The sequence below is a fragment of the Aythya ferina genome, assembly GCF_964211825.1.
Source record: "Aythya ferina genome assembly, chromosome: 2".
In the NCBI taxonomy this organism is placed as follows: domain Eukaryota; kingdom Metazoa; phylum Chordata; class Aves; order Anseriformes; family Anatidae; genus Aythya; species Aythya ferina.
In genome coordinates this window covers 70,722,597-71,876,029 of record NC_140297.1, presented here as the reverse complement: position 1 = coordinate 71,876,029, position 1,153,433 = coordinate 70,722,597, and the positions used below count along the sequence as shown (strand labels likewise).

The window sequence follows — 1,153,433 nt, the reverse complement described above, 5'->3', positions numbered from 1 at the left end:
AATGCCAAATATCCAAGACAGGAATTTGGCCTTGTCTAAATGTGGGATTTTGACTGTGAGTGCTTTCATTCAGAATGAGGTTGCCCTATTTCTAAATAATGCACTTTTAAAATCTATGTTATTTCACAATTGAGCACTGTTATTCTAAAATTATAGCACTCATGAAGACCTAAACTACCATAACTGTAAGCATAATATATGAGCCATTTTGTTATTTTGGTTCCACTTAATCATGTAGGCAGATCCTTATATTCGTGTAAAACTGGTTATTTCAGCTTATTTTGTAACTGTGAATTTCCCTGCTGCCCTATTTTCTCTCTCAGAAGATGGGTTCTTTGTATGAGAACTGAGCTGATTGGTGGAAAACCAAGGACAGACAAACGATAGCCCTATGCACTGTCCAAATCTATTTCTGATCAAAACAGAGTTAGGGTACAGGCTAACTAGATGTGTGCTAACTCATCCTTAAAATAAAGAATCCATTTTTTCAAAGCCCCATGAAACTAGCCCTGATGAGACTAGAAATACACTGATTTTCTACTGTTCTTCCAACCTTGTACTATGTCCCTGTTCAATTTGAAAGCACTTCTTTTTTTACAGAATACCAATCCAACTCAAAATTCATAGGATGAGAGACCATTACAGAAGGCAATATACACATTACTAAAGCTTTAGGAGGGAATGTCAAAATCATAATAACAATAAATTAACTCACATGGCTGTTACTGAATTCAACATTCCAAGTGCTAAGCAGGACAATGTATCATTTTCCACAAGCTATTTCCTTGCCTAGCCACTGAATTAAAAAGAGCTACTCAGTCTTTGGCTCCCAGAAATAATATGACAAATAAAAATGGATAGCTTAAAAGATAAATTATATTGAAGTCAAGCAAAGCAAATGCTCAGGTGTTCCCACTAGACACTTATAGCCAAATATTGTATATAAAGTTGATCTCCAATAATATTTAGTTGTTGTTATCCCAAATATAGGCATTCAGAGTCTTCACATAGATGCCTCTTTACCAGGAGGCATATAAAATATACAGGTGCCCAAGTTTTCATCGGTGATATTTACTATGTGGCTAAATGAATGAAATTGGGAAGCTTGATGCCTGACCACTGTATTTCTCAAGTAAGGTATTCCCACCCTTGGCTTGCATCCAAAATCCAGTCCAGAAAACAACTTGATTACAGACATGTTGGATTGGGCCATGTGGGAAGCATGGCTGGAGAGCTCTCATCACTCTCTCTATAGCTAAAGGATTCAACAAAAATACGGAAAATACAACTCCTTTTATTCATTCCTCTGTCTTTTGAATGGATATTTCACCCCTTCCAGAGTCACGTTTTAACTTCAGGTATAGTTTGCTTTCCTGAGTGAAGGCATTCAACTTCCGTTTGTTCTATACTTTTCCAGTGTGCACAAAATATTTGCAAAATATTTGTCAAAACTGAGAGAGAGCAGGGAAGGAGAAGAAATATGAAAACTGATGTGATAATATAGCTCAGTAGTGAGCTCTCTCACCTAAGTAAAGAGAGTCCTGAATCCCAGTCCCTGCTCTCATGATTACTTAATATGGGATACTTAAAATTTCATTGACACAGGCACTGAGGCCTCTTCTCTCTTAGCCGAGTGCCTGGAATGCAAGGTAATAAAGTATTGCTCTCTCTTTTGCCTAATGAATATTTAATTATTCCCAGTGAAGTAAAGCAGCTTCAACAAGAGGAATTATGGTTCTTTTTCTATGCTCTAACTAACCACTGAGCTATTGGTTAAAACTGAGCTTCTACCTATCCCTCTGATTAGTATATGTGAGCCCAGCCATGCATTCAAGGCAGTAAACACCAAGAGAAAGAGAGTTTCTTGCTATATCCTGACAGTAAGCATCCAGGTCCTTCAGAGAACTTAGTCTCCATACTCTTACTGATGCTGTTGTTGTTGTCGACATTGTTGGTTTCCTGCTCAGAGTGTTCTGTGTCTTTGAGCCCTGAAGTGTAGGCATCTCACTCAGGGCTGGGGTATGACATCTGTGAGTCAGCTACAAGAACATTCAGTGTGGGGCTGCCCCTGTCCTTCAGGGAACTAGCTCATAATTTCCACTCACCCTCAAACAAAACAGACAGGAAATACGAGGGCCATGTGCATGCAGAGTAGGCAGTGTTAAATGGGAAAATACAACTGGGGAGGAAACAACCATAGGACCAATTGCTTGGGTTAATTTCCTTACTTCTGTCCCTTAGTGCCTGAAAATCCACGTAATCTTCTCAGTCAGATGGTTGTTTTGCTGAGACAGAGGTGTTCCCAAGTAGGGCAGCTCTTACACGTGCAGACACTGTGTTGCCTTCCGATCTGCCCAGTGCTCATTAGTCTCCTGTAGGCCCCAGCTGGTGCCCTTTGAGACCTGTATCCAGCTTACAGACATACTGAATTGCTCTCAGCTAGTGTGGGTCTGTCATACAACCAATATGAAGATCAGCGACCCTGCAAAGTGTCCTTTGCAATAACTACAGATAGGGTCTGGCTCACAGAGCTGAAACCAACACGAGTGGACTCAGCAAGAGACATCTTGGGATCACCTGTTCATTTGGGGAGGAATGGGATTTTGAAATCAGACATTGTCTCCTTAAAGAGAAGAACTGCATTGTGAAGAAAAAAAAAAAAAAAGAAAAAAAAAAAAAAAAAGGCATCAGATTTGTGTATTTTTCAGGAAAACCAAAAACATCTGCACCTGAACCTAAACAGTAATCTTCAAATTATTCAGGGACCAACAACCAGCTAAAAGACAGCTGGCTGAAAGAAGGCACTTTACCCAGAGGATACCCACCAATTTTCAGCATTCTCTGATGTCAACTTGACACAGGTCTTTCATAAATGGCTGACTTCCAAGTGTGATAGTTTGGCAAGAAACATGTCTCTGGGAGTGAAATCAGTGTGGAAAAACTGCAGAAGATTGAAACACTGACTTGGCTGACAACATGGGCTCAGGCCACTGAGCCATGAACTGCAGACAGGGCAGACTCCTAGCCCCCTAACTCTTCAATAGTATCTGTTCTTAAATATGTTTTATCAAGTTTAGTATACTAGTCTGTTGTCATACAATATAATTTCTGTATTTATTTCACTGCTGAACTGTGTGTGAAAAGATGTTAACTTATTTTATTTCTGTTCAGTTAGTACTCAGTACTGCTGACATGAAGGTCACCAGATACAGACGTTGTAGGTGACATCTGCAGATTTGATCCAATGGATAGGTTTATTTATCCATTAGTTCAAAGCTTTATTTCTAACTCATTGTTCTGAGAAAAGATGTTTCCCAGACCTTGAGGCACTGGTAGGACCTCAGTATAATTGGAATATATTCTATTGTACTCTTATTCTCTCTTTGCTCTTTATTCTTGACCTTAGTTTACAGATGGTGTTTGATAGGGTGTTTATTAAATTATCAAAACGAAGGAACTGGGGTTTTTAAGTTTCGTGGTTTTTGTTTGTTTGTTTGTTTGTTTTTGTTTTTTGTTTTTTGTGTTTTTTTTTGTTTTGTTTTGTTTTTTGTTTTTTGATGCTTTACATGGTATAGGTAAATAGCAGTTAAAGGATTGGACTTGACTCAGTGGTTCATGATTAAGTCTCTGCCTCTTTCACACATTCTCTGATTCACAAGTAACTCACTTTCATGCTGTGATTTCCTCCTCTGGTAAGATGGAAATAATAATAGACAGAGGAAAAGCAAAACTATCCAATTATGCTGTTATTCTTCAGGATGAGGTTTGCCTTTAACTGTGTACTTGCATAGTTCGTTGCAGAATGGGACCCCGATTGCTACAGTAAGTAATAATTTTAAGCTGTAGGTTTTTTTATTTTCCACCATTGGCATGATTCACTGTGAGACTTACAAATTTACTATTTATTCTATGCTGCTTGGATAAAGAGCACTGTAATTACAGAGCAGCAAAATTTTCATGCCACTTAATTGATAAGGCTACAAATACTCAGCAACAAGTGAGGAATACATTTGCATTACAGTTATTAATATGCAGCACTAATGATAACAATACTGCAGAATACCTTACATTTATATAACATCCTTCATCGCAAAGGGAATGAAGTTCCCAAGTGACACACAAAACAGAAACAGAAATGTTTCCCACCACAACTTAAGTAAAAAAAATACTAGTATGAAAGGAAAGAGCAATCAGAAGGAAAGTTTGAAATAAACAAAACAGAAGAGTTATCCATTTCTGTAGGTAAGTATTTTGTACTTGTGAAATAGTACCCCAAAAGAGCTTTGGTGAGTTACTCTAGCTCAATGACCAGTAGAAAAAGCTCCATAACTCTCAAGGGAAAGATTGCTGATGCTATAAATATGAAAGTGCATTTCACACTGGGTGTAATAAGTAGATAGTGATATCGTGTCCTATACCTTAAAGCATGAGTTGAAACAGCTAAGCATACATTGTAAATTCTAGAGTAGAGAAGTATGACATAAAGAGCCCCAAATGAGATGGATATGCCCAAACATGAGGCCTGCCACAGAAGATGCACATAATCTGCAGAAAGGATAGTAGAAAAATAGCTAAGAAATCACAAGATATTTTAAAAAGTTAACACAAATCAGTTTGAATTAAACATGCATATTTAATTACCATTGAGGTAACCATTATTTCTAAACTTCCAAGAAATATAGGTTCACGAGAGATCAGTGCTCTAACTAGCTTCTAAGCTAGTTAGTACACTCTGTGAAATTGTTATGCATTTTTCAAGGCTACAAGTATTTATTCTAAACAGAACTTTTTGTATGTTCAAGATCTAATCTTATTAGTTGTTCTAATATATTTCCTGCATAGTTGTTGAGTACTCCCAAATGAGCTGTAAGTGCCCGTGACATTTAGAATACAGTACTTATCCTCTTTGGCATTAGCTGTGTGAAGAGTTTCCTTAACAAGTGCACAGCCTACAAATCACAAAAAGTAATGTCTCGATTCTTCTCACAGCTGGCAAGGTCTCAGCTGGACTACAGTGTCCACCTCTGGGCTTTGCTCTTTGAGGAAGAAATTGACTACTCAGGGTAGCCCAGAAAACAGCAGTGAGAAGGACTGTAAGTCAAGCAAACAAGTTCAATAAGCCAAGACTATCTTTGTATACCCTAAAGGAGAGAAGACTTTTTGAGAGAAGGGAATACATTGTTCTCCCAGTACATGAAGACAAGACTTCTTGTGTGACAAGAAGCAATGGACTTAAACTGCAGGAAGAAAAACTCAGGTTAGCTGCTATGAAAAACTTGCATAAAACAGAGGTATTGATGGTCTGGAACAGATTTTCCTCAGGAGCTGCTAGCATCCCTATCACTGAAGGCTTTAATACAGGTTAAACAAACAACCTATCAAAACCACAAAAATGTGGTAGATGTTGATGATGTCTGGAACTTGATGAGCATACACTTTGCTTTCTGGCCTTTTATTCTCAGTTGACTTTTGGTTTAGATTACCTATTCAAAGATGTTGAAAGAATTTTCTTTAAGCTCTCTAAAGTAGTTCAAGTTTGGACAAAGGCCAGCTGTAGAAAGTGGCTAGGACAAAGTAATATCTTTTTGTAAAAGACACAAACCAGATAAAGTGGCCATGGACTCCAAAGTACGACATGCATTACCACAAATACTTTAATTAGACGGATAAAACTGTACCGCAGAATTATACAGCACATTAATATCATTGGATAAAACTGTACCACAGAATTATACAGCACATTAATATCATTGCATTTCCTACTTAGAAATGTATGATGTCGCCTCAATGCATGATGAGCATCTCTGGTGTGCAGCAAAGCTGCTGGAACAGCTTTTTGAAGTTGTAGCATGACAGGCTTTTGGCAACTGCTTGGAACAAAGCTGCTCTGATGGTTGTTTGATTAAGCAAATCTGCTGTGGTAAATGTCTGAAGCCAAGCTGTTTCTGCAGCTGTTTGAGCCAGAGCTAGTCCCGCAGTTTTTGAAGAAAGAAGGCATTTGTAAAGAATGAAGGAGAGAAAAGGAACAGAAGGGAAGGGAGAAAGAAAGGTGTTTTTTGTTTTTTGTTTTTTGTTTTTTTTTTTTTTTTTTTAATATCAACATAAAGCATTAAAAACAGAAGTATGTTTGTTTTCAAACAGCTTTGTAAAACAAAACTATAATGCCATCTTGGGGTTTTGGTGATACTGGCAATTATATATATAATATGCAGGATTGCTAAGGCTCTGTATGTATGTATAAAACATATCAAAATATAAGGTTGAAGAATGTCATTAAAGGTGCAAAGTCAAGCAATTTAAAGGCAGGAAGTGCCAAAAATCAGGTTGTCTCCAAACTTTACTCATCTTCCATGTACTAATGCTTTTAGTTGCATATCCACATAGAATTTTTTTGCCAAGATCCCAGCCTCTGTCAGCACACAGGGGTGACAAGTAGCTTTTGAATGTCTTTTTTTTTTTTTTTTTTTTTCTTCAGTATGAGTCCTTCTACCTTGTTTATTTCACAGTATTCAAAATATACGCTGACAACAGAATGATTAGCTTCCTCTTGATCTTTTCAGTGGTTCTCATCACTGTACTCTCTGAGTGCTTCACACTTACAAATATGTTTACTTTTATGACACCTCTAGCAGTTAAAGTGATAAAGCTACTCCTGCTATTTGCAGAGAGAAGGTTAAAACTATCCTGTAATTTGGTTTGCTCAGTTCAGGTGACTGATCTTGACCCTTAATATAGCAATTTATTTATAAACATTGGAATTCCTGTTGACTTTTCAAATGTGCAACCATTCGGTAAGTCAGGTCATAGGAACTCGGGTGAGGCACAATCCAGGAAAAAATAAGAGGAGCTACATAAGAGAAGCTTCTAGTGTAGATGACTTGTTGGACATTACACAGGGAAATCTTGGAAGACAAGAAAGTGCATGTTGTCATTGTAAAATAAGTGAGACAGATAAGTAATCATGCAATTAAGAAACATTTCCACCAAAACACAAAGGAGACAATATGCAGTCTGCATGACTATAGCTTTAGTTCTTCCATTTTCTAACTTCTGAACACTTGTTTTTGAGTCTTAAAAATGTTCCATCATACTTTTTTAAAAGTAGGTAAATTTCACTATTTTGATCCAACCTAGGGAAAATAAATAAATCTCTGATGTAGCAGTTGTCACACTTCAAAGTTATGTGCACACTTTATCAATGGATTAGGAAAATGTAGGTGTCCCACATAGCTTTCTGACATTTAAACTAACAGAATAATTAGAAGTAATATTTTTTCTCTTCTGTGTGGACACAACAATATGATAATACGTTCTGATGGATGTTTTCCAACCTGTGTTTTGTCAGTGGTCAGATTGTTACAGTTAGTTAAAGCTCTTGGGCCCCACTACAAGGTCCAGATTGAATGCATATCCTCTGGACACAGACATTTGTATTTATTCCTGCAAAGCACAACAACTTCTGTCTCTACTGGTCACTGCCTCAGTCTTATTTTCTCCTTAACCTCACTCTTAATTCGAGCTCCACTGTCATTGCTCAGCATGTCTTAGTTCTTTCCACTCATTCCTTTCCTTTCTAGCTTTGAATCTGTTCTGTCTCTTCTGACCCCTTCTCCTTCTCCACCATAGATTTCTCTGTAGACTGACTTTCATCAACAATTCCTCACCTAGTCTGAGTGGATCCTTCAGTCTTTCTCACAATTGCCAGCATTTCAGCATCTATTCTTAATTTAGTTTTTCTTTCTTGCTGGCTACGAATCTCTTCATCTCCTTTTCCATGTGCAGATTACTGCCTCCATCACCATTGTTTTCCCAGTTCCCTCTTCTCTCTCTCTCTCTCTCTCTGCATCCTGGTATCTCAGTTCCTGTCTGCTCCTCATCTCCAGGCAGATCAGCTTTTTGCAGACTCTGCTTTTTAAATAGTGCAGCTTCCTCCTTCTCACTTCCTGTTAGGAGTAGGTGGGAGAAATAGAGCTTCTGCGCTCAGTCTTGGACTGCAGCCCAGTATGACGTAGGGCTTTAGTTGCAAGGAAAATCCTGCTCAGCCTCAGTCTGGAACACATTCTGTAATTACAGAATCTTTGAGAAATGCAACTACAGACACCTGAGACTTGTCTACTGAGCATGTGTGAACTGCTTTTTTTTTTCTTTTTTTTTTTTTCCCCAAAGGATTAGAACTTAGCCAAATATGACAAATTTTCTTAAGAGATGGAGAGAAGCACATATCTGAAATAAAGGCAAGCCTCTGCCAAATTTTAATCCCATTCCACAAGTCACAGTAGCCCTGTTATTCCCTCACTCTCCCAGCCCCTAGCGCCCCCCCCCAAAAAAACAAACAAACAAACAAACAAAAAAAAAAAAAACAAAAAACCAAAAAAACAGCGAACCCTGGTTTTTTTTTGGTTGTTGTTTCATTTTTGTTTTGTTTTGTTTTTAATAAAGAAAATGATGTATTTTCCCTTAGCCTTGATTTTAGAAATGGCTGAGTTATTTGTTTCCAGAAAAAACAAATTCAGCCTCAGGCAGATGCTCAGTGTGGAAAATTTCAGTGCAAATAATTAAACTTTGGCAAAGTTACAAATAACTGAAAACAGAGTCTCATAATGGGAAGAGCTGGACAACCTTGCTAGGCATGTGTGCATCCAGGCCTGTCTATGATATAATGTACATTAAAATTTGGAGCAAAGATTCTTCTCATGGTCATCAAAGAAAAACTGATCTCGTGGCTTTGCTGTCATCACAGTTTCAGGTTTTAATACCAAAACTGATGGAGGGTGCTTTGAAAGTTTTGTTTTCATTATAAGGAGGTTATTTTATTTATGATGAAATAGCTGCATTTATTGCCATATGGATCAGTCCAGCCAGAGATTCTGAATCAGGTCTCACAAAATCAAGAGAGTGATTCAGAATTTATGAGGTTGAAAGAGCACTGGGGAAAAGTGGTGAGTTCTCTTCCAGTTTCTGAGCTTTGGGGGTGTTTTTCTAATATAATCAAGCCCAGTTCTGTAATTGCAAAGGCAAGAAACCTTCATTTCCATATTATCTGTACTGCCTTGTGAAGTTAAGCCAGGAGCAGAGACTTTAAGATAAATACCAAATATACTAGTCATTGTCAGGATATTGGGCTCATAGACCAATAATGCTATTGATAGTGCCTTTTTCATATGATTTATTATGCACTAAGAGGCTCGATACTGAGTGTTCAGCTGATGCATTGCCTCTGCTTGTCAAGATGCAGCAAGTCTTTTGTGTATTTGAGCCCTGTTTTCCTCTTGAAAATAATTGGGTTTGAATTCTGTATTTTTCATACTGATTTTAAAAAAATTAAGACAATTGTAATGCATACTGAATACTACTTGGCAATGAAGGAAGTATATTGAAGACTCAGCACAGGGCTAAAAAAAAGCACTTGGAATATGTCTTTATCTGAAGGAAACCTGAAGCAACACTTGAGCTTCTCTTCTTTGGCAGTAACAGTATATCAGTGGCTGGTACCAAGAGGGATTCAAACCCAGACAGACTGTAAAAGCTCCAAGAGTTACTGATGATTTTTATATGGAAGCTTTTTCAAGGTAGTGATTGTAGGGAAGGTTGACTTGGTTCACAAGCAGATGTTTAAAGATCCAAACAGATGCAACTAAATCACCAAGTACCAAGCATTGTATAGTAATTGCATAAATATTTGAAGCTTTCAAGTACCAAGAGAGCAAAGATTGTTTACTAATGTAGAGGAACCTATAACTAGAACAAGCAGATTTAAATTAAATGAGATACTACTAGATTAAGGACAACATTTCACTGACTGTGAGATTCACAAAGATGACTAGGAATCCAGCAGATATTTGGCTTCTTCAAACTTCTAGGGCTAAGCTGAAGAAAGCAGTGTACAGAGCAGTTGCAGAGAGGTGACTGAACTGAACCTGCTTTGATGTCTAATTATGAAAATTTTGTTACTGAAATCCAGAAGATGTACTCTTTCTCTTCCTTTACAGCGCTTAGTTAAGATAGATATGTACTGCCTGTGGCTTTGTCCTGACACATTGAGACTGAGATGAGGTTAACTAGGTAGGAAAAAACTCTAAGGGAATGGGGTGACAGAAGTTGTATAACTGAATAATTATGAGTCTCACTACATTAACTCCTGAATATTTGGATTATAGTACCAAGAATTTCATCATCTACAGTGGGACAGAAGGTGACAGCTCCTCAGATGAGATGCACCTTGCTTAACTTCAGTTGTCTGAAACAGACAGCTGCATCTGAGCTAATCACGTTACATTCCCTTTACTCTTAAGGGAAAGAGATAAGCATCTTGTGGAGCACAATCCATTCCACCTGAAGTAGTCGCCCAAAATAAGGAGAAGCAATGACACTGGAGGTGAATATTTCTTGCTGTTTCCTGTAACGGATGTCTGGGTTGAGTAACTAACACGGGATGAGATAGGTGAAATGGTTTCCTCCTTTTTGTCCAGGGTAGACACCACTACAGGTTTCTTTGTCACATATAAACTAGACTGCTGAGAAGGTTTGTGATGACTGGAACAACACTAGACAGGCAGTTTGGAGCTTCTGCAAAATGCTGTTGTTCAGAAAGAGGTGGGACATTGAAGGCTCCTGACACAGCTTTTCTAAATTCTGTCCTAATTTGAAGTGTGCTTCTTGTTCCAACGCAAAGTTCCAATGCTTATTTTTAAATCCGTTAAGTGTTTAGGCCTTGCTGTAGCTGGGTCCTGCTGCTGACTTAAAATTAAGACCCCCCGTCCCCACCCTGACACTTGCTCTTCTCAGCTGTCTGCCACAGGTAAGGCTGTGCTGGCCCTGTCCTCTGCCTCATGGTCCACTGCTTTCATTTATGCCTCTAGAGATGGATGCCCACTCTCCTTAAACCAGATTGCACCGTCCTCCCAGATTAGCCTAAGGGTGAGTGTCCGTACTGTCTCTACAAGACTCCATTGACAGCAGCTGCCAGAAAGCATGGTCTTGCTCTACTCTTCTGTCCCCCAGCTGTTATCAGGTTTAAGTCACACAACCTCAGTGTGACCTGATGCAGCTGACTGACCCACAGAGGAACTCATTCTTTACTTTCAGGGTTAGTTTTCCACTGGTTCAGCCAGTTGAACTGACTCATTTTGCAGCTACACAGTCATTAGGTATGACATGCAGGAAGCAGAGGGAGTACACAGCCACAGACTGACAGGGGTAAAGGACCCACCCCTTCCATGGCATCTCTGCATCACCTTAGCTGCAGTGTAAAATGCAAATGACTTTAGTATGGACTGTTCCACAAGGCAATTATTACATGGTGTGAACAGTGACTTATAAAGTATATAATTTTTTATTGGTTTCTAGTTAATCAGGTTTGGTTTTGCCATTCTGTGAATGTGTTTACATTGTTAAAGAAAGCCTTGAAAACCTGATACCACTTGAGGATAGAAGATTCAGTTTAATATCTTTAAAACCTCTCTAGATACCCAAGTGATGGGTCTCTCTTACAGCTCAGCTACTGGGTTGTTTCATGATGTAGCAGTTGAATAGTAAGTTTTTGGTTTTGTTAGTTTGTTTTTGTTTTCAAATAAGAGTAAAAAAACACAGGATAATGGTTCTCATGTGGGTTGTAGCACAGCCCTTGCCATGCTGGGCAAGTTCCCAAGCAGTAACCAGATTCAGAGTGACTACTGGAACTTTCCTTGCAGTTTCAGTTGCATGTTGCTCTTTAACTTCCTGTTCTGAAATAGCAGGAATGTTGCTCTCAGCATCTAAACATTTATTGCTTCCTTCCACAGCAGCAAGCGCAATTCACTGGCAGGCCTCAAAGTATGGAACTTACTCCTGAAACTGATAGCACCTCAGTAGGTGAAGGGCTTTTAATGATTGCACCCATAATGCAAACCCTTTTGGTTACAGGAAACATGTTAATGCAATTTACTATTATCTTTCACAGCAGGAGTTCCCCTCAGGGAAAGACTGATGTTTATTGTGATACTTGGATTTCATGAGGTGCCTTCAGAAAAGTGAATTATTAGAGATCGGAAAGATGTTAAAATCTTCAAACCACACAGTGAGCAAATTGACCATGACTGGCAATTACCTGAAAGTGCATCTCTTCTTGAGATTCCTACTCCATGTAGGATTTTCTGAATTTTTAAAATGATTTTCAATTTACTTCCTGGCAGCAATCTCCGAAAATCAGAGTACTTCAGACATCTCAGCATTAAGCACTCAGAATCACTACTCACTTTTGAAAGCTTTGGTCGTATGTTAATATTGCACATATAAGTGGAAATGAAATGGGTCCGCACAGATTTGCTGCATTCTGCTGCCACATCATTGTCCCAATGCCAGAACAGCCAGCCACAAATTGATTCCACTAGCACTGGAGGAAGTATTATGTATGAAAAAGGAAATTATGTCTAAAGTTTGTGAAAGAGCCTTAACTCAGGATTTCCTGTACTTTTAGTTTTTGTGTTATTTAGGAATGAGAGTCAGCAACCTTAACACCATCTTAATGCGATTTTGTGTGTGTGTGCTGGAATTTCCCTTGGTTTTTTGGAATGTAAGTGAAATGAACACATGGACCCAGCTGAAATGCAGTTGAAGAAAGATTTTTATTTAAGTAAATACTGTCAATTGTAAATGTTTACATTTTTACTCATAGAGGAGAGATGAATAATACATTTGTATGCCAAACGCATCCTTCTCTACCAGCCAACAAGGAGTTCAAGCTTTCTGGCATCATTTACAGAGGAAAAAGAGCAGGGGAATTTCCTCTAAGAAACCTCTTTGGTCTAGTCCACCACCAGTTTCTATAGAGACAGTATTCTCAAAAAATCATCCTCATTTATAGCTATAAATAACTCCCACAGTTCAGTGCAAAAGTAGAGCATGGCCACACAACTTACTGGGCACAAGTTGGCCAATATTTTGGAGAAATGGAGACCCAAGGTAGATCAAAAGTTTGTGTGCAATTATCAGTGAGAATTTATATCAAAGAGATGGAAAAGACATACAGAAGCAGCCTGTTAGTGACACCATTTCATTCTGGGAAGATTGTATCTGTTGCTGACATCTCAGGGAAGAATATTACTGCAATGTGACTGGGGAGTTACACGCTGCACATTAATGGAAAGACTAGTAATACCTTTACCTGTCTTCTCACCCTGGTAATACAGCCCCTGCATAGACTAACTGTCCCATGCTTGTGATTATATTGTTTTTGAGCTCTGCAAAATCATTCACGTATTTTTCTTTGTAATGGCCAAGTAAGAAAAGAATTATCTCTGCCTTGCTGATGGGGAAACAAGTCCCAAAGCAATAAAGAGCTCGATTTTTAAGGTACTTTGACACTTTGTTTAGAAGCTTAAAACTGTTCAGATACTTAAAGATGCAAGAAAGCTGCGTGAGTGCTTCCCAGTGCTCCATCTGTGTCAAAGTGCAGCCTCTGAGCAGAGCATCCCCTTCTCCCCATCCTGTGCCTTGGTTTCCATGGGAAGGCAGTCTGCACACAAGACTGAGAGCCTTGGGGTGCATTGCTCTGCAGTCTAGACATGGCCATAGGCACCTAGACAGGATTTCTGAAAACACCAGGTGCCTAATTCCTATTGTTCTCTATGGCAAACAGGCCCTTAAGTGCCTCTGGAAATCCTACTGACTACTTAACTGCATTCTTTAACAATTCTGCCTCTAAGTGACTGCTCAAGATCACAGAAGTAGCCTGTGGCTACCACACTAACCACTGGGATATTCTTTCTTCTGTGCCAATAAAGATTCGCGAGAATGAACTAAATTGATGCAAGTTCCCAGCAGGAGTAGACATTTTTCCTGACGGGGCAGAAATGAGTTGAGAACCCTCTGTCAGGAGTGATTTGGGCTTCAGGCAAAACTTAGGTACCAGGGAATGTTTCCAAACGAGGGAATTCGGTGAGTTTATAAACCAGGCTCTGTAATACTGTCCTGTCCTGTAAATCCTGACTGGTGTTAAATATGTTTTGTGTTGGTTTCACCACAGCAAAATGCTTTCAATTGCTTTGCATACCCACAGTAAAATACTTTCATCGACAAATGCATTACTGTAAATGAAAAGTTATGGGGGAAATGCAAATGCTTAATTGAGGCAATATACATTCTATACGCATTCTTTATAGTACACATCATCAATGTATGTATATGGATAAGCCTGCAGTTTGTAAGTTTTAAATGTATTAAACTAAGGTTAGTTGTGAACAGCAAATAAAAAAATAAAAACAAAACAAAGCAAAACAAAACAAAACATTTTTATAAACCTAAAAAATAAATCATTTGATCTACTTTTTTTTTTTTTTTTTTTTTTTTCCCTAGGCATAGACAATTAGAAATTCTGATCAGCTTCCATCAGGAAGCTCTGAGTAAAGAGAAGTTTACATCTTGAGATGAATAGAAACATCTCTTCTGCCTGGAGTTCCACAACACATTGACAGTTCATGATTTCTGGGAGATCAGAAATCTTTACCTAGATTTCAGGAAATACAGATCACATCCAGGAAGTTTAAGATGCTGAGGTGATATCTGAAATAGATCTTATTATTCTATTAACTTGGTGTATCAGGACTCAGGCAGGAGTGACCATAGGGCAACCATCAGTGTAGCAAAGAGATACCCAAAGTAGAGTTAAACCAGCTGGTTTAAATATGACAATGGTTTTGGCATATAGCACTACAGAGCACTACATAGCGCTGCAGGTAAATTCACATCACTTCTTGGCAGGCAAAATTAGCCTTCATGAACTCCATGCTGCTACAGTTTTTTTGTTTCTGACACTCAGTGTATCTTCTTTACAACTTTATGCTTAATTACAAACTTCAGACATTCTGGAGTGCTGAAATACAACTTCCGTATCGTGCTTTGTAGCCTGAAAAGGTTCCTTTGTTCTGTGTGCGAGTTATGTTTTTATGGGGCACTTAATGTTCATATGTTCCTCTGCAGTACAGTGTGGCTGTCTTGGATGCTGCTTCACTTAGACAGTCATAGTCTTCAGCTACAAAAATAGCTATGACTGAAATGGCTGCTTTCCTTACTAAATTGAAAACAAAATATTATTGGTACATTAGTACACAAATATTGAAGATGACACTGCTTGAAAAGCAAAATATCTGGATTAGTGTTTTTGCGATAATATAACAACTGCCTTTGTGAATGGTAGGAGCCGTGTTTCCTACAGATTTGTGTATCATGTTAGGGTTCTCAGGCATTTAAGAAGGTGTGACCTATAATTACCTAAGGGTGAAGTAATCCTGTTTCTCCCCCACGAGTGGATTCTGGACAGGGATGTAGTAATGGCTGAACTCATGTTCTATTCTTTCACTCAGCAAGAGTTTTGTTTTTTTCTGATTTCCTGTTTTCATGAAAAGAAGGTCTTCATTTCTGTGAGATCACCCTTCTGATATCTTTGTTTGAAATTAATAATCAGATTCAAAATTTACATGGAGAGGAAGAGATAGATACACACATATAAACATGAACCTCTTTCCTTAAGAAACCAGGATAAAAATAGTAATGAACCCCAGAACTGTTAAAGTCTGGTTCATTCAAGGCAGCAAATGACTGCCATCACTATGATATACAAGTCAAAGCTAAGCATTAACTAATGCAGCATAATCTGCGTGTCTAATATGTCAATGCCTGAAGTGTTTCACACGGAAATATTTATACCAATATTGAAAATATTAATTTAGTTTTCCTGTAGAAGAATCTTTATCATTTTCAGCTGTTCTCATCAGTTTAAATATTAGCTAGAATTCAGTGGCTTTTTAATTACGTCTCTGCAATTGTGATTACTTTATGCTTAACTGTGGGAGGTCTTTCATCCTCATTTGTTCTTTTCTTTCAATTTCTAAGAAATGTCTTTCCATTAATAGCATTCCCAGCTTTCCGTTCACAAAAGAATCACTTCTCGAATTGATATTGACACATCTACTGGGTAACATCTCTCCCAGAATAGGCTGGGATCTAATCATCTGCCTGAGTTGTGAACCTGAGTGAGAAGCGGCAGAGGTACTGCCTTACCACTCCGGCCATTTCCCCTGCCATCCCACCTTGCTCCAGAGGCAGCTGCCCTGGAAGAGAGCACTGAGGCAGGACACAGGGTTGTGCCAGCTCACTTGGCTTAATCAGGGCTAAAGTTTGGCACGTGTCGAAATACTGGCATCCAATGGGGTCAGTGAAGGTACAGGCACACTCCTCTCTGACATAGCACCTTTGGGTGCAATAATTTCTAGCACAAGAAGTGGCGCGGATAGGTAGGAAAGGACACTAGATCACCTACTCTGTCAAAGCCTATAGCAAGCAGTAATGGTATAACTTTTCACCTCATCTCCTGGATTTCCAATATTCTTTCTTTTATAATAGACAGAGCCTCTGTTTGTTTGTTTGTTTGGTTGGTTGGTTTTGTTTTTGTTTTGTTGTGTTCGTTTTTTTTTAAATAGACAGAGCCTAGTCTTTATCTGTGGCCTGTTCTTTTATGGGCCACGGAGGACTCATATTGAAACAGGAATTCCTAGGACAGCCAAGTCAAATTAACTAAAGGTACATCAATGAACATAAATTAAACTGTACAAAACCCATGTGTGGATAATCTCTGGCAGATTTTATTTTAAGTGGATTTAAAATAAAATTCAACATCAAACTGACTCGATCTAATAGATCCTCGTTCACACCCTTTTGCCCCTCCCTTGTGCTAGCCCTGGCACTTGTGAGACGTGCACTGAACTAATCCCACTCACTAATCCAGAAAAAAAAAAAAAAAAAAGAAAAAAAAACAACACCAAAGCAGCAAATGATATTTTTTTCCTAAGGCTACTGAGCTGCATCAGCCCAGCACAAGGGAGGCAGCATGATGAGATGGCTGGAAGCAGGGGCCAGGGAGCTGGACTGCCCTTTTCAGCAGCAGTGAACCCTTAGGTTCGCCCAGTTATATTATTTTATTCTTTGATCTGTGGCACTGTGAGAGAGATTTAGTAGGCAGAGGGAAAGGAAAGACTGATAAACCAACAGATAGTTGAACAGCAGACACAAACAAGGATTTGTTTGTATTTGCATCTCCAAATTGGACTTGCATGTGCATTCTCTCAAGTCTGCTAGGGTTTGTGCTCATCTGTCCTTCAAGGGAGAGATCTATAAGGGTCTGCATTTCTTAGTTGGCCAAATATTTTTATAAACTTTGTAGGAACTTAATATCTGCCAAAACATATCTGTCCCTCTGCAAAACTTGATTGAAATAGATCCTCTAAGTTATTACAGAACCCTCGTAGACAAGAAGCTCTTGTCTGCACATAGACAGACAGACAGTGCAATAGCATAGGATATACTTTCTTAGAAAAAGAAGTTAAAAAGAAGTAAAAGTGCCACATTGTTAATGCTTCTTTTTTATGGGAAGTTTTAAAAAAAATCAAAATGTCAAAATGGGAAAAGAAAAAATATTTCTATTTTATAAATCATTATTTAAAAAACATTGTCCAACCTAATAAAACTACAATCCAATGTATATTTTACACCCTTACGGATCTCAGAGCCTCACAGAGTGCACTAACACATAATTTACCCATACATTAAGTGTAAGGAAAAGAAATATTTCATAAAGCGCATACCTTTTCAGGCAAGCAGCTTAGTAAAGACAACCTGAGATTAGAGATACTATTCCACCAAGGACCTGTCACCATATGGGTTGTAATTCTAATTTACAGCTGCAATAGCACACCCTGCATGAGCCTCACTTGATTCAATAACATTCTATTATTTCTAAGAGCTGCACAGTGAACCTTTATCAATCTCCCAATACTAAATATATCAAGATGTGACAATCACTCCTTTCCTTATGGATTAAATAACAATTTGAGATGTCATATTTGGATGTAGTGAGCAATATGCCTGCTGCCAACCATTGACAGCAAACCACAGTAGTTAATTTGACTCTATGGAACATTTGAAAGCAGGCGAGCTTGAAGCATGAGCGTAAAACATGCTTGAGGTTTCACTTACACATTTCTGCAAATTGATCATATATACTTATTAATATTTCAAGTTATTTTTATTTAAAAGTATCTTCACACACGGTGAAACAGAACAGAAAGGGATGCTTAGAGATCCTCTCGTTAATGAATTACCCTCAATTGAAATTCCTCTCACAAATATCCTTACACAGAGGAAATATTTTTCCCCTCATAAACTTTACTCCCATTAGAGAACATTTTATATGTTGACTGCAAAATAGAAGGAGATTCTCAAAGCCTCACAAGCCTTTTCCTGATTAAGGTAAACAGTGTAATTACCTATCTAAATTGTTAGTGTGCTTCAGTAGACTGAGTGACAGTTCTCACTCTTAACAGACTATTTCACCTGTCCACCCGGCCTAGATCACGTGCTATGCTTCAAATTCTTTATAAGCAGAAGCCCAGTCATTTAAATGCAAATTATCTCTGCCCATAAATTAGGAAAGAATCTCTGAGTTTCTTTCCAAAATTCTACATTTATATGCCTAGAAGTTGGGGTTCTTTTAGAGATCCTTCCTTCCTGGGTGTTTTTCTGAGGACCTCTAAGCACAATCAGAAAGCTGGTATCAGCTCCAGACTTCGGGTTTCATCAAAGTAGGACACAGTTAGTGGGGAATTGCATGTATTGCCTGAGGCTAGATGGGAAATGGATGAGAGCTATAAGGCCCGCTGCTTGGCAGAAATAACTCAAGGATGTGAAGTGTAGGCTGCTCTCTACCAGAGAATGTCAGGGGAAAAAAAAAAAAAAAGTAATTAAAAAAAAAATACAATCCTATAGGCATAGGTTGTTTTGGCAGAAGGGGTGGATATACAGAAGCCAGTGGAAAGATGACCTTCGCTCATGCTGACAAAACCTTCCCTGGCTCCTCTCGTGTCTAATTGATTTGCCTTCCTCCAGATGCCCCGCTGTTTAGAGTGGCCAAGCCTCACGTTTCTCCACAATCACAACAAAAAAGGCAGCACTGGCTTAAGCTGTACCAGTTCTCCACTGGAGGCTAGTGTGCTCAGAACAAAGTCAGCAAGAGGGAATGGATTTGCATGTCTGAGCCAATTCTCTACAAAACCTGGTGCAGGGTTGGTAACTTCGAGGAGTGAGGCTGAACAGAGAGCTGGGGGCAGTAATTTCTTACACTGTAAAAGCAAAAACTAGATTTGCCAGAGCTTGTCTGACCATGCCCTAACTCCCCTTTTTGAAGTGCACAGCTAACCTAAGAAAAGCCAGCACTGCCCATTAAAAAAAAAAAAGTCTTTGAAGATACCTTTAAAAACTAAGCCAGGTTGATTATACGATTACATATTTGTGTGAGAAAATAGCTGATTTCATCTCTAAAATTACAGGGGTATCTCAACTGTAAATAGTTCTGCATATCAGAAACAAATGTTCATTTGGAAAAAAAAAATAGCCTGCAAACTGCTAAGAGAACTGGTAATGGGAATTAGATCCTTTGGATTATAGGTCACTGACTGAAATTCATCATAAGGCAGTAATTGGAGCCCTGAGGAACTTCAGTTGATCTGATGGCTCTCTATAACCCAGTATGAAATAAGCTAGTCACTCCAATTCTGATACTAAGAGGTAGATATAACCAGTACCAGATTTTTTCCTTCAGCCCCAAATAAACAAAACAGTGCCAGCTGCTATTGTGGTGAGAAGCAAAATACTATATTTCTCATCTGAACATTTTCTTTTGTTCTTTGTGGAAGCCTGTTCATGGAATCAGATGAAAAGATGTCATTGGTACTGCACAGAAAGTTCTTGTTCTGTGGATGAATAATTCTATTTCCAATGTTGTTAATCCACTGCCTTTCAGAAACATTAAATTAAGTTTCAATTAAATATGTCTGAAGTCATTTGACTGTTTATCTTTTTGTTTTCTACTCTGTTAAACCACTCTACCTATGAGAAATGCATAGAAGGAAAAAATCACAGTGACAAATTCTATTATGAATTACTGGAGAACCATTGTGCAGTAGTGTAAACAATGTTTTGGTACATCTATTGTTATTTTGGTCTTTTTATAGAAGTTTTTTTGATATTTTTTCAGCTTCCTGACACTATAAATAGGCAACCTTTTTCAAAATCTCTCAAAAGTAGTAGTGTTCTCTACGTAAATGTTAATCAGCTTATGCAATGTATCATCCTCATGTCCCTTTAATGAGATTAAGCTCTCCTTGCTGAGTGCAAGATTTCCTGAAGTGCTCTATTCTTCTTGCTGTTTTTTTATCAGAGGAAGACTCCACCCCTCCCATGTCAGGTATTTTCAAACATGTAAAAAAGATAACCCCTGCCCTGACAGAAAAATTCCCTTTACCTGCTCTCTAACATTGCAGGGCAGGGTTCACAGTACATCTTGAAGCAGTGCAGTGATGACTGTTGCCATAATGGGGAAGATCCCTTCCTGGCCTTCCACTCTTCTTTCAGGACCATGACTGACAGTACATGTTTGTAAACTAAGACACAAATGTTAAGTAATATGGGTGTCCTTGCCCTTTTTGACACATCTCAGGCTGTGGTTGACTGTGCAATGTGTTTCTTTGGGCCACTGAGACATATTTAGGAGCCCCTATCTACTTCTCAGCTGCACCACCATCACTGTTCCTGGAGGTACAAGGTGACAGTCCTGGAATTTATATTCAGGTTAAAAAGAGCCTTCTTTGCTTCTCCAGTATTTTTTTACCAGGTGGTGTAACATAGCTCCACCAGGAGTGGTATCAACACAATGTGTTGTGGCACATGGTTGCAGGGAGAAGTAAGGGATGCTTCAGCTGTTGCAGTAGCTGAAAAAAAGGTCAAGTCCCCTGATATTACCCCTTAATATTGTCTGTCTGCAAAACAGAATACAGTATCTAGTCCTCAGACTTCAGCTCACTGAGTCTTTGGGTAAAACTGGCACTTAGATGTGACAATTTTTTGAGTATAAAAGAAAGAATAAATGTATGATGAAACAAATCAATAGTAACTCCACACTGCATGCATGTATGCTAAGTCTGCACACACACATACATATACATACAGAGAGCAGTCTAATTCTTACACATTAGCTGTACTTTACTGATCACTTTGAAGGACTGATGCAAGCAAGACTTCACACTCTACAGCTTCCTAGTGCCCTTGGGTGTCTTATAGCAGGAATAGGGAAAAGGAACATGGAGAAAATGTTGCTTCTTTGTCTCCCCTGAAGCCAGCTTTAGGCACAAGCAAAATAGTCTGTTCCCAAAGGCTGCAGCCTTGGCTTCACTACCTATTTTGCCTTTGGAAAGCTGAGCTCTCTGCTGTTGCTGAGAAAACTGGGATGTCCAGGAAGCAGGTAGTGTGGTGACCTCTGCCCACAGCAACAGATCTCTCTATCTCCCTCCCCATCTTTAGGCTTGCTGCTTCCACTGCTGCCTCTTGGTAGGATTTCCTCCTCATGCCCCAGCCTGCCTGCCTCCCTCCTCTCCTCAGCTGGGTGTAGCAGAGCTGAATGTTCTTTGCCTCTAAACCATTCCTTTCTAAGTTAATTCTTTCTAGCTACTTTAGTCCAGGAAAGGCAGTGATGAAAGCTGCTTACACCCTTTGTCTAAGTAACGCTTAGCATTCTGAGACCATTTCTTGGAAGCTGATGACATGCAAGCATGTCTCTGCATATGGAAAAAATAAGATTTGCAAAAAATCTCACCCTCATGTCTTCTTTAATGCACAGAAATTTGACACGCATAAGCACTTTCCTCCTTTTTCACAGGTAATGCAGTACTTTGTATTGGAGCAAGGAAGGCACTGGGGCTTGAACTAAAGCTCTAAAGCACTTTGCTGTGTCATCTATCTTCATTGTCCCTTCTGCAAGCCACAGAAACAGACACGCCCGGTCTGGGAACCAAAACCACCTAGCAACAGTAGCCTGCACGAGGGCTAGAAATGCTCTGCCATTTCATTTATCTTCTCCGTCCCTCCTGGCAACAGGAGAGACAGCAGCTGAAGGCACACCCCATCCGGAAATCAGAGACACCCAGCACTGGACTCTGAGTAACAGCCTGAAAAAAAGCCATCCCATCCATCTCCTGCTTCCTGTCTGCAGCACTGCACCTGGCACAGGAATCAGTTAGGTAAACAAATGCCATCACAGCTCTGAAAAATGATGTCAGCTCCCCATGCTGATGAGAAATGCAGTCAGCCTCTTCATACCACAGTGCAGTTTGTGCTTCCCACTACCACGTGAGCCAAGCCTGTTAGCTACAACCTCGTCTCACTGCAAGCACATGCCTGTGCAAATACACCCCATTCGCAGAGTGTCAAAAATCAAGACTGGATGCAATCCTGACATTGGTACCTGAAGACAAGGTAACAGACATGTCATCATGAAGTTTTGGTGGGAGAAGAGAAATGTATTCTCCTCAGACTTCCTATTAAAAGCATCTTGGTCTACTCAGGCATATCAGCAGGTACAAGGTCTAACCACCTGTCACTTCATTTATTATCAGAATGTGCAAACTGGGAGGATGCAGCTTCTAGAAATTCTCACAGAGGAAATACAGATTTTTATTGCACGAGATCTTTCTCGTGCAATAAAAGCAAAGTCTTGGGCTCATCTAGAGAGTGTACTAAAGTGTAGATTAAAGGTGTAACTTCACTTTTCCAGACAGTGAATAGAAGTCAATGGATTTCATTCTTAGGTTCCTCACTTCACCAAGACTAATATTTGGAATAGGAGATGAACTCTGTTATGAATACAGGGATAGGTTTCAATCATGTTATTTAGAATAACTACTGTCTTAGCCTACAGCTCCACTCATTTCACAGACAGTAGTTCTGGGTTTGTTTTATTTCAGAAATTATTTATTTTTATTTAGTTTGCTGTTTAATAAACTTATGTGTTGGTAGCTTCAGAAAATTTATTTTGGCTTTATTTTTACTGTTCATTTTAATTTTCCTTTCCTATATTTGTATATTTCTCTAACCTAGTGTTAGACTATGAAAATAAATCACTGTATATTTTTACTGTGTGCTTATTAGAGCCCTTTTGCCTTGAGCTGATCGCGTTATGTAATGCATAAACGAAGGAAGAGGACATAAAATCAGACAGACAGCACTGCTATTTTCCAATATTTAAGATAGCAAACCCTCTTCAGTTCCAATGGTCTGCAAGCACTAAAACCAAGAATTAATTTGGTGACAGTGAAAACACAATTCATTTTATCATGTACTGAAAAGATCTACCAGTCTACATTGTGTAACTTGCCGATAGGGATCAGAGGTTGTCCATCACACCATCTGCCTTTCATTCAGCAGGCTTCCAATTTCCTACAGACAGTCGAACAGCTGGGAACAAGCCAGCCTGGAGGCGCAGAGCTGGGTGCTGTCAGCATATTGCTGGCATTGTAGCTCAGGGCATTGCACATTCTTTCCCAGAAGTCTTGTTGAAGTGCTCTTGAATAGGAGTGGTGAAAGGTCATGAGTAAAAGGAGTAGTTGTAGGTCTGCCAGGAATGATCAAAGCCATCTTAAAGTATAACTCTTCATCCCTGTGAGGTCTCGCAGCCAGGTCTGCAAAACCTCCTCCCTAATCAATGGCATCGAAAGCAGCAAACATGTTGAGTATTATTAGCATGATGATTCTGACTGAATTAATGACAATGGTGGAAAAGCCCTTGTGTGGCTCCCATTACATTAAGATGCTCATTAGAGCATCTAATGGAATAACAAAAAGATTTGTCAAAAATTGCCTTTTCAAGTTTCTTTTATCAATACTGGCAAACAAAACAGTTTCTCACAAAGGCATTTTTAATTTAATTCCAAAACCATTTTGGAAACATAATAGTTCATTAGAGTTTACAAGACTTGAAAGCTTTTGATAAATCTTTCCAAGAATCTTAATTAGAAATGCTTAGAAAACTGCAAAATGTGAAATAGGTCCATTTCAAATGTTTCCAGTTTGAGAACAGAAATGTTTTCAAATTTCTGATAAAAGCAGGTTTCCAGCTTCTGATAAATTCAAATATTGATGTAAAGTTTGGTCTCCAAGAACGGCCCTGTTCTATGACTGGGCATTTTGCTGACATTTTATCCTTGGGTCAGTGCTTCCATTGTTGCTGCAGCTTAGACAACTGGAAATTGGAAATCCATTCGTCATGTTAAGTTGCTTACTAGAATAAAAATACAAGGAAGCTACTATAGCCAGTCTTTCCATCTTCCCACTGAAAGCGAGCTCATTGATTTCTCCATGGAAGTGAATGCCAAAGAAGAGCATTATCCAGTGGATGGGATACAAAGTTAGAAGTGAAACTACATGTCTTCTCATGCATGCCGTTAGCTAAGTATTTGGCAAGTATAACGTGTCCATTCCTCATTGAGCCTGCCTTCAAAAACTTCACAATATCAATATACAGAGCAGTGCTTGGAATACCTGAACACATATGCGAAGACGTTGCAAAGTGTTCCTTTGCCTAATGAAATAATGCTTATATGGCTGAGATGTCATTCATTCTACACTTAGTTTCTTACTCAATCTGCAACTTTAAATTTGACTGAGGTGAAGAACATTTGTAATTATTAAGTTACGGAAATTTCCTGAAAATTGTCAAACAGAGAGATCCAAACTGGCACTGCCGTTCTCTCCTCACTGCCCCTTCAGGGAAGTGCTGCAGTGTAACCTCAAGCATTACTTGTTCTGTTTGTCCTTCCTACCACACAACTGTTGTGTACATCAGAGCGAATCTATCTACATGTATGGAGCTGCAACTCGGTCACTGAATATTCTGTTTCTTCTCACCTTGTAAAGGCATGTAGCAGGATGCCGTGGATACTATAGGATGAAGGAAGAACTCAGAGGAGTCATGTAAGGAAGCTGGGGTTTCTGTCTCTGTTTGTGAAAGCAGATGTAGGATGCATCTGCATAATAGACCAGGCTTCACTGGTTCCTCTGCTCGTGGAATAGTTTATTAGTAGTAATCAGTCATGATCTATCAATAGCTTTAAATTCAAAATCAATTTCTGTATGTTCCCTTGCTCTTATATTGTACAACTTTGTGAAAGCCTTCATGCAGAAGTCATGTCGTCTTCAAAAATGCGTTTGCATTTAATCTTTCCTAGTTCATGTTTGTAGTAGAGCATTCGCTTCAGTTATCACATTTCAACCAAGCAGGCAGTAACCTCCATTTCAAGGGTGGCAATTCATTAAATTACATAGTTCTATTACTTAATATAGTCAGGCTTACCCTGAGAAAAAAAGCAGTGTTTTAGGGACAACCTGCCAAGAAAGTGACTCCAATTTAAATTAAGGTAATGCAACATTTGTGTAAATACTAGTTTAATCTCCTGCTATTTTGTTTTATTTTAAACCACTTGGGACTGGTGTACACCTGACTGAAATAAAGTGTCTCTGTAGTAGCTTGCACCCAATTAAATTGGTTTTAAACTGACTTGAGCTAAGCAGTGAAGCATTTTGGTGCATACAAATATATAGGATTTTCTAGCAAGTTAGCTAGAAGGACAAAATACCTTACCTAAAGTTGTCCCTCTTGAAAATGAAAAGCAAATTAACTTCAAAGGAGTTACTTGCTAATCTTTAAACATGAAATGTGTTACATAAGAGATACAATGCTAAAGAAACAAATTATGTCTCAGTTTGGGTGCTAATTCTGAAGGTGAGGGGAGAGGGGTAATGACGTTATTTTAGTAGTGATATGTGAGATTTTCTTAATTGTCTTTATTTCCATCCTATTTTTTTTTAATTCCCTATTGCAGTTTTTTTCAACCTTTTATATTTCATAACAATAGCTTAAACATTTTACATGCAATTTTTTGCTGTTGGAAATAATTTAAAAATGCTCTGAAAATACACTAAAAGCATAGCAGACAAAAACATCAAGATGGAAGCACATTTCTTTATATTTCAGCATGAATCCAAACAATAAATTTTAACACTAGAGACATTTCAACTACATCTTCATCTGATGACAGTGAAATAATATCTCAATTACTTTCTCTGCAAAAGAAATCTTCTACGTTGTGTCATAATGCAATAGTAATTGAGTTTAGCAATTGTGATATTGCTATTTCATTTTTTTTAATAAATTTATTTTTGTAAGCTAGTGAATATTCAGTACCATGCCAGTCATAAATGAACCAACCTTCCTTCCTTCCTTCCTTCCTTCCTTCCTTCCTTCCTTCCTTCCTTCCTTCCTTCCCTTCTTTCTCTTTTTCTATTTTTCTTTCTCTCTTACTCTCTGTCTTTCTCTCTTTCTCTCTTTTTCTTTCTCTCTCTCTCTCTCTCTTTTCTGTTCTTCTCATATCACTTGTTGCAATGTATCCTTTCATAGCTATGTAGAAATTTCTGTGGTTCTATGTCAGTCAGTCAACTTTTCCCTTGGAATTTACATTGTATGTTTTGTATTTTTTTTCTCATCACCTCACAACATGAATGAAACGGCTATTTTCACAATAGCTTTGTGATTTAAAGAATCTAATTGTTAGGTTGCATTAGGAATGAAGATCTACAGTTGAGGTCATCTGCAGACCATGGCAGACCTGGCCAAAATGAAGGTGAATGGAACCTAAATCGTTCTCATTGCGGGCTAGTCCCTTAACTCAGAAACACATGCCCCTATGCAAAATCTTTCTTCAAATCCCACATCTCAGTTTCCAGCAAAAGAGTAGTCCAGAAATATCATCCATGTCCTCATCAGCAGAGATACAAAAATATTTTTTTCTTGCTAAAGCTTTATCTGTTCATCCCTTACCCTCTTAATAGCCAAGAGTTGAACACCTGCAGATTAACTTGCAGTAAAAGTTCTCCATTTCTGATAATATTTAGCCTCTTATTATTTGCCTTGATGTCTCTGTCTATTGGCATTTCATCTTGTAATTGTCTTCTACTACCTCTCTCCTATGTCTTTCACCAAATAATTAATATTTCATTCCCCTAATACTTGTTTTTAGGTTGGTTTTCTAAGGTTGCTAGCCATATGCAATATCATCATAATCCTCATTTTTCTCCACCCTTTCTCCCTCTAGTAAGTTTAGAAATCATAGAAGTCAATCATTTTTGACAGTGTGTGTATGCACAGCTTAGAGCTCACCACCACATTTCTTCTGCATGCCAGACTGGTGACTTAGTACTCACAGAAGTGTTATGTATAGGGAACAGTGTAGGACAAATGAAAAGTATTGCTGGGGCTTTGTGGGATGTAGTGCTTTCTCAGTGGGAGTGTAAAGTAAGGGAGAAGTTTCTCTTAGGTTATTGGATTATTTAGAAGTATTTTGTAGAAAAAATACTCATATAGTTACATAATGAAAATACATATACATGTATATAATAAACACATATCACAATTGAAATATATTTTCCATGTATTGGTGGTGATCTCCCAGTATGAACAGGTGATATAAAGCAAACTGGTAAATCAATAGACAATAAGATAAAGCAAATTTTTGCTATTAGGATGACCCTGTTTTTTACAGTGTTATTTACCAGAACACAAGTCAGCCTAGCCTCTTTGGATCCTTTGATGATATGGACCAGTAATGCATTATGAGAATTTTATTTGGCATTCTTGACTAAATAAAAAGAAGACAGCACAGGAGTTTACAAAGGAATTTAAGTGCTGAAAATTTGGTGCTAAAATTCTGAAGTGCAGTGGCTCTGCCCTGTCTCATTTTGCTTCTGTTTGCACAGGTACAGTGACAACTAAGAGAGAGAATGGATTGAGCAAATACAGAAGATAACTTTTCAAACTCTATAGCAAGATTTGACAGAACCTATCTGCAAGAGTTTTGTTACACCATCTGACCTAGTAATATTTGTCCTCCTGTTGCTAACCCAGTTACTTGCAGTTGTGAATATGTCTATGGGACACAGCTTAGTGCTATGCACAGTTATTTATCTAGATCCACTCAAATGGTGGCAATGTGGTTTAATGAGAGCAATGCACAGGGAACTCAAAGTAACAATGTAAAAACAAAGTACAAAGTAAAAATAAAAATATATAGATATACCCCAACCAGTAGAGAGGAAATTATAAAGGCAGCTTGAATATCCTTTCTACCATGTTACAGATTTGTTATTATTTCTAGAATGTGAAATTTACAAAGAAAAAGAGTTAGGAAATTCTAAGGTTGATTTTAAGTGACTTAACTGAGATTTTTCTAAGAGTGTAGCTGTGGCAATCAAAGATACAGGTGGACTAAAGATGCCAAGGGTTTGGGCATTCTGGAGAGTTTCAGCTTCATCCTGCCAAAATAATATCATACAATGTGCCTATCAGAATAATGTGGTCCTCATCTGAATGGGGCTGAATAGATTGGCTACAGGTGTCATCTGATACAAGTGAAAACTGGATGGACCGATCCAATTCATCATTAGCTTTGGTCTGGATGATCTCCTCAGTTAAGAATGATTTCTTCAGCCCTCAGCTAATAGAGACAAGGAAGGCTTCAGTCAAGTTTTAACAGAGATTCCCGCTCTTGTTTACAAACTTGATACTTACTGTAGGAGTAAGAGGAAGATGTATCTGAGGTTTATATCCAAGAATAGCATTGACCCATCCAAGACCAAAACTTTTAATGCATTGATAGCATGTCAAGGCTTGACACTGTGTTCATACAATACCTAAAAACTTAGGAGTGCAAATATTGATAGATGGGGTAGTTTAGGATACCCTTATGAATTCCCACCCTCCAAAAATACAGATGTGAGAAAGTAAACTAGCTGAATGGTTTTTCTGTTTCAAAACTGTTTTCTTAGGCAACTACAACTATGTATAAAGTAATATTATTAAAACTGAGCAATAACTGCTATGGTTTAGCTGCATTGATAATACCATATTACAAGTGTTCTGAAAACCTGTTTTTATCAATGAAAGGAGAAAAAAGAGCATGCATGTTTTGAACCCTTCTACCAATGTGTTCAGACACTTCTGCTGCACCTTCTCTTTTTTACATTTCTTCTTTCCAGGGATTTTTTTTTTTCTTCACAGTTCTTCCATAGATCTCCTGGTTGCTTGTTGTTACCTTTTTATCTAGCTGTGGATGTGTTCATTTTATGTCTACCTAACAACCTGCACCAGAAGTATGTTTCTGTTTCCCATAAATATTTGAGGTGTATCAGTATCAGAATTATCGTGACATTAAGTAAAACAGTTTTTAGAAAAACAGATTAGGGATCTTATTTTCCTTAGGGTTTAGTATATGTTGAAATGTATAATATTATTTCCAAGGTTTTGTGTTTTAGCTAAAAAGAAAAATAATTTCAAACATACTACTTTTCTCTTTGCTCTTGCTTTCTTTTCTATTTGGCTTTTCAGTAGGCTTTTGGCTTTTTCCTTTTTTTCTTTTTAATGTATATATTAAGTTCTCCTTTATTTTTCACTTATATGTGGACTTTGACACGCTATAATTAATAGAAAAGTATGTATACTTCAGGGCTTTGCCAGAAATCAGGAGACAAATCAAAAGAGATTTATTTACTTTTTTGTACCATGCGTATGTTTCCTAACTGGCCGATAAGATTTTGGAAACCTGAGGATCTCTTGTGAGACAAATAATGTAATTGAGGAGTCTCTCTCTGCTTATTCCCAGCACAAGATTAATGAATGGCAAAGATTTCTTATGTTTATTCTTTCAACTTAGTCACAGAATTCTAAATTTATAACACAAACAGCATATACTCCAGTAGCTTTTGGCTTCACAGAAAGCATGGTCAGAAACAAAGCTGAAGTAGGTGCACAGTAAATATTCAGTTCCAAGCCATAAAAAAAAAAAAAAAAAAAAAAAAAACATGCTGCTTTCCAGTTCTGGTTCTCCAGCCCAGATGAGCACAAAGGAATGTGGGTGGAACTCGCCCTTCTGCCAAGGCTATTACCTAAGCCCTATTTTGATTGGGATTTAAGTGGTGCACAGGCCTTGCGCTGCACAGGATGGAAATGGAAAATCACAGAGGCCTCTGTAGACCTTCCCTCAAGCCAGGCGGTGGGACAGCATGTGGTTTTTTTCCATGGCTGTGAAGCAAAGCCGCCTCTGTCACAGAACGCTGGTCAGTGGTCAGGGGACTGCTTCGTACCCCTGCGGCCATAAGATTGGAGGGAATGGTGCAACCATGTCTTGCTTCTTCCTATCTGATTGGCGCAGAGAGGGACTCTAAGAAAAGGAAATCCCAGGTTTGCTTTTTCTCAGCAGTTGTAGCCTAAAAAGGTGTGTCTGTGTTTTAATATAATTCTTAATGAATGCCAGAAACTGGTTAATGCTACTTTGCAAAAGATTAAAAAGGGAATGTCTGAAGGGGATAATGTAAGCATGGGAGGATTATATTTTAATAAAATTAATCCCACCTATAAAGGAGGACTGTAACAGTGTCCATCTGGACAAATCCAATTTTACCGTCTGAGAAGCAGCATTAAATTTGCTCAATGCGTTTCGTTAAGAGAAAGTGGAAAACCAGTAAAATCCTTCTCTTGTTAGGTGAAAGAAAAGACTTGGAGAGACTAACTGCAAAATGCCTCCAATTTGCTGAAAAAAAAATGGAAAAGAACAAAAAAAAAAAAAAAAGAAAAAAAAAGAGAGAGAGAGAGATCTTAAATCCCAAGGTTTTCAACAAAAGCTGAAACACAACATCCTTAGGCCAAGGCAGGCCGAGGTAGGCCTATCACATCACCCTAAGGCAGACTATTTATCTCAGAAACCAGAGATGAACTGAGAGAAGCAGGGAGGAATGGGTAGAGTGGACCCCCTTGTCATGCATATCCTCTAGAAAACTAGTAAAAACCTGGTGAAAACCCACTGCTTAAGTAGCTGGTCAAAAGCCTGAAGCTCCTTGATTCCACCACAACAGAAAAATACTCTCATCCAAACAGCTCATTACACACAGAGAGAGTTTAGTGCATTCTCCCTGGCTCCAGAATAGATGCTGAGGAAGAAAATAGTTCTGTCTCATGCACTCTTCTCTTTTTTTTTTTTTTTTTTTAATACAAGGAAATGTTGGTTCTTGCCAAGAAAAAAGGTTAGTCAGCTGAAAACGAAGTTCTCCCGGCTGCGCCCTCACATGTTGCTGCTTGTGCTGCTGAAGCACCTGTGCTCCGAGACACCAGAACCTTCCAGAGAGAAGCGGCCATTGCCTCCCCACCCTTTCCCTGCCTCCAGGGTGAGACCCACAGAGCCCCTCACACACTTCTGCTGCCGGTGAGCTCTTCAAGGCAAATGAGTTATGTACGGCTGCCAAAAAGGTCAACGTGCATGAGAAACAGGGCCCATGGATCTGTATTGCAGGGCCTTGCTGTCTGCCAAAGACATTAGGATCTGGTTCTGGAAGGGTCTGGAGGTGTAAAGCCCACAGCTTGGCAAGAGGAGATCTAAGATGTCTGAATGGAGCCACTTTGCATCAGCCTACTGTGCAGATTGAGCAGAGCCCCTCGTTTCGGTAAAGCCAGAGTCTGCCCAGAGAGCAAATGACATCGCTGGAGCAGTAAGAGGCACTCAGTGTGGGTCTTAGATGTTGCTGAGTCTTGTGTTACAGTTGTAGATGACTGTTCTTGTGCCAGTGAGGAAGAGGTAACTGGTAAGTATGTCACTTGCCGAAACATATATAGGTATTATATGCTAAAACCTGTAACAGAACCTTCAGCCTACTGAATGACAACGTTGTCCCAAGGGCGTGCCAATATACCATCTCTCCCTGGCAGAAGAGATGTTAGCTCTGTGCGATGAGGATAATGAAATTCATGAGGAGGAAATTCCTTTGACACAACTGGCTAACCATAACTTGGTAGCCTAATGGCTCCCATTGTGCCGTCCCTCAAAACTGAGACTAACATTTTTATGTCTTTAAAAAAAAAAAATTGTCATGCAGGAAAAAATCCCTTGGCTCCAATACTTTTATTCAGGAGTCGCGTCTTCCACATGGGTAATGAAGCTGAGAATGAGTAAGAGCTAAGATAAATAAATCTGGCTTCAGCCAGTGGTAAGCAGCGACTTTGCATCCTGTTCTATCATTGACTATATACAGTTCTGCTTTAGAGATTACAACTATTTCTCTTCTTATACTAAATTAAAAAAAAAAAAAAAAAAAAAAAAAAAGAGGACTGACTATCCAACTGTTCCTCTTACAATGGGAAATACATAATTCTGCGTCCCTTGCATCTGTTTTTGAATAATCTAACAATTAGCAGGACTGTTTAAGGTAAACACATGTCCTTCAGAGATTAACTGCAGTGATAGACCTGTTTCATCAAAATGGATTAAGCACTGAAAGATTAAGTCCAGAGTCATGTGCTTCCATCTCTGATTTTCCCTTCTGATATTCCTTCACATGTAGTAATATGGTGGCTCTTCTAAGAGCATTGGATAGCTTTATCTCTTCATTCTTGCTGGCTTTGCCATGGAGCATAGCTAACATTTGCCTCAGCTTTTCCCCCTACGTGACTGTTAAGGTCTTTAGCTGAATGTTAGCATCTGAGTTGAAGAACAGCTTCCAAACCATGTGGATTGGGTGATAAGATTGATGACATACTTTGAGACCAATTAGTGGAAAAGACTGATAATATATGCATTCATGAAAGACTGTTACTTGAACCTAATCTTACATATTAAAGGAGAGCTCTTATTCTAGCAAGCAAAATTGAGTTGGTTATTAATAATGCAAGGATGGTTACTGAGGGAAATACTTAGCTCATATGAGTGAATCTTATTAGGACAGACTGGAAAAGCAAAATTCAAATGGGATAAGTGCAGCTTAGTGCTTCTGCTTGAAGCATTACTGTTGCAAACAGAAATCTCCCAGATTTATACTTGTGTTTTCTTTTATTTGCCTGTGGCCACACCACTTAGGTCTGAGATCACATCAGCTCGTATAATGTAAGCAGAGTCAAGCTGGGATAGTACTACTGTAAGAATAGCAAGGAACAATGCTTCTGCTTTTCCTGAGTGGCAGCTTTTCTCCTATGGCAACACTGACCCTATGGATTACTCTGAAAGCAGTGGTGCTGAGCTGCAGGTGATGCCAAATAAGAAAGAATTCCTAATTATGTCTTATTATTGAAAATCCCAAGATGGCTTTTTTTCCTGGTAGACACTGACCTTGGATAAACAGATGAGAGTCTGATAATATAGTTACTTCTGTACAAAGGAAGAGATTATGTCCTTGTGCCCCCCAGGGGACATAGAGCAGAAGATGCAGCCTTGCAAGAGAAGGCACAAATTTTTACATTCAGGGCTATGTGGCAAAAACTAAGCAAGGGCCTCAGGAGAAACACCTCTGAATGAAAGCAAACAAAACAAGTGGATAAATGTTTCAGACAGAAATCAAAGTAAGCAGCACAATAACCAGTCACATCTGGGGTCCCTATTTCCTTGTCAGCATTGAAAACAGTGTTTCATTTCATGGCCTTTTATACTAGGACCTGTGCCTGCATTCTTTCAGTATGTTCAAAGATATGGATATGTCTTCTTATGCTTTAGTCAACATTATGTTGTCTTCTAAAAGTACGATGCACAGATGATTTTGAAAGTATTTTTAATGTGGTTGCTTAAACCAACTCACATTATTCTATACTGATCTGATGTAGTTAAGTTTCAAATTCAAACCATGCCTGTCTAAAAGTTTTATCCTATATTTGTAAAACATTGATTTAATCTATACAGCAGTAGCCTTAAATCCTGTAGGCACTGGTAGATGTGAAGGACATTTCAGATGAAAGGGGTAGATGTACTAAATTACAAGCCAAAAAAAATCAAACCCAGAGTGGTCTGCCCCAACTATTTTCCTTGTCAGACTATGGGCAACAGATACTTTACTGTAGTTATGCACCAATATGTTCTCCATAACATATTTTGCATGTAAAATATGACACACAATTCTGGGGAAAAAGTATTGAGTTGCTAGAATAATTTAGAACAAATTTTTATAGTGCCTACATAAAAAGATATAAAAAGCAGATTGAGCCTACAAAATTACTTATTATCTCTTCTGTCCAATCTACCTCTAAAAACAAATAAACTGCTTCACAGAGTATTATCAATTGAAAGCTATTTGTTTTTCATCTAATATAATGTAATTTAAAGTACAAAATGCAATTTTAAATTTAAAGTTAAGGATGAAAGGTTAAATATATCTGAGGTTCAAAAATATTTTAAAATATACCTGTCTAGAGTTTGTCTGGATTTTTTAAATGACCATTAAACTTCTGTATCCCATTTGTGACACCTTAAAACAGCTTCAATTTTCAAACAGCCAATGCCTCCTGCTTTCTGGATACATAGTCCCTTCAAGCAGATAGAAACTTCAAAAAAGTGAGTGAAAATCCAGTTTATAGTTCCCATATCTCTCCCTTACATTCAGATTCTCAGGATTAATACTCTGAAAACCTTTTAACCAGTAAGGAACTACCCCATGAGGTTTATCATTCACAAAGCCAGACCATATGCTACTCTGGGAAAGAAGTATTTCTAGCTAGCTTGTGGAAGAATAGACAACTTAGACTGAAAAGAAAGGACACTCTAATGTCAAGTGTAAAGACAGATATCCCTTTAAGAGTGATACATACAGGTTTTATCCAAAAAAAAAAAAAAAAAATAGGTCATTTATAGTGATATAGAGATAAACTGTAACAGAATTTGATCTCGCTCTTGCTAGTATAATACAGAAATAATACCACTGAAATCATTAGGGTTACTCTGCTTTTATAGATACAGAATTCTGCCCTGTCACAAAGTATGTTTCTTTTTGCTCTTTGTTCAGTCTGAAAGATGGTAATTGGTATTGAGATCTTTACCTTTAAAGGTGATAGGATTAAATAGTAAGAACATTAAAATACTAAGCAACAGTGAAGGATTCAGTTTGTCTTCATCTTTCTGGCAGTGAAGAGTCCAGAATTAAGTGCTCTGAGGGTCACTTGAACAGCATAATAACCTAAGTAGACTAGAACTTGCCAATTTTTTAGACGAAAAATACTTCCCATTTCAGTAATGTCTCAATAGTCTCTGTATATGTAACCCAAATTCCAATAACTTATTTTAATTCTTTTCAGAATTTTGTTTCATGAGTAAGTTAACAGAAGGTAAGCTTAGAGTGAGAACCTTATGATAGTGAAAACGGACATTGTATGTCATTATTGTATATATATCATATATCATAAAGCAATGTAGCTTACCTCTATTTCATTGTAGCATAGGCAACCTCATGTTTACTACATAGTCCAAATGTGCACCCTGGCAGTTAACATGCAGTAACAGAAACACTTTAAGTTTGTACCCGTGCTTCTTCTGTAGTAACTTGCACACGGGACTGTACTTTGCACTACAGCCTCCTTGCTAATTTCTTGTACATTCTTTAGCAAATAGTCCTCATATAAACATGTGAGGAAGTCAATATTTCTAATTCCTTTCTCATTTCATTTCTCTTTCCCTCAATGCTGATTTGTATACTATATATTTTTTCTCCAAGACATCAGCGTAGGTGTTAAATGACCTAGGAGAAGTAGTAGTCTTTTGCTTTGTTTTTATAAATACAAAATTCAGCAGTCTTGGTTTCTTGGGCTCATGTTAACCAAGTTCTTATGTGTTCTAACTCCTTCATGTTACTTCTTTTCACCTCCTTAAGGTTGTTGGACCAGTGGTGTACCCACATGGTATTTTTCAGGTGCACAGGCCTCACAAACCTCTACGTTAGACTGGAAGGTATATAGCACTGTAAGCCTAGCACTAAGCCCGGTTTGGTATATCATACTGTTCAGTAGGGCATTTTAGATCAAACGTGGAATTGCAGTAAGCACAGCTACACATCTAGCTCATAGCTGTTTAGCTCAGGCTGTTGGCAAGACTTGTGCAGACTTATCCCAACAGGATTAAGAGCAGGATGTTCCTTTAGGTGAGTATCAATTCAGTGAGCATGTTTTCATCTTCAATCAGTTCTCTAAGTTGAAAATCTAACCCAATTTGCATTCACATTGTTGAATCTAAATCCAAGATTCCAAGCTAGTCCCCTAGCTCAGGCCCCAAATTTGCCAAATCTTAAAAGGCCATTCAGTGAGATAAGTTAGGATCAAGATTGCAAATAATAAGTACATGTCTTTTGGGAATGTAATTTGGGGAATGGGTAGAAATAAAACATCTTTGACTTATTTTCCCTCCATACCAGCTTCCTGTATCAGCTGAGTGGCAGTTCCGTCTTCTGATTCCAGGGCCTTGCCTCCCCAGGCAAGATGGGGGAACATCTCATGCACAAATGCAGTTTTCCCTCTCCTCATGCTTCTTCGCAGTATCATCCTAGCAAAGTGTACACTTAATACTGCTCAGCTGCCAGAAAGAGTAGGAATTGAATAAAGGAAAAGTTCATGTAGCTCTGGAGCTCTCCATCTCTTTCTATTGTAAAATAAATTCCCCAATGCCAGCTGGCTAGTTGTGCCTAATAGTTGATCTAATCCCTTCTGCCTTACAGAAAGGAAAAAAAAAAAAAAACATTTCAGGCAAGCTCCCATATCACCTTAGTGGGATCATGGAAACTACTGCTGCCTCTGTCCTCACCTTCCCTTGTCTTTCTCCCCTGCAGAGACCAATGGCAGACATGACCAGTGTTCAATAGACTGGCTGTGCCAGAAGGCTGACCTTAAACCCTAGTTTAAAATACAGTGCAAACATCGTTGGCCAGGAGTAAAACAGAATACTAAAATCACCTTCACATCCATCATCTGGAAACATTCTCTGGGTAGCTAATTAAAAATCCATTTCCTAGACTCTGAGGAATATCAACCTGTTTGATTCTCAGATATGAAAATATTAAAAGTTAAATATATAGCAGATAAATAATCAGGTCACAATTCTTTATACAATATTCTCCCTGTCATGGAAAAAGTATGTAATTTAAATTTGTCAAGAGCTTGGAAACTGTGGAACAAAGACCTGAAACTGAAATACCTTCTTTCAGACATTGTTCTCACTACACAAACAAAGTCTACAGCAGAAGAGGCCTCTCTGGAGGAATCGCAGTCTGCTGTTCAGCTGTGAAATGATCAAGTGAAAGTATTCCTCCTCTACTTAGTACATGACTTACCCATTGGCTACATGGTTTTTAATTAGGTTATTTGTTTGTCTTCATTTGTATATCTTCCAGAAGAAAGTGACATTAACAATTTCATAATGTTACCTTAAATAACCTGTGTTCTTTAAAAATATTTTGCTTTTATATTCATCTAGCTTTTAAAGCCCTGGCTTTTTTCCCCTTTCCAAAATTTCTCCTATTCATGTACAACTCAGTTTTCCTTTAACTGACTTAAAATTATCCTTAAATGCAAAGGGTGAGTTTTAAGACACTCTGAAGTGTATGATCAAAGGGAAATGAGAAAATGTCTTTTCAAGATCTTTTTGAGTGTGGTAGAAGTTTCCTCCTCCTCATTCATATAGAGGAAGAAGCAGATTGCATGGAGCTGCCAATTTAAAGAGGTGGGAGATGGGTCAGTACATGTAGAATGGGGAATACAGAGGATATGTCTACATCAGCAAGAGAAATAGACATGTAGAGTGAAAGGGTTAGAGCTGAGAACCCAGTATCCATGCTGTACACATTTCAGGGTTTATAGCTTATGATGTAAACAGGACAACATAGCTCTGATGTTTCTGTACTCATTTCTGCAGTCTTTTTCATTCCTCTCATTGTTTTTTAGGTATAACTGCTAGAAGGACCTGCCTAGACGTGCTGTGCAAAAGATGCTGAGGGCAGCTTCTTCATTATCAGGTAGGGTGTGTTCACTATCCTTTCTGCAGAGTCCCATGCTTGTAATAACTTCATCGGTCTGAAATTTAGGAATAAAAAGACCTTTTATTTTGTTGCTCTGAGCAGAAGTTTGAGGAGGACCAAAAACTGATGAACAGGGTAGGTTTGCTGTTCAGTTTCTATGTCTAGAATAATGCAACAGGAAGACCTAATGAGATAGACCTGATGATATCTTCTATTTATAATGCAGACATTTGGACCATCTCCGAAAAACATCACTTTGACAACTGGACTCCATATATTTTAAAATGTAAGGAAAATTAAAAATACATCCAATGTTTTCAGTTATTTTTACTAGTTCTAGTAAACATTTACAAGTCTGTGCTTTGTGACATGTTGTTAGCACTTTTGCCACATAATTTCTCCTGTTTGGAGAGGTTCTGATGCTTGTTTTTGATATGCCTCAGCAACCTTACTGATTTTCAAAACAATAAGAAAATAGCACAATAATCAAGATAATACAAGGTATCCTATGTCTTTGCTGCATTTGACATGTATTATGCTTTTGTGAGTGATACCAAATCTCCTGCAGTATCACCTTGAATGGAAGAAAGAAAGCAAAAGGATAATCAATCAAAGCTTGATTCAGAAAGTCATGTGTTTTACAGATTTTTTTCAGTCTAAGAGCAGTTGAAATTGAACATGGAGCAATAAAAACAGAAGTTGTTATATAAACTACAAATTTCCAGAAACTATTTGACAGGATCATGATGAATCATTCTGAAACATACCTAAATATTCAATATGTCAAAAAAAAATTAATGAGTCTTCATACAGGACTTAGTCTAAGGTATGATCAAGGTGAGAACATGTTAAAATGTTTAATGTGGACTGTGTTGAATAGGAAAGTGTTCTTTCATATTTTCTGTAAGCATTGTTTATTCATTCATTATGAAAAAAAAATGTCTTGCTGTAACACATGCATTGCCTAGTTCAGCAACAGTACATTAGGAGAGTTAGATTTTGCTGACAACATGGTTTGTCTAGGTGATATCTCAATTAGCATCCAAGTAGACTGAAGAACTACTCAGCATCAAGATGACTGGGTTAAAAAACAATTATGAAAAACACCTAGAAAGAATTTCAGCAGTTCCAAATCAAGTATTATCTTAAAAGGCAGAGGAACAAAAGAAGTATTTCAGTTTGCATATCTGCTCTGGGCAGCAACCCAAGAATATGAGCATGGTTGTACTGGGTCTGTGTAGCCCAGTATCCTGTTTCGGATGGCTGCCAAGCGGGGGTGGAGGTACTAGGCTCAAAGCTATGAGTTTTTCTGCAGCAGATTTTCTGACTGTCTTGCAGAGTCTTGGGTTTATGTCCTACACTTGACATCAGAATTTAACAGACATAACCCCTCCTGCTGGTGGCAATTCTTCAGGTACACACCAAAGGCAGTGATCAAAAGCAGATTTCGGTGGAAGAGTGCAAAAATAGAAAAAACATATAATGATACTTTTTCAAATGCTCTCCCAGTAGTCAGCAATTTGAGGAAACATCTGAGAGACAACATGACTGTGGAGGCTCTCACATTCCCCTTGTAAAATCAGCATAGCTCGGGGCACATTTCAAGTGCCTGTACACAAATGCATACATCCTGAAATTAAACAAGAGCTAGAAGTCCATGTAGTTGTAAATCTGTGACCTCACTGGAATTAGAGACATGATGGTACAGCTCACATGACAGGAGTGCTGCAGTGAATGGATACAGGCTTTTGAAGAAAAACAGCCTGAGAAGGCAAGGATAAGGGTTTGCACTCTATGCAAAGGAGTGGCTAGAAAGCATGGAGCTTTGCTTTGGAACAGGTGAAGTGGCACCACCTGAGACCTTATGGCTAAGAACCAGAGCACAGGCTGACAGAGGTGGTATTCTGGTAAGCATGTGCTACAGACTGCCTGATCAAGAAGACATAGACGAAGCTTTCATTAGACGGTCAGAAGCTTTACAGTTGTACAGCCAGATACTCATTGGTACTCAACCACCCAAATATCTGCTGCATGGACAACAGGGCTGGGAGACAAGCAACCTAGGTGGTTTCTGGAACATGTCAATGAAAATTTCTTGACACAGTTTATAAGGAAGCTGTTTAGAGAAGATGGTCGGCTAGACCTCATTCTTACTAGGAAGTCACCAGTGTAAAGGTCAAGGGCAGTCTTAGATGCAGTGACCATGAGATCATGGAGTTAAAAGTCTTGAGACAAAATAGACAAACAGTAGGATCACAACTCTGGACTTCAGAAGAGCAAGTTTTGGGTTATTCAGGGATTTGCTCAGTAGAATCACACTGGAGATTGCCCTAGAGGCCAATATACAATACAATAAAGATGTACAAAGAAGGAAAGCTACCCAGAAAGACTATAGAAGCATTTCTTGAGTACAGAGTAAAGAATGTGGAAAACTAAAGCTCGTCTGAAATTGAAACTAGTGAGAGATGTGAAGGACAAGAACAACTTTAGCAGCAAAAGGAATGCTGGAGAAATTTTGGGCCTGGTGCTCGGTGCAGATGGGGACCTAGTGATAAAGGATACGGAAGAGGCTGAGATACTGTTTTTGTTTTTGTTTTTGTTTGCCATTGTTTTCACTGTCTAGGTCTCCTCTCTAGCTGCCTGGTTCCCACTACCTACTAGCTGAGCCAGTGAAAACGCAGAGGAAATTACAATTAAGGAGCGCTTAAATCAGCCGAGCATATAGAAGTCCACTGTACCAGATTAGGAGCATCTAAGAGTACTGAGAAAAGGCAAACATCTTACCCACCTTTAATAAGGGCAAACAGTACAGGGAAGTACAGATTGGTCAGCCTCACTCCAATCCCTCAGAAGGTCAAGGAGCAAATCCTCTTGAGAGCTATTTCCAGCCACAGAAAGGAGAAGGTGGTAACTGGGAACAACCAGAATGTGTTTACCAAGGACAGATCGTGTCTAACCAACTGATTTTCTATGATGAGACATCTAGCTGTGTTTGCAATGTAAGAGCAGTACATAGAAATGGTCACAGAAATGGTCACAGAATTTCTAGGTTGGAAGAGACCTCAAGATCATCGAGTCCAACCTCTACCTAATGCTAACAATCCCCACTAAACCATATCCCTAAGCTCTAAGTCTAAACGTCTTTTGAAGACTTCCAGGGATGGTGACTCCACAACTTCCCTGGGCAGCCTGTTCCAGTGTCCAACAACTCTTTCGGTAAAGAAGTTCTTCCTAACATCCAACCTAAAACTCCCCTGGCTCAACTTAAGCCCATTCCCCCTCGTCCTGTCACCAGGCACGTGGGAGAACAGACCAACCCCCACCTCGCTACAGCCTTCTTTAAGGTATCTGTAGAGAGCAATAAGGTCGCCCCTGAGCCTCCTCTTCTCCAGGCTGAACAAGCCCAGCTCCCTCAGCCGCTCCTCGTAAGACTTGTTCTCCAGGCCCCTCACCAGCTTCGTCACCCTTCTCTGGACATATTGCACACCTTGACTTTAGCATGCCTTTGACATGGTCTCCCATAATATTCATACAGGCAAATGAGTAAGATATGGACTGGCTAAGTGCATGATAGGGTGGATAGAAAATTGGGTGGGCTGTGTGGCTTGAGGAGCAGTGATCAGAGGTAAGAAGTCCAGCAGGCAGCCATTTACTAGTGATTGTCCACGGAGATCAACACCAGTAGCAATACCACTCAACATGTTTATTAGCAACCTCGGTGAGAGAGTGCACTCAGTGAGTTTGCAGATGAAACCAAAATATGGGGGGGTGAATAAGATACCTGCCTCCTGTGTATTTTTGTTGCTAGATAAGCTAGAAAAATGGGTTGTCAGGAACCTCATGAAGTTCAATGAAGGCAAACACAAGAGTTGAATAACACCGTGCAGCTGTACAGGCTGGGGGTCAATTAGTGAGAAAGCTGTTGAAATGGCAAACAAGGACCAGCTGCTTCCTAAAGGATGGGGAGATGAACACAGCAAGGGAGAAAGGGGCATCCCCATCCAGGACCCTGTTCCACAGTCTCTGTACAAGGCAGGAGGGCAGGCACACAGACGGCATCTGGATTTTGCCAAAAATCCAGATAATCACACTACTTTCTGGTGATAACCCAGGTCTGAAGTCTAGCAGGGAACTCAGACTGCAGGTCAGGCCCAAGACAACAGGGTTCTTTGGCCAGGCACAGACATAGCTGTGATACAGATGGAGACCAGTTTACCTACAAAATAGCTCAGGCAGGGACTCTCATCTTGGAATTTCAAAAGCAGCAACAGACATGGCATGAAACTTGGGAAATTCTCACTCAATATAGGAAAAAGAGCTCTTGCTATGAAGGTGGACAGACACTGGTGATGCCCAAAGAGATTGTGGAATCTCCACCTCGGAGGCATGTGGGACCTGGCCAAACAAAGTCCTGGAAAAGCTGTTTCACCTGGGCCTACTTTGAGCGCAGGGTTGGACTAGGTGTCCCCTTCCAACCTACGTGACTCTGTTTCTAATTTGCAATTTAGGGACACACTGAGCCCAAGGTACTTTCTTATGTAAACAGTAATCCTTGCTGTTTCATAGCTTTGTGGCTTAACTGCATGCTTTGTGAAGAACCACTTCCTCTTCCTTGGTTTGAGTCTGCCACCTTCATTTACTGCCCTCGAATGTTTGTATCAGAAGAGACTGTGAACAATTAATAGTTTCTTACCTTCTCCATGACAGTCAGAATTTTATAAGACTGACTTTTCCTCCTTAAACATCTTTTCCAGGATGAAGAGTGCTAACCTATCTATGTGCTGCTTGCATAGAAGCTGTTCACATGTTCTTTTAGCTCATATCTAAAATTTTTCCAGCTTTATGTTTCTGTTTTTGGTATGTGCTATTGGTGGAAGCGGTTGACATGTCCTCACACAATATCTAAGATACAAGTTCAACATGGATGAACACAGTGTTCTTTGTTGTATTCTCTAGTACTTCCCTAATCATTCCTAGTATTTGATTTACTTTTTTCACTTACTAAACATTGAGCTAAAATATCCATACATAAAAAAAAAAAAAAAAAAAAAAGACACAAAATCATAAATTTAAAAATGTTATCATCTTTACTGACAAGTTTAAACAAGATCTGGGTATCAAACACCTAGAGCTTAAGGAACTATCTACCAGTTTCCAGCTAAAAACTTATTCCACCATATATTCCATGCATGTGTTAAAGCTGGAAAAAAAAAAAAAGAAAAGAAAAAAAACCACAACCACCAGTGTCTAAGCCCCTTCCTATCCAAATACCTGAAAAACTTGCTAGCTATATGCCAACTTTCATTAGAAAGTCTAGCAGATCCATCTTTCAAAAGTTATCCAGAAAATAGAAATTTTAGAGGCACATTTTAAGAATGAGGCCAAACCATGTGCTGCAGCATAGCTGTCACTGGACAGCTGGAGGCAGCTGGAGGAACACACACACACACAATAAATAAATAAAAAAATAAATGGAAAAAATCCTGCAAATATTACTCATTTATAGCATCTATCAATGCCTAGTACATGTGAAGATCAATCCAGAATACTTAATGGTGGTTTTATGAACATTTAATGGTGGTTTTATGAACGTTTGGTGATTACTACTTTTACAGGAAATATTCAAAATCCAACTGGTGACACAGCAAGCATTACTGTGATAGTAAGGTAACTTACAGAGCAGCCAGTGAAACCACTCTTTAAGTTTTGTTATGATCAGGTCCTATGCTAATCTCATGGTTTTATAATCTAAGACTCCATTGCTGCAGGTGGTCATTCCTGCAGGTAGTCTGCTGTGTATGCATATGTTAAATTCCAACTGCATCAGGGAAGTATAACAAATAGAAAGGAGATGTGTTTTAAGGTATATAGCAATGTCACCTGGTTACTCTGCTCAGATATTTAGAGAACTTGATAACTCAGCAACAGCTGATTTTTGTTGCTGTTGTTGTGTTTTGTTGTGTTTTGTTGTGTTCTGTTGTTGTTGTTTTGCTTTGTTTTAAATGACTTAATACTTCTGATTTTAAAATAGAATAAAATGGCTTGGGTTGGAAGGGACCTTAAAGATCATCTAGCTCCAACCCCCCTGCCATGGGCAGGGGTGCCACCCACCAGATCAGGTTGCCCAGGGCCTCATTCAACCTGACCTTGAACAACTCCAGAGTGTGGCATCTGCAGCTTCTCTGGGCAACCTGTTAGTGGAAACTGTTTATGTTATACCTATTTATGGAAGCAAATATCAAAATAGGGATTTGAGTGAACAGAATCGGCCACTTTGGCTTCCCCAGCTTTAAAAAAAAAATAAAAATGTTCATGGATGACAATTAATGGGTTAGATACCCTCTCTTGATTTGCTATTGGCTAACAATCAGGGCTTATAGTTAGTGAAGTGTTATAAACATGATCGACTGCTTATTTTTTTTTAAAATAAACAAGAGCTACCAAGAAAAAATTATCTGCCTCCTTCATAAGTACATCTGTATTTAAGACAGCTACCTGCTGTACTTAAAAACAAACAAACAAAAAAAATGGATATGATTACTTATTTTAATATTACTACAAATCATTTGCATTGTTTTTGCCTTTGTAGTGGCTAGGCAGTGCCCAGTTTCCCAACATGATTGCAGGCACAATCCACATAATGTTCCCTCCTGCTGTGCTATTCTGTTCATTTAGGAGGAAGTAGTAGTAGAATTTGTAAAATGGAAGGGAAAAAAAAAAGTCATATTAGAAAACTAACCGCTTCACGTACCAATGAAGCCAAAAGGAGAATCGACATGAAGGTGTTCACAGTTTAACACCCACAATCCAACAGAGATCAAGTCTTCACAAGGTTCTTTAAAATCTTGAGGTCCATAGACAAACCAATTAAAACAGGATTGTCAGAAGAGTCTGGTCTAACAGTTTTTAGAACTTGTCATATTTCGTAATATAAATGAAAACAACTTACAGAAAACATCTTTTCTTTTTTTTTAAATAATTTTCTTGGGGGTTACAAACTTTCTTGACAAAGATAGTATGATAACACATTGAGATTTCTACAGTGAATTTAACTTAGTCTTGTATGGCACTCTCATTAGAGTACTTTGATCTCAAAACAAAAAATCAAAGAAGAGTACATTAAGTAGATTAAACCACGATGAATGATACGTAGTCATAAATGGTGAGATGTCACCCTAATGTGGAAGTCACTTGTGTATTCATCAAGGAGTTACACTGAGCCCCACAATGATCAATATTTGTGATAATGATCACAAATATAATAACAAATCACACAAAAAAAATCACAATAATTGTGATAATAATCACAAATATCACTGAAGAAAATACAAAATCTTTCTCATAATATAAAATCTTTCTCATAAGACTCATTATCTGCTTCCTCCATCCATGCTGCATGATATCTTCAGTGGAAAGCTCTGTGAACAGTCTGACTTCCTGTACTACAAATTTATTTTCTCCCTTTCAATTTTGCTGTCTTCAAATTAAACAACTCTACTTCTTCAGATTGACAGACGTACTCTAGCTGCTTTCTTTTTACCTGCAGCTTACTTCTTACGCCTTCCTTCAGTACTTTTTTCACTTGTATCTTTGTGACAGAAGCCACTGATTTAATTCCAGAGAAAAATTACGAACTATGATGTAATCTTTTCCATAATTTGGCTAACCTGTCCTTCCTCTACTTCAACTACATCTTCTTCATGCTAAGATTTCTAGTCTGATGACTTTCTCTGACTTCATTAGTGACTCCCTTGCAGATCAGGAGGTGTTCTTATCCACTCATATTACTTGCCTGCTTTTTTCATCACTTCTCCATTTTCTTGACCTTTCCTTTCCTAATAAAATTGTTTTATTTTCTCCCAAGTTAAAAAAAAAATAATAATAATCCAATCTTTTCCCCTTCCTTCCACTCTCTAAGATCATGCTGTCCACAATTGCTGCCAGGAGTCTCATGCTCTGATTCCAACTTCCTTTCAGTGCATCTGACCTCTCAGAACCTTTCAGTTCACCTTGTAATTCCGTCAGAGTTACAGTCAGTATTACCATATTGACCTACATCTGCTTAAGACTCAAAATCAGTGCCCTCTCCTTGCCATCCATGCTTGTCTCTTGCCCTTAACACAATAGCCATAATCTTCTGTTGAATTATTTTCCTTCTTTAGCTTCAGTGACTTCAATGACTCCTTTTGGAGTTCTCTTACGGATCACTCCATTACTATGTATTTTCAAGGATCATCTGCCTTCATAGATAACTGCATGAAGTTCTGACTTTTTTTTTTCTTTCTGCCTTTGTTTCAGTAGTTTCACCCACAAGCTAAAGTTTAACTACCATTTCCATGTGGAGATACAAAATTAATACCTCTACTTCATTGGCTTGTCTCTCAACTTCAGCATGCTCTCTTAGCTATCAGCTCAAATGCATTGTAACTAAAGCATGTCACCGCCTTCTCTATTCACAAGTTAGTCCTTACAACTTCCCTCTTTTAGAACTGCTGTGAATAACGTGATTGCCAGGGTTGTCATGCATGCAGGTGATACAGGAAGCTTTTTAGGTTGAAACATCAGATTAAGTTTCCATCTTACATATTGTTTCTGGAGTTTGTAGATAGCCTCAAAATTATAACTCTTTTACAAGTGTTCATAATCTTTATATTCAAACACTACAACTTTTTTTTTCTTCTGCTCTAAAGAAAAACAATATTCATACCATCACTGCACAGACCATTTTTTTTAGATTTCTTTTCTTTTTGAATGTCTCCACTGATTCCTTCTTTGCTATCACATCAAGAATACCTTCCTTGTTTTAAAGAAGATCTTGCAGGCATATTCCCACTTTTCAAGACATTTTCATTAATTCTCAGTATGTCAGCTCCTGTCTAGAACTGAACAATTATTCCAACCTTTTCTTCCATATCTCTTAAATAAAATGACCTACATGAGGGTTGGTTTGTTGTTTTTGTTTGTTTGTTTGTTTTTTGGAGTTTTCTTATATTGAATAATAGATTTGAAAGGAATTCCCTGCAAATGATCACCACAGCAGTGCTAGTGGGTGTGGGATACTTGGTGCTGCTGAGGGGTCCTTGGTGCTGCCACAGAGGAAATGGTAATGGTTAATACATAAAACATGAATTTTTAACCTGCAAAATCAAGATCAGATATATAGCATCACTGAATCACACAACACAGGCTGGAATTAACCACCAGTTGTCTGTAGTGCAGCTCTGTGCTCAAAGCAGGCCCAGGTGAAACAGCTTTTCCAGGACTTTGTTTGGCCAGGTCCCACATGCCTCCGAGGTGGAGATTCCACAATCTCTTTGGGCATCACCAGTGTCTGTCCACCTTCATAGCAAGAATTCTTTTTCCTATATCGAGTGAGAATTTCCCAAGTTTCATGCCATGTCTGTTGCCTCTTATCCTTACACTGTGCAACTCCAAGAAGAGTGTAGAGTCACCTTCTGTACAACCTTCAGTAAGGTAATTGTACACAGCAATAAACTGTTAATCTTCTCTTCTTCGAAATAAATCTGGAGGCTGAGTGGCTAAAGTGGGAGACCATTTTCTGGAATGAATGACTAGGAAGAGGACATAGGAGTCATAACAACTAAGTAAATATAAGCTTCCCATGTGATGTTTCAGGTATGCAGGCAAATACCAGTCTTTGATGCAGAAGCAAGTGAGCATCGGAGTCTGGTGAAAGGCTATAATGAAATCTAATGTTTGAAGTTGATACTAGATACATGCTGGTTGGAAAGTATGTCTTTTTAAAAATTATTTTTATTCTTAACTGACTGAAAATTAACAGCAAATTAGAAGGACGTGTTTCATTCTTTGGCACTTGTGGTCTGAGTTAGGTATCTTTCAACATGTCTCAAAGAGATGTTAAGATGTTGGTGATACTGCAGAATTATATGGTTTAGCTTGTGTTATACAGAGTCAAAGATTAGGTCATTGGAATACTCATGTATTCCTTATAACATTTGCCACGTAACATTTTGAAGAAAGGAAGATAGGACCTTGAAGTGTATGTAAAAGCAGTAGATGATTCCCTACTATTCCTGTTCCAGGCTTTTACAGTAGTGAAATTATTCAGTCAATATTATACATAATATACAACTTCAAGTAACTTATTCATTAGTTCCTTTCTGGTCAATGTTTTTGTGTAAAAGTAATTCTAATAGTAGAGGGACTGGTCCTCATGATTTCATACATACTGTCCAGATTTTAACATAATGTAGAAAAATTGCAATTGCTTGTCGAAGATGCACTAAATACACTCCAAGTTACTCCTCTCATATTATTAAGTACCCTTATTTTTAGTGACGTTTCAAGGAAGTTTCCTGATTGGGTTTGATTTTAATGTGAATTTCAATATATTTTAAAATAAACCAGTCTCTTTATTGACTTTCTTTCTTGATATGTTATCTCATACCCACATGTCACAGATAGCTCAGTGTCACCAAAATGAATCTAATTAATCTTCTTTGCAGCTTCTTTGGCATGCTAAGTTTAAGAAAAATAAATAAAAACATGCAGAGTAGAGTACTGTTGTCTGTCCTAACTGACCAAAGCTTCCATGTCTGTCTGTGTAAACACAACAAAATCTGTTTTGTTTTCCATATACTCTCTGTTTCATGAGTCTCTCTTATTGTCCAACCTATGGCGGACTGCTGCTTCATCATTAACTGACAGACCTTTTGTGGCATATGGAGAGCTACAGGGAGAATATGAAAGTTGCATGGAATACAAGCATGTACTCAGAAACTGAACAGAGAAAACAATTTGGTTGATTTTTTGCCAATCATAAATCTTGCCTTTCTATATGTCATCATCCCATCAAAATATTCTGACACAGGTTCTGTGCTCCAGAAAGTCCCCTTTAGCACTAAGTGATTGATTTAGCTTTTCAGAGGATAACAAGAATTAATGTTTCTCCTATTGCCTTAACACGCACCAGATTCTGTCAAAATCCCACCTTTAATAATGAGACCCTAATTCTTCAGCAGGGTTTATGATCAATCTCACTTAATTCTACAATAAGTGCTTTTATATCTGAGCTAGTTATACTGCTACCACTCTAGAAATGAAGGAAGGAAGGAAGGAAGGAAGGAAGGAAGGAAGGAAGGAAGGAAGGAAGGAAGGAAGGAAGGAAGGAAGGAAGGAAGGAAGGAAGGAAGGAAGGAAGGAAGGAAGGAAGGAAGGAAGGAAGGAAGGAAGGAAGGAAGGAAGGAAGGAAGGAAGGAAATGAACTTTTAGAAAATAATTAATTTGACCTATTTTAGATACATGCTTTATGCTTAAGTAAATCACATCTAGGAGTGTTATTTTCTCTCCCATTCAATATAAAAGAAGTCTAGACAAAAAGCTCAAAAACAGACACTTGACATCTACTTCTATTCAGACAAATCGTAATTCTGATTCCATTTTTATTTTTACAGAGAGATCAGTGATAAAACTCTTAACTCTCTCACACTAACGTATTAGCCCCAAGCACAGTCTAGTGGTACAATTGACAATATGTTACTATTCTACAATGTTTTTGACTTATCAATACATGGAATAATAATGCATCCCTGGCAGACCAAAGTTTAGACATCTCTGTGTCATCATTTTTTGAGACAAGTGCATCATCTGTGTTGGATAGGCTTCAGATGTACAGAATAGTTAAAAAAAAAAAACAAAAAAAACACATAGATATTGAAGTTAATATTCACAGAAGTTAGTCCCATACATTGCACACATTCAGGTCTTTAGTTGAAGCTCTTGAAGGCAACTGGAATCATCACCATCATTTGATATCCTTACAAAAACTCATTTTAAAGAATTCAAAATTAACTGGAGGGGATTGAAAATATAAAGGGCTAAAGCAAACAGGGTAAGGACTTTTATTATTTGTCTTGCAAAACATCTGTGAAAGCAGCAAGGCTTCTAGTTATGGATACTTCTATGCTATTTTTATTTTTAAAAATTACCAACATCAACACAGCTGGAATAATATGCCAATGCGACACCCACAAAAAGATTAGAAGACGCTGTGTTAGGAAGCAATATATTGCTGTCTTTCTGATTCCTGTAAGGGTGGGATTCATCTCACTAATATCATTCATGTAAAAGCCAGACTCTACCTAAGTTGTCAAGGCTCCCTCTATAGTCAACAGGGAGAGACTGGCACTTCTCAAGAATAATTAATTGAAATGCAGATTAAATGTCTGAAGGCACTGACTGAGCCCTTACTGAAGTTCCTAGATCTATCCCTTGATTGTAAGGGAGACCTATGTGACTAGCTCAGAGTTAATACCTAACTTTTAGATAACTAAAATGAGATGAAGTCAAGCCAGATCATTTTTTTTCTTATTTGTGTAGTAATTGTTACTTGTAATGGCTACCAGGCCCTGGCCAAAGATAAATATGATGAAAACATTTTGGTAATAATTCAGAGATAAGATTACAATGACCATCTGGATGTTACGGAAATCTTCACAGACTTAGGGAAATCTTCATAGACAAACCATTCACCACATTTATTGTAGGAAATGTAAATGAAATGTAACTGAGTTGCCTGAAAAATATCCTGAGTTAATTTCTATGTGGCAGAAAATTGAGACTATAATTTTTTTATTTTTTTTTTCATGAATCTCAAATCCTGTTTTCAGAAGAAAAAAATACTTTGGGAATTTTTGAAGCATTTTCTGTTATCTTTAGCTAAAGATCCTATCTAAAATATTAGGGAATTATAAAAGAATAGCTCGTGATTTTTTTAGTGCATTTTTAATAAGTAACTTTCCCATTGCTTGTTAGTTAGACCTTTCTCAAAGGAGCCTTACTCCACAAGCATGCAACATGGTATTAAAATCTATTAAATGTCTGATAAGACAGGTTCCTCAGAACACACCTACCTTTGATCCAATGCACTGTTACAACACTGGTCTAATAGTCAGATTAGAATGGAAGAACTATTTGCAGCTCTGACGTTGGCTCTCTATGACTTTGTATAAGTCACAATTCTGCAAAGTCAGAGAAAATGACTAAGCCAGGCTAGGAGGGAGGAGGCTCCTATCCACTTTAAAAAGGACAGTCTCCACTCCCTCTGGGAAGTGAAAAGACTGAGAAAAAGATTCAAACTCCACAATGAGTCTAGTTCTCAGTAAAATTGCATTCCCCCTACTTAAAGATTGAAATTGTACAAACACATTTTATCTACCAGCACTAATGAAATGGCACACCCATGACCCATTAGCTTTTTTTACAACTGTATTTCAGTTCATCTCTATAATTATTTGTGATGTCAGTGCTTGTGATTTTATAACTGGCATTAGAAATCAACATGTTCCAGTGAATAGATCAGAATTCTCCAAAGGATGTGCAGAGAATTTTATTATGTGTAGGATAATTACATACTTTGTAACTGAAAAATAATTTATTTCAACAATGAGCTTGGCAGCTGACTACAAGGCTGATTCTCTAGGGAAGGTTCTTACACCTGCACAAAATCCCTGTGCTGTTAATGGGGCTTCATGTGTTATCAAGAATCAACCTACCAGATGAGCTTGCAAAATTAGAGCTTTAAAACAGTCATTTTTAAAGCTCAGTGACCTCAAGCAGGCTGCCTACAAGTAGATCATAAGAAACAAGCTCTGTTTAATCAATGAAGTCTACTGACTGCCAAGTTCTCATCCTACTTCTCTCCTTTTCTCCTGTAGTCAATAGAGTACTGACCACTACAAAGAATATCCTCCTAATTAATTTCTAGACTCGGTCCTTACCAGACTCGTTAGGAACTGTTAACTGGTGTGTGCCCAAGAGCCATGTGGACTAACACATATTCCAAGGGGCAAAGTCTCTTAGCTATACATTTAGAAATAGAGGCATTACACTATTTCCACAATGGAAGTCCATTGAGGGGACTTGTGACAGACAGCAAAGGTGCTGCTGCTAGTCAGATATGTTTTCTAGACATAAGATAGCATCACTGGAATAGTCTAAGAAAGTGAAAGAATGTCATTCACATGGTTGCTGTAGTCTGCTAAGACTGAGCATCCATCTGAAGACAGGTACTTTTCTTCATATATGAAAGATAGTTAGTATCAGAAGAATATTAGAATAAAATGGATACTGGAATAAAATGGTGCTGTAGTTACAGACCTGAGTGTGTATCTAATTGTTGTGTGCCAAGCAACAAAGACTATTACATTACTCCCCAGGAAAACAAGAATGTGAGGGATCATCTCAGTGGGGGTCATCCTATCAGAGAAGAAGTAGAAAGTTTCTCCCTTCCCCTATTTTCATGTCACATCATGTTATAGGGTATATCTGTGCAATATATTTGCAGTCAGGTAGATGACCTTTGCACTCTGTGGAACTATAGATACTCTTTGTCTCCTTGCTTCTGGAATAAGTGGTTATGGGATCAAGAAATGCTTTAATGTTGTGCTAAGGAAATGAGTTTTCAGCTCCAAAATGAGAGGGCTGAGGTCCCATTGTGGATAAGACTGAGCATATAAGAGAGTGGTTGAAATGGCACGAGATACAAATGATGCTCATTTTCAAAATACCTCAAATTATAACTACACAAATTACGTACTTACCTATTATTATTGTCCCTAATAAGCATATATAACAAAGGTGAATTGTGGTGATTACCTGCATCTGTTACTTTCTCTGTTGCAGTATTACAGTTATAATTTACTGGGGATACAGACAAAGTCAAAAAATTGAGATGTTTTGATCAAGACACTCTAAAAACACCGTTCCTTAAAAATACATATGTGACATCAGTGTCATAATTTTTATTTTTTTTTATCTTGATCCAAATTTTAATGCTGAGCCTCCTCATGGATGGTTTTAAATCCATCCACAGGACTCCAAATTGAATAGGAAAATGAGAGGGGAGTCAAAACCAGGTGATGACCTAAATAAAATAATTTGTAAATACACAACAGGTGTAGAGACCAGTTATGAGCCAAAGTGTTTGCAGACAGGCTTATACTGGAATAAATATGTGGCTTACAGTAACATGCTGAAGCCATCAAACCAAATAGCACTTGGATAGTGTGAATTTGAGTCTAGCCATTTTAAAGTTTTTATGTGTGTTGTTTGCATTCTACAGGAGCTCCTCCAGGAACATTTGCCCTGAAAGCAATGATTCAGGTTTAAGAGCCAATATTTCAAAATGCTTTACAATCAGTGTGCATACCCAGATTATTCTAAAAATTGATGTGCCTAGGGAAGGAAAGAATTAAAAGTGCAAGTTTAAGATAATTTCTTTCACTTGTCTCTCTGCTCAAATGAACTTATTTTTATAATCAGGATGCTTTATTTATATACCTAAATGCATTGTCTTGAAAACAATATGAAATGCTAGGGACTGAAGCAAAATTAGCTGTAAAAACTTTGAACATTTGATTATGGCACTTCCAATATCCAATGCCTACAGTACATCTTTCAGATTTGCATGTGTTCTGACACAAGGCATTCCTCAGGTGTAGCTCTCCTCAGGAAAGAGCTGATTTTATTATTGAGAGTGCTTTAAATTCCATGTTGGTAGTGAAACTGTTTAGAAAACTGATAGACTTTGAAGGAGGGAAGGTGAATACACACCAGGGTGAACAGGTTGTCTCAGCCCCCAAGAACTAATGTGAAAATCTTTATTCATTTCCATTGACATTCATTTAATTCAATGCATTGCCTATTGGTATGTATGAGCTATTTTGTATTTACTCCAAAGGGGCTGAGGTCCCTTTCTCAGCTACTATCCATTTGAAATCAAGTAAAGAATCTAGGTCTCTCCCATACAGTCCTCTTACTGCAAATGATTCGGAGTTGTTTGTCTCATAGCCTATTAGTTACTGTGTTCTTTCCTGTAGTCCCTCTTCAGCTTTACTGTACAAACCTTTCTCATGGTGGCCAAACCAGCTTAAAGTGCTTTTATCCGCCCCTGCCCTGGGCAATTTGTTCCTGCTTTTGCATAGGAGTTAGATGCCCAGTTCACTTGTGCTAATATGACTTTCTGTGAGGCTGTGTTATAATCTGGACCAGAAACATGGTCTGAAGTTTAAAAAGAATCTGTGGTATTTTACCTTAATTCAAGTTTCTGGCAACACGAAGAGTTGAAATATGATTGGAGATCTGAGCAGCAGAACTTGAAGTGATGGTGTGCTGGCAAGTAAGTCTTCCAGACCTGGAAAACTACACATTTCACCTTTTCTCAATTAGATGTATGCATGTAGGCCTCTTTTCTTCTTCATTCCTCAGCTCTGTAGTTACTACATTGCAATAAAATAGGTATATATTTTAAAGTACAAGAATCTTGACTGGCATCGTGTAAATAACATCAGTATAGCCTATGAACAAGTAAAACTAATGTTGTGGAATCCACTCTTTATTGGGGTAGCTCTCCTGAACCAATTGCTCAGATAGACAAGTTAACACACAAAAAATCCTATGCAATCAGAAAGATAAACCTGTCTGATTAGAATGCTGGTGTCTCAGATGGCCTCGGTTACAAACCTAACAATGCACTATCTAGCAGGAAGCTTCCTTGTGACACCCCTCAAGTAAATCCCAGGTACAAATCCTCATTGACAACACTACTAAAAAGAATGGAAAATGATTGCCACAAAGCTTAGCTACTAAACTGCAGCCTGAACAGCGTTTCTTTATAACCTTACCGAATGCAAGATGTACCTATACTTAAAGTTGCTGAAAAATGATAGTAGAAAAAAAAAAAAAAAAAAAAAAAAAAAGCCCATAAATTTGGATTTATACCAAAAAAATACAGGATTGAAGTTGATGCTAGGGAATCACTGGCAGCAAAGAAGGGATTGTTTTCCTACTATGAGCATTTCTATGTGCAGGGAAATACAATATATACCACAACAAGAAGCAGTACATTTAGAAGAAATTGAATTTAGGTTTTCCTATAACTTTGGGCAAAACTATGCCAAGAAGCTTTGGAGGGTAAGTTACACAAAGCTATGAAACAGAAGAGTATTAGTACAGATAGAGTCTTTATCATATTTAGCTAGCAACTGTCTCTAGGTTTTTCCAAAGAATGACATTTGGCCTAATAATTACTGAGTGAATTTTCCATGGAAGGGTAGCAACCTTGCCAAATTTTAAGTCTTTGCTCAAAATTACTGGAATGTTAGACCTGGTTAGTTTTATTCTAACACAGAGGAAAAGAAACCACAACATAATTTTTTTCAGAAGAAATTTCCCACAGAAACACGAACTGAAACAGACCTTTTGGAAAAGGGTAAGTCCGGATTTGAATCTAGATGGATTTTATGTTTTTTGAAGTAAAAGACAAGTGGGGAAAAAAAAATGGAGCATGTCATGCCACTACTGTGGCAGCCTACAGCAAAGATGACATTTTAAAATTTACTTTCTATAACTTGAGATGTGCATTAAACTGTGCAGAAATTCTTTCATGAGCAAGGGGAGTACTAAGGAAGCTTGCTTCTCTATGAGTTTTGGTCCTTCATTCCTAAAAATTCACACCATAGTAACATGACTTTCTCTCAGCAGTAATATGATTGGATTACCTACCTTGCTGCTGACTTCCACTACATTTTAGGGAGCTCGGAGAACTCTGTCCTTCTGTAAAATTTGTCTAAAATTATTTAACAGGTTTATAAGTCATTAGAGAAACTCTAATAGAAAATATCACATAAGCTATAATTTATCAGGCTACCAAAAATAAACACCCTTTTGTTTCCCAAGTAAGAAGTTTCCTTTTGAGAGTGAGTGTTATGTTACATGTCTATATAGCAAGTAAAAACATAACTAATTGGCGTAATAGGTAATTTTCGCCTGTAAAGACAAACACAATAATCAGGTAATCTCAAGTCAACAAGATCTGAAGAAGCCAGGATGGTTTTTAAGAAACCATCTCAGATGAAATGCAGTAAATGACAGTCTGTGTATTCTCAGCTATGGAAATATAAATAAGTTAGCCTTTAAATCATTGTGACAAACAACTATACAACATTTCCAAAAATAAAACCACAAAACACCATTATTAGTGACTAAAGGAATGTTTCCCTCTCACCATTATAGTAACAAGTTTAGATGAATATGAACAAGCTTTTTTTAAAAAACTCATTGGAAAAATATATAATGTATCATGTATTATTTTCCCAGTTTTATTCAGAGGGACCTAACAAATAGATTACCAGTTATTAAATTATGCCTTTTTTTTTTTTTAATGCATTTTTTTAAATTGTTGTGATCCTACTTAAAATACTATTTTTTTTTTTTTTGAGAAGCTCGTAATTATTTAATGATGTGGATGAAGGTCTTAAAATTTGGCAACTAAATAGCATCTGTATCAGGGATGAACCTTTTGTAATCTCCCTGATGAACTGTCACAATGATGTCTTTAATGAAACCCATTCTTTGCACATGCTCTGCAGTGCTTGGTCATAATTTGACAGCCGCAGTCTCTTACGAATTTTTCCACACTCATGTGCTGAGCTGGAAAATCCCTGCCACTACTCCAGGTTGCTGTAGAGCACTGTAGGAGCAGGTAACAGAGTTAAACCCAGAAAGACCATTCTTTGTGTTCTCAGTGTTTTTATACTGCCAGATCAGTACTAAGGAAAGAATTCATATGAAACATAGAAAAAAATAAATGTCTGAAATGCAATATGTAGCAAAAGCTTGGAAATATATTGCTTGGGAACTTGGGTAGGCTTTGGGGACCAGGGAACAGGTTTTTCTTATTGGCAAATTGAGAAAAGGAAATCGGCTTCAGGAAAGGGAGATTTGAAACAAAAATAGCGAGGGAATAGGAAGGCTGAAATAGAACAGAAAGTAGAAGGAGATCCTGAGACTATCTACATAAAGAAACTGGACCAATAATTCTGGTTTGAAGGATGAAAGGCTGGGAGATGGCAAGGAAGCAGACAAAAAGCTGGTAGAAATTGGGGAAAAAAAAAAAAAGCTGGTAGAAAGTGGGACTGGGGGAAGAGACAGATTTTGTGTATGTTCGAAGAGAGTTGAACAGAAAAGGGTGTGGGGAGCAAGAGCAGCCTGGGAATGGCTAAGCACACTCACCAGGGCAGGAAACTGGTTGTGAGCCACAGCCAAAAACTGATTAGAACAGGAGCTGGGGAGTGGGGAGGCTGGAGTTGCAAGAAGAATTGTGGAACTGAAGACATATATTAGCTGACAACAAGTCAACAATGGTGTCTCCTAAGATTATAATGGTGTCATCCTAAGATTATAAAGAAAACAAAGACCTGAAAGACAGATTTGAATGGATGGGGACAGTAAACAGCCAGCCATGTTGAATAGAGAAAAAAACTCTGCCTAGCAGAGCACACCCTGGCAGTGCTTAGACCTGACCCCATGTTTCTTGACTCTTAACATTCTTCTGTGTCGGCAAGTACTCATGAAAATCACTAACATGCAGGCATCTCATTATGTGGCTTTATACTTGGCTTAAGTGGATTTAAGACCACACTGCCACTGAAAAGGATCAACATGTGTTCTCTGGTTGTCTTTTCTTGCTTCAGCACTGACGATTTTGGTCCCGCAATAAGAGTTGATGCAGTTCACAGATCTAACCAGGCACTAGATAGTATTTTGCAGAGGTAGTTTTCAGTAAGATCAGCAAGGTGGTCTGATTTATGGCATTGCTACATGATTACTCATACTAACAAAAGTTAATATGGTGGAAGTTGCAGCAGAGACAGATGGGAATGCAGGGAACACCGCCAGTCCCAATTTTTTTTGACTGTCTGGTCCTAGATCTACTTACACCAACCCTGAAATGGTGCCCTCTTTCCCTGCTACTTGTCAACGATATGGAGATGGATAGCTTACTAGTACTAGCTGCTACATACTAACTGAAGTGGCAGCCATCTCCTTTCAATAACTAAAAATTTCAACCCTGATAGTTGTCAATAGTACTGCAATCTGTATGATGCTGTACAAACAGATCTTGGAGTTTTGTTTGCTTGTTTAATTCTCTAGAAAACCAAAAATGGAAAGATCTGTGTTAAATAAGCATTCTGAAATGAAGAAACACTACCATTAATGTTGCCTTTTAGAAAAAAAAATGTCATTGTATAACTAAAGACAGTATCATAATGCCTATAAAAGTATACAATTAAGGCAACTAAGAGTTCTTGACTTAGCAAACTTTCATAATGTTCTTTTAACATTTTCTGTGCATGTGAAGTAGTATACAAGCTGTTTTGAGTCTCTGCTTAAATATATTAGAAAATCTAAGAAAAGGGAGAGTCATAGGTGTTTTGTATGTATAAGCAGGACAACTAAAGGTACCATAGCTGAAAGAGAGTGAAAAGGCACTTACATCATACAGTTTTCCTGTAATAAAACTAAATACAGCAAGGATTCTTGAATATTCCCTTGGGGTTGCTTATTGGCACCTGCAAAGCTAAAAGAACTCTTTGTATTGTATTCATTATAATGTCTCAGTACCACTAAGAATAATGCAATAGTACTTTCTTTTTCACTCTGAGGGAGAAGGGGAAAAGTCAGTACTAACCAGCTTATTTAAATAACTCTAAATATTAATTACCTGAAATTCCACGCACCGAGTTCCTGTAGCTGTGCTTAGAATTTGTATGAATTCTATAAATGTGTTTTTGTTGTTGTTGTTGTTGTTTGTTTGTTTAATAGTTGACTAGAGAAAATGCCTAATACGTGCAAAAGATGATTCCAAGTAACAATCACTCTGCTTTTATAGGCAGTGGGCTTTGCTTTAGTAATTTATATCAAAATCAACAAACTCAGGAAGGAAAGATATCCTTTGTACAGGCATGTCTGCTTGGAGAGTTTGTACTTGCATAAAGCGAATTTGATTGGAGCAAAATGGCAGCTGCATTTGCAGAGCTGACTTCTCTGCGAATTATCTTATCAGGCTGGTAGCATTGGTTGAACTGACCTGATTTCACAAAGAAGCCTGAGAGGTGATGGTACTACTATCTTGTTGGTCACAGCCTGGGTCACATTAGAAAACTGGACCAGCTAGTTGCAAAAATAACTGGATCAGTTGCAAAAGCTGGTTGCAAAAACAAGCTGGTCCCGGCATAAGTGATTTTCTTTAGGTCGACTGGAACAGTCTACAAGAGACACCTTCCCTTTGTTACCCTTGATATCACCAAAGCCAAGCAGATTGATGAGTAGGATGATTTCTATTTGAACCTGCAAAATTTTGATGGAATGACTTTGAGCTTTTTGTCTGATTTGTTTTTCCCACTTTACTCCCAATAAAAGATAGTCGTATTCATATTCTCCAAGGATCTTGCAAATGGCAAGAAGTAGTTTATAGGGATAACTATGGATTAGTTTCAATTTCTAGAGCCAAAAATCAGCTGGATGAACTGGAGGTAGGAGACCTTAGGCCTTAGTGAAATTTCATTCATAAGACAGAACAATGACATTGATTCCAGTAGAAAAGGCATACCTTTGCACATTGTCAGGATTGTGGGTTAGCATCCCTTTCTATCAGAGCATTGTGCTAGTGCGCTAATTGAGGAAGATACTCATTTTGCTGTGGTTTTGACACCAATATATATATGATTTATATAATTTATATAATAGGTATAGGCTTAATATGCTTGTTTTGTGTCAGTCTACACATTAGAGGATCACTGCAATGGAATGTGTATCGATCAAAAGAAGACCCTATATGTTGTTATTACAGAAACCTAAAACAAAAACACAATTTTGTGGAAGTTGCAAAGTGCTTTGGACAGAATTGGACTTACTTGTAGATTGGGAAGAGAGTACTTAACACCAGTCTACACGGGTTGTCAGCATTACTTTATGCCCACTGCAATGGTTTTAGAAGATGGTTTCTACCACTAGAGTAGTTGCTCCAAGATAGTGTTTCCACTTAATTAGAAAGGAAAGCAAACAAACAAACAAACAAAACCACTTTGCTTTGACACATTTGAAAGGCTTGTTGAGCTCCACTCCAGGAGCACATTCTGTGGGTACTGCTCTTTCCCAGAATCAGTTAGCAAAGACTCCGGTTGAAGGTATCAGAAAAAATTGTACATTTTTTGTTTTGTTTTGTTTTGTTTTTTTTGCCAAGTGTCATTATTTTCTGTGAATGAATTGCATTATCTGTTTTGAATGTGTCACCAAACATGTCTTGCATGTCTACACACTTGTAGATTATGTCTAAGAAGAAAAGAAAGATCAACAGAAAATCTCTAAAGAGCAAATTTGACATTATTGACACTTTGAAAACCAGAAATGCCAAGGTTCTTTGGCATAAGTCAGCAGTAGCTTGGTAGTGTGGACACTGCTGTGAATCTCTACTACATGTTTCTCAAGCCACCCTATAGAGAGCAAAAATATAAAAAATCCAGTGTGAAAAGAGCCTTAGTAATGATTTATACCAGAATGGATTTGAAAAGGATTTTTCAACTATGAATTCTTCAGTTAGGTTTGAAACAGATATGTTCTCTAACCTACATGCAGTTACAAAACTAAATTAAAATATGCTTTCTGAGCAAAAACATCTCCTGTGGTAGCAGAAGGGGCTTACATGGTATTGTTGGTGAATCCTGACATGTAACCCAGAATTTAATGGACTGCATTCCTATGATCAAAATAATGATCACCACCTATTTAAGATAGGAGGTCTAAATTGAATAAGAAGAAAGTATCTGAACTTGTATCCCCCAAATTGCAGTTGGAAAAAAAAAAAAAAAAAAAGAGAGAGATTTGTTCTGTGTAGAATCAAAAAATTGGAATTTCACTTAGGAGTGAAAAGATAAGTGAAGTTCATGCTATTTAAAGGAGACTCAACAGCCAGTTGTGAAAGGCAGGAAATAAAAATATTGCCTTAAGTAGCTGATGAGGTCCTCAAGATTTAGAAGTGCCTGAAAACTATTCATAATGAGATTTGACAGGGACTGTCAATGAATGGAAGCCAAAGTTCACCAATCTTAGTCTTTTTTTAACTCTGTACTTACTACTGTCAACAGGTAAGGAAACAATACCTGAAAAAATGTAGGGATCCATTCACTTGTTCCTGCATGCAGGAGAAAAGAAGAAGCCTAAGTCTAGATTAGTCTTTATTTCACAAATGGCAGGAATTCAGGATTGGTACCAAAGAAGACAAGGTTAGAAAGAAATATAAAAATAAACACCCCAAGAAATTACAAGAATTATTCATTAAGCAGAGTTGCTGATCTTCCAGATTTTATATGTTAGTTGAGTGCTTAGGAATAAATCTCATTGTTACTTGATTATCATTCACAGTAAACCAAAGCTTTTAACCTCCTATCAACCTTTACCTTGGTGGACACTTAACAGCCAGAACTAGAAATTCCCTTGAAGAATAGGATTATCTCGTCTCTTCAGGGGTAGGGTTTGTTTTCAGAAACAACATCCATGTGAAGACTTTTTATTTTTGTTTTTATTTCCCAAGAACATTTATAATTGTCTAATGAGATTTAAATAGAAATTGGATTTCTTCAGGAAGCCTGAATCAGCAGAGCGTTAGTTTACATGTTGAAGACTATTTATAGTGGAGGGGAAAGTATGTGTATGTGCATAGGTGTCTCGCTTTAAAGTTTATGTTCTGATGAAAACAAAAATTCTTTTCTTTAAAATACTAAAATATGAAAACAAATTCTTACATTAGGCAGCTCTTCAAAACCCAAGGATGTTAGCAGATATGCAAAAACTCTTTTAAATATTTTTCATTTTGCCAGGAATAGCAGAGAGGCTGGATGTTAATCTTCACCTTTATAAATTCCCTTTATTCCCTGAGATTCCAAGTTAGCTGACCTGTTTGAAAATTCTCCTCAACCAGCTGGACAGAAAATAAACCTGCTTAAAACCAACTTACTTTGTTCACTGCTACATTTTCATCATTACGAATGCAATTGTCTTTCACGTTACTGAAGAAAATACCCATGATGAAAGCTAGCAAAAGCTTCTGTGGAACAGAATAAATAAGAAAGTGGAAAGAGAAGTTTGAAACTATACATATCTTCAAAAACTATTGCATTATTTAATCTCTGTTAAGGACATAGTTACAGCTATTCTCCTCTTTAACTTTCTGTAAGTAAACTAGAATATTTCCTGATGTCACATTTCATGCTAAAACCAAGCACATATTTTAACAGACCTTAGAATACCAGATAAATCTAAAATCATTGGAACCAATTCTGTTTCATTCATGTGCCTCTGTTTATTTTATTTTTGCCAGATATTGTTTTCTTCTTACACAATGTAATAGGAATGTGACTGTGACAAATGTGGGTGTGCCTTTGAATAATTTTTCAAGCTGTATTTAGATCTGTCCTTAATATGATGTTTCTGTACTATATACAAGGCACCGAACACATTTGACTTTCACGTTTTGAGGTACATTATCACTTCCCAGTTCTGTCAGGTGACAGACACATGCGTCTAAACACCTGGGTTAACCTTCTGTGGATGAGAGTATTCCCCAAATGAAGTTCTTCGTTCATTGATATCCCCACTGGTTTTCAAACTCACTCGTGCAAATCAGGTTATTTGACCTGAAATACTCTTTCAAAGTTGATCGTGTCAGTTGTTAGAAGTTGCCTGTCCTTGGGGTGTGGGGGGGAGAGAATTGTGAGAAGCTATTTGATGACTATCAGCATGACTATGTTATTCCTGCCTAACCCTATGAAGTGGATTAGTTCCAGCTGGACCTTAACCAAAATTAAATAAAATATGCGCTTAGGCTCTTTGGTGTTTCTAAAATCCCCTTGTCTCTCATGCTTTATTCCAACTACTAAATAAAGGTGCCTTCTTTTAAGGGAGCAGTTTGTCAATATCAAAAGAAAAACAGGTGTCTGAAACCAGTCAGATCTGCAGGATGATAGGCATTAGTACATACAAGATAGTGCTTGCCTCCTGACTAAAAATAAAAAAAGAACAAGATTGCATACAAACACAAGCCCAGGATCAGACAAGTCAGGAGCCAGAGGTGAAGCCAGTCCTGTAACACTGAAAATGCCATGTCAGGTTTCTGGTAAAAGATAATAGCGATTCCACTGTCTGCTCTTAAACTTACAACTCTGAAAAAAACAACAAACAAACAACAACAACAACAACAAAAAATAATAATAAAAAAAACACGGACCATCTTACCATCTTTTGAGTTTATTACCCCTTGGATACAATGCATTCTTCACCCAAGAATGAATACTTTCCTTTAGTAAAATTATGTTTGCTGACATTTAGAAACTGCTTTATAAAACCCTTGAAAGTCAATGAGAGTTTTATCACCTGACTTATGGAGTTTGTCCTTAAAACATTTTAAAAAAAAAAATCTACTTCCTTTTACTATATGAAACTTAGCAATTATTTTCCTTGGTACTTTTCAAGTATACACAAGAACAACCAACACAAAGAATAGGATCTGGAGCAGGCCCTGAGCCCTCAGCTTCTCCTGTTTCATGCAGAAGAAGAAAAGTTTCTTCTGTGATACCATCTCCAGTTTCCTTGAAGTGTTCCACATGAAAGATTCTTTAAATATAGACAGGAAGATGAACAGTCCCTGTTCTCTTCTCTGGACTTAGATACTTTTAATAGAAATACAACCAATTTGTGATACTTGTCGTAATATGTTTTTGATGGTTGACATGTTTTTTTCCTTGTCGTTCTGCAGAGCTTTGTGTAAGAAGTGTATTCCCTTGGGAGGGGCCAGTGTTCCAGGCTTTGAAGTTGTAGAAAATCCTTTATTGCACTTTAAAGCTGCTTCCATATGCAGAAATAATTTTCAGTAGTTCTGTGGTCTTTTACAGGTATTAAGTCTTTGTCTTGCCTGAACCTTAAATTAGTTCATTCAAGTTAATTAGAGTGGCCTCTGTAGGTACAAATGACAGAGACAACAATTACTGTACTCTTTTTCAGATTTTCAAACCTACACTTCAAGTAGTTCCTCTCCAATATATGTATTATATTGAAAGCACGTAACACTACAAAGTGATATATAAAGATGTTACCTTCTGCACTCACTTGGGATGACCCATATAAAACTAACTCATAACTATGCTATTTGTGAGTAATGGAATCATCCCATCTTTATTTTATAAAAATCTTTATACTATGTAGTATTTATGCATGCCTGTGCTGATCTGAGATTGTATCTTTGGGGAGTGCGTTACATGCTATGTTATACTGTTTTTATTATAGGCAATACATATAGCAACGCCTACAGTTAATGTTGCTTGACACTTTCTGGAATAAGACACTTTTATGTTGTTATCTTTGCTAAATTTAAGCCATTTGGATTACAGTTTTTCAAGTTGGATACATGCCTCTTGACAAATTCTTTAAAGGAATATTTCACCTAAAAAGATTCAGCTTGGAGCTTTTTGTTTTCCCCAGAACAATATTCATCATAAGTATGTTCTTCTTTGTATAGCTTTTGTAGCTTCTCCTTATTGGGTTGTGCCAACAATACAGCTTGATAACTGCTTGACTCCTTGAGGAAGTACTCACTGGAGTGTCCTCATATCTCCTTTGTTCACTCGTTTTACTTACTGCTTCATAGTGATCTAAGGGTAAAACACAAAAAGGTAGATACAGGGAATGGTTAATGGCAAGAGTTCCTTCCAGACTACAGATGTGATCAGTTGTGGAATTTCAGTTAGTACAATGTGACATAAATACACAAACATGGTTGACATTTAATTAGTTTCTCAGTCTGATTAGACATGGCTTTGGACTTTATTCTTTTTTTTAAAGAAAAATGAGTATTATGCTGCAACACAAAAGTTATTAATGACAAAATAAAAAATATGGCATGTGCCTGTGTTAATGCTTGACCTTCCAGAAGAAAAGTCATTCCCATTGCATTGTATAAAGACATAGATAGAAATGTATCCATGCTTTGCCAATCCACAGTTTCCTTGTGTGAAGACAATGAACACAGCTCAAGATGATATACATGTAGAGGCTTGATGCCAAAACCAAATGTTTACTAGTGTATTACCCTTGTTTATTGACAGCAAAACTTGAAAAATGATACCGGAAGATCCCCAGCTACCAGCTGCTACTAATTAACAGAGCAAATCCAGTAGAACTCAACATATCCTAACACAGGCAAACTTCTGGAACTAGGCCTTTTGTTCCAATGCCACCAATCTAAACAACAAGGCTCCTGACTGCATGCACCAACCTTTTTTAGTGAGGGCTACCTGAAAAGAGGGAAATTTCATGAGTCTGCAAGTTCAGATTTATTAGTTCTCAGCTGCAAAACCTCCATCTGTAAATCGACCTAAGAAGAGAAGTCAAGTTGAATTAAGCTTCCATGTTAAAAGATCATATTGTCATAGTCTATCCCTAGGAAATATAATAAATTTTATATCCAGTGGCAATGCTGAAGAAGTCTCAAGAAACCATAGCAATAGTTTTGATCTCTAGTATCACCATGATTGTTGCAAAAGGTTATTAACTCATCTATGAACCACCAGTCAGATCAGTAAACCCTCTGGACAACTTCAACAACAGATAAGGAACAAAATGAAGGGCATTCAGACAACTTCCTCTTCTACTTCGTCACAATTTTACGACGCTATATGCTGGCAGGGCCATACTTCCCCCAAAAAGGAACTCTTCAGGAACCACCTCCAAGAAACTTCATTAATTCTCCCACTAAAGATTCCTTACCTTTTGCAGCTCTTCCTTTATGGACAACAACATTGTTTTAGTTCAGACTATATTGAATTCACAGTCAAATTTCTAGTCTAATGCCGAATCAAGTCAAACACTTTACTTTCCCCTCCCTATGTTGAATGGTAGTTTGCCTATTTATTTTTATTTTTTTGAAAGAATGGTGTTTCGAACTCCAATCCTAACTGATTGGAATAATATTCTTATATATTAATACAATTTTGGTGAGATATACTGGTAGAACTAGGCTACGTTACAGTGGAACAGATAAGTCTACTTCATGATGATTACACAAAGTATAAATTTAATCTGCTGTCTAGAAATCCTTGCCCTAGGCAGTCAAGGGAAATGAAGTAGTAGGTCATTTCTAGACCTATATTCCCAGTACTGGGTGGAAGGCAAAGAACCAGACCTACATGTAAGAAGCCAACCATGTGGCTGTTTATTTCTTCATCATCTTCTTCAGACAATATTTTGCATTTCTGTGAGCTGGAGGAAAGAAAGGATTACAATCTGTGCCATTCTCTCACAAACTCTAGTTGAAACATCACAACACTACTTCATATGTTGAGATTACCGTGTTAAATTAGTCTTCTGGACACAGAAAAATACTGTGTTAAATCTTGAAACTGAAACAAACAAACCAACAAACCCATAGATCTTTGACCCCTTTCAGATCTGCAAAAACTGTTAGATCAGAAAGTTCATAATTTTTATTCCTAATGATGCCTTACTATTGCTCTAGGACAGAGCTTTCCTCTGCATTTTCCAGTTTTCCTTTTTTTCAATTACTTAAGAAAAAGGAAAAAAAAAAATGGTCAAGTCAAGCTTTTGACTTTTCCTTTCTGTTAGGAAAAAAACAATGTTTGTTAATCTTTCTAGAATTATCAAAAGGAATACCCTTTTCTTTCTCAATATCTAAACATGCCCTTGCCACAGAGAACAGCTAATATTTTGTCACTTGGACTAAGATTCTTTTCTCTTGTCAACACTGGTTATAGGATTTTGAAAATGCTTGATATGTCATGCTGAGAAAAAATCTTGAAGATTTTTAAGTTTTGGAAAAATCAACTTGTAAATGTCATACTCATAACCTGGGGAAAAAAAAGAAAAAAAAAAAAAAAAAGTTCTTTATGAACATATATCAATGTATCCTGCATGAGCTATATTGGAATATCTACCTCTTAAAGATCTGTAGGGTTCTTTGTATTCACTATGAAAGCACGTAATTTCAGCTGCCTATACTCTCCACATATCAGTGACTTTAAAACTGTATTTAGACATGAGAAGGAAAATTAGAGATTCTAGATGAAAGGAAAGAAAGACTAGCTTTCAGAAACAGAACCCACTTTTACATCAGTTCTCAACCTACTTCTTTCTTAGTTTATGGCGTCTCCTTTCAAACATTTAAGAGGACTTTCCCTAATTTAATTTTCAGGTAATGCAGTCTTCATAATGATCATTACTTTGACTATGAGAATAAGCAAACTGTTATGGCTGATCAGCCACTTAAAGAGTTCTGTAAAGATAAAATCATCCTTCAGCTTCATTCCATGCTTCCATCCCAACACAACCACTAAGGTAGGATTTTGTTTCCTGAATTGTTTTGTAAACCGGTTCTCATCCTTGCCAAGGCAAGGGAAGCTACATTACAGTGGTAAGATTGCGCCAGTTTGAATAGGACCAAGGCATTCAACAAAGTAGCTAAAACTCCGATGTGGATGTCAACATCTAGGCTCTGCTGGTGACCAATGGGGTGAGCTGCAAGGGAGAACAATGTGATTGCACAGGATGTTTTTTCTTTTCTGTTTCCAGTTTGGGGCTTTACAGATAAACTTTTTTAAAGTTAGGTAATACCTGTACACATTCGCTGTCTGTGTGCATGCTCACTATCCAGTCAGCTTCTCACATCACCATTTCTATGGAGCTTTTGCCTCATTCATGGCACCTTCTACGAATAAATCAGGGATGTGTGGCAGACAGATTTGCCAGGGATGTAAACAAAGTAATCAGATTTCCATTACTATTGACTGCATGGCTCCCATAGTCAGGGCTAGTTCTGTCCCTGTGCAGTGATGGAAGCTGTTGTATTTCAGATTCCAGTGTCATGTGCTGAAAAACTAGAAAGGCTGGTAGTGAAAGAGGTAGGAGAAGGCAGGAAGAGAAACACAGGTTCAATAGATAAAAGATGCATTTTGTCCCTTGAGATTATAATTTAGTCCTACTTCTGTCACGGAGCTTTAATTTGATACTAAGCAAGTCATTTTTAAAGCATAATGGCCAAGGATGTCTTTTCTATATATCTTCAATATATAGAGAATATATAGAGAATTCAATATATAGAGATTCAATTCAAGATGTTGGGCAGACAGATGGAGTTGCAGAAGTATTTACACCTGCAACTCGTATAAATAAAAATGCTACTTTTAACGTATTTTAACGTACTACATATAGAGGAGGTGAAATGGCCTCAAGTTGCACCAGAGGAGGGTTAGCTTGGATATTAGGAGGTTTCATTACTGAAGGGGTTGTGAGGCATTGGAACAGGTTGCCCAGGGAAGTGGTTGAGTCACCACCCCTGGAGGTCTTCAAGAAACATGCAGATGAAGAACTTAGTAGCATGGTTTAGTGGTGGACTTGTCAGTACTAGGTTAAATGTTGGACTAGATGATCTCAGAGGTCTTTGCCTACCTGAATGATTCTATGATTCTGTGGCTCTATGATATTATCGTAGGTACTTAAATCTAGGCCTTTTTAATGGAGCAGCAGATATCTCTGACAATTTTGACTTTAATTTCTTGTCTCAGTTCTACATGGGTAGATTATGGATTACAATACAAGTTCAATTCATGGGTAGATTGTGAAGAAAAATTATTGTTTGTTAACAAAAATTATTGAAGTCCACAAGAAAACAGTGGAGCATCTGCTAACATTTTTGAAAGCAAGAATCTGGTGAAATAAACTATGCCCTTTTGTATAAAGAACTAGATATGATGATAAGAAAATGTACAAAAATTACCAGTAATCTATTACTGTAAGTAATGATTACCACTGTTTTCTTCAGTTATTTACATATGATTATGTTACTGTCCTAATCTAATCCAAGAGTCAATGTTTTTCAGATCAATGCAAATCATGTTTTAGTAGTTGAGAGAATAAGGAGACTCCATCTTCTAGACTTTCACTTTAAGAGTCTTGTTTAACAGCCATTCCTTTAGGTGATTCCATTTTTCACAACATGTCACGGAACAAAAAAAACATCTTTCTGACTGAAACCACCTCTGTTTAAGCCACCCCTACAACAAAACGGGAAACATAATCCCCAGCTTTGTGTTGAAATTATAGATACAGATTTCAGTAAAAGTGGTTTGTTGTTGTTATTTTACCTATCATTTGTAATTGTTTATTTTAACTTAAATATCCCAAGACACTTAGAAGACAAGAGAATGAGACAGAGATGGGGAAAGGAAGAGGGATAGAAATTTCAAGAGACTATCAGAGTACAAGGATGAACCATATCCTAGGAGTTAAGATGAGGGCAAATAGGAATAGGATCAAAATATAAAGTGAAAATATTAGGGGCAAATGGATATTATATACTACATACCTAATCTTTCAACGTTGTTTGGCTAACATGGAGTTTTAAATCATCCAGTTGTCTTAGATGAAAAAGACAAGATCATACAAATGTGAGTAGGATTCATCTTACCTTTCTTAGGCAGTTGAAGGATAGGTATCATACTTTCAATCAGCAAAAATTCAGCCAACATAGTCAATCAAATTTAAAGTGCAATTCATCTGGCCAGACATAGGCAGCTATCTAAGATGAGACGAAGCATGCCCTGAATTCCATTGACTATGCTGACTAGCTTTTCAGTGACTGTGAAAAAGTAGCATGGGATGAGAGAGATGTGGACATACTGGAAAATGTCCAATGGAGGGCCACCAGAAAGATCAAGGGATTGGAGCACCTCTCCTATAAGGAGAGGCTGAGACAGTTGGGACTGTTCAGTGTGGAGAACAGGAGGCTCAAGGAGGATCTTATCAGTGTGTATAAATACCTGAAAGGAGGATGCAATGAGATGGAGCCAGGCTCTTTTCAGTGGTGCCCAGTACCAGGACAAGAGGCACAAACCAGAACACAAGAAATTCCATATGAACATCAGGAAGCACTTCTGTACCGTGTGGGTGATGGAACAGGTTTTCCAGAGTGGTCGTGGAGTCTCCCTCTTTAGAGATCTTCAAAAGCCATCTCGATGTGGTCCTGGGCAACCTGCTCTAAGGTGGCCCTGTTTGAGCAGGAGGTTGGACCAGATGGCCTCTACAGGTCCCTTCCAACCCTAAACATTCTGTAATACTGTGATTCCATGATATAATTTGATCAGAAGTTAATATCTATAGCGTAGACCATCACATTTGACCTTATCAGTCACATCTTTTGAAATCCTTCAGGTAATCACTGACTACATCTCAACTACTAAATGCTTTATTTCCAAGTTCTACTCCCAAATATATATTAAAAACAAAAACAACAACAACAACAAACTTAAAATGACCGATCAAAACAGTTACTGATACTCACCTTAATGTCAAGAGTTATGATCTTGTGGATAAATGTCTGCATATCACATATGGCTGAGATGCCTTGGTCAGAGCAGATTCTGGAAGTGTAGACTCATTGCCATCTAATACAGACCTCTATGATATTTTCACTAATGCCAACTTTTAGGCAGCTATGGTCTAACACCATAACTATCTCAAATTCAGCCATTCCACCATCAATGAAGATCTTTATAGACATTTCAGTGGCACATGGTGATATTGAAATGGAGTTGACCTTTTTAAATTAATGTGATTCCATGATCTGCACCTTGTCCATAAATTTAAACATTCTTCACTCTGCTAAATGAAAGAACGATTGTCCCGACATTCGCCAAGACTGCCACTACAGGCAGTTGTCTTCTTCAAACTGGAAGCACTGTATGCTAAAACTTGTGCATTTTTCACATTGTCTGATTCTTTCCAAGACTGGGTTAACCAAGGCTGTTTCACTCACCTCTAAGAAGACACCCTGCTACTCTCAGATTTCAAACAGGCCTGGCTTTTCACTTTTCCTAGACTGCTCAGTAACTGTATTCCATACAACCTCTTTACTAGACACATCGGTATGCCACATTAATAAAGCCATTTACAAAGTTGCTGTAAAGTTTCATTTTAACAACAAAGATTGTTCAATAGAAAAGGCAGATAAAAAAGATACATCCTGCCTCAGTGAGGAAAGTGTGAAACACTTTAAAAAAATTAGAAGGAAATGCTGATCTAGACAACACACACAACATTTAGACAACTCAATTTTTTCTAGAAAGAGCAAGAAGAGATCAAGCTATCGTGAAACTTAATGTAACAAAACCCAAATGCAAAACCTTGACACCAGTCACAAAACTTGGTACCTCTCAGATGCTTGAACCACAGCAGTATCACGTGGTATTTTTGAACAGTATGGCTGATTCACCTGAGAAGTCTTACAAAGCAACAAGGACAAAAGGTTAGAATAGGCAGCAAAGAAGAATTAATGGCACTGCAAGCAATGAATACGTGTAAAAGAAGAACGTCCTTCAATGAAGATGAAATGTGGAGGGTGGTTGAAACATTTAAAATTAGTAATAACTCTGAGCCTTTTGTTGTTTCCATGAAGTACTAAAAATAGAGCAGTACTGATGAACTGTATTTCTTTTTAGTCATCCAGAAGAACAAAACGCCTAGGATCTGTTTGACTACAACGTTAAAACAGAAAAGAGGGGGCAAGAAAAGAAGAACTTCCTGTGTTCTATGCTTATGCCTTGCAAGCAAAGCAGCATCTTCAGCAACCATTGCTGCCAACCCTTTGCCAAAACATGACTACAGAATACTTTAAAAGGTTGTCCTTCAAAAGATGGCTACAACGATGGTATGCTGTGTACAGCTCAAAAAGGATTCAGACCACAGCCCAGAAACTGAGTGAATGCTCACCTCAGGGTCAAGAGGAAGGCAGTCACAGAGATCCTAGACCTCAACCATGTCCATTTCTTACACAGGCCCAGACTTGGGTCGACAATCCTGTCACTGAACAATTTACAATACCTAGGTTAAGCCCGGCTCTTGAAGACCTCAAGAAATGGTTTAAAGACAAATCAGTTCTAAACTCTTCATGGGCTAGTTAGGAAATTACACAAGTATTGAAGGTGGCAGACATTTTGTCTATGGAAATGGTGTCCATCTGGCTGTCCAGTGCCAGATTTTCAGTCATCTAGAGGAAGAACGTTGGCCTGGAGGAAGTGATCTTTTGGTCACGATGGATGGGTAAACCGCATCTCCAAAAGGAATTTCCAGTCCTTTCTGTATAAATCATCCAAATCCCGTAAGTAGATCGGCATTTTCTGAATGGATGCCTCCTGGACAGTGGTCCCAAACTCGTTTATCAAAGTAGAACACTGAGGGGTGTCTTCGTTTTTGAGAAATGCTTTTGCAAGTCTTTGGCCAAAAAAAAAAATAAATAAAAAAAATAGAAGCAAGAGGTAACTTGATCAAAAATTTGTTGAGTCAGTGTGTGGGTTGACTACACGCGTGTGATGAACTCCGCTTTAACTTGCGCTGCTCTGCGGCAGGGTGCAGCTCCCTGCTGCGGGATGAGACACTCACCTGGACGGGTGGCTCGGCGTGACCCCGTGTGGCACGGGCACGGGCACGGGCACGGGCACGGAGGAGGAGGAAGAGGAGGAGGAGGAGGAAGCAGGGCGGCGGGGTGCCGCGTGCGTGTGCGTGTGCCCCCCACCAGCCCGCGCCCGTCCCGCGGGCGGCCCCGAGCCCCGGCTGGGCAGACAATGGGAGATCAAAGCGGGGGGAGGCGGAGGAGGAGGAGGAGGAGGAGGAGGAGGAGGAGGAGGAGGAGGATGGTGCCGGGCGGGCGGCGAGGCGGAGCGGCGGCGTTGCGGCGCTCTCTCTGCGCTCGATTAGTGTTCCTGGGGAGGGAGCGAGCGGGCCGGGCCGGGGAACGGAGGGCTTGAGGGGGGGGGGGGGAAGGAGGAGGCGGGAGCGCGCGCGCGCGCGCCCGGGGCGCCGCCGCGTGCGCGCGCGCGTGAGCGAGCGCGCGCCCGCGGGAGGTGGCGGAGCGAGGGAGGGGAGGAGAGGGGAGGAGAGGGGAGGGGAGGGGGGGTGTGGGGGGGGAGTAGAGCGCGAGGGCGCGCTCGCGATCGGGGCGCGAGCCGCGTTGCGCAGCTGCGGTGCGCGCAGCCCCGCCGCCAGCAGCAGCGGCAGCGGCAGCGGCAGCTCAGCGGCATTCAGCGAGCGGGGCTGCGGGGTGCGCTGGAGAGAGACGCGCGGGGCGGAGGAGGAGGAGGAGGAGGAGGAGGAGGAGGAGGGGGAGGAGGAAGAAGAAGAAGAAGAAGAAAAAGAAGAAGAAGAAGAAAGAGAAGAGAGGAGCAGCAGCAGCAGCAGGAGGAGGAGGAGGAGGAGGAGGAGGGAGACGGAGGAGACGGGGGGGGAGGAGGAGGCCACACGGCCACCAACTGAAACAAAGTCTCCGCGAGCCCGCACCCAACTCCACCTTGTGAGGCTCCCCAGCATGGCTTCCGAGGAACTCTACGAGGTAACAGCCCCCCCGCCGCCGGCCCCGGCCCCGCCGGCCACCCCGCCGCACCCCGCCCCGCCCGCGGCTCGCCTCGCCCCGTGTCACCCCCGCCGGCAGGGCCCCGGCCCGGCTGCCCCCGGCGGGAGGACGGAAGGAGGGCAGGAGCCCGAGCGCTGCCGCCCGTGGCCTGCGCGGCCCCCCCCGGTGCCCTCCGGTCCCCTCCGGACCCCGCCGGTGCCCCCCCGCTCCCCCCGGTGCCCGGCAGCAGCGCTGACAGCCGCCGCCGCTCGGCCCCGGGGCGAGCGCGCCAGAGCGGCGTGCAAAGAGGCGTGCAAAGAGGCGTGCAAAAAGCCGAGTTAGCGCCCGGGTCCGGAACCGGGCTGCGTGTGTGCGTGTGCGTGTGTGTAAAGGGAGAGGGAAAAGCGGGGGGGGGGGGGGGTGTTGGTGCGCTGCTCGCTGCCGGCGCCGTCCCCGCAGCGAAGTGCTGTGCCACCATCCTGCGCGCCGCGATGCGAAACGCCAGGAGCGCGACCTGCCCCGCGCCACAGCGCCGGGCACGGCTGCCCGAGGAGCCGGGGGGGCTCCCGAGCTGGGGCTCCCGCACGCCGGGCGGCCGCGGGGCAGGCTGGCAGCAGGGGAAGGGGCTTCGGGGTGGCGGCGGGGGGTGCGGTGACAGCCCAACTTCGAATTTCCTGTCCTGTGTGTGGCAATTCTCACATCCTTGCCCTTAATTGAAAGGCATCATGGTCCTCTTGGATTTAACTTCCTTGTTTTTATTTTGACGAGAAGTCATCCCTGGGAGTGCAAAGCGGCGGCCGTTTCGGAGCCTGTCTTGTCTTTTGGGTAAATGGGGTAGTCACCCCAAGCCACAAAGGTGTTTATCGCATGGTTAGCAGGCAGCCAGTCCGCGATTTATAAAAAAAAATAATAATAATATTTATATCTAGAGGCTGGAATGCTAAGGTCAAAGGAGACAGGCGGCCTTCAGGACACTTGGCAGAAGGAGGCGCCTTGCTGTGCGCGCTGCTGGTGCGCAGGTGTCTCCTCAGAGTGGCATTACACCCGTGGGCGAACAGACCTGTGTAAGCCAGGGAAGGGTACCCCGTGTGGGCTTATGTCTGAAGCAAGTTGAAGGCTGAGCAGAGGTGCTGAACTGATGGATGAGAGGACCGAAGGCCTGTGTTCCCAAGGCAGATAAATCACGGTTAATTGCTTTGGCAAGTTTCCCCCATCCTCATAGCGTGGCTTAAGCCAGTCTTGAAGGGATGATCCCTGGAAGTGGCTGAGAAACGTAGGGACCGCTCTGTGTAGGAAAGAATTGCCCAAAACTTGCTTTGACTTCAGGAAAAGTTCTGTCGGGTTTGAAGAGTTGGGCCCGTAGACCGTGCTGTGGCCAGTGCTTGCGTGTTGCGTGTTTCTGGATTTGTTCAATGACCAACAATGGGACGTCATTTTCGATAGGCATGAGAATGACAAGAAAAGTTCTGCTTGCTGGATGTTGGGCTGAAGTTAAACAGTGAGCAGCCTTTATTAATCTGTTTGTTCGTCTTACGCTGTGTTCCCAATGTTGACTTGTATGAAAGGCTCAGTAGGCTGTTGACCATGGTCATCCTCACTAGGAAGGCTACGCATCGTATTCGTTGGGCAAAAGTGCGTCTCTCAAAATGCTTGCAATCATAGACTGCTTTTTTTTTTTTTTTTTTTACTTTTAAAACCAGTCACTTTCGTTCATTGTGTAAGTGCAAAGTTTACTTGAAGTGCCAAAATTGTTAATGCTTTTGGACTCAGATGTGGTCAAACTGTTGCATGTGTTTGTTTTTTTCTAAGTTGCTGTTATTGTTTGACAAGTTTTGTCTTTTGATGCAATTTACAGAGCCGTGCCTGAAAAATCAGAAATCATAAATAATTTAAATGTAGTGAATACTAATTTGGGAGGTATATAACTTCAAGTTGAACTGAAACGTTGAATATTGGATAATTTAAATTCTCCGTGAACTACCACGTTATTGACCATTTTGTGGATATTTCATTGTAACTAACGCAATACAGTATTTTTTCAGTCTGGTGATTGAAGTCCAGTGCAATTTGCTATATATCCATTTTTCCTTCTGAATCTTCGTCTTGTGTCTTGAATGAAAAAAGTGTAAAATCTATTTGAGATTGTTAGGCTGAGTATGAATGCTAACTGCTCCTGCTGATAGGTGCCATGGTTCTTCCAAAATACAAATGAGAAATCCGCTTATAAGCAATACAAATGAAGGTAAGTTCCTTTTTTAACAAAAAATTCTTTGTGGATTCGGTTGTGTATGGGATGATTTTTACTCTAGATATAAACTTGGGAGAGAGGGAGCCCAACTATAGGCCGATGATTGGGAATTCAAAGATAGAAACCTTGAAATATGCTAACAGGCTGAAAGGGTGACTTTGTTGGGCTGGCTGTATCCTTCATGTCATTTGTTCCTCTGCTTTCTCAGAGTTGTTTTAATGATGACCAGCGCTTTTTTTTTTTTTTTTTTTTTTTTTTTTTTGAGGGGGGAGTTGATTTGAAGAAAATGTGAAGCATTTATAGAAAAGCATTGAAGAGGCTATCTTTTCTAGATGGAAAATGAAAGACAGTAATCTTGCCAACCTCAATGGGTGAGGCAAGGAGCATAGTTTTTCTGTTTGTTAGTTTGAGTCTTCAAGTGACAACATGTCAGTGAGGTGGACAGACTTGGAAAAATTGGTCAACAAGGCAGGTAAAGGAAAATATAAGTAAAAGTGCCATCTTTTTTTTTTTTTTTTTCTTCCCAAATTTGTTTCAATAGGCGCGTTTTACACCATCTTTCTTCATCCATGTCTGCTGCCTTCTGCATTGCTGTAGCTTTTGAGAAGTTCTGTGTTCCAGCAAGTACTAGGGCTACTTTCTTTTATGTTGTGACAAGTTTGCTTTACTTTATGGGCTTGTTCCCCGCCCACTGCAAGACTGTTGCTTGTTCTCGTCGTCTCCAGTGGAGTAGTTGTAAGTGTGGTGCCATACTGCCACGTAGATGGTTCATTTGGAAAGCAGCTGTGGTTGCTGCCTCCGCAGTCACATCACTTGACCTCCTCTGGCAGACCCTTGCTGTCATGTCTGGGATTAAAGTCAGCCTAAATCGAGATTGCTGTGACAAATTCATTTGATGAAATGTAGAAATGATCCTATAAAGGTACTTCCCTGGACAACTGCATAATCTGACAGGTCAAAAGTACCAAAGGCAGTACTAAAGCTGTGCTCAGTTTGGCAGGGTCTCTATCTTCTAAATTTCAGTAACTGCTGTACTAACTGCAGTGGAAATGTAGTGAAATTCTCTGCCTGTTGGAGATTTTATCTAATCAAACGACCAAGTGTTTCCATCTTTCCTCTAGGTATAACTGTTACAGTTGATGGTTTACGTGACCCACTGGATCAATACATTTGAGTAACTGTAGTTAGACCCGGGCTGTGATTGCTACTCAGATTAAAACATTCCTACTGGGGTTTACCAGGAAGTAAGCAGAGCGATTTGTCTGAACCTCGCCAAGTGCAAGTGTGCGTTGGTGTCTTTTCTTCACTGTGTATTTCACCTTGGCATTGCTCATAAACCTAGTATTTTAAAGTGACTTAACCAGTTTCCATTAAAATATTAAAAGCTGACATATTTAAAGTCCTGTAGTCCAAAATTATATGTTTATTTATGTTTTATAGATTAGAAAATGTCTTTTTTTAAATCCTTCATGTGTCTTGCAAAATACATGCACTTTTTTTTTTTTATCCTAAAGTCTGTTGTTTTCAAGGTGATATTTCACTTCAGATGATGATTTGTTATTTTTGTTTTTATTTTTAGAACTAAAGCCTTTGACATTAAATTTTACAGATATAGTGAAACTACAAACTGAAACCAATTTCAGAAGCACCTGACTGAAGTTCTGTGGTCTTGTATTAGTCTATATGTCAAGTTGGATCACCTAATATGTAAGCCCCAAAGACATGTATTCTATGAAAATTTAAACTTCGTGTATCCAACAGTGGTCTCAAGTTCAAAAAAATAAAAATAAAAATGCTTCTGATGCCATGGGCTCTTCTTCAACTACTGTGCTAATTTCTGAAATGGTAGAACATAGAAAACTGGAGGAGAAATGCTGTCACTTAGTTGAAAACTGGATCTTGCATGGAAATATCAATTTAAAAGTAAAGTTTGTGTCACAGTCCTAGTTATATTGTAGCAATCACATCTTTATCATGTTTTGTGAGCTTTTACCAGGAAGTTTAAAGATCTCTTTCACTCAAGTTAGCTGAAAGGTAAAATCCACTATCTGCTGTATGCAACTTGGAATGCATTGTAGTTTTTGGTAGCTATTTGACGAAAAACTGATAGCAACATAAAACCGATAATACCCATTTGGGCAGTAGCAATTGTTTCCCCACTGAAACGGGTTGTTTTTATTCAATCTGTCTCACAGAAATTTTAAAGTATCTTGGGATATCTCTTTTGTTTCTTTTTTTTTTTTTACTGTGAAAATTCCTAAGATGTTGCCCAAATATCAATGACATTTCTTCATGAAAGGGGGTCTTACAGTCATTGTGCTGTAATGGCTGGATCTTTCTGGTTTTAGTTTGACAACAAATTGAACGAATATTACTGCTTATTTCAGAAGAGGTGAAAGACTGAGAGAGATTTGCTTGACTAGGCCAAGTGCAAGGTCCTGCACCTGGGTCAGGGCGATCCCAAACATGAGTACAGACTGGGGGATGAACGGATTGAGAGCAGCCCTGAGGACTTGTGGATATTGGTGTAAGAAAAATTGGACATGAGGCGGCAACATGCGCTTGCAGCCCAGAAGGCTAACCATATTCTGGGCTGCACCAAAAGCTGCGAGGGAGGTGATTGTGGCCCTCCACCACGCTGCTCTTATGAGACCCCACCTGGAGCCCTGCACTCAGCTCTGGGGCTGCCAGCACAAGGACATGGACCTGTTGGAACAGGTCCAGAGGAGGGTCATGAGGATGATCAAGGGGCTGGAGCACCTCTCCTGTGGAGACAGGCTGAGGGAGATGGGGTTGTTCAGCCTGCAGAAGAGGAGACTCTGGGGAGACCTTACAGTGGCCTTCCTGTACCTGCGTGGGGCCTACAGGAAAGCTGGGGATGGACTCTGTGTCAGGGAGGGCAGTGAAAGGACAAGGGGAAATGGCTTTAAAGTAAAACAGGAGATTTACACTAGACATTAGGAAGAAATTCTTCACTGTGAGGGTGGTGAGGCACTGGCACAGGTTGCCCAGAGAAGCTGTGGATGCCCCATCCCTGGAGGTGTTCAAGGCCAGGCCAGATGGGGCCTTGGGCAGCCTGGTGTGGTGGGAAGTGTCCCTGCCCACGGCGGGGAGGTTGGAACTGGATAGGCTTTAAAGTCCCTTCCAACCCAAACTTCTCTATGATTCTTCAAGAAGAGTGGAAGCTGTACATCTAACTTAAAATAGATTTTAGGATTAGCTGTTGGTCCCCCTTTGGTGACTTTCCCTTTTTAAAAATGGAGAGCTAATGGAAGAGCACCTTAGGAATGGCACCACCACATTTAGTGCAAGAAACGTGATGCTTTTCCACATCCCTTGCCACATTGTCTTTCACCAGTTTGAGATATTTCTTATCTTCTGTCCCAGAGCTCTAGACAGAACCCAGGAGGCCTCGGTGCCCCCTCTTCTGCTGCTGCCTAGAAACTGCCTCAGCCCCCACTCTTTCAGCGTGTCCTGCTCTCTGCTGTGATACTGGCCTAGCAAGAATCTAGTAACTGCTCCTGAAGTCCAAACAGCCAAAGGAGTTAAATTCTGATTGTGTCCTCTGTAGGATTGCAAGTGAATCACAGAAAAGGAGATGGTTAACAGTTTTTTAATGTACAAAACTGCTTTGTACGAGCATGTATATGTAATGTGCATGTATATTATGAAAACAGATAGAGATATATTTTTTTGCTTTGACTTACCCATGTCTGTCAGGGAGGGAGAGGGAGGAGAGGAAGAGAGCAGGGGGAGAGATGCTTCCTCCACAAAGGATACGAGGTTCTGATAATTCTTACCTTCACAGTCTCTCCCTTGCAACAGACTGCGATTTTATTTCTTGAGGTTTTTGGGTCAATCAAAGATGTTGGCTAATGCATTGCCACTCACACGTAGAGTTACAGAGTAATTACTTCCACCTTACAAGTCTGTACTATCAGAGAAGCTTGCTCCCACTATTCCTACTTTCAGTACCTCTTGAATGAGGATAAATTGTTGGACACACTGAACTTAACAATACATGCCACAGCCTCTTGTTCTTCGGGAAGCTTGATACAGCTGGAACAGCATCGGTGATGCAGTATCCCCCTTTGACTTCTCACTAGGTGCAGCTTCATTTATTCCTGACCACTGTGGCATGACTGACCTGTGCCAAAGCCATGGAAGAAACAAGTTACGAACTGTTATGGTTTCATCTCTCTCTCATAAATTCTCTGTGCTTGCAAAGATTGTACTTCATACAAAGCATTGACAACCAGAATGACTTTTTAAATATGTCATAACTGGATGTGCAGATGTGTTAGATAGAACTGATATGCAGGCCAGTAATGCCACTCATAATGTACTATAACGAACTCCAAATCTGGTGTCACTGGGTAATGTATTGTTTTTGGATATCTGCTGAAAGAGTGAGCTCTACAGACTGTATTTGTAAGGTGAAAGGGAATATGTAAGTCCTGTTAACTTCTTCTGTGCCTTTGAGGTTTTGGATGGATGTTGCGATGAGGTATGTGATGACCTTAATTTGTCAATAAATACAGGATTGTTGGGTTTTTGTTCATCTTTGAGTTGGACATTTGTAATTTTCATATTAAGTGTACAGTGTGCTTTCTCTGACAACATATTGTTAGTCTAGAAAATATCTTAAGAATGAGAGCTCTGTATTTTTCATTATCAAATATATTATCCAAAGTCATAACATGTCCCCAAGCAGAGCTTTTATTTTTCCAATTTTTGATGGGCTTTCAATATTTACAAACAAGAATATTATGCTCTTTGAAATATTTTCTTTGAACTTCCCTCCATACTACTTAGAGGAAAAGAAAATTAACATTTTACGGGTTCCGTACAGTATAAAGGCAAGAATATTTACTGTTTTAATAAACATCCTCAGAAGATTTCCGTGTGTCCCTTAACAGTGACCTGCTGTAGATCTTTTGCAAGGAATCTACAAACATGTATGAATACATAGATGGATGTTAGAAAAAAATTTAACCATAGATTTTCATTTTTGTAATGATTTTAAAGCCACTTTGCTAGCATTAAAATGTGAAGTAAAGTAACTATTAGATAAATAGTTGAAAGATACTTAGTAATTTTACTGAATAGTGAAACAAAGTAATTACCATAACTGGGTTTTGGATTTTGTGATAGATTTTGTGATTCTTCAGTGAGGTTGCACAGTTTATAATCGCACTGCATAAAATAAATTAGTACAACTCTGATCAAATCTTGCTTCTAGGCCATTTTATTTTATTTTATTTTATTTTATTTTATTTTATTTTATTTTATTTTATTCTGTGGAGAAAGATAAAGTAAATGTTTTAAGTGGCCTAACCACATTTATAGTTGTGCTTCTCCAACTCTTCTGCCCCCACAGTTTCTGAAAGTTTCACAGCTTTTCTGTAAATTAAGACTTATGTTCAGTCTTTGCTGATTGTCATAATAGCATCTGAAAAATCAAACCCTGTTTTTCAGAGTACGTTGGATAGATACAGAAGGAAGGAAAAATCTTTCTTCCTTTCAGACTGGGATTTTCATTTTGCAAGTGCTAATGCATACCTCTGTAAGAATTTCTATTTGCTGTAAAGCACTAGTTTACAAAAATTTGTTTGTTTCAAGGAATAATAAAAAAATGGTTTTAGTCTAAAGCCATTGGATATACATTTTACAGATACGCAAGTGGGAAAACCATTGAGGTACATTTTTAAGTCAGTTGAAATATATACAACTTCAAAATACTTCTCTGACACTGTGTTGTGTTGGATGTTGTATTTAGTAGATACTCAAAAGTCGGTATTTTTTGAAGTTCTTTCCATAAAACAGTTATCTGATGAAACATCATCTGCATATTGACAACACTTGAATGTAGAAATATTAAGGGTTCAAAACAATTCAAAGTACCTTCAGGAAAATTAGCTGGATTATACTTTGGCTAGTTGCTATGTAATAGTTATGCTTGATTTTAGCACCTGATTTTCCCCAGTTGCATGTATAAAATATAGCGTGTGCCAGCACAGTGTGACTCTTCAGTCATATTTTACTGGCCAGGTCATGTACAAGGTTAAAACTAACAGACCTGGAATTGTGTCTTGAAGAAATAATGAGATTGTAAAACTATATGCATTGTCACAAAAGATCTGCCCAGTTCAGCATCCTATCGCTGGTCAGTAATGTCCATCTGTCAGTAACGCTAGAGGGGAAAAATGGGAAATGTAGCACAGCAGTAATCACTGGGAGCTTTTGTGGTTCATTTTGCTGGGGCCAAGAGAGATTTTAGCAGTGGCTTTAAAACTTGGGCAATGTAACCCAAGCCTTCCAGGTGTTGATGCCTGCTGGAGGGCGGCTGACACAGGCTCCAGCAAGGACAGGCACACCCGTAGGAAGAGCGATGCCTCACACATCTGTAATTTCTGTTGGTATTGGTAGGGCATGATGTGAGTGGGAATACAGCATGATTGCCAGATCTCTCGCTCTGTGTGTTGAGCTAAACTTTTGCTGCTTCCTCTCAGGATGTTTCTAAACACACTCTGATATGTCATTCAAATGGTAGAGTTTAAGGCATTTGTACAAGTCTTCTCTTAGTCAAAACCGCTAAAAGATCGCTGTTACTAAACATGGTTTTAACTTGAACCTAAGTTTTCAAGGAGAGGTTGTTATCATATATGTATATGATCAAACAAAACAGAAGCATCAGCTCCAGATAAAATCTAAAATTATCAACATTGTACACTCTAGATAGCCGCAAAGTTTGTGGTGGAGACTTGGTATACTAAAGGACTAAATATACTAAATATACTAAAAGACAAAATAAGGACTGGCTAACTGCTTTGTGTGGGTAGACTCCTAGTTGAGAAAAGTTAGAGAGAGGAATATGGCCACAGAATAAAACAAATCGTAATAGCAAACTCCAGGAATTAATCTCACTATTTGAAATTAATACCATTTAATACCATTTTGTAAGTGGGAAAATTGGGAAGATGGGTGGATAACATTTCCTTAAAGAGGAAAAATCAGTTTGTTTGTTTAGCTATGTAGGCTTTTTGCCATGCAGTAACACTATGTGGTAGCTCTGAGATGGCTCCTCATGGTTTCAGGGCTGAGATATGCTTGTTTGGGTCACAGATAAGGACCTGAAGTAATCTTTGATTATTAACAGGGCTTTCTAAGAACAAAGAAACACAAAGAAAGAAGAAGTGATGGTGTTTTCATCACACGGAGAATCTTGAGCTTTTGTTCTCAGTGTACTTATCTGCGGAATTACCTCATAAACATAGTTGCTGTCAGAGAATGTGTTTAAAGCCAATGCTACAGTCAGTTGTGTGCGTATTTCTAGCTAAACGATTTCTAATGCTTTCTGAAGGTGACACTGCAGATTGTCTTCCTCTGGAAGACTGGGCTTCCATAGAAACAACTACCTACTGTCTTTCGCAGCTGAAGAAATAACTAGATGTGCAAACATTCCCAAGGGCAATGGAAGTTTTAAATTAGTGCAGTTTTAGAGGAGTCAATCAATTTTCACTTATGATACAGTAAGGTCAGAAGATTCAAAGTTAAAATTTAAACTCGGCATACACTGGGTTGTTTATAGTGTGTGTAAGTATCTAGAGAAGGTTAAAGCCCAACTTAGAAAGTTCTTTTCAAATTTCTTCTTTTCTTTGTCTGGTTCATGTGCTTAGTGTTATGCACTTCTTGTTTTGGTTTGATTATACAAAAGGCTGTGTGTTGAGCAGGAGACGAAAGGACATTTGATATCTATTTTGCTTTAGTTGAAAAGAAACATACATGAGACAATGTAAAAGACAAGTCTAGTGCTAGTTTAATATCATGATTTTTGAGAGGCATAGCTTCCAGAGAATCGAAGCTGGATAAGCTGTATTTTTACCCAGGTCATTGCTGATCATCAAGGGACGGTGATCAATAACAACAAAGGATTTTGGTGCCGATGGCAAATAAAGTAGCTTCCTGTTTCGAAAGGTCCATAAACGTTTCAGATTCTATTTCACTCAAGTTAGAGGCATCTCTCTCAGATCAGGGTAGCTGCTTAATTGATTTGTTTTTCCTTTCTACCACATTATACTCATCAAATCTCCAGAGGTTTGTGCTTATTTATTTAAATTGCCCAAGAATAAAATATTACGTTCTGAATTAGATAGAAATAATTTTCTTTAGGGATGCTTCTTTGCGGTGTAACATTGTAAGACTGTCAAAACGTGGAAGACAGTATACACCCATCTTAATTCTATGCAAACAGTGCCATGCTTCTCTACTTTCTTATCAGTGAAGGTTGAATAGTCGGGCTGTTTGTCTTTTATTGGATTTATTATTATTAGAAATGCTTATTGAGGTACATCATTATTAAAACACCTAATTTTTCCAACCAATTACTTACAGGTGGAATGCTGAATAAGCATGTTGAGTGAAGTGTGTGTTTTGGAGATTGTCTCTGATGCCATCAGTGACAAAACATGGATTTAATGAGAAGATAGGATGAGTCTGTCCCATGGATGCTAGGGCTTGACCCACATCTAGTGATAGATGAAACATGTTACTGTTACTCGCCTATTCTTAAGTTATTTTGCTATGATCAACCAGATGAAACTGTTCTATTCTAGCTTTCTTACTTTTAGATACTTGTGAAAAGCAATGAATGACGCACAGTTGTCAGTTAAGTTACAGTTAAAATAGTGTGAGATAAAATTTCTTTTCAGTGTAAATGAAGATAATTGTTAATCATTTACTGTTATTGGTCTGTAAAGTGTGGAGTTCCAGTCTTTATTGCTGAGTGTTATTTGAACACTTTCAATATTAATTGAATTATTCAACATTAAAGTTGTTACTCAAGTAATTACAACCTAGTTTATTCTAAAGAATGTAATCCTCTGCAGTTGGACATATATATTTCTAATCAAAGCTAATAGATGTAACAAAACGGAGTCATTGCATGCATAAAAAAATAATTTCTTTTATTATGTCATTATTATTGTCAAGTAAAAAAATGTCCTTTGGCTTCTTTGCTTGTTCTTGATGGACATTTTTATAAATATTGGGAATTAATAACATTCATTATTCTAACTTTATATATATATATATGTGTGTCTGTGTGTTTTTATTCTTTCCATTAGTAAAAAAATATTTTATTTGGCCCTTTTTTAATTTTCTTCTGTGCTATTATATATGTTTAAGAAACTTGAATTGAGGTGTGATTAATTTTGGGAAAGGGATTTTAGATGTTTATATGCTAAATAAAAAAATTATACCGAGACATAGTAAGTCACAAGAAGGGGAAGAAGAAAGTCACGACTGGCCTGCAGAACCATGTGATAACTCTGTGTTCTGCTTTTAACAAAGCAAATGTCCCATTTTCATTGCTTTGTCCCTTTTGTCAAATCTTAGAGCTCCACCTTCCCAGCCTCTTTGCTGTACCTGTCTCTCTCATTTTCAGTCAAACCACCAGAAAAAGCTTTTACCATGTGACTTATTCAGAAAAGGACGATTTCAGAGTAGAATCAGTTCCCTATTGATTGTAAAGTAAAGATGATTTTTGTTTTTCTGAGCAAGAAGCTGGAACTTTTCTATGGAGTGGAAGAAAGGCATATCATATCCTACTAGAACTTCCTTATCATTTGTAGAAGTTGGCAAACAGGTAGGCAGGGGCTGTGGGGAGAAAATGTGGGATCTCATCGTTAGGACACCTGAGTGCTGTCTTGAAAAATGCCATTCTTCCTTCCCTTCTGTCATGGTTAGTCTAGCACTGAGCAAATCACTCAGCCTGAGTATTTCAGAGATGGTTGCTAATCATTTGCTCATCTCTCTGACAAAGTTTGAATCCCAGAGCCAAAATATAAGCAGAATGGAATAGCAGAATGTCTCACCCCCCTCCCCCCCCCCAGCCTCCCAAAGTAAATATTGTCACAACATCTTAGAATAAAGCAGAGCAATCTAACTGAGTCTTATAGAAGGAAGCAATGTTACAAGTACTATACACAGATAAAGCTGTCTCTCTTTTATGTCTTTTTTTTATTTCCTTTTTTTTTTTTTTGGGGGGGGGGGGTGCGTGTGTGTGCGCGCTAACTGCTGAGTGAGGTATTTAGCTAGCATGTAATGTCATCTTTGATATCCTTTGTAATCAGTGATAAGAGTCATCCAGAAGGCCATTTAGACCATTCAAATAAATTCCTCTAGAAGGTCACCAGAACAGAAACTTTATCCCCTTTCTCTACAGAGAGGTTTAGAAAGGTTAGTCTGGTTAATTTAGTCATTCTGTTAAATATGCTTAAATTGTGACCCCCTAAGCAGTGATCTTTTTTCCCTCCCTACGGTCTTTTGAACCTAATGCAGGATAATACCCAACTTTTCTTTCATTGCAGGCCTTCCCATGGGACTGTAAACTGTGTTAGTAGGTGAATGTTGTTAAGGGATTGTGCTGTTGAAGCATATAAAGGGTTTAGGCACAGCACTGAGCTGCCATGGCGTAAATTAAGTTCTTTTTTTATCTGAGTGACAGTTAATCTGAGTGATGGATCAAGTTACATTTTTAAACCATAATTGTTGTATTTTGCTTTGTTTCAGCTTAAATCTCAGAAGGGTTTGGGGTGGTAGTGTGTTATAATTGACTTCAGGAGCTCCTTCCTCAGACCATTCAGCTGTTTCTTCCATTGAGCCACAACAGCAGCTTGGCCACATGCTAGGAGGATTAAAAAGCTGACCTTGCATAATAAATGACAAACAAGAACCCTAGCTCCAAAAATATTTGTTTGGTTGAATCCATTCCTCCGTGCGGTTCAGTGCATTGCTGTACACGTATTTGCCAGTATGACAAAGCAGGTGTCGAAGGTTGAGCTCTACAGCCAGCAAGTAATGTACACAGAAATGCCCTGAGACTAGAGGAAGAAATTTGCCCATTCTGATAGCACTTGTGTTGGTTTTCCTCTCTTTCCTTTAATGTTTCCTTGTTTGTCATAATGCTTAAAAGTCAGTTTTAAAGCATACTAAATATTAAGGAAGGAGACTAATTATTCCTTGTCTGGTTCCAGCTTGCAGTCTGAGTGCTCAGTTCTCTATGGCTTAAGCAAATCTCAGTGCTGCAGGCTTTGCTTTGCACTACTGCCTCTTTCTCTGGCAAGCCACCCATTCTTGCCCCCTTCCTTTGCACTGACACTGATTTGTGTCACTGGATCAGGAGAACACCACTGAAGGCAGCCTACCTAACTGAAAGCTGTCCGCTTCTTTCAGTTTTCTGCCTTCTCTCTGACTGACTCAGGCTGAAGCCAAAGAAATGCCATTTCAAGTAAAGGAGCAGGAATACATGGCATGGTTGAAGGGAGATGTGTGGGGAGGGAGGGTTGCAGCAGTGACTTGGATCAGTTGAAAAAAGAATCCGTCAAATGGCACGTGTGATTTTCAGCTGGGTCAAGTCACTGGACTGACTTGCGGTGCGGTTGTGCAGCTTCTTGCCCTTGAGTTGTGTTGGCTCTAGAGGAGGGTCAGTGTCCCTGGACAGCACCTTAAGGTCAGGGAGCTGTGTGCAGGGATGGGGCGACCAGCGTGAGAAAGATGCTGTGCGGACTGACAAGGCGATCGTCTTCAGAGTAAAGGACAAAGCTGTTCTGCGCCGTATAGTTTTAGTGGCCAGTTAAACTCCCACTTTGATTGGCAAATGGAAAATTCATACTTGCAACAATTTGCAATGCCAGTTAATTCTCACTCCTGCATGACTATTACTTATTATTAACATTTTCCAGAATTTTACACTAGCATAGCAGTTGCAACATTTGATGAAAGTCTTCATTGTTTTTAGAGTGCAATAAGTAATAAAAGTCCTGCAGCCATGTAAGGTTGTTTTTTACCTCTCCACCCTGACTGTACTATAATTTTGCTGAGGTGCTGTTATGCAAACCAAATCTGAAGCTGTAGGTGGCATACAAGCATAATTAAGAGTATCATTTGCTTTTAAGTATTTTAGTTTTACACTGGCTGGGCAGTGGGCAGGCACTGGGATGGGACAGGCTGTCTGTTAGTAGCTGAGCTCACTTTAGGCTTTATTTCATTTAAAATGCTGACACTAACAAAGATTGTTTTTTAGCCTCTCCAACGGAATTGAAGTTCCAAGTATAAGTACTGTCAATATCTTCTGAGTAGAAAAACTTTTGCTTTAATGACTTTTGGTTTCGGTTTCACACGCAGGAACAAATTATATTCATTTTGAATGTGTTTATGTGAGGGTGGGAAGACTGATAAGGAAAGTAAGCCATGTTGCTCTTTAACTCCTTCCAATATATAAATAAAAACTGGTAGGAAAGAATAATATCAACTAATACTAAGGACTAGAAGGCTAGTGCTCTATTATTGAAGCATTTTGTAACTTAGTGAGAGTTTATAAAGCAGCCAAGTAGTTTAAGTGCCCCAGATCCAGTCTTCTCAGTTCTGTGTGTGTGTATAGACCCTATAGTTTGGTTATATTAAGTAAAAATATTCTGACAATTATTTTAGTGTAGCTAATAATTAATTAAGAAATGTACTATTTCTTAATTTTAAATATGATAATAAAAAGACTAGATTATGCATTCAGCATTTTAAAGACAATTTTATTAAAAGGAATTTATGTACGTACTACAAATCTAGTCAGCATTTGTATGCAATTTGAAAACATCATAAAATAAATTGATTAAAATGTTTGTTATTTCAGAGGTGTAGCACACAAAAAATAAGATCATGTGAATGTATATTCAGATGACTCCCTGTTTTAACAGGTGCACTTAGCAATAAGTTTAAAACCTATACTTTGGTTTTAAACCAGAACAAGTTAATGTCATTGCCAACCACTGGCATTGATCCTTCATTTAAATAAATAAATAAATAAATAAATATGTAAAAAAAATGAAAGTACAGAACAAGACTACACTCAGTTAAAAAAAAAAATGCTGTTGATCACCATCTGGAAACTTAATCCAATATATTCAAATTTATTTACTTGCCATCAAAGTGTAGAAAAAACACCCAAACATTTTAGGCTAGTTATGTGAAAATTACCAAGGCCAACAGACCTTTACTGTGCCAGCTTTTACTGAGTGCCACACTTTTATATCAAGAGTAGGATCAAATTATAAAGTTAGGCTATTCTTATTGCCCCTTCCGCTTTTTCCTCCGTGGTTCAATTCTCACATTGTATCTAACAGCCAATGTGTCCTGGGAGCTGTTTTTTGTTTGTTTGTTTGTTTTTATATATACCCAGAAAGCAAGGATCAAGCCATTGGATACTATATCTAATTATTTGCAAGATAAAAACAACAAAATGGTTTCTTAAGAAAGTTGCCTCAGAAAGTTCATTAGGTCCTGAACTTTCTTTTTATAGAGATAACGGCAAGTGTTCCTGGGATTCATAACAGCCAGTGTTTTTCTTATCTGTTGTTTTAGGCAAGGTTTGAAAGTCGTCACTGATCCTTTGGTGGTTTTTTTTTTGTTTTGTTTTGTTTTGTTTTTCAGTCTTTCCAAATTACAATTTGAATCAAAGGTATCCTAACTAAAAAGGACCATGGGCACAAGAAAGAATCGTGATTATTTTCTTAATGAATAATAACCCACTTCTGTACTGTGTGAATATTTGTGAAATATGTTAGGGTGATTTGTGCTATTGCTAAAGTAACATCAGCACATATATAATCATAGAATCACAGAATGGTTTGGGTTGAAAGGGACCTTAAAGCCCCTGGTTCCACTCCCTCTGCCACAGGCAGAGACCTCCCACCAGACCAGGTTGCCCAAGGCCCCATCCAGCCTTGAACACCTCCAGGGATGGGGCATCCACAGCTTCTCTGGGCAACCTGTGCCAGTGCCTCACCACCCTCACGGTGAAGAATTTCTTCCTAATGTCTAGTGTAAATCTCCCGTTTTACTTTAAAGCCGTTCCCCTTCATCCAGTTCCTACCCTCCCTGACACAGGGTCTCTCCCCAGCTTTTCTGTAGGCCCCATGTAGGTACGGGAAGGCCGATATAAGGTCTCCCTAGAGCCTTCTCTTCTCCAGAATGAACAACCTGAACTCCCTCAGCCTGTCTCCATAGGAGAGGTGCTCCAGCCCCTTGATCATCCTCGTGGCCCTCCTCTGGACTTGCTGTAATAGGTGCATGTCCTTCCTATGACAGAGCAGAAAAGCAGTAGTGGAGGTATCGTTTGATTAGAAATAACTGATGATGCAGAAATGAAATAAATACTCTTTACTGAATCAGTACTCTGTGAAGTAACCTGTTTTAACATTTTGATTTGGAGCACTTACATCAAAGAGGAATCTTTCTTTAAATGTCTACATACACTGAAAATATGCATTGTTATTTCAGAGCCCTTATATTAGGTGATCATATAAAACCTTACTGGAATTTCTAATGTCTGTAAGTCATTCATCATACTTTCCTGAGACTAAGAAATTGTTTTCTGTTCAATTTTACTTTTCTTACAAAAATTAAATAAGATAAAAGATCTTAGCTTTCACCAAGACAATCAGCACTGACAGTTTTCATTGCATATTTAAATCAGTTCTATCCCACACAGGCCTTGCCAATAAAATGTGCTTACTTTTTCCAAAAGGATGATTTCCGAAAAATAATTTAGAGATTTTACTGAAAATATAACAAAATCAATTTTGTCTGAAAGTTACATTATTAAAAAAAAAATAAAAAGTTACCCAGCAGGTTTATAGTTCTAACAGTGAAAATTCATTACAGATAGGCACGAAATTATCATGGCATAGTAAGGCAGGGGTGAAGATTCAAATATTCAGGTGAATGAAGACAGAGAAAATGCAGGGAACAATAGTGATTATTAGCTGTCACAAAGAAGAGAATAATTGTAAGAGATTATATAGACAATAATAACAAACCTTCTGTAAATGGGGTTAAAGACAATATGAAAATTTTCTTTTTAATTGAGAGAAAAAAAAAAGTGTTAGTAATGACATTGGCCTACTAGGTAAGGATAATAATAGCAAAGAAGACAGAAATAATGCAGAAATATTCAGTAATTCTTTACAAATGCTGCTTTAAGTCCAACACTGTTGTTCTTTGGCCAACATGTGGATGTTGTGTACATAGTTTACAATGATTTACAAAAAAAAAAAAAAAAAAAAGGAATATATTTTGTTGTTGTTACTCTTAGCAGTGAAGATTTTCATATGTACAAAATTATCCACCTGAAGACATCTAAGGTATTGGGTTTTGTATTTTGTTTTTCTTTAATTTTAATTGTTGTAGAGGTGTAAATGAGATCGGAAAGGACAGGATGCAACATAAATACTGGACTGGATTAGCTGATAATGATCAGAGGAAGAACTGCAGAAAGCCTGAGATGAGAGCTGGTTAGCAGAAAATTAAAGAAAGACAGCAGAGTCAGTGCTTGCCCAACTAAATAGGTCTGCATCTATTTCTTCATGGTGAAGCTGAAAGTTTGGTTGACAAAGACATTCATGCAGATACAGTAATATTGTGAGGTATTCAGATTTTCAAAACCTATCTCTTTGCTAAGTCAACATGGCCCATATTAAATATATTTTGAACTGGTTAACTGACAGATCATAAAGCAGTAATAAATGGAGGACACTCATGTTAGATTTTATAGAGATTTTTCACAGCCCATTGCTTTGAGGACTTGGATAATGATCTGGAGGAAAATAGAATATAATCTCTGGTAAAATACATACATGCAAAAATTGATGGATTAATAACTGTGAAGGATGGTCTCTAGTTAGTTAACAGAGATCATTTCAACATATGTTAATATAGCCAAATGTATCTGTCTAGACAGTAAGATCATGAATTTAGTTGGAGAGTAGTATTTTGGAAAATACTAATTCTTCACAGATAACAATACTGTAGCTAAAATGCACTGTACAGTGCCTTGGTATCGATATAGGGATTTCACGATGAGTGAGGTGTGCTTTTATTTTGCTGTGAGGTAATGTTAGAAAGCTATATCCTGTTTGAGGCTGAGATGCAAAAACACCCTTGATAAGCTTAAAAAGATTCAGAAAAAATACATCAAGGACAATTAAAAACCTCAAAAGAAGTAAGTGAACAAATCCTGAAGTACTTAGTAAAAGCCTAGAGCTGAGTCTATTAAGTTTGCAAATGCAAGTTTAGGAGGTGACTGATGGCCTGTCCTGTAAGTACCTATATGGGGCAAAGATTTCAGAAGGAGCCATTCTTTCAGTGTAGTAGACAATGGTAATTAGAAAATACAGTGGCTGAAATCTGGATTAAGGTGTATTTCTTCTACAAATATAATAAACTTTAAACTGAAGGCGGTTATATATCAGAAGAGTTTATTTAAGGATGTTCTGGAAATGCCAGTGACAAAAAGCTGTGGATCTTTCCAAAAAGATGTCTCTAGTTCAAGCAGAATATGATTGTCTGCTACAGGAATACACTGAGCGAAATTCTGTGTTGTACAGGAAGGCAAACTAAATGATCATAACTCAGTAAAATCTGTGAGTTTGGATAATACACAGGTTACCTACCAAATCTGGCAAAGTTGTTTTCAGCATCAAATGTGCCCTGTACTCAGTTGTAATGTCTGTCCCTGTATTTTAGAAGGTATGGCTGAAAAAAGAAGGAAAAGCAGGGCTGAGGAAAGTGAGGAGAGTGTACTATAAAGATCAATTTACATTATATTTTATATATACTGGTGAATTAAGTGTGAGATTTATTAAATCAAAATACATAAAAATCCCAGCAATATATACTTCTTCTACCTACCATTATGAAGGATTTCTACATGATAATGGTGTGAATTAGCAACCGTCTGGGAACAATACCCTGCTATTTGTTAAAGGAGAGGACAATAAAGTTCTTCTAGACAGGAAAGAATCTACATTGTTAACAGATGACCTGAAAGTTCAGCTCATTGAAAAGGCAAATATTTTGACCAGGAGAATAATTCTTCCTGTGGAGCAGTATGAGTTGCAGTGCTTAAGCTGTACAGCTATTTTTAACCGTGTCACAGCTATTGAGCTTAGTCTTCAATTTACTTCATAAACAATGTAAAAAAGACTAAATAGATCTTTCTCCTTGATGAACATAGAGGTGAATATGTCAGAAACCTTTTAGGTTGCAGTTTTTGTTTCTTTTGTGTAATTTCTGTAATTTTGTAACAGTTCACATATGGATTTTTGTCTCTTGTTCACACTATCTGCCACGTTCTGTTTTGTTAAACTCCAGAAATATTGCATCAGAGTAACCGAGGGCAAAATCTGGACTTGTACATGGAATGAAGGCTGTTACGATCAAGGAATAAAACATTAAGTCTCTATATAATCCTATTTTCCTTGGGTGGCACAGCTATGGTTTTCCAGAATTTTGTTCTTGAACACTTCTGTGGCTTAAAATGCAGTTTTAAAGTAGAATTGAGTTCAATGTGTAGCTTTTCAGCTTGTCTAGATTCTTTCAGATATTTCACTTGAGCATCTAGAGCATCTAAAATCTTTAACAGAAAATCTTTAATCTGATTTACTGAATTCTGTATTTGATATTTTTAAGTATCTCTAACTTGGAATGATAAGTTTTGTTTTGTTTTGTTTTTCTCTGTTTTGGATAGTAGTTTTGCTTACTTTAGTGCTTTCTAAGACTAAAGTTATGCCTGAATTATGTTTTGCACATTAAGATTCTTCCATTCACAAGATTTGTTGATAATACAGTTAAGATCTTACTGAAAAATATTCGGAGGGATGAAATGCTGTTTTCAGGATCTGCATTTATCATAGTTTTAATATAGCTCAGTTTTCAAAGATGGTATGATGGAAAATTTGTTTTAACCTTAAAATTGTGCATCATTTAGTAAACAGGCATATATGTATGTCTATGTAGTTCTTTGTTGCAGTCTCTGAATGTTGCTTTGTGATTGCCTTCTGAGAGTGTGTATTGTTTATATAAGTTCTGTATGATCTATTTGGACCATGCCATAAAGTTTATGCTTACTCTGTGTGTGTACGTAGGTGTGTAATGCATCCTTTGGGAAGAAAATAAGCCTCTTACCTCTTTAATTACCATGCTCTTCCTTGTAATGTGGTTTTAGCTTTTCACCCGTTTCAGGAAAGCATGACCTAAATAGGAGAGACTGCGAACTGCACATAGTGCAAAGCTCTGTGAATTTGGTTTCCTTTCCACTGTTGAAATTAGTGAGTATAGTCACTGTGTGTTTCTAAATGGTGAAATTTGGTCGGGCCCAATCTTTTCATTCTCTCCACCACTTCACTGTGCCCATGTTAATGCATATGTGGAAAAATGGAAGGAAGGTATGATGTACTAAATGTCATGGTAACTTGCTTGGCTGTTCAGGAACAGATTAAGAACAGACTGGGGTACCTTTGAATATTATTCATGGAAATGAACTAGAAAGCATAGCCAAGCATACAGAATATTTTTAATATTCTTTGTCAGGTTACATTTTGGTATCTTACTGTAATTTTAAAAATAATTTGTTTGACACTTTTAGAAAGCTTATATTAATGCACTTGAAACTATATTCACACTGCTCTCTGATACAGATAACTTGCAATGTTTATATGTTACTACACACACACATAAAAAGATATTTCAAATTCAGTTCCCACCAAATTATGAGATAGTTATTTTGCTTGTGTGACAAACACATGTACATATAAACAAACCACATTTAGATTAGCCCCTTGTTCATATATACTTGAAAAATCTGATAAAACTCTTGCACCCTTGGAAGGAGGAGCTTTCTAGGGCAAAGGCTGTGTCTGAGCATCTTTTTTTTTTCCTTTTTTTTTTTTTTTTTCTTTAGAGATTTTATACCACCTTGTAAAAAGACTGTTATTTACATCACAAATTTAAACACTCTAGATTGAGGAAATGCCAGACTTACGGTTGCCTGTGAGTTCTTAATTCTCTTTCTTTGTGTCTAATTTTTGCACAGAGTAGATCAGAGGTCCTGCAGTCAGGGAAGAAAACTGCTTGCAGTTGCAATTAAAAGAGAACTAGAAGGTGCACAGCAAATCGACCCTTTCTGATGAATAAAGTAGAAAGCAGTGCTTTCCCCCTTGGTGCTCCCAGGCAGGAAGCATAAGCTATCAGCAAAAAACGTGTTAGTGGCGTGTTTAGCTTCTCCTGTTTGTCCTTATTCTCAGCCACTAGAGATTCCCAGATACGGCAAATGCAAAGTGTGTTGATAACCTGCCTTCCCACCGCCTCCTCATCTGGGTGTTCCCTCTGCCAATGCTGGTGCTCATAGCATTTGACAGAGTCAATTTAGGTAGCTCAGGCATCTGAAAATTCTTCTCCTCCTCTCTCCACCCCACCCCACTTTTTTCTTTTTCTTTTTTTTTTTTTTTTTCCTCCCTTCTTTTGCCTAGTGGTTTGAAGCTGGATTTGTTCCAGGAGCAAGTTCAGTTTAAATTTGGGCAACCCCAGAAGGACTGCTTTAAGCAGCTGGGGAAGAGCATCCTTAGACTGTTCAATCTGCTGAGTTTCAGAGCTCACTGGCAGTTTTGGAGGTGATATAACTTCTCAAAAAGATGGCCATTATTAGGTAGCTTTAAATAGAGTATTATTTCACTACTAGCTCCCCAATAGTGGAATGTCTTTAAAGTAGCATACAAAATTATATTAAAGGTATAATAACTTCGTAGTTGAAATACTAGCATTGTTGTGTTTCTAGGTGTAAGCATCTTGAATGAATTAGGTCATTAAAAACTTGAGTTACATCTACTTAAACAAAAAGGTAAAGTCCAATTGCTAGATCTGGAAGTTAAAAAACAAACTTTATGGAATTTTATATGCTAAGACTGCCTGTTGCCTTCTTACAAAAGAGAGCAGGGTCAAAACTTGGTTTTCTTCTAGAATTTGCTTGTTATTCTTTGTTCAATAATTTTCTTAACTTGGAATGTAGATAAGGAGTTGATGTTTTTTGTCAATGTTTTTTGTCCTTTGGAAAATGAGAAAAATGCAGGAGTAGGGGGAGTACCTAATGAGCTTTTCTCTGTTCCCATTATCATCATTACAAACCTTGTATCCAGTCGTATAGATAATGAGTTGGTAGTTGTTTCCATACCAACAGACCTGTCACTCATAATAATGATTTTATTTTTCTTTGACTGTCTGCACAGATTCCAGTTAGTCTGCTTGACTCCATGTGCAGGGCATCAATCTTCTGGGTAGTAAGGCCCGGTGGGATCTTGCCTGCTTCTATTCATTGCCCCCCTGCCTTTCCCACCTTTCCCCACCTGAGCTTAAGAGTACCTGTTTTTAAAAGATCAACAAATTTCCTCTCTGTATAGCATATCTTCCTGTCTCTTACCTGGTTTAATAAAGCAACCCACCTACTATATAGAGTTACAATCCTGTAGTTATGCTCTGGAAGAACAAGTCCACTCCGCACCATTCATCAGTGCCCTCTACCTAGTGTTACTTCTCTCTGGTCTGCTAGCTGAGCTACTCGTGGGAGCTCTCCCTAATCCAATCCGGTCAAATTGAACCATGTTAGGAAAGATATGTTATTTAAATTGCTTAAGCTGATCTAGCTTATTTTGACTGACATGTTTAGGTTGCTCTTATGTGTGCAGCTCAGCCAGAAGATTTAAGAAGTGGTAACTGTCAGCAGGATGTGATGATAAGCTGGGGGCATGGGTGGCAAAGAGCAGATCTTTCCCAGGTATGGCTGAACTGGTTGAGGTATTCTTGTGTACAGCCTGAGATTTGGGATCCTGAATTTCTTAGTGGAGTACTCTTAAGTCTGTTGGTTCATTGAAAAAGAAAAAAACTGCCTCATACCAGTCCCTCTCTGAGTGCTCCTGTTTGCCACAGCTTCACCCGGCACCACCTAGGGTATATTGGCCAAGAGGCTTTGATTGTCCACTTTTGAACAACTCCTGCCAGCATTATTTCATAGTTGAACTAAAGTGCAGGTCTCCCTCTGGTGCCTACTTTGTAAAAGCACAAGATTTTATAATTGGGCTGAGCAATTGAAAATCAACTGTATGAAAAGAGAAAGGTCTCTTTGTTGTCCCAGTAATAACAGTTCTGAGAGTGCTGACAGTAACATTAGACAGTAGACTACTTTTTTTCTCAAGTTACATAGTGCTAATCTGTGCATAAATTCAGAACTGTGTATTCACTGTCAGCTGCAGCAGTGCTTGTCCTCCACACCTCTTCTAACAGAAAAATCTTCTGTTTAGGAGGTATATTTCTTAGTAGATATATGGAAATGTGACAGAAGGGTTTTGCCACTTTCTTACCTATTCCACTTCTTTACTAATTCCTTTTAGCTGTTCATTTTGGAAATTACTTGACTACTGGTTGGTCTTATATAACTGGAAGAGTTTTCTGCTTTGGTGCATTTCAGGGTGTCATGATCAGGATCTAATATAAAGCCCTTTCCCCAATGGTGGAAAAGCTTAAACATGAAACATTGATAGGAGCACACCACCACACATCTTCCCAACAAAATGCTATAAACTGATGCCATCCCCAAGGGAGGAATTTTTCATTTGAATCATCTTCTACCCCAGGGCTTCTGACCTCTTTAGAGAACCCAGCTTTTTAAACAGCCCTATAGTTCATAGCTATCTGTGTGTGGTGTTTTGTTGTTTTTTGTTTTGTTTTGTTTTGTTTTTTCCATATTCCCAAGAGCACAAATTTCAAATGTTTCTCCAAAATATCCTGGTTATGCCAAACATCAAAAAACTGCATGCATTTGGGGATTGTTACCTTTTGGTTGTACCTTTCTGACTTTGAGAATACCTTGACAGCTTCTGATAACAGCAGGCAGTTCTCATACAACCCCAAATGATGTGTGTGACTCAGTCCTGCATGCAGGTATTTCCACAAATAAGTCTGTTTTATAAATGCTCTGAACGGTTGTTTAGAAATACAGTTTTAGAGGAATATTGGTCAATGTTTCAGACACAAGCTTTTCTCATCCTTTGTTGTGAACCAACACATTCAAAAATATCCCTGGTACGAGTAACAGAGCAGCAAAAAAGCCTGATTTGGACTGCCCCAGCATGAGCAAGGTTGGGTTGATTTTTAGGAATGACAAACTGATGGCACCTCCCCTCAGTTTTGCCTACTTGATGTGCTCTTACAAAACAGCAGTCTGAACCTGCATTTGAAGGCAGCCTCGGGGCATCTCTGTGGATGATGTCCAGCACAAAAATGAGCTCCACTGAGGTACAGAAAGCCTGTCTATGGGGATACAAGCTGCTGGCCTTTAAGAGAAGCCACAAGGTCTTTTGACTGCATTTGTGCTTTACCAGTCTTTGGAAAACTGCGGAGGAAAATGATCATCATGGTCTTTTGGGGATGGGGGTGGTGTTGGCCTTTATTCTTCTTCTATTTCTCTACCCCCTTGAGGTAAAACTTGTTTCCCCATTGGAGTGTTAGGTTGTAGTTAGGCAGTACTGCAGCAGGAGTGATGTGTGGGGACGAGACATTTGGTTTTTGTTGTTGTTGTTTTCCAGTGGGCTCTCTGCATTTTGCTGGCTCATCTGTTTTTATAGCTGAATGTTAACCAGGTCCAGAAATTCAGCTAAAATGTAAATATTATCCTCATCTGCTTCTTAGCAGAATTAGTACCCTGAATGGGTACAATATGCAGCTGCTCAGCAACTATGCCAGCACAATAGTGGGGGAGTGGAAGAGAACATGAAGAACAATGTGGCGTTTAAATTTTCATAAAGATTCTTGAAAGGAAGGAAGCAAGGATGAGCAGGTAGCAAGTCACCAATTGGGTAATACTTTCCTGCAAGTTGCCATTAAATGGCTTCTGTTCATTTCAGTGAAATGAATTCTCGGCTTGAACATCTGTCTGTAACCAGTCTTTGTGTTGTCCTCTTCCCATATTTTTCTAACACTTTCATAGGAAACAAAGCAAAGTGTTGAAGAAGCTCTTTCATGCTCTTATTCGGCTTTCAAAAGAAATAAATAGGGCTCTAAATGCTTTGTAATTGTGGTGCTGTCCAAGGCAGGTCAGTGACCTCATCTAAGAGCAAATCTTAGTAGCCGATTACTTTTTCAGTGCTAGCATTTAGTACCTCCTTAAATTCTGCCCTTGAGTTTAGACATCATCGCAAAGAAAGGCAATCTAGGTCCCAGTGGTAACAGATGTCTGTGGAGAGGTGGTGAAAGATTGCTTGCAAGAGTCTCCTGTTTTTTCAGCGATATAAAAAATTGTTTTGTCCTGGAGGCTCAGTCAGATGCTTTACAAGGCTTCTGAATCTTACTCCTCCATTTCCTTCCCAAGGAAACTGCCTTTCTTTGTGTAATTGTTTTGTCTTTAACAATTTGTTTGCTTACAATCTTCTGAAGTATCTTTGAATCAGAGAAACCTTAAAAATATGGAGTTCTCAAAATGCACTCGGTGCTGCGAAAGAATATTGCTCAAAAGGGCTTGCCATTTTTCCTCACTGTGATCTTCGTTGCAAAATAAAGGAGGCACTAAAGATTAATGGAAGCTACCCAGATCTCTGTCAGCACCAGATTATGGGAAAATTCGGTTAAATATATTTCGGAGTCTACCTGTTCACACATGCACAACGTTGCACTACATTCGTAAGCTGGGAATCGCGGTAAGGATTGTACTGCAAGGCGAGTTAACATAAAGCAATGTTTTCCAGTAAGCCCAGACATTAGACTGGCTGCTAGAGGGAGGAGGTGTTCAGAAGAGTTTAATGCACTTCCATAAAGATACCCCCACAATTTCCAACTGCTTTTCTTTGGCTAAACAATGTCTTTCTGGAAGACAGTTCTTAAGTAAGGTGGTACTTTCAGTGCTATCTAGTTCCACTTTAGGAATAATTCTTGTTTAGACTGAGTTAAAAACTAGGTGGTGGCGTAGTACTATTTCTCAAAATAGCCTTTTTCCTCATTTAATTTGTTTAGAATTAATTCCTTCTGCACATATCTTGAACAATTGAGTTTTGGATTGACTTCAGTGGAGTTTGAGTGTTACTTGTAGTGTGAGCATATCTACTAGAGCACGATCTTCACTGGGGCTTAAGAGCATCCTAGCCCCTCTTTGAGACATGACTGAGTTTAGCCAGGTGCTAGCATCTGGTTTCGCAAATCAGGGTACTTCTGAGCATCAGTCTTAGCTATGCTTCCAGTACTGTAGCCCTGCAATATAATAATTAAAGTATTAATTCATAGCATGCTTCCTCCTTTTCCATTTGGCCATTTTACTCCCATCTTCTACTCCAAGTCACTTTCAAATTTGTTTTTGCATACAGTGCTGAAAACACCTTGTCTTTCTGATGAAAATACCATTGTACAGTATTTTTTACATGCAACCTTTGTATTCTTTGTTCTAACCTAATCCTCACTTTCTTTTTACTTGGCTTACTGCACAGTGTTGCTTCTTCCCTTCTGCTCAAATCATTGCTCTCAAACATTATTTCTATATACTCATATTAAAAAAATATCATCTACTCTGCCATGTTGAGAACTGAACACAGGGAAGGATGGTGAGTTGTGTTTCAAATGATGCTCTGTCTCAGGATGTACTGTTTCATTATTCCCTTCTCCTCTTGTCTTCCCTACTGTTCTCCTTCCTTTTCTTAATGTATTTTAAGATTTTGTAGATCAACTATGTAACTAAGCACTTAGCAGCAAGATTTCAAGTTGTTTGGCAGGTGCCAAGCTGAGCATTTTTTATTTTTCTTTTTTTTAAGAATTCCTCTGGTATCAGAGTAAGATCTGGTTTTGCCGATTTTGATTCATTAGTGGTTGTTGGCAGTCAAATATCTCGTAAACTGTGTCAGTGTGATTCAGCCACACCACTAAACGTAATATCTGGTGGTTAGAAGTGAATATATTTACCTTTGACCTTTGCTCTCACATTAATCTCCATTGTACCTGTGTCTAACACTAAGGAGAGTGTTTTGGAAACTGTTCAGAATAAAGCAAATGCTGGTGCCTTGCTAAGTAGTAGCATATTAATTTGTTTTCTAAAAGAACACAAAGTCAATCCTGCAACTTTTACTTGTGTGGGAAATGCGTACTGAAACAAACAGACCTGAGACTGAAATATTTTTTTCAAAGAATTTTAAGATATATTCAAAGAATTGTTTGTTTATTTTTTCATGTCTGAAATACATATATAGAGAGATTGTTAAGATAGAAGCAGTTACAGAGATCTACATATATTGGACACACTCCATCAGAACATGCGAAAGGCAGCGTATTGATTCCCAAGTCTGAAAATGGCTATCCGAGTGAATCCACACATACTGTACTTGGGGCTCCTCATGTTCCTTAACATACTTCCTTAATTAGGCTGTTCATTTCCTAGATTTAAATAACTGTCCCCAGCTGTTGTGCGTTAGCAGATCCCCACTGCTGGTCTAAAAAAAGTTGGCTGAAACTTTTTTTAAATTTAGAATTTGGTCTGAGTTTAATTTAGCCAGTGTTTACTACTATAACTTCTTGTTCTTCTCTTTCTCTAGAGAGAGAATTTGGCAGTGAAGTAATAACGTGTAACATATACAGTAACACTTAAGTAACAGGAAGAAAGCTGAATCTGAGGAATTAAAAAAAAAATCTCTTTTCACGATAGAACAAGGAAGTGACAGTATTCTACTAGATAAGCAATTAAGATGCAGATTATTGTAAAATTGTGAATATGTGATGACGTGGCTAGGTGTATTTCTAAATAAGTAATTAAATTTATTAAAAATCATACTTCATATTATACATCATTTAAAGGCTGAACTTTCTATAACTTACTAAGCTACAGAAAATTATAGAAAAGTATAAAAGACTGTATTTTTGCTGCTGGAGAATTACATCAGTGAATCAGTCACTAGCTGAGCTTAAGTAAACTTGAGCTTAATAATTAATTAATAATCCATTCCTGCTAGCAAATGTTTTTATAAAAGCAGAGAGATAATTTCTTTGTTTTAGCTTATTCAGCTGTCTCAATTAATTTATTACAAGCTAAGAAAGCATTTTGGACTTCAGAATTCAATGTCATCTATTCCTGTCTAAATAATAGGTATGAGTTAAGATATTTTACTTCTAAAATCTTGATTTATACATTGTACAGTATATTGAACTAAAATATTCAGGAAAGTAAGTTTTGTACACTGTAGCTGAATTTTAATTTACATCCAAACAAAAGAAACACATAGGTTATAAACAAAATCCTAGATTTTAGTATTTAATACAGTTTCCTTAATTCCTTTAGAATTAAGAATGATTTATCTCTCAGCTGAATAAAAAAAAAAAAAAATCAAGTAAACATTTTCACACCTTTTTCATCACACTAATAAATCTGAGTGATGTGTTGACCTGTTTGGCAAAATCTACCAAGTTTGGTTAAAAGATAGTTTTTATCATTCTGATTTAACAATACCAATCAATGAAAATGGGCCTTCCATTAAAATGGAAGATTCAGGCAAGTAGAAAACCTTGTTTTAAATCAGGATTCAAGTCTGTGGTGGTTTTCATTGTTTGTGTTTTTATTTTGTTTGTTTGTTTGTGTTCCCCGGTGAGTCCATTCTACTGCTCCCATGCCTTCACATTTTTTCTCTGTTGATACAGCACCTATCTGGTAGAACAGACATACCCTGAAGGAAGAACAGGGCAAGTTGAATCATAAAGGATTTATTCCCAAAATGTAATGAAGGAGAGAAACAGAACAGGACACTGTTTCTTTGGAAGCTGCAGAAGTGGTTGAGGAGAATAAGTGAAAAGACGATTGAACAGAGAAAGCAACTCTCACTGAATTGATCTGATTCATTTCCATTTTGGGGTAGAGGCAGTTAAAAAGGGCAGGAAAGAAAGTGGTAACAAATCTGAGTTAAAATAAATTTCACTAGTAGCCAAGAAAAGGATAGAGTGGGAAAAAGAAATTTAAAAAAGCAAATTGAGCAATACCTCTGTTTTAGCCCACTTGTAATACCTGAAATATTCTTGTATTTTCTTCTTTAAATTTGGCTTTTTTAACCACCGTGTGTGGTGGTTAGTCTTTTTTTCTGATAGCTAATGTTTGGGGGAAAAAACAAAACAAAGCAAAAAACACAACACTCATTCAGATGATTTGAGAAAGCAAGGATGGAGTTAACTACCCAGCAAAGATCAGGATGATTCATGCGTCAGGAGACTCCAGGTTTGAAAAGGTCCTCGATTACTGGGGGCTGAACCAGTGTATCCGAACAGTAGGAGATGCAGATTCGAGGTGCATTTTCATTGCAGTTTTTAAGCTGACTGACTGCAGACTGCTTGCAGTTTCTCTTTCGAGCCATCTCAAACTACGGTTTCCTGCCTTGCACGAGTGCTGCTGGATCTCATGTTGGGTTCAGAGGCCTGGTGAGTTTTCGACTGAGTGGTGGGACAGAGAATTCTCTCTGAGGTCAGATGAACTGGACTAAGGGAAGGGTTGAGGACAACTCGGGGTGAGAAGAGTGATGCTGTGGCATGAGTTATTGTCGTGAATCTTCCCTTAGAGGAAATCCAGAAAATGGCTAGGTGTTTTGATGAAATGACCTCTCTAAGGTTTTGCTGAGTGGGTAGGAATATTGTGGTACATAAGAGTTCAGTTCATCTTCAGTAGGCTCGGCTAGTAGGGAACACTTGATTGTGGGGGAGAAAAGGAAAGATAACAGGCTGTAAGAAAGAAGATATATAACGTGATAGTGGGACAAAATGTTTGATGATCGACTACAAGAAGTCTTTAGATATTTTGGCAACTGCACAAGTGTGGTCATGATTGATTAGCACTGAGTGGTGGCATTTCTGCTTGTAGTCATTGGGTTTGTCAAATCATATAAAGAAAGAGTTTGCAGTTCCAGGGAAGAGCTGGACCTAGCTATCCTTTCTGAGGATAGCTATCCTTTCTGAGGGTAGCTAGGTTTCTTATCTCTATTTTGTTTTTGTCATCTAATTGTTGTCAAAGTTCTAGTTTGAGGTAATTCAAAAAGCCTTCCTGCTTTCAGCCGATGCCTGCTGTCAGCTGATAGAAAAGAGAAAGAATACAAGAAAAAATTACCCAGATATTCCCCATAATTACTAGATTTCTATTGAGTAAGGGATGGGGAAGAGTAAAACAATGCCTGTTTCAGTCATCATAGAATATCCCTAGTTGGAAGGACACGGGGATTATTGAATCCAAACCATGGGTCCGAGAGCATTGTCCAAACACTTCTTGAACTGCAGCAAGCTCAGTGCCGTGACTGCTACCCTGGAGAGCCTGTCCCAGTGCCCAACCACCCTCTTGGTGAAGAACCTTTTCCTAACACCCAGCCTGACCCTCCCCTGTCCCAGCTGCATGCCGTTCCCTTGGATCCTATCACTCGTCACCAGACAGCAAGGATCAGCACCTGACACTCTGCTCCCTTCATAAGGAAGTTTGTTATTTACCTGTGAGCATCTGTAGACCTTCGTTCTATTCCAGCATACACAGCTAAAATTAATTGCATTGGCATAAGTTAGCACCACTGCCACAAAAAGCAGAAAAGTCCTCTTCCTGTAACTGGCTGCTCCTTCCTGCCCCCATATATAGCAAGGTTTTTGGCCAATACTGCTGAAAAATGATACCAGAATCAAATTTAAGTTGAAAATGTTATGTTGTTGTTTTTTTCTTTGCTGGGACATCCTTGAGCTGGATCTGTTTCCCAAGATTGTTCATTGTGTAGCGCAAAAAATGTGCTAAAGTTGTAAGAAGAGGACTATTAGCACATGGTCAAATAGCAGGGATTGCTTGTCCTAGGTGCTGGTGCCCATGCTGAAAGAAGAGTACCTTGTATTTTTTAGTCACAACTATATCAGTTATTCCTGAGTTGTTGAACATTTTTGTACAAATATTTTCAGTTGTTTTAAATTTGAACTCAAGGCTCTGGCATTATCATTTGTCTCTGACACTGGCATCCTAGCTATTTGACTGCCTGAATATCACCTTGCTGTAGGGCATGGAAATTCTCACAAACAGAATTTGTTTGGGCTTGGGGCAGGGAAGAGAACAACAGAAGATGTGGGAAGTAAAATGGAGTGAACTTTTTGACAATAGAAGGGTGTTGGTTGGCTAGTTGTGTGTGTTTTTTTTTTTCTCCTTGTGAATGTTGATCTGATTTTTTTAATACTTCAACATCAATTTTGCTACTGTGGCATAGCAACTTACAAATACTGTGGCATGGCATCTTAGGGGTAGTTTAGGAACCTCAGTATGTTATTTATCCAAATGAACCAGGATCTTTGGTCAAGTTATTTCTCCCAGAATACACGGAGAGTTGTGTTTCTCTTGTGCTTTATACAAGGATAGGGAGGAGAGATGCCTGTATAGTATGAGCTATTTCGTATCTTCCGAGGAAGGGCTTGATATGCTCTAAAAAAGAGTGAGGGCCCTGGGGGTTGGAGAAGAGGCCATCATGTCAACTCTTATAGGAAAACGAAGTTAAGTAGGTTTTGAATGACATTAAAGCAAAGTGCATTGAGCTTTAAATAACATGTTGAGATATTCCAACTGAGATCAGACAAAAGAATGAAAAAAGTTCCTAATGTTTTTGTTGTTGTTCACTGGGGGAAAATAAAACTTTCAGAAGAAGTGAAATTTCCAGTGGAAACATTGATTTAATGAAAACTGCCCTACTGAGAAGAAAATGTGTCATTTGAAATATTCCTGACAACATTTAAATCTTGTAGGTAGTTACCTTTGTGTTGGTTATACTTTCAGAACTACCTCTGTAATAGTGACTCAGAAGTTGTCACTGGTCTGAATTAAATAGAACATAAAGGCTACTAGTCCAGTTCATGCTCTTGATTTGCTGGTTGTCTTGGCATTTCCATAAAGATTCATACCCTGTTGTAAATGAAATATTAGTCCTCACCTTTCTACTTCTTCAAAGTACTGAATGGCTGTTGATGTAAGAGGAGTCTATTGGACAAAGGTTCACCTAAGTAGTGTCATGTCTTGAAATAATGGTAGTGAATGAGTAAAGAATAATGAGACAACACAGAGTGATTCTTCCTTTCACATACCCTTTTCCTAACAGTAATTAGGAAACAATAATTTAAGAGTTTCCTGAGCTAGAATTTGCATTCAGTAATTAGTAATCTATCGTGGATTTATTGTTCATAAATTTGCCTAATCCTTCCAAGGTGCAATGTTATATGCTCTATAACTTGGTTTTATTTAAAAATGATACAGCGTGTTCTTGTTTTTAATTTTTTCACCAGGTCAGTCCCCTGCTTTTTTTTTTTTTTTCTTTTTTTCTTTATAATATTACGGGAAATACAGGAAATAGATCCTGTTCGTTTTCTTATTCATCGTTTCAAATACCTCTAAATCTCATTCATTTCTTTCCCAGACTGAAGTGTCAGTCAGTCTAGTTTTTTCTTCTTTGGAAACAATTACCATTATGACCATTCTTGTCATTTGTGATCGTGTAGTCTTAAGGGGGGGGAGGGGAGAGGGAGAGAGAGAGAACTGCACATGATATGTAGTCTTTAGGTATATACCATGCAGTGCTTGAGGAGCTCAAGTAAACTTCAAGATGTCCATTAATTATGTTTTGGAGATTTCCACTTTGAACTCTGGGGAGTCAGCTTTTTTTCCAAAGTTTTCATGTTTGTGATGAGTTGATAAAACAAGAAGGACCTGATGGCATGGGGAGGTATCAAAAAGATGGTGCTTTAGACATTTAAGGGGGGGTGGGAGGGAGGAGGTAGTCATGGAGAGGTGGTGCTGGGGAGGGCTAAAATAGTTGGAGAAAAAAAAAGATGAGACAAAAGCGAACTCAGAAGGTCACCTGTACTCATAAAGATCTAGATAGAGACTTTGAGAAGCAAAGCCTATTTCAGCACAGAATTCAGTTTTACACATAATGTGGCTCAACATAGCAATCCTGGCAAATATGAGTTCAAAAAGAAGCCCCTCAGAGTACAGGGCTGTTCCAGGAAGTTAGATTGCATAGCTGTTTGTCTTTTCTGTCTACATCCACCCATAAAAAGCCATGCTCACACATGAGCGTTTCTGTCCCATATACACAAAGTTTATTAAACTTAAAAAAACATTCAGCAGAACCTTAATTTCTGCAGTTAGTTTAGGAAAGCCTTGAAGGATTTTCCATTAATTCCAGTTATTCCCGTTTTCACTCTTTAGAACTGGTTTCAAGATCCTTGGTTAAATTTAAGTTGCTGTGTTTATCTTTCTATTTATATTACCATTACATAGTATAAAGTAAATCCTCTCCACCAGTACTCACCAACAGTTAAGTGTTTTCAATTAACATATGATTGAAATAACAAATAATACCAGAAAATAGGCTTCCATGATTTCCGTCTTATTTCTCCTGATTTTACGTAAACATGGTTGCAGCTTTTAATAGTTTTTATTGGCTTGCCTTTTTTTTTTTTCAAGTGAAAACCTTTTCCACTTTGTTAGAACAATTTCCCTAATTTTTGACAGTATTTTGAATTGTTTCCTTCCCTTCTTACATAAATATGTATATTACTTTCCTTCAAATTGTAGTCTATTTGTGACTGTTAGACCCAAGTATTAATTAAGTCTATTTGATAATGTGAGTAGACTATCCATCATATTATCAAAATACAACTCCCTATCCAAATTTATGGTCTCATCTAAAAAAAATGGTAGTAAACACTCCATTGTAAACGTAAGCTGCCTTGGAGGAAAAAAAAAAAAAAAAAAAGAAAAAAAAACTCTAAAGAAAAAGGAAACACTGGTGAATCTGATTTCTTTTATTTTTTTTTCAGGGGAGGAATGGTGATGTAGACTGCAAACTGGATACCTTGATCTAGACAGGCTACTGGCACTTGGAAAGCTGTGAAGGTGTAAGAGTCAATCTGCACAACTTTATGCAGCAATGTTTTAGGATGTAAGGAGGTAGATTGAAACAGTTATGTTAAAGTTAATGGAGGAAGAAGGGTTACATTTCTTCTAATACACATTTTACATTTTAACAAAAGAGCTGTCACTCATGTCTGGTTAAACTCAAAAAAAAAAAATAAAGTGGGTGGTGGTGGTGCAAAATATATGTGTGCACTAGCAGTAGTTCATCTGTGGAAGTTTATCTTTTTCATATCTTGTGACAGAATTGTAGGCAGGAAAAAATATTCTGTAAGAAGTAAAGGTAGTGTTAGCAAAATGTCTCTAAGGTGCATCACAGAGATGCGTATAAAATCCTTTAGAAGGACTAAACCATTTTTTCCCCATATTTCCTTTTGAAATGATACTTGCTGTATATGTATAATGGGAACTGAAATGAAATTTCACATTTATTAGTAAACTTATCCTTTAGGATTAAAGATGATTCTGTTTCTCTTCTCTTTCTCCTTGCTCTAGTGAGACGTCACAGAGTTCTGGAAGTATCAGTAAGAATCAATTAATTCAGAAATTGGCATTTGAATATCACTTTTTTAAAAATGCTTGACTTAAATGATCTTCTAGTTTCAAAGCAGTCATGCATTGTTTGTATTTTAGCAGAGAACTCTGAATGAATATTTCAATCTGGCCCTTGAATAATTATTTGTAAATGTGAGATGCTAAGTTAAAATAACAATATAGTTACAGAACAAAACTAAAAACTTCTTTGTAACCTTTTTGTGTTTATGCAGAGTACTTATGTATGTTCCTGAGAAAAGTGCTGGTTTTCTTCCAAATTTTATTTTCTACAGTGGGATAGTTTCATTTCTACTTACCCTCTGGTTTAGTTGTTAGAAAGCAAGACCTCTTCAAACATGCAGTGCAGTTAGGTAAGGAATACATGGAAGAAGAGACCAAGTCCTAATCCTTTGTTTTGACACCATGTTGTACTTGTTACTGTGTAAAGATTCATGTCATAAAACAAAGGATTAAAGACTTCAGGCAGAAAAGCTTTTGAAGGAGGTAGACTTTTCAAAAACATGATAATGTTCTTTACCATTAACAGAGCCAGGTTGTTCCTGATTCAATAGAATATGAAAAAAAGGCGTTTGTTGTCATGGATTATAATTATGAGAACATAAGAACTTTTTCTTAAGATCTAGTCTGTTAAGGGGTAGATGTGGGAAATTAATGGCATGCATTTTTTTTTAAATGCATTTTAAAAGAAAATAACTTTTTAAAATAATAATAATAAAAAAGTTATTACTAAAGAGTACTTTACTTTTTTGTATCTTTAAAGATCAAAAAAAATCTTTCTCACATGAACGGTATGACTAATTTCTCTTAGTTAAGTGGGAAACAGCCTTAAAGTCAATGCCCCAAATAATCTGGGAGTATATCTGTTCTCAAGTAGCATGATCTGGTATACGCAGGCTTATGAGTTAGATGACAAAGTACGGCAGCATGGACACAGTTTCCTGGAAATCCCTTTAAAAACTCATTAGTACTTTGGATTACATCTAAACTCATGCATTTGTTTGGGAGATCTAATTCTGTTCTGTGTAGTGCTACTGTAATGGTAACAATATCAATTCATTTAGGCTAATATTTGAGTAACTCTAGAGAGAAGACTAAGTTCTGTTCTGATTAGCACTTCACTGTGCTAAGGTATTTAAAATGCTGTCAAAAACTATCACAAAAGACCTTTAATATGCAAACATCCTTTTTTAAAGGTATGTTTTAACATGTATTCAAGTTAGCCACTAGCTATTTTGAATAGTAAAGTGATACTGGACACTACCAACAGATGACTAAACTCATTATCAGCAACTGAAAGGTGAAAATATCTATTTATAAAGAAAATTTTGAGATCAAAAGATTTTCCAAAATGTTACTATTTATAGAAACAGATTAGCTCATTTTGCAAGGAGTTCACAGCATAAAATGTTTGGATGGAATATAGTTATACAGTAATAATGGTAGGAATTGAGACAAATGTGTAGGGAGAAAGCAAATCTCATCTGTCTTTCCAGTAAAAAATGAAAGAACCGGAATTATGCTTCTGTATTTCAAAGTTATTGTAACTATACCATGGCAAAATAAGTATAATGCTGTATTCGCGGAAGTGGTTGACTTGCTGTTAAATTAATTATTTCTATTTTATACAGACAGGGATTACCAAGTTTAGAAGTTTAGCAGACCAACAAGCTAAATCTTGCCTAAGCATTCCCTGAATTTGAGTACTTGTTTATGCAATGAAACCGACAGGAATTACTTCTGCAGAAAAAGTGTTTTGTGAGTTAGTAACTATTACGGTAGGGTAACTCCCCGCTGTTGATGGGTATGATGACTGTTTCTCAGCATAGGCAATCTGTAAATAACATTTATGTTGAAAAATGAAGATTTTTTTTTATGTATTTTTTTCCATTTTTGTGGCATTAGTTTGGATATATTTTTTTCCGCTGCAGAAAGGCAAAAAGTGCTAAGGTGTTAAATATTTTAAAAGAGTTCTTAAGTGAAAAAGCATTCATACTTACAATGCATATTTAAACTCACTTCAGATATGAAAAATCGTAGTGAAAGGGAAAACAGATACCAGTTTGTATCATATACTTAATTTTTACTCTCCAAACACCCATTACTGAATTCCTCTAATTCGTAATCAGAGATGAGACAGCCATTTCTTCTCTTTAGCCTATACAGTATTAAAAAAATGATTTGAGATGTTTGTGATATACACATAACTAAGGGAAAAACAAAGGTTTAGGATTAACTTTAAATATTTTCTATATAATAAAAAGCCTGTTTGCAAACAGTCACTGTAACACAAACAGTTGCATGGATAAAGGTGAAAACAGTGATTTTTATTTTTTTAAATAGGCATAGCATTATTTTTCACAGTACTTCATCTCAGTGTGGAAACTAGAGAAATTAATAAGAGTTTAATATGCTGTTACAGTGTAAAATGATGAAGAAAATAATCCTCAAGGCATTATTTGGAGAGCAAACTATGATGTGTGATTAGGTAAAGCACCGAAAAATAGCAGTATCAGATTCAGACAGAGACAAAAACAGGGAAAGAAATAAAAAGTAACTGAGACTTAAGGAGATGGCATGAGAGTAGAGAGAAACATTAACTTCTTTCTTTTTTCTTTTTTTTCCCCTCCAAGAACTACTCTTTTAAACAGATCGAGTTTATTTTAGAAGCGAGTAAAATGGGTGAGTGTGGAGGCATCAAAAGCCAATATAGTATCGGTACTTGGTGGAAAATATACCAAAATATCTTCTTCCTCTGCAACACAGCACATAGTAGTTAACTTGCAACTATTTTTGTTGTAATAGCAGAAAACTGTCAGATCGTTTTTATGTGACATCTCAGAGAGGGAGTGGGGAGGAATTTGAATGTAAGTAGAGAAGGAGTTTTTTTGCTAGAAGCTAACTCTTGATTTCTGAGACTGGACTTTGCAAGTTGTAGTGCCTTGTCATTTCTGGCTGAATGAAGATTTTAGCCATGGTTCAGGTTAGGAGAAGGCTCAGGCTTTCCACAGACTTTAAAGAGCATTGGCAAAATCTCCAGAACAAATAGTTCATGTTTCCTTAATATCTGTATAGTGACCTTTAAAAGGCAGAGTTTTAATGCGTTTTATCAAGAGTACAATGGTTACTTTATGCTAGGACCAATTTTGAGACAGTGTTCTCTGGACAAAATATATGGGCAAGAAGAAATGTTTTGAGTGACAATAACTTTATTACCTGTTTCTGGAAGCTAAATGTATTTTTGCTTCTCTTACTTCAGTTGAGAGAAATAAAAGATTCTTCAGAAGGAGGTCTTTATATCTATATTACTTCAGAAATTCTTGTTAATCATGTAATAGAGAAGTTGTGTCTACTCAGCTTTATTTTTCTTATTATTGAACACTTGAATTGTTGGAAAATGAGCAGAACACAAGCTGCTGTTGCTTGAGCTGTCATTATCCAAGCCCAAAGCACTTTTCCTGCGATGTGTGTTGTTGCCAAAGCATGAGGAAATTTGAGATGGGACAGCATGTTTAATTAACCAATGTCAGAATAATCAGTTTAATTTCTACTGCCTATTATTTTTTTTGCTTGCATATATTAACCAACAGTGGGTAGAATTGGTAAATAATGGAGCTTAAAACAGTGCATATTGTCAAAACCTTATAGGCATCAGTCCTTCTGATTCAAGACCTGCAATGGATTACTTTGAATGAGTAGTGATATGATGTTAAAGAGTATGCATTGTGCCTAAAGCATTAGATACATTTCAGGAAAATCATAATTATTAGATATATGATTCCATATAAATAAAGCTAACAGGAGGTGTGTGTGTGTTAAAAACAGTGATGTAATGTATGTCAGTTTCGTATCAGATTGACTTGTTTGAAGGATAAAAAGCTGAGGCTTAAGAATCCCTTACAGTTATAAATACAAGTGAAATAAGAGTCATTTGAACACATACCTTATTGAAAAGCTTGAACTACTAATGTGCTATGTGCAAGTTTAGTAAGAAGTTAATTATGTGCCTAAGATCATGAACTTAATTAATGTACACATTGTAAGAACATTTAAAAACGTCTTGTTGCAAATAAACATTAAGACCTTGTAGGCTGGAAGAATCTTTGCCAAGCAGAGTTACCAGCAATCCCACAGCTTTATTGGTATCCCATGGGTAGAGGGGATACTGTTCCAGAAGACAATGGAAATGAGAGAGTGGAACTGTAGAAGTTGCAGTGGTATTAAACAAGAATTTAGGTTTAGACCAGAAGCTGGGCAGATATGGAGGGAGCTAAGACCTTAAATAGAGAAATGTCTTTTTCCAACTGATAGTCCATGCAAAAATAGATCATCCACTAATAAATCCCACAGAGAAACAGAATGTAAGAACTAAGGCAGCTGTGCAGCACTGAGGTTGATTAATTAGGGGAAATTTCCGTATCACTGTCTTTTCTAGATGGGATTAGATCAAGTATTAAGAAAAGTCGTATTACAGGCAGATGGACTGGGGAACTGTGCTCATAGAGTGCATTCACCCAGGAGATGCTGGAATTGAAGCAAGGAATACAGAAGAAGCCAGTAAAGAATGTTGATCTTAAATATTGATCTTAAATATGTTGATCTTAAATATGACCTGGAATTGTTTAATGTGTTTTTCTGTATTTGAAAACAAAAATGCAGTTATGATCTTGTATCCAGATGCTTGAATTATGTCTTGCCGAAATAAACTTTTGCTCCTTGTTTATCATTAATTTTACAAGGCAAAGCTGAGGAAAGTCTGGTGGTGCAAGTAAGGTATGTGAGTATTATGTGTTATCAAATCCAGTGATTCCAAGGAAAGCTGTCTCTAGACATCTTTATTTCACATAACCACCTTAGGACCTCTAAGAACAATAATTAAATAATAATAAAATGAAGAAGCAGTACCAAAAAGAGCCCCACTGAGTAAGGGTTCTACAGTAGCAGACTCCTTGATCTCCCTTCTGCAGGCAGTAGGCTGCTGAAAAGTCCCATTTGGTGTATAAAAGTATTATTGTAGAATTAAGGATTTGATAAAATCAAATACAGCATACCAAGTTCCCTCTTAACTATCCTATGTTGTTTCTTTTTTTTCCTTATTCTTTTTCCTTGCTATAGTTCCCACTGCTGAAGTTTACTTAGCCGTGACAAAGCATTCTCTATCATTTGGAGACCATTTGTGCTGTGACCTATTATCTCCTTAAGACACCCTATTTAGATAAAATATTTTGAATCCTTGTCAGTCATTTGCCCTTATAGAGTCTTTCTAACTGAGTACTGTTGAAGATTCCGTTTCTCCTGCTTTGAAAGCAAATGTCTGCTGTCTTGATGCTTAATGATGATGAATTCTTCATCTGCTACTCTCTATTATTCTAGCTGCAGGATAAAGTGACAATATTTCTATTGGCATTATCCTTTAAGTAAATAGCAGTCAAGCTGTTGAAGCTCTTACTGTGAGGTAGCTTGAGTTTATTACTATGCTTTTCCAAATTATCACATCCCAAAACGTAATCATCTTTCAGTGAAAGAGGTTTGCAGATTTTTTTCTTCTTGTCAGAGTTGCCAGTAACGTATATACACTTCAGTTGTCTGTATTCTTGAGGGGAAAATAATATTGGCTGTGCCAAGTTTGAGACTGTCACATTTAATGGCTGTAGTGGGGAGATACCAGCAGCAGAATTTGACTAGTCTAGATAGAGTTTTTACCTCTGGGGAAAAAAAGGACGTAGGATTTGCTTCCTGTATCATAGCTATTACTAATGATTTGGAGATGAGAAGAACATCTTTCAGAATTCTGTGTGCGGATGATGCTGAGATCTTCTGGTAACTAGTGATGAGAAGATTATTGATAACTTCATGAGAAAAACAAAATAATGGTTATGAAATAGCCCTGACTGTCCAGAATGCTTATTTTAAATCAAATCCTAGTAGTTTTTAATAGTTTCTTCTGATTAGGGCATTGCCATTTGAGAAGATAGGCCTATTTTAAGCTATTTGCTCTCATTTGAAAAGGAAGGAAACAGTGTATGTTTGGCAAGAATACATTGTTGCAGGAGATTTCTTAATATTATTATTATTATTATTTGTATCCAGTACTGGGTATATATTAACAACTTGTCTTATGTTTCTTTCTGCTTTTGTACAAAACAGGAAATTTGCATCACTTTGTAAGTAAAAGAACAGTGATGAAAATTGAGTTGAAACGTAAGAGTTTTCTAACCATTTCTACAGTAACTGGATAACTAATTTAGGCAGGTAGTTGATGATAGTTCTGCAGTAGGATTTAACTTGCACCATAGACACTTGCTGTGATAATTTCTATGTAAGTTTTAACTGGAAAGATCTGTGATGTTAACATTTTAACATCAATTATTAGTGGTGATTTGTCAGGAAGTAAATCTCAGGCAAGCTGCTTCTCCAGTAACTTCTTTCTCTAAAGCAAAGCAAACTCCTCCCCACCCATTTCTCATGTACTCTATGGAAAATGCTTCCTAAGATCTTTTTTCTGACCATAAACTGTATTTTTGAATAGATTGTAAAGGAGTCACATGTACAGTGATCGGTGATCCTCAGTTTGTTGAATGCAAAGGCATAAAACTTCATAATGTGCAGCCTGGGCATAGCACGTGTCATGACCATGATTCTCTGAAACCATTTGTGTTGGTGAGAATGTAGCAATTGTTTTGTTTCTTGTGTGTATTACCAATAGGCATCCATAATCTTTACAAAGATGATGGTAAATTATGAGCTTGACCAGGATGCTTGTATTCTTATAGGCAGCTTGATGAGAAATTTATGCAGCAGGTGAACTAAAACTTTAATTATGACCCATAGGGCAGAATAACAATAGAGTGTTGCAGATAGTTGAAGCTGGCTCTTGCATGACTTGTGTCCAGGAATCCCAAAAGAATGGACAGCCCTTGATCCAAGTGAAGTTTGGAAAAAGGAAAAATCTCAGTGTTTGTATTAACACAGTTATTTATTTTTTAGAAAAAAGGTTGGTAATACAGAGTTGTTTCTGTTGCAGTGCCAGTACAAAGGACCACAGGAGTCATATTAGCCCTTTGCCTGATGCTTGTTTGTATGTCTAGAACTTGACTGCACAAAGTGCTTCCTCAAAAGGCAGCTGGGGAAATGAGGCTCTAAGACCTGCCCAGCACTGAATTGCAAGCACAATGGCTGCAGATTGTAAAGCATTGGTCCTGTGTAAACTCATCCTGCTGGTCCTGACTACCAGAAGACAATCTTGTGTGTTAACTCTGTGTTGGCAGGCCTCATCTCTCATCTCAGAACTCTCATAAAAGTCACATATGAGCTTAATCATTTTCTGTAGCTAATTTGACAGGAAGGCAATAGTCAGCCCACATCTGATCTGTATTGATTTTGTACACCTCTGGCTTCCAGAACAATATATATGTAATACAGATGGCACTATAGCCAGGGATTCCTGTACTGTATGGACACTCCAGCTAGTCGTGCCATAACGAGGCAGCAGCTCAGTGTACAACAGTTCATCGACTGCTAATCCAATCACTCTGTTCTGCTAATCAAATCAGTCAGCTTGAGGGGTATGTTGCAGCAGGGTAGCATTCGCTCCCAGATTAAGGCAAATTGTGTAAGTTGGAGCTGCAATGAGGATGAACTCTAGGATGTATATGGTATTTTAGGATAATTTTTTAATGGTGTCAGTTTGAATTTAAATCATACAATACCATGTGTGATTTTGGTGTTCTGAGCATACGTTTGTTAAACTGTTTGTAAAATTCATCTGCTGGTACTGCAGTGAGTAGTACTCAGAACTGGTGTTAAGTCATAGCATTGGAAATAATGTATTTTCTAATTAAATGTACATTAAAGATTTTAGTTCTCATTTTGCAGACCTTTGGGTGTATTTTGACTTCCTTATCAAACTAGTTTTTGTATAACTATTTTCCCCAAACTGGTTCCTCCTTTCACTATAAGCAGAATTTGGCACTTTACTCTTTTCAGCTGTTGTGTGCTGCTATATATTAGTTGCTTTTTAAAAAAACTGTAGAATGCATTTATCTTACTTACAATAAGAAGTACTTGAAAACTGTTTATCACTGACTTCTGGTAGATTTTACTAAATGGAGGGTATAATCATTCATAAACATTGCTGATGGCTTATGGATGATCATTTAGATCCCATTTTCTAAATTAACCAAGTGTGGCCATTCACGTGTAGCACATGTAAGTGTGCAAAACTTGCACATGTTCTAGCTTCAGTCACTCAATTGAAGAATATCTATATCGGTATTTTGGCTTAATAGGAAACCAGTAGAGTGAAAGAGTTGGTACTGTCGCCCCCCTACCTCTATGCATTATGCTGTGCAGCAATTTTCTTTTGGACTAGATTTAATTGAGCCTCTCAGGATCAAATATCCATGCCACAACATGTGTTGAAACTGATCAGTTTCAACTTACTGGTTATTTATTTGGACCCATATTCTCCTGTAGTGGCTGAAGCATGTTTTTTGTAGTGGAAGCACCATTTTCAGTTTATGTTTCTCCAGAAAGAACCCACATCACATACATGAAACCATTGCACAGTAAGTGGGAATAGTGGGGAGTGGAAAAGGATTTGCTTCTCAATTGCACTTTTGCTCTGAACCAAACATAGCCTTAAGCTAACAGAACAAGGTTGTCTTCTATATTTTACAGGCAACAGACTATGAAGTCAAATAGATTCTATTCTGTTTACTTTTAAGTTAATTTTGTCTGACACAAATGTGAGGACAGAGAGAAACACCATGGGAATGGAAAATGGATTTATGATAAACAAGGCAATACTCCTTGAATATTTACTTGCCTACTTATATGTTTATTTTGCTCATTCTGTTTATTTTTTTCCTCTTCACTGGGAACAGCTGTACCTTTACTTTAATCTCTTCAAATCTTCCATTAAATTAAAATATGATTTTTTAAAAATTTATACATAAACATATGCATGCACAGTATGCCTTATGTAGAGTTTACAAACATGCCCAAATTACAGTGCTTTGGACAGAGAACATCCTTTTGGATTTCATCCTTAATTTGATTGAGCTGAACTGAAGACCTTTCATCCTGGATTAAGGTTGTATAGAATAAACCATAGAACATCCCAAGTTGGAAGGAACCCACAACAATCATTGAGTCCAACTCATGCATGTTTTATTTCTGACTGTAGCAGAATGAAGAGGTTACTGTACCCATCCCGCTAATAGGTGTTTATTGTCCTCTGCAGTCCTCTTAGATGTGTCAGAAGTATGGCGTATGTGGCTGCTCTCCAAACCTGTTATTTCAGGGTGCCTACATTAGCTCAGGTATTCTTAATATCTAAACCAGGTCACTTTGACAGAGCTACATTAGGGAACAATTACACAAGAAGTTATGCGGGCTGACAGATGGGGAGGAGCTGTTGCCTCTGAGCATGGGACAGGGAGGAGCAGTTGCAGGTGGGCTATAAGTGTGATCATTTTCACCTGGCACAGCTGCAGCCAGACACAGTTTTGACTGTGACCTTATCTTATTCTTATCTGTTTCATTTGAAAGTGTAAATGCTGTATATTCTATTAATAAAAGCAATTAAAATCAAAGTATTTGCTTCTTCAAAGAGCGAGAAAGCAAACACTAACCAATTCTCACCACATTTGTGGAAGGAAGGGAAATTTACCATCTTGCAGATGGGAAGTCTCAAATACAATTATTGTATGTAGGACTGTAATTTGCATATTCCAGTGTTGGTTTATACGTCTGAGCAGTATGTTAATTTTTCTGACAGTTTTTCTTCTGGCTGAGTTTTGAGTGTCATTGACCAGTACCACATGTGGAGAAAGCAATAGCTTAGCATGTTAAAATAAACTGGGAAATGTTATCTTTTGCCACCCAGATAGTTTGCCTGATAACTTTCCTTCATATTCATTTTATCTTTCCTTTTTGTATCATTTTCCTTTTTATTCTTCCACAACACTTGAAAACTAGATGTTAACAGCACATCCTGGCAGCATGGAACCTTTTAACAACTAAAAATAAATATTACCCTGTGGCAGAAGGCATTGGATGCTGTAGATATGGTAGCTGGCAAGAAGTAGTTGTCACCAGCATTTCTGGCATGATCTTGGCCTAGGATGTGATCTTGCTCTTACCTTGGTGCTTTGCAGTACTCTGCCAGTTTTTAACTCTCTGAACATCACCCATCATAGGATCAGAAAAGCACCAGCTCAGCTCTGTAACAACAGGGGGGAGAAGCTATACTGCATGTTTTGATGTTACCTAGTCCATCAGTTTAGTTGTATCATCAAACTGCACCTTAACTGGAAGAAGGAACATAGACATCTTGTTTTTCTATTTTCCTGCCCCACTCAGTTATATTGTTCTTCATTTTATTATTTGAATGTGAGTTATTAGCATCTTCTAAAATAAGACCTTGAGGTGTTTTGCATTGTATTTCATGTCACATCACCACTGCATAATGAAGTAGAAATGTATAACTTGGCCAAGCCTTCTTTTCTATTAGCAAAAGAAGTACAAGCTTGTAGTCCCTGTTTTAGCTCTGAAATTGAGTTTAAATGTTCCTTTTCTATTGTGACCCCATGTCACTGTCCTGGTTTCAGTTAGAACAGGGTTAATCTTCTTCCTAGTAGCTGGTAGGGTGCTATGTTTTGGCTTAGGATGAGAAGAGTGCTGATAACATGCTGATGTTTTAATTGTTGCAGAGCAGTGCTTACACCAAGCCAAGGACGTTTCAGCTTCTCACTCTGTCCTGCCAGTGGGCAGGCTGGGGGTGCAGCAAGTGCTGGGAGGGGACAGACCCAGGACAGCTGACCCAAACTGGCCAAAGGGGTATTCCATACCATCCAACGTCATGCTGAACAATATATAGGGGTGGCTAGCCGGGGGAGAGAGGGTTGGGCTGGCTGCTCGGAGTTAGGCTGGACATTGGTCAGCAGGTGGTGAGCAGTTGCATTGTGCATCACTTGTTTCGTACACGTTATTAGTAGTACTATTATCATCATTATTGTTATTGTCATTATTGTTATTATTATTTTCCTGTCTTAATAAACTGTCTTTATCTCAACTCACAGGCTTCACTTTCCTGTTTCTCTCCCCCAACCCAGAGAGGGAGGGGAGAGGGTGAGTGTGGTGTTTAGCTGCAGGCCGGGTTAAACCACAACAGTCACCTTATTCAATGACCCTGTGTACATTGTGGAAGCATTCCAATCTTCTCTCTCCAAATCTGGATGAGAAACACTTTTGTAGCTGTTCTTATCAGCAAGAGGTCCTAGCACAGTTAGACTAATTAAGTGGAGGCAATTCAGAAAGTCCTTCACTAAATCTCTGAAGGCACGTGATAAATTGTGTGTTGCAGGTTAATTGATGTTTTTTTTTTGTTTGTTTGTTTGTTTTGCATTGTAAATAAAACAGATATAAGATGTCTTCAGGAAGAATTAAACAGTGTTAGAGAAAAACTTTGAATCAAAAAGAGCAATGTCAAAATAGGTTTTGATGCAGAGTTGGACAATACAGCTTAATATAAGTTTCCTGTATGTGTTCCCGTTTGCTCTATAAATCATCAGGTTAGTAATGGATTTTTGCATCTCCTGTTCTAGAGTTCATCTGTTATCTCTGCAAGGTGTCTGTTTTTTTTGGAAGAGAAGAATGGCTTCCTACTTTAAAGGGGCATGTCCTTAATGAGTGGCCTTTCAACATCTAAAGATATTAGTAGAAGTTTGTGCCCAGTAATCAATGTAGTTTGTTATGAAGATTTCCTGATAGGAAAAAAAAAAAAAACTTGTTAGTAGCAGAGATCTTTCTCTGAGAATCATATTTTTAAATTTTACTCTAAAAGGTCAAGAGAAGGAGAAATGATATGCAAAACTAATGCAGGAACTAATTTTTTGATGACATGATATCAGGCTTCTGATTCATGAGTTAGTTTTTATGTTTTAGTTTAATATTTCTGACTTACTACTGAATATCTTTACTTCATGTCTAATAATTTATTTTTTTAAATGAAGGCTTATTTTTCCATTATGGCTTTATTATTTGAGATAGCATTTTAGTTAAGATGTTAAATATAGTGTCATAGAAAAATAATAGTTTCAATACTGTGGGGTTTTTAAGTCCAGTGACTGGACTAAAAAGTGCAATAACCAGCATAAAAACTGTTTTAATATTTTTAAATATTAAAATATTTAATATTTGGACAATTTTTATTGTATTGCACTTTAAAATGTACTGAATTGCCAATACCATACAACCGAATAACAAAGTAAAACTGGGACTAGTCTGACAGTTTGTGTTTCTTTTATTTGTAGTGGATTTTTTGTTTGATTTTCTAGACCTTAAAAAACAGAATGATGCAACATCCTAATTACAAGACAGCATAGTACAAGGATACATCAAGTTCTAGGATGTATAGTTAGTTTGCTACTGAGGTTGTAATAATAGTAATCAGTAACAGTAATCATTTAACTTTGCTGTTGAAAACAATGCTGTACATTATGATAACATGCAACACAAAAATTCAAAGCTGAGGTGCACTCTTCAGGGAAACTGTTGTAAATGATAATGTGATTCAGCAATGGCATATATACCTGTATTTTCCTTCAGTCCTTCCAAATTATTTTGTAGATCCTCCGTTCTTTTTAATGCCACTCCAGTAAGTGTTACTAGTCTTCAGAGGTTATCCTAAGTATGTGTGATTCTTGCTTATGTGCATGGTCTTAGTTCATGAGTGGCTAAGCAGCAGGGCTAGGAGTTAAATTAATAAGCAGTAGTTTCATCCCATTTCATGTTCCCCACTATTTTTTCCACCTTTTTTTTTTTTTTTAACCTAATAACCAAAAGGGAGATAAAGATGGGGAAGAAAGCTGTATTGGTTCCGTAACTGAATTGAAGTGGGTTGGAGGATTTACCAGAAGGAGCAGCCTTTTCTGAAAAAGGGGAATTGTGAGACTAACCTTACACTTGCATCTTTTCTCTTTTCTTCTTTTTTTTTTTTTTTTTTTTTTTTTTCTTCTGTGAAAGAATTCAGTTTCTGAGGTGCTGCATGACTGGCAGTAGTTTTGGTACAAGGCATGAGGCTCTGTTTCTGCAGCTGCTGCTGTCTGCCCTGTCGTGCTTTACTCCAGTGCCTGAATTCCTCTAGCCTGTGGCTCCCACATGCAGTTATAGCATGTGCATGCTTAATACTTGTGACATAAATACCATCTCTATTTGCAGATAAGTGAGGCATGGTAATTGGTTCAAGTATGTGTATCAAAGACTCTGGCCAAAACAAGTTCTCTGTTTTCAGAAGACAAAGCAAACTCTAAAAATTCTTGCGTATTTGCTCCAATTTCTGAGCTGTACCATATTGTCCCTGGTAACTAAAGGATATCTCACCATAAGTAAAAGATTCTCACATATGCCTTATGCTAAGTAAGCAAATTATTTAAACAATACTAAACTGATACTTTTTTAAGGTAAACAAACTGTTTTTGCAGTATATTTGAACATGGTCTCTATATTCAGAGAAGCATTGATTAAGATGTTGAAGCTGGTATTGAAACTTAGCTGGGGCCAGTGCCGATCGTTAATATATGTTTATTCAGGTTCTTGTGCATACCAAATGCGTGTTGAAGAATAACTTTGGTATTTTAGAACATCTTGTATTAGACAAAAATAACAATCTGAAGTTTAAAGAAGGGTGTTTTCAGTCAGTAATGAAAGACTATGAGATACAGAGCTACAATACAGAAGTACAGAACTGCAACATTAATTTTAAATCCATCTACACTTAAAAAAGAATTGTTTGCATGAAAGTTGCTCACTTGACTTGCATATCTGCCCATATCTAATGTTTAATTTTCATTTTCAACAGGTAGAGAGAATTGTTGACAAGAGGAAAAACAAGAAGGGAAAAACAGAATATTTGGTGCGATGGAAAGGATACGACAGTGAAGATGATACCTGGGAGCCAGAACAGCACCTTGTTAATTGTGAGGAATATATACATGAATTTAACAGACGTCACAATGAAAAGCAGAAAGAAAGCACATTAACCAGGACAAACAGGACCTCTCCAAATAATGCCAGAAAACAAATTTCTAGATCTACCAATAGTTCTTTTTCAAAGACATCCACTAAATCTTTAGTTATGGGTAAAGACCATGAGTCAAAAAATAATCAACTCTTTACTGCCACCCAGAAGTTCCGGAAAAACAATTCACCATCTCTTTCTGGAAGGAAAAATATGGACCTTGCAAAATCAGGTATTAAAATTCTAGTGCCCAAAAGTCCAATTAAGAGCCGGACAACTGTTGATGGCTTCCAGAATGAAAGCCCTGATAAAATGGACCACATAGACCAGGATCAAGAAGACTCTGTAGCACCAGAAGTAGCAGCAGAAAAACCAGTGGGAGCGTTATTAGGACCTGGTGCAGAGCGTGCCAGGATGGGGAGCAGACCAAGGATACATCCATTAGTGCCACAATTGCCAGTGCCAGTAACAGCCACAATTGCATCAGCATTAACAATAAATGGAAAAGGTAAGTGTGCAAGTTGGTCTTTTTTATGTAGATTTTTCATTTGACTGATCTTTTGAGCTGTTCAGATGTAAACAAATTATCCACTCTGTTTCAGCCATGTTAAATCAAGTCTGGAGAACTTCACAACTTTATTTTTACATAACTGTATGACTATAAAGCCATTTTGAATTTTACCAGCCTTTGCTTTCCTCACAGAGATTCATTGATATTTGTGTTTTCAAAATCACCATAAGATACATCTGTGTTTGCTTTGACATCGTGTGGTACACATATTCAGTGTACCATTTTAAGAGATAGCATCATTGCTTTAAGTTTCTTTAAATATGTCAGACTCAATTTTGTTATGAACATTAGAAGCATACATTAAGTTCTATTAAGATTAAGTTCTATTAAGATTAAGTTCTATTTTGGTGAGAATTTGAGCCAGTTGTGCAGATACATATGCCTTCTGTCTGGATTGAATTCTGTCTTCGTTATATTTTATCAATATTTTGTTGTTTATACCTCATTTCATATTGAGATATTATTTAGATTTAATGTCTGACATGGTAATATCTCAGTAGATTTATAGTACAAGTTGAATAAACTGTACATTTTTAACACCAAATAAACCCGAAGTGTTTTTGTGTGTGGGGAAAAGCTGTTCATTCCCCACACCCTGCTGAGAGACTGGATTAAGACAGTCATTGTGCTGATGTCCCGAACTTTTATTCTTCCATGATGGACCTAGGCTGTTGTTGTAAGCATGCTTCCGAAGCTAAATTTTCAAGTATAACGTTCTCTTCAAATAAAGGGTAAAATCTGCAAGTATTCTTTTGATGACAACTTACTGGAAAAAAAAATATTGAAACCCAAGGACTGGGCCTGCAAGAAAACATGTTTAGAGACAAGCTATAGGCATAAAAATATGTTAAAGACTTTGTGAGAGTTTGTGTTGCATGCCCCATTATTGCTTACATACAGATTTTGGGGGTGGGGGAGGGAAAGCTGCTGATGCAGGAGAGGTTGAAAAGCAGTGGATAAGGGAGGAATGCTCTTCTGGAGCTGTGGTGTCAGGTCATGGACCAACCCATTTTGCTGCAGTTGAACTAGGTAACCATGGTAATGAACACACTGATGCCAGGAATATCTCGTCCTTTGCATGGGCTAAAGAAGGAATGTAAATCTCAGAGGATGTAAACAAAGCTGGAGGGGAAAATGCAAGAGGTGCATGCCAGTATGCAAGTTTTCTGAGTAGGTGAGGCAGATGAGTGTGTTCACACATGTGATGGTTTCATGATAATTAATGCACATTTTGTAGTATGATGGTGTTCCTAGTGAAATGGCTGATAAGCACTGTCTCCAGCATCCTGGATTTTCCTCATGGCGTTCACAGACACAAGCAAAAAACAACATAAAAAACTTACTGGGTAGGTCAATAACCACAAATGATTACATCACTCCCAGCAACCTTTCACTCTGGTAATACTGGTATCACAAAGGCCTGTTATAGGGCATCAAGTGGAAGCGGAAAGGCCTGCACAGGAACGATAGTGACATATAAGATATTAGCTGAGGTACATTAATGCATTTCACTGAGGTGTTACAGGTCCCTCAACTGTCACCACCTCCTTCAGCTTTTCTGAGGCATTTGTCTGACCATCTAATATTGAAAACTCTGCTTGGGATAGTGGGAATATGAGATTTTTCTTACACTTACATTTTTGCAAGACCTTAAGGCATAGGTCAAAAAAGGGGGAACCAAGGAGATAGCCACAATACATGGTAGCACAAAAATATGCAGTATATTTGTCTTCTATCTGTTTCTGGAGGTATATTAGTTCAAGTACATTATCTTAGGCTTTCCTTCTCTGACCATACTGCCCCCAAGCTGAGGTGTGCAGTTTGCTGTGACACAGAACCAAATGTCCTAATTTATTATGGTTTTGTGGGTACTTACGCTTATCTACAACTTTTGGGGAGTAACATCCAAATCGAGCAGTAACTTTCTGATTACAAATGTGGAAGCAAGTTACAAAAGAAGAATATTTTGCAGACCATGGTTATATCTGACACTAGGCTCTTTTCCTAGCATTTTAGGATTTCTGTGACCGATATCTTTTTCACAGAAGCCCAGGGTCCTACTCAGCCATTCCACAACATGTGGGTGGACCTCTGCTTAGAGGGAAGCCCAGAGGGGCCGCCCCATCTACTAGAACTAGCCTGACCTTGGAGCTTCCTGCACTGACACATTCTTCATCTCTTTGTTAAAGGTGCACTTTTTGCTGTTTTTATTTTTAACGTCACACTGCTATTCATTAAAAGGTGGTAAATAGACGCCCTCCTTCCTCCCCTGCACAGGGTTCTGGCGGTTCAGAATCCTGCTTCATCCCTTACTCAGGACATTCCTCCTGCCTTGAATGGACACCTCATCACATTTTCAGCACTGTCAACACCTCAGTAACCATGCTTCACAAGAACCGATCACTGTGCAGAAACTTCTTCAAATTTGTACCCTCAACACTAGCTCTACATATGCACCAGATCTGACATATTAATAATACGGATGATAGATCTGGCATTTGAAGCACTCATTCCAAACATCCCACCTCCTCCACGTACACCTTCTGTTAATTTTAAGAGTTCCAGCTTCCACATGGAGGATGCTGTCAGGAAGACAAAAGCATGTTTTGAAAAATAACTTTGTACTTGAGCTGGTTTAGGAAATTTTTATCAAAACATTTCTGTTGGAAAATCCCAGTTAGTCAAAATAGAAATCATTAATTGGAAGGTGTAATTTTGAAGCATTCTAGAAAAATACAAATTACATTTCAAATCTATTTTAGACAACTTTTATGATCATACCTGTTTTCACTGTTGATTTTTTTTAAAAAGCAATTTTGGAAAAAACATTTAAAATTTTAATATGAAAGCAGTGGTCTGAATTTGGGGATTATTGTTATGAATGCTTGTGAAACTCTTCACAATTTAGTCAGTTCTTTGTGTGTTTTTCCCCAGCCTCAATTTATTCTTATTTTTTAATCATAAGAGTACAAACAAGAAAAAAACTTGTATACACAGGAAAATCCCAATTTTATTACTGGAATTACTAGGAAATGTTAGTATTGTTGTAGCACCTAGTTATGCTTTTCACATGACCAACTGCTATGATGTAGTTCTTGTTCCGAAGAACAGTCTCTGAAAAGGCAACCAGCAAATATTTACACAAATATGCAGGGGTGCCAGGGGAATGAAATAACTGTAGTGTTTGCTCTGGGAGTTGGTGGTTTCAGCACACTAAAATCTAGCTGCTGTCTGAAGTATATATTTTAACAAACCAAATTATTGTATTGAATATTTATATTTTAAAGGCTTGGCCTTGAAAACAAAGTCAATGGTGTAGTAAAGTACATGCAAGTCTAAGAAGGGTGATATATGGAAGAAGTGGGAATTGTTCATTAACGAACATTGCTGTGGCGATCAACAGCTGTTACTAAAAGTTAATTGAAGTAATTCTTAAAGGGATCAGTGAAACAGAAAAACAACACCAAAAAACTGAAATGTTGTGGAAAAACATTTAGTGGTGCCTACAAGCAATAAGTATTATTCAAAACTAGGCAAGACAGAAAATGGCCTCCTATTTGACAGTAGGTTTTGATACATTTCAAGTTTTTGATAGCTTCCTTCCTTCATCAAAATTGAATTAAAAAAAATCTTAGACACAATTTTTAGACACAGTACACTCCAGGGAATTTCCGTTGAATAGAGTACACAAGATCTGAAACTCTAAAGACAATCTGTGAGTTACACAAGGCTAGAGAGTTGTCTTGGAGTTTTAGAAAGGACTAAACCACTGGATAGTTTGTTCACCCTCTGTGAAATTTTACCATAAACCAGGCCAATTCCCTTGCTTTGGAAATTGTAACTGCCTTGCTATGTGTTTGTTGTTTTTTTTTTTTTTTCCTCTGGATCACCCTACAGTCACTAAGGTTTTTATTCAGCTAACAATGTCCAATATGTGGATGTAATTGAGAATCAATGCAACACAGAGAGAGATTTTGGACAGAAGAGCCTGCAAAACTTAAAGTATAAAATGAGTGCGAAAAGCCCGTCTAGCTGCATATGTTGGTATAATTAGGATAAGGTAGGCTGGTGGCTGGTATGTGGGAAAAGAAGAAATACAAGAAATGCAGTGAATTACTTGCACCACCAGTGTGCACAGTAGCGTTAGCATCTCCCTCCTTGCACATACTAAACCAGATGAATAACTTGCAGGTGCAGTAGGCTGTCTGACAATGCAATGATAGGAGTATATCAGCCTATGAGTAATGAAGGTGTCTGCTGATTTTTCAGTTGGGTGATGGTGCTGTTCTTATCTTGAAACAATAGAATTAGCTCAGAAAGAAAAGCCAGACCTCTTGAAAGATTGATTGAACTCAAGTTCTGTTTATCTGTTCTCTCCCTTCTCCAAGACAATTTATGGGATTAAAACCCACAGATTTGGAAAACCAAAAATCCATTCTTAACAGCATGCAAAATAGCACCCATTCTTTGGTTGTCTTGGTCTCTACAGGAACCAAGCAGGTGTAGAAGCACATATGGAGCTGATTAGAACTAGGGAGAAAGGTGATGTTGAAGTAATGCCAAGCTGATCTGAAAGGCGTTCAACCCTCCCTGTTTCTTAGGATGAGGAGATCTCACCCAGTTCCTTCCCACATTTTCCCAGTTACTTTCTCCCCTCTCCCTGTATGTGCCTGGGTAGTTGGTATTACATGAGGAGCCTCTTGAGCAGGCTGCTGGAAGCAGCACAGCTAATTAGGCCACCCTCAAGAGGCTCAAGAGCATCACAGCTGACAAAGGTGTGTAAGGGGTGAACCAAGGTATTTGTCCTTGTGAACCATGAACGATGCATATAGTACCCTTCCATAAAGCAAAAGAAAGCTGTCATTGCTGTGGGAATCAGAGCAAATGGTACAATTAGAGGAAAGTTGGAGTGATGTATTGCAGTTTTTCAGATTCCTTTTTATCATTCTGGAAAGATAGAAGCTGCTCTGAGTGCTCCTTCTATTTGTTTTTGTTTCATCTTGGTAGTAAAACATAATTCCAAAAAAAGACTTGAGACAGGAACTTCCTTTTTCAGTGTGTTTGTAGATTGCACTTGGATGGTGGCATGATCTCTACTGAGTGATCTGGAAAGCAACCAAGTATTTTATTAGTGGAAACAAAAGCCAATGAAATGGGTTAAAATCCTATGTAAAGCCTGCCTAACTTCTGAAATTACTAGTTCAACCTCTTTGTTGAATGCAGCAGAGTGTAATTTTATCTTTTCTATTGTGTATGCATTGTGCAAATCATTAATTCAGAGTAAAACAATTTCCATTTAGTCAACCTTAGAGACAACTTTGGTTTTTTTTCTTCAGAAGTTGCATTTCATTTAGAATCTGCTTTTGAAGAGTTCACATTATTACTTCAATTATGCACTAGACTGCAACATTTTAACCTACTACCAAATTTTCCATCTGTATTACTGCATTTTCAGTTTCTTCAGCTTCTCTACTCAACTAAAATAATATTCCAAATTGTTAATGATTTCTTGTTTATCTGTTATTTTCTGGTTTAATATAAATGCAAAAGTTTTACATAATATGGTAGACTGGACAGTCCATATTATGTGTAAAATTGATCTGTTATCCCAAATTGTTCTGTTTTTTTTGTACACCTCTTCCATCACTTGTGCAGTTTCTGTTATGTTGTACAGAATACCGTTACTTTAGGTGGTGCTTCAGGATCGAGAACTTCCTGTGAAAATCTTTTGTCTTGCATCAACATATTAACCATAATGACAAAGTAGGATTTAAGTGCAGGGCTTGCTTGAGGCTTAAGGCTGTTTTTCAGTGAACAGAAGGTATGAATGACCAGTTTCTTGCTTTTTCTGCCTTTCTGACCTCTTCCACTTCTTTGAACAGAAATGCCAGTTTTGTCCATTTGAAGACTGATGGTGTCGACTTTTGATACAGCTGAACTGCTATAAAGGGTGTCTCTTGATAAGAGTGGTTCCATTGCTTTCCCTCACTTCCCCAACCCCAGGTTACATTATGGCCTAACTAACTGCTCCTTCAAGGACAGACTCATTTATATCAGCATTCTGGAAGTGACAGCAGGGAAGAGGGTACATCTCTGGAGACAGAGACAGGCAGACACCCACACATGGGGATACAGATGCACATTCTGTCCCTGAAAAACCTTTAATGGGAACTCTGGGTATAATATATATGTGTGTATGTCTTTCTATGTATATGTATATATACATATATATAAAGGGAAATAAATTTCTCAAAAAATAAGCATTTTGGAAATAAAATCCTCAGCCTCAGTTGATAGAAAAGTTCCTGTTATTTTCACCAAAAGTTATTACATCTACAGGGCCAATGGGAAACGTCATGCTGTTAGCTGTGCTTTTTTTCGAGTGTTCCATCAATTTACACTGACTGAGGGCCTGGGGTCTAAATCTCTCTTGACCACTCAGAAGGGGTAATGATCATTAATGATCAGCCATGACGTCCTCCTACAGTACTTGTATCAATATGAGACAAAAGTAATTTCTGAGGGCACATTTGTCATACCTGTTATGGCAATGCTTGAAAAGCTTGGGAAAGATGAAGCAGAGTGAGCACAGGCTCTGTTTGTAAGGCTCACTTTCAACCTACTTTACTTATGTTGATGCAGAGAAAATGCAGTGAAGATCAGACTTGAATGATAGAACAGAAGTATTGAACTAGATTTGTTTTCTTCTACATTGTCAAAATTAGGCAATGTAAGAACAGCTTTTGATAATACAGCAAAAATGGGAAGTGCAATCAGAAATATTCTTATGGTGTCTTTTGTGGTTTTGTGTCTGACATAGTAACCAACTCTTTTTTGTCTCTCGCTGTTTCAACTTTTAAAGAAGTTATATCTCCCATCTTTCTTAAGACTGTGAAGTAGATTGAATATAACTTCCCTGAGGAAACTGCCAATATGAATCTGTGTTCTGTTGACAAGAAGATTATTCTTTTTATGTTGATACAAAGATCCATAAAAGCTGAGCAAAAATAATCTTAGCATGGTTCAGGGAAGATTTGTCTACATCACATTATCTACTTAAAAGGGGAAAGCATGAGCATACAGGTAAATTTTCAGTCAACAAGAAGTCCTTATAGGGAAGCTGTTATAGGTGGGAAAACATAGCATAAAACTATTAAATAAACTGTTTCATTTTTTCCATTGATCCTTGTAAAAGATAGCAAATTGTTAGATTCAAAAAAATGCAAAATCAAGACTTTCTTTCTTTTCGTGTTTTTTGTTTGGTTGGTTGGTTGGTTGATTTTCTTTACTTTTTTTTGTTGGTGGTGGTGGTGGTAGTGGTTTTGTTATCTGCTTGATTAACAGCTGGTAACAGCCTTGCATTTTACAGTTATTGCAAATATACTTTGTTGTTTTTTAAGTGAGACCTAATGAAATAGCCAGATCCTATATTGTCTTGGGATGCCTCTATGTAAGTCGTTTTACTCAAACTGGTTTAATCATGATCCAAAACTACTGCCACTGTTATTTATAACAACAAAGTAGTATTCTCTTAAATAAGAGAAAATAAATTCAGAAGCTGTACATTTGTGAAACTGTATGCAGTTTTTCAAATCAAACATAAAAATGTTTAAATTATCTGCTGTACTTGCCATTTATACTGTAAACATATTAAAGAACACACACTAAAATGCATTAGGCCACAAGTTATTAAACAGTTAATTCTCCTCTAGTAATTGTTTCCTTAATTTTTCAGTATTAGATTGCATAAAAATAAGGTGTTGTTTTAAGAAATATTTTTAATTTAAAATGGTTTAAAGCTTATTATATTTTAAACGCCTTTAAGAAACAAAGACAAGTATAAACACTTTTGCTTTCAACTAGAATATTCTATGTTTGAACATATTTGAAAACTGGAAAGTTCTAAGATTTAACTTGGGAAAAAAAGAGAAAGAGAGTATTAGTCTATAGTATTAAGAGTTCTCTGAACGTCTCTGTAAAACAGGGGATGAAGAAATACAGATTGTAATTTATCTTCTTTGAAAGTATTCCTTGAAAGAGACAACTAAAGAAAGTAAGTAGTTATGCTTCAAAAGGCTGCTAAGAAACTGTTACTAACAGGAAGATGGAAAGCAGAGGAGACTTAATAGCTCATTTTAGTTGTGTCAGAAGCTTAGCAGTGGGATGTCATAAGAAGGCTCCATAATAGGATCTGTGCTTATTTATATTTATTAGAGATCTTAAAAAAATGCAGTGGTCAGCAAAGGTACAAAAACTTTCAGAGAAACACATAGTTATTAAGATACAAGAAAATAGAAACTTCAGAGGGACATATTTACAGCTGGAACATTAGCAATGTGATGAACAGCAGGGAGATAACTGGTACCAATCATTTTCCTTGTTGGCTCCTAAATAGAGTTTATAGCCTGAGTACAGATAAGAATGTTTAAATGCTGCGGAGGACAACTCCAAGAAGGCTTGGATTAATATTGGGCTAGAGAAGCTCTCAAGGTTTCTCACACATTTGTCATTACTCTTCAGTCAAGCTTGGTGTGTAACAAATCTGTGAATGATATGTATTGGCTGATATAGTGTCTTCCGTGCGTTAATTGCCATATTGTTTTTAAGATGGGCTCGGATGAGGGAGAGGGAGTTGAAAAACTGTCTAGCTGTCTTCTCAGGCTAGTTCCACGTAAGAGGTTTCAAAGTGGATTTGCAAAGTATATACAGTTGGAGAATCTAGGACAAGCCGTTGGTGAAAGCTTGGTACAACAGGAACAAAGAGCATATTAATATGCATCTGAAGGGAATACTGAAAATGTTGCATCTAATTATTTTAGAGAAGAATTAAATTAGAGATGTGATGAAATAATTACTGATGTAGTTGGAAATTTCTGCTCAGGAATGAATGACTAAGACATGGGGATATCTAAAGAAATTGAAAGGTGTAAAGTTCAAAATAGAAGGATATGTTTTGATAAAGTTTCCATTTAGATAAGAGCAACAGGAATAAGCTCTGTTTACAGGAAAGGTATTATGTTAGAGAAAATGTAAGTCCTCTTGCCATAAAAGGAAGGAAATTTTCTGTGACATACCTGAAAGTTGTAATAGAGGGATTTTTATACCTCATTCTACATTGCTAGCCATTAGTAATTACAAAATAATTAACTCAACTTTTATTTATGAAATTACTTTTGTACTGTACAAACATTTAGAGATTCTATTCGTTTTCCTCTTAAGATATTAGGAGAGGTTCCTACTGAGGTCCTTACAGGGAAGAACCTCTAGCAGTGCTAACTCTGTGGAATTCAGAGGTAGGTGTTTGTATGTCCACAGGTAGCAATGTGGACTACTTTCTTGGTTATCCTTTTCTCATTTCTATTCCAGGTTTGTCTCTCTTCTATGTCAACAAGCACACCCACATCCCAAACCATTTTGCACATCAAATCAGTAGCTAGTAGCTAGAGAATGTCCTATTGTTATTACTGGGGGTTAGCGTGCAGATTTTAAGAGTACTTCTGGAAGCGTTTAGGTTCTGTGGATTCACAGAGAGCTTTTAGCAATTGTGCTTGAGTGGCATATAAATAATATATATTTAAGTCGTAAGATGCAGTTTAGTTTGTGGTGTTTTGTTTGTGTTTTTTTGGAGGGTTGTTTGGCTGGTTGGTTGGTTTTGGAAGTTGGAAGTTGAAAGCATCATCCGTCATATCTGTCGTAAATTGAAAGCCTTGTCTTGTTTCTAACAAATTCCAGAGGACAAGCTGTGAACTGGGACACTGCCCTTTCTCTACTCCAGATCCACATCCTTTCCATCCTTTAAAGGATTCCATCATTTAAAAAGTTCCATCCATATTCATATTCATACATTAAAAAATGCTTAGAAAACTGTATAAAACAATTATCTTGAAAAAATAACCCAACCACAAAATGTAGATGTTTCAGTAAACAATACAGATTTTCATTCATCCTTTTTGGTTTTGGGACAGTCATCTCAAAAAACCCTCAAGTGTAAACAGATTTGTTTTGTTGTGTTCCCCCCTCATCCCTTGGTTTTCTGGACAGATTTCAATGTCAGTGGGCACTTTTTAGAAATACAGGAATGAGTTGAAACCAACTATAAATGCAAAGCTAATTCTTATTTTACGAGACATTAAACTGTATTGACATGGATAATTTAAAATTAATTTTCAGCATAAGGAAAGGATATCCTGATAGGGTTTCTCTTAAAGTTGATGATTGTGTAAAGATGTGTATGTGGCAGTGCAAAGATAGGTTTTACTTCTTACAAGAGTACAAGTAGGAAAAAATAATGGGTATTTCAAACAAAGTACTGTGTGTTTTGTGATTTTTTGTTTTGTTTTGTTTTCATTTCTGAATACAAAGGATGACTGATTATCCTATGTTCTTTAGTTTAGAGAATCATCTATTTTTACTTCGTGTGCATGTGTAAGCAATTAGCTTGAAAACCTGTTTTAAATATTTAAAAGTTTATACAAAACACAAGTTACATCTTTGATTAGCAATATTGAAAGATAGTGAGTTCTTTTGTTTTCTTCTTTCTTTGCTTTGTACATTGACAATGCTTTATGTTCTGTCAGCTTTAGTGGTTCCTGTATAGTGAGCTAAGTCAAGGGAGTGTGTGTTGTTTTCTGTTTTGTTTTTTTTTTCTTTTTTGTTGAAATGACCTTTCTAATCACGAGCAATGAACAGCAAAAATAAAACAAAAATATTTTTTAAAGAGTGAAAAGATAAATTTAGACATACTGCTTATCTCATGTCCTTGTAGGAAGTGGGAAGTTTTCCATTAAATATCTATCTATCTATATATATACACATATATATGCTTATAAACAAATGAAATATAGTTCTTATAATTGAATATGATATATTTGCAGAATCTTTTTTTGTTTGCTTTTTAAAGACAGAGAATTCTTATTAAAAAAAATAATTGGATTTAGTCCCTGATTGTTTATATTTCTTTGCTTCCCATTTTTTAATTCCTGCTATGAAGTCTGATATTGAATTAATTTATATATTTATTTAGATTGTGGCAGGTGAAATTTAGGCTCCAATGAAATTAATGGATCCCTCTAGTTTCTTTACAGGTTAAGTGTAATATTTGTTCAGTGCCTATCTGAAGAAGCTATTACTATACTATTGTGTATTACGAATTACAGACCCAGTAGGGTAATGTAATACAAATAGGCCATATGCATCCATATGTTCGGGTTAAAGGCACGGAGGGGAAATACTAGATAAAATTTCTTTCCTGATAAACTTGTATAAAAGTCATTCAGTCAGTCTGTAGTTGACCTGGCATTAGTATCTGTATACAGTTTGTATAATTTTGTCTTAATAGTTTAGTATTTAGCCAGCACAAGGAAAAGCTATGCTATGTTCCTTCAACATCTTACTAAAACTTGATGATCAAATTCTCAGATGTTTCATGTGTGGTGGTGGTGGTTTAGGGGGGAGAGATACTTAAATATTCACCTGTGTTCCTGTTATGAGTATTGCATATAGTTCTTTGGATGAGCCTTAAACACACCAAAAAGAAAAATCCATTATAGTAAGTCATTTTTAAATAATTTTAATTACACTTAGACTACTTATTTTTCTCTCTACAACACTTTTCCGGTTGTATGCACTAATTGGTTTCTCTGACTTCTCACTGAGACATGCTATAATCCCAGCACATTTGCTCACACAATTTACCTGCTATTCCCAGGAAGGAGGGACCTGCACAGGGGCTGGTTTGGCAGCACTGTTTTGGGGTCAGGAAGGCCCTTCAGAAGGCTGTTGAAGTCTTTGGATGAAAACTTAGGTACTCCAGCATCCCTGGGAATCCTCAGAAGTCAAGGAGGATTTGTGTTTGTTGTACAAGGATACTTATGCAATCATTGTATGTTTTGACAGTGCTTGTTTATAAGTCAGTACCTTTCGTGGCATGTGTCCAGTATTCACAGATACTTCTTCGAGCCTGCAGAATTGTGTTACTGCTTTACTTAGAAGGAGTAGGAACTTTTTGTAGGGGCTGAGGTTAGGTTGGTAAATTGGTTTGGTGTTTTTACGTTTAGATTTTGCAGAAAACTGCAGAAATTGCTATGAGATCCTAGAAGTGCTTTGCCCAGTGCTTGTTGTGCCTCAAATCAGTCTTGTTTACCTCAGTCAGACACGGTGAAATGGCCGTTCTGATCAAGTGAACAAATTAAATACCATACTGTTGCAATGATAAAGGTTTCAATGCTCGGTATTTAGTGAATTTGTGTGAAATGAGTTCATACATTCAAAAAATATGGTGTAATAAGATGACAAATTAAGAAGAAAACTATACAATTGAAATCTTGTTCACATTTTATCTGCCTTCATGGAAAGCAACTTTTATCTAGGGTCAGCTAGTGTAAAGCCCATCAAAGGAAGTGATGCAAATGGGAGTGCATTTTATTTCTCTCTTAATAGTGGAGCAAAGCCTTCCTTCAATTCTGAATTTTCATAATAACAGAGAATTGTAAGCAGTTTGTACAGGGATCCCAACTGTCTTTTGTTCTCAGTGAGCAACTAAAAGACTAAAGCCAAAATGTGACTATTTTGATTTCAATATTTTTCAGTTGTAGGAGATGAGGTGGTTTTTTTTGTTCGTTCGTTTGTTTGTTTGTTTTTAAATACAGCACTGAAAAGGACAGCATCATTATTCCAGTTGCCTGAAATAATTTTCTCATTTATTACATTCTTATATGTGCTGCCAAGTTGCTTAGTGTGCTGTGTCCACTTTTTCCCCCTACAAACAATAACAGGTTAATCTCTGAAAAGCTAGGAAAGCTCTGACCAGGCAGGTAAGTTGGTTTTACTACTAACCTCCAAGGAGGAGCCCCAGACCCCCAAACTCTTCATTTTCTTTTTATCATTTTGTTATTATTTTAATTCAGAGTTCCTTTTTTGGGAAAAAAGGTAGGAGAGGTGCAAAGATGTCTGAATAGCTCTTGCTTACCAGTTAGTCTTCTTGGTTTTCCCTAGTGCAAAGCTGCTAGCTGGCTGGACTTCTAGCTTGCTTGTTACTTGTGGGAGAGCCAGACCAAGGGGGAAGATTTAGGCTTGGCAGCTGCCTTCTGTGGAGTTATTAGAATTTAGGATTCTGAGTCATCACCTCAGCTATACGTTCCCAAAAGGAGAAAGAGAACATGAAATCAGACTGTCTGGCAGTGCTTGGAAATAGTCTGGGCATCTACTTGAACAGGAAAAATTAAACAGGAAAAATCTACACAATTATGAAAAACTGAAGCATCATTTTTGATCAGCAGCCTCCAATGCTATTTGCATACCTGTTAAGGCTTTTCAGCATTCCTGATGTTGCATAGAGAGGAAAAATAATTATGCAGGCTAATCTTGTCAAAGGCACTTTGAGTCAGGCAAAATCAGCTAAATAATAATGGTCTCAGACTCTTCTAAAAATAAGAGTTACACATTTTAACAAAATCAAAGTTTCTTTCTCTTCAAAGCGTGTTTAGGCATGGCTCCTAGTGTATGTACTGCATTGTACTGTTGTGTGGTAGATGAACCTTGGTGTATCAACACACACACAATATATTATGATTCTTCCCTGTTAAAAGGAAACGTGTTTTTCTATTAAAGGTGGCACTCAGCAGTGTAAGAGGTGTGGAGTAGGAAGGATATAGAGAGGGGAATATTTGATAATATTTAGCTTCCTTTTAAATTATGTCTTTTCTGTATGTAGTGATGATTTCCTTTGACATGATCGCCTTCTATAAGTCTTGGTCATGGTTGCTTAGACTTCACAGTGAATAGAGATTAATTGTCATGGCTCAGGAGGAATTGCATAAAACACAATATGGAAGCTATCTGCAATAGCATACAGAATCATACAATTCAGTGATTGCATGACAGTATTGCTAATATGATAGGATGTTTTGCTTCCATTTCTATTTGTATAAATACAAAAAGTTGTGTTAGACACTTTTGACTAACCATAGGTCATGGTTGTTCATCAGCACAGAGACTACGATTGCTGATTGTTCTTTTTTTCTTCTACAGTTGGAATTCTTTAATTTTTTTTTAAATATAACATTTAAGTCGAAACACTCTGAGGTTGTCTAGTCTGCGCTCCAGTGTATTACAAGTCATTACATTTCAACTCTTATTGCTATATCCTGAGTTAGTTTGAGTTAGCCTAGGGTATTACCAGACTCTGGAGACTAAATTTTTGTTTGTCATTTAATGCTGAATAGCAGGGAGTTGATTAGAAAAAATATGCTCAGATGAAAATACTTGTTTTGTGTGTCATGTTCTGCATAACATCTTGAGAAAATGTCATCTGCTTCTGAATAAATAAATAAACGGGATTCCTATTAAAAGAGCTTGCTTGCAGAAAAGCAGCTTATGTTTCAGCCATGTACACATAGCCTAGCCCTGGTAGTGTGCCCTCCAAACGCTTCCTTCTGGCAACCTCCGCTCTTCTCACCAAGATCCATGCAGATTGTTCTGCCTCCCTGAATGTCTGAGTATGCTGACAATGTAAAAATGTGCAGGCTGGTTATTAAAATGGCTGTTGAGGTCATGCTGTTAAAGGGCTGTGTTTCAGTGTTCGCAATTTCTACCTTCAGTGTTCTTTTCAGCTGAGGAAGAGAATAGAGGTGGGCTCAGATGATCCCCTGCTAAACTTCTGCAGCAAAATCTGTGGACTTTCTGCTGCACATAAAAGTCGATTTGGCATAAGCAGCTTTATGAGTACTAGAGATGTATGGAGTTGTTTTGTTGTTGTTTTGTTTTTAAAATACATGAAAAATGGTTGGGGGTGTTTTGTTTTCTTGTGGTATTTTTGTGTTTTGGTTTGGTTTTGCTGCAATTGCCTATGCGTATATGCAGAGACATTTTTAAATTTTACATGTGTCAAGCTAGACTGTAGCCTGGAACAACTCTTGTAGGAGCTCCAGGCCAGGGAGATGCAGTGTGAATAGATTTAAAGATAGAAGAAATCACAAACACATGCTGTATTTTTGCTTGCATCAACTAGGCTCTGGAAATTCTGCAAAACTAAAGAAAATATTTTAGGCTTCAAATTATTGGAAGCTGGTTTCAGGAATATCCTCAACTTCCCTATGCTGAACACTCGCAACGGTGGGAAAGGCCCTGACAAAAAGAAAGGACTTTTTTTTAAAAAAGCATCTAGGTTATTTTTCCTGTTACTGAAGTGTCTTCCCTAAGTTCATTCTATCTGTTGAATGCAGCTTCTTCAAAATCTTCTGTTTACGTGAGGGGAAGAAGAAATCCAGCCGCAGGTTCCTGTTAGGTGACCCAGCTATGCTTTTCCCTTCATTTAGCACTACAGTTAAACATTAAGTAGAAGTGCTTCTGAGCCAGTTTGAACAATGGCTTTTTTTCCTTCTACCTGTTCCACTTTGTGGTTTTGGCTGCTTATTTCTGTCCATATTCTTAATTCATGCGAGCTCCTTAAAGGGAACAAGGAGGGGCTGGGCATAGGAGGGGCTGTAAACTGGCCCTACTGTTTACAGAGGCATAACCTCAATGTTTTTTGAAAAGACTTTTCATTTGTTCTTTCTCCACTAAAAACATCTGGTAAAGTGGTGGAGAGTGGTAAAAAAAAAAGCTGGTTTCTTTGTTGGGCAAAGGCCCTTACACTTCGTATCTTTACAAAGACCATAGATGCAGAGATAATGCTGGGGTCTACTAATTAATAATCCCTTAGATGCTTCTTCTAACTCCTGCACAGGATACCGATCTGCTCCCTCTTTCATAGACGCATGTAGTAACACCAAGCAGTATCTTCAAATGCAGGCAGTATGTAATCCATGAACATAATAACCTTTGAACAGAGTTTTACACCAGTGGAAAGAATGCTTCATATCTTAACGAAGCTAAGACAGTCTTTTCAATAACGATTTCCGCATGCCATCCACACTCTTCTCATTGGCAGCTTTATCTCTGTGGGTGAAGAGAATGGAAGTAACTGATGTGAAACTTTGCTTCAGCCAAGAATTTTATAAGTCAGATGCAGCAAAATATGGGTCACTGGTAAATAAGATGTTCTGGAACTACCTGATGAGGAAAGAAGTCTTTTGATGCATTAGGCTAATGTGATAGCAGGTCACAGAAAGAAGCTAAGCAAATTTTAAAAGGCAGTATTCAATGGACAAATATGTCCCTGTTTTTTACTCAGCTCTGTAATAGGATTAATACTCAAGATTGAGCAGATAGGAAGAAAAAAAAAAAAAAAAAAAAAAAAAAGTAATCCAGTCTTCTGCTCAAAGTTCTGTATTTTGTTTTGCTTCTTAGCAAACACTCAGACACCCTCTTAAAGGTTGCTCAGGGCTTGTTTAGAGTATCTCTGAGGCATGCTTGTTCCCAATCTTGACAACCTGATTATGACCTGTTCTTTTTAACCTAACATCTAATCAGAATTTCCCTGGTTACAACTTGTTTCCATTGCCCCTCATCCTCTAATGTGCACCTCCAAGACGAATGTGGTTCATCCTCTGTACAGCCATGTGTTAGGTAGTTAGACATGAGTAAGGTCATCAGCCCTCATTCAGTGCTTCTTTCCAACGTGTCATGCCATCCCACAAAGACCGCAGGAACCAGCATTGGAATGGTTTTTGCTTTTGCTTGTTCACCTTTGGCTTCCAAAGTCTGATTTGGGTCGGGGAGAAGAGGCGATTTCTTAGATCTGAGAATCTCCCATCTGCTTCATCAAACTGTCAAATTAAGCTTGTAAACTGTGTTCAGATCTTGGTTTTATTCAATATTGGTCACTGTTTGAGTCATTTGATTATTTCGACATGTAGCCTTACAGTCTTTGCTACAAATTTGGAGAATTTGAGAGATCAATAGAGCTCCTCAAGTGGATACTGTTACCAGATGTGAATTCGATGGCATGTGTTAGGGAGTCAGTTTGAATCTCTCGCAAAGTTAAGGTCCCCACTGGCTCTGTCTTTAGTGGTATGGATTTCTACCAACAGCTTCAAACTAGCAAGACGGTATGTGTTTATAGTAAGCCTGTTAGTCAAGCACTTTCTTCTCCATTTAGCAATACCTAGCATCTCAGGCCTTAGAGCTGTGTAGAACAATGTGTCACTGAGGCAATAAATTTTGGCCTTTGCTCATGTTACGATAGCACTGAAACCAGGACTATGCATGTGGAGAGCAGATTATTTTAAATCTCATGGGTGTTATTAGAACTGCAGGTTGGACTAAAGGAGATGTTGATCAATTTAGTCTATTGTTGAACTGAGGCAGAATAGAGCATGTGTTTGTTTTCTCCAGCAGGAATTGTATAATCTGTTCTTAAAATATTTCCACAATGGGGATTAAACAATCTCTACTTCAGCTTTTATACTGCTTTTATTAGAAAAACCCTTTTCCATTGCTTTCCCCAATAATTTTTAATTGCTTCAGGCTAAACTGATACTATTCAGTAGCATTTCTTCCAATGAACAATTCATATTTGAATTTCACCTGCTGTAGAACAGCTGTCAAAGCTCTATAGGTACTTCTTTCTACCAGACTAAAAATACACCATTTCTTATCATTGTTGGTCAACTGTGGACTGTCAAAGGGATTTCTCTTCAGCTATGGTGCCCAAAACTGGATTGTTTCAGCAGATACTGACACTGGCACTTGACAGAATGTATTATCTCTTTCCATATGTAAAGTTTCCTTACCACAATGCCTCAGAATTGAGCTTTGCCCTTCTTTTTACATCTCACTGTTAACTGGTATACACTTCATAATTGATTATAACCCAATAAGCTTCTCTGTGTTCTGTTGCTTAGTCTGTAAAACCACATTTTTTTAATGCACGTTCTATTTTTCTTTCTAATAAAGTAATTTTTTTTTCTTTTTAAGCTGTCTTCCAGACTCAGCATAATATTTTAGAAACTTGATTCTTCACTTCTGAAACCTTGCAATCCTTTCAGTTTGATGTAATCTGTGGATTTCATAAGTTCACTTTCTCTTACATTATCCAAGTCTTGAATAAAAAAAATATTGATTAAAGTTGGGCCTAAGGCAGACCTTTGTACTTGAGAAGTATCTTTAGTTTGATAGTGTATAAATAATAATGTTTCCACTTTTATTTTTTCAACCATTCTTTTACCTTGCTTCTCTTACTTCCCTATTGTTATTACCCTTAGACAATTTCTTATCTTGTCATACCACAAAAACCAAAAGCATCTACTCCATCTTTTTTCTTTTATTTATTTTTTCCCATATCACTATGTCATTTACCTGATTTCAGAGAACCTGTAGAGGTTGGCTGTGGGTGTGGAGTGGTTGTTTTTTTGTTTGTGATCGTGGTGGATTTTGTTGGTTTTTGGGAGGTTGAGGGGGAAGAGTGTTATTTCAGAACTAGGTGGTAGGGAACAAAAGCAAAAATTTTACCAAACAAATGACAGCAATGGTCTAAATATGTTTACAGGTGGAAATGTATTTCTTAGCTACTTTTTTTCTTTTTTTCAGCAGCCCACCTCACCTGTGCTTATAACCACTGCCCCAGTAATCCTAATGATGTCAGTAGCGTACCCTTTTTCCATTTGTCTAGTCCAGCAGCTGTGACTACCTTCAGAGATGTCTTAACATTGTTTTGCCGTCACTCAAACTTCAGGGTGCTACTGTCACCCACTTGACTTTCTAGGTTGTGCAGACCTCCAGGTTTTTTCTTTATGAAGCTAAAAAGGAGTTAAAGCAGGTCACACAGTTCACAGTGAACTGTTTGCATCTACTGCACCAATACACCTGGCTTATATTTTCTACTATAGGAAGAAAATGCATTTCTTCCTCCCCCCAAGATTGCTAGATTGTGTGTTTTCTTTTTTCTTTATAGCTAGCAACAGTAAGGCCTGCTGTTTCACTGACTCAGTGCAGCACTGGGCAATGCTCACTGTCCTACCTTCTGTGGCAAGGAGTAGTGCTCTTGGGCTCAAGTTGTGGCCCCTTCTCTACGGGGCATCTTTGCATGTCCAGTGAGTGGGCTGTGTTTGTTGGCAGCCCCTGAACTGCTACATGTAAGGTTTGTCCATCGTGCTATCAAGCATTAACCTCGGCTGCTGTAATTTATGACTGCCTTGTATTTTCATTGGCTTTTATAGATCAAAGTGTGTGCTGCTCCTGAATCAGTTACAAATCTGAAATGTTTTGCCTATCAGATTTTAAAGATCACTCAGGAGATTATCAGCCTGAGTATATTTGTAGATGTTGTCTTTAGAACATATTGCTCAGTCAGTCAGATCAGATGATGTTTGCATATATTTGTAACACACAGCAAATACCCTTCTTCCTCTTTTTTTTTTTTTTTTTTTTTTTCTCCACACCTTTTACTTTATTTTAGTTTGGTTTAGTTTGGTTTACTTTATTTTATTTTTGGAGTAGTGGACTTTATTGGTTTGATTTCCTTTTGGTAACATTAACCACATGTTTTGACCAAGGAGCTGTGTAATTATAGTTATTTTTAGTATTGATTTTGGAGGAGTGATTTGCAGTGCATCTCTTCCATGGGAATAATTTCCAGTGTTTATAGTGCACTGGCTCTTCCATTGCACAGTGACTTGCATTTTTGATAGTTGACACTGCTGAATCAGCTGCACTTTTTGTTTCAATTTAGCTGCAGACTTTCAAAAAGGTTATGCACAACTTGTTTGAATATATATAGAGAGAGATATAATGCTTGGTCCTGCTCACATCACAGTCAGATTTCTTTATTTTCCCATATATTTCCCACTCTTTAGGCTGTGACTTTGTAAGTAAAAATGAGCAGTCTCTTATGTATTGTATTTCTTTCAGGTGGTGATCACTCTCCTTTTTTTTAAAAAAAAAAAAAAAATAGTGCCAGAGTTATTTAGTCTCCTTTCTCTGTGAAGGTAAATGATTTATAAATCACTTAGACTCAAGTACATGAATCAGTAGCCTCATTACTGGGCTTCAGCTCATTTAAATTAAGGGTTGTGATTCAGAGGTTAGGGGAAAGTACTCATCTCAAAATATCCTATAAATCTACATAATACTAGAATAGGTACTGAACGGATGATTTTCAGCATTTATTTCATTTTACCACTCTTGAAATAAAACAAGAAAGTCAGCATCCAGTTCCGTATTATTTGATAACTGTACAGAACCACGGAAATTTTTATGCTCAAACAAAATACCTGTTCAGAATTTAAAAAATAAATAAATAAAAGCATAATGGGCAAAATCATTAATTATAAATAGGCAGAGCTTCAGTTAATTGAATTTCTGCTAAGAACTTTTCCTGTCGGTGCTCTGGCTTCCTGTTGCAGACTTAAAGAAACAACATGGGTATCCTAAAAACCCTCCTGGTCTTTCTGTCCTACAGACAGACATGCTTTTCACTTTAAGATTGTTACAATGATTTTTGGATGACTGTTTAGTGCCATAATCAGTGGAGCATTGCATTGAGACTTTCTTAAAAACCTTTGACTCTTCCTGGTTATATTACATATCATAGAAAGTGGCAAATCTAGCCAGTGCTGGTTTTTGTTTGCAAGGTAAATGTGACCTCAAACTTTCAAAGAACTGACTTCATAGGGTCACCACTCAGAAGGATTAAAATATCTTGTGGTGAAATTCAGTGGCAAATTATATGTGTTTAAGAAAAATAATCAGTAATTCTTGCCTTATAAGTTTTATTTTCCACCATTCCACATTTTCTCAGGTACCTCTACTGGTTTGAGACAGCAGCCTGTATTTGGTCTCATTCTGAGAGCCAAGAGTCATAAAAACTACCAATGGTCTCAAGAAAGGCGGTTGTTATGGTGAATACAGACATTTCTGGAAAAGGGTGAAGAATACAAATAAAGACCAAAGGATTTCAAATGTTTGTGCAACAGTTTGGTAAATAAAAATGCACATCTCCAAATTTAAATACAGCCTGCAGCTTATAGGTTATAACAGAATGTTTATAATGATCTATGTGGTTCTGTAAGAGGTGACATTTTGCCAGAAAAGGCGAATTACCTTCAAGAGCAATATACCTTTCTACGGGATGGTGGTTTCTGTAGTCTGGAAAGTTCAGAATTTAGAGTGATAGTTTTGATACCAGAGAGTGACAGGAAAGGTTTCTTTGCTCACTCTGCAGGTAAGAAAATTGTCTTAGTTTACAGGCTGACCAGAACTACTAAATTTAGGGCTTTTTGTGGTTGCATAAAACTGCAGTTTTGCACTTGCTTTTGCCAGTGGCAAATCATTTCTTCTATGTGAAGACCGTAGCAGGATGGCTTCCTTTTAGTACACCTGTGAGGGAAGATGCATAATATAATTCTTAAATGATATTTTTCTTGGGGAAAGTCTTTGTATATTTGACAGTGTAATTTGCAGGGATGTGCACAGAGCACTAAAAGTGTGATTCAGATGATGCAGAAAATGAATTTCAGTGTGTTTAACATTAAGTATGTGTTAGTGTTAATAGTCCCTTACAACTCCCAACACTGATTCCCAATTCTGTAATCCCACCTGTGTTTCAGAGACTTTTGTAAATTCATGGATCAACATAGCAAATGTGGAGCATATCCAAACTGGCTTGGACTTTGTGGTCTATAAGTAATAAATAATAATTGAGGGGGGAGAGAAGAGAAGTTACTACATATGAGTTGGTTAAATTCCTCTTCAAGCCACATTCTTTGGTTATAGTTAGCGTAATAGGCTTTTGCCCACAAAATGCACTGGTCAGGCTCTAGGATCAGGTTTTTTTTCATTTTTGTTTAAGTTATGGAGAATTCAAATTTCATTGCCTGATTCTGATGCTTTGAATTAATAACACGATTAAATCTAAGAGGTAATAATCTCCATATCTCTACCTTCTATTTAAGACTGTACAGAGTTTGATAGTTTTTTTATTTTAATGTTTGCATGTTATTAAAGCTCAGGATAATAAGATCCCCTGAGATGGCATCTGTAAGTACATGGAAAATCCCTGCTTCCCTACTATTCTGCTGTCTGGTTATGCCAGAGAACCAGGCTGTCAATATGAAATCATTAAGATAATTCTTTAGGCTGGTAGGAAGCACTGCAAAAGTATCAGGTTAATCTAAATCCTTAAATTTTACAAAGACTTATGTTTGGTGAAGAGCAATTTAATTCCTGAGCATTAAGGGTTCTTGCTGTCTCTTCTATTTCTTTTAGTCTTCTCATGGTAATGATATGTGGCCTACGAGATGTAGCATGTTTCAAAAGGGCAAAAAGAGGTTCTAACTGTTATTGTTGGGGAAAGTTTTCAACTCATGCATCTCATCAATGCTTTTCATGACACATCTGAAAAGACATTTTGGACCTAGTTTCAGCATGTAAATAAATAATACAGATTGGTCCAGCTGAGAACTAAAGCTGTATTGTTTGCATTAAAGAATGTAACTTAGTAATTTTCTGGTAATGTGCAATAATACATTAGTAATTGTACAAATCCCAAGGTTTATTTTTTTGACTTAAAATAAGGAAAACAAAGGGCATAGCACCCTTTCACTATTTACAGGGGGTTTGCCCATTTCCAGTATGAGCACTCATTAAAGTCACTGGCAGGTGTTAGATTTTCTCATAATTAAAGTGAAGTTGGTGTAATTCTGTTAGTTATTTGCTTTATAATCATTTGGATAGTTTACCATATTAGCTCTCTTTGCATGAAAGATCTAATACGTCTTTGAAGCTCTACTTTGTGCTTTAATAAGAAACTGCATTTCACTTTTGAAGAAATGTGGGTATGTTTTGGGAACTTTATTTTTTTCTTCTAAAGTCAGTATATTCTTTTACAGTTGAGGCTGGTACTGTGATACTCTCATATGCTATTGCTGCTCAGATCAAAAAACCCTTATCTGATAGCTCAACGCTAAGTTCAGATTTATACATTTTATATCTCCGTATGTTATCTTCCTTTTTTTCTGTCCTTTTGGTTTAGTTTTTCAATATAATCTCTGTTTTTCAGTACTAATAGACCTCTCAGGTTTTTGTTTGCTTCTTTTTTGTTCTCACTGTGTAACAGTTTTTCAGTTGCTGTGAGGTGAAAAGGTACAAGCAGCAGCAGCAGGGTAGAAATGAAACCTGCAGAAAGCATGTTGCTCTTTTTTATTTCTAGCTTACTTGAAATGATTTAAACAACAAAAATCTGTAAAACAACAAGGAACATTTAATGAATGCCACAGGTTTCAGTGCATAAAAAAATCAGTGAAGTACCTCTTGTTTTGGAAGTTCATTCCCTAAATCTACCTAAGTTTCCTGAACAGAAGATACTTGGGCTTTATCTGATTATTGCTGTTATACAGCCCCCTTTTTTTTGCCAGTTAATTTTAGTGCAAAGTCCTGCAAATGTATCCTTACTTTAATTCTTTGGTCTTCAGTCTTTAAAATGTTTAGATATCTCTAGGTTGTCAGTATTTGTGGTTGCTTTGGAGATTATATTTGTTTTTACCTCTTTGTTGCAAATGTTCTTAGATTTTAACTTGTGAAACAGGTTAACAGCTAAAAGACAAATAGTTTAAATTATGGAGGCAATTTATTTTCTTTATGTCTCTCTCTCAAAACATTGTACAGTTTTATAAACCAGAGGAATTCCATAGACAAACATTCTGGTTGACCAAATCTGTTTGCCTGAAATATCCACAGTTTTGTGGATTAATTTCATTCCAGTTATTACAAGCACTGCAGAGGTAATAGTTCATCTGTTATTCTCCACTGCTGTAGTGGTTAGGAGTGTCATAATGGTGATGATGCCTTAACATTCATGTTCTTGGTCTCTCATCTCCACTGGTTAGGTTTGGCTAGCATGTTCCTAGTCATGCTGTACTTTTTTGCTCTAAAGCTCATGTTTGTGTTTATGTACTGCTCTTAAATATTCTTTTTGAAATTATTTTGTTTATTGATTGATGCCAGGTGAAACTTCAGCACTTGGAACTTGCAATAAGGACATGGATAATTGCTCTGATGACTGATTTTCATAATCTCTCAGGTGTGGTCTAAATGCACATATACAGAGAAATGTCCATGTGCTTCTGATTGTTTACACAAAATTATATTTTACTTGCTGTTTTATAGCAATACTTACTAATATGTACTTTGCCATATTTTGTAAGAGAAAATAGGTCTTAATGTGGTCACATTGTTAAATATTAACCAAGAAGTGTGTCTTTGCCAAGTGATAACAAAAGCATTTTTTGAAATATAGGTTAGAGATAAAATTAAATAAGCCAATGTTAGATTATTTTAATGAAGTTTAATGCTAAAATCCACATGGTTAAAGAATCAATTACACTGGTAAAAAATGACAAAAAAAAAAAAAAGTTGATTTTCTTGAATCATAAATGCAGCTCTGCTAAGCAGATGAGAAGGAAGAACTTCCAGTGCTGATTGACCTCTTTTACTATGACAGACAAAGGAACGTCCTTTCCAGGAAGAAAATTAGTTATTAAAAAAAAAAAAAAAAAGTTTACAGAGTTTTTAGTGTGTGTATATATTCACACAGACTAAATTTCAGTGGGCAGACATATTTAATGGATAAATTCCATTGAAAATGTTACATGGTGTGTGTCATATTTGTGGGGGTTGGAATTACTTTAAGGCATTTTACTTGCACTATTTAAGCTTTGGGACAGTGATGAAACTTTGGCTTGCGCTTTTAGCCTCTTGGGAGAAGGAGGAGCAAAAGCTTTGGCATCTTCACCTGTTATGGAAGTTTAAGCATAGTGTCTTCATCAAGAAATTTGATCTGCAGAGGAAAAAGTTAATAGCAGAAAGTTTTGTAGTGAATATTGGGTTTACATCAGAGGGAATTATATGAAAGAAATGTATGGGATGTCTAGAATTCTCTTAAGACATGAGTGCAATAGGTTGCTCAGAGGTTTGCTTTCCAAATATCTCAACAGTGGAAGTAGGGGAGCAAACATCTGCCACTTACACAAACCTTTGTGCAATGATTTCCAATTTAACAGAGCTTTGCTCTTCGTGTCAGAGATGTGCCTTTTGCTAACTTAAGACTTTTGTTTTTTTTGGGGGGGAGGGGGTATGTTTTTGAGAGGAGTATTTTTGTAACTTGCTCCTTTTGTGCTGGGAGGGTGTGAGGGCTGTGCCTGAGCAGGCCAGGTGGGGAAGGGGCTGCTCACCAGATCACAACCAGCTGTGGCTGTGTCTGCTGGAACGCAGCTGAGGGCTCCTCCTGCTGAAACTCTTTCCTCCCTCCCTTTCCTCTTGACAAATTTCATCAGCTTTTGCTATCTTTCTGCAGCTAACACTTTGCTTCACTGTGAGGGGATGACTCTCTGCTCTTGCCATGTCCTTTCCACGTCTGCGTGGCAGGGAGCCTGCCTTCTGCTGGACAGCCCTAGGGCAGTGGCTGGCCCAAAGTACAGCCGGTGTGGAGATCCCTCCTGCAACTCATTCAGTTCCTGAATGCTGGTTTGGCTTGCAAGGACCTTTCCCTGGCAAAGCATTGCTCAGTTTATTGCACTGCAGAAGGTCATCCCAGGGAATGAGTCGTACAGTAGGCCATAAACTCCCTTGGGCAGTCCAAAAGGTATTGCACAAAATATATCCAATAATAGCACCCATATTTAATTTAGATAGTATTTTGGTTTGTGTTGAAACCAAGGAGATTAGCAGTTTCCCCTGATGAATGAGTGGTCATGCTCCTTACCCTTGGAGGAAAGGGAATTGTCAGTTCTAATCTGATCATTTAGAAGTTTCCTCTTACCACAGGCTATTTCTCTCATCATTATTTTGTGACTTTTATAAGGTTATCGTTTATTGTAACCAGTCACAGAGTCTAGTCTACTGTATTTAGAAGTATTTTACAAATAACACATAAAATGAGAGCAATTTTCACCTCAGTGAGGTCACTGCAGAAATGGTGGGCTCAGAGTGGAGAATGCAATCCGTAGGGACATTCTTACAAAAACGTTATGTAGCATAAGACTCCAAATTTTGTGGCAGAGTTACAGATACATAATAGATCTGTGGTTGTGGCTTTGCAGACAAATACTCGAGGCATGTCCACAGAAGAGGATTTTTTTCCCTCCAGGGTTCATTCAAGGACAGGCAGAGAGTTTCCCATCCAGCCTGAAAGCAGCAGTTAGCTGAGAATCCAATTGTTCGAGGGTTTGCTAATCCGCATGTGATACCATCAGTCCAGGTAGCTTTTCTTTGTCCAGCTTGTTGAAAAGTAACTGCCGTGTAGGTCAAGACAAAAAGGCGGAGTCTCTAGATAATGTGGTCATGTATGCATCACAGGAAGTAGGGCTGGAAGAGACCTTTGTCATCTAAATCTATCTTCCCCCTGGACTGCTCTGCAGATGCTGTTATTGATTTAATCAAATGGCTAACACATGCAGGAGAATGGGCACTTGGAAACAGCTGTGGCTCTGTGGTTAAAGAATGGACCAGCAAGAGGCCAGTAGCTTTTATCTCACTAAGCATAGATGAAAGGAAGGAGCAAAGAACTGTGAAATGGAGGTAGGTTCTCTCTGAGGCTCATCTGGTGGAGCAAAAGGTGTTTTAGTTAGTGCTATAAATCCGAATGCCGCTTGCTTTTGTAGATGTGCTTAAGACATCAGAAGTTGTGACAGAGCCAGCTAGTCAAGGGTGCAGGGAAACAGTTTTAGTGAGGGAAATTTTCAGTGAAAATGATGTTTAGTGAAAATAATTTGTCTCTGGAGATGCATCGCTTTTTGTAGAACTGTGTTTGCTTGTGATGACTGCAAATGGGGGGGGGGGGATTGGTTTTGCTTTGAAATTTTGTTTGAATTTGTTGTTAAAGTGTTTAGTTGCATCAGAATAGTAAAAAACACTTCTCAGACCTCTGATAATGTAGAATTGGGACACAGGGCAGTGCTCATATGCTATTTTATGTGGTTATACACTCACTATTTTGCATATGGGTACAGGTTATTTGTCTGGCTGTGTAATGTGCCTGCACAGGGAAGCCAGCACCATTTTGCTTGTGATCCTGTGTGAGACAAAATCTCTGTGTTTTATAGTAGTATCCTGACTGAGGGGACTGTGGACCTGAGGCTTGGGGTGGACTGGTTGTTCTCTGGTGCTTTTGGAAGGAAAGTAACTGTGAGAAGTTGTTATTTCCAATTGCCTTCTGACCACTGAGATGTAATATTTTTAAGCTGCCAGAACAGTGCAATCATTGTCAGACCCTATTGGAAGAGTGACCTTGAAACAGTCTGAATTCAAGCTATTGGTTTCTCTTCACCATGTAAAGGAAACATCCTTCTAATCTTAGAATTTAAGGTTAAATCACTTCTGGCTTTCAGCTATACATATGTGGGACTGAAGTTATGATTAATTTTATATCAGTCTTGAGGATATAGCATTGGGTTTATTCTGCTTTACGTTTAGCCTCCCTGAAGGAGAATTCACTGAGCTAGATGCTGTATTAGTGTCTGCAAACTCTGTTATGTTTCTTATTTTTTCTTTCCTACACTCAACATGAATAATATGCATTCAGGATCATAGATCAAAAGAAATAAATACTAACTATTCATAGTAATAAGTGCTATAATTACTTTACTCTTGAATGGATAGGCAACTTTTTTTTTAACAATAGAGATTGTAGCAAAAGCGAGTTTAGAAAAGAGAAGAAAAAAATCCTATTTGCAAATGAGTTTGATATATTAAATACACATCTGACTTTGTTTAGAAGCAACATTTTTATTTTAGTTCAGAGCAGTTTAAAGAATGTTATACAGAAGGAGTAAATCTGAAAACAAAAGAAGAATCTGTTTAGTCTTTTTTGTTGTGTTTCCATTTCACCCTCTTGAGCTAAAATCCACTCCTACTCTTGATTGTTTCCTATTTAATGGTGGTCATCACATTTATTTTCCATTAAATCAGGATGAAGATTATATGTTACAGGGTATGCCTATAAACCAGATAAAAAGGAAAGAGAAAAGTGTTTTTATTAATTGTTTTGTTGTTGTTGTTCAGACAGACAAAAAGAAAGGGAAAAGGGTTCTTTCAGAGTGTGAGGCACAGCAAAAGACTTGTCTTAGGAACGAGGGGCTCTGGGAAAACCAGTGTGGCACTGTGCGAGTCTCTTTGAAACCAGGACCGTGTCATGGGCTGGTAATGATGGGCAGCATGTCAGGGCGCGTAGAAGGAATATCTTCTGACATGAAGACTGCAATTTACTGCAGCTGTTAGTTTGGGGGGGGGGGGAAATCCAGTTTTCCCAGCATCTTTAGAGGCTCTGTCAGTTCCACTGTTTTCTGCATCCTCTAAAGTCAGCAACTAAACAATCCCAAACTGGCTTTTTGAGTATGTTAATATAATTCTCAGAGATGTCAGACCATTCTCTTTACAACCCTTTCCAAAGTAATTATATGATTAAGTAATAGGAATATTTTCCTAACGATAAGCTGCTGAAATGAAACAGTTCAGGACCTTCTACCCTTCATCTAAATTCAGCTGTGCTTAGAGGAGCATTTGGAGAGTCTGCTTTATGAAGCCACTTTGAGCATTTGTCTCCTTTCCTCTTTCATCCAATTTGCTCTAGAATTTATTATTGGCAAAACTCATGCTGTAGAGACAGTCCTGGACCTAGTAGGCAATGAAATCCATGTTTGTGAAGAGGAAGCAATGAATGGTCATGCTTCTCTGACTGTCCTGGTTCATGCTTTACTCCACTGCAGATTGTGGCGCTCTCAGCAGATGCATGGCTTTACCTCCGATCTCATCATTAGCTCGTGACTCAGCAGGACGTCTTGTCCACTTCTAATGTTGTTTCCTTCTCTATGACAACTTTTGTTGTTTCCTTGCTCTCTGGCAAAACATAAATAAACTACAAATTGTTGTCATCAATGAGATGTGCTATATTTCTCTACCAGATATCTGCTGCAATTTTCTCATGATTTTTCTGTTTGGAAATGTTTGAAGTGCTTTCATGACTGGCTGTTTTCCACAGTATCAATAAATCAGTCCACAGATCCATTCTAAATGATAATTCACCTTATGCTTGCAGAAGTAATTAATAGTCTCGGTTTTTGTTGTAGACATGTGATTGAAATATTAGCAGTTTACATTCACAACAGGTGTTTTTTTTAATGCTCTAAACTGTAGAGCATGAAAGAGTTATGTCGCACTACAATGACTACTACTATTCCCTACTGATTTCAGTTCTGCCATTTTGCTGTGCAGACAGATCAGTGGTTCACTGAAGTTTTTCAATAAACTCAATCTCATAATTAAATGGTTTGCATGAGAAAATACCTACCCTTTTCTAGAGTTGTTTCTGCCAGTCAGTATATATATTTTTTTAAACCTGGAGATAAATGAGTTGCTGTTCTCTAGATGTGCTTCTCAAGCTTTTTTTTCAGTTATCCCATCATCTCTTTCCTTCTCCCCCTTCCCTCCTGTCCTGCTTGGTCAGCAGTAATGCTCAGGCAGCCTGATGAGGCAGCTGAAGGAACTGACCAAGCTGAAACCCAGTGCACCCTGCAAAAATGTTTGGCTCGTTCCTGTTATTAAAATAATTTTTGTCAGGGTGTTGTTGTTTTTGGCATATCTTCATTTGTTTATGTCAGTTTATTACTCATTTCTTGGTACTTAGTCATACGTTGATATTTCTTTACAAATAATGAGCCCACAGTAGGAAAACACTAGTACATTTTCCTGGATGTTATGCTGTAATTGAACTAAGTTTAATGTTCTTTGTAAGTTTGGCTTGGTATTCGTTTTCGGCTTTATGACTAGGAGATGGGAGAGTAAAGTTAAGTGGGGCAAAAATATTGATGAGGGTAAGTCTGTTTTAAACAGAAATTCTGTTTACCTTGGGGAGCCTTCAAGGAATTGTTCAGCAAACGTATCAGGGAGGGGAGAAGGTATTTGGGAGCCCTGATGTGCTATTTTTGGGTTGGATATAAATACCCACAAAAAATGACTTCTTTCCAGTCTGGTGGGCCCTATACAGGTAAGAGACAGAAATGTGAAGGGAAACAAATCTTAATTTTAATTCTGTGTAAACTAGATCAATATTTAGATACTGGTGAATAATTCTGAATTAAGAGGGAAGAGCATTTTCCATGGGGTTATGATGAGACTCATGGAGGATCCTTGGCTTGTTTTCCTGAGCATGCCAGCTAAACTGTGTGTTAGTCTGCTGGCAAGAGCACTCTAGCCCATGGACAGACGTTGAGCAGATGTATTTCTTTCCCTTTGGAATAGGGAAGAACTTGGAGAATGCTTTCAGGGTGTTGGCCTAGCTTGAGCCAGAATATGATCGTGTTCCTTCTTGCTCTTAGTCTCTTACCTGTTTCAAAACAAACAAAAAACTTAAAGAAATAAACAAACAAAAAAAAACACACCACATATATTATTTTGGAAATTTCAGCAAGTGTATCATTTTGTTTAAGAATTAATGAAAAAGTAAATGGTCCCACTGCAGCATTTTTGTTAATTATAATGAGTTGAGAGAACACCTTCAAGATAAATTCCTTTGAGATCCTGACAGTATTTTAACTGAGCTGTTGGGGGAAATCTCTGCTACTGTAGTATTTTCTATGATCTAGCTATATTTGAACACTTATCTACAGTAGTAATTAAAAATATTGATGCTATTCATAAATCCTCAATATGGTGATGAGTAGATAACAGAATAGAAACCTACATGCAACATCTTCGCTTCAGAGTTAACTAGTGACCTTATAGCAACATATTCTGAAATCAACTGGAGGTGCAAAGTTCCACACAACCCTGAATATCAAACTCCTGATGACAGACACTGTTGCCAGTCTTATCACACAATAGCCCTGAAATCTGAGTTGTTATTAGAAAAACAGAATTGAGTAATAACTTTCACTTTTTGGCATCAATAGAAACTTTCATGTTTTAGGATCTTATAAAAATAATCTTATATAGGTTTGTGTTATTTTTTAAAAAAACTTTTCAATGTATTTCCAACTTGATAATCACTAAGAATAATTGCATACAGCTTCAGTGTTGAGCAAAATCATGTTGCTGTGTTGATATTATTCTAAAATCGTGAAATTTACATTAAATTAAGTATACATGTTAGGGAAGCTTCTGATGCATGTTTAGTAATGGTATGAAATCACAAAATATTGGTAAAATATATGGCAAGTAATGAGTGAACTGTTGGAAGAAGATAAAATTTCTCTACAGTATCCAGTATGGCTCTCCTGAGTATTGCTTTGGATTCCCAGTAGGTTTTAATCAGAAGGGAATTTTTAAAACATGACTTAATGAGAACAGTCTTGTAACAGAAGTAAACTTCAGAAGTTTAGGGCTGTTTGGTCTGGGCTAGTTGGTGTTGGTGGTGTTGTTTCTGTTGCCTTTTTTTTTTTTTCCTTTTTTTTTTTTTTTTTAGTTTGTTTGGTTTTAGTTTTAGGATTTTTTTTAAACTTTCTGAAACTATATCAATACAAATTTTATTACTTGAGGTACCTTCCAAGTTTCCCGGTCTTTAAGCAAGCAAGTCTCAGTGGTGTTTCACTTACTATGATACATTTCCCATCTAGGCTATCACATTTATGTTTTTCTTTTTATACTATAAGTCAGCAATCTTGCCATGTTCAAGCTCTTTAGTCTGTCACTTGTTATATGTAAAATATAGTCATTATAAATCCTTTCTGGTTTTTTTTGGCATGCTGATTTCCCCACTAATATTTTAATTCACTTTGTAACTTGCACTCCATTTCACTCTTATTTTTGGTCTGATTCTCCTCTCTCTTGTTTTTTTATTTATCACTGGAAAAATGATTTGTGTTTAGCATCTTTAACTATTAAAACTTTAGAGTTTTACTTTGCATATCTAATACCGTTCTTTATCTGTTTTAGCATCTCCCTGTATTCTTCCCAGTGTTCTTTACTTCCTATTTTCTTGTAAGTATAGCATATTCTATTTTTCCCCTCAGTTCCTATTGACCTGTTTAACCATGTGGAGTTAACTGAAGCTACATCTCACCCCTGAAGAAAATAATTCAATTACAGTATACGTTTAGTTCAATTTATTTACCTTCTCCTTATGAGTGAGGTGTCGTGGTATTGTCTAAAAAAGTATTTAATGCAATATCTTTTTACATAACAAACTTATCTAAAATTGCACAGCGTTCATCTTAATAGAAATTAAAGTACAATTCTATTTGACAATACCGTCTTATTTCTGTTTTATTTATTCTGTTTTGTTTAGTGGTCAGAATCTGACTTGAGCAGGTGGGTCCCTAGCAGATTTCAGGAAACAATCAGTAGTATAATTCAGCTACCATTTTGTCTCATCTATGGCATGTTTTAGGTGGTTTCCAATTTCAAATTTTGTTGAAAATTGGGGTGAAAATTGTACTAGTCCCACCATTTTTTGTGTACACGATCCTTGTTTTTCTTATTAGTAATGCTTCTGTCTTTTATGTACTGACTTCCTCTGATATTTTGGACTTCTTTGTGTATTCTTAATGGGTTGTTTCCAAAGGCAAGATTCACTGCTTAAGGCTATATGTAAAGATATGTTCAGAGCCCCATTACCCATGAACCTCTTCTGAGTAAATGTAACTCCGAACACAGCTTTATGAAATTCCTACCGAACATCTGAGGCTCCATCACTGCACTTTGGAACTGCAACCATTCCCAAGCCCAAAATTCAAATGGAGGTTTCCATGACCCCATTATCTCAAGCTGTCACTTTGTGGACCCAACTCTTTCCAGGCACTCGCAGTGATCATGTTCAAAAATGTACAATTTGACTCTTGAACTGCGATCACACCAGCGTGACTCCTGTGAAAAGATGTGCTCCTACCTCCATTTGCAATCATCAGATAAACTTACTTTGCCATTGCCAGCTACACAACCTAGAAAATTCTTTCAGAGGCTGCTGCACACTTCAGTTGAAAGAATCAGATATGATAGGCTTAGTTCTTAGTTTTCTGCGGCAAAGGCATTATGGTCCCCAACTAAGCTTCCCGTTTTCAGTACAGTTGATAATAGTTGCTAGGTCCTACTCTAAGATAGATCTTAACTGGTTTATCTCTTTTAAACTTGTTCTGAAATTGGTCCTAAACCACATCGGGTTTTGTGTTTAGTTTTTTTTTTGTCGTTGTTTGTTTGTTTTTACTCTGCCACATCTAAAACTTCCTAAATTCTTGAATTTTTTCTTCAAGATTTCAGCCTCCTAATATTAGTCTTTGTAATATCTTAGGGAATGTGGTTTCGTATTGGTGCTGCTGAAGCCAAATGTTCCACTTATTGCTTCCTTAGCTGTCTGTTCTGACTAGCAATAGTATCAATATTCTTATTTGTACTTTGTTCTAGGTGCATATAATTTCTGGGAAAAACAAAACACAAAAACAACCACACACACACACAAACTAATTTATAAAAGCAGATTTTTACAAAGGAAAGTAGCTTTTGGGACCATCTGTAACTGTTTTAAGCCTGACTTCTATACAGACTTGCTCTTTAGCCCGAGGGAAGCCACTTAGCAGCTCTGCACCATATTTTTGAAAGCCTAAGCAATTAAAGACAAGCTGATTTCTTTCGTCAGCAATATGAAGAGAACACACCCAAACGCTACCCATGCATCATGCAGTATAAAGGCAGCTCAGTGCCTTCAGTTCTTCCCAGCTACTGGCTGAGATTGGGGCGCTGCATTTTCTGTTTGCTGCTTTCAGATGTAGTTATTGCCTTGTGGTTTACTCTTGGCATGTTTTATTTATTTTATTTGCTTATTTACCTCTATATTCTCCATTTCAATATTTGATGTAAATATATTCTTTTTATGGGCATTTTCCCCAAATACATGGCAGTGTTCAAGACTTTTGCTATCTCTGCAAATCCCAGAACCTGGAGAAGCACCCCATTTGTACTGGGGTTGAGTTACAGGGCAAGATGATGTGGGGACCTATATGTCCTCTTTTCTAGTAGTTGCCTGCCTACTTGAGAGAGGATATTGCTGAAGTTTTCTTCATACAAAGCATCTGTTCCAAGTCTTCTACTGTCAGCCTGCTACTGTTAAATTTAGGACTTTCTCTTCCTTTTCTTCTTGTTTTATTTTAATAGGGGAAGTATGAAGAATTCTAGATATTCTCCAAGTGTTCTCCACTGCAGACATGTCCTCACACACACTGATCTTAGCTGGTATTGCCAAAAACAAACAGGAGAGATGATATCTAACTTGAGAGCAGAGGGTGTATTTACTCTTCTCCATCCCATCTTAACTTATTTAAGCTGTTTGGAATTTACTCCTCTCCAACAATAAAAAAGGACAGATTTGGCAAGATACTGTTCTGAATCACTTTTTCAGTTCAGTGCATTGGACTACCCAGCACCTGTTGCATCCTTTCATCATCCAGTTTGTCGTGTGGGTTTATTTTCCCAGGATACTGGGAAAACTGGGGGAGAGATTTGCCTCCAGAGTAATTTGTGAATGCCTCTTTAGATGTGGTGTTCATAGCTGTTCTGTGCTTTACCTAAATGCAGGATCTTTCACAGATCTTGGCTCAAATCCTTGATTCTTCCGTAGAGATTACTTTCCTCTGTTGAGTACCTCAGATTCAAAAGTATGAGCCTGTTTGGCATGTACATTTCTGAATGCATATTCATTCATCAGACAGCTAGAGCTGTGTTGCATATCACCAAGACCTCTGATCTTTCCACCCATACTTTCCTCCATTTCCCCCCCTCCCCCAGGTCAATGCCCAGCTCTGTTGCTTTTTGCTCTTCAACCCTTCAGGCAGCAGAAGTGCTACAGGCACTCTTGCTTAACCACATGACTCAGGACTAAACAGCCAGCACGGAAACACTTAGTTTTTGTTTGTTTGTTTGTTTGTTTGTTTTTCTATGTACTCAAAAGATTCAAGTGAAGACTCCTGCTTTGTGCTTTCCCCTCCCACCCCAGCCAGATATTTCTGTCGAGGTCAGCTATTTCTGATGAGGGGTACTGCTGCAGAACAGACTGCCACCCAGCAACGCGATGTGCTGAAGACTACCCTGGTTGAAGGTATTGCTGGCCATGTTGCACAGCGTGTGCAGCTGCGTACTGGGAGGTGGCCTTTGTGCATCAAGCTAGTACAGCTTCAGGTCACCTGTTCACTGACACTTCTTAATGAACTTCTTGGTGACCATCCCACAGGAGGTCAAGACATCTGCTGTTAATGACAGATGTCAGGCAGTGGCTGCAAAGATGTCTGTACCTTCTTGGGATAGATCTGTAAAAACAGAGAGAACTTTTTGCAGCTGGGATGTTTACTGCAGCTATTCTGAGCAGTAAAAATCAGAGTTTCTTGTAGAGCTCAATATGTACACATCAGCCTCCCGAACCTCCGAAAGTCCTCTGTCCCTGTTTGCCTTGTACTTTGCTCCATCTGAATGCCAAACATTTCTGTGGACGGTTGTGAATGGAGTTCTTGCAAAGTCTGGTATTTCAAGCCGCATCTGTGTGATAAGAACGAAATGTGAATACTTATTGACATGTTGTTTTCAAAAAAAAAAAAAAAATTATTTTGCCACCTATTTAATTTTTTGTAAAAAGTTAGAGAAAATGTTTTAGGAAGTTGGAAGTTTCGGTAATTCTTACAAGAATTATGTCACTTGTACAGGGTATGTACAAGTTCATGTCTATACAGGAAAGTGCCTGGGATTTCTTCTACCAGTATCTATTTTAGGCTAGCCTTACATTAGGACACTCTTATTCCACATGAAGAGAGCCTTTTTTTAGATCACTTTGGGAATTGGATTAAATTGCAATGAAGTGCTCTTAATATAGAATGTGTTCACCTCAGGAGTTAGTGTGAAATAGCTGGGTATACTTCACGTTTAAACCTTAGCCTATTTTGTGGTAGCTTTCCTCTGTAGATGAGCCCCAAGAGATGTCCTTACTTAACTCTCAAATTTGAGAGCATTTCAAATGAATGCTCTGGTATCATAACCTGCAGCTCTGAGAATATCGAGGGACGAGATAGGAGAGGGCTCTTCTTATGACATGTTCCCAGTATTAAGTGGCCTCAAAAAGGAGTCAGTAACCTGGGGAAGGTTTTTATCATTTGTATTTATTTGTAAGGAAAAGAAATACAAATAACTCTTTGCTTCCCTCATCAAATGCCTTGGTGCATGCTACTGTGAAATATGGCTGGGATTTCTTGATTGGAATGATAGCAGAGCATCTTGGGCTTTTTTTTTTTTTTTCCTCTCCTTTCAAACATCTTAAATACCATCTGAAACGATGGGAATTGTCATATGCACTTTTTTTCCCGTTTATCAGTAGTATTTTGACTACATTCAATGGAAGGAAATTCACTCCAAAGCGAGTCTAAAACAGAAGTGGAAAGGGGGAAGAGAGCAATTCTAATTTGTCTAGATGCCAAGATAAGGGAGAAAAACAATGTGTTGAGTGTTAGCTTATATATTTCAGATGAAACAATAAGGATGGAAATGGGTTTGAAAAGCCTGTTCAGTTGTTAGGAGGGTTTTGTTGGTTTTTTTCCTGCAACGTAAGACAGCAAGTGGAAAGTTTACTTAATTAATGCCTTATGCATAAAAATACATAGCTCCTTCTCAGAGGTAGCAAAATTTGATCAGACTTTTTAATAGCTTTGTTACCAAATTACATTAATAACGTTTTGCCTGTTGTTTTTTACATGCATAGTCCTAGCAGATGTCAAGGCTAATATATTGTTGCTCACATCTTTTTAAAAGTATGTAAACATTGTTATGATCACTTGTATGTCTTAAAGTGTCCAAAGAAAATTTGAGGTGGAAGAAATGTTTCTACCAGTTTTCTCTCATGCTTGCTCACTTTCAGCAGTAGAGTGTTATGTTATTAGTTGCATTTTGGGGGTTGGAATTACAAGTTTCTATTTACCTGTGAGGTTATACTATGAGGAGGAAAGACATTCAAAACCAAAAATAATTGCATAGTCTATAACCTATTAAAGTGAAATGTGACCACCAATGCTACCATCTTCCAAACAGCGTCATTGTAAACATATTTGATTGATGCTCTAAGTAACAGAAGATAGAGAGAAAACTATCTACAGAAGGAAAATATGGCTGCTGTAGATCATATTGCTCTAAATGTGACGTGGCAGCCAAGACCACGTCACAAAACATTAAAAGTTTTTTAACCCCACACATTGGTGTGGGGTTAAAAAACTTTTAATCAAAAAGGGAACTACTACCTGTGTGTGTTTGTATGTGTTTCTCATCTCATGTTAACTTTGTCCACAAAAAATGGTGTCTCGTAAGAAATGTAGGTTAACAGGTTTCAAAGTGATACTTGAAACCCATGCAAAATACAGGAAAAAGAGTAGGGATTAAGGGCTTTTTAGAAGTTGAAGACAGACACTGACAATAAAGCCTGGTAGCCACTGAAGGATTGTTTCTCTCTACTGCTAACTTATAGTTACCTGTTGCAGATGCTTCACAAGAATCACCACAGTAATTCACCAAGTAGGCTGTGCCTAAAACATGCAATCTTCATGTATGGACAGCTGACAAATTTGCAGAAACCTGAGGTGGCTGAGGAATATGTGATTCCTTATGTAATTACTTCCCTACAACAGAATCAAGAAGTGGCTAAATTTATTTGAAAAGATAAAGTGACTGCACATCCCCACTTCTCCCCCCAACACCATGAGTTTGAGGAGGTTTCAGCCCCGGTGGCAGGGGATGGCAGTGACCAGCAGCCCATCATTTGACCAGGTCCCACTGTTTCCCCTCCCGGTCATGTCTGAGGCTGCCTGTTCTAATGCTGGGGTTGTGCAGAGTAGTGTTGGTAAAAACGGCTGGTTTGTGCACTGCGTCAGTGTAACGCTGTCTCCTGGAAGGATTTATGTGAAGTGAACCTTTCCTTTGTAAGTGACAGACACCTTCTGAACACTTTTTCAGAAGCATGGTACAAAACAGTATTTTAGGTGAAAGGCACAACAAATTGAGTTATTTTCTTCTTACAAATATTTGGAGGATGCTGCAACTGTTACTTGATGCCAAAATGTAAATGCTGCGAATATATATAATTGGTCAAAAAAATTAAAAAATGGTACAGGTATAGAGTAGCTCTTTGGAGCACATACGGTTTTGATAGTTTTTTAGAACTCGTTTTGAATTTCTATAATCTGTGCCAATACACTGCAAATATTTCCTTTGTAATTGCTGAAGCAGAGGTGGAAAAATTACTGGAAGCTGTTGTTTATTAAGTTCGCATTGCAGTATCACTGTCTGGGGTTAGAGTCTCATGTGAAATACTTGATGTACTGCAGGGTTAAAACTGTGAAAGCTTAGCAGTATTTACAGTTACAGTTTGCTAGTACCTATGAATGTGTGACAAGAAACCACTGCTTGTGGGCAAAAAGGGAACACGAGGCAACCTGTGCTGGACAACTGATATGAAGTCTGGTCATTTGTACATATGGGGAGTACAAAACAGTGCAAGTATAGAAAGGACATTATTTGTTGGCATAAAATGCAACTTCCAGCACTGTTTTTTGTGTGTTTTTGTTTTTAAAATCAGTTTTGCTGATCTTACTTTTCCCTCTCCCATACTTGAGTTGAAATCAGTTAAAATTACAGTATTATTTTTGCAGTTAACAGTTCAAGAAATTATTGTTGCTGGTGTTAGTTCATTTGCTGATTCAGTGGGTGCTTCTTATTAACCATTTTGTTACTTAGATTAGGAGAGGAAGTGGTTGGTGCATTACTGTACAGGAAAGGTGTGAAGGTCCCTGAAGCTCACTAAGATCGCTGTAGACACATCTCAAAATACTGAGTGATTGCATGATTAAAATGAGAGATTACTTGCTGTGCAGATGCATCCCAAGTAATGAGGGGGGCCAAAACAGAATTCCGTACAAAAACTCTGCCTCTACCAAAACATAAAACTAATGGCTGGTTCTTGACTACGTGGCACTGCTCCGGAAAAGGTCCTTGGATTTGTTTTGGGTGTTTTCCTACAAACATTTTCTCAGTGCTAGCTTAAAATAAAATAAAGTAGAAATTATCTTAGAAAAGGACTGAAGACAAAAGAGGAGGCTTGAATATGTTGCATTATACAATCCCCATCTTGAACATTGTGTGCCAATTTGTTTCAAGATTTAGCAGAAGAGAAAAAGGTGTACAGAGGAAAAGGGCCTTGGAATGACTTCTGGAAGAAGAGAGGGTAAGTGGATAGAGATTGATCAGTTTGGAGAAGGGATGTGCTCACAGGATGAAGGAATTAAAAAAAAAAAAAAAAAAAAAAAAAAAAAAAAAACAAAACTTGCAGAACTTACTGCCAGAACTCCTTTTGAAAGACAAAACTGGAGTGGCTTCAAAAGTAAATTGGACAGTTTCATGGGAGGTGAGACTTTGAATTAATGGCTTTGGGTGCACCCTATGACTGTGGACATAAAAATTTTAGGAATCTGTAAATTTGCAGTGGCTGGAGTTGAGGAAAATAGTTGGCATTGTTCACACCTCCCATCTTTCTATGCTCATTCCTCAGGCATCTGAAATAGCACTGTGTCAGGCTATGTGAACTAAACCAAACTTCTCAAGAATTTGTGAGACAGTAACAGTAATGCATTTTGATTGTTACCCCCTTCATATTTTGGGGAGATGGCTTTTATCTGTGTTATTGTTGTCTTCTGCCAGTGGGATGGGGTGACACCGTAGCTGTTTTCCCCTTTTTCAGCTCCTATATTTTGTGTATTTCTTCCTTTTGGCTAAGATCAGTTTTTTATCTGTTACCCGTAGCCTCACCCGCCCACCTTTTTCTTCTAAGAGTGCTGCATGAAAATGGTGACTGTTACCAGGTTTTGATCAACAGCCACAAAACCCGAGTACTGCTAATTTAATTTTGCATCTGTATGCTGAAGGTTTAAGCACCAGTACTATGTCTTCACCTTTAAGATGATCACATTGTGTTGATTATTTTTGTAACTATGAGCTTCTTATTTTTTAAACAAACATTGTTCTGCATTAGTTGATGATATCCAGGATAAATTGCTTTCTTTCAAGCTTTTTTTTTTTTTTTTTTTTTTTTAAGGGGAGGGTCATGGTGCTTTGTTTGTCTTTGATTTGCTATCTTCTACAAAAACATTAAAATGGAGAACTTCTTTTTGTTTTGTTATGAAATACACATTATAAAATTATAAAATATAGTTCTAATTAACTTGAAAATAAGTAACCCCAATGCAAAATTATCACCTGTGGAAATATATGGAAATACATTTACTTCTCTGTGGTATGTTTTTTATTTTCATCCACGTTTGCTGCAACACATGCCCAAGACTGCCCGGTGATGTAACCCTTCCCTGTTTATATTTATCATGAAGCTCTGCTTTACATCCCTGGGTTGTTTCTTCACTTTCAAGGACTGGATGCCAAAGAAACAGCCCCCTACACTTCAAGGTGTAGATCATCACGAACATACAATGCTAGTAACAAATACTGATGACTTTGTTTTAACTCTGGGGATGCCATGCTCTAACTCGTAAGAGCTGGCTAAATCTCCCTGTGCAGAAGTGCTGTTTCTAAAGCAGACAGGCTTTTGGTTTCGGTCTAATTGTCCTAAAAGTGTGTTTACAAGATGAGATGGAGGAGACTTCTTCCACTGCCTTGCAGCTGTCCCTTGTTTGTGGTTGGAAACTAACTATTGACAAGTGTGGATAAAATTTATATAAAAAAGCTAAAATGTCTCTTGCCAATTCAATAAGCATGAGAAGTGTGGTGTTTACATTTTGGTCCATCTTGCCAAACGTTTTGCCTCTCAGGAAGCATATAACCATTGCCTGTTAAAACTCAAAAGTAATTTTCTGCTATTTGAGTCTGTCTTTAGCTGGGTGAGTTGTGCGCAAAGATCTACTCAAAGTTCTTATGCAAGTTTATTAGCTTGGCTTTTTTTTGGTGGTGGTGGTTTGCCTTTTTTTTGGCTTAGTCTAGTCTATTGTGCTCTCTGGGTTCTCCACTTTTTTCATGACGGCTAGGACAGAAGCAAGAAGATCTTATATCAAAGTTTAGAAATTAGATGATATTTCAGTTGTATTAATATAATGCTCATATGGAAAAACAAACCGTTGTGGATAGTGATGCGATTTCATCTCAGTTTCCTAAAGAAACGTGGGGCAGCAGTGTTGTTCCTGCAAATTCCCTTTGAAGGGAATCCTTTTAAAGGGGTGTAATCCATACAGTGTAGCTTATAAGGGTAAGGTATCTAAAGCATCCCTCATCAATTTTACATTTGGTCTGCATTAATTTATTATTTTTTTTATTCTGCTGAAATTAAAAAAGGCAATTTGATAAGACGTGAAAATTCAGGAATAAACATGAATCTTCTGTGATATTATAAAATATTTTTTTTTTCTGTTTCCTTTTGTTCACATCTATTCTCTCTAAGGATGATTGCAAGCTGAATTCAGCTTCTTACTCCTTTCACTTTAAACAATTGAAAAATCTTAATTGTCTATCCTTACAAAAAGTGTTGTGGTAAGAGAATTAAATTACTCATATGACAAAAAAGATTTCAAAAAGTAAAATAAAACCTTATTTCATAGCTTCTTTGGCAGGCAACCTACCTAATTAATTAGAACAATCACAATCAGGTGTATTTATTTAGGAACTTCTAAAATTAAAACTTATAGTTGAAAGCATTTTCTGTAATACAGATAGAAAAATGTACAGTGTTCTAAAGTTTAATTTCAGTAGTCTTAAGATTATATATCCCACTTCATACGGGTAAAATTAAGCAACTTTTGAATATAGTCAAAATGTGGAGACTCAAATTATTTAGGTGAGTCTTTTAACACCTTCACTGGTCCAACAAGTGGTTCAAGTATCTTGTAGAAACAAAAAAAATAAAGAGGTAATTATAGTATCACATATTAGAATGTTCCAAATCTATCTTCTTCAGAAAGTTAATGAAGAATGAAGCAAAATCCACCAGTGACATGTAAATAGGTGGCTAATTAAATGTGTTTTAACTCTGCTTTTTAAAAGACATTTTATGCATGATGTTCTGGAATATCTATGAGATAAGGACTGAAGGTATCCAGAAGATTTTAACGTAGACTTAGGCTTCTGTTTTCAGCAAAAGACTTTCAAACCTCCTGTATCTTGGCCTGTGATGCATTTTTCCAACATTTTTAATTCCATTCCTCATGCACACTCGATTACTTTGATCTGACAAACTTTATGGATAGTTTACATTAAAAGTTTAACATACAGATGGATAATAGATCCAAGATGTTCTCTTACTTTCTCTTATGAATGCTAATTTTTTGATATTATGTCTCTAATGTGGATTATAGAAAAACCTGTCCCTTCTGTGTTATGAAGAATGGCCTGTTTACTTGCATTCCTTCAAATTCTGTCTATTTAAGTTACTGGGAAAAGGACCAGAAAGACATAATGCTCTATCCTCTATTTGCCAGTTTTAATAGCAAAATTGTTTAGACTTGAGAAATATCTCATTGTCTATGAATCCATTAAAATATCCATCACTGCATGGGTTTTGATTCCTTCCCAAAGCAATATAGTCTTTATTTTTGTCTTCCTTTAAAGACTACCATGCTTTATATGATCTTGTCAATCAAGATCTTTATCTGACTTGCTGCAGGTGTCATTTTCTTCCATTCATTATTTTTTGTGGTTTTTGAAACAAAAGACATTTGCTTTCTTTTTGTGATCTTGATGCTGTCGGACCACTTAAAAATGTTGGAAAATGAATAAGTAGAGCATTAGTACATTGTGTGATTTTTTTAATTTTTTTTTTTTTTTAAACAAGTAGAAACCTACTGAAGCGTGTTGGTATTAGGAACATTTAGGAAACTTTTCCCTCCTTTCTAAAAGGAAATTTATTTCTTGGTCTGCTTTGCTTCTTTTCTCACAAACATACAATTCATTTGCCTAGATCCCTTTACCACTTTACTTTTGCTCTGTGCACTGTGTATATTTCTGTAATGTTGCATTGACTTCCATGGGAGTTTCATATTTATGTGTGTTCTTAATAATGACTAGCATGTTTTCATGCTAATAGGGATCTTGGAACTGCTGAACTAATTAAGATGTTATTAATGGAAGGTTACTGTTTAAACTATTTTACAGGTACATCCACCTTTATGGAAGCATTAGCAGCCAATGGTACAACCAACATACAGACTTCTGTAACAGGAGTGACAGCCAGCAAACGGAGGTTTATTGATGACAGGAGAGATCAACCTTTTGATAAAAGGCTACGTTTCAGTGTGCGACAAACGGAGAGCGCATACCGGTACAGAGACATTGTTGTTAGGAAACAAGATGGATTCACACACATTTTGCTATCAACAAAATCATCGGAAAATAATTCACTAAATCCAGAGGTCAGAACAATTCTGATTTTGGGGGGTAAGGGTACAGGAAGAATTATAAATCTCTTATTTGCCTTATTTGTACCATTTATTCAGGTACGAGCGTATGCAAAATGGCACTTAGATTTTTTGTTTGTAAGATATTATACATCCAACTGAATTCTAGTATAATTCTGATGAATTTATTTAGCTACGTTATCTGAATATTTTGATGGATTGTCTTATTTTATAATAAGTGTGGCAATTTGTCAAGTGTAACTTGAAACAAACTTTAGCCTGAATTAAGTTTCTTTTTTTCTGAACTGGTTGCATATGCCATCTGCTGTCCAAATTACAGAAATGCTGAATGAATTCTGTAGTTACAGATAACATCTAATAGATCTTTTCTTAATGTTTTCGTTATCTTACCATAATTACATGGTAAGCTTCTAATGTAATGTAATTCCAAAATGTAAAGCTTCTAATACTGGTGGGGTTTTTTGGTTTGGGGTGGTTTTTTTTGGTCACTTGGTTTTTGTTTTGTTTCTGTTTTACTTTCTAATATTTGAATAACGAAAAGAAATTAACTTTTCTAATATCGTGGTTGAATGGATCCTGAGGAAAATTAAGGATGTAGAAGACTGAGATCTCTCATGGTGGAGGGGAAAGAACAGTATGCTACTTTTTAATGATATAATGAAAGGATTCTAATGATTTTTTGATTTTTCAGGTAATGAAGGAAGTCCAAAGTGCACTGAACACAGCAGCTGCAGATGACAGTAAACTCGTGCTGTTTAGTGCAGTTGGTAGCATTTTCTGCTGTGGTCTTGATTTTATTTATTTTATACGACGCTTAACAGATGATAGAAAAAAGGAAAGCACTAAGATGGCAGAAGCTATTAGGTATGTAAAGCTATCTTCAATCATCTGAATAGGTATTTTTCATTGTGTAGTCTGGCTTGCTTTATCTTTTCTATTTCAAAAGTCTCTAATTCAACAAGACCTCAGATGTTCACCTGCTATGTGATAAGTGTGCAGCACTTCTTCATGCTCCCTGGCCATTTCTATTTGGGTTGTCATTTCATGCATCACTATTTATACCATTAAAATTTTACTATGAAAACTGGCATTATGATAATATTTCTCCAGTTGAAACCAATTTTAAAAGACTTAAACAGCCATGGAGTTTCTGGAAAACTAATTTAACACACAAGACAAAAGATGTGCACTGAACGAGTAAAGATACAGTGCCTACAGAGCAGTGAAATGATGGATATTTCACAGAATTAGACTAATAGTAGTGAACATCATCCCAGTGCTAGGTTCCAAACCTAATGTTTAAATAAAATGAGCTGAGCTACTACGAACTAGAAGAATGTTTACAGAAGAAATGTATGGATAAGTACAAGGAAGCAGATTATAATTTGAACACTCTGCTTTTGAAGGCTTGAGATCTTGGAATAGCTCTTGCACGTTTCCAGAATACTAACACTCCTTCAGAGACCTACGTTCAGTAGTTACCAATATGTCTCTGAACTTTAAAATTATGAGTAAATCCTTTTTTTTTTTTTTTTAAGTAAGAACCCTACATTCAGCATCTAAAACTAAAATGAAAATTCACCTGTCGTTCAGAGCACAGGATTGCTTCACAGGTGCTGACTCAACTGTATGATGTACAATGTATTCTATACAGACCTCAGAATTTAAGAGTCATGTACTTGCACTAAACATGTACAATTTTATCATTATATGTGATAGCTGCTAGCTAAGAAATGTCAGCATCTTTCTTTTGAAGTGCTGAAATTCTCCCATCCATGTTTCATGTCTGTATTTTTACTAAGAATATCTCAAAGATATTTAGTGTTTCAGAGCAGAGAAACACTTAAGTATCCATACAGGCACAGGAATATACCACAAATGCTTCTGTATCAAGGAAGGAAACTCCATAACCTCACTGGTAATCTGTGCCTGTGCTCAGTCACACTGCCAGTAAAGAAGTGTTCCCTGATGGTTGGATGGTACCTCCTGTGTTTTAGTTCATACCCATGGCTTCTTGTCCTGGTGCTGAGCACCACTGAGAATAGTCTGGCTCTGTCCTCTTTGCACCCTCCCTTCAGGTGTTTGTACATATCAATAAGATCCACCCCACCGCAAGCCTTCTCTTCTCCAGGCTCAACAGTCCCAGCTCTCAGCCTTTCCTCATAGATTTGCTGCAGTCCCTTAATCAGATTTGTGGCCCTCCGTTGGACCCTGTCATGTATACTCACATCTCTCTTTTACTGGGGAGCACAGAACAGAGCACAATATCCCAGTGCTGAGCAAGGGGGATGGATCACCTCCCTTGACCTGCTGGTGAAGTTCCTCCTCACGCAGCACATGATACCATTAGCCTCCTTTGCCACAAGGCAAGTGCTCGACCTGGTGTCCACCAGGGCCACCAGGTCCTTTCCTGCCAGGCTGCTTTTCTTCTGGTTGCCCCCCAGTATACACCAGTGCCTGGGGCTGTTTCTCAGGTGTAGGACTTGGCACTTCCAAGACGGGAGAGGCTCCCGTCAGCCCATTTCTCCAGCCTGTAGAGGTTCCTCTGGATGGCAGCATAACATTTTAGCATACCAGCTGCTCCTCCCAGTTTTTTGTCGTCAACAAAATTGCTGAGGTTATGCTAAACCCACTGTCCAGATCATGAATGAAGATGCTGAACGGACTGGACTAAGTACGCACTCCCAGGATACACCACTGGTAACTGACCTCCAAGCAGACTTTGTTCCACTGATCACCACCTGCTGGGCCCAGTCATTCAGCCAGTTTCCAGTCCACCTCACCATCTGCTCATTGAGTCCATACTCCATCAGCTTCCTTATGAGGGTTTTATGGAGGCACCAATGAAAGCCTTTCTGAGGTCTAGGTAGACAACATGCACTGCTCTTCCCAAGTCATGTCAGGGCAGGCTATTATCAGGTTGGTTTTGAAAATGATATTACTGCAGAGATGAATTACTACTGAGTTCTCAAGGACTGCCATATTTTGCTTTTAATATGAGTGCATGTTTGTTTTTTTTCCTCTTCAGGAATTTTGTGAATACTTTTATTCAGTTTAAGAAACCTATTATTGTAGCAGTAAATGGCCCAGCCATTGGACTTGGAGCATCTATATTGCCTCTGTGTGATGTGGTTTGGGCTAATGAGAAGGCTTGGTTTCAGACACCGTACACTACTTTTGGACAAAGTCCAGATGGATGTTCATCCCTTACATTCCCCCGGATAATGGGCCTGGCTTCTGTAAGTAGCTTGCAGGGTAGGGGACGACAGCCTCACAATGCCATTGTGAAAATTTATCCAGAGTGATTTCAAGACCTTTTAACCTTTGCTGTGCTGTCTTTTATTTTTCTTTCTCTCCTGAGAATCTTTCATGAGAAACCAGTACTTACTCAGCTCCATGCTGTTACAACTTAGTTTACAAGTGAGTGCACAAACCAGAAGGCGTGGGACCTAATCCCACGTCCTGGGCCCCCTTCAGCCCTGACAGTGGAAGAAGGGGAAGATGCATGCCTGGATACTTGTTCCCTGCTGGTGCCTTGTGAGGCCCAGCCACCAGTGTCCTGCACTCAGTACAGCATCAAGGAGCGCAGCAGAGAGCGGGCTGGTTTGCACTTACATAGCAGGCCCTGTACCGCCAGCTATCAGCAGTCTCGTGCTAGTTTGCAAAATAGTCAGTTCAGCTTTCATGCACCCATTATGCTCAAGAAGTTGTGTTGAACTTCCCTTCTTTGTAGACCTCTTCTGATACTTAACATGAGCATGTTATGCAGGTAATGCTCAGTCCAAATCATCCTTGTGATTTGTTTTAGTTTTGTACTCTGTATTTACAGTAATTCTGGGTTGAAGTAACTGGTTATGCTTTGCATTGTTGCTGAAGCTATAAGCCACGTGTTATTTAAGTTTCTCTTTTTTCTCACTTTCCAATTAGATGAAAGAATTAAATGTAACAAAAAAGCTATTTAAAAATCTCTTACCTACATTATTTTAATGTTGTTTACTATTTTTATGCTGCATTCCTTGAAAGCTGAGACCTACATCCCATTCTAATTGAAACTGAATAGTAACAGTATGAAACAAGTGCTTGCAGCTATGTGTTTGTTCCTAAATAATAGTTTATAATAAAATCCAGTTTTTCCCTATAGGCATTTATTGATTTAAAAATACGATTTTGATATATTAAAAGCATCAGTTTGAACAGATCTTAAAACTAATTGTGTGATGTCTAGATTTAGTATAGAAGACAAGGTAATTGAAGAAGGTAATTGAAACAGATTAATAGTTGTAAGAGTGTCTTTAATATCTTAGTGTGCTACAAACTACTGATTGTTCCTTTCCCTTTTTATTTGGCCATCCATCCATTCATTCATCCATTCATCCATCCGTTCCATCCATCCCTGTCCTTTAGAGATTTGTGGTTGTTACTTTTGCTTTCTTCAGAATTTGTATGAAAACACAAGAAGCTCTTCCCTAGCATACTCTTTCATGCGCCTTTGTGAGTGCTCTCATTGTTAAAGACTTATATGTAAAGCTTCCAGTGCTACCTATAAATGTGTTAGAGAAAGTCCCATGCTTTAAGTCAGTTTCAGTGTGTTCTTCTTATAAGCAGCAACTATGTAGAAATGTTCAGTGGCAAGCTTGTTGGAAATACCTTTCCTGACTGAGTCGATCTTGGTTGTTGAGCAGTCTGTCATGGAGCTTTTTTTTTCACAGAACATGTTTGACATAAAGTTCATTACTGCGGGAAATTTAAAGCCCAGACCTCAGGATTCAAAACTGACTCTATACTGGGAATACCAGGAATCTCAGAAGGATTCTTAAACTTTGCTTTTGAGTTCTGAAAGTAATCTATAATAGAGATTGTGCAGGCTGTTTTGGGAGCTGTGTTAATGCGTATGTGCTGTGGAGCTCTTGCTGTGTGTTTTTTTTTTTTTTTGTTTGTTTGTTTTGTTTTGTTTTGTGGTTTTTTTTTTTTTTTTTTTTTTGTTTTTTGTTTTTTTTGGTCTTGGCCATAAAGCACAGGAGCTGTGTGATCAAGTTTCACATGCTGGGTTTTTGTGTCAGTCTTTAGCATGCGTGGCAGTATGACTTAAGCTTTTCTGTCAGTCATGAGGGATTCACGTTTCCTAGTGTGTATAGTTTACATCAGAGCCAGGATCTTGAGCACTGTAGAGACCAGCTGCTTCTCAACTGTAGTGGGAGCATGGGAGAGCTGAGGTGCTCCGTGGCAGCAAGGGCCTGTGGGCTTGCATGGGAGGTTGCACATGAACCTCAAGGCACTTGCTGTAAAAGAGGGAAACTGAGACCAGTGGGTGTCCTAGTGAAGCATGAGGATTTCACAGTGGAAGGAGAAAGACAAACTAAATAGAAAATAAGAGTTGGTAATGAGAATGTGATATTAATTATTTTTATCATCTTCATTTCTGTTGCTGTATTATATTTCTTGGAAAGTAAGCAACAAATGTGTTAAATCTCACCACAGATAGTCATCTAATCATGCCCTCTAAAACTTGTTTAGTAGTGGGTCTCCGGCATACGCTGTATGTAGATCAAAAGTGAAACATTCCCCTTCAAAATCTGTCAGCTGAAAACACTAATGAGAGTGCTCATTTCATGTAAGGTTTTCTGCTAACGCTGCATTACAGCTTGCAGAAATCAGATAACTGCACCACTAGTGTTTGTTGTTTTCACATTCAGGAGAAATGAGTCTTAGGAAAAAAAAAAAAGGTTTTATAGTATTAATTTTTTTAACCTCATTACCAAAGATGCTTGTGAAGAAAATATAACTCACCAGCGAACTTAAAATTTCTGAGTTTCCTAACCCCCAATAGATTGACTTCATGTTTTGATCATCAATACCAAGCATCTTTTGAAATTATTTTGGATTTTTTTCTCAATTTCCGTACGAAAATCTATTCTTATTTTTCAGTCTAACTTGTATAGATCACTGATCTTTGGCTAGTGTTTCAAGTCAGTATCGTTCATAAATAATTTGGAAAAGTAGAAGACATAGTTGTGATACTTCTGTTTGCTGGAACCTTTCAGAGAAAGTATAACTACAGGGATATATAACTTATGCCTTTGGTTTGACTTTTAAATAATAATAATAACTGGGAATCACAATTCTCCATATTAAGTTATGGAAGATGTAATAAATGTTACTTTTAAAAATTCTAAAAAAACAACCTCTTTATACAAGCCTCTAATGGACTAGGAGTCAGTAACCAAACTGCCACTAGAATGCAGGTTTTGTATTTCATTACAAAGGGGCACGTAATAGGACAGCTGAGTGCTTAGATTTCTCTAACAGCCTCATTCCCCATATTCCAAGTGTCCACTGATAGCTTTATCATATTTTCAATGTAAATCAGTCATTTAAAAAAACAGTAAAACTGATTTTTCAAGGTTGACAATTGCTCTGAGTTTTTAATCCTTCACTGGCTCTTCCTGTGCAAATGCCAAGGCAAACAAAAAGTTTAGGTGTTTATGTAATGTCAAAAAAGGTAGAATTAAAGCATAAGCATAAATGGTTGCAGGGTGATATTTTAACAGGGAAGCTGTTAAATAGTGAAGAGTGTGATTGCAAATCAAAACAATTTACAGACCTAGAGATAACTGCATACAATGTATTACTCTATTCCATACCTTTTATTAATGCTTTTAAACTGTGTGTAAGGTCTTAAATAGGTGGGTGGGTTTTTTCTTTTTTCTTTTTTTTTGGTTGGTTGGTTTTGGTTTTTAGTAAGGCTGCTATTTAGAAAGAATTTTAGTTCACTATTGAACTTCTAAATAAATGGGAATATTTTCAATGAATTTGAACAGAAATTGGATTATATCCTGTTCACTTAAGTGGGTTTTGTACGTTGAACTCTAAGATGTGCCAGCTATTTCAAATGCTGCATCATAAATGAAATACTATGGTGCTGGAGACATTTGAGATGCGCTCAAAATAAACCGTATAATTAGACTTCAAAAATATTCATTATTGAAAGAAAAAAAAAAAAGCTGCAAAATATTTAACTTTGTGTTCCTTCCAAGACTGTCGGTTCCCAGGAGGTCTACTACCAAAACTGGCTTATCTCTCTAACTTACAGATAATGTAGACTTTTTAGGAAGGATTTAGTTGCTACAACTAAAAGGCAAGCGACTTCAGTATCACTTTACAGGACTGCCAGGCATTGTAACATATTCTTACATATATAGTTAATCAACTCTGAAATACTCCAAGAAAGCTGGAGCTTATCAACACTCATGACTAGGAAATGACAAAAGATGTTTACGCTTTTCATGCCTAATCACAGGCGTCTGTATTTTTATAACTATTGAAGTAGTATAGTCAACAGCATTGACCAGATCATCTGTAGGCAAGTCTTTATCTTTAATAATTAAAAGTTGGAAGAGCCATAATCGAAGTACTTCAAAAATAGTGCAGGCATTTTCCTTATTTGTTTTGAGCATTTTTCTTTTAAAGAGTTTTGTCTCATTACATTTCATACCAGAAGTAACTTTTTATCCCTTCAGGCCAATGAAATGTTGTTCAGTGGGAGGAAGTTGACTGCGCAGGAAGCTTGTGCCAAAGGACTCGTCTCTCAAGTGTTTTGGCCAGGAACATTCACACAAGAAGTAATGGTTCGAATTAAGGAACTTGTTGCATGTAATTCAGTTGTAAGTACCCTTTATTTTCTAACAATAAGGCTTTTTATAATTAGATAAATTAAAATTAATCTATTATTAGACTTATATCATCATGTTCTCCTTAAAAAAAAGTTTCATGACATGAGGACCACATTTTAGAAATATTAATGCCTTTTAACATTTGAACATATCTTGTTTTGTGTTTTTTTTGTTTTTTTTTAAAAGGTATCTGACTTCTCTTTATCATATGTGTTAATATATTGTGGTTAAGAACATAACATTGGACTCCTTAAAAATATACTTTGTGTTTAATTTAAGTATAAATGGTATGGCATATAAATCCAGCTTACCCTAATTAACATAAAGAAACAGTTGCCCTGAGAACTGAATAGAAATGGTATCTTGAGTTGTGATTTAAATTAATAAGGAAATTGGTAACTTAAAGAAATATTTGTAAACATAGAAAAATGCAGCCTTTGTCATTAGGCTGAACTTACAGTTTTACCAATGATGCATAGGCATTCATGGTTTTGTGTGCTAATGGCAGTTGCATGACAGCTGGAACTACCAAAATTTGATGCTTTTTTATGGGAAGAGAAAGTACAAATCAACTGTTCTGTGCATTAGAAATGCTAGACTTTGAAACAGAATAATAGTCTTCTAAGTGAAGAAGCAAACTTAAGACTATTTTTTTTGGTCTATTTTAGATACTATTATTTAAGCGTCAATGTATGCCTGGTTATTAGAGCAGTTTTGGTTACTAGTTTTATAGTTGGCCTTCACCAAAGTGGAGTTGGCGTTTTCTCTAGTTACCAATATAAAACCACGTATATGTATGCGTATTTATGGTTATTATTTTCATAATGGCTTGTATTTTTGTGCTTTATTAAGTTGTGTTGGTATAAGGTAAAGGAAACTGTGTATGACTGAGCAAGAATCCATAGGGTTATAGTATATGAAAAGATTGATAAGTGATAAAAGATTAAATTTCAGGCTTTGTAAAAAAAAAAAAAAAAAAAAAAAACTGTGAGCACACAAGTTGCTCTGTTCTCCTGTAATACCGAACAAACTCTCTTCTCTATTCACCTAGGTACTTGAAGAATCCAAAGCTTTAGTACGTAATATCATGAAGGTGGACTTAGAACAAGCAAATGAAAAGGAGTGTGAAGTTTTGAAGAAAATCTGGGGCTCAGCACAAGGGATGGACTCAATGTTAAAATACCTGCAGAGGAAAATTGATGAGTTCTGATGAGATGCCCATTGACACTGGAATTGTATTTCTTGGACATCAGGGCAAACAGCATATGCCCATTTAAAATCCTATATAAACTCACCCCTTGCTCAGCTTGGGAACAGCAGTGGAACTTCCCCCACCTTTTATTGTCAAGGGGTTTAAAAGTACTGTATCACTTAAATTTGAACAAAACTCCTTTCTCCCTGATTGTTACATGTATATATGCACATACATAATGTGTGTGCATATATATATATAAACTTTTTATATATAAGTATATATATATATAATGTGTGAGAGTGTGTATGTAGACACACACACACAAGAAGCTAAAAAATGATAGAGTGCACTACCAAACATCTCTTTAAAGGCTATAGTTTTTGTTATCTTTGGCTAGTACTGTATCAAATAGAGAATGGATTAAAAAGTGAATGGTGTTGCATTTATTTTCTGTGTGGCAGGGAAGTCTGGAATAACGCTTTTCTTTTTTCATTAGAATACAGAACTGAAACGGGTATTAGCCAGCCCTTACTTTCACTGCCCAACAAATCAGCTCAGATGTAAAGCATTGTCTCAGAAGAAGGTTGACATACCTCAACTAATGGAACACTCTAAATTTTTTCAGAATTGAACTCCAGAAAGATTAAATCACAAAAATCCCCCAAAAGAGAGTGTGCTCAGGATTAATGCTAAGAAAACACTCTGTGCTTTTTTTCTGGGGGGAGGTATAGAGGGGTGGGAAGAAGGTGGCAGGAATACATTTAATTCTTACCCAGACAGCATGAAGAAACCACTGTCTCTTGGGGAAGGGGAATGAGGGGAAGTGGAGGGGGAAGGAAAAAAAGACAAAAAAAGCTTGTTTTGCAGTATTAGTGAATCACTGAATATCTATGTATGAATATCCTAAGTTATAAGTTAGTTTAGTGTTTTTTTTAATAGCCTCTGTTTTTTCTTTCTTTTTTTTTTTTTAATAACTACATAAGTGCTTATGTTGCTGGGTGAGAATACTACTTTATATACTTTTTTTCCTATTTGCTGGTTTAATTGATGTATTACACCAAAAATGCATTTTATGTTCATAAATTTTAGGTTCACTTAGAATATATTATTTAATAAGTTAAAATTCTTTTGGCACACTATTAAGTAAAAAAAAAACTTTAAAAAAAACTACCTTATATTAGATGTTTAATGTTCTTTGTCTATGCTTTTTTATTATTTTAAATATACACTATATACAGTATGGTGTAAAAGAGTGCCCTGTGTAAATAGACCTATTTTGCATTCCTTTCAGGAGTGGTTATTGATTCCTGACTGCAGATATCTATTATTACTTGGGTATCTGTGCTTGCAATCTTAATGAATGTATTATGAAGAATGAAAAAGAAATCAAACCTTATTTTTGTACAGTTTTGAAGTTTTTAACTTGGAACTGACCCACCTCCCCTTCCCAGTGGAGAGCTGTACAGTGTGTAAATCTGCCTTTACCTTGGATTGGTACAGTATTTTTGCATCTGTGGGACCTACTTTTTTGTTCTAGTAGTTTAAACTATATATAAACTGTACAATCTGTAAAGTTTTTATAGAATAAATATTCAGCTGTGAAAACTGGTTAAATAAAACTAATATTTCTTAACACATTTTAAATGCGGTTCTTATATAGTTGTATTTTTCAAAGACAGTTCTGATTTTAAAGAAAGAGATGCATAAATGTTGCAAATTAGAGACTTCAATATTAAGGTTTTAATCTGTCAAATGTATATAAGCTCTTAACAGTTTCCATTGAAATGTTGAAAATTAATTTGTTTTAAACTATATAGATATTTTCTCTTAGATAAGGTTGATAGGAAGACAACATTCAGTAAGTCATTTGATTCTTAATTTTTTTGTTACAGTTTGCAAAAAAAATTACTGAATACTCTTTTCATATCTCTTAAGAATGTATCATTTTCGCAACAATTCTGTGGTAAAGCAAGTGAGGATTCCCTACCTGAATTTGATTATATTGAAAGGGAGAAAGAAAGATACATTACACAAAGTTCTGTAATGTTAAACCGTTTTGAGTTTGACTCAAGTTGTTATTCACATCCCTTTTCTGGCAGCTTGAAGAAGAATTTGGGTATAGATTGCATCTATTTCAGCTTGAGGATTATGTATGCTATTCTTAACCATGAATAAATTTCACTGAAACAGCCAGCTAGATCTGGAAATATTTAGAAGAATTATATCAGTTGAACATGTAGGCAATTCAAATGAAAAAAATAATTCCATTTGCTTCATTTTGTGTTGTTACTTTCAGTCAGGCTGTTACTATGACTCAATTTGCATATTAAGCTGTGAATAAACGAGAAAAAGTCCTTACTTCAGACCAATTTGTATAGTCATTGCCACAGCTGCATAGCTGTGTCACTGTGCAATTGCCCTACCTTTATATTAGAACCAGTAACTAACTTTACACTATTAAAAATATGCTGTCATTCATTAATGACATACTTTTGTATATATCAGACTATAGAGATATCATTTCTATAGGAAAGTTCTGTCCAGTTCTCTTAGGTACAGGTCAGGAAATATCCTCAGTGTGCAATTGTTACTGATATGCACAACGTACCTGTGGAGGTTCTGAGGATGTTTTCATTTAAGATCAGAAGCATTCAGCAGAAATAGTAAATCTTAGTAATACCTTGCTAAGGCATTTGTACTGAAGAGGTCATATAGGGAGTAAACAGGGTAGTTTTTTTATTTTAGTGTCTCTAAGATGAATATGTGGAAGCAATGTAAACTGAACATCTTACCCAACAGGAGAGGCCCATCCAGCAAGGTAGGCATCAGGTACTGAAGTAAAATGCAGCGTACCTGTTTTTCACATTCCCCTCACATCTGAATTGCTGCACTATCAATCCACAAGAGATACCTCCAATAATTGCAGGTATGTGAATCTTCCATGGCTGACTCTTCTTACAGGGCTTGAATTCTATTAATGATGATTTTTGAAGAGTTTACAGATTTCCAAACACTTCAGGGAAAAAAAAAAAAAAAGCACTTGTGAGGAAAAGTGGCAACACTGTGAAGATTTTCTATCAAATATCTAATAAGTAACACAGAACTTTAATTTTAGCTGCTGTCAAAAAAAAAAAAGTCCTCCAACCCACACAACTGAGGACCATATATTTGAATGGAACAACATTAAGGCTAGTTTAGTTTTCAGAAAACCATAACAGAATAAAAGACAGCAAAATGATGGCCTTCTAATAGCAATCAATCAATCATGAGATCATATAAAGTGACTCAAGACCTTTTAAAATTAGTGTTTTCAGTGCTTTTCTTCACAGAAGTCAGGTCTTTGTTTAGCCTGTTTCGCTGCTGATGCTTGTATTGTTCTACACAAGCTTGCAATACTGCACAGGTAAATCAGCCTGAAGAATCAGATTTAGCTTCTGATCCTTAAATGCAGCTGCAGCCACAAGGGATTTACTGGGCCCAAGGACAAGGGTGGAAAGACTGCTGAAACCAGCATTACCTTCTAAGGCACTTTGGAGTTGCAACTTCACAAAAGCAGTTGCACTTTAAGATGCCTTTTCTATGCTGATTCTGGTACTGAGGTACTGGGGTGTGAACAACTTGTTCTAGGAAATTTTGGAGCCTCACAGGTTGTCGGACCCAGGTGCTAAGAACATAGAAATGATATCTTTCTGAATGTCTGAGAGAACTTCCATATGGTGTTTTTGTGTTTTTTTTTTGTTGTTGTTTTTTTACACCCTTCAGGCACAAAGACAAATCACAAAACCTGCTTGGGTGTCAGACATCTAGCCAATGGCTAGTAGAATTTGGAAAGATGGTACTGGAATAGGAACTTGAGTTAGCTTTAACCTGGCTCAGTCTTGACCCCTAAGGCTCCTGTCAAGACTGTCTGCTACTGTAAGTGCTTTACTGTATTACACAATCTGCTCTGTAAGGAATTCAGAATTCACTAGAGACAAGTGAGAAAGCAACTATCAGTGTTGGTGCTGAAATATCAAAGTATGACAGGAACCTTAATAGTACAGTCTAGGAATCTCTCTGGGACATTCTAGTTCTCCCGAAGTAGGTACTATCACAGGCAGTAGAAGCAGCAAAGGGTTAAGTACTGGCAATTGAACTGGGCAGGCCTTTGTGTATGCTTACTGCACAAAAAGTTCCATTACAATCAAATTTATTTTTGGAATTAAATAAAGTTACTTTTCTCCTGGTCAGGAAACAGTACCAGAAAGACATGATTTGAATGTACTTGGAACTGTAGGAAAGCCACCTGCCACACCTTCTCTTGATTTGTTACTTTGGGGAAAACAGAAACTACAGCAAGGTTTTAGCTCTAGATAAGTTAACCTACAACAAAAGGTATTTGGGGCTAATTTCAAAAGCTGAACTTACCTCGAGGTCTTTTCTTTGTTCCACGTTACTCATTTGCCTAAGGCCTGGATTTCAAGCAGTTTCCTTCAAGAAGTCCTTCACTGGATTGCTGATGTTGCTAAAGGGTACTTCTCTGTGCTCCAGAAACCGCACCATTATTGTTCTGAAAAAAAAGCAGAAGAATTTAATCACCTTTTTAGGTGAGATCCTTTTGTTGAAGCTAGGCTTACTTGAAAGCAATTGAAAAAGGTGTTGAAATACATCAGTGCAAAAGCAAGCAGTTATAGCTCCATTATTTCATACTTTATCCAAACAGTGGGGAAAAATAGGACTGCAGACATCTAGGGAACAGGGCCATAAACAAAACATTTCTGGCTGAGTGGATGGGACAGATGCTCTTCAATGAATCGAGCCAATAATCTACCTGGCTTGTTGGTGGGAAGTTGAAATACTTCATGTTCATCTGGGCTTTGACAAGTACACCTTGGATGAGAGTAGGAGGAAGGTGATATCTCTCAACTCAATTAGAGTTAGCCTTATGAATTTCCATGCTAAGGAACTGCCAGCAGCTGTCAACACTCAGGCAGTCTTACAGTGCTATATCAGAGGCTGAGTTGGCAATGTTAGATCACGCAGCATGAGTGCTGTTACACTGAAGACTGCACACAGGTAAATTTTCCTTTCCAAAGGAAGCTGTAGCCATCAGGATGAGAGCCCCTGTATGGCATAAGATCACCATGTCATATACCTGTTCTGAAGAGCTGCTCACATTTCTCTAGAGAATACTTCAGTTACAGGTCTCTGCATTTTTTTTTTCTTACTCTTGAGGAACATGACTGGTGGATTGTCATACACCAGACTTTCAAACACAAGCAGGGAAATAAAGAAAAAGAAAAAGAATAACATTGTGAGGCATTACCAGGATGTAGAGCAGTTTGACATGTAAAGATTCTGAAGTGCAATACAAAATGAGGTGATGGTGACAGAGTCCTGTTGGTTCTCCTTAGCCCTCCTGCACAGGGAAAAATAAAACAAATAGGGGAAACTGGTAACCACCAAGACAGAGCAGGGAAGTATTTAAAACAGCAGCATGAAGAAATAAAGGAATAGCAGTTATACTTTCTTAAGTCCTAATGTTAGAGGAGAGAAAGGCCAGGTGAACATTTACCTGTTCAATCCATCAGTGTAGAGTACGTTATCAGTACCTACAGCTAAACTCATGCAGACAAGCCTCACATTTGCAGTCCCTGGTCCTTCAACCACCCTCATATCTGCTTGAGGGATAACAGAGAAAAGAGAAGGCTCCAAGGGGTGAATTCATCAATGTATAGCAATACCTGAATGGAGGGTATCCAGAAGATGAAGCCAGGCTCTTTTCAGTGGTGTCCTGTGACAGGGCAAGAGGCTGTAAGCACAAACATAGGAGGGTCCATCTGAACATCAGGGAATGCTTTTTCCAATGTCAGGTTGACTGAGCAGTGACCCAGGTTGCCTGGAGAGAGTTGAGGTCTTCAGAAGCCTCCTGGACAACCAGCTCCAGGTGGCCCTGCTTGGGCAGGGGAGTTGGACCAAATGACCTCCAGAGGTCTCTTCCAGCTTCAACTGTTCTGTGTTTCTGTGGGGAAAACAAAACTAAAATAAACTTGTATTTATTTTCCAATGATACAAACATCATCCACAAATGATCTTTATGGCTAGAGCTGAAGGATCATCAGGCTCTGCAACACTACATGCTTTAATCTTTTAAGAACCCAACATCTTGTGCTCAAAGGTACCAAATCACCCAGAACAGAGCTGAACACAGAGTGACTTGTGTGTTTTGGATAAGAAGGGGATCATCTTTTACTCTAGTAAAAAGCCTAAAGAAAAAGTCTTATTTGTTTCTTCAAGGATAAACAGGATTGAAATACTTAAACAAAACAAATACACATGCCTTTTATAATACCTGAAGAATTGCTTTAACCTCAGCAGCTTCTAAAAATTTTGCCTTTTTCTTCCCTGAGGTCTGCCTTAATCAATCAAGCTGCAATGCTTCTGGCAGTTATACTGAAATGCAGCCACACTGGCTACTGAAGAAGACAGTAAAATATGTTAAATTGGACCTAACAGCTCACACAATCTGCTGTGTATATCCTCTGGATATAACTTACCAAACACACTATAGAAAGACAATATAACACTGCAAGGTGAGAAGTCAATTAACAATGCTATAATAAAACAGTATTTCCTAAATGCTTCTTTCTGAGACTCATTCATTATGACCCTATACTTCCATCTCCAGCAAAATGTCATGATCGTTAGACAAAGCCCTGAATATAAATACTCTTCAAAGTCTTGCTTAGCATCCCTGCCTCTTCCTTATCAATTAATATTTCACCGAATTCACAGTACCATCCTTCTCAGTGGGAGCAGGCACTCACACACCTCAGCATCGCTCCAGCCATGTGCTAAGCCAACTGGCCACTGCCAGTAGCAACTTCTGTGAAATGCAGATGCTGCTCCTCACACTTCTAATGTATTTGAAATTCACTTACCTTATCAGGTTGGATGGGAATCTTTAGTCAAACACTATTATTTAAAAAACATAATAAAAAAAAATTGTTAAGCCAGGAATAACTAAAACACACACATCTGCAGAAACCGTGCTTGCGCTCCATGATGTAAAAATGACAAAATAAGTAAGTTTTCTTTCCACGTTGGTTTCAGTAAGGTCTGCTGTGGCACAGGACTGCTATGTCATAGAAGCACACTATGTTCAAATGTCACAAGGCACACGTCCACATTTTTTTCCTTCCTTCTCTCCAGCCCTCTCACTGGGCTCTACACTCAGAAAGAGCAGCGGGAATTAGAGCTAGAAATGTGGCAAGTCCTGAACATAAGTTCTGAAATAATTTTTTGATTCTAAATAGCAGTTAACAAAATTAACAAGAATGTCATGCTGGGAGCTTCTGAACGAGACAAGCACTTGAATCAAGAGGATCAAAATAAGACAAAATAAGAAAGCAAAGGAAAGCAACCATGTCCACAAGAGGTTTGTTTTTGTTTTTGCTTGCTTTGTAGGCCTCGTGACCAGTCATGTCAAAATAGGAGTCTGCAGACTGAACGTTGTGATCTCAAGAGCTGAGCTGTAACATCCCCAGAAGCAGCTGTAAAGTCAGCATTGCACCGCATCTAAGAATAACTGAAGTCACACTTTCATTTTGGAGTGTTTATGAAGGAATTACACATTCCTTTATGCTGACACAGAAAATCCAATTCTAGATATAGATTAAGTATGTCCATACATCCAGGGGAAGACAAAAGTCAGGTTTTGACATCAATTTCTATGAAGCAAAGCAAATTTCATTGCTGAACTTTCAAAAATAAACAAGCAAATAATACCGCAGTCCATAACATTATACATATATAATGTAACAAATAAGCCATATAAAAAATTTCCAGAAGTTCCCCAAGACAGGTTGATTAGCTGAGGAAGAAAGAGAAAAAAAAAAGTAATAATAATTTTGCCAATTTCTAGGAAAAGACAAACAGAGAACTTTAGGTTCAGAGACCTTAGAAGTCCTCAGCAGAGTTTTGTACTCCAAGAAATTGGCTTGAACCCAGGAAGTGCCCTGAAGGAAAATTTCTGGCCAGTAATTCCCAATAACTTGACATCCCACCATGATTTCCCTGTCTCTGACATTCCTGGTGCTCCTTTAAGTTCTTGCCAATGAAGAGGAACTGTGCTTGAGAAGAGCTTCAGTGCTAATGGCAAGGATCTACAGCACACTCTCTGGAAATGTGTTATTGCTGAAGACACAGTACCCAGTAGTACAAGGCACAAGCAAGGTAAGTGTTGGATTTGCTCAGACCACTGCCTCATCACAAACTGGAACTCTTTACACGGACAATGGAGAATAAGAACACATCCAGAATGTACAAAAAATAAATAAATAAAAAGTAATGCACAAAAAGAGAGGTAGTTCCCTTGCAAGAATGACAACTGAGAATAAGGCTCTTTTACACCTGTTTCTCCTATAAGTACAACAGGAGCTCTACTCAAAACACGGCATGAAGGTGTCTGTGCACAGTGCCTCGAATGCTGCCATACTTGACACTGCAAATCACTGATGATAAACCATCAAGAGTACAACTTTGCTACAGACTTGATGACTTTCCCCACTAAACACACTATCACCAGCTCGCAGGCTTTCTCATTAAGGCAGCCACAACCCCAGCTCATAGCAGCAACATGAAACTGCCCCTTCCAACATGTTCTCCCTGATAACTAACGCCCAGCTGCTTCACGTCTTTGTCTAGCGAAAACAGCCAACCAAGGCACACACATGGGAGGAGGTGGAGTCTTCTAAGAACCCGACAGAAGCACTGATATAACACTGCATTATCCTAAGGGCCTTCCAACTTCACCGTACTTGCAGCCCAAAAGCTGCTGGGTAGCCAGCACCTGGTACTAGTTCTTTCTTTTCGGTTTGTGGTTTGATAAGGGACACAGAAAATTACTTCAACACATGCACGAAACCACTGCTGGAATTGCCACAGAAATGGGTGTGGAGGACATAATAGAGGACAAGGCAAATGCCAAAGCACCTCAGCCTGTGAGAAAGATTCAGAGATTGTGTAAAACCATAAAAAACCTGAAGGCTGTGGGTCTCCTGCAGCAAGACCTGGCTTTCTTGCCTGGGGCCAGCAGGGATTCAGCCCCCAGAAGCGAGGCCGTTGCTCGCTGCTCCCTCTGTGGAAGGACTGCATTTGTCAGGGCTGGATAGCCCGTAACTGCGTCTCCGTGGGAACCCCTAAGGGGGAAACCAGGGTCTCCTCAGAACTGACAGGAAAATTTAAGACTTCCTTGAAGAAGAAAAGGAGCAAGGCACAAGAAATCCAAGGCAAGAAGTGGAACTATTCCTAGCAATCATGATAATTGCAGTTTTGTAAGTTAGGCTGGCTGGGTGCCCAGAATGGGTAAACAACCCTGAACCAGTTTAACTGACAAGTGTATTACAGCTTGCATGGCTCTGACACAAGGCAAAATGACCTCCAACTTTTCCAAAATCTTAGCTACAGATTTTCTCCCCATGTTTTTGTTGTGTTTTTTTTGTTTGTTTGTTTGTTTTTTTTTCCCTCTAATTGTGTAATTTAATAAACCTAGAACTGCTCTAGGATAGCAAAGTTTGGTATTTCCAACAGTAAGCATGAGGTTTAGACACAGCTATCAGTAAAAGCAAATGGGAAATAAATTTTGCTTAGATCTAAGTTTTAAAAATCCTTATTTTAAATATATTTCTAACACATAAACAGCTGTTGTACATACACAATGCATAACATGTAGTATTCACTTGTATATGCTGCATGGACAATTTACCCAATAAGTTTACAAGGTTTTCCCCATTGTAAGAGTTTTAGCCATGTTTTTTCCTTTATTTTTGTTGTCGTTGTTTTACAACTCACCCAAATACTTTTGTATGAAGACAACTTTAAACTCAATTTTATCCCTGTGTTACAATGACCCAGTATTATCCCAGCAGAATTTCTGAATTCAATGCTTCTGAAGATCAGAAGCATTCACAAAATTGCAATGGAGGGCCTGTTGGCACAGCTTCAGGAGCTTTACTTAAAGGTCCAAGATTATGTGCGAGGGAGAAACTTTCACAAGCAGTTTTAAGAACTCTGAAGGTAGATATCAGGCATGCTTTACTTGAAGTCCTGTGTTGTAAACAAACATTTATTTATTTTTTAAACAGAAGATGGAAGATTGCAATTATTTCAATTTTTGGTCTGCACAGGCTTTTCATGCCTACAACGATTTCATCTGAATGCCAGTGTTCTTTCTACAGCTGGAACTATACATCCCCTCATCAAATAACACCAATATGGAAAGACAAAATTATTATAAAAAAAAAAAAAAAAAAAGTGGTGTCTCTCAAGTTTACTGAGGGAAGAGGCAAAAACCTTATGAAACAGGAGACCCTGAAAGGCTGTGCACTATATCCTTCCCCGGCTTTCCAATTAGCACTGTATCCAGATACATGCTTAACATCCTTCAGCCCTCTTTGCTGTGTTGCCATTATCCCCCAGTAACCCCGAGGCAGAACTTGACAAAAGCTCAGAAGAGCTCCTAGAAATAACGTGTAAAACCATTTGCCACCTGAAGGGGTCAGTCGGAACTGACTGGAACGCAGGAGAGCTGGAAACCTGGTACCCTTCTAGCTTGACCTGCCTGGAGCTGGTTACCACGCTGCATTTCTTCAAAACCCCAAATCTTGTGGTGTTTAGGCTCCTAAACTCCTATTCACACATACACAAAGTAGAACATGAGCATTGTTGGCCACAAGCTGCTGAAAATTGTACTACCTAACTTCAATAGGTTCATCTTTCTTAATGATAATTTTTTAATCACGAGACAAAAAACAGTCCCTTCGATCCATTTTTGTTTCTCCTTGGGCCTTTTTAATTTGCTAGCTTCTCAGGCCTTGATTCCAGCTTCCCATAAATTCAGAATCACATAAATCACATTTTTTGCATCACAATTTGCATCTTTTCTAATAAAAAGAAGGCCTAATTCTCTCCTAGCATTATGTCTTTGAGCATTCTTCCTTAGTGTCCTGTGGAGCTGCATCCGATTCACAGCAGAGTACAAAAATGACTGGAGCATAGCAAATCTTTTGGTTGCCTTCATTCAGACCCCATAGTTTCTTTTGCTGTTATCTATCTTTCCCACAAATTCCACTTGATGCCTACTAACAAAATGCACAGCACGCTAGCTCTAGACTTGCTGCTTATGCTACTCTTGACGCTTTTCTTTTCCCCAACCCCCTACCATCACAGTACTTTATTTATTCTTCTGACTTCTGCCAAACACTGAAGTCATAGCTTGAATCTTCAGTTTACTCAGGTCTCTAGCTCTTTTCCTTATTCTATAGCTGCCTTCTCCTTTTCCTTATACACATTATCATGTCCGAGTAACTGTATTTTTCATACCTGTATTACATAATGGACAACTGTAGTTTATTTTCTTTATCCCCCTTCTCACTAAAACCTGGCAGCTCACAACGCTCAGTCCATCTGCATTTGCACATCTTCTGGGAAAATCCGGAGTTCACTGTAACACAGGGGTTAAGAAATATGAAGCTTATTTTGGCTCTGCTGTGATTCCGACTCCTAGCAGCCAACTTGCCTCTTTCAAAATGTCATTTTTCAACAAAACCCATGGGCTCTAAGACTTTAATTCATCCCCAAACTACATGCAGATGAGCAGGCTCCAGCCAGCTCTCACTTGCCATGAAGCCAACATGCTAATACAGCTCCATCTTTGCTTTCAAAAACCTCATGACAGGCTAATTAATTTAATAGTCCAGACTTCTCTTTGGCTGGTTTCAATTCCCTTCCCAGAAAGCTTCCCCCAGCTCTTTACAATACCTTGAAACTGTTTTTCACTATCTCAAACAATTATTGTTCTTGACAGTTGGTCTCAGAATTTTCCATGTACCAACCTTTTCCATCACCATGGCAAGCCAGATGCTTTGGGAAGAAAAGAAGGAAAAACAAGGCATGACAGATCCCTTTTGTACTTTGCCCAAAATCTCCAAAAAATGTTAAATATGACATTATTCAGCTGGCAATAACACACTCAGAACAGCTACAGGGACACAAAGCAACAGGCTACGTGTCTAACCATGGGGCAACGACAAACTTTCTGAAGCTTGTTTAAGAACAACCAAACAAACTTGAAAGCACTGGCTTGGATGAACCAAACTGAAGTGCGTTTCTCTCTACCCTTCCTTTTCTAGCAACAGCAAAATCTTTTGTGCAACTTCACCACTTTTGAGTGTGTTGTTTGTTGTGTGTTTTTTTTTTTTCTTCAAAAGAAGATTGGAAACACTGTAAGGTGGAAAGCAGAGATGGACTCTGCACATTACTAGAGTGCTGGACACAATGCTGGTAGTATACCATGTGCCTTTCACATTCAGTATCAAAAATGGTTAGGGTTTCAGTGAAGTTCTCAGAATTTGCACTACTCCCTCTTTCTTATTCACAAATAGTGAATCCTTCACTGAGAACATCTAGGAAATTTATGCAGGAGGGTTTAGACATCAGGAATCAAGTTTATTCCTCATAGGAAAACTGACTGTAGTAACTTCCAAACTACAGATGTGGCGAAACATCTTCTGGAGTTAAATTAGACAGAAAAAAAAAAAAAAAAACAAAATCAAAAAACCAAAACAACAACAAAAAACACACTGTGAAATCAAAAGAACAAAAGTCCAGAACAAGGCAGCTACCTATTTCTACTTCTAAATGGAAACAAAATTATTCAAAAAATCTGACTCAATAACCCCTACCCAGGGGCACACAGAACACCTTTGAGCAGAGGAGAGGACACAGCTCCAGTGGCCAGCATCACCAGATGATTTAGGCAAAAGACATACCATCCTCAAATGTACTTATTTATAAGGCAGAGTATTGTAGAGTATTGTAGTTAATTTACAGTAAGTGCCTTTCCTGGGCATTTTCTTGCCATAGTACCACAAGAAACCAAGAGTGCTTATTACAGTGGTGTCCAGCCTCTTCATTTTTGCACAGATCCTGGTATTTGTAGGTCTTCTTTTAGGGAAGTATCTCCTCTTCTTGTTTGACTGGGAATGGAATATATCTAAACATATGTAGAAGTATTTGGCACAGTAAGCTATTGTTTCATTAAGAAAAGTACAAATAACCACTTGATTTTTACCAAATTCAGCACACTGTGGAAGAACATGGGAAATCTCAATCTGCTCTGAAATCAACCTTCTTAACACATGCTGACCTCTTCTGTCCATTTGACTCTTACTGAGTTCACAAAAAGAAGTACAGAAGAAATACTCAAAAAAATACTCAACTTAGTACTGTAAAATACTCAACTAAAATACTGTAACTTTTTCTCAATCACTAAGATCTCCCTTCAAGACAAATTTTATGTTTAATCTCAGTCCAAGACCAGTTTCTAAGGTCTTCTATTTCTTTCCTTTATCCACTTTTGCTTTTTTTTTTTTTAATGGAAATGAATTGAGAGGGAAGAAGGGCACCACAGACATTTTAGAGCAGTAATTGTATGAGCTTGCACACTTCAGCCTTTTTAAGAACCTGAGGTGCTTTTACCTTGCTCTCATCGTTTACACGGACAAGCACTTAAAACACTTTGGACAAAATCTGTTTCATAAAGCAATTTCTATGCTATTGAAAAAGCCTCAAACATCTGCCCTGTGTTACCACTGCAGTTATTCATTACTGAAATTTGTTTCTGAATCGTATTTTTTGAGTATTCCAGAAAATATCAGGTATTCCCGAAATGACTGTTCTCCAAGGAAAAAGAAAGAAAGAAAGAAACAAACAAACAGAAGCACCACCTTCTTGGAGGTATACTATTTGCAAACTAAACTGTGAGTTGCCAGTGCTGAGAGCTTCGAATGACAGTTGTCAGATTGCTCTTCCAGAAGAAAGGCCAGACATCCACAGTTTATATTCCCTGGAAGCAAGTCCTCCTTGCGTATCTACATAGGCTGTGGCAACTGCTGGCCAAGGGCAGAGTAAGCGGGCCACTGAGCAGGCCCTGTGCCCGCAGCAAAGCCTGTCTCCCCAGCTGACTTCTCAGTTTCAGCACTGTAAACAGTTTTAGAAATGATGCCAGTAAATCCAGGAGCACTTGAACTTTCTGAATCAACCCACCAACCCACGCTGGTGTAAGGAAAAGAAAGAAATAGCTGCTTCAGACTACAAAGTACCAAAGCAGTCCTGAATGCAACAGACCTACCTTCTGACAGGTGGAAAGACCTGTTCTTCACAGCTCCTCTTCATAGAGGTCATCAGCATATAGTGCACTTGATCAGGCCATGCATCAAAGGACCAGAGAGAACAGCCTCCAGATCTAAAGAAGTCTCATATGCAGTTGAAACTTAACAGCAATTCCACTTTCAGCCCCCAGGTAAGAAAAGTCGGTGTAGGTTGTCATTTACAAAAGCAGTGAATCTATAGGATAAAAATTGGCTTTTCCATCCAGTCTACCAACATCAGTGAAAAGTTCTGCACAGAGCATGTGTGCTTTCTTACATGGAAGTGTCATGGCTATGCTCCAAGCTCCTAGTTCCACAGGAGCTATATAGGGAGGTTCCCACAGCCAACAATACCTCGGGGACTTGAAAGGAAGCTACAGGAATGCTTCGCTATTTAAAAACGCATTCATTTCTGTTCAGGGGAAGGGAAGACATAGAGGAGAAAGGTTCCCATACAAAGTAATGTAAGTGAGGTTGGGCTGAAGGTCCTTTTGAAGCCATATCTTACATAGCTTCTTGAAAGCATGCTCAGTCCCCGCTGAATCTTGCCCCTCTAAATCTTCACACAGGCACGGAGCTTTGAGTTCACTCTCATTTAATTTGGCATAGTGTGTAAATATTTTGAGCATTGCTTGGGGAATAGCAAAGGGAACCTGGCAGGAAGAAGCTGAGAAAAAGAAAATTAAAAATAAAGTCCTTTTGAGAAACCAGGGAACTAAATAAGCATCCTACTGATTCTGCAAAGTTCAAGGACCTCTATCAACAGGGATCAAAACCTAAAGCCTGTGTATTATCCCCAGAATAAAGCATTGGCTGCTTCCCACCAAATGCATCAATTTCTGTCTAGATCACATAGAAATGACATGCTTGTAATGGGAGCCATAATTAGTAGTGTTTCCACAAAACAATACATGGGAATTTAGCCATGTCTCTCTGCTCGTTTTACAGGGAAGTCCTACAGCTAAAAATCTCAGCCTTCCTCTTGGGGAGAAGAGAACAATGAATCTTGCTGCAGAATGACATATTCCAGGCAATTAATTACAAGAGCTTCAGCCCTCAAAGCCACACTCTGAGCATGACTGGAACATAAATAGATTAGCAACTGCTAAGGATTGCTTTTCTCCTGATTTGGAAAGAATGTTCCCACTTTGCTTTTGTAGCCTTCAATGATGCACAACCATTCTTTAAATAAGAAAAGCCATTTCACATTTTTATAAATATACCAAATGCTTCATGTTACCCTTAGTTACCCTTCATCTCTCTATTCTCTTCAATGTTGCCACCTAAATGGAGCCAGATTTTCCAGCACACCGCAGTCTTGCCTTAAGCAGAATAAAACCTATGCCGCTTCCTTCACTTACATCATCCCCCAGACAGGTAAAGACAGGACTTGTTTCACCCTGGAGTCCTGGTCAAAGCCACCGCTCTCCGATCAGCAGTCTTCAGAGGGAGAAAGACATGGCCAGAGCTGATCAGACATTCTGAGGTGAATTCTGTGAATGCTGCATGCACCTGTAGCTCTCGCAAAGTGCTTTACAAAGCAAGTAGCATCGCTCTGTTTGTTGCATTGAATGGGAAGCTGTCAGAGCAGTACAGAACTGCAGAATTATTTGTAGAAGGTCACTCCCCCCCAAAAAAAAAAATAAAATAAAAAAATCCACCACCACCAGAACTCCTATTTCCATCAGAGCAGACTGAGCTAAACTGCAGAATGAGATAACCTGAAGGTGCACCACAGTCCTTCACACTTTATAGCAGCTGCTTTTTCTGCATCTCCTTTCTAAGCACCTGAGTAAATGAGCTCTGTGGGGCTAGGAATCCTGTTGACGGCTGTTAATGCCATTGGGAAACAAACTGCCTACAAAAAGGCATCACAATGCTCAGCACCGCTTTTGAAGATCTAACTACAGCTACAACCACTTGATAAAACTCAGACCCTTTGCAGCCTCTATAACCCTACTGGTGTACAATGCAGAAAACTTAAGATTATTGGGATCCAGTGAACCTAGACATCCAGCTTAGATATTAACAACAATAATATTAACATCGATGCTCATCTTCATTTGATAGTGGGTGGGGAGAATAAGTGTTTAGCTCTCTGCTAGACAAAACAGCATACACTACCGCTTAGGATATTCTTCAAGTGAAAAAAATATATCCATATTCTATTAACTAAAGCCAACTAACTTGTTGCAATACAGCCAACTAAAAGAAATTTGGCATAGCCATCTCAACACACTCTCTGGAAAGTTCAAAACTGTGCAAATCACTTCAGCTCCCCCTTTTTGCTCCTGTATATGGCTGCATTAAAAGTTTTAAGCAGTGCTGAGAGTAAACTTCCAAGGATGGATCAGAAGCCATATTTTGCTCTGCCAGAAGAGACGATCTACAAAGAATTGCCTTGGTTTGTAGTAGATACTTAAGAAACTGTTAATATTCAGAAGGTGGACGTTTAATACCCCATGAATTGGATTAGTCTCCGTTTTTACTCTTTAAGCTCTATCCCAAGAATAAAAATGACTGAAACAGTTCAAACATGTTCCGGTATAGCCAGCACATAAGGACATACCAAAGACAGAAACAATGCACGTATTAATATTTAATTAACAGCACCATAGGAACTACGATCTAGTAGCTAGAGTACTAGATTGGCTATAATGAGTCTTCGCTCTAACCCCAGATCAGCCACTGACTTGCTATTACCTTCCATAACAGGGAAAGGAAATACTCCTCTAAGCCTTCCTTTTTGCTTTTCGTGAGTGTTTGTGTGTGTAGCAGGGACTCACTCTACACGTACAGAACTCCACAGTGGCTCTGCAGTACTGGGCAAAGAGTCCTACTGCAGATTGCAATTAACCGTAATAGCAGCATCTTCCAAGCTACCTCAAGACTGTTTTAGATCTTTGGTATTTCCAAACCACTCTTAGAAGCTTTACAGATAAACCAAAAGGCAGCCTGTGGAAAAAAATAACAACAAAAAAAAATCCAACAAAAACATTATAACACTCAATTTCTATGCAATCGTCAGGCTGATGACATGAATGTGTTTCCTGTGTTTTGTTTTGTTTTTTCCCCAAGAATCCAACTGTACATCTTGGCTAGCTTCTCCAAAATGGGTATTTCTCATCAAACCAGAGCAAGACGCAGCTAAGACAAAGCTAAAGCTCCTCCTTCCATTAAGCCCCGTTTCCTCCCTTTCAAGCAGCCTTAGATTAGCATTCATTTTTGTCTCTCCAACATTACCCAGAACTAAGCTGTGCCAAATCTTGCTGCATTCTTTCTACAACCACAGCATCTTTAGTATTGCTTTGGATAGTCCAAGTTCTTTTTCCTCATCCTTACGTCTAACTTTTTAGATTTTCCCATATTAATACTAACAATATTAATATTTCCTCAAACTAAACAGCGCTACCGAAGTTAACTCCTATTCCTGCCATTGTCAATCACAGACAGCTTTGTTTCTCCAGACAGGTTCCTGACTCGGTCACCATTTGCAAAACAAAAAGGTAAATATATTCCATTTAGATTGATTTTGCATAACACATTATCCAGCTGCCTCAGCTTTTATATCCCCTTTGTCAGCATTAATGTTTGTTCTCTATTTGTTCTGCACCCACCAATTTCTAAATATGCATAAGCACTTGCTCAAACGTGGGGCTGGAGAGAAGCGAGTGATCTTTGTGGTCTGTTCCCAGCTTGCTGCATTATCATCCATTAATCTCAATAAAACTCTTTCCTTCCATCAGCCAAGAGGACTGGCACGGCTCCGTAGAAGGCTGAGGTTAAAGCAGAGCAGTGGTTCCCAAACTCTATAGGAGCGCCTTATCACTGTCCACATACCAGGAAACAAAAACCTCTACCCCTCATGCAACCAGCTTGCCCCAGGCTTGTCTCTGGATCAAGTATTTGGCTCTCCTTCCCTATGCTAGATAAAACACTCCCCAGAGGCCAAACTTCTTAGTAAGCACTCAGCCCTTTGATCTCAGAAGCAGCTGGCGGCACAGCTGCTCCCCATTACTTTTGCAGCTCTCAGGAACCCTTTGGATTTTCCTCATCCTCCCTCACAGCCAGGCACAAAGGGCAAGCACACCACCAGCAGCCACCTTTCGTTCTCATGAAAAACTTGAGCTGCTGCCTCGCCTCACGTACCCAGCCCAATTCTTTCTTGAATTACTGCCCAACCGGCCCAGCCCCAGCTCTTCCCCCGTAAGCAGTTCCTCAAGCATGTGAGCAATGCCTTTCTTCAGCAGGTCTCATCCATGCTTGGGAGTTTGCTGGGGAAGACAGGCTGCCCTCTGCACAGCACTTTGTCTGTGCTACAGGCTGTAGGGAACAAGGTGCTGCCTCCTGTCCCCCACCTCCAGAAAACCTTCCCTCAATTCACAGCGGGTGGCAGATGGAAAAATGCCAGTTCCACCCAGTGGAGTCTCTCCTTTGCAGCTACAAAGCCCAGCAAGTGCAGGACCAATTACCTCCTGAGAAGGCACACCACAAAACCTTCCCGGGGAAACAAGGATCTGGTTAACAACGTGTGATCTCACAGAGTAGACAACTGCAGTGACTGAGCACAGCAGGGTGCTTTCACTGATACTCCACCAGCCAAAAGGAAACAAAAGCTAGGAACCAACTCAGCATCCCAAGTAAGCTGTAGGATTCAGAGAGAGTATTTTAATCCCTTCCCTGGCTGGCAAATTCATTTGAAACAACCACAGTAGATGACTAGGGACTGCATGAAGCAGCATTAACAAATGACTCTCTGCCTGCACCACCAAGCTTTGAGAAGTGCTTTTAGGTTGTTGCCTATATAGATAGGCCACAAGATACATTGGCCAAGCTGAGATTTCCCAGGATATCTGTAAAAGATTAACCTTAGTACTCACATGCTGATGAAAGCTGATAGAGCTGAAAGACCTGCTTCTGAGCTCGCTTTCCAGAATCATCTCAGTGAGGCTGCCACAGCCCACCCACCAGTGCTTCTGCAGCAGCTGCCTAATCAGCTATACCAACACGCTCTGTAACCAGGTGCCTCTTGGAAAAATCACTTCACCTGGTCCTACTGCTGTCCTTTTAGAGCCAAGGCCAGAAGCTGCTGTGCTCCTGTTGGCTCCTTAGAAAGCACACAAGTAAGACCTCATGCCTTTCTCTTAGTTAAGAAGGGAAACTAGCCCACTGCTACAAGGCTCTCGGTTCTGGAAGGCAGAACTCTTTTGTGAGAGGGGAAGTGTGTGTGGTGTGTGTATAAAAAGTTAGTTTTCTTAGAATCTGCCAGAAAAATGAGAACTTTCAATGGAACAGCTACAAATGGTTTCCATCAACCAACTTTTCACAAAGTTTTTAGATTTTTATAGAACTTTTGCTGCAGGTGTTACTTCCAGGAAAGTCCAAACTCTCAAAAGACCTTCTGATCAAGAGGAAAAAGGAAGACACTTCTGCTTACTAGTCTCTTTGTGAGAGTTGAAATATAGCACAATCCCTGAACAGAGACTTTCAAAAATAAACTTTAGCCAACAACTGATACTATCTGCACCCATGCATAGCAATGAAACAGTAACATTTGAACCAGACATGTTAAATATTTACCAGTCAAATGTAAAGCCAAGAATTTCCCCAGATTCATCCTCCATTCGTGATCATGTGCCTGAGTCTCTGTCTGGACATGTGACAAAGTGTTACTTTTGCTCTAGGTAAGCCATTAGAAACATCTCATGAAAGGTTAATTTTGAAAAACAATGACTTATAAAAGTGTTACAGTTAAAGTAAATAGTAAAGTTGTTACAGTCATGTGTTTGCAAAATGTGCAACAAAAACTGAGCAAAAGAGTCTATGATTGGTGGAGGTATATGACTTATTACACAGTAAATCATCCAGGATGATTCTCTTCACAGAAGAGAAGCAATAAATAAGTAAAATGAAAGCTCAAAAATGTTTTCCGAGGGCTTTCTGCGCCACTCATCCTGACAGGTCTTTACTTTCTCCTCTACAGCTATGCCCTAACTTCCACTATCAACCTCCCACTGCATTAAGTGAACAAATTCCATTCTAGACCTGTATTGGTACTTTAGCTCACTCCATAAAACAAACACATCCACCAAAAAAAAACAAACCACCAACATCCAGACTTTAATGGACTTCAACAGGAGTTCAACTTGATTCTTTAGAGCTATGCTCTTAGCTTTACTGCTTATTATAACAAAAGCAGTTTTCACATCAGCTGCATTGTTTGAGTTTCCATAGTGTTCTTCCCAGAAATGTGTTCCTGCAATAATATGATAGTGAAGCCTTAGCTCCTCTATAGGCTGCCCTGTAAGCAAGAATCACAAGCTACTTTTAAAAGTAGAGATTTGTTGAGGTTTGGGCTTCTGAGTGCGTGTGGGCAGGTCAATAATAAAAGCAGCGAGAAGTCTTCTGCATCACTATTGACACTGCTCCTCACTTCTCTTCCCTCTTCCAACTTGTGGAGAACACTTCTCCCTCTTTTTATTTATTTATTTATTTTTGGCCTGCATGTAGGCTGAAATATCTTAAACATGAATTCAAAGTTTTTAGAGATCTTTAATGTAAGGAAAGAAAACATTAAATCCATAAATGAGCTTTTCTCCCAAATATGTAACAATCTTCAAATCCCAAAATGACACCTGGATAAGAGGAAATCACCTACAGTCAAAGTCAGAGAACTTACAACTTTTCATTTTCTTAAAGCTAGAATTGTGAAGTCTTTCAGAAAACACTGTATGACAGTGAAGAAACAAATATCCTTTCCTTCCATTGTAGGTCATGCTTTAAGGGCTATAAATAACAGATTAACACATAAAACTTCTTAAAACCTGGCTTGTTATCTAATTAGTTTATAAAAACTATCTTACTAGATTTCTATACAGTACCATCGGATTATTAGAATGCTTTTCCTGCAGACAGAGCTTTACGGAGGACAATCGTCATGAGTTCCTACAGCCATCTGAAGCCAGTAGTCCAGATTTCTAAAAACAACAAAGTTGTACAAGTTCTCTCCTCCTTTGTGAAAACCATGTTCATTTTCTCTCCAGGAAACAGGACTGTCTGCAAAGCCATGCACAGTTAAGGTCAGCCAGTGTGCCAGTTTTGGTTCACTGAAATAGGAGCTGCAAGGAAGAAAACAAGGTTATCAATAATTATAATGGAATGGCCAGCATGGTCAAGTATACAATATAAAGTAAAAAATCAAAGATGCAGGCACTTTAGTGAACATTTGCCATTAGCAATTAACAAAAAAAACCCTGCTTTATAAAATAATAAGTAAATTCAAGAAGAAAATATTACATAGGGAGCTTCCAGAATTCACTCTGTAGCACTAATACAGGCAGACATCACATGGATCCATGATACGCTAGTATCATGTAGTTTGGTATTTAACTAGAACCACATCTACCCTGTTCATCAATATTCAGTGCCCTACGTTGTTACTACACTTGATTAAAAAAAAAAAAAATCATTATAAGGTAATTTACTGTAATGCCATAACAACCTTGAAGTAACTTGAAATACTCTTTCCAGTATCATAAAGGGATTTCAATCTTATTTTCCATCGGTAGTTAAAAATGCTAAATCAGGCATATTTGAGGGCACCTGATGTTCATAAGCAGAGAAAATTTGAAAAATGTAGGAGCTCAGTGCAGTCACTGTTTAGAAATTAAGATAAAAAGCACAGTCATTACTAGGATACAGAGCAACCATTCTCAAATTTGTATGTATCAAAAATAATCCAATTTACTGCTTTTTTATACTGACATTAAGCTTCCTGCCCATTTCCTAATTCAAGTCTTCATTTTGCACATTTTATTTACTTCCAGTAGTGCTACTGAAAATAAGTATTTGAAGCTGATTTCAAAAACTAAAAAATTTTAGAGTACACATTTTTTTTGATGTACTGCTGTGAACCCTTACCACAGCTGCTCCAACAACTGAATTATCTTATCAGGAATTATAAAGCCTGTAATTGTGCACAAAAAAGCTTGGTCCACTGTTGTGTTTGGCTGAGGACAGCAATAGGTTGATATGAAGCTAGAAGATTTGTTGTCTCTGAAAAAAAACAAACACAAAACAATGGAAATAAGCAAACTTTAAAATTTCCACAGAAAGACTTAGTAACAAAAATTTGTACCCAACAAGTAGTATCTACATGTATGTATGTCATCTAAATTAACATCCAAGCAACTAATGGCCACGCAACTCCCAAGATTCATGGGTACCTCCAAAATCACAAAAGTTACTCAAGAAGTATAACCATTTAAGTGCATAACAGCCATCCCACTTGCAGAAACGTGCCTTTCTTAATTCTTACTTAACTCTTCCTTAAAATAAATCGTGGTTTTCCTTACTTAACATGTATTTAAAGATGAAATAAATTCAAGTACTTACAAGTTAACTTGATTCAGGACAGCACCTAGCCATTCAAACAGTTCTTCTGTACTGCAGGACTCTTCTGGCTTTCCTTCTAATTCATTACTTTGCAATGCTGGACACTGCAAGTCTCTTAATGTGCTGAATGTTATTTTTGGCTTCAGGGCTCGTATTTGGTTTTTGGGAAAGTATGACATCAATGTTGATCCCTCTGCACCTTAACAACACAACACCACAAGGAGCGCTTACAAAACTACCAAACAAAAGGAGCACAGAATTCATGAAACATTTGTATGTGTGTATAAGAAAAGGCAGCGTGCGGTGTTAAACTGCAACTGAAACTGCTTACATGCTGTTATCTTTTGCAAAAGCCATCTTTGGCTTCCATGTCTTCTTGGAAATGAGAATTAGTGCAAGATCCAGCACTTCAGTACAGCTCAGTTAAGTTACTACTTACCTAGCAAATGAAGAAATAGAACTGCCAATAGAAAACCTGAGCAAAATTAACTGACCAAGTAATGAAATTAACTCAGTAGAAAGAGGAATTCAGAGCATTCCTGAAAAAGAAAGCATGAAAGGAAAGCTACTTGCATGTTATCTGCTCCCCAAGACCTGCAAATATATTCACACTGTAAATACACCCACACCTATATATCTGAGGCCAAGGAACATTTTGCCTTACAAGTGTCCATACATTCCCTCCCTGCTCACATGCAGGTATCTGCTGCCCTGTAAGAGTGATATATACATTACACCATTAAGTCACCTCCAGGTCAGCATCTCTAGAAATTCCTCAGGCACGAGAGGGAGAATACATATGGTAAATGTACACGAAGATAATGCATCTCAAAACCATTTAACCGGAACTTGGCTCAAATGAACTCTGGCAGCATTTCTTCCACAAGCACAGAGCATCTGGAGGGATCCCTGCGTGTAAGAAAGCATCCCAGAGGCAGCACGGCATCTGGAAGCTAGAGCAGCTCTGATGGGGTGAATTGGGAAGTTCTCAAGAATACCTTGCAAAAAGCTATAGTATTGTATAAATTCTCCTGGAATATCCCTTTACAACTACAAAAAAAATCCCTTTTCAATGATATGAACGGCACTTATTCTTCTACCTAGCATGTTAAGGTAAGTAAATCTTTCAGTTTTCTCAGCTGAGGACAAGACCATGTAAGAATTGTTCCCAGAGGCTTTAACCCATCAGTAAAAACAAGGTATCTGATGTTCTAGGTGTGATGGGAAACCTAATCTATGAGCTGTAAAGATTTAGAGAAAAATTCTTGATTTACAACAAATTGAGAATTCATCTTCAGATGCGGTGTATTTGGAAGGTAAACTCATCCCAGAGAAATATCAGAATTAACCATCGAGATAAGAAGCTCTCCCACCTACCTGGCTGAGGTGTCTGCCATCCCAATGGCAGACACTGAAAAAGTGGGCAGTTGACTAGTTTAAGAACTGATTTATCACTGATAGAAGAGAAATTCTAGGACTGTCTGAGAGACAAGGACTTTGAAGGGGAAAGGGTAATGAAAACAAAATGTATGGCATATCTCACTTTACTAGGATCAGAGAATAAAATAAAAAAAGTGAGAAGTTTTCAAATGCAGTAAGACTGCAACAGTTAGATGTACCTTGATGAACTTTATGGGAAAGGATCTGTTTCTTCAGCTCTAGTGATTGATTTAAACCAGATGAAGTCCTAAAAACCTTACATAAACTTGGAAATTAGCATCTCGCAAATCAAGAGATATTAACCAATCTTCTTCTTGAAGCAGTAAGATAACTAGCGTGAAATCAATTCTCCTGAATTTAAAGTTCCAGGTAATATTCAGTTTTCAAAATGTGACATTGTGTTCTCTAGTAAACAAGAAATAGTACCTTACTCATGGGAAGTCTGAAGTCCAGAATAGCATTTAAATACCACTGGAAAGCCACGTATGAACAGAGGAAATCCAAGCACAAGGTACAGATAACTGCAGAACAAAATATTCATGGCTCACTATCAAAAGTTCTGGACTGCTGCAACTCCGTTAGCCATTATCTAACCCACCAAGGGCAATCACTTGGAGGAGGAAGGCTAACCTGACCCTTTTTAATCATCCTGCAAAAGAAGACTGTCCAAGTGCAGAAAGGCACTTTGACAAAGACAGGCAGCTACTGAACTCGTGTTAATTTATAAAAAAAAAAATTGTTTGGAATGCTTTAAAACAAACAATCCTCATGCAGTCTGTACTTTCCATAAGCATTCGTTAGACTGCTCAAAGGACGTATTATATTGCCTGAGAAGTCTTAGTCAAACAAGAATTTATACATTTTAAATGTCCACTCCAAGTGGGATCCTCAGTGACAGTCTTAACTTCAGGAAATCTCGAAGGCTACAGCCAAGACTCCAACAGAGCAATTCATCTAGCTACAGCGTAGCTTTCTGTGTCAACAACAACCAGGCACATTATCAAAGTTCTCTTGGAGTTTAGTGAATTTCAGCCAATAAACATTTAAAATGTCATACAAATTACAGCAGTAGAACAGAGAAGAAAAGATTGTTTTGATTGCCATTAAAGACACGAGACACTCCACATTCCCTTTTTCTGTTCCTCTTGGTGCCAGCACCAGGAAATAGAAAAAATGGGTATGAAAACTGAAAACCCTGGTTTTGGAAAGTGACACGAACGTTCACAGGCCTGCAGCAGTGCTGGCCATAGCAAGAAACATCAGTTACCAGCAGGAAGGCTGCAGGCACTATACTCATGAAGGACAAAGATCTTCCCAAGAAAATACATCTCTTTTCCCTTTCCAGCAGAATCCACACAGTGCCTCATGTCTATTAATAACATCTTTGAAGGTTTTATTTTTGTCAGTACTCAGGAAGAGTCTTTCAGATGTTACAAGCTCAAAAATTCCTGCTCAAAAAGACATTCTGATTTAACTCCATATTCATGAAGTGATTAACCTGACTAGTTTTTTGGCCATAAGAAACTGACAAAAAGGAATGCTATTCTTCCTGAATGCTGCTACAACTGGCAGCAATAAACGTAAAAAACATACTGGCCCTGAAGTCATTTTGCTCTCTGTCCAGGGTCAATAAATCTAAACAAGCTGACCCTGAGGATCTGCCACCTGAGCTAGATTTATGTCACCGTTTATGGTAGCAGGAGACTTCACCGTGACATCTTCCTGAAGATGACAAAGGCAGAAGTTGCAAGCTTTAAACAACTTCTGTATGACAAGCAAGGAAGAATACTTGTAACACATTTAGTACTTAAAAAGGAGGAGGGGAATGTGAAAGACTATCAAGTGAAACACGGGACAGTGCTGAAGGAGCTTGAAAGCAGTTTTAGTTTCTTACAGTAACTTTCAGATTTAGTCTTCAAGAGTCAGGCAAGACTAAGAATGTAAAGAGCAGATTGGAAAGGATCTCTCTTAACATCTCCTCCTGCTACTGTGGAGACTTTAGTAACTCTGAGCAGAAACACACTAAAAGCTACACAGCTCTGATAGGTCAAGCTTCTTTTTTTTTTTTTTTTTGTAGTATGAGCCCCTGCGTTTTTTGTTAATGCTGCAGAAGTGCTACATATCCTTAGACACGGCCTGTTCTGAGGTAATATAAGCAAACAGAGGACTTTGGAAAAAGACCCTCAGAGGAACTGCAAGACTTAAATCCTTGAAGTAAAATTAATGTAATCAGAAACCGGTAGATAAATGGACACTGGAATTACGATGATTTGAGACAGTAAAATTTCTTATAACAAACTCTCGCTCTGCTCCACTCTCAACAAAGTGTTGAGAATAACACTTCGAGAATAAAGAATAAATCATTTTAAGAATAAAATGATGTAATACCAGACTGTGTGTGTATCAGTGTGTGCAGCATGTGATGGAAACGGGGACTTTTGAACACGTTCCATAACCACTACTGAAACTCACAGTTCCCCACCTCAAGTACTACACCAAGTATGTAACCTGTGCGTACTAATAATGTTTACATAGGTCACAGTTTTATAAAGTAGGAGCAAAACTATCAAAGAGGCAAAATCAGGCCAGAAATCCTGGACAACAGGGAGACAAAGAAATGAAGTAACTAATGTATAACTCCTAAGAATCACTGCTAGATTCCTGAATTGATCTGCTGTGTAAGAAGTTGCACAAACACAACCAAACCAAACAAATAATAAAATCACACCCAAACATAATGTAATCTAACTTTGCACTCCACTAAAAATGCATTTGGACAATACTAGAAAAGAACAATAAGCCACAAACATTTGGACTTCAAGGCAATTAAATTTTACTTTTACATTTAATTCTTATTACCTGTATTATACCAAGCCATTAGGAAGTCAAATTCTAAAGGTTTCTTTTCTTTCAAGGCCCAAAGCACCCTCTTATGTTTCTTGCCATCAGGGTGAAAGTCGGAATCAGTCAAGTCAATAGTTATAACTGCAAAAATGTACAAAAGACATTTTTACTCATTTGACTGACTTTAATGATAACAATGAGTTAACAATTAAATAAACACAGAGAACAAAAAGAATTAAACTACCTTTTCACATGGTACAGCATCTTTACAAAGCATTTGACTATGCAAATATGACTCCCCGTTATATAAATTAATATTCTCCTCCTGCCAGCCTTGTTTTGATATAATTTGAAACTGCTTTCTAGTGACTGCAGTGACAGATTCATTTGTAATGGCAGTGACAAAGTCCCAAAACAGTGTCTTTAAAAATATTTTAGTAACTAGGCAAGCTATGAATAAAATAAAAATAAAATAAAATAAAAATAAAATAAAATTTCTAGCATTAAAAGCCACGTGTACGGCAATGACACAATTACAAATCTTTTTTTCTAGATAAACTTGTCCCAGACTGAAGTTTCACTTTTCATACAGAAATTTCATCATACATTTTACCTGACAAATTGAATGGTAAAATGATGCTCAATTTTCCAAAATTCTTACTGTAGGTACTAAAGTTCCCTCTTCAAAAGTTAATCTATATCCACTAGCACAAATTTTAATATATTTGACATAGCACAGTAGATATTTAAATTATTATTTAAAAATCATACTAAGTATGTTTCCTCTGCATCTGTTGTAGAATTAAAACTTTGAGTACCATAAAGATTACAATTTTAATTGTGTCAGACAATATAATTCTCCCTTTCAAGCAAGTAGTCTTGCATGAGTCTCCAATGTTTTTGTGTGTGTGCGTGTGTGTGTGTGCGCGTGTGTGCATGCGTGGAGCATGCAAGTTGTCAGACCTACTTTAATTAGGTTAGTATTTTGTTTCAAATCAGAATGCATAGACACTCCACAAAGTATACAAAAATTCTTGAATCCTATATCACCCCAATATAAAAATTTCATCAAAACTGCAAAAATTATAAGTTTTATAGAATACCCACAATATCTCACATTTGTTTCCTTACAGCTGCTTTATTTTGAAAAGCTGTTTTTTCTCTTCATGCAACCCTTTCATCTGCATCTGGAAAAATACCATGTAGACAACAACCAACTATAAGGAAAAGTAAGTTTTGGACTACTGGTTTAACATCCTAACAAGGTGCTTCTCAGACCAATCTGAAATAAGCATTGTCAACTATAAATTATACTTACTATATCTCATTGCTTTTTTGCCAGAATACCGAGAAGGGCGACCTTGCAGTCCAAGTTCCTCATAAGTATCTTTATCCACTGACAGAATTAGTTTTCCTGTAACAAAAAAACTCACAATATAAATTATCTTCTATTTAGTTCCCTTTAAAGTCTTCTGAGCACCATGTACTTTATACAATGTTAACTTTGGATCACTAGGTATTACCAGTGTACTCCAGACTCCTTAGTTTCAGTTAAATTGATCACCAGATTAACCCTTAAAAAATACATTTAAATTCAATTGTTCTTTCTTATCATACAGGTCTTATGTACTAGGATGAGAAAAGTGCAACATGATTCCTGAGACAGGCATAATTTGTCTTTTTTTTTTTAAACTGTACTACCTAAATGTTTTCCTCAGTCTTTCCTCTACTTGTCCCCTAACATTTGCCGTGTCACTGGTTGAACACTACACTAGGACGCAATTTTGTAAAGATTCATGCGTGCACTGCTCAGTTGAACACAGAAAAGCAGTACCTCCTGCTCCTGTGGAACTACGTACATGGAGTAAAATATGCTTAATAGTGACGAGCAGATATGCTCTGGAACAACTCCACTTCCTGGTTCATAAGCCAAATCTGGCAGCTGCCAGTTGGTACAGAATTTCACACAACAGATATCGCTACCACAGTATTTAGACTCTAATGCATGTAACAGCATAATATAGAATATAAACAAGTAAGGCTGTTGCTGAAGATTTCAGATGGCGATATCACCAGAAACTGTGATGCTATCTCTGCATTAATTGTGCATCACTTATAATAACTGCACCATGTACTGTGCAGACTCAATCTCTATCAAGTATCTACTTTGCTAGGACTGTGTTAATAATATACATCAAATAATTCTTCCTCTGAAGAATCTGAATTTACTTCTGCTCTGATAGGCACTGACTCTATCATCTTAGGCTAGAGAGCAGACAATCCAATTTGTTTTTCAACTGTGCTTGATATACCCTGAAACGTGAAGACACATCTGAATCCTACAACAGTTACATTATTTTCACAACAATTACATTATTTTCTTTGTATGTAAAGTCCCATTTAAGAAGTGTTTTGTCATAAAACTGTGACGGAAATGGAACAGAGACTTTTAACACATTAGACACTTCTCAAATAATGAACACAATGTTTTAAAGAGTGTTCCTAAGCAGTGCTAATAACTTTTCTTTTCTACTTATTTCTTTTTTTGGTACAAACTGTGTCTTTAAGACTAGTAGGAAACAAAAATTTGTAATGCAGTGTATTCACAAAAAGAATCCTCAGTAGCAACTGGTATGTCAGAGGAAGTACTGACAATCTAATACTATAAATAAGTTATGCTGATTTTCTAAAAATTGTTTTACCTAAAGGAAAGTTAACAACACGAATCAAAAAAGTTAAAATTAAATATTTTATCAATTCAAGCATACTTCTAATAAAGTAGACTAACATGGTAGGCACATTTTCTAGTTTACATAATTCCAAATGGAAACAAAACAAAACCAACGCTGAAGACCACAATCAAAATGTGTATCTTATTAAAAAGAAAACAAAACATACCAGTTGGTAGCAGAGCTGCAGTATTATCTTGATCAATTTTTGTATTATAGGTAAGTGCATAGCATGAACCTTTAATAGTAAAGCAGAAAACCATGAGATTATACCATTTCTGAAGAAAGATAACAGGAAAAACATCAAGATAATTAAGCATGTCAAATATATTTGGAGTCATTCTCAACTCTCATTTTTTATCAGGTACCTTTCCTCCACCATCTCAAGTGAAATGCTGTTGGTTTTTTTTTGTTATTATTTTTTTTTTTATAAACTTTAGACCGGCATTGTTTTAAAGAATTTGTAATAGAGATAACGTCAGTAATATGCCCCAGTATGGATGCACTTTATTTGCACATGCAACCAAAGAAACTTTTATCCTGAAATATTGACGTTATTAATTCACATTAAAAAAGGTGGAAGATGCTCACATTATTCAATATATTGTGTGTCAGATACTGCCACAAAATTTGGTTTAAATATTCCAGATTAAATATCTGTTTTAAACGTGCTTCTCAAAATACACAGTCAGATCCTGTGAAGTTGATACACTAATGTCATACCGCTTCCATAAAACTAGTGGCAGAAAAAACATTAATGAGACTAAAGTAAACGTGACTAAGAAAAAAAGCCCCACGTTTAGCAAGTAATATACATGAATTTCTTGTTTTCCTCTTTCTCTGACATGTTATCTTCTCCCCTTTCTTTATTCTTTAAAGCTTTTTGCCTCCCTGGCAATCATCTCAAGAGTATAATATTTATCAGGAGCCAGACAAACGGGCCCCACTAGATGAAAACAGCCCACATGGAGTATGTAAAAACAAGCTGGCTGGGCACAGGCTGCATCTTTTCAATCTTTCTTTGCATCCTCTTTGCTCTTACTACATCAAGATGAACCACCACAAGCTCATCAGCCAAAAGAAAAAAGAAAAGCAGCAAGCCTGGTTTTCATCTTGGAAAATAGGCACAGGCTTTGCCAGCAGTGGAACACTGCTCTGTGGTGAAATATGAAGGAACCAGAAAGACAGAAGGGAGACGATTTCTGCAGGAATTTGCATTAAAATGAAGAGCAGAAGATGAGAGGTGAGATTACACGTAGAAGCCCTCTTGATAGCTGGCTTGCAGAATTAAGATGGAATAAGGAAAAACGAAGAAGAAGCAATCATAACTGTTTGGGACCCATCAGCTGTAAACAAATATAGACACCACAAAGTGGAAAAAAAAATGAGAAAGAAATGCATGGAGAGTTTTCTTACTACTTTTTCTTTCCTTCATTTAAAACACATACCAGAATAAATAGCAGTAAATAAATTTTAGCGTTTTATGAAAACATAAACATTACTGTGTCTGTTATGTTCCAATTACCTCCTTACCTTTCTTCACAAAAGAATCGATGAATTCATGAGCAACCAATTCATGAACCGATAAATTCTTCACCAGATAGTACACTCCAAAGTCTGCAACGGTGCTTTTCAGCACTTCAGGTAGTATACCACACTCAGGGATCAACACAGATACCTGTTAGGAACATAACTGGAATGTAAATCACATCCTAAACCACACTCAGGGGGAAAACCAAGAAATACAAAAGAAAATCTTTCTTTTTCAAAGAGATCAGTACATTACGCCAAAATGAGATGAAAAAGTAATTTCAGACTACTGTCTTTAAAATGAATTTGCACAAAGTCTCAGTGTACAGCTGATACTTTTTTTTTTTTTTTTATATTACATGCTACACAACAGCATTTGATGTGTTGTGCAAAAGCATGACTTCACACGGCGTGCTTTAACCAAAGTCATTATAAATTTGGCTTGAATTTGCACTGGAACATTTCCTTTGGCCTTTGCTGCAGGAAACGATTATAAGCAGGAACACAGGCTAAGCATTTATGTCATCTCAATGGGTAAGTGAAGCTCTCAGTACAACAAACTAGCTTTTGGAAAACACGTTTTCTTTTGTGGGCTATTTTGGAGGCGAGCAGAGCGGGCAGACCCCTCGAACGAAACTGGGGAGATGGGCTGAGGATGGCCATGGAAGCCGTAAGGGACGCGTTAGGGCAGGTTTATCCCTGGGAGGAGGAAATTAATGTCCCGAGGTGCCTGGTGCAGCCCGGGTTCCTTGCCGAACTCGGTGTCACTCCTGTGACAACCCGCACAGGGCCACAGCGCGCCCAACGGCCGCCCCCTCAGCGCCCAACGGCCGCCAACGGCCACGCGCGCGGCGGCGGCAGCGGGGGGCAGCACCCATTGGCTCGCGACCCACTCCCCCCCCCGGCACTCACGCGGCAGTTGTAGGCGTGGTCCCGCACGTGCGCCGCGTGGCGCGAGCGCGGGTGGCGCGCGTGGCCCTTCTCGCACACCAGCAGGTGCCGCGGCGCCTGCTGCACGCGCCGCAGGGGCGCCGACATCCTCCGCCGGCCGCCGCGCGCGCGCCGCCGCCCGGCCCGCCAATGGGGGCGCGGCCCGCCGCTCGCGTCACCGGTCGCCGGGCGGCAGGGGGGAAGCGGGGCGGTGAGGTCACTTCCGTGCAGAGCCGGGCCGCCGCCCGCCGGGGCGAGGAGGGCAGCGGGGCGCTGTGCGCATGCGCTCAAGCGGGGCATGAAGCGTGGCCCGCAGGGCGGGCGCCATCTTGCAGTGCCCGCCCCTACGTAGCGCCGTGGAGGCATTGGGGTTGGGAGAGCCCTCCCCGGTCACCTGGTCCAACCACTCCCCTAACACCAGTGCCACACGCTACACCGTGTTCCTAAGCACCACGTCCAACCTCTCCTTGAACGCCCCCAAGGACAGTGATGCCACCACCTCCCTGGGCAGTCCCAGCGCCTGACTGCTTCCTGAGCAGAAATGTCTCCTCATTGCCAACCTAAATATTCCCTCGCTCAACTAATCTCAATAGAATTGGTCAGGTTGGAAAATACCTCTCAGGTCATCACGTCCAACTGTTAACCTAGCACTGCCAAGTCTACCACTAAGCCATGTCCCTAAGCACCACATCTAATGTGCCTTTTCAGTATTTCCAGGGATGGTAAAATGAGTTTTCTGACCTCGATATGGGGCTTTGTGCTGAAAAAGGAGGGTTTCAACTCACAGAATCACAGACTTTCTAGGTTGGAAGAGACCTCAAGATCATCGAGTCCAACCTCTGACCTAACACTAACCAGTCCTCCACTAAACCATATCCCTAAGCTCTACATCTAATCGTCTTTTAAAGACTTCCAGGGATGGTGACTCCACCACTTCCCTGGGCAGCCCATTCCAATGCCTAACAACCCTTTCAGTAAAGAAGTTCTTCCTAACATCCAACCTAAAACTCCCCTGGCGCAACTTCAGCCCATTCCCCCTCGTCCTGTCACCAGGCACGTGGGAGAACAGACCAACCCCCACCTCGCTACAGCCTCCTTTAAGGTACTTATCAAGAGCGATAAGGTCACCCCTGAGCCTCCTCTTCTCCAGGCTGAACAAGCCCAGCTCCCTCAGCCGCTCCTCGTAGGACTTGTTCTCCAGGCCCCTCACCAGCTTCGTCGCCCTTCTCTGGACTCTTTCGAGCACCTCGATGTCCTTCTTGTAGCAAGGGGCCCAAAACTGAACACAGTACTCGAGGTGCGGCCTCACCAGAGCTGAGTACAGGGGGACGATCACCTCCCTAGCCCTGCTGGTCACACCGTTCCTGATACAAGCCAGGATGCCGTTGGCCTTCTTGGCCACCTGAGCGCACTGCTGGCTCATATTCAGCCGACTATCCACCATCACTCCCAGGTCCTTCTCTGCCTGGCAGCTCTCCAACCACTCATCTCCCAGCCTGTAGCTCTGCTTGGGGTTATTGCGCCCCAGGTGCAGGACCCGGCACTTGGCCTTGTTAAACTTCATGCAGTTGACCTCAGCCATCGGTGCAGCCTATCCAGATCCTCCTGCAGAGCCTTCCTACCCTTGAGCAGATCGACACACGCACCTAGCTTGGTGTCATCTGCAAACTTACTGAGGGTGCACTCGATGCCCTCGTCCAAATCATTGATGAAGATGTTAAAGAGGACTGGCCCCAGCACCGAGCCCTGGGGAACGCCACTAGTGACTGGCCTCCAACTGGACTTGGCTCCATTCACCACGACTCTTTGGGCCCGGCTATCCAGCCAGTTTCTAACCCAACGAAGCGTGCGCCAGTCCAAGCCAAGAGCAGCCAGTTTCTTGAGGAGAATGCTGTGGGAGACGGTGTCAAAAGCCTTGCTGAAGTCAAGGTAGACCACATCCACAACCTTTCCCTCGTCCACCCAGCGCGTCACTTTGTCATAGAAGGAGATCAGGTTCGTCAAGCAGGACCTGCCTTTCATAAACCCATGCTGACTGGGCCTGATCGCCTGCTTGCCCTGCAAGCGCTGCGTGACTTTGGGCTCTCAAAATGGAGGCTTGAACCCTCAGTTTTCAGTCCAAATCATTCTAAGTCTTGAGGATCTGGACCCCAAACAAGGCCACTCAACCCCCTTCCAAGTGGCATGACCTGAACTCAGGGGTCATAGAACCATAGGATATCCCGAGTTGGAAGGGACCCATAAGGATCATCAAGTCCAACTCCTGGTACCACACAGGTCTGCCCAAAATTTTAGACCATGTGACTAAGTGCACAGTCCAATAGCTTTCTAAATTCAGACAGGCTTGGTGCAGTAACTACGTCCCTGGGGAGCCTGTTCCAGTGTTCAACCACCTTCTCGGTGAAGAACCTCTTCCTGATGTCCAGCCTAAACTTCCCCTGCCTCAGTTTAACACCATTCCCGTGGGTCCTATCACTGTTGGTTACAGAGAATAGGTCACCTGCCTCTCCACTCCCCCTCTCAAGGAAGTTGTAGACTGCGATGAGGTCCCCCCTCAGCCTCCTCTTCTCCAGGCTGAACAGGCCCAGTGACCTCAGCCGCTGCTCATACGTCTTCCCCTCTAGGCCCTTCACCATCTTTGTATCTCTCCTCTGGACACTCTCCAACAGTTTCATGTCTTTTTTGTACTGTGGTGCCCAGAACTGCACACAGTACTCGAGGTGAGGCCGCACCAGCGCAGAGTAGAGCGGGACAATCACCTCCCTTGACCGACTAGCGATGCCGTGCTTGATGCGCCCCAGGATATGGTTGGCCCTTCTGGCTGCCAGGGCTCGCTGCTGGCTCATATTCAACTTGCTGTCTACCATGACCCCCAGATCCCTCTCTGCAGGGCTGCTCTCCAGCATCTTGTCACCCAGTCTGTACATATAGCCAGGGTTGCCCTGTCCCAGGTGCAGGACCCGGCACTTGCTCTTGTTAAACTTCATGCGGTTGGTGATCGCCCAGCTCTCCAGTCTGTCCAGATCTCTCTGCAAGGCCTTTACGCCCTCATCAGAGTCCATAACTCCAAGTTTGGTGTCGTCAACAAATTTGCTCAGAACACTTTCTAGTCCTATACTCAAATCATTTATAAAGACATTGAAGAAGACTGGCCCTAAAATGGAGCCTTGAGAGACCCCACTGGTGACCATCCACCAGCCTGATGTGGCCCCATTTACCACAACCCTTTGAGCCCTGCCCATCAGCCAATTGCTCACCCATTGTATGATGTTTTTGTTAAGTTGTATGCTGGACACTTTGTCCAGTAGGATCCTATGGGAAACCGTGTCAAAAGCCGTGCTGAAGTCCAAAAAGATCACATCAGCTGGTTTCCATTGATCAACTAGATGGGTGATTTTGTCATAAAAGGAAATCAAATTTGTTAGGCAGGACCTACCCCTCATGAACCCATGTTGGCTGGGACCAATGACTGCATTGTCCCCCAGGTGTGCCTCAATAACTTAAAGAATGATCTTCTTCATAATTTTACCAGGCACTGACGTGAGACTGACAGGCCTGTAATTGCTAGGGTCTTCTTTCTTACCCTTCTTGAAAATTGGCACAACATTTGCCAGCTTCCTGTCTACTGAGACCTCTCCAGATTCCCAGGATCATTGAAAAAAAATTGAGAGAGATCCTGTGATGACGTCAGCCAGCTCTCCGAGCACCCTGGGATGAATCCCATCTGGACCCATGGCCTTGTATGGATCCAGGCAGAGCAGCAAATCCCGCACGTGTTCAGGTCAGTTGGGAGTTTATCATTCCCACCGTCATGGTCCTCCAGCTCAGGGCACCCTGGATCCCAAATCCCATCATCAGTGTTAAAGACAGGGGCGAAGAAGACATTAAACGTCTCTGCTTTGCCTGTGTCATTGTCTGTGAGGAGACCTTCCCCATCAAGTAGCAGACCTATGTTTCTTTTTGGTTCTCCTTTTTCTGGTCACATATCTAAAAAAACCTTTTTTATTGTCTCTCACAGACGTGGCCAGCTTCAACTCTAGATGGGCTTTGGCTTTTTAAACCATCAAACTCCTATAATTTTACTAGTTCACCAGCCACACATCTTGGTGGTTTGATACAATACCTCAAGCACTCTTATTCTTCGTGTCCAGGCTTTGTTTCTGGTGGAAACTGCACTTTTCAGGTGTTCTGTTTCTGTTTAGGTCTCTGTGATATTGCTGATCAATAACTCTACTGTGAGAAGGCTGGTTTTTGCAAGCTCCGTGTTACAGAACTGCACTTGGCTGATGGCAGGAGGGATGCTCCTGAAGTTACCAGTTCAGTGCTTTTGGCTCGTGAGACTGACTCAGACCCACTTGTTTGCAGGTACGTGCTTTCCGGGTGCTTGCACACAAAAGTAACATCAAGACATTGCTCCTCTGAACTCGTTGACTTCTGTCCTCTGGCTTGTGAGACTCAGGTATACATCAGGTCACTGCCCGATTAACATTGGTTGAGGAGTTCTGAATTCTGCACTTACATCATGTGTATAAATTGGTTTATTAGGAACCAAGAATGTCTGTGTAATCACAGTAGTCTCCTAATTTAAAGCGTGCAAAAATTAATGGGAAAAGCACTACTTGATGGATGTCAGTTATTACCATACCCGCAGGCAGAAGCCTCTGTGAGCAAACAAGCATTACACTCTGATGATCAGAAAGCCTGTTCTGCTAAAGGGGTGAAAAGTTCAAGTCTCTGATCAATAAGCCCAGCCAGCCAGAGAGGAAATTCAGCTATATTCAAGGCAGCCTGTGGAGCTGTGTTTGTTTTGGTGGTTTCTTTCTTTCTTTTCTTTTTTCTCCCTTTTCTTTCTTTTTCTTCCTTTTCTTTGTTCTCCATTTTCTTTTTTTTTTTTCTTTCTTCCTTTTTCTCTCTCTTTCTTTCTTTCTTTCTTTCTTTCTTTCTTTCTTTCTTTCTTTCTTTCTTTCTTTCTCTCTCTCTCTCTCTCTCTCTCTCTTTCTCTTTCTCTTTCTGAGCTTCTCTATGCTAGTACGATTAATACTTTCTGCTAGGGATACAAATGGATAGGGAAAGAAATGTGAAAAAATATGTTGGGTAAAGGGCAAGAGAGTCAAGATTCATGGCTGCATATTCAACAGAGTTAAGTCAGCGTTTGGGGGATTTTGGCAGGCGTGTACTTCACTGCAGTTCAATGGAGCATTGAAGGATTTACATCGCTGTTCAACTAGTTCGGTTCATGTATCAAGCAATTAATTTTAACCCACCCTTACTTTTTAATGTTGCTTGTCCTACTATAGGGTATGTGTGTTATATAGAACCCTCTGAAGACACTGAGCTATGTTAAAAAACAAAACAAAACAAAACAAAAAAGCATTTAGCAGTCCAGTAGTCTGTACTATAACATACAGAATTTTCCTGTCATTAAATAATGGGCTCTATATACACAGTGTAATTGTTGGTAAATGCTGACATTTTTATAGTGATTATTACAGTTTTGTAGGCAATTAAGTGTATAGTTTCTATATATTGTTTTTTTTTTTTAAAAAAAAAAAAAAGACATAATTTAAATTACTCAGTCCTTGTAAAACCGTCACAATTTTCCCAGGGACTTCAAACCAGTGACAGGTTGATGCAGCTTTACTGCAACTTAGTTTCTGCATGCTTAAAGAGAGTTACAGGCTGTAGTCTAGAGGAAAGAAACGCCTGGAGGCAAACTGTGGTAATAGCCTAGAGTAGGAAAGGATTTCTAAGATACTTCCCGGAACTGGGGAAAAATCAATTTTTTTTATAAAATGACTGAGTTTGGAAATAAAAGCCTGATCTTCACACTGTGTACAGTATCTCTATTTGCAAAGTCCAGGTACTTCTTTCATGTATTTTTTCACTGTTGAATAGCAATCTTAACCCATTCTTTCTGTTGGATTTTCTGTGATTAACATGATTAAAATACCTAGACTTTCATAAAATAAAATTTTAACAAGTATTTGTCACATTTGTATTTTGAATTTGGTTTGTGTCTTTAAGATTAAACAAATTATTTTTGAGTCAGCAGTTTCTCTTTCCTAAATATTGTTGACTGCAGAAGAGAAGGAAGGAAGGAAGGAAGCTGTCTTAACCATTTAACCTTGGCTATTGCAATTAGTACTTTGCAAAACAGAAGCAAACATATACCAATGGTGCCTTGTTTATCTGAAATTATAATAAAGTGTGAACAACCGAAAACAACATTTCACTTGATAAGTGTCAACTATATATATATATATTTATTTTTTTTTTTTATTGAGAGAAGTGGAAATATGGTGAAGATATTGATAGTTAGCTTTATATCCTGTTTTTACACACTCTGGTCCAAATGCGGTGATGGATTGTAGATATAATCCCACTCAGACTTGTTTTTCCAGGAGATTACAAACAAAGCTTCTGCCAAACTGCTCCCCAAAGCTGCTTTTCAGGCCAGGAAGAATAGTGAATGACAGATAGCTCTGGACCAAGCTGCTGGTTTTTTTTTTGTTTTTTTTTTTTTTAAAAAAAATCTGTTTCTTTTATTGTTAAAAAACCTCTGTAATCTGGGAAATTTGCTCATCCTTGTCATATTAGAATGGAGCAGGAATGGTTTTGATCTTCAAACAGGCTTCACCTCTGCTTGCCTTTTAAGCACCAGGTTTTGGCTTGGCCGTGCATGGTGATGGGGAATTTTCTGGCACTTTCTGTCTTCCTTTAAGCAGATCCCCTGTTGTCACATTATGACTGTTACGAGGCACCCTTACAAGATGCCGTGGCTACACCATGGTGTTCGAGGAGGAGTCAGGACTGTGTTTCTCTGTTCACATTTCTAGCAGAGAGCAGTGAACTGGTTACTGCCATTCCCCTGGTTGCTCCCTTATTTTGGGAGGAATGTCCTGGAAATGCTTCCACATCCAGCTAAACACTCAGCTAAACCTTTCACTGGCAATAAATACATGTTCCTTTCCTTGTCCCATAATGAGACAAGGAGTCACTGCTGCCTTTTCCTTTGCTAAATTCTCCTTCCCCAACCCTGTAGGTACCAGACACCTTTTTTCTCAGACTGTCAATTAACAGGATCACAGGATTTTTTTTAACAGTATTTTTTAAAACAACGACAACAAAAGGCTATGTTGAAATTGAATAATGTAGGGTATATTTTCTTTTAAGATCAATGCAGGATAATTCCTTTGTGTTGCAGTTAATGAAGCTTCTGGTCTGCTCCAAGGAGAGGATTTGCCATTCCCAGCAATAAATCATTACTTCGTGGACCTGTTATTGTGTACTCCTTTGTATGTTGATGCATGTTGTTAATAAACATTCTGGTTGCAAGACCAGTGGAATTTTCCCCCGTTTCTCTTACATCCTCAAATCACAAAAGGCCCGGTGCTGCCCTTCACGCTGCTGCGATGTGTGTAGCTGTTTTTCAGTGCTTGGACCGAGGACGGGCAGCAAAGCTTGGCCCTGCACAGTAACTTCAATCACCCTTTTTCACTGCAACATCGAAATCATGCGGTTGCCTATTTCAAGCAAAGAGCAGCTGAAAATGGTGCCAGCAGAGGAAGAAAGCCACGGGGAGAGGAGGAGACTGTCTTCTCAGCCAGCTGGAAGCCTTTTTCTCCAGGGCTGGAAGGCAAGCTTTCCTGAGCAATCCAGCCTGTACACAGGTATTCAAAAGCACTTGCCAAAATGCCTGCCTGAAGGCCTGATTTCTTTCTTTAGTGTTAGCTACAAAGTCAAGCAACCAAAACTGTGTAGTAATTTAAAATAACCTAAGATTAAAATAAGCTACATGTTCCCAGCTAGTAGCCATACTTTCAGGAGGATCTCAGGATTCAGGGACCAAGGCAGTATTCTCAGAAGTGAAGCTTAAATTGTAAATAGTACATTTCATTTATCTGAGCAAGATTCAAAATAGAATCTAGAAATAGACTAAAATAGTTATTCTGGATAAACTAGTTAAGAATGATTTTTTTTTTTTTCACAAAAACCCATTTCAACACACTTATTTTAGAGTAAATCATCTTTTTCTCATTTCAGTTAATTCACATTATTAGGATTAAGGATGTTACATACCGAGTTGTTCTGAAATGTGTGTTTTGTTATAGTTGCAATTACAGACATAAACTTCAGTAGCCTGCCATATTATAAATTTCTTTCAAAGACATGACATAATGTTTCAGATAATTTTCACATTAAATCTTTAACAAATATTATTCTGTATTAGCAGGCTGTCCTTATCGTTCTGCTTCAGATATATTTTTATTGCTCAGAATATTTTGTAGACTGCTCCTGTAATGCCAAAGCATTATTTATACATTGGGATTTAGGTGCCAAAGCATGGTATTTTCACAAGCTGCACTGTAGACAACATGTACATTCCTATGTCATTTGGAAAATATTTTTTTAAATCTCACACTGAGACTTAACTGTGGATTCAGGCTTTCAAGTTTAGCTTTGTAAGTTTTATATGTAAACTCTTTGCAAAATTCTTGACATCAGTGTTCAAAGAATCCCATAAACACCTGTTAATTGTGCCTATTATATTAATAGTCTTTGAAACCTTTCTCCCCAGTCACCTGGAAGCTCCATTGTGAGAAATAAGCTTCATGGAGGCTATGAAGAGAAGGGTGAGGAAGCACATTAAGCCTTGCTACTTTCATGTAAATATCTGCAAGGTATTTATATCACTAAAAATATTCCTATCCCCACCCTCCAATTGTGCTTGACAGCAACTACTATTAAAGTGGATCATAGGATCAATGGAAGCAAGCTTTTTTCAGGAACTACTGATGAAGGGAAACTGTCTCTTCTTTTTCTCTTGCTCTTCTCTGGGATGTTCAGACTCTCATTTACTTTTTTTTTTTTTTTTTACTTTTTTTTTTTTTTTTCAGAATGACTTTAAGGCCTTTCTGTTTATATATATATACATATTTATATATTTTGAATAAAACAATAAAAACGCCACTTTGAAAGACCAATTGTCTTGTCTATGTGAATTTTGGTTTGAATTCAAATTCTGGTGAACTTAAAGCAATTACATTTCCTCTGTTTCCTATTTCCTGGGGCAACTGTGCAATTCCCTCCATTAGTTTTTCATGGGTAAAGTGTTTGAGAACAAAATTGGATAAAAACTTTGCTGCTACAGATCAGCTCTTTACCTGAGATCTGAGAGCTTCTGCATCATTTGGTACACAAACCATTTACAGCAAACCAGATGCTAATTGCCATGATGGGAGGAAAAATTCTTTAGAGCCTTCATCTTTATATTCTGCCTGCTAGTAGTTTGCATCTGGATGAACGTCTTGCCAGTATTGCTGCTACTGCTTCTGGCCAAATGTGTTAGGGAACAGGCAAGCCTTTGTATGTCTGGAAGTTTTAGATGAAAAATCCAGGCAAGAAACTGCGCCATTCATTCAACCAATGAAGCAGCAAAAATCACATCAGTGTGAAGATTTAGCATCTCAAAAAAAGCTTTTGAACTTCACTGGCTGCTTGGAGGATTATTGGTGTTTGCAGAACATACAGCAAGGTCACCACTTTGCTGCATTTACCCACTGCACTTATATGTCAAAAATAAATCGGCTTGCATCTTGTTGCAGTTCAGTGCCGATACTTGATGGGTCTTCCTGTTCCGTAATATGAATCAAGAAATGACAACTATGTGGATTTGGTCATAAACCATAATGGAAGCACACCCACTGAACATATGTCAGGAAGGACATGGAGTTTTACATAGAGGCATTAGTTTTCAAATTTGAAAGGAAGACAGGTTTCACAGTAAAATAAAAACTCTCTGCATTTGGCCAAGATCACAGAATCACAGAATCACAGAATTTCCTAGGTTGGAAGAGACCTCAAGGTCATCGAGTCCAACCTCCAACCTAACGCTAACAGCCCTCCACTAAACCATATCCCTAAGCTCTACATCTAAACGTCTTTTGAAGACTTCCAGGGATGGTGACTCCACCACTTCCCTGGGCAGCCTGTTCCAGTGCCTCACAACCCTTTCAGTGAAGAAGTTCTTCCTAACATCTAACCTAAAACTCCCCTGGCTCAACTTAAACCCATTCCCCCTCGTCCTGTCACCAGGCACGTGGGAGAACAGGCCAACCCCCACCTCGCTACAGCCTCCCTTGAGGTACCTAAAAAGAGCGATAAGGTCGCCCCTGAGCCTCCTCTTCTCCAGGCTGAACAAGCCCAGCTCCCTCAGCCGCTCCTCGTAGGACTTGTTCTCCAGGCCCCTCACCAGCTTCGTCGCCCTTCTCTGCACCCGCTCAAGCACCTCGATGTCCTTCTTGTAGCGAGGGGCCCAAAACTGAACACAGTACTCGAGGTGCGGCCTCACCAGAGCTGAGTACAGGGGGACGATCACCTCCCTAGCCCTGCTGGTCACGCTGTTCCTAATACAAGCCAGGATGCCGTTGGCCTTCTTGGCCACCTGAGCACACTGCTGGCTCATATTCAGCCGACTATCCACCATCACTCCCAGGTCCTTCTCTGCCTGGCAGCTCTCCAACCATTCCTCTCCCAGTCTGTAGCTCTGCTTGGGGTTATTGCGCCCCAGGTGCAGGACCCGGCACTTGGCCTTGTTGAACTTCATGCAGTTGACCTCAGCCCATCGGTGCAGCCTATCCAGATCCTCCTGCAGAGCTTTCCTACCCTCAAGCAGATCGACACACGCACCTAACTTGGTGTCATCTGCGAACTTACTGAGGGTGCACTCGATGCCCTCGTCCAGATCATCGATGAAGATATTAAAGAGGACCGGCCCCAGCACCGAGCCCTGGGGGACGCCACTAGTGACTGGCCTCCAACTGGACTTGGCTCCATTCACCATGACTCTTTGGGCCCGGCTATCCAGCCAGTTTCTAACCCAACGAAGCGTGCGCCAGTCCAAGCCAAGAGCAGCCAGAAAGATAAATCTTTTGTTCTTGGATTTAGAAGAACAGGGATTGTATTGAGAAATAGATGCATGCTTCTTGTAGGAGGAGTAAGAAATGCCATTTTTTTCTTCATTTGGAGGGATAGGTAGAAAATGGCATATAAAGTTACATGAAAATAAGTAGAATCTTTCTGACAATGGCTAAAAAAGGAAAACTCTGCAGGAGAGAAAAATACTCTTGAAAAAAGCTTTTGAAAAAGAAAGCCTAGAAGTAATTTGACTTAATCACTGAATCCATTCAATATTCAAAGTGAAAACGAATCTGCTGCCCTTAAAGTTTTACTCAGTTCATTCATTCAGTCTCCCTCTTTGGTTATTAAGCTGATTCTCTCTGTGACTCCAATCTGATTACTACATCACTCCACAAGATAATTAAGGGCTCCAAATTTTGGTTCCTTAAGATTAACCTGGCTACTCTTGATCTAGTTGAGTTATCCTTAGGTCTGAAAGTAAGAAAGAAAGTTTGAAAGTATTTGGGTGGGACTGCTTATATCATTAGGAAATGATATGCGAGGGAGACAGCTATGGGAATCAATTAATAATTGAGACTCTACAGGCTATGATTTACTTAAAAGATTCACAGTTATATTCTGAATACTTTTACAGTAGTGTAAGCTTGGAATTACTTCCTTAACCTTGGCTAAGCTATGCATGGTATGAGTGACACTGACCCATTGGTGTTGTGAAGAGGATAAGGTAGAACAGTAAAAAAACTTTCTTTTCACCTTAATTGTGCTCATGCATATCCATTGTTTGGAAGGGAAACAGAGCAGAGTGTAAACAGCAACACTTCCTATTCAAGAACATCTCTGACTTGAACACCAAGTGTCTTCTTTCAATTGAATTGTTTCTGAACTCCTTACTGTGCAGCTGCTTCTTGAAATATTTTCTGAATATTGAAAATATACTGAATACTAATACTGAAGTAACTTGAGTCCTTCTACTTCAAGTAAAAAGATAAACAATTCAATTTTGGCACCCTGAGGTTGCATTTACAATCTATCATACTCAAATTGTAGACACTAGATATGAGGTATTGAATCACTGAAGTAGCTGCCTTTAAATGCCTCACCAGTTTGGGAGTGAAAAACAATGAGAGACATGTGGGATTCATCTTTTTGTTTTAGTTGGATATGAAAATGGAGGCGCAAGCAGAGTTACAGCAGATTAGTTGTGCAGACACCAGCAAAGGAAACATATTTAGCTAAGCTTATTCTTAAATATTTACTGTATGGTAATGTGAACTGTCTATTATCTACAGATGGCTCAAAAATGACAACTGCCCTGAACTACGCCAAGCCTGCACTGGGAACAAGGAGCCTAAAACAATTTTATTAAGGTGGAATCTCAATTCATGTAGATATGAATTGTGATAGTATTTGTGGTAAGGTTCAATATACTTACTTTAATTTACTTACTTATTTACATGAGTAAGGATGTTCTCTGCAGTATGCACTATGGAGAATCCCATGAGGAAATCCAATCGCATCTCCAGAGCAGGACTGGAATACTGTTCAATAAGTAACGCCTACAGCCACACATTGAGCAATGTAGAGAAAAACAACGACAACAGCATTGAGTAGCTGTCTATCTTGTGTGCTTAATGTGAGAGTCCTGAGGGAAAAATGCATAGGAATACATAATTAAAGACTGTAACCTAAACAATACGCACCAAAACACCGCATTAAGGCTACAGAGGCAATGTCACTTTGGGCAGCTTTTAGCATATGGGTGCTCACATCTGTTTTCTCAACATACTTTTTACATAGATTTTTGTGGGTAATTAATAATAAGCTCTGCTTTACTCTTTAGAAAAAAAAAAAAAAAAAAAAAGGTAACAGTGCACTGATTTGAGGAAATAACACATATTTCATAATTGAAATGCAGGCACTAAAAAGAGTAGACAAAGTGTGTTTTACTCACTGGAGTTTGCAGGAGAAGTTTTATTTATATCTCTGTTTATGGCTGCTGTTGTTTGTCCTTTGGCTAGGATACTGGGACTGGTCTTGAAATTGCCACTGAAATTGTTACCTCTTTAATAAACAGTAACAGACATGAGTTTGTACAAAACAGTAGGCATAGAACTTCTGTAGTTAGATCTGGTGTGATTTAGCTAATTAGTATTATATTTTATAATGTTTATAACATTTTACAATATCAGCTTGGGGGTGTATACCTGCCAATTCTGTAAAGCACTGACTTCACTGAAATTACCAGTGTTGTATCTACACAAACATTTACAATTAAATACTTGCTAAAATAATTTCTAGACTTTGGTCAAATTATTTTACTATGACCATTTGCACCACTCCCGTTTGTTCAGCATTTTTTTGCAAATATCCAGTGCAGGCACTGGTAAGCCTAATATTTATTTTTTCTAAACCGTTCTGTGCATCCAGGTTCTTCTACCGTGTGTGTCAATACATTCAAGAAGGTATGACTTTCACAGCTCAAGGTGATAAAGTATAATGGAGGCAGGGAGGCAGAAAGCAGCTTCCTAAAATGTAGTCATTTTCTTACATTAAAAAATGATTAAAGCATCTGATTTGGTTTTCAGAACAAAATATTGCAAATCTATTATATATAGAACAGTTCAAGATTCTTTGAAGAAAGGAAATACAGCATCTTTTCCAAACAAATCACAGTTTGTTCACTGAAGAAAGTTTATTTCTTATAAAAACAACCCGTGAAAAGTTTGTTGCTTTAATTTGAGAAACAGGAACAATGTTTTAATATAACTGCTAACCTTCCAGAATCTTTTGTGTGACAGGTTCATCTGTGATCCTGACTTCACATTCACACTCCTCCTCCTTCATCCTCTGGCTAATGATTACTGCCTTCTCTTCCTCCCACCCCTGGGCTGCAGCAGGTTACCTCTTGAAGTGTGCTAACATACTCTTGTATTTTTGTTTGACGGCCTGTTTCCATTCTAGATTAGTACATGACAGGGTCATATGTGCATTGTATTAAAAGGTATCAGCTCTGTTTTGCTTCAAACAGAAGCAGTTTCTGATTTTAAAGCGTTTTCTGATTTTAAAATGTTAGAAAATGCTGGCTTAGTTTGCAGGAGAGATGATCTTTCATATGCTACTTCAATTTTTCATTTTGTTGCTGGATAGGAATGCATTTGCAATCAAATGAAGTTTAAAAGCAATTACAATCAACCACACCACTAGATGGAGCTTCTTTTCTGCCTTTCCTCCTAAAGATGCTTAAATTAGGACTGAATTCATAGTATGTAGGACCTATTCTATTTATAGTCAATGAAATATAAAGCTTTTTTTTTTTTTTTTTTTTTTTTTTTTTACTTCTGGTGATGCAGGATTGAGCATGCCTCCATTCATATATGGCTATGTCAGTGACTTTTATTTGAATACTCTTAATGATAGCCATTAATGCCAATCCTTTGCTTTTGCAGCATTAGGCAGTAGCACTCAGTCCTAGATTTCTTGTTCATGAACATGAGTTTTGAGGTGCAGGCTTACTTGCTAGAACAGCATGTTGATAGTAAAACAGCACATATTTCTCCTGTTTCTTTCCTACTGTTAAAACTATTAATATTCTTTAGAAATGCAAATCTCTTTGTTCAGACCACTACATAAGCTATTTCATTCACTGAAATTCAACTGTTTTTTTGTTTTTGTCTTTTAGCAGTACTGTGTGTACTGTGTTACAGATAGCCAGCTGCAGATACTATAGAGTACAGATACTGTACATCAACTGCATAACTGTATATGTACATCAACTGAAATAATCCTTTCTTAAGTCACAAGAATCAGTATAAACAACTGCAATAAAAATTCTCTCTTGCAGGACCTTCTATCAGGTACCTACCTGTTTTGCTGTCTTCTAACATACCTTAGCAATTCAGAACAAACTCTAATTGTGGCAGTCCTGGGGAACCTAAAAGAGTCAGGGTTGAATTTACTCCTTTTCCTGCAGTTTGGAAAACTACGCATTCAAGCAAACTATTTTTAACACAGCATTTATACATCAAGGTTATGACTTAAAGCCTACTGACGCGTTTTAAGACAAGTGAGAGAAATAACTGACGTACTACTTACCCAGTTGCGACTGCTGTGCTGAAAAGGTTGCCCTGCATTTGCTAGGAGTTACTAGAACGTGCTATATTGCACAACTCTATTTTCCCAAAAGACAGAGGTATCTGAGCTGATGAGGTCAGGTTAACATTCGCTTTTAAAAAAGCCAAGTCCAACATGACTGTGAAGCACGTCAGAGGCTTCACCAGCTGACGTGGCAAAGGCCCCTCTGACCAGCTGACCAACTCTGTTGTCCAAGAAGTGTCCAAATGAGTTCATGCCACTATTGATTTTGAGCGAGCTACCTTCTTGCTTATGACAAACACAAAAACACAAAACAGAAAACATCTGGGTGTAAGTTCATTTCACTTTCCATTTTCATGTCCTATTTCCAATGAGCAAAAATCTAATGTCTTAGAGAGGAAAAAAAAAAAAGTAAAAAAATCTAAGGTGTTGGACATTTAATGGTTCGTGGCTAGTGACTCAAAAAATGGTTTAGAGATGCATTGCTTCATCAGTTATGCATTATATGCTATCTAGAAGCTCATTTTGGAGTGTATTTCAAGCATTTGGAATTCTGGGGTGTCCTCAGTCAGGAAGTAAACATGTCTTCTGTCTGAGTAAGTTTCCTTACAGAGTTTTAAGGAGATTTTCGTTTTCAGTTTTCCAGAGGCAGACTGCTAGGTGGCAGAGCAGGAGCAAAATCCAGTAACTTAAGACAGATGGCAAGAAAAAAATAGGATTATTTTAATAGCCCAGCAACAGTTTTGGGGGTAGAATGCCCTTTATACTTGGCATAAGATGGAGCTCCATTCTTACTAAAGTCCAGTGCAGTACGATGGCATAATCATAGAATCACAGAATCATTCAGTTTGGAAAAGACCTCTAGGATCATCTACTCCAACCTTTAACCTAGTAATGTTTGTCCTGCTCTGTTGTTTTAAGGTAACTTCTTTTAAGTTTGGGAAGAATGCCATGAACCTTTTGTTCCCCTTAGGTTATCCTTATTAACCCTGGGGCATCTAGAGGAGACAGCAGAGCTCTCTTCTGTGTGGCAGTTCTAGCTGCTTGCTTTTACTGTTTCACAGGTTCTGGTGTTGCCTTGATGTCTAACTTTGAGCAACTGCTGCATAGGGTCTGGAGGCCAGAAACAAATTAAATTCTTCATATGTCCTTGTAAGTAGATAGCCTGTATGTCTTCTGTCAGACTTTTGCTCCAGCAGAAAGCTTTATCTGCACAATTTCCTTTGTCTCTGTTTCTAGCCAACACACTAGTCATCATGATCAGCATGGGGCCTCCCATGAGGTTTCCCACCCACCGCCTCCTCCTGAAACGACTTTGTGAACAGTTTGTTGTCACTAATGACCAAGTTTTAAAAAATCTTTGATACCAAAAACAGATCAGCGAGGAGCCAGGGCAGCTTCTGCAGGAGCTGGGCCACCACGCGGCTCTGTGTCTGAACTCCACATTTCTGTGTAAGCTCTGGACCAGCGCTGTGTATCAAGACATGCAATATAGGGTCAACATCGGGCACTGGGGCTGTTCCCCTCCTTTAACTGCAGCCAAGCAAGAGATGAGGGGGACACCCACCATGAGGCCATCCCACCACCCTCCAGCTGCAGCCAGCCCCTCACAACTCACCCCCCCAACACCCTCGATCCCCTTCTTCACCTCACAGGGACAGGCCCGGGCCTGTAATTACATTACAGTGATAATGTACAGCAATAATGTATGGTGGAATTTGATCCACATTATATTTTTTCCTAGATTGATACGCAAAAAATATACATAAACACATAAACACATTTGGGAAGCTGAAACCATTTTTCCAAGTGACTATCTGAACTTTGCCTTTTCAAATACTCTCTCTTTGGGTTAATTTGTTGAAATGCAGTAACTGTCTGTATTAGGATGGTAGCTTGTACACAGGAGGGTATTTTTTTTTTTTATCATAACATGATTTATTGCTTAAACATCTGACAACCATGACTTACGATTTTCAGGGTACCATGTCAATATATAAAAGTTGACATAAACATCTTACAAATCACAGGTTACTACCTTTACACCTCTTAGAACCACAAGAACCAAATCTGAAATCTTAGGGAATGTAAAATTTTTGTTCAATACGGTGTTTTTTTTTTTTTCACATTGTTTGTTAAAGCATTTTAAATCTTTTCCATGCAATTTCTGCAAAGTAGAAAGTCAAAAAATATTGATGAATCATTCTGTGCCATTGCTATATACTTGGTTATCACAAAGAATGAGCTCAATGTTTATACCACATGCAGAGGAAGAAATCTTGGAGCGATTGAAATCGATTACAAAACTCCAACTTCAGAAAGGTTATTTCACCCAAATGAAGGGACCTTCCTTGGCCTATTGCTAAATAGTTATTAGTAATTAAAAAGGATATTCCACATCATTGTGGGAAACACAGTTCAGGAAAAATGTATTTCTGTATATTTTAAGCAATCTCCACTTCCCATAAGGAATGTCAGCTTCAAGTCTTTTTAGAGAAGACAGAATACAAAGAACAGAATAGTTCAGCTGGAAGGGACCTACAGAGAGCCCTGGGGAGGTAGCACTGCTGGTGACCAGCCAGGTGCAGCCCCATTCACCGCAACCCTTTGAGCTCTACTGCCAAGCCAGTTCATCACCCAGTGTGGTGTGATCTGGTTTGTCTCACAGCTGGACAGTTTGTCCAAGAGGATGCTGTGAGGGACAGTATCAAAGGCCTTACCAAAATCCAGAAAGATATGGCAGACATCTCTAAAAGAGATTGCCTGAAAGGCTCAGAGCTCTGAAGGATTTTGTTTGCTGAGTATCCTGCAGAAAAATTAGGATCTTGGATTTAAATCTTTGGGTTTAAGATTTGGAAACTAAAATGATCACTTACAGATATTTGTTTCCATTTCAGTACTTCTTCCATTACAGACCTAATCCATGCATTTCTGGAGTACAGCTGCTTGGTTTTCCTGCATAAGGAAGAAAATTAGGTCTAATAATCTACTTCTGAATAATTTCCAGTCAGGTTTTATAGACCCACTGAGTCTTTCAGTCAGTGATCATACTCACAAACATAGTAAACTGAATCCTAACCTTATTAAAAATACAGAGAAACTCAAATTTCCCATGGGCTAGGGAGCACTTAAAAAAATAATAATAATTGAGGAGACTATTAATATCCTCCCTGCCATTTTTGTACAACCATATCAGCTGCTACAACTTGGATGAAGAATGTGTTTTTTGAAATGAATAAGATAGTTCAGAACCAATTTTGCTAGAATTTGAGAGAAAAAAAAAAAAAGTATTAATTTCATGTATGAACTGTGATAATCCCTGCATATTTGAAAATCCCTGTAAATATAGTTAAATATTTCTTAGTAGTTATTAGTCATTCAAGTTGTCTGATAAGCTACAGGAGATTTTCTTAAGTAAGACTTGAGTGGGGACTTGAAGAGATATGGCCTATTTGAACTGGCTACATTCTACATGGTAGAGTACTTTCCATCTGGACTAACAGGAAAATCTTCTAGTTTTGGGTTTGAAGGTTGAAGCTAATATTAAAAGTGCATGAAAAGAAATGATGAAAAGCATTTGAATGGACTCCTGGATTAAACTGTGTGGCTGAGTTGCATGAACAGAATCCTCCCATTACTTGACTCTGGGTGTCTGCAAACAAATACTTTTATGTTCATTTTGTGTCCAAATGATGACTATTGATCCAAAGAGCTCGACCAATTTATTAAATTGCACATCAAATAGAGCTCCATCCCAAAGCAGCAAACAAAAATCTTTGATCTAACAAGTCCTGAGAAATATATAACCATGCAATTGCAGTCAGAATTGAGAAAGCAATACCATGAATCACTTACCACTGATTTGTGCATCCCTATTTTTCTCATGTCACTCTGTAGCCATCTTAGGATCAAAATGCTCCTGCAGGATATGTGTATTGAATGCAGGATGGGGATTAGAGGGATAGGGTAAGGAGATGGGAAATAAGAAGGGAGGAGAAGAAAGAAGGTACATGTACAATGTTAATCCTGTGTGTCATATGATACCGTAAACATAACTGGCAATACCCCAGGGAATGCAAAAAGCCTCCTGACTGTGACTCTGCTGACTTTTACCAGGAAATCCCTCCACTTTTATCTTAACATTTTCTTTAGTAACAAATGCAGTAAATAGTACTTGGTAGTCTGAAGCTCTGGTTGCCCCATCCTTTTAAGAGAATCCATTTTGAAATATTTCAGAGACAACACCAAATACCTCCTTAAATAAATGTCCACCATCACATCACTTCAATGTTGTGTAAAGAAATGCCTGTTGTAAAGATTTATCTGATTTCAAGTTACACTCATTTTCAGAATACTAGCAAATGATTACAATAAAAAGAATGAACTTCTCTTTGTATGCTGCTGCCTCATGTAGACTCTTTTCATGTAATATGGATTCCTGTTGTCCTAACTGCTTTTTCAAATTTTTGCATACAGTAACCCTTTTTGCAGATCTGTCTCCCAGATTTATGGAGTATATAAAAAATGTGTATCACTTCCTACAACATTACTTATTTTTTATCAATATTTAGATTAAGTTTCTCATTTTGCAGTCCGTTATTTTGCTTACACCTTTCACATTCCTCTTCAATTTCTATTAGTCCAAATGGTTTTGCATTATCAGCAAATGGCACATTTTTCCCCTTTGCTGCTTAAAACACTTGTTAATTGGTTTGGCAAGCTGAGAAAGCATGCTTTAGTGGAATAAACACCACATGAGGAAGTAAGTGCTGGCTTCTTAATTTCTGTTTTCTTCATTCTAACATAGGTATTACTTTGAGAAAGTAAAGTAGTCGCACTGTATTTTATCTTAAGATTTTTGAAGACATTTTAAGTACTAAGCACTATTAACCATGTTATGTATTCATCTTTCTTCATTTCAGCTTGGTAATTTTAGTTGTCACAAACCTAGAACAGGTAGGCCATGAGCTCTTATTTCGGGGCACAGGTAAGCAAGGGCCTGCATTGCAACCTGTTTTGGTCAAAGTGAATGTTAACAGGACGGTGACACAGCACTGCCATTTATTGTTCTGCCTCATTGAAGCTTTCTTGTAACATGTTGCAGACCTCAGCTCTGTGGTTTACTTCCATTAAAATGAGGGTGGCTAGTTTAAAGAGCTTAAGTGGTGGCACACTGTTCACTTGGACCGGGCTAGGTAAGGGACTGCTCCTCTGAATAGTTCAGCTGACAGCCTGGTGAACATGGCAACTTAAAGCAGAGTGTTGGTGATGAGCAGTTGACGGCAAAATGGTATTAGTAATGTTTTCCATTAGCACAGCTGGTGCCAAAGAGAATGTTTGTCCTTCATTCCTGTTCCTACAATGCTCTAAAATGAACTGCTAACAAATGTGGAGTGCAGTGCCAGAAGCTACAGGAGTCAAACGATTTGGCACTACTAAATAACTGTTGGCTGCTCAAATTTTCACTCGAGGTGCAGGACGAGTATCATCACAGCACTATCTCCTAAGGAAACTGCTCAGTAATGCTTCTGCTGCTCTGACATTCATTCCTCTGTGAGATCCAGACTGCACACTGAGTCAGGCAGCACTCACGTTGGTAGGATGCATTTTGGCAACCAAACGTATACCAAAAATAAAACAAACTATGCAAAATAAACAAACAAATAAAAACCAAACTAAAATATGAACAACAACAACAACAAAAAAAGATAAATCCATAGTGGGAGTGCATTGCTTCAGCTAGTACAGTGTTATTTGCATATGCTTTTTAGTGTCTTTTCCCTCAGAATGAAGGGAAGTTTAAGAGTGAAGTATTTTTGCAATCATCCATGCAAATCATCCACAGACAATAGCAATGGCATGCACAAAGAATGAAATTAAATTTGGAAAAATTCTCAGATATGGGTCTCACGATCGTAATAAAAGTGTCTTGTTAGGAGGATACCGTTTACTACACATTACCCTCAGAAAATAAACCTGTGGCAGAATTCCACTTCTTTGTTTAAAAGGTAAAATTTGTGTTTTGTTTTTCCTCCTGGATAAGTTTTGTTGTTGTTGTTGTCAGCTTGGAAGTTCAAAGACATTCTGACATTCAAGTCAGGGTGCACGTGCACATGTGCCTCAAGAGGCTTTGGACTTTATTTTCCACAGGTGGAGAACTGCGGGCAACAAACGTGGGGGGAGAAAAAGCAGCCAGCAAGATTTGCTCAAAAAATAATAACGTTAAAAATGGATGCATTTGGTGTTCCATTTACAGGGCTTCAGGTCTTAAAGGCATTTGGTGTTGCATTTACCTGCCTTTGGGGTTTTGTCCTAGAATCCAACTCTCAAAGTTTCCCCCAGCAGTCAGGATGGGTGGAAACTGATCTAAACGTAAAAGCTGGTGTGTGTGTGTGTGTGTCTTACAAGCTCTCCACTGCAGGAGATGGACATTTTACCATTAGTACAAAGCATGGGGCCTGCTTCGTGCACTGCTTATGCTATCTCCCCGCAGCCTCCTGCCTCTGTGGGAGCCGGGCTCTGGCTCCGAGGTGATGCCATCGTGGTGCAAGGGTTTGTCCTGCTTAACCCTGGCCCTCTGGGTTTCTTCTTCGGGCCTCCTCTGGTGCTGCCGCGCGATGGATGGAAGCCTAAATGGTAACAGCAACACAGCAGCAGTAACAGCCCCAGGAAGAGCTGTTCTCCCCCCTCTCCAGACCCCATAAAACTCCCGGCGGCGTTGCTCGCGGCTCTCTGCCCCTCGCTGTGGAAACCGCGGCCCCCGGCGGTGGGGGGACGCCGTGCCCGCCCCCCGGCCGCCGCTCACGCCTCGCATTTCCTCCCTGTTCACTCCGGGAGAGGAGAGGGGAGGGGAAGGGAGGGGAGGGGAGGGCAGGGAGCCCGGCAGGGCCCGCCCCCGCCCGCAGCTCCGCCGCAGCCCTCCGGGGTGGCTCCGGGCCCGCCGGGGGACGCGCCCCCCACCCGGGGCCGGCGGCGGGGGCGCCGGATAAAGCGGTGCCGGCCCCCGACGGGACGGGACGGGACGGGACGGGACGGGACGGGCAGGGCCCGGGGGGGGCCATGGCGAGCCCCTTGCAGCCGCAGCAGGAGCTGACGGCCCCCGGCGAGCAGCGGCTGCTCTGGGGGAGCGGCGCGGCGGGGGCGAAGCGGCAGCCGTCGGGGGAGCGGGCGGAGGGGCTGCTGCTGCTGGAGCTGCGCCGCTGCCCACGGCCGCCGGCCCCCGGCGCGGAGCGGGAGGAAGAGGAGGATGAGGAAGACGAGGAGGAGGAGGAGGACGAGGAGGAGGAGGGGGAGGAGGCGGCGGCCGGCGCGGGCTGCTGCCCCAAGTGCAAGAAGCGGGTGCAGTTCGCCGACTCGCTGGGGCTGAGCCTGGCCAGCGTCAAGCACTTCAGCGACGCCGAGGAGCCGCGGGTGCCGCCCGCCGCCCTGTCCCGCCTGCAGAGGCCGCACGTCGAGCCGCCGGAGCCCGGAGCGGCCGCGGGGCTCCCCTGCGGCGGCGGGGCCCTGCTGCTGGAGCCCGACTCCGACTTCCCCGACGGCGGGGCGCCCTCGGCCGAGCGGCTGCGGCGGCAGCGGGTGTGCCTGGAGCGGCTCTGCCGGCCCGCCTCGGCCGCCGGCGTGCGGGGCACGGTGCAGGTGCTGCCGAGCGGCGGCCCCGCCGAGGTGACGGTGCGATACACCTTCAACGAGTGGCTCTCCTTCATGGACGCCCCCGCGGAGCCCCTGCCCGCCGCCTCCACCACCAGCACCACCGCCACCAGCACCGCCGCCCCCGCCGTCGAGGCGCCGGCCGAGCGCTACGGCTTCACCCTGTGCGTGCCGCCGAGCCCGGGGGAGGGCTCGGCCCTGCACTTCGCTGTCCGCTACCGCAGCCAGCAGGGCGAGTACTGGGACAACAACCAGGGCCGCAACTACACGCTGCGGTGGTGCCGCCGCGACCCCGACGGCGGCCCCGGCACTGACGGGACGGGGCGGGGGGGGGGCACCTGAGGTGGAACCGGGGCCGCCGTGGCTCGCGGGGTCGTTTTTTATCACGTTTTGGAGGATGTGAGGGGACTGAGTGGCGTGTGGTTTGGTGCTGGTCTTGGAGAGGTGTTATTTTCTTTCTTTTTTTTTTTTTTTTTTTCCTCGACGTCGTTTTCTGAGGCTTCGATTCGGGCTTCACCGCACCTGCCTGCTCGCTGGAGCGCCCGAGTGACAGGAGCCTTAACGCAGCGCCCTGCTTCCCCTGCTCGCACGGCCCTTCCAGAGCCGCGTTGGGCCTCACCTCTTTGGCATTATTTTTCCAATCCAGCGGTCCCCACCAGCGAGGGCCCCTGATAACTTCAGTGCCTGCCCCACCTTGGCCGTGCCCCCAGCCTCAGAGCTGGGTGCGGGTCAGGGCTGCCCTGGCTTTTGTCACTCAGCGGGCTCTGATAGTGCTCACAGCCTTCCCCAGGCTTGGGTGCGGATCCCTGCGTGCGCCTGGCTAATAGCAGCCAACGGGGACTGCTGCAAAAGTGTTTTTGCTTAAAATAGGCCGCTCGCTGCTTCTCACACAACTGACGGGCCTAAAAACGGGGCAAGGGAGGAGTTAAAAGTGTTTGCAGATAATGAGTCTGTCAGGAGAACTTTGATAACAACACCGCTGAGTAATGTAAAGTAAAAGATGGTGCCTGTCTCACACACATTTCTGTATTTTCATATTTGGGGAGCAGTGACTGAATTGGATGACCTTCTCACTGAGGAGTGACAATGTGATACGGAGAGGGTATCCTCACTAATGAATGAAAGCAAATGCTTTAGTTCAACTCTCCTTATGTTACATTTTGCACTGCATTTCTCAAGTATTTTTAATTTATTCAGCTTATTTTGCTGTGCCTTTTCTAGTATTTGTATGTTGTTGGGAAGGGGGCTTGTGTGCACCGCAGCGCTGGACACTTACCTGATTTCCTCTTCACTCTTGCATTGCAAGCCCGGAGGTGGACTGCCACTGGTGTCCCAAGCCCTGAAACTAAGTAAAACGTACCAATGCAGATGGGTTTGTATGAATAAAAACTTGTAAAAAAGCTTCTAAAAAGCCCACTGATATAGATCTTTTTTCTGTATCTTCGGCCAGCAGGATGTAACCAGATAGTTCGCAGCTCCCCAGCCTGGTCGTGCCCAGGCCCTAACGCGCTGCAAGTTGCAGCTCCTGCAGTGGGGACGGAGCTGTTGGGGCACCTTACATTGACCACGAAGTCTCACCATAACCGTGAACGCTGGCAGCTGACAGGCAGCGTTTGGGACGGGGGTCCTGCCAGAGCCATGCAGCATACTCTCCGAACAGGCGTCTTGTGAGAGCTGTCCTGGGAGGAAGCTTTGCTAGCACAGATGGACAACAAGAAGGTTTTGGTAGAGATTTTTTTATGGCTCCTCTGCAGCTTGACTTACCTTACTTTGACAATAATTTTTTGATGGAAGAAAAAGTAGATATTATCAGGATGCAGAAAAAGCTTTGACCTTTGGATGTGTATTCTTTAGCAAGGCCTTCAGTGATTATCCTCATTTTTAAAACAGAACATGCTGTGAGTTTTCTCAGATCTTCATTTCCTCTGAAGATACAAAACATTTTAAAGCCCATTCTATGTGCCTTAGAAAAATTTGCACCTCTATAAAATTCCCCCTACTTATACAATAGGTGCTCAGATGACCTGCCCTCTCAGTGAGCTGGCACAGAATCAGAGGTGGTGGAAGCAGCAGAAATTATGTGAAAGAGAGGGAACTTCAGCCTGCAGTCCCTGCAGTTTTGCTAACACGTGCTGCTTCTGGAAACACAGCCTGCCCTTCCCCTCCTTGAAGAAAACATACATAAACCGTAGATTATGGCATGAGTACAGCCGAATATAAAGGGGTGTTTAATTCCTCCAGAAGCCATCTTGGTAGTAGAGCCGTACCTGTATCTGTGCTCAGTATCATTGCTTTAAAAATGCACAAAGTAGAAGCTCTGTGCATGCAAACAGCAGCTCTTACTGCTGCTTTCCAAGTTCCATGTAAACTCTCTCCAAAAGTATGGAAGTTATTTAAGGAAGAATAGACAACTCTGTTACTGCTGTACAGAAGTTTGTTTTAGAATAGTGCATTATCAGATTACAGGGTTTTGCATGGAATAATATGCTGTGAATTAGCCTTTCTTCAGATAGTTTTATCAATGAAATAATGTGCTTTTAAGCTGACATGTGTTGGTAATGGTATTAAGACAGATTCTTCATTTAAGTACAATGTAATACTTTGAACTTCTGGGGCCCATTCCTTTTTCTGTGTTTTGTTTATTAATTGCTTCAGAGAAGAAGGAAATTTCACCAAAAAAGGGCGGGCTGAAGGGCTCTCTCCTTAAACAGGATTTAAACGAGTAGCCATATTCTGATTTCTGTATCTGGGCAGAGGTAGATGGAAGAATTATAGCTAGTTGCAGTTATTTATAGCGGGTAGAAACATTCTCTGTTGTACACAGTACACTTCTGTACTTTTAAGATTTTATATAAGCAGAGATTTCCAAAGCAGGTTTCAAAGACCACTTGCACACAGTTCTCTGTATTTTCATTGATGAAGTTACTGGGGGCTATGGAAATGCAAGGCTTTACCAAAGATTACATTGGGCATTGTGTAAAAATCAGAAGTAGAACATGTATGTACTGAATGCTAGCAACCCTTAATAACCAAATACAGGGCTGCTGCTCGATGTTGTAGGTCAAGATACATAGCATATAACTTTATTCTCAAAGAAATAGATTCAAATTGAATTAGTTCTAATTCTATAAAATGAAAAAGCCCGACAGAGTAAAATGCGAAGAGAAACACATTTTCTGTTTGGTTGCATTACTGTTCGTGGAATATTTTATAGAGATTCAGTGCATAGCTTCTGGAGCATGTACTCACAAACACCCTCCCTACCCCAACTTAAGAAATAACAAAGATAAAGATTTGTTAGCACTCTTGGAAGAACTCCAGCTCTACAGATTTTCAGTTTATGCAGATTTATCTTTTCTTTATCTTTTTTTTTTTTTTTTTTTTTTTTTTCCCCATGCCCTTAAGGGCATAACAGAGAGATAGACGTCAAAGGATTTTATAAGTATGAATAAACCCCAAAAGTTTAAAACAATTGAACCTCTATATTGGGTAACTGTGAAGGACATCAAAGTTAAAAGTCCTTTAAGCATTTCTTTGCAGTTTATAATAACGTTTAAATTAAGATTGAAATGATTTCAGAAAAGGACCGTGGAGTTAAATTTACTTTGGCATCATGAAGAACTACAAACTTACATGCAAACTACTTGTGTCTAATTTAAAGCTGGGGCTTTCAGTCAGAACTTGAAAAGTCTGGCTTCTGCTCCCATTGACTTCCTGGGATCTGGATTCAGCCCAAAGTATTGCACGAAGGTAGGGGAAATGATGGAGGTTTAATTGTCTGTTCTGTTCAGACACTTGTGTTTTAGGGTTAGCATAACATGGCACTGTGATGAATGTTCATCTGTCAGAGTTCAAAATCTGTTCTCTGGGCTTGGCAGTAATTAAATCACCTTAATTGTTTTTTATGACTCTATTAAAGAGAGGGAAAATTACTTGCCTTGGATTAGCATATTTCCAAAGACTGGTATAAATATTTATGTGGTGTACTCTTTCAGTAGAAAGCCTGAGCATTCTTCACAGGTCTCCATAGTTCTCTCCCTCCGAACATAGAAGAACAGTCATCTGAATGCACGTCTTGCCATCACTTCCCATTGCCCCTGCAAGGCTTCAGTAGTTAGTGGGCTTAAACCGCAAAAAAGGAAAGAAGTTTAGAAAGAAGCAGCTCTTACAACACACTGATGGTAGTTAATTCTCTGTGTAAACGGCAGAATTCTTTGAAGAAGCATACGTCTGTGAAAGGGGTTTGAGAGTTCCTGTCCTTTTTTTATCACGAAATTGTAGAAAATGCACAGGACTAGAGAAATTACTGGTTTCTCTCTCTTTTTTTTTTTTTTCCTTTTTCTGCTTCCACATTAAGGGTTTGTGCACATACTTTCTTTCTAAAATACTGAAAAAAGATAAAGCAAGAATATAAACTTTTGTTAAAAGAACTACACACATTCACTTTTTTTTTTTTTTTTTAATAAATGTTATCAAGCAAAACATTCCTACAGTATGAAATAATGTTGCCCATGCTAAGAACCAGGGAACGAAGCAATCAGTGTAATCATGACTTCAGTGATGCCAGGATTTCACTGTAAATTATTATGGAAAACTGCGGAAAACAGCCAACACATAACTCCTCATGGCTCTATTTACGTATATATGTGTATACGGTCCTTACTGGACACCTAGAGAGACACACTTACAGTGCATTACAGAAAATAAGTTGAGGGGCTGATGTTTCTCTGTAAAATTATTTTTTCTTTAACCTGTTGATATTAGAAGGTAAAAGTAACACTTTTAATGCTTGGAAACTTGGTGAAGTTTCATACAGAAATCTCTTTCTACATGTTAGTAGTAAGTTAAAATCCTTGGCCTATTTCATCATCAGATGTGAAGTGTTCACATGCTGCTCTCCTGGGTGGCTTTACTTCAGAAGAACTTTCTTGCTGATATATCTACGCATGTTGAAACTGAGCTTTCAAGTGCAGTAAAATCTAGTGAGAAATTGTAACACAACAGGCATGCCTCTCCTTTAAACAGCTATTAATGTTGAATGAAGTATTCTTTTTGCCTTTTGGAGAGCTGTTTCCAGGTTTATATTGTAAAATACATCACAAACCAGTATATGTAGATAGTCAAATTTTGGCACACACTACTGAGGTAAATAGCTTGCTAAACTGTTGAGATCACAGACAGATTAAAGTTTCAGTATAACACAAAAGCAAGTTTTTTTTTTTTTTTTTTTTTTTTTAAAGCATTGCAGCTTTAATAGATATTTATTGAGCTGCCTGCCTTCTATTATAAAGAAAAAGGATATTCCTTTTATAACAGTTAACACTCTACATAAATCATGGGATCATTCCTTTGTGTTCGATCTATTCCCGTTGTTTACACTGCTTTGACAACATCCAGTAAAACTACTGACAGAGTGCCAAGACAGAGATTTAATGAGTACTGCAACGTAAACTCTGCTGCTGGAGCAGGGAAGGTGCAGCAGTTAAGGGCACAGAAACTACGAGGTTGGGCCAAAGTGCCATCTCCCCAGCACGCTGCCTCCACCAGTGACAGTGTGAGTAAGCCAAACAAAGAGTAAGGATAGGGCAAGTGCATGTGAACGTGAAACTGGAGGTGTCCCAGCCTACAACTATTTCTGCTCTGTGCTTCCTAAGCCAGGTGAGGTTTCTGAGTATTTTCCTTTCATAGCTTATAGGATTTCAACAGTAAAGCATTGGTAAGCTGTTTTTACACAGAGCTGGGTACGTTATGACCAAAAAAAAAAAAAAAAAAAAAAGACATAAAAGACATTAGGAAAAGGCAAAATAATATTTCTAGTTATCTTCCAATCCCATACAGCTGACAGGCCGATAACTAACACTAATGGGGAGTGCACTACATGCGTGTTAGTGAGAAAAGGAAACACATCTGGCCCAAACAGGGAATAGACATCTAAAATGCAGTGATTATGTGGGATTTGGGGAGTATACCATTTAGGTGTACTAATACCTTTGCATTTGTGTTTACAAGTTGGATAGTATTATGGAGGTTTTGGGTCCTTCGCAGCAGAAATTTCTCAAGTTACTTCTAGTAAGTGATATATAAATACTGTATGGTAAGCTGACGGTTAATTTGGAATAAGAACTAAATTTTCCTTGACTGAGTAAGCGAACTGTCTTAACCTCTGCACTACAGATTGGGGAAAGAGGGAAGTACAGAATCTGGATCTCATTTTAATTTTTCTTGATGGATTTCTGTAGAATGTATCCTGAAGACTACCAGTGCTCCTTTACAGGTACTGATAGCTAAGGGAGAACCTGAGCGGTAACCTTGAGACAAAAAAGCAGGAACAGATGGCACAAATTAGGAGCACAGCAGTGTTTTATCTACCCTTAAAACTTAACAAAATAATTTTCAGGCTTTAACATAGAAATAATCTCCTTCATACTTTTAAGGCAATTAATAAGAAACTTCATATTCACATGACTGCATGCCTGTATGACAACATGTAACATCTACAGCTGTATTATTAGCAGAAACTGAACAAAAAAGATCTTCGATAGGTACTAGTATTTTGAAAGAAATGACCATGCATGTAAAAGGACTCTATTTGCCCCCCCCCCCTCTTTTTTTTTAACATACCTTGAAAACTGAGATTTAAAAAGTAAAAACGTTACAGATGCAATCATTCCTCTTCATACATTAGGACTACACTGTTTGCAAGGATGTTTATTTTGTTTCCTAGCACACACTCTCCGATCCTGATTTGGTACGTAATGCTGCCAGTAACGAAGCTGTTTTAAAGAAAGATTTTGCACGTATTGTGGATGGCCAAGTTTCTTAGAGCGTAAAACTGGCATTGCTTCCAAGCCTGTGTTCTCTAAACGTGTAAGATGTTATTACATTTATTCGAGTTCACTGGAAGCTTAAATAATAACCTTTCCTCTCCTACACTTCCACCCATTAACTTAAGTGCACTGAATTTTCCAGTTATGAAGTTCTCATTTTAGAATGAGAATCTAACATATTTTGCTTATCAAAATAATTAAATTCCATTTTAATAAAAAATGGATATACTGTACTTTTTTTTTTTTAAAGTGAGAATTTGTAGTCTCAGGTCGTCATAGTATCTTATTCTGTACGCTATATAGTTAATGGAATGCATTACTATACATTTCTACATAACTACAAAATTATAAAGGATACTTTAAATGGCTGTGAGGACCGGGAGTTTGCTCTAAGATACTTTGTCTATCCTCTGCATGAGTAATATTGTCATAGCACGGGCAATGCAAAACAGTAGAAGGTCTAAACAAAGATGAATTTGGGGAAGCAAGAAAAGTAAAAGGTTTTTAGATGAATTTGGGGAAGCAAGAAAAGTAAAAGTTTTTTAAAGGCCACGGTGTCATGGAACTAGTTTTGAGTTTCTGCTTCTGTGTAAAATGACAACAACCACAACAACAAAGAAACCCCGTGGAAGTGCTATTAAAAAGCTTTGTACTGGTTATTTTTTCTTCAAGTTTCTAATAGAAAACAAATATAAGCCCAGCAGTGACTTGAACAGAACCCATATAAAATATAGCTTTTTTTTTTTTTTTTTTAAAAATGTATTTTCTTAAAAGTGTTGATTAATCTACAGATTTAAAAAGAAGCAATAAAAAGCTATCCTGAGTGTTCCACTTCTGATAGGTAAAAGCTTACTTCCAATTCCTGATCTAGAGCACTCGAGTTATTTTCATAAGTAGGTGTTTTTTTTTTCTACTGAATCCAGGAATTTTGTTAGAAAGGGAAATCTTGCATGAAGTGATTTGGTACTTTCTGCTAATAGCTTTACCTCAAAAAAAAAAAAAAAAAAAAAGAAAAGGAGTCAGTGGTGAAAATATATTTTAGAGCTCTCAAGCTGCAAGTCTTACATTCTGTCATATACAATACTACCTATTCCTTGTTGCAGCTAAGGTGAGACACATTGTTAACTCTTGTTAACTCATTGTTAACTCTCAAACTGAAGAAACAAGTGAAACTTATGTCAACTCCTGAAATATCAAGGAATGTTCTTGCTCTGTTCATACCATACGGTTTTAATATTTAAAATGAACTATGTATTTAGTGATTTAATTCAGATGCTGTACATTTTTAAATGAAATAGGATAAGTAAGAATTTACTCTTAGTAACTGAATGAAGGGTTTTAAATCTAACATATCTTTCGTACAAAATGAGAGAAAAGGTCAGCAGCAGGAGAACGTATCTGGTTACAGGTAGTTTAATGAACTTTTATTGCCAAATTAGCACAGGAACTATTTTATCACATGGGACATACAAGCAAACAGATTTCAAGACTACCTTACATGCTATTGTAAATCACAGCAATACATTTTAGAATGTGTGAAACATAAGAAAATAGTACTTTGGTTGCCAAAAACTGAGTCTCTCAGACATTTCTTCTGCTGAACAGAAAAGCTCAGACATGCAGTGATGTTATGCATCTGTATGTGGCACTGTAAGATGCTGAAGATGGTCCAGTGTTGCTTCAGGATCAGTCTTCTCATAGCTATGTGTTTCCTGGACTCTCGATAACCAATTTCTGCGTGGAATACAGTTGGCCAATAGTAACCTGAAATCAAATCAAAATATTAGAAAAAAAGGAAAGTAAACATATATAATTTTAATTTAAACTTCACAAAGGAGATTAAAAACTAACCATGAAGTGAGTAGCCCATGTATTATGCTTTTTCATAATGACATTTTCCTATAAGCATTTTTTCTAAATAATATTTTTCATCACCCTAGGCCTTAAGAAAAATAATGAATATGGAAAATAGCTGCATATATAAGATCTTGAAATAATGATGTTGAGGGATACTGCTCAAAGGCACACATTAACATTAGAAGTCATTACAGAAGAAACGCGTACAGCCTCCATGTTCAGAAAAATGAAAAGAAGGATAAAAAAAAAAAAAAAAAAAAAAAAGATATTATCAGCAGGTATTTCTGATTACGCCTTTGGGTGGAGAGCCTAGATATAAATTGCATGGTAGGGTCCTGTTTTCCAGCTCATTTGGAACCCCAATTTCGTTGCCTCACAAATGGTGAAAAGTTACCTGTACAGTTAATTCAGCAGGAACATTTTACACATGCTGGGACTGACCACAAGAGGTTATTCACACTTCATGTATTTGTGTTTTCCAGTGAGATGAGGAAATGAAAAATAACAAAAATGCAACACTGATGTTGTTTTGATTCCTCCTGTCCTTTTCTAGCCTGCATCGTGACATTGGTAAACTGTAGCTGGCAACAACAGCAGTCACACACAGCTCTTTGCTCAGCAGTTGAGATATGGAAGGAAGAAGTTTCATGCAAGTAGGCTAACGTAAGGAGAAGACAACATTTATTTTAAAAGTATAAAATTTGGAGTTGAATTTTTAATACTGATTATGCCATTTTTTGCCCCTAACTCTCTCCCCAAGGCCTGGGTACACAGCAGCTCTGTGTCCTTTTCACTGAAAATGTTATATTTAATTAAGGAAGTAGGACAAAAAAGGCAGGTGCTTAATTACATGAAGCAGAATATATGTAGCAGAACTTAATACTACACTAACTTTACTTTCTCTCAAAATAGAAAAAATACTGAAATATTTTTTTCAGCATTTTTCATTTCCTATGTTTGAGGGGAAAAAATCCTGGCAGCTCTTAAATTTTCTCATATATGCCCACGCTCACATAAATGTAGATAATATTGCCTTTTAGGAAATGAGCTATTTAATCTTGATTAACAGCCTTGTCTGAAACATGTAACACATTGATTTTAATCTTGAAATATTCATTAGGAGGGAGCACGTATCAGCCATTCTTAAAGGAACAGCAGCTCTCCTTGCCAGCAAATATTCCACTCTTCAGGCACTCGGAGCTAAGTCGGTAACAGCATACGAGCAATTCTGATTATTTCTGAAATTCCTTATGCAGTATGCTGCATAGTGAGCATTTAAAACAAAGGCCACACGTAACTGTGTCATGTGTTACCGAAAGAAATTTTAAGCTGTCACCAAGCGTCACCAAACAGAACTCGCTGCTTCGGGGCTACACGGCAGGCTATATATACTTCACTTGCTGCCTTACCACAAACCATGCTGTAGTGCTTGATTTTTGTCCTCTGTGTGTTTTGGACCCCAAAGAATCTTTACACCTTTCCCACACAGCGCAGCAAGTTTAAAGGGAGGCTCAGGGAGATTACAGAAATGCTGAAACCTGAATTGCCTTTTTTTCTCCACCCACCAGGGAGAGGGATGAGGCTGAGTACGTGACTTCTCAGTCAGTCACACTCAGCCAGGGCACGTGGCTTTGTAGGAGAAAGATGAAAGCTGCTGTTTTTTCTCTGCTCGTGCCAAGAGGCGGTGTTATCTACCGCTGTACCCCTTGACTTGAACACAATAAAGTCACAGATGTGTGTGTTGAGCTGTTTCCTTAACAAACCACAGGTTTGCACACATTTCAGAGTGTACAGCCAGTAAAGCTGTGCCCTTCTGTCTTTGCTAGTCTGCTGCAGCTGACATGCTCTATTGCCTCACTTCCATAACATTTTAAGCTGAACTTTGAAACTTAAGTTTTTTCTTTTTTTAAACTGCTGGCCTCAAATTTCTTAAATTATGATCAAGCTTTTTGCTGTTTCCCATGCACTTCAGACAAAACAAATACATGTTCCATTTATAGCTGTTGAAAAATTCGCGTCTATAAACATCAACTGCATCAGCAGAAAGACGGCAGCAGTATTGACACACGGACATTCATTAACTCTCTGAATCGAAATAACATTCCAAGCACGCCCTCGCGGAAGTTAAGTCTAAAGGAAGCTTTCAACCAGCAAGCATCACCAGGATCATTCTCCCAAAGCTTCTAAAGAGTTAAGTAGCTATCAGTGTTCTTACTTCACCATGCATGCGCATTTAGTTTATACACAGCATGCCATTTACTCTTCTGGCAGATGGCTGGAAGCCAGCACAGAGGTCAGTGTCACAGCATTTTCATTAATCACAGGAAACTGTTGTGGAAAAAGGGTCTAGCATTTGCTCGGCAACCTTGCTGCCCATAATTTTATTTACCTCTGTAAGGTAATGGTGCAATTTGATTCCGCAGGAAAGAATGCACGATAAAGAACCACTCTGTCATCAGGGAGAGACAATCAATAGAAGTATAAAGCTGCTTTTCAGATCTTACTGAATGACTTCTATGTCAGGATGAGTCTGTACTTGATGATTCAATTCTGTCTGCAGAATTCTCTACTTTAAAAATAAGCACGACGCATCCAGGTCTCAAAACCTGACAATTTATCCTTGTTTAAAGTTTTAGTATTATTCTATACAGTCCTTTTTTCTCTTGTGGATGTGAGAAAGTTAATCTTGCCTTCCACCTGAACTCAGGACAAGCCATGTTTTCAGAAGGAAATTTGTCAGCGGACGTTAAGCGAGGCAACAAATGGGGAAAAAGAAGTTACTGAACAGTCAGCACTGATTCATCCTGTAGCACAGCTGTTCTCTGCTTCTTATTTGGTGTTTGCGCATTCACTTACAAACAAGTGCTTTCCCTTGCTTGTGGCTGGCAGCAGGGACCCCAGGAAGAAACTAAACTATTTCATGCCATCTTCCATGGCCAGCTCTGCCACACCGCTACATCGGGTCTGAACCCCAGAGGCTGCCCTCCTGTCTGACAAAGCCAGGGGCTTAGATATTGCAGACCCACTGCCACCGCTTGCTATGTACCGATGGGATCTTCTTCAGCTTTTAAAGGTATGTGTCACATCTGGTGGCACGAAGATTTTAGTTTGCTGCTCAGAGCTGAGCAAGAAGGGACTGCTTAATATTTTTGCAGCTCTGAAAACAAGGTGACCAGGTTTTAATTTTTTTTTTTTTTCTGATTTGCCTCAGTCCTGTTAGAGGGCATGGTTCTGCTCTGAAAAGTACGGTGGCATCTTTCCTTGACAGCTCTGTCTATATTCAAAATGTCTGTCCACTTTAATAGCCAGTACCACATTTTGTCCTCCTTAGGGCAAAAGTGGCCAGGTGCCTATTTTTTCCCCATGTAATTGACAGAAACGTAACTGAGTGGTAAATAAACTGTGAGTACTAACAAATCCTGCTGAGCCAGCAGAACAAGATATTTCTTGTCATTGTCCCCAAACTACTCATCGTTATCTTCCTGCCAAACCTAACAGCCTCCCAACCACTAGCTAGCTGCTTGCGTCAGCTGTCACTGACAAATTTCAAACAGAAAGCCCTAAAACCACTCAGGGAATTTGCTACGGAGCAGATCTGAGCAAGGGTAACATCCAACAGGAAGAGGCAGCGTACAGCCATGGTGTACAGCCATGCGGGGGGCTCTGAAGAAGGATGGCCACAGCATCAGGAAACAAATTCAGAGTCAAAACAAGAAATCTGGTTTCTAATCTCTTAGTAGGACTGACACCTAAGAACGGAAAACACCAATTTAGGTCTCAAACCTTGACAGCATCTTAGCACCTTGCACAGCTGGATGTTGACATACCTTGACCGAGTTTCCCAGCACGCAGAAAACATCATCCTCCTAATTGCAATCACGTACGCTTTCATGTAAATTAATGCAATATGACTACAGACACTTACAATGGTATTTTTTACCGTCCCTTTCTAAGCAAAATCAACATAAGATTTGTATGGGAAGCAAACAGAGTGCTCAGTGGAGCAAAAGATAAAGTATTTTCTCCTAATGATGTTTTGGATGTTTGTTAATCTCTCTGCTTGCAGCATAATTGAGTTCCAAATCTCCCCATAGAAACTTTATTTTCTATTGTGTGTTAGTTTAAACCAACTGTTAATCAAGTGATGAGACGGTGCCCAGAGAAACTACCCTTGCATGCTTCCCATGTGGTTTGCCTTCTCTGTCCCTTCTATGCATCACCCCATTTGTAAAAACAAACAAAAAAATTAACAGGATTTATTTAATAACTCTCCCTCATTAAAAAAGTTTCTGAAGTAATCTCTCAGGAGCAATATTCTGCCCACAAAGGCAAACCAGCCCCAGGTTTTCACACCCTTTATTTTGCGTGATAGACAAAAGCAGGAGCAGCCTAACAGGAGATGGCAATAACACTCTTGCTCTGCGTAGAATCGTGTTATTGGTAAAGACAAGGTCTGAACACGTGAAAGTGCCACCACAGCATAGGAATGTGAAAACATCATAAGCAAGCAATTCCTTTAGCTCTCAATTATTTAAAAATCAATTTCCTGAGAGAGTCATTATGGAAGCAGTAAAAAAACATTTATTATTATTTTTTAAAGAAACGTAGATGATAACTAAAGTTAATGTACCACAGATGGCTTTGCATATTAAACACATTTATATATATATATATATATATATATATATATATATAGGCTATTTCATATATGTGTACATACACACGCACACACGCACATGTATAAAACAATCTCCACATAAACATAGCAATCTTCTCTCTTTTGTTTCACATTTGCTTGTAGGGAAAAAATAGTTCCTTTACTACAGCCAGGAATCACACCAGCATTTTCATGGTTATTAGGGAAAGAAAGTCCTGTTTAATGTACCTATATCATGTACACACATGTTAAATCAGCTTGGTTCATCTTGTTGCACCTGAGAAGTTGACAGATTTATCTTACAGGCACACTGATGAACCTCAGCAAGGAAGAAAAGCCACTGACGACTCCACTGTCATACCACATATACTGCTGGTGATCCTGGCCTCTAACACCATACGAAGAACTCGTCCTTTCCTGTTTTCTTGCAGCACAATTATAAAATGTGTATTAAGTGAATACTGACAAGAACAGAAATGTATGAGAATAATGATTATTTGTAAAAGCCAGCCAGTGTTGTAAGTTGTTTACCTACTATCTTATCTGTTGGACAGTGTCTACCAATTTGCAATCCTATTGCAAATGTTAGTAAGTGGATATTATTATAATTACAAAGAATTCTCTTTTTTTTTTTCCATGCCTGAAATCAGATGTTATGCACAACACGCTTTATCATAAATATTTTCCATATTAACTAAAGACATTTTAATGGCTTTTATATAAATATAGACAGTAATTTCTGATGACTTTGTAATGCAATAATAAATACACCAATGTGGCTCATAGTAATTAAACCCAAATAGCAAACCTAAACCTCATCAATAACTGTTCAGTGCTTTACCAAATCTTTGTGTTGATGTTAAATGCTGTAGCAGCAGACTTATTTATTTTTGCTTAGGAAAGAGTGATGAAAAAACTGCATTTGGCTCCTTAAAGACAGTTTAAACACAGGTTCTTTACAGCTCAGTTCTTCTGAGCTGGAATCAGTATAGAATAAATTAGATGATGTTGGAGACATTTCTTTTCATTTTCAGTCACTCCACTTGTTCCAGGAATGGGAAAGAAAGCGAAAGGAAGCATGGTGCTAAGAAGTTAGAGATGTTGTATATTCTACTTTTGCCTGTGTTTTACAAGTGCTGTTTTCTTTGTTCCTTTGAGCCAAAACATCTTCTACAGCCAGTGCTACATGAAGCTTTTGAAAAGGCACGAAAATAACTACAATTTGTTCAATTTTCAATAAAGAAGGCGTGAAGTAAACTATCTAACAGGCAAGAATTTCTCTGGAAGTTATTTCTCTTCATATTGATAAATTAGATTAATAGATAAATAGATTGTGCTAGAACCATAAGCACAATTGGCAGGATTTTATTCAGCCCATCACACATAATATTTATTTAGTACTTTTATTAATCTGTTCTTGGGGTCCCCCTAAAGAGATACTTTTCAGCAGAGAATCACATCTAATCCAGCAGTGATTAACACAAAATACTGTGGGCATACGTACATATGTACACAGAAGCGTATGATGAACTGCAGTTGCAAGGTACTCTTCTTTTTAGATGCTATTTCTTACTAAAAGAGGATTTATTATTATTATTTTTTTAATATAAATTACACAGACCTGCTACTATCCTTACAAGACAAAGTGGACATGACAGACATGGCCTTTGCTCCAAATAGCTACACACTTAATATAGCTTGAAATAACAAGTAAGGGTCCTAAACAGAAAGGAAAACACTGGAATGACAAGTAGGCAAGATCATGTGCTCCTTCAGTAAAGTCACACTGTTTCACTTCTCTTATTTCCTCCAAGCCTCTTGGCCTGCAGGAAAAGTGAAGGTGACAGGCAAAATGCCATCTTAAAAGCACGTGGGGCAATACCACAGGTGGCAGGAGCAGTGGCCAGCTGCAAAGGGGTAAGAAAAGGGGGAAGAGGCATCCCTCTACTGCTGCAAAGGTGACCCTCTATGGATTGCAGAGTGGGTCACAGGAGTGCAAGCAGCAACTGAGCTGGGCCTGAAACAGCCAGGTGCAAGTTTGAGATGACATGCACCCAAGGAAGAAACAGATCTGCATGCTGACCTGGAGATAGCTTGCTGACCCTGAAAGATCTCTGCTTGCTTTCCACGTACTGGCAATCGCTGGGCACACACCTCTCCTCTTCCTATTTGTTGCCTGCTATCATGCTTCAGCATCTTGCCTTATCTCTCTTGTTTATATATGAAACCTCCACCTCCACAGAGAAGATCAAACTCTTCAGAAAGCTAAGTGCAGAAGCAGCAGCTTTTCTAGAGTCAGTCCCATGTGGGTAAGGGGAAGGAAACTTAATATAGCCTGAGCTCTTCTGAACATAGCATGCAGAACAGAAAAATCACTTGGCTAAGATACTGAGCATGGCAAGACAAGGTATACAAAACATTGGTACTTGAAAATACAGAGAGCTAGGCAAAGACCTGGATAACACCGAGTGTGGTGTAACAGGTACTCTGGTAATGCTGACACATTTGGTATGGAAACGCTCAAGCCATACACAGAGAATCCTTTGTTTTATAGCAGCTGCTTAAGCAAAATTAACCAAAGTCAGTGGGAGTGCCTGCCGTACTTTTCTGACTACTATCATACAACAGCCACTTTATCAAAATACATATTTTGCACTATATCCAGTAAAATACTGTATTTTGTTAATGGCCTTTGAGTCGCAAGAATGTTTAAAAAAATACATTTTTATCTCCCATTGGTGCTTTATTTTGGGAGGTGAAAGACGCAGTAAAGCTGCTGAATTTTTACATGAATGTGTATCAGCCACAGTTTAATTATTTGCTGCTTATTATTATCATACATGTCTGCTTCAAGACTCCATATTGTCCTCGCTTAACTTGTTAGTGCTGGTTACAGGATGGCACCAGGTACACTGCATTTTGTAAAGCTGACAGATGCTTTAGTACCTTTTCAAAGTCTTTCAACATTTTGAAAAAAAAAAAAAAAAAGAAAAAGTCAATCCTATACCTTATACACTTTCCCAAGACCTAAGGCACATAAAACCCCTTTTTCTGCCCTTCAAGAAAACTAAAGCTTTGATAAAACCAAGAACTAAACTCATTTTTACAAAACAAACAACTTACTTGAATATTCCCACATCTTGCTCTGCACTGATGATACCTTACACGTACCTCAGACATAACTACTGAGCTTATCTGTGTGCACATTCAAACAATATAATTAAACTTGAAAGAGCTGAATTTATCTTTAGAAATTATATTCCTATTTCCAAGATAAATTTTCTGTTGGATGCTTTGGATTTAATCTCTATCTTCACACAGAAAGTAGCACCTCATCTATTTAAATATTTACTTGTCAAGTCCCTATTGCTGAGGCTAATCCAGCACTTAGCTGATCTGTAAATGTATTAGAAAAGGAATAAGAGCTTTTATTTTTCTGCATTAACACGACTTCCTTTTTTGGCAAAATTCTAACATATTACTAAACTACAGTCATCTGTTCCTGACAGAATCACAAAGATAATTTCCTTGTTTATCTGACTCTCTTTGATGGAAGATATCCAAAGTTTTTTTTTTTTTTTTTTTTTTTTTTTTTTTTTTCTTGTTCAGCTGTCATTTGCATTTTAGTACCTCCAAATTCAAATCCCACACCTGAATGTGACCTGCACTTCAAAGAGGTTTTTTTTTTTTTTTTTTTTTTTTTTTTAATGGAAGAGTTACAATGGAAGCTGTATAAAGCACACAACTTCCTGGCTTCCATAACCTCAGGGGACCAGAAGTGGTCCCTCTAGCTCTTGGGAATCAACGACTTCAGCGTTTGGAAATTCAGCTGGAAAAAGCATTGTCAGGACCATCTCAACTCTTCAACTCCCTGAGCAGGGAACAGATGAGAAGTACGTTGATATTTTAGGGCTAAGGATGGATTTGCCAAATTTCAGCTGAGGTTTGTGACTGTGTGTTACCACTTTATAAAGACTGTAGCATGGACAACCTGAGACAAATTCTCAGGTTTGGTTCAGTTTCCAAACACCTGAGACAAAAAAATGCCATTAGGCAGCCTCACCAGAGGCTGTAGTTGCAAAGTGAGGGAACTACTCCATCACTCCAGAAGATGCTGCAGGTGAAGGTGTGGAGACTGCAGTCCTCCTGCACCTTTCACCACCCAACACCAGGCATACCCGGGGCAGGAGTCACCCTCCCTGCCTCCAGTGCGGAGGTGAACACCTCTCAGCACCACACAGGGCTGGAGCCAAGCCCTCAGGCTTGAGCAGGCTCAGAATTTGGCCAGTGTCCTCTCATCAAATCACTCTTCAGTCGGCAAGCTCGCATGCAACTTGCTTGTTGAATGTGTCCCGTACACAAACGAGTTAATTTCCCACTGCTCCTCAGCCCAGCCCTTTTCACAAACATTAAAAAGAATTAACGAGGGAGAAAATAATTATTTGCAAACCCTCCAGCTCTTGAGCAGAAGATATCTATGTTTGTGTGGATAAAGGGCGTATCTTACATTTACTTGTTTAATTGGAATAAACTACAGCGGCACTATTTTATTTATTTATTTTTTGGCTAAGATAAATTACTGCGTTTAGCACAGCTGGTAAAAGCTAATTCTGTACACACAGTTCTTTTCACTAGTGTGGGTGGCAAAACATTTTCAGCAACTGGCTTAATTAGTTCTTCCTTCTTTGCAATAGCACAGGACACTTAACAGGAAAAAAATAAAAAGATTTAATAGAATACGTGGTATAAAATAATCATGTTTGCTCTTCTGGTTTTGCCAGATCTCCCTTACTCAGTGTCACGCCATGCAGAGGCTCGCCCTGGTATTTCTCAGCAGCAATAACAATTAGCAGTGAGAGGCTAGCGGTTATGCCAAATATAGCCCGGGAACAACCTCTCCTCTTCTGCACAGGACACATTCGAGCATTCCTCAAACAAAACGAGCTGGCCAAAAGCAAGCAGCACAGCAATGGGAGCGCCACGGAGGGCTTTCCCCTCTGCAGAGCTGCCATACGGCCTGTGGGTGGATTACTGGGGAACGACTGGGAAGCCCGCACTGCGAAGGAGACGAGCTGCCGAGCACAACCTTCCCGACAGGGATCATTTGTATGACAGAGCCCAAGGTGGGTGCCAAGCACAATCATTTCAGCTTCACTGCTCCCAGCGTATGGCACGCCAGCCGACAGCCACGACCCAGAAGAAGCCTGAACACCCCCAGCACAGGCACAGACCCCTCCATCCATCCCCTATCAGCTGGAGAAGCGCCGGGGGGGCTCTTCCAACAGCACAGACATGGAGCGCCTACGTCCCACAGCTGCCAGCAAGATACAGCCCCCCCGAGATAATAACTGGGGCTGGCAAGATACGTTTGACCTCCCGAATGCCAGAGGGAGAGAAGGGAAAAGGCCAGAAAGGGCAGAGGCATCTGTATTTACCTTCATTATATGCCATTTAGGAAGCAGCCAGGACTATTTTTTCTGGCTGTTTTGTCTAGAATGACTCTGGAGCTACACTACAGCGAGTAACAAACCCATTTAAAAACCAGTCCAAAGAATTACAAGCCATTAGAAATATTTCTCCTTGTCCTCACTAGATTGAAGAAAGGCAGGAGTATGAAACATTTCTCTTATGAAAAACTGAATGTGGAGGGGGAAAGCCAAATTAAAACTGAAGGACTGTTTTAGTAAGACAAAATAACCAATTAGTGAGGAAAACTCTGAAGATATCTTCAAGAAAAGCAAGTAATCAAACTACAGATAACATTGTTTTCCCATATTTGCTGTTCCTATTTTTTTTTTTCAGGGGATTATTTTTACATATGCCTATTCATTTCTTTTGGCAGCAAGCAGAAGATGATGGAGGGCTACTCCATAGATAGCATCAGGCAGACTGATTAGGAACAAAAACCCATCAAAACTTCTTGTAACTGCTGACAGCTCATTTATGAGCAGTCTGATACTGAGAAAATTTTCTAATACATACCTCTCTATAAAAGCTGTTAGAAAGTCTATGAAGCTTTGGTCCTTGGAAGTTTGTTGCTAAACTTTGAAAAGATTGTTCAAAAACACTTCAGGAAAAAAACAAAACAAAACAAAACAAAGCAATGAAACAATAACAGACAATTAAGGGGGAATACGTTGAATTTAGAATTTTGTCAGTGGAAAATTCCATCCGAAATAATTTCTGACATGACACTTCTCATTTTTTCTATCTTGACAGGTTACATATTTCTTAGTATTCATGTCTGTATGAAAACATTGAACCAAAAGGGGAAACTAACTGACTAGACAGAAAAAGCTACTATGAGGGATATAGATAGGAAGCTGAGATCCCTTCAGTGCCTTGAAGTACTAATCATCTCAGAGCTACTTTTAACAAAAGGAGAGTAAGATTAACTGGCAAGAGATTAGAAATGATTATTTAATATATGCAATGCATTTTGTTCTTTAAAATACACACATTACAAAAAAAAAAACTTGTTCATTCTGTGCCAGATTATTTATTTTGCCATTTTAAAATACCATATAAACCTTATGAGTAGAAAAGAACCCCCCTTTGGGGGAAAAACACAGGAAAGTGAGCCAGTAGATGGCATTGTGGCACTTCAAAAGACATTTCAGATAATCCCACTTAAAAAAATGCAAGCCTAAATCCCACTTAAAAAAATGCAAGCCTAAGTACTGTGTTTAACCACTTACTGCTTAACCAATGTAGTATCTTGTTCCTGCTCAATGCTACACATGCTCAACTGAATAAACAAAACCACACTATGTAGCTGCACTGTCATATTAGCTCTGAAACAAATCTCCTCTGCTCTGGTTCCCAAATCCAATTAGCTCCGTATGCTAGAGTTACAATCCCAGATTTGAAAAGATGATCCTTATTTGATGGCTAATGCCCCATGAGCCATGGCCATCAAGGGGATACCAGAAAGGATGCTTTTAGTTGACAAGTATTTTCTAAAAGGCAGTCACATACAAGATCTTACACATCAATGCAGATGATATCACACAAAAATCCACTGCAGAAAAATTATTTTTAGGGCATAATATCCTTCCGGAGTATCTTAAGAACACTCCCATTTTCTTTCAATTAAACTGGTGATATGCTCTCACAGCTATGGAGGAGAAGACTGTGGCATTAAGGACCTCACTTTCTTGTGTATCGCACCAATTTTCCGATCTGCTAAAACCACAACAAAATTGAAACCATCTTGAAGCACTAGATGTACAGAAAAAAACTCAGCAATTTACTTTAAGACTTATACGACACACAGAAAACCTCATTTCAACTTGTTGTTAGCAGTTTGTCTGCTCACTACTTTATGGACAAATCTGCTTTCTCTGGACCTGCTCTTAGCAGGGCTTGGGCTAGAGACCTCTGCAGGCCACTTCCAATCTTACATATGGATGCCTGAGGCTTACGTACACATGTCCCTCCTGAGAATTCATGTTTAAGACAAGGTCTGGTTTCACCGTGGTATTTGACTTGTATCCTTGTATAATAACAAGAAGAATTCAAGACAGTGTAACCAAATCTGCCTAGCTTAGGGCCTCTAACTTAATTCAATAGCGTTCTGCAAGTGACAAATTTTCAGACTTCCTCCATGTCCCTTCCAGACTAAATTAAAGCAGTCTAGTTTTCCTGAAGGAGAATTTCCCCTTCAACTCTGCATTTTCTGATCGGCTAATATATGAATTATAAAACAATCAAGCAATGGAAACCTCATCGACAAATTAAAAGAACAACTCAAATATTTTTGACAATTTAGTGTGTATGTACAGACCCATCAGGCTCATTTGACCAAAGCAATTTTTGTATGTGGAAATCCCCCTCTTTGAAATTTAAGTAGCTTTTAAAAACACAGAAGAATATGAGAAAAATCCCTCTGTGAAGCTAGTATTACTGTGAATGTTTAAATAGTATACATTAATGAATCCCTCCTTTCCCGAACAGAGGGGTCAGGTTGGACTGGAGCACCCACCCGGGAGGGCAGTGTGACAGTTCTTTCCTCTCACCATCACAGACAGAAGTGGTCCCATCTGTAGAGGCAGACAGCAAACGTTGCAATTCCCAAAGCACTTTGAAGAGGAAAGAATGGCGGAGAAGGGAATGTAAGCACTGCTGTCCTGGGTGGGTTCAGAGCTTTTTCCAGTATGTTGTCCCCAACACTGGTCATCAGCAGGTCCTCTGAGAGAGGCAGCACGAACATGACAAGTATACATTTATCTTTCTTCTGGAATGCCTCCCCTGCTTCCAGCGACCACAACTTCTTGACAACTTCCTGTCCACGTAGCTGCATTCATACCATCCTGATAAAAGGCTCGATTAATTTGTCTCACCCGTGTTTGAACCCATCCACATGCTGGCCTCCTCAGCATGCTGTGGCAATGAGTTCTAGGATATAAACTGTGCACTTCTGTTGAACTCTCAAACTTGAAGGCTACTCATTTTGCCGTAGAACTTGTAATAGTGTCACTCTATTTTTACTTTCTTCATGCTGCTCAGCAAGATTATCCTCTTGGGAGAGCTTTCAAGGTTCCTCACGGAGGTACCTTCCTTTATGCACAACTACCCAGGAAGGACGACAGCAGCCTATGGAAGGGCTATTCAACCAGCTAACACATGTGTGGCCAGGAGCAGTGAAAGCAGGACTAATGAGTGGCATCAATCCCAGACAAGCTGCAAGAGCACCTTGACATCTGCAACCAATCTGACAGTAAAAACTGGTTCATCTAGGGAAAGGCTACCTGAATGACTGCTCTTACTATTATCAATGCACATCTTGCAGGATTGTTGGGAAAGCAAAAGAAAGTCCTCATGACAATGGAGGGAAAAGTGCACTGAGGCCCACCTCTTCTCAAAAGCAAACACAACAGCACTAGCTACTTCGCTGCCAGGGATTGGTCTGCAGAAGGGACTCCCTAAGAACAGAGCACAACAAAGTTTAGGAGTGATGTTCAGAGTGTCCAGCTGCGCCTACTTACCTCAGTCTGGTTCAGAAAGTCGCTTGTGCCAGGGTGGACCCTTGGAATAAATAAAGCATGACCTTGCACGGTGACCCCCAGTGTTTGGTGGCTAACAGGAAAAGGAAAGCATTCTTCCCCTCTCTTATTAATGATATATATTTGGTCTTGTATCCTGTGAAGCTCAGGGCTGGGGATTGCCGTAAAACCAGTAGGAAGATGATACTGGGTCACCTGATGGTTTTGAGTTCCAGAAAGTTCATTTCTACCTTAAAATTAGTACACACCTGTCTGGCCTGGACCTAAATGTGACTTGAAGAGGACACTACTAGGTGTTACTGAGAAAAGAAACTTAGTTCTTTTCCTGTGTTCGTCAGTTATCCCTTGCTGTGAGAGATCTTGATGAGGAAGGCAGTCTGACTCTTTTGAGAAAGACAGTTTTTTGCCAGCAAGTCCTGTCTGTTTTGCCCTTGCAATTGGATCTATGGAAACTGATTTCCTCCCAACCACATCGAGTGCTTGACCTTTTTGCCCTTTGGCATACTTTACTTGTAAGCATCAAGTCTTCTTGTATGGCCACCACTTCAACAGCATTAGAGTTGGAGCACGTGTGAAAGCACTCATACTCTGATCATGTCATGTGGTTTTCTCAACCCATTCAGCAGCTCATGGTGTAATGGCCAGACCCTGCCAACCAATTCCAGCTCTGTCCAGTACTGGTTTTAGAGAATTTTAGCTAACCCCAAAAGATAAGACTATTTTTTTAAGATGTCTGTTGCTTCAAAATTCACATTGTGAACAATCTGTATAAATTACTGTTGAAAAATCTTAAATTAGCTTGGTGCTGATTCACCAAAGGTGAGGCCATTGTTTAATCTAGCACCAGAGGGGATTTTCTGAGACAATGTAAAAATGGTAACAACTGTGGTTGTGCCACAGGCTTTCACTGCTCTTCCAGGCCAAAATTATAGTCAGAACAAAAATATCTGCCCTTACTTGCACAGATGCTGGGAAAATTTGTGGTACAATTCACATTAAAGCTGTCTGTACAATTTTCCCCTACTGTTCCCACCACTTGCAGGGCTGGTAACTATTTGTGAAACAACAGCTTCCTAACCCATACCCAGCAACAACCACACAACATCTGTACCATGCGTAGAGCTCAGTCTTATGGTTCCCTGAGGTTGGAGGCTCCCCACTGACAGCATCTGTCCAGAAGGAAACGCAGATGGCCATCTTCTCTGGACTTTTCTGCCCACCTGACCTAGTGCTCTTTACACCAGTCACTTGGGCAGATTTAAGGCAGGTTGACAAAACCCCTTGGGTAAATTAAAGAGTTAATTATGTGACAATACTTCTTGGTCCTAAACACTGGATTAATTGTTGGGGATCTGTTTATAGTTTCATTGTAAGACCAAATCATCAGAAAATGTATTACCCTCAGGATACTACATTTGCTAATTCGCCGTATAATTCTAAGGTTAATTGACAAATTCTTGACATTCCTAAAATCAGTTCGACAGATTTTCCAGGCACTCCAACACTGCCTACAGCAATTCTAAGCCAGATACAATAATATCTACTGCCCACAAATAAAAAGAAAAAGCTCTCAGCTCAGCAAGAATTATGGTTCTTGAAAAAATAAAATAATAAAGAATCCTACAAGTTGGTGCATAGGATCTTCTGTACAAATCGGCATTTAAAGACTAATGTTTCTCACCTTGCTGCAAGCTCACAATCCAATCAATAGACACATTCATATATATCAACAAGGAAAAAAAATACAAATAACAGCCAGAAGTAGAGGATGCTTAACCCTAGGATGCCTTCCAATTAGGAATTTCTTTAAACTGCAAGCATCCAAGTCAAATTTAACTAATAAGTTAAAATTTTATTATTTTGATTTTTGAGCATTTACATTCTCACCTCTGTAAACTCATTCTTTAACTGCATACTCAGTTATAGACAACTTCTTTCAAGCGGTATTTCACTTCATTTCCCCAAGCCTGGTAGGGTTTTATGGTTACACTGTCTGCATTTCTGCTGGCAATAACTTCTGAAGCTGCCATCTCACTTTTACAACAGAGTAAAGATATTAAGTTCTCACAAGTTCCTAAAGATACTAGGAACTACCTACATGAGAAACCCAAATTAATAGCTTCTCTGGAGGAAAGGTAACAGCGTCAAGTGCAGTTCTTTCTGGTTAGGCATCAGAGAATCAGTTTGGAAGAGAGAGGTTGTAAAATGCTTCAGCTACAGTGTAAGCTAACACAAGACCTCTTAAGGTCTCGTAAGAGAATCATGATAACTGAGCCATGAGACCCAACAACATGGACAAGCAGATTTCATAAACTGAAATGTTCACAGTCTCTTTTTAAACTTCAGACCCTTGTGCAGTGACTGTGTACTTCCTCCCCACCCCCCATTACTGGCCCCCGCTTTCAAGTGCCAGCTAATATCACCTTCTGCTCGACACAGGACAAGATCCACACATGACAGCCTCAAACAGAGGTCACTCATCCCCTGCAAAGTCCTCTTGTAGATTGTCCCATGTTCTGAAGCATGGTAAACACCCACCCTTCTCCCTAAGTTTCGATACAAGCTCTTCAGCATCTGTAAATAGGAAGCACCCAGCACAGGAGCTGAACTTGCAGTGTTGGTGTTACAGGACATAAGACTGATTTCTTTCAGTCACAGAGGAAAATGTTAAGTTGTTAAAGGACATTGTAAGAGATGGAATAAAACTACAGCCTGCCTGAGTAATTATGCAAGTGTTAGAAAACTCCATGTGCCAACCGAGGAAGTTGCTCTTACAAACAAGAATGATAAATACCATATTTGCATCAAAAGATATTTTTCCTTTCAACTTCCAACTAGACAATAACAACTTACAATACCATTTGAGGGAGAAGCTTTCTCAGGAAATACACTGGAAACTCATTTATTGTTTTCTGTAGCTCAAATGATCCTTGACACAGTTCCTCTCCAGATCTTTCTGCCTGCTGCCCACCCAACGCTGACACTTTGGTTCTACGAGGAAACCAAGTCTCCTTTCGGCACCAAGGGCATGAGGAACTACATAGCAACTCTTTAAGCAGTGGTCTAGCTAAAAAAAAAAAAAAGCATAGAGTCTGAGCAGATACATTATTTGCCTTGGTCCAAGTCAGATTACTGAGTGTTATACTTCAAACCTGAGAAGTGAATGCATTTATTTTGAGTATTTCTCTTCTTCTACTCTCCCTTACAGAAACATGCAGCCTCTTTACATGATGCAGGCTGAAGTAACCCTGCTGAAGAGGCATCACTTGTATGTAAGGGAGCTTGAGCAGTTTATTCATGCAAGAAACCTGTTTTCTCTGAGGATGGGGGGAACCAGTCCAGAAGGAAGCTCTGACAGGGAACACTAGGTCCTTGAGCAGGGGGTCCTAAAGCAAAAATCAGTCAAACGTGTAGAATAAAATGGTGCACTACAGTGTCTAGTGTCCCAGTTTCATGGTATGGGAATCGGGGGAACAAAGTCATCCTGAGGTGACTGCACTTCGTCACTTACAGGCCTGTTCGGCAACACCCACTGACAAGGCCAGAAGCCAGCAGCAGCAGCAGCGTGCCACAGTGAATGCAAACAAATAAAACAAGGCAAGGCTCAGTGTCAGACAAGAAGAAACCATCTTTTGAGGGGTAAAATTATACTGGCAAAGACTGATGTAAAATGAAGATGATCCATTATTTTCATAAGTGGCAGGAACTTTCTGTCTATTCCAAAATAAAGTAAGGCCCTTTGAAATCGGATACCACTTATCACTAAGTTAAATGCTAGGAAGGAAAATACTATAGATGAGCACCCAGAACATTAACACACTGCACTTCCTTTTACATCCAAATGGCCATCTTTCTGCTGTTAAAAAGTTGATGTTCTCAGCATTTAGACTGTTTTGCTTTTGCTGTGAAAAATATAAGAGGGAAGGTCCGCGGCCTTTTGGACTCTGTGCCAATAATGCCAGTCAATACTAGCACGTAAGTTTTTAACGATTCACTATACCGTTTGATTATCCGCTCCTCAAAACCACCTTAATTAGCAGAAATATTGATTTTACACTGTTCAAGCCTAACAAGCTTAAGAAATACGAGCTGAAAAAAACTAGTACTGAATAATAATAATAAAATAATAAACTGATATAGTAATAAAATTGTAACAAAAAGAAAGCATCTTTCTGGATATAAACTGAGTTGCAGTGGGTAACATTTTAAGTCATTTTAGTTTGCATCCTGCTGAGGCTATCATTTATACAGTGCTGCCTTGCCAAGCAAGTCACCAAGTGCTCCTTGAGACGACATGGTTGCACTGCTGTCACACTGTACTGTCTGGTTCAAAATATTCTCCCTGAAGTATAATAGAGTCACAGCACAAAGCAAATGGTGCCAAAGGTCTAGCTGACAATCTTTTTTTTTTTTTTTTTTTTATCAAGGAGAAAAGCCACTTGGTCCAAACCCAGATTTTAAAAAGAATGACAGAAAGTTAGTGTTAATTCATTCAGCAATTTTCTTTTTCCTCACACATTTTTATCTATTAAAACAAACATTCTCCTTCTCTCTGCAAGAAATTCTGAGCACCTTTTCAGTCTTCAAAACCATAGCGTATTTGAAGTAAACGGACACGTTTTAAAATAGAAAAAAGAAGTCTTCATAACTAACTCAACTAGATAGACTTTGAAGTCTGAAGGGACAAGTGAGTAAGTCAGCCTCTCCTTCAGTTTTAAGCATTGCCAGTGATTCCCGAGATAAACTTTTGACAATTTTTGCTATAGCACTTTCACTTTTTCAAATACTCCATTTGCACAAATGTAGTTGAAATAAAACAGCATCCTTCTTCCATAATAAAAGATTAAATGCTTTCATTATATGCCCAGAAAGATGATTTACTTGAAGAACCTCGTCATTTCCTATGTCTTAATAATAAATAAGAGACACCTTCCCCCCTTTTCTTTAAAGGGCCAACCTACAGTAGGACGGTACTCACAGACAAGGAGGGTGCAAACAGTTTTTAAGTAAAAAGAACACATTTTAATCCATTCTTCCCTGACAGTAAATGTATCTTTCAGAAAAGATAAAAAGCATGTCTTAGCCTTATGCAAAGAGCCAAAGTAAATAACTAAATCCTGGCTAATATTTGACAGTTGCTGCCTTATGGAAACACAGAGGTTTGCAAGGATAGCAGCAGAATGATTAAACTGTAAAACAGTATGTCAGCTGTTGAAGAGATTAAAAACCAACAGTCTGTATAACAGCAACAAGAACAAAGACGAACAGGGGAACAGCAAGTGGTGGTGGTGGCATCTGCAACACCAGAAGTGTGTGTCTGAAACATGCCTGAGTTCTTACTTCAGCTTCTAAGTGAGTATCACTGCTAAGGTTGAGCCCATTTAACAAATTCTGCCTCAACTTGAGCTTGGCATCTGACCAGTTGGAGTTATATACAGAATGTAACACAAGCAGGACTTCAGAACAGCACCTCAGGCCAGAGCGTACACCAACACATTTCCTTCCTGTTTGCAAGGACCAAGGCTCCAGATTTGGATTAGAAAAATGCATCACAGTCAGAAACAACTGGTGGAACAGGCCATGGAAGGTATTAAAACCCTCTCGTGGATGTATACGTGAAAAACATGGTCTAATTTCTAAGGAAATTTTCTTATTGCTGCCAGAGCTCATTCAGTTCTACCTATGTTAGAAAAGCTGTTCTAGCTCCTAACACAAAAAGTATACCAGCAGTTCACCCCCAGTTTAAGTACCACCCACGCTAAATGACAATTCATGAAAAACTGTACAGAATGTCAGCATCAGTCAAGAGCCAATACTCTTTGAGCTAATACACCCTGTTATCAACAACAGGCAGCTGAGAGAATGGCAGCTCATTTTTGGATTCCAGGCTAGACTGGGTACAACTGCAATCACCCTGTGGGCTTCACAGGAACAGTGGTTAGCGACTTGTTGCAAGCACATAATGATGTAACAGCTCATGCTTTCAACAAGCTATTTCAAAGTTTTTCTTTTTTTCACATTTTTTTTTTGTCTTTAGCTATGCTCTCATTTTCCTTTCACTGACTTTACTGAGAAGATTAATGATGAAAATGAGATCTTTTGGAACTTGCTTCTGTATACGAATTGTACCTTCAGAGTTCATCTAGGCAATGGAGTCACTAAGGCTACTTAAAAAGCTCCTAATTGCTGTATTTCAATGGATGCAGTGTGTTGCTTGAACTGATCTTCACCTAATTACCAGTAAAACGTTTACTTATGTTCCTTAATTAGTAGAATTTACCAACACATTCAGGTAAAGCCAGACACCTAGATGCATGGGCTTAATGAGGTGGCAAATAATGCAAACAGAAATAAAGTATTACCTGTTTAAAAACTATCAGGTAAATAGATTTGTATAAAGCAGAGGTATAGGTCATACTCAATACAATTTTAACAACTGAAATGGACTTGGTGCTTATTCCTACCTGTTACTATAGCCTCCAGTTCTCACTTTTTAGTGTTCTGTACCAGCTTCAGCACTGCAAACTTGTAATCTGAAATGTATATTTATTTATGTGACTGCACATTTCATTGTAGGTACTTCAAATCATTTTGCCAAATGGATCTGTTAAATTTCACAAGTTTTCTGTGATGTAATGCAGTATACTAACTTTCCAGCAGTCAGGTCCACTTGACATTGAGAAGAATGTTGTCAGCATTCGCAAGCTACTTTCAGTTTCTGCTGATCAAATGCATGTTACTGTCTCTGAGTCAGGATACACAGGGCAAACTGATACAATTTGAGAAAAGTGAACCAGAGGATCCAAAGAGCACACAAACAAAGGTGAAATGTTACTAATTTGTCTAAAATATTAATTACCAAGTGTAACTCCTGTCCATACAAATTTTTCTGTTGAAATAAGTTCATGGTCAAAAGGAAGCAAGAGAACAAGGTAGAGGTTAATTTCTAACATGTATGATGATTTACAATCAATCAAGGACAGTGATTTGGTTCCCTTGTCATTGTCCTGTTATTGAGAATTGTAAAGCGGCAGGCATATATTTAGGGGATCTTTTAAGAATGCCAGCAAGAAGCTTCCTAAACGGTATTTTCTTGCAACCACAGAACAACTTAGAAATGTTTTCTTGTAGTTAACTATGACTGCAATAACAAACACAAAGGTCTTGCAAAAACAAACACCAAGTAAAAATTGCTGTTGGAGTCTGCAGGAAGGACAATGCTTAGATGTGGACGTTACAGGCACAATGTCCTGGCAGATCACATCTACCCATGAAAGAGGTTAAAACATGCAAAACAAAACTAACATCTTCAGATGTCTCAAGACTTGAAGCATGGACCCTGAGTTACACACCTACACTAGCAGTTAGGACTTCCCAAATTCTGAAAATTTCAAGTTTCTGTAGAAGACAAGACGCTGTGGAAGAACAATGGCAGAGACTGTGCACATAAAGGGAAATGATCTAACTCACCAAGTTCTCCAAACTGCAACTATTAGAGGATAATATCTGGTGGACATCAAGTGGGGAAATTAATGCATTTGGTATGAGAAATCTCTGGCCTCTCAAAGCACACATTGTTCCAAATACCATCATCACAGGTGAGCAGGTAGGTGTCTAATGACTAGATTATCTTGCATGCTCAAGTTCTTAGGCATGAGACCAATGGTTCACAAACAATTCAGAGGCCAAGTAGAACTTTTGTTACTATTTACCATAAAAATCAAAATCTGCTTCTCTCAGTCATAACGTACTGATACAACCATTCGGCAGTCTCTCAGGTACCAGCTGACTGCCACAGAAGTGAACACAAGTGCGTTACTTTCCCTACAGCCTCTGGTGTTCAGGTGTGGTCAGGCCAACAGGCAGTGGAAGAAACCCCTGCTGCCTCCCTCCATGGTTCTTGTAGTGCCAGCTCACTGCATGGAGCAAGAAACTTTGGGTATCAGGAAAAACACGCTGGAGGACAAGAACACATGGAATGTTTCATACTTCTGGTTTACTGAATCCCTTTGTGATTTGCTGTTACCCAGCACCAATCCAAATTGTAATGAAGTTGACATACAGCTATTCAGCCATAAAATCAAAACTGACGACATGAAAACATATACTAAAGACACAGGTGTGGAAATGAAAGGAAAACTGTAACTGGTCTACACTGACTGGCAATACACCTCCTTGCTCCCAACCTCCTTGTGGTGAATGATATTCAATCTCACTCTCTTCAGCAAACCATTACTTAATATATCACTTTTAACTGTTATGTTTTGTATGTCAAATGCATGACAAATGTTGGTGGCCTGAAATCTAGAAGCACTTTATTATGTTAAATGAAACAAAATAAAGTCCACCCTGCAAAATACTAGTATTTTATACCGAACATATTAAAAATAATTTCACATCGATAAATACAATAATCTTCTTAACCTTTAAAAACAACATTTCCTACTAAATGATCATAAAACCATTTGTTAGTGCCTGTTGTGGTTTACTTATAATTGCTACAACGTAGGCGTCCTTGTACCACCGACAGGAAAAAATACAAGTTCCGCAAGCTAGAGCAGAAGAAAAGAAAATGTAGGGGTTCTCACTCCATTAGGTCCCCTCACCTTACTGACTTTTCTCTACGGCCATAAAATGGTTGCTGCGGAAAGTACAGACACCTGTATATATGTTGTTCTCACGCTGCTCACAACCTAAATCATAGAACATTATCACCTATTTACTTTAAGTTCTTACATATTTTAATTAACTAACTGCAAGCAGGTTACTTCAACACACAACTCAAATTCTCTGTGCTATTTTCCTGGTGCATTTTCTAAATAAACATACAATGTCCTGGGTGTCCTGGAAAGGATAAGTAAAGAATAAGCAAATAGCTTGCCTTCATTTTTTAAATTAATTAATAAAAATAAAATAAAATTCTCAAATTAGAACAGAACTTAGGCAGGTCTGAACTGACATTTTCTGCAGCAGAAATATTGCCTAAGCCCTTTCAGAACTTGCTTGCATGCCAGAGAAAATATTTTCATTTCCTTGAACTTGCTAGGCAACTCACCAACGTGAAGTATATGGTAAAAATCCTCTCTAGCAATATCAAGCCTGGAATATTTATTAAAAACATTTGCAATCCATGAAAACAAATACTAATTCTGCACATATTCAAACTATGAACTCCACTTTGTGTATTAAATAGCACAACAGAACCTCATCTAAAACAGATTTTCATATTGGAGGGGAAGAGGTGGTGGTGAGTGGGCGCTCTTCTACACATTATTGCTTAGATTTGACCTTCTGAGCCACCCCTGACTAAAATTAGCAGGTTTCATTTTGAGCTTGTTTGGAGGCACACTGCGCTATGTTCCAGTGCTCTACAGCGGAACTAGCAGTAGGATTTAGAAGCGTTCTGTGGTGTTTTCTTAAGAGAATATAAAGGGACATAAGTTAGCACAGACACTGCTGTACCATCTATACCTTTCTCTGATATACCTAGCATTGTGCAGGCTTACATGATTACACCTTTCCACCTCCACCACCAAAAATTATATTTGTATACCACTGCAGCCTCTAAATAATAGAAATATCAGTGTAGACGAGGGTCCGTTATTATGTTTGTATGTGGGACAGCTTATATAAAAATAAATTACATTCAAGGTCCCACTTCTTTTGTATAACTAGTCAATTTAGAAAAAAAAATTGTTCTTGCATATGATTCTTTAAATCTCTCAAGGTCACATCTTGTTCTTCTCTGACTCTACGGTTGCCTCTGTTCTGATAAGTGAAGGGAACAGAGCTGCATGTTATATGACTGAACAAAGAACTGTTATCCAGTTTCACAACATGGTTGAATGTAACGTTCAATTGTATTTATTTAAGCAAGAAACCTTTCTGAAAAGGACTGTATTCATAATGACTGCTGTTGCGTTAGTTTGTTGATAGGGAATTCTACCCATTCTTGAGAGAGACTTAAATGTGAGGACTTCTACAATACATAAAAGCAGAAGCAAAATTTTTTAGTGTAACAATGGAAGGCAGCATGAAACATGCCTGCCCTTTGGAGTCTGATTTCTGTGATTTTGAGTGCTGAGCCTCCGTATTATATACAAAGTTGATAACAAAATAGCTGTTACTGCCTTCATGGTAAAAGCCTGGCTCTTGCAAAGACAGAACACTTCCTTATGTGGGTTGCTATTTGCTGGGATCTGATCCACATTTCAGTGGAAATCCACCTCTGCAAAAGTGTTCTGAGTTTTATTCTTGTTCTTGAAAGGATTAAAGAGGAAATGTACACAGACAGACTGGTTTTTGAACACTTGACATTTTTGACCAAGAGTTACAGCAAACAGGAAAGAAACAAAGGACAAACTCACAGTCACCATCTTAATACCACACAAGAAGAAAGGTTAGACAGAAAGATCAAGCACCTTGCATCTCTAAAAATGATCTACTGGAGTCCAGGGTCATCTTATAGCTTCACAAGCTTTTCCAGAAAAGCAAAACCAAAAATAAAACAATACAACAATGACAAAAACAAAACAAACAAACAAACAAAAACAATAAAAAACACTGACCAAAACCCAAACCAGGACCAACCCAAACAGAAAGAATACCAACCAACCACTCTCCACTGACCCCATCTTCTTTTATAATGGCACCCAACCATCAGGCTGCAAACACTGTGCAAACAGAAAAATAACAATGCTTTTCATATTGCTTTTTACTGCCCTTTGAGCTGAAACTGTCCTGGACTAAAAAAAAAAAAAAAAAAAGGTGAAAAGGGAGAGGAAGAAACGTGTGAAGAAAAATGGCATTCAATAACGCACTTTCTTGCTAGCCAATTTCTGTCAACTTCTGTAAATAAAGCACAGAAATAGCTTGTCCATTTTGGGGTTTCACAGGAGAAAGCAAAGACTGAGTAACAAGCAAGAATCTATCAGATAAGTATCAGAAAGCGAGGACTAGGCGATCCAGGTTGGATTAGAATTAGGACAGGCAGGACAGGCCGTCACAAGAGGCTATTTTCACAACCAGGAGCTAGCAGAACATACTTAGAAAGACAGAACTAGAACATCGGGAGTAGAAAAACTTATTGATGTAATATCAGGACTTAAAAAGCTTCCGATAGAAGGCTAAGAATTGACACACACAAGGTCACAAAGACAAGGGAGAAAAATACTGCAGGAACTGTAATACCGTCTCTGGGCAACTGGATGGCATTCGTTGCTTCATCGTTAAGAAGCAGTTTTCTTGGGTGAAGGTTGTTTGATTTTTCTTTACCATTTCTTTGCCCCTTGAAATATTCTGCAAGTATCCACTGGAATATTTCCCCCTTAGTTATCTGAACAACAGTTTGTGAAGAGTTAAGAGTATCTACAGAAAAAGATCACGAGAAAAATGAAACACACCTAAATGTTATTGGAAGAAGTACAGAGAAATCTCAGATTCTCTGGAAGTATGACATTATCAACCATCACTGACTGCTCATAGTTCTGTTTACACATCTCTCCAGCTATGAAGACGACACACAGCTTGCTGGAGCCCAAGAAGCTTCAGAGAACAGGGCATATGTTACATGGGTGGCCCTACACTTGGTCCTACAAACCTCCACAACTAAAGAGCTGACAGACACACGCTGCATATACAGCACTGAGCAAAGATTCAAACAGAGTTCAGCAGCATCCCCTAGCAAAATTCAGAAGTGCTGGGGGTTTACTGGCCTTGGTTGTGACTAGATGTAATTGTTGGTGGCATGGCATGAGTCACATCTGAGCTGCTTGCGGCTGCTGTGGAGTTCAAAACGACGGGCTCTCCACCCCTTCTCCTCAGAAAGCGTATGGCTCAGTCTATGGTGTTTACAGCATGAATTGGCTTTAAAAAGTGCTTTTTTCTTGTTTTGACTATCCAGGAAATGTGAACACTGCTAGTGAAATGAGATGAAATGACAGAAAACAAACTATTTACTTCCAGGTGGACAGCTGCATGAAACTTTCACTTGTGGATACAGAAGTGCAGATAGTGAAGAGAGGGAATAGAGACATACGTACTTGGCAAACCCACAACTGAATCCATATAAAAACTACAGGTATCATCTTAAGCTCTTCACTTACCACATAATTCTCTTATCTAGAACAAAATTAAAATAAATAAAAAAAAGAGTTGCTGGACAATAGTGCACAGAATCTGTTAGAATCCGACACTCCCAAAATAGCAGTGTTCCAGTTACTGATTGCCAGTGCATACCCATTTAACCTCAGCTTCACTCCTGCACAAAACTAAGCAACTTAAAACACTGAAGCACCTCCCATGGATTTGCTGTTTAAGATTTAAAACCATTGATTTTCAACTGCAGCATAGTTGTTTAACTCAGGGGAAAAAAGTTGGTACTAGTTTGAAGCTTGTACTAGTTAACAAGAAGGAATCTAATTCCCCAGGATGATCTGATTTATTTATTTTTTTAATCTCTTGTAAGGGCAACAATTAAAAAAAAAAAAAAAAAACAACTCTGCAAGGACAACAATAATAGGAATTACTTCACACTGGAGGATGAGTACACATTTCTGAAAGATGAGTGAGTATCTGTAAAAGTCTCGTCACAAGAAAGTGCATTCCAACACAGCAGACACTGCAAAGTGTGCGTGTAAGGCATAAAGGGCAAACTGGCAATGACACTTCCCCAAACCCTGTAAAAATACCAGAAATTTGCCACTTGCTGAGATAAATGACAGCAACTGAAACAGATGACAGGGCTTTTCAGGTACAACCATTTTCAAATTCTGATGCTCCTCTCTCAACACACTCCTTATTTAAAATTCCTGAGGAAGAATCAACAAGCAAGGGTCCTCTGGAGCAATGAAAATATTCAGAAATTCTCTTCCAGATTTAGGCTGCTTTTACTACCACAAAACCTCCTCTCAGACTCCTAAGATTACTCAAGAAAATTGTCTGCTCACAGTTTCGTTCATTAAGAAAAGACTGAAATTCAGTCCAAATACGAGTAAGCCTTTGACTCAATCTCAGCATGTATTTTACGCAAGGCCTATACAGTGGCACTAACATACAACATTTTTTCAGGAACTCTTATTTTTTTTTCTCCTAGTATGTATTTTATAAAACAAACACACAATGCATTCATCCAAACTGAAAAAAAAACAACCACCGCCCTTCTGTCCTATGAGGTATGAGGGGTAGTCTTGGCTTGGTTTATATCTAGTTACCAAGATCTCATCACACGTTCGCTGGTTCTGAAACCAGCCAGATATAATATATAAATGGAGCTGTGTGCTGCCAAGAATCCGAAGCACTGATCATGGACAAAAATAACAGCAGTACAGCTTAGTAGGAAAAGCATGTAGGGAGACAGCATTTTATAGGACAAATAAGAACAGTTAATGGTGGTGTTTAAGCCCTTTTAAACCTTTAATTCACAGCTCTGCTTGTTTGTTATTATAAAGAATGTACTTTTCAGGAAAGATATTCCATAAACTTAATGGGGGAAATGCTAGAAGTTAAATTCCTTTCACGCTGAATCCATTAGCAAAATTCCCATTTGCTTTAAGTGGGATCAAACTCTGTTTACAGTTTAGAGTTATTTGGTTGCATGATGTTTGGATTAAGTTTGAGATATACAAGGGATTAAAAAAGAAAGAATGCCAACTGTTTTGTCTATCTTATATTTTCTAGAAATAGAGACTGCTTCAGCTCATGACAAACGGTCTGCTTCACCAAGTTCAGAAGTAGCCACATAGCCAGAAAAAAAAATTTAATTGCAGTGACTCAATTTAATTGGACATTTTCAGATGCACAAACTTACCTATTCACATCTGTTTACCTCCCTGCTATTGAAGAACTAGAAAATACACTTATAAAACAAACAGAAACCACCAAACTGTACTAATAAAAAGGGGGTTTTAAGAGCAAGACAGAGCTTTGTAAATGGTAGATGAATCAATAAGACTGCAGTTCTTCATGGAGACTAAAAATCAATAAACAACCCTGTATTATTCCAGTGATGCTTGTAAAGGGTTTTGTTAGCATTCCAGAGAAGGTGTGATTACAGCGCTGATCACTGCTGTGCAACTCTGTCACACAACGCAATAAAGCCATGCTTTCTAACTCTGCAGCCAAAGAGGCCGAGAGATTTTGCTTCTTGTTTCTTACAGTAATGTAAGAAGCATTCAGCATCCACAATGAAACAGCAGCAAATCATGCATTCTGTGCTCTAAAAACAGCCTGGAGGGCAGTGCTGTACAACATGGAGTCCTCCTAAGTTCTGCAGAAAGTTTCAAATGCTCACCCACTACAGAAGGTTGCTGTTAGCTGGTTGTGTACTACAGCTTGTCTTGGTAAGTTGATCTGTTTTACCATATAACCATTCTCATCTTGATTTATTGTTACCATTATATCAACGTGCTACTTTTGTGATAATTCCTTAAGACTGATAAGACTGAATTTCAGAAGCAGTGGACAGAAAACAACAGCCCTGCTGCTGCTTGCTTACTGTGCTGAGATGGCAAAAGTAAAAAAGAAGCCACTGAAAGAATCTGCATCTTCTTTACTGTTGATAAATCCATTTCACGACTGCAGAGAAACACGTCTGCACTGGGCAATGGTTCCACTTAAAAACAAAAATAGAAGAAGAGAAATCATTGTTTTAAAGCACATTACAGAAACATAACTCCCCAAGTGAGTCTGATGCATTAAAAACACCTCTTTAACCACTGTCTAATGATTTCTGCAGACATGAAATGGAATATTTTACTACTATTTACAGCCATCTGTGCTGCTTTTTCTTTCAGTTCAGGTTTGCCAAAACCGTAATGAAATTCTCTGTGCTTTATACCATCACACACTTCTTAGTATCAATACACCAATTAAACATATCACTGGTGTCACAGATACTAACTGCTGAACTCTCGCATCGACAGAAGCACAATTTTGTTCCACATATAGCTAGAACCTTCTAATTACTAAGCCATCCTCCTTATCTACTTTAAAGTTTATCTCAATAGCGAAGGGAATGCAGAACGAAACTTGCCTCAAAGTCCTAACATGATGCAAGGATTCAGAAGATCTTCACCTATCTTCTTGTTCTACCACAGGCTTTTGTGACTGCGGACAAGCCATTCTGAGTGCATTTCTTCATTTTTTTGGGCTTTGCTCCACATTGTGAGCCAGTGTCTCAGCATGCATGGACTGGATTCAGCTCAGACTAAACCATCCGAGAGATCTTCTCCAGAACCACATCAAAGGTGCTCTAGCAGTAAGTAAGCATTAAGCTGTTTGGACTAGACAGGAGCTAGTCGACAGTAAAATGAAACTAACAACAACAGCAAGAACAAAATCACAGAAATGAACAAACAACAACAAAAACCAAAGTCCCCAAATATACATGTACATAATGCTGATGCCAGGTTCTTGAGACAAAGTATTTTGTTTTATTAATCTGTTCCTATACATCTTCTCTAGGGGATTAATGTGGACATTGTCTCAATTTTCTCAGCCTCCCGGACAGATCCATCTTTGGAGATGGTGATATTTAGGATACAGGGATGGAGACCACGCCTATATGGTGGCAATGTACCAACTTCAGTGGGTCCTTCCATTGCCACCCACTGTTCCTTATTGTTATGATCAGTATTTTCATGGCCACAAGGTGAAGAAGATAACTTTCTAACAAAGATTATCATACTTCTCCACAACAACAAAACAAGCCACTTTTCAGCTGGGTCAGCGTTGTTGATCTAGGTCACTATTTTGACTTCACAAACTGAGACACTATTACAAAAAGGGGGAAGAGTTACTTATTTTGACACTTAAACATGTTAACCAAACTATGGCCTGAAGCACAGACATAAGAAGGCAACAAAACCATCTAAAACAGACAGGAAAGTGACACATTATATTTACAATATTTAAACTATTTGCAATGTAGATTAATTACTAGCATAAAGAGAAGGGGTGTGATAGACAACCTGCAAAGTCAGAGTGAACAGTAACAGATCAAACAGCAGTAAATCAGAAAGATTCATAAAGCCTTGTAGGGGTTTCTCTTTGGAATGGGTCCATGTGATTGAAAGTTATTATTCTCTGTTCATCTGTAGCCTGCTGTCAACTCTTGTCCTACATAGTGATAAGCTGGTAATTCTCCCTCTCTTCACTGCATTCCTTAGCAGTTGAGCAAAATGAATACCAAGCAAACTAAATAAGGGAAAAGTTGAAAAGCAAACATATTTATCCAGGTAACTAATACTGGATGAGGTAGTGCACCCAAATTTATTTGCATATATAACTAGAGAAAAGCTGCTGTGAACTGACAAGTCTAAAGAAGGCTAACTCAGAGGTAGCAGTAATGTGATTGTATTTAGCATTTACAAGTTTTTCACTGCAGTAAAAAGAAGATTACTTAAAATACTTGAAGATACGTATGGAGAATACGTATCTTTTCCATGCTGTACCTTAAAAGAACAGCGAACTTCAAGCAAGCTCTTCAGTCCTCACTGCAGACCAGGTTTCACTACCCCCTGCTATTTTAAAGTCAAAGTAGCTTTTTAAAAATTTCTGGCTTTTACAACTGCAAAATATTTTCTTGTCACCTACACATCAAGATTTTTCATGTTTTATCCCAAACATGCAGTGTTTATGTGATCTGAATTAAAATTACAAAAAAAGAAAAAAGGAACAACTTATAGTGAGTGAAATGTGGATAGTAGGGAAAGAAAACTAGGGAGGAAGTCAAGTATAAAAAATGGAAGAAGAAAACTGGGTTCAAAAATTGTCCATTATAGCAAGGAAATATACATCTCTATTAAGTGACATGGTCAAAAATTGTAACTTTATCTGTAATTACTCAATTAAATCAAGACAAATGTCTTAATATCTCAGCCTTCTAGAAGTTCTTACTCAATGCAGAGAAATTAGACAAAAGCAATAACCTTAGGTTCAGTAGACTATGATCAAAGGTAACATTCAGCTACTGGCTTGCAGGGGCAGATTAAAAAGAAATTTCACAAAGTATTCCCATACCTATACTAATATCATCGATAAAAAAGACATTTTGGCAGCACCTACCAATAAATGAACTGAAGCTGGTGATATGTATTTGACATGCAATGTTCTTTCTTATTATGCTGTGAGCTTGCTGAGAATGGTCAGCACGAGAGGAAAATCTGAGTGATGCAAGAAAGGGATCCAGTGATTTAATCTGTGGCATCACTTAATTCAAGTTTGTCCTGGCAGAATTATTACTCACAAACATTGGGGACCACTTGCCTGTTGTCTTTGAATCCTCAGAAGCAAGGGAAAGTTGTCCCTCCTTGTGCAGTTTCTGTAGTAGTGCAATCTAAACGTGTGCTCTCCCTCTCTTGCGTGAGTCTCTGCCATGACACGCCTGTACCCAGTTGATGCACTGGTCTAGGGGCTGCTTAGAAATCTGCACTGGGAAACCAACCTCCTGTTTTTCTGAAGTGGAGCTGCTTATACTAGCACTGCTGCAGAAAGAGCTTTTCACACCTTTCCAGTTGCATCTTCCAGAAGATAAGGGATGCTATTCCCAACCTGTTAAAAATCAGTGGCTGCCATTTGACACACGATTTATCCAGACAGCCAGGCTATCACCATCACTCAAAAGCAGCACTTGTGTCACTTTATGCATTTTCTTCTCCCTACCCTGCTCTTTCTGACACCAACATCTGTACAGCTGTTTGGTGAACTGACTGGGAGAGTGGCCAGGCTAACCACCACCACCCCTCAGGTTCCTGCCTACAGAGGTTGCTTCCCTAGCCAGCCTGATCCCACTTCCCACGTGCTACACAAAATACTAGTACCTGCACAAGGGACCAGGCAGGCTTTTCTCCAGCTACAGGCTGACAGCTGCAGTCTATCTCCAAGAAATTCTTCTTTGGTTTAAAATACATATTCTGCATTTTCTTCCCTGAGCCGTTCAGAGACTTGGCTTAATCCTCCATCACAGGCACACCTCAGCAAGGTGTCTAATTGATGTCTCTCAAGTGTTCCAGTTTCTGCTTAAGTGCCAGCAAAATTCTTTGGAATACCTCAGTATCAAAGGTGCTACACAAGATCTCATTTTTAATTGGATACAAACTGCACGAAGAAAATATTCACCCAAAGCAACGGTTTTAGGCTATCGAAAAGCAATTAAAGCAACAGCTACAGTAAAGAGTAAGTTACTTCTAATACAGAAAAGTGCTTTCTAAGGAAAAAAAAAGGCAGCAGTTCTATGCAAACTATAGCCAGCATGTTTTGCAAATACAGATAAAGAAAACAAAATTTGTGACCTTGGTGACCGCTGTTCGTTTGGCAGTTGCAGGAATATTTTTTTATTTTCCAATATACTGAGTACTAGTTTATATCACATACATTTTTTGGAAGAGCAATGTTCTATGCCTGTCTTCAGTGAGGAAAGCACTATTGTATAACAACATTAGATCCTTGCTGTGCATTTTTGTAGGGGTTTCTTCAGATCGCTACAGGCCATTAACCTTTCACTTCAGGTAAGTAATGAACAATGACTTTTGCAACAAAAGGAAATCAGCTGTGTTACCAATGACAACTCCACTTTTAAATACATGCACCAACCCCCTGTGCATACCCTTATTATTTATTTATTTTTCAAAATCAATTCCGGTATGAAATAAGAAAGGTTCCCTTTGGCTTCACCTTGAGCTGATAATGAAAAAACCCTCTGTGAGGCCTGCTCCAAGGAAGTCTTCTTTAATAGCACTGATTAAAAATAAAATGAAGTTTGTACTTCGGAAACAAGATGTATTGCTTCCTGCTCTCTTTCACCAGGATATCTTGTAACTGGACCAGTGCTAATTGGACACTTTGGCCAAACAATTTAATTTTAAAGTGGGAAAAAAAAAAAAGGATTTAAATTTCCCTTGGTTTCCAACTGAGCCAATGTCACTGGACAACACCAAAATGCTGAACTGTGAAATCAACACAAGATCCTAATTACACCAGGGGAAAGCACAGGAAAACCCTGGTGGCATCTGTCTTCCCCATCTCATTTATGTACCAGATTAACATACATCTTCAAGCAGAACCACAGAAGTGTTTCTTAAACACTTCTGGTGTTTCTTCTGCTCTGATTTAATGGGTCTTACACAACTTTAGGATGTGCAGAATAGGCACGTTGCTGACACCAGGGCATATCGTTTACAGAGGAGGTGGTAAAAGCTGACAGAGTCAGGACAGCAAGCTAGAAGAAATAAGCACACAATTAAAAAGGAGGCTTCTTCTTAGGCAGACACTAATTGGGAAAGACTTGCATCTCTTTGTTTTTTGGTTATACATCATGGTGGTCAAAACCACATAAATACCAGGGAGCTGAAAATCTTAAGCAGCTGCGGAAATGCAGTAACAACAAAAACACAATACTTATTTTTCCTTTCCCACCCTGCTTTATTCTGTCCATTAATTCACTCTTAACCCCTGTGCCCTTAAGGCTTCTCTTCCTTTCATCATTTCTCCTATTAGCAGGGCTTTCTCCTCTCCAAAAGCAGCAGACGTGAGCTACTTCCTTTTAATGCCTCTTTCCAAAACCAACTTCTTCCACAAAGTGGGCACGCAAGAGCTCATCTCAGCAGAACACAAGAGCCTGTGAGAGGTGCTGGAGAACAAAGGAGAGCCAAAGAAGAATCTACCTTGCATCTTTTAATGCTTGCTTTCTCTTTGTGTTCTGTCTATGGCAAAACCACTAAAAAGAGCGCACTGAAAAACTGCATCCTACTACTTCTTTCCTTTAATTCCATACATTGGTATTTGTAATCAGATTTTGTTTATGAAATCTAAGATAGATTTTATTCTGTCTATAAATTCTGTTAATAAGATGATATATTTTTTTCTTTTTTTCAAAACACTTGTAATATTCTTGAGGCAACAATATGCAGTTGCATAATGCCTTGATGCATTTTATTAAGTTTTATTCATACTTCCTTAATATTCTGCATGCAGAAACTAGAATCAGGAGAACGGCTGATGGGCTGTACTTCAAAATTCTGTGTTGCCTCAAATACTAGCTCAGTAAAGACTTTAAATAAAATCATAATTAAAAGCCTCAAGAGAACAGAGAGACTGCTATTCAATTTGTTATGGAAAGACATACTCAGGAGAGATTTCTGATTCTAGCAGAATAAAATCCTTAAGTCTAGAAAGAGACTTTTTTTTTTTTTTCCTGGAAGAATATATGCAATGCCAACATCTAAAACAATGTTACAAAGCATAACCAAAGGCATATAAGATGTCTTGACATTTATCTGCTGAATTAGACAGGGCCTACAGCACATTTCGTATTTTTAGAACTTCTGCCATGTGCATATAATTAATTAAACTTCAATCAATCACTTCTAAATACTGAAAGAAACAGTTCCACACTGTACCTCTGGATTACACATTAATCATTGGTTTGAAAGATCATTTAATTGCAATGAGAATTAAATATATCACAGTATTTCCCCAAATTTTTGTGCATTCTCCCCAGAATTTTCTGCCATGCTCTGCCTTTGTATGAGCCCTCTTTTGCCTCCTAATATATAGGGAAGGTCTGCCTATAAAATAAAATATGAATAAAGCTTTCTGCAGTTCAGGCTGCCTGGTAACTACACATGTATGCATTGGCTACTCCCCCTCCCTACCTTCTCCAATGTGGTTTGCAGGAGAAGTTTGTAGAAGCATAATAACATCCAAATATTTGCATAGGCAAGATTTTGAAGATTCCTCCAATTTCTTTCTTCTGTATGCCCAGTTCATCATCTTTCAACCCAGTATGAAGATGCTGATTGTGCTGCCTGCCCTTAGCTGTAACAGCAGCTTTCAAATATCATGACTTCCCCCAAAAGTTTAAACATTGAGATGCCATGCATGTCAGAGTAAATTTTCAAGAATGGAAGACCCAAAAGAGACCTAGCAAGAGACCTACAAATGAGACCTACAAAAGAGACCTACAAATGGCAGGCTTCAGCACCATACTCTCAGCAGATTAAAGCAAAATAAATCTAGTGCAATAGGTATATTAGTTATTCCTGCTGCTTACCTACGTATTTGGAAAAGAAAGCATCCTGCCTACTTTTTGCTTAATTAAAAAAAGTAGAAGTCACCTACAAAAATAACAGCATCAAGTAGGGTTTCACATACACACTGTCTGGTAACTATTAGACTGAGCCTTTCTCTTAGACTAATTCCTTGGTCCTTAGAGGGGTGTTTCCAGTCTGAAACCATGAAGTACTTACAGAGCAATGACAAAGTGCTGTTAGACAAGGGATTTCATTTGCTCAAGGTGTTTTGGTTGGATTGTGCAGCTGTAATCTCCTGACATAACACTCTGTTTCTTAAAAGCTACAATTCACTGCTCCAGCAGTGGCTATGCCAACATGATGACTATTAGTCATCACATTTGGTACCCAGCGCCAGGACAAGAGGCCACGGGCACAGACTGACACACAGGAGGCTCTGTCTAGACACCAGGCAACACTTCTGTGCTCTGCAGGTGATGGAGCACTGGCACAGCTTGCCCTGAGAGTTTGTGGCCTCCTCCTTGGAGATCTTCAAAAGCCACCTGGATGTGGTTATGCTGCTTATGGCTTCTTACCACGCCAAGCCAGATCTCCAAACTTGCTCCCGTTCAAGTTTGAAACACATTTTATTTCAGCCTGCTCAAAACATTTTGCACCACTTGGTAACAGCTCCACTACAGCTCTCCCTTTTGCCTCATCCATTAACAGGTATTTTCTCAGTATCACTAAGTGTTAATACAACCTACAGCAGAAGGCAAAGCTGACTTCAAATCAGCACATATGGATTAATTGAGCTACTAGGTTTTTGTTTGTAATAGTGAAGAGAATGGGGTAGACTACAAGTTCTTATTGAAAAATGCTGTTTGATTCCAGGCACACCCTTTAAAGTAAAAGGTCACCATTTAGCAAGTTACTACACAGAGTGGAAGTTCTCTATGTAAAACTGAGACCTTAAAGCAGTAGATGCAGGCCTAGCAATCTGCAAAGGGAAACACAAATGCTCTTGCAGTACTACAAAAAAAAAAAAAAAAAAAAAAGTAATAATGCACACGCACAACAGCCAACTGCAAAAGGTACAAGTGTTTGTGTGAAAAAAGAGATCCGATTTCTATTAGGGTGCCTGGGCATATACACGGTGAGGGCAGATACTGCTACATGCCTGTGGTTTAGTAACTGTAAATTGTATGCACACTTATTAAAAGCTAGCTAATAGCTGGTGTTGCCAGTGCACAGCAATGAACAGGAGGCTGGTGAAGGAACACATAACTCAATGGTGTTCAAAACACCTTCCACCCAAAAGGTGATGCCCTGGGTCTCATTTAGGAATAGCTACATGGATGCAGCCTATGTGACAGTTATTCTACAGATAACAAATACAATAATTCTCTATTACACAAGCATCATCTCAAGGTCAGCAAACATTTGTTAGGAATCACTGAGAGAACTGTAACCTGTGTTATTTTCTGACTCTTCCTTATTACTTTATGTAATAAGGAATACTTATATGTATATATATAATCAAACAGCTTTCAGAAGAGGTGTGCAGATCTAGCTAACTTTCTTGTGTACGGGAACAAACAGCTATTATTTCTGTGCACACAAGGAACATTACTGTTCTTCTTGGCAGAAGTGCAAAAATAGAGTCAAAGTCATCTTTCAGGGAATTGCCTAATGCAAAGGAGGCACCCTTCAAACCCAGTTTTTAGAAAACAAAGACATGGTTGTGATTACTTTCCTCATGTGGAAAGAATGACAGACTCTTCTTCACGTTCTCCTCTATGTATTTATTTTGGAAAATTACTTTTTTTCCACTTCAGCTTTCAATGGCTTCCTGTGCAACAAATGGTGGGCTGTGGGGAAAGAAGCTTTACTACAGATGAAGAGCCTCAGCCAGCTTCCCCCTGCCATGCCTCGCTGTATTTACAGCCACGCCTGATGTTACTGAGTCCTGACCAAACACAAGGTACCTGCAGAAATGTTGCTGGTTCAGAATTCTTCACCCGCAGTGAGGCAGCCTGCTACGCCCTCTTACACCCACTTCACACACACACAATGCCTGGTGACTGACTGGTGACCAAGCAAGATACAGCAGGGTAGTGGCAAACTCCTGTTATAGTTTTTATTCTGGGTTTGGGATTTTTTTTATTTTTTTAATTTTTAAAAAGCAAGATATTAATAAACCAAAGGGTGCTCCCCTGAGAGAAAAAGCACTCATATGCAGTGTGATTACTCACTTGAATCAACCATAACGCTACAACAAGTCCTTCCCTAACTGAGAAGTCACCTATACTACAAGGCACCTGAGCATCATGACTGAGAGGAGTTTCTGCGCAGCATTAAGAAGGTGTGACTGAGAATAAAAAGCAAAGCGATGAAATTCCGAAGCCCTTTTTGGTGCTGAGCACTGGCAAAATGCTGCAACTTCAAGGAACATCACTCTTCCACCCAAATACCAGATTGCAAAGGTATGAATGATGTTTCCTCACTAGGTGATCAGCTTAAAAGATTGTGGAGTAAGGACACAATCACAGGTTTATGTGACTGAGCAACAAAAGTGACATAAAATGTTTGAAGTCCCCCTAGCAAGCACTGTGTGAAGGCAGGCATGGGAGTGTAACTAGTATTGTATATAAAGGAAGTTACTCTCTTCTTCCTTCCCATCAAAAGCAGCCATCTTCTGCTCTACTGCAGGTACCTAGTGCAACAGAGATTCAGGAAATTAAATGTAACTGCAGAAATGCAGCACTGACCATTATTTCTGCTGAACAGATTATCCCCCCTACAGTGCTATAAGGCAGCACAGACCATAAACGCTTGCTGGAAACTCAGGACAGAGCAACACTGATGAATAAGGGGTTACCTTACCAGTTCTACTACCTATTGCCATTATCAGCATGTTACTTTACGTTTAACTATCAAACAAGATTAAAAGCTAAAAAACGTTTAAGCGGAAAACTGAAGATATAAATAAGCAAAGAAGAAAGCAAAACCAAACAAAGAATTAGACGCACAACATGGCTGAAGACCTTAAGTCTGTAACAAGTATATAAAGTTTTTACTTTTTCACCTTCTGATGGTGAAGATAATGAATTATTTTTTAGAATGCAAAAGCCCTTGAGAAATACATTTATATGGCTGAAGTCTAAAAACAAACCAAAACCTATTCTCAGAACAAATCATATGTGCACAGTTATTAATTCCACTAATAATTCCAGTAAGACTGTAAAACAAGTCACCTCTCAAAACATCTGAAAGAATTATTCACTCATTATGCAAAATGCATGACACTTGGCTTTTTGGATAAACTTAAAGAGATGCAAAATGCTTCCAAGTTCCATCTACCTATAAATAATTTCCGTGTTTTTAAAAACATGCATCAGTAACAACATTTCATAGCACTAACATTTATTTTCTTAGTTGAGATGACTACCTGAAATAACCAGATTTTTTTTGTCCTTTGAAGAGAAGACCGGTTTCACAACATGACTGAAATGCCTCCTACAGGAACAGAGGAATGAGGGTGGGCTACAAACCTATCAAACACTGTTAAAACAATGTTTTTCTTTTCAAGAACATGTCCTACATGTGTTTGCATAGTAGCCTGAGGAATTAGCTTATATAGAAGAGGGATCTTGAACAGCATCTGTAGAACAAGTTTGCTATGTGTGGCACTGTCCACAGACAGCCTCCTGGTGCTGTGGAGGTTTGATTCCTGTGGTCTCTGAACATGGAACCAACACGTCCTGTGGATGCTTCAGCCATTCCCAGCAATCAGCCAGCTGATCTTGTCTCTTACAAGAAGCAGAAGAAAGACTCATGCTGGTACCTTAGGGAGCAGGGGAAGAAGTCATCAGGCCACAAGCTGTAACACCAGGGAGGGACTTCTGGAAGAGGATCATGTTTTGAGCTGTTGGCAGAGAAGTGACCTGTGAAATAAAAAACTGGAGCAAGACACTGCAGCTGTAATAGGGTAGACTAAGAATTTGTGCACTGATGGTGCAACTCGTTGCACCAATGCTAAGTCCAAGAGGACTGGCTGACAGAAGCTTGAAGTGCTGTATCTCCTACGGAGACACTCAGCACCAGCTGGCAAGAACAGAGAAGGAGAACATTGCTAACAGATGAAAGAAAGGAACCAGACCCAGCAGTGTTTGTGGTCCTACTCATAAAAGCAGAAGTGACCTGGAATACAGCCAAGGCCTTGAGTTTCCTTCTTAGAATGGACTTGGCTTGGATAAGATCTCAACTTGCCTCAAGGCTTACAAGCTTCAGAAGGCAACTTGCAGGGCCGTGAATTCTCAAAGTCCAGAAAAGAAAACACGTTCTTGGGATCAGTCTCACCACACCAAGAGTCACAATAGCACAGGAGAATACAAGGTCACTTAAGAAACACCAGCCCTACCATCTTTGTAACCAACATGAACACGTCCAAGAACGAGTCTGCAGGAGGTACCTCTGCAAGGTAGCAGTATTTGGAGCAGAGACATAATGTCAGATATGTAGTGGAAGCATGGAGTGCAGAATTACTTCTCGACTCCAAGGAATAGCTGAAAAGGAATAGAAAACAAATGAATACAGGAGCCCTCCTGCCCCCCAAACTGCAGCTCAAGACCAGGGCACTTAAGAGGAACTGCAGAGACATAAAAATTTTGCTTTATATCAACCACATCTGTTTATTATCATAGTGACCAACAGGACGTTGCTGTGGCCTATTTCCCATGGATGACTGTGCTTTTAATAGCACATATGACAGAATATCTAGAATGCCAGGTTTTGTAGTGACTGTAACAAACGTTTTATGTAAAAACCGAGGAGTAAAAAATAGTTGTCTAAAATGCCTATAATTCTACTAATGTTTGCAAATACCCATACATCAGAGAATATATTAGTGAGAAAGCTTCAAGCTTGGAGTGAAAGAACACTGACAAGAGGAAATAAATCCAAAAAGATGTCTGCTTGCTTTTCTTTCTTACACTGCTCTGGATGTACACATTTTTAGACCTTAGAGCTTTGTTTAGTTATTTTGTGCAGTGGATTGGAATTGTTTTTGTGTGCATGTGAGAGTATGAACACATGGCAAAATTCAGTAGCTGCACAAATAAGTTAATAGGTCTTTTAAACTACTTTGCTTTTCCTCAGCTTCCGTTGTTTCTACTCCTTGTTCCTTAAAACGCAATACTAAACCATTAAGCAATTCTGTATCTGCTCCAAAAAAACATGTGACTGATGAGAAGAACGACACATAATGGTATGCCCAAGAAGCCCCTTGCAGGGTAATATACTTCATCCTTCATACCAGGAAAAAATATTGTTATAGTGACAACAGCACTTTCAAGCAATGGTAGACCCTCAGAGTGGAAATTCTGGGATGCCATTACTGTATTCGTGACCTGTTTGAGGGCTGCAAAGATCTGCTGTTTTTTACCTCCCCCAAGTGGTCAAGAGAGTTTTAAATCTGCCTCGGAGGAGCAGCTTCCTCTCTAGAGCATCTTCTACAGAGTCAGATGAAAAGGCTAGTGGCGGACTAGAAAAAATGTAAAGCTAAACAAAAAAATGTCATTGAGAGGGTAGAAAGCCCAGGAAATGCTCAGCCTCAGAAGTAACACATTTAATTCACATATCCCCATATAACCCCTAAATTTGATTCCTGACTTCCAACGTACAACTGACCAACAATGTGAAATAGCACCCATGTTTGACAGTTTACAAGTGGGTTTAATCACCTTGGTACAGATTTACTACTAATTTATAATCCAATTTGTCTTTGAAATAACTAATATTTCAAGTACCTGACATCAGAGGTAGCTGAACCAGTATAATCTCATTGCAATTAATAGCCTCAAACCATTCAGTTGCAATCTATCACCACTCAAACAGCACTGATTACAATTACATTCCACTTCTCTTTAACATCTCCTGTAAACTTTAGTAAGTAAGCAACTATTCTTCACCCTTTCAGTTACATGTATTTGTCTAAAAATGGTATGGAAAAGTGTATAGAGAAAGAAGAGGAAAACCTTACTGTTACTTCAGCTATACTCTAAATCTGTTACAAACATTAATGTGGCTGTAGGCCAGTTTAGACAGGATATAAATGACTGTCCTCCAGTTTGTTCTTTCCTTCAGTCATTAAAGTTTACTTAATATTCATGAAAAATATCTCAGATTCCTGGAAGCTGAAATCCTCTCTTTATTCACAATACAATTATACCTCTGGCTGTATCATAAATTACCTACATTCTCAGAACAACATACTTACTATAAACTTAGTCTGGAGGTCCAATCCTAGATATGAAAGAATAAATTTGTTTTTATACCTAATAATTATTTAAAATGTTTTTCTGTTTATTTAAGTTATAAAGAGTATTCTTTGTACACGGTTGTCAGAGCTTTCTAGGACCACTGAGAAATCTTTCAGTCACTGAAAAATTTGAAACAGGGAATTTCCACTGGTGTTTCTGCTTTGTACTCACACACAGTGAATTTCCCTAGAGAGATATATACAATTTCATGATTGATCTTCCCAAAGAAAGGTCTAGCTGGAGGCAGCTGGCTTTGGCCGGGAAAAAACAGTCACCAAACAGGCATCTTTCTCATTATGACAGGCAAGGGTGGCTTTGGAAATGATATTAAAACTATTTTCTTGCCTTGTCAAAGCTGTCCCTGTGACTGGGATGAAACGTACACAGCTTTCCACAAACTGAAGTTCAAAAGTATGTCTCAACTTCTACTTCCATTGGAAAAAAAAAAAAAAAAAAAAAAAAACAGAAAAAAACAAGCACAATTTTGTGTAAACAAGTTATGAATTATAACTTTGGCTTTAGTTGTAATCTGATGGATCTACTACTGTTTCATGCCCACTTTACCTTTGACTTTTTATCGTTAAGTACTGGATTGTACGATAGCTAAACTGATGAGTTGTTTTAGTCAGACTCCTGTTCTCATCCTGTAGAACTTCTTAGAAGATTTCACCATTCCCATTCACTATTTACATGTTGATTGAAATTTTCCAGCATTTATCTATCCCAAAGCAGTATTTTCTCCCAGGAACTATGTGCAAGATCCTTCCTAGATCCAATAGGGAATACATTAAAGCAAGACACAAAGAAAAATATCCTTCTGATTAAAAAGGAAATATTTTAAGTATTTTGATCTGAAGAAATTAGACTAAAACACATATGCTTAAAACCTGAAATTTAAACTGGATAGAAATCTCTGCTAACTACTACTTAAATGTTACTTTCTACACCAAAAATTATCTGTAGCATGATACAGATTAGTATCAGATACAGATAGTAGTTGTAGTTAGGAATGAACAATGGAAATTACATGCATTACAAGTATATACCATAATCAAATTAAGCACTGCTTTTCCCCCGGCATACTTTACATACATGTACAAAGATTTTGCTCGCTAAACAGTATTGGCATTTAGAACCTGTTTCTGTAACTTGAAAAATATGCCAGGTTACTCCTACTCAAGTTCCCTAGCTTTTTGTGCATCTATTCAAGAATGTTATCCTTAGTTCATTGCTATAGTTGTTTTAAAGTCTCTTTATAACCTCCTCCTGTGCAAGAGGACAGAGTCCATCAGTAAAAGAACAAAACCAAAATCAAAGTCCTAGCACACTACCATTAAGAGTAGGTTTTAGTTCTGTAAACTGGATGAAGTCACTGCTGATGCTCGTTAATACAGTAGTAAAAATAGTATTGGCAATAACAACTCAGGATAGGCTTGAAATCTTTGCAATTCTAAGTCTCCCTGGCCTTCAGCCTTACGAAAAACTAGCAATGCTGGAAAAAGAAAAACCAGCAATACAAAAGAGAACTATCACTGGATCTCACTTTGTTCACACTGATTAATAGCTGCCCTTTGTGTTTGTCCTTTTGTGTATAAGATACGTTTTATAAGAAAGACCTAATTCTTAGCCAGGTACATTCATGCCTCAGTATGCATTCTACAAGGGGACTTGATACCCACCATACAACAAATACTGTGCCATGGAATTGGCTGCACAAACGGTAAGAAGGGTAAGTGGCTTTTTAATATTATTATATTGCACATTTTTACCACATAAATTTTACAACGTATCTGTGTACTGACTGTGTGTAACTGAAAAGCTGGGCAATATAATAAAGAAAAATGCCACTTACCTGACTTCCCATAACATGGTCTACAAGAATTCAGGACTGTCTCTCACTAGTATGCTAAACATAGGGATGTCATAGTACAGCAAAGAGTCAGCCTTTTGACAACGAAGGATGTCATGTAGCCTAAGGAAAAAAAATTACAAAGGATTTTTGCTTCTCTAAAGAAAAAAACTAGACTGACAGGTTTGTGGAACATGCATCACACAGGATGAACTGAGACGGCTTCTGTGAAATTGTTCACAGTTCAGCTATGCTATTTTCTTCTGTTAAACCAATCCTCTATTTAAGTTTTCCTTTTAATGAAACAGAAAAAGGGATGTTTGTCTCTCCACATACCACTTCTATATTCTTTCAAAGAGATCCACTATTTTTTCTGAAATTCTTATCCTAAACATGATTTTTTCTGTTGCTAAAGATACTTCTAATACATGCACCACTTTCTAAATAGCTTTGTACCACTGTCTGGAGGATGGAATAAGGGTAGGAAAATTGGAGGAATTTCAAAGCCAGACATAGAAAATTTCTTCAAATAACTTTTTCTAAAGCCATAATTTACTGCAGCTTTATAGTACTGTTTAAGTGTTCAATAAGATTCATACAGTAAGAATAAAATCAAAAACCAACAACAAACAAAATCCAACAGCAAACTTATTTAGAAAATGCACCAGGCCTGAAGGTATCTTGGTACACTATAAGTAAAGATTAATGAAAACATGACTTACAAAGTGCAGAACAAAAAACAAATAAACAAAACTAAAAAGCCCTACCCAATTCCAGAAGACTGTTACAGTGTGCTATAAATAAAGTTTAGGCATTAAATTTAGTTTAAAAATATCATTCACCCTTTATATACAAACAATATCAAGAGATACCTTGAAATACCGATAAATGGAATATCTATGAGCACTCTAAGATACTCTTAGTGCAATGAACACAATATTACCGGGAAAAAGCAGGCTCAATTTCCTGCAAGAGGTGTAACATAGTTCATCTGTGTTCAGTAATAAGGCTAGACAGATGCCTAATGCCCAAATCTAGAGCATCATTTGATAAGGTGTAAAGAAATCTCTGGTACAGAACATTTCATGGAGGCAAAGTCCAGCCACCTTCTGACTGAGGTCAGCTGAAAGCAAGCTTTACACCTGAAGTCAATAAGAAAATGATTAACATTTCTAGCTTCACACATTGGTGATTTTAAGATACTGTGGTTTCTTCCAATGTAGTATGGGTTACAATGCTCTATTTTTCTGCTTCCCAATAACTCCATTCACATAAATACACTTCTACCATGTAAAAGTTACTTTTTCAGGGTAACTGACAGCAATACATTTTCCTGTGATGTTACATATTCTTCCAGTTAACACTTCTCCACTTTTGCATGAAGTGCAGTTTTGATTTTGCAAAGATATGTGTCAGTGCAGTAACAAAGGCCAGACTTTTGGTTCATATACAATTACGCACAAATTCACATCAGAATTGAGAATAAAAAATTCCTCAGTATTAAGCAATCAATCACAAAAACCCATCGTGCTTCTAATGTCTGGTCAAAATTTTTCTGCATTTGCTACTTTTAAAGGAGAACCAGGAAATTCATTACCTATACTCACAAGTTCATGTGGAATAATTTGCTATGTGTCTATAGTTTATTATGGTTTCCAGCCCCAAAAGCTAACTTGAAGCAGAGGAATGACAAAGTCAACTTGAATTTCTTCACAGATTATACAGGATCTAAACCAACCCTCTTTAGGACCCTTGAAAAAAAAATCAAAACCTGCATGAACTTTAAATCCAACTACTGCAGACTCTCTAAAGCAAACCTGAAAAGCCTAAAAGACATTTTCTAAAAGAAAAATATATTCACAGCACCCAACACCAAAAAGAGTCTTCATATTATGCCAGTGTTAAAACACCTGTCATATACACAACTGGAGAATTACCTGTTTTAGAAATGGAGAAGCCAAGACAACAGGTAAAGACAAAATGGTTGAACAATGTTCTACATCATGGCAAAACCATAAGTTAAACGTATTATTGTAAATCGCTGTTTCTTGAGACTAAATACTTGTTTATCCTGCATCCTTTTCAAGTATCTTGGGTATTCTAAAAAGAACATGTGTAAGTATACACCACACTCCCACTCAGCTACAAGGCAAAGGGATGATACTAATTTTACACTTGCAAAATTCTATTAATACTACTGAAATGTTTTCTTTCATCTCAGGAGAAACCTTCTTTCTAGTGTAATTTTCTTCACGTTCCTTCTTTAGCCATGGAATTGCTCTCCATACATCCTGCTGTTGGTGAGTATCATTTAGTAAAGGTTACTGTGGAAATATCTATAGATCAGTAGAAATTTCTGTTACAAGAGTATGGTCCTTACATGTGGGTTTTAATCTTTCAAATAAAAAGACTATGTCAGCAACTATTTTTACCACGGGGAAAAATCTGATATTGCTTATTAAGAGACATGTTACAACAGCACCTTTTTGTTGCCTTATTGTAAGTGCTCAAAGACAGCTTTGAAAAAAATAGGTTCCCATGAGAAAGGACTACACAGCAGACACAACTCTCTTACAACACCTTTGAAAATTCCGCAGAGAAAAATAAAAGAACAAAAAAACCCAAAAAAAAACAGCAGTAATAATTTGCCAAGATTTTATAGAAAAAAACAAAACAAAACAAAACAAAACAACAAACACAAACTACTGAAAGGAACAAGAAAATCATACCTACCATTTAGATAGAAAAGATCACCTGAACCCTCCATAATACTACTACCAAAAAGAAATCGTCTCTAAATACAACAGCGCTATTCAGTATTTTAGCTGCACAGTTCTAGGTCACAATGAGGCTGCAAGGTGGTGGTGCCAGGAATGGGGATTTCCCTCTTCCCTCTGAAGTGCTCACTGTGGGAACCAGAAGATCATCTCACAGATCGTCAAGGAAGAGCAGTCCACCTGCAAAATGCAAGCTGGTACTAACAGCCTTTCCAAAAGTGTGTGGTACAGGACTTCTGTATCCCATGCCTAAGGCATAGGATGTACAGATCCTTGCTGATTGCAAGTTCTGAGTAACTCCGTGGCTCCTTCTTCCCTCCGGTGGAGCGCTGGAGGTAGCAGGTGCAGAACAAGGGACACAGGCAGGGAAGCAGAAACTGAGGGTCCATAAACTTGGAACTAGTTTGCTGCCTATTTCAGTAGTCTTCTTTCTGCTAACACACTGTAAGCCCCTTGGCTTTTACTTCAGCCAGTAACAAATGGTAGAAACGAGCCAAAATAACTCTGTTATTACCTACAACACAGAAAGGCTGCATGCTAACAATTAAATGTTCATAGAACCCAAAATTTCTGTGCATTTATGCAATTACTACACCAGTAATGAAATGCTCAACCCTAAATATATAATAACACAATTCAGACAATTTTTTTAGAAGTGATTTTTCCACCTCTGCTATCCTCAAATCTCCTTATGCTCTCACAACTACAGATAAATACTGAGAGTGAATTTTCAAACAGACTCCCAAGCCTGAATCTCAGCTCAAAACCCAGTGGAAATGTTTTGCAATAAACGTGTTTCTAAAAATGGCCCAATACGTCAGAATAGCACAGCACAGATTTAGAAGGAGTGTGAGTTTTTCCTCAATGCGATACTGAAAACAGCATTTCAGCATGATTTTAAACACAGCCTCGTAAGTGTGATAATAGGGAAGAGAACTATTAATACAAAAACGTCATCAGCTCCTTCTCCTCCTCTCAGGTTTTCAGGCTCTTGCAGCACATTGTTGCCTTACTTGATCCAAAACCAATACAAACATGACCTGCAGACACCAGCTGGCAGAGCAGACCATTGGATCAAGGTAGATATGGCTTCGTATTGCAGAACTCATGACCCTCTGCCTCTTAGAGGTCTTCTTTTGACTATAAGCTCTTCTTTTACTACTTTTCCCCTTTGAAGATTTGACTTGAAGGATAATAAGGCTTAATTAAGGTTTAAAATCATTTGGAGGCGGATGATCGCACAGAGCAGAGAGGACAGCACAGCACAGAGCAAAATAAGGATAGACTACACAGACAGGAACAGAATTGCAAGAGCAATTCCAATGGAGGCAAAGTCTCTGTTCTGTATCCACAGTCATCTTCATACTGAGTGCCGAGTGCAGGAAACGCATGTGAAATGTTTAGTTTTGTTTGCATTTTACCTTTTGATGGATCCTGGGATGAACAAGCATGCCAGAAAAGCAGAGGTAAAAACCCAGTTGATCATATGATAGATACCAGGTCTTGACAGTTTACCCACACCCACCCCAAACCCTAGCATTTCCAAATCAGAAATATCTGCACTTGAGTCTTTTAATTATAGGATTATTTCCAGAACTCCTCTCTTAAATGGCTCCTAGTGATATAGAATTTAAAATGTCCCCCTCAGTGTGATTTCTACCAATTGCCCTGCTTGTCCAATATTAAACAACAACAGCAACAAAAAAAAACAACAAGAAAAATCCACAAACATAGAAATCTGAAATCCACCATTGTAACTATAAAGAAACGGTACTGAAAGACATGTCATGTGCTAAAATTAGGAAATCAAGCTCTTAATTATTCCAAAAGTTACAGGTGGTGCTGGTAAATATTTCATGCTTTTTACTGCAAAAAAGAAAAAAAAACACACACACACACAAAACAAAACAAAAAACACATTCTGATCTCCAGGGTTCAGAACATGAATCTGTTCAACACCACTCTCATGAGACTGAGCACGGAAGAGAGGAAAATTTGCAAATACATGTAACAATATCCCATGTTAAAATGCCAGGTTGAAACACCAAGTCTTCGCAGGAACATTCTGAAATCTACTCTTTATGCAAGGACAAGAGATGGAACTTTGCAATGAGGGACATACTGACTAGAAATCAAAAACAAACTAAATTTCTATATACTTAAAAAAAAATAAACAACCCCCCCAGATGTTAACTTCAGTGTGCTTCCTTAACTATTACATCCATATCTCATATTACACACTTTGATGTGTGATTGTAAAATGTACTGTAAAATTGTTACATGGAATTGAAATTTGTTGCAAGAATGGATGAGGTTTTAAAATGCTGTATCTAGGCTAATAAAGCAAGTGCTAAATATATGCTATTTGACAGATGTAAAAGCAGACTGTTTCACAAATGCTGTTACAATTTGTACAGCACTTTAGAAACTTCAGGCTAACAGCAACACATACATGTAAATCGCCAGGAACTGGCAAGAACACTAGGTTTTATTTTTGCTTGTTTACCCAAATCCTTTAAAGAGACTCACCAAACCACTGCTGAGATCCACAGGAGAAACAAGGAAAAGGTGATTCCATCCATGAGACCTTTTCTCTAAATATCTCAAGCCAGATTATTAGTGTAGTTGAAAAAAAACACAAGCAAACCAAAAAACACAAGTCATGCTACACATAGGGCTGTCTGATTATTCATTCATGTTTCTACAGTAAATATACAACATATGGATTCTAAAAGACTTTTCTTTACGACAAAGAAAAGTTCAGTAAACAAGTTTCAGATCCTACCATTGTGTGATCTAGATTCTGATCTTTTTAAAGCACACACTAACTACTATAGTAGGCGCTCTTACACACAGATGCTTCATTATTTAATTTACAAAGCAGCACTTCTGATCATGTGTCACAATGATTCAGAACAATCTCAGAAACTGCAAGTTCAAACCACAGCAGGATTCTGAATCAGGTTTCTTTAAGTGTTTCGGAACAGTAACATCATTTAATCTCAGGAACACACTGCTCTGGCGTAGCTGTGTTGTATCTCTGGTGCCAGGAAAGAGTTCCCTCAGACAGCAGCAGGAAATACAAATTAAAATGCATATGTCATAAATAAAAAGCAAGGGGCTGCCATTGATGAGGAGTCCACATGCCTGCATGTTGGGTAGAAGCTCCACAAACTCCACATATGGCAGAAATGACAGTTTTCAGCACTGAAGTTCATGGAAAGCAAGCTGGTGCTATGGTATACATCCTAACAGCACAACACGATGCATGGCTAGGAGTAGACAGCATGAGCAATTAAAAAAAGAAATAAATTAGAAAAGATGAGCAATAAAAACATGGGTGAAGTGTTATGACTGTAGATCATCATCTGCTGTTTAGCTACTAATGCAGACTTTTCAGAACTGGAATCACTTTTATAAAACATCTCTCATTACTTCTCATTTCCAATCAAATGGATGTGGACAACAGGACGTGTCCAACTGTACATATACAATCTCTTAGCCAAGTATGCAAATAAGCAGCTGATTCCAGTAATTTTCTTCTACAGCCAGACACTGGCTTGTTTGACAGCAATGGATGCCATGAGCAGTGAACTGTGAATGCCTCCATGTGGTTGGAAGTGCAAAAAAAAATACTCGGTGCACGACACTTTAAGTTAGACATTCTGGGTCCCAGGGGAAGACCAAGAGCAAGAGGAAGATGGTGGGACAGGGGCCCTAAATGGCTACAAGAAAGCAGACGTGGATGCCAGGCATCAGCTCTGACCAGGCTGGTCCTTTGAAACTGCTAAGGTCTGAGCTAGTGGTTACACTGAGGTAGGAGAACAAATTATGTTGATGTATTATTACATCTGCTGCACTGACCAAGGCTCTCAGTTGTGCAGAATTATGCAGAGAACCACGATCACAGCACTCTGTATTTGCATTTATTTACAGTGCTGATCTACTCACAATACAGACAACAGTCGCAGATTTACCAGCAGCACACTAAGCATAAATTTGTGTTTTGTACAAGAAATAACACATTAACAATTCTGTTCTGAAAGTCATGTTGCGTAAGAAGATCTGGTATTAATTTACAAGGGTAGGACCCCAAATACACATGCCTTATTGTGATGAACTGCAATTTGTCAATTATTTATGAAACACAGGCTAGTGGGTACTCTGTGTCTCTCCCCACATGCCTAAGAGAGGATCCTTTAGTTGTACACCTATTCCATAACCCTAAAAGCACCAAGCCAAAATGAATGGAGCCCTGCATGTTTAGGGATACCAACTTTAAGAACACCAAGGGTGAATTTAATGCACAAAAGGCTGGATCAGAATTAAGGGCTGGATATAAAAGCCTCCAGTTATTCTGCAGTATGTCAGGCTATGCTTTTATTTCCTTTGCTGGAGAGACTGAGGAAAGCATTACTGTAAAAACATTTTAAAATGAGAAGCAAATGGCATTTAAAACAGCTTCATTTCCTACTTAGAGTAGACTCAAGAGCAAGGGGAGCAAGCATGTAGGAAGGAGAGTGCTTGAAGAAAGAAAGAAAGAAAAGCACAGTAACTGGCACTTCTCTGCAATAATATTATCAGCCTGCTGAGAGCAATTACAATAGCACAGACAGCCCTTGCTTTATTGTGACCTTATTGAATTAAATCTGAGGAAAAAAACTCTGAAATTCAGCAGGGAATTTCTTAGAAAATTTTAATGCCAACTTAAATTTGATCCAAAGGCCTCAATATTAAAGGTCATATCCATTACAGTACAGTGGGAAACCGTGGATCTCTCTGTTCCTATGTTCCACCCTTTCTTAGTTTTGTTTTCTTTTCTAAGAGGAGGTCAGAGATTCTCCTTCTCTCAGTTGTACAGCACTCTGTATCAGAGGTACAAGACTATTTACATTTTAAAAAAGCATTAGCCAGCAAATCAAATAAAAAACCCTCTTATCTTACTTTAAATGAAAAGCTGAACACAAAACCACAAATCAAACAGCAATGATTAAACTAATGCACTCTACAGTCTGATTTTACCACCTTTTGTGGATGTATACAACATACAATTTGATCTTAATTCAATTATCTGCCACAGTACTTCCAGATCAACTATCATCATGACGGGAGGCAGGTATCAAGTGACCACTGACTTTCACTGAATGGTAAAATCTGTGATTTTATTTTATTTTTTTTTAAATCAAATTCTTAATTCTTGATCACATCAAACCTTTGAAATAGGGAGTGCATTCCCAAAAGCCTGATCAGCTGAGCCTTCAGGGTTCCTTGTTTGTACATCAGCAAGCACAACGGTGACAATGGTTATGGAGTGCCCCTGCAAGCCCCATCAATCCCCTACTCGCAGCTTTCAGCTTTACAGCAGGAGATGCACATGCTAAGCACCAGTGAGAAACACAGCACACTGTACAGCATACATGGCACTGCTCATGAATTCCTTTCTGCAGGAGCTATTGCTCCCAGATTTGCAGGATATCTACATGAAGTTACTCTGCTTTTTAGCTAAAGAGTTAGGAAAGAACTCGAAACATATATGGTTTGTACTTTTTCAAAAAGATTAAAAAAAATCTACTTTTACACTATTTTTTTTCCAAATATGAAAGTGTATGAGAGAAAAAAAGCTCAAGGTCCTGAATGCTTATGTAATTGCTTTTGAGCTTTCATTGCTGTGACTTCCAGTGCAACCTGAGCTCCTAAATGTGAGAAGGCAAGTCTGAATCCTTGTTATCACTCTGCTCAGGTACTCTCTGAACAAAAGAGCGATTGGTTCTTTTCAGCCTAGGAATATTCATGATGGAATTATATTCCTTACAGTTCTTACTTTCTCAGTAGCCTCAGTATTCACTTAATGTAGGATGTCTGATGAAAGGAAAAAGGTTAAAAGACAAGTTTCCCATACCAGGGTCACCTAGGTTTCAGAATGTATCCCATCTGATGATCTGGCAGTGACAATTTCAGCATTCCCCAAATGTACTGGGGAACCTGGCAGTTGAACTAGTGTAACCTACCATCCAGTCTTGGTTGGCATTTGTGGAGGACAGTGAATAAAAATAATCTTTTCTGAACTTAATTCATACGAGATTTTAGATTCTTCATGCCAAACTACATTTCATGTGTGTCCCAAGGACATTACCAGGTTTGAAACCAACAAGGCAAATTCAGTTTGAATGCCACCACTTCTTAAACCACAGACATCCTTTCACCTGTCAGTATGTTGATCCAAACTTACCCTTCTACACTTAGATGCAAACTACCCCTAGCTCAGAACTTCTGCAGCAGTGTCCAAGCAAACGTGCCCTATCAGCCATACACCAGGATGACCGCTTTTGAAACTAAATATAAGTTACTCAAACACTCTACTACAAAGCTCTCTGCAAATGTATCAAAATGCCACGCTAAAGAAAGCATTGATGGTTTTGTCTTCTGAATTACTTTACCCTTCACAAAGAGATTGATTACACATCCTTGCTTTAATCTGATTTGATTTGCTAACCACTGTAATTTTGTTCCTCAGACAATTGTGTCTTAGTCCAAAAAAAAAGAGGGAGAGACTTAATTACTTTTAACATTTGCAAACGGCCAACAAAATGGCTGCTACGCTAGAGAAAAAAAAATAGCATTTTGTCTTCTCATACAACAGCTAGCCTTGATGTTACAGTACAGACATCTTAGTTTTGTAATACACTGTATTACATTTTGTATTACAAATTTATTTTATTTTATTAAAAAAAAAAAAAGGATTTTATCAGTAAGAAGAGGTTACAAACTATAAAAATAGAAATTTCAATTGTGACACCGGGTAGGATGGCATCAGGCTTCATAAGTGTTAACTCACCTGTTTGGCTGCCATTTTTGTCTCATAAAAGTTCAAAGAGGTGAAATAAAAACTATCAATCTACCAATAATAGTTTTCAAATAACAGCAGCTTACTCGAAATACAGAGAAATAATTATTTTAGGGTACTTAAGCTACTATGTGAGGGACCAAGGAATTGGAGTGGAGAACAATGAAGGCTGGAGGAAAGGAGTACAGTTAAATTGCTCAAGTGAAAGGAACTTCACTATCTGCATCAAGATTTGAGTGTTTAAATTGGTCCTTAAATTTCCTAGGACTGAGATCCTGGTGAATTTTTTTATTCACCCTTTTCTCACCACACTTGCTAAAAGGAGAGTTGGTATCATCAGGTATATAAATATTCTTTTCTTACTCTTTCCACAGATTAAAGATGCTAGTCATGCTCCTTTTCCTCTTTTTCAATTGACCTGTTGTTCCTTCCTAAAGCATGCATTTATCTTCCTAATCTCATTTTCAACTTAAGCAAATGGTGTATCTGACTCTATGGAAAATCCCACTTAATTCTACAGCATTTCAGATAACAATTCGTTTAGTCAACAGTTCCTTCTACGAGTAGCACTGTAAAATTCAGCCCTATACAAGAAGCTATTAAAATAATTAATTTTATATAATATTTGAGTATAACAACATTAATTAATTTTATCTTAATTGTTGTACATGTATGTGTGTTTACTTGAAAAACTGCATTTCACCTATAAGACCTAAATTAAAAAGACAAGAAAATTACAAAACACAAATAGCTGCTTCCTTGCTTCTCTGCTTCCCTACCATGTCACACTGTGTAGAGTCAGTGGCTCTTCTTAAACTGCCTCAGCAATTAAGTCTTTCTTCGCTGTTCATTAGACAAGGTTTTTAATTCTCAATTTGTCTTTGGTGTGTCCCATCAAACATGGTCAGATTGACACAAACAGTGTGGTCAGCATCCTGCCAGCTTTCTGTCTCAGCTGTCTCTCATTATCTTCCAGTTTACTGCTATTTGGATGTAATGGTAACAGGAAAAAAATAAAAAAATAGAGTGAGGTGGATGGTAAAGGGCTATCTACTGAGTCAGACAATATTGTAAAATTTGGAATACCAAGCTTTAACTCCTGCTGTAAGCATTCTTAGGGAACCCGGGCAAATAATTTGGGTCCCAATGCACCAAAGTCCTCAAGTTTATGCTTAAATTTAAATAGAAATTGCCTGCCTCATTTTTACCTCAATACCTTTAAGGGCAAGCATGTGGTGAAATGCATAGCTAAAAGCAGGTGTCTTGATCTCCAAGAGCTTGCTGCTCCTTCTGTAGAGCAGGGGTAGCACCAGTCCTTGTCCTTTGCCTTGCTTGTGCAGCTGGGAATAGAGAAACAGTCCCAGCCCTGACAAGGTCCTTGCAAGACAAATGTGCAAGTATTGCCACACTCACAAAAATGTTAACAATAGTAAAAGCTGTTTGAAAAGACTCTTTTTTTTCCCAAACCCATAAAGTATAACATGTATGTGGTAAAGGTATTTTTCTGTCATTTTAATGGGTTAGTTTTTCAGTATTACTTTACAGCATGTGACTTTGCATATAATTTTTTTCTCTTCTTCCCCCTTGAGAATACATACAAATCATTTAAAAGCAATTTACAACATGTCAAACTGCTTAAGGAGACTCTTAAAAAAACCTAATGTATGAAGTTAACCACTGGCATGATTTATTATTGAAGTTCCACTGTTATAACTTGACAATTAAGAAATATTGATAAATGTAAACACATTATTGATGTCAATTAAAAAGCACAAGATTGATTAACCTCCCAGAGGTATACTGGCTCAGGCTGTTAGAGAGTAATCACCCTCAGCAAGTATTCACTACTGACAAATGTGCACAGAAATTAGACTGCTGTGAGACAAAAAGTACTTTCAATTAAAATTAAGATCATCTGAACACATAACCAAAGCATCGGGTCAACAACAAAATAACACCACCAGAAATACAAGCAAGATACGAATTAATATGAAAGGCTAAGTGATTAGGTCACATAATGCTCTCATTAATCATGCACTGATGAAAATATGGTTAAAAATTACTGAAGGAACTGCTCAGCAAGTGAATTATACTCATGAAAGAGAAAGAAAGGCTATGAACGTATAATTTAGCCACTACACTGCAATATTCATAACTGCCCTGCTGAGGGACAAGACCTTGCTTACAGGATAAACATCAGATCCCAGTTTAAAGTATATATTTATGTACATCCTAGAGGTGACCAAACTATAATGGTGAACTTGAAACTCTACTTAGCAATGGTTCAATTTCTGCAGAGCAAACAGATGTTCAGGTAGTACATACTTTAGAGGGGGGAAGCATACACCTGGCATACCCCAGAAAGGAAAAAAAAAAACAGGAATCAGTCAGTTTGTAATTTAAACGTGCCTGGAAGAATTTGGCCTCTTTTTTTTTTTTTTTTTTCCTTTATTCTTTTTACTTGCTTACAGAATTAATGTACTGGCATAATGCCTGTCACCACAGTGAAGGGCACTGCAGCTATAGCTTTTAATGACAAGAGAAAAAATAAAACACCAAAAAAGACCTCCAACACCAAACATGCTCACCTCAGAAAGCAGAGCTAAAGACAGCAGCAATGCACCAGTACCAAGGAGACTGCGTAAACAGTAATTAAACTCCTCACTACACTCTTGTCTAGAAAATAGACTTCACTTAAACTTCCAAGGGCTTGACCAGACATACTGATAGCAAAGTCTGGCCACTTCCCTCCCGAAAGTTTGACCTCCATCACAACTTCATGGATCAGACATGTTCCATTCAAATACAAGCAGCTACAAAGGCATTAGACAGGATCTGAATTAATGCACAAAATGTAAAATTGAAACACATCCATGATAAAGCTTTTTTTATTTGAAAGAGCTTTGTGTGAAGGCCACACGTGTTTATGTTTATTGCCAAAATAAAGTGAGATCACTCTGGACCTACGTGGCTGCAAAATTCAGTCAAATGGTACTTGTGACAGATCCCGTGTTGGGTGCTAAACTAAAACACAGGGGTATTCAACAGACCCCACACAGGACCACTGGTATATGAAGACACAGCAGACACAAAGGACAACTGCTGATCATTATTATTTTAAATATTAACTTTTTTTTCCCCAGATTTTCATTAACTTACAGTTAACATTGGTAGGATTTATAAACTGGTTTCATTTTGACAAGCAATTTTAAAATACAGAAACAACTGTCAGCTTAGCTACTGGTACAACGGAACAGCTTCAGGGTCAAAAGCAACAGAAGCATGACGATAACAAAATGGGTCGGCATAAAGGACGACTGAAGGCAGGATTGTGGAGCAAACAGGACAAACAGAGTTTTTTTTTAAAGCCTGGTGTTATGCTGAGAACGAAGATGAGAAACTGTTTAGACTGAACAAATTATCTATGGAAGAAGCAAATTAAGGTATCCAATTTAAAGTGGCAGGGGAAGATTTTACATATTGTATTTTCAACTTGCTGTAGGGGGACTTGTGTCCATCTGAGAAGTCAGGAAAGAACGCAAGTAGCTTAAATAGAAACTAAAATGCTGCTTCTTCCCTTGAAAAGCTATAAAGAGAAAACCTGTAATTCTAATATGCTGAGAGACTGATGACTGAGCATGTTGGGAGAAAATGTCATTACGAAAACATAAAAACCCAGCATTGTGTCCACGTTTACAAGATCAAGTGACTTGTAGGTCAACGAGGTCGTCAATACCATCCTAAATTGCAGACTGAAGCTCAGGGGCAGCAGAACACAGTCCTGGGGATCTGAGGCACCAAAGTTGCCAGAACCTGTCCTGTACTTGCTTAGTTCTGATGCCATTGAGCCTGGCCCTGCCTCTTCAATAAGCAGTACAAAACTGGGATGAAAAGTTTTCTCAGCAAGGAATGAGAAATAAAAGAACAAATTAATAAGCAATAAAATCTGTGGGAGAACAAAATTAAGATCACTGCTGTAATAAAAGCACCGTTCTCTCTCTCTCTCTCTTTTTTTTTTTTTTTCTTTCTTCCCTGGAAGTCCTCAAAACAGCAATCCCTTTCATTTCCTCAGGGTCTAGCTCTACTTAAAACTGGTTTACCCCCATTATACCACCACAGATCAGCAGAAAGATCTATCATCTGAAATGCAAGTAATTTACAGTACACATGCAAGGCATTTACAAGATAGTATGTTTCATAAATAACACACCAAATACAGCCACACATCTCTTTCCTATTCAGTAAAAAAGAGAGCTTCCACAGATATTCTCTGCAGCAGACTGGCACCTCCAGGAAACCACGTAGCAAGAAAGGGAAAGTAAGTTGCTCTGAGCTGAGTGTATTTTCACAGAATCACAGAAATGAAGGGGTTGGAAGGGACCTCGAGAGATCATTGTGTCCAAACCCCCTGCCAAAGCAGGTTCCCTATAGCAGGGTGCCCAGATAGGCATCCAGATGGGCCTTGAATATCTCCAGAGGAGACTTCACAACCTCCCTGGGCAGCCTGTGCCATTGCTACGTCACCCTCACCATGAAGAAGTTCTTCTGCATATTGGTGTGGAACTTCCTGAGCTCCGTTTTGTGGCCAGTGCTTTCAATGCTATAAAGTCATCTTCACAGCTCCCGGGGCTGGCACCAGTGCATTCAGAATGGCAGACCCAACAACACCACAGTCATATTACAAACATGGCAGAAGTCACCTGAGTTTGGGAGGCTCAGATGGGTGGCACTTATTTCTACCTTTCCTCTCGGCAACGTTTTGTATTTATATTAAGACACACGTGTATTTGCTATTATTTGCCTTGTTTGGAAGAGGCCCACGTGAAGTTTTGTAGCAACAATCATCCTTGTGAGCTGTATTCATTTACGTACCAGACAGGAGCCTTAAGACTTGAACACAGGAAAGCAGAAAGTGTGAAGGGACGAGTAGTAGATGAACACATTTCCCTGAAAACAAGATTTTTTTCTCCATGTGTCTGAGGCTTTCTTCAGCACACGCTGGCTCATTTGGTGCTGCTGCCTCTTTCAAGGAGCTCCAACCAGCCAGGCCGGAGCAGCTTGCTCTTTTCCATGGGGAAGCTTACACCTAGCACTGATCTGATCAGATGCGACACACTGCCAAGCCAAATTGCTCACTATAGAAAGTCAGTCCTCCTCCTGTCCTTCAGACAGCCCTCCTCTATGTGTAACACCAGATGCTCAGAGCTCTGGATGCCTTATATAACCACTTATTATTTATGATAAGGCCCCGACCTCTCTGGATTAGCAACTAAATATAACGGAAATAATAGAAGCTCTTTAAAATACTTCATCTGTCATACAAGCAGCTGTTAACACTCAGGTCGTGTTTTTTTTTTTTTTTTTTTTCTTCCTTTACTTTTTTTTTCTTTTCTTTTTTTTTAAAAAAGGTTGTTGTGTATGTCAAATGCTGTGTTGTATGGCAAGCATTCCTGTTACATCTTTTGGAGCAGGGAGACTCTTAGAGCTTCAGGCTAACTCCCAACTGCCCCCGCCTGCAGCCTAAAGGTTACTTTCAATGCAGGACCTACTTCGGTATTTAATATTGCAGGCAGAAGCTGCCACTTGCAATTTAATCAGTGGGGCAAACAGCAAATCATTTGTGAAAATGCTGTCTTGTTCTCCATCAGGAGAGTTAAATGAAAGCCTGGAGAGTAACACTGCTCTGGAGACTCACACAGGTGTAACCTGGAGAGCAACTCCACCTGAAGATGGTGAGATGTCTGCTGTACTTCCTGCACGTTCAGTTGCTAGAAATTAAGCTGGTATGACAGCTCTGGGCTTGTGGCATCTGTTACAGTACTGCTCATCTCCAACACTATCCCCCATGACAAGATGAAAAAGCTACTTGGAAAGGTCAGCTGAAGGAGATCTCACTACCACCACGTCCCATGAAGGGACAAGTGCTGATTCACCTGTGCTTCAGTTCAAATTTACCAACCCTTTTTCAAGTGACTCCTGTTTCAGTTTTCTTCTTGTTCCTTCTCACGTTCCTCCCCCCCAAAAAAACCCTGTATGTATAATTACTGGACATAAGATGTATTTACTCTCATACTGGAATACAAAAGTAGTGTAGCTCTGAATTTTATGCTTCAATTTTAATTTCAGCCTCATTATACTAAACGCTAGCTATCATCCATCCCTAAATCTCCCTCATTTGCATCTACATCTCTTTCCAAGTAAAGAGCACTGAAACTTAGCGTATGTTAAAGATTTCTGTTTTTCTTCAAAGCATGTCCTTCTATGTAGGTTACAGTTATAAAAGAAATATATAAACTTATATTTCTTGAGTTATGTTCTTAGATCGTCTAGAGAGTAAGTGCAACTTGGATAAATCAAATAGGATCTAAATGACTGGGAGGGAGTGTTAAAAAATCACCACTTCAAGAACTTTGAAATCAAAACCAAACCCAGCCCACAGAACAACTCCCCTAATGCCACCTCTCCTCCAAATTAGCTAATTCAATTTCAGTATTTGGCTTCGCCAACAAGATTCCAGCATAATTTTAGAAAATGCACACAGGGAGCCAATCAAGAGAGAACTCCTCTGCCAAATCAATTAAAAACTGACTACTGGCATTACAACAGACTAGGAGATGCAAGAAAAGTGAAAAAAGTTTCATTCCAAACATTTTCATTGTAGCTAAATTCTAGGTGGCATTGCCAGTTTTTACAAGCGTATGGATGCTTGATTACCTCCAAAATCTAATTCTATACAGTTATTTGATCAAACTGTTTTGATAGGATTGTGGGCCATTGTTTTTTCATGTTGTTCACCTCCTGATCTTCTTCTGCAAGTGAGGCATTTAAAAATTCTTCCCTGCTTCTACCCTTGCTTTAACAGAGTAAATTCTTGAGAGGTAGGAATAGTTCTCTCTGTGTAATTTTGGCTTTATCCTGGTTTGAAAGTATAGGTGTGCAACTGTAACAGCTATAAATATGACACTTCCAAGGAAACAGTGCTTAGGTAGGAACTGAGAGTCAATAAACTTTAGTACAAAAATAGGTATTTGCCATTGAGAATCTGAAAATTAAGAAGAAATATATATATGTTTTCAAGGAACTTTTAAAGAAAAACTGTAAATGAATCTGATTTTAACACCCCTTCCAGTGACAAACTTGTTATAAGGAAACCATCTTAGAGCTCCAACATAACAGGACGCCAGCAGGAGGAAAACGTAAGTGACTTGCCAACATCGTACACATTGGTGAACAGCAACGTGGGTGTCGCACACTGTACTCACGGGGTTCAAAGAGCTTTTCCAGCTATTCCTTCATCTTTACCTCTAAACTGCTGCTAACGTAATCAAATGTTATAAAGTATTTCAAAACTTTCTTACGTATACAGAAAATAAAGTTGGAAATGATTTGTAGCCTGCCAGTAGAACTCCTACTAAGAATTTTCTGCTTCTAAGGAGAAGAACCCTCTAAGAATAAGAACCTTCTGATATGGTTATCCAGCCTACAGTGCTGTGCTGCATTGGACACAGGCATCTTCAGGTACACATAATTATTTCATAAAAGTTGGAATTGACTATCTCAAAGAACTTCCCAGTGTTCCAGCCGTGCAAATTAGTACTGGTCTCCTGCATGCCTAATGGTGTGCTTTCAATCCAGAAATTCATACACTATGGTAATTAAGCACTTTACCTGCTATTCCTGAAAATCAATCACAGGATTACTAGAACTGAACTTTTAAAAACAATGGGAGTGTTTGCTGATAAAGCTAGAAAGCGTGAGCAATAAAAATCAAAGCACACGCAGTAAACAAAGTACTTCTATCCGTTCTTACCATAACCATAATAGAAATTATTTGTCCTGCTAAAACTATTTTGATCAACTGAAATATGATTGCTTATGCTGTGGCTGTATTATTACCAGTTTATACTAAGTGCTGTATTTGTACATTCTCAGTATAATTTCCACTTCCATTCAATAGTTACTTTCATCTATGATAATACTAAAATGAGATAATGCCAATAAATGGCTCAAGAAGATGCAGTACTTGGCTATGCACACCTGCACTGGCAACATGGCTTGTTTAAAAGCATATTTCAAAGGAACTATTCAACTGTCCTTATTTCAAACAAATTTCAAAACAAATCCATACTAATCATATTTACTAGAGGTGGAAAATATGGAGAAACACGAGAGTATGAGACCAAAAATCTCATACTAATTGTGATATAGTCTTTTACCAAGGCATAGTCATGAAGCATTTCATTAAAACAATATTAAAAGTTCTGTTAATAAGAGACTGCAAGCATAATAACATACTTACAACATGCTGCAAACATGAAAAATGTTGCAAGTGCTCAATATTTATTGTTATCAGTGCCTTTTTAATAGTTTTTATACTTCAAAACCACATTCCTTCACTCTTTTTCGTATCTGAAGGGAACCGCAAAGAGAAGGTAAGCCTGAAAGAGAACAACGCAAGTTTATGATGAATTTCGTCCATCTCTGCTTTTAGAACATGCCTATGACCAGTCAGATACAAAGGAAGCAGATCTTCATGTCTTGACCGTCTAATGCTTCACAACATCTTGTCTCCCTGCTGAAGATTTGTGTAAAGCATGATTCACGTTGGTCTGGATTAGTTAAAGGGACAAAGGCTGTGGAATGACAAATACGTTACACTGAAGAGTACTCTGCAGCTATGTGATCTCAAAAATGGTACAATTGATATGCAAGCCTTCAGAGCTGGCAGGGAGTCCAGCATAACCCTTCTTAGCTAGACAAGATGACCAGTGGCTTCCATCTGCAATCTGAACTGAGGAAAAAGTATTGTGGAGGAAGGCAGAAGAATGAAATGCCCTATATATTAAAAAAAGACATTTAATCAGAGCACACAGGTCTAATACAGCTTTAGAATTTCCCTTTTATATTTTCAAACCAACTTGAGATACAGTATGCCACAGAGAAAACTAACAAATACTTTAAAACACACAGTATTACCATATCTTCATAGTGGCTTATATAAACCTTGAATCTCAACAACAGCAGTAACATTTCAGGGCTAATTCTCTTACCACTCATACAGCGATGGAAATTCACAAACAACATCATACTGCATGGCCAGAACTGGCTGTTGTGATCATCTTCTTTCTTAAGGACCTCAAAGAATTCTCCTGAAAACTTTTTAAAACTTTTAACTTCAAACTACTGTGTGACAATGCATTTCTCAGTGCCCTTCTTGAAAGGGAAGATGCTATAAATTGTGCTGTTTACACAGTGAACACACACACTCAGACACAAAATCTTCAGAAACTGTGTCGAGAAAAGAATCAGAATCGTTCCTTTCTTTAGCCATCCTATTTTTAAATCAAAACCAATAACAAGCAGAGGAGGACTAAGTTGAAGATGAATGTTCCTCTATGCTTTTCAGCTTTATAAAGCTACTTTTATAACATTCAAACAAATAGTACAGTGACTGACATGAACAAAATGACAGTAATCTGTCACCATTTCACATTTCCCACTAGGCTGATTCAAATACTTATTTATGAACCTTACACTTCAATGGTCACTTTGATGACTAAACCATAAATTAGAATGTAAAGTGAATATAAATTTGATTTTAGAGTAACAATAAATTGTCAGTGAAGTGGGATGTTATTTAATTTTTATTGACACACTATGAAAAAGTCAGCAACACCAAGATGTGCTACATCATAATAAACCCCAAACTTAGCAAAAAATGCACGCTAGAACTCATGTTTGTTTCCATGCTTCTGCCTTTAAAAATAAAAACACTTAATATTACGCTGGTTAGTTTTAAATATAAGCTCTTAATAATGTCAGATGACTTCATTACTTGTGTTTTCAATTAAACAAAGAGCAAGAATGATTTTTTCCCTACAGAGCATGATAAAATTTGACTGCAAACACATTAATATAAATTTAGACTCTAAGGTTTATTATAGTTCTAAGGAAAAGCTTACTTTTAAGCTAGAGGGCTGTTATTTTTCCAGTATTTACCTCTTTCTGTACAACTGAACTGGAGATGACACTGACACCTAATAGAAATTTTGCAAAGAACAGTTCTCCATTTACTAGGAAAACTTTGCTAGGGGGTAGTGATGGGTGAGGGCATGACTCAGCAAAAATAAATCTGTGTTACCAAAGCATCGGGAAGTCTTCCAGGAACTCATGTCTCAAAACAATATCTTGGCAAACTCATTTTCTTTTATCAGATCTTTTTTCGTTAAATGTTCCACTGCCTACTATATCATTATTTTGAATCCCACAAATACATGCATAATAGAAGCACACCTTTCCAAAACTGCATGCAGCATGATTATGCTTTGAAATTGGAAAACTTCTGTAAGTGTGACACATATGAAATAAATCAATGTAAATTGCACTTTTTTAGCAGTGTTAAAACAGGGAAGTGGTGTCAGAATCTCTTTAATATTCCTTACTTTTCGAGTTTGATTTCCTAAAAACTTACATTGAATGATACTAAAATGTGATCCAATTTAAAACCTACTTCAGTAGATGTATTTTGCATGTGGGAGAAACCTCTTAATTGTTGAGAGTTAAAGCAACAACAATCAAAACCTTGTGGCTTTAGCAGTAACAGGTTATTCTGCATTATCCTGGTTATGTCCTAGTGACAAAGACACCCTTCAAAGAACAAACACAGAGAAAGACAGGCACTTAATGCTGTTTGCTTGACAAAAGTTTATAAGATACTTAACGTGTGTGCAATATGTTTGTACCAAACTCTAGAGTTTTAAATGTGTGTAAAAGGAGATTATCATATTCAGAAAATTCAAGTGGAACTTGAATAAAAGGGAACTAGAATCCTACATGTCCTTTCTGTTTCTGAATATCTTCCTGGTTGAAAAATAAATGCCTACTTATAAAACATTTTAAAGCAAGAATTATGTATGACATTACTGAATGGAATGTGGCTTTCCATGACTTCTCCCAGTCTTAAATTGAAAAGATTTATTTATAAAATTGGCCATTACTATAAAGTAGCAAAACGAAAAAGAAAAAAGTAGCAGCAGATTAAAATTGTTCAACTGATAATGAAAAACGCATAACAAAAGATTCAAGACATGATGGGGAAAGCGTCCTCCCATCAAGACTCTTGTTTTAGAGAATTGGTATCTTTTTTCAGTGTCTACAATAACAAGGTAGTCCCTGTATTCACAGGACTCATTGAGAAGAGAGAAGTTTCATTTTAAAATCTGTCCTGGACCTATTATGGGTTAGATGAATCAAAAGAACCATGTTTTCTCAAAAAAAAAAAAAAAAGACTGAAAGCTTTTATTTTAGGAAGACTTATCCAGCAAACTGACCTTTTGAGAGTCAAATGCTAGCTGTATGAAGCTGGGGTATCCCAAACACTAACGTAATATCAATCAGGGTCATCATTTCAGCATCCCAGGTAGGTATCAATATTTCCTACCTATTTCAAGTGCTTTGATACCTTGATATTGAATTCTTTTCAGAAAGAGGAAGCACTTGTTATTAAAAAAGGTTGCACCAAGTAAGTCCTACTTAAATTTATTTATGGTTTAAAGTACCACTTCAGTCATCTATTTCACAGCAAAATAGTTATTATGATAGCCTCATTAATGCTCTTCTGAGTTATCAAAGATACGTTTACATTTTTACTCACATCCATCACAGGTCAATTTTCTGACATGATGACTGTTTCTATATTACAATCCAGAACAGATTTTTTTGTAGTATTTTATTTTACCAACAAATTGTTACTTTTTTTGATGCAGATTTCTGCAAGTGGCAGAATTGGACCCCATTCATTCTTATCTTCCGCCACCTTTCTTCTTCATTATTTTGTCCAGTCTCTAATACTTCTCTGCATAACAGACCTGCATAAATTGCCTCTCCAAGAAAGACTTCAATAACAAGAGCTGAAAAATGCTACTTGTCACATACAGGTATGAGAAAAGAGAAACAAACAAACAGAAAAAAACCCTTGGCATTTAAATACACTTGCACTGAGTTAATCCAATCATAATTGCTTCCTTGAGAAACATTTTTTAAATACAAGATTAGCATCTGTTTGGGTTTAAAAAAAAAAAAAGATAGCAAAGCTATGGGAGCACAAAACAACACCTGGTCCTGAAAAAAAGAAATTCTAAAGAAATAATTTAATTTACACCATAATTTTAATACTTTCTTGTTGAATCAAAGGGCCCAGCTTCTTGTTGAAGTAAGAATCTAGCTAAGTGACCTGCTGGTTGTAAAAAGCACCATGTTAAAACAGCCATTGGAGGACCAGGTGCTTAAGGAATATTCATTTTGTATTTAATAGAAATACTACTGAGCTCTGACCAGTATCAGTAAGTGCAGACTTGGCATGGAGACACAGCTGAGGCATTACAAGTGCCCATAGAGAGTTCAGGACTAGAAGCTTTCTTTGTTTATATTTCCAGTGGTCACTGTAGATAGAGTGTTTTTACAAGAAGTAAAAAAAACATCTAAAGTTTCATAAAGTGTAGTTTGTATCTAAATATAGTACGCACTAGAAGGAACAGAGATGCTACAAATGCTACTGAGCCCACATCAGAGAGATCACATCAGTGACTCAACTTTTTCTGAAGAAAAACTTATCACCCTGCTTGGACACACATTTAGCCAGCATTTCATTAATTTACTGTAGGATTTTCTTGTTCTGCTATTGTTCTAGAAATGTATCTGCAGCTGGAGAAATACAACCACAGAAGACAAGACTATTTGCAGTGGTTGTCACTGCCACTTTTCCAAAACTATGATGGAAGGAAGAAGGAACGGGGAAAGGAAATCTAATATACATGAGGTAGCGCAAACAACTTCAAGGGAAAATGAGGGCAGTGCAGAGAAACAGAGTGAAGAGACAGACAGAGGTAGTAAAATAAACAACAGAAATGGTAACAGAAGATCATATAAACTTTTGATAGCAAGGCCTTTTCAGGCTGCTAAAATGAGCATCCCTAAATCCCCTGTTAAAAGCATGATGGATAAATGAATGTTTCCCATCTTCTCAAACTGAGACATAAGAACTACTGCTCATCCAGAGATATTTTGAGCAAGGATTTAATTTTTCCATCTGTAATGGCATAAGCCAGTAGACCGATGAATATACAACTCTTAGCTAAAATAAGAAAAACAAACATACCTGCCGATGAATAATCTCTAGGTTTGCTTTTGCTTTATTCACTAGTTCTTCTATTTTTTCAGAATCCGTTATATTCTTGTTTTCTCTGAAGGCATCTCTTATCCTTCTGATGGCATATGTTCTAAACATAAACAATAAAAAGACAGGTTCATAAATGTGCCACAGTTTATGACATTTCAATATTCTTTAAAACATATATATATATTTTAAATACATCTACACACACGCACACTTCACTAGTTTTTTTTTTCTCTCTCTCTCTTTTTTTTTGATGTATATATTTATTTTTATTCAGGGTCTTGTCTTGCCTGAGTTGAAACACTGACCAGATTTTTTTAAATTAAAAAAGCCATTTTACTTAAAGTTGTTGGAAAACTTCATACTTCACGTATCAGTCAAGTCTTTATAGCTCTGCTTGTTATTACTGTAAACATACTGTTGGATTCCCAGTCTGGATACTATAAAGCTCAAGAACATAAAAACAAAACAAAAAAAACACAACCAGCTCCCAAAGGACTGTGTGTCAGTGTGACTATTTTTATTCCCACTATCCTAGAGGTCACTGGTCTCAATGCTAACAATAAACACATTATACATACGAACGAGTTCCGACTTTCCACTGGAAGACTAATGGACCAGCCACACCAAAAATGGCTCTTCCTGTCACCCATTTTTTCTGACAAAGCATATTGCACCTTTCAGTCCAACACCTCATCCATTTCCCCACTCATAAGCAGTAATAAGTAGGATCTCTGTAGTCATCTCTGAAACTCTCCCCTTTCTTTCAAAGCCAATAAGAACCTTTATGCAGTCTGCAATGCATTGCTTAATAAAAAATAGGGCCCATTTCAATATTAAAATGCAATTTTCAGAGTGAGCAGGACATGCTTTTATTACACACTTGTTAGGAGGATGGAAGGAGAAATGGAAGTATGCTGACCCTGCCCAGCTATCCTGGTAATGTTCTACTTCTCTATCACATCAGTACCAGTTTTACTGCAGAAGGTAAAACCCCACACGTGGCTCTGGAAGGAAAGGCTGCTGCAACCACCACAAATAGTATAGTATTTCAACAGCTGTTTCCAATCTTTCATGAAAGTGAAACACAAGACACAAAATTTTCTGAAACGGGATCATGAACCCACCCAACTATGATGAAAAGTGAAAATACTGGTACAGGGGACAGGGGAGGGGAGAGGAAGACTATGCAGGACCCCCAGCCAGTGTCACTCCACACCATTAGATGGTGCTATCCAGCTCCTTATGCCGGATCCACCAGCCAAGAGGCCTTGTTTTCTCTTTGAGCTCATAAATAATACATTTCAATCACAGGAATCGGGATGGTTATGGAGTCCCACCCTGCTGCCACACACCAGCAGATGGTGCGCGCTTTTAATTAGGGCCTGTTCACCTATAATGTGACACTGGGGTGTGCGAGTGAGCGAGCGTGTGCTTGTATGTGTGAAGTTAATAGAATGTATTAAATATGGAAGCTCATTCTCATCTGCAGCTGGTGTCCTAGCAAGATTTGAAGGGGAAGCTGCTTTCTTCTAGAAAAAAATAAAATATATATATATAAAAAAATCAACCCCCCCACAAACCCAAATAATTAAGATAGACTGTAATTTTGTTGCTTGATAATTAATGGATTTCAAATCATCGCCTATATATATGTAGGATTAAACTGTGCAGAAACATGTTTTCTGCAACAAAGGAAGGGTTGCCAAAAGATACACAGTCCTAATATAATTATTTTTTTTAGCTTAACGAAAAACAACAACAACAAAACAACAATAAAATGGTAAGCATCCATTATTGGGTACAAGTCTTCCAAAATGCAATACAAATGAGTACACTACCTAAAAAAAAAAAAAAAAAAAAAAAAAAGGGGGGGGAAAGGGGGCCTAAAGCAAATGCTTGTTCAGTATAACACCTACAGACTGTTTTTTCTGTTCTGTACATATGGTGCATTAATTGTTTCATTTTCTCCTTCCTCCTCTCGTTACACCCAACAGTTACTCAGAAAGAAAAGATATGTGCTTAAAAACTGGTTAACTGGTTTGATGTTTTCTGTCTATAGTCAGAAAGTATGTTGCATTTTTTTCCTCTTATAGTTTCTTTAAAACTTTATAAACATTAATACCCAAATGAAGCTATTTTACATAGGCTTAAAAGCATAACCTTAATTCTACAGCTAAATCATTGTATCTCCAGTATATTCTAAACACGCTTCAAAGAATAGCTCTGTATCGTGGCACTACACTAAGGTTACACTGAGATTCAAATTGCTGCTTAAGGAAGAGCTGAACTCAGAGCTCAAACGTGATACTATACTTGGCTGCAAAGCATCCTTTCCTCTCCACTGAAGGGTGCCAGGAGAACAGCTCCAGCTTTCCAACACTCAAAAGTCTTTGAACATTATGTAATAAGTCAAGATATAAACAAATTTACTTTGTTCATTAAACAAAACAACAACAAAACTACAAAAACTAAACAAATAAACCACACAACTTTTTATAGGCTCAAATTGGGAGCAATCTCAGTTCCACATCTTAACACTCTCTACACTTCAAGAGCTGAGTGAGCACCAAAATCTAGCACTAACATATGGCTGCAAGCCCATGAACGATAGAGCTCTTTTGAAATAGAGCAGCATGTGTAGCAACATGCTGTAAGGACACACATGGTATGAAAAGAACCTGTTCATTTAGACACACGATCTGTTTTTGATAGAAGAACCACTCCGAAGATCTTCTGGGTGATGAAGAGAGACTGATCAGCTGACCAACTGCCCTTATGTTGGGTATTTTCAGTTCAATAAGCATAAACACGAAAAATCAATTGTGTACCATTTGAAGGTGCAGCTCGAAATGTCAGTGGTAGAGAATACATGGCTATCCTCACAAATCCTTACAGAATCAACCTAAAAGGAGTACTGTCTGAAGACAGAGAAAGACGAAAAGTGCATTGGCAAGTGGAGTGGTTGCTGCTACTCCCAGATGGGCATTTACCCGAAATGACACAAAGAAACCGAGGGCATACCTCAGTGCAACTAGTTTCATTTGATGTAAGAAAACAAGAGATGCTGCAGTTCTGCCACCCTCCCCACCAGGCAGAAACCCCCCTTCTGCCACATCATGACTCCAGCCAGCCTGGTACCTGACCCCGTGGTGAGCCAGTCCAGCTTGGTGCACTGACAGAAATCCTACCTACAGAGGGAGAACCGCTTATTTGTCTTTTTTTTCCCCCACACCAGTGAGTTCAGTTGGCTCTGTACAGGAGTGGACAAGATCTGAGGAGGAGGAAACGAAGCAGTACTGATTTAGATGGGTGCAGCGCGTGACAGATGCCACTCCAAGAGAAGCTGAGCAAGGCAGGTAAGTTAAGTTTGTATCTTTGGGAAAGTTCTGAAAAAATGCAAGAGTTCTCATTAAGAAACATCATTACAAATGAAATTTGTAACGCATTTCACAATCTACTGTTTTTCTCACCATTCTTTGGAATGTGATACGCTTTTTGTGATTCATGGGCATCCATTACACAATTAACTCCCAATTAAATCAAAAGTATGTAATCAATGGGCAACAGATTCAGTGCAATGGCTTCAGACCAAAGCTGCTGCAGGTGGATACAAGGTAACAGATGTTCTTAAGTACAAAATAAAAGGAGTGGTTGGGGCTTAATGCAAGAGCAAGGCCAAATCATTAAGACAAACTCAAAGGGAATGGGGACTAGCTGCTCATGTTAAGAGACAACAATGGCCCCAAATAATAGTAAAAACCAGAGGTATGGTTAAAAAAGTATTTTTCCTAATACTCAGTCATTTAGCTCTACCTTCTGAGAGTCTGTCTTTCTCTTTCCCTGAAGCACACTTGAAAGCCTAACATGAGTCCTCATAAAAATGACGCCTGCAAGAAGAGAATGAAATCACAACATAGGTACTTCAGAAAATAATTGCTGCTTGGGAATATATTTTTATTTCAAAAATGTTTGCTTATCTGATGTCTGACTAGAAAATAAAATAAAAAATTAAATATGTCAGTCTCCTTTTCAAGTGTTCGCTCTTGCATCTTTGTACTCTGCTAAAGTGGAGTGCAAGAAAAAAAAAAAAAAGCTGAAATACTGTGCAGGCATACTTGCTTCGTACTATGAAGCACTGTATCTTCAAAATAAAACTGGCCATATACCGTTTGTCTCAGCAGCACTTCGCATTTACCAGTATCACAACATGCTAAAGGTTTAAGTCATCTTTCAAGGATAGCTTTACAAACATGTTGACACTTCTTCTTTGTGACTGTGAACAAATACAATCTATTAATGGATCACATCGCAGTTACAGGCAACGTACAGTTAAACATAATGGCTTTACAAATTGTTCATCATTGAGCATTTATGCAAATACAGAAGGGGAAGATTGTGACACACAACCTGTGCACACAAGACAGACATTGCAGGGGAAGCGTCTGTTGGGTTAGAACATTCAAGACTTTAAAAAAAGGTATAAGCTAATAAGGAAAAATGCATTTTCATTTAAGTTGTATTTAATCAATTAAGGGGAGAGATCAATACTTAATCTCTGGGAAGCCCACTGTAGTTAATAATTCTGAAATAAAGTATATGATGCTTTTACTTCAGTATGCAATGTGCAGAAGTGAGATACTGATATACAATATAAAAATATACCAAGTGAGGGACCCTTCTTGTAAAAGGTAGTTATTTCCTTTTGATAACTATATTTTCTTACTACCTCTCCTTTCAATCTTGGAACATCTATTAATTTAAGGCAACAATAACATGTATTCTCAGAACTTCCCATTGTTACTAACAAAACGTGCACCAGAATTGATTGGCCTAACTGAATTTTCAGAATTACATGTAATTTAAAAATTGAAAGATTTTAGAATTTAAAAAATGCAGAAAATTAGTACCTTAAACTTTTATTACTATTAGTGAGGATTGTCTCCATTACAGCATTAGTTCCGAGGGAAAGATTATTTCCATACAGATATGGAAATATGTATGTATAATGTATCTATCTGCATTTTCTGTAAAGGTCTCATTAAAAGTCACCAATAACGGTCATGCAAAAGCCGCATGCAATTACCTCTTAATAACAAAAAAAGAAACATTTGATGACGGAAGTGTGTTTGAGAGTGAGAGGCAAGAAAACTCAACTTGGACCAATAAAGACAATAAATTCTTCCCTAAGCCTTTATATTCCATAAAGAAGTAGTTGTGACTTGCCTAATTAAATGCAGGAACAAGAGCACGGTATGGATGCAATGCTTTTAATCAGCAAGGTGTTCCTCAAACTCCATCGCTAGACTTTTTTTCAGCACTGCCACCTCAGTGGCACAGTAAGAAAAACACCTGCCTGTTCTGTCAAATAAAAGCAAAGCTTGGAATCAGGTCTTGCTTGGGGGAAGCAAATGGGCAGTAGCTGGAGAGTAGGATTGGACGACAGGAAAATAAACAGAAAAAAAATCCTTTGGTTAAAGTGCTAGAAAACTTAGTACCAAAAAAAAAAAATCTTTCTAGCATAGACTGTTGATTAATCTGATATTATTTAATTTAATCTTTGAATTGATCAGAAATTGTGATTTGTTTCCTAGACAAAGTTTTCCCCAAAAATGTAGAATGAAACCTGCAAGCTGTTACTTGGTTTCTCTGCTCATATACAAAATATGAGTTGCAATCAAATTGCCAAGAAATATGTCAGGAAAAGAACAGCACTAGCTACACTTTATGAGAGAAGATTACCCAAAAAGAACAGAGGAAGGGGATAAAAATAAGGAAACTATGCCCTTCTGCCATAGGGGGAATGGTATAGTGAATCATTATAGGTAATAATAATAGAAAAGCTACTATTTACTCTTTCTCCCTACTACAGAATTAAGTTCGGCATTTCAGCAACCTATTTTTCAAAGGTTGAGGTATTGAACATACATAGATGACAAGGCATTTGCTGATGAACATTAGAAAATACATTTGAGACCTGGTGACTGTGACTGAGTATATATGACATCCTATATAATCAGATATAAAGATTTGCTAACAACTTCCTTCTAAAGCAGATCTTGTTAGTTTGTGTCCCATATCTCAGAACTCGTTCCAATAAAAATTCCAACCTTTTCAGTGCAAGCTGCCCTTGATGAGAAAGACAAAAAACTTGCAATATACATGTCTATTTCAAAAGTTTCATTTTCTTTAATTAATCTAAAAACTGAAAGTGCCTCCACATTTTTACATATAGACTTGCAGCTCTTTTTGGGAAAAAGCATTTATTTCTTCCAACTATCCTTGCAGAAGTTAGTGCTTGTAATCGTTTCAGCAATGACAACACGGATTACTGCCCAATTGGCAGGATCACAGAGTCATTCAGGTCAGAAAGGATCTAGGGAGGCCTCTAGTCCTGCCTCAGTCTGAAAGCAGGGTCAGTAATGGGATCGGGCCAGGTCACTCAGTGCTTTGCCCAGTCAGGTCCTGAAAACTAGGAGGGCAACTGGACCACCTCTATGGGCAACCTGCATGCTTGCTTCAATGTCCTTGGAAAAGCTCTACCTTCAGCCAGTTTGGAAACCTGGCTCCCTCAGCCTCTCCTCACTGGGGCCGCTGCTTCTGCTCCCAAACATCTTGGTGGCTTCTGCTGAATTTACTTTAGGTTATCAATATCTTTCCTGGGGGTGGCCAGACTGGATGCAGTATTCCAGATGTGGTCTTACAAGCACTGAGTAGAGGGGGATGACCACCTCCCTCTATTTGCTGGCTGTGCAACTGCTGATACAGCCCCGGGTGGTCTTGGCCTTCCTTGCTTCCACTGCTGGCTCATGCCCAGTTTGCTGGCGTCCTCAGCCCCTTTTCAGCAGCCTGTCCCAGCATGTTCTGTTGCTGTGCTGCTCCTTCCCAGGTAAAGGACATCGCGCTTGTCCTCACTGGGTTTCATGAAGTTGCTCTTGGCCTATTCCTTCAGCCTTCCTCGGTTACCCCGGATGGCAGTCCTACTTGACTGCATTAACTGGTTTCCCAATTTAGCGTCATCTGGAAGCTGTACGAGAATGCACTGTTACTTCCTCTGGGTGTAAAGATGTGAAACAGGATGAATCCCAGGGCTGACGCCTGAAAAAACATATTTACTACCAGCCTCCTGCAGAGCACGTACCATTAACTACCACCTTATAAGCCCCAGCACTCAACAAGTCTTAAAATAGTGTGGTTGTCCACCTATCCAGACCCTAATATCCTAGCTTATACACAAGAATATTGAGCGAGACAGCTCTGAAAAGCCTTCCTAAAGTAGAGATAAATGATATCCGCTGCTCTCCCCTTGTTCTCAAATTCAGGTATTTTATCATAGGAGACAATAGAGTTGGTCAGGTGTGATTTACCCTCAGTGCTCAAACATCTTCATGTCCCCAGAATACTACCGGTGCTTTTCACAGAAAACTACAGCTATTCCTGCAGTTCTTTGAAACATACATTTTTGTTGCCATACTTCTAAAAATAAAAACAGGTTTTGGGTTAATTCTAAGCGTAAAGAATTTCTGCAGAAGGGAGTGCTTTTCATAAGGTCAGGGTTAAAAGAAAAAAGGAAAGATGCCCAAATGAAAGAGTTCTTTTAATCTTAATTGGAGTTGTAAGTGCAGTGTTATATTTCAGAAGAGGTTAAAAAAGGGGGGTTACCAGTGAAGGACCCCATCGAACAAGTTGTTCAGTTAACGAGGCACCAGGCAAGGATGTGCTGCAGGAACCAGAAACAGAATTTGCCACAGATGAAAAGTGTCCTGATGGCCTCAAATGACAAACAGCTCTCTGCTACGCTTTCACCGCCCAAGACCCTGGCAACTGCTCACCAGGACACCAGGGTAGCTTTGCAGTTCAATTACCAGGTGGGGAATGCCTTGAAACCACAAGTTCAAATCCTGACAAGACGGATTTCTCTCTTCCTCCTTTTGAGGCAGATGTATACCATTCCATTTGTTGTGCTACTATTTCTGAACAGCTCTTAATAAAGGACTAGCCTGCTGTGAATCACCATTACAAATTCCATTATATTTTCCCAGAAATACTGGAGTTTTAGTTCAGTGCTGTCACCAAAATTTCTCTCTTCACCACCGGCCAGGGATTGCCTTTCATTCTATGAAGAGAAGTCGTTCAGTCTCTGACACAGGTACCCTGAAGACAGCCAGCCATACTGCAGGTCTTGGCAACACAAACTGTTCATTTAGAAACCAACTGGGTGCTGAGCAGCCTTGCTGGCTAGAAGCATTTCCCACTTGTCAGTACAAAGCAAATTGCCTTTGATGAAGTAGTAGTGCTTTTTTTTTTTTTTCTTTCTTTTTTTTTTTTTTTTTCTTCCCCTACTAAGAAGCAAGGCATAAAGCCCTGGCATATTCCACCTTCTTGGACTGCAGCGGGTTTGGCCTGGATTGAGACTTTGGCCAGTGACACCCCCAGTTGTGCAGTGTCTCATCCAACCTGGCCTAGAGCACTTCTAGGGATGGGGCATCCACAGCTTCTCTGGGCAACCTGTGCTAGCGCCTCACTGCCCTCAGAGTGAAGAATTTCTTCCTTATATCTAATCTAGATCTATCCTCTTTAAGACCATTGCCCCTTGTCCTATCATTATCTACCCAACTGAAGAGTCCTTCTCCATCCTTTCCATAACCCCACTTTAAGTATTAAAAGGCTGCAATGAGGTCTCCCCAGAGACCGCCCTTCTTCAGGTTGAACAGCCCCAGCTCTCTCAGCCTTTCTTCACAAGAGAGGTGCTTCAGCTTTCCAATCATCTTCATGGACCTCCCCTGGGCTTGCTTTTAACAAACTGTGTAGTGGGTTTACGTGTCAAGGTTTTGGTAGCAGGGGGCCATAGGGGTGGCTTCTGTGAGAAGAATCCAGAAGCTGCCCCATGTTAGGTAAGGGCCCCACTGCTGACCAGAGCCAAGCCAATAAGTGATGTTGTTTGCACCTCTGTGAGAGCATATTTAAGACAGGGAAGAAAAAAAAAAACAACACTGCACTACACAGCAGCTGGGAGAGTGCGTGGAGTCAGAAACAACCTTGCAGGTGCCAAGATCAGTGTAGAAGGAGGGGGAGAGGTGCTCCAGGCGCCGGAGCAGAAGTCCCCTGAGGCCTGTGGTGAGGACCATGGTGAAGCAGGATGTCCCCCTGCAGCCCATGGAGTACCACGGTGGAGCAGGGTTCCACGCTGCAGCCCGTGGAGGAGACCACGGTGGAGCAGGTGGCCCTGCACCGACGGAGGCTGCCGCCTGTGGAAGACCCCTGCCGGAGCAGATTCCGGGCCGGACCTGTAGCCCGTGGAGAGGAGCCCACGCAGGAGCAAGTGACCTGGCAGGAGCTGCTGCCCGTAGGAGAGCCAGGTTGGAGCAGTTTTCTCCTGAGGGATGGACCCCGTGGTACGGACCCGTATCTGGAGCAGTTCTGGAAGAGCTGCCGGCGTGGGCTTCCCACAGGCAGATCAGTTCACCAAGGACTGCATCCCGTGGGAGGGACCCCACAGCACAGGGAATGAGAGTGATTGAGAAGGAGTGGCAGAGAAGCGCTGTAGACTGACCATAACCTCCATTCCCCCATTCCCCTGCACTGCTCAGGGGGAGGAGGTGGAGGAGGATGGGTAGGGAGAAGGCATTTTTTGTTTCTTTCCTTTGTTTCTCACTTCTCTAGCTTGTTAGTAACAGGCAATAAATCTTGCTATCTCCCTACTCTGAATCTGTTTTGCCTGTTATGATAACTGTTGAGAGATCTCCTCATCCTTATCTCAAACCTCGAGCCCCTTTGTCGTATCTTTCTCCCCCTTTCCCTCTGAGGAAGGGGAGTGAGAGAGCGGTTGTGGTGGAGCTTGGCTGCCCACCCAAGTAAAACCACCACACAACTCTATGCCCTTCTTGTGCTGGGGGCCCCAGATCTGGATGCTGCACTCAGTTCATCCTCATGTCTGGGACTACCCTGACCCAGGTGCAGCACCTTACCCACTTTTCTAGCTTGCCCAGGTTCCTTTGGATGGCATGCCTTTGTTCTCTTGCATTGACTGCAACACTCAGCTTGGTGTCATCTGCAAACTTGTTGAGGGTGCACTCAATCCCATCATCTATGTCACTGATGAAGATATTGAATCATATTGAAATTAGACACAATTCAGTGATCTCACAACAAAGGAAACAGTATACCACAAATACCCTTTATTAAACAATCCGCATGAAGTAACAGACACCCTGTTCTGTCTGCTTACAAATAACAGACTAAAAATTACAGGATTTAGAAGATTACCATTATTATCCAAACTTTATCCTCTCATACACCTCTATCACCTCTACAGCTGATCCAAAAATCTTTGTTTCTTAAATCTCAGTCAACAGTGACAACCATCCCCCACTGGACCTGCCATCACCATATGGCTCAGTGACCTTCCCTCATTTATAGCAAAGCGTTGCATGTTTAGCTTAACAAATTTGCAACATCACTTTTGACAATAATGACGGATATTTGAAATTACAATGTAATACTAAGCAGCATAGAAAATTCTAATATATGCAAAGCTCATTAGTCATATCTAAGACCTAAAAAAATTAATCAATTTGGAATGCATAATAAAATCACTGTCCCACTTTTTGCCTACAGAGTACTGAATATTATTTTTAGACATTTGGAATGTGAATATAGTGCCTTTGAACAATAAAAAAATGTTTTAGGTAGCTCGGACAAACTACTGTGATTATGTTTTCAGAGGTTAAAAAAAAAAAAAAAAAATCAAATGCAGACTGTTTTATACACCATGAATGCTACCTAAGGCACAGCAAGACAAGAACTGGATTTTATCTTTCTGTATTTTCTTCTGTTTAATTAGTTACAGTCTATGAAAGTCTCCACAAGTCTCACAGATGGTAACACTAGCAGAAAGGAAGGGAGGGCTGAAAACCCTAACCTCCACCAGTAGCAGAATACTAACCCAGAAGTGGAATGGGTACCAACTCTGGGTGGTATTTCATGCCCACAAGAAATCATATGTAGCTTCTTACACGATAATAGAGCAGAAGGAACCACAGTTGAACAGAAGCAAGATTTGAAGGGAAAAGAAAATTCTGGTTGCTAAAGCTGAGCAACTAGCTCACTCGCAGGCCATGTCAGATACACAGATTTGAGTTTTTGAGACAGGCACAGCCAATTTTCATCCACATAAATTAGCTAGCATCTCTGTGCTTTCTGCACTGTGTGGCTCTCCACTGCTTGTACCTCTAAGATGCTACTGCCAGAAACAGACACTGAAAAAGCCAGACCCCCCTTGCAGGCTGGTTATGCGACAGCTATGCTCAGAGGTACTGGCCTTCACCGCAAAATGGTATAATGATGGTCAGCTAAAACATACCTGACACCTTTCAGTGAACAAACATCCATCTTCTCAGGGCATATATATATGTATATATATATATAAATAGAAGATCACATACATCTTTCTGGAGTCCAGAGGTAACATGAATCAAACTAATACTAAATCTAAGTGAAACTATACAATGCTCTTGGAAAGCTACTGCACACCAAAGAATAAGAAGACTACACCTATTTTCCTGTTATTTTTCCTATGATTACTCTAAAACACAAGGTAAGACTGCAGATCTGCCAGTTACGAAGATGAGGATGGCCGTGGCTCCCAGCCAAAATGTTTCTTCTGGACTAAGTATGGCCTCCACCTCCAAAATTTTGGTGCACTGGCTCACACTCACAAAACTGTTGATGCCAGCATAGAGCAATACTTTGATCTGACAAGACAATAAAAATATAACCTAGTATCAGACAGAAAAACGAGATGAAATTTAAAACTTTAGATATGCCAGTTCAGTGAACAGAAGTCATTCGGTTAACTTGCTGGCATATCTTCTGTGCACTGAGGCAGTTTAATCTTACCACCATAACAGAAAGAGAGACTAGAGATGTCCAGGAAGAAGAGAAACATGTACATGTTATTGTCTTTTAATATAGTCAAGCTCAACTACATGAAGTCCAGATGTTACAATTTAAAGGTGAAGATAAAGCCTAGGGAAAGGCCAGTATTTTATTTATTTATTTTTTTTAAAGAGTTTTCCACTCGACTTGTTAATGTTCTCTTTTAGAAGCTTATACTATGAACTGGGAAAAAAAATCAGCTTGTTCTACTGAATAAGTTCAGACTAATTCATCCATATATCATTAAACATTCTGCATTTCAAGCCAATATTGTGTTACAAAAAAAAAAAAAAAAAAAAAAAGGAAAAAAAAGCCAGATAGCACTTACTAGCTAAGTAAAAGTCACAAGAAAATACAGATTCAGTCATATGAGTGATGGTAGCACTTTTTTGTCCTTTATTTACAAATAAGAAGCAGCCACACAGCAAATAAAGACTCCTTTCAGTCCCATAGGCACACGGCTGTAAGGAGAAATTCCTCTCAGATAACAATTACTCTAAAAGTGGAATTAACCTTGGGCTTAAAAATCAGTAACTCATGAGTACTGGCTAAGGCTACCACAAGAGATATTAAGAGAGGAAAAGATACATGATGAGTGGTCTATTTATCATAATAATGTTTTCAGTATAACATCTTACGAGTAGGGCAGATTACCTTTCCTCTGACACACGACACGACCTTCCATTTCTTAGGGTAGCAGAAAGGTTTCCAATCTCAGAACAAATTATCCACAGAAGCTGCTGAAGCACTGGGTCCCTAGTTAATGGCAGCAATAACTCGCACTGATAGAGAATTTCTCCTTCAAGGATTCCAACAAATTGTTGGAAAAAACAACAATCAAGCCTCAAAATCTATATAGGTTAGTATGTACAATTGCTAGTTCCCAGAACGAGGAATTACAATATAGAACGCTTATATGCCTAAAAATGCAAAAATACTACCAGAAATACTACATTAAAAATTTAGTAAGAAATACACTCAGTAGCTCTGGAAATTGGGAAACCTATTTGGAGGTCTATTTCTGTGCTACACAAAATACATTTCTTCTTCCTGTTTTGTAAACAAAACACTTAAACATTTATTCCCATATTGTAAATTAAGTCAGAGAAAAAGCATTACTAGTGAGACATCTAATTTTCTTCGGGTAGTGCTAAAATTATTTAAATCAATCAATAAACATTCATCCCTTCAAAACCAGTTTACACACCAAGATCATTCTTCTGAAAAACTATTCGCTGATTTATTGAACTAGAAAAATGCTGTGATATTTTAAATGAGTCCGAGGTGTTTCCTGGAACTTCATAACAGGTTAGTACCAAGGCACTTCCATCAGACATCCAAAACATTGCACAAGCTGCCGTACCTCCTAGAACCTTATAGCTTGAGCTCTCTTTTGAGAAAGAGCTCTCATTTGAGCTGTACTGACTTAAAAATGTTTTCCTAAAAAGGAAGCATTCTGATGTTGTTTAAATAAATAAAAGCATTGATTACAAAGAGGATGGCACACGCTGATGTATGAAGAGATTGTTTCTCAGAGAATTCCATTGATGATTCAACCCAAAACTTATGAAGTTTGATGGTTTGTACCCAGCCCCTTCCACAGAGATCTGCTGTTCTTAACTGCAATTAACAGCGCAAATGAAAGATAGCTTCTGAAACCTCTGCCACATTTCTCATGCTGCTCTTCCAACACGGTTTGCAGAAGTGTTATAGCTGCACATTCACTGAACACGTAACTCTCGCCAGTGGCTATCCACAAGCTGACTGATAAACTGGTCACATCCTCCTCTCTTGCTCACTTAAGGGACAGAGCTCAAACCATCCTTTCTCTAAGAATGTAATCTAAACCAACGTGAATGCATCAATTTTTTGAAGATGCTCTCCAGCATTTAAAAACCAACACTATATACATGTATAATCCTTGTTAAGTATCTGCCAGTTATGTTGATAGTCTGCATAATTTATCCAATATAAAGGGTGATGGAACTATTAAGCAAAATTAAAATGGGTAAGCTTTAAATAGAAAATTAACCAGCCAAGGCAAATGTCTTTTTTTTTTTTTTTTAATTTATTATTTTTTAATAAAGGTTGCATAAGATTTTATTTATTTTATTTTTTTAAGGGAGATACATCAGTTACAATACCAAAAACCAGGCAGGGTCCTGAGGAGAAATCCCTACTCTGTGCATTACATCATGGGGTTATTCTCCCTGTAGTTTGTAGGCTCATCGGGATGTATTTTTCATTTCCCTTTTTCAGGTCTTTTCAGCAGAGTTTGTTTACCACTATTTGTATTTCCTAGTATTCACCCCTTCCATGTTCTCCAGTCCCTACAGAAGTTGCCTGTTAGTTTCAATCACCATCTCTTTTGAGGCTTTAGTCAGAAGACCTCAACCTACGGTCTGGCTTCTTTTCCATAGACCAAAAAAAAAATGCAAGCTGCTACTCTCCCTCCCCCCCACCCCTCTTTACCCACATTGTCAACTTAAAACAGAAATGAATACTTTTTCTATTCCCACAGAAGAGACTAGCGTAACATGTAATTTATTTGTTTGACACATGGAAAACAGAGAAAATTGCTAAGTGAGGCACCTAGAGCTCTGATTTCTATACAGCGCTGAAAGCAAGCACATACTGACAGTGTATTAGTGTTCTTACTTAAAAAGTAATTTAATAGATTTAACTTAAATTAGTAGTCAGTTTAAATAGCCAGTTTGCCACCAGACTGCCACTAACAAATGGCTTGAGTACTACATCATTATACTTAAATAATCATGTATTATTTAAGTAATTAAAAAAAAAGAACCCAACCAACAAGAACTTGAAAAATGGCAAAGATATTTCAACTCCTCCTCGCTAGAGCTCTTTAAGCTACAGAATTCATGTTATTGCATAGACAGCTGACCTTCACCATGCCCCCAGAGTTCATATCCAGTAAATTTATAACAGCGGGTGAGGTTATTGAACTAACAGGAGAGGTACTATTAGCCACTTGGCAAAACCATTCCCATGTAAGATATTCGCACAACGCTGGTTTGGAGGAAAAAGACAAGATCTGAGTGCAGAAAATAGACTAGACACCGCAGACCTAGAGAATGGCGAGTATGTAATCAAAGCTGACTGAAAGCAGTCACAACCTTTAGTATATAGACAAGTCACATCTAAAACAAACAAACAAAAACAAAACAAAAAAGGAAAAGTAGACACATTCTAGAGACACAAATCTGCTGAAAACATTTTTGGGAAACTAACAGCTCAGTTCTGCATTGAAAAAAAAATAATTATAAAGATAGAGGCCTTGTAAAAGGAAAGTTCCCTGGGAAAGGCCTTCCATTTTCGTAATCTGTATGAGTTTAAGATGGTTTATTAAAGCTCTCCCTCAACGTGATCGAGGGCACCCAGCTCTGAAATTGACTAAAAGCCTGTCGATGTTCAAAAAGATATCTTACAATGTGATTACTAAGAGGAAGATTGGAAAAACAGCATTGCATCCCTGTGTCGATAAGTAACAATATGTTTCCGAAACATGTTTACAAATGAGCATTTATGATGTTTACTGTTTTTTGAGTAAGACCAAATCTAGTGTACTGTTCATGATATATTTAAATGCACTGCTGAATTATGGCCTACAGTCAAGTAACACCCAGGCTCTTAAGAGACCTGTGTCCACATTTCTTCTTATGCAGATGATGAACAGATGATGAACATACACCTGCCTATGACTGCAACTAAGCATTGTGATATTCTGGATGCTTGCTGGAGAAATAAATAGTATCAGTGAAGAAATACTACCAGGCAACAACACCATGTGTCCTGCAAGCAAATACTAATTAGAAGGAATCGCATGCTGTGCATGAGAAAGATGGTGATAACTTTATGACAACCTCAGAAGACACAGTGAATTATTCTCACAGGAATTTAAGGCCCAAATAAACTCACAGATTGAAGCTGAATTGTATAGGCTTCAATACCCTAATGAATTAGTGATTATTGGCAATACGTACTTTGGAAGTGATTACAGCTTCAGGGAAAGCTTTTTTTTTTTTTTTTTTTTTTTTTTAAACGAAAGGTACTTTTCTCTGGCAGCTGAAATGAGATAATCTTACTTTTATATGAGCAAACAACCCAGAAACAGGTATTGAATGGATCTAAACCAGGACATGCCAGACAAGCAGACTCAGAAGGGGTGTCAAGACTTGGCAATGAAGTCTGTGGAGACTCTTGACTGCTCTGACTGTTGTCACATTCAGAATCTGGCCAGACATTTTGAAACTCCAGATGATTTGATGTTCAGCTGCATTTATTTAAATACTGCTTTGGTGAAGTAGATACAAAAACATAGTTAGTTCTGCCAAATTATAAATCAACATTTTCTCAATTTAAGTTAAACATCTGTTCATCTAAATGCTACTGAGCTCAAGAAAGAAGAACACTGCAATTTGATAGAAATGAACTTGTTATAAGACTTAACACAACCATCTTGGTTCCTGGTTCCATCACTGTCTTCTGCAATGGCTTTATTTATTGCTGTAAATAGGATTTTTTGAAGAACAGTTACTGGTATGGAACAGAAGTGATTTCTTGACCTCTTGATACTAATACCCACATAAATGCACGTACACACACACAAGCTTTATTTACTCTGTGCGTAGGTTCTTTTTTGCTAGAAGAATTAAATGTGATCCAATCAATTACAACTAGTTAAAGAAAAGTTAGAAAAATATATCTAAGCAACAGCTTTTTCCAAGACTTTGTAACAAACATGATGTTAAAGAAAGTCAAGTCATTAGTACTAAAAGTCTCTGGCTGAATATCTGGTCTTGCTGGTCAGCACGTTCATAGCACAAGACCTACATATTTTCCAGAGGAATACTTAAGAGATTTTATTTAATACGCATTTTGTTATGGAATATGGAATCCGAACACAACTGAATGCTTTCACTGTTATCATACTGAATGCTCAGATTTAAGTTGCATCCTGAGAAAAACATTAGAATTTCATATAAAGAAGAGGTAAAGCGGAACAGAATAAAAAGGATAAAAACATACAAGGGAAAAAAAAAGCAGTTTTTCCCTAATGCCATAACTAGCCAGAAGAATATTGTCAGAATGATTTGTGACATCATCTTTCATCAGAAAGGACTATAACATCAAGAAGAGTCCCAAAAAATACTCTTCATTAAGGATGTCCTCCTGGAGAGGTCTGCATAGAACAGTCACAAAATGACTGACCCAAATATTCAAACATGTTAAAAAAAATAAGATTTTGATTTCTTTTCATGCCTGTCTTTCTGGGAAAAACAAACAATCGTGTACAATCTAGAGGTTGCACTTTTGTGGTTAGTAAAACCAGAAACCATGGGAAGAGCTTTATCAGAGATGTTCAGACAGTTATGAGTTGCTATAGCAGTGGTTCTGATCACCCGCAGTGTCCTTTTTTTTGCAAAGTCACTCTGATTTTTTTTATTTTATTTTTAATCCAGAACTCTGATCTGAAGAATACTTGAAATAATAACTTGTGCCTTGTGTGTCTTGAATAAGTCTGAATGTTACAAGGCCAGCGGCTTCTCATTGTGGGCAGCATAAGGAAGGATAGTCAGGAGCTCAATGTTAAAGCCTCACCCAAGAGCAAGAAAAGGAGGTGGTGAGCTAGGACAGTACTTCAGTACTTAAGAGCTATTACTACATTGCAAAGTGATTTCATTTACCAGAACTCATATGCACACATCTATTGGCATGAATCATTACCAGAGACAGTAATTTTTCCATCGCTCTCATTAGTTCCCAAACAAATTCTACTGGTGATTAAATCTTACATAAAAAGAAAAATGTCTCTGTTCTACTGTGCTACATAAGGAATGTAAATAATGTCTTGGATAACAACTACATCAGATTTACTCAATTTGTGTGCCTTTACTAAAATAACAAAGTCCATTAATTTTTTGAGGAAGACTCCACTCATTTGTTTTCCAACTATAAAACTTCAAATTTTTAAGAGCTCTGGATGCCATTTATGTGCTCCAAACTCTTCCTTGCATGTTATTAGTATTTAAAACTCTCTTCTGGGGGAACAAAGTTACAATAAGATTACAATGAAATCACATCAGAATTGATCTGTAGCTATCCTTTATTGTTTTGAAGAACATAATTTTACAGAGCCCAAGTGAACGTGTTTGGAAAGTGACAATTATCATACTCCTTTTAAATCCAGGAAAGCAACTCAAAATGAATGCAACCAACTGTACTGGGTCTGGCTGGAATGTTAACTTTCCCGGCAGCAGCCCATACAGTGCCGTACTCTGCACTTGTAGCTGGAACAGCAGTGTTATCACACCAGTGTTGTGGCTACTGCTGAGCAGCAGTGGCACAGCATTGGGCCTTTCTCTAACCCTCCTAGGGGGTGGGCAAAAAGTGAGGAGAGAAACATCACTAGGGCAGCTGACCTAAACCAATCAAAGGGATATTCCATACCATGTGGTGTCACACTCAGCAAGAAAAGGTGGAAACAGGAAGAAGAGGGGAGGGGTGGGCTCTCGTTGAGAAGACGTCGGTCCTCCTCTCGAACACCCGCTGCGTGCGTTGAGGCCTTGCTTCAAGGACGTGGTCAATCATCGCTCATTTGTGGGAAGTAGAGAGTAATTTCTTTCCTCTGCACTTCCATATAGCTTTCATTTATTTTGTTTGTTTGTTTTCCTCCCTTTTTCCCCTTTCCCTTTTATTTCCCCTTAGTTAAATTGTTTAGTTCATGGTAGTCTTTATTTAATTATTATAATTATTTCCCTTTAATTAAATTATCCTTATCTCAACCCGTGAGTTGTTCTTTGCTTTACTTCTCCCCCTCCTCATCTAAAGGAGGGGGAGTGAGAGAGCGGTTGTGGGGTTTAGCTGCCCAGCACGGTAAAACCACCACACCAACAATTCTGATGGAATGATTTACTACCGGGGAAGTTACTATCAAAAATCAAAACATTTTGCAAAATTGTTTCCATTTGGTTTAAAATTCCATTTCAGAGAAGAATGGTACCTAATGGTTATGTTTTGACATTTTTGGAACAGAATGTTTTAGCTGTTTTTCCGAAATATTTTATATATAGAATACTTAAGTTAAACTGAAATACCTAGTACTGTCAGACCCAAACTCTGACAATTTGAAATCATGTCTGCATTTATGCCTCTAGAATTTCTTCCTAAGTGCTTGCATTTCCATGTTTTACTTCAATTCAGAGTGCTATCTTCTTAGTCCTTTCCACAACTCCAATCCTAAAAGTACCACCTTGCAATACTGACGCCTCTAGTCAAAGATATATTGTTTCTGACAGAACAAAGCAGTATATATAAGAGGCCCTCAAATAACATTATTGCAAAAGATCTGCACAATTAACACTGAATAAATGTCCAAAATTTAACTATGCAGAGAAGACGACAATATTAATAGGGCCAACCACAAATACGTGTCAGGAACAAATTGTTTTTATAGAACACTGTTTGTCTGTGATTTTGGGTCACAAAGCTGCCAAGCCAAAACAAGTATGGGGAACAGCATGTGCCAGAAATGCCCCTGCACCATGGGCTAAGAGATACCACAGCTGCTTGCAGCCCTGACTTTTTTTTTCCCCAAAAATACTTTTTCAGGGATAGCCACATACTCATCACAAGGGAAACTAACTGAAAAAATCCTGAAGTTTATTATCACTTGGAACACAGCCAGCAATTACACAGCCAAGGAAAAAAACAGATGCTGTAAGGCTGCATGTCAGTCATCTTACTCTTACAAAGAAGTCGGACAGCTCTTCTGGACAGAACTGACAGTTTTAATTTCTCTGGGTTTCTTATCTCAGTTACAGACTACCACTTAGGACAGAATACAGTATTTTCTACAGCATGGTATGTCTCTGTTTTGTTATGATTGTTTTGGATTTTGTTAATTTAAAAAACAAACATCAGCACCATTCAGTCTTTTTTTCCCCTCCCCAATACACAGTGATGTGATACCCAGAGCTGACAATCTGCTAGCAGATCTCATCAATCACAAACATCATTAGGAGAAGCAGCAAGAAAAACGCGTATCCAGCTTGGGTAACTGTCACATGGAAAATCTTAACACTGTTGCTAAATTAGCTGAGAAAGAAAGGTGTGAAAGAACCAATGACCAGATTCCACATCCCATAAGCAAAGCAAGACTCTCATTAAAGTGCCCGAATAAGGTATGGTGGGAGAGGAGGAAGAGAAAGAATACCATTTTGGAAATGAGTTTATTTATTTATTTATTTACATTGTATTTGATATGAATTATATTGTCAAACAACTGCTCAGACAGAAGCCAAGCCAAAGCAGAGAGTTCCGGCAGGAAGAGCTTCCTCCGGTCACCCTCTTTCCAAAGGTCCCATATACTCAACTAAATTGCATCATGTAAGAAACTATCTAGATCCTATAAGGAAGAAGGAAATCAAGGAACAACTGTGATGTACTTATCGTATATTTATGCTCCATCAAAAAGTCCATTTTATTCTAATTGACACAAGGTATTAAGGGGCTGGATGCAGCGCCTGTGCCCAGCTGGCAGCGGGAGAAGAAGAAAAGGTTGCATTAATTCTCTAGCAACTCAAACACCTCTTAACACTACAGGCACCAACACAACAAGTTTGTAAGGAAACAAAAAACAAAAAAACAGACAAACAACAAAAAAACACACGTGGAGGATAGATTAAAAACAAGGCAGAAAGATGAAATGGGATTTAATAAGACACAAAACAGCTTTTAATGACACTTTTAAAAATTAAAGACCTGGAATTCCATCTGGGAGATGAGAAGATGAACATGATTAGAATTGTTCTGCATATCTTATGTTAAATTTACGGTCAAGCAGTTCCCTATAGCAAAGTTTCACATCTTCTCCACTGCCTAATATCTAAGAATCGTATCACACAGAGTATAGAAAAATTAAAACAGTAGTATATTGACATACTACTTATTATGTCCCAGTTCCTTACCTTAGCCCAACAAGTTGATCAGCACACTCAGTATCTGAGTAAGACTTTAACTTGGCTAGCAGTTAAAAAGAAGACTCAAAACATAAAAGACAATAGTTAAACAGCAACAGAAACAACCAGAAATGGTGCATCAGTAAACCAGACCCTTGTCCAACGACAGCCCTTTTTTTTTTTTTTTTTAAATCCAAAGACCTGATCAATCTTTACATAACAGCAGCTGGCTCTCAAGATTCTACCTACTTTCACTTTCCTGTTTGCAAAAAACAATTAATTACTGCATACACAGGAATGATTGTCAGCTGAAATATTTTTCTAAATATAGATCAGTATACATATATATATATACACACATATATATCTATAGATATATCTATATATACCTATATCTATCTATATATATATATTTAACCTTAGGTCAGTAAGTTACCACCTCTACACATACAGTATATCTGGACATCCAGGCCAAACTTAATGACAGTGAACATGAATAAGAGACTATTTTCCTACCCACCTAGACTCACTGTCACTAATAAAAAGAGTAAGCACTTTGTTTATGGTAAATTGAGATATTAAACCTACTGCAAAAACACAGGAATCAAACATTTTTTGGAAGAACAGCTTTAATGCCAAATGACTAAAACCACCTTAAGAACAATGCTCTGCCCTACATAGTAGAAGCCCTGGATTTTCACTTCCAGAACTTTAATTCAAAATAAGAAGAAAAAAGCCACGTTTATCACAAGCAACTTCTGAGATTTTTAAAATTAAGATTTTTTACATTGATAAAATCCATTGTAAAAAATAACAAAAAAATAATTTACTTTTAAAAACAAATCTATTCAATATTACTTCTGAAGTTATGGCCTTGTATTAAAAGCTCAGCTTACAATAGTCTATTTTTAAAGAAGGTAAAGTAGCACTTCGGTGTCAGATATGCTGTCAGAAATTTTAAAGTTAAACCACTGCAAACTTGAAGAGCAATCAGTAAAGTATCACTTGATGGAAAACAAAGTTTGTTGAAGTGCTAAGCACTTTCTGAAAAAGATTAAATCAAAATCCCATCACCAGCTATATCACTGAAAGCAGGAAAAGAAACCGACACTGGAAAAAAAAAAGCATAACTTATTTTGCTTATTGGTGTTCTTAGGGTGGCAGAGATTTGAAAAAAAAATCAGATTTACTAGTTGCAAAACCTTGAAGGACACGGCTCAGATGGAACTGGGTGCATTTAATTCACTTGTTTCCAATGCAAATGCTGTTTTGACCTATTTCTTTCCCTGGTTCTTCTATATTCTGGGTAGTTTTATTAATCAGGTAATATTGCACATTCTAACAGAAAAATCAAATTCCATTAAAATGTGATTTATATGGACAAGAAAAAGACTAGAAAAAATACAATATCCACCAGTTAACAGAACATAATGGGCAACAAATATATGATAAACCATACAACACCTTAAACAAACAAATTATTTGCAAAAAGTTTCTGCAAACGGATTTGAAGCTTGTGACACTGCTCATGATTACAAGAAATTAAAAAGTGAGAAAGGAGACCAGCAGGAAGAGAGTAACATGATGTTTCTCAGAAGTTGGTAGTCAGTATTGTTCTTCATAGGCCAAGGAAGACTGAGGACCAGAAAATCATAGTGTTCATTAGCTGGAATCTCTGGAGCTCGTCTAACTCCTACCTGAAGTAGGTCTACCCCCAGCAAGGCCAGGTCAGCCATGGTGCAGTTTTATTAAAACTGTCACAAAAACTTTAAAAAATGGAAACGTCAAAATCTCTCTGGGTGACCTGCTCCAGTCCTGCACTACCCTGTCACTCAATTCCAATGAGTTTTGACCACTGAGTGTCAGCCACATTATACAAACAAAAAAATTCAAAGTTCAGGTTATTCACATTGGCTATCAAATGTTTTATCAGTTTTTACAGGTTCATAAATCCTTTTGTTTTCCATACCAAAAAGAGATATAACATAAAGCTGTTATATAAGTTGCAAATGCAATTTTTTTAGAAAAAAAATTAGAAATTACAACCTTAATTGAATTAAATTAAGATTGTAATCTAACATGTTACAAACCATCAGGGGATCTACTTTTTGTCAACCATGCAGAGAAGACAGTACACTCATTAAAAAAACACCTTTTTTGACTCAAATCTTAACATCTTCCACCTTCATGTATTGATTTTCCACCAGTACAAATCACACTTCCTTCTTCAGACCATCTGCATAGGTAATGGGGCAGAATGGCAGACAAGAAATTACTTACTGTCTACTAAATCCTCCTCTGCTGTTAAAACCTGGCCAGCACACCTGGGCTGTGGAACACTCCATAATGTTTAGTGCTGGACTCCAGAGACAATCCTGAGTGCTATTATTCTAAAGATGGTCAGTGGTGACCACAGCTACTTTTAAGATCTTAATGCTATTTTTCACATTTACAGCAGTAAAAGTTCTGTTGGGGTGCCAGTAGAAAATTTGCTATTAGAAGGTAACATCTAGAACAGAAAATTTACACAACAAAAATATTCAATTTTACATCACAATCTACATGTACACTTCAGAGAAAAAGCATAGGAAGCAAATAAGGAGCCAATAACCAGCAGATCATCCTCCAGATGTACACTTATAAATACGCACTGTTTGCAACCGTGCTCTGAAATTCTCCAGCTGAAGTCATGAATCAATAGGATTCATCTTCAGTATGTCCTACCTTGGTACAAGTCGGTTCTTTACAAAGTCACTAAGTTTACTCCAGGGTATGGCAATATCATGTTACAGCAGCCCCAAGGACACAGCAGAACTGCTTATCAGAAAAGAAGCTCACAGGCTGTCCGTTTTAGCTGTGGGCGCGGCATAAAAACCAAGGCAGAAGGGTTGTTGTGGTCCCAGCAGATCCCTAGGTGTAATAGCTGCTGCCAATTGGTTCCCACTAGAAACTGCTGCTGAGTTTAGCGCTCACAAACACGTATGCACACCAAGACTTTATGCATTTGCCAATTTTATAGTATCTAAGGACAAGGCCATACAAAACTAAGCAAGATCTTTTCTTAAGAAAAGTGAAAGCTTACACTGTGATATAGCACCAAAAGATAGCAGATACCCAAGGTAAATGCATACCTTCTGATTTCAGTGCTGTAAAATCTGTTGTTAGTATAAAAACACTCACCGGTATGTTTGCTGTTGTGTGATAGGCGGCCTGGTCTTTGAGCTGTAAGCCAAAATTTCCACACAGCTGAGCCCCCCTCAAGTGCATATCTCATTTCTGGGGAACCTTGGTGGGGGTGTGGACTCTGGATGTAGTTTACACAGAAGAGATGACAACAGCTTCTTATATCCCTTGCTTTCCATAAGAAAGGAGCAGGATAGAAGCAGCCCACATATGGCGTGAGGCTGGTGCCACCACTTGCTGCTGGCCTGCTTCCTCCCAGCACTGCAGGGCCAGCTTTCTCGCTGACGGCCCCCAGCACAAACACATTGCTGGAGGAAACACTGTGGCCCAGACAAGCAACTACACACAACAGCTCACCAACCACACCTCTCACAGCCTCAAGCCATCCCCAATACATGTGATCCTCTTGCTACCATCCAGAATAACAGCAAGCTGGGATCCTTGAGACAGCAAGGGGAAGTTTTGATAGCTGGGGAACTAAAGGAGAGGAACATGATGCACACATGCACAGCTGCAAGGAGTCAGCAATAAAGGCTTCTGCACTCCAGTTGGGGTCTGGCCCTGCAGCCTTTCCTCTCAGGGCACTTTCTTGCACTTAAAATTTGGGGAATAGTTATTCGTTGAATAGTACAGACCCTGCCATTATGTGAGTTCAAAGGCTTCTGCTTCCAGCTCCATGGTTCTTGCCAGGCTGGAGGTGATTCACAACAAAGGTAGCTCACATGTCTCTGCGGTTCAGCGGAGCGGCAAAGTGAATCTGCTGCCAGTAGGTAATGTAATCATGACCGTACTGATGGGGAGCAGCCCCTGTGAATGCTGTGGGTACCCAAATATGACCAGGCACCCAAATGCGACTAGGCCTGTACCTGTAGCACACAAGTCGATGTACCCTTGGCCAAATACTGCTGCTTAGGGTTCACAGCTAACCACAGAAAGCAGACACCCACTCCATACAGCAACCTGCGTGGCTGGGCGAGCGCACCTTACAGCGTGCTCCACACATTGAGCTCGACCTCGGGCACAGCGGGCTTAGGCAGCGAGCCCAGCCCGGGCAGGGCTGCAGCTGGCCCAGGGCAGGACCCTGCGGGGCAGCAGCTCCTGCAGCCTGCCACCTCCACCGGGCACGGGGCAGCCCCCCCTCGCCTGCTCCAAGCCCCCCAAGCTCAGGACGTGCGCGCAGCGCCGGGCTGCCCCTTCCTCCTCCTCCTCTTCCTCCCCACCCCGCTGATTTCCACCCCCGATCCCCTCTCCAGGGTCGCAGGGACGGGCACCTGTAGTTGTATCCGCCGAAGCGCTGGCTCTCCCGCAGCAGGGCCCGGTAGAGCCGCAGCACCTGGGCCCGGCTGGCCGCTGCCATGTTGCCGACAGCGGGCGGCTCCTCCCGCCCGGGCCGCCTGTCCCCGCCCGCAGCGCACGGGGCCGCGCCGCTTCTCGGAGACGCCTCCCAGCCGCCCGCGGCGGCCGGGCAGGGGCAGGGGCAGGGCGGCGGCGCAAGGCGCGGCGGGGCGGTGAGTGGCGGCGGGGGCCTTGCCGCGGACACGGCCGCCAGACCTGGGCCCGAGTGGGGCCCAAAGCCTGGGCAGCCCGCGCCGGGCGGCATTTGGCGGCGGGCGGGCGGGCGGAGCTGGGGGGGGTGCTCGCGGGTCTGTGCTGTGGCCCTGTGGAGGGGGGGAAGGTGCAGCGTGGGGCTGGGATCGCTGTGGGGCCTGGAAATAAACAGCAGCTGGCGGGCACTCGGGAGGTTTGACGCGAACAGCAGGAAACGCTGCGTTACTGTGCTCTGGCACAGGTGCCCAGAGCAGCTGTGGGGTCGCCCTCCCTGCAGACCTGCAAAAGCCACAGCCGTGCTGGGGGGCTGTGGGTGTGGAGCATTCCTCCTCCAGTATCCCCTTTCAAGTGGAATGAAACCATACCTAACGCTTCATCTGTATCGCTACAGCTCAGATACTGGTTAAATTAACCTCCCTCAGAAGCTCTCACCGTTTTAACCAGGGTTTCCCCCCCCCCCTCAGCACTTTCATTTTCAAGATGAAGCCTCCTCCGTTTACCATTTCTCGTAATTTCTCCATAGCCATGAGAAATGACCACACCGGTTTTATTGGTGAGTTTAACACACAGGCCCACGTGTCTTAAAACTGGCCTTGAAGGGGCAGTACCCAGGCAGCAGCCCATACACACAGTGCCTCAGTATTGTATGGTCCACAGACCAACAGGTTACCCCAACAACTTAACGAGTAGGTTATATTTGTGGTGTTCTGTAGGAACACCTATCTGTTCTGTATGTTCTAAACACACGTATAGGTTCTATAGAACATATAGGTTCTATATAGGTGTTTATTTGGTAAATCTTAGACTTTATTTTCCACTGTTGTGAGGCTGGGGCTCTTGTTCTACTTAACCACCTCCTTTGTTGTGTATGCTTGAGGCATCCCAGTCCTGTTGTTGCTGGGAACCACATGCATAGCATCCTTTTCTGCTGAGAGTTTTGCCCCTGCAGAAGAAATTTGACTTTGTAACTTAGATGTCTGTTGCCCCAGCTGTATTGATAATATCAGTAATATGGTTTCTGTGATTACATGTTCTTACTTTCTTTGCAGTGTGTTTTGTACATACAGCGTTTATATATATATGTATATATATATATATTCTACATGTGTCTCTGGCAAAAGTGCTTAAATTGTTGCTGTGGATTGAACCCATGTTTTGTTGTATACATGTTTGAGTATTATTGTTTGTGCCAGTTGTATATCAGATGCAGTTGCATGGAACTAAAGTACTTCTTAAATAATAGAGATATCAGTGGAGCTTCGCAAACTCATCCTTGCATGCATGCTTACGTGGTTGCTATATTTTAAAAGCCCTTTTAGGCTGTTGGAAACTGAGATTTTCCGTACATACCAAATTTCTTGGATGTTCATTTTATCATAAACCAAATCTAGAAATTTTATAGGAAAAGTTGCATTTTTATAGAAAAATGCAAGCCAGGGAGGTGCTGTGATAGGCGTAATGTTTTTGAGGCCTTCCTCAGAAGTCTCCTCTCGTCTCCCGTTTCTGTCTTAAACTTTATTTAATGTCAGGAGATAAGAACAATTTTTAAGCCAGAACTTCTCTTTACGCAGTCAAACTAGTGCTGTTGACTGGAAAAAATTATTTTAATGTGTGTTTTCCTATTGCTTTTTCTTGTAAGCTATAGATTATGTCCTCAGAAGTCCCGTCGTTCTGTAGCAAGTGGGCATTACCTCTGCTATGACTGAAGTCTGTAATTTTAATATGATGGGTTGCATGTTCCTGCTTGCCTTATGTTTAGGTGCATTACTGCAAGCCTGCAGAGAATTTCAAGCACAGACTCAGCCCAAATAACCACTGTTGTGTCCTGTGACATCACATTGGAGCCTATGTATGGTGAAGCTGAAGAGATGGCTTTCTTAAACTGTCTACTCCTGTCTAATGGGAATCCATACTTTAATTTAGTTTAGACATCAAGTCAGGACCAGTCACCAGTCAAGGCATGGGAAGATGTTTTTCTTTAATTCTCCTCCTCCCTTTTTTAAAAAAACACCTCTGGTTTAAAACTCAGTGCTGTTTTATTTTTACCATTTATGGGGATGGGAGAAGAGATTTATTTTTTAATTGCAGGCGTGCATATCATTGAAGGGGGTTGGTCAGTGTTCATTTGTACAGAAATCTTTACTTCTGGCATTTGGTCTGAGGGAGGAAAATGGCCTGTGCTTTTCCTTTCTGCATCTCTTGTGATAAATAAGCGATTTGAGAATGATGAGTAGTATTGATATTTGGAATAGTTACTAACATTTTGAATTTGTAGCTGCTTAAAAGAAAAAGAAGGGGAATTTGGATGACATACCTGAAGAGACCGTGGACTGGTGTGAAAGGAAACAGCTGTTATATTCTTCAGTACATATTGGATGTTCTATTGTACATTGCCAAATTGCTCCTTGCGGTACACTATCTCAGCTTTATGACATGGCACTCAACACTTTAAGAGAACATGTGCTTTCCTGTTATGCTGCTGTTCATGTTGATTATTTTTCTTTTGGGGTCAGAATGATAATTGATTGTTGTGATATTATCATCTCTTAATTATTATTTTCCAGTTTGTGAAAACTTGTTAACTTTTCCCTGCTGCTGTGGTGCTTTCTCTCTCTCTCTCTCTCTCTCTCCTTTCCCGCAGTTAGTGTTGATGGACAGTGAGATCCTATCCGTCCTAGAGTAGATCCTTTAAAACAAGGGTGGTAAATCAAGGGAAGTTTTGGATTTCACTCACAAACGTAATGAATTACAATTTAACCATTCCCAATAGTGAGCAAAATTTCCACAGTATCAAAAGGAAGCCTTGAGTGTAACTATGCTTTTTTTCTTTAAAAAATATATATATATATATATATATTTATTTGATTGTCTTATAGGACAGGACATAAGAGGAAATTTTTAATCAGGAGGAGAAACTTCTGTGTTTCAAATTCATCCCTGCTCCTGAGTTATTTGTGCATCTTGGAAAACTCTACTTAAGATTTCAGAGGGAAGAAAAAGCAGGAGGAAACTCCTTTGTCATTTTTTATGTTACCCCATTTCTTTCTGAACTGAATTGCAGAATGTTTTGTAAAGTAAGACTTTAAGAATAGCAATAATAATTAAAAAAAAAAAAAAGCAAACATAACACACCAAAAAGAAAAAAGCACACCTGAATTCAGCAGTTGGTTTTCTGAAGTAATACTTACTCAAATCAAGAAATTCCTGTTTTATCATTGCTCTTAAATCTGTGCTAGTTCCTGATTGCTAGTGCTGCAGGTATTGGACTGGAGGGAACAGCAAATTCAGTTTTTGTTTTTTGACCTTAGTTTTAATTCTGTAATTTCCTGTGGCTATGTGCAGCACCAGAGTGTTTCATGGCCATTGTATTGCCTGCTAATTGTGTATCACGTTAAGCAGCTGGACAGTGCAGTTCAGCAATCATCAGATAACATCTGGATCAATGATGTGCTGTGTTGACATACACTGTTTATTTTGAAAGATGTTGATAGCAAACATGTGTCTATGAAATACGTTGAAATTCTTGAATAAAAAATGCTGTAGCAGTCCAAAGTTAAAAAGATAATTTTGTTACAGGAATAGGCCAAAGAATAAGTAATAGGGGATTAATATTACTAATAATGTTCAAATAATTCTCTATGTAATAGCTACATAAGATGCATGTGACACATCTGACCTTAATGCTGATGAAATCCAAGGTATTTTTCTGGACCAGGAGCCAAGGAGTGAAAGTATTTCCAGTGTGGTCATTTGCTATACTGAAATTTTACTGAGAAATTTAATCATGGGAAGAGCGAAGGACAGGCTTTATTTATTAAGCGTTGTCATCCATGGCCTCATCAATTCACAAGTGCTTTCTCTGCTGTGCTTTCCAGTTTCATCTTGTCGAGACTTAAATAACTTCCTTTTCCATGGGAAAAATAATCTACTTCATATCATGTCTTGCTGTTAAGTAATGTTTTCTGCTTCTTAGCCTAAGCCACCCTCTTACCTAAGTTCATCCTGCTATTTCAGCTATGCCTCTTGGGGTCACTGTGTGTAATTCCTCTCCTCTCTTATTTACACCATCATCGTACTGTCCACAGCTGTCATCTAGCCAGGCTAACTTATGTAGTTATTTTGATTATTTTTCTTCTTTCTACGTAGATCCTGCATTTTTTAGCTCAGAAATCAAGCTTAGCTAGAAAACAAGGACTGATACTTTGTTTAAGAGTAACTGATAATCTCTCTGTAGCCAACTCCCTTGTATATTTTTTGCTGATTTGTGGTTTGCAGTTGATGGGCTGGTTATAGAGGGTGCTGCCAGCCTTTTTATTAAGGACTATGATTGCATCTGAGACATCTTGCTAGAGCAAAGTTTGTCCTTCTCTTGAAATAAACTCTCTTGAGTTTATTTCTTATTGTATGTGTGATTTGTATCATATATGATTTTTTTAATGCAAATACGTGTACAAGCAGCACGCAGTCATGTGGTGGTCGTAAAGGTGAAGGTCAAGCTATTCATCCCTGATTTTCAGTGCTGCAACATTGCTTCATTCACATCAGGCACTGTTCTGCAGGATTCTCTCTCTTTTTTTTCCCAATTACCCAGACTCACATTCCAGGTATGGGAAACCAAAGGCCACCTGTAGCTTGTGTGCATCCTGGTTCTTCCCTTGTTCCTGCATTGTGGGCATGGCCCATGATACAGGGGCTAGCTCCACCCAAGTCATGGGCTATTGCTTAAGTCCTCCCTGAATTTCCACTTCACTAAGTGTTTCCTAATGAATACTTGTTTAGTGGTGATTTCCTGGAAGCAATTCCTAAAGCAAAGTATCAAAAGGAGATATCTCATTGCTATCAGCTAGAGTGGAGCTGCTGTAGGAAGAGTTATTATCCAAGGTAAAACAAAAGCGGGGAGTGTTGTATAATGTGTGGAAAGCATGTAACTGGGGAAAGATGTGACCTCTGCAAAAGGTACATGTGGGACACTAATATTTTGAATTTTTACTGAAGGAAGGTTAAAACAAAACAGTGGTTTACAATACATCTGTAAAGCAGTAAGGATGAGGTAGGTTGTAAGTAATTTGCCTGTTTTAATTTTCTGACTGTGGTGAGGAGAGGGGAGATGTGGCTTTCCATTTGTGAGGTGTTTCCCTTTTATATGATGCCGTGCATCTATGTGACATCTTGCTCTGTTAGCTTTGACTTCTGGTCCAGAAAAAAGTTTAAATATGAAAAAAAAAAAAAGCAAATCTAAAGAGAGTATTTCTGATGTGGGAAGGAGTCATAGTTATGGAGTAACGTTTTCATTGAAATGAGGAAAATAATAGACCTGTGTTAGAGCACTGTAGTAATGGTGGTCTTTAAGGTAATACTTTAATTTTGCATGATCCTTCGCATTTTTGATCTTTTATTCTCTGTCAATATCAAGTTTTTGTCCCTGGAGCTCTGGCTAGCATTCATAATAGTGCATTAAGAACATGTTTATCAATATCTCATGCTTCAGATGCATTTATAAGATAAGATAAATTGTCAATATCTCCTACGTGCCTTCACACTTCTAGACAGAATTTTCTTCTAATTTTATTCCTGTTCCAGTTCTTCATATCTGGGCTGATTGTGTCAAAATTTACCTTTCAGCCTGTCTCTGAAGAGAAGGAATGAAGCACTAACAGGCAAAGGAAGCAGGGCTGCAAAAATATTATCTCCAGTTGCTGGTAAGTGCTTACAAATACATTTAGTATTCTGAATCTGTTTTTGACACCCGCATTGTCAACCTTTTTCGTTAATAACAAGTTTTGAGTCTTTGTTTAAAATAGTAACAATAAAAATATATTCATCAGCAACTGTTAAAGACCTTGCTACATATCTAACATAGATTTCATTAAAACGTATATCTAACGTACAGATTTAATGGGTTTCCTTACTCCCAATACCAAGACAAAGAAAATGATGAGATTCAAGATACAAAGATAGGCAATAATAATATTCTAAAGGACAAGTTATATATTTGCATTGGAGTCCATTTCTTTGAGTATGGTTCCTTTGAAAGCTGTCCAACTATACAGGCAGTAAGTTTCTGTTCAGTGTGAGAACAGCCAATACACTGTCCTTTCTTTACAGACCATTTATAGTTGATCCAAGTTGGAATCCAGCAAGGATGAGGGGAGAGTGAGCTCAGTGAGCTTAGATGAGAAGTAATAGTTACAGCCTTACAAAATCTCACCATTAACTTTCCAATGTTATTTTCTTCTCCTGGACATAGAACAGGTTAAAAGGAGAGTGTGTCTGTGTATCTTCATAAAGTTCTGTGTCTTAGCTCAAACTGGGGATGAGCATGGATTTAGGTGGGGTTGCAGACTGATGAAATGTAGCTACCAGCTTTCCCGTAGGGGTAGGTTTAATGTTTTACAGAAAAGCAGCAATGGGGAAGGAGTAGTTTGAAGTACATTTCTGGCAAGTTTTATGGAAAGCTCACGTGTCTGGAGTCCTGCATTTAAATATCTGCTTGTTCTAGAAGTTTTGGGATTAGCTTTTTCAAGCATGTCTCATAACCTAGGATCAGTTTTGTTGTTTTTTTCCTGGTGCTATACATACTTTCCATCAATTTTTTTGCAGGTGAGTTACGTGGTTAACTTTCACCTTTTTTGAAAGTAATTCCTGGTGAAGTGTGTGTTATTAAAGCTGAAAAAGCAGATAAACGGGGCAGATTGTCGGGGTTCTTGCAGAGTTTTACTTGTGCTTCTTTAAAAAAAAAAAAAAAAAAAGTGTATGATTTGAAAATTGGTTTGACATAATCTTTTTGTTTTCTCAGTTATTTTTTCTATAACATAACTTTTCTTCTTTTGCAACACTGATTCCAACTTTGATTTTATTATACTAACTGCTTTCAGGGTGAAAAACTATATAGTGCATTATTCCAGCACCTCCTTTGGGAAGTTAATGTTCTAAAATGGACAGATACAACATAGCACATACAAAATATTCACCTACTGAAGAAGTAATTAAATGTCATCTCTCTATAAAGGTTTGTTGGACATTGAAAAGCTAGTTGTCTTTTATGTTGGCACACCAGCTTTGTCAAGCTTTATGGAAGAAAGTTGTTCCAAGCAGAGTGATGTTGAGTGATAAAGTAAATGATTGAGTGGGGATTTACATAGGTTATGGCATCTTATGTTTTATGTAACATAATTGGTTAGCTGCTTTTTCTGTTTTTCATCCTCTTTCCCTCCTTGCACAGACTGTTTTGTATTCCCCCATCCCTCACCCTGCAATTTATTTTATTCTAATACCGCCATGCTTCATTGTTTTCTTGTGATAGATTTTAATTTAACGTTCATTCTACAAACAAATTCTGCTGGATATACGAAGACTTGAACTCTCAGTGGAAAAACCATGCTTGTTGTATTTTTTTAAAATTTAATTTTAATAAATACTATTCGAAAGACCTCGCAGGTTCTACTGACTCGTACTTCTCACCTGTTATTAAGAGTTCATTTGACCACAGTGTCCCCTGACTGCTCTCATTTCAAACGTGGAGTGACAGAGCCTGCTAGATGTGTGGAACTTCGCATGTTATAAGCTGCAATTTTACAAATGGTTTTGAAGAAAAAATAAGAGACTGTTATATTTTAACTTCTTGATTTTCTTAGTATGCAATGGATGTGACATTAACTTAAGATTATTTTGTCATTTATCACCTTGACCTATAATAACACCTTGTTCTTCATTACTAGTAGAAATTTGATTCTTTCATGTTGTTTTCTCTCTTTTCTGCAATTTGTATAGCTTCTTCCACCCAGCCAGTATGTATATCTTGGTTCAAAAATGCAAGATGAGAGGATATTGCCTTTGTTTTCTGAAGAGTAGACGTGGAAATACTTCCATGGACCATAGTTTGTGATATGTATCCTGAGCTCTGTGTTTTCTTTTCAGTAAGGCTTATTTTCAAATGCCTGGTGTCACAGAAGGGTTCTCTGATGTAATTACGATATATAGCTTTCTCAAGGCCTTTCAAGCAAAGGTTTTCTTTCAATCTCTGTGCTGTGCTTTGTCTAGAGTAAGCATATCAACATTAGCCAGCGTTACAGGATATGTTACCTGGTAACGCTAAATTACCGTTCATGCTCAAGCATGATGCTGCTTGGGAGCCCATTGTGCATATTGGTGCTGTGTGCATATTCTATTTTCCAGCATTAGTGATAGACAAGTAAGTTAGCGATGCTGGTCTTGTTCTTTCTATTGCAATACTCTCACACTTTTTTTTTTTTTTCTTTGTCTTGTGGTAGCAGGAATGGATGGAGACAAAATTTAAACCTGTTCTTATGACACTTCCTTTGCTTTGCTTGCTACAGAATATTTTGGAACTAGTTCTCTAACAACTTACAGGAGGTGTCCACACCTTTTGAACGTTGTAACGTCAGTAGTGTTCAGACATGATCAAATGTAGTGTTACATAGTAGGTATGCCTGAATACATATGAAATGTCATTGACTAAATTAATCCTAGCTGTAAACTTTAACAGAACCAGAGCACAGTTGTATCAGGAAATAAGAACAGATTTAAGCAAATTCATCCTAAAACTTGTCTGGTATTTATTTGAGTAGGCAGAATTTTTAATTGAGGGATTTTATTTTAAAATTTCTGAAAGTATTTCTTGGCAGCACTGTCTATAATTCAGTATCACTTGTTGCAGTTAAAGCATTTTTAAAGAAAAAGACTGTTTTTTACCCTTAGACTTTCAACATATTTAATACATTTCTTTATATATATAGAGAAAATATTTCGTAATATAAGTAGAATATTTACAAATTGTGTATTCTCTGGTTATGAATGCATAGGGGTTAACAAAAGACAGGAAACTCAAAGTAAAATTTTAAATCTTGTTAATGAAGGTTGGCTAGGCAGTTAATTCATGCAAGTCTTCTTGAATATGCTTGTTTTTAGGAAAGCAAAGTAAGTCTTTCATCTTGCAGGCCAGCAATGTTTTGGAAGACTGATGAGGCAGAACAGAGTCTTGATAAAGACATGGGATTTTGAAGAAATAATTATCTGTCCACCTGTGGATTAAATTTTATTGCTAGGATCAAGGAAATAACAGCAGAGTAGTTAAAATAATATATAGAGAGTAAATAAGGTTACTAAAAAGACCAGAGTAAAGGAAGCAAGGCTGAAAATGCTCAGCACTGCAGCCTTATGTGGTTTTTATTTTATCTTATGAAATTTGTATTGCTGTGAGACCAACTGTACTGAGACATATACTGTGGCTGCATGAGACTTGCTGACAGAGCTGTTCAACTTATTTGGGAATCCTGCTGTTCATGTACATCCAGCATTTTGTTTAGTTGAAATGGCTTGGAATGAACTGCCATCTAGAAACCTATGTGGTAGGCTGCTTTCCCCCACCCCCCCTCCAACTCCTGCCAGGTTAGTTGCTTTTTTCTGTACATTTTTTTTCTGTCTTACTAATATCTACAACCCATGTGATTTGTTATGGAATATTAATGATGGCACAGTGTTTCTAAACAGATTCCATAACACAGTATTTATTTGCAATTCCAACCTAAGACTTCGGATTAACGGTTCTTGTGAAATGAAGGGGACTTCTGCTTCTAAACCCTATTAGCAGCGAGGGAACACAACAGACTAAATCACTGACATGTTAGTGGAAGAACAAAAAAATCTTCTGATTGTTTTCTTATTTGCTCAGTCAACAGAAAAGAGCTTCAGAAATGAGGAATCATGCTAAAACAATAAAGGCTTTTGCATTATGTAAAGCAAAAATGTCAGTAAGTAGAATTTACTTCTCAGTACAACCTGCAGGACCCCTTTATGTGTATCAGAGATAATGGGCCCTTAAGGACAGTGAGCCCGTAGCAATGTTTTAAAGTAGAAAAAAGTCTCTCAAATGTTTTCAAAAGCAACATTAGTGCCTGGGTGAATTTATAGGAAGCTTTTTTTACTCATACCTTAATCTATAATACAGCCCATGTTATTCTGCACATATGTCTATATTCACTCAAGAGTTGAGGTTAGAACCATTTAGTATTTTTTAGAGCAGGAAGGATGTAAAGTGGCTGACTGGGTGGCATTGCGTATGCAATTTTTATTGAAACTGTGTCTGAATACCATTTTTCATTTAAGCTTGTGTCCCTATGTAAATGGAATGTGAAGTTTCAGATACAGACACCATTTCGCCTGTCAAAAGCTGACAGCTTCAGTTTTCATTTAAGTTACTCTTGATTCTTGAACAGGGAAGAATATTTTTTATTATTTGATTTCCTATGCAATGCCCACTAGATTTAAGACATTGTTTATGTAATGTCTAGTAGCACTGATGCATATATTGAATTCTCAAATGGAGATTTTACTCCTGGCCAGCTCTGCCTTAAGTCAATGAGAACCTTCATGCTGATCTGAACAGAGATTTGCTGAAACCCTGAGTACCAAGGGACTGAATTAAACATCTGTGTAGCACTGGGAGATGAGTTTTGAGGTGATGAAATTAAATGACTTCATTTTTAATATGGTCACCTAGTGAAAAATAGTATGTGAAAAAGCATTGTTATCCAGAACTGAATCAAAGGTTATTCAGATAGGTTGCATATATGTGTATAGTAATGCCCACTTGGCTGAAGTGGTCCAACAGTCATAACATTGCATTAGAAATTTAATTAGAAATAGGCAGTTATTTGATCCGAATGTACGCTCTTTTTCTTTGACTTTAAATGACTACAGATTGTCATTCTCTTAATCTTAGGAAGCCTTATAGACTTAGTGCTCTATTTCAAGTGCATTGGACTGACATTTCCCATGCTCGGATTCTGCGATATATTACTGCAGTGGTGAACAATGTGGTACATAAATAAATTTATAATGAGCGTAAACCTGTCTGTGAAAGATCTAGTTGAAATCTTTTAGAACTATTGATGTAACAATAATAGTCTGTTTTCCCTCAAAACCGGGAGTAGCCTCTAATACAGCTTTATGAAAAAGATTATTTAATTGTATGTAACATAGTCAACTACCAAATAATTCACTTAAAATTCAGCTCTGAGGGAAGATACAATATCTGTAGACTCATGGAGTCCTCTTCACTTTCACACTGTCAGAGTGCTTTTGATAAAGAAGAAAGAGGATGGAGTAGCAGCTAGCTGCCTGGAACTGATCCACAGCTCATTGAATTAAATGGGATTTTTTTTCACTAGCTTTGATCATCCTTGGATTGAACCTGTATGCATATGATCTAATTAGAAGCAAGCTTGGGGAAATGCTGGTATGTTGGCTTTTCCAGTGTCTTGCCTACTGAGATGGTATAAAACAATGTATTTGTATATCTATGATATGGCAAGTGTGGAAATACTGATGGTGGCTTTCCTCACGCTGGACCTCGATATGAAAGCTAGACATTTTACTGTTATAGTTTGAGTTTGCCTGAGAGGAAATAGTTTTTTAATGTCAAATGTTTAGTTGTGCAGTAACATCTTTACATCATGCCTCATGTTGAGGGTATCACTTATCATGCTGTCCTTTTGTTTGTTTAAATCATGTAAAGTGGTACAGCTTCTTGCTGGGAGGCACCTTTACGTTTTACGCAAGTTTCAGGGTTAACCAGAGGAAACCTCTCTGTGTAAAGCCAAGTTTATGTCAGGTTTGTAGGCCAAGCCATTGCTCAGTCATAGTTGAAGATGGCTAAATGTTCTTCCTTAGCCATCTACCAGATTTCTATCATGATATTTTGTGCTGTGTTGCACCTTGTCATGTCCGCTGTCCCTATGCCTTTGCTGCAGCAGTTCCTGAAGTTAAGATACTGTTTGTTGCAAGGCAAGGTGTTGGGAACTGGTTGTGTGTATTTACACTGAACGTGGAGATTCCGCATGGATCAGTCTTGTATTTGCTTTGCAAATATTGGCAGATACTACTGTGAGTCTGAATGATTTACAGTCTAAGGGTTTATGAAAGCTAGCAGGCTTTCTACGTGTTAGTAGTGTAAGTAGGAAGAGCAGGTATTAATACCAAGGTAGAAAGTGGAGTGTTAGCTTGTATCCTTTCTCAATTTAGCAGTAGTGTAACTAGTCATGAATCTGTCACTTGGATTTACTTGCATTTCCCATAGTTTACACCCAGTTCACAGCCTGATAAATGGGGATTCTCTGATGTTATAGCTGTATACATATCATGGAAATGAGCCTAAAAAATGAGGTCTACATCAGTCAGAAAATACTTAAAGGAGCCCCAGATTTTTTCACAGGGGCATTTAAGAATTACTGAAGCAACATTAAGTAGTATGCCAGCAAGATACTGGGATTTTATGTGGTTCTTGCGGCTTTACAAGAAAAAGAGCTTATGTACTGTCTGCAACAGGGCATATGCCACTTTTGAGGTAGACATTGCCTTCATAAATAAGCATAACATGCTCAGACCACGCTGATAAGTGAATGTGTACCCTAAAATCATTGTAGATGATATAAAAATATGTGTGCTTTAGGGAATGATCCAGACCTGGGAGAAGGAATGGAATAGGTGATCTAATGTTACTTTTTTGTGTCTAGCTGATGACTGATGAGCTCGTATTGCTAATTCTGCATTTGTGTTTGAGAAGAGACCTAGGTAAGCCTTTATCTCAAAAAATTGATAACTTTTTTTAGAAGGAGAACTTCATTTCTACAGTACAAATCTAAGAAATAGTAGAGAAGTCACGTATTTTTGTTCTCCTGTTGTGGTGTCACGTGGGAACAAGAGCATGGAAAAATATTGTTTAATAAATTAGGAAGCAAGGTATCTATATCTTGCTTGTTATATCTTTAAACATTACAGGTAAATGATCAGGATATTGTTGTACATGTTGGGAAAACTTCAGTTTCAGGTTCTGTCAAAAACCTACTGTTTGACTGCTGAAAGATTTTTGAAGATGTAATTAGAGAGTAGTTTTCTACTTTTTAGGATTTGGTTTCTTGTGTTTGAATACGTCAGTTGACTTCTCTGTCTCTTTCAAAGTTTAGTGTTCCTGTATAGTTTACTGTTTCAAAAAACTATCATCGTTGCTGTCAAATCTCCCAACACTTCAAAAAAGAGCATCTTTGGAAAGCAGTGACTTGCATACATCTGCCCAGGATCACCCACAGAGAAGCATGCAGTTTATGTGCTGCACAGCCACTCTGTGCGTATATGGATTGACTATGAAGCATCTCTAGTAAACCCTCGCTGGCTCAGGTATAATTCAGTGGCAGCTTGTTTCAGATTTCTGGATGTTGATGTGTTCACACTTAAACGTGTTGCAGCCCAGTGAAAGCAGTGAGTATCCTGGATGAATGATATCTGAGGAAGTGAAATAGATGGTACGTGAGTGTGATCTGCCCCCAGAGTGGCAGGTTGGCTGTGCGTTCTTTAGCAATGAGAATAGACTGAAGCTGTGTCATTTCTGAGAACACGAGTGATACTTTCACTTACACTGTGGCTGGGTGCTTTGTTTTGCAGTCATTTTTGAAGACACTATTGGGTTGAGTTTAATGTTATTCTTAAAAATTAAAGTTTTAAAATGCGGATTCCAAAGGAAGTGAAGGCTGCAAGACGGTATGTGTACATCTGCTGTCAGTCCTTTTTCCGCTTCTCAGTTAAATTTCACAAGGGGTATCCAAATTTCAAAAGACAAGTTACATGTGTAGGTTGAGGAAAAAAAGGCTGAATAAAGGACAGCACCTCTATTAACATTTCAGATAAAGCAGAGGTAATGGGGTGAATTTGTTCCTTATCACTGAAACTGCAAAAAAGCTTTGCCTCCAGACCCAGAAGACATAAAGTTTTGCTGGTTCTGCTGCTTGCAAAAAAAGCTTACTCTAAGCTACTGAGGGTGAATTATCTTCTGTTGGCTGACACATGGTACATAAATGGAAAAGAGAATAGTGCTGTCTGAAGTATTTTTAAGGAACTGAGAAGGCATGCTTTCTGAAAAACAACATGTAAGCTTCTGTTTAGAAGAATAGTGTATGTCCATAGGCTTGAAACAGAAGACATAGTTTCTATGAAATCACAACATTTGCTAATGATCTCCAAGACTGGGAAAAGTAAATGTAAGCTGTTAGAGTGCTGTAGAGGGAGAAGGCTGCTTAAACAACAAACCTTACACTGACATGTCTACGTCTTTTAAAGCTGTCAGTGTGTTGCCATCATCTGGAAAAGGACAATATAGCTTGTCATAAATGTAACAACTTTCCTCCTCAAATGAACGTCGCTGTGGGTGATACATGAGACATTAAATTAATTATTTTTTTAATGAAAGCTGTTCTCATTTTGTGGTTTTAAATTCCTTGCTACAATTAAATTCTGAAGTAGAAATATTCTAGGTATTTGGAAAATAAACCCAAAACTAAGAAATGTAGCTTTGCAAATAGAAGTCCATAAAATCCATTCATCTATACTTTTTATTTTTCATTTTTATTTTTATTTTTTTTATAATTCTGGTGGTTTGGTTTACTGTAGGAGTCACAGTTTATTCTTCCAGCATATATTTATATATGTTTTTTCCTCAGTTCTGTGGATAAGCAGCTCTTCAGAGGGCAAATTCTACCATCTTCACCTTGTAGAGTTGCGAAGTCCATCAGTATGTTACGTTGATAGCTAGACAGAAAGAAAAGGTAGGGCATTTGTAGTATATCGAGCACTTCAAGAAAGGCATAGACAAGGAAGTTAGTAGAATCAGGTTTGTAAGACCTGAGAAGTGAATGTGTAAATGTGAGATTTCTCTTTGTGTGACTTGTCAAGATACTTGTGTAGCTTTCATTCTTTCCCAAGTTAGGCATGTATAGTCTTGGGAAATATGCATTAAGTATAGGTTTGGTTTTGTGTGTTAGCGAGCGAACTCTTTGGGGAGCGCATTACATTCCAAACAGATGTGATTACGCTGCCCAGAGGAAATGTGGAAACTCATCCCTGAAGGCATTCAAACCCAACTGGATGAGCTTTAGCAGCCTCCATTAAATGGATGTGCTTTGGACAGTGTATTGCATTAGGCTACCGCTGGGGGTGTTTTCTGAACCTACATGTAAATTGTTCTATGATTCTCTAATTCTGTGACTTACAGAAGTGAAGCTTGTACATGTATCCAGTTCTAAAGGAGTCAGGTCCTCAGGACTGTTACCTTTAGGAGAAGTTAAGTCCTGTCTTTTCTAAGCCCAGCTCTGACTGTCTGTATCTTGCTGTCATTAGGCTTTGCTTTCCTGGTGGGCAGTTTTGCACTGCAGAAGACTGTAACCATCATGAGAAGTTAAGATGTGGGAGATAGCCCCTTATCAGAACAGATGCGTTAATTCTCTGGAGGACTTAAAACTGAGATTTTGAACAAGTTTTTGTATGTTGAGAGCAACAGGGACAACGAGGAGAATTTCAGTTGCAACACTATTGGGCTGTTTGTATCTGGATCATGCTTTTGAGAATTCAACATACCTTTTTTTCCCATTCCAGGGGAAAATACTGCAGGTCCAAAAGGTGATGGAGAAAGATAGCTCACCGTATTTTCTGTATTCCTTTCCCATTGCTTCTACTGAAGGATTTTGGAGCAGTAACACTATCCCAATGTATGCTTGGACAGTTTGTACTACAGTGAAGCAGCCAATTTGATTGCTTGAGCACCATAGTACAAAAAAAAAATTTAAAACAATCTTCCATGTAACTTGTAATGGTTTGACGAAAAAGAATGCATTTTCCTTGTGTATACACACAGGAACACCCCACTGCAACTAAACAGCCTGCCTTTAGGAGATAATGCCTTAGGTGGGCATGGTCAAGTGAGGATCTGAACCTAGGTGACCTTGCTCTGTTACTAGAAATATTCAAAGCAATATGATTTTTTTTTTTTTAAAGGCTAGTAATTTAAAATTGAATTCCATTGCTTGAAATACGAGGTGTTTTATAAAAAATAAGATGACAAAGTAGTGGTATATTTACTGACTCTCCTTCAAGATGCTGTTCTGCCAAGCCTACTAGGTAATATATTTACATTCTGAAATGGTGTTGTATTTTATTTCACTCTTAAATATAATACTGTGGAGTACATAAGATTTGCAGCTGTCAAACAGTATCTGCTCAGAGCATCACTGATGATGTTTAATAAAGATCTCATCACCAGCTGCAATACAAATTTTGTGGAAAACCATAGAGATATTTCCTACCAATGATTGATAATAGGCTTCCCTTCTGATGGCCTGCCCAGCCAGAACCTTTTTATATTTATAAGCTGTGATTTGAATTTGGAACTGGACTCTCTAGCTTTTACCCTCACAGGAAGCCACAGCATTAACAGAGATATGTGAACCATTCTTTCTGTAGAAAGCTGTTTATGGTAATTCTTGAGGGAAGAGGCCCGTGTTGTCTGATGATCCTGGACACAAATAAACTACAACCTGGGGAACGTGCAGCAGCACTAATGACTGCTATGATCTGTGGATTTTCTAGTCATCATCATTATCTCTTCTTATGAAAGGTAGTAAATAATTTTTAATTTAATTGAAATTTGATTGTAAATATCCAGGTACAAAGGCTCTGTCTGGACTGACCATTGCAGCTCTGGACGCTTCCTGCCATTTCTTGGTAGCAACAGGGTGTCTTGCAAGTGGCATAAAAACCTGAAAACCTCCTTTTCTTGGTTTCTCTAGATGTTACAGAAACAGATACTAGGTTGAGAAGTGAATATTTATGTTCATGCCTTTGTTCTCTTTTTGATTGGTGCAAGGAAAAAAAATAGGCATTTTCTCAATGAAAAGATGAGTGTGCCAGGATGAATTTAGCTCAACAGAGGAATGAAGAACCTTTACTACAATGAGCAACTTTACCCAGATGACTTATTTGCTGAAAATAATTAAGGTTATCTGGATAGCTAAAAACTTTCATCTACTATGCGCCAGAAGGAGCATCTGGTTTGTTTTGCTAATTTGTTTGCTTTGCTCATAGAAGTTTCTTTATTTGCCAATCCAGCCAGGAAATCCAGCATAATTATTTAAACAAAACTCTCCCTAGCATGCTATGATAAGGCCAAATAATTATATAGATCCATACACTTAGAGTGGATGCTCAAAACAGCTTAAAAACAATGATTCATCTGACTTGAGTTGTTTTCTGGACAGAGAACAGAGTTTACCTGTCCAATATTAGGCTGGTTGGACTTTGCCATCATTAGGAGTGTTGTCATAGACTAATTTTTCTGAGGTAGAGTGGAAACTGAAATTACCAGTGCCAGCATCAGCAAAGATATAATGCATTTAATTTGTTCTTCAGATGTGGCTAAAATAATTCCACTTCAGATGTCCATTCTCTTAGGAAGAAATCTTTTTAAGCAGGTAAATTTGTACTTCTAAAGCTATTAGCCACACAGCGCCTATGTTTGTGAGTAGAAATAAGCCTACATAAGCTTATTGAAAGAATTAAATGTCACACAATAAAATTGAGTTTTTGTAGTTACCATGCCATTGATTCTCAACTGTATAAGTTATCTTTACGAGAAAGCAATGCCTTTTTCAAACTACTGGTCCTTCAGGCTTTGTTTCAGATATTTAAGTTGTAATGGATTCATGTGGTTGCTGTACTTCTGTGAAATGATGCTTTCCAGAAGTATAACTGTTATGGTTGGGCTAGTTAATAAGTTCTTTATTTTCAGGGAGGCAGGTGCCAACAATTATGGAATCTGGTAACCTGGATGGAAAGGGATTAAAAACTGCTTTTGCCTCGTGATGAACAGCTACTGAATAATTCTGGGTACATTTGGGAAACAGATCTGTTGAACAAAGCAGTAACAATTTATGGTCACTATGTAGAGTGAAATTTCATCTTCCTAATATGTTGAAGTCTGAACCTGCTTCCACTGAGAGAAATAGAACTGTTACTTCCATGAAAGGTTTTTCAAGCCCAAACTCTAAAACGCTGGAATATTTTCAGGCCTGGGCAGGGAAATTCTTACTAGCTAGCTGTATTTAACAAATGTGAATGTAAAACAAATTAGAAAGCTAAAATACAGTTTAAAATTAAGACCTGGAGAATTACATTAAGTTTTGTTGCTGTCATGTACACTGCTTTTTGAAGAAAATGCTGAATCTTTGAGACTTTTCTTGGGCAGGTTTTTAGCCAAGTGAAATCTTTCTGAAGGTTGTAGTTTAGGAATATATCCGCTTAGGTGATTACAATTTCTGCCGAAGTAAATTAAGAGCATTATGCACACTAGAGGCAGGATGCCCTGCCCTGGGATGAGTCCTGTCCTCATAAGATCGTTGTAATACAGTATTAAATTGTTTCAATGGACTGTAACTAGAGGTCACTGATACCAGTTACGGGTGTGCTTTTTTTCTTTTTACAGTATGAACAATTTAATGCTTGGTAAAATGAGAAAATACATCTTTAAATAATTTTGCGGTTGGACTGTTCTCAAAGTTATGAGAAGTCTTGCACAGCACATGCAAAGCCCTGTCCAAGGCCTTTTAGAAATAAGAAATTATTTGGCTGTGTGCACTAGCTACCTCTGTTCTTTCCTGTAGTGTGGGCAAGATCCGTCTCCCACAGCAATGTACTGTACTCATATCATACTGAAACACAAATGATTAAAAATAAGATACAGTAAACCAAAGGAGTGGAGAGGTGTTTTGCTACTAATGTATTGGATGATTAACTTTATAATAACTTTAACTATTCTCCTGATGCATTTTTACAGTCAGCATTAAACATTAAGGATGCTTGTTTTACATGAAAGTTCTTAATGATGCAGGCTTTGCTCCAAATGTTTCAAATATATTTATTTAAAACAAACAAGCAAACAAAACCACATCTGTTTTTATTGGACTAGAAGGGGGATGCCGTGTAACCTGTAAAATCTGTAACCTGACCTCAGGAGTGTATTGGCTGTAGTGTAAGTCTCTTTCATTTGGATTTAAACAGAATTTTATGTTTGGCATTGTATTTGACAATTGTCACTTTTAAACCAGGTTATTTCAAAAGGTGGGGGGCAATTCATGCATGAAAGAAATAACATTAGCCTTTTTTTGTTGTCGTTACATGATTGTGGGTTGATGCTAAAACAGGAAATACAAAACAGTGGAAATAATTTGTATGTTTAGCCACCCTTTAATGCTGGCTACAGTGTTGTCTTCTGTGCTTCAGCTGGAAGAGCCAAATTTTGCAATTTGATTAAGGTGCTTGACGCTTAAAGAACTAAGTGTCACACTTCAGTCCCAGGGATAGTCAGACTCCTTGTTGCTCTTGCTGAGATACAAAATTTCGAATGCAACCATGTTTAAAAGAATACATGCAATCAAAATAACTTTAATATGAAGAAATAGGTATCCTGAGTATTAAATTAATCATGATTATTAAATTAAACAGACAAATACACTTTCAGTGGTACATAACTTTTCTGTTGCACCCAGTGCAATATCTTTTTGCTTCATTTGTGTGGGTGGTTTTTAAACATGCTGTTGGGAAGTTCTTAAAAATCTGTTCTAATAACTACTGAGGCAACATTGGCCTTCGTACACATGGGCTTTTTACAGAACTCTGTCATGCATAGGCATATCTTTGCTCAGATTTTGTGTTTTGTATTTTGTCAAAAATGATTTTTGTTGTATCCTCCTTTCTCTTCATACATGTTTATGTAAGCATATTTTTGCTGTATGGAAGTCAAAAGTTACCGCCAGACATTTATGCACAAGTATTAATGTAAAGGAAACTGAAGTGATATAACAGCTTTGGATTTCAAAGACAGTTGTGAATGTGTAGAGGTCTGCCTTGTTTGGGTAACTGTGTGGACCCAGATAGTGATTGAATTGCTTTTATTGAGGTGGTATAATTGATGATGTCAAACAAAACAGTTGTTTTTTTTCATCTGCATATGCCATATATAAAAAATAAATATAGCTCTGAATCAAAAGGTCATCTTGAAGATTTCTCAGTCTTGGGAAGTTTGGATTTCTGTTCCAAATCCTAATGCCTTCATTCATTGTTCTAGTAAAAATGATACCTCGCAGCTGATAAAGGTTAGTGCTAATAAAGAGCCATTTTACTTTCAAACTCACAAAGTCAAACAAACCGGTATGCTTTGTTTTCTTTTTCATTCTGTTTCTCTGTGTAGTGGTACTTTGAGAGACTTGAGTATTGCTCATTGCACTGTCTGCCAGCTCTAACCTCCTTTCTCATCCACATTTAGAGTTAACTTTAATGCTGGTACCCGTAACCATTCACTGGGGCCAGCAGAGGAGGTAAACTGAGCTTATACTCTTGTTCTTATACTTCTTTGTGGAAGGAGAGGCTTTCAGATACTGTCATCTCCCCAGGAACAGAAACTTTTTGAACTCTGAACTGCCCCTCCTGCTTAGGGCTTTGTCATCTGTCCATTGAGTTGCCCAGCAACATAAAGGCATTTTGAAGGCAGTGATGATTATAGTGCTTCTGCTTATTTGAGAGGAAGTCATTGGACCTTTCTGTTGCCATGAATTCTTAAAGCTACTGACTTGCCATGTGCTTCCAAGGGTCACCTTAAAGAATTATTTTGTTCGGGGCAAGTAGTTGTAAGACATGTAAGGGACAAATATTTTAAACAAACAGGTCTGCTGAAAGCATGCAAGTAGTGCTGAGGGAATTGTGTTCTTTTATATATTTTTTTTCTAGTGAAGGATATTTATTAGCGTGAGCAGATGGGCACTGCTCATTTTTGGCATTCATCGATAAGCCTGCTACCTCTCCAGGTGGCTCAACAAAAAAATAATGCTATGGCACTGCTCCCATTTTATTTTTATTCCTCTCAGACTAGTTAGTCACCTGTCTCTGTTCCCCTCATTTAGAGCCATCTGCTGGATTTTTTTTTACTTCTGTTTTTGGTTGTTCTCCATTCTAAATTCACCAAGGAATCTCCAATAGGATCTGATGCGAAGTCTTTGCATGTTTGCCTGGCATTGGACAAATATCTTCTGTCCTCTCTTTAGCCAGCTTGTGAGTTTAATTTTCAGCAGCCTGTCCTTATGAATTAATGCATGTAACATCAAATTGTTCTTGTACTTAGTGGACTATTGTACCACTTTTCATTATTAATGTGGCAGTTTTCTTATGTTTAATGTTGAAATATTAAAATAATTAAGTACAAGTGAGAATCCACCATCTTGCAGAGGATCATCTAGATTGAAAAGATCTTCAAAGTCACCAAGTCCAATCAACTGGACCTCCTGAGTCACACCTCTAAACCATGTCTCTTAGTACTTACATGTCTACACGTCTTTTCCATACCTCCAGGGATGGGGACTCCACCATTCCCTGGGCAGCCCATTCCAATGCTTGACCACCCTCTCAGTGAAGAAATTCTCCCTCACATCCCACCTAAACCTCCCCTGGCATAACTTGAGACCATTTCTTTGCATCCTGTGTCACCTGAGAAAAGAGACTGACATCCTCCTCACTGCAGCCTCCTTTCAGGTAGCTGTAGAGAGCCTATTTTTTCCAAACTAGACCTCAATTCTCTGTGTACTCAATATCCTTCTGGCAGTGAGGGGCCCAACACTGAACACAGTACTTGAAGTGCGGCCTCACCAGTGCTGCATATGAGAGGACAATCACCAGCCTGGTCCTGCTGGCCACACTACTTCCGATACAGGCCAGGATGCTGTTGGCCTTTTTGGGCACCTGGGCACACTGCTGGCTCATGTTCAGCTGGCTGTCAACCAGTATCCACAGGTCCTTTTCTGGCAGGCAACTTCCCAGCCACTCCTCCCCAAGCCTATATTGCCGCGTCGGGTAGTTATGACTCAAGAGCAGGACCCAGCAGAGAAGAAGAGTAGAGATTTTTTTGCACACAAGTGTTTGAAACACAAACTTTATCTACATCATAATACATTTTATTTCTTACTTGAAAAAACAAGATTAAGAATGTGCTTGTAAAATGGAAAACCTCTTATTGCAATGTGTGAGACTATGTAGACTCTGTTAGAGCTGACTGTAGAGGACTAACCAACACCTTTCTCAGTATTGTAAGCAAGTCTGTCTGTAGTAGACCAGTAGCTTCTGTTCCACACTTACTCATTTTTCGTGTTGGGGCCAGATCAGCGTTTGAGAGCTCTGTTTCCCTATGCATTCCTATTCCTTCCTCCTTTCAAACTCATCCTTGTTCTCACTCCTTGGTGGGTGAAGCTGCTTCTGTGTATCCATGAGTAGGCAGAGCAGGTGGGAAGTCTCCAGCACTCTCCCATGCAGAGGCTGTTGGCAGATCCTGCTGAAATCAGTGGGTCTGCTCACGCGGCGAGGAGCTGTTGTCTGGTGTGTGCAAACCTGCTTTGGTGAAAGAGTTGAATTCACTTGGTACCACTAAGCAGCTTCAGCAAGAGCTTGGCTTCCCTATCTGTTTGGAGCACCAGCAGTATCTGCGTTTTAGTATATATAAATTGGGCCATGTTCCTAGGTTTATATTTGTGATTGCATTTTTTTTTTGTCTAATATGTTAATAAAGTTGTTACAGGAAACACTAGAAGAAAAGTGTCATTAACTTGAACAGAATGTGAAATGTTTCTGCACATCTTGTGTGGCCACAGGTATAGGAAAAATTGAGACATTTGATCATACCGAACTCAGTTACTTGTTTGTTACTTCTTAGTTATTAAGATTTTTGTGTCATGTTGCACTTAAGGTTTGGGAGCACTGATATTCCTAATCTTGCTGCCTAGTGGTAGTGCTATAAAGAATATGTGTAATATTTGTATAAATAAAGAATATGTGTAATATTTTAGTTTCAGTTCCAATTCCCCTGTCTTGATTATGTTTACTGGAGAACAGCAGAAATGTTTTTTATCTTTTTTTCTTGCAAATGTCTAGAGTATCTTTTCCACCTTTCCTTTCTACACACTGTACTATCAGCACATCTTTTTGCAGCTCCTACTCCCAGCTGCTTCTATTGAGCTTGCATCAGATTACTGTGACTCTGCATATTTCCAGATCTTTCTCATTTCTTGGTTTACCTCTGCCCTTCTTTTCCCCTCCTATTAATTGTATGATTTCCTTCTACCCTGTACCTCCTACCCTTCCTTACCCTGTTGATATATGTAGCTCTTGAAAGAGTTTCTCTTGCCACCACCTGTCTGTTCAAGGAAATGTATGAAAACTCTGTTATCCTCATCATGGTTACTGAATTATTGTCTTATTACCTATCCTTATGTCTAATCTTGCTTTGCTGTTTTAATAGATAGCCATTGTCAGCGATACAGAAAGACTCAAGATAAATGATAGATTTTAGGAGGTAAAGAATGAAATTCTACAAATCTTTTTGGTGGCGGTGGTAGTGTTTGGTTTTATATTTTACTTTATTTTTCTGAGTGGTAGTATAATATCTATCCTGGGATTTATACTCATAATAGATTATCGTAATCAGTTCAATCAGCAGTGGCTCAATACAACTGAGATCTGATGTAAACCACAGTGTAATACCTACTGGGTAAACAAGAGTGAAATTTATAGATGTTTACTAATATTTTCATTTTTTATAGAGTTCTTCATGTGCTCTTGCAACTTTTCTGCAGACCAGTTTGCCTCTGGTGAATGACATGTTTTATCCATGGCTTTGAACTCCTAGTGACTGATTTTTTTTTCTCTATAAAATTATTCTGTTTGGTGACTTTGCATTTCTGTGATATTGAGCTTTAAACTACAGGAAACAGACTGAAGTGACAATGGCAGTCGTTTGTCATTTGTGATGGAGAACCATGTCAACACAGTTGAATTTAGTTTGACCTCAATGATTTTTCCCCTCCAAACGTCAGTACAAAAAAGATCTTGATGTCTTCAGAAGGGATTTCTATACAAAAGGGAGTCAGTGAGTATCTGGATTTTAACACTGATGATCTGGATGAGTAAGCAGTGATATATATTCCATCTGTGTCAGGCAGAACTGCTTGAGGGAGACCTGTGTGTTTTCATCACTGGAATTCAAACTGTTTTTATTTCACTAGTTTAAGTCCCCCATCTCAAGTCCAACATGTACTGCTGATACAGGAAGGTGGCTTTCCACTGACCTCTGAAACGAGACACCAATATAGTCACAGTATGAATCAGTAAAGAACATTAAGATTTTTGTGGAAAAAAAAAAACACAGCTAAATGAGTTTTACAGCTGATGAACACTTGTGCTCCTCATCCTACTGCATTTCTCACAGTTGATTTTCTATTCCAACTTAAACATGTGGAGAAACCTGGTTAGCAGATATAAAATAGGCCTTATTTTGAAAGAAGATTGGCCTCCAGGGTGGTTACAAATAACATGTGCGTTTTAAACCACAGCACGCGTGGCCTAATGCGTCTAATGCAAGGCATATCTAATGAATTATTGCATTAAATCAAGGCTGATAATAGTGAGGAATACCTACAGTCATTTATTTAAAAATTAAAAAATTTTTAAAAAAAGTGTAATAAAACAATACAGTGAAAGTGTAAGAGTTCACCAAAATGCTGAGTGAGCATTTTTAAGAGGGCGTTTTTTTGGGTAAAGCTTACTCATTTGCCTCAATTGAGGCAAATTTGCAAGAGATTCTGTCAGTTCTCTTGCTGCTGTTACACATCTTTATTTATGTTTAAAGTGTTCGTCTTCACTGCTAATGTTCTACTTGGTGCTTTTTTAAGTGGTTGGGCTCAGTCCTACTGTCAGTTAAACCAGCACAGCTACATGAAACATCTGACCCATAGGTCATTGTTCTGTCTCTTACTCTTATAAAGGACTGAGATACTGAAATTATGATCTACAGAAGAAGTGCTGCATGGTAGAGAGGGGATGGCATGCTAATGTGGGAGATCTTTTAATAAAACTTGCATCTTTTTTCAGGAGAGATGAAAATAATAATTAAAAACAAAACAAAACAACCGCCAGATGACTACTTAAGGAAGGTCATCTGAAGGGGGGAGGTAAGTAGGGAGAACCTTCAGTTCTATAGCTCCTTAAAATAAGTGTTTTTGTTTTTAATATCAAATAACATTGCTAAGTTCAGCCATTACTGATATGAAAATAAGGAGTGTTGTATTGTTTAGATCGTCAATGTGAGTGGGACAGTCAGAGGGATTTCATCTATTCTGTTCAATAATATATGGCCAGGGCAGGGCACATCTTTCAGAGAGATATTCAGCTTCAATTTAAAGACCTAAAGTAATGGAAATTAAATCAGATATGTTCACAGGTAATTTCAAAGAAAAAGAGAAATCGGATAATAGAGTTCCTCAGTCAGCTAGAGAAGAACATAAATGAGTATCGGCTCTTACAAACAAATCATATGTATTTGTGTGTGTGCATGTGCACACATGTATACATACACATGCATACAAATGGCACTTACACGAGTGATTATCCCCTGCATCAAATTTGTTACCGACTCCTAGATTGTATCTATCCTAAATCAAGGCATGTGGATAAACCGTTAGGGAACTATTCTGTCCCGTCCTTGCTCCCTCCCCCAGCTCTACCCAACTGGTGCTCTTCCTTTCCAGATACGTCCTTTGGCTCACAGTGTGTGTGTCTGGGGCTTTTCGCATCTTTTCTTCTTTCCTCACAGTTGTTGAAATTGACCAGAGTGCTTCCATATATTCCAACCAGGATTACAAATCATACATGCTTCATCTGCAAGAAAAGTAAACAATTTAATTGTGCTTCCTATTGTCAGGGCTTGCTCTTTAGTTCATGCGTGGTAAAGGTACTTGCATTAACCACTGCTAGTTTCAAGCCATGATTTATTTTTTTATTATTTGGAACAGTCTTCATGTTGGTAGTTGCAGTTGCCAACCACCTTTGTTACTGTTTGTTTAACCTTCAAGGCCCGGTTTCAAGAAAGTATTACAGCCTTACAAACTTACAAGTGTTTGGAAATTTAAAAATTAAAAATAATTTTAAAAATAATTAACTTCAAGACTTTGCATTTGCTTTCTGGGCTTGGGAAATTACTAATTTACATTTCTGTGTTTCTTCTTGTATGCTTACAAAATTAAAATAAAAGGAAAATTCAGTTTCTGCTTCATCATCCCCTTTCAAAAGCTGAAGGCTTTATGTAGAAAGCCAAGAGATACGAGATGCTCTATAAAAATTCAATAATGAGAGAGAAGGAATTCACAGAGACCTCTGCTTTAATTTTTGACTTTGTTTTCAGAACTGGGAGGAGGGCCAATTTTCCTATCGCTAACCTATAATCATTTGGCTTTTTAAAATATTATAAGAAAAGTATCTTCAGTGGAAGACAATTATTTTTCTTTTTTTTTTTTTTTCTTCAAATACCACAATGAAACAAGTTCCTCTTCCTTTCTAAGCATAAACAAACAACCAAATGAAAAAAAAAAAAGCTGATTTTTCCTTTTCTTTCTCAGTTTTTTAAATCTGTTTTATTCCAGTGTGTTAGCACTTGTTGTCCCTTCTGAAACTTTACAAGCTCTTTGAAGTAGTTAGTACAAGTTACACATGCGCACAGCTGCTTAAACCTGTGAATTAGGATAGGAGACACTTCTATTAAAGTTTATGGTGTGTAGATAAAGGCTGGTGAGATTTTCAATTAACTTGAAGGATTAAAGCATTACAGCTATTGTTCCTGCCGTGTGTGAGGTGAGGAAATTGTAACCTGCTCATTAGATACGGGTAGCATTTAAACAGGAAAACTCATTCTGTTTTCTTAATACTTCTGAAATGAGATTACTGTCTGCTTGTGGATTTTTAATAGGTTCCTAAATAAAAGGAAGAACAATTATTAAGCAGAATCAGCATGCAGGCTACTGCAATAAATAGAGATAAGTATCATGACGCTGGAAAGTGGATGTAACAAAATAATACTTATTCTGGTTGATCATGCATGTGGTATGCATTTCAGGTTAATCCGAGGCCCCCCAAAAAACAGAAGTATTAAGTCTTTGGATACTATGGGATCACAGGGCACTTGCCCTGTGAAAAAATGGAAAAAAATCTCGTATTTAGTTTACAGAAGGAACACTTTGGTTCTTGAGGACACTTGCTATTCTGCTTTGATCTGCTGAAGAAGGTAGAGGTGTTTAGTTTCACGCATTAAGGAACCATTGGAAAGTATAAATGCTTTTCTGGGTTACTGTCAGATCAAACAGTGGAAAAGACTAGAGGAGCGGGAAAAGACTTTGCCATAAATAGATATAAAAGACTTAAAGGCTGTGGTCAGAGAAGGTAGGATGTTTACAAAGAATAGAAGAAGTGTTGTGGAGGAGAGTGAGCTCACATATGCCTATGGCTATATACAAGCTTGTTGTTTTGAGAGGGAAGAAAAGGGATTATTGAGCATTTGGATTGAAAGGCTGAAAAGAATGAAACATGGGGAAGTTTTAGAACTAAATACAGCTTTGGAACATTGGCAAAATAGGGGAAAAGAATATAAAAACACAGTTAAGTAGGGCATTGGAAAAATGGGTAATAGATATATAGGGCAGATAGAGTAGGTTAAAAAGAAGGTAAAGTAGAAAGTGTTTCACATGCTTCAGGAATTTTGGGGGAAGTTAATGAAGACTTTTCCTCTCCTTTTCAAATGGTGTTGCCTCCATCATGCCACCCTGCACTGTCTGTGAACACCCTCTAGGTGGTGTTGGGGGATACAGGCATTTTGAGTTTCTCCTAACTATGACTTAGGATAGATGCAATTTTTATTTTTTTTTATATAATGTTATTTTTGACGAAGTGTTGGCATAATTGTAGGTGGTGTTCGAGCCAGTGTGTAGATTTAAACACTTAGATGAGGAAATCAAATACAGTCATGAAGAAAACGGTCTGTTATCCTTTATTTAAAGCATATACTGTAGCATGTTACTCCACAAGGAGTTGTGAGCATAAAACAGAGTATTTCTATGGAACCCATCTCTGATGGGGATTACGTAGGTTTTGACTTTGCTTTTCTTTGGGTTGCGTGCCTGTGTTTCCCAAAGGCAGGATGTGCTTTCAGAGCTCCACAGTTTCCTTTTCTTAGCACAACTAAAAGTTATTGCATGTTCTTTCTGGTAGAGTAGAATGAACAGAGTCCTTCAGAGATTTTTTTAAATTTCTTTCTGTGATGGGCAAGTAGTTGCACCTGTTCTGTTGTTTGAAACAACAATACAATCTATTGCTCACAAATATCTGCTGGCAGAAATGAAGTGCCATTGCAAGAATATTTTTGGTTTGCCGTGTGTAAGAATGGAATTCATTGCTACTGTTTTGCTCTTCTCTACGTTTGTCTTTGAAAACAAAAGTCCTAAAATATTTTTATAAATACTGGAAGGACAGACTTTGAGTAGCCATCCTTTCCCTTGAAAATTGCAAAATATTTTAAAATGCTCTGCAGCATTTTAAAAACATGCGGCATTGCCTCTTTAATCATTATTGTGTAGTGAGGGCACGCTGATTTGTGTTCTGTGGAGCGTATTAAACATTCTGTTGTTGCACAGGCTTAAAGTTAACCATGCAGTATTACAAATAATGGCAACAAAAAGAGATTGTACCCTGATTATCTCATCATTAGTGCCATATTTTCAAAGAAAGTGAACAATTTATAAGATAGTACACAAGCTGCCATTTAAGCTGTTAGTGAATCTTGAGTGGAACGCAACATCTTGTGCTTATGAGGCCGCATGCTATGAGAAAAAGCACACGACACTGCCAACCTCTTACAAGTGTTCCCTTTAGAAAAATGAAATGAGAATTTAGTTTTTCCAGTCCCCATGAGTCCTAATGTCAGAGTAAAAAAACCAAGCTTCAACTGCAATTGCATCATCCCACCCTGTGCCACCACTAGCTGAGAAGTCCTGCAGGACTTACATTATGACTGACTGTAGTTTCCAGATGGTTTTCAATAATCTTTCCTATGTATGTCTGTTTTTTAGTGTACTATACTCCATCCTCGGTGAAGGAGTGCAATAAATGGCGATACAATACCTTTGCTCGCACAAATCTAACCTTGGTTTGATGGGTACAGGTATACATGAAGAATCATAGAGTTTGGACGGGACCTCTGGAGTTTGTCTAGATCTCAAAGCAGAGTTGACTACAGCAGGTTGCTTGGGTTGTTGTCCTAGTTAGATTTTGAATATCTCCAAGAATGGAGAATCTGCAGTCTGTGCCAGTGCTTGACCACCATATTTTTTTTTCCATAAGGCTTAAATGGAATTCCTTGTATTCTAGTTTGTGCCCATCGTCTCTTCTCTGATTGCTGAATACCACTGAGGGCTCCAACTTATTTACATCTTCCCATCAGGTATTTATGCACATCAATAAGATCCCCTTGGAGGCTGAACATGCCCAACTCTCTCAGCCTCTCCTCATATGTGAGATACTGCAGTCTGTTAATCATCTTTGTGGCCCTTTGCTGGCCTTCAATGCCAAGCCCGTAGATGGACACTACTCCTGGTGTGTGTGGTCTTACTAGTACTGAATTGAGGGGAAGGATCTCTTCCTTTGACCTACTGCCAACCATCTTCCTAATGCCATCCAGGGTGCTATTGGCCTTCTTTGCTGCAAGAGCGTATTACTGACTTACAGCCAAATTGTTTGCCATCAGGATCCCCAGGTTCTTTTCTGCAAAATTGCTTTCCAGCTCTTCAGACCCCAGTACATAATGATGCATGGCATTGTTTCTCCACAGGTGCAAGATTTTGCTCGTTTCTTCATTGAACTTTGAGGGTCTTGTCAGCCCATTTTTCCAGCCTGTTGTCATCCATCTGAATGACAGCACATTCATCTGGTGTATCACTACGCTTTCCAGTTTTGTACCTGTGCACTTTCTGAGGGTGCACTCTATCCATGAGGGTGCATTGACCTCTGGGCCGCTCTACTGGTGACTGGCCTCCGTCTGGACTTTTGTGTAGGTGATTGCAACACTTTTAGCTTGGTTGTTCAGCCAGTTTTCAAACCACCTCGCTGCCCTCATTTCTAGCCTGTACTTCATCTGTTTGTTTATGAGGATGTTACAGAAGACAGTGTCAAAAGCCTTACTGTAGTCAAGATGAAACAGATCTACTGCTTTCTTCTCACCCACCAAGCCAGTAGTATCTTTGATTTGAGTATCTTTTATTTCTCCTTCATAAATCCATGCTAATTGCTCCTAATTCACCTCCTTGTCCTTCACTTGTGTTGGAGATGGTTTCCAAGATCTACCGCCTTCCGAAGGTTCGAGGTGAAGCTGAGTGGCTTGTAGTTCCCCAGGTCCTTGTTCTTGACCTTCTTTAAGATAGAAGTTTTCTGCCACATCTGTCTTCAGCTAAACTTATCTGAATAAGACCTTTAGGTTACAGTTGCCTTTTTTGATGTAATTTGCCTATTATTTTTGTAAAGACACATTTAATTTAGACACTTCAAATACAATAATGCCATTCATTGGATTTAGCTTTACTATATGTTGATCAAATCTTCACCTTAAAGTGGGGTGCAGGTTAAATTAGTACTGAATATAAATAAGGCAGTATGCTAAAAGAAGTGTAATATATCGTGTCATTTTTTTCCTCCCTTCCACTTCATTAGCTGGAAGGAGCTCAGGTTAATTGAGAGTGGGAACTCTATTCCAGACTACCACCTTTAGAGAATAATCAGTTTTTCCTGAGAACATCATGAGGAGATTGTTAGGGAAGGCACTCATAAGTGCCTGCCTTTGATGCACATGAGAAATCATTTATGTGAGCTAGCAGCTCCCTACCCATCAGTGTGAAACTTAGCAACATTCATTTCGCTCATGGAAGGGGAAGCTTGCAGATCAGTGGGAGCAAAACAGGACACCAGTCAACTGAACTGATTTAAGTCGTAATTAAAAATAGATTCTTTTAAATGAATAGGCAATCTTGTGTACTTTTTGTTATTTTCTTGAAAATGTCTGGTTCCCACTGGTTGGCAAAAACTGAAATAAATTGTTTGGTAAATAGCTGTAGTCTGTTATGCTAAGTTAGCATTAATTTTGCTCAACATAAGGCTATATTATATTAAGCTATATTAAGCAGTTACAGAACCTAACACAAATTTAATCAGTTTCTTAATATTTATACATTTTTATTTTATAAAATAATGCTTGTTACATTTCTTATTTATCAGCTAATGGTCAATTTTCATTTTGTGGCATGTACAATTGCATTTGGATGGAAATTTGAAATTGTTTAAAAATACAGAAACCTAATGTTATACACTTTTTCCTGCAAAGCATATTATACAGTTGAAACTAATGGAGTAGACTAAACAAAGGCAGTATCTTTAGTGAATGGAGCAGATTGTTTTGTGTATTACAGCCTTCTAGCTTATTTAATTAATGTATATCATCTTGAGAAGGAAATGTACATGTGCTTTTGGTCTGACAAAGACTTTATGATTTTCTTCTGAAAATTTTGTGCATGCAATACAGTGGCATATGATTTTTGAAACGGCAAAAAAGGTGTTTGTATTAGTTTCATTTTTTATTTTTTTTTTTGAGTTACTGTGATCTGTTTTATTATAGTTAAGTATTCCTAGTTGTTAGTGTGTGCTTGTTCTACTGTGCCAGTAGTTGGTGTCCCCTGGCTTTGCTTTGTTGACAGATTTAAGAATTTAGGGCACAAAATGTTTTTAGGATCATCTTTATTTTGCCAAAATAGAAGAAAAAGCACGAAAAAGCTTTCTATGAAATGTCTCTCTTATTTTCACTCATTTCTCTTTGGTTGTGTGTTGTTTGAGTTGAGGACTCTGTGTATGTACAGAGCTTAGAACAGTAAGCTTCAATCCAGGCTTTGATCCAGACTTCTTCCATTCCAATAATATTAATTATTTGCTCTATGTGAACTAAGGAACATACATTTCTTAACATGCCTCAGACAAATATTTAATTAATTCTGTCTTGGACAAATACACCTCAAAGCTTTTTTTGCCTGAGAAAATTTAAGATCTGAAAAAAATTACCCTTTCCCTGTGTTCTCAAGCTACTGATGCAGATATTCAGCACCGGGTGAAGAGAGAGCCCTTGCACCTTCCCAAACACAGTCTGGCATCCCCACATTTCCCAGCCCGTGGTGTGGGGCTGCTCCAGTCCTGCAGCCAGTCCCACAGTGTGCAGCACCCACAAGAGGGAGAAGGGCCAAGGAACCCCATGGCAGCATGCTTGGGGGCTAGATGCGGCCAGTACTCCAAGGCTGTTTCCAGAGGACAGATCTGGGTCTTTTTTGGTGTTTCTGTGAGATTAGGACTACCTGAGGTGAAGGCAGGCTTCGTGGTCCTGGGCAGCCTGCTCTGAGTGGTCCTGCTTGAACAGGGGATTGGACCAGATAAGCTCCAGAGGTCCCTTCTCACCTCAACCCTTCTGTGATTCCCAGCAGCTCTCAAGTAAGGAAACACCTCTGTGGTTTGGGCTTGTGATGCCTGGGCCAGCAGGTATCTCCTCTTAGGTCTGAGGGTCTCATCCCCATCTGCTGTGGACATATGCCAGGAAAAAGGCTGCAGGTTTGTCTCTTCCCTTTGCGTTAGGAGAAAACAAAGGCAAATTTCGTATTTCACACCACCTCAGATGCAGACCTTTGCAGTAGGTCTCCTTCCTAGGACATATTGCATGCAGTCAAACCCCAAGATGACTTCCTGACTGTCAGGAGGAACCCGTCTTGACTGAAGCAAATGGTTGCTGTGAGTGTTGCAGCCTGATTGTCTTCAGTGCTGTTTTACTGGCGTATTCTGATGGTGAATTAGGTCTAGCATATGTAGGGACAAATAAAGAATGGAATAAAGTATACATGTAAGTATATGACTGTATATGACTCTATGAATCTACCTCAGGATGTGCAGTGTCTAAAAGGTTAATATCATATGTAATAGTTAATGTAAGTGCTGGCAGCTTACGTGCTGAAGTGGCTTTTAAGAAATAGCTGTATATGTACTTACCTTGCTGACTGTCAAAATCTGATTTACATATGTTGGTGAAATTACCAAGTGAGTAAAAATGAGATATTGGAAGAGGCAAAATCCTTGGTATTTGGTTTTTGTTGTGGGAACTCTTTGATCTTTAAATCAGTTTAACAGCAGTACGTAATACCATTTGCTAAAACAGAGTATATATTTCATGCTTATGTTTAGGGAGTCTGGCCCATCAAGGATGCCTTAAACTATAGGGTTCCCCAGCCCTGTTTTGCTGTTGCAGTAGCCACAGCATCTTGCAGCCCTGTACATGTGTGCAGGCAGAAGTTTTGTATTATGCTGGGGGTGCTAGTGGTCTGCTTTCAAGTGGCTTGCTGTGATTTGAAAATCCATTTCTCAAATGGGTACTCTCAACATTGCAACTCAGTGTTCAAAAAAATACATTATTACACCTTTGTTATCTAGAGCTTTAATTCAGAATGTAATGAAACAGCTGGACAATTGTTAGTTGCTGGAAAGGGGAAGAGGATTCTGCGGTTACTAAACTTTCCCCTTCTGTATGTAGGCACCCCCTTTACCCAAACCTGTGAAGTCTGTAATTTCTGAAGTTATTTTTTTGTCAGCAAAAAATAATTTTGTTGTTCCCCAAGTTGGAAAAATCATCTTCCTTGTGAGATACTTTCTGAATAACTCTGTGTGTGTGTTTATGTGCACGTATAGGAACCTCTTGGCATTCATGAGGAATGCTCTGGGGAGGATGAGGACTCGTTTCAAGAATGAGGACTGACTTTGCAGAGTGATACTTAGAAATTTTTCTGCCATGTGTCTTACTACATTATGTAGGGCCTATATTTGCTTTGTTTCCACAACAATCAGAAAGTCTTTGGCTTTGCTGAATACTTTTATTAAGCCATTACTAGATACTTTTTTAGAACTTCTTGTCTTGTACTGCACATTCAATGCTGATGATACTGATATAATGAAATCTGACGTGCAGGAAGAACGGAGCTAATTAAATAAACAGATGCCATTCAGATGGTAAAAGACTGTTCTAAACTAAAAGACTGTTCTAAAAGTACTTGAAAAGGGAAATTAACATTTTTATTGAACAAGTACTTATTCATCTTTTAATGTAAATTGTTATTATTCTGTAGTGCTACTGCTGCTTCATCATCTGTTACTGGATCTTTCTAGGGCCAAATCTTTTCAGTCTCAGTAGTGCTGCTGAAGTTAATATCAACTGTTCTGCACAGTTTCTGTACACAAATAATGGAGAAAATGAGTCTGATCACTTTCTCTTCATTTTCTCCATATATTTGTCCATATTGTACTGAAATTTACTTGGTAAAAGGATTGGCAATAGAAAACTTTTCATCAAACTTTGAACTATTGAATTGACTTAGGTTGTTTTTATAGGAATTCACCAGGCAGATGTCCAGAATGAATCTGTATGTCACATAAGGTAAAAAAAATATACAGGGTGATTTCTTCTTTCAAGAAACCATTCCTTTGCATTAGGTTCATTCCACAAGGTGGCAAATTTAATTTGGGAGTATCCATTGCTTACGTTGCAAAGGAAACGAAGAACGCTCAGGATTTTATGGAGCGTACCTTTAAAAAAGAGAAATGGTTTAGGAGATTGTCACCTTCTATTTTATTTTATTTTATTTTACCTCTTTTATATACAAATCTGCTAAAAGTATACTTCATTTTACATTAATGTAGTCATGGGTTGGAATTCAGAGAGGAAAACAATTTTTCCCATTTTCTGCAAACACAATTTTAGATACTTTGAGCATTGACAATGATTTTTGCAAGCTGTTATCTTCATAACGTGCAGAGAAAATAAAGGGCTTCCCTTACATTTTATCACAATTTTAAGTATATTTTACATTAAAATTAGTAGATTGTGTCCCACTGCCTTTGCTATTGCTAGGAAACTCTCGCTTTGCAGCCAATCCACATTGTTTAAGTTGTCAAGCAACATGACATTTGAACACGTGAATGACTTAATTTTCACTGGGCTATGCACATGCTTACCGCCCCATAAAAAAGGATTCAAAGAAGCATGGAGGTTCAGATAGCACTTGGATGGCTTCAAGTTTGTGCTTATGCTCAAATTCCATGCATGGAATCATGCATGAGAGTCTAGTCAAAAGTCCCATAATTAAAAGGCAATTAGAAGACTGTGAGATAACTTTGGGCAGGTCTTATGTTTTTGGGGGTTTCAGTAAGTTTGAAAAATGTACCACTGAAGCCTAATTTTTTCTCACGTGCAAAATTAGCTTTATTCAACTTTATGTTGGTACCCTCTGCAAGCCCAGAGAAGGGCCTTCTGCAATGAAATGCTGAGCAGAGTTTAGTTTATGATTTCAACAGAGAGAGTGAAAAATCAAGCAGACTCTCAGCTGATGCCAAGAAAGACTTGGCAGGGAAGGAAGGAATTGGTTGATTAACAAATGGAAATTCAAGGAGAGTTAAGACCCCATGTGACCTGTGAGCAAATGCCCCAAGTGTTACATATATGGGACAATGCAGTTTAACATCTTTAATGTAAATATCCCCACATGTCTATGCTCTTTTTAATTGTAGCATCAATCAAATTCAGATATTTGAAATTTAAGTCAGTGATGGCTTATGTTGTAAGGTATAAAAAAAAGTTTGTTTTTTTTTTTTTGTGCTAGTGTGTATGAATTTAACTGGTGTTGCTTGTGAGTCACAACTGGTAATCTTAAAATGATGTCAGTAAGATTTTTATGCTATACACTCGCTATGATGTTTGATATACACTACACCAAAAATGTTTTACAGAAAAGAAGTTTGTTTACTAACTGTTTAGAGGGTTTTACATTTTTATTGTAGATAACTTTCATTTCCCTTATCTGTAAATCTAGGCTTTAGTTGTTCATTGCTGTATGCAGTCCAGAAAGGGAGGTATTTTAGTATACTTTCAAGAAGCCTGTAAGAAGTACATGTAGTAAAATTCAGTACCTAAACAAAGTGCTCCTAAGATTTAGTACCTGAAAACTATAGGAAATAAAAACATGCTCAGTAGCAAATGAAAGCAAATATTTCCCATATTAAAAATATGTAACGATTTGTAGAATCATGCGATAGGTTTGTAAAACAGGTTCATGATTTATAAGGTAGCATTGTCTGTCCTTCTTCAAAAGTCAGAATAGTTCCCAGAGAAAAGGCAGAATTTCTGTGTAAAAGCATGAAAATTGGGAGTGGCTGGCTGGGCAGGCTATTTACGTAAGATGATTAATTTATACCTGTGAGGGATGCAGTTCATTTGAAGTAATTTAAACATTTAAGAGGATTTTGAAATATGATTGGTTTCCAAGAGTCATAGCCTAAATACTCTGTCATATAAAGATGTTCTAGAAAGATGGATGAACAGGACTTTCAGAAACTCATGTGGTACAAAACATGGAATGCTAGTGGTCTCACATGATGGAAAATTCACATATTCACTTCAGATCTGTATTTGGACAGGAAATGAATTTAAAAACATCTAGAGTGTTATCAGTTCTTGTATTTTCTCTGCCTTGCGTCTTTAAAGTGGGTTTCTTAAATTACCCAAAATATGTAATCCAAGCCAACTGAGCATTAATAAGGTTTTAAGAATAAATTAATAAAACTAATATAGGAGTTACTCTGAGGCTTAAACATGGTATAAAACATATTCTTCCAACCTAAATATTGCCTAATTCTTGTTCATTATTTCTTTTTGTCAGACTAGAAGTTGCATACCTGTGAGTAACCACTTTGCTGTGAGGCAGACGCACAAGTGTGGCCTTATGAACTGCACCTCAGGACTACAGAACTGCCATTAGGTCAGTAAGGGTAGGAAGAACTGCAGATGTGATTTTTCCCTTATTACAATAGGTGGACAGTTCCAGCTGTCAGATCCCTGGGGACAGTATGTTTCTGTTGTGCTAAGCCTGTGATTAGCATGCTGTGCCAGATGCCCCTTCTTTTCCTTCCCAGGGAATTGTACCCAGGTTTCCTACAGAGAGTGTCCACAGACTCTTCTGGTGGGCTGTCTTGTGGGACTGGGTGACACAAGGTTGTAAATATGTTTGAATTGGCTAGCAGAGTTTTGTAGTTTCCACTTTTTTTTTTTTTTTTCCATCCCAAGTGAAGGCTGTATACCCAAAAAGCATTAAATCCAGAGTTTGTATTCTGGACTACTGAAAAAACATCCCCCTAGGAGTCTTGTGCACACACCTTACGTTTACTAGAAGCAGAACAACACAGGATGAGTTTGTTCTGGCTTGAGGAGACTTGCCACTAGTAACAATGGTTTCAAATGGAAGCTTTTTGGAGAAGAATGAGATTTTTTTTTATATATATGCTTTTTTATTGTACTTTCTTGAGTATATTGGGAACCTGCCTGACGTAGATAGATACATTAGAATCTAAAAAGGATGACATGCTGTAAGAAACAAGAATATGGCCTGGGGAATTTTCTTTAGCAGCCAAGAAGCAGTCTGCTTGCCAAGTGACTCCTTTTGTATCCTTGTGTATGCGATTTTAAAATAAAATGGTCTACTTAACAGAACTGATAGAGGGAAGGAGAGAGAGTCTTCCATTCTGGAAGGGTTTGCGTTGGATCCCCTTTGTCTGATACTTATATTTCTGATGGAAAGATCAATGGGAAGTCTATGAAGAGAAGAGGAAAAACATGTTGGAAGGCATAATGGAAAAACTTTTGGTAGGGTTTTGCTTACATTCTGGCTTCCACTGACCTGGCTTCATTCAGGGAAGGGGTTTGTGAACAGCTATGTATTTCTTCATCAGGTCTGTCTTGGAGCTTTCTTTCTCATGGAATGCTTTATGCAATCAGGAGATATTTTGCATGATGGGTGTTTTAAAATTTCTTCTGTATTTTGTTTGTTCTTTGAAAAAATATGTGATTTTAAGCTGCTTTGTAAGAGGACCTGTCCGTTTACTTTCAAATCTAAGCTTAGTTTTCCTACTGGTGTGTTCTTTCTATAATCACTGAAGAGTGCAATGCTCTAAAACACCCTCTGTTGAGTGCTGTTTGCTGACTGGCTACTTCAGGCTCTAAATGTTACTACCCTCCTCCTTTTTTTTTTTTTTTTGTGACAAAATGAGTCTATTTGAAACAGCCTTTTTCAGAGAAACAAATATGTTATTCTATTTTTTTATGTTGCCTTGATCCTTCCCACTCTCGTTGCTGAGTAACTAAATTAATACTTTTACTCATAATATAGTAGATTCTGTGACTACAATTTTCAGTGCACCCTGAAAATTCCTCTTCACTGGGAGCACTGTATGGTTTGTAGCGCAGTAAGAAGAGTTCCAATTTCAGAATTGAATTTTTATTTTTTTCAGTTGTCCTGTTTAAAGTTTTTCTTCAGATGACTTTCTTTGTATATCTTGGAAACACATGAAAATGTTAAGAACATTGGCACATGCTGTGTATCTGATATCTTGCACGACTTTTTCTTGGTTATGAACATTTTGCAACAAAAGGCAGGTGTTACTCCAGTGACAGATCTTAGAATATGAAAAACATATATATATTTTTGCTAAGAAACGTAGGACACAGAAAGACAATTACTTTTTTTTTTTTTTTCCCCTCTGCTTTTGCCAGTGCTCACTTTTATTAACCTTTTTTTACCATGAAATAAAACAACAGTGACAGAAGAATGTGAATCACTGGGGTGTGCATATCAGAAGTCACTAGTTAGGAGCCAGTGTTCATACTTTATAGCAATGGACAGAAGTGAAAGCCCAGTGAATATAACTTCGGATTCTTTCTTGCATGTCTGTTTGAACGTGCTTAGGGTGTTAGAGTAACAAAACAGAATAAAACTTTTTGCTTTAAGAAAGGGGAAATATTTTATTTTCAATTTCTTCAAGCAATAAAGTTGCAGACATCTTACAGATTCACATTGTGCTTAATGTTTAATCTTGCTGTAGTCAAGAGTCAAGCCAAGATAAAATGTCAGTAAAGAACGGAAAAACACTGGCACATAAGACAGAGACAACAGCGAGGTCATTGTTTGTTTCAGTGTTATCCATTAAAATGTTCAATCTTTAATATTGTATTGAATTTAAGTCTCCTTATTCTCAAAAAAGAGATTAAAGAGAAAGCAGTAGAAGTTCCTCAAGAACACGAGCAAAGGGAATGATGACTTCTGTATGAGAGATTAAAAAAAAAAAAAAAGGTGTTTTCAGTGTGTCCAACTGCAGTTTGAGAAGTGGAGTAAAAATAGTATTTTGTTAGCCCTGTGTGTTTTTCACTGACATCTTGAGTGTCTCTCCATTTATTTCAGAGGAAATTTCTATGTAGACAGCCGAAAATTCTTAACACGTGGGGTGAAGTTATGAATGGAAACGCCTAATACAAATGGATTTTTCTGCCTGTCCTGAACCATGGAACAAGATCAGGGGACTGATGGAAATGCAACCGTAATGCATCTTTAGTAAATCAAATATCATTGTTGCGGCACCCAATTATCAAGCAGTGTTTATCTGAGTGACCACTGCAGCTTGTCTACAGCTCTATTTCCTTTTGTATAAAAAAACTGCTAATAGATTTTGTTGTAATAGGAAGGGAACATTGTTGTGTTGAGTTTTGTTTACTGGTAGTACACAGCTAGCTGCGACAGTCAAACTTTTTAATTGGTGTGGTTATTTGTACTCTTGCCAGTTAATCTGCGAACAGGAGTACCAGTGAGTGGAATAAAATGTGGAAAATAATGCTGTGTTTTATATAACACCTGCCATACTCTAGAATGTTAAAACATTTAGTAAATAAATGCTGAGATAGATAAAATATGACAGTGACTACAAGCAGATACATCACCTGCTAAGCAATTTAACTGGCATAAAGCCATAAGCACCATTAAAATTGCTACTGAAAGAAAGATTTGGCTAGACCTCTAAGGGATGACATGCTATTATGTCTTTCATTAAGAAAAAAACCCCACAACATAGAAATTACAAAATAACAAACGAAAACAAGACTGAAAAGACCTAAGATACTGTCTATTCTATTCTTTGGCCCCCAGATTTTATACCTGTATTTTAGCACAGGTATCTAGAAATATGTATGAAATAATAAAACAAAAGTGGGGGCTGCACAAACCCTCTCTTAACACAGTTCACTCCATTTGTAGAAAGTCTTTTCCTAGTAACTTTTACTGTTTTTTCTGACTTCGTTTTAGGTACATTGCTGCTTTTTCTAGCCAGCACACAGTGTACAACTTTCCTTCTGATTCAATTATGATGAAATTGCCTCAGTTTCTTCTTCAATCCAGATAGTCTCAGTACATTCATTCTTTCTACATAGTTCATCCTTTTAGAGACTTGATAATTTCTGCTACTGTCTTCATGTGTTTTTTTAGTTGCTTCACATGTATTTTTTCTTTAATAAATATTGAGCCAAAAATTCGTTTCTGTATTCCTTACCATTGCTCAACAGAAGGACGGGAATGCTTTCTGTGTTACGAAGTGTATGCTCCTGTTTTATATTCCTTTTTTTTTTTTTTTTTTTTTTTTTTTTTTTTTTTTTCCCCTCCCTCTTAATTCATGCATTTAACTTGTTTTCAGCTTGTGGTCTAGTATACCCCTTACCCTCTTCTGAAGTACCTGTCATCTAGCCACTTATTTGCTGTGCCTGAGGTATGCAGCTGATTATCTGCTGAAGTGCAGAAACTTGCACTTGGCCCTACTGAATTGTTCTGTTATTTTTCTGACTACTTCTCTAGTTTGTTGGGATGATTTTGAATTCTAGCCTGTTGTTCAGAATAGCTGCAGTGTCAGCTCTTGATGATTTGCAAAGTTAAGCATCTTCTCTGTTCAGTTATATAGGTTGCTAATGAAAATACTGCCTGAAACTAGACCACGTTCAGGTTCTTGCAAAAAGCCACGCAGTGCATCTTTTCACTTTTGATAGTGAGCTCTTAACGATTTTGGGTGGTCCTTAAATCAACAAAGTTTGCCTCCGTTCTGTAGTTATCTGGCATAAAACAGGCATACCTGCTCATAACAAAGAATGCCTGAGGGAGTTGTGTGCCTTTCCTTCCGTAATACAAGCTGGAAAGCATAAAAGGGGAATTGGGAGTCTCCTGATTTCACTGGCCTGTGTATTCACCGTATTCTCCGTGGGGTAGAATAAAATTTGAAATTTTTAATGAGATCTGATGAAGTAGGAGAAATGGGACTAGTTACTCCTTTGTGCAAAGTGGGACTTTACTGTTTATAAATGATTTCATAGCACAAAAAGAAAAGATAATGTGCACCTTAGTAACTCCATGGTAGTCGGATGGCCGTATCTGGGTTTTCTGTGGCATTTTTAATAACTTTGATAGTCAAGGTGATACTTTCTCAGCTTGGATTTCTGCAATTAGTGGGTACTTGTAAGTGCAGGTTGCAGTTGCTGGAGAAGAGACAGATGTGAAAGCTGAGTTGTGGGAGAGTCTTTTTTATGTAGACCCTACATTCCCCCTTTCCTGTGGTGTAATACTGTGTGTTTTTACAAAATACACCTTTAAAATGTATTCAGTATTTGTATCTATAGAAGGAAATAGTCATGAGTTCAATCTTATGTTATGAAAGCATTGTGGCATACTGAAAACTACATATAATTCAGTGTTGTTTTTTGTTTTGTTTTGTTTTTTTTTTGGTGGAAAGGGTCAACTACAGCAGCATGACTATAATGAGATGTAAAGTCATCAATACTCTTATGGCCAGTATTTTACTGGTGTTGTCTTGTTTCTATTCCACAGACAAACAAACAATGATAAGTATGAATCCAAGTCTGCTAATAATTATGCTAATTGCCCACAGGTTGCTAATAACAGGCTTGGGACTTGTGAGAGAGATTACAAAAGTTAGGATAACAGATGCACTGACTGCACTGAATTTGATGCTGGTGGAACTTAAACTGAGTAAAATGCGGATACCGTTAGTATGAAGATTAACGTGGTAATTACATGAACAGTTGAATGCAGGACAATCATACGGGCGTGTAATGTTACTTACACAAAATACTTCTGCGTGTACCTGGTATGTCAGAGGGCCACATTCTAAAGTTCTCAATAGATAGGTTTGAGTTCAGGCCTTAAACTGCAAATTCCTGCCATGTGAAGTATGTCTAGTGTAGGATTCAAGTGCTACATGTGATTTTATAGTAATCTTTGTAAAGCTTACATAGGGATGAATTAGGTGCTACCCTTCTGCAAAGTGGTGAATTTCAGCCTTTAGTGAGAGTATTCATCATTTTCAGGTCTATCTGGAGATATCCTTTTATTGTTTATTTCTCAATTTACAGCAAACTTAGCAAAAGTGCAGCAAAAAAGGTGAAAAGACAATTGAATTTTAGATTTTTTTCCGACTGGTGAAACATTTTGTTTTATTCACTCTACTTAGTATCAAATATTAGAGCAGAGAAGTGGTTTGAAAGTATAAAAGAGAAGAAACAGTAAAGAGCTTTCCCTAGTTTGTTTATTGGTTGTGAGAAGAAGCTGGCTTTAAGACATAAAGGGAAAAAAATAACCTTTTTCTTTCTACCAAAAAAAGTCTTATTGAGTGCTTTATATTATTATTATTATTTATTTATTATAAATTCATGTAGTGCTAAAGAAAACTGAATGCCCACAACAGGTCTGCACTAGTAATAATGCAGGAAGCCACCTTTCCCCTGCTTCTGTAATTAAATAGCATCAGCCTGGAAGCAAGAGGTTGTTCTTTTTTTTATTATTTTTTATTATTTCTGTCTGACTGTATGATACGTGATCTTTTCATGTAATTATGAGCAGAAGAGCTGATTGTAATGTATTTTATATGTGATTTTCAATACTGTGATTGAAGGCCATATCATTGGATGTAGCTCTTCTTTTACGGATGTTGAAATGTTACCATCATCCCTTGATTGCTTTCTTCTCCTTTGAGCTGTGTTTCTGGTAGCTCTGTAGTAAGAAGTTAATGAGAATTGAATAGACAGACTTCAGTTTCATTCTGCTTGAATTCTGTTCTTCACGTTTTGTTGGTAAACACTGCTATGCAGTAAACTCACCCAATATTTTATTCAAATAACTTGCCTCGAAAAGGGCTATTTTTTCATTTTCATACTGTTTCTCTTCAGCTTTGTTAAAGAAAATTTAAACATTCCTATTCAGTCGATTGATCCTTATTTAGCAAAACTTCCCTCTGTGGTGTCAAGAAATGAACAAAACAATGAAAGCCATCAGCAACTGCAATCCAATTATTCTACTTTGCCTCCCAGCAGATGACAGAAAGAAGAATTGGAAAAGGAGAGTTTTCAGTCCAGGTGCCAATGTGTTTATTGGAATGGCAGAAAATAAGATGCCATAAAAGTCCAGGATAGTCACTTTAACTTTAAAAATTCAAAAAATTTAATTGTGAGTGTTTTCATCCTTGCCTTAGTTACATGATGGATTTTATGGGAATATTTCCCACTAAAGTTCAATTGTTTTACCATGCCTAAATAAATGTCAAAGGCAGCAATTGGGCATGCAGCTTTTTATGGCAAGGTGACAGAAAATGGTCATTGTTATCAATAAATAGATAAAAAACAAACAAACAAACAAACAAAACCCTATGCCAAGTAATTTAGCTTGAATAATAAAGGATCTGGTCATTTAGGGAACGATTTCCAGCTCTCCATCTCTTAAACTATTCACTAAAGTAATGCTTTTAGCTTCAAGTAAGTAATTTTTTTTAGAAAAGCAGTGTACAGTGTCTACAGTCTGGCTTAGCTGAGACCCCAAAACACAATCTTATAAATATTTGGACTCCCAGATGGTATGAGGTAAGAACACAGCAGAGTCCTGTAATCACTGTGTGGTGGTTTTACCGTGCTGGGCAGCTAAACCCCACAACCGCTCTCTCACTCCCCCTCCTTTAGATAAGGAGGGGGAGAAGTAAAGCAAAGAACAACTCACGGGTTGAGATAAGGATAATTTAATTAAAGGGAAATAATTATAATAATTAAATAAAGACTACCATGAACTAAACAATTTAACTAAGGGGAAATAAAAGGGAAAGGGGAAAAAGGGAGGAAAACAAACAAACAAAATAAATGAAAGCTATATGGAAGTGCAGAGGAAAGAAATTACTCTCTACTTCCCACAAATGAGCGATGATTGACCACGTCCTTGAAGCAAGGCCTCAACGCACGCAGCCGGTGTTCGAGAGGAGGACCCACATTTTCCCAACGAGAGCCCACCCCTCCCCTCTTCTTCCTGTTTCCACCTTTTCTTGCTGAGTGTGACACCACATGGTATGGAATATCCCTTTGATTGGTTTAGGTCAGCTGCCCTAGTGATGTTTCTCTCCTCACTTTTTGCCCACCCCCTAAGAGGGTTAGAGAAAGGCCCAATGCTGTGCCACTGCTGCTCAGCAGTAGACACAACACTGGTGTGATAACACTGCTGTTCCAGCTACAAGTACAGAGTATGGCACTGAATGGGCTGCTGCCGGGAAAGTTAACATTCCAGCCAGACCCAGTACACACTGTTAGGACTATTGTTATTTAAATTGGCATGCAGAGTAAGGCTCTACTCTCTGTGATCCACATTGTAGAATGTTTTCTTGAAGATACACCAAAAATATTTTAATGGAAATGATTTTCAATTACTGTATTTTTTTGATACTGAAAAAATGCTAGTACACATTATAAATATGTGGCTGACCCAGTTTGATCCTCTGGAGATACTGATTATATTTTCTTTTGCTCAGTGAGACCTGATTGCCCTTATTCACGTTTCATAGCAGTTAATTATAGCAATAGTTCTTTTTTTTTTTTTTTTTTTTTTTTTTTTTTTTTTTTTACATATTTAAGGGAGAGGGATTCTTGCTAGTCTGTCTACCTCATGATTTACCTTTCTTTGGTCTTCTCGCATCCCGTGTAGTTGACTAACCTCAGCAAATCGCCTTTTCTTACTTTCTTGCACATTGAGAGACCTGCATATTGAGCCTTCCCATTCAATTACAGTTTAGTTTTATAGCATCCTGTAGTGCTTTTAAATCCTGGTGTGGATTTGCTTTTACTCTGCCCTTTGGTAATAGGAAAAATTATAATTTAGAATTTATTTAGAACTAATACGCGATGTCTCTCACTGGTGATCTCACTTTTCTTTCCAATTGTCTGTGCACCATGCACCAAAATTCTCCTTTCTACATGCCTGTAATCTTAACCTTTCTTACATACCCTTCCTGGCTTCAGGAGCTGCTACCACTTTTTGAGTCAGAGCAAATGCATTGCTCTTTGCTGTATCATGGCATTGGTTAGGTTTGCTTTGTGGACTTTGTGTGAGCTCTGCTGAACACTTGAGCCTCAGTTCTGAAAAATACTTCAGCAAATACAAACTGCTGTGTCAGGTCAGGACCTGAATTCCTTGGCCCCAGCAGAACCAAGTCCTAAGGCTGATGACCTGTTGCTTTTAGTTAGGTTTTCACTGGTAAAGATGACTTAAAGTTTCTTAACTTAATTTCCTGCCTTGAACCTTGGTATGTGTGGTGCTCATTAGAATCTCAGGTGATTCTGTCAATTCTCACAATTGGAAAAGTAAAGCTGAGTTAAGCTATTTTTAAAAACTGTAGATTCATGTCACTAGCCAAGATTCAGTTGCTTTGAATATATCATACTGTCTTAGGAGGATGAAGGGAAGGGTGTGCACCCAAGGAACGGATATGGTAAGACTGCTGTGGTGAGCATGAAGAAGCGTGGCTTGGGGCTGGAGGAGAGGAAAACCTGCACATCATCAGCCCTTCAGCAGTTATAATTACATATATATACTATACATGTGTGTATATATATATAAATATAAATATATATATATATACACACACACACAATACATATATATACAATTATATAGTTATTATTACGGTAACATTAAGGCCAATGAAGTTTTCAAGACAAAATACAGAACAGTGACTGAATTTCCTTCTCAGGGAATTTACGTTTGAGCCCCCAAAACTTGCATGTATGGAGAGGGGGTAGTTTCAACAGTAATAGCCCAGTATTTCTGAACTGTTCAGCATGATTTCTTACAGGCAATTTTGGCAAACTGCTTTAAAATCATTTTGATTTTATTCACAGCAGCCGCTGTACTTGTCAAATTGTTGATAGAATGATACTGCAAACAAAAAAATTCTGAACATGGAGAAAAATAACAATATAATTAAAACCATTTGGAAAGGAAAAATAAGTGAAAAGCAACATGTTGAATTACAGTGCTTTTGAATTGAGAGCTGCAGCACTAATAGGCATAAATAATACAGTATTTTTCCCATGAGAATCTAGCAGGGCTTAATTGGCTAAATGTTGAAAAGCATTTTGTGATCCTGCGTGGAGATACTCTGTGTAAGAGTAGAGTGCTTCTTAATGAAAGTCTAAATGCTGTTGAACAACACTGTTTCATATGTGTGTAAGTACATCCAACTGGTGACAATGGTGATAAAACCTATGGGTAACATTACTGAACATGTTTAAAATCTAGTAAACTGATCAATGTAAGCTGAATATGGCTATTTTGGTCAATCAAACATACATGAATAATTTATTTGCCAATAGGACCACCTTCTTCTTTAGTAAAAATTGTGTATTATTTTTTGATATGATGCCTCTTTGCTCTTCAAATTTGCTTACACTAAAAATTAAAAAATACTCTTTTTGAAATTAAACCTTCAAATTTATGACATAAAAAGAACTGTATAAAATTGGTATATACCTGTCCCTAAACATACGCTTATGTAAAATTATGTCAACATTTGTGAATAAGTACACAATGTGGGAACAAATAGTAGGATCATTGAGTCTGACTGAGTCTTTTTTTTTTTTTTTTTTTTTTTGCAAGTTTCCCTCATGGAGAAATAGCATTTGGAAACTGCTGGGGATGATTTACTTCTTAGGTCTTTTCTGGGGGTATAGATTTTAAAATCTGATTTGTCATAATGGGTACAATTTTTCTTCTGTATTACTTCATTATAATTTGTAAGAAAATCTCAGTGTTTTTTTATTTATTTATTTATTTATTTTTATTTCTCTTCACTTGTGGGATTATATGTTTTGCACTTGTTCATGTGAATTTTCTATATTTGAGCAGCTTATGTCATGACAGCATCTTTTTTAAAGTAAGTTACTTTATTTGCAGAAAACATCACTAGATTTTCTTGGGGAAATTGAGACTTGAAAACTTGGATTCTATATCCTAGAGTGGGTCATGGTCCTTCTTAGAAATCAGTACTTGCTATTAATAGTTCTGAGCCTGATGAATTCTTATCTTTAAATTCTCACATTCATCCATTTACTGTTTTCTTCCAAAGCTTGTGAGTGAGGGTGAAAGTATTTTGTTTGTTTGTTTGTTTGTTTTTTAAATTCCTTTTGACCACGTAGATTTTACTGCCCTAGCTTGAAATCTGAATGCTTGTCTGTCTGTGTTGTTGCCAATCTTTCTTGCATAATATTCCTGACAAATGGCTTACTTATTAATATTTCAGCACTGTTCCTACCAACCTCAGATAAGTGGTACGCCCCAGGCAGGGAAATGCAGTTCCTTCCTTAGGAGCCTTCTAATCTTCTTCTGAAATGCTTTGTCAGAAACTGTGACAGATAAATGAAGATGGTACAATTGTACAGTTCAAACTAGCGGTGACTTCTTTGTACATGTGTGATCATACATTTACTAACTGGGAGGTATTGCGCTGCTGTGAAATCTCTGCTGCAAACGTTTACATTTTCTCTTCTCCATCTATACTGAAATCTGTGAGACTTATTGATTCTGAAGTAAAATCCATAGAGGAATTTGTCTCTATCTTTCTCTTTTGATTGGCTGTTGAAATATACATAGTTCTGGTAAATGCTTTGTCGGTTCACAGAGCTTCATTATTTCTTAAATAGACCAAGGAGCAATACTGCCGCTGAGTTGGAGTTTGAGCTGACATCAAGTTCACATCATAGCTAGGGCTGAGATATGGATCTCTGGTGATACTTTGATATTTTTGCTCAGGATGACAGCAAATATGTGAAATTGATCTATTTAGAGCTTGGTAAGACAGAAAGCTGCTATGTCAGAAAAGAACTCCCCCTCGCTCTCTCCCACCATTTAGGGATGAAACATGGTGCAGGAAAGGCTAGTTTGATTTAGAAGCTGATTACATGCATACTGAAACCCAGAAATAACTCCATTTTAAAATATTCATTTTATTTATTATTTAATATTTTAATTATTCATTCTGTTAAACTATAGCATGATGTCAAGGATAATTACTGTGCTGGACATCTGGAGATCTATGGCGAGTCATGGATTTTTCCAATTTTTCTCAAAAACAAAAGGAGAAGGAGGGAATCAGAGTAATACTGGGAGATAGCAGATAAAGCTGAAGATTTATTTTAGTTTGTGGAACAACTGAGTGTTTCATGCTCAGCCTGCTTCTCTGACACGACACATCTAAGTCATTTGGTTTCTTAGAATTGCATAGGTTGGGTTCGTTTCTTAGGTTTCCTTTTTTCACTGTGCCATATGAAGTGTCTGAAACATATTTATTTAGTTAAAAGTAGCCCATTGGGTAGCCTGTGTGTTGAATCTGATACATAAACATTGCCGTATTTCTTTCTGCCTTTTCCCTGAAGAAGGCTGGCATTCATTATTTGATCAGTGAACGATGCCTCTTGAGCTGAAGGATATCTACTTTGCCTACCACTGGTGTTTCTAGAGAGCTGAGCTTCTACTGCCAGGACAGTGCGGCACTTCTCTGGAGCAGGGACTGCTGCTTTCCAGCTGGCCCATCAGGAGGATCCAGCAATTCTGGTTGCTGTGGTTGAATAATTTTACCTTAAATTGTAAAGATAAAGCATATATCTATAGCTTTATGCTCTTCTGCAGAATATGGCAATGTGCGTCTTCATCCCATAGATATTAGTGATGTACGGCAATGCTCATATAGGTGACTTACTGTAAGTGCAAAGCAGCGCAGAAGTTTAGGAGGTTCTGCTGCTTTAGGAGTGGCGTGTGCGTTACTTTTATCACCTCCCATGCTGTGGAGTTGCTGTTTTCTAGTCCGATGCTTTGCATTACTGTGATGGAATCGTTAATGCTTAAAATGAATTACTTATTCCTCCTCTACTGTCCTTTGTGCTGTTACCAAGCTGTGCATGTCCCATTCTTGGTATTTAATAACTGACTTAAAATATATATATATATATATATATATATATATATTATTCCCTCTTCCTGTTTTCCTGTTGAGGCAGGATGAGGTCTTTATGATCCTGAATGTCCAAATGGTGTAGATAATCAGTCAGAACCAAGAAAATAAACCACTGTATAGAAGTAATGCTAATATCTCATTTCTAACTAAATTACTTTTTACTCATATAATACTCTACAGGAGTAAAATTCTTCAGAACATATACATGTATAGAAAAATAAAGATACTCAAGTTGCACTTGTTGAAGGAAAAAAAAGGCAGAAGAGATAGAGGTAATCTTGACTGCAGTGAGGATCTTATGGGTACTTAATTGTCTGACAGTTATATAAAATATGTTGTCTAATGAAGAGAGCTAGCTGGCAGCATTTTCAGGGTGCTGGAAAGAGAGTATTCCCAGACAAAGGTAGTGTTTTTTCAGATTGTTTCCTTCAAACAGTGTGTGTATTTAAAAGCAGACTAATTTGAAAATAGTTAAGAATGATTGCTGTATTGCTTTTTGGCAATCTATCTTGTAATGCATTGAAAATACACATATCCTTTGTACATCCTTAATAATTATAGTGTAATGTAATTAATATGTAGTGTAATTACAGTGTAATGTAATACTTATTATTGCATCCTTCTTACATAAGGACTTTCCCTTAAAGTATCAAATTGACTATTAACCTTTTTGCCTAACTGTGTAGGAAAGGAAGAGCACAAGTATAGGAGGTCAGATCAAGGCTGTTTAATTTTCAGTAGCTTTTTGTGCACCTTAGTCCTAGCACCTGATGGAAATATTATACCAAAGGGCTTAACTGGCATTTCTTCAGTAAAGAACAAACACTGTTTTAGTCTGTGAAAAAGAATCAAAAAATAGTGCAGGTATAAATAAAAGAAAATTATATACTGTTTCTGAGGAGGGAGGACTGACTTTCCTTATTTTAATCTGCTTTCACATATACATACATACATATATATATATATATATATATCAAACCATTATTTTGTGTCAATAGTTATTTTTTCTTCTGGCCTATTATAACAAAAATAATGTGGTTGGACTGTTCACTTTAAAGTTCTAAATTTCACATTTTAGAATTTGGTGTCTTTCCATCTATTAGAACCAGAAGTCTCAATTTATTTGCCTCGGATCTTTCAATGCTAATTGTGCTGAGTACTTTTCTCTTTTAAAAAAAATATATGCTCTCTGAATAATTCAGCAATTTGATGTGACTGATTAGCTTGCTGATCACTAATTCCTTTGTATGGATATTCTACTTCTGCCTGCTTAAATTTAATTCACTACAGGATGTCTGGAAACCTTGTATGTCAATCCTTGAAAGTTTTGTTCCAGCTAGGCAGCACAGCTAGAGTTCACAAATGTTTTGAAACACGTGCTACCTGTTTAGAATAATCTCTCTGGAAGTATTATTCTTCTTATAGGTGGGAAACTTATGGATAAGCCTGGCCAGTCAGGTTCAGCTGGGTGATACCATGTGTTGGGGAAGCTGTAGGGTTTGCAGCAACCTTTGGTGGGCAGAAGAGGAAACTGAAATTTGTTGCAGTGTCATGTGTACTCAAGATGATGAAGAAACACTTCAAAACTGGTGCTTTCCTAGTGGTCCTTGCAGAAGTGTGTTCCCTTCTCCAAAGATATGCTACCTAAAGATATGCTAGCTAACTGTGCCTATCTTAGACTGTCCTGCAGTCTTAAGGAATGGTGAAGGTGGTTGAAGGTATGCCTCAGGCCTTCTGTGCTTGTCTTCAGGTGCTCACACATGTAAAACAGGCCACAAAATAGTGGCATTTATTGAGACAATAGGCATCTTCTGGATCAGTAAAAAAAGGTAGGTGGTTGTTAATACCTTTTATTTCATATTTAAGAAGGTCTTACATGTAACATTGAGAGGAAAACATGGTCATGTCTTATCTCAGAATTTTTTTTTTTAACTTTCTCCCAATATTGCAAATGTCATAATGTTGCTGAAGGCATCATCATGATTAAGGCATAACTGTTAGCGAGCAGGCAGCAAGCCAGCCTATAACATGTTTTTGTTTTGGTTAAGAAAAAAAAAAACAAAACAAAAAATTAGATATTCTGTATCTTCCTTGGAGCTTGTGAACGGATTATTAACTATATGAACTCTAAATAAGTGAAAAAATTGAGAGCCAAATATCGTAAGGCTATGTTAGCTTGCCTCTTGCCTGGTACTTTGTAGTGTATGCAATATTTTGTTTCATTGTATGTTTAGTTATCATCAGTGACATCTGAAAATATTCTGCACTTGGAAGGTTAGGTTCTAAATGGATTCATTCAGAATTGTCTTCAAGGCTATTTCAGAGGTTTTTGTATATAATATATAAATTCAGCATACTTGATAAGAGGGAAAGTTTGTTCTGGTGTGCAACAACGTATCTGTGTTTTTAAAAATGTGTTTGAAAAAAAAATCCAAGCTTATTATTGGTATTGCAAAGGAAATAATTTCTGTTATATCCCATGCAATGTAGATATGGCCATGGCAATACAATTATATTTGCTGCTGTATGCCTACATAGTTTTCAAAACTAAAATTCAATGCTTAGCTAAATTGCTAAGCAGACTGGTAAATGTCCAATTTTAGCAGCCTAGCATATGTTTATAATTTTTGTCTTAACATATGCTATGTTGGTTGAACTCCCCTCCCCACACATACGGTAGATAAAAGCTGTCACATCACAAAATGGTGGCAGCCCAACTTTTCTAACATTTTCCATGGCACTTCAGACTCTTGCATTAATTAGCTATTCCTGGATAGGAGACAGACTCTCATCTTTGTAGAATTTTGGTTTCAAACCCATCATGTGCTTCAGTTTATGTATGCGGTAGCCCATCTGTATTTCTGCAGCCATAAACAGTAAAAAAAATAAAAATGCTCACACACACACAAAAAAAAAACAACAAACAAACAAAAAAACACAACAGGGCATGCCACAAAGTGGTCAATGAGCGTGAGGATGCTCTGTGTTCACAGGTATAAATACCTAGCAAGTGGCACTGAAACCAGGCTGTTTGGTTTATTGTTGGGCTATGCTTTCCTCAAGCAAGAGCGTTCTCTATCTTCCACTTTTCTTGGAGAAGAGATGATGGAATAAAACAATTCTGGTGCACAGGCCTTTTTCTTTTCCCTGTGAGCTGCTAGTCTACCCCTCTTTTTTCCTCCTTACAGAGGCAGGCGTAAGGGGGAATTTTGCTGAGTGTATGATTCTTTCCTAAAACTCATTGGAGTGGAGGGGGCTTGTGACAAATACTAGAGCATCAGTGACAATGCTGTCCTAATCCTTGCTGCATGTGACAAGGAAGCCTGGATTTAGATACGAAAGACATTCCTAACATTTCAGCAGTATGATCCCTTACCTCATCCAACTGCCTTTTGAACATGCTCCAAAATCATGATGTTTTCTGGTACTTTGTTCAGCCGTTGCCCTACCGCTAAGCTTGGACCATCAGAGCACAACATGCAGTGTAGGCCTCAGCAAAGATCCTAGCTGCAGCCGCTGTTTGAGACATCTTGGCATGGAGGTAGAGGGGCAGGGCCATGGCCTTCACCACACAGTCATGTCTGTGTGGTGCAATGGTTGGGCACTCAGGACTGTGGCAGTGGCAGAGGCAAGGTAAGGAGCTGTGTGGCAGGAGATGGTGGGCCTGGCAGTTGCACGTCTGTCTGCAGCGCTTTGAGATGCCCCTCTGGGGGCTGCCTTCCAAAAATCCACCTCAGCTCCCAGCCCTGAGTCAGAGCCACCGCCAGCCCAGAGCACATAACCCACTGGGTTGCTGGTGTTGCCTTGCTGTCTGTGGATTGCAGATGCCAGTGGTGCTCGTTTAATGTTTATTTCCTCTTTCTGTATTTGTTTTTGTCTACAGGACTGTTGTCATTTAGCAGGGTATGGTGATGAGCTGGCTAGCAGTTTTCACTGTGGAATTCAGGTTTTGTCGACCTGCACAGAAATTAGTTCTGTCTTACTGCCAAATAATAAGCACAGTGGAAATGAAGAAAGAAAAGGATAAACTTAAATTGCGCTTTTTTCACACCTTTAGCTAGAAGTCTATAAAATATAGTTGCCTATTTATTACAATAAGCATAAGTAATTAACATATTTAATATCGATTATTTATTGTTAGCAGAAAGGTAAAGAGACCATTTATTTTCCAATGTGGATCTCCATCCTAGTAATTTTTTTATCGTTATCTGAATTTTTCTTCTATGATGTAAAGGGTGCAAGCACGCTCTTCTTCCTGCCTTCTCAGACATTGGCTAACTCAGTAACTCATTAACTACATTAACTAACGTTGGGTTAGCCTTTTTTTTTTTTTTTTTTTTTTTACTACTGCTCAGAGTATATTTTCTTTAGATTAGAATAGTAATGCAGGTAGTAAGGCAATTAAACTATTTCAAGCACAAGTATAATGTTAGGATAAATAGTCTGACATCATTTAATCTGTTCTTGCCCCTGCCCCCATACAAGTTTATGAAGACTATATATATCACATGGTCTGAAAAATCAGCATTTCTAAAGTATCAGAGACTGAATAGCAGATGTCTATCTTAAAAATCATGAGTCTTAAAATGAAAAATAAACAATCGTCCCTTTTATTTTTTTCCAGAACTTTTTTTTTTTTTCCCAATGAAGCTATAATCATCATCAGAACTGTTTATATGAAAGTTAAATTTCTCATATGGTTGTCTGATTCTCAAAGAAATGGCATTTAGGAAAGCAGCAAACATCACGAGATTCATGATAAAATCACGAGAGTTTTTCATATATTACAGTTATGTATAAGTTTTGAATTGAATTTTTTAGACAAATAAATGTATGGGCAGATGGTGATATTTACTTAGGGAAGCTGAATTCATTATCTGACTAGAACTGGATATTTCAAGCAGCTGTTTGAAAATGAGAACTCGGTTTCCATGAAGAAGAACGTATGTTTGGGGAAAATGGAGCATCTTTCTTCAAAATTTAATGCTGTCCCTCACTTAATCTATGTCAGAGGGCTTTGTGTTATGTGTGTGTGTGTGAATTCATCTGTGGAAGAATCTTAACAAAATTGGCCAAGATCTAATTTGATGAAATAGTTCTTCAAGCTATAAAAAAAAAAAAACAACAAACCAACAACTGAGCAGTCCTTCTTAAAAGTTCCAAAAATAGTTAAGTGTTTTAGCTGTTCTTTTATCTTAGACCCTCTTTCTCTCCTTTTTCTATAAATCTTTTTTTCCTTTAGACAACATAGTCAGTAACCTTACTATGCCCTGCCAAATATAATTTCTGTCTACCCAACTTGTCTTTATTTTTATTTAGTGAGATACAATTGTTTGTATCTCACTAAAAATAAAAAATAAATCTATAGTGAACATTCAAACATAAGCCAGAGGAAAAGAGACCAGGTATGCACAGATCCATTACCTTTTAAAGATCTGTTTTTTTCTAAAATCTGTCTATTCTATTCTCCTGTGTGTGTGTGTATATATATATACATATATATATATATTTTTTTTTTTTTATTTTTTTTGCACATTTCTGTTATGTTTCTTTGGAAGGTTAGCCAGATACTGTAGTGCTGTTGTAAAGATGGTAACCTATCCGAAATTCTTTCACCCAAGAACCTGTCACTCAACTTCTGATGCCCGTTTTCCCGTTCTGTAATAAGCAATTTGTAATGTTTAAGTATTTTACTGGAATCTATGCCAGTATTTACAAAGCCAAACTCTTGATTTTTCAAGTGCTTTTACATTATCAGAATGGGCTTATGTGTTTTAGAGTGCCTGAAGGTGTTGTGATCCTCAAAACTCCTTGTTTATGGAATTATCTTCAAGAACTACAAAGTAGTCCATGTGCATGCATGAAGCAGAGTTTGTTTCTAAACAGGGTGGATGTGTAAAGAGGGCCCTTTGACAGACACGTCCTGCAGAAACTTATAACTTCATTCACCTTCCTGATAATTGTCAAGCCTTCCTCTGGTGCAGTGGTATAACCAGAAAAACTAAGTATTCTGGAAGCATTTGGAAAAGGGGTTTTCTGATCACCCTAAAACATTATTTCTGACAACATGGAGTCTTTCTTGTGAACCTCGTGCAGTGCTTGTCTGTGAACTTATTATGCTGTTTCCGTGTAAATACATGCCTTGGCCGTGTAAATATACAATTTGGCCATCGTTTTTCTCATTGTGGCTCAGTGGTTTGAATGGTTAGACTGTTTTTGTTTGACATTAAGTAGAAAATAGTGGTGGTATAGTGCGCGCCACATGCATTTGGTTTGTGTGGAATTCCTTCCACAGGGTCTGCTAATGCTGGAAGACAATACAACAATATGTTAATGCCTGGATTTTATTATAAACATGTCCCTGACTGATGAAGGGCATTGCTAAATTTATGAGCTTCTCATATGTCGTGTTCTGTTATTGCCTCATATTTTAACTGGATAAAAAAATGTTTTAAATATGATGCTTCCTCAGCTGCAAAGAGTTGCAATATTTGGAATGGGCCTGAGACCAGGTCTAGAGATGTTAATACTGATACAGTTATGCAGAAGACTGTTAAGTGAACAAGCAAGCTGAATTTTGATCACACGGATATTCCCCCTCCAAAGTCAAAACAGCGGTCTGTGACAGGTGTCATGTTAATTAAACAGACATTTGGATTTCACGTATCTGTGGGATGCTAGCAATTTCTGCAGTGAGATTGCAGATGCAAACTTTCAATTTTTTTTCTTTTTTCTTTTTTTTCCTCCAGGTTATAAGGGAGTTTGCAATGGCAATGCTCTGGAAATTCATGAGAGTAGCTAGGTATTCTAAAACAGCTTTACAACCGAAAGTGAGAGGAATTCCGGTCCATTCAAGGCATTTTTCTTCTTCCAAGTCTGTACCTTCAGATTTTGCTGCCAGCACAACCTGCTTAAATACTGTGGAACTGCTTGGTAAATCTTATCCCCAGGATGACTACAGCAATGTCACAGAGAAGATTCTTTCTAAAGTGGGGAAGAACTTGCATAACAAAAAGCACCACCCTTTGTGGCTAATCAAGGAGCAGGTGAAGGACCACTTCTACAAGCAATATACAGGACGCCGTGGGACTCCACTCTTTTCTGTCTATGATGGTCTTTCTCCAGTGGTTACAGTACAGCAGAATTTTGATAGTTTACTTATACCACAAAACCATGCCAGCAGAAAGAAAGAGGATAACTATTACTTGAATCGTGATCACATGCTAAGAGCACACACATCAGCTCACCAGTGGGACTTGATACACTCCGGCCTAGATGCCTTTCTGGCTGTGGGAGATGTCTACCGCCGTGATACAATTGATAACACCCACTATCCGGTCTTTCATCAGATGGAAGGAGTTCGGCTTTTCTCCTGTCATGAGGTAGGAATTCCTTAGCTGAGGTGAAAGAGGTTTGGGTAAGTTGATCTTATTTGCTATTAGCAAGTGCATGCATGTAAATGAGTTACCACACAGGTGTTATGCAGTACATTGATAAAGATCAAGTAATTGGTTATGGATAAATACAGGTGAAAAATGTGGAATTTGAAAACACCTGTAAAATTCCCTAGAAAAGTCTGGAAAAAATGAATGATGAATACCTTGAAAGCTAGCAAAATAAAGCGGTATCTGAAAGAAAATGGTTAGCTCATCTGTAGAGATCAATTCTCATTGTATCGCAAGTCCCTTCTAGTGAAGTCATTTTACCACAAACTTTGTCGTATTAGTACTTGAAAGACTCATGGGTATGAACTGTTTCAGAATCCAGAGTGCAGTTTTTACTTTGTCATCTTTTTCCTTTAATAGCTCTAAGCTTCTGTAAATGAGTATCTCTTAATGAATTGTTCTATCCTTTACTTCATCCTAAAAACCATATTGCAGGATTGATCTGTTGCAGCTGTCAGTTACAGCTGTGCAATACATACAGTGTAAACTCATGAGTCCAAAAGACATAAGGTAAACAGTGCTAGGTAGATGTCCAAGACTTCTGAGTGCATATATTTTGTTGGTACAGCTTGCATGTTCTGCAAATGCTTGGGTGCCATTAAATATTCTTGCTGTATCATGGATTAGTGTTATGTATAAGCCAGTTTGTTTTCCAAACAGTAATTGATTTGTATAATTTGTGTATGCTTGTAGCAATACTGCCAAATTCACATTTATATAACTAAAACTAGCTTATTCTAATAATACTGGGATGTAGACTGTTCTTAATGTAGTTGCCAATGGGTGACAGGAGCTTGGCAGGGAAGCCTGCTGGCTTTGGATGCCTGAGGGAAAACTATGGAAATCGCACTGCACTGCTTTCTCACTGGTGGGAAAGGTTCATGCTGTCTGCACTGGTGCTTCCCACCCCACACTGCCGCTTCATTTTCCACTCTGAAAGCATAATACCTGCTTCTGAAGATGTTCTGTGAGTGATATGGTATCAAATACAGCTTGTAGCCACTTTTTTGGTAACCTGGAAAGGGAAGTTTGCAGATTTATCCAAAATTGATTTGTTTGCTGTTCTTTCACACGGGCTTGTTTGTGTGCATACAGAAGGGTATATGCAAGAGAAAAATGGATAACATTATAAAAATGCCATATTTAATACTTTAAGTGCATCCAAATTTTTTGCTTGAGCACAAGTTCAGACATCCATGCACAAAGGCTTATCTGCCATAAAATAGTCACATCTACACTCTTACAGGATGGACTTTTGAATTTAGGTGGGACTGAAATTATTGTTAAAGAATATGTTTCTGAAGAAATTTTGGACTTCATGACAGAGTATTTCTTTCTTCTGTGCAAATTTAATAACAAGAATAATAGGATTTAGTCAGTGGGAAGAAATTTACAGAAATGTTTACTGACATCATCTGTCAAGAAATACAGGATGTATAACAATCTGATTCATTTCATTACAGGTTGCTTCTTTATCTCTTCCCCCTCTCCTTACCCCCTACAAGAATGATTGAGTTGTTATTGGATAATGTTAATAGCTGATGAATTTAAAGTTAGCTATGTGCTAACTAAAACTGGAAAACGTGTCTGTCTCTCTCGAGAGTGAAAGTCCTGTCAACTTTCTAAGCTGATGAACACAGACTAGTGGTATGGTGCACAGCATGTAAATTTTTGTTTGTTGGACAACATGCACAAATTCTAAACCTGTGGATGATCTAAAACATCCCTTTCAGCTTCAGTTGCAGATGGAATACTGATAGACTTGCAATATGTAAAACTTCTTGCAGACATCATCACAAGAGCCTTGTAGAAAAAATTGAATGTAATTGTGAAATTTCACTGAAGATTTTGTGTTTTATATTCTAGTTGCCTGCTCAAAATAACTGACAAGTTTAAATAATTCTAGGAGTAACTGAGCAGAAAAATGATTAAATGAAGATAATACTACATGAAAGAAATATTTTTATATTAATTTATTTAAACCCATGTTTAAGTTATGACCCACTGAACAGAAGTGTGTGAATGTCAGGGCCTGTTACATTCATCTCAGACTTTTCTTTCATAACCACACCATGGTCTCTGGTGAGGAAATTTTCCTAGTACAATGGATAAGAAGGTATACAGCGAAAGGGAAAAACAAACAAACAAACAAAAAACTGCTAGCCCTTGGCTACAAGCTGTAGATTAGTTTAATTTTATATGCTATAGTTAATTTACTGTTCTTTTTTTTTTTTTTTTTTTAATACTTGTCTCTTTCTCAACGAAAGTGATCGCAGAATTGGAGTTGGGGCTTGGTGGTCAACAAACCTCAAAACCCAGAATGATTTTCTAGGAACTTGAATTTTGAACTATGTTTTGTGTTTTATAGCAATTAGGTTTTATTAAATACATTCCTTTGGAGATGGCAGACTTGCCTGGAACTACCCCTAGGCATGCATTTACTGTTGAACACAGTAGTGTTGGTATGTTTTTGTTTCTTGTTTGTTTGCTTGAGCACACATAGGCTATTTTCTCAACTTCAGGAGGTTTGGAGAAGTTTCCTTGTGTTCAGCTGTTTCAATACTTCACACTAATCTTATACAGGCCCTCACTAGAGAAAGCAATTTGTACCAAATATTTAGCATGTAAAAATAGTTGCAAAAAAAATAACCAATGGAACAAAAAAGCAAATGCTGTTCTTTTTTATATATTCCTTTACTATTTTCTAATTGTATGAAGATGGGGATCAGTATTTCCTACTGATAATGGCAATTGGGTTAAAGCTTTCTGTGTCTGGGTAAGTAATGGCAGGCTTTATTTGGAAACAGTCAAGCTAAAGCAGGCCTCTGCAAACAGTTTAAAAGTTCAGGCTGGTATATCCCACATAGCTCAGACTGTATGTCATGTGGAACATGTGGAACAAGGTAGATAAAGCTGCAATTTGCTAGGTCCTGCATTTTGGCCACCTAACCTTACCCATAAAAGTGATCTAGAAGAAAGCTGGAGAGGGACTCTATCATGGAGTGTAGCCAGGGAACAAGGAATAATGGCTTTGAACAAATGTAGGGGAGATTTAGATTAGATGTGACGTGAGGGAAAAATTCTTCACTCAGAGCACAAAGCGCACATGGGAATTAGGGCTGAAGATGCACCTTGCTTCTGTTCTTTTCCATAAAAAATAGAATGAAATTACCTAAAAACACGTGTTAAAAATAAACTCAGGGCACAGGATGGGAGGTGCAGGACAGTCTCTGTGGCCGAGGGGCAGCCTTTCTCTCTGGCAAGCCAAATGGCCCAGGGGAGCCAGCCCCAGAAAAGGGGCCCTCAGCCCCCCCAGCCCTCCTCCTTGTCCACATGAGGGCATCTTCCAGGCTGCTCCCAGCACAGCCACCTTTGGCCATGCATGGGCCACTCCATCAGAGGCTTGCTGAGGTCACCACAGTGGCCACCACTGCTCGTGGGCCCTATAAAACAGGTCCCCTGCAGCTGGCCCACCACTCGCTGAGCATCTCGGCCCTCTGACTGCCAGCTTGTGTGGCAGGAAGGAGAGCAGGAGAGCGAGGCGAGCGGCAGGCCTCTTGGTGTGCGAGGACGGCGATGCCGTCCGGTGAAGGAAGCACCAAGAGGGAACGCTCCTGACTGGAAGGAAGGGTGTTGTGGGCGGAGGGATAGCACCAGTGGCACAAGAGACACCAGTGCCCAAGGGACCTCTGGCGCCCAGCCCACAGACACATACAGGCAGTATCATTGGCACCGCAGTGATATGGGGAACAGGCCGGCCCCTCAAACACCCAGCAACAGGGGGCCTGGGCCTCGCCATAGGAGCAATGGTGATGTGGAGCGAGGGCAGGAGCATCAGACAGAGAGCTGCAGGGAGCCGAGGCATGCCCATAGTCCAGGACACAGTGTGGGACCCAGTAATGGCCGTAAACCAGATGGCACCGTCAGACCCATGCATGAAAATCAAGCCAACAGTGGCATGGGACTGAGGCATGGGACTGGATGGTCCCCTGGTCCAGCACCCTGGCCTGAGAACATTCTGGATGGAAGGCATCCCGTGTGGGCAGTCCCAGGCACGGACTGGCTTGTCCTTCTGCCAAACACTGTGGAGCCCATGGAGCTGGGTGCACAAGAAGAGGTGGAGGAACCAATGGAGGTGGATCCACCTCGGCCAGAACAGAGCTGGGACTACTGAGGCATGTCTTTGTGCTCTGCCATCCGAGAGTACCAGCAGCATGGCAGGAGTGCCCAGCGAGCCCCTACTCGTTGCTCAGGCTCCATTGCAAGCATTAACTTGGAGCCAACAAACACCATGGACATCCTGCAGGCTTACCTGCAAGATGTCCCGGCAATAAACAATTCTTGCCAATTCTTACTGGTTGTGTGAGTGCCTTTTTTTTTTTTTTTTTTTTTTTTTTTTTTAGTGATGGTGGCAGGGAATGGGCTAAAGTTGCGCCAGGGGACGTTTATGTTGGATATTAAGAAGAACTTCTTTACCAAAAGAGTTGTTAGGCATTGGAATGGGCTGCCCAGGGAAGCGGTTGAGTCACCATCCCTGGAGGTCCTTAAAAGATGTTTAGATGTAGAGCTTAGTGATGTGGTTTAGTGGAGGACTGGTTAGTGGTAGGTCAGAAGTTGGGCTAGGTGATCTTGGAGGTCTTTTCCAACCGAGGTGATTCTGTGAATTTGCCATTTCACCTCAGTTTGGGAGTGGAAAAAAAATCAGTCCTCTGCTGAAATTTTAGGTAGGATAAGGAAGATGTAGAAGTGTCTCTCCTTTACAAATACAAATTCTGTAGTCAAGGCTGGGTGAAAACTTTTGTCCTTTGAAACCTTTGCTATAATTTTTCATACTGTCAAAGTTAAAATTCCAGAAATAAGAGCTGGAAAAACAAATCATGGGTAGAAGTTTGGAATTTTAGAGTTCTCCTCTGTGATCTCCTTATCTAATTGCTTCTTTGGCTGTACAGTTTTCATGATGGTTGTTTGGCTGTTTTTTTAAGACAGAAGTAATGTGTAATTGGAAGATGGGCAGGTAGCTGATGCTTTTTGCAGCTTTGCATGATTTCAAGTATTAGAGAAATTCCTATTTTCCAAGCAAACTCATTGCTAAAAATAGAAGTTATTAAGGCTGATTTTTTCCATAAACTTTTAAAAAATGTCCTCTGGCTATTATTAAGGAACCTCTCAGAATTTATTCGGTCTTTTTTTTCCGTATATTTAAAAATATTTTCCATAATTATTACATGAATGTTGGTGTATAAGATCTAATATAAACAGCTAAAACTAGTGCAAAATTTAGCTTCCCAAATAAGCTTCAAAATTCTGGATGTAAAATAAACTGTTCTTTTAAAACATTACATCCAAATGGTATTTCTTTTGTATTCTCTTCCTGCAGCATGCCGACATGCCTTTTATCCTTCTGAAGGACACACATATTTTCCTCCTTCTATGGTATATGGGTTTTTTCTTTTTTCTTCCTTTTTTTTTTTTTAATAAGTAAATAATATTTTTTAAAATAAATAAACACTTTGGATTTGCAATATCTATACTGTTGTAGTCAGATTTGAACTCTAGCAAACTTTCTTGGACAGACTAGAAATGAAATTACTTCTGTGCTATGCAGTAGTCTTTGCTGCAGTCCTTTACTTTATCAGTTTGTAGGAAGAAAAAAAATCTCAAAATACACTCTCAAAGACACTTCATGCCTGTTGGCCACCAGAGGGAGCCAATATAAACCCAATGGCAATCGCAAAACATTTTTCAATTGTGAACAAATATTGTTTACACATTGGAAGGAGACTTCATAAAGTATTTTATAGTCTGTATTGAATTATACATAAATTTTAAGGGGAACAGATGTGAAAACATAGGAATTTCTCCTCTAATTTAGTAACCTCATTCCAATGGAGCCCAATATCTGATTGTTCAGATAGGGAAATGGTTCTCTCATCAGGCTTGTTTGTGCTAACATCTGAAAACTATAAATAGACTGGGAAGAAGAAGTAGAGCTACATATTTATTTTTCATTGAAATGTTTTTGGATGAAATGCCAACTTTTTTGCTGCAATGGAAAAAAATGTAAATCTTCTGCTAAGAAGCAAGGGCAGCCTGTGCATTACTACTAATTTTTGGCATTCTGTATCATTGCAAAAAAAATCCAAATGTTCCTGTATTGTGAGTTTGTATCATGTATATCCTGAAGTGTTAAGACTCTTGTCCTAGGTGGTAGAAATGTTTCTCTGTTTCATATAATTTTTTTCTCCTTTACTAGTCTTTTTGTACTTGTGTACCTCAGCCATGTTCTTCATGTCCTAAAAAAAAACTGTTCCTTTTTTTTTTTTTTTTTTTTTTTTTTTGCTTTGGGGTAGGTATGAACACCTGAGTGACCGACCTCTTTATTTCCTCTATTATTTATTTATTTACTTTAATCAGTGCATACCATGCTAGGTTTTCATTGTCATGACTGACATGACAGTGCCATTGAATTTGACTTCTCCAGAGTCCTGTATGTTACTGCACCTTTGGACACTGTGCTTCTGTTCTGATGTTGTATCAAATGAAAGCTCCTTTTCTTCTGTCATTCTTTTCTCCTGATGTGCAAGGGAATTCGAATAAATATATTGTGTTCCAGGGATCAGCCCATTATACGAGGTGATTTGGAGCATTTACAGTCCATGCAAGAATGTTTGTGTGGAAACTATTTTATTCCTCCATGTATATGAGAGTCATAGCAACAGTGGCACCGAGGAACGAGTAATTAAAAAAGACTTTAACCGGCCCAGGAAAGACATGGATCCTACCCCTCTGCACCCTGTGGCAGGGAGAGGCTTTTCCAAGGGGTGATACAAGGCCCAGCTGAAGTCGGTTGTGGACATCCCCCTTTCTGTGTATTTCTTCTGATTTGGGTGATGCTCCTCAGTGTGTGACGAGTCGGTGACTGTCACCAGATGGCATGGAGGCGGGTTGGTTTATCAGTCACTTTGATGGAGGGCATTTGCCTCCTGTCGCATGAATCAGAGGGAATTTGGCATTTGTGGCTGCTTCAGGATAATAGTATTAAAGTGGAGATCCATTCACCTCTTTTCTGTAGGTGGTAATCGTAGAAACAGATTTTACTTTAGGATGGGCGTCTCCCAGCTGTCACCCTACAGGATTCTGTGCTTGTGCCATCTCTAGCACTGTGTGCCAGTAGTTGCTGGGCATACGTCCTAAACACATTTAGACATGGGCAGTTGTGCAAGCTGCATGCATTGGGTTATGGAGCTGGGGTTCTCACCAACGTGTGTCACATCAAGCTTCAGGTGCTGCCGCTGCCTCCAGGATGGTGTTTGAGATTGATGGTGAGCCCTGCATCACTCCCAAGGAGCCTGAGAGGTGATCCTCCTCCTCAGGACATAGAGGGGTAGGGGCATCTGTTCTAAATCTTCCATGTTACTTAAAAATAGAGCAGCGTTACTTTGCTGGAATATTGTGATGTGAATTTATTCCTGAAGCTGAAATTTGGCCGAGTAGCATGGATAAAGGGCCTGGCTGGAACTGGCTTTACTCTTGCAGATGTCTTTACAAGTTGTGAACAGTATTTTCCATGTATCATACGGTATTTTCCATGTTGTAGTCTGTAAATTGTTCCATAATAAGTAGAGTTTCAGATTACAAGGATACAGATAATATTGTTATTTTATTTGAAAATTTTATGGCAAATGGCATCAGAACTTCTGTGAGATGTTCACAGTGGTCGATGGCCTAGGAAGTTTGGAAGCCACCACTATATCTTTAATTATATATATAAAAAAAAATTATATAAAGTATTTCTTACTTGGACTTTGTTTCTCATCCAGCTAAAAAAATATTGCAGTGTGCTTCAGAATAAATAATTCAATGCAATTCTAAAATTCTGCAGGAATCGCTACAAGTGTGTTTAGGAAACCTAGTGTACTTAAAAATAGAGGAATTCTGATTCCCACAGGAACAGAAATATAAATCCTATTATATATATATGCCTCATTGTAACTGATATCTGTAGAGCAGCATTGCTTTTTCTTTGTTGTTCTAAAATATCAGTATGGTTTTCCATTAAACACAGCAATGATTTGTTTTTTTCAGAAACACTTTGATTAGGTTAAAAATCAAAACAAGCAGAAAAAGGCCTTTCTTCACTGTAATTGGAGGACCGAAAACTGAAGAATCCAGAAATTAAGGTGACTGCTCCGCAGGCTTGTTGCTTGAAATGATCTTCACCATTTTGTAACAAAACGAATGCTTATTGGTATGTAGTAAAAACCATCCTGTTGTGCAGCCATGGCCTGTGTATCTTTTTGGCACTTGAAACTGCCTGGGCTGAAGTGCAGACTTACAAGTTTCATCATCTTGGAGGCTGATTGGGGCTGGCATTAAGTTTTCTTTTTGATGAGACATCATCAAATGGCGTCATCTTCATCATTCCTAATCCATCAGTTGAGTGTTACAGCACATTAAAGATGTAGTGGAAATGTTTTGCTCTTTGTAAGTGAATTTAGAGTGCAGCTGTTTGTTTATTTATAGAGATGTTCATTGGGGCAGTGAGTCAAAATGTATTAGATGTGGCAAGGACGAGTGCTGCCACATGCAGACTCCCCTTGTGTAGAGTGGATCTTCAGTGCTGGTTTGTTTGTGAGGGTAAGTACATGAGCATTACGTATTCATTATCTTAATAATTGTGTATGCATGACTGACAAGCATAATAGATGACAACTTTGTGGAAAAACAGGATATAGTGTAGACTGTCCTGATCAGAAACCTAATATAAATGCCAGCCTCCTGTGAAGAGAAACTTAATCTTGCCCTCAACATTAAATGTACGTAGAATGAAGCAGTGTGAGATTTAAAGTCTGTCAAGTGATTGAAGAAATGCTGGGGTCTATGTTGAAACCATGTGTGTGGCTTCTGTTCTCCATGCCATGCTGAGAAATACAATGAAGTGCTTTTAAAGGAGCATAGCTCCATTTTTCTTTGTCCAATTAGAAACTAGTATTTTCTGGGCACTACATGTTACCAAATTTGACTGTATTCTTAGTGTGAGCTGTCCTGATGTGAGGACAGGGTAAAGTTCATGCCAGATGGTAAGGTCACTTCAATTCCTTTCTGCCTTTGTAATGCAGTATCATTCAGATACGCTGATAAATTGCAAGTAACTATTAAATATTTTTTGACTTCTGCATGATGACACAATACTCATTTTTTGGAGTGCATTTACTTAAAGAACAACTTGACTCTACAATAGATAGAAGCATAGGTACTTACCACATGGTTACATGAAATTTCTCTTCTATTAGTAATAATAATCAATCCTGTCAAATACAATAAAATACTTCATTTTCTCTTAGTCTGCACCAAAGGAATAAATGTACATGAAATTGTAACATCTTCGATGTGACAGTGTTTTTTTTTCAAGATTTAGATATTTTTTTCCATTCGTTCATGTATATGCTGGTGAAGAACTGACATCAAAAAGGAGAGATAGTGGTTCTTTATTTTATTTAAATTTTGACATCCCTGGCTTTTATGTATGTAGAAATGAAGTAGTGTTTCTAATCCAAGACATATTCAGCACAGTTTGGTGATCACTATGGTGAGACTGGTCTACCAATTTTAAATTGCTTATCTTGACATAGCAATATTTGTGAATGGAAAAAAGGGGAATAAATATTAATGCAACCACAAGGTATCTGTTTTTCCTCTGTATTGCCCTGTCCACAGTTGTGCTGGAATTGACAGGAGCTAACAGAACATCTATGGAAAATGCCGGAAGGAGTCGTCGTGCCTGACTGAAAGGGAGCCATTTTGTTACTGTCACCTGTGTTTCAGTAACTCCTTCAAGACCTGGCAGCCTTTGATGCTGCTGCCCAAAGTGGCCCTGCCGTGACCCACATGCCAGCATACCTCTCAATGCAGCCAATATGCTGATAACCTTACATGATATGCTCACTTCTAACCCAGACCGGTTTCCCAGCCCAGCTCCCTGATCCACCACATGGACTCCACATGGCCCGTGTGGGGTGCCTATGGATGGTCTGGCCGGACAAGCCAGTGGCAAGGTTGGGGAGCTGCTGCATGACCTAACACAAGTATTTAGCGGTCCTTGCATGCATTTTCTTGCCACGTCTGATCCAATCTGCTGAAAAAAAAAAATAATTGCTTCATTGCTTAGAAAGTAATTGCAATATGAGCATTTCAGGAGTAATACAATGGTATGGAAAAGCGTGTCCATGTAATACCTGTTTTAACGTGTACATCTGGTGTGTTCTAGTCCAAGGAGGGAAAATCCCTGTAGGCTGAGCAGTGTTTCTGGTTTACTGAGGATAGTCTCTTCAGGCGATAGAAAAAAAGAAAAAGCCAAAAGCTACCTGTAGTGGGCAGTCCAGAGCAGGAATCCAGCGTGGCCACACCAAATGGCCATGTCAGGGAGTCTGATTCTGTCCATTGCCTACCGAGGGAGCCTAAACTGAATCTGCTCCATACAGCTGGCTTTTGGGAAAGCCTCTTGGCTTTCAGACCCAGGTGGTAGATGGTTAATGTGTCCTGCTGACAGTAAATTAGTTATTGGGTGGGTGTCATCTGCTTCTTCCAGCCAGAGCAGAAGTAATGCCAGCGGTAGGAAGTGTGGGGGGGTTAATCCTTTCAAGTGAGCACCTGATTAAAAAGTCTGCCATTTAGTAGTGTAATACCTAGTTTTGTCAAGCTGTGGCCTTTTGATTAGTAAAAATGTTTTTGTTAGACTGGTGAATTATCATTTTAGTATTTCTCTTCTTGCTCTTATTTTGCATTTTTCTGCAGTGCACTAAGGAGATTAACTTGAGAGGTGTATTCTCAGTCTGCCAGCCAAGTCTCCTCCTGACTAGCAATACAAATATAAATGCTACTGTTATATATGGAGTGGTAGTTCGTGTCGAGAAAATGGTTGATATTAATAAAGAAGGGGGAGATTTGAGAGAGTGGCCATGGGGGTTGGAAAGCACCGTGGTTGATGACAACGTTAGACTCTTAACGATGAGGCCATCAGGAATATAAAAGAGTTTAGAGGGAACAAAGAAGGGTGATTCAGGAGACTCCATGCAGTCTCCGGTTTCTTGATCTCCAGCCGTTAAGGCATGGAAGTTTCTGGGTGTTTGCTGTTGTTATATGCAAAGTTTTCATTGACCAATGAAAAGTTGTTTTGAAAACAACTGCTGTGGAGAGAAGGGTATGAGGGGAGCCTGCCCTCAAGATAAAAAAAAAAAAAAAAAAGAAGGCAACACGATGTGATGAAGTTATGTCATCATTAAAGAAGCAGAAAGAAGGAATGAAAAGGAACAGGCTGGCAGAACGGAGACCAGGACGGGAACAGGCACTTTGATTGCCTCATGAAGATAGGTTCGGCCAAACTCAGCAAACTGCTCAGAGAAGCTTATACAGAAGAAAGTCGCTGGAAATAGGCGGCACTGGAGCTGGAGAGAAGCTGGAGCTGAGAGAAGCAGACCTGTGCACACAACTGCCCCTCGCTGGTAAGCAGCTGCACATTATGGGGAATCATACGTCCTTAGGAACAAAGACTGTCCTGGTAACCTTACAGCTTATTCTCCTTATTAACAATCAGACAGTTTATGAGCCTGAAATATGGGACCAAACTGAGGTCAAGGTGTGGGACTCTGCAACTAAAAACGACAAGGTTGCAGTGGGATTGCTCGGCACCTGGCGAGCAATCTCTGAGGCCTTAAAGAGCCGTGTGGGACCACAGTCAGAAACGTGTGGTTTGCCAGACAGTGAGGGAGCTGCGGGCTCCTTTACTGATCTGACTGCTACGCCATCGCCATGGGCCCCTCTGCTGCTACAGCCATCGAAGGCCTTTGCTGTTCTGCCCCCTGTTGACCTGGACGTGCCTTTTGACCCAGGCCTATTGGCCTTCAAAAGGAGATGGATATGCTTTTCTTCGATCTGGGAAGAACGGGATACATAAGGCCTGAAGACCGAGTTGCTTGACAACTTAAAGCGAGACATATTGTTCAAAAGGAATGGAAAATGGAGACTTGTTAGTAATCAAGAAAAGGAATGGAAAATGGAGACTGTTAAGTCATGGAACTTAAAGGATTGTTTGTTACCTTTCCTGATGGTACGTATGTCTAGGCATCCTCGGGTTTAGTATGTAAAGCAATGTTCTGTATATTTAGAATGTTCTATGTTCGTGTGTGCGTGTTGGTGGAACATAAGACTCCCCGCACACCCAGCGCTGTTTACTTGCCTTTTATACCTTTTATATCTTTTATAAGTATAAATATTACTAGATTGTGATTGAATTGAGACTTCATTTATAACACTACTGATGTGTTGTTTTTTTTTTAATACCCTGTATCAATTTGGCTGCTAGTTTGCATGCTGTGTAAACTCAGACTCCTTCTGCATGTGTAGTATGTGTGAAACATGCTACAAATTAGTCAATTAATTGTGGCCAGCATTTGTAGGCTACGCGAGGTTTATTTGAACTTTTTAAAAGCATTTCATGTACTGTAGAAGTCAAACTGCAACTGAAACATTTGTGCACATCCATGGATTGTTAAGGTTACACGCTGTTGGTGGCATCTCTTGAATAAAAGCTAGCTATGTTGGGAGGCTTAATGTGCAGAAAATGTCAATGTGTGTTTTTTTCCCCTGTGTGTGTGATGGGTTAAATGTGCAAGGTGAAGGAGGAAGGGGTAGTAGGAAAGGGCACTAGAAACACTTTCACAATTTAGCTCCCTACGCTCCAGAATTAACAGAGCTATGTAGTTGTAAAGATTTCAAAAAAAAATCCTCTTTGCTGTCTAAAATAGTTTGTTTTCCTAAGACACAGAACCTCCAATGAGGTGACTTAGTGAGAGTGTTTTGTTGGTCCCTTTGAGAAGATTTAGAATCACCAGTCCGTATCTGCCTGGGATTTCCTGGACAGAAATGTATGGGAATGTACAGGAAATCAGAAGACTTCAACTTGCAGCAAATGTGGTGGAGAGCAGCCTCTGAATGAAGAGCAGCAAGTCTGGCACATCCTAAATAAATTAGATACTTTCAAAATAACAATCTCAAAAAAAAAAAAGAAAAGAGATTGCTTTCCTTTATAAATAATATTGAAGAATATACTGTATTTATAAATTATTATTGAAGATAAAGTTCAGAAACAAAAGAAATCTTACATCATCACAAGAACCGAAATATTCGAGTATTGTAGTGTTTATTGAATAGAATTTGTATAAAATCACAGCTTCTACGTTTGTTTCTCATGGTGAAGGCATAGCAGGTAAGCTTCTCACTTAAATCAATAAAACTTCCTGTTTTTTTTTTTTGTTTGTTTGTTTTTTTTTAATTTAGAAAGCCATTGATGCAAAGCACTAATTTTGTTTGTTTGTGTTTTTATTCTAGTTGTTCTCCAACATCAAAGATGGTGAAAGCTTCCAGTTGTTTGAGCAAGGTCATCGCACTGCACACAAGCAAGAATGTCACACCATGGAGGCAGTGAGGCTGGTGGAGTTCAATCTGAAGCAAGTGCTCACAAAACTCATGACTCACATCTTTGGTGATGGTAGGTTCTTGCACCTTTTTTCCTGGCCTGCTGGTAGCTGTGGGCATCCATACTTTTGAGAAAGATTTTGCTGCATAACAAAAACGGGAGACTTCAGGAGGGGTGATGTTGACAGCTGGTATTCTGAAATAGTCATACGTGTTTGTAATTTTGGGAGCCCTCATCCATATTCTTTATTTACATTTTTGCCTTAAGTTTTGTATAAGAGTTCCATTCAAGTGTCTTTTAATTTTTGATTGGTCTTACACCTGTAGTCTGCATTTTATTTATTTTATTTATTTATTTATTTATTTAAATACTATTATATGTGCACCTTATAAAATTATCAAACACAGCCCAATACACCACACACTTGTCTCTTAATTTTCCTGAATACTGGTTTGCACAATGCTGTGAGCTGAAGAGATTTTAGTTATGCCAGTGTGTCAAGGTAACATAGCAGGCATGAATACAGATAGGGACACGTCTGATCCAACTACAGGCTCTCATCTGGCAGCACGGAGCTTGGCAGAAGGAGGTGTACATATGTGCATGTGTTGCTTTGGTATATGTGACCGCGGAGTGCCCTTACCACTTCCCTCACATGAATAAATAAAACTTTGCAGCTAAGGGGAGACAGTGTTTGCTAAGTTTGCACCAAGATGAAAAATAATTGTTGTTTGGTGCTTAGAGTGGACTGAGAAAGCATAATGAATGTCTGTGTATAAGAATGAAATATCCTCTCCTCAGAAATACCTGCTTTTGGTTTCAGTAGCTGCTGAATTTATAAATGGCCTGAGTTAAAATTGCTGCCCTAATGCTATCTCCTGGCAAAGAGGCTGCTCTTCTGAACTGATTCATTTTTCTGTTGAGGAAATACTGGATAGCATTAGGATGCATGGAGAATGCTGGCTACTTTCAGAGCTCTTTTAAGATGCCCACTGAATTTAGAGCAGTAGTTCCAAGAGTGGATTGATGATGGTAACAAGTCCTTTCGATGACTCTTTGAATATTATTCTGATATTCTAAAGGAGAATTTACAGCAAGAGAAACTTTTAACAGCTTTTGTTTTACCTTGCATGGACAGAAATTTTTTAGGTTCCTGAACTCAGTGTTTTCTGTGGTTGTATTTAGCAGAATGTGTATTTGACTTAACAGCAGCCTTTTGAAATGCATAAAATTAGGATCAAAGTGAGCAATTGGAAGAATGGTATTTTTAGATGAACCTCATATGCTAAGGATGTTGTTGAAATAAGCAATTCTTAGCCATTATTAGTTATATTTGAAACTGTAGTGACATCCTTCCCTAGCTGTTGACAGAAGCAGCACTTTAAGCTTTAGAATGCTGGCTATTATTAATTCTTCCAGAGCTCACATGATAGCTAGAAAGACATTAAAAAAATTATACAGACTGAAAGTAGATGCCTCTTACTGTAGGGATTTTCTATGTCTATATACACAGTATTTTTCCTGAAACACAAAGACAAGATATATAATGATTTAAATATGATTGTCTCTCTTTTTTTACCCCACTCCCACTCCCCCATGTAAATGTGATGCTATCTCTCCTTCATTGTCTTGATCTTGTAAGCTGTCAATAAAAACAGGAAAGTAATACTCAGAGTAGCAAACTTCATGCCAGGCACTAGATGTAGAAGATGAGTGCAATGCAAGTGACCTGAGGCACACATAATTAAATTTATATTTTGACACCCATTGTCTTTAATATTTTTTTTTCACTTTACTTTACTTTTAATTAATTTTTGTGTCTCATCCCTCTGATACATCCCATCAAGTCCCATTAACCTGTATTTGTCCAATTCGTATGGTTTGTCCGTCACTCAGCCCTCCCCTGCTATTGGTGGTTTGCCATTTTTTTGTAGTTGCTTCTTGATATAGAGGTTTGGGGGCTGACTTCACCTGTGAAGACCAAAGTAGAAAAGGCCCTGAGTATCTCAGCCTTTTCTTCTTACACTTCTGCTTGTTATTGACTTACTTACAGAAGGTTCCGTGTTATTTGTGACAACCCAAACCAGTTTGAGCTCCAGCTGGGCTTTTGCCTTTCTAGCAGCATCTGTGCATGCCCAAGTAGTATTTGTTTGCACTTCCTGGGAGTCTGTCCCTTTTTCCATCTCTCATATACTTTTTATTTGCATTTGGGCTCACTATATAGCTTACTGTTTAACCGGGCTGTTTTCATGTTTCGACAGCTTTTTTTTATTTTTAATTTTATTTTGCTACTCATCCTCCTCATGCCCTAGGATCTTAAACTCTGCAATTTTATGAACACTGTAGTCAAGGGTGCTTTTGACAGTAATGTCTCTGACCAAGGCATCTTTATTTATAAGGAGTAGGTCCAGGTTACTTGCTTGTTATTAAATAAACGTGTTGTATTATCTTCCCCAGGTATACTTGTTTCCAAGGACCTGTTTCCAAACTAATTCTCATTCTGTTTTTTGCTTATACTTTCAATCTTTATCCCCTTTCAATCTTTATCCCTTTTGTATTATTTTTAGTGTTTGCTGCAAATTCTAGTTGTCTTATAACAAACACACACAACTAATGGGGGCCGTTGCTGTCATTTTTATCCCATTAGGGAAGTCCCTGTTTTTACATCAATTTTTTTCATAATGAGGGGTGTGAAAATCCCCATAAAATTTAAACAAACAAACAAAAAAGCCCTCCCAAATCTCTGTCTAGAAATGTACCTGCCTTTCTATTGCTACAGTTTGAGAAACAAGATTTTACCTGTTGGAATGTATAGAGAAAGAGGGAAGAGTGGCCTTTAAAACATTGGACACGTGTTCCTGTTAATGTATTGCTCATTTGGGTCTTCAGGAAGCGCACACACTGATTTGCTCCTCTGCTGAGAAAACACCAATGTGGAGGTGGAAAGGGCTCACAAGTACTGCAGCCCACAGCAGACTTGGGTATGAGCTGCCGTGCTTCGTGTGTCTCTCGTGACAACACAAAAGTCTTGCAGAGAGCAGTGGCTCACAACTGGCCGGGTGGAATACGCGACACCCGGGTGTATTTGGGGTGTTTCCACGCGGTTGATAAATGCTTCTGACTTTCATCCCATTTCTTTCAAGACAACAGCCTTAATTTAATGAATGTAGCTCTTATCCTGCTGGGGCAACTACAGGAACTGAGCAGTGGGGATTTTGGAAAGTAAAGAGATTTGTGGTGAGGGTCAGCTGCTTCGTCAAGTTAAGTTGCAAAGAGTTTTGAGCTCAAAGCTGATCATACTGATTTCTCATGTGTTGGTTGAAAGCCTGTCCCAAAATATATTCATTTTGTCTTGTAGTATTTTCATTAGATTCTCCTCAATAAAGTTTTCTTTTTCTCGTTCACTATTGTCATATTTACCTAACAAATTCCTAGGCACCTGTAAGAGAAGGTGGGAAGATGAGTAATGCCATATTTTAATTAATAGTTCTGCTATTGTTAGTTGTCATCAAACAGCCACTGAATGTCATTTAAATCAAACACATTGCTCTCATCTTTCTTTTTAACTCTTGTACTGATATCTCGGTAGAGTGCATTAACGCTGACAATTTACATTGACAATTTATATTAGCTGGATTGGAGGTGTGGGCTACTCAGCAGTTGACTTCTCTGGTGGCCCCAACTCAATGCCTTCTGTTCTCCTTGCACAACTTTCCTCTCTCTCCCACAGACTGCTTCTCTAAATATAATCCCCACAGCAACAAAGAGAACTTCTGGTCAGCAAAAACCATCTGGGTCTCTGGCTTTGTTGCTTCAACACCACGGTGTAGCAATAGACTGCTTTGATGTGTTGGTCGCTTTCTTTTCTTTTTTAGTGCCTTTGGTCAAGCCTTTTTCATCATGAGACTCAATTAGACTAGCACTGACAGATACTTGTTTAGTTTAATATCTGATAAGACCATTACTTCAGAGTGCAAGTTAGGACCAATGTCTTACCTGGATTCACTACTTAGAAATAACAGTAACTATTAAATTCTTCCTTCCTCATTGGAGATGCAATACCTAGGTTGCTAACGTACACGTGCCCGCTGGAAGGACTCCCATGGACATCATGAGGATGAGCTAATATAAATAATTCCTTGTAACTAGTGAAATTACTGATTTTGTATCCAGTGATCAGACACTGTTTAGATTCTGCATTATGCTCTCTTAAGTGCATCCCTGGGTTTTTTGGTCAGATATGCATCTCTTGGCCTCCTCAAATGTCTAGAAAGGATACTTTTTTTTACCAGGATAACCATAGGCTTTATATGCAGAAATATATCAGGCCTAATCAAGTAAATTATCTGGTACTACAGAATGCATGATCTTCACAATCCTTTAAGTCTTTAGTGTTTTAATTTTCTGAGTGTGAGCAATGTCCTTTAATCCTTGGGAATATGCTGAGTACAAAGACAATAATTTGTCTAAATAATAAACATAACCATTTATTCTGTGATTCTCTATGGAGAGGCTTAATCTTGCTGAAGGCTAAGTGCCCTCTACTTTTCAGTAAAGTCTTCCAGAATCAGAAGTCTCAAAGAAGAGTTTGCAGAGGTATTCCTGGGTGTCCTGGCTACAGATAGATACAATTACGTGTCATATGGGCTTAATTTAGAGAGCAGAGTGAAGGTGAGAGCTGTTTCTTCCTTGTGAATATATTTTATTCTTTTTTTTTTTCATATTTACATTTAAAATGAGTGTCCCTTAAGAAAAGTACTTAGAAGTCTTAAAACTCAAAAAAACAACAACAAAAAACCACTTTATTTTATTTCATCTTTTAAAATTTAATTAAGAATGAAAAGCAGATAGTTTCTTTTTTTTTTTTTTCCTGAGCTTCTTTTTAAAGTAATTAGATGATTAAAAAGAAACCACAGTCAGAATGTTGTTTCTGAACATCAAACTACTTGAAATTCCATGTCATTCTTGCTGCAGTTGCAAATTTTGCAATCTAAATGAAAATATTTTGTGTGCATAGCTTCGCAGTGAATGCATAATTGTACAGCCCTAGGATTAAAAACGCATTTGTACAAAGATTGGGAAATTAAGAAACTGTTTTCCACATACCATTCTGTTGTATGCACATGACTGTATCCCACCTATGTGATTTTTTTTATCATTATGTACACAAAAACACTGTACGGTGATTGATTGCTGTAAGTTGTAATATAGTTGTAAATGGTATAATTGCTAATGCTTCCAATTTTCTGAATTCTTTGTGTAAAATTATCAAAGCACGTCTAATGTATAAACTCACCGAGGTTGAATTTTAAGAGAGAGAAGAAAATGTAGAAGTACCAACGTGTTTGTTTTGAAACCTGCCAGTCCATTTGAAAGTTCATTACATCCAAAAATGTACCTTGTAACTGTCAGGTCGTTTAGGTTGGGCTGTACATGCATACTTCTGTTGTAACTTACTGTTTCTGTAGCCACGTCTAATGTTTCAGAAGTGATCAAAGAAAATCTAATTCTGGAGGCTACAACAAATGTTTTGATTTGAAAAACTCTCAGTATAGATCATGGGTTTTCACATTAAGTTCCTTTTATGAAACAAAGCCCCCAAACCAAACCAGGGGTGTTAACAGTTCCATCACCCAAACAACCTTTGCTCTGCCCTTTGTTTTCAGAACTGGGCCTGCCGGATTGTTAATGAGCCTACTGATGGTTAGAATTTGGCTTAGCTGAAGGGAAGGATGGTGTTGGGGTTAAGGCATTGAGCAGAGGATTAGCAGTTCAATTCTCTTCTGAATTTTTATGGTTCATGTTTCCGAAACCTTGTTTTTCCTGGCACCTAATGGCTAGAGAAAAATCTTTAGCAACAGACTGCTTGCGTAAATGATTACAAGAACTAAAACCCATCAAATATAATGAGGTCCTTGACTACAGCCCTGCATTTGACAGTGCTGTAGACCTTGCCCTCTTCTGGCTCTGCTGCTCTGCAATGTCAGGTGGTTCCCATCTCTCCTCAGTGGGACTTGAGATGTGGGGAGGAGAGGGAATTAGCAAGTGTCACTGCACTCCTGCACTTCACATCCATGCAAAATTTAAAGCTGGTCTCTTGGGAGCTCCACAGGTCCAGAGTTCTCTCTGTGTTTGCATGTGGCATACCTAAATAATGCTGTACATCTCTCTCTGCCTGTGTATATGTTCATATAATTTTGTGTATAGACATATATTTTTAACATCTATATTTAAACATACACAGAAAGAATCTATATTTTAAATAGGTTCTGATGAAAAAAATTGCTTGCCTAGCTGATCAGCAAAATGCAATGGAAAATTTAAGACTTAGTTTTTCTGTGAGGAGCAGTTAGTCATTTCCTGGTGCAGAGAATAACAAAATTACCGACTTTCCAATGATCTTGGCTCATTTTCATTCTATGCCAGGTGGTTGCTAGAGTTTGACAAATGATAGATTTGGTTTCGAAGGGTGCTTGAATTGCACAAAGTGTTTTTCATATTAGGGAAGACATGGTCATTTTTTTCCACAAGTTTTAAGATTTATCGCCTTGCACAAGTGTTGTAAATTAGTTTGTTTGCTATTTATTTTCTCTGGATTGCTGTAATTGGTGTCATTAGTTGAAGGGCAAGTTTTACAGATGGTTGGGAGGGATGGCCTTTTATGCATACACTCGTTATATTTATTTATTTTTTAAACACTGCTACAGGACTGCAAGTCAGATGGGTAGACTGCTACTTCCCGTTTACTCACCCTTCCTTTGAGATGGAGATCAACTTCCAAGGAGAATGGCTGGAGGTCCTGGGCTGTGGGGTCATGGAGCAACAGCTAGTTAACTCAGGTACTGAAACTCCTTTACTTCATTGACATCTCTATTTGCAAACACTTCCAGTGCAATCAGTTTCACAGCCTGAAATGCCCCCCTTTCTCCTGGTGAGTGCAGGCATCTCTGTTAGCAGCAGCTGCCACAAATAGTCCTCAGGTGGAAGGCAGTCCTTCCATGCTGTGATTGGAGTGTAACAACTGAGTGAGCTGGAGCCTGCAAACAGAAAGCTTGTCTTTCATTTTCTGCGATAAGGAGACAGACGGATCCCAGCTTTAAAAGAGAAACTGATGAATTAGGTTGTGCATTTTTCTGACTTACAAGAGAAGTCAAGTGCATGCACACTTATGATTTCAAGGTATTGTGAGCAAATAGCATCCCCTAGTATTTGAAATATGAGAGTGTTCTGGTATCTCTAACATGTAGAAAGAAGAAAGTGACTTCAATCATCATATTGCTAGTTAGTTGCTGGGTAAATGACAGGTTGCTTTTTGGTTCTGATTTTCTTCTTTCATCCTCAGCTTTGTTAGTATGAGGTTGTAAATTTCATTAAGAGCCACATGATTTAAATTGGAATTATGACAGTAAAATGTCACATGACTGTTTGCTTTCCAAAATTTATATGTGAGTACAAGGAAGGAGAGGAGAAATTATGTGTTTTTTTATTTATTATTATTATTTTCACAGTGAGAATTTAACATGCTCGTCTTTTCAGTGACAATAGGCAATTCTGCTTAAGCACAGGGCAGCGCTCAGACCTCCATCAGTCAGTGTCTTTCAGTATTAGTTATTAGGTGTGGGAGCCTTGTGGAATATGATCCATTTAATTCTCACAAGCATACTTTTATATAGCCATAGAATACTCAGTTGATTTCACTGCAGTTGGTTTGCAAAGCTATTGTGTTTTAATGTGCTCTAAATACTTTCTTTTGAAGTCCAAGTAGGATACCTATAAATGGCCCCAGTTATTTGGCACTGCTTTATTTTCTTCAAAGCTTGCATATATCTTAATACGATCATTTTACTTTAATAAAGATGAATCCTTTTCCAGAGTTTCTCACCAGTGGGTTAATGCTTTATGCCAATGTACTTTATCAGGCTGTTGTGTTCATGGTGTGGTAAATATAACGCAGGTTCTGATCAGCCTCAGAAGTGAAAGAGTGCTGTGTAATATTATTTTGATCAGATGTAATATGCTAATGGCCAGACTTTCTTCTTTAAAAGCTTTTATGCTGCTCAGGTCTTATGTTTAGGTTCTTTTAATGTGTGTGAGGAGAGCTAAACTGTGGCCCCAAAACAATTACTGTATGTGTTTATTTGTGTGTGTGAATGAATGTACATGAAATGCCAACAGGCAGTTTTCTACAGCAGTCAAAATTTTCAATTTCATCTGTCTCAGCTCTTTCTCACCTCTCTGAATTATGGTCTTCAACGTTATATCCCTTCTGCACCAAAACTCTACTACTTATTGTAATTCTAATCTTCCAAGAGAACATGAATTTATTAATTCAAGTCTAGCTTTTGAACACCTTGTGAATTTGTATTATGAGTTGGAAAAACAAACAAACAGAAAAAAAAAAAAAACAACAAAGAAGGACGGGTTCTTTTCCTTTATTAGCAAGATACTTTTAGAGGGTTGGACCATTGAAGAAGTGCCAGTCATTTTTCACTTCATTTAGGAGTTTCACTTTATGCAGCCATACTTTTATTTTCAGCTTCCTCTGGTAGAGGTTGGACTCAATGATCTTGAGGTCTCTTCCAACCTAGAAATTCTGTGATTCTGTGATGGTAATTGCAAAAATATGTGATTACAGAATCTGAGTCTAATGTATTTTTTGAAGCATTGAGATCTGTTTACTTTTAGTGAGGAAGAAGTGTGGTCATAATTTGTGTTGGCTAACAATTAGCTTATTTGATTTAAAGTAACATTGCAGACAAGTTAGTTCACATTTTCAATCAAGTAAGGAGTCAAACACAAGCCTCCCCTACTTACTACTGCTCAGAGCATTCTTTTCTTTAATCCTTTTTCACAAAAATTTATAAATCCAGTAGTTTCCTGGCATGCCAAACTGCATCTTTTTATGATGAAGCCGGGTTTGCTACTACTAACCCATAGTTGTTTTTTTGTGTATGTGTGTTTGTGTGATGTGGCAGCAATCTGCCTTTGCCCAAAACTGAAAATGCAGAAGTCCAGAAAAAGATACTCTGTGGAAAAGAATGAAGGTGAAAATTTTCTTTCCTTTCTCCTTCATCTTTTTTTTTTTCCTCTCCCTATTAGGACTTGAGTATCCTCTAAAACTATCTTGAACAGAAGTGTTTTCTTAATACTTATCTGCTACCTTTAGAATGTCTCTAATGTTTCTAGTATCCACAATCAATAGGTATTAGCTATTACTCTAGTCCCATCTTTGAAACACCAAAGGTTTAGTTTTAAAGCCTTCAGTTTTAAACCAGCTCCAACTCTACTCAACCCTACAGGCGTATTTCCTCGACCGGAGAGTAAATGCTGGTGCTTACACCTCCCTGCTCTGTATCTTTCTGTTGTCAGGTGTCTAGAATAGGCACTCCAAATTGCCTCTTCCCATCTCAATCTCTTCATGGGCTCTACGAGAAAACACCTCAGTAGGACTGAATGAAAGAGAGGCATTACTCATTTTTGTCTGGTTAAATTTGTTCTGAAGGAATATTTCACTCTTGGTGTGCCAGTTTACCAGGTAAATGCAGAAAGATCTTTTTATGGTGTGCTGCACAGCTTGGAGATAAAACAAACAAACAAACAAAAAAAACTGGAGAATAAACTGATGAATTCACAGATTATTTTTTTTTGGTGTGTGTGATCTGTATCATTTCTAGTATCTTACAGGTTTGGATTTTTGTTTTATGATTTTTTTGGGTCTTCACTTGGTATTGAATATTACAGTGCACACTTCTGAAACCTAATGTGTATTGGCAAGCATTGTTTTTCCTTCCATAAGAAAATATTTTCCTAAGGGAAAGAAAGATAGCTTTCTACCTTTAAAATCCTCAAATCCTTTTTTGTATGTGTTACTGCCCGTTGATGTAAGACTGGTTTGTAAGGCAATCAGAAACAATCACTCAAAGCAGAAGCTGCATGTGCCTGGTGACTGATGGTGGCTGTAACTTAAACAGCCAGCACAGATGATTTATTTACTTATTTTTCAGTTTTGTTGTGTTTCTGAGCTAACTATGATAGCAGAAGAACTGGTTATGCCTTACGGATGGATTAAAAGACAAGGTCCCTGCCACAGCAGGGCCAGGATATTGGGCCTTGAGTAGCTGTATCTTTATGCTGGCTGAAGGCGATATCACAGTGGCAGATCCGTCAGTGACATCTTGCTGCATGAGATTGCTTCTCTGTAGTTCCTTAGCAGTCACCCTCCTCATGCAACAAATCTCTATGGTATTGACAGATCCTGTTAAGATTTTTAGTCTAGACTGAAGAATGTCGTTGCTGCTTTAATGCCCCATGGAATTGGGATTGGCGTTATATTTGTTAGATTGGTGCTTGCTGAAAGAGATTATTTTGTTGAAGTTTCTGATGCCTTCTTATGTTTGGGCAGGAACCTTTCTTTGATTTCTTTGATTTCACTTTAAAATTGAATGTGATTCAGACATTCAGTGCATGTAAATAGAAATGTATTTGTTATAGGGAAAAACTGGTCAATTGGTTCAAATGTATTGATAGCACTCTGCTGCATCCCCTGTCTTTCTGCTATGCTCTTTTTTTCTTCTGAGATCTGCAAAGAGACTCTCTAGGCTTCTCCTTCTCCCCTGCTCCCTCCGCATGCTTCTTAATAAGCTAGATTTCCAGTTTCTGACCTAGATCTCCACAGTGTAGATGTAGTAAAGAACCCAAATATAGCAGGCAGCAAAACAAACTAGCACTTTTTTTTTTTTTTTTTTTTTTGGTGGCAACTCATTGCTTTATATTTTGTGGACTTCCAGAGTGCTTTATCTCCCCTTTAAGTTTCGTATGTTAAATCAGTTTAGGATTTGCCCAGGAGGGGTAGCCAGCCTCATTCTTGGTCATTCAGTAGGCAGTGGGGATGATCCACTCTTCTGAACCATTCAGATTTTGTGTGTTAACAGTGAGTAAGGTTTCTGTTGTCTTGGTGTGTGGATGAGCAAATAAAAGCTGGTAGGCAGTGTAGCTACCATTTGCATTAAAGCCAATCCAGCTACTGAATATTTTTAATAGGAGTTGTTTGTATTTGGGGATATCTCTTCTGAACAAATGGAGAATATGGTGATATTTACTATTTCTAACAGTGATATTGGCTATTTTTAAAATAAAAGTAAAACATGCACCCTATGACTGTTTTTATATAATTGTGGAAAAAATATGCAAGGATGCACAGAATTGTAACAAATAATGTTACATGTTCCCCCAAGGCTGACAGTGCTAAACTAGAGCAGTTATTTACTGTAATGTAAACACAGAAGATCTCTATTATAATCTAATATGCAATAAGTATAAAATATAACTTATTGTACTGTTTAATTTTTCATTTTTATGTGCACTTTTTTCATCTTTAACTGCACCTGACTACGTAACTTTAATAGGAATGTTTTATATGCCTTTTAATGTAAAGAAAAATAATTTTTATTCTGGATAACACTGGAAAAATACAGAAACGTTACAATATAGTAGCAAGTATTCTCAGTTTTAGGTCCACAAAGAAGGGATGAGGAAATTCTGTGGTACAGTAGAACTGACATTGGTTAACATCACGCAAGGTATTTATTTCTGTGCTTCAGGAGTTTGTTACCCAAGATTCACGAAGATTGTGTTCATTGGTGGCTGCTGAAGTTCCCAGGTCTGTATGGAATTATATGATTAAAACCTTTGAATACAGGATGCTGCTTACTCAGAGGCGGTGATCATAGTGTTGCTTAGTACCTGTGAAATTGGAAGCAGTTAGGGTGTGATCCTTTGCTGATTGAAATCAATGGCAATGTTCTCTGTGCTCACTGTTGCAGAATACGTTAGCTTGGGACAGAAGCATGAAAATTGGACTACTGAAGTTTGCCCCCAAACCAAGAAACAAAAAATCTCCCATTCATTTAAAAAAAAAAAAAAAAAAAAAAAAAAGAAAAAAGAAGGGGGGTGGGGGAGGCAAACACAGTAGACAATTCCATTTATTTTATTTTTTTTTTTTTTTTGGTAAGACTCTTCTTGATGTATTTGTATTTCTGATGTACTGCAGGAAAATAACCTAAGGATGGCACATCAGACCTAAGGTGGGTGCATCCCTGTATCCTGACTCTTAGAGTAGCACAGACAGGTGCCTTAAGAGCAGAACATGACGTAGATCTGCTGATACACACTTGCAGCTCTTGGTTTCCTGAGCTGAAAACAGGACTTTGTTTTTAGCTGTCATTGTGGAATTTTCTATCATTTGATTTTGAAGTGCTGGGTGGTCTGAAGCACTGTAAAATAGTTGCTCACCTCTGGGTGGGTGTTCAGGTTGTTTTTTCATTTCCTGAGATAATAGATCACAAGTGCAGCTGTATTTAGGCTACCTGCAGGAAGAGTTGGTGAGGCTTTCTTGCTGCGGATATGCTTTTTCTTCCTTACCCATCAGAAAATAACACTGATACGCTCTTAAGAAACTCCCCTCTCCCTTTTTCTTTCTTTTCCTTTTTTAAATTGTCAGCTTGAAGTTGAATGTAATAGCCAATGGTGTAGGGGTTTGGAAGTGTATTTTGGTTTTCCAGCACGAATAGCAGGAGATCATCATGGCCTTAGCGAGAAACTGAGGAGACATTGCGCCTTCGGAAAGGCTCTGAAGGAAACTTTATGTCAACAGTTTGCATACAGTTACAGCTTTAAAAGTTTCTGGCCAATCTTGGTCTTGAAACTGAGTGTCATATCCCGAATTTATAACAAAGGTGTTTTTTCTGATATTTCTTGTTTAATTTTGTGCACACTTCTCATGAAGAAAAAATTGCCAGCCTTGTTGAAACATCTTCATGAATACTGTCGAACACAAAGAAAGGAGTTTGTTGTGATTTCTGCAAATCCTTGCTTTTGTTTTAAAAGGCGGAAGTTTATTTGTCATGAGTGTACTCTTTGGTGAAGCCTGATTCCTGAAGTGTAATTTTTTTTGTCATTTAGAAGCCTTTTTACAGATCAGTGGCAAGACTTATGTCCAAAATTTAAATAGCACTTGGTCCAGGGCTGCCACCTTCACTCAAATACAAGTCTGGACAAGGAGAACTTCCTTGGCTGTAATGCTGCAGTAAAAAAAAATCTTTATTCATTTATTGAAGATCCTCAAAACTGCTGCCTGAAGCAAAATAACAGTTTTAAGTTTTTAGCCTGTCTACTCATTTTTGCCTTTTTTTTTTTTTTTTTTTCTTTTCAAAAGGATTATGAGATTTGAATGATTCTTTGTGGGCAATAAATTAGTAGTTAACAAAAAATTTTGTCAATGTTACCTTGCAGACATAGGGGGGAGTTTGTTTTTAAATTTATGAATATGTTCTTAAATCAAATTTTAGTTATGGGTGAGTTTGGTTCATATATCAATCAGCGGGGAGTGTTTTGAGGAAGGGGAAATTTAATATCTTTCATCTAGCAATTTTTTCCTCTTCAGCTCTTGCCTGGTAAATTACATTAAAATGTTGGAGCAGATGGTGCATGTGGCTTAAATAGTATGCAGACCCATGTTCTATCTATGCTAACAGCTCTCTGTGGGGACCTTGAAATAGTTAAAGCTGTATGTGTGTATATGGATATAGTGTATAAGGGTAAATATAATGCATTTAAAATACGTTCCTGCAATGCTTCAAGGTGAAATTAAAGTTACAGAGGTTTATTGGTGTCTCGAGCAGCTGGGGCCTCCCCAGAACACAGGATAAAAGCGAGGATAGGGTCTGATGGGTGGGCTAGTCCTTCCCACACAGTACATCCAAAGCAAACCCTGCACAGCAGACTTAAATCACAGTTCTCCATTGCAAGCCTTTCAGTGTTTGAAATCTGTTCTTTTTAGGTCACTGCCTGTCTCCTATGCAACCACATGACTGCAGCAGCACGCTGACATCTCCCAGTCTGTCCTGTACTTATTCTCCCAAGACCATAGGGAAGTGTCGTCATCCCTGTTTTGTGGACTAGAACTGAAATACACAGGAGGCTGACACACACATGCATGCGTGCTGCAGGCACAGGTGTGAGCAGCCTCTGCAAGAGAGTTAGCTTTCCTACACTCTGCTCATACAGTCTGTAGAGAAAGGAGGTCTTCCACTGTGCTTTGAAGGCATGACTCAGCCTTCTGTTCTGGATCGCTCTGCCAAGCAGCCTCTTTCTGGGACTGGCTGCAGGGGGAGCCTCCTCTCCTAATTTGGGCAGGTACCTGAAGGTAATGTGAATACCCCACAAAGAGGCAGTGTTTCAGATTAAATGAAATTAATGGGAAATTAGGAAGCATCTGGGTTTGGGTGACTTCCCAAGGGTCTCAGAAGTTGTCTGTTGCAGAAACAGGAGTTGAATCCAAGCTGTAGGTTTATATCTCAACTTCTGAGTCACCTTTGTCTCAGCTTATCCTAGTGATTATGTCTGCACATACATAAATACAGGTAAACGTGTGTGCATATATGCACACAAATAGGGACAAAAGACAAGTGACCAAATAAATACAAAATAAGACAAATATGGCCTCTTACGATTTTTTTGTGGTCCCCTCTACCCCCCAGGTGTAAACAGGAAAACAGATTGTCACAGCTGGCTAATTCTAGAGATGCTCCACTGAGCTGGCAGCCCCTGAGACCTTGCTTTAGCCAGTCAGATATGGAGCTGGTGTGGAATTGTGGGTTTTTAGAGAAAGATGTGTTTGAATTTTTGTCTGTATTCTGCAGTATTTTGTACAGATACCCAGAAATGTATGTGCATGGCATATCTCAAGAAGTGTGTGCCTAACACAGTGCTGACCAGTTTTGAAGGGAATAAGTAATAGTGCAGAGGACCCAATTTTTCCTCCAAAATGTATGGTGATTCAGCCTTTATGTGTACAAGGAGAGGAGCTCTGACTGTAGCCACCTGGGTGGCTTTTAGGAATCCTTTTCATGGTAAAAGCAGGGCCTTGACAAGATTGTCTAACACCTTGTCTAGCAGAACCTTAAAAAAATCTCAAGTGTTGGAGAATTCACCGCATCCTTGGAGAAATTATTCCAATGATTGATTGTTCTCACAGTGAAAACTTTTAAGTGCAATCAGTCTATCACTGGTGCAGCTTGTACCCACTGCCCCTCATTTCTTCCCTGTGATCCAGACTCTCAGGACTTTGCAGGTTCTAAGGAGTTTGCATTTTTGAATTGGGATGATTTTTATACAGAGAATCTTTCTTCTCTTTTCTTTCTGCTAGAAGAAGAAATCAAGGAGAGTTTATTTCCTGCTTTGGTTGAAGACTGCCTTTTGGGTTTGATATTGTTTTGGTTTCTTTTGAGGTGCCTGGAAGGAAGACTTGGTCTTGCCTTGATAAGTAAACTGAAACATAGAAATGAGTTGCACAGAGGTGGTGCTGCAGTGAACCAAAGTATATATTGTTATTTTTTTAATTTATTTCTCTTTTTCTGCTACCCAGGGCTACACCACCAGGTCTGATGTGTGTGCTGTGTTACGAAGTTATACCTTTCCCTCACCTTTTCCTTTTTCTTGTCAAGATAACTTGCCTGTTGTCTCCTCCTTAATTTATAGCTCTGTTTTTAAAGCTGTTTTTTCGTCTAGTTTTTCATCCAGAAGGAATCCATAAAATTTTTTGAAATGTTGCTTTCTCTGATTTTATTACCTTTGACAGACTCATTATATATGTTAGAATTGGTGTTCTTCAGAAAGAATTAATATAAGCTTACTCCCAATCTGTATGTGTTTGTGTAGAATGAACAAATATAGTATTCCATTTTATGACAATTCTATTACACCTATTTCTGAGAATTGTGTTATTTATTTACAGGGGTATTTTGTGGGGAAGTAACTAGAGGATTGGATTTTGAAGTGAGTAGTTATTATAGAAGTTGGATGGCCATTTGAGTTTGTGGCTCCATATGATTTTGCCAGTTGAGTGTTAGAGTACTGCTGTCAATGGATTTAGAGGATAATTTCCCTTTCATGGTGCAAGACCACACTTTTAGTTGGAATTTATGTTTCTTATCTTCACAATTTGGGAAACTACTTTGTCTTTATGTTTTATTTTTTCCTGCACAAAAATGTCTGTGGAAAAGTGTTAACTCAGTCTAACATTAGCCTTGAAACCAGCGAGAGTGGTTATTTGATTGTCTGGTGCATGGTACTTTTTTCTATCTAGCAATGAAAGCTATTGCCTAGCATCTGAGGCTGATTTTAGTCCATTTGCAATCTAAGAAAAAAAAAAAAAAGAGGTGGTAGAATGTGTAGCTGCATCTTCTCATGTTTTTATTGCATTTGAAGCAGTTTGCTTCTATGTATGTATTACCCCTCCTTCCCTTTTTTTTTTTTTTTAATCAAAAGTAAATTAAAGGTTTAGTAATTCAGTATGATTTGTCTCTGTGGGATCCAGCAGCAGGACTAGAGCACCACACACAAGAGAAGGCTAAATAATGATGGATGTAGCTTACTAAGCAGTTCACAAGCAAAAGAAAGTGCTAATCTCAAAAACCTTGAAGAGCAACAATTTATAGCACAGAGAAGGTGTTTCCCTTGGCTTTATTTATGCAAATGAAAATACTGCCAAATAATAGTATTGAATTACCACATGGTTATGTGATGAATGCTGAATGTTTTTAATCAGCCAGGAGTTAGTCCAATGAGCCTAATATAATTCCTCATCAGTCTAGGAAACCCTGTGGGTTTTTTTGTTACATTATAATATTCATTTTTGCCATTCCCAGGACATTTATCAGGGCTACCCAACAGAGGGTGGAGAAGAAATTTTACAGGCACGTCCCTAACTGTTCCTTATTCTGCTACATAAAGCTCAGCTGAGACAGTTTTAATTCAGCTGAGATTAGATGGAGCATTTCAGGAAGTATTTCTCTTTACTAGATCACAGACACAAACTTGCTTTCTCTTTTCTGGAGGGAGAGATTTTTGTTAGGGTGTTGCTACTGTGCATCTTTTGTCGTCTTTCATATTTCTAGCTGGTGAGCAGAATGGATGAACACAGCTCTCCTGTGTGCCTGCTGGAGGCTGAAATACGTGCCTCTCCCCATCACCACTTTTTTTTTTTTTTTTTTTTTTTTTTTTTAAAGTATTAAGAAAATAGAAAACCGGTGAAGGTGTACAGATGCTCAGCCTTCCCACCTCTGTCCCACTTCTGTACCATTTGTCAAGGTCTTCGTGTTGCTGGTGTTGCAAAGAATAGCTTAGCTTCAATTTGCTTGGGTTTCATCTTCAAATGCCCAGATTTGCTTTGCAGTTGATCATTCATAAACAGAAAATCTCTACGAGTAGTAGAGAAGATAAAACGTACAGCACTTGACTAAGAAGGTGTTGAGAAGGAAGTGCTTATGCTTTGAGGGTTGACTGAGTTTCCAGAAGGAAGGAAGGAGTCTGGAACAGGTTTGGCACCTCCGTGCTGCTGGAGCATATCCGCAGCACAGCTATGGATTAGAGACAGCCCGTTCCAGGCAGCGTACCAGCTAGTTATGAGTGGAGTTTGCTGCACCTGAAATGAATCAGGGAAAAATGCCAGCCTATATTAACACTTCTCTCCATGTAAATAACAGTGACAGATTACTAATAGATATTACAGCAGTCTTTTTTTTTTCTTCTCTGAACAGAACAGATGCCATAAATTGTGTAATCTGACTATGTAGTGAGCATCAGTAACAAGTTTGATCCTAAATCTTCTGATGTAGTCCCGCTAAACTTCTGTATGTAACAGCAAATGCAATGCAAGAGGTAACCATGGAGGTAACCTGGTACCCATCTTATTTTGGGCCAAGTGGGGACAGAGGAGGGGAAGGGTTCTGCGGGAGGGCCTGTTTCTTTGCTTGCTTTCGAGGGCCATTTAGATTATTTTAAAACTTTAGCTGAATGCTTGAAAATCTTGGCAAGCTCGATTTTCTCTGGGTTTTATCAAGATAAATTAAAACACAACAAAGAACCAACAAACAGAAAATTTCCCAACAAAAAGCCCGTAAGCTGTTAGCAACAGCTTTAGCCCTCTTCAGCTCCTCACCCTACAAAAAGCAGTACCTTTTATCTCCTCTTTATATTAAAATAGTATGGGGACAGGAAAACAAACAAACAAAAAGAATAGTGATTCTTCCAGTCCTGAGAATTGCTGCCCCTTCTTATTCTGAAGCATGGGCTGCTCATTCTACAGTACTGGTTGTCTTTGTGCTGCTGCCAGATTGTCTCTGACATTGTCATTAGAGCTTTTCCTGTTTTTAAAAACAATAATTGAAGTAGATTTATTGAGTTTTGTTGTAGAACAGTGATGGATTCAAAACAGCAGTGCTGACTGTAATAGAAGAAAAGTTATTAGGATTCATTTAAATAAGGCAAAAGACTGCAGTTAGGAGTTCATCTCTGACTATATGGATTGGAAAGTATTTAGCTAATGAATTATACCAAAAGAACAAGTTCGGTGAGGGGAATCCTGTTCTCATGTTGGTTCAGACTTAGCATGTTTCAAAAGTGACAGTCGAAGGTAAACTCTTTACTGGAATCCTTTTTTCATCTCTGGGACAATGTATTCTTAATACAATACTGCCACGTCTCACGGGAGAAACTGTATTTGCCAAAATATTGCTGCTATTGTACTAGAACCCATTGTATTACAACCAAGATGGGCAAGATTATTCATGTTTACAAGTGCTAAATTACTTTTTATTCTTACTGAGTAAAAGCTGATGATCTTAAATAGGAAAACTGTATTCTACCTGTATTGGCACTTGCTGCTGCTATTTTTATTTAGTAGGAGCCAAAATTCACCTTATAAAGGAAAGGCTAGTTTCCTTAGGGTAGTTTGCTCATGAGGGGCAGATTGTCCCATGCCTGCCCTCTTGTGGATATTTATTTGTATGGTTCCTTGAAATCTGAGGTTCTAGCTATCTTCAGAGGAAGCTTAATACTTTAGCTGGATTGCAGCTCTCGTGTCTCATAGGCCCATGAGCATTAGGAACGAAGAAAGCATGAGTTTAGTATAGGCACTCCAAAACAGGAAGCCGGAGTTCATGTAACCCATCTAAAGGTGTACTTAATCATGTTTTAATCATTTTTTAAAACCATTTTTTTTTAAATATGTATTTTTCCTGTGTTGCTATTAGTTTTCACACTTCAATAGCTGTATGGTAGATTCTTTTCTATGAAGAAAGGCTGGGAGAGTTGAGGCTGTTCAGCCTGAAGAAGACAAGGCTCTGGGGAAACCTCATTGCAGCTTTTCAATACTTAAAGGGGGCTTATAAAATAGATGGAGAGCAACTTTTTTTATTGAGCAGACAATGACAAGACAAGGGGAATGGTTTTAAACTAGAAGAGGGAAGATTTAGATCAGATGTTCAGAGAAAATTCTTCACTGTGAGGGTGGTGAGGCACTGGCACAGGTTGCCCAGAGAAGCTGTGGATGCCCCATCCCTGGAAGTGCTCAAGGCCAGGTTGGATGGGGCTTTGGGCATCTGGTGGGGCTTTTGGGCTCTGGTGAGGGGTGTCCCTGATCATGGCAGGCGGGTTGGAACAATATGGTGTCTAAGGTCCTTTCCTACCCAAACCATTCCGTGATTCTATGAATAGTGAAAGACAGCAGTCTGTTCATAAGCATTTGTCATGTTCTGCTTGTGGAAACTGGAAGAGCTGTGAGCAAACATTAGACGAATATTGTAGCACCCTCTGCAGAGTCTGCTGAGTTGTTCTCTACCGTGTACATGGTTTTGGTTTTTAATAGTACCCAGGTGATGAGAGTGATGTGCTCGTGAATCTCTGTTTTCTTCAAATGTGATCCTAGGAGCTGCTGTCCTAATGGGACAAGGAACAAGAGCTTCTTTGTTTTGTTTTGGCAGCATGTGATGCTGAGTTTCTAGATCAAAAAAGGTATCATTTTGATGTTTCTGTTTTTCTGCTGTTCATCATTAAGAAATAATCTCAGTAGAAGCAAACCTGTAATCCCGGGATGGAGAAAAGGAAGCACTCAATATGATAAGACTGTAATTCAGTGGAAATCAAATAAAGTGATTTTGTTGTAGTGCTCCATCAGTGGTTCTCTGTTTGTCACCTTTGTGGCTGTCATAGAAGCATGATATATTCAATACATGGGAGAGGGAGTAGGGGAATATGAATGATTGTCAGTGGACATAATATTTACACAGATGTGGCAGTTAACTGCCTCTTCACCGTGTTACAGACCATTCGTAATCACTGCCATTGCTCTAGAGTTTTCTACCAGATACTCTTATGAAAATATTGTTTAAAAAGAATTAGAAGATAAGGTGGATAGAAATTCAGGTCATACTGAACCAAGTTTACAAGCAGTTCCAGAAGTAGCAAAGCTGATCATTTTCTGTAGGTCTGCGTGGACTCACTGATACCAGAGAGTGATCTCACATGGTTTGCTTCTTCTTCATGGGTCAATAATTAGGTCAAACACAGCTGTCAGAGACCTCCCTTTTATCAGCTGTCAGAGACCTCCCCCGTTCTGTTGTTCTTCATTAGGTTGTCCCAGCATGTTTAAAAGTTTTCAGGAAAAGGAAAGAACCAGCAGTTACATGCAAGGCTTGCCTGGACTGTGGGATCAGGTTGGCATTGTTTTCTTAGACTAAATTAACATAATCACTCTTGGAGGTGAAATGCACAGTTGCAATCAGCCAAAAAGGCACAGATCCTTTACTCACTTCCAACAGACAGCCTCTTGTCTTCAGTGCTTTCCATCACACCTGCAGGTGTGATACTCTTCAGTAGGAGAAAATCATTAATTCTTTCCTTGAAAAGCTCAAATTTGAAAAAGCCAATGTTCCCCTGCAATGACCTTGCTGCCTTATGATACTCGGCAGGAAGAGAAAATCAGTAACTTTTTCCTTGAAAGGCTCAAATATGAAAAAGCTAGAGTTCCCCTACAGTGACCCTTTTGCTGCTTTACTCCCACCTCCCTTTCATCATCCCTCTTCTCATGGGGCTTGAAGAAAAATGCGTGCACCTTAAGTTAGGGAAAAGCTCTGTGACTGTACAATTCACAGGTGGAGTTTAAGGAAGGTGAACTAAGGGGCACTGAGCCTGTAATTTCTTTCATGCGTTCTGTACGTTTGTGCGACACAGAGCTAGCAGGGCCTTTCCGGGCTCCCCGGAGACACCCAAAAAGCTTCGTAGCAGAAGGGAGTAATTGCAGCAAGTGTGCAGGCAGCTGAAGGACAGCCCTGAGATGATTTTCAAACCACAGCAGAGGAAACTGTCGAGGAAGCGTGACAGCAGGGGAGATACCTGCACAAGCTCATAAGCTCTGTTCTCCTCCACTACCTGTGGAAATCTTGTGCAAATCTGTGAATTCAGTGGGCTCGAGATTATCCCAGGCTTTGCTCTGCTCCTGATTCCAGGCACATGCTTTGGCCAGCACAGGTGTTTGAGAGGTGATGGAAGGCTTCTGTTGAGGGCCTGAGCCCCACTCTGTTGACTGATTTTCTTGCTCAACTCCCAGTCTCTTCTTGTAGAATGACAGCTTCAGTTTGGATAATCCTCTGCGTGGACTTATTGTGGACTTGCTTGCCATATTTACAGGGGTGTTAAATGGAAGCTGAGGTCTTTCTCTGGGGGAATGCAAAAGCATGATGAGGAGTCATGATGAGGTTCAGTGTGGGACTGGTGTAAAAAGCTATATGAGAAATCAGTATGAGGAGTTGAGCGCTGGTAGAAGATAGGGAGTGAAAAAGTTGGAGTGTCAGTTTCTTGACCTCTGAAGTTTAAGATGTGGTAGCAGCTGTAACTGAAGCAGAAAAAAAAAGGTCTGAAGAGTCAGCACTGGGTTTTTGTGGTTTATTTGTTTCCTAAATGAAATTAGAAGGTTTTTTTTTGTTTTTTTTTTTTTTGCTTTTTTTCTTCTAAAGATATGCCAACTGAAAAACTGTATGTAAGCTGTACAGTCTGATGGCTTGAAAGGAGTATACGGAAGACCAATATTCTCCGAAGACCTTACGTTCTTTTTTCTTTCATTATTCCTTAACAGATTAAATTTCCTGATGTGAAGTGCTACCTTACTGGAAAATCTCACTCACCATTGGCAATTATATAAGTAGCCTTAAGACATGATTCTGTTGCACCAATCCAGACTTGGATCATTTCTTGCAGGTTCCATAGCTTTGAGAAAGTGTTAATGTGAGGTGTGCTAACACAGTCGTCTTCAGCTGCTGAAGTGCATCCATCATCTGAATCCTCTTTGATGAACCAGAAAGGAGGGGCTAAGTATATTGGGATAGCATAATTCTATTAATTAATCTCTTAATTAAGCAGTGCTTCTGACTGTCCACAGTGAAAGAAACGTGACTAATCTCTGTTTTTCTGCTTAGATGCCCTCTGTTGGATGATGATAAAAATGGTGCTGCTACGTAGCGTTTATCATTGGAATGCCTTAACAGTGATTTTTTTCTTTTTAAAATAAAAGCCGTATTGTTCACCATGTTTTATAGAAGGGGAAATTGGAGCATAACTCAATGAAGTGACTTGTTCAGTGCTACGTTGCCATCTACTCTGACAGAGACCAGCACTTTGGTTGTTCGTCCTCAGTAAGGGCAATATTACTGCTATCTTGTCACTTTCCATTTGGAGCATAACTCTGTGCTTTATGTATTTCTTGTTATGTGCTTTTTCATTACAACTTCATTTTCTGAAGAGCTCAATCTTCTGGCTTAGAAAGTTTGATAGTGCTGGGCTTGCCTTTTGTCCTTCTTTTCACCTGAGAAGGTCCAAGCTGGAGGAAGCAAAACGCACATTGAGTAAATTATGTTCCAGTGTTATATGTGGACTCCCTGAGATCCACAGGGCTTTTTCCAATAGCCACAAATTTTCTTTCTGCAAGGATTGTTTTTCTTTCTCGTAACATGTGATTGGCTCGGTGCACTTGAATTGGTGCGTTATTAAAGTTTTGGAAAACCCTCCAAGATTACTTGTTAACAATTCATCTGGAGTTCCATGGTATTTTGATTTTCATGTGCTACATTGTAGTTAATATGATTAATAATAGAGGCTGCCAAACTAGGTAAGATTAAAATGTACCTGGGATGTCTGTTCTCATATGAGAAGATATTCAGTGACTACCAGAGTTACGGCTGCTGAAACATCAACCATAGCCATGGTATTGCATAACTGTAGTTTCTAGTTTCTGTAGCTGGCAAAATACCAAAGGAGATGGATCCTGAGAGCCGATCCTATTATAGAAGATTCCTGTGTATGATAAATGGCTAGCTCTTCAACCCAGTTTCCCAATGTGTGGATTTTTTTCAAAATATATTTATAGTCTTGTTCTATCTGCAGAATGATATGCAATTTCATATAGTAATATTTCATTTTGTCTCTGTCCTAGTGATTAGTAGAGTAATTACACACATACAGTATGTGTACTTCTCCTGCATTGAGTAAGATCAGAGCATGGGCAAGCTTACTGCTAAAAATGGGGTTTATTTGATTTTATGTTTGCTTTCTGCACAAAAGTGGCATAACTGAATGAAAGTACCAGTGTCTACATTAAATCTATTCAATAGGATTTCCTAAAACTTAATACCTTTGTCACGTTCATAGTCTTCTTCAATTTATGTATGTACAAAATGGAGATAATAACATTACTGACTTTTTGCTATCGTTTCAGACTTGATCAGTACTTGTAAAATGCTGTTATACTTGCAGATGGAATTCAGTCAGCAAGTGGAAAGTCACCTGGTAGCGAGCAAGTGTTGGTAGAACAAGGTTGCCCAACCTCGGATACTAGTGAAGCGTGGATGCCAGAGGCAGCGTGTAAGCAGATACTGGACGGTGTGCAGCAGGGCTGGTGTAGCAGTGGGTGTCCAGGCTTCTGAGAGAGGTGCAGCCTCTAACTCCCAGGAAATGCAAAACTGAGCAGGCCGTGGCAAAAGCTGTCAGGTGTAGAAGCTGGACATTGGCAAGAGGTAGTGCCTGATGGCTTCTTGTTCCTTTATAAGGTAGCATCCCCCAGCCTCTGCTGAATACCTTCCAATTTGGTAAGGAAAAATGCAAACTGGTACTCTGTTCTTCATAAATGGATAATCTCGCTTAGTCCAGGTATCAGGGAGAGCTGATAGAGATCCTCCTTCAGCAAAGAGGGCCAGCAGATGCTGTACTTCTGGAGGAAGAGCACCTGTGCTCTGGGACTCTGAGGTTTTATAGTTAATGCTATTAGTTGCATCAGTGCCAAGGAGCCCCCAAAAAGATTATTGTTCTTGAGCATTGTCGTGGTTCCGTTTGAGTGGGCAGCCAAGCTGCTCTCTCATTCCCCCTCCTCAAAGAGGAATGGGGAGAAAATATGTGAAAAGGGCTCAAAGGTTGAGATAAGGACGAGAAAATCACGCAATAATTATTGTAACAGGCAAAACAGACTCAGCATAAGGAGATAGCGAGATTTATTGCTCATTACTAACAAGCTAGAGAAGTGAGAAACAAAGGAAAGAAACCAAAAGCACCTTCCCCCCCTCCCCCCGAGCGGCTCAGGGGAACGGGGGAATGGGGGTTATGGGCAGTCTACAGCACTTCTTCTCTGCCGCTTCTTCTCGGTCACTCTCGTCCCCTGTGCTGTGGGGTCCCACCCACAGGATACAGTCCTTGATGAACTGATCCGGCGTGGGCTTCCCACAGGCAGCAGCTCTTCCAGAACTGCTCCAGATATGGGTCCGTACCACGGGGTCCATCCCTCAGGAGAAAACTGCTCCAACCTGGCTCCCCTACGGGCAGCAGCTCCTGCCAGGTCACCTGCTCCTGCGTGGGCTCCTCCACGGGCTACAGGTCCGGCCCGGAATCTGCTCTGGCAGGGGTCTTCCACAGGCGACAGCCTCCATCGGTGCAGGGCCACCTGCTCCACCGTGGTCTCCTCCACGGGCTGCAGCGTGGAACCCTGCTCCACCGTGGTACTCCATGGGCTGCAGGGGGACATCCTGCTTCACCATGGTCCTCACCACAGGCCGCAGGGGACTTCTGCTCCGGCGCCTGGAGCACCTCTCCTCCTCCTTCTGCAATGACCTTGGCACCTGCAAGGCTGTTCCTCACTTCCTTCACTCTCCCAGCTGCTGTGTGGTGCAGCGTTTTTTTCCCTGTCTTAAATATGCTCTCACAGAGGCGCAAAACAACATCACTTATTGGCTCAGCTCTGGAAAACAATGGGGCCCTTCCCAAACATGGGGCAGCTTCTGGATTCTTCTCACAGAAGCCACCCCTATGTCCCCCTGCTACCAAAACCTTGCCACGTAAACCCACTACAAGCATGCATACAGCAAATGAAAAATATAGAAGAATCTTCTCTGTGGAGCTCACAGCAACTAGCACTGATCTGGCATGTAATGAGCAAAGAAATTAGCAAGTGTAGGAAAAATGGATGAAATCTGTCACCTTAGGGTTTTTGACTAAGCTAGTAGCCTCCTGGGTGTTACTGGTCACAGTGCTGTCAGGCTGCCCAGAATAATGTCCCTGCTTCAGGGTTATCCAAGGTCTGCACCATAGCCACACAATTGAGACCTTTGCTGCACATTATTTTACGAGTACATTTTCATATTCTTTTCACTGACTTGAAGATAAAGATATATGCTGACAAGGCTCATGCTGAAGAGTTCTGCTTTAGCTCTCTGATCAAAATTTAGGACCATCGTCTACCGTGCAAACTCATTTTGTGAGGTATCCAACTCGAACAGTTCCAGAACCCATTTGTCATTGTTACTTAGAAGCATTCGAGGTTTTTGATGCATTTTCAATCACTGCTTACAGCACTCTATAATGTTTTCACAGCACTTGGCTTGGTGGCTGTGGTTCTTTGCTGCATAGGTGTTTTTTTTTGTTGTTGTTGTTGTTTGTTTGTTTTTTAATACTGCTTAAAACACTCCTTGCAGCAGCTGTGACTTGTGCCCATCAAGGTAAAAAGATGGCATTTTTATTGCTGCTGCAAATCTTTCTGCACTGGCTGCTTATAAGTACCCAGTGATACAGCAGCCACAAAACCAGCACCACCGCTTGCAAAGACTCTGTGGGGGCAAAGTGAGACTAATGCCTATTTCCAGCCCCTTTGGTGAGAACTGCTCCAAGCAGAGAAAACCCCCTCTGTCCTCCCCAGCACGTCAAAATCCAGCAGCTAGCTGCTAATTGCCTTTACAGTGATTCACATGCCATCTGCCATTGCCGGGAGCTTTTGTCATGTGTAGCAGGCTCTAGGCAGGTCCATAAACTTTGTGTGGTTCTTATGTTAATATCGGCTATTATCGAGCGACACCGACTCGATACAGCATGGTAATGACAGTGGTGTTGCTACGTGCAGAAATTAGTTAAGAAATAATTTACCTGTTGTCACCCTTTTTTTTGGCTTTGAGAAGACTGCATTTTCTATGATAAGGAGCGGGAAATTAAAAAACAACAACAACAAAACACAAAAGATTATGTCAATCGTGTGCCATTAAGGGTTCCCCTACCCTCAGGGAAACCAACTCACAGATGGTGGGAGAGAGCAGTCAGAGCTAATAGAAGCGCGAAGGATTACCATGCTCCTGTGTGCTGCACCTCATCTGCAAGCCAAGAACGAGCAGAAGCAAGCGTGACCGCCCGACACGGTGGCCCTGGGGCCACTGGGAGCCCCGCTTGCTCGGGGCCGTGCTGGGGAGAGGTATCGGTGTTGGTCCCGTCATAACTCCTGTAAACGATTGCGTAAGAGTCCTGGTGCCATGACTGTCAAAAGCAAGGGGGAGGGATGGGGTTTCTCCCTCCCTCTGCTTTTTCAATGGTGTGAATTGGAAGCTCAGTCCTAACACGCCGCTGTTTTCCCCTCTGAGCAGCCGGGGATTCTCTTTCACTCCAAGGGAGAGGGGGGCTCTCGCCTTTGTTTAATCCTGCCTTGGCTTTGTTTGTTCGTAGTTCGTTCTTTTTTCCTTTCTATTTCTTTTTCTTTTGCCGGCATTTATATTTTGATACTCGTTACTGCTGCTGCTACTGCTTTCAATAATTAAATGTTTTATCAGCGTTTTCTAAAGCACCTGGATGCCTGCTGAAATGCCACCTAGTTTTAAAGTGGTCTCTTCAAAGCAGAGATGCCGCAGAATCTCATCTTTTTTTTTTTTTCCTTCCCCCATTCAAGCCTTCTTTTGAGGATGCTGATGCACATCATCCATAAGCAGGCACACGAAACAGCTTCATATGCTAAGGCGTTACAAACCGGGGCGGTGAGGGAGGATGAGATGAGAGCGTGACATGATGCAGTCAGTCATTCCCGTTCAGGGGTGCAAACAGCACGCTGTTCTTCCAGGCACACGGGCGTACACGGCCGGCGAGTGTTGCACACCTCAGTGCTGGCTGGCTGGCAGTGCCAGTGGATGGATGAATCCAGCAGCAAGAAGTCATGGAGGTGACTGGGACCGCAGGCCTCCCCGTTCCCCAGGCGAGCTTTTTGCCAGCTGAGCTCGGGTCAGTTCATTTAGCGTGGACCACCAATAATCCTCCCAGCTGCCTCCCAGCTCCTGTGGTACTAATCCGTCCTGTTGGTACAGCAATTTGTGGCTTTTATTTTAACTTTACCTGTCTTTGAAGCTCCGGAGAAGCTATTGGCTCTCCCTTTTGTTCCGTGTGGCGGGTGCGTGAATCTTGGAGCCCAGAAGAGCGAACATCTTCACCCGGTCCCCGCGGATCCCCCAGGACAGGCCCCGTCCCAGTGCCCAGGAGCATCGGGCAGAGCGCGGCCGCGCCATGGCGCCGCAGATGAGCACCAGGGTTGCCATGGAGATCTGCGGCCCAGCCACAACGTGAAGAGCGGGTGCTCGTCGAAGCACGTGAGCTCAATGGAGAATGAGGGGCCAACAGGGCTGCGTGTACACTGGGCCCACTGGCGGCTGTCCCAGAAGGAGTTTGAGTTCCCTTCTTCTCCTGCTGTCCCTATCGCAGCACTCCTTCCTGAAAGAAAATGGCAGTAGGCAGCCCTGGCCTGCCGCCCCTTCATCTTCTCGAGGCCGGGGACGGCATATTAATGGCTGTGCCCTGGGGAAATGGGGGGAAGGGTCTGGGGCACGCGGCTTTGATGAAGGAGTGTGCGCCACTCGCCGCTGGGGCTTTAGTGGGTGCCGTGGGATTTGTTTGCAGCATATGTGATGCTGTTAATGATTGAAAAATTACCACAACAATTAGTCACGGATCGCTGAAGGCAAGGCCCCCGAACGCTGTGGACAATATGATTAAATCCATGTATGTGACAATTAACTCTCCTGCAGGTTTATCCACCAAGGAGATGGGAGGTAGATGGACAAAAAAATGACAGGCGAGAATAATGCAGCAGAATGGACCCGATACAGCTGGCACTATCAATTTTAATCTGACACTGAATTAATCACACTTGGATTAATCCTGTTCTTATTGCACCATTCTGGTTGCCTGTTTATTTATATTCTTCTTCCTTTGTGTGCTACACGGAGGCATGACGGATTTAATTCCTGTCCGTTCCATGTTTTTAAATTTAAAAGGCAAATCCTTCAGTCATGCCGTGTTTGAGGTACTCCGTGGCGCAATTATCTCATAAAAAATGAGCAGAGTCCAGATGCACCATGCCATGAATCCCCTTCTGTATCACAGCTGAGTAACTCTCAATAAATATTTGTTCACTCAATATTCTGACTGGGTAGGTCTAGTTCTGTCTGTCTGTCCATCCTGACAGACATGCAGGCACACGAGTAATGCTTTGACTGTGTGTTTATGTTGCTGTTAGGAAAAAATCGGTTTGTGTTTGTTCACGATTCTGGCTGTGTTCGAGACTTTATTTTGAGGAAGTGAAAGCAACCCTTTTGTGTTACGTAGATGTTGTGTTGCCAAGAGGATTCAGACCGGAAATGTAAAAAGGTCTGGTGCCGGAACCAGAGGGGGAAAGTATAGATGATCTGGTGTAAGATTTTTAAAAGATGAAAATTTTTAAGGGAAAGGAAGCACTAGTGTTTGCCAGACAATAGCAAAGTCTTGAAACTATCTGTACCAGTAGACAGTCTGCTCCAAATTAATCAATGGTGTGCCCTTTCTAGTCCAGTAAAAGTAGCTTGCTCACTGCACTGTTGATATGCTTGGTCCCTGACAAGTCTCTTGTTCACAAAGTCTTGTTCACAAAGTGGCAAGTGCAGGTTGATGGATTGGGCTATAGCCACAGCTTAATTTCATCTGTAGCTACTGCAGACCTCCCTCCTCTTTCTCCTCTTCTCATCCTTTGTGTTTTGTTTTCACCTTGTAGTCTCTAAAAAAGGTGTTTTAACTGTGAGTTCAAGTTGACTTTTAATACATGCGACTAGGCTCACTGTGAAGACTCTTTACCCTGGCATATCACTGCTATGGTCTGCAATGCAAATTATTGCATTATTGCAAATTATTGCAAATGCTGAGATTGCTCATCTAAGTGTCGCAATCGTCCTGGTTTTAAAAATCCCAGTGAAAATGTTGGAGATACTTAACTGTAGTCTTCAACACAGGGTGACTTAAATGCAGGTAAAATACCTGTTTGTATAAAATGTAAATATTTTTATCCAGATTCAATCATGAGTCCTCTACATATATATCAGTAACTTGAAAATGTGAAGCTTCCTGTAGCGCAGCTGAACCACCTTCTTTTAGTGCAGTGATTCTCTTGTTGGGAGAGAGCACAATTTATACTCATGCTATGACCTGCAGGCTTAAGCACAAAGAAATGAACAAGTTCTGTGAAGTAAGTTGGCAATAAAGATATCAGTGACCTTTAGGCATGTAATTCAGTGCCCAAAGTAGCCTTGCCTTGTTGTCAATGTAGCTTTCAAAATGTAGTTCAAGTAGAAAGAGTAGGTGCTTGGGGACAGAGGATGTTAATATTGCTTCTTGTGAATGTTTGCATGCAAAGATAGCATGCTGCAGCATGGACAGAGTGGACATCTATCCCATTCACCAATAGTCGTACATCCTAAGAGAAGGTCAAGCTGAACTGGCTCAGGTACTTCTAGAACACAGGAAAGTTTGCAAGAGACCCTCATATTTGTTAGTAGTTTTGTGGAAATCATAGCCCAAATAAAGCTATATTTGTTTCAGAACTGCTGCTTTCATTGCTTCTTACAGTCATTTCTCCAACTTAATATACTTCTGCATTTTGAGTCCACCTGGATTCAGTTGTAGTTATTCTTTTATTTCTTTTTCCACTGAAAATCTACAGAGAAATAACAACCAATAAAAGTATTTTGATCAGGGAGAGTTTAAATCTGCATCTCTGCAAATGCTGATGCTGTGTTCTGATAGATGTGTAATAAGTAATGGATATTAGTATTGATCTGGCCATTGTGTGAGTCTCAAAATACCCACTGAAATAGACGAAGATTTTTTGTTGATTTTTTTTTCTTCTCTACTTAATTTGCCATTTGCTGAGATCAGTTGTAGGTTCTGATCAACTTCTAGGAGCTCAGAAGAGGAGCTGAGCCTTTTATAAACTTGCAGCAGTGGACTGCTAGCTCGGGATAAAACTGACTTTTACTTCAATATCAAAACACTGTCTGCACAGGTGACACAAAATACTAATGATATGAATTTTATTTCTTCTCTTTTCACCTTCCTGCTCCCTCAGTCCCCTGATATGATCTGGTGTTTTGCTGTTGTATTTGGTGCTGGTTTTTGATGGATAGCCAATGTCTGCTGGTTACGTAACTAATTGACAACCACAGAAGTTACTTCTTTATTAAGCAATTTATTAAACGATTGGGAGACCATTTGTGTAGACTCTGTTAACATAACACTAACAGTTCAGCACATTAGTAAGAAGAAAGTAGTACAAGATGGTTTGAGATGCATTTTTAAACTGAACTTTGTTTCATTTCTTCTGACATTTCAAATCACAGGGAGGTGTTGTATCAAAAATACATTCCCCCCCACCCCCCGACCCCCGTTGTTTTTGCCTTTTCAGGAGGGAAATGTTGGCATACTAAAGTCAAAAAGTTCAGTTACATTTTTTAGTACCCTAATCCTATCCACACGCGTTTCTCTTTGGTCTTTGAAAATATTAACAGAACAAGATTAGTTACTTAGTGGGAAAATTGGTTTATAAAAGAAAAATTTTTAATTTCTGTCATGTACTTGGTGGGTTTCTGCTTGGGGCTTCTTACATTTGGGCTAGTATGCATCACATTTTACACCACTTAAAGTTTATTTAAATTTAGCTAAGATTTGCTGTGCCTGCAATATAATTAGAGCAAGAGTGACTTGGCTTAAGTTTGATTAAGAAGAATTAGGCTTAATTGTGCAGTTACATCAGTAAGTGCTGTTGGCATGCTTAAAATTACAAGTGGATGCCCCATATGTGACGGTGCTTGCTACCCATGTCACTGCCAGAACGGAGAGCGTAGTTAAGATTTTGTGTGTGGATGTTGGGGTCAAGGGGTGGGATGGAGTGTGTGCATAGTTTGATTGCTTGCAGGAGTGTATGAAATAAAAATGTATTTGCTCACTGACAGAAAAGACAAGCTTGACAGAGATGAGGTAAGAGGTCTGCCAATAGGAAAGTAAATGTTTTGAGCAGGCAGAAGTTGAGGGTGATATGCTGGACTCCTGGTATCTAAACCTAAGCCACTGAGGTGATTATCCTGCTCTTTCCAGTGAGGATGTTTCCTCTCTAGACAACATTCAAGCCATGGTCTGAAACAAGGAATATATTTTTTCTCTGTGTGTGGTTTTCATTTCCTTTGCTTACATGGAACTAGCTGGGAGCAGCACAACACCCCAAACACCAAGAATTTCTCCCTGTGGCTCCGAGAATAGAATTACTTAAGGTACTTCAGTTTCAAAGAGTGTATTAATCTGAGCAACCTTCTGAAACAGTGCGAAGGGAAGAAGGAGAAGAAGAAAAAGGCCTCAAGAACTTTGGAATTGAATCTATTGATACAGCATTCGCTTTCTGCTTTTTTTTTTTTCCTTCTCTTTCTAACTGAACTGAAATTTTCCTATTTTGTTTTGTTATCTTTGTGGTTTGCAGTAAAACACTACCTGGATCCTAACCTGTGGAGGAGTGTTTAATACTTTTCTGAGAGGATCAAATGAAAGTAAAACAAGAAGGAGAGTAAGTGCTGGCCCATTTGTTGGCCCAAATACAGCTCCCCATATTTGACAGTGGTGTGTTAACTTTGGCTGTGCACTTGCTGGTAGCTGCAAGCCAACTCTGATCTGGAAGCTAATAAGACATTAGCATTTGGCTGTGCCTCTGCCAGGACGTTTTTTTTTTCCGGATTTTGGTTTGCTGGAGTATTGCTTCAAATTGGACGAGAGAGCTGGGAAAGGAGTAGGAAATGGAAGAGAATTCTCTTTTTGTAGATTGCTCTCTTGCTTCTCTTTGGGCAATGGGTCTTGCAGCAATTAAAGCATTTTTTTGCCAAATAAAACGAAGACTGAAGGATGACGTTATTCCTCGGGACAGTGCAAAACAATTTCATATGGTCTTTAAGTTCTATTTGTAAGAATTTGGGCCATCACCTGGACAGATTTCGTGATGAGGTACTTTGCAGATGAGGTACTTACAAGCGAAAAATAGGAACTACAGGGGAGGAAATGGGATGGCTGAAAAGGCAGAGTGTTATATTTCACTCCATGGCTTCTTGGTGCACTCATAATTCTTTCAGGGTATAGTAAGCCAACAAAGAAGTGGAAGGACCAGGCTCTCAGTGACTTTCATGAAGTTCTCTTTTCTTTAGCCAACAGAGAAGCAGAGCAGATTCAAGACAAATCATCCAAAACATGGTCTTCCTTTCAACCTCAATGATACTACTCTGGAAAATTGAAAGCCGAATTATTCAGAATATCCCTCTCGACTGGTTGTTTAAAAACAAAAAAACAACAACAACAAAAAAGCACACTATTACAAAAAGTATGCAAATAATATTAGTGTGCATCTGTATGTTTATATATTTGAATACGCACACACAGATACTCTTAGACTTTTTTTGATTATTGAAATCTATCTAGTTGTTTTTACTTGGTTACCTTAATGTGTATGACCTACTAGAGTGTTTGATTTAAATCCTTGCTTATTCAGACGTAGTGTTGTTACAAAGTGCAATTATTAAATTTTTTAGGTGCAAGCAGTATAGAAGTTAGTAAATACTTTAAAAGAACCCAAATCCTGCAGCCTTGGAAAAGGTACCAGGCAGGAATACTCAAGACATATAACAAGTTACAATTGCTAATCCAGCTGAGACGTTTTTATAGGCCCAATGCTTGGTCCCTGAATGTGTACTTGGTCCCTGAATGGCCTAATACCCTGAGTGCATGCACTTAAGATGTTTCTGCAGAGTGCATTGTACTGCACATAGAACTATTTAGCTCTCAGTAAACAGAAGTATATTAAAAATACTTCTAACATTTGCCCTTTACCACTCATAGCTGGCTTGCAAACATCCACCCTCCCTAAGCAGAAGTAAATCCTTTGTCCAGTTGATTAGCTAGGAAAAAAAAAAATCTCTTGGAGACCTTTGCGAGGTCATTAGTGAAGCTTTGCTGTCAGAACGTGAATATGCCACCTGCCTTCCAGAGCCCAGGGGAGCCTGCAGGCAATGTGTGTCTTGGAGCACGCCACAGAATAGCATCTGCATACTGCCAGACTGATCTGCTAATAGCCAAGGGAAAGAGAGAATTGATGCCAGGGGTGAAGGGAAATGCTGAAACCTTGCAAAGTGTTAAGCAGTGCTCACCTATTTATTAGACAGTTAATGCTGCCTGTAGCATTACCAGTGGAGAATAAAAGAAGTGGGGCATGTTGCAGATTGTTAATTGGACTTAGAGCTTCATGTTGTAATTACTAGCTCACTTTCTTCTCTACAAAGGAAAAAATATACCAGAAGGGACCAAAGCTGAGATGGTTTTCATCTGCTAAAAATCTCTTTACATTTTAAATGTTTCTATTCTTTTTTCGTATAAAAAAAAAAAGAGAAAAATCATTTTGCTCTCAGACTGATAACGTGCAAGAAGCCCCGTAACTGATTTTGACTCCTTTAATGGTTGTCCTTTGTAGATACTGGGGTAGAAACTGGTGGTTTTCTATACGCTTTGAAATTGGTTGTGGGGCATGCATTTGTCTGTGGGAGGGTGAGCGAGGTTATTTCAGTAGTCTCTGGTTCTGCTTTTCACAATGAATTGAGAGTTATGTCTCCGTAGGCTTGAAGAGTGTGTAGATGTGTCGGTAAGATCAATAGATAGAGCTGCACACAGAAGGAATGAATGGTAAAGCCATGGGTAAAGGTACGTGGCATTTTTATGCTACATAACATAAAAGACATACTGTGTTTTATAAATATATATATGTATGCACACACATATGCTGTATATAAGTGTATAACGTATGTTCTGCCCCTTAGTTCCATCTCTGCTGAAACCCATGAGCTAACTAGCAACCTTTTTTTTTTAATGTCTGTGTAAAGCTGCCATATGAGAAGGATCTTTTTTTTTTTTTTTTTTTTTTTTTTTCTCTTCTCTTGTTCTTGCTATCCCCTGTAAGTTTTCCTCTTGAGGTTTTGTTACTCAGGGAGCTAATACTTATCTCCAGTCTGTGAACACTTTCCAGACTGAGATGTCACAACCTGCCACACCTGACAAGAAGATACAGGTGTCATTCATCTCCTGTTGTTGCTGTATATTGCACAAGGCAAATGTCTAAAGGATGTATAAACACGTGGGGAGAGATCTTCAGTTGGTGCAGATTGTCATGAACCCATCTGAGATGTTGCACAAGCCGAACATCTACCTTTTTATCAGCTCTCCTCTCAGCGTTGTGCAATAATATGAGCATACGTGCATGCAGCCTGTCTGACACTATCACTAGTTAGCTGAGCAAGTGACTTAGGTTTCTCTGTTGCAGTAGAATATGGGGCTTGCAACAATACTTCCACCTCACATGATATAAGTGCAGATAGCATTTTACAAATTTTTTTTGTACGAAAGACAAGGTCTATCTGTGTAATATGGTAATGTTTTAAAAATGCTTCCAGAGGGAAGTTGCTTTAAGTGAACTTGCTAGAAATGCACAAGCTAATTTTAAAATCTTAATCTTCCTGTATAACCAAGTTCTTTCTTTTTCATCTGAGAGTGACCATTTTATCACTATGGTTCTTTTGTCCTCTCTGAGTGTCCAGCTGGTGCAAAATCTTATTTTTTTTTTTGTCCAGCCACGCTTTCTCAGTTGTGCTTCCATTTACCCAATGCTTTCCAGGCAAAGGACAAAAGCAATTGCAACATTACATAGGAGATTATATTGTTAACTGTTTTATTTGGCTTTTTATTTGTGGAAATGGCCTCTCGATTAAATTAATTTACCATAATAAGAAGCACAGTGATAAAGTGACCTCCAAGATGGTCAGCTATCAGACAGCTACCTTTGTATTTTGCCATTATTATTATTATTTAGGTAAGTATTTCACTCTATGTAGATGAGAATTAGTCTATTTCCCCCTTCAGGCCTGTCTGCTTGCTGCAGGTTGATGGTAACTGGCTAGCAAAGAGTTGCTCTAAACCTGGTTTGTTGATGCTGTCAGGACAGAATTACGGGAGGTGGGGATGACCATCTTGTCCCCATTAATACCAATAAGTGTGGTGTATGCTCTCCTCGCATGAAGGGGGTAGTAGGTGTGCAACTCTTACTCCTTATCATGATCGTTTCCTCCAGCCATGATTTGTGCTTATGATGCAGAAAAGAGAAATCCAGCCTACCATTTCTGCCTGCCTCTCATCCACCCCTGCCCTTCACCTTCCCCAGCAGGCACATGGACCTCCTCCACCAGCCCCAGCTGCAGCGGATTTACCTCCCACACCAGCAGCAACCTTGTCTTCCTCTCCTGCTTTGTTAGTATTTAGGGTAGAGGCAGGTAGAGCATATTGGGATAAACTTTTGGCTCAGTTTAATGGTAACTTCACGCTACAGCTCATCTATTAAATGGCCTTAAAGCGGCTTCAAGTGGAAAGGATTCATTCCATTATGCATTTTTTTTTCCTTTTTGCATAGCTAGAAATATCTGCAGCTGTGTTGTTAGAATGAGTTCTTCCTTCATACGAAAGCTTGTCTGCAGCTAAGGACTGAATGTATAAATACTTCTTTCATGGTTAAAATAAAGATAGCACTGTGAAAATAATTTATTTGTAAATTCTTTCCCAGCTTATTTGACAATTTAGCATGGTAGTTGCTAGAATGCACGCTTAACTAAGAGACAGGACAAGCTTCCAACTGTGCATGCAGAAAGCATCTGAATTTGAATTTCAATTAATTCATGTACAGCAAGAAATAAAAATGTCATGTTTGGAGGAGGGTTATTGTTGTTTATGCAGTTTTGCTGGAAGACTTGCAGAATAAATGATTGGCTTGTACTACAGCACAGTATTAGAATAAGAAGTGATTACATTATTAGCTGACAAGTCATGAGTGGTCTGTACGCTTTAGTTTGCTCCCATGTAAAACTGCTTTGAAGATTACAGGTCTGTCGGTTATGTCTCTCATCCTTCTTAACATCATATTCAGGTAGCTGTTACAACATTACTTGCCCTGTAATAATTCATTGAGTTATCAGTTACAAATATTTGTTCAGCCTAAGGAGGCCAGGCAGGCATAAGTGAAAAAAGGTCAGATCATGAGGGAGAATATTCTGTGGCCTGAATTCTTGAGTAAATTAGTATCTTACTTTTGATCATAAGAGAATTACAGTTGGAGCCATATCGATTAGTCTGTGCCTGCATGCACGTGCTCTTGATTGCTAGGCAGCCAGGCCCCACTTTGATTTTTGGATTGTCAGAGCTAATGATGCCAGGAGGCCCAAGTACAGGAGAATAAGTGGCCCCCAAATGACTCGGCTGCTACTAAGCATGAGCAGAAACAGCTAGACATCCCTGTGTGCACAGCTTCCGCTGGGTGAAAACGCTACTTGACAGGACAAGGTATAGGACTGATAAGGATTTTTCTTATTAAACTGTTGCTGCTTTGTGTTTTGAGATGAAAAAAAAAATAAATTACTTATGTTCAAAATTGATACCTGTAAAAAGGATCTGGTTAGTTTCTGATTTTTTTTTGTAATAAGTTGCTCCAGAAATATCCTCTTTTTATCCATTTTGAGACTTTGTGACACTCTTGACACCTTTGTGACACTTTGTGAGGCTTTTGACTCCTTTTTTTTTATTGAGAGCTGTACTGAAAGGTGAAGTATCACATTTTCTGAATGTTGTTTCTAAAACATCCTGAAAAAAAAATTATAAAATTATCTTTACTATAAATTGAAGAACAGATTTTATGCTACTGTTTGGAGGAGCAGCACAAGTGAAACAGCAATATGTGTGTGTATGTGGTTGGACTCCTGAGGCCCACACCATCCTGAATGATTTTAACATCCTATATATAAGTAAATGAGGGCAAGGCTTTTTTTCCACTTGGCTCTTACTGAGATAGAGTCAAGGAGTTCTTGTAAAATACTGTGATCTGACCTAGCATGCTATAACATTACACCACAGCATCCAACACTTTGATGCATAAGCAAACAAAAGAGCTGAGTAGCAAAAGGGAGAGTTCTGTCAAACTTGAATGAGAAAAGAAAGGATGTTTTGAGACTTTAGGTGTATTTTGTATTAATGACTTTGGGAAGATTCCCATCCATCTGCTTGGGGACTGAGGTTGCTAGACAAAAGAGAAGAGGTAGAGGTATTAGAGAAGAGGTAGCTCTGCAGCTGAGCCCTTTGTAAGATGCGAATGAATTGAAAGAGCAGCTCTTGATTTCTTTAAAGATGGAAAAGAATAGTAGCTTCAAAAAGGGAGCGGAGTATAAGAATTGCTATTTGCAGATCAGTTAATTGACATATAAGTAAGGATTTCAGTCTTTGCATCTAGTGCATACTTATTTGAATAGTTTGACACCACTGTCCGTATTTATAAAATATGCCAGTGCTGTCCTGTATTCTGACTGGCTTTCCCACTGACTGTGCCACAGAATAGTAGATATGGGAATCGCCCTAGGGTCTTAATGAAAAATACCAGAGATTGGTCACTCCCTGATGCATGTACTCTCACCTCCCTGATGCATGTACTCTCACCGTTTTCACTGAAACCATTTGAAACTCTTCTTCCCTTTGAGTTAAATAATCTTTTTTTTTTTTTTAAACCACCTATTCAGTTGGCTGATGTGCCAAGGATACTGCCTTGTCAATCTGTTTGCTCCTATTTGGACCAAAAGTATTTGTAAAAGTTGGATTTAACTGGGAGAGGGAGTGGAGAAGAAAGAAGATTTTTTATTTATTTATTTTTTATTTTTTTTCCCCTGAGAAGTAATGTGAGAAGTTGATCTCTGGTGTTTTCACGTGGAGGAAAGTTGCTGCATCCTTTCTAGGTTCATCCTTGAGATGTCCTTTTAAGGGGAGTGTACGTTCTAAAATCCATTGATACTGCTGGTAGCTGAACACTTAATAAAGATTTAGTGATTTTTAATTGAACTAAACACATTGTCCTACACACAAGATGTTATTTGAACTTGCAGAAGCAAGGGCAATAAATAATGACAGTGATGCATAATGACACATTAGTAAATTCATGGTGGCACCCACTCCTTGCTAGGCACTTACCACAGTCTCAGATGACAATCAGATTCTCTGAAGACCTTGCAGTATAAAAATAGATGTATGAGTGATCTACTAGTAGGATGCCATCCTCTAAAAATTCCTGGAAAAATAGCCTTTAGTGGCTTACAGATATATTTATACATGTTAAGAATGTGTATTTGAGAACCTTTGGAGCTAAGGCATGTAAGGCTTCTTTACAAAGAACGAGCAAGAATAATAAGAGCAGTAAATTGAGTTATACCTAACTGACCGAAATACAGCCTATCCAATGCAATCTTTCCATATGCCTGTACTTCTGTGCTTCTCAGGCTTTGCTTTTAGAGTTCAGCATCAGCTGGACAGACTCTGGTCACATTGTTTTTTTCAAACCTTTTAGTAGGTTAGGTAAGTCGAACGGGAGGAAAAATTTCAGAAGATGGATAAAAACAGTACTGTGGGTGTTAAAGTTTTTAAGAGCAACAGCACTGACAATACTGGATGAGGATTAAATGATATCTTCCTGATCTTCTGTTAAGTTTCCTGAATATGTTCATATCCCTTTGAGGCAAGGAACTGTGATTCCAATAAATACAGTGTTATTTTTGGCTAGTGTCTTAGTGATTTCTTCCTTGTAAGGTTCATCAATACTTGTGATGAAAAAAGAGAAGGGAGAGGGATCTTCTGATACTATGGAAAGACCCACAGGGTTGTTGGACCCCATGTGCCACCTTGGCACAGAACTGAGGCTGCCCCGACCCTGAGAGTTTCAGGGATGTTTCAGCCGAAGGCTGAGTGAGGTCAGACGTCCTCCTCTGAGGCTGAGCTGTGCAAGCCAAAACGGTTCCCGACCTCAGCAGTTTGCTGTCCTTGCCATGGCTTTCCTTCCCTTTGAGTCCGCTGGCAGAGCTGGTCCCTAGCCCGTCTGGTACACAGGGGCCGTCCTGGTGGAGCTGGGTTAGGGGCCAGTCACACAGGGACAGCAGGACGTGCCCTGTGCTTGAGGGATGTGCACAGGGAGGCAGTGATGAGCAGCTGAGGGACAGTAACCTCCACTTGTGCCTGGACCACAGCTATAGAGCAGGAAGGACACCCAAGTCCAAGAAGTCCTTGAAAAGGGTTTGGGCAGAGGATGGGGAGGATGGGATGGGAATGGCTCCTGTGTTTCTGGTAAAGGGCTACTGCTGAGCTGCTCTCCTTCCTGAGACTGAAGGTTTGCATGCATGAGCTTCCTGAAAAATGATCTCGGAACTAATTATAATTTAACGATCTAGATTTTTTTTTATTGTTTTTGCAGGTTATTCTATGATTGTCCTGACCTTTTCTCTCTGTACCGACACACATAGTAGTAAGAAATGACAGACCTGCCTGCAGCCAGCTTAGTTTCTGGGATTACTTGCCACAGCTTCTGCTAATGCTTTATTCTCTGTGCACATCACTAAATGCTCTGCTTTTACATCCCAAAATGTCTTAGAATCTTTGCAATCTTGTGTTAATTTGAGGAGGGGGATTTAAAAGTAGGTGTTTTAATGTCAGCATTTGCAGTAATAATTGGGCTTTCTTTTTTTTTAAGGAGAAAAAAAAACAACACAAAAACAAACACAAAAAACTTCCAGAATTCACCATACCTAAACGAACAGCTTTTGTGCATCTCTGATACCACTCCCTGCTCTTTAGAACTGGCCTGTGACTTTGTTCCTTTGTCCTTGATGTTTCTTTTTTTTTTTTTTTAATGGCAGTTGTTCCTGATTTTTCTGTGCCAGAAAGTTGAGAAGAATGATCTTCTGCGGCACTATAATGCTTGTCAGCTCTTTCCAATCCTGAGTTTTAATGAACAGTTTAGTTCCTTGCCTTTGTGCTTCTGCCTCTGCTGTTTTGCTGCTGTGCTAGAGCTTTCCCCGGGTGAACAAGGGAGTGTCTGACAGGACAGGATTTCTGTCCTGCCTAAATAATTCCCTTTGCATTTATCCAGTCTCTTCTTTCTCTTTCTTTCTTTGCCTTCCTGAGAAAGCAGAGGAGAAATGCCACGTCCCTAGGCCCCTTTATACTCGTTTGTGTATCTGTGTTACAACAGCAGTGCTAAGCACTTGCATAATCTCACTCCTCTGCATAATCACTGTAATCATTTCTACATCTGTTTTATAACAGGAGTGGGTCAAATTCTGCGACAGAGCAGAGCAACTCTCACTCTCCTCTGAGTTTGGTGGCTTGGCTAGCACTCATCATCACCCTGCAGTCTTGACTGTAAGCAGTGTTTTATGTGTCAAAACATGCAGCCAAAGTCTTGCAGATTTGGGGACTACCTTGTGTTCCTTTGATTTCTGTGGAGTCGCTCAGCTTTGGGAAAGGGCAGCAGAGTGAAGGGCAGCACAGCTGAATCTGACTCCTTGGCTCTCTGATCCTTTTAGAAAAGGTGAGCTGGTGCTGTTTGTACTTGGAGCGAGGAAAGCTGAGCCCTAGTGCTGAAATTACCTTCCTGAGCCACAGGTCATGGGGTCCTGGCTGTCCTCTGCTCGCCGCTCCAGCCTCACGCTGCACTGCAGATAAGCCCGCGGCGCTTAAAGGCCCTTTCCTCATCTGAGGGTTGACGAACTGCTGGTAGAGGGAGCATTTCCTCCCAGGTTTCTGTGTTAAGTAGCCATTTGGATGCTGGCTGCAGCAAGCAGAGATCCTACGGAGCCAGCGTGAGCAATGTCTGCGTTAAAGAGGTCAAAGAGCCGCACCATCTGCAGTCAGCGCCGCGCTGCGCTGTGCCCGGCCTGCAGCGCCGCAGCCAGCCCCCGGAGGGGACAGTGCCACGCTCTCGGGGTGGATGGAGCGAGCGCTCGTCCTCCTGCATCGCTCTCTTCCTTCTCTCAGTCCTGACCTAGTTTATTAGTGTTAATTTTATTAGTGCATCTGCTTCGTTTTTGTGATTATTAAATGCTTTTGGGGCTTCATAATTTGATTATTTCAGTGCCTTTCTCGATATAATTGAAGCCCGAATGAATGGAGCCTGAAAACATACTTTATTCTAACTTGATAAATCTTGTACAGCTAAACCAATTTATGTTAATACTTTTTTCTTTTTTTGCAACCTTGTGCTTATGTAATTTGTTTAGTGGTGAAATCTATTTTTTTTCCCCAGTGCCTGAAACTGTGGCATCTTTCTCTGCTAGGTCTCTTTTTATTTTAAAGTTTTAAACATTTAATGTTTAGGGCTCTATATAATAAAAACCCATCTTTGTAACAGGAGTTTGACAATCCAATTAGACGTCTGCTGATTGTCCCCTTCCATTAATTTGCATCATCGCCTCCTGCTGTGCTAGCTTCTCTTACAGTACCTTTTTATGTCAGCCCTTTCCCATTATTGCTAGTTCAACTTGTGTCAGGTACTGTGGTACTTTCTTCATTCCCTCTCTGTGCCATAAGTTTCACAGGCTTTCATTTACTACTATGTTGTGTTTTTTTTTATATCATTCATGGCTGCTCTGGACAAGAATTGCTTTCCTGTGGGACAGAGGAAGGTTTCCTGTGCCAGAAAGGAGAAGCTTCAGACCTACTTCCCCTGCAAAAACAAACAAACAAAAAAAAACCCACACACCAACAAACCAAACTGGTGATGCTCTTCCTGTGCAGGCCATTTTGATGCCTTGCTCAGCTTGTTTGCTCTTCACCGAGTCTGAGCAGCACAGCGAGATCCTTCCCTTCTGCCTGGTGGGAGTCATACACGCTGGCTGAGTGGGTGGGGAAGCGAGAGGACTGAGCATCATTTACCTCCTCTGGGGTGCTGGCAGTGTGCAGGCAGTGCTCATCTCAAGAAGACAGCTTTGGTTCCCACTTGCTGTGGGCAAGAGGGAAATGAAGCCGAGGTGGGGCTGGTGAGCACCTCCGCAGGGAGGGCTGGGGCCCTTGCTAGAAGCCACCAGGGCATCAGGAGCTGCTGGGTTAAACGGCACAAAGTTGTTGCTGGGTCACCATGAGGCAGCTGAGAAGTCCTCTGTCTCCTGAGCAATGGCTTGCTAGAGATTAGTCCTAGAAATGTAATGGCACACTTTCTTTAGCCTGTCTGTATCTTTCCTACATCTCTAGTAATGGTTTTCTGATAGCTGTAACTATCCTGTCATAGGTACATGGCATTACATCTTTGTATCGTTTGAGCAATTCTATTGCTGATAGGAAGGATTTAAATTGCAGCTTAGCTGGGGCCTATTTTGATATCCTTGATGGTAGCTTGCCGAGTTTTATAGAGCTCTAAGTTGGCAGAATAATGTAGATGACTGCAGAATGTGCTGTAGACTTTCTTCCACCTGGAAACTGGGAAAACCTGACATCTGGTTGGACAGGGACTGGTAGACAGTAAGTGAAGGCCTATCATGCATGCTCTAGGGCCCCAGAGAATTTCCATTACTGCTTTGGATCCAGTGCAATGTACAGGCACAAGGTACAAAGCTATAGCATCCAACCTTCTGTGCTGTGGGATTTGTCTTTTTTCATTTTCTGTGTTATCAAAAGGCACAGACTGGATTGTGTTTGTTCTCTGTCCTCAGTGTAAACTCTAGCACTAGAGGAGTAACAGTGTGTTGTGGCATAAAAAAAGGCTTGAAACCTTGCCAGAACTTTTTTACAATTAAAAGTGGGGTTGGAAATGTGAACACCTTTCCTGTTTGTTGTACTGATGCTTCTCAATTTCCAGATAAATATCAGAGTTATGACAAATAAGTAGCCAAGGGAGTCCGTGTAACTGGCTTCAGCGCCTTTCACCTTCAGGTCACGGGTTTGCGTCTAGCCCAGGTTGGCAGTAACCAAAAGTCACTGTCTGATTGCTGCTCAGTGACATGCACAGAATGGATCCGTGTTTCCACGCTGGGCATACCAACAGACACCTAGGAGCAATAGGCAATGGCCTTGGTGTTTTCCTAGGGAGACCAAAACCAAGTCAAGCCCTTTCTTGTAGAAGTGCCACCACAAGAATAGAGTGAAGGCGATTCAGAGTGATGCTGGAGGCTGGATGCATTGTGCCCGTCTGGGATACGTGGGCTCTCTGGATATGCAGGTGATCTTGGTGAAGGGAGTTTGTCAGCTGAGATCCTTTTATTAATAACATTGCTAAAAAATGTCCAGAAACAGTCTCCGATTCAGGACAATTAGAAAAAGTTCCACACCAGGCTCCTCCAAGTATCCAACTCTTTCATTGTGTCCTTACTTTCTATGGTAACGTGCTCTAAAACTGCTAGGCAAAAAAACCCACAAACATAAATACTCTAATATTAGAAGATTATCTTGCACATCTAGGTAGGATATACAAATGTTTAATGCATGAGCATTTTGAAGTTGTCTGGATTGATGTTTTTCATTTTAAGATATGATTACTGAAATTTAAGTTTGAATGGACCCATGTTAGTTCTCTCCTGAAGTACTTGCCAACATGCTTGTGAAACAGAGTAAATGCTTGTGCTTACAGGTTGAAAAAAATGTTTCTTACCCAGTTTAAGGAAGTGTTTTGCACACGACATTTCAAGTATTCAATGCAGGCTATTTATGCTGAGTAGCACCTAAGAAACAAGAAGGGGAAAGTGTTTTTGATCACATGTAGAAAGGAAGCAATTTATACAGTGGTTTCTTTATTGTGGCTTTAATTCATGGCAGAGGTGTTTTAGTTGGTGAAGATGCTAGGCTGCATACAGTAAAAGGGAGCTTTCTGTCTGTGTTGGCTAGTAGACAGCAGTGATATATCATGGAGATGACGCTTGTTGTTTTACATTTTGCAATAAAATTTTTAAGACGATAGGAGCAAGTCACAGAGAACTGGAGACAGGATCCAGTGATATTACATAGATCAGGATTTTAAAGATAAGATGAAGTTTTCACCTGGCAGGAATCGAACCCTCCACTTCCAATAGAGACTGCTAGACTTTTTATTTTATATAACGTGGGCTTACCACACAGTCAGCAAGCCGCAGCAGTGTTATGTGGTACTTTCATTCAGGGTGAAAGACAGACAGGAAAGTACACCCTGGAATCAAGGTTTGTAAAAATCAGGGGCCTTATCTGTAGCGCTGCCCAAACAGATTTTAACACTTTGCAATTTGGAATTTCCTTCTGAAGGTGAAAGGAGGAGAGAGAATCTAGCAGGAATGATCTCCTCAAAATGTAGGATAAAAATAGGTGCATGATAAGGACAAGGAACTGTGGATTTTTCTTCATAATGTTAATAATAATGCCATATTGAATTATAATTTCATTTCTGCCAGTTAAAAGCTTATTAAGCTGCTATCATGGTAAATAGGTTATTAACATTGACAATGAATGTCACTAGTATCATTGAAAATTCTTTTAATTCCCTTAATCTCTCTTAAATGCTCAGCATAATGTGCTGAACTGTCTAAGTTTTGGACCAGATGAATTATATCATGTTTTTTCAGAAAGTAAGTAAAACTTCATTTTCTTCTTTTTATCATTACAGCTTGTATTTCCCAATATTAGAGATTTAATAAACACTCTACTGCAGTATATGGAGATCTGTCCACCAAATAATTTATTTCACTTTGCTTCGTTTGGACTCAGATTAGTTTTTTCCTTTTTTTTTTTTTTTTTTTTTTTTTTTTTACCATTCCTTGCTGAAGTTGACTCCAGTTTAGAAGGAATATGCCTGATTACTACAACTAGTATTTTTACAAAGCAAATTTGTTCTTTTTCTGATTTTGACAGTGTTATGATCAGTTAGGCTACTACCAAAATGGCATCCAGAAATCCTTGTGTTCCTTATGAAGCTGGTGCTCATGTTTACTAACAAAGGGAACAAAGAAAATCTTGAATGTACCTATTAAATTTACATGCATGCAAACCAGCAGTTATTCTACTGAAGTTTATGGAGATGAGCCATCAGTGAAAGCAGCTTCGGAAAAACAGACTGAAATGAAAAAATTAAATGTTTGACTTTTTAATTTGAGCTTGTTATTTTAGAATCATTTCTACCTTTCCATGCAGAGAAATTTCTGCAAAGCTATGGAAATAAGTAAAGTTATGTTTATATAAGCCTTTCAGATCTTAAAATGCTCTCTAAGTACAAGGATTTTCTTCAGTTGCTCACTGTGGCTATGTTTTGGCAGAGTGTTGTAGCTGTTTAACAGGACATATCTATGGTGTTGGATAAATGCAGAATGACAAAAGAATAGAGCAGAAGGTAATGCTGCAAAAGTGAAATTTGATTTATACTATCCTGACCTTTTCTGAAATGCACTATCTTTAAAAGACGTGAGTGATATCTTTAAAGGACATCTAAGTGATGGCTATCTTCAGCATCCTGTGTCCCCTTTCGGCTTGCTAGATCATTTTTAACATACGTATCAAGAATGAAAAGCCTTACCCACGACATTGAACAAAAACATGGTAGTGTTGTAGGTAAAGAATCAGGAAATCATGGATCTGCTGTTGACTCATCGGAGGACTGTGTCCAGGTCTTTTAGGTCAAGGTCTCCTGAATGTTTTGATCTTGCATGCCTAATGGCCTTGGTCCCCTGGAGCTGTGGGAGCCAGTTTGCTCACGTAAACAGAGGGCAGTTTGGTTCCCAGGTGCTTTGTAAAATCTGAGGACAATGAAGCACCAAGAGATAAATGACCCTTTGTGGACTGTCCAGTAAAACACGAGCACACAGAAAGAGCCTGACCATCTTTGTGAAGCATGTGTTGTATCTCTTTACGACTCAATTCATTGCCTGAAAATTGGGATTCAGAATGCTCCTTTCCTCTCATCTACTTAGGCTGTAACCTCCTTGGAGTGCTTAGCGTTGTTTATGGAGTGCTCAGGAAGATGGGGCTGCAGTCCCATATGGGACACCTCTTTGAACCAGGCCATCGCAGTTGTAAAGACACTAAGTACTGCCTGTAGTATCTGGATTTCCTTCAACAGTTTTTATCAAGGCATATACATTATTTACTTTATATGGTCTGAGAGTTGGAGCAGAAGGGAAGGTAATGTCTGGGCTCACTTGAGAATCATTTAGCATTTTCTTGAGAGCTGCCTCAAGCAACCGAGTTGCACTGTTGCGTAAGCGTGCTTAAAATCCCTTTCCTTGGGAAAATATTCCAGTGACAGGCCTTTGGAAGAGGCAAGGGACTGTTACTTCAGCCGCTGCATTGAAGTGATGTCTGTGGCACGGTCTGGTGTAGCTTCACCACTCTGTGTATTGCTCTTTTCTCCCTTGTCCTTTTGCCAAGCATATGATTTAGCTGGCTCTAATGTTTTCAGAAACTCAGTTCAGTGCAGAGAACTCTGTGGCACTGCTAACTTCTTGTTTCAGCTGAGTGTGTCCTTAATACTAAATTTCATATAGCTTTCGTCTTTTTAATTTGTGTCAAATGTTTCCGAATTTGCTCACTCCCGCAACTTGGTACCAAAAATGGAGAAGGCAAATAATTCTTGGTTTTCTTTTAAACTTCTAGTATTTGGAGGAAACCTGCCAATAGAAGCTTACTGCTCAGGTCATACATCTGCTTTCATCCCATTGCTGTGATTTCACTTGCACTAGAAGCAATGCTAGTTCTAGCTGAAGATAACAGACAATGCCAAGCATTTTTTTAAAAATAGATGCTTAAAGGTGCAGAGCATGGGCTTGCTTCTCTTTGGTTCTCCTTTTAAGCCATATTTTTACACAGCCACAAGAGTTAAACATTACTTTTTAAACCTATGAAAGCTGTAGATTCTCATGTCAGAATATGGGGGAAAAACAAGTCTGCCAAATACGGAGAGACTTGGTGAAACTAAGTGAGCTGGCAGCATAAAAAGACGTTTTCTTTTTTGTTGATTAAAGAGTTGAAATAGCTTAGTCCTTACTCTGCTGAGTTGATTCTAGATCTAGGATCTATTTATCCTAGATTCTTTGCTTCTTGGAAGCAAAGTTCAGATCCCCAGGAAAAAATGAGCAAAGCCTAACCCATATACATGAAGCTGGATGTACATGCTGCAAGATGGGTTTTGAGACGATTCCTGCATCCAACATTGTCATTCTGGGCTATGACTATAGCATAAAGGACAAGAACTGTGCTGTCAGGAGGACCGAAGAGGCCCTTTTTGGCTTCACGGTTAAAAGGAAAAGGTGTCCAGCTCTAGGTGTACAGTCTGAGCAGGTAAGTTGTGATGACTCTGTGGCATGCAGAGGGGCTCTGTCATTTGGAATGACTGGTAGTTTCTTCTCAGAAGATTATTTTGCTTTTTTTTTTTTCTTCCCATTCTTTTTCACTCCCCAAGTAAACAAAGGAACTGAGTTTTCCTGGTTCGAATTTGTCTGTTTGGGGTTTTTCTTTTTTCTTTACTGAAGAGAGCCGAAACTACAAAATGCAGAAAGAGATCATCTTACCTCCCTAATCACTTAGGTTTATTTAGCCGTTGAAGAGAGGATGGTGAAAGTGTGCTCTCTGTCTCTCAGAGACAGGATGCAGAAGAGCTGCTGTTTGTTTGAGTCTTGCTGTGCTGGATTAGATTATGTCCAGGTGATAAGTGACTGATACCGCGCTCTTCACTCCAATTTTTGTAATTCTCCTGAACAGTTTCTGTCTCTCTGTGTTCCAGAACTCCTGAGTGCAATAACAATACAAAGTTGGAGGTGCAATTTTCAGTTTTCCAGATGGCATACTTAAAAAGCATTGCCTCAAGCAAAAGGAGTTACCTTTCTGCTGGCAAAGGAACACCCTGAGTGAAAAGAGTCCACATACAGTTTTTATGTTTTGTAACTAAGTTCACTAAATGGTCAAAGAGAAAACTGAGTTCTAATGGCCATGCTTAATTTTTAGGAAGTTTGCATTAGTAAAATAAACAGAATGTATGTGTTTACTTATAGTAATATGCATTGTCTAAAAAGAAAAAAAGACTGAAAGCAAGCTGTTGTCCCACGACCTCTTCCTGAATGTGAATCACAGAATGATACAACTCGTTTTTTCCTAGCTACTCTTCTGTTAACTTCTTGAAGAATGATAAATGAGAAGAAAAGAGTGCTGGAAGAATTAGCACTTCAGGGTCTCCTTTCATTCATCAAAGAGATGTATTTTCAACCTTAATATAGTCTCACACATGCTGCCATCAGCGAAATCATTACATTAAGAAGTTCCTAAAGTTAGTAGAGAATTAATGGAGACATGCTCTGAAACTCCAAAGACAATCATAAAGATGTCAAAGATTTCCTTTGATCTTCTATTTGTTTTCCACAGTTCCTTCGATAAAGGCATAAATTCTTGACTATAACCAGAACAAGGCATGGCTTTCTGAAGCAGCATTCTGCCAGTAAGAACACTTGCCAGAATAAACCCTCAGTTTTAGGAGTACAGGATAAGTGTTGTTCTGATACCAGAAGATGAAGCAGAGTTGTCAGATAGAATTGAACCTGTATTGTTGTTTCACCTTTTTGCAGTTCTTCTTCTTCCTATTCCAGTGTTTTTACGTTTACCTAGACAACATAGATTATTCTCTTTATCTATCCAATATCTTTCCTGATTTCTGCGGGACTTGATGAAGTCAAAATTCTTCAAGAAAAAAATGAATTTATTCGTCACAGTGTGCTAGCATGCTCAGGGGATGCCTCTTTGATCCAGTCCAAGTTGTGATGATTTTGGGAATTGGTAAGCATCCTTTCTGCCAAATAGCTGGATGCAATTTGGGATTTTAGTATGTGATGCCATCTTTGTGGAGAGAAGCCTCCACCAGTATGCAGTAATCAGGACCTCTTTCTCAAGCTTCATGCTGGAAGAAGACAGCTTCTATTTTTGAATATTTCATGCTTGTCACAGGCAGTGTCAAATTTTGTCTTTCTTCTTTGTATCCTGTCTTGCTTTTTTTTTTGTGTTGATTATATAAATGTATTATGTAGAAATAAGTAATCTTGGCAAAGTGAGTCTCGTGTTACATTTCAGACAGGTTTTGAGTTTGGAAAATATGTGAAACACTTGAGCGTGAAGAACCATCACAAATCTGTCTAGGACCATGTTTTGGGTTTGCATCACTGTTGGCTCAGTCTCGTTATACAGTGAGCACTTTGCCAAGAGAGGTCCCAGTTGATGAGATTAAATGTTACAGACTAAAGACTAGAGATATTACAGGTTAGGTTAATTTAGGAAGGAATAAAGAGGGACACCCAGTTCCAAAGGAAACAAAATCTGCTTAGAGAAACTCAGCACTTCATTTTGTCTGAAATCACAGAATCACAGAATTGCCTATGTTGGAAGAGACCTCAAGATCATCGAGTCCAACCTCTGACCTAACACTAACCAGTCCTCCACTAAACCATATCGCTAAGTTCAACATCTAAACATCTTTTAAAGACCTCCAGGGATGGTGACTCCACCACTTCCCTGGGCAGCCTATTTCAATGCCTAGCAACCCTCTCAGTGAAGAAGTTCTTCCTAATATCCAACCTAAAATGCACACAAGATCTTTGAAAGAAAGGATGAGAACAGTTGCAGGAGGGACAGGAAAAGATACAGTATCTCAGGGTACCGGCTTAATGCTCAGAGTGGTGGACAATGTGCCAATTGTAAACCAGCAATGCATTCTCACAGCGAAGACGACCAACGTGGTCCCAGGCTGCACTGAGTGTTGCCAGCAAGTTGAGGGTGGTGATCCTTCTCTGCTCAGCACTGACGAGATGCATTTGGAGGGCTGCGTCCTGTCCTGGGCTCCTCCCCAGTGTGAGAGAGATGTGGACTTACAGCAGAGTCCAGCAGTATGAGATCAGAGCAGGGGTTAAGGGCTTGGAGCCTCTGCCGAATGGGGAGAGAAGGCTCAGGGGAATCTCCTCAGCGTGTATCGATATGTACCGGGGAGGTGCCGGGAAGACAGGCCCAGACTCTTCTCAGTGGTGCCTACTGACAGGAGGACATTCAGTGGACACAAAATGAAATAGAGCAAATTCCATTCAAACATAAGAAATAACTTTTCGCTTGTGAGGATAGCTGAAGACTGGAAGAGCTTGCCTGGATGGGCTGTGGAATCTCCATCCTTGCAGATACTCAAAACCCAACCAGACGTGGTCCTGAGCAATCTGCTCTAGTTGATCCTGCTTGGAGCAGGAAGGATTGGAGAAGACAATCCCCCCCAGTTCTTTCCCACCTCAGTCATTTCTCTGATTCTGAAGTAGGCTGTATTGAGCAATAGGGGATGTCAGTTTACATTTTTCACTCAGGGCTCCCAGGCACTACATGTGTGATCTGTCTGCTCAGAGACACTGTGGAGGAGTGGGCTCTGGCTTTTACAGCACTCTCAGAGTTGTGATTTTTATCAGTCAAATTGCATTCAGTCTTAGTGTCAGGTTCAGAGGTTGTTTGACTGGAAGATTATTAGCCACCATACATGATTTTTTAAAATGTATTTCTGGAGATAAAGGTGGTTGATACTAGTAGGAAAGATGCTGATACTAGCAGGGAGAGGGGGAGAAAGAGAAGAAAAGAAGGAATGACCCATTTCTCTACGAGCCCTGAAAGAAACAGCACAGAAGACTGCTGGCACACCGCATGGTAGTTAATTCATAACAATTTTTAATGGTCTTTTAGATTTCAGTAGAAGACCAGAGAAAGATAGTTGTTCATAGTAACCTGTCACTTCTGGCACAGTTTTATTTCATGTTTTCTACGTATATAAATAAAAGCGACAGCTATAATTTACGATAAATAGGGTAAATTCCAAGGACTAGTAATTCTCTTGCTTGTAAATAATAGCTCCTGGCATTGGGAACATGCTTCACCATTATGTACTGAAGAAGTAATTTAAGGGAAGCTCTTTGCCATGTGCTCTGGTCTTACGTGTTTGGCAAAGGGTGCGCAACGAGATATGAACCACAGGTACTTTCCAACATGATAGGTTTCATCATTTCCATCCAGTTGGAAAGTCATTTAAACAGGGCTAAAAATGAAACATTTGGGCAATGTTAATTAAGAAAATGTGAAAATGCCTTGGATACATTGTTGTCTACTTTCAGAGAAGGTAACACAGGGGAGAAAGGGTATGTTATACATGTTATATCTTGATGCTAATCAGTTAACATTTTATTCCCCTAACTGTCATACTTCGGTATTCAGTGTTCTTAGTTACATATTTATGGTTATGAATAATTATAAAACCATTTTCCTATTGATTTTGAAAATGATGTTTTTCTTCAGGCAGTTTGTTTCAGACATCATTGATGGATCAGCTGTGCAAATTCTCAGTCAATGCCCTAAATGTACAGACTTGTTTGTTTTGACATTTTGATTGTGGTTTTTTTTTTTCCTTTTTTTTTTTTTTTTTTCCCCCTGCTGTAATGTAATTCTGGTTAAGTCTATTTTTAGTATTTATGTTCCAAAAATGAAACAGACTACATGAAGTGGGACTATATTTTGTGCTGTTTTAATATCCTCTTAGAAGTTCAAAAGCAAAATGATGAGAAAAGTCAGTCTATAACAACAAATTATTGGCTGTGCTCTTGGTGCTGGAGAGCGGTTTTGTGGAATAAGGCCAAGAGGCTAAATGTATATTTAAAGAATGTGTTCTCTTGTATTTTTTCTTACCGAAAAAAGGCTTTGAATTCTCAACAAAGGGTTTTATTTTGCAGGCTACACTCTTCCACAGTCTCTGTTCTCCACTGCTTGAAGCTTCAGGTTATCTGAAGAGCTGGTCATCTTTGAAATCTGACCTGACTAACCTTTTTCTGTAGAATGCAGTAGTACGATCCAGTCAGAACAGAGAGATGCTTAAAAATTTGACACAACCAATTGACAGAATTGGTATTGTATGACAGTTTTGTAGGATGCTGGACTAGTGAATTCACTTCTTGAATCCCACCAAAATGGCATTTGTCAGTTTCTCAAGCAAATAGCGGTTAAAATGCTTGTAATAGATTAGCTGTGTTGTAGTCCCTGGGGGAAAATGAAGAATGCCTTGAGGGTTTCAGAAAGATTTCAGTCCTCGTCTTAGCAAATGCTTATATGCAAAGCTTGTGGTGTGTGTTCTTATTAAATATGTGCATGTTCGTGTCGTCTACTCAACAAGCTCAAATTGACTGACTGGTATGAGTGACCACTGGATCTGTATACTTTTCACCTGTTGCATAGGTTGTCATTGTTTGTATTTACTACGTCTAAAATTTTCAAAAACTGTGTGATTGTAATTAACGAGTTAACAGACCAAATTTACCGAACTTTTTACTTGGCAGGTAGGGCACATTAGTTCTAACTCCGTATTATGTGCATAGCCACTGCCAAGGAAAGTACATAGACACTTTCTGTTATACTATTAAGAGCACATTTAATTAAGACAAAATGCATAATTATGCTTTTCAGTGTAGCATAGTTCCTTCCCAGATGAATCAGAATTTAATGTGATGGTCTCCTTAGGTGTTTGCTGAATACTTTATTCTCCTCCTGTGTTACTTATTCATGCTGTTTCAGAAGCATAATTGCATGCAGTGACACATTCACAGATGATGCAAGCACATTGTGCCATAATCAAGTTTTGCTCACAGATATTCCCTATTAAATAAAAAAGGGCAAACCTGATGATTACTTACCTCCATTGCTTTTTTCTCCAAAAATGTATTCTTTTGCAGAACAAAACAGTACCTGAAATTTCATTGTGTTTCTTCTAAAGTACTTGGGGAAAAGGAGACCTTTGAACATGTGACCTTTGGGTTCAACAAAAGACTGCATGAAAAAATGGTATTTCTGGCATGATAAGTGCACCCTCCTTCATGGCCAGTGTCCTGAATGAATCTCAGAGACAACAGGGGGATTGTGTTGCTGAAGAAGAGAGCGAGTGAGGCAATGCTTATGAAAGCATTGTCCTTTCTTCTCCTTACCCGTGGCATTTGGTCTGAAGAGTGGGATCAAGGCAGAATCCCATTACCAAACTTTACACTCATCTCTGATTTACTGCTCAATATCACTTCTGTGGTCTATCATGCCTGACCAAAATGCTTATATTTAGGCATGCATCAAACTTTTCCTAAAATCTGATTAAATCATGAGTGGGTTGTTGAGGCATTCATGGGGCAGGTTTGCTAAATAAGTTCTAAACTGCAGGTTTGTAAGGTAGAGGTTTATTAAAATTAAGATGTGCTAAAGCAAACCAAAAATGTAGAAAAGGTGAATATGTCAAATTAGTGTAGAATTGCCAGAGTTCTCTTGACACTTAAAAAAAAAAAGAAAGGAAAAAGAAAAAAAAAAAAGGTAATCAGAATTTCTTTCTTTGTAATGAAGCCTGTCATGATCTGAAACAGCAAAAATTCATAGCCTAGAGGAGGTCTGGGAATTTACCAGCGTGTATCTTCCTATTCCTATGAGTTTAGCTCAGGTAGATTGTTGTTCTAGTGTGCATAATTTGTTTTTACAGCTGCTTTCCATGCAAGAGTCACAGAAGGAGAAATGAACAGTCATACATCGTACACATTTCTTTCATTTCCAACAGAATAAAATCATGGAATAACTTGCATATTGTGTGTGTTGGGTGGTGAGAATTTTGGTTAGTTTAAAAAAAAGTAGTAAATGAGTAATGAACAACAGTCTTAATGATAATGGCAGTGCAGCTACATTGAACATTAATAGACACACATCACTAGAACCTTGTTGTAGTTCTTACAGCTAGTAAATATGTAGTTCTTACATATTTGTTTTAATAAATACGTATACATACTTATGTATATATTACATGTTTATGTAAAAAAAAAAATAAAATCTGAAGTGGTTCTGACTTGCTCTTGATTTCATAGGTATTGCTCAGAGGGCCGTAATTTCAATCTTTAATTCCTAATGCTGGTCCCCATAATTAATGGATTCTTGTTTCAGAGGCACCAGATAGCAACACTTCCTTTGAAAGCAATGTGAACAAGAGGCGTTTATCCTTTTTGAAATCTGTTGTAATGCATTTTGAAAAGCATACTGCTAAGCTTGATGTGTGTTTCTGGGGGAAATGTATAATGGAGTGGTTAAGAGAGGTTTGTGTTTGAAAATCACAGAGGTCTTGATAGCTGTCATGTATCATCATCAAAAAGAAGTGAGTAAACTACCCATCTCCGGTTTTGGTACTGTACATGGTTTACAAAGAGCAAAAGGACTGCAAAACGATAAACGTTGATTTATAGCTGCCAGATGCTCATGCTTCTGATGTGTGCTGGTAACAGCCACCAGCCCTCTCCAGAGAGTGGGTTGGTTTCAGGTGAGGTGGGTCCTGAGGACAACAGTGCAGAAGTCAGCAGGTGGGCAGGTGAACGAGGTGTTGAGGTGGAAGGGTGTTGAGAGCATAGAAACAGCTTGTGCAGGAAGATTTTTTTTCTCTGCAAGGGGTAGTTGTAGTAATGAGGAATAACAGGAAGTTTTCTTAGCTGCATGTGGCTGAGATAGAAATTGTAATCTTGTTGAGGAGCTACTGGCTGAGAGGAGCCTTGGTGGGGTACACAACCATAGCAGAATTTGGGCGTCTTTGATGTTGGTCTTGTGTGTAGTAGGAGCCTTTCTCTCCCTGGAGCACTGACAGAAATGCTGGCACCACTTCCTTGCTTTGTAGCAGCCGCAGTTTGTACCCTGAGGGACAAAGGCACCGTCTGGTACAGCATTCTGTTAGGCCACCAGGAAAAGAGAGGAGATGCTTGTTGTCTCTCCTGCCTTGGTGTTGTACTGCAGGCTGCTCTTCCAGTGTTGTACTGTATTTGTCCTGAGCTGTTGTTTTCTATGACATCTCTGCTAAGCTTTACCCTCGAGTGAAAATCTTTTGTTCCATCGGCATGCTTTACTCTAACCAGCCTCTTGGGCTTAGAGCTTTTTCTTTATAACTCTGAAGGTATTAGTTCAGGAAGGTGGTGTGTCTTTGTGTGACATATACGTGTCTATCTATATGTAAATATATAAACGTGCATTGTTGCGTGTATGTGATCACACTTGTGAGTAACATTCAGCTCCACTACGCATAGCAGAGATATTTTTTATTTTATTTTATTTTATTTTATTTTATTTTATTTTATTTTACAATACAGTCAAAATTTGTAAGAACTGTATTTCTGTGGAGAAATTTGTTTGGTCCTTGTTGTCCTGATGACCTGCCCTTCAATTTGCAGTACTCATTCCAGATTCAGCATTGTAAGGTTGATGATAAAGTGCCCCTACCTGTAAACATGCATTTGTTAATGTGACATGAATTAACAGTAATACCTTACAGATGTGGCAGAGGGCAGCTTGACTTTCTTGCAGGTGCCCTTAGGAATGAAGCAGCAACCGCCAAGCCCCATCTACTGAACTCTGACTGTTTACACCGTAAAAAGAAATTGACTCTTCTAATTGTATTCAGAACTGTAGAAAGCTGTTGCTGCTTTGGATTATTTGATCTCTCTGGGGAAACTTCCATCAAACATAACGGCCTACATTTCTACTTTGTTAATTATAAAACTGTGAACAAGAAAATGCAAGACAATCTCTACTATTCTTAGTGTAATAGTAACTTCCTAAAATATTACTGCCTTTATGAGTCCCTGTGGAAGATCTTTCTTTGTGGAAAAAAACCCTATTGAATAAACGAGGAAACACATTCCAGTTGTATTAAGCAAATAATCAACATACATTTAGCACGGTCTCTTATAAAATCTGCGTAGTTTGGTTTTCTGCGGGATGGCTCATGACTTTTTTTTTTAAGGTACCCCACCCCAAACAGATGTTGTTTATTCTTTTGAAACATTAGCTTATGTGTTTTCTGCCAGGAAGGACAGATTAAAACAAACAAAAAACAACAACAACAACATTATCTTTTCTATTCTTTTGTGCTGCTATGGATGAGCAGCTGGGAGTCATGTAGAGTTATACTTTGCTTTTGGCTGCTATCAAGGCCTTTCATAAAATGAAAATGTTTCTTTTGCCATCTTACTGGAATGTTTTTTCAGAGTTCCTAAATAACAAAGTTGTTACAGGCCCTTTATTGCTTAAAGTATCTTTTCTGAAAGATAAAAATCTTAAGGTATCAGATGAGGTCCACAGAGAGGAGTGATCACTTTGTGTTGTCCATCTGGAACCCCAAACAGCTGAAGATCCCTAGAAGGGATTTGAGGCTTTCTCCAACACTGTGTGTATATTCACATGCTTGCTTTTTACATTGTCGTTCATTATTTTCAAATGTCTTTTCCATTGTGTTTCCATTGCAGTCCAGAACAGTAGCTTGCATGGATACATTTTCCCACCTCATTCTCAGTCCAAGCCAGAAGGCAGGGATTACTCTGTGAGATTTACCATTTTCAACAGGCATGGAGAATGTTGTCATCTTCAAGGCTTTGTCTATTTTGGCTTTTTCACTGTTACTTTAAAAAACAATAAAAAGGACAATGGTAAATTATTGACGTGTGTCACTCTGTGGAGATACCACTCAATAGGACCAAGTCTTGGGCACTTGCCTGAGCAGGGGGGTTGGACCAGATGACCTCCAGGGTTCCTCTGTGATTGTGTGTTGCAAAGAGGTTCTTCAGCGAATTTCCTCTGGGTGCTTTGATGTTTCTGTGTTCTGCTGTGATCAGTTCTGTTGTTATGCCTGGTAATTGAATTGTGATGGTCCAATTCCTGCAAGGTTTCTGCAGCTCCCCTCCTTAGAACATCGTCGGTTTTGGTGATGGCCAGTTGTTGTGCACTTCTAATTTCAGGACTGTAGCTTAGCTGATGCCCAGTACAGATCTGCTGAATCTGCCCAGTACAGATCTGCTGGATTTTGAAACTGTGAGGCATGTGAAAGCAGAGCTGCTGCCAGGTGCAGTTGTTTTTTGTTGTGTCTGTGCTCCCCCAGTGCACATCTGTTAGAAGACACCTTATTGAACAGTAAGATCAGATCTTGCAAAATGAGCAATAGGATGGCTCTGGGTGCAGAGAGTTAACATTTGGCTTTGGAAGTACCAGATGAGCACCATTTTATTCTGAATTCAGTAACAAACCATTGTTGTCTCTCAGCTGAACTTTAAGATGGAAGGCGAAAGAAAACCGCTTATGAAATAAACTGCTTATTATGAAATAAAAACTGATTAGTAATGATTCTGTGCATAGATCTTGAGGATGTGCTGTAGTAACTCTGTCCTCTGAAGTTGTAAATGCTTTTTTTCTGAGATGGTCACTGAACACCAGATGGATTTGGCTGCCATCGTTGAAGTAATCAGGCCTGGCTTTTTTTTTTGACAGGCAGCATTTAACAACTTGAATGATAGCCTCGTGCCTTTATTTCACATGTGAAACCTACGCTCATGTGACCTTAAGAGACCACTGTAAGCCTCTAAGCTTTTGGGATACTTTTAAATCTTTATTGATCAGGTTCATCAACCATGGCAAATATATAGAAGAGCTCCACAGTGATGTTGATGACCCCATATTATGTTTCTTGTCTCAGTCAAACAGTATCAAACTTCCAGCAATGCAATGTCATTTTTCCCCCTTTAATCATCTCCTAACACTGTGTGCCATTTTGGCACATATCATCAAGCAGAGTAGCTTTACAACTTTTATGAGACAGAGTTTGTCCTTTGTCTTTTCAGTGGTAGCTGGGAGGAGTAGGGGATATTTGTATGTACTCTCTTGGAAGTTTTTTTGTCAGTAAGTTTTTACATGGGTAGCCTTTCTGTATTTTTTTTTTTTTGGCTTTCTGCATGGCCACTGGACACAGAGCAGTTTAAGGGCAGAGAATGATATATCTTCATAATTATCCATGTGTTACTTGAAGCGCAGTTGTGCAAATTCTTCTGCCTTCCTTTCTTGAACAACTATGTGGATTCAAAGACAAAAGATCAATACAGGCAGCCTTTGTAGTTTTCTTATCATAGCATGTCAGTGTGACTGAATTTTGAGGTCAAAAATTTGTGATGGTCAGGACACAATTGAGATTCTGTGATAATAGGTAGCAGATCTGCTAAGTTAAGCTACTCTAATAAAACTGATGTAGCAATGAATTTATCTTGAGATTAGTGGTAGGAACAGAAAGTTGATGAATAACACACTGGCTTTTGAGTCACTGGAAGCAGTGGGAGGATTCTGCAAAAGAGTAAATATTAAAGTGCCTTAAGATATGTCAGCCACAAGCGGTGGCTGAAATACTCACCTTGGCCAGAAAGAAGTAGGATAAATTATTCTTTGGGCAACCCGGCCTAGTGGGAGGTGCCCCTGCCCATGGCAAGGGGGTTGGAACTGGGTGACATTTAAGGTCCCTTCCAACCCAAACCATTCTGTGATTCTTCCTGGAGCTCCCTATTGACCTGACTAGACCAGAACCGGCAGCTGGGATAGCTTGGTCAGGAGGTGGCCTGTAAGCCTTCGGCCTTTGTGTGTCACAGACATCCCTGAAGTTTCTCTGGCTGCAAAACACAGAGAGGAAAGGGCTGTTTTGTTTGCCCGAAAGGATTGTCTGAGTGTTTAGTAAATACTGGCTAAATCAAAAGCAAGGAATGAACAACCTGACTAGCAGTTTGACTGAGTTCAGCTTGCTCGCTGCGCTGCAATTAGGTGAGTATCAGCTGCACAGGACTGCGCAATGGCTGGACACCGCTGCACATTGGGCAGACAGCAACAAAGCACAGGTGCTGCTCCAAACCTCCTTGCATCTCCCCATGTTGGGGAAGGGGGTCGGCACTGGCATGGTTCTGCTTTCTGGGTTTGCTCTTTGTGTTTACAACACTCGAATTTTCTTGACTTCTCTAAGGATGAAGTTTTCCAAAGCCAGTCATGTGACTGCTGATGAAGACTACAGCTTGGCAGGCATCCTCCTGCTTTTTCCTGGCCCAACTTTCTTTCCCTTATTTTTTTTTTTAACGAATTCTGAAATAAGGTGAATTTAATCTATTCTGAAATGTTACATAGCTCAAGCAGTTGTGCAGTCATTAAATGTTTGTGAGCAAATCCATGGAAATGCAATGCTCATGATTCATCTACTAATAATGCAAATGAAGAATAACAGTGGTGAAGCCAGTGATGCATTTTTGTGTGCACGTGCATGGAAATCTGAATAAATAATAACTGGGACTAATGTGTTGTGTTTTTTTTTTTGTTTTTTTTTCTTTTGCTACTTGGCTAACAACAGCTTAGATCTCATCTGGTCTCAGTTGGCACGACTTCACTGATGTTGGAGGAGCTTTTGTACTAATTCACACCAGCTGAGCATGTTAAGCAGTCCAGTCTGTGCAAGTGTTGCTACCCCCCACCCCTCCCTTTTTACCTCTCCTTCTGTTTTCCATCTTGTGCTTGGTGATCTGGCCAGCTGACTGCACAGAAAGTACAAGCCTGTTTCAGAGTACAGCTTTTTTGTATAAATCCAGAACTCTATTAATATCTGATTCCAGGTACTTTTGCACAGGTATTGAGAGAATTTATTATAAATCCAGAATGAATATTTAAACTTTTCTATAGCTTTTTTCCCCCTTTCATAAATTAATTTTAATTGCTGAACCCATTTCTAGGTATGCAAGCCCTATATCTTTTTGCTGTGGTTTATCCTGGCAGGTGATTCAGCACCATTCAGCCCCTTGCTCACTCTCCCCACATGGGATGGGGAGAGAACCGGAGAGGTAAAAGTACAAGAGCTTGTGCGTTGAGATAAGGACAATTTACTAGGTAAAGCACAAGCTGCAAATGCAAGTAAAGCAATCCAAGAAACCCATTTGATACTTCCCATCAGCAGGCAGGCATTCAACCACTTCCAGGAAAGCAGGACTCACCATGCGTAAAGATTTCTTGGGAAGACAAACACCATCACGCTGAATATCCTCCCCTTCCTCCTTCACCCCACCTTTATTGTTCAGCACAGCACCACATGATTATACAGGACATCCCTTTGGCCAGCTTGGTCCATCTGGCTTGGTTCTGTTCCCTCCTAGCTTCTTGTGCAGCCCCAGCCTCCTTGCTGGTAGGGCAGCACGAGAAACAGAAAAGTCCTTGGCTCAAAATGAATATCTACTGAAATCTGCACTTGATGGTTGTTCTTCCTTAGAGTTTGGTAGAGGAACTTCTCTTTCTGTCATGACAGCAAGAAGTATGAAGGATTTACTTTCATTCAAGCATCACTATGTTGTAGAGCAGATCATGTCTGGCTTAGAGGAATTCCATATTCTGTAGAAAGAAAGCTTATGTTAAATGCATCTCCAGACTTCTTGTGATAATTATCTGAGGACACCTTGATTAATCTGGTTGTATTTAAATGGCTAATGACATTTTAAATTGTTCAGGAAGGCAGGCAACCATGATGAAAACAGTGCTTAGAAGCTAAAAACATTGTGTAATTATATGCAACTGATGCATAATACATCCTAGGAACTGACAAGGAAAATGAAATTTTGATGAAATTGTTGAATTTCTAATATTCTAATAGCAAGTCATGCCTGTGCAATTATTATGATTTTATAGTATTTTGCATTTTTAGAGATATCCATATTTTTAAAGTATGCTAATAAAAAAGAAACGATAAAAGGAAAGTTAGCAAGTTCTGTGTTACAGCCAAGCAGTGGTCCATCTCGCTGTTCTGCCTCATGACTGGTGATATTTGTAACAGAGAAACGTGCAGAAAAATCTACAGTAGAAACGTGTGATAGCCAAGTATTGCATATATTTGTTTCTAGCATTCTTACTAACTGCAAACACAAATCAGCCAGCTGACAAGGTGAAATATGATGATGCTTATTATCCCACACATACAATATACTGCACACTTGCAATGCCATGTTTTTATCAAGTGTAACTTATTCCTATATGGCTAATCTTGAGTTCTAGAGTAAGGAAGATTTATAGTCTGTGTCTTTTGATAAAACAGGCTATTTAAGAAACTTAAACACATATTCTGGATTCCTACTTTTTTTTGGTTTGTTGTAACGAATTCCTCACAAACAGGATGATTAGGTAATTGATTAGGTGAAGTAATTTAAAGCTGTCTAATTAAAATTCTCTCAGTGCAGCATTGTGATGTAGAATTTAATACATTTGGAAGTTCAAAAGCTTTGCAAAGTTGGCATAGAGCACACAAACTTCTGTTGAAGTGTGTTTTCATGATTCACATATCAGTTTTAGAAGTCAATTCTGAGCTGTGTTATTCACTTAGCTAATGATTAGGTTTCTGTGAGGAAATAACTGGTACATTTCAAGTTTCATCATTTCTAAGATAAGGTTAATCATAGCCTTATTTCATAGTGTTTCCCTAAGGGTTAATGTTTGCAGGAAAATATAAAGAACCTTGCTATAAAAATGCTTCAAAATGCTGGTCTCTGTAGGCTCTGGCTGGTTCTTGTCCTCCACTCTGCACTGCTGCATCGCTGTTGGGAAATTATTATCTTTTATTGTTTAATTCCCTTTGGGTTTGAGATAAGCCAGATGGTGAGATCTCCTTGTAAGGGAGTTTTCTGCTTGGCATTATCAATTTTCCAATCCCATATTAGTAATGGAGGAATTGCTGCATGTAATCCCCTTTGGTTTAACTGGTTTTATGTACCTATGTGTTCATCTGATGGCTGCTACTAATTCTCGTGTTTAACTTCAATCCAAACTCATTGCATAGTATAGAAATGACCAGCTTCCCATTAACAAACAAATATATATGCACGTGGCATTGCTAATGTGTATTCAGGTACCTTTACAGGCTTTTTAAAAAAAAAAAATAAATATATATATATATATATAATTTTTTTAATTATTATTTTTTTCTCCTTACAGATTATAATAACAAGATAATAATGTCAAGGAAATTTAGCCAGAAAAGGATGCATTGCTTTGCCTTTTTTGGTAATGCATCTTCCAAAGATGTCTAATTTGCTTTTTACTAGATGTTAGGACACATCTTTTCATGCTCATATTTTTCATAGTGGGAATCTAGATACTGTCATTGATGTGGGAGTTTCCCAACCAGAACATTAGTAAAATCATGGTATCAAAGTCAGGGCAGTGGCTGCTGAACAAATGAGAGGACCTTTTGTCTGAGGAGTTTTTGTTTGTTTTAATTGGAATTTGATTTGAATGGGTGTCCCCTGTAAGTATCCCATTGTGATGTACTTAAAAGGGTGAGTACATGTGATTAAGGTGTGTTTTTTTGTTTTGTTTTGTTTTGTATTAAAAATACTACTACTACTGCTAATAAAGAAACACCATGAACTGATCTAGTAGACTGAAGGGGTTATCCAGATGTCTGTGGTCCAGATCAACGCAAGTCCAGGCAGATGCAGGTTTTACAGGGCTTTTTTTTCAGTCAAGTCATAAATCTCTAAAAGAAGCCTGCATCCATCCATCACTCTAGCACCGCAGTCAAGTAAGTTCTACTATGGCTGTAATCCCTGTCAGGTCATGACTCTACAACTGTGCTTAGACTTCTCATTTTTCCTGCTTGTTTCCCATGCTGTGTGCATTTGTGTACAGTCTTTGTTTGCTTTCAGGAGTGAGGTAGAGTATTCCTAGAGTTGGCCGTGCCACCTTTTTTAAAAACGATCCTGGGTTTGCTCTTTCTCCACTGTTACCAAGAGCCCTAACCCACCAGAGGAAAGGATGCTCCAAGTACTGGAGTGCAGAGCAAGTAATAAGATTTGGGCAGATTCAATTTCTGTCCATAACTGTGCTGACATAACTTGTATTTACAAATAGTTATTCAGTACAGTTATTCAATGGGTATGTGGATATAAATGGATTATGTGTATTAAGATGTCATTTCTTTACAAGATGAATCAGCTGCTGAAAGCCAGCCCCTTTGTCATGGCATTTTTGCCCTGTTTTCAGCTTGAGGAGGGGATAGAGCTCTTAATGTACTTAGTGCTGGAAACCTGATCTTATTTGCCTTAAATACTGAACAGGTTAGTTGAGAAAATAACTTAGAAAATGTCCATGAAAGTAGAATGAAAAATAGAAAATTAACAAAATCAAAACAGAAACACAAAAACGAAAACCCTTATCCTTTCTACCTTAAAAGAAAATAAAAATAAATGTATGCAGCTGAATAAAAAGATTAAGAAACTTTGTATGGCTGTTTAAGAATAATAAAAAAGAGGGGTGGAGAAAGTCAAGAAGAAACAATTTCTATTGACTTGTTATTTCTTTTTGGAAAGGTCACTGAAAATTTACACAGTGAAAAAATAACAATCCAATTAGTATCTATCCACTAAAACTAATGTTAATATTTTTCAGATTCTCCAGACAAGCAGGACTGATGTTCAACATGAACTTCTCTAACTGAGTGCAGGGCAAAAGTTAACACAGTTAGGAGTTTCTGTAGCAATTGCTGCCAACTTTCAATACGTAAAAGAAAGAAGATGTAATTAAGAACTACCTTTAGGTTTATGTTTTTAGGAAGAATCTTCTTTTAATTCTATTTCTGATAGCTATAAGAGATACAATTTGATCATGAGAGTAAAACTTAAAAGCACAGGAGCCCCTTTATCTAGCACTTAAAATTTTTCACACTGCAAAATAGTGTTTAATTAATTGTCATTACGTAGGAATTATAGAATTAGTGAGTCTAACATTTCATTTATCATTCATTTCTTTAAGTGGCAGTTAAAGTGGCACCCCAGAATTAAGCTCAGTGCATAACAACAAATTAATTACTAACCATTTTAAAGGAGCATTAGTTAGAGAACTAGTGACTTTTATTTTGAGAAAAGAATCTCTTTATAAGGGGTCTGAATTACAGCTTTTCAACAGAGCAAGATAAATGATTTTTATTAATATATTCATTCCTTCGGAAAGAAAGGCTGATGAGTAGTTTTCTCTGTTAATTTATTTAAATATTTTAGGAATGAATTAAAATACCCCATAAGCAAAGCAGTAACCTTTCACTTACATTGTACGTTTTCATTATAGCAAAAGCTACAACATATGAGTTGGGAGTGCTGGGTGAAGGATGCTGCCCTTACAAGCCTGTGCCTCACTGAGGCTATAGGTGGAAATCATCAAATGGGTGGTTTAAAGGACAGCAAAATAGGACAGTGCCATACATATGAATACTGTTAAGACTTCTGTTCTTTCCTGAGCAAAAAAGGTTCCTAGCTGAGTGAAGGAACATCTCCTGTCTTAATCTTTTCATGTGTGGCCACAACCTGCGGGCTTTTTCTGTCTCAGTGCCTGATTTGAGACTTTGGGTTCTGATTTGCAAAAGTATTGAGTGCTCTCACAGCTGCAGCTGTAGTAGTAGGGAAATATACTTTGAATATACTAAAAACTATGTAATGCTCAGTGCTCAGAGCCGTCGGGTCCCAGGTATCTCAGATTGGGAGCAAAATTAATAGGCGCTTTTGATCTTAAAGTTTTTTAATTCCTAATCTACAATATAAGAGATAGCAATACTTTCAGCTCACTGAGACGTGGAAAAAAATCTTTAATATTTTTCAAAAATTCAAATATTATGAAACTGAGTGCTTCACTGGGAAGCTCATCAAAGAATAATGTCTTCAAGAGCTCATTTTAAATTCTGCTCAATATGTGAGTAATCTGGGGTATGTGTACACCTGGACTCAGGTTCACACGTCCTAGTCCTCAAGGGGGACTTCAGCCACCCTGATGTCTGTTGGAGGGACAGCACAGCAGGGCATGAGAAATGCAGAAGGTTCCTGGAATGTGTTGGTGATAACTTCCTTCTCCAAGTGATAGAGGAGCCACCAAGGAGAGAGCTTCTATACTGCACCCAAACCATTTATGATCCTGTGGTTCCATAATTCAGCAATGCAAGGAATGCAAGCAGTCATCACTAACTGCTGTCTCTTCTCTATGCTGAACTAAAGGTTCGGCATAGGGACCACAAGGTCTTGTGGAAAGATTAATACTTGAATGTCTCACTGAAGACAGCATAGTTAATGTATTTCTAAGATGAGGGCAACTTAGTATTCCTCAGGCAACCTTAATTCTAACATTTCAGAATATCTGAATGTTTCATTGAAAAAACAAGTATTGTATTAAGGCTCACTTTTGTGTGCCATTTTCTCGTTTTAAAATGAAAACTGTAAAATGGAGATGCTCTGTTGTATATTATCATGTTCTTATGAGTCATCAGTGCAATATAATTACAAGCTTTGTAGAGTAATTCTGTGTTTATATACCTCTATAATTATTACACATACGAAATATTAGATATAAGTGGGGGGTTCTATGACCATAGTGGGAGAATCATGATTTTTTCAGGCAGTTGTTAAAGTTGGAGCTCTTTAAATTGCAGTCTTTGCCTTCTTTGAATGTGTTTTCTGAGGAAATTCCCTACTCCTTCAGAAGCAAATAAACTGTTCTGTTTTGTGCTGGTGTGCAGAGTGAACTGTTCTCTACTCTGTTCTGTACATATACCTAGGGAGAGGGTTGTTATGGGGACATCCCTTTGCAGTGAGCATTCCCTTCCTTCCTGGGAGTTAGCCGTACCACTCTGCTCACCAGCTGTGACTACAGTAATGCATCATCAAGAGCTTGTGTGCAGGATGCTGGTATGTTTACATAGGCACATGTGTGTGGTACCAACTGGACATCATCAATATATCAGTAATTTAGTGCAGCACACAACCTGTGCGTGCATCGCTCCCCAGCCCAGCATTGGAGAGGTTGGCCAGTGTAGGTTTGCCATTGATGTGCTTGATTACAGCAGAACCAAGTTGCTGCTGCTGCTGAGATTGTGCTGATGCAGATGTGCTTTCCTGATGAAAAGGAACACCATTAAGAAGAATCTCATCCAGTTTTATAAGAAAAAACAAGTTTTACAAGTTCACTGTGTTGTGGGCACATTGCTGTTGTCTAAAAAACATATTTTGGGGTTGCATTGTTATTGTCTAATAAATCAAGATTTTAGTTTTCATTTTAGCAAAAGCATGTACTTCCCTGGTTGCCTGTCATCCCTGGGAAAACTGCCTTGCATGTGAAATGGGATGTTTTGCTATTGATACGCTTTGCTAGGAAATGTTATTAGAGAGAGATAGCATAAAAGGGAGATTTAGAAGTGTATATTGAAAGACTACATATGAATTTCATTTTGAAGGTATAAGAACAGCAGTGGAATCTTGTCAAGATATTAGTCCCTGAGGGAAAAGCAAGTTCTTGTAGGATTCTTTTCCTTTCCTATTGATTTCATTTATTATAGTGTTCTTGTAGTCATGCCATTTTGCTAGAAAGAATTGCAGAGCATAATCTGCTTCACTTGTATATTTTTTTGGTTCTGCATCTGTTTCTGTTATCCTTTACATGTCTTGCCAGCTTTGTGACAAGAGTGGACAAGAAGCCTGTACAAAACGTACAACTAAGGTGCTTTCACAAATTATTTCAAGGGCCTCAAGTAAAACCTCTCCTTGTGTGTTACGTTGCTTTTATTAAGCTTTTCTTGTGTAATTTGTACTTTATTAACATAAGATTTTGTAATGTTACATTTCCTCAACTACAAATAGTAGAGAAGCTGCTAAGACTGTATTGTATGCAACCTCTTCAAACCCAAGTGTAATACAATTTGTGCTGCTTTTTAAGAAAACATTATTTTTCAGAAATAAATGTGCTGCTGCCATCGCTCAGGAATTTCATATGAATTAGAAATTAGAGGGGAAAAAAGCTTATTTGAACTTTGAAGAACAGCAGTTACTCCCTCTCAGTTCACTGTTTTATTTTCACCTGCTTCATGTGGAGATGATGGGTTAATTTTAAAAGTAGTCTATAACTAAATATTATACTGGTAAGCAGGAAGAGCATGTTGGTCTGGCTGTGATCCTGTAGTATTACTGGTGAATGAGATAAGCCGATGAAATAAATTATACTATCTTTTAGAAAGTGGCTATAGGCACTTTGTGGAGTGCAAGAAGAGGGAGAGAAGGACAAGAAAGTATTCAAAATGCAGTGTCTATTGTATTGGCGTCACATGAACTCCTAAATCATGAAAGGCTGCTAAAAATCATGAAACTAACTAAAAGAAATCTGAGAGAGAAATCCAAAAGAGAAGTTAATGTGTGGTGATTATTCTGACATGCAGTATTATTGTTCTCTGTCCTGTAATCATACAGGAATGCTTATTTCGTGGTAAGAATTCAAGCTAAAATTGAAACATGGGGTCCAATTCATCTCATCTGGTTTACCTGTCTAAAAGTTAAGTGCTTTATCCGAATGTGTCTTATGATAATGAATTGCCATTTGTGTTTCTCACTCCCCATTTACAGTAGAGTTCAAGAGACCAACTTAGATCAGATACCTAGCAACATGTAGTGGTGAAGAAGCTGAAGGCATCCCCTAGAATGATGCTTCTGCTCAGCATCTTCTTGCAGATATCCTATGCATTTTACAGATATCTCTACTTACTCCTGAAACTATCCAAAAATGTAAGAAAAACAGATTAGTAGCCATCAAGTTGTTAGTGAGCTGGTATAATTTCAGAGGATAAACTGAATAAGAGTTTTTGACTCTTATTCAAGTCAGTTGTTTTGACTTGCATGTAACCCATCAGTTCCTGCCTCAGAAGAGTGCTGGGAATTAGAGCACGATCCCACCATGTCACTGGACAGGCATTGGATTAGGCAGAACTTGATCCTATGGTCAAGTTCTGGACCCTATGCATATACACCTTCATCTTCAGGACCCTATGCATCTACATCATACTCTTGCAGTGTACGACCTCACATACTACTTACTCCCTGTAATTATATATCTAAAGCTCATCTGTATCTTTGGATAACATGAAACCTATTGACAGAAATTATTTTAACCAATAATATCCTGTGGTTTTTTTTAGACAGGAGATCAATAAACAGGCATGGCTTGGAAAGCCAATCTCTCTATGAGATACCAGCGAGAAAAACCTTTGGAATCATTGTAGCACAGGAGCGGTGGAGTAATTCTGTGGTAAGAAAGGAGAATTGGATTTACTGCTTCTGATCAAAGATTTTTCAGGCTGTGCTATGTGATGATACATTTAGCTGCATCTTGCCTGCTGCAGTTTTGGAAATAAATGAGTTGTGTGTACTTGGACCCTTCAGAATCCAATCCTAGCGACAAGGCAGGTGGTGCCTACATGAATCGTGGCTTTTTGGGGTTTTTCTGAAGATTGAGTTTGTGGGAGAAGAGTGTAGATGTTAATTCATAAGCCTTACCTGTATGTTAATTTCAGAAAATGTAGAGCCAGGGACCCCCAGTCAGTAGTCTGGGGCGTTATTAGGATAGGTACTGTAGAATCACAAAATGCAAGGTCAGTCCCTGAATGTAGAAGTTGAATTTACTGTGCAGTGTCAGAGTAACCATGCCTCTGTGCTGCTAGGAGCTGAACGCAGTTTTTAACCTTTTGATATGTACAAGGGTTCTGACTGTTCTGATTTTTGAACAGCAATATCAAACAGAAGCTAAACAGTGCTGTGGTATATATATGTATAAACTGCAGCCTCTGTATCTTTTGGGAATGTTGTAGTCTCTTGAAGGTTGTATCACATTTATGTTGTTGTTCCTTGCTTTGCTAGTTGTTTTTAAAGAAGAGACCATTTCTAAAGATGCTAAACAGTCAGTGTAGGTATTGGTGAACTTTTGGGGAGAAACCTTCATCTGGGGACAGTGAACATATATGGAGTGAATTTGTCCAGCTGTTCTTATATGCCTGAAAAATGAGATTCATAATTGAATTTTTGAACTATACTGTAGACTTATTTTTTCCAACAAATGGCAGTCCATTGTGTATTTCTATATAACTTATATTTTTTTTCAAACCTATACGGCCACAATGTCTAGGGAGATTTAAGAGTACTTAAAGATATTAAAAGACCCAACAACTCAAAAATCCAACTTTTCCCTGAATGAACAAAGCATTAAGAAAGGAAAATGGAATTTGCTTTTACATACTCAGAACAAAAAGAGCAGTACTGAAACCTGCAAGCAGTGTCAGGGGAAATAAACCCATGGAGTCAACTCTTCTTCTGGTCTGCGACATAAATTAAGAAAGCAAATTGTACTGCCCTCCATGGAGGTTGTCCAGTTTTGAGATATCTATATATAAAGTGGAAAAAAAGAAAAGAAAACCAAGGAAGTTGCTTTTTTTTTTTTTTTTTTTTTTTTTTTTTTTTTTTCAGATCTGTGAGCTAAAGTACAGAGAAACAGAAAGACTGTATACCATAAGTGTTTGTAGTCAATGACTAATATCTTGCATTGCACTTGGAAATTAAGTGGATACTTTATCTTTCATCACTTGAAAGCTTGAACCTTACAGCAGCGTGTAGTTATGAATGTCGAAAAATACCTGTTTTTTAAGTAAAATTCTGTTTAATGGTGGTTTTTGTCATTGAGTCTGTTGGGAGTACTTAGAAATATTTGTTGGAATGGGAGACATGGACTCAGGCATAGAGAGACAGATGGACAGGAGCAGGGGAGAAGGACTGAGGAATTGATACCTTTGGAAGCAGAAAGACAAAAGAACTGGAAAATAAAAATGACAGACTGAGGTGGAAAAAAAAAAAAAAGCTTCTTCTTTGGTATGTTCGATCCTCCTCTTGCTAATCAAGTTCTCCTGCCCTTCTCCACTCTAGTCATCTATTTCTCTTGACCAGAAATGTTTTCCTCTAAGCTATTTGGCTTGATGGAATATTAGCAAAAATGGTAGAATGTGTGTTAATTACATATTAAAAGAAAGATGAGTCTAGTGGATGGCTTCCCTTGATAGAAATTTTTTTAATAGGCTGTTCCTTTAGTATGTACCAAACTATTTTGATTGTGGAACAAAAATAAACATAAATATTAAAAACTCAATCAAAGCCTTTAAAGTTCTTTTGCTTAGTTTTCAAGTGAAGCAAACAGAACAGATCAGTCTGACCCAGGAGACAAAGCTGTGGTCTCAAAGTGACTATTATTGTTGGAAAATTATTCCACATTTGAGATTTAGAAAGATAAGTTCTTTTTCCGCAAAATAGGCATAATTGAATGTTTACTTCTTTTCTTGAGTTCTTGAGGAGTGGCTTACTTAGCATGCACAGTCTGAAAGCCAAGTCCTTATTTTAGAAGGTAATTTAAACTGGATTGCACACAGGAGCCTGACTGCATCAATTTAACAGAGTTAGAGAATAATACGACAGTTCTGATTTTTGCTTCTGCTGAAGAGAGCAGTTCAGAAGGAAACTTTAGTAAGGTTTTTGGCCTCAGTTGCTTAATATCCAAGCCACCTGACCTTGTACTTCCATAAGCTCTCCTTTATTGGAGATTAACCTTGCTATTTACATTTTTTTTTCTCCACATAAAACCTTGGACTCCCAAAATATGGGAGTTCTATATGAAATAGGAAACAATTTTAAATGATTTTCTAATACAGGTAAACATAGTTTACCTCATTGCTGTGTCCCTCATGTAGAATATGCATTCTTTGTCTATAATAATAAGCAAATCTTTATTTTGCAGGAGCTGTTTTTCAAACCCTTGTTCTTAAGATGTCCATTAGCCACATACAGCTCAAATGTGGACACAGGTCTTTGTTTCAGGAATTTCTGAAGCTTTGTGTGAGCTCACAGTAATATATAATTCTCAGGTAGAGAGCTCTTTGGTGATCTGTTGAGGTACAACTGCTCAATGTACAAATAGAGAAGAAGACAAAGGAAGCTGAGGATGATGAATAAGAACAAATAGTTGAGGTACAGTTCGGAGACAGCTGAAGTGTTACTGTTTTGCATGGGAAAGTAAACAGAAAAGGTGTCGGAGAAGAGAGTAAGAGCATGTGGTTGCAACTGAGGCTTGTGAAGCACACTTCCCATTTGGAGGTGTTGTGCATTGCTTGATAGCAGCTGCAGCCAAGGTTTTGTTTCACCTGTTTTCTCTGATTCGTGCGTGGGAGGAAGTCTATATCCTTGAATTTTGGTTTCCCTTGTCCTGTTTTCCATTGATGAATCAAAGCAGTGTACTCTAAGGCCATACTTTATGCTGTGCTTCATTCAGTGCAGTTGTTGAGCCTGTGTTCGGGGCTGCTAGGGTTCATTATGTCTGTAAATTACTTTCAACTCAGTTTAAAGCACTGATTTGTCTTATAAAACATGATATGCAGTGTCTGTATCCTTGAGAATCTGTTCACCTCTCTACCCACCATGAATTTGTTTCAGTAACAGACATGGTTTGGACTGAAAGCAGGAGACTAAATTCAAGTATTTGTTTCTGGACCTTATCCCAGCTTTTAGCTACACCCACTTTGGATATGTTCCTTTCTGGGCATTTTGTGAAGAACACCTTGTATGCAGGCTGTTGGATGCTTCTGACTTTGTCTCAATCCAAGATCAAAATCTAATTTCTTTCACTTCTCAGTAACTGCTGAGTATAACAATTTGAAGGCCCAGTCTAGGCTCTTTTGAAAGTAAGATTTCTTTATTGGCAGTTTTACAGGAGTTGAAAAAATTGTTAAATAAAAGCCAGCATAGATATAAAAATAAGCATGACTGAAGTGTATAACAACAACAAAAAAACACGTTTTTGTCAACCTGTTCCTAACAATATTGTAAAATATGCCTTCAAAATCTTGTACTGTACAAAATGTCATACCTTACTCTCCTTGTGAAGTTCAACATTTCTGTCTGTGGGTATTTCTGAGGATTCAGTGGATATAATCCATGAGTTCTAGTGGGTGACTGTGGATGTCTCACAGAGGAATTACAAAGCTTCACATCCTGGCTGAAGTACTTTAAACTAGTAATAGTATTGTAAGACACAGACAGTTAGGAAGTGGTTGATACTAATATGTTGGAGTGTTCTTGGAGTTCTAGCTTTATCTTTGAAGATTGGTATCACATTAGCAAATAAATGGTGCTTTGACTTTTTTTTTTTATTTATTTCAGTTGTGAATTAAGTATCTTTGATCAAAGTAGCTTTCATTCAGCAAAGTGTTTTTGGAGAATGGCCTGATGGGTCTAGATTCAAGTAGGTTCATTGATTCTTGTGGTCTGGAAGCTTAGAAGCAGGACTCTTAGACGTGACTTCTCAAAGAAGATGGGTTCCCATGTAAGACATAGTTGTAACGATCCAACCTTCTTTTTCAGTCAATTGGGACTGTGTCAGCTGCTAGTGTGGGAAGCCAGTCAAATTGTTTTATCCTTTCCTTTTCCATCTTTGGCCACCTGACATGCAAAGCTTCCAGCAATTTTATTCTGGTGGGTAGTCAAGTTTTTCACGCCAGGCAGCAGGAGCCTGGCAGCATACAAACCTAGGCTAGATGGGGAAAGCTTGACTGTCAGGAGTGCTTTCTCCACCGGACTGTGTTATTTCAAGTAGTAATGCTATATTTGTCTCACCAGGTCCCTGGAATCTGCCACTTTGGCTAGGTCTCTTTGTCATAACCTCAACCTGACTTCTGTCATGTTTGAAGTTACTTGTATTCATTCATTTTTTCATGTTGACTCACATTATCTCAACTTTTTCATGTTCTACTTGCCAAAATCCAAACTAGATAAAATATATATGCTATACAACGTTTTGTAGTGGTCTCACTCACCAGAATAGTTGGCTGCACGTTTAACTTTTAGTTTTCAATCAGAATGTTCAGGTCTGTGCTTTAGTCCTGTTGAGTTCCCCAAGGCAATTCTAAAAATGCTTGAAGTTAATTATATTTTTAAATGCTACTTTGACTTGGAGGTTTACAAACAGGTAGTTGGAGAAGAGACCAGAGGCAAAATAAATGAAGATGCGGGGCATAGTGGAGGTTTATTTGTTAGTGCTGATTTGAGGAGGAATTCCAGTTGTCTGCATTTTTCTTTCATTTGTTTGAAGAGAGGGGAAGTCTTCACTGATATGGACTTCTGGCACTTGAGAAGTTTGTGTTGTGAAGGCTGATAATTGTATAAGGATCATCCAGCAGACAGGTGTTTATTCATAGCTCAGACGACAATGCTTTGAGCTCCTAGGCAGATAGCTGGATAAAATTTGGTATGTGTTATACATAATGCAAAGTAGTATAATGTGGCCTAGTCCTCAAAAAAAAAAAAAAAAAAAAGATAAAATGAAAACATTCATTACACAATTAAAATGCATAGCAAATCAATTAGGTATGAATATTGTATGTTAACCTTAAAGTGTGAGCTAAAAGAGTTGCGATGAAAACCATTCTTGTATCAAAATAATTTAAAAGCACAAGTCTTAAATGTAAGGCTTTGCCTCACAGAATACACACCTGTTCTGCTGATCTTCTGTCATATCCATTTTGTTTCTTTCAGATCTATGAGTAATCATCAGTAATGTGGGGAAGGAGAATCAGCATCCCCTATCATGCATACTAACTTAAATGAGCATCAATGAAACAATTAACACTGATGCTCAACCTGGCACCTTTAGGTGGCTGATTGAATGCCCCTGTGGGGATGAAGCAGTGTTTTTTCAGAACCCTCATAGCTATTGCTTCAGCTGATCTACTTAGCCCTGAGGGAGGGGGATGGATTGTGTTAATCAGACAGCAGAAACTTCCATACATGTATGAACAGTTTTGCTACTGATTCGTGAGTTGATGCTCTAAGACAAGCTGGAATTTTGGGGAAGCAACATCATTGCAGTGAATTATTCCTCTTCTTCCTAGCCATAAGAATATAATTATTTCTATATGCAGGAGTATGGAGAGAAAAAGTATTTTCAGCTTGGGGAAAAAAAAAAAAAAAAAAAAAGCAGTTAATGGTTCACTCTTAATTGAAGCTTAAAATCTTTCCCAGGTATTAATTTTCAATACATTCTGTGTAGTGGCTCTCTCTTCTCCATAAATAATTCAGTTGACAATGGTGAGTATTGCAGTTCTTCATATAATGTTGCTTGGATTATAGGGTCAGGTTAGCTCAGGGACAGTTGGTTGGTCTAAGTGTATCAGTTCAAGCAACTCTGCTGTGAGGACATAAACTGGCACCTCTTGAGTTTGTGCCCACTCCTCTGTTTCTCAGGAATCCTACAGTTCAATATTTAAGCTGTCTGCTTTAAAACGTCAGAAAGTGAGAAGTCTTACCTATGAGTACACTAGGAAGGACAAGGCAGAACATCCAGACTGCTCTGGGGAGTACTGGTATAAAGTTGACTGAATTCACATGGCAGCACAATACTTCAGAGGTTCGAGATCAGGCACAGGTGGGTTCTTCTGGGGACCTGGGAAATAAGTAGGTTCAGGTTAATTAAAAGACAAAGTGATGACTGTGTCTCTTTTTCCAAACTTGTTATGCCTGCTGTTATTTAAGTAGGGCTCTGAACTGTTCCCTCTCATCACTGAACATGACAGCATATCCCAGAATACCATCAATCCCCAAATAATGGGAGTACTCTTGTCTCCTTTCTGATAAGAGATGGGAGTCAGAAAGTAGAGTTCTGTCTTCAGCCTCCTCCATGATGATGGGGAAGTTGCAAAGTTCAAAGCTTCCAAAAAATTTGCTAAAAGTAATACTTGGAGGCGGGGGGCAGGTAGAGCACTGGTATAATGACATAGCTGTGAGATGCACAGCGATATATGACTTGGGAGCTCACTGCCAGTGCTCGTGGGAAATCATAGAATCATTAGGGTTGGAAGAGACCTCCAAGATCATCTGGTCCAACCATCCCCCTACCACCCATGTCACCCACTAAACCATGTCCCTAAGCACCATGTTCAACCTTTCCTTGAACACCCCTGGGGATGTTGACACCACCATCTCCCTGGGCAACCCGTCCCAATGCCTGACTGCTCTTTCTGAGTACTGAACACAGTACTCGAGGTGTGGCCTCCCCAGAACGGAGTACAAGGGGAGAGTCACCTCCCTGGTTCTGCTGGCAAGCCTGTCACACGTGCACTTTCAGCCTAAGTGCATTTATTAAGGCTTTTGTTTACATTTGAAAAAGCTGTGAGCCTTGGCAGAGCTGCTGGGCTCTTGGCTTTGTTGAAAATTGGTGGAATGATGCCTGAACATGGAGATGGTTCCTGATGTTGAAAAAAAAAAACAAAACACCACTGTTTAATAACTCAGTGTTCCTGCTCTGTAAATTAAGAAGGTATGAATATTTCCTGACAGAAATGTTGCATCATTAATATCTGTAAAGCTCTTCTGTATGAAATATTCTTGTCTTTTTATATTTAGTGCTGCACAACAGGGACTTCTGTATGTGGGGGTGGTGGCTTTCCCTGGGGGCAGCGGCCCAGGAGCTCTCCGGTTGGAGGTGTGATGCCAGCGTGACAGGGCCTTGAAGGCCATTGCCTGCTTCTGCTACGTGCCTCAAAAGAGGCAATTTTGATCCTCTCAACTGTTGACAATGATGTTAATGCTGCATAGGCTTGGCTGGTCTGTCAGCCCACGTGAAATATCCTGAATAGGAAATTCGTGGTTACATGTCTTGTAAAACACAGTCAAGTTGGATGTGGAGCAGAGTTCTAAGCCTAGTAAAGCATTGTGTAATGTTCTGCAGCGTTTCTCAAACTCTGTCTGAAACTTTGGACGCAGAGAGCAAAGGGTGCAGCTTTATTCCCACTTTTGAGTCCTGGACTCAGTGATATGCCCAGTCTTGCTGCTTGGGATGTGTCCATAAGCCTGTAGATCTTTAATTTGCCAGTTGCTTGCAGGTATTTCTGTTTTGCCATTCTACCTTTCTTTCTTTTTTTTTTTTTTATTTTCTTGGGAGATAGGTGAATGTTTTATCAGCAATTTTTCATGTTGTGAATTTAAGCTTTTGAATTTTTATTTTGTTTGTTTCTTTATTGCAGCTGGTGCTCAGGATAAAATTGGCTGGGCATTTGGCTTGGGTTTGGAGAGGCTGGCCATGATCCTGTATGATATTCCTGACATCCGACTGTTCTGGAGTGAAGATGAACGCTTCCTGAAGCAGTTTATTGTGCCTCACATTTGCCAAAAAATAAAATTTCAGGTAAAGTAATGTATATATGAAAATAATTTTCCATAGGTAAGAAGTGCGGGTAGCCCTAGAGAATATCATACAATTAAAATTCTGTGTCATTAACAAATTAGGTTTTAAAGCAACAGCTTTCCAACTATCATGATTCTCTCATAAACTGCAAAAAAAAAAAAAGGCTTTTTATAACGTTTTTTCAGCCAGATAATGTTCTGAGTTGCTGCTGATACTCAGTGAATATCTCTGTTCTGAGTAATAAATAAGCCTGTATTTAAAATCTAAATCTGTCCAGAATGGAGATTGATTTAGGCCTGTGACTGAACTGGGTGTATTCTTGAACTGGGGCTGTAATTCTGTATCATTATGAAAACCTGTTTGATGCCAACCTTTCAAATATTGTAATACATTCCCAATAACCCCCTTTTGTTTTCACTCTGTGTTCATTGAAGTCATTGTGAGTTGCGCTGTTCAACATCAGCAAAATGCGTTGTGAACATGCACCAATGTCTTCAGTATGTTGGCTCTTTCCTCCAAGTGCTAGTGGGGGAAGAGTGCAGGTTCAACTTCTGTTTCTTTTGTAACTCCTCTCCTGAGGCTTCACTTGCTTTCAAAGCTGGCAACTTATCTTCCTTCTTGTAGTAGCAAAGTAATCAAGGAAAACTGGATTGAGTGGAAGTGTTACTTCCATAATGTTCTTCTGTGTCATCGCAGGAAGGCTAAAGTCAGCTGTTATCACCCATCTTTGGGAGAGTTGAGCTGACAGCTGTGTAGATGTCTGATAACAGATGTCTGAAGTACTAAAGCATCAGAATGCATATTGCTGCTGCCTTCTACCATTTTCCTTGCATTGTGAACGGCTTGAATAGGTTTTTTAACAATTGAAAATATAAAAGGGGAAATCAACAGTGATAATGCTGAGACGGTATTTGAGCAGTCTCTACATCAAATCAGTAGCAGCATCCATTTTTGAGTTCATAGCAGTGCTGGCACATCTTCTCTGATAGAGTCAGAATGTTGTTTGAGTAGATTTTCTTTGTGCCTTTTGCTTTTGTGATGCTGGTGATGGTGCAGTCAGATTGTAGTTGTCACTTACAGAAAGAAGGCAGATTTTGCCATGTTTCTTGAAGGTAGGTCTGTCTGTAGGTTTCACACATTTTCTACAGAATGTTGTTCTTTTCAACAAGGGATGCTCAAGTGTCCTTCATTTCGGCCTGTATCTTTCTGGGTGTCATTGCTCCTGAGGAACATGGATTGTGGCTTGGTTTATAGATTACAGTCTGATCTCTGATGGAACTAAAATGAGATTTCTTGCTTTCTTTAAAATTGAGGATCCAAGTCTCAACCTACTATTAATGGTAGATTGGGTATTTGGGAGAAGGCCCAGATTGTCAGGATGACATGATCTGATGTTGAAGGTAAGCCAGAGAGAGTACTGAGTGGCTGCTTCTTTAGGTTGTGTATCATTTTCATGTTCAGCTTCAGATAAAGTCAGGAGTAGTGAACCGATCTGAAGGTAACAGGGGCGTGGGTAAACTCAGAGGAAAGAGCAGCTTTTAGGAAGCTAAAGGTGATAGAAATGTTCTTCTTTCTTTCTTTCCCTCCCTCCCTTCCTCCCTTCCTCGCTATTTTTTTCTACTTGCTGCTGTTTGGTAACATTAACTGAGCAGCATGTGGTTTTTCACTTTTTTGCTTGTTAACTGGATCATCAACAGGAGGGTGGTGACAAGGTCTTTAAACATTTCTTTTTGCTGAGCAGGGCTGTTTTCAACTGGCATTGATTCAACTTGGAATGAGGAGAGAAGTTCTACATCCTAGAAATCTGATTATTTGATGTTGTAAAGATAGCCATGAAATTGAACCTTGTTGGTTGAAACACACTTTGAAGTAATAACGTGACTCAGGAGATGTGATGCAGTTCCTTCAAGGAAAAGGAGTTATCAGTTGCAATTGTGCTCTAACTTGGTCCATAGAGAAGGGCTGGAGTAATGTTACCGGCCAATTAGCTGTTGCTCTATCATATTAATGCGCTGGCAGTTGTCATATCCCAACAAATAGGCTAATGAAAAAGTAGAACGATTAGGGGATTAAGAAGTGCGGGATAGGGATGGAAAGACATTTAGAGTCTCTTCTTTATCCATTCTAAAGAAAGAATCTGGCCAATGTTTCAGAAATTGTTTTTTTTCCACTGGTATCAAACATTTCTTGGTATCCTTTTCATTTGTTTCCATTTTTTTCTTCTCTCGCTTTCTCTCACTTTCAACCCCATAAAAAACCCACATGTACTCCACTTGGAAGTCCTGTTTTCAGCTTTGGCAGAATAATTCTCCCTAATCCTTACTTTATATTTTTTAACTCTGTCTCTCAGTATAAAAGATGAGTAGTGTCAAGCTTGATTTTGTTGTTGTTGTTGTTTAAAAGAAACCCTGTATCCACTTTTCACATGGTGTCTTATATTGAGGCTTTCGAACTCGATTCAAAACATACTGCCAATACATACTGGCATTGCATTTTTTAGGGTAAGTGACTCTTCAAATGAGATTATTGTGAAATGATATTCAGTGCTACCATTAGATCTTGGGTGATGGGAGTTAATAAGCCAGTTTTTCTTTCTTTCTGTTCTCCGTTATTTTTCAGTTATGCTGTAAAACCAAGTTAGCAGACCTTCTGCACCTGACTGCTTTCTAAAGAGACAAAATTAATGAATCACATGGTTTATTCATATTTTATTTGAAAGAGAACTTTTAGGCTGTCTTGCAGTGTTGATGTTTAAGAAATCATGATGGATATTAGAAAAGTGTTTGATTTTCTACAGGCAAGGCCGTGCAGTATTTTTCAGCCTTACTGAACTGAACCAAGATAGACCAGATGTTTTGAGAGCCTTTCATTACACAGATTGAATCCTACAGTTCCACAAGACCTGGGCAAATGTCCATTCTTCATGTGCTTAAGTGAGATAGACTTCTCAACCTTCTGATATTCCTCCTATTCCTTCTTATAATCTGATTATCCACCAACACAAGTATTTTTCTTTCTGTTCATTAAAATGTTCTTCAAACAGATGAAGGCCACAGTGAACAGCAGTAACCTTTAATAACAGCTGGGCTAAATATACTCTTGTTCAAAAATGGAATTTAATTTGAATATTTTCTTGAGACTTAAAGTATGTTTTTGGCCTTTTAACAGCCTGAATATGTCAGGCTTCTTCATGTGTCATCAGTTGCTCAATTTATGCGCGTAGGCTTCAGTGGGTCAAAAAGCTGCCTAGAAAACTGACAGTGCTTGTACCATTGCGGTCACTCAGCAGAGCAGTGTTAGAGGGCTGCTCCCCACAGATCAGACTGTGGTGTCGATGAGGATTACCTAAACCACTCCAGCTATAATTTGACACAAGTCACAGCAGTGTGGGGGATCAGAGGCTAGTTACTTGCCTTCAGTCACTCATGTGTAGGGCTGCTGTTCAGGCTGTGAAATGAAAAGCTGAGAATGGACAGGGCAGGAAAAAGTGAGCCCCTGCAAGGTGTAACATAGTAAAACAATGGTTTGGATCTGATCTAGTATGCTGTGTTATATTTCTGTTCATCAGAGCTCTGAGGAGAGCTGCATGTATTTGCTTTTCGGTCCATGCTGAGCCTGCATTCTTACAAGAAAAAGATGTGTCTGTGGGCTGACAACTCTCAGGGAAAGGTACAAAAATGAAATGACGTTTAGGGAAGGAAGGTACTCACAGTTCAGATGAAGTGCAGTGTGCCCAGAGGTGTTGATTAAGACGAATGGACTTCAGGACAGTTCCTGGAACCTCCATCATTGCACTGCCACAGCGAGCAAGCAGCATGTCGTGTCAATTGACTGCTGATGCATTTTCTCTTCACAAAGTCACTTTCATCTGATACTGCCAGTGGTTGCTGCTGCTGGTGTGGTTTTAAATAATTATTTTGGTCACAGGTGAGCCCTGTGGCCCGGACTAAGGTCAGAAAGAAGTATGTTTATATTGTTCGAAGGAAAAGAGTAGTACAGAGGGTATCTGGACCAGATTCCTAGCTAAAATGCAGACCCCCCTGTGTGAGATTATAAGAGTTTCTTTCTTCTTGTTCTCCTTGTTTCTGTGTTATTTATAATATTCTGCAGTAGCCCTATTACATTCTGCAATAGCCCTAGCACCACCAGCTACTCAGCACCCCCTTCCATCACCTGAGTGGCTGTTCCTTTCTTGTATCTGCTTGCCCATGCAGTCTGTCTAGAGTCGGTTGTGGGTTTTGTTTTTTGGTTTGGTTTTGTTTTGTTTTTTTCCCCTCCAAAAAACTTAGCTTCTGCTTAAAACAGTAGACTTTCCAACCAGGATCATTTTGATGGAGACAGGATAGGCAGAAGTCCTAGAACAACTCTGCTCAAAGACCTGAGGGGCCAGTAACCTTTGGCAGTGGAGTGAAGAGAGCTGACAAGCAGCTTGAAGTGACGCCCCATTCACCTCCTGCACAGCTGTAGTCAAAATGGTGTTTGTGGTCCTAACCTAGGAGACTGTCTCTGATTTGGAAAGTGAACAGTCAAGGTTAGCAGAGATGAGGAAAAGGACATCTTCGCAAAGGTGTTGTGTAAAAAAATCATTCGTTATACAGGGAAGGAAAACAAGGTGGGCTTGCCTTTCTCCTGTGCTAGGTAGCAAATGCTGAGCCTCACTCACTTCCATTTGCCTTTGCTCAGTGTGCCATAAGGAATTAGACCCCTATTCTAATGACAAAGGATTTATCCAGTAGCCCGGTTTGCTCTGTTTGCTGAACACATGAGCACTCATGTTCCCAGTTACACAGTGCAACTTCTTTACTTTGTTTCTGTGTGCTTTTTGGTTTACTGAGACAGTCATCATCCCTGTGCATCTTTCTTGTGCACATACTTGATTGTTGCTGTGAGACAGGTAGCTTGTCCTGAAGCTGTAGAAGATGCTGAAAATAAAATGCACTTGCAGGTCTAGGGGGAAACTTTTGTAAATTCAACCATCATAGTCTGTCCTTTATTCTGTGCTTGAAAGGGAGAGCATCTCATGTAAGCCAGTTATTTCAAAAAATTTTATCTTACTACATTCACTGCAAAGAATGAGTCTGTCTGATCCATCAGTAATATGCTATTCCCCATAAATTATATTTAGGATCTTAGTCTGTGATTAGCTTTATTTTCCAATAAAAGAATAAATAGATTCACTGGGAGCTACATTTTCAGATATTTTTCATCAAGATTAGGTAACTCCATGCTTAAATGGTTATTCATTTATTATGTTTACATTCTAATAGTGCATCTATTAAAGGCAAATGTACAACCATTAGTATGTAAATTCAACTTGTATGTCTGAACAAATGGGGTACAGCCTCAATTGTGATTTATTGTCTAATTAGTTTTACTGTAATTGAAGATATATAAAGTGTGTTTGTGTGTTTGTGTGCATGTGGAGGTACAACAGAACAGATGACAGTGTAGCATAAATATTTTATTGGCCTGACTTTGGGAAGGTTGAATTTTTTTATGAATGACTTATGTAGATCATCTTAAGTGAATGTCAATAAAACCTTTACAGTGCTATGTATCATCTCAGGTTTGCCTGTATACTCTGCAGAACATTGCTAAGCTCTTTTTTCATTTTGGGTAGCAAGAGAAAGAAGACAAAAATACAATCTTCATTGTGGAGGCCCTGTACTGAGCTGTGCGATTGGATTAGAAATTGCTTGATCATCAAGTCTTCTTTCATCAGGGTGTTGTCTCTTGTATCATTTGTAGCCGGTGCTGGTATTGAAGCTCCAGGAACGTGAGCCCTCTGGCCTCAGTCAGGCAAAGTACTGAAGCACATGCTGAGCCTTAAACTTGCAAGCAGTCCCATTTAAATCAATGGGTTAGCTCCTGTTCTGAAAGTCAAGCATATCCTAAATGATTAAATAGTTTCAGGTCAGAGATCTCTTACTTCCTAGGATGTAACCAAGAGTGATCAGTGCCTTGTAGGGCTGAAACAGAGAAAACCTTCAAAATGGCTGTTACAGGCAGTAAGAGTTTAATGTGCCAGTCAGTCTCCAACCCTTTCTGTTGCTGTGGCTTGGGGGCTTTTCCTTTCCAGGTGCAGAACTTTATGCTTGTCCCTGCTGAATTTTGTAAGGTTCCTCTTGGCTTATTCCTTCAGCTTGCCTAGGTCCCTCTGGATGGCAGCCTGGTTACTGAATTTATCAGCCCCCAGTATTTGGTGTTATTCTGCAGATTTTTTGAGGAAACACTCTATTTCCACCACCAGGTCACTCATAAAGGTGGTTTTGCTGCTAAATAGTGTGTGATAGTGCCGTGGCCTGAATGCAGAAGCAGCACAAGGGAAAGGCCGTGGATCAGTGAGGGAGGTGAGCAGCTTGGGTGGAAAGAGGAGCTTCTGCTAACTGGGAGTCTTCCACTTTTTCCTCCTCCAAGAGATCCAAAACCGCAGTCCTGGAGGAGAAAGAAGGAAGGAGTCTGGAAGTAATTGAAAGAAAAGTCAAGGACTAGAGGAGAAATGACAAAGTAACTTGGATTAATACGTGTAGCTTAGACTCCAGAGGTGGCATCCGAAGTCAAAGACAACTGTGCTCTACCCATGAGATCCAAAGGCCACTGAGTCTGTAAACGTGTCCTGTGGATTTCAAACTGGGCTCTTCATATCTTCCCAAACCAGGTGTTTGCTATTGTCCTTTGTGCAAATCATGTAAGAATACTCTCACTTAAAAGATGGAGCATTGCCTTTTTAAAACAACAAATGAAAGAGTCAAGATCACAATTTTTCTGCTTCTCTGTACTATGTTGAAATATAATGGCAGAAATCCAGCCTCTCAAGTCTTTATGGATAACATCCACAGTGTATCCAGTAAAAGGCTTTGGCACAAACAAAAGAAAAAATAATAGTGCCTCAAGAATGCCCATCTCAGGTATCACTGAATTTAGAACATGTTTTTTGTTTAGAGGATGCTCGGTGAACACTTGGAAAATGTGGTATACCCAGCAGGAATGTTGTCAATACAACTGAAAGATTCCCAGCAACTGGGAACAGACCACTGGGGACTTTCTTCTGAATTTTATTTTTAAAGGAAAAGAAGTGATTGTAACCTTGACTGTTTTGAGCTGAAATCCTCCCTGAAACAAATCTTCCAGTATCATGTAAATCAAAAATGAATTTCCAGTTACCGGTGCTGCTGTGGTGTACTGTTACAGTGTGTAGATTCATTTTGCTGCTGGCAGAAGCCAGTGCAGCCCAGTCAAAGCACACCTGATACTATTTAAATGATTACTTTGGAAAAAGTGTGATGAGCTTCCAAAAGCATGTGTTACTGTGGTTTGCTCTGATCTCTAAACCTTGTATATTTGCTGTTTGACTGGTTGAGGCTCTTTAAAACAAACAGCTCACAAATGAGTAATTCTGCTACTGAATATATCAACCAATCTTTATTGCATCCCAGATGATGAAGTGTAATGGTTATACAGAGTGCTTAAATAAGCCACGGAGCAATTTCCAGCAGCGATATATATGCTGAAACCCACATAAAATTAATACTATATTAATTTTACATTAGTATATTGACTAAATATAAATAAACCTGGAAATCTAAAATAATATTAGATTTCAGATTGGATATGTGTAACTATGAGAACCAGCTGCAGTTGGTTTCAGCAGGAATCTATGAATGTTCAGTGCTTTCAGTTTTACTGTCTACAAAAGTATACAGGTAATAAGGAGGATGACCCATACACTTTTGCCAACATTTTTCAAATATTGGTGTAATTACAGTGTGGTGAATAGAACTCTTGCTAGAAGTAGCCACCTTGACAACTACTTGTCTTTGGACCTGACCCGACAAGTAACTCAGTTTCCCTACTCAATGATTCTGTTTTCCCTGGTGTTTACAGTTGCAATGTAGTTACAGTGTACCTCTCCAATACCATTCAGGACAGGGGCTATGGTTTTGTGCTCTGTCTACCCAATGATACCCTGGCAGTCCTGTAATTATCACAATGTGAGAATCTGCATTCCTACTGCAAGGTTAAATATATCTTTGTGAGTGTACATTATGTGTTTGATAAAAGAATAAACTCCTCTTTAACATGTGCCTAAGCTCTTGCAATATATAAGTGTGTGGCTTTAGAGATTCACAGGTCTGTATTAGTGTGCATATACTACCAAATAAGTGTTTAGAAGAGATAGTGAAATCAGTAGGAAAAGATGTGCTCTATTTATTATTTTTTCTGTAAATGGTTGGGTTTTGTTAAAGATTATTTTACTTGATAGCTGTTTTTAACATTTGTGCAAATGTTTTGTGCACAAAAGATGCATCTTGTAAAGAGGTTTTGATAAAATGGTCTCTAAAATCATGCTTAAACCCCTACAGTCATCATCTGCAACATGATTAGCCATTGCAGCTTAGCTGTAAGTGTCACAGGGAAATGAGGGCTGGGGATAATATGTCTGGATGCATGTGTGTGTATTCACGAACAACAGCACCTTTCTGAAGTACATGGTATTAATAAAACCCTGATTTTCAGCTCCTACTTCTCTGATCAGAATATGAATTAGGCTACAGAGAACAGCCAAACAAGAGAGGGCACGGTTGGGAAAACCTGTGTTATTCTTATCGTACCTGCCCTCAATTTCTTTCATCCTCATGGATCATAGTAGTGACTACCTAAAACAGAATGTGAAAAGTAACTCATGTTTCGGTGTGTGTATGCTGCAGAGGATTGGTCTTGCTTTCACAATTTTTCAAAAATTAAATAATGGGAGAAAAATACCTCTTCTGAGGATTGCTTGCATCCTCCTGCATGTGGATTAAATTTGCTTTGTATAACTATCCCCACATATCCCTCTTCTCCTAAATCAGGAATAACGAACCAATTTTCTTGTAAAGCAAGAAGAAAGAAATAGCATTCCTGGACAAGTATCCTGCTCATAGGGGTTTGATTGGGTGTGTACTTACCACTATAACTGTTCTTTACATTTTGTATTTTAATATTTAAACATTTAGTGTACTTCTTGTGCTTTTATGGCTTGGGCTGTTCTTGGCTTCTTGGACTGTTTTGGCATCTTTGTCGTTTTCTGTTTCTAAGTGTTACTCTATAGCAAGAATGTAGCTTTGGGGATGCTCTGAGTCTGTCTGAAAGGAAAAATGAAAGACTTTTCTCCCTCTTCTGAGTATTGAGTAAGAAAGTAGAGCCTTTCATTTTAGTCTCTCTCTAGTTTACCTCTTTTGAGGTTGTCATTTGTATGATTTAGTACTGAGTGTGGGAAAAAATGAAGTTGACTACTCTGAAGAATGAAATGCTGGATTTGGCCAGAAGACATTGGAACCTGAGCTGTGTGTGGCACTGCATTTTCTCCAAATGAAGAAGGAAACCCATATGTTTCAGAGGCACTGGAAATCAAGGAAATTTTTTCAAAACTACAACTCATCTGCTCAGATAAATTTCTGTACATAGCAGTTAAGCTCTTTTTATTTCCTAGAGATCGTAGACTTTTTTTTTTTTTTTTGGATGTTATCTACAGTAGTATTTTCCATACAATACAGATTAGCTCATAAGACTGAGAAGGGTGCAAGGATGAGGACATTTTCTTCTCGTTCTGTGACAACTGTAGCAATGTCCAGGGCCCCATGTGAAGTTGCCTCTGTCAAAGAAGTATGAAACATCATCAATGTTTTCTGGAAATCTCTGTGCTTTTTAGGAGGGAAAGAAAAAAATACAGCTTGTTAGGCAGGACAGAAGGACTTTTTCAGGACTCACATGTGCCTGTGAGATTTATGATTGTACTTATTATGGTACAAGCCACATTCAGGTGTTCTGGAGCTTCACCGTTCAAACAACAGCTCTCCAGAATTGGGGAGTTAATGAGCAGAAAAGGAAATACAATCAGCAGCACATTAGATGAGATTTCTTGTCTAAGCTGAAATAAAATGTTGGGTGCAATTTGTTTCCATTTTTATGTTACGTATTTGGAAGAAATACATCTTCATATTGCTGCAGTCTCTTTCCAAATGCTTGCATTTTTTATTTCGATATAAATCTTTTATATGAATTGTTGATGTGTGCAGTATTTTACTACACTGAGCTATTTATCTCAGCATTATTATTAAGCATAATGATAAAAAAAACACACCACATGCAAACAAAACCAACAGAAAGGAGGAAACCCAACTTGTGAGCATGAGAAATGCTGAATGTCTGCAGCAACTGCAGGTGCTCAGCACTGCCAAAGAACAAATTCTTAGTGTCTGCTGAGAAGGTGGGGGTTTGCTGGTTTATACCAGTTTATTGTCTGTTCCTTGCAGCCATGCAAGATAGTTCTTAGAAAAATGAAGGGTTGGGACACACAGTCCTCGTTCCCTGTCAGTTTGTTTTCTGTGGTCTGTGTCTTCTCTCCCATTTTCATTCCTACTACAGAAAACCTGACAGTGATTGTACCTCTGGAGCAGGAGATTTGGGTAGAAAGGACAGACAGAATATGGACAGACTGTGCAAAAAGCAGTTTTAGGTGTTGATTATGAGGCTTGGTGTTGCTTCAAAATTGCTGACGCAGCAGCTATCACCAGGTTTCATGATTTAAAAAAAAAAAAAAAAAAGGTTTCTTTCAGGACTCTGGAAATTTATACATCTCCATCCCACTTTCTTGACACAGGCTGGGCCTGGGAAGAGATAATACTGTGTACCCATTTTGAAGATTCCAAATCTGCTGGATTCTTTCCCTATGACACAGTCTTGCCCATTTTCTGTAGAGGACACCATAACATGGGTCATCCCATCTGTTCCTCTTTGTGTCAGAACAATTCTCTGATGGCAACTGCTTAAATGAAAAAGTGATACCATAAGAAGTTTTTATTTGCTTTTAATAGACTTGCGATGATGATTTATGTGTGTGAAATGGGAGAATATTAGCACCATGAAACCAGTTTGCTCAGCAGACTGTCAACCAACAGCCTGAGGAAAGAAGCATGAGTAGACTATGTATTTTCCACGATAGACCTAGAGCTGCCAAAAGAACATGTCAAGCTTATCTCTTCTTCACCCTGCTGTTTTCAAAAGGGGGTTGTAAGAAGCTGAGAAGATGTGAGAGTCAGTAGTAGAGCAAAATTCCCTTTTGGTGGTTCTTCCTGTGAGTCCTATCTCTTCTTGGGAAAAAGAAGTTATTTTTAGCTAGTCAAGCACAGAGCGGTGTGTTCTTCACCAGTATTGAGTCATTTGTATTCATCTTTTTGTCTTTTCCATAATCAGATTGCAAGTGGCAACGCATATCCAGATACTCAAGTGCATGGGTACCTGGAAATATTGCTATACTATGTGCACAGCAACACTGTGATAACCCTGCTTTTCGTAAGAGTAGGTCAATCCTTTTATTTCTTTATGTCTTCCTGCACTTTTTCAATTCCTTACTGTAATATAAAAATAAGCTTTTCAGTGGCAATACAAGTGGCTCTTTTGTATGTGGAAAACATCAAAAAATCCATGCATTGTTTCTCTCTCTTTTTTTTTTACCATAAGGTCTATTTAAAATATTTATTTGCACTCAGAAAAGTGTATTGCAGCTTTAAACTTGGAGCATTGTCTGTGACAAATTTAAATGAGCTTGACTGTAAAATAAAATACTTGCAATTTAAGACAATGTTTAAGAACACAGTCTCTTTCCAGTGGCACCTCAGAGGTGTAATAACTAATAGTAATTCTGGGTGAACTTCTTTAACCTAAAAGCTTTCTACTCACTCACTCTGCCACAGCATCAGTCTTCTTGTGAATTCTTCCTAGCACTTGGAAAAGGTGGAGCAGCTTATCTAACGAGTTTAATTTTTTCATTGGCTGTTACCCATCTTAATTTTTCAGTGTCATATCAGGTATTGACTTTGCTTTGTCAGGCAGACTTCTCTATAATAAGCTGTAACTTTTAGCAAGAAAGGTCTTATTTATTCTTGTGCACGTGCATGTGTGTGTGCACTTGTGATGAATCTCTGTTTTGTTTTGTGTTTGTTTTTTTTTTTTTCTTTTCAACACTTCTTCATTAGCATTGGAAAAGGTGACTGACTGAGATGATATCACCTGGTGATCACTTACACAGGGCATTTAAGCTCTTTTCTTGTTTTTGCATCTTCAGGGAACCTGTAACATGGCTGAAGAGAGAAACTGTCATCTTCAATGAGACCCCGTGGGGCTTAGCTTAGGTGGGAAGGGGATGGAGCTTGGATGGCACTGCACTGTACAGCTGAGAGGGATCTGGTCCACAGACCTGGCCGTGCAGGAAGCCACAGCTCCTGCTGATGGGCTGCAGCTGCTCCCTCCCTCACTGATGGCTGAGACTTAGCTAGAAAGTCAGTCAATGCCCCATGGCACCTCCCTATTCTTCCTGCATCTGGAACAGCATTTGCTTGTTTTTTTACATTTGACAGCAGTTCAATTTACTGTGTTTCTTGATAATGTTGTTTCCTTTCTTGTACTTTCCACAAGGTACTTCCTATATTTCTGTAATTCCGTTACTGATTTTCCCCAGGGATGAGGGAGGTAAAAGCAAAGAGAGTGTTTTGTCAAGGTGAGGAACAGCAGTGATTTGTAACCCAATGCTGTTTTAATTATGGAGGCTGCTGCTGACAAACAAGTGTGTCTTTCTGCCAGACGCATGACTTTCTTCAAGGTATCGATCTCTAGAAGGGAGTCTGATGTTCATCCTCCTTTTTGTCCCAATGAAGGGATGTGAACTGCAGTGGCTGGAGTGGAAACTGGGATAATGTTTGATTGATTTGGGCTGGCAAGTCTATCCAGCTGCAGTATTGGTAGGCAAATGCTTCTTGTGGCAGATTGTAGCTTTCACTTGGGTTCTCTTCTGAAAGTGAAGAACAAGGTCGTAACTGGGGTTCCTAAACACAGCTTGGAAATCAAACATTTCAGTCAATGACCACAAATCAGAATTTTTGGGAAGAAGAAGTAACTAGGTTGGTTAGAAAGTAACAAGAGGGGAAAATGGGGACATCTGTAGGAATGTTTTGGACAAAAAAATTCCCCTTTTCCCCATCACAGAGCCCCTAGAAGTCCTGATTGAGTGGTACTGCTGCCGTGCCTATGATGAATTGTGTGTAAGCTGGTGTACACCCAGTTCTGTTCAGTAGCTCAACTTTTTATGCTGTCCCTAATACTTGCTTTAAAATGAAAAAAAATAAATCACTAAAGTAGTAAAAGAAAGGATATTTGTTTTAGTAATACTATAGATACCAGAATGCCATGAAAGAAGCAATTTCCTTTAAGACAAAAGACCTGTTATGCTGTATCTAACTGTCCAGCTCAAGTACACTATCTACTGTGTTGGCAAACAGAAGAGCAGGTATGAAAGCAGTGTGATCCTTCTCTAATTTTACTCATCTAGCTGATAGCAATGAGAGTTGCTGAACCAAAAATGTGGTTGGATCACTCTGCTTAATAGTTACTTAATGACCTATCCACCCTGAATTTTACAGAATCACAGAATCACAGAATTTCTAGGTTGGAAGAGACCTCAAGATCATCGAGTCCAACCTCTGACCTAACGCTAGCAGTCCCCACTAAACCATATCCCTAAGCTCTACATCTAAACGTCTTTTGAAGACTTCCAGGGATGGTGACTCCACCACTTCCCTGGGCAGCCTGTTCCAATGCCTCACAACCCTTTCAGTAAAGAATTTCTTCCTAACATCTAACCTAAAACTCCCCTGGCGCAACTTTAGCCCATTCCCCCTCGTCCTGTCACCAGGCACGTGGGAGAACAGACCAACCCCCACCTCGCTACAGCCTCCTTTAAGGTACTTATCAAGAGCGATAAGGTCACCCCTGAGCCTCCTTTTCTCCAGGCTGAACAAGCCCAGCTTCCTCAGCCGCTCCTCATAAGACTTGTTCTCCAGACCCCTCACCAGCTTTACAGCCCTTCTCTGGACCCGCTCAAGCACCTCGATGTCCTTCTTGTAGCGAGGGGCCCAAAACTGAACACAGTACTCGAGGTGCGGCCTCACCAGAGCTGAGTACAGGGGGACGATCACCTCCCTAGCCCTGCTGGTCACACTGTTCCTGATACAAGCCAGGATGCCGTTGGCCTTCTTGGCCACCTGAGCACACTGCTGGCTCATATTCAGCGGACTATCCACCATCACTCCCAGGTCCTTCTCTGCCTGGCAGCTCTCCAACCACTCCTCTCCCAGCCTGAAGCTCTGCTTGGGGTTATTGCGCCCCAGGTGCAGGACCCGGCACTTGGCCTTGTTGAACTTCATGCAGTTGACCTCAGCCCATCGGTGCAGCCTATCCAGATCCTCCTGCAGAGCCTTCCTACCCTTGAGCAGATCGACACATGCGCATAGCTTGGTGTCATCTGCAAACTTACTGAGGGTGCACTCGATGCCCTCGTCCAGATCATCGATGAAGATATTAAAGAGGACTGGCCCCAGCACCGAGCCCTGGGGGACGCCACTAGTGACTGGCCTCCAACTGGACTTGGCTCCATTCACCACGACTCTTTGGGCCCGGCTATCCAGCCAGTTTCTAACCCAACGAAGCGTGCGCCAGTCCAAGCCAAGAGCAGCCAGTTTCTTGAGGAGAATGCTGTGGGAGACGGTGTCAAAAGCCTTGCTGAAGTCAAGGTAGACCACATCCACAGCCTTTCCCTCGTCCACCCAGCGCGTCACTTTGTCATAGAAGGAGATCAGGTTTGTCAAGCAGGACCTGCCTTTCATAAACCCATGCTGACTGGGCCTGATCGCCTGCTTGCCCTGCAAGTGCTGCGTGATGACTCTCAGGAGGATCTGCTCCATGAGCTTCCCTGGCACTGAGGTCAAACTGACAGGCCTGTAGTTTCCCGGGTCTGCCCTCCAGCCCTTTTTGTAGATGGGCGTCACGTTTGCTAGCCGCCAGTCAACTGGGACCTCCCCCGATCGCCAGGAGTGCTGATAAATGATGGACAGTGGCTTGGCCAGCTCCTCTGCCAGTTCTCTCAGTACCCTTGGGTGGATCCCATCTGGCCCCATCGACTTAGTCCCTTGTTGGTCTTCCTTCCACTCTTCTGTAACAGATCTTCAGTCACATTATGCACAGGGTGGAAAAAGAAGAAAAAAAAAGTACACTTTAGTTCATTTGAAATACTTAGTTTCATTTGAAACATTTGCTTCCTTTGTGCTCTTCTCTTTTCTCCTTGTTTCTATGAGAAATGGTGAATAGTGAATGAATTCATGGTCTGAAAGCGTTTGGGGCACTCAAGGTGCTCACATGATCTTCAAACCAAGGACAGAGCATTCTCACCCATGCATGAAGGAAACCTCTTCCTCTCAGAATATGGTCCCTATATATAAGCAGAGTGCCTTAAACAAGGAACAGCTGATGTTCCCGTGGACACGTGGTGTTCCCTATACCTGTATGTGATCTTGTCAGCTTGCAGAGATGAGCACCTCTGTCAGGGGAGCAGACTGCTGTCCGAACGGGGCTGGTCCTACTGTGCGTGCCTCTGTGCATGGAGAAGCTCGGAGCATCGCTGCAGTCTAATGCTCTTCTGCAGCTCCCCTCAGGAAGACAGAACAGTGCGTCACTCCCAAACTTGTCTTTTCACATTGTTTTTAAAAGTTTAATCCCTGAACATATCTGCATATCTGCTTACTGGAATTTATAAAAGCTCTCTGTTGAAATTTCTCAATTTTCTCCTTTTGATATGTGTGCGTGCCCATGTTTGTACATAAATATATACATATGTGTGTGGGTGTATACACATATGAATATATAGAACTTACTATATATATAACTAAGAAAAAAATAATTCCGTGAAGGAAAGCAGAGAAAACTTATCATAGTGGAACATTGTAACTGCGAATTTTAAGCCATGACAGCCAAGAAATTCAAAATTATGTTTCCTGCAGCAACTCTAATTTGTCTACGCTGGTCATAAATACAAAAGTGTAAATCTAGCAGCATACACACTAATACAGGATACTTCATTATATGCAGGGGGCTAAGTTAAAGTTGTAAATTTGCAACTTCAAATTTCGTGCCTGTTGCGTGTTTAAATTTCCTGTGATGACACTGAATGTTGTTTCAGCCTGGAATATATTAAGAAAAGTTTAGCTGTTACAGGAATGTAGCTTTCATTTCAATGAGAATATTACATTACGCTGAAACACTCTAGAGTTTATATACGTATTTTTCCAAAACATGGGCAATGCAGGGCTGTTAAAGCTTGGCAGCCACGATGCTGCTAAGTCTCGTATTTTTCTGACTAGACTGCTGATGGCAGTAAAGCATGGTTGGCTTTTTAATAGTTTGGCTGTTGTGTAGTTGCTAACCCAGTTTTTAGTACTTGTCATTGTTAACCTTGCATTTGTGTCACAGCTGTCAAAACGCAGCTACAGCTTTTTCCTCTGCCATGTTCGTAGTTCCCTTGTTTGTGTCACCCCAGCTGTAGCTGGCAGCACCTGAGTGAACAGCCACATCACAAAACTTCTCCTGTCCCCTCAGCATATTGCACTCATAATTACTGTGTCTGGAAAAATGTCTTTTTTTGCTAACACTAAGTATTTGTGGAAAGCCCTGAGGGCCTTCCTGTGTTCAGAACTCTGGGCTGAAGATGTTCTCTGGCCTTGTGCTGACTGGTTCACTACCACCACTCACTGTGTGACGTCTCCAGCCCTTTTCCTTAAGAGGAGGTGGCTTCCACCTTGCTATGCTCTCTCCTGCACAGCTGTGAGGTGTCTGGGCCCAGGCTAGCTGACTGTCCTGTGCAGATGAGCAGAGGTGACTCTGCTGGTAACCACATGATTGCTTTTGTCAGGGCATCAAGAGTAGAGCCCTAGGGTGGCACCATGCAGAGGCCAAGTGTTTCCAGCTGTCTACCAATGCCTCAACATGCTGAAGTTCATCCAGCACGTATTATACATAAACCGCTGGTCAATGCAATTTTCAGCTAGCTGCACCAGGCTGTGAACTACAGTGGTGGAGGAACAGGCCTGTGTTTTTGTAAACTGCTGCAGAGGCAGTGATCTATAGCACAAAAATCATAGAATCACAGAATGGTTTGGGTTGGAAGGGACCTTAAAAGGCCATCCAGCTCCAACCCCCTGCAATGGGCAGGGACACCTCCCACCAGATCAAGTTGCCCAAAGCCCCATCCAACCTGGCCCTGAACACCTCCAGGGATGGAGCATCCACAGCTTCTCTGGGCAGCCTGTGCCAGTGCCTCAGCACCCTCTGAATGAAGAATTTATTTTTTATATCTAGTCTAAATCTACCCTGTTTTACTTTAAAGCCATTCCCCCTTGTCCTGTTCCTACCCTCCCTGACACAGAGTCCCTCCCCAGCAGGTCCCATGTAGGTACAGGAAGGCCACTGTAAAGTCTCTGCAGAGCCTTCTCTTCTCCAGGCTGAACAAACCCATCTCCCTCAGCCTGTCTTAACAGGAGAGGTGCTCCAGCCCCTTGATCATCCTCGTGGCCCTCTTCTGGACTCGCTCTGACAGGTCCATGTCCTTCTTGTAGAAATGGAAAGCAAATGCAGCATTAAAGTAGTGTCATGGTGAAGAAACTGCGATGTGACCAGAGAAATGGTGCCGAGCTGCCCGTGTCAGCAGTGCTGTCTGCCCGGGCTGACCGGTGCCTGGCAGCAGCGTTCTGCTGGTGGGATCAGTTCTACCTTCTCCTGAACCTATTTTGGGTTACGTGCTAATCTTTTAAAAAACAAATACACACACAAACAAACAACAACAACAACAGAAACACATAAGGGGGCTGAACAGGTGGTGGAATGAGGGATGGAAGTGGTATGCTGGGAGTTGGGACCAGTGTCCTGTTGGCTTCTCTGAGTGCTTTGCTGGAGAAGCGCTCATAACCAAAATTGTGAGGAACAGGTAGTTGGAGGTGGTGGCTGGACATGGCAGCTGAGACAAAAATGTAGAAAGAACGCATGATGCTTGAGAGGGGTCTCTAAAACATCTGTAAAATCATAAGAAAACTGTCTTTGGAGCTGCTGTTTGCCTTGAACCTGAAGAGCGATTAAAATTGATAGGCTTTAGACTATTCTTATTCAAGGGCAGGGGAGTTCAGACAGGGGGACAGTATTGACAATTGGGCTTGTTAGGCCACAGCATGTGTTTGCTGGGGTGTCTTTGTGCAACCTTAGTAACCATTCTGACCTGCCATCTGGAAATGGTTGTCCTATGCTCTTCACATTTTAAGTGTGGCTAATAAACAATTATGTAGCTCATGTAGCTCTACAACAAACAGATCAATACATTTGAGAGCTAGGAATGTTATCATTATACTGACTTTAGTGTTGATATAATACTTTCTGCAATGATATTGACTGCAGCCAGGTGGTGAAGGGAAAGTATAATATGGGATTATTGCCTTGCATTGCCTTGTGTGTATATATAGTATCATAAGGCTCTGATAATGCATAAGTATCTAATAATAAATAAGTTATGCTTACTGCTTTAAGCATTTGTCCTTCCAGTCCACATAACCCTCCTCAACACACACACAGGCATATTCAAGTGTGTGCACACAAAATTACAAATCTGTATCAAAATTAGTAACACCATGGTTTTACTCAATGAAACAGTTTTCCTATAGAGTTGATAAAGCAGAAGGAAGACCAGATCCTGCAGAGTACTACAACTCAGAATAAATTTTCTCATATTGAATTTGATGACACTTATAGTCTAAGTCAGTATTCAGGTAAGTTTGTAAGATCTGGCCATACTGAGTCCCTGTGTACACCTCTTTTAGAGTGGGAAAGAGTGCTCTTTTAACGTGCCTGCTGCTTTTGAAATTGATACTCACTAATACTAACTTGCTCTGAATTATGGGTACTGTGCTCCTGTTGAGTTTTAGGTATTACTGACTTACTTGAATATATAATCATTTTTCTTCAGTTTCTGTCTCTCTGTGGGAGTGAAAGAAACCACGTGCCCAAACTGAGCGGTCATGCTTAGGCTCATGAGCCACATATGTTTGAAAACTAAACACTGTGAAGCTGGGAGTTCAGGGAGTTTTTGATTAGTCCCTACAAGCTTTGAAACGTGCTCAGTAGGTTACTGAAATATATCACTGGTAAATGTAGTGGTAGTCTGGGGTGAGAATATTGGTGTCTACTGCAGGATCATAACTTTATTTACATTAAGTTGTGTATCAGGTCGTTGGTAGAAGAGTATTTCCAACATTTACAGCTGTGACTTTGATGCAGCAGAGGCAATGTTTACATTTAATTCATTAACTTGTGGTATTTCATCAAAAGCTGTTGTATGATGGCTTTATTGTATGATTTTTTTTTTTTGAATTTGATGTACAGGATGTGAATTCATGTGGCAATTTCATTCCTGTAACAAGTTGGATAATTCTTTGCAATTCGAAACTTACTTACCAGGTTGGAGAGGGAAGGTATTAATTTTAAAATTGCATTGTATTCCTAATCATATGTTTATTGACTGGTTTACACTGTACAGACCAGGATTTGTGTAAATCAGCATGCTATAAATTTGCCTTTTTAACAGGTTTATTGCTTAAGCAGGTATTCACTTAGGATTTCACTGTTGTATCATAAAACATTCCCAGAGAAGGAATACATTTTTGAGTGAGATGCTATGATCTATGGACCAAGGTGTACACCACATCTGTCAAAAACACATACACAAAATAAGAAAAGCTGTTTTCTCTTTCAGACCCCCAAAACCTCGTGCTAAAGTACACAAAATCTAAATGCAATACATTAATGGAAGGCAGGAGTAAGCTATTGCATGACCTAGATGGCATGAAAGAAGAGCATTGCCAGTTTCTTTTCTTTAAAGGGCGAAACACCTCAACAAAGTCTGAAACCCACTGACTTCAGGGAAGTTTAATCAAAACTGAAAAATTAATAATTGTCTTGTTTTCTTTCTCTTCCTTTTATTTTTTTTTGCAAGTAACAAGATGCACTGTTTTGACCACAAAAACAGGCCATTCTGTCTGCAGCAAAGATGCTATGGTTTCCCCTTTATATTTAAGAGATTGTTGTGGTATTTGTGGAATTAATAGCTATGCTACTAGCAATACATTTTTTTTGTAAAACCTATAAAGATCTACTGGGAAGTGAAGTGATCCCTCTCTTTAAGCCAAAGTGTGTCCCTATTTGTAACCTTCCAATATGCAGGCACCTATTTATATGACTTCCTTAGCATGAAATTGGACATTACAAATGATAAAAAATGTTATTTAACAATATAAAATACATAAAAATTCTGTACATTCATGTGGTAAGGTTTTTTGAAGTTGTGAAAAATTGGGAAAAGGCTTTTAAAAAGTGAAATTTTACCCAAGGAATGGTTGTATTAAAATGATCTCTTCCTTTCAAGCAGCTCTGAAACAAAATTGGGTGTCAGGTTCATAAATGTTAATTTTAGCAAATGCAAGTTTTTTCTTTTATTCTTTTATTCCTTTCTTTTAGAATCTCAGAAACAAAACATTTAGGGGAAAATAAAAAAAAAAAAAGGTATTTTAATTTAGTTCTTCCTCATAATTAGCAGAATTAATGCTTATACAAACTTCAGAGACAAGTTTTTACTGTAGTGCACCAGTAAGTTCAACCTCATTTAAAAAAAAAAAAAAGAGAGAGGTTGGGGGGAAGAGCAAAGGTGTCATCTTTGTTATTTACCTGCAAGATTTTGGCTGAGGATAGAACAGAAGATTGAGTGAGTTTGAGGAATTGGCAGCTAGAAGTCTTTTTCCTCTGAATGAATGAATTGAAGTGGTTATGAAAGGATCTTTAAAAGAAATTTTCTAGTACAAAGTCCTGTATCTCAGTTGTTTATGAGGTCAGCTTGCATTTCAAAAGTATTTCAGAAAGCTTTCAAAATGTGCACTGTGTGTATTATACCAACTCAAAACAGAGTTATAGGTATTCCTGACAAAGCCAGATGCTTGCAAAAGTATCTTTTTAATCTTTTTTTTTTTGTCTTTTTTAGCCACTCAGTAGATATCCACCTTTGATTAATGACATCTCCTTTTGGCTGCCTTCTGAGACATATTCCAAGAATGATTTCTATGAGTTGGCCCGAACCATTGGTGGAGACCTGATAGAAAAGGTTGTCCTACTGGATGAATTTACCCATCCAAAGTAAGTAAAACTTCTAACATATTTTTCCTGTTGTCAGAATATAAATATTTTAGTGCTGTATATCAAGAAATTCTTGATGTTTACAGTATCTGTGCATTTCCTTTTTTTAGCTCTGAAACATTTTTTACTACAGTTTTGACAATGAACACTTTTACTTAAAAACATTATCTTGAATTTCAGTTTTGCATTAGTACTGAGCTTTTGGTATTGAAACTGCAATCCCAATGTGTTGTGCTCATTTAATCACAACAATAATGAACAACTTCATTCTTCACTACATCTGCCAATTCATGACACTCTTATCCATAATATGTCTGATATCCTAGTCATGCTTTTTGCTGAGCGGCTGGTGTTTGTCTTCTTGTTCTCTTCCTTTCTTTTTCTAGTGCAGATTCACTAGTAGACCTTTACTATAAATGCCAGGGATAATGATTTGTTGCAGAAGACTATTGTTGGTGTTCAACAGGAAGGAAAAAAAAAAAAAATTGTTCTTTTTTCTGATATTATATTCTTGAACAGTAGTCTCTCAGGCTTCAAAATACCTTCTTATTTTTGTAGCAGTACTGACACAACAGTTCTGAGTGTGCAGGTTGCATGTCTAACTGATACTATCTGTTGTATCAGAAATTGACTATCAGCTATGCACCATTTTTCATTTTGCTCTTTCCAAATCAAGGAGCAAATATGCTGCTGGCTACCCAGTTGGGTTTTAAAATAATGTCTCCTCTGAGTTTGTTTTTTTTATCCCTTTGGAAAGGCAGTTAGTAAATCTATCTGTAGTGTAACTTGAAGATGGTGGGAAATGGTTCATGTTATTCTCCAACACCTACAGATTACATGTATTTCTTTCTACATCCAGGTATTTAAACCTATTGTTCTTTTGAATTTGATGTGCTGACTGTTCAAATATAGTAGAATTAACATTAATGTTATCTGTAGGAACTGAGGTGATGGACCCATTTTTGGAATTGGTCTTTTCTGTTTGTTCATGCTGAATGTTTATGGGATATGTAGCACCTCTGTTCCTTGCTGTGTTCTGTCTACATTCTGCCTGGTGATACCAAATGATACCATCTTTGTTGTTAATACTTTTGTTGGGGGGAAATCCTGCATGTAGCATGGACATCTCTGCCAAGGATAAAGGTTTGGAGAAATCTTAATCCCTGCTCCCTTTCACAGAGGCAGTGTTATTCTGTAATTACTCCTGTAGCCTGTTTCAGAAATCTGCTTGTACAGGGAGAAGCCACATCAGTATCACTTCATCAGTCATAACTCAGCACATGGTCTGTGATCCTTTTCTTTAATCAGAATGATATCTTCCACATTGGTAGAGTGGTGAAGTGGGGACAGGATTCACTACTCTGGATTTCTAGTGTATGTGTTTTGTCTTCTAATATGCTTTGACACATCCTGAACATATACCAGTGAGGACAGTTGTTCAGTGCAAGTTCTTTTCTTTCTCTGCAAGGAATACACCTCTGGTTCCCTTTGTGACTTCTGCAAATGGGAGGGGAATGATGGTTCCTCGCTGAGAATTTTCACACCAATTTAGGACTTTGCTAGTATTGTCTCTAAAGCCATTAAACCCTCACTCAGCAGACATCAGATATGCTTTGATGCTACAGAGTGGAAACACTTCTCTCCTCTAGGTCTGAAAAATTTGGGTGGGTGTCACTAAGGGATTGTTGGTAAGTAATGCAGTTCCCTCAAATTATTCAACTGCAGCAGCAATAAAAAGAAATCTTTTAATATGCCCTATTAAAAAAAAAAATACAGATAAAGAACATCTTAACCATAATAGCTACTTTGCCCATTTGTCTTAGAACAGGGTGTGTGCAGATACAAAACTTCTGTGGACTGATGACATAAGCATTGTAAGTCATTTTGTCTGTTCTCCAAAGCCTTTGGAAGACTAACTCTTTGAAAAGAAGGGTGTTCTGCTTAGTCTTAATTCCAAGATAATTGCCTTGTCACGGGAATGGTACAGTGGCTTCTTTAATTCAGTGTTGCAGAAAAGCCTCTGGGCAAAGAAATTAACATAAAAGAGATCCTTACTGTTGGATCCGAATGTTATGGATCTAGATGCTTGTAATCATTATCTTAAATCTTTAATGATTCTGGTGCGTAGGGTAGGAGAAAAGTGTATAGGGTACGGAAGCCAGTAGTGCTGCTGTGTTGAATGTTAGTTACTTATACACAGCGTGATAAGTTCATGCTTGTGGTTGATCACATTTGGAATTTAAAATTCAGACTTTTTTCATCCTTAAAAAATACGAGTTTCATGCAAGTATAAGCAAAGGGAAGATGAATTAGGACATCTGGCAGTATTGTTTTCCTTCTTAAACTACCTTTCTTAGTTATAGGACTGTAAAGATGGGAAAACAGAAAATGCTGTACAGATAAAATTAATTTACAACACAGAAAGATGTCTTTTAATTAAGATCCTTTGTAGAGGCTGTCTCTATGATATTGTGTAGTTATCTACAGACTTCTCTGTGGTTCAGAAACCTTTCAAGGTTCCACGTGGCTTCAGACTGATAACCATGCTGCAGTATGTAGCAATTATAGCATGCATTCACAGTGAAAATGTATTCCTATACAGGGAAAAGGAAAGGGGAAAAGATATGAGACATGTATTTGTTTAAACAAGGAATATATTGCTGCATTAAAAAAAAAAAAAAAGTTGTATATCTTGACTATCCACTTCATAAGGTGATGACGTTGAGCGCTCTTCCAGGAAAGCACAGGTAATTAAAGATACAGCAGGAACTATTCTCACTGCTGAAAAGCTTAAATTTAGGAGAAAGCCAAGTTGCTGTGCTAGGTTAATTAAGAACCTTCAGCCTAAATGCATCTTAGATAAATTTACTAAACAAGACACAATATTGAGGTAAACTGGCTAACATGAGGTATGTGAAGAAGGCTTTCCAGAAAATAAACACTTTTAGTTCAGTTTAGTCTGCAGATGTGTCTTTTTTTCTGTGATGGCTGAAACTAGTTGTGATGGATACCAGCCTAGTGGGGCTAGATCAATTGTAAAAAAGTTGCAAGCAGAAAATTTCACACTGCAATTGCATGTTACTTTGAGGTGGAAAAATGTTTGTTCCTTATCAGGGAATAACGTATTAGCAATAGTTAGGACATTATACACTTCTCTTTTCACCTCTCTTGAATTCTGTTATTTCCTCTTAAATTCTTGTTTACCAGTGCAGAAGGTAGACAGAGCAAAGAAATCTAGGTGCTCTGTTCCAGGTAGAGAAGTAAATTTTAGCAACTAAATAAAGGTAGGTAACTTTTATATGAAGTGATTCTGAAATCCAGACTGTGTAGGGATGTTCAAGAGCCCTATGATTCACATTTCATCCCTTCAGTTTCATCTCAACAATTCCAATCACACATGCTTCTTTCAAGTCAAAAGTTTTGAACTAAAAGGATAACATGGACTTTTCATGTGTCTACAATCCCCACATGCCTCTCCACGTTACAGATATGTGCAGGAGGTGTCACATAAAAAGAGATTGCCTGTGGATCCCAGCTCCTAAACAGCACTGGAACCCCAGGGAACTGGTCAGGGGATTTAGATCTGTCACCAGTCTAGGAAATCTGTGAATATGAGATCCTTAATTAGGAGAGGAGCAGTACCTATGAGGTATAACTCTTGCATCCAGAATATGAATCTGAGAAAGGGAGTGAGTTGTACATGAGAATGAAAAGGTCAGAGGATAATCCTGTCTGCTGTTGATACCTTCCTATTGCCCTTCAGGTAAAAGACCATCAAAGGGTGGCATGACCAAACATGGATGGGAAAGTAAGGCCCACTGTCACCTGATTTTTAGGATATTCCTGTAACCTAAATGTTGTATAAGGCTTGTGCTGAGACCACAGTTGGTGTAACTTCACCCATTGTGGATAACGCACAACATGGCTACAACACTCCTGTTATCTAGACATATAAAGAATAAATAGATGGATATGAAGAAAAAGTTATGGCTTTGCTGAAATGCCAAGGAAATTGACTTAAATCACGGCAAGAACAGTGTTAGGGGACATGTAAGGCAGACTGAATAGACAAGAAACATCCCTTAGCCCTGAACAAAATGTTTTTCATTGTTCGTCTTGCAGATTTAAGCTCTCCTTTGCTTGATATATTAGCTGCAAACAGTTAGATTTTCGTATGTTTGATTAGTGGAATGTATCTGGCTGTGCGTGGTTTATAAAATCTCTTCACTCTGACTTGCCTTGAGTTGTCAGCTCCAGTGTGTTGTGGGAGCTGTGTGTGACCAGCCACCAGAAGGTAATGGCACTGTTTCTGCCACCTGGCTGAATTATTTCTTTCAAATCCTCTGAGATCTTTAAGGACCTTTAAGCATTGCTGTGCAAATACATGATGAATAAGGTTTTGTGACTGACATTCTTCCCTTTGGAACATTCCAGTTCTTTGCAAAAACAAAGAAAATATTTTGGACTATATTGATACTGAAAGGGAAAATGTCACACAGTTTTTCTCTTACTTTTTATTTTTTTTTATTTTTTTATTTTTTTGCAATGGCTGTTGTACCCTCCATAACTTTAAGTCCAGGTCTTCTATGACACAACTTGTCAAAAATGTCTAATCAGTATGAATATCCTTCAGAAGTTAAATCAGAAAATAATCCCTTTCTTAGTGGTTGAGACTTGCCCAGTTTCAGAAGGGAAACAGGCTTCACAGGGAAAAAAAAGGCTGGCTAAATGGCAATTAAAAGATAGAAAGGTCTTTGCTCATTATAAGTAAGCAAAATATAAGTAATCAAAACTGCTACCATCCAGAGAATTCCAGTCAAGCAGTATGTTGCATTTCTGAAACATTAAAGTAAGTATTGCAGTCACACACACATGAAATTCCAGGGGCAATAAAGAATAAAGACAGTAAATGGAGTTTCATCAGGCTGGCAGCCAGTCACTAGTGGGGGTTCCCCAGGGTTCCATTTTAGGGCCAGTTCTCTTTAATGTTTTTATAAATGACCTGGATGCAGGACTTGAATGCATACTAAGTAAGTTTGCGGATGATACTAAACTGGGAGGAGCTGTTGACTCCCTGAAGGGTAGAGAGGCCTTGCAGAGAGATCTTGACAAATTAGAGGGCTGGGCAATCACCAGCCACACAAGGCTCAGCAGAAGCAAGTGCCAGATTCTACACCTGGGACAGCTGTGGCTATATGTATAGACAGGCAGACGAGAGGCTGGAGAGCAGCCCCATGTGAAGGGATCTGGGGGTTCTGGTTGATGACAAGTTGAACATGAGCCAGCAGTGTGCCCTGGCAGCCAAAAGGGCCAGCTGTGTCCTGGGGTGCATCAGGCACAGCACTGCTAGTTATTCGAGGGAGGGGATTCTCTTGCTCTGCTCTGCTCTGGTGTGGCCTCACTTTGAGTACTGTGCAGCTTTGGGCACCACAGTATATAAAGGACATAAAACTATTAGAGAGCGTCCAAAGGAGGGTTACAAAGATGGTGAAGGGTCTAGAGGGGAAGATGTATGAGGAGTGGCTGAGGTCCCTTGGTTTGCTCAGCCCAGAGCAGAGCAGGTTGAGGGGAGGCCTCATGGCGGCCTGCAGCTCCCTCACGAGGGGAGCGGAGGGGCAGGCGCTGAGCTCTGCCCCCTGGGGACACCGACAGGACCTGAGGGAACAGCATGGAGCTGGGACAGGGCAGGGTCAGGCTGGGGGTTAGGGAGAGGTTCTTTACTGTGAGGACAGTTGGGCCATGAAACAGGCTCCCCAAGGAAGTGGTCATGGCACTGAGCCTGCCAGAGTTCGAGGAGCATTTGGACAACACTCTTAGACATGTAGTTTGGTTTTGGGGTGGTCCTTTGTGGAGCCAGGAGTTGGACTTGCTGATTCTTGTGGATCCCTTCCAGCTAGGGTTATTCTGTGATTCTGCGAAAGCATACCTGTCCAAAGTAAGAGAGCAAATACTAACTAGTTGTATGTGGTAGAAGTGACAATACACTTTTATCCCAAGTTGTCCCCAGTGAAGGGGATGTGCTGCAGCCCCAGCAAGCAGAGTCAGAAGAGTCAGATTGCATGCCTGTCCCCCAGAAGACAACAACACAGTGAGAACCCAGAACTACTGAGGATGCTTGTTGTTGCTTTGGGTGAGCCCTGCAAGTGTTTTCTTCAGCTCAGCTGTGTCTCTTCTCCTAGGTACCCTGCATAATTCTGTTGAGTGTGATGGGCTCACATCCCCGATCTGAAAAAGTGCTTTTTGAATTGTGCAGTGAGGTAGTTTTCCTACCAGTCTGGGACTTGATTTTTTTTTTTTTTTAATGTCATGCAAACATTTCTTTTCTGTAGAAAGAGAAGGGAAGGAAGGAAGGAAGGGTATGCCTCTACATCTTCCTTTGTAAGGAGGATCTGGAGGTTGGCTGAAAAAAAGTATACAATACTGTAATCAAGAAACACAGTGTGTCCTCAGTGGTACTGAAGAAGTAAATTTTTAATCAGAACAACTAAAAATACACTGAAAAGGCAGTGTGGGAGACAGTAACGGGGGGGGGGGGAGGGGGGGGGGAGGAGGAAGAAGGGCTGATTTGCTGCATTTTGACAACTGCATTGTTAAAAATATAAGTGGGGAATAGGTAAGAAAGGATTTATTCTTGCCTTTGAGTGAATCTGAGCACATTTCTGGGGTGAGATCTGCACATTTGTAGCAGTGTTAGGTGAAGGGAAAGGAAATGTATTGGCTGCTGCGATTCTGTTAGGTAGGTGGCCCCATCTTTAGAGACTTCGGGAGTACTCAGATGACCTGTCTCCCTTCTTTCCCAAATAATATGAGGAACACATTTGACAGGGAAAAGTCAGATTCTATTGACTGCTATGTTCTGTCAAAGCACACCCCTAGCTCCTCATGAGTATGTAGAAAAAAACAATGCAATAACATTATTTTCCTTTTTATTGCCAGATTTGCTGCACCTTCCCTTATAAAGGTGCAGATCAAATCAAATACTTTTAGGTCTGCCTTATTTCTTAAAGACTATTTTCTGTCTTGGTTCTGTCTTGCTTCTGGAGCAGGTGAATTAAGCAGAATAATTCTGAAGTACTGCTTGCTGCTCGTATTACGCAAATTAAAACAATCACTTCAGTCCCTGAACACCTTGTTGTTCTTCAGCCTAAGCACTTTACAATTTGCTGTGGGATTTTTTGAGATTACCTTTAACTGCTGAACTGACTAAGTCCCAGCAGCAGCTTCTATGCAGAAAACAAAAAAGGAAAAAAAAAAAAAAAAGAAAAAAAAAAAACACACCAGAAGCTGCTTTTGATAATCACTATTGGAGGATCGGTTTGCTGTTAATGAACTGTGTTCTCCAGCTCTGGAATTTTTTCTCATTTGGTGAAATAAATAAAATGTAATATTTTTAAAGTTGATTAACTGTTTATGGGAGCCTCTGTAACTGGATACTGGTTGACTTCTGAGCCTTTCTTCAGCTGTTGCAGTAGAGCATGACTGTATAGTAGCTAGTTAAAGCATTACAGTAGTACCCTCCAGTCCTCTTTTTTTTCCCTTTCTTGTCACAACTAGGAACAGTGCCACCTGTTTCCCCTTGTGAGTGAGAACCTTGCCTGTCATTTCTTAAGCCTGATGTGCTTCAACTTAGAAAACATGCCTGTAATGGAAGTTGCTTGCTTTTGGGTGCATTTCACTCCTGCTATGCATGTGTTAGGCATTCCCCTGTGCCTCAGGCTAACCTAATGGGTAGCCAGTGGTGTTTGCTTGATTCACATTCAGAGTGGCCTCAACCACTCTTCAGTTTCTTCCTCTTCCCTTTCTTTTCCCCTTTGAAAAGCAACTGTGTAGAAATATGAGCTGTGTTCTCACAGGAACTCCTGCTTAGAGATGGTCAGAGACTTTATGAACAAATTTGTTCAGCATGAAGACTGGACTGCCCTGAGATAGATGCTTTATGAAGACATATGAGTTCTGGTCCTGTCCTACTAGAACCCAGACAATCTGCCACCCAAGTACTCAGATGGTACAGTTTTCATCCCACTTCCTTAGAGGTTTAAAGGAGTCCAGCATGTCTGTAAATACAAGGTAGCCCTGCCAAGCTGCTTGCTACATGGCTCCAGGGTGTCTTGCACTTCCCACATTATAGAAGCCTTGATGCCCTGCTGTCCCGAACCAGAGTTCAGCTTTCCTAGATATCCTGTGTAGTAGCAGGGGCATTCACTGAGCTCAGGGCAGCCATCTGCTAGTTTTTGTTTTTGTGGTAATTGAACTGAAAAGCTTTTAATTCCTTCTTTTCCTCCTCAGGAAAAATAAATAAATAAATAAATAAATAAAATCCAGATTGAAATATACAATTATCTGAATGAATATGGACACACATTTTTGAAAGATTTTTTTGCAAGTGTTCTAGACATTCTGAATTTCAATCAGCTCTGTTCCTGCTTTCTCTTTGTATTACTTACTAGGAGAAGTCAGAGATAAAAAAAAGTGAGCATGAGCTTTTGTGGTACAAGCCAGAATGCATTGTTTCATATGGAAGTAGACTTCTTCAGTGCTGTGTTTATTATGTATACATATATAATCTTGGAATCTGTCTCCATATTTTTTATTAAGCACCCTTTTCAAAGGTTTTTAAATGCTTGGCCTTGAGCTTTTGAATTCCAGTGTGAATTCAGATGCCTAATTCCCTGAGGTTGCTTTAGAAGTCCCTCAAATACTGTTTCCCTGCCCAAATCTAAAAGTGTCACGATGAACTATCAATAGCATGCCCTTCGACTGTTTGGCATCTGCTTATTCTGGGCATCTCCTGTTTCATTCACCAGAAAGATGGACGTGAAAAATGCCAGCAAGTGCCTTATTTATTTTACAAGATGGTAAAAATAAATAAAATTTTGCTTTATACAATGAAGTGAGACTTCTGTGACTTATGGCTTCTTACACAGCTTGTGAATTGCCCATTCAGATCTCTAATTCCAGTGTTTACCTGAAGACCATCTTGTGGGGGAAAAAAGAATAATCGACCTATCAGGAAAGAAAGACTGTGCCTTTTCTCCTATTCTACGCGTTCAGACAGGCACTATACAAATAGCTGTTCTTAATGGCTCACTATTGAAGTCTGAGGTTTCCTTCAAACCACTGTATTCAAATCAATTGTGGGTCAGACAGTATTCTGCTGTACAGTCCATGGCTCTTCAGAGACTTCACGGAGAAAGTCGTCCTCAGTAACTGAAAATAATTTACTATTAACGAGCTTCAGTAGGAGTCCCATTATTCTTCTTTGGTGGGAGACTGGTGGCTAACACACAGACTTGTGGGAGGATTGGTATTCAAGAAAGGAGAAAGATGAAGCAACCACAGGTTTCCATTAGAGAGAGGGGGAACACAGCCCTGAAGTGTGATGTATCACCAGTGATATTCCATAGGAAATGTAATCACCCTTCACGGGTAATGAGAAGAGAGGAAGACTTAAGCACATGAGCCACATGGAAGACAAATGTCAACTCCCTTATGTATTCAGGCAGATACGGAGGATAGCCTTGCTATAGAAAAGGGATAGCTGGAGTCACAATGAATCTTTCTAAGAGGCTGCTCGGCTGAAGAGCTTAACCTTTTTTCATCATGTCAACCTGGAGTCAGCCATTCACCACCAGGTCTCAGATGCGGCCCAGAAATCTTTGCCGCAATTCCCAAAGCACTTCACAGGAGGCATCACAGGAATTAGCACACTGATTTATTGACAAGCTGTGGGCTGGTGAAAAATGGCTAAACAAGTCAGCTGCCACAGGATGCAAGGGGGATAGCAACAGGCATGTGAGTGCCTCTGTGCTCAGCGAAGTCCTAGTGAATCACCGTCCTTGTAGACAAGAGGGTAAGACTACTTCTGTGCAAAATTGTTTTTCGTAGTACATAATTGTGAGCATATAAGAGTTTGAGAAGCATTACAATGGCTGTGAATACATCAGAGTTTGTTAGATGTTAAATCATGTTTGTTAGATGTTAAATGTGGCATTCTCTGAGGAGCTTGAAATCAGTTTAATCTCGCGGTGCCTTTTGAAAGCACTCTACTCAGCAGCTTGGGTGGGGGAAGAATATGCTATGTGTAAGAGATAAAGAGTTCTCCTCTCACCTAATTTTTTGACCCCCTCTACCTACCTCACATTGAAAGGGTTTTCTGTAGCATCTAAGCAATGTTAAGAAACAACACTTCTGTGGCTGATCCTGAGTTTTCCTCAAATTCTGCATGGAGATCTGCATGGCAAGGTAAAACTGGTACCAATGGCTTATGTCTTATGAGAATCCTTATAGTCGCAGAAGGTGGTCACAATACTGAGACAGCCACCAAAAATTTCTCAGAGTTATGAATAACACCGCTGTCTTCTGTGAGCTGAGAATTGCACACGTGGTGCCTGCAGGAAATACGGGGGTTTGTACTCATCTCTCGGCAAGACCTTCACAGAACTGTGTTGAGGCTGAATATATGGTGGCCAGGCCGGCCACTAATTCTTAGGGTAGATTCAGCCAAACATATATTCTATAATGCTACCAAAACGGGAGATGAGAAGAAAAATCTTTATAAGCTTTTTCACTTCATTGTATTACTGTGCAGAAGAGAAATGGGTTTAGCACTAAATAATTAATCCTGCTCTTTATATTTTATGGATCCAGAACACATTTTTATAGGGAAAAAAGGCAAAAAATATTATAGCTAAAAAAGATTACTTAAAGTTGAATCAAAATGTTAAGCAGCTCATAGGTTAATTATCTTCTTGCTGGAAAATGTCAGCATTTAGGCTGAGGAAACAAGTTTTTCTTCATTTTCAGAACAAACAAATGTCAGCATTCCTGAAGCAGAACCCAGTATCTTCACGTTGTTTGTTTTGTGTTTGATGCGTATTGTATTTTAACCTACTAGTTAACTATAAATAGTTGAAGAAAATTGTTGCCAAGCTCCATCAAGTGACAAGCAACCAACCTTGTCTCTAGGTAAAATTAATACAAATTCTTGGGATTGTGTACTCTGTAAAATCTATATATGATAGAGATGGACCTGAGCTGAAGAACATATGTCTAGATTGTGATTGTGGGTGTTCCAAATGCCTCTGGAATTTGGGTTTCTATCCTGCTTCTCTCAAACACTGTCTGGTAACATTAATATTAACGTTAACACCATGCAACTGATCTATTATTTATCAAGCATCACACAGAGATGCAAAGGAAAGGTGCCATTTAAAAATTATTCTGAAAATGAAGAAATAATCTGTTTAGTATTTTCGTACCCACATGTGGGATGGATGGATACGAAAGAAATGAATGACTGTTCATACTTCATAACATTTGAATACTTCATACTTTGTGAATGAATACTAGAAAGGAAATAGTTTAAAATTAAGTTAATGGAATTCTGTGTCTTTTTCAATACGTATATACTTGTATATTAAGGTCTCATTGTGCACATCTGAGATGCTGCCATGCTCATCTTGCAGACTGGTGAGACAAGGGAGGCTGAAGAATTGTGTGGCATGTCTGAAGTCACAGTGGGGTGGCACATGGGAAATTTAACATCTGAGGTCAGAACATTACCATCAGTTGTGTTGAATAAATGGGATGTATATTGAGCAAGTGAAAATCGACTAGGATGTCACAGCATATTCAAGTTCTTCTTGAAGTAAATTAATGTCTAGACTCAATTAAGTAAAGCAAAGTATTTACCTGTGGGCTGTGTCACTTAGGCAGACATTTTTCTTAGTGTTTCCTAATGCAGATATTCCTGTGTTTGGCTATATAAGATGAGTCCTTACTTTTCCAAATTTCTGAGTGTTAGCAACACCCACTGGGTACTGTGGGAACTCCAAAACTTTCAAAACCACACTTTTGCTTCATTCATAGAGCAACCAAAAAATAAATAAATAATAATACCAAGCAAACAAAAACCAAAACCACCAAAACCAAAATTGTCACGATTTAATGGGACACTTTGAAAAATCATCTTACACGTGTTTTGTCAGCTGCTTTTGATCATAACACTAATTCTCCTCTTTAGAGTGTTTTAAGAGGTAGAGATGCATGAGTATTTCATACACAGCTTTTAGAGGAAGATGATGGTCTTATGTGAGGAGAAAAAGGTTATTGAACATAATGTAATTTCATTTGAAAAAAAAAGGGAAGAGAGGTTTAAATGAGAGAGGTTTTCAAAAAAAATGAAGGTGATGAAAGAAACTAATGGGATCATCTTTTTCTATTGTATTAGTCCAAGAGGAAACATTAAAAAAGCTAACTAAAATGTACAACATGGTGTGTAATAAGTCTGCAGTACTGGGTATCTTTCAGGCAAATAAACCTCTATGGCTACACGAAAATTGCAAAGTCTGTCAATTCTTGTGGTTCAGAACATAAGTGACATCTGCTTGGGGTCATGATGAAATCCCAGTATGAATTATGAACCTGCAGTATTTATAAAATCACTGTTGTATTTCATACAGCTCTGAAACATCTGTTTACTAGACAATTCTATCAGCAGGTTACTGGATTAAATGGTGTCTTCATATACCTTGGTATGGCAGTATCTATTTCCTGTATGTTTAAAAGTGTACAATATCTAGACAATTTTAAACTTTGCTTTTAAAACAACAGTTTCCTCACTGGACTTCAGTAGGTCCTTCTGGGCTTTTACAGTCCATTTTCTAAATATGAATTACAGTTACATACCAGTTGTGAATATTGAATATTAACCAGGAGATCATTGTAATAGCCATTATGAGCTACAAAGTTGAACATGCAATTGTTTATGCAATTCTAAAGTGATAGATATTTAACATTATAAATTTAAGGTCTTCTACTCTCATGATTGCTAACACAGTTCCTTGTGTTGGCTTTCAAGTAAATCCAGTTTCAGCTCAGTGGAGACTATTTTAGGGATAAGTTTCTAAGCTGGTTTGGTACAAGTAGATTAATGTGCTTCACTATTGTATAATTGTGCTAGTTTTATATATATACTGGAGTTTTGAATCTAATGGATTTGAAATGTGCTTGGAGCCCAGGCTTATTTGCTGTTTAATCTTCCCTCTATCCCACAAGGTCAATTCAGTTATATACAATGTACTGTCTCTCTGGAGAAAAGAACATCTCTGTGTACTAGAGGCAGAACTATCAACCTAGGCAAATACTGAATGGAAAACCAATATGTAACATGGATACAATATCTTCTTTAAAGTTGTCTTCTGTGTAATTAGTATTTCTTCTCTCATTCACTTTTTTTTTTTTCCTACTGTTGGATTCAATGACTATTCTCTTTCTGTGTTCCTCATCTGCAGTCCTTCTAGCAGCACACAGAATGTATGATGATTGACTTCTGTCTGAAGCAATAATGTCTGTATGTGGATGAAGTTAAAGCAAACAGGTTCTCCTATTACTAGTGGTATTCTGTTTTTAAAGGTCCAAAAATCCAAATGATCTTACCTACTAATTCAAGCTAGCTGAAGGCCGTGAGTGATTCAGGCTATCCAAGTGCTTCTCTGTTGCCTTTCAACTTACAGCTTTGTTTCTGAGATTGATAGTGTGCTCACAGAGTGAAATTTCTTGATTTAAAACCAATAGTTCTGCCACTATCAAGATCTACCTGGAGCACTGGGCAAAACAGAAATGAAGACGGAAGCAAAGGTGGGAAAAGCACCATAATTAAAAAAGGCCAGTATTTTGATACATGACTAACAGCTTTTCTGAACAAATGAATTAAGGTTGATGACTATCAAAATCTGTAGTCTGGCATTTCTGCAAGTGAGACCTGTTTCACATTTGAAACTTAGACCAAAAAAAGAATTCATGAACCTCAGAGATCTTTTGAAAATCTTGGCTGAGAATTTAAAATATGTTCTGATGAGAAATAGCTGCGACCACGACTCATGCACACTATTTTTGTTACGTAATTAGACTTCCAAATGTGTTCAGAGTGCCACATCTTTCCCTGCAGAGCAGCTGCCTACCCAGGTATTCCTTGTTCTGTACATCATTTCCCTCTCTCTGTAGGAACTTGCAGCTGGTGAGCAGCCTCACTCATCAAGTTGGACACCAAGAATGTGGTTGGTCTCAGAGAAGATAAATCTTGGTCCTTGAATCAGGAATTGTGCTATGTATTACAGTGTGACAATGCTTTACTCCAGAAATCTGAAAGTTGCTGGATCTGGAGGTTGTATCAGTTTGAAATTAGTATGTGTTAGTTTCTGATTCTCGTAGTCTTTCTATTTATTTATTTATTTTTGGCAGGGATCCACTTTCTAAAATAGATCTGCTTTGACTTGCAAATTCCAAATAATTGGACTAGCTCTTTAGTTGTGTGATGGAAAATTTCTACTGTTTGCTTCTCCTTCTTTTTGTAGTTATGAATAAAAAGAAGCATCCACAAGAAAAGAATATGTATGTACATATTCTATGATAACCAAGTAGCCAAAGATGTTGCAAGTTTTATGGACAAGAGTTAAAATCCACGACTGGTCAGAATATCAGATGAAGCAAATGCTGTTAAATGATTCTGAGTAACACTTGGCCCCAGCTGTGTTTGCACAGTATACTGCCAACAGAGTGCATCAGCACCTTAGAGAGATGCTACAGTCATGACTAATAGCAGTTTTAACTGAAAAAAACGTGTCCCTAACTCAAAGTTTACATGTAATTTGTTAAGTTCATTAAATAACTTGCGTGGATGGAGTTAGGTGTATACTTAAGTAATGGCCAGCAAAGCACAACAGTAAAGAGAAAAATACCACATACAAAGGAAAAAAAAAAAGTCTTTTAAACTGTATATTTTGTAAATTGTAAATGAAAAAGTCATATGTAAACCATCATCCATGGTAAGTTACTTATCTGGTATATTAGTTTGTCCTAACATCATCCACCAGTTGCAGGTGAACAGATCATTCTGGTGGTGGAACATATGATTACTAAAATCAGTAAACTTGAAAATACAATACACTATCAGCAAGTGACTTGTAAGTAATTAGCGGAAAAGATTGTGATTTATTAGGAGCACTTAACTGCACTTTCTTCACAGACATGACTGGCACAAGATGAGACTAATGAGTGTCATGCCAAAAAGTTCTGTTTTGAAAATGCAATCTGAAATTGTCACTAATTGATTTTCTTTTCCTGTGTATAAGGAATGGGCCATTTCCATGTTGGAGAAGGTTAAAATATCAGTTGCTAAAGAAAACTGTTCTTCTGTGAGTGCCACTGAAACTCCCTGTTGGTTTCAGTGAAGCTGGGAGCATGACATATGCAAAATCAGGACCTCAGAGCTCCATCCAAAGCCCACTGAAGTCAGTAGAAACCATCCCATTGTCTTCAGTGGGAATAGGATTGGGCCCTGTGTTTCCTTTGCTCATTAAAATCCAATCTGTCTACAGATAACACAGAGCCATTTCTCTTTTGGGAACTTGGACTTTATTGCTGGTGAATTCAGTTCTCCATTGAGAAATATGATCACTGCTGTTAGAAATACACTTGTTATTCAGGAGGGACATGCTGATATTTGCTCAGTAGGGTAAAGTGGTAGTTAATAATGAGATTTGCATTACAGTTGCATGCAGAAGTCCTTCCAGTATTCTGGTATTTTGGAACTACAGAAGGCATGTAGATGTAGTAATACACTAGCATTCTACTTAGTGATGCTTTTATGCAAAACTGGTCACCTCTGACTAAAAAAAATAATTATCACCAACTGTAGTAAGGGCAAATAAAACTACAGAGTCATTATGGAATTTTCTCATTTTGAAGCACCAGAACAACCAGGAATGGAACATGAATGAGCAAATAAGGCTATAGCTAAGAATGTTTTTTCCTAGATGTGTCTGCAGATATGACAATGTCAACTCTTGCAGGCATGCAGCTGGGAAGGAAAGGAGGAGGCAACTAGTCATTGCTTTGCATTTGGCTTTTCCAAGTTGAACTTCCACTTTTACTGCAATCATACCAGCTTTGTCTGGCTAAGATAGAGAGTTCTTTGTGTGCTTTTTGGTTTGTTGTCTGCCGCTGACAGGTATTTGAGGGTGCTGAACAGGGCCATCAGCACTTCCATTACCGAAGGATACTCTTTCTACAAGGAACCTGTTATCTTTAGGAGGGCCCATTTTCAAAGTGAATATATTTGGTTATGTCACAAAGAAGTGATCAAGGTGTACTGTATTTGTCTACGTTCTTGTTTATGGTCTGTTTCTGGGTCTCCAAAATAAATAAATAAATAAATAAATTCTACATGAATTTAACATGGTAATGATAGAACGGAAATACCAGAAGACCAAAGTGCATGGGCTAGTTTGCATTAGGACAGGCTGTCAGTGAAACTAAAAAAAAAAGTTTGCCTCAACCACAGAAGCCTGACTTTTCAATTCAGGCTGCTTGATAACAGCCCAAACATCCCTTCAAGGGTATGCTGTACACCCTTTAAGGTATACATTCTGATCTACACATAGCATTTGTTGCCATTGGATAATTCTGGTAGCAGAACAGCCGTAGAAACACAGGGAGTGCTGGAGTAATCCAATGAATGCCCCGTCTAGTTGGGTGTAATCTTGCCAACAGTAGCTAGTCTGGGATGCTGTTGGGATGTGTATGGAATCCTTTCCTAAACTGTTAAGAAATTATAACTCTATTATAATCTTGGTCTTCTTAATCTTCATCTGTTAGTGATCACGTATAGTTGAACTGCAGGGGTTATTCATGTACCTAGCCACTTGTGTTTTAATCCTCCTGGTTGTTGATATCAATAGGATGTTGTGGCGATGATTTCCACAGATTATCCAACCCACATTTTTAAAACAAAGTTTCAGTTTGGAATGTGATCTAATTCTGGTTGATCCAGATAAGTAAAAAATACTTCCTAATACTATATTCTGTAAATGTATTCAGTCCTCTTGTTGCCTTCCAGATAAACAGCCCCCATCTTGTCAGACACTCCTAATTGAGTTGTCTGTCTTGGGCTCTAGGACTTATAATTAGCTCCACGTATTCTGTAGATATGGAGATCAGTCAGACTGTATCCAAGGTGAGCACATGACATTGACTTTTATGTTAGCATTATAGTATTTTAAGTGTTTAGTTTTTCTTGTTCCTTTGGGAAGATTCTAGCTTTTATTTGTTGTGTTTGTGCTGAGCAAATGTCTTGATCTATTGGGGAATGGTGTGATCGGTTTTCCTCCAGTGAACGGTCTATTATGTTGCTGGATTTTATTTCTCCGATTTTTTCAGCAATAAGTTTTGCATTTTGGTTACTTACCCTACTTTTCTTACCAGTATTCTTTTGTACTCTTATTAGGCTGGGTGTTGGGATGAGGAGATGGAAAGAAAATACGAAGCCACCATACATCTGAATTAGTGTTGCCTTGAGCCAGCAAAAAATTAGATGACTGTACTTTGACTGCTCTGTTGTTGGGGGTGAGGGTCAGGGATGGGTAGGCTATTTCACATTTTGTTTCCATGTGTGTAGAAGTAAGTGATTTTTTTTTTTTCTTCTGGACATTTCAGGACATTTCTGGACATTTCAGGACATTTCTGGGCATTTGTTGCGAGCAACAAACTGAGAAATGCTATCATGATTCTGGTAGCAAAACCATAATAAAACATACTCGACTAACATTTTTTATGAGAAACTTCTGCCACCTCCTTAAGAAAACCTAAGGCTTATTGTTTCAGCACTCTTTGAGCTCAGCCTCAGTTGCACTGTTGTTTTCTCAGGTGTCTTTTCCCTGAAATTTGGTTGCACGCCTGCCAAGGCACTGTGTTTTGACACCACAGAATGGTTACAGCTCAGTAGAAACTGCCTCTAACTTACCAAAATAAGTTACTCTACTGGTCTGGGAGCATTGAAAAGAGCTCAGTAGCTTGTGATCTCTCCCCAGATCAATCCTGGGTCCTAGTGTTGGCCTGAAGAATACATCTCTCCTTCAGCAATTACTGTCTTTTCCAGCAGGGTTTCCAGCAGCTGATCCTCCAGCGCTGCTGCCTGGGCTGTGGCTACAAAACCCATCACAGAGCCGTCTCTAGTGAACACTTGCTTTGTGTTTCTACAAAGCAGAATCCATTTCCACTTTTCCCTAGTCAAAGCAAATAAAACAAGCAAATTACCTGTGAAGCTTCACCTGGTCAACTTTAGATTGCTACTTTATGGGCATGGATCCCACAAGTTCATAATTCTGAGGTCTCTGAAATTAGTTTCACAGTGAATGGCAAAGACACCTAAGAGGCCAGAATCAAAGTTGCGGAGGTGCCTTAATAGTTTATTTTAACTTTAAAGCAGTTAGCTTTGTGAGCTACGTGTTCTTTATTAAAAGAAGAATGAGAAAACTTGCTATTAATTTTGTTCTTGCTTTCGTGCAGGCTTTGCTTTCAGGCATGCTGATGGTTGAGCACCTGCCTTCTGAAAACGTGTGGCCAGTTTCTAAGCCTGTGAAATAGCTTATCTGAGCTGCACCTGGATCTTAAATCTTCTTCCTGGCTCTCCCAATTCCTAGCAGTGCCGGGACAAGCCCATTCTGAGCTGTTTCTTTACACTGTGCATTTAGTAGGGGGTATACTCCCTTCTTGCTGAGAATGCTTCTCTTTTTTAGGGTTTTCTTTCTCAACACTGGCATTTGTCTGTCTGTCTCTCTAGCCCCCTTTCCTCCCTTCCCCCCCCCCCACCCCCCCCCCAGTTTTCATTTTCAATTATTTTTGTTTATGTCGAACTTCTGCCTGCTCAGCTGCAGCAGAGCTTGGTGTTGGCAGCCCGCCTTGTGTTGTACAATTCTACAACTTCTGCTGCTTAGCAGCATGTTGGAAATGCTTTGAAATAATTCCATGTTGGACCGAAAGCAGCATCTTTGTTGTTACCCCCTCAGAATAATTTGGTGCTATAATTGGAATTCTCATTTGAAATAAATAAACATGATTTCTGATCTGTAGACAGGTCTGGATGCACAGTGAGTGACAGAGAGATGCACGCCTACAGCCCTCTGAGCGGAGATGCGTTTGCAAAGCATGCGTGGCCCTTCTGGTGCCTTGGGACGGGTTCGCAGTGGAGAGGGAGGGCTGAAGGGCAGCCCCAGATCCCTGCCAGGCCCCGCGGGATCTGCCAGTGGAATCGTTTGCTCTGTGCTGCTCTTGATGCAGATGTGCTGTAGGGTTGGAGAGGATGGGTAGAGAAGGCTGTTTCATTGCCACTTCTAGTACACAAGGCAGCATGCTTCTAATGAAAGTATGGGGAACCAGCTTCACAGCAAGCAGGATGAGATCCATGCAGCTGTGGAACTCCTCGCAGGAGGGTGATGGGAGAGCCAAAAGTTCACATGGGGAGACTAGATGAGGTAATGGAGAGAAATAGAGTGAGACATAAGAAATACGTAGAAGCGACATCCATCTCATGAATGTTTGCGTTGAAAAACGAATTGGAGCCCAGGGGAATATTAAGGGCTTGGGTTACATAACAATGCATCGACTCATTTTTGTATCTGCTTTTCAAGACTGTTTAATTGTGTGTTTGTGTTTGTTGGGTGGGAGGATATTTTTAATAGGATTATTTAGATCTGTGGTAGGGCATAAAACAATTGTTCGTGCATTCTTATATGGTGTAACATTCAATAACATTTTTTTCTTCATGGCTTTGAAATCTGGGCATTTTTGCTGCAGGCAGTTATTCAATCTACTGCCATTTTTTCCCATACCCTCATATTTGAAATCAGTTGTTTGACTTGTAAAAAACAGTTGTCCTGAAACGTGATTGCATTAAAATCTGGTGCTGTAAAGGGAATGTTTAAATCCACTTTGTGCTCCTTTAATTGGGAAATGCCTGGGACACAGAGGCTTGAAATTGTTCTTTCAAGCCAAGAACGTGGTTGCTGTTTGTCTGGCACAGCGGTGATGGCTCCAAACATTTTTGTGAATTCAATCAAGAGACCGCCTAGCGAGGCCAGAAAAGCAAGGGGTGAGAAGGTAGCAATGAGATAAACGTGAGGCGGGGGAGACCTGCAGCACGACTAATTTGCAATTAGCATCTCCCCGCTTCGCTGTTGTCTGCCCGTCCTGCAATTCCAAAGGAGACAGAGGAAATTTGGTTTGAAAGGATGTTACGGATGGCTGTAGAAAGCTGTCAGGGCTACAAACAGACAGAGACGCGTCTGTGGTGCCGGCAGAGGAGGAGCAGGTCGTGCCCTGTAAGCTTCTGCGGAAAGAGTCATTTAGCACAGCTTGATGGGAATTGGGTAATGGCAGTATGTTTGGAGATTAGATTGAGGAGTAAATGATGGATGAACTGCATAGCCCAAAAAATACTGTACACTGCTGTCATGCCTGTGTTCTCAAGATCAATAACTGTCGGAACAGTGAGTAGTCGTCCCTTTACTATCCCCTTTTCTTCCCTGCCACTTAACTCCCCATTGCATTCCTGTTGCTCACTGATGCAGTAGCACCTATGAAAAAAAGATGAAATGGCATAGATTGTATTTTAAACATGACTGGAAATCCGTATTATTTTTTTAAGGATTACTTTCCATTGCAGTTTTCTAAACATCCAAATGGACTTGTGCATTTCTTGAACATAATAAAATGAGTGAGCCAATGTTTTTTTCCTCCTGCTTTAATCTAACAAAATTCCTTCTTCTCCCAGACATTATTAATTATTCATGTCCCAACGTTCCTAAGGAACTGGGTTTTTTGGTACTGCCACTGGAGAAAAATGGACTCCAGGAGAAAGCTTACTGGCTTCTTCAAGCATTGAGTAAACCTACTATTTTCAGAATTCACAAGATAATATTTTTAGAATTGGATCATTTCTTATATTGCCTCTTTGGGGACTGAAAGATGATCTATGCTTGGGACCTTGCTGGGCTTCTTTGTCCTAGAAAGATGCCTCAGGATTGATGCCAGACCCTTCTTCCCGCAGTGGTCTGTAGTAAGGACCAAGAGACAGAGGCAGTTTCTGGACCTGTCTTCCCAGTGGAAACTGTGCGCCCATTAGTGTTGCCCATGTGGTTTCCCAGCTCTGTACTCACTATGTTCCTCAAAAGCTGATGGTTTTGTGATAGCTTTTCATATAGAGGATTCAAAGAGCTGCAATCACTCCATCACATGAGAATCAAAGCAAATGAAGGAAGCCCCTCAGTCTATGGCTTAACTTCTTTTTATGCTTTGCTTTGGGCAGTATCCTCATACTGTTTTAGCCACTACTTCACAGAGGAGCACCTCACTGCATATGCATTCAATCTGAAAAATATCTCTTTATGTCATCACCTTAATCATGGTCTATGTCCGATGGCACTCAGCAGTAACTTCCAGTATAGCACTGCTGCACAGAAAACCAAAGAGCCCCTTTTGATGCCTGGAAAATTTGGAGGGTGTGTGTTTGAAAATGGATAATGTTGTGTGAGTGCAAATTATCCATCCATGGGCCTGGGAGAAAACATGGCTAAAGGGGACTTTTCTGTGCAATTCCTATAAAATCATCTAGAAGAAAGTAACCTTCCCAGGTAGAACTTACACAGCAAAAAGAACAGGCTTGTACATGATGACTTCAAATTTTATAATAAACTTTTGTATTACATTTTTTATTAAAGTGTGGAATCTTTAAAGCGATTTATCTTCAAACACTGATGCATTTCTAAAACTTGATTATTTTTGTACCTAACAAAATTCTAAAGAATTCAAGATGATTTTTTAATGCTTAGTATTGTATTGCCTCATATTGCCTTTACAGGAGGCTGTTTAAACTATACAAAATGATTATGCAAGGTGCTTCTCTACTTACTCTTTCAAACTTAAATAAAACCCATCTTTTCAGAGGGTTTGTTGCTGCAAAAGACACAGGTTCACGCCCCTGCCTGACTTGCTTTCCAGCCTTTCTCTTGCCCTGAGGCTACAGACCCTTTCAGTTTTGGTTCTCAGGTGACCCACGCTTCACACGTGGTCAATGCTGGGGCTTTGCAGCGCATGTGGCATTCAGTGAGACCATCTGCATTGGAGTGCTGCCATATGTCTTAAAGAAAAAAGAAAAAGGCTTTGTGGTGATGCAGGGGCTGATGAATTAATCCATTTCCCTTGCTGTGAGAAACCAGTCATTGCCAGCCAAAGGCATGGCATGGCATGACTTCTTATATACACGATCACAGATTCATTCAGGTGGAAGGGGCCTTGGGGGCCTGTAGTCCAACCTTCTGCTAAAAGCAGGGCCGACACTGGTTTCAAACTGGGTTTCCTAGTTTGTTTTTTTCTGGTCCAATCTTGGAAGTCTCCAAGAATGGAGACTGCACAGCCTGCCTGGGCAACCTGCTCCACTGCTTGACCATCCTCCTGGTGAAAAACTTTTTCCTTGTATCCAATCTGGGCTTCACTTAATCTTGACTTAATGTTGTCCGTCATCCTTCAGCCTCTTCACTCTGTCTTTTTGATAAGCTCTTTGTAGGTACTGGAAGGCAGCCATTTGGTCCCCCAAAGCCTGGTGCCCTTCCAGGGTAAGCAAGGACCCACAGCCTGTCCTCACCTGTGATCCAGCCTCCATCTCCATTCATGCACCACCATTGCATTCTCCATGGCTATCCAGTTTATCTCGAGTTCTTTTTGTTTGTTTTTTGTTTCCGTTACTGATTTCTGTGCCCAACTACCTGAGGGTTTTTCTCTGCTGCTAACATTTCAGATCAGCCCTGTCATTACAGAGAGCACAGTTGTCTTTTTTTTTTTTTCCCCCAAAAAATTGTGGCTGACTAGACCCAGCAAACTGAGCTGGACCATGAGCTGCACCAGCACAGTGCAGAACCTTTGCAACCAGGAGAGCTGAATGGAAACCAGAGCTTCCAGAGTTCAGTGAGATGTGAATATGATATATGCTCTGGGTTTTGGAAGAGTTAACTTCCTTTGGCCATAGGGTCACTGTATCCTGGCTTCACCATAGGTGTAGGGGGTGATAGAAACAAAACAGGAGCCTGACTGGCTTAAAAATAAGAGATTGAAGCTTTGTACAAGAGCTGATAGTATGTGTTCAATGATTTCCTTTTAAGGCCAGTTTTATTCAGTGATTAGAAGAATGTGGGTGGGTCAGGAAATCCATAGCACAGATTCTCTACCAGCTGAAACAAGGTGACAACAGACAAGGTGACAACGCCAGTGTACCCCTGTGGAGAAAATTGCTTAGCATTTCAAATAATTTAATTTTCTTTAATTGTGAAATCAAGGTATATCAATCAAGGGTGAGAGAGGACTCAATAAATTTGATCATGAAATGCTAAATTATGGCTAGATGGTAGGATTAATTTTCTTTTCAATTTCAATTTTGATGACACAGATGAGTCTGGTGGCTGTGATGCATCAGCTAATTCCCTATCAGAGTGATAGTTTTAATGGCACATGATTTCTTGTGTTTTCTACTTGAAAAATGTTATATGCAAGAAAAAAAAAAAAAAAATTTGCAATTTTGTAGATTTCCATTAGCAGACAAATGTATATTTGGATTCAATCGGGAGATGGTCTTGTGAAGCTTGAAGCTGACCTCTTTTATTGTAGAGTGTTATATTTCTTGATCATTTTAGGCACACTTGAGAGCGTACCAGAAATACCGTTGCCTCTACTGTCATTTTATTTCAGCTTTTCAAAGTATCTCTGCATAGAAGTGTTTTAATGGGAGAGCTTGCCTGTGATATTCTGTCTTCAGAATTTCTTTCCCTGGGGAAACCTGTTAGTCTTTTAAAATGGCATTATAACTTGTTCAATAAGCAGCTTGGGAGTTGGAGGAAGTCTGTGAGGAAGGTTGAAAGTAGGAGAGACTTCTGGAGTAGTAATTTACTGTCTGTATGGGGAATGCTGAGTTCATACAAAACAGGGTATTACTCTACCAGTGCTAATAATGCATAACATTTGCCTTGTCTTGCATTTTAAAAATAATGTATATGTACAATCAGTCCTCACAGCATCCTGTGAGAGAGAAGTATCAACATTACAGTAATCCTCATAATGTATTAAATGAGAATAATGAGTATTTCAAATGGAGAGCTCAACAAGAGGTAGACATAACATGTTTCTAACTCTAAATTCCATAACAGGTTTTTGTTGATCATCCCAGCCATCTTTCTCAGCCCATTTATTTCTATGTTACCTTTGCAAAAGTGTTTCTTATCAATCTGATTTTTCAGTTTTCCTATTTTGCTGAAAATATACTTCAGAGTTACCCATATGTGGTTATACAATGGTTTGCTATGTAAAAGGAGAGTATGTGTGAGTCCATCTGTCTGTCTGCCCACATGAGGAAGGGAAACAGAAACGACAGAGCTCTCTGCAGCAGAAGTTCCCAGACTTTCTGGGTTACAGTTCAGATTTTGGTTGAGTTTTCTCCTTGCAGGCTTCTGCCCAAACGTACCCTTCGTCCTGAACTCCAGCCTCAAGCATAGCACAAGGTAGTGCAGTTTTGTCAAGTTCTCAACTTTATTTAGCAACCGACCACGTAACACCTGACCAAACTGCGGTTTGGTTGTGTAGGCAGTGTAGTTAGCTGAAGATGAAGATATGCTTGCTGTTCTACTAAAAAGAATAATTATTGCATTAGTACTGATATAGATATACTTTATTGGCAAAAGCCCTGATCTTGCAAGAAATTCAGCTGCACTGCTGTAGAAACACTGTGGGAAATCCTTTGGCGGCATGGGGAAGCAGGAGCTTTAAGCATGTTTAAAGAGACAGAATTCCACTTGGTGGCTTATAGCACTGAGGTTTCTCTGAGGCATTTTGTATCTTACATACTCTGCATCTACCTATGTGTATCTTTTTTTTTTTTTTTTTCTGTGAACCATGTAGACTCTGTTAGTTCATGCAGCAAATGTTTGACTGAAAGTGCTCAAATAATTGATGGATATATTGCATATGCAACGACCTGTCAGACTATTGAAATACAATCTTTTCCATTATATATTGTCGTATTTCATCACTTTCTAACAAACAGACCCCAGCTTGTAAAGGATGAATAAAATCCTCTTCAAAATTCTTTATGCATTTTTCCCACTATTTTGCTGACACACGGTGTCTCTACTCCACTACCAGCTCGCATTTTTCCTTCTCATCTCGGCTTCTTTATCCTTGCTCCAATGGTGGGTTTGTTTACTCAGGTTCTTCAGCTATCAAAAATTCTCTCTTATGGCTTCCTTCTCTCACAACCTTGGAATAACACTTTATCTCCAGGCCTTACTTTAAAGCTCTTCTTGTCAGTGCTTTTAATTGTCAATGGTGATATTTAATAAAGACAACTGTTAAACGAAAAAATAATTTTATTTCATGAATTCAGGGACAAATTACACTCCCAGGTATGATTCTGTGATTATTGTTTTTACTTTGAATGAGACTTTGGTTCTTCTTAAATTTTTTATTTCTTTTTAAGAAAACTTCTTCTCTTGTCACTTAGGTACATTTAATTGTTGAACAGTGATGTGATGAGTCATTTTAGTGTTAACCCGCTGCAGTGTAGCAGCCAGCTCTATCCAAATCAGATTATAAATTTGGAAAATGTTTTACTTCAGGACTTGCACTGCTGTGAACAATCTGTAGTGCAGACTTCCAGGGTTGGAAGTTCTAGTACAATGATTTACCTGCAACACCTCCCTTTCGTGGGGAGATAGGAGGGAGGCGGTAGAGGAGTCTCCTGGTTACAAGGAAAAACGAAAAAGGTCTGTACGCTTCACAGTATTCTGCAAGGGATTGTGTCCCTAGGACTTCTTTTGATACCATGGCTAGCATCCAGGTTTGTTTCCCGTATTTATTTTTTTTTTGGACACGTATTTCCCAGTTCATGGCCTAAGATGGATCATAGTCACTCAGCCAGATTCAGTACTGACAGCCTGCTTGAAAATCATATTGTACTGTGGATTTGAAACCATCTTGCTGTGTCACAGTCACAAATTTCATGTACGTTTAACTAAAAAAAATGAGAACTCAGAGGTTTTGTCGCTGCTTCACCTGTTACCTACATGTTTTTTCTTTCCACTTGCACGGATATGTGTTTAAAAATGCTTCTCCCTGCTGCACATCCATGAGGCACCAGAGAGGAACCAACCTCAAAATTTCACTTTCTTTTGTTCTGCAGACAATTTAGACATTAGTTTCAATCAAATCATACTCAGAAAAAAACTTGCTTCTTTGCTCTGAAGGTTTAATCTCTGTTTTCATAGGAGATTTCCTACATGGTTTAAGTTGCCAGCCAGTTTTATCAACAGATTTTTTTTTCCAGAGCTCTTTTACTATGACCATCCAAACTTAGCATGTGTTTTTGAGAGTCTTGCCAACTTGTGAACAAAATTCCAAGTGTGAAAGTACAGAATTGATTTTCTAAAAACTTGGCTCGATTTTTGTCTGACTTGTGTTCCATAAAAATAGCTGAATATGAAGTTTCTAACTTCAGCCTTTTTTTTTTTTTTTACCTTTGAGATGTTAGACTGCAAAAAAAATTAATCAGCACTTGCAGAGAATCTTTGTTGATAAAGGTGTAATCAAAATTGGATTCTTCCTGTCATACTCTTGCCAATTCTGTAAAAACAAAGATCATTATTCTGCAGGTTCTTAATGGCATATATTCCTTCAGCAAGTGTTAAATGTATGCCTTTCTTCATCATTTTAAACCTCAACTCTTTCAATATGGCATATTTAAACCTCCATTTAGAAATGTTACCAATTAGTTTCAAGAGTTTCTTAACAAAAATTGCAGTAGACAATCTAGTAAGAATTATGTGCACCGTCATTTGACAAACAATGTATAATAAGCTTTTCATTTTATATCTGCTTCTGGCTTGAAAATGCCTCATCAGGTAATTACAATCTGTTTCCTCTACCAAATCACCTATTAAAAATTGTAAATAATGTAGGCTTTGAAAAAAAGCAAGGCATGAAGCAATATCATTGTTCCAGTCACACCTAACCCAACTTTCCTATGCTAGCTGAGATTTATATATGTGGCAGTTCCTTTGTGGTTACTATCTGAAGGGCTCCGAGGGGAGCTGTAGGGATGCCTGTGCCTGGGGCTGCTGATCCTCTGTCTCAGTTGCCAGCCGTGAGTCCCAGGGGGCTGAAGAACAATGCCAGAATGAAGTGGTGCTCTGCTAGCATAAAACTTGGTGTGTGCAGAGGACCGTAGGCTCATGCACTACAAGTAGATGCTGTGGCTCCAGTCTGTAGACTTCTGTACTTGCTTTCCTCTAGTGGCATGAGTAGTCCCCTAGGGGTGCTTACAGACTTTGTGTTAAGTAGATCTAAATGTCTGTGCACAGTTGTCACCGTTATGTCCAGTTGTGCAAAAATTGTGCACATAGATAGCATTTCATATGTGGTTTCACAGTCCAACATCCTTAATTTGCCCTGTTTTCAGAAGTCTGTAAATAAAGGATCTCAAAGGTATGTAGCTAGCATTATCAAGATGCCTGCATAGGCCTGTGCAGCAAAATAACATTACAAGCCTTTTTGCCATGCATTAGGTGACTTAGTGCATTGTTTTACAGGAAGCATTTTAGGACATACAAAAATATCCTAGCTGTAACTACGCTTCTGGATATGAAAATATCATTTTGCTGAATTGTCTGTAGAATTTTTTAAAAGCACTTAATCTGATTTAGTCTGCACATTTAGTCTTCATTAACAAGGGGGGCTCTTACTAACCCAAAGATCCCATTAAAAATTACATAATCCAGCTGGCTGGATGATTGAATCCTTGGACACTGACATTAGGATATCTTGTATGCTAGAAATCTGTGTTTTCATCCAGTTGGCACTGAGAGGTTTGTGGGTGGCCAAATGTGGTCTAGCCATATTAATATGTTTAAAAAAATGTTAAGGCTGATCAGTCACCTTAGATAGCCATGTGCCTGTCATAAAACCCAAATCGCATTATTTGTTTCCATGAAAAAGTTATCTGTTCTAAAGAGCTAAATTTTCTGTCTCAATAGTACAGTCCAGGCTGCTGCTGTTAAAATCTGTAACATGAAAAATAAAGGAAACAGAGGATAGATATAGATGCAGGTGGACATGTATTCAGAACACAAAATTAAATTTTATCTAACTAATGTGTAAGAGGCACTGACTCTGACTATATGTTATTTATATCCAGGGTGACATCTCCCTTATCTAGAATGCAGAAAGGGAAGGGAATGGTTCCTTTGGGGCATGGGGTAGAGATCAGGTCTGCTGTTAATTCCTTGCAGGTTCGTGGTCATGTTGCCAGCTGTTACTATTGTGAAATGTATTCCTGGTTGCTGTTCCCTTTTGGTCCAATCTGCGGCCAACCTATTCTGGGTGTTGTTGGATCAATGCTGGTTCTAGAGTGGAGCAAGGCAATGTGTGGAAACTGTCATTGTGTGTAATAGAGCTTGTGTGGTTGTACCAGACCAGGCACATGCCTAGGATGAAGGTAATGTGCACCAGAAAGGCCACAGAGGCTAATGAAGAAGGAACATGGTGTTATTTTCTAATTGTCTGTGTTACAGCAGCCCTCGGCAGAACATAAATAATCCATTGTTGGCACATGGAGTTGCCAGGTCGAGCTTATGGCAAAGCATCTTTGCTAGAGGAAATCTGGCAGAAAGCATCTGCTTTCCTACTGTCCTCATCCTTCCTAGGAGTAGAAGCCTAAGCCTGTAGAACACTAGTCACTACAGCTGTGATTCCATGGATGCTTCATTGAAAATGTAGTCCAGATTGCAATAGTCTTTGCCTCGTGGCTCCAGAAGGCATGTTAGAATGTAATAGTCACCCAAACTATTATGCGGAGTAGTTTGCATGTTGACTCTGTATACAGTGCCCAGAGTAGTACTGCAGAATGGTTAACCTGCTATGCAGCTCCGTATACCTTTAAGTAATAAAACCTTAGTTGCGTATTGTCTAAGCGAGAAATAGCTTTTTTTCCAGAAGACAAACTAGGCTGCCTAATGTGATAGAAAGAACTGTAGTCTAAGATGAGATTTAAAGATTCGAGGGGGCACTGAGGTATGTCTAAGCAGAGGCAGAATGTACACGACTATGTAATGACAGGTCTATCCTAATCTGAGAAGCGATTTTTTATTGGAACATTTCAGATTAATGTCTCTGTGCTCAGGCCTAGCCTAACTGTTGCTTCTTACCAGCCTACTACCCCTGTATAACGCCAAGCTTCCAAAAGGCTGCTCAGCCTGTCCTCAGAGTGCTCAGGTTGTTTTGAGGGGACTGAATAACAATTTGGGGGGGTGTGGTGGGGAGGGAGTCTGTGTTTCTGATATTTTTCAGAGTCACTAAGGGGGAGTCAGGAGAACATCTCTGCCACCCGGTTAGAGCTGCGGGGAAGCACACCAGTCTGTTGGCAGACTGGCACAAAACTGAAGGTAAGATGTCAGTGCCTTAATTTTCCTAAGTGAATGAACACACTGGACCACTAATGGATAAAGAGTCATTCCACCTGAGTAACAGCATAAGAACACATCTCTAAAAAGGCATGGTTGAGTAGGCTCAGGTAGTCCAGAAATATTAGTAAAAAGAATAACCTAGGAAGAGGTTGCAGTGATTCAAGGATCTGAAACATAAGTTTCCAAGGAGAAGAGAGTTCCAGATACACAAACTTGACCTGACCATATAGTAAAGAGAATTACAATTGTTGTTCAGCAAAACTGAGTCAGGAAAGAGTGACTGTAAAAATGGTTATGTTCTAACTCGCTGTGCTGCACAGGCAACCTGTGATCTAAAATCAACATAAGTGCTTTCTTCTCTTTCTGAGCATCACTAGCAGATTACATTTTGTACTCAGAACTTAGCAAACTAATTTTTTAACTGATGCATAAAAGCAGGTGAAAATACAACTGTAATGTTCTGTGGCTGGTTTAGCACTGCAGTTGTAGCAGAAGTAACAGCTTTCTTACCTAGTAAATAGATAGCATCAGCAGTTTTATATTGAACAATAAGATACTGTTTAGTATTGTGCAACTGTACTTCTCTCTCTGTAAAGAATCACAGAACCATAGAAAGGCTCGGGTTGGAAGGGACTTCAAAGATCATCTAACCCCCCTGTCATAGGCAGGGATGCCACCCACTAGATCAGGTTGGCCAAGGCTCCATCCAGCCTGGCCTTGAACATCTCCAGAGATGAGGCATCCACAGCTTCTCTTGGCAAGCTGTTCCAGTGCCTCCCTTACAGTGAAGTATTTCCTCCTAATGGATGAGAGTCCATCTAACATTCATTAAGCCTCCTCAAGAAAATCTTAAAGCAGGCAATTTTCCATTAGACTAGTAAACGCATGCAAAGCTGCTATTCATAGCCTATATTTTAATAACTTAATTTGGGGGAGAGGTAGGAGAAGAAATATTCATCATTACTGCGTAGTAAAATGCATTGGAATTATGAACCCAGGGAAGACAAGAGAGTTTGGAAGCTTAAAGTGTTTAGTATTTTAAGTGTGCCCCTAAGCTATACAAGAATCAAATACCAAATGTGTTATGGCATTGTCAGCACTGAAGAGATTACTATATGGTGTTACATGTGCACAGCCTCCCTGGTAGAGCAGAGCCTCTGTCATTGTGTCTGGGGCCTGTTTCTCTTCCTGTGGTCTGTTTCAATAGGATGAATAAGGAGCAAAAGCATGGCTTAGGTTTCTCCACTCCTGGAGATATCCGACTGCTGGTGCAAGTTGGAGCAGCATCCCCGGTGCTGTAACATATGTCAGGAGACTGGATCCAGACAGAGTCAGGCCATGGCTGGATGGATGCCCAGGTGGCCAGCTGCCAGCGCTGGTCCCTCATCCCTCACCAGAGCAACTCTGAGCCACTTTGCAGTAATTAGAGGAAAGGACCTATACTTGTGGTACTGGAGTCGAGGTGATCATGTAGATACCTCTGTAAAACTCACTGCACGCAGACCTCAGCTGGTAGCTGATGGAATTAACGAGCATTATGGCTTCTCTCCAGATACCTAGGTTCCCAAATACTTTACTTCTTGTAATCGATGCACAAGAAAGTAGAGCTGAGGATTGTGAACATCTAGAAAAACAAAGAAAATTATCAGCTCCTGGTGGAGGCTGAGACCTCTGCACACTTGTATCTGTGTGTATTAATTGTCCATTCCTACATACATAAATCTAAGTGAAGTGATATGCTTTTAAACATCCTCATACCAGCCACATTTTTTGGAAAGTACTGCCTTCGTTGTGAGTGAGACGAATTTTTAGCCTAGCTATACAGTGTGGATCTGAAGCCCAGTGCATTAACTCAGAATAAAGGGAGAAGAGGACACAGTCTGTACAGATCAGACAGTTAATGCAATTCAAAATAAAGAGAAACTCATTGAATGTGCATCTTCGTTTTAGGTGCAGGTATGAAAAAATACTACTCAGGCGGAAATCGGGTGATCAGAAATGAGCTAGATCAATTAAGTTGGAAAAAAAATGAGATTGCCCTTTTCATTTCACTATAGGGAAAAATGATTAGCATTACAGAGATGTAGTTCGTTCTAGTCCTAGAAATAAACAGGTGCCTGTCTACTGGGTGTGTATGTGTGATTAAGAAAACAATTTTTGTTGGTTGGTGCAACTGATGTTTCTGTAAATAAGTTTGTTCAGTGCTGGCCTTGAAGAGTCACAAATATGTTTTAAAACACTGTTATTCTTCATTCTCTCTTCACTGATCTTGAACCTTGGTTCCACTCTAGCAGAAGGCACAACACCTCCATAACAATATGCTATGGGACAGCTATAATGAAATAATAATAAAAATTACTTTGCATTTTCAGTTGCTATTATTTGAAAGACAAGTAGACACAAGCTGATGGCAGCACTTCAAATTTAATGCAGAAGTTCACTCTTCTCTAAAACAGTCAGATGAACAAATGTTAGGCATTATTTCCAGCCTAGAAGAGATGAAAACACCAGTGTGGCATTTGTAAACATTCTTGCAAGATGATCTAAAGATGTTATTGTCTTAGTCTCAACCCCTTTTTGCACTAATTTTGTAATAGCCGGATGATTTATGGAGAAAATATCATTTGGCTTTTATGTTGTGAGCAACAGAAGAATGATTGCTTCTAAAGTGTTGCTGTTTAGTGGGATATTAATGGAGGGATAATCCATTTACATTTTTACAGCGGAAGTTTTGTAATGCTGTTGGGATTCATTTATTCTCTGCATTTGCAAAATAGCCTCTACTGAAATAAGCTGCAGTAATTTGCTGTGGAGCAATACAGTAGTTCGTCAAAAAAAAAATAATAAAAAAAAATCAAAGCTCCATACCAATGTCCTGCTGTTGAAATAAGCAGTTGCTTCTTAAATAAATGTTAAATAATTTTTCACAGGCACCTTATAAAGTGGATCAGAGTTGTAAATTCCATGTGCTGTATATTAGGTGAGCAACCTGTATACATTTTAGCTATGTGGCTTTTGTTGATCTGCAGTGGGTAGTGAGATGCATAAATACAAGTAACATTTCACTTCATATTTATCTTCTCAGTAGCAACTGTTTGCTGGTTCTGCCCTATCCCATCTTAATTCTCTTCTAGGTAATCAGTGGTTTGGTCTAATCTGCCTCTGTCATACAGTCCTGCTAGGCAGAGCCCTGAGATTCCCATTACTTTGTGCAAAGAATGCAATTTTCATTTACAAATGAGTATTGTATTCCTCTACTGCCTGTCCTGGCACTGCAGGAACTAGAAAGTGATTATTTTGAACTGTAGAAAGAGACCTGCTTATGTTTTTAGCTGCTCAGGTAACCTTTGCAGAAAAACTGGGGCAGGGAGTGAGGGAATAAAGATGGTCTGACAATGCGCATCTGGTCCGGCGGCGTATTGGTAGTTGGAGATGATGTATACTGAGAAAACACACATGCAGACAGAAATGTAATGCAGCTGACCAAGTGCTTGGGTGCTTCAGCACTAAGAGGAAAGGAAGCTGGAACAGAAAAAAGCCCTCTATTGAACTTACCCCATTATTAAATCTTAGAGCAGTCTGTTTCTTTCAGATTCTTTTCAGTATGGAAACATTTGAATTGATCATAATTTGACTCATGTAGACTGCCCTGCATATTGCCTTGCTATATGATACATGTATTTTATTGACTGTTGGCCTGCATAGTCTGTGTATATGTGTGTATGTGTGTAAATTGCAGACAAAAGCAAATTATTTCTCAACTCCCTTTTTTGTATTCAGCTGCAAGGATTGAACAAATAACATGATGTTGGCTGGTGTCATGCATGGTGTGGCTATGTGTGAACTCTGGGCTCTGCAGCTCTGGGAGCTTTTGTGGCCTCTCTGAAACACAACACTTGCTATGGCATCAGTGAATAGAAGGCACATGCTAAAATTACACTTTGCGGACTTGTCTGTACAGCATGGGATTGTGAATGGTGCCTGGAGCAGCACAGGCTTCTGAAGCTGTAACAGAGGCAAAAACTCTGCATAAGTTTGCTTCTTTTTGATGCAGAGTCCATGAAGTACTGGTCATCACACCCCCCTCTAAGAAAAGAGAATGCAAAGCTAGTACAAGGTACAGATTTTGTCTTTGATAGATCAGAAATAAACATCGTATACAGCCTGTTTTCTTAAAAGCTGTTACAGGCAGCAACAAATGGCTAACATTTGGATTCCCACATCCAATTTCAATCAGCTGGACAAGGAGAGAGGAAAAGGGAAACTGTGTTTTAAAATATGCTTTGCAGAGGAGAGATCCATTACCCAAATTTAGATGTTCTCTAAAAGATGATGTTTTGTTATAACCCACTAAGTCTGTGATTTCAAAGCAAGCTAACACTAGGTAAAATTCTGTTGTCTATGCTGTGCATGGAGATCAGAAAGAACCCCACAATTGTGTTCTTGACCTTAAGGCTTACGAAATGCACCCTTCGGAGCAGCTGTTTGTAGGATAGATTGTGTGCTAAAACTTCCTCGCATAATCAGAAAACCTTTTCTAATGAGAAAGCATGGAGATGTAGGCACTGTGCAGGACGGGGCTGTACTGTACTGAGCTTCTCTCTTGAATGGCCAAAGCACACATACAGCTCCAGCAGGTGAGAGTTGGCAAGAGGGTTGCAGAGGCCAATAAAGAGAGGATATTACTGGTGCATCTTCTTATAATACACTGCTTGTAAACTGCAAGTACATCTGGAAGAGAAAACTTGTAACAGCCTATATTACTTGTGCAATTATGTTCTTTTTAACTGCTGTCCTGGTTTCAGTTAGAACAGAATTAATTTTCTTCCTAGTAGCTGGTGGAATGCTGTGTTTTGGCTTCGGATGAGAAGAGTGCTGATAACACCCCGATGCTTTAATTGTTGCAGAGCAGTGCTTATACCAAGCCAAGGACACCTCAGACTTTTGCTCTGTCCTGCCAACAGGCAGGCTGGGGGTGCAGTAAGAGCTGGGAGGGGACAGACCCAGGACAGGTGACCCAAACTAGCCAAAGGGGTATTCCATACCATCTGACGTCATGCTAAACAATATATAGGGGTGGCTAGCCGGGGGGAGGGGGCCGGACTGCTCGGGGTTAGGCTGGGCATCGGTCAGCGGGTGGTGAGCAATTGCATTGTGCATCACTTGTTTGTACATATTATTATTACTTTCCTATTATCACCATTGTAACATTATTATTATTATTGTTATTATTATTTTGTTATTATTATTTTCCTGTCTTATTAAACTGTCTTTATCTCAACTTACGGGCTTCACTTTCCATTTCTCTCCCCCGTCCCAGAGAGGGAGGGGGAGGGTGAGCGAACGGCTGCGTGGTGTTTAGCTGCCAGCCGGGTTAAACCACGACAGTCTTTTTGGTGCCCAACGTGGGGCTCGAAAGGTTGAGATAACGGCAGATCTGACCACAGTGTGTTAAACTAAAATTGGTGTAAGTATTAGACCTGCTTAATAGTCACTTGTCATAATGCTGATTGCTTTAATCTCAACTCTGCTGCGCCTGTTTTCCAAATTGAGTATTATAGTACATTATTTTCCGTATTTGCTCTCTGTCATGTTGTTTATCCTCTCCGGGCCCTGGTTTCAGATCATTATGGTACTGAGTGTTGTAGCAATGGCTTATGAGACGATGAGATATCTGGTCATGACTCTAACTTGGTATTTGTACTCAGTAACATCGTCGACTCTGTATTTTGGAAACTGTATCTTGGAAACTATTAGCAATTATACCTATTGTTTTTTTCCATTAGGGAGTCAATCTGTGGAGGGGAAAGGGGAAGATATTTTTTCTTACTTGATTACTCTCCCTTTCTCCTTCACCACCCCTGTATCCTCCTGGATCACTATGCCTTCCTCCTTCACCACCCTCTTACCCTCCGAGCTTGCTACAATAGCTCTCCAAGATATTGAATATCCTTGGGATACTCAGACCAGGATAGTCTTGTTGTTCTGCCTCCTGAATGCACTTCAGGTTCTGCTTAAAGTTAAACAACTACTTAGGAAGCTCATCCGGAGATCTGCCCGGAGGCAGTATAGTTGTGGGTGGCAGGGAGTATGGGAGGATATGGGCAGGCATCTAGAGCAGTTGGCACCCCCAGTGTTTTGGAAATTCACCCCTGAACAACTGCAAAATCCTCAAAAACTGGCAGAATGCTTGAGAAAAAGGTGTCGCGATTCTGGCAGTTCCAAAGTAACACAAATCATTGTAACATGCTGGGGCCTGGCTCATGCCTATCGAGCTGCCATGGATACTGCTATCAACTTAGTGACAGACCCTGCGGCCACTCCAAGCCCTGTGACAGATCCAACGGCCACTGTGACCCCTACGGTGGACTCTGCAGCCGCTCCAGTCCCAGCTTCTGCAGATGCTCCAGTCCCAGCTCCTGCAGCCGCTCCAGTTCCAGCTCCTGCTGCTACTCCAGTCCCAGCTCCTGCAACTGCTCCAACTCCAGTTCCTGCAGCCACTCCAGCTCATTGGCAATAATGGCCTGGAAAGAGGATGAGGAACCCACAGTGGATGAAGCGGCTAAACAACTTCGGCAGTACGAAGAAAGTCTCTCTTCTTCCTTACAGGCCTGCGTCTCAGCTGTGGAGAAACTTTCTGAAAAGGTTCACCAACTTGAAGAGAATCTATCATCCTCCCCACCTGAACCAACCAGTGTCCACCGACCAAAAGAGAACACTTGGGAGAAACTTCCTGAAAAGGTTCACCAACTTGAAGAGAGATTATTCTCCTCCGCACCTGCACAAAGCAGTGTCTCAGCTATCAGGGGTAGGCGTTTATCCACACAAGGAAGACGATATGGTGGGTACTCACCCCGTGCCACCCTGTGGTTTTACTTACGAGACCATGGAGAGGACATGAGAAAATGGGATGGAAAATCTACTGTGACCCTAGAGGCACGGGTACGTGAGTTGCAAAAGAAAACAATCAGGAAGAAGGGATTCTCTGAAAAGTTTGCTGCTCCAACTTCCAGCAGACAGTCCTTCAAACACAGAAACGAAGAAGATTCTGACCAGGATTAGGGGAGCCCTGCCTCCAGCCAGGGGGAGGAAAGGGACAATCGAGTTTATTGGACTGTGTGGATTCGATGGCCTGGCACATCAGACGCACAGAAGTATAAGGCTTTAGTAGACACCGGTGCACAATGTACTGCAATGCCATCGAGATATAAAGGACCAGAGCCCATCTATATTTGTGGAGTGACAGGCGGATCTCAGCAGTTGACTGTATTGGAGGCTGAAGTGAGTCTGACTGGGAATGAGTGGGAAAAGCACTGCATTGTGACTGGCCCGGATGCTCCATGTATCCTTGGCATAGACTATCTTAGAAGAGGATATTGCAAGGACCCAAAAGGGTTCCGATGGGCTTTTGGTATAGCTGCCTTAGAGACAGAAGGCATTAAACAATTATCTACCTTGCCTGGTCTCTCAGAGGACCCCTCTGTTGTGGGGTTGCTGAGGGTCAAAGAACAGCAAGTGCCAATCGCTACCACAACTGTGCACCGGCGGCAATATCGCACTAACCGAGACTCCCTGATTCCCATCCATAAGCTAATTCGTCAATTGGAGAGCCAAGGAGTGATCAGCAAGACTCATTCACCTTTCAATAGTCCCATATGGCCAGTGCGAAAGTCTAATGGCGAGTGGAGACTAACAGTGGACTATCGTGGCCTGAAGGAAGTGACGCCACCACTGAGTGCTGCAGTGCCGGACATGCTGGAACTTCAGTACGAACTTGAATCGAAGGCAGCCAAGTGGTACGCCACAATTGATATCGCTAATGCATTTTTCTCCATCCCTCTAGCAGCAGAGTGCAGGCCACAATTTGCCTTCACTTGGAGGGGAGTTCAATATACTTGGAATCGGCTGCCCCAGGGGTGGAAACACAGCCCTACCATTTGCCATGGGCTGATCCAGTCTGCACTGGAGCAGGGGGAAGCTCCTGAACACCTGCAGTACATCGATGACATTATTGTGTGGGGTGACACAGCAGAGGAAGTTTTCGAGAAAGGGAAGAAAATAGTCCAAATCCTTCTGAAAGCCGGTTTTGCCATAAAACAAAATAAAGTCAAAGGACCTGCACGAGAGATCCAGTTTTTAGGAATAAAATGGCAAGATGGGCGTCGTCAAATCCCAATGGATGTGATCAACAAAATAACAGCTATGTCTCCACCAACTAACAAAAAAGAAACACAGACTTTCCTAGGTGTTGTGGGGTTTTGGAGAATGCACATCCCAAATTACAGTCTGATTGTAAACCCGCTCTACCAAGTAACCCGTAAGAAGAATGAGTTTGAATGGGGCCCTGAACAACGACAAGCGTTTGAACAAATCAAGCAGGAAATAGTCCATGCAGTAGCCCTTGGGCCAGTTCGAACAGGACCAGATGTAAAGAATGTGCTCTACACTGCAGCTGGGGAGAACGGCCCCACCTGGAGCCTCTGGCAGAAAGAACCTGGGGAAACTCGAGGTCGGCCCCTGGGGTTTTGGAGCCGGGGATACAGAGGATCTGAGGCCCGCTATACTCCAACTGAAAAGGAGATATTGGCAGCATATGAAGGAGTTCGATCTGCTTCGGAAGTGGTCGGTACTGAAGCGCAGCTCCTCCTAGCACCCCGATTGCCAGTACTAGGCTGGATGTTCAAGGGAAGGGTCCCTTCTACGCATCATGCAACTGATGCTACGTGGAGCAAGTGGGTTGCACTGATTACTCAGCGGGCTCGAATAGGAAACCCCAGTCGCCCAGGAATATTGGAAGTGATTATGGACTGGCCAGAAGGCAAATACTTTGGGATATCATCCGAGGAGGAGGTGGGTCGTGCTGAAGAAGCCCCACTGTACAACCAGTTACCAGAGAATGAAAAGAAATATGCCCTGTTCACTGATGGGTCCTGTTGTATTGTGGGGAAGCATCGGAGATGGAAGGCTGCTGTATGGAGCCCTACACGACGAGTTGCAGAAGCTGCTGAGGGAGAAGGTGAATCGAGTCAGTTTGCAGAAGTGAAAGCCATTCAGCTGGCTTTAGACATTGCTGAACGAGAAAAATGGCCAGTTCTCTATCTCTACACCGATTCATGGATGGTAGCAAATGCCCTGTGGGGATGGTTACAGCAATGGAAGCAAAACAACTGGCAGCGTAGGGGCAAACCCATCTGGGCTGCTGCATTGTGGCAAGATATTGCTGCTCGGGTAGAGAACCTGGCTGTGAAAGTACGTCACGTAGATGCTCATGTGCCCAAGAATCAGGCTACTGAAGAACATCAAAACAACCAGCAGGTGGATCAGGCTGCTAAGATTGAAGTAGCTCAGGTGGACCTGGATTGGCAGCATAAAGGTGAATTATTTATAGCCCGATGGGCCCATGACACCTCAGGCCATCAAGGTAGAGATGCAACATACAGATGGGCTCGTGATCGAGGGGTGGACCTGACCATGGACGCTATAGCACAGGTTATTCATGACTGTGAAACATGTGCTGCAATCAAGCAAGCCAAACAGTCAAAGCCTCTTTGGTATGGAGGACGATGGCTGAAATATAAATATGGAGAGGCCTGGCAGATTGATTACATCACACTCCCTCAAACTCGCAATGGCAAGCGCCACGTACTTACAATGGTGGAAGCAACCACCGGATGGCTGGAAACATACCCTGTGCCTCATGCCACCGCCCGGAACACTATCCTGGGCCTTGAAAAGCAAGTCCTATGGCGACATGGTACCCCAGAAAGAATAGAGTCAGACAATGGAACTCATTTCCGAAACAACCTTATAGACACTTGGGCCAAAGAACATGGTATTGAGTGGGTGTATCACATCCCCTATCATGCACCAGCCTCCGGGAAAGTTGAACGATACAACGGACTGTTAAAGACTACATTGAAAGCATTGGGCGCTGGGACATTCAAAAACTGGGATACGCATTTGGCAAAGGCCACCTGGCTAGTCAATACTAGGGGATCTGCCAACCGAGCTGGACCTGCCCAATCAAACCTGTTACGTACTGTAGATGGGGATAAAGTTCCTGTAGTGCATGTAAGAAATATGCTGGGTAAAACAGTCTGGGCTACTCCTGCCTCAGGAAAAGGCAAACCTATTCGTGGAATTGTTTTCGCTCAGGGACCTGGATACACTTGGTGGGTGATGCAAAAGAACGGAGAGGTCCGGTGTGTACCTCAAGGAGATTTAATACTGGGTGAGAATAGCCCATGAACTGAATTGTACCATGTTAATTACTATATAATACTGTATGTTATCGCTACTATGACTACTGTAGGTGACTAATTAGAATGTATGGAAAAGAGTGTAACCTGAGCATGACATAAATGGTATGGAATAAGGGGTGGATAGGTGTCCTGGTTTCAGTTAGAACAGAATTAATTTTCTTCCTAGTAGCTGGTGGAATGCTGTGTTTTGGCTTCGGATGAGAAGAGTGCTGATAACACCCCGATGCTTTAATTGTTGCAGAGCAGTGCTTATACCAAGCCAAGGACACCTCAGACTTTTGCTCTGTCCTGCCAACAGGCAGGCTGGGGGTGCAGTAAGAGCTGGGAGGGGACAGACCCAGGACAGGTGACCCAAACTAGCCAAAGGGGTATTCCATACCATCTGACGTCATGCTAAACAATATATAGGGGTGGCTAGCCGGGGGGAGGGGGCCGGACTGCTCGGTTAGGCTGGGCATCGGTCAGCGGGTGGTGAGCAATTGCATTGTGCATCACTTGTTTGTACATATTATTATTACTTTCCTATTATCACCATTGTAACATTATTATTATTATTGTTATTATTATATTGTTATTATTATTTTCCTGTCTTATTAAACTGTCTTTATCTCAACTCACGGGCTTCACTTTCCATTTCTCTCCCCCGTCCCAGAGAGGGAGGGGGAGGGTGAGCGAACGGCTGCGTGGTGTTTAGCTGCCAGCCGGGTTAAACCACGACAGGTGGTAAGAGAAATTTAGGTAAGAGAAATATGTTCTTGAAAAACACTCCTGTGTTTCCAGCAGCGATTGCAGGAAGCTCTGATGGCTTTTAACATACAAAGAAAAAAGACATGAAACAAAATTTAGATTAATCAGCTTTCAATTATCCTTTGAAGTGTCTTTAAATCATCATTTTAATATCATACTCATATTGAACCTGATTTACATTCACTTGCAAACTTCAAATATGAAGTCCCTGACTAATTTCAGGGTCAATTCTAGATGGGAGATGATATGTCCCTGAAATGTATCATTCATTTTCACATTTAATACTTAGAAATGGAGCCAAAACATTATCTTAATGCTCAAACAAATTTTGTCAATTACAAAAAGGGCTTTAGTCAACTTGATTGTGGAGAAACTGTACTGAGTTAGGGGTTATTCATGGGGAAATGTGACGTGTTAATTCTAGTTTTCACTGGGGAGACTTACTGGCCATTTACACTATTTTGTGTGAGTTTTTAAATATACAGTTTCCTAATTTGAAGGTCAGAATTCAAGTCAAGCTCATTTTTCTGAAAGGTAATTTTCAGGTGGAAAAAAATAAAATATTTAAGAAAAATTTGAGAGTGATGACATAACACAAACAGAAGATTCAGCTAAGGTTGAACAATTAACTCTAGATTCCATAATACAAGTTTGTCATTTGCAGGAAAAAAAAATAAATTACACTAAGACAACTTATTCTGAATCCAAAACTTTCTGAAGTTTTGCTTTTTTCATTCTGATTTTCTCTGTCCATCCTGGGCTCAAAGAAGTCCTTCAAATATAAGCTGTATTGAAGCAAGTGTATCCAGCAAAGTAAGTTAACCTGAAATGGCTCTAGAAGGAATGATAAAAGCAATTGTAACAATCTCAATAAAATAAACCAGAAGGAAGAAAAAGAAATAACTTTCTACAGGGAGATCAATAATGAGTAGGACTCATGTTTTCTAAAGACCCCAGGTACCAGCTCATAACTAAACTTGTTAAATACTGCTGGCACCAAAAAAGATTGATTTATTTTTTTCCTCCAGAAGGCTGAACAGCGGCAGACCTCTGACAATTAAGACCTTTAAAAAAAGTCAGTTTTGACATCCGTATCAAAGACACGCAGGGAATCTGTTAATTAGTTTGACAATCTCATGATGAAATGCTTCATCTTGGGGTCTTGATGTTGGAGACATTTCAGCCTCTATCTTCAGTCAACTGAAGAGGATAGGTTTCTTCTTTTCTGGGTCTAGTATCTTGAACTTGCAGGAAGTCCATGTGATTTATTTTTCTGTGTTCAGCTGGTGCCCTGTGCAATATTCTTCTTTGGAGGCTTGTAGGGAAGAAAAGACATTTGCTAGGTGGCCGTGAAGAAGTGATGTCCTCTATTTGGGAATTGTGGTCAACTACGGATCTTTAGCAGACAGTTGCTATATAGCAACAAATACAAGACATTAGGTAGTTGTGTTTTCATTGAGGACAAGGCTTTAAGTTGGCTAGATTAATCTGTGATGGTGAACTGTGATGAAGCTGCTAATGTAAAAGAATACAACAGCACCTATCAGTGTCACATTTATCATCCATAGACATGGTACAAGTGAAAAAAAAATCTAATTTCACTGGTGCCACACATCAGATCTGGAGATGAACAAGCAGAGAAAAATCATACTTTTTATTGTATGCAGTCCTTTTCCCCAAAAAAGGTTCACTGGTAACTTGAGCACAACATTATCTAAACCTGAGTTGTTTGTTTTTTGTTTTAACCTCTCTGCATTTTTCCATTCTGCCTTGTGTTTGAAACTCTTCTGCCTGTGCCTCCCAGGCTGACATAGGAGAAATGAGAATCAGTGAGAAGTCATGGTGTTACGACTGGGATTTTCTTGTGTCTCCTCACTCTACAACCCCCTGGAAGAATATGAAACAACTTCCGCATATTTGAAGCTCTCTTTTCTCTTACTGTTTAACTGTGATGTCAGAACCTTTTCTGAGAGAACTGATGTAATAATTAAGTTTAAGAAAACCAAGCCTTACTGATAATTACTAGAAATGTTCACTAGCCTTAACACTACACAAGCTTTTGGGGAATTGTGGTGCATTCTGATGAGTGTATTTTATTAACAAGATGCTTCATATTTTAATGGGCTATTTCTATCAGGCAGTTGAGGTGCTGTTATGCTAGTTACTCAATTTTATGAAGTTAAACAATAAACATTAAAGTAAAAACCTCAGGAAAATTGCCAGAGTGCAAAATAGATCTGTCCCTTGGCAGATTTAATTTACTCTCATTTTCAAAACGTTTTTCTTCTCATTTAGTAACACGCTTTTTGCTATTTTGAGCAAAGGAAGACATACTTTGTTTTGAGCCTCTAGGTCCAAAGGCACAGAAAGGAGTGATCTCTTTTCTCCAGGGGGTGACAAGCTTTGTTTTCAATTAACCCAAGTTTTTGCAATATGAAGGCTGCTGCTGATTCTGCACTTGAAATCTTTGTGGCTGAGCCACAGTGAAGTTGAACTGGGAAGCAAACCAGTAAGAAACCTGCAATGGTTAAGTTAGAACAGTTGTTCGTCTTTCGTGTTTTCTGCATTTACCTACTTTTATAGACAGTACTGACACCTTTTTGTGATTATGAAAAATGAAGTTACTCATTTAGCTGTAGTCTCACTCTTCCACATGCATGAATCTCAGCAAGTCAGTGTTTTGTTTGTGCAGAGCATGGGAAGTAAATACATAGCCCTGGGGGCAGATATAGCCCATTAATTCCTTTTATTTTCACCTAGCCTTCGGGCACATAATTATTTTTCACGTGTTACTGTCGGAAAACCCTAAGCTATGTGATTAATGTGAGCCTATCAAAGCTGTAGAAAGGCATAGTTAGTTCTCAGGAAAGAACAAGACCCCCATTCTCCAAGGTGGAATATAAATCATGTGGGCAAGGAGGGAAGTCAGGCTCCACATTATGGTAAGCATAAAATTTCTAGGCAAGAAACTCTCCTGCTCTGTGCAACTGTTACTACTCAAGCTATGAGCCCCAGGCACAAAAGGCTTAGTTTCATGGCACAGATGGCAGTTCATCTGCCCAGACAGCTGGGCTATTTCACCCTTGGACCTGTTCTACGAGAGGTCTTCAAAAAGGGTTAAAGAGCAATAGGGTTTGGGCTTAGCTGTTTAGTATGTGCGCTTCTCCCGGTTGCTTCTTTGCCAAAGACTCAGTACCAGTGTGCTTTATTTTGATGTCTTTGCTTCCAAAGCACAGAGAGAGAAGGAGTGCTAGTAGCCGTGTTTTGACCCTTTAAAAAGTGATATTGCCATATATACTTTTTATTTGAAAATGTTTTAAAAAATATTTAAAGAACCTTGGAGAAAGGGATGGTAACCATCTCTGTGATCAGGAATATTCCCATTCCCTAGTCAAGCTGTTTCAGGGGTGGACTAACACAATGAACTGAGTACCTAACCAGCTGCCTGTTGCTGGTGGCTCTAGGGACAGAAGCACCCAAAACAGCACACATTTTCAGATTGCCCTAAGGCTGAGAGGGATCGGTGCCCAGATGTGCTGGGGTCGGGTGCCACCAGCACAGGTGGCTGTGCACAGAGCCAGCTGAGGCCTGCAAGGCCTAGCTCACGCCTGGGGCTGCCTGAAGTGGCCAGGCCTTTACTGCAAACAGCACACCTGCATTCAGCAGTTTTGTTTCTGAGCAAATAAATGTGTCTGGGCCTGATGATGTGGGGCCAGCTCTGATGTCTGAGTTAACTGTGTGTGGCACAGTTAACTGCGGTTCCACTTTTTGCTGGGATCCCCGGCTGCGGCTGTGCTACCTGACCCCTTCAGCTCTTGGACTGAGCAAATTGCTAAATGCCATGTCTGCCTGCCCGCCCCAATGCAGGCATTTCTGCAGCCCTCATTAATTGATCTAGTCAGTCTCAATCTTGTTTCATGAACATAAGGCCTGTACTTGTCTCTGCCTTTTGGATCTGACTTACTTTAGCTATTTAGTGGTGGTGGTTTTTGCTCCCTGTGTGCAAGGAGAATCCTTCCAGCTCTGGGCCCTCAGTCTGGGACTTGTTGAGGGCTGTAAAGATGAGGAAGAGGATCCTGACTGAGTAGAAATGGGAATTCCAGCATCAAAAACTGGTTTACTGTGTGGAAAGTGGTAAGGACAATTCCCCTGATCTACAGAAAGAGGATAATCAACAAAAAATGCAAGACAGCATTTTAGAAGAGTTTGAAGCCGTGATGGGAGAGGCTGCATTAGAGTTAAATCCTTCAATACAGGATTTTTCATCATCAGATAAAAGAAGGTGAAGTTTAATGAGTGCTGAGTAAAGCAATCTTAGCTGTATCCAGAGCCTTTTAAGAAACAAAATCAAATTAAAAACAAAACAAAACAACAACAACAACAAACCAGGCCTAAAATAGAAGAGCCAGTGTTGCTTGTGAACACTTCCCAATTCTTTGGGCTTGTTCTTGGGTTGCTTTTTTCTTCCTTCCCTTGTTTTCCTTCCTCCCCTGCATCAAGCAGTGCTTGATATCATCACCTTGTTGTCATATCTGCTTGGGGAAACAAATTTGTCACAGCAGTTTCCTGTCAATACCCTGTCTTCAGATAGCAGCATGTGCCTAGCTTGAGCACTGTAGGATGGTGTCACTTTTGCTGATAAAAACCCACTCTTTTCATTATCTATTGAAGAATGAACCGCACGCTGGCATTACTCAGATTTGGAAATCAAGTGTGCTGTCAGAGATTGAATTTGTAGCAATCATTTGAAGTCACAGTTTCAGCTTATGCATAGATTCTAGGAGCCTAGATTTCTTGTGATTTCTATAAAAGAGAAAATTATCCACACTCAGAAAGATTTCTCTGTTATTCTGTGATTTTCAAGCCCAGGTTTTAATTTATTATTTACATGTAAATACATATATATATAATCTATTTTAGTTTAATATCCTCAGGGTAATGTTGTACCTGCACATAGAAGTGGTGCTACAGAGAGCTGACAGACAGCCTCTTTACTTTTCTCTCACCTGTTGCTTCATTCTCATTAGAATTTTACATTGCTTGGTTTACTGATGGTGTCAGAGAGGGTAGTGGTGCGATGAGACTAGTTATATCAGAGTCATTTGGTTGCTACCTGTAGCAGACAGTTTTCAAAGAGGTATTCCCTAAGTGGGAATTTAAGATAGAACTGAGTCATCAGTAGGTCAAATGGTAGTGCTGTTTAGGAGATGTATCCTAAGAGAAACAAGTACTTAGAGAAGTGTAAATTGTGAGAACTAAGCAAATGAGCATCTTAGTCGAATCAGTCAAGGAAAACCATTGCATAGCTATAGTATGAAAACAGGGAATGTAACCTTGGAAATAGTTTCACTAAACATTGTAGCAGAGGTTACATATGATACTGTATGGAAAGCAGAGGTTCATTAAATCCCAGAGCAAATACTACATGCAAGAGGATGGAGGCCAAAGAAGAAAATATGCACTTGTCTACATATGTAGATCCACATAAATCTTTCTGGCCGTGTTTGCCAAGTCTAAATTGGAATTAATGTGGTTGCTGCTTTTTTTTTTTTTTTTTTTTTTTAATAATAATCACTCTCTGTGTTGAAACAGCTTGTTGTTTTTTTTTTTTTTTTTTTTTTTTTGTTGTTGTTGTTTGTTTTTTGCCATGTGGGAAATTATCCCTGAAACTAAATTATGACATTCAATTTAGCTGCAAGTTCAGGTTTTGTAATGCAAAAGATCAATAATAATATTTTCATTTGTTTGTTTTAAATAGATGTCTTTTTAGACCAATACAAAGGCTGAACAGAGAATAGATAAACTGGGCCCATGATCTGAATCAACTGCCTCAAAGATCTGATGAACCATATTGAAATTGATTGTTGGTGATAGCTATGAAAGAGGCTGTGTGGCACACAGTAGGTCATGGTAATGTGAGAATGTGAAGGATCTTCAGCCTGTGCTGAAGTGCCCTGAGAAAGAGGAAAGTTGAGGTGAAGAGAGCACAGAGTGAAGAGCCAGGAGCCAAGTTCAGGGTGAGATGGTCCAACCACAGCTGCAGAAAAATTTCTGAATTCCCAAAGGGCCTGTTTTAGCATCTTCTGCAGCTGTTCCTACTGAATGGACTTCTTGGCTTTGTCCTCCCTTCCCTGCAGTCCATCTAAAGATACCACATCTTACTTATCTGCAGAATTTACTGCTTTAAAGGTGGGTGGCCAATTTTATGCTCAATTACAGAGCAGAATGTACTCCCTCAGCTACTTCTACATCTCTTCCTCTGTCTTGGCTTGGTATTTGTGAGCTATCTGATAACATTTGCCTCACCATAGGACTGGCCCAGGCTTGATGATCCAGTGAATTTAGTATTAATGGGGAAGTGCTGCAGAGGTGGCACAACTGTAGGAAGATGGACTGGAGTCTGTTTCTTTCTGCACTGTCAGCAGTACCATCTTCTAGTGGCAGGATTGTTGGGAAAGATGTGCAAAAAGACAACACAAATGTTAGAGGCTCCAGGAGGAGTCTGGCATTTAGCAAAATGCCTTTCCTTGAAAACTGACAAATTAATAAATGATGGAATCAAAACTGGAATCCTACAGTGTCACTTCAGAGTTGGTGGTAGGAGCAGGGCAGCACTTTAACACTTTGCCTGAAGGGAGTGAAAAAGACATTGTGAGTTAAAAGAAGAAAAACTCATCTAGTAATTGCCTGACGCAATATTCTTGTCTATAATAAAATGTCTGTTACAATTTTCAGACTTCAGAAATGAACGTGATAAGTTCAGTTTCATGCTTGTGTGTGAAGTGGCCTGGCATTCAAGACTGCTAAGTATCAGAAGTTGTATGGGTTCAAGACTGCAAAGAACCAGTTGTATGGGTCAAGTTGTGCTGAAAGTATAATCTGAAAACAAAGGAGTAAGGCAAATGTTAGGACTTACATACCTTTGATTAGCAGTACAGGTGTACAAATAGAAGAAAGCAGTTCCCTCTGTTTCAAAGCCCACAGTGAGATTCCTGAGCTGCTTTTAAAACAAAACGGAAAATCAAATATTTTTTTTACTTTTAAAATGGAGAGATTTGATTTTGAACCCTTTGAGAGGTGACCAGAAGGGCCCAGGATGCCATTTGAAGCACTGAGGTAGTTCCAGGATTTAGTGTTAACCTGTCTATCAGTAGTATGATACTACTTACCTGTCCTACATTGTGATTATTGGATTAATTACTTAGATTGCACTGCACTTTGAATGTATCTCATGTCAGGTGATGTCTGTTGTCTGAATCAAAAGATTCAAAAAATCTCTAAGCACTGTTTTGTTTTCTTTTTAAGTCATCTGGCAGCACCTTTCCAACTTACCAGTGTGCTATAGGATAAGTTTGTTTTAGGACAAAGAGAAGAGCAAGCTGTTTTGAGATGTTTTCAGTTCACTCAAGGCATTTTTTTCTTGCTTTAACTTTTAGTAATAAATTGATTTTGAACATGTTCAAAATTCCTGCAGTTTGTGAATAAACATTTGAAATGCCGTTCTTCATGTTACAAGCTCCTCAAGAAATGTTTATTCTAACAGGAAAGCTTAAAACCTTTTTTTGCTTTGTCTTTCATCAAACCAAAACCATCCTTTTCCCAACATTTTGAGGAGCAGTTGTGCCTCTCAGCTGATCATATGGGAACTGCTTTTGGCTTTGGGGGACAGAGAAAAATAAAAGGAAGTAAATAAACAAGGCTGCTAACTGTTATGGGAGACTATAGAAGAACAAAAGAGATTCCCTAGAGATTAGCTTGAACTAAAATCTGTCATGCTCTGAAAAAAACAACTATGCAAATTCCAAAGTCTGCAGAAAGATAAAGGAATAAGTGGACTGGCCTGACACGTAAAGACCAGTTAGTTCCTTTAGGAAAGCCTGGTCCTCTGATTTGGACCAATCTCTGTCTGAAATGAAACCCAAACATAGCAAACAAGCAAAATGTCTTCTTAAATCCCTTTCTCAGTAACACGTGACTGAATGCCAGCTCTAGACTCGGAGTCTGCCTTTGCTTCTTTATTAAGGTGTTTGACCTAAGGTCAGTGGATAAGTTCTTTTCAGCAATCCGTTGTGTGAGCAGTGGTCTGGTCTCCTAGGCCTGAGTGGAGCAGTTTCTTTCCAGATCATAGTGCTTCCAGCAAATAAGATATTTTGAGGTAAGCTCTCTCCCATGGGACTAGTTGATCTAATCTGTTCTCTTTCCATCACTTTCCTAGTCCCAGACTTTTATACTTGCTCACTTCGAGCTGTGATGAAGCTAGTTCTCTTCTGTAGTGAACTTTGCTGCAAGTGTGCGGTAAGTGGCCCAGCCTGTCCATATTCCACTATATCATTAATACAACTTCTCAGTTTTGACTTTTTCTTATTGAGAATATTAAAAGGGAATTTCATAATGCATATTATATACCATGATTTCAGGCTACTGCTAAGCTGCTAGTATAGATTTTAAGATGTTCAAAAATTGCATTGACTGTTGCCTGCCCTACGATAATGTATAGTTGTTTGGATGTATGCATTAAGTGTCTCAGCAATTGTAGCATTCCACTGGCATTTCTCCGATAACATTCTACTTTTTTCTCCATTTAAGGCCATTCCAGTCGGTTTTCATGGCTGAAGACATGGTCTTTGTCAAATAGATGATACTGTTTTGTGCTAAAGTCAGCAATCATATCTAAAGAGAGAAGAGATTGGGTGAAGTAAACTTCGGCTTTATAGTGGTGTTTTATCTCTGTTGCGTGTGCAAATACTCCAGTCCTCTGTCCCCACATTCTACCAACTATCCAGTAAATCACCTCTTCTCTCTGAAGTAGGGATATTTCAAGTGAAGGAAGGCTTTGGAGCTACTTCTTTCCATTTTCTCCCTCTGGGACACAGATAAAGCCCCAGTCTCATGCAACTACCCTTAATATGTCACAAAAGCAGATCACCTGGGACATGAGTAGAGATAAATTGAGGCAAAACAAATGACTCAGTGTTCTTGTGTTCTTGGAAGCCACCTTTACTGCTCTGCTGTGCAGCACAAATTTTCCCTCCCTCCAGTGCAGCAGCTGAAAGAGGTGTTGCTATAACCCAATGCAATAAATTTTAGGAGGGAGAAAGAGGACAGCAAAGCAATAGGACCACATTGTTATTTCCTGTTTGCTTTTCTGAATGATGATACTCCAGGTATTTGTGATCTTACTTCACTGCCCACGCGCTATGGTTTGTGTTGTACAGCCAGCAGACAAGCCAGTTTTATGAGGTGCACCAAGGTTGCATTTGTCTATGCCATGCTTGTTCACAAACCCTATTCCTTGTTCTTTTCCTGTTTTCCTTTCTGAGTGGCACTTCTGTCACATTTTTGAACTAATATGATAGTCACAGACATTTTTGTAACCTGAAGGCTTGTAGAGAATTTTAGTTCCTATAGGAAAACGTGCAAATCACGACATGTAAATTTGGATGGGGAGTAGTCCCTCTAAGTTACTACTAATTTAGGTGTTTCAGTGCCTGCCAACAAGACTCCCCTTTTTCTCTTTGGATGGATCTTCCCCTTGACAGTTGTTCTAGCCAAACAGAAAATGCCATTGCTAAGAGAAATCCCTTTCCCCTTTCCACTGAACTGATGTGACATGATATTAAGTCTAAATAAATGCCATTAGCAAAATAAATCTTTCAGGGAAAACTGAAAAACCTTCATGAAACCAGAAAGCAGTGACTCCGCAGAGGTTGGGTGGAAGATCAGCAAAGCAGTTGTCATTGTTTCAAATGCACTTTTCAGTGGGAAAGTCAAGTAGTGAGAGGGGAGCACATAAGAATGCCTGAGGTGAAGGAAGTCACAGCCCATTGTGATGTCTGATGGGAGGAAGGTCTGCAGAATATGGGTTGGTGCTGGTATTATTTCACTTCTCCTCTAAGAACTATTCCTTTCTATGTTTTCTGGGGACTGCCAAAATTTAATTTTAGCTTTCCATGGGCTAGAGCAGGCCAGGAGACCTCTTCCTCTGTCCAGGTTAATTTGGCAGACTAAGCTGGAGTGTTTCAGATTCTGTTGTGTGGGTTGTTGCAGCAGAACCCAGGTTCTTCAGTCAGGTTGCATGTGTGTTAGTTTATTGATAATGATCTGAGGGAACATGATAATGCTACCTGACAGATAGGCAGATCTCTCTAAATTTTACACTGCAGTATGAATGAGGAAGTCCTGCACAATAATTGGCCAGAAGGAATAGCAAGGTCTCCGTGGCCCTGAATTACTATACTGATTGCTATTCTTACCCCTCAACTCTACTCCACTACTTTGGGTGACATAACTTCTGCCAAGCCTCAGTTAATTCATCTGTGAAACAGGGCTAATCAGATTTGCCTACCTTATGGAGATTAATTTATTAAGTTTATATTGCAAAGCAGTGTGAAGGCATAAAATGTTATGGAAATGTTGAGTAGTAGCCATGTTACATTAATTTTGTTTATTGAGTCCCATCACACATAATGTCAATGCACTTCTGCAAATTATGGAAGCACAAACTAATCAAAATATAGGCTTTTCTAATTCTGTTTTTATTTTGCAGTATTTTTGCTAGTTTTCCAAATCAATATGAGCTGGGTAAATAAATAAATGGCATATCTTTTGTTTTGTAGTGCAGGCCATTTTAAAGTCTGCTCTTGAGAACTTAATTTTTTTCTGTTTCCTATCCTCTGATCATCCCCCAGTTTTAATCCGTCTGTCCCTTTTTCCATCTTGCTCTTGTTTTTTTTGTTTTGTTTTGTTTTGTTTTGTTTTTGTTTGTTTGTTTGTTTGTTTTTGTGTGTGTGTATGTGTGTGTTTTTTTGGCTTTTTTTTTTTTTTCCTTCAAATGATTCAACTTCACTTAAAACTCTTTGGCCCAAGATTTCTATTTGCTGTGTCTACTTTTGGTGAGTTTGATTCGAATTTCACTGTGCCTTACCATCCTTACTGCTAGATATAACCTATGGACTGAGTATCCACATGTGTAGACCCTACAGGGAAAAAAAGAAGCCCTTTTAGTTCATCTTCTGGGGTACGGTGACAATTACAGGACAGAAAGTTCTGCTCTGCTGTTCGTCATTGAGAACAAATGTGCTTTTGCAAAACCACAACTAGAGAAGAAGGCAATACTTGGCAAAGAAGCTTCCATTAAGAGCACTTGCTGGAAATGTCTGCACATTGTTCCTGAAAAATACACTACAGGACACTGCAATCTTCAATTTGTATTATTTAAAATAGACAGAGAAAGAACTTTTCCAGGGGACCCAGGTGTCTTGTTGGGGAAACTGTTGAAGGATACAGAAGCTCATCACAGCCAGAGCCACTCCAAAAGCAAAGCAATCCCCTAGATGATCCTTGAGTCCCAGAGGTGGGTTGTCCAAGAGAGGAAGGCATTAACAGCAACAACAGAAGGCATGAAGTCCAGAGCACAGAGAGTGCTATTCTTGGTCCCCAGTGTAGTGGCAGAATGTAATTAGGTGTTCCTGTAAGCAAACCATTTTCAAGCAGACCTATTTTGAGGTAAAAGATAAAGTAGATGGAAAAATAAGTACGGCACCTGTATGTGAATGATACATTCTCCCGGAAAAACTGTGACTGCAGAGGAGCAGCATGTGTAGTGTAGGTGTTTTCATCCTATTTCTACAGAAATGCCATCTTTACAGGAATAGGCTGGTTTTTTGTGTATCTTTGGGGTTATCTGCATTTCAAGCGATATGCCAGGGACCAGGCAGTACACTATGTATTTGGCATCCTGAACTCTCAGCTCTGATATGTCCAGCATCTCCCAAGGCTGACACCCAGCAGTAATCCCAAGTGGACTGGCCTGGCCAGCAAGCACCCCTTCCAGAACAAGGGAAGTTGATCTGGCTCCTGTTGCTTATTACAGTCATTATTATGGATTATTTCAGAGGGTGTTGGTCAAAGTTTGACCCTTTCCCCTAAGGGCAGACTGTATTCTTTCAGTAGTGCTGTCTCAGGCTTCCTGGAATAGAAACTTCCCAACGGCTCACAAAAATGTTCTCTTAATCCAGGAAGGTCCTGCAATATTGGCACTTAGTGTATTTTCTGTATAAAGGAGCAATTTCAAATCCATTTTTAAAAGGCTGCAGTGACTTTCTCTTGGGACTTGCGTAGTTAAGTTCTTAATAACTCATTTGTTGAGCTATTCATTCTAAGGGAGTTGAATGCTCTCCCTCTGCTCCTGTGGGAACACACCAGGCTCAGGCTCTGCATACCAGCTGTATGTGGACAAAGACTTCATATCACACCATAATCGAGGATGAGATCGAGTACACCCTTAGTAAGTTTGCCATCATCACCAAGCTGTGTGGTGTGGTCGACAGGCTGGAGGGAAGGGATGCCATCCAGAGGGATCTGGACAGGCCTGAGGGGTAGGCCTGTGCAAACCTCATGAGGTTCAACAATGCCTAGTGCAAGGTCCTGCACTTGGTTCATGCCAATCCCAAGCACAAATACAGGCTGGGTGGAGAATGGATTGAGAGAAGCCCTGAGAAGGACCTGGGCGTTTTGGTGAATGAGAAGCTCAACATGAGCCAGCATGTGCACTTGCAGCCCAGAAAGCCAGCCATGTCCTGGACTGCACCAAGAGAACTGTGGCCAGCAGGGTGAGGGAGGGGATTCTCCACCTCTACTTGGCTCTCGTTTTACCCCACCTGGAGCCCTGCCTTCAGCTCTGGGTCCCCCAGCAGAGGGACACAGACCTATTAGATAGAGTGAGTCCAGAGGAGGGCCACGAGGACGATCAAGGGGCTGGAGCACCTCTCCTATGAAGACAGACTGAGGGAGTTGGGGTTGTTCAGCCTGGAGAAGAGAAAGCTCTGAGGAGACCTTACAGGAGGCCTGCAGGAAAGCTGGGGAGGGTCTCTTTGTCGGGGAGTATAGTAATTAAGACAAGTGTTAGTGTTAAACTAGAAGAGGGTACATTTAGATTAGATATAAGGAGGAAGTTCTGTACTGTGAGGGTGCTGAGGCCCTGGCACAGGTTGCCCAGAGAAGCTGTGGATGCCCCATCCCTGGAGGTGCTCAAGGCCAGGCTGGATGGGGCTTTGGGCAGCCTGGTTTGGTGGGAGGTGTCCCTGCCCATGGCGGGGGGTTGGAACCAGGTGACCTTTAAGATCCCTTCCAACCCAAACCATTCTGTGGTTCTGTGGGTCTGTGAAAGTTACCACCTGTTACTGTACGAGTGTGTGTGTGCACAGTCTGTCCTGCAGGAACACACCTGAAGAACCTGTCTTTGACAGGAGGAGCTCCTTGTTTCTGTTTCATTTCTTCTCTGATCAGTCACTGGCAGTTCTTGGAAGCACCAAGCATCACGATGCGACACATGAAGTGGGTTATTCTCTAGATCAGGACTGGGCAGAGGCAAGGCAGGCATGTCAAACACAAAGTCAACAGGCGACTGTTGGAGGAGGCATTAAAAAAGAGTTGGGTATTCCCCTGCCTACATCACATGGAAAGATAAAGGATGCATACAAATTTCTACCACATACAGACATCAGTTTTATCTTTTGGGCAAGCATTTATTTCTTTATTAACTTTGAGAGAGAAATGTGATTTTTTTAAATGTCCATGCTTAGGAGCAGAAGTTTGACACACTGCACCACATCAACAGCCCACCAACAATTGGAACAGCTCTGGAGGTCGGATTTTGCTGTGAGGGACAAAAGATCTTTGCAGTAATTGTGGTTTTCTTTCATTTGGATTGCAAACCCTTCTGACTGCCTCTGGCTGGTCTGCTGTACCTCAGGATGCCTTCTTTTGCAGAGGACATCACTGTTGTCAGACTGAGTAAAAAGGGTGTTTCCCACTATAATGAAAAGTTGAGACAAACTTTCTAGGTAGCAGGTGAGACCAAACTGTAAGACTGAACAAATAGCACCATTAAAAACAGATAGATCTGCTGCACCCAGGTTTCAGTCGTGTGGCAGAAATTCTTCTTTTGAAGAGAAAGAATGGAGCTGTGGCTGAAAGAAATCTCAGCCCACTTCATTGGCACCAAGCAGAGGCCAACTCCCAGGGAGCAAGAATCTGCCATGGTAGCATCCAGAAGCAGAAATCTGTGCAGCTGTAAGCAACTAGTTCAGATAGAAAATATTCCAGAATATTGTTCTGTCAATTTTCAACACGGTCTTTCAGAATGGCCTTTTAATAGGTACTGGCCAAATTGTAATTCCTCAGGTCATACAGAGGAAAAGCCACTGTCAGCTGAGTTTCTTGAAAGTTTTTAACATTTCACTGAATGCTTTCATACAAGTGTATGGTGGAATACCTCCAACTGATACCTAGTTACACATACCTGTAAAGTTAAAATGAAGTGTGTCAGTGTAGTAGCTAGTGCAAATTAAATTCACAGATTGAACTGGCAACAAAGGGGAGGAAAGGGTCATTGACTGTGTGGGAGGCTCAGGAAATCCAAAGTAATACATTTTTGAGACAGAATGTTCAGCATCATCGGTTAGGCGAAAGTGGTAAGATTTCATAAAATCCTTGCAGTATTGTAAATGTATCTACAAGGCAGAACATTAATATTGCCAGCATTTATTACAGCTGAATAAAACATGGTGTTTTCAGATCATGGGGAGTCATGTAAAGCTTGTTCCCATTCACATGGGTCCACATCTCCTGGGTTTTGTGCAATGAAGGAAACCCAAAAAAGCTTAGAGCAAATTTCTACTGAAACCTAAGTATCAGGGTTTATATATTGATGATCCCTAAATATTTTTGTTGATTTAAATTTAATTTATTTATAAGCCAAAGGTTTATTTAAATATTTGTTTTATTTTTATGATTCCCACATGAACATAAAAATGATATTTTCTCAGAAAGTTATTTGAATTTCTGAAAAAGTTGCCGAGACTTTTTTTTCTACTGCAGAATTCCTCAGGATTTTGAGTTAGTAATACATGTAGCATCTAAGCTCAGTGATTTTTCTGTTTGATGTACTGATTTTGAACAGCTTCAGTGTAGGTAACAGGACTGTGTATTTCACTTGCTTAGAAGCAAACGATGTTATCATGGAGTTATTACATTTTAAACACTGAGTGAAATTTTCCAAAGTTACTTATCTTCAGCTTGGATCAGTGAAGGTATTTGTGCTTCTGATATCAGCCAGAGGCAGGCACTCACACATTTCTGTACATCTGGGCCTTGAGAGCAGGCCTGGTGCTCCTGAGCTCGCAGAGGTCCTTCTGAAAGGTGTACCCATTTTCAGCACCTCCAGAACCTGGCCCTGTTATATATATTTTTCCAACAAAACCTGTCATGTTGCTTGTTGTATGTAATAAACCCTGCATACCTTGTGGGACAGGCAAGATAATGCTGGAAGGATCACAAAGGTTTTTGAGCACTGCAGGTGGTTGTGTCCCCTAGTTTCTTCCCTGCAGTGTAAAAGTTTTGACAGGAATATAATTTATTAAGTTAAAATGTATGACAGTGGAAGAAAAAGTGACTTGCTCAAAACAATTGTTGCTGTTAGCAAAAGAATCTGAAGCTATTTGATACAGCAAAAACAGGGTATGAATGACCCTTTCGTTGTGACATGAAGTAGGTCAGTGTGTTGAGCAGGCTGTAACAACTACTGGCTTCTGCTTGAATTATGGAGAAAGCTCCAGCACAGATGTAGTGTATCTTCATAGAAGACACATCTTCTAAAGAGAGGGAAGCCAAAGTTTAGTGCTTAGATAAGGACTCAACATCAGATGTGACAAATCACAGTTCCATCTATTTTTATTTCAATAGCATTAAAGAGCAATGGAGGGGAAAGAAATCTACTTCTGTGCTGTGAGAGTAGCTTTGACTGATGACTAAGTGCCAGCCTGGGGAATTACAGCAGCTGTGTGTGGCACACTTCAGTTTTCCTGAATTTCGAAGAAACTGCAGAGTTTGGCCTGCAGGTGCCAGCTTGGTTCATTTATAAAATTTACCTGAAGAGGTGTCATGTATTGTCTTCAAAAGCACAGTCCCTCTTGCTTTTATACAAGAGACGGAGCCACGCTGACTACTACAAATAGCAACAAAAATTTCCTGGGCAAAATTTCCTTGGGGCCAATGGAAATCATAGCCACTGCACTAATGAATGTTGCCTCTCCCTGTGGCTCTCTGTTGCTGGTCACAGGCTTGGAGGATGCTCAGTGAGCATCTGAGGAGCTGTTTTTTTCCTTCAAGGCAACCCAGCTGCAGCAGGCCACGCTGCCGAGGGCACTGGGCTGCAGGAGAGTCACCATTTCTGAACTCACCTCTGATATCTGTCCATTGCAAGGGTCTGGATTTCTTGGATGCCTATGTCTTCATACACCCCATTTGTCTCAGGGGACAGAGCTGTGAGAGCCAGAACCATCACAAGTCTGAACAATTTCCTGACCCCAGATTGATGTATCACATGTGACGTCTGCTGACAGCAGGGAGAGTATGACAAGGGCCTTGAAGAATGAGTGAATACGTACAAGCAGTGCTAGTAAGACTGAGGAAAGTATGAAAAACCATTGAAATTTTGTAAGCCATCAAAGCAGAGAGACATTAAGGATGCCTTGGATATTGGAAGAGCTAACTGCATTGTTCTTGGGAGATCCAGTTCAATTGGCTTCTGAGTCCTGCAGGCACCTTAGCCAATTTTAAATGAGTCCCCTTGTTCTGAAAATAGCCTAGTAACCAGAAATTGTGGTATGTGTAGGTTGATCTACCTATAAATAATTAGGGTAAATTGTCCTGCATCAGACACTGCTGTTGCAGCTGGCTTGCTTCTGTTCCAAGCCAAGCTCTGCATTATTCCGCTGTCTGTAGTGTGGATGTGCCATCTCTCAGACCTCCAAACAGTAGCTCAGGGAGGGGTAATAAAGCTTAAACGTGTTTGAGAAGGAAAGAGTTTGGAGCAATATGAGCCTTTGAATTACAGCAAGTTGCCAGGATTTCTGAAGGAGTCTCAGGCTGAATAAAGTGACTGTGCTGATAATGAGACTATATAATCCCCTGTGAAAGTCAGCTCCCCTGCAACCTACAGGTCCTTAAACCTTATTCTAGAATGAAGGAAACTTGTTGCAGGGAAGAAAAACAATGGTGGCAATAAAATATATTGGGGAACGTGGCTAAAGTGTAAGAATGCATGTCAGAAGGGAATATTTTGTAATTCTTGCAGATGCTAATGAATTCTAAATATACAGGGTTAACTTTGGGAACAAATCATTGTTGATGACCTAGGAAGTAGGATTAGTATAATTTTATGACTTTGACATAAAAATGGGTGCTGCATAACACTGCAAATGCTTGTATGTGTAGGTAGTTCTGTTGCAGGAGATAGTAGTCTTCTCAATGTCCTTGCAGTCTTTAAGGAGGACTATTGCTCAGCTGAAGTCATATATCCCACACTTTGGGTTAATTTCCTATCCGTTTGATTGTTCCTTTTTCTCTTTGAATGAAGTGAACTATTGAGTTGGCATGAAACATGGTTGTAAATATTGTGATGCTATTATATAAATTGTGGGCCTGTCCCCTCCATGAGAAGGTGTGTTCAGACCTGTTTTATGCATCTTGACAAACATCAGGAAAAAATACCCAGGCAGCACAAGTTGTCTGAGATGTGAAAATGTACGAGACGTGAGGATGAATGAGATGTATTAGAACTGCTTAGGTTAGGGAGGAAACAGATGACAGGTGACATGATAGAGGAATGTAAAAATAATGAATAGTGCAGAGAAGGCTGGCTGCATGCTTGTACTTCCTGATTTGCAGATATAGCAAGAACATCCAATGCACTTAGAAGGCACCACATTCAAAAGAGCTAAAAAGAAATCTTTTATGACAAAAGTGCATAAATAATCACTGACACAATCTTCTCTTGAGCAAAAAGTCTCCAGTGGGTTTGTGAGAAGACTAAACTATCATATGAGTGGTGTGAATGAAATCTTCCTACTTCAGCACATCCACTCAGCCTTTAGTGGATGAGAAGAGTCTTCCTCCATTGACTTGTTATTGGAGAATTGTTGTTTGCTGGGCATGGGTCTGCTTTCTCAAAGAACTGTCATCAGATGCTCAAAAAGATCAGAGAGCTGTTGATCTGCATTACAGCAGTAATCCTTCTGTTACTGTAAGTTGTTCAGTCTTCAGTCCCCATATTTCACCTCTTGTTTTTTGTTTTGTTTTGTTTTGTTTTGTTTTTTCTCTCCCGTGGGATAATGAAAAACTATTTTTTAAACTCATTTGCAGATTACTACCTCCAGATCAAAGAAGCACACAATTCTTGTTTGAAATTTAGCTCAGATTTATCTTTGGGTACCCCCATGGCAGTCAGTCAAATTACCCAGGACACTAACTACATAGAGGTTGTTCCTGAAGAAGCCGTTTTTATGCTGAAATAACAGCTGTTAGATGAGTAACAGTTGCAGAAATAGCAAGCTACAGTGGTGGAATTGTGCTGCATAGCTAAGGTGATATGGAACCGAAGATTAATGCAATGTGAAAATCAGTGTGAGGATACAAATTGAAGGAAACACAGCCACAGCTGCCATGCTATTCTAAATTTGGAGTAAGAGCCTAAAGAAACCCCACTGCAGCAGAAAAGAGTGGAATCCCATATAAAGGCCAAACAGTGCTTTTAAGTACAGAAGTATCTTCTGCGGAAATGAAAAGCAGTTTGCTTGTGTTTTGTGTTTGTTTTTCTTTTTCAACTTGAAGTATCTTTTCACAGGATGGCAGGTTGTTTAGAATAAAAATACTTTGATTTCTGACATTACAAGAAAGATGTTGACAAGGCAAGCCCTGTATAAGGCTACCAAGATGGTCAGGGGACTTGAGCACAGGGCACGTGAGCAGCTTGAGTTGTTCAGACCTTGGGCAGGAGTTAATGTAAATTAGAGATACATCAACAGTGTTTTAAACTGGGAGTTCCCAAACCTCACCGCTGCAGCTGCCTCATCTCCAGTGGTACCTCCGCTCCTCTGACGTTGCCCTGAGGCCGACAGGGAGGGCTGCACTAAGTGATGCTGTCGCTTCTTCCATCACTGGGCTCTGTGAAGGCCGTTAATACAGCGGAGATTATCTGTGCCATTTAACCCCTGTCATGTTCTGTCCTGCAGTCATAAAAGGCGTCATATTGCCTTCACTGCAGGGCACTTCCCAGTGAAAGGATTCTCCCACAGTTAAGTTATTTTTTGAAAGCGTGTGTGCCGGTATTATCTGGAAGGGAGAAAATCTGGGTCTGTATTTTTAGACTGGAATCCTGTGCTGTCCCTTCCTTCTGAGAGCAGCATGCCATCAAGGACATGATAAGATGAGCTTTCCTTTTTTCCCCGAAGGGGCTGCCAGTGAAGTTGGAGCGCATGATCCCTAGTGCAACAGCAAAAAGAGAAGTTTTGAAACATCTTCAAAAACTTTTTTAATCCTCTCTCCGGGAGGACAGAGGTATTAATAGATCACAGAACAGTTTTCCTCATTTGATTACAAAGATAAAGTTTCTAGGTGCCTTTCCCCCCCTTTTTTTTTTCTTCTTTAAAGATGAAAGTTGAGTCTCCTGTTGGGGGTTCCCCTTGGTCCAGCTGGAACAAGGATTTGCCACTGTTTCTGTGTCAGGCGTCAAAAAGAGAGTTATGAAAAAAGCTCTAGTATTTTGAAGTGTTTTTTTTTTTTTTTTTCCCTCTTTATGAGGTGTATTAATATGGTGTTTTTTAGTGTCATGAAAATGTTCAAGAGAAAAGACTTCTCACCCTAAAGCTTAAATGATTCTGATGCAGTTCAGTGTTGACTAACATATAAATGTGACTACAGAGTTTTCATAAACAATGACCTCATCAAAAGGACATTCTTAATATCAATGGCTATAACAGCTGAGCATTTAAAATACAACCTGCAGCCTTATATATTTTCCTTCCTTATCCCTTTGCTCCTTGCTGGGTTCGTAGGATGATGAACAGGCTAATCAGAAATATCATCTGTAATTGAATTCAATAAACCTGTTTGAATTGGCACAATTGCATCTTTGCAAAGAATATTTTCCTCTAGGTGACTGACATTTTTTATCTACAAATGAATATATCAGGGATTTTTACTACTTTAAGTCCTAATGAAGTGAGACTGCGTAACAGTTTACCAGGTCCAGCTCTGGGTCTGATCCTGTGAGCTGCTACATGCATTCAGCTCTTTGTGAACCTAGAGGGAGATAAAGATGATCACAAGCCACAGACCAAACTCTTTTGTGGGATGTCCACAATGAAAATAAATTCCCTCACTCACTCAAGGTAAATCCAAGGTAAATATGAATATAATTTTATTTCTTCAGCTACATGTTTCACAAAGACATGCAGCATGGAAAATGTTAGGTGAGCTTTAAAATACTTGTAAATGCTGATGAATGAGTACTTCTATTGTGCAGAAGGTAAGTCCAAAATAGACATAGTAAATGTCCTGAAAAATAGAGATTGCAATAATAGATTATTTTTATTTTATTAGTTACTCAACAAAAAGCATTTCAAAACCAGCGAGTAATGAATGATTTAACAACTTCATTCGTAACGTACTTAATATACTACTTTTTCTGCTTTTCCATTGAATTAGTGCATTGGGTGATTTAGTGATTTCTGTTTAGATCTAGCCAATGTTTGATAGGATTTACATCAAAGCAGTCATAAAATTAGAACAATAAATAAGTCGTCTGACAGATTCTTTCAATATTAGCTTAATTCGTGCTCCAACTTATCAAGGGTAATATTTATTATAGACCTAAAGGGCATGGAATTAAAAACCATATGAATTAGCAGGAGAATCCTGACAGTTAAAGTCGATTTCATAGCCTGTGTGTTTCCTTGCATGGCTAAGTAGGGAGGTTATGCCATTAGAGCCAATAAAACAGCATTGGAATAGATGGCAGGCAGGATGAAAAGTGAGCAAGTGCTGCATGTCTGTGTAGATATGTCTTTATGCATACTAGCTTAAATGAATGAGGCGAAGTGCAGGAACCAACCACCACAAGTTTGTGCCCAAAGTTTATATTCTTTTGTGCACTAAAAGCCTGCTGGTGCTTAGTGTACATTGACAGTCCATTTTCCCTCTGTCTCCACAACTGAGTGGGGAGGTCTTCCTGGTGATCTTTTAAAATAAAAAGATACAGTCTTCACAAAGTGAGCATTGTAAAACAGCCTGTTAGGGAGCTAGTTGCAGGAGAGAGATAGAAAATGTGAATTGGTGTTTTTTGCAAGCATTTAAACTCTGCCTCTGATGAATGTGAGGGCGTTGACTTGTTTGCCTGAAGGAATCTCCTGTGAAGAGGGCATGAATGCAAGTTGCTTTTACTCCTGTTATGGGACCTGTAGGCATCCTCACAACACTGTATGGGTGCAGGGACTCTGGGCTTGATGTTCCCAGAAAGCCAGAGCTTAAATCCTGGAATGGGATTTTGACAGTTTCACAGGTGGAAGGAAGATGGTTAAGTCTCTTGTTAAGAGTCTGAGTACTGGCTGAGTTGCTATGCATACACTTTTCTTCTCCCCATCTTTTCACAACAAGTTGGCTTGCTTTGATCTGGGTGTTTTTGTGCCTGGTTCAGTTAGGCACTGACAGAAGAGCTGCAGTTCTTTAACAGGAGAAATCAGCGAGGATGGCTCTTCCATTTTTCATTTTGCTTTGTGCCTTTATAAAGAGGGTATGGGTTTCTGAAATGTCTGTCTCTGTGCCATCCTTGCTACCATAGTCTAAACTGTGTCTTGAGTAACATTAAAATGTACATTCATTGCTTGTCTTTTTCCAGTAGAGGTAGCAGCCTTTGCAAAAAGGAAAAATTTGCAGTGCTTTGCACAGCCTCCTCTTCAGGAAAACCAATATAGAAAATCTCCAGGGCAGCTCATCAAAACAGATGTATGAAACCTTCAGGGGACACCCTTTTCCCAAAAATAGGCCCTTCCTCTATTACAGGCACAGACATGTTCCTGTAAGCAAATTTTCCAGAGACATATCTGACAAACAATTCCTTCCTCTGTGCTCCATGTAATGAAAATCTTCTGCTTCATCCAATTGGGATTAACAGTTCCTGCTTTAACTATGAGTTTGGGCTTGTATTGCAGTAAAAGAATATTTTCCTTCTGGGCTGCAGGAAACACCTTATGCAAGCAGGAATTCTTAATAAGTCCCACAATACCCACATTTGGCACATGTGCATATAATAGGTGTACTTGGAGTCATTCAAGTGTTCAGTAGTACAGTTTGCTTGTTTTACATCTAGATATAGTGTCGCAGTTGCAGAAGTCTCTCATTAACAAAACAAAAGTTACTTTTGATGATAGAAAGGAGAATTATTAGTTGTCTTTAAGCTGTTGATCCTGTAGTAGTTTTGCACCTTTCAAACATTTAATTCCTCATCACAAAGGGTACTACCTGCAGCGCTATCCCACTAAAAAGGAAGAGGAGGAATGCTGTGAGGCTGCCTGCTCTCTCAGTACACCAAAAAGAAAAAGAGGTTCACAGAAGGAGCGAGGCCTGATGGGCTTCCAGCTTTTGAAGTCTGTCAGTCTTCCCTCCACTGACAGCAAAGAGAGGCTTCCTGTAGTTCCTAACGTTGCTCTGGGGAGTTCTGTTGGATAGGGGAGGACCCTGGTCCAAGACTACAAGCAGATCCCTCTTGGATCTGCTTCCAAAAAAAGACTTGAGGCAGCTGGTTGTTTACCAGCTTCAGGGAATGCTTCAAGCAACATCTTTTGTGCCATCCCACATCTCCGTTTACCTACCTCCACCTCTAAATGCTGTGGAGCAGCTCCTTTTCCTCTCAGATGGAATCAGTGAACATGCCCTCCTACTTACACCTTGTCTGAATTTTCTCTGTGATCTTATAGTGATTTATGTAAAGGGATAGACAGATAAGTGTGGTGGTTTTACCCTGCTACACAGTTGAACTCCACCACAACCACTCTGTCACTCCCCCTCCTCAAAGAAAAAAGGGGAGAAAACACAATGGAAAGGGCTCAAGGGTTGAGATCAAGACAGGGGAGATCACTCACCACTTATCGTCACAGGCATAACAGACTCAGTATAGGGAGATTAATGTCATTTATCACCTATCACTAGTGGACTAGAATGGTGAGAAACTAAAAGTTTCTGAAAACACCTTCCCCAAACTGATCCTGCGGGGGCTGCCCAGAGGCAGCAGCTCTTCAGGAACTGCTCCCACACGGCTCCATACCCGGGGTCCATCCCCCAGGAGCAAACTGCTCCAGCACGGGTCCCCCACGGGTGGGCGGCAGCTCCCCCCAGCCCCCTGCTCCTGTGGGGGCTCCTCTCCACGGGCTGCAGCTCCGGCCCGGGGCCTGCTCCTGCGGGGGCCCTCCATGGGCCGCAGCCTCCTCCAGGCCACATCCACCTGCTCCACCGGGGGCTCCTCCACCCACGGGGGGGCTGCAGCGTGGAGATCTGCTCCGTGTGGGACCCGTGGGCTGCAGGGGGACAGCCTGCTCCACCAGGGGCCTCTCCACAGCCCGCAGGGGAACTGCTGCTGCCTGCCTGGAGCACCTCCTGCCCTCCTGCTGCAGTCGCCTGGGGAGCTGCAGGGCTGGTGCTCACTCCTCTCTCCCAGCTGCTGTAGCACAGCGGTTTTCTCCCTTTCCTAAGTCTGCTCTCCCAGAGGCCCAACCAGTGTCACTCATGGCTCAGCTCTGGCCTGCTGCAGGACCCTTTGGAGCCAGCTGGAGCTGGCTCTGAGCTGACGTGGGGCAGCTTTTGGGATCTGCTCACAGAGGCCACCCATGCAGCTAACCCACCAAGTCCTTGACAGGTAAACCCAATACAGTGTGGCACTTCTGTAGTCTCCTGCTCCATCCATGTTCAGGATGTTAAGCATCAGATTTTGGTTCTGCTTTTCATGGTAGTGCTGAGCATCTCTTAGACTTCAGTAAAGCCATGCCAATAGTAAGGTGATACTTGTTTTGTGTGAGGTGTCGGAATTCAGCACCTAGCAGCTTTCCCTCTAAGGAATACATTTTGTTTTGTTTTGTTTTTTGCTTCCCACCTACCTTTCCCTCCTCAGGGAATTTCACAAATAAATTACTGATCTAGACATAGATGAGCACACTGAAGAGAAGGGTATAAAAATAGTTCGATGCTTGTAAAATGGATCATTTTCACAGCCAAAGTATTTTTGCTCTTGTCTCAGAGGAACATTCAAAGTGCATGGAAAATGTTTTTGCAACAAAAATTATTGGCAATTTTCAGCTAACACAAAAATATTGGAAGTACTTTTCTTTCTGAACTTTATTTGAGCACTGCTCAGTTGAATATAACAATATATAGTTGTATTATAGAGCTTATATATATACTAAATAACACATATATATACTTTTATATGTACTAAATAACATAGGAGAGTACATCAGTTAGAACTGTATTTCCATCTTTTCAATTACACATACTTTGCTTTACAGTATAGATAGAGATCTACCAGTATGAACATTAAACCAAGATACGTAGTTGTTTTCCCCAAATTCGATTCCAGTGTTTATGGGTTCTTTGTCCTCTTTATAAATATGGCAGGACTGGCTTTGGAAAATCTCAGTTGTCTCTGTAAAAGTCTTCTAAATGTAAATGGAAGGTATAAATCAAAGGCTTGCATTGCTTTTAGAAAGCCTGTACATGAGCTAGTTTGAGGACAGGGAGCAGTCTAACACAGCAGTACAGAACTTGGAGTGGGCTGCAAACTTTCCCAAGAAGCAGGGCAGATTTACTGTGTGTGGGCATCTCCACGCTTGCCTGCAAACAGTTGTTTAATCATGGCTCTATTTTGTGATTGTTTGGTGGCTATTGCATTTCTGAAAGGAAACACAAATTAGCCAAAGTCTCTTATGCCTTCAGCCAGACAAACTTGCAAAATCCCACAAGCCTCTACTTGTTCTTCCATGAATCTCTGCTACTACGAGGAATATGAAAATGAATGTATTGCAGAGTGAACCCATTTCACTGATCTGTTGATTCTCATATAGGTTACAAACAAGCAGTATCATTTACATTTCAGTGACACTCGGAAGTTAGCCAGAGAGATATAAGGGATGCTTTCAGTTAAACCTAAGAAAGCCCAGGTTAAGACTTTTAAGTGCTGGTACTGGGCTGAAGATACCACATTTCACATTGACAGCTGCTTTTGAGAGCCCAGAGCAGTAGGAGCTAAGCTAACAGGTTCTCTGGTTTTGGTCCTGGAATTGTGACTTTAGGCTGTGGCAAAAACTTCTTTTGATATTTAAACATTCCCAGTCTTCACTCCTGCACTCATGCAGTCCCCTGTGTTACTGCATCCCAATCAATGAACTAAACTGGGGAGTCGATCTGGCTGAAAACCAAAAATATGAGATGTGGTCCTTCAGCCAGGTTGGTGTCACCTGTGTGCACAACCAGCTGTGCGGCCACAAAGCAGGAGCAACGCTGCTGCAGGAGTGAGTCGGGCAAGGGCTGCTTCAGCTGCTACCACTGCTGGAGACAGGGCTGTTGAGACACAGCATTGCTGCTCTTCTAAGAGGGAGAAGGCGTAGGAAGAGGATAATCCATGGCTTTGGGGGATGTCTAGCAGAGAAGTCACATGGATGCCCTTTACCTTCTATTGGAGACTGTCCTTTTCATACAAAAATACTTGATTACTGCCTTTCCACTTTGCAGGCAAGCTTTGCAGCTATTACCACATCAAAGATTACAGTTTAGATTAATCATATCTGTGTTTGAACTTAGTGCTCTCTCACCATCATAGCTGTGATGGAGGAAGAGAAACAGGCTGATTTTTCCTGTTAAATTTGAGGGTGACAGATCAACTGCTAGTCCTTCCTTACTTGTCTGATAAACAGCCCATTTAGCCTGCTCAGATGTTTCATGATAGACTGCTTTACTCCTTATTGAGATATCTAATGAAGAGGACACTTAAGCAGATGTGATATTACTTCGATAAATATGTGTCAAGCACTAATAGACAAGGTTTTACCCTCCTTATTTTCCAGGGTTTGTAGTAGGATTTTTACTCAGGCATATGTTGCCACTCCACACTGCCAGATTATCTCTGGAAATACCATGTTGTCTCCCATACAAGTTCAGCAGTCCTGGAGCAGGACCACTGATACGCACAGAGATGGTCCTGTACATAACATCCAGGTATGTCAAATGTGTGTATTGCATTCTCCAAGGATTTCAAACACTTTTCTTTGGATGGGAGCTTCTGCTGAACTGAGCTTCTTAGGAAGGCTAAGTAAAGTGCCTGTTTTTCTCTTCACGTGTTAAATGATTCATTTAATGACATTCAGGAAATCCTTGTCACTCACTGTCCTCCCCAGTCCTGCTTCCCCTTCTGATACCTGCCATAGTCAGAGATGTCTGATGTTTGACAGAGATGAACACGTTAGTTTAGACAGGCCAAGCAACTCTAAATAAGGTAACTTGAATTGATCCCATTTTTGTAGCTGAATGAATTGCCACCTCTGCTCATCTCCACAGGCTGAAAGCTTGTGCATTCTTAAATATTTTTATGGGAGCGGTTTAAGCTAGTGGGTTTTACCATATTGCTGGTATGGCTAGAAGCATGGACATGGTTGGTTTCCACAGTTCAATTGATGGATGGAAGCTCTGTAATTCACTGTAATTCAAGCATCACAGTATGTGAGTACGCTTAAATTTCATTTTTGGCATTGTCTGTAATTCTTGAGATACTCTTCTTGCTTGCAAGCAAAAGACCAGATAGTTCTTTCTGTCTGTGCATTGCTTCCTTGAGCCTGTTTTTACTGTTGCTTTCTACCACTTAAAAACAAGTTTGCCCAGCTTGTGCTCTCTGGAGAAACCAGAAAGCATGCAGGTGTGCTTGTCCTGAATAGCAAGGGCAAAGCTAGTGAACATCATAGATACTGTGTATCTACAGGTGTGTTTATAACACGAGACAGGGTACATTTTCACCGAGACACAGGTTTGTTTCATTTCTTGATTAAAAGGAAAAAAAAGAGAAAGCCAGTGATTTCAACTTGGTCCGTTTATTCTTTCAGTTGATGACATTTACAAGCCATGCAACACTTGGAGCTGGGACATCTGTTCCTCAGTGATGCAGGGATTTTTTATGCTATAAGCCAAATTTAACTGTTATGATCGTTTTCCATCAGACTTTCAGTACTGAAGGGATCAAGTTCATCTAGATCAAGTCAATCTTTTGTGGTATTCAGTTTGAAATTTACAATGGAGGCCCTTGTAAGGGCTGAGGAGTGAAATGGATGACATGTCAAAGATGGTATGAAGCTGAAAGAGAAGTGTTGAGTGGAAACTCGGCAGAGTGGTGGAATTGTGAATCCTTTCCAAGTCTGTCCTATGTTTCTATGATTTGTGCAGCATGTCTAGGGGGTTAACAAGTAAGGTTGACCATGCACGAAGTTGGTACCTTTGTGCTGAAAATAGCTTTCAGGCAGATTTTACATCTCCTTTGTGTTTACCAACTAACTTCAGATGGCTCCATGTACAGGATTTGCAGCTCAATGCCAGCAAATGCCAAATCAAAGAGAAAGTAGATAGAAAAAAAAGAGTGAAAGAACAGAAAAAAAAAAAAGACCGAAAATGAGAGTGGTTGCCATTAAAAACAAAACAAAACAAAATGCACAAAACCCATGATCCATAACAGTAATAGGGTTGCCAGGTGTAATGGTCATGTTTGTTGCACAACTCAAGGCAGCACTGCAATTGGGAGAAGGGGGAGTAACGCTCTGATTCGTGTTGTGGTGAGTGTTCAAGGACATCTTCAGAAGATACACTGATTTTATATGCGATGCTGCCAAGGTCATCTTAGAGGAAAATCTTCAGAGAAACATGTTTATTGCTAATTGTTCCTCCCCAGTCGAGTTTGACTGCCTGTGTCCCCTTTCCACCTGTTATAATGCAGCTGCAGAGGCTGCAGCTCCCCCTTTGCAGCAAAGGGAGTGAAGAAGATGCAGTTCCTCCTTGCTCCTTGTCCTGCTGCTCTGTGCTGTGCTGCAGGCTGATGCTGTGCTGGGCAGCAGGAGCTGCACAGACTCTGTGCTGGAAGCCTGCACCTCCAGGAGACCCGGTGCTGCATCCTCAAGGATCAGCGGAGAGCAATACAGCGCTGCTGCCTGGGGTGTGCCAAGTGCTGAGATCCTGAATATTCAGGCTAAACGCCGTGGCTTAATGCAAGGGTGAGAAATCATAAAAAGGAGTGCTCTTTGCTGTCTTTGCCTTTCTCTCTCACAATATTTTTAAGATGGCTGAGTTGTGCCAAAAGATACAAGTCGTCTTTGAAACAATTTTTAAGTGTAAATGTGACATATCCTCCACTAATCACACTTTCTTCAGGTGAAAGATAATAGAGTTGTCTGACTAGCTCAGCCGTTGGTCCTTGCTGGAGTAGTTACTCCAGAATGAATTATATCCGTAGTGGTGGTTTTGTAATTTCTGCTCTTTTTTTTTGCATTAAGCACTCAGCTCATTTAGCATCTCAGTTTGAATGTGAAAATGTTCTAAGAGGTGAAAGATCAGTGATTTATATGTAGTACCCAGCATCCTTCTCTGTAGTCCTCATTTTACTTTGAGCTGATGTCACAGCAGATACATCAGTGCAGTGAACCTACTGTATTTTTTCCCAAAACATTAAAAATCCATGCTAATTTCATGCCTGCTAATTCTCAATCACAGGACATCTTCAATTAGAAGTTAAATGATAAAGTAGTGTTAGCATGGATGGTATATAACCACAGCTGATTATTTTTTTTATTATTCATTTTTTATGTTTGAAAATCCACGTATGTGTGTGCTCATTTCCATCATCTTCTCTAACCAGAAGCAAGCCATTCAATGTCTCTAGCCATATGGATTTCACATACCACTCCGAGCAACCCAGTCTTATATGGTAATGACTCAACAACTTACTGAATCCAGTTAGCAGCTTTATAGATCGTTACTCAAAGTATCTCGTAGTTAAGTTTCATAACAGTCCCAGTTGGATTATCTCACATTCTCCATGTAACTATTCATTAAAGGCAACCATGCCTTCGATCAGCAAAGGAGTGATTCACAGTTATTACTTCTTTCTCTCGATCCCCACACCCTATTTCTAGCCAGCCTTGCTTCTCAATATGTGAACACCAAACAGTCAGCTTGGGCTGCTGTCTCACAATATAGGGGAGTAGTTAAAGGCAGCAATCGTGAACAGATTAATCTTTAATGGGAGTAATCTCTTAAGCATCACTGCTGTGTTTGATGAAATACCAAAAGAGTGAGCTAACAGGCAGAGCTCCCTCTTTGCAGGGCCTGTATTACATTTGCCAGAAAGGAGAACTTTGCTTGCATGGAATGAAACTTATGCGAGAGCAGAGGCCCTATGAAGGACCCTACACTTGTAAGGTCTGCTTAAACCATTCATCTCAGACTTAAGTGGTGTCAAAAGAGCTTGAACTGTTGCAAAGCTCAATTGGCATAGCTGCATTTGCTTACCTCTTCTCATGCTATCTTGAACACGTTCTTTCATTTCCTAACTGAAGTGGTGGATCATCATTTTTAAGAAGAGGATCCGACTGGCTGCTTCTGCTGATCAGTTTTAAAAACACTGCTACCCAGGGAGCCATCCCTCTTGTTTTGTAAAACGTCAGCTAAATCCTCAGTTGGCATAAAGAGATGTCATTCCATTGCCTTCAGTGGGTCAGGAGATAGGACTCAGCAGCATTTGGGAACAGCCAGACATATCTTTTTTCCTTTCCCTTACATCCGAGTCTCATTTTGAACATAATATTTTTACATGATCTTTTTACATGAATGTGCTTTAGTGCTTATGTGAATTCAGTGAATTGCCAACTTGTGATTTTAGCCTCTGTTTCCACATGCATTTCTCTTGCCAGCATAAGGTTTATGCTGTTCTCACCCCCCGCACTGAGCTGGCACAGTGACTGGTGTGGCTGTTCAGTGAACCTGATTGGGAAACTAAGTCTTTATTTTTTTTTTCCTAACTGGTCATTTTTCAACCACATCAGCTCCCTGGTGTGCTTCATCACACATGCAGCCAGTCAGACAGATGTGCTGGTTGTGTACAGTAGGGCAAATCTGAGAAGGAGGGAAAAGGACTTGGAGATGGGTTAGAAGAATCTGTGCAAACAGGATGCTGTTGAATATGAAACCTCAGTTTTATTGACTCATCCATGTGCTACTGAAATGCTCACCTGGTATTTGGGGAAAAAGTAGATACAGACTCCAGCTTGAAAAGAAGAAGGGAAAGGGAAAGGGAAAAGAAGAAGAGAAAGGGAAAAGAAGAAGGGAAGGGGAAAGGGAAAGGGAAAGGGAAAGGGAAAAGGAAAGGGAAAGGGAAAGGGAAAGGGAAAGGGAAAGGGAAAGGGAAAGGGAAAGGGAAAGGGAAAGGGAAAGGGAAAGGGAAAGGGAAAGGGAAAGGGAAAAGGAAAGGGAAAGGGAAAGGAAGACCTGAAGACTGATCCAACACAGTGTGGTTCTAAGCATGAGCTTTGTAGGTGAATGCAGAAACTGATTCAGATTTTTACATTGCTTTCACTCCATTAATTCCTGTGGAGTTTCTGTGATGTGTTGTGGGATATATAAAATCAGAACCAAGCTCTCTTGGGATCCAAGAGACCAAGCTTGTTCCCAGCTATGCAGGTGTTCTAGCAATATAAGAAAGCTCAAATCCAGTTTAGAAATGCTTATAAGTATTTTGACTGTCGTGCAACTGTTCAAATCCCACACAACTCATCCTTTGGACTGATGCTTCAGCTTCTGTGGTAGGTTTATATGAGTGCAGGGTGAGATAACAATTCCTCATATGGATGCAAAAGTAAAATCACAATAGTATCAGGCATCATTATACTTACTAAACCCTGTGGATGAAAAGTGTGTGGGTTTGAGGAATGGGACCTGCACGTGTCTATCTACTTTGTGCTATTCAGGATACGATCTTGCTGGGTTGTCCAAACTGTCTCTCTGGGTCTTCACCTTTTCACAGAGACCACTGTGCTAAAATGTCACAGGGATATTGTGGTCTCCATCTTCTTCCTGTTAACAGCTGCAGAGTTCCTCTGTCATCTCTCCCTTTTTAAGGATCTGTATTCCCTCACTGAATCCACACATCCAGCACCTGTGTTTGTTCAGCCATTTCTGCAGAGAGATGTCACTGGCTGGGGAGAAGAGAGACACGGTGCTTGCAGATGATCCAGAGGGGACCATGAGTAACATTGCTACCCTCAGCAGTATTCACGCCTAATGATTTTCCTATTCTTTGGTACTGTGTTTCAAAACACAGTGCTGCTGCTGCTGCTGTGTTACCCCATCCTGGCAGAGTATCACAAGAATTAGGCAAAGTAGAGAACATGCTGGTGATCTTAAGGGAGTGGCCTCCAGATGACTCTACCTGTAATCTCAGAAGGAGAATCTCCTCCTCTGTTTGTTACCATGATTCAAATGAAGAAGATGTACTAGCAGCGATGATGGTGTTTGAGGTCGGGCCACCAAATTGCTGCATCTTATGTATAATAAATACCAGTCTTTTCCTATATAACTCTGGAGTCAGTGATGTAGGAATAACTGAGCTGATTTCAGTAGTAGTTGCTGGCTGGGTGCAGCAGTATGCAAATTACAGTGGTATACCTACAAGTAAGGCACACATGTGGGACTGTGGTGCAGGAGAGCCTGTGGCATGTGTGTCTTTCTGCTACAACTTAGGCAGTCATGTCAGAAGTTGTATCTTTATTTTCTTTGAGGAGAAGTTTTGAGAAAATACTTCCTAAACCCTGTTTAAGAGAGTCTCCAGTTCAGGGAACAACAGCCTGCAGTACTTTCAAAGTGGTGCATGCCCCCATTAAGCCATTCTTTGTTACTGTACAGGCATAAGTCATAAATAATTTATTTGTTCCTTGGCAACTTCATATTTCATGTAGTAACAGAAGAACACATATGCAATGGAACTTTTATGAGATCAACATTTTATCCCTGAGAAAGATTTAGTAAACATCAAGATTACTGTGAAGCCAGTGATCTTATCAGTCCAGCAAACTTTCAAAGGTTACTAGAAGACTAGCCTCTGCAGCAATGGCTATGAATGTATGTATATGTTTACATGCATGTATTCTTATACAGGTACACAGGGTTGTTTTTCTTTGTAGCAGAGTCGTGGCCTCTTATTCCCTACTGCAAAAGGCAGTGTTGGCAGAGAAATTTAAAGGCAGCTCTTTCCTTGCTGCTATTGTCTATAGAGAGAAGAGGTACAATAAGTGAATACAGAGCAGCAAGAGTGAATGAAGGTGGGGAAGCAGGATAACATGCATAAAGACAAGGAAGGCATGGTGATTATTCAGAGCAATATATTGAGGCTCCAGAAGACGAGATTTCTATTACATTTCTATGTATTCCTATTTTGAGATCAGCTGATCAGTAGTATGTCCTTGGACATGTCATTTCCTCTCTATTTGTCAGTTTCTCTACCTCCAACAAGACATGAAGTTAATCAGCTTCTATGTAGAAAGGCCATCATTGCCAGAGTAGCTGTCCTCACCAGGGCCAACCAGCCTTCATTCATGGACTGGTGTTTCTGATGTATCCCAGTCCCTAGACTTCCCCAAATTGCCTTCGGTTTTAGATTTCCAGCAGGCTTATTTGCAGCTTTGTTTTGTTAGAATAAAGTCCTTGTCCTTCTCATTTTAAGATTGTCTGGATTTGAATGTGAATTCAGGTGGCTGAAAGCAAAGGGTTAAGTTCTTGATATAAAACCAGTAAAATACAAAAGGGAAAGCTTCAGTTCAGTGTATCAAGGATATACAGCATATTCTCTGGCTGTTCCTTAGAGCTTTCCTAAGGCATCTCTCAGCCCTGAAACAAAGGAGACAAACAGCTGAGTGACATTCTCCCTTTGGGTTACTGTCTTACAGAGTGGACTTTTCTGTTGTTTTTTTTTTTGTTTGTTTGTTTGTTTTGTTTTGTTTTCCATTGGCTCTAGGCACTGAAAAGTAACTTGGCAGCACTTCGCTTTCCTGTCTGTTGTATTTCAGCAGTGGTCTATAACACTAATGAAAGGGTTGCTGGCCTAGAGAGGTTGCATCGTTTTCAGAGAATTCGTTTCCCTTCTCAGTCTGTCAGTCTCTGCTGTCCCCTTCAAAAGCTTTCCCTGCTTGCTTTATTTCCTGGGAATGTGGTGTCTGTAACAGATTGCTTTTGCAACATATGGTAGCAATGGTTTCCATTTCCTACCTGCTTGGCTTCCTGAACCATTTTTTTCCCCATCTCCTTTTAATGCAATGGGATAAACAAACACATGATGCGTATTTGTTTGGAGCTATCTTTGCTACTCAAATAACTTCCTGCATTTTAAAGGCTGTTACATTTTATGCTAAAGAATTGAAGAGTACTGCCATGTAGTTCATCCTCCCACTCCAAAGGAGGATCAGCTCTACTTATAGCATTCCTGACAGACACTTGTATAACCAGTCCTTAAAGATTTCCAGCAATAAGGGACTACACTGCCTTTCCAAGCAAATTTTCAAGCAAAACATTACTGCAATTTGAGCCCATCACTTTCTTCTCCTGCCCTTTTAAATGTTGATGAACAGGTAATAACCTAACTGCATTTTATCTGTTTGAAGGGTGTTTCCATGCTCTCTCTTCTTTAGGCTGAGCAACCAGCATTCTCTCAGTTTTTCTTATAATTCCTGTTATCCAGACATCTGCTTATTCTCATTGCTTCCCAAAGATCTGCCTCCAGTTGCCTCACATCTTTCTTGAGGTGTGGAAAGGGTACCTCAGCAGAGCCAATAGCAGTGTTGAGTAGAGTGGAGTGGAAGAATGCCACTCTGACTGCATTCCTGCAATTCATCCAGAGTGCTGTTTGCTTAGCTGAAAGCAGCACAAAAACATCACAGATTCACCTTCAGATGGTGATTCTGTGCAGTCTTTACCTCCTTTGTGCGGGATTGCTCCTTACCCAGTTGTTTCCCATCCTTCATGAGTGCACAGTACAGAAGCTTGCACTTGCGCTGATTGAGTCGTGTCTTTCAGCTTTTCCAGTTTGTCAAGATTATTCTGAATTCTAATTTTGTCAACAAAAATATTTTCTGTTTTACCCAGCTTAATGTAATTTGATGATTAACAAACACTTCTGCTGCATCACCTATTCCATTAATGAAACTATTCCATCGTACGGGAGCTAGGATGAAGAACCCTATTAGAAGGATCCTTCACATTTGGCTATCAACTAGGGGTGACTGCTTCCAGAAGCAACAAATTATTGGCAGCTCCTCCAGCTGTTTGGGATATCACGTTTTAGTAGCAGTCATGTTGATTACCAGTTTGTTCATCTACCTTCATGCAGCTCCCTCCAAGGTGAAACATTTATGAAGACAAATTTTGTACTACCTAATTTTGTCAACTTTATTTAGTATTTTTCTTCTTTTTTACATTTTTTGTTAAAACCTTAAAATACCTTTCCCAATGTTTTTGTTTTTGTTTTTGTTTTTTGATGTCTGCAGCTTCTTATTTTTTTTCCATATTTTATGGATTATTAATTCTAAACCTTTTTCTCTTACCTGGTTTAGCAGACTGGGAAGATACATGCTGTACTCACATACACAACCCTACATGTACGTTTGCACCACCATGGTTTTGCTTCTTCCTGCAGTTTATTGATATACTTATTGATTATTGCTCTATTAGCCTGTTACCCCTGTATAGAGGGAAATCAGATTGTTTTGGCTGGATTTGCTTGATATTTCCATTTCTTCTGTTATTGTTGTTGTTGTTTTTGTTTGGTTGGTTTGGTTTTGGTTTGTTTGTTTTTTTTTTTGGTTTGTTTGTTTTGTTATTTTTTGTCTTACATCATTGGTGTGCTTACAAGTGGTTTGGTTATCTGCACCAGAGTCTTTCTGGGAATGTGAAGTAAAAACAGCTGGTCTAGAGCTCCCCTGGATTTCTATTGGTTGTTTCCTTCCTTCCTTCCTTCCTTCCTTCCTTCCTTCCTTCCTTCCTTCCTTCCTTCCTTCCTTCCTTCCTTCCTTCCTTCCTCCCTCCCTCCCTCCCTCCCTCCCTCCCTCCTTCCTTCCTTCCTTCCTTCCTTCCTTCCTTCCTTCCTTCCTTCCTCCCTCCCTCCCTCCCTCCCTTCCTTTTTTTTTTTTTCAGAAATAAACACTCTGTTTGACCTTTTCCAAACATTTGGTACCTTACTTGCCTTCTATGAACTCACAGAGACAACTGATAACAGCTCTGAGACTTTTTCCACTCATTCCTAAAGTATCTTAGGGCAAAGTTCATCAGGCTTGGACAATTTAAGAACATTTGATTTACTCTAGTGCTCCCTGTGTATTCCCTACTCTGGGCTGAAATCTTATCCCTTCTTTGCTGGTAATAATTCCCGCTAGTCAGAGGATCAGATGCCCTTTTTTGCAAAGGAAAAACGTTATTTTGATCTTTCTAATGCTATGTATGAATGGTTTTCTTTCCTTTCTGGAGTAGTAAACCAATAATTTCATTGTGCTTACTAATGAAGCATCTCATTTTGTGCCCTGACCTTTTAGTCTACATGCCTACATGGTGTTTTGTTATGTGATGCTCATACAATCTTATCATAAGAGGTATTCACATTGCAAGCATCATATCATTGCTCACAGTTTGTTCTTTGTTTTTGTTTTTCACAAAGAGTAGGCGTTAACATTAATGATATAGATGCCAAACATAGCAGTTAGAGTTTTCCAAAGTAGTGCTCATTTTGACAGGTGTAAAAGTTCTGGCCAGTGCACTTAATTGCTACATGTTGTCCTCATTTAGCTATTTTCAGTACAGCTCTGACATTCCCTGCTCCCCTTATATTCAAAATAACCAAGCAAGCCTCACCTACAACACACGGGCTTTTCGTTGTACATGGTGGTGTGAGTGTATTATCCATGCAGATAGGACCCAGCAAGGGGTTTTTGGTTGGCTGGTTGGTTGTTTTTGTTTGTTTGTTTGTTTGTTTAACCTGTTTAGCAGCCAGACAGTTTTCTTGTGTGTTAACAGCAGTTTAATCTGCTGGCCAATAGTCATCCTTGCTTTGAGGACTTTTTCTGAGTTGTCTTCCCAGGGCAGCAACTGTCAGAAAAGCAATAAGAACAGGTTTCTTGTGACTGTCTGTGTGAAACCAAACTACCCTCAGGGAGGGAAAGTGGGGAATTTCTGTATCTCCAAAACAAATCCAGTTAGACAGATTAGGACTCATAAAACCTGACAATTCTGAGAGAAAAATAACGTATGGAGTGGAAGGAGGTAGTAAACAACACTTAATTGTGGAGCAGCTGCGAAATTTCCACTAGGTTTAGCAGATACTGTGTAAGCAGGCCTCTTGAGTACCCCCTGTACTTGCGCACACACAGGTGTGAATGTTTTAAAGTTGTCTTTGAATGCTGCAGGCTGCCTGGGGGGGGGACAGGTGCTTTTAATTTGTTGCTTTTATCCAAAAAGGGCAAGTGATTTCTCTCCACTTTTACTCCTGATTTTAAAGACCCTTCTGTCTTCCTGTTAGCTTCTCTCTTCCTGTTACTTCCATCTTAACCACCTAACTCCTGAGTGTGGTGAGGACAAAACCAGTAATCTCAATGACGAAGTCTACATAAATACCTGAAACAACATTCAGTCCTTGCGGTGCACTTGTCTGCCACCTAACTTTGTAGACCATGATTTCTCTGAGTGCTCAACAGAGATGCTTCTGAACCTGCTGTCACTCCAATCCATCTTTATTTCTTAGGAGAATGAATTGTTTAAAATTTTCATACAAATTCCCTTTTCCTCGATTATGAAATATATTTTAATTTGACAGCAATGTTATTTTTAGTAATACTTTTTGTAGCCTTTAGTATTAACATGTAGTTGGGGGAAAAAACTGCTAAATATTTATACTTCTCTTCTTTGATCTTTCACTCAGAAGAACTGAAAAGGTATCACACTTAACATTTTTATTATAAATATTTCAGATAACGTTTGAAAGAGGCCAAATTCACCTCTCGCATCGGATTTGTTCAACTTATTGAGATAGGTTGTCACTCTTTAATGCTTCCAGATGGCAATTCAGTTGCCAATAGTTGGAAACTTTTGGGTGACACTGTTATGACTAATCACCAGTGACAGAACCATTAAATATTGCTTTTTGACAGAAGTAAGACCAAACCCTCTTCCTTCCTTCTACTTGCATGCTGTGTCTGAGGGGGAGGTAAATATAGTATCTTCACACAAGAAGCACAATAACTCTGCAAAAGCAGTGCACCTTCCAACAGTACATTTTGCAAGCAGGTTGTGTCCCTCACCTTTTCCAGTGGTAGCCAGTTGTGCTGGAAGGCAGTGCGCTGTCCTGTCTAAGTCATGGAGTTCTGCCAGATCCACAGAGCCTATTGCTGCCAGAGCTGCCTCATTCTCCATTTAAATTGTTTGTGATTTAGGAGGTCAAGAGAAACGTGGAGAAAGTGGGAGAGCCAGCAGTGACAGAAAGTATGTTGATTAGTTGTTCTTTTACTCACTGAAAATGTACATTCTTCTGTGAGAATTCGATATTATTTGCTGGCTAGCAGTCAAAACACTTCAGCTGTCAGCACTGCAAGGACTTTCAGGTGTTGCATGCTTCTGTTCTCAGTATGCTCTGATTCTTCATCAGCTGTGTCAACCGAGCTTCTTTTCTAGAGAGCGGCGTGATTCATCATAGGAGTTTTTGGCCTTGGCCTCTCATGGGAGATACAGTCTTGCCATGGCTTCTGAACCACACAGGGAAAGAGAAAGTCGGGGAGCTTAGATAGCAATTCCTATGAGGCCCAGTATCCAAACTGAGTTACTTTGTTCTTTTGGTTGCTGGATTGGCAAATGATTTAGCTTATTGTAGTCAAATTTCAATCAAAAAATAACAGGAAGTATTACCCCTTGTATTTTATTTTGGTGAAAAAATCATTAGGCATTGAAAAGCACTTGACACTGAACCTTCACAGTTAAATGTAGGGAAAGTGAAGCTATGCAAAACTGTGTTGTATACAGAACAGGTGTTCTGTCTTGCGTGATGCTGAGACTAGCATTTTTTCTCTTATTTTCAGCATCCAATTATTTTTCTATGTTTAGTACATAATTAAATGTCCCAAATATTTTACCAAACAACCTTCTCATTTGCCACTGCAATGGGTAGCAGTTATTTCGCTGGATTTTGTATGTGTGTTTTTGTATCAGAATGTGTGCTTTTTCCTATCTGTATTCCACCTGTGCAGTCCTTGGATCTGTCATAGTGATAACCCTGAAGAAGAAGTAGGTTTATTTTATCATATTCTGAGCCACAATGGCTTGCACACATTCTGATCTTTGTGTGCATGCCCACTGCAGGGCTTCCTTTTATTCCTGAAAGCCTCAGCTTTGGTAAGTTGAGAGACTCATTCCATTAAAAGTACATAAAGTTGCATCTCTCTGGCATGATGAGTGCTCCAGGGTTACTATGCTGACAGCAAAGCAAGTCTTGAAGATATTCAGCCTCCAGCCTATTCTTAAATCTTCCTGGATTTAAGCAGGATTTTGAACTGACTCACTAGATGGAGTGGTGGGCCCTTAGAAACTGAAGAGGCCTGGTGTGATTGGAGAGAGCAAAATTTCCCTGACTAAGGGAAATTCCAAATCTAAATCTCTGTGGAATTAATTCCTTAGTGTTGGTATGGATCAGATATGATGGGAATTTTGTCTTGTCTTTTGTCTTTTTGTCTGTGCTTGATAAATATTTTTCCCAAAGAGAGGGAGATTGGAGAAGGACAAGCATTGATACTGGAATCCATACCCTTGAGAACTGGTTTTACACCTACTTTACAACCATTGATAATTGCTTTCTTCAAGAAATCAATGAGTTGTATTAAAAAAGAAGGAGAAAAAAAAAAAAAAAAAAAAAAAAGCATGAAACAAAAACACCAATCCCAAACCCTACAGGTTTGCAATTTTTTTCTGGTTTTCCATGGCAGCAAAAGTCTGTGTCATGGTTAGCTTGTGATCCTGTGGGGACTTCAGATTTTTACACTCTTTTTACACTCTTTTTACACTCTTTTACACTCTTTTGGTGTAATGGAGAATGATATTGTTCTTCCTATACTTCACACTAGTGGTATTTTGTCATTGCTTGAATGTAATGGATTCCATTACTTTTGGAGCTGTGAGGCTTAAGAGCTCTTTAATGGGAAGTGCTTGGATCTGAGATGGGTTGACTGTATTGTTGGCTGGTTACTGAGACAGCTATAACAGTGCACAAGGGAAATATTCTTTCAGTTTTTTTGTGCAACTTGCTCCATTTACAAGAGTTCCTTCTGCTTGGGAACTGATGGAAAAAAGCCCTGCACCACCCTCACATTAGTTCTTCTTTTGCTGACATTCAACAGGCCAAGGTGGCCTCTTGAAATGAGAAAAGGTAGCTAGAGGCCAAAGTGCTGAGCCAGTGCACAAATAATTGGTTGAATTGTTTCAATTAACTTTTAGTGAATGCATCTAACAGCCAAGAGACTTCCTACTCTGGGTGATGCTTGTGAAACATTTTTTCAGTATATAGCGGTGTCTCTTCTGGCATGTAAGAAATTAGGTGACAGCTTTAGGTAGAAAAGGAAAGTCATGATATACAATGGGTTCATACTTGACATGAGCCATAATGACAATGGTTTAGTTCCTATTTAAGGCTACATGACAGTGTCTTAGTGACCGAGAAGCTGAAAATATTTGAGTGCTTGCATTTTTCATCCATCTTTCATTAACTTAAATAGCAGGTGTTATTTATGTGCTTTGCCACTGCATCCCATACCGTGCTCTTTATTTCTCTCAATAACATGGCTATTAACAGAATTTTGACACTTTTTTTTTTAAATTAAGAGAAAAGCTTAAAAATGATTTAATAATATAGAAAGAATGAATGCGAAGGCCAGAGGTTCAGAGTATTCAGATACAGATTTCACCAAGTCCAAACAGAAAACAGCAAAAAGTCCATTACAGTCTCAAGTTTGTGAAATTTAATAGCAATCTGTTTGGTCCAATTGTCAGTCCAATTGTCATGTTCACTATGTCAGTGAACATGCATCTCTTTTAAAACTAAAAGCAAGAAAAGACCCATAGTGGTCAAGTAATGTTGATGGTCTCAACACAGTTATGTTGACCTGAACTATTTTTGAAACTGAATCATTCTGCCAGGTGTTAGCTGGAAAAGCTCTGCAACAGAAATGACCATTCCCTGCTTTCAGTTGGCTTAAGCCAATTCTGTCTTCTGGAGGTTATCTAGTGCCTTTCACTGGCATCAAAGTTACCTTAAACAAAAACATATCCATTTTTTAAAGTGCACTTTTTGTGTGTGTGTGTGTGTGTGTGTGTGTGTACAATACACTCTTCTAGAGAAATGGAGTATTAGCATTTGAAAGGACCGATGAGAACGCATCTTTGGGAATGGCCTTTGTTCAGAAAATTACGGGTATATTCTACATGCATATCACCATGGTAATTGAATTATTTGCCATTGACAGTAAGGGATATAGCACAAGCCTTTTGCCATTTTCCATGATGTGGTTCCTAGCAAAGAGTGCTATTTGTCAATTTAAAATTTATAGTATGACATTTAGCAGTTGTGCCTACTGTCATAGTGGACGTGGTCTGAAAGCATGGAACAAAAAGGAAAAGGTAATTACCTCTTCTCTGTGCTGTTGGATGCTGAAGTCTTTTCTGTCTTTTTAAGACAGGCATGTGGAGAAGCAAAAGTAAATAGGGAAAGAAGAAGCTTTGGCTGGATAGATTCTTCAGAGCGAGTTTTTAGCTGTGTCGAATGAGTTTCATGCAGGCACTGGGGCCAAAATCTACCAAGCATGGGAGGTCTTCCTTCCCATAGATTTCAGAGAAAAAAATGTAGTTGGCTCTTTCTGACTTGGATATCTAAACTATGCTCTCTCCTTATTAGTCTTGTTGGAAACCACCACATGGAAACACAGACAGATACGGCTGTGCATTCAGCTTCTATTGGCTTTCCTGAAAGTGTTTTGGTGAGATGATGGAAAAGATTTCTGTGGAGTCACTAGGGGCTAAACATCAAATCTGTGGCCTGCATTGCTCAGTGCAGGAAAGTTTTACCTACCTTAAACTCAAGGTGTATTTTCTGTTCTAAATGAAGTCAGACTCCATGTCTGAAGAAAGCAAGGATGAGTTGAGAATATCTATCTACGTGTTTGGTATTCTTGCAGTTTAGTATTTCTCCCCATTTCAGCTTACAACAAGAACCATTCTGGAACTTTGATCCACAATGCAAGACCTGATCACTCTGAAATATGTAGGTGGTCACTGAGTACCGTGTAAACATTTATGTAAGGTAATTACATGGTGACTCTTTCTTTGGGATATAGGATGAAAACTGATGTGGCAGGAATTGGGAGAGCCTCGAAGAACCTCATTCACACAACTCAGTTAACATAGAGAAAAGAATCTTGAATGCTTGTGTTACAGTATAGGTCTTTCATTTCAAAAAATACCGTGTAGGAAAAGGTACAATATGGATATGGCACTGAATAGTACTGCTTAGTGCCTTGCTCAGAGAACAAAAGAGAGAGTACTCATTTTTGCTCCTTGATGCTGTGGGAGATTCTCATCTCTACTTTTCTATTCCTCAAAGTAAGCTTTCTAGAAAAATGTCTGGTTCTCTGTTGTCCTTACCCATTTAAGAGCAGGGCTAACCTCCATACAGAAGTCTCTGTGCTTTTGTGATTTAAGACAGATATAAAGTAGAACACAGTTTAAAAGTGCAGTGCTTTTTCTTTCCCCTTCAACTCCCTGATGCCCTTTATCTCCTTCTTCAAGTGCAGGACGGGGAATTCTTGCTACAGGATTGCACATAGGTGAGCCAATACCAGACATTTATTCTTTAGGTAACATTTTGGCTACCAAATGACCCCATGTCTTACTTTATCTAGCCACTGAGGCAGGTTGCCCAGTGGCTGTGTGCAGATATGTTGCTGTTGGTACCTTCTGGGGTCACCTTTATAGACAAATTGTATTTAAAACATCATTCAGTGGACTTCCATGCAGGTGAAGATAATGCACAGTTATTAATTTTTATTGCCTAACATAGCCTTTCATTCTAGCCCTGAATCCAGTGTCAGGTTGCTTTCGTGGTCATTTTATAGGATAACGGGAAGACCGATGCCCCTTTATTTCTTGCTGTGCTCAGTTATCAGGCTGAAATATCAAAACATATACGCTGACCTTCAGGGTGGCCTCATGGAGTGAATCTGACCAGGCAGCGAGTAGTTCTCTAGCACATAGAGGAAGCTGTGTGCCAGTTCCTTAATATCAAGAGGCAAAGCTGTTTCCTCTAAAACAAAAACACATGAAAGGGTGTTAGACATTGTTTCACCTCAGTGTTTATTCACTGACTGTAATCCTGTTTCATCCGGTGGCCTCAGAATACATCCCCATCTTCTTTTTCCCTTTGAGCAGTGCTTCACTGTATTCACTGCATTTCATTACCTGAAAGCCGCAGGCTGGTGCAGAGGAGACTTGTGACACTGAGATCAGCTAAAGCCTAATGGGAGAGAAGGAGTCCGCGTGACTGCAAGCTGCGTGGAATTGTCTGGAGGTGCAGCTTAGGTAAATAAAGCCTAATACACTCACCGTTAAGCTGCTGCTTCTTTTATTTTTTTTTTATTTTTTTTTTAACCTGATGAAGCTGCTGTTCTCGGTTTTGGCCTCACATTTTCTGTTGCTTGGGATAGAGAGCTAGAGAGCTGCTTCTTCTGTATCATCAGGCTGCAGCATGACAAGCAGGAGAGAGTCCACTATGCAGTAGCTGAGCTATCTTTAAGGTAGGCAAACACTCTGTGACTCTGAGCATCCTTGCAGAACACAAGCATATCAAGAAAGGAAATCAGCAAATGTATTATTTGCTGACAAAAATTGTTTCCAATCGCAGTTGATGGCAGTGATAAATCTCATTGTCCTAGTATTTTCATTTGAGGGACAGAGTAGGTATTGAGGTATAAAAGACCAAGAAGTACTTGTCCCCATCTGCCTTGGAAAGTTAGTTAATGCTACTCTGAAAGCAATGCTGAAGTTTTCTGAGACTTACAGCTTGTCTTTATGGAAATATCATTAATCCCTTTTACTCTTTTTAATTAGTAATAAAGATGCAATTAATTCTAGCTAAAAGGACGAGAGAAAAATACAACATACCAACCATGTGAGTGATGTGTAGCCAGCCATATGTAGTAGCATTTATATCATTGTTTGGCTATAATTACAATTAGATTAATTACACATAATGTAATCCAATGCTTAACTGCAGTTACATCTAACCAAACACCAGTCCAGTGTTGCTCTGTAAGACCTCTGTCTTTTCAGAGTTTAAGGGCATCCTAAAGATGCTGTTTTCCACAACACCCACAAGAAACTATTGCATCATGTTGTGACCTATTTAATTTGCCCATGAATGAACTGCTCGCTAGGATGGATGGAGAGGGTTATGTAAACACATGGGACAGGAGAAATCATTACCTTCAGTAAACCATGACCAGTCAAGAAACAGTGGTAGTTGTTACCCCTACTACAGCTTAGAAATGGTAAGCAAACTTGTGTTGACATCCCATTAAATGATAGTACTGAGTTTTCCATCGTGAGATATAATCTCTGTATATACAAGAGTTCAGGATTGGGCTTGTGACTGTACAGCTTCTAAAGAGATTTTCAGTCAGAGCAATTTGGAAATGTTTTTGTTCAGGTAGGTTGCTGTAACACCTTTAAAAGCTGAAGTACAACGATCTGTTGTCTGCCAGCCTGGTTTTGATTTTTTTTTTTTTTTTTCTGTTGAGCCCAAATCTTACTCCAATTTCTCTCTTTCAATATAGCATCTGGCCAAACCCCTCTTGTCCAATTTCCATGCTTCTCCCAGATCTCTCTTCTCAACTGCTTTGCAGTGGTGGAGCAGAGCAGAGCAACACTTTCTCTGCAGTTACACCTCCCCCTCTTTTTTTGAAGATCACTTTTCTACAGCGTTTATCCTGCACCTTGGGAAAGCTCTTGGCTGGTTTTTAGCAGTTAACTGCAGTCAGCTAACATCTCATGAAATGTAGTTTGCCCTTTCTTGTACTAGTCAGATTTAACTTGCTTCATCTTCAGAGAACACACCCACAAAATGGAGAAATGCTTTATTTTGAAATAATCTTTTTGTTGTAAACTGCCAGTGAGAGCAGGGCAAGCTTCCCACCAAAGTTGAATGAGACAAAGTTGGTATCAAATAGCTGTTCTGAGATAAAATCTACCTGTGCCTATTTCTTGTAGGATCTATGTTGAAATGAGTATCTTGAGAGATTTATCTTTGTACACGAGCACATATAACTTTAGTTTTAATCAAGTAGTCATAATAAACATGATATCTGACCTGAAACATTTTCAGGAAGGAGATGATCTGAAGCTTGATGAATGCCTCTGTGCACCATTAAATGCAAACTTCTGCTAGTCTGGGAGATCCTTCCATCTAGTACTTGATCTCCAGTTTCCCTTTATTTTTCCCTCTTAGATTTTCCTTCTTTCACTGCAGTGGTTACCTTTGAAAGTAGAAGCTGTGTGGGCTCCATTTGAAACCAAAAAAAAAAAAAAAAGGATGCCTCATCTGCCGTGTAAATGCAGTAATACAAGCACTGCAATTATAGAGCCCTTTTGTGCAGGAGCTACGTACTCTGGCCTATTTTTGATGGAGAGCAAGACAGCCAGCCTGTCACATGCCTTTCTTTCTCTTCACACAGACTTTTTCTTTCTTATTCAGCTTATTGGTTTGTCCTAGTTTTGTGTTACCTTGTCTTTGCCCAACTCAGCAACTGTTAAATATATATATATTTTAATTTTTAATTTCCATCATTCCGTCTTTCTTTGTGCTGGTCTCTTTTGCCTTTTCCTTTCCACAGCAAGGGGTAAGAAATGTTGACATTTGTGCCTGCTATCATGTCATGCCCTGTTTCTTCCTGAGTTTGCTGGGCTGCCCCTGCTTCGCTAGGCCAGCCTCGTGGTGTGTGGTGTTGGCAGTTCCTTTTGTGGCCACTTTTACAGGAAAGCCATCCTGAGCAGCTCTGTGAGGGCTGCTGCCCTACCTCACAGCAACTGCTGGGGAGGCCGGCTTCTTCCCTTCACGCCAGGGTGCATCCACCATTTTGTCCACGGAGCAGGAGGGCAATGTCCCACATCACCTCAGCTGCAAAATGAATGTTTTACTCTGTGTTTGCGGCTGTGTCTGGAGCCCCCTCCTCTGTGCTGGAGGCTGGATATCAAGGCTTGAGATGCCCTGCATTAGCTAACAGCTTGCCAGCACATGGAGATTGAGCAGTGTTTTCCTTAGTCTGTCATGGCCAGCCCCACCGGCCTGAGGGGAATATGTGTGCACAGTGCTCCCTAGAGACTGCCATGTTAGCACCAAAATGAGCGAGTTACAGTGTCAGCAGAGTTCAGTCATGTTAGCATAGCCCTACTCCTGGACTTGTTTACCCTGGTAAGAAGCTGACACACCTCAGTACTCAGCTGAAGTTAACTCATACAGGGCTGGCTGGCAGCTCCTGCTCAGCCTTGCTCTTTGTCAGTCTTGGCTGTGACACAGGCAGCCCTTTTGCTTTTATTTTTAACTATCTAAACTTCCTAGTGGAGAGCTGGTTCAGTGACCCAGAAGAGGTCTGTGTCCTGTTGTGAAGCACATTTGAATGTAGAAAGCCAAGCAGTTTATCTCAAAGTTGGTTGGTTGTTGTTTTTTTTGTTTTGTTTTGTTGTTTTTTTTGTTTTGTTTTGTTTTGTTTTGTTTGTTTGTTTGTTTGTTGTGTGTTTTTTTTCAGTATGAGTATCTGGCAGAGGGTGGGAGAAGAGAAGGACCCAGAGCAAAAACAAGTGGAAATGTGAGGTGGACTTCAGTAAAATCCACCGCCAAAATTAAAATTCAGCTCAATCCCACCTCTCCAGACTGTGTACTTTAGCATTAAGATGATTTTCAAGCAACAGGAATAAAATTAGACTGCAAATAAAAAAATGCTCCAGGGGGTAAGTGTTCAGCCTCGAGTATTTGCATTTGTAGGCACATGTATTTATGGTTCCTCTTTTGGTTTATATTTTGTAGGACAAAGAAGGTCAGCCATTGCTACCGTATTGTTTACCGTCACCCGGAGAGGACTTTAACGCAGAACGAGGTGCATCGTATCCATCAAGCTATTGAAGAATCAGCAGTTCGAGAACTTGGGGTTGAGGGCAGGTTCTAGCATTGTTGGTCTGAAGCCCTAATGACAGTTGCTTTCTCTCTCTCCTCCCCCCCCTTGTTTCTTTTTATCTGTTTGGGGTGGGGAGTACAAGTAAAGAAGGATTCTGTGACTGAACGTAGCACATGGAAAACAATTGATAAATAAGCAATGGTAAAACTACCAAATAATAAACATTACTACTGAGAAATCACTGACAAAGCACTGGTGCTTTATTTTAAGAAAGGGGGGAACAACAGTAATGTAAGATTTCCCTCCTGCTACAATAAGGAATACACTGTCTGGTGGTTTTCTGTGTTGTTAATTGGTCCCTGGGTTCTATTAAACTGTAAATACTTGGCATTATTTCTGGGTTGACAGGATCTTCTGTCCGTGTAACGAGTGAAGCAAAACAGAGACTCAGCTTAGCTCAGGGAAGAAAAACTATTTTATCCTTCCACCCCTCCCTCTTTCTTAATAAGGAACGGCAGGTTTTGCTTCAAGAAACCTTCAAAGAGGTACACCTTGCAAAGTTTGGCTCTCGTACCTTCAGAGACCCTGGGTATTGCTTTCATCTGCTACAGAGAAGGAGGAGAGAGTGTGGCTCTGGGTTTGGATTTGAGTCTCTTCAAATGCTAGGCCTTTGGTGAGTCTTTCCTGTTGCATGTCCCTGTTCCCACAGAGCTGAGTGGAGGCACTTACCGAGGCACTCAGAGCTGTGCGCCTTCCCCAGGTGAGGAGCTCCCTTATCTTATTTTTAGGGTCAGTGTCTGCTCAGAAACTCGATGATTAAGGAACGAAACCAAACTGAAATGGGATCTCCTCCAGACAGTAGTCACTTTACAGGTTGTTTGACTTTTTCATTGCAGGTTATAATTAAGTAAATTTTGGTAGTGGTATGATGCTAGGTTCTGCAGAAGTGTTCAAATGGTCTGATAAATACTTGATGAGCTATTGCAGATGCTGATATGGAATATGGGACCTGTTTTTACTTGCAATGGTATTTCATACAGTCTTGCAGGTCACATCTGGTTGCTGTGCAGGGAACATTCCCTCCTTCAGGGAAGAAGGCAGTAAAAGCACTGCAATAAACAGCATCTAACGCTGATTTATACCTTATCAAGAAACATCTGTGCAGTGAGCTTGTACTCCACCATAAGAAGCGAGTTACTATTGCAGATGTGACAGAAGCAGAAAGCTCATTTCAGTTTCATTACTCAACATATTTAGCTGTGTAAACAAATCCTAATCTAAATTGCTGTTGTGTCATCCAAATAACTTGATTATGAAAACAATATGCTAGGCTGTCTACAAGGCAACAGAATGGGTGCCATTTAGGCAACAGAAAAACATACTTGTTTATTTTTAAAGCATGATCAACTAAGATCCCTTACACACAGCTTAGCCCGTTAAGTCTTTCTCTGTCTCCTTCATCCTTTTACGTTTCAGGATTCTCAGTGAGAACCACTGAGGAGGAGCACTGCACTGAGTAGTAACTTTTGCAAGACAGGGCCTGATCCATGCTACCACATTGGGCAGCAAATTATGTGGATGTTAACTGGTGGTACTAAATATGGAAAGAGCTAGAACCTGTCTGCTGTATCAAGACATAATGGGGCATAGAAATTTGGGGAACACAAGGAGGAGAAAAACAGACGACAAGGCTTTGTCACTGTAGCCACAGATGTCACTGCAACAGAGTTGTCCCTGAGGTTGACCTAAACCCATGAGATCATCTTCTGGAGTGGTTGTTTACATAGCAGCAACTTTCATGTAAACCAAAACGTGAACCATTCAAATTATAAAACACCAGGAGCAAGTTTGATTCAATTATATGAAGGATTTTAAGGCCTGTAAAATCAGATGGGCTGGCTGTGAACTTAATAGGAATACTTGGGTATGTTTAGATTAAGTAAGCCTTTGTCATATATATTCTAGGATTAATCTAATCTAAAAGCCTATTGTTTTGGCAGAGATTCACCACTACTAGCAAAGTAGACCTCAGATCAGAAGGCACGGGAGTTGCAATTTTATGCCATTGTCCTTTGGGAAATACGACTTTTCCTTCTTTACCTGTCCTTGATTTTACCAGGGAAATCTGCTATGGGCAGTAGCAGACTCTAAATTGAGTAATCTGAAATCACATGCTCCCTTGTGGATACCAACAGAGAGCCCATGGGAATCTAAGTGTGTGATAACCATAATTTATTTTGCTGTTGATCGGAGACAGATGATGCTACCAGTATCTCAGTGGCTGGTCTGATCCCTGCTGAGAATGTAAAAGACCTGACTGAGGATGGTCCCTGACCAGTTCTGTCACAGAAAGGGCTACCCTCACCTGTTCATTGTTTTTTCCAGCACAAAAGTATGTAAACTAGCTTGAAGACCAGGAACAACAGGCTAGCTCACCCTCTAGTCTACTACCCTACAGTCTGTCTCACGAACATCCCTTGATATTTCACTGGCCCACATTGTAAGCAATGGTTGTAATTGGGTGGGCTATGGGTCTAGTAAAGGTGGGTGAGTTCCTAAATATTAAAGTGATACCATGCTATGTGGAAATATTAAGGGGAAAAGCATTTGATTAATTAGTGTGCATACTGACTGAGTGGTGTAGTGGCAGGCACAAGGCCCTGCTCCTTGTTTTTATCAACTGTCTGTGTTTATTTTTGTGTGCCGCTGGGTTTTATATCAGCGTCCTTTAATAAAAGAGAAAAAAATCAATTGTAGCAAAAGATGCAACATGTCCCCAGGAGAACAGGCTGGGGATTTCTTTGACTGAATGTTGTGTACTGTTTTAATGTTCTGGGTGCTGGTTTTGTTCATAGTTGCCATTGGTTTTCAAGTTATCTGTGATTCCTGGAAGACTAAAGATTTTGCTTTAACACTCAGTTTGGGATATTCCCAGTAAACTGGCATCAGATTTACAGTGCACTGAGACTTACCTGGTTTTGATGTTCTTGTTAAAGGCACTGCAATGGAAAAGTGTTGTGAGCAGTAAATTGCTCAGTGTTTTTACCCTTGAGATTTCAGTGACCTCTGCCATCCATAAACTAGTATTGCCAGGCACAATCAAACAGTTGCACTAATCTGAAAACAGCTTTTTACTGAGAATCCAGACTTCATAAACCACTGGTGGTTTTGTGGTGATTTACCCTCCATTTAGAGTGTTACTCCTGTCCCTTCTGCAGATTGGTGGCCATACTTTAGCACTGAATTTATCAGCTTCTTACTCTATGCAGCTGTGCTGATTATCACAAGTTTTGGGAAAGTGGTCCCAGCCCCTGGATAAATTCATGTGGGGCTTAGCTTCTGGATTTGAGGTAAAAACTCATGGCCAAGCCAGGACTCTTTGATGGTCCAGTGAAGTAAACTCAGGGAGTCTCACCCCCCACCCCAAGAAAACAGAAGTAAGTCAAATGCATTGAGTTCATGTTTGGGTAAAGCTGGAGAACCTTGTCTTCACTGTGAGGTGGCTGGAGTTAGTTGTTAGTTAGGCCAAGGTTGGAAAGCACTCTCTGTCTTTTTTGCCCCAACACACACACACACAAATAGACACAGAAGTAGTTTTATGCACAAGGAAGTTCTGTTGAGTTCAGTGCAAGCCTGTGAAATGGCCATATTGGCTATTTCAGTGACAGACCTGCAAGCTGATAGCACTGGACTATCCCCATCAGAGTTGTTACCGTCTGGGAGAAAAAGGGATTTTGTACTTCAGTGTTGAAATAAGTAGCTGTATTTTTAAATCTCAGAGAGTTTTATTCAGATATTATCTCCTGTCTTTGCTAAAGACGATTCTTTATGTAAAAAGGATTTGCTTTCTATGTAAACCAGGCATACTGACTAATCACAAACATCCTGATCAAATTTTAAGGTTGTGAGTGTTGCCTCTGAAAGGTCACCAGAACTGAAATGTTCTTATAAGGACCTTGAACAAATCTGTAGGACGCGCAAGAAACCAGTCATTGACACATTACCAGCTTTTAAACATGACTGCAATTACAGCTGAATTTTGAGCTTAGTATCTCAGAAGAGAAGACTGCACTCCAAAACCGAGCGCGGGCATATGCTGGGGGAAGGCATTGACTTCTCCAGAATCTGCTGTGCAAGGTTTGATCATCGTTAACATCTGATGCGGTTACGTGGTTGGCACTTCTCATGCTTTTATGCTTTGTCAGATGGCCTCTGCTATTCTATTTATGCCCTTTGTTAACTAAGTAGGGTCTGTTTTAGTGTGCCTTTTATACTTGGAAAACTATGTCAAAATCACTTCAGCCATGACCTGGCTTTCTCATTTTGGTTTTGCCTACTTTGGTTTTCCTTCTCTTACAGTTCTCACTATTGAAGTTGGGTATAACTTTGGTGAAGAAACAGTGTCAGACTGTAGGCAGGGAGATTTATCATACCGCAGACTAAAGCCTGTGCTCCCACGCCGCATTACTGCGGGGTCTCTCTGTGCTCACCCTCTGGATGCAGGTGATTAACACGCAGTCCAGGGAATTGCGCCTCTGCCTGCTCAGTAATTTGCTGGGCAGCACCGCAGTCATCCAGAGCAGCTGCCACTTAAATGGGCAGTAGATTGTTCTCTTTTTATTTTAGTATCTGCAGCTTCACATGTATCACAGTGTGATACAGCCAGAAGCACTGTATTGGTATTTGCTGCAGCTAAACATCAATTAGATGCCTCTCATGACTTGGTGCCTATGCAGTCATTTTTCAGTAGAATCACTGCTTGCTCATGAGGAGTTATTCATCTACAGATGTCAAAACCTGAGGCACGTTGAGACGAAGGGCCAGGATTAAAAGATTTTGAGACCCCAACAGATACAGATAACTGCTTGTGGAATTTTGTTGATGTCTGTGCAGGTTTGAAAGTCCCACTGGGCATCTTTCCAAATGTTTAGTCACTTGAAACGCTTTCAAACCTGGCACTCAGCGACCATAGTGACACTGGTGTTGTTCTGGGAGAGGGGAAAAGGTGTAGTGAGAGATCACACCGTAGTTGAGCAGCAAGGCGGGAGGAGTTGTCTCCTGATGTCCTGGGCTAAAAGCACTGAATTATCCTCTCTCCCTCCCTCTCTCTCTCCCACTATGCTTCCGGGAGGCATAGACGTGCGTTTGGCTGCCTGCCTTCGCATAGGCACATAGTAAATAATTAGCATGCATAGCCAAGCTTTTTGGTCATCCGTTATTGTTGTAACTGATGATTAATTTAAGGGGTTATTGATTCCCATTCCAAATCTGTACTCACTGGTCTTAGAGAAACTAATAGTCATTCACAAGATCTTTATTGACAGATCTCAGTGTAGGAATTGAATAAGTCAGCGTGGGAATGGAAATGTGTTTCCATGCGATCTGTAGGTTGGTTCGTGTCTTTCAAGTCACAAGGGGATGTGTAAATTGACTGAAGTTTAACTCAGTCGAAGGCTTAACTTGCTGTACCCTCTCTGAGATCCTTTTTGCCAGGCATCCAGCAGCTTGGTGGGTGCTTTCAGGAGGGATGGGGCCATCTGAAATCACCAAGCAGCTCTCCAGAACCAGCTCCCCAGTGTCCGCCCTGCCAAGCACAAGGCCTGCCTTGCACAGGAGCACTGGTGAGCCTGATTGCCTACATTTTTATGCCATGTGCCCACAGTACTCTAAGGCCTACTTCATCATGCCCTCCCTTGCAATGCCTCCTTGCCTCTACAACCTCCTAAATGCTATTTAAGCTCCTTCCCATGGCCCAGAAGCTTGTTTTTTCCCCCTTTCTACCACAGTGCCCTGCTCAGTGCCAGGTGCTTCGCTGGAGATTTCCTCAGACTTCATCCCCTCTGCTGGCATGGAGCAGATCAGATTGATGGCCCTCATGCACGTGGGTTAATGTTTCTGTAGGAACTTCACTTTTGGGTCTCTGTACTTAGCAGAGCTGCTGTTTTTTAAGAGGGAAACGTTAAGAGGAAATGTTAAGAGTTTTTTAAGAGGGAAACGTTACTGGAACGTCGTGCCTTGGAGACCCTCACCTTGAAGTCCAGTGTGGGTGAGATTATTCCCCTGGGTTCAGAAGTCAGTGGTGGTCACTAACCGTGCAAGGATGGACGCCCATCACCATTGTACATACCCTTGCTTCTGTAGGAAGGTGAGACAGAGAAACGGGGTTGTAATGAAGGTTGTTAGCATAAGTGTATTATTAATGAAAGTTCAGACAGGGGAGACAACAAATTAGTAAGAATCTGATGCCCAGCATGATGTCCTCCACGTCCTTCCAGAATATGATTACAAATGTGTTTTTGTTAAGTAATTCCAGCAGCCTTCTGTGTGTTTACAAGCTGCTGTGTTACTGCGCTTTATAGTCTGCATCGCTTTTCATTCATTTCCGCTTGCTAGAAAACAAAAAAATGTGAATTTGGTTAAGAATGAAACTATTTCCTGTTGTTTGTTGTCTAGAATCATTACCTCTTATTTTTGAACAAAGAGGGCAGCCCAGCATTTCTGAGGAGATCTCCAGTACCTAGCACAATTATGTTACTTGTGTGCTGCGCACATATACATATATGAAACAGGTTGGTGTGGGTGATGTGAGCCTTACTTCTGTGCTGCAGATATAAAAGCAGAGTTGTTGTTCACCATACTCAGTGTGATTAGAGACTTTTGTCTCCTGCTGCTCTGCTCCAATACACAGAAAATCACCTTTTTCCAAGAAAAATTCAATACTTTCTGATGCTTCCTGCTGTCAGAAAGCCAACAGTCTTCTGAGCACTCTCCCTTCAAAGAGCAATCGAATTTTTAGTCAGAGAGAACTCCCTTTCCCACTTGAGATGCTTTCCTTTCAGGCAGAAAGACTTTCTGGCATCTGTTTTAGGCTGCTTTGCAACACCTGCTGCTGGTGACAATGCAGGTCTTTTCCGCCTTGTGGAAAGAAAGGTGGCATAATAGAAAGGTTGGATTTATAAAATAAATTTGAACTACTTAAGTGCCCTGCTTTAATTAAAAAATAAAGTAAAGTAAAATAAAGTAAAATCCTAGCCTCTTATTAATAAAAATCAGTTTTGATCTTTACTAGAGGGCAGGCTTGTGCAATGGTAACATTTCCACATCAGTGCAGCATATGAGGCTCCAACAGAGGGCAACTTTGTCACTGAAGGCTCTTTCATTCATGTTGGAAAATTGCTTCGTAGTTTTCTGGCTTCCTTTCCAGTTGCTCACACATCTTAGAGTCGTTGGCAGTGCATTCTCTGCTTATTCTCTAACACCTTCTGTGATACAGACTGAATTCCTTGACTGTTCACAGCGTTGGAGTTATTAAGCATCCTTAGGGCTATTGTGAAGTATATCATCAGGGGAATCAGGACTTCAGGACTTCAAAGGTGCTCAGCAGGTGCTTGTTCTGCAGGAGCAACATGGCCTTATGGAGGGTTTGTGTGCACGGACATGGGTTTGTCAAGCTGGGCAGGAACCAGCACATCTGTGACTGGGCTTCTGCCCAGATAGTGGATGGGCTGCCCATGAGACCTGGAATGTGGTCCACTTCAAGGCCAAGGATGGCAACACGTGGTCGGGACAGGAAGGAGAAATTCCTACCTTGAATTCAGCTTGTCTCAGGAGAGCCACCATAAGATGTGCCAGTCATGTCCTTGAGAGGAACCTTGTTACCTGCCAAGAGCAAAAAGCTCTGCAGGGGACAGGGCAACAGATGTGACAGTGGGTTTTAACTTGCAGGGCCTGTTGATTGCTACTACCTTCTCCGGGCTATGAAGTAGATCAGCTGGATGAGAGGATGTCCAGACAGTGCAGCCTCTCCTAGCAGTAACGTTTCAATGGAGACGTGAGGAACAGAAGAAAAGTAATGACATTTCCCAGTGGTGAATAGAGGTGAACTAGACCACATGAGCAGTTCTGCCCTGTGTTCAGGTGGCACCTGTTACATGCTACTAGGGAAGAGGCAATTTGTCTGATGTAAATGCAGACGGCATTGTGCATGGCCATTTCAGCCTGGAAGCCACATCTACAATCCAGGCTGATGTTAAGCCAAAGAGCTTTCCTGCAGTCTTTCTGAATAAGAAAAACTCAAGTCTGAGGGTTATGTGAACTCCTTATATAGATTGTGAGGTTCATCCTAGGCCCTCATGATCCCAGTGACCTTTCCTGCATGGTTGTTGAGGTATTTTGTAAGTAAAGGCAGAGCGCTGTGCAGGGAGCCCCATGCAGAAAGCCCTCTGGGAAAGCACACCCTGTAAGTGTAAGGGTAGGATAGGCTTATTATGAAACCCCTTCACTTAGTGACAGACATGAAAAGGAGGAGCCAATCTGACCATGTATGTGAGACTTTTCCTTAATAGGGATGATAACCCATACCTTTCTTGCAAGATCTTAAGGATTTTGGAACTTTTTTCAAATGAGGATCAAACCATACGCATTTATCAGACACACAGACTGAAGGCTGGTGACACTGAGGATTTTGTTTGGTGCCACAGATCAAGTTCTGAATCCAGGTGTCCCTGAGTCACTTTTGATCCAGTACCAGAGTCCCTTTCTGTAGGTGATGGGTGCCCTCAGCAATAAAGGAAGAGGAGACCTTACTGCTTTACCTGATCCTTGCAGCACTGTGCAAGATGAGGCCTCTTTTTACAACTCTGCTTCTCTGCATTGCAGTGGAATCTAATAAATTACACTGGATGCTTTCTCCACTTGATTTTGCAAAATCAAACCAGAAGTACAGCAGTAACTGAGAGACTAAGTATGAAGGAAGGAGGCTGGGAGGCAAGGAGGGCCACCAGGCCTTTAATATTCCTCACTACTTCCCAACCCTTTCTCCTTTCCAGAGCACGTGCTGGGTGAGACCAGCAGGACAACCGGCAGCATGTTCACACACCTTTGGTACCTTGTGAATGCTTTTTCTGCAAGGACATTAGTCTGGTGTGTGTACCAGAACCACATCAGGAGCTACGTGGTTGCTGCCTGGGGCTTTTGCATGCATGGTCTGCCAGGAGATTTAATGTTCCCATTCAGGAGCTCTTGGCACCTTGGATGTGCTGTGCAGGGGGAGATAAAATGCTTAATGACAAGGCTTACCTCTGCAGGTGCATTGCTCCAGGTATGACGGTGCAGAGGATGGCAGTGGTTCTTCTCACTCTGATCCTGCCGTGCACTCAGGCCAGTGCTCACCACTAGCACTTGTATTGCAGTGACTTAACTCAGGCACATTTTCGTAGGGTGCCATGAGAACTAAGTCTCATGTGGTGATGACTAAAACATATTTCCTCTTTTGAAAGGCTGGCAAACATGCTTGAAGGCATTTCATTGGGTTATCTAACTGCATTTTGTTTTTGTTGTCTCAATATGATTATGTATTTAGGAGTTCTCAATGGATTATTTTTGTCCATCAACTTATTTGGTTTCCCTTTGCACCCATGTAAACTTCTGTCATTCACATCCTGTGGCAGAGTTCAGCTAAGTTGGGTTAAAAGAAAGCATGCTTGGGTTTGGTTTGAACCTGCCAGCTAGCTTCACCTGGTGTTCCAAATCCCAGAATAACCCACACAGTCAACACCGGGCCATCAGTAACCAGAGGGGTTCTGACGAATCTGGGAGATTTTTAGAGAAGAGTGACAAAACTGATCAGGAGAGGTGGAAGTACAGGTAGATGAGTTCAAATTAAAAATGATGCACAGCCTAGCTAAGGAATGACTAACAAATGTGTGGTTTGTGAGACATGCAGCTCTTTGATGAGTATGAACACCCTCCCACTCTCCCAAGCGCAAGAGAGGAATTTTTAGCCTGACATGCAGGGATGTAACAAGGGCTAATGGTGTGACAGTCAGGCTGAATGTAAGGTAAAATATCCTGACAGTGAGATGTATTTTGCTGTGGAGCAGTCTCCCGAGGGAAAGGACAGGAGCCCAACTGCTTGGTCCTTTTTAAAGCTAGACCAGACAAAGTATTAAAAAAAGGTACTCCAGAGAACAGTCTTTAATTGGCAGAAAGATGTACTGGTGATCTAATAGGTGCCTTCCATTTCTAATTCCTATATATGATGTTCTCTATAATGAGTTTTGACTGTTTTAAGCTCAGAGGGTAAAATGGAGATAAAACTGAAAAGGAAAAAAAAAAAAAAAAAAAGAAAAGATTAACAAGAATTAAGAAAAAAAAATGGAGGTTTATTTAATAGTATGAAAAGTGACAGATTGAGCGTTCCCCAGGCCAGTGATGCTATTCAAAAATAGCATTGCAAATAGGGAAGGGAAAGTTGTTGCATGGGTAATGATTACAGTAGTGGCTTATTTTGATAGAGCTCCTGTAGTCCAGAAAGATCCAAAAACACGTTTCAGATTGGGTGCGTGCACATGTGCATTCACGTAATGTGAGAATTGTTTCAGCTGAATCTAAAGTGTACTGACCACTGGACTGAAACAGACCATTTTAGTGGCAAACAGCAACCCAATGCAGCAGTTTAGTGTGGAATATGATGAGAAACTTCTATAACTGAAACTATACAAGAATTGGTTTAGTTTGGAAGAATTTCAATGATAAATTATCGAGGCATGGGTTTCTTTTGCAACAACCTTTCCCCATGTCTCTGCTTTCAAGGTAGAAGATCCTGGCAATATTAACTTGGCTTCACGGGTTGCTTTGGGGTAAGAAGGGAGAAGTTTGATGAACTAGCATGACCCAGAACCAAACCACTTTGGACTGACTTCAAGGACAGGCACGAAGTCACTCTTGCTGGTCATGTCATTGCTGGTTCTGTTGGCCCACATCACCCTCACGCTCTCACCTCTTGGTGACTTTTCAAAAAGTGTTTCCTACAGAAGCTTTATTTTTCAGGCTGTTGGCCCTAGATATATGGTTCATGACATAACATCTTTCTGTGGGCCTGTTGCCTGGATGAGACTGCCGTAGGCAAAGGCTGCCTCTTTGTATAGTTCTTATCTCAAGACTTGTGAGTCCTGACTTCCATTCTCTGAATTGCTGGAGGACAGGGGGACTCTCATTTAGCATAGCAAAGAGAGCAAGCAAGCCCCAGTGGAAAAGAGAAGTCTGAAAATGTGAAATAGAGGCATCTGTATATGGAACTAGGAAAGGCAATTTGGAAAAAATGAAATGTATTGTTAGATGTTTTTTGATATTGTTGTTTTAAAGTGAAATGTGTTTGTTGTCATTCATATGGAGGACATGAACTATTTTCTTATTTTTTTGTTTTCTTAACTAAGCATTCACAAATCAGAGTTAAAAGAAAGAGAAAATGGTCAGAATACAGATGTTAGCATAATTCTGTTTTGTTATTCTGCGTGAAATTAGACTTTCTTAGACGACAGCATTGAGGAGTCATTTGACTTGAAAGAGGAAGGAGATGAGCTAGGTGAGAACTTGCATATTGAACACGTCATCCTTCTGAAGCCACATGCTCACCATGGAACTGACTCACATGACATTAAAAATTATTTGATCTCATTTACATTATCTGTTTAATTTGTGTAATTTAATATTTGTTAGCTTCACAATTATTCAAACACAATTAATTAATGAAGATGGCAAATGTTACTGTATAAAGTGATTGATTACTGAACAGCTGAGGTACTGTATAGTTTGACTACCTCTGATTTTTACATATCACTAGACAGATTTATCTAATATTTGAGGTTTTTATGCAATAGTCACTACAGATTTAGCTACTTGGGGTATTATCTAGTCATACATAAATCAGTCATAATTTTCCTCTAACTATTTTTTATTCTTATTCACAGAGGTTGGTTGGAGGTAGAGTTTTCACTTTTATCTACAAGAAATTTTAGCATTTCATCAGGACAAGATACCCATTCAAGCCTGAGACAAAATTCCGCCACTCTCACACTTCCCAAATATCAGAGCCTAGAAGAATTTATTTTAAAAATAGTGTCTTTTTTTTTGTTTGTTTGTTTTCCCCAGGTTGATGAGGCATTCAGAGATGTTAGAGGACTTGCTGTTTCCTTATGTGCTGGTGAGAAGACAACAGTTTGAAAACCACCAGTAGGCTGAAAGCCACTAAAAGACCACTTCATGGTCTGGAGTTCTCAGGATTTGCAGGTTCTTAGTGTTACAGCAGCTGACAAAATGGCTGCGCCAACATCTTCCACCACATGACCTGCTGAAAGTGCAAGGTTCCCCTGAAATGGCTCAAAAAGTCTCCGTCCAAAAACTTTCAAGTAGTCCTAGGACTTAGACTATATATGAGTATTTGACTTTCAGTCAGACCTGCGTTCCTACGCTTTTTTTGTGTATGTGTGTGTGTGTGTGTGTGTGTAAACAGAACTTACATTCCTTCTTCACTTATGCATCTTTGCAATCTTACCTTTCTTAATAACATGATCAAGAAACTCTCAGACTGGGGGTTGTTCATCAGCTGCTGTTAGATGATATAGCGTTTAGTCTGGTTATACTGTCTTGTTTGGGGAGAAGACTGTCCTCTGGCAAGAGGCTGTGTAGGTCCCTTACCACTGTTTGCTTGGTGGCTGCTGGTCTGAGGAGGCTGGAAAGTGGGGGGAAGGGGCCTCATCTGGAATCTAGCAGCAAAATCACAGCACAGGTAAGTCAGAGATCATTGTTTCCTATTTAAACATTGAATTCTTATTAGGTAAAAGGAGGGATGTGGTTACAAAAACCAAGCAGAGGACAGATCCAGCTTGGTCAAGGGGGTCTAAGTACCACAATAAATGATGTGATCTACTGAAGTGAGAGCTGGGGGCTGTTCTTTTTATTTCCTGCGATGGCATTGGCCAGTGAGACCATGAAGAGGTCGCTTCTCCTCAGTTTGCTAGTCTGTAAAATGGGAATGATGATGCCAGTTTTCCTGTGCCACGTTTTGAGACCTCCAAAGGTAACAAGCACCACCTGCTTTGCACTGCCTGCACAGGCCTGCTTTGTTAGCATGGACATTTCAAGAGCCAATGTCTGCATTTGCATCACAGTACATCTCGATGATACAGGGACTATGGTATCTGGTGTAGCACAGTGAGAAGGGCTACTCAGGAAGCGGGTCCCTGAACTTCAGCTGGTCGCCATGGTGACAGAATAGCTTAGCACTGCAAGAAGAGCGAAAAGCGATATATTGTGCTGGGGATAACTTATGGCATCGAGGCTGCACATTGAAGTACCTCTGCTTGTCTGGCTCTGGGCTTCCTGGACACTTTGCTGAGCTCTGGGGTTTCGTCTCTCTGAATCTTCTTCTCCAGCTCACCTATGATGAACAGCTCTGGCCCGAAAAATGAAAACATGACGGTGAGAGAACCACAGGGTGGCTTTTCCTTGGCTTTTTTGTTGATATGGTGGGCGGGAGGGGATTCTGCATCTCTGAAGCCCTTTTGCAAGGACTTGGTGTTGAAAGCTGGTGAATACCATCTGCTGTGTTCAGTCAGTGTTTCTTCACCTTTAGCCAGGCCGTTGCAGACGTGTTGGGCTGTGCAGAGCTGAAGTTGGGTGTCTCTGTGCTGAGGGAGGGCTGAGAAGAGCAGTGCTTCAGCTGCCGAGGGCCTGTTCAAACATGCAGCATTAACCAAGGAGACCATGCTGGAACCAGCTCAGCTTCTCCATGGGGCCCTGGTGGGTGTGTGGGCTGAGGCACCGCAGCACGAACGTTATGTTCATGATGAAATGTGGGCGATTTCTGCTGGTTTGGGGACTGTCTGCAATCTGTCACCAGGGGTGGGTTGTCTGGGCAGTGGCAGTGGTTGGTCATTCAGCTCCATGTCCAGACGGGCATGTGAGGCCTTCTCTTTGGTGGCCCAGGTGTGTGATGGGGATCTTCAAGGGCTTGCACTGAATGGTCTGCTGGCATCGATGGAGCTGGTGAGAGGCAAGTGCTAAAAGCTGTTTTGAGAGAAGTTGGAAAGCATACAGAAAGGCCACTTTGGAGATGAGGAGCAGGACAAGTGGTTGAAGATAGGAGGAAGCACCAACTTAAGTAACATGAACGTCCTTGCTCTCTGTTGTTTCTATTTTATAGTTCGGAATGAAAATGAGTGAGGACTTTCTGCTCTGCTGATGAAGAATCCCATGCTAATGGATGTGGTTGCGGAATGGGGGCCACAGATTTTATAAAGGAGGTGGATACACTTGGTGGTGACAGTAAGACTGAGCTTCTGAAGATGGGAGGAAGAAAACACGGGTCTAAGAAATCTCTTTAAAAACCAGGGAAAGCATAGGGAAACTTAACAACAAGATAAAATGGCAATTGCATATAAGCCCACACATGCACTCACTCTCTTGCTCTCTCTCTAACACCCACGCACTTGAGTACATCTTTCAGTCCAAAATAGTAGGGAAAATACATTATAGCCTTTATTGTCAGGAGTAATTTCTCTTCACGTGTCACTACCAGCAAATTCTCAGAGCAGGTGGATACACTGCACAAAACTCATCCATATGATTTTTTTTTTTTCCTAAACCTGAACAAAGCAAAGCAAAAAAGCCCCTGTGAACTGTTAAGTTGAAGAGCTAGATGCTGACAGTTCTTGGATGGATGAAGGCTGCACACAACTATTTGTATGCTAGTAATGCAACGTGAGGCAGCAGGATGGGGAACCAGAGTTCACTTTACTCACAAGAATGGCTTCTAGTCCATGTCCCTTTTCCTCTGGATATGTCGGGGAACCTGGCTTCAGCCCCAGTATGCATTTCCCTCATGAAATGCTTTGCAAGCTGGGGAATTTCCAACCCCTTGTGTTTAGCCTACAAGGAGCATGGCTGAAAATAACCTGCTGGCTGCTCTTTCTTGGAGGTAAGATGCCATACAAGATTGACATGTTCAGGTTGTACGGGCTGCACAGCAGTTTTACACAGCAGGGTGAAGAGTGGTGGCTTCTAGCTGATTTAAACTTGTAGCATCCTGCTGCGCTGCTGGCAACAGCATTAATACTCAGCTCAGAAAGGCTGAACTTGGGGTATCTGTGGGTGGGGAGACTGGGACATCATATGCTCTCCAAAGGTTGGCGTGGTCCACTTGGATTACACGAGCAAAAGCTTGGTCCCACACTAAGCATGCTTGGCCACCACCTCTCCTGGAATAATCTTTTAATATAGGTGTGCAGATTCACAATGCAGCTGGCAGGCAATCCGGGGGTTTTGTCCTGCCTTTAAACAATACTGCAGACATCTCCACTGAGCACTGACACTGGGCATTCTGGCTTTGACTGGTGGTTGCTTGGCTCCATGAGGCTTGCCATCCCAACACACTTGGATCAAGGATCCCACCGGCTCATTTAAAACTGAAGATGGTTCATCACAGTCATGTCCCATGTGGAGAGGAAAAGCATCCCTGGACTCTCCTGTGAATTGATCTGTTCTGTGTATTCAGTCCCGGCTAAAAGTCAGGAGCTTATTTTATGCAAGATAAGATTATCATAATTCCTGGTAAGGAACAGAATATGAATTAGCAGATTTTTTTTATTGTGTTTTTTTTTTTTTTTTTCAAGAAGCAAAATAATACTTGTGATTCCCTCCCTCCACTTCCAGTTTTATCTTCTTGCTGCCTGAATCTACTGAGTCTGAATTGAAAATATGTGGGAAAAAAAGTATATATATTTTTAATGGTGCTTGGAAGAAAATGGATTCTCAGAGTTTCTCTTTAAATGTGTCAACATAAATGACATCCTAGCAAGTCTTGCAGATTGCATGGCATAGGCAAATAACAACTATTTATTGCATTGGCTATGCAATTTTTTACCGAGGTATTTCTGCTACATGCAGAATAGATGGAACAAATTTTCCTTGTATGTGTATACAGTGCCTGTCAAGCGATGCATGCAGTTGTCTCCATTAGTGCTCATTTGTGCCAAGGTTTCTCATCCCAGAATTTAGCCCCTCCCAGAGGAAAACTGTATGAAACATTACAGAACAGTCCAGATTATATGCAATTTTCTGTCTAATAAGTTACACGTGGCATTTTCTGTCTCTTTGGCCTCCTTGGCCTCCTCTCTTATAAAGGAAGTATAAGACAAGTCTGTCATGGAGTTACAGGAGAAAGACTTTGCAGATGACATTAAAGAGGCCAGCACTAACTCTTTAAGGTCTTTCAGTCTTTGGCTAGCAGCTGGTTTCAAAGGGATAGCAAAATAAAAAGAAAAAACAGTAAAAAAAAAAAAAGTCAAGTGAGGCTCAACAAGGAAACACGAACACTCTGTGTGTGCGTATCAGTAGAAGTTATGTATGTAATCACCTTGGAATTAATTTGATTAAGAAAATAATGAAAATTATTTCCTATCTCTTAGATGTTTGTTCTACTACAACTGTTCGTGCCACTGACTTTGGGTATTCTCTATTTATGTGTTACTTACAAAATATATTATGCATCAACCCATTCCCTGGGTAAGAGCATCACTTCTGTTGCTTATAGCTGTCATCAGAGGGACAACAGAGTGTGTCTAGAGCTACCCCTAGATCTTGCTGAATCAGATTCTGGGTTTCCCTCTACAGTAACATACTGTAATTCTTCTCTGCAGTGCTGATCTAAATACCTCTGGTGATGCACACAAATGATGTCTGTGATACGAACATTGTCCGCGTGTGTCTGTATGTTATTTACTTGAGCAGAGCTCACGTTTTACTACTCATGTTTATTTTTCAGAGTAAGAAAATAAAGGTCTCTGTGCTTAGCCTGCAATGACAGTTTTGCAGCCAGCTAACACTGAGCAAGAAAAATGAAGACTGCAGAAGTAGAAGAAGGAAATGAAAGTTGCTCTACCGACAGGGCTACATGAATTCAGCAATGGGTGGATTAGGCTGAGTGTTATCAGTGATGATGAAACACAGCAGACTGTGGTAATGAAATATTTATGAATGGGGAAATGATACTGCATTCTGCAGTGCAGCACAGGGGAAAGTGAAATTTCAAGAATACTGTAATAGCAAAGCCCTCCATTAATTATCGAAAGCAAGCTGTAATGCTAGTTACTATGACAACAGGGTCCCCTATGTATTTTGTGCATGGTGGGGGGACAGAGAGGGAGGGAGGACTGCTTTTATTTACTGGAGGGCATTGTATTTCTTTTCTGTTGTTGTTAATTATGACTGTCCCAGCCTGTGACTATGTGGTTAATTTCAGTGATAAAATTATTATTGGCTAAATTATAGGGAAAGCCTTTAATAAGTAGTATCATTGTTTTTATTCTGGAAAGAACTAAAGATATCCTTTTCCATATAAAGAGAGATGCAATTGCTATTACTAGTAATCTTATATAATATTAATGCACAATAATGTAATAATAAAAAGTGAAATGTTATTTCACGTAGAAGAAGAGAAGTATTATTAATAATAATTTGACTGTGTTAGGCTTTCATCCACAAAGCATTTTAGAAACAGTGATTAATTAAAATGTCAGTATTGGCATACTAAATCCACCACTACATTTCCAGATGGGGCAAGGGAATGTACAGCTTCTGCCCGCCCACTTATTTTTAATTACTACTTGTTTGGTTTCCTAAACCCAGGACTCTCTTTGAGTTCTCCGTGTAAAGCCCTTGGGCTGTGCTGAGCATTTCTGCCCACACCTGCACATGGGGCAGAGCGTGCAAGGAAAGCAAGGTACAGGGCACAGCGAGGAAGAAGAACGCTGGATGAAGCATGTCTCATGTGGCAGCATGTCCAACTGAGGAAGCTCTCCCAGCTTTCCATGTGGCACAAATTTGTGGATAACAGGTGTATAAATAGTTACTAAAAAGAATAGGCAGGGATTTACCCTCCAACCCCTGTAGTCCAATGACTGTAGATGCTGGGAATAGATGGGGGTAATGGGCCACAGGCAGTGGCTAGGCTGGCTTGCTGTCACTAGGTAGCATCTTCTACTTCCACTGTAAGAGACAGAGAACTGATCTGCACAGCTGATCATTGCGGGACAGTCAGACACTTCTTATATTTTTTTATCTTCTTATTTTTAGGCTGAGTGGTACGTTTCAACGATCATTATGAAAGGGCTATACAGATGTTCTTACTGTAAATGCTTTCCAGGTGGGAAAAGCGTGCTACAGGTCCATTAAATGACTTGCCTAAGGTGACACAGAAAATTAGTAACAGAGCATATGTCAAAATCCCATTTCCAGCTTCAGGACCTTCTCCCATGACATGCAATGAATTCCTGGTACTCAACTCCTTCAGGAGGGAAAGCATTGCAAAGGTAAGAAGGAAAAAAATGTTGGGTACCTGCTGTGTGAGTGATTTCTTCCAAGTAGCTAGATGTAATCACATCTGTTAAACATTTCCTTGCAAGGCGAAACAAGCCAGCAGTAGGCATTGCAGCCCAGCGCGTCTGACTGGATGCATAACCTGACTGCAGGAAGAGCATGTCAAAGGTGTTGGTAACAACAGGATTTCTCTATCACCACTTCATAGATGCAGAGAAGGGCATAATACATGCATACACACACACATATAAACTTATGTTTTATATGCACAAAATACAATGAGCTGCACAATACAATGGGCATTGGCTTAGGGAAAAAGGGTTTTGCCTGTTCTTGTTCATGATGAGCTTACTGAATGGATTTGGAGGAAAAATGCATTTATTAATTTTTTATTACTGCAGCCTTCCCTGTCCTTCCCTGCCCTCAGTTCAGAGCCCTCAGATCCTCTTTGCCCAGCTGCCCCATTGCTGTTCTAGGGCAGAAACCACCCACACTGGCATGGGTCAAGACCAAAGCCAGGACTCCTCCTTGCCCTTTAGTAGCCTGTGCTTCCTTTTTTTAAAAAATAATTAATTAACTAACCAAACACAGCTTAGTGAGCATGTTGTGAACTCTGTGAGCAATAAACAATGCAGTAACGCAATCCGGCCTTCCACTGCCTGATGAACAGCTGAGCTAAGCCAAGAGGGAAAGCAAGGGCTCTGTTTTTTGCTGTGATGAGAGCTGCCCCAAAGGACCGATACAGACGTGAGCTTTCCTCTCCTTGACTCTAAGGCTGGAGGCATCCAATAAATAGCTCAGGCTACAACTCACTCACTTACAAGCACAGGGAGGAGGAACAGGCCTGGCAGGTGTGGGGAAGAGAAGCAGGTCATATTGGTTTAACAGTTTCAGAAACTTGGTGGAGAAGGAAGGTGGCATCGTGGGGAAACACGATGTCCACGGTGTACAAAGGTTTGCCAGGGACAGATCAGGTACATTAATCCTGCTTCAGCACACAGGGACGGCTGGACATCCCCTACATCTCCGCCCCATGTATGTAGCTCTCTGATCACTGCCTCTTGCTGCAGCAGGATTTCTGTCAGTGAGGGGCATGGTTTGGCTCCAGGGAAACCCACCCCGAGGCATTCAGAGCTGTGTCATCTGGGACAGAGGACAAGGGTGGCCTGCTGTGTTGTAGAAGAACCATTAGTCCCCAGATAATTTTAATATAAAGGAAATAATGCCACTAATCATTCCCTTCATTACCCAGAGGGCACAGCCTATGCCTCAGTGTGTTCAGAGGTGTGTGTGGGCCTCTGCTGGAAGCAGGCAGAGCTGTGGATGTCTTCTTCCTCTTCATGCTTTTGGTTGGCAGTCTCTAGGTCGTAAATCTTGAGAGTATGCAAGTGTGTGTGTGTATGTCAGTTTTATTTCGTTGTCACATGTTTAACATCATTGGGGTGATTGCAATAGTCTGGGGCCATGTAAACTCTGTCTTCTCTGAGGTGGAAGATGCTGTTAATAGACTTGTACACCCTTGTGTGGAAAGGACAAATTGTGTCCCTGGGATGCGTCCAGCGGCTGAGGTAAGCCTTGCTGGACCTTTTGGTTTGCTTTATGCTTCTGCTGCTGGCTACAGTATAAATTATCTCATCTACTCAGGGATTAACCCATGAGTCAACCCGTGTCAGAAGTCATGTTCTTCATCTCCGGGAGGACAGAGCTGAACACTGCCATGCTACAAAGACTTGCACCAAACCGTGGGTTCAGTCTAAAATAAATGTCAGATATCTATATAACAAACATTTAGAAAGAGTGCAGACCAGTGTTTACAGACATTTTAACCTGCTGGAGCGTTGCCACACTGGTGACCTCGAAATGGTGCTAGGAAGAGCAGCGTGTGATCCCTGGGAAGGGGAGGGCTACGTCTGCGCCAGCCCCTGTGTGGAGGAGGGGGATCAGAAGGGGAGATCGCTTCTGTCTGCTTCTGCTTCTGACAGCCCCTAAGGTGCTGGGGGAAAAAATAAATCCATGCGTCAGACGTGTTTGCATCCCTCCATAAATAATGAATGCCACCATCAGACTGAGCAGGGGGTCCCTTCCCTCACGAGGGAGGAAACAGGCCTCTCCTCTCTAGAGCAGGAGGCCATAAGCCGCATGAGCGGCTCCCCCTCAGCTCCATCTCTTTGTTGCAATTCAGAGCATGCAGCCGGCCAGCCCTGCCCGAGCCTGCAGCAGGAGCTCTGTCTGCATGCTGTCAGCGAGCGGAGAAGCCCCCTTCGTTAGCCGAGGGATTCTGTGTTTGTGCTTCGGCTGTGTATCCTTCCCAGCGCCATCCTGCTCGGCCGCTGTAGGGAGCACTAAGAGGCACGGGGGAACTGTGGGCATTTACCCAAGGGCAACAATATTTGGATTCAGTCAGCGATAACAGGAATCCCTGAAAATTACAGACATTTTCCAGAGCAGCTATTTTCTATGCCTGCAATGTTTCATATGCTACATGCCGAATTTCTCTGAAGTGCAATTAAAATACTTCAGCATCTGAGATCTGGAAACCCGTGGTCCCACATTCTTCATGTTGCTCCTGGCTGGCTGCGAAAGGCAGGGAGGGAAGGATTGATGCTCACCAGCCCACGGAGGGATTTACACCAGCAGTTTTCACCAGGCTTACTGCAAGTCCGACCAATGTGCAGGAGGAGGTGTTTGCACAGCCAGCACCTCCCCTGCCCCCAAGGGAGCAGAGCAGCGGCAGCACCCTTCCCCCTGGGCTTGATGCAAACCTGCTGCTGCAGGCTCTGTGCCTGTGTGCTGCATTCAGCAAACCTGGAATGATTTTGTACTGGGAGAAAAAATAAAGTTAAGGCTGCAGCTCTGCTGCCCAAAGGTTGCTTTATTTATTTGTTTGTTTGTTTGTTTGTTTGTTTTTCTGCTTCCAGTAGCAGGTAAGCCTGAAACTTCGAATGCAGAGCAAAGCGACATGGTTGGGTTTGGCTCTATAAGTGACAGCCAGAGATGAGCTATTGGAGGAAGCTGTATGCTCATGCCAAAAAAATATCAGAAAGCTGCTATACGTAAGGTTGCTCTGGCCATCAAGGAAAGCCAGCTTATTCTTCCCTTGGCTCACCCTCAGCCCCCTTGCACCTTTGCTGCTCCCCACACCTTTTTACAGCTGCCAGGCAGAGCATGTGTCTGGATGTGCTATCCAGAGAGATGCACTCGATAAGCTGGGAGCATTCTGGATTGGTAAGCAAACATTCAGATGAGGGATATCATACTTTTCTTAAAGAGTGTGAGCTTAATTTAAGCCTTGGCAGCCAGGCTGAGGTAACTGCCTGAGCTGGCAGAAGGCTGCTGGGTGAGTGATGGGAGCCCCCATGCCTGAAGCGTGGCTGGCTAAGCGGGACAGGCTGCCAGTCATGACGCGGGTGCTTAGAAGCCGTGTCCCTTATGATCCTCTGATTCACGGGCAGGGAGCATCACATCACTCAGGGGCACCTACAGAGCCCTCTGGTGCCATCCTTCAAAGTTTCACTGCAGCGACATCAAGACTGACTCCAGGCAATGCTCTAACTCCAGGCCCTGCTGAACAGGGGCTTGACTCAGCTCGTCACACTTGTAATTAGTTAACATACTGAATGCTGTGAGGCAAAAAGAAGCAATGGAGTTTTCCCACCTAGGAAAACTTATGGTTACAGAAGCATGATCAATATTGAGCAACAAAAAGAGAGGGAAGAAAGAGCAGATTCCTACTTCTTGGTGGCATTGCCCCTAGAGCTGCTCCAGCTTGCTGCTGATCATTTTTCCTCTGGTGAGGGGTCTGACAAGAAAGCAAAAGCTTTACCAACCTGGCACTCTTGACACTTGGATGCTGAAAGGAAAATGAGGGAGAATGTCATATTTGGTGTCCTGCGGCGATGGAAATATCAAATGAGATGCCCGTAATTATCAGAAAAGCATCTGGGAAAAAAAAATAATGCAGACCTTCAAGCAATTACACTGCAGATGTGGGTGTACCAGCAGTGGTGGCTGGGGTCTGTAGCACCCCAGCATAGCATCTGTTTGTAGCCAGCTCACCAAGCCAGTCCCGACAGCTATGGTCCGTTAGCAGATTATGTGAGCATGCAAAATACACCAGCACAGGAACAGGTAACGTGTCTGATGGGGACTTAAATAACCTGGAAGACTTTGGCACAAAAATGGGCAGGAAAATGGTCTCATGTTCCACCAACAGCTGAGCTGCAGGGACAGCGAGCTGCAGGGTGAGGAAGGTTGAAAAATGGCTGGGATTCTAGTGCTTTGAGGTACCATTAGCGCTGTACGTGTGTGGTTGTTGGCGTCTCATCTGTTGATGAAGTTTTGGAATTTCAATCCTTTCTCCCCTTTCTATGCCCTGGTAAAGTCCTTCCTGCTTAATGGTGTATCTACTAGGGAAAGATTAGCCAGATGAATTATATTTGCGGGCAGCCGTTTTTGGTGCTGCTAGTACATTATCACCTTATTCCACTGCTAAAACAGTTTTTACTCAGAGTATGTGCTGAGATGTTAAGCACTTTCTGTAAAGAGGTATTTATTAAGAAAAGAGAGCCTTGAGATAGAAGTAAGAGTCTAGATTTTCTGGGAGGAAAAATAAAAATCTTTGTAGGTTAAAATTAGCTGTCAGATTGCAGGGGTGAAACCACCTGAGGTTAGAGCTTTGCTGCTTTTTAATAGGCAAATGAGCTATTTCATGAGGAATTGCCTTTCCGTGACTATTGAAATGAGTTTCGTCTTCCAGCAGCACCTTCTGCGGCATGAGATGTCTCGGTGGCAGGAACAAAGCGGGGAGCCAGGTGAGACTGCTGGGGAGACAAAGGATTCCCGCTGCACAACGGGACGCCTCGCAGTGAAGTGGGTATTGCCATTTATTGTGAGTGCCTGGTCATTAACAATTCATTGTAATATATTACACGCAGGGATCTCATAGGGCTCTCATGCACTTCCTCAGAAGTGTGCCCTGGCTTCCCTGAAGCATTGTTTGAGCGGAGCGTGACAGCACTTGTCAATGGAGCTGTTGTGGTGACATGTTTAAGAGCCCTAATGCACTTTTTAATTCTCCATCAGTCTCATGCACTTTCTTTCAAATTCAGATGGGTATTTTTCTGCCATGTCCATCCCAGATGATGAAGGCTGTGTTTGCTGTGGTCTTTGTTCTGCTCTTTGCCTTTGACAGGATCTGGTCCCTGACTATCTCTGCACCAGCCAGAGTGTTTCCTAGCTCATTTCCCTCTCCATTTTCCTTCCTGGAGTACATGTGCTGGCTCCAGACACTGACAACTGGCCACCACAGCAGGGACAAGTGAGAAGGATGATCGGAGGTATGGAACAGCTTCTCCATCAGGAGCAAATAAATAGATCAGGGCCTTGCAGCCTCAGAGACTGAAAAGAGGTAGGGTGGAGGCTTGCTGGAGTCTAAATATTGCAGAGGGGGGAACTGTGGCTGCCTCAGATGATTCCTCATGCCTTCTTTCTTGCTACGGGTACACACACGCAGGCCAGCATGTGGCAAGCTCAAAGTAGGGAGGTAGCTCTGCAAACCACACAAAGTCAGGCTGTGAGCACTCCTTGCCACAGGCAGGTGCAGGTGCTAGAAGTTCAGGTGGGCTCAAGGGATCATGAAGGAAGTTCACAGAAGTGAAATCCATTGAGAGTTATTACATACAAAGGCTGTGCCTTGGTTCAAGAAATCCCTGAGCTGCAAGTGGTCACAGGCTTAGAAATTATTTGGGAAAATATTACCCTAAGCTTGATTCACTTTCACACTTCTTCCCAGGCACTCCATTGCTGGAGACTTGTATAGATGAATGTCTGATCTAATACAGGGTGTCTCCTTTTGTGTTCACCCTGCTGTTGCCACAGTGCAGTCCTCTGAGTGTGAAAAGACAAGGCCAAACTGCCTCACAACCTTCGGTAGGAACCAGGCTAGCAAATGTGTCTTTGCAGCAGAGTAAAACGGCTGCCACTGTCTACAAAACTGATCCTCTTTCCAAGGTCTATCCTGTTTCATTTGGACTTACAGTCTGCATTTTGCTGACAGAAATTATTGCCAGCACCCACTAAATACTGGCTTCTTTATGTGCCCAAGGTATGATTAGCTCTGCAGTATGTTAGGCCTTCACTTTTCACTGGCTCTTGTGCTTGGCATGCACCACTCACTGCAGAGAGGACTGCTTAGCGATCTCTACTCTATTATACCATTATTATGTTATATATATATAATACGATAACTTACTATTATTATTATATATTAGCTATAATTATAATAATGCTTATATTTTATACATAATTTCTTGTTTTACCTGTTTTTCAGTGATGCTGGGCAACTCCCCTGTGCTGAGGTTGCCTTACATCTCTTGCAAATAGTCTCTTACAGCACTGTTCAATATCTCAAAACCTTGTAGGATATGACACCTTCCCTGGCTGGAAATGAAAGAGTGAGTATTGGGGTGCTTGAAGGGTGGGTTACCAGGGCCTGCCCAGCCCCCTGGGAGCCCTGGTCCTTCTGGGGTCACTGAGATCTCAGCCTTCAAATGAAGCTAGTGCAAGGGATACTGTGCTAATGAGGGAACCTCTCCATTGCATCAGCTTCATTGTCACAAATGTCATCTCCAAAAGGGATGGTTTATTTCCTGTGCAGCCTACGGTGCATGAAGCAGGGGGCTGAAAATCCATTTTAATGCTAGCAAACGGTGTCAGGTGAATATGAGCTGACATAAGAATCTGGATAATTAAAGCAGCTTCCCTTGACCTGATATTAGCAGTGTTGATGGTCTGATACTCTGCAACTTGTGATAGATGTAGATCCTCAACCATTGATTTTTTTGGTATCTGTCCATAAATATTATGATAAACTGTTGGTTTTGTGAGGATATTTTTTTTATTTTGTAGGGAGCTGAGTTACTGCTGCTTGGTGAAATATCAGTGATGTACTTATCTATGAGCTATCTGAGCACTGTGACACAGAAAGCATTAGAATTCATCATACTTATTATTGTTCTTTTACAAATGACTGTATGCCAACCACTTAAATCTTGGCACTAGAAGTGCAGCCACACAGAGGTGGCTGCACACCATCTTCTGTGCAAAGGGTCTGATTTCATCATAAAAGAGGTACTTCCAGAGACCATGGAAAAAAAATCTTTCATGAAGCAGAGGGGGGATAGGAAGTCAGGAGAGGACTGCAAATACAAATGTGACAAGAGGTTAGGAGAAAATATTTGTCAGCAAAAGGTAATAAATGTGTGTCCAGAAACATAAGGAACTAAGGAAACCAGAGAGATGCATTTGGGTTTGAGAAGGCTCCCTGATGGTTTCATGGCACCTTTTCTAAACTTGACTGAGCGTTAGGACTCATGTGTTCTTTGCAAATAGTTTCACCTGCACCCGAAGTCTTCTGTTTTCCTCTGACAGCACCATCTTTTCAAAAGACTCTATTGGCTGACTTGCAAAATAATTTTTCTATGACTTCAGTCCTGATTGTCAATTCTGTTCCCCAGGAGAAATAGCCCTGGATGTTCCTTTTTCTCATCTCATCCATCTGTTGTGTCTGCCCAGGAATTATTTTGAGTTTCGTCTTCGTTTTCCCCTCTCACATCTGGATGACTTAATCACTGACACATCCATCCATAACTACATGGCTTCCCTAGAATTGCCAGGGAACCCTAACACAGCCAACAAAGGTCTCGGAGACAGTGAAGAGACAAAGAAAGCCCCTTAAGGTACCTCAGGAACTGAAAATAATGTGCTCGTGGCAGCTAGGACTAAATTAGCTCTTCTGAGAGGCAAGTCTTGCTAACTGAAGTTTGGGGCTCAGGCTGGTTCCAAAGGAAGGTATCCGCAAGAAACCTCTGGACTATACCATGCTGCATGACTGGGGAGTGAAATGTGTTCAAATTTTTGGCATTGAAGTATATACAGTGAGAGGCTTTGAATCTGATTCAGGCCTTACACAACTGTAAACAGATATTAGATCATTCCTGTTTAAGGAGTGAATCCAGTATAAAACCAGGCAAGTGCAGACAAAGTGTGGCTACTTTTGTTGTTGTTGTTGTTGGGAAGTTTATCTTTCTTTGTCTGTGGGGAAGATGAAACAAGGGGAAGACTATATCATTGAAGTGGAGAGGATATTACAGCTACTGGGTGATTCCCAGGCAGTTTTGAGTTCCAATCCCAGTTCTAGCTTGAGGAAGAAAAAAAAGTAATGGAGGAAAAAAATCTGAGCCTCACAGAAGTGAGGCTGGTTGTCATCTAAATTGATTTATTGAATTACTTCATTTATTTATATATATATATATATTTTAACTGCAGATAATCCAGAGCACATTTCAATGCACAGACTTAGAAAAACTGAAGAACTGACACTGAAGCACTGCAGGTGCTGAAAGCCCCATTTTATCCACCCGTGGTCATCCAGCAGTGGTGAAGCATCTATGTGTACCAGCTGTCAGCTGAACAGGGACCTGCAGGCTGGAAGAGAAAATGCACAGAGCTTAGCACAGAGCTAAGGATTGGTGGAGAGCTGGAGAGATTGCCTGTGTCATGAGCTGTATCAGAGCCAAAGCATCAGAGTGTCTGGCACATGTCATGCCCCAGATAAACTGCTGAAACACAGACCAGGTCATATACAAGGTGAGACCAAGGCCACACACCCTGTCTCAGCAGAATTCTGTTTAGCACAGGTTACTCTAGGCTTTCAATACAATTGGGAGAGTTTATCATTAATTTTCTGTCCCCAGTTGTCCTACTCAGCCCTGGTTAAATTAACTTTTTCAATCACTCCTGCTCTGTCAGATTCCTTCCTTATTAGATGTCCTTCAGTGTTTCACTGAAGGCATTATTATGCTTTACAGGACAAAATCATTTTATGCTTCTTTAAAGCAGTGAGAACCCTTCCCTTCTCCCTCCTTATCCTCTGATCTAGCCTTATTGATACTTTCTCATTTCATCATGCAATCAGTGGGGAATATTAATCAGGACCTGGTGGGGTCTTTTTAATTTGGATTGCAGGCAATGAAAGCCACTATCTTCAACTCATAAGAAGTATGTCCATAAGCAGCAAAAGCAATGAGATATAGTTTCCTAAGGGCCTGTCTAGAGATTGAACTCTGCTGTCTAATAAAGGCTCTATTGGCACTGCTGTTTTTCCCTTAGTGAGGTGATTAATAATGCGTGTTTTCGCTATTCAGCATCTTCTATTTCTTAATTATATTGGGACTTCCTTTTTTAAAAATAAATAAATAAATAAAAATCTTTCCCACTGTGTCAATTGTGGTTGAAACCAGACAACAGCTTCCAAAGTGATTGTGTTAGGGACTGGATGTGGTAGGAACACAGACATATGAGCTTGGTTGTGGAACCTCATTTCCTTAGGAAATAAATCTAAAAATTTGCAATAAAAACATGCTTTTTGGCTTGCTCAGACAGTATAAGTGGTAGGATACACAATGTCTTAATTATTAGTTTGCCAGATAAAAGTATATACTTGTCCCATCGTGACTAGAAAAATAAAACCTCAGCTTCCCGTGGCAGAAAAGCTGGTGAAGATGCCTGAAGTGGAATATATATTAGTTTCCTCCATCCCTTGTCCCACCACCACCAACAACGTGCAGCAACACATTTTGCAGAACCCTTGTAAACTATATAAAACATCATTATCGGAATATATTTGATGGCTGAAATCGCTGTGCCCAAGCAGCTCTCTGGCATGTTGCTAGGGGTGTTTCAATCCTTAGGGGATTTCTGAGAAAAGACTGGGCCAATTGCATTGCAGATGTTTCTAGGTAAGGGTTTGTGTTTCCACAGGTATTGTTTTCTCAGTGCAGAATTGTAAAGCAAGCTCTTCTTAGAGCTGAGGAAATCATCCCCTGGTGATGGACATAAAGACAGTGCTGGCAGCGTGATGCCAGGAGGTAGGCAAATGGCATCAAAGCCAGCCCTAGCTGCTGTATTTCGTTTCTTGGTGGTTATAGTTTGTAAGAAGAAATGCACATTGCATCCTGTCATCATTGCAAGCACCACAGATTTAGGTGGCCTAGGAGCCATGCCGATTTTTATTTATTTTTTTAATGTGCACTGGATTTCTTCACATTAAAGCAAAAAGTATTGCCATGCAGGGTTAAACAAAAAAGGTGCATCCCACTACCCCATTTCTGACAGTAGCCAACAGACAATGTTGTAGAAAGAGTAGACAAAGGATGGAAAACATACAAGGATGCAACCCCAGAACATTTTCCAACACATTTCAGGTCAGACATTTCCTAAGTCAGATGCATTGTCTATGTATTTAACAATCCTCAACAGATTTTTCTTCCAAGTATCTGTCCAGTCCTTTTTGAACAATGTAAATAAATCTTTAGCATCCATAACATCCCACATCAAGGAATTCCACAGCTTTGTTAGACACTGGGTGAAAGCTACTCTCTTCTATTTGTGTTGAACTACCTCCCCTTTCCCAGCTTTGCCTGATGTCCCTTGCTACTTATCTTGGAGGTGACAATGATTCAATGATCCCTGCAGGCGTCCTTTCCTTCTATTGAAGATTTTCCACGGTGTTGTGTTTTCCCAGCAATCTCCTCGTACTCAGCATTGTTGATTTTGGAGCAAAAAGCATCAACTCACCACAAAATAGCTTTCCTTTTGTCATGGGTTTCCAACCAGGAAAGCAGCATCTTCCAAATCCAGAAGTGTGCCCAGCAACGTGTCAACAGCATTTCTCATGTATCTTCTCAGCAAAAAGAGTTTTGGCAAATGGGAACTGCTAAGTGTCTGGAGGAAGACAACCCTCATTAAAACACTGTTTTGGCACTTGGAAGAGGTGGTTCTAAATGCATCACTCTCTGCCTTCTGCAATGTTTGTGTGATTTGCAGGGATATAAGGGAAAGTCATTTGTACCGAGACTCTTCACTCAACAATAAAAAGCTATTATACAGCTGGAGTACTTGGCCAGGGTTCTCAGTGCAGATGACAAGTTATGAACAGCTGTGTTGCAGTGTAAGAAATATAATCAGACTGTCTGGTGAAGATGGTTGAGGGGCAGTCATCTGCAGAAAGTAGGGCAGCCTCGTGTTTGCGCAGGAGGCTGCTTGCTGCTTTGCATATGTCGTGATGCCAGGGAAAAGCCTCTGCTTCTCAGGGGCGCTCAACCTGGAAGTAGCATCACCAGACCTTCTATGAAGGGCACCAGGTTCATGGTAGTGTGACTTTGATTTAGTGAATTCCTAATTGTGCAGAAGAGCAGATTTGTTTTTACACAGAAGCTTTTAAGCTGTGATGCTGTTTTCAATTTCTTGTCTGCTGCACGGAAGAAAAAATAGGGAAGACCAGCAAGTGGGTGTAACAGCTGGGTACCTGCACTCTGGAAGTACTGGAAAAAGCTGCCTGCTGCTTCGTTTTCAGCCTGTTGCCACACAGACTGAATCTGAAGTTAGGATTTAAACAGCGAAATCCCTGGCTGGTGTCAAGTCTGACAGTCTGCTGCATACTGCTTTGCTCTGGTACATTTGCTCTCCTCGCTACCAGCTTCAGAGGCAGGAGAACAGCCCTTGGGATGGCTCTTCTTCACAATATGGGGTGAAGTCTACTTGGGGTAAGGCCACTTACCCTCTGCCTTCACCAGGGTGCACACCATGGAGCTGCGTCAGCGGGCGGCAGAGCAGAGCCCTGGCTCGGCAGCTTGCCCTGTGACTGCAGCACGGGTTGTCAGGAGTTGGAGAACAGCTAGAAGCTATTTCTGCTGTATCTCCTCCCAAGAAGGTATATTTTTAACAGCCTTTCAGCAGCCAGAGCTCACGTCTGGAGCTGTAAATGGGGTGTTGGATGGACAGCAGCCTTCCCGCTAGCGTGGTTCAGTCTCGGTGCCTGGAGAGGCCTGTTTCGCCATCCCTGCGTTCAACCTGCTTGTGCCTGCTGGCCATTCCTGCCATGGCAGGACCCGGTAGGCAGATTGCGTGAGCAAATGCCGGGTGTGTACTTCCCAGAGAACAGGCATCCAAGGCTGAATATTTGCATTCACTCGCTGCTCTTGGGTATGAACATGTAAAAGGTGCACACGTTGCCTATCCTGTAAACCTCTGGCTCTCAGTCCTGGACAGACTGCCATTTTTCCCCCTTGTTTTGGGCAAGCTACCTTTTAAATGAAGCTATATCTTGTTGGTCATGCAAGTTAAAAGAAGAGATTGGAAATTCCTTGGGGCAGAGGCTGTCTTTATCGGTGACTATCATAGCTCTCACACATCCCTGGGAGGCAATGCCTCGTAATTAATTACTAAATAATTAATAATAATATGAAGCAGATACCACTCAGGAAGTAATTAACCTCCTTATGCTTACAGGGAAGTCCTATGGAATGGAAGAGTAATTAAAGGCTCTTTAAACGACAGAGCAAAACTCCCAAAGATTTCAGTCAGTGCAGATTTAGGATTTGAGTCCAGTAGGATTTCCTCAGACATAAAAAAAAAAAAGACTTTTTTTTGTAGGTAAATTTTCCAAATCTGATATTTTCAGTTAGTCTATGCAAGTTTGCAGCCTGGATGAATAATTTTAATCACATTTAATTTAATTTAGGATGGTACGAGGCAATTAGTGATAAGGTATACTAGAATTTTCCATGAAAGCGAGCAGGTGGATAATTCATGTTGGAATAGGGTGGTCTCAGTTTCATTCAGGCAATGTCATACAATGGACAAAAGCAAGGCCTGGATAGTAAAATTAATTTGCAAGAAGTATCTTTAGGTAACCTGACCAAAACATCCCTTCTGCAAAGGCACAGAGGGAGAGTTTTGCATCATTTTTGTTCATGCCTGAATGGGACTGTTGCAGTCTAAATCAGTGTTCCTCCAGATGAATTCACACAGCCAAGCAGAGGAGATGTGAATTTTCTTGGACATTGGAGCTTCTTTGCAAGAGAACTGATGAAAACATCAGCTGAGAATATCAGGTCACGCAACCACTCAGTATTACTTAATGGAGGTAAGCCCTGCAACCCTTGATTCATAACTTCATCGGTCTCCTTTTGCAAATCAAAATGAAAAGAAAGATGCAACCTCCTCAAACTCTTGCAAAGTGTTTTTGAGTCAGTGGGGAGTTGGAGCTCTGAATTTGATAGTTCCCAACAGCATTTATAATGTACCCCCTCTGAGGATGCATGTCTCAAGAGTGTCTTGGTTCACTGATAATGAACACTGTCCTGTTTTTCAGGATTCACCCATGTCCTTTGAAAGTCTTTCAATATTTCTTTATCTTCTTATTATACAGGCTATTTCTTCTCTCCTGATACCAGGTAAAGGTGATTGTATTGTGCTGTTTTTGACAAACGTATGACAGAGAGTATGGGAAAATGTCAGTCATTTTGGTTCAGTCTTTGGAGCTCTGAGAACTTTTGGATCTCAAGAAACTCAAGAAGCTTCCTATTCTGTCACCTCAGATGTACATGGCAGACTTAGAGGTTAATAGCTTGGCAGTGCAATGGAAAATGAATTTGGCTTGCATTCTCCTGAAGCCACTTTGGAAGAACACTAATGGGATTTTCTGCACAGCATGACATTACCTTCTCTCTCTGCCCAGTGCAGTATAAATTCACCATTTCCAAGAAACTCCCCAGCTGCAGGGCATATAGCTCAGGCTGAGAAAAGGTTCTCCACAGAGATGCATTGCCATATGTTAACCCAGGTGCAGGTAACTGAGAGGGAAGCCAGGCAGAGCACTGCAAGGAGGGGAATGGCTGGGGGTCCTCCTTGATTAGCAATCTTCAGCGGTAGTGTAGTGGAAGTATTTAATAAGTGTTCTAATAAATGTATTTTCATTTGAAAAATGAAGATCCACACTCAATAGAAGTTAATTAAAATGATGTAAAATGCAACCTCAAAAAGATTAATTGATGTTAGTGACAGCTTGGCTTTCCCTCATGTTTCTGGAAGCTCAGCCTCCTAGTCCAGATCCATAAAAACTGGCTGTGGGTTTTCAAGGCAACTTTTTACTTCAGCATTTTCAGTCAACATTTGACTGTCATGAATAGGAGTTTGACCTGAAAAAAAACAAGTGATCAGTTAGAATATAAATTTAAGAAAAGAAGAGTGGTTAGGATTTTCAGAAACCTTTAGGTGAATGATGGTCCCATTTGCTGGCACACTTAATGTGACCATGTAGCTAACTGCTATGGAAAGGACAGCCATGTCCTCCTCCTTCCCCACCTTGGACCACTGCTGCTCTTCTGCCAACTCCCTGGCATGAACTGAACCATCACACAACCACTGACAAGACAAAGTTACTGAAAATTCACTCCCATGGCCCTGACAAGACTTATTTTCCAGTGATGTTGTCCCAGTGCAACTGCACTGCTGAGCCAGGACCTGTGTGCGCTCTGCAAGACATGGCAAGCACTGAAAACTATGGGAACTCCCACAGGGAGAAAATATGTGTCTTGTATGTCAGTGTGAGTGGGCAGTGCCCAGTCCTAGCCCCATGTGCATGTTGATCAGAGGGTATCGTGCCTTAGGCATCACTCATTTTTTCATCCCAAGGGCATAGACTAGTTAATGAGGTATATCTACCTGACATTATATTGCAGCTTTCAGTTAGCGTGACAACAGTTGAGCTAATCTGTACTAGTTATTAATACTACATGTGGACTTGCCCTTGTCCTAGTGGCTTTACTCACACTTGGGAATCATTAGGGTTAAATACCAGAGTAAGTCACTGGTCATTGGATAGCACCCAGACAAGTTGAAAAGAAGAAGAGGGCAAGCTAAGGAAAAAATCCCACAATGGAAGAGAGGAGGGCTCAGGTTGTGGTGACATGATAGCTTTCCCTGGAAGGAAAATGCAGTTCAGGGTATTCCTCCCAGCTGGCACCTGGGCTGTGGTTCCCAGCCTCTGTTGTGCTGCCCCAGTACTTCTCTCCAGCCAGACTGGAAACCAGGTTGCTGAAATAATGAGTTACCAGAAACACACGGATTTTCAACCTCCCCAGCCACAGCCGCTGCTTCTCAGATGAGAGAGCCTCTTTAGCACTACCAAACAGCTGACATGGAGTGTCAGCACAGCCCTCCTGCAGTGCTCAGCTGGACCAAGACCCCCGAGCGCGTTCCTTCAGGGTCTGGTGGGCCCGCTTGCCTGCACAAAGCTGCTCTTGTGCTCAGGTGCTCACAGCATCGAGCACCCGATTTGAATTCAGGTGCTCATCTGAGCAATCCACGCTGTTAAATGTTGGCCAATAATTTTATGAAACCTCTTTAAATTGTCTGTCACCTCCAGGGCACTGATGCTTCAGTCCCTTGTTGCTGAGGCCTCTCTGCTTTACCGTGGCAGAGAGCTGCCTTCCCCCAGGCACCCATCTGGTGACAGCAGCAGCCGTTGTGTGCACCAGGAGAAAAATATGGTTTGAGTTTCCTGCTCCCACCCCTAATATTTATTTTAATATTTTGTTCTGACTTAGGACATTATTACATAAATGCTTTACCACTGCCTTTAGGGAATGTTTTAAAGTGTTTTGATTCCTAGTTGTTGTTTTCTTTTTATTCCATATGTCAACCAGTGCAGCAGGGAGCCTACTGCAGAGGCTAGGAAGATGGGAAAGTCCCAGTGTTACCAGTACTCAACCCACCCTGCAACAATAGGTGGCTTGAGAGGCTGAGTTTTGCCTGGAGAGTAGCAAGAGGAATATTCTAGATTTTCAGCAAGAAATTTCAAGAAAGATTGCATTGACAAAGGCCTCACACGCAGACTAAAAATGTCAGTAGTAACTCACAAAATAAATTCAATGAGAATAGACATCTCTAGGCCCCCGTTTCACTTGGAAAATAGTTTTCCAGCCTCACTCAGAGTAAAGCTTTTCCTTTTCTCTTACCCTAATGTTAATCCCATTCTGCATCTCAGAGTAGGCACCCCATCCTCTCAACAACTAAAAGCTCCTCAGGGATGACAATTTTTTCTGCACTCGGGTTCCTTTGGCAGCCTCTGCCCAACCTCACACTAAGGATTTGAGCATTCTCCCTCCCTCCTCCTCTCTCTCTCTCTACTATAATCATTGACTGATCTACAAGACACAGTCTCCACTGTCCTTATATTCAGTATTCCTCAGAGATGGATTTTGGTATCACACCTCAGTTTCCTTTGGCAGCTTCTTTCAGCCCCAATGACAAGCATCCAGCTTTCACTTCTCCTCTACTTTAGCTCTCACCCTAGGTTGAAAATGGCAGCCCAGCCCTCCCAAAGACTAAGTATGCCTTAGCAGAGGATGCTTCCTTCAGCTTTCATTCTTCTTGTGTCCTCCTGCCAACCCCCTTGTAGCCATAGCTCCGAGCTTTCACTTTTTCTTGTCTCTGATCCTAAGCCTGTCCCTAGGCTGACCCACAGGCTCACAGGATCCCCAGGGCATGAGTAAATCATAATGTCCAGGATCAGCCTCACCTGGGGCCTCTGCCCACACCTGTGAGCCCATGAGCTCTATTTAGGCTTAGCCTAGAGCATTTGCACTCTTCTTGAGCTGCATTGGAGGAGTATGGTCTCCAGCTCAGCTGCGCTTGGCTACAGCCTTCCTCTTTGATCTGAACCCAGCCTGTGGAGAGTTCTCCAGGCTTGTTCCTCAATACCATGGCTCTGACTGGCAGTCGCTGGACCTGATCCTAACCCATGGATTGACTTCCTGGATTGACCCTGGATGTGCTTCATCATGATGATACTGCATTATCATCTGGACACTTACTCAAGCCAGGCTGCCATCTCTGTGTCTGCCGTGCTTGCCTCATTCAGGTACTGTGGGACTGGGCTCTGGGGGGTTAGGCCCTTGCATGTTTCCATGTTAGCACCCTTCTCCCTAGGGAGTAGTGTTGCTTGCTGCAGCCTGGCGTAGGCTGCAAACTCTGTTCCACTCAGAACTTCATTTTTTCTTAGCAGAGAGAGTTCATAAAATCATACTATGGTTGAGGTAGGAATTGACCTCTTGAGGTCATTTGGTCCAGCTCTTCTGCTTAAGAGCTGGTAGAGCAGGTTGCCCAGGGCTGTGTCCAGGCAGCTTTTGAATATCATCAAGGATAGAGACTATTGCCTCTCTGGGCAGTCTGTGCCAGCACTTGGTCACGGTAAAGAAATGCTTCCTGATGTTCAGACTGCACCTCCTGTGTTCCAGTTTGTGCCCATAGCCTCGTGTCCTGTCACTGATTACCACTAAAAAGAGCCTGGTTGTGTCCTCTTAGCGCCCTCACTCCAGTTATTTATAGATATTGATGAGATTCCCCTGAGCCTTCTCCTCTCCAGTCTGAACACTCTCAGCTCTTTCAGCCTCTCCTTGCGTAAGAGATGTTCTAATCCCTCAGTCATCTTAGTGGCCCTTTGTTGGACTCTCTCCGGTATGTCTGTCTCTTGTACTGGGGAGCCCAGGAATGGACACACAACTCCAGGTGTGGCCTCACCAGCGCTGAGTAAAGGGGAAGGATCACCTCAAGTGGCAACACTTCTAATGCAGCCCAGGTTACTGTTAGTTCAAGCTCCTGCACTGTTTTATTTGGCAGGCCTTTCCCAGCCATATCCTCGCTCTGAACTTTCACTTTCTCTCAGTCTTAACCCTAATCCTGCAAGCATCCAACTCCACCCTGAGACTCGCAGCTTCTTAGAAGAGGATGCTGTTTCCTTTCCACCTCCACTGCAGCTGTGTCTCTGGGCTTTGTCTCATCACAATCCAAAACATTAAGGGAAAGGCCACCCATGGCTCAGGGACCTTATTCCATCAAGAGCCTAAATCTTCCTCCCAGAAGGCCAGTTCACCTCTAGCTCTTGGCTTTCTCCTTCTTTCTACCCCAAGGGAGGGCCCATAGACCCAAAAAGTCTACTTGAGTAGAGACTCTCTCTTTCTTTAAGCCCTAACCCTTGCCTGACCGATCTTTCTCAGAGGAGAATTTTAGTATCTGCTCAAATTTCTCTTCAGCATTACTCTTCCAAAATATCTCTGTGCTTTTTCTTCATCTCATCCCTAATCCTAGACTGATCTGTAGGGAGAGGTCCTCACTGTCAGGTGCCTCAATGTTCTTCTGAGGAGACTTTTAGCATCAATTGTAAGTTACCTTTGGAAGATGCATTTTGAGCCCCCTATAGCTGTCTCTGTTTGCAGCCATTTAAGCAAATATGCCATACACAAGGTGTGGATGGGATGCATCTGAGAGTTCTCTGTGAACTGGCCCATGCCACTGCAAGGCTACTATCTAACATAATGTCATTCACGGGTCCTACAAGGGATTGGCTACTAGTAGTATCCTCATGGGCTCAATGCAGGGACCAATATTGTCCAGTGTCTTTATTGGTAACCTGGGTGTTAGGAACAAAGTATAGTATTTACTCAGCAAGTATTTACGGAGTTAGAGAAAATGGTTGATATGCTGGAGGTCAGGACAAGAGGAGGGACCTGGACAGGCTGGAAAAGAGACCTCCGACAGAGACCTCATGAAGTTTGATGAAGTCCTGCACCTGGGGAGCGATAATGCCATGCTGCAGTACATGTCAAAGGTAGGAAAGTGGCTTTGCAAGAATAGAGCTGGAGGCCCCGATGGGCAACAAACTGAATGTGAATCAGCCATGTGCTGTAGTAGTGAAGGGGGCCCAACTGCATCCTGTATTGGCAGGGGTGTATTTGATGGAAGTGAGTCTTCATGTCTGTTGGACACTTGGAAGGCCGTGCCTGCAGTGTGGAGTCCTCTTTCAGGCTTTTAGCACAAGAAAGATATTGGCATACTGGATCAAATTCAGTCAAGGGCTACTGAGATGGTCAAGGACTGGAGTATTTGGTGTCTAACAAGAAGCTGAGGGATTTATTCAGTGTTAAGAAGAAAAGGCACAGAGTGCATGTCACTGCTGCTTAGAGCCAGCCTGTTTGTTCCCAGAGGTGCACAGTGACAGGACAAGAGGCCACAAGATGGAACTTAAGAAATTCCAATGAGATCTTTAGGGAAAAAACTTCACAACAAAGTCAGTCAAACACTGGAACAGATGCACAGAGACCCTGCAGGATCTTCACCCTCAGAGGTATTCAAAGCTCAGCTTGCTGAAGCCCTGAGTAGTGTGCATGACCTAACTTTAAAACTGGTTGTGTTTGTGCAGGGGGGTATGGCCAGATGACAACTGGAGATCCCTTTCTATCTAAGTCATTGTATGATTATGCTGTTGTATACATAAGTCTTTGTAAGTTCATACCCTAATCAGATTACTCTGAGAATGACGTGTGTTGTCTGCAGCAGCAGATTCTGCCTGTGCAGAGCCTGCTCTGTTTTAAGCCACAGTGTCACAGGACCAGTATTTAAACACTTGTTGACACACTAACACAATGTTCCGGCACTTAATGGTGGTAGGAAATGATTGTATCTGACCCAAAATTCAAAATTATCCTCACAGTTTTTTCAGAACTGGTACAGGTGTTCAAATTCATGCACTCACTATCCTGTGCAGTTTCAAGGAAGAGGGGAAGATGTTTCAAACCCTTTGGGAAATTCCTGGCATGATAACGGCCAGGGGAAGGAATTTCTGTGCCCAGAGATTAAAGCTGAGAAAGTTGCCCACTGCTCCCCACTTCCCTGAGTGATGGAATAGCCCTTTTCATCTTCATCCCCTCCTCTCTCACCCATAAGCAAACCAAGAACATTGCCCACTTCCACTGGAGGCATTTGAATATGTGCTTCCTCATGCTGCCCACTGCCTGTAAGTGACATGACATGCTCCCTGACATTTTTTTCCCTTCACACCAGCTACTCCAGAGTCCCCTAGCATTGCTTTTTCTTCTATTCTCCCCTTTTTCCTCCTCTTCCCTGCCCACCCATCTGTTTAAAAAAAAAAAAAAAAAGCCATTAAAAATGTACATACTTGCTGGGAGAGCAGTGAGAGGCAGCAGCCCAACTCAGTTCAGTGTTTGCTTAGGGCAGACTGTCTCTGGCTTCAGTGCATGGTGGTGTGCTCCAACAGCTCACTTGAATATTTCCCCAGAGGGTAAAGCCTTTGCTTTCACTGTGAATTCATACATCACCATTGTACTTATAAAAAAACATGGACTCTTGCTTCACTGCAGGTTTGTTACAAGGGATTAAAAGAGAACATTTCAGCACCTTATGTATCTGGTCAGACAGCACCTGGCAGGCCAGCCAAGGGATATGAATGCTCTTCTCATCTGAAGAGCTGGCTCAAGGAGCATCATCTACAGGTACAGGTAGGCTCAAACCAACCCCCCAGAAACTCAGAGCCAACATGATGTTTGAAGCATATACCTGACTCCCCATATTCTGTGTATGTGTCTTATGGCAGGGACGTGAGCAATCACAAAATACTGCATACACAACTTTTCATCCAGGAGTGTGCAAGGCTGACTCCACTGACCACCAGCAGATAACGGTCTTGTTCCCTGCTCCTTGTGCTTGGAGCCACTCACACATCCATGTTTATGTGAGCTTGTTTAGTTCCTGTCTGAACCACACTTACCCTGGCAATGAGATCCATAGGTGAATCTTATCCCATGTGAGAAGTTATTTTTTCCTCTTTGTTTTCTAAAACTCATTGTCTGCTCTCTTCAATGGATGGGCTTAAATCCTCTGGTGGCATAAAACATCATTCCTCCTATTTTGGGTCATGACCTAATCATATCAAATTATTGTTGGCTCCCGCATCTCTGAGATAGCTGGTGGGGAAACTGCAGGTTTTTAAAAGCTATGCCCTTTGCTGGGTATTAGATGTGCTATTATTGCCATTCTCTTCCTTACCAGAGCACAAAGCATGCTTAGCAGCACTCACAGAGCTCCTCAAACAGCACACAGGCTGAAACTACAGTCTGTCCTGCAGTTTCTCTTCATGTGCTCTGTGCTGACAATGGAGACCCAGATAAGGAGGGAGGTAGATGCTCTAGGAAACTAGTTTTCTTCTTTCTATTCCTCCTCAGGGAATGCAGGCAGACATGACTAGCATGGATTTTATAGACTGCATATAGGAAACAGTGATAAATGTAACTTCTCCTTTATGATTCATAAATATTAAAAATGTGTCCAGATCTGAAATCAAGATGATTAGTTAAGGCAAGGAAAATTCTTGAGTACTCCCACTTTGTCTTTGCAAAATCAAAAAGTAGGGTACTGAAATATAACTGATACAAAATCAGGAATGTCTCCTTTTTGGTGATAAAGGCCCAGCCAGTTAGTTTCATTAAGTAAACTGGAAATTAAACCAAACCCCACATTACTTTTGATGTTATGTTTCTATGAATACTCCAAGCATAATTCAGCAGTGTATGTTTTTGATATAGCCTGTACTTTGTTCCAGTGTCAGGGCTTTGTTAAAGCACCAGACAGAAGCTACAAAATCAGATTGCAGGCTGTTTTGGTCAAGTGGTTGTTGAAGCTAATTTATCAAAGGAAAAAAGAATGGTTATGAGGTATTAGTGGCTACTGAGGCTTCACTCACCTTTTTTTTATTGCCTTCAAAATGAAGACCAAGTGACCATAGCAATTGCTATTTGTCATTAGGCCAAAACAAAATGATTTCTGTGGCATTAAGTGAACACTACCCCAGCAAATTGAAGGCAAGGGAAGGCAGAAAAGAAGAAAAGCAACCAATGGGAAAGGTGTTATAGGGTAAGACAAAACTATGGTCTGAAGGATGAGAGACTGCTCCTGAGGCAGTATCCCAGCCCCAGGTTCAATTTCAGTGCTGTTGCTGTCGTTTGCATGAACCTAAACATCTGTCCACACTGTTTGCACCACAGCTACCTTTAGCTGCTTCACTCTCCTTTGCCTTGAGAACAAAAGAGGGTCATAGTATTCTATTTACCATGAGTTTCATTTCCAATATCATCAGGAATATTCATATGCAGGAGTGTGGAGCCAAAGTATTTGCCTGAACTGATTGTTTTCTCTCTTAGGCTCTCGGTTTAGAAGTGGGAAGCAGATTATAAAGGAACATCCCTTCTTCCTTTTTACTCTTGTGCTTTGATTTTATTTTTTTTTTTTTTTTAAAGAGGGAAGAGTCTTGTGGTTTTGTCCAGATTTTCTTATAGGGTACGTGGTAGACAAGAGGAGAGGAGGAGATAAGAATTCTGGAGGATACAAGAGAAGAATATGCAAAGATTTTAGGAGTTCACTGTCCAAACAGATTTAGAGCTGCTACTCCATCACTTCATAAACTAGAGGTATTAGGCATGATGCCTCTTCTGGTAGCAGTTATCATTAGGGTAGCCCAGAGTTCAGATAACAAGCAAGTTAGGACTGCAGTACTTTGTACATTAATCTACAAGTGCCTAAGATCTCATGATGCCACAGAAACAAGTGATGCTTTGTAGTTGCAAAATGTTGAGAACTGTTAGATGTATAATTACTGTCTTTTTCAGTGTGACCACTGAACTGCTGTAAACATGGCAGAGTTGATATCTTCATGAAGGGAAATGAGTGAAATATCTTTATTTCACTGATGCACTCCAAATCCTACTAATGTTTGAAATTCTGATGCTCCCAGTGGAAGCATTAGCTTGGAAACTTTCTTCTGCTTCATTTTTCTCTTAATCATCTGAGGACAATGAATTGCTACCTATTAGCATCTCAGCCCTTTTAAAAATATTTTTATTTTTTACCTGAATTATATATGTGGGTGTGTATATATATATGTTCTAGCTTAGTGCAGTGGACTTGTCATAAACATTTAAGATGTACTATAGTGTCATACTTTCTAAGCAGTATAATAGCATTCCATTTATTGTTTCCCAAGGACTTAACTTGGAAATGAATGGCTTTATGAAGAGGCTAGTCTTATATTAGAGTTGATTGATTCCATTCATCCTCCAACAGGCTCCTCAGCAAAACAATTTCCCCTTAATTAAGCAATATGATGTAAATTACATGGTAATTGATTTAATAAAAATATATGATGCAAACTAACATGGGGAAAAACATCTTAAGGAACAGCAGAATGATTCTCTGAACAGAGCAGGTAATGGGAAGACTACTGGAAATGAGGTCAGGAAAACAATAAAAAAATGAAGCTTTTATAGATTATTTTCATCATTTCTGTTTCCCTAACAGTTAGATGGATGAATCCCTGGGTATTTCCCTCATTTTCTAGCCTCAAAGAGGTTTGAGAAGCTGTCCCCCTATTTTTCCCCTTATGCCAAAAAATATACATCAATTTTAAAAAATAGCACTGTCAGTTCTTTGTGGGGTAAAAAAAATAACTAGATCAAAAAAAATAAGACAATATATATTTACTCTTTTAGGTTTCAAGTGAGAGAGGTGCTTTCCACTTCTTGTCCAAAACTCTTTGCTAATACTCTTACACACTGTTGCGTAAGTGTTATTGTTTATATCTATTTTTGCATAAAACCCATGGGACTATGTTAAGGTAAAATATCCTCACTTCAACCGCTGTTTGTTTAATCTGTGGAGATAGAAGGGATTGCCCAATTGTGAAGGTTCGGAGCACAGTGCATGATAGCTTTGAGGAATATCCTGAAAACCTAGCTCTTTGTAGCGTATATTTGTGGCAGTTTTCTCTGGAGCCGCATAAAGGAAGGTTCCTAGCTGTTACTTGCCATAGCACAACCTTTTATGGTGTGGATGAATCCTAGAAGGTGCAGAAAGCACAACTTTTCCATGTTGATCTGTGCTTTGGGTTATTCATAGGAGGAAAGCTGCATTTAAGTGCATATGGTCAAGCTGGGCAGGGGGAATGGAGTCACAGCAAATATGTAATCCTGGAAAGGGACGGAGGTCTACTGAAGGGCTGCAAGAACTGACAGAAGAGCATGAACAAAGCCTGCAAGGATGGGGGAAAGTACCATGAGGATGCTGTGAAAGGGGTGATTGGAAAGAACTTAGAACACAGTCCCAGAAACATGCAATTTTCACATAAGTGCCTGATTATTCTTGTAAATGTTGCTGGTTGAAGTGCCTACCTTTATGGTTTCAAGGCCTCAACATGTGTCTGAGAGTAGTAATGGATTCACATCAGGCAGTCTGATTTTAGTGTGATTAGTTGCAGCTCTTATGTCTGCAAAATTAGCCTAACAGTCTCATAAGCACAACTGTTTAGGAGAGAGGTTTTCCAACTTTCCTTTAAGGCAAAAATATCCCACAGTCACTTTGTGTCTGTCATTTGTTCTTATAATCGGGGGGGGGGGGGGGGGGGGGGGGGAGGGAGGAGGGGAATAAACACAAATACAGCATGTTCTACACTGATTTTTATTTATTTTTATTTTGGGGATTAAATTAAGTTTCTTCGGGAGTCCTTCAGAAACACAAATACACTCAGCACAGGCTGTGGTCAGAGGTTTAGAATCGGATCTTATGTTAGTTTAATTTCCTTTACTGAAGCAAAACATCAGTCTTTCCTGGCAGGCTGTCCACCCAAGCAGGAATATTTTCCATAGTCAGCTCCAGATAGGCAAAATCCTAGAGAATGCCTTTCAAGAAAAATACCTTGAGTCACCATACCTTCAGTCAAAACAGTAAGCAGTGATTTCCAATCTGCCTTTTCCTCAACAGAGTAAGTCAAGGGATAAGCAATCATTGCTTTCTGAAATCAACAATGTCAAACCTTGACAGAGGGGAGGTTGGTGAAGAAAGGTTAGCTTTGGTGTCATTGTGGCATTAGGTCTGAACAGCTCTGGGAGATCACTAGTACAACCTGCCATTCACAGACCCCCCAAGGATTTCTTTTTTAAATGAAAGGTTGCAAAATCTCATTCCCTATTCCAGCACTGCACACACGTTTTCCCCTCCCCCCATCAATCGGATGAAGCTAATGGGAATCAGGTCCTTAATGGAGGGCAATGGCAATTCTGTGCAGGTGGGAAGGCATAAAACATTTGCCAGCCAACCTGTTTTGACTGGTAGTCAATAAAATATTAATATGTGACCTTAACCATTTTCACTTTCCATTAAAAACCTCAGGACACTGGGACCTGGATATTTAAAAACTCTTACATTTCCTGGTAATCAGTGTTTAGAAGTGAAATAGAAAAATGTACCTATACTCAATGGTGTTTGTAGCCAGAAAGCTGCTGTCACCAACTGTCTCTGGTCTTAGATGCCAAGGTCCTTTTTAAAGGACTTTGAATGCAACCGGATTGGAGAGGGACATATTTGCTTTGCTTATCCAAGTAACTTTTGTCTGTTGAACTAAGAAACAAAAGGTTCTTGCTTCAGTGGCACCCACTGCTGGATTATGGCTGTGATCTCTTGCCCAGCACTAATCAAGATGGCTATGTGAGGTCTAAAAGACTAGGTGAACATAAAGCTTAATGTATGTGCTGTCTTTTCCTGATTATGATGATTTATGCTGTAGGGTGGCAAGATAGCTCATTAAAACAGGCATAAACTTCCAAGGCTGTACTCTTCTCTTGCCCTCCCCAATACTTATAACCAAGAATATTTGTATGCACTAAGCTATTTTAGTGTTCAAAGACATTTCCTTCACTACTGGCACTAACGCTGCAGGAGACTGAACTGGTTACAACCAGGATAAACCCTAATTCTTCCATTCTTTGGCATGTGGCTGAAAGCAGCTGTCTAGGACCACTAGGAAGGATGGCTTGGGAGCTGGAAGCACACAATGGAAGCTTCAGAGATGCATCTTTGCTATGAGCTTTGGTAATTAACCTCATTTCTCGGTCTTTATAGGTCCCAAACTTCTTTATGTCTGCTGGCAGGATTGTTTACTGTATTATAGCTTTGTCTGTGGTATGAGGTGAAATACTGAAGCCACTACAATTATTAGGCTCTGACCAGCAGCTGGAATTTCACCCCCTAGGCACCTTTACGATCTTGCTTCTGTGTGTATGTTCCTTATGAGTTGAATAGCACTGCTCATCTGAGAAGAATTATACAAATGCCTAGTATCAGTAGTTCTGGGTCATGTAGTGCTACAGATGAAGTGGTGTGAAGAGTTGGTGTATTTCATGTGTTTTAAGTATGCAGAAGACTTGGAGCAGAAATTACAGTAGAAACAAAGATTTTTTTTCTTCAGTGAAAAGAAATGTTTTGATTTGTTTTAACTTGAAAATGATTGCAAGTATAAGACCATAATTTTATCCACTTTTTCTTTTTTTTTTTTTCTGGCTGATGTTTTTCCCTCTTTTCTATTGAGTCGAGTTACACAGGCTGCCCTATAGCTTTGTGTCACTGTGCAGCAAAACAACCTATGGACCAATAAATGAATGGGGAAATATGTTAAGGAATGAAGTGTTGTGCAAAGAAGTGCATCAGTACATCTATAACACCTAACTGAGCATCAAACACAGGCACAGTGGTCGATGCAAGAATGAAGTCCTCTGGAGGTACTTTTTTGTATTGGTTTGAATTTCATTCTCACTACCATCCCTGCGTGGTGTGGCCTGGCTCATGTTTGTGGTGCTCAGGACTGCATCTCTGCTGTTGAGTGACCGGGATGCTCCTTGACCAAGGTCTTCCCCAATCCACTGCATGGCCCCTGTTACACTGAGGCACAGGGATGGCTATTATGTATGTGGGTAGGTTTTTAATCCAGAGTGCTTTAAGTGCCAGGGATGGATGTGTCACAGACTCCTCAGTTGATGCCTGCATCAAAGGCACATGGTCTGTCTCCTGGGACAAGGTGGAAGGCTGCAAGGCTTGCTAGGACACTGCTGGGACTTGTCCTGAGAGGAAAGAACTAGATACGATGGCATTTGTGGCCACAGTGTCTGTCTGCACTGTTCCCCCATCACTTGTGCTCAGATTTCCTCTGGGAAGGGAATGATTGATTTACTCCAGAAGGAATGAACTGCTACACAGGCACTGCAGAAGGCAGCGGAATCAAGCTGGGGAGAGAGAAAAGATCATCCCAGGTCCAATCTTTACCTTAATTGCACCCTGGGCAGCAATCCCCACAGTAAAAGAGAGCATTGGTCTCTACTTTTACCGTGACTGCAGGACACATGACACACAAAGGGCTATTAAAAATGTAAATTCTCACATGATTGCTGCCACAAGTGATCAGTCCCTGCAGAACAAGAGAGCATAACCTGAAGGCCTGTGCTATTGCCCACTCTTCTTCAGCTCATTCCCACGTGTGGTAACCAGTGCGTCCATTGATGCTTCAGACTTTACACTTCTTCCTGTGCTAAAAGGACACAGATCACATCTGGAACCAGCTGCTTTCTGTCTGGCAGTGGACGCCTTGGTAATATGGGGCACTAGTGGCTAACATTTGCAAACCCTCTCCCCACTCTAAACTCTGAGGTCAGGGCACCAATTCCTGCAGTAAAAGAGCATGGAGCAAGGACTCTTGCCAACCTTTGTCATCTTTGTAGCTGTATAAATGCTGTAGCATTCAGCAGTGTGCTGGGCTCATGAAGGTTTACAAACTCTTCCAACCCTGATCACTGTTATAAGTTGGGGGACCAATCTGTGTTGTAAAAGAGCTTGCAAAGAATTTGCTCTTCTCAGCACAAATCCTCTTACAATGTCTCTAGGCCCTGCATATTGCAGAAAGTAGTTATGCTTCTGACGTTTTTTGTTCTCCAAGCTGTAACTATAATCCCAACACAAACCCTAATGTTATTCACAGCCAGGAGGTGAACCCACTCCCTAAAGGAGCACATAATTTTATCTCTAGTAACACCAGCTGTTCTTCCATTGTTGAAGAGCCTCTGTGATGTATTCCTCATTAAATTGAGCTACAGAAGTCAAGTCCACCCCATCCCCTGCACCTGCTATAACCAAGGGATCACTCCCCTATGGGACAAGAGAACCTATTGCCTTGGTCACAGCACCACTCCTTTTCCTAGTGCCTCACACCTAGAATAGATTGGCCTCTGCAAAGTGTCCTTGTCTTCACCCTAATTCCAGTCCCAACTTCATTCTTAACTGTAGCAAGAGGACCACAATGAAAATGAGTTTGTCCCTGACAATGGCTTTCTGCCTAATTCCAAGGGTTCTGTAGAGTCCAGAAGAAAACTGAGCATTAGAATATTATATCTTTGCCATAAACCCAAATACTACCTACAGCCCACATGCTCCAGGAGCTAATGACCACTGGATAAGACCCAGTAACTACTGAAAACAACATCCTGTTTCCTAAAGCTGTGGGTCCTGACATACTTTGCAGTGAACTAGCCTCTTACAGCTATTGCCAGCTATATTGTCCCTGTGGATGGCACAAGGCAGAGATAATGGGGCAGGTGGGTAGGGAGGGGTTGACTAGGTCCCATATATTAATGACATTGCTGTGGTTCCAGCCTTTAAAGAAGAGACTTTTCTTTTTTTTTTTTTTTTAACAGGAGCAATATATCATTGCCTATCCCTAAGAAGAAAGGTTTAGAGAGCAAATTCTGCTGGGATAGAGTTGAAGGAGTGTCTCCTCTGGAGGAAGACAAATTTCTTTCTTTCCAAGTGTCCTTTCTGCAGACCCTGGGAGAAGCTGACCTCTCAAGGTGCCTGAATTTCCTCTTGGATGCTCACCCCAAAAGGCACTAACATGCATACAGCACGTGTAATCAGTGGAGCTGGACCAAACAAGGAGTGACCCAATTTGCCCGTGCCAACACAATAGGTAGCTACCACCTTAACTACCTGCTGGGTGTCTAAGCTCAGGTGATGTGACAATTTCCCAGTGACAGCAATTATCTTTCTGGTCTGCAATTCACTTTTTGGTGGGTTTATCGTGGCATCCCAGATAAAATATGCTTGAGCACATTCTGTCCATCCTCCACAGCCAGACTTCTCTTACCGGCAGGTTAGTAGGCACACTGGTGTAGTTGGCAGTGTTAGAAATGTTTTTCATCCTTGCTACAGAAATATGATGGTGGAGCACTTACTTGCAAGGGCCCTCTAGATTTGTTCTTGGTACTATTGTCTTGCTCTGATTTCATCCACATTTTACTGGAAAACAGTACTGAACCAACATAAGACTAATGCATAGCCTTTAAAAAATTCAGAGATGCAGACAGACAATATTATAAACACTCTGGGCTTTATTTATTTATTTATTTTTAGTTTGTCTCATTCCTGAAGCTGCCTTCAGCAATTTCTTTCAGAAAATACTGTTATTAGTTTGTTGTATTACAGTAGTATTCAGCTAATGATTTTTAGGAAATGGCTACAGAGATATCTATTTGTCTGTGTGTGTGAAAGAGAAATATGCCATTTATATGAAACATCCTGTCCATAGCTGTACCCAGTTAGTATTGGAAGACTGTTTATAGACTCAGTTGTACTCTGTTGGTGCTAAAATTGATTTCTTGGCTGAATTATTCTGCAATAGAATAAGCCCACTAATTGTGTACCTAAATAAAATTGAATTTTAACAAATTGACTTTTATTTTACCTAGGATGATAATTTATTGACACAAATAGAACTTCTTAATTAAATTTGGCATATCCAGGTCTGTTGAGGACATGTTAAACCCTTTTGCCATGTGGTTTTAGAGTACAAAAAAAAATAAAATTAGACCATCTTGATATTCCTAGATTAAATTGTGTTTATTGCAGGTTGTACAGCCAGTCAATTATTTTGACTATGTAGTTCTTAAGGATCCCACATGGATTTAGCATAGATCTTCTGTGAAGAAGGACTATTAATTTATAATTTCTCATTAAACACATCAGAGATTGAAACCCATTGTTGCTATTTTAGAAATAGGTGTCTTAATTCAAGAGTGCCTCACATGCAATCTGTAAAAATGGAAGGAAAGCAAGGAGTACAGAATTACGTTTATCACCATCTCTCACAGTCTGGATCTTGCTAATGCTGGAGAAGGTCACTAGAAAGGAAAATAGCTGCAGCATCACCAGAGCTTTAGGGGAAACTGAAGGCTCAGGGGCTCACCTACACATTTGCTGAGATAATCCCCCTAGAGGAGAAGTCAATGAAGTTGCCCTGTTCTATGCAGCAGGTAGGGTACCTCAGTCTCAGTGGTAACCCTAGTAATATGAGGCCTTGGATTCTTCCTGGAGACCAGAGTTGATCCCTGTGGTCTTCTGCTTTGTGGAGTGTGATGGAAGCTTGAACCAGAGGGTGAATGTCTGTAAATGTCCATAACTTTCTAGTAAAGCTTGAACCAGAAGTAAATGTCCATACATCTGATACCACATCAAAGAACAAGGCTGACGCTACTGACTGCCTGTTCTGCAGGACAGGCTGGTCTATGAGGTGCTGGTAGGCACTTCTTGGTCCCCAGCAGTAAGTGCTGCCAACCTGCCTCCTCCTTGAAGTGCTGTCACTGGTACCAACAAAGCAGGAGAGGAGCAAAGTAGTCTTTAATGAAAGATCAGCAGATCTTTCTTCTTGCTCATTCCTTAGGGCTGCAAACCACAAAGGAGAAAACAAAAACTTTCTTGACTTCGTACTTGGGACAAGAGGATGGATTAAATTCTAATTGTGTTATCATGCTTCACCCAAAATTATGATATTTTTTCTTTATTTCTATAGCTGCTTTGCATTTAGGTCTTATATTTTTGTGTTATACAAATATGCATTGGTAGAACACCCAGATATTTACGTTCAGGATAAATATACAAAGAAAAAATGCAGTGAAAACCAGCTGTGAAACAAAGATATATGTGATGTCAGAGTACATATAGCAGTCTTCAGTTAAGGTTTCTCCCTTTCCTAATTATGTAAACATGTTGCTATATGGTTTCTGAACAAGGAGGTACCTGTTTTTGTCTCTTTGAAAAGAAGAGCAGCTGCTTTGTTGCTGCTTTGCTCAGGGAATGGACTCTGCTTTCAAGGGACAGTGCCTGAGCAGGTTTACTGCTATGTGTCCTTTCACCTGAGTCCCTACAAATTACTGCTGCTGAGTTAATTTAAAGGTGACTGCATTAAACTATCAGATTGGTAAACACTGCCTAACATGCTGGTCAATGTACTGCTTGTATTTCACAGCATGTATTTCACAGGGGGAGATCTCTGCCTTTTTGGTATCCTGGTTTGATCAGGTTAGAAGTGCAGCAGTCCCCTGGGCTCTGCTGAGAGGAGCATGCCCCAGGGCTGGACTGGGCTTGGCTTGCAGGAACACTCTACCGTTCTACTTCTTTTCCATCATTTGCAACGATGAAGCAAGGTTTTGGCTTGAAAAGTCTCAGTGTTGAGTAGGATGGCAGCATTTTGGACTACACTGAAGTGGTAGAAGTCTGTTCACGGGTAAATTCCTTGAGGTGCTTGGGAGTCACTCTTTACTGCTATTTGCTGCCAGTAGCATCATCTTTTGCTTTCTCCCAATTTACGACTCCATTTTGAAGTCTGTAGGCCTAATATGTTTCGCGCTGTTCCTTTTCTTTAGTAACACAGCAGGCAGACACCATCAAGCAGCTCAAAACACCCTCCTTAGGTTTCCAGAATGAAGCTATTAGCCAAGGAAAAACACCACTTCTTCCCTCCTTTACCCATCTGGTGCCTACTCTGCAGGGATGAAAACTGTCAGTCTGTAATAGGCTGACACAGTACTGAGAGGGTGGCCTTCTTTATGAGGGAGGAATACATATTTGTATGACTTTAAGATTTTTTTCTTCCTCTAGTTTCTACTGTCTTCTGAAATGGGCTATGTACCTGCATTTGGCAAGAGAAACAAGGAGGAAGGAGGCAGGGGTGAGGAGTGAAACCATAAACAAGCCAGCCCAAGACAGCCCCTTGTTGTGAGGCTACCTATTTTGACACATGCTCGTATATTTTAGAGTACAGCACATTGAAGTTGATTGTTTTGGCTGCTCTCACTCCTGGTTCTTGGCTCCCAGCCTGGCTTCTGGAGTACAGGGAAAAGTCAGCCCCCTGCCAAGCTGACAGGCGCAGACCAGGAGAACTCACCAGCATCCTCTGCCCTCCAAAAACTAGTCCTCTGCTGGGCACATGGGGGAACAGTGCCTCAGGTGAGGTGACAGGGCTGCCAGCTCCCAGCATGGGTTTCAAGACACAGGATAGCATAACATGGCTACAGAAGGCTGATGCTAAATGCCTTTTTAAAAAAGAAACAAGCAAACAAATAAATATCTTTATATAAAGGAGGGGGAAATACAAACCCAAACACATTATTTCTCAAATGACTGTAATAGAAGTTTTCTCAAAAATTTCTGAAGATATATCAGCTATTATACTTGGATCAGAAAAAAAAATAATTGTATGCTGGCACACAGTGGGTAAATATCAGATGTTGTCTGCTTGTTGGCTTTTTCTTCCATCTCCTTCAGATATGCTCATCTGATTCTCTCTGTAGCCTGATAACTGAAACTTACTGTTATCATTCTGGTCTTGCTAGAGTGCTGTGTCTAAAGTGAGCCACTGCACTTCTAAAAGAGCAAGGACTGACTGAAAAAAGACCAGGAGTCAGCAGTGAGATACATTTTATGAGAAAGATGGAACTAACTGAAACTGGGGTGTGTGTGGTAACTATTTTCAGGAATTGACATGTAATCCTTAATAAGGTTTTCAAAAACATCAGCTGTATGTATTTATCCCTCAGAATGAACTAAAGTAGGACTTGATTAGCTGAAGGCTCCCTGTGGCATCTCAGGAAAGGGATGAGGGCCAAAAAATTTGGAAGACAGTTCCAGTTTAGAGCAGATGTACACTGCGGTGGAAACCACCACAGCACACCCTGACATCACGCAGGTGTCTGGAACTCAGGTTGGCACCCCTTGCTCTACAGGATAAATTATTTGTTTTATTTAGGCATGAAATATTCCTATATGCCATAAGGACCTCGATTAACACATTTCATCATAATTGTATATTTGTATATATCACATGAGTTAAAAAAAATAGAAAAGTAGAAATAACCATTGTGGCTTATCCTCTTGGTGAGAGAGATAGAGGCTGTGGCTTGGGAACAAAATAAATTTCTTTTTCCCTAGCATGGAAACAGGACTGCCTTTGTCTCTGGCCCAGATGGAGAACCAGTTTTCAGAGGCAGGAGAAGCTGGAGGATGCGGATTGCCCTGCGGTCCTAGAGGTGAGGGATGTACTGCTGGTGTCTATAAATAGAAAACCTCTCTCTCTAGGAGTCCCACTCCTGCTGATAAGGTGGTTGTAAACAAACCCAGAGCACAGAGGCACAGCTGAGTGTGATGAAGGCAAACATGTCTATACTCATGTGGAAGTCCAGCTGGCTTCAGCCTACACCTTCATTTACCTCCTTCCCATGTTTGCAAGACAGGGGTCCATTCTTCAAACTTAATGGGCTTCTGACTGTGAATATGGCATGGTTTCTGCACCAGCCTACTGGAAGATGACTCCAAACAGCTGGTACCTCTGTGTATGCTGCAATAGCTTTTCTTGATCTGATAGGTGAAATGATGCATGTTCCACACAACAGTGCACTGGCCCTCTTATTTCTTTAAACTTTTGTCCAAGTTTAGGCATGGGATAAGCAAACAAAGAGCAGAACTGCCTCCTCCCTCTGATTCCTGTCAGAGGTAAATGGCCATGTGGGCAACCTCTGTTCAGCCAATAGGTTGTGCAAAGAGGCGGGAAGAGACACCACCCAGTCAAATAATATAGACAAACCTTGTTCAGTTCATTATGCAATTTCCTCTTAGAAGGGGGGATAGACAGGAGGCACATTGGTGAGTGGTGGTGCAGGAACAAGCAGCACAGGCTGTCCCTAGCTCTGACCCAGAGTTTTAGTGCAAGATGGGATTTGAACGTTCAGTGTTTTGGTTCTGTGGATGAAAGGAAAGGATGGCGGCACTTCCCTCCATCATGGGAGTGTGAATCAGAAGTGATTCATAGCTAGTGAGGTACTCAGATATTTCTTAAGATAGTCATAAAATGATTTGAAAATAAACAAAAGTGAAATATGGGACTGGATGAAATGGAAAGGCAATATAGTGATCCACCCACTTTAAAGGCCAGAAGAGACCATTATGGCTATCCAGACTTTTCCCATGGCACAAATCTCAGGACTTCACTGAACTTCTTCCTACTTCAAAGCAAGAGCCGTGATCCAGCTAGAGCACATATTTTAAGAGAAACTGCCCAACTTGATCTTAGAGGGACAATGTAGTGGGAGAATCCACCATAGCCCTCAGGTTCCTTCCCTATTAAATATATGTTTCTCATTTCTTGTCCTTATTTGTCGTGGTTTGGCTCCTGACAGTCAGGCTCACTTCATGTTGGTACGCTAGCTGGAAGGGCACACTGTTATCCTGACTCTGTTGTCTGATCATAGGACTCTGAGCATCACTAAAGGCACTCCACAAATTTTTATTTTGTGAGCTTGCTAACTCCATTGAGCCCTAAAGGCATGGGTTAACTGGGAGTCCCAGGAGTGCTCTCCAACTCATGATTTTGGGCGAGTGCCCAGTTGTGACCTGATTCCATACTCAGGCAAGCACAGCATCCCGCTGCCACCACTCTAGGCTCTGCTTCTGCACCAGAAAATCTCAGGTTCCAGGCATGCAGAGCCCCTTCAGCTGTTCCCCTGTGGAGGATGGGGAGGGCATGAGGACCCTATCACTGGATGCATGCCTCTGGTTGGCTAGGTGCATGCAGAGAATAACCCATCTTAGTGTACTCAGCAACCTGCTAGCTTTTTTTTTTTCATGTTCATTGCTGAACCTTCTCTGGGATTTTAGCTTTGAACTGTGGACCTCGCCTGCAGATGCTCTATTCCAAGGCTGGTCATGCTGGTGCTGAGTACCAGGGCAATGTAACTTCCTGAGGTAAAATGACAAGCAAATGTTCTGCAGCTTTCTCTCCAGATTTGATTTTGATTTCATTTGAATGGTTCTGTGCCTAATTGCTTGCCTATAGTGAAAACTTAATGTGTTGATTTTCCAAGGGCTACAGAGAAGCACTTGGAGAACAATCAGTCAGATGTTTTGTCATATCCCAGGCAGCCCTAGCAGCATTTGCCTGAAATGAAATGTAACATCTCTACACTGCAGGCAATATTTTTGCTGATAGTGTTTCTGCATATCTTGCTATATAAAAATAGATTTTTATTTTATTTTTATTTTTTTAATGGTTTAGTTATTGGTTAAAGCAAAACCAAAACCCGACTTGCATTAAGATGACAGTACCAAATTGGAAGCTGAAGCGGTCCTTTCCATTTGATTGCAGTCACATCAGGTCCTTAGACTTGATCCTGAGCCATCTGCTAATTGCTGCAGTTTTGCAGTCATATATCCCAAAGCTAATTTAGTTTGGAAGAAGCTGTTGGAACATGGATACATCCTTGGAAATCACCGAGTGCCTCTGTTAATGGGCACTGCAAATTGATGAGCTGCTCCAGCCTGCCCTACCACAGGACAAACTCAGATAGTGTCCTGTCCTTCACAGACTTCTTAGACCCTGTGCTGTTGAGTAACTTTGGAGGATGCTGAAAGCTAAAGGAAGCCCTGAGGCTATCTATCCATAATACCAGACTGAAGAGCTGTCTAAACACTGAAACTACAGGCAAGGCACCAGAGCACCTGGGAACCCCATGACAGAGCATGCCAACACATTTATTTGCCTGCTGGCATGTGGGAACTGCCCTGTCAGGTGATTATGGGGCACATGGTGCATGGGATGCAGTTGGGTCATGCTTCAGGATGCTCTGGAGGCTTCTCTTCTTGAGCAGTACAATTGCAGCTGCCAAAGCTCAAACTGCAGCACCACTCTGCACCCCAAAACACTGTCAGGCATGCTAAAGAAAAACAGAGACTAAATGCAGAGTGCATTTGGACCAAAGCAGGATCTTCAGGTTACTGCTGTTTCTTGTAAGCCCATATGTGTCCCTTTGAATACAGCAGTGACAACATAGCAAAACGTTGCTGATGAAGCTGCACCAGCCTCTCTGGGGACCTTTTATCAACATGGGTCTGTCAAGGTTATTAGAAACATCAGACTAAACAAAACGTGATGGAAGGATAGACACTGATTTGTCATCATCTTTTCCTGTTATAACCAGTCCTCTTATGCTCTCCATCACTCTGATGCCCCGTTTGACTCAGTCTGTTAAGGTACTTGTCCTCATGACACCCCAGTGAGGTGAGGGAAGAGCTGTAGATGGGCACAGACAGTGTGTCTGTGTTAATAACAAGTGAAAAAACATTTCCAGAACTGGCTTGTGCCCCTGAGGTCACAAGCACCACGTGGGCTGTGACAGCTACAAGGGTCACCCTGGAATAGGACTGCAAGTTGTTATGTGCAGGCTGCAGCACAAGACACAGTTCAACCATGCTTCCCAGGGCCAGAGGTATTGGATCTTGTTAGCAGAGTCCATAGCTGATGGCATGCATCAGTTCTGATTGTGCAAATTATTTTGTGGGGAAAATAAAAACAAAAGAGAAGAGACTGTTTTGTGTGATGCAGTTGCTGTGGAAGACTGCCAGTTGAGGAAATGGCGGGCTGTCTCTAGCGTCCTCTGTGTCCACATCTGGGGCCACAGGTGTCCCGCTCCTCACAAGGACTACAAAGAGAGGTGCCTGAACTTAGATGTGTAGGACCTGTGGTCCTGAACCAAGTACGCTAAGGGGCTTGGTAGCAGTCCCTCTCTCACAGAGCTGGTACAGTTTGGTGTCAGATGCATTTCCATTGAACAGGTCATTCTGGCTGGACACTTTCACATTGGACGTATTTAGGTGGATTATTTTGTTGCTACTCTGGGCAGTGGGCCTGTGGAAGCCTCACCTCCATTCACCTCAATCTAAAAGCAGGTGAGGAGAGACCCCACAACTCTTGTTTGGCTTAGTTCCTCTTAGATTGCAATAGGGATAGCTGTGTTATCAATTCCACATCCTGCTATGACCAAGCACAGTTGTCTAGTAAAAATGGTGAAGTGTGCAAAGCAGCTTGCACTACTGAGTGTTTTAATGCAGTGATGCTGAGTTCAGAGGGGTTTGAAGACTGATGTGAGTGCAAGAGAGCTGCATGAAGAGAAATTCTGCTGGAATATTTCTGGAGGATGGTGCAGGAGGACATACCAAAGTGGAATGCTGTATTGCTTCGTACATTATCTGGTTCATGCCAGACAGCACTTAGGAACTGCTTGGTAAAATGCAACCTGGCACAAGCCAAAAACATGATGGACATAATTTAACAGTAGAGGCAAATATGCCCTTATCGTATTTATTTTTTTTTGGGGGGTAGACGTATAGCCAGGGAAGCTGTCTCATTTTCCTGCAGATACTGCCTTCCCTCCCACTGATCTCAGACTCAGCCAGACACTCTAGGTAAGCATACAAATATTTTTGTAGACTTGACCCAACCAGGTGACCCATCATTGTGTGGGAAGTCTCTGACAGAGGAAGACACTTATCCTGTGTCAGTCTGGCCACAGTAGTCAGGCTGCTCATGTGGGTAAAAGGAGGTATCAGAGAAAGGTGAGATGGGACCTGGGCACCTCCTGCAGCCTCCTCAGGGCAGGGGTCTGTATTCTTTTCATTTGCCTGTAAAGCACATAGCTGTGGCCTTGTGTAAATAATGCATAACATGCACAGTCATATTTTCTACACTTCCTTGACCGCACAGATGGCTCCTATGGGAAAATGTCATTGCTGATCATTAAAAGACAACAAACTCATCAATTACCAAAATAAATAAGTGGTATACTGTTGGCATTGTTGGCTTTTCAATTGAGTAGGATCCTGTGTATGTGTGTGTGTGTTGGTTTTTTTCCTTTCCTTTTTTTTTTTTTTTTTTTTTTTTTTTCCCATGGATGCACCTTCAGCAAATTGATTTGATAAAACCCGGTTCCAGACATCACCTTATTTCAAGTTTGGTTACCTAGGAAACCGCAGTATACTGCTGGGACAAGCTGCCCGCTTCTGCTTCTGTTGAAGCTATTAAACACATCAGCTCTTCCTTCAGGAAGAGCAGAACACTCGTGATTTCGACTCCTAGCCATTTTATGCAGATATAGGCTGTGCATCCTACCAAGAGAGACATGCACCTACAAATGCCTGTGGGAGGGGGACATAAACACTATCCATACCTATGTCTGTGTATTAAAAAAAATGGTCATTTAACTATCAGGCTGCCTGTAGATATTGCATGTATCTATAGCATACAAATGTGTGGATGTATGCACTTGCTGTGTGTACGTATGCATGTGTACACATATGCCTATGTGTACACATAGGCATATAGTGTCTGGTGATTATGTGTTGCTTATACATGTAGGTGCTGCTTCTCCTGAGATGACCGAAGTTATCAGGATTTCCATGAAATGATAATTTTATTTGAGGATGTGAGGGTTTTTTTTGCAGAGGACTTATTTGGGTAATATAAGTTCATCTACTTTGGGACAACAAGCCCTCTGCACTCTCTACATTCCCTTTTTTGAAAAAGTAGGCTCTCAGAGAGTTGCTCTAGCACATCACGGTGGTACTTGCAAGATGGTTGGATGAAAAAAAAGCCCAAGCACCATACTTATTTTGTAAGATGCTTGATTTCACCAGATTTCCATAATGTGTTCACAACAGCAGCATGTCTCTCAGGTGGGAGGTATTCAGCTGCATGATGTGGCCTAGGGACACGGGGTGCTCAGGTGTTGGGCTGAAGGTGGAAGCTATCAGTGAACAGCTGGATAGGGGAATCCCATTTCCTTCCTTGCACCAGGGCCCAGGAGCTACACAACACCATGGGGATGCAAACACATACATAGTCAATTTGTCTGCTCTTGTTTAGCACTGGTAACATTGACTGGAGCTAGCTCTTATTTAGTAGACAGCCCTGTCAACAAGAAACCCCCTTTTCCCCATGCTGTCATTCAGCAATTTTCCAGGGATGCTGGATGGCTTTAATGTTTTCTTTTACAGGAATGTGGAGCCCAATGTGCAGCTCACAGATGGGAAAATAAAATCTGCTATGCATATCTCTGATTAGCTTGCTGCGTGCTGTAACTCGTAGCCATCTGCAGGTACCCTGTCTTTCACCAGCTATGGATATTGTGACTGCTCTGGTAGAGAGGAAAAATACCTTGAGGGGATGGGAGTGGTCAGAGAGGCTGCCCAGAGATGCCATGGTAGGAGATCTGTTGTCTGAGGCACAAAGTCTGTCCTGATGGATTTTGATGAACGATATACTCCTTGTATTATTTGCAGGAAAAGACCATCAGTGCCTGCTCCTTTCACTGTCCTGTATGGGAGCCCAGTGTGTAGCAGGGATAACAAACTCTGAAGAACAAGAGGTGAAAGTCTTCTGCCCCTCTCCCCCACAGCCTGTGTCTCTGGGGCAAGGAGCAGCAGAGTAACTCCAGTGTATGGGCTAGAGCAGTGGCCTAGAAACAACTACGTCAGGGAGCAGGGCTGTGTAGCTCTGTTGTATCCAACAAAATTCAGAAAGGATGTCTGCAGACCGTGCTGCCTGTACATGATAGCTTGCATTTGGGGAAAGTCAGAGGCATCACTTCCTGTTCATGCAGCTTCCGAGGCCTGTCCCAGGGTGCATGAGGTGGATGCACTGTTTCACTCAAGGTTAGGGCAACTTGGATAGGGACAGGAGCTCTGAGATGCTGGAAGGAGAGTGTGTCTGTAGTTGCATCTTGGGCTTAGAGGACACACACACAATGAGGGATCTAATGAAGAGAAGAGACGGGAGAGGTACATGTCAGAGCTCATCTTTCAGCAGATCCATTACCTAGGCAGCTGCAGGTTTTAAATAGTTTTTGTTTTGACTTGTTTTCTGTTTTATTAGTATTATTTATTTATTTATTTATTTATTTATTTATTTATTTTTCTGTTTGTGATAGCACTTAAGTGTATGCCTAAATGTTCTAAACAGAAGCTTAAGGAATGGCAATAAGTTGTACCTTTTCCCTGAAGGGCCTGCTCCACAAAATCCTTGGATCTTTTAATGTCTGCTGATACAGCCAGGAACAGGCAGCATTCATACCAGGGCTATGAGAAGTTGTGTGTCACAGTTATCAGACAGCAAGTTGCTCCTAGGACAGCTGCATTTGTTTGAAATGTGCACCAGTGTGGTAGCACTATGATTTTTATAAATGACTAAATCTGCTGTATTTCTTCAACTCCCACATGTGGGGCACTTCATTACACAACTGCCTACCAAAATTAAGCAGAATCACAGATTGGAAAGAAAGATATGCAGTCCTGTGGGGAAGATGCGTACGATTCTTGTTCCGCCACCAGTCCTCAGTTGTGCTTGCAGTGAGTGCTGTGAGTGTCTTGTCTCCCCAGGCAGAGTGCTGTTCCACATCTACCCCCTGTGCTTGTGAGGAGCAAGTGCCACAAAGTTCCCTAACATTTTCAAGGGTGCTGGTGCTGCCTGTGACTCTGATATTGGGCTGACATCAGCAGGAAAATAAAAGAGAAATGTATTCAGGGTTGTGTCTGGCTGACCTACCTCTCCCTCCAGCCTTGCTGGCTTGAGATTCAGCTCACCATCAGAAGTGCTAGTTAAATCTCTCTTACACAGACAGCAAAGCAAGCATCAAAACTGCTGAACCACAGTGTATAGCTAGTGTCGTGGTTTAACCCGTCTGGCAGCTAAATACCACGCAGCCGTTCGCTCACCCTCCCCCCTCCCTCTCTGGGACGGGGGAGAGAAATGGAAAGTGAAGCCCGTGAGTTGAGATAAAGACAGTTTAATAAGACAGGAAAATAATAATAACAAAATAATAATAACAATAATAACAATAATGTTACAATGGTGATAATAGGAAAATAATAATAATATGTACAAACAAGTGATGCACAATGCAATTGCTCACCACCCGCTGACCGATGCCCAGCTTAACCCCGAGCAGTCCGGCCCCCTCCCCCTGGCTAGCCACCCCTATATATTGTTTAGCATGACGTCAGATGGTATGGAATACCCCTTTGGCTAGTTTGGGTCACCTGTCCTGGGTCTGTCCCCTCCCAGCTCTTACTGCACCCCCAGCCTGCCTGTTGGCAGGACAGAGCAAAAGTCTGAGGTGTCCTTGGCTTGGTATAAGCACTGCTCTGCAACAATTAAAACATCGGGGTGTTATCAGCACTCTTCTCATCCGAAGCCAAAACACAGCATTCCACCAGCTACTAGGAAGAAAATTAATTCTGTTTTAACTGAAACCAGGACAGCTAGTCAAAAAATTATTGATGAGGCCTAACTGTCCAGCAGCTAGCACCCATAACACCATGAGTCTTGCCTTGCAAAATACATACATTTGGTACACGTATAGGGTATGCAGTACACTTTCTAATCCATTGCATTGTGATCTTGCTAATTGACTCCAAAACATATGGTATCCTTAAACAACAACTACCCTGATTAGGCATTTGTCAGGTGCGTGCTTGCCATGTTAGACTTGTTAGGTTTTACAGGTAACTTGACCTAATTAGACTGTGCATATCCGGATGGATGGATGGATGGATAGATAGATAGATACTTGAAAGTCCAATTAAGTGACTGAGAAGACAATTTTCATTAACCTGTCAGCACTGATGTTACCTACATTTTTTGGGCTTTACTCAGTCTGATATAGAGTTCTGTAGTCCCTTGTTAGTAGCTACATATAACTTTTATAAAAAACCTTTCTCATATCTATATTTAACACTGAATATTGCTCTCTCTGTGTATATACATGCATACAAGTACCTATGTATTTATAACTTTATAACTTGAACACACAATGCTCCACTATATATGCTTCAGCACCAAAACCAGCAAATGTGGAAATGACGGGCACATGATTTCTTTGATCCACTATCTCCAGGATGAAGTAGGGCCTTTTTAACAGCTCTGTATGATGCTGAGGGAGTGAGCAACAGCCTATCCAGATCAAAACCTCTGCAATGCATCTTTCCCTTCCTGGGGCAACGATTCATGCAGCTGGGGACCTACTTTTATGAATAGATGTTCCCAGAAGGGATTTGGCTATAGCAATTGTGTTAGTGCCTGGGACTTTTTCCTGGATTTTTTTTTTTTATGTGTGTCAGACATTTCAACTGAGTCTATGTGTTCTGATCAGCAGCATCTCTGGAAAGGTTTGCTTTCTTGGCTGCCTATACGTCACTGATCTTTGATTGTTGTATACCTATATCCTGGAGGATATTATGTTTGCTTGGATGCACTTCTCATTCGAAATACTGAAAACGATGAAAAGAGAAGCTTTGGCAACAGCCAAACTTGTGATAATTGTCTCAGCTGTAAAAGCTGCTGGGGCCTCACAGAGATAGTGGCAGCAGATGCATCTGTGCCTGTGATACCCTGCTTTCCCAACATCCCCCAAGCTTGACTGCTTTTTTGACAACATTACAAAAGTAGTGTAGAAAGGGAAAGAAACACATCTGAGGAGAGTAAAGCATTTACTTACTTGGAGAACTGACACTAAGTAGATGGAAGACTGGCCACAGGGCTGTAACACCTAGGAATGCTTTTTTTCTCTCCAGCTGATGTTTTTCATCTCCTGTGCCTTACAGAATTTCATCCTGAACATTTTCTGTGTCAGGAAAATCATGCAGACAACAGAAGTAGCCCCCAAACTGCAGCAGCTACCTCACCCCACATCCACAGACCAATTGATTTGTACCAAGTGCATGAGGGGGTAGTGTCAACTTCATCCTTTCCCCTCAGCTGGGTTCTGAGTTTGGCTCCTTGAGCTACTGGATGTCTCTGTGAATCTTTGATCAGTGGCCCAGTCCCACCACAAGCAGAGACTTGGGCTCCATCCTTGGTCTTCAAGTGATGGTATTACAAATGAAAATGGCCCTGCCACCTCCAGGCCACCTGACAATTTCCACTCTAAACTCCTGTTTTTAGATCTTTATCACTCAGCATCAACCTAATATATATCTATTTTAGGAAGATGAGAATGTGATGGGTTCACAAGTCCAGACCTGGTTTCTCACATTTTAGAAGAACTAAACTTCAAATAGAACAGGAGCAGGGCAGAGACAGCAGTGGAAACAGAAGGAGTGGACTGCTTGTCTTATGAGAGAAGACTGAATTTATTTTGTTTAGCCTAGCAAAAAAAAAAAAAAGCTGACAACAGCTAGAGCTGCTATCTGCAAATATACCAGACAAGGAAAAGAGTTTCCTTTAAAAGTCTTGCAGTTTTGCATAATAGAAAATGGATTTAAAATGTCTGTGAGTCAACCTAGACTGGAAATGAAAAGTATTTTCTACTATTAAAGCAATGAGGTCCTCACACAGGCTACCATGATGTACCATGAAGCCAGAATAACATAACTGGATCTAAGGGGAAGCTCAAGCAAGTAATGAAAGGCAGCCTACAGAATCATTGTCTGCAAGTGTAGGACCCTGAATTTTCATGATCTAAGAGGTCCCTTCCAGGACTGTATTTCTGTAATTTGAACACAATATGTGAATTCTGAGGTTGTAAATATCTTATCTTCAATATTCAAAATGACTTAATTCACAAGCAAGGATTTACTGCCTCTATCACTTTCCTCTAGCAATGCTGTGGAAATAAATGTATCATTGTTTTAGCTCTGCTCAGGTATTAAGGTGAGAATACCTTAGCAGCATCCAGGAGAAAATTAAATTAGTTTGGTGGGGTTTTTGCCATATTTTAAAGCATACTTTAATTTTCTTCAAATAAATATTGAATAATGTTTTATTTAGAAAACATATTTTTTTGAAAACGTAGTATGCCACCACCTAATCAAAGTCTGTATGTTAACATGTGAAGTTTCTAACCTTTCTGCAACTTTTCTAACTTTCAAGTACTTGTGTTTTCAGTCTTATTGTTCTTTTAACATAGAGAGGTGTTCAACCGTAGTAATGCTGAGGTGGCTGCAAGAATGCTAAATCAAAAGAGGTTTTTGTTAGTGGTGTAGCTAACATAAGGTAAGGTAAGAATGTTTGGATGGTGGTAGGTAATAAAAGCTAACAATAACAAAAGAGTTGATTTCTTAGTCAAACCGCAACTTGACTGTTCTGAGATGTATATTACTAAGTCTACTTGCAAGAGTTGGATACCACTAAAAGAAGACAAGGAATTTCAGCACTGATAATGTTCGTATTCGTAAATCCAATTATTTTCAAACATGTCATCTACACTAGCTCTCAGTGAGGATTAACTACATGACAGGCTTGAACTTTTAAAAGCAAGTGGGTTTTAAATTTTGAAAGAGCAGCAGGAAAAGGTGAGACTAATTTTTATCATACAGAAACATGAAAAGTTTTTCAGTTCATCATCTCTCAAGTTTTCTTGCCATAGTTGTAAAGATAATTACTCCTCTTGTCCTCTTTTCTTGACTCCCCTAAAGGAAACACTTTGTGGTTGGATGGTGCAGACTAATTTTTAACACGTTATTTATCTTACAAATGGTTTATTGGAAATGAATCTCCCCCATCTAGCCCAGGAGTATTTTTCTGTTAACTGTTTTGCAAGCATTTAAGTACATTTATTCCTCAAACTACATGGACCAACACTAGTTGAATGCTACATTTTTGTTACCTGATCGGATGAGATCTGCACCAAGAACTAGGTGTCTTGTTTGATGCTTTGTGATGATCAATTCAAAATTCACTTTCAGCAAATGTTTGTGAATATTATATGAAAATATGTTTCAGCATACTTTCCCAGAAGTATATTTCTGAGCATTGTAGTGAATGAATCCCATCCTTCTCATGCTCCCTGAATCCTTCTAGGTTAAGAGGCATAGTACTGTTGTGCTACATCTCTACAGAAGGGGGGCTTTCATCCTCAGACCTGGCACAAAATGAATGCTGCCATTGGATATTTGTGGGAATTCTCCCTGTACTTTTCAAAGTGTATACAGGTTTTCACCAAGTGTTTAAAATTGCAGCCCCAAAGCAAATAGTCATGGATGTAGGAAGCTGGTTGTTAACCAGGATTCAACTTGCTATAGTGTGCTGCAAACCGAGTGAAATCTCCACTGATAGGATCTGTGTTACCAGGGCATCGGTTACCCACAGAAAACACCAAAATGATAGACTTCCAAAGTCAGGAGAATCAAAGGGGCCAAGGAATATATTCACCCAGGATAGACAGGACACCAGAATTTCTGTCTGACATAGGTTGAGAGAATTTCCATTTATACCTGTTGATATGCAGTTTTTAAAAACTTTGGGCTAAGATCCAACTTGAGACAACAGTAAACTTCTGTGAAGCCTGTGGAAAGCCAGCAGTGCCCAAACAGTGGTTTTGCTGGTGGCTGAGGACAGATGGTCTGCATTTCTCAGGAGTGTCACATAAATATTCTCCTTTGGTTGGAAATATTAATGAGGCAAATCAAAAAGGAGTGGATATTTCAAGAATGGAGAAGGATGTCTGGACTGAGAAAATTCAACACTAAAAAACAGAAGAGAAAGTCCAAAAAGAAGACAATCACAAGTTTCATGATTAAAATTTCAATAGAATAGTATTGTATCTGCAGGTGAAGCAGTCTGTCATACCTAAGATTTTGGGGTGTTTTTTTTTTTCTTCCCTTTTTTCCATGGATTTGCCCAGGTGGGCCACTCTTGGCAAGATAACTACAGACAAGTTGGGCAACAACCATGCTTGAGTGCTTGTTGAGGGGTTTTTGAAACAGCAAAGATCCCATGGCTTGCTGCAGCTGAGCAAACCAAGCTACCAGGACGACTATGAGAAGTTCCTATGACAGTGTTCCCACATCGCCCAATTGAGGAATTCAGAAAAATAGTGTTGCCAGCAGCTGGCTTCAAGGACGGGGTCTATGTGACTGCTAATCACAAGGGGGTTGTTTTCTTGCAGTTGTTTGTCTGAGTGCTTTTGACCAATAATTTTGTGTGAGACACTATCCGCCCCTGTTAAGTTTGCTATAAAAGTCAGGCTATTCAGGTAATAAATGAGAGCATGATCTGACCGTACTGGTGTCTGTCGTGTTTTCGGCCATTCTTCCTGCAACAAGGGCTGAGGCATAGCACCTTATGGCAGCAACTTAAAGCCTATTTCCATGCATGAGGTGAGCAACAGGAGTTGATCCCATGCATTAGTCCACAGCAAATGTGAGATAAGTCATGTTAGTTTAAATGTCACTGAAGGGAGTTTGGCTGATGTATGCAAACTCATTAAACTAATCCTAGCACTCTAGGAAAAGGTGGTGATTTTAGAGCACCATTCATGGCTCATTGGGCCAAGAGATAGTAGAGGATCTCCTGTCTTTTAAATGGAAAAATTAACTGTGTAGTCTTCCCCCTTCATAGCACCTCTGCTTACCCAAAGAAATAAACAGCCTGAGGCTCAAGGGACTAGGCTGGCACAGGGACATGCACCTCATTCTCTGGTTTCATTCCTCACAGAAAAAGACATTTTCAGATAGATCTGACTGAAATAACATCAAATAAGAAGCAGCTGAGAGATGTGTTTTTCCATGAAGAATAATTGCAAAACTATGTTATCTGTCATTTTCAAAGAAAATTAGAAACCTCCCACAACCAGATTTTTCTTTTGCTAAGAGACTATTCAGGTTTTTGTTTGTTTTGTTTTATTTTGTTTTGCTTTGCTTTGCTTTGTTTTGTTTTAAATATGGTAGGGTACTTTGCACTGAGAGTAATTTTTTTGGCATGAGAAAATTTAGGGGGTAAAAAAAAAAACAACATTTCTATTGTTTGCAAAACCTATTTTTAAATAGGTTAAACCAGTTAGATATGTTAACATGTAGCCTTGGATTAGATACTAAAAATAGTCCGAGGAATTTTGATACTTTCAAGTGTGAAGCATGCTGCTGACAAAGGCATTTTAGCTTTAGACTAAAATTTAAGCACACTAATCTCCTAAACTGGTAGGGATGGCCTGACTGCTGCAAGTTAAGTGCTTGCTCACCACCCACTTGGTGGTTTTCAAGGTTGCAGAACTGGACTGACAGTTTGGAAAATACAGTCTTTCTTCCTTGATTTTTTTTTAGCTGACAAGTGTACTGATGACCAGTTTAATTTGATTTGACCCAGATGGTCATTTCAGCTGGTGATAATTCACCAAAATACATGTCACTCTTGGCTAATGACCTAACCTCAATGATAACCTTGTGACATTTTCTCCACATTGCATAAGACGTGTCTGTGAACTTCCTGCAATAACCTTTTAAGTTTTTAAATCCTGGACTCCCAAATGCCTGGTTCCAAAACATCATTTCCTCCTCACAAGAATGTACCAGCTGCTGAGTGAGCTTCCTGTGATACATCTTACCCGTAGGGACTGGTGGGAAGAGATGTGTGAAATGCCACGGGAGGAGACCTCTGCCCTTTTTTTCCATCCATTACACCTTGCTGAGCCAGAGCCTGAAGGAACCAGAGCCAGTAGCCTTGCCTAGACCTGAGCAGGAGTGATGCTGCATGTCAGGGCTCTGCTGGGGAAGGAGATCTCTTTACATCAATAATTTTTAAGGTAATTCTATATCCTTATTTTTCTACATCTACAATGCCTGCAGATCTATAGTTTTGTTCTCTGAGCTTTCCAAGCACTTCTGAAGATGACATCTCACCTTTTGTATGCACTAAAGATTTAAGACCCAGTCCAGAGTACCCCCATGGCTGCCTGATCAGACACAGAGTTATATGACATACAGGATGCCATCAATTTGTATAGGAGTAAGCAGAGAACAAGATGTTTGCAAGACAGAGTCCTGCGCCTTGATACAAGAGTTTCCCATTACTATTTGAGACATTTCCTAGCTTGATCTTTCACTGGCATCCTTCTCCCCAGTTTACATTTTTTTTCCTTCACAGAGCTATTTGTCTGAGAAATAATAATTCCAGTATCCTATCTTATGCTATAGCCCATTACAGTGTCATGGAGTGAGAGAATATAAAAATCAGGCATGTGTAAATTTTCTCTAAAAAGAACATTTTAATATCAAACATTGAGAAGCCTGGGACTTCCTAACCTGGATGTTGCATACCTTTCCCTCAGCTGAGGTTGTTTTGCTATTGAGAAATGCCCTCTGGGAGCAGCCACTGTGTGACTGCTAACACTTGGCAGTCATTCCTCTGCTTGAGCTATGGGGAATCTCCATCACTGTGCAGCCATCTGAACCTCATTTCTAAGAGATCCCAAAGGTCTTTGCAAGGTTTGTTTATTATTAGCCTCATTTATCTCTCTCATGACTGATTTTGAATATAAGGAGAGTGGATCCTTTTAAAAAATTAATGTATTACTATCTGGGACACAGGGTTGAGTGTGGAATAACCCATATTTCATCATCATACTATTAAATAACAAGAATTAATTTTACTTTACGTCAACTAGCTAGCACAGATGAACTAAATTTTAACATACGTCAGAGAGGTGACATCTGCTAAAGATGTCATGTGGATCCAGGATATCTTACTAAAAAGATCAATGAGTTGTTTCTGACATCACAAGTTACTTCATTGTTCCTGATAGGGAAACATTTCCAGTTTGCAGTGCTATTTACTGTTGATCCTAACAGTGCAGCCCAAAGCAAGTGGCAGTAGATGATCTAGAAATCTACCCTGTGTTACTGTGGTGCATATATGTGTGTGTGTATGGAAAAGGTATGAGATTGCATGCCCTATGGAAGAGTATGCAAAGAATGGAGATGGAGATTCATCTGTGAAAAATGTTCACGTGGCTAAAACTACAATTTGGTGCTGTGTCGTCCCAATTAATAGTACCAAACCAAACACATTTCCACCCTTTGCACTCATGTCCAGCTCCTCAGCTGTGCTGAAAAACTATTTGTTAGACAGTGCTGTGGCATAAATCAAAGTAGTGACATTGCATCTGCAAAGTTGACATGTCATCAACCCAAAGATCCTGTGCAGTCACTGAGCACAAATGAGGTGGATAAGAGTGGGTGGCAGGGTCTGGCACAGTGCAGCTCTGGTGTTGTCACCTCTGTCTGCACCACACAAACCCACAGCCCACTATGCCCTGTTTCACAGTGGCAACTTCTATTGACTTTTGGACAAAAAAGAGTGAACAGTAACAGAGCTTTAGGGCCCATTGTGCCCACAGCTCTTTGTTTTGTTTGTTTCCCCAAGAGGGCCATTATAAAAACAAACACCAATTAAAACCACAAAGCAACAACAGTAGCAAAACAAAGTGAACAACAAGAACAAAACAAACAATCAATCAAACAAACAAACAAAAAAAAAACACAATTGACCTTAGCTGTGTTTTTTGCCATGATTCCTCACTAAAGCATACTGTGGTGTTTATGGTGATGCTGCTTTATTATTCCCACTGCCCTCTTTCTTTCTAGACACAAAAACCAGCAAAGCCAAGAAGCACAAATTTTAGTTAGAACTGTCTGAACTACCCTTTGCAAACAGCAAGTGCATCATTGGGTAATTCACAAATGGGAAAAAGAGACAAGGTCAATGATCAATTCATTTGTTACAGCTTGACCCTACTTACTGAGCCTACAGTTTTCTCCCGAACTCTTGTGTCCGGAGTCCTCTCACATGCCAGGGTTTGGGATGTGTTGGCTAATCACAGGTCAAGGGCCCTTCCATCACAGGGCCTTCCAGGATCACCTGGCAGACATGCAGGCTGATTTTTTGAGGATTGGCGAATGAGGTAGGACACTGAGTTTCATCCTGAGCATGAGGACTAGCACTGTCCTTTCAGGTTTTAGGCCATATCAGCAGTATGGTGATATCTCAGGGAGAAATCTGCTGCATTACAAGGCCACGTTTTGGTAGTGGGGAAAAGGCCCCAGCCACACCACTGGAAGGACATAGGCAGATTAGCCATCTAGGAAGGGCATAAGGGCATTAGCCATCCAGGAGCATGAAGAGAGCATTCATGGAGAGTCCTACATGGACCAGAAAGAAGTCTACTTGCAAGTCAGCTCTCAGAAACCAGCCCAGCCATAAAAACGTACACTCACAAACAGTTCATCTGGCCTGCTGTGAGGCCCCACAGCTCCTTTTGTGAACAAAGCAAAGCACAGAGGGAGTAACCCCTGCAAAATGACATAGGCTTTTATGCCACCAAAACAGGCAGAAGTCAGCAGTAAGCAACATCTGCAGGAGGTGTGTTATACGCAAGAGTGAAAAAATGTTTTTCCTAATTTGTTCTACAAGCCCAGTTAAAACAGTATATCACAGCAAAACATTGATTTGGTTACCTTTGGTTTCCTTCCTTTGCTTTTTACTGATCAAGTGAAAAAATCACCCCATATCTCTTTCCCAAAACCTCTAAGGTAAAATTCATTTCAGATCCCCTCCATGAGCTGGCTGGATAGAAGATCCTCCCTTTGGACTGCTCAGCTTGCTCGTTACATTGCTCTCACTCCTCTAGGATAATGAATCATGTATCCCAGGACTTGCCTGCACTTGAAAGTTATCACTGATTAAGGTAAGGCGCAAATATAAAGTGCCATTGCTGCTTCTTGAGAGCAGCTCAAGGGTCGAGTTAAGCAGGAACAATGCACTCTGATTTTGCAATAACACCATCCACACAGGGTGTTAATCAGGAATAGATGATTGGAAACAACATGGAGATGTGACGTAAGTGAATCAGCCACGGTTGCTGAAACCTCTCCCAGAAGCTGTTCCAGCTGCCCTTGCCGACAGTGGGAGACCACTTCAGGAAAGCACTGCTGTAGGTCCTATGGATGATCTCAATCAGTGTTGTATATGTTGAAATCTGTACCACAGTCTTCAAAAAGTAAGTAGCAGTTATCTTAAAGCCACCTGCTCTGCTAAAGGATGACTAAGAATAAAAGCTGGTGTGTTTGCCTGGTGAGCAGTCAAGCAAATTAAAAGGCATTTGACAAAATGTTCCAGCTGCAAATGGAAACACAGAGCTAGATATGACTTGTCTATGAGAGCCTGTGACCAGTAAAAGTATTGCTGCTCAACCAAGATGTTGTTAGGCAACAAAACTACAAAGGAACATTTGGCAGGTTGCAATGCTCTCTTCTTGTCTTTAAGCAAATTTTATCGAGTGGTGCTGTCCTTATTCTGCAATTATCATTGCTCAATAGCAATACTTGATAAGCCATCTGGGAGGATCAATCATTTCATAACCTCATGTTTGACTGGCAAAACTGTTCACCTCTTTTGATTTGTGCCTGCCCACTACATGCAGCTGAGGGCAGCAGGCCTGAATGTTCTTGTACATGATAACTCTGGAAGAAAAAAAATAAATAAAAAGAAAAAAAACATACAGTCATTTGATTTTCCTCTGCATTTTTCATGTTCTTATCCTATTGCAAAACCCTTAAAGGAAAACAAACAAACAAACAAACAAAAACCAACCAACCAAACAAAAAAACACATTTTCCCTAATAAGGAAAAGTGTGAGGGAGTAATTAGGTCTCAGGTCTCTAACTTATAAGTGGAGTGGAAAAACACCCTGCCCTCACCACAATTAAAGTGGCTGTGGGAACTGTTCACATTTTTAGTCCCTCCCTGGGGCTTGTTCTGAATTTACCCTGCAGCGGGTTGAAGGTGTGAGAGGTGTGAGAGACGTTCCTGGTGCTGTGGCTCACATGATGCTCCACCACACCTTGCACCTGGGCTCAGCCTGGCCTGGGGACCTGAGTATCCAGGAGGGGCACGGAAGGGTGACTTCAGAGACATAGAGGTGGTGCAGATTCAGGATGGGTGTTTGAGGGGCAAATGCAGAGGGAATGGGAGGATATACTTCTTGAGGAGTAATTTGGAGCCCTGCACCTGAAACTTGCTTGGGGCTTGCCACAGCAGCTGATTTCAGGGGAGATTCAGAACAAGTCCCTCCACCTGCTAGGGAGCTGTGTCAGAATTTGCCTGGTGACACAAGTGAGAAAACATTACCTAAGAAAGTCTGGCTAAGAAAATAGCCTGTGAAGAAAATCAGTCTCAGGTGTGAACAACCAAGCCTGCATGTCAGGGGAGATGGGCAAAGATGGTGGGATACAGCATGAAAACCATCCAAAATGGCCTAAGACTATGTTGAATTTTCTAAGTTATCATTACACTTTTTTTCTTTCAAAAATAGCATTCCCATCAATCCAACCCTGAGGCATTTAAGAAAGAGGACTGAAAGCTACAGCTGACCCATATTTACACAACAGGATAAGAACAAATATTTCACTAGTGTCTTGAAGTCTATAACTCTGCCTGTGACACAGCTTGAGATCAGCAACTACAGCTCCAGCTGGCAATACTGGGAACTGAGAGGTTCTAGTATCTTTGAAAATCAAGCCCAGAGGGACTAAGAAAATTTCCATAACTGTCTCACGCCCCGGGAAACTTTCTGATTGTTGCATTTTGTATTTGGAGTTTCACTGACCTGGAAAACAATGCATGGAGTATACATTCTGTGTATTCCTTGGGCATCTTCCACATGGTCATCTCCAGTACCAAACTCAATATTCCCAGTTGCAGTCAGTGTATTCTTTTGTTCTAAATTTGTCTCTCAGAGCTATACTTTTCCAAAAATATAGTGTGACTTGGAACTCTAGTTTTATGATCTTAAAGGATTTTGTTTTGACTACACTATTTGGCAGGTCTATCTAGAGACTAAGCCCATTTTAGGAACTTGTCAGAGGAACAGGGCTAAAATGAGTTGCCAGAGGTGCCATCTGACTCTTAAAGCTCCATCCCAGGGCTTCACAAGCCCAAGAACTTGCCTTTCTGAGTGTCAAATACTGAGCATGTGCAGGCCAGTTTTGAGCCCAGTTCCTCCAAGCAAGGTGTTGAGTCCAAATGCTAAAGCCAAATGCTGTTTACACAGAAGATTGTGGCAAAACTCTGTTTGTCACCAGGCAGCTTTCCTGTACATTGCATGCAAATAGTCAAGGTAAGCATCTTCCTCTTGATTGTTTCCTCCTACACTTTGGGCTTCTGAAGCAGCTTCTGTAAGTAACCCAAGATACAGATGTTTAACTGTCACAAGTAAAAATACTAAAGCTCCACTACCTTATAATCTGCTCTCTGTGCTAGGAGTCCATGAGCTCTCCAGGACGTGCTGGCAAGAGTCACTGTCCTGGTATTGTCTATCATAGAATCATAGAATCACTTAGGTTGGGAAAGACCTCCCAGATAAAATGTCTATGATGTTTGGAGGTCACAGCACAATAATGGTTGGTAAGGTCTATAAGGCTGCTGGGGAAAGGTGGCTGCAAAAGGAGAGGAGCCATGGTGGTGGGTCGAGATCAGATTGCTCCAACTTAGAGGACTTTTTTTCTGCCCAATCCAGGAGACAGAGAAGACCCACTACCCGTCCACGTGGAGCAGAGGTGTTTCTCTGTCCTCATAGCTTGTATTTGGATGCCACCAGGCAAGAAGGGAGCAAGAGTCCAATGCCAGCCTGGGGTAGGCTGTGCTTGTGTGGCTGGTGCATAACATGCTACCATAACAGCCTTTTTCCACCAGCCCCCTTGGCACAGGAGGGACTGGAGTGTTTGCTAACACTGAGTGAACACAGGGAAGCTCTAAATACTCATCAGCAGAGCGATGTTTCACAGTCAGTCCTGGCACAAATCACACAGTCCAGCAGGATGGGTATCTCTGTTGCTCTGATCTGCTGCCGTAAGCCAGCAGCAGCCATGTCTCTGGAGGAGGGACCTGTGCTGCACATCCCTGAGCCTGCCAGCTCCCTGCTTCTACTGCCTGAAAGTGAGCCCAAAGAGAGGAGAATGGTCTTCCTTTGTGCTCCTTAAATGTCATAAGGTACCCAGAGGAGGAAACACGAGTTTACACAGGCTTTAGTCCAAATATCAGCAAGAGCAGTCACTGACTTCCTTGTAACACCCTATCCCTGCACAGCTGTATCTAAGCTTGGGTCAACTGTGAAGCATAATTATGGCAAGTCTAAATGACAATACTGCTAACAGTTTCAGTGTTGATTGTTTTACATACTTATAAGAATGTGTGCAGAAATCTAGTGCAGCACATATCTTGTGAATTCTTCCCTCTGTCTGATCCCAAAGTAACATGTACTGACTTTCCAATACAAGAGCAACCTCATGTATTTGTTTGGAAGTCTTTGCCCCAGTAAAACTTTGGAGAAACAGCTGACACCTACTCTTTTTATACAGGACAGAATACGTTTGCTTAAATAATGACCAATTACCAGATAATATTTTTTATTAATTTAAAAGCACAAGTTCTGTGGAGAGCAAATATTCTAAAAGAGAAAGTATTTCCTGTAGCTGCTCCGTTATCCCTCTGGAATTCTGGAAATACATGAAAGAGGGTTGGAAAATCCCACAAAAGGTTATGATATCATGACTAATGCATGTCACCCCTGAGAGTTTTTCAGCCCACATATTCATAGTGATATCTAAAACTGGAAGATTCAGGCTAGGCATTGGAGAAGGATATTTCAGACAGTAAATAAAATGAAGCAGTGAGATACTGAGGAGGTATGGGATACCCCTCATTGGTGATCTTCAAGTAATTAAACACAAGTCATGTTTCTGTTGGCTACCTGGAAGTCTAGTGTGGGGGTGCTGTTTGGGAAATGGGGCTTTTAGTGTCCTGAGGCAAGGAGCTCAATTCCTTTTTTTTGTTCAGACATCTTAGTTTTAAGGACTATAGCTCTTCTAGCTTACTTACTGTGTTGTTAAGTTCTCCAGACACATCAGTGAAAATGCTTATCTTAGTTTTTTTCTTCCAAGCTAGCATCTTCACAGACCTCTTGGTCTTTGATCCAAAGCACCTGGGATATAGGGTTTATGCAAACCTGTACAAAAAGCAGTTTGTGTAATATCCGCCCATTGCCATAGTACCTCACCACTCACCAGGCACCCAGCTCGGGCAGTGCTGCTCTGATCAGGTCTGTAATGTATATATACTTGGACCAAGCATTGGATTCAACCACTCAGAAGGCTTGTTTCTGCAGATGAGCTGAAATACCAAGACTGAGTGAAGTCAGTGCTCATTTTGATGTGGACACTCCAGTCTGGATGCAACCATGGATCTGTCATAGGGCATGAAACTTTGCTACACCATGCACACACTGCTATGCATGCAAGAGGAGCACAGCAATTGTCTGAGATATAGCTATTCCCTTCAGACCAAATTAAGTTTATGTTTGTTTAAGACGGTTGGGAACAGTTTTCGAGCTAAAATATTAAAAGCCACTCCTAATGTAAAATAATGGATGGCTATAATTTTAACATATGGCGATAGTTATATAGATATACAGTCCACAAAGGATTTGCTATCAATTAAATGAAACCAAAACAAGTTTGTCTGTGAACTGTAACCCAGAGGCCAATGGGTTTTGGTATCTTTGAGAAGAGGCATCACTGACCTCAATATCTGCTTGGACAGAGAAGGAATTCCATGGCCCAAATGATTTTTTTACCCTGTGTTTTAATACAAAGAAAGTTGAGGCAGTTTGGCAGGAAGAAAGCGCATGCTTTATTCACAGTTTTTCTGGCTGATGGTATACACTGAATTCAAGGTTAAAGAGAAAAGTGTCTCCAGGGGACACTTGGTGGTTGGCCAGGAAGAGACGTGGCTGGGGTCTTCAGGTGAGCATCTTCTCCTGGGTGTCTGCTCCAGTGCATCAAGAGGTAGCAGTCGTATCAACATCCACTCCCAACCATTTTCCCTTGGTACAATAACCTCCATTAAAGCCCACTCAAGGTGCCTTTTGGTGATCTTTGTCTGATGACAACATTGGCACTGACTGGATTATGCTTAATTAGGTACAAATGTTGGATGCTAGTAGGCTGTTAAGCCTTGTACACATCCTCTGTAATTGGGTAATACTCACCATATGTTAGGATGATTGCTATTTACTTTTCCTCTCTTTGTTCTAATATGGAGTCATCAGTCTAGAAAGCACCAAGTGGGCAGGGTGGGGGAATCTCAGTGCAGAACTACAAATTATAACTAGAAAGCAATGCAATGAGAAGGTAACAGGAGGAAGACACAAGGATGGCTGAGGCACAGGAAGCAATCCCTTTCTCAAGGAAGACAACATAACAGACTGTGAGGCAGTGAGGATAGGAAATATCAGGCCAAGGTGCTGCCACAGTAGCCCTGGGGTATGTAAGTTAAAAGCTACAAGCAAAAAGGCCCTCTAAAAACTGCAAATGGAAGGCCTTCAGCAACAGGCAAGTATAAGCACTTAAGCACTGTGCAATGTTTGGTTAGTACAACCCACGCTAAGCCTCATAAAAATAACAGTAATAGGGAGCAGGTTTTTGAGCATATCCTGCACTCTGAGTACACCCAGAGTTTCAGACTAACCAGTGCACTCAGCACAAGGCAGTTGATGGGAAGGTCTGGGCTATTATTTCTTAATTTCATCTTGTGTATGATCTAGCACAGGTGTCGAGGATTAAAGAGAAGGAACACCTAAATCTGGAAAGAGCAAAGCAGAACTCAAGAGCAGAAGTATCAGTAATTGCATCAGGTGCAAAATTACAATTAGTAACATTATAATTACTGAAATTAAATATCAATTTATATGAATATTTACTATAATATTTTTGACAGCCTCAAACATTGTGTGGTATGAAATAAGGATGGGATGGCAGCTAACTAATTTGTAAGAAAGTAGGAGTAGAATTGTTAAAGCTCACTTGAAGGATTTTATTCTGAAAGATACAAGGACAGGAAAGTTATTAGTGCACAGAGGATAAGTGCTTATAAATGCCCTGTAAAACAATGCACACATCTGCAGCTATTAAGACACATGCAGCAGCTTTTCTAAAATACAAACATGGTATGTGTAGCAGTTAAATCCAGCAGCAACACTGTTGAAAACTTTGGTCTGAAGGAGGGAGCAGCAAGAGAACCACTGCCTTTGGGACAGGCCCCATCTTACTTCAGATACTGCAGACACATAGGGTGCACATGAGTTGTGCAGCATCGTCCTCAAGTTGGGAATGGGTACCACCCAGGGACAGCTGTTACCATATAAAACATTTAGGATGCGTGGTGGTGAGGTGATTTCTCTCCCCTACTGGTAGCCACATGAGATCTTGCCATCTTCTAGAGAACATTTTCTCCAGCTTGCCACTCTGGGGTTGGCCCTCTGCGTGTACCAGAGCTCTGCATCCATGAGCCAGTGATTTCTCCTTTCAAAACAGCTTCACTTTCCTCTCCCATCTACCCTCTTTCTTCCCAGTGTTTAGGCCCTCCTTGCTGGCAGGATGCCATTTTTTTCCCCCGTTGCTAGGTTGGTAGCCTAGTTTCCCAAGGAAAGGAAGCTTATGAGATCACACTGTCTGTGCAAGTGCCAGCCAGTCCCTCCTAAATAATTTTTGAGCCTGTGAGCTGATTTTGATCAACCTTGACAGGGGATTGAAGTCTCAAAGGTTTGAGGTGCCTGTAAGCACTGTGGAAGTAGGCAGAGGAGAAAGGCCCCAGGAGTGCATTCACTACGGAAGCACAACTGTATTACTAGACACCAGAGAGTCCACACAGGAGACAGTCATTACTATTGAACACCATGGGAGATACGACTTCACAAATTCAGCAGCTCACAGGACTACTTGATTAATGTGAGCATGAGCAAAATGTTCTTCTTCCCTTCTTCTAGAGCGCAAGGCTTCCAGTTACAAAGCAGCAGGGGGTGAACTCAGAAGTGACAGGCCTGCGCAGTGAATTTAAAGCTAATTGCTGCTCCTTCTCACACTGGTACTCATGCAGAAATCTGCCTCACTTCCCTCCAGTCCCTCCATTTGCATGAGCTAGTTTGCACAGAGGACAAGTCCAGAAACTTCAGGCTGCAGGCTTACACAAGCGGGGCAAGTCCTAAATTGTCTCAAGTGAGTGCAGTGCTGATGTAGCCCACGAAACTGGCGGTGTCAGGCCATCACTCCTAAGCACAGCAACACCACGACTAAGTGCCCAGCTCACTTTTCTTCTCTTTTGTCTGTGTTAGAGTTGCTAATTGCAATTTGTTTAACTCGAGTGTGAATCGGAGCATAAGCTAAAGACCGGCAAAAATGATGCCTGGAGCATAGGCTGGCTTCCACTTACTCCTGCTGTGGCTTTTCCTAGAAAGTCAGCCACCTCAGGGCTGCCTGACTGGTGACCCTGAACAAACTGCTCACGGCTCCTTGTTAGTGCCAGACATGGAGGAAAACAAGCTATTCACACAGGTAGGCTTCAAAGAGAAGCTGAAGTCACTCAGCTTATGGAAAAACCCAAACTAACCAGAGCTGACATTAAAATGGAGAAGGGGGAGTTGTGCAACTTTGTGTGCTCAGTGACATATTGATGTTTTCTTCTTCTCCTAAGCCTTTTAAGTATTGATGTGCCAGATCTCTGGTTTAGGTGGAGAGAGCACGAATCACTGACACCTAAAGAAAAGGGAGAGAAGGAAACAAAATGAACCTTTGATGCACAGCAAAACAGGGAGCTCACCAGCAGTGGGGGATGTGGCTGGAGATGGGCTGGGATCTCTGCAAGAAAGACAGGTATTGCAACTTGTCCTCAACAGTCTAGCCAAGGGCACAGGCTGAAATTCACAGTGCCTGCATTGGGTAGGTATGCTAGGACATTCTTTAAAAATTAGGCTTCTTCCAAGTGAGACATGAACTACAGCTCCTGTGCTCCCAGAACTGAATGTTTTCTGTTACGCAGCAGATCTATGAAGCCACAGGGAAGCATCTGTTACCTATTGTTTGTTGCTGTCATTTCAATCCAGCTGTTTGTCTTCCGGTTAATGCTAAAAGATAAAATAAGATCACTCTAATTAATAACGCCTACCTCCTCACATAGTATTTTTCACCTAAAGATCTCAAAGTGTTACTCCCATGTAATCGACAGTAGAAGCAAGGGTGAGGGAGATCAAATGCAATGTCTTGGCAGCAGAACAAAACCGAGTCTTGCATCACAGGTCTAATAAAAAGGACAAGGGTGCCTATTAAGACTCAATAAAAAGCAAAGCTTAGAACAATTTTCTCACTTACTAGGTCCTGAAATGAAGTGTTGCAACACTAATGTGATCAACTCTCTGCACTAACAAAATATATTCTGAATTTTTCCTCTGACAACATAATTTAGGGTTTTTCTAGAATATGGGAAATGAAAGAGGGCAGTGGCTTTACAGGAATCATTCCCTTGCAAAGGGCATCTTGTGCCAGAGGACTGGAAAATTGAAAGTGCCCCAGAGGAGCAGGGGAATGGATAAGACCTCTTTCACTGCCCAGTCAAAATAAAATGCAGAAAGGAATATTAATACTGAACTATAAATTTATCATAAAATGTTTCTTACTTGAGCTACTACTATGGTAAGCTGACAAAAAGAGATGCTATAGCAAGGATGCAATTTGCCTCTTGAAGAGATGCATTTGGCAGAGCCGAAGCTTGCACCCAGACATTTCTGAAGAAAAACCTACTGACAGCATCTGCAGCAAGAAGGTGGCTGGAGGAGAGAAAAATCCGATCAAAAAAAAAAAAATCTGCCAATGTCAGCGATGAGGTCTTTTATTTTCTTTATTCCCCCCCCCCCCTCAGTTTGGTGGTTGCATTTCTGTTTTGTTTCGTTCCCTGACTGAGGGAGGGTCAGTCTGAATATCCAGCAGCTTCTGAAGTGTTTTAAGAATTGATGGTATTAAAGTGGTATTAAAGGATGCACTGCCTGTCCACTCCTGAGTCTGCTGCATCACAGCAATAAATAAATAAATAAATAAATAAGGTGCCCTGCAGAACACAGATTTGATTTTGGATACTTAAGAGATTTGGTAAGTTTTTCACAGTGCTTAATAAATCGGTATCATAGGCAAGAACCCTGGAGGTATGAAGTATGATGTACACACAAGCACTTCATATTTTGTTGGCATAAACCTGGAGTTCGTATTTGGATAACAGCCCTGTCAGAGGCAAAACTGCGCATTCTAAATCCTTACCTAGGCAAAATGCGTATTGACTTCAGAGGATAATTTTTCGCAGAGAAGGGCTGTGTAAAGAAGGTCAGGGCTGGTTGTTTGTTCCCTGCAGCAAGGCTGTTTCTCTTGCTGAGGAGACTCCCAGCACCCATGGGCATGTAATTCTGCTGGTGGATACACGCCCTCAGATGGGCTAACAGTCAGTCTCACCTTGACCTTCAGCAGGCTGTTTCCATCTTTCCTTCACACCAGCTTAAGAGATAGAAACAAACAAAAAACAACAGAGACTAAAAGGTAGGGCAGAGGCCACAGGTTGGTTTTCTAGTTATTTGAATCATGTAAACTCCTAAAGTATCTCTGGAACAGCAAAACTTATGCCTGCACAGCCTGCTCATCCCTTAGGAGACCCTGAGCTCTGCAGCTTGGGGCTTTGGGTAAGGTCTTCTGACACACAACCTTCAGCTTTTCTTCTTGCTGGTGGGACTGGGCAGCAGAAGGTCCTTGACCCAAAGCAAAAGAAAGCCCCTTGCTGTACCACAACTGCAACGGGCCTCAGGATGAGCCTGTCCCTCAGGAGAGGCAGCAGCCAGCTGGAAGCTTTTGCCAACAGCACCATTGATCATCAGCTGCCGGCAGCCTAAAGCAATTCTTTCGGACAGCTAAAATTGCATTTGGTTTTGTAACAAAGACTCCTCTGCAGTCTCCATCATTCTGCCCTCCAAAACCTCTCCTTTGCCCTGTGGTGGAGAATGAAGTGACTCTGAAGAATAACCTGATTTGTCACCTCCTCCTGCTAGTCGGGAGGGAAGGGAAGAGCTGGAGGAGAAGGGAGGGGGAAGGCAAGGAAGCTGCTTGCCTTGAAAACCAGGGCTATTCCTGCTGCCCACCCTGGAGGTGCCGCCTCCGCATCAGGCAGGAGTAACACAGGGAGAATCTGGCTCTCTGGATTTAACAAGCTCACTTTCCTTTAATTGGGGCCCTCAGGCACTGCTGTAATGCACCTAATGGCACTAATTATTAATGAATCAGCCCTGATGAATAGGAAATCTCAACTGGCCTCTGTCTGCTTGGGTTGTCAGGCCTTCACAGAGCAGGATCTCACTGGGCAGGAGAGGAGCTGTGCAGATTTAACCAGCACCCTGGAAAGGAAGGGGGATGGGGGCATCACGGGTCCCTGTTTGTGCAAACCATACAGGGACCAACAGCACCTTGCTGCTTCTTCTGAGGTGTAGGTGTAGCCTCCAGAAAGTCCTGTGAAAAATGGACGTCACACCTTACTTTTGTGCTTGCTCTCCACCAGGACCAAGATGTTTGCTGTTGCTGCTATCCAGACAGCTTTTTCTCAATTTTGTGGGTCCTGTCTCCAGATTTTATTCCTGGCACAAGCCTCCCCCATCTCCCTCTTGCAGCCTTTGAATGGGCACAGATTGGAGAGGGACATTTTTATTTCGTTTCTTTTTTCTTTTTTTTTTTTTTTTTTCCCTCCAAAGCCCCCCCAAAACCCGACCACCACCACTTCAGCCCGGCGCTGGCGTGTCCCCAGACCCTGGGAGGCTGAGGCGCAGCCCTCCCGGGAGCAAGGCCGGCTTGGTGCGAGGTGGAGGCTGGCAGCCAGCAGCCGGCTGCCGAGCAGGGCTCGGTCCAGCCTTCGCGAGGAGGCAGCTCGGCGGCCCCCGGGGACCGCGGGGCTGCGGTTGCTCAGTCGGAGCTGGGGACAGGAATTAGGGCAGGCAGAGCTGCAGTGTCCTCAGCCCTCCCCGCTTACCCAGCCAGAATCCGAAACAGCTGCAGTTTTGTTTTTTGGAGGGGGGGTCGGGCTTTTCTATTTTATTTTATTATTATTTTTTTTTTTACTGTGGTCCCTCTCACCGTTTCAACGGTGCATTTTTTTCCCTCCCCAGCTCCCCAGGCTCATGTTTACCCAGGAATTAAGGGGTACTCAGAGGCTTGAACCTCTGCACCTTTTGCTAAAGCAGCCGCATCCCCGCAAACCCTACAGGTGCAAGGAGACAGAGTGGGGGCGACCCAAAAGCTCCCAACCCGTCAGCGAGCCCAGACCCCGCCGCCCACCCCCCCCGACCCTTTCGGCTCCTTTCTCCCCGTTTGCAGCCTTTTTCTCACTCGCCTCAACGGAGGGCTAATTGGGGGCTTTGCTAATTACGGAGAGATCACTCATTAGTAATTCAACCTCACGAGCAGCTAACTCGAGCCCTCTGAAATCGCCCCCGCAGTCCCGGAGGCTGGAGGTTTCTTCCGAGGGGGCGAGGGAAAAGCTCGGGGAGACCCCGGGGGACGCCGGCAGCGGGGGGGGCAGGCACCGGGTCGCGGTGGGCTGCGGGGTCCCTGGCAGCCCCCTGAGGGTCTCCCTCTGCCTGTCCCCCCCCCGGCTGGCATTTCGTGCTGCGGGAAGTCGCAGCCGCGGTGCCTGACCTCATGAATACAGAGATGCGCGCAGAAAAATCAATTTAGGTCTGGAGCCTCTGTGGGGAGGGAAAATAACCCAAACCATTTAAACAAAGCTCCGCTCTCCAGGGTTTTCCTTTCCCTTTGCTGGCGGTGGGGATGAACCCTAGAGGGAGGGCAAGGGAAAACGAAACGCGAGCAGACCTGTGCCTTCCAAATGGAGGCGAGAGGCTCCGCAAAGCCCCCCCGACGCACACATAATGTACTTTAGCATTAAAAAATCAACATTGCTTCCAGTGGTAAAGGCGCCCGGCTCCGGCTCCTGAGCGCATTCGTTGCTGGGATTCAATCCGTTTGGGAAATGCAGATTGCCTTGCGCCCCACTGTTTGATTTATGAGCTGTTCGGTTTGCCATTGCTTACCCATCACATTGAGCACCCCGGGAAGGACGGGGAGCAGGGAGAGGGGGCGAGGCAGGGAAAATCCCTGGTGCCATGCCCCTTGCCAGAGGCAAGTCCCAGTGCCGCAAAGGGAGAGTGCCCACCCCCTAAAAAATATCGCCTGGCGGCCCCTGACCCCCCATCACCCCCCCTAGCCCCGGTCGCCAGCTGGGCTCTCGCCTCGTAGGTAAGAAGGAGGTGTTTACTCTTTGCTGTGCATTTCTCTATAGAGGCACCAGGCGCCTATAAATAGAGCAAGCTTCTGCCGCGAAATCAATACCCCGGCCCCCCCTTCCCCTTGCTCCTTCGGCTCGGCAGCCTTATTAATTATGAAAGGGCTCCAGCTCCGCAGCCTCCGTCCTTAATGGTGGTTGCTGCCTCCCTCCCTGCCTCCCTCCGCCGGCCTCGCACCCGGCCGCCCCTCGCCTTGGGCTTCGGGGGAGGCGGAGGAGGCTGGGAGGATTTACAGAGTGTATTTAAGAAATTGGGAGAAAAAAAAAAAAAGAAAAAAATAAAAAAATAAAGAAAGAAAGAAAAAGAGAAGGCCCAGAGTAAACGATTCAGCGGTCCTGTCCTTGTGTGAACTGAAATCGCCGTGTTCATCAAGGGATCGGGTCTGGATTTAGCCTTCCTTGCCTTAAAAGCCCTGTCCTTCTCAAGGTACTCCCGGCAGAATTTATAGAAAGGACGACACCCTTATTTCAAACAATATTTTTTATTTTATACTTCTGTCTATACTTTGTAGCAAATCTTTTTTTTTTTTTGTTATTTTTTTGCTGAATTGACTTTATAATAAACTTCTTTTTTAAATTACATTTTTCTTCTCTTTTAAAATCAAAGCTCTTTTTTTTTTTTTTCAAAATCATTTGCTGTTGTTATTGTTTTTTGTATTTTTTTTTCTTTAGGTTTACATTTAAGCCCCCCTTTTTGTGATCTCTATTGTTGGATAATCAGGTATTTTACTGGTATGTGTAACATCTAAAACAAAGAGGAGGAGAAAATTAAAGGCAGTGGATTCGGAAAGATGCCTTCGAACAGCAAGTAAAGGTAACTCTCGGAGATCTGTTAGCAGCATTCCTTCACTCCGCCGGGCACCGAGACACATCTCTGTCTTTCCTTCGTCCCTTTCTTCCTTCCTTCCTCTTTTAACCGTTCGTTTCCCACTCTCTCGCTCTCTCGCTCTCTTTTCCCCTTGAGAAAATGCGCTCTTTTAATTTATTTATTGATATTATTATTATAATTATTATTTTGCAGTGGGATGACCAAAAAACAAGCGACTGTGGAGGAAAGATGAGAGATTGTGAATTATTCACCATATGCTTCACACGTGGACATCTACCTTGGATTCATCGCCAGTGCCTTTTTTATTTTTTTCTCTGCTTTTTGTTCTCATCTCGCATAATGCCACATTTTTAGAGGAGCCCGTGGCCTGCCGGGGTTTATCCTGGCAGAGTATAACGTTAACGTTAGGTGGCCCAGAGCCGTTCCTGAGATTTCTTTTGCACAACGAGGGCTCGGGTTTTTATTTTTATTTGTTTCTCTTTTTGATTTGAAGCGATAGTAAAGCTGAGGTCCGATTCGGGCTGCACGCCGCTGCCTGTTTGGTAACATTTGGCAAATAAAACACACCAAAAGAAAAGAAAAAAATAAAAGAAAAAGAAAAGAAAGGGAGAAAACGCTTCCACAGTCCTACACGGGTGTTTCACCACCATCAGCCACCACCACCATCATCAACCACAGAAAAGCACAACGTCCCCAAAGCAAGGGATGGACACTTCCTCGAGAGATCCGGCACATGGAGAGGGTGTGGGTGTGGGTGTGCTCGCCCCCCTAAAAAGGCAGCCAGGTCACTAGGGCGGCCCACAGAGCCGCCAGGAGCACGGGCAAAGCCGGCGGGAGGAGGGACGATGCGGCGCCGCTGCCGCCTCCGCACAGTTCAAATAAGCTGCCTTGGAAATCGAGGTTTTTGGACTCCCGTCTCAATTTCTCCCAGAGGTCTGTCGCTCCTTCCTGGCAATCGGTGAGCGCTGTGAGGGTGCAGGCGTGGAAATCATCCCAGTACCTGCAGGAGGGGAGAGCAGCCGGCATCACTACAGGGCACGCACCCGCCCCGGGGGGGGTTAAGGGACCCCGGCCGCCCCCTCGACCTCCCGGGAATCTGAGCATCCCCTCGGAGCGAGCTCCTCCCCCCCTCAACCCGCGCCCCCCGCCTTCCCCGGGCCGCCCCACGCACACGCTTTGCTTTTGGGGTCGGGGCTCCCGCGGGCAGGGACGCGATGCTGCGAAAATGACTCGGGGGGGGAGGTGGGGGGTGTGCTGCCGCAGCGTGACTTCGCCTGGGATGTATCTGGGGGAGGGACGTGCGCCCCCCGGCTGGCAAAAGCTAGCCTAGGAGCCCACGGACACGTCGCGGGTGGGAGGAGGAGGAAGAGAAGGAGGAGGAGGAGGAGGAAGAGGAGGAGAAGGGGGAGGAAGAAGCATCCTCCCCTCCCGGGCGGCTCACGGAGCGGCGGGAGGGACTCCCCATCCTTTGCCAAAGCTCCGTGGGCTGCGGGGATTTCTCCTTCCCCAGGATAATTTCCATCTCTTTCCTCACCCTTTTCCTCCTCCTTTTAAGTCCCTTCCTCCCCCGGACCGGGCAGGGGTTTGCCCACGGGGCAGGCCCCGTCTCACTGCCCCATTTTCCTCCCCACGTCGGGTCTATGGAACCCCCCCCCAACTATTTCCCCCTTTTCTCAAGGCAGGAGCCTACAGATTTGGATATATTTTTTTAAAGTAGTCCTGCGGCCTCTAATTTATGAGCACTCTACGCTGGTTGTAGACTCCCAATGTTTGCTACATTTGTAATAAATAATGAGATACTGAGAAGCCAGAGTCTGAGAGTGTGCCTCTCCTGCAGTATTTCTGCTGTAATTGCATCTCCCAAAGGAAAATTAAATCTTTTCCAATCTTCTTTCAATACACATCCCAGCGAAGGCGACCGGGTGGTCGGGGGAAGGGAAAAGAGGTGCTTGGCACAGGTCAGGACCACCTCTGGTCCAGCACCCCCAGCCAAAGGACATTGCATCAGGACCTCGCAGCTCTTGCGTATTTAATCCTCATGTGGGACACAAGGTGAACCGCAGTCCAGCATTTCCAGCAAGGTGTCAGCCTTAGTAGGTGCAGGAAAAGTCTTGCTTGGCTCAGAAATCTCTACATAGGAAGAAAGGGAATGAGGGTTACAGGGGTCTTCTCTTCTCTTCTCTTCTCTTCTCTTCTCTTCTCTTCTCTTCTCTTCTCTTCTCTTCTCTTCTCTTCTCTTCTCTTTCTCTTCTCTTCTCTTCTCTTCTCTTCTCTTCTCTTCTCTTCTCTTCTCTTCTCTTCTCTTCTCTTCTCTTCTCTTCTCTTCTCTTCTCTTCTCTTCTCTTCTCTTCTCTTCTCTTCTCTTCTCTTCTCTTCTCTTCTCTTCTCTTCTCTTCTCTTCTCTTCTCTTCTCTTCTCTTCTCTTCTCTTCTCTCTCTTCTCTTCTCTTCTCTTCTCTTCTCTTCTCTTCTCTTCTCTTCTCTTCTCTTCTCTTCTCTCTCTTCTCTTCTCTTCTCTTCTCTTCTCTTCTCTTCTCTTCTCTTCTCTTCTCTTCTCTTCTCTTCTCTTCTCTTCTCTTCTCTTCTCTTCTCTTCTCTTCTCTTCTCTCTCTTCTCTTCTCTTCTCTTCTCTTCTCTTCTTCTCTTCCTTCTCCTCTTCTCTTCTCTTCTCTTCTCTCTCTCTTCTCTTCTCTTCTCTTCTCTTCTCTTCTCTTCTCTTCTCTTCTCTTCTCTTCTCTTCTCTTCTCTTCTCTTCTCTTCTCTCTTCTTCTCTTCTCTTCTCTTCTCTTCTCTTCTCTTCTCTTCTCTTCTCTTCTCTTCTCTTCTCTTCTCTTCTCTTCTCTTCTCTTCTCTTCTCTTCTCTTCTCTTCTCTTCTCTTCTCTTCTCTTCTCTTCTCTTCTCTTTTTTTCCTTCCCCCACTTTTTCTCCTTTTTCTCTTTTTTTTCTCTTTTTTTCTCTTCTATTCGTTTTCCTTTCCTTTCCTTTCCTTTCCTTTCCTTTCCTTTCCTTTCCTTTTCCTTTCCTTTCCTTTCCTTTCCTTTCCTTTCCTTTCCTTTCCTTTCCTTTCCTTTCCTTTCCTTTCCTTTCCTTTCCTTTCCTTTCCTTTCCTTTCCTTTCCTTTCCTTTCCTTTCCTTTCCTTTCCTTTCCTTTCCTTTCCTTTCCTTTCCTTTTCCTTTCCTTTCCCATCACACTTTCCCATTTCCCAATCTTCGTTTTCTGATTTCCATGGAGCAAACCCAGAAGAAAAAAAAAAGTGTTCCAAACATATTTGTATCTAAAGTCCTAATTTCGTTTTTAAATATGACTCTTTCTCTCTCTCCGTATATAAATATATGTTTTCCAGCGAGGTGAGTTTGTGCTGGAAAACCGGGAGACCAAAGAACAGCCTGTCCAGCCGGATTTTTCCCAAATAACGAAAATCCCTGCTTGTGCCTCCCTGCCCGGCAAGCGAGACCCCGAAGCGGGGTGGCTCCCCGGCCCCCTGCAGCCGCCCCATTTCCCTCTGTCCCTGCCCCTTCCCATCCCTTCCCTCCCCTCTGGGCCGGGAGCAGGGCCGGGGTTTTTCCGCGGTGTTTGCCCCGGGGGAAGCTGCTGGTAATGGGGTGGGCAGGGGGGCCGGGGCAGGAGGGGAGCAGAGGCTGGGGCGGCCGTGCCTGTAGGGCTGGGTTCGCGTTGTGACCGTGTCGGAGCTGAGCTCTTTGCTCTGCAGCTGTATTTCGTTTCTCGAGCAATCGCCTCCCCAGCCGGCGGGCGCGGGGCGCAGTTAGGGCCAGGGCCAGGGCGCAGGGAATGCCCCGACCCCAGAGCAAAGCGGGGGGCAAGAACAGAAGCGAGGAGCCGAGGGTGAAGAAACAAACCAAATCAAACCAAACCAAATCAAAGCCAAACAACCCAACCCAACTCAACCAAACCCTACCCAACCCAACCGAATCAAACCAAACCTAACCCTACCCAACCCAATGCAACCCACATGATTCACGGAGGAGAAAAGTGAAAAAAACGCAGTAAAAACACCCTCCAGACTCCGCTGTTCCCCAAACCCGGCCTGTCCCCACGGCACGGCGCTCGGAGGGACCGGTGCGCAGACACAGGGCCCCTAAAGCACCAAACCCCTCGTTATTCCCTTATACTTCGCCCCCCTTCCCACCCCGTCCCCCCGTCCCCGAAGGAGAGAGGAAAAGACCTACGCGCAGATCGTTTGGAGATTTCTCTTGTCGTCCAGGTCCTGCGGGTAGTTGGCCATGTTATCGCCCAGCCGCAGCAAACAGTCCGAGAAGCCCCTAAAGACCGCATCGCACCGCCCTGCCGCTCTCACCGCCTGCACCAGGTAGGCTGCGGGGCAGGGGCACAGGTCAGCACCACCGGCATCCACCCTCCCACCCCCCTTGCCCCTTTTCTAACCCCCCCCCCCCCCCCATGCAAGGAGTGGTGATGCGGGAGGAGGAGGAGGGCGCTGGGACCGAGCCAGAGTGGCCAGCGGGGACACGGGGACAACGGGGACATCAGTGGGCTGCCTTGTGCTGTTTAGCGCTTTTCGATGCCCCTGAATTAAAGACATTGCTTTTTTTTTTTTTTTTTTTTTTTTTGAGGGGCGAGGTGGAAGGGGGAGATGCGGAGATGAGCTGCCTGCCGCTCCCCCCACTCGCTCCTTTGTTAGGAAATTCCGGCGTGCGGCAGCGGGAGCGCTTCTCCGCGCCCTCCATCACACACACACACACACACACGGGTCCTCGCTCGGCAAGGGGCGTGCAAGGCGCGGAGGATGAGATAAATAAAAAATAAAATGAAATAGGACAGGATAGAGTAGGATAGGATAGAGTAGGATAGGATAAGATAGGATAGGATAGAGTAGGATAGGATAAGATAGGATAGGGTAGGATAGGATAGGATAGGATAGGATAGGATAGGATAGGATAGGATAGGATAGGATAAATAAAATAAAATATATATGTGTAAAATAAAATAAAATAAAATAAAATAAAATAAAATAATAAAATAAAATAAAATAAAATAAAATAAAATAAAATAAAATAAAATAAAATAAAATAAAATAAAATAAAATAAAATAAAATAAAATAAAATAAAATAAAATAAAATAAAATAAAATAAAATAAAATAAAAGTCACCAGAAAGAGCTGCGATAAAGACACGAGAAGAAGCATCCCCCGCGACTGCTCACACAACTAACCAAATACCACCAAGCCCCCTCCCCAGTCTCCTGTGACGGAAACGTACGGTGGGATGGGATGGGATGGGATGGGATGGGATGGGATGGGATGGGATGGGATGGGATGGGATGGGATGGGATGGGATGGGATGGGATAGCTCCTCCTGGGTGCCGGCTGCCCCCGGGTGCCCCGAGGGGACGGGAGGGGACACGGAGAGGTTGATGGCTCCCTTCCCACACACGACGAGCCTCCCCAGTGTCCGTGTGCCCCCAAAACGGGTGCGCACGGGCAGGTCGCAGTCCTGGGAGCACCTGCGGGGGCGGCAGGGGGCTGCCCCCCACCAGGGGGTTTCCCAAGGCCGGGAGGCTGCGCTGGGGCCGGGGTCCCCTCCCGAGTCCCCCGCCCGGGACAGGGCCGGGCCGCGGGAAGGCTCCGTTTCAGGCAAGGTCCCCCTCTTTTGTGATTCACCGCTGACACGACTCCGTGGTCCCTCCCCTCCACACACCCCCCCGGCACCGGCCGTCACATCAAACCCCAGCAGGCTACGGGAGGGGGGAAAAAAGCCGAGCAAACAAACCGGGAAGAAGCGCGGAGCATCCCGAGGGGAAAGCGGCCCCATTAAACCCAGTTCCAGGGGCGAGATGAGGCGGGGGGAAAGCCGCACAAATTCCTCCCAAAACGTGCCGGGCTGCGCTGAGATGCGGGGTCCGAGACGGAGCCCGGGCCCTGGTGGCAGGGGGACGGATTGGGGGCGAGCGGGGCTCAGAGCATCCCCCGCCTCCACCCAGGGTACCCCTGTCCTCAGACCCTCCACCAAAATAACAACGGTAATTAAAAGAGGCGCAAGCGGGGCGTCCTGCTCGCTTGAACGGCAGCGGGATTTCTCTTGAACTCGGTCTTTTTGCCGTGCCCCCGAGCTGCCCCCCCCGTCCCCCACATCCCGCCCTTCAAAGCCCGGCGTGCGCAGCGGGTTGCGGGACCGCAGGGGCCGTCCGCAGCCCGTCGCATCCCTGCCCCAAAGCAGCTCCCTGTCCCCGAAGTCCTCCTGCCCTTCAGCCTCGGCACCCTCCGCGGAGCCTCCCCCCCCTGCACCACCTCTGTCACCTTCCAAAATGTCAGGGATTTCGGGCAGCTCCCCGTCCCCACAGCCCAAACGCAGAACTCAGGGATTTTTATTATTATTATTATTTCTTTTCTCCTCAACGCACCGAAATACCCACGGAGGAGCGCAGAGCCGAAGCTCGGCGTGCCTAAAATCCGTCCCCCGCCGGGGCACCGCAAAGCGGCCGCACCGCCAGCACCTCGGCGCTGTGCGGCAATTTTGGGGGGGAACTTTCCCCAAGCCTGCCCGTGCTCGGGGACGGCGGTTCCCGGCCACTCGAGCCGCCTTTGGGGATTTCACCGTCAAGAAAATCCTCCCTCGGCTGAGTCAAAGAAACGCCAATGAGAGCAAGTCCTCCTCCTTCTCCAGCCGAACAAACAAACAGAAACCGCAAGGACTGAAATTTAGGGTAGCATCCAAATAATACCGCCTTCCCCTTTCTTTCTCTGTCAGTACAGAAAATAGCCTTCTGAAGAGTTCAGCATCAGTTAAAATGGAAAGGCAATACGAATTGAGGGGGTTGCATCGCACAGCCACATTTTCCAGAGGTCATCGTTTCATTGCAATATTTCTTTCCTTTTTTTTTTTTTTTTTTTTCTTCTACCAATGAGGAAATATTCGAAGCATTTTACCTCCTTCTTTCCTCCCTTTCTTGTTCTCCCTCCCTCCTTTTTTTCCCTTTTTCATTTTTTTCCTTTCCTTTTTTTTTTTTTTTTTTTTTTTTTAATTTTCTTTTGATACCCACAAAATGCTGCAGAGGTTGTCTGTAAAGGAGGGTGACCGAGAGGAAGGATCTCTAAATAGCAATGCTGAGTATTTTTTACTGTAGCAGAATTCCTTTGCAGGCAAATATTTTCAAGGTTCTCTTCACACCTGCCAATCCGGATAAGAAAAGCCGTGCTTTAATCGCCCTTTCATTGAAGCCCAGTTTTAGATCATGCCCGGGAACATACGTATTCAATACATATTCTTTAAAATTTGCCTGTGCAGGACTCAACTGGCCATTAACTTGGACATTGCCGAATGTCTGCAACTCAAAAACCACTTCAGCAAAAAAATGCTGAATTAAACGAACCCGAGAGCAAACCAACAGAAAAAGAACCATCGGAAAAACAAAACCCAATATATTAAATAAAAACGGCAACGACTATACAAAAACTCATACCGGGGTGGAGGGAAACCTGTTCTATTTAAAGTAACTTAACAGATATAGATGGTTTTTGGACCCACTCGTTTTTTAACAAAATTAATGATCGGGCGGTGGGATTGCGCGATTCTTTTTATTCTTATCATTTGTTCTTTTTGAATTATTTTATTCTTATTATTTATTCTTATTATGTCTCCGCATTCGGGGAGAATATTTTTATGTTTATTTTTTGAAGTCAGCGTTGGGGTTTGTTTGCTTTTAGGCTGCTCTGCAAATGGGAAAGCCTCCAAGTTCCCAAAGGGAGCCCTTCGCTTGTCCCCCTGATTTTCTGAAGAAAAAAAAAATCCACCAACTTTCCAGCTAGATGTCTCGCAAGCCATTTTGTGCCCGTTCTCATTCCTCTGTCCCTCCAGGGAGAGAGGGGGATTTCTCAGCACCGGAGTCCCCAAATTGTCAGCGGTAAGGAACACAGGGGCTATCCAAAAAAAGCAAATACAAACACAGTCTCTCGCATGCACGGCGAACACAGAGCGGGGAAAAATGAAAAATAAATAAAAAAAAAAGAGCGAAGCGAACTACGAGAGAGCATGCACTGATTTAGGGAAACGACCAAAGGAAAGTGACTGAAGAGGAGGAAGGAATTCGCTGCCTCTTCCAGCAGCCCCCAGGCTCGCCAGCTTGCAGGGTGGCGAAGACCAAGGGGTGCGGGTGCGGGTGCGGGCAGGATCAGTGCCGCAGCCCCCGCTGCATGCACGGCTCGGGGCTCGGGGCGTCCCGCTGGGAACGGGCTTTGGCGGTCCACTTACCTATCTGCACAGCAAGGATCAGAGAAATGTATCTGCCGTTCAACTTAAGTCCCATCCTACATTTAGTAAAACCATTTGCGACTGCAGATCTTTAAATAGTTACTTTGGAGAACGTGGGGGAAAGCTGAAAAATAGGCATTGCCAACAAGTTCCGAGCAGCGGAGGACTTTGCAGACGAGGGGGGAGACAGAGGAGAAGGAGAGAAAAGAGGGAGAACCGGGGAGAGGGCGAGGAGGACTAGCTGGGAATGGTTCGCTCCATTAGGAGGGGGCGGAGGAAGTACAGCCTCACGCCCACGGCCGGCCCTGACGTGGGGGGATGACACTGACGGATTTTTTTTTTTCCTCCTCCTTTTTATTTTATTTTATTATTATTTTTTTTTTAATGTGCACCTTGGAAGAGAAACGCCATTTATAGGCATCACAGGCCGCCTTTCTCCAGAGCCCGGTCTCCCCGTGTCCTCCCCCCCCCCACGCCCCATTAATCGCCGAGAAATCTCTGCTCCTCCTTCAGCCCCCCACAGCCTTCAGCCCCCCCCACAGCCCCTCCGTGCTCTCCCCGGCCCCCCGGGGGGGAGCAGCCGGGACCGTCCCCACGGGGCGGGGGGGGATGCGCGGACCCACGAAGACGCAGACCCACGGACACGCACGGACAGACAGACGGAGGGGCCGGCCCCGGGGGTGGGGATAGCACGGTAGAAACCCCCCCTCCGCCCCCAGCCCGCCCCCGGGCCGCCCCGTCGGGGCTGGCGCTGAGGAGGGGGGGATGAGGAGGAGGGGGAGAGAAAGGGGGGTGCGGGGTCCCCTCCCCCTCCCCGCCCCTCCCCCACCATGACGTCACCCCCAGGCCAAGGGGGGAGCGGGAGGGGGGGGCGGTCTCTCCTGGTCCTGCTGGTCCGTCCCCACCGTGGGACCGCAGAGGATGGGGTGGGGAACCCGCAGCACAGTCCCCCCTTTTTTGGGGGGGTGGGAACACACGGGCATTTCCCCTCCTGCACCGGAGTGGTGCTGGCATCGAGTGCCTCAAGCCGGGGAGCTGCCCGTGTCTCCCCCGACAGGCTTTGGGGTGCCCATCACCGCCTGTCCACGGCAGAAGGGTTTGGCCTTTGGGGGCCACCAGCCCCTGTCCTCTGGGGATGAGGCACCCATCCTGGCTTGTGGTGCTCCTGCAGCCTGATGCCCTCCTGGGACCCACTGTGGGGCCACCTCACTTGGAGAGCATCACAGGAGGAGCCTCAAGGTGCTTCTCCCAGAGCAACTGGACCTGCCAAAAATCCCGTCCTATGCCCTTGGCTCTTGCACCACGAAGTTGTTCCCCCCCCAGCGCAGCCCCTGGCAGCTCCAGGAGCCAAAGGGACAGGTTGGAGGGAGACATTTGCTGCTCTCAGGCTGCTTTCTTCTCTCATGGTGTGCTGCAGGTGGCAAGCCAGCCCAGAGGGCAGAGCTGACTGAGAGCTCACCTGGGGAATGAAAAAAGCCCAGGTGTGGGCTGCAGCCCAGAGCAGAGCTGTCATGTACATGCTCCTAAAGACATTGGTGGAGGAAAGGAGGTTCGGCTCAAGCTATGGCTTTGGACTATGTACCGTGCCCTCTTTCAGGGGAAGTAAAGGTATGAGCTGGAGCTAAGGCCACACTTCCCTAGCTCTTTGCAGGTCTGGTGCTTTTGTAACACAACAGAGACTGTGGTGGATATGAAGAGGTGGGACCTTTTCCTTCTTCCTGGAGGAATCATCTGGATAACCCATTGCATCTTTTATGTCCCTCAGGCCGTGCATTATCAGCACAAAAGAGGCAGAGGAAGAAGATGATGTAGGTTGAGGTCCATGAGTATGGATGTTGAACTCCCAGCAGTTGGCCACTTGTGGCCACATTTACTGTTAGGAAGGACAAGGCATCCTTGTGGGATCACCAGGGCATGGAGGCTGCAGCGTGAGGAATTTCTTGTTTCACTCTGCCCTGTTGATAATGACATCAGTTCATTTATACATTCATCTGTTTTGTTTCTGTCTGCTTTTTTTTTTTTTTTTGAGGACAAACTATAGCTCCAGGTTAAAGGTTGAGCTGGCTCCAAGAGGCCTGTGTTGAACATGATTCTGACATTACACTGTGTAAGTAGTGAACTTCAGGGCAGTTTACAATGCGCAGTCAGGAAGAGTTTAATATGGCTAACGCGGCTTCTGGTACATCCATCACCGCTGACATGACTGGAGCCCCTGCCAATCTGGTCACAAATCTCATTAGAACAGGCATTTCTAGGGGATTTCTGCTCCCCCCTCTCCAAATAAATAAATAAATAAATAAAAATAAAAATAAAAATAAATCCAGTGACTCAAAGCATTAGTTACAATGACATGAGAGGCAAAAAGGACCTGAGCCAGATTCCTCTAAATATTCTTGGTTGCTGGGGAAGTCCAGATCTGTCTGAAACTCAAACACGGCTCCATCCTCACCTCCCTCCCTGCCCCAGGAAGGATCCTGTGGCAGTATAGATCCTGAATGAGAGCCAGTGGTTTCAGCCCATCTCAAATATCAGCACGGTCAGCTCTGCTGGGAGCCAGGGGCAGGATGAAGCAGGGACATTTGTTTGTCAACCTATCCCTTTTTCTTTCCAACCTGGTATTAGAAGATGCTTGAATATCAACCCCTCCCTAAGAGACATCTGTGTGTTTTTAGAAAAGATTCTGGTGGTGTCTCACCCAGCCCTCGTTGGGACAACATGCCCATCAGCATGGTTTTGCCCTTGTTTTGGAGAACAAGGCTCCGCACATGCCCTGTTCTCACTGCGGTGCCACGCTCGCCCAGCTTGTTCGGGATGCACGGGCTGCAGCTGTGGCAGATGGACAGAGCCCGTGGCAGCTGGCCAGATGCAGCTCCAGCAGACAGCGTGCACAACAGCTGGGTGGGCAGCCTTGCGCTGTCCCAGCCCGGTGGGGAGCAGCGCATGGGGCAGCTAATTGCATGCCAGCACGGCTCCCCCCGAACCACCTCCCAGAGGGTGACCCACTGCTGAGAGTGGATGTGCTCCCCGTGCAGCTCGGGGCTGACTGTCATGGCTGAACCTCAACGGAGCTGGCTCTGAGTAGCAGAGGACTGGCAAAGAGATCTGCTTTCCCATGCAAAGCTGGCTGCAGCGCTGCATTTCTTTTCCCCTTCATCCTTTTTTTTTTTTTTTTAATGCAAAACATCTCTTCAAACAGCCTGTGCTGTGTGCTCCTCAGCGCATGGTTGCGGGCTAGTAAGGCAGATAAAAGCAGAACCTTTGGTGCCGTCAGTCAGCAATCTGCTTTATTCCAAGCCTCGGATCAGTCTGGGGGGAGGGCTCGGTGGTCATGGTGAGATTTGAAAGTCCCTCCTCTGGGTGCGTGAGCTCTGCATTCGCTCTTAGCTCATCCTGCAGTAACATCACTGCTGCTGGGAGGTAACTGCTTGCTTTTACTCTCCCTCAAAATCAGTGTAAGAGATGGCCCTAGTGAAGCTGAGACAAACCAGGAGCCTGTGTCTCCATACTCCCACAGCTCTCAGGTCACCCACAAGAGGGGGAAGGACAGACAGACACCGTGGTCATGCAGAGGTGGCTTTCCTGGCTTTTGCTGTGGCTCCCAGCCCTCAGCTGCTAGAGAAAGGTGGCTGGTCAGAAAATACACTCAAATACCAAACCTGGCTGATAGATGAATAGCTGTTCACAGTATGATCCTCCAAGATTTTCTGTAAGTAGAGAAATAATGAGAACACACTGAAAATGTGACAGGTGGGATTAAAGAATTGCCTTTCATTAATGGCCAGTCTTCTGAAGCTTTTTTTGGTGGCCCTGTTCATCAGACATCTGGCTTCATCACTGTCTGGATGTGTTTGATGCTAGCAAAACAGGATGAACCAAAATTATGACCAGAGACCAGAATTTGCCCCACAACTGCCTCAAAATTAGTAATAAAATAGCGCTTGTGGTTTACCATGAAATTGTTGCTCAATGTCTGAGACAATATATTTCTGAAAATATAAACTGTTGCTGTGGTTCAAAATATAAAACTGGGAAAGAAAAACAAATATACAGTCGAGTGGGTGTAAAAGGAGTGTGATTGCTCAATACCAAATCTTTAAAAATGCTACATAAGGTATTTGTATACTATTTGACACAGAAAAGTGATCTCTTATAAATTTAAAAAAACAGAATAATTCTCTCTTCAATCTCAACTTCTAGGATGTTCAAAGGGGGAAAACAGAATGCCAGACTCCATGAGGAGTCTTTTGGAAAGCTCAGCCTCTGTGTCTGTTCTTCAGTAAGTTTCCCTTCTGAAAAGCAGTCTTAAAAACACAAGATGTCACTTGACCATGATCAGTTCGTGCCAGCCAATCCAGTAAGGAAAGTACTACCTGCTCCTGAAATAGTAGTGTCTGCATTTAACCATGCTCATCAGAGGTATATTTTTAGGAGGGTGCCTGTGTGTGCACTCAAAATTCTGCGTCTTTTAGCACGACCCCTTTACACTGGATTGTGGCAGTAGCGCTGTGCTGAGCCCGGGTGGGCTGGGGGGAGGTACATGAGCCTGCATGCTCTATCCAGATGGAGATCACACCCACTACAATTATGTTTGTGACACGTGATTTGCTTAAGGTGCCTGTGGTTGTTTCAAAGAGTAGGATGGTTTCAGTAAAGCAGTCTCAGAAGGAAGAGGCATCAATCCGTTGTATCTTTGCAGCTGAAATTTTCCTTCAAGAAACATAAATCTTCCTGATAAGGCTGGTCGGTACACTTTCCATCATAGGCTGGAGGGATGTATGTAGACCTGGAAAACAGCTGTGAACAGGCTGATATCCTTGGATTTCCTGGCATCCAATCTTAGTATTATGATGAAATCCAGACTGCATAAGGAGTTGGAAGGCTTGTGATGAGCTGTGTTTATCATGCCAGAGATGTTGATCACTCTCTGACGTCCTTAATAGACATCTTGGTATAGATAACAGTCAGTCTGAGTGCACAAAAATAACCTCGAATCCCACTGTATTAAAATAATTTCAGTTTGGTGGTGTGTGCCAGTAACCAAGTTCTGGATCTCAGTTCAGAGGCCAGCTATGAGCCAGGAATGGCAGTGGCTTTACCAGAGCACACACACTGGTGGCACAATGCCTTTATCCTCGGTAGGTATCAGTAACTAGTCTCCAAGGTTGATGGCATAGGAATGCTGCCTGCTTCCATGGAGGTCAGCACCACAGCTTCTATCGGGCACAATGAGATGGGGTGTTCCTCAGTGGGGTGATACTCTGGTCCACATGTTTCTTCCATTGATCTATACAGTATCTACTGCCACAACAGCTATTAACCTTCAGGTACAGTAGGACTTTGATAACTGAAATAACTCTCTGAGTTTTCTCTATTAGTCAATGTGATTCCTTCTAGAAAAAAAACATAAATAGGTATTTAAAGAACCAGCCATATCAGATTTCCAGCTATTTGGGGAATTTTGGGAAAATACTGGTTCTGTATGTCAAAATTTATCTTCTTCAGCCTTTAATAATCAAATCAAATTTTCAAGGAAACTGGGGGATTAAGGTAGTGGGAAAATGTTGTCTTGATTGTAGGTGAAGAGAACATTGGCAGGACAGATGTTCTGCTAGTTGCATGTGCATTGCAAGAGCTTCAAGTGAGATTTCGCTTTCCTAGAAACGATTATATCTGGGAGAAAGAATATAGACAAATGTGAAAAGGGCTCTGGGACAAGGAAAAGCATAATGGATCTGTAGATGCATCTGCAATCTGATCTGCGGAGATACTGAGCTCATGTTATTTCTTCATCCCCCTCCTTCTCTGCTGTTAGCTTTGGGAACATATTTATGACACTGGAAACCAAGAAAGGTTGGAGCTAAGTCCCATGAAACTCAGTGGAAAGCTTCTTATTGATGTGATCTGGGAACTAGTTTCATGCAGGCATGAGTTGAGTACAAGGTCATTAAAAATCACCCTTCTTCAGCACCTGCATTCAGGCCACATTTGCCTTGTATGAGCCCCACCTGGCACAACTAACTCAAACACCATTGTCACAGCTCAGCTGCAATGCAGGTGACTGCAGCTGGAAAGGTCAAGAGCAGTTCTGCTGCCTCTCTTCATGGCTACATAGAGCAACCCAACAGCCAGGCAGCCTCCTTGAGGACTTGTCTCATTCCTCAGCATGACCCTGTGGAGCAATAATGAAGCTGGAAACTGATAAGGATAACTGTGTGCTTAGGCATTGCATGTGTCACTTACCTGTTTCCATGAGATAACAGACATCCAGCACCTAAACCCACCTTTGTGAGCATCAAAGGCCTTTGCCTTGTAACAGTTAGTCTCTTTCTCATGTTGCTCTTCACCTGTGACACCCCTCATCATTCCTGCCTTTGGCTTTTGTAATGAACTGTTTGCTCGGTGACACCCCAGCAATTTGGGACTGAACCCCAAGGGCCTGCGACAAGCCTGGGGAGCAGGAAGCAGCCGTGAAAGGCAGGCTGTTGTAGTTAGTCTGTGCTGCCACTAGAGTGAGACATGCTCACAAGCATCCTGGCCTCTTCTTTCGGGAGGTGCTGAGCAGGCTGGCGGGGTGCTGGTGCTGTGCTGAGGGAGCATCATGCCCCCTGGGAGTGCCTGGCATCCTCAGCAGGCTCAGCCTGGACATTCGAAAATCTCCAGGTTGCTCCAATCTACAGCAAACATTTTATTTATTTTATTTTTTTTTCCCTACAATTGCCATAGAATAGATGAAGTGTGTGGGGAATGAACTCAAACCTGTCATCACAAACTCTTGATAGCAGTGACTACTGAGCCCCACTTCCTGGACATATGCGTGTCTGATCTGTAGTCCAGAGGAGCCCATCAGCATCTTTCCATTGACTTCCAAAAGACTTTGAGTCAGGCCATCACGCTGCTTAGCCCGAGAGAGACCAAGCAGCAAAATATGTATTGCAGATATTTCTCAGCAAGGCAGCAAGGAGAGCAAACTTTTTACTGAAGGGTAAAGAGACAGCACTAGTGTGACATCTAAACAAAGTGATTCATCGAGGAAGCTGCCCTCTCTTCCTCTCTGTGACATACCCACCTGAAGCCCCATGATTTATGACAGTGTATTTTGGAGGGTCCCATAAGGACATTTTTTTCTTTTCTCTTTCTTTTTCCCAGAGCAAAGTGTGATGCCCTGCCAGTGAGTGCCTTGTGCAGGTCCAGACGGAGAAGGCAAGCTGCTAAAAGGCAGTGATTGCAGCACTGATCTCTTGCAGGCTCTGCAGTGTGAGGAGGTGGTTCTGAATCACAATGAACTTAATTGAACAAGAAATGGCATTGATTTTTCCTTTTCAGACCTCCCCATTGCTCACAGCAACAGTGTACTGAACCCACTGCCCATGCCAAGTAGCAGAACTCCACAGCACAGTAGAAGGTGTATTTTTTATTTTTTTTGTTCTATAATTAGCATGCATTTATTTTTAAATAGGGTAAAAAACAAAGCTCTCTAGGCTTGGAATTGTCATCAGGGAAAAGCATTGCCTGTGCAGTATGAGTTTCAGGAGCACAAGGAATCAGGTTATGCGAGAAACTGTGTCTTACTTTATACTCTCCTGGCCAGGAAATAACATTGTTCTTGAGTTTATCTGATTGTTGAGAGAACTAGGATGGCACAATTGACAACCTGCTGAAGGACTCCTAAAAGGTCATTTTATATTTTAACTTAGATGGATCATAATGTACCTCCAGTTTGCAGGCAAACAAGGCAGAAAAGCATTCCATAATCCCATTATTGCATTGTAGCTATTTTTTGCTTTGTTAGGCAGGCATGTTAACACATAATTACATGTTTGAACAGCTAGTGATTTCCTATACAACTTGTTAAACATATCAGTGAACATGTCCGTGTGTTTACTCCTGTTTAGAACAATGTATGTGTGAATTTGTTAATGGCTTTCCCTTACTTTCCCCAAAATGCTGAGAAAATAAATAAATTATGGAGCTATCTGGGAAATGCTCTAGCAAATTCGTGCTAGCAGTCTTACTGCCCAGATCCCAGGTCCAGTATTGGAAACAGATCCCCTAAAATGCACAGCTTGTTTTGTTCTTCAGGGGAATGCTTCAGCCCAGATTGCCAAACTAAGCAGGGAAGTAAAGGCTGGCTAAGGGAAAATTAGGTGTGCAGCACTAGCTGGAGCAGTGCATGTCATATCACAGTAAGATCAATTTATACCTTCAATAAACGTCTATCCCCAACAGCAGGTGCTGGTCACCACATCAGCTTGAGCTCATGTTGGAAAGAGGAGCAGCACAATCCCTGGTGGCTTGGAAAAAAACACCTCACACCAGCAGCTTCTAAGGGCCCCCAGGGGATGTGAATGCAGCCACATCAGGACGCTGTTAATCCCAGCTACCAAGCCAGTGTTGTGGGGCTGTGATCAGCTGGGTTTGTTTGCAAGCTGCCCTGGTGCTGGGGCTGGGCTCAAGACTTGAGTGGCTGCAGAGTTACTGCAAGACTTTTCTCTCGCCTGCCTGCTGCCACTTGATATTTTCATTGCTTTCTGAGGAGCGATTAAATGGACAGTGAGCATGCATCAGGTTTCATGGAAGTCCTGTCACTGACTTTAGTAAGAGTAGGATCAGACTCTTCTGGAATCAATATAATTCATGAAAGCACTGAATGTAGTACAAGAACTAAAGCAGTGTGTTGTGTTGCAATACAATACATATAATGAAGTTACCACTGTTCAAACACTCTGTGTAATTGGGAAAATGCACCTAAGAATTGCTGTTACCGAAAGCGGGGGCTGAGCTGGGTAGCCTGAGAAAAGAAACTCAAAGAGAAGGCAATATTTTGGGTCAGCATGCCTGTGAGCTGCATGGACAAACCTTTGAAACATCTTTCCTGCCAACTGACAATATTACACAAACTCACCTCTGAGCTCAGGAGGGGAGGCCAGGGATTTCACCTCCTCCAAGCCTGCACAGGACCAGCAAGAAGCTAATTTTGACAGTGGAAGGGAGCACATGGTATTCCTGAAGGGAAAGGGAAAGGGAAGCCTCCAGTCAGCTGAATGTGTTGAAAAAGCCAGCCAAGACCAGAAGCACCAGGGCATTACTCACAAGCTATTGGAAATAATTGTGTGGGAATTGGCTTTTCTTGGTGAAACAAAAGCAGAGTGGTTTGCCACAGCGTATTGCAGTGGTTGTGTATCTTTGGCTATTGAGACCTTCAGTCCACCAGGCGAAGCCTGCCTGCAGGGTCTCCATTCCAGTCCCACAGTTAACATATTTGTCCCTGAGGAGGAAGCTACCGAGAGCTGGTGGTTCATTGAGGACATCTGGGAATGTCTTGCATCTGCCAGCTCTGAGTGTATTAGAGGACAGAACAAGTGAGAAAATGGTTCACCTGTTACAGCCATAACGGTTTGGGGTTCTGCTATTCATCAAAAGAAGGTCTCAAAACAGAAAAAAAAAAATATCAGGAAAAACAATAGGACATCTAGCAGTCTGACAGTTTATAAATACAGTACAGTGAAACTGTGAGGTATAGAGCTTAAAACCAAAAATATTTCATATATTATGGAGCCTCCAGTGATTCCACTGTTAAGATTCTCTCTAGCTTTACATTTTAAGCCTCATTTTTTTTTTCTGACTTTCTGCAAAGAAGCTGCTTTCTCCTTTCAAATTTTCAATTATTTTATCTAGTCAGAGGAGGATTTTTGTGTGTGTAAAGTCTGAGGTTAATCTGACAAGAAACCTTAGAGATACAAGCCTGAAAATTGAGAGTAGGGTTTACTGCTGGTACAGGATTTTCAGTTTTTTTTTTTTTTAATTTTGTTTTAGAGTATCCTATCTCAAAAGTGTTTAGATGTGGTTAATTTTAACATGATTATTTAGCATTCTTCCCTGAAAGATTATTCTCCTATAAATATTTTAACAAGGGCATTGTTTAATTTTACAAAGTCTGCGGAGTAATCATTTTAATTTATCCTTCTTCTTTTAATCTGTTACATGACAGCAACAACCTATTCTCTTAATTAAGCACGAAGTCTACCCGGGATAAGGTGCTGTGTCTTTACAAGAAACACAGGCTGGGAAACCCTCTTCTGTCTATAAGGGAAGTTTATGAATGGAAAGAAAACCTTGGCCAAGAGGTGAAAACACCTGCAAAGGTAAGCACCTGCAAGCTTCTTAGAAGATCTGCATTTGTTCCTTTCTCTTATGTCTTTCTGTAGCTTACTGTTAATTAAACAGGTTGCTAGATGTGTTCTTAAGGCTGCTGTTGACAGACATGGCAGCACAGGTTGCCACTGATAGCTGGGAGCCACGGGGGTGTGTGCCTGGCCTGGGGGTGTCCCCCCTGCCAGGACTACGGCAGGTGGAGGTGTGGGGGCGATGTGGATGTTCACTGAAGTGTTGCTGATGGTGGGACAATGCAAGCCAGAAGGGCTACCGAGGCTGTCCTCATCAGACTGTCTTGAGGCCCTGTGCTGCAGCCAGGCTTCACAAAGAGACCACAGAGGAAAACTCTCTTCTCTGTGGACAGGTAAGGAACTCTCCTCTCCCTCTGCTCAAACCTTAAAAGAGCACGAGAGGTGTCTTGGTGCTTCTGGGGGATAGAAGATTTTGATATGTGGCCAAGAAGGGAAGTTAATCTTTCCCATTCTTTCAGTTAAATTCATAGGCATGCTAGAGTTCATAGTTCACAGATCAGATTTAATTATATATATAATAAATTATAGAGCTTATTTATTATACTATCTACATGGTTTAATTATAAAGTTTACTGATTGCCATGCCTGTTCCTAAAAACCTTTGGTACAGCACAGCGTTGGGTTGGAGATGGGCTGGCACTATTAGCACCAGCACATATGGTTTGCTTCATCTCAGTGCCTGCCCAGGTGCCCACACTTCGAACTGCTCTGGTGTGACTCAAGTCTAGCATCACCAGTATATTCATACTCTAGAGCTGTAAGTGACAGGAGGTTTTCAGGTTTGCAGGTGCTATCCAAGTCTCAGATTAAAAGAAAACTTGGGTGGCCCTTTCTTCTTGGTGTTTAGCTATCATCTAACTGCCAGCTTCCAAAGACTACAGACTACCTGTTCAGTTTAATCAGGTGGCCTCAACCTGCTCTTTGCTTACAGCAGGAGGGACTCTGCTCCTCCAGCCCTCACCTACAGGTTCAGGGAAACAAGGGATGTGGGAAGCCTGACTGGCAGTGAAGACTGAGGCACTGAAGTTGAGTACTTCAGCCTTCTCCATATCTGTCATTACCAGCTCTCCCTTCTCTTTTATCAGAGGGGGTACACTCTCCTTGGCCTTTCTTTTCTGAGCAATGTACCTACCTATAGAATCCCTCCTTGTTATTCTTTGCATCCCTTGCCAAGGTTATTTGTGCCTTGGCTTTTCTGATCCCATCCCTGCACATCCAGACATCACTCCTGTACTCTTCCCAGACCACGTATCCCTGCTTCCAATGCCTGTCCATTTCTTTTTTTGTGCCTCATTTTGACCAGCAGGTCCTTGCTCAGCCATCCTGGTTTCCGTCTCTCTCTGCTCCTTTTCTTGCACAGGAAGTGTGTTCCAAGTAAAGCATCCTTAGAGTTGCCAGCTCTGTTCAGCTCCTTTGTCCCTGAGCACAGTGTTCCAGAGGATCCCATCCACTAGGTCTTTAAACAGCTGAACTTTCCTCTTCAGAAGTTCGGGATCCTGACATTGACCTTAGCCAGGCCCATAGTCCTCCAGATCACAAACTCAACAGGATGAAGTTACTGCAGCCCAGACTGACTCTGATCTTACCCTCTTCATCTGCATTGGAGAGCACCAGGTCCAGCAAAACTTCTCCTCTGGTTGGTTTGTTTGATACCTGGACCAGAAATTTGTCTCCAGTGCACTCCAGGAGTCTTCTGGATTGCTCACAGCCTGCTGAGCAGCTCTTCCAGCAGCCAGACCTGTGGTCAAAGTCCCATCAAAGGATGGCAGCATGCGAGTGTGATGCTTTTCGTATTTGAAGTCAGAAGCCCTCACCCACAGCCTCCCATTGATCAGTGAGCCGGTAGCAAACCCCGGCCACAAGGTGTCCTTTGTTGGTCCAGACTTACCATTCACCCACAGGCTCTCAGCCTGTCTGTGGCTCTTTCTCAGAGGCAGCTCTTTGCAATCAATCCCTTTCCTAACACAGAGGGCAACACCCCTGCCCCTCCTTCCCTGTCTGTCTCTTCTGAAAAGCTTGTAGCCCTCTGTGCTGGCATTCCAGCTGTGTGATCCATCCCCCCATGTTTCCATGATAGCAATTAGGTCACAGTTTTCTAACTGCACTGTGGTTTTCAACTCCTCCTTCTTGTTTCCCATGCTCCATGCATCGGTGTAGAGGCACTTCACTTGGGCTATCAGTCATGTCACCTTTTCAGAGGAACCCTTCCTGATAGCTGTGGGAGAGTTCACAGGTATTTCCCTATTGCTTCCTAAAATGACGATGTTCCCAGGTTTGACCCTTACATGAAAGAGCAGGAATGGGTGGTAGTCTTCTGGCCCCAGCAGGCTAGGTAGTGTGTTTCTAATCTCATGAATGCAAGCCCTGGGATCAAACTTATTATCTCAAACTATTTTTGTGTCGGTGGGCTTGCATATTTATTTACTGAAGGATGTTGGAAGAAGGAAGTTTCTTTATATTCGCCTGTTATGTGGTGTCCTTATTTTGATGACAGCTTTGAACACTAGTCATTTTGTGACCCCAAGAGGGAAGTAGGATGAAAGTTTGGTCTGGACTACCAAACCCTTTAATTTCTTGTTCTGTTTTTCATCTGCTGAAGTGCTGGATTAATAGTGCTGTACTAATATAGTTCCTTTGGGTTTGGGTCAGCACAGTGAAATGGAAGTTAAATTTGAAGTGATTTGAAGATTTCTCAAATCCTAGCCCATGTTCTGCTCACTAGGACCCTCCAGCAGTGTATCTGGCCTATATTTAATTTTGTGTTCCTTGTGTTGGAGTTTCTGGGCTTTAAAATCCAGATCTCCTTGAATATGACCCTTCATTTTGTTACCTGCTTCATCTTAGATTTTAGTCTGTTAAAGAAATTGTTGAGGGCAGTGGTTGTTTCTCTTATGTGATCCAAAATATATCCACTGTGGAAAAAAACATCTTGTTATTCCTTGAACTGAAAGATTTCACAAACAGGAAATAAAGTTTCTGCTTTTCTGGACTGTGGAGTTTTTTGTTGTTGTGGTGGTGCTTTTTTTTTTTTTTTTTTTTCTTTTTTCCCCCAGCCAGAAAAAGCAGTACTTTTTGTTCACTTGAGTCCCTTTATATCATGTGTTTCTTTTGCTACGCATAGGCTATTTTCTTCCTTTCCTCTTCCTGTTTTCTTACTATTTCTGTTCTCAGGCATATGTTTCACTAAAACACACCTTATAAAGCATCTCCAGCCACACCATGTAGCTTTTCAATGGCCATAGTACGCAAGCTCTATTTTGGGTGGTGGTCCAGGTTATTTCAGCCATCTGTCTCAAAGATGGGTCTTCTTCTCTGCTCACCTAAACACAGTGTGATTTTGAGGCCAAGAGACTTCAATGTTGCATCAATCATTATATTTAAATTAATGGGGATGAAAATTGAGACCACATGTATAATTTATTAATTGATTTTTAATTCCTGTATGTTCTTAAGGAACTGTCTTCAGCTTATTATGCTCCTTACATCAGTAGCTACTACCTATAAGCTTCTTCAAGTCCTTTCACACGTGGGCTGACTGGACCAGAACAGAGCATCTGCTACATTTCACAGGGGGCCAAGTGGGATCTCTCTCCTGGATGCCAGGAACTGTATGTTGATGCCTACCATTTGAGAAAAAGCTCCCCCAATAGCTCTTCCAACAGGGTCTGTTTTTCCTCCATAGATCTCAAAGTGTTACACAGAAAGGTCAGCTGTGTGAGCAGCAGAACATTCACTTCATTACAAGAAAGGTTAAACAATTGATGTGATGAGCTCTGCAATGTGTGCAAGGGTAAAGATACTGTAGATACACAGACTCAGAGGACAGCAGTGTAACAAACCCCAGGAACATTTTCACAGACATAAGATAATGCTGAGGTTATAGTGGCACTTGCTGCAAGAGACAAAAACCAACCAACCAAACAAACAATGCACACATACACACACACAAACAAACAAACAAAAAACATAAACCAAAATCTCTCTTGCGTATCCTGTTCCACATTCTTAACTGTAGAGGACTGTGTGGAACTGCTAGGCACAAAGCTATTAGTATTACTAGGTTGAAATTGCTTCCTGAGAAAGTGACTGAACTTGGAAAGATGGAGAGAAGAATTCCATTGGGGAGCTAAAGAACTGGTGGGGGATATAAAACTGTTCATTACTCTTCAGGTCTGAGGAAAATTAGGCAGAAGTAAAGGATTTATTTTGAAATACATTCGGGATATTTCAGACACTAAGCGAAATTTGCATCAGTTAAGTTTTAACATTTTTTTTTTCTTAAAGGGAAGAAAATCATGTAAAATCATGGCACACAGAGGGTGTATTTTTATTTTATTTTATTTTATTTTATTTTATTTTATTTTATTTTATTTTATTTTATTTTATTTTATTTTATTTTATTTTATTTTATTTTTAAATTAGTGCCATCTAAATTAGTCTGATCAACTTATGAGAAAACTACTCCGAACTTTTGTAACTGGGAGCTGCAAGTATACAGTGATGCAGTAGACAACACATACACCACTTCTAAGGAGTTGTGATTAAGGACTTGGGTAGTAGCTCATTCCTGCCCCAGATTTGAGCCCACCAGGAGCTCAGAGAGTTAGAAAGGAAACGCTCTTCCTTGATCCTGGGTTTCCAGCAAGCTGATTTAATCACTTGAGCTGAGAATTGCTCTAACTTTGTCTCTAATTTCTTCAGGATATCCAGATGGCCTCAGGGGATAGAAAAGTAATATTTGCTGGGAAGATCATAAAAGAAGAGATACTCTAGGCTAAATTTTGCCTTTTGATGCATATGCGTTGATGATAAAGGAGTGTCTTGGGCTAAAGAGGGAATAAGATTTACATCTTATGTAAAGGCTTGGGTTTACTGCTACAAGATTAAACAATCAACTTTGATTTGGGGTTTTATGGTAAGTGATTGGTGGCTTGCTTTTGTAGTAACAGCCACCATTAAGGATCTTTTCAGCTTCTTATTAAAGATTCAAGAAGGGAGGGGCAAGTGGTTGAAGCATTTGAAATATAAAGCAGTAAATTTTATTGTATCAACATCTTTTCCCATGTTCCATTCAGCTATGAGAGACAGAAATTTCATTTTTGCTATATTCTTGATGATTTTAAGACTGGTTGTGTTCTGTCCTGTTTTGGGGCAGAGGAAGAGTTGGGAATCTTTCCTGACTTATAGGAGTGGGTCATCATTCTGATTACTCTTTTAAAGAGATAACATGCAAACCATATTCAAAGTGAGAAAACAAAACAAAACAAAACAAAACAAAAACAGAATAAAGTCCATCATGGAAGACAGTGTCTTCAGCACTGATTTTTTCTAACAATGTGTCTGGAGAAAAACAGATTTATAACAGCTGCTACAGGATCTGGCAAGCTGCTAACTAAGTTTCACTGCTCAGGGCATTAGTTTTAGGATGTTTTTTTTGGATAACACATGGTAAGAGATGTCTTTGTCTTAGCTAATATGGTTATTAGCTAGCAAGCACAAAGACCAATATATAACAGAAGATAAATAAGGGAGTGAATAAAAATGATGTAAGATGGGGAGAACAGCTGCTGGAATCATAAAATTATATTCTAGCTGCTGCTGCAGGTGGTCCTGCCAACCTGATGTAATCGTGTCTTGATGACTGCCGGGAGATGCAGCCAGGAAGGTGATGTCTAATTCTTGGAGTAGGCCACACCATACATTTCCTTGGCCTTGAAATAAATAATGTTCTTCCAAGAGGCATTGCATCTTCATCCCATTAATGAAACCAAGCCACTGATTCCAAATTTTCTGACTCATGTCAAGCTCTGATGTTGGTGAGCCCCAGAAGATGCTGTCTAATCTGTGATGTCTCTGAAAGTCCACTTTACATTGACACATTTTGTGTCTGTTTGTTTGTTTCTTTGTTTTTGTTTTTAAAACACTGTCATAAGTCAGACTCAGTTCAACTTTCATTACTCTGAGAACTAGCAGCTGCATGAGCCAGTACCCAGGCACAAAGAGCTCTGCTGAGGGAAGGGTTAGACACAGGCATATGTTAAGGTCCAGACTAAAACCAAAGATGCAGCATTTTGACTTATGCCTCCACTTTTAGACAATTAAATTCTTCCATCCTGCAGATAACCTTGATGTCTGTGGATAATGTCAACCCTCCACAACCTGAGGATTCATCCAATTTATGTCCAACTAGTCAGTGCTGCTCTTCCCTGAAGCTGGAGTCTCAGATGTCTCTCTTATGGATTATGGGCATATGGAGGTTAGTGAGTTTGCCCTTGAACATAGTAATGGGATGAGTAACCCAGAGAGAGAGAGAGAGAACAAAGGCAGACCAACAGTAAGCTTTTCAATACCAGCTTTACTGCCATGGAGTTTTGGAAACTTCCATACAAAAGTAATTGCCATCTCTGTATGTGCTGCTGCCTTGAGTCTGTGTGGAAGTTCATGCAGCTGGACCAAAGGAGGTCACAGGAGTCTGAACTTGCAGCTACAAGTTAGCTGCTTCACCTCTCAGTGACAAGACCAATTGGTGGCTACTCCAGTTATCTGTCCAGAAAATGTCATGGTGGTCCTTGACAACCACAGTTTGTGTAAGACCTAATCTTTTCCTCAGGGACTATAAAACAGGCTTCTCATCATAACATCATTTATTCACTGTTCAAACTGTGAACACAGGGCAGGAAGACCTAGGGGAGCTGCAAGTCCCCTTACACAGCTCCAGGCATTTCTGAAGGAATAATAGAAATTACAATTCCTTTTGATAATTTTATAATAAATTAAAGCTTTGATAAAAACTTTCTAATAAGCAATTGTCAAGAGTCCTTTTCCATGAAGATACCCATTTTGGAACTAGCCTCCTTGTTTATCTTACAGAAAATAATTGTTCAGTGTTTCCAGTTTTCAAGGGGTCGTCAGAAGATGAGGAGCAATTGGTGTTTGTACACAAACTGTGGGAGAGCATTTGTTATTTCTCAGAGCACTGGTGTGTTTCTGTCTCCACTTGGGACCCATCAGAGTCCCTCTGCTGGCTGTTGCCTTGCTGTCCTTCTCACACAAGCAGCAAGACATCCATTATCATTCTTTTCTCCAGTCAAAATGACCTTGTAATGGGATAAAAAAGGCTGTGTGGGTATTGAAAACCATAAAAAGTGGCAAGTCTTGTCCCCTCCTGACATCACCTCTCACTCAAACTGCCAGAAAGCAGCATCTGCTTCCCCCTTTACCCTCTGGGCTGATGGAGGTCCCTCTTCCTCATTACCAGGCACATTTTGCCTCCTGTTTTGCACTTGTATCTTGTTTCTCCCAATTATTATTTTTTTCACTTTGGTTTACAGGTTTTAATTTAGAAAGGAGTGAGCAAATGTAATTCTCTGACACAGATATTCTCCTTTCTACCGGTGCACTGAGATGCCTTTATAACTGGCTCACATCCTTCCTTATTCCTTTCCTCCCTCTTTCCTTCCTCTTCACAGATTCACTCCCTTCCCCAGCCTTTGCTGTTGCATCTTTCCTTCCTCCTCTTCTTAAGGCTTGTGGCATCTTCTCTTTGAGCAGACACACCCAGTGGGATGACCAGCACTGTCCTGTGGTGTGTGCAGGGCTTGAACCAGGGAACTTGTGCAGGGCTCTGCTTTGCACTGGGAGCTCTGGGTCTCAGACGGCAGCTGGAGATGCTGGCTGACCCATTTTAGCACTACAGCCAGTGTCCCCTTTGGGACTGGCTTCTTCATACACCAAAAGAAGGCCACTGACGACAGTTTAGGGGCTTAGTGGCGCTGGCAACACAGAAGCCAGTGCTCCATTTTTAGTTTATAAAACCTGGAGGAAAGGAGCATCTCAGAGACTGCCTTTGTATCACCTGGGGAATGGTGTAAATTTTGGATATATCCCAAGCAATTTTGGATGTTTCCATCCCCCAATGCCTCCTAGCTCTTCATAATGCCCCCGTGACACACAGTTACTGTATGACAGTGGTCCGTTCCATCTGAGAGCTTGCCCAGGCTCTAACAACTGAGATCAAACTGTCTCAGAGCCCAAGGCAAAAGATTTCTTCAGCATACACCTGTGCAACTTAATACAAATAAGCTGCCTGTGGAACACATACCCTTGAAGGAGCTGCCATTCCTAACTCAAAATTTCCCTTCAGCTCACAAGAACAGCCAGTGTCAAGTAGGGCCCATCTTGATTAATAGCATTGTTTGAGGAGCGGGCACTACCACTCAGCATGCGTGGAGGCGGTGGGATTCAACCTGTGGCTTCTATGGAGTACTCAGATTCATCTAGACGGTCTTTGGCCTCTGAGTAGACAACAGCGTGATGTGGCTATAATTTAGCCCTGGCAAGCACTGAATGCAAATGTGCCTTTCTATCAATTAAAAAAGAAGAAACATTCATTTGGCTGCAAATATCCCCACTGTTAAAGAATGCAGTTTAATTACCGAATCTTGGTGAAATTCAGCTTCATTGAGAGATGAAGTCTAGTTCTCTTCCCATGGGGGTAACTGCACTTCTGTTTCCTTAAGGAGTGTGGTAATTTCTTTCTGTGGTCCTCATGGTTGGTTAAAAATTAATTTTCTTTATCCTAATTCTATATACATAAAATCCTGCTGTCTGTTAGATGCAGCCACCCCTTTGAGCCAAAATGGCTGCTTGTGTTGACTCCTCCTAACTGAACTTTACCTCATAAGCATTGTGTCATTATTTAATGTGATCGAAACTATTACAGTTGGCCTATATCATTAAAGTAATTAATTTAACCGATTAGCTTTTTTTTCATAAGCTGAACAGCTACTTGTAATAAGCTAGTGCTTTCATCTTAATCTTCCATCTTATTTCTATACAAATTAATCCTTCTTTATGAAGATATTTTTTTTTCTCATTTAGTAAAAAATGAATAAAGCAATCTAACAAGATCTAGAAATTCTCCAGGACAAGTAATAAAGGGTTTGGTCTAACTTGTCTGTCTAACTTTCATATCTGCCAAACATGCTTATATTACTGCATCTTGTCTGAAAGCCAGGGGATATGCTCTGCTGAACGGCCTGTGCTACGTTGTGTTGCTTTCAGATTGGTGCACACCAAAATGTTTCATATGCAAATATTTGGGATTTTGACACTCACATGAAAGAATAACTGAGGTAAAAGTGTTTGTTGAGAAGAAGCAGATCACTTTGTTTTTGTTATTCACCCACCTGCTGCCCCACCAGCTCAAATCTGAATGTTTTGACATCAAAATCCTAGTACCAACCTGTGACTGTAGAGTTAGCGTATTTTTCAGCTGTTGAGGAACAGTATGTTGCCAGGTCCACACATGCTGTAAATTGGCACATCTTTATTGAAGCCAGTTGTGCTCTGTTGACTTTGCACTAAACGAATAGCTTGTCCATTGTATGCTGAGACCTGATCCAACTCCCATTGAAATCAAAGAATTCTCTGGCCAGCTTCCTTGAGAGTTAGATCAGACTCTTGGAAACAATGAACAAAACTGTAATTTGTGTGATTTTTAAATATCATACCCAAGGAAGATATTTATGTAAATGTTCTTGGCTAAAATCCAACAAACAGAGCTGGTGACTGCAAATGCCCTTCATTTCTCCATCTTGAGGATCCCAGAAAGAAAACAAAATACTCTAATGTTTAAATTTTGAGTCTGACACCACTAATGCTAAATGGCACTCTTCCAAATGCCAGTCGCCTGACCAGAGGCAAAAATGTAAAACTGTTCCTCATCTCTGATAGGATAACAAAATCTTCAAGTTTTAAATTTGTTCTTTCATCAACAAATTAAATTTGTTCTATCAACAAGCCACAATGGATAATGTGCTACACGATTCTAGTTCAGTGAGAAGAGGGAAAAAAAGTGTGACAATGAGTCATCTGGTACAAAACACCAGAATTCAATAAATATTTTTTTTTTCTTTTTTTCCTTTTTTTTTTTCTTTTTTGTCTTTGCAGGCAAACTGCTTTTTATCTGATAAGGTCTACATGACAGCTGTGTATTTCCAAGACTGCCACTCTCTAAAGGCAAGAGAGAAGAATACCAGTAACTTGCAAGCAACCTAGTTCTCTTGTGTATTAGCTCGCATGCTCTTTTTATCAGAGCTTCTATCACAGTAAACCAGGGGAATCACAGGAATTGCACATACTTATAAAGTTGTTCTCCTCCAAGACTGACCTCAGGACTCTTAACTCAAGTCCTTGGACTGCTCACTTACAGATTTACAGTGCCCTCAATCAGTCCTACAAATAAAAACAAGGAACAGGGACTGTTGTTAATAAGAGGTTCTGAATTAGAAACCTTGTGATTTGCTGCTGGCACAGGCAGACCGGCACAACCTTGTCATCCCTGTTAATAAACCTCAGTCACAGTGCTGACCTGCTGACAGGCTCCACAAGCTGATAACATCTTGCAGCTTTTGAGCAAAGATTGTTTTGCATGTCAATGTGGAAGGCTTCTTTATTATATTATTTTTAGATTACCGTTCTTATTAGGGAGCTAGAGGGAAAATAGAGCCTGAGGAAAAGGGAAAAGCTGTGACTTAACAATATTTTCAAATGCTTTTCCCTTCCCCTTGCTCCTTAATATATGCTGACTCACCATTCATTGACAGAGCCTTGCAACCCCACCTGTCCCCCAGCAAAAAGTCATGGACCACAACAAGGGAGTGCTGGATATGGAAAATGAAAGGGGGCCCAGCCCCAGCAACCTACTCTCTAAATAGGTGATGAGTGATAATGCAATAAGGTGTGGCTGTCAGCAGGCAGAGAACTGTAAACTAAATGACTACAGCAGCCAACTTAACCATCTTGGCACTGCCCTGCTCAGGGCAGCCCGCTGAGATCACTGCCTGTGTCCTCTCTACAGGAGCATGAGATGCACGTCCACACTGCACAGCCCAGGGTATACCTGCTGAGGAGGCCTCGTACTCAACATGCCCACTGCTACCGTGTACAGCAGTTGGGTGGTCTCTGTATGGCGTTACGTGCCTGATATCCACCACGCCTTGACAGCTTTGTGCATCATGCAAACCCCACCTGTGAGATGTGAGGGAAGCACCAAATGAAGCCAGTGGGAATCAGAGTCAAACCAAGCAGCAGGGGCAGGTGTTCACACAGCAGCAACTAGTCCTGGGGGAGGTGAAGCTCCTTATGGTTTACATGAGTTTATGAATGATTGAGGTAAACATTTAGCAACAGTTGGAGTTTACTAAATATACATAGAAACCACCTCCAGATCAGAAAGGTCATGAGCAAAAAACAAAAAACAAAACAAAACAAAAAAACAAAAACAAAACAAAACAAAAAAACCTTGAATTCTGGGGAAGCGTCAATAGAAAGTACCATACATGTTGTCCTGGTCCTATGTATTCCTTAGGGATCTGTATGTAGATCACTGCTTCACTGCTGCTGGAGTTAGGATGTGGGAGCATCTAAACTTGTTATCATCTGCTACACCATCCTAATATTCAGTAATGAGCACCTTTCTTCTGTAGGAGCATGCATCCCAGCAGTGGCCCACTAATGTTGGGGTGTATAATGTTGACTTCAGAAGTACTTGTGGTCTTCAGTTTGGCTAGTATGTGCATTCATGCCATTCCCTGGGTCCAAGGGTAGATGAGCTTTGCAGAGATCTTCAAAACCATGCACTGGCTGGTCAAGCTACACGTGGTGGCTCCTGAAATTATCCAGAGTAACACCTACATCAACATGCAGGGCAGAGTAGCCAGTGTCAGAGTCCTCTGTCTCCACAACCTACTGTATCCTTCTGCACCATGGCTTGTAACACCAAAGCCTACCCGAGCCCCTCATTCTTTCTCTCTTTCTCCCCATCATTTCCAGCTCCACCCCTTCTTGTAGTTTTCTCTTCTCTGCTCCATTTTTCTTCACACAACAGACTGTCCTGTCCCTGTCCCACCAACTCAGCCTACCTCATTAAAATCCTCTCTCTTTGAGAAAAAAACAACCCATTCTCTTTCAGAATTACCATTGCCTGCAGCAGGAGGAGCAGCTTCATGCTGTGATGACCAGCCATCAACCCTTTCTCTCATTCCCTCAAAAAAGTCTCTGTTGTACCCATCCTGGAGGACACAAGTGGCAGTTAACCATGATCTGGATGTGTTTCCCTCCCGTATAAGGGTCCATGTCCAGAGGAACAGAACCTGCTGGAATCATTGAAACACAGTCATATGTGACCTGACCTTCTACCTCAAGCCAATATAATCAGGTTACAACTGAGACTTTGTTCTGGTCAAGGCCAAATGTGGTGAGGGGAGGGCACCAGTATAATAGAAAATAAATGTTTGACTCAAATAACTCCCTATTTTAAAGTCTGCACAGCAGCCCTGGTTAATGTGCTTTATACCTTCTTTTACCTCCTGCACATCATCTGGAGAGAGGTATAGATTGCAGCAGAATCTTTGCAGCTCAAGTCAAGCAGCAGCATTCTAAATCTCATGTCCTCTTGTCCATTGTAGCCTGAATGCTGGATAGTGCCTCAGAGTCCCTTGGTCATGCCACGGTCCAAGGACACTCAGAGAAAAGGCCATTATGGTACACAAGGTTGGTGGTGCCCAGTACATTGATGTTTTTCTATGGATCCATGGATATTTTGTTGAACTGGACATAGCTGAACATTTCCACAGCTACATGCAATGTTTTGCAGAACACAGTAGCACTGTGACTCATGCAAAGGATATGACAAAATCCTTTCCCATGAATTAGCACAGAACTCCAAAATAGTGAAACTTGTTTGTCATCAAGGCCTGAATGGATGCCATGATGAGAGGAGGAATGACATATTTTCTGCACTTCTCACAAAGGAGATGGTGTCTGGCAACTTTCTTGTCTGCATTCTCATTGTACTGATCTTAGAGAATCTCACACCATATTGCCTTTAGAAAGCTAGTGCTGTTGACTGACTGGAATGTCCAAAGATGCCTCTTCCCAGCTAATGTCTTCAAATATAGGTTTGCTCTGCTTCATGTAGATACTTCAGCACAAAGATAAGCAGGAAACTGGGCAGTTCAGTCCTTCACATGGCCACCATCACTGGTGGGTAGCTGATTAGATGACTGCATGATTTTTCATATTTGTCTTTATACAGATACTTCTGGAAACCTAGTTAACTTTCATGTACTTTATTCTCTTGGTCCTTAGTTCAAACCTTCCCTGCGTTGTTCCAAGCTCTTGTCATGGGAGGAATGCTTGAAGGCACAAACCATGCTCCAATATAGAAGTCCCTCCTTAAAATGCACCCTCTATAGGCTGTGTTGCCTACACATCCTCCAGTCTTTAGGGAGTTGGTGGGCAGATGCCCCTCTGCCACGACTGAACAAGGTGTATGTTACGCCCAGACAGAAATGGCCAAGCACCACCAACTTGGGTGGGGGTGAAGTAGCCTTTTCATTGAAGGCAATGCTATGGTTACAATCCTGGCATGACCATTTAAGCTTCATGCTAGCAAAAGCCTCACCTCCCTTGGTCCTTTAGAGCTTGAAAACTACCCTGTGCAGATGACTGGTGACTCGTGGTGGCTGATGGACCAAGAGCAGCAGGGAGGCTCTCCTGCCTAGTTAATGGAACAGGAAATAGTGGCTTGGGGTGCTCAGCTGGCATTTGCAAGTTGAGGATTTAGCCCTGCTGATTTTCAGAGGTGTAGCAAGACAAGCTGCTGTCCTGGCAATAGGATGAGGAAAACTGAAAAGAAATATTTACCTGGCAGCATCCTGTTAAACCCATGACTCATCCTCACGAGTGCATTTCTGATTCTCTTTCCATTCATGTCTCAAGGACCAATATCTCATTTCATGGAAATTTAGGCGGTTGCTTTTTTGCTTGGTGTTACAAACTCTGTCTAATTATGTAGTATCACCACTACTGTTATGTAGTACTGATGACTTTGTTGCTTATGAATGAAGAGTGCTCTGTTAAGGAAGCGTGTGCACTTTCTCCAGCTCCTTGCCAGAACACATGAGGCTGTGTGTGGATCTGACACCAGGCCAGGACTTCAATATCTGAAGCAAAGCAGTGACAGAGGAACTGCCACTTCATGGCTAATCAGCTACAGCCACACGAAGTGAAAGACCCTGGTTTCAGGGCTCTGGTTAAGAAAGAAGATCATTTGAATCAAAGTGCAGGTCTAGCTATAACACAAGGTCTCATCCCACAGTACTACATTGATTATTGTTATTATGCCCCTTCAGGACTTTTCCAAGCTACACTATAACCAATTATAGCTGTTTTAAATACCTTTATACTGTACATCACATGGTGTTGTAGAAAGGAGGTAGTAGATGAATTTTATTTAGCTTCCTGTCCTTACAGTAAGGCTTTTTATGGATAAGAGCATTGGCGTTATTACTATTCTTTATTTCACTGGTGGCTATATCTGAAGGTATCTTTCTGAGCAGCATGCCAGAAATGTATTTAGCTGTGTTTCTGCAGGACAGAGTGGCCAGATTTCAAGATGAATGAGGATTAGGTCCCCAATACTCTTGAGCCATCCTTTTCTGGGGTGATACATACACTGAATTTTCATGCATTTCATTTGCAACAGAAAGCATTAAATTGTGGTGTCAATGAAGTCCAAAGCAGCAGTGCAGTTGATGTCAGCAGGAACAGGATTTCTCCTAGAGTAACTCTTTGATTGGTACTGCTCAGGGAGCTAAACCTTCTGGGTTCTGCATGCACAGGAGTGGCTTTTCCTAGAGTGATGTTAGATTTCTATCTTCTCTCCATTTTTTTCCTCCTCCACAGCTTTACTACTTTTTTTTTTTTTTTTTTTTTTTTTTTTTTTCCTACTTGAAGAAAAGCTGAACCCAGACTTTAGATCGCCAGGCTATGCATTGGTTTTCTGCAAAGGGTAAGCATAATACTGATGCGTGGATTACTCCCACCACCATTAAAAGAATGTGTAGGCCTTCTGATTCCCTCTGGGAAATGGTCTCAGACTGTGATAGTCTCCACAAATGCCATTCTCAGATAAAATTCCCATTGTTTCTAGTGCTCAAAACTTTTTTTTTTTTTTCATCCCAAAGGATATTCTTTTCTTCTTTTTCATTTCTCTTTCTTTTTTTTCCTTTTCTTTTTCTCTCTTTTCATGTATTTCATTTGATCTCTCTTTCTCATTTTCTCATTTTCTTTTTCTCTCACTTTGCTTTTTCTTTCTCTTCATCTTTCCTTTCTCCTTCTTCTCTTCCATTTCTTTCCCTCTTTTTCTCTTCCAGCTTTCTTTCCTCTTTTCTCTGTCACTTCTCTCTCTTCCTTTTCTTGTTCTTCCATTCCCTCTTTTTTCTTACTATCTCTCCTTCTACCTCCCTTCCCCATTCTTTCTCTCTCCATGCCAATTTCTCTCTCTTCCTCTCTTTTTCTCTCCCTTTATCACTTTTATCTCCCTTTCTACTTGTCTTTCTCTCTTTTTCCTTTCTCTTTCTCTATTTTTCTTTGTCTTTGTCTTTCTCTTCCCCTTTCGCTTTCTCTCTTTCTGTTTCTCTCTCTCTCTCTTTTTTTTTTTTTTTTTTTTTTTTTTTTTTCTTTCAGTGGGCAAATAACAGAGTCACTATTGGAGATATGAAGTTTTCCTCCTAGGAAGCCACGTTTCTTAAGTATATACCTGGCATGATGAACACGTTTCACACTTGGCATGTATGTGATAGCTTCATGTCTAGAGATCAGAAAGTGCTCTCATGTTTTGCTGAATCAGGACCAGATATATTTTTACACTTGAAGTACCATGTGCCCCTAGATGTAGTTTTCCTCTGCTAGAGTAACAGTAAACTGGTTGTGGGTGTTTCAGGTTACTCTCCCCTGCTCTGACCTGCCATCCCTCCTTCCCCAGCTGAGAACCTTTGCCCCTTCTGCCCAAATCCTGCCAATCTCTGACAGCTCCACTGGCATCTCTGAATCGGGCCCATTGGTTGTGAGCGCCTGAGACTTCCTCTCTGCCACGCTGACTTGGTGGATAGGGCTCCCACCACTGCACAGTTTGAGGTGTTGGTGGTTCCTGCTGGGCTGGTGAGAGAAGAGGAAAAGCAGGCCTGTACTGCTTGGCAGCCTGCTGGGTCAAGTCTGTTTGTTTAAAAGGGAAAAGAAAGGGATTTTTATCCTACCCCCCCCCCCCCCCTTTTTTTTTTCCTTTCCACCTCTCCCTCTGTGTTTTCAGATAGTGAAGGTCAAGGCTGAATGTCATTGTTTCGCGTGCATGTTACTGAGTGCCTCCAGGGAAGGGAACCCAGGAACCCAAGTGAGAACCCCTACCTACCAACGTCCTACACACCCTACTGGTCATGCCACTGTAGCTGGCCCTCCACAGCTCAATTTCTATTAAGCCCCAAGACACTCCAGACTTCAAATTGCATGCAGGAGCATCAATATCATGGTTTACGTTGTTATGAATTAATATTTTCCAGTCTCTGAGTCACTGCTGATGAGAATCTGTATGTTTGGAGCCTCATCCTCCTGCATGCAAGAACATTGTCCCAGTGATGTTAATGAGCTTTGCAACCAGTCTTTGTTGACTTCTAGTCATACTAGGCATACTCAGAGCCAAGGGGTTCAAATCAAGCATGAGCAAAGTGACACGCTACCATAAGCCAAATATCTCAACAGGCAAATTCTGACCTGCTGACCATACCATTTCAAGTCAGATACTTTAAAATTACTGGTGCCTTTGCTCTGTAAAAATACTAATTTCTAGTAAAAACAGAAACACAAAAAGCCTTGCAAAATCCAAAACTCTCTCTGCAATATGTCTGACCAATACTGACTTGAGTTAGGACTTCCTCCGTATTACAAATATAGAGTTTCAGCAATTCAAGGGGTGATATATGGTGCTGAAACAGTCTGAATATGCATTCAAAAAAAAAAAAAGTGACCAGAATTGTGATTGATTTTTATGTCTGTGCTTTTATGTCTGTGCAGACCTACTAGTCGCTACAGTTGCTCTTCTTATAGTAGCAGGCAATGAGATCCTGTATGTAAATTGTGTTGCAGACTCATTAGCGTTACTGCTGCCTGGTTGCTAGCTGAGACACCAGTTCTGATTTAGGGTATTTTGACACTTAGCAACAAACTAAGCTTTAGTGAGCAGGTGGCTGAGCCAAAATAGTAGCAGAGTTCGCAGTTAGATGAAATAATAACAAGGAATTGCTGGTCAGAATATGCTTTCTTTCTTGATTTATTAAAACAGCCCAGGAAAAGCTCGTTTGTGAAGGATCTACTCCCACGAGACACCTGCTTCAAAACCACTGTGGTACAGGTGTGTTTCTCTGCATGCATGGGAACAATTCCCACACAAGGACTGTACCGGGGTCCATCCAGTAGACCTGTTCAACTGTGGTGACCAAAGTACTCAACAGTACGTGTGTCCTGCTTGTTCAGAAGACCTTGAACAACTTGGTTTTCATCTCTCCCAGCAGCCTATGGCTGCCTTTTGAATCTGCAACTGTAAATCCGCCCTCTGTTTCAGCCTGAAGAAACGGGAGATGTCTCAGCTGATCTGTTGGACGATCTCTCCCAGCTCTTGTGTGGTGTTTCCCTTTCTCTCTTCCTGCTCAGGCTGTACAGAGGGGCTGAGGACATCCACTCTTCTTCTGAGTGATACCTCAGTGATACCTCAAACTGGGGACCTCCTTGCACTGGTTTCCAGACCAGCTATCACAGTTGACTGTCACCTGTCAAACGTCATTCACAAAACAACTTTCCAAGCAAGGAAGACAGCATGAAGCTGTCACAGTGCTGTACAGTGACCAAAGTCTTCCTCTTTCTTAGAGAGGAGAGCACTACACCTGCCAGCAAGCCCCTCTCAATGTGCCAGAGAGCCAGATTAAAACAAAAGAAAAGCCAGAATTTGAGGAGAGCCCAGCCGTCTGCTTCAGGCAATGCATACTGTGTTGTATGCTTTGCTCACTCTTTCCTTACTCCTTTATGCAATGTGTTTGTCCTCTAATGCAGGGGTATGAAACCCAGGGCTGAACGTCAGGCACAGCCTGCGAATTCACCTCATATAGCCTGTGGCCACCCAGTTCTTTTAAAACATGACCCTTGGCTTGCCCAAAGCCCTGCATTCCCAGGGTGGCTGTCTAACAGCAGTTCAAGGAGCAGCATGCTCCTGGGTGAAAAGACAGGTCCCCACCTGTTTTCTGGTCTCCTGAGGCCAGAAGAATCCTCTTGGGAGGTCAGAGCATCCATCCCGGCTGCTACTCACAGCTCTGTTATTTCATTGCGTGGCCGTGAGCAAGCCTCTTCCAGAGCTCTTGTGTTCTGCAAAATGGGTCTAGAAATAGAAATTCTTGTCATGTGCGAGACTTGCCATCTGTTTGGGAACCTTGCTGGCAGGTTCACCGGCTGAAAGTTAAGTGTTAAAGGCTCTGCATGGGAGAACGAGAAGGTGTTTTGGGGGGTGGGTTGGGGTGGTACTTGGCAAAGCCTTGCAAGGACACATTCAATAACTGTGCCAAGAGTGGAGAGGCCTGGCAGCACAGCCATGGTGCAGACTGCTGCAGGTATTTTCTGCATGCTGATTTGGACACGAGGCTCCATATTTAGGTGTGTAGGCCAATGACTAGAAGCTTCTTGATTACCCTGCGGCAGACATCCATTCTCTTGGTCACTTCATAAGGGGCATCTGACCTGAACCACTTCAGAGAGGAAAACCTTGTTTTCAGAAGGCAGAAGAACATTCTTGGGGGAGTGGAGGGGGTGAGGAGAAGGAAGGAAAGAAAAAGAAAAGCAAACAAACAAAAACCATCAAGATTTCTTGCAGTGTCTCAGACTGAGTTTGCAAAATCACGAATCACTTTTGAAAATCTTGACAGTTTACATTTATAGATCACTAGGTATAAGGAACTAAGTTTTATTAACATTTCCAGAAGAAATCAATGAAGATATTGCAGAGAATTACGATCCCAATGAGGAAATAAGCTGCAGGAGAAGAGGAATGGTTAATATGCAAGGAGCTTTTCTCAGAAAAATACCACTGCCATTATTAGGAAAGCATGAGGAAAAGCAATATATAACTCAGGACATGAGTGAATTGTCTGGCTTAGGGGAGAACATAAAGGAGGATTGTTTTTTAAAAAGTTATTTTTAAAATGTAAGCAGGTCTTTAAAACACAGGCAAGCACTCTGCATATTACATTCACTAGCACAGGGAATTCAACAAATGAACAGTGACCCCGAAGGGCTCCATCCCAGATGGTAATTCTCATGCAAGGGGTATTTAAGGGTACCCCTGGGGCTGCATGGAGATTGGACAGGGACCTCTGCGACAAGTGCACTGCAGTAAGAGAGGAAGAATGATCGGCCAACTCTGTGGTATAGACTGGAGTTAACAGCATAAATTCAACCCTGCTGTTACTGGTCAGATCCTGGAAATGCTTATATGAGCACCTACCCCTGTTATTGCCATGTGTTAAATTAGATTGTTTCTTAGCAATAGCACTTGAAGAGCCCTTCACAAGGTAGGAAGGATGAAGAGACATAAAGCATAGACACGCTGTAGGTGGCCCTGCTTGAGCAGTGGGGGTTGGACCAGATAGCCTCCAGAGATCCCTTCCAACCTCAGCGATTCTGTGATAAAAAAACATGAGCTTGGCATCCCTGTGAATTTAGGGAGGGTTATTCTCTCTCCATCATGAGGTGAAGAAAGCTGATGTCCTCTACAACTAAAACTCATCTTGTGGGACATTATCTCACATGGTTCGCACCCTTGTTTTTGCAGGCCCAACTTGAGACATCCTAAGGGGCCAGTGCTCAGCACTGTTGGACAGCTGACTGCCTCAGAGGTGCCTGATGATGGGTGTGTACCTGTGTGTGTAATGCATGTGTGTCTGGAGACGCTGAGCGCACTGTGGTAGATAGCGCAGAAACATTTAACCAGAGTAACTTGAAAGACTGCCTAAATCAACAAGAATGCAGGGAAACAGCTTTGGAAATGGACAGATTATGTTGAGGCAGAAGCACTGAACCTTGGGCTTCTGTTGCTCTTGCCCTCCCATCTCAATGTCTGATTTCTGAGCTTCACTAAGGTACTCAGGGCTCCCCAGCCAAACAAATACCTGAGCCAGGCTCAAAGGTACTACAGATCTTCCTGTCAAACTTCCAGGGGACCAAACCAAAATTCAAGCTACAGGATATAATGTACCTTACCAAGAAATTGATTCATTTTCATGTCAACAATCTCTACATGCGTTTTCAAAAATAAGTATTTCAGTTTAAAGGGAAACCTACTGGTAATGCTTTACAATCAATAGCAACTAAAGTGACTGACTCAAAGGCAATAGAAAACCATCAAGGCCGTAGCAACAGAATGAAACAGGCTTTTATGGAAGTATAGCTGTGGCTAATTTTGAATGGAAAGCATCACAACCTTACTGCATGTTCTTCTAGTGTGCCAAGAAAGCTGTGTCAGTGTTGCTCCAGATCACTCCAAACCATACTGGAGCAACCTTCAGTGTAGCAAAAGGACCAACAAATGTGTTGAGGGAGAAAACACAGGTGAAAGGTGTTTCCAAGGTTGACATAAAAGTAAAAACTTTGATCTCCGATGAAAAAAGAAAACCTGGCTGGAACATGGAGATGTTTTTTCACTGTACCTGAGACACACCATTGCTAATTTGATCTACTCCTCTGGCAAAATTTCTGAGTCAAAGATAATACAGCAGTGTCTTAGTTCAGCATTTGCACTAGCATTAAATTAAATCTATCAAAGATTCATTTAGGATACAAGCATCCAACCTGGGCTAATTAAAAGTAGATCCCTGTTTCAGTCAAATGGTATTTCTTAGTCAATAAAGAGCATAAAGCCAAACCAAGACCTGATGTAAACTACTCCAACTCTTAACACCACAGCTACTCTCCCCCATTTTACTATGAACAAAACTTAGTTAATATTTTTTCTTTTAAAAGTTGGCACGTTATCATTGCTCTTGTACGTGCTTGGATAAGATGCATGTCTTCCTGAGAGGGGCAATGTACTTTCATTGAAGCCAGCTGGAGCTAAGCACTTTTTACTTGGTACCTTTCAGAAACAAGTGTCTTTTACTTCCTGAAAGACACCGATCCATGCTAGCAAACATTATGATGGCTGTAAAACTAGGGAATAGAGAGCTGAATAGAGAACTGACTTCCATGCAGATGCTCAAAAATCAGTTTCAGAGATAAGTCAAACTTATCCTAAACTACCTTTCAGATCCCTCTTTGGTTGATCTTACCACCTTCCTTGATTGAATGATTTATAAGCAAAAAAATAAATAAATATAAAAAATTCCCCTTTCTTTGGTCTCAGCAGTGGGTTCAGTTTTCTACCGTATGGAGTTATGGTCCCTCCCTTTTCACAATCTTTGATTTTCTTCCAATTAATGCCCTTGATTTTCTTTTTTCCTTTTTGAAATCAACCTAAAGTCAGGATATGTGACATCAAGGGAACAAACAGACTTCTGAAGAATATTTACCAGTTTTTCTTTGTGTCATTATCTATCTTTTCTGGTGTACACTGGCAAGACTATTGCTGCTCCTGTATCTGACTTCGATGACCCCTGTCCTTTACCAAAGGTGGCTTGCAAGAGTGAATGAGACCTCCTGTAGCTGAGTCAGGAACTGATAAAAGATCTCAAAATTTGTGATGCAGAAGAAATGAGGAAGAGGACAATCACGGATATGTTTTAATTATTTGATGTTCTTATATGTTTCTTAGTTTTTATTTTCACGGAACAGAGACAGAAGCCCAGAGTCCAAGCTCTCTCCTTGATGATTACAGTGATGGGTGTTTATGGCCAAGTAAATTGGAGGGGAATGGAATTTCTGATCCCTGTTGGGACAGGTACTTGCCAAACTTAATTCAGTTACATGCCAGACACAGTAACTTTTAAATCCAGGCTTCAACTCCATCACCACAAATTTCTGTCACAACCTAGCCCCAAGCTGGTAAGCTTGCTGTGGGGCTGAGGGACTGAACATCTCTGGACTCTGCTACATATGCTCAGTTGGACTGTGTGAGCCCGACAGCCTTGCCATTGATGACTTTCCATAAGGAAGCTCACTAGGCTGAGATTTGTCTCAAAGTGCCAATCCTACTGGAAGAGAAAACTTCTACTTGTGTTATGACTGTCTGGATACATAAAATCTATGAATAAGTAAATAAAATAAAATATAAGAACCAGACAGAGTCCTTCTGAAGTTAGTTATTTCAATGGCCCACTGCTTCAGTCACTGTTATCACACCCAGAGCAGAATGGGATACTCCAAAACTGCCCCACAGACAAACTACACTGTGTGCATGCTGCCACAGAATTTGAGGGCTGAAAGAAGGGATCACATCACTGGAATCATGTCCACAGATATCCCATGCCTTGGCCAGGATTTCTGCCTTCTGCCCTTTATCTCTGTGACAACCCCTCCTTCTGCTTTTTGTGGGGACTGCAGCATGCCTGAGGTTTCTGCCCTGCATTTGGTAAGGCCGGGGAAGGTGAGGTAGCCTCAGTCAGGGCTGGGGGAAGGCTCCAAGGAGCACCACAAGCTCCAGCTTGCCCTGCTCCTCCTCCCAGACAGCTCTTCAAGCACTGCTCAGAAAGCAGTTACTCTCTCTTCGCTGGCTTTCTGTTGTACACCTCCTGAAAAAGTCCAAATAGCTCACAAATCTTCATGACCCAGAGTGGTGAGAAGTCAAAAGAGTTACCTCCAAACTTGGGATGCTCAGTTAACAGCAGATTTTTGAGAGGAGTTAGATTTCCTGCCGCACTTTATGGATTCAGTGTGTGACCCTCATTAACTTCCCCAAAGCAACGAGTATGCTGCCTCTGCAAACGGGAGCCCTGCGCCTGCAATCAATCACCCAGAGCTGCAAACACCTAATCAGTCATCCCAGCTGGAACCATCAGCCCTCCACCAGAGGAGGATGGTGGCAAAGAGCACACGCAGCCTAAACAGTCGTTACCCTCATCTTGTTCTTCTGCTAATCCCTTCCCTCACCCACTACATTTGCTCCCACCCCTGCAGGAGATGAGGTGGGGACTCAGCAGGCAGGGGCTGCGTGCACTTCACCATCCTCCTGCAGGCCCCACCACACTGTCCACCCGTCCTGGCCTATTTCTGGAAGGACTTTCTGGGGGAAAAAAGTGTGTGACTGACATGTACAAAAGCCATGATAGTGCTGCAAAGTGGCTGGCAAGATCAGTCATGCACTCTGGTTTCTGAGCACTTGAATTTGTGATCTGCTAATGTCTCCTGTGTAGATACAGAGAGATTAGGGGAAGGTGAATATATAGGAAGGGCAAATTTCCCAGGCCCTCTACACATGCTTGGATCTGTCAGCTCAGAACTGCCATCCATGCACAAAACAGACAGAACCAGGGGGAACACAGCTGCTAAAATCTTGGGAAGATTGTAGCTTTATCCTGTGTCTGACTGGGCAGCATGTGGCCCAGCAGCACTATTATTTTAGCCTGTGGTTTGTTTCTCAGTGCCCCCTAGCTCATTCTTTCTGCAAATCCTATTAAATGTTGCTTTTCATAACTGCATAGGATCTAGTTCAAGATCTGATCAAGTAGCACCCTATTTGACAAATCAATCCACTGAGTAAATTGTGCAGTAGCATCCCAGTCAGCAGGTACAAATTGGGCTCTCAGCAGTTTCTTTGATGCAGTAGAAAAGCCAGAACAGAAGCAGAAATCGTGCAACCTGTTACAGGAGTTCTCAAACACAGGCCTGCTTAGAATCATGAAAAGCAGCGAAAGGAAAACCGAGTAAAATTATTGTTGTCATGGAAAAGCATTCACACAGACAAAAGGAAAATACACCCCACTTTCTTTTGAATCCAAATTGGCCTATTAAGATCTGATGCTGTAGGTACTGCTGAATGTGCGATGCTGCTCTTGCTCTTAAAGCCAGAGCTGCCTCTCTTGGTGGTTGCTGCTTGGAGGCTGGGTAATATACATTCTGTGTTCAATACAGAAGATGTGATAGAGCAGATTCACACTGCTCTAACAAGCTGAAGTACTCAAGCTATCAGTAATGGCACTTGGCCAAAACCTTGCAGCCAATCTGCTTGAAAGCAAAGTGAGCACACTCCATGGGTTTTGCTACTCTGCTGTAATGTCACTGTTACAATGTTCTGCAATACAGTGGAAGAAACCTGAAATAAAATGAAACCACGTTCACCTTAAGACAAAACTTTCCCACACAGTTTACTTGATCAGAGAAAATCTTTAAAGATTTGCATTTAATTTTGGTGAGCCAGAAGTCCTCTGAAGTGAGTGAAATTGGACTTGTGCATCCACTCCAAATGTTGCACTGCTGGTGACTTGGATGCCTGATCTGGGACTTCCCAAAGCATAGTGTACTTCTGGCTGCAAAGGACCTACACTGGCACCGCCCAGGAGAGGAAAATAACTGTTAATGGAGTCTGGTCAGTTCCAGTGACTACTGAGCCATTGGAGCCAATCCCTACACAGATGTCCAGAAATAGGAATCCAATTAATTCCTGATATCAGAATTGCTGTCCTGGCAGCTGCCTAGTACCTCTCTTTAGAGGAGAACTCCAGCTCTGACAAGGAGAAGAACAATATTGCCAGGGTGGATTGCTTCCTATGTATTTCCAGAAGGCTTGGGGGAAAAACTGAATTTCTTCTCATAAACTCCAGTCCAAACCTATTATGTCATCTGCATGAAGAAAGGAGAAGATGAATGGGGCAGAAGGAAATAGATGTGTTTGCTATGCAAGAAGCTGTGTGAGCTTTCAAGTCCCTTTTGTGATTCAGTGAGAGAGATACCAATGTTTGGTGTCACTGGTGACATAAAGGAACCAAAGTTCACTTGGTGATAGATTATGGACATCAAAATAAAACTGCATAACCAATTTGCCTGCTGACCTTTGTGTTGTTTTTCATACAATCTGTTCTGATCCTCTCCCCATTTTTGTCCCTGGTTGTATTATTTGTTCTCTGGCAATCAGTGACTAATACTTAAAAATCACATTGTATGGATTATCAGCATTCTGTGTCATATGGGATGTAACACCCAAACTACTGAACATGAAAAGAACAGAACCAAACATCTCAAGTTGGAAGGGACTCACAAGGATCATCAAGTTCAACTCCTGGCTCCACATAGGACCACCCAAAAACCAAACTATGTGTCTGAGAGTGTTGTCCAAACACTTCCTGAACTCCAGCAGGCTCGGTGCTGTGACTGCTGCCCTGGGGAGCCTGTCCCAGAGCCCGATCACCCTCTCGGTGAAGAACCTTTCCCTAACCCCCAGCCTGACCCTCCCCTGTCCCAGCTCCATGTTGTTCTCTTGGGTCCTGTGACTGTCCCCAGAGAGCAGAGCTCAGCTCCTGCCCCTCTGCTCCCCTCATGAGGAAGCTGTAGAATGAAAGCAAGACACCTCTTAACAACTGGCCTACACTGCAAGCTATTTTCTTGGGCCTTTAAAAAATGACTTGTCGTGAAGGGGTCTAGTTGGTCCTCTATACTGGCAGAAATCGTTTACTGACAAAAAGGCAGTGAGAAGGATCTCCTTCTTCATTGCACTGAGGTCATACTCCTTTAAGAAGAGTTGCAAAATATTTTAACTGGTGTGAGGAACTGGAGGTGCACCAGCCCCCAGCACACCTTCCAGTATGCACAGCCCACCGTGCCTCAGGGCAAACACAGGGTGCATGACACTGGAGTAGCCTCAGGGCCACACTGAAGAGACAAATTAAGAAGGAAGGAGCTGTGGGAAATGTGATGGAGAGAGAAAAGGATGGTTTCATTTTGCTTGTACCAGTAAGGCATTAAAGTACTGCAAAGATGAATGCAGTGTGTTTACCTTGACCATTAGTTCATTGGGTTTGCAGAGGTCAGGCTAATTAAAGGCTGAACAAACTAAATGCTCTGTCCTAGTAAAAAAGTAAAAAAAAATAAATAAAAAAAATCCCCAAAATAACTATGTTTTACAATAGCATCCTGATGTTACACAACTTCACTAGAAAGACAGCAGTAAGACACTGCATATTTATTTTACTTTCTTATATCCCTGACCCCCCGCAGTGTGAAGTCTGCTTTCTTTTTTTTCCCCTCCTTTTTCCACTTAAATGATGGCTTTTCTCATTTGCCTAACCTCACACTTTCAGATGTGACCACAGTTGGATGCAAGTTAATTTGCAGCTTGATGATGACACTTCCCCAGTGCTAAGTGTCTCTGAACACAAGGGCAATTTTTTTTTCCTTGGACATCAGTAAGTTTGATGAGGCCAACAGAGCTTTGGGAGCAGGGTTTATTAGTTAAAAGCTCTTCCAGAGCTAGCTGATTGGAGCACATTGTTTTATAATGTGAAAACTGTGTCTACCTTACTTAACCAGCTCAAAAGCAGAAAATAATTCACTAGCATGTTGCACTGGGATTTATAATGACCCTATGCGAAGCTTACCTTAGTATATGAAAATGTCTTTCTATAAACTAAACTGTTTAGGCAGCAGAGGCTTTGAAACATCTTTATAGTAGTAACTAAATTAGCTCAAGTTGTTTGCTGTATAAAGGACAACAAACCCAACAAACTTAGAAGTTTACCTTGCTGTTTGCTTAAAGTACCACTAAGGCTGCCAATGGGATTTGGAGTCAGTTTGCATCACTGTTGATGTACATTGTATTAGGTTAAAAGGAGGCAAATTCCCAAAAGATGCATCTTGGTACAATCACAATCATGGATACAGCTAGATTCATGTAAAGATGCCTTCAAAGCTCAAACTGGACTAGAGTATGCCACACTAGAACAGCATGAGGTTTTCCTGCTGATTAGAAACTGGACTTGTGGGAGAGTAGAGACAGTTTTCCTTAAAGCTGTGCTATTAAGAGTTCACACCATGGCTTCTGAACACGTGTTATGACTGTTGCTTACAGTGTACAGTCTATTTCTACCTCCTATGAAGTGAGCAGTAGTGGTATGAGTACCTCTGTAGCAGTACGCCTACACAGGAAAATATCAAAGCCTTCAAGACACAGACTGAATTGTCTGTACAGCTCTTGGCCATGCAGCTACCACAGATGATGGTCTCCTGGCCACCTCTCACACCTTCTGACCAGGAACATGTGTTTGAAGTAACAGTGTACAGTGCTGTGATTTGCATCAAAATGGTCTTGCAGCATAGATTTTTTCAGCTCAGTTTTGTCTGAAGAGGTGACTGAAGAGTGCACCAAAAGCTCTGCAAGTGCTAATAGCCATTCAGATGAGTCCAATAAGAACTCTCTGAAATGCAGTATACCTATCAGTTTTTCAACATGAGCTGATTCAGCCTACAGATCTGCTTCTGTTAATCTTATTAATGCAAATATAGCCTAAGCATACAAAGATTGACTTATATTTCCCCATAGTTACCCTCCACTCCATGAGGTCTTGACTGTTCAGTTGTCAGAAGTTCACATAGCGTATTACTATTATTCTGTAGGCTATTTCCAAACAGAGGAATTCTGTAAGGAGAAAAAAGCCACGTGAAGGACACCACACAGTCCTTGTGATATTGAAATGTACTTACTTTGAAGAAAAGCAAAATACAGGTAACGTTAAGAGCATCTCAGAATCCTATGTATCTACACAGTGATGAAAAGTCAGATGTTTTTCAAATATTAATGCCCTATTTCTTACCAGTAAGTTGTTCTAGAAAGCTGACCCATGGTCTTTTCAAGGCAGTCACATTGGTGGTTGTGTGAGATAGCGGGGTATTTCATGAAATAATGCAGCAAAAGATTAAAATGTGTTCAACTCTGAGCTTTTAACCAGGGCAAGTTTTAAATCCATTTGTTTCAGCTGCAGTTTAGTCCCAGTTTAATCTAATGAACTTGGATCTCAACAGAACCGCCTTCTACCTGCACAGGTAGGCTACTACTACTACTCATTAGTAGTGTCCTTTCAAAATACAGATACTCAAACCAGATTAATTGTTTTTAAATGGTACTTAAAATTGCATGATACCAGAAGAAGTTCCAAGGACAGAAGAAAGAACAATCACAGGTGTGGAACAGCTTCCATGCACAAAGTGACTAAATGAAAAATACTCGGGATTTGAGGGAAACACAGTATAAAAGCCTATGAAATTACAGACAGCAAGTCAGACAGGGAAGTTCTCCCTGACTCTTCCATTACCAGAGCTACACAGTGTCAAAAGAGATTAGTAAGAGAACCAGGTTCAAAGCAAATATGAGATGGTTCTTTGTATCTCTTAGTAGCATACCTGGGGAAATCTTTGCTCAAGCATGTGGTATATGGTAAAAGCTAACTAAGCTACAAAAACTCACCAAAGGGAAAGACATCAAAGCTACTAAACCAGAGGCAACAACACATTTGTGCCCAATAAGGGGGCTACCACAACATAAGCAAAACACCTGCATCTGCAATGCCACTTGCTGCTGGTGCAGTTTTCACTATACCAGACATTTCCTACTTCTCATGTTTCAGGGTGTCATGGTCCACTTGGGTCTCTCAAATTTACTGGAGACTTTGTAAATTAAGTACTTTGTAAATGTACTTTGTAAATTAAGCTTTATTTTATGAGGTTATTGGGAAAGAAAACAAACATCAGACAAGGGCTCAGTCTCCTTTGTATGGACTAGTCTAATGTATTCTTTAATTCAGCACCTAATTCTTGAGGCTTCTAAATCACAAGTTCTGTAATTCATGTAACTCATGCACCTATGGGCAAAATAATTTCCTAGTTGAGAGCAAGAATGCTCATTCTTCTTCCTTCTCCCCTACCCACAGTTCAGGTATGCCCTGTATCCCACCAGGAAGCACAAAGGCCTCTTCTGTCCTGCTGCTGTTGAATCTGCTTCAGAAGATTTTTGAGTAAGCTGACATATTAACACCTTCCAGTTTGGAAGTTGGTTTATACAGTTTCCATAATTTAGTGGATTCTGAAAAAAATGCCAGACAATTAATATGCAAGGCTTATGGCTGCAGGAGACAGCAAGCAGCAGTTGACAGTGGCTGCATAATAACCTTTAGACCTTCCTGTCCATCATGCCTTGCCTACATATTGCTCTGGCCTCAACCTAGTGCACTGCTCCCAGCTTACTTCAGCTGTGTGTTAGCCGAAACCAGAGCAGAAGCTGTGTGAACAGTCACAGGGGATCACTTTTATTCCCTGACCAGTACTGGGGAGGCCAGAAAAACAAAACCACATTTGGGCTGGGCTGTAGATGACTTAGGGAGACTGCCAAGCCCAGCCTGGATCTTCTCCTAGCACATACAGCTGGTTTGCAACTACTGATTGCCTTGCAGTTCCCAGTTTTCCAGCCCCCAAGCCACCTTCTGAGTTTCCTTTCTCCATGTGATCTGCCAGATTTGCAGACAAAGCTTGTTTCTAAGCCTAGCTGTGGACCTCAGTGTGGGCTTGCAGACTTACCTGCAGAGGGGATGAATCCATGTGCTGCTAGCCTGTGTCCAGCTCCAGCGACTGCCAGGAGGTTTGCTTTCTGACACTTCTGCTGCTCTCAGTCACTCACTCACTGCTCTTTCAGAACCCTGCGATGAATCCCATCAGGACTCAAAGACTTATATGCAGGCCCCATAGACTTCTATGCATCCAGCTGGAGCAGCAAATCCCACACAAGTTTGAGGTTGACTGTGAGTTTATGGTTACCAAAACCATGGTCCTCCAACATCATCGGTGTTAAAGACAGAGGCAAAGAAGGCATTAAATGTCTCTGCTTTGTTTACATTCCTGTTTGTGAAGTGACCATCCTCATCAAGTAATAGACCAACGTATTCTCTAGTCTTCCTTTTGATGTTAACATATTTGAAAAAGCCCTTTTTATTGCCCTCCACAGTACTGGCCATCTTCAACTCTAATTGAGCTTTGGCCACATGAATTTTCTCCCTACAATGGCAAACAGCATCTCTGCAGTCCTCCCACCTCGCTTGACCTCACTTCCAGCGGCCATAAGCTTCTTTTTTCCACCTAAGCTCTAGAAGATCCCTGTTTGGCCAAGCTGACCTACCGGAGCACTCACTGCAACTCCAGATTTTAGTCAGGTACCAGCCCATGTACAGGGGATGAGTGGTTGAAAACCTAAAGGCCATCCTCTGTTTGTCCTTAGGTTTTTATAAGCAGCTCTCTTCCAAGCGAGCTGGTCAGCAGTGCTAAGAGCTGTTGACATCACTGGCCTCCTTCACAGTCATCACTGAACTTCTCTTTGCTCCCACATAACCCTCTGTAAACTACCTTAAAATATTTCCAATCTCCCAGTGAACTTTATTCAGTTTAATGACTGTTAGTAAAATGCCTCAAAATATTTAGCTGAGAAGAGCACACTTTAGAAGTGGGATGCAGGTAAGGTTTCATTAGGAGCACATCGGCCTCTTTAATGGGCTCTGACATGTTAAAGTAATTTCCAGGGGAAACTGGGGATTCTCTTTGCTGGCACAGTGTTGTGCTCTTGAAATCGTCAGCTCTTCCAATTCATTTGCAAAAGCAAATAGTCAAACCAAGCCTGTACATTTATTTATTTATATTTAAATAAAGCTAGGGCTTTCTCCCTAGCACCAAAAAGGCACCTTCAACAGCATGGCTCAGAAGCAAATTTTTCAACTTACTCTTACACTTAGGATGCAGCAAATAGTGTCTATAGTGCTATAGCATAGAAGAAGTGACTGATTAAAACACAGAACACATGATGCAAGTGCAATCAGATATGCTTTATTTTAAATTCCTATTACACTGTAGTAATAAAAAGTCTAGAATGGAAAGCAGATTTATAGGCAAGAGCAAAAAATGGATAATTTTATTAGGTGATGTAGACTGTGGTAGAACTGCTTAATTACTTAACAGAGATTGTCACTGTGCATTTACAACATACTGTTCAGTCCCTCGTGCCCCAGAGGACTTCTGTAGGAGACACTGACATTGCAGAGCGTATAAACGTGGTCCCGTAAGCTGTACACAATACAGGTGTAACCATGCTTGAACAAAAGCCCCAAAAGGTCTGGTGTTCCTGGATCCAGGGTTACTCACTGAGCATGTGAGGTGGTGTGATATGAATCTTTGCTTTGCTCCACATACTTTAGCAAAAGAGCAGCTTGCATTTCTCCTCCCCTGGGCTTACTTATTTTTAACAACTGGTCACTGGTTTTGTAGAAAGCAATGTGTGGCAAGAAGGGGAGCAGAAGGCATGCCATCTCTCCTGCTCTCTCGCTAATGAGACCATAAAATGACATGGCCATGCACAATATAGCCACAGTGTTTAACGAGCACAAGGCTCCTTTTAACTTCTTTGAAAGCTCAGTTATCTCAACCACGCTCTTAGTATGGGATATGCTCTTACACACTTTGGCCAGGGGAGAGTCACCGCACCCGGGCATGTGACTGTGGCTTGCACATATTTGTCTCATTTGAAAAAATATCCTGAGAAGGATTTTGGGAGAGATAAGAAATGGCCACACACACACCCCTCCTTGCCTAGCACATGGGAGTTCATGGCTAAGGATGGAATAGCACCTACATGGGAGACTAATGGAAAACATAGATCCAGGACAGTCTCTGGGCCAGAAGGGCCTCAGGAAAGGAATGAAGTCATAGCAGGCCCTACTGCATCTCACAGAGGAATATGCTCCAAGCAAGGCAGGAAGCTGACCCAGCTTACAGAGTTTCTGCTTCTCAGGATGCATGTTTATTCCTGTAAGCTGAGCTTCTGTCCCTAAATCTTCCTGGGGTGTTCCTTGTAACAGGTCCTGATTTTACAGTGGTCATGATTCCCAGGGAATGCTTGGGCATGATTTAATCTAGGTTCATCCTCAGGTGGCAGTTCCTGTGCAGGACATTTGTTAGGCTTGTGGGGCTGGAAAGCTGCCTCTCAGTCCCTTTCGCTCCTCTCTCCCTTGCCCCATGAACAAGTTGGTGGGGCCTGGACTGCTCTGCAGCAGGGGACACCCTCAACACACACATAGAAAATGGAACTATGAGGCTTAGGAGAGAAGAAAAGGCAGAAAAGTATGGAGAGCACAACCATATGCAAGAGATGTGACCAGGAAATGCAAGTTTGGTGGGACAAAATCTGAGCAGGGGCATGAAAAACTACTTATTTTCAGCAATCAAAGGAACAGAATAGCAAATTAACAGCATACAGGATGGGCAAAGGGCATGAAACAAAGTGAGTATTGTATGGGTGCAGGCATGCATGAAAGAGCAAGAGAAAAAGCATAGTGAAGCAGCAAGTGAGAACAGGAAGCTGGAAATACTTTGGAGATATCAAACCCTGAGAGATGATTCCAGCAAAGCATGCAGTCCATGAACTGGAAAATTATAACACTGTAGGATAAAGCAGTCCTGTTAGCTAGAAATACCTGTTTTTATTGCAGCCTGAATGATCTACCATAAGGTTGTGTAATTCACTCTAAGAATTTATAACACTGGGTTCTTCCTTTTTTCTTTTCACTGAAATATCAGGCCTTAATTAAAACTAAAGTTCAGACTACTTTGGTGAATGAAGCCTTTCAGATTCCCTTGCAGCACTAAAGCTAAAGTCCATAAATACAAGTGAACTACAGCAATAATATGTCCTAGAATTGCCTTTGATTACGTGTGTCTAATTTTGAATCATTCACCATTCAAATCCTTTTTCATTCTCTCTTCCCAGTGTTGTTGGTTACTTTTTGATATCAAATTTTGTGCAACACAAATGATGACCAAAAAAAAAAAAAAAAGCAGATTTCTACCTCTGTCTCTATTTTGCTCCCTCTTATGTGATATTTTGAAATATAATAAGAGCTAAATGAAGGGATGAAGACAGCACCTTGGTTCATGGTTTCTGAATCTGGACGCTCAGCTCACCATACACATGCCTCAAAGCATCACAATTCAGGCTTGCAATCAGCTTTCGTAAACCTGGCCGTTTTGGGATACATTTTACTTCCCAGATCAAGGTAGAGTTCGATGGGATTTGCCTGTAGGTAAAAAGGAAAGTAACAATATTGTCATCAGTCAGCCAATGCTCTCAACCTGACCCAGGTTTGGAGAAACTGAAGTTGGGCAGTATTACACTTTTTTTTTTTTTTAATGTTTCACTCATTATCATAAATGTCCTATAAATTATTCTCTCTATTTTCCATTCTTCTCAGTGCTTACTCTGTCAAAGCCTTTTCTAGCCTTTCCTCCAGGCTGATTTTAAATTTCCAAAATGAATCAGGGTTCCTCTGCCTCCTGTCACTTCCTCTCATGATCACTTTCAGAATGATCTTCTTTATAGGCATGATATTTTTTTTCTACTTTAAAATTCCATTTTACCTGTATATTATAGACCACAGCCTGTTGGTGATTCCTTAAATGGTTAAATAAGTCCTCACTATGAAGTAGCAAGGGCATCCCCATTGTGCAAGTTTGGCTCAGTGCTGATGAGCTGCAGAGCCCCTCTGCCATAGGCACAACATCAGGGGATCTCCTTATTAGCCATTTCAGATGACTTCTTCATGTCCATACAAATAGGCTAAAGTGTTCTTGGGAGTCCTGCTGTTAGCAGTTACTCTTTTATATTATGTATGACTACTGATAAATCATAGTATAAATCAACTGTATTCTGTACTACTCTTGATTTTCAGTTCTCACTACAATCAAGACGCACAGAGAGCCTTGAATATTGGTATCTGTGTTTTCCCAGAGCTTTTACTACCTTGTGTGCAAGATTTCGAAGGCTGATATTGATTGATTATGTTTGGGGGATGTCAGGATACAGCTGCTCTAAGGGAACCAAAGGAAGAGGTAGTGTAGTGGGGAGCTAGCTATAAAAATGAATGTTCTTTTCCTCAACATTAAGTAAGAGGATTATGAATTGAGCCAGTGTTTTCATCTCACATGGGTATGGTACTCTAAACAGCTAAATAAAGTGAGAGTAAAGTAAGCCTAAACTTTAGTCACAGTTGCAAATTCTCATCTTGTAGGATTTGGCTATTAGATGTCCTGTCCTATGCCAGGATCAGAACAGAAAGGACTGCTCAGACTTAGCACAAGTTGCCACAAGATAAGGAGACCTATTAACTCTAAATGAGCAAGCCTGGGATCCTCCCACCTGTATATTTGTTTCAGTGCATGTCTGTCCCTGCTAAAATAAGAGGCATTCTAATTCCTTAGAGGTTAGCATGGGTATTTCTACATGGCACTACATTGCATTTTGCATATACAGTCATAGGTATCCTGGGGCACGTACCCAGTTTTAGAAAAGAAAAAGCAGAGGAAGCTCACATTTTTAGTCTGCATGTGCAGACTGCTTCTAGCAAATGCCTCCCCTCTTTTTATCTCTGTTCTTAATGAGATATATTCTGTTCCCCTCAGCTGGCCTGCTTTATCAGATGCCCACTAAAATGATAGTATGATAAAGCAATGGCTTCAATTGCTGTGCAAGGTTAAATACCATTTTTAATTTAGAATTTATGGGAATGATCTGCAAGGAATGATCTGTACAGAAAGTGATGAAGGTATTAGAAGTTTTCCCATGCAGCAAGGTTCAGTCTACCTTCCTGAGTACCTGGGGGCCAGATTCTCTAAGGCTGGAGGTTTTCAGACCACATCTTCCCAGTACCCCAGTGGGAGCAGTGCTATTGTCTCTGACTTACAGTTCTATTATCTCTACATATGTATATATGTGTATATATATGTGTGTATATATATATATATATATATATATATACATATATATATCTGCAGGAAGACAACAGCTGTGCTGGGAAACAAATCCTACCTTTTCCCATTTCTCTACTGTCCTACTTATAAAACAACTTGCTTCTCTCTACACATACTAATACTAGCTGAGGTCTGATATGTAGAAACACTCAAAGTGACTTACAATCTATTGTGAATGCTTGCTTGCCTAAAATACTTTTAACGATATCCATCACTGCCTGATTAATTCTCATCCGTCATGTAAAGACTGTGCCTCATGTAGAGACTGCTGCTGCCACAGGCTTTTCTGTAAGTTGTGTTCTTCATCTGCCTCCAGCTGATAGCTAAATATCACTATAAATACATTCCTTGTAAATAGCCAAGGCAGAAGCCCCCAGGCCACTTAATTCCTAGTATAAAGTTGTATCAGCTGGATCACACATCCCTATTTTATGTAATCGTCCATATGATATAGAAAAGCTACTTTAAAAATACAGTGAAGTCAAGAGTCGCATACCCACAAACAATTGCAAGAGATACATCCCATATATGACAGTCCCTGACAGACATGGAAGAAGTAGAAGGGAAAAGCCTAGAATAGGTTTAATTCTCTTTGCAAGTGTAGTAAAGCCACCCTAATCTGATTTTCCTGGGAGAGAATTCAGTGATGAATGGTTCTGTGTAATATGCTGAGCCATCACACACCGGAGCCATTTATCACTCCGAATGCACGGAGGCAAATGTGATTATTATTTAAATAAACTACAACTGCCCCCTGTTCTGTCCTCTGTGTGTATAACCTGCAGCCTTCATTCATCTCAGAGAAGTTAAATCACAGATTTTAAAATGACTAAGCTGATCCATTTCCATTTTAAATGATGCCAAGGGCACTACTACAAATGGGAAAACATGGTGACTTGAGGGAAAATGACGTTTGTTCCATGAGTCATGTTTCTCCCTAACTTCTGTGCCTTTGATGCACCTGACATTTCCTGCATCCTTGAAGGTGAGAACAGCCCACTGCATCTTTTGGAACAAAAAGGATGCGGAACAACAGGGGAGGCTGGCACATCTGTGCAGCAATGAGGGCTACTGCTGCAACTTGTGTAACTCAGGTGGACCTTGCTGAGTCATGTTCAGCAGCATCTGTGACATACCACGTGCACAAAGCAAGCGCAGTATGATGTCCTTCCACAGTCATTTTTCTGTCCAGCTCCACTCTGGAGACTGGTTTTGATCTCTTTATTCCTGGCCCAGGTGCCATCAGGCTCAGACCTCCCCTACTGGCTGCAGATAATACTGACAAATTATGCAGCTGCTGAAGCACAGGCAATTTTTCAAACTCCTTTTGCACACACCTGGGGACCATCAGCACAGGTAATGATAGATAGCATCACTTCAGCTGTCCAAGAATAAGCAATGGCTGCAAAATTTTCCAACGATCCCAGTTATACATCCTGGAACTGGCTAATGCCAAACTTATAACACTGAACTTAAATGGAAAGAGGGTATAGAGAACTACTTGTTCATCATAGGAGTACCCCTTTGTCAGCATGAAGTGCAATTGTGTATAATGAAGGCAGCTGACAGACTTTCTTTTTCCTTAGGCTTGGGAAAAAGTGCTTGCAGACCTGCTACAGCTATCACAGCAAACTCCTCTCTATCCAACACACATTTTGTGTCTTGACATAAGCTTGCAAAGATCATCTGAGGTACCTGAACATCTTGTATAATCATGATTAACATGAGTGAAGAAAAGCCCTATTTGAAAAGCAGCACTGGACTTGATTTACACATACTGAGTGAGTGGCAGTAAACACTTCATGTGTAGGATAAATCTGTCTTTCTTTCTTTCTGTGTTAGCAGCTCATAGGTAATATTGTCAAGCACTAAAAATTATGTAATACAGTGAAAATGTAAACTCTGTCTGCATTAGCAGCTACCCACAACCATGACACTGCTCTCCAACACCAGTACTGAACAGATGAAATGCTATCATTGCCCCTCCTTGCACAAGGGACAACTTGACTCCTTCTGACTGTTGAGACCTATGGCTCCCCTGTGGATTGAATTTTAAAGTAAGGAGAGCGTCTGCATTACTCAGCGCTGCATTAGTTAAGTGTCTCTTGTAAGCTGTCTCCTATAAGCAAGAAGGTGATGAACTCCCAGCCAGCTGTGCTTGCTTCCCTACCTGAACTCCTTTTTCATTGTCTTCAGCACTCCAGGTCCCTCGAGGCGGAGCGTGACGTCCTCCAGGGTTTTTTTCAGAGGATTGGTGAACTCCACAATCACAGACATTTCTTTATCGGCCACCATCTCACCTTGAGTCTGCACAACAAGGGAAAGATAAAGCTCCACAAGCTGATAATAATAAAATGTCTCATGGTGAAATAAGTGGGGTTAAATACACAGTACCTGCAAGGAAAAAAAAGGAGGGGGAATGAAGCATGTAGCAAAACAGCATGAGGCAGAGAAAGTCTAGTTAGAAGAAAATTGGATGGGCCCATAGGCTCTACCACTACAGGTGTTTCTACCCATTGCAATTTCCCTGCAAGGCACGTGACAAGTCAAGAGGCAGGCTCTTGTTTCCAGAGGAAAAACACAAATCTGCTTGCAGAGTCCTGTGGCTGAGGGTTCAACTGAGGGAGAGGCTGGCTGAGCAGGGCCCCTCTCTCTTATTCTTACCCCTCCCCAGGCCCTCTGCCAGCCCTAAAGTACATGGCTCAGGCAGGGGTTTTCATCTGACGGCTGGTAGATCCCAGCTGGTCCATGAAAGACTTTAAAGGGCCTTCAGAAAGGTGGCTAAGGTAAAGAAGTATCTTTGCAATCAAATTAAAGCACTATCCTGGGGTCTTCATCCCTCCTGCAAATACTTACAGAGTCTCACAGTTGCAAAAGCTGGAAAGGCTCTGGTCTAAGGGATCGTTCCATGACAAATACCAATAATACTGACTGGAGCAACAGATGAGACACTCACAGCTAAACTCTCAATAGCTTTTAGCCATGTGAGTTAAAACAAACAAAACAAAACATACAAACAAACAAACAAAAAAACCACAAGTGGTATATTCAGAAGTTCTAGCCCATTAGGGGCCTTATATCGTCCTTATTTCAATTGCCCATTTAGATATGTGAAGATCACTGATACATGGGGTGGATTCAAAATCATCCTGAATTCCCATATATGCAACTGAGAGCATGACCTGTATTTGCCGAACTTATTTTTGTAACCTAATGTCAAGCTAAATTATAAGGTGTAATTTCCTCAACTGCTAATTCTGACAATCTCTTCAGACCACCAGAGAAAGATCAAAGCTGTATCTGAAGACATGAGAGGAAATACGCTTTTCAATCTTCTCCCTTACATTCACATTAAGAACTCCAATCTGACAAACATGCCCAATGAAGAAATCTGAGAAGAAACCTAGGAAGATAGTTTCCTCAGATTTCTTTAAATAAAGAAAAATAAATAAAGCAGTAAAGCAAAGTTTCTTATATAAATACATATGTATACACACATGCACACACAAGCATGCTTAAAAAAATCCATCTATTAAAATTTCAGATTGTATTCACACAACACAAAGAAGCAGAGAAGAAACAGAGTTTTACTAGAAGACATGGTTATTGCATATACTAAGCATCCTTTCTTCAAAAAAGCAGGGAGGATAAACTGTTCTGAAGCTGAAACTGAGGATCCTGTATAAGATGTTCTGTTTACATAATGAATTGAAAGAACTTTCTACTTTTAACATTTGGTTATTGAAGATGGGTATTGAAGATAGCATTTATCTATCTTGTTCACCTCCTTTCTGGAATGCTCAGTTAAACGAAAACTTGTATTTGAAAATGCCAATAATCTGATCAGATTATTTCTGCAGACCAAGAAACGGAACAATTTTTTTTTTCAAACTTCGCTGTAGTTTTGACCTACATTCTTTAAAAAGCTTTTTTTCTGCTGAAGGATGCTGTTTCATTTTACTATATATATTATTATATGGAAACCTGAACACTGTTTCAAATAAATATATGGGAGACAAAAGCTGTATAAACTTAGATTCCTTTCAAGGTCTTGAGTTTTAGGGATCTACACTCATGTTTATATAAAGTTTCCTGAATAGGTGTTCTGATATTATTAATTTTTTGTACTAGCAGGTAAAAAAATGACCCAAATGACATCATTCAGAGCAGATGAAGGCTCATCACTGTTGAAAATAAGGCATTCTATTTGGATGTCCAGTTATGAACTGAGAACTCAGACTTTTTGCAGTCTTTGCAATACAACACAGGGTCCTTGTCCTATCAGAATCACCACATTTCTGTAATTTCAGAGTTACCATGCCACCAACTGCAGAAATACTTGAAACTCCACTAACAGTGCATTCACAGAGTGGCAGAAAGGAATATCATGAAATTATCATTCCAAAGGATGTTACACACTCAATATTGGAGGAAGCTTCCCCAAAACTTGCACAAGCCAAGCAAATTCTCCTCAACAGTAGCGTCCTTCATTTTTCAGCAAGAAAAATGTACTGCATTGCTTTAAATATAACAGACTTTTCAGGTTGTCAAAGACTTGAGGAATTTGACTGAGTAATCTCTCTTCCACGTTTTGAGTTCCTCCAACTTTCTCAGGCCTTTTCACCTCCTTCCTCCACTGAGATCACTTTAGCTCTCTATTATAGGTGACGCTGTCAACCTCAGTCTTTAATGTAGACTACTCAGGCTAACATACACCCTCATACACTCCAGGTGGTAACTGAAGGTAACTGAAGACAAAAACACAGTCCCCTATCCCAGAAGCCAACCAACAGCCCACGCACAGCATGGTGGTCGGTCCCCTTTACCACAGCCATGAGATACCTTGATCCGCAGGGAAGGAATTTCGAGGACCGTTGCCTTCTGGGCGGCCAGGATCTTCCCTGTTTCATTGATCCGTGCTGTCACAAAGAAATGAAAGGAGGCTTGGTCCAGCAGATCACTGAGGTACTCGCTTGATGTGATGATAACATCGAAAGCACTAGCTAGGGGAGAAAAAGAAAAGAAAAAAATGCGTCTGAAGCAATCTAATGGCTAATTGCTCCTCCTCTCATGGCAGTTACATGAGTATCTCGGAGAAAGGTGGTCAAGCACCAAAGAAGGACTTTTCTTCTCTTGCCCAAACTACCTTAATTTCTTTACCTCATCATTCCCTCTCTTGTTTTTGTTCTCTTTGCAATTAGGCTGCTCCCTGAGGCAGCAGTTAGGTTTGTGTACAGCCTCTGCCCTTTGCCTGTCACTGCAGGCCCAGGCCACTTTGGAAGGTTCCCAGGCACCACCACAAAGTAAGTGATAAGCAACACTGGCAATAATTAGCTGCTGGACACAAAGGTCTAAAACAGTTTTTAAGTACTGTCCTTGTATATTTTTGCTTTTTCACTTCATTCCTGTACTTTCTCTGCCTCTCTTCCCAGCAGAGAGATGCCACCAGGAATGCCACCAGAGCAGCCATTTAGGGACGTGCAGACTACCTGGGAGACTACCTAGCTCTCCAGGATGTCTGGATAACTACCTTTGTCCTACACTGGGCTTGCCTGCAACATTTAGCAGGCAGGGCCTCCTGTCACCAGCACACCCTCCAGAGAGCTATCATGTGCTCCCTGACAATAATTATTGGAAGGAACAAGTCCCCCTGGGCTAGATGGTTGAGATGCAGGGAATCATTAATTCTAACCATATTGAACTGCAATTCCCAGGCCAACAATGGTGTGAGAATGTGATGCAAAGAAGCAGATCTGCTAACTAAGTGACCAGGCAGAATATATAGATCTGGAGCTCTTGCCTCTATAAACATTCATTATAACCCTAGTAAACATATCAAAATCTCCCACCTGTTAACTATGATTATTACTGTTATCTGTTATTTGTATTGTATTTGTGACATACACTGTACACACTGAGATAATTGAACTCAATTGTGTAAATCACATTCACCCCTTTTCACTCTTTTGATCCACTCACATCAAAAACAGTTCCTTGATTTGGTTTCAAAGCTATTCCCTAGGTAACCACCTGACCTGGATTTACCAGGCCAGCCTTAAATTTGCTTGATGTGCTCCCCCTCCCTCCCTATCACTCTGTATCTCTTTTAAAGGAATTTCCCATAATGCCACAAATCGTAAATTATAAATGAGGCAAGGTATTTTTCATCCATGTAAATAAATAAATAAATTAGTTACAACCTAAGTGGAATTTACAGTGGAAGGAAATAAATTTTTCTGTTTAAATTTAATTCTTGCAGGAAAAAAAAAAAAAAAAAAAAGAAAAAGAAAAGAATAATAGACTTCCATTTCCTTAGCACTGGCTGTGTTGGTAAGTTGCCAGTACCTCTCATTGCACCTGGGAAAGCCAGGGGAGACACAACACCAAGCTGCCTTACAGCCTCTCAAAAAAAAAAAAAAAAAAAAAAAAGAGAAAACTAAATATAACTGAATAGATGTGAGAGCACATTTGAAGGCACTGGAAGGTTTAAGCTATTCAAATCCTCAAAGATGTTTTCAACCCACACAGTTTCTTTAATCATTATTCTGAAAATCGTGCATTCACTTCCTGTTTGAAAACTTAGTTTGTTTCATTTTTTCAGTAGCACAGTCTGGAAGAATGCCTTTAACACTTCTTTATTATATTGTAATAGTTTGATACCTCCAGATACATTTACCCTTAGGGCCATGAATGAAGCCTACAAATTCTGCTCAAGTGCCTCAGGAGGTATCCTACCACAACTCCTCTGACAGACTGTTCTCACACAGCTGCAAATGATCACACTGCCACCCTTCACAATGTCCATCTGCTCTGACACGATTCCTGTCTGTACACTCCTTTCCAAGGCAAATGCAAAAGAATACATGTTTGAGTTTTATGTAGCACCATCAGAGATAACTTGTGAGGGATCTTTTTGTCCTGTTGCTGGACAAAGTGCTGTGCAAGTTGATGACTGTAGTTCAGCTATATGTTAATTTCCACTTTGAAAGGTGGTAGAAAGATGGTTTAATACCTTAAAATGTCACTTTGGCCAGAGACAGTGATGGGGACACACTTCTCTATACATACAAAATAAAAATAAAAAAAAAAGTCATGTCCTAGTCTCTTAGGTGCATCTCTCTGGTCTGTGTTCACCCACTATCGGTCAATTTAGAGTTTACAGCACAGATTCAAAAAGCTTTTCAGAAACCATTTACTTAGAAAAAATGAATGATGAGGCTCAGTGATGCTTAAAATATCACCTATTCATTTCACTTCTTGCACAGAGGAGACAGATGAACCTCAAAACACTACAAAAGCTGTATTTCAGGTGATAATAGCTTACAGAGACCTTTAGTGCAAGAGCACAAAGACAGACCATTTCCAAACTACCTGCAAGTGAGTTGGAGGAGTTAGAAAGAACCTGACAGCAAGTAGCAGTCAGAGCTTTGAGGTAGACTGGAGGTGGAATTTTTATTAACCTTCACATGCAGATCCCTATAAATGGACACCTAGCTTACGGAGATTAATAAACGCCAAATCAAAATGTGCAGTTTTAGAAAACACTTAAAGTGAGGGAGAAAGCAGAGGGGCTCAGAGGCTTCTCACTGAGATGAAACTGGGCCTCTTTGAGGTGAAAGGACTCACAGAGCCTCCTGAGCTGGGACAGATAGACAGGACAGGTGAGGAAGCTCAGAGGTCAGCCAGAGGTGCTGTGATCCAGCACCAAATCCAGACCAGGTGGCCCACCCTATGGGCTCCTGACATTTTGCTACTCCTGCTGTGCTCAGCAGAGATTGCATTTGCCCAGTAGCAGCATCAAGAAGGCAAAATCATTGCTCTCGACTTTCTCAGTAGAAAACTCAAGTGGAGGATTCTAAGCCTCTCAATTAGCTTGCTTAAGGGGATGCTTTTATTAATTTTGCTGAGCTGGAGGAACTGACCCAATAGCACGGGCCTGTCAGAAGAAAAAGAGATTGGCAATCACTTGCTGCTGGAGAAGCCAGGGCTCTGACACCAGCCTGCTCCATAGTTGTGGAGAACAGCAGATCCTCAGTACTTACTGTTTTCCAAATGGGGCTGCCATGGCTGCCATGAAGTAGGTTGGTTACATCCAAAATAAAAAAGCAGAACATCCCTCTTCCCTACTTTAAGCAGTGCAAACTCCTTTCCTAAGCCATGTGAGCCAGGCTGCCAGGAACTGTTTTTCTCATGAGAAGAAGGAGGCAAGATATTCCTTCAACAGTCCAGAGGGCACTGGGAAAAGCAAATGCTGCATATGGAAAGAACTCACCTAACTTCAGGGTGCGTGTGCAGCTGACAAATACCCCTGATGTGATGCATAGTGTCTTAATCCAGTTACAGATATACGTTTTAGATTGTTGTAAATATATAAATCCTGAACAACCCTGTCCTCCAAAGCCAGATGGACATTTGGGACAACTCAGACATGCAGCTCAGTGTAGGAGGGCATTATGCAAAGAGCAACAGCCTGAAGAAAACAGCCTCATCTCTAAATGACCCTGCTATTGGGGCCAGAGCTGGAAGCAGGGCTTCCTGATACCCAATAGTGTATCCTACCCCTAGCTACTAGAATTGGTTCTATCCATGGATAGAAAGACACTAGTGACAGTGACATAGATGAATAAAGCTAGCAGATTTGAAAACAACTATGTGAGCCTTACACATAAGGGGTTCCAGTTTCACAGTGAAAGAGTGCTTCTTGAACTCATTCTTTGTGACTCCTGTATAAAACACGATGTTGCCTGAAAGGTATGTAGTAGCAGTGTAGGAGTTGCGGCTCTTGTTCCTGAATGTTATAGTGACTTTAAAGTCACTGCCAAGGACTGCCTTTTGCACTTGGAAATCCATCTCAACATCCTTTTGTGGCTGATACATGGCATCTTGGGTACTTTGCTTTTTAACACCATACATAACAGCAGTCTCCAGAGCCAGTCTTTCCTCCTCTGAGCCTAGAAACAAAAGAAAACCAAATTAAGAAGAGAAGCAGAAGTAGTGCATTAGTCCACTCACAAGGATTCATTTCCCACACCTTTTGGTAGTTGAAATGAATGGATGAGGACAGTGAATGTTCTTGTGGTAAAGTTAGTGTTAGGAGAACTTCACAACTTCCAAGCAAGATGGGTCTTAAAGATACAAGCTATATCCAAGAAACTGATGCAGCTTAATTGATAATAATGGAACTACACTGATTTACTTCATGCAAGCATCTGACCTTTTTTGTCTCAAGCCTGAGTAAGAGATGTCTAAACAGCTGTACGTAAAGCCTTGAATTGTTTTGTATGCTCAAGCTACCTCATGATTGCCCTTTGTTTTCACTACAGCTTATTCTTTCTGAAACATTTCTGACTAGCAAACAAGTTTTGTGCTCTTCTCAAGGCATCTGCAGTGTTGCTCGGGTGAAGCTAGGAAAAAAAAAAAAAGAGTTCCAGAGGGCAAGTCAGCAGCTTTCCATGCAGCAACCTCAGTACCAGAGGTCTGTAAATTTACAGTTCAAGATCTGATTGAGGTAAATCTCTGTTGGTATGGTCCCACCCCATTTCAGGTTACCTTCTTGGAACTTGTACTCCTCAGTAATCTCTACCATTTCATCTGTCCCGACTCCTTTGGTCACAATCATCTTCCCAATATGGGTCGTGTCAATTTTTTCTATAATTTGGGCTCCATTTTTTTCCCTTCTTGAGTAAACAACATCACTATTCACCTACAAAATTAAACCAAAAAGGATTGAGATGCATGGAAGTATATGAAAGCAGGGAAGCCATTCTAACTCCCACCAAAACCATGAAATATCAACTTGAAAACCCACTAATTATTCACACTGAAATCCCATGTTTAAAATTAGACATATGTTACAATAATGACTAGATGCATTTTAGTATTTGTAACTCCAGAACAATAGCCTGTGTAAACCTGAGTAGGCTGCAGAGATACCATTTGGACCTGAGGGTCATGATTACATATTCCTTGCATCAAAAAGCTTTATGCCAGAGGGGAACAGTTCATAGACAAAATATCCTTATTCTCTTCTGTCCAAAGCTATATACAATTCAGTTAGAGAGTTGCTCTACGTCTGTTACAGTTCTGGGCACACCAACTCTGGTGGTGCAAGAGGTTAAATCACCATGCCAGGCTCTCTCACTGTTCATGGAAATATACTCTTCTCAGATCTACCAAACTGCCTCAGATCTACACACTGCAGCCAAAAGAAATGTGGTGAACAAGGACCTCTTTAAAGTCACCAAATTTTGACTGAAATAAGCAAGGAAGCCTTAACATAACCAGGTTTTTTGGCAAGCCGGAGAAGGAGGTCACAACTCCCAAAGGATGAAGATGAGTAGCTAGAGCTAGTGACTCATTTCCCAGCACATCTGGAATCTGGGAAGGATAGAAGACCACAGCCTGAAATTCGATCAGAACAGCTTTTTCTGCTTACTACATCGGAGAGCAGAGATTAGAGAAATCTCTGTCATTCATTAGAGCCATATCACACCTACTGGCCTGCATGTAAAAATATAATTATGAGATTTATTTTAAACGTGGTGCATATATCAAGTAACTTCTCAATCCACAAATTGCAGTGGAGCCCTATCTTCTGTCTCACCTATTGTCCCACTGATACCACTCAATGAACTAAAATTTTTCAAGTACATACCTCAGCAAAGACAAAAGGAGCATCAAATTGGAAGCAAACGTGACCATGTTTAATGGCTTGAACTGAAGCTGGGCCACATCTGTACATACCTGGTGGGGGAGCGCAGGGGGGAAAGAAAGATAAAGTGAAAGTTATTTTTATAATTAAAAAAAAAAAAAAGTAAAAATATTATCCTTTCTTAAAGAAAAAGAATCCTTGGGTTTTGGTGAACACTTTTGATAGTTTACTGGAATTCCTGACCAAGAAGTGAAAAGCTTCATTTCTGTTGCCAGCCCTCTAAACAACACAGACTTAAGTCTGAAACGATATAATGACTCAGTACCTTAGTGACATCATGAAGCCCACTGTAAGTCTCAAGTACTTTAAATGAAGCTAAAGCTGGTTTTGGTTATAGCAGATAATTTTGGGAGAGATCAGTTAATCTATAGACAGAGAAAGATCTCACTTCAAATCTGCTAAAGATGTCTTTCAAGAACTGGAAAATTAAAGACTGGGAAGAAACAGCAGTGGCTTTTCACTTTTTCTCTCCTGCCCACAGCCTGCTCAGGCATTTTAACATGGGATGCAGAAACTGGCTGATATATAATGAAAGAGAACTCATTTGATTAGGCTCCTGTATAGGTTCTCTAAAAATTTGAAAGCCATCTTTCAGCAATGGAACTACATCTCTTCTGTACAAAGCAGGACCCTCCTCATGTAAGATTTTGTGCACATGTGTCATGAGCAGTGTTGTAATAAGGACAGATCTATTTTAGAGCTCAAAACAATTCAGGAGAAAACCCTTAGTGAAGCTGAGTGTGATTATCTGGTTAAAAGTTTGTCACAGGCAACATACTGGCACTGGGTCAGCTATTGTCACCTCATCATTTGCCACAAAGAACCCAAGTGTTGGAAAGAGTGCTAAGGAGGACCTCAAGCAATATTACCATCACTGGTTTCTTGGGGTGTCCCATCAACAGCCTGCCATCCTCCAAAACCAACAGGAAGATCAGGTCTGGTCATCCAAGCTTCATTCCAGCAATGATAGTTCCTTATAAGAGATGAGACCAAAATATTAAATTTATTAAATTCTTGGAAAGAAGCATACACACCAAAATAAACTTGTGTCTTTATGATCTGCCATTGCTTCAATAGCAACATGTGCCAATTTAGATGTGAAAAAGTCTTCTCTTTTTAAAGAATATATTTTTAAGTCTAACAGTTTGAGATCTCTCAGTTAAAACATGAAAATCCTTCATTATAGATCCTTGAATGTAAGTTGAAGAAGACTTTTTGTTCTTCTATTGTGTGTTGAATGCATATATCTCTGAGAAAATATTCCAGTGCTTGGAGGTTGTTGGGGTATATGAAGAACTACACACACTACAATCTCTTTCCAGCCAGATGTCCCTAAAAATGGAGCTATGAGATGGCTATAATCTTTTCTATCTATGGAGGCCACCTCTACTTCAACTTGCTCTCCAAATGAATCTTTGAATCTTCTTCAAGCCATTGAAGTTTGTTCTGCTTTATAACTAGTAAGACTTTGAAATTTGTTCTGCTTTCTAACTAGTAAGACTAAAGCTTTGGTACCTTCACTGAAGAGATTTCAGGATCAACTCAACAGTATAGTGTGTAACTTTGTTTTCATGGTTGATAACAAACATGCTCAACTGGTTTCCATGTTGTTTGAGAAAAAGACCTCACACAGGCTTCATAAGACTATACTCATTGTGGATTTCTTATAAGGCCTCCCCAGTCTTTCACACCAATTAAAGAGGGCAGATCTAGAATGCACAGCTTTCCATAACACCCACCTGTTACTATCATGGACAAGGTGTTCAAAAAACCTTTAGAGACCAAGACAGTACTGCTGGAAGGTGTATTTATCAGAGTGATTAATCTATGCACTCAGTCTGTAAATGCCCTCATCTGATAGGACGCTCAGCAAAAGAAAAAAACACACTACAGTGTCATTCCAGTTTGCCCAGAATATTTCAAAGATAAACGGACAGGACAAATCTTGTCACTCTCTTCCTGCAATGTTACCCATGCTCAAGGGAGAGCATGAGCTAAGAAGAAAAGCAATGTACAAAGAGGGTCTTGCAGTAAAGCCAGCAAAGTGTTTTAATTTCATTACTGTAGGGAAAAAAAAAAAAAAAAAAAAAAAAAGAAGAGAAGGAAGAAGTAGAGAAAGGGGCAATTTTGCTTGCAAATTATATATATCCTACAGCAGATATGAATAAAATTACATCTGTGTAGCTGCTGATACAGCCCCTAGTACATGCAATGATATTAGCAACAGAAACGGGGATTGTTAATCTCTGACCATTTCGTTAATAATAGGTGAAAACCAGCCACAAAGCAGAGTCAGAAGGATCTGAAGCTTGTCTAACAAGACTTTTCAAAGTGGAAATGAAAGCTTGGATCAGGGTAAAACTTGTCAGTTAAGAGAGTTAATGAAGCACCACTACAGAAAAAGGAATTATTCAAGGAAAATGACGCACACTCAGAGAATTTTTGATGCTGCTGAGAGTAGTCAATGCTGAATCATGCTCACAGAGCTTAGCTGAGGGCTACCAGAGGATGGGGATGCACTTTATGGTAGGTGGGTTTTTGAAAGCTGTTATGCCAGCATGTGAGAAAGACAATACCTGCCCTGAAGCACTCACTGGTTCACTTTGAATCAAACTTAGATGTGTCATTGGTTTTATGTTCTGCAAAAGAACAACCTGAAGAGCAGACAGGAGGGAAAGATGATAAAAACAAGGTGGGGGGTAGGAGAGGTGGGGAGAATAACACTGTGGAAAAAAAAAAAAAAAAAAAAAAAAAAAGCAACTCTGCTTCAATTCTGTAATTAGATAATGCAGTATCTTATCATTCTATATTCTCTCTAGGGGATTGGCCTTTCTCACTGGTTTCTATTGGTGTAGTGTTGAGTGCGACAGGACAGCAATCCTTCTAGGTCTGCTGCCATGCAAATAACAAATACACATCAGGATATTGAACGTGAATGGACAGAAATGCACTGTTTGTAAAGCACAAACATTAAGGAAATGAGGATGAGGGGAATATTTCCCTCTCCAAAATGTAGCAGAAAATTCACTTTGGCAGAAATGAGCACAGCTGAGGATCTGTCTCTGAAGCCATAATTTGTTAAACTGAACCTGTAGTTCTTGTATTCTACAGCAATCCTGAGACGTTAAAGAAAGCAAGAATGGCTATACAGATCAATGTAGTGACCATTAAATATTTACAGAGATAATTACGAATAGACTAAACAAAGCAATGGGGAAATTAATAAAAGATGACCGGGTGGGTTTTATGCCTGGAAGACAATTTAAGAAAGGTACTTGGTATTGTTTATGAGGCAGCCACATGCTGGAAACAGTTGTTGCCCTTTCATCAGCTAATAAGCTTGGGCATTGGGATTGAGATAGACTTTAAGAGAAAAGTGAGTTGGAAATGAATGGGAGAGCAGAGATTTCAGAAAGGCTCTCTCACAGGACATGGGTGAATACACATGGGGCTGGGTGACTTCTGAGGTACTGATGTTGGTCTGTTTGAACTTCACAGTAGGAGTGAGTCTTGATTTCCATCCAAGAGAAATATTCTTTAAGTGTCTTTCTATCATCATTAAGAAAGACAAGGAGAACAAAGTAAGGGGACAGAAGCAGTACTGATGGGCCCAAATCCGGCCAGCTTTATAAAAATAACTTTTTGCAAAGTCTGTGTAATTCTGTATTTGTGTTTTGTTGTTGTCGTTGTTTCCTATCCCAAGGGAAAAAATGCTCTTTAATAAAAATAAATAAATGTCAGATAGCATTCAGAGGGAGCCCCACACTCAGAGATGGATTGGACTGAGAATTCTGGCTCCAAGTGCTCCTGAAGTCTGAGAGTATTTAAAACCTGAAGACAGATTAGCTTCAGCAGTACAAAGCAATAGAAATGATATATTAATAAAGAAAAAGAGTTTTGTTTCCAGATTGCAAGAGATTATAAATAAAAGTGAGAAATCCATTAAAAAAAATCATTATGAATCCCTTGACCTTGTCTTCTTAACAATAATAATAAAAAAAAGTAAAAGAGACATTAAAAATAAAATCAAGGTTAAGACACGAGCCATATAAGAGTCTGCATGTGGGCAACCATGGAGTGTTACAGAGTAATGAAGAGAAAGGACACAGAGGAGAAATGAAAAGAGGTATGTAATATATTAAATTATGCCCAAAGGGTTATGTGCACCATGTACTAATAAATGCATCATGAGGATAAAAAGGAATGAACAAGGCAGTTCAAAAAGTAATCACAGAAGAAAAAAAAAAAAAAAAAAGGAGGATGGGAGGGCAAAATGCTGGTGTGAAGTTGTATATGGATTTCAGTGGAACAAGGATGACTTTGGGTGATCTGTCCCTGCCCCAAAAGAATGGAAAAATACAGGACTGAATTCAGAAGCCTTGGAAAAAAGCTAGGAAAAGGAGAGGTAGGGAAGGACAAGGAAATGTCAAAAGTGGGTCAGAGTTGTTTCATGAATCAGTTAGGAGAAGGGAAGAAGAAGAAGAGGTAAGATAGTGAAAGTCTGAAGTATGGCAGTGATCCATTACTGGGTGTATACAGTCTGAATGGTGAATCATTGCTTGCTTCACATCATTTTTAGGCAGGTTTAAATGATTTTAAATGATTGGCTGTTCCTTTACAGCTCTTTGAGCCATAGGAGGACCAGCCTCATGAGAAATACTGAGGTCCTGCTGCCACACAGACCAGATAGAGCTTAGCAGGCTGGGAACCCCTAAGGATCCTGAGAGGAACGAACAAGTCAGACAAGATAGCAGGACCACAACCCTGGACTTCAAGAGAGCAGATTTTGGCCTGTTTAGGGTCCTGCTTGGAAGAATCCCATGGGAGGCAGTCCTGAATAGAAGACTGGTCCAAGAGAGCTCATTTGTTTTCAAGGATCACCTCTTCCAAGTTTAAGACTGGTCCACCTTCATGTGCAGGAAATCAACCAAAAGTAGCATGAGGCCTGCAAGGTGGTCTGAACTAAACTTAAACATAAAAAGAGAGTGCATGAGCGGAATCAGGGACTATTTACCCAGAAATAATGTAGAAACACTGTCTAAGCATGCAGAGACAAGTTTAGGAATGACAAAGCACAAATCAGAGTATGTCAAATCAAACAGATGTGAAGGGCAACAAGAAAGGCAAGTGCATTGGTAACAAAAGGAAGACTACAGAAAACTTGGGTCCACTGTTGAATGAGGTAGCAGACCTGGTGACAGTGGACTAAGAAAAGTCAAAGTACTCAATGTATTTTTTTTTCTTAGTTACTGCTAAGATTTGCCTTCAGGAATAATAGGCATTTTGAACCCGCTGTGGAAAGTCTAGTGCAATGATCCTCTATCAGCCACTGAGGAGGATCACAGAATGGTTAAGGTTGAAAAGGACCTCTGCAGATCAACTAGTCCACCCTCCTTGCTCAAGCAGGGTCACCTAAAGCATATTGCACAGGATCTTGAATATTAAAGATTCAGACAGGTCTTGAATATCTCCAGAGAAGTAAACTCTGGACAAAAAAACTCTTGTAAACTACTCCTCTGGAGAAGTAAACACGGTCTCTCTGGGCAATCTGTTCCACTGCTATATCACTGTCACTATAAAAAGTAAAGAATCAAGTTAGGGAATATTCAGACAAATTCTGTGTATACACACAAGTCCAATTGACCTGATGGGATGAACCCACAAGTTCTGAGGGAGCTGGCTTGTGGCACTGTGAGGCCACTCACATTTGCCTTTGAAATGTCTTGGTGACTGGATTGGTTCCTGAGGACCTTAAGAAAGTAAATAGCACTCTTTTCTTCAAGAAAGAGAAACATCATCAGCATCCAGGGAACTACAGATGTATAAGCCCCTTGATCCCTGGAAAGGTGATAGAGCAAATTCTTCTGGAAAATGTTTTAAAAAATAGTAAGGACATGATGATTGGCAGTAGTCAGCATGCATTTACAAGGGGGAAGCCATGTCTGACCAACCTGATTGCCTTCTGTGGTAAAATGACTGAATGGGCAAGGGGAGGCCAAGCAATAGTTGTTGGTTATTTTTTGTTTGTTTGTTTGTTTGGTCTTTAGCACTGTTTTCTGTAACATCCTTGTGGACAAACTACTGAAGTATAGACTAGACAAGTGGACAATGAGGTGTACTGAAAACTGCTGGGTTCAGAGGGTTGTGATCAGTGGCATGAAATCTGCCTGGGGCTAGTCACTAGCTGTGTGACTAGGGTCAATGCTGGGTCCAATAATGTTCAACATCTTCATTAATGGCCTGGATTATGGGACCAGCTGCACCTTCAGCAGGTTTGCAGATACAGAAAACTGAGAGGAATGGCTGATACATCAGAGGTTGTATATCAGAAGAGGCTTAGAGGGCTGGGACTGTTTGGCCTGGAGATGGAAAGTTTCAATGATAGTCGGACCTTCTAATCAGGTATAATATGGCTCTAATCAAATATAAGTAACTGATTAGAAAGAGAGGGTGCTTGGGCGGAAGACAAAAACAGACTCTTCTCAGTGGCCCCAAAGACAAGGCAAGAAGTAATGCACAGGAAATTTTGTCTGAACATAAGGAAACATTTTTACTGTGAGTATTTGAACACCGGCACGGGTTGCCCCGTGGATGGAGTGCCCATCCTTGCAGGTTTTCAAAACCCAGGTGGAAACTGCTCTAGCAGACCTTGCTTTGAGCAGAGTACTGGATGAGATGACTTTCAGAGGTCTCTTCCAGTCTCCCCTATTTCCAGTGATGGTGTGATATAGGCTACAGATGTAAATGAACCTTAGATTGCATTTTGGTAACAGATTATGGAAATTACTTAGTTACAGCAACAAGTTCAGTCATTTCATCCACCACAGAATGGATTTATTACAGTTTTAATATAAAGACTTCCAGGGATTAAGTTGTTAATGATACAAGCTGATGAGTAGCTATGCTGATGAGGTGAAGATATCATTGACACAAATCAAGTAAATTAACACTGAATAGGACAAGTATCTCCTGAATATAGCAATATATACAGGGGTCACATTCACTGCTTCACTCTGAGGAGGAAAGGCTTGAGGCCCAATAACCCTCACATAATTTTTACTGAACTGAGCATATAATCAATATGTGCTACGCTTCTCCTGTCAGATGAGAGACAGTAAGAGTTTGAGGAGAAAGGTAGAGGACTTTCTTCTCCAAAATTATATGTAGTTTCCTTTTCTTGTTCCCAGGGAGTTTTCTTTTTATAAATCTGGTGGTAGCATTTCAGTAACTTGTTTGATAGCTTAGCTTGTTTATTTTTCAACTGAATTTGGATTTAAATAACTGAATTTATTTGAAAAATATGACAACTGGGTGGAAGCAGAACAAGAAGTGTGCTTTACCATAGATAGTGAGGTATCTCTTTGTAGCTGGCTCAGGACCGATGGAAGTGCTCCTTTCCATTATGAGGACCAGCCTGTCCTTAAGGAGCACAAAGTCATTTCAAGTTTCCTTCAGTGTGGTTAAATGTGCACTACTGAATGGTAATATTAGTAGTGATCTCACAGATACCCTAGGGCTTGTCTCTTTATATGACAAGCACTTTACATTCATCTGCCTAACAACAGTCTATTCATTCTATTTTCATAAATAAATCACAAATATTTCTTCTCTCTCTCTCACACACACTTTTTTTTTTTTTTTTACTACATATATGGTTGACATATTACAGGTATTTGCCAGGAGAACTCACCAGATGGAGTCTTTTGTCAATTTGGCATCCACTTGCCCTTCATCATCCAGAAAGAAGTCCAACTGTAAATTTGCATTGTTGTCATGGGCAGAAGAATAGTTGGTAATGAGTCTTGCAGGTATCCCCAAGCATCTCAGAACTGTGGCAAACAGAGAAATGTAATGAGGACAAATATGAGGAGCAAATCCTGCGCTCATGGATGACAGGATAAGTAGAGAGAACTTATTAATAACTGAAATAAAATAGGAAAACTCAGTTAAATCAACCCAAATTATTCCTCCTATATAGCTTTATATAGAATATTTTAAATATTTTATTTGACCCCAGAATAATGAGCAAAGATAGGTAGTTGTACAATCACTATAACTTAAGCACCCAGTTACTAATTTTTTTCAAATAGCCCTGCATACTGACAACTCTGCAGCTTTTCAGGGCAAATCTGGATGCAATAGGTCTGCTACATGATCAAATGTGGTATGAAGAAAAATACGTTTGAGATTCCAAGACATGCAGAATATATTATCAGTAAACCAGGAGAATCAGGAGAGACTGTGCTAAAACGAAGATGAATTGAAAATGTCTCCTTGTGGCTGACTTGGAGTTTCCCTCTTTGACATCTGTTATCAGAAGGGATCTGGAGAATACAAAGAATAAAGCAGAAACTGATTGCTAACAAGGGGGGAAAACTGCATTATTTGCAAGTGAAACGTCAGAGTCTGAACAAAATGCATTACAGAATTTTTATTGATTGCTAAGTAATAGTATCCTGTAGTACTTTGGAATCAACAGTCCCTTCCCACAAAAGATCTTAAAAGGTGGATTAAAAAAAAAAAAAAGCAAAAAAAAAAAAGCCTTCTACCCCTAAATCTCAGATAATCACAAAGTAGCTGATGACTCTTTTCCCCAGTTGCCAAGTGGTAAAGTTGGGGTATGTGGAATAGCTACGGCTATATCTGAAGTACAACAGTGCATCATTAGACTTGTTTTGTGGTGCACCCTGGCAGATAGGAACAGACATGGGGCATAGCCTCAAGGAGAAAGTGGGGCTGCAGAGTGACATATCATCTCAGCTTGTTCAGATGAAAGATGACTTTCATCCAAAAAGAAGTTAGAATCATAGAATCATAGAAAAATTAAGGTTGGAAAAGACCTTCAAGATCATCTGGTTCAATCATCCCCCTACCACCAATGTCACCCACTGAAACTGTGCACCAGATCCAACCTTTCCTTGAATGCCCCCAGGGACATTCAAGGGAGGTGCCTCCACCACCTCTCTGGGCAACCCATCCCAATGCCTGACCACTCTTTCTGAGAAGAAATGTCTCCTAATTGTTTTAATTGTTGAAGAGTAGTGCTCTTTGTTCAATTCTTTGTTTTAATTGTTGAAGAGTAGGGGCATGATGTTTCCATTTTTCCACTCACCAGGGACATCGCCCGAATGCCAGGACTTTTCAGCTATGAAGTAGAGAGGCTTGGCAACTACATCAGCCAGTTCCCTCAGGACCCTAGGATTTATGTCATCGGGTCCCATAGTCTTGTACCTGTTTAGATTCACCAGGTAGTGTCGAATCTGCTCTGCTCTTCATTTACAGTGGGTGGGACTTTGCTCCCCCAGCCTCCATCTACATAGGTGTTCAGGGAAATGAAAGACTTGGGAAGCCTGTTTACCAGTGCAGACGGAGGCAAAGAAGTTGCTGAATACCTCAGCTTTCTCCATGTCTGTCGTTACAAATTACTCAGATAAAGAAACTCCTAATATAAGAAATCAGCCACCTATAATTGCTTACACACTATTTTCAACCCTCAGTCTATTTTCACAAATGTTAAAGGCACGTGGTGACCCTCGGGGACTCCTCCTGTCACCCCAGTGCAGCAGCGCAAAGGAAGCTGGGTTCTCTCTTGTGCTGTTCCTCGAGGCTCTGTGCAGAAGGGATGCCACCTCGGGCACAAGGGCTGGGGGATGGGAATGAAGCACTCACACAACCCCTGAGAATTGGCAAGAGTGGTTTATTGCCGGGACGTCTTGCAGGAAAGCCTGCAGGATGTCCATGGTGTTCGGGGGCTCCAAGCTAATGCTTGGGAAGGAGCCTGAGTGACGACGAGTAGGGAGCTCGCCGGGCCCTGCTGCGATGCGGTTGGTGCGCATTGATGGCACAGAGCAAAGACATTCTGTGGTAGTCCCAGGTCTGATCTGGCTGAGGTGGATCTACTTCCATCGGTTCCTCCACCTCTTCTTGTGGACCCAGCTCCATGGGCTCCACAGTGTTTGGCAGAAGGACAATCCAGTCCTTGCCTGGGACTGCCCAAACGGGATGGCTTCCATCCAGAATGTTCTCAGGCCAGAGTGCCGAACCAGGGGGTCATCGAGTTCCTCATTTAGGTCCCATGCCACTGTCCGCTTGATTTCCATGCATGGATTCAACACTGCTATCTGTTTTATGGCCACAGCAGGGTCCCACACTGTGTTCCAGATGATAGGCACACCACTGCTCCCCATGGCTGTCTGCCTGACATTCCTGCCTTTGCTCCACACCACCACTGCACCAACGGTTAGGCCCAGCCCCCCTGTCACTGTATTTTTGAGGGGCTGGCCTGTTCCCCATGTCACGGCGGTGCCAATGATATTGCTTATATTTGTCTGTGGGCTGGGTGCCGGAGGTCCCTCGGGCACTGGTGTCTTTTGTGCCGCAGGTGCTTTCCCTCTGCCCATGACACTTCTCCTTAGCTGCCTTCCTTCTCGGTGCTTCCTCAGACCCCATCGCTGTCCTCACACTGAGGAGGGCCGCCGCTCACCTCGCTTTTTTCTCTAGCCTTCTTCCTGCCGCGTACGCTGGCTCTCAGATGACTGAGTAGCTGAGCAAGTGGTGGGCCAGCTGCAGGGGTCCTGTTTTATAGAGCCTGGGGCGAAGTCGGGGCAGTGGTGGCCACTGTGACCTCAGCAAGCCTCTGGGATGGAGTGGCCCACACATGGCCAAAGGTGGCTGTGTTGGGAGCGGCCTGGAAGATGCCCTCACATGGAAGAAGAAGGAGGGCTGGGGGGCTGAGGGCCCCTTTTCTGGGGCTGGCTCTTTGGGTTATCTCTATGCCCTGCAGTGCACCCTTTTATAAACAATATGCTTGATTCGCCAGGGGGGTTAGGAGCTTCAGCTGAGAAGAGGTCCTCTGGTGGGAGCCATTAGATATTCCTCAACCTCTCAGTAACACAACAGCATTGAAATGAGTACAAGGAAGGAGACTGAAGCGCTAAATGGGGGAAACTTTTGTTTAAAAAGGCTTTAGCAAAGCCAGAAACAGCAGTCAGGGTGTCTGATCAACAGAGAGAGATCAAGCAAGCAAGTCTTGTGTTCTAGCCTGCCAGGGCAACAAGAGCCACAGTGAAACACCCAACTGGGTTTTATTTTAAGTGGGAGCAAAAGGGGCAAGATAATGTGGAACTAAAAACCTCTCTCCCTCCACTGGATATCAGAGTGCGACTGAACTTGTCCTGCAGAGCACCTCTTGATCAGCCAAGAAACCTGTTTTCTGATTTAGGAGCCAACATGGTTCTGCAGAAAACAGAGTTGTTTTTTTATTATTATTATTATTATTATTTTTTAAGGAAAACATTTAGGTTGAAATCTTATTTTAAAATAGTTCCAATGCTGCAGTGTTGAACAACCCTTTCTGCTACTGCTTGGTTTTGTATATTCATTAGCGTCACTACCGTGACTTTCCATACAGAGTAGCACTGCACATTCATTTCAAGTTACTGGATGACAAATTACCTGGATGCATCCAATACCATATGTACCTATTGATTAAACTTAATTCAAGTGTCCTCCCAGGCTTCCACCACATGAGCCATCAGGGCTCATTGAAAATAATTTGTCTGACAATTTCAAGATTAATGACCATTTTTCAGAATGTTTTAGCATTTTTAACAGAAGACTATCCAGAGTGTAAAATATAGTAACCTTGGAAAGCTGGACTGGTCACAATGATAAAACATTGGCAGCTGAGAATGACTCAAAACACAACTCAGAACAATACTTTAAGTTCAACATGCTTGTTCAGGCTTTTGCTGTCCTCTCTGTGGAGTGTTCAGTAGCTGGACATGTAAACGGCAACATATCAGATGAGCCACTGGACAGTGTTTTAATTTCATAATGCTCACCAAACTTTACTCATCAACAAGCCTTACAGTACAAAGTCCCAGATCTCTGACTTGAGTAAATTAGCCAGCAGACTGATCCTAATTTTGCCCCAGATAGATATGCCTCTTCGTTTAATATAGTAGGCTCCAGGCCTCTGTGGCATTGCCCCAGTTTCACAGTGGCCTACAGGCAAAATACCATGAAGCAGTGATTCATGCCCAGTGCAGGGAGAAAGTCTGAGAACCCATATGTGTGTTTGTGATCTAGAAAAAAGCCAGAAGAGGCACTGGTAGAGAAGAGAAAGTAGCCTGTGGAAGTCACTATGATGAACTGCATCTATAAGAAACATTTGTAAGGGCCTTTTCTGAACTCATTGTGTTGTGCAGAGACTCAGGAGTATCAAGGGCAGACCGTATGACCTCAGGCAATAAAGGAAGTAGACATCTCTCAGGTTCTGTGGATGTACATGATTGCTGATTTTCCCATGGCACCAGAAATAAAATGAATTATTTCATGTGTCCAAGGATAGAGCCAGAGACTCCCCAAAATAAAGCATGAACCTCTCTAGATGTCTGAAAGAAAAGCAGAGAAACCTGAAACTTGAAATTCTCCTATAGCTGTAAGAAGCATGTACTAGCAGAAGGCTGGGTTGTCAGAACGGAGCTTTATTTCTGAGGTCCTTACTGTTTTGAAAAGCTCTTGAACTACCCCAGGTAACTGAGCTATGAAATTCTGTTAACCAGACTGGAGGAAAATTATGCGCTGAATGAAATATACGTATGAGGGACAGGCAAAAATAAAATGAAAACACAGAGACACTCAGGGCTGCTTGAGGGTGAAGAGCCAGTCTTGTAACATGTTAATTATGTAATTTTCACATTTGCTGCAGAAGATGGGACATTAACATCTTTCATTTTTGTTAGAAGAATAATGTAAAGGAAAGTACAATGCTACTCCTGGGGATAGCAACATGTGGCAATATTGAGAGAGATGAAAAGGGGAAAGGTTTCATGGAGACTTTTTCTGCAATTTCATCTTCACATCTAAAATACAAGAAGCAAAGCTTAGATCTTCATCTGTTGCTGAAAAGTACTTGATGCAAAGTAGAGCCCAAGCCTGCAAAAATACCCATTGTGTCCCCCGGTCCTAGGCTGATCTGGTCCCTACTCCAGTTTGATACTTATATGCATGAGCTGTAGGTGCCTGTAGGGGAGATCCTCCAGGCTTAAGCCAGACTGTCACTTTTAGTTTCTGTTCAACTTCTACTGGCTGGTGCCATGAGCATAAGAACTATGTGACTGGCTCTATATTTGCAAATGGCGCTTGACACAAGCATTGTTTCCAATGCTTGGTCCCAATTATCCATATAAAGTACATCTTTTACACTACCAGCATCTTTCTTGACCACTATTACACTCCGGCATGTTCCAGTGTTTTAGGAGTTTTCACTTGGGATGATGCTGTTAGCAAGTGCTAAGTGCTAGACACAAAAAAAAAAAAAAAAAAAAAAAAAAAAAAAAAAAAAGGACCAATCCATCAATGCTTTCCCTACATGGTTTTCAAATCTGATATGTCTCTTTTGCTGAAACATTGGAAAACACCTGCTCTAGTTTAAGCAAGTGTGTTAAGACTTAACCTTGTAGTGCTAGACAATTCACAAACTAGGACAACTTTTTCCTGATAACTCTGGCTTACAAATTCCATAGAAAGTATTAATAGTGCTCAGTAGATAGGTGCTAGGACACTGCACATGTGTTACTAGGAACAGTTCTTGACAAGTAAATTTTTAACTCTTAGAGTTATCTGTATCTTGGAGTAGATACACCATCACACACCCCATACTGGGTAATAGCTACATGTTGCAGACTTAGATAACAAGCCTCCCTATTCAACTCAGATTTCCTAACAGAGATGGGGAGCATGCCAAAAGACTACCTTTCTCTCTCCCAAACTTACCCTCTGTGACTCAATTAATATATTTTGCTGTACAAGTAAATAGTTAATATATCATTGTGAAGGTGCAGCCGAACTGAAGGAAATGCCAGGTATTTACATGTATGTAAAGTGCATCTATCTTAGCCATGTATTTTTAAGTATCTCTACTATTTACTCCTGTATATCACAGAGCCACAGTGTTTTAACTAGTTTGACCTAAAAGCTCATGCTGTTCTGTAAGATTTGCATAGCAGTGTGCAGCTTTTCTCACTGATACTTACATGTGTTGAAGACACCAGCAAAGACCCAGCACTGGCCATATCGCACTGGCTGCTTAGAACTGTAATATTCCAAGAGGATGTCCACACTTCCTGTCCAGGCTGAAGGTGCAACCCCGTAAGTGTAGGTATTGTCCCAGGATCCAGCAATAACACCATTATCATCCCTGGAATTGATCTAAAGATAGAGAAAATGAATGTTAGGGACGACAGATACTGAGCAATAAAGAACTCTTTAAGCTAGCAGACAAAGATAGGATGTGAGAGACTGAATATAGCTGAGTTTAGTCTAGAAATAAGACAGAAATGTTTAATTATGAAGGTAGGAAATGGACAGAACAATCTTGCTAAGGGCTGTAGTAGATTCTCCATCACCAAACAATTTTGAATCAAGGTCAGACACTTAAAAAACACAGTGAAATTAAATCATCACAGCGAGTATTCATGTTGCTAGTTTAGTAAGTTTTATTAACATTAAACATGCTCACTGCTATGTATTTTTAGTAACACGATCAGTTACAAACTGCTAAACAAGTTTCAGAAATATCAAGCTGGATTCTTTCTCAACATCATCTGTTTTCCTGTCCATATCAGCCCTGATATTTTAATAAAATCACTTCCAACTCAGAGTGGATTGGGAGGAGAATCAGTCCACTGTTATTTTTAGAGTGGAAACTAATTTCTTCGGTCCAGCAGACATGAAAACAAGAAGGAATTTGCTGTGTAGGTTTTCTGTTGGTAAGATTACACAAAAGTGCAGAGTTTTGCTGACTAATGGCTATACTGATAGACATTAACGAGCAATACATCTCCTAGCTGCAATTTAAACCAAACCAGTTGAGGCTGTGCAAAAAGCTCATTCGCTCTGTACCTTTTAATTATGTTAATGTGGAACAGCTACATGCCAGCCAAATAAATCACAATTCTCATTTGAAAGCTTTTGGCTGGATTAACTACTGTTTTATAATTAGAAAATCGACTTCCTGTGAACCTTAGAACTGAATGAAGATAAGTATTCAGAGTCATAACCAAAGGGTTAAGGGGTTGTGCCCATCTCACTGTTGTGGGAAACATGCCAGGAAAAGAGGCATTTCAAGGACAGGACAGTGTTTTGATCTGGCTGCAAAGAGAGGAAGAGAGGAGCAACTCTGCTTGCTCTGCAACTTCAGCAAGCCTCAGAAGGATCCCAGCATGGGGGCACATCCCTAGATAAGCTCAGCTCTAAAATGCCACATCTTGAGCAAGAATGAGAGTAAGGAACACAGGTGAGACTTCAGCACGTCTTAGCCACTTCTTACTGAGGTCCAGAATTCAGAGGGCCAAAACTCCCACGTAGCTATAGCCTAATCCTGCAGATACCTGAAGTCCACTTACTCCTGGATTTCCAATAGCAAACTTCTCCACCTACCTAAAGTGGCTGAGTAGCTCAAAACCTAAGTAGTATTTAAGACCCTTTTGGGTTCATCAACATTGTGGTCTTCTGCCCAGAGGGCTTCCAGGGTCTCTGCATAATGAATCTTTTGCATCTACTAGCCCAGTGGTTAATGCAGCAATCCAGGTTGCATTAATCCATTCTTACTTCTGTCCCAAGAGGCCTCAAACTACATTTCTAGTATCTATTGTGAAAGAAATAACCAGAAGGCTAAAAGACAAAGAGAAGTGATGGTACTCTCAATCTTTCTTGCTGAAGCTATTCTACTTAACTTGTGTTATGCAAAAATCAGCATGTGGCATTAACTGAGAGGGTGGACATCCCATTTCAATTCATATTTCAAAATGCTGTAATAAGTGGGTTAAAGGATCATTCATCTTCAGTGACCATCTTTTGTGGAGACACTACTTTAGCAGCTGGCCTGGAAGAACACCTAATAATACTGGCTCAATTACCAGCTTATTATTCTGGGAAGCAGAGGGCATCAGTTCAGACCTCCAGAAGGCAGAGGCAAAAACTCAGCCTTTTCTTTTCACATCCTGGTTGAGTTGAGACACCCACTACTGCAGACACTGTTGGAATCCATGTAAAGTCTCTCAATTCCTCATCTCAAATTCTATCCAGTATGCTGCCTCAACATCCATGGAAGAAATAACTTTCTCAGTTATTTCAGCTACCAGAAAATGAGCACAGTGCCACAAGAAATGCCTGAAAGTGCAATGACTAAAAGTGGCCTTCTCTCCAGTGAGATACCACTCTCAGGAAAAAGATGATGAACTGACATAAATATTTCACCTTTAGTGGAGTGAACTAAAATGCCAGACCCAGAGGTCAGGATGGAGAATTGATCTGACACCTGTCAGAGTGAGCACACGAGGGCACAAGGGCCAGTTAAACCAGCATGGCTTTGATTAAAGAGTCACTTCTGACACTTCTTGGGCATCAATTGCATACCACTGCAGAAGCAACACGGCAGATTTTGATTGGGTTTCCACGCCCAGACAACTCCAGTTCTGCCTTGTCCATCAGGAAAAGGCATGCATCCAGAATGTTTTCTTCAAACTAGATGAAAGGAAAGATAAAGAGAAACAGAGGAAAAGTTGAGTCACTTTTATTCTGGAAAGCAAACACAAGGCTATTTTTCATTATTATAATAGCTGATCAATTTCAAAATTATCTGGTCAGGTCAAAGTTCTGTGTTTAAAAATACAAGTTTTCTTCTAGAATAATTGTCCATGTACAGCAAAACATGTGAGATACTTTAAGGGAAAAGAGTGTGTCATTTTCAATTCAATCTCAGTCTGGTTTCTAGAAGGTTAAAATGACAACATAGCCTTTCTGACAGGACATAAAATTTTAAGTGCTAACAAGTATATAATAGGAAGGTATTATTATAATAACTACTAGAAGCTAGTCTGCTCACTAAGGACTCCATGTCCTTCACAGATTCCAGACCTGTTAATTTCAGGACTTCTCCGACATAGCCAGTACAATGCTGTTGACCAATAAACTGTTTGCCAAAGTTAATTTGAAAACACTTAAATTTTAAACTAAGATATTAAATATGTTTAAAATTATCAAGCCAAAAGATGATTATACTGCTTAATCTCGGTCTATGAAACTTAGATATCAAAAATACCAAGTGACCTCAAGTAGTCTTCTTAAAAATAGAGTAGAAAGGTACAGTTTCTTTGATCCAGCATGAACAAGCATGGGAATGAATTGAGGGCAGAGGTGCCTAAAGAGACCAGAAACCATTTGCCACAGAACCTGCCCTGTGATATATTTCATTTTTCTTAGGAGAAACTGCATAGCAAAGGAAAATACTTCTGTCCCCCAGAAAATGGTAGGGGACAGGGAAACACGCATTATTTAAAAAAAAAAAAAAAGTCTTTCAGGTTCACTGAAAACACAATACTATATTAGCATTCAAGTCTGTAAGAGAAACTCCACTCAGCTTGTCCCGTTGCCATGTTCTATGTTTATGTTTTATGTTTGCATTCTTAGGGATGTGGTTCATGCAAACAGGATTTTTGCTCTTGGGCTGAGCTGCAACTACAGCTGCAACTGTCTCCAGCTTGGCTTAAGGTTCCTCAGAAGATGAGGGTGATATGAGTTGTGTCTCCTGCCAAAAGCAATCAAATGCCCATGCCAAGTTGCTGCCTTGGCAGCCCTGGGAGAGGCAAAAGAGGAGGAAGCATCAGGCCAGAGAGCTGAAAAGAAAGCCTGGAAGAAATAAGACTGCTGTCAGTGCTGCAGAAAAGATGGGATGGATGGGGGTGCCATCCTGGAGAGCCCATGCACCCTTTGGCCTCTCTCTTATAGACAGCAGCTCAGCAGCTGAGCTCTGGCATAAGCCTCTTCACGCAGGGGCATCTCTATGCCTCTGTGTGAAGGAAGAAGCACCTTAATCACTCAGCCATCTCCTGCCCAAGGAAAGTCCTCTTCTTTTTTGCCTGCCTATCTCCCATTGTTCTGCAAACTGCTGCGGTATGGATCCTTTTCAGCAAAAATCCTCCAAGGAAGCACACCATCCTGCTCCTGGACTTTGCTATGCACACTGTCACTGAATTGCTTTCTCTGGAGCAGACGTTTGCTGCTTAATAGCACCTGGTAGTCTTAGTGAGCAAAACTGAATTCATGGTGTTCAGGCAAGCAAGGAAAAGGGGGGGGGGCGGCGGGGGGGGGGGGGGATGGGGGTGGGCAGTGGTTCCCAGGGACATACTCCTAATATTGTATCATTCCTGGGAGGCTGAAAAATTGCAAGTAGGCTCTCCATTCTGCTCCAGTGGTATGTGCTGTAAATCAAGTCAGGTGAATGGCTGTGCTATGGAGACCCTCCTTCCCAAGGAGAATCCTCCCAGTGTAAACACTGGGTCCTCATAGTGGTCCTTCCTGCTTCAAATTCATTTTTCTTCTGTCCTGGTCCAATGATTTATTACTTCCACCAGGATCAAAAAGAGCTTTCTGCTCTTCAAGTCATCAGCAGTGCCTAAGAGCTGAGTTAAATCAATAAGAAGTTTAGCTTGCAAATTAAATCTCTCTCATCTACAGTTTATGAGACACTGTCAATCTTGCCAGCATATACCCAAAGACTAAAGAGGAAAGGAACTGCTAACAGAGTTGTTACCTTCCGCCTTGGCATTTATAAAATTATATAAATGACTGTGAAATAACTGCATTAACAGGGGGAGGGTCACAGGACAAGCTGTAAAGTTGCCTTGCAATATCATACATGCTCCCTTACACTATATTGCATCAGCATAGGATGCAGAGTACCATAACATGGGCAAAAGCCAGTTTCACCATCCTTCACTGTCCATTGATTTAAAAGCACTAAATCAAACTAAATCAATCTCCTGCTCTCAATCTTGGCATGAAGATGCTATCTAGAGGGAAGCAGAACAGAAATATAACACTTGTAAGGCTGAATACCCCTGAAATGTCAAAGGAACCAGAGCAGCAGTAAGCAGCCAGAACAGATCAGCAAACTTGGGCTCGGCATGGGCACTGCCTGCTTACACAAGCAGCAATGGGAATAAACCAAATTCAGGGCAAACAAAGTTTGGCAGAGCCACCTGAAGAAGACTGCAGAAGGAAGACAAGAGGTAGGAAAACAAACGGGCAAAGAGGCTCTGTCTGCACACACACATTGCATTACAGAGCATTGCATTTAGTGAGACTGGTCTTCAGCAGGCCCTATCTTTTCATGCTAACTGGCTTGTAAGAGACAACCTTTAAAACTATTTAAGTCCAAGTAAGAGGGGCTGCATCACCTTTTGCACTGGCTGAATTAAGTCAGTGCTATTTCCCACAGTTGCTTGTGGTCTGATCTTACCAAATTCACATGCCATAAAATTATATTTACACTGTAATGTACACATTACAATGCTAATGTGGCTCAACATGTAGACACGAGCCAGCTCAAGATGGCAATGACAACACTATGCCCACCTGTTTTATTTTACGTCTTTCACTGTGTTTTAACTGCGTTAAAAGATCAATATAGCATCCAACTTCCATTTCTCAACTACAGAGTTCCTATGTGCCTAGATTTCTTCAAAAGCCAAATTTGTCCTGATTCCCCTTTGGGCTTTTCTTAGTGACTGGCAATTTGCACATTCTTAGAAGAAAGGAATCACAGCCATGTTACAAGGAACACTTCCATCCTCATTCATTACAGCCATGTTTCAACTGGTCTGCTGTTTTTTCCTTCCTGGGTCCATTTTTCTTGCCTTTCCTCCTCTCAAGTTGATGTTGCTCATTAAAGACAGCAGCTGGGAGAATTATCTCCCACTAGTAACCCAGTTTTGAACTGCAAGCTCCTTTTTGATTTACAACTGGAGTTAAAACTTTCAGCTGTCAGTGTTCAAAGCAATTTTTTTTTTAAATTTTTTTTAGGCTAAGAATGTTACTTTACTATGCACAATTCTATCTGTAGTTTTGTGTAAGACCATATACCTTACACCTCTATGACTGTATGTGGCCATGCGCTTTTTACCGAGACTGTTGTACAGGGCCATATATCATCTATACAAAATGCATATATGTAGGATATACCTGTAATATAGGATTCACTGCTAGTACTTTCATTCACTCAGAGCTATGCTTTTAGTCTTAACACCCAGGATTGCTGAAAATGAGAAAGGCACACATATTTAGTGGTGGGGAATTGGTAGGGTAAGATCAGGAACATCATATCCTCCATCTCACTGAACCAGGAGAATATTTTTCCATTGCTTTCAACTTTAAGATATCTGTTACTCCTCTATAAAAAACAATGGGCTCCAGGAAAACCCTGGGCTCGGCCCCCTTTGATTCACCTGCCAAATTCAGCTTTCACGTGTACAGGGGATAACAAAAGGTGCACCACAACACAGAGTGGAAGTCAAGCTCTCCAGTTCCAGTTCAGCAGTGGAAGGAAAGCACATGACAAAGGGATATGGAACAGCCCTAATCTCCCAGACAGAGCTGCCTCTTAGCAAAACCAAATAAATAATGCAGTTTCTCAAGGGAGGCTGGTGTTTGTGTCAGGAAGGTGCCAGATTTGCAGAATATAAGCACCTCAGGCCAAACCACTATAGGCCATAAATTCAGCATTTTAGGACATAAATCCAGCAGTCGGTTGAAGCTGGCTTCCATCTCCAGCCACTCATTCCCCTTTCTCCCTCCCCTACATCTGTCACAGAGTGAATCCCACATCTAGGAACAGAGCAAGCCTGAAAAATAACCCAAGGGAAAAAAAAAAAAAAAAAAAAAAAAAAAAAAGGAAATAAAGGAGATGCATGTTCAGCTAGATCAGCTTTCCGGTCTGATTCATTGCACGGCTGCACAAACACTTGCAGGGGGAAGGAAGGGCCAGGAGGGGGCATTTTTGGTCAACTTAAACGCACACCCAGCTTTGGCCTCGGGATCTGGTTCCACGTATCTCTCTCAGAAGCGCACTCCGCTTATGGAATTACCTCCCCCTTACTTTATTTGAGGATTATCTTTAGCTCAGACAGGATCGCTCTTAGACCCTGCAAACAATGGTGCTGAGACAACCAAAGGAAAGGTGAAAAGATAGAAGCTTCCTAAGGCAGTGCTTCGGCAGGAAAAAAAAAAAAAAAAGAAACCCTTAAACAAGGAAACAAGAGATGTGACTTCAAAGAGCTCTCTACGGCAAGCACACTGTCAATCCATCCAGCTAAAGCTTCAGCTGAGGGACAGAAAGCAAAGCAAGAAGGTTCCCTTCTGCAAGGCTGCACCAGGGAGGGGCAGCAAAAAACTGAATGGATCCATCACTGTTGCATGAAGGAAGTACTTCAATACTTTCTTAATTGTGCTGTTGTGAAAAAACAGGAGGTGAGGTGAGCCATGTCCAATAACTGTCCATTGGAGTCCCCTTGGGTGACAGTTAGGGTTAGTTTTGCTAATTTTGATGTTGCTGTTGAATGCGTTTTCCCTTTTCTCACACAACAACTTAACTCTTTAATCCCACAAATCCCACAGTGATTTTCAGGCTGGCTAGTGATTACAAATAGGGTGAGGTAAAACAGGCAAGCAATAAGGGGTTGATTTTATTGAAGGCACATCAACACCGCACACCAGCCAGCCAGGACTGTGCTTCTCAAAGGCTGCAAGAAGCCACTGGAGACCAGTGTTGTCAAGTCCAGGCAGCAAAGGGAGAAGTTATGCACTTGTCACTGTGGTGAGGAAATTTAAAACTCTGGGATCAAACCCAGAAAATAGGAAACCTACGAAAAGCTGACCCCCAATAAGATGATAATTATTTTCGCCAAGTTGCTAGAACTGAAAGGAAGAGTCAAAAAGGAATGCAACCTCTTGCTAAATAAATAACTAAAAAAATCTCTTTCCCCAAATCAGTTTGATCTTGAAGTAGCAGTAATGTAGCAGCAGAAATGCTGCTGTGTAGTAAAAATCTCAGCTAATGATTGTAACTTTCAACAGGCAGCCTCTTAGTATCTTAAATGTGTTCCTAGAACAAGACCTTTAAATATTAGCTATTATAATGTTGCTTTTTTGAATTAGATATACACCTGCTTCATACAATTTTAAATGCATGCCTCTTGTGTTTCTGAAGTAGAGACCAATAATGCACAACAGAGCAAGAGCCCACAGTCTCAGCCACTGTCTGTTGTCAATTAAATTCATTTGCTGTCCTATTGGGAGCAGCCACAGAAAGTCTAAATAGCTCACCTGACCGTAACTCCAGCTTCTTAATTTTATTTCGTCAATGTCTCCATGGAAGACAATACCAACATCATTCAGGACATATTCTTCTCTTTCCTTCTCGTCATCCAGATACACGGCATCCTCTGCATCAATTTATCCAAAACAAGCATTAACACAGCCACTTAGTTTCTATATAGGGCAGATAAAAAATCTTAGCATATAATGCAGTCATATTTGATGAGAAGTGCCCATCATCCATCAAACAAAGCATCACTTGCTTCAGCAGAGCACAAATATAAGGAGATAGTGACCCCAGTTAGAAATAGGATAATACAACTTAAAAGCACGTGAGATGCAAAAATGCTGACAGCTCTTGCCTGTTTTCTCGAGATCTGCAAAGTATGATTAAAATGTCACATCTTATCAAGAATTCCAAGATTACTGTGTACCACTAATTTAAAAGTTCGAGCACCGTGATGCAATTCTGCATCTGTACAAACAGATCAAAGAACAATTTCAAACCTATTAATGTTAATGGAAAACAGTTCAAGTCAAGAGATCTAAAGAAAAATCTGTAGTGCATTAAAAAAATTGGAGTATAGTATTTATAGAGTATTAACAGAAGGGTGTGATTACTTTTTCTGTACATAAGATACTGACTGTGGTGTGCCGCCCCCATGTAACTCGACTGACCAGCCAATATGAGGAGAAATCTGAATGTGCAAGTGAAAACTGCAAGCAATTGGAAGAGGTCTTCATTAAAACATAAACAAAGTGTACATCCTAGATTGGTCTTACATCATTCCAAAGTGTACATGTGGAACCTCATCCTGCAAAGGGTATTCACATCCTTAAATAACCCATTCTTAATGTATGTAAATTATTGAATTTACATGAATTATGTGAAACTGTTCAGATGCTCACAGGCAGGTATGAAACAGGGATTCTGTGGTGCTAGAACAGCTGAGGATTTCTTTCCCGTGCCAGTGCTAGTGTTTTGTGACTAAGAGATACCACTTAACATTTAATGGTCTGGGAATTAATTAATTAGAAGAATTCAGTAATGTTGCACCAGAGAGCAAGTTAAAGGGAAGCAATAACCTACAATAGCATGATACATTCAAATGCAAAACTACCACTGACCAGTGCTGTAGTAGATTTCTTCAGGATCTCACTACAAATTACTATATGATCATTTCACATTTAAAAGCCTACTGATTTGTTGTATTTTTCTGAAATGCAAATCAGATTTGTAATTCCTTCAAAACCTCATCTAAAGCTTCTTCACTTGCCATAAAACTGCAATTCAGCTGAAAATCACTAAAATCTGATCCTTCTGAAAAATCAATGGCAAAACTCACACCAACTTCAGTTAAGTGAAGGGTTTTGCCAGTCTGTACACCTGACACTGTTGGAATTTTTATTTTATCTGCAAATATATTTATATCCATGTTGCTATACATACAGAAGGGGTTACATGTAGATACATAACATTGTGACCTTTACATTGGTGTGCAAAGAATGATATGGAAGCAGGTGTTAAATGTAGGAAGGTTTTTATGTATTCGAGGAGATCAGTGCTTGCCATTATGCTTTCAACAGGGCTGCTGTACAAGCTCTGCAGGCTACATCAAAATCAGAGTAGACGGAAAAGCAGCAGGTTTTATCTGCTTTTCCCTAAGGCAGGCAGGTCTGAGACCCTTCATGCAGCAGCATGGTGCTACCCATGTGGCTTCTAAGGGCTGGGTCATAACAAGGGTTGTTTGTAAGCCTGGTACTGCCTACGACCAAGTCAGCCTGCACCCAGGCACAAAGCAGATCACAGGTTTACATTGAGAGCCTACACGGTGACAGAGAGTGTTAAAAAACCTGACAGCAAATCAAAAAAGCTGCAGTCATTGATGCCAGAAGGGGCTTGCATACTTCAGAAACCACATATCACATGATTTTATTGAGGTCCAGCTCCCAGCTCTAAATAAGTTTTGCACAACATCCTACCAGAAATGTTGCAGATGTCACAGATCACGCAGGCTCTGTTTCATTAGGATGGATCTGCTTGATTTGCTGATTGAGCGATTATATGTATTGACTCCCTGAGCTTTGGGTTTTATTGAAGCACATGTGTACAAACACTACAAAGGATGCATTTCAAGGAGGCGAACCCACACCTTCTGAACAGTTATGTATTCAGTGGAGTGTGTGCACATGCTTTCTTGACAGCTGTTGTTTTCTTTCAGGGATTATAAATATCAATATTGATCTGGTTGATATCAATTGAGATGCTTATGTTATTTCAAGACCGCATGATCTTTGCTAAATCAGATGAAAATTGATTAACTTCTCTGTCAATTATTTTTAAATATTTGTATTTTTTGATAAAGTAAAAAGGGCCTCTGTTTCACAGAGAAGCCAGCTGCTTTGATTTTTGACAGCTTTCACTACCCTTGAGACTGTTTAGAAGAAAATACGAGGCATTTGTGACTACTTTGATGCTAAGCGTACTCTACATAGTACAACTCCTAATTATTTGGTGCAAGTAGAGGCTCACATCTGACAAACAGAATTCCAAGGAAATGTTCTGGGTTTGTTTGTTCTTTTTCTCTAGCAGTTTAAGGCTTTTCTCCTCACTTTTTATCCTGGGAAACTACTAAGACACCAGCAGTGCTACAAAGAAGCAAATTAGCTTGTATGCTTCTCTGTTTGAAGATGGATAAGGTGAAAATACACTTCATACGAAGCCTGCAGGTGAGGTATCCCACAGAACATGGGCTCCCTGTGAAAAGTGGAAGAAGTGCAGAGAAGTCCTGTCCCTTTGGAAAAGTGAATGGGCATGGTAGGTTCCTGCCCAGTACCAGGGGACCTGAGGAACCCCTGCCCCAGCACAGCAACCAGCTGGAGCTGGAAATGCCATTTCTTCCCGTACACGGTGACCGCTGAGCGCAGCAGCACAGCAGATGGGTGGAGGTGGAGGCTTGCCCTCAGCGCCCAGCCTCCCTTCATCGTGGGAACTTGGCAAGGCTCTTGCTGGGAGGAGTACAGTGCTGTGGCAAACACAGAGCTTCAAGAGCTAAAAACAGATATCTGCAAAATCCACTTCACTCAGAACCAAGTTCAGTGTGCTGCCCTGCAACTGCCAGTGCTTGCCTACATGGATGTAGTAGAGATATGAAGCTCTTTGTGAATCTTAGTCATATGGAATCTATGATACAAAATGTAAAACTTAAGATATGGCTACAAACACCAGAAAATGTTAACTTGGCCAAATTTGGATGCCATATAACACATAAGAGGAGACCAAAGTCAACCACATGTTACTAATCCTCAAACTGTATTAGAACACTTGAAGGACATGAGCAGAAGAAATATGCAACTGAGTCACTAAAGATGCAATATATTTAATTGATTATATCTAAAACACTTTGCAGAAAATTTGGGTGAATGAAATACATACTCTTGGCCTGTGGAGTCTGCAAGTTTCACATACCCTAGGCATCTCTACCTGTGAGAGCCACAAGAGGCCATGCAAGGTCTTTTCTTGATAGGCACTGAGTGTTCATAAATCAGAAAGTCACTGGGCTCAGCACCTCCTTGGAAAGAGCTCACAGATCAAAGGAGCCATTCTTTGCTTTCATGTAGTCTGATATTGCTAAGAGTGAAGTTAAACTCCAAGAAGTTATCCTTAATGACTTACCATTTGTATCTCCTATTTCAGAACTGAAGAGGGCTCTGCATGCCCAAAAGCATATCTTTTTTTTTTTTTTTTTCCCAGCTACGTCAGCTGGCTGAAGAGATAATGCTGCCTCTCTTCACAGGCTTTACCTTGCTTATTAACTGGCACAATTTTCACCTGAGCATCTGAAATCTCAGTCCACTTGCTTGCTGAATTCCCAAATGTTTGGCGTTGATGTATATCATTTTCCAGGATCAGGCCCCACATCTGCATGTCTATTCTTAGTGATGAGCCTTAAATGTAGCTAAGGGGATTAAACCATATGAAAGCATCTGATGGTTTTGGAAGCAAAATACAGAAGCTACTCTGTAGCTTTACTGGTAAAGTATGCTGACTTGTTCTGAAACAGCAGAAAAAAAAATGCATCCCTGCCTGGGAAAATATGTCAAAACTGAACTACAGTGAAAAAAGAAGTAATAAGAAAGGGCACAAATGCCTATGACTTAAAGAAAAGCTCATACAGACACATTGATGTTTCTCTAAAATGATGAGTCGGAGAGCTGTGCTAGACACTGATGGAGCCTGTACTCTGCTCCCTGCGATAACAATCCCCATTCGTTCCTGGCATCAGCCTTCTCTCTTTTTAATGAGGCTTTTCACTCAGACTCTTCTGCTTAGCTATTAACCCAGCAAACAAGTCTAGGAGATTTTCAAACTATTGTTTTCTGTGCACTTTAACTGCCTGAGTTTTTATACCCTTTTGTCATTCCACTGCACAATCTTTCCCAGCCAGGGGATGGGCCATGGAGAAACACTGTCCCTGCTTTTCTAACGCAATGAGGAAAAGGCAGGTACAGGAGCCAATTAGTCCAAACTACCTAGGAGTGAAAGCAGGGGCAAGAAATGAAAGTAAATCTTCATCCAAATGAAATATGCAGAAAATAAATCCTACAATACCCAGCAAGGGCCAGGACTTGAAGGCACACTTGGATATGTAAGCAGGGACAAAGGCATGATCCTCTGGGGGTGACCCTCACATCAGGCTCTTGCTGCCCAGAGACTCTCCTTTGCTTTCTTGCACCAGAGCTTCCCTGTCAGCCTTGATAACAGCTGCTGCTGCGTATCTGGAACTCTGCAGGTTTGCTCACATGCTTTGGTTTTCATCTTGCTCGCTTTTGGCCCCATTCAGCTCAGGTGTGAGGGAAGGAATGCACAGAGAGCAAAGCCCTCGTGCTGTGGGTACACAGAGATGGAGGAAGGAGGTGTGAAGGGGAGATTGATTTTCCCCTTCTTCCTCCTTGCCTGGCACCTTGAATCGGCCTGTGTGGTCCCCATCACACCACAGTGGGGCAGCCAAGCCCCCCACATTACATTTTCTCTCCAGTTTATGGCTGCATACACTCCTAGCTGATTGTATGCGAGTCATGAGGGAAGTTGAGAAGCTTTTTCTCTAGGTTTTATCCCTTTCTAAAGAGGTGCTGACCAACTGCATCGTCACCATGCTGGCTAACACAGTGGTTGTTGGGACAACAGGACTAAAACCAAGGGATGCTTTACTTTAGAGTGGAGAATCACACCTCCCTAGCTGGAGCTGTGACAGGCTAATGATGACTTTACAAATGTTGAGCAGCTTTGTCTGCTCACCAGTGAGTCACATTTGCTCACTCACCTTTGACTCCTTCTGTAACCCACTCTCTCTCCTTCCAGAATAAATTCTGGCCACGCTTCTCTAAGGCACCTACCTCTACACTGCATTCAAAAGTCCCTCATGGTGTCATGGGGCCTTAGGCCCTGCCCTTCCCTCCTGTTCCTGCTTAACTAACTCTGCTTTACTCAGCATTAACATATATCTTCCTAAATAATGCATAAGCTAATCATTGCTTATATTCCCTTGGACCAGGGGCAAGTAATGAACTCAGCACAAATCATTCTAGGTACTGACAGTAGTGCAGCTGAATAATGGGCTCCATTAATAATGCTAAACTTACTCGTCACACAGTAAGATGGCCCTTGTTTGGCATGGGATTATTTGATAAAAATACTCTGGTAAAAACATTGAAGGATGAAGGAAGGATGGCAGGAGGATATTAAAGTTAGCTGGTGACCTAAATATATTGCAATATATGCGGCAGACTTGGAGCCTTACAAGAATCAGAAGCTGAGGCACAGTGCTACAGCCTGTCAGAAGGCTGGTGAGCCAAACTTCACCAGTCCTCTTTGCTTTCTCTTTAAAAAGACATGCTGAGTTCATTGGGTAAAGTCCATTTCTGTCAGCAGAAGGGCTGATTTTACCTGCGATCCAGGATGATTTGGATTATAAAAAGAAAAGAAAAAGAAAAGGCTCATTCGCAAAATATTATTTTCCTCGCAGGGGACAGGGTTGCTGGTAATTAGTCACCACTAAGGGGAAGTTATAAGCTCAAATTTTGTGTAACAGCAAGGTGCCACCAGTCATTCTGCAGCAGACTGAGAGCATCCGACCTGTGCAGGAGCAGCAGGTCCCACTGAGTTTCTGCAACCAGCAATGTAACTCAACAGTTGAGTATGGGACTCTGCCACATCCCGCCCCATGCCAAATTCTGGACAAAAACATGTCTGTATTGACTTGTCATTTTAAGGCACACGAAGGCAGGCAGAAGGCTCACACTGATGCTTATTTATTGAGTCAGAGCAATGCCTTGGGATGTGTTTACTATAAGAAATGCTACTTACATGGGTAAAAACAGACTTAGCCTCATAAAACTACAGAGCTACCCCCAAGCCTGCATGACTTGCCTCTTGGCAGAGCTAGGTAAGCTTAACCGTACCCTTTCCACATCCAAACTGCCTGGTCTCCAACAACCTTGGCTGCAAGTTCCCCTTCTCAGACCACCCTTTCCCACAAACCAATGAGCCTGGTAGCAGAAAGTGTGAATCTTCTATGACAATGATAAGCTACTTACGTTGGCACCACGGGTTGAATAGTATGTAAGTGTCAGTTGCCGAGTTTCTGTGTGTCCGGATGATGCCAAAAGGAGTCCAGATAGCAACATATAGGCGAAATTTCCCAACAATGCAGGTGGCAGAGGACATGATGGACAGGCGAATGGAATTGTTTTCCTTGTGGATAATCTTGGCTCCCCACTCCCCAGGCTTCAGAACATCACCTACAAGGATCGGGATGTAGGTGCCTTTGTTTGGCTGTGGGTAGCGACCTGGAGAGACAAGGGGTTAACTCTATGAAATGGTTCACCTTGGGAAACAAAGACACTCTCAAAACAACAGTCCTCTGTCCCTTTGCCTATTTTCAGCAGAGATGGCAAATGTTAGCAGGCAGAGACCACCTACCTCCCTTAGAGCTTCACACAGTGCCTGGTCACTTTTGTTGCTGCCAGCCAAACACACACATCGCCTCCCAACAGTCAACCTATGCAGGCACCCCCTCCCATCTTGCTCCAGAAAGCTTCAGTCCATCTGGCTTGGGCACTGCCAGGAGTGTCCCTGTGGCAACAAGAGCAGGGGCTGTTCCAGGCTTTCCTGGCTCAAAACTGTTTATCCTAGCACAGTGAGCTGTACTCCAGCCTTGGAGTTAGCCATGTCATTGGTAAGCATGAATAAGAGTTCCTTCCAAAGTTCAGATGCACTCATCACCCTCTTTACTAATGTGCAAGTGCCCTACTGGGGCACAGATGTTGGCTTTGGGGCTCTGTAGCAGAGCAGAGCCCTGCTTTTCTCACTGCACTACAGCACCAACAAGCAGTGGCTCTTTCACACATACCCATGCAGATGAGGCAGAAGAAATACATGTACAAGTCTGTCTGCCAGTGGATGCCCAATGCTCAGTTCTTGCAAGCCCCTGCAGTGGGAACTGACTCTGGATATCCAGAGTATGGATGAATGCATCTGGACTGCATAGCCAAATTTTCTCTGCAAGCAATGGACCCTAAAGCATGACACACCTCCGAAGTACTGTGCATGATGTTCTGCCTCATATCAAAACAAATCATGCCCCAGAGAAGATTATTTTACTTGCCAAGTATAAAAAGCATCTAGATGGATAAACTATGTACAAGCATGTACACTGCCAGAATTCAAGTTAGGTGGGAAGGATTACACCCCTTGAGCTGGAGGCAGAGCCAAATTTTATCTGGAATCCAACCAGTAGTGTAGACAAAAAGATACTTGTGAGAAGACTCAATTCCTTAAATCATTCTCATATCTATTCTTCATTTCAGGTTTTAGGCTTACAGTTATACTCTCATTCACAGATATAGTAGCAAAAAGCACGAAAGTAGAGAGACAGACTTCTCTATTTTTCATAAGTGTTATTTAAGAGCTTCAAAATTAAATGCAAAGGGACTTTGATTTTCTTGTTTGCTTACTTCTACACAGTTGATGTAGAGATAAATACAGAACTGAACACTGCTACATTTTGGAAAAGGGCAACTCCAGCTTTGAATTTGAAGCTTGTGAGCTGCCATGAACTCTGTGTTTCTAAGAAATCTGGGCCTATTGCACTTCATCCAAAATATTATTCAGTACACATAAACTTCCATTTTTCAGATTTTCAGTACAAATAAATAGCCCAGTTTCTCTGAAGGCCAGGGATGCTGTAACCCATGAAACCCACTCAGATCAGTGAGGGATGCAACAGAGGCAAGAGACCTACAGAAGAAAGAAGGAGTAGAATAAGAGAGCAAAATCAATAGAAAACACTAGAAGATAAAGCACAGGACACTTCAAAAATAAGCCATCAAAGGAAAGACAGTCTAGAGAGAAGAGCCTACAGAGGTAACAGAGAGTCTTGCGTCTGCTAACAATTGTGATCTGAGAGCTGAGCACATTCTTATTCTTTGTAGTGGAACTGGGTATGACCCAGCTTGCCTCTACAGTTGATGTTTTGCTTCTAGATTTGACATAATTGTTGTTGGTTTTCTTTTAATTTATTTTTTTATAAGCAGTCCACTCTAACAAAGCTGCAGAGCAAACCAAGTAATTGAACTGACACCCTCTAAAACCATTAACAAGTGTACTTTTTAAAACACCTTATTTTCCTCTTTCAGACAGGTGGGAGGAAGGGAGAGATCAGTATTTTAGCTTGTTTAGGAAATGACACTGTCAGCCTCTGTCCCTACTGGGGACAGAAGGAGGTGTGCTGTAGCAGGGGCTCCACTCCAACACATCATGTCCCACGTGTGCTGGTAATGGGGAAGTTGCAGAATCTCTCCCCAGTAAATCTGCCCATAGGAACTAGACAGGATCCCAAAGGGGCCATGAGGTCTTTGTAATGCATCTTTATGGAAACCTCCTCACCTGCACTTCATAGGTGGCTTAGCAAGGTACCAAGCCTCTGGCATCCTCACTTTTCTAAAGCCCCTACGTGAAAAACCCCACTTACCCTTCAAAACAACAATAGTCCCTCTCTTATGCAAAGCTACAAGACACCCTTATCTATCTGCTGCTTGGCAAGGGAGCACCTGTAGCTGCTGCTGAGGAGTATGCAATGTCCTTTCAGCCCAGCATCCATGCATGCACCCCACAGCTGCACCTCTGCAGTAAGAGAAGCCACTGCACTGTCCTTCAAGAGAAGGTGCTCTAGGATATCGCCTGCAACCCTAGCAGGGATGCCAGGGAAGGGATATCCTAGAAGTCAGGATGATTTGCAGGTGTTACAAACAGTATATACAAGCAAATATTATTTGCTGCTGGCAGGCAGGGTTTGGGTGCTTGCTAACAGTTGCATAAAGCCTGAAGCCAGAAGGAAGGCTGGGAAGACGGGCAGAGCCCTCAAGAGCATAATGAGCAATTTCCAACATTTTCTTTGAGAAGAAGACAGCTTCCCTCATCTTCTGAAATGAATACCAAAATGCAAATGGAAGAGCAAGGGAATTGTTACTTCTGAAAGGAGCTTGTAGAGCTGATTTGTAATCACACATCTAGACACCTGACAGCACCAGCCACACTAGTCTCGTATACACACATCTGTTGTCTTGATACTAGAGGACTATGAAGCTGAGTATCTTTGGCATTACATGCTGAGGTTGCTGGCAAAAACATCCCTGTGTAGGTTTAGTACTATGTTTATCAACACTGTAGGGAAGTTGTCTCAAGACGACTTGGCCATTGGAATCTATCTACATCTTGAGCACACATTTTTGACTGCAATGTCAAAGAAGGGCCAACTTTGGCTCATAGCTGGAATATCTGTGATGTCAGGCCTCTCACAGAACAGATAATGTGCAGTGGTGATTCCACTCTCTGGTTAAGAGTCTCTAAGGAATGAGATTCAATGATATCCAAATACTCATTACCAAAAGCTTGTGAATGCCTGGCAGAGTACTCCCTGGAGGATCTTGTGCTAACCCAACCCACAGAGAGGCAGGAGGGTGTGTTTGGGTGCATGTCAGGACCAGGAGCCATGTAGTGAGGATAAACTCTTCTTATGCTGACAGGAGGGCGTTTCTGCCAGCAGCATCAGCTGGCTCAGCATCCCTCAGATTTGCTCCAGGAGTTGGCAGCCTATACCATGCTCTGCAGCCAGTTCTCCATGGTTGCCTCGTTCCCTGGTGCTCACATGTGTTTTGGGTGTAGGAGGCCCTGGCCCTCACATGAGGACATCTCACAGCAAATTGTGAAAGACAACGTTGTTGTATGATACGATGCCATTGGGATGTCCCTGTCTCTTCTCTCTAGCAGTACACAGAAATGTGAAAACAGTCTGAAAATTCAGAAAGCCCAGAGGTTACTGCACTATTACCGTCAGGCATAGTGTGCCTTTTTTATAGGCTCCTTTTGTAGCTTGGAAGATATCCAGTACTGAATGACAGCTGCTGACTGTCCTGCCTTCAAGGCAGGACAGGGCAGCAGAGAATTCACAGTGACCCTCTTTCAGGGGCCTCCAGCTCTCTGCATTTCATTGCAGAGGTAGGTACTGAGCCATGATACTGCCAGAAACCTGTTCTGCTTCTACAGAAAGCTCCTTTTTACAGAAGCTTTAATGACACAAACATATCGATTTCTCTTGCTGCACAGTTCACAGGCCTTTGGTTCTTCTTTCCTCCTTTCTTATCCCACCTGGGTTCCTGTAGCTATCCAAGCTTGGCTCCTAAAGCTCCTACTCACTTCAGTCACAGCTCAGCTCAGCTCTGTACCTCCTGGGGTTTCCAGGCATGCAGGAAAAGAGGAGCAAAATAGGTGCTATCACTACTGAAGGAGCACTGGTCTCTCTCGGTGCTGCATCACCAGGCTTTAAAAGTAAATAAGCATGTGAGCGAAGGTCTGTATGGTGAAATGTACTATTACTAAGGCATGTGTGGTTGTAGGCATGTATGGGATTATCCTCCCCACTCCCAATGCACACTTTACAGGTGCAAAAAGAAGAGTGCACTGTTTGTTAAAACCTGCCAAAGTCTATTTATGCAGCAGTGGAAGAATGAGCCATTTAAAACAGGACTGTGGCTACACACACATGCACTCAAAATGAGTTATCCTTAACATATGCCTCAGCTCCTTAGCATGTCAGCTCCTGGGCCTGTCAGGCACGGAGACAAGCTGTGTTTAATTCTGGATAACACTGCTGCACCAGAGAGGGATTTACAGCAACAGAGGGAGAGCGAGAGAGAGGTACAGCAAGTTCAGTCGGCAAAACACAAGCGCTCCTCCTCCAGCTCCCCAAGTCTGCCAAATCCCACTGCTGCTCTTCCTTCCAAGTTACTAACAGGAGACCAGGGCTTACTCGATCGACTCTCTTCCTCCTCTCTTGCCCAGCCACCTGGAAGCTCCTGTCTCCACTGAGTCTATTTTTTCCCTTGATTCCCAGTGGCCATGTATGTGTGTGTGTGCACTTAATAGCTCCTAGATATTAGCACAGCCTGTGGAGAGACTGACGGGTGCTCTCAGGCCCTACACAAGTCTGTGGCTGATTTACTGAAGGCAGGGAGGAGAGAAAATTTGGTAGCACAGAGATGAGAGATATAGTTAGTGTCAGGGGACTTTTCCTTCTTGATGGAAGAATATTACATCAAAAGAAAGGGAGGTGAACAAACTATTTCTCAACAGCCTTTTTAGGGACCCTCGTTAGAAGATTGTCTTTTAAAGGAGTTGAAGAATCTGTCTCCTTTTGAGAAATACATCATATGCAGTAAGGTTAACAATTACCCTGATAGCTTCGTTTGTTTTATCTAGATACATTTTTCAACACAAACAGCAGCAAATCTATCTCATTGCCAGCTTTGGAAATAAAATAATTGTGACAGGTTGATAAATATATTGGAGCTTGAAAATACAGCAAAGAAAAACAAGAAGGAAAGGAAGGAGAAGGAGGAGGAGGGAGAGAAAAAGACATAAAAAAACAAAAGAGAGGAGAAAGAAGGCTGTGGGATGACAGGGAAGAAGAAAGGAAAAAATGAAAAAAGAAAGAAAAGAGATGCTGTAATAAAAAAAAAAATCCCAAATAACAAGCAAGAACGATAAACTTTAAAAAAAAAATTTTAAATAAAAATAAAAATAAAATAAAAATAAAACACACACACACACAAAAACAAAAACAAAAACAAAACAAACAAACAAACAAAAAACAGCAGTGTCTCTAAGTCACTGCTTTAATATTGCATCTGGTTCCCTTCCATCATCAAATCCCATTGCCTTCATAAGTGCTGCATACAAACTTGGAAATGTAGGAAATTTAAATATCTTCAAATAATTTTTGCTTATGGCTCCAGATAGGAATCCTTAACATCTGACCACTTTGTCCCAGGAGTGTATGTTAAGAGTACTTTACAGTTGTAAAACACACATTGGAGTCATGTGCCTTAGCTATTAAAAAGCATTGAAAAATACAGCTAGATTTTTAAATGCCACTTGATATTGCTGCAGCAGTGCAAAAGAAGAGCAGAATGAAGATCCCTTTGAAATAGAGAATTCATGGAGCATCTCAAGGAACTCCCTCCTCTCTGCTCCTCCAGGACCGGGATGGGAATTCCAGAGGGGAGAAAAGAAATACCCTAATGCCTTCACTCAGCAAGTGGAGAGTTCTGTTTTTCTTTGCTAAGAGCTGACAAACAGGTCTTTTCTCTCCCTGGAATCAATTGCTAGGAAATGTGCTCCACTGCTAATAAATTACTCCTTCTTCCTCAAAATGGGGCCATCTTGAGAAAACAGAAGTCGATGTGAGAAAGGCAGCAGTCTCTGTGTTCACATAATTTTCTATATCTATTCTTTTTTTTGTTGTTTTCTGTTAAACAGGAAAATAGGGTACCACTGATTCTGAGGTGATCAGCATTGTACCCCTGGTTACTCAGTTGAACTCAAATGTGCTTCTGACTATAGGTGGGAATTTGGTGTCACCTAAATATGGGATCAGCTCTAACACCTTTTATTCTTAGCTACTTTCATCTGTTTATAGCTATTCCTATGGACCTGGCCTGGGATTGTAGAAAAAGGAACAGTACATCTCCAGTCTCATCTTAGTCCAGAAGCTGATGATTTATAGCCTGAGAAGTACATATGGGCAGGTACGTGGGTGCCCAAATGTGTGGAAAGGTGATAGTAGCTTAGAGGACTGGGATCTATGATTATATGAGGAGTATGCCAGTGAATAAAAGGTTCATAATAATATTTAGGACTAGACCAATATATATGGATTTATGAAGCCATTTAAGGAAAATGCAAATAGACAACAATTTATGAGGGTGTGGGAAAATATATCATTAGAGTAAGGATGTACCATATAAACTCATCAAGCTCTCTAGGATTTACAACCATGTACAGGAAACTACTATTAAAAGCAAGATTGAAGGCTGTATAAGCCCATCTAATCATACATCTGCTTTTCAGAGAAGTCACTGCCAGTGCAGCAGTGATTGTGGAAACTGCAGCACTCATGCCAGGCTGGCTGCCCCAGGTATGCCATGCTCAGACAGGCTGAACCCTGCACAGTGTACAACCAAGAGCCGCACAAAGTAGCCAGTCACCATGCGGGTGGGAGCTGGGAGGGATCAAGATGGGTGAAGGATTCATTGGCTCCTCTGGATTCCCCAGGTCTCCAAGCAAACCAAAATTGTTCAAATTGAATGGCTCTTTTATCTCATCCCCAGGCCAATAAAATGAGTATTTCCCAAGAGGTAATGTTCACCTTTCTTCTCATTAAAGCCAGGAAGCAGGCTGCAAGAAAGGAAATATGTGGTGATGGAGCAGCTCCCAAACCACTGGTACTGAAACAGGGCTGCAATCCAGCGAAAGAACTTGGATAATATCCCATTGCTCTTTATATGTGGATATTTTTCCATGTGGATTTTTGGTACACTCATTTTTTTCTATACTTTGGCAGACATTTACAGTCCTCATTTAATGAAGCATTATATGAGAAACTGAATTACAGTAATTCACATGTTAGCACTTCAGCCAGTTTCACTGATGATTACTCTATGGAAAACATTCTGTTAAGGCAAAAAGGACTTTAGTCTTAAGGAATCCTCCCTGAAGGAAGTCAGTCAAAATTTCTTTCAAGAGATTGGGTGAAGTATTTATATATTTACACACATATATTTGTCTGTAAATTTTATCCCATGAATTCTAGTCTCTGTGTGAATGGTTTTTATATGGACTGTGGATTAAAAAAAATTATACTAAAGATTGTTCTGTGAGTGTTTGAGACCCAATTTCATATGACGCAAGAAGAATTTGTCCCAGGTACCCTTCATTCATTATCTATTAGAAGGATTAAGCAGTCTCTACTTGCTTCATTAATCATCTTTTTAATGATGCAAAGGAAGCAAAATTAGGAACAAAAAAAGAAAAAAAAAAAAAAAAAGAGATGTAAAAACTAAATTTTAGGGAATAAAGGAAATAGAAAAGCTCTGCATACACACAGTACCAAGCCATTACCATCATTGTATTTTTTCAGGAGCAAAATTAGTCTTCAATGGATAACAATTCTGTGATGGATTAATGTCAGTGCTGGGAAACTTCCAGGGCTGGGGACTAATAATTTCTGAATAACTTTGTATAAACAGTACTCGCTGCAGGCACAGCCCAGCTAAAACAGATGTTTTCTCAGCTCCAGCCAAATTCCCTGGGAGCCAGCGCTAGCTGTCCCTACCAAAAGTTTCTTTGTACCTTAAAACACATTGAAACACACCAAAGATGCTACATCTCATGGACTGTCTGGTCCACATTGCCAGGGGTAATCTCTTCACCCTTGGTATACAAAAAAACTGAGCAGCCTGAGCAAGCTGGACCTGCTTTGAGCAAAGGCTTGGACATGAGACCTCCAGAGGTCTCTCCAACCTAGATATTCTACAGTTCTGCTATACTGTTTGCAATCCACTGCTTGGGCACACCAAGAGCTCCTTGGAAAGCTGATTTTACAACAGCCTGCCAGTACTTCTTCATGTCCATCACTTTAAACTCTCAAACTCAGTACTTTCCTAGCAGGCATCTCCATGACTTCTTTGAAAAAACATTCAAGCTGCATCTACTGTAAGGCTGTTGTCTGAGCCATTCCTTAGGTGTAGCTTCTGCCTGATTGTATGGAAGGGTAGGATTCACCTCCCCTGTCTTTAGTGATCTTAAAACCAAACTCTAGTCTGTGGAGTAGAGTCAACACAGGAAGACAAAATATCCAGAAGAGAATTCATCCCGTTTCAAGACAGCAGGGCTAAACTGCCACCTGGAGGTGCCTGATTGCTTCCTCTGCTTACAGAGGCAGCCTAGGCAACGTTTCTGGACTGGGTGCTAGTTTTCAGGCAACTGACATTATGGCAGGTGAATACCCACTCTTCAGGCAGACAAACAAACAATACTGGGTATAAACGAGGCACATCTCTGTGCAATGATCTGACAGCACAGCACTGAAACCTTCAGCATTCAGTGCCCATTCCTAAGCATGAGAAATCTCCTCCTTCTCCCCATAAGGGCACTAAACATTGGACTTGCCACTAGGAGAGGTAGCAAGAGTCAAACAGATCACCTCTGGATGAAGTGATTGCAGCACCCTAAATCTCCTTCTCATTGCAGGAATGTTATTTTGCTTTCTGTTACTAGCCTCTGAGGACAGATGTACTGTATTTTGACCACATGTGCATAAAGAGAAGCAATCATAGAACACTACATATTAACTGATTCCTAGAAGAGGAGCTTGAATGTCTCAGCTCCTAGTTGAATATCTGTGAGCTAAATTCCTTCCAGCAAGAGGGCAGTGGTGCTCACAGAAGCAGACACTTAAAAAACAGGAGAAGGCAATAGTACTGTATCCTAGCCTGATTATGCAGCACTTTTCAGATGATTCCCTGTCACCACACATGGGACATCAGTGCTGCTGTTCCCATTTCACAGAAGGGAGAGTAACGGTGAAGAATGAGGAGGGAAAGAGAATTCAACTACACACCCAGGGCTGGCTCCAAAATCATCATTCATTACTGAGTTTGTTGCAAAATCTGTCCTGGCTAAGGCTGTGTTTAATGCTATTCCTAATGTGGCTGAGGATGCAAGTTTTTTTATTCAGGTTTAGAGATTGAGGGCAAAAACTGCAGACAAAAGTGTGTTAGGAAAGAGCAACACAAAAATAAACAAATAGCTTGTCTTAAGTGGACTGTGCAACATCGAAAGAAATGTTAAATTTCTTCTTCCAATATAGAATATCGGATTAAAACAAATGCAAACAGCACACAATGCAATAAAAAACAAATGTTCCATTTTCCACTTCTTGCTACAGCTGTTTGTTTTAAACATATAAAGATTAAGGGAACAGTCTTGAATTTAATTAAATCCCAAAAGAACTAATGATATTTATGCATATTAAATTTTTAAAGGCGTTTGTGGCTGTTCAGCCAATCACTCACTGGACTGTCATAACATGCCTCCCAACCCTAATTTAAATTAGAAAGAAGAGACCCATGGAAAAAAAAAAAAAAAAAAAGTGCAGACAGTAACCTTTTCTCTGCACATATGTTTAAGAGATAAACGCCCATCTAGCTTTAAAAGGCAACAAATCTAATAAATGTCCACATCATCATAACTCAGTGGTAGAAAAAAAAATCGATGTTACAAATTTTGGAACTGTATCTCTCAGGAAAGTAAATTGCAACATCAATTCAAACCTATTTTTAAGAGTTTATAGTTGGAACATTGATGTCTTGACACAGAAACTCACAGATCATTCTGGATGAAACCAGGGCTTTCCCAGAACTGTGATGTATGGAACAGCATTTTGTGGGGCCATCTTTGTACACAGCAATAAGCCACAGCCTATCATATACTTTTCCCCTTCTCTAGCTATGTTATGCCCTTAGTCCTATAAGTCTAGTCCTATACCTTCAATAAGCCAACAGGTACATTAGGATCTAGATCTCTGAGGAACATCTCCTGGTAAGAAGAAAAAAAAATGTTTTCTTGGCTCTTTTTGAAGTAAATCAAGAAGGTGTCTGATATGATCCCAAGCAGGTTTCTGGTCTAATGCTACAATCCCTAAATCTTTTCCCTGGTTAGCAGGTTGGCTCCAAATGTAGGCCATGAAATCATAAGGCCTTCAATTCTTCCACTCTGCTTAATTTTTCCCTGTTGTGTATTCAACATTGTGTTATCTCAGTTCATACACAGCATCTCTCCCACCTCAAACAAGAGACTCCTCCTCCCTGCATCTCCTAAACAGTAATGATAGATGTTTCCTGTTCCACCTACCTTTCAACATTGCCATATGATATTACACAGATATCTTTGAAAGCTCAATAAAGTACAGCTTCTTGCTAAACAAATAGCCCCAAAATACTGCTCCTGCTTCTCTCAGAAGTAATTCAGTTTATTCTTTCAAGGGTTCACAGCCTGTTTAGAAAAACATTTCTTTGCCTTTGATTAAACATATTTTTATGTTTTATCAGTCATAACCGGAAAAGACCTAGACATTAAGTACTGACGTGTTCCTGTTAATGAGAGGCTCTTCAGACTTACTTTGCTGAAAAAACAGCTTTTGCCAGGCACTTACCTATCAAATACTCCAGCCAGAATTGGTCTGTCTCTGGCTTGTAGGGTCGGTTGAAGTCGATCTGGATTTGGAAAGGCTGCCCTCGACGCACTATCAGTTTAGGGTTGTAGTACTTGTCAGTATGGTGCTGCTGCTTGTTAATCTCATAGGGTTCCTTGAACATATGAATGTCCACAACACGCAGGTAATCTGCAGAGGCATACAAATGAGCAGAGAGAAGAGTCACAGTCTTGATATCACCATCACTAAAGGCCCTGTCCTTCACTTCCCCAGCACTGCCTCGTTGAGAAACAACAGCAAATGGAGCACGTTGGATCTGCTTGAGGCTCACACCTTCCTGTCCAAGCAGGGTTTTATGGATTGAAACTTCTCTGTCCACCTGCTGTTGTTGCAGAGGCTGTAAGGTTTCTAGTGACTGATGAAAGCAATTGTGGAAAGTGCAGGTTCCTATGGGGTGAAATCTGAATGCCCCCAGGGAGAGCTGTGCTCTGTCTTTCCTTTGGCATCAGCTTTCTGAGAGTCTGCACCTCACTGACACTAGTTTGCCAGTATAATGAGTGGGCCTTTGACAGCTGTGGCTTCATGTCTCCCTTCTTGCAGCTCTCCATTTGTAAAACACAAAATTCACTTTTTTTTTTTTTTAATGCCTAAATACATAAATGTTTATAAAGTATGACTGCTACCAAGTGCTGCAGAGCATGAGAGGCAGTTAATGATCTTACATTCAGATGAGAGCTTGAATGTCTGTATTAAATAAGGCTTTAGTGTACTGTATGTGTCTAGACTCAGCTTCTCAGAACACCTCCACCGCTGTTAGCATCTTTTATGAAAACTCAATATGACATTACAGTATATAATTACAGTATAAAGTTATAGGCAAACAGCAGTGGGTATCTATAACATGCACAGGCAAAGTACACACCTCGCTCCCTTCAAATCAGGGCTATCTGAAGGGTTATAGATGCCAGAAGTTAGCCTGCTCAGCTAATGACCAGTGTGAAGAGGCACTGGGATAGCCAAAGGCATTGGCAGTCACCACCAGCTGCATGACTACTACACTGGGAATCTTCACACTGGGAGGTTTCTCACACAACAGCTCTTTGCATGCACACATTTAAGTTGCATGTATTCGCTAGTTTCACAGCCAGTTCCAGCAAACAGTGAGCAAGCACATCAAAATGAACTGGACATCATTTCTCCTACATGTTTGGATAGATAATCAGGAAAACTCTGCCAGGAGGACCATTATTGCCACGGAGAGAGAGACTGAAGAGTGAAGCTTGATTTGCAGCTCTCGGCTTGCATTTCCAGGTGCTGACAGTTAGAAACTAGCTAATTTCTGCATTTTATACTGATGCTACAGAGCCAAACTCATGCCTGGCAAAAAGAGGTGCACACTTACAGCAGCTGGTAGAGCTGTGTGTACTCACAATGGTGGCTAATTTGGCCTGCTACTGAGTACACTGTGAGCAGGAATGATGCACTCAGCGAATGAGTCGGATATCCAAACTGCTGAGAGCTAAACATGGCCCATTTCACAGAACCTCAGAAAATGGCTTTGTGCACAGCTTTTCCCTGGAGGCAGGAAGACACAGCAGGCAGGCAGGCTCTGGGCAAGCAGTAGAGCCGCTGCCTATCTGGTGTGTAGCCTCCAGGCTGCAGTAGCGTGGGCATTAGCCCTGTCCTTCTGCAGGCGTGTGTTCAAAACATTAGTGGAGTGCATGGGCAGCAATGCCCTGGGCAGCAGAGTGGTTCTTCTCTTGCCCCAGCCAAATCACCCAGCCTGGGCTCTGGGTGACAGCTGTTGGAAAGGAGGTAAATATGGGCAGCAGGATCTGGTCCCTCTGGTGCATTGTCACCGCCAGCTGCTCATAACCTGCCCTGTGGGAAACAAAAGGAAAGGAAACTGCCCGAGGACATGCCAAGATAAAGATCCTTTCATGGAAAAGCTCTATAGAATTGAAGCAAAAACCATTTGCCTCCTGTCAACCTCATCTGCAGAAAGCCTGAGACAGGCTTAAAGTCCCATGGCAATGTTACTGTTATTCTCTGCTCAATTCTCTAGGCTTCTGGAGTAACTTTTGTAGATCCCCACTAGCTTTAGTGCTGGCTAAAGTAATAGAGATGGTTCTTGTGTGAAACTGTAAATGCTTTTTGCTCAGAAATCACTCTCATTGACCCCCTATGAAACGGGGAATGTCTTTGCCTCCCTCCCTGCAAAACTTACCCATGTTCCCTCATAATAATGCTGACAAAGCTCATAATTAAATTATGTGAGGCACAAATTTCCTGTTAAGACAGGGCAGGGGGAAGTCTCTCCTGTTTTCTCTCCCAACCCCTCTCTGGCTGAAAACATTCTATGTAAAAGTTTCATATTGCAGCTCTGTGAGAAGTGAAACTATCAGTAAGTTTGGCTCAGATTCTTCTTGCTTCCAGGGAGGCATAAAAATTCTTTTGAACATTTGTTGTGTTTTTATCTCGTGTTCTGAAACAAAAGACCCTGCCCTTCGTTTGCAAGTTTGCCCCTTCAAGGAACTACAAAGCTAAGTCACCCCAGGGTGTCAGCTCAGCGTTTGCTTCATTTTTCCCAGGACTTTACAAGGCTCCTGTCAAAACACAGCTATGCACATCTGCATAAAACACATTTCACTCCCACTCTCAGTGTTAAAATGAACTTCTCTGAGCTCGCCAAATGAAGATGACCTGTGACTGAGCCCATGTTAATTACAGTAATGATAATTACAGAGGACAAAATGTGAGCAGGGTAATGGGATGCGTGAACATCATCACCAGGAGGGGAGATGTCATCTAAAGGAAGGGTCCAGGCACTGTGTGCTTCACTGCTCATCTGTTTGTGAGGAGTAGGCAGCCATCGAGGGCTCCTTTTGAAATCCAGACTATGTGACTGTTTGCTCACAGCCTCATCCACTATTTCATGCAAGTAAGCTCCCTGCAAAAGATGCAGCAGACTAATGTTTTCTTAAAGCTTTTGTAATGTTAAACTTGCATGGAAAAAAATGAGCACAAGCCTGAGCTGCTTTTCTATACCAAGAATAGCCTTCAAACATCAGGGTTTCTGGGAGACCCAGAGAGAAAGGGCTCTGGATTACAGACCAAGCAGTAGGAGTTTCCAAAGGAGGTGTCCATCACTCTGCTAACAGGAGAAGCACGATTCCTTGGTGAGTCCCTAAACTTTGCAAAAGTGGGCGCATGTGGAGCTTGTGGGCCGTGCGGCCGCAAGGCTGTGTCCTCCCACCGAGCAGGCTGTACGTGTCAGGCCCACTCATAACACGATGTGGTGAGATGAGCTGGCTAGGAAGAGCCAGGGGGAGGAAGCAGCACAGGCGTACTCACAGACACAGGCTCTTTGCTAAGGGAGCCTGCAGCAAGCAGCCTGCAGCAGGCAGCCCACTGACCTGGCTGGGAAGACAGCTGTCCCTGCAGCCTCCACCAGTCGCCCCGGCTGTGATTCAGCAGAGTAGAAGTGGGTGTCAGCAGAGAGCTAGTCAAGCTCGGCGTTTACCTCATCCTAGAGTAGTAGCTAAAATAGGTCAAATGAATCACACCCTAAAAATGCCTGTTTCTCTCTGTTGGCTGTCAAGGGAAACAAGGGTGACTAGCTCAGCTGTAGACACCTACACCGCACAGATCAAGGGCAGGATTCAGCTCAAGACTGAGTCCTTTAAATTTAGGCATCTGAATGATGTGAGCCTGATACATAAACCAGTGAGATCTGGTTGCTGCAGCCAGTGGAGCTGAGAGAAAGGTACCCTGGAAGCAACACCAGGGCATGATGTCCAGTCAAACTATGTCCTCACCTTCACCTGGGCTGCCTGTGTGTTGGCTGTCATCTGACACAGCTGAAGACACCAACATTTAAATGTTTACAGCAGATGTCTCATCCTACCCCAAATATTATAAAACACCTTACTTGTAAAAGCTGAGATAAAAGCATTTGCCTGCTTTTATCAGGGTGTTAGGGAAAGGAGATATGAGAATCACTACAAAAGGCTTGGACAACCCAGAAGTAAGAAGTATAGAAGGAGAAGGGAAAGAAAGTGGCACAAGCAATCCTCTGCAAGGACATGCCTTGCCCTGCTGTACCCTGCTGCTCCAGCTCTGCCTGCAGACTCACTTTATCCCCAAGTGCTGCAAGTACTCTGGGCAGGTTCAGCTCCTGAACGCAAATCCCTGTCTGAGCTGCGTGTGGAAAGCATTTGGCTATAAACCTTTAACATGCTCTGACAGGCAACTTAAACATCCTATCCCAAAATGGTGTGTCCAGGGACCACACATACATCAGCTGGCATCACAGGAGTAGATCACTGCTGATGTGCAGTGAAACAGGAATGCTGCTATGGTTCATTCTCTCCCCTTTCCTCCCCATTCAGGTCACCCTTGCATGCTATTGCTACAAGCATCACAGAGCTGGACTGCATAGCAGAGCTGATCCATCCATATAGTGAATTTTGCCATTTTTCTCAAACTTTTTCTTTTTTTTTTTTTTTTTTTTTTCAGCCATACCAGTCCCATAGTCAAGCTGATCCTATGCCCACACAAACTCTTGCTTTGGACAAGGGCTGTTTTTCTCACCTACCTGACCTTAAGCATCACCTTAAGCACATGGCAGGCTTCTGTCTCAACACACTTGACCTCATATTCCTGTTTCCATTGCATTTCTGAGAAGCAAGAGTTTCCTGTGTACCAGCACCACACATCTTTCAGAGCCTCATATAAAGCACATCAAAAAGCAATATGAATCTTTCCCCTGGTACTGGTGGGTTTTAGCTATAAGCTGCATTCCTTCCAAGGTACCACACACCCTTACACATCTCCAACCACGGTGAGCATAATGGGCTTGATAGGATACCCAGTCAAGACCTTACATTACATTTGACACTTTAAACACCCGTACTTTCCCCAGAGCTACAGGGTTGTTTGAAGAAGTTCAAGCAAGGTTTCTACAGTCTTAACATGCCAGTTGGTTTGCTTAGGCATTTTTCTAAAGAAATGGTTTTTAAAGATATGTGTGTGTAATAAAGTGGGGGGACATGTGCTTGAGGCATATTATTAGAATTACAGAAAGAATGATTTTTAATAAAATTCTGTCCTTGTCACTGAAAATCTCTTTGCCTGTTTCCCAATGTGTAAAATGCAGTACTTAATGCTTGTCTACATTTATTAAGCACTCTTTTAACCTTGGATGAAAAGTCCCATATGAGTACTAAGTATTATTACCTCTTGCTACTATTAGTGGCCACGTTCCATAGGTTCTGCTGTTAACCTCAAACAGGCCAAAAATTAATATAATTTGCTTGGTGATTCATTCAGAAGCCAATTGTATATTCTTCTAAACCAAATATTATTTATGTTTTTTCAGTTTCACTCAAAAAATTTGGCATCAATAATGCATTCTGATTTACCTATTCCTCGAATGATACTGTTTTGTCTTCCCAACCAAAAAGTGAGACACTTTTCACAGGAGTATTATTAACAATTTGTGGATTCCTTTTAGACCCTCAGTCATTTTTATGAGTGAGATGAACATCTAGAACATCTAGCAAAAACATTGTGCAGCAGCTTCACAGTCAGTTCAAGACTGTACAAACCAGAAGAGCCATTAAAAGGTGAAGCTCCTGCTGCTCCCTTCACCCCGGTGCTGCTACAGCCATGCCTGAAGCCAACAGATGAGCCAGGTGAAACTGGAACCAGACCGTACTAAATTAAATTCTACATCTTCTCCTGTCAAAAATGCCTGGTTTTAACCCAGTGTCCTGACCTGCTTCACCACCAATTTCTTGGAGGAAAGGGGCTGGCCAAGAGTTAGGAAGAACAGTGACAGGACCACGTTTACTGGCAGCAGTGACAGGTAATGATGACTTTGGTTAGGAAACTACATTCATATTTGTATTTTCCAACTACAGATGTTCAATGACACCCTGCTGCAAGCTCTGCAAAGTGGAGCCTTCACCTAGCCCAGCCCTTGAACTGTCACCCACAAATTTAAAAGACTTGAGGAATTCCTCCTAAATTTACTCTGTGATTGCAATCAAACTGGGAAAACCTATTCTTGCCTTTTAACCACTCCCAAAGTACAAGCTGAAAACCAATCACTCAACTTCTCCATGCCTAATTTTCCCTGCCCATCACTTAAGGTAACATTTCCACACAGACAGGTGTTTTTACTATTTTTTTTTTTTTTCCTGGGCAGCAATACACTATCTGAGATCAAAACGTGTAAAAAACTGTAGAAGTATGTAGGACTCAGATTACAATACTATGAAAGAAGTGTTTCGGTTGTGATTCACAGACCTAGACAGAGGCAATGGAAGACGTTAAAGTAGATTTATGTCTTAATTGTACACTGTACCTTTTGGATTAAATCCTCTAGGTATCAATCCAAAAGCATCCATTTCAGGGACCTCATTTTCTTCAGCATTGGAGTTGTTTGATGGGAGGGCTCTTCTCCCATTCAATGGAGGTTTTTTCTTTTCTTTGTCGGTGCTCGTTGGTTCAGACATCCTGTATTAAAAATGTTGTAATACCATGTAAGAAAGAAAGAGTGCAAGGAGAAAGCAGATATGAGACAGCATGGCACATGTAAGATGGGAGAAACCAGAAACAGTGTGGGGTGCCAGTGAGCTACACATTTTTAGAATCACATAAATAAAAACTGAGAGGCAAAAAACATCAGTCTAATGATGGAGTACAGCTCTCTAAGGATTGGAAAGCATTTTGTGTTTGTGAAAACACATGAATAAGAGAAGAAGGGGGTGGAAGGAAGAAAGGAAAGCCTTACACTGAAGTATTTGTCTAAGAGAAGCAAGGCATTAAAAACATTTGGGAAATCCAGGTAAAAATGTGGAAAATCATTGGCTTTCCCACCCTCCAAAACAACATTATTGCATCCTAAATTGCAAATTATATTCCCAGGAAATACATCACACACCATCTTCCCCTAATAAAAATTACATTCTAAGTTATATTGCAATCATCCTAAACACTACAGCCCACAACAGTCTGTGGATGATTACTGGAATATTGTATTTTTGTCTCTATGCACATAAACACCCTAAAGGCTAACTTCTGCATACAGAGAATTTACTTTTGAGAAAGAGAGAGAAAAAAAAAATGAAAGAAAAAAAGCACTTATCCAGTTATTTCTCTCCCACTAATAACCTTAAGGGAAATCTCAGATGTAGGTTGATCAGAGACTTCTTTTTGAGCTAGTCAAAACTGCTTTCACATCTATTTCAGTGTGAGCATGTAGCAATGAAAAAGCCATGCCAGCCATCTAAGAAAATATTCATGGCTGAGAACATAGCTTCTTCCCAAAGCTCCTGAAAACACCAATTCAAAATACAGCAATTATTTAATAGCAGCAAGCTCTTAAAGGAAGTTTCCTAGTTAGCAAGAGTACCTTCTTTTCAGATAGTCTTTTTTTTTTTTTTTTTTTTTTTTTTTGTCTTCTCCTTTGCAGATTTTCTGACGTGAAACAGAAGCTTGGAAAAAGCTGAGGGCTTTTAAGTAACCTCTGTATATCCTCCTCCCTCCTGTTGCAATAGGACAGTGCTGAAAGTGTTGCCAAGCCCTCCCCACACCACCTCCGAGGATCTGCCACCACTGCTGGCACATCTTTGCTTCCTCCCTCCCTCTCTCTGCCTATCTTACCCCAACCCCACTCATCAGGAGCATTTCAGAGCACTCGGGCTAAGGAAACAGCTTGGGCACTGTAGTTTCAGTTCTTAGAGAGACAGAGTAGAGTTTCTCAAGGCACAAGAGCATATGAAGCGTGAGACTGGAAGGGATTTTCTGTGGGACATAGACCAAGCCATGCTCACGAAGTTGCCAATCTTTAATGGTATCTCTATCTTGGGGTGCCTGTACTGCAACTTTAGATGATCATTTTCAGAGTATTTTAAAGTAGACACAGTGATGGTTCCTCTGTCTGGTGCCTCACAGTAGTCCTTTCAGACGACTCTGGGGCACACAGGCATGTAGAGTTCATTGGTGGCTCAGCAGAAGGGACCTCTTCCTTGAACCCATGTGCAGCTCAGAAGAGTGAAGGCACTTGGCACCAACCAGCTCTGTCTGGGGCAGATGACCTCCTGCTCTTACACATGATAATATAACCTAACAAACTGTGTCTGGAGCAGTACCTGGGGTAAGCATTTTAGCCCTGTTCCAACTTTGTTCAGTTCCACTAAACTCTAATATAATGGGGGACTGTCTGACACATCCTCTGTCAGATGTAGCTCCACAAACCACTGGAACTGCATGGAATAAAAGAGGTCCACCAGAAAGAATTCAGGCCCACTGCTCTGTTAGCTGTTGCTGCTTGGTAGCAGAGGCACAAGTCCACTAGGAACATGGAGGTATGTACACAAACCAGGCAGAGGAGAGCCCCTCTTACACATTCATGAGTAGCCATGGGCACTTATTTGCCTCAGTTACAGATGAAGGAGTGAGGAGACACAGCATGGGACTCCATCCTTTTTCAGCCAGCTATGGCTTCTAGACACATAACATCAGTGAAGCCTCAAACCTCTGTTCATTTACTGCCACTGAAATCAAGCCAGGAGACAGAAGAGGTGAGCATTGAATGGCATTCCTGTAATGAGAAACAACAGATAAAAAAATCTGAAAGAAGACCCCATCTGAGCTCCCTGTGAATTTCCCAGTAGAGACCACAGCCAGAGGAAGGTCTGGCTGACCACACAAGCCAGGACAGATGCATGGCACAGCACAAGGCAGAGATGCCCACAGGGGACCTGGAAGCAGCACTGCTGCACAAGTATGCTGTTGCAGCCAGGCTAGCAAGCCTGCTAGGTCTGATTGCCAAGACTCAGCACCAGACTGCAATGGTTTTGGAGCCAGCTTCACTATCTGCATGTGAGCATTGAGCTACACTGTCTGATAGCCAAAGAGCTCAATCTCTCCCCCCAGTTCCTCCAGCAGGCTGTTAGGCATACAACACAGAAAGCAACCTCGCCTGGAGACTCCACTTCTCCTGCTGTGCTCCTCCAAGGGTGCAGACACCCCATGGGGAGAGACCCGGTCCTGTTGTCATCCTGAACTGCAGTTTCCACGGGCTCACTTCTATGCAGATGGTCCTTGCAGTAACCATTTGGTGGGCAAGCAGTGCCCCCGGCACCCAGGAACACAATGAGCTTTCTGGGGGAGAAGGCTGGTTGCTGAATTTCTGTTTTTTCAGTCTGATTTCTGTGTGGCGTGCTTGTGCCTCTCCTTCCACTTCCAGCCAGTGCTTCAGTTCCCAAAACTGCAGCTGCTGTGATGACGTTACAGAAACTGATGTAAATATTGCCTCGGTGCCATGCCTGCTGGAGGTCTGCAACACAAATAAGAAACACCATCTCCTGAGGCAGTCATGTGCTTCCCCGAGTGGCTGCGGTGCTGTCAGAGCTGGGAGGAAAACTTTCAGTCAGAGCGAGAAAGGCAGCGAGTGGATGCAGCTGAACAATCCCAGCCCAGCCGTTGTGCTTAAGCAGCCAGCGGTTGCAGATGTCTCCCTGTGCCCCTTCAGGTCTCTCTGGAGCTTTTGGAAGAAGCTGATGATCACTGGGAAAGCAGGGAGACCAAAATTTTTGGCAGCAGCAGCAGAAGCGGGGCTCTGTGTCCAGGGAGAGTAGTGTTCTATAGGCTGTAATTTATTTATTTTGTGGGGAGTGATGTAAATTCGTGCCTATGACAGCTCCAGATGGCAGGTATTTTCTCATTACCTTGACTTCCTAGCATTTGCTCTCCCTTGCCTATTGGACTGTACTGGCCTTAATTTAACTTCCATGGTTCGAAACTACTGACGTCAGGGCTGCTGCAAGAGGGGAACGGAGAACACAAAGGCCTGTTTTTCCTGTAGGGCCTTATATTTAATGAATGATGCTCTGGAATGACCAGTGAAAGAGCACTCCTTCCTTATGAAGCTACTTCTGCACTGCAGAAGAGTTGAGTCCATGCCCATTTCTCAGAAACAGCCTTCAAACACTCTTGGCCTTTGCCAAAGACCTTTGCAGTTGTGGATGCTCTTCTCACTGACTGCAATGGACCCTGGATGATGGATGACAGAACCCTTCTTCCTAATCACCACAGAAAAGCCCTTAAATGACTGGAAAGCTTGCACTGTGGAAGGTTATCCAAAATTCAGATTCCTGTTATCATCAGAGTCAGCGTTGCTGTTTCAAGTACCCCCATGCCAGACACGGGTTTTGGGGGAAAATCCCACAAAACACAAGAGTCAATAAAGCTTTAGAGAAGCCAAACCAGAGAAGAGGATGTGCCAAGAACTGTCACAAGCAAACTGATCAGCCAGGTGCTCATGTAAATGGCTTGCTGTGCTGCGTGCCAATGGCTGGATAGTAGGGATATTTTGCCTACCACTATTTTAGCTACACTGAGCACTCCTCAGCAGCAGCTAAGCATTGTAATGCTCTGCAAGCGTGTCTTCTTTTTTTTCCGTTCTTGTTTTTGTTTTAATATTACCCTTGTGCCCATTTGCAGTCTAGATGGGAATTCAGATGCATTGAGACATTAAACTACAGCATGTGCATAATCATCCCTGGAAAGACATCATCCTTACTCCAATAAACCAGACACTCTCTACTTTAATTTTCTACATGCAATATACCCTTACCTCTCTCTTGTCTTCTCAAAACTTTATTTCTGATTGTGCACAGTTTCTTAGAAAATCAAGTCTGTCTTCCCCCCCCTCCACATTATCAGTTGTCTCCCAGAAACTGATGTCTCTCTTCCTATGATGCTTTGCCTTACCAAGGCTGCAGGCAGAGTAGAGCAGACACTAGAAGAAAATACGAATAAAAATGATATTTTAAACAGAAGCAAATGTCAGAAATGTTCATTTGGTGGTTTTGTTTCTATATTTTGCTTTCGATTTCTTAAAAACCAAAAAGAGCTAATATATCTGTCTGTGTGTAACAGCTCTGGCTACCACTCATGGAGAAGTATATTTTGAGTTAATGCTGAAAAATTCAGAAGGCCCAGCTCTGAAACATGGCATGTGTATACATGACTGTATGTGTGAAAGAGGGGCAGAGGCAGGGAGAGATAAAATGGCAGCTTTTCAGATGGTGGAACATTTGGAGCAGGGGATATAGGGCCAGTTTTCAAATGATATTGTTGCAAAATGTTTCTGTTGCAGGAAAAAATATATATACATATCTATATATTCATACACACATTCTGTTAGGAAAATGTGGCTTAGGAAATTTAACTCTACTCTGAAAAAAAAAAAATGAAATTGTTCCAAACTGCAAGTCTAAATTCAAACTGTAGATCCATACAAGCATCTACATCTGAGCTGGCCATCTTAGGCTCCCTTTATCCTCCACAGAGATTTACTCTAGGCAATGATTCATCTCCTCCTACAGCAGACATGTAAATAGGTCAGATGAATCATGGCCTAAAAGTGCCTGTTCCTTGTATTGACTGCAAAGGGAGCCTGAGGTGATGGGTCCTACCATATGTGGTAGGACTATACTGAAAATGTCTATAGTGAGGTGAGATGAATCCTAGCCCTGACATGGAAAAAGAAAAGGATTTTATCTGGTTTTGAGGCATGACTTTTAAGTGCTAAATTATCCTTTTGAGATACTGCTCAAAATCATTAACAGTGATACACGGTATACAGTTCAAAACACTTCTTTTTTTTTTTGTTTTTTCTCTCAGAATATGTGGCTGCCACTGCCAATTATGTAAAATATTTTCCTACAATAAGTATCAGATCACACTAAAGTACATACCAGTTCATGAGTTTAGTGTTTTTGTGTTCATCTGTGAAGGTTTCTCTCTTCCACAGACCGAAACATAAATGTAAATGTAATAACTGCAACAAAATATGAAAAAGAATCACATTGTTAGGAACATGCAATACAGGTTCCAACTCCTATTCCTACTAACCTCTGAATACAAAGCATTCAGTTGGTTTGGTATTAGGGCTTGCCTTAGTTTCTTAAAGAAAGAGCAAGACAGAAGACAAGCTAGGGCAAAGAGGTCTTTCATAAGAGATGATCTTCATGGGCTCCAACTAAGTTGACTGTTTTATGTTTTGCTGAAGCTGAGGCCCTAAAGGATGAAGGAACATCTCTCAAAAATTGGAGCAGACATCTTCTCTGCTGTGGCCAGTTGACACAGAAGCTAACAGAGATACAAAGGCTGAAGCCCTTAGATTAATATTTCTGCTCCAAAGAAAAGGATAGGATATCAAAGAAAAGCCATGACTACCCATCGACTTATGGAGGGAAAGCTATTTCAGCTAAAACACCTGTCTGAACAAATTTCACCATACTCACCATATGTCTGGGGCAAAGAAAGATGCTCTTGTTAAACAACCAGCTCAGTATCACTTTGTGTTTTCAATCCCATGTTCCCAAAGAAAAGCTCTTGCACTAGGGACCAATCCTACTTGGTCTATAAGGTAATGAGACTAAGAAAAGGAACAAGAACTTGAAGACCAGGGGAAACTGATGATTTGTGTGATCCCCTTTCACAGACTGTTGGCAGGTATCTACTCTCTTTCAAACAGCTATCACATCTAGAGACAGGGAGAGCAAACAATATAATCACCAGACTTTGTCTCACCTTCTTTTTCTCTCCGGTTCCTGAACCTCAAGGCGGGGATTTGGGGAGCTAAGTCCCTCCCACTGTAAGTGAAGAGCAAGTTCAGGACCACCTGATGAAAGTAAACATGCATAAGTCTCTGGGGCCAGATGCCATGCATCCCAGGGGAATGAGAAAACTGGCTGATGGAGTTGCCAAGTCTCTCTCCAACACATTTGAAAAGTCATATGGCAGCCAGGTGAAGTCCCCGGTAACTGGAAAAAGGGAAACATCACTCCCATTTTTTAAAAGGGTGGAAAGGAGGATCTGTGGAACAGGTCATGGAACAGATCCTCCTGGATGCAATGTCAAGGCACATGCAGGACAAGGAGGTGATTCAAGATGGCCAACTTGCTTCTCCAAGGGCAAATCATGCTAGTTGCTTTCTATGATGATTACATCAGTGGACAAAGGAACAGCAACAGGTATCATCTACCTGGACTTTTCTAAGGCCTTTGACATGGTTTAACACAACATATTTGTCTCTAAATTGGAAAGAAATAGATCTGAGGGATGGACTCTTTGGTGGAGAAGGAACCGGCCTGATGACCACATCCAGAGAGTTGCATTCAACAGCTCAGTGTCCAGGTGTAGGCTGGTGACAAGTGGTGTCCCTCAAGGGTTTGTACTGGGACTGGCACTGTTTAATATCTTTGTTAACAATTTGGGATTGAGTGCACACTGAGCAAATTTGCAGATGACACCAAGCTGAGTGGTGAAGTTGATACAATAGAAGAAAGGGATGTCATCCAGAGGGACCTGGACAGGCTTGAGAAATGGATTTGCATGAATTCACAAAGTTCAACAAAGCCCAGTGCAAAGTCCTGGATTGGGGTAATTCCCAGTATCAGTACAGACTGGGGGATGAATGGATTCAGAGCAGCCCTGCAGAGAGGGACTTGGGGTTACTGGTGGATGAAAAACTAGACATGAGCTCACAGTGTACACTTCCAGCCCTGAAAGCCAACTGTAAACTGGACTGCATAAAAAGAAGCATAGCCAGCACATTGAGGAAGGTGGTTCTCCCCTTCCACTCTGTGACTGTGAAATCCCACCTGGAGTACTGCGTTCTGGTCTGGAGATCCCAACAAGAAAGACATGGACCTGTTAGAGTGGATCCAGAGGAGAGCCAAGAAAATGACCAGAAGGCTGGAGCACCTCTCCTACAAAGGAAGGCTGAGAAAGCAGGAGAAAAGAAGGCTCCATGGAGACCTTATTGAAGTCTTTCAGTACTTAAAGGGTGCTAATGCAAAAGATGTAGAGAGACTCTTTACAAGGGCCTGTGGTGATGGGACAAGGGGTAATGGTTTTAAATTGAAAGAGGGTTGATTTAGATTATACATAAGAAATACATTTTTTACTATGAGGGTAGTGAGACACTGAAACAGTTGCCCAAAGAAATTTTGGGTGTCCCTCCACTGAAAGTGTTGAAGGTCACATTGGACATGGGGCTTTGGGCAACCTGATCTAGTGAAAGATGTCTCCAACCATGGCAGGGGTGGTGGGCTAGATGGTCTTTAATTGTCCCTTCCAACCTAAATGAGTCAGTGATTCTATGATTTTCTGTGTACTCCTAAAGCTGCATGATTTTTTTTCTAGAACAATGGTCTCCTTCTACTAAACACTGATTTTACAACACTGAAACATTTCACGAGAAAATGATTATTGATTATGGAAAAACAGATTGTGAGAAATTAACAAAACCTGCTTAACTTTGATTTGGCTATTTTAATTTCTGAGTTTGCAGCCAGGCTGCAATCCCCCAGGTATTGGGTGCTATGATGTCAGGACAGTCTTGGGGAGCACAGGGAAGGGAACCTCAGAAGTCTCTGCAAAAAAAAACCTTGAGTCCAGTAGCTGCAACTCGGTCCTTTACTCATCCTGGCTCCTACAGAACTGTAGCCTCCACTCCAGAAGGGTTAATTTGTCACATACAGCACCAGATACAAATGAAGGTCAACCATTTGTGCTATGCCCAAACTGCCATGGCTCCTGGACTCTGTGGAGTCATCTTGGATACAGCCAGGCCAGAGCTGAAAAGATAAGGAAGACCCAAAGCAGCTACAGCACAAACACAGGGAATCTTGTGTTCTGTGTCCCTGGAGCACTCATGTCAAAGATAAGGAGCAGGACACTTGAAATGTCCCTACATGGAGCACTGGGGCAGAGTAGGGAGTAGCAGTTCCAGATCTGCATCATGCCTAGATGAATATCCTTGTTGTGGTGCTAGGCTGAACAGTGTTAATGAAGCACTGCACCTCAGCTAAAAAGCTAGAGCTCTTCCTGCATCCAGGGTGCGGGTTATACACAACCCAGACAATCCCGGCATGCTTGGTTGACAGTTGGTTCTCATTAATTTAGTACCATATGTGGTCATGTAATATTTCAATCTTCATGTCACAAAGCATTTCAATATTACTGAAACACAATGTTTCAAGTATGCTCAATTACAAGATTTCTAGAACTAAAGATTTCCTAAATTTCATGTCAGGGTAAAACTTCCTGTTCCAGTTCAGAACAAAAATACATTTTAAAATGCCCAAATGTCTTGTAGAACAGCTTTTCCTGTTAATACAAACACAGATGTAGTGTAGGCCCATACACAACAAAACACTTAAGCACATCTTAACTTCAAGCTTGTAAGTAATTCCATCTTCAGGCATATGCCTAAATTCTGTGATGTGCTCAGCTCAATCAAGGCTGTACAATATCTGTGTACAGAAACACTTAAGCTGCCCATTGTTATTGCATTTCTGCCCACTTCAGCAAGTCTCTAGTGCAACTGTTTCTTGATTTGTTTCAAAGATGGTTGCCAAAAAGGGTTGTTGATTCATCTTTCAGTCCCAAGACTGACCATATCTTTGTGCAAATGAGCCGAGTAATTGCTTATTTAAGGAAGTGTGTAATGTTTTGAGAAGTAGGTTCAAATGTGGATTGTACAACATCACAACTGGTTGGTTTGTTAATGGCGGATGTTCTGGAGGGAGAAAGGAAATTGAAAGGATGAATCATTATCCAGATAAATTTCAAAAGCAATTTAAAAGTCATTTCATAATCACAGATGTGTGCCAAATATACCCATCCAGCACAAGCTGTAGGCTTTGGTTTTTGTGAAGTCTGCAAGTTTTTTCTTTTGCTATTCCCACTGTAACCTTTTGCAGTGTGGTTTGAAAAGGAGAACGTAAGAAGAAATTAATGCCTTCCAAGCTCTCCACATACCTGTCTCTTTCTATAGTGCTGTGCTGCATCCACAAAATTACTGTCAACATGCACAGTGGAATACAAATAACTTTTCACTTTGTGTTCACAGTGAGCTCATGGTTGAAGTTAAGATAAAAGCCTGTGTAGCTGAGAGACACTGCATCATGTAGGAAGCTCCAGCACTCACAGCAGGGTCCCTCACAGCTCAGCTGATGTCGTAACACTGGAGTAAGTGTATAAGGAGTAGGTCTGCCCAGTGTTTCTTTCTTCTGTCCAGAAGCTCTGTAAATTCTGTCAAAGCAGTGCAAAGTCCAAGTTAATAACCACAGTCAACAAGTGTGCTCTTTATTTGAGGTTTGTCCCTCCTCTCCCAGGATTTCACTGCTGGTTGTGTGTCCCCACAAGATCAACCTCCTCAAAGTTCTAAGCTGTAAGCCTGCAAGAATGCATGCTAGGATGAAGCTCCTTAAACAGATTATCTTCTTGACATTCCTTCTGTAGCTACAGAGCTTTCTCTGGCCCATCTCTCTCTCAGCTGTAATCTTCACAAACTTTTGAAGCTATCATTGCAGTTATATAATCTTTCACTCTTTACTTTTCAAGCCATTTTCTTCAACTTTATTTTTTTCTTCAACCCTTACTTTGTTTTTGATTTCCTTTCAAAACATCAATGGTTGATTGCATTTCGAGCATTTGCTTTACTAATAGATTGGAAAGTCATATGGAAAAGAGCTCTGCAAAGAAAATGGAAATTGATCTATCAGTTTTATATTAAACAATTATTTTCTCAAAAAGATACCCTAGAATTCTTAATCAACAGACCCATGAAAAATTTTAGTTTGTTCAACTCACACAAAAAGATGTTGGGAAATTATGAGAAAAGTGGTGGCAATGTTAGGATGAAGCAGAAGCCAATGTATTTTCAAGAGCACAAACATGCTTCAAAGGAATCCAGCAGAAAACACAGACGGAAATGGATTTATTCAAAATTCTATCCCTTAAAATGGTCCGTGTCACCATTTTGTAGTCTGATTTCCCACCTCCTGTTTACAAGTCAGACAGCTAATCAATGAACAGAAACAATATCATGAAATCATAAAGAGCAGTTACTAGTTAGGGATAGTGAGAAACAAGTAAACTGTGTAAGTGGCTTTTGAGCAACCAATAAGCTGAATTTGTTTGCATCACTGAACAATAAATTTTAATCAAGACCATGCACTCATAAAAAAATAACAAATAAAAAGTAAAAAAAGTTCATTTGTGGACCTTTGAAGGAAAAATTTGTGTCAAGTAGGCAAATTCTTATGAGCTGTTTGTTTAACCTTTCCCATTTGTAGGGCCACTGGCTGACTAATAATTCTGTTCTGTACCTGATGAGAGCTGGTGTTCAAACAGTGAATCTATGGCTCTCTGACACCACTGCTGCCAACATTCTCTGATGCATGTGATGGCAAATATAACTTTTTGTGTCTGTTACTTGAAATACCAATAGCACTTCTTTAAGAAATGTGTCCCAAAATAAAATATGTGATTTGTGGGCATAAAAAATAGCAAACCCTTGGAACGTCTATAGAGACCATTGTTGCAAGTCTCATCTGATGAATACTACTTTAAGGTTTGTGTTTATTCTCACAAAAGCACAGCCTTTCATGAAGAAGACTGAAATATACATGGAGACCTTCAGAAATAACGCAATTTATGATCTAAGCTCACTGTAGCTATGCTATCTTTCAGAATGAACACCCATCAGAACTCTTCATCTTCTTCACAGCTCTGAAGGCTGAAAACATTACACCTTTTCAAGACTTTAGCCGTGCCAAAAAAAGAAGTGCAATCTCACTGTAATAATGTTGTCTTAATTATGTACAATACTTAGCACTAGTTTTACACCAGATGAGTCATAGTAGAAGCTTGTACTTTGCTGTTTGACTAAATTCCACAGCACTTAGAACTCCTTGCAGCAAATGCTTACCAGCTTGTGCTCAGCTTTCCTCCCAGACTGGATTCTTCAGAGAAGGATGGTTTGAAGGACGCTGCAATAGGATGAGCAGACACTGTGGTTGAAAATAAGAGCACAGAGTCACTAAGAACATGTCAAAGAAGTGCCTCAAAAGCTCATCAGGTGTTTATGCTTCTACTATCATGGTCATTTCAATTAATTTGGGTCCTAGAAATTACAGATGTGTTTTCTTTCTTTCTTTTTAAAGGTAGCTTATCTCCTGAGTAGACAGGTGCTCATTTTTTATAATCTTGTGCTGTTTGTTGCAATTACTAAGACAATGCCAAACAGGCAATTAAAATACTTGTAGTCATTTAAGAAATACCTGTTTACTTGTCTAACACCACCTAATCTTGTCCTAATAAAATAATCCTATAGAAAGAAGTATCTTTTTTTTGTGTGTGGATAATTTTTACTACTGGGATCTCTGAAGAGACAGCATAGTTTCATGGGCACTTCTTCATTTGTGCAGATTTCTCCTGCATCACATGTTTCAGTGCTTGTTGAGCTCAGAGAAATCACTGCAAAACACTGGATTTTCCCCCAGTTTCCTTCATATGCTCAACTCTCAGCGAAAACTGGCCATTCTCAAATCAAAAGTTGTTACCTTGATGATCCAGCTCTCTTATTGGCAGCATGTGATAAGAGCTACTTATCTACTGCTTTCAAACCTTCATAAATGTCATTGGAAACTCCAAGGGAAACACACTATTAGATAGATCTTTTTAAAGGCTCAAGAGCAGATGGACTTGCAGCAGAGAATACTGCAGTCTTCATTCACAGTCGGCAGAAGTAGGCTCCAGCCACAGCTTCTTTGATTCTCTATCTGCAAGACCATATAAGAAATTTAAAGTTAGACACCAGAAAATGTTCCCATCTGCCTTTCTCCCTTCCATCCCTCAAATACAGAGTGCCTACATAGTCACTGGCTGGCTATCACAGATCATTGAGAGGCAGCTGTTGAAGACTCTATCTACACAAAAGATAAATATTCTATTCATTAAGCATCCCTGTAATGAATGCCCTATTACGGCATCTTCCAAGAGACTCTAGATTAACTGAAAGAAATAAAGTACTTCGTGTTGAATTAACAGCTGGTTATGATACTTACCAGTATCAGCTGACAGTCTAGAGACGTGCATTTCATCAAGAAGCTTTCACTCCTACACATCATTTAAACATAAGTTGGGTTTTGCAAACTTTTTGCCTGTAAACTCAAGTTCGCTACATTTGAATAGTACAGTCCTTTTAGGTAGCAACCATTTTTTCCAAGTGTCGTAGCTGTCCTGTCAAAGCTTTACCCAGAAGAAACCACAAGGAATATTGTGCACACCACAGCATTGCACGTCTAAGTGAAAGGACAAACAAATCATTCTGCACATGAAGTAATTTCATTTCCATTTTAGCCAGGAATGCACTAAATAATGCATCATACCACAGCTACTCAAAAGGTCACCTTTTGGTCTATGAGCAGCTGCAGCAGCTGCGTTCACCCAAGTCCCTACTGCGAGCACAGAACAAAGTGTGAGAGATGAGAAGAAGCTCAGGGATGCAGGTATGGGACCGGCCTCCAGAGGTATCCCAGTAGTCCAGCTGTGAACCATCATCAAATTGCTGCTCAATCCCAAATAGCCTCCTTCTTTACCCTCCTCTTTCTAAGTAAATTAATGATATACATAATATGAGAAAATAAACAGCCAAGTCATATTTTGACACCATGCAGAGAGAAGTATCCATGGAGATTAGGGACCTCTTATTCATTATTGATTTCTCATCATATTTTACAGGAAGGTACAACAGAGAGAATAAAATAGCCCCCAGGAAGGCACCCCATGAGGCTGAGTTCAGCTTAGTGGCTGCTGAGTCTTGTTCCCAAACCATAATACGAGCAAACTGACAAAAATACATACTCTGTAGAAACATCTTACCCACAGGTGGTCTAGATAAATCCCTAATATTTGAGCCTTTCATCTGTAGTGAAACTGGATGAAAGACACCAGTGGCTTCTTAGATGTCATCTCACTATTAGGAAACCAGACATGAGGTTTGGAACTGGGAATCCATGCAGCTTTCTAGACCAGGGTGTTAAAGGTCTTTTCCAACCCAGATGATTCTATAATTCTATACAGACCTTAGTTCAGAAGGAAGGAGTTTCAAGGTGAAAGAAAATCAACATGGATTATTGTTTAGTCCAGAATCTACATCGTGAATGGGAAATCAGGGTGGTACACAGAAGACACCCTGCCCAGACCTTGCTTCAATGGGGTGGTGGTTGAAGCAGCATGCTGTTCTTTTAAGATTTCCTCATTGATCTTTTCCACAGACCTAATCCTGTTCCATTTTGTGAACACCTAAATCAAAATTTCCTACAAACACAATGGCTTTTATTTCAAATTAAATCAAACAAGGGAAGAAATAACAACTACACAAGAGAGAAACAAGTGAGTAACTCACTGTAAGGGCCATCTTGCACTGATGCATAGCAATCCCTCCTAGACAGCAGCCTGGGGAGCACTTTATTTTTAAAGATCCAGCACACAATAACAGAATCCTAGTAGACATTCATCTAACCGTCTGCACCACTCATATCTTTCCTTACTCAGAAAAACAAATGAACCTTAAAAAAAAAAAAAAAAAAGATAGGGAAAAATCCTAATGTACAAGCAGCAAATTAAATATAATACAAATAAGTAAATAAATAAATAAAAATAAATCCTTGTGCATATGTATTCCTCGGCCCATCCAGATCTGCTTTCATCTCATCCAGTCACTCACACATCAAGACTGCAGCAGGCCTCCATGAAAACACCCTGAGCTCTGGGATTCCTGTCCTTGTTCCAGGGTGGTAGAGGATTCATTAACTTCAACTGCTGCTGTTAGCTTTCTCCCACTGCAAATAGTTCAGTGTCACTGTGAGCCAGGACAAAATCCTACCCAAAAGCATGTGCCATGTGGCAAGTCTCCACAGTTCAGCAGGCTGCCAGTGCTGGAGCCACAGTGGGAACAGCAAGGTGGCAGATAGCAAATGACACTGAAGAGACCATACAGTAGGTGTGTCCATAGGGTTCTTCAAATGAATTTGCAAGAAAAATTTAAAATATGCATTTTAAAAAAGAATATTACGGAGTAACCAACTTTGTCATAAATCACTCTTTACAGCAAACATCAGTTACAGTACCAACTGGACTCATCATTCATTAGGTACTCCAAATGGTGCTGGAATACGGCTGGCATTGCTTAGCTCCTCTAGCCAAGCTCAAGTCTGCACCAGCCTGCACAAAACAGAATTAAGAAAATCAAGTCTGTTAGCAGCAGGCTTAAATTTGTTCAGCAGCAGCACACACCTCCTTTGCAAAACATCTATGAGCCTGAACAGTATAAAAGGCTAAAGACAGAGATCATGCTTAGTTACACCCCATTTCTTTAAAATGTGTGGTTCTGGAAAAACTGAGGCACATTTTTAGCTAGAAACCCAAGCCAGAAAATGATGGCAGCTGCTGGCCTGTTGACAATCCAGGGTTTAGTACAGGACCAGCACAGCAAAACAAATGTTCTTCCTAACACCAGGAGAAACAGGACTTTGAAAAACCTACCAAACCCTGCGTGTCTGTGCTTCAAAGTCCCACACTTTTGGGTTCTCTAATGATATTTTTGAGTCTTTGATGCATTCTGAGATTGCCAAGGATCTTGGCATCACTATCATTACTCTACATCAATCCTTGCTCTGGCCTGACCCTGAAAAAGTCACCTTTCCTCCAATGACCACACCTGCAGCCTGGTGAGAGGAAACTTCCAGTTCAGCCCTCTGCACAAGGTGCTTCAAGTCTAGCAGTGACCACACTGCTCCTACCCACCACCTTTCCATTCCTGTTCTTCCCTCCCTGGCTAATGAGATGATTTTCAGCAAAGCAAACCATACCCAACACAGAAGAACAGCTGCCAGACTGGAGCAAGAACGTGTCTGTGCTCCCAGACCTGTGTGAGCAAAGCAGCCATTTCCTAGCTTCACAGTGGATACAACCAAGGTAACTTTTTTCTCTCTGGGCTTATTTTTGGAGCTCTCCCCTTTCACATACATAGTTAACAGGCTGCAATCCAGTTAACACATGTGCACACACTCACAGACACACGCACACAAAGCTGATTATGTACAGCTTTCCTTAGAGTTCTGATAATCTGGTAATTTATTCAGGTTGGCAAAGTTTGAGTGTTTTTTTTTTTTTTTTTTTTTTTTTTTTTTTTTTGTGTGTGTGTGTGTGTATTTTTTTTTTTCACTTCCTCTGCAGAAGGGGAGCAATGTGATTGTTGCTGTGGTGATCCTTCCCTTAATATTTTTAGCCATGATCTGGCTTAAAGTCATGACTGGCTCTGGAAAGTGTTATTTTATTGCAGAATAATATTTAAACATTGGTGAATAGCCTTTTATTCTTTGCACTGAATATATATATACCTCTTGAAATCCGCATTTCATTCTAAGAGCATTTAAAAATGAAAACGTGCAGATATTCCTTTATTGTTAACAGAGCTGGGTCTAGCCTTTGTTCTAGAAGTGGAACCACCCCCAGCCCCATTGTTCTCCATCTCCTTGGCATCAATTTGCACAGTGGGAACTTCCGCTTGCCAGAGTTACGTTTTTAGGAAGGTACACACTTGCTCAGAAAAATCACTGCTAACATTAATAGTAGTTGTATCTGTAATTCCCAAGGAACATAATTTTTAAAAGCTACCTCCTTCCCCCTTAAAAAGGTTACTGACTGCTCTGCAGAATGGGAACAATGTGATTTCATCTATTTTTTTAATTTGTGAGGTTGCAGTGCCAGCATTCCTCTCTCTAAGGAGAGGACAGCAAATGTCAGCTCCCTACCTTCATTTATACCTTGATCAATGAAACTGTTGACGGAGAAAACTGTTACACGCAGTAAGAAAGCAAGTACAAAACTTCTCCTACTGATGGAAATGGCTGAGGGCAAGCAATTCCCATCTGTAGCCCGAGCACATCCTTGCACAGCTCTACCGTAATAAGGGTGGCAGCACCACCATCACCACCATCCCCAAACCTAAAGCTCTGCCATTGCATGGCAGCAGCACACAGCACACAAGGAGGAGCTGATGGGGGGTGGAGGCCCAGCACCTGAGCATCCTGCGCTTATCCCTTTCACTCTGTTTGAACAGCAAATGGTAGCATCCTGAGAATGGCTGTGTTTTTAAGAGCTGCAAACCTTCTTTCATTAGACCAGTTTCCCATAACCTGCTTCACACTGCATTCTCTTTTGGAATTAATCATGGCAAAGGATACCATGCAGTATAGATGAAAACAAAATAATCTGGGACAATGGAAAGCTGTCCTCTCATTTAGTCATGATTTTATGAAAATGATTATATTTGAAATGAGATTTTGTTTGTCTAGTTTAAAATCCAGGATTAATCATTCAGGAAAGTTGACAATTCCGTTTTTCCATTTTGCATATCCTATGGGTGTTTTCCAGTGTTTAGAATAATTTACAGGTTATTATTTTTTTGAGGTGGGAACAAACAAGGGGGTTGTTTATTTTGAATTCAGGCAAATAAATAGTGACATTCCAAAGGTTTACAAATCCCATAATTGCAACCAAATGTGTTTGAAGTATCTAAATAAACCTGATTCAGATATCTGTTCTTCAGATGCACTAACAGCAGCTACCACAAAACTTCTTTTTTTACAATGGGTTGCAAATACAGGTGATATGAAACTATACATTCTATTCATGCTAATAAGAAAATCTAAGAGTAGTAAGTAGAGAAAATGCTCAACAAAGAGATGTGTATATATTTACACATAGACTTACACACATTTACTAGGAACTGCGTCAAACATGATGACAGAATACCAATGCGTGAATGTGCCTGTGTCTTTCGTTTCTGACTCCTTCTCTAGACATTTCAGGATTTTTTGACTTCAAGTTTTCAGCAAGTGGTAGAAACTCATGCATTCCAAAAAAAAAAGCAAAAAACAACCCTCTGTAGTCTTAGCACTCTCTACATAGTCCCTGGTAGACCCTGCAGCCTGCTGTTGCAGCAAACTGCATTGAGGTGAGAAAAAAAAAAAGCCAATGACACACAGGTGGAATTAGGATACAGCTTCCTTCCATCCCTCCAATCCTTTCCCAGCATCAATGGTTTGATGAGGGCACTCAGACTGTGTCTTCCCACTGGTCCCTACAGGTGACAGACAGAGATGACACCACTATGTGCCTATGCCACCCTCTGCATTGCATTTTGGGGATGCCTTGGATCTTACACAGTGGATGAACAAAGACATGGTGCTTGTACTTGTCCAAACCTGAGGCCAGCCCCAAAAGAGCTGCATGTAGCCCTGTGACAGAAAGCAGGATCAGCAGCACTGAGGAAAGGGAAAACCATGCCATAGCTCCTTGCGACACGGTGCCAGCAGGCCTCCCACAGCTGCAGCCTCCACACCACCGCCTCATGGCAGGGCACAACCCAGCCCATTTCCTTAACGTGGCATGCAGAGGGCAGGATTTTGCAGCAGGTTTACTTTCACCTTGGCCCTTTCCATGCCATATCCCATAATGAGATACCACCACTGCCCAGTAATCTGCAGGCATGTGTTTATATGTATTGTGTGTGTGTATTTTTTGTATAAATAACAGAATTCTGCAAGGAAACAAAGTTACAACCCTGGGAGTTGAGAAAAAGCATGCTGGGTCTTCTGAAGCCCTTTCTGGGTTATGTTAAGAGTTGGATTTCACTGCCCATATTTACCCTAATTTAAACCAAGTCCCATTGTAACAGAAACAACACCAAAGCAAGGCAGACTGTGCTGGATGGAACCCAGACTGCCTGGAGCTACTTTGCCTTCCTCTCATTAGTTATAAATGCCAGGTCTTTCTTCTCACGCTCAGCTGAAGGTGTTGCATATTGGCTCACCTCCCCTTTGCGTGCACCAAGCCCAACCTAGCTGCAGCTTCACAGGACCAGACTGCGCCTTCAAATTCCCGCTCTGTCACACTCAGCTCCATTTCCAAGCGAACACCCTACATTAAGGCAACCTTCTGACAGACATTCCAAGCAGTTACAAGCTTCCTACCTGCTGTAACGCAGCCCTATTGTGAATATATATTATAGCATTGCTGTAGTGTGTTATTCCACGCTCGCGTTGCTGACTCTGCTGCAGGGGGCTGAGCTACAGCCCCTGCGGGAGCCATGAACTGTGCATTTGCAAGCAGAATGTGGGTTTCTGTTCTATTTCTGAAGCTCTGCCATTCACTTCCTGCCTTGCACGCGGACTGGAGTTTTGCTTAGATGCAAAGCTCAGATTGAGCTGTCAGTCACAATATAGTTCTCTTTTTCCCATTTTAGAAAAGGGATTTATATCTGTAAAGGATGCACTCAGCTCAAAACTGTGTAGCCTTAACTACATTGGCTCTAAAGCAAAAATTTCAGAGAGAGATGAGAGAACTAACCCTGTACTATAACACAAGCGTAACTCATGTCCAAATCCCAGCCTTACTGAAGGAAGAACAGTGGTCTATTTTGGCTGTACTGGACTTTGAATCAAATCCCCACAGAGCTGGATAAGAAGCTGTCCAGGTAAAAACAAACAGAATTTTTAAACAGTGTATTTCTGAGCAATTTCAATGATTCCTGCTGACAGCTTTGTTTTAAGGACCAAATTCTCAGACACTAACTCATGACCCAGTTCTGAAGCCAAGACAACAGTTCACAGATAATTTTTCTCATACATCCCTCAGCAATTTTGGACAGAAAAGATGCTAAAAGAAGGCCACAGTAAGCACAAATGAGACAAAAACAGTTGGCCAGATATTAAAACCAGATAAACTTTAGTTAGTAATAAATATAGATTTTCAGCAGCAGTTTTTGCAAACCCGTAGACAGGAACATAGTGGCTTCCAAGTCACTGCAGGTAAGAAGTTGGAGAGACATCACTAGGTACCATCTTATCACACACACACCACCTGCTCAACTCCACCCCACGTGAAATGAAAACAAAATGTAACTTACTTCTAACTCTCCACTGAATGCCTTCCATTCTGACTGTTTTCCTCTCTCCTTCCCCACACTAAAAGGTATTAAGATGTTTACATATGTTTAATCAAATCAGTATCAAAAAAAGACGGAGAGAGCTTAATTTTGCAAAAAAGCACGACCAGGATATTTACCGCCTCACCTTTCCCCAGAGCTTACTTTTGAATTAGCTTTGCGACTTGGCTAATTAGCCTACACACCGATATTTTTAAATGATGATTAATTTTTCCAGCTCTTTAGAATACAGGCTTAATTCTAGTAATTGCAGCTGCTCATAGCTCCAGCATGTTAATGCTTATTTAATCTTTGAGGCCCCAACTCAGAGCCTCCATCTCTGGATACCTTTGAGAAGGGGTTAGACACATCTGTCAGGGATGATGTTGATATAGTTGCACTTGCCTTCCAAAGGAAAGATGGTTTAATGTTCTCTAAAGATCCTGTTCAGGACTAATTTTCCATGGAAGAGTCCCACCATAACACAACTGAATTACCTTATTTCAAGAGAAACATACCCCATCCCAGTGCCTCGCCCTACCCTCCCACTTCTGTCATGTTTTAATAAATTGATTTTCTGCAGTGCAGTTTGGCCATAAGAGAAGCATGAAGCAAAACTTTCAGAAACTTCCCCTAGGCCAGATAAACAACTTTCAGGGGGCAGATGTGGACACATCAGCCCTATCTTCCTATTCTATTGCCTGTTCTATGTGCCATAGAACTAGGATATTCAACACTGGGAGGGCTAGAATAGAGTCTCCCACATCAGCCACACATTCTGTATCTCACCACCATCAGACAGTACAAGTTTGATCTGAATTGGATCTGAGCAGAAGACTGCATTTCTATCAACCTTGTCACAGTACGTGAGATATCTGCTCTGGCACAAAATTTCTCATTGCCATTTTCAATCTCAGGCAGTCTTTGGACATTTGAACCATACCTGGAGATGCCTGAATGGCATCTGTAGCACCAGTGCTTTGCATTATGTGTCCACTATTTCTTTAAAACATTCCTACAGGCATTTCTATTGGGTTTTCTCTATTGCCAGATTCCAGTCCAAAAAGAAATTAGTTTCTCGGGCCCCTGACATTTCAGGACATTTTGAGAAAGGTTCTCTAACAATTGTGAAGCAGTTCACAACCTAAGTGTGCATATTTTAAGCGTAAAATATTGCAGGAATTCCTGGTGTATTTTCTACTATTTCTTACCTTCTATGCTGCTCCTTTTCCTTCCTTTTCTTATTTCCACTCTTTCACCACTTTCATAAAGACCAAAAGTCATTTTATTGTTCTGTTTGATGGATGAAATCCCTCTAGACTCATCTCTGCAATGGTACACAGACCTGCAGGCATATTTTTCTGGAAAAAGTTAAAAAACATTTGAGTATCATTCAGTATATTATAATATTTTGTCTGTTCATTTTTTAATTGCCTCTGGAGTGAGGCTTTATGTTTTTCATTTGAACACAAAGGGGTCTTTTATGCCCGAGATGAAAATTAGCAGTGGGCAAAGCATTCCAAAAAGAGAAAAGAGGGGCTGAACATTTCACCTCACATCAGGAAAGAATTAACCCATGCTGAGTTGTGGAGGACATATGCCCCCAGCTGAGGCCTTCTCTATCTTTTGTCTCCCTCCTGTGAATTGACATAGACCCAAGTCTACCCACCTCACACAAAACCCCCTTTCAAGTGCTCTGGCCCCAGAACCTGAGAAACGTACAACAATTTGGAGACCAGCACAGAAGCTTTAAGACTCTCATGCTCAAACCCAGCTTTCCCATTTACTTCTTTGCCAAAATCATCTGACAGGGTTTCAGTGGCAGTTGTCTACAGATGCTGTATTCCAAGTTGGGCTGTACAACATGGCAAGCCACGCTAGCAAGCAACTGAAGGCATTTAACCTCCTGTGTTTGTCCATAGAAAGGCGTATGGCAGGGGAGCGGGATGGTGGGGTGAGGAGAGACAAGATGGAGTTTGACAGCTCTTAGCCTGAGAGGAATTACCAGAATGTTGGCAAAGACAGGATGAGTTGAAGGGGATGCTTGGAAAAGGCAGTTTGTAGTTTGTCAGCCAGCCCTGGGAGAGGGAGCAGAAGTTAAAGGAAGGAGGTTCCCTGGCTGCGGAGGAGAAAGAGAGCACTGGGTTATCAAAAGCACGTGGACATCAGGGAACCATCTGGATCTCTTTCTGCTGTTTGCAGCTAATTGCCAAATATTTAGTGGAACACTGCTCCCCATGGGTGCAAATGTTTGCTCATCCTTACAGTGGAAACAGTAACACACATTTAGAAGTATATTTTATAATACTGTATTGTTTACAAATGCACTGACAAGGAAGGATGAAACTTTGTTCTGTTTTAAGTGATTTTGGTATGTATTTTATTTATATAAAATTAACCACGGTAAACTTGAGTGCATCTGACTGCCAGATATAATAAATTCCTCCACTGTCTTCAAAACCTTAATGTCTGTCTCTAAACCAAACCAAACCAAAAAAATAATCCTCTGAATCTGAATTTCAGTTCTCTCCTTTATAATCCTCTGGCTGCATTTGCCTCTGACTCCTTAGATTAAAAGAAAAGTCTGGTCCTCCACCATTGCCTGTATGCTTCCAAGAGACACTACATTGCTGAAGACTACAGCATTTCTCCCAGTGTGTATGACCAGTAGCAAAATCCGTCCAGGTGACCTCAGGAAGAGTTTTCTGAGTGGCATGTCTGTGCTGTATCTTGCTGTGGGGATCCACAAATCTCCCTACACTTTTGGTACAGCACTCCTGTAACACTGTCCCAGACAGATGCATGTTATAACGCTGTGCTGAGACTACCTACTATAGACAAGGTGATAGAGACAGGAAAGAGGTCGCAGACAATAACAATTTCCTTTTTCTGATCCTCTGACAGAGGCGCTGCCAGTACTGGGCTTTCCTTACTCAAGGAGGGGACCCACAACTAGTATATTGCTGGCCTCCCAGAAAGGTGTTCTTTGGAGAAGAGAATGGCAAGAGTCCACCCATCCCCAGCTTCCCTGCCACACTCCTGCCAGTACAGTGTTTTAAATTGTAAAGTCTTATTCTTAATATGCTTTGTAACCAGTCAAAAGCTCAATGCAAAAGCTCATTGAGCAAAGGCTCAATGTTTTCTACAAGCATCATTTCACCAAGATTTTTTTTCCCACATATGACACATTCCTTTACAGAATCCCTCTGATGGGATGTATCAATACTGCTGCACTAACAAACAATCATCATAGTTTTGCATAAGATCCTTAGTCTTGCTAGAACATTGTATGGTTTATGCTAAACCAGTGACTTCTTCATTCATTTAATGGGTATCACACCATTCTTCAGTTTTAAAATACTCCATGGTTTGTTTGGGAAGGGTTTTTATGCAATCATGTGCCCTTTCCTATTAGCTCTGCTCCAGCCTGAGGAGCTACATCTTTCCTGACATAGCACTGGTTGCACTAGAAAAAGATCCTGCATATCCCACCCTAAAAGCTGCAGTATTTCAATGCAGTGTGAAACCATTGTTGTGTACGTAACCCCCTCCCTCTGAGGACCTGAGGAATGGTGCTACTATATATATATATGTATATATATATATTAGTTGTACACCAGTTGAAAAAAAAAAAATAAAGACACCACAGGGGAAGTGTCATCACTGTGAACTGGATTTATAATACTGAAAGAACCAACAAGTGGATTGGTGATATGAGGTACCTACAGACCCAGATGCTTGCTTCTCATGAGATGGAGTACTTTCTCTGAGTGCTGAAAACTGATCTCAATTATAGAAGAGCTAGTTTTACTCAGGCCTGACCACATACACACTTTCATCAGACAAGAAGTTACTGGATTTGTCAAACTTTTAAAGGAAACCAAATTCAGGAAGCTGGAGCAGGTAACCTAGTGGTGAGTTTCACAGCCTAACAACCGATGAGGAATCTGCTCTACACTGAAAAACAAGAGCAATCTTGTCAGGTCAAACTACAGATGGCTATCCTATGGGCCCACAACAGAAACTGCCATTGGGGGATCTCAGTTACAACCCTCTACAAAACAAAAAGAAAGATTTAAGCAAGCGCATGTGTACTGAGATGCTATGTATTTCAGTAGGGAACAAACTACAGTATGGTTCAGCTGCAAATAAAAGCTAACTGCTCTTAACAGCATTCTGCAAAGCTGCTAAGGACCTATACACAGACAGCAGGATCAATAGGAGGTAAACTTGCATTTCATAGTTGGAATCAGAGCCACTTCATGCTGACAAAATAATAAAAGAGCAAAAGAACAATGAGACACTCTGGCACATGTGTACATTCTCTAAAGCCACACATAATGAAGGCTTTAGCAATGCAGAACTCTACTTCCCAGCTCAAAGTTTTATTGGCCATTATCTCGCTGGATTTAGAGCAACAGCTCTGAATGCAGTAAAAGATATTCATTTTTCACAATGTTTCCCTACCTAACTGACAAATTTATTATTGTCATAAAAAAGGACACAATATTGAAATCCTCAGAGTCCCTGACTTGTAATGATGCCAAATATGTTTTTCTTTTCATTAGCATTCAGGGATCACTATACCCAAATCACCCTCACCTACTTTTTCCACTCACACAGATGCATCCGACGTTGGATCACCATCCATCTCAGTTCTGGTCTGAAGGAGTAGCTTTGGACCAGAGCAATCAGAGATACTGGGAAGCTCTTTCCCAATTAGGATGGAAACGACTAGCTATCCAAAACATAGCCTTCCAATGGGCCATTTTAATATCGTATAAACTCTGAAAATCCTGTGCCTACTCCACCTCGCTGGTTGAGAATTACGGATACCTCTCTCTGTTTGTAGCATAACAAGGTACATATATTCAGAAATAATAACAACAACAATAAATAATTAAAGGACACTCAAATGTTAGCTAACCTCTGGAATGTGTGTATTTTTCAACAGGCTTTGCACATCCTCCACCTCCAAGAAAATAAAGTGAATCAAATGGCAGCCCAGCATGTTCCAGGTGGCCGGTTCCAGGTTTGGCATTGCCTACATCAGTTTTCTGTGCTTTCTCAGCAGTAAATGGAGATGGACAGCTCCAGACAGCCCTTCAACCCACCTTGTGGAGGGATGCTGGTGGGAATGCATCACTTTTTAGAGAGCAGGAGACTAGACTGCAGATTCTAAGATGAGATGTCAAATGTTCAGATGACTACAGTTTGACAGTCACCCTTACAGCATGGGTAATAAAGAAAAACGGACCGGGACTGATCAAGCACTTCAGTCCTCTGGAAGCCCAGATGTTCTCTCCTTTCCGCTATCACTTTCAAACTGAGGGGTGGCAGGTGTTTTTTTCTGGTGTCAGCAGAAGATTGTGAGGACTATAAAGGGCATATTTAGCACTGGTCTCTGGGCTGACATCAGTTCTGTGCAGCTTCATGCTCAGAGCAAGGTTATCATTTGGGTCAACAGCCCCAGATATTTTTTTTTCAAACTTCTTTTCAGACTCTGCATCAAGGTTAAGCCTAGTTCTCCACTATCCACATCAGTGTCCATTTAAGTCACGGAAAACAAAGGAAACAGTTCCTTTGAAACTACTAATGATTGAAGCCTTTTAATTCTTTTCCTGTTTGCCATTATTTCTGCCCCCATGAGTCTCAGAGCTTGCTGCTTTATCTTCTAAGCCTTAGAAGCCTTGTTTTCCTCAAGGACACCTTGGATTTATGAACATTTCTTCCTTTATTCACTATGCCCTTCCACTTTTTTTTTTTTTTAAGATTCAGGAAGTCATTACAGCACCAGTTGATTCTCTCTCCCTGTCAAGTGAATCTTGAGGAGTTTGGAAAGCCGGTGTTTTCTGTATGCGGGGAATACTTTCTTGATCATTTTCTAAGTACTATGGTATGTCTACTATAAGAAAGAAATCTCTATGCTTACAAACACATAACATTAATTAAAAGAGATAAATCTAGATGATCCTCAGTTTCTCCACCCCAGTCTTCAAAACCATATATTTATATATATAATCTTCATCCAGTGAAAAGATTGTCTCTTTCATAAGACAACAAATTCACCTTTTCTCAAGCCTGGTTCTTCTTAATAATCCTTATATTCTTCCCCCCACCCCCCTCACCTCCTTGCCTTGATTCTTCTCTCTATGCCCATTATCATTAGCAGTCCCATTCTTAACAAACATGTAAACGAGAGTCTTGAAGACTTTACTGATAGACACATCTTTAGTCTCATTTTTCCTTTATGTTCTTCCTTCTGAGTTCAACCTAAGCAACATACAGTTAAGTCAGGGACTGAATACCTTTATTGGCAGTGAGTCCTACTTACGGACACAAAAGAATTACAGCTGCTCTCATTACTGCACAAGTCTAAATAAAAAGATATTCCTTCAATTTAGGATATATCTGGATAACAGATTTAAAAGTCATTTCAGGTCTTTTAATTTCCCTTGCCAATTTTTGCAGCTTTTCAGGCAGACATTGTCCAAAACACAGCTCAAAATATTTTTCCCTGCTGTTGTGACAAACCCCATACAAATCAATAAATACCTAGCCAGCTGAGCAAACATGAAAAACAGTCAGTATGACAGACCACCAAAATATGTTGTCAGACTATCCATGCCAGCAGGGACAAAGTAAGTACTGAAATAATGAACCAGTGCTAGGCTGACTAACCATACATGGTTAAATTTTTAATTTAAAAATTTTTAAGCTGCCCTCCAATTTATATGCACAATCCAGATATGTAACTGGAAGAACTGTGCTAAGGAGGCTTTTTAGAGTATCATCTCTGTTTTACTGGGATGATTTCTGCAACATACTGTATATCTTACCTTCTCCACAGATCTTAGGAGCAAGAGGGCAATACACATACAAAAACAATAACAACAACAACAACAACAAAAAGAAAGCTAAAACAGTTCTTCATTTCAGAATCTTCTAGTGAGAAACAAAAACTGTACAGGATGTTGTAATGCTGGTAATCTCTCCTTTTCAGCAGTATTATATTTCCATTCCTAGCTCGTGCTCTGGATATTCATGGATTCTTCAGAGACTTAGCAGGTTTCAGACTGAGTAGAAATCAAGTATTTAATGGTGCAGGATAAGTGCATGTAATTACACAGCTCTGCATTTTAGTATTTCAGTATTATTAACACTTATAGAATACAAATATTTATGTATCACCATGTAGAATGACTTATTTTATCTATTTTTTTTATCTATTATGTATTCAAGTCCAGGGCAAAACAACACTGCTGTTTAAGTACGCATAATCTTAGATCAGGAGGTCAAGAAGGGTATCACATTCAATTAATATTCCTTACAGTCTGAAAACGAAGGGTGGAATGTTGTCACTTAGCTGGAGGGAGCACCATTATTCAAAAAAAAAAAAAAAAAAAAAAAGCCAGGAAATTTCCTCATTACAAATATAGCAAATTAAAAGATGAATTTTCCACCATGCAATAAATGCCAGGTTACCAGTATTTAGATTTTGAATTTTGAATCAAGGAAAAATAAAACAAAAACTTTTAAACCACTTTTAAAGTGGTTTAAAACTTACAAATAACTTACAAACTTACAAATATTTCATGAAACAAAGTCCCCTGTAAATATTTCATGTGAATGATTTTCACAAAGCCTAACTGGACTGTTTGGATAAAATCATTATCTTTTTGACTTCCACAAAATTGAATGGAATATAGTAGATCTGGAATGAAAATGTCAATGGAGCCGATACCTGATTCTGTGAAACATTTCAGTTTGTCAACTGACCACTAAACAAAGTTTTCCACCACAAAGATATACAGGCAGGCATAAAAATAATAATAATAATAATAATAAAAATAAAAAGATTTCCTGTAAGGCCATTATTTCCTGGAAAAAGTATTATGAGCTTAGAAACAGCAGTTGGACATACTTTTCACCAAAAGGCAGTGGAATCGAGGACACATGTTTGTGCCCTTCAAAAATTTCCTACTCTCGTTCCCCACCTGTTACTCCTCCCGAGCTTTCTTTGAGGGGATGAGAAGGTGCAGGAAGGTCACAGTTTTCCGACAAGCTAGCATCAAGCCCAAGTCCACATGGCTCAGGAGAGCTGAGACTCACAGGCCAAAAAGGCTGCCCAGCCAAAAATGGCCAGACACCTTGTCTTGCTCTCTCCTGGAGTTCTCATTCCAAGTCACAACATCAATATTAAGTCAAAAGTTGTGAGAGACAAATTCCCACTTGTTTCAAAGACCTGTAGACAGAAAAGTTGTGGAAGAAAATGCTAACCCTGAAGAAGCAGCAGCCTATTTGAAATTAAATTTTAAAAGGAGAGTGAAGCATATTGATCTGAGCTTTTCCAGAATAAGACCCTTTCTTCACAACAATCACAAGCATCATATTGATTAAAAAAAAAAAAAAAAGAGAGAGAGAGAGAGAAGAAAGTAATGTTATAAAACAATAAAGAAAATAGTATTTGCCCCACATGTTTTCCTAAAATATTTTGCAACAGAAAAAAAAAAAAAAGGCCTTTTCTTCCTTTTCTTGAGAAAACATTTGTAAATCAAATCGGAATAAGGTCAGCAACAGTCCCTTGCAGATTTGCAGGAACCTTCCAGTTATATATTACATGACCTGTGCTACCATGTGAAGGTGATGTCCATTGGGTTAGCTGTGATCACAACACAATAAATTGTAGAGATTCTTAATAATTGAGTCTCTCTTGCAGCTTCCTCTGTCCTCTATCTAGTCATCCATCTCTCTGTGATTTATAGGATAACACATCCCAATCCTACAGGTAACTCCAAATACCAGCAGTTTATAAATCAACCTACCTCGTAACACTCCTCTCCTTCCTGCCCTAAATGAGCTGCCTATACTCCAAACCAAGTCTCAGGACATTGTCACTGTTTTATCTTCTCCTATTCTGCCAAAACCAAAATAGGAGCTCTGTGACAAAGGATATGGGGAATTACTGTTTTTTTCCAGGGAACAGAAAGGACTTAGTTGAAGGCCCAGAAAGTTCCAAGACTTTGCATTTAGTGTCTTGAGGTTATTTAACTTTTTCTGCGATTTTATGGTCACCTTTTAACTAAAAATAACCTGAGCTCTAACCAAAGCATCTGTCTTTATAAATAGATAAAAGCAGCTGCACTATATATTTCACAAATATGTCTAAAATATTTCTTGATTCTTTCTACTGAGGTATGTTCTAGGAAGATTAACATGGCTTACAAGTATGATTAGCAAAGCTGCAGCCAAATAATGTGTATAAACCTTTACCAACCACAGCACCATGCAGTTTCTGAGTTACTGTGAGCATGTTTTTTGGCACATACATGTGCAGGACAAAAGTACTGCAAGTATCAAAATTATTTCAATACAGATCGCATGTGAACATGCTAGTGACTAACACACAGTGGCCACATCTCAGCTTCTCCTTACGAGTCCTCCAAAGAAATGCCCATGTGATGGTGCTCAGTGTGCAGGGTACACTCAACTGAACACCCAAAGAGAGCAGACACCTTCCTACAAAAATTTCAGTTGCCTATAGCTCTTTAACCAGACCAAATCTTTTGGTTTACATTTTTACTGAACCCTCACTTACACAAGTTCCCAAAGATATTTCTGTGGGAGTTTTTTCCTAAATGAAAGCTGGGTAAGAATCTGGATTAGCCTAATTTGCAATTAAAAGAGCCGTGAAACTACAACAGGAGAAACTGCTTTTGGAAGGACTGACAGGGAGCACTGATGCTGTTGCCAAGGTAAGAAAGATCATTCAAATATACTTGATAAAAATCAAATGTAACTCTAGCTGCTTGCATTCCACTGTGATATGGTCCATTACTCTCAGAGGAGAAAAGTCCCTGTGAATTAATCTATGTGACTAACATCTCAAGGGTGGGACTTAGAACAAACATGTCTCATAAGCAACACACTTTCTGTATCCCCATACTGGAAACATAAATTACGTTCTATTTAAAAGTTGATTTAAAAAATAAACATGAACCTGCCTCTAACTCTTAACATAAGACAGAACGTGTTCTAGAGTGCTAAGTAAAGAAAATTTTATGATAAGAGGAAGATTTCCTCACTGCTGAATTATTCAGGAGTTCTCCCTTCCTATTCCCTGGGGTTCTTTGAGACACATCAGAACTCTAGCACTTCAGGGAGCATGCAGAGCTCTGATTCTGATTTTGAGTATGGAAGGAGTTGAGTCGCTTTATTCACAGCAAACGTCTGTGTCACCAACACAGGACCAATAACAACAGTATCAAAAGAATAACTTCATTTAGATCATCAGTTAAGGGATTAATTTTACCCTCTGAGCTGCATGGCTACTTCTGGAGTAAAACTTTGGCTGGTGCTTTCTTTCACAGAATTTCTAGGTTGGAAGAGACCTCAAGATCATCGAGTCCAACCTCTGACCTAACGCTAGCAGTCCCCACTAAACCATATCCCTAAGCTCTACATCTAAACGTCTTTTGAAGACTTCCAGGGATGGTGACTCCACCACTTCCCTGGGCAGCCTGTTCCAATGCCTCACAACCCTTTCTGTAAAGAAGTTCTTCCTAACATCTAACCTAAAACTCCCCTGGCTCAACTTAAGCCCATTCCCCCTCGTCCTGTCACCAGGCACGTGGGAGAACAGGCCAACACCCACCTCACTACAGCCTCCCTTGAGGTACCTATAGAGAGCGATAAGGTCGCCCCTGAGCCTCCTTTTCTCCAGGCTGAACAAGCCCAGCTCCCTCAGCCGCTCCTCATAGGACTTGTTTTCCAGGCCCCTCACCAGCTTCATCGCCCTTCTCTGCACCCGCTCAAGCACCTCGATGTCCTTCTTGTAGCGAGGGGCCCAAAACTGAACACAGTACTCGAGGTGCGGCCTCACCAGAGCTGAGTACAGGGGGACGATCACCTCCCTAGCCCTGCTGGTCACACTGTTCCTGATACAAGCCAGGATGCCGTTGGCCTTCTTGGCCACCTGAGCACACTGCTGGCTCATATTCAGCCGACTATCCACCATCACTCCCAGGTCCTTCTCTGCCTGGCAGCTCTCCAACCACTCCTCTCCCAGCCTGTAGCTCTGCTTGGGGTTATTGCGCCCCAGGTGCAGGACCAGGCACTTGGCCTTCTTGAACTTCATACAGTTGACCTCAGCCCATCGGTGCAGCCTATCCAGATCCTCCTGCAGAGCTTTCCTACCCTCAAGCAGATCGACACACGCACCTAACTTGGTGTCATCTGCAAACTTACTGAGGGTGCACTCGATGCTCTCGTCCAGATCATCGATGAAGATATTAAAGAGGACCGGCCCCAGCACCGAGCCCTGGGGGACGCCACTAAAAAGCCATGAGGAAATCCATGGTTACCTGATCAGACTGTACAAAGTGCTGGGTGCCATCAAATATGATGGAAGGAAATGGCAAGCGGGACTGTTGCTCAGATGAAATTTTCTAAGTGGAAATTCCATTAGAATTGTTCTGCTTTCTGCTTGGTTCTACTGCAAGGCTTCTTGCTCAAGGGATCAACAAATTCAGTGAGCAGACCCAGTCCAAACCTGGTTAGCCACAGCAATAACCATTATGAATCAGCTGAAATTTTCAGCGGAAATTTCTATTACATTTCCAAGATCAGTGTAAGAAGCCACAAACATGTATTTATTATATTCAGATTTGCATTCAAATGATCCAGTTCACCTTGTGAATGTTCTGTCTACGTCTTCACAACTGGACTGGAGGTCATACTGATCACCTTCAGTGTAGCCAGGTAGCCAGCCTGCCAGAACCAAAAATGAGAACAGGCTTCAATGATGACACAACACAACTGAATCTTGACCTCAGGGCAACATTTTTTTCTGGTACAGCTAGAGATTTGTGAAATGAGCAATTACACAAGAGTTCTCAGAAGTCAGAGAGGAGAGTTCTCAGAAGTCAGGTTAAAGGAAAAACACAGAGGCATCTTCCAGAAATACATCAACCCTGTACCCTTGCAGGGATGCCAAACAAGAACTTTGACATCAGTTAATATCCTCTCTTGTGTAGCTGGACTGACTTTTTAATTTCTTAACCACCCATTGAGGGCTTTGCCCTTTAGGATTTGGGGGAAGGAGATTACAAGTATGTGTGAGTATGATGAAAGGGGGAAAAAAGATGGAGGGGATCATTTCCAAAAAAGTGTGAGATGTGTTTGTTGTTGCTGTTGTTGTTGTTGTTGTTTTTTTAACTTACAAGAAATGTCTTTTTCAACAGTTACAGTTCTCTTTCCTTATTTTTGCTATATCAGTGACGTACTGAAATACCACCACTTTGACACTGAAATTCTCTTTGGAATGGAAAGGTGGTAGTGAACGTATTGCCTGTGATTTCAGTTCATCCATTTGAGTATACTGGTTATTCCAACCAGTATGGGCTCCGTTGCCCATGTAGTTTTGAATATTTCTATTTCATGCATCCCCTCCCAGCATGATTTTCTAAGTGTCTGCAAAGTAATCACCTTCAGCTGTGGCTCAGAAATGTCACAAAAGTTGTATATAAAGCACAGGAAACTTCCTCAGGTTTTGGGGTGTCTAGATGGCAACTAAGAATAATAAATCTGAAGTCACATGCTGGTTTTGGAGATCAGACTCATGATTTTATCAATGTCTGTCATGGCACTAACAGGTTGAAGAGTCCAAATCTATTTAGGTGCTGCTTGGACAGAAACTGGTTCATACCCTTGAACAGCTTGGTTTCTCCCTCCATACATTTCCTATTCCTCCCAAAATACCACTCTTGTGAGCTCTACAAGCTGCTACATAAATATTTCTCTCACTGTGTCCATGTTTTTTTTTTCTGGGATAGTGTCTTGAGTCCTACATCAGGAGCACTGAGCAAATCAGAACAGCTACTATTCAGGCAAGGACATATTCAAAGACTTTATCCCTTCAGTTGCACAATTTGAGAGCAGGCAGAGAAACAGTATCACACCATATAGATCCCCATTTGTAATACGGTAGATTAACTGACCTGAGCTACTCTTTCTCAGTGTCTAGTCAAACTCTGGCTCTGCTCATTTCAACGGTCTTTTGAGCTGCTACTATCTCAAAGGATGTCACACTGGCACCAAAGTCCTCTCCAGTTTGTGCCTGAAGTCTGGTTCTCCACTTCCCATCATAATCTAAGAAGAGCCTTTAAATCGCTTTCTCCTCTGGAGGGTTGCAGGCACATGTGAATTTCCAACTGCAAGATACTCTGAACAGAGAAATTTCAAAAGACACACTGAAATAATAAAGTGGTGATTTACACATAGTCTACAGTAGGGAAAGCTGGAGTATTTCTTTAGCACACTACTGAAACATCTCTCTTTTACTTTAGGATGAACATGTAATTTTGAATACCATCTTATGAGTCCATGTGTATGTGATAAATTCCTTCCTGATCTTCAGGGCTGAGGCCAGCTGCTCACCCCTCCTCTACAAGCAACAGAATTTTCCCAGATGCCATTCATCTGTGAAAGGCCTTTTTTCTGTCACTGATGACTGAGATCTAGTCCTAAACCAGCCCATGCTGTTTTTATAAAAATTTATCCTGAAAAAGTGCACTGGAGAACTGGGTACAGAGTTTTAATTTAACAAGCCTCTTTTAGGACACTCCATTAACATACATTTAATATTATGGATATCTTGCTAAAACATAACAGTAAATACATATACAATGAGCAAATCCACTGTTTTGTTTGTTTGTTTGTTTGTTTGTTTAAAAAAGGAGATATTTGGTATTCACTAATCTAGATACTTTCATAGCCCTTTCTTCAAACCTGAGTAATTTTTGTTTTTTCAAGAAATATAAAATATTCAGTTCTCCCTTTGAAATTTGAACAAATACATTCGAAATAATAGAGTTTCCCACAGAACCAACATTTTATTTCCTAAGAAAACAGGTTTTAAAGTTTTGAATATCTGTTTTGCTTTTTTTTTTATATTATTATTTAATAAGATCAGGTAATATTTAGATGAGATATTGGATAGTAGCTAACTACTATATTGACTATTTATTTTGTGCCAAAATAGTCAATATAACAATAGTTGAGGAATTGAAAATGATTATGAGGCCTACTGAAGGTAACTGAATTTTATATATTAATCTCCAACAAAAGTAATAGTATAAACCCAAAGATACCACAACCCAACTTTATCCCTTCAACTATTCAATTTTCAGAAAATACTGTCAAATAGCTGCTACTGGATTCTACAGAATTTGCAAAAGCAAGCTTTTGCAAAGATCTCTAGACCATAAAAATATTTCCTTAAAGGTTTTCATGAGCAAAAGTGGCATTAATAAAATTTCTGCCTGTCCCTATCTCCCTATCTTAATAAAGATCCTTTCAAATGGACATCATTCTGCCAAATGGGGGGGAGGGGCGGGGGGAGAGAGGGAGGAAGGCAACTGTTAAGAAAAAATTATTTGTGCTTATTTTTCCATTTATCATTTTGATATATGTGTATGCTTTTGGAACATGTGTATGTACAAAGAGGAGTGAGCAGGAAAAAAGGAAGGGAAAACAGGGATAGTTTTTAATAGTTTTCAAATTCAAAATGAAGTTTTTACAGAGAGACAGTTAATATTTTAGACTGTTCCTCAATGTAAATGTGTGAAGATATCTAGAAAGTAAAACATTTTAAAATAACCTTTTTTCTTTTCTTTTAGTCTATACTCCAACATGCTGCATAAAATAGCATGAAATATTTTCAATTCACCCTGTCAAATGCTTTTTCAAATTCTCTGTAAGTCTGCCCATGTAGACCATGACTAGAAATAGCTCCTTAATATAAGATAGGCCAATAAAAGTTCTGCCCTGTAACAGCATGTGTATTAAAGCACAAGTACATGGCACAACTTCAACTGGTACAAACACAGAGACATGAGAGAGCTCTAACATGTGGCATGAAATTAGAGCCAAGGGTTTGTATTGACATGAAGGAAAGCAGTGACATATATGAAGACAAATATGAAGCAGTGACTATATAAATAAGGATGTTCTAGGAAAAAGACCTAGAACCTGCTGACAATAAGAGCGTGAGTCAAGGGAACAAATAGAGTCGCCAGATAGCACACAGTGTAGAGCGTAAAAGGAGGGAGGCGTGGACATAAGGAGACTTAATTCCTGAGCTAGCACCAGCCTCACATAATGTGGCTGAGGTTAAACTTTTAACTGCTCCTGGAAGTACAGTGGCTTGTGAAAAAAGACCAACATTTTTGTAATTGCACAGTGTTAGTAAAGTTTTGGGAAGTCTGCTGTGGTTACTGTCACATTGTCACCAGCTGGAACAGAAATCTGAATTGCGCAGTGGTACCTTTGCTCTTGTCAGGCATAACAACATCAGAAATAGATTTATCAAGTAAGTAATGGAGAGCTGCACAAAGAGATTTTGACAAATGGTGCTTAAAATTTAATGTTTAAGACACAAATGTTTCCTCAGAATTCCAGAAAACATAAGCTAGTTTGTTCACCTCCACCTTATTTTCTTTCAGCTTTTAGAACCAAACAACTTCTCTGCCTGCGTGAGATTTTTATAAAATTACTTATCAGTCAGAAGAGGTAGTAGAAGGTTGTTTTTTCTTCTTTCAGCAATCCACGACAGTCATTTTTCTCCAGCTGTGGAACACTGTAATATTAAGCAACACAACCTCACCCATTGTGACAGCTACATTTTTTGTTTAATCTTTGAAGTCTGTTACTTTCTTCACTAAAAGGCCAAGAGATGCAATTTCTTTAAAGACAACAGTTTCCATTAGCAATAGCATTTGGTCAGCTAGGGACCTAGCACTACAAGGCCAGCCTTAACAAGCACAATTTGAATAATCTGGAGGCTCTCACTAACAGGTTACAACAAAAAATTTACCCAGTGACTGTGTATTTAAGAGAACTAAGATTTGACCTATTAGACAGACATATCTTCCTCATGTGAACCTCAAGTGTGATTGTTACTATCATTATAGTCATCCTTGTTCAAAAAGAAAAGTTTGAAGAAACACTTCAATGGTCAGCATCAGGACTTCAGGCTATTACGTTACTATCACACTAATAATTGGCCTAAGGCTGCTTTCTAACCTACATATACCACTCTGGAAAAACCATAAATGCTCTTGACTACATTTATGCAAGAAGAGGAAATTGAACGGGATATGCTCAGATATTTCAGATATACTTATTGCTGTTTATCAATTTTATATTTCTAAATTTGTCTCCTCAGAGAAAATGTCTCTATCTTAAGTCTGCTCCTCTCAAAATGATTTATAACCTTCATCTACAATAATGCCAGCATCTTTAAAAGATCTGAGACTTGAATTAGAAACCAGACATGATTGAATCATGGCTATTCCATAGAGCAATGCTGCATCGTATTGTTTGAAGATACATTCAGACCTTCCATGACTTGCACTACTTACAGACATGCTGCCAGGGTAGAACAAGAGAATCAGAAGCACGGTGATTTTTACTTATCTTCAGAGGTGAGGTAATGTTGGGATCACAAAGATATGCTATGGAATAAGTACAGGTTATCGCCTCTAACTTGTTCCAAAAGCATTCTGATCCATCCTTGCATTTCTAATCCCCTAGAACTGTTACTTGTATTCTGGTGCATGTCCGGTGCTCTCTACAAGCTATTCATAGTAGAGATCAACAAAAAGTTGCACAGAACAGCAACTTGTTATCTGAATGTACAAAATTGGTCATTAAAAAAATAAAAAATAAAAAATCATGGGAAAATGCCAATTCTGACAATATTGTCATCCGTGTTTCTCACTTGAGATTTCTTGACTTCCAGAGCAGCAGCTATTTGCTGATTTTCAGATGTCACCCAGAACATGAAAGAACACTAGAATAGAAACTTTACCATAGGTCTCCTTCACAAGCACTTTAGTGTCACACACAGATTTCAATATTTTGTCCAGCCATAGCGTATCTAAACATTCAATCAATTCTAAGTACAAATATGACTCAAAGATTGCCAATACAGTTTGTTGGAAAGGAGTCATAAAATCATTCAGGCTGGAAAAAAACTTCTAAAATAATCTAGTCCAGACTTTAACCTAGCACTTAAGTTCACCACTAAACTGTGATACCAAGTTCTAAATCTACACGTCTTGAAGACCTCCAGGGATGGTGACTCAACCACTTCCCTGGGCAGCCTATTCCAATGTTGCACAACCCTTTCAGTAAAGAAATTTCTCCTAAAACCCAATCTTAAACCTCCCCTGGTACAATTTGAGGTCATTTCCCCTCATATTATCACTTGGTGCTTGGGAGAAGAGCCCAATCCCCACCTCACTATAGCCTCCTTTAAGGTAATTGAGGTAACTGTTGAATGCAACAAGGTCTCTGAGCCTCCTTTGCTCCAAGCTAAACAACCCCAGTTCCCTCAGCCACTCCTCATAAGACATTTTCTAGACCCTTCACTGTCTTTGTTGCCCTTCTTCAGACACACTCCAGCACCTCAATGTCTTTCTTGTGGTGAGGGGTCCAAAACTGAACACAGCATTCGAGGTGTGGTCTCAGCAGAGCAAGTACAAGGGAACACTCACTTCCCTGGTCCTGCTGGCCACACTGTTTCTTATACAAGCCAGGTTGCTGTTGGCCTTCTCGGCCACCCGAGCACACTGCTAACTCATGTTCAGCCAGCTATCGACCAATATCCCCAGGTCCCTTTCCCATGGGCACATTTCCTGCCACTCTTGCCCCATCCTGTAGCATTACATGGGGTTGTTGTGCCCCAAGTGCAGGATCTGGCACTTGGCCTTGCTGAACTTCATACAGTTGGTCTCGACCCATTGGTTCAGCCTATCTAGATCCCTCTGCAGAGCTCTCCTACCCTCAAGCAGATCAACACTAGTGCCTAACTTGGTGTCATCTACAGATTTACTGAGTCTGCATTCAATCCCATGTCCAGATCATTGATAAAGATATTAAGGAGAACTGGCCCTGGGGGACACCACTAGTGGACCGGCCTCCAGCTATATTTAACTTCATTCACCACGACTCACTGGGCCTGGCCACACAACTAGATTTAACCCAACAAAGCATACACCCATCCAGACATTGAGCAGCCAGCTTCTTCAGGAGAATGCTGTGGAAAATGATGTCAAAAGCCTTACTGAAGTCTAGGTAGACCATATCCGTAGCCTTTCCCTTATCCATTGAGTGTGTCACCTTGTCATAGAAAGAGATAAGGTTCATCAAGCAGGATCTGTCTTTGATACACCCATGCTGACTGGGCCTAATCACCTGGTTGTATTGTGCGTGCTGTGTGATGGCACTCAAGACAATCTGCTCCATGAGCTTTACCAGCACTGAGGTCAGACTAACAAGCCTGTAGTTTCCTGGATCCTCCTTCTGTCTGTTCTTGTAGACAGACATCACATTTGCCAGCTACCAGTTGACTGGGACCTCCCCTGATAGCCAGGACTACTGATAAATGATGGAAAGTGGCTTGGTGAGCACTTCCACCAGCTCCCTCAGTACCCTCAGGTTAATCCCATCTGGCCCCCTAGACATGCGTACATCTGAGTAGCAGGTCATTAACCATTTCCTCATGGATTATGAGGGCTTCATTCTGCTCCCTATCCCTATCTACCAGCTCAAGGGACTGAGTACCCAGAGAACAACTGGTCTGACTGCTAAAGACTGAGGCAAAGAAGGCATTAAGTACCTTAGCCTTTTCTTCATCTCTGGTCTCTCTGTTTCCCTCCACCTCCAACAAAGGATGATTCTCCTTAGTCCTCCTTTTCTTGTTTATTCATTTATAAAAAACATGTATTATTGTCTTTAACAGCAATAGTCAGACTGAGCTCAAGCTGGGCTTTGGCCCTTCTAATTTTGCTCCTGTACAGCCTCACAACATCTTTATAGCCCTCCTGAGGGACTCACCTCTTCTTCCAAAGGTCATAAATCCTCTTTTTCTATATGAGTTCAGCCAGGCCAGTCTTCTTCTGTACCGGCTCATCTTTCAGCATGTGGGGATGGCCTGTTCCTGTGCCTTTAGGATTTCTTTCTAGAAGAGTGTACAGACTTCCTGGACTTCTTTGCCCTTCGGGACTGACTCCTAAGGGACTCCACCAGTTAGTCTTCTTAACAGGACAAAGTCTGCCCTCTGGAAGCCCAGGGTGGCAGTTCTGCTAATCCCCCTCCTTACTTTTCCAAGAATTGCAAACTCTACTAATTTGTTATCACTGTGCCCAAGACGGCCTCCAACCTTCACATTACCCATAAGTCCTTCTCTATTTACAAGCAAAATGTCCAGTGGGACAATGTCCCTAGGTGGCTTGTTCACCAGCTGTGTCACTAAATCATCTTTCACACACTCTAGAAAACTCCTAGAATACAACAAAGACCTTGGCACAGGCCTCAGGTTTCAAGAAAGTTTCAGATCAAGGAAATTTACATCACTGATTTCTGGTAAGTATACACCTTGAGAATAAGACCTGGCTTTGGGATTGGTTTGACCTCAAGTAGATTTGGATCCAAAAGAAGGAGATCCTATTATCCTGTAGGAAATAAATTCCTCTTTTTATAACCTCTTCTATTTAAGCTTCATTTTAGTAGAGTCCTCTTAAGTCTTTAAGTCATTGGCTGACTTTAGCATGACGTGTGAAGGACCAATGTAGAAAAACTGATGTGTGGTCAGAATCTAGTGGACCCCAGAGACCTCACAAAATCCCCAAATGAATCACGTTTTTACAGCGCTGATCCATTCTGCTCACCTCTGTCTTCTGTAACTCTCTTCTCCATGATTTACTTGCTTTAAAAACTTGATGCACTTTCACCCAGCATTTTTCTTCTCACTCTTCCATAACATATTTATCTCAGCTAATAGTGCCAAAACAGACACCAACACAGAGATGGCAACATGGAGAACTGAGCCATGAAACTGAGTCAAAACAGCAGGTGTTAAGATCATCCTTCTCCAGCAAAGAGGGTCGGTAAGAAATTCCCCAAAAATGAAGGCATTCCCCTGCACTTCACCCACTTGTTGAAGGTATTATGAAAAGAGTCTATAATTCAGCCCTGAAGATACCAATGACACTAACTAGGAATCTTCATATTATTACAGTGCAAAGTGTCCTTCATTATGATGGCTATAAAATAGTTTGCCTTTACTATATTTCAACATTATGCCATTTTTGTTAAGTAGGCCGGATAACCAAAATGTGATTTTAAAAATGACTTGACACTTACCATATTAGAGAGAGTCAGAAGACAGTCTGTGCTTCAGAAAGGAAAACCTCTCTTCATACATCTATCATATCAACATAAACTTTAGCAAAGGCTACAGATTCACAGTAAGGCCCCAAACCCATGTTTGTTTAGAAAGAAAGAGAGTATGTCCTTTTTAAAAATTCACCCTTTATCTGTTTCTCAAAGAAATAAAGTGTTTCTGAGTGACTGCAATAGCCTTACTGCCAAAAAAAAGTCCAGCACAGCAGATTAAAGGAAAAGCTGTGCAGAGGCAGCAGTGTGTTGTACCACCCAGGGAGATCTTGGGTATGCATCAAATGAGACCGACCTTCAGTGTGTGGGTGTGCTGAGGTTTTAAAGAGATTTCCAGTCAAGGAGAAATAAGAGTCTCCATTTCAAGCTACGTGCAACATTTCACATGTGTTAAGCAAGATAAATTCCCCAATTTTAGGGAGCTGGCCCAGGAAGCAGCTAAGGTATTCAGACAGGTAAAAACTTCTCTCCATGCTACATTTAAAACACAATTAACTGGGACACTGAACTGCCACCCTGCTCCCTGTCCCTGACACAAGCAGCACAGCAGAGAGTCTACATGGTGGAAAAAAAAGGTAATGCAGGAAACCAGCCACTGCTCATCAGCATAGCTGGAAAAGCAGTGCTGGAAGTCATTTATTTATTTATTGGCCTCACTAATTAATTAGCCACAGGTGTAAAACCTGGCCTACCTTCTGGCATACACTCAAAGCCGTGCCTGGGCTCCTTGTCAGCTTCCTCCACCACCTCCCAGAGAGCCCCCACATCCACCCGCTGTGCAGCACTTGGCTGCGGTTCCTCTGCATGCATAAATGAATGCACAAGCTGAGAAGGGACACATACATATGAAAATCCCCAGACCTGGCTTGCTGCCCCATGGCTATATGATGCTCTGCCAGCTGAGACACCACACTGCAGCAAGGCTGAGAAAATCGTCCTGTGTGTATCCTCCCAGACCTCGGGGAAACTCAGCCCAGCCCTGCAGGCGGGGGGGAGAAATGGCAAAGCACCAGCTCTTATTTTTTTTTTTTTTTTTTTACTCTGGAGCTGGGGGTGGCTTTATAGCATTACATCACAGTAAATAAAAACAGGAATGCTACTGACTTCAGATATGACACCCATGAAGATGCTTGACAAATCATTTTTTCCCTTATCACAGCACCATGCAGAAGATAAGAAGGGTAAGTGCTTACAAGCCCTCACTGACATACAAGGATGTGACAACTGTCTCCCATCTATCTAAGCTACCAAATTTTTGATTTGTAAAACCAAACCAGAGACCTTCTGAGGGCAATATAAAGGCTACCTAATTAAGTAAGATGAGCCAAATGAGACAGATGTTTCAGAGTTGAACAGAGCAGTACATGTGTGACTTCAAAACATAACTAAGGTGACAGAAACTTTGGCTCTTTTCCTATAAGTACAGATATAATCTTCTAAACAATGTCTCCTAGTTCTCATTCATGACCAACCGATGCACCTGATCCTAAATATCAATGAGAAAATACTTGTGGACAAAACTGTTTGTTATCTTAAGACTATCTGTTACCTATTAACATGCTTAAGACATATCACAGGTCTGGATAAAGTTAGACTTTTTGCAGTAACCTTTCTTTGACTTCATTTTATCACATGGACTTTGCCCATCAGCTCTTCTCTTACCTCAGCAAGTACATGCAGCTTGTAGGTTTCTCTTTTCCTCAGAGTCAGAGGTTTCAGGCAGTAGCTGATTTCTTGTCAGGAAGATACCGTTTTTATTTGGCAACATTCGGATGGCAATCAGACTGGTAACAAAGCTGACTGAATTCATCATTCAGGCCTCCTCCTTGTCCCTATAGTGTATATATTTATAGTCCCTGTAGTGTATATATTTTATATACACTACGCTCCATCATCTGTTCCATTTCTCTTAGGTTTTGTTTTGTTTGTTTGTTTGTTTTTCCCAAAATCCAGAACTCTGGTGCCTCTATTTCCACACCCATGGAGGTTCTTCCCCATCCACCTCAGAAATGAATCCCAGAAAAAGGCTATATTTGGTGTTTCTGCAGACTGAATATGGGGCATCGCCCAAGAAAGTTGCCTCCTGCATTTGCATGCTGCTCTAGCCTATGCCTGCAGTAACCAGGTGACTGAAGTCAAACACTACAATTTTGCAGCTTTTGCAAGAATGTGCAGAAAAAAACACTAATGGAGGAAGACATTGCACTTAAAAAATCACATGAAAAAAAAATGTATTTTTACCTAATAACAATAAAATTAAATCCTCTGAACTAAGCCACCTGGATGAACTGTCAATTATTTCATTTCAACAACTGGGGAAAAAAAAAAAAAAAAGCTATTAAAAAACTTGGTCTAAATAGTTGTTAGGAGATATAGAACATGGCACAAAATAAAAGAAAGACAAAACAAAAACAAACAAACAAACAAAAAACAATTAAAAATTACATTTGCTACCTTGCATCTTCATTTTGTGTTTACTCGGAAACTTCCAAAAATTTAGACTGTAGTATGAGCTTAAGCACTACTTAATGACTTGGCTCCAGCTGAACGTATTCTCATTATGTAAATGTATCTTAATTTGTCCTGATTAAGTAACAGTCATTGCAATTCATTACTGTTAAGTGAAACACAATTCCTAGAATGGTCCCCAGTAAAACACATTCCAGATGAACATACTGTTCTCCCCTTACTTTGAAGCCAGGATGTCTGGGCATTGGTCTCCTTTAATGTCATCAAAGTGTTTAATCTGATACTATGATTAATTAGAAAAAGCACTAAACTGCCAATAATAACATCTCATGCCCAAAACAAGGGCCCCAGATGAAGGAAAAGAAACTTCTCAAAACTTCTGACATGGCACTGAATAAAGGGCATTAGAGAAAATATTTTCAAGACTGACAGGGATTTAATCCTCGTAAATCCCATTAAAAAACAACAGGTAAATCCCTAGAAAGACTTCAAAAATTTTAGCCCAGACTATACGTCTCATAGCTCTTATGGAGGATAAGCCACAGGCCACGAAGGACAGCTCACCTGCATGAACAGACACTCCTGCCAGCCCTCTGTCCTGTAGGAGCTGCACTGCAGCTTCCACAATGCCATTATTTGGCACAATATTACTCAAAATGCAAGCTAAATACAGGTAATACATCATGGGATGAAGGCCTGGTATTAAACTGTCCAAGGAAGGAAACACCTCCCTCTGTGTTTCCAGAGTATCATGTAATTTACAGTCACTGTTGTGAGCTCTCTGGAAGAATATTAATGTCTCCCCTTCTCAGCCAGAAATATTAAAGAGTCATTATTAACATCTGAAAGTATAGTCTACAGGCTGAAAAGGGAGCTCTCTGCAAAGACACAGAGACATTATTTCCTGGCCAGGAGCTGAGTGTAATACACTTTTTCTTATGCTTTTACTGAAATGGGTTTCCATGCCAGATTTAGCCTCATCCTCGTACCTTATTCACAACTCTTAATCAAAGCACATGAATTTCCCTATTCATATTTAGAAGGGAAAAAAGACGGTCTGAAACGATTTCAGAAAAAGTATTTTGTTTACTTTTTTTTTTTTTTTTAAAAAAAAGATATTTCCATACAAAATCTAAATTTCAAGGGCACAGATTTTTACCCACTATGAAATGGGAAATTTTAAGGTGATAGTAAGCAAAACATAAATGTACTAAGGAGGAAGTAAGGCTCACCAAAATTTTGAACAGACATTTCTACAAAAATATAAACCAATTATACTAGTTTGAAGCGTGGGGACTGTACCAGTCCTTGTACAGAGATGTTTCACATTAGCATGTTAATTCTTATCTTCTATCAGTAATGGACCAAACTGAGTCAAAAAATGCTGGTCTCACATGGAAAGATACTAAGAAATAAAGAACTCAGGCCACAAACTAATTTAGAATAAAAATATTTATATAGCAGGTATTTCTAGGAAGAGCTGGGAGTATAGAAGTGAGCCTGGAGCCTTGCTTGATGGAAACAACCTGAAAAACACTTCTGAGGAACTTCTGATGGAAGTAGAAGGTTGTTCAGAGAACAGCTAAGTGCATGCATGACCAAGGACAGTTTGTACAGTATGATTCAACATGTCTGTAATGGTCAATACAGTCTTGCATGAAGATAGTGGAATCTTCCAGAACTTCAAGAAGCTATGGTTAAGAACAAAAGACATGTTCTGGGCAGTCAGGAGCTTCACTGGTAGAATTAATCACTTCTGAGTGCTTGACAGCTGCTTTGTAATAGACACAGAGGCTATGGCATTAACTGGGAAATGCAGAAGGACTCATATACACACTGCTGCAAACTCAAACTTCTCACTGCCCATGCTCCAAGTTGGCTGGATATGAAACACTGGGGAACTTGCATAGTTCTCAGAGTGTGACAAAAGAAACTGAGGCTGCCAGCCCTTATTTATGTGGATGTACCCCCAGACATTGCTTTGTTCACCATTTTACTCAAGGCAAGGTAAGGCAAGACAAGGGCATTAGAAAAATGGTGCTACGGTCATTTGTCCTTTAATTAAAAGTATGGTCATAAATCATTCAGCACTCTGAGATACTTGGCTCCTGATTCTTATGTATGTCTAAACCAATTGTAGCATTCTTGCAAGGCAAAAGGCCTTGTAAGTTGATGATGACACACCAGGTGAATAGAAGTGGGTCTATGTACAAATAAGAATCAAGTCTGCAGGTCGTTATGGTCAGCCTTGGCTCCTGATCAGAGGTGAATGACCTATTTCTATTGTAGCAGTTTTGATATGAGAAAACAAATTCACAGTAGATGATTGTGGCTATTCTTGTTGTGTACTTGGCAGCTTGGACCGAGGACAGAGCTGTCCAAGAAGCATATACCAATACAGAACATGAGACAAGCACTGTGAGTCTAACATACATGGGCAAAACTGTGAACAACAGCACTGGTTCTGCACATCTGCAGGGGACATGGTTCCAGGTTTCTACACAGTCTGCAGTCTTGTTGGAACTATTGTAGCTCATTTCTCTGGTGCAATTGCTTTTGATTCAACGAGGCTACAAAACCACTTAGAATCCTTGAAAAAATCTGGAGTCCTCCAATTCTGGGCACTAAAACCAACATAACTGAAGAACCTGAATGTAGGGCTATATTACCCAAGGGGTACATACAAGCATTAATCTAAAGAACTCACAACCCAGCTACATTTTTTTTTCTCCTCTCTGAACTAAATGACAGAACAGAAATCCCCAGTGACCTTCAGAAAGCACATCTACTTCAATGACTAAATCAAGATGCCCACCACTTGCAGTGGCTGATGGCAGGTGAAGCATATACTGAGCAAGAAATGAGAGTGTTAAAGATTTTTGGCCTCAAGTTGGCAGTATTTGTTGTTATTGTTCTGAAGAGTCCTTTGTTGTTCCTACATGGCATAAGGTACCACTCATCAAATATGTTTAAAAGGACTGAAATTCAGAAAAGCTCCACAACTAAGATTTATTGCCCTTAATGTTCCTATTTAAAGTGTTCCTGCAGTGCAGAGAGTCACTTTGTAAACAAAGAACTTTCATTCAATGTGCATTTCCCCCTTCACTTTTATGTAAGCTTTGCTAAATTTTATAGGGCTAGAATTTCAGTTAACCCCCAGCATGGCAATTTCAGTGTGGCTTACAAAATCTAATCCAAAAAAATATATATTTTTTCTTCTTAGAAGTATTCTTACCTTCTTTAGAGACCATTCTGATAGCAGAAGAGAATTCCTAATTTGATATATAGCAATTAAACTTATTTGTATACAGAACAGCAAGGATGGGCTTAAAATGGTGAGCCAAGCAGAGCAGAGGGCTGGATAAACATGTCCAAAATTCACTCTTCAAGAAAAAGAAGCCTCCCTTGGCAATCACATTAACCTGAACACCCAAAGGGACGTTTTGCCTAGGCCTCAGGCTGTGGAATTTCATGTAGTTTTTACTCACCAATTTCATCACCTGTTTTCAAGTTTGTGTTTGAAGTTACCTAACTCCATGTTTGGGCACACAAATAACTGGGAGGAATGACAGAAGCACTTAACCCTGCCACACTTTCAAAAGAGCCAGTGGGGTTAGGTACAATAAAAGCTGTAATGATGGAGTCTCAGCTGAAATATTCAAATATGAATTGAGGTACTTAATGACCATCTTAATTTTTCTGTAAGTGCTGAGTAGTCGCCTTAAGTAAAGCAGGCTCTTTTGAGAGCATAAGTTGAGCAACTGATATCACAGATGGTTTTTTAGCATGTTGGTCCATAGCCTGAAAAATGCAGTTTATATTTTTTAAAGCACGGATGTAACTAATGAACTTGTTTAAATATTAGGCAACACAGCAAACATGAGGTGGAAGTCACAGAGAAGATCATGATATGATACAAAATATAAACCCACGATGGGGATATACTCTGAGCCAACTCATATATTTTAGGCCAAAAATTAGCATTGCCTAAGAACGGAGTTTTTATTTAACTCATTATAAAGATTCATAATGCTACAAGCTTCACGGTCAGATATAACCTAGGAACTTCCAATGAATTAAGGGGGTGGCAGAATTTAGTTTCCAACCCAGGTCTCTCATGAACAAATTACATGTACGGTAAACATATATGCATTGTTACATATTCACTTTTCACAACTTTAGTTGTACCTTAAAGTAGGAGAATGCTTTAAAAATGCATTAAGCTTGACAGCTGGAGAAAAATGAGGCTGTTCTAACATATCAAAGTACAGAAGATTTTACTTCAACTGTAGAGAGATATTGAACTTCTGCCATGGGAGATCAAGACCATCATTGCCAAGAGATGGAAAAACTAGTAGACAAAAGCAGATTGTTTTTGAAATATTGATAGATTATTAAAATCTTAACTACAATTGACCCACATGCCACACAGCTCATATTTCTAGGTTCTACGCTTGCAAAAACAGTGCATTTTGCTTTAAACAGGGCTCAGCATTACCTTTCTCTTTGGGCTAGTAAGTTGACTGCACTGTTTCAGTATGAAACAACTTTTGATGAAAAAGGAGTTCGAGATTTTTGGCCTTGCTGTCATTCCTGAAATGAGAAGTTTGCTCTCCCACCCACTGTGAACTATGCCAGCCACATCACTTCTCATGCTTCCAGGGAGATTTCCCCTCAAGGTCACAGCGTTTTGTCACTCTGTGGTGGGGCGATGCAGCAATCTTTTGCTGCAGCACAATTAAGGCATATACCCAGAATGCAAGAATGTGGTGTAGCTGTGTCAACATCACAAAATAATTACTCATTCCCTGGGACAATTACCAAGAGATCTTAACCTCAGGAGGACTAGGACCAAACACTGGCAAGTAGGTTGTTGCTTTCTTCTGCTGCACAGCAGAAAATGTGCTTAGTAGATGTGGCCTGTCCCTTAGCCACTTGTCTCAAAGGCTGCACACAAACTAGTGCCACTCAAATATTCTGCTGTTCAAACTGGAGATAAGAAGATCAGAAGTATGGCCAAATTGAGATTGACTGAAAGAGCCTGAAAATGCACTCATACAACCTTTACCTCAGGTGCACTCACTTCCAAGCAAAATTATCAATCCCACAGGCAGCAATTTCAAAACATGCTTGAAAAGAATTCTAAATAGCAACATTACATCACGGCAGCTATTCCTGGGCTGTGAGATGTTAAAAGAACTAGAAATATCACCATCAAGCCTATTCACTGAAATGCCCTTTTCCTACCTCACCACGCTGTTCCACTTGGGATTAACACAGTGAGGTTGACAGGATTAGGACACTCACTGGGAACACGACTATCCTGTTAGAGCAAACACCATGAAGTGTTCATTCCCTTTATCTCACGCAGTTTCTTGGCATGCGTCTTGGATACAAGTCTGCTGTTTTTCACATCATTGTCGAGCAGGAGTAAACTCACTGAAATGCAGGCATCCCATTTTCAGTTCTCTAGCCCATATAAGACTCTCAAAACATAGGCTTTATTGCACTACTGTAGCTTGCTGATTTCATATGCTACCGTACCTGCAAGTACCACGTAGATGCTCTGAAGCCATGGGCTCACATAAAAGGACGCAAGTTGCTCCTAAGCTTGGTAAATGGCTTTTTGGTTTTGGACTGTTCCAGTTCCAAAGTAAACCACAGGAACATGCTAAAGGTATCCCACTCTACTCCTCAGCACAGCATCCAAAACAGCACAAGTGACCAGGATTTTGCATCAGACGGGGCATGTGGCATGGTTAGTTGCTGCAGCTCCAGGGGGGAAAGCAACTGATTTGTGAAAACTTAATTCTTTTACATCTTGTAAGCACACCGTCAAGCTGGCTAACAGTGCCAGGAGAAGCAGTGCTGGCAGCTGGGAACAGCCAAAGCTCCAAAAGACTTTGCCCTTACACCCACAGCCAACACCGTATTGTGTGATTTGGAAGCAGCACACAGGGATGAGGTCAATATTCCCTTTTCCTTCACTGTGAGGCTGGGTTGATCTTAATGAACCAGAAGGGGTGAGGAAGGCATACCATTCAGCAGAGAACTGGGCCCAATCATGCCTTCTATAAACTGGAGAATCACTGCATCTTTATCTGTTTGTGACTAGTAATACAGACACTTTCCTGAGAAAACACCTTCTGGTGGTGAGCAGACAGCTTACTGCAGTCATCTGCATGAGCTGATTTTAAAAAGTACATGGGTCCCTTCCAGTGTCACTAGGATTTTAGATCCTTGCATTTGCTATTTAACAGGTCTTCACGACACATCTTCTCTACATGTCTGTAACACATACACTCTGGTTCCACATTTCTTTTTGCTTTCAGTTGCCATCAAACAGCCCTTTCTCCACACCTCCAAAAAAATAAAAATAACAAAGCCAACCCCACTTACTTTAAATGGCAACTTCATGCAAGGTTTCAACCCAAGGTTATTTTTTTCTACCAGTTGTTTCTTGAAGAACAGATGGCATTTGCAATGGTTCAGGATATATCCTATTTTTAAGTGTCATCTGTTTTTACTCTTCTGCAGTGGACTTAGCAATCAGAGGAAAATGCCATGAGACTTTTGGTTTTTTACATGCTGAACAAACCACACTGTTTCAAGCCACTCTGGACATTATCTCCCATTGCAAATGCCCAGCAGCCACCCTGCTCTGTGTGCCTTCTGATGCAATGTTTCCTGTCAGCACGCGATACGGAACAATCTGCTTCCGGCAGTGCCAACTCAGCAGAGCACTAAAACATGGACATAACAAAAATGGCAACGAGAAAGCTCAACTTTAAGTCGCACGCAATAGCGTGATCTTTCATACACGACTTTGCAGGGAAGGGTCCCCTGTTCCAGCACAAAATTCAATACAATGGGAACATCACGTATCTTGCTTGTTTTTCTCTTTGGTGTCTTCTCCCTACACTTTGTATTCAGAAAATGTAGCAGCTCCCCTGAACAGGAGAAGCAATGAAAAAGGGAGTCAGGAACTGACATGCTATTTAGGTTTGTTGGGTTTTATACTGCAAATTCATAGGATAAACTCAGCCTTACTTTGTAAGTAACTGCAAGCTCAGTCTGCCTCTATTTTGATCCATCTGCACAGGAACCCACTCTTATAATGGAAAGCCAGCTAGAAAAATCTGAGCTTGAGCTTTTAAACCCTGCCAGAGAGATCAGGCCAGCTTTTGTACCATGCTAACATGGCTCCTGGGTCAAAGCTGGCTTCTATCCAGAGAAGCAGAGAGAGTTCCTACAGATTTCCAAAAGCCCACATAGATGTAGTGTCTAAAGTTAGCATTTGGAAGGAGTCATATGAACAGGGAAAAAAATGCTGTTGTGAATGCTTAAAAAGGGAAGATGCAGAGCCACAGTGGCTTGTTCCAAAGAGGCACCAAAGAAACACACAGCTGACATCTCTAATCCCCTGACAAAGGCCTCTGGCTTGCCTCTTCCACCAGTACCAGGAGCACCTTCACTTTGGTTCATGCTCCGATTCACTTCCATTTTGTTTCTCTGTCAGGCTAAGAGCTGACGTGGCAGCAGCTCAAAAGTACAGTTTTTTAAGGCAGTTCTGGCTCACTCCCCCACTGTCACCCCCTCGGGGCTTAGCAAGCCCTGCAAGGAGCTGAGCTGAAATGGGTTGTGTCAGCTGCTTGAGGAAGTAATACTCAATTAATTTGGGATAGGTGCACCTCAAAAAGACTTTGAACTTCAGGAGAAATGAAAACAGAATGAATCTGGAATCAGACTCCATATTCAAATCCAAGCAGGAGGAATCTGAAAATGAGAAAGGAGATGTTTTCACACATGTGCTTCACACCACACCAGCGGGGAGGGGTAAGTCTGTTTTCCACTAGCTCCAGCAGTGAAGACATTCATCTGGGACACTGAAGACCCATGTCCTCCTCTTTCTAATTAAATAGGAGCAAGATTTGATCTTCTTAAAAGAATTTCCTATATACCAAACTGTTCTGAAGGAACCTGTCATGGCTATAGCTGTTCCTCTTCTTCTAACATACTTAAGCCAGGTGTCTCTGTTCCCCCCTAAGAGCCCTAGCTGATATATCAAGTTATTCTCGGTCACCTTGGCCCCATGCATATGTATTAATTGCCAAACCCACAAACTGATCTTCAACTCTGTTTTCATTCTGTCTCCCAGAACAATCTGAGATACTAGATGCCTATAACATTTGGATAAACAGAATTGAAACATTTCAGAGAAATTTACTGTTTGTTTATTTCTGAATAGTTTCTTTAAACCAATACTTCTCATAACATAGAATTCTCAGAAGGAATTGAAATAAGATGTATTCCTAGAAATCTGAAGCTGCTTCACCATAAATATCATAGGCAAAAATAATAAAATTGCTTGGGTAACCTTCCAACCAAGTTATACAGTCCATTCCCTTAATGCCAAGGTTTAATGTTTCTGCCATTAGGCTGAGTCCCCAGGGCACATCACAATAAGCTTGAGTGAGTGCATATGAGAAATGCTAGCAGGATAAATGGCCTTCTGGTCTCACATACACTTATTTTCTTGCTATTTCTCTACAGCACTTTAAACAGCCAGTCTTGCAAGATACTGATCTCCATACGAGCACTGTTTTGTAGCACATTGCTTTGAACTTGTGAGGCTACTTGTCAAGGAAGATGCTATTCAGTTCAGAGATAAAGTCAGTCTTTATCACACAACCACAGGGAGCAAACAACTGAACCAAAGACCCATTTTCAGACAGTCTGCAGAGACTAGTTCTGTCCCTGTATGATAGACCAGGCCCATCGTCCATATCCCTCAGTGCAAAGAAACCACGTTGCAAATCTAACATCCACAAGTCAGGAGGTGCCTGTGCAAACCCTAATTCATTCCCAGGGACTGCATACAGCAGAATCCAATGCTCAGTTATACAGTATTTTCTCACACTTTCCACATTCATTCAGTGTGTATGATGAACTGTACTTTAGACACAAAGGGGGCATATTACAGAGGACTCTGTCCAACAGGGCTCACAATTGCAAAAGTTGGGTTACATATGCTTGTGCTTCCCTTTGATGATAAACCTGGAGGTATAGGGGCTTTATGCATGAAAAGTATGGATTGCCTTCCCAAATACCCACAAAGGAGCTGAAAACTTCACAGTACAGGGGAAGAGCCCCTCTTCTTGCCCTAACTTTCCTCCTGCAAGGTCATTAAGACAGTTTGACAGAGGAGGAAGGAAAAACTGCCCCTGTGCCAAGCCCTGAGGGTGGGATCCTTTGGGGATGACTATGAAAGGCAAGTCCACATGGAAGTTATGGAAATGCTCAATGTTTTGCAGAGGACTTTCTCATGTTCAGGCCCAGAGGTCCTCATCCTCAAACTCAGGAGCAGTAAAAAGTGCCCACGAGGTCATCCTCAGAGAGGGGAGCACAGTCCAGGCTGCTGACTCAAGACCAGCTGTAATTTCAGCAGCAGGCTTGACTGAAAGAAGCTGAGATATCTCCCAGATTGCCTTGAAAATGTGGGTTTGTAGTTGCAGCAATTCTGTGCCACCCTGAAAACCAGTATTTCTACCCTTCTCTGGCACAGCTTTCCTACATCACATTTTCTTAAGACCACTCCCTCAGAGGCCTAAACATGCCTAGACTTTCCAGGTCCAGTTTGGGATCCATTTGATACATGGGTAATGCAGGAGAATCCTCGGCTTCCACTGAAGTTCAACAGGAGACATGCTTTAAATGTAAATACAAGAAAAGAACGAAATGCTAAGCATCTCAGATACAGAATCCAAAAATGAGTAGACATATCAGGCAGTGATGGCTTTAAAAGCTGCATCCCAGAAGCTCACGTGTGAAATGGGACTAACATTAGCTCACCTCACTAGTGGCAAGGCAGACCTACAGCAGAAACCTACCCATGTTCATAAAGAGCTCAGAAACTATGATCAGAGCATTTGCAGTCCCTGAGGATAGTCTGTATTCAGTGCAGGGTTCAGAGATGTGTATTAAGGAGAAATGTAAAGAAAGAAAAAAAAAAAAAAAAAAGGAAAGGAAAGGAAAAACACCATCTGTCTTGACTAAGGTGAGAAGTCCACAGTGGGGAAAAATACAGTGTGATCACCTACTTGAAGAAAATGTTAATGCAAACATACAGAGAGCACGGAAGGATGGGCGGACAAATATGCATTTGAACAGCTGAATTTAGATCAGGTACATCTAAACATTTAGCTTTCAGTGCACAGACATACCAACACATGCACACCTATGTTGAAAACTGGCCCAGACACCCCCTGCTGTCACACCAGAAATAAAATATATATTCATATGCTACCAAGCTTGCAACCCAGGTTACTTTAACCTTAGCTTCTCTCCCCTGTGGACATAACTCATACATGGTATACCTAAATAGCCCTAGGCAGAGAATTAAAGATAGTGTTTTATTTACAATTCTGTAGCAAATTATTCACTGTAGTTCTACGTCAAGCTTTTCATTAAGTATTCATTATTCAGTGGTTTGTTCCTGCTTCTATAAGGCAATGCAGCAGCAATAGCAGTGCTTAAATGCCAGTGACAACTATCTTAGAATCACTGAGTGCCTTGCTTTGCAATGAGGCAATAAATTGCAACTTATTTGCCAGGAATACGCATTTTGAAAAGCACCTGATTTTTGCTTTAAGCAGCATCCCCACTTTGACCTAATTAAAGAAGCCTTTTAGCTGCCACAGTCATCTAGTTTGCTCCTAGGATCAGCCAGGTTTCAATCCGCAGCACTCCAAAGTGTTTGTTGGCACTGAGTACCTTCACCAGCAGTACACAGATGTTTTCAGAGCAGGCATCCCTTTTTTCAAGAAGCCATTTTGGGCCAGATGCTGATGCCCTACCATAAAACACTTGCACATTTAAAAATAATTATGACACTACCTTGTGTATCTTAATCCCAAATTTTGAAAAGTAACAGGTCAAATATGCTCCTTTTTCTGTAAAAAAAAAAAAAAAAAAAAAGTGTGGATAAGAACCTACACTGCCTTACTACATACTGAAGTACCAGTAAATGCATACATTTTGTAGACTTTCAGTGGAAGATACTGCTTTTGTGCTGGACTTGGAGCTAACCATGTAGTTGCAGAGCCTACAAACATTTCTGCCAAGTTTTACTTATTCTACAGAGAGATTTTTTCCCCAATCTTCTCCTCTTTTTGCCTGTGGGACATGCTCAATCATACCTAAAAATAGGGAGTTGAATTCTGTGGAGAAAAACTGAACAAAGTCTTACGTAGGAGCTTGAAAACAACCATCATGAAGCAGTCATATCTGAAATCTCACTGCAATCAACAGCAGAGCCGCAGTGACTTGGATTTTTCTCCTCAGATATGAAGTGCCACACAAGGGTTATTACATGGGGGACATGGAACAGTTTATGCTAACGTGTTTTCTTTAGCAGTTGGGATAGGTTACTGCAAAGGCATGAGTTTAGCAGCCACAGCTCAGCTGACTGGTGGTGGCAGCTCACTTGGTCAGCCACAATCAACTAATCATTTGCAACTGTACAGAAATACTTCTAAAAGCAAAATCAAAGCAGGGATTAATGTGCAAATAAAAGCAGATACATATGAAGGCTAAAGACAATGCTGTTTTTAATGCTTCCTCAAAGAACAGCAAAGGTGAAGCATTCACCTTTTCTGGTTACTAGAAGAATTCACTTATAACCCTGAATTTGCCAGTCAGTGGTATGCTGCCCCCACTTTCTGTAAGTGAAACCACTGTGGTGCTGTCAAATGGCTGTTGTGGTGTTAGTGAGCAGAATCTGAATCAACATGGTTAACACATTCCCCCACCACTTCTTTAATCATGGAGGAAGAAACCGGAGTTGTGTTTAGAAAGATTAGCACCTATGCAGGTCTTGCCTGGGATGTTTGTTTCAAGCAGGTCACTCTGCCCTGCACTGCTTCTCTCAGAAGGAGCAATGTCCATCCTACACCCAAGTGCAAAATGATTCCTGGCTTTCAAACTCCCAAGGAAATACTTTCTGTTCTGTTCCTTAAAAACAATCAATATTGCAGTATCTACAACTGTGTCTAATGCAGCTGCCTGAACTACACCAATGTGCAGGCACTAGGAAGGATTGCCAGAAAATGATATCTTTGCAGCTGCAACACAACATTTGCTGCCCAGTTCTCAAGTTTAGCCCTTTGCTTCAGTCTCTGAGTACACTGCTGAGACTGCATTTCTGATTCACTAAGAGTCCTTATTGAAGAGAGAAGTCATTAAATGAGATCATGAAAGATGGGCGTGTCCCTCAGAAAGCCTCTCCGAACTGATGCTTATGCTCTGCAGATGGTTCTGTCTCCAGAAACCAAGAGGTTTCCCTTACTGTAGCTTGTCTTGCAGCCCCAGTTGTGTGGAAGATCATGGACCCCAGAATCTCAGATTCATGTCTTCAGGCTTCAGCTTCTAATAAAGGTTTCAACAACACAAATTCTATACACTGTAATAAAATGTATTTTACCTCTACTTCAAAATTCACTATAGAAGGTTGTGACAGTATCCATACATCCATGTGCTGGAAAATACAACCACCCAGGAAAGCCAGGCACTCCTACAAAGTACAGCTCAGAATACAGGAAGGCTTATGGCCTCCAGATGGACTATGCCATGGGCTGGTGGCAGGGACATAGCAGAGAGACTACCCATTCTCATGAAGGCTGCAAATCCTACAGGATTTAAGCAGGCCAGCATGGCTGGTAAGGAATATCTCAGTGTTCACCAGGAGAAAAAGCAGCCCCTTAAATCAAGACTGTGCATCTCATCTCAGGCAGCTCCTGCTGCCAGAAGGGAAATCACCGGGCAGGAGTAGTGACTGCTGCAAGCAGCTGGCCCCCATCTCACACATTCTGATCCCTGCCCTGGCAGCGGCAGCAAACCTGATTTCCCCGGGCACTGGCAAAGGCAGAGTAAGTGATGAAGACATGACCATTTTGCTGTGCCCTTGGCAGCCTGCTGCTGCCCAAGGCAACAACCTACATCACCTATTCTCCCAGCTGACCCTGTTTTGCAGTCTGTTCTCTGTTATGTGTTCAAACGACTCTATTAGCACCTCGAAATAAGTCATTTGGGTCCCACCTAAGGTTTGGAGAGATTTTACCAGTTGCCTTGACTCAGGAATGTACGGATTAATTGCAAATACCATCCCGGAACGTTAAAGCCCACATTCAATTGTGACAATTGTAATATTATTGCTTAGAACAGTGCTCACCTGAGTCACGTTATAATTCAGTCATTATGATTTTCATGGAAAAAGGCATATTTTTCCCCAAACCCATTTCACAGAGTGAAAAGCACACAGGTAGGATTTGTCCCACATAAAAATAAATTGCTATTTGAATGTCAGAAAATGGCTGTAGAAAACAGGAAAACATTAATTATTTAGGGCAGCAAATAAACTAAAAGGCAATTTTCCCAATTTTTAAAAAGAAATGTTAACTGCAAGCAATGGGTCCATTTTTTTTTCCATTCACAAAGCAATTGCTATATCCTCCTCTGTATGTAGAATACGTATCAAGTCTGACACACTGGTTTAATTACTGCAAGAATGAGCAAAACAATGAGCTTTTACAGCCAAAGAGCCTCGACTTCTAACAGATGTCAATTCAACCTGTAGAGATATTCCATTGTGCCTTTGAAAATTTACCACACACACACCAAAAAAAAAAAAAAAAAGAGAGAGAGAGAGAGAGAGAAAATAGTCTTCCACATTTTTTTTTCAAGAGAATAGAGGTTTTCCTTTTTAATCAGTGACCTGAAGAAGACATCTGCGCTCTTACACATTAATGTGCCATTAGTACATGAGTGCAACGCAATTATCTTGGTGATTGTGACCAGACACGATCTAAGACACCAGTGAAAAGGAAGCCTATAAATCTCATTGCTAAATTATTTATATCGCTGTTGCAGCCAGACGTGCCCTTTGGGCAGAGATGAGAGCGCTGCCACACTGCCTGCATGCTGGGATTGTGAACATGGGTCAGCATCTCTACCCCTCTGCCTTCTCCACCATGTTTTCCCCACATGAGCTAGGACAAATAGCCCAGCCCACACCCCAGACACCCACTGATTTCCCTCTTGCACAGAGCAGGGTCCAGCCACACTCCCAGTCTCCACTGGGAAGAGCAAGAGTCTCCCTCCTCCTGAGCTCACTGTACATTTAGCTCATTTTTCCTTGTTCTGGCAGGTTTTAATGAGTCTGGGGAAAAAATAGTTAGCATAGATGATGAAAATGATGCTTTGTGCAGAGAGTTAGTTCAGTATTAGCTTGACTGAGGGATGAAATTGCAGACTGCTGATGGTGTTTTTTTCTGCTTCATCATCTATTTTTCTTAAGATGGCAAACAGCTAGCAAAGTGCTCATTAATGGATAGTGACAAGTAGTTTCCTGTGGTCTTAAAACAAACCATCAATTACAGAAAGTGTTTTCAGTTCTTGAGGCTAAAAAACATTCAATACCATTCATCTGTTTGTGTGTTTTATCAAGTGATGAGAAATCCAAGTGAGAAACATATACAAAAAGAGAAGAGAGACACTGCTGTGCCTTCTTCAGACCAGGGTGCTTCAAAATAGCCTTCAGGTGAGGCTAAGATATTCAGTGCCCCTACAAAACAAATGGCTCTCTGAAAGACTATATGCTGATCTTCATTTGACCTGATCACATTTTTTCAGTGAATTGGTAAATGCTCAAATCCCATAAAAGCTACATTAAAATTATATAGTTATAATTCTATAATTATTTTATATATATTGCATAAAAGCAAAGCACAGAGTAGGAAGAAAAGCAGGCTATAGTTTTAATGGATACTGACAAGAAGGTTAATTCTTACTACTTTTTCTTTCTATTCCAGCCTTTGTGCACTGACGGGTCAAGAAAGAGGATACTTCAAACCAGCTGCAAAAATTCACATGTGAAAGGCAAGAACAACTTCTGCTTCTAGAGTGTCAGAGAACTCCTAAATCAACCCATTTTTCTTTCATTCGTGTCCAGTTTGAAATGATCTCTCCTGAAACAAACAAACAAACAAACAAAAACAAACAAACAAACAAACAAAAAACCAAACAAACAGGAACAGCATTGGAACAGCATTGGCAAACGTTACAAGACCAATTCTTCATCACTATACACAGAAAAAGGAATCAGTTGCATCACTGGAAACATGAGAAATAGCAACAATGTAAAGGTGTGTAACAAAACAGAGCATTGGACCTTACAGGCCTGTTTATATCATCAAAAATAAACAAAAACATTCTCTTAGATGTCCTTACAGGAAATGTAAGGGATCTCAGAAATACAGCTACTGTATTTAAAGTGGTGACAAAAGTGTGCTTCTGAGCTGTGGACATCCTGTGAACCACTTTGATGTTTAAGTATACATCTATACCTTTTTTTACAATAGACATGAGAAAAAGTGGTTCTAAAAAGTACCAGGTGATATTTGAACAAGGTCTGGAATTACAAGCTGTATGGAGCATTTCCAATGCAAGAACAAGTTCTGAGTCTCCATTCATAAGTAGGTTTCAGCACATTATACAGCTGGTCAGAGAGGCCTCTGCATTACGTGTCAGTGTCCTGTGGTTCACAAAAAAAATGACTGCATGACTGGATTTTGTGCATCCATCCTGTAAGCCCAGTGTTAGAGTTGCCATTAGTCACAAGCCAATATGGGACTCAGACTTTTTTCAGTTTCATAGGCTTTGGATCCAGAGGTTCAGTTTAAGATCAACCTCTCCTCAACTGTCTCTTCCTTCACCAACAGAGACTATGCATCAGATTTGCAAAGGGTAAACAGTATAACTGTAATCTAAACTAATATAAAGAGGGTTCAACAACAAAAACAGAAAAGCTTCAAGCAAGAAAGCTTTTTCTGCACAATAATAATGTAGATATCTTCCTTTCAAATGTACTTCATTCATCTCTGGCTGGACAGCCCTTGCACACATCCTGGGGGCACAGGAACAAAAGTCCTGCCCATTTACAGCCAAGTGCCACATGGCGATTACTCACTGTTATGCTGGCACAAAATAGTCAGGGTCCAGCCATGACTACTGTTGGCAAGTCTTATAAGAGGCAGCTCATCATTCATGAAAGCGTACACTGCTCCTGTAGGGCTACATCAGGGACTGATTTACTCTTTGCATATGTATACATGCAGAACCTACAGGAAATGTGGAAGCAATTGGAACATATGGAAAGGTGGCTTTCTGCAAGTGGAAAGCTCTCTCCAGACACCCAACTTCTCATAATGATGGAGGTGTTTGTTTGCTTGTGCTGTTGTGCATCCGCTACATGCCAAAATGATCCCCCCTGATCCCAGTTGTGTGCTCATGCCATAAGCGATAAAATAAGGCCTGACAAGCCATTTCAGATTCAGACCATTCTCATTATTCACCCCAGCGGATATTGTCTCAGTTAGATAGGCCAGCGGTTTCACAGGAACTGCATGGGTTATCTTGCTATAGTATAACCACATTTCTAACCACAAAGAAAATATTTCCATCCATATAAATATTTAATACAAGCAATATCTTCATGTAGAAGAGAGGATATCAGGGATCCCTTTGTGACCATCCTGCTAACTGCATCCAGGCTAACTGCAACAACTCACCAACTCACTTAAGTAGAGCCAAGAACTATCAATATAAGTTTTACAACCTTACTCAGGGTAAGTTTACTGAAGTCAGAAAAAAAAAAAAAAAAGATATAAGAACTCCTATTAGCATGACCTATCCGCATCTTGGGTCAGATCCCAGGAAAAAAAAAAAAAAAAAAAAAAAACAAAACCAACACTCGTCCTCCCTTTTCAGCCATAAATTATGTGCTTAATTATCCAAATGTCAAACTGTGCTTGCAAATAATGAGGAAGGTCAGATCAGAGTGAGTTAGATGTTTAAAAGCCAGTTTCAGGGGCCAGCCCTTTCCACAGCAGACATGCAACAGCATTACAGTTAGAACTCACCATCATGCTTTGCAAGTTGCTTCCACAAGAGCCACAAACAAGAAATGAACTGCTCTTCCCACTTCGAGCAGGTAGGGGGTCTCTGACAGCATGCTAGGCACTTACAGGAAGACAGGTTTTCAATTCCAGGGTTTCCCTGTGGGAACATTGAAACATATTGAGTCAAGAGTGTTGGACTCTATTGTTATGGAGAACTGTTTGGACTCCACATGACTATTTACACTTAGGACAATCTCAGCCTCCAGCAAATCCAACAGCATGAGATGAAGGACACAATCATGTCCATTTTTTTTTTCTTTTAAGTATTAGCCACAGTAGGATATTACTACTACAATATTGAATTGCTTCAGGGAAGGACTACAGGCCAAATTACCATGTCTGTAAGCAGAGATACTCTGAATGAAATTAATTATGGGAACAAGTATTAGAGTGCAAGTCAGCTGCACCTTGAATGTGGCCCTTTGGTCTTTCCAAGTATGTGGTTACCAACAGGCTAGGTCCATCTCCTCCACCTCAAAATAATCCTACTGCCTTCAGCATGATTCAGGTAGAGCACAAGGTGTTTATAAAATGACATTAACCAACAACAGGCAAATGTGCAGGTATACTAACTTCTCCTGTTTGCATGATGAGCATGGAAGCAAGTCAGAAGGGAAAATACTAACAAGACACGTTGGTTTTGGCAGCTGGCAGGCAGCCATTACCTGAAGTAAGGCTGGGCAACTGGGACTGCTTTGTGCATGCTGCTTGGGCACCCAGCACAGCTGACCTGTGGAGCAGCTGGGCCACTACTAGGGCAGAGATCAGGTACACTCTACCACAGGGCTGCCAAAAATCCCCAGGTCTTCCACACAACTTTCACATTTGTTTACTGGGCGGGCCAGACTTAAGTGAACGCCATGAAGCCCATCAGGTCATAACAGAAAGGCATACAGCTTCCTAACCCTGATACCACCAGAAGATACTGCATTCTTTGCCTGTATTCAAACAAGCCAACCAGTCCTGCAGCAAACTGCTTTATCTATCTAAAAATATCAGGTGCCATCTCCTGTCTGTCCAATGCAGCTCTTGGTCTGCTCCTTGCCAGAAGCAGCACTCCTGGTCCTTCCAGCAGCATGAGTTTCTTCTGCTCTCTCCCATACCAGGTCATACCATGACAATTGCCACACTGTCCTGGTTTCAGTTAGCACAGAATTAATTTTCTTCCTAGTAGCTGGTGGAATGCTGTGTTTTGGCTTAGAATGAGAAGAGTGCTGATAACACCCCGATGCTTTAATTGTTGCAGAGCAGTGCTTATACTAAGCCAAGGACATCTCAGCCTTTGCTCTGTCCTGCCAACGGGCAGGCTGGGGGGGTGCAGTAAGAGCTGGGAGGGGACAGACCCAGGACAGGTGACCCAAACTAGCCAAAGGGGTATTCCATACCATCTGACGTCATGCTAAACAATATATAGGGGTGGCTAGCCGGGGGGAGGGGGCCGGACTGCTCGGGGTTAAGCTGGGCATCGGTCAGCGGGTGGTGAGCAATTGCATTGTGCATCACTTGTTTGTACATATTATTAGTAGTAGTACTATTATCATCATTGTATTATTATTATTATTATTATTATTATTATTATTTTCCTGTCTTATTAAACTGTCTTCATCTCAACTCACGAGCTTCACTTTCCATTTCTCTCCCCCGTCCCAGAGAGGGAGGGGGGAGGGTGAGCGAACGGCTGCGTGGTGTTTAGCTGCCAGCCGGGTTAAACCACGACAGTCTTTTTGGCGCCCAACGTGGGGCTCGAAAGGTTGAGATAACGGCAGATCTGACCAGAGTGTGTTAAACTAAAATTGGTATAAGTATTAGACCTGCTTAATAGTCACTTGTCATAATGCTGATTACTTTAATCTCAACTGTGCTGCGCCTGTTTTCCAAATTGAGTATTATAGCACGTTATTTTCCGTATGTGCTCTCTGTCATGTTGTTTATCCTCTCCGGGCCCTGGTTTCAGACCGTTATGGTACTGTGTGTTGTATCAGTGGCTTATGAGATGATGAAATATCTGGCCATGACTCTAACCTGGTATTTGTACTCAGTAACATCTTCGATTCTATACTTTGGAAACTGTATTTTGGAAACTATTAGCAATTGTATCTGTTGCCTTTTTTCATTAGGGAGTCAATCTGTGGAGGGGAAAGGGGAAGATAATTTTTCTTACTTAATCACTCTCCCTTTCTCCTTCACCACCCCTGTACCCTCCTTGATCACTCTCCCTTCCTCCTTCACCACCCTCTTATCCTCCGAGTTTATTACAATAGCTCTCCAAGATATTGAATATCCTTGGGATACTCAGACCAGCATAGTCCTGTTGTTCTGCCTCCTGAATGCACTTCAAGTTCTGCTTAAAGTTAAACAACTACTTAGGAAGCTCATCCGGAGATCTGCCCGGAGGCAGTATAGTTGTGGGTGGCAGGGAGTATGGGTGGATATGGGCAGGCATCTAGAGCAGTTGGCACCCCCAGTGTGTTGGAAATTCACCCCTGAACAATGGCAAAATCCTCAAAAACTGGCAGAATGCTTGAAAAAAAGGTGTAATGATTCTGGCAGTTCCAAAGTAACACAAATCATTGTAACGTGCTGGGGCCTGGCTCATGCCTATCGAGCTGCCATTGATACTGCTGTCAACTTAGTGACAGACCCTGCGGCCACTCCAAACCCTGTGACAGATCCAACGGCCACTGTGACCCCTACGGTGGATTCTGCAGCCGCTCCAGTCCCAGCTCCTGCAGCCGCTCCAGTCCCAGCTCCTGCAGCCGCTCCAGTCCCAGCTCCTGCAGCCGCTCCAGTCCCAGCTCCTGCAGCCGCTCCAGTCCCAGCTCCTGCAGCTGCTCCAGTCCCAGCTCCTGAAGCTGCTCCAGCTCCAGCTCCTGCAGCCGCTCCAGTCCCAGTTCCTGCAGCCGCTCCAGTCCCAGCTCCTGCAGCCGCTCCAGTCCGAGCTCCTGCAGCCGCTCCAGTCCCAGCTCCTGCAGCCGCTCCAGTCCCAGCTCCTGCAGCCGCTCCAGTCCCAGCTCCTGCAGCCGCTCCAGTCCCAGCTCCTGCAGCCGCTCCAGTCCCAGCTCCTGCAGCCGCTCCAGCTCCAGCTCCTGCAACTGCTCCAGTCCCAGCTCCTGAAGCTGCTCCAGCTCCAGCTCCTGCAGCTGCTCCAGTCCCAGTTCCTGCAGTCGCTCCAGTTCCAGCTCCGGCCGCTACTCCAGTCCCAGTTCCTGCAACTGCTCCAGTCCCAGCTCCTGAAGCCGCTCCAGCTCCAGCTCCTGAAGCCGCTCCAGCTCCAGCTCCTACTGCTGCTCCAGTCCCAGCTCCTGCAACTGCTCCAGCTCCAACTCCAGCTCCTGTAGCCGCTCCAGCTCCTGTGGCCGTGTCAGAGAAACGAGCTGTAGCAGTGCAAGTTGACCCTGCAGAGGGCATTCCAACCCCTGTGGCAGACCCTGTAACAAAGTCAGAGAAACGAGCAGTAGCAGTGCAAGCTGCCCCTGTAGAGAAGGTGAAAATATGGTATAGAAATTCAAGTCGTTTAGAACGCAGAGAGTCTTCTGCCAATCCAGGTAAGGCTTCTGCCAAAACTAAGTATAGAGATGACGAAGATGATGACGACGCTGGGCCGTCAAGGATTCAGGAGGAGGAAGATGAGGATGCCGAAAGAGCAACAGTAACTACCCGAAGCCTAAACGAGCGCGAGCTACGAGATGTGCGAAAAGATTTTGGTCGCTGTATAGGTGAGCAGCTTGTCACCTGGCTGCTCCGGTGCTGGGACTCTGGAGCCAATTGTGTGGAATTAGACGGCAGGGAAGCCAAGCGGCTGGGATCCCTTGCTCGAGACGCCGGCATTGACAAAGCAATTGCAGATGGAGCACGACCCACCAGCCTCTGGAGGCGTCTCCTCTCAGCTGTGAGGGAAAGGTATCCCTTCAAGGAAGATATTTTATGTCTACCAGGCAAGTGGACCACTATGGAGAAGGGAATCCAGTACCTGAGGGAATTAGCCGTACGGGAAGTGATTTATGAGGATCCAGACCTCAAACAAACATCCACAGATCCAGATGAAGTCAAGTGTACACGACCCATGTGGCGGAAGTTTGTACGGAGTGCACCATCATCATATGCCAGCTCATTGGCAATAATGGCCTGGAAAGAGGATGAGGAACCCACAGTGGGTGAAGCGGCTAAACAACTCCGGCAGTACGAAGAAAGTCTCTCCTCTTCCTTACAGGCCTGCGTCTCAGCTGTGGAGAAACTTTCTGAAAAGGTTCACCAACTTGAAGAGAATCTATTGTCCTCCCCACCTGAACCAACCAGTGCCCACCGACCAAAGGAGAACACTTGGGAGAAACTTTCTGAAAAGGTTCACCAACTTGAAGAGAGATTATTCTCCTTCGCACCTGTACAAAGCAGTGTCTCAGCTGTCAGGGGTAGGCGTTCACCCACACAAGGAAGACGATATGGTGGGTACTCACCCCGTGCCACCCTGTGGTTTTACTTACGAGACCATGGAGAGGACATGAGAAAGTGGGATGGAAAATCTACCGCAACCCTAGAGGCACGGGTACGTGAGTTGCAAAAGAAAACAATCAGGAAAAAGGGATTCTCCGAAAAGTTTGCTGCTCCAACTTCCAGCAGACAGTCCTTCAAACACAGAAACGAGGAAGATTCTGACCAGGATTAGGGGGGCCCTGCCTCCAGCCAGGGGGAGGAAAGGGACAATCGAGTTTATTGGACTGTGTGGATTCGATGGCCTGGCACATCACGCGCACAGAAGTATAAGGCTTTAGTAGACACCGGTGCACAATGTACTATAATGCCATCGAGCTATAAAGGACCAGAGCCCATCTATATTTGTGGAGTGACAGGGGGATCTCAGCAGTTGACTGTATTGGAGGCTGAAGTGAGTCTGACTGGGAATGAGTGGGAAAAGCACCGCATTGTGACTGGTCCGGATGCTCCATGTATCCTTGGCATAGACTATCTTAGAAGAGGATACTGCAAGGACCCAAAAGGGTTCCGGTGGGCTTTTGGTATTGCTGCCTTAGAGACAGAGGGCATTAAACAATTATCTACCTTGCCTGGTCTCTCAGAGGACCCCTCTGTTGTGGGGTTGCTGAGGGTCGAAGAACAGCAAGTGCCAATTGCTACCACAACTGTGCACCGGCGGCAATATCGCACCAACCGAGACTCCCTGATTCCCATCCATAAGCTAATTCGTCAATTGGAGAGCCAAGGAGTGATCAGCAAGACTCATTCACCGTTCAATAGTCCCATATGGCCAGTGCAAAAGTCTAATGGCGAGTGGAGACTAACAGTGGACTATCGCGGCCTGAACGAAGTCACGCCACCACTGAGTGCTGCAGTGCCGGACATGCTGGAACTTCAGTATGAACTTGAATCGAAGGCAGCCAAGTGGTACGCCACAATTGATATCGCTAATGCATTTTTCTCCATCCCTCTAGCAGCAGAGTGCAGGCCACAATTTGCCTTCACTTGGAGGGGAGTCCAATATACTTGGAATAGGCTGCCCCAGGGGTGGAAACACAGCCCTACCATTTGCCATGGGCTGATCCAGTCTGCACTAGAGCAGGGGGAAGCTCCTGAACACCTGCAGTACATCGATGACATTATTGTGTGGGGTGACACAGCAGAGGAAGTTTTCGAGAAAGGGAAGAAAATAGTCCAAATCCTTCTGAAAGCCGGTTTTGCCATAAAACAAAATAAAGTCAAAGGACCTGCACGGGAGATCCAGTTTTTAGGAATAAAATGGCAAGATGGACGTCGTCAAATCCCAATGGATGTGATCAACAAAATAACAGCTATGTCTCCACCAACTAACAAAAAAGAAACACAGACTTTCCTAGGTGTTGTGGGGTTTTGGAGAATGCACATCCCAAATTACAGTCTGATTGTAAACCCACTCTACCAAGTAACTCGTAAGAAGAATGAGTTTGAATGGGGCCCTGAACAACGACAAGCCTTTGAACAAATCAAGCAGGAAATAGTCCATGCAGTAGCCCTTGGGCCAGTTCGAACAGGACCAGATGTAAAGAATGTGCTCTACACTGCAGCCGGGGAGAACGGCCCCACCTGGAGCCTCTGGCAGAAAGAACCTGGGGAAACTCGAGGTCGGCCTCTGGGGTTTTGGAGTCGGGGATACAGAGGATCTGAGGCCCGCTATACTCCAACTGAAAAGGAGATATTGGCAGCATATGAAGGAGTTCGATCTGCTTCGGAGGTGGTCGGTACTGAAGCGCAGCTCCTCCTAGCACCCCGATTACCGGTACTAGGCTGGATGTTCAAGGGAAGGGTCCCCTCTACGCATCATGCAACTGATGCTACATGGAGCAAGTGGGTTGCACTGATTACTCAGCGGGCTCGAATAGGAAACCCCAGTCGCCCAGGAATATTGGAAGTGATCATGGACTGGCCAGAAGGCAAATACTTTGGGATATCATCAGAGGAGGAGGTGGGTCGTGCTGAAGAAGCCCCACTGTACAACCAGTTGCCAGAGAATGAAAAGAAATATGCCCTGTTCACTGATGGGTCCTGTCGTATTGTGGGGAAGCATCGGAGATGGAAGGCTGCTGTATGGAGTCCTACGCGACGAGTTGCAGAAGCTGCTGAGGGAGAAGGTGAATCGAGTCAGTTTGCAGAAGTGAAAGCCATTCAGCTGGCTTTAGACATTGCTGAACGAGAGAAATGGCCAGTTCTCTATCTCTACACCGATTCATGGATGGTAGCAAATGCCCTGTGGGGATGGTTACAGCAATGGAAGCAAAACAACTGGCAGCGTAGGGGCAAACCTATCTGGGCTGCTGCATTGTGGCAAGATATTGCTGCTCGGGTAGAGAACCTGGCTGTGAAAGTACGCCACGTAGATGCTCATGTGCCCAAGAATCGGGCTACTGAAGAACATCAAAACAACCAGCAGGTGGATCAGGCTGCTAAGATTGAAGTAGCTCAGGTGGACCTGGATTGGCAGCATAAAGGTGAATTATTTATAGCCCGATGGGCCCATGACACCTCAGGCCATCAAGGTAGAGATGCAACATACAGATGGGCTCGTGATCGAGGGGTGGACTTGACCATGGACGCTATAGCACAGGTTATTCATGACTGTGAAACATGTGCTGCAATCAAGCAAGCCAAACGGTCAAAGCCTCTTTGGTATGGAGGACGATGGCTGAAATATAAATATGGAGAGGCCTGGCAGATTGATTACATCACACTCCCTCAAACTCGCAATGGCAAGCGCCACGTACTTACAATGGTGGAAGCAACCACCGGATGGCTGGAAACATATCCTGTGCCTCATGCTACCGCCCGGAACACCATCCTGGGCCTTGAAAAGCAAGTCCTATGGCGACATGGCACCCCAGAAAGAATAGAATCAGACAATGGGACTCACTTCCGAAACAACCTTATAAACACTTGGGCCAAAGAACATGGTATTGAATGGGTGTATCACATCCCCTATCATGCACCAGCCTCCGGGAAAGTTGAACGATACAATGGCCTGTTAAAGACTACCTTGAAAGCAATGGGCGCTGGGACGTTCAAAAACTGGGATACGCATTTGGCAAAGGCCACCTGGTTAGTCAATACTAGGGGATCTACCAACCGAGCTGGACCTGCCCAATCAAACCTGTTACGTACTGTAGATGGGGATAAAGTTCCTGTAGTGCATGTAAAAAATATGCTGGGTAAAACAGTCTGGGCTACTCCTGCCTCAGGAAAAGGCAAACCTATTCGTGGAATTGTTTTCGCTCAGGGACCTGGATATACTTGGTGGGTGATGCAAAAGAACGGAGAGGTCCGGTGTGTACCTCAAGGAGATTTAATACTGGGTGAGAATAGCCCATGAACTGAATTGCACCATGTTAAATAGTATATTATACTGTATGTTATCACTACCATGATTACTATAGGTGACTAATTAGAATGTATGGAAAAGAGTGTAACCTGAGCATGACATAAATGGTATGGAATAAGAGGTGGATAGATGTCCTGGTTTCAGTTAGCACAGAATTAATTTTCTTCCTAGTAGCTGGTGGAATGCTGTGTTTTGGCTTAGAATGAGAAGAGTGCTGATAACACCCCGATGCTTTAATTGTTGCAGAGCAGTGCTTATACTAAGCCAAGGACATCTCAGCCTTTGCTCTGTCCTGCCAACGGGCAGGCTGGGGGGGTGCAGTAAGAGCTGGGAGGGGACAGACCCAGGACAGGTGACCCAAACTAGCCAAAGGGGTATTCCATACCATCTGACGTCATGCTAAACAATATATAGGGGTGGCTAGCCGGGGGGAGGGGGCCGGACTGCTCGGGGTTAAGCTGGGCATCGGTCAGCGGGTGGTGAGCAATTGCATTGTGCATCACTTGTTTGTACATATTATTAGTAGTAGTACTATTATCATCATTGTATTATTATTATTATTATTATTATTATTTTCCTGTCTTATTAAACTGTCTTCATCTCAACTCACGAGCTTCACTTTCCATTTCTCTCCCCCGTCCCAGAGAGGGAGGGGGGAGGGTGAGCGAACGGCTGCGTGGTGTTTAGCTGCCAGCCGGGTTAAACCACGACACACACCTATAATGGTCCACTGATTTTCTCTGCAACTCTCATTCTCTCCGGGCTTTTCTTGCTCTCACTGAACTCAAACACAACCCTTTTTTGACAGCAAGCGTAGCAGCATGGCCCAGCTGCCTTGGGCCAAATACTAGCTGACCCAGCACATCTGTGTTCCTAAAATAACCACTGAGGTTTGCATGCCATCACGCAACCCATGCCCAGGAACATGGGTTGCCTCTGCAGACCAGATTTGGTTTTGGCACCCTGAAGAGGAACCGTGCTGAGGCCAACTCTCCTCCTGTATAGGCCCCTCTCACCCCACCCAGAAAGAGGAAATCATGTGAGGTCTCAGTGAGCCTAAATCAAACATCCCATTTCCCAGGATGCTTTAAGGGACCACAGAATTGAAGGGATTTCCTCCTGACTAAAAGTAAGAATAACATGATTTCACTAAGGAAAAGGCACTACCTTCTAGCATTTCATGTGTAAACAGTTGCTTCCTTTGCCTCCACCAAACCTCTAAGCTAATTACAGCTTAAATGCTAACCCATGAGAAAAATACAGAACACTGAAACGTGGCATGGAAACATTGCAGCTCTAATCCTTTATAGCATTAGCTTGTTTAAACTTGATGAGATAGAAGGGAAAACAAAGGAGACACATGAAAAGATACCTGGTTACGTCACCTCAGCAGTTCCATGAGTGTGTTTTCTTGTACTTTTTTCTTCCAATTTTTTTTAACATGCCTAGGGATCTCAAGTGAGTCAAAGTGCCCTTTACTCTCTCACGCATAAGAGAAGCTGCAAAACATGTCACAGAAGTTACATCTTTGAAGAGCCAGACAAAAAAAAATAAAAATAAAAATCTACTGCAGCATTAAACATAAATTACACACAAACCCTGAGCTTTCCCCTAGAGCTAGCATCTCGCTTTTCTTTTTCAAACATGCTAGCAACACCTGGATGGGTTTTGTGCACCCCATCATCCATTCTCCAGGTTAAAAACACAAACAAATTAACAAAAAAAAATTAACAAAAACAATGAAACACACACACTTTAGGATAAAATGTTCATTTAACATGAGGGAGAGAAGGAACCTAGTCAGAAACATTACTGTCAGATATAGGAAAATGAGAAACCAAAAGGGAAGTACTGTGCAAAGCACTTCGGGTGTCTAGGAACAGGGGAGGAAAGTTGTGCAAGACAGCCCAAAAAGCAGGAAGAAACATGTAGTTGTTAAGTGTGCATGTATTAAAAGAGGAAACAGATGATCTCAAAAGACACAAATGAAAAATTTTGTCAAGAAAGAAAGACGTGAACTATTTATTATCTTTTCATCTGTTATAGCTTCTCATTTTCCCTCCGCACCACAAGCTTTTGTATGTGTTTGACTAGGTCACCCAGACCAGAAGGCAGACCTGCATGCTGACAGCTCACATCTTTGCACAGGTGACCTCCTTTTCATAAAAGGTGAATACAACTTTCCCCAGAAATAGGCAAAGATGCAGGTGTTCACCACATGTAAAACCATTGCTTTTCCAGTTGAACTGAATGTAGAACTGAATCAGAACCCACACAGTAGGTGCTCACCTTTGAAAATTTTACCTTTGGGCCTTCATTCCACCTCCCAACCCTGACAATAAAACGGATACAATGAAGAGTTTCTTCAGGGCAGAGTGCATCAGTGAAGAGCAAAAAAGCTGAATTTATCACATCATTCTTCACTTTTTAATTAGGGGAAACGTTGAAGAAAGACTGTGGAAGCAAAATCAATTTGCTGGTCTTGATTTGGCTTTTTGTTTAGTGACAATTTGACTCCTAAGACCAAATTCTCTCTGGGGAAATAATTCCACTCACTTCAAGGCAATTGCTTCAATAGGTAAGTTGCTTAACTTTCTTTCTCAGGTCTATGTGCTTTCCCCCTTTGTTCTCTGAACCTGAAAATATCCTAAAAGTCAGGGCATTTCTCCACCACCCCTTCCAAAGATACCTTCAAAGTGATAAACATTTTCTCTACACAGCTAAGCCTTTTTTCATATCTACAAGTCTTAAAAGAAATTAGAAATTACTTTAACTGTAAAATACCAGAGGGAAGAAATTTTGGAATATTCATCATTGTGATTAGAAGAAAAAGCAAGTCAGACTCTCTGATGGATGTGAGGTCTGTGGGATAGGAAAAAAACGACCTTTTGTTAGTCCCATAATTCATGAATGCAGGTTCCCCACCTCCCATCTGTAAGCTAGTCATATTGCTGAGTATACTGTGCATATTTAAGCACTCTGAATTCAAATTGTGATAGAAAAACTGTCATTTACTTCTTTGCCATGACTTTTACCTTTATTTGGAACATATAATCAAAATAAATGTTGAGGAACCTGACTGTGGGTTTAGTTGAATCTAAACTCTATGGAATTTATGTTCTACTTCTTGTTTTCAGCCCCAGTATTTCTTTGTAAGATATTTCACAGGGAAGTAACCAGAAACCATTTCCTTTTTTCCCCCTTTTTTTTTCTTTTTTTTTTTTTTTTATATCTTAAAAGTCACATAAGAAAGATGAAATGACCATCAATCGTTCCCAGGGGATGTCTGGAAATAGAGGAGATTCATGAGTAGTGCTTAATGCATTAGCTTCTCTCACACATTCTAAACCCACATGAAAATCAGAACTCACATGGTAAAAGCCCTTATGATCTTGTGCACCACTTAAAAATTTAAACAGTGTTCTAATGGAAAAAGATAACCTATTAAAGACAACAGTGCCCATCTACCAACATAATGTTCATGCTGCTAAGCCTGCTGGAGCTCTCTATTCTGCTATTAAAGCTCTTCCTACCTCTTTTTTTTTTTTTTTTTTTTTTTTTTTTGTAGCACCAACCAAGGTGGAAGCCTAACAAAGGTGTGTTTTCCCCGGAGGGATCTCCATTCTCCTGCATGGATTTGCTTCTTTGCCTGCTTGTACTGAGGGAACTGGGAGACACCTGGATATAGCTGCTAGGTAATGGGGATGAAATGCTGATAGCAGGGCAAGATTAATGTGATCTGATCCACTGGTGTTATCTTTCACATCTCTGCAGACTTTTGCAATTTGAATTTGTAAATCCAATTTTCCTCTTTCAACACTGGCAGTTCTCCTCTTCATTTTTTCTCTAACCAGTGTCACCTCAAGGCTAACCATGAAGCAATCACTATCCAAAACCTCAAGGTCTGTAGACAGACAAAAATATATTTTTCTTTCTCTCCTGAGACACAGTGTAAGGCCCAAATCCACATCTCTGTTTACCTGGAGAAATCTCCTAAAGGAATAAACCCATCCATACCATGGGGATACACCACTACAAGAGAGTAATTGCCATAAGAGTGTCCCTCATCCTGATGAAATGCAATTCGAGAGACAGCAGGATCATTCATCTCACCTGAGCCTTCGGAAAAGTATCTTTATGTGAATTTCTATTTCTACTTTTGATTCCTGGGACATGCTGAGAGTTCACATACGGTGAGCTGCTATGGCTCAAGTGATGCACGATTCAGGCTCAGTGCAGAAACAGCACAGGGTGGCTGAGCCCATCCAACATCGCGCCACCGATGCTGAAAGGGGAAGTTGTACACCCCCTATATCACCCTTGTACACACTTTTTTGCTTACCTTGCACAAGCTCTGGTGCTTGTCAGGAGCCTCCAAGAATGAATACAAGCCACTAATCCAGCTGCAGATTATCTCACAAAAAGAAACTGAGTTTTCTGCCAGGATAGGAGCAAAGTTGACTCAGTAAAAAGTTTTACAAGCTACAGAGCCAACACAAGAATGCAGAGCTGAGAGAGAGGGCATGGGTAGGGAGGACAAGCTGCAATAGGATCACAGCCTTTGGCAGCTGTAAGACTCAGCCATAATGCACAACTTCACCTTTGGGACCATGCAGATGTTGCCTCCTATCACTATGAAGCCATCCAAGCAGAATGGTGAGGTAGGAAAGAGTAAAAATTCTTAAGAAACAAACTCTGGCAGAAAAAAGAAAAATGCATGTGGATAGAGTTGTCTGAAAATGTTTTTACAGAGGAAAATTGCAGGATAAGTATTTCAGTAGAGAATATATATATATATATATTTAACAGCTGTTTAACATCAATCACTAACAAACATTCAGCATAAAAGATATCCTTGTTAATGATTCAGTGCCTTGCTTCTTCCAGTGAGAGGAAGCACTTAAATCCAACATTTAGAGGCTGGATAACAAGTTATTAAACAGTAACTGGGAAAATTCCTAACCTTTTGAAGGAGGAATGGCAAAGAGGAAGGGAAAGTGAGAGGGAAAGCGAAGGGGAAGGAACAAACACATATATACCACAAAAAGTAGATCACAATTTTCTTTTTTCTTTTTTTTCTTTTTTTTCTTTTTTTTTTTTTAGTCCTTTGAAGGCTGCTTTTCAAGTAAAATACATTACTTTTTAAAAGCCTGTAACAACACCACTTTGCACTTTTAATAAAGAGTTCTTAAAGCCATTAACTTCCATGTAGCCCACAACCTTTTCATATGGGAGAGACATGAAATGGCTGTTCTGGCAGCTACTGCTGCTCTCACAGCCAAACAGCTCCTCCTTTTATCCATGCATAGCTGAGTGCTTACCCAGCAGCAGTGCAACAGTGTCCTCACCACACGACTGCTCCTCTTGTTAGTGGGGTCAGTGAGGCATAGACAACCAGCAGCTGCTACCACCACACCAGCAAAGCCCTCAAAAGAAGCCCCTAAGCTGAAAAACAGATCCACCTGGGTAGAAACTGCATCGTGCAAGAGTACACACCTACACATGATCAGGAAAAAAATCAGCACAGTAACAGCTCAGAGTAATAAACAGAGACAGGCAGCCAAAAGTTTCTTTGTGAACACCTACTTCATAGGTTTATGTTATTACAGGATCTCCTCCTCTCATGGACGGAAGATGAGTTCTGCAACATTGCACCAAGTGCCCATGGTGGCCTGCAGGTATTTATTATTTACTGCAGTCTCAGGAGGTCCACACTAAAAGCAGCCTGGGGAAGCAGGCTATGTTTTATCCACCACATGACCCAGTTTTCAGCAGCTCTGTCAAGCACTTCTGTCACTACTGACAGGGCTGAGTAATGTTCAGTGAAGTAGGTGATGAGTTACGTGAAACTAGCTTCCAGAGGAAATTAATTTCCACGGAGAGGCTCTGGCTACTTGAACTTTGTTTTAAAAAGCTGTGTTTTATTGCAGTCTAAGTTAATGAAGAAAGGTAGCTGACAGGCTGCTGTGCCATCTGTGTTATCTTTCAGCCACCTTTCTTCCAGTAGCAGCAGCAGCCAAATAGGAATATCCACTGACATAGCTTCTATTTAAACTCATTTTACTGCCTCTCCACTATCACCATGATAAATAATCAGGCCTACTTTTAATAGAATGCACTACATATGGCATCTCCACCAAGACCCTTCTTGAGCAGAGAACTGATTGCAAGAAGTACTGCACACTCAAGTCTTCTTCCTGGGAAGCTCTGTTGGGATACCATCTGTATCCTCCTAACCTTAGGAGCACTTGATTTTCCAAAAATACTATTTTTCTGCTCTTAAGTTGTCAGACTTACCACAGTGAGCACTCCACAGAGTATCCACCCCTTGGTCCCACACTTGACCTAATCTTTGTGTGTTGGAAGATTTGGGGGACCCTCAACTGAGGCCCTATTCCAGATAGTAGGATAAAGTAAAGGATAGTAGGATAGTTAAGTCCATCAATCACAAGAATGAATTCTCCATGAATTGCTTCAGACTGTCTTTCTACACTACAAAATTTACCCTAAAATTAAGGATAAACTAGTCTGTGCAACCTGTGTACAGTACGTACCACATTCACACCTGGGTAGGTTACTGCTTCTAACAATGCTTACCCCAAACATATTTGGAAGTATGGCTGTCTACATTTCAGAGAAACGTAGATATGTGGGAAAAATATAAAAGAGTCATCTATTGTGGAGAGGCTGCTAGTCCATGTTGTCAATCTGAACACAAAAAGCAGGTACATTTATCTCTGCTTGGGATCCTTTGCATTAATATTGCTGGAAAACACACTTTGATGTGATCAGATGCTTCATAGTAGTTCTTCACCAAACATATCTGGAAACAGCAAATGGGTTGAAGCAGACTTCACAAGGTGGGATTTCCTTGTGGTATTTTCTACTGGTATTTTGAAGAAAAATGACAACAACAACAACAAGGAAAGAAAGAAAAAAAAAAAAAGAAAAAAAAAAAAGAATAAAAGAAGAATAAAAGAATAAGAAAAAAAATAATAAAAAAATAAAATAAACTTGAAGAAGCTTTAGTTTACATGCCTTTGACACTGTGTGCTTGCAAAAGTATCAGGTGAAAGCATGTGCAAATTCTAAAAAGAATTTTAAAAAGCAGCACTCAAAAATACCAGAAACTCAGAGCTGTATAGGCCTTAGCCTAGACACAGTCCCAGGCAAGAAAAAAAGGAGATGTCTCACCTCACCATTTAGCTGCCCCAAGAAATGTAGGTACAATGCTAATTTCTTCTTCTCCATCTTCACCTCTCCTGTATGGTATTTTACAAGCTTGGCTAGACACTATGAAGATATCTCACATGCTTCACTAGCTGAAAAGATTCTCAATAGCATAACAGGTTTTCCTACAATAAAACCTAAATGTGCAGCAGCTTTCCTTAACATTTATAGATCTATTCTGATAGTATTAAATACATATATCACATATATATATATATATCATACATATTATCAAATAAATACATGTCATTCTGATCAGCATTAAACTCAGCCATGTCTGATTCATTGCAGCACGTACCCAACCTTCTCACCAGTACTTGCCAGGCATCAGAATTCAAGAATAAGTGAATCAGGTCCTCATCAGACTGTCTTAGAAACAGAACAGTTTTTTAAATAATTATGAATTCCAAGGAGATTTGTCTTCACATTTTTGATGTTGATGAGTTTATGTTCTCAAATAGTGCTATGTAGCCATCAGCATTAGAATCTTGCTTTTTAAAAATAGTCATATGAAAGTGATATGAAATAGCATGACTCCAGAAGTCAAGGATCAATCAGTGAAAATAAATGCATGAAGCTTGGCGGCTTTATTTAACTTCACAAGCTTTGTGGACAATGTAGAGCAAAAACCAGCCATGGGAAGTCCTTGTTTTTTTGGAGGGACATGAAGCAGCAATGAAGTGCAGGGCCTCTACCCTCTAGGGAAAACATCATGTAATGGTGAAAATGTGACTCTTTGCATGAACTCACTGAGCTGCAGGGGACAGCCTGCAACTCTTGTGACTATGGCATGAAGTCAGTAAGATATATACTTGGTCCCTAAACTTCAGTTGCAACTGCCACTGCTAGAAGTCTCTCTAAATGAGAGCCAAGATTTTGATTGTCTTCTTGAAGCGTAGGAACTGGAATCATACAGGTGTAAAATCCTGATGTGCCACAAAATGCACAGGTAATAAAACTACCATATATAAAGTATCTTCAGATCTTAGGGAACCTTAAGATGCTATTCTTCCAAGAATATATTCACACCAAATAATTTATTCCTGTTCTAAGCTATTTTAGCTGCTAAAAAGCCAGAGGGTAGCATACACCAAAGCTTGTTTTATACACACACACACACATATATATATACATATACATACATATATATATATATATAAGAATTTTCTTTTTCCATTCAGCTTCTAACTAGAAATATCTGGCCAGTGTTGTTCCAACTAGACTATATTTACTTCCAGGAATAAGAGCAAGTTAGGAGATTTTCACTGGCAACATAAATGGTCTCAAAAAAATGTGTGAGTGAAAAAATTAAAAATAAAAAGCCCAAAGGACACAAAATTAGAATGAAAATGTTTACACCACTTCAGCCTTTGAAGTTTTTCCTTTCTTTCTGCAGGTACTTCTCATTTCTCTCAGCATTTCATAATTGCCGTTAAGCTGGTACCTGTTATGCAGGAAAACAGTAACATGGCAGAGATAATTCCCAAGGCTTTAGTATCTGATTTGAGGTGTGCTCTTCTCCAGCTCTAATGGGGGCCAGGCTATATTCCTGCAGCCTGCCTTGTTCTTCTACAGAGCTGTGGCAAGACAGCTTGCACGAGGCAAAATAATTCCCTTTGAGGACTGTAATCAGGTGGGTTGCCAGGACAAAATGCTGAAGCAGCATCCCCAAGAAGAGCAATGAACAAAAACCCTTCTGCCACCTGGATAGGTCAGGAGTCTTGTCTGTTACCAGGAGGTGAAAGCCCACTGTCAGCCGGTATGTGGAACAGTCATCAGAAATCAACATACGTCCTAAAAAATAAATTCCCTCTTGTAACTAACCCAATAAAAGTGCTTGCACGTGTCTGCATGCTTATAATCCTACCTGCATCTTGGCACTGCACATTGGTTATATACAGTCTGCACAGCGGGGCAGGTCACATAGACAAAAGCCCTGACATCTTTCCACTCCTTATGAAAGTCATCATCCATGGAGAGACCATGACAGCTGCTGGGCCGACAGCTCCACAGCAGCACGTTGCTACAGGTCAGAGCAGCTGCACATGGTGAGCAGTGCTGTGTGGTCCCCCTGTACCAGCCTGATGCAAAGGGACCACAGTGGGGAGCAGAGAGGGAGTTGGACTCACAGTCAGTGTCTTTTTGGCTTCTCTGCTGCTAGGTGCCAAGTTTAATTAATTTTATGCAGGTTCTCCCTTCCGGGCAGGGCAGGATCCATGCCTTTGTGTTGCCAGCTGGTAAGCAGGCTCTGTGAATTTGTACCAACAGTCAGAAAGTTAAAAGGCAGATTGTGCTCTCCACTGCACGGGTAGAGGAGAGCCCTGCATTTGACCTGGATGCTCTCCAGCAAGCAGTTGCAGCCTGTCCCCTCTGATTCAGGCAGTTCAGAGCCCTTTCCACTGAGACAAACATTTCATTTGCATTTCCCTTTCCCACCTCGGATAATGGGAACATACTGCTGATGGCGGTCACAGAGGCCGTACATCACACACCACTTCAGAGATCTCCCGTTGTGCAGTTCACTCCTCAGACAATAAAAATACCATGAAAATCCACAGTGGCACAAGTTATCCTTCAAATCACAGCATTTGCTAAATGAAGAGAAACATGCAAGGCATCATGTCATACCCAGTGCAGCTCTGACTGCATGCTGGAAGCTTCATCAGCACAGTAATTGGTAACACTTGAGGTTTTTACTAAGTGTTTAAACCACAGTATAAGTGAAACACAACCTCTAGCAGAGATGTAATACATTTTTTAAAATAGACTATGCATTACTGAATATGCCACCATTTTTCTAGTACCCCTTGAAAGGCAAATGAAAGAAAGGGTCAGCCTTCCTAATCTAGCAGGCAAGCCACATAGCACAACCTTCATGTAGGATGTACCAGCCTCCTACTTCTCACTCTGCCTCCCCCAGCCAGGGCTTCACTCCCAAACACCTCTGGGTCTGACAGCCAGGATCCATCCCCAAACCTCTCTGCATCTTAGGGCCTGGAGAGCCCCAGCCCTCCTCAGCTTTTACCCAAGGTGCTGCCAGTCCCTCCAAAAGCCAGCAGAGGAGCCACGCCTTGCTTTTGCACAAGGCAGAAGCTCCTGTGCTGTGCAGAACAGCTGAACTTCAATGACTTGCAAAACCCAGGATGCCCAGAAATAGCGCCATGGCCGCCTCTGGGTTAAATGCCATTAAAAATAAGCATGGACTGTGCCCCCTCTTTTCTTTGCACAGGCACAGGTTTGATTCTTGCTGTCTTCTCATTTGCCAACTCAGAAATCACCCCATCACTTTGCAACCTAATGGAGAAACTATGTGAGACCACAAATGTCGCATATCTCCTAATATAACCTGCTAGTTAGAAAGGAATTGGAGCAAATGAGATCTCCTGGGCCCAGGAACCTGTGCCTGGTGAACAAACCAAGCAAGCTACTTCCCAAAGGGCCCTTTGGATATAACTTGGAAAGGATTGGGCTGAAAATCAGCATAGGCAGAGGAATCTTTTTTTCAGAATAGTCCTTCGTTTGTGAAGAACTAAAGATACACTTTCAGAAGTACTGTTGTGGCTTAATCTTGCTAAATACCATTCTGCTGGAGGCCAGACACCCTGCATTTTTAAAGAGATTTTATGGACTGTTTATCTTAATATAATCTCCCACAAACGTTTATGGGGAACGTTTTATTTAAAGCAGTCTGTGATCGGTATAAACATCACCATGGTATTAGGCTAACCAAGCTCTGAGCCGAACTGGAAGTTGTGTGGGAGCTTTATTTGGGATATTAAAGTAGCACAGCTCAATATATGATTTTATTTGCAGTAGACTGCTGGGAATTAGAGATTAGTCATGTGGGGATTTTAACAGTTGTGAAGTTATAGAAGGCTGACTCAATGGTTTTCGTCTTGTAAAATGTCACCCAACTGTCTTGTTACTTCAGATTACAAGATTAAGAAGTTAAATACTCAAATCCCCATAGAAAGGTTTGAATTTTGGGGTGGGAGGGCAGGAGAGAAGCACAGAAGGAGGAGAGAAGTAGGAAGGTATCCGCAAGCACAGTCCCATAGTGTTCTCACAAGTGACTAGAAAAATGGCACTGGCGCTTCCAAATTTAATTTTCTCTCCATGACCCTGTGTCAGATTCATTCAGTTTACAAGTCGATTTCATATTATTAATTGTCAGCCTTGAAAACTCTGCTTGGGATCCACAAATCAAGTTGTGTCTCTTTAAGCCTCCTAAATCACCAGTAATGAAGATTCTGCCCTTTGTAATTTACCTGTCAGTGCTTTGGAGATCCAGACCCAAATCCATCTTGCTCAGCCCTGCAGTACCTGAATATGTAGCTCTGGATCTTTTCTGAAGCAGCACTGTTGTTTCAACGTGGAGGAGACTAAGACAGGCGTTCCCCGGGCCTCCTCACTTTTTTCTTCACTCTATTTGTTATACACGTATTGCTGGGATGCTGAGAGGATGCAAGAAAATGGGTCTTAAGATACTGGAAAAAATGCACTAAGTGAAGGATCAGATAGGATTACCTGCTGCTCTGCCCTGAGCTGTATGTTGACATTCTCAGTAGCAGGATAGGCTGAAAAGAGGATGAAAAAAGAGAAGAATGTGGCCTGCCTGACTGCCATAGCAGAGAATTTTGATATACCCTTTGTTCGCTAGGTTTTATTTTGCACATGCAGGAATCCAGGTTTCTGTGACATCTAAATTCTTGGCCTTTTGCCACCCATATCAGTAACTAGCATTTGTTATTAGTAAGAGAGCTCCTGTCCTATTAGAAGTCCATCCTTCTTCACATTCTGTACTTGCTATTGATTACATTTACACAATCATACAGTCTATTTAAGCTTGTACTTTGAGGAAAGTGATAGTGCTTTACATTAGGAAGTGTCACTTGCTAGATTCACATATGGCAGTTGCATGGTGAGTTGAAAAAGAAGCAATCAAGGGCTGTGTGTGGGAGTTTCTGATTTGTGCCTCGGAGTTGCTGCCTCTCTGCCAGGTATAAAGGCAGAGCCAGAACAAACTCTTCTAGAAAAAATAACACTATTTTTGCTGCTAACACATAACGAAGATCAGGGATCAGATTTCTTATGTCAGTCATGTTATCTTTTTAGCCAGCTCCAGACTGTGTATTACAGGCCATCTGATTTTTGCTGCCTGCAGTCCAGCTTCTGGTAATTGCTCTGCCCCAGAATGAGCATTCTGCTGAGCAGAAACAATCTGATCCCAGAGCCTTTGTATTTACTCCCCCAAACATGAAAACAACTCCAAAATCCATGTATGAAAAGCTTATAACTTTGCCTCATACCACTTCAGAGCATGGAAAATGCTGATGATCCATGATTTTCACTTCATTCATTCATCAAATTCTTGGGATAGTGCATCCAGGAAGAAGAAAATCATCATGTCACAATTAAATGCCACGGAAAACTACCTGCACAGGAGTTAGCTACACAAGACTTCAACAAATACTGAGTGTAGTTCATTCTCTACTGAACCAAGAATCTCTTTGTGAAAACACCTTCTCCTTAGTAAGTTGCTTGAAAGGAAACCTTATCCAGGATATTTAAACAGCTGCTGAATTGAAGCCTTATATGCATTCCTATGAACTTGGCTGTATCTCATTTTTTCCCTGCCCTTATTTCCAATTTACAGGGATTTAAAATAGTCACTGTAATAGATTAAACAAAGCAATCCTGATGTAACTTTCATCTCAGGAATTCCCTAAACACCTGATGGTGTGATGCAGGGGAGGTATGTCAGGGTAGGCATCAATCTCTGACACACTATGGCAGTTCTCATTTTCCTACAGACTTTCCAAAATTGGTACAGTTATGATGCAACTCTTCCTCTGAGAGACCAAGTGAACAAGTACATCTCAGCCAGTAATGTTTTACGCTTTAGCTTAAGAACCTACGCTGTGTAAACTGTTATTTTTGCCATCACAGATAGAGTCATCTTAGTACCTAAACGGACAAAGGACAATAATGTCTTATTTTGCCTTTAAGATGAATAATGCATCCTTTACCTCCTGATTTCCACCCACTAAACTCCTTAATCATTGCTAAGCTACTATCAGGGTTATTACCTTCATCCACATCATCTAATCCCATTTTGATGCCTTTTGGTCTTGCTCACATGCTGTAGCAATGAGCTTCACTAACTTTCCAATCACCACAAGATAGGTTATTGCCTGAAGACCGTTAAACCTTCTCCCCAGTGAATTTCACTGGATAATCTTGTGTTGTGGCTGCTCATGGCAGTTTCTCATACACTTTATCCATGTTCTCCACAGCAGACCTCCGTGGCACCACACACCTGTCTCTCCATAGCCATTTTCCCCCCCTAGACTGAAGAATGCGATTTATTCTCCTGCTATAAAAACTACATCTATCATGTTTTTTGCCCTTCTCTGAGCTTTTTCTAATCCTACTGTGTCCTGGTTGAGAGTGTGTTCAGAACTGCATAGATTTATATAGGGACATAATGTTTAACCTCCATTCCTTTTCTGCTCTTGTCTAGTCTTCCATCATGAGGGAACTGAAACAATATTTATTATGCAGAGATGGTATCTTCCATATCCTGGATGAAACAGTTTTGGTTACTGAGGATCCAGGCTCAGATGAATGAGAGGATACAACCAATAAAAAAAAGAATGAAATAAAATTAGGCAATCAGGTTAGAAATTAAAGGAAATAATAGTGTGATAATAAAAAATAAAAATAAAAATAAAAATAAGCAAAATTTGTGGAAGTTTTCATAGCACAGTATTTGGGAGGGACAAAAAAAAAAATAAAATCATATTTTTTTGCTGAACTGTGGTTTGAAAAAGTGTCACCGAGGTAACCATACCAGGAATTTAGGGTATGTCTATGCTGCACACTGATAATTTATCCAGTCAACCTCTGTGCTAATGCAACTATACTGCTTATAATACTTACAAGCTAACTAGTTGAGGGCTCTCTCTGAAACCCCTTCAACCAAATTGCACTGTGCAATAGAAATTAATAAATAAATAAATAAATAAATAAATAAAAAGTGTTCAGCACTGCAGGACACCTTGAAAAGGAAAGTAACACAATTACCTCCTTTATACCAATGGAATAGCAGCTATGGTGTTTTTACAGGCATTGGGTGTTGAATAAACCTTACAGAAGACCTGAGCCAGGCCAACCTATGCAGCCTTACTCTGCATAGATGAAGATGCCTGCTGACTCCAACAGAAGTGCTCCCAGGCACAAAATTAAATCCAGGCATATGGGTCTTTTGCAGCAGTAGGCCTAAAATTGGTAACCCCCCCACGCACAGAAAGCTATCTCTGCAATAGAGCCTGTGCAAGATGATATGTTATCAGGGCGACAGGGCCTGACACACAGGGGTGCTGTACCTAAGATGCAGCAGTTACTACACACTTGAACTCACCTAACTCTAAACAGGATCAAAATTTAAGAGACTGTGTCTCAGACAAAAATGCAACTGGAGCATGGGGAAGGCCTTACTCCATTAGCTTTGGTCTGTTATTTCTGCCCATAACAGAAAACACCAGTTTGTGCACAGAGGGTGGGTGCTCACTGAGGGCACAGACTTCTCTCCAGAGAGGAGTCACACACTGGTACAATGTCCTTTCTGTTTCTAAAGCCCTTGGCCACAAGTAAGCCCCACCTGCCTTGCACAGGCCAATTGATGTGCCCCTACATTCACAAGGAACAGAAAACCCCGGGTTGCCAAGTCCCCTCTGAGAGTGCAGTGATGATCAGAGTCGAGGGACGCATTTGAATATTTCCAAGGAGCTCCTCACTGAAACAGGCACAGAGTAATCATACCTTCTGGACGCAGGCATAGCTATCCCAACAGGCCAGCCTGGGAGAAACGTGGTATTAAATTAACAGCTACCCATGACACACAGAACTGACATGATGGCTGATGTATTTTTGGCCTGATTTCCTGTCTGTCAGCTCCCTTTAGTGAATTTTTTCTTTAGCTAATTTTAACCAATTTTGAAAGAAGGGCTGAAGTCTCACAGATAATTATATTTTTATAAGTTTCAAGGATCTGGCAGCTGGAGAGAGAAGAAAGACCAAAATTAGTGCTTTCCATTAAGGAAAGGCAGGCAAAACTCAGCCACTATATATACGCCAGCGAGCCTGAGACAGCTAACAAACCCGTACACATACAGCTGCAGACTAGCATCATCTGTGTTCTCTCTTGTCCAATAAAGCTGGTAAGAAGGACATGGAGATGCAGTAGCAGTTTTGCACTGGTGTACGTGTTAGGACACAAAAAAAAAATTAAATAAATTCTGCTGTTCTCATAACAGTTCCCGTGGTTTTGTTGATGTACTGGTAATCACACACACAGAATTTCTAGGTTGGAAGAGACCTCAAGATCATCGAGTCCAACCTCTGACCTAACACTAACAGTCCCCACTAAACCATATCCCTAAGCTCTACATCTAAACGTCTTTTGAAGACTTCCAGGGATGGTGACTCCACCACTTCCCTGGGCAGCCTGTTCCAATGCCTAACAACCCTTTCAGTAAAGAAGTTCTTCCTAACATCTAACCTAAAACTCCCCTGGCGCAACTTAAGCCCATTCCCCCTCGTCCTGTCACCAGGCACGTGGGAGAACAGACCAACCCCCACCTCACTACAGCCTCCCTTGAGGTACCTATAGAGAGCAATAAGGTCGCCAATAGCAGAGTATCTACTGAAATTAAGATTATTTGTGAAGATGCGGTCAAAAATATCTACATTATTGTAGAAAACTATAATTATTGCATCTCATTAATGACTTTTATTCATGATCATTCTGTTTTCAACTGTTAATCCCACAGTTATTAGATCATAATATTGGACCATGAATTTTGTAATTATTAAAAAGAAATTCAAAGTTTCTCAGGCCAATTTTCTGTTGTGTCAAATTAAGGGAAATTGTGGTTTGTCTTTAAATTAAAACCAAAAAGAAAAACAATGCTTCAGAAATAAAAATGTCATTGTTCAAGGAAGAGTAATAAAGTATGAATGCTTCTCCTTCATCAGACTTTTATAAATGAGCAAGAACACTGAAGCCAATAAATTACCATTACCCAAGCTTCATAAATCCTCAGTGGTTGGTTTTTACCATGTAGTTTAAGTGTAGTGTAGTAAGATCTCAGAAGAGGCTAAGAAAGATTCATTTGGTGGATTTATAGGTAGAGAAGAGGTCTCTGCACTTTCTCAACCATTACTTGCAAAGTCAATATGGAAAAAGTTGCCCATTATGAAAATTGGTGGTTCTATAAGACAGCTCTCTGTAAGTGAAACTGTAAGAAAAGGCCTACAGTTACGCAGTAGAATGAGTAGGTTTTATCTGCCCATTTTTCAAGCACAGCTTTGCTAGCAGGTTAGCTGGAACAGGGAATCAAAACAACAACAACAAAAATAAAAGTAAGGTCAGCATACATACAAATATGAAACATCACTGAAACTTGGAACACAATTTAAAAAGTGAAAAGTGGAGGAGTTGACCAAAACAAGAGGCAAAATAGGTTGCATGAATCGTACAGGGAGTTACCCAAGGAAGAGTGACAGGGAACACAGATGGGTTCCTCCTGTACCGATTCAGCTCCTTGATGTAACAACACTCAGAACCACAAAGGATATACACCAGCACAGTTTGAAAGTGGAAAGTCAGAGAAAATAAATAGAATGTCTAGTCTATAAATATGAAATGAAACCATTGCTGAAAAGGGCTTTGTGCCTTGTGGAAGGCAAGTGTAAGCTTGTCTGCACTGTCCTACAATTGGAGTGTGGGAGAAATGTCTACATTTGGGTACAGCAAAAAATTCAAGTTTAGGTCTCAGTGAAATCTGGGCTTCTAAGTATCCCAATTTCCTTAAATTTGGAACCTGTTACTTACATGCTTCTGATGATTTTTACCTTTGAGTGAAATTGTAAACCCAACAGGCTGGAGACTGTCTCACATTTATCTCCTTAGCTGATCGCAAAATACAAATTGTAGCTTGCCATACATTTCTAAGAAGAACAAAAAGACAGACCTCTCCAGCAATGGGCAAATAAGAGAAAGCCAGCATGCCTGAGCTCCGAGCCAGACCCAGGGGAGGAGAGGGGCTGTTGGAAAGCTGTTGATTAAACTTTGCTTCTACTAAAGTAGGCTGATGGAGGGCATCATTATCAATAGGAAACATGTACTTCAGTTAAAATTAAAAAAAAAAAAAAATTGTTTCTTGTACTCATATAACAAGGAAGTCATTTGAGTGCATCAGATTAAGAGTATTATTATATGCTGTCACAGGGCGTCCTTGAAGGCAACCCATGAGATGAACAACATGCAGTATGTGATAGCATTCAGAGCACAGCTTTTACTATTCCATGCCTTTGAACGGCACTTGGTGACCTTGAATATTCTGAGCAGGGATATGGGAGGGCTGTATTAAGAAGGAATTATTAAATATTGATTTTTTCTCTCCTGGCATTGGGCATCAAGATAAATGCCAGAAATTCATCTATCCTGTTGAAGCTCACCCAGAAAAGGTGCTTCATCAAGTTCTGGTGCATAGAAAAGGAGACAGGGACAAAGAAACAAGAAACTTTTGCAGCTTTTCAAAAAAAAAAAAAAAAAAAAAAAAGTCTTTGTCAGGCTTCTGAGCAGACCCTTAAAAAAGCTTCTGCAACCAGTATTAGCTCAGTTACCACACTGCTCTCCTGTTACACTCCCATCACAGATTTATTCACTTACTCATGGAAGTGATCCTAATACTAAGACCACAAAAATTATGAGACTTTCAGAGGGAAATTTGCAAGTGCTTATGCCATGCTCAGGAACTTTGCTGATCCAAAACTTGGTAGTTGTCTCGCTTCCTCCTGAGCACAGTCTGTGAACTTTCAGACCAGGGAATCCTGGGTCAAACTCAATATAACTTGCGGCACCTTGACGCTAAGCTAACACATGCTGCAATGCTTATGGTTAATTTCACACTTAAAATATCTTCTCAGGAGTTCTCAAGACAGAAATCCTGAACTTTATTATTTTATTAACTGCCAGCAAGGGAGTGCCTTCATTGATTCTTTCATTCACTCTAAAATAATGATAAAATAATATGTTGCCACAGAGTTCAGCTGTGGATTTTAAGGCCAGCATGACTTTGTCCAGAACTGGATGAATTCCAGGGCTGAAGGAAAGGAGAGAGCCAGAACTTGTGACTGCATCAGAGCTCAGCTGCAATTCGAACTAGGATAGTCTTTCTGGCACCTTCAGTGCTACTGGATCCACTTTACAAAAGGAAAGCTGGAGGACATTTTAATGATTTATTCAAGCCATAGTCAGGTTGCTCACAGTTCTCTGCTGACAATGCAACATGTTCCTTTGAACCAGGGCTTCAGCTTACTGACATTTTTCCAGAAAATTGGAACAATTGACCTCCTTGGAAGAGTCACAGCTCAAAGAGGTGGTGCAGTTTTTGCTCTTTGGAGTTTTAAGAACCCAACCGGATAAAGCCCTGAGTAACCTGGTCTAACATCATTGTCTGTCCTACTTTGAGCCTGAGGTGGGATTAGAGATGTCCCAAGATCACTTCCAACCTAATTTATCCTATGATCCTGTGACAATGTTCAAGACTTGCAAACAAAGTCCTCGGTAATTTGTTCTCCCAAATAGGGGATTATTTTTTTTTTCCAAAAATTAAATTCATGAAAAATTCCTATTTGCTCTGTATCCTATTCAGATATGCCGGTATGGATGAAATGGCATTTGGTTGATCTCAAAGAATGGATGCTCACTTCATCCTCTTGAGACCCAAGCCAAGTTCTCTGTTTCATTTTAAATGTTGACACTGGTTATTTGCAGTCTGTTTAAGCCTAGTGGGCTGAAACCTTAAGAAAAAATTGAGGAGAGAGTTCATCAATAACATCTGCTGGTGAAAAGAGCGAAGAACCCTTCCTCACAAGTCCCTCAGTGAGACTTGCCAGAGCTTTCTATAAGAATCTGCTGAAGAGGACAGGGAGACACCTGGGAAGCACAGGGCTAAGGTAGGCCTAATCTTCATGTGCAGTTTATACCAATTCAGGCTCTTTGTAAAAGCAGATGTTTTCAGCTAGAGATGAATCCAATAGCCATTGTCCCATATTGGAAAACACAGGCAAAGAAAATGCTGAGTGTGTATGGGGTGAGGAGTGGCAGCTTGCAGAGTTTTGGCAAAGTTTTTTGTGGTATGAAGAGTCCTGAGGGATTTTTGTTTCTGAAAGGAATGGAAAAGACTTGCCTGGAAGTCATTCTGGGGCATTACAGAGGCAGTACAGACTGCGTAAAACACTCCTTGAATTCTCTCACAAAGTCATGAAGCCATGAAATAATTGAAGTAAAAAGGGACTTCTGGAGGTTACTTAGTCCAACTTCCAAGCTGAATATCTCCAAACATAGAGATTCCACAGCCTTTCTGGGCAACCTCTTCCAATGCTTGACTGCCCCCCTGTGAAGATCATCCCTCTACCTGGCTGGACTTTCTCAGGCTGTGACTTGTGTATGTTGCCTCTCGCCCTTTTGCTGTGGACATCTGGCTACATCTTCTCTATAATTTCCTATTATTCAGCTGCAGGCAGCAATTAGACACTCCACACCTTCTCCAGGATGAAGAAAGCACTACATCCTGCTTCTCCTTGTACATCATATGCCCCAGACCCCTACCTGTCCTAGAGGACTCACTCCACTTTCCAATACCCCTTTTGTGCTAGGGACTCAGAACTGGGCACAGTGCAGTAGATATGGCCTAACAAGTGCAGCACAGAGGGGAAAATCCACCTCCCTAGGTTTCATAGCAAAGATCCTGCTAACACAGCTTAGTCTGCAGTTGAACTTCAGTGCCACCAAATGCATGGCTGCTGGAGACAGGAGTAGCCAAGCAGTTCCATGTGGGCTGGTAATAGGAAGAGAAAAACAGGGAATTAATTTTTTTTCCTTTCCCTCCAGGTTTCTCCACGCTTCATACCAGCCTGCCTGCCCAGCCATTAGCCTGGAAACAATTAGGAAAAGTTGTGGGGCTCAAAACAGATTATACCAAGGTCCCAAACACATTTTATGGTTCTCACAGTCCAGGCTTACATAAGAGGTAGACAAGCAAAAACATCAACCAAAAGATGGGCTGACAGAGCATGCATCATCTGTGTCTGGTGAGAAAAATGACTAATGGAGTACAGTAAAAAAACTAAAATCTGTGCTATTTACTCTTTTGTGCAATATCTGAACTTAACTCAGTACTTAACTCAGAGTACTGTTAAACTGTAGCATGACAAAAATTGTAAATGTAAACTATGATGCTGAGAAAACCAACCCTGAATCAAAATTTGGACATCTTGCCTCAAATAGTAATTTTCATTGTAATTCCTCTCCCTTCACCAATTTTTTCTAGAATGGTATTATTCTTTTTTTCAGAGAGCATAATGTAAGTTTGTTCATTCACGCTTAACTTTGGAAACTGTTATTAAAAACTACATTTTTTTTCCTTCTTCAGGTACAGTTTCTATCACATGTATTTGTAGTAAGTCATGTTTTGCCCTATGACTAGTCCTGTTTATTTCTGGGATGACAGAAGTGGCAAATTTTGGCCCATAATATCTGTATGCATCAGAAAGAGTGAAAGAGAGACAGAAAGAAGTGGTTAGAGTACCATGTATTCTCAGTAACCACCCACATATGCCTGCATACCCACAGAAGTCTCTCTCTACAAAAAGTTATTAATTATATTTTAAAGATCTAGAGGTTTAATCAAGCTGCTTTGGAAGAGCTGATTACAGAATAAGTTTAATTCCCTCATTACAATTGGTCAAATAAAAAAAAAATAAAAATCCAGTTATAGAGAAAAAAGATCTACTAAGAAGCCTAATAAAGACTATTAAAGACTATGATGGAGTCTAATGTGCCTTCACCTTTTTTTTTTTTTTTTTTCCCCACACTGTCTGCTTTTATTTCTTTCATCAGTATTGGCATAAAGTTCCCAGACATCTAACTTCCAGGCTTCCATATTATCCTTTTACAAGCTAGTCTGTCTGTTATCATTTTTCAGTGAGCACTTTGCATTGTAGGGTACCAGCCCCAAAAAAACCCTGAAGACATTAGTTAAATTTAAAAATCAAGCAAACAAAATCCCTTCAAAACCTACTTGCAAAAGTAGAGATTAAACACAGAAAAGTTAACAGGAGTCCAAAAGGTTGATTTTCCAAGAGATGTGTGAAGCTAGCTGGATGGAGATTAAAGTACCTGGGCGGAACCAGCCCCAGACCTATGTTTGGGGTGCTTCCAGAAACTACACCAAAACACACAATAAGAAAAAACACAATACATGTATATACATATGTATATATATATATACACACATACAGATACATGCAGACTTGACTATAACAGCAGTGGACTGTCCATGCAATACAGACTTCACAGAATTCTAATAACAAAATAACACGCTGTATTTGAGGTCTCTTCTAACCTGAATGATTCTATGATTCAGACCACATCTCCTTCCAAGCAGTTAGATGCTGAGGGCCAGTTCTTGTACCATGAGTACAAGGTCAGCCCCTTTGCCTGTGGAAGACTAGATAGTGTCACCAGCATGAAACTCCTGTTCAGTCCCAGGAACGCCAGCATGCTGGTGAAGCAAACTCTAATTCCATATCTTCATATCCGCCCAGTTTCCAGATCCAGTCTGTTCTGCCCAGTTCATGGCACAAGCTTCCCACAAAACAGGGTACCCAACTGGGCTTGCCACTTGGACCTTACCTGCAATGCAGCATGCACTAGCCTGTTGCATAATGGCAAGACAAAGGTCAGTAGGGAGAGCTGTGAACTACGTAGTGTACACCGGGCTAAGATGGAAAAGTGGAAAGAGCCTCTCTCATTTGTCCATACCCAGTTAATCTCCTCCATTCTTCTGCCTTCCAAACTACACCAACCTTTCTCCTCCTCATTTGAGTTAAGATCACCCACCAATTCCTACAGAGCTCCCAAATTTGATATATCACAGCTTATATATCTCTGAAACAGCAGATGACCAGACAGCAGCAGTAAATGAGAAGCCAACACATTTCGCAGCCCATCCCTGCTGTCTGAGCAGCAGAGAAATGTCTGAGCATGCAGGCAACTGGGTGACTTCCAGGCACATGTGGCCTTGTCTCCCTTTTCCATGTTTGACACATTCACATTTACTTTTGTTACTGGCAGACCCCTGTAACTTGACTTCAACACCACCAAGAGAGAGGGCTGGAGAAGCTCGAACCACTACAGAAGCTCTTTGGTTGGATTATTTTCTCACTAGTGAAACACAGTGTGTCTTAACGCTCCCCATAGCACAAGTTATCAGAGTGAAACATCTTTCACCATGAAATCAATATAGCCCAGAAAATCCAGAAGAGTGTTACACAGACTATTTTACAGTGGCATGCAACATTAGCGTGAAAATACCTTCCTACTGGCTTTTCCCATGTCAGCAAGTGAGGCATTGCCACTGGCATACCCGTAGAAATCCAGCACGCAGCTGGGACTTTCTGCTGCCATGGTACAGCAACATCTTCCCACCCAGCAGGTAGCTGAGAGGTAAACTGCTTGTATAGACCCCTGCTTTCAACCTTGGTATTCTATCCCAGCCCATTTCCTTCAGCTGGCTCAGCAATAAAATACCTAATGATGCTGCTGCCTGAATCATCACTGGACTCTGGAGATAAATGGCCTGGATCCCCCTCTGCAGAACCATTGCTCCAGGCTCTTTGCAGTCTCAAGTAAGCATTAACACCGGCATGTGTCCCCTGCATACAGTGCCCCGCTTCCACTCATGTGTTTTGCAGAGAGATAAATTGGTTCCACCACCTACTCTGCTGCAAGTGCTCAAACATCCTAGCTCTTAAGAGGGACTCTGAGTCCAGTAGAGCCTCCCTCCTGGAGGTGTGGCACCACGGGAAGGGAAGCCAGCCTGGGTATTGCTCTTAGAGCGATCATTAAGGGATGTCTGCTCTTGTGATTTCATTAGAAGAGCCTCTTCCCCCAGCAGCAGTGCTTCCAGGAATATTTAAGTAGAATCAAGGAGTGATAAAGACTATTATTATATTAATACATATTTATTCCTTCTCCTCCCATCAACTTCCCCTCCTCAACGTCAGCAATTAGCACATCTGATGAGAGATGCAGCGAGGAAACAATTTCAGGTTAAGCACATCACGTACTGACTCACTGCCACGAAGCACCAGCCTTCGACAGAATTCCTGGTGAACGACAATGAAATATTCATCAGCCCATATTTGTAAATGGCCCAGCAACACACTGAGTAAATGACCTCTGATGAAGCGCCTCACATTAAAATGGAACGGCAGCCAGCTGAAGCGAGGGAGCTACAAACTACGCATGTTTTGTCAGCACAGACAAGCAGCAAACACAAACAGAAAGGAATCTAGTTGGACTCATCATCCTGACGGGGAGAAACAAATGAGGAGCCAGCCTGTTTACTTCAGAGAGACCCAGTGGTAGTGCTTGCCTGAGGCCGGAGTGGCTGGGCTACATTTTACTCCCCAGCTGCTGGCCAGCATCAGTCACCCCTGGTCCCTTGCACCTCCACTGAAGCATCAGTGCTACCGGTCCTTAACCAAGGGACCTGGTCCCTAAGATTGCACACATAAGCCTGTGCCCTTCCAAGCAAACAGGGTGCCCAGCACTGGGCAGAAGCAGCCCCACAGTTTGCATTTCTTGCCTTACCCACGCATTTCAACGTGAGCCCCTGGGAGGGGGCTGTGAGGCAGGCAGGTTGTGGGCACGGGGTGTGCCCAAGCACTGCTCTTTGCCTGGGGTGTTATGGCGCAGTGATGGTTTCGGGAGCAGAAGGGTGGATTTTCTGTCCTGCTTTCAGCTCTCATCGTTATTCAGGACGCGTGATTTCCAGGGAGGTTGCCAGCGCTGCACTGCACTGCTTGTGACGGTTAATCCTCGTACGGGAAAGCTCCACAATGGAAATTGTGAGGAGAATGCAAAATAAATTAGAAAAACCTAGCAAGCCATCGCCAGCCTCCACAAAACGCAGAGGCATGCAGGCTCTGCCTCCCCCAGACCTTTTCCAAAGCGCTTTCTTGAAATCGAGCTTAAAAATACCCATCAGTTATTGCCCCGGGGCCTTGCAGAAAGGTGAGCTCCTACCGCCAGAGCCCGGCTGGAGACGCAGACACGTTTTTAGCATGTATGTATTAATTAAACGCACGGCGATGAGGCAGATCCCCGTTCAGGCCCAGAGGCCCGCAAGGAGCAGAGCAGGCAGCGCGTCCAGGAACTTGGGCAGACAGCACCATCAGGTGGCTCCTGTGGAAAGCGATGGGCAGAGACACACAGGGCTGCCAACGTACCCAGCAGCACCCCGCCACCCTCTTGGCCATCCCTGGCCTCTCCTCATCCCCTTCCAGGTTCTGGGAGAGCACAGGGGTCCTCCTGGAAGGATCACTGTGGGTCCAAAATTACACAGAAAGCTTTGATGGCAGCAAGGCACAGCCAGAAGGGAAAGCTTCCCTTTCTCCCACTGTGCAGATCCTCAGATCCCTTGTCTTGTCCTTTTTATTGCTGAGAAGTGTACGTATCTCAGCTTTACTACATAGTTTAACTAACACGTTAACAGACTACCTGCTCATGGCCACCAGAGTGCTGGTCTGAGCCAAGTCTCCATCCTTCCCTTCAGCCTCTTCAAATCTGGGGGGCACTGGCAAATTAAAGTTTTCACTTTGAAAACTATCCCCAGTGTGCAAATCCCTGTGAAGCCACCTCCACCTGCCTCTCTAGGGCAGATGAAGGATACCCCGTTCAGCCTCAAGCAGGTGCTCTTTCACCAAAGACTGCCTTTTAAACAGCAGCTGCTTCAACATCTTTGCTGCCTGCCCTTGTTGCTCACATATTTGGTGAGTGTAAACTGGGAGCAGGAGCATTGACCACATTCTGGAGTCACAGAGCAGATATGGCCCCAAGACGTGTGGTGTTTAGGAGCTGGAAGAGCATAAACATAATGAACAGCAATTGAGCTCTTCGACTTCAGACCTCGAGTATGCTGCAGCCTCTGCCCCCAGCCTCACACCTGTAGTTCTTACCTGACCCCAAAAAGACAGGAGAGCATTGGATGCAAGAATCTGAAGGAAAAAGAAACACTATTTCACCTACAGTTGTGCAATGACAACCATACCCACCACATTGTGCTGCCAAGGGAGAGACCCATCCAGTCTTAGTCGCTTTTCTTATACATGGACATTAAGAGATTTTTCTTCATAGCGTTCTCCACTCCAATGAATAATTATTTCTAATTGACTCCTAGGAGCACTTAGGTAACCTAGTTAGAAATATTTATAAATATACTTACTTGGTTGTGTCTTTGTTTATGAATGTAAGATATATAAATAAATACATCAATACACATACGGATTTATGCATTCACAAATTTAAAGGAAAACTATTCAGATGTGGTTACTCAGCTCCTTTAGGAAACACCACAACTCAGAGTTTCAACCTTGAATGCACACAGTTAGATCCTATCCCAGCTGCTTGAAAATCAGGACTTTTCTTAGCTACATTTGTGCTTATGCTTACAGAAGGGTTGATTTAGGTACCTAATTTTGGGTCCCTAATTTTCAAAAATTTGTGGCCTAAGCAGGAAGTCCTGTGTTTCCAGTTATAGTGCCCCAAGGGGCACTTCTGTGCGAAGTGCATCATCCAGTCACCTTGAAGGGATGTTAAAGCATTGAAAGTTGTTGACAGCCCATCTCAAAATCTCTGCCTCCTGTAATAAAGAGACCTCCAATTCCCAGATATGTTCAATGCAATAAAATTTCTGAACATCCCACATAAAGATGATAACGGAGCACCTAACACAAAAGATGAAAGAAAGTGGAAATGAGATTATATTTCCCATCATGGCATCCACATTAAGCTCAATAGCTGCTTATTTCTGCTATAATTGTGCCAGAGTCATTTTGAATTTCGTTTTTGTTATGCACCTTGCTCCAAAGCTGAGATATTTGGGGAAAAACAATACACAAAACAGCACTTAAATGCACACGGCAACGTCTCACCAGTTGCTGCTAATGATGTCAGAGGAGGTCAGGTGGGCATAGAAGTATGAATTATCCCTACTTTTGTACATTTTTGAGTGACTAAACAGTACCCAGGAGAACTAAAGTCTTCCTAGGACAGCAGGAGCACAGAAAGCTAAGGAGGAAGAATGCCTTTTTTCCTGCCACCTTAATTCTCTTTGCTTGCAAGCCCCTCCTCAGCCCTTGCCTTTGGTTTTACTGTAAAAAGAGAATGTGGTGCTAAGGAAAGTCAGCTTGCAGCAGTGTTGGTTCATGGGAAATCCTGCAGAAGCCACCTCCAGGCACTTCTGCAAGTACATTTCTATGCTGGGCTGTCAGTTGTGCTGCTCTATTCTAAGAGTAGAGCCATGGAGCAAGATGCTTGGGGTGGATTTGTTGGCAGATCAGTAGGGACTCATAATATTCCTGCCAAATTCATTTTCTCATGTGACCTGAGCTTGACTTGGAACATGGATTTCCTACAGAGACAAGTTTGAGCAGTGCCAGGAATCTGAAGGCCAGGTGGTCTGCAAAGCTTCTCCCCAGGCTCTGCGATCTTATTTCCTCACGTCATTCTTTCCAGCCAGCACAGAGCTCGGGCTGGGGTGCTCACATCAAACCGAGTCCTAAAAACCAATGCAATCATTCCTTCCCACCACCACCTATCCTCTGGAAGAGATTGCAACAGAAGTAGGAGGAAAGAGGAGCACGTTTCTGCTAGGAAACAGATTCAGACAGGCTTTGACCAAGACTGCTAGTGAAACTTTTCTCTGCCAGAGGAAACTCGAAAGAAATCCCACTTTTTCATCTCAGCCACATCCAAATTGGGCTTAGCTAGTGCAAACTGTCATGTCCTTGCTAATTTAGAAAGCCTGTATTTACTTCCTACCCGAGAAGGAAAGCTATCATGCAAAGACAGATAGATGGGCTTTTCTGAAGAAAGCTATCCACAGCCATGCCGGTCTCTTGGGACAAGATGGCCCATATATTAATTTTAGATCTCTGGCAATCCATATACTAGAAATAACTTGTGGCTCTGATCCATACTGACTTCTATTAAGGAAAGAGATGCTAGAATGAGCTGGAAGCTCTCCCAGATGATGCTCTCTGAACATCCATTGAGAAAAAGCAGCCTACCCTAATACACTACTCTGTCCTAACCCTAAGAAACTCTTATGAAAGAAAGCAAGTTTAGCTTTCTGAATAGGCTCGATGACACTGTCAGAATTATAAGGTGATATCAGGCCAGGACCTGGACCAAAGATGGTGCTTTTCTCACTATTTTGTCTCAGCAGCAACCAGGGGTAATACACAGTTGTCTTGTCTCCTTCTGGACTTTTTAATCTTCTCGTACCACTAAGGAAGGATCCCTGCTGTCCAGCCCCTGACACGGAGCAGGACAAGCAGTCTCATCCTAAAATGGCTCCTGTCATTCTTTCTGGAAATGATAAGAGAAGTCGAAGTGGCCCTTTGCACGTATAATCCCATATCTATAATTGCTGCCTTGTTGGCAAATCCCAGTCACAGATTGCACTCAGCTCTATCCCACCCTCACATCAGATGCAATCCGCACCAACCTGTGCCTGTCAGAGTGCCTGGCTGAGGTAGCTGGGCGGAGGAGAGCTCACTGCGCTTGCTCCCCCAGGAGACTGAGCAGAGAAAAGATTTCAGCAAGCCTGAAAAATCCCTCTCAGCTGAAACCATCCCTGCACCAGCTCTGTCCTATGTTTCTGAGGAAGGGATGTAGTACCTCCTTCCTCCCAGCTAGGAGAGAGAAGATGGTACTAGACCATACTCCCTTCTGTCAGATTTAGATTTGGTTGCAGCAGCTGAGCTCCCCCTGCACAATTACAATAATGCTCAATACATACGGAGGCATATCTTCCACTGAAGCAGTATTTGAAATAACAAGCCAACCAAGAAACTGACCTCCATGCGTTCTCTTCACTGGCATCATGCTGAAGAAAAGGTTCAAAAATCCTGTGTTTCTACAGTTTGAGACCTGCTGGATTAATTCAGGAATTGCTTCATGGGGAGCATCTGCAAACTGCCTTACCAGACACCACTTCTGCTGGAAGAACGTAACTGGAAGAACGTCAGTAGCAGCTATCAAATTCATTTGCATCAGAAACTTTTTGGCAGTAGGCTGACCAATCTGAAATTCAGCCCCTGAATCCATTAGAATCCAGTTTAAACTTAATCTTCCCTGAGCTCTAGTTCCTTCGCCCCCGTTTCCAGGCAATCAAACAAACCCAACTTCACCAACCATCAATCAGAAAGAATAAATATAGGATAGCAAACACTTGGGTATCAAAATGCAGCCTCTGCAAGTGGCAAAGTAGGTTGATGAAATCCAGAATTATTGCCTAATTTAAAAGCCCTGCTTTCTTGTCTGGAAGGGTTGAGCAGGTTGTTTTCAATGTCTGTTGTTGGTGAGAGACCTCTGCCTCCATTTTGCAGTGTTACTGGAGCACACGCTTCTTTCCATGCCTGCCAGCATTTCATTACAAGAACATTTTTAAAGATTTCATGTCATGCCTGTGTGGAAGTCAATTTAATCATTTTAGGAGAGAGAAACTATCCATGATAGGTGATCCAGAAGTAGAAGGTCAGCTATTTTGGACATTCTTCCCTGCTTGTGGATCATTATTTAAGCCAAAACTGTACTGAGGTTCCAAGTTCTTGTGTGGCTGTGAAGTTCCACTGTGTGCATTTTTCATTTTGATATCTATGGATTCCACTTCCTGTCCCTGTATTGGAATCACTTACAAACACAATTAACCTGTAATGCCAGAAACTCAAACCTCAACCGGTGCCTTGCTAGGTCTGCTCTGTCAGAAGTCCCTGGGCTGTATTATGAGAGGAATGCCTGGACACCACTGAGCATTTCCAGGCAGTGAAGTGAGCTTATTCCACCAAGTCGCCTCCCCGTGAACACAGGAAACTCCATTAGCCAGGATGGAGAAATGCTCGTTTTCAACAGACTTCCAACAGCCAACACCACGCCCCAGTCCATCTGTCCCAGGCGTGGGTGGCTGCTGTTCCTTGCTGCCTAACCAGCACCGATCTGCATAAATCCAAAGTTGTGCATTGGCATTGCAGTGCTGGCAAACAAATTCACTCCATCCGGGAGGACTAGAGGTTTTGATGCAGACCACTGGCCCCATTGCAATCCTGATCCCAACAGCAAGGTAGACATAATGCCTGGCCAAACAGCTGCTCGTGAGCGCAGCCACAAAGCAGCACAGAAGAGAGTGACTTCGGATATAACTATACCTGCCAAGCTCATGCAGAGCCAGAGGCTGTTTTCTTAACTACATAAGGTTTCCCACCAGAGCAGTTTCTCACCACGTTGCTGTCACTGCCATGCACTGAGAGGCAGTCCACATTCTGGGGGGCAGCACAACAGCACAAAACACCCTCTCACCCCTTTGAAGTTTGAGGTTTCAAAGCTTCTACCATCTTTGGACTTCATCTGAAAAAAACAGAGGACATCCTGTGGTAGCTCAGAGTTTGTTAGCCAAGTATAAAAGTGGATACAAGTCCCTGCTTTGAATTCCAGCCTCACAAAAAAAGTTTACCAGCCCATATAGGCTATTGTGGAACAAGTTAGCAGAGAACTCTGTTAACTCTGTTCTCTGCTAACCACAACACATATTGCCATTACTGAGAAAGCTCCCCTTCTAGTATGCACGTTTCCACCAAATTGTACCATAAGAAGTTTTGGACTCAGTGAAGTGGTATTTTCTGAGAGAAGTATTCACTAGAAAATTTCCACCCACCTCAAAACCTGCCTGTCACAGTAACAGCTCCACGCAGCTCCTGAGATGGGCTGGTGGAAGCGAGGAGGGGAGATGCAGAAGCAGATGAATGCTTTTCTCTTTGCACCAAAGCTGTTTCCACTGCTTTCACCCCTGCTACAGTTGGAGAGACCACATGGCTCAAAGGACAGAATTTCTTTTTAGCCTTAGGCTCGTGTTCATTTGCATCCGAAACAGGCAATGCAAACACGAGTACATGTATACATGTACCACTGCTTCTGCTCTGAGCAGTGCTAAGCCTGCCTCCCTCCTTCCCATTCCCGTATTCCAAGGCACATGCTGCAGGAGGAATGGGCACACTCAGCAGCACTCATCCAAGACAAATGGCACAGCCACTTCACACATATGTCTATCCTCTTCAGAGAGCACCAGAACAAACTTGTCTTACATTTCTTTCCCACATGCAAATGAAGGGCAGGGGAATATTACACAGGTACCACCTTCCTGCCCCAATCCTACCACGGACAAGTACCAAGTCCTCACACACTTTTCCTCCTGGAAGAAAGGTGAGAGAAGAGTCCAGGCAGAACACAACCTAGTTCTTTGCTTGGGGTTTAGCACGGAGTTTGCATTGCTAGAAGGGTCCCTGGTACAGCAGGGCAAAAACAAGGGCAGTAAAAGAATATAATGATAAATGAAAGCTTGAACCCAGACAAGCACTCTTGCCTGTGTACTACCCATTGGCTTCATAACTATGTTTCAAATGCTTCTGCTACTGACAGTAGAAGTCTACAAGCCTGAAAATCAGGTTTTATTCATCTTAACTTCCAGCAATTTAGAAAGGAGTTAAATAGAGCTTTAACAAATATTCTGTGTTCTTATATGAAGACACTATATAATCACAGCACAGGAATTGCATACGTCTTTCAAATATTGGATTTTGTAAATGTAAGGATTCAAGTGTTAAAATCTATAAGTATTCAGCATGCTTCCTTCATGACAGCAGCTTAATTTTGTCCTTTCTCTATGACTGGCCATCAATTTTTTCCTGGAAAAGCTTTGTTATTAACCAGAAGGAAGCTGTGTAAGGCTTTGGTTTTACATGTACCTATTACAGCTGCATGGCCTTCACTGTAGGTTGAATCAATGTACACCTTCTCACTTTGTAGCAGACAAACCAGTCTGTGTCTCAGAGTGTAGACTCCAGGTGAGTACTGAAAAGTCCTAACAACGTACAACCTTAATATAGTTTTCTGAACACTTAATGTAAATGATACAAAGGAGAATGTCCTTAACTTTTCTCCATACCACTGAGTAATTCCTTCTCCTGAAAGCTTTGATTTTTAAAAAGAACAACCAAATTTAGCACGACACCTAAAATAGTGCTCCACTACTATTTAAGGTGACAAAGTAATTAGAACCTGACCTGTATAAAGCCACATGGGCTCATGCCATACACCAACCAGCAGTGGGTACTGCTGAGAAGCAGCCCAACCCCAGACAGCCAACAGAAGGCTTGTGCTGAGAGCCTGCCAGGGCTGAGCAAAACTCAGCTTCATGGTGCCCAGAGAAAGCACACAACAGCAGCCCCATCTGCGAGCCTTGCTTTTATAAAACTTTTATAAAATTTTGTTGCTCTGCTCATTGTCTTAGCCTCTGACTCTCGCCTTGCTCCCGGAGCACTTGCGAGGACAGCGGGTGCTCACAGGTTGCTGCGGTGACAGCTAAGAGGGCCAGCAGGTCCCAGAAGCCTTCCCACATGTGAGCCCAGTCCGCACACTGCTGGCAGTGCTGCAGCTCAAACACCCCCCTAGCACCATGCAAAACTCACCTTTGCTTCGGAACAGTTGGAAAGGGAGAGGGGGTGGAGCATTAGCTTTTGTTGAGGACAAATGAAATACTGTTTTTGCTTTTCTAAGCCATGCTGTATTTTAACTAAAACATTAGAAACCTTAGTGACAGTACACTAGGAAAAGCTGACTTTTGCAGTTAGTGAAGGTAATTCCTCTGAAAATCTCATTTATCTTGTCATCTTTTACTCATGGGAGACCCACACGGAGACATCTGAAGAAGAAAGCTTTGGTTCAGAGGGAATTGCAAGAGAAAATAAATTAGCAAAATTTTTAGTGCAAAGTTTTATCTGTAAAAATATTTCATTGTACGATAGAGGAGTACCCAAAGATACCAAAGGCAAGAAGAAATAATTTTGTTTGAAAGAACAAACGTAAACTTTGTTTAGAACTCACCTTACACTGGACTTGCACATTGCAGTAAAAATTCTTTAAAGAAGAGAAACTCAAGGGGAAAACCAGTTGCAGAGATGAGGTGAAGTGCTATCCAGGCCTACATTTGGAAAAGTTTTGTAAACACAACTGCCTGGCTAAGAGTAAATAAAAAACAACATACCCATAACTATTCTGCAAAATTTGGAGTGCAGGTACAGTTGTATGTATGCAAGAAAGAGGCCCCACAAGAGGCATCGGGTCTCATGACCAGCTAAGCCTCTGCAGGGAACCCAGAGAGTAATTAAAGCAATTCAAGGGCAAGGATGCTGTGTGAGCACAAAACAGAGCATGAAAAATATGTAGCTTTGTTGTCCTGGTATGCAGGCTATGCCTCGGATATGAAACTACTTGCATTAATTGGAGGCAGGTAAAGGAATCAAGGCTAGAGGAAGATAATTTGCCTTAGTGAGTGTATGAAATCTGGAGAAATAAGAAAAAAAAAAGGCATTGTCAGTATCAACTAGATAATTGTAGGGGACCTTTAAGGATACAGTCTTCAGATCTTAGGAGGCTACCTTTACCTAAGCAACTGTACCAGTAACACTACATAAGGCCAAGACGTGAATAAAAGTATTGGAAACACCAAATTTGAGAATGGAAGTAGCAGAATCAGGGACAACAATGAAAAAAAAAAAAAATGAGGTGAATTGCATATTTGCAAGGAGTTTGGGTAAAGAAAGAAAAGTGGTAAAAACAGCAAAAAAGGCAGGTTCCGCAATGTAAAAAGGGGGGAGAAAGGCATAAAATCAGGCAAAGGGCAAAAGAGGGTGGGATCTTCTGACAGCGGGAGCTCAGACACCTACAAACATTAGCAAAGCTACCTGCATACCCAAGCCCACCAGGATGCTAGAGAGAGCCCCTGTGGATAATTCATACAACTGTTCATCAATGGTCCATGTCCAAAAGACTCAGTGGAGAGAATAAAGAGGGACAGGCTCACGCCCTGGCACCAAGTGGGTGGAAAGAAAGGGTGACAGAATGATAATAGCATAGTTGGGTTAATCTTAAAAGATTTGAGAATTATACTTAGTAGTTTTGTAGTTATAACTGCAAAATAATACAATTGTAAATTAATGATAGCAGCATCTGTATTCATAATATCTATCATTAGGCTACTTAATAGTATGTTGTTTAATCAATATTGCTGTCTATTAAAAGTTATGACTCAAGCTTCCCTAAAAGGGAAGAGGTGGACCTGAAGTAATGAGGAAAAACAAGAAAAAAGTCTCTTTATTGCTATACTTTCTCCAAGGAGCTGCTACTGGTTATTGTTAAGAGGTTAGAGACGTGAGAGGCTAGTGGTAAAAGCTACTGGTAAGAGAGGATTTGCTCACATAACAATCCTGTATCACTAAAACCAAGAAATAGTTACAGACATTGACAGAACATTTACCTGCTTACTAGTCTCTCTTTGTACTTTTTGCTCTTTCCATTTATATTACAGATGTAATTTCCTTGTTAAGGTAACAAGCATTTTCACTCCTTAATACTGCAGAAGCACCCAAATAAGGTGAAAAGTGCTCTAGAGAGACAAAGCCACTTCCTCTCCTCAAGTAAATAGTTTTCTTTACTAGCATTTTGTGCTGCTTATCTCCATGGTCAAAGCCTCCAATCAGATAAAGAAACATGCTTGTTGGCCAGCTAAGCAAGCTGCCAAAACAGAATTCCCACTGCCAGCACTGATACCACTTCATTTAGATGTAGTTTCTCATCCCACAGGCTTCGGCTGTTTGAAGGGAAAGCAGTTCTCAGAACAGATGGAGTTGGTAATAAAGCACTTTCTAGGAGATACAGGGATTACACAGGGAATGAAATGGCGAAACAGTGTCTGGAGTACACGTTGTAAACTAAAACCACCCAAAGTATAATTCTCTTCCCACTGAGAACAACATGGTGGAGAAAACTGGAAGCAGCAGCACAGCTTTCCAAAATGTTCGCCATCATGGCTGCTTCCCCTCAGAAGGGCGGCTATTGAAACTACTTGAGACACGTTCCAACCTCGCACCCACAAAAAAATCTTGTGATTTGTCATTTCGAGTCAGTGTCAGGAGCACTGCCAAAAAAAAAAAGGATGAAGTAGCTTTCTCAAAAGAGCAAGAGAGAGTCTATGCAACAGACGGGGAAACAGTGCAGGCGCTTGTCTGTGTATAACAGCACTTCTGGACTCATCTACAAAGTCACATTTGATTTCTGCTAGGACATCTACACCAACTGTCCTGCTTTCAGTGAAGCAGGAAAACCCATATCCTGAAAGTCCACTGATGTTCTGCTCTCCCAGGCTCGTGCTTAGACTGAAATCTCTGCAAAGCACAGCCTAGACTTTTGGACATGAAGAGAACAGCCACCACAGGGCTTCCATGAAGAAGAAAAGCTGCTTTAAGTCAGCACTTCAGCAGTCACTGACGCTGGAAACACAGTGCCGGCAGGATGGGGTAGAGAGAGGCAAGGAGGGTAATGTTTACAATGTCCAGATAAACCATTTTGGTCCAGACCAAGGCTCCATTCTGCTCAGTAACCTGCCCCAGTGCTGTCTATGATCAGGCATGCAGAGAAGAGTAAGAGTAGGGCAAGCATCTATAGTCTTTCTCCCACATTTTCCCCTCTTCCAATTATTTTCATCTCACAAGAGGTCTTAAGCCTAATATGGTTTATTAGTTGACACCCCCCACAGTGGGTCTCTCTTTCAAGTATTTGCCCTATTATTTGGTTTTCTTTGTTCATTATTATTGAGCATCATACTGATGTTTCAAAGGAAGAACCATGACAATGTCACTCCTAATAATAATAATAATAATAATAATAATAATAATAATAATAATAATAATAATAATAATAAAAATAAAAAAGCAGAGGTTATGTTATGTTCTCATTTCTGACTTGCAGTGCTTTGCATTTTGTAAGGAGTCACTACATCCAGTTCTCATTTTCTTCATAGATCTTAGTGGAAAGGGACTTTTACTCTACATGATTCAAGTTTAAATGCATGATAACAATCCTGGACATTGTCTCTGCTTATGGAATTGTGCTAGCTCTCATCAGCTATCAGCTGGGTATCACCAGAAGTCCAGTCAAACCAGACAGATCTGTAACTCAAATCTTTTTTTGTATGACCTGTACACATGTGTTATGCCTAAAGACAGTTGCCTGGATTCTCACCCTGGCCCTGGACATATAACTCACTATTATGATAGCAACCAAAACCATGAAGCAGACCTGAAGCTCATTATTCAAAGCAAGCAAGGTTTATTGGACTGCATTAAACTGGTTTTTCAATTTAATACATCCTGGCTGAAATATTGGCCCCCTCTTTAATCTATGGGATTACTTTCGTTACCTTCATTCAGGCTAGGATTTCACCTCAGGAACAACTCTACTGTGTATCATTATTTTATAATTATCTTGTCAGGTGCTCTCCTGTTTGCTGAAGTACATAGGCTTTCCCCTCCTCAACTTTACTCAGTGACAGAGCAAATGATACTTGTAGCCTTTGGAGCAAGAAAGACTGAGATGACCAAAGCAATCTTTTATTCGACTCTGTCATGCTGCAGAGCCAATTTCTCCTCATCTCCAGCTCCGAGAACACTATTCCAGACTTTTGCTTTATGGCTGAGTTTAGCTTGTAGATTTTTTCCAGTTAATACTTTGTCCAGGAAAGTCCTTTTTGGCAACTGGGTTTTGAAATGCTGTTCCAAATCCTGGATCTCAAACTGAATCAGAGAATTTTACTGGGGATGAGGCAACACTCCCTCCTTTCCTTACTGATCATTCCTTGCCATCTGCAACAGCCACCATTATTTATTTTTTTTTAAAGCTGTGCTTCATGCAAAAGCTAGCATGAATAACAAATGCAGTGTCAGTACTGGATGGTTAAATAATCAGGAAGACAGAAGGAAAAAAGTAATGTCTGCATTTACCTGACTGGGTTTACAATTAAGTAGTATATTCCTAAGAACCATTGAACAAAATGAACAAAAACGCAGCCTTCAGCACAGTCAAGCAGAGAGGATTCCTAAAAGGTTCAAGGCTTGGTTATCTGGTGTGTCAGCTGTGTCAGACAAATCTCTCTTCCCTCTAGCAGAGTGATTTTATTTTCTTTTTAACCAAGAAAAACACAGAAACCAAACTGGCCACCTTGCAAAATTTAGTCTGACTTTGTGCAATTAAGATGGGGTGATTTGGATCAAAATGTTTTGCAGCCAGGGGGCCTAAATAAGTTTGTCTGAAGTCTGGACCCAAATGCTTTGACTTCAAGAGAAGAAACTGGCAGTAAGAAGAAAAATAAACAGTTTGCTGCATTGTTCCAGCAGGCATCAAGGCAGGGCTATGCAGTGCAGCAAGTAGGTGTGATTAGCTCATTTGTCATTAGTTTAAACTAACATGAAGCAGAAAGCAGAAGTCTGAGCACACGGAAACAGCACCCTCCAATTCCGATTAGCCTCTTGTTTATACCACGTTGTGGTAAGCTGGAGGCTGCCTTGGCTCACTTAACCCTTCTGCAGGCGTGAACGTAGTAACTCCTGTCTCCCTCAGAGAAGGGAACAGCTCCCTCCAGAGAGGGTTAGCAAGAGACAGAGAGAACTGATCCTGCAAACTGCCACTGTCACCATGAAGACATCAAATGCTCTCGTTCTCATCTTAGTCCTGCTTTCCATCAGTGCCAGCACAGAATGGCCTACGCACACAGTCTGCAAAGAGGACAACTTGGAAATTCATTACAAAAGCTGCGGTGAGATTCTTAACATTTCCATTTTCCTTTTAGCTGGGCAACAAAGTTGTTCTTAGGCAGTGAGAGAAGCCTATAAACCAGGCAGTGAATGGAAGGGTTACATTCTCAGGCCAGCACTGGGTTTTGCAGCTGGAATGTTTTTAGTTTTTCAAATATAATGGGGTTGGTTCTCACACACACAAATCTAACTGGTTTTAGATGGAATATAATAGGAAATAATGTAACCTAATTCAGATTGTTAAATAGCTGCCAAAAATTCAGTTCAGCATGAAAGACAATTAGGATTTTTAACTTGAAGCTCAGTTACAAAAAACAGGAAGACCCTAAATCTTTATCCTTTTTTTACCTCTGACACAGACTCTTCAACACACCAATGTGCTGTTTTCTTACCGTGTGGTTAGGCTGTGGTGATGTGCTTTCTGTCCTCCCACTTGGAGTGACAAGGGACCTGGTGTGACAGTGGGAAGGAGTTGCATTCTCAGCAGTTGCCACCATGCTTAGCAAGACCTCAGCAGCAGCACTTAACAGAGGCATTTCCCAGGGACCTCAGGGTTTGTTTGTTCTTTAAATCTGTAGAGAAGAAAAGGAGCAAGTGGCACAGGGATGACTGAAAATGAATTCACTGAATGGTGCCTGCTTTCCACCTCTTGCTTTGCTGGCCTTGTGCCTCTCCTATTGTGCTGATCGGCTTTACAACTGGGACAAAGGGAATTAGATTCACAGACGCCTCATTCATTTTCCGCACGTGATGTGAAAAGTGATTCATGGCAAATGAGCACCCTAGAGTTTGTTTTTCCAATTCATCCAGATACAAAGGCTTTCCTGGGGGGCTTTTTCTCCCCTGTAGCTTTCATGCAGTTTTGCACACCCATTAAAATAAAACCAGTGAGGGACAAGGGAAGTAAATAAATATTTGTAATGCAATTCTTCACTGGCCTGCTCCCAGGAGAACAAAGTCAGGCTTCACATATTATAAATGGGTATACTGCATTAGGAAAATATATAATTAGATATTGAATACGAGCACTGGTATTACCTTTATTTTAAGAATTCGTTGTATAAACAAATTCTGTTCCCTCTACAGGTCTCAGTTAGCATGAGATGCCTTGACACAGGGGCACGGGCTACAGTTTGAGTTGATTCAAACGATGATGAAATTTGTCTGCTGGGCACGTGTCAGTCAGGCATTGCTTCTTACTATGCACACCACTGGACTGACAAACAAAATGCATTTGTTTAGAGCATACATATCACTTGTTTGGTTTGCCACACACAGAAAGGTAACAGGAGGAGTTCATGAGGAGTTCACAGCTTGAGAAGCACAAGCCAGAGATCTCAAGTCAGGTCCCAACACGAGAGTGATTTTCTGTTCTCCTAGCCACAGCTATGGGAGATGAGAGGATTACACAGACATGGAAGCAATGCAAGAATTAAATCAGATTCCTTGTTTGAAACCTGATTCTTTGCCCCCTTATAGCTCAGGCAGATTCAGTTGTGGCAGCACTCACAACTGCTCTCAAAGTGTTCTGCCCTGCCTTTTTCCACAAGCTACCTGTACCTGTAGCACCAGACCAGGAAGCACCATTGGCATCTTAGCTGATCTATCTCATAGTCTGGTAGCTTGCATGAAACAAAACAAACAAAAAAAAGTCTTTTGGGATGAGCCCAAAAATCTATAGAAAGCCTGCTAGATGGGGAGGATAAATCAGAATACAGTCTGCGTTCCCTCTCTTCAGAGAAGATACTGCTCTTCCTGAACTCACTGGCCAGCTTGCAACAGTGATCAACCTTTCAGGAGGAGGGAAGCTTTGTCTGCACTTCATTTCACTCTTAACCATCATTTGATGTAAAGAACATAGCTTTTTTTCTTTAGCTATGTCCCATCAGCTATTCTCACCCAGGAAGGAAAAGACATGCTAGTGCCTGGATTTGACAAGACCCTCTCCCAACCAACCCTCTCATGAAAACTTTGTAATGTCAGCAGGCACAGCATCAATGCTAGGCAGCTGCCCATACGCTTCAGGTGTTTCAAGGGAAGGAGTACCCCAAAACCATAGGGTTGCTCATCCTTCAAGGTGTTAGTGTGAGATTAAAAAAAAAGTGGAAGCAGCTTCCTGGCTAACAGACCAGAGCTGGGAAAAAGGGACTATGATAACACATCCTAGCAGCCACAGAAGGCATCCCAACAAACTACTGAAGAACATTAATATGTTGCAAAACTAAAACCACACTTATTTTAAGCTGACTCCCCACGGAGGGCACCCAATCCCCAAATCAATGTTAGCCCCCCTCCATGAAACTTTCCCCCCTGCATGTCCTCTTCATTCTGATACATCCTCAAGGTATCTCCTGATCCACTGAAGATGCCAGAGAATGAGACGTTTTGGGATACAATATCTACAGGGAGGTTTCTAGTATGAAATATTGGGTAAAAAAATCCCTGATCATTTCAAGAGGGTCAGGATTTCACCACTATTATGGTTACAATAAATTCTACGATGATATCAGTACACCAGGGCTGAATCAAGTAAAATCTAAGAAGGTCGGGAGAATTTTAACCAAGTACTTCACAACTTTATTTCTCAAACTCTATCAGCAGATTAATAGAGTTCAGTCTGAGAGCTTAAAATGGAGGTGTGTGTTCATTTATGCTTTGCAGTTTATCAGATCTTCTCCTATAAGGCAGCAAAATCTGATTAAAGCCAAAAGTAAGAGTTAATATACCAGTGATAAGCGTAGCAGAGAAGCTTAGCTGGCTAACTGAAGATAGAGAAAGAATAGCAGTCTTCTATACCCAGGAGCAAGTCCCAGTTCCCTGTTGAAAGCACTTGACCTAGCTGCAACCTGCCTCTATAGTGTGGTAGTTTACAGGCATGCATCAGTGCATGCCTGTATGCCTCAGTGTTACCCCGTATTCTGGATCCTACAGAAAGCATCCCCATTCACACCCAGCAGTGTCAGACTAAGCAGTCCAAAAACAGGACCCTAAGGCATGTATCAAAAGAAAGGGCTGGATAAAACCCCAGTGATCAATGTCACTCACTTGGGGGGAAAAAAAAAATAAAGGAAATCAGAAGAAAATTCTCAGCAGTAAGACCATTGCAAGAAATTCAGGCTGAGAGATGGGTGGTCTAGAAGTAAATAGGCAGTACGCTGCCTCCTCCACATAACCGCAGGAGACATAACACCGAGACAGTCTATAAATAGCAAGACATTTCCCATCAGTGCCACTCTTCCTCCCAGGAAGAAGTGACAAAAACGAAGGAAGATCTCAAATGACCACAAATCACTTTAGAAACCTGGGCAGGGATCCTGAGATAAAAGCCACAGAGGTTAACATCTCCAGCTGAGAAAAGAGAACCGTAATTGGCAAGTCTATGCAGAGACGTGAAAAGAATCTGCTACACAAATGGCTGATTCCTATCCCTTTTAATTTCACAGTGATTTTTACAGCAACAATGCTTTTGATCTTTCTAGCTACATTTTAAAAGGAAATTCTGTGGGAAGGGAAAGGCAGCAAGGCAGCAGTAACAGAGTGCCCTGAGCAGATTCCAATGGTACTTGGTTGTCAGGCATCTAGCTGAAAGTGCAAAGTGCAATGCAGTCAGAAACTACAAAATGTAACTCTTCAATGCATCTACCAGCACCTGCCTCTAGACCATTCACATAAGCTTGTGCCAATTAGCCATGAAAACATTCTTACGAGGTACTGTTCAAATGGGACTCTCTCCATAGGGTAAAGCAGGTGACTGCTACTACAGGTGCATGAAAAGAATTTTACAAGCATTTTTACAGCTCTTTCTTAAAACTTGAGTTGGGCCTGTGTCAACAAATCAGTATTCCAGAATAGCTGTTTTTATTTCAGCCAGCATGCCCAGACCAGGGTTCCCAGTGATGAAAAAAGCTCTGTGTGAAGGTTAGGACCTTGAAGACTTCCGAACTTCTGCTGCCTGAAAATGGAGACTTCTTGACAATGCAGAAAAGGCTACTATTAAGGTAGAAGGGTCCTAAAAAGGGTCTGGAGAGAGCGGACCATTAAGGACTTTGTTTCCTAAGCACAGGAGTAAATAACACAGAATTTCAGAGAGCTTCAGGCCAGCAAAAGCTAAGTCTTGAAGGATATTCCCCAGGCTTTATAAAATGCTGTTCGGAGCATATGGGATTTTTGACTATCAGGCAGAGATGAGCAGATTTCCCAAGTCACGTTTGACTTTTTTTCATCTGAAGCCACTAGCTGAAGTTTTGAGAGGAGGAGGAATCAATCACCATTCATTTCAAACTCCAGAACCTAAACAGAAAACTGACTGTACCCTGTCTTTACAATTTTATCTATCTACAAATTTAAAAACAAACATGCAAACAAATAACAACACTCAGTGATATGGGCAACCATTTGCTATAATTAATGCCTTCTGCTAGACATAGCAGCAGCCTCTCTCGTCCCCTTCAGGGAATTATTTTTACATGCCAATGCCTCTTCCTAAAGAGAGCAGTTAGACTGAACATGTGTTGTCCACTGAGATCCACGACTGCTTGCATAGCTCTATGTCACACTTCAAGCAGGGTTATTTTTATGAAGATTTTTCCTGCCCTACACTGATAGAGTAAAAGAGAGCAGCACTGCCTGCTTTGGTGTGAGCTTGCACTGGATTGCATTTACTGGTAGAGAAAAATCTCATTTGTATTGTTTTTTAAACTTGCAAGCTCAGATTTGGATCTTGCCAGAAAAAGCCCCTTGAAGTCAACAGGGTTGTCCTGGTGCAGAATCTGCCTTGCTCAGATAAACTGTTAACCCTCCTGTTAAACTCCACTTCGAGGGAACTTCTCAGTGTTGGTTTTTATTTGTTTTGGGAAGGAGGAAGGTTGCTTGTTTGTTAGTTTTAAAAGTGGAGACTGATAGGCTGGTTAGATTACATTATCCCGATGATTTGTCTGTCTGTGCTAATAGTTTTGGTCTTATTGGTGTCCCCCTCACACACTCAGGCCCATCACATCCTTTCTCCTACATATAGAGATCAAATACACTTTCTTTTAAAAATCCTTTTTTCCTTATTTTCTTTTTCTAATAGACAACCTAACAGCCATCCTGCTAAATCAACAATACCAACTTGTAAGCAATCCTGCTATGTTGTCATTGCTGCAGCACTAATTTCACAGCATATCCCTTTCTGCTCCTACGTCAACCAAGGCTGCTGGTCCCTTCCTCCCTGGCCACAAACACATGCATCCTTTAGTTAAAGGACAACAGTAATCCGATAGCTTCAGCCGGCAAAGAAATGTCTGCAAAAACTCTCACCTCATGCATCTTCAGGGCAAATGTTCTGCTAGATGCTTGGTGAAGGAAGGCTCTTTTTCCATTATTCTTTGTTTTTTTTTGGCAGACAGATTGAGCCAGATGCTTCCCTTGGACTTATTTATTTATTTCCCTCAAGCAGTCTCCAGCAATTGCTTCTGCTTCTAAATTATTTAAAGCCACATGACACCAACTCCCCTCTGATCTTTTGTTGCATAGATTGCTAATGGGCAAACAATCAAAGAACTTAAGAATTTCACTTGAAAACATTTTTTTATTTGCTCTGTCCAAGCCATCTTATTGTCATAGCCTGGCTGCTGCACTCATCTGGTATAGCTTACTTATTCCAGGGGGAAGGCCAGATGTTGACAGGCATATTTCTGGCACTGAATCCTAACAGACTGAAGGTACCATCAGAATCAAGGTAGAATGGATGTGAGTACACATCTAAATTTGCTTTAATTTTGCACATGTAAAACTTTTTAAAAAATTTTGATCCTTCCATGAACTGAAATTTCTGAGTGTGTTTCTTTCTCCACTTCATTAGAAAGGATTAAAACTTTCTTTCCCTATGTGACCTATGTTTCCCTATGTTAGATGGTTCTAACTTAATTTTACCTCATTTCAGAGAGAAAAGGGTATTTTGTAAGTTTTAAAATGTAAACAGTAAGGAGTAACAGGATACAATTTCACACCTCTGTGGTACTTTGGAAAAAAAAAATAGGTTCAGCATGTAGACTTTGAACCATTTAGCAAAATCAATATTAATGCTTTCAATGAGACTAGTTGTGGAGAAAATTAACCTCAGCTGAACTTTTGCCACCTTGCTTTAAATTTTCCCATCTAATTTAGTTCTCAGAGATTTCCTCATGGTGCCCATTTTTTTCCCATCAAATCAATGAAGGTCCTGCATCACATACTGCAAAAGAAGGTTGTTTGTGACAGCCCATCCTGCTCATCTGCAGCTGCTAAATCTAAAATAACAGATACATTTTCCACCTATTGACTTTTACCACGTCTTCAGTTGTTGTAGCCACTGAGTCACTAAGCTATCACAAGCAGAAGGGGTAACAAAAATGTGCTCTTCTCTTTGGGAGCAAAGAGGAAAACAGGAGAGATGCATATTAAAAAAAAAAAAAAAAAAAAAAAACACAAAACAAAACAAAAAAAAAGTGCATTTCACTACAGTTAAAAAGTACTGTGGGCAAGGCAGAACCACCATTTGCTACTGCATGCAGAATTTGAGTCTGTATGTTAACACAGCTTTGTTAGCAATGTGATAAAACTGAGATTAACTTCCTGGGTTATATAAAGTCAAAATTATCAAAAGGCACATTCACTACATCAAGTTAGGAACAAGAACAAGCTCATAAGTGCTCCAGGGCAAAGCTTTCTGTGTAAGTGTATGAAGCATTGCTAGGCTTTCTGGGCATGGCCACATCACCTCATTTAGAGCTGCCATGAAAGCCCCAAAAAAAGCTCTGTACCCTACAATACCTACAGTTTACCAAAGAAAATAGGAAAGAGGTAGGAGGTTTCGCCCAGAGAAGGTGTGGATGCCCCATCCCTGGAAGCATTTAGGGCCAGGCTTTGTACAGGTCTGGTGGGAGGTGTCTCTGCCCATGACAGGGGGTTGGAACTGGATCACCCTTAAGGGCCCTTCCAACCCAAACCAGTCTGTGATTCTATGATCAGCTTCTTGCAGCAATTTAACATCCACCAGCAAAAATACCTAGAATAATCCAAGAAAAATGAAAGTACACCTCAAAAATGCCAAAATGACTTCTGCATTATTGTGTTGGTGTCACTGCAGCAACCTGAAGGGAGCTTATGGCAAACTAACATTTGAAAGGAACAGTAACAACAAGGGACAAGATGCCCAAACACTCTGCAAAGAACCACCATATACCAAACCCCAAACCTCTGATCTGTCATAAATGCTGCTTTTAGACTCAGGAGAGCTGCCGCTTGCCAAAACTAGGATCTTGAAAACTACCACAAGTTAATTCAATGCACCAGTTTCCTCTTCACCTGAAGATGGATGACTCCTGTCAAACGATCCAGTGGCGATTGGGCAGGCGGGAACCCTGCTAGTTTCCTTAGCAGAGGGAGCATGCCATTCTAATTATAGCTTACTGCCACACTCCTGTGGTGGACTTCAACCCATCCTGGGAAAATGGGAACATTCAGTCCATTTATATGCTGCTGATTACTGTTCTGTATAATCAGCAGTGAAGCCTGCTATCCCAGAGCATGGCATGTGTCTAACAGCAGGGCAGCTGCTGGTAATGTTTGGTTCTATTTCTGACACAGGCCTGCAAGTCTGTTGTGAATCCTCAGTCCTAGAGGCAAGCCCTGATACCCAGAGATCTGTCTCAAGCAGAACAATATAAAAAATGATAAAGAAGCACGTGAAGAAAGAAGAGACAGATCTGATTAGGAATACAGGCAGTTACCGTATGCATCTTACTCATGCAGTGCATGGCATTTTCTTACCAACAGAACAGAAGAACAAAGACTTTCTCTCTAATACATTCCCTGCTGGGCCTAAATTAATGCAGTTCTTTTTTTTTTTTTTTTTTTTTTTTTTTTTTTGTTAGACTGCTGTAGCTGAAGCCTGCCCTGCCTCCCTTTCTCTCTCAGGCTAACTAGGACAAATCAGGATTATCAAATACAAATGCAGATCCGTGTGTGCTGTCTCTCAAAGCCAGCATCTCTCAGTTTTGCCTTCTTAAACAGGCTTAGACAAAGCTTTGTCATACCACTCAAAGCACAGCAATATCTCCCCACCCACACCTTTCCAAATATCACCACTGGCAAAAGCAAGGAAAGCCTTCATGAACCCTGAGACACTGGGCCCCCCCTCAAGCCCTTGCAAATAGCTTTAACAAGTCTGCTGTCAAGAAAGGTGGTTTGGGCAGGAAGAAGCAGGGAAAATTGAGTTAAGTTTTTGGCAGGGCTGATTTTGGTGCAAGGTAATGACACTCTCATCCCCAGACATAGCCCCAGGCTGTAGAGAGCCCCTCACCTACATTGCCTTTAGAGGCTTCCACCCAGCTCACCACCAGCTCTTTGGCTTGATACTGGGCACATCTCTTCCTCTCTTTGCTATCTGCCACACATCTTTGCTCATGGGCTGAGCCCTCTATCCCACATCTGGTCCTCACACCCCAAATGCTGTTAATATTGCAGTTATTGCCCCAGCAACACATTGGGAGGTCACCAGCCTTCTGAGTTAGTTTCTGAACATCTGCAAATCTGGGCATCAGTCATACTCTGCAATGAGTTGTATTTGAATTAGTAAGAGACAAAGCCTTAGTCCTTCATTGAAATTATTTCATAAAATGCTGGAATTACCTGGCTCCAAAACTAGGGCCATAAAAACAGGCCAGTAATGCCTTTGCCTTAATCTAACAAAACTGTAATTGCTATTTGCATTACCAGTGTTCAGTATTCTTGAGAGAGGAGTGGAAATTATTTAAATATTGCATGAACATTTTTTAACCATATTCTACATTTCTCTTTCTAGTCTTGTAGGGGTTTTTAGATTACAGACTGTACTGAGACTGATCTTCAGACTCCACCCTACTGCCACATACGTCTTATCAGAAAGGAAGCAGAGTTATTGACTATTAGCCACCTCAAAGAGCTTCAGGTTTAAGCAGACCTCAGAGACCACAAGTTGATAGGACTATAGGCAGTGGGGAATTCCTATGGTCTGTAGCTCCCAGGATGTTAAAGATACATCAACTGTGATTTTCCTGTTCCTTAACCTCCACGTTGCCTAATCATGTCAGAAACATACAGGAGATAAACCATACCATGGCTTCTGCAAAGGAAACCAGTGTGCCTATCTGAACTAAGGAAAAGCCTGAGTGAGTGCTTTGAAAATAAGTATCCTTATGATTAAGTAGCCACAACTGACATGATTCTCAAAATTTATTCTGCTCCACACTGAACAGAGGGTCCCTCTGCTCTTCCCAGCCACGTATGAACATGGCTGCAGCACACAGTGAAGGCAGACCTGAAGGGAAGTTCATTAAACTGAAGGTACTCAGGGAAATCTAGACATAGAACTAGAAATCTAATTCAGCTGGTGCTTCTTCCTCAGTACCTCATAAGTAGATTCCACAGTGTCAAATATAACCTTGAGCATTCAGGTTAATTTATTTAAATAGACATTAAAGGGAAAATGTTGAGTGAATACAGAGTGAGATCCCAAACAGTTCCTCATTCTTTCCCCCCCTTTCATCACCTTGAATGTTGTAAGGACTAATGATTTAATTTTATTAAGAGCTTTGAAGGTGAGGAGTGTTGGGTAATTACTAAATGTTTTTTCCTTGTGCTCATTTCCAGCTCTTCTAGCATCAGTCTGTCCTTGTATGACCCTAACCAAGCCCAGCTATGTCATTCCACTCAATTGTACATCTTTTGTCCTAGAAGTACAATTTCTAAAGACCCAAAGCTTACTAATTTGGAGAGGCTTCTCACCTCTGCAAGAGTTACAGATGTGCTCTCCTGCAAGAAAAGCTTGAATGCTTGCTGCTCTTGGTTCGGTCATGCCGCTTATTTTCGTATTCATATAAGAACAGTGGGATTTAAGAGCAAGTTCAGATAAGAGTAAAGCCAGTAGAGGATAGCTAACAGGATGGTGGGGAGAAAGATAAGACAGGCTGTTCTAGAGTAGCCCAGTAAAATTCCCATAACAGGTGCTTCCCATCTGATCATGCAGTTTCTGTAATCCCCTGTTAGTGGTCTGCTAATAGCTCTGGCTCTGAAGGACACAGTTGTAGCAGGTTAAGACATTATCATTCCCAGCTGTCCACTTCATCTCCCTGATGAAGATCAACTCCCAGAGAACAGGAGACCGAACAGACATGTGGGGCACATGGACAGCCACAGCTTGCAGCCCTGTGTCCTGGTGCACACCCGTGTTCAGCAGGAGGGTGAGCTGGTGGCCCTGCAGCTGCAGTAACTGAGGCATGAAAGCGTGCCCCTGTCTCTGTCAAAGGTACAATGCCTGCAGCCAGGAGGGTCACGTAGATATACCGCTGTAAGTCTGCCTGAGCTAACTTACCTAGGACATGACCTTCTGCTAAGAAAAGGAGTAGGAAAAGGAGTTCCTGAACTTTTCTTCCTAGAATTTATCTGAGCTTCTAAGCAGTACTAATTGTGTCTGCTCAGTGATCTAGAAATGCCCAGCCAACTTCACCACTGCAAGCACCTCAGAATATTAAGCCAGGCTGAAATTGTGAACTATGGTGCCACACTACAGGTTGTACATGAGGAAAACCACATACCAAGTCAATATTGCAATCAATCTCCAACGTAGTACTTGGGAAAGAGTAAAACAAGAGGTATGATACAGGGGTCAGCTGTCACTCCATCTTGTAACTGATGATCAGATAAATCCCAAAGTTACCTCCCACAAAGCAGGACTGTACTGCAGAAAATGCTATTTAATAAAAGCTGTACATTCAGTGTGAGATAAAGCTGAAGGCCCAGCATTAGGCATGGCATTGAGTTCAAACAGCAGGCCTAAGAGATCTTACAATGCTTCAGATCTTCAGACTGTTTACAAAGGACAAAGATTCACATCTTTCTGAAGGCAGTTGATTGAAAGGTTTAGAACTGTCTATAGAGAAACTTCAGCCAAATCCTGTTCCTGGGCACCTTCATGATAGCCGAAAATGTTGTAACCCAAGTCTTTCTCACACAGATGTACAGAGAAATAAAAAACACAAAAAATATTCCCCCCCTTCCCCCCAATAAGCAGATTTTTACTAATAAACCTCTACATGTTTGCAAAATTTCCAGCAATGTTTAAGTGTTGGTAATATATCAAAGCTGAACTGGAAAAGCAAAACTCCGCATTCAGTTGAAGAGTTTCTAGCTTTAATTATGGAAGAGGGAGCAGATTGAAGGGAGTGGGTGGAGGGAAGTCTGGGAACATACAGTACTGTGCACTATGAAATGTTGCAGGGAAGTAGAAGGCTGAAGGGCAGCCCCACGTATTTTAGAGATTTAATGATAAATGTTATTGCTCTGCACATGTGAAAGACATAACTTGTAGTTTTTCAGTCTAACCAGCTCACTTCAGATTGAGGCAACAAGGAAGAGTAAGAATTAAACCTCCGTAAGAGAGAGACAGTGACTCACAGTTGTGCAACAGAGAAATGGCAATGGCCTTGAGTTGCTTTTGTCACACATGAGGGACTCCTCTACATTTGAAGAAAGGAGTAAGGCACACTACCTTAGTTCACAGCACACAGCTCAATCCACAAACATCTCTGCATATCAAGTAGTGTGTTTTGTTTTTGTTTTTGTTTTTTTTAAAAAGTATTTCCTTTAATTTCCTTTTAGCAGCATCCTTTAGCAACAAAGCCATCCTTTCAATTGATGTCAGCAGGAGTCTGCCATGTACACTATAGTAACCAAGATGTTGGATTGCAAAGTCATCACCTGAATTTCCACAGGGAGATGGTCAGAAAATTAATTGGAGTTTAATTCACCAGTAGAAAAGTTTGTTTCACAGCAAAATAGTACCAACACAAAATCTGAGTGCTCTAATTCACGAATTTTGCTGGACTACCTCATGTGAGTGTTTTCACACACACTTCCTCACTGGGGATCAGGCAACACGTGCCTCAACACACCAGTGTCCCTCTGTGCTGCACCACTTGTGGTGGAATATGGGACACCATGGTTATGTTGCACCATGAAATAATTCACCTGGCAAAAAAGCTCAGCTCATGTACTAAACTTAAACAGCTCTGAGGTGGAGTTCCTTGTGAGAAATACATGTTTTCCAGGGAGGCTTGGTTTCATGAGCACCTTCTTTCCATCCAAGCAGTTATGGAAGATAAATTTTCAGCTAAAAACAAAAACAAAACAAACAAAAAAAAATCTAACCCTAATACCTAATACTAATAAATAAATATTTAATTTGTTGACTAAAGCACAGCCTCTTTCTCTTGAAAACAAAAGAGTATTCATTGCAGTGCCATCTTTGATCACGTTCCCCTCTGAAAATTACGGAACTGGCAATTTTTGTCGTTTGACAACCAGTACAGTTTGTAGGCAACAGTACCCAACGTGCTCAGGATCTGAGCAGCTGCTTCCTGAAACTTATCCATGTACCACACACCAAAAACAGAAATGAGAGGGGCTCTTGCAGAAGTCCAGAAGAAAGCGGAAACCAAGCCCTGAGAGGTGGCAGAGACCAGAGGGGAAGCAGGCATAACAGTCCTGGAGAAAAAAAAGGAGAAGTTTGACACTCTTTCCATCTGGAGCTGGAAACTGCTCTCCTACCTGATTGCAACAACTTCTGAAGCTGCAATAACAAAGCAAAAACGGACAGGAACATGGAAAAAGAGGAAAGACCCCCTTCTGACCCCTGTCACACTTGAGTAGCCAATGAACACTCACTCGCCTGTCCCAAGCAGGTCATATAACTGCAGAGACTGGTTTAGTGATGTGGAAGGAAAAAAAAAAAAAAAAAAATCATAGGGATACAGAGCTGTGGGAAATGACTGTGACTTTTACATATAACAAATAGTTATTTTAAATTGTCATAAGCTAGGACCTGGGAGATCCTTTTGGACCACACTGACAATCCACATGCTGCAGATTCTGGCTTGAAGATGCCAGGTCCTCCCAGTGCTTTCATTCTTTTCACGCTCGCCTAATAGACAAACAAGCTTTGGTCACCCAGGCTGGTTCCCTGTCAGCTGCTACAGCTGTGGAGCACTGCTGCAAAAATAGGGTCAGACTAGGAGCAAAAAAGATGACAGACACATTAGCTCAGACTCGCAGAAGTCACTCATGACTCAAGTTTCACCACAGCACCAAAGTAAAATTCTCCCGACCCATAATTTTCCATTCAGTAAGATGATCACCTCAAAGCACAAGCAATAATAAGTTAGAAACAGGATTCAATTCTCAAGTCTATAATTTGTCACCAACAGCTCTGTGTAAACCATAGAGCCTACAGCTGCTTCTGTGTGTGCTGCAGTTGTGCCTGGGTCCACGCTCACAGCTTCTTGGTTTTCCACAGAAGCCACCGTGAGGGCCAAGTACGCCTTGAGGCTCTCCTACAGCATACATCCATGAGTTAGATGACATCCAGCCAAACTGGCCACATCTTCTACCTCCAGCCACAGCTCTGGAAACCTCTTGCACGTGCTGCTCATTGCAGCCATGCCAGCAGCAACTGAGCTGTCAGTTGTTGCTGCTGGCTGTCACCAGAAAGTGACACATCGGCAAGCCTTCAGGCATAGCGCATAGCCTGGGGAAGGAAGGAAGAAGGTGGAAGCAGGAGGAAAGCAGTTGTGTTTGTTCAAGAGTTTTGGAGTCTTGTGCTGAGGAAGGGGTACCATGGAAAGCAGCAAGAAACACATGCATCCAATGTTGGTAAGCAGCTTTACGGCTCCTTCTGCCCTCAGCTCTGCTAAGGTCTCCAAGAGAAGAAACAAGTTAGAAATATCACACAATAACAGACCCAGCATGGACCACTGCAGGATCTCAGCAACAAAATTTTGCTTTTGTCTTTGGACCTTCTAATTAAATTCAGGATACAGGTTTCCAGACAATCACCAAGCGATCCTGTGATACAAATTCATTAAAAAACAGTCATCGTAATCAATTTTTTGTTTGTGCTGATGAAGGAATGGTGACACACACAACCTACGAACAGCAGTGCTAGGACTTCAGTGTCAAATGAGTACAGCCAACCCACCTCTATGAGGAATTTGCTTTCCCTGAACTTGGTTAAATTTTCCACCCAGCAGGTTGTAGCCACATCTGAACGTGTTTCAGATTGAAGTGGCAGGAAGGACAGACAGAAGTAGCTAGTAAACATGGCATGTAGGAGCTTTGAGCCCATCTTGGAACATTTCTAGGAAATCTGTAATGCTTTTGTTGTTGTTGTTGTTGTTTTGTGTGTGTGGTTTTTTTGTTTTTTTTTTTTTTAAAGCACTTTGTAGTTTTATTGCTCTTGTTACCCATTGCTTTCTATTTCCTGACAGATCCCCAGCAAGACTTTGCTTTCAGCATTGACCGTTGTTCTGATGTCGCAACCCACACCTTTAACATCAGAGCTGCCATGGTCCTAAGTAAGTGAATCACTATTTCCTTGTGCCAAAAGCAGGTAATTCACCTGTAAGTGCTGATATTAAGTAAGCTAGGGCGACAACCTCCGATAAAATAAAAATGGGCTTCATTTTTGAGAAGTTTCAAAACCTGCTTGAGGCTAGAGAAATGGCAGTTCTGTTACCAGCTCTGCCTCAGACAATGTATTCAGCCCTCAGCCCCTATCCCTCTCCTACCCTTCATCTGTACATATGAGCCGCCAAGGTGGGGGCTGGCTCTAGAGCTTTTCTTCACAAAGAAATCATTTGGGGAAAGTCCTGCTGAATGAGATGGCTACAGCACCCACAATCTCGTGTCAGCACCCGCAGCGCTTCCCAAATTGCCAAGGCTTACCCTTGCACCTTCTTGCAGCTCCGTTGGCCCCAAGTTCACCTTGAACCTCTACTGCTACAACAAATATGAGACTGTGCTGCTGTATACTCCTTCTCTGAACAGGAGTTTGTGTGCCAAGCATCTTTTAACACTTAGGAATGCTTCCTTACATGTAAAGGTCATCCTCCTGACGGATGTGCTGCCCTTTTCCCTGGAGCACCTGTTATCAGATGGCTGCAAAGTTAAACAAGCCTGCGCACCACATTATAGGCGTTTGCAAATACCTTTCCACCAAATCAGATTACAGGGCCTCCCTCTAGATCTGGTAGCCTCCTAGCACTACTTATCTGCCATGCTGGTCCCTGACACAGGGCAACCATCCCAAGCCAGATATTCAGCCACAGGCTGCTCCAGGGGGCACACTGGACATGGCCACGCTGCTAGGGACAGAAGGGAAAAAAGAGTTTAGGTGCGTGGACACATGCTTTCCTATGCCACTTGATCTCAGGATCAGAGAATTGTCATGGGCATAATTTACAATAAAAATATAAGCTATGCCTCTCGTTATATCTACCTTGAGAGACTTGGAGACCTGCTCCTGAAACATGTATTTCTAAGTATCAAGAATCCTCAGTGAAGAGAAAATGTTTAATGGCTTAAAAACTGGAGGGGAGGATGGGGTGAATGGAAAATAAATTAAAGCTGTTTACTCTTGCACTTTTTCTGAACACTCCATCCTTCTTTCTGTGTAGGACACAGCATTAAGGAACTGTACGTCAAGGCTGATCTGATCATAGGTGGGAAGACCGTTCTAAGCTACTCAGACACACTTTGCGAGCCTGGTCATTCTCAGCTTATTTTCTGTGGAAAGAAGAAAGGAGGTAATTTAGGTAGCACTCTGAAATGTTTGATGGCTACTGAATACTCCAACCAGGATGCACCTGCTGTGCTGCTGAACGCACCAATACATCATAATGTTCTGTTTGCTTCAACAGCATGTTAATGGATGACAGAAACACAGTAGGAAAGAGATGTTTTAATTTTAGAGCCTGCATTTCCTTAACCTGTTTGCTTGCTTTTCTTTTAATCACAGAATATTGCGCACACATGGGATTTCACATCCATAAAAAATAAGTTTAGTAATGTGTCCACATCCAACTGCAGAGAGGTTCATAAGCCCTATTTATAGCCACATGGTTGTCATGTGAGCAAAAAGTACTACGGAACTAGCCTTTATTTTTGTCAGAGGAAGGGCTGAGCAAACAAACAAGGCATTCTGAACACATTCTTTACTATTAAGCAAATAACACATCCTGTCCTTAAAGGCAGTTTCTAACACACTTTAAGGACTATGCTTGAATAAGGATTTTTGGATCAAGATAGTATTTGATGCCATCTCTGCTTTGCACCTTGTTTCTGCCTACTGTGTGACTATGCTGCAGTTGGATGAATACAGCTCATGCCAGTCAAGCTGCCAGCCAGCAGCTGCCAGCCTCACACTAGTTGGTTTACAGCAGCATTAGCTGACCCCAAAAAACAGGCATTGTTGTTTTCATGGGGGCCTGTGCACCTCAAGGTCCTTCTGCCATGATCCAGGCCAGGTAGTGCAAAGCTAGCCACAATATGTCCAGAAAGAGCTATGGTCATGTCTCTGGACTGTAAAATTCACATATCATAAACAGTCATTTTGAAATCCCTCTTACATCATGATTGTCCTCTATGTTGATTTTAAAACAAAGAGGTGGAACTGTAGGGAAGTCTGCCACAGAGCTCTTAGAGAATCAGTTAGTTTCAGGAGCTCCACTTTCCTTCCATTCATTTGCATCTTCATCATGATAATGCTGCAACAATTCATGTGCAAGGGCTATGAGTCTTACAATCAAGCGCAACACTATTGCTATGACTGCCCCTGGAAAATTACTAAAACATTTCATGCAGTATAGAAATATCACAAAGAATAATAGAGAAATGCTGCATGAGCAACCAATTATGTAAATCCCATAAGCCAGATAGACACACACACACACAAAAAGAAAGTTTTAGAGGTTTCTTCAATTGTGTATTAAATTATAAGAAAAAAATAACTACCACAGACCTCGTGAAAAACTACCTTGTTTTCATGAAGTACTTAATAACATCCTTTAGAGAACACATTAAGAAGTGGAGCCAGTCCTGAGTAGAGCACAAACTGCCCTTCACACATTAAGCTACAAAGCCAAAACCTCCTGGGGTTTCCAATTCTCTTAATCTTAGACTGACAGGTGATTGTTTCTACTAATTGAAGCACACAATGATATAAAGCCATAGTTGACTGGTGAAATAATATTACGTATCTTTGTTTAGAAGCATCCCTAAGTTGATTTGAGGACCTCTGCACCCCTATCGTGTTCAGTAGCTATTTTTATTTAGTAATTAAATCACAGTGGGAAAGAAGTGAACTTTCTCAGACTAAGGTTCAAACTGAAAGCATGGTATTTCTTAATTAGTTGACATTTGATTCTAACCCATGTTTTAGAAAGTGTGCTCAATACCTGTTTGAGGCAATTCAGCACAACCATATTTTGACCATATTAGTACAACTGTAAATCTGACCACAAAAGACAATATTGTGAATAGTCAAGTATGCAGCCTAGCAAAAGTGAAGGGTAGATGACTCTTGACAATGGAAGCTTTGTGTGCAGAGCCGTGTTTCCATGTTGTATGGACAGCATTTCCAATATTAGTCAAATCCGACATGAGCTTAAATACAGTTCTACACACAGCATGCTTGCCTACTACAAGAAGGACAAAAATTACCTCTGCCTTCCTCTTCCAAAGTGACAAATAACATAAAATAAAAGTTCTATTGCAGATTTTGTTGGTCCACTGGCATGCACAAGCAGAGAGGAAGTTACAAGGAAGAGAGATTTGTAAGAGATGGATTTGGCAAAGTTTTGGATGTTGCCTCCCTCCAAGTATAATAATTATATACCATATATACAGTATATAATACCTAATATGGCTGCAGGTTTCATGTTCATCATAATCATAGTATTTACTATTTATGTTAAACAAACCTCACATCTGGCACAGCTCACCGGGAATCCCAAAAAGGATTGAAGGTTTTTGTTTGAGTTATATCCCTGTTGAGAAGTTGCAAGCTCAAAGGTTGCAAGGAAATAGGCCATTGTTCACTTAAGAACAGCAATAACAAAAAAAGAAAAACAACTGCTAAATTCTTTGTGGTATAACACGAGCTCAGCTCTTCCTTTATTTTAATAGAAAGTGGTTATTCTCCACTTCCTCTAAAGAAAATAGTTACATAAGATTTAACAGATTTCTCAATGCAATCACTAAAATCAGAAAAAGAGACCTAGCGTGGTAATACTTAGCAGTGTGCCAACCACAACTTGCAGGCTTCAACAAAACTTCCTGGTGAAAGATGCTAGCATACTCTGCAAGTTTGCAACTTTTCTTTCAGCCCCAACTGAAGAAAGCACCAGAGAACTGGCACAATTCCCTGTGCGCACTCTCAAAACAATACAAAAACACCCCTGACTTTAGACCTCCACTCTACGCATTATTGCTTCTTCTGCTAGGTTTTACAGTGAGTGTTTCCAAAAAAGTATTTATGAATAAAAATAGAGAACGAGGCATAAATTACAGAACTGGGTATCACTTTGGGAGTTTAGATACATTTTTTTTTCCAAAAAAGCAGCTACACCACAAAGCTAGGTCTTGTACTGATATACAATGCCATCTTGCTTAGCCCCTTCATATCACTTTTTCATCCCCAGTAAAGAGAGTGAATGTTTCTCATCCAGCTATGTATTTATATACATTTTTCTCACTCAACTGTATATCTATAGCTGGCAGTTATTCAGATCATTCCTGCATCCCTGAAACTCACAAAAGTTTTGTGTCAATTGCATGGGTGCAAGATCGTGTCCTAGAAGAACTCCAACATGGAGCATTTAAGTTCTAAAAAGATTTAAAACATAGAAAAAGAAGAGGTGGGTGCAGATGTACAGGGCCTTTATATAGTACAAGAGTGTGAGAACGTTTAAGATTTTCAGTGCAAGGAAGATTTGAGAAAGAGGAGTGAGAATTTCATTATAGGTGTTTTGTCAGGAATGAGAAGCATCTTCGTGGTAAATGGTAACTAGTAAGTTGAAGTAATTCTCGGGAAGTTCTTACACATTTGAAAACTCTGCGTCAAACTGGAAGCTACCAGAGGCCTGTTCACTGACAGGGAAAAGGACTAAGTTACTTTTGGTAGAAATAGTAGAGGAAAGCTAATACAAATACAGTAATATTACCTTGAATCAATGGTGGATTAGAAATGTTTCCCAGAATGCTCTATAGAAATCACATTCAGTTAAGTCTTTAAGGAGAAGAGCTGAACATGGAAGGCAGGCTAAAAGCACATCACTGATGACAGCACACGTTATAGGTGCTATAACTTACCAGACTAATAATGACATAGGGGACCTTTAATTAGGAAAAATGTAGTCATGATTTATGCTGTTCCCAATAATGTAAATATACAGTCATGCATTTGTGCAACTACAAAAGCATCTGGGCTTGCTCTGTGAAGACCACAGAATTCTTTCAATGAGCTTGGCTCAGTGTTTGTGACAGTTACAGCCACTGTTCATCCTCTTTCAATGTAGGAATGCAAAAGAGTATATGAGTATATGAAGGATGCTGTGATAAACTACAGCCCTTAAAGCCTTGGAGAATGTTTACACTTCTGGAACTGTAGCAGAAATCTCCATGTGAGAGGAACACGGAATGGGCTGTGAGAAGCCTGATCCAGACAATTTAGGCACCAAGAAGATTGCTATAGTCAGAAATGAGTATGAACAATAAAATTCACAGATCTACGATTCTATATTATTTCATAGCAGGTCTCAACTAAATGAAAAGTAAAGCTGCTTTTGCTTTCCTATCAGAATATACATGCAAAGCAGCACAGTCCTTTTTCACAGTTACTTAAGCAAGGAGGGTCACAGGAGCTTTGTGTGGGCCTGCTACAGAACCACACAATGGTTGATGCTGGAAGGGACCTCTGGAGATCATCTAGTCCAATCCCCCTGCTCAAGCAAGTTGCCCATGACCACATCCAGGTAGCTTTAGAATGTCCCACAGGATGGAGACTCTGCAACCTCTCTGGGCAGCCTGTGCCAGAGGTCAGTCACTCTCACAGCACAGAAGTGCTTCCTGATGTTCAGACAGCACCTCCTCTGTTTCAGGTTGTGCCCATTGCTTCTTGTCCTGTCACTGGACACCACTGGAAAGAGCCTGGCTCTCTCCCATGTTTGTTACGGAACAAATACGGAGCTACCACAAGTCAGAGCAATCAAAGAAAACAGGGAGAGGTGAGGCAGAGCCCTAAGTCTGCCTTCATATAACTGATGTAATCATTACTTTGTCATAGCAAAGAGGGACAAAACGGCTTCTGCCTGTAGCAAAGGAGAGATCAGCGTTGCCATCCTTTCAGAAAAAAAAAATATATGGCCTGATGACTTCTATTTCATTTTGACATATAGGTTTTGCAGAGCTTGGATACTGTTTCTCTGCATTTAGAATCTGGACAGCTTTCCAACAGCCTAGGTGAGACACTAAAGAACTACATGATCCAAGCCGAGTTTCCATATCCCAGAGGAAAAGGATTTCAGGGAAAGGCGATTGTTCACAGCCCAGTTTACTCTCTCTCCTCCTCTGCTGTCATCTAAGATGTGCTAAATTCAGAGATGACTGAAGGAGGGACAGATAAGGCCCATTTTAGGCCCTCTACTGAAAGCAAGTGCATATAAACCATGAGCCATTCCAATGCAGGGTCCGCACCACTCTGGGGGTGCAGCTCACAACATGCCTTAGCTCACATCCACACACGTACATGTACATCCCAAGTCCCAAGAGAGTCACTCATCACATAAGTCGTGCAGTAAGCAATGCCTTTAACTCCTATTTAGGCTCTAGTAAGTTGTGAACTGAGAAGTGGGCTGTGCTGTATTTTTAAGATTCTTGAGTCACCACTCTCTGCCGCGGAGATGTGTCAGACTCCAGGGCTTTCTTCATGCACAGAAGCAAGCAGTGATGGCAACTGCTCTTTGAATAAAAGACTTCTTGGTGTCTGGGTGAGGTGGCCAGGGAAGCAGAGGGGAAGGAAAACAGTCTGAGTGTTATAATGCAGTTGATCAGTTTTGGAGTGAGAAGCCAGAATGTACTGATTCTATTCAATTTGGGTATTATTTTTTTTCAGGGAGACACTGGGAAGTCCTGCTTTTCTCCACCTCCCAGAATCATCAGGGCATTACATTTAACAAACTTCTCATTAATACAAAGCTGTGGGACACTGGTGATGTCTCAGGTTTCTGCTACTCATTTCCTAGTGCATATTATAGTTACGATTCTTTAATTTAAGTTTGTTAAATGAAGGCATTGACTAGAAGACATTCTGTACACTTGTTTCCATTTCAGATACCTATCGCATGGTGGGATGGACCATATGACAATCATGTGACAAATCTTTTGTCCACCCTTTAACAAGGAACAGTTAAAGCAACGCAGAGATACTGGACTAAAACAACTTTCTAGGATTGACAAGCATCAAAATGCCAGCACATGCTCAAACACGATGAAACACTTACTCCTCTGTCACTGTCAAAGTAAAGAATATTTCATGACACCTACAAAAGAGAATCCTTAAACAGTTCTTAGTTTTCCATGACTTCTGTAGGGCAAGTTGTGCAAGAAATTCTGTACCAAAACATCTACGAATTTTATTTTCAGTCAAGTCTACACAGTTTGGCCCAGTAAGCTATGAAAAAGTAGGAGGAACTGCAGAACAGCTTGTGAATTCTGTCCATTAATGCTAAAGTTGCCCTTTCTTCCACAGTGAAGAGCAAGCATGTCTTGCAATTAAGGAGATGGAGATTGGAAGGTGCAACTCCTGGGCTCCATTCCAGTCACCGACACAACTCACGATGGCTTTAGCACATCATGTAACTTCTTGGTGAATGCTCTCTCAGTGAGATAGACATGTTCTTATTACTTTAAGGTCATGTTCAGCAAGCAGTCAGAACTCTACACCTACAGAAACACTCAGCTCAGATTTACCATTCTGCTAATTCTAAGCAAAAAGTACAGCTCAACTGTTGAATCCCCAGGTGTTTAACAGATCATGCTAAAGGGCTCATGTCTAGCAATTTCCTGCTCCCCTTTCATTTCCCCATTTGCAGGATGCATGCTGACATACGGACACCCACCTGGTTGTGCAAAGCCGGGGCCCCCTCCTTTATCTTCTTGAGCCCAGGCTCTGCCTTCCCCATAAGGCAGTACACGTCCTGACATTTCTTTCAAGAGGGTTGTTGCAAGACTGTGTATTGAGCACTTTGCAGTTCTGTAACACTTGTCACTGGAGCACTTTGAAGTGCTATTACCAAAAAAAAAAAAAAAAGTCTATCAGATGCTTGTTTCCTTCATGTGCTATGTGGTGTCTAACCACCCCTCATTTCTGCTTTTCAGAACACCTCTACTATGAGGGACCTGTCACACTGGGGATCAAAGAAATCCCACAGGTAAGATTGCCATAGATGTGCTCTCAAGCAGAAGGGCTTTCTGGATGAGGTGTAGTCCTCTGACCATAAGCAACAGCAGCAGCATATTACAAGCTTCCCCAGCTGGCACACTGCATCATGGCTAATCTTTGTCAACATGAAATTAAGAGGCTTTGTTTAAAAAGCAACAAAGACACCATTATCCAGAGACAGCCAGGCTTTCTTCAAATAGGAGATCCCCTCTACCAGCACTAACTCACACAGACATACAGTTCTTTAGTAGACTTTTCTTCTATTTATCTTAAACTGGCAACAAACAATGCAGCTTCAAGTGACTCCTGAGAGACTAAAGCTGCAGTTCAACTCACTCCTTGCTGTGCTGAATAATTTGGAGAGTCTCATTCATCCTCACAGACTATAAAGGCAATTTGGATAACTATTGCAATTGCATGCATTTCACTGTATGTATATAGTTTTAGGTAGTGACAGATTTCTTCTAAGTTACAAATAAAAGTCCAAGTTATGAGACCAAGAGCACTTTAAGGTTCCACGAGGCCAGAGAATAAGAGATGAATTTCTCAGAAGGCTGAGAAAGCAGGCAGTGCTTAGGCATTGCTCTTACTGAGTTGCTTGGTTGTCCATTATAGATGCTCTTTACAAGCAGTCTTCTTCACACTCAGCTAGGTCTCCTTCCTAAACCTCAACCAAATCACATTGCAAAGCTAGATAGGTTTTAAATGCTGAAAGCAATATGGTCTGTCGTAACCAGGCACAACTTGAAGCGATATTTTATGGTCAAAAACAAATGATTTCTAGCCAGATACCTGAAAGACGGGACTGAAGGGGAGAAGGCTAGATCTGGATCATCAAGAGATCTGTTTGAGTACATGGGGAGGAAGGAACCACAGTCACCACTGTGAAAGCATGCAGCTCAAGTGGTCAGTCAAACACCCCTTAGATTTACTGGCACAGAGAAGTACACCATGAGCTCTCAGTTCTACAACAGCTGACATAAAAATTTATGCCTCAGCCTCAAAAATGGGGATCTGGGCCCTAATCAGCACTGGATTGGTCCAGGCACAAGAAAAGATGACAGGATCAGAATAGGGATAGAGGACAAGGACACACGTCCTGGAGAGCTAAGCTTGCCAGGTCCTGCACAGGTTAGAAGAATGATAGCTGGGTTTGGGGAGATCAAGCCTTCCCTGGAGGAAGGCAGCTATCATCTCAGCCTTCCTCCGCTGATAGCTGCAACCATAGCCTTCACTTTCCAGGCTCTCCTACAGGGAGCTGAGCTCCCTTACACAGGCTGTTATCCCTGTTATCCCATCCTTACATCCCAGGCTTCCCTAAATGCCATGCCTAGAGATACCACGTCAATGCCTAACGTGTATTCCCCCCACCACAGCACAGAGAAATACCCAAGCTTGGATCACTCAGCATCCTGCTCCAAGAGCAGCTTTTCTAACATACTGATGACACTTCTGTAGTAAAGGCTCTAAAGAAACTTAGACACAGGTCTCCAGACAAGGAGAAAGCCTTGAAAACATCCACACAGAGCAGCAGAACTCCAATCATGGGCAAATTAGCTGAATTTGGAACCAGAAACATTAAGACTGTTTGCTATCTTGTTTTAATAACAATTTTTACCCATGAGGAAATTATTATTCTGGAGAATGAAAAAAATCTAGTCACTAATGAGCAATGGAAATGAGTTATTAAAAACTCACTTCCATGAATAAAACTATAAACTTTTGGAGAATTAACATGCTTGTGAGAAAGGGAATAGGAAGCCTTCACTGTTAATTAATTGATCAGGCAAATAATGCCATTCTTCCATGCAGCAATCAGCTTCTGCTCATTACAGAGAAGTCTCATCTGACCAGCCCAAGGGACCCTTAGACAATCTGTACAGCAATTACAACAAGGCTGTATTCTCATGAGCATGTTGCCATTGGGCCTCTCTCTAAATTTGGATGTTACACTTAGCTTGATACTCTCTGTGAGGAAAGATGGCAGATATTGCCTTTGAAATCCCATGGTAAAAGGAGAATGGCAAGGAGCACAATTAATTCTAGCTGTACCTCTTTCTGCTTCACAACCAGAGAAGTCCTGAGCAGGGCAAGAACTTCCTATGGTTCAAGGCCAGGAGGCCACTGATGCCAAGTTCTCCTCTTCTGCTGGTTTGCCTACCCCAGGTTTTGCTCCCTTACAAACTCCAGAGAAAACAAATGCCACAACGCTAGCAACCCAGCGTCACAGAACAGTTGAGGTTGGAAGGGGCCTCTGGACATCTTGTCTCAGACTGATCCCCTCCTCAAGCATGGTCACCTAAAGCACATCACACAGGATCACATCCAGGTGGGTTTTGAATATTTCCAGAGAAGGAGACTCCACACACTCTTCATGCAACTTGTTCCAGTGCTCTGCCATGCTCACAGTAAAGAAGTTTTTTTTCAAGAGGATGAAATTTCATTCACCTCTTCTGAACCTCATAAGTGAGCCTTGACACCTCCCTGCCCACTGCATCTCCAGACACCTGGAGAGAGCAGTTATGACCAACACAAAAAAAGCCATGGCACCTTTAAGGTTGAGATTTTTGCCCTTCGACAATACAAGTTCTGTCCCTAAAAAAAAGATACTAGTGTTTACCTCACAATTTGAAGTTAAACTACCACTTGTTTTACTGAATAAGAGTTCATCACAGTTTGACTCATCTATACACACATCCCCAAGATGCCATCTTTTATAGAAATTCATATGCATCAATAACAGTGTACACGGTGAACAAGATCCAAGAAAGAAGGGCCAGACAGACAACTGAGCACCTCTTCCCCTTCCAGTTACTAAACAGCACAGGCCATACTGTGCTTGCTCACAAGAAACATGAGAAACGATACAGATTTAAATGGAATTTTTATGCATCAAAACATTTCATTCCCCCCATTGTTTTAATTTTGAACTTGTGCTGTCAGCATTGATATTTCTGAAGAGCATATTTTGGCAGAAACTATTGGCAACTCCTTTACCAGCTGAAACATTTGGACAGGAAATATTTCAGAGAAACTTGATGGGAAAAGTATTATTTTGTTTCTAGGAAAATGACTCGCTCATAGAAACTGAAGCAATTATTTACTACTCGTGGACTAATCTCTCGCTTTGTGTTTGTTTCATACAGGGAGAGTACACTGTTTCAGCAAGGCTGACTAATGAAGATCATGTCACTGTTGCTTGTGCTGATTTTACTGTGAAAAATTATTTAGATTATTATTAGCAACTAAAATAACGTACCCAGACCAATTTCATTAAAGCTACAGATTACCAAAACTATTCAAGCCAATTGAATTGCTTGCATGCTGCAATAATTCTGAAGGAAATAATTCCCATATGGTGGTTCTGATGCTGTTCCTCTTTATAATTCAGTTTTCAAGAAGTCAGTAGACCCTCTAGTGGTAATTTTATCTCTAAATGCACACTGTAGCCCACTTTTTGCTTTTAATACATACAGCTGCAAATAGAAAGCATTTGATACCAACATTCTCATCTCACGATGAAAATAGGATGAGGCAGAACAGGCGAGAGCCAAAACAGTTTTTGCAGTAAGCTATGGAGGTATCCATTTCTAACACAGGCTAAAGAAGATTTTCATATGTATTATGTAGTTACACCCCTCAATGCTTTCAATCTTCCCTGAGGCCTGTCTGGAGCCTCTGATTGTATAGATTTTGTTATAACTACAGAACAAAAACATGATGAATGTGCCTCTTTTCAGCACTCCATGTCCAGTCATGGTATTGATATTACGTCAGGCTTCAGGACTCTACATGCATTTGTTTGTTCATCAATGTTTTTGTGATATGCAAATTGTTCTATTTCTAATCTATGTGCTTGTCTTGCTTCTTGATCAATTTGTAATAAAAGAAAATTTTCCTCATGATTCTGGGATTGTTCCAAAACTCAAAAGGGGGAAAAAAAAAACTACCCACAAACTTGGGAGGGAAAGAGTAACCAAGGGGGAATATTGAAGGAAATAATTTGAATGAGCATGTTCCTTTATTATTTTTTTTTTTAAATATGAAACATGAGTTATGCTGATACACATTTTATGTCAGCGGAGGACAGACTGTTCTTTGCTTTGAGCAAAGAGCAGTATGAGAAGTAAACACAACTTATACTACCAGCCACAGCACACCCCCAAACTTCTCATTCCAGGAGCCTCTGCAGCTGGCATAGCTGATGGGTAGGTCGATAGCCAAGCATAGGGAAAACACCTGGGCTCAGGAGCTTGGGTTGGAGAATGTGGACCTGGAAACCTGTTTAGGGGACTGGAGAAGTAGGAGAAGGATCAAGAGTGGGTTTGAATGTTCATTTTGAGAGGTAGGGACATGAATCAGAGCCACAGGAGGGTGCTGGAGCTGAGCACAGGTTCACGAGGTAATGAGCATGGTGCTGCATGCCTCACCTTGGCACGCTTTGCCAAGGGCAGCAGGGGCTGTGGCTCACAGCTGGCCACACAGGAGCTCTGACACACATGGTCTCTGTCCTACTCACCCACATGCTTGTGGCACAAATAAATTCCTGAGCAGCAAGAGCATCCCTGCTGCACTGATAACCAACACTGCAGAGCAGCCAACAGCTGGCAGGCAAGGGATAGTCCCTTGCTTCCCTCCTGCACAGTGAAACTCTCACCTGCCATCCCAAAGGTGAGCAAGTCCTTGAGGCCTAACTTGTGTTAGGCAGGCTCGCCTCTGCTGAACATGAACCAGCAAGCGCCACAATATGGGATAAGACAGAACAACATCCTGTGGTTTCAGCCCATTTTTATTAAAGCCTGATTTGGAGAGGGGAAAAAAATGCTGGAAGTTCCCATTACAGCTTTGTCCACCACTTCCCAGATCAGGATTCAGCTCTAATGCACTGATACTCCTTTAGAAATAGTTTGTCCAAGTCACCACAGTTGCTACGTTTTATGTTTTCATAACTAATAAAACTGTACCACAACACAGATACAAACTCAGTTTCTCTTCACCTCAGTAGTTTAGGTTCACCTCTCCCTATGATTCCCATATCAGAAGAGACAGACCTTAAGATGAAATGAACAAAGCTGCATTTAGCAGTAGTACTTGCACAAGAGTCTGCTTGCTCAGCTCCCTTCCACTGCAACTCCAGAACAAAAGCCTGAGTAAAACCCAAATGCTAGCCACTGAGCCTCTTGGTCTTTTTATCTGATGAAAGATTCACCAGGTGGAAAACAAACTTGCACTATTTTAAACTCTTATGCTTTAAAAAAAAAAATAAAAAAAATCCCATAATAGCCAAGTTCCTCTTAGTCAAATGTGCCATGCTCTGTACACTCCGGAGCAAGCCCAGCCAAACACAGCAAAAAAACCAGCCTTCGCCTCCACATGGTGCTCCCCTGGAACCAATGCAGCAGAAGCAGGAGGTCTCAGCTGCCCAGAAACTGGTAATTTCAACCGGAAGCATCACACTTCTGCCCTTGAGATCTTCTGTCACTGATTCTTTGATGCCTGAATTACTCAAACCCATTACAGAGCCTCAATTCTGGCAGCAGCTAAACAACATTTGCCCCTCCAGCCTCAGCTTATTGCTTGAATTCCTGTTTCTCATCAGCAACCATTGTGCGTGGTCAAGCAACAAAAAAAAAAACAGGGCTCATCTTCCTTGATCCCAGAACAGCTAATGAACTCCTTGCTATCCCGGCAGGCTTGTGCTGTAGTCACACTGTCACACCTGAATTCAAACACACTTGACAGTCACTGCAGTTACCTTTTCTGAAATAGCCTCAAAAAGCTTAATAAGGGCACTGCAGCAACATCCAGATACTGAATATAGCTCAGCTGTGCAAGGGTGAGATATCCTCCAGGGGTTTGCAGCCCAAGCAAGTAGGCAGCTGAGTTTTGCAGAAACAAGCACCCGAGTACTTCTAGCCAGTTCTCCTTGAGGACACAGGGAAGGTAAAGCACAAAGTTATCTTTATTCTCATGTAGTGAACTATGACAAAGGATCATTATGTGGCTGTACACTGCAGAAACCCCCCTTCCTGCACAGCAGGAGGGCGGGATGCCCCTCCAGGAAAGCCCTCTGCCAGACTTGGAGCACGTGTCAGTGTTCAAGCAGCCATGAACAGGAAAACCTCATGTGATGGATGCAGCATCTTCCTCACATGACAAGAGCTGGCTGTGGAAGATAAGAGGACAGATAAGAGGACAGAAAGTCACATGCAGTCCCCTGGGACAAAGAGGTTTCCCTCTATGCTCTGCCAGCCTTCCAGATTGCTGTATTCCCCTACTCCAATACCCACACCTCCAAGAAGGTCCCCCCAGAATATTATTACCCTGACCTAGCTCTGTCTAGGTGACATAAAGCCATTTAAAAATAAGAATTGTTCAAATGTGCATTATACATGTAATGCAATCCTCTACAGACCAACACTTACAGGGCTAACTCTTCCCTTAGCACTCCCCTGCTCTCTTCTTTGGGACAGGGACTGCATGGCTCTTAAGGGCTGTCCTGCCCCAGTGAGAAAAGCCATCACATGAGCAGATATTCTCAGCCCAGCTCCCCCATCTGTCTCTCAGCACTCTGATTTAAACATATGAGGAGCTGGCCTTAAACTGGACCTGATCTGAAGCATATCAGTATCAACAACTTCCCCAACAGCATGCAAGGAAAAAGATACAGAAGGAATAAAAATAGTGAGAAAACAAACAGCAACAGAAGTCAGAAATAAAGCTGCCTTTGTTCTGCTCTTAAACCTATACAGTGAAACAAAATATTTGCATAGAAAGATCCTGCTCATGAGGCCTTAAAACTTTTTCCTCCTTCTGTTTCCATACCATTACAGTGCTTTTCACCCATGTCAGCTGCTCCCAGAAGTTCATTAAAAATTTCCCCAACAAGTGAGACTGAGAGCACCCCCACCCCACCCCCCCAGTCACAGGACACCAACCAAGGAGCCTGACAGGGTCACGGAGGAGCAGATAGCCTCAGCCAGGAGACATCGCTAAGAGGGATTCAAGCATCTCCAGTTGGGGCAAAGTCTGAACAAAGAGATCAGACAGAAGAAGAGGCTCTCAAAGAGCCCTGCCTGAGGCTCTGGGGGATTTCTGCCAGCGGGGTATTTTGATGATAAGGGTTGCAGAGCTTCTCAGTCTGCCAGGCATGAGCCTGCAAGATGGTAAAGCATCCCGTTGGCCCTATGATAATGCCTGTACTATCTAGTTAAACAATAAGCCTTAGGTTGTTTTCCTAACCCAGGCAGCGGCTGGCAAAGCTAAAATAAGCTACTGTTGTCTTACACTGCAGTACAACAGCCTCACACACATTTTCCTTCTCCCTACCATATCTTCCCTCTTCCACTCAGCTGCACAGAGCATACTGATGCCATCACTGCAGGAGCAAGGCACTCCCAAACCAAGCAGGGAACAACTTAAGAGGTTCAAACTTCAGCCGCTTTGATCGGGAGAGTGGCTCCACCAGAGCCAAAATAAATGTTTGCTGATAATCCCGTGCCCTCTGTTTGCTTGTGTGGCTCCCATTTTATTAGCTTTCTTATGGCAAGTTTTACAGCTGAGGTCAGAGTGATAAAATGCACAGATTGTTCTTCACCATGCTGATTTGTTTCTTCAGAGTTAGATGCAGCCATACCTTGAAAAATGAGATACTTTGATCTAGGGTGCTCTCTTGTCCCTTGCAAAGCTTCACCTCCTTAGCCACTTGACAAACAGAAAACCTGTTCCAGGGCGGGAGGAGAGCAAGTCATAATCATTTCCTACTGAATGCTCGAGATGCCTTTTACTGAAATACCCAAATCCTGAAGTATGATCAAATCAATCAAATGACGGTGCTTTACCTCCCTGCAAGGAGCGCTCTCTGCCTGTTGCCCCGGAGAACCCCTTGGGTAACTGCAGGACCACATCAGATCACAAGATGTGAATCACCACCCCATCATCTCCGAAATGTCAGGGTCTGTGCAATAGCTTTTAATTCAGCCCAGAACACAATGCTACAGCTTTCATCTGTTCTCCCGACTTGATTTATTCAAGTTATGCTCCCGCTAACCTATTTGGTTTTCCCATTCTGAAAGCCAAGAGAAAAATCAAAGAAGGAAAAAAGGGTTTTGTTTTTCCTTTATTTTTTCAAATTCACACTACTCAGGTTGGGAACTAAACCATGCTGCATCAGTCAGCTGGAGACATCCTTGTTGTCTCTAGATAAAAATCAAAGTTGAACCAATTTACCTATTAACAGTGGCATAGCAAAAGCTGAAGAAGCCATCAGAAGCTTTCTGGTCCCAAGATGGAGTTCCTGTTGTTTTTCAACATGCTTAGAAATTACTACTCAGCCTTTACCGAATTTTATGAATGGAAAGCAGTTTTGCCCCAGAGCTTGTATTTATTATTCATAGCTTGGTTTGTTCTCCCTGTATGTTAGGGAACTGTAGATCCAGATCAGGAATACACAATATTTTCCATCTCTATTTCTTTCATCAACACCTCTAAAGGTAAACACACAACAGAAGACATGTTTATAAACATATTGTTACCTTCTGGATGATGCGTACAACCAAACGAGCAGGCCTGAAGCCACTGCTAAGATGAGTTTTGCTTCTGCAGTTGCAGAATATGGCAAGGAAACAACATTGCAGAGTTTTTATCCTCCACACCACTGCTGCTTGCTCACACAAGTCTCTCAATCTTGTCTGAATAGCAAACCGCTCTGACACTGGCATTTGCTGGCCAGCAAGAAAGAGCAAAACGGATGCAAATCCCCAAAACAACCAAGATAAGAAGCTTTAATTCAAGTAGACCCTGAAGTACCTCAAACTTTAAATCACACCTGAGTACCCTGTGGCACACACACACACAAAGGCACAACACATCACGTCCAGTCCCCCAGTTCATCTGTGAGGCAGTTCAGGGAAATTTTTCTGCATTGTTTTGACTGCAATCACAGTCTCTTCGGGCAGACCTTCACACAACTGCGATCTCTATCAGGATTATGAAGCACATTTTCTGCAGATTTTCTGTGTTGTTTCTCTCTGGTTCTTCTGTTTTGTTTTTTAACCTCCTACTTAAAATAAAACCCCAAACACTGATGAGACAGAGCTAACAACAGAAGAATATTAAGGTGTGAAACATCTTCTGCTCAACCTAAAATGAAGCAGCCAGACCAAGCAAAGCAGTTTGTCTGGAGAGCAGTTTGCTGTCTAAAAGATGAAAAAAGTGGAGAGGCCTCCTAGACACAGACTTGTGGTCACACAGCAGAAAGGGCTGGTAGGAAGACTCAATCTAATTTGAAGGAAGCCCAACACTTCAGTTGCATTCTGCTGCTGTGAGTCCTTCAGCAGCAGAACTGGCTGAAGGAGCTCCTGGTCCTGTCAACACACAGGAGTTGTGCTGTGGTTTTATTTGCTTATTTCAGGCTCAGTTAGTTCCCTGGCCTGCTTCCTACCACAAATCCTTCTTCGCAGCTGAAGGGTCAAAGTCCCAGAGGCTGCATTCCTTGTGATTAAAGCACTGCTGAGGTTTCCGTATCGCCCCGCTGCCGGCTGAAGTGCCATTCAGGAGGCTCTATCACACTACCAGGCTTTTCTGACAAAGTAATTTCAAGAAGTTTCTGCCGCTCCAGGTTGCTCATTCCTGCTTCCTACATAGCGACTGTACCCACAGAAAACACCGTAGGATGGACAAAAGTGAGGAGGTAGGGAGGGAACACTGCCAAAGTGGTACAACAGAGGGAAAAAATCAGACAGATGCTCTGCTACATTGCATAAGTGAGAGTCTCTGCAAAGATAAACTGTCTCTTTCGAGAGGGAAGATAGGTTAGGACCCATAAGGTCCTAACCATCTCTAGGTGCTCTTGAGAGCATGCTGAAGCAGCTGGTGTACCCCAGAAAATCCACCCTGGGCCTGAGCATCTGCCTTGGCTGCTCACAGACACAGCACCCACGGTAGAGCAAAGCTCCCAGACAGAGGTTTCCACCGGAGCTGGGGCCACGTCCTGCTGGCTTCCCAGGGATGGCCTTTTCCTCACTGCCCCAAGCCCCAGCTCCTCAGTGGAAGACACAGCAGACCTGATGCCCCCTTGAGGAGGGGCCACACTGCCCTAACACCATCCTGGCTCAGGATGCATTTGTAGCAGCACTGAGCACCCTGGATTCATTGGTGTTAATAGGGAAGTTAGGAGCCCAAAGGACAAGGCAGCGGGTAACCCCTTCACACCAGTAAACCCTTGCACCTTTTCCTCAGCTGTGAGCCCAACGTGTCCCTACAGCTTGTTGGGAAGAGCTTGTTAGAAAACAATGCTGTGCTGAAAAACTCTTCAGAGGATCACCCCCTTCATGAGAAATTAACAAAAAACCTGAAATGCTTTGATGTCAAAACTTCCTGGACCAGTGTTATAGGACCAGGTTTTTAATTTTAAAATAGCTTCCTACCTGGTATGTTTAGTTACCACTTTTTGATAATTAATCATAAATAATGTTTAAATATCAGAAAAACTGATCTGACCTTACCAAAGAGGAGCTCCCCTGCCCCCCTCCCCATGAAGCAAAGTGTTTCATAATGCAAGCCCTCCATCCCTTGGAGGGAGGGTGAGATCAGGGCAGACACCCACCCCCCCCACCCGATGAAAAAATACCGAAGTCTTGTGGATATTTTTTCATGAAGTGGAACTATCCTGCCTGTAAGGTGCATATACCGATAAGGTATAAGCTGCAGCCGATTTCCCCAGGCTGCTCAGCACTCTGCAGGAGCCCCGAGGCGCTGTGTGCGTGAGACCCGCTGTCCTGCTGGCAGCTCCTGGGCGGGGGACACGTCAGGGCACAGCCTGTCCCGGGCAGGGGACATCCCTGCCTCTCACGGCATCCAGGAGGTGGCACTGTTCAACTACTGAGGCTTGCCACAAGCCGCCTGATTTCCCTTCCACCTCCTCGCCAGTCGTGTTGTGGTGTTTTGTTTTGTTTTTTGTTTTTTCCTGCCTTGAGGATGGCGATAGACCATCGCAAAAAGCTGGGCTGAATTAAGAATAAAGACTCCTTAGGACAGACGATGGCTGTATGATCGCACGAGTGTTTCTCTCTCACATCAGAGCGGTAAAGGACTGGCTAAGGCAGAGAGGTTTGCTCTGTGCAAGGTGATGTTATACAACTCTCTCCCTCCAGCAACTACCGGAACTGCTCTGTTTTAACCCTTTGGCACCTGCCCCAGCCCATTCAAAGTCCCTTTTAATTAATTTATTTTGAACAGCCTACACCCTCAGCGCACTGCGAGGCAGAACACCTACCTGGCTCTGACCGAGCGGGCAAACAACAAGAGCACTTTATCAGGAGGGAGGTGTTATCGCAGCCCAGCGCACCGACTCCTGCTCCCTGAGCAAACAGCAGTGGTGGATGGGGACAGCCACAATCCTTCACAGCAGCTCACCTGCCCTGTGCCTGCCACGCAGGCTCCCAGGCAGGGAAATGGCACACACCTACCTTCCCTCAGCAGTTTGCACCGAGACTTGCTGAGCTGGGGGGACATACTCGCTCCTGCCGGGATTCGATGGGTCCGTAATCTCCAGAGAGGAGGTAGCAGCGCTGCAAGACTTAACAAAACTCCTGTTGGCACTTTCATGTCCCAGCACGGCCCCACAGGAACATGGCTTGTGGAGGTGACTGAACAAGCTACTGCAGTTCACAGCAGTGCTTTGACTCTCAGTGAATTTGGAATAAAGTACAAAGTGGAAAAAACTTGGCTGAAACATCCTGAAGTTATCTCCACTCACATCAGTAATGCAGGCAACAGCTTTCCTTGTAGACCCTCCCCAGCCCCTTTGCAACACTCACTGCAGCACAAAAACCCTATCATCCAGGAATCACTGATACTCTTGCAACTATTTCATTAGTTGTTTGCAGGAGAAAGATAACCACGAGGAAACATCTGCTGGATTTTAACTTCTTAGACTTGCTCAGTAGCAGTGGAAGCAACAGGTGGGAAGAAAGCAGCCAGCCATGACCTGCTAGCTTCTCCTGAAGCTGCATCTGGCAGTGGTTGGAGGGAAATCAGTGGTCAGAGGCTCAGCATGGGAACCACTCACCTACACCAATTCTGCTTTCAGGACTTCAGTGAGTTCACAAATGAGTACTGTTCCCCTTGAGCAAGGAGGTCTACAACTGCTCATCAGACTGTCTCTTTCAAATAACAGCCCAGATGAGTCATAGCAAAGACTGCAGTGCTTGTGTCTTTTTTTAGTGATTTAAAAGTTCTCATGGCCATTTTTTTTCCTCCCTGAAACTTGGCCCTTCTCTGCCACAGTTGCAGAAACTACCAGCAAATGAGGCTTTGCAAGCTATGTGCTCCAGGACAGTGGTGTCCAATTTTCCAGCCAGATAGGCCACAAGTTCTTCTCACCATATGCAAGTGCTACACATCTGATCCTCCCTGAACATAGCACAGCATGCCCAGGTGGAAGAACTAACTTGTGTACATGCAATTTGCTCAACACCTCTCAGAAATGCTACCTGTGCTGCAAGCATGCATGCAAGCCTGCATCTACCCTGCTTCCCACCAAGGCTACCAGGAGAGGGGTCCTGGGCTATGAAAATGGCTCATGAGCAAGCCATTTTCTGTGAGTTCCTTGAATTTAGTAGAGGAGCTACCCACAAGCACTGATTGTCTGGCAACCAGCCCAATTAGCAGTTTTCCTGAGGACCTGGCAGCTCCTCCTCTCCCCTAACAAGGGCTCACACCTGGACTCTGTTACAGGAAAGGCCATCATGAAACAAAAAATGTGCCCCAGGCACCGCCTCTGCCATCACCTGCAGGGTAGGAGTGGCTGGCTCTGAACGTACTTCCAAAGGAAAAGAAGAAAGACAAAGCAATGACCAAGCTATGAGCTGTATGAACTGTCCTGCTGGGCCTTTGCTTGTTGGTGTAGCTAGGGTCACACACCAACACAACACAAGTGGCATGAGAACAGAAAGCTTCCAGTTAAACAATCCTCTTGACTTGTACCAAAGCCACCTTCCTAGCACTTTAACACTTCAGCAATAAATGTCTCCTCACACACTAATGACTTAAATATCATGTGTCCATAGAGGGAGACGATTTCAACCTGTGTCAGAAAGGCCGAGCTCTCTCCTCAGTAACTAGGACAAATGCTAACTCCAGCACAGCACTGCTGTTATCCCATCTGACCTCAGCAGCCAGCCAAAAATGCAGGGAGCGGCAAGTTTCCGTTACAAGCCGTTTTGGTAGCTGAATAAGGTGTTCCCTCCATCCCTCACCAAGAATGCATAAATTCCTTTTTTCTCCCCCCCCCACGAGCACAAAGATCAAACAACGCAAAGCGATGTATTTGCTCACATTCTCGTGTCCCTTTTTGAAGCTCATGCTCCTTTTGAAAGCCTCTTCAGATCTTGACGGCAGCTCTGGCTACTCCTGCTGCAGGACTCAAGGGTGCTGCCAGCTTCGGTGACCTCCCCTACAGAGGGGAGAGCTGCCCATGGCAGGTATCTGCACCCCAGCCACCTCTGTTGACAGGACGGTGTGCCAGCAAACTTGTCAACACCACACATTAACGCAGCGGCCTATACCCCACGGCAGATGCATAGCCTGTTCATTAACAGCTTCGGCTGCCAGCACAAGGTTCAGCAGACTTTTTCCTGATAATCACCCTCAGAGTGGTGCCTCTTTCCTTCTCACAAGCCCCATCCACAGCTGTGCTTCTCCCTCAGGGCAGCAGAATCATCCCTGCCACCCCAAAGCAAGAGGGTTGAGCAAGCTGATCCTGCTAGAGGAAAAAAAAAAAAAAAAAAAAAAAAAAAAAAAAAAAAAAATACTGTTTGGGGTGTGAGAGGCATAGGGTTAACTTTTGGTTCCCTCTGGTTTGTTTCAGAGTCAGGGACAAGGAAGAGAGGCAAAAGGAGAGTCAGTGTGTTCAGCAGCAATTAAACATTAGGACGGCCTTCCTCCATCATTAAAAGTGCACCGTAATTTCACTGACTCTTCTCAGTCCTTGCATATTTGAAAAGTCAATAGCCAGCAGAAGCCCATGCTGCCTGTCAGGAGCATGTTCTTGGACCTGGGGCTCAAGTATTTGCACCTCTTGATTTCCATTGGAAACCTTTTCCTTATTCACATCATAAATGGGCAACAGAGCCCCTCTCTACCACCTGTCTCAGCAAGGTTTAGTCTATTTGCAATTTCACTCCAGTTTATTAGCATCTGCTGCAGCACTCACCAAAATCAATAGGAAAGAGCCCATTTCATTGATTAAGGTGGGAATTAAATTCCTTCTCTTTCCAAGCAGCCTTGAAGTATTGCTCTCTCTTTAACACTGCTGAGTCCTACAAGCAGGGACTGAATCAGCCCTTTCTTCTTCAGCTCACATCCATAAAAATGAAAATGGGGGAGACTGAGTCTGATCTGAAGACTGTACTCCTACCTGGGTCTCCCTAGATAAAGCCAAGGTGACGTATTCAGGAGTTGAACTCTGCCATCTTTTGCTTAGCTTAAAATCATCATTATCAAATTGGTTTTCTGCTCTTTTTCCGAGAGGTTCAGGAGGAAAACCTAGGCTCCTTGCCCCCCATGAGGAGGGTGGGAGACAGGAGCAGGAGGAAGAAGCATGGTTCCTTTCAGGGCTATTTCCCCTCCTCCCCCCTACTTTAGGATTCTGGAGATGGCTAAACACAGCCTTCTGTTTTTGTAGAGAATTAAAAGGTTTTTTTTTTTTAGGGCTGAGTACTGTCATGCTTTTTGTGACAAGTAAGAGTATTGAATGCTTCGAAAAGCACCTCTCCTAAACGCTGGGCACCAGAATCACTCCCTGCACCAGTTTCCCTATTGCCAGGATGCCTTTTTTGATGCTGGTCAAAACCCACATGCTAACGTTTAGTAACAAGGGCCTGTTCAGTGCATCGTAACAAAGATGTGGGGAACACCCTCTTCTTTTTCCTGTGACTATGATACCAAAACATTTTAAGATCTTCACAGTGCTCATTTTCACCCTGCACTAACAGCTGGCATAGAAGACCCTGAACTAGTTTATCAATTGACAGGAGCTCCGTGAAAGAAAACAAACTGCGTGATGGGAAGTCTGCTAGATCCCCAGATTGTTTCCATTTTAGTAAGTGCTATTGCTGGAAATAAAACCACAAAACAAATGATAGTGCCATGAATACTCCCTTAAGTAGCATTCAGTATTCCAGACCTGGAACTTTGCGATAGAGTAATTATTAGCCCCACTTTGTTTCCAAGGGAAACTGAGGCCAGTAGCACAGCAGGGAATTTCTTACGCTTCTGCATTCCCAGCCCAGCATCCCCTCCAGAAGCCAGCTGTCCCTTCCCATGGCTCACATCTGCCTGGATCCTGCATTGAGAAGCAGCAAGCTGCCCCCAGAGCGAGTGACTCAGCTGCCCCCAGCCGAGTTTCACCCATCTCCCTTCTCCGGCGGGGAAGGAGAGGGACCGTGCCAGCTCCCCACCCGCGCAGGCTGGGGCAACACGAGACCTCAAAGCTGTGCAAGCTCGCAGGACTGCTTGCGGCTGAGCCCAGGTGAGCCACGGGCACGCTGTCAGGGGGCTATGCCAGGAAACACCAAGCATCTTTCCCAACTGCTGCCAGAGCAGACGGCACCAGGTGTGCTATTTAACCAGCCCGGGTGCGGCTCTTATCCATTACAGCCAGTCCCCAAGATACTTTGCCTTGAGTCAGTCGCTGGCAGGGCTCCCAGGGAAGCAGTCTGCTCTGCATCTCCCACCTCTGGGCAGCCCTGGCAGCAGGGAGAGGATGGGCACATGGCCGTGCACCTCTGCGCTGGGAGAGCCTCACATCTTCTTTTTGAAAACATATGGTTTTGCAGGAGGGAGTAAACTGGGTCTAGAAGCACTTGAATAAAAACAGGGCTTGAACTGCTTGGCTAAACACGCACGAGCCCATATGAATGCACTTACGCGAGCTGACAACCGGTTTTTATCTGGTTAGCGCTCATCAATTAATTACAGACCAGCGTGTCCACACCATGGTTTCTCTGTGATTTAGCCAAGTCAATTTTCCAAAACAATTTTAACTAACCCAGTCACAGCTGAGCTGTAGACACGTATTTCAGTATCTGGGACGCCGAAGCACAGTCAGGACTCTCGGGCACTCAGTGCACATAAATGCAGTTTTCCAGACCCATTACAGAAACTTGCTGTGCCTGCCTACAGTGTCCATGCCCACCCCAGCCCTCCCACGTAACGCTGGGGAGAGGGGCCCGTGCCTGTTTCTTATTTACTTCAGTTCCTAATGCAGTCCACTGAGCCTAAGCTGCTGAGGAAGGTTTGTGCTAAGGCCCCAGCCTGCAAAAAGAAGGTAACAGACAGCTGAGGAGCAGTAGCATCTTAAACAGCTGCAGCTGTTTCCCCAGTGAACGTGATTCAGAGCCTCAGCACTCGCAAGCTGAAGCTCAGAACATAGCAACAATTCTTGCAAAATATTTTGCTTCTTGTCTTTTTTTTTTTTTTTCCCTCCTCCTCCCCCACACAACTTTTTAACCTCTTGGTGCCTATGCTGAGTCCCTACCTAAAATAGGTCCCAGGGTGGAACATACTTGCCACTTGATCCGTGGCTTGCTAAATTTAGCCAAACACAGCCTGCCCGTACAAGATGGTTCTCTTGAAATGTCAGTAGCCACACACAAGGTTGCCAATGTCATCCAGGAAGTGGGACACCACGGCAGTTATATTTTTTACTTAAAATAATAGTAAAAGAAACTGTCGCACTCTGTGGAGAGGCAACCATAAATTTGATTCAAAAAAAAAAAAAAAAAAAAAAAGGAGGAGGGAAAAGGGAGGGAAGGACAGACTTTTGCAAAGCAACACTTGATCCAGAAGAGAAGCTTTGTATTTAGCATATGTAGAATAGATTAACTCTTTGACTGGAGTCAAAGAAAGCTGAAAAAGAGAACAACCTACTTTAAATGATTTTTGGCAGCAGAGAGTTAAAGTGGAAAACAGACTTTTAATCTAGAGGAAGGGAAGACATGGAGGAAAAGAGAAGGATACACCAGCATAACATACAATTCCATCTCCTTAAGTTACCAAGTGTTTGATGTCAGCATCTGACTTTGTAAATATGCGACTTCTGAAGACGTATCAAATACACAACTGCTCCTCCATGCAACAAGGCACTGTGATCCACAGAAAAATCTTCCCCAGGACTGTTGCAGTGGAGACACCAGCAACTAGTAAAGAAGAAAAACAACAAGCAAAACACCCTCCTTTTCTCTGGTGCTCCATAGGCAACTGCTGCTCCCTGCCCTCCTTGCAGCATCGCTGAGAACCACCACCTCATTTTGACCGTCAGCTGAGCTCTGAATGTTTCTGCACAGCCTTTCTTGGTTTTTAGGAAGGAAAAAAAAAAAAAAAAAAAAAGGGAAAAGAAAAAAGAAAAGCAGTTGTCTTTGAACTTAAACCCATAGTTATAGAATTTAAAGCAAATTACATACTTTTTTAAGAATTTATCTAGAAATAGCACCCTCAGGTTGAAAAAAGCAACAAGAGGAGAGAAGAAGCTCCTGAAGACAAACAGTACGTCAGCTCTTTATCTCTCCATGAGAGAGAGAGGAGGAACCTGCACTAGGAGCAGCATTTCCAGCCATCCTGTCCTTTCTAAAGGAAGGGCAAAAGCTACCCCTGACCCCCAACTCCGAATTTGCTTCTTGCCTCCAGGAGGGCCAAATGTAACGGTAATGAAAATGGTGATTTGCACCAGCTGCTTCTTCATCACTTGACTAAAAGCAGGTGAGCAAGCTGGGACAGCCCTAAAGGCAAGGGAGTGCGGGGTTAACCCCATTAGCTCCACTTTACAAATCCCCCCTGCCTACCCAGGCAAGCAGCCTGCCCAGGCTCCGTTGTGCCCTGTAGCCTTGAAATTATGCCTCATCGCTACCAGCACGTAAAACCAGTCACCTGCTGCTATACGTTCAGGCACAGGATGAACCCAGTGCTCTGAGCTCAGCCAAGCTAGGGGGAGGAGGCATCTAAAAGCAGATGCAATTAAGGGCATGTTAGCGTGTAAAATCATCACGGTTCCCACCCAAAGCCGATGGCAAAGCTGAGCAGGAGCAGGACTAGGCTGGTCCTGGGGTGCTGAGGTTGTTGTCCCAGGATGTGCACAGAAATGGGGGGCCCAAAACCCAGGGGGAGGTGGCTGTGGGGCCCGGAGGGAAAGCCGGGCTGTAGGTACGCCTGGGCTGGAGAACTAGCTCGCTGTGTTGGCACAGGCAGGACCTCGTGTCTGACTGATCCTGCAGTCAGCAAAATGTGATACTGCACCCTCTTATACACAGCCCCCAGCCCTAACGATGCCTCTGCGGAGTAACCTGTTGCATCTCAAATCTAGCTAATTGTCTGGGCAGCAAAGAGCTGTTTTCAAGGCTAAGATGCCTGAACTTTTCCTCTCAGAGAGTGAGGAAAAGGAATGAGGGATTAACTGTGAAAAATGCATGCGTATGTAGAAACAGAGCTGTTATTCAATATCGTGCAACGTCTTCCTATTTGAGGAGCTGCCTGACCCTTCAGATAGATAAGCTTTTGGCTGTGATGGGATGGCTGTGGCAGGGGATAATGCAAGGCTTTTGACAGCAGTGGGACAAGAAAGTATTCTCTTTGCAACCAGCGGTACAGATGCTGCAGTGTTTTATCATCGGTATTTTGCAGAACTCTCCATAAACTAAACTGCTGTCCTACTTGCCTAAAGTCACGGGTAATTATCTTCATATCCAATATAAATTAGCAAGATGTGGGTGTCACTGATACTGGGACAGTGTAACTTGCATCATTTCTGGCATTCAGTGATCTGCAAAATAATTCTAACTACATGTAGAAAATGATTACAGCAGGAAAAGGGGAAGATGTATGATTAAACAGATGGGTGGAGCTTCCAGCACCAAAATCGTGCTGAATCATCTTCTCCATATTTTACATTTTACACTTAGGCTGTTTTTCCCCCCCCACTGGATATCCTTGGGGTCAGCTGAAAATCCCACAGGTATATAGTTTCATGTACCACCAAGGCAGCTACATGGTAACATTCACTTTTTTTTTTTTTTTTTTTTTTTCCATTTTACTCAGAACTGATGGAGTCCAAAAAACTGTTGCACAAATCAGAAAACTCAAATGAGTCCCACAGAGATGCTCACAAGGGTAAAAACTGCACACAAAAATGGAAGCAGGGCCTTTATTCTTAATTAAAAATTCTTATTTAACTCAAATATCTAGCAATCAGTTGGACGAAAATCTCTCTTTGTTTAACATTAAACAGCTGCTGTTCCATTAATGCCTGAGTAAGCTACTAATCTACGTTCCCCAAGAAAGACCTCCAGCAAGAAAAAATCTAAAATATCAGATCTTAAAATCTATGACTTTTTTCTTCTATAAGAGGTGGGAGGGAGGAGGTAGGGGACTCAGGAACATTTTCCTTTCTGAAGCTTTAAGGGGTTTGCACAGTCACGCACTCTTCAAATTGAGAATTCTTGGCTGGGGGCTTCCCCTTTTCACAGCCAAATGCAGCAACAAGCTGTAAGGATGCACAAATTTCCCAAGCCGCGTGCAGGGATACACCCAGCATGGAGTTACTGCTCCAGGTCTTAGCTGTTGCTGTCAGATTTGTGGGCCTGAAAACATCCCTTCATAAGAAATGGACCTGAAGCATCATCCTGGACCAGGGCTCCCCTGGGTGTTAGCAGTCGTGAAACCTTAGGCAGAGCCTTTGACTTTAAGGCTCCTGTTCCTGGTGTAAATCTCCCTGTCTGTCAAGAAGAGAGAGAAGTGTCCAAGCCATGACAGCATTAGTCAGGTTGCACTACTGTCTTGGCCGACAGTGGGGTAAAACAACCATCATTTAGTCCAGTGCAAATGTTATCCTCATTAAGCCTGTGCCAAGAGATTTGCTAGTTCAGCTAATCTGAATTGGCTGTGGGTATCCGAATGCAAAATAAGCACTTTCCCCTCTTTAATTATAGTCTTTATGTTTCATGATTTAGGTTGCTCCTGTCATTGTTTGCAAGAGAGGATGGGGTTGCATAACAGTGTGTAACACGATACAGCTGCAGACGGAGCTGCTCAACCAGTGCAAGCCCAAATAGAAAACAGCTTCTTCTGTTAACCAGCAGCTGAACGAACAGCAGGGAAATCTCACCCGTCCCTTTACACTGGTAGGGGCAAGGGAAGTCCTGTGGGCTGTCCCTTTGCCCTGTTTATATCCAATTTATTGCAGCCACCAGCACCTTGGCAAGATTCGACAGAATTCTCTCTGGTGGGTCCTGACTAAGAGATGAAGACAAAGTGGTTCTATTCAGAGCATTGTTTTCGATGGGAGTGTTGGCATCTTTATTTTAAGGAAATGGGAAACTCACTCCAACTACATGTATTTCACTTTTCATTCACCAAGTGTCAAACCTTGTAGGTCTCCCTCAAGCAAAAATCCAACCTGTGTCAGCAGGACTATTGGGTTTGTCCTTTTTTTTTTTTTTTCCTCTCTTTTTTTTTTTTTTTTTTTTTTTTTTTTAACAAGGCCTGTAGGATCCAGTCCAGCAACTCTTCAGCCATCATGTTCAGGTTCAGGATTAGTCTGTACTTGACCGGATTCTCATGCTTCTGAGGCATATTCTGTGCAAAGAAGATAAAGTGCTGCACCAAACAAGTATAAATGCTTGCTTTATACCCTTCTGGGGCCTATGTGAGCTTTGGTCAGAGCCTGGGACCAAATTTTCTTCTTGCATTCTTCAGCGTAGTTCCTCTGAAGTCACTGCTACCAGATAAGCTATGTAGCATAGCACAACCTTATGTGGCCACTTGGACTGAGTGGCTTATTTTTAGCTCAAACCTCTACCTTGAGAGATGCCTGCTCTAATAATGCAGTACAGCCTTCGTGGTACCAGTGTAACTTTCCCTACAGAACATGCTTGGTTGGTACACGATTGCACTGAAACAATTTAAAATCACACAACCTCTTTCAAGTGTCACAGACTTCTGCGGATGTTCAGATTAGTTTGTCTGGCACATTGCATCCTCAGGGGTATTTTAGGGAATGAAGCTGCATAGCTGTAACCATTTTTAAAATCAGTGCAAATACTGGGGTAAAAGCTACACTGCCACTTACTGGCTTCACTGTTCTACCCCAAACAGAAATTTTAAGTATGTTGACTTATCCTGGAATATGAGGTGCAGGATTTGTCAAATGAAATGAACAGCTGCACATGCTCTTGGCTGTGCAGAAACAGACTGGGGAATGTAGAATCTGATGAGTGCTACTAGATATAGAAAGACCACCTGAAAACCCCATGGGTGCTAATTCACGGTTACAAAAGTGTGACCTAGAAAACCTCACACATGGCTCAGTGTTGCACTGACCTGTAATGGCAGCTTACAAAAAGCAACTCGCCTAACAGAGCAGTTTTTCACCCAGTGCATGCCCAAACCTGATCCAAGCACATCCCATAGTGCCTTGGCTACCAGATGTGGATTGCTATTAAACCAACTGCTGCCTACATTAGTCAGGAACATTGCTTACTAAGTATGTTCAGACTTCAGGTTGTCTTGCACCCAGCTATTATCTGATCTTAAAAAGCTACCCAGCATTCCCCTGCCGTTGAAGGCAATGCAGATGGCTCCGCATCAGGATTGCAGCTTTCTGCAGATCGGGTTGATCCGCAGCACATCACTCTCAGTTCGGGCAGTGAGAGAGGAGATGGAGAACATGAAAAAGCATCTAAAACACAGCCAGCTAAGCACATGACTTCTATACCAGTTCAATTTCCTTGGGACTTTCCCAGCATTTTTACCCCAACTGTTTGCAATAGCAAAAAAAATGTTGAGATTCAAGATTTCTTTTTCTGGCCCAGGCATCTTAATAGCTCTTCAGCCTGGCTGCAAAACTACATAAACAAGGATGAAATTCTGGCCCATGCAAATCATGGCAAAACTCCCACTGATCTGAATGAAGCCAGACTTTCACCCCCACCTTCCACAATGTACAAACCCAGATTTAAAATACATTTTAAAAATAGTGCTCTAAAACTGTTCTTTCCAGAGCTAGATAGAAGAGGGAACATCAAAGGGTGCAGCCTTGCTGTTTTCATTAAACTCTCACCAAGTTTGGCTAACTACGATGAAACAACAACGGTCGTGATCCCGCGTTCTCATTGAGATCGTTATCAAAATTAGCAAAAGCAGTTAAGTCAAAAGAGTGAGAAAACTGTGAATGAAGTTCAGCTCCAGCTGCTGGAACTTTCCTCCAGTACTGCTTGTTTGTCTGCCTAGCTGCAATTCATCTTTCATTTTCCCCTGTCGCTTATGGCCTCCAGTCCTCAGTAGGATGCTAGATTCCTTGGCAAAGAGATGCAGGCTGTGTCGGTACCATTCTTCATGCTCCGCTGATCATTAACTCATCTGCAAAATTCCTTCCAGATATCTTACTTCTTCCTTTCTGCTGCTGCAATACAGCAGTGTACCTCCAGACAGTCTTTAAGATTTTCTTTTCATGGAGAAAACCATAGGAACTTCACAACACGTGATGAGCATCAAGCTTTCCAGAGAGCCCATGCTGTTTGAGGAAATGCTCTTGAGGGAGCAGCAGGCTGTACCTTGCCCATAGATAAGCAGCAGCAAGCAGTTCAGCAGTAAACCGCACGGTCTCCACTCAGTAAGAAACGTAATCCCTCTAAGTCAACAAGGCAGGCAGGGCACCGATAGCTTTCTCAGAACAGAACAGACATTATTATACCTCTGGTAATAAACTAGCAGAAGTTGACAGTACATGTCTCTGGTACCACAGTAAAGCCTTTCACAAATACAGCCGTCTGCATTCTCTCCAAGTGTTTGGTAAATCCAGTGTCTCCCTGACAATGTTCTGGAGGTCTCTTGTGGTCTGCAGAAAGCTGATGGAGTTCAATGGATGCACTGTTGTTTTCTTTCTTTGTTCATCCTCTGAACAGTTAAAGAAATTAGGACAGGCAAGTACTTTCCTAACAGGATTTAAGCAGGATGAGATGTGGCAGAAGCAAGTGGTGCTAAGGAAGGGTTTTGAAGTGAGTGAGGGGAAAAGGAAGAGACATGTTATACCACCAGGAGTGATGAAGAGATCTGTCCAGACTTTCTCTACAGAGATTTGTCCCATGCTATGAAATTGCTGGAAAAAACCTCTGAGCTAAGCTGGTTCCTTGCACTGAACGCACAAAAACCATGCTGTCACAGTGCTCATAGAGACAGTCAGCCATAAGAGGGCAGCAGGTATCTAATACAAACAGAAAAGCGTCCCTTTCTGGTACAGGATGTCCCAACAAGCTAAACTCATTGGGCAAAGCAAGAGAAGAGGTATTTAAAAAACTATATTAAATCTCCCCTTAAAGAAGCACTGTTAGCCAAGCAACTAGCCACAGGCAGTACAGCCATATACCGTCTTATGCCAGGAAGAAAAGTGTTGTAATGTCTCATCCTGAATGAGCCATCCTCCATCCTGCCCAGCTTTTATCCTGGAGATATATGAAAGAATTACATTTCTGGCAAACTTCCTGACTTAACAGCTGAATGGAAGTCCTTTGTGAAATATGCATTCCATGGCTTGCCCTCAGCCTCACGTAATGAAAATAGAGAAGGAGGGGAAAAAAGGCCCCGAAACACACAAGCCAGGACACTTGTGAGTGCAGTGCGGAGCCATGAAAGCCAACCCTGCCACCTCAACGTGGTCTTCATGGCTCTGTATGACCTGGTCCTCAGGTCAACTGCCTGACCGCGGAGCAGCCATGTGCCCAAAGCCCTGCGCTGGCACAGTGTCCTGAAAGCAAAAGGCAGCGTTTTCCCTGGGGGAAAAGGCGGCTTGGCCACTCCTGCCTCTGCTGAGCCCTTCAGCAGGAGACAAAGGCTCATGCTGATGCAGGACGGGCAGCGCCTCTCCATCCTGCTGGTCTGGAGGTGAAATCTCCTCACGCTGTGAGCGTGTGACCCAGGGTGGAAATAAAACGGGACTGGCAAGCCACCAGCGACTCTGCTCCCATCACCGAGAGCAACTTAGGCTCACGCTGCCAACATTTTTAGGCAGCGAGATCTGAGGAGAAGTCAGATCCTCAATGCACAACACGATGCGAGTGATTTCAAGTGACACACACCCAGAGGGATCTTCTCGGGGCTGAATCCAGAGGCCAGCCGTGCTTTGTGCCAGGGACAAAATGTGCACAGTTTCCTGGGGACATGCCGGCTGGCCAGCCAAGGCCACACACTGCTGCCCATGGTGCTGCTGGTGCTCCCCATCCCAGCCCCACCATGAGGCCAGCAGCAGGCCAGGCAGCATCTCCTTCCACAGCCCCAAATCCCGTGTCCAAAGGGAAGCCTCTCCTCCCCCAGCCACAGAACAAAGCTGGCCACTCGCACATGGGGTTTCCTCCTTCTCCAGGCAGGACTGAGGCTGCGATGGCTGCAGCCAACGGGCTGGTGAAAGCCCTGTGCGGAGGCAGCCCACGCCTGGCAGGCACCCAGCCATCCTCCACAGGAGGGCGCAGGAGGAGACAACATGGCCGGCTGGCAGGGCCCTGCCTGTCCCACAGCCCCTGCAGGCCCTGGTGAGGGGCTGGAGCAGATCACCCAGAGATGTTGTGGATGCCCCAGCACTGAAAGCATTCAAAATTGGGTTGGATGGGGCTTAGAGCAACCTGGCCTGGTGGAAGATGACCCTGCCTGTAGGTGATCTCTGTGGGTCCCTTCCAGCCCAAACCATTCTGTGATCCCATGATTTATGGAGGACAAGTCCATTATGCCTGCTTGCTTTTGTGTCAGCATTGTCCTTTAACTTAAATAGCTCCTCTTCCTCCTTAGCGTTAACCTCCAGGATGTATTTATAGAGAGCGATCATATCCCTCTCTCAGCCTTCATGGTGCTGGGCTGAATAAGCCAAGCTCTTTCCATCTACTTTTATAACACCAGCTCTCCAATGCCCTAATCCTCCCGCAGCCTTTCTTTGCACCTGTTCCAGTGTGAATCAATCTTTTTTGAACGTGAATGACCATAACTGCCCAGCATTGTGCAGATGGCATGTCACATTGCTTTTTACAACAGAATTAGTATTTCCCTCTCTCAAGCACAGATACTTTGCATCAGGCAGCCAGGGATTTCACTTGGCTCTTTCCTACCATGACGTGCTGGGGTGAAATATCACTTGCTCACAATGGTAATGAAGCACGAGATAAACCCAGAAGCATCATAGTTAAACAACTACAAAAATTATTTGGGAGCAATGCTGTAGACAAGATTTTTAAATGTTCAAGAGCCAGAAAAAAAAAAAATATCTTTTTCTGTGACAATCTTACACTTAAAAACTGTCAAATTTAATATGGAAAAAATAATTGTGGAAGGTCTGTGTGGAAAAGGAGTGTCATGAAAACTGTTCACAGATGGTAAAATTATTCTTACAATGGTAGAGTGAAGTAAGATGTGTGCTATAAAGAGCAAATGATGGCCACTGTCCCACATGCCTTTTGCAGCACCCCTGTGTGCCTGTGTCACTGTTCCAGCATTGCTGCTGTGCTTCTTTATCTTCCAGCAGGCCTTCTGACACCCATCATGATCACTCCCAGCACTGCCATCTTTGATCCCTTCACTTGCCGGCTGGTGAAGGGAGCCAGTTTTTTCTCTGTACGTGTTAGATCCTGAACATGTAAATACCGTTACTTATAGCAGGCTTCTTTGTGCTCCAGTTCTCTGTGGTGACCAGCTTTGGGTCCCAGCCACAGCCCAGATGCATCATGCTGGAGCTCGTATCACATCTGTCCAGACAGCTCCGTTCCTTTCCGAGCCCCCCAAACACCAGATGCCTGCACTGATAAAGGAGGATGACTGTTCCACATGTTTTCAGCTGCTTTCTTTTTTTAATATCCACTAGGATGTTTCAAAGGGCTGGAGAAACCCTGCAATGTATGGACCCTGTACTGCAGCAGAGATGGGAAAGAGATGGGAAAGGAACTTCAACGAGCTTCCTTGAGACCTCCCTGCCCTAGGAAATGATCTTAGTGAAAAAAAAAAAAAAAAAAAAAAAAGCTTAAAGGTAACGCAAAGCCACAAATCTTCAGGCCCTTCAGTTGTATCAACCCAAGCATTTCTCTTCCATTTGTTTTCAGTGCTGGATGGGTCTCGTTTGTTTGCAGAAGGCGACCCTGGGGGAGTGCATGCTGACCTGCTGAGAGGATGCCATGCAGTGGTCCATGCCCAGCCCGCCCCGCTTCTGGTCACTAGGGGCCACTCTCAGAGCTGCTGAGGAGAGGCCAGCAGCTGTGTCTTGTCACTGTCCTCCCCTCCCACCCCTGCCTGCTGCCCTGCTCGCTGGAGCTGAGCTGGGAACCAGCAGGGAGAGCTGGGAGGGAGGCACGGTCAGCTGGCAGGGAAGAGGAGCAAGGCTGGTGCTGAGTGGGGAGGGTAGGGAAGGAGGGGAGCTGAGGCTGGGAGAGGAAGAAGAACAACATGCTGCTGCAAGTCCTTCCCCCACGATGACTGGAGAGAAGAAAGCTGATTGCTGACGAGGAAGATTAGGAGGCCCTCCCTTGCCCGTGCCAGCCCATCCCTGCAGAAAACTGCTGCCTCGGTCCTGCCCCGAGACCCATGGTGGAGCAGAGAGCTGGACCAGGGGCGTGGGAATGAGGGGGGCCTTTGGCTTGCTTGAACACAGGTGGGGCGCAGGCGTTGTACAACCAGGTGTCATCTTCCTCCAAATTCCAGGCGGAGGTAGCAGCCTCAGGGCCTTCAGCAAGGGAGGATCCATCAGGAAGAAAGAAAACGGCAGAAAAGGAGGAGGTGCCGGGGAAAGCAGAGAGCAAGTGAGGCCAAGATAGGCCCTTGCCCCCAGCGCGTCCCAGCAGACAATTCTGAGACACTCGCCTTAATATAGCACCATCTGCCCAGCTATTTTCTCCTCTGGCTCACGTACAGTGATCTCCACATTGCAATCAGCATGGCTGGCATACTTGAGCTAGCTGCAGCCTAGCGAGGTCAGGCAGGGAGCAGTCGCTGCGTACACACAGAAGCGAGGACTTCAGCCCCAGCTCTCCAGGTCCCTGAGCAGTTTTTGCCGAAGCCCATGCCGTTCCCTCTCCCCTGCTTTGACCCATACTGGCTAGGTCAGCCAGCATGTGCTGCCCTGCTCTGATCGCAAAGCAGTCTGGTCCTTAGGGAGGGTGGATTTGTGTAGCAGGGGCTGGTTGGTACCTCAGATAAAGAAAAAAACCAAGTACACACGGGCACTGAGCTGAGAAATAGTTTGGCAGGTCTCAAGTTTTTGTCCAAAGTCCCAGTAGTTTGTATTTTTCATCACACCTTAGAGACAAGAGCTTCACTCTTCTGCACCAATATCATCTTGCAAAAGAAGCAAGTAAGAAGAATGCCACATTTGTGGTTTGCTGTTTATTTATCGCTCTAATCCTTGCGGTTTTGAAGGTAAACTCATTTTTCTCTGATTCAGAATGGTGGTAGAAGGAATACTAAAAGGAACACAAAAACACAACACTCGTCTGTTCTCAGAGGGTGTGCTCTCCTACATCTTTTTTGTCTTTTTATTTGTTTTGTCTATGGAGACTTTGTGCTCTCTGGTGCAGAACTAGGACTTCACCTGTTTCTGTGTTTACCCTGTATCTCACAAAGTTTGAGCTGCCATGCAAATAATAAATACAACCATTTATATGGCTGAGCAAAAGCCTTTTTTTTTTTTTTTTTTTTTTCCTAAAATGGGTGTGACACAGGCACAGACTAGGCAAAGTTTGCGAAACACTTTGTACTCTGTGCTGATTGCTCCATCTTTTATACCAAGCTGGGGCTCCCAAGAAGAGAGGGAATTAGCCGGGGTAGTTCCAGCGAGGATCGAGAGCTTGCGCTGCACAGCAGAGGCCCACGTGTTCCCTGCAAAGATAGCGTGATGTCCATCTACTTACCCTGAAACCAAACCCTACGATACATTTCCTCTCATATGAAGTAATCCTACAGCACAAATCAAGATTAATTGACATCTCGTGTCTACCACAGCTGCACAAATGGTCGGTACAGCACAAGTGGGGCCTGTTCGCTAATGGTGAAGTAGCTAAGAGCAGACCTTGGATTACTGTGGCCTATAGTAATATATCACTTTCCATAAAAAGAAAGGAACATTGTGCTCTCTTTCTCAACACTGTTTCACCCCAGCTCATCAGTTGCCCAGCAATCGCCCTCCTCTCCCAACACTTGCATGGCAAAAGGAGGGGGTTTTAATCCCAGAGAAATTCTGCTGCGCTCAACTGAAGCAAAAGGAGCAGGGATGAGCGGGTGGGGGAAGAAGCTGTTAACAGCAGCAAAAAACTCCAGCACGAGGGGAGTTTCCAGGCTATCAGAAGTCTAAAGGCCAGTCTTTCCTTTCTAATGGCGCCAGTGTGCTCTGCCCTGGCTGACCGGAGACTGCCTGACAGGCGAGAGCAGCCTCTTGTCTCTGCAGAAGAATTTCATCTCTCGCTGAACAGTCAAACCCGCTGTTGAGTTACAGCTCCATTTCAGTTACAGCAGCCTTTTAAAGCACATACGTTAAGTTCTCATATTGTGAAACCAGTCATTTCGCAAACTGGCTAAAGTTTTCAGTCATTTTGCAAAATGCCAGGAGGTAGTAGGTATGCACATGAAATCCTCACCCTCTGGCTATTACTAACTCACTAACTCAAAGAGAGATGTAAAACTATTCTTACGTTCACTTCTACAACCAGACAATCTTTTGTAATTACTTCTAAAGTCAGTCAGCAACACCCATCCCTTGACAGAGCTAACTAGTATTTTCACAACAGTGTATTGTAACATCAGCCCTTACATTTCAGTCTCACACATAACATCTGCCTCTGTCTTGTGGAGCTTTGGCCCGCTGCAACTCCATTACCCAAGCCAACCTCCCCAAATTAATATTGATCATCTGTCTGAATCCATCATAAAAGTTTCTTTCCATTACCAGCCTCACCGCCAGGAAAACTGAAGAAATGGTCACAGAAAAAGAGAACGCGTTTCACATGTCCCAAGAACACAGTGCCATACACTGGGAGAAATACCTAAGTTCCCAAGATACAGGATGGGATGTTTAGATTGGATATTGGGAAGAATTTCTCCATGGAGAGGATGGTCAAGCATTGGAACAGGCTGCCCAGGGAAGTAGTGGATGTAGCACTAAGGGGCATGGTCTAGTGATGGGACTTGGTAGGTCAGGTTGATGGTTGGACCTGGTGATCCTGAAGGTCTTTTCCAACCTAAATGATGCTGTGATTGTATGGAGACACCACTGGCTAGGTACATGTTCTGCAGGGCAGGATCAGAGTCATACACTGAATGTCATCCAGCCCTGCAACACCATTGTGAAAAAGGCAAACAACACACTGGATGTATAAACAAGAGAAAATCCCTCAGGACAAGTGAAGTAATACCTCCATCCTGGGCTAGCCAGGCCTAAGCTGGACTGCCATTCAGTTTTGGATGCAATGTTTCAAAACCAACCAACTGGAAAGAGTCCAGGAAAGACAAATGAGATAGATCAGAGGTCTAGAAAACACAGTCAGTGATGAAGGACTGGAAGAACTGCATCTATCCAATAATATCCCAATCAATATAAAATTGCTGGAAGTACAGTCACCCACAGAAGTCTATTTTTGATAGCTGCAGTGCACCAGGATGCCCAGCCTGCCAGCATTCACACAAGTAGTGTGACGACAATGCCAGGCAGTTTGTGAATGTCTCCAACTTTCAGTCACTTTGTGTGGCAACTGAGAAGAGAAATCAAGCAGTGAGATAAAATGTCTGTGATTCTTGTCACCAAATGTCCAAACTTTCAGTCATTTCATGAGTAAAACGTTTTGCGAAGTTAAAGAAAACTGCACTCATTCCACAAAATTACTTTACAGGATGACTAACCCACATATGAAAATACTTTTAAAAATTATTCTAACCAATTTTTTGTATTACTCTTTCATACTACCTGGGGAGCTTGCAATTGCAGAACCCCGTGGAGACTAAGGAAGGCAGCATGCTTGCTTTGCAAAAGGGCAGAAGGCACTAGAAGCTAGTTAACATGATTTGACCGCAGAAACCACAGGAGCCTTTGGCCAAACTGAGATCCAAAATGAAATCTTCTGAGTTCAAGCCTACTGCCCTCTCCATCACCACCTACACACATTCCCACCCTCCATACTGTTCTTTTTTACCCGCCAGTATGTATAGCTACGTGTATGCGTAACTATAAGTACACATTGCACAGCACAGCATCATATGGGATATAACACCGGTTACCCACCAAAACAGGACTAAATTTAGTCACCTTGCAGGGAAATTGGGATTCAGAGTCCGAGTTGGGGGCTGAAGTCACCTCCCACCACAGCACCCACAATCTGCTTCAGATTGGGGATTGCCTTTCCTTACTGCCTCACCTGGCATGTAGGCACAAAACAGGCATGGGAAAAGAAAAAAGAAAAAAGAAAAAAAAAAGAAAAGCAATACCAAGAAAAACCTCCAGTTATCACATCATGGGGCAGAAAAGGCCTGGTTGCTCTCTGTTCAAATCCTTGTTTGGCTGGAGGCATGTGTGTGCACCACTTTCATTTCCTCTCCTCTCTCTCTTGCTCTCTCCCTCACACACACACATACATTTCCCTGCAGCAGGCTGCCTGGCACTCCTCATTTTCTGCCTACAGCAAGCAGCCTCTCTGATACTAAAAAAGAAAAAAGAAAAAAAAAAAAAAAAAAGGAGTCAACTGGAGTCAGACTTTCCCTGGCAGCTCTCCTTTGGTGCCAGCCAGTCCCTGTGACCAGAGCCACTGCCTGCAGTTTGGCGGTGCGCAGGCCGAGTGCCGTCAGTGCTGGGGACGGTGCGGCACCCAGGCTGGGGAGGATAAAGTTAACTCAGTTCCTTCAGCACAGCCTGCAGGGTAGATGGATTGCTGTGCAGACGCATCCCAAATTTCTAAGCCTGCCAGTCAGCCTCAGGATTCTCCACTGACGGATCCCCAGAGAAATCTGAAAAAATAACTGATCTCATGAAAGTAGCCTATTGGTGCTAACTTCCAAAAGGCTTATTGCTCTGTTCATGCTGACAAATGCAAAGGCTCTCCCCACAGCCATCGCGACAGTCTTGCCCCTTCAGGACCCTGGGGCTGCTGAGGTGGAGGTGCGGATTTATGGCACTGGCTTTTTCAGGGTATAATGCTGAGCCTCAGGGATCAAGGGTTATGACATTTTTATGGCCTCTCCTCTCCCCCCCATATGAATATGAAGCAACCGTAAGGAAAAACATCTGGTTTCACTTTTCTTTTCTCCACCACTGTTCCCATCTGACAAAACCTTAAAAACTTGCCAGTGCTCTAGTGAGCTGTGTGTGCCAGCAGTCTGCAAGGAGCCAAGGCTTTTTTGGTGTCATCACAGTGAGCATACACTGCCCTGGAAGGAACAGCTCCATGGTTGCTTGAAGGCAAGACTAACCGGACCTGGTCCCACTGTCAAGTGTGCTGGCAGCCCTCCTCCGATGCTCGAGCAGGATGAAGGGCTGCTACAAGGCTGCCCTCCATCTTGATCTCATTAGAGGCTGCATCTCCAGAGGGAAGCGCAGGCCACAGTGAGGAACACGGCGAGAGGAAGTGACCCCTGCTAAGCCCAGGGAAAAACAGCAGCGAGGAGGAGAAGCCCTGCCGCCCTGCTCACTTTGGGTTTCATCTGTTGCAGATGCTCCTCAAGAGGCGTGGGCCCAAAAATCCATGTGGAGGCCTCCAACTCATGGGACCTGCCTGGACCACTGCTTGTGCCACGGGCTCCAATGCCAGTCTGGCAAAGGTGGCCAAGAGCAGTGTCCACAGGTGGACACTCAGTAACACTGACACTGCGTAATCGCTTCCCTCAGGTTATCCTATTTATCTGAGGAAAGACAAAATCAAAATATTTCAAGGAATTTGAAAGCCTTTCTCCCTTATCTAAAGGAGGGGAAGGCATAATGCAACAGGCAAAGGGCAGTGCACCAGCTCTGGAAAACCTCCAGAAATCATCTCGCTTTCAGCTTCCCATCTCAGGGTTCAAACTCCCCGAGGAAGCCAGCTGGACTATACCCTATATCTTAGGATACACCTAGTAAAAGAGGGACAACTTAAAAGAAGCACCATGTGCTGTCCCCCAGATATGTGGTGTCGAGTACCGCCAGCTGCTGAGGAGGCCATGGGACATGAGGGATGTGGTGTTCCAGGGCTGCATGGCAATGAAGACCTCAGGTCAGGCATCAGAAACAAATTTTAGAAACACTGGGGCACCTGAATAATGAAACTGGCCTCCAAGGAAGGTCCCTGAGGGACAGGGACCACAAGGGTTCACAGAGAATGATTTTGACTATCAGGATGCATGAAGAAAATTTCTGGGCTGCAAGAGAAGACCCAGGGCATTGTTTTCCATTTTCTTGCTCTCATTTTGACTGCCGTTCTTGAGTATGCCAACACCACTCCCTCCTCTTATTCTTTTTCTTTGTTTACTTAACTTTTTCTCCTCGTAGCAACTGCATAAAGATGAAGCCATCTGATATTTCCAAGTAACCAAGACCATTATTCACTGAAGGCACTGGCCTGGATCCTAATTACTGCTGGTCTCAACACAAGAGTAGCACACAGCTGTAAATACCTCTGTACAGTATTCCTCTTGTGTCAGGCTGACCCTAATTCTTACAAGGCCCCTGGGGTAACAAATAAAACTTTGACACCATGCTACCAGAGAAAATTGGTGTGCTAGGTACATTTTGGAAGGAAAAACAACAGCAAGAGAGGAGACAGGGTGGAAATACAGTTTTGCACCCTCTTCCAAGGCATGCAGAGGGGAAGCAGGTGAAAGGAGTCAGAAGTCACTAGTATCTGCAGGCCACATGACAGGATGGAAACCTTACAGCTCAGTGACATGAGGACAATGAGGACTTTCCGGATCATGTCCCAGTGCCCTGCGAATGTTTGTTGAAGAGGCTGGACCATTCCCTTCTCACATCACCCTTCCAAGCATTTGCTCCAGGCATGCTGTTCTTCTGGCATTACATGATTTCTTCACCTTATTTCCCTCTATTCACACAAAGAGCCTGTGTTTCATACGGACCTTTGTTTGAGGCTAAAGAGCAAAAGAATTGCCAGGTAACAGCACTTCACTACGCAGGTGATGGGGTCAGTGTAAAGCCCTGCTAAGGAGGAGGGTGCTGTGCTTTTCTTCTCTCTTTGCCAGAGGTACAGAAAGGAGAAAAAGACAGGGTAGCAAAGCATGTGACAAAACACAAAGTGTGTTGCTTTTGTTTTTAATATCCAGAGCAATGCAAGCATAGTGTAAGATCCTGACTATTTCACAATGATAAAGACAGTCACTAAAATATCCTTTTTACTTCTTTTCAAAACACAATTCCCATCAGACATGCTGGGAAAAGAGTTCAGTTTGTCACCAGGTCCCCAGAGGGTTAGGCACTTGTAACACTCCCTCGTCTTTTATTGTCCTTATTCTTCAAACCCTGCCCATCGCCTGGGTGATTTTACACTGCCTTTCTGCTCTCCTTCCCATCCATCACAGGGTATTTCCCTTTCCCTCTTGCTTCCTCCTCTTCTCTGGTCTGCTCTTGCATTCCAGCTCCCCCTGCTCACCCCCAAAGTTTGTTGGGAGAGCAGCATTCCTCCCGTGCCTTCGGTCCCTCAGCCCACGTGGCCGCCTGCGTCCAGCCAGCAGCTCCCACCCTGGCAGCAGGGCTGCAGGAGCCTAAACCTGCTGCTTCTGGCAGCTGGGCCAATTTAGCTGAGCAGAAGAGCCGAAACTTTGGCAAGAGGTTTCAGCCTAACAAGGGGTGGTGAAGAAGGCACAGTGCAAAAGTCCACTGCTGCATACCAGGAGGTAGAAATCAGTACAGCTGGTACCGTGTGCTCAGCTCTCAGCCAAAGTCCTTTCTCTCAAGGTTGTGCTGGCAGACTGCAAAAACAACGGCTGAAATCTCAGCATGGGAGTGAGCAAAGGGGAACTTGCCCCAGAAGAAAGAATTTGTGAGGAGGAAAGCTTAGCATATTTTGTTTAGAAGTCGAGCCCTTGGCAGGAACTTGTGAAGAGGAAGAATGTTGATCCAATATACACCTAATGTTCTTTAATGCATGTGTGTATTTCTCCCAGCACAAAAGTGCTCGCTTCAAGACTCAGTTCTTAATGAGTGGCAGTGTGGAAAGACACCCTCATCTGCTTCAAGACAGACTATATGCTGTGAATTAAGGCATATTGCAAGATGATTTTTACCAGGAACAAATATTTCCCACTACTCTGGGTGGCTGCTATGCCACACTGAATTCTCCCTGGCACACTAGAGCAGATAACTATTCCCGAGAATAAGGCTTGTGAGCCTTGGGTCCTTGTTTCTTCTTGGCAAGGGGGCGTCCCAATCCTGGGTAGGACTGTGTGTGCACGACTGGCTTCTCGTGTGCTGGCCAGAGCAAAGAGCTACAGGGTCATATAAATAATAGTTATTAGAAAGTGACGGGCAGCCAACACAGTGAAACCTGCATCCAGGACTGCAGACACATCCCCCGTGCTAACTAGCTGCCTCTTAAGATGGCTCAAGATTTCCACGGCCATGCCGTTTGATCTCTCGTTCAAGTGCCACGTCTACGGGGCAAACACATTCCCTCCGTTCCCGGATGCCAAGTTTCACTCCAGCATGTCCAAACCACTGCCCGGCGCTGCTGCACTCTTTTCCAAGGGAACTCTTTCCCCCTCCCTCCTTTCCTCCCTTCCTCCCTCCCTCCTGCAGGTCCTGCTGGTGGCAGCTCGGGGCTGTCTAACGCCACCCTCCCTGCTTGATAACAGCAAGAACCAGGATTTCCTGGTATGCCAGAAGCGGGTTTGCCACTCCTGCCTGTGTGAAAGGGGTGGGACAGGAGGTGAGGCAGCCACCGGGTGTTAGGCTCTGGGTCGTGTCTGTGCACCTTGACATCCTGCCAGGCTATAATAGGAGAGACCTGCAGGGAGCAACGTGTGTCAAAGTTGGTAATTTTCCTTCCTGCCTTCGCTCCTCGAAACCGCCTGGACTGGATAAGCGCCCGCCCCGTTCCTTCTTTGGACAGCCAACGAAGCATGCACACCGCACACGCGGCTGCCAGCTCTGCTGGAAAATGTACAGACCGAAAGATCACCTGTGACTGCGCAGCCTTGGCGTGAGCCCTTCTGCACGTCTGCAGCTTGACGCTGCTGCTGCGGCTTTTTTTGCTCGCCGTGCACGCAGCCAGAGGCACCTCTGGAAACGCTCCCTGCAGCAGGGCGGGTGGCCCCAGTGCTTGCAGCAGCCTGATCCTCCCTGCACTTCTAAGCCCAACTGTGCTAGTAGTGCCTCCTCTCCCCTTCCCTCCCCCAGCGATTTCCAGCTTCCCCAGCCCGCCACGGTGTCAGTCCGCAGCTGCAAAGGGCATCCCCGGATCATTTGCAGCTGGATCCGAGCCAGATGCGGCAAAGGCTGGAAAGCTCCCTTGTGCTCACAGCGAGACCACAGGTGGCTGCGGCTTGCGCCTACCTACTCCTGCCCCTGTGCCACGCCAGCGTCTCAGCCCAGACGCAGCCTTGCACGTGGGGAGCCGGGCTTGGACAGCTAACTTGTGCCCTTTTTTGTGTGGCCCCCCAAGCAGGATTACCAAAAATTGCACAAAAGAGCCCCAGTCTCTTCAGGTTTGCGGAGGAGGATGCAAAGCACCCAGGTTAATTGACTCTTTGTCCTCCTTGGACAAAATTCAGGTGCCACGTCATCTAAGGCTGTCCCACCCCTAGCTGGGGCCAAGCTGGCTCAAGTTTTCATGCAAAGAAAACTGATAAGCTCGCCTGGCTGGCAATCGTTGAGCTCCCAGAGTTGCCAGAGCAGATCTGCTGTGCCCGTCCTCCTGCCTCCCCCAGCCCTACATGCTGCCGTCTCCTCTCCAGCTACTCACAGATGCGTGTGGCCAATTTTCCACTTTCTAAGCCCCTACACAAACGTAGGTTTTATTCAGTTTATTCACCTGACTTTTAATTCCAGGGAAAATGGGGCACATCGGTGGTGTCAGCACGTTCCTGGTTTCAGGTTTTCTGCTCACAGCGGTGCTCGCCACTGGGCTGGTTTGAGAGCTGGGAGCCGGGTGCCTGGTGGTCCCCTGGCAGCAGCAGGGAGGACCACGTACTTGCTACCAACTAATTCAGCCAATTTATTTTAAAACGCTGTATCAAGACGGGCACAGCGTGAACAGAGAAGTGCAAACCCGCAGAGATCGAGAAGGCACTCCAAGCTGGGCATTGCTTTATTCTTCTGTCTGCCTCTGTTGTCTGTGTGGGTGATTCAGAAAACCCTGTTTAATAAGACTCAGCTCCTGCCATCTGTTAAGTGAGGCGCTATAGGGACTGGGTATTGTAATGCATTGCACAACAGAATTGCCTGTGATTTAGTGTACTTTGTGCAACATGTCCCGTTGCCATCGCTCACAGGGATCAGGGTGAGGCTTGAAGGATCCTTTTCTCTTTGGGGCGTAGTGACTCACTGCGGTGGATGAGTGGGCCACGTTGACCCTTCGCATCCCCCCAGCTCTGAGTCAGAGGCTCTGATTACAGGGACATGTTTAGGATTACAGACAAGCACTTGCCCAGAAACCTCCTTCTCTCCTTGGTCTGCCAGCATCGCTGCTAGCGGAGCTCTTGTGCTCTCTCAGACGAAGCGGAAAGGATGGAAATTCAGGCACCCTCCGGATGGCCTGCAACCGTACACCCAGATGTCAGATCAAAGGTACCAATCGATCAGCTGGGCCGGTGACACCCAGGCACATAGTGACGGGATGACATAATCACATCCTTTCTCACACCAGGAAATCTTCATAGTAAAACACAAATATGTACCGGCAGTCCATGTAGGTGGGTGTTTTGCAAGATGTCTGGCTGTGCGGCATGGGCCCTCCCGGTGGCAGGGAGCAGAGGCATCATTTTACAAACCTTTGGAGACAATGTGCTTTGTACTTTTTGAGGCAGCCATGTGTCTGGCTGTTGTGGTGAGACGGCAGCCTTATTTCTTGAGAGCATCACTCCTGCCCTTTTCCACCTGCTGCATCAGAGGCCGCGTTTGGCAGCACAAGAAGAGCCTGAGTGATGGGCTGGCACAGGACCTCCCAGACCCTCGTGGCTGAACTCCTCCTGGTGCTGGAAATTAGGGGTGGTGGGAACAGAGCTGGCTGAGCCCCTGCCCCTGGCAAGGTGTTTTCGCTCACCTCCTCAAAATGTGTGGGACAAAATCCCCGGCTAACTGGTCCCTGCCATTTTGGAAGACCATCTGCAGTGTCCCTGGGGGAAGCATGCCCTGCTCTGCGCGGGAAACACATCCCTTTGTGTTTCAGCATGCCATCCGGGCTGCTGCTGCTGAAATACCTGACCTGGTTTCACAGGGATGGATACAGTCACACACAAGCATCAGCGTTTGGGAGGTGACTCAGAAAGTCAGCTATAGGCACTAATGAAATGCATTTAAAAAAAAAAAAAAAAAAAAGATAGAGGAAGGGCTGACACCAAAGTGAGCAACGGAGGACCCAGAAACCAATGGGTTTAACACTTGGTCGACAGAACTAATTATGGGGAAGGAGCTGTGAGCGTGTTTCCATGCAGCTGCTCCTCCCGCACAGCTGGAAGCTCAGACGTTGCGGAGGCCCCGGTTGCACCACACCTCTCCGCCTCTTGCTCAAGCTCCCCAGGTGAGCGCCTGGCTGAGGTTCCCGCAGCGCCATGCTGTGTGAGCGAGCATCCGCCAGGGACAGGCGTGTTGGTGCCTGCTGCCAGCCCGCTGCCTTCGCCTCCCCGCAGGGGGAAGAGGGGAGGAAGAGGAGGAATTGCTGGGCTTGCATCGCACAGCTGCCCGCCTGACCCACGTCCCTGTGCCCGTCCCAGGGCTCGGCCTCTCAGGCACAGCATGGGAAGCACGGGGGAGCACCCACGCAGCCACCCCAGTGACGGCGAGGGCCAGTTTGTAGCGGGAGAGGAAGTTTACTTTCAGGGAGTTCAGCTTTCCAGCGCCAGCATCAGGCATGGCTGAAAAACAAAAGGCCAGAGGGTGGGAGGAAACACATTTAAGAAGCTTCCTATGTGCAAAACCGGCCCAGCTTTCTCAGTCAACAGGAGATGCTGCATCCCTCTCCCCTTGGTCAAAGGCATGCTGCGGTCTGGCAGATGCCTGTGCCAGAGCGTTATCTCCCATCTCTCGCAGATGCCTGCGAGCAGGCAGCTGTAAATCAGGGTAACTTGGAGCCGTGCTCCCAGGAGTACTGCTGTGCTGGCACCCTGGTGCTCTAAGCACAGGACCGATGCCCAGAGCGTGCTCGCTGGATATGCAGAGGTTGTCTGCAGGCTCTCACCACGTCCCTCGTGGCTGGGAGAAATAACAGGCGCCATTCCTTCTGGTGTGGAGGTAAAAGAGCAGATGTGCAGGGACGTGGGTTTTTTTTTTTTGAACTTGCTATCCTGAGGCTTACTCTGCATCTGTGCTGCCAGTGGTACTCTGACCAAATCTGAGAGAAATGACAGCTGTGTCTAGGGAAACACCCTCTTTCCAAACATTGGCATCTTCCCCAGACGTCTCCGCTTGATCTCCATGGCTCCTTGTTTTGTTGCATCTTGCTACAGAAGGCACCGAGATGGCAGCCCAAGAGCTGAAAGAGTTTGTCAGCTGTTGCTGTAGCAGCGAGCTAGTGTTGGAGTGCTGTCACCCTGGGGAATTGTGTTTTCTCAGGGAAAGAAGCAATAAACATAGCATCTCCACAGCCATGAGGGAAAACAGACCGTGTCCTGAAGCCGTTCTCTCCCCAGCAGTTCCCATCACTGGGTCTGAAGCAGCAGAAGAGAGAGGGCTCATCTGGGCACTGAGGGACAAGGGATGCTTTAAAAGTAGGTCCATCCCCAGCCAAACCACCCCACTGGCCACAGACCGGGAAAAGAGGCACAAAACATGCCAAGCTCCCCAGCTGAGCTCACCACTGGACATCACAGACCTGGGTGTGTGAGTGGTACCTCGCACACACCTGTGCTGTGCTGGCAGAGCATAGGGCAAATAGTGTGGGGTGAGAAAGCGCATGCTTGCCAAAGGACCAAGCTCAGCAAAGAGGCAGCAAGGCATTGCCCCGAGGAAGAAGGAGGGATAAGAAGGGGTGCGGGGAGGAAAAAAAGCAGATACAGCAAAGCAGCATCACGGAGAAGCACCAAGTCCAAGGAGGAAAGAGGGAACAGTGACACCACGAGGCATGGTGCAGGAGAAAGGAGAACCACATGGATGGGAAGGAGTGAGCCATAGCTGAGGCTTCCAGAAAACAAAGTGAGAAAAAGAGAGAAAGGATGATGAACATGAGTGTGGGTGCAGCATGGGGGCCAGCAGTTAAGTCTGTGGAGATGAGAAAGGTCACTTTGTGGGGTGAAAGAATTCACCTGGCCATATGAAGATGTCAGATCCACTCAAGAAACTGAAGTACTGAAGGTGCAGTTCATCTCATCCCAAAGCAGATGTCAGCTACTTCACGCATCTGCTTTTCTCTGAGAAGAGGATCTACAGTAACGATGCCATAAAAAATCAACTGCACTGCAGAGATCAAATTCCAGGGGATGAATCCTTCTGTCTAACAACTCCCTGCTCTTGGGTGGCAAGCAGAAGGGCAGAGCTTTGGGATGAGGGTTGCATGTGCGTGTTTGAGGGTGATCTCCTGGGAAATTTTCCCCAGGCCTGGGTGTTGCCCAAGGAAACATGAGTAGGTTTCTGTGCTGCTTCACTCCCAAACTCGTCAGTGGGGAGGGCTCTCCCGAGAAAACTCCACAGGTGGGTTTCACTTTTGCTGGCAGCATCCATCTTGCACATGTCCCTCCACAGGCAGTGGGTGCATGTGGTGTCAGTGATGTCCAGGAGGACAAACCATGAGGGACAGCAGTACGTCACCCAGCCCACGGCTGCAGCACAGCAGTGATGCCCACGGGAGTGGGATTAGCCCTCTGTGTGCCCATGAGAAGTGGGCTCGTGCACCTCTCAAACAGGCTGCCATCTAGGCCCTGGCTTGGGAAGCCTGCTGAGATAACTGCTGCCATCGTCCTCTCCTCCCTGCTCTGCGTGCGGGTGAGTCAGGGCAGCATGGGCAGCAGCCGCTGTTCTTGGGGCCACCTGAGTCCCACACAGCCTGCTGCAGGCCCTGCTCACAGGACAGTCCGTCCTGATCTCCTTACGGTGATTAACCACAGCCCTTCACATGCCTTGAGGTCACAGGGAGCCTTTCCCCAGGCTTGGCCCCAGCCCTAGGGCAGCAAGATGTGCTTCCCACTCTTTTTCCCACGTTGGTGCAAAGGGAGATTCACCCCTCTGCCCTGGGCTCGGTCCCACGGCTCCCCCAGCTACCCATGCCGTACAGCCCCCGCACAGCACAAAGGGATGCTGCAATATCAGCCGAACCAGGCCACCTAACAGGGAAAAAAAGGAGGACACCCAGGTGACTGAGACAGCAGCAATGCACACAGCAGCAGCTTGAAACCTCGGCATGGCTCTTTGGAAAGATTACAAGGGGGTGGGAGGTGGAGGAAGTGTTTTCAACATTCCTTTATTAATAATATATGAAGAAAAATACCCTGAAATAATATGGTTGAGATCGGCAGCAGTTCTGGGGAGCTTGCCAGCTCCTCCTCCTGATCCTTCTGACCGATAGCAGCTGGAGGCAATGGGGACAACATCTCAGCCATGGTGACTTCTGAGTTATGCTTGGTGCTGTCAGGAGAGAGAGCGCGGGAGAGGGCTTAGATTTCAAGGCACGTAGCAAGTTCGGTTTAAGATGGGCTTAAATCTTGGCAAGGCTGGGATCTTTCAGTCCAGGTCCTGGATGTATGCAGAGGCCTCTGTGAAGCCCCAACTAAGGTAGAGATTTAATCCAGCTCCCAAGATGTTGCATAAAGGTACAAAAATGTGAGCTTTGGTACTGGCTCACCATCTGCCTCTAGGTACATGTAACAACACAGTAAATACCACTTGCATGTATTTGCAGATTTATTGGTCAGATAAGTGGTAAGAATGGTATGGAAAAGGTCTGCTTAGGAACAAGCAATGTTAAAAACAGGCACCTCCATCTTTGCTACTACCACTACTTTGTAAGGGAAATAATGCTTCCATTGTTTAGGCCGTAAGTGGTCACCACAGAGGGTAAAAATAATTAGGGAGGACTTAATAGGAGGAATCTTATTTATATTTATAATGTTTCTACGGTCTCACCTGTGCTCAGGTGTTGCCACTACACCCGCCTCAGAGGATGTTAGCTACAAGAGAAAGAAGAGATTACAAAGAGAGATGACAAAAATGGTGTGGAAAGAGTTGGAAAGGACGTATGGGATTTTACACCACAGGCCATCTCCCATGGCTTGTTATAGAAGACTTAACACACTCAAGACTAGAGGAGGTGAAAACAGACAGCTCTACAGAAAAGGCTAGTAAAATATTTCTCTTTGTCAATTTCTTATGGCCCAGAGACAACTTCGCCAGCCTTAACTGTTTTTCTTAGATTGCACGGACAACCTGCCCCAAGATACACCTCATGCCACAGGCTTAGGACCCAGCATGGGGCATCACGTGCAGATGGACCGTTGTATCTTTGCCAGTTAGACATGAGCCCTCAGGTTTCATAATATGGCACCAGACACTGCACAATGGTTAGGAAGAAGGTCCCCCTCCAGGCAACCAGACCCTTAAGTGTCTGATATGAAGCTTTTTGTCTTGGCCTGAAAGCCCTGGGGTGCTCAGCACTGCCCAAAACAGGCTGCTTGCTGCTGCCTTAATCCAGCACAGCACTTCTGTTCTTCCTCAGACATCACACAGGAACAAAACAGACTGTTCACTTTGCCCACGTTGGTATGTCCCTTTACCTTCAGCCTGGGCTTTTACTACTGTTTTCTGAGAGATGCAATTTTCTGAGAAGTGCAAGCCAATTTTCCACAACCATCTCAGCATTTGCAGTCTGAGACAGCTTTCAAAAAGGTGGTCAGGCACTGGCAAAGCACCTGAAGGAGTACAGGCTGAAGAGCTGGCTATGAGCACCACAGTAGGATCTGGCAGAGGGCTAATTCCTTTAGAAGTGCAGCAGCATCAGCCTGCTCAGAATAAAAGGCAGAGCCTCAAAATGAGTCATGTTTGAGACACTGGATGGGAGACGAGGAGAGTTATGTTTCAATGTCTTTGATGTGGGAGTGTGGACAACACTTCCCTGTGATGGCAAGGACAGTTTTCCTGACTTCTGCTTAAAACAAGAGACATGGAGTCAAGGACCATGACTGAGACTTATCTGTATCGCAGTATCACCTAGGCTGTTAACCGCAATAATTACTGCTCGTCTTTCTAGAAAAAATTCTCTGCATACAGAAAGGTTTTCTTATGTGGCAGCATATGATAGATCATACACTCTCAAGATGTGCTTCTCCTCTAGATGTAGCCAAATCCTCAGGGACAGTTTTGTTCATCCTTTGTATTGCTGCGGGGGCTGTCACTGGTGCCTGGTTCTTCCTGCCCCTGGAATCGATCACTTCTTTTTGCAGCTTGCTTGTGACTGCTTCCCTTTACTCCTGGCTTAGCCTAGCTCACAAATACAGGGGACCATTTCCCTTTCTGCTGGGGGACAGTTCCACTTTCTCACTCTCATGTGCTGGCAAATTCTGGTTGCATTTAGGTTCCCAGTCCTGCACAGGGACAAGGTTTTCAGATTATAAAATGTCCCCATGGAAGCTTCACCACGTTTGAGAGGGCGTTAGTATTCATACAAGTCAGGGAAGCCCTTACTGGGAAAGGAAAAACAACCACACTTTTGTTCCTACTTCTTGACAGTGTCCCTTTAACAGCACTCAACAGCTGTTAAATGGGATAATCGCCTGTTATCCTCATGTCACTAATTCAAATGCTAATGGCTCTCAGTGCATAAGAGGTTATTCAGCCATCCGGCACCCCAGGTACACCGTGCATGAGGAGGATGCTGAAGTGATTAAGCTTCCTTCTGGGACTCTAGGCACATTTAAAAGAAATGCTTCCAGATGAACTTGGAGAAGAGATAATGGCCAAGACGGAAAGGAAAACTGGGCCATGAGGATGCTGGCAGGAAGGATTTGCACGTTTTGATGCCTCCAGGGTGCTCCATTCGTCCCCATGGAGAGAGACCCCGCGCCTGCTCCAGCCTGAGTGCACCCCCCTCTGCCAGCAGATTTAACCAAGGCTGAATTTGATTTCCAAATGCATAACCACTACTCATGCAGTGGTAGAGCTCAGCAAAGGGTCATCATTTCCCCATCCTGGATAAACCGCTGTCCCAGCAGCACAACGCTTGCTATCAATCCGGAAAGAGAGATGTCTCTTTCCAATGGCTGGCTCACTATTAGCAGGTGACAACAGGCTCAGCGTACCTCCAGCCACCCAACGCAGAGTGACACGCCGCAGGGCAAACAGCCTGCTGCTGCTTACCTCTGTAGCAGGAAAGAGGCAGCAGCAAATCCTTAAAATCAACACCAATGTTATGGAGCAGAGGTTGGAACTGGATCTGCACGTGTGTATACCAAACGCAGTTCGGTGCATGCATTGATATGTCAAGTCTACAATCTCCCAGGGAGTGAGAGAAGAAGCTACAAAGATATATAGCATCTTCGACACAGTAATAGCCACATATTATGTAGACACACTGTTAAACAGGTCACACTAGTACCTGTCAAGGGCCTACTCAGCACAAGAGTAGAGACAGAGTTAAGCCTGAAACTCTCCTGTGGTGAAGCTGCCAATACTACAGGACCTGCGAGGCAGTAGGCCGCTGGTGTCTGCTATTGCCTTTAGTAAAGACTGTTACCTGTGATGCGGAAGGAAAGAAACAGCAGTGGATTTGCTTTCTGCCACAGGGGCTGTCAATGTGCCTCACCAGAACCTCTTGATTTCCAAGGAGGGTGCCTAGATCCTAGAAATTGCTGTAATTTATCTAGAAAGTGGCACGGAGGAAGAGAAAAGGGGAATTAACAGATGAATGTTATACCCTGGACAAGGAGATACGGAAGGTGAGGAGGGTAAATGGCTGGAAAAGAGGACAGCTGTTCCACTGCTCAGCCAGCCTCACCTGAAAGGCGTGTGACCACATTCTCCACGTGTGCCAATAATCAATGAGCACTCCAGCCTATTTTTCTTTTGAAAAATCTACTTTGGTATCAAAACAGTGGCACACTTCTAATCATGGTCTTAAACCCATGCAGACCACTATTTTTAAAGGAAATTCACTGGCCTAAGCACCTTCTGTTCTCTGCTTTAACTTAGAAGGGATCCTGCATTTAGGCCTGTAGGCCTGAGCTGGCCTTGTGTCGCCAGCCCCTCAGTGCTTTGTTCCTGGCTGTTCTGACTCCACATCTTCTCTGACAAGTTACTTATGGCCAGGAAAAGTTGTTCTCCTTGCACTTTCAAATATATATATATATATATATATATATGGGTATATAAATATATCTGTTGCCATGGCAGTGGTGCAGATTACAACCAACAATTTTGGGCACACAAAGTTGAAAATGGTGACCAAGTTACAACTCGGTTAACTCCTTGGCTAACAACTCCTTTGTTTCCTCCCAGGACACAAGGAAGGAATGCAGCCAGCTAGCTGGCGAGCACTGGAAGGCCTCTGCTCTGCGGGCTCGGGGGTGACGACCATGCCACTGCGGCACGTCCCCTCCAAGTGGCTGCAGGCCTGACCCAGCTTCTCCTCGGAGCTGTCATGGCAACCTGCACGGTCGCGCTCACACGGTGAAACTTGGATTGCTCACAGCATGGAAGCGGGACCCCAAAAAGTGTGTGGGGATGAGCGGGAGGGGTCTCAGCTTTTTGCTCTGCTTCTTGCATAGCACCTTCTCCTTGGCAGTCAGCAAAGCCTGGCTTGATACCGTAGCAAAGAGGTTGGATGAAGGAGAAGATGCAGGAGAAAGAGAGAGCTGCCACTTATCATGCTGCTGTTTTTCCCCCGGGAGGAAGCATGGTTAGCCTGGATTTATACAGAAATGAGGCATATTCAGCTGCTTCATATAGCTTGAGGTGGAGGCCGCCTCTCCTTCCCTTCCATCCCCATGGACGCAAGGCCATTGCCCACCCAGACCAAATGCAGCAGCCTCACAGCCATGAAACCCATCAGAAAAAGGGCAAGCAGGACTTTACCCCAAAAACCTCATCAACCTGAGCGGGAGGGAAAAATGCTCTGCACCATGGGCCAGATGCCCCCCAGAAATCTCTCCGTTGTCACAGGGAGTAGGAAAAAAAAAAAGAAAAAAAAAAAAAAAAAAAGAAAAAAAAAAAGACTGGCTGAGAGGTTTGATTTATAAAGGGAAATGAGCTGTAAGATAGCGTGCCCAGCCTGGCTAAGCAACGGCGAGTGCAAGAAAAGCGAGCAGCAGCCAGCAAGCACCGGAAGGGCCCCGGCAGCAGGGAGAAAGGCACCAGTGTGCTCAGAGGCAGCGAGAAACACAGAAAGTGCACGCAAAGTAGGAGTGCTGGGATGACATTTGAAAAGGGGAAAAATTCGGCGGAGCAGCAGGAAAAGCTTCCTGACAGCGAGATGTATGTGCTGGAGCTGTCCCTCAGGAGCAGCCCTGGAAGCCTCATCACTTGGCATCCGACAAGCGAGCCAGAGGAAAGCTGCAAGTCCTGGAAAGGCCTCATCCGAAGCTCGCTGAAGGCAACAGCCAGGCTTGCATTAACTACAGGAGGTTTGGCTCAGAGACCAGCTCTACTGCTAGGGACAAGCCTGCAGGGAAGAGAGGAGCTTAGGGAGGTGACCGGGTGGCCCTGGGTCCAGGACAAGTGGTCTCCTCCCAGCGGGAGCCAGGAAGCAAACAGGGTTGGGGAAAGAAAGCATCCCTTCTCCTTTAAGGCAGCGTATCTGCCAGCAAGGAGCTGCTCCGCTCTGGCCACAGCGCAGAGTCAGGGCTCAGGCTTCTGTTAGCCTGGGCCCCTGGGAAGGCCTGCTGCCAAAAAAAGAAAAAAAAAGGGCAATTTTGCTTTAGTCAGGGGGTAGAGCATGGGTGGATGGGATGGAAAAGTGAGGGATAGAGGGGGTGAAAACACACAAGAGAGAAAACATATGCACCGTGTCTCTGGATGCTGCGCAGCAAGAAGCCAGGCAGGAAGGAGCTCGGGTCTGGGGGAGGAGGCAATGGATGCAGGCAGGAGCCACATCCAGAGCAGCTCCAGGAAAAATGCTGCTTCCCTCCAAGCAAGGAAGAGCCTTCCCCTGAAAAAAAAAATTGTCAAAGATATCCCCAGAGCTTGCTAAGTCACCAGCCCTTCCCACCACAACATGTTTCTCTGATGGGAAAAATCTGTGCTCAGATTGCCCTTACTCAGGACTGGCATCCCAGCATCTCCTCCACAGCCTGACACCAAATTCCAGTTTCTCATCTTGTCCACAAACAAAAGCACCTGTGCATGAAGGGCAGCCATGCATTGATGCAGTGAATGGCCAGGTGTGAACAATCAAAGAAGTAACTGAGCTGTACGCACAGCAGCCCTGAAAGTGCTCGGTGGTGTTTCTACCCATCACTGCTTTTATTGCTGTATCCCTTTATTCTGATACACTGTCCTGTCCATCCAAACTGCAGACTCCACAGGGCAGGAAATGACAGCCTGTGCTATGACCAAGCCAACAGAAATAAATGGATTTAAAGTGGAAAGCCTAATTTAAGAGGAAAGAACGTCATAGAGAGGTTGCACATATTTCCAGATGAGGCATCACAAACCCAGGGAAATCAGAGTTGAAGTTATGCCTAAAGTAAATTCAAACTTGTTGAAGTGTGGCAATGTGCAACTGAGGCATACAAGCAGCCTGAATTCTGCCCTGCAGTGACACATAGCCATATGATTGTGATTAAAATGTTTTAGTACTTGTCCTCCCAGACTAGATTACCCTGATAAATACAACATTTTTTCATATTCCCTTCTCTTGCCCCTCCTCCAGCAAGCCTGTGCCCCAGGTAGTGACACCAGCACCAATTTCACTGCCTACCAGGAAAAATAATACATGTCATGGGCCTGTTACATCTGTAATGGGAGCCCCAGGCTAAGCCTTGTCTCAGAAATCGTGTCCCTGCTGCCACCAGGCCCCCAGGCACTGGGAGAGGAGCTGCACCCTGCATCAGGGCAGTGCTCACTGCTGCTGAGGAGAAGGGAAGGCTTTCCCTCACGCCTTGTATACCGCTGTAATCGACACCCATGTATTTATTTTACGAGCTCATTAAAACCTAGGTTTTAAAGTGCCGAGAAAATAAAAGGGAGACAAAGAAAAATCATCTGGATAAACAATTACGGCTTTTTGTCAAGGACTCAGGAGCTAATCGAGTCCAGATCTGTTCCACACTCACATTTACATGCAAAATTGTACTTACTGAGCTAGAAAAAAAAGTCCAGTTAGCATCAGGAGCCAGCTCTGCCCACAGCTAGGTGCGCGCAAGTCCTGAGGAGCAAGCAGGGGCTCCCTGGGCTAGCAGAAGGCAATGCCTGGCCCCCAATGCCTGCACCGGCCACATAAGGGCCAGTTTTGCCCTGACTTCCCCCAGGTCTGCTCTGAAATGACTGCAGAAGTCGTATTTACATAGGAGTGTGGGTGGCCTGAATTGTCCCTGTGTGTTTAAATATTGGGCACTAAGTCACAGCAGTCCCCTTGTTTGCACTTTGGCTGCTGGACAGCAGGAACACCCCAGCATTAGTCAGAAGCAGACGCATTAATGAGTGAGCAGATATTTCGTAGTTTACAGCTTATCATTCTTTTGTTCACATAAATACACACGCTCACACCCTGTCTCTGCTTCTTCCCCCCTGTTGACTTCCTACAGGTTATTTTATTTGGCCTTTGTCGATGGCCTTACAAAGTTTTCTGCTGTGTGGACGTGCACCTTGCCACCAGCAGGCTTTCTGTATGTTGCGCTGAATCCCAAGGAGGCTGATCTGGCCCAGGAGCAGCTGCTCTGCCCAAGCCAACAGCCTTTCTCTGCATGTGATGATCCCAAGTAAATGTGCAACCAACAACAGCTGCCAGCAGAGACCTCTGCAGCAGGAAAATATGTACAAATCGCATCAGATGGAGGAAAGCACCGTCATCTTTGCTGTGTGGAAAGGCATGATGCCGAAGCTGGTGATCAGCAAGGTAATCTGTGACACAAAAGGAACAACTCCTTTTCTCTGGGTTAAGGCTCCCACTTCTCCTTCATCCCACTTCTCCACTGCCAGCAACATTTACAGATCACAGTTCATGATTTAATGACTCACAGACGGACCATGTCCAGTACAGGAGAACCTCCCTTGTGGTACGAGCTCTTTGTGATCTGTATGCCTAATGGATGCTAATTGTGAATCGTGAATACTTTTTCTTAAACAAAACTCTAGGGCTTTTAGGAGTATAATGCTCTACAGTGGACTCAATGGGAGCCAGTTTGGATGTCACTTTTGTGTGCGAATAAAACGGTTTTTCATTAAAAAAAAAAAAAAAAAAAAAAAAAAAAAAGCTTATTTGCTGACACTGAAGTTTCTTGTGGGAATACATCACTTTTTTAATTAAATTTTCATCTGGAAGATTTTTCGGGTCAAAAATGGAATTTCTGGTCAAAACCATAGCGGGGAAGAACACACAGGAAGCCAGGCTGTGAGGCGAGCCGAGCAGAGCCTCGCGTCCCAGCGGCCGGCTGCACGGCGGAGCTAGCGGTGGCTCTGCTGCAGGGCCACCCCTCACTCGGCGACACTCAGGGCACCGGGAGCATCCCCAAGCAGGGGACACAGCAAGGAGCCACCAGGGCAGGGTCTGGCAGGAAGCAACCACTCTCACCCCTGCAATGGGATCCGGGGGAAGATGCCTGGTCCTTATCTGCCTTGCCCTCCGTATCAGCAGGAAGCACCTTCAGCGGGAGCATCAGTGCATGCCCTGGGTGGCCGCAGGGCTTTATCAGCTCCCGTGCCCCACCACGAGCTCCTCTGCACGGCACGGCTCAGCTGGGATGCTGCAGCAGAGGTGGGGATGTGGTGGCGACCACAGACAGGCTGCTCCTCAGCTCACCTCAGAGGGTAGGTCACAAGCACTGCAGCTCCATCACTGCAGCCAAAGGAGTATGAAACGTTGTCAGAAGGGATCGAAATCAGGCCTGGCACATGTGTGTGTGTGTGCGCGTGGTTTCACAACACCTCCCTCTCCGCCCCACCAGCCACACCAGTTTTCCTCAAAGAAAAGCAGAACAGTGGAGCACAGACCCAAAGCTACGCGGACGATGTATTAAAGCCTTGTTTTTCCCACTGCTTGAAGGACTGACCCAGCCCCCTCAAATGTTCCCAGCATATTTGAATTGTGAGTCAGAGACCACAATGGAGATACTTGCCTGGCTTGACAAAGTTTAAGCATCTCCTGCCAAATAGTAATCGCTGATTTTGCTCCATCACTCGTGAGCCCTGTTTCTGCCGCCCTAGCCATGCAGAACACGCTGCCTCACTGAGAAGGCCAGCATTACTCCTCGGATGCTTACCTGCAGCTTCTCCAGCTCCTCACTGCCCGCTTTGTGCAGAGCACTACTCACACACAGGATGGGAACATGCAGGTACTGACAGCCCCTGCACCTCTACCCATGGTCAAGGCAACGAAGAGAGAAGATAGAAAGAAAGAACAGCAGCAACACTGGAAACTGAGGCCAGAAAAGGCTTCATCTTTGCGGGCAGGGTCTAACATTCAAAATAAAAAAGTCAAGACAGAGATATTCATGGACTGGACCAGCAGCCCACTTGGTGAAACATCGTAAGGCCTTAGAGTTAATCTATGAGGGACCAACACACCCTCTGCTTGGCCACCACTACCAGCTCTGCAGTAACCTCTGGCTAAAGGGAGCAGCCAGGAGCAGGAAGCATTAACTGTGTCATTTGCCACAGCTAAAGCCACCTGCTGCCATGAGTTAGCATCCAAAGTAGCAAAAATTTTCATTGCTCTTTGCCCTGCAGATGCAGCAGGGCTGCAGCTGTGAGTAAGCCTCCCCTCCCAGCCGCAGTGGGCTGTGGCGCTGCTGGTCATCACGCAGGCATGCCAGGTCGCTCTGCCTTCCAACACCTTAACCTGGCAGTACCCAAAAGCCTCATCTGCCCCTGCTTTTTTTTTTTTTTTTTTTTTTTTTCCCCCTGAGCAATTTTCCCTTGCTGCACCAGTAGAAATGCTGCCATCCAGGGGCAGAGCTGAGAGCAAACACGGGCCAAGGCAGCCTGGCCTCCCCTGGCCTGGGCAGCAGGGAGCTGAAGCGCGTGCCCTGTGCAGCCTCGAGTGCCAAAGGGCAACTCGAAGGCCATTGCTGCTGCTTCAGCTGCTGCACCATCAGGCCGCTCCCGAGCAGTTTAACCAATGCACCAGTTCACATTCCTCAAGACTGCTAGCGTCAAGCAAGGTTTTAAAGAGTTCCAAAAGCATTTGCTGTTTAACTTTCAAGTTGAAGACCAGGATGTTATCTGCAACACACTTTCAGTTATTATTTGGCTATAGGTCACACGCATTTCCCATTTTAAATTTCTCTGTACACTCGTGAGTGCTTGAGTCTCTCTCTTTTTTTTTTTTTTTAATTAGTTTTTTTCTCTTTTTCTTACATCGAAAGCCAAGATTCCCAGGTGATCTCAGCACTCTGGCAGGGAGACACAAGGGCTTCAAGGAAATCCCCACCTATCGCCCTGCAAGGCTCGAGCTGGCAGCGCCACGTTGCTCCTCAGCACCCCAGCAGTGGAGCCGTGTTGGGAGGACTGAATGCTGAGAAAAAACTCAGACACAACCAAACCCTCCAGCACTGCACCAGTCTGAGTCTTGTGTGTGTGTGTGTGCTCGCTTCCTTGCTTGATATTCCTCTTCTTTCACAGCTAGGGTTAATATTTCTTCAGTGGATTCATGCTCCTACTTGCACCTAGAGATCCTCCCCACTATCTCCCCCATCGCCCCGGCTGCAGCGCAACGAGCAGCCGGCTGCTATCCACCCCTGCTGCCTGTGGTTTCAGACAGCTGGGCTGCAAGCCGGGCGAGATGTGGGAGTTTCCGGGTTCTGGGTTGCACGCGGAGGAAAGAGGTGACTTTGGGTGCTTCTCGTCTTGCTCCGCAGGGGCGCTGACTTTCGCCTCTGCAACACCTGCTGTGGGGAGCCTGGGGGTGGGACACGGAGGCAGCAAGAAGAAAAACTTCAAGCACAATTTGCTCACTTCCTTATTAGTTACCCTTGAAAAAAAAAAAAAAAAGAAAAAAAATGTTATGAGAAGGCAGGAGGTTGAACAGGTCTGAGTGGACTTCGTGTAATAAATGCAAACACTGCACTTTGACATCTCTCTGCTTTTAGGAAGGGGGAGTGTTTGACTGGAGGCACTGCTAAAGCCCGAGACAGAGACCCAGGAGCTCTGCAATTTCCTTCCCAGCTCTGCCTCAGGCTTTAAGTTTCAGGACTGTGGTGTCTTGCTGACAAATCTGAGCCGTGCTAAAATGAAGATAAAATATGAATGATCCCTCCAAACTTCCCACCCCCCGAGCACGCGCTGCCCTGAGCCGTGCACATGCGCTCGCCTCCCCCATCGCAGTGCTGGCAACGCGGCGATGCCCAGACCTGCACCCTCCAAACGCTGCTCCTTAGCAGGGGGGCAGATCCTGAAGGTGTGTAAGAAAAAAACGAGCAAGAAAAATCAGCTGAACTCTGCAATGTGCAAGAACACCAGGCTGGATCCCAAGCCCATTCAAATTGATGAGAGGGTTTCCAAAGCACAGTCTGAAAACAGTAAAAGCAGTGTTAAGTGTTGTGGCAGCGGGAACAGATTTTTCAGTCCTGGCTGATGGGTCAAAGCTGGGCAGAGCACTGAAATAACCCACAGGGGGGATTGCTCCGTGGCAGCCACGCTGGGAAAGCCATGGGGGAGCTCGTTTAGCCACTGCCCAGATTACTTCATATGTCCACATCCGTCAGTCTGGCATCATCCATGAGCAATAAGATGTGCCCATGAAAAGCTACCTACACCACCATTGATCAGAGACAGACCAAAACAGGAGGCAAACGGGGGTACTGTAAGATTGGAGCAAGGGGTCTCAAAGCTCCTTGCCTCACATGGTTCAGATGAGGCCAAGCCAACCAAGCCTGGAAGGAGAACTGCCCTTGCGAAGGGGTCTTCTGCAGCCACCTGCATGAGACCACCGCCATCTGAGCTGAAAGGAAAGCCTCGTTGTACAGGCACGGTGAAAGGCTGGGCCAGCTACGGCAGGGGGGCTGCAGTGTGTTTTTAGAGCATGCTATTCTGGGCAACAAGATTTGGAAAGTGTGTCTGGAGGCTGAGCCAGCCGCACGGTGCTGGCCCTGAAAACGTGCCTTTCTTGAAAAAGTCGTTTTGAAGAAATTTGGAATTCAGTCCGAATGTAAGCAGCTTTCTGCTCTCCATCCTGCCTCAGAGGCAATGCAGGAACAAGAAATCCAAGGGGCATACACTGGCTCTGAAAGAGCCTCAGCCCAAGGCTCAGGCTTCCTCCTTAAGCCAGAGAGAAAGCAGGCAGCAGCAAAACCACTGCATATTCACACAGAGATCTTCTGGTGCTGTTTGCAGGAGCAGTGGCTGCAAAGTCCCCTCACGGATGACGTGCCTCCACTGTGCTGGGCGGTGAGGTGGTCAGCTGTGCCTTGGCCGTCCAGATGACTCCTATTACAAAATCTGGAAGGGAGAGGGAAGCTGAAACCAGAGAAGCTGCAAACAAGGCCTAGCAGCCTCCCGCAGCAGAGCAGGAAAGGCTGCCCACAGAGAGAAATGCTGGCACTTGGGAGAGGACAGTGTTTTAGCGGTAGGCACTCAGGAAACACGGGTGAGCACGCAGTGTGCAATGAGCCTCACTGTCTGACGCTCAGAAATGAGGATGGTAGGGGCCTGAAGCAAAAGAAGCACCACTCTCCTGCCCTGCGAACCCACAGCAGTTACAACAGCAATTGTTCCCCTCCAAAGCACTGCTGTCACATCCATCCCCCAGCTATCTGCAACAGCGCTACACCCTCATGGACGGGTTTGGCGCAGCAGGCTCCCCAGCCAAAGTTTTGTATCAGGGGCTAAAGATCAAACCCTATCTCTCCGAACACACCTTTGTTAGTTTTGGCTGCACCCTTTCAGGTATCACCTGCCTCCCCAGGCAAACACGTTCCTGTTCTGATCTCCACCGGCCTCGTGCACTCCTCTGAGGGCTGATTTCGCCCGGCAGGTACCTTACCTCTGCACACACCGCATCCGCAGCGAGCAGCCAGGGAGGGAGAGCCCTCAGACCACAGTGGCTGCAGCGAGCATGGTGCAGGAGGAGAGGGAAGGAGCTGGAAGCAGCTTCACCATCAGGCTGAGGCTGGGCTTTGCTGGAAACGGGATGGAAAACTGGCAGCGACGTCTTGCCGCTCCAACAAACAATGCATTCATATGCAGAGCTACAGAGCAAACGATATGCCGGTTGTTCATCTGGAGAACAGGTTTTGCCAGCCTGGATTAAATGATTACATTGCCACAGCATGTGCTGTTTGCTGCTTTGGGAGATAAAGGAAGTACAGCGAGAGAGAGGTCTGACCCCAAAACCCAGCTCCAAACTCCTCTACGCTTGCAGAAAGCGTGGGCCCACAGCGGGCACAGAGCGGGTGCCGTTTAAAAGGAAGCATTTCAGTGCTGATGCACTAATTGCTAATGCAGGGGAAAAAAAGAAAAAAAAAAAAAAAAAGTTTGAATTACAGGAGGCATATACTTTGACTCAAGTTACTGCCTCCAGATGTGCAGCAGGCTGAGCCTGTTCCCGAGCCTTCTGCTCCCCGTTCCCACAAGCACACACAAAGCTGAAGCCTGGGTAAGTGCACTTGGAGGTCCAAAAGCACATGTGCAGCAGTGACAGACTCCACCAAACTCTGCGTCCCGCATGCACAAAGCCCCCGTTGAGCAACTCCCCGAGGATGTAATTGCAGTCGGCTTCATTCCAGGCTGTGAGCACAAGTCTGGCCGTGGACGTTACTGCTAGCGCACAAGGAGGAAAGGAAACGTACAGGAGAAAGTGCAAAACAACACTCTGGCAATCCACACACACTTAGGTTAAAGGTTTTTTCCTCTATAGCAGAAGTTTACTTGGCTACCTTTGGCAGTCCTGTCAGCTTCCCCACATCAGTCTTTTGCAAGGCAGAAAGGCTCAGGCCTGCATAAGCCTCCAACCCACTGCACTGCACCAAACCCACAGCCCCTGGCAGCACCCCTGGAGCCCTCCAGGGCCCTCGTGGGCAAAAAGAGGATGCCCAAGGAGCCGACCCAGCAGCTTTGGGTCTCCCAGGCCTCAGACAAGCTGAACCCTGGTGCCAGGAGCCCACAGCATCCTTCCTACCCCACGCTCACCGACCTCGCAGCCTGCCCCATCCCTCAGGGGAGGATGCAGCTGCTATGGGGGAGGCAAACTGTGCAGGGGCATGGCCAGAGCTACCGCCCTCTCCCCCGCTGCATGTCGCAATGCGAGCGGCAGCGACACTATCGCTTTCACATTTGCCTTTTTGGTTGTTCAGGATGGGCAAAGCCACGTGTCGGTCCATAGCTCATGCATGGGAGTGATGCAAGCAGGCATCACAGCAAGCTTTCAGCCCGAGCAGTTGCACTCCATCAGATTTCTTAGCCATCAAAAGCCAGGTCATATCAGTGGGATATGGGAAGTGTCAGGCAGGCTTAAGCAACACCGAGCTGCCATCCCCACACACAGTAGCCATGAGCACACACACGACGTGTCCGGTTGGGCTGGCTTCCACTCGGGCATTTACACTTGCGACTCATGGGTGACTCTTTACAAATATATCCGCCAGATACACGCCAAGGTACACTTCCATCCACAAGCACATGACCGAAGAGGTGGGTTTGAGCTAAAGTGACTCAGCCTCCCAGTTACAGGAACAAAATTAGCAACCACTCGTAGACGTCTTAAGTCTGAGATGGGGCTAGATGGCACTGTAAGTTAGTGAATGCACAAGCCCTTCACGTCAGGAGATTTCACTTTGGCGTTATTATCAGTGGAAAGCCAGGAAAGCCAGTGCTCCCTGAGGTATATTTTCTAGAACTGGGCTAGTAATGCACGTGAACAGACTGATCCAGCACATTTCCTTGGTACCTAGTTAGGAGCTGATCCAATGATTTAGTCATTCTCTGGAATTTACTTTTTTTTTTTTCAGCAAATAATTCTTGGCTCGCAAGCATTTAAACATGTAATGTTTATTATAAAACATATGTTTTTCCCCAATACAGTTTTTTGCCTACAGTTTCCCTGTTTTAATTTATCCCATTTCTCCTGATTAACCCCTGCCCCCCACCCCCGTTGTTCCCATGCTGGATGCCTCTACCTCTCCCAGGAGAACAATGATGAAATGACATTCGCCTCACAGGCCTCCTGGCACATCACCCCAAATCACCAGGATCAGCTCTGCGAGGCAGAGAGCCCTCTGGCCCCGAGCCCCTGAATCACTTAAAGAAGCACGGCTGAAACAGAGCAAGACGTGGCCATGGAGGTGACGGCTGCAGCTGTGCTCAGCTCGGGGAATTCAGGTCCCTGCAGCCTCCAGCCTCCCCGTGGGCTGATTACGAGAGGAACGAGCAAGGACCTGCCGTAATCTCAAGGCCAGACCTTCAACGACTGCCCCTGCGCTCCCTCCTCAAGCGAGCATGCCTGCCACGTGCACGGGGTGGGAGCAGGATGTACCGTCTTGCCGCAGCCTCCCGGGCTGGGAGGAGGATGGCCGCCTCTCTAATGGAGGCCACATCGGCAGCATCTCGTCCTCCGATGAGTATCTCTCTCCCGTCACTTAACAAGGGGACCAGCCCTCTGAAAAAACTTTTCCCAGCAGTGAATCCCATCGGCTTCCTGACAGGCTGGGTCATTCCAGCCTGTGAAAACGCCTTCCCCGTTCCTCAAGTAACAGATTAGTCACGTACATTTGCAATGGCAGCGAATCTGCCAAGAAGCTGGGGAGCAGGGCAGGAGGAGGAGAGCAGCAGCATGACAAGCACAGGCAGAGGAGCAGAGAGGAGAAACTAAACTTTTCTTCCTCTTCTCCCATGCTCTTCAGTTTTGAACAGCACTTGCAAGCTCAAGCTGCAAAACAGCTGCATCACATGCGGGAGGTGAAATCCAGGCACTACCAGGGAGCCCTGAGCATCCCTGCCTCTCCTCTACTGCCTGATGGAAAACCCTGCAGCAAGAACTGACAGCTTTTCTGAGGCTAGGACCAGAAGCCTCCCTAAATACGGATGGCATTTGGCAACAGGGAAAAACTCCCACTTAAGCTCCCATCTTCCAAGTGACTGACAAATGCCAGACCTCGTCAGGGCTGACAAAGGCTCAGAGCCTCAAAGCATCCTGGTTAGAGGCGAGCAGCTCCGAGAGGAACACAAGCATTCAAAAGGCCCCAGAAATCCAGCTCCTGCTTAATACGTGGCTTACTGGAAACAGCTACTTCCTTCTTCCAGTATCTTGCATGAAAAATCATTGTCGTCATTAGAGCAGCGGTGCATGGAGCCTGCAAGCAGGTCAGCCTGCGCCTCGGTGCTGAGTGCTGCACACGTGGATGTCAAGTTGCCCCGGGGCCACACTGCCGGCTAAAAACACCCCAGAAGTAAGAAAGGGAGAGTCAAAGTGGGAGTACCTGAGAGATCTAGCAACAGGAGGAAAAAAAAAGGAAAAAAGAAAAAAAAAAAGAGCTGTTTCAGGTCATGTGAGGTGTGCACACATTCCCAGACGTTCAGTCTGTCCCCTGTAGCTCGGGGAAATGCTTAATGGGCAGCATGGCCTGGAGAAATCATGTAGGGGGCAGAGCAGGCGAGTGCCTGGGGGGAGGCAGATGGGCAGGTTTTCAAGACAAGTGCTGCTACTGCAGAAACTGATAGGGAAATGTGTAGGCGGTCCTTGTCCTGGTAATGAGTAACAGCTACAAAACTCTTAGTATCACTGAAATACACATTGGTTCTGCCAGTACGGTCACCACAAAACTACCTGTCGCGTGTTAGCGCTGCGGTATTCATTTCAGATGTTCCAGAGAGAGACAGAAAACGTTGCAGGCCAGTCCCTTAGGGGGCAGCGCTGAAAAAGGAGCATAAAGCACGAGCACGGCTACTGAGACAGAAACCTCCCCATCAGGAGAAATACCAGAGGAAGCCTCAGAAACGTCCAAGGTTTCCTTCCGGGGAACAAGTGGGCATGTGGCTGTGCACAAGCACAGAGGCTGCTGCACCCACCCAGCGCCAAACACGAGCCCGGCCCTGTTCGGGACGGGCCACGTCCTGATGCAAATTGCAGGCTTCACCCCCCGATCCTCTCACCATCCCATGTCTCCAAGGGGCTTTGCAGCACAGCTGGCCCCGTATTGGAGGGAGATGTGCTGCCTGTGTTGCGCCAGGAGAGTGACTAGGCTGGTGGATCACCTCAATTGCTATCTCACAGTAATAATCTATTTATGATATTTGTGCTGAAGCGCTTGAGGCACTAAGTCTGGTTTTAATGCTAACTGGGACGGTCCTGACCCAAACAACCACCCTCTGTAGGGAAGCTGTGTATTTTGGGAGGATTTTTTTTGGTTGTCTGTTTCCAGAACTGTACTAGAATACTGTTTAGCTTAGGTTTTTACTTCAACATATATTTTTTGTCTGTTTACTTTGCAATCTCAGAGAAAAAATGCAGAGCAGTAAGCACTGCTGCACATACTTGCCATGCAACACGTGTTTATCCTTCCAGTTCACCCATGTCTTATTCCTGTTCTGGGTATTTATTTTTGTCCTCCTGCGAGGGCTTGGACATTCAGGAAAGATGCCATTTTTAGAATTACTGGACCTCAGGCACTGGAGGTACATAAACAAGCAGTGTGCTGAGGCACGAGGGTGCTGACAGCTTTCCTAGGTGGTTGGCTATCTCACATAGCCAGGAGATGGGGATAAGATGGCTTCAGGAGCGAGCGGCCCAAGCACATCTCTGAGGGAGTTTTGTGCTCTGTAGTGGTGCTTTTCATACACAAGATGGGACACTGGAGAGAATTTCTTTCCCCCCATTTGCACTGTTAACGTCTCCCATATTGTATGGAGGTGTTGGGTGTACACAAGCTCTTCTCTGCCACATACTGAACAAAGCCACAGGAAAAAAAAAAAATGATGCAGCCACTGCTCTGGCCATGTCAACTTGAGCAATAAAAACACAGCACTGAAAAATAAACCACACTGCTTCAAAAAGCCCTCAGGAGGCTATCTTCAATGGTATCATTTTTTCTGCTTCTTTCTGATCCTTTTTTTACTGTTGAAGCTGACATCTTTTCCTCTTGCTGAACCAGCATTTCCTGACAGCAAACCATTGTCAGAAATTTTCCATCCAGCTCTCGAGTGGATTTCAACACTCGATCTCCGCATACATATGAGAAGAGGTTAATGTCAATCTCAGAAAATTATCTACAGGATGTGCTCAAGGGTACCACCAGTAAGGAGCAGCACGTTCGTTTGGAGAAGTTCAGAAACTGGCCAGTTTCTTTGCCTCAGAGCTGGGGTCAGCTTTTCTCTGCTCAATTACAGCTATAATGGTGATCCTCTCTCAGCTGTTTACTGCCTAACTGACCTGTCATTTGGAAAAAATCTTTCCATGGGGAACACTGCCTTTCGTGACACAGTAAAGCCCCTTTCAAAAGCCCTGGGACATTCTGATGGTTTTGAAACAAAACATCTTGGAGAAGAGCACTGCTCTCCCAGTAAACAGCAGCATAGGCTGGCCTCAGAAGCTAAACAAGCAAGGCAGGAGTTTGTGGGGGGAGCTGGTAACAAATGCAGCAGTGAGCTTCTTAATCACAAAATGTGATCATTGCCTGTGGGGCATGAGGACAATTACCTTGTCACAGCTGCCCTCTGAATAGTGGTGACGGGACATGTCTCCACATTTGGAGAACTTTAACCAGCAAAATCTCACCAAAGATAACAATGCACTGGAAGTGTAAGCATGCTCAAACAACATTTTAAAGAAATTAAAAAGGAAAAATCCCCTGCATTATCACAGAGCTGTCAGGCACGATGCAACCCAGGAATGGCAGCCTCTGTCTATAGTGGTTACACTCCAGGGGTAGGGGCAGAAACCCCAGTTCCTGGGGCTTTTTTGGGACCGGCCTGACCCAATTCAGATTTTTGCCTGAAGGGCACTCCAGCCAAAGGTGCCTTAATATGCACGCTCACGGGGAGGGGTACTGAGCATCCCAGCAGCACATCCAGGAGACATCACCTTTTCTAAAGGACATGGCTGATTCATCACCCTGCTTAAGTATGGAGAGAGTCCCAGCTGCGGAGGCCAGACCTGTTTGGCAGCAGCCAGCCAGCATCAGCTGCCGCCTGGAAAAGGAAAGAAAAAAAAAAAAAAAGCTTTGAAATGAGAGAGTGAGCAGAGGAATGGAGGGGAAAAATGGGTGGAGGAATGGAGGAGGTGGACTTGCGGTCTCTGGTTGGGTAACAAGCTAATTCCCCCCTGCTCCCTGCCTGCGACTCCATCTAATTACCCTGTTTCCTCTGAGCTGATTGGAAAGCGGCCTTGTGTCTGGAAAAGGCCATAAGCATCTTATGTGCATCTGTTCCCCCTAATCCCCAACAACCAGTGCCTGTGTGCTGGGAGAGGCAGCAGGGGAGCCACACACAGCGGCTGCCACCGTGCCCCATCACCGTGCCCCGTTCCTACGCTCATGCCCCATCACTCTTGCTGGGGTTGGGGGCTTTCAGGGAACTGCGATTGTTCCTCTTCTGCCCATTTCACAACCCAGAGGCCCTCTTTCCTCCTTCCCCTTGCAAGAAGAAGAAAAAAAAAAAAAAAAAAAAAAAAAAAAAAAAAAAAAAGTCTGCAAGGGGAGGGGAGAAGGACCCGTTTTGCTGCTGCAGTTTGGAGCTGTTTAAGCCACTCATTTTCCCCTTGCCCTAATCCTGCATTATCCTTCAGGAATGACATTCAATTCCTGAAGGGGGGGGTGGGAGGGGGTGGGGGGTCAAAAAAGTGCTCTCCAGGGCCCTGCATGGTTTGCCCAGGAATTTGGATTGCACTTCTCATGTGTGGCTCCGGGAAGGGGCAGAGGCACAATTAGGCAGCCATTTGGTAGCATGCAGGCACATTTTCAGCAGGCTCTTAATAGTGGGAGCTAATTCAATGCGAGGAGAGCACGGGGATAAACAGCTCCCTTTGCCAGCAGCAGGATTGTCACATCTGGAGTTTACACAAGTTACGAGGAGCCAGGAGCCACTATTTTGTTTCACCCGCACTGCATCATAAAACATGTTAGCACTTTTAAAGCGCCGCAGCACCGACGCACGCAGGGTTGCATGCGTGTGAGGGGACATCTCTGCCTCACAGCCCCACCGTGTCCTCACCCCACCACCTTCACAAGCCATCCATCTGCTGGGCTAGGCCCTGTGTCTTGCTTAATGCCCTCAACTTTGCTCCAGGCCCCGGGATGGGAGGGTTTTGGCCTCCAGCAGGGCCTGGTGCTGGCCCCGTGTTGTTCGTCCACACTGACTGCCTCGTGTGGGACGCCAGCAGGCCCCTGCAGCCCGATGGCCACCCCCCGGCCTAACCCAGGTGGAGGCCAATTGTTTTAAATGGATTTTGGAAAGGTTGTCTGTGCCTCTGTGGGGCATTTATTTCCAAGCGCCGCCTGTGTTTACCCAGCCGGCTTCCTGCTGTTTTGCTTTGGGATTTCTGCAGCTGCAATGCTGGGGACTCCTCCAGTGAGAGCCTCCTTTCTTGTCCCTCAGCACACCAGCAGAGGTGGTAACGAGCCCTGTGGACTCGGCCACATCTGGTCTCCATAGGAAGCCCTTGTCCTCAGCCCAACCAAAATGCTGGGCACCACTCGCACTCAAGTGGCGAGATACGGCCGGCCACAGGCCGGGCCCATCCTGGAGCTCCTCCCGGCCCCAACCCTCCTTACTGACTAAACGCTGACTGTAGTCAGTTCTGGGCTTCTTGGCCAAATTCTGCTCCTGGGAAAGTGACCAAGTTTCCAGTGTGAAAAAAGCTGAAGTCAACGGCTTTAGCTAAATTTTACATCTTTGGAGCTTCACACCTGCACATAATGTAAGGATGAAGAAGGCAAAACCCACCTTCCCCAATTCATTTTTTTTTCCCCATTTTGTGTCAGCAAGCACAAACTAACCAAGAAATCTGCTGCCTCCTGACAGCAGATCTGACATGTCCTCCCATGATTTGGGGTCAGATCCAGGCACAATACAACCTGCACTGCCCTTCCCCTCCAGCAGCTCTGGTCAGGGCTCTTGAGATGAGACGCATGGGGTGGGAAGTGGGGAAACCTCCACTTTCACACAGATGTGGATGTCCACAAACCCCATGTTGGGGTCAGAGTCATGCACTGTATTCACAGCAGAGATATACGTTGCAGATGGTTTGGAGCAATGGACTTTGGTGAAGGATCAGGCTGGCCTGAGTGGGTAAGCAACCAGGAACACAAAAGCCACCTCTCCGCCCACTGCAGGGGTTGCAAAACCTTGCACAGAGGTAAAGACCTGGAGGTTACTGTGTGGGAAGCGGGCTGTGAGTTATTGCTTCACCTCATCCTCCCACCAAGGGACAAAGGGCTGCCTCTGGGAGACACACCTCACGCTGCAGAGGACTGTGATGCCTCTTGGTCCACCTCGCCCACCAAGCAGCGGTCTCGCTGCCCCAAGTCCCACCGGCACTCCTGCTGCCCATGGAGGACGATGTGAAGTGGGGAGAGTTGGCTGCCCTCTGCTCCAGCGCTCGTGACTGGCCCGAAAAGTGAAGTGAAAGACAGCTATGGGAAGCTGCAAGGTTGCACTTCGCCTTTAATGCTGTCCTCCCAGTTCACAGACTTTATTTATGTGTTACATCTTTTTTTTTTTTTTTTTTCCTCATAAATGTTATCTTTATGAGAAAGATGCACTGGTTTAACTTCAGCTTTGCTAGTGTGATGCAAACACTCACATCACTTAAACTAAAATGTGAAGTCCCTCAATGTAAATTAATGCAAATTTCCCCATGAGATTAGCAGCTGGGAAAAAAAAAAAAAAAAAAAAAAAAAAAAGTGTCTCTAAAACCTTCATCTTTAGGTACCTAATAAGTGGCATAAACTTTGAAAGTACCCAGACTGGCCAGAAGTTTTCAGTTAATTCAGCCTGCAGTGCTGTGAAACAGGAGGTGCATCTGATCGTATTCCTGTGGAGCTGCAAAGACAATTTTGCTCAATGCTTTGGAAAGCCAGACCATGTAACCAGAGCCTTAAGAAGTCACTGCAGAGTCTGGTTTGATCCTTTATTTTCCCCTGTTCTTAAAAGAAATAAAACAAAGCCTGAATCTTCAGCCCTGATGTTACAGAGGCATGCTTGAAACTGATGGTGTTTGAGGATGGGAAAACAAAAAGAAACAGAGAAAAGATGTGTACTCCTTCTCCAACTTCCCAAAACCACACCTCTCTGTTGTGCACACCCTCCTGCAAACCCTCTCATTCACAGAGCTTTTCGTTCACATTTAGGGCCAGAGGTTGTGCTTACAATTGCAATGGCAGTCTCACACCTTCCTCTTCAATACCCAGGTAGGATGTGACCAGCCGTGCCACTAGCCAGAAGGTCTCCAGCCCCTTCAACATCCCCTTCCACAGCCGGGCAAACTCCCACTTATCCCCCTCAGGTAAAAAAAAAAAAAATAAATAAAATAAATAAAAATTAAAAAAGCTAACCAAGCTGTTTCTCAGAAGCCCCACTGACATGAACTCTGCCCCCAATTACATCTCTGAATGAGCAGAGCTATAGAGGTGAGTGAAAAGAAAGTTTGGCTTTAACAGATTTTCTCTGTTAAGGAATCAGCACAGCCAGTCATTTACTTGCATCAGGACTCCTATTACCTGGTATTTTCCATGTTGCAACTCAGTGGTGCAAAAGATGGGTCAAGTCTGCAGTCAAGGGCTTGCAGTATTTCAGGTTCAGAGCAATCCAGGATCTCAAAACACTCTAAAACAGCTTTCTGCAGCAAACCTCAACCCATCTGAGCGCAGGAGATGGGACAAGCTGAAAAGAGAGTGTGGGCTTGGCTGGCCACAGGTAATTAGTCCTCTAGCTGCTCTCAGCACCTCTGATGTTTTGTCTCTAGTGGAGAGCTGTGATAATTGAGCCAGATTTTCATGAACTATCTCAGATGGAAGAGCAGTCTAGCTACAGCACCACAAACCTGAGTGTGCGCTCCTTTCCCACGGAGGCAAGACAAGTAAAATCCACTGCTTTGTAATGCTGCAGCAAAGAGGTTTTGAGGAACTCATGCCTGCTAATCTGACTAGTCTAAATGACTAGCTCAGGAAACACTGCTTTGCTGCAGTCACAGCACTCAGAGCTTTTAGAATCAGGTCCTATGACCACATCCCCCAAGCTATATAAATCAGTGGATGGGAAAAAAAAAAAAAAAAAAAAAAAAAAAAAAAAGGAAAAAGAAAAAAGAAAAAAGAAAGAAAGCACACCACACAAACTAGGTATCCAGATACTTTTGAAGATCCAGGTCTGCAGAGCTGATAAAAAATCACACAGCAATTATTGCAGAGCTAGGAAGAGACCATTCAGGTACTATGATCTATGCTTCCCACAGTAAGTGTCTATAGCAAGAATAAGTGACCACAACACAGGAGTCATGGCTGCCGGCCCTGTGCTCTATGCAGAGATCTGCAGTTAGTCCCTCAATGTCTTTCATTCTTTGAGACTCCTTTCAAATCTCTTATAAGGGTATTTCGAAGAAAACAGAAGTCTTCGCATGACAAATTCCACACACTGTGTGTACACAGGCATGTGATGGGAAGAATCACATTCTGTGATGCTAAAGAAATAAATTCACTGTATCCCAATTCATTCTCTGCATATGGCCCAAGGATCCTAGCCTAGATGTGTGGAAAAACAAACAAACAAACAATAGCTATATTGTATGATAGAGCTAAGCATAAAGAGGCCCTCTATTTTCTACTCCGTTGTCACTGAGGTCCTGTCTTTCCAGGACAAAACCTCTGTGAATATTCAAGTTTTGGATACTGAACAGATTTATTTTGACGCCCTTTTCTGGGGAAAGTATGCAGCTTCCAAAAAGCAGGCAGTGAGAGCAGTGTCAAGACAGCCGTGGGCCAGTGAAGGGCAGTCATCATCCTTTCCCACTGTGCTGACTGATCCTCAAAAGCAATGGCATATTTTAATTGTCTGCAATTTGTTACGGCAAGACCAAATCCCCCAACTGCATTGGAAACCATTCCCTCTAACTCTTGGAGCTGTTTTTTTCAGCTTTTATTTATTTATTTATTGGTCTTTTGGTCTTGTACTCATTGCACCAAGTCAGATACTGCAGACCATGTTGGGAAAACCTGTATCTGTAGGTGCTTTTCTTGACTAGGGGAAGACCTGATCTAATGGAAGATGGCCTTACTTTGAAGTTGTCCTTCCAGTAGTCCTTTCCAATCTGTATCTCTCTGAGACTTATTATGCAACTTGACAAGGGAGAAGCAAAGCCAAAGTTGTATGAAGACAGCCTGACCCAGATTTTGGCTGGGGCACCAGGCACCCCATGAGCCTAGAGATGGGTTACGTGGGGGCACATTGAGTGGTTGGAAATCTGCTGTCTCCTTGGGGCAGTCGATAGTCAGCAAGGTGACCACTCTTGAAGATTTTAGCTGAAAGAATTCACCCAAGGCTACACAGAAGCACAAAGTGAGCCTCCATCTTCCCAGTTCCCTGGTCACTTCTTTAGCCACAGACTCTGTGGTAAAAACTTAACTGCTACAACTTTATATAATTGTGTCACCACTGCATTTCAGAAAGCACCTGCAAAACCCAATAAACTTACCAAAAAAAAAAAAAAAAAAAAAAAAAGCAATTGAAAAGATAAGGCAACGGCATTATATTGTCAAGTGTACAGCTTTTACAGTTTATATTTTAATATAAACCGCTGGTTAAGCTATTAACTGAACTATAATGCAAATCCTTGAGAACTTTACCTAATATTCTGCAATGGGAAAATGTAAATGAGAAATTTCTAAAGCAGATAACAAACTGCTTTTGCAAATGATGGAAGATTTTTAGCTCACACCACAAACATTATAGGCTGCCCAGCTGAGGTACTGAGTAGACACAAACCCTACACGCTTCCATTTCCGTATGAGCTGGTGCAAATGAAGAATAATTTAATTGATCATTAGCACAACAGAGGTCTGGGTTTTCACTCTGGCTGTAGCTTATTCAACTATGACTTTATATTTAAATGTTTTTACAGTATCTTTCACACTGGGGCTTGGGGGCTCCCAGGCAGTAAGCGATACATTGAGATAAAAGGGCAATTTAAGGGCTATTTGAGTTTTCATCCTTACTTCTTCCTGCCTTGCTTTTGTGGGTTTAAAACATAATCTTTTTACTAATTAAATACATATGAATATTCTGTTGCCCGCACAGTGAATATATAATTAGACTCAGGAGAAAGATTATGTGCTCTCAAGCTGATACTAACACTTCAGCATAAAGGTACCCAAGACACCAGTAAAAGTAACCTATGAGCTTCTGCTAATAACACGCTGCCTCAGATCTCTGGAGGATTATTTTACTCTGGAGCTCTTATAGGAGTAGTATATTGAAAGGGGCCTGAAACAGATACCCTATAATTTATGTCCCTGCTTAGAGCCTTGGTGAGAAAGAAGTGGCCTTTGCACTAAATTGTGATGGTTTCTTTCCTTCTCTTTTTTTTGGGCTGAAGTTAGCACACACGATTTTTGGAGAGCAGGAAGCTGCAAGGAACCTTTGGGTAGCTTCAAAGAAAAAACAAAATATATTCTGCTGTCCAAGTTCCATCCTTTTTCCCTGTCCAGAACCACTTTTCCCCCTTAAAAATGCAGGGAAACTTCTTAAGTAAATCATATTAGGCAGGGCCCTTTCTCTAGCTCCAAAACTGAGGACGTATGTCTGCTGCCTTACGCTCATGAAGCACATACTTGGGAAGCTGTGCTACCTCCCAGTGCTATTATTTGCTATACCTCATAAATATCACAGTCCTTTTCCTTTCCTCTCCTTGGCACTCTTCCCATTGTTTTCAGGTGGCTGGTTTTGTTTTTGTTTTTGTTGTTGTTTTTTAACAGAGGTTACCCTCCCAGCCCTCACATGATAATGCTTTTTTTTTTTTTTTTTTTTTTTCCTCCTGTGGTTTAACCAGCTCGGGCAACTAGATAAATACTGTGGGGAGCTGGCCCTTAAATATCAGGTTTGGCCTGTACTTTTCACGGAGGTCCTTATTTCTTTAAATCGTAGGTGGTCTCCTTAAGACAGCATGGAGACAAAGCTGTTGTAGCAAAAGGGGGAAAAAAAAAAAAAATCCCCTCAGGATATTTCTTGTGGTAAAATGGGCTAAGGAATATTTCAGGGCAGTTCCAGACAAATGCAAAACCAAATCTCTGTGAGGTTCAGTGAACTCTGCAAATTGTGTGTTTCCTCCAAAACCCCAAACCAGGCAACTTGAACTTAATTCTGGAATGAGTAGTGGGGATGCTGGCATTTCTGTGCCCTTTGGCAGTTGTGAAGAGGGTTGGTTTGTTGTTTTTTTGTTGTTGTTGTTTTGTTTTGTTTTGTTTTTTTTAAGATGTGTATTTTCAGAGCAAAGTTTGCTTAAAGAAAGCAGGGGGTTAGCTGCTGAAAATCAGCCTATATCTACTAGCATCAACCAAAAATTTAGACCAGGGAAAGGAAGTTCATGTACTAGAAGTAACATCTCGGTGCAAGCAACCCTCAAATTTCCTCTCATCTTAAAAAGAAAATGATACCTGGACACCTTAGAGAAAGGCCAAGAAATAACAAGAGAGATGCAGTCTCAATGTCAGCAGTACTGGTGATATTACTAGCATTATCTTCAAGTTAGTACAATGTAATCTTGATGTAAGGAAGTAGTTTCTAACACAGCACAGTTCCACCATGAAAAACAAACTTTCAGTCCATTTGGAATTGCAGTTTGCAAAACCATATCCCTGCAAACTCAAAAATGCAGCCATTTTACTCTTTTATAGGGGAACAGGCCTCTGTTCACCACCTTCATGCATGTAAAATTATTGGCTGGTCAAGCCCAGGAAATCTCAGGGTAACACACAGTGTTTGGACATTTTTCCATAGGATCTAACTCCTTAAATAAGTTCCTTCTGCAGGAGACTGGCTGACTTTTTAATGTTTCCATTGTCAGTAAAACATGTCCTCTGGTGCCATAGCTTGACATGAGTTTAGGTATGGATATGAAACTCTGAAGTTGAGTAAGGGGTCAAGAGTGAGGCATGTTTCTCCTTCACAGCCCCAAACCAGGCAGCTTGGTAAGTGTTGAGATGAAACAGGTACTGCCTGGCTAGAGAGCTCTGTGTGCTGGCCCTATCTTATGTCAACTAACACAAAGAAAAGCCCCTAGCCCTGGCGGAGCCGCTCCATGCCCCACGATGCTTACAAGGACTTGATGATTGCAGGTACTGGCTTGTGTCCGCCTATGCATCCGGGACCATTCACTCACTTTTCCTGAAACTCTTTCCTTTTGGGAAGGAAAACCCAAAGTGTCTGCCTGCCCACATGGAAACATACTGCATATTTCAGTCAGAGCTGTTGAGACAGATTGCTAAATTTAATTACCAGTTCCAAGGGCTGAGGCTGTGAATGACAGGTCAATTCATGCAGTGAGTTAGCAAAGATTGCTGATAAATGCTTTCTAATTGAAAGGATGATAAAACACCTATTACTCACTGAGGATCTTGAAGGATGAGTTAGTCCTGGGGATTTCTTACACCATGAAGATCAAGAAGTGCTAATCTCATCAGCACTCTGCCATCATTTCCTACCCGCCTCGTCACTCACAAGACTCAGGAAGGATTTTGCAGGGGGCTGCCCTGTCGCTGCTCCCTCACTCCTATTACGGAGATGAATAGAAACAGGCAGGAGCGGCATGGCTGAGGTCTATTGTACTCTGGAGAATATCTGACATTTTTGTGAGCTAGGAAAACAACAAAGAACAAAAATAACCTCTCACAGCTCCCTTGGAAAACTGACTGCATTAACAACGTCGTATCCTTCGCACAGCATCTTTTAGCCTGAAGCGGTCTGCGCAGGCTAGTGGGCATTACCTACAGCTGCTCAGTGACCTGTTGAGCACAAGCAGTTTGGACCTGGAAAGCGGGACTTTGCCCTAGAAAGACCACTATGCAGGCACATGTGCCTTTTTTCACTGACCAGGGCATTAGGACAGTAACTCTGGCAGTAGGGTGTAGCAGTCATACAGGAAGAGAAATGCCCTTACATTGTGACAGTCACAGCAGGACAAGTCCTGCACATAGATCTTACCCAAAAGTTAGCTTCTGCAGCACTGAGTGACACAGCACTTGCTGCTGGGAAGGCACGAAAACAGCCACCACCCAGTAGCAGAAGCCTCTGTTGCCTTGCTTCCATGCTGCGTGACCCTGGATGTATTTTCTCATTTCTCCCTCTCTTTCTCTTTCCCTTTTCCTTCCTGCTCTTTTTGCTGGACTTTTTAGAGCATAAGATCTTCAGAGTTAGGTATGTATTTGCACGGTGCCTAACACAATGGGGTACAGTCCTAGCTTAATCTTCTGGATTCTGCTGTCATATAAATAATAACTCATGCAGGATAGCTGACATACAGCCACACTAGAGCTAAGGCTGGGACAGGGCCAAGTGACACAAGCCCCAGAGCACATATAAAGTGCAGTTTTGTCACGGACGGAAAGTCAAGCCAATTTCAAGTCCTTGGGCAGCAGACATCGACTTACCTGTTAGGATGCGTTACTTTTCCCTTTCTCCCTCACTAACATATACACATAGTTTTTGCTACACATTATTTAACATTTACATCCTGAAGCCCAAGGTTTTCCAGGAGGTTGCAGCACTCTTGAAATTGTGCTTTACACGTTTAACTGGTGACAGATTTACTGTCTCTACATCTACAAAAATACTTTACACAAAGAAGAGCATTTCCCATGGAAATGAGTGCTCTAGGCTGGAAGTCTGACCAGACATTGGAATGAGGAGAGAAAGAAAATAGTTTAATTAATGTAAGAAAGTGGTCCAGTGACAGCATGATTCATGGTGCTTGTATTTACAGAATCAAATAGTGTACAAGCTTGTAAAACTGTTAGACCCTTTTCTTTTAACTTCAGACTGCTCAGACTCTTCAAAGTCTAGATTGGTCTTGGTCAGCTCACTCCTGTACTCAGTATGATTTCCCCCAAGCCAAAAGCCTCAGGCTGTGGGCAGACACCCTTTTTGATGGTCAGATGTACAGGTAGATTTGTGACTGAAATGCATGAGGTAGATCAGATAATCATCTCCATCAGTAAATCTTAGAGAAGTAACTTGCAGAAAAAGGACAGTGATAAACCACCGTGGGCAAAAACTTCTTCCAGCAGCTGGATCTGGGTGACATTGTAGTGCCTACAACATTGCACTGATGCTTAAAACAGTTTCATTTAGTGCCCTACCATGGACAAAGGTCATCTCATGCCACTTGCTTTAGGCACACGTCTTGACCCTGCTTTCCACGCACTCTTCATATGTTATAATTGTGTACCAAATATAGGTGGATACTACTATATATACATTTTTAATTGATGTGAGCTCTAAGAGTACTGTCCCTGCTATGCAGGTACCTATGCTGGTATAAAACTGCCTTTCCCTGATGAAGTATATTGTCTTTCTAACTTGGGAATAAGCCCTCCCTCTTTACATGCATATAAAGTGCCACGCTCACATTCTCACTGAAGGTTTTTATTTGGGAAAGTACCCCTGCTGAAGCAGGCCAGTCCATAGTTGTGGTGAAACACAACTTCAGTAAAGGCGTCCCCAGACATTTTCACACGTACTCTGGCATAAATGACATGTATCTCTGTGAAACAGAAACTCCTCTCCTTCCCTCCATGTTCTTATCATCAGTGAGCATCCTTCCGAGCAAAGACTGTTGTTGGATCTCAAGAAAAGGCTAAAAGTTACTCTTACGGCTTCCTGTTCTCTCCCCTTTCCTACGTTGCAGTGCGCTGCTTAGGCATTTGCTCCTACAACTATTCATGGGGCTGCACTGTAAATCAAATCAGGCAACCGTTCCTTTTCTATTTTTTTTTTTTTTTAATAAAAATATCTTTCATTCTTCAGGGTGTTTTTTTTTTTTTCTTAAAACACTTTCTCAATCCAGATGCAGCTGCAGCTTCCATCTCGTCAAACCACAGCCTGAATTAGCATCCATTCAAACAAATAGGACAGATATCCCAAGTTTTATATTTCATGCTTACTGCAAAGCTGAGCAGATGTGAAGCATGTTTACAAATGCAGAGACATTTTGGGAGTTGCCCTGTTTGATGTCTGGACTTGTTTTGTACACACTCCTTATACTTCTGCAAGTACTTGGAGGAGGATCCTTCCATGGTGACTTTACTAAATGAAATAAAACGAAGCCTCCTTCTGTTTGAGCCAAAGGGAACTTGGCTTAAAGCTTTTTTTTTTTTTTTTCAGTTGCAAGATAGCTCTTCAGCTTATATCTTACTGTGTCATCAGTAATTAGGCATGTACAGGAAATCAATCTCAACAGGGATGTAAGATTCAAAACCTGCCAGTAAGCGTTAGATAACAATTCTTTTTAAATACAAGCTCTTTAAATGGATGCTTATTAGTGAAATACAGTGCCTGAGTCAAACTCCTAGATAACCTGACGATAATTAATTTTGTTCAAAGAATATGCCTAAGCTGTTTTGGTGACCATAGAGATAGAGACCACTAAGATAAAACCTCTCCATGGCTCCTCTAGGCTGGGAAGTATGAACAGGCAGTGTAACAATTGCTAGGAGGGATGCCAATGTAAAAACAAACTCTTAACTGAAATTTAGACCTGGAAAATGAATGTCAGCCTGTAAAGAACTGTTCCTGTTAGCCTGGAGATTCAGGATGTACTTACCCGGTAGAAACCACAAGGGCATTTGTTTCCTCTGATGATTATTTGCGTCAAAAAGCTTTCTTGGATAGTTATTGTAGCTAAGATTTCCCACCTAGGTACACAGGAAAAGACAGTAAAGCATAGATATTTTCTGCTTATAGATGTACTTCCATATCTCTATACTCACACTATGAACACACACAAGTAAGCAGAAGGTCAAAGGTACTGAGCTGCAAGGAGGCAGTGTCACTCCAGTAATTACATGTCTACACACGTAACACCAGGTTCAAACACTGAGAAGATGTAAACTGAAGATGCTGTGTGTAAGTCAGCAGCATTAGGCCACTTGATGCTGATCCAAAATACCTGCTTTAAGTATACAGGTAGGACATGCCCTCTTAAATCCAAGCAGATCCACTGAGTCAGAGACAGTTTACAGAGAGCCAGATCTGTCCTTTTTTTCTTCCAATTGCAGCCCATTAATCCATGAAAGTTGCAAAATAATGAAGACCCATTCAAGTTTATAATTATATCTATAAACTCCTGCAGACCATTGGATTACTTGCAGGAGTTATGCTAGTGAGGTTGCTCTAGCAACACAGTTCTTGAGATGCAGTCAGCAAACCAGGACTGAAAAAACAAAGAACCCACAAATCAAGCCCAAAAGGACACACAGCTTGTTTCATTGCCTCTGACAGCAAGGTAGTTTAAGCAATGCTTTCCTTTAGGTATGTGTCCCTAGTGATTTTGTAACTGGGAAGGACCTATTAGTTATGTTGAATTGGGGTACTGCCAGTAGCTATTGCTTTCAAGACCTTTACGCACTGAGATGGGAAGAATGTGTCCATGAAATAGATACTAGACCATGTGTGTTTGTGCATGTGTGTGTCAGCCTCAGAACCAGAAAGGCCTGAATGAGTTAGATCTGTAAACTTAGCTCCCTCTGGGAAAACTCCTCCTTCAGAAACCTTCTACTTTTTCAGAAAATACACATTCTTGTTATTCCAGCTCTCCTCATCTTATATACTATGTAATTCCAACATGCAGTGAGATCAATGTTTACACTGGCATAAAGGATTCCTGCAATTATGGAATGAATGAGGAATATAACAGCAAGACCATCCTACAGATACACAAACTGATCTATAGGAATCCGTTTGATCTATAGGCTTAACATTCATGAGTAGCAGTGCACAGGTACCTGAATGCATCTTCACCCTTGCTCATAAGAGTTTTCCCTTAATGACTCCATTTAGTCAAAACTCTTCTATAACCCAGATAGAGGCACTGGCAGACACTTTGAAGTTGAACAGACAATGATGTGCCTCTCTGTTTCCATCTTGCATCCATATCCTGTGGTTTTACTCCCACCTCAAAGCTGGAAAGAGACAGGACTCAAGGGGAAAATAAACCAGCAGTTCCTCTGCACAGTCACTGTTTTGGGGAGAGAAAGACGTGGGTGGGATGGAGAGCAGTTCAGAAGATGCATAGCTGACCACTGGGGTCCCTCTGCACTGCCCACTGCACCCCTCAACTCTGTGCCACTTCCAAACTTTAGGAGCTCTTTCATCAGACCTGACTTCCAGCGACAGTCTGTCTTTATGATTTTAGAGCTACCTGCTAGCTCCACAGCTAAGTGGCTGGAGCAATAGGCCAGTCCTTTCCCCCCACCCACCTGCAAATCTCTCTGGACTAGAGTACGAGAAGGGAAGAGCTCCTACCCCATGTCCAGCCATGGCAGCTGAGATTAGCTGGGAGGCGCCTGCAGCCAGCGCTGAGGTTCGACCCCTCCATGTCCAGCAGTGGGGATTTCTCAGATGAGTGCTCCTGCGCTGGAGCTCGCTCCCCTTGGCAGCCACTCAGACCTTGAGTCTAATGACCTTTGGGGCACCGTGCAAGCCTCATTCGTTTTGTTTAACATTCGATTAACTGTTTCTGGGTTTCTCCTGTAATTTAATGCAAGATTGAGGCCTCCACGGCAAAGAGGAATGAGAAAAAATGTTACTTCTTAAATTTTTCTACAAAACACTGCATGACAGCAGAATAAATACAATTTACTCAGTGCAATCTAAAACAAAAATAAAAATAAAAAATGCATACAACAAAACAACCCTAAAATTGACAAACCTAAACACACTGTCAGAGGTCTGTAAAAAGTTGGCTGGCTCTACTCTTCTCCTGGCAGAGGAAACAGTTCAGACACAGAGCAGAGATGCAGCAAAAGGCCAAATGAAAATGCACAATTAGTCTTTTTTGTAGAAACACCTGCTATACTAAGGATGCATGAAATGTTTTTCTATTTCATTTCTCTCTGAGCAATTGCTAGAGCTGCTACGGAGCTATTTTGCAATTGCAAGTACAAAAGGAGGTGGTTTATCTGGCAGTCAAGATGTGGTTCGCATGATGAAAGAGTCTGAGGACTCTTGTGTTGGCATGCACATACCAGCTACTCCCTCATGAGATCCTCGGAGCTGCAGCTCACCAATACTCCATTTTTCTTCCAGGTCAAGACTTCGTCCTAAAGTTTCTGAACTCCTTGCCCAGGGCTTCAGATCTTCTCCAACCACAAACAGACTGTATCAAGGAATGACAGGTTAGCCACAGGCTCATGTCCTAGTTCCTAATAACAAAGATGGGAAAGCAGGGAGAGGAGGAGAGATTTAAGGGATTTTAAGTGTTACCTATAATTTGACAGTTATTAATCATATTCCAGCTCTCTAAGTGCCTGCAGCTCCATAATTCAGTATGTACCTGCAGAACCACAAGGGTTTCCATGGAGCTGCATAAGGTGAAAAGAAAAAGAAAAAAATAAAAAGTACTTCCCAACGTACTCCAAAATTCATTGGGTAGATTATGCTGTTGAGGTTGGTTGAGCTTTTCCAATAGTCCTTACAATTCACATAGACCAAAACAGGGCAGGGCTGGCTTTCAGAGTCAGCAGGGTTGGAGCACATTGCATTTCCTCCAAGATAAGAAAGAGGGTCATTTCACGCTTTGCCTGGATTTGCAGTAACAGAAGTTTTCTCTTCCTGGGCAGACAGCAAAACACAGATCAAAGGTACTCATTCTCCAGGGGTTGGACCTGGTGAGATCCAGAAAAAGGAAGACACAAGTACTATACTGTATGTGCCTCAGCCATACAAAAGGACAATCCATCGCATTGCTAGGTCCTGTTAACCCCACAGTTAATGCTGTGTGCATTGGGCTTTCAGCTGTGAAGATTTTCAGTTTGATTCCTGTTATGGCAAGATTCAGCACACATAATATCCCATTGTTTTGGGGACCCCATGCAAAACGCTGCACCTTTGAAATCTACCTCTGCATCCATATTTTGTAGCTGTTGCCCAGACATGCTTTTCGTTAATATTTTTGGAAAATACAAGAAATGCAAATCAAAAGCTTCCTATTCTGCATGATGAATGGATGATGAAACTAGGGTACTCAGCTACCCTACTGTTCCTCAAAACAAGTTGCTAGGCATAAAAATTTCACCCAGCTGAAAGCAAATATATACCCCTACTCTAAGGCAGCAGTTCCAGACAGACATCAAATGAAGAACAGAACTTAAATGAAGAACAGAAGCAAATGATGAACTTGAGCATGAGTAGGCAAACTGTTAAGGAGAAGAAGGGAGAGGAGAAACCATTTTGCAAGACCATGTGGAGGGAATTTGAGTGACTCACAGGAGTAGCAGCTTTCACTCGTTCCAACCATTGCAATATACCCTTGATCCCCACCCCAGTGTCTCCATGCTTACAGTAGATATCTTGATGCTCAAGTGGCAGGCCCATGGGACTTCCCTCTGTCCTTTCAATTCACTGGCACAGCAGCAAGAACCACAGGATTCTGGGGGGGCTTGTGCTGATTTGAGGGGCTGCCTGCATCCCCCCTGCTTTGGGACCGGCTGGTGTGGGGTGACTCAGGGGCATGCTCCCTTAGGGTACAGTGGCCGTGGCATCAGGTCCTCTGTGTTGCTGTAAAAACAACTTTGATCTTCTTTTGTCTTCTGGCAGAAGCACGGCAGTGGGAAGGACAAAGAGAGAAGAGGAGATCACAGAGTATGCAAGCACCTACCACCTGGGAATCCCCCAAATGTGGGAGAGGGCTTCCTTTGCCAGAAAACTCAGCCAGCTGTTTTCCCAAAGGGCTCTTAGGGGCTACAGATATCTATGCATAACAAGGAGCATCTTTTAGCTTGCTCTGCTTTTTATTAAAAAATCAATAAGTACTCTCTTAATTCACTTAATGACATCTTTCATTCACTTCCCACACCCAGTCACGTGCTGAAATCAGACTGACCTTAGTAAACCTGTATCACTCTTTTCCTGGAAAAGCTTGGCATTATTTCCTAGTAATAACTGCAGAAACCTTATGGAAGAATCCAATTAAGCAATAAAGTACAATAAAGTACAAACTATTATGCTAACATAACAATTCACACCTACGGTATTGCTACTAGATTCACACCTGCAGTGTTACGTAAAACCAAAAGCCGGGAACTATTAAAACAAGCTAGCCAATTTAATATTACAATATAATTTGTGCCCGGGGATACACTGCAGAAATTATAAAATATTGATATGTATTTTTATTTGAGTGTGAACAAATACCTGAATTTTAATAGGGAAGTGGTTTAAGAGGTAAATCAGATGTAGCCTGACCCACTTAAAACTATACAAGGCAAAATGCTGAAAAGCAGCCTGTGGGCTGGGAGCCTGCAGGAGGAGTGGAAAGGTGTGGATGAGGTGACACCACAGTGTCTCACATCTGCCCTGTGGCCCACTCTGACAGGGCAGGTACTTGACTGACCTTAGATGGAGTATCTAATTGAAGCCAACAGAGCTATTATGTACGTAGGGCTAGCTGCTGGGATGGAAGCACTTTGATAGAAAAAAATTCAGTGCTTAGTCACAGTATCTAGCATGCATTCTCTTTGAAACATCCCCCAGTGATAGTTATCATAATTATACTTCCTTACTCAGATTAGTTACAAAGCAATTAGACTCTGTCGTCTGTTCTTGCTCTGTGAATAGTTTCTGTTGGGTTGAAGGCACGGGACATGGCACTACACAGCTGTGTCAGCAGCTGGCTACCCCATCCGAAAGCACTTCCAAACAAGGAAGAACTAAAATCAACAAATCCAGAGTCTGCCAGAACTCCCTTCCTTATCCCCAAATTCTTCAGAAAACAAGAAAATGACATTGTCTTATACTTTACTTATGCACGGGGCTGGACTTTCACATTTCCTTTGATGTTGACCCTAACTGAACCAGTTGCAGAATACTAACGAGGCAGCTGAGTGATAATATTCAACTTCGGTACCTGGGACTTACCTTTCCCATCTAAAATGGCGGCAAGCCAGAGAGCAGAAGCAGCCTCCTAGTGCTCTACTGCCTCTTAGGTACAGGGGGCATGGGGGAGCTGCATGCTGCCATGCAGGAGTTCGCTGGTAGCGCACCTGTAACTCAGCGCCTGAAGGCAAACGTGGCCTTGCAGGCAAACTAAGGTGCCTATGCTCATGCAACATCTAAGTAAGCACAAGTATTAGTGATGGCTCCTTTGACAGGCTGGGCCCTTAACTAACGAGCCCCATAGCTTCTGTGTCTCCTCATGGACCTGCCTGCCTGAGGCGGGTTGCCTCCACTTGGCTACTGCATCCTTCTCTTGCCTGACCCCCTCTGTGTCCTCTTCCCCATCTGCCTAACAAGCTGCCATGAAAATAATCTTCCCCTCCTGCTGCTCCGACCTTGTCCCCGGCTGCCCTTGGAGGCGATGCATGCGCCAGAGGCCGCAGCTACCTTGGCTGGTGACACTTTAACCGCACGCAGCCAGGCGGGCAGGCCAGAGGTCAGGGTGGTCCCCGGGCATCGCCTCTGCTCCCTGAGTCCGATTCTCCAGCGTGTCCCTGCTCCTGCAGCCGGCCTCCTCGCACTGTTGTAAAACACCATGACTCCCTCCCCATTAATCCTGCCCTGGCCCTGGCCAGCCCGGGCAGGGGGCTTCAGTGGTGCTTTTGGCCTCAGGTGGGCCCCTCGGAGATCTCCAGATCTTGCCAGGTGCCTCCAGGGGTCCACACGCTAAAAGGTCCAGGCCCACCCTCTCCACAGAGGGCTGAGCACAAACAGATGAAGAACCTGGTGGGAACCCCACAAATTAACGCCCACAGAGTTGCTCAGGACTACACTAATTAGTTCAATAAAATCTCACCGGCTGGGATTTCTATGGAAACCCAGCAGTCCCTGCCCCCACCAGGGGTGACACCATCCAACTGCTTCAGCAAAGGTGCTGGGAAGTTATCAGGGACACTTGGCTCAAAACTGAGTTGTCTTACAACATTTTTCTGAAGTGCTGTTTGCTTTGGCCTGTGGATTCTCTGAGGAAAACAAACAGCAACAACCAAAACACAGCAAACACCACAAACAAGTAGATAATTTCTAGGAACAAACTAATGGCTTTAGGGATAAAGTCTGTGAAGAGGAAAAAAAAAAAAAAAAGAAAGAAAAAAAAAAAGGCGAATGCAGTGGAAGCTGCTAAACTTCAGAAGTGTCTGGAGCATGCCCAAGGCTTGTATTAAAATTAAAGGGGGTGAAAATGGGTCGGATCTTTTTATTTTGCATTTGTATTCTACCTGTTCAAGGGGCTCCTTGAGACCTTGTAATGACTGAAAGTGTATTTCATAACTCTGAAAACAGAAGAGAAGTAAAAGCAATCACTTCTTTCTCTGCCTTTTCTGTGAAACAACATCCCTTTAGAAACACACAGCGCTCTATTCAGTACCCAAACTGTGTTATTAAACTACCAGACATACACACAACTCTAAAACCTAGAAATACAGAGTGGGGGGACACTATTTTTTTTTTTAAAGAAGCCATTCCTAACGATGTGGCAAGGAAAAAAAAAAAAAAAAAGGCGGAAAGACACATTTTATATTAGGACCAGATGTGGAAAGGGGGAAAAAAATTAAGTTTGTGCCAGCCAGCATCAAGGAGGATTTTTATGCTTCAGCTTCGGAGCTGAGCCTGCAGCACGCCGTACCACATGCTGGTATCAGTCAGTCTAAGGGCTCCAGCATATTAGCAGCGTAACGCTCTTGCCAGCAGAGAGCAGGGAGCTGGTAAACCAACAGCAACCTCTTCTCCCTGTCTAGTACTTGCAGCCTTTCGGAAAGTTAGTGAAAGCCTGTTCAAACTCTGCTGCAGTCCAAACTTCAAGCCCATTGAAAAGCTTGCTCTGGCCCCAGTCCAAAGTCCAGTGTTTTATTACCAGTCTCATGTCTTTCTGTCCTTGGTCTTCTATTATCCACTTATTTTCTTAGCTTTTTAGAGAAAAATAATAATAAAGCATCCTTATAGTACAACAACTATCTTAACAAATTCTGGTACATGCCGTGGACCTCGTTAATTGATTCCACATCCAAAGCACAAGACTTTGGGCTATTTTTGTTGTTCAGAGCTGTACATTGGCCAACATCCTCTGCATATAATTAACCCCCTATTTCCATGGAATCTCTGCATTAACTTATTACAGGCTCAGCTGGTAATGAACTCCCAGGAGAAGTCCGCATACAAACACTGGCCATTGGCTTTGCTGCCCACGTGGATTAAACAAAAATTAATCTCATCTATTTGGTTATTCATTTGGTGTCTTTAAATTGGAGGCGTTTTTCTGCTTCGTTTGATGCACACAAAGAAAGAGGGATCTGGCTACTGAACTTTATCCAGAAACATCCATGTGTGGAGCAGATTAATGGGAACTTTTCATACCCATAATAGCTTTACAGCAGCAAAGTAGAACACGCAGTTCTCCCCGGGTGACTATAGTGCTCTGGGAGACAGGGAAAACAAATGTGGCTAGAAGATAGTAATGTTTTGCTCATCAAGCACTGCGTAGTTTAGACATCATTAAAGTGACATGTTTAGAACCAAGCCTGGGAGGAAACTCAGCTACTACGGTGTATGTGGTTTTTTTTAATGCTTTTTTTTTTTTTTTTTTTTTTTTTGTGACACTCTGAAGCTTTTGGACACTGCAATAAAAAGAAGGATGTGACAGACAGAGATGTCCCAAAGCAGCTGCTGGTATCAAGTGACCATATGTAAAATGGTAAAAGGGAACTGACAGGAGGACTAGCAAGGAAAAGCAGCAGTAGCAGAGCTTACCAATTTTCCCCCTCTACCTGCCTCCCTTCGCAAATTAGTCTTCATAAATTAAGATATCAGATCAGCTATTTTTATACCACTTATAACTTAACATGTAGCGAGCACCTGGCTGGGACCCAAAAGATGAAGGTCCTTCTCCAGGCTTTGCACTGACCACAGATAAGTCACTGTACTGTTCCGTGCCTCAGTTTCCCCATTGGTACAGCTGGAATAACAATAACTGCATCCCTTGGAAAATGCTCTGAGAAGTACCAGGGAAAAGACTGTAGGAGAGTAACTCTAAGTGAACTCATTTCTCCCCTGCTTCCTTAGCATCTCATCAAACCTCTCCTCAAAAAAGGGGTGGCTCTTGGGCTTTCGGGTTGAATATACCATAAGTGGTGATTGGGTGGGTGGCACTTCATCTACCAGCTTGCATGTCATTGTCTGTGCTGTTCTTACACCTCCAGAGAACACAGCGCAGAGATCCTCCTGCAGTTTTTGATGGTACATTTCCTTATATTGTATGGACATCTCTCTGGTCCATCAGACTTGCATGGAGGTTTCCTGAACAGATGTCATGGGGCCTCCTGGTCTTCCCTCTGCCACAGCCACAGAAGCTGCTTCTTGGCATAATTAACTTCCACGCATTAAAACATGAAGTAAATCCAGCTATCCTGAAGAGCTTCCTCAACTTGAGCCTTCCAAATACTTGGTCTACCTTTAGTGGACGGTACTAGACACAGTTCTCACTGGAAGTCCTGGCATAGCAGACCTGCCATTCCTCTAAACATCCCCTCCCCACTTGTGGGGAAAAACTCATTACTTCGAAAGGTATTTACACAAACTTTCAGTTGGCAGAGGGGGTCCACGTGCTGTTAAATCCCACAGTCCAGTTTAAGTCCCCTCCTTGTACGACATCCCTGTTGTTGTAGGGCTTTCTGGAAGAGGAGCAGAACTGGAAATATGCTTTGGGGATTCTCCTGGTACAGACGAGCACTGCTATTCTTGCAAGTCAAGGATGTAACCCATCAGAGACCAGGACCTTGAGCTGACCTCAGAGGTGGCCTGAGCAACCTGAAGGACCATAAGCAGAGTGGAGTGAAGGGGGCTATGCATACACCTGCTGCCCTACAACCTGGCTAAGACAGGACACCCAGTCCCAACCCCACTGCCTTTACACTTGCAAACAGGGTTAACAAGGACAAAAAGGCTGCAGCTCTGCCTTTTTCAGGGTGAGCTTTCCAGACTCACGTGGCAGCACGGGGACTCGCTCAGGTGGTTAAAGGCTGGGGCAGCGATTCCCAGCTGGTCGGCACCCGAGCCAGCTGGATTACAGCCTACGTGCCTCAAAGCCTCCCACTGCCGTGCAGACGTCGCCCTTGACAAGCAGGGGCAGATGGGTTTGGGGAACAGCGAGTGCAGTGGCCCAGCTCATTCTCTGAGGCATCCCTCCCTGCCTGCCCCCCACCTTCCTCAAAAGCATCTCCTGTGTGTAGTGGGGCCGGGGGAACAGCTGGCTGTTCCTCAGCAGCTGCTCCTCCTGGCCACCTCCATGCCCCACTGGTGCTGCTGGTTACGTAGGAGAACAAGCAGCCGGGGTTTTGCTGGGGTATGTCGCGAAGCAAGAACAGCCGTCATGCCACCTCCGTGGTTGCGGGAAGCTGCAGCAGGTCTCTGCAGGCCTGCATGGGTGAAGGCCCTCATGGAAGAGTGACAGGAGCCTTGTAGCCCTGTGCTACCTATTCCAAACTCTGAACTGAAAACATTAAAAACTGCTGAAGGACTTAGGAAGAACAGCTTCCGAGAGAGGGCTCAGATCTGTTGCCTTAAGCATCCTACATCTGAAAACCACCAACCTGCCCCCAGGCCACACCACCACAGGTCTAACTGCAGAGCATCCAGTGTGCTGTGCCCTGGGGTGCCACCATCACTTGTCTCCTCGTGGTTTTCCCTCAGACTGACAGACTAGTGACAGGATCGTGACTGGATGTCTTGTGCCTTCTGCAAGGTTTTAGGTCTGGGCAGAAAACTGCAGGCTTTGTTTGTCTGACAGAGGTCTCTATTCACTTGCGAATGCCTACCACAACCAGCTGGCTGGCATCTGCCAAACAAGCAGAAGAGCAGGAAGCAAAGCGTGTCCACAAGACGGAAACCAGGCTTGAGAGCTTGACACAAAAGCAAGTGGGGAGGTGTCTGGGACCCACCCACTTCTTCAGAGCAGCTTTTCAAGCTGCTGCACCACTAGTATTTAGCCGGTCGACCAGTTCATCTAGTCAGCAGCATCAGCAAACAGCTCCACTTAAACTGTGCTGCTGGTACACTCTGGTCCCCCATGCAGCTGCTGCCAGGACATCAGCGCTGCTCGGGCACAGCTGGAAACTCACCCACCAGCTCAGGGACTGAGGCCATGCAAACGTGCAGTGAGGCACATGGATGAACCAGCCACTGGAGGGCTGACTCAGTTTCTCCAACAGAGCCTCCCCACTTGCCTTTTTCCAGATCCAAAGCGTCTCTGCCTGGTAACAGCAAGAGGAGTACAGCTACGAACAGCCTAGGGCAGAGCAAGAAGACAAAGCAAAGCAGAACTGGCACTTCTGTTTACTTCATCAAAGTCAACACTGGAAGGACATTGCTATAGTTGACTGTAAACAGTACAAGATGGTTTCTGCAGGCAAACAAATTGGTTGAACGTGTCCAGACCCGTGTTCATTACTAGTGTGGAGATGAAGCTGGTGGGATTCTTGTGGTGCTGAATTATTTGGCTTGGTACAAGTACACATTCTTACATATGAGTTTTGTACCAAAGTACAAAAAACGGTGTATGAGAATTGGTACTCTACGAGCAGGATTGTATCTAATCTAGCAGTCTTAATTTCTGTTAAAATTCCCATGAGAACAACAGTGCGACTGCCCTTTCTTCAATATTTGCTAATGCTTCCAAAATACTGGGAAGAATTTTGCTAATCATCCATTTCCTTACACTTTGCAAAGCAGCTAAAATAAAACCCTAAAAACTACAAGACATGCAACAACTAGTGGCGGTTTGTAAGCAGCACCAGTTAAAAAACCAGCCAGAAGATTACAGCACAAAACATTTTTCAAAGGAAACTCAATAGCAGAGCATTGTCGAGGATGTGATGAATGAAGATTGCTGAGTTGTCTTTGAGGATGGATTTCGCTTCCACTGAAGTCAATTAGACCCTAGGGGAGAGATTTAAGGAATTCATTTCTCATTCAACCTGAAGCCTTCTCAAAGGAACTTGCATATCCACGCTGATATCCAAAACCTCCAGCTCAAGCACCCAAAACTCAGACCACCCACAGCTGTCGTGCATGTTCAGGTCTCCCCAGCACAGTGAAGGGGAGCCTAGCAGATCACCAGCTGCCCTGTTCCCTACTTCTCATATTCCCTGACCCATGGAAACCACCTTCAGAAATGGAGGGTGGTGACCATCACACACCTCCAAATCAGGTATCCCACGATCTTCATCCCTTTTTAGCTTATTCTCCTCATGGTGCATGGGGTGAAACATATCAATCCGTCTGTAATTGCACAAAAAGTGCTACAGAAGAGTCCTGATAAGCTGCTAAGACACAGTTATTGTTATAAATCACATTTGCTGTTTAAATTCAGGGAATAAAGAAAGAAAATCCATCTATGGTAAAAGCAGATGATGCTATCTCTTGAAAGGCTAGAACTTCCTGATCCTTAAAACATTTATCAGAAGAGTGTCAGCTAGGTTTTTAAAACACAATCTCTCTGTGTCAAAAATGTAAATTTACAACAGACGCAGGTACTTTTCCAAAGTTTTACCCATACATTTGCAAGGCCTCATGCTGACACAGTGAGGAAGTTCTACCAGCTCAACAAATAGCAGGATTTTTGAGGTGAGTTATTCAGGCCAACTTAGGCTCTGTGACCATTTACTTAGCTTTTGGTTTATTTTGGTCTAGCCTAAAATTGACTTCAAGATCAATTATTCTGGTTTAAAACAAAGTTGTCCACGCATGGCTTTGTAACAATTTTAAACTTTGCTTTCAGTCATGGGAAGCAACTTTCCCACATAGCAGAGGACAGGACAAGTTTTAATTCACACCCTTATTTATTTTAGAATTCCTGTGTGGAGCTATTCTTATTTTGGAATAAAAGCACTCATGCACAGACTCAAGTAACTAGGGAGTCAGAACCCGTGTAATTATTTCTGAACATTTTGTGTGTACACCAGCATTGTATCAAAATGCCTGTTCTGTATGCCAATTCTGATGTAATGACATCACTCGCTGTAATAGATTATTTGGGAATTAAAACCAAAATAAACAGGTATTATAAGGAAAAAATATTGCCACATGAGGGCATGCTTCATCTCTTTCAAAAGCCTGCCTTTTAGTCTCGGATATTTAAGGCAAGCTACATTTCAAGACCTAGTTTTAAGAAAAAGAAAACTCAGTTTTTAAATATGATTTACTAGGTTTCTAAGGTACAAATTAATTGTAAATTTATTACAAACTTTAATAAATATTCATTGCTCCCATCCATGAATATACTACTTTTCTAGGCTGATAGCAGCACATGCTTTGGTCTTAGGGCAGGGGATGAGCTACCTGAATGCATAATACTCAAGTTTTGTACAGTTTGGTTCCTTGCAGTAACCATAGCAAACTAAAACACAGAGCTACTGGGGATATAAATTTCACCTTTTGCCCAATGGGAACGGTTTCCTGGTTGATCGGACACACCATGGGGAATAAGGGCAAAGGTTGCCATCTCCTACAGTCTGCTTGCAAAAAAGGGCAGGGTTGAGGGGTTCCCCAGCTTTAAATTTATCTGTATCTGTCTCTTCCTGGACATGACCACACAAGATTCAGTGCACCCACAGGGTCCTCAAATCACAAAATCAGTACCAAACTGGCACATCACCTTTAAAGAGTCTTGTAGAGACGTGCAGTAATCCCAGCAAAGCCCAAGTGACCTGTGCTGCCACTGTTTAGGCAAAACTTTCCACCCTTTAGGCAAAAAAAGTCCACCTTTTAGGTAAAACTGCCACCAACAGGCTTCTGGAGCCTTGGGCTACTGACGCATTTATTGTAAGAGCCCCAAAATGAATTAGACTGTCCTGATGAGAGGTTAATCTCTCCGTCCAGAGAGCTGAACCAGAGCCGGGAGGATCCTTGAGACTGCCAACTTTCTCCAGTCTCCGAAGCAGGATTTTGGACCCATGGTAGAGTACAGAGATAAACTAAGAAATAACAGCATCCAAGCCTTTGAGTCACTAGAAGTAATTTTTCACTGGTGAGTCACAGTATCTGCACATCCTTGCTTCCTGGAAACTTAGGGTACTTAAATACGCAATATCTCATGAGTATCATGGCTGTATCATGGAGACAGTTCTCCAAAGTGTGAGGTTTCTCCTGCTACCTTTCAGCTCTAGCCAGTGTCCATGGATGCTAAACATGCTAAAGGACCCGGCCTCAGGATTACTTGTTAAAATCAAATGGGAGGGGTTTTAGTAGCTTCCAGAGGAACAAGGACATGCATTCAGTTTCAGACACTTGACACTCATCTGACCTGTGCTCAGCCATCTCTGGCAGCGAACAGCAGCTCCTGGAGGATTCATCCTCAGCTTAATCCAGGGAACCAGGAAGCTGCAGAAGCTGTGGCTGTGACAGCACACAACTTCGCAATTTTGGCAGTCTGGGCTTGTGCTGACTAAGGTGCTAACACTGACAATAAGAGACAGCTTATTGGGGAATCTTTCTTCAGCTTCTTCTTCTATCCCAGAGATGTAAATCCACCACACTCGTCTTTCACCACCGCACCCATGCTCCAAGATGATTTCATCTGGCCACAGAAAAGACAGATGAAACACGAATGCTCCAGCACTTGTGGAAACAGGTGCAAGAAAAGACATAGGTGGAGGAATAAACAAATTGATAGATGTTTTTTAATCCTTTGACCTCAACAGTATTAAATTCCCTGATATTTTTGTTGTTGTGAATGTGTTTCCATCATAAAATTAGAAAGTGACAGGCTTTATGGCTTCATCTTAAAATATCAAAGGAAAAGGCACTGTAATGTTGGATGAGAGCATCAGTCAGCCTCCTGGGTTAACGATGACTAAAATTTTGCTCTTCCTTCTGAGATTTTACCAAGAGTAGTTTTGAGTTGCTTCATCAATACCAAAGTAACTGGATATTTATAGCATCCGTGGGGCTAGACACATCACTCCCTTGGACAAGCAGAGCCAAAGGAACAAGAACCCTGGTGGCGCAGAGAGGCCACCCTGATGAATGCCGGGTGCTGGCCGTGGAGGCCGCAAAGGGCTCTCCCCTCCCTGCACCAGGCCCACACGGGCAGGAGGGCAGGTGCCACACCACCGCCATTTGGTAGGCAGCCTTGTTTGGGTGTCAGCAGGAGCCCTGCACTGCCCCAGGCAGAGCAGGGAGATGAAGGAGCAGGGCAGATTTGGAGGGGGGAAGCCCTTCCTTGTCCTGGTTAAGCAGGATGGGGACACCTGATGTCACGGCCTATCAAGGTGCTTGTCACCCAGCACAACACCTCTAGGGAAGGCAGCAGGGCACAGAAGATGTCCGCCTTCCCAGGCTGGTGACAGCTAGGCATCAGCTGGCTTACCAGCTTCCCCCAGGGGCAGCAGCAGAGCTGCCGAGAGGAGTCTCTGAAGTGGCTCACGCTGCACCTCCAGGCAGAGTGCCTTGTCGCTGTGCTGATATGCTCCAAAATCCCTGAGCTGCTGATGGCAGCTGGGCTAGGGCAGCTTCTTAACTGGCTCTTGCTTCAGCAGGTAACAATCCGCCTTGTAGGCCACTGCCTGCATGTGGAAATCTCTCTCACTTTTATTTAATCTTGGGAGATTCCCTAGTGACTGGAGAGGAAGGGAAATTACAGCGTCCCAAAGGCCTGAAAGGCAAAACTTAAGCACAAGCTGGATACTGAAGTTCCTTATGCACGGCTGCAAACCCCAGCCAAAGCCCTCAGGCACAGTGCAGGTAGGTTAAACCAGATCACTAGATGAGTATGCCCTTACGCAGGCACCGTCGTCAATAGGATTTCTGCCCCACTCACAACAATGAGCCTTTTTATAAAGCCCCAGCTTCCTGATCCACCTTCACTGCCAGTGCTGGAAATGCTGACAAGCCAGCTCCAGCTCATCGAAGTGCTGTGGCCACGGCGAAGCCACCCCCTTCCTCCTTGCCTCCCCAGACACAGGAGAGCCGGCCACAACCCTGGCTGTGTCACGAGCTCTCAAGAAATTGGCAGGCTTGGCCTTGCTGCTGCTGAGGTGTGAGCACGTGTTTCGTTTGCCTGGTAAGCCGTGGTAGAGCGGCGGTGAACATCTGGGTTGAGAAAGCCGCCGCTGCCACTTGCAAAGCATAGGTGAGTCAAAGCCCTGACAATGGGGATGTAAATGCAAAGCATTTACAGACAGAACAGGAATAAAAACCTCACGCTGTACTGAGAAGCACAAGGCAAAAATCACTGGTGACTGTAAAAAATAAATTAAAAAGCTAGGCTTTCAGTGGGGTCAGAGCTAAGCATGAGCTCTTGCTTCAGCCCAGGGACAACTGTGTCCAGCCTCTGTGGAGGAGAATCCCTCTTTGACTGGGGAAGAACACAGGCAGCAGGCACAAGAGAGCAGCACATGGCAGCAATCATGAGAGAGTGGCAAACAGCCATCCTGACTGGTGGTCACAAAGCTGTCCAGCAGCTGCACAGGGGGAAAATAATAAATAAATAAATAAACAGCAAGAGAGAGATGGAGTGAAGGAGGAGGGGAGGAAGTTTTAAAGACAAACAGATTGAGAGCAGCCTCTCAGACAAGTCACAATTCACGGAGACAAGCACGTTCCTCCTCTGAGAAAAGTACCAATAAAGTAGGGGGCATCTGTGAATGGATAAAAAATAAAAAATAAAGGAATAAAACCTGGACAAGTAGGAAGCTGCAGTCAATCAGCTTCATACATATTTAACAGGGATGTTCATCCAAATAGAGGCCTGCCTGTAGTGCACTAGAAACGAGTCTGCTGCCCAGAAGGAACACACAGAAAGCCTCGCTCACAGCCAGCATGGGACGGAAAGGCAGAGGATGGCTCAGTATTGTTGGGGAGGACAGGAAAAAAGCAGCCCTGATGGAAATGGAAGAGATGGTCGGAGGGATCGGGCAGCCCCTGCTCCTGTGCTGATAAGATATCCAGGGAAGGACATTCTCTCCAGTCCCTGACCCAGGAAAGACAGGAGAGGCCATGGTCTGCTTTGCAATGGAAATCTCACTCCTGGCACTGGCTGCAGGGGACAAGCAGTGCTGCTGTCTGTGAAGCCGGAGAGGTTGAACCGTGGCCCAAGAAACAGCACAGTTGTCCAGGCTGCGATAGCCCCAGGAAAAAAAAAAAAAAAAAAAAAAAAAAAGCTTTAGCTCTTGTTTTCTGGTTCAAAGTTCCTGCTCTCAGTGCAGCAGAATAGCTTTGACAAGCCAGAGAAAGCCAGAGGAACATGTGCCAGGATCATGACTGATCTCAGGAGGATGTGGGGTAGAGGGATCGCATCTACATTAGTCTCTCTAGCAATGGCCTGGGTCCAGGCATAGACTTGGGTTATAAACCTCGACACACACCTCAGTGGGCTCTTTCAGACCCACATTAGCAAGGATTCAAGCCTGACAGAAACATGCTGCACTGAACCACCTTGCTTGTGCTCCACCTCCACCTTGGCTGAACCGACGCCTCTGCAAAGACAACGTGTCCTGTACCAGAGATAATCTACAGGCAGCCTTCTGCAACCCCTTGACACAGGACATCACTCAACAGATGTATTAATATACACTGGGCTTGCCCCTAATGGTACAAAAATAGGAAACCCACCTTAGTCTACTAGCTTGGGAAATGTCATTGCAGGATTCCCCCTGATTATTGTCCTCCATCGGCATCCCTATGAAACACAAAGACAATTCCTACCAAGACCTATTTCCTCTCTACCCAGCACAGCCTGTAATAGGAGTTCTGCAACCCCAGCTATGTCCTCGCTGACACCTGCTCAGCCTCAGAGCCCTCCAGGGGTTTGCACAAACACGACTGGCTGAACTTTACGGCAAGGCACGGGAAAACAGACAGTCTCATCCCATGGGATGCTATGACCCTGTTGACACAGCTCACAGTGGCTGCTAAATGGTGTTTCCAGAGCAGACTTCCCTCTCTTCAAGATGCAGAGGCTCTCTCTGGGGCAGAAACAAAGGCTCCAGCCTGCCCTGTTACCTGTGGCAAACGAGCATCAGCTAGCCAAGGAGAGGCTCTCACCTGGCAGATGGGAAGCAGAATGTAGCTGAAGAAAAAGAGGAGCACACCTACAGCACATGACAGTGGTACGTGATATGTTCCAGAGATATGTGAAAATGACGGTTATGAAAGAGATGGGAGGGGAAAAAAAAAAAGAAAGAAAGAAAGAAAAAAGTTTCTTGGCTCATGTCCAGGGGGAAAGGTTCATTTCTGTCATCAGACTTAATGGCTGAGCCTAGGGAGAAATGCAAATGCTATCAGGTCCTCCCTTCCCAGGGAGAGAGCAGGGTCAAAGGCAGCCCCACCTCTCCTCCCCGCATGCATGCCATCTGCCTCCGCCTGACCCGAGGCTGGCGGTTGTCCTGAACTGCCATTTTAGCCGGGTTTAAGGGGAGCAGCAGCAGCCTGGTGATTACTGCATCATGCAGGGAATCAGAAGTACTTTTGCCTCAGGCACCACGGTAAGCTCAACGGGAACCCGTTTTCATGCGTCAGATGTATTACATGGATGCCACACATCCCATTTGGCAACTCCCTCAAGTATTGCAAGCTTCTGGACAAAGGGACTCCCAAACTCCCTGGATCTGGCACAGCACTCACCGACTTGAATTTAGACTCGCATTCTTGGCCAGAAGCCCCGAGCGAGCGCTGTGAAGGAAGCGCCCTCGTCCCCCCTCTCCCTCCTTCCCCTCCTACCCCCGGACGGAAGGCATGTTGAATCGCTCCTCTTCACGGGCCAGGGAGTGCTCTTCTTCTGGAACAAAACCCTCCGCACGGGGAGCTCTGCTGCTCCTGCTCTTCTCAGTCCATCAGAAGAAATGCTGCTGGGATCCTGCTCTGCTGCAGCCAAAACACATCGCAAAATCCAGCTAGTTTCACCAGGATTTTGTTTAGGAAGAAAACCAGGAAAACAAAGCGTTCCAGCAGTGTTGAAACATTTATTTTCAGCATGTTTGCAGAGCAACATAGCTTTTTTAAAAAATAATAATAATAATTAAAAAAAAAAAAAAAACTTAAACACTACTGTCATTTTGATTTTCTGTTTGTATTGCATCAGATAAGCTGCAAAACTCAAAATCAAAACTTTCAATTGACCCAAAGCAAATAAAGGAGTTGGGTGTAAAAAAAAAAAAAAAAAAAAAAATCTGAAGGTCATCCTCTATAAAACTGAACTGAAAACTGAATTTTCAGCTTCTGTACAAATGTCAAAAATTATTTGAATTAATTTCTCAATCTACAAAAATCTCCTGGCGGAGATAAGCTTTTACCACTAGGTAGGATGGGACAAGTGCTGTGTTGTGTAAAATGCTGTTATAAAAGTTTTTTAACTCCAGTAAGGTGATCTAGTAGTACAGCGTCTAAAATTTGAAATTAAAGAAAGTGAAATTCCCTTCACCTATAAAAGCATAGCACCAGGAGATAAGCTGTCTGTACATCAGGATTTTACAGATTCAGGAATTATGTGACCTTAAATGTCATTTCCGAGCATCAGTCCTCAATGTGACTTTTCAAACTGGTGAGATGACTTCAGCATCCTATTAGTTGTGTTCTCATGTGCATGTATGCACCTCCACTGGTCTTACAGTTGTAAGTTAGGACAGGATTTGGGCCACGATATCCATAGGGCAAACGGCAAATCCTTAGAGGAGAGGGAAAAAAGAGACAGTAACCCTAGAACAATTAGTGAAGTTAAAGACAAGAAAATTTAATAATGTCAATAGAAGCAACGCCATGAGTTAAGTCTAAGTAAAGCATTTGGACTTTAGATACCATCTAGGTTAAGGACTCTGTAGGAATCACTGAACTGAGCACTAAAAGAAAGCCCCTTTGGAGGAGGCAGCAGCTTTAAATCTACAGAAAGCAGCTTTACCTACCGACTGCAGGCAGAGAGCACAGAACACTATGCTTAAGCAGCAACTGCAGGAAGCACGTGGGTGGCAGCAGCCATCCTCCACACCAGCATTGGGTGGAGGACACTGCGACCAGTTCTGGCTGGTTCCTCTGGGAAAGCTCTGCTCCGCAGCAGCATCCACCGCCAAGGTGCACCACACTTTCCAGGGGCCCGCAGCTGGTTTCAGGATGAGCCTCCTGGAATTGCCAGGGATGGACGCAGAACAGCCAGAAATAAAACTTGAGATCTTGGACCTAATACAATAGGTCTTGGAGGCTGTACAAGAGTCACAGAGATCAGATGTCACCCAGTGATTAGGAGAGGGAGGGATAATATCAAAGAGAAGGCAGGCCAGCTACGTTAAGAGGAAGAAAACTCCTTCGATTCAAGCCAAGACCTATGAGTCAGAAGCTCTAGTTTATACCTTTGGCAGAGCCGAAAACTTCCTGTGACATCTTCAGCAAATCCACTGTGCTCCTCAATACAACAGTACAATAATTCAGAAGGATCAGAGCTTTAAATTAACTGAAGTTTACAGCCTGCTTGGAGCTCCCAAGGTGAAAAGTGCTCTTACCTTACAACCCAGCAGCAAAACCCTCCTGCCACCCATCTGCTGCGCACAGCACAAGCACTCCCAGTAGGATACCATCCACAGCAATACTCACGCTGATGTAAAACATGCTTTAGCACTTGCTGCTTACTGTACTGCCATTAACAATAATGGCCCGGCATACTGCTTCCTCCTGTGCTTCCTGCACCTTAAAGCCAGCTATATCCCACTGCGTTCTTCATGAAGCGAAACTACTCCTATCATTATACCAGGTATATCCAAGTAACAGGAAAAGACAGAAGATTTGTTATCAGGTGCCATGGGAAGGGAGGAGGATGGCGATTGGCAGTTTTGGCAGCTATGTGAATGGTGCCAGGTATGGCTGTTTTGTTAACCACCTCCTTGTCAAGACAGCCAGATCCATGGGGATTCATATTTGGAGAAGTCTTTCCAACACACTGTTAGCTCTTATCTTGAGCTGACATTACATGCTGTTCACCACAGGCCATGACAGAAGTTTTAGCAGCAGCCACCAGAGTAGCAGAATATTCTCTGGGAGAAAATAATAATAATATTTAAAAAAATACCTTGAATAATATCAGTTGTTCTACAGCTTCTGCCTTCCAGTTGGGGATATTTGGCTCTGAGCTGATGAAAGCACTTTCAGAGTATCAGCTGGAAGGAGTAAGGCATCCAGATGTATTTAACAGAAGTAAAAACCTATGTATGCCCTACGTTTCTTGTCTGAAAGTCACCACCCAAAAATAACTTGTGATCAAGTTATTTTTATTTAGAGAAGAGCCTGTGCCTTGAGTTTGGATCCGAGTCCAAATTCCACTACAGTTTTGGACTGTTGTTAAGGTAGGATGCTCCGTTCTGGCCCAGTTCAGAAACGGGATGACCAGTAAGGGTGACCAGTATTCTTGCTTGCTCTGTTTTGTCTGTGTACATGTCAAGGGTCCTTTTGACGGTTCTGTATTTTTGGATCTGGAAATCCTGAAGGATCCTTAAAAAACACGTGCACATTTTCTTCCTGCTTTCTCACATTTCTGAACGAACCCTTGAGCCCAGGAGCTTTCTTGTTTGCCCCAACTGGATACTCTCAAACATTTTATTACAACTTTTTGGTTCAGCTTTAACCACAGTGGTATTAACATAATAATTAACATAAATGTCTTGTAAAATCACTGTTAGTAAATTTGGATAATAACAAACTCTTAGGTATCTGGGGTTTTGCTGCACTGGGTACCCATTCTAGAGCTCTTCTTTATGCAGGAGGGTGACACAGCTCCACACACACCGTTCCAGTGGCTCATGTAAGAAGTGAGCATTTTACACGTATTTTACACACATGCTTTGTACAAAATATCCAAGTATGTATTCACCCCCCCAAAAAACAAACCTGAAACAGCAGCAACGTTATCTGTCCCAGTAGATGTATCCAGACCCACACGCATGCATTGCCTGTCTTCAGACCTGTAGGAGGCAATGCCGGAGCTGCCTGAGGCTGCAGACATGTTCTGTGGGAAAGGCTGAAGCCGCCTTTTCTCCCTGTCCCTCCTTACTAAAGCCCATGGTAATGCAAATGCTCCCTCTTAAAGGTAAAGCAATGTCAGCTGGGTCAACTAACACCATCTTTGTCAGCACTGAAAGCTATCTGACAGACTTCACCTGACAGATTAGGAAGACCTTGGACCACCTTTTCTAACAGCAGAGCAGCGGGTATGGGAGCCATCAGCAGAGGGTTGGTAGCAAGCATCTGGAATGGCTGCAAGACCTCCAACCAGCTCAGCTGTTTGAAAATTAATGTCTGTCCGCAGTCCTGTGGCACTGAGCTGGTACATCTTCAGACATCCTTACATAAATCTCCAGTGCACTCAAGAGATTTATGATAAACACTTGCTCTTTCCTTAACCTCCAGAACCTTTTCCACCTGCTGAATAACGTAAGATTCCTTCCCCTCAGCCAGCCTGTTCAATATCTATATAAAGCCTGTAGAGAAGATTCGGTGGCACCATGGACTGACTTGTCAGCAGTACACACATGACACCCATCTCTACATCATCTTCACCTCCCATGCAAATAACACCATTACCCAGCTCTTCAAGGGCTTGGCTGAGATCAGCAAATGAATGAAGAGATGTTGGCAGAAGCTGAATTGTCACAAGAGCCTGGGCTGAGGATGGTAGAGGAAAGTATTTCACATTTCCATAATATCATTCATTCTCCATCACTGGCATTAAGACTAACTGGAGATTTAATGTTCATCTGAACTCATTCCTCCTGGAAACTCCGATAGCTGCTGCAGCAAAATCCTCTGTCCTTCACTACTATTTCTGGTCAGATGACTTGTTAGTTTGAATTTGGCCCTTATGCTTGATTTCTAAAAACATTTAGAAAAGATACCCTGTGCAAAAATGTGTTGGTCTATTTATTCAGCAACACAAGACCACCAAGCAAGCTTGAGCTGAGCTCTCTGCTCTGCTCGCCACTCAGTCCCAGTTTAAATCAAAGGTCTTATTTTCACAGCCTTCATCACCTTAGCAAAAAAAAAAAAATGGTGTAAGGACAGCCACAGTTATGTTGGAATCTGACAGTTACATTGCTCTGTAACAAAATAAATACTCAGTTTGAAGGATACGCCCACCAGGGACAGAGGTTCCCTGGTGCCTAGGACACAACTACAGAGTCCTGACCAAATGCAGGAGAAAACCATAAATCTCAGAAGTCCAGAACAAAAAGGAAACTCCAGTTTTTCAGCCCAGCCTTCCCTTCTCTATTCTAATTGTACCAAAACCACCAGTACAAAACTACCAGTAGTCCATGACTGGCAGGCATGATGAAGTCTGATTTCCAAGGGCACACTCCAGTGCAGGTTCCCCGGTGCCTGACAAAAGGTGACCTGAGCTGACAGCATCGTGATGTTTCTAGCACAAACAAGCTCTCTCTTGTGCCTCTTCTTTTTAAAATGTTATAGGAACTTCAGTTTGAAATCTCTGTTCTTTTGCCAAATTCAGCTGAAACTGACCAGCAGGCCCACACTTTTGGGGATGGGGGGAGTTAGGGCACAATGGATTCACATGCACAGACACACACACAGCATGAATTAGAGAGATTGTTTTATTAGGAACCAAAGCTGGCACACCTAAAAAGTGCCCTATGTAAGATGTAGGAGAGAAAAAGAGAAACAAATGTTGATGGTGCTTTGTGTTTGTTTTCAAGAGCTTGTAAAGTAATTAGAGGCAGATACATAAAGTCACACATAAGCCTTTCAATAGAACAGCACCAGTTAGGCAATGAAAAACTTGAGAAAATCACAAATAAATAAATAAATAAAATTAAATAAATCCACACCACAGTGCCCTAGGTAATCAGGTCTGAAACAACAACAACAAACTAAAATAAACACAAAAGCAGCTTTTCAATTGTATGAAATGCAAGATAAGTCGACAAGTCTAGAAAATACCCTGAAATGCACCTGAATCTGTGTCCTTAAGTTCTGTTTAATTCAGCACAAAAATTAGCTCTGAAGAATACGTCAGATATTTATTTCTGACAACAACTGGCAATACTTGTGTGTGTTTCAAATGCAAGTCCGAGAACCTTTTGAATTGTTAAAAGGTGTGTGAAGGTTGTAAAGCTCAGAAGTCTTGCCAAGGATGATACAACTTTGCTGAATTTGTTAGCCTTACATTCCCATGAATTTTTCACAGTCACCATTCAACGTGACATCTGCCTAAGTCTGTCCAAATCTTTGGGTTCATGTGACAGGGAAGAAGTGACCAGGCAAAACAGCAGAAGAAACGTGGAATCACCAAAGAGGCCCAGTCAAAACCTGTGCCACTGTGGGGTTATATCTCGCCAGGCTCTCCTGGTGATTGATTCCAGCAGCAACATTTGGGTTGGCACACAGTACCAGTGAGTCAGCATTTTTAAGTTACAACTGAGAAAACAAGAAAAAAAAAAAAAATAGTTTCGTTATTTGGTAAGGCAAGGAGCATCATAATGTGCTCAAGCTTTAGTGCAAAGCAACCTCCTCCCTGTTCCCTCCCCAAAGCCTGCCTTATTTTCCTAAACTGTCGATTCATAAACCAGGAAGGGTGCTGCTGCTTTCTGCTTCGTATCCTCTGTCCTGCTTGCACATGTGCTCAGCCAGTAACAGGCACCCAGAGCGAAACAGGATTACGTTCCTCTGGTTTGGAGCGTGAGCACAGCCCTGGGTGGGGCTGCCGGAGGATCAGCTCTTAATAAGGTGTCCAATTTATAATCTAGCAGGGTGAGGAGCAACTGGCTCTCACAATGAATAGCTCTTCTGTCTTACCATCTCCTGAGGCTGGCTGCCTGGCCAGCCTGCCTCATCCCTTTCTTTCTCTCTCTCTCTCTCTCTCCCACAGATGTTGCTCTTTTACTAACTTTTTGCTGTTTCCCAGGCTGGAAATATAAAGAGGAAGGAAAACAAGCAGCATCCACCCGCATCTCGTTGGAGACTGCAAACCGCGGCAGAACGAGCAAACTATCTGCTAGCTAGCTGAATAGGAAATTGAGCTAGTCACTTATTCCAAGGAGGCTGAATTTCATCTTATGGTCCTGCTCCCGGGGTGCCCAGAGATGCCTGCACCAGGCAGGCTCTGCGGCCCCGACACCCTTCCCCTCACAGCTCAACATGGCCACAAGCCTTCTCTTCAGGGGGGAGCCGGGGCTGGCCAGGCAGCGGTAGCTCTCCCGCAGGACCAGCAAACCGAGCAGCCCCTGCAGCCACAGCCGGCTGCTTTCTGCTGCCAGGAGGGCTGGGAGCCGGGGCTGGCTCCCGAGGGGGACCGGGGAGCCTCTCGCTGCCCTGGGCCCCCGCCGCCCCCCGGCCGGGCCCGGCCCGGCGCAGCACCCTCTGGCGGCACCCGGCGGCCGGGCTCGGGAGCTGGGCCCCGGCCTCCCCTTCCTCCGTGGCGACACCTGCTACACACAGCGCCTGGGCAGGGAAAAAGCACAAATCCACCACGGCCTGCCTTCAGGAAATACACCTCTGCCTCCAGGCACCTATAGGCCCCCTTTCCGTGCACAACGACTTGTTTCCCTCCACAGCGCTTAAACAAAAATTAACTACATCGCCACCTGGAAAGCCACCATCGCCCTGTGCTGCTCCCCTTGCCAAAGAGCAGTGAAAGGTGATACCGGCAGCCACCTGATCAGGCCTTGTCAGGGTAGGGGGCATCTGGCTCCCGCAGGATTTTTTATACAAGCAGTCTGTTTCCAGCACCGCCGCTGCTTCTGTAGCAGGATGCTGTTTTCAGGATGTGATTTAAGCTGAACTAACGACCACAGAAAAAGAAGAAGCAGGGAGCGTGCACTCGGCTTCCTGGAAAAGACACCCAAGCCGATCCGATGGCCTCCTGCAACCACAGCCTGTCCTCTGCAGCTCATCCCAGCCAGCACTGTGGGCTCAGGGGTCGTGGCGAGCCGTCCGCAGCTGGCCAGGGAGCCTGCCGAGTTTGAGCAGTGAAACGCACAGTGTTTTCAATTAACAGCCTGCTCGACAGCCACGTCACGGGCTGTGAGAAATGCTAAGTGTCTGAGGCAGCTTCTTGGTCCAGGCTGTTTGGGGGGGCCGCCGTTCTGCCCCCATCCTCATGGGCTGCATCTGGGAGCGGTGCAGGAGATGGAGAGCACAAAGGGACAAGCTTAGCTGCAGTACCCGTTATGCCATTGAAAGAAAAAATAAAATAAAAAATAAGATGTCAACAACTTCTACAGGCCTAATTGTTTCTTCTTAAACAGATTGTTAGCTTATGTGAATCAGGGTAGCTCTGCTGAGTAAACCAAAGAATGGAAAGGGGGAGGGGGATAGCCTTGGGTTCAGAAAGACACAATATGGGTCTTTATCCACAGCAAGCCCCTTGCTGCTGGGTCCTGAGTAACATTAACTTACTGCCACCACCCCCACCACCAAGAGATAGTGGCAGTAAGGCAAAGAGACACAGGGTGGCAAATGGTAAGACCACATTCCTGCAACCACCTCCATGCGAGGCCACCTGAAGAATCGGGCCTTGGCTCCCTGCAGCTTCTGTTCTTGCCCTGCTGCTAAGCCCTGTCACGAAACCGAACCACATAAAACAAGGCTGATGAAAACCCAGAAACTGTTATTTTCTGAGCCAGATTCCTTCCTTGCTCTCGTCCACCCTACAGCCACGTGCACCCTGGACTAGATAAAAGGGAACAGGTATAAAGAAAACATGACTGCTTCTTTCAGCATCAGTGCCAGCTTGGAGTGTTCATCCAACGGCAGCCTTGTGAAATGCTGGGAAATCCCACTGCGAGCAAAAGAGAAAAAGCTGTGCTTTAATTTCAGCAAAACACTGCATACAGACAAAGAACAGGCGGTGAGTGAGTGATGCAAATGCACCTAGCCAGATTTCTCCACTGGACCTTCAAGAGAAAAAGAGGTAAAACATCAAGCACAAAGGGCAGCCTGAGTTCTCCAAACACAAAATCAGGACAAGCCAAATCCTGTCCAATTGCACAACATTAAAGAGTGATTCTGTGCTCTCTTACCTTGTGTTAAGGCAATAGCAATGTTCTGACCTGCAATGATTTATGTGTAGTAAATTCATGCTCATAAACAAGTGAGAGGAACCAAAATCTCATGCCCTAATCCTTCGAAGCAAAACCAACCTCTTTATGGGCATGTAACATTTAGCTGAGCTTGCTGCTAAGGAGGTAATGTTTATCCTTATTTGAATCCAATAAAAGACCAAAACAGGAGCAACAGTGCTCAAAGAGCTCTTCTCCTTTACATGTGCAAGTAATGCTAAAAAAATATATAAGAATAATAATAATAAAATAATAATAATAAAAAGAATAATCGCTTTACATCCTTTACTAAAGTTAATTAATTTAGCCTTATGTCTCCCCAGCTGGACAGGTGTTATCCCCACTAAACGTATGAGCAAGCTGAGTAAGACAAACCTGGCCCTGTTTTTCTCAGTAGCATCTAATTTTCAGTGCACTTCTGTGTACAGGCAGCTTCTGTTAATTCTGGCTGGAGCTGTAAGTGATTAATACATGTGCAAGACAGATTCTGGGTATCTTGAGCTACAGGGCTAAAATTAAAGCCCAAGCCTGAATATGTGAACCTAAAGGACTTACCCATGGCCGGGCAAGACAGGAAATCTGTTGCAGGATCAGGAAAATAAGCCAAGTCTTCAGATTCCTTGGGGCTTGCCTCCACAAGAAACATAGGGAAGAAATGTAAAATTACAGCACGCCAACAACTGACTCCCCAGGTGGACCCTTCAGTGCTCACTGCTTTTAAAGAGCAAATTTTAACCCCTCTGTAAATTCATCCCTACACACACACACGCAGGCCGAGTTCTCGCTTACTGCTGAATGCTGTGGCTCATTGCCACTTTCTAAACTGAAAGGTGGTGGTGACAAGAGAAGGATGTGGTGACTCAGGAGGTAGCAATAAGAAAGCCAAGGGTAAAGTTTCACTTTGATTTCAGCAGCAAAGCTCCCTGTGAAGATGCTCTTGGTTTGCAATCAGCCAAGCAGTAGCTCACCTGAGTTTCACAGAGGGGAAGCCACCTCATGCTTGGCATACACAAAGATTATGTCTCACCTAGTTTTAAGGCAGATGTGGACAAACCAAGTTGCTGTCCCCATTAGCAGGAGCACAATGGCAGCCCAAAGGAGGAGCTGCATGGTTTTGTGCTAGAAATAAGCAGCAGGTCTCTTTGCAATCATCTCCCTAGAGATAATCTAACAAAGTCCACACAGGGGGCTGGGCTACAGATGCATGTCCTCCCAAGCTAAGTGCTAGTAGAAAAGGTTATCCTCCCAGCCTGTGGTTACAATCCCTTCAGATCTGCTTTGTTGAACTGTACTTGAATGCTTCACACATTTTTTTTTTCAGCCTGAATGGGGGCAGGTTAGCAGCAACGTAGTATTTTCATTTTACAAGCTACCCCCTCCGTGCATGAGGGGAAGCTCTCAGCCCACAGCCTGCACCCTGGACCTGAAAGCAAAGCAGCAGAAACCCCCAGCACTAGGGAAGAGCCAGTGATGGTAACTTCTGCCACAGCCTGCATGCATAACTGCTGCCTACGTGCAGGGTGACAGTGTCCAAGGCGTTCATACTCAGGCTTGTCACACGCTGGCTTTCACGTGGAGATAAGCCTGCTGCTAACACATCCAGCTTGGCTAACATTTTATGTATTGCAGGCATAGCTTTGCCATTTTTTAAATTCTCAAATCGGTGTGATGTAGATTCACTGGCAAAAATCAGTGTAGAGATGACCTGCCAAAACTGGTGGGTCCAAAGGAAGATATTCAACACATCCCAAGCTGAGCTAAGCATACACAGGCCAGGATTTCTGGGTGCCAGCCCATCTGTACAGAGGAACAATTGCAGTTGCTGTTGCAAGCAGCAGCATGCAGTGAGGGTGCCAGCCGACCACAAAGTGACCACCCAGGAGATGCATACAGTACACAGGCAGGCGTAAGGTCGCTTTATTGTCTGCTGACTTCAGAGGAGTAGGAAGACCAGAACAGACGTAACACAAAAACACATTTTTGCCATTTCAAGTTGCAGACATCCATCTGTTCAAGCTGAAGTGGAGCCCCACAGTATCACTGCCCTTCATCCCTCCCACACCCCCAGAGACTTATACCCGCAGTCCCATGACGCTGAATCAAGTGTTGGTGTAGCTCCACTCTAAAGATTTTTTTAAGGACTTTTGGGTTAAGAAAAAAAAAAAAAAAAAAAAAAAAAAAAAAAACTCCATACATCCTCCCTAAAAATCACTTATTTTCTTTTAAGTGGATCATTTCACAGACCCGGCTTAAAGGGCAGCTAGACAGACAGCTGAATCAGCACAGCCGATGAAGCAGTAACCTGGGGCCACCGAAAAGAAACCGACCAGCGCTGCTGCCTCACTAAGCTGCAAGCTACAGCAGGACACCTGACTGTGGCCCAGCTCCTCCACTACTTTCCAAAGCATGTGTTTTTGTTTTGTTTTTGTTTTGTTTTGTTTTCTTTATGTTTCCTAAGGAAAAAAGGTTTATGCAATTGCTCTGTCTGTCAGCCTTCCTGCAATCCCTTCCAAATCTTCTGCCCAATCTCAGGCAAATCTGAAAGTGTCTTGAACGTGCAATGTCTCTTTAAACCACCAGCGTCTGTGTAGAAGCCCAAGCTGGTGTCTCTCTGCAGGGAGAAATGCAAGAAAAACTCAGCTGCCAGCCAGTGCTCCTGATGAGCCAACACAAGAGTCTGGCCTACAAATTTCAGAGGGACACAGAGGGTGCCGAGTTGGTGAACTGGACACTCACCCTAGGAAGGATGGCTTTATCATTTTGATTGCTTATGCACAGCCCGATTTAATCCTGAGCTGGAAACTGTGAGCATGGAGAATTTAGTGTGTGCTGAGGTTTTAAAATGCAGCATCCTCTCCGAAGTTCCTTCTGGAAACTGTTGAGATGTGGTTAGTGCTCTTAGCTCTGTTCAGTTATTTCTGTATCAGACTATCATAAGATTAATTGTCTGAACAACACCAGTATTACAGCCATCTTTAGCGCGCACACACACACACACACACACACATACAAAAGTGATATTTTCTTCAATGCAAGGACTCAGATGTACCATTTGCACAATATGATGCCTGATGCTGTATTTATATTGCTTAAATGTGTTTTCTGAGGGGAGCTCAAGACAAAGATGAATTCCATCTAACATGAGAGGAAAGAAATAACTTGCTATCCAGATAGGTTGTTCACTGAACTATAAATCACAGAGAATAACCATGCATACTGTATTCCTGCCTATTCCCACAGCCTCCCTCTTGTCATCACAGAGGTCTTTAGTATCCTGAAATACAGCTTGACAATAAAAATTAATTGAAAGTGTGCTAGAATCATTGACTTTTGGAGTTTCACAGTTTGCCCATCCTTAAATAACTCTGGTTATAAAATCCTGTTTGTGCTACAATTCCTTGGCTCTCTGCCACGTAGCATGTACAGAAATCAGCAGTGTGTGCAGCAGGGACTTAGCCGGCTATATGAGTGCACATAATGGACTTTCTTCTTTAGCTCAGCAGCAAAATACTGAGTCAGATCTAGAGACCGGTTATAGTCCCAGTGGTGTTTACTCCATGTAATTAGCAGTATCAAGTGTGTTGTCTTTTGGGTAGTCTGATTGTTTCCATATGCACAAGTACCTTCGGTGAATGCACACAGGGCAAAAGACAGACAACGCTCAAAGCGCACACAGTGCTACGGGAAGCACATATGTTTTAAATATATTATCTCTGCAATTAAAAGGAGATTATAAATTGGTCATATAAATCTTCAAGAACAGGGTCAGCGGAGAAAGGAAAAGATCTCCTTTCTAAGCATGCACTACGCCTAGGTAAGAGCTCGCACTGCAGGTCCTGTGATGGGCCAGACATTTCCTCGCTTGCCTACTGGCAAGTGGCATGGATCAGCAGCTCAGGCCAAGCTGGAAACCTTGCTCCCGAGCTGGGGCGCGTTGCTGCGGGCAGAAGGCTGCTGGTGCTGTGCTGGGGCCCGGAGGAAGATCATCCGTGTTTGTGGTGGGGCGTGCCTGGGAATGCTGCGCAACATTAATCTTAGGGGCAGGTACTTGTTGAAATTCCAGTTCGGAGGGAGATGTCTGAGGCAGAGCTGGGCCTTGCCTTCACAGCTGAAAGAGGTGTGCTTTTTAACCTCAGGGTAATGTTTCTGACCTGTCCCGAGGTAAAAGCGGTGAAGCCAAGGAGCTTCAGCTCTCCTGTGAGGCAAACGAGGCAAGGTCAGCACCCCAAATGGGGGTATGCTGCTGGCCTACTTCACCACAGCAGCAGCAGTTACAGCAAGGTTAATAAATAAATAAATAAATAAAATCCTTGAGAGCAGGAAAGACAGGCCCTAACATCTGTTTCGAAATTAAGGGCATAAAAGGTGTTTTGTCTGTTTTCTTTTTTCTTTTTTTTTTCCCTCTTGTTCTCCCTCTCCCTTCTCACGCTCCCCCACATTGCTCCATCCTCCCCAGCCATGCTCCCTTGCCCTGGCTCCCAGCCCTGCGCCCCGCGGCTGGCTGTGCTGCTGGGGGACATGGGGAAGGAGGAGAGGCAGGCAGAGTGATTCCTGCTGTGGCCTGGCTGCTCTGGCACTGTGCTGCCCTTCGTGGCTCTCCTCAGGGTGCTCCCGGCGCCGCTCACCAGGGCAGGGCTGCTCCAGGCCTCACCCATAATGGCAGCACACCTCGGGCTGTTCTAGGCTGCTCCTTCATGTGCCTGCTTTTACGGCCGTGGGGGGGGGGGGGGGGGGGGGGAGTCTGAAGAAAGGTGATCTTAGGTAACAGCCTCAGGATGCTCCCCAGTTCCTGCCCTTAGTGCACCCCAGGCTGTGTGCTGTCCCTTGTGCCACCTTGCCAGACTGGGGCTGCCTGCTGGCTGCTTTCCTCCAATCCTCCCAAAACCTGCTCAATATGTGCCCATTCTGCAAATGGTATTTTAGTACTGTCCCATAGCGAACCACTGTTTATAAAAAGGACTCGTCAACGAAGTGTTCTTGGCCAGGATATTACAACTTGAGACTTCATTGCAGCAGATACGGTAAAGATCTCACCTTAAAATGTGCTTTACAATACAGAAAGTACACCTTCAAACTTGAGCAATTGTAGCTACATTTACTGTCTGTACCAACCTGCATCATACAATTTCACTCTTCAAGCTATAGGAACTAGCACAAAAAGCTCTCAAAACAAGCTCTTTAGTTAATAAATCCTCATGATAAATTACTACAAAGCAATATTTTATATATTTTATATATTAGTTATTATATTATTATATACCTAGATATGTTAGCTATTGTAGCTGATATATAGCTATTTTCTATAGTTCTTCTTGGAAATATCACGCAGTTGCCGATTTGGACAGGATTTTTGTAAATTTAGTCAGAAGCAGAGATTCTTTATAGGAAAGGGTTTACACTGATCATTGAATACATTTCATTAAACAGCCTAGCAATTTGTTTTGGTCATGTCTTCTGACATTAGGGATGGGGATGTTAGGATTTCAATAATAAACTATCAAACCATATTGCAAATTGTCACTGTTCAGTAATTTCTTGAGAAGTTTGACTAGATGAAAAAAGGTATTTGTAGCACTGCTGCTACTGCCTAATCGGAAGCGTATTTGATCTCAAACACGAGATTTGGTTATCTCAGTGAAAAATACAGCATCACAAATCAAAGTTTAGTAGTTTTTACACCTATCACTATTATCTCTATGTTTCATATTTTCTTGTTTCTCTCCCATCCTTTTCTAATTACTCTTTGCCCATTTCCACTTCAGTGTTTTTCAGTGACAACTGAATGTCATGTCATGCAGTGCTGTCATGGTCACAGCAGATGAAGGGAAGCCCACTGTATTTACTCGACCTGAAAAAAACATCACTGGGGAGCTCAAGAGCATTGGTACAGTCTTTTATCATTGTTAACACCCCTGCAGGTGGGGAACTTTTCCCTAGCACACAGTGAGCTTTGAGAGTGAACTTGCCCTAACGCAGAAATACATGAGGAAGGTTTAAATATGATGCTTCAGGTACTACTGCCAGTTTAGTATTGGCCGTACACAGCACAGCACAGGCTAATTTAAAGCTTAGGTAAACAATAGTTAGATGTGTTTTAGGGCCCTTTTATGTGTGAAACATTAGGTTAATGAGAAGTATGAACATTTAGTTCAAATTTAATAAGTCAAAAGACAAATGTACTACATGTTCAGTATCTAGAACTCTGTTATATTCACATTTATAGAGAGAATCTGGAAAACCACCTTTTTCATGGTGCTGGAAATAATATACTGCTTGTGTGTCATGTTATTTTGAGTCATTATTAATCTATTACTCAACTATCTTTGTTAATTTGGTCCAGCTCTGAAGATTTAGGGTGATGTTGAAGATTAAGGCCCCCAAGTCCACGGAGGCAAGCATGTGTGTACCATGTGCTCAAGCACTTACAGGAGTGGAGCAGAAGTATGTATCAAGTCCAAACTTGAAAACAGGTGGTTTTAAGTTATACAAGCACAAAGAGCAGCGAACTTTTTTTTTTTTTTTTTTTGAGCAGCAGCTTTTATTTTTTTGCGTTCAGAAATTGAACAGCTATTTTTATTTCTGTTTCCAAAAAAAAAAAAAGATGATGATGAAGAAGAAGAAATAAACAAATAACAACAACAAGATAGCAGGCTGAGAAAGAATCTCGTGAAGTCTAGAGGCAGCTGTACAACCGAGGCTGTCCCCACCACACGCAAGCAGCGGATCAAGGCCTGTGGCCCTGGCCAGGCCGTGCTGTGGCTCCCGGGGAGAGCTCTGCAGCCCACTGGCATTGGCAGCAGGTATTTTGAAGTAACAGAACAACAACAACAAAGGCGTTCATTAGCATCTCTCGTGGAAGAAAATCCCCTTTAAAAATAAATAAATAAATAAAAGGGCCATCCCACCGCTAAGCAGCGCTTCTTAACAACGCCACGCTCTGAGGGGAGCAACGCTTCCCAGTTCTGCAGTGGGGGACAGGAGGGGACAAGATGGGGCCAGGCAGCACCCTGCCCTCCCCTCCTGCCAGCCTCCCTGGCAGGGCATCCCACAGCGTGGTGTGTCCTGGTGGTGGGGCTGAAGACAGGCCCTCACCAGCTCCTGCTGAGACCCAACACCCCTGGGGGGGTTGCAGGCTGCCTTTGTCACCCCTATACACACGTTTAGCCACCCCCAGGCCTCACGAGGTTTCTGCACCTCCAGCCTGGGTGCAGTCACCAATCCTCACCCGCACACCCCCATCCTGAGCTTGTCTGCACACCCTGCAAGCATACGGGGCTCTACATGGCCTAAAAAGGCACAGGGCAGGCTGTGGAACAAGGCCAGGGATGTGTGGGGTGCCCTGATGGTGGGGCAAGGGGAGGTGGGGTTTGGGGGTTCACGTCTGCCCCAAGATGGGGTGAAATCCCTCGTGACTGTGGGGAAAGAGAGTGTCGCTCGCAGGGTAACAAATGGGTGCCGCGAGCAGCCGTCAGGATGCAGAACCTGCCCTCCTCTTACTCACCTACCTGCCTGCCACGGGTGGGGGGAGGTTTTGCAATATCTGGGGAAAGGGACGAGCCCCGGGAGGATAAGAGTGGGAGAGGAATGGTGAGGTTTCATAAAGGAGGTGGGTGAGAGCAGGGCAGTCAGACGTGCACACTGAGGCTAATCCAGAGATGAGGGGATGGCAGAATAGGTATTGGGAGAGGAAATGAAACACACTCCTAGCCTTTCACGTCCCCACCAGGGAGAGGAGGGAGGGGGGACAGCCTTGCGCTGTATTTGGTGAGGGTGCATGAAAGGCCAGGACAAAAGAAAGAAGCACCATCACTGCACGTACAGGGCAGGGAGAGGGAAGTTGTCCCCTCCAGGCCTCACTTGCAGTGGAGGTTTTCTGTTCCCTCCCCGCGTGCTGCTGGGGAAACCTGCGCTTCTGCTGCTTGCTAGGAGACAGCACACAGCTCAGTGGCTACGGGTGTTACGAGGCTTGCTAAATGGAGACTCCTGCTGCCCTGTTGGTTGCTGCTGTGCTCTCCGAGGGAGGAGGAGATGGAGGAGGGAGGGATGTGAAAGTGGGTCAGGAATGTAACTAGACTCTGCCCCCCTTGTTGCAGGCACAGGCGGCGCTGCCTTAGCGATGGAAAGCAGGCATTTCACTGTTGATGTTCCCCAGTCATACGGCTGACGGTTACTAGGGGATCCTGAAGGATGTGTTTCCCTGTGACCCTTTGAGAAGAAAAACTTAGTTGCCGCAGTAACCAAGTTTGGCTTGGATGCAATGATGCAGTAAATATCATAGGTGAGCCTTGCTAATGGAGGAGGAGGAAGCTGGAGCTGCATAGGCTGGATAACTCTCGCAGGCAGCTCAGAAAACATTTAAAAAATGTCCCAACAAGCTGTATTACTTAAGTACATGGCTTGCATTTCCTGCTGCAGTAGAATGTTCAGATCGTATCCCCTCTGTATTGTAGATTACTAAGAAAACAGAGAGAGAAATAAACTGCCTTACTGATGTAGCAGGAGGCACAGAGCTCACTCACAACTCTGTAGTAGCACAGCCCTTTTGCAGAATTGGGATGCAAGTAATTTTTGTTTGATGTCCTTAATTTTTTGAAAGTAAAGGGGTATGAAGGAAGATGAATGCTGACTGAAAAAGATTTGCATTCTGCTTCTTTCAGCATCACTACTTTAGATTAAGAATTTTCAGTATTGTTACTTAGATTAACAGAGAGAATTCTTCAACCCTGCTCTTAAAGGAAATCTTCAAACTAAGTACTTTCAAAGTGGAAAACAAACTAAAAGAACAAGCAAAAAATAATTCGGCTTGAGGCCCAGTCACACAGCATTCGTCTCTATTCCCTCCCAACTTTTGTTGCCTGATTTCCATCTTCCTTTTACAGAGAAACAGGCATTTATTCACAGGGGTGGGGAATTGCTTTTCAGAGTGAGAAATAAGAACTGAAAAGAAACACAGAAGGCAGATACTGTGATATATCGTTTTCTTCTTTAACTGTTTTCTGGAGTTGTGCTTTTTTCTGAAGCACTGGTCTTCTGAAGAAAATCTGTCTTGCTGTATGATGGGGCCAGTCCTGCTGGCAGCCTGAGCATCAACAGGGGAGAACAGAGCTGGCAGACCCGCAGATGCATCAAGAGCTAGAGACACACCAAATATGTCATTGTAGGCCATGCAGCACATAGGTATGCACCCTGCCGATGGATGAGGGTATGCGTGTACATTTCTATGGGAACAAAGTCACCGGAGTAAACTGCGCTGCTATTCCTTTGTTACCTCTTTGAATTATTTGTCGAGGAGGTATTGCTATAAATAAAACAAACACCCCTTTAGCTTCATTAATCTCTGAAAGCTGTTCAGTTTTTAAAAGCATTTATACCCTATAATTTGTGGACATTCAAGGATGCACAGTGAATCTTACTGTTTCACTTTTTATGTGGGATAACTTGTGAAGTTGATTTCCCAAATAAATTGCTACTGGAAGCTACATTTAATAATGGAAGTTATATAGAAGTAAGCAAAATGTGGTGAGATATGACTACTTTAATGTAACATTACTCCTGCTTTAAGAAAACAGTAGGAACCGATAATGATTGAAGTGCTGTGGGGCACAAAGCTCTTAAAAAAACTCAGTGGTCAGCCTGGGTGATACATCACAGATGAATGTAGCCTATTGCCTCCAGTCATGGAAAATATTTAGGCAATCTTTATCCAGTTTTACGATCAATAGTTGCTTTGGTATTTTATGCTTTTTTTTTTTTTTTTTTTTTTTTTTTTCTTGTGGACAAACATTATCTGTTTTTGTCAACTCCCCTGGCAATGTAGAAGAGTCAGTGGACACAGTCTTTCATGCCATCTGTCTGCACAGGCCCCTGCTTCTGTGCAGTCTTGCAGATACAGGCAGGGGAATCCCACAAGGATCCCTCATTACTGGAGAAAAACACAAGGTTAGAAAGTTTAATCTTTTGGGACTGCAAGACAACATCTTGATGGTCCTACCTATTACCAGCAAATTTCCACGTGTTGAGGCAACCTAGCAAGCTGGGAAAACTAAACATGATGGGGAAGAAGTGCTTGTCTTAGCAAGCATTCCTTCACTTACTGGTAGGGAGGGCCTGATTTCATTGTTTTGCTGGGCCTTTTTTATGCCCCTCTAGACAAGCAAAAGGCATGTTAAGCCTTATGGAAACAGTCACGAGAAAATCCTCCTGTGCTCAGTGTGGGAGCATGGTCCTTCCTATCTTTTTCCCTGCACCCCTTTCTGTAGGGATGCATGGTGCGGTGTGAGGAGGGAGGTGTGGCCAGCAACTTGGTGATTTCTAGTTATTCTTGGCTCTGGTAAAGGCCTTTCAATTCAAGGGTAAATAGCAGGGACCTTGACGCTGCTCTAAATCTGCATTGCTGTCTTAGTGATCCCCAGAAGGACTGGACAAAATTGCAGGGCTCGACACACAGTTTAGGTATAACAGAGAATTAGGCCTTTGAACGGGAGTTGGTTGTGGCATCTAAGAGTAGTTCTTCACTGGTAAACTTTGTGCATGGGCCTAGTCTGCCATGAGAGGCTTGTTAATGCAGAAGGATGGAAAAGGAAATACGGAGAAGTTTTGGGTCTGCTGTCTGAGTTCATCTGCAGAAGTATTTTTGCTTCGTTTTTGCTTTAATACTGAAAATTTAGGAGGAAAAAAATCCTGTTTAAATAGGCCTTTTTCTAGCGGTGTTCAATCAAGTCTCCTGGTTATTACAGGGAAAAGAGATGTATGAAGTTTTACCAAATCATGTTAACAGGCTAGTGTGCATAGTTATACTTCTTTTCTCAGTAATTTTAGCATGTTTGGGCTTCTAAAACCATCATTTCCAACACAAATGATAATAATAATGAAAGTTGTTATCTTGTCTTGTTTCCACCTTGCAGGGGAACTATTTTGCATCCTACTAAAGTGTCTGACTGGTTTCAGGGAGAGAATAGATCGGGCCCTACTAAAATAGATTTAAAGATTTGGCCACGTGCTATTTTTGGAGCTTTATTTCCTTGGTTAATATCTTGTTCTTACCAGACTGGATTGCAGAAACTTCTTTGTAAGTGGGATGAAACAGTAACAGCAAAGGTACAATCCCACACCATGCTGAATAGGGACCTCAGAGCCTATTACCATTTTAATGATGGCATTGTTAAGCAAAGTAGTCTCAAGATGAAACCATTTACTTCATTAAGAAAAACATGCTATTTGTTGAGTGTTGTACCTTTAGCTACCAAAATACAGCAGTGTCTATCTTTCTTTTGAAACTCACTCATGCTGTTTCAAAGCTTTTTGCAGCTGAAGATTGTCAGCCGCTCACTGTACTTACAAAACAGGTTTAAAAGCAGACACGGTTAACAGGATGTGACATAGACTCTCTTCAGAGCACTATGTGACACATCCCTGTACTTTTCTAATACCTTTGAAAGAGTCCGTTTAAGCCTGTAATGCAACAACTCTCCTTAAAGTTTGGGTTCAGCAAGAAAGTCTTAATGAAGGTATATTCCATATGTATCTTATTCGGAATTATTTCAGCGAACTTCTGCTTATCAGTACTGAAAAGATGTGTTAAAACCAGTCCGACAACTTTTTTTTCTTTTTTTTTTTTTTTTTTTTTCATAACGCCATGTGCTGGAGGGCCTTGAGAAAACAGTTTTGAAATAATATCAGAGCTGAACTAGTGAAATGCTTTGAACAAGAAGAATGTTCATTAAACACATTTCCCTGATTTTTGTAGTGTCCCAAACAACAAAAGTCAGGTATTGAATGATTTATAGTCCCTTTTCCAGTCAGATGCTTCAGAAGGAGCTCAGAAGATTTGCATCTTGCAAGTAAGAACATGGTGGACTTAAAATGTTTAACCTACCCAATTTTTTCAAAACTTTAGCCATGAATTTACTGGATCCTGTTTCAAAACATGCATATAAAAGTCTTAATTACCCACCCAGCTCCCCTTATCTTAATTCACTGTAATTCAGCCAACACCCACGGGAGAGGCTATGTAGTGACTGGACCACGGGAAACGTAGGTTTTCGTACTTCATCAGAAACAGTCAATCCTCCTTTCTCTGAGTTCTCATTAACTAGAACTCCTTGAAGTGAAAATAGGTTTCATTGCCCAAGGTTGTACTCTTTGCTCTCCCGCAAAAGGGCTGTACTTCAGGTCACAGGGCTGTGCATAGGTCCTCCCACACCAGCCCCGAGCAAATGAGTGCCTGGCAGATCAGCTCCTCTGCAGCCACCTGGCAGTGCTCGCTCTACTCTGTAGGGTTGAGGAGGAAGGACACAGGTGGATAAGGCCTTTGCAAAGTGTGCTAGCTTCCTATTTGCTTCCCCTTTTCCAAATGCAAAGTTCTCAGTACTTCTCATCACCCCTTTTTGATGGGTAGCAAAGCATTTCAGGTCAGAATGAGTTACTCAGCACCTCTGAAAGACATAGTCACACTGTACGTGGCTTGCTCTGAAAAATAAGAACTGAGTGGAATAGAAAAGTAAAACAGGATTTAGAAGAAGTTGCATGCATCAGTTTTCAGGATAGGGACATGAAAAATGATGCAAACAAGCAGTAGCATCATGTCAGAGCATGGGGAGCTGGGTTTAATTTAGTCTGAAGCATACCAGCTCAGACTAAAAAAAAAGTTTTCCTAAAGATGGAAGGCCTTCCAGTGCGATCAGTCAGTAGTACAAAAATAAAAATAATAAAAAATAATAATGTAAAAAGTAAAAAAAATCAAGGCATTGAGAGAAATGTACACCTTGTGTTATTATAAAAATATAGGGCCCAACTCTGGAAATGTACATCTTGTGTTATTATATAGCGCCCAACTCTGGAAACATGCATGAGTCACTGGAGATGCTTCCTGAAGTAGCTAGCCGGCAGGGAACAGTAAAGGAAGAATCTTCTTTACATCCAGGGCTGTGTTTTGAAGAGCTGCAGTTGATGGTGCTTCCTCCTAAGCATTCCCAGGAGCTGTGTCTATGTCTGCTTTGGTAAGTAGAGAATAGATGGTGGATCCTGGTATTGACACGATCATTTGCACATGCATCTTGGTATTTTCTTTGAAGTCTTAGGTAATAGCAAACACGAGTCTCTGTAGAGATGACTTTTGCAACACAGGAAACACCTGTACACCCTCTTCAAATTATTTCTCTGTGTAACAAACGCACACCAGAGCTGCTGTGTCACAGGGCCTTCTCACCCTAAAAGCTGGGGTCAGGAGCTACCTCAAGGAAAAACATCGGACGAGGCAAAATCTTTTCCCTAAGCCTTCCCTCCTCTCATCTCCCACTTTGTTTTAAGTTCTGACTCTCTGCTTTTTTCTTCTGTATTCCTCAACCCCCAGCTTGCTTTCATAAAAGCATCAATCCATCACTCCCTATATTTATTTCTGTATGTATTCCTGAGTGGCCAGGGAACAGAAGATTCTTCTTTATTACCAGTGTGTGCAGACTCCAGCTACAGTCTGGTTTGCATTCAAAAGCTGTAAAAGTAGAACTGCATCAGTCAATGATGTGACTTCTGTAATTTCTAAGGTTTTATCTTTTCTTTTTTTTTCTTTTTTTTTTTTCTTTTTTTTTTTTTAATTTTAACATGGCTATATGGCTGACAGCTCTCTTCCTCATTTAATGACAGCCAGTTCTATTTCCTGTGCTAAAATGAGCGCTATTGATATAAGCAGGCCAGGAGCTGGAAGAGGTGGCTCTTATTCCTGGCCTTTCTACATCTTGTTGATTAGTTCCCCTCTCATTGCTTCAGTTCCTTCAGCTGCAGAACGAGGCTCACAAAACTGTCCTTTTTATTGTAACGTACTTTAAGATTCATCACGAAGAACATGACATGAAATTAGGCAGCAATAGCGGCTGCAAAAGTATTAACACACCATTGTCACTGCATGAGGGAGTTCTGGCACATTGTATTAGTATACATGAAGCAGCAAAACTTTTTTCACAGTTAGCATCTTCTACTCTTCAACCTGGCAGGGGTACAATAGCATCTTAGATAAGAAAATGTTTGTGCAGTGTGATATCATTACTGTGGTCTTCTTAAGATCTTGTCAGGATCCTGGCAGAAGTGAGCATCAGGTATTTGCAATAAGGCCAAAAAAAAAAAAAAAAGAAGCAATTTCTCTTTTAACCAGTTATTAACCTTGAGACAGTCTATATTTACAGGGAGGTAGTTTAGTGTTTAAGCATAGTATCTCTTCCTTTGATCTGTGAAATCAGTGTGGTTTCTAATCATTTCAGTGTTGTTATTTTATTACGAAGTGCTACTGTATTTCTTTCAGTGTTTTACAAAAAACTGATATTAAGTGAACTACACAGTTCTGGAATTCCTTACAGTTGGGAATGTCAGCATTTCTACAACTTCATGTGCTGCAGAGCAGGACTAAGAAACTGCTCTTGGAGGATGTAGCTATCATTAGGTGATTCAGTAATGGTTTGATAAGCATTTAGACCTCTCAGCCACACAGCCTGATTTTCTCTCTGAAGAAGCTCAATGCCCAGCTTGCCATTGAGTTTTTTGTATGATAAGCTCAAAGTAACTTGGAGTGAGAATCATCCAACTAAAAATAAATGAATAAATTTGTTGCACTGAATCGTGGGCCAGTACAAAACTTTGATACCAAAGGCTCTGTTCCTTAATCTGATGAAATCTTAATGAAAAATCTTTCATTTTGTTTTCAAAGTAACTAAAACGCATGTGCGTGTTTAGGGTTGGTATTTTTCTGGAAGGAAAGTAATTGCATTGCACCTTCATCCTCCCCCAACCCATCCCTTAAAAAAAAAAAAAAAATCCACCGAAGCAGCAGGCTGTACAAGCTGTGCAATGATTGTATATGTTGTATGTTTATTAATCTGACAGTGAGCCTCTTCATCCTTGGAGCATTTTGTCCCCAGGTCCTGTAACTGCCTCGCACTGGGTCAGACACCCGTTTTGTAAAGAATGCCCCAGAAAGCACTGTGTGGGTGATGCTATAATGCTGCATATTCCTACAATGGAGCAGTGTGTCTGCGTAATGGTATCAGGAATTTTGCTTTGGAGAGTTAATGTGAATGCCAAATGATAAATAAAATGCTGAAATGAAAAATAGGCCCTAAAGAATGGAAAGCATTGTAATAAGACAACATTTATCTTTCTAACCGTGGGCCCTCTGAAGTCTGCAGAAAGGGTTTATGGATGAGACATGACCAGCAGAGAGCACGCGGGATCATTGTTAAGAGCAGATCACCGGAGTTCTGTAGAGACCCTGTCACAAAACACAAGGCTATTTAATGTTCAAGTTAATAATTCATAAAGCATGGATTGTGATATTCAGAAGCATTTGGCAAACATCATCTAATATTACTGGATTGTTTAAAGATGTTTGCAGGTCACGTTCATAAGCAGATGTCTTATCTGGTATGTTTTATACGCAGTATTTTTAACAACTCTTTTGGCTGTTACCTGTGCACTACCTCCTTCCCTTCATAGATAGCTAACTCCATCCTCTCATTTTTCTTGCATAATGGCTGTCGCGAACAGCCTTTTGGGGAGGTCATTTTGTTATCCTGTTTGCAAATCCTTATCATAGGTGCCTGATAATCAAAGTAAAAATTTACTAACCATATGTGTTTTGAAATTATCTAAATAAATAGCTCTCACCTCGTGCCACTCTTCTTTAAAGTTCAACCCATTTCTTCATTATATTATTTGCATTCCTTAAAGCCTTTTCTTTCGTGTTCATGGTAACCTTCCTATCTCCCATTAATTGCAGTGGCCTCCATCACTTCTCCCAACCGTTTAGAATTTGTTGGGAAGAATTCATCTTGTTTTCTTATTGTAATAGTTTTTCAAGTGTTTCAACGTGCTGCAGCACATTGGACAAATTGTAGAGGATTCTCAATGAACACTTCTTCCCAAGCTTCATTTTTAAATTAACCTCCTGGTATTATTATGATAAGTAGATTTGCTTTGGATTTTTTTCTGCAAACTTTTGAGATACAATTCTCTCACATCCCAAATTTTTCACTTAAATGTCTGAGCGCTGATCAAGCCCTTCTTGCAAGGATTTCTTTGAGTCAAAGGTGTCTCATTCAATATCCCAGGAGTTTGGGCAGTTACCTGAGATGCAGAAGAGTGTTTCCATTCATTTTCATTCCAATTTTCATCAGAGATCACACAACTAGTTATATGTGTTATGCCATTAAACTTTTAAATGGAATGACCATAGTTCAGCATCTAACTCATACTCATATGCTTAAGTTTAAGGGTTGTTCAGAAGCCATTTAAGTAATGAATGCGCTCAGTATCTCTGAAAAGCAGGCTATGTAGGCACCTAGGAAACATAGAATCAAATATCTAACTGCAGGCATCCTACCTGGAAAAAAAACGTTTGCCTTTTATTTTCTAATTAATTGAATATGGCTGAAGTATTGGTTCCCAGCAGAAGCACAGTACATGACTTAATGGATCTCTTGCTCATTCAGATATGGTAAATCTGATACATAGGTCTATGTTGTCCAGCAAATTTTGTGTCTTTTCTATTCCAAAGCTAAAAAGTGGTTACTGAATTCTGTAGTCTGATTTTCAACATATTTGTTTCATTTTCTAAATCATAAAAAAAAATCTGTTATATTTTGTAGAATTTGGGGAGAACTGGCAGTGTGTGTTGTGCCATGATGTATTTTACTGATCCTGAAAGCTTAGTGTAGGCCCTCCTAATTACATGAAGTTCCCTCTTCTCACGTAGCCCTGGGATAATTGGGTGGTATGGCAGCCTAAAGCCTTTGGGATGCTAAAATAATCATGCATTAACCCTATAAACATGCTCTTGCTTTGATGTTATCACCACTAGCTGCTAGCTGAATAATTACAGTTCCCTTGTGATCAACTTTCATATGATAAGCGTGATAGCAATGGTTTAAATAAAAGAAAAAAGTGAAAAAAATGCAAGACACTCGACATGTTTTTAGTTTATATGATGAAAGTATATCAATTTATAGAAACTGATGTGGAGGGTGCCGTGTAATTAAAGCTTTTGGTCCCCATTTTGTTACTGCAGGCAAACAGGGCTTGCGCTCCATGGTGGGGAGCAGCCACGGGAACTGGTTGTGGCTCTCTGGCTGAGATAAGTTTATGCCGTTCCCTTTGGCAAATCATTGTCTTTTAAATTCCTCAACGCTTTGTTCAAAGTACAGCTGTGTTTCAATAATAACTTATTTCTGTATAATTCCAATTCGGTGGTTTTTATTACATATGCTGCTAACATTTTCACACGAGTACTCCAGCTGTATACCAGTTCTCTGCAGTCTGCACTACCCAAAAATCATGCCAGGAACTGTCTCTATTAGTTTCCATGTTACTAAACTTTTGTATGCTGAACTGTACACTGCTCTCATTTCATTTTCCCTTCATTCCACCGTTGTCCTGGCCCTCCAAACCTCTTTTTTTTTTTTTTTTTTTTTTTTTTTTCATGGTTAGGCTGTTTGCTGCCACAAGCTTTTGCTGCAGTTCCTATTTACACACAGCATTATCCAGGTAACAAGCTTTAAAAGAACTGTCCGTTTCCAGATATGAAATCTGAGCCCGCTCTTTTCTTTCCCAGCGTGGTCAGGTAACGTGGTGTTCGTAATAGGACGGGACTAATGATACCAGCTCTACTTAATCACCGCATGTAAGTAAGCACAGTGTGTATTTCCTCTGCTTTGCTGTGTCAGTAACCAGGAGTCTAGACCAGAAACATCATCTGCAGATCTGTCTTCAAGATTAAGCCAAGAAAAGTGTGCAGACTGTGGTGAATCGTGCCCGTTGGCTGGTGGGTTGAGGGTTTAACAACTAACACAAAAACAAGTATTTCTATTGATTAAGTCTGTGCCCAGAGAACGATGGAGAAGATCTTCTGAGGTGAATCATCGCCACTTATAGCAGAAACCACAGTTCAGAATTTCATGTCTTTATCTGCTCTTTATTACATGTAACTATAACCATAGCAAAGCCCCAATAAATACCAAGGAAAAATGAGCAGGAAACGAAAAGAAGGGTTACTTTTCAGTTTGAGAGACCTTAAATGCAACTTTCTAGCTGTGTGTGTGCATGTATAGGATAAGCAGTGGTGGAGGACATCGGTGTCCTTCAACAGATGGTATTTTTACATGTGGACATGTGGACTGCTCAGAAGACAGTAGGGAGAGTTCATCAGATTCATTTCTATGCGTACTTTAAGTCATCCGTGTCTCTAGAGGTAGAAAGCCAGTGCTCCAATCCATTGTGCTACTGGGTGCCTTACTAGTGTTCTCCTCAGTCCTTCCCTTGGGTTGTCTTCTATATGATGCTTCTTTTAGTGGTTAGGCTCCACCCTCAGGCCTTTTCTTGTTTCTTTCTTTGCATTTTACCATTTTTTTCAATAATTTTGCTGAACTATTCAGACTATTCATTTGCACTCTATATTTTCAGTTACTTCTGAGGGCAGGATGGTATTGACTAACAGAGACAGCTTAATCAAACAAATTTGGAAGGTCACTGTGAACTGAGTACATAAGACTGTTCATAAAATTATTAAAGAAAGACTGTTTGCAGTTGCCATCTAATCAAAAGTAATATCTGTGAAGACTATTTCACCAGTGAAATTAGGGAGCCACAGCAGTGTATTATCAGTTCACAACAGGTTGCAGGAAAAAAAATGTATGACTGTTAGGACTTCAGGATGTTCATGTAGGTATTAATCACAATTTACTCCTTTGCTGTAGGCACGTGGGCCACTGGCTGCAAGCTGAAAATGTGGACTTCAAATGTCTTCTGCCCTTCGTAGTTACTCGGAATTCTGTAGAAGGCACAGATGTCTGTGCACTGTGCTTAGAAAACATTTCTTTCAAGAGTCGAGATTTCCATACAGTGAATCATTTCAGGTAGCAGCTTTCTTACGCTCATTTTAATAATAGTGGTTTGGGTTTTTTTTTTCCTTTTCAAGTTTCAGTTTAGATAGAGCACAGTCCCGTCTGACCACCAATGTAATTGTAATGGGGAAAAAAAAAACGTTTAGTAGCATATCTACCAAATCTAGCTTCTACCAAATCTTTGCTCTCTAGATGCTCATTAAGAGAGTTTTCACCTCTGTAGCTCTCTGTAGCTCACAGAAGGAAAACAAGATTACGAACATTATCTATCATACAGGCTGAAGACAGGAACAACACAAAAATCTCAACTCAAATCCTCTTAGCCATGTTTTCTTAATATTCAGACACTTTGCAAGCATTGAGTCTTCTTTTTGTGGAAGCAAGTATTTTCCTATATGAAAGCTCCAGCAATGATCTAAAACACTTCATATCTGATGGCCCTGTGGTCTACAAGCCTGCATTGTTCTACCAGGAGAAACCTTCTGCTGACAGTTTTTGCTATAGCTTGGAAGCAATTTTATTATATCAGTAGAAGTCCTTTTACCTGTCTTAATCATGTCTGTGTTACGGACAGTCTGCTAACTGTGTGAGTGTGACTGTTTTGACAAGCAAAGAGCTCTTCCAGCGTAGTTACACCTCGGTATGCTGTAGCAGAGGTATATCTACCATAGATACAACTTGCATCAGCAAAACTGTGCTTTTGCCAGTGTGGCTTATCTTATCGTTGTCCGAATGACACAAGATGTGCTGGTGAAAGTATAGTTCTGCCTGCATAACTGTGAACATTAGCTGCTTTGGGGAGTGTGGCTCAGTTTTAACCTCAGTTGCAAATCATACCCCTTTGTATATCTGACTAGCATAAGTAGGCCTGCACAACTTTACAGCAAAGACCTGGCCCGAGGCAATTTTGCCTCTGGTTTAAGGAGGCACACAGATTTAAGTAAGTACAAAGCTCAGGGGGCAATTTTCATGCTCATTTACCTGATGTTTTTTCTGCTCCCCATTGCTTCTTTGTTTATCACATCCTCCGGCCATTTCTTCCCCGATAGTTCTGTTCCTCTGTTCTTTTCCCCAAATCCTGTCACTGCATCCTCCCCTGAGTTACATTAATCTCTGCCCTTGAAAGTCGTCCTGCTTTTTCCTTCCCTGCAGGGTTGCTGCTCCCTTGCATACTTTCTTCATGACTGCTGCTTCACTTCCTATTTCTTCACTTCTCTGCTGTTTCCTGGCCCTCTCTGCCTGGTTTCTCCTGCTCTGTGGGTGCATCTCGAAGCGCTGCCTACCATGTTTCCCTGAGCTGGCTGGGCTTTCCTTCTCCCCCACCCAGTTTTCTACTTGCAGTCTGTCAGCTATAATTAGCTATGACATGAAGTTAGAAAAATACAAATGTAGGCTGGAAAAATCAAGGAAAACATCCCAACAGCGAAGTCTGAAAGAGTATGGAGCAAGATCCCAAGGGAAGCTGTTGAAAAATCCATAATTGAGGATGTTTAAAACTAAACTAAGATAGTTCTGAAAAAAAATATATTGTGTAGAGCTATACTGTGGCAGCCTCAGATGATGAACAGCAGGTATTTTTCATCTGCCTGTGACACCAACGGATAGTAAATACTGCTTTAGGTGGATATCGTTGCCTTCCTTCAGCTCCTGATGTCTCTGTTGGTGCTTCTGAACAACTAAACATGAAAAAGTTGCTGTTAAAAAAAAAAAAAAAAAAAAAAAGGATTGTGGGAATTTATTTTGTTTGTCAGAGGTTTCAGAATCAGCTCTCCATAACAAATTGGACATGGGGAAACATGCAGCTGGCTTACTGCTTGCCTTCACTGGGGAAAATAATCACATTTAAACTAACGACCAATTAGGTGTGAGAGGCTGGGTGGTCAATAAGATTGAAACGTGTTGTATGCAGTACCAAAGCACAAACTGGGCATTAAACACTAACTTTTTTTCACGCATGTGTTTTTTGCATTACCTGGCAACAAAAGCTTCTCGGCAAAAATGCAGAGCTTTAAAAGAAGCAAAAATATTGCAGTGGGTGGTTTTGCTTACCGCTGTTCTTTTTCCTGCTCTGTCTCTACACACAGCACATGGGCTATACAACCTGTTTCTGAAACTGTACATTAGTGATCAGAGAACTGTTTGAGAACGTAAATGTCAAACATCTGCTTGTTAGGTTTTCACGCTATGTTTTTTGAACAGTTTGGGCAATAAGTAGGCTGTGCTGTTCCAAAATTTGCTAAGTAATTAAGTATGTGTGAGTAGGTCTTACTTGGTTGTATCCAGTTGAAACATACTGTTTTTTTAAACCCTCCTCTTTCAAGAATTTCAGTTATTAGAATTGTAATAGCCCTCTTTTGTGCGCCTGCTCTTTGCTTCACTTATGAGGCTCAAGGACATGCTAGTTGCTTGCACATCACTGCAGCCGTTCTCTGCAGTTACCACTGTATATAGGATATAAACCTCCGAGTCTCCTCAAAGAATAGGTTTTGGTTGTTATCTTTTCCAGAAATGATTTAGAAACATTGGCCACTGCTAAGGTAGTTCTGTGGGAGAGTTTATGCTACCTTTTATACCCTGAAAATCAGGGCTGGGGAGGGGACTTGTTCATCAAGCTGGTCCAGTCCCTGGGCTGCTCTGCATTGCATCTGCTGGAGACTCCCACAGTGAAAGGAGAGGAGATGGGGGCAGCAGCTGTGGCAGGCAGAGGCTTCAACCGGTCCTGCAGTATGCCCTACACTCAGTGACCTATGGGGAAAAAAGCGATGTGGGTTTCACACTGTCTTCGTGTTGCCAGATGAGTCTTGAGACAGGAGGTACTCTTAGCGGGCCAGGTGAGCCAGCAGCAGGTCTCCTTTGCACTGCTGGAATGGCTTGAAGCAAGCAGGGAGTAAAACTTAAACATTCAATCTCTAATTTTTGCTGTGTGTACTCAGTAAAATACTGTATGCTGAGGATAGGACATAAACCAGTGGGGATGGCTTAGTACCTGAAGAACCACTCCAGGATTTCGAGGGAAAGCTGGATTTTATTTCCTGCTCTACAACTGCTCTCCCGTTGAGATGTCAGGCAAATTGCTGAAGTTCTTTGTGCTACCTCTGGTTTTCTTTCACTCACTAAAGGCTAATGTGAAGATAAATTTGGACTGAAATGTAGGTCTTGGCTTTCTGATCATCCAAAGCTGCCCTTGGAGATTAATGGGTGGGGTGGCTGCAGGAGCAAGTTCCACCCCTGTGCACCCTAGCTGCAGGATTTCCAGAGGCCAGGAGAGCAGAGCATGGCAGTACATCACATTAACCCAGGTACCGAAAATGGGAACGTTGTATGGTACTGTGTTATCTGACAAATGCTGGGAGACTCTGCTCCTGCTATTACACCAAGTGCCATTCTGTGTTGTTTTCCTCTGCTGGAATTCATTAAGTTTAGCTTTCCCAACATTTTGTTGGAAATATATTTAATTGACCATGCCACCTTTTATTCTGTATAATTACCCTGCCTGTATAGCGGCCACTGTTGACAGTTCTGGTTCTCGAATGGAGTTTTTGATCCAAAAATTGTTGGAGAAGAAACCCCTCACAAACAAATCAAAACAAAACCCCGGCCCCAGAGGAGACCCAGCAGTGGCATGTTCATTCATTTAAAGAAATGCTTGGTTGATATGTAAAGGAAATTCTAGAATTTCTTTTGGTCTTAGGTATTACAAAGACTTATTTCTCAAAGCCCTCGGGGCAGTGTTCTCTGATCCTTCGAGTACGCTTTTCCCTGTGTTAGTATGTCAGCTGGATTTTGCCTCTCGGCATGAGCGAGGACATCAGAAGTAGGATGGAGGCTGAGGGGACAAGGGGATGCCAGTTTTGTTGCACCAGATGCTGTACAGGCGTAAGCTCAAGCGGCACACAGGGCCTCTGATACTTGTAATCTCCTCTGCAGCTGGACAGGGTGAGGGAGCTGGCCTCGCCCAGCCTTCATCGCAGCCTAGAAAGCCAGGGCTAGAAAGTCAGGGGCCACTGCTGGCTCCCCAGTGTGTAAAACACTCCTGGCTAGTAGAACTGACTTACCAAAACTGCTTTGGTGGAAACGGAAGTGTAAGCATTGGAAGAAATTGAAGTTACTTCTAAATGCTATGCTCTGAAGCAGAGAATACTGGTGATGTCTAGTAAGAGAAGGAAAAAAAAATATTTTCTAGCTAATCTTTACCTCTTCTTTTAATACCATTGTTTGCTCTGGTCTCTTCACTTTAAGACATCATTGTATCCTCAAGCTGTGGCCTTTATATAAGCTACATATCCTGTTTTTCTTCTCCCCTTGAATACCTTTAATCAGCATCTCTGATATTTGAATTGTGGGTGGGGGCAGAGTTGTCCTTTCCTTGGGACCGCAGCAGGTGATGTTTATGTCACCAATACGGCTACATCGCCCACTGTTTTTAATGAAATTAAGACCACACAAAATATCATCACAGAACAATTTATTGTGTCTGTACTACTGTTAAATGTATTTAACAACACCGTGTAGGATCAGAGAGGTGTGTGAGGGTTATATAGGAGACGGAGGAAGTCTTCTTGCTCCTTAGCATGCTTACCATCACTTCTGAGTGCTGATGTCACAATTCCAAAAAGCGTACAAGCCGCATGCACTCTTAGGCAAACAGTGACGTGACGCTTCAGTTGTCACACGCACAGTGATCAGAGGAGATGGGACGAAGCACAGGAATGGAAATGAAAAAAAACTGAGAAAGAAAAGGAGATCTGTATCATTTAAGCAATGTAGCAACATTTTGGGGGAGTCGTTTTATTCATAGTAGTGGTTTCTATCAGGCGAAATTATATCTACTTTCCCTTTCACTGAAATACAAAAAAAATGAAACCATTTGCTTGAGATTTCACATTCAGCCTGCGACCACAGTGGGTTTTGACCTCTGCAACAGATAATAAAATTTCAAGAGAGGGGAAGTTTGAAAACTGAGTTATTTTAATTTCTCTTGCCCTGCGATAGCCCGGAGTTAAATCCTAAACCGTTAAAGACATATCAATCTTTTGACACTTTCATAAACCTTGGTAGTTAATTTTTTTTAGTTATTATATCGCATTTTTACTTTTTTTATTATTATTATTATTTACAGCATTAACATAACATAATATATACTGATTTACCCTTCATTATTACATCTGTCTGTAAGAGTAGGGATGCTTAAACCATAAAAATATAAATGCAATTAAAAAAATGATCTACCTATTTTCCCCAAACAATAAAATCCTCTGATTTTTTCCAGCGAGAGGTTTACAGTACCTACATTACTTGCATTTCCATGTTTCCAGAGTAGGTTTCAAATGCTGAACTGATCAGAGCTGGTTTCCTACACTATCAATGCCCTGGCTAAATTTCCTGTGCCGGGCTGCTGAAGGACCTCTGAAGCTGGAAAGTCTGGGGAGGGTGGATCAGAAACTTCACCAAGAGGTGGTCCAAAAATCCCCGAGGAGTATTTGACAGAGATTAGCAGCAGGTGAGTTGCCAGCCTCTAAAGAACTTGCACCAGTTTAAACGAGAGCAGTTTATGTAAATGTCTGTGCAAACGAGGCCTTAGGTTGTAAACTCTCAGGCCTAATCTACAGCCAGCTTGTATGGATGTGCCATGCAGACTGAAATCATCGCAGTCTGCTCATGCGAATAAAAACATGTCGAAGGCTGAGCCTGAAGTGGACAACTGTTCCGTTTCTGGTTTGAGGGGATGCCTGTCAGCAAGAGATACTCAAGTAAAGAGGTGAGGTGGCTACACTGCTACTCCATTTACCAACAGCCTTATCACTGTGGGTTGGCAGTCAGGACAGCGGCAAAGATAGTTAAAGGCACCTTACAATTAGTTTATTTTCAGTGACTTCCCTCGATTATTTTTTTGTTTGCTTGCTTTTTGCAAAACAAGAACCTTGTAGGAGAACAGCTGGAATGCACTTTCTAATGTTGGCTGTCTTGCGGGGACAGCTTTCTAGAGCTGTTCTGTCAGTCAGCATCCCAGCTTTAACAGACCTCGTTGGCACTGAAATTTATACACAAAACTCACATGTAGTACCGCACAAAGCTCAGCTGACAAAAACTCAGCTTGCAGAAACCACTGCGGCAAACACATGTAAGTTAAAGCTGATGTTTTGTGTTGTGGATACACGTGTGAGCCTTTCAGCCTTGTGGTTGTGGCCTTCCCAGGTCCCCGATCACCAGAACTGCAGATGTTTTACTTGGAGGCTGGAAGGGAAGATGGTTATTCCTGGCCCAAGACACAGCTGATGGCCTTGGGATGGGTTCTGTCTATTCCCAACACGATGAAGCCTTCATCCAGTGTGTGCAAAGAGCGGTGCTTAGACAAACTTAACGAGGGCACCTTGCAGGCAAAAGGCTCGCTGTCACCTGCCTGGAATGCAGCCCTCCTTTCCATTTGATGAATCCCTTTTCAGGACAGAGCTAGGACACCACACCGTGTGGGCTGGTGCAAGCCGCCTGCCTCCAGGCCAGATCTCAACTTCTTCACACGCCAGCCTGCGACTTCAGGTTCCACCTCGCAAGGAACCGCTGCGAAAGGCCTGCCTGTATGCGCTCAGAAACAGTGCAAATACCCATTTCCTTGAAGACTAACCCAGTTCCTCCTAGAGCCACGACCTCACTCCTCCCATCCAGTTTTACTCTTCTCCCCCGTCCAGCTCCGAGTGCTCGGTTTCCACGCGCTCTTCCCACTCACCACAGGGCGAGTGTGAATCCCTGCTGCCAAGGGGCATCCCTGCGCCTCCCCCCAGCTCCCTGCGTCCCACGAGGAGCCCTCCCCAGCTCCCCAGCTCCAGGAGGGTGCACCCCCCGCAGCCTTGCTCCCAGCCGCTGCCGCTGCCGCTGCCGGCGCCGCTCCGACCCCGCAGGTAGCGGCAGCCCGCGGGGGGCGGCGCGGGCTGCAGCCCCGGCACCTGGCGGCCCCCCGCCGAGATGGGATGGGATGGGGTGGGATGGGATGGGGTCGGGTCGGGTGGGATGGGATGCGATGGGGCGGGACGCGATCCCAGCCCAGCCGCGGATGCTGCCGAGCGGCAGCGGCGCGCCCCCGGCCGGAGGCGGCCTCCCGTCCCCGTGAGGCGGCGCCTGCCCGGGCCGCGGGGCTGCGCGGGGGCGGGCCGGGGGCGGGCGGGCCGCGGAGCGCGCCGGGGTCCCGCCGCGCGCCCATCGCTCCCCTGCGGGGCGGCGCGGGCGGACGGCGACTTTAGCGCCGACTTGATGAACTTTGCACAGCCACACAAACGCCATTTTGAGCGCTTTCCTTTCTTTTTTTTTTTTTTTCTTCTTCTTCTCCTCTCCGGGAGCGAGGCCGCGCAGCCTCCTCCCCTCCCCTCCCCTCCGTGCCCCCTCCCTCCCTCTCCCCAAGTGGTGCCCCCCCCCCCGGCCCGGCTCCTCCCGGCATGTCGCGCCGCAAGCAGCCCAGCCCCAGCAAAGTCCGGCGTAAGTACCGCGCACAAAGGGCAGCCCCGGGACCCCCCCGGAGGGAGGAGGGCTCTTTCCGGACCCGGGGAGGGAGGTGGTGGTGGTGGAAAGAAAATTAAAAAAAAAAAAAAAAGGAAAAACTTGCTTGCTTGCTGGGGGGGGGGGGGTGAGGAGGTCGCGGCGTGCTGTCGGCCGGCCGGGAGAGCGGCGAAAAAAAGCGAAACGCTCGTCCGGGGGGAAGGAAGGAAAAAGTTTCCTTGCGAAAAAAAAAAAAAAAAAAAAAAAAAAAGGGGGAGGAAAAAAGTTTGGCTGGCAGCGGTGGAGATGATGATGAGTTCGTGCAGCCTCCCTCTTCCCTTCCCCCGCTCCTCCCTCTCCTCTCCTCCCTCCGCGGCTCCTGTTTTTTTTTTTTTTTTTTTTTTTTTCTCTTTCTTTTTTTTTTTTTTTTCCTCTCCCCCTTCCCTGTTGCAGACTTTCTACCAACCAGCGGCACCAGCCGCGGCGTTTTGCCTCCAGGACCTGATGCTCATCCATATTAAACCGTCTGAGCTCAGGAATCCGGCCAGCTCATCCCCCCCCTCCCGCTGCAAAGTTTATTTTTAACCAGCCACAATTTGGATGGGGCTGCGAGGAAGCCACATCTTCTAGCCCAGCTCCGGCAGCCCCCCCGGCCCGGAGCCTTTTCCCTTTTCCCTTCTTTTTTTGCCCCGGGGCTCGGTGCCCCCCCCATTGCTCGGGGGGGCCGGCGGTGGGAGCGGGGCCCGGCCGGGAGGCCCCCGCCGAGCGACGGAGCCGGGATGAAGGCGCCCCTCCGCAGGTAGACCGGGCATCCCCCCGACACACCGCCGCCCCCCTCCTCTCCTGCCTCCCCTCCGCTGCCCCGTCCCTCTTTTCTCCTGCTTTTTCAGGGCTTTTTCTCTTTTTTTCCCCCTCTCTTTTCCTCCCCCCCCCCCTCCTCTCCCGGGACGTGCGTGTCCTTTCCCCTCCCGGCCTGCGCGGCGGGGCGGGGAGGTTTGGGATGGGGGGGGGGGTTATGGGGGTAAGGGGGGCAGGGGGACGTGGCCCCGACCCTGGGGGTGTCCCCCGGCCCTGGGGGTGTCCCCTGCCCCCGGGGTGTCCCCCAGCCCCGCCGCCTTTGTGCGCCGCTACAGGAAGGAGCCGGGCAGCATCCGAGGAGGGGGGGGGGGGGGGTCCCTGTTTCTTCTCCCCCATCCCCGTGCCCCCATCCCGTCCCCTTCTCGGAGAGCCCCCAAATCCGGCTGCCCCGGGGCTGGAAACCAACTTTTGCCCCCCCCCACACCCAAACTCTCTCCTCCGCGGCCAGGCTGGGGGGGATGCGGCGTGCGGCGCCGGACCGGGGGGGGCCGGGTTTGGGGTACCGGGGGGCTCCGCTGCCGTGCCCCCCGCCCCGGCACGCTGCTGGGGGGCAGCGCAGGGCGGCGGGGAGCGCCGAGATGCTGCTGCAGCCCCACGGGCTGCTTTTCTCTGCCGAGAGCAGAGGAGGGAGGGCGGTGGATTGAACTTTGTCATGTCGCAGATAAGTTTCCTCTGGCTTCTTCTCCCTGCGCTTCTCCCCCCGCCTCCCCTCCGCACGCACGCGGGGTTGGTTGTGTTGTGTTGGTTTTTTTTTTTCGTATTTTTTTTTCTGCTTTCTTTTTTTTTTTGTTTAGTCTTTTTTTTTTTTTTTCACCCTAAAACGAGCCAACTTTCCCTCGTTTCACCTCTCGGCTGCGATATCCTTGTCTGCTCGGCATCCTCGGCCGGGAGGAGCGAGCAGGGCGCTTCCCCTGGCTCAGCACATTTCCCTTCCCGGCCCACCGAGCCCCCCCCAGCTCCTCCAGCCCAGGCTGGGGCTGATGCTGCCTTGGTGCCGGCCGCCCAGCAGCCAGCATCCTGCCGGGGAGCCGCCGAGCTGATCCCCGGAGGGAAGCAAACCAGGAGAGTTTGAATCCCTCGCAGGCAGGCAGGCAGCCGAGCCGTGCCCCGTGTGCTCAGCCACAGGGCAGGCTGCAGGTTTCGCAGGGGCACCGAGGGCTTGCTAGCGCAGTTCCTGTTTTCCACAGGGTCAGCCTGCCCGAAATGCAGGGATGCAGGGGCTCGGGGTCAGGCCAGCCATATTTGTTTTAGGTCCTGGGTTTCCCTTTGAAGGCTGGAGGGTGTGCAGCCTCTTCTCGGCGCGCCTGCATAATGCCCAGCAGCCCTAACGGGGGTTAGGTACGTCCAGGGAAGAATGGGGCCTTTTGTCTGCTAGAAACCCAGAACCAGCGTGAGCCCAGCACCCAGTCAGCCCCAGTACCGGGGCTCTGCCTCACCTGCCTGCCTTCTGGCTGCGGGGCAGCTTTGCTCAGCCTGGTGTGGCCTCTTTCGCTGCCTCACCTTCCTCCTCCCAGCATCCGTCTCCGGAGCGGAATTTGCATCGTGCAGTTGGAAAAACACCGTCCCGTAGGTGCAGTTGAGGAAACTTTTCTGTTGCTCCTACTTCGCAGGAAGCTTCTAATTGTCAGGCTGCCATTTGTCCGTCAGGAGTGGCTATTTTTGTCGCCACTATTTCACATTTCCTTTAATAACTGACGACCCTAAAAAATACATATGTGTATATACGTATCATGTATTTACTATATACATATAGATATCACGCATGTATGTATATGTGTGTATATATACCTATTTTTTTAAACAATATTAATTATTAAGACAATATAACAGGGTGTTTGCTGACTGTTTTGTTCTTTTTTTTTTTCCTCCTCACCCAAACCTGGGCTTTGGAGCTTCGTTTGCTTGCAGATTTCGGTGTAGTGGAGCATCTTACTGCACCTCTGCTTACTCAGGTCGTGCACCCCTTAACTCCTTGCTGTGTTTGCTGGCCCTCTGACCAAATGGCTTTTGGCTGTGATTTTGAGGGTTCAGGAGATGCTCGAAGTTTCAAAACTGGGAAAGCTGAATGTCTTAATTATCTGTGAATAATATCTGCAATCGCCATCGGTACCAAAGGCAAGTGTAGTGTTTCCCAAGGCATACAGACAGTGACTTCTGTAGTGCTTTTCTCAGTCCTTAAGGATGTTATCGCTTTGTCTACATTGAAGTCACAGGGCAATCATAACAAAAGCTTGACTTTAGCCAAAGCAAGTTTCTTCTTTAGCAGAAATGCAGTTTGGATTGCCCTCGGTTGGATTTCTTATTTAAATAAAAACTGTTCCTGTACTTACATTGTGTAGATTAAAAACATATAGATAAATCCGTTTGGTTATATTCATTATCCCTTGTAAAAGTAGGTGGTGCTTAGAAGGTCATAGGATAAGTGTTGCTAAGCAGCTAAACAGAAGGATGCTAAAATTAACCTGAGTGTTTTTGTAAGGGATTCACTTTTTAAGTTGCAGTGGTCTTTTAATTGACGTAAAATGCAAGTTTCTGATAGTAAGACATCTGAAAAAAAAAATGTTTAGATGTGTGAATAAAGCTTTCCAGAGGACTGTGCTGAGCAGTCAAGTTGTCTAAGTAGAGAAGTAATTCCAGCCTCCCCCAGTATGCCTAAATGTTACCAGGATCGGGCCCTCCATTTGTGCCCTTTGCAAATGTCCTTCCAGAGTTATCTGTTGCTCACTTCTCCGAGAGCATCTGATGTGTATTGGATAGCAGCCTGTAGGGACGGTCTTGGAAAAAAAAAGAAACTGCAAAGGCTCCCCAGGAGCAAGCAGAAAACAAGTAAATCCTGTTAGTCTCAAATCTATGCAAGTGCAGAAAAAAAAGCCCCTTTTAACTTTTTGATGGATGATGCCTGAGATTGGAAATCTGTGTTTTAGGTGTACGCTCCTGCAACGTGTGAAGTCATGTCTGCTGCTTCCCGTGCAGCAGAGGCTGCTGCGAAGGGAGCGTGCTGTCGGACCGTGCTGGTAGCAGTTTGAGACGGCTGCCTTGATGATGTGGTAGTTTCTTTCCTGGGAGGTAATCGTCTTCAGAGGAGGACGGCAGCGCTGCTTGCAGCTCTCGGGAGGCAGGGAGAATGCCTGTTGCTCCGTGTCCTTTTCTTTTACCTCTTTTGTGAGTTCAAGCAGAACGGCCGGTCGTGGGATTACAGCTTTAAAATATGCTTTTTCAGGAGTATTCTGCGCGTTGGAAAGGGGCCAGGAACTGCTTTGCTTCATCGTGGATGTAGTGCTCAGGTGCCCGGCAACTTTTTTGAGAAGTGTCTGGAGGAGCAAACGTAAACTTGTGGGGGTGAGAAGGAATTGCCTCCTGAGACTGTGCGATGATTTAAACAGCCTTGTTTCTGGCTTTGAGGTGGGAGGTTTGACTTGCCGTGTTGTTGTCCAGAAGTTAAAGCAGATTTTCTTTGGGGAGGCGCAAGATGAGCCCTTCCTGTGTGTGGTGGTTTGTAATATCCTACGTGAAACAGCAGCTGTGGGAGCTGCCCCCTGCCTTCCATTTAGAGGTACCTTTATAGGCAGCTGGTCCTCTGGAGCCGGGGAGGGCTCAAAAGTTGCCGAGCTTTGCCGGGTCCGGTTTGGTTATCAGCCTGTGGTTACAAATGAAAGGAGGTGAGCTCGGCTGAGCTGCAAAGTGCTGGCTCTGCTCTGGGGTACTTCTGGAGAGGAATTGTCCTGAAATTGTCCTCTTGTTTTGAGGGCCAGCAGCTCAGAAATGAGCGCGGGGCAGCAGTACCAGAGCATCTCAGTCACCTTCCCTTGGCGTGTTGCTCAGAGCAGGGTGTGACAAAACTTACCTAGAGCTCACGCTAACGTTTTATGGGGAAAGGTGAAAAGTGCAGGTAATTGCCAGCTGGGCCATATGCTGTGGACTCCTGTTGGGTGGCTCGTTTGGCTTGTGCTGCACTACCCCAGTGGTGGAAAAGGGTCGGAACAAGAAAAAGGGCCTGGACAAAAGGGAGAAGAGTCAGTGGGATACTTGGCTCACAGCTGTGCCAGCAGTAAAGCTGTTACAGATGCCTGCTGCAGTCAGAAGTGAATTGCTTGATGTAACCGAACAGCACCTGGACCCGTGTTTCCTTCAGAAATGACACAGGCACTTCTGGTGTATCCTACTTTTTTTTTTTTCTTTTTTTTTTTTTTTTTTTAGTGGTAGTATTTCAGCCTTCAGGTTGGCCAGCCTAGGAATCAGTAAAGGTGCTTGCCTTTGAATAGGTGCTTTACACAAAAGAAGTAGTTGATGGGTGGAGACTGTTTATTCAGAGTGATTCAACTAAGTAATGCTAAGAGAATCTGAATACCTCTTTAGAGATGTAGGGAAAGGCAGCTGTTTTAACAACAGGATTCACCTGCAGAGTCCACAGAGATGCTAGAGCAAGGGAAAAGAAAAGCTGTCAATATCCCCCAGGGGCGTTGTTAGGCTCCTGGCCTGAAATAGGTATTCAAGGACCATTAGAGAGAGAGGCCTTTAACGCCTTGATTGCCTCCCCCATCTCCTTTGCTGGTGTCCCTGCAGGAGCACCTGGAATGCAACTTTCACATTCCGCTGCCTTCCTGCATCTAACCTTACTCACCAAAACCACCTCGTGCTTAATCTTATTTGCTTAGCAACTTGAAAGATTTTTTCCTTGTGAAGAAGACATTGCCTGCCTTGGCCTGGTGTCTGATGTTGCTCTGAAGATGGGTTTGCACCAGGGATGTTACTTCGTGCAGAACGCGCAACAGGTGTTGGGAGAGCTGATCACACACTGACTTACCAGCACAATCACTGGCAGCTTCAAAAAATTAAATTTTGGCTTTTCAGTGGCTTTGAGTAAAAACTACATTAAGCCATCCTAGAAGTTTTCTATGCTGGTATGCCTGGACGACTTGCTAATTTGCCGCTGAAAATAAATGTATTTTGTGGTTAATGATGGAAGTGTCAGCCCCTGATACATGTAAGACTTCTCCGGTTGGCATCTCCTGGTGGAGATTTTAAAGCATGCTTTCTTGATACAGCACAAACTGACTTGTAGGTGTTGTAGGAATGGGTGGCCTGCATCACCCCTCCTTTGAAAACTGAGGATGATCAACTGCTGACAAACTTTTTTTTTTTAGTTAATTTAGGTATGTATCTCCTCTGTAAAGGTGAGAGGAATGAAATGTTCACGTTGAAGTGTAGCTGGCCTTTGCTTTTACCGTGTGTGATGACCTGGCGTTAGCAGGAGCCCTTGTTAGTCCCGCTCCTTACGGCAGGTGATGTCAGTGCTCAGATGTATCAGCGCCTGGGAGTGTTTTGCTTGCAGTACTTGCATCACAGCAATAAATCCATTCCTGTGTTGAGGCCATGCTCCTTCACACTGCTGGTGCTGCAGCTCAGGCAAGGGAGAACTGCTTTGGATTTTGCAGTAATCAGCAGCAGTACTTCCTTTTGCTTCCTTTGGGGAGCAACATCACTGTTAATTTGGACCACTCGCAGCTTTGGGTAGGGGAAAGAGCCTAGTTTAAGTTCCTCTCCTTGTTCTATTACACAAAATGCATTTTCCTCCTCAAATTAAGTTTATTGTGTCTTGTTGCTCTTAGGGTTTTGAGCACATGAGAAGCGGCCAGGACATGAATACCCATGTACTGTTCTTCATCCAAGTGCACGTGTTTTTCTGCTGCTCATGCAGTTGCCTGTGTATTGAGGACAACAGGTGGCTGTGGTGTCTTGGGCATGTGCTTGCTGGCTTTGTCCTCTTCTTCTCCCCAAAAGCCTTAAGGGATCCTGAACTGGTGTGCACTTGGATAACTTGTGGCACCGCTCAGATGTTCTGCGGTCTGAGCGTCCTGATCTTTTTGGATAGAAGGAAGGAAAGCTGCAGCAGGAGGCTCACTTTTTAGGTGAGACTCTGAAGGTCCAGGAGGTGGATCTGCGTGCTGCAGAAGACAGTTGTGGACGAGATGGAGCTGGGTTACTGGGGGCTTCCGTTTATGAGCTTTGACTCTACTTTCCAGGCAAGGAAGTATGAGTGCAATTACAAGTGCTTCTCAGTGGAGGTGTAACTTATGCCTTGCATTTAGTTGATTTGGAGGACACATTTCTTTTGTTCTCTTTTTCTAGCAGCTGCAGGTATCAGTGGTTCTTCTTCCTTATCAGACGGCCCAGCCAGGTGCCAGCTAGTACCTCTTACCACGTTTCCAAGTAAGGTTCAAAGCTCTGGTCCTTGGCAGCTTCTGGAACAAGTCTTGGATCAGCTTCCAGCTTTCACAGCAGATAGGTGGCTTTTCTGCTTGGGAAGATCTCTTAGCAGTGTTTGAACTGGCAGGAGCCCGACTGTCGTGTTGCGAAATGGTAGAGAGAGCTGTATCACCGTGCCCCTAATTCCCTGATGTAAACTTAGTTTATTGTTGGAAACCGTGCTTCTCTTTAAACTGCGAGGAATTTCTCATTTTCATATCAGTGTCACCTACATTTTGAAGTAGAAGCCTTCTCGGTCCTCTGTCTCCATTCCTCCTTTTTGGGAAGCATCAGTGTTGTTTTGCTGCGTGTGAAGTGACTGGGAGTGGCTGCTGCATTCTGCCTACCCAGAGGGTGAATTCCTAGGGGTGGGCGAAGTGATCGATACCTCAGAGTGGATGCCAGTTACCCCAGAAGGAAGCCATGCAGATTATAAACTCTGCAGAAAGGAACTGGTGGATTCTGTATGCTTGGTAGCCCCGTTAACTGCACCTCAAGCCGTTCCCAGTCTGTACTTTCAAAGCTCTTGGAACTTTTAAGCTCTTTAAATCTAGTGACTCAGGATTTTCCATGGCTCCCTTTTCCCTTGAGAAAGAAAAAAAAAAAAAGATTGGAATAAGTGGTAAGGTTTCTCATCTTAAGTGCTCCATAGTCAGCAAATGCGTTCACGGAGCTGCTAAGTGGGCCAAGCTGAACACAGATTGTGTCTCATTACGGTTGCTTTTACGTGTTTAATAAATCAATAGATGTGTAAATAGTATGTAGAAGTGGAAAACATGGCTTCACTCGAATCAACAGCAAAATTCTTTCAGACTTCACTGGACTGAGGTTTTATGTGGGGTATGTACAGCTGAAAGCTCTTGAGCATTCATAGCATGAAAGACGCCAGGAAACTTTAAAAAACTGAAACACTAATGGTGCCTTTGTATTTTTCTGCTGCTTGAAATTCCTACAGGTGTAGTTACAAATTCAGTGTATCTATTTTAGGAGCTTGTTCGATAAACAACAAACTGAATTTGAACTATAATAGCCTATTTGACTAAATTCTCTTCCATCCTGGTTTTGGACAATGCTGAAACAGCGTGGGCATCCCTTTTCTAAATCGTAGAGGCTATGCTCTAGCTTTCGTGAGTATATTCCCTCTGCTGAGTGGGAGGAGGACTTGTCCTTCCCAAGCCTGTTGTTCCCTGCAGGAAAAGGAGAATGCAGAGAATTCTCCCCAAGGATGGATCTGGGGCAGAGATGGCCCCTGCGTCTTTGGGGATGGAGTTTTTATTTACACCCTTGCGTAACCCTTAATCTCCATAGGAAAAGATGTGGGCTAGTAGATTTGGAACGCCGCAGGTTTGCATGTGGCTGTGGTCTGCCCGACGGCCGACGTGTACTGGTGTGGCATAGTGAAATGTCCTGCTGCCTGCCTGGGGTCGTCCAGCGAGGCACCCCCTGCAGAAGGATCTGCTGGTGCCTGACTTTTGGCCTGGTGCGTTGGCAGCCTCTGTCTTGCCTGCGCTTGACTTGCAGTAAATGCTTCCGTCTGTGTGCTCACTGTCTTTCTTTTCCAAATGATCACTAAAAAGTGTGTGGGCCAAAAATAATTTACGTTGGACAAGAGGATGCCAGCAGCACGTACAAACGGCGCGCTGTATTTGCCGTCCCGGCGGGTGATTCGAACAGGGCTGCGCAACTCGGTAGCACAGATGTGGATTAAGAAAGTCCAGATTGCTGATGTAAAAATTCCCCCTCTTTCTGGTAATGGATGTTTATACGAGCTGCCTAGTCTACAGACCCGAGAAAAGAGCTGGTGGTGGTCTTTGTTTAATTCCCACTATACAGATGCCAAGTGTTAGGCTTTGATTTCCTACACTGTAAACTCTTCGGGGCAGGGATCAGCATTCAATTACTGAGTTTTGAAAAGCCACCTAACACACTGTGGAACTGACCTGCTCGGCACTACCTCAGTATAAATGTTTAATTATAACTATCTCCTTACCCCGTGGTGGAGTCTTTCCAGATATCAAGGTTGAGGCATGCTGGGAACCTGCGCTGCTGCTGCGGACGTGTCCGTGTATAAACAGAGAGCTTTGGTTGCAAGGCACAATTTGGGTAGCTCTCCTGAATGCCTAGGTTGCACACGAGGGACAAGGATTCGGGTGGTTTTTTTCTAGGTAATAGTGCAAGAATATGCACATGTTCAGGGGGCTGCGTGGTGCTTGGTTTAGAAGGAGGTACGCTCCTCAATTTAATACTAGTTTGAAAACATCGGTCAGAATGCATCCTCTCTCGCTTTTGCTTTAGGTCTGAATGTAAAAATGACAAATATTAAAGTTATGAAACGCAGAAATTAGAAGAAACTGGGATTAGAAAGGTATCACCCCTCGACACGTCCTGTTCCCAGGACTGAAACGAAGTGCAGTTGCTGGCTCGTGCCATTCAGAACATAATCTAATTCTCTTGCCTTGAGTGACTTGCATTGTAGCTTTAAAATGAGTTCTTAAATCACCCCAACAGTGATGTATGTATCATTCGTTATGTTTATATAACATGAAAGCATATGGAGTAATGGAAACATCTAGAAATTAGACCTCCAGAGAAGACTCCCATTTTAATCAGGTTACTTACTTGGATTAAACCAAACCAAATTTAAAACATGTGGGCTCGTGTACTAACCTAGTCGTGTTTTCAGCACTCCGGGGGTCCGTCTGAGAGTTTATCGGTGCGCTGTCGTAGGCTGTTGCAGCCGCCTTTATAGGAGCAGTTTGGTGTTACTAAGGTTGGAATAAGCTGATGTCAGATTTTTGTCCACAGTGCATAGCAAGTAGAGGTCAAACACTTGCACAGCCGGTGATACTATGACTTGTTAAGAATGTACGCAGCAGGTCGCTTTTCAAAACATCTTTTGAAAAGCAGCCTGTGAGAGCGGTGCCACGTATAAGAGACATGCATCTTCCTCTGGCATCAGCAAATGGATGCATCCTATCAAATTGGACTGCTGAGCGTGTTTAGTCATGTTGCTGTAATAAGCTCTGGGAACAGGAATGGGTTTTACCCTACTGCACTTCATGAAGATTTGAATGAATTTGACTGGTTTGTTCCAGAGAAACTCGTGTTTGTTATCTGCCACTTTTGGGCTGGGTATACAGAAGGAAGGAGTCAGTTTTGTTTCTTGGCTGAAGGGGGTTTCTTTGCAGTGGAGGATTGCTAAGATTACTGCACTCAGTTGGACCTCTTCTAAGGAATAATAACTTTTAACAAAATCCCAAGCGATTCCTGGAAGGGTCAGTGTTTCTGGAGCTGGTGGTGTATGTGGCTACTCGATCTTGAGACTCACCTTTGCCCTGATAAACCAAGTGGTGGGGACCCTCCTCTTGCTTCCCGCTGTAGCTTTCAGGCGCCTCTACTTCTCCTGTCCCGATGTCTTGTCCTACAACGTGCACAGATGTAAAATTTGCTGTGCTGGGTGTTACCATCTTTACCTTTTTCTTCTTGTCTTATCGCAGCTTGGCCTGATGGCTCTCACGGTATTTTTAAAATTTGCCTCTGTGTGTATGTCGGAGGCAAGCCTAGATCATGCCAAGCACTGATCCCGCAGACACTTCAAACATAGATATAATTCTGCTTCAGGAGGCTGTTCCATTTAAGTTAAAATGCTGGCATGGGTGAAGTTAAGGGAAGTGTTTCAGGACTGGGGCCTGTGTTTAACTTGCAGAAAAAGTATTCGTGACACAAGCCAGAATCTTTAACCCATTTGAGCTGTGTCTCTGAATGCATCTTGCTGCCTTCCATTTCTGACCTACTTGAGGAAGCAGTGCTGAGCTCACAGAGGTGCAGCTGGTCTCGTGGCCTGAGAAGAGCCAGCCTTGAGGAGACGCAGCGCTAGACATGGCTGCAAACCCAAACTCCTGCGGCACACGGTGTCTGCAAGAGTTAAAGCAAAGCGCTCCAGCAGCTCATGTGTTCTCTGTGTGTGCATACTTTCCTAATCTTGACATGGGGTCTGAGCTGCAGGCTCCGAGGCTGTACGTGAAGTTGGCTTGGCTGCCACCTTTTCGCTCCCCGAGTCTGGCTGCGGCTCAGCGGAGGGATGCTCTCTGCCGCTGGGATTACTGCAGGCAGCCAGCTGCCGAAAACTTGCACCCGTGGGGCCGGCCGGACCAAAAGGTGTCCTGGCACAGCTCACGCGTCCTTGCGCTGCCTGGTGCCTTTGCAGGGAGCAGCAGAGGGAAGGAAAAGTCCCACAGTGGCCCCTTCGCTGCTTCTGGAAGACATCTCACACCCGCCTTGCGCTCTCGGGTTGGTCTGGGCGAGCTTTCTGCTGCTCTGCTATCATCATTTGGCTGGAGAACAGCTGCCTCCGAGGATGGGGGTCTGTTTTAAAACAGGGGAACAGCTGTACAGAGCGGGGCCTGCGGGCTGGCAGGCAGTCCCCGCGTCTGGGCAGGGGGAGGACAGAGCACGTGTCTTTCTCCTCTAGGTGACAAAGTCCTCAGGGCAACGTGGGCCCTGCCTGTCCGGGAAGAAGAACTGCAGTTCCTTCACCCCACAGCCCGGCTGTCAAAAGTTACTGAACGCTTCTGACCAGAGGCTGCAAATGAAAACAGCCTTTTTTTTTTTTTTTTTTTTTTTTTGCTAAGGTTTCCTTGGAAAGGCTGCCAGTGGCCACCTCGCCCCACCCTGCAGACGTGTGGGCGGGAGTGGGGGTAGCCAGCAGGAGGGAACATCACCAAAAAGGCAGAGCGACTTGGCTCCCGGCCACGAACAGGAGCAGGAACAGCTGCCTGGATGGCCCCCGGAGCCTCACTGATGTCAGCACAGCCAGCGCTCCTTAAAACCCCGCACCGTGTGTGGGGGGCGCAGGGGGGCATGGCTGGGAGCAGGTTCGAGGGGGGAAAGCAGTGCATAAAAAAACTGCTTTTTTTTTTTTTTTTTCTTTCCCCCCTGTGTTTGCTCTTCGAAGCAAACCTCTGTTTTCTGTAGCAATGGGAAGGTTTTGGATGAGTGAGTGTGAGTTACAAGAAATTCGTAAAAGCCGAACGAGTTTCCAAAAGCAAGGAGCAGAAAGAATAAGCGTTGTAAAGTTTGTGTGTGTCTGCGGTGTGTCTGTTTGCTTGCCTTTTTCCTCTTAAGAGAAGCGTGGCTAAGAACAGTTGGGTGCTGCTGGAGAAATCTGTCAGTGCCATTCCCTTCTCTCTCTCCTGTGTTGTCTCTGAGAACTTGTCATACTGTGACAGATCATACTGTCAAACATCATACTGTGTTTGAAAAGTATCTGGCTTGCCTTGGGGAGCCGCATGAAGTACGGCAGGATGTGGCATCCTGCAGTCAGCGTGTAGCGTAGGCTCACTTTGCCTCCTGCGCTGGCTTGAGCAGGGGCAGGGAGCGCACATAAGAGCAGCGTTGTCTGTGCTCCCTTCTGCTGATCCAGAGAGACGGCACCCGCCTCACCCTGTGGTTTACTGAAGCTGTGTTTCCCCGTACGTGGATAGCCGGAGTCCCTCTGTGAATAAGGGCTGTGGGGGTGTCTGTGTAGCCGCCCTGATGTGGGGTTCACAGTGCAGAATTACCCTCGGCTGATACTGAACCAAATGAATGCGAGTTCCTCTCAGGCCTGAGACGGCTTCTTCCTATTAAACACGAGTGCAGTAGTTTCCAAAAGTCACAGGAGAATCTGACGTGTGGCTTGCAATGCTGAGGGAAGAGGATACCAGCTTTTCCAGAACTGTACAGCTCGATCGCAGAACGAGGTTGGACTGGACATGAAACTGGATTCCAGGGTGACGTGGTGATTGCAGTCTCCGCCGGCTCTGCTTCTTCCCACAGCTGGGGAGTTGATTTTCCCAGTAGGCCTGTGCCAGCATGGTCCTGCTGCTAGTCTTGTGGTGTTTCCCCAACACAGAAGTTGTGCTTGAATTGCTTGCAAGTGGTGTGCAGCGCACAAATCTAGGCGACAGGGGTAAGCCAACCTATCCAGGCTTGTTGCAAAGCTGAATTTGCAAAATGCTGTCTCCGTCAAGGCCAGTGTAATAATAAGTTGCAGAGAGTCTGTCTTGAAAAACAAACAGCGTGACACAGGCGTTCAGGGAGGAGGTCGTTGTGCTCTTGTGTAAGGCTGATGCTTTTTGTTAACTTTACAAGTCGGGTTAACGTCTCCTGTATCGTTCCAGAATTCTTGTAGCAATTAGCAGAAACGACACAGGGTCACAGAAGTTGTACAGGCCAGGATAAGCATCTGTTCGTGTGCTTTTCGATCCGGAGAGTGGCATGAAAAATATGTTTGCTGAAGGTGACAGAGAGACAGGAACAGAGTCAGGGAAAGAACCCACACACTCTAAATCCTGCCCCGTGTCTTCACCATTAGATCCTGCTTCCTGTCTAGGCAGATGAACCCACATAAAACCCCTGGTTCACAAACAGATGACTTTCAAGTACTACCAACATTGGAAAATACAGCTAGGGCTAATATATTTGTCCTGACTTTCATCTTGAGTGCCTGGTGGAACACCTGTAAGTATTTACATTTTAACACGAGCTTTTGTGCTTGTGAAAGCAGACAGTTTGACAGCAATGACCTCTCGCACAAAAGCCTGAATAAGTGATGAACTTCCAACAAATCCATGACCTGAACTCTGCTGGATGCATATTGAAGGCGACAAGTTAATATGGCCCGTGGCAGTACCAACAGGAGGCCTGGCTCTGTGCTGGGCTCTTCTGCTGGAGGTGGCCTGCCTCTCGCCACCCTCCATGCCTGCCCAAAGGCCTGCATGTAAGTCCTGGGAAATACGGGTGCCTGTGCTCGCTGCCTAGGTGAGGGCCTCAGGCACATGTTTGCTGCAGATTTGACTTCAGTGTTCCTGGAGGTTTCTCGTCCTGCTGCTCTGCTCAGACACTGGGTGAAGGGCTTGGTTTGAGTAGCTGAGAAGGGAGGAGGGTGGATGCGTCTGGGGCCTCCTAAGTGCTGCACTTCAGAGTTTGCTGTGCTTAAATTGAATTGAGAGATAGTTAAGACTTCAATTATGGGCAGCCCTGGTGTTGGACACGTCTCTGCTGCAAGCGTGGTAACCTCTGGCTGTCAGACAGGGAAGACAGCTGTGGTATGGTAACCTCTGAATTCACACTGACCTGAATCACGCTGAAGCTGCGGTTCCAGGGATGTTTCCCAGTTCTGCCCTGCCCTGGAATAAGCAGTTCCTGGTACCTGCTTCTCCACTGAAACTTTGGGTCACAGCAGGGAATGCCTCTTCGAGCTGGCACTGCTGCTGTAAGAAATGCCTCTGGATCTCTGGCTGGAGGTTTTTCAGACCCATGGAGTACGTCATGCTGCATTTTTCAACTGCAAACCTGAAAACTCAAGTGAATGCTATTTGTGTCTAATACCAAGTCAGACCTAAAGCCCATCTAGCCCAGGTTGCCAGTTGATGTGAGTTTATCAAGACAGAGTATAGCAAAAGGGCATCTGCTGCTGATGCTTTTCCTAGTGAAGTCTTCCAGGATTTTGTAGCCTCTGGAATCTCTTCAGCCAAAGGGTTCAGTATTTAGGTTCAGGAATCCTGTTTCCTGAGCTTGCCCAGTGGCTCTTTGAACCTGTACAGGCACTTGGCATGTGTCTCACAGTTTCACTACATGCTTTGTTGGAGGGAAGGTGAAAAAAACAACTTTGTAGACCTGCCATTTGATGCTTCCACTTGGTACGATATAGGACGTGGGCTATGGGAAGTAATGCGTGATTGACCACTACTGACCGTCCTCATGCCTTTTGGGGTTGTGTGGACCTCTGTTGTATCCCATCTGTGGCCTTCCTCCCAGGCTGGAGCCCCGGTCTGAGTATCAGTGGTTATGCAGAAGCTGTTCCATGCTCTTGATTACGTTGTTCACTGAACACTTGTTAAAGCCATGGTTTGCCTTGTTAACATCTATCACAGACACATGCCAAAAGTACTTTATTTGCCTACATATTTATTGCTGTAAGACATATAGTTGGAGAGGCTTAAAGATTTCCAGGTGCTGCCAGGATTCTCCTCTTCAGCAGCTTTTTTAGTGGAACTTTCTCTGTATTGGCAGGTTACAGGCAGGAGATGCTGACTGGTGAGGGTGTTTGCAGATCTGGCTCATCTGCTGAGCTCCTGATTACCTGAGAACTGCTTGTTTAGATGGTGCTTAGCTCTCTGCCTTCCTCCCTTCTGGTATACTACTGGTTTCTAAGAGCAGTGTCCGGGTATCCCTCCACTTAATATCTTTTTTCCCCCTACAGATGGCAGCCTGAAGCACGCCCTGCACATCTGAAACCTTAGTGAGTGGAATTTAGTCAGAGACAATGGGCATCTGTCCTTGCCAGCTGTGGGGGTATTTCTTTGAGCTCCGCCCGAGCCAAGTGATACTGCCCACAAAAAAGTTAGCCTCCTTTCTTCATCTGCACTGCTCACATGGGATGGTAACTGGGATTTGCCCATCTGTACGGTCTCAGCAGCTGTCAGAGGAATTGTTTTGAGCTCCTTGAAGTGAAATGCTTATTGATGTAACTCTCTTATGTTTGTATCCCCTTGTCCACTTGTAGGACTGCTGCATGTTGCTGAACTTGGTGATTTTAGCTTCTTGTAACCGAAGGAATGTTGCTTCAGCACTACCATACTGCTGGTATTTAATTACGTTAGATCACTCCCAGGCTGCTTCACAAATCAATGCCTACAATACTTACTGAAACGCAGATACTTGTGAAGTGCAGAGTGAGAACGGGGAGCTGTAGATCAGGTCATGCTAACCCCTTTCTCCGTGTAAAGTGCTGCACATTCTTCAGTACTGACATAGCCTAAAAAGGAACCGTGGCTTTTAAAGCCCTACCTTACTTAACCTGTGTAACAAATGATGTGTGCTACTTGATTTGCCTTTAGTTGGTGTAAAACTTTATTCTGACTTGCCAGAACAGGGAACTTGGTTCCAAGTAATATGAATGGTGACAATAGTGATTCCAAACCTTTTGGTAAAGAAAGCATTTCACAAACAGAACTCAAATTTATCTAGGTTACTTATTTCCTTTATTAAGCATGTGAAGATTTATGAAATATAGCGGTCTTATGAGAAACAAACCCTGCTCGTCGTGTAGTACTGGTTTATAATGATAATCTTTCAATGTAGCTGTGTATAAAACCATTCTAATAAGCCGTTGAGCACTTAGTCCTGTACTCTGTGGGCCCTGTGATTTATGTAGTGTTTGGAAGTAGCTAGCATATCTGTTCGCAGAAGGGAGGCTGGGGCTGTCCTTTGAAACTATCAAGCTGTGTCTGTAGTTCTTATAGTTGAATTCGGAGCTCGTCTTGCAGCGCGCTGCTGCTGCCCTGTGCATTTAGTATCCTACATTTAAATTTAGTATCTTAAGGGTCGCACAAGGACCAAGGAATGTAGCTCTAGCATGGCATTCGCTTTGCAACTCTCTCTCTGCTGTTGGGTGTCGGACCAGGAAAAACTAAAAGCTAACATGGAGTCACTGTGTATGTGTAAACAGTAGGGCACATCTTTGTTGCTTTAATTAGAAGTATTTTCATTACTGCCTTTTTTCTTAGGGTACATATCTGAAATATTAAAGGTCTTAAATTTCTTAAAGGTACATCTTACAGTGCTAGACCAAGAGGCTGATAAGGATGTTTTTTTTACTTGTTCCTCTGCCTTCCAAAAGAAGTTTAAACTTGGCTGGATCAATTCTCTAATCTGACCTGCTGTGCAGCTGATGTAGCTGTGCTGGCACAAGGAGGCCGTGGAGAAGACATAGCAGAAGAGGACAGGACTTCTGATTGCGACACAGACAGGAGAGATTTAAAATGACCGTGCAACCAGCATTAAAAAGACCAGTGCTCAAGCCATCAAAACCACCACATCCTTGTAGCAAAGCAAGGGCCAGGAGGAAAAGTGGAGGAACTGCATGGAATGCCTTTTTGCCAGTTCATCTTTGCTGGGGCCTCAAATCAACCTTAGATGAACCAGAAGGCATTGTTTGCTAGGATGGATCCTAGACTCCATGCAGCTATGCTGCTGGGTTGATTAATTCCTGCTCACAGAGCCTAATCCAAGCTCTGCTCCATGGGTGGGGGGTCATTAGCAATGTCTGTTGTATCTGTCCTGGTGTATAGGAACTGCATCTGCTCTGTTCCTGTTGTTGGGCTTAGGATATTTGCCGGCTTGGAGTTGCAATGTTGAAAAAACAGCATGGCCTTTTTTTTTTTGGGGGGGGTGCTTTATTTTTAATTTTAGTATCTTCTTGTCTGCATTCTGGCTTCCAGAGTCACTGAGGGTAAGTGTGAGCATCCAGTCCATGGTTGCTTTTAGTTCAGAGGCATCTTTGTACCATGATGAGAGCAAAGTACTGAAAGAGTGGCATGCTTATGTTAATAGAGTCACTTTCCTCCTTCTTCCCCCTTTTCCTTTTCCTACTTGTCCCTGTCTTTCAGGTACAGTTGTGGTATTTGCCTTCAAAGGTTGTGTTTAACACCACTTGTGTTTAATGCTTTTTCCTCCCACCACTTCAAGGCAAGTATTCTTCCAGGTATGTGACTACAAACAATGCAAAGGGAAAATCTCAATGGAGATCTGTGCGTGATGTTTGTTATCTCTTTGAAGCTGCCTTTTTCTTAAGAGTCTTTTGATATTTAGGTATTTCCTTCCATCTTTCCCTTCTGGTATGTTTTTACCTGGATAATTAAAAAAATTCGTAGTGATGTCAAATTACTGACCTCGGAATGGTTTTGTTGGCAACCTAAATGTGTGTTTGGCATCAGAGCATGAAGAAGCAGTTTACAATCTACAACAAAAACAGCTTTGGAGGGTTTTTTGTTATTGTTTTCCATAATTTGTTTACCCCCTCTCCTCTAGCCATTCACTCCTGCCTCCTTTCCAGAGGTGCTGATACAAGTGTTTGTGGGGTTTCCCTCTAAGCCTAATCACTAAAGTGATCCAGGTCGCCAGTCCTCCTCCATTTTTTTCTTTCTTTAAACAGTCACACCCTGCAAAGTTCTGTTTTGTTCACTGAAAGGGAAGCAAACTGTAGGCTTTCCCTGACAGGGGAATGAGCATCTGGAGGAAGGGGAAGAGCTTCTGGAGAGGTGTTGACCCTAAGTGCAGGCATCACAAAACTACATGCTGTTTGTGTAAATAGGTTTTAGAGTTTCAGCTGTGCAGATAGACTCGTCTTCCCACCTTACCACACATTTGCTGGCTGCTCTCTTGATGCAAATAACTTCATTGTATTAGCTGTGCAAAAAATCTGTTGCTTCTGTAAATTGTGTTGTCTTCAGCTGTTCTTTCTGCTCCCAAAGTAATTTCCATCTTACGAGAATATCTGTCTTAATTACGCTTGATATTGTGTAAGGAGGTCATGTTTCATCATGTCAGACTGTGGTCCAGGTTTTGTTCTGGCTGAACTGGTACAAATCGGGTGCACCTACTGGTGCCTCTGGGTTGCCAATGCTGGTGCAGTGTCTTCTGTGGGAGAAGTTGGTTTGTGTAGCCAGGAGCAGAGTATCAATCACTGCATGGAGATACCGGGTTAACTGAAATAATAGTGAGAACTGATGGAGATTTTATTTGAATGGCAAGGTTTCTGCTATAAGATAAATAATTAAATATATGGTAAAGGCCAAGTAAGAACTGCAACAGCACATTTCTACGAAAACTGTCCTGTTAAAAATGAACATGGATTGTGAAGGGGCTTTGTGGCATATGCAGGCTTGATGCAGGCTCTATCAGCAGCTATCATCACTTACAATAGTCCATTTGTTTTTAGATTTCTGAAGTTACTTTTTACTGTTTCGGGGAGTAGCATGTAAAACAGGACGGCCTGTAGAAATCTAAAACGCCAGCCAAAAGACACCTCCTTTTTGTGTCTACGTGTTGCAGCTGTCTATCTCTTGGCAGCAGGCAGCGTGGTGTAGAATGTGAGGTTTCAGTGCTGAAGCATGAAAGAGTGAAATAAGGCAGTGCAGGACTTAAAATGCTTTTCTTTTCTAGGGAATTTCAGTCTTCACCGTTGCTTAGTTATTTGGGAACTATTTGTAGAGTTTGTTTTTTGTTTTTTTTCTGACGGTAACTCCTTGCATTCACAAGATGAGAAACTGAGACAGGTCGCTCTTTAATTTTCTCAGTTATTCTGCAGTTTAGTAATCAGATGAATTGTAGTCAGTTGCATTGATACCAAGCTGGGAGGAAATGGAGCACGTGTGTATTTCTTACAGGGAGGAGGGGAGGAAAGGGGAGACTGAACTTTTTTTTCCATTAAATAGACTCTTGTATACGCCAAATGACATTTTCATTTAGGAACATCAGCACTGGTAATATCATCTTGGTTTGGATCACATTGTTTCTGGATAAACTCTGGGCGGCATTGTAGCACCTTTTAATCTCCCCTAGTTCAACCTGGCAAAGCAGGGGATTTTGCAAAATGAGCCACCATAGATTCCCTCAGCTTGCCAACGTGACATAGCGAGCCTTTGTGTTCCGGGGTATGTAGGTGCACAGTTTCATATTGTGCATGTACAGGAGATGTGGGATGATAGGCTGTGAGGTTTCCTGGTGAAAGCTGTTTTTGCAAGCACGCCGTGCGTTCGGTTAGGCGGGTGTTCTCGGAACGTCGCATGGACACAGTGTCCGGGGGCTCGGAGCCCGGTGCTCCTGCACACGGTATTTGGGGGATGACTCCAGTCCCTGGTAGCATTTAGTATTGGACCTTGCCTTTTGCAGAGGCTTTTCGTTATTCCAGCCTCGCCTGGGACACAGTTTCCCTTTCGGCTGATGGGTTTGTAGTAGTGCAGTTGCTGTGCCTGCACTGGGTGGGCTGAGAAGGCAGTCGGGGGCTGCTTGGTGTGCCTGTCATGCTGTCCCCATGCTAGCCAGGGTTGTGCAATGCTTCCTTGAAGAGGTACGGTTATGATCGCTCAGTCTCTGTGTGTGTGGATGAAGCCTGACTTTTCTCTCCCTGAAACGCAAGTTAAAGGCTGCGTGGTGTTTTGGAAGTCTTGGGCATTCTTTTACCTTTTTTTTTCCCCTCTTTGCTTCTAACTTCCACACGGTTTTTGAGCCTTTCGAGAAGCTGGCATTCGGGGGACTGGAAGTCATCTCAGGGAGAGGAAAAGGACGAGCTAACCTTGGCACCTGGGGCCTGGCTATTACGTTGCACTTCCCTCGCGCGGCGCGCAGGGCCAGCCCCGGTGATGTTCTCGCAGCAAATGGAGGAAGTGGCGCTGGCGGCGGCCTCCTCGCACCAGGGGGATGGGGCTGGTGGGCTGGATGCGGGCCGCACACAGCACCGAGGGGGGGGAGAGGCAGGAAAAACCCAAACCACTTGGCTACGGGCGAAGCGAGGCCAACTTTTCCAGAACTCCTCGTCCCTGGGGGCAGAGATTGTTTCCCCGGGCGGGAGGGCGGTGGGGAAGGTACCACGGGAAGGAGCTGGGGAAGGATGGAGGGGGGGCGGCCGCTCCTCTGCCTGCTTGCTGACTAAACAGTTATGTCAGCTGGCAGCCGGCGCAGCCTGGGGATTTGCGATAGCTCCTGCAGGGTGGGGGCGGCTGCGCGGGGGGAAGGGAGGGGAAGGGAAGGGCCGGCCATGCTGCAGCGCCAACTGCTGCTCCGGCCTCCCTTGGCGCAGGGGGCAGAGGCCAGGCCTGCGGCTGCACGCTCCTGTCCGGCACTGGGAAGCTTTCGTGGCGATGTCCCAGCTCAGGGGACGAGCCATCCTTGCTGGCTAAGATGCCACACAGCAGCCCGCTGGAAAGCCGTCCGGTGGGGGAAGGCCTCCCAGCCTCTCCTGCAGTGCTGGAGCCCACACACCAGGGTGTGAGGAGCAAGTGCTGGGTGCTGCTGCCAGCTGCTCGGGGTCAGAGCTGCCCCTTGGTCCCCCGGTGGCCCCAAGCCCTGTTAGCGAGGCTTTGTCACTGCTACCTGCTGGCCTGCCACGGGGAGGGCCCTCCCTGTGCAAGCACAGCCCGAAAGGAAAGTGGATGGCGAATCCTGGCTACTGTTCAAGTTTAATGTTTCCTCCTTGGCCTTGAAGGCAGATGGAGCCCGAGGTAGCCTTTAGACAGAGCAGGAGCAGTTTGTAATGATTCCTGCAAGTCGAAAGTGTTCAAATCCCATTTTTTCTGTGCTTCTCGTTTTGTTTTCCATAAATCGGATGCTGTAAAGCTGGAACAGCCTTGGAGCAGCTGTGGCTTTTCGCCCATGTGCTTCCCTCCCCTCCACCCCCCATTAGGAGTATGCGAAGGATGGGTTACTTGTGAATCACCTCCGTACCTACCTAACTTCTCCTGTCCCAGCAGCAAGACAGAGAAGGACCCTGTCCTGACAGGCAAAAAGGGTGTGTGTCTCAATTGTTTGAGGTCAACTGAGTTAGCTGAACACAATAATAAAAAAAAACAGCCCTCTTGATGCTCCTTAAGGTACAGCCTGCCATGTCCGAAGCCATGTTTGTGGCTGCGTGAGACCAGTTAATGTGTTAACCTGCATCTTAATGAACATTCAGACGGATTTTTAGTAATGTTAGTCTGACTCAGCTGAGCTGACACGACTGCAGTCGTGAGTGAACCTGTCTAGCCCACTTGGACAAGCTTGCTTAAGTTAGCAATACAGCACCAGTGGTTCTAATGGCCTAGTTAAGATGATTTGCTTTAATATTTTTTTATTTTTTTTTTTTTGACAAACACGGAGCAAGGTGAGTGAAGGCCGTAGAAAAATGTTTATATTTGCAATGTGGAAATCTACAGATCTCATCCAGGAGTTGCTTTGTTTTACCTTTGTGCAGCTCTCATCACCTCAGCGCAGTTCTCAAATGGGTGTGTTGTGCCTGGCACTCCTTCACAGCACACCTGAATGCTATTTTATGTGCGAGTCAAATGGTAGCATGATTTCATAGGGCCTTGCAATCCTTTGCTGAATGGCCTTACAGATGAGCTGGGCAGTTGGGCTTCTGGCAGTTTGTTCAAAACCATCTAGGAGTTTTTTAGTTGCTGTGGGAAGGTTAAAAAGCACTGAAATACCTACGTGACACCTCAGTCTCCCTTTTGTTTTAAATGTTCCACTTAGAACAATCCAGGAGAACGAGCACTTCGTGAGAGGGTGTTAAAGCTGATAAAATTTGAATCCCTAAATCATCCCTAAATCCATCTAGTTCTTTTTTTCCTGCTGGATGTAGGTAAAAAGGCTTGGTTGTGGTTTGGTTTGGTTTTTAAGCAGGGGGAAAAGTCTCCTGGAGATAGGAAACCACTCAGAAGTTACTGTTGAGGCAGCTGTATATTATCTGTGTTTTAAAGCAGTCAGATGGTCTGTGGTTGTATGAAAATGGGATTATTTTGAAACAAGAAGGGTATATAACTGCTTGAGTACTTAGATGTAGGGTCTGAAATGCTGAATAACTGCAATCGCAGCTAACTTCTCAAGGAACGCTTCTGGAAACTGCTCTTGATGCACTGGGTACAAAGCACTACAAGTGCAGGTAAATAGATCTCTAAAATATTTTGGCACACTGAGAAAACTTCAGTGAGTGCTACTTGGAAGCCGAGCACTTGACTTTTTGTGGCTAAGATCAGTTTAAATAGGTGGGTTTTTCTTCCTTCTGTGTGTAGGAGAGAGGGGAACAGAAGGGCAAGTAAAAAAATCAGAGGAAAGACCTCACTGCTGACTTGGGAGACGTGTTTGACCTTCTTAGCCTTATGCGCTTGTCTGTGGTTTCCAGCCAAAGGCTCTCACTTTGAGAGAGCCTTGCTTCTCGTGCTGAACTATTTTTTGACGCAGTGAATGAATGCAATATGTTAACACTCCTGTAAGTCCCAGAATTGCTTGGCTGCCCCTTGCCCTGCCTGCCTCATACTGGCTGAAAAGGTACCATTGTTTGTTCTGCAAACAGTGGGTGATGTTTGTTTCCAAGGTGACTGTGGCTCTGTTGCTGCCCTCTAGTACAAAAAAGAAAAAAAAATAATTAAAAAATTGGTTTTAAACACCTGAGAGCATCCCACTGTCACCAGAGATGGTGGGAGGGTATAGCTCTCTGGGCTGTTTATTAGAACAAAGACAAAGAAAATGACAGTAATCTAAGAAGTGGTGATGCATATGTTTGCTTTATGCTATGAAACATTATTCCTAAATAGTACACAGGTATCACTGTTGAGACACTTGATTATTTCTAAGGACATATAAAATTTCTATTTCTATGTATGTCTTCAAGGAGAAGAAGTTAATATGAATTTAAGGTCTCTCAAACATCTTGGTCAAATGCTAGTTGTAGGTTCAGTTTACAGCAGTAATGCTACGCTTTGTCAGTTATTTAAATGAGAGGATATTTTGAAGACTTTGCTCAAGCAAGGATGTATGAACTTCCTAATAGGAAAGCTGGAAGGGAAAAATCAGTAGTTCTGCTAAACTTGTAGGTTTTCAGATTGTTTTGGAAAACTACTATTTGGCAATAAAATATGCATCCCCGAGGAAGAAAACTCCAGTAATCGGTTCTCTCATTCCTTTTGTGTATTCTTGGATTCCGTGGTTCTATGTATATGTACTCAGTGTAGTGCTTTAAATGTTTAGGTAGATGGATTGGAAGCATTTTGAAGTGCTTCCCCTCTGCTGCTTGCCCATCTACTGATGTCTGCTTTAGTATGGAGGGAATGAGTTGGAGAAAAACAAGACAAAACTTTTTTTTTAAGCTGGTCATGGATGCTGCTAGCAGAACTTTGCCTTCCTCCCCATCAGGTTTAGTACAGTTCATACGCAGGTTTCAGTAAACATTAACTACTTTTATCAGGGCTCGCAGCATGTTGAATGGTTAGCAAAGAGCATGTACCGAGAGAGACAGAGAAAATGAACAAGTCCAAGGTCAAAAGGATGGTAGATTTTCCTTTACTAAAATACGGGGTGAAGAAGATTGACACCACTTTGTGGAAAAAGGTCTGTGAAAAATCCAGTTCTTGTCCTTCAGCTTTCCTCAGGGTGAAAGCACTTGGGGCCACTGCCAGGAGGATGTGCATTGTAAGTGTTTTTCTGCTGTAGTGAGACGATCAGAAGACATCAGCTCTTTCACACTCGCACCGGCTGGCAACGTGAACTCCTCCTGACTTGGATCAAGTCAGAGCAGGGTATGATCTTTGTTATCGCTGTCACATCTTTATGCGGCCTGCTCCTGCCCAGCATCACCAGAACTCCCGTTGACTTCAGCAGTGCACAGCCGAGCACGGGCAGCAAGAGATCGTAATTTCCTCCCTGCCGTGCCTGCATGAAGCGATGATACAAAGCCATCCTGATTAAGAAGAGTTGGTTAAGAAACTGTATGGTTTAGCAACTTGCCTCACCTTTCTTTCTTCTGGGTGGCATGGATGTTTCGTTATTACTTTTGAGGGGTGCAGTGCTACTAATTTTGATGCAAAGTGATATGCTGTAGCGATTAAAAAAGAGTTGATCAGCTTACGAATGAAAAGGGGGAAAAATGCAGTTAATTAATTTTAAGTTGAGGTGTGAAAAGGAGCATTTTGAAAAGAGTGTGCGACCTGCCTTAATGAACTCTGTTGAAACATCCGATGCTACAGTTCAAATTCTAAGTTATTTTTAATTGTGCAAATCAACATATCCTGTCCCTCCTAATTCCAGTCAAATAACGTTTTGCAAAAGAAGGAAGCAGCAGTGTTCACCTGTGTGTTTCCTAGAAGCTAGAATTATTGAAAGGTTGTACCTCACTGGAAAAACACAGATTTACTTAAATGACACATCAAACACACAAGAAATCCAAACAGTCTGTGGATGATCTGACAGTAGTTTGAGAAACACCCTCTGCTGCATGCCCCTCAAATAAGAAACGTGTGCGCACAGTTAAAAATCTCATCTTTGTGGTGACACAGATGATTCAGTGCAGGAAACGAGAGGAATCTCATTCAGCAGCTAAGCATTTGTGGGGCGGGGGTGTGAGGAGGTCATGGTGTTCAGCACCCGGCTAGAAAGCTTTGGGCTCCTTTCTCTCTTGAATTTTCTGCTGATTTGAATCAGCTTCGGCGCGAGATGCAAATCCCTTCCTGTTCGTTCTACCTGGAGCAGCTGAGAGATCAAAGAAAGACAAGACGGGAATCTCCTGCTGGTGCTTTTTTTAACTTTAACTACAGATATTAGCCATCCTGCTCGAAGCTGTGCCCTGCAACAGGAGGTGCAGGGGCACAAGTGCCTGCACCCTTGCCACAGCCGAGCTGCGGGGTGGCCAGCCCAGCAAATGGAGGAGGCCAGCGCTGCAGCCCTGCTGGTGGCCTGAGCCCTTCCTCCTGCGGTGGCTGCACATCCTGCTGGGGGTGGCAGCGGGAGAGGAGCTTGAAGTGCAGGCTAGCAGTTGTTGCAGCCTCTTGGAAGATGCCACCATTCGTCTAAATATAAAATACGGACTGTGGTTTTGGTCTTAAATATTTGTGGGATTTTAGCAAACCACTACAAACAAACAAACAGCAGCAAAAAGTGACACGTTTGAGGCAGGATTTATTTTTTATTTTTCTTTTGCAAGGTAATACGGAGGCTTGTATTCTGTGACTCAGTGTTCAAAGGGAAGACATTTCTCAATTTGAGAACTTCTTTGTTCATCTCTTATTCACAGACTTCCCTTAAAGAGCTTTATTTTACTTTTTTTTTTTTTTTTCAGGAGGCTAGGATGTAATTTTCTTTTTAACTCTGATGATGTTCTTCCACAGCTTCCCAGGTGTTTTCGCCTCCCTCTGAAGCTTAGAAAAAACAAAACAAAACAAAAAAAAAAAAACTCCCTTCCTTTCCTAATAAGTAGATCATGTGTGGTATTAGCAGCCTTTATAAAGCCTGCAGAGGGAAAAAATAATGTGTTCAACTTGAACTCCAAAATATATTCATTTGGTACTAAGGGCAAGTTTAACTGGAATGTGGACAAAACATTACATGTGTGTTAACTTCTGTCTTGCCTGGAAACTGACCAAGGAATAAAGTAAGAAAAAAGATTTTTAGATTTTTTAATGTCTCCGCAAAGGCATTTGCAGTTATGTGGTTGCTGTAGGTCCTCCACTGATAAGCAGCATTAATGAAGTGGCTTTTCATGCAGTTTTATTGAAATTATGTATGCAAATACAGTGCAAACTTTATTGCAAGCACAGTTATTTACAATGCACAGTTGGTAAACAAAAGCATTGCCATTCATTCTCCAGTGCCTTGATAGCTTGTAGAAAGCCGGCTCACTTCTCTCCACTTTAGCTGGCCGTGTGTGCTCCCAGCTTTTATTCCTTGTCTCCAGCATACCCACAGGTTTTGTCAGCTCATAGCACTGAGGTGCAGGAAGGGCTCACTCTTGAAGAACCGCTCATCCTGTTTTGCCTTTTTTTTTTTTTTTTTAAAGCGCTGTGGAAAAATATGTGTGCTGTCAGTCTGTGAGACCACAGTCCTGTTCCCCTCTGAAATTGTTTCATGAGAGGTTCTCAAAGAAGAGCTAGGTACGCTGTGGGCAGGAAGGATTACATCTGTGTCCTCTTTTAGATACCCTTGCAGAGGCTTCAGTGCACAAGCACTCTCTGAAATTTCTGATGTACCAAGTCTTTTGATAATGTCATGTAGAGACTCGCTCTGTCAACCATTACCAAAAATGTGTCCTCTCTCCTTCAGCTGGGCCTCCCCTGGCTGGGGAAGACATCTCTTTACCACGTAACTACTGTGTTCAGGCTCGACTTGTTGCAAAATCTTTGGTCTGATGGTGAGATGTGAGAGGCCTCCGTGCTGTGCAGGCACTCACAGAAGACACGGTGGATGCCCCACCACAGCCTTGGGGCAACCAAGAGGGGTCGGTGTGACTTTTTTCATTTGCTATCGACATGTAGGCAGGCCTCAGTGCATTTCTCCTCTTAGAGAAACTCTTGCTGGCTTTCCTGTTGAACTTTAGGTACAGTCTGTGACTTTGGGCTGGTTTTTAATGGCCAACCTTAGTAGAACAGAGGAGGTCATAAGTATTTATTAATACGTTGTACTTTTTCGCTGCCGTTTAGGAACCCTTCTCTGTTGACTTGCGTGGGTGCCTCACGTGTCCAAGGTTCAGGCAGGATTCCACCTCAGCGCTGCAGAGGGAGGCGATGGTGCCTGCTTCCTGGGCCGAGGGCTGACTGTAGGGCATGGCCCCATCCTGCAGCAGGACCTGGCCATCCACAGGCCCTGTCTGCACACAGGGATGTCCTTGGATTTTGGGCACTTGCTGGTTTCACCCACAGCTGGCGTCTGGCAGCCTTCTGTCCAGGAGCACCTCGGAGTGGGAAGTGGTAGAGCCCAAGATGAAGGCTGCCACCCCGACAGGGTTTCTGCATCCTGTGGCTTGTTAATGGACACCCAGGTGTGTGGTGTTGGCCTGGTGAATCCCCCATACGGGTACACAGGGCACTGAGCATCCCCATCGCGAGGTGGTGGGCAGCCCGGGAGGTTCCCTGTGCACGCCGAAGCCCCCGGTCTGCCCAGCTGAAAAGCCTGGATTGTTTCAGTCCTGCAGCTCTGGTGCAGGGTCTTACATTCAAAGCACTAATGACTTCCTCGTTAGGACCCAGACTCTTTAAATTTTTATTAAAGGGATTGTCTGTGCTGACATTTAGCTATTACCAGATGTTGGCTTTTAGTTACCAGTGTGGAGGTGGCATGGCTAATAAAGGCAAGGGTGAGAAACTTGTGTGAAGCTGACTGTCAGATGCGGCTTTGTGTACTGCAGCCTGCGTGATGTCTGTCGCGTCTTCATGGGCCAGTGTTCTAGAAGAAAGCCATTTTTTTTTCTTCTTCCTTTTCTTCTATACTCTTGACTGGCCAAGTGTTTTCCAAGTGCTTGTCTTTTTCAGGTGGCGTCGCTCTTTTGTTAGAGTCTAGCTAATGCAGGAAGAGTGCAAAGGTAGCTCAATGGCAGCTTGTGTTTTTTTTTTTTTTTTCCTTATATTTCGGTACATAACTTTACTGTAGATCATACTTCTCCCCCTCAACCTCTTTTCGCCATACCCTCCCTCAGAAAATGTCAGCAACCGATTGTTTCCTTTGCAGAGCGTAGAGCCCCTAGACAGAGGCTTTTCCAGTTTTATGAATGCACCATTTGTTGCTGAGGGCACAACTGTTCGATATAACTGGCTGCATCCCACTCTGCTTGGGACCAGCATGCACTACAGCCAGTCTGTGCATAAACCAGATTTTTGTATTAAATGGCACCATTTTGTCCACAGCAGCAGTCTGTCTGTCTTTTGTGTGTGCGCGTGTGAGACTTGCAGCTTTCAGATGCAAAATATATAAAGAGCAGCAGTTTTGCAGAAGTATGTGTTTCTCAGTGAGCATACATTTCCATTTTAAGGTTTATTTTCCTAGGGAGTTCCTGATGAGTGATATTTCTTCGTTATTTTGTGTAGGCGGACCGAGGCAAAAACAAGTTTTTAAATATTTTATAAAATGGATGCAGGGTGTAACATTACCAATGTAGTAGTGTTATTGGGGGCACGCTCAACTATAACTTCAGTGAAAATGCATTTAGCATGTTGAAAGCGTATGTGCTCATTTATGTTTTATTCTCTGTCATCAACCCGCAGTATTCCCCCTCCTCTTATTTTGTTGAGTGCTGTAGGGTCGGTGACTGTATAGATGTACCAAATTAAAGATGCTCTGTGCTTCACATGTTCCAGCAGTATCTAAGAAGTGGCATGTGATGTGAAACCCGGTGCTTTTCCTCACTGCCTCCAGCAGCTACCCCCTTTCCAAGGTCAGCACAAGTCATCAGTTTCGGACAACAACATGTGCGGGGCAGCTGGAGGGGCTGCATGGGCACCACTCCACACTGGCTGCATGTCTGCAGCCGGCGTTTTGTGTGTATAACGTGGCATCCGCAGCCTCCTGGCAGAAGGGAAGGTGCTACAATGGGGGCAGAGTTTGCTCTGGGTGAGTGGGTACTGTGCTGTTTGTTTGCCTTCTCACCACCCTTCCCCTTCTCCCCTTAAACGCAGTTTCTGGAAGCGCAGCCCCCATGTGCAGTGCTGCGAGTGCAGGCTGCAAAGCAGGGAGGCTGCGTGGGGCTCTGGCCCCAGTGGCTAAGTCACGGCTTAGTCCACACTGCCTGCCTCGTTTGTCTCAGTGCCAGGAGTTTCTCCTTGGAAGCACAAGGCATTGCTTCCCCCGTCTCTCCACTTACGTACCTGCTGAGTGTCCCCAGCACATAAAAACACCTCCAAAGCAACCCCGCTGCCTCAAAGATCGCCCACTTTTACATCAGTAAAAATGCTTTCCCTGCTCCGCCTTCATGGTATTTAAGAAATGGGGAAAGCTAGAAGCACCCCTAATATTCCTGCTTGTAAGAAGGCAGTGGTACAGAAGATGGGGATTCCCCACCTCACCCTCCTTTGGGTACCCAAACGACTGAGCATTGGGCAGGCTCGTCTGAAATGTAATAATCCCTCAGCTAAAGAGAAATAATAAAAAGTACAGCTTTGCAGCCTTTCTGTGGAGGTTTCCATTGCCCCCCTCTCACCACGTTCCTCTGTATATTCACTGCCCACATAATGTTGCCCACGGGATGAGGGCGGGAGGGGGAAGCTTGTTCTCTTTCATGTGACTGCAGCACAGTTAATAGTTGTAGCAGACTTCAAGCGCTCCTGTGACCAAAGGGATCGATCAGATTCGTTTCTTGTAACTGGAGGGGAAATTTTCAGGCACATCTTCGTGTCTCGGCTTCCTAGCAGGTCCAGGGAAGGAGCCAGATCTGCCTTCTCTGTGATTGCTCATTTGTTAGGAGCTGGCTAGCGTATAGTGTGCAGAGACAAAGGCAGCCCTGGCCTGAAAAGCCCCCAAAGACAAGTAGTATCGTAAATACATCTGTAAAACTCTTCAACTTACAGGCTGCATGCGTCTTGCACTCGTGCTCCATTTCTCCCCCCACTGTCTTAAAAACGGGATGGCAAAATAGTTTGATAAAATGCATCAAGTACTAAACTGTTGATACAATTTAAAAAAAAAAGAAAAAAAAAAAAGAGAGAGTCACAGCTCAAGCATATGTCTCCAGCACTTTAATCTTTTATGGGTTGCATACTTGCTGTGGGAGTGGAAGGGGATGTTGCAGGCTTACTTTCAGTGTACTTAGAAACCTTTCCCACAGCAAGAAAACTCCCCGGAAAACATGTGAAACAACTGACTGGAAACCAGGACATTTCTTATGCCCAGCACTCATTGCTCTGAGGGATTTGCTGTGCTCTGAAGGTCATTTAATAATCTTTCTTCTTTGTTGGTTTCTTTCAGCGTAGCTCACGCATGGTGCTGCTGCGATCGAGTTGTTCATGTGTTGCGGAGCTTTTAGGGGCCCTTGTTTCTCTACCATGTTTTTGCCCCTGGTTCTTTTGTTACGGTGCTCCCATGATTACTACAACTGTTGCTTAAAATGGCTACCGAGCAAAAACAAGTTCTTGCCATCAGTAAGAAACTGCTTAGCCCGTGTCAAAACCACCCTGCAAAGCTTTGAGTTGATGCCTGCATTGCTTAGCTGGTATATTTCTGGTCTTCAGGCTATCCATTAACCCTGTGCGTACTGTTCACAAGGAAGAAATAAATCTGCTGCAGTGATGGAAGTGGGTCCTGATGCTGCGATCGCTGCTGCTGCCCCTCACCGCACTCTGGTTAGATTTTTGTGGCATGCAGTCCTTTGGGTGTGTGGTTTGGGGTTGTTTTTTTTGTTTGTTTCCCCACCCCTTACCGCTTTGCATAGTTTTTATTTTTGAGGTGCTGCAGAAGTTGCTAACGTAGAAAAGCAGCGACGAAGGCGGGAAGTCTGGCGCTGGAGGGCTGGCGGTCCTGACGAGTTGATAAGGAAGATCCAGTCCCCTATCATAAAGAGGCTGTGTGTCCAGTTTCAGCCTGCGACGGACTCGGCATTTTGCTTTCTGGCGTCTCCTTTCCGTGGGCCGATGTTTGTGCTGGAGTGCGATGGAGTGTGAAAGGTGTCAGAGGAGAGAAGGGGCTGCAACCCAGCTCTGGCTGCCAAAAAAAAAACAACACAACCCATACCAACAAAATGAGAGTTAAACGAAACATACCACAGAACAGGTTAGGCAGGACTCTGAAGCCAGATACGAACCTTCTCCTGCACTTTAAGGCATCTTTCGTACACTCTCCTCCCTCTACCCTTTCAGGATTTCCCCCCCCCCCCCCCGTTATGAAATAGTCCTGCGCGGACTCGTGGCTCGCATGCGGGGCAGGCGGGGAGTTGCAGTGCTTGCTCGCCTGCTGCCAGCTGTTTCTTAAGAAAGAGAGGGTGCACTTGTCTGTGCCCGTCATCCCGCGGCAGAGGCAGCGCTCCGCGCGGCATGCACCCCATGTGCCTTCGTGCCCACCGCCTGGCTGCCTTGCGGACGGCCCGAGCCGAAAAGTAGCGGGGGAGGAAGAGAAGCAAGGAGATGGGGAATGCTGGCGGGTGGAGCTTGCCGGGCTGATACTCCCCGTAGTTAATCATTACTTGCAGCGTAACCTGTTCCTGTTTTCTAGAGGTTTCACTGGCACCCGCAGCCAGGAGCGTATGAGGAATATGTGACAAACTGCTCTCCGAGCGAGACAGCTCGCCTTGCAGCAGCAAGCCCGGCGTCTAATACGAGACATCCTTTCTCCTGTAACATGTTTATGCCTAATCGTTCAGTAAACATACCATATATAGTCTGGTTCGTGCTCGCTATAACACCCTGCCGCAAGGCGACTTCACCAGTACCGTGCAGATTCCTCAGCTCCTGGTAACCGGCTGACAAATAGGATGGTGCCATATGTAACATAAATATTCCCCACAACTGTTTTTTTTTATAGTCCTGCCCATAGAGCATAAAGCCTGTGGTGCTGACCATGACAGTCTTAAGTCTGGCGCTTTGAACAACGAAGAGGATTGCACAGAACAAGTTGCCTGTGGAAGGATGGGCTGGGTCCCATGCATGCACGGTTGTTGCAGAGCAAAGATGCTGCTCTTGCCATACATGTCAGACAAAGCTCATATTTATGAATCAGTGGTTCATCGACTCCTTTTTTTTCTTTTTTTCTTTTTTTTTTTCTTTTTTCTTCTCTCTCCACTTCAAGTATCTGTTGCCTCCTATGGGTTGGGTCCCAAGCTCAAGCTATGATTCATTGAGAACTTTCTCTTTTCATTCTAGCATCTTTCGTAGAATTTCTGCCCTTCCTCTTTCTCTGTGCCTTCCTTTTGTTTACCCAGCACTAGCAGTATACTCAGCGCAGCAGAGGACATGAAAATCAGCATTGAGGTGGATTCACAGCTTTCTTAATCAGCTGTTATGTATGAATAGCCTACAGCTTTTTTCTTTTTATTTTTTTTAATGTTGTGAAATGACTTTCAGTAACGTTCTGACTCTTTTTGTGCTAGCAGAAGTGGTTTGGGAAAAGGAGATGAAGCCTGTCTACCTAGACTGGGGTAGGTTTTGTTTGCCTTTTGCTCCCTTCCCTGGTCTATGCGAAGACAGCACAGTGGTGCGGACCCAAGATAGCCTTGCACAAAGCTTTTCGTCTCTCTGCTTGGTAATGGGTGCTAGCACCTGGTTCCAGCAGTTTTGTGAGTGGCGGTGCCTCCTACAGCACTGAGATGATTTCTGAATCGGAGAGGGTGCCCATTAGGTGCAGATGGATACAGGTGGATTTTCCTCCCGTGGCCTGCTCCTCATTTAGGCAGAGCTCCCAGAAGGGGAGCGCTTGCAGCAGGGGAATGTTTAGGTGTTACATAAATGGACAGGACATGCATTTCTCTGACTTGTCTCTCATTGGCCTCGTCAGAGTGAATTATGTCTGACTGCCTGGCAGTTAATTGGACCATCCTTCCCATTTCCTAAGCTGATAAGCCCCTCACTGTCTGCCTCAATCAGGCTTCTTTGTTTGAGAAGTTACTAATGCTCCAGAAGAAGAGAATAACTACTTTCCTATGTACTGTAACCAAGCGAGGTGCTCTGATCATTTAACTGCTGTGATAAGTCTGTGAAGATTCACCATCTCTCTTCAACAAAATCCTTTCATGAGAATTATTTGTACCGTAACACCGGCAGGAGTTGGCAGGCAGTGAAAGTAGGTACAGCTGGTGTATTTACTACATACCTTGTCACTTTTTGAAAGAATTGCATGTGTGCTTAAGGTATCCTGTGAGCAGCTTTATTCTGGCAGATCCTGGTAGCCGTGCAGTGTACTGCTGGTGTCTGTAGTGCTCTGCCCATCAGGATCGGGTCTTGTTTTTATGGCTCCCTTTTAGCGCAGAGCCGTCAGACTGGGGCCGTCTTCCTGATGAGTCTGGATGGTGCCTAGCTTAAAGTGGGTGTTGCCAGAAGGTGAGTAATAAATGATGATTAATCGTCTCTGCTCTATGGATGAGTTAGTATGAAAAAGCACTTGGCTAAAGGCTTCAAGCTCATCAAAATTAGCCATGCAGGAGACAGTAGCGCACCATCCTGAAGGCCTGATTCTTGCATCCCTGACTGGTTTTGTGTTGACTTCCGTGCACTTGCTGCTTCTGGTTGAGGGAGAAATGTGGCTCCTCTTGTCTCCTATGTAAAATGGTATCAGTACTACAGGTTGCAAATGGGTTGAGTGATACTGAATTGTGTGTATTAAAAGAAAACAACCTTCAGTTAGATTGGTCAGTAACCTTTTTGATGCAGAGGTATGGTTATGAACCTTGCAGATACCAATCCTCGTGTTTGTACCATTGAGTCTGTGCTATGAATGCAAAGATCCTGTATGATATTGTGTCTTGAAGTTGAAAACTCATTTTATTCCATGGGAAATGATTCATCTTTTCCTGTCAAAACTGTAAATAAGTAGAAGGAGAAAACCTAAAGCCGTACCAATTTTTGAAAGAGTTTACATTTTGAGTTTTCATACTGATTTGAGCAATGCATTACATCTGTTTGATTATGCAATTAATTCTAAAACCTTTTGAAAAGCAGGATTCATCACAGAAATCTTTCTTCTCCCCCCATCCTTCAACTATTTCTGGCGGCTTACAGGGCCCTAAGCACACAAAGGGAGTATTGGAGGACTTGCTCCTTGCACAGAAGTTGGAAGGACTGGGCTTTTTTTGTTCTTTCTTTTCTTCCTTTTCTTAAAAAAAGCTTTCCAAGGACATTAAAGTATGCAGAGAAAATAAATGTTTGCGCATTGCACTGTGTGCCTGCATTTGTAGGTACACTCTGACCTCGGGAAGTGACCACCGGTTTATTTCTTGCTGTAACTCTGAGTTTGTACTGTTGAGCCCCAGAATGTCTGTGGCATAGCTGGAGGAAGAGGAGAGGGCACACACACTGTCCATGCGAATTCAAGCCACTGTTAGTGGTGCTCAGTGGTAAGTCATTCATTAGGTCAAAGAGAGGTAAGGGCTGTGGTGAGCTGGACGTGGGGCCCAGCCAGCAGGACAAGGTCTTGTGGAGAAGCTAAGGGGGGCAGGTGTTCAAAGCCCCATATATCCCACCAGTGGTGGCAGCGTCTCTGTCCTCTCCTCCCAAGGACTTGTCTTGAGCCTCCAGACAGCTAGCTGAGGACTTCTCTTACTGGGACATCCTTTACTAGCATTAATGTTGCCTGGCCTTCAGGAGGATGGGCAGAGAATTTGCATTTGGGTTTCAAAGTTTTTGGAGGAGTGTGTGTGCTTTGTGTGTTGTCCAAACCTCAGTGAGGCTGGTAGCTAACAGCCATTGAGTGGCGCTCTGAAGGCCTTGCCATCTCCTAAGGCGGCCGCGAGCTGTGGTCGTGCTGAATGGAGGTGCTGAGGAGAGAGGGGGAAGAAGTGTCCATGTCCTGCAGGAGATGAAAAGGGAAAACTGGAAAATGAGCAACTTATCACTCAAAAGTTATTGGAAAGAAAGGTGCTGCAGATGTAGTACTTAGTGCAAATGTCACTCTGCGTGCATGGAAATGCAGGCTGGCTCTGGTTTTTCAGAGGGCAAGTCGGGATGCTGTAGTGGCGTCACTGCAACAGTGAACTGAGAGAATTCGAAAGGCAGTCTGACTTCCCTGAAAGAGTTAAGGGAACATCAGGGATGGAGAAGTGTAAAAAGTGTTTAACCTCAAAATTAAGGCAACTTGAAAACAAATTAACTGCTGGGCCTGGAGTGATCTATGAATGTATAGGACCTTAAGCACAGAAAGTATTGGGGTGAATCTGGAAAGGGTCCACATGTAAGGAATGTAGTTCTTCTGGCTTCTGAGATAGCTTTTTGTGTAGACAGCATGGAAAACGATTACAAAAACAAGTATTGCAAGACACTTAGATGGCAAACTGGCAGTGCTAAAGCCTATGGCTTTTGGAATCGAGTGATTGTGGGAGAAGTGCAGCTTTGCTCTGCTTTGTTTTTCCAAGCAAACATTTTCTGACTCGTGAATGACCATGAGTGGAGTTTACCCCATGGGCTTAAAGTCAGCAAGCACCAAAAATGCATTGAAAATCTCTCTTGGGCTGAGGGGCTATGACAGCGACTGGACTTGGGGAAAAAAGATATTTTTGATGTTTGATGGCAATTCCACCAGTGGAGTCCAAGACTTCACTTCATCTTTTGAGAAGATGTTGAACTTGTCCACTTGTGCTGGTTAGGAATGGGGTTGACTGGGACTGACCTAACCAGTTTTTAGGGAGCTTACTTAGCTTCCTAATTTCCAGGTATACTGGGAGAGCCATGAGGAACAGGAGTGGGGAATGGTGGTAAATTCCTCTGCATGAAAGAAGCTGGGCTGCCGGGAGTATTTTCGATTGGAGATCACCAGGCAGCTTTATTATGAGCCCTGTTTTCACTTGCATACAGTTCTACCAAGCTTTAACCATTTGCACTGAAACACCACATTTCAGGTGTTTAGCTTCAGGCCACATTTGTTTGAAAGAAAAACAAGTAATAATAATAATAAAAAAATCCTTCAGTCATTTCTAAGAATGCAACTAAGGGAAAAATAACTTCAGCTTTTGAATTCTCTTTTGTGACCTCTCTTTTCTTATTAGAAAGAAGACAAAACAAACCAAGAATAGCTAAAAAGGGGGAGAAAGCCTGACCTTTTTTCTAGTCCTTAAAGCACTACTGCGGGAGCACTGAGATTTGGGAAGGGGGTGGGAGGTTGCAGTTACAGCTAATGGTTGAATAAGCTAGCAGAGGTGTCAGCAGTGACGCTTAGTCTGGTGTGTTCTGTGCCTAACATCTGTCGTAATGTGTGTGGGGAAAAAGGGCTGATGAAAGCCAAGCATCCTCTAGTCCCTCTGACCCCGGACTGGATTAAGTTGGTTCAGCTCTGTGAATACTCACGTTGGCAACCTAGCCCCTTATCAAGTTAGCAGCCTCGTGTGCCTGTCTATTTGTGTGCTCTTTCACTAGCGAAAAGTGTGGTGAATGCCCAAATATTTCTCTTGCGCTGTGACATAAGGGTATAGACCTTCTGTTTGAGGGGTTTGCTGGTGTAAGATGAAAATGCTTCTTGTGGATGTGTTGAGCTTTATAGGCACTTCTGTTCCATATGGAGTAAGGGTAGCTTGAAAGTTGTCTGGCGAGATTTGCACACCTTGCCAAACACAGCTGGTCTCTTAAATTAAAACAGAGGCCCAGGAGTTCATAAATACCTGGGCACGTGACATAAATAAGCCTGATGATGCACGGGCCCTGTAGCCCTCCCTTGCAGACCACAGCTTGCCCAGGGACCTCTCAGCCATGCCGATTAGAAGCTTCTGTTGACGTTAATGGGTCTCTCCCGTAGAAGGAGCCTGTTGGTATGAATTCATTTGCAAGGCCGAGGCCTTGATTTGTGGTGAGCCCTGCAGTGTGGTTTGCAGTGGCCTGCCTGCATCTTCCCAAGCTGCTGTGGGTGTGAGAGGGAAACAGAGGAAGGCTGCAGAAGCCTTCACCACCTTCACTTCCAGCCAGGAGCACAAAGGAGCTGCGAGCGCAGAGGATGAGATTCCACCGGTGCTGCACGCACAGGGCATAGGCGGCCGCTGTCTGTAAAAATATGCATATGAAAACGGAACTGGAAGTGACTGCAAAGCTGCATTTGCAGGTATCGTAGTTTTTAGAAACTAGGTCCGAGGGGTTTAGCAGCAGAGAGTATTGCAGGACACTCCCTGATCTGTTTCATTTGTTTTGCCGAAGCATTAAAAGGACCCCTGGTTTCCATTGCTAAGGCTAGCAATTAATAAATTAGTTAAAAATAATAAATCAGTTCAGGATTTTACTTTATGTTTTTGTTTTGATTATATACGGTATATGTGTATAGTGTGTGTTTTAATATACACCTTAAAAATAACTCCTTTATTGCTTGATTATGGAAGCAGACACAACGGAAAGAGTATTTTGTACATTCTTTGACAAAACACCTGATTGAAGACATTTATTCTCGTTAACCACCCAGGAGCAGAATTGATTAGCTCTGTCCATCTCTGTTTTGAGAAACTCATCAAAACGAAAGAAAAATCACTTTTTTGTTTGCTTTCCAAGAGAGAAAAAAAAAAAAAAAAAAAAAAAGAGTTTGAAGAGGGGTTAAATAGCGCTTTGTATTCCTTTTCTTGCAACCTCCTCCCTCCCCCCAAAAACCCTAACCACTCTTCCCCTCCGCCGTTGCCCACAGAATTACCATGCATCTAATTTTAGAGGTGGGTTTACATGTTTGTTCTAAAAAACGCCGTCGTCTCCCTCTCTGGTAATCCACCAGGTGGAAGCAAATGTGTAGAGTATTTGTATACGTATTTGTAAATCTGAGTTTGTGCAGGGCGGACTTCTGAGAGAGCAGCGTCCGCGGAAGGGCGAGGGAAGCCTCCCTGCTCGGTGCAATACCCTCGGTAAAGCAAAAACGTGCAGTTAACCACCGGCTCGGATCGTTGGTGGTTTTTGTTCATGTGGTAGGCCGGGTGACATTGTATTAGCCAATTCTTCTGATGGATGGTTAGAGATCAGTTGCCTGGTTGTTCTGAATTGCAGGAGGGAGCAGGCTGCCTGGGAGGGGATGGGGAGGATCAGATAGGAAGTGGTTTCTTAGAGATGGGTGCTTTTCTGGTGCTAACAGAAGTTCTGGTCTGTTAGCCACGAGTGTGCTTTTCTGACCTGCAAGGGTACGTTTGTAGCTTGCTGCTGTGCTTTTCCCTTCCTGCTGTCTTCCTGATAGCCACCTTGCATCTGGGTACATCTCTGCCCTTGCAAAAAATGGCAGCTTTGAAGTTTGGGGAGTATCCCTTTGCATTCAGGCCTCGCAAGCATTTTGCTTTGAAGACACCTTTATCTAGAAGTGCTAACGGGCTTGTTCAGTTGTTTTGGTGAAAGGGGGAGTCCACGCTCAAATGGGGAGCTTTAAGTAGCTGTGAATATCTTGAGAGCATCCATCTGGCCTGCAGTTGTTTGGAAAGGGACCGTGCTATCAAGGTTGACGTTGCCTGTAACATTTCATTTAACATAAACCCTTTGTCCGCATACTGCTGCAGGTTCTTGGTCTGCTTTAATACAATTTTTGTTGTTTCTCTGCTGACTTGTCGTACTATAATTAATGTCAAAGGGTGACAGATCGTGTTCTTAATAACTGAAGTTTCACTCGTAGGGCAAAGCCTGAACAGTAAGTCATGTTGAATAGGTATTGGTTTAAATCACTTGTACAGTTTGAGCTTTGCTTTACTCTGAACACGTAAGAGTAACAATCCAATTGCTTAAAATTTAAGTGCTCCTTTCCAGCTGTACCAGTGAAGATATTTGCATTTTCAGTCCAGGGTTGCAAAACCTAGCCCTGTGCTTGTAGTTAGTGCATGTTAGGACAAAAATAAAATGGAGGAAGAGCTGAAAGAAACCGTTTGCATCACTTGAGGCCCATGGGAGCTGAGGGTCAGGATCACTCTGAAAATTAATCAGTTCACTAGAGAATATGATAATTCAAGGAAACGATGGTATTGCAATAAGGTTTTATTTTTTATATATATATATATTTTTATTACTAGCAGAAACTTTAAAAATAAGATGAGAGCGAGAGAAAGCACGGGAGCAGAAGTGGCTTGAAGGGGAAATGACCAAGTCCCCTTTAGAAATGCAGAGCGTGATGGTTCAGGGGTACTGCTTTCTTCCCTAGAAACTCCTTTCTGTCTTGGGGAGGAGATCACAGCCCTGTGAAATCTGATTTCTTAATACTGTTTTGATTAAAGCAAAATAATTCTGGTCCCTCCACTTCTCTGGAGGATTGAGGACTTAAACAGGGTGTGCTGGGCCTGCAGAAAAGCGAGTGTAATCTCAAATCTGTAAGCGGTATGCAGCCTCTATTGTTATTTTTAACAAATTAAAACATCACAGAAATCTGCGCAGGCAAACTTTTGGTCCTGCTGTACCCCAGTGCAATAATTATAATGCAGAAACAGCTGATGGGTCACGTCTCCAGCCCTGCACAGCGTTATGACTTGCTACCTACATTCCATGTTTAGCTTTGAGCGATCAGATGGTGCAAGCAATGTGAGCTAGCAGCGCCTGAGGACATGCAGCCAGGCAACACGTCCTTTCTCCGTGCAGCTTTGGTTTCTTTTCTCCGCTTCTGTCCCACCCCATCCCCTTGAGGTGATGCACCGTACAATAAATGCCGCTCTCTGGAGGTGGTCAGCTGCTGGCGTGGGAGCATGTGTGCCATTCCCACCGCGCTGCATGTTAAGTCCAAGGGTCCAAGGTTTGTAAATATTGTTTCTAAAGTACCTGAGAACTCCAGGTGAGCCGTTTGCCCTACTTACCAGGTACTCTGTAGCTCTGGTTGAGACATGTGGTGGCACGTGGTGGCAGACTGTTTCAGCTTTGTTACTGATGTGGCTTAACAAAGCAAGAGTTGTACTTTTTTGGGAAGGGGATAACTTCATCTTTGTGCATGGGGAAGGGGTCATTTACAGAGGTTTACAAGCAAAAAAAGGTTGAAAATGCAGTTTTATTCAGCCCTGAAAAATTTGAGGGAGGCCAGAGGGAGATACTGTAGACTTCTGTTTGTTTTGTGCTTAGCACTGCACAAAAGGTACACCCAGTCCTTGATCTGGGAGAGATTGGACAGGCAAGTAGAAAATGGCTAACTGGCTGCCTGGGACTGCTCCTGCTCTCTTGCTGCCCTCTTCCAGGGATGCCTTGGAGAGATGCAGTGCAGACATTTTAATTGTTGTAGCTCATTTTATTGTGAGAGTCTTTTCACTGTGTTTAATTGGAGAGCTGAACTTCAGGTAGACTTTTAAGTGGAAGGAGTTTTCTTCAGTGGCAGAAGGACTGCAAACGAACTCCGAGCTGGAGCAAAGGGAGAGAGGAGGAGCAGGAGGAGGGACTGCAGATGGAGCTGGCAGTGAGTTCGTTCCCCGACATCTTTTCATCTTTCCCTGGTACTGCTGCACCGCAGGAATAGAGTTACAGACAACATTCTTGCTCAGGTCTCTCATCCCGCACTCAAATAGAGGGTGTAATTTGACGATGCTTCAGCTACCCTGTTTGAAGGCTGTTGATGAAACTGTATGTCTGTGCATATATAAAGAAAAACAACCCCCAAAAAACCACACATCCCAAAACAGTGTGACCAATTCCATGATCCCAGATCACTGTGCGGCTGTTCAAATGCCAGGACTGGCACAATGCTGGAGGGGGAAGGTGTAGCTGGAGCTGAGGGGTGAAGTGAGGACTGGCTTGTCTCTCCTTCTGAATGACAGCCGTGGCTTACATCAGGTTAAATCAGCCTGTACTCTGCAAGCTGAGGCAAAGCAGAATGGATTAAAAACGGTTTTCCACTTCTAACCTTGAGTTTCCTTGCAGCTGTAGCTCTAAATCAGCTTGTGTGGGGGACATGTATTCCTGCATCTCAGCAGAGAGACGTCTTCTTACAGGTCAGTTCTTGCAGTCGGTATTGGCTACAGTTTTTTTCTTATTGGCACATCTGTGTTCACGACTTCCACAAATAGATTTTGAACTGGATTTGCATCTCCTCCTCCATCCGTATCGGCGAGTTAGCAGTGAGGCCTGCAGGGTGGCTGCATGGGTGGCCGCCTCGCGCCCTGCTTGGGCTGATGCAGATCTTCTCAGTTGGCCAAGGTTATCTTGCTGCTGACCTTGTAGCCAGAACTCAGGCTCTCAGAGGCACAGTAATTGTGAAAATGAGGGGTTTTGAAAGAATCTGCAAAGGCTGATTGTCCTTACTTGCTTTTGTAAAAGCCACGGTTTATTTTCAGCACCACGCTGAACTAGGAAAGAAAGCGACTTTGTGTTAAATCCACAAATTCTGAGAAGGTCCCGTTTGAAGATTCTTACTTCTGAAATCCACTGTGGAGACTTCTTAAATTTAGCATGACAAGAGGCTGCTTTACCACAGCTCAGCCTAAAAGCCTGCTTCTGGTGTACTTTCTTGGTTGTTTGCTGACGGGGCATTGATAGCTTGCTGTACGTGATACATGGCATCTGATTTCTTCCTAGCTGTGGCCGTTCATACCAGAATGTCTTTGCCTTGGTTGTATTTGGTTCAGTGTACTGAACTAAATATGTTTGCATGCTTTTGGGATGAAGAGGGACTTCTGTTAGCTGTGTGTCAGAATGAGGCATGGGGATTAATGGGGGGAACGGCGAGAGAGGGAGGAGTTGTATGGGTTTTCTTTTTCTCTCGAGGCATCAGGCTCCTCCTGTAGCGAGGGAGAGCACAGTACATCGAACCTAAAGACCTTTAAAGTACATGCTGAAATGGATGCTGGGAAGATACAGTACAGTGCTTGGGCACAACTCCAAGGCTCCCAAGGCAAGTAATATTTAAACAAGCTGAACAGCCCCTTTAGGCAAGCAGCAGGAAATCCAGCACTGAGCTTTGTGTTGTTGCATGGTCAGCAGAAGATAAAAGCTCAGGCTATGCAGCTGGGGTTCCCTCCTATCACTGGATGGCAAACTGTTAAGAAAAGATAAAAGGACAGAAAAGAACAGGGGGTCGTCTTACTGAAAAGCATTCCTTCATATTGTAAGCTGTCGCAGTACTTTGAAATACACCGGGCCTGGTGTAAGTCAGAAGCATCGTCATTCTGGTGCTTGTTGGAGCTTTTACATCAGTTGGCAGGTGAAAGGCGACTTCGGCCCTCGGCTTCAGTGGAGATCAATGTTTAACATGGGCAGGATCATGACACACATAGGTGCCTCGCAGCAAGCAGGAGCCTCCCACGTACGGCCTTTCCAGGTTCCGCTTTCTGCAGCTTATCCTTGATTGGGCACTATTTTAACAATGAGGAAAACAAATTTAACTGAATGAGATTACTATTTCAAGTCTTCTAATCACTATTTACTGTGTTCCTCCCCCCCATCCCTCCCCCTTTTTTCCTGCATCACAGCACTGGTGTCTTGGGAAAGAAAATGCTTCAGAGCATTTGTTACCAATTTAGCAGCAAGTACGTGCTCAAATTTGGGATTTCTAAGATCTGTGTGTGCCATATGTAGGCAAAATGTAATCTTTGCTAGTTCCAGTAGAAGGGAACAAACACAAATTTGCTGTTCTTCAGATAGAGATTCTTTAATCTAGTGAGACTTACATTTGTGCAGCCTTTTTGTTTTGGTAAGACAGTTAACTGCCCTCCCTGGGGTGCCTAATTGCTTATCATGAACTAATCAGTCCCCAGGGTATATGAAGGAATGAAATGCTGCCGAGATAGAGCCTCTGACTTCCCCCAGAGGTGTGATAACCCTCCCAACTACCCCACCCTTTCAGGAGCTTGCTTATTTTAAAGAGCTTGCTATTTCAGAAATTATCCATGCTTTGGTGTTTTCAGGGAGTTTTAAAGGGCTATATGTGCTGAGGAACTTTTGAAGTTGCCAGCTTTTTTTTTTTTTCTTCTGTCAGATGTGTATTGAATAACATTTCAAGTTCGGTGTGAAATATGCTGAACATGTTGCTGCTGCTGCTTCTGTTTATGGAAGTGTCTACCTCCGTAGTCTCCATGTCATGCAAGACCCTAACAAATGAGGAAAGGCCTCCTTTCTGTCTTCAGCTGTCAGTAAGCTGGGCTGGTAAAATCTTCTAGCTTCAGAAACCCTGTTTGAAGTTCAGATGAACGAACAAGGGAAACAAATCTGGTGACTGTCTTCTAATTTTTGGTAGAATGGTACTTCCACATTACCATGTGTGAAATGAGTGGGTAGGCTGAGAAAAGTTTTTCACCTTACCGTGAAAAATTATTTATTTGGCTGGTGTTTTTTTTTTCTTTCTCCTTTTAGTTTCTTGTTTTAACTCATTCAAATATGCACTTCTCTGCTCAACAGGTGAGACTGCTCCTAATTTCTTGTTTTCTTCCCATGTACCTCTTTATACTGAACAGTTGAGCTTCAGAAGGCTTTATAAAGCAATACAGAGCAATAATGTCTGAACTGGAAGTGGAAAATAGCTCCTGCTATTTAGTATCTGACTGAAAGTGTGAATTCTGGCATTGAAGTTTTCTTCATCCTTTACTTTTGCTTGGAATTAACATCCATTTTCTGTGAAGTTTGGAGGATGAGATCTGTCAGTTAGGTAGCAATACTGTTTGTGCCTTTAAAGAGTTGTACCCCATTCAGAGAACCACCTCCAATGATTATCGTTTCTTTTTTTGGCTCTCTTAAAACACTTTTGTTCTTGTTTACCTCTTGTCATGGAATAGATCCTAAATGACCTCAGCAAGATTGGTGTAAACATGTATATATTGCCATAATATGGACTGGCTTATAACTGTAAAGCAAGGTGATTTCGTTTTTAGAATTAAAGGAAAATGGCTGTGTGGGTGTGTATGTATATGAACAAGAAAATGTTCATGTGAGAACATCACTCATGAAAATAAGTATGAATTTCAGTATCACAAGTTTGATTCTAATACTTTAGTGTTGCTTTGCTATGTGTGCACATGTGAAAGCAATTGGTCAGGGCTCCACTTAGCGAACTGTTGCTCTTCTGCTGTTGAATTGGGGTGGCCATGAGTGGATGCACAGGTCACTTGGTTGATATTTTTGTTTGCACGTGTTGTTGGTCATTTTTTTTCTATGGTTAACATCAGCAACTAGTAGAGAATCGGGTTGAACCTTTGCATAATTCATGCTACTTTGTTCCAGATTAATGTTTTGGTGTGCAATCTTACATGTCAATGGGAGTGAGCAGAAGGAAATAAGCTGCCCTTTTCATACATAAATTGTGGGAAGAATTGTCTGTGTCATCTGTTTGATGGTAATGTGTGAAGCGCTAGAAGTGAAATTGTTTTTTTGGAAGAGAAGAATGATTTTGGACCAGCAGCAGACGTTTTTGGCTGGAGGAATAGCAACTTGAAACTTCACTTAGTGAAGAAACCTGTTCACAATTTTGTCTGTTTTCCTTCTCTCTCTCTCTTTTTTTTTTTTTTTTTTTCCCCAGCTTTCCTGAAATAAACTTCCTACAATTCTTTGCAGTGTGCAGGTGTCCAGACTCCCCTTTACTCATACTCACTTGTGCAGCCCGTCAGCCAACTGAGGGCTGTGCCTAAAATTCTGCCTACGGGTCTACACTGCAGTGGTCTTGGCGGAGTTACAGTGGATACCTTGTGCACCTACAGGCTGCAGCATCCCTCTTAAGCTGAACAACTGAGTATTGCATTCCAGAAGTCTACACATGGGGAGCACTGCCCGTAATAAACAAAAGAAAGCTGCAGAGGTTGTAAACTGCTGCTTAATCCCTGTGGCTGTGGTGCCGAGGAGCATCAAAACTTTGCTGTGTGGATCTGACAGCTTATTGTGGAATAGAGGGTCAGTCTTGCTGGTATTTGCAGTTACTAACCTTAGCGGATTTTTTTTTTGTTTGTTTACTTTGATTTTTTGTTTTTCTCTGCGTGTGTACGAGGCTTGTGGCCTTTCCACCGGAATGCTCGTGTTCAGAAAACTTAAGACTGTTCCCACTGAAGAGCTTTGAAGATCAGCAGGCGTTTCCTCCAGGGGCTACAGCATTGTTGGAGGAGCCAGTTGCTGCAGAAATCTTCAGGCCTATCCGCCCGACTTTGGTCATTCCTTACCTCACCACCTCACGTGGATTATGCTGTTTGCAGACTGTCTAAGCTCCATGATGACCTCCATGGATTCCTCATGAGCTTTTACAAGGCCGGGCCTGTGTACTTTGTAAAATCCTTTTGAAATGCCTGCTAGGCTTTTAAAGTCCCAGAGCAAAAGCTATATTACAAGGAACGTAGAAGGTCAGCAGCTGGATGTGGTTGTGGATGAAGGGGGATTTATGTTTGTGAGTGTGTAGGCAATTCTTGGTTTTAGTATGCATCTTTTTCAGATTAGATAGAGAGATGTCTTTTCTGAGGAGGCTTCTTGTACTCATCTGATAAAGCTGAGGGACTTCTGAATTCCATAAAAAACTGTAGATCTGGATTTCTGTGCTCTTGTTTGGCATGTGTGCTGCACTCTATGAAAATTGACAGATGCTGTTTCATTTTGTCAGTGTGCAGGAAGCACCTCCCACAGGTTAGTTTCACTGTGTTTACTTCAAAATAGAATGAAAACTCGTACTGAAGAATACCACTGACAAGTAGTTCTGCTGTTTAAAATTTCCCTGCTGGCTCTCCTGTGAGGATCTCAGCTTTGCCTGCTTGCCAGCACCGTCTACTGCTGTAACTAATTTACCTAACTAAAACAAGAAGCAAACACTGTATTTCAGAATTTAGAGCTCCACAAACAACCCTGGAGGCTACCTGCCCAGCTGGTATAAGCCGGTGGGTGTGCGCACAGGGCTGCAGCAACTTGTTCATCAGCGATGGAGAGAGGTATTTTTCTTAAGGCTGGGTTCTTCCTTCACCTTCAGGAGGCAATAAGCCTCAGTTTGAGTGATTTCTGGTACTCCAGCATCTACGGCAAACATTGAATTAGAACACTCCAGGTAAAATTGAACACCTAGCTTGTATCTCTTGTCTCTGCTTGAAAATAGTGGGAGAACAGTATCCAATGGTCATCTAAACTTAGCATCACCTGGAGATGTAGATGGCATATATGTGTTTCTGGTCTTTAGCAGATTGTAGGAGGTGGTTGACTTAAAACCTGTTGTGTCTTGTGCAGTGCAGTGCAGGAGGGTGGCTTTGGCTTGTGAGTCCGTGCAGGGTCTGCCTGGTGTGGGGATACGAGGAGCGCTACAGGTTGTCTTGCTCATGAAAAAGCTGTGTAGTTGTGTTGGATATTGCACTGGAGGCTGACGTTAAAAAGAATGAGGTTTGTGCAAAAGACTTCTGACTCCCTTTGCTCCAGCACATCTCTCTTTCCTCCTTGTGACATGTGGTTTTCCCTCCTAAAATGTCAAACTAAAACCTTCTAATTAAAAATCTCTTTCAGTGTGTGTGTGTGTGTTTGAACATTTTAAATTGTCTTGGTTATAGATTTTTTTGTTTGTTTGTTTGGAAAGTGTGATAGAGGGAATAGTTCCTGTGCTGACCAGATACAGAAGACAGGAAGATAATGATGTTAACAAGGTGAGGGAGAAAAGGAGGTGTTTGTTTAGAAAAAGCCTAGTCACTAAAGCCTGTGGAGCAGAGAAACCCTGCTGATAACACAGATGAAATTGTCTGCCTTGCCTAACTTTAGAGGAGTGGAGCTTTGTAATAAATGGCTGCCATGTGGCAGCTGTCTCCCAGCTTCGTGAGCCTGGCAGTAGTTAATCCTGTCAGCAAGTCATGCTCCCTGGAAAAGAGCAGCAAGAAGAGCTGCAAACTCTTGAATCATTCTCTCTGCAAAACATTTGCATGTTGATTCCCTTTCTGCTTAAAACGAGTTTGGTAATTTGGTAGAGGCTCTCATCTTTAAGTAGCATTAGAGTGCAGCTGTGTTGGCTTTTAAATAAAAAGTTAGAAACGTGCCGAGATGTAGAGATTCTGTTCCCTCTTAAATAAATAAAAAAAAAAAAAAAGAAAGAAAAAAAAAGCCATTTTAGTTTTGGAGGGTGTATGTTACAGGGTACAAACCACACTGTACAAAGAAAAGACTCCATGTTGATATCTGTGTGTTAATTCAGGTTTAACATCTGAGGTCATGATTATCCTTAAAAACTTGAGCCTTTAAGATACAAAACCATTCACCTTGGTTTGTTTTTTATATTTTGTCGAGCATCTAATGTTTCTGACCTTTCTCCACAACCCGGAAAACTAGAACTTTTGCTTAAAAAAAAAAAGTTTGAGATTCTTGTGCAGTAATGTAATACCATCAGATTTTTACAGGGCTCATGATAAAATCGTGATGGTTGACAACACCACCACCAGGAAATGAGTTTTAATCCCTGTAATTTCCGTCTTTCTTTTCACGTCGCGCATCATTTTACTGTGTTACCCTGTGAGGTGTAGAGTGCTTTGACACTCTACCTGGTAAGGTGCTGCATGCGGAGTGTGCTGGCATCTCCCTCACAACCAGCACTGTCAGGCTGCAAAGGATGCAGTAAGTGAGCTGATGCTGTCCCCTCTGGGCTTGCCTACACAAGGAACGTTGCTGCGTGTGGATGCACTTACAGTGGCAAAACTCCATGCAGGACATAGTGCAAAAGGAAAATGTCTTTTCCTGGTTTAGCATGCCCTGTTTTCAGAACACTTTTTGTAAACTCGCCTCAGTGAAGCCTTCTTTAAATCCGTCCCTGGAGGAAGAGGATCGTAACCAGGGTGCTATGCAAGAAACAGGGCACTGGCACAGGAGATTTTCTGTGCCTTCCTCTGCGTGATTCATCCTGCCTCTCTAATCCTTTCCAAACCTGTCCTGCTGCACACACACGGCTCCAGCTACGTGCAAAGAACAGGCGTGAAGGAGCGAAACATTTGCTCGTTTCTCCTAGCACTTTCCTCCAGAGCTTTGCCTGGGACCTTCGCCCAGAGCCGCGGGTCCGAGGCTGCCCTTGGCCAAGCTGTTGGCCATCAGGGCCGCAGGGGCGAGGGCTGGGGCCGGGCCCCCCCTCCTGCCCCAACAGCTGCAGGCACCGATTGCCAGAGAGCGGCACAGCGGCGGCGTTTTGTGGCTTTTCTTCCTCTCACTGTTACTGTTCCTTCTTCTTTCTGTGATGCTGCGAGGAGGAACAACCAGACTGCTTGTCTCCCTGCCGGGTGTGTGCCTGGGCATCTGCACAGCCAGTTGGTAAGGCACAGAAGCCCCTGTTTTTTTAAGCGACACCAGGGGCTATTGATTGCAGGCTCGGGCTGTGCTGCTGCTGCACAGATGCTTGCTTTTGGCCCACCTTAAAAGGACAAGACATCCCGTGGTTTAGACTGGCCATATATTGTCGGGGATGCCAGCATCTCCGTCACAGCTACCCGGCAGAGTTGAGTGTCCCGTTTTGCCCGCGCCCCGTCCTTGCATCCTTTTCTTCATCGGAGTCGAGGGGTGCTGCAGTTTGCCTTGGCTGGAGGGGAGGTGGCTTTTCTTTCGTACTCTGAAATGTTTTCCATCTGGCTTTCCCAAGTGCAGTCCATCTAGCTCACCCCTCAGACTCTTGGGCAAGCATCCCGTTCTCTCAGCACAGTGCTTGCTTAGCTGTCTAGGTTATGGCACATCAATGTGTAGCTTTTTTTGTTTGTTTCTTTCTTTCCCCCAGGGTTTTAAGTTTACTGGGTTTGGCTGTGTTGAGATTCTTCTTCTCAGCACAAGGCAAAAATGTAAAAAGAAAAAGAAAAACCCACAGGGCTTTCTACTTGCTTCGCTTCAGATTGTTTCCTCATTTTACATCCCTTGCCCCTCTCTCAGGCAGCAGCAGCAGCAGCGAGTGAGGTTTTGCTTCCCCAAGGGCTGCTGGAGGGGCTCAGCTCCCATCTCAGCAGGGGGACATGCAAGGCCGAGGGGTGCCTGCTGGTCACCATTTCGGGCTCCTGCACCGCTAAATTTTCCTGAGTTTTCCTCAGCTCCTTTTGGGTAGCATCTGTTGCAGCGGATGGTGCGGCACTGCGTGCCCGGCCTGCTTTCTCCTTCACGCCAGCCCGGCATCGCTCACGCCTTCGGGGCTGGGTCCTCCAGGCCCTGGCGCTGCCAGGGGATCGCGGTCCCGGGCTCCCACGCTCTCCTGCACCACGTCCCACGGTGTCTCCTCGCCCAGCGGGACGTGAGCCAGTCCCGGCCCAAGGGAGGGCCGTGGTGGCTGGGCTGGGGAAGGCCCATCGGTCCGGGGAGAGACCCTGCGCCGTGTCTCAAGGCACGCCGCCGTCTTGCGGCTTGCCCGCCCGGGGGGATGCGAAGGGACTTTCTTGGGTCGCCACTTCATCTAAGGCAAATAAACTGGAGTCGAAGCCAAGAAACACATCAACTTCCTGGAACTCTGCGAGCCGTCCACACAGCTGTCCTAGCTTGCCGAACACATGCAAAGCAGAGCTTATAAGGACAGACAGTATTGCTTTTGTGTCCCTCCTCGGCACGCGGGGAGGGAGCAGGGGAGGGGACGCTCTGGGTAGTGCCGAAGGCCCGCCTTGCCCGGCGTGCTCCCTTGGCCGCATTTTGGGGAGCTGAATCCCTCCCCAGAGGCCTCTTTGCACCCTGATGGTGCACAGGGAGCTGGCAAGGATGGGGATGGAGGGGCGTTTGTACACGGGAAGGAGTGGAGGGACGTCTGTTTACAGCTGCTTGCATTACTTCGCTGTTTTCCCGACTTCATTTTTTTGCATGTGTCTGAAACCGGCTCTCGTGGCCCCAAGTTTGTTAAGCTGTCTTCAAATCTCAGTGTCCTTTTTGCCTGAACAAGTTCTCAAAGCTGACTGCAGTTTGGTGACAAAGGCTTCCTGGAGGGCCAGGTGCTAGCCCGCAAGCTGATACAAACGGTGAGGATGAGGAACAGCTTTTAGACACATCTTTGATATGGGGGAGGAGGGATAAGGCGTTAGGCAATCTCAAAATTTTTCAGCAGCTGGTCAGACAAAACAAGGGGGGGTTGCAGCTCCTGCAGGGCTGTGCGTGTTGTGTGGCATGGCCATCCTGGGCATGGTGATGCTGGAGAGGTGCTCGTGCAGGCTCAGACTGAACCCCTGGAGTTGCAGAGCATGCTGGCAGAGGACTAGGCTTTCCCATCAGGGGCCTGGGGGCTGTCAGATTTTGCTTTCACTCTCGAGCAGCATGTGCCTCGCTTCTCTTTTCTAGCCTAGCAAGACCACAGGCTGTTGTGTGAGCTGCGATTCCCACAGCACACAGCCATTGTGAAAGAAACAAATGGGGGGATGCTGTGTAAGTTAGAAAGCTGAGTGCGGGGCCAAGGAGACAGGTATGAATGCGTCTTATATTAATGCTGTCTAGTGTCTCCTTGTATTGCTGTAAACCAGTTGGAAAATACAGAAGCATTGCATCCAGGAAGCCTCTCTTTGCCAGTACAGCATCTGCCTGTTAGATTAGTGTAGCTTCCTTGTTTTCAGTGTGACTTTATCAGCACAGTACCAGGGTATCATGATGATTCAGAGCTGCAGTTCACTTAAGGCAGTAACAGAGTTCAAATTCCAGTGTGTTTTATGAGAGATGCTTTCGGTCAGCTAAGTCAAAGTCCTGAGGACCACTAACGTTCAATAAGTCATCCAGACATGGATTTCAAAACCTGCATATAAACTAAATACGCTTGCATATCTCATCGTGCTTGCAAAGGAATAAAACCAGAGGATTAAACATACTTGAATATTCAAAATTTAGGCTGGCAGTTAGGTGTTGTAACAACAGCGTGCAAAGTAATCTGTATACACAGGGGTCTTCTTGCTCCTTTGGTGCTTCCTCCCCTGCCCTGCCCTGCAAACAGGTGGTGCTCCCCAGCTCTGCTTTAAAGCATGTCCGTGAGCATGTGCTTCACTTGTTTATTCAGTGTCTGTGCATATCTGTCTGTGTCTGTGTTAAATAAGAAGAGGCATATGGCCATGGTGGGTTGTAGGGTTATTTTTCAGGGCAAGGTATGCTAACACAGGTAAAACAACTGTATCGGTAGTAGCTCCAAGAGGTTAAATAGGAAGATGAGCAATCTGTCTTTTAGTGCTCCGAGAGTGCCTTTCCAGAGATATAGCTCTCTTTGGTTGGTGTTTTTGAAGGTTTGTGGTCTTGGCTTCCCCTTGGTCCCCCCCCATGGTCCCCAGAAGAAGATTGTAGTTAGAGGTACAAGTTCAAAAACATTGGGGTAATATTCTTAGTGTCTGTTTTTTTCCAAATACTAAGTGAACAAACGACCACCAAATATTCCCGTGCCACTGTCTTTTTTTTTTATGCTTGTCTTCCTTTCCCCGTAGGCTGCTCTGTACTGGTGCTCCAGCAGTGGTGACAGTGAGGTGACGCTGCCAGTATAATTCTCTACCGCTGGGGTGCCGAGTCAGCACCAACACTTCAGTAGCAAGGGCAGAGTTGGTATTAAAAAGGTCAGTTGGGAAAACTTTCTTCTTTTGGTTTTCCTTTGCCTTGAGGCAGTGGCTTTGAATACCATTAACCCTTTTTTCTTCCCACACAACGCATTTTCACCCTCTTTCCTTCCTGCCATCTTTGAAGCAAAATCACATTCAAAAAGTAGTTGGAGCAATGTGCACATCTCTGGGGGTGGGAGTAGCTGTTTGTGCTTGGGAGTGTCACCTCGTGCCCTGGGAAGAAAATCTGCTCCTCCGGGTAGAAACTTGGTGCGAGACCAGTGCATCAGAAACATTTTTGAAAGTGGTGTAGCAGTTCTCAGGTATTATAATCTCAAGGGTAAACCATAAACTTTTGTTTATTCAAATGTGATATCCCTCTTTGAAGTTCTGTTCTTGTCTAAATTTGTATACTAGAAGTTCTGGCCTTCATTTAAATGATCCTTGTGTTTTTTTCTACCACTAAGGGGAAAAAAAAAGAAAAAAGAAAAAAGAAAAAAAAAAAAAAAACAGCGGGAAAGCCTTGAATAAGCTAATAGCATTGCTAAGATGGAAATGATGAGGAAGGCTCAGGATTCCTGTTTTGGCCTCATGGGAGAACGTGGTTTGAAATGCGTGTGTGTGGGGGGGTGCATTCCTCAAACTGTCATTTGTTTCCCCCATTTCTCCTCCTCCCACCGTGTTCTGTACTACGTACTGCGGCATGTTTAATGAAACCAATAAAAGTATTTGGCGGAGAGTGTTAATCTTTCCCTGGCCCAATTAGTGCATGGCTTCTACTTTAACGTTGATGTGGACTGTTTTTTTAGGGCAGAACAATGAGCAGCTTTGTGCTACACGCAAGGTTTTCCCCCTCCTTGCCTGTATTGTGTATTTCTTCCTATCTATTCCGAAGGGAGAGCTCATGTGCAGGGACAGTGGAGCAAACTGGAGCAGAGACTTGTACCAGCTCCACGCTTGTATAGCCACCTCTGGCTGGCAAGTCAAGTGACTGTGACTCTGAAGACTCATCATCTCTTCTCCTTTCTTCTTCCTTCCCTTGTGGCCTGTGTTCTCCTTTTTGCTTCGTCTGTGATGCTCTTCACCAGAAGGAGAAGCAGATATAGCTGTTGAGAGTGGTCTTCAAACAAGAAAATTAAATATAAATAACTGCTGATGTGCTTAGTACAGTGGACACACTTTATCCCAGAGGAGGAAATAGGTCTAGCAAGTGTCTTCCTGTACAGACTGAATGGGAAGCAACAAGGCTTTTTTTTTTTTTTTTTTGGTGGTGAGCCCTCTGCTTTCTCGATGACTCTCCCATTAGCTGGTTATGTGCAGCATCAGGGGTGGGCCTCTGGCAGGAGGAGGAGCTGAAGGCCCCTCAGGTTTCTCAGTGGGATTGCAGTTGCCCCAGTTACATGGTTTTAGAAACAGCATCACATGGAGGGAGCCAGGTCTCTTGATATGGCCGGCAAAGCGGGCTGTGGGGATTTTGTATTGTGTTTTTTTGTTGTTGTTGTTGTTTGTTTTGTTTTTTCTCCTCACATGTCTTAGCACTCTCTGCTTTCATAAGAGAGGATGACTCGGGGGGGGGGGGGTTCATCAAAGTAGAAGATGACTTGAATGCTCGTGACCACTTCCCTGTTTCCTAGAGGCTCTGGTCAGATGTTGAATGCAACCTGAGGCCGCACTGTTTGCCAGCCTGTTTCCTGTTTGTCCCTCTTTCCTGGAGGTCTTTGTTCTCTTTTGGGGAAAGGGAGGAAGGAGGCTCCATCAGCACGGCCTCTGCGCTGAGGCCTCCACTGTGAGCTGAGAAGGCTTGCAGTCCTGCAGGCAGCCTGGTGCAGGGCATCCATGCTGGTCGCTGCCTCACAGATTCCCTGGGTTTCTTAGGTCTGTGGAAAAAAAACATTTCCCCATCCTCAGTGATGCATTTATTAAAAAAAAAAAAAAAAAAAAAATCTGCTAGAGAAACCTCTCAGTATGTTCCTGCCTGAAGGCTTTCTGCCATGGGTTTTCCCACAGGAAGGAGTGATTTGGCCCAGTATCCTTATTGTTCCTATATCCTATTGCAAATAGAAAGTTAGGCTTCTGAAATTGGTGCGTGCTGCTCATGCAGTTGTCTTTGTTTCAGAGGCACATTTTTATTTTGTGCAAGAAAATGGAAAATACATATGTAAATAAAAACATGCATAAATCTATTTTTTTTTGATAATTTAAGGATTTTTTCCAACTGCTTATAAATTAGGAAAATTTTAATGTATTGAAAACAATTTTAAAAACAAGGTCTGTTGTTTGCATTAGCAGTAAGATGTTTTAGATTCAGAAATAAAATAGCTGTTGATTCATAGAAATTGTGAAAGGCTGTAATAGCACAAATACAAAATTTTCCTCCTGAAAGAAGAACAGAAAGCAGGCTGGCAGGTGTTTCAAAATCAGGAGGTAGGTTTCTTAATGTGTGCCTGTATGCCTGCCTCTTCTCTTTTTGATGAAAAAGTCACGTTTTCACTCTCACTAAAACCATCACTAGGAATTCTGACTCCAGTACTCTGGGAAGATCCTCAGCAATTTTAAAGTTACCTTCACTGACACAGCAGTCTTCACACTTATACAACAGGTTAACTTTTTCCAGGATGTAACAGTGATAATATTAATGTTATTGGTATCGACTGAAAGAGAAAAAAATAGGTCTACTTTGGAAGGAAGAGGGTTTTTTTGTTTTGGTTTTGTTTTTTTGGTTGGTTTGCTTGTTTGTTTTTAAGTGCTGAAACGCTTATTTGCATTAATTTTGACAGCAATCCCTCCAAATAATTTAAAATGGTGGTACTAAGCAGATATAGCAGCAACTTAGAATATTTATACCAGTCTTGAAAATAACTATAGTGTTTGTTCTATTCAAGATTAAGCCAGCTACCACATAAGCGGTTAAAAAGAACAAAAAAATAAATGACTGTGTTGCTCTGGAATAAGATGAACCTTTTTTAAAGACCCTAACAAATCAATAGCTCTTGTGCTTGCTGGAGAAAATACAGAAGGATGGATGCTTGGCTTCTCTTTGAATCAGGCAGTCCCTGCCATCATAGGGAACACTAGTGTTTTGCTTAGCAGAAAAATACAAAAATGACCAGGGAAAAATTAACTTAAATTGTTTAGGATAGCATCAAAATGGTCTTTTTGTCAGTTTTTGGAGACTTTAACCAAAAATGCTGTTTTAAGAAGTTAATGTTATCTAGAGCCTTAGTCTAGCCTTAGTCAGGTCCTGCATTTTGGCTCTATCCTGTGCTGGTTCACTGTGTCAAACCATTCACCCGTGTGCAGCTCCCAAGAAGGTAGGCAGTTAACTATAGGGAGCTTGAGCCTATTGCTTTTTCTTGTGTTGGGTGAAATAAGGATCTGCTTGACACAAGTCAAGAGAGCAGAAGCTGGGCCTTTTCTCTTTGTCTGCCTTTTGGTGTGCACTGTGAAGTGTTAACAGTTAGGATGCTGTGATTTCTTGTTTGCAAATGCTGTTCAGAAAGCATTTGGAAGTGTTATGTGAGTGACCGATTTGCATGTCACCCTAGAGAGCATGTTTTTTAAAAGGAAGAAACCCCGTCAACCCCAGTTTGAGACTGAAGGCCTGTGCTTTCTGAAAAAAAGGGAAATCTGTATTAAGTCTGCTGGATGCAATCTGGAAATCTGAGATGATGCAATGTCCACAGTGTGTTAATTTACGCAATGAACCATTTTGCTTGTAAAGTTATAAAGGTGTATTTCTCCATTAAAAATGTATTAGTATCTTTCAATATTACAAATGACCTTTTTCAGAGGCTATCAACATGGGTGCCACAAGGCAAGAACTCCTCTCTTTCTCCTGTGCCGATCGTTCACCATCACCTCTCAAAATGGTGTTCAGCTGCCCTATCATTCTCCAGCCAGAACAGGCATCCTTCCTGAAACCCCAACGATAGCATGATAAGGTTGTGGTTTCAGAAAGGGGCGTGGAGAAGTTCTGTCAGCAAATATGGTGGTTGCTTATGTCTTCAGCTCACCTAAAGCCCTTGGGCAGTGGGTGTGAGGAATGTGCCAAATGGGCCCAGAAACCTCAGTAGTCATTTCACCGCTGCTGGAAGGAATACGGTCACCATGAAGTCTTCTATTGGAGTAAATGTTAATCCTTCAAGAAGAGAAATAGGAGGGTGGGATATTCATGAATGAAAACAAATTACTTATTGTATCTTTAGCTGCAGAATGTTCTTCCAGCCTCCTAACCAGATATCACAACTGTCAGTGATGTGCTGGCTTGTTCTCTCCTTTGTTTCCTCCTCCTTTTTTTTTCTGGATGAATACTGGGGACCATGTTGGGAGGGTTTCCTCGCTTTGTTTGCCTGGTTTCCAGCAGAGGCAGATCTATCTCGTGCAGCTGTATCTCGTGCCAGGCCACTCCTGGGGGCAGGCGCTTGGCTGCGCTGTGCTGGCTGTTTACGTGCTTCCGTCATCAAACCTACGTACCCATTGGGAGAGCTCTCAAACTGAGGGATTGTAGTCTTACTTTGCTAAAACGTCTTCCAGCAAAACTTAATCCCTTTCTCTCTGTCTCCATCTCCATCACCTAGTGCTAGAGGGTGCTGCTGAAGAAGAGGCTGAAGAGCCTGACGCTACTAAACCTACTACACTAACTGAGGAGACCAGCAATCAAGAAGAGAGCCTCAGTCAATCAGGGGATAAAAATGAAGGTAACTGGTTTGACTAGCTCTGAGTAACTCTCTAATTTAGGACATTGATTAAAGCTTGTAGAAATATTTCTTACCCAATCCATAACCCTTATCTGTGTGAAGGGTGTAATACACATTGAGCAGAGGCACTGGTGCATACATTTCTCTCCCCATCCCTAACCTTTATCTGTGTGAAGAGTATATGCTGAGCAGAAGCATGGGCACATAAATTCTCAACTACCACTGCAGGCTTCCAAACTAAAATTTTCTTGGCTCCAAGTAACTTGGCACCACATTACTTAGCCTCAAAAAACACCTGTTTATAATGCTCAAGCTTATCTTTCAAAGACAGTATTATGCAGAGATCAAATGTTCACAAACATTTTCCTCCTTGTTCACCCTCACATCCTCTTGTGTTAGAGTGACTCTCACAACACACATTAAGATCCTGTGCTGTCCACCTGAGATGACAGAGCAGTAGACTCACAGGGTGTTTCTGTTCAGCTGGGAGACTCCTTTTCAGGGAAAGGAGCATTTAGTTTGAAAACATTCTCCTTTTCAAACTCCGAAAGAGGAAAGTGGAGGGCCTTACCTATATGTTCAATGCACTAGATAGAGAACATGATGGAGAAGTCTGAATCTGAACAGCTTTGCCTGCAAGGCAACATTAGTCGTGGATGTAATACATACTCCATGGACTGATAGGAGTTGGTAGACCAAAAAGAAAACAACTTTACATTGATGACAGCTGTGGCAGTAAAGAGGCATTTTAGGGGATTTGGGGTTGGATTTTTGCTAATTTAGTTTACTCATATGCAGAGCTGGCTTAAGCTATGCTAGGCTGAGAACCCAGTATCCTTTGCTGTGTTACTAATGCCTTAATTGTGCAGTTCTGCTCAAAACACATGCTTGTTTGGATGACTGTGTTTGCCGGCGTGTGCATTCATCAGTACTGCTCTAATAGTTCATTGTGATCACTAGGTACCACAAATAATACCATTTTATAGCAAGAGAATTTAAGGTAAATCGCTCCATATGTGCCATACTCAATTAAGGTTGAAAATCAAGATAACATGGATGTTCTGTGAGAAGAAATGCACACCTTAACCTACACATTCCAGTATAAGAAACTTTTACAAGAAAACCTCCAATTATTATGGGCCATTGTATATGGTCCATGAAGATCAAACAGTGTGGTGCAAGGTACAGGCAGCTGAAAATACTGTGAGGATTTGTTTTCTTTCAGATGACCTAGCAACTCCTGTGTGTGTTTTTGTTTTTAATTCCAGAGAAGCAGCTGGAAACCTTAAACAGTTACAAGGTATCACCAAGTTCACCAAACAGTTTGGACGGAGCGGACTTGTCCTCCATTGACGCCATGATGTCAGCAGTAATGAATGTGGGGAAGATAGCTGAAAATGGCGGGAACTCTCAAAATGTTAAATCCCCCTCCAAGTCTCCTGCACCAAATCGGATTGGCAGGAGGAATCAGGTATGTAAGCCCAAGTGCAGTGGACGAAGGGAATTCAGACAGCTGCATGGGAAGTGATAAAATGTAATTATGTTTTGTTGATGGTTTTGTCTGTTTTTCTTTCAGTGGGTATGCTTTGCCTCTGCCATTGCTCCTATATGGATGTTTTCTTGTGTCCCTCCATAACTTAACTTCAGAAAACTGGGGGTGGAAGGGGTCCACTTGCTTGGATTCACATGTAAAACATTGGAGCACACGCTCCCATATCATACAGTGGGCAGGCTGATCTGCCAGATGACAACAGCAGAGGCAAAGCCAAAATTGCCACATTTTCCCTGCCACATCTGTTATCCAGGCTCTTGCATTTGTGAGATTTGTTGGGAGACCAGTTTGTTCCATTAACCTAGGAGAAAAGAAGTAGCAGGAACTGAACTTGCTCAGAGAAGGAGCAGGGTGGTCTGGCAGGGGGCTGTGGGGCTTGGCTCAGCTGTTGTGGGGGTGGCTTCATGAGGTGTGTGATTGCTCCAGGGGAAGACCCAAGTGACTGAAGGTTAAAGGTGGTGCTGGAATGAAAGGTCCATCGGGGTGCTCAGTTCACACAATTGTACTGTAAGGAGCCCTTACTTCATTGTTAATGAAAGTATGAAGAGCTATTGCAGAATGCTTTGTATAAATCTTAGGGAGCAAATATATGTAGTTTTTATCTTTTTTTTTTCAATTTACCAGTTGATGGCATCAGTTGATTGCAATAGTGGTCTAGAAAAGTGAAAGGAGACTGTTAAAGCTGTGATTATTGATACCCATGTTCCTGTCCTGCTGTGTCAAGCCCTGCACATGCAGGTGCTACAGAACAGCAAGAAATACCCCAAATCCCTTTGCCCATTTGACTTCAAAGCTTATGGCAAAGCACAGAGAATTTGTAAATAAATCAAGATATAACAGGGACCAGAAAGGCTGAGAAGCATGACTCATGTGATGTTCCTATAGTAGTTTATTAATAGCTTGCAGAGTAGCTGCCCAGTTGACAGACTTATGACTTGTCTTGAATTTTTTTGCTTAAAAGGAGTTAAAAGCTGTTAACAGTAAATGAACGTGGGAATTCTTAAATAAAGAGCCTGGGCAGTGTACTGGCAACTGTATTTGTGGGGTCGTACTGTCTAGCACCTGGCTTTGAGGTTTATTTGCAGTGTTGCCAGTTAAGGGCTGCCATGGTTCCTTGATTTCATCATGTGAAGTAAGGCACTGGAGTTCAGACGAGTCTCAGTGGCGGTGCTATTACACAGCTGTCTGCTGGTACACCATGTGGTTTGGCTTCAGGGAAGTTTATTAGCGTTGGTGACCTTTATTCCACCTGATATTTCGATGGGCATCGAATCAAAGGAAGCTCGAGAGTAAATGTGACAGGATTAAGAGGGATTCTTACAGTGTAAAAATAAATAAATACATTGAAAACATAGTAAATAGCCTATTTGTTTTTAGGCTGAAAGATTGTTACTGCCAGAGGGGCAAATGGCTACATTACTGAGAAAATAAAAGTGTGATGTGAAATATTAAGTGGGTATCAATCTGGTTAGCAACATCTAATACAGTGAATTTCCATTTTCAGAGTAGCAGAATGAAAGCACTGAATTGTTTCAGTGTGTAACAGCACACAGATCTCCGATTCTGATCAGAATGTGCCCCTTAGTACAATTGCAAGGATAATAACAGTCAGCTAGTTTTCTGGGTCTGACTGCTGTTTCCCATGAGTTGGCAGTGAAACATTTTGCCCTGAACCTTTGTCCCAAGTCTATGGTTCTCTTTATAATGCTGACTTTATCTTGGCTCTAGGCTACCCATAGTCTAACAAACGTGTTCTCACATCAACCTGCATCCATTTGAGCTTCTCATTTGCTTTGCTCTTGAAGAAAAGACAAGATGTGACAAAGGTCTTTCTTGAGCTGGAGAAAACCCTAATGTACAAATCTCGAAGCATTTGCCATCAGCTGAATGCAGAGCAGTCCTGCCAGGTTGACTAACTTGAGAGTAGCTAACAAATTAGCTGCTAATTTAATCTTTTAGTTCAGGAAGTGTGTTTTCACCAGCCTGGCTCCAGTGAAGTAGGCAAGTGCCATGTTTTACACTTGTGAGCCGGGGGGGGATGCTTTTACAGTAGGGATGCTAATGTTTTTTTGGTCTGGATTGAGTCAATCAACAGCAGTCCAGTTGTAGCTACCCTTGATTTGCTTGAGCTGTGTTACGGTATGCAGCATGTACCCTGTGTGACCACTGGAGAAAGTTTGGGTTTTAGTTAATAATAAACCCCAGATTCAATAGTAATCAGCTCTGGCAGAGCTATAGTGTGTTTCTGATCTTTGCTTCAAGGTGAACCATTAATTACTCTATCTTCTGTTAATTTGCTGATGCAAAGAGCAGGCAGTCTAGAAAGCAGCCTCTGAAACAATTAATTGCATCATGTAGAACTGTATCGCACATTTAGAAGGGGGGCAAAATAAAGTAGTAGGTTGATAATTTCACAGAAATACCCTGGGGATTAAACACCATCTAAACTGTCAGCACAGCTGCAGGGATTTTCCTCGCAGCACAGTGTGTTTGTTCTCTGTCCTGAGCCAACTTTAACAGGGTTGCAGTATAATTGGAGCCGAACGTTACTCCACAGACTGGTTGCATATAGTGAAATTAAAGTTGTATAAGTAGGATGGAATGCATGTGTGTGAATTATATGTTTGTATATAAAAATGTGTGTGTGGGCCACTGGGATAATGCGTTTTAATTTTCTTGGTGTGTTCAGACTTCATAATGGCAGCCTTTCTTGCTTGCTTTCTAATGTTTTTTGAGTAACAGTGCAGTAGGCTTTGGCCCGTGTGCATGGCCTACAGTGATTAACTTCAGGATGGAGAGCCCTGAAAAACATTTGGAAAAATATCTGCAAGAGAAACAATACGGGGGAATGGGAGAGCGTAACTGATGTGATCCTGATACTTCTAGAAGTGAGGTCTGAAGTTTTGTTTACTTGAGGCAAAATGAGAAAGTAGCTCTTCATTCATCACTGAAGTTAACAGAAAAGTATCATGGAGCCTACGTTTGAAAAAATGTTAGATTTTAGATTTTAGCAGATTCTGTAGATTTTAGTTAGATTTCTCTATAGAATTTTTTCCCCAAAATGATGTGGAAAGCTTTATTAAGTCGAGACTTAAAAAAAAAAAAAACTTGATCATTGTGTCAGCATCTTTCCTCACCAAATGCCCGAGGATTTGTCACAGGGGCTTGAGTCAGTCATTCTCAGTGTTCCCCACAAATGCCCATGTCTGACAATCCAGAAACAGTCCTTTCTCAACTGGTGACTTTTGGGACAGCGATAGGGAATAAGAGTTGTTTGGAGGGAGAGGAAATGGATAGACAGTCACTTCAACCCCCTCTCATTTCTGACTGAAAAGCTGCTTATGTTTTTTGTTTGGTTGGTTGGTTTTTGTTTGTTTGTTTTGTTTTGTTTTGACTAATGATACCTACAGTGGCCAGCAAAGAGATTCATTAGAATGCTTTCCTTTAGCATAAATATTGTCGTTTCCCGTCGGTCACACAGAGATGGTTTTTGGTACTCTCATAACCAGAAGCTGAGATAACAGGCGGTGGATCTCTCTAGCTGGTAAAGATGTGCATTATTCTACAGAAAACGAAGATTTAACTCAGTGCCAGACCTTCTTGCTTTGAGTCATACAGGCTTGAGTGCAGAAGCCTCATCTGGGCTTGTTAGCGAGATGGTGAAAATGCCCATATGTTACTCAGTAGTCATCCTTGTGGACAATTCAGGCAAATGCCTTTGGTTCCTGTGAGAGTGCCATTTCATCCTTGGCTGAAAGAGTGGCGGTTTTGCTCAGTGTCTCAAGGGCATACTTAAATCAGGCTGAGCTCTCCGGGTCGGCTGCACTGTTTGTACTCGTGGTTTGACCATGGTTACTCCTGATTCTCACCTGGGTGGAGAACAGCCGGGTTCATAATGTGTTCTTTTTGAGTCACGTACACTCCTGCGTTGTCACCTCTTTCTCGCTATGATCTCATCAGATCTTGCAAGCTTAAGAAGGGTTGGGCCTGGCCGGTGTTGCCTGGATGGGATGCTTCCAGGAGAAACACAGGATGCTCAGGGAAATGGTGCTGGTGATTCAGTAAATGCCACTCTTCCTTCTGAGTCAGACAAGGAGCAGAACGCACAGCTCTGAGAAAAGGGCACAGGGCTAGCGCCCTGCCACCAAGATGGGGTGGAAAACCCAAAATCCTGAAGACGTGTGCTTATTAAAGATCTTTTTGTAAGATTAGTGGTGTTTGCCCGCATAATCTGGCGGGTTTCCAGGCCGGGTAATTACTTTCTGCTCACCTAAATTCCTCCTGGCAGTTTGAGCTGGTCGCAATAATTGCCTTCACTTCCTGTCCTAAACTGCTACTGCTGAGTATCAGTGTGCTGTTAAAACAGCTGCTGTACTTCTGTGGTAGCTGAAATGGCCCCTATTTATAAATTCAGAAGTTTCTGAAACTTCCCTGAGGGATCTATCAGGATGATAAATGCACACAGACAAGTTGTTCTGTTAGCAGTAGCCTTTTGTACTTAGGATGGCTTCTATTTTTCCATCCCCAGCAGTAACAGCTTTCCAGTTCTTTTATATTGATACTCCTTCTGATTTTTTTTTTGTTTTGTTTTGTTTTGTTCACAGGAAACAAAAGAAGAGAAGTCTTCCTATACCTGTCCTCTGTGTGAAAAGATTTGCACTACACAGCACCAGCTAACTATGCACATTCGTCAGGTACACGAAGTACAAGCTTGATTCTTTATTAATTGTGCCTGGTTTGTCAGTATGCATTTGCAATGGTGAAAAACAATTCCGTGTACAAATCAGAAATGCTTCATTATAACTTTTTTTTGCAATCGATTTGCTTTTATTTAAGCCCTCCCCTGCTATTTCTTTAAAACAACAACAACAACAACAACAACAACGGGGTAATTCTCCTCCCTTCCTCCCCTTCCTCTCCCCACCCCCCGAGTGGCTCAAACAAGGATGTGTGTCCTGTTCTGCATAGCTTAAGGTATCCTAAGGATCCGGAAAACCACTTCCATCATGAAGCATAAGTCCTGTTTTGTTATCCTGTTTGAATACAGTTCCCTTTACTGTTCATGCAAATTAAGAAGCAGGAAGACACAATTTTAAAATCATCTCAGCATTGAAGAACCTCTCTGTCCTTTACAGAGTGCAGCAATTTTGGGAGGCAGAATTAAAAATACACTTTACAAATATATGGTGCTTTTTTTTTTTTCTGTCAGCTACAGACTGCCTCCTGCTCCTCTTGAAATATATATGTATTTTATGAGGAGCTTTGGCCTTTTCTGTCAGAAAGTTCTACTTTAGTTGTTAGGTTGTGGTTCACCATTATGACTCCACTAGATACTACTTCAGTTTTCCCTTCTGTACTGTAGCTGTTACTTAATTTTTTTCCTAATTAAGCTGTAGCTGTTACTTAATTTTTTTTTCCAACAACACCTGCTTTGTTGTTGTTGTTGTTTTCTCTCTTTTTTTTTTTTTTTTCTATGTGAAGAAAAAATCATTTATCTGAATGCAAGTAACAAAGAGTGGTACATATATCACAGGTAGTTAATAGCCATATTTTGCCCTGTAATGCATTCATATGGCCATAGGAGCCTGCATGTGAATTCAGAAGCAGCTTCCTTCTGTTTTCTTACTACTCAGTTACTTCAAAATCAATATCCTTAAAGAGCATTTATTGTGAAGTGTCTTCTGCCATAAAGTTCATAATTACATCCTCTTTCTGTTTTCCCCCTTACCACTCACCCAACCCCAAACCACTGCATAACTTAAGGTATCCCAAGGTACCATTTGTCTGATGGGTTGTTGCTGGATCCCTTTCTGTACCCCTCTGTTGCACACCCAGGGGAAATGTGGTGGGCACTTCAGGCTGCACAAAGCAACTGCCTGTGCTGGTGCATGAAGGAGTTAAAGTGAAGGGTGAGGGTGGAGTTGGGGGGGGAGTGCTCAGGAAAAGAGAAGTTTATATGGGGCACACCTTGATATAAGGCATTGTGTTAAGTGGCTCTTCAAAGCTGCTTTTAAGATGTTTGTAAATGTCTCTGATACTTTACTGGCACTTTAGAAGGGGCATTCAATGAAAAAAAATCATTGCTTTCTCTAGCATAACACTGACACTGGAGGAACAGACCATTCCTGCAGCATCTGTGGAAAGTCTCTGAGCTCAGCGAGCTCCCTTGATCGCCACATGCTGGTGCACTCAGGTGAAAGGCCTTATAAATGTTCAGTATGTGGACAGTCCTTCACCACCAATGGAAACATGCACAGGTGAGTGCTGATTCTGACCCAGGAGTTTGGAAAGCATTACAAGATAGGGGGCTGGTTTTGTTTCTGTGGAAGGACTTTGAAGCAGATTAAAGATCCTTACTTGGGCAGAAAGTATGGACTCTGGTATCAAATGTGGAGTGACACACATGCACGCTCTACAGCTACAAGGATGCTTATGTTGTGGGAGGGCACCAGAATTGAGACAGGTCTCCTTGCTCTCTTCACATAGTACTGAGTTGTTGTGGATATCCAGAAGTATTGTGGGTTTTTTTGTTTGTTTGTTTTATTATTATTATTATTTTGACAAATGGGATGGATTTTTCTTGAAGGATAAAAATATATAGCTAAGCTGTAGAGGAGCTTCTGATTTCATAGCTTCAGTGTAGCAGATGCAAATGGTTGTACCAGGGCATCTTTGGTGTTGGAGGACGTGAGGAAGTGAGGTATCCAAGTGCCATCATGAAGATGTATCTTTAGTATAATTGCTCTTGGTTTTAGCTACACGCATCAGTACTTACTTGCACTGTAGACAACTTACTGCACTGTGGATCTGGAAAATTCTCTGTAACTGGAGTTGCCAAACATATTTCATATAGTTTCTTTAGTAAGAATAAAGCAATATGTACAGTTGTGAAGTGGGGAAACTGAATGTTAAACCACATGTATGTTCCTTCCCCCTCTCTCATCCCCCAATTCAGTATTCATTTATTTGCATGGGTGGAGCACCTCAGAGCTGATTAACAGTTTGTGAATTCCCACATAGCTTTAGTCCCCATATCAAAGAGTTTACAACCTACAAAGAAATTGTAAAACAGGTGGGGGAAAGGAACATAGCTTATAAGCAAAATGACAAGAGCAATGGTTACGGACTGGTTTTGTGTGGGAGGGAAGATACCTTGTTTCCTTGATTATTACCAATCATTTTCCAAGGAATATGCTTGGAAAGGGTGGAATGAAAGGTGTGATTTCAGTGACAATGGAAGAGATAACATACTCCTGCACAAAGAAAGCAGTACCTGCTTGCAGCTCTACCTTCTCTGTATCTTATTGAACAGTTTAAACAGTCACTTAAAAATGGAGGAGAAATGAGAGTGTGTGTGGTTTTGTAACTCTATTTGTTTAACCTGTACTTGATCAGAATTGGAGAGAAAAGCGTAAAATGGGAAGGGGAGGACATAAAGATGCTCGGAGGAGATAGTGGCCTTGGGCATTGAATAAATCACGTCTGACTCATCTGACCAGAAGGCAGAGATGTTGCGAGCCACATGTTCCCCAGACTGGGTCATTGCTCCATGTGCCATGAGGAAGGCAGGGCTGTTTCTGAGTTGCAGCTGATGCCACTGTTGGCATCAAGAGGGTGAAATCCAGCACCAGGAACCTTTTGTTGGACACCTTTGTGTCCTGTTCCTCAGCCCAGGCTGCTTGCTGAAGGATTGCATGTTCTGTGTAGTTTTTTGCTCCCTAGGCATCTCCTCATCATCTCCCAGAAACTGGAAAGGGAGGCTTCCTGTGGCACTTTACTTCAGGCCTATCAGATGTTGACGTAATATCCTTTGCTTAGTGGAGTTTCCCTGTATAACAACCCTTATCATGCTTTAAGTAGTTCATCAGAGTTGCCAGGCTGACTGACTTGCCCAAAAGAAGTAACCATAGATTAAGACCTTCTAATGAGAAGATTGTTCATTTAAAATTTTTCCTCTTAATGAGACGCTACATGAAGTTTCCAGGATGGAGCGCCGTGTTTACTGCCCACACTAAGAAGGACCTGAGTTCATGCAAGGAAAAGATTCCTGTTAAAAGTTCTTTCACAGCTGTCAGTTCCTGTCTGCTTTGTAAAATTCCTTCTTGTGTAGGCCAACACTGCAGCAGCGTGGTGGGATATTGCAGAAATCTCATTGACGCTGCAGCAAGTGGCCCCAGACCTGGGACAGGCAAGATCCTGAGCCTACCTACAGAGGGTAGTTTTGCAAAAGGAGGGTAATGGTTGGCAGGACAGCACCAAATTTATTTTTTTTTTTCAGCAAGTTAACCATTTCTTGATGCCGTAACAGACTATAAAAGTGAATCCTGATGCCAAGGTGGAAAATATGAATGTGCAAGTAGGCAGATGAAAATAAATACAAAGTGAAATTTTATTTGTTATCTGGTACTATGACACACTCACAAGGAAGATGCTCATTTTGCCCACCAGCTACTTCCTTCAGAAACAGGTATTTCTAGTCTAAGATGGTCTGAAAGAAATTCTTCTGTAGGCACCGCAGACCTAGCTAGCATCAGGTCCCATGGCCTGCCAGTGCTGTGGATGAACGCCTTTCGCATCCCATTCAAAACTGCTTCTGCCTCAGGATCCGGGGGCAAGGACCTGCTTGCCAGGTCCTGCCTTGTGTGGAATACCTGCAGGTCTTGCTTGTGGTGGTACCACATCTGCTCTCCTGCGCCAGTTGGGTGATAACACCAGTGCATCTTTCTCTGCTCCTGCACACAGTTCCTTGATTGTTCTCTGGTTTTGTGCTCGGGTGTCTAAGTAGTGACAGATAGGTGTCCAAACCAGCAAAGAACAAGGTTCCTAATGTGCCTCTGGTATCCAGGGTTGCAGTCCCCATGGAGCATCACACAAAATGTGGGGTCAGAGAGAGAAGCTGTGGGTTTAGCAGAAAGTTGTGCATGTTCTGCTAAAGAATCAGCATAGCTCGTGGAGGTCCTGAAGGAATCTTCCCATGTATTGCGGTATTTACACCAAATATGCTCAGTGCACAGGGCAGGACTAAGGGAGAATTTAGTCTGCTGGGATCTGAATTGGGGGGAGAAGGTGTATGCACATACTGCGTACGTTCTTCTCTTCTCTTTCTCCATCTGTGCCTTGTTCTGGCTCTTACTTAACTGCCTATGCTATTTTTTTGAATCAAGACTTTTTTTTTTTTAAAGACCTTTTAGGATTAAAAGCCCAATGAAACAGTTTTGTCAAGGGCAATGCTGTACTGTAGGAGTGTTTATTACTGTTCCGATAGAGGATGAAATTTGTGATCCATTTTTTTACCTCCTAGCAGCCAGGTCATTAGACATTTGGTAGAGAAGAGGAGGGAGGGAGACAAGTTCCAGTTGGTTTTCAGGGTTAGAAAATGTGTTCTTACACTCTGAGGTGTCTATCATCTCCGTGGAAAGTAATTTTTCTCTTCCCTCCCTTTCTTAACGGAGAAAAAAAAAATTAAAAAAAAAAAAACACCTCTAATTTGGTGTTTTTTTTGCACGACGGCAAAACTTGGTTGCAGTACCCAAACTTTTTGGCAAGTGGGAGCACAGTTTTCTGCCTGGCTCTCCTCCGGGTTAGTCTAGCTGTGCTGGGGTGTTGCTTGTACTCTTTACCTGTTAAATTGATGCTGCCCTTCCTGACTCCCACAATACAAGCAAACACTTCATTTGTAAATGAGTCAGAGCCTCTCACATAAGGTCCAGTTTCTTTTTGTTGTGCTCCTTGGCTCCTTGTCAACATGTCAAGTTGAATGGGCACAGCAAACGGAGGGGTGGAGAAGGAAGGCTCCCTTGTGCAGCACCATTCAGAAAAAGAGGTTAAAACCTGCTTCCTTTTCTGACCGGGGTGACTCTTGGCCAGGATTTTCGACAAAGAACTGTGAGCCCAGGGCATCCCTGAAAACTCTCCTGAAGCTGCCAGACTGCTCAGGAGTGGCCCCAGCCTCCTGTGGGGACAGTCACGGTTGGAGAGAGCAGAGGTCTCTGGAGATTGCTCAGTGTCTAGAGTGAAGAGCTAATTTTCTTGTTCTTCTGAATGTGCTGTCAACCTAATTGCCTCTTTATCAGTGCCCAGGCTCCTGTTAGAGGGGGGTTGTTGCAGTCTGGTGTGATAACTGGGAAACCCGTCCATGCCTGGGATCCCTATCAGGAACATGGATTGCTCAGGAGGAGGAGAGCTGGAGAGGGTGCTGCCTTTTTCTTTTCGAGCAGTTCCAGAAGGAGCAAGCCTTGTAGTATAAGGGACCGGGACCGATGTGGGGTTTGAGGAGCTTGTATTGTTGCGGTTTGTAGGAATTCAGAGGAAGGGGTTAGATCATTGTAGTTTTGAGTTCAAAATTCCTGCAGCTGGAATGGAACTGTGATGATCAGTACGTAAGGAAAATGTACGTAACTCAGTACGTAAGAAATACAGCACATGGTAATCCTTCAACTTCCGTGCTAGAGACACAGGCACTAGGGCTTTATCTCAGTTGCAGTAACTTGAAGTTGAATACTCTCAGATCTCCAGCAGAAGCGTAAACTATATGGAAAGAAGGTGTGTGCATATAAGAGTTTTCTGTGGCTCTGAAATAGCTGAGCATTTCCAAAGAAGCATCTAAAATCAGTAGATTGCAACTACTAAAGGCTTTCCATCTGTAGCTCTCTCGGGAGTTTATCTATGAATAGTGAGGAGCCCTTTTGGGTCTAGACTCTGCCACCAAATAGGAAGTTGCAAGCCTCTTCTTCCATCGCCCCCATTACATCTCCCCGAAATGTAGACAGAGGAGTTAGCCCGCTGCTGTGGGTTTTGATGGTGGTGTTGATTTGTGAGCTTTAGCAAGGGACCTTAAGGTAGAGAAAAGAGTTTGCTTGACTTACTGTGCTGCATTCCAGTAGAACATGCATCAGGCTTCAGTGGGAAGAGTGATGCCTCCACTTGCTCCAGAAGGGTTTCCTCCGGGGTAGGAGAGTTTGCCAACAGCTCCTTTTCCATTTCTGTAGCTAAGGATGGTCTGTACCTATCACTTTAAAATCACATTTTCCTCCCTGCCAAAGACATGTTCTGCATGCAACTTGGAAATGTTAATAGAATATAAATGCCAGACAGGAGGCGAGAAATGACCTTCCTGCCAGTTTCCAGTGGGTAGCTATTAAAGGCTCTGTGGCAAGTCTGAAAAGAGTTAAGGGATAATATATGTATTTCTACCACAACTTCCCCAGTTTGGTAAACTAAGCTGCAGTGTCTACGGCTGGTGGTCGCCATGCTGTCTGTGAGTGTGACCGTGCAAACTAACTGAAGCGTTGTGAACCAGAATGTCACACGTATTGACCTTTTCTCCCCTTCCACTCCTTGCCCTCTGCCTGGCAAAATTCTTCATAAAGGCTTTTTAGTTGCATCCTGCTTAAGTACTCATAGGCTGTTTATGTACTATCTCAGGAACAGGTCTCAAAGTTTGGGGATTTTTTTTTTTGGCACATGCAAAACACCACATGCAACAACCACATGCAGAAGTCTTTGAAACTCAAATTGGAAGATCTGGATTGCAGAAGCTATGCTTTGAAGCATGCTTACAAAGGGTCCTATCAAAGAAGGTATTTCTTCTTTTAATTAAGAAGGCACTTTCATTCTCAATCCTATTCTCAGTGTTAGATAATTTTCCCAAACTTCTTTTTTTAACGTGCTTAGAGAGACAAACAGCTGTTTTTGTTATCAGTGCATGGTCCTGTTCTGCTATTCAGATTTTTTAAGCGATGCTTCGTGTGTATGTATATGTTGCCGAGTGCAGGTTTTTTGAGAAAGATGGAAAATGCATGTGCTGGAGGGGAACCTGTGAATTTTGTTGTTTCAGCCAGCCACCTTCACTGGCAAATGAAGAGCATACACTTAGTGAAGGCTGTAACTTACTGTTTGGATGGTGTGTGTTGGATCCCCATAACAGCACAGGGATTGAGATGCATATGCTTCAACGATTTCCCAGCTCTCTTTAACATGGGTCTCTGTTTTATGGGCAGGCACGCATACAGGCTGCCTGTGACTTCTCAAACATCCAATACGCAGAGTGTCTTCGAGATCTGGCTAAATCCATCCTCTCCCTGCGTTCCACCTGTGAATTTCTCCTATGTTATTTATGGCACTGGCCCACTTCCAGTAAGTTGTGTGTGCTTTGTAGGGTGCAGTGCAGTAACAATGCCCAGCCTCGAAGTACAAATAGGATCTCTGCAGTCTAGCACATGCATTCAGTCTAGCATTTGCTTAAGATGGGAATTTTTGGAGGCAGAACATAGCTAAAAAGGCATGATGAGTTGTTGTTTCTTTTTTTTTGGGGGAGGGGAGGGACGGGGAGGTAACATGAGGGGAGTTGCAGAAGGGGAGAGGAACTGTCTTGTTACAACATTGTTTGGTTTATGGTGGTTTGCAAAGATGGCCAAGTGGAAATTTGGTATCAAATTTTGGGTAGCGTTGGAAGATTGAACACGTAAAACTTGAAACAAAAACAAGTACCCAAAGAACCTGCCACACTGAAAATGACTGACACTTCGCGTGTGTGAAAAGGCCATCGATTATTGTCTTGCACAACAGGAATGTCTCTTTGGTCTTCTCCTGAGGAGCTTTTATTTCAGTGCTCTTAACTATGAAGAAGCAGGATGCATACAGGCATCCATAAGGAATGCATTTCAAATGCATTCCTTATATGTGGGGAATGATTTAACCACTGTCACCGTGCTAGTAAAATATAAGCTTCAGCAAATACAAGTGCCCTAATTCTTGAGCGGGGATAACTAACACAAAGGACTAATTTCTGCTTCTGGTAATTGATAACTGTAGCTGTAGGAGACAAGTGAGATGTGATACCTGTTCTGGTTTTCTTTGCGGTTAAAAAATATTCCTTATATTTTCACTAATACATTTTGTAAATAAAGGTGGGGAAACGGATGGAGAGAAATGTTTTTGGTCTCTCCTGTCAGCAGATATGTCCAGCGTAAATGTTGGGTACCCTGCTGGGACCTCCATGTTAAAAAAAGAAAGAAAGAAAAGGTCAGGACTTTTCAACAGCAGTGTATAGCAGAAGGAGTCTGTTTCTCTGTGTCTTTGATAAGAATTGGAGGAACAAAGTAATTTTAATAGTACCAGGCAGAAACTTCTGTCTGTCTCACTGTTGCTGAGTAGATTGGTCATCTTTGTAAAGATTTTACATAAACCATTATTTAATTCACATGATACATAAATAGGATGCTCAAAAAAAAACCCACCATGGATATCTTCAGCTGTAAGTGACCCTAAAGGAGCTCTTGTGTCACAGTACCACTGTGAGCCCTTGGAGCTGTAAGGAGATGCCATGATTTCAGATGTGTTGAGCACTGCTTGCAGCCTTGGACAGTATCCCCCTTCAGTTATCATTAAAGAACAGCAAAGGAAGTTAACACAAAAACACTAATGCTGAGATCTGATTAGAATCAAGCAAAGCAAGGAAGTGCAGAGTTAAGATTTATATGCTGACCTTAATTAGCTCCATTGTTCTTGAGAACCAAAGCGTACACAATGAGGAACATTATACTTGCATCTCCACAGCTCTTCGGTACCTAAACATAAGAACCACTTCCGTGAGCTTTTCAGCCCCAGATTTTGTGTGTGTGCATGTCCTTTAATTAATACCTAAATCTGAGCTTGCACCTTGTAAGGTTGTGGGTTATTACGGTTTGGTTTTCTGCAGGCAAAGTGGGGACGCTCTGCCCTCAGTGGTCACTTCAGGTTTTGGGTATGAATCGTGCCGAGGGGAAGGTGGTCCGACATTGCTGGGTACTAACACCCTCCTCACAGGCAGTAACATAAATCTCCGTGTAACAGAGTGTATTCAGCATAGCTTAGTGCTGCTTTGTTACCCGTGTCACAGCTCAAATGAGCACAAGCCACTTGACAGATTAGACGCTAGTCGCAGAGCACATGGCTGCGGTGACCTTGATCTTTCAGCGTATGTACCCTTTCAGGAACATCACCTCCTCTAAAGGTTTAGTATTCCTGGGGATGTTACTTCCCCTTCTCACCTTGGAAGAGCCACAAAATAAATACAAGCTTTAACTTTGCAAGCACTAGAAAATCCAGGTGATCTTTGCAGCCAGTTGAGGGGCTGTTAGTCCTTTGCCATGAGCCTGACATTGTAGCGTGTCTTGTGGATATGTTGGCTCTCAAGGTTAACAAGCAGCGTGTCCAGATGGCATTCTGGTTTGTCTTCTAGGTCTGTACTTCACTGTGGGCAATTCTGTGTAGAAAATGCTGGTTGCTGAGAAAGTTTGCTGGGAAAGTTTGTCTGTTAGGGAAATCTTTGCTTAGCCTGTTGTGCGTGCATGTCAGAAATGCTTGCCTTGCTGCCCTAATGAGCGCGTGTTGAATGTTGTCTGAAGAGACTCCTGGGCCACGTACCAAAGAGAAGGAGGAAAAAGTCTATCTCAAACTGCATTTGTGGTTGCTGTCGTTCCACCTTTAATGTGTCTTCCAGCTTTACCTTTTCTCCCCCCAGTATCTAACCTGCTCGACCTGTTCTAGTTCAGCATGCTGCAACCAGCACACTGTAGTATGTGCCCCCTCTCGGGGTCAGCGGGTTTATTTTGCCTTTCTCTTGTCTCCCCTTTTAAAAATAAGCTCTTCATTCACTGGGGCCTTTCACTCATGTTTTTGAGCTGTGATGTTCACCTGCACGATGCACAGCTTCAGAAAAAAAAGAAAGAAAGAAAAAAAAAAGGTCTATAAAGCAGTAGCACCATGGTGCAGCTGGTGAATACCACCCAGAGTACAAGCGCTGCTTTCTCTTTCTTGAGGGCATCAATAGGTGTGCTGACTTTGTCAGGCTGCTCCCTTAGCTGAAGTTTTCTGAACAGTCTCGGTGATTTTTAGTAATTCCTCAGCGCCAGCACTCCAGTGCATTGTGTGGAAAGATGTCGTCAAGCAGAGGAGGTGTGCAGCTTCTGTGTGGGCCCAGCATCCTGAACTCCCCATGTCCTGCTGCAGTTTCTGCTGCCTCCTGTAAAGTAGCAGAAGTCGTGCAGGGACTGCAGTTTCCAGCGACTCTGCTGGACTAAAGCAGAGCCGTGGAACGAGACGAGAAACCTTTTCCTGGTGCTGTGTGTGAGATCACCGCTGGTGAGGAAGGAGGACCACATGTTCAGGAACAGGAGAGGAAATGGCCTGAACACGTGAAGCCGGGCCTGCTAGGATGCCATCTGCAGCGCTGGCAGGAGTTTGCACAACTTGTGTGTGCAGCGATAACCCTGACTTCCTTGCCCCTCGAGTCACTTGGTGACTGCAGATATCAGGGTTATGTGGAGACCCTGCTTTAACGAAGATGTGCTTGTTATCTGGCTCAGCTTCCTTGTTTGCAGGCCTGCGTGTGGGGGGGGAGGTACTGGGCTCCATCTGCGCAGCATCCCCAGCATGGCTGTGGCCCTGTGGCCGTCTATTTTTTCCTCCTTGAGCTGTGTGACGCAGCAAGTTGTTCTCTGCTCTGTGCCATCGGGATTGCTCAACACTGGAGTGTGACAGGGCAGCAACTGCACGAGGGCTCTGCCTGGTTCTGGGAAGTAGCTGAGGCTAATGTTTGCTTGGTTGTTAAAAGGGTGCGGTGTCGGGGGAGGCAGGACGTACCTGGGACTTCTTCAGCCTTGCTTGCTGTTACGGATAAGACCTTCTGACATCCCTTCTCTATTTTTTTTTTTTTCTCTCTGATTTTTTTCCCTGATGCTAAAATTTAAAACAGCTTCAGTTGTCCTTACCATCTAGTCACACTTGTTTTACTGTGAACTTTAAAATCAATTCTGAATTTATTGATAAGCCTTTTATACCATGATAACTAAAGGAAGTGCCTGAAAACCACAAATTTCCAAAAAGATGAAAGAAAACAGCAGTTCAGAATGTCCCAGGCCAGGTTTTTCATACGCTTTGAAAGCCTTTTTCCTGCTTAGTTTTACTGTTGTTAATAAACTTTTGTCTCCAAGCTTAAAGAAGCATGGGGGCCGCAGAGGGATCTTGTTTAATACTTATTAAAGAGTTTCTTACGGCTTAGAAGTCTCCATGCAGTATTTGGCAATGTTAATTTAGGTCTGCTCTGAATTTAATGCAGACTGCAGGCAGGCAGTTTGGTGAAGTGATACTGGGAAGCTCAGACTGTATTTCTCGCCTCTTTTGCCCTCCCTTCTGCAAGGTTTGATGCAGTCGGCAAATGAATACTTTCTTTTGCTGTCCTTTGGTAAGCTTTGCTTTGGAGGCATGTTTTGAATCACTTCCCTGTCACAGCATCATCAGGCAAATATTTGTCTCCCTTTTTTTCCTTTGAGGTGTTCTGACAGCACTTCTGGTAGAGAGAACAGGAGTGACTTTGAGCCAAGCTGGGAATGCAGTTGTATCAATCCCAGCCTGTTACAACTTGCTGATTCTGCGTCGCAAGTAGTTGCTTAAATATCTGTGAATACAGCATAATTATTCAGAAATGGTACCTCCCCCCCACTTTTTGGATTTGTAGATCAGTATCTTTTCTCTCAGTCACGCTTGCAACTTGCCTTTATTCGACAGCAAAGGAAAAATTTTATTCCAGGATAAAAATACAAAATACTTTGTGTGCATGTACGTGTATCATATGTCTTTAGGTGTCACGTACTGGCAGCTGTATGGCACTGGTTAACTTTGCAGGCCAGCCTGGTAGTGCTGGAAGAGGTTTCTAGTCTGTTGTTTGAACCCAGTCACAGGTGGCTTTTGCCACTCTGGTGCTCCCAGGTAGTCTGGGCGGATCTAAATAATTACGCTCGTGTCACCCAAATGATGCTGCCTGCCACCCCGCTGAAAGGCTGGTTTTGCTGTGCCTCATGTCGCAGGGAGATGGACAGGCCCAGCAGCCCGCACTGGGCTCGGAGGGACACTGGGGGCATGTCTGCATGGCAGCACGTGGCTGCAGACACACGGCCAAAGTGAGTCAGTGCTTCCCCACCTGGTCCTCCCGGGACCTGTCTGCCCTGCCCGGGCTTTTCAGTGGAATCGCCTGCATTGCCATGGCGCTCAGCAGCTGAGCCCTGGAGATTGTGGGCTGTTCCCTTCGCCACAGGTTAGCATCGGTCACTGGCTAAGACTAGGCTGTTTGGTGGGGCTTGAAATCTGTTTTGAGATTGGTGTAAGAAAGCGTTTCCCAAGTAGTTGAGTTTTTTGTGTTGTCACGCCTCTCAATTTGCTGTGAAGTGTGCTTGTGTGGCTTAGGGCTTTTGGGATCATTTTTGTAATTTTGAGGATAAAAGTAGCAAAGGAGCCAAGGAGAAGAAAAACAGAAACTCATCCAAGTACAGATCAGGTTTGATTTGCAAAATTACCTGCATCTTTCTGGTTCCTGTGATTACAACTGGCAAGGGCTGAGTGAATTGCTCTCTTAAGTGGCTGCTGTTTGTAATTAGCACTGGAAATACATTGTCGATACAGATTCTGTACATGTTTTAACGAACAAACAACTGACTAAACTCTTTAACCCAAGGGTATAATGTTACTGTACTTTTGACTTAAGTTCCAGTCATATTCACGAGACACTAAGGAGAGGGTTAGCAGAAGTGTATTAAGTGATTGCTCCAAAAAATGCTGCTGCTTCACTTTCTGTTTGTTTAAGATTCATTTCCCATGCATGTCAAATAGCAGAAGCTTTGAAGCATAGTCCCTTGTGTTTTGCTACATTTCTGGACCATTTGGGCTGAAGTAAGATTTGTTAAGCAGAACAAAGCAACAGTGACAAAGCTGAGATGACATAGAAATTTCTCAGAGGAGACATTAGCAGTGTAATTTTGAAGGCTGCCTTCTCTCGCTCTCTGAGACTTTTTTCATTTTGTGGGGTCCAAATAACATCATGGTCCAATTTGCATCCTGTGTGCACACATCCTGCGCTCTTGTTGGTCCTGATATGGTGACACAAAGTTGAAACTTAGATAAAGCAAATGTTTGTTTGTTTGTTTGTTTGTTTTTAAACAGAAAGTTGCTCACATATTTAATGTTAGGTATGTTCTTTACTGCAGATTACTGAAAATATATATTTTTTGATTCTTCAGAAATTTTACTGTTATTTGAAAGTAGTAATGTAAGTGAAAAATCTCAGGGTAGAAAACAGTGGAAGAAGTAAAGCAATTGTATCAACCAAATCATGCGTAGGGAATCTGACCAGCTCAGTCCTTCCCAGACTAGCCTGGTGAACTTGAGGAACTCTACTTTGGGAAAAAAATAATACAGTAGTATATTTTCAATAAGGTAAAGCCTAAAAAGCATTATTTTTTATTTTCATTCTGTGAGTGTCTTCAGATAAGTATCAGATGTGTGAGAATCATCCCCTAGATTTTGATACCAGACTGCTCAGAAATCACAAGGGAGATGAGGAACAGCAATATGCAATTCAGTAGAGTATAGGGTACATCTAGTGGTAAAGTGGAGAAACTTAGAATAATATGTGGGATATGAAGCCAGAACCTGAACTTGATACTGTCAGATGATCTCTCTGGACTGATAATGCCCAGATTCATTGGCCTCCCCACTGTGTTTTCACAGAAGTGGAGATGTGAGGGAGGAGGAGGGTGTTTGTACATGCACTGGATCCTGTGCTCAAGAATTAATCTTGATTTAGATGCTGGGACTTTCCCAACCGGGCCCCAGTGAAATTGCTTGCTGCTCCCCCTCTGGACATGCTGCTCCTTCTAATCAGACCTACCTGGCATAAACCTCTTGACTGAAAGCCAGCAGTGCTTGTGCTGCCATGGTTATAAGGGAGAGGCTTTAACTCTGGACCCTGCTCAGAGGCTGTAGACCCACCCTTTTGTTCCACACCTTCCTTTTGCCTGGGCCTCTGGGGCAGGCATGCCCTTTTTCAGGGATGTGGAGCACATCGGCAGCCACGGAAACCTGGGGTGCACGGATGGTGCGGTTTTGCTCCCCAGAGACAGAGGTGAGGGATTCCCACACAAGCTGAGGCAGAGGGATGCTTCCTCCCCAAGAGCCAAAGTGGTGCTGCTCGGGTTATCTGCATGCAAAGCAGGAGCTCCTGGTTTTGTTCATAATTCAGCGGGACCCGGAGCTGGGAGCAGCTGTGTTGTGCAGTTGCCTCTTTCAGGATGCTTTGACTCCTGGTTCTAGCCTTGAGCCAGCCAGTCAAAACCTTCCCACGTTCTGGTTTTGGCACTGGAGATGTGGGCTGCCCTGTTTCGAGACCTCCAGAAAGCTTATATGATCAACATGCAAATCCCCTCTGCATTAAGAAAATGCAGCAACCCTTTTTGGAGACGCAGTAAAGATGGGGATGTGACCAATAGAAACTGCGTATCAGTTCAGTAGGGCACATGCTTCCCCCCCTCCCCGTGAGTCACCTCCCTTAGGCACTGATCCAACACCATCCAAGGAGAGAAAAAGGAGTAGGGCACTTGAGTTCTGCATTTGTTTGTTTTCACAAAAGTCTCTTCTTCAGTGAAAAGCAGTGAAGTATTCGCTTGCCACTGTTCTGGTCCAGTGTTCACCCTTCTGAAATCACGCTCTGCACTGTGCTGTTGGGACAAAGACTTACTGCCCATTTGTTTTTGGTTTTGTTTGTTTTGCTTTTTTTTTTTTTTTTTTTTTTTTTTTTTTAGAAAAAAAAAGAGCAGAAGTGAGGGGAATTCTTGTGCACTATCATCTTGGTCATTCTGTTCACGTGATGCTTGGGGGAAGAGGAAAGCTGTGGCACAAGAGGGGAAGCGGAAGGTGATTCTCCCAGGGAGGATGGAATTTTTCAGCTGCAGTGAAGCAGTTGAAAAATGTGGTTTTGTTGTGAGGGCCGACTGGCACACAGTCATAGCTCAGTTGGATCCTCTTGGCTCACCTGTGAAATTCTTTTTGTGAGGGGGAGGAAAGAGATTATGAGGAGAGCATTTTCACGTACAGCTGTGCTGTGAAAAGCAGAGCATGTAGTAAGTTATCTGCATTTTTTGCATAGCAATTCTTAAACGTTAAGAGTTCAGATCAGAGGTGGATCAGACCTTGTTTGGAAAATACTTAATTTCCTCTTGCCTTTTCAGGGCTATTCTTTGCAAATTCTTCTGGCTCTGTGTCTGGACTCATTCTAAATAGAGATCTATCACTTGCTCGGAGAGTTTAATCAAAGCCAACTAGCACATAGCGCTCAGAATCCTCGCTGGTATTAAGCACAGATTTTTGTCTCCTTCATTTCATCTTGTGAATCATGGTTGCATTTTAGTGTTGCACGCCACAGAACTTGTCCAAGTGTGTGTGACCTACCTGCGTGCTGGGGGGACTGATAACCACTGCATGTAGTGCAGTTTTCAGGACTCTGCGCCATCCTGAGCTTGTCTGCTGCTCGTGGGCTGCCCTGTAGGATGGCTCACAGCTACATTTCATTGATGTAAATTAGAAAAAAAGCAAAGTTCCCTCAGCTCTCCTGAGCCGAGGTAGTGGTCACTTCAGAGATGCTGGCAAGTGTTATTGTAAGCTGGTTCTGTGGCTGAACATGAGCATTTCTGTGCATGTCCTTATTTTGCCCTTCTTTTTTTTCCTCACTTAAAGTGTTGAATGTTTATCTTTATTTTTTAGAATTTATGAATGTCATATCGTTTTTCTTTGTCACTGTAGATTCTGAAAGCCAGGCTGACTTATGAGCCGGACTTTCGCGTTCGAAGTATGCCAGTGTTGTCAGGCCAAAATATGTTGTTATAGTCACAATGGGAAAATAACTTCTAAGCACAGCTTTGTTCCTGTTCTTCTGGTGTCTTGGCAGGCTAAACAGTGAGGTCGAGCATTTTCAGTGTTACATGTAAGATCTAATCAAGGCAAACTCTTCTAAAGGAGAATAAGGCAACACTTCCCCCCCCCCCCCCCCCCCTTAGTTAGGAAACTTTTAAAGTAAAAGGAGCCTTGGTGAAGGGAACATCTAACTTTAAAAGAAAGTCTGTGGATGTGACTTGGCATCTTCTGCAGTTCAACCTAAGTTGGGTGATAAATGTTTTCTTGAGGCAGAATGACATCCATGTTGCAAGGTAAAAGAGGGAGATGAAGATTGTGTCTATCCTTTGTACTGCTCAGCTTTATCTTCACGCTTATCTTGGGTTGTAGCTCTAGTAATCTTTTTCCTCTCCACCCTTGACTCGATGTAGTGAAACTTGCTTAACCTGTCAAAGGAATAAACCTGCTTGCTGTAATGAAGAGGACAGGTTGCAACTCTCCTTGAGAACTCTGGAACCTGTTGCTTTGGTTTCAGATTTTTCTTTTTCCTTAATGATTGGATGCAGGGAGCTATCACAGTGTCTGTGATATTTGACCTACACAGTAAAAGTCAAAGGTGCAGTCAGGGTGTCTTCCTGTTTATAGCTCAATAGCTCAGGCTGCTTCCTTTCAAATATGCAAAGCTGAAACATGAAGGGATTACCATATTCCCTGCTGGGGGTATGGATTCTGCTCATGCTTTTCGGGCATGGCAAAAGCGTGCATGGGAATGCAGGCAGGAGAACTGCAGGCTGGGGACAGCTGATGACTTCAGCGCCAGGTGTAGTAGCAAAGCCCTGTCGCTGCGGTGCTGCACCCACATTAACAAGCCCTGCCTTATTAGCATGCATTATATTGCAAACACAGGTGGACTGCTTTTGGGACTTGCAGGAGCCGGTGTATTAGCATGGATTGTGTCAAGCCGGCCGGAGGTGCCAGGCTGGACTGGCACTCACCTGGAGGTCTCCACAGTTTCTCCTGTTGGTACACCCTGGATGTGCCATTGCACCCCTCTCACGTAGGAGCAGCTCTGTTGAAACAGGCAGAGTTAAGCAGATGGATGAACAGCAGGGAAAATAGCTCAGCCCTGAGGAAGCTGTTTTGCATGGGTAGCTACTAAACAGAAGTTCTGTATACTTGATACCAACAGAAAGAGACTTGGAAAGAAAATAGAAACAAAAAGTCCCACGCTTTAGGTATAGCAGTTTGTTGTTGTTGTTTGTTTTCTAAGTGAATGTGATTTAGCTCAACTGCTTTCACTCTCTACCTCTGTGAAAAGTTACTGGCCAAGTAATACTAGCTAGGTGTCAGCCAGGCTGCCAGAAGGGTGAGCGTGCAGGCTGTCTGTCTGTTTGGCTGGCTGGCTCTGTCTAGGGGGACAGGCACATGCAAAAGGGAGATCTCATCAAAACTAGAAAGCACTCTTTACCAAAAAAAAGAGAAAAAAAAAAAAAAAAAGGGCCAACAGACCACCTTCTGCATTTTGCTGTGCCTCTGGAATTGGATCCTTTGTTTTTGGCTGGTCGTTCCCAGTTTCTTTCCAGGTTTATCTGTAACCACTGCAGGCAGCTCTTGCTACCCAGCCGGCTGCACACATCTGCACACAGATGCTCTCTTCTTCTGGAGCCTCCCACACTGTGACCAACACATGTCACCAGCATCCATCCCCTGGTTATGTGACTGGTGAGGGTTACCAGGGGGCTCAGTCTGGTCCACCAAAAGGCTGGGAGCTGAAAGCTGTCAGCATCTTACCAGCCATGTTAATCTTGCAGTGGTTCTGATACATCCGGAGCTTTTGAATGCTGGCTGTTCCTACATAACACCCTCAGAAGCCCGGGTGTAGTTTGAGACAGTAATTTAGTTGGCTTTATCTAAACGTTCACAGATTGTGAAAGGAAACAAATAAAAAGCATTGTGCTGGGAGACAGTCATCCCAGCAGCTTCTGCCTGTGGGTCAGTTTGGTCCAGTGTGCTATCTTGCAGCATCATGCCCTTGGCATTCAAAACTAAAACTGATTTTATGTCATAACACCCAAGCAGTTATGAGGACATATGAGACTCGTTTAGATTACAACATTCTCTCATGTTTGAACATGATAGCGTGCAGTCAAGTGAAATGGCACCGTCCTGAGCTGAGTTGGTGGTGTGACTTCTGAAGGAGCGTGCCCAAATGCCATTAACATTGTCTCCCTTGTGCTGCTTTGAAGTCAGTCACACAGACAAAGGACACCTCTCTCCTACACTCCTATTTCTAACTATTAGAAGTGAGAATTTCCATCGCATATAGGAAGGTAGGAGCCTCAGTTAGATTATTTTTGAAAGCACTTGAGTACAGAAAATTTAAGGCCCAAGGCCCTACATCTGTTTTTTAAAAAAGCACTAGTTAAGCTTTGAGTACTCTGAAGAAGAAACGCAGGAGTAATACCTGTCATCTAACCAGGTGAGAGTATCTTCCTTGGGCTGCAAACACAGCAGACTGTGGGGCAAGTGGGTCAGGTGTGCAGATATTCGTGAGATTCCTTCCTGAGCCACTTCCTCCCTCGAGTTTATACACAGCATCAGGGAACCAAAGAGATGCACTAGATGTCTCTCGATCAGTCTGCTGGGGTTTAGAGACCCATCCTGCAGTGACGGTACTTGTAACCTGGGGGAAGGATGGGTGGCTCTGTGGAATCTTTTTTCCCTTTTTCAGTGCCTCTGTGATAAGAAATAGTCATGGTCCTGGGGACAGGGGCTTGTGAACACATTTTGGCAATACTGAATTTCTCAAGCCATACCTGCTGCAGCTAAACAGTATTAGCAGATACATCCTGACTTCACATTTGCAGCTGAAATCTGATTTTGGGGTGTGCCAGTATTCTGTGTTAAGGCTGAGAAGGAAATAGGAGGGCATTTAAGTGTCGTTCTGACACTGGGGCATACCGATGCAATTTGGGGTACGGTCCGAAGCAGCAAAAAGGAGAGCCAGCTGAAGACAAGGCATTTCTTTTGCATTGAGAAAAGTAGGTGCTGAACTGCAGGCTCTTACTTGCTTGACCACCACCAGACTGCGGCCAGATGTGTGGATCACTGCGTGGCTTTGGGCAGAAGCAGGGCCTCACGGGTGATGGGGGAGAGATGCGTTGCTCCTGGGGCCAGGCGGTATCGGGGTGAGAGCCGTCCTGTGGGCTGGGGCACGGGGACAGATGCTGGGCTCTATGCCCACCACCCCGCACGCTCAGGGGCGCAGTAAAGAGCCCATGCTGGATCGCGCCCCAGCTGCCTTTCAGAAGCACGATGCAGTTTGTGGGATCTCTGCCGCGATCCTTTAAAGGCAAACCTTGGAGGAGTGTTGGCACTAAAATTTACGCAGACTTCCCGTCCCAATTATTTGCCCGCTGACAGTGTCGTCTTCCCCCTCCTGCTCAGGCACATGAAGATTCATGAGAAGGATCCAAACAGCACAGCGAGCACAACTCCCCCGTCTCCGCTGAAGCGCAGGCGATTGTCTTCGAAACGGAAACTTAGTCAAGATGCTGAGATGGACAGAGAGGAGAGGACGCCTGCAAAAAAGGTTCTTTACCAGGCATGCAGCGAAAGGCTTTCCTGGCTGCCTCCTAAACTTCCAGCTGCTGTGTTCATGCAGTCGGCATGGGAATAGTTAAATTTGGTCTTTGTTACAGCCCTGTACATTTTAAGATACCGTGTTTTTCCTTTGTCGTCAGCACTGTTGTCTGAAATCAACAATGAATTTCTAATTTCAGAGACTGAAATAATTCCTTTTTTTTTTTTTTTCTATGCTGTTTATAAATTTCTGGTTTGCTTATGATTTGTATTAGCTGATGTTGGATGAGAAGAGGATGAACTATTCTTCTGCTACCATAGATTTTCCCCTATTTTTTCCCTTGTTTAATTATTAGTATTCTTGCAGGATAGTGATTGGAACTTTAAAAAAGAAACAGTGTTTACTTCAAAAGCTGAAAAAACTTAAGTGCATTTTTGTTTTGGTCTGGAGAAAAAAAATGTATAGCGTGTTTCCCTTCTGCAGTAGCATAATCCTGCATTATTTGAGTTGCAAGAGCAACCAGAAAATATTTATTTGAAGGCTAGACATTTCCATTAGAGTTTTGTTTATGAAATATTTTATTGCATTTCAGTCATTTATACAAAATGTATGGTGACTGCCAAACTTAACTCAACCCTTTCCACTTACAATCTCTAAATGGCGAACTAGTAGCAGCTCCATTTAGCTCAGTATCCCCTTGTTCCTGTGCAAGCTTTCTCCCTGTAATCAGAAGAGGGCTATAGAAAACATGCAGAAGTTCATTGCTTTTCCATGGACCACTTGAGTTAGCAGTTGGCAGTATTTCAGTGGCATAAATAATTTAGTCTGACAGCTCGCCTGGCTTTCTGAAGGGGGAGGAATGCTAGTTCAGTGGTATATAAACATAGGGGTTTATAAGTTGTTCCCATCACAGTTTCTCATTAGAACTGATATATCCGTGACTTAGCTGCACGCTTCATCTCTTGCTGAGCCTCCTTTTCTGTCGCGCGTATTCTCACATGTGCCTCTCACCCTCTTGCTGCTCCCGAAATGAGCCATTTCTGGTCACCTGCAGCAGAGTTGCTGGTGAAGCCCGCTGCTTTGTTTTTGAGAAGACGACTTTGAATGGACTGCATATTGGGTTTGTTGCTTAAAATTCACTCTAGTGAGTTTTTTTTTCCTGTCTCTGAAGGTCGTCGAAGATGGTCAGTCAGGTGAAGGGGATAAGAAGGACGACGACGTTTATCACTGTCCAGTGTGTTTCAAAGATTTTTTTTGCAAGTATGCGCTAGAGTCCCACATGGAGACACATCCAGATAACTCGCTGAGGTAAGAAATGGGCCTGAGAGCATTTCTGGTCACCAGATGGTCTGAGAGAGCTTGCTGGGAAGGGGAGAGACCCAGGCGTCATTCAGACCTCTGCACTGTTAACTGTCCCCTGTTGTGATTTTGAGCTGTTTTTTAAACCCTTCTGCCTCATCTTATGTCACAAGGGTGCTGGAAGGCTTAATTTTTGGGGGGTAATTTTTTTTTTTTTTTAATACAGAAAATCTGCCAGTTAATAGCTGGGAATGTATTTAGAGGAAATTAAAGCACCCTTCCTCCCCTCCAAACTCATCACAGTTGTTATGTGAAACTAAAATGCCACCATCGCAAAATTTTAACAAGTTAAACTAAAGATGCTTAAAATAAAAGTGTTCAGGTAACAAACCTATGACATTTGTCTTCTTGAGGAAAAGAAGAAGACTGGATATAAAAGTTTTGTTGTTTGTCATGGGAGTGAGTGAAGATAGATGAGTTTCTGGTTCCAAACTTTTTGTAAAATGTATTATGCTTTTCTGCCTGTTGAGGTTAGGGAATGTTTTGGATTTTGGCTTAAATCAGCATCTCTTAACAAGGAAAAATTAGTTATTAGTTGTCTGGGAAGGTGTTTCAGTTTAGTGTTTTCGTTCAAGTAATTGCTCCTGGGACTTCTGATACTTTTTTATTTCCTGTTTTTTACCATAGAAAAAAGTAGAGCCAGATACATGAAGATATAAAAGAGGTATTCCAAGTCTAGTTTAAACACGTAGAAAAGCTGCTATTTTATGAAATCAGATTATCCATTTGCAGAAGCTTGTCAGTGTTTTGGGCGTATTTTAGGACACTGGACTCTCCAGTGATCTTTCCAGAAGGTTGCAGAATTCAACATCTTGAAGTGTCAACATTCTTTCCTGAACACTTTGCCTTAGTTAGTACGATGGGATGGAGCAGACCTGAGGTTAACTTTTTTTTTTTTTTTTTTTTTTTAAATCAGAAAGCCTTGGTAAATAAGTGCAAAACCATTTTTTAAACAGGCATTGTACGTATTGTAATTAACAGGGAAGGGATTTTAAAAGCTGTTTCTTAAACTTAGTCCAGCAAATAGTAGATATTTAAATGAAGTTCACTGTTTCTGAAGTAAGTCAAGTAAATTTTCATTGCAGGGCAAAACTAAAACAGTTGTTATTTAACCCCCACTGAAGAGTCAAGTGTATGGCAAAATTATCTCAGAGACATTTTAGAGAAAATGGCTGTATTATTAGGCTTAACCTGATGTTAGCCTCACTTTAAAGCTTCCATGAAGATACAGCCTCGTTGCTAGGCCATATGCCATGAAGCTGAGTGGAGAGGTGGGTTCTGGCTTTGTGTGTTGGATAAAAGATAACAGAAGAGATGCCCTTCTAGCCTGGCAGCTTTACAGTCTGCTGCTGCAAGGCAGAAAGACACCGGCTGTGCAAACAGTGCTGTTCGTCTTCATGCAACTCTTCTGCTGGGATGGGGAGACTTGCTTTTCGGGAACTTTCTCCTGACATGGATTTTGTTACCCCTAGCTGTGTTGAGCAACAAGGGCTAGAATGTGTCCCTAAATCAAAGCCACGACTGTCGGTGTTGATTGTCAGGCTCTGTGGGCAACAGTTAAGGGTGGTGCTGGGATGCTGATCTTTATGGGCTTGTCTAGATGCTGGTAATGTTTTTTTTGTCAAATGTTTGGTTTAGCAATTTAAGACATTTCAGTGGAGATAGGACAAGACAAGGAAGCCAGGATTTCCCCTGATCAGCTAACGTACTCAGATGCAGCTTGCCCTGTCTATCTGGCTTAAAACACACCTTTTGTCCTGGTCTAGACAAGTCAAATGACACTGTCTGCTTGGCCCAACCTAGCAGAAAATCCTCTGGTAAGCAGTCAGGGCTGCTGTTAAGGTGACTCTTTCATCCCACAGAAGATGGGTTAAATCCTAGGCAGGCATGGGCTGCAATTCCCTGGTTCTGAGCTCTGCAAGACTGTAGGATTCAACAAAATACGCCAAATGTGGTGTGCCATTCTCAGCCCTGAGTTAGTGTGACTGAAATGATTCCTCTTGTGAGGCTCAGGGTTGTTTTTTTGAGTGAAAGAGATGAAGAAAACAAAAAACATGTTGCTAGAATAACAGAGCAGGAGGCATGTGTGTATGGGTGTGTTTGTGGCTGGGGAGCAAACTGCAAAGTGTTAGAAGGCATTCATCAAATCCTGGTGCTTCCTTATTGTAGAAGACAAGGAGGAAGAACTCTGCTTAAACAAATTTCAAACAAACAAAAAAGCATACCGCCTGTGTTATGAGCAAAGGGCAGAGAGCAGAACATGCCCGGTCTCCTTTTATTGCCAGTATTGTAAAATTAGAGTCACTTGATCAGGACTTCTGCGAGGCAGGTATCAGATGTGCATCCCACAGCCGGATGCTCTGGGTCTGGCAGCTGGTTTGCGGCTACGGCCGTAGGTAGCCCAGCACAAACTGTTGTGTCACGGCCAAAAAATAAGCCGTGCTCTGTCAGCCTAGCCGTGCCTTTCCTGCTTGGACCACAGGGCAAACATCCTCTCTCCCGGAGCGGGGCATCCGTCTGTCCCTGTGGAGAAGCAGGAAAGGTAGGGCTGTCTGGCAGCCCCTGGGTGGGTGTGTGAGCAGCTAATTCACGGGGTGGGCCCGTACCCTTCCAGAGACCGTCAAATGAACAACCGGGAATCGCAGGGTTAGCTGTTCAAAGGCGGATGAAAAGACATCCCGCATTGTCCTCCCGAGGAGGGCTTTTTCATGTAAAGCCCCGAGCTGGGAGCACCTCATTGTTTACTCGCAGCAGAATAAACAATGCTTAATCCATCGATTGTGTGAGAGAGGCTCCCGCTTGGGAGAGTCTCTCTCGATTATGTAAAAGCCCAAATCGGGCATCTTTGTCTCCTAATTACGGTAAGAAGTGCCCTGCTCCAGGGAGCGAGAATAGGGCCCTTTGTCCCACAGACAGCGGGCTGCAGCACTGCATATCCTGCGCGCATTACCCCCCGGCCAGCCTCTGTCCCTTTGAAGCCCTGGGACCCGCACCCCAATTAGTGACACCAACTGGTCCCGGCGAGGCTGCCTGCATCCCTGTTAGCCAGGGGGAGCCGCACAGCGGTGCTTTCTGAGCCTCCCTACCTGGATTATTTAAAGCCGACAGCCATTTCCCTGCAGCCGGGGCCTCAGGACACCGTCTATTTTGGTGAGTTTGTATCTGAGCGTCGATATAATTAGCAGGGCGCTGAAACGCCGGGCAGCCAGTAGGGAAAATGAGAAACCTCGCGGAGCGGGGTAACTTCTCTGGAAACTTTTGTGGCTGAGGGTTGCTGTCAAACATGGTAATGTGCTTGTAAAGGTCGCCTGACAGGCAGCGCTGAGCACCATCAGCAGCCCGAGCGAAGGAGACGTGAGGATTTCCTGGGGAGAAGCCTCTCGAGGCGCTATGTGAGGTTTCTCTTCTTTCCCTTGGCAAGTACAATGGAACAGGCTTAAAGTAAAACGTGTGGCTTTTAAAAAAGTACATACACTGAAAAATTCCTCCGTTGGGTTTCTCTGTAACCAGAGCATACCCTTTTCATTTCCTCTCTCTCTCCTCCAGGAGGCTTCTTACAGTACTCTCTGTACCAGCAGCTGAGGTTTTTTTAATTTTCCTTCCTCAGCAGCAAGGAGACATTTACGCGGCTTCTTGTGGCCGTGCATCTTTCCGCGGAGAGGAGGAGGGAGGTGGTGATAACATGGCAGTTCCCACCTTTCACAGAGGCATGTTTCAACATTAGCTCTCAGCAAGGACAGATTGTACAGTTTGAAATGTGGTAAAAGCCTGTGTCTTAATGAGCGCTAGGTGGACTTTTTGATCACACTCCGTTAAGTGTGGTGTTGCTTACAATAACAGGATTTGTTTCTGCTGACTTTTTTTATAGGAACCAAGCAGACAGGAAAAGAAAAAAAAAAAAAGACATTGCAGGGTGTGAAAGACACTGCCTGCCTCAGTCACTGAGCTGACCTAGAGACCAGTACCAGTAGATGCCTGTTGCCATGAATGGATTCAGGGTAGATGAAGTTTTCTGACCTTTTACAGAGCATGTCCAAACAGTGATATGATCTATTAAGCTCCGTAGCTTGCCAAATCCCAGGCATATTTTCACAAGAACAGCAAAAGCAGTTCTCTTGCTCCAGGGTAATGTACTTCTGTAAAACTTCCAAGCAAAGAACCAACAGCCATTCACAGTCTACCTTGTTCTTCAAACTAGCCTACCCAAGTTTTGCTGAAACTTGTAAAGTCAGATTGGCTGGAGGTGAACACCCCCATAGAAAGCTGTTGTTTTGAACAGTTAGATCAGTAAAAGATACAGCAACAGAGCAGCTCAGGACCTGGAATGAAAAGTGTCAGGACACCCTGACCATTGGAGTTTGTTGTCATCTGCCTGCAGTTTTGCCAGGGTAACCGCTGTGAGCTCAAGTTTCTGAAAACACTCCCAGGTAGGAAATGCTGCTGTGGTGGCCTGGTGTAACATGGCTTTGCTCAGAAGGAAGGTGTATAACTTCAGTGCTCTGAGAATGGTCTCCTTGACTCTGTGGGTAAATTGTTTCATGAGATGTTGCATGGAGCTTGTGATTCAGTCAGTCTCGTCACCAGGCTCCCCCCTTTGCCAGCACACCGCTGTTCTTCAGCACATGGTGTCAGGTGGTCGGATGGTACTTGTCCTGCACCCCAATACTAGCCATTTTAGCTAATGCACATGAGCAGCCTATTTTAAGTAAAGTCAAAACCAAGTGGATTTTGAGTCAAAATTATTCCAGGTACTTAGAATGTTACATGTTCATTGCCCAGTTACCGTTCTTCACAGTGGTTCTCTACTTTGGTTTTGGGGAGATAAAATACCCAGGAAAATAAAATACTTATTTTAAAGTGTACTGAGATTATTATTTCATTCTTTGCCAGCAGTAGAAAAGACTAGTACAAGACTGAGTTGTGTACAGAGCAGCAATGTGACTGAGTAAAAGTACATTGTACAGGATGTAAAAACAAACAAACAAAAAAACACCCCCCCAAAAAAAACACCAGAAAAAGCCCCTTAAGTTTCATTCCTGTTTTTGCCAATGCCTACTTAAGCAACTTTAGGAATTCACTTTCTCTCCTTATGTAGTACAGAATAATCCTGCTGACTTCAATTTTGTGAAACACATTGCTTTCTACACACAGTCATCATTTTGTAGGAAGGGGGTGTTAGTGACACTGAAAAATTAAGAGTGAATGTGTTTGAAAACCAAATGTTGTATGCAATTTTTATTATTTGTGAGCCAAAACTACAGGTTTGTGGTGAGAAGAGAATTTTCTTCCTAGTAGTTGACATCACTGTTACTGGAAGCAACTTTGAGCATGAATGACAAGTAGTCTTCATGTGGCATTGTGAAATACCATACTTTTCCATCTTGATCACAAGCATTGGTGTGTGCATAGATAAGTCTCATTTGTTGTTTGCACTTCAAAATATGAAACTTGAGCTCTTACTATGCTGCTGGATAATTCTGAGGTTGTTGTAACCTGCACAGCTGTTGAATACAGAGAAAGAGAGAGAGGGGATGCTCTAGCATGGACGTGTCATGGACTCCTTGACCTTTGGTTTTGGCACTCTGTAGCCCTGACGCTTCCCTTCTTAGTCATTGCTTTAGGTTCTACCAGCAAGGATAATTTATGTAGGAATGTTTGCTAGAGTTACCAAGTGCTAACTGCTCCAAGACTTCTTAAAACCAAGGACAGAGACACAAGGGTCAGTTGTGTGGCATTGCCAGCTGGGCCAACTCTCCTGTGCTCAGAAAGCTGCTTGCTTGCTTGGTACCTGGCTGAGAAAAACTAGGAACTGAATCCTGATCTCTGTTCCAAGCATATTCAGTGCAGGAGCAACTCCATGAGCCAGCTGTTGGCAATAAAATCCAGCTCTGGTGAATAGTGGGATCAAAAATATGGCATGGTACAATGCAACTCTTAATGCCCATAAGGCAAAGGAGGGGGTGTGCAGGAAAGCTGGTGAGTGCATCCTTTTACTGAGCAAATAAAAAGGGGAAGTAAAATCTGTGGGTTGAGCATCTGTCTGTATGCTGTCTTGCAAAAGCAGACCAGAATTGCATTTTAAGTACTTTCTGAAGTTTCTGCTCAGAAGAGAGAGATGGGAACCATCTGAAGAGCTGCGCAAGTCCGGCTCCATCCCAGAAGCGGTCAGCTCACACCACGGAGCTCATTGTGCCACAGGACTGGGAGTCCAGAGCAGCCGGGTAAAAATACCAGATAGTGAATGGACACAAGGAGTGACGCTCTCATGTGAAGCTGTGTGGTGTGTCACATGGTGGTGAATATCTTAGCTCGGTTACCAGAATAGAAAGTGGGTAAAATGCAAAGCTGACTGCAGAGGAAAGCTTCTCGTAAAAGGGAATACAGGAGGGAAAGAGGGCTGAGCCAAAGTGGGTTATTAGCATGCCTGTCTGGTCCCGATGACCAGGCTTTGTTTATACGCACACTCTCTCCAAGTACTGGCTGCTGCTTATTGTGTTAACAGTCATGTCTGCGTGCTGAGCATAGCTTACCTGTGAATGTAGATAAGGGCAAGTGTGTTCAGTCCAGATTCGGCTGCGCCCATTTGTGAGCCCTGTTGTCACCAGTCGATGGTTGTAGGATAGCCAAGTGCCTGTAGATGTGTTTCTTCTTACGTGACTTGGTGAGAAGCGTTAGTTTTATTTTTTAAAAGCCTGTTGGACATGCACAGACAGTTCATTACAGTGTTAGGGAAAAGTGAGATCTTTTTTTCTGATTTGTCTTTGCTCACACACAAAGGAAGTTGAAAGATGTCACAGATGGATATTTATGCCAAAAATGGCTCGTGCCTGCTTTCTAAACCGTCTGGTGGCCGACCCCACTTGAGGTGCTCTGGCAGTGTGAGTCACAACACCCCAGGACTGGTGCTGGGACTGGTGCTGGCTGGTGCTGCGGCATGCTGACAGGTCTCTGAAGCACGGCAGCACCCCGCTTCATACCGGGCCCACATCGGCTCCTGCGCGATACTTTTCTCGCCTGGACCAAAGCGCGGCTGCAGGAATGCGCACAGCGTTGGGCATCCCCCTATAAATAGAAGGCCTGGCAGGGTGGTTTCAGCTTTTGCTACAGCCAGGCATGGCTTCTCTGGGGGAGAGGATGAAAGGGAGATACGGGATATGCTGGGAGCAAAGTCAGACGCACAGTGGGGAGGCAGGAGATAGGACAAGTTAAGATAAGTCCCTCCTTCATGGGAGGCAGCAAGCCCTGCAGTTGCGGTCCCCTGTGCACCTCTCGGGAGCTGGCTCCCTGTGCTGTCGTGCAAACCCCATAGCACAGACCTGCAGCAGGGTTCCAGCGGGGTTTGCCCCTGTTCTGTGCTGGCAGGAGGGAGGAAGAGTTGTGGGGCTAGGAAGAGGTGGGGGAGCAGCAAATCCCTTGGGGCTGGACACGCTGTGATGCTGGGGGGTACCCGCAGGGATCCCTGGGAGGGAGGCAGGAGCAGCGTTCACAGCGCTGCTGCTTTTCCATCACTCATCTGCAGCAAGTGGGGGAGATTAGTGCAGCTGCTGGATGTTGTTTCCCAGGGCCCTGGGTGTGGAGGCCAGGAAGGGTTTTTCATCCAAAAAGAGATGAGTATCTGGACCTGGGTGGGGTTGCACAGGAGCAGAAACCAATTTGCTCTCTCTCGTCTCCCTCCCCTTGCCTTGCCCCAAAAGAAGTGAGAGAGAAGTAAAGAAACCTTTCTCCTGAAGGGGAATACATCTGTAACCTGACATTTGAAAGCCCTTATGTGTTTTAAACCATCCCTTCTCCACCCCCATGCTCCTCATCAGTCTCCTCTGCAGCGCTTTGCTGGCGGTGGCGAGGCTGGGAGGCTGCTCCCATCCGTGGGGCAGGCAGCAGGCAGCTGGAGGCAGTTGCCCACCCTTCTCTCATGCCTACTTCTAGGCACATCCCTCCGTGGATGGGAGCCCAGCTGTGTTCATTTTCGGTCAGGGTAGAGTTTCCTTTGCTCATAAGGAGAGCTGCACTAATGTGAGGCAGAAAGGAGAATAATATACAACGAGGGTGGAAATTGATTTAGGGTGCCTATTAGAGATTTAAGAGGGAGGAGTTAGGTGATTTAACAACCTAACTGTGTATTAATGACTTCTGTCTCAGGATATGTTTCATCCTTGCTTTGTTTTCCTTGCTTCTGTTTGTGGCAGTTGCTAAAGAGCAGAGTCAGGAAAGGAAAAAGAGGTACCAAGCTTTTTATTTTAGATAAGGCCTAGAAGTTTATTTGGTTTTACTTGTTAATGCCCACAAAGTGTGCAACGCAGTGTTAGTGAGCTATATGGGTGAAGACTACAGGTTTTGGTCTACTCATGAATGTTTTCAGATACCTAAGTACAAGAACACTACAGAGCACTTTTCCCACAAGTCTCAGATGAAGCTGAGTGTGCTACGTGTTTAATACCTTGGTGAGAATGATGGATATAACTATTTGGCATTTGAATCTTGACTACTGAAATGCAAAATCTGTAAGGATCAAATTAAAAGCCTTTGCTATTTGACTGCATCACCCGTGATAAAAACCAGGGCTGATGAATTTTGCTTAAAATTTGTCATTTGTCTCTACATCTCCTTTCTAAAATGTCTTTCCTTTTCCTAAAAAAAAAAAAAAAAAAGCAAGCTACTATTTTCATTGCTGGCAAATTGGAATTGGCCGAGAGGGGAGTGTAATGCAAGGCAACAGGCATTACTTATGTAAACTTTTCTTGCATAGGTGCCGCTTGTCCTAAGTGTAGCAAATCCTGGCTTGCCTCTTGAACAAGCTGCACAAAGGATTGACTATTTCTTAAAGCATGTTAAAATGCTTTTATATCCTAATTAGCATTACAGATTTCAAGAATATTAATTTATTTTAATGGAAAGCTTTTTAATGGTGTGTTTTTACATAGAAGCTTTGTCTGCATTTTCAAAAAAAAAAAAAAAGTGCAACAGTGTAGTAATAATTAAACAGACTCGCCTGGTGTGATACGTGGACTGAGCACCAAGGTCAGTCTGGTCATTGCACTGTCATTGCAGTTGCCTTAGGCTTCTGCTTTTGTGTTTCAGCAGTTCTCTTTTTCTCAGCCACTTGATTTGTGCACCTCTGTCAGCAAGCCGGAGCCTAGCGTTGCACTCGCTTCATACAGGTATGAATGACTGTAACGTAAAGGCTACTGAGAGTGGAGCTCACTGGAAAGCAGTCTTAGCTGCTAACAGCAGGTTTTGCTTATAATTGAATCTCTGTTTGGAACCGAACGGCTTTCCTCTCTGTTCTGTAATCATATTTATAGAAGAATGGAAAATGGTGGCCAATGCCAGCAATCACATGATAACACGACAGCTCTTACTTGGTACATCTGGAAACTTACCTTGCAAGTACGGTGCTTTTATCTGCACTCAGGTGTTGAGCCATTGCTCTGCCTGTTCTGCTAACACCCTCAGAACCTGTTCCCATCTCTGTTCTTTGCAGTCATACCATCCCTGTTTGACTTGGCACTACACGTGGGCAGACTTGTGAAACTGTAAGGAGAGGGGTTTTGTTTTGTTTAAGTTCATCATGAGCAAAGTATTACCATATGTTTCAGATGCTTTATTTGATATGCTGGACTTTTCAGACTTTCCACATTAATTCTCCATTTTTTAAAAAGCAGTTTAAGCAAGATGAAGAAAAATGTCCGTATCACCTAGGATTCCTTTCTCCTTTGCTTCTTAAACTGTGTTTCTGGATTTAAAAATATTGTAGGTATTGATATTACTTAAAGAAGGAAAATAGTACTGATGTCAAAACAGTAATTAATGGCTAGGCTTCCTTAAAAAAAATTAAAGCTGCCAGTCAATGCATTGTTAGGCATGGCAGCCTTCTCCAATTTAAATTAACACACGAGTTAGTCAATACAGCACAATGCTTGCCTTAACTAGTTCAGTTTTGAAGCTCCATACCTGTAAGTTTTCCTTGGAGGTGGTACATGTCCTTATCTACATCTGCAGTGCTAATTGTATTCAAAGCTTATTTAATGTCACTGGGGAGAAACTCAGATTCCCGTAGTCCCTGAGGTGCAGCAGGGGGAACTCAACAAAAAGGCACGAGAAAAAAAAATTAGTGCATGCGGCTGGGCGACTGGGCGCTGCATCTGAATTAGCCAGCACCCATACTGGAATGACGAGCCCAAGTGAGGTCTGCAGGGCCTGAGGGACTTCCTGGGGCCAGCAGCTTGGTGGCACCCCATAGCACCAGGGGCAGCTTCACGGTGATGTCCTTCGTCCTCGGTGGGTGGCTGGGGCACAAGGTGCCAGCCAGGGCGCTGGAGCTCGCCTGCAGTGCCTGTCCCAGAGGGGCTGCCCCAATTGTTCCCCCTGAGGGCTTTCTCAGGCAGATTTTACTCCATCTCTCTGAACTCCTCACAAACAGGTGTTATTGGGGTTGGTGCTGGCATCTGGGAGGCGTTAGGGCCAGGACCATGGAGGAAGGGGCACGCTTTCCCCCTGGGGTACGAGGATAGCAGTGGGTGTCCATGGCTCCAGTGTGGTTCCCTAAGCTGCAGCACCAGCCGAGCTGAGATGGGCAGCACTGATGCTCCCTGCAGTGCCTGCATCTTGAGATGACAGGCATGATTTATCTGCTTGTTTCTTTATTTTTTTAGCCAGGATCTTGGTTTCGGCCTAATGGGAAAAAAAAAAAAAGAGTTCAATCTTTTTTCCTGACTTTTTGCTTGATCCCAACAAGAAAGAAAAAAAGAAGACTAAGGAGGAAAGAGAAAAACCCAGAGGAGTATTTAATTGTATGCTTTATGGAAGAGAGAAGAACACGTATGCCTTTTTCAGAAATAAGGATTTTGTTTTGGGGGAGGGAGGGAGGTTCTTTTTGCATGAAAACACCATTTTTAAATTGCAGATTTTTACTCTCCTGAGGCGTAATAGTTGATACAGGTGTACTGCGAAGGCCTTTCACACGCTCTGAAAAGATCTGGTCTCGGGTGCAGCTTTTGACGGGAGCCCTAGGTAAAGCAATGCTGAAAATCAGCCTGCCACGGCCAGTGCAGGGAGCGCGGTATGGATGAGGTGCCTGGGGGGCTGGCAGCTCGCCCAGGAGCGCTGGCTTCTGCTCAGCCCAACCCCTGGGGGCACTGTGGTGGGTGCTGGCTCTCCGGGAAGGGAGCTCTGCAGTCCCCTCCGCTGTAGCTGTGCCTGCCCCGTCACACGCAAGGGGACACGGCCAGCACAACGGGTCACCGGCCCAGGGGAGGCCAGGCACATCAGGGACCCCTGGAGCTGCCTCGAGGCTCCCAAGGAGAGGGCGAGGGTCTGTGTCCCTCCGTGGAGCAGCTGGGCTTGCTCATGGTCCACGTGCTGAGGTACCAGGAGGAGCGTGCCAGAAGCGCTGCTTGCTTTCACAGCGGGCTTTTTCGCCACCTCTAAAACAGGGTTTGTTCCGGCAGCACGCGAGTTCTTGAGGTGGCTGCCCTAACCCTGTGGTGCCCTCCTTCCCCCAGTGGTTTTGGTGGTTGTGTGTTATTGTTTTCCCCGAAGATGAAAGCTTTGCATCACGGAATAGGTACTGCCTGTTAGCGGTACTGCCAGGCGAGCTGTCCCGGTGCTCGAGCAGCGCTGCACGTTGGCATTGCCCCCACACCACCAGAGACGGCTGTCACATTTAGCAGGTCTCTTTAAGGGAACACTTGCCTTGTAAACGGCTGTGGCTCTGTGTTTAAAGGAATGCCAGCACTATGCTGGCAATGATTATAAAAAGGTAGGATGCGAGTGAATTGACAGGGGAGATAAAACAGATTAAACCTGCAGTGCATAATATTTATGTCCCAGCCTTCTGGGTACCGTGATAACAAAAGCAGTGGTACATATACTTCACACTTGCCTCTTTCACCACTCAGAGACTACGAGTCCGATTGCTTTGTGAGTGACTCGGTTATCTCCTCATTTTCAGGGAATAAAAGAGGTCTGTGGAAGTTTATGTAGTGATAAAAAGAACAACAATGGGAGTTTGTTAGGGACAGGACAGGGAGGGGGTTGTTTCAGGATTTTGTCAGAACTCATTTCTAATTGCAGGATGTTTTCTTAATGAGTAGGCACATGTCCTTTTCCTTGATGTGGAAGGCAAAGACGGTATGGGGAGAACTAAAGAGGGGAGAGACGTGAAAGACTCCTAGTGCAAATAATATTCTCAGTGACACAATCTGTCCGCTTCACATTCACTGGTACTCTCTTCCGTGAAACTCAAGCGTTGGTCACAAGCTGGAGGTGTAACCACGAGGAGCCGTGTTGAGTGAAGCTGTGTGTCACTTGTTGGGTTCAGAGTGGACGTGCTCTGTCGTGCTGCAGGGCTCAAGCACCCGGTGTTTAAAAGTGCTTGTTTGCTGACACGTTGGCCAAATGTCGCTGCATAGTCCTTGCTGCCTCGAGCATAGCTGCGTTTCCCGTACCTTTGATTGTTTCATGCAAGTCTACCGTGCGCAGGAAACTTTTGTTTGGATGAATGTGTGAAGAGAAGTGAAGAAAAATCCTGTGTGGACAGGAGAAGATGTTTCTTCTGCATTTTGGGGGGCTCACGCTGTCTGCGATGGACATATATGAGTGTCAGAAGTCTTGAACGTGTTTCAGGTCTTCCTCCTGGCCCTCCTCCCCTTCAAGAAGCATGCATTTTTCTTTTATAGAAAGTTTATTTGTCGTAAAAGCTTTGAGAAGAATCAGTGGAAGTTTATGGAAAGGCAGTGCATTTGGGGAAAATTCACATGCAGGAATTTGAGTGGTATGCAGTAGCATGTTTTAAGTAGTAGTTAAAAAGGTGCTACCTAGCCATTTGCAGCTGTGTGCTGTCTAGGTCTGTTTTAGCCTTTCCTTGTCACTAATGTTCTTTGTTATTGTTGTTTTTTATCTTAACAGTACTTTTAAGTAAAAACTTGGGGAAATGAAATGTTATAAAGCCATTGAAATATTTTATGTTGGATAATGAGGAAAGTTGTCAGAAGGTTGTAATCTTAGCTGCCACTTCACTGTCTGCCCACGTGTGATGTTCAGTTCTCATTTGCTCTATTCTTTGAACTTCCAGTGAACTTAATAGCCAGAAGCTGGTAGAAAGTGACTGTGATTGAAATGGTCTTTCTGTGGCAATAGTTTTCTGACGTGCTGTGGCCTTGTTCTCCATTTAGCAGGTTCTTAGTACCATGGGGAAAGCGGAAGGAGGCCAGCCTAATGTGAGACGAATGCTAGTCCTTATGCTTGCAGCATTCCCTAAGTCATTTTTATTTTATTCCTTTCCTTTCCAGGTGTGACATCTGTTGCATTACCTTTCGTACTCATCGGGGCTTGCTGCGCCATAATGCAGTTATCCACAAGCAGCTTCCCAGAGATCCCACCGGAAAGCCTTTTATTCAGAACAACCCTTCAATTCCAGCAGGCTTCCATGACTTGGGATTCACGGACTTCTCCTGTAGGAAGTTCCCCCGCATTTCTCAGGTACACTCTGTTCTTAGTAGCTTAAGGTACCAGCTGATACTGTGCCTGTTTTCTGAATTCATTGAAAGACTTGACCTTGATCCACCAGAGGCTGGATATACCATACTCCGTGGAACCCACGTTACTGCTCTCTGCCTAGGCTTCAGACACTTCCTTTCCTTTTTCATCTAAAGAATATTCACCTCTTTCTTTCTTTCCTTCCTCCTTCCTTCCTTCCTTCCTTCCTTCCTTCCTTCCTTCCTTCCTTCCTTCCTTCCTTCCTTTCTTCCTTTCTTCCTTTTCTTCCTTCCTTTTCTTCCTTTTCTTCCTTTCTTTCAGTATTCCAGTGGGTAACTATTGGTATGAAGATCTATATGTGTATTTTAAAGGAAAATGGTGGTGGTGGTAGATCCTTGCCCTTCCCATCCTGCCTATTAGTTCTCTCCTTCCTCAAACCATTTCACATCTAAAATCAATAGGGAGGAGACATGGAAGGGAAGGCATTATTTATTTTAATTTACAGCAGCAAGGATGTAGTTGTGGTGTGAAATATTTTTATCATGAAAAACTTTGGGAAATCATCTTACTTACAAAAGGGTGACCTCTTCAGTGACTTCTTCATGAAACATCCCCAAATACATTGCTACACATTTGTGCTACATTCCTTATATGAGGTTTGAACGTTTTGCACCTTTGAGGGGAAGAGACTAGGAAAAGGCATGGGGTAGCCTGTAAACATTTTTTCTGAGATCTTTAAAGCTTTCTATTAGATTATATTATTCCTCCTTCTTTCAAACTTTGCCTGTCTTAGTTATTGTGGGTCTAGATGAAGTTGCTTAACTACTTAAAAAAAAACAAAAATAGAAATCAACAGCACAATCCAGCAGGATCGTGCTTATTCACAATCTGTACTTTTCTTACTCTCCTTGGATTAAAACATTGATTTCCAGCTCTCCTGGCTGCAAGGTGCTAGACCTGAAATTTGTCACCAGTCCAGGAGAACATGTACGTCATTCTGTAACTCTAGTAGAATTTTGATGTAAAAGTTGCATATTGAGGAGGAGAGAGGACTTTGTAAGCAAATTGGTTTTATTTTATTTGTGGCAGTCATTTGAAGTTACTAATGGATTTGAATGTTGGGACTGCCGTTTTGTAATAGTTCTGATTGCGCTGAGAGGCATGACCTACAAGTTAGCAGAACAAAGCATGTACGGTGTACATAAAGATCCTACCAGCCCTATACTTAAATTATCACTTGTGCTCTCCTTTGGCGTGGAACATTTGCCACATATGAGCCATCTGGGTAGCATTCAAATATAACATTTACATTTATGATCATTTTCAAGGACAGGCATAAAATCTGTTTGTGAGTTTAGTATTTTTCGTGGGAGAATGAATGTAATCAGACTTGACTAACCAAAAGCCTGTTTGTTTTGGTTTTGTGTTTCATTGATTGGCTTTGAGGGATGTTATTTTATTTTATTTTTTTTTTCTGTTTTCCCTTCTTGGATGCTTTTTTTTTTTTTCCCTTCCAGTGTCTTTGTAGTAACAAAGCTAACGGAGGTGATTTTACTTCCCAACTTAGAGGTGTTAACTGGATAGTCCCCTGAAGCTACCGTCCTGTCAATGAAGAGAGGGGATTTCTAGAAGGGCAGTTCAGGGTAGAAAGGTATTTGAGAGCCTCAGTAGCTCTCTGAAGGAGTTTGCCTCTATAGAAGGGAAATTTTGGAGAATCAGCCTCTAATATAGATACACCACTTAGGTGTCTGAAGGCTGTGGAGTAGTAATGTTTCCATGCTAGCTAGGTGGTGGCTGCTCTAAACTCCTTAACTTGGACACTAGAAGAGAGTGTGAGCTGGTGTAGTTTTGCAGTAGCTTGTGGTGCCTTTGCCAGATGGAGGTGTCTACTCTAAATATTTCTGCGTGTCTTGCAGGTGTGGTGTGAAACGAATTTGCGAAGGTGCATCAGCGAATTCCATCGGTTTATTTGCGAGACGTGTAACAAGGCATTCCCCATGCTTTCGGCACTCAAACTGCACACAGAAACTCACGTGATGGATCAGGGAAGAGACAAGCACAAGCCACAGTCCGCGACCCCACCTGGCGAGAACCCAGACCAGAAAGCCTTCATGGCATCCTTGGGCCTACAGTACACCAAAGACATCAAGCCTGTCAAGCAGGAGGACGATACACAAGACGAGGTCCAAGAAATGCGGCTCAGAGCACTGAAGAGTAACCTACCTCAGGAACCCGGCAGCACCAGCCTGCTCAGCCTCTCTCCCCTGGAAGCTGCCTCCATGGGAGGGTCATTTTCAGTCCTCCCCCCTACAAAAGAGAACATAAAGCTTCTCTCACTGCAGCCTTTCCAGAAGGGTTTTATCATCCAGCCTGACAGCAGTATTGTGGTAAAACCCATCTCCAATGAGTCTGCCATCGAACTGGCAGACATTCAGCAGATCTTGAAGATGGCTTCCTCCGCTCCTCCTCAGATCAGTCTTCCTCCACTTTCTAAGGCACCTTCTGTCCCCGTGCAGTCCATTTTCAAGCATATGCCGCCACTGAAGCCAAAGCCTTTGGTAACGCCCCGAACAGTTGTCGCAACTTCTACACCTCCTCCTCTCATCAGTGCCCAGCAAGCCTCCCCTGGCTGCATTAGCCCAAGCCTCCCACCGCCTCCTCTGAGGCTGATCAAGAACTCGGTGGAGTCCTCCTCCAACTCTCACCTCCCCCAGCCAGGAGCCAAATCAAGTCCTTCCTCGCAGTTGCTCCTCCAACCCAAAGTAGAGCCTTTAACTCAGCATGAGATGAAGACACAGCTGGAGCAGGACAGCATCATTGAAGCTCTCCTGCCCTTGAGCATGGAAGCCAAGATCAAGCAAGAGGTGACGGAAGGGGACCTCAAAGCCATCATCGCAGGGGCAGCAAACAAGAAAGCCCCAACGATGAGGAAAGTCTTGTACCCATGCCGTTTCTGTGACCAGGTGTTTGCCTTCTCTGGTGTCCTGAGAGCTCATATCCGTTCTCACCTGGGTATTTCCCCATACCAGTGCAACATCTGTGACTACATTGCGGCTGACAAGGCAGCGCTGATCCGGCACCTGCGGACACACAGTGGGGAGAGGCCTTACATTTGCAAAATCTGCCACTACCCTTTCACAGTTAAAGCCAATTGTGAGAGACACCTGCGAAAGAAGCACCTCAAAGTGACCAGGAAAGATATAGAGAAGAACATTGAGTATGTCACCAGCAACGCCGCAGAGATGGTGGATGCCTTCTGCTCCCCGGACACGGTGTGCAAGCTGTGTGGCGAGGACCTGAAGCATTACCGGGCCCTCCGCATCCACATGAGGACGCACAGCGGCTGCCAGAAGAAGAAGCCGTTTGAGTGCAAGGAGTGTGGCACAGCCTTTTCAGCCAAGAGGAACTGCATTCACCATATCCTCAAGCAGCACTTGCACGTGCAGGAAAGGGAGATTGAGAATTACATCCTGGCGGTGGACTGCAGCGCCCAGGAGGGCCACGCAGATGCTCCTTTATTGGAGGACAGCACTTACATGGACCGCAAGCCCATCACGCCTTTCCTGGAGCCACAGAACGGCTTCTTGCTTGGGACATCATCTCACGTTCCCATCAAACTTGAACCTGCGGGCAACTTCCCGATGGATTTTGATGAGCCGCTGGATTTCTCTCAGAAGAACAAAAGCCTGAGTGCCGTGCAAGTGAAACAGGAGAACCTCTTTGGCTCTTCTCCCCTGTCCCTCTATGATTGTTCCATGGAGCCCATTGACCTGTCCATCCCCAAAGCCCTGAAGAAGGATAGCGATGTCCCAGGTGAAGCCAGGAATCAAGAGCTGTCTTCTTCTGGGAACAGTGACGCAGCCTATAACTGTCAGCAGTGTCCTCTGGCCTTCGGCACCAATGGGAACTCAGAGAAAAACAGGGCTGCCAGACATCCCCAGCCACTGAAAGGTTCATTGCATTTGACTGTCCCGATCATTTCCCCAGCTCTCCTTGGCAGTTCTGCCTTGCTGAGACCCTTGAGGCCTAAACCACCACCACAACCTCTCTTGCCAAAGCCTCCAGTAACTAAAGAGCTGCCACCGCTGGCTTCCATCGCACAGATCATTTCGTCTGTGTCTTCTGCTCCTGCTCTGCTGAAAACTGAGGCTGCAGATGCCAGTCCCAAGGCAGTGAGCAGCTCCACTGGGTGTGACAAATCAGGGAACGCCAAAGCAAAAGTGACAATCGTGACCGCCGTTCAGAGAGACTCCAGCCTTCCCAGTGACCTGACTCAGGTGTGTGACTCGGAGCAGTCTCCCATCGCCGACACTGGGCTGGCTAAGAAAAGAGGTAGAAAGAAAGGAACGAAAAATAAGCCTAAATTGGGCAGTGGTGTGGATCTGGAGTCAAGTGGGGAGTTTGCCAGCATAGAGAAGATGCTGGCTACCACAGACACTAATAAATTTAGCCCATTTCTGCAGTCCACTGACAATTTCAAGGAAGAAAGCGGCAGAAATGGAACAAGTGAGGACGAAAAGGAAACTGCCGAAGATAAGCTGCTGAGAGGGAAGAGGAATGCTTACTCAGACTGCCTTCAAAAAATCCCCTGTCCTTCCTGTCCTCGAGTCTTTTCATGGCCAAGTTCCCTGCAGCGGCACATGCTCACTCATACAGGTAAGAGTGCCTTATCCTGGAGGGGGCCTGTAGCCTGAGAATTTTCCTCATTAAAGGGTCTCCCCATGGAGGAATCCTCCTTTCTTGTCCTCTCTCTGATGTCTGAATCATGTTCTTCGTTATTCTGCAAAGCCTCAGCTGTTGCAGTTGCATTGTGGTGGTGTTAAATTTTTTAGTAATGGAATAATCTCTGTGGCTTTGAGTATCAAGGGGGCAAATTAAACTGCTAAACCCAGTTGACTTCAGCAGCGTAACTTAGCGTACATGGAAGAAGAATTTGGTTTCAGGTTTTCTATTATTACTGTCTCATCTTGACCGTGAACATGTGTGCTGAATATTTTATTGTGCCTTACGTGGTTTGTTTGGCCGCATCCAGTGGCTGTTTGTCTACTTCAGTAACGATAAAAACATCCCATCAAAACGAGAGCAAATAAATGCAGAATTGTGGCAGGAAAGGAAAATAACTTAGCGTTTAGCATTTCTTTTTCTTGCGGTGGCTTTTATTTGACAGATCAAAGGAAGTGAATGCAAGAAATATCATCCCAAACATTATGCAGCAGCTTGCCTCTAGGAGATGTTTCTTCTTAGTGTTGACACAAGTAAAGGTGGGCTTACGCCCTGGGGCATGGAGGTGTGTATGGAATCTGTAGTATTGTGCTGGTGAGTAAGTAACCTCAAACCGAGGGGTAGACAAAAGGAGGACCTGGGGAGGAAGATTTGCTCTAGCTTTGGGGTTCTTCTTCATTCTTCATTGTAATGGAAGTAGTGTGTTGAATGCTGTGTCAGTTTGAAGTCCACTCTTTTTTCCACTACACTGTAACAATTAGATAACCCAACAGTAGATTCTCATCCTGCTTGGAGAGGAAGAGGACGAAGCTCCGCTTGCTGTTGCTCCCTTTGAAGTCAGTCACAGTTGTTGATATTGTTCTCTTCATTATGCAATCTCAACTCATGTTGTAAAGAGTAAAAGTTAGGAATATTTGTAAGAAGCTTCTGGGAATTGAGTACAGACTTTATTTTCTTTTTTGTTTTCCCCTGAAGTAGTTGAGTTTTCATGAAGCAACAGATTCATGTTGGTCCTAAATGGGAACCCTGGAGAGGTAAAGAGGTTAGCTAAGAGGTTTAAAGGCAATCTGAGCTGTGGAGCAGCCCCTGTTACTGTTTGCTTTGAGTGACACAAGGATGTAACTTGCAAGGTATCTGTGCAACAGTGAGGCTATTGTTTTCTGGCCTGCACAGACCAAATTCTGTCATCTTACTACGTATATATATGGTTTGCTTTCAGTGGTGAGGGAGAACTCTTTACTCGTATCAATTGTTTTCTAACACCCTGCCCTCCAAAAATAATACATCGTTACTGAAGAACTGTTCATGAGACAGAAAACAATGAAGGGAGGTTTTGCCCAGACTAAGGGGGTTGACCTGCTTATTGATGGCAGCCTTCCAAGGTAGCAGCACTGCTGTAAACCCTGAATGAAGACAGGAAAAATGCACTTGGCCGTGAGCTATACTGGTAAAACCTGCCTCCCCTACCATAACTGGGCTTGGAAGGAGACACCATCCTTTCAGAAAGCCTGTGCTGCAGTCCCCACAGGCAGGACACACAACTGCAGCAGTAGCAGGGTTGGGTCCTCGGTGCAGGTACAAGATTTTGGTGATGGCACAGCAGTGGCACTAATCAGATTCAAGCTGGTATGCGCTGGCACTGCTAATAGCGAGCTCTTTCTAATCATTGTCAGAGCAGTGCTGAGGGAGATTTGGTGCTGGAGAACCACTCTGCAGCTAGCTGTGGTCCTGGGGCATCTCCTTTCAGGTGACTCTAGCACTTTGTCTCTAAACTGGGAGTCCACAGCAGCTCCCCTGTGGCAGCAACGTAGATGAGACTGACAGGAGGGAAAGGGGAAAGGTAAGATAGGAAAGCAGAGGAGGTTTAGGCCTGGAAGGATGCATTTCTTCTGTCCCCACCTGTCGCACAAGCAGTGACTTGTTAGATAGCTCTGTTATTTAAAGGGAGCTGAGGAAAGATTTTGATCACTGATCTTACTGCAAAGAGAAGAAGTGAACTTTGTTGTTTGAACTGCTGCTCCCTAACCTGGGGAGGGAAGAGGCCAAGATAAGCTGATGTGAGTGTGCTAAGTGGGAGTCCTGGTGATCTGCTCCCAAAGCACGTGCGCTGGGTACCTGGTCTGTAGCGAAGCACTGCAGGCAGGCTGGTCTGTGCCCCAAGATTCCTGTGGTACGCTGCTGTGAGAAGGACAGCGCAGTCGTATGAGCTCAGAAGTGGCAACCAGCTCCATCCATTTGTAGGGAAGGTGATCTCAGGATAATTTGTGCCAGGGGCCTGAGCTAATGAGTGAGTGTGGCTGAGGAAGAGGTACATCATTTTGAGCATTTAAGCAGTATAGGTATTACCAGTTCTACAATACTGCCTTTATAGTACGACATGAAAAGATTTTTACAAGCATGTCTTCCACGTTCAATAAAATTTCAGCATGGAGGACTCCTTCCATGTGGTGTCAAGGTTACATTTACCTTTTGTGAAAGGGCACAAACGCACATTGCTACCAGTAACCCGTATCCTCCACGCAGCCAAAAGTCTCTGATAAAAGCCTTCACACTGCTCAGTCTTGCCTCAACACCGCTATGTGTTTTTACTTCAAAAGCATTTCCCTGGGAAGCACACACCTTCTTTGTTGTTTTTGATTTTAATGCAAAGCTCACCAAGTGGGGCACTGGGAATTTGGCACAGCTTGTTTTTATACAGTGTTTAACATGGTACCTGTGTTTTGTTTGAACATGCTTGAACGCTTGCTTTTAATGCTTTCTTTCTCTTGATGTCGCCTTATTTAATTTTCTCTTCTATGTTCAACTCAGTTTGCCTTTCTGTCTTGCTTTTCTCTCCTGCTCTTGACTTTTTTCATTCTCAGAGCAGCAAATAGGATGTGCCCTGCAGATGATGCAGTTAATTTTGCTGCCTTTATGGTGTGTGAATCAGACTAGGTTCAATACAAAATGAAAGTAATGGTCCTTTTTGGCCATTAATAACAGATATTAATTAATTAACAGATATTAACATTATCTGATTAACAGATTAACAGATATTAAATAACAGACATTAATACAGATAACTTAGATCTATTTGCAGAGAATCACTTGAGGGTGTATTCAGAGCAATTGTGCCAGGCCATATTTGGCCCAGCATTGTTGTTTGTAGTAGGTAAGATGTAATGGCAGAGGTGGTTCTTTTTTTTAAAAAAAAACAAAATAAAACAAAAACAACAGATAGCTATTGGCTTGCCAAGCATGCAAAATAAATACTTATCATAGAAATTAAATGGACAGAAAAATATCTATAAACAAAATAAATGAATAAATAAATAGTATACAGTTATGCCTAACCTGTGAGCTTGAATGTTTCCTGTTGATGGGCAGATGCAAGTTGTAAAATAGGATCAGAGGGGATTTTATTCCTTGCTTTTACAACTTAAGTCAAAATAGAATTGTAGACATCTTTTATTTGCAATATTGCAATGGCAATAATGCATTTCCACTAGTACAGCGGTGGGAGGAGATGTATTCATTAAGGAATGATCTTTTTACATTCTGTGATTGTTTACATGACCTATTATTTTGAAAAAGACTGCCTTCAAATGAACGACTTCATGAAGTGTCCGGCCTAGAATAGGCTTGCTGTGCTGCTAAACAAGTTCTACAATCACTTCTGCATCAGTACACAGATGCAGATGTATTTTAATCCAACTCATGACCATTCTTATGTAAAAAGATAATAATAAGAAAAGCAAATCACATTGCATTTTAACCATAACTGCTTCGATTACCTTCCAGTAAGTTTATATATTTTATCAGAAGAGCAGGTGCCATTAAGGGACAATATGGGAAGCAAGGAATTCTGCTTTTTTGATTTTTTTGTGTTCCTTTAAAGGTGACATTTTTGTAAAGCAGTGTAGTTTCCGTTTGGGAATAGGAATGTATTCCTGGGGGGGGCGGGGGGGATGTTTGCACAGTAAGCAGGGTATTTGTTTGGGTTTTGAGACCTCGAGTTGGGATGTTTGTGTGGAAGGAAGACTACCTTATCTGTTGTAGTTATTGGTCCATATGACAAATACTTGGTAGATACAAAAGTTTTCAAGTCTGAAAATATGAGAAAATTGTGACCTGGGATGCAGGTTGTGTTTCAAGCAATTAATCCCCAGCTAATCCTGTCATTGCATGCTTGAAAAAATATGTGGAAAGGAATTGGGCTATCATGAAGGAGAAGGATTTCTGCTGAACTTTGAAGTTCTGTTCTGTATTTGCATTGTGAATAAAGCCAAATAAAAAGTGCAGAAAGTGGTGGTATTCGTAGCCATAAATTTATGGTTGATTTAGCAGGCATATAAAAAGAAAGAGTGAGTGACTTGAAAGCCTGCAAAAAGCAGTGCCTTGAAACTTCTAAAAAGTTGTGTTAACACTGCAAGAAAATGAAGAGAAAGAAACAACCTACATGAGTTGTCCGCAAGATACAGGGAATCTCTCGTTCAGGTTGAGATGTTAATTAGGACAGATCAAACTCGTGGAAGATTAAAGTGAGAAAAGTACCCACAAAGTCATATCAAAGAGGCTGCTGGTTGTATGTTTGCATGTGTGTGTGTGCACGTGCATGTCTGTGTTCAGGGGTTTGGTGTGAGAGGGGAAAGGTTTGACAGGAGCAGATCTTTTACTTTTAACCATCCTCACAACCTCTTTCTTCATCACAGAGACGTCTTGAAGGGCAACTTCCCTCGTTCCACTGTGTGATCCTGGCTTTTCTTCTAGACGGTCCTGTACTCAGTCCCTTCCCTTGTTTTAGTCATTTAAATGAATTGCAGACATGAAAAACTTTCTCCTGTAGGGAAGTAATTGATAGTTTATTCAATATATGGGGCTTGATTCTACTGAAGTCTATGGGAAGATGCCCAGTGGCTTTGATGGAAGTTGTGTAAAATTCAAACGTGTGAGAAACATCTCGGGAGATGACCTGTTATTGAAAAGCTTGCAATGAGCTTGTTGTAGCAGGTCAACTTTGACTAGGGATTTTTTTTTCCCCCCACAAGAGCAGAAGAGGATAAAATTTGGTTGCGAAAGGCTGGTCTCAGAGATTACTGACCAGGTGACTCAAGAAAGAAAGGGAGGGAGAAAGCAGTAAAGGGGAAAAATGAGAGAAAAAAAAATAAAACAGAAAGAAAAACACAAGGAGATTTCTTACTACACGTTACAAGCACAGATAAGCACACTGTTTTCTTGTGTCAGGTCATGAGCCTCCATCCCATGTCAAAAATACGTTATCTTTTCTACCAAATCTAACAGAAGTTGCACAAACCTGGAGTTGCCATCTGCTCCCTGGGGAGAAACAGGCTTATTCCCCAGTGTGAGGAATGCTGGATCTCCCCCTAGAGCAGGCAGCTCGCCCAGGTTGTTCAGAGCGGCAAGAGCAAGTTGTGTTAGTTGTACTGAGTGCTGTAGAAGAGCAAAGCGTAAAGATGGAAGAAACGTCCTGCTGCATTAGAGCAGTGGTCCATGCAGCTGTGTACTCTCTCTGATGGTATCAGTAAGATGTGCTATTTAGGGTGAGCTTGTGGGCCTGGCCACTTCCTGCAGTCTGTGCCTCTTGTGCTCTGCCAGCATCCGCAACCACTGCATTGGGGTTGCATCTGGGAGGGCACATCCCTGCCCACTCCCTTCAGTACCTGTTAAGGGTCCGGCTTTCTGTCGTTCTCTCCGATTGCTTTCTGAACCTGCTGATGCTGTCTGCCTCTGACCTCACATACGTGGTGTCAAGCTCCAGAAGTTCAGTACCTACTGTGTAAAGAAATATTTTTTTAAGCCGATCCCCTGCGAGCTTCAGAGAGCCTCCTTTTGTTCCAGCACTGCAGGATTCAAAGCTCTGTTGGTTGCTCTCTTTGCTGCCTTTGTGATTTGCAGACCTCAATCTTATCAGCCCCTTCTCTCTGCCAAAATTAGGATCTCGAGCCTTTCTGGTGTCTCCTCACAGGGCAGCTGCCCCATCGCTTGGATCAGGTTTGCTCTGCGCCTTCTGCATCCCAGCTATGTCCTTCTTGTGGCGCTGAGACCAGAACTACATGCACAACCTGAAATGAGGGCACATCAGGCCTTTACACCTCAGCAAAGGGACACCCTTTGTCTTGCTTTCAATACCCTTGCTTGTGATACCCAGCGTTTTTTGGCTTTATTTTGGCTGCTGATGCAGGCCAAGGCAATGATCCTGGGGAACTCTGAGAGATGGCTCTGAGACCTCCTGCCTAAGCATACTGCCTGTACCACCTTCAGCATCACGTAGGCGTGGTTCAGGTTACTTTTTCTAGGTATTTTTTACTTTAAATTTGTCTGCACCAAAACTCACTTGTCATCTTTTGAGAGTTTTGCAATAAAGGAGACCACCTGTCAGATCACACAAGGCTTTTTGTTGTGGGCAGGTGAGTGGCATTCAGAAGAAGGGGTGAGCAGACATGAAGCCACGCTGGGTGCAGCAATTCAGTGTTCTTCTGTGCTGGCCAAATGGAATCGATGCACGGAGGAAGCTTGGCAGAAGGTGGTGCACATCCCCTCCCTGGAAAGGGCCGGCACAAAGCAGCCACCTCCAAGAGAGGCAGGGCAGCGGTGTGTCACTCTGGGTATGTTTCATGGAAGATTTGTTGAAGTAACAAATCTAAAAGCAGCAGGAAGTTTGTTCAGAAGAGCGTGCCGTCCTCACTGCCTCTCTCATCCTTTCTCTTCCTTTTGTTACGGCAGGTTGCATTGCAGTGATTCAGACGCAGTCTTTCAGGTCTCGGTGCTAGTCTGGCAGTAAAATCTGCCGTGCTGGAGGCATGTTGCGACGTGAATTGCTCCTGCCTAGCGCGAAGGACGAGGCTGTCTGGTTACCATGCTAACGGCCCGGCACAGTTAGGGGCTGCTGGTGCAGCTCGGTATCCGGCTGTCACGTGGGCTGATCCTGCCCATGCAGACAACAGATGGTTGCAGCCTGGGAGAGGAAGACTCATGTTATAACACGATCCCCTCGCGGAACAAAAGCCTGCAGGAAGCGCTCTGCGACAATCTTAGCGGTGGGACGAAGCCGCAGCGCCCTAACGGGGTCTGGTGGGAGCTTCCCCTGTAGCCAGAGGGATGCTGACAGCAAGGAAAGCCTTCCTAAAGTTGCTCCGGCGAGCGCTGGGGTGACACGTAGGATGTGCAGGACATTGGTGGAAGGTAAATGTTGTTCTTAGTGCTTGTGCAGGCGGCGCTGGGCTGGTCAGAGTGGTTCGACCTGCCCCCGGCAGACAGAGCCTTGGGCCACGGTTGGATAACACAAAGCACTTCTCGTAGGTACTGGCTCGACCTGTTCCCAACTGTTCATCCCCACAGCTGTAACTGACCCAGCTGCCCAAAAAAATGAAAAGGGCAAGGGGAGGGACCGGCAGTCGTGAGATCAGTTCCCGGATCCGGCTCGTGGTGCAGCCCTAAAAAGAGCACATTGATGCAGCCGAGGCGTGGAGCTGGCAGCATCTCCTGGGAGGCGCTGGGGATGGATGCTGTTGAAATTGGCTTTGCCATCAAACGCTTTGTGTCTTCAAATAGCAGCTTCAGAAAGCAAGGAAGGAGCCCAGCTCATGTGCTGGTAGCGTTACCACGTGCACTTTGTAGCATGGCTGAATATTTCTAGCAGGCTTCACCAGCTGGTGTTTAATCATGGGCCAGAATCATTCAGCAGCTTTGGACCTGTGGTCTCCCTCCACTGTCCAAGCAAAATGGATTTCAGAGTCAGTGGAAGTAAATTACAATTTGATGCTGTGGCTCAGTTTAAAAAGGGCCATTTCTCTTTTTGTTCTGGGTGAGCAGCGTGGTTGGGAATCACAGGAGAAGCCCTGCGAAGGCTAGACCTGCATGTGAATCATAGTCCAGATTGCACTGTGTGCTGAAAGGAAAGGGAATGAAGGGAGATGCATTTGGTCTGCCCTAAAGGAAGCGGAGAGGAAAGCTTTAAGATGAGGTGTAAGACAGGAAGTGCAATTCAATAGAGTGTCATTGGGAACAAGTTTATAGAGGGCTTCTTTTGGTCTTGCTTTAAACTGAAAGGAAAAACAGGATGGTGGCTTTGAATAGGAGTCAGGCAATGTGTGTAAGCGATGGGGCTCATGCGTGTCCTTGCTTGGTGGAGCAGAAGGAGCAGCCTGACGACAGCTCCTGACACAGGAGGAGAACATCTAATCCAGGAGGGGCGGCTCGCAGCGCTCGGGCCAGGGCAGACTGCTACAGCTGCACGGTGGAGCAATTCAGTGAATCGCCCACTTTCATCACGTTAAAGCAAGCCTGCCCTCGCCTCCTTAGGGCTTTCTGAATGCTCCTTTCTTGCGACAAAATGTAGTCGATGGAGGCGAGATGTGGGATGGGAATGGGGTAAGGGATTATCCGTTACGTAATTCAGAAAGACACTTTCCTAAGGAAGGATCAATTTCTTTAAAGAGCTTGCTTCTGATGTGAGACGGTCAAAAACAACTGCTCTGTGCTAACTAGGCAAATATTTACGAAGTAAGTATGCTCAACAGTGAATTTTCCGATTAGCGTTTAGCAGAATTCATCTTTGCTCTAGAAATCTGCCACTCTGTGATCCCCACAGAAATCATGTGAGCCCTGGTTATAGTGGAGGACTTTTTGTTTTTCCAAACTGTTGTAGCTGTCTGTACCTCTGAACTACATTTGTGGTTATTTCCTAGAGGACAAAGGGCTTGAAACTGCATTTTCTGTCAGGCAAAGTTTAACAGCCACTCTGGAGCTGTGGCTCATGGCAAAGCAAGAGTTGCTTAGTGCAGGAGTGAGTGGCAAACAGAAGAGCCATGAAGTTGGACTGAATGCTAGAGCTGTTGTGTAGAAGATACTGAGGAGATGATATATAACTTCCTGAGTGTATTGCCAGCTCTGCATAAAACTGCCTTTCTGATAAACAGGAGAATTCAGCATGAACTGAAAGTCTCTGGCCTTTTTCCCCCCAGTTCAGTGCAGATTTCCACTTGCTAGGTGCAGTCAGATCTGGTCCTGAATGCCTTTGTTTGTGTTGGTGAGTTGAACTGCTCACTTGAAGGTAATGGGGGATCCCAGCTTGTGTGAAAGGCAAACAGCATCGTGCTCTTTATCTGTTCTCCAGAGTTTTAGTTTCAACCAGCTGTTTCATTTAATAACCCATTTCTTTTCCAGATTTGGTTCTCTCCTTTTTCCCCAGATGTGTTCAGTTCCCTTTACTTTAAAAAGTCCTTTTCTATCTTTAATGTTTTCATTTCCAAGAGGCATGCAGATATGACCGAAGATCCCTCAACCATGGGCAAATTAAATATTTAACTTTGGGTATGATTTAAAGTGATGTAATGAAGGTGGCTAAATGTTAGAGTGTTTACAATAAAAATGGACAAAGATAGCCCCCATGTTTTTGCAAGTTGACTGCAGGTTGGAAAGATGTTCTCCGAACTGCGCGTAGAAGTAAGAGCAACACGGTGCGAATTCATAAAAGGTACCAAATTTACTAATCTGCTACCACCTAGTGGTGGCTGCGGCTATCGTAAAAAAAAAAAAAAAAAAAAAGCTGGGGTTATTTCAGTTAACATAGGGAAAATAGTAAGTCATTGGCTCATCTGACTGGTAATGCCAGCTGCTTGTCCAACATTCATTTCCAGTGCTCTGTCTGCTCCAGTTTTGAGCATTATTTATGTGATGGGTTTGCTGACATTTCTCTTGGGATGTCAGGAGTGTTTGGCAATAAACACTTGCTTTAAAGTCCCCAAATCATTTCCACTACAACACCCTGTTTTATCTAATAGCTCCTCAGCATCTCAAGCTTCACTCTCTATTCCACCTTAGTTCCAAGGAAAAAAAACGCAGGAAAACAGAACCAAACCAGCAGCCTCCCCGCCTTGATCTCTATCTGCTCTTTTATCTGAAACTTTCCATGTTCAGTGTCTCTCCTGATAATTTTGTTTGTGTATGCAGGAAAGCAGTTTACTCCTCGTTTTGTTTCTGCTTGCCATCTCTAAAAGATGAAGTGGACTGTTCTGACTAGGCCAACTTAAAATTGCAGCTTGAATTGTAAATAGACTTCAGCAAAACAGTCTTCTCTTGCCACAGTTTGAAGGAAAAAGTGATTTTGGCTACAACTATATAGTGGTTTCTTTCATGCAGTAGGAAAAGTTTTTGCATTCTCAGATGGAGTCCTTGAGGTTTTGCTTATGAATATATCTCCTGAGAAGTTTGTTTTTTCCCAGAAGCTGAAGAGGCAGCAGCCGAGCTGCAGCTTCACATGGCCGCCTCCTTACGGCCTCACCTCCCCGCCTGTCCCCTCCCTCTCCTATCTTCTTTGTCTCCAATCTTCTTTGGCTCCTGTGTCATGACTGACTCTGTGAAACTGTGCCGCCTTCATTGCCTCGCCTCAGAGAAGCAACACAAACGTGGTCAGCCAGGACAAGGTTGTGTGCTCTGCAGGGGCTTTTGCAAGGGCAGCTCTCTGCTCTTGTCCTCACCAGCTGTGAGTATCTGCAGGATAAAAAGTAGACTGGAAAGCATTTTACAGCCTTAGTGAATGGTGAATAGGAAAGGATGAAAGAAATAGCAGGCCTTTCCCATGCAACCTGCCTTTCTCTCTGCCTACATGTGGCTGCTCGGCACTGTAAATCAGCAAAACCCTGGAGCCACTGGTTCTGGAAATAGGAATGACCCGTCTGAGAGGAGCGCGGGCTTTTTGCAGGTGTGTTTGCCCAGATCTGAAGGCTCGGTCAAAATCCTTCCTTCTGTGTAAGATAGCCTAGCCTTCTGTGTGGCCAGCAAGGTTTTCTGTCACTAGCAGTATGCGTGTAAAGGGGGAAAGGCCATCAGCGTGGGCCAGGCCTCAGCTCTGCAGGAGCAGAGAGAGCAGTGCCTCTTGCACTGCCAGGAATCCCAGCCCAGGCGCCCAGCGAGGCTGTCCTCACGACAGTCGTCTCTCCCACACACCTGCCCGGCTCCTGTGCTGCTCTTCCAGTTTGTCTGCAGCGGAGCAGGGCTGATTTCTCACCCAGCCCCAAAGAGCCGGGTTTTGTGCAAAGCAGGTCACTTTTTCACCAGCTGCGAAACCAACCGCGCAGGTTGGGGGTAACCGCAGAGCAGCTCGACTAGTCGGGAGCTGCCATTTTATGATATGCATGCAGTTTCGTAAGGGGCCTGTGAAACTCTTCCCTGACACGGAAAACAGCAGGTCTAGTTGGTGCAGGTAGGAAGGAAGAGCGCTCACCCAAACACGTATGCATGTTAACGTGATCCCGGCTCGGCCCGTACCTGAATTTTGAATGTGTTCATTCAGTGGTGGTGAGCCAGTTTTGGAAGAGCGAGCACGTGTGTGCCTGTGCTGCCAGTGTCTCAAGTCTTCGCGCTTCCTGAATGTGTGGTGTTGAAACTTCACCTTCCTTTTCTCGGTGTCAGCCTCATCCGTCTGCCTGTGCTGGTAAGGCAGCGTGGCTTACCTGTGGCCTGCCTGTCCCTCAGAGCCTCTCTCTCCCACATGAAAATGTAACCGTGGGTCAGCCACACAAGAAGAGAATAACAGCTGAGAGGGGTACAAAGGCTAGAAAAATGAGATGGAGTAAGCAGGACAAGGAAAAGTTAGGGAAAATAAGGGGAAAAGTGGAAAATCATGCCTGATAAGCAAAATGCTGAACTTAAAAGTTGGTAAGGTTTCTGCATTTGAGGGATTTAAAAGAAAGCCTTCCAGTTTGAGCTTGCTCTTGCTTGAGTGCTACTGATGCATATTCCCCTCCTTAACGTTGCTCCCAATATTTCCTGTCTGAAAAGTCAACTTATTCTGCACCCACTGTCTTGTGTTTGGTCAGCAAAGAGTTGCAAAGCATGGCTCCTGCCATGACAGAAGAGGAACTCCATCTATCTTGGTCTCCTCACGCTCTTTACCCATCTCCATCCTAACAGCCTTTCCTGCCCTGCTCCCCAGTAAAACCCTCCTCCTTGCTTTGCTTGCAGTTTTAATTCAGCCTAGTGCACATACCCTCAGGGGAGCGTCTCCTGACCTTGACCCGTGGACCTCACCTTGCTGAGGCCTGGAGCTGAGGCACCAGCACTGGGTGTGCAGCAGCCATTTGGGTGCTTTCCATTGGTACTGCTTCAGGATCTCCATGCCGCAGCCCACTTTGCCACACCAGTTTGTTGGTTTTTTTGTCCATCATTCATCAATATGTCTTGGTGGCAGTAGCAACCAAAGGCTGCTGGCAAGGAAGCTCCTTTCCTCCTTGTTTCCGTTCTCTCTTGGAGCAGTGGTTCTGGGGGTCACCTCAGTCCAACCTAAATCCATGTCGGTGAGGAAAAGACCCTGCTGACTGTGCAGTTCTGTGAGTGTTAGGATCACGTAAGGGTTGGGGCAGGAGTCGGTGGCCAGGGACAAGGACAAGGACCTTTTCAGCAGCATCATAGAGTCGCATTGCTCATCATTAATCCTTCCTTTCATCCAAACTCTTGGGCCAAGATGAGGGGTTCACAGGGATACACAGATGTCCTGTTCCTGCCCCCAAAATGCTGCGTGTGTAAGAAGGCAGCAGGCCAGGAACCCACAGAAGTGCTTCTTCCTCTGTGTTTTTTTTTTTGTTTTTTTTTTTTTAATCATTTTCCCTGTATGGACGTGGCCTGAGTTTGGGTTCTGGTTTTGCTCCCTTGCCTGCAGCATCAGCCACAAGATCCTGCTGCCTGCGTGGAACCAAGAATGCTTTGTGTGCCCCCTGCTTCTCATACGTGCCAGTCTCACATTTCTCAGCTTGTAAAGCAGTGCTGCCCCTTAATTATTATGCTTTGGGATTTCATCTGGATTTTTAGAAATTGCCTCTTGCAGTTTATAATAACTTTAATTTTTTGTCTTAATTTATCCAAACAAGGAGCAACGAGTCAAAACAGAATTCAAATGCAGGTTTGTAAGGCACTTGTAGGTGACCTTTGTTTTCAGGTGCGCACATCCTCAAACTCTCCAGCATTATACACAAATTAGGGCTTTGTTGCAAGTTTTAATGGGTAGATAATTAGATGAGGAATTAATTTTGTCAAATGCTTTTGTGTAATCCACTGTCTATGTAAACTGATCTGTTTTGATTAAAAGGTAAGATTATTTTTTTGACAGATGACTTCTCCCCTTCAAACCCCCAAGAGAAAGAGTATCATGGATTATGCTGTATTAAGTGATAGTTCACATTCTGGAAATGTTGCTTAGCTTTGGCATTTGTTTAATAGCCATTGATTATCACTTTTGCAAGGAGATGGGGTCAATGCAAGTTACCCTGCAAAACTACATTTGGACTACTAAGTGGCTGAGAACTACCTTCATACCTTCTGCAATTACTCCTTGCTTATGAAAAAAGCCCCTAATGGGCAATCCATGCAATTTAGAGACAAGCACACATGGTGCTGTGTCAAATGCAGGATTTAAGTCCACCTTGTAGATACTAAGTGGTTATTGGACTTGCAGATAAATGCTGAAATGACTGTTAAGTTGTGTGGTGCCTTGGCTGCATGCTGTCGACAAGAAGGAGGTGGGGGAATGACTTAAAACAAGGGAAGTTTCAACTTCCAGAAAGCATGACTTGCTAAGCTCATGTCCTGGAACGGCCGCTGGAAAGTGGCACAGGAGATGCAGTTACATGCTGTGCATCACTCAGCTTTAGCATCCAGATCCAGTCCAGCTTATTTCCTATTTACACGTACACTATTTGTATAGAGCTTGGGAGAGGTGCAGCTCTGCAGCTCTGCCCCTTTGTTCACCTTACCTGTTATATTTTTTGAACATAGATTTTATGTTATGTCCTCAGCAATGGTAATGCTGCTGCAAACTGATAGGGTCATGGAGGATGTCATTAAGGTGGACATTTTAGGTGTGTTTTGGTTTTTAGTTGGGGGAATGAATGGTGAAACAGCAAAGGATGTCACCTATTAAGCCGTCTTGGCTTAATATTCCGATTCCAGGTGGTATCGATGTAACAACAAGCATGCATCAAATACCCACATGGAGACAAACTTCTGCAGCTTTTGCTTATATGACGTATACCCAATTTTTTAACTGTCCCCTGTGTTAATGCGTGTGATAATCTTTAACATTTAATTGTACAGATTGGTTGCATGAGGCCTTTACGTTCCCTTGGAAAAGCATTTCTCACTACTTACAGTTTATCAGTTAGATTAATACATGTGTTACTTGTGTTAAATGTGCTAAATACATGGTGTTACTTCAGCCTATATCCATATTTCATACGTGAGTTTATAAATACTACCTCCGTGTGTCTCTGATACAGCATATTTCTAACAGCAGTGACCTAAACTCATCCTCAGTGTCTCAGCGTTTTGTGTTCTCTTGTAAAAGCGATTACATCCCACTTCAAGAAACTGCCACGAATGCATGTGTATTTTGGAAAAGAAAGCATCTTATTACAGATTTTTAATCGTCTTGTTAACTGGGTTCTGTGGTGTTTTGATCTCTTTTCAGCTGTAAGTTACTGGCCTGGGTCACAGATAAGAAAAGCAGATGTTGGGACACTTGATCAGCAGCCCTGCTCGTGGGTCCGTGTGAAGCCTTACTGCTGATAGCTGTGAGTCAGCGGAGGGCGTCCCACTGAAAGCTTCTCTCTGTTTGCTTGCAGACAACCAGTCCGATGCAGAGACACCCACCACAGGAAACGAAGTCTTGGACCTGACCTCCTGCGAGAAGGAACAGCCAGAGGAAGTAACAGAGCTACCAGGGAGTGAGTGCAGCCCCAAGGAGGAGCAAAAGGCTGAATCCCCTCCGGCAGAAGAGGACGCTGAAGAAAAAGCAGATGAATATGAAGAGGGCCCTGAAGAAGATTCTGTAAGTAACAAAAGTCTTGACCTCAATTTTGCCAGCAAATTAATGGACTTCAAGCTGGCAGAGAGTGACCAGAGCACAGGCAGCAGTTCTCAGACTGAAAAGAAACATGCCTGTGATGTTTGTGGCAAAACCTTCAAGTTTGCTGGCACTCTTAGCCGTCACAAAAAGGCCCACATTCGTGAGGACAGAAAAGATGAAAGGAGCAGTGAGGATGAAAGCAAAAGCATCCAGGATGATGCAGGTGCTCCCTTGATGCAGGACTCTGGTCTTGAGCAGGAAGAGTCTCCGATGGACTTGAAGGTAGTGGAGTCTCCTGTGGACTGTGAGGCAACAGGAAAGGAGAATGAAGAGAGCGAAAGCATCTCTGAGGGGGAAGGCACAGAGAGAAAGTCCACTGAGAAGAGCAGTGATGACAAAAAACCAAAGACTGATGGGGCTAAGAGTACTGCAAAAGCAGACAAAAGAAAGAAAGTCTGTACTGTGTGCAACAAGCGTTTCTGGTCCCTGCAAGATTTGACGCGACATATGCGGTCTCATACAGGTAAGAGGAGATTTCAAGGCAGAGCAGATTGCAAGCCAGTCTGCCACCAGACTGGTGCATCTGATCTGGAGGTGCACAATTACTGCTAGCACTCGAGGTTGGAGACACTGCTTTTAGTCCTGCAGGTAGCTGCAAGGTATCTTCTCTGCCCCAATCTCCATGCTGCATACAAAGCCTATTAAGGGAGCAGGAATAGTCACAACACTGCCTTACCTTCAGTTCCCAAACAGTTTTCCCCTATGCTTACTTAGAGTGTTCAGAGGTGAAGGCAGATATGGAGAGCTCCACACAATTGTTCTTGTCCAGCTTCTCACTCCCTTCTCACGGTGTGTGCATGGCTCTACCTCTTCCCAGTATTACTCTTCCCAGTATTTCGATGAGCAGTGAAGAAACCTGGCAGTACATGATAAGACTTCTCTGAGCAGAAGTTGAAAGAAAGAGGGTTTTTGTCTGATTGTCAGACATGCTGCTATGCTGATGATGTGCATGACCTGCTGCCTGAGTGAAAGGCACAGCTACAATTGGCACTCTGCTTTTCCTTCAAACTTGGGCAGAGAAAGTGGAATACAGGTAGTAAAGTCTTTGCCTCATGACTTGGCTCGGCAGTTAAAATACTTGAGATTGCTTTATGGGATAAATTTCAGTAGTGCATTGTGAAGGAGATGAAGTCATGAGCCAGCTCAAGGGTGAATTAATCACTCATCCTTATTAATTCATCCTTATTAATGATGTATTTTTACCTGTCAGTGAGCTGTTCCAATGTGGGAAAGGAAGCTGGTGCAGTTTGAAGTTTTGTGTCTTTTGAAGGCGCTTTCTGCTGAAGACAGTATCTTTGAGATTAACTTTGAGTACAAAATATTTGTGCTGTACTTGAAGGTAAAGGTTCAATAACCTACACCAAAGACCAGTGCCTTAACCAAACGTTTTACCTTCTGAACTGTAAATACTGACCTCTGAAGTGCAGAGATGACTTGTTTTTTTTCTGGCATCGAAGACTCAAATCTTGAGTGAAACAAGGGGTGGGCCCCATTCTCGTGCCTATTTTTATACTAATACAGAAGCTTTGGGAAGATTCTAGTATCTCAAACTCCGAGCTTTATACCCAAATGAGTGTAACACTGGTGTGTGTCTGTGGAGATCCCATAGTGTGTGTTTTAAATGTTTTCATTGCACACTGAGATAGGCAGACCTTGTTGACATGCCAATTTCTTTGCTGTCCATTTCTCTGTCTTATTTGACACTGAAGGATATTTCAACATAGACCAGCTGCTGAATAGAAACATGGGTCAGTGCTTTCTTCAAATAAATTTAAGTACCTACTGTTCAGATCAGTGCATTGTCAAGTGAGGATTTTGCCTCCATACTGCCAGTTGACTCTCCTCTTTCCTCTCTCCATCCCACTCACTCAGACATATTGGCAGAATGCTGTCTATGTAATATTGCCTACACTTTGGTTATAACTTTTTTTTTTAAGATAAGTGTGGGAAGTTTTTGTAATTCTTTTACTCGAAAGAGGAGCACAGGGGCACACGTAAGCGTGTAAGGGATCCCTGTTGCAGTGCCTGCCTATGGATGGAAATCGGGCTGAAAACAATTTCCCTCACCCAGTGCAGACTGCCCCCTGGCACGTAGTTGTAGGGGGCTCTGGGGCACCCTTCCCAAGTGCAGGGTGAGCCATGGCACTGCAGCGTTTGCATCCAGGTGGTGGATGGGCAAAGGCTGCCGGCTGAAAAAGCTCCTGGCACGGGGCTGGAGCTCTGTCCCCTGACCTCTGTCAATAGCAGGTGCTTGAGCAGGGCACCAGGGAGAAACATTGCTCAGAAGTGTCACACCTCTCGGGGACAGCAGGAGCAGCTTGTACACAGCAGCCAGTCTTTGTAATTTATTTACATTACACTTTGTAATTTATTTACATTTTAATGATCCCAAGTGTTATAACAGAGAAATTAGCCTCAAAAGTGTTGTTCTGTGTGCTGGTTTGCACAAATTGGTGTCTTGGTGGAATTGCACTGCTGAGAAGTCTTTAATAGCTACAATCAAGCTGAATCCATCAGGGTGGGACCTTTGGTTCTTCAGGGTTGGTAGGGCAGCAGTGGCAGGTAGCACCTTGGGGCACTTTGCTTCATCAGGAGTTTGGGGGAATTTTATCAGTGGGGCTGTGGCTGCGTTGTTTTTCCGTGAACTCATGCTCAGGAAACTCTTGAAGCATTTCAGGTGCAAAAAGCGGTTCTGGAAGCAGAGCAACCTGCCTGTCAATTACAGCACAGGAACAGCTTTGCAGCTGCTCTGAGGCTTAAGGCTGCAAAGAAAGTGGAAGAATTTTGCCTGGAGAGTAACATTTCTTGCACAGGTGTAAAGAGGTTTTTTAGGGGCTTTCATCCGTTGCTCCTATCAGAGATCAGAGTAGAGCAGCAGGTTGAGGAATATCAACAGCGTTGTAAACAATATCCCAAGGCAGATGTTTTCCACTCAGTCAGTAAATGTTGATCACCTCTAACAGACACCTCTGGTGTCCTGTAAATGCCTGACAAATCTAGGCCCTGTAGCTGCTTATTCTTTCTTGAAACACAGCGATGCCATCAGCCTGCTTCACAAAAAGAGTAGGGGTTGTTGTGTTGAGTAATTCACGACAGCTTCTCTTTGACTTAGCTAAATAACTCGGGTATTACTCGCCTGCCAGCGTCTAAGAGAGGGAGATGTTTTTTCATTTTTAAGTCCTGTTGATCGCAGGTGCCTGGGCAGTATCCCTACCTTTCCATCTCAAATCCCCTCTCTCTGCATATACCGGGGCCTGACCTGTGACATCGAGCACCCGTGGAGGGGGAGCTGCTGTAGCAGTGCAGGTGGCTGCTTTCACGAACGCATTTAAGCTCCATAGGATGACTACAGAGTTCTTCCAGAAAAGTTGCTGGCTAACCTAGATGGGATGCTCACAGGCACCTGGGGCGTATGGTCTTCCCTGCTTAGAGCGGGGCCATACCAAGTTTGTAGAAACCTCCAGACACCTAGGTTTTGGTTTTTCATTTGTGCCCCATGGCATTCGTCTGTATACCTGCTTGCATACCATGAGCTGGTTTGATGGTACGGAGGCAAAAACCTGCATAAATGTGGCACCCAAGTTCAATGAAGGTACTGAATCTGCAGGGTGTGGAGCATCTCATGCTGCTTGAAACAGGAGGGCGGTGCGTTTGTGACCTTACAGCTGACTTTGCACTTCCATTCTCTTGTAGGCGAGAGACCGTACAAGTGTCAAACCTGTGAGCGGACCTTCACTCTGAAACACAGCCTGGTTCGTCACCAGCGCATACACCAGAAAATCAAAAATACTCGAAACCACGGGAAGGAGAGCGACAAGGAGGAGACCCAGTCGAGGTGCGGAGAAGACAGCGAGAACGAGTCGAGTCACAGCGGCACCAACCCCATCTCAGAAAACGAGTGCGACTCCGCGGGGGGTGTTGGCAGCCACCCATCCACCTCGAGAAGCCGAAAAGAGTCCGTGGCTGGCACGGCCAAGGACTCCCCCGGCAGAGAGGAGAAGCCGAGCGGGCGAGGGGCTGGCGCCTGCCTCCCGGAGCCCACCAAGAGCGCACAGAAACAGACCGCAAAAGACCAGGAAGCTCGGGGTAGCTCCGAGCTCGAGAGACCGCCGGGTTTCATTCAAGACTTGCTGGAGATGCACAACAAGAAGTCTCCCATGAATCACATTCTTGCCTCTGCAGACAGTGCGCCTCAGCTCTTGGGGGTGGAATGAATTGCTAGGAGGTCGGACCCGTCCCAGCACACAAACTAAAGCCAGCAGAGCAAGGTTTCCAGGGTCTTGTTTTGGAAGAGCGACCTAGAGCTGTGGGGAGAGTATGGCAGACTGGTTGCAGTGCCATATGCCTTTCAGTATAATAATGCAAGAGACTACAGTATATACTGATTTGAGTGCCTTACTACTTTATTAGATCTTTTGGTATCATAGATTTTTTTTTTTTTCAAAAATGATTTTTTTTAATATTTTAATGAATTATTTGGAGAGGACCTTTTTCATTTAAGCATTAATGTTACCTTTTGTATTGGTGTGTGTGAGCTTGGTCTTGTATATCTGTGATAGTCGCTGTGTTTGTTCTCTGAGCTGGAAATGGGGCAGTGGGGTGGGAGGCCCTTGGATACCACAGCCAATAACTGGAAGAAAATTATGTGAATTTCATACAAAATAGTCAGAGGAAATGCAGATGAGATGTTGATTTTTTTTTTTTTTTCTCAGTAGATGTTCTTGCATTTGCCACAGGGTGGAGCATTAAGCCTGTTCCAGGCATTAACAACGTGGCAGTTGAAGGTGTTCAAAGTGGTTCGAGCCAAAAGCAGGAAACACAAAGAATTTCAACCTCATACTTGTTTCCACTTTTCAGCATTAGAAATGGTGTTGTAGTTACTAGGGTTTTTTTCTGGCCGTCGTGGACTGAGTGTGTATACAGAGAAGAGTTACATAGCAACGTAACCTATGGAAATTATGCACCCGCTGTTATATATGTTTGATTTGCTTCAATATATTATTATTATTATTTTATTATTATTTTATAAATTCATCAGTTCGCTTGTCTCTGCAGTCAGCAGAAACCAATGGGCAATATTTGCCCACGCAGATGTATAATGCAGCTTGGATCCCCTCTCTAAATGTTTTTGACTTCAAGCTTTCACCAACTCCTCTTCTTATGTTGCAGCTCTTCTACTGTACTTTAAATGAAACCCTTCCTCTGACCGGAGAGTCAAATGGAGGCCAGCAAATTACCATCACACCCGTACAGGGGAACATCTCACTCGTGGTGGGGTGTGCGTGAGCGTGTGTCGTGCGTGTGCGAGCGTGTGTGCGTGTGTGTGCTGGGGGGGGCACCTGGGAGAAGACGCCTGCGAGAAGGGGGTGGCCGAAGGACCCTCCGCGTGCGTGAGAAAGGCACTGCAAGCACGATGTGGGTCTCGTTGCAGTCACGTCAGTGACAGCGAGTGTTACTTAACGAGCAAAGTTTTTCAGTCTTCCAGTTGAAAGCAAGCAGGAGAGAAATGCGAGCCTTACCGTGATCTTGCTACTGTCATGTTCTAGAGCAAGAGAATACTACTGGTAATAAAACTACAGATATAAGACATGTTAAAAATAAATAAAGTAAATTAAAAAAAAAAATCTTCCTGAGATTTTGGGGTTGATGCTTGAAGACTTGAGGTGTGTGTCTAAATTTCATATCGATAATTTAACCCCTTTAATGCTGGGAGCTGGGATTTCTCCGAATGGCTCCTGTTGCCGGCAACAGGTGACACTCCAGCCACCAGGATTGAAGGGGTTAGGCAAAATGTCTCCTACTGTAGCTGTGCGCTTTTAGGAGCGCACAGTGTTTTTGTTGTTGTTGTTCTTGTTGTTCTTGTTCTTGTTGTTCTTGTCGTTGTTTGTTAATCGTCCTTCAGTCATGACCTCTGGGACAGACAGAGCCATAATAGCATTGCCGGAGCCTCACTGTGCTATTCCACCACTGCAGCCCCCCCAGCCCGCACTGTGATCCTCCCCACCCCTGCAGAATCGCTTTTCCTGCTTTCATCAGACATGGAGGAAGTGGGCCTCAGACCCGTTCTATATTATATAATATATATCTATATATATCTATATCTATATTAAAATTCTCCAAAAATTTCTGGAGACTGAAATCTAACTGTCCAGAATTCAAAGGAAGAGAAACCTTCTTGAGTAATATTCTTGCAAATAGAATAAGAAAAAATGGTTGAGGTATATGTGATTTCTATTTTGTTTTTGTTCTGTTTTGTTTTTAAATAGGGATGTATGAACCAGTTCAGAAACAAAGCTAATGCCAGATAGATAAATCAGTCAGAACCAATGATTCATGTAAAACTCTACCCAGGTGCATTCTACTTAATTAAAACCAGTTCACACATCCCTGAAATTGTTATTACTATTATAATTATAATAATAATTATTATTATTATTTTGGGTATTTTTTGGTTTTTATTGTTTGTTTTTTGTTCTTTTTTTTGTTGTTTTGTTTAGTTTTTTGTTTTTTGTTTTTTTGCAACTCTCCACACTAAACTGCGCAATACTGTGGGGGAGAAGCCATTACTAAACTATATGCTGCAGAACAATGTAGCAAGTAATTAATTCCCAGCAGCCTGCCGGGACATCTGCTAGCAATAATCACTATTGATTTAAAGCTTTATTTAGCCTTTATCTATATCCTAGTAGAGTATAAGGTCTTGCCACATTTTATTGACATTTTTATTAGCTGAGTTTGACTGAGAACTGTTGCTGTTGTTGGGTTTTTTTGTTTCCCCCCCTCCCCCAATATTAAACTGTGAAATTTATAATGTGTTTAAACTATGGGTGAATCTTAGGCTTTAGTTTGCATGTTCAGCTAATTTGTCTCTATACGATTTTTGTTTGAATCTTTTTATTTTTTTCTTCTCTCAGGGCTTTTACAAAAAACAAAAAACAAACAAAAAAAGGATCTTCTGAAATTCTTTTGCCTGAGTTGCAATGGACTTAACTTGGAGATAATTCAATCACTACATTAAGCACTTGACTGTGAAAGCGCAAAAAAAAAAAAAAAAAAAAAAAAAAGGAAAAAAAAAAAGGAAAAAAAGATTTTTATTTGTTTTTTAATGAGAGAACCTTGTTTGAGGCTATTCTGAAATAACTTTTCGGGGCTATGTGACAGTCTGATTCCATTTTCAGAATGATTCATAATTTTCTCTCTTCTCTGTGTGTCTCCTTTCTTTCCTCTCTCTATCCACGAAGGAAGTTTAATCCTAGTGATTTCATCCCATGCAGGAAACAGTAATAAATGTGTAGAATTCATATTTTTCTAAAGGGAACTTAAACTGCTGCTACGAATTGTGTACAAGACTGGTTTATGCCACATGAACAGAGAATCACACATTTGTTTTGGTACTTTTATTCCTCTTTTTATTCAGTTGTACAGTACTTCCAAATTCAAAATAAAAGTAAAAGTTGTTCTGTATCAAACCATCTAAGCAATAAAATGTTATATTTAAAAATTATAGGTTACAAAATGGACGTGGCTCTTCTTGTGGGTTTGTTGTAACTTGCTTTCAAGCTTTTCTGTTAGAGGACAGCATGCAAACCAGAGCTGTCCTGCATAACTAGTAGTACTGTTTCTCTTCCTTCATTTGGACAGAGTTTGAACCAGCGGTAGCTGTAACACTTTGAAAATCCGTGTGCGTTTGTTCTCTGGTAGTTGAAACCCTTTGAAATGGTGCTCCTCTTTGGTGGCAGTTTCTTAAAATAGCAGCTGAAAGCAGAAGAAAATGACATTGGTGCTGATTTTCCTGTACAGGTGTTAACTCAGAGCTGCATGTCCTTTCGTTGTTAACCATAACCCCATGGTCACAAGGGAGTGTCCTTTCGGCACGGTGTGGTGATGGAGAGCGTATTGATTGATTTCTGTGTAAAAGGAGCTTTCTGCCATCCTTGTTTTATTTTTGCGTAAATGCATATGGCTGTGAAATCTTCGGGATGTATTGGAAAGCCACAAGCATGTGTCAAAAGAGAAAAATCCTTTGTTTTATCTTGTTGGAGCCGCCTTAGTTGCATTTTATATGCTTTCTTACAAATAAAATGCATTTCACAGGATGGTGAGCCGAAGAATCATCTGAGTTGCGTATCCAGTTCTGGAGGCCAGGGAACCATAGAGTATCGGAGCATCTGCATCCTAAGTCTTGGTGGGATGAGTCTTTCTGGTAGAGAAGTGAAACAAATTCAGCATCAGAGAGCCATACCCATGGACTACTGCATGCCCTGCTTCTGCTTTCCTTCTTCTAGCCTCTGGTGCCATCATGGCAGCTGCTAAGGCTCCCCACAGGGCTTTTTTTGGTGAGGATCCAATTCCTCACTGCTGAACAGGGAGAGGTTACAGTAAAACCAGTCAGCATTGCCTAAAACCAAGGAAATCTGATGAGGCAGGACTCTCTGAATTACCTCAAAGGGGGTGGCTGAAGGGATTGAAATGATTTCTGAGGGAGAACTACAGAAAATCTCATTTTCCCTCTGACACCTATTGGCATGAGACATCTCCCTTCCTCTTGCAAGCCTGTGAGGCTGATGGGAAACTCATGTACAAGCAGTGTCAGAAGGTGTAAAAAAAACAAACGGTGGGATGAGCTTACATGGCTGGGAAGAGATCGTGAGCAATGATTTACGAAGTAGATGGCTTGGAAGCACTTGATATTGGCCACGGAAGGGCGGAAGGGCGCTAGCTGTCTGCCCAGCCCCTTGCTGTCTTCTAACTTTGTACCTGGTGTCCCTGGGTGGGGAATTTCCCTGTTCAGCGTGTTCAGCAGGGTAACACTGGGCTGGCCAGCTGAACCTTGCTCCTTGTTGGAGTTTTCCTCTCCTCCTCCCTGTACCAGCTCCTGTGGTAGCAATACCCAGATCTGGCCTGAAGCGTGGAGTTAACAGGGATGAGGTGAGGAGGGCTCCACAGCTCTCATCGAACTTGGTCCTTCCCCGCTTTATTCCCCAAAGCTTTTTTTCTCAGCTTTTTTAAAGGTGAAGCCGCAAGCTCGCACCCCTGATGTGGATGGAGAGCGTGGCCCACCCGTGCGGCCTGTGTTGTGGGCCCGCCTCACCACAGTGCTGTGGGTGCGGAGTCCCTGTGCTTGTCCCAGGGCGCTAAGGTTTGCTTGGGGTAGAGCTGAGGCCTCTGCCACTGCTGGGCCACCTTGGTGGTGAGGCGCAGGGAGGTGCTGTGGCTTTCTCGTGGTGTGGAGCGTGGATCTGTGGGCACCTGGTCGGTGATGCTGGGCACTTCAGCTCTCCTTCCTAGGAGCTGCATGAGGTGCTTTCCCTCTCTAGTCCCTGTGCTGTGCCTGGCCTGGGGAGATGATCGGTTGGCTGCAGTGTGTGTACTGAAATTTGTTAGCACTCCTGTCACCTCTGGACTTTGGGTCCCGGGAGTGCTCTGGAGTTCCTGGCCTCCAGCCTCACCCGCAGAAGGAGTGGGTGTGCAGCAGCCCTCTTCTGGCTCCATCTCCTCATGTGCTCACGCAGGAGAGACGGGAAACAAATGTCCAGAAGCAAAATGTTGTCACTGTCCCAAAACTGGTGACAACAGGTATCTGTGAATTTGTTGGCAGACAACAGTATTTCCCTAGTCTCAGGCAATTAGTGCCATGTTGGCTCACAGGACTACAGAAAGTGGCAACATCCCTAAAATAACAGGAGGTTGAGCACAGCTGGGATTCCTTAGCTAATGGTGTGTACGGTCACAGTCTGGTCCTCTGGCTTTGAAGTAAAGACATTTAGCAGGACAAGGAACTTTTTTTTTTTTTTTAAATGCAGCCTCCTCCAGAGCCTAAAGCATGTCCTGCAGATGTCCCAGCTTGTGCTCAGCAGCTCTGAGCCTTTCTCAACAAGGCCAAGCTGCTATCTCACTAACCACCTCAGCTGAAGGTTGTGTTATTAGGAGTGTGATTCTAGATGACTGAAACCCCTCTCACCAGTCCTGAAAGGATGGATCCATACCACACAAGCATGAGGCGTTTCTTCTACCTGTTGAGTAGGTAGCAGACACTTGTGGCACGTGCCTTTGTTCCTATGAAGTTAAGAGATTCATTTGTCCTGACGTACACAAGTTCGGTTGGGACTTACTAGGGGACTGAGGGGGAGCACAGCAGAAAAAAGTACTCTGGAGAATTATTCCATGTTTTAAGGATCTCTCACCAAATGTAACTCTTCCAGGTGCAAGGGCTGCAAGGGCATCCCCAGGTGCTGCCAGGGCTCATCAGTGGATCACTACTTAAAGGAGGGGGTTGGTTGTGTGTGGGTGTAGTGCTTGCTGTTGAAGCAGTGGCAGGTGTTCTGTATTATAACAAGATCTTTATGAAAACTGTTTTTCCAGTAAGATTTTTTTCCTTTTCCTTAAAGAAACTAACTGGATTCTTCTTGTAATAGCACAGAGAACACTCTGTGCTGTGTTCCCATCTCATGCTCTTATTAGTTTATTTTCACAAAGAAATTCTACAGCTTCTGAAGCCCAGGACACTGAAACCCTGTGAAGACAACCCTTCCCTGAACTTGCTCTACAGCTGTAATTGAGGGGCTTCCTGCTGCTTACAGAACAAGGCCTTATGCTCACCCAGAGCTCCTCCATCTTCTCTTTGCTGCTGTTTAGCATCTGTAATCCCAATGCTCAGCAGAAGTTTCTCCGAGGAGCCCAGCTCACAGTTTTTGCCTGCTTCAGCGGAAGGTGCTCCAGGAGCTTGGTATCAGCCAGGAGCCGAGCGGCTCGCCTTTGGCAGTGCTCTTTGGAGCAAGGCCTCCTGCTGCTGGGGGAACTGCAGGCGGCCCTAGGAGAAGGGCAGTGGAGAAGTTGGCCTGCTCAAGGACAGTAGCGAAAACCACGGGTTGATGGCAGGAGGCTGCACAGCCTGTGTGCTACGGGGCTGTCTGTCTACCTTGCTGTCGTGGGCTGCCTGCCACCTCAGGTAAGTGGCACAAACTGTGTACAGACGATAGTGTTGGTGGGGTGGCTAACAGAGGAGAAAGTTGGTTTTAATTTTCTAGGGAAATGCAAACATTTGGATATGCCTAGGAAGGGGGCCAAGATGCCTTCATTTCAGCATGCACCTGAAATCATCCCGTGGCGCTGACACTGAGTACAGATGGAGCTGAGAAGTACTGTTGAAGCTTTCCAACAATTCCAGTATTGCCTCCTACTTTCAATCTTTTTTCAAGTCCCCTCTCTGCCTAAAAAAAATACATTGAAGGGCATTTCCTATTTTAAATAAGAGTAAGTTGGAAGACTTGGCTCACAGAGCCTGACCCTGAGTGTAACACTTCTCACGTTGGTGGAAAGGAAAATGTCAGTAATTGCCCCTCAGAATGGTGTAGTAACAATGGCACAGCATCCAGGAGAGGCCAGGCCACTGTGTAATGTGGTAGGAAGCCTTGTAGCAGTCTTAGTAGGAACTGAAAACAGCTTCCTCCTTTGTTGTGTTCGTTTATTTCTCCCCTGCCAGATTTGTTTCTTGGTCTTGCAGGGAAAACTGCCAGTAACGTATGAGGAAACCCTGTACAATGGGCGTTTGCAATACACTTTTGTGAAATCATTTGAACTTCTCCAGGGCCTTTCAACAAAGGGTTGTAAAGTAGTTTACAAACATCAGTTAGTATTGCACTGTAAATAAGAAGCTTTCTGGAGAAAAGGCATCTTATCAGGGAAGACCCAATCACTTTTCACCATCTTAGAGCCAGAGGTTAACGTGGTAAAGGCCAGCTTTGCTGCAGGCTGACTCTCACTGGGTAATTCTTAGCCTGTAGCAGCATGTGGACTGTAGCCATGCTAGTAGTAAAAAGGTGGAAAGGTTAGGACAAAATGTCAGCCAGATGCTTGACAGCTCTGTCGCAATGCATGATTAGGAACAGCAAAATGTGTGTGCTTGTGGTGGGTATTAAAAAAAATGGTCCTGTGCAAGCATGTGCATGCATACACAGGCATACAGCATACACAAGCCTAGCGGCTCCTCCCCTAAACCCAGGAACAAACACATGAGCAAGCTCAGTTACTTTTGGGTAAAAGCAACCCATGTGTTGGCTGGTGCAGACTCAGCTCATGGAGAAGCTGAGCACTCTCATGTCCCACCAATATCAAGGACCTTGCACCTGATAAGGTCCAGGTACCCTGAAGAAGGAGCTTTTGGTGAGCTAACCTTTTAATCTTTCTGCAATTCTTAATGGGAAAAGTACTAAAAGTAGCTTTGATTCCAGCCTGTGCATACAGTGGCACACCTATAAGTAAAATACTGCTAGCTACAGTATTAATTCTAGCTTCTGCTGTGCTCAAGGGAAAATACTGCAGGAACGCACTAGCTTACAGCTCTGCAATGCCTAGTGCCTAAATGAGGAGATTGTACTGGCATGGTGTGTTAACCTTTCCTTCCAGCTTCTCTTACCTGATGGTACAGAGAAGGATGACTGCTTACATTTGCACTAGAATCTAGCTGTTGTTTTAAATAAGTAACATCT

General features: G+C 41.7%; 12 protein-coding genes and 15 long non-coding RNA genes across 55 annotated transcripts; 9 read left to right on the top strand and 18 right to left on the bottom strand.

Moving 5' to 3' along the window:
- Positions 1-62,819: 62,819 nt before the first annotated feature.
- Positions 62,820-72,347, bottom strand: LOC311432417. 2 transcript variants are annotated; one of them, XR_014690048.1, is made up of 2 exons: positions 72,031-72,347; positions 62,820-64,957 (listed from the first exon to the last, which is right to left on the bottom strand). It is a non-coding gene; the product is annotated as an uncharacterized lncRNA (long non-coding RNA). The 2 variants fall into 2 exon arrangements; XR_014690049.1 differs by having other exon boundaries at positions 62,820-64,235.
- A 330-nt stretch (positions 72,348-72,677) lies between these two features.
- On the top strand, positions 72,678-174,773 carry CDYL (chromodomain Y like). Of its 4 annotated transcripts, XM_084508243.1 has the most exons (7): positions 72,678-72,976; positions 121,448-122,114; positions 165,204-165,460; positions 166,158-166,330; positions 168,495-168,705; positions 172,984-173,127; positions 174,188-174,773. In XM_084508243.1, the coding sequence occupies exons 1-7, from the start codon at positions 72,953-72,955 to the stop codon at positions 174,344-174,346; spliced, it is 1,635 nt and encodes a 544-aa protein (XP_084364369.1). In that variant the 5' UTR covers positions 72,678-72,952; the 3' UTR covers positions 174,347-174,773. The 4 variants fall into 4 exon arrangements, with proteins under 4 accessions (XP_084364369.1, XP_084364371.1, XP_084364372.1 ...); XM_084508245.1 differs by lacking the exon at positions 121,448-122,114 and having other exon boundaries at positions 72,863-72,976; XM_084508246.1 differs by lacking the exons at positions 72,678-72,976; positions 121,448-122,114 and adding an exon at positions 144,870-144,889.
- Positions 174,774-175,250: 477 nt separating this feature from the next.
- On the bottom strand, positions 175,251-183,676 carry LOC311431072. Its single transcript, XR_014689221.1, has 5 exons — positions 183,352-183,676; positions 180,055-180,332; positions 179,637-179,729; positions 178,739-178,880; positions 175,251-177,344 (listed from the first exon to the last, which is right to left on the bottom strand). It is a non-coding gene; the product is annotated as an uncharacterized lncRNA (long non-coding RNA).
- An 11,376-nt stretch (positions 183,677-195,052) lies between these two features.
- On the bottom strand, positions 195,053-206,512 carry RPP40 (ribonuclease P/MRP subunit p40). Of its 2 annotated transcripts, XM_084508259.1 has the most exons (8): positions 206,370-206,512; positions 205,461-205,605; positions 204,097-204,165; positions 202,517-202,612; positions 201,214-201,339; positions 196,915-197,113; positions 196,441-196,575; positions 195,053-195,638 (listed from the first exon to the last, which is right to left on the bottom strand). In XM_084508259.1, exons 1-8 carry the CDS (start codon positions 206,493-206,495, stop codon positions 195,440-195,442), a joined length of 1,095 nt encoding a protein of 364 aa, XP_084364385.1. In that variant the 5' UTR covers positions 206,496-206,512; the 3' UTR covers positions 195,053-195,439. The 2 variants fall into 2 exon arrangements, with proteins under 2 accessions (XP_084364385.1, XP_084364386.1); XM_084508260.1 differs by lacking the exon at positions 204,097-204,165.
- A 10,800-nt stretch (positions 206,513-217,312) lies between these two features.
- LOC311432420 lies at positions 217,313-225,316 on the bottom strand. Of its 2 annotated transcripts, none has more exons than XR_014690050.1 (3): positions 225,255-225,316; positions 221,170-221,238; positions 217,313-218,949 (listed from the first exon to the last, which is right to left on the bottom strand). It is a non-coding gene; the product is annotated as an uncharacterized lncRNA (long non-coding RNA). The 2 variants fall into 2 exon arrangements; XR_014690051.1 differs by lacking the exon at positions 225,255-225,316 and adding an exon at positions 221,400-221,678.
- A 29-nt stretch (positions 225,317-225,345) lies between these two features.
- Positions 225,346-230,457, top strand: PPP1R3G (protein phosphatase 1 regulatory subunit 3G; the record flags this gene model as incomplete). The annotated part of the gene is given in 4 exon segments (XM_084510906.1): positions 225,346-225,365; positions 226,322-226,386; positions 228,095-228,334; positions 228,337-230,457. Coding segments are annotated over 4 exon segments (1,377 nt in total). The 3' UTR covers positions 229,389-230,457.
- Positions 230,458-237,270: 6,813 nt separating this feature from the next.
- Positions 237,271-328,962, bottom strand: LYRM4 (LYR motif containing 4). 4 transcript variants are annotated; one of them, XR_014689218.1, is made up of 5 exons: positions 328,740-328,962; positions 303,350-303,470; positions 276,875-276,968; positions 276,248-276,347; positions 237,271-237,637 (listed from the first exon to the last, which is right to left on the bottom strand). XR_014689218.1 is itself a non-coding variant. In XM_084508262.1 (3 exons), exons 1-3 carry the CDS (start codon positions 328,823-328,825, stop codon positions 237,575-237,577), a joined length of 270 nt encoding a protein of 89 aa, XP_084364388.1. In that variant the 5' UTR covers positions 328,826-328,937; the 3' UTR covers positions 237,271-237,574. The 4 variants fall into 4 exon arrangements, 1 of the variants encoding a protein (XP_084364388.1); XR_014689219.1 differs by having other exon boundaries at positions 276,248-276,328; XR_014689217.1 differs by having other exon boundaries at positions 276,248-276,968.
- Positions 328,922-583,010, top strand: FARS2 (phenylalanyl-tRNA synthetase 2, mitochondrial). 12 transcript variants are annotated; one of them, XM_084508257.1, is made up of 11 exons: positions 328,922-328,976; positions 334,639-334,715; positions 352,494-352,541; positions 353,821-353,897; positions 384,778-385,412; positions 398,862-399,021; positions 405,657-405,788; positions 475,031-475,191; positions 496,130-496,281; positions 562,573-562,723; positions 582,681-583,010. In XM_084508257.1, exons 5-11 carry the CDS (start codon positions 384,798-384,800, stop codon positions 582,774-582,776), a joined length of 1,467 nt encoding a protein of 488 aa, XP_084364383.1. In that variant the 5' UTR covers positions 328,922-328,976; positions 334,639-334,715; positions 352,494-352,541; positions 353,821-353,897; positions 384,778-384,797; the 3' UTR covers positions 582,777-583,010. The 12 variants fall into 12 exon arrangements, with proteins under 12 accessions (XP_084364383.1, XP_084364377.1, XP_084364381.1 ...); XM_084508251.1 differs by lacking the exons at positions 352,494-352,541; positions 353,821-353,897 and adding an exon at positions 365,553-365,651 and having other exon boundaries at positions 384,780-385,412; XM_084508255.1 differs by lacking the exons at positions 352,494-352,541; positions 353,821-353,897 and adding an exon at positions 365,553-365,661 and having other exon boundaries at positions 384,780-385,412.
- Positions 394,954-395,794, bottom strand: LOC311431073. Its single transcript, XR_014689222.1, has 2 exons — positions 395,711-395,794; positions 394,954-395,610 (listed from the first exon to the last, which is right to left on the bottom strand). It is a non-coding gene; the product is annotated as an uncharacterized lncRNA (long non-coding RNA).
- Positions 470,560-473,451, bottom strand: LOC311431402. 2 transcript variants are annotated; one of them, XR_014689395.1, is made up of 2 exons: positions 473,315-473,451; positions 470,560-472,243 (listed from the first exon to the last, which is right to left on the bottom strand). It is a non-coding gene; the product is annotated as an uncharacterized lncRNA (long non-coding RNA). The 2 variants fall into 2 exon arrangements; XR_014689396.1 differs by lacking the exon at positions 473,315-473,451 and adding an exon at positions 472,502-472,727.
- LOC311431063 (uncharacterized protein) lies at positions 532,132-836,347 on the top strand. Its single transcript, XM_084508239.1, has 2 exons — positions 532,132-536,596; positions 835,278-836,347. Exon 1 carries the CDS (start codon positions 532,809-532,811, stop codon positions 535,860-535,862), a length of 3,054 nt encoding a protein of 1,017 aa, XP_084364365.1. The 5' UTR covers positions 532,132-532,808; the 3' UTR covers positions 535,863-536,596; positions 835,278-836,347.
- On the top strand, positions 595,876-607,408 carry LOC311432791 (uncharacterized protein). Its single transcript, XM_084511265.1, has 8 exons — positions 595,876-596,028; positions 596,753-597,526; positions 599,372-599,565; positions 600,682-600,751; positions 600,844-600,917; positions 605,681-605,735; positions 606,116-606,260; positions 607,253-607,408. The coding sequence occupies exons 3-7, from the start codon at positions 599,473-599,475 to the stop codon at positions 606,127-606,129; spliced, it is 306 nt and encodes a 101-aa protein (XP_084367391.1). The 5' UTR covers positions 595,876-596,028; positions 596,753-597,526; positions 599,372-599,472; the 3' UTR covers positions 606,130-606,260; positions 607,253-607,408.
- Positions 617,416-630,216, top strand: LOC311433220. 2 transcript variants are annotated; one of them, XR_014690614.1, is made up of 6 exons: positions 617,433-617,689; positions 620,985-621,122; positions 621,218-621,355; positions 626,454-626,538; positions 627,035-627,224; positions 629,187-630,216. It is a non-coding gene; the product is annotated as an uncharacterized lncRNA (long non-coding RNA). The 2 variants fall into 2 exon arrangements; XR_014690615.1 differs by lacking the exons at positions 626,454-626,538; positions 627,035-627,224; positions 629,187-630,216 and having other exon boundaries at positions 617,416-617,689; positions 621,218-622,921.
- Positions 647,982-651,911, top strand: LOC311433221. Its single transcript, XR_014690616.1, has 3 exons — positions 647,982-648,164; positions 650,966-651,104; positions 651,211-651,911. It is a non-coding gene; the product is annotated as an uncharacterized lncRNA (long non-coding RNA).
- NRN1 (neuritin 1) lies at positions 664,714-672,918 on the bottom strand. The gene is made up of 3 exons (XM_084509374.1): positions 672,664-672,918; positions 668,628-668,772; positions 664,714-665,439 (listed from the first exon to the last, which is right to left on the bottom strand). The coding sequence occupies exons 1-3, from the start codon at positions 672,716-672,718 to the stop codon at positions 665,208-665,210; spliced, it is 432 nt and encodes a 143-aa protein (XP_084365500.1). The 5' UTR covers positions 672,719-672,918; the 3' UTR covers positions 664,714-665,207.
- On the bottom strand, positions 713,489-807,009 carry F13A1 (coagulation factor XIII A chain). 3 transcript variants are annotated; one of them, XM_084508241.1, is made up of 22 exons: positions 806,832-807,009; positions 805,524-805,602; positions 795,045-795,194; positions 786,401-786,619; positions 785,767-785,848; positions 783,813-784,528; positions 779,738-779,820; positions 778,612-778,776; positions 774,334-774,485; positions 767,964-768,152; positions 756,949-757,200; positions 750,361-750,479; positions 744,616-744,723; positions 742,233-742,407; positions 735,884-736,022; positions 729,063-729,166; positions 728,137-728,225; positions 727,032-727,185; positions 726,146-726,433; positions 722,325-722,485; positions 719,653-719,789; positions 713,489-715,753 (listed from the first exon to the last, which is right to left on the bottom strand). In XM_084508241.1, the coding sequence occupies exons 9-22, from the start codon at positions 774,482-774,484 to the stop codon at positions 715,609-715,611; spliced, it is 2,211 nt and encodes a 736-aa protein (XP_084364367.1). In that variant the 5' UTR covers position 774,485; positions 778,612-778,776; positions 779,738-779,820; positions 783,813-784,528; positions 785,767-785,848; positions 786,401-786,619; positions 795,045-795,194; positions 805,524-805,602; positions 806,832-807,009; the 3' UTR covers positions 713,489-715,608. The 3 variants fall into 3 exon arrangements, with proteins under 3 accessions (XP_084364367.1, XP_084364366.1, XP_084364368.1); XM_084508240.1 differs by lacking the exons at positions 786,401-786,619; positions 795,045-795,194; positions 805,524-805,602; positions 806,832-807,009 and having other exon boundaries at positions 785,767-786,110; XM_084508242.1 differs by lacking the exons at positions 778,612-778,776; positions 779,738-779,820; positions 783,813-784,528; ... (3 more) ...; positions 805,524-805,602; positions 806,832-807,009 and adding an exon at positions 775,384-775,581.
- Positions 831,333-846,704, bottom strand: LOC311431070. The gene is made up of 5 exons (XR_014689220.1): positions 846,637-846,704; positions 845,759-845,853; positions 842,789-842,915; positions 833,520-833,655; positions 831,333-831,566 (listed from the first exon to the last, which is right to left on the bottom strand). It is a non-coding gene; the product is annotated as an uncharacterized lncRNA (long non-coding RNA).
- A 31,423-nt stretch (positions 846,705-878,127) lies between these two features.
- LY86 (lymphocyte antigen 86) lies at positions 878,128-904,725 on the top strand. The gene is made up of 5 exons (XM_084508261.1): positions 878,128-878,489; positions 892,809-892,895; positions 893,997-894,125; positions 900,757-900,809; positions 903,967-904,725. The coding sequence occupies exons 1-5, from the start codon at positions 878,369-878,371 to the stop codon at positions 904,060-904,062; spliced, it is 486 nt and encodes a 161-aa protein (XP_084364387.1). The 5' UTR covers positions 878,128-878,368; the 3' UTR covers positions 904,063-904,725.
- A 1,937-nt stretch (positions 904,726-906,662) lies between these two features.
- On the bottom strand, positions 906,663-918,466 carry LOC311431062. Its single transcript, XR_014689216.1, has 3 exons — positions 918,286-918,466; positions 917,879-918,021; positions 906,663-906,986 (listed from the first exon to the last, which is right to left on the bottom strand). It is a non-coding gene; the product is annotated as an uncharacterized lncRNA (long non-coding RNA).
- Positions 918,467-941,398: 22,932 nt separating this feature from the next.
- LOC311432455 (uncharacterized protein) lies at positions 941,399-973,617 on the bottom strand (the record flags this gene model as incomplete). The annotated part of the gene is made up of 4 exons (XM_084510905.1): positions 973,524-973,617; positions 971,824-971,914; positions 942,072-942,115; positions 941,399-941,573 (listed from the first exon to the last, which is right to left on the bottom strand). Exons 1-4 carry the CDS (start codon positions 973,526-973,528, stop codon positions 941,399-941,401), a joined length of 315 nt encoding a protein of 104 aa, XP_084367031.1. The 5' UTR covers positions 973,529-973,617.
- LOC311432723 lies at positions 944,982-947,317 on the bottom strand. The gene is made up of 3 exons (XR_014690260.1): positions 947,192-947,317; positions 946,939-947,082; positions 944,982-945,840 (listed from the first exon to the last, which is right to left on the bottom strand). It is a non-coding gene; the product is annotated as an uncharacterized lncRNA (long non-coding RNA).
- Positions 973,618-973,791: 174 nt separating the features above from the next.
- Positions 973,792-975,448, bottom strand: LOC311432721. Its single transcript, XR_014690258.1, has 3 exons — positions 975,317-975,448; positions 974,484-974,581; positions 973,792-974,376 (listed from the first exon to the last, which is right to left on the bottom strand). It is a non-coding gene; the product is annotated as an uncharacterized lncRNA (long non-coding RNA).
- Positions 975,449-994,768: 19,320 nt separating this feature from the next.
- Positions 994,769-996,483, bottom strand: LOC311432722. The gene is made up of 2 exons (XR_014690259.1): positions 995,729-996,483; positions 994,769-995,609 (listed from the first exon to the last, which is right to left on the bottom strand). It is a non-coding gene; the product is annotated as an uncharacterized lncRNA (long non-coding RNA).
- Positions 996,484-1,024,237: 27,754 nt separating this feature from the next.
- RREB1 (ras responsive element binding protein 1) lies at positions 1,024,238-1,149,041 on the top strand. Of its 5 annotated transcripts, none has more exons than XM_084508231.1 (12): positions 1,024,538-1,024,599; positions 1,075,850-1,075,975; positions 1,080,535-1,080,654; positions 1,081,923-1,082,125; positions 1,086,811-1,086,900; positions 1,088,300-1,088,463; positions 1,106,354-1,106,498; positions 1,107,661-1,107,797; positions 1,121,138-1,121,327; positions 1,123,241-1,125,980; positions 1,140,662-1,141,408; positions 1,144,639-1,149,041. In XM_084508231.1, exons 4-12 carry the CDS (start codon positions 1,082,012-1,082,014, stop codon positions 1,145,157-1,145,159), a joined length of 4,848 nt encoding a protein of 1,615 aa, XP_084364357.1. In that variant the 5' UTR covers positions 1,024,538-1,024,599; positions 1,075,850-1,075,975; positions 1,080,535-1,080,654; positions 1,081,923-1,082,011; the 3' UTR covers positions 1,145,160-1,149,041. The 5 variants fall into 5 exon arrangements, with proteins under 5 accessions (XP_084364359.1, XP_084364355.1, XP_084364357.1 ...); XM_084508230.1 differs by lacking the exon at positions 1,024,538-1,024,599 and adding an exon at positions 1,025,057-1,025,398; XM_084508233.1 differs by lacking the exon at positions 1,075,850-1,075,975 and having other exon boundaries at positions 1,024,238-1,024,599; positions 1,140,662-1,140,867; positions 1,144,639-1,144,801.
- On the bottom strand, positions 1,054,704-1,056,044 carry LOC311432589. The gene is made up of 2 exons (XR_014690154.1): positions 1,055,780-1,056,044; positions 1,054,704-1,055,679 (listed from the first exon to the last, which is right to left on the bottom strand). It is a non-coding gene; the product is annotated as an uncharacterized lncRNA (long non-coding RNA).
- On the bottom strand, positions 1,103,114-1,111,098 carry LOC311431061. The gene is made up of 3 exons (XR_014689215.1): positions 1,110,935-1,111,098; positions 1,103,902-1,103,975; positions 1,103,114-1,103,352 (listed from the first exon to the last, which is right to left on the bottom strand). It is a non-coding gene; the product is annotated as an uncharacterized lncRNA (long non-coding RNA).
- Positions 1,140,409-1,142,197, bottom strand: LOC311431060. Its single transcript, XR_014689214.1, has 2 exons — positions 1,141,622-1,142,197; positions 1,140,409-1,140,719 (listed from the first exon to the last, which is right to left on the bottom strand). It is a non-coding gene; the product is annotated as an uncharacterized lncRNA (long non-coding RNA).
- Positions 1,149,042-1,153,433: the final 4,392 nt, after the last annotated feature.

Excerpts from the sequence above, each read along its gene's own strand:
- CDYL (XM_084508243.1), top strand. The coding sequence starts at position 72,953 with ATGGCTTCCGAGGAACTCTACGAG. Across the intron at positions 122,115-165,203 it reads ATTAACAATAAATGGAAAAG|GTACATCCACCTTTATGGAA; the intron begins GTAAGTGTGCAA and ends ACTATTTTACAG. Across the intron at positions 165,461-166,157 it reads ATAATTCACTAAATCCAGAG|GTAATGAAGGAAGTCCAAAG; the intron begins GTCAGAACAATT and ends TTGATTTTTCAG.
- RPP40 (XM_084508259.1), bottom strand. The coding sequence starts at position 206,495 with ATGTCGGCGCCCCTGCGGCGCGTGCAGCAGGCGCCGCGGCACCTGCTG. Across the intron at positions 205,606-206,369 it reads ACCACGCCTACAACTGCCGC|GTATCTGTGTTGATCCCTGA; the intron begins GTGAGTGCCGGG and ends TGTTCCTAACAG. Across the intron at positions 204,166-205,460 it reads CGATTCTTTTGTGAAGAAAG|GTTCATGCTATGCACTTACC; the intron begins GTAAGGAGGTAA and ends TTACTATTAAAG.
- LYRM4 (XM_084508262.1), bottom strand. The coding sequence starts at position 328,825 with ATGGCAGCGGCCAGCCGGGCCCAGGTGCTGCGGCTCTACCGGGCCCTG. Across the intron at positions 303,471-328,739 it reads TTCGGCGGATACAACTACAG|AACATATGCCATCAGAAGGA; the intron begins GTGCCCGTCCCT and ends GTTTATGTTTAG. Across the intron at positions 237,638-303,349 it reads TAGAGATTATTCATCGGCAG|GTTACTATTGGCCAACTGTA; the intron begins GTATGTTTGTTT and ends ATTTGATTTCAG.
- FARS2 (XM_084508247.1), top strand. The coding sequence starts at position 384,798 with ATGGCAATGCTCTGGAAATTCATGAGAGTAGCTAGGTATTCTAAAACA. Across the intron at positions 399,022-405,656 it reads GACTCACATCTTTGGTGATG|GACTGCAAGTCAGATGGGTA; the intron begins GTAGGTTCTTGC and ends ACACTGCTACAG. Across the intron at positions 562,724-582,680 it reads GTCCTGTACATAACATCCAG|GACAAAGAAGGTCAGCCATT; the intron begins GTATGTCAAATG and ends TATATTTTGTAG.
- LOC311431063 (XM_084508239.1), top strand. The coding sequence starts at position 532,809 with ATGCCATCGAGATATAAAGGACCAGAGCCCATCTATATTTGTGGAGTG.
- LOC311432791 (XM_084511265.1), top strand. The coding sequence starts at position 599,473 with ATGAAAGTTGCTCTACCGACAGGGCTACATGAATTCAGCAATGGGTGG. Across the intron at positions 599,566-600,681 it reads ATGAAACACAGCAGACTGTG|GCTGAGTGGTACGTTTCAAC; the intron begins GTAATGAAATAT and ends TCTTATTTTTAG. Across the intron at positions 600,918-605,680 it reads GGAGGGAAAGCATTGCAAAG|CAGCACCTTCTGCGGCATGA; the intron begins GTAAGAAGGAAA and ends TTCGTCTTCCAG.
- NRN1 (XM_084509374.1), bottom strand. The coding sequence starts at position 672,718 with ATGGGACTTAAGTTGAACGGCAGATACATTTCTCTGATCCTTGCTGTG. Across the intron at positions 668,773-672,663 it reads GATCCTTGCTGTGCAGATAG|CCTACCTGGTGCAGGCGGTG; the intron begins GTAAGTGGACCG and ends CCTGCCCCGCAG. Across the intron at positions 665,440-668,627 it reads AATCTCCAAACGATCTGCGC|GTACTGGGATGATTTCCACG; the intron begins GTAGGTCTTTTC and ends CCCCTCCTGCAG.
- F13A1 (XM_084508241.1), bottom strand. The coding sequence starts at position 774,484 with ATGTCTGAACCAACGAGCACCGACAAAGAAAAGAAAAAACCTCCATTG. Across the intron at positions 728,226-729,062 it reads ACCCCAAGAAACCAGTGATG|GTATGTACAGATGTGGCCCA; the intron begins GTAATATTGCTT and ends CTCCCCCACCAG. Across the intron at positions 722,486-726,145 it reads GAAACTGGAACCCCTTATGT|CTAGTGCTTTCGATGTTATC; the intron begins GTAAGGCTCACA and ends TTTCTCCCCTAG.
- LY86 (XM_084508261.1), top strand. The coding sequence starts at position 878,369 with ATGAAGACATCAAATGCTCTCGTTCTCATCTTAGTCCTGCTTTCCATC. Across the intron at positions 892,896-893,996 it reads CAGAGCTGCCATGGTCCTAA|GACACAGCATTAAGGAACTG; the intron begins GTAAGTGAATCA and ends CTTTCTGTGTAG. Across the intron at positions 894,126-900,756 it reads CTGTGGAAAGAAGAAAGGAG|AACACCTCTACTATGAGGGA; the intron begins GTAATTTAGGTA and ends TCTGCTTTTCAG.
- RREB1 (XM_084508229.1), top strand. The coding sequence starts at position 1,024,560 with ATGTCGCGCCGCAAGCAGCCCAGCCCCAGCAAAGTCCGGC. Across the intron at positions 1,082,126-1,086,810 it reads GGATTGGCAGGAGGAATCAG|GAAACAAAAGAAGAGAAGTC; the intron begins GTATGTAAGCCC and ends TTTTGTTCACAG. Across the intron at positions 1,106,499-1,107,660 it reads AGAGGACGCCTGCAAAAAAG|GTCGTCGAAGATGGTCAGTC; the intron begins GTTCTTTACCAG and ends CTGTCTCTGAAG.